Genomic DNA, 975,175 nt, shown 5'->3' with positions numbered 1-975,175 from the left:
CTGTTGACTCAGCTTCTGCTGTAGCTAGACATAATGTCTTTTGCACTTGAGCTTCCTGAAATACAAACATTAGATAATGATTTTGTCTGGTGCTCTTTGTGGCAGTTTCTTTTTAATACTAGAATGGCTACATCATATACAGAACAACACTTGATTTCATAAGAACTATAAAGCGTAAGTGTTGTCCTACTAGGAGAGACAGAAGGTTCATCAAGTCCAGTATCCTGTTTCCAACAGTGGACAATCCAGGATCACAAATACTTGGCAAGATCCCAAAAGAGCAAAAACAGCATTTATGCTACTTTATCCCAGGAATAAGCAGTGGATTTTCACAAGTCCATCTTTAATAATGGCTTATGAACTTTTAGGAAATTATCCAAACCTTTTTTTAAACCCCGTTAAGCTAACCACTTTCACCACATTCTCTGGCGATGAATTCCTGAGTTAAATTACACAAGTATCTACAGTATAAAATCTTTCCTCCTTTTTGATTGTTCCTTTAGAATAGAGATGGGAGGGACAGCTATAAATTATAGGCTGGCATCCACCACATGGCCTGCTTAGGCTATAGTGAATCTGAAGTATTTGAACTTCCTGAAAAACTTTATAATGGAGGGCATCGGATTCAAACTAGGAGAATTTCAGGGCTGACAGAATTTTTTTTTTGCATTTGTCTCAGATTTTCTGGGTGTGTGTTGAAATATTTCCCAACAAAACTAGGGGCAAATCCAATAGATAGGTCAGATTCTATATTGAACTCAACAACTGTGAACCCCACAAATCTGATGGACATTCACTGATTTGAAGAATCTATTTCATGTTTATCTATCTATCATCTTTTTGTGAACAATAATTTAGTTATGTGCCTAGATTGGCAAGACAAGCTCAGTGGCGTAGCCAATGGCGCCCCTCCCAGCTCTCTCCTCTGCCCCATCTCCCCACGCTCCTTCCCCGCCCCCTCCTGCCGCTCCCTTCACCCATACCTCTGTAACATCTGTAACGTTCCTGGCGTGAGCAGCAACTCCCAGCTTCTGTCCTGCCAGCGTCTGCTCTTCCTCTGATGTCACTTCCAAAGGCATGGGTCCAGGAAGTGACATCAGAGGAAGAGCCAACACTGGTGCAATAGCAGGTTGGAGGGGATTGCTGCTTGTGCCAGGAACGTCACAGAGGTACAGGGGAAGAGAAGCAGTCCTGAAAACCCGACTGGATTCTGGACCTCGAGGACCGGAGTTGCCGATGTCTGGCCTAGACGTAATGATAGGCTGGGATTATCAAATACACAATAATCTTGAAACTTGAGATGCCAAAAGTTAGGCACCTAGATCCACGTTCCCCGTGGCAACAAGGGGCGGCGAGGAGGACGTCTAGGCCAGACATGGGCAACTCCGGTCCTCGAGGTCCAGAATCCAGTCGGGTTTTCAGGATTTCCCTAATGAATATGCATTGAAAGCATTATCCCAGGACAAGCAGGCATGATATTCTCACATGTGGGTGACGTCATCTACGGAGCCCCGGCGCGGACAGCTTTTCAAGCAAACTTGATTGAAGTTTCAAGTTTGCACACTGCACCACGCATGTGCATGCCTTCTCGCCCACTAGAGGGCGCATCCCACCTCGTGGTCCTCAGTTCAAATTTTTCCGCGGAGCAAGAAAGCCCTGTGGATCTGAGCTCCAGTGTTTTTGCCTTCTAGCTGCCGCGTTTAGTTTGTTTTCCCTTCGAATTAGTTCGCGGTGCTGTTTTTCTTTTCGGTTCCTTTCAAAAAAAAAAAAAAAAGTCTTTCGTTTTTCCTCGGGCTCCGGGGGCTCCCGGAAGCCGTGGCCGCGGGACGTCGGTACGTTCCCGGCCTTCTTCTTTTTCTTCGTGGATGTCCCGTCCTGTTACGGGATTCAAAAAGTGCAGCCGGTGTGAGAGGTTGCTTTCCATCACTGACCCTCACCGGTGGTGCATTGTCTGTCTTGGGCCCGAACATCCGACAGACTCGTGTGATCGCTGTGCTACCTTCCAAAACAGGGCCCTCCGTCGCCGTAAGGCAAGAATGGCCGAATTGTTCGCCGTCGACGCGCCGCCTAAGGCCTCGACGTCGGCCTCGGCTTCGGCCTCGAAGGCGTCGTCAGTGAAGCAAGCTTCGGGTAAGTCCTCTGTTCCATCCCCTTCAGCAAAGAAGCCATCCTCGAGTCAGGCCAAGGCGGGTGGGTCGACCCCGGCCCCGCATCGGACCTCGACTCCGCACACCCCGAGGGAATACTCGAGACCGAGGTCGCCCTCCAGGGAGTGTGCCCCGGACTCGGAACTCCCCACCTTCGTGGGGATTCCGGCCTTCCAGGATCTCCTCTGAGCTCTGATCTCATCGGAGCTGTCGGGAGCCCTGGAAGTGTTGCAGCGTGCTGCGGTTCCGGCGGCCTCGACCTCGGCCGGGGCGCCTTCGGTCTCGGAGGCCCCGGCCTCGGCTCCCTCGGGAGCCCCGGCCTCGGCGACCTCGGTCTCGGGTACTGTGGCCCCGTTCACCTCGGTCTCGGCCCCGCCCCGGACCTCGACCTCGGGGGAACCCCCTGAGCGGAGTGTAAGGCCCAAAGAAAAGTTGCGCAGAGTGCGCCGTCTTTCCTCCTCTTCCTCCGGGTCTTCCAGGCACGCCTCGCCCTCGACGCGACCTCGGACGGGGCGTCGATCGAGGAAGTCTAAGCGGCCCCGAGGCTCGCCTCGGCGCGACCGTTCCTCGTCGTTCGGGGGCGAGGCGCTGCAGGTGTCGGAGTTGCGCCTCGACAACCCGAGGCTCCTCCGCTCACCTCGTGGGAAGTCTTCCCGGGCCGCCTCGCCGAGGAAACGGGAGAGTGTCCCACGAACCCCTGGGTCCTCACCCAAGGGTTCTGCGAGGAGGATAACTTCCCCTTCCCCCTCGAGGGCCCTCGAGAGGGGATCCTGGGATTCAGGATCGGTTAGGGATCCTCATTATTCCCATGAGGCCTCCCCCCTCTCCTCGGTGGGGCGGTCGAGAACCCCGTCTCCCCAGGCTAGGCCGTCCTCATTTTCATCCTTCGTTCAGGACATGGCCCAAGCCCTGGGGATTGACCTGATGGTAGGTTCTCGGTATTCCAAAGAATTTTTGGAGGAACAGGACCTCCCCACTCTTCCTAGAGAGGTGCCTAGACTCCCTCTCAACAGTGTCCTTCTGCAAACCTGGCTGAAGAACTTGTCAAACCCTCTTACAGTCACGTCTGTGCCTTCAAAAATGGAATCGAAGTATAGGACGATTCCCCCTAAAGGGTTCGATAAGGCGCAGCTCTCACACCAGTCTCTTCTGGTGGAGTCTGCTCTTAAAAAATCACAGCCCTCACGGGTTTCTGCGGCGGTTCCACCAGGCAGGGAGGGGCGGACCCTGGACAAGTTTGGCCGTCGCCTCTATTCAAATTCCCTGATGGCCACCAGGGTTCTAAATTACGCCTTCACCTTTTCCTCCTATTTGCGTGGTATGGTGAAGGACCTTCCTCAATATCGAAACTCGTTACCGGACTCCCAAAGAGCAGGATTCGATAAGTTTATGTCCAACCTGTCTCAATTGCGGTTGTACCTATTCCATGCAGTGTACGACGCCTTTGAGCTGGTTTCGAGGGTGTCGGTTTCGAGGGTGTCGGCCCTCGCGGTGGCCATGCGCCGCTTGGCCTGGCTTCGCACCCTCGACATGGACCCAAACCTGCAGGAACGCCTGGCAGACTTGCCTTGTGTGGGGTCCGAGTTATTCGACGAGTCATTGGATGCGGCGACCAAGCGCTTGTCGGAACAGGAGCGCTCTCTAGCATCCCTGGTCCGCCCCAAACCTAGGCCCCCGCCGCAGAAACCCTTTCGGCCTCCGCCGCGCCGATACCCTCAGAAGTCGACCCCGGCTTTCTCGAGACCGCCTCCGAGACGTCCGTCTCAGCGAGGCAGAGGGGGACAAACCCAAGCCCCGGCGCAGGGCCCTTCTAAGCCCGCGCCTTCCTTTTGACGGGCTGAGCGGACGGGGCGGGTTCCCCTCCGCATTTTCACAGGAACCCCTTCCTATCGGGGGCCGTCTTCGGTCCTTCCGGGAGGCATGGACCGGGATTACCTCAGACGCTTGGGTGCTCCGGATCGTCTCCGAGGGCTACTCGCTCAACTTTGTGTCCTCGCCGCCGGACAGTCCCCCAAGTTTAGTCCCCTGCAACCGTTCGCAGCTACCGACCCTTATAACCGAAGCCAAAGCCCTCTTGAAGCTTCGGGCGGTCGAGCCGGTCCCCAAGGACCAGTGGGGTACGGGGTTTTACTCCCGCTACTTTTTGGTCCCAAAAAAGACCGGGGACCTGCGCCCCATACTGGACCTCAGGAAGCTCAACAAATTCCTGGCCCGGGAGAAGTTTCGAATGCTATCTCTCCCGGTTTTGTATCCCCTCTTGGAGGAAGGGGACTGGATGTGCTCCCTCGACCTGAAGGAAGCATACACCCATGTTCCGGTGCACCCCGCCTGTCGAAGATTCTTACGATTCCAGGTGGGGGACCTCCACCTCCAGTACAGGGTACTGCCCTTCGGCCTGGCCGCGTCCCCACGAGTATTCACCAAGTGCATGGTGGTGGTTGCAGCAGCCCTCAGGTCACGTGGACTCCATGTGTTCCCTTACCTGGACGATTGGCTCATCAAAGCCCCGACCAGGGAGGGGGTTATCTCAGCGACCCGACAGTCTATTGCCTTCCTGCAAACTCTCGGGTTCGAGATAAACTTTCCAAAGTCTCAGTTGAGGCCGTCGCAGTCTCTTCAATTCATAGGTGCGGTGCTGGACACGGTGCGCCTACGCTCCTACCTGCCGACCCAGTGGCTGGAAGCCTTGGTACGGATGAGCCGCCAGGTCTCTCAACTATCGAGGGTGTCGGCCAAGCGCATGATGATGCTGCTGGGCCATATGGCCTCGACGGTACATGTCACGCCGTTTGCGAGGCTACATCTGAGGATCCCTCAGTGGACCCTCGCGTCCCAGTGGCGTCAGGAGTGCGACCCGGTGTCTCGCCTCATTTCGGTGACTCCGCCCTTGCGGAAATCGCTGCGTTGGTGGACAGACTCTTCAAATCTGTCCATGGGGCTATTGTTCCGCACTCCGCCTTTTCGCAAGGTCCTGACCACGGACTCCTCGGAGTACGCGTGGGGAGCCCATCTCGACGGACTTCGCACGCAGGGCCTGTGGTCGGCAGAAGACCGTCAGTGTCATATCAACGTGCTAGAGCTGCGGGCCATCTTCCTAGCACTTCGAGCCTTCGTTCACATATTGCAGGACCAGGTGGTCCTCGTCCGCACGGACAATCAGGTGGCAATGTATTATGTGAACAAGCAGGGAGGAACGGGGTCATGGCCCCTCTGCTCCGAGGCTCTTCGCCTCTGGGAGTGGGCGGCCTCCCGGAACATCTTCCTCCGGGCGGTCTACATCCAAGGAGAACGGAATTGCCTGGCGGACAAACTCAGTCGACTGCTGCAACCGCACGAGTGGACTCTACACTCAGCAGTTCTACGCGAGGTTTTCGCTCGCTGGGGAACGCCACAGGTGGATCTGTTTGCCTCTCCGGAGACACACAAACTACCACTATATTGTTCTCGGATGTACTCGCAGGACCGTCTGGAAGCGGATGCCTTCCTACTCGACTGGGAAGGGAGGTTCCTGTATGCATTCCCTCCGTTCCCTCTGATCATGCGAACGTTGGTACACCTAAAATCGTCCACGGCCACGATGATTCTCATAGCACCTCGGTGGCCGCGTCAGCACTGGTTCTCCCTGCTGCTCCAGCTCAGTGCCAGGGAGCCTCTTCCCCTGCCTGTCTCTCCTTCTCTGCTGTCTCAGAGTCAAGGATCCATGTTACATCCCAATCTGCAGTCATTGCACCTGACAGCCTGGTTTCTTGTTCCCTGACTCCTCCGGACCTGTCTCAATCGGTGAAGGAGGTGTTGGAAGCCTCCCGCAAGATCTCGACGAGGCTTTGCTATGCGCAGAAATGGACCAGGTTTTCCACCTGGTGTTCGTCTTTTCACCTGGATCCGGTATCAGCTCCGGTATCCTCGGTTTTAGAATATTTATTTCATTTGTCGCGCTCCGGCTTGAAAACCACTTCGGTGCGGGTTCATCTCAGTGCGATTTCTGCTTTCCACCAACCTCTGGAGGGACGCCCTCTGTCACTCCATCCCTTGGTGACACGCTTCATGAAAGGGCTACTCAGGGTTTGCCCCCCTCTTAAGCCTCCGTCTGTCGTGTGGAATTTGAATGTAGTTCTGGCTCAACTGATGAAACCCCCTTTTGAGCCACTCAACAAGTCCCTCTTGAAATTTCTGACTTGGAAGGCGGTGTTTCTGATTGCCCTCACCTCCGCCAGGCGGATTGGGGAGTTGCAAGCCTTGGTTGCGGACCCTCCTTTCACTGTCTTTCATCACGACAAGGTGGTTCTCCGCACCCATCCTAAGTTTTTACCTAAAGTTGTTTCTGACTTCCACCTCAATCAGTCCATTGTCCTTCCTGTGTTTTTCCCGAAGCCCCACTCCCATCCTGGCGAGACGGCGCTTCACACGCTTGACTGTAAGAGGGCGTTGGCATATTATCTTCAACGCACCAGGTCTCATCGGAAGGTCCCTCAATTGTTTTTGTCCTTCGATCCCAATCGATTAGGGCATCCAGTTTCCAAGCGCACTCTGTCTAACTGGTTGGCCGCTTGCATTTCCTTTTGCTACGCTCAGGCTGGCCTTCCTCCCCCGGGTCGGGTCACGGGTCACAAGGTCCGAGCAATGGCAGCTTCGATAGCTTTTCTCCGATCCACTCCGATGGAGGACATATGTAAGGCTGCCACTTGGTCTTCGGTTCATACATTCACCTCTCATTACTGTCTGGACACTCTATCCAGGAGTGACGGCCGGTTTGGCCAGTCAGTATTGCAAAATCTGTTTTCCTAAATTGCCATCCTCCCACCTGCCCTGTTTTGGTTAGCTTGGAGGTCACCCACATGTGAGAATATCATGCCTGCTTGTCCTGGGATAAAGCACAGTTACTTACCGTAACAGGTGTTATCCAGGGACAGCAGGCATATATTCTCACAACCCGCCCGCCTCCCCGGGGATGGCTTCCTTGCTAGTTATGGAACTGAGGACCACGAGGTGGGATGCGCCCTCTAGTGGGCGAGAAGGCATGCACATGCGTGGTGCAGTGTGCAAACTTGAAACTTCAATCAAGTTTGCTTGAAAAGCTGTCCGCGCCGGGGCTCCGTAGATGACGTCACCCACATGTGAGAATATATGCCTGCTGTCCCTGGATAACACCTGTTACGGTAAGTAACTGTGCTATCCAAGCAAATAGATATCATGCATATTCATTGGGGAAATCCTGAAAACCCGACTGGATTCTGGACCTCAAGGGCTGGAGTTGCCCATGTCTGGTCTAGCCAGTTTACAATAGGTTATAACAAAGTAAAAAAAATAAAGCAGTGGTCTCAAACTCACAGCCCAGGGGGCCACATGAGGCCTGCCAAGTACTATTTTGAAGCCCTCGGTATGTTTATCATAATCACAAAAGTAAATTAAAACAGTTTCTTAATCATATGTCTCTCTAGCTATAAATGACAATATTATTATTAAGACTTAGCCAAAAGGAAAGATTTATAAACTACTAGTCTTTAAACCCGTTACATTAACGGGTGCTAGAATAGATGTGTGTGTCTGCTTTCTTTCTCTCTCTCTCTTTCTGTCTCTCTCTTTTCTCGGCTGTCCAGCAGCACCCCTTCACTGCTCCCCCTGTCCAGCAGCTGCCCTTCTCCCTTCGTTTTACGTCTCCCCTATCCAGCAGCACTCCTTCACTGCTCCCCCTGTCCAGCAGTAGCCCTTCTCCCTTCCTTTTACCTTCCCCTGTCCAGCAGCACCCCTTAACTGCTCCCCCTGTCCAGCAGCAGCCCTTCTCCCTTCATTTTATGTCTCCCCTGTCCAGCAGCACCCCTTCACTGCTCCCCCTGTCCAGCAGTAGCCCTTCTCCTTTCCTTTTACCTCCCCCTGACCAGCAGCACCCCTTCACTGCTCCCCCTGTTCAGCAGCAGCCCTTCTCTCTTCCTTTCACCTCACCCCCTGTCTAGCAGCACCTCTTCCCTGCTCCCCCTGTCCAGCAGTAGGCCTTCCTTCCTGTTACCTACCTCCCCCCCCCCGTCCTGCAGCACCCCATACCTGCTCTCCCTGTCCAGCATCTAGCTTCGTGGTCCATTTGCATCTGCCCTCCTCTTCAAAGTAGCCTGCTGAGGATCGCAGCCGGCTGTAGTGAACCTCGTAGGCCGCTCTGCACATTGGTAGCACGTTCCTTCTGACGCAATCCCGGGCATCAAAGAGAACGTGCTACCGAGGTGCAGAGTGGCCTGTGAGGTTCGCTACAGCCGGCCGTGAACCTCAGCAGGTTGCTTTGAAGAGGAGCAGCAGTGTTGGCAGCAATTGGTGAGTGAGGGCGGGAGTCGCCAGCGTGTTCCCTGCCTCTGTGTTCAAAAACGGATTTTGGCACGAACCCAGAGACCATGGTGGCAGGGATCATGCCGTCCTAAGTGCGCTTGCGCGCTTAGGGTTTTATTATAGAGGATAAAGAGTTTTACCTCATGCAAAATTGTCATTTCTTTAATGACATTAACTATTTTTTTCTGAGGCCCTCCAAGTACCTACAAATCCAAAATGTGTCCCTGCAAAGGGTTTGAGTTGGAGACCACTGCATTAGACAGTTTAGAAATGGGCTTTTACAATTTCCATTTCAGTTACTCCCTGTCTTGTTAGTGAAATGCTTTTCAAACTTTTCTGAACCTGATATCCTGACACCCTGATTGGCTAGGGATTCCCCCAGGACAGGTCTGAGAAGCACATATTCAGAGAAATTTGGAGATGTCCATTTTTAAGAACTGAGGGAAAAAAAAAAAATCCAGTTACTCCACCATACGTTCTGAGCTGACACTGGGAACATACCATTACTTGTCAAGTATAGCTGTGAAATACTGCAGAGGACACCGAGTACATGGCTTTCTTTTGAAGGACCTGCATTCATCATAACACTTTTGCACCCCCATTTGCACATCAACAGTATGAATGAATGACTGTTTTAGGGGACCCCCCCCAAAAAATAAAAATACTAGTGACAACAGAATATGACTGAGTGGAACATCTTGTAATTATTTGTATTTTGAAGGATGAATAGGTTAAGTGGAAATGCGTCATCTAGATTCTTCAAAAAAAAATGAAAAGTACATTCAGTAATGCAGGCCATGTTGGGCTAATTGATGGGGGCAGCCCGCACTTTGGTGGCACAGGCCCAAATCTGTTGTTAAAATAAGCCCAATACATTTTCCATTTACAAGGGATGTGCACAGCCCAAACATTTGTTTTTGGTTTGTTTGACTTCACCCCTCTCCCCCAATCTCCAGGCACTTTTTCGGTTTGCTTCAAACATTCATTTTAATAAGTCTTTTAGAACACAAATTAGCCCCCATTTTACAAAACCGCAGCGAGGTTTTTAGCGCTGGCCATGGCGGTAAAAGCTCTGATGCTCATAGGAATTCTATGACACTGTTTTTGCAGGTTCTCAGCCCTCCAGCCTAAGCTATGGAACCGATTTACTGAAAAAAAAAATAAAAATATATATATATATTTTTTTTTTGCTAAAATATTTTCTCTGCTATATCTGAGGCATAGTTGATGGAAGAGGAAGACCTGCACAGTGCATCCAGTCTGCCCAATAAGGTTGTCGGAGCCCTATTCAAAAACAGAAAAATATGCAAAAAAAAAAAACCCCAAACTTTTCGCAAAAGCCACAATGAACAAACTGGGGTCAGGGATAAGAGGAGAAGGAAGGGAGGAAGTGGAAGTAGCTATGAGGGAAGAGATGGGAACTGTAAGAAGGTGAAGGGGTCGGGGGAATGATAGAAAGATAAGGTTAATAGAAACATAGAAATATGATGGCAGGCAAAGGCCAAATGGCCCATCCAGTCTGCCCATCCACAGCATCCACTATTACCTCCTCTCCTTAAGAGATCCCATGTGCCTGTCCCATGCTTTCTTGAATTCAGACCACAATCTTTGTCTCCACCACCTCTACTGGGAAACTCTTCCATGCATTTATCATGCTTTCTGAAAAAAAAAAAAATATATATATTTCCTTAGAGCATGGGTGCCCAATATGTCGATTGCGATCGATCAGTCAGGCAACCCAAGTTGATCGCGGAGCCATGTGGTTTCCCTTCTCTTATTTCTCCCTCCTGACCGGCGTCCAATTAATCCGCCTCTTGAAGAATGCCAGCCAATCAGAGTGCTGGCAGGGCGGGGTTAGAAGGTTGGTGGGGGAATGGAGCTTAGTGCTCTACTACAGGAGACAGAAGTGCCTGTTGTGGTAAGAGCCGAGGACTTAGTGCTGCCCGATTTGAATCGATTCACATCGGGTGAATCGATACGATTTAACCCCCCTCCCCCACCAAAAAAAAATCGGCCTTCCAAAGCAGGATTGGCAGCACTGCCACTTGCTGACCGTCCGCTGCCGCTCCTGCTTTAGAGAGTGAGGGGGGGAGGGTCAGTTGGGAAATGCTGTGGTGTCCGGCTTTCTCCCTGACCTCACGTGCATCCCTTTATCTAATTCCAGCAGGGAGCAGCCTGCAGAGAGGATCGCCGGTACTTTAGCGATCCTTGCAGGTTGCCATAGGCCTCAGGAGCTGTCTTCCCTCTGCCGCGATCCAGCCTCTGACTCGGAGAGGGAAGACAGCTCCTGAGGCCTATGGCAACCTGCAAGGATCACTAAAGTACTGGCGATCCTCTCTGCAGGCTGCTCTCTGCTGGAATTAGGTAACTGGATGTGTGGGAGGTCAGGGAGGAACACGGAGGCCTTCTGGGGGGGGGGAGGAGGGGGAACAGGCCTTCAGGAACGGTGGTGCAGGCCTTTTGGGGGGGACGGACAGGCAGGCCTTCAGAGGGGTAATGCAGGCCTTCAGGGGTGGGGTGCAGGCCTTCATGGGAAGAGGGCCCTAGTGTAGAAATACACAGGGGAGGGAAAGTGGGTTCAGAGAGATGTGCATATGCTGGACTTGGGGGGGGAAGAAATAATGGGTCTAAAAACAGAGGAGAGGGAGAGAGATGGTGGACAATGGGATTTAGAGAGGGAAGGAACATAAAGGGTAGAAGTTGGACACAAGGGATGGTGTGGAGGGGGGGGGATAGAGATACTGGATAGGAAGGTAGTTGGAAAAAGAAAGGGAGAGATGGTGGACCCTAGGGTAGTGGGGAAGGAGGGAGAAATGCTAGATGAAAAGGTAGTTGAGAAAAGGTGGATCTGTGGATGGAAATGAAAAAAAGGAAAGATGCCAGACTTCTGGGGGAGGGAAGAGAAACAGAAGGGGAGGACAGAGCTGGAAAATGGATGGTTAGCACGGATAAAGAAGAAAACAAATGGGCAGGAGACCCTGGCAAGTGATTTATCAGAAGACAACCAGAGCCTGGGGCCAAAATGATTTGAATAATGACCAGACAACAAAGGTAGGAAAAATAATTTTATTTTCAATTTAGTGATCAAAATGTGCCTGTTTTGAGAATTTATATCTGCTGTCTATATTTTGCACTATGGCCCCCTTTTACTAAACCACAATAGCGGTTTTTAGCGCAGGGAGCCTATGAGCTTCGAGAGCAGCGCAGGGCATTCAGTGCAGCTCCCTGCACTAAAAACCGCTATCGCAGTTTAGTAAAAAGGGAGGGGGGTATATTTGTCTATTTTTGTATAGTTGTTACTGAGGTGACTTTGCATAAAGTCATCTGCCTTGATCTCTTTGAAAAAAAAACCCCCGGAATATAAATGATAATTAACATTTTCTCTGCATATAGTGTGCTTGGTGTTTTTTAAAAAAATTTTATTGTTGGTAGATCATTTTGACTTGTTTATTTTAAAAGTAGCTTGCAAGCCCAAAAAGTGTTCTTGAGCCGGAGCCTGAGCCTCTTAACATCATTCTATACCCTCTCACTCTAGAATTTTTTTCTTTCAACTAAAAGAGACTCGCCTCGTGAGTATTTAAACCTCTCTTATCATATCACCCCCTCTCCTGCCTTTTGATAGATTTTGTATTTGGAATTTTCCATTTAATATTTTCAGTACTAGTCATTTGATAAATGGCTTTATAGGTAATTCCTGTTTTCAAAATATTGCACGAATTTCACCTTCATTACAGCTTAACGATGGTTGCCCCACCTTAATTTTAAAGTGGAATGTTCTGTGTTTTCATGTTTAGTTTACCAAACTCACCGTCGATGTGGGGTGTTGTTTGGGGGTTGTTTTTTTTCTTTGTTTTGTGACTAATCTGGTTGTCCCCTTAGAATTTTACAATTGACTTGGTTTTTCTTGGAGTCTGTGCTGAGCTGACATCTGTGCCTGAAGGTTATTTTCAAAGGACCTATTCTTTAAAAGGTTGTAAAAGGCTTAGCAGTGGGTCTTAGTGAATGTGATGAATATTTTAATAGTTAAAAGTCTAGCCAGAGAGCATGAAAAGGTTTTAATGTTGCAATTAAATCTCTTTGTGGGATTTAATGCGAAAAACAAAATGGGCCATGATAGCTTCGAAAGCTTCCCACAGCCTCCCGGATCTATAGCATAACACAATCTGTATCAATATCTTATCTAATATTAAAATCATGCGTACTTGTTAGATTTATATTTATCTTGCCAAAAACTGAAAGGTGGTAGGCACATTTTTCTGGGCAATTGTTATTAAGCAATACATCTAAAGTACATTTACCAGCCAGCGCTCGGACTAGATAATGGTTTCAAAGTGTATGTACGCATTGCCAAATAAAAACCTTTCTTTTTAAAATCTATGGAAGCATTTCTGCTGCAAGGAGAATAATTCTGGAAGCAAGCTGAACCCAAGGCAGAGTTCAGGTCCGGTTATCTTCCGCGTACAGTAACTACATTTAATTTATATTTTGCATAGCCCTTCAGGTTGAAATTAATTATTGGAGAGTGCGTACTCTCTGTGAAAAGTGTTAGATTGGAAACATAAGCATTCAATTTATACAGAGAACAAACCTTTTTAATTGCTCTGCATCATGAAAAAGAAAGGAGGCCGGCAATGAAAGAGCAAATTAACAAAATCATCCAACAGGCTAATCAAAAATAAATGACCAGGATGTTTTGTCTTGTGCACTTTGTGGAAAGGCGGATGCTCAAATTAAATGTAATGTTTTAATAGCCTTCTTCAAGTAGCACTCTCTGTGTCATATCTTAATATGATAACTTAATTTTAACACCAGAATTAAAAATAAGGTGCATGAACTCAATGAATTATCCAAAGTGTGCTTTTTATGTTTCCTTTTTGTGACGTAGGAATTCAGGTGTAGCTTTAGTCAAACTGGAACGCTAGAAACAGGTTGGATTAAAAAAAACCAAACCAAACACCCCCTAAAACCCCCCAAAACGACAACAAAAAATTGTGAATAAGTTTGTTCAATGATGCCAATGACATGCTCCTACCCATACGTAGATGATAACATTATTGCATGAAAAGAAGAGCACCCTTGTGGCACCCAAAGTCCGTGTACTGCAACATCTTTTGAGTTATTTTATTTTTCGACACTCGGTTTTGCAACCTTCAAAACCTTCAGTTCTCTCCGGGGCCAGTATGATCAGTGTGCGAGGGAAGTAGGAAGAAACCCAAAAAGAAAGAATAAAGAGGAGACAGAGTTTCTAATTATCATACTCAGTTACTGTAAAGGCCAGATTGGAAATGTTCTGTAATTATCACTTCTAGTTCATTAAGTCTCTCATACCCCTTGCTGTGGTCCTCTGTTTAGACCTGTCTTACATCCTCACCAGTCATTCTTCATTGAGCTCTGCTTGTAAGAAGAAAGGTATCAGTGCTCCAAAGCTTAACAATTACCCTTCATGCTTAAATTTAAAACTTATTTTCTCCCAGCGAAGATGAATATATTCTTATTAAATAAGAATGGAATACATTGATGGAAGACTTTTTAATAAATGTTACGCCGTACCAAAAAAAAAAAAAAAAAGCCTGAGATTTAAATTTTGTAAAGAATTGAAAATAAAGGACTATTATCTTATTTGAATATGTTCAGCTTCTCTGAGGGAATTAAAAAAAATGAAAATCAGAGGCATGGTTTCTTTCATAGTGACCTTCCTTTTTCTCAGAAAGGAAGATTGTAAACCGTGCTGAAAGTGAGCAGTTTGAATCAAAGACCCACCGAACTTTGATTAAAAAATCGGTAGACCCCGTCCTTTTACAAAGCCGTGCTAACGTTTTTAGTGCCGGCCGCCGCGGTAACTAGAATTCCTATGAGCGTCTAAGCTGTTACCGTGGCAGCCGGTACGAAAAACGCTAGTGCGGTTTTTGTAAAGGGGGGGGGTTTAAAGAGAGAGAAGAGAATCCCCATAATCCCTGGTTCAGCTGTAACGAAATTGTCCAAGATGAGAAGGGAACAGATGGATTCTGATTAATTTTCTTACCGAGATCAAGCATCTACAGCAATCACAGCTAACGTCTGGTAGATGTTGCCGAGACCTCGGGAGTAAAGAGACTATTACTGTTTGACTTAAATATGTTTCATTTGCATACTGGATAATTTTACCCCAGGCTCCGCTCATTCCTTCTATGTCTAAAAATTCTGTGCTATGTTTAGTCACGATTTTAAGTACGTCCAGGTAATCACTGATCCAATCCAGTATGCCAAGATGCTGATCAGTTTTTAAGTACGAAGGCAGGCTTGCGTAATAGTGCCGTGCTATGTGGCTAGATTGGCTTTGTGAAAAGAATATCGGGATCGTTCAGACTGTCCGTTTTAGAAGGTATACTAATTTCAGGCACGAAAACTTTTCATCAAGAAAAATACTCTACTGATTTGCTCTCAAAAATATACTGGGTGGTTCTCATTTGATATAAACCAACTATGAACCCCCAACTATTTGCAAAGGCTGATTAGAAGAATATAATGAAGACATTTAAGCCAAAAGAGAAGCCAACTAGTACATTAAAACAAAGTTACAGTTTTACCTCTCACATCTGAATATTTCAAGTCATGGCGCTAGAGTTACTTACAACAGTGAAAGACACAAGAGGGCTGGCAGTGCAAACCGAGCCATAAGTGTAAGAAGTCATATCACCAGCTACAAAGCAATCATTGCCCTCTGTTTTAGGAATTATTATAATTTTGCAACGTCTCGGTTCACAGAAACAACATTGAAGGAGCAATCAACAGCTACCTTACTTTCCCAGACCCCCCCTGAATTCCCAGGGTGCATTGCCCGCACCAGCGTCGACCCTTCTTCTGATGTCACTTCCTAGGTGTGGGTCCTGGAAGTGACATCAGAAGAAGAGCCGATACTGCCATGAGCAACAAGCTTGGGGTTGCTGCTTGTGCTGCAAATTTAAAAAAGGTACATGGGGAAGGGAAGCGGTGTGCATGCGCGGCAGAGGGCGGGGCAGGGAATGAGAGGAGCAGAGAGGAGGACGGGTGCTGGCACCCAGGGGGGGACTTCCCCCCTTACTAGGCCACTGTTTCTATGGCAGGGGTGGGCAACTCCGATCCTCGAGGGCCGGAATCCAGTTGGGTTTTCAGGATTTCCCCAATAAATATGCATTCAAAGCAGTGCATGCAAATACATCTCATGCATATTCATAGGGGAAATCCTGAAAACCCAACTAAATTCCGGCCCTCGAGGACCAGAGTTGCCCACCCCTGTTCCATAGTCACTGTTTCTATGGCCCCACAGTGTCTTTGCTCTCTCAGGATTTCCACATCAAAGTATATGACTGTACAGCCATGGGTTGACTCCCTCCCTGTGCAGTATCTTGTGTCCACATCCCATATGAAGTCCCAATGTCTTTAGGATCAGCAAAAAAAAAAAAAAAAAAAAAAAAAATTGGAAGTCAGACATCTGAGGTTGAAGAAGAGAATGAACATTAAGAGATTTACAAAGATTTTTCTACCCTAATCAATGGCCCTTTAAGTTTGTGCATCAGGGGTCCTGGGACCCAGCCTGGGAAGTGTTAATTTTACCACAGCATTGCCATCAGCAAAAAGAAAACCAAACCAAACACCTGCCAGGATTTCCCAGGTCTTGCCAGAAGAAGCAGAAGATGAGTGTGGCATCTAGCATGAGACCAAGCTCTACGAGCAGAAATGGAGGAGCCACCAATTCACCACTCAAAAGCCACATGTGGGGGAGGCCAAGCCCCATCAGGGAAAGAGCCGCTAACAAATTACTGAAGAAAGCCACTGGCAGAGAAGCCAAGCCCAAGGAGTGAAAAGGCCACTGAGCCATGCAAATTAGGTGGGAGGAAGCAAAAAGAAGGTGGTGAAGGGAAAGGGAGGGGATTTTGAATTTATTTCACCCTTTTTTTTTTTTTTCCAATTTTAGTGCAAGGCAAGATTCAGGTACAAGAGTTGGGAGGGAAGGCAGGATGTTGGAAGACGTGTAGGGGGTGGGACGATGATGGAGTGTACCACACACCCCTACATACCGATATACTTTACTTCTGGTGACAAAAGGTGGAGGGGGGGGGGGAAGCAGAAAGCTCTGGGCAGAGTTCCTGGGGTGGGAGGTTGCCGATTTCTCAGAAATCTATAATTATTACTACAGATGCCTTACTATCTGTTACATCCCTGGGAATTCTGCCCATCCTGACCCTATGCTGGCATGTCACGTCATACTCCAAGGTGGGGGACCATCTCAGCCCCAGCCAGGTCTGTTATAAAATGTATTATATGGCCCCTTCCTTTAAGGACTCCTGCAGTGCATAAAAACAGGTCTGATTAAACTCTATATCATCATAAAGCATGAATAGTGGTTGGCAGGACTTCAAAACTACTCAAGCACTCTGATCTCATCAAAAGCGAGTCCATTACCAGCAAAGCCCTGAGGGAAGTTGGGAGCACGTCCTGAAGTGGAGGAAAGCATCGTTTTGGAAGAGGATGGTGGAAGATCAAGATTCAAGAGAAAATTCCAGGAAAAATCAATTGTAGGTACCACATAGTGTATGCCAAAGAGAAGGAAATCATGCTTGGCACTTCCTACACAATATAATATTCTTAATGGTACAGTGTAAGAATAGTAAAAATGCTTCAGTTGCATTACTCATCTGCAAAACACTTGTAAGCAGGTCACACAACTACCTTATAACCATAATGTGAAGTATAATATATATTGATTGATGTTAATCTGGTGAAGTAACATTGCCCGCCCAGTATAATGTTTAAGGACATAAACTCAGAGCATTAAGGAAGGACTAGAGTCTGATACTCAAAGGTTTTATGAGACTTCCTGGATGGAACTTATACAGTGTGACTTAGACCAGTGTTCTACAACCGCCGGTCTGTGGACTGGTGCCGGTCTGCAGAAATTTCCTGCTGGCACCTGCATCGGGCCCAATCTTCTACCGCCGGTCCGCGGTGTGATCAGTGCGGCACTCAGCTTCAGTCGGCTCCCTCTTCTTCACTGCCGCAGTACACAAAGCCGCGGGCAGCGGCTCCTACAGGCGTCCTACGCCTGAACCGGAAGCCTTCTCTCTGACGTCGCAACGTCAGAGGGAACATAAGAATTGACGCTGCTTGGTCAGACCAGTGGTCTATCATGCCCAGCAGTCTGCTCATACGGCAACCCTCTGGTCAAACACCAGCGCCCTAACTGAGACCAGCCCTACCTGCGTACGTTCCGGTTCAGCAGGAACTTGTCCAACTTTATCTTGAATCCATGGAGGGTGTTTCCCCTATGACAGACTCAGGAAGAGCGTTCCAGGAAGAACTTCCGTACGTTTGTGCGAAATCTATCCCCCCTTTCAATTTTAGAGAGTGCCCTCTCGTTCTCCCTACCTTGGAGAGGGTGAACAACCTGTCCTTATCTACCAAGTCTATCCCCTTCAGTACCTTGAATATTTTGATCATGTCCCCTCTCAATCTCCTCTGTTTGAGGGAGAAGAGGCCCAGTTTCTCTAATCTGTTGCTGTACGGCAACTCCTCCAGCCCCTTAACCATTTTAGTTGCTCTTCTCTGGACCCTTTCGAGTAGTACCATATCCTTCTTCATGTACAGCAACCAGTGCTGGACGCAGTACTCCAGGTGAGGGCGCACCATGGCCCGGTACAGCGGTATGATAACCTTCTTCGATCTTTTTGTGATCCCTTTCTTTATCATTTCTAGCATTCTGTTCGCCCTTTCAATTGCTGCTACATATTGTGCAGACGGCTTCATTGACTTGTCGATCAGAACTCCCAAGTCTCTTTCCTGGGAGCTCTCTCCAAGTACCGCCCTGGACATCCTGAGGCGTGGGACACGCGAGGAGCCGCTGCCCGTGAGAATGCCAGCAGCATCATCCACACACTTGGGGACTATATGAGGGAGCTCCTAAAATGTACTCAGCCACACATGGGAACACTGGCGAGGGTATTACACGAAATTGAGTATGTCAGTAAAGCAGCTGGGAGCATGTGAAGACCGTAGCACTGGAGGTACAAAACTTTGCAGCTGGCTACATCAGGGGCCTGGAGGAGCACAGGGATAGGCTCCTGAAGCACTTGGAAGAGCTTAAATTCCAGAAAGAGACTGCACTGCACTTGCAAATGTTGCAGCTGGAGCAGTGAGGAAGAAAAAAGCTGGCCTGAAGATAACACCAGGGGCGGCATAAAACGGCCAGGGGGGAGCAGGCCAGAAGGAGGGAGGGAAACAACAAAAGTAAGGGGAACGATTTTATTTTTTAATTTAGTGATTGAATTGTGTCTGAGAATTTACATCTGCTGTCTGTATTTTGCACTTTTCAGGAAAAAATGCATTTGCTTCTTTTCCTCTGGGGTTGTACTGCATGCAGAGTCTTGCATCTTAGGGATTGTTTGTATATATTAGTACTTTTAGTTTTTGGTCCCATATTTGCATAGGTGTTATCTGTGTTCTGGTAGGAATGAATGTTGAGAAGCATACAGTCTGCTTTGTGTAGTTTAATTTTGTGGTTAACCATTATGTGATGTTAATAAGATTATCTTGTGTGTATATATGAAAAATGAATGGAAAAATAGTGTTACAATTAGTACTACTATGGGGGCGTGGTCTGGGGCGGACATGGGCGGGGTCTGGCCTATGCCTTACCCCAGTGTTCTTCAACTGCCAGTCCACAAAATAAATTTTTTTTAATTTCCGCCGGTCCATAGGTGTAAAAAGGTTGAAGAACACTGACTTAGATGATGTAAAAACAGGTCTAAGTGCCGAAAAGGTATCCAAAGTGACCAGCTAACCACCGCAGAGACAAAGTATAGTACTTCCCAGTGTTTACTGACCCCCTCACACCCCCACAAAGATCAGAAAAAAATGTACATACCTGTCTCCAGAACATCAGCAGCTAATATAGGAAAGCCTAGTAGAGGTGCATACAGGTATCTGAAGTAGCTTGGGGGGTGGGCTAGTGAACCATAGAGAGGAGGACCCAGGCCCATAAGGCACTTTAACCAGTACATTCATGAAGGAAATTGTGAGCCCACCAAAACCCCCTCAAACCCTACTGTACTGCTATATAGGTGCCACCTGTAGCCATAAGGGCTACTGGGGTTGTAGACAGCTGGTTATAGTGGGGGGGGGGGCTCACAATATCCTATAAGTGGTGAGATATTTATGTGGCACCCTTTTTGTGAAGTTCACAGCAGTGCCCTGTAAGGTGCTCTACTGCCATGTCTGGGTGGCCAGTCCGACATATTGCGGGCCCCTCCCCCGTCCCAAATGGTCTTGTTCTGGGCATTTGGGACTTAGACAAATTTTTGGTCGAAAATGTGGCATAAAAATAGACATACCGGCGGTCTGGACGTCCAGATAGACAATTTTTGTGTCTTTTGATTATGCCCCTCTATGCCTAACTTTAAGTGTGACTTAAAGAACGGCTTTTTTTTTTTTTTTTAAACACTTTTTGGGCACCATATATAGAATGTAGCCCATGATGCCCTAAATTGTGAGCCCAAATTTGGGCCCATGTCCAAGTTGTATATACATTTCAATTGAATAATAAGCCAATAACTAAGAATAATTTAATTGCTGTTCTTTGGCTCCAATTAGGATTTAGGAAATGGGACATAGTAACATAGTAGATGACGGCAGATAAAGACCCGAATGGTCCATCCAGTCTGCCCAACCTGATTCAATTTAAATTTTTTTTTTTTTTTTTTTCTTCTTAGCTATTTCTGGGCAAGAATCCAAAGCTTTACCCGGTACTGTGCTTGGGTTCCAATTGCCAAAATCTCTGTTAAGACTTACTCCAGCCCATCTACACCCTCCCAGCCATTGAAGCCCTCTCCAGCCCATCCTCCACCAAACGGCCATACACAGACACAGACCATGCAAGTCTGCCCAGTAACTGGCCTAGTTCAATATTTAATATTATTTTCTGTTTCTAAATCTTCTGTGTTCATCCCACGCTTCTTTGAACTCAGTCACAGTTTTACTCTCCACCACTTCTCTCAGGAGCGCATTCCAGGCATCCACTACCCTCTCCATAAAGTAGAATTTCCTAACATTGCCCCTGAATCTACCACCCCTCAATCTCAAATTATGTCCTCTGGTTTTACCATTTTCCTTTCTCTGGAAAAGAAAAAGATTTTGTTCTACGTTAATACCCTTCAAGTATTTGAACGTCTGAATCATATCTCCCCTGTCTCTCCTTTCCTCTTGTATATTGTATACAGTATATTGCTTTTTGTGGCTACACATTCAAAGTGGTTTACACTTATTTTTTGTACCTGGGGCCCCCCAAATAATGCGAGGACAACAAAAAGCTAGCTATTGTGTCCTTTTGTCATGGTAAAGTCATTCATAGTGCAGGGAACTCCTACTCCAGAGGTGGGCATATAGAGGCCTAGGCAAGTCTGTTCGGCTTCTGCCTGCACTGGGTTCTCAACTGTTGGACTTTGGCAGGGCGAGATAATCTGGGCTAGGTAGGAGTTAGAAGAGCCCATACAAGGCAACCTCAAGGAAGTGATGGAGCGAGGACACTGGAATAACGCTAGTGAGAGATCAGAGGGTACATATTTCAAATAACAGGAAGGAAAGAAGAGACAACGTGCTGGCAACCTGTGAACTGGAAGAAGTAGATAGACAGGAAACAAAATGGCCACTGGCAGGAAGTGTGGGTCATGAATAAGGTGACCATACGTCCCGGTTTTCTGAACGGGACCGTCCCGTTTTTAGATCCCCGGTCTCGTTGTCCCCACACACAGCTTCGGGATGCCAAAATGTCCCGTTTTCAGGGACAGCGTCCCGAAGCTGAGCGCGGGGACAACAGGACAGGCGATCGCTTCCTGTCACTCCCTGCCGCTCAAAAAAAAAAAAAAAAGCCTCTCTGCATGCCCAATTTAAACCTCCCAGTCTGCCGCCGCTACTACTGTGCTTTCATCTCTGCTGCTAATCACGCCCAGAAGCCTTCTTCCTGACGTCAATTCTGATGTCGGAGAGGACGTTCTGGCCAGCCAGGCAGCTATTGGCTGGCCCAGAATGTCCTCTCTGACATTGGAATTGATGTCGGGAAGAAGGCTTCTGGGCGCTATTAGCAGCAGGGAGGTAAGCAGAGGAGCAGCAGTGGGGGGGGGGGAGGAGAGGCTTAAATCGGGTTGGGAGGGAGGCTTTTTTTTTCCGCAGCAGGGAGGGAAGGAGGTAGGTAAGTTGGCTGGTTTTGGTGCGGCAGAGAGGCAGGTAGGTAGGCAGGCTGGTTCTGGGGGAGGCAGACTGGCTCTGGGGGAGGTAGGTAGGTAGGCAGGCTGGCTTTGGGGGAGGCAAGCAGGCTTTTTGGGAGGGGATGGGACAAAGGCTGGAAGGCAGTGAGGGGACATAGGAAGGAAGGAGAGAAAGGGGGTTGTAAATAGAAGAAAGACTGGAGAGATAAAGGCCTGGACCAAAGGGGAAAGGCAGGAAGCAGAAGCAGGACTCTGGGAGGTGCAGATAGAGGGGGAAAGACCCTGAGGAAGAGCAGAGAGAGGCAACATCATAACAGAGGAGTGAGAGAGAGGGAAACCTGGAACAAAGTTATAAAGGAGAATTGACACTGGCTCTGGGGGCATTAAGGACATAGGGAGGGAATAGAAAGGGACAATTGTTGGGCCTGAGTGCAGACAGAAAGGATGCAGTCAGAAAGAAACACAACCAGAGACTCATGAAATCATTAGACAGCAAAGGTAGGAGAAATGATTTCATTTTCAATTTGGTGATCAAAATGTGTCAGTTTTGAGAATTTATATGTGCTGCCTATATTTTGCACTATATTTGTCTATAGTTACTGAGATGACATCTTTGAAATCCCCCCCAAATATAAATGATAATTAACATTTTCTCGGTGTAGAGGGCTGCTTTGTGGGTTGTTTTTTTATTTTATGATTACTATTCTGAAATAATAAGGTATTGTGTGTACATGAAAAATGAATGGAAGAAATTGGGGCGGGACTGAATATTAATAGATGTCCCCTTTTGATGAAAAAAAAAATAATAAAGGGTCAGGTTAGGCATGAAGCTACATTCTGGTCCTGGTGCCAGTTGTTAGTGTAGTTTCTTGCCCAGCCTGGGGCAAGACAGTAGAGTACCCAGGTAGACAGCACGGATGTCTGCTTGGAAGCAGCTCCATCACTGTGGCAGAGAGGGGTATGGGGAAAGATGCAGACAGGACCCTGTGAAGAGGAGCAGAGCTGGCTTTAGGCCATGTCTGCTCCTCATTTGCCACAGTTGGGAATAATAAAATCATCCCTTCATTAGAAACAGCCTTCTTCAGCCTTTGTGTTTCCTAAGGTTGCATCAGTGACCAGAAGTACCGACTGCATTTATAATAATGGCTTTACGTTATCTGCACCTTTTAAACAGCTCTATAAGATTTGCTTTAAATAGGTCGGAGCAAATGTGGCAGGATGGAGCAGAGCCTGGATGCAAATAAGCCCGTGGGGGGTTTGCGTTTTGTTGAAAAGACAAAAGTGAACCTGACCACCAGCAAATGCATCTGATGTGTGCAGAAGGCTGATTTAAAAAATAATATAAAATGCATTAAAACAAAAAAACAACAACCTGTAATGTTTATTTTTTCCAGTCCTGGAAAAAAAAAAATGTGGCGCAAGGCATGCATTTGCAGAAACAGGAGGCTCTGCTCCGATTGCAATTAGCCCGAGGTTAATTGGTTTAAGGGTGGGACGTGTTAGCTCACAGGTGTAGGAACTGAGCCCCAAATTAAGCTGTGGCTGGCGGGGGGACTAATTGGGTTGCATCCAGCAAAAGTTCAAGACTCTGCTGGTTTCCCGCCACAAGAGTTGATGGCGCCAGTGCAACCCAGGCTTGGCCCCGGCGAGACCGGGCTACCGCTTCTAATGGCGGTGCAGCCGCTGCTAGGCTCAAGCCTTATGCGGTCGTCGGGGGTTGCATGCGAGCGGGCTGTGCGGAGAAACGCAGCGGAGCTCTCGACCTGCTTCCCGGGAGGAGCTGCCGCCGCGTCGGCACCGAGGTAAGCGGGTGCGTCGTTCCCTCCCCGGGATTCTGGGAGCGGCTTAGCGGTTCTGCCGGGGCCTTGGGAGGGACTGGAAGGCGCTGGGGAGCGAGTGAGGCAAAACAGTCCTCGCCCTTACCCTGACCAGGGCTATACCTTCTCTCTTCCTCTCCCCCCCCCCCCCCCAAAAAAAAAAAAACAAAAAAAAACCCGCCAACTTTTCCTGCCGAAAATCCACCACATTCTCCGGACTAACCGTTTCCCTTTCAGTAGAGTTTATAACCCTTAAACCGGAGGGCGGGGGGAAGAACCCGGCGCTATTTATAAGGACAAAAGAGGAGACGAGTTAAGCTCGACTCTAGGCTGAGCTCAGTCCCTTGCTCATCTCTGCCCCGCTTTCCTTCTAGTATTCCCAGCGCTTCCACCAGTGTAATATAACTGCCCATTGGGAAGGGAGAGGGCGATGGTCTTCGGGGGTGGGAGGGGGGAAGGTAAGACCCAAGCTGGCTCTCGCTCAACCTCCTTCTCTCTCACGCCAGCGCTCTTGAGGGGCTGCAGATGTGATGATCCTTATCTATTAATTGCAAGCGTTTGACTTTTTTTTTTCCTCTCCCCTTTCTGGACCTGGAATGTGGTTTTTCCCCCCCCCCCTAATTTATAACACTTTTATTGAAGGAATCTGTAAACGGACCATAAAATAGTCTGGAATGTTAGTCTCGATTAAGCAAATCGCGTCTTCTCTGCTGCGTGATTCGCTTTATCGACCTAATTCGTTCCTGCGTCCTTGCCTGGGTTGTGTGTTTTCAGCACCGGATCTGGTGTGAGGCGTGGAAGTGGCAGAGCCCCCCGCTCCTTAGCCCCGTTTTCTACGCGTGCCTGCGCTTTGCATTGTATCCGTGAACAGCTTTTAAGCGCGCCCGGAGCGTCCGCTCCCACCCTGCGGACGAATCAAATCTCGCCTAGCAGCTGTAACTCGTTCTCCCCTTCTCTCCTCTTAGCCCTGGAAGCTCTGTGGAGTCCAGCTCGACCGGAGACGAAGCCTCCGCCGGAAGCACGGTAAGCTCACTGCACGGGGGGCAGGGACTGGGCAATGTGCTTTTGATCTGGGAGCCAAAGCAAGTTCTAAGTTTTTTAAGAAAGAAAGGGTGGTGGGGGGTAATGGGGACGTTGTGGGTGGAGGGTGTTTTTGGGGCTGTTAAGTTCAAACGGGAAGGAGGCGTGATGGGAGCTGGTGGCGGCGGCTGGGGCTTTCTTGGAATGATGCGATCTGATAACCTCAGGCTGTGGAGGCGACGGTAGCTTTCACTGGAACCTGCCTCTCACGTCGGTTCCGTCTTTAGGCGCGGGATCGATGAGTGGGGCTGGAGCTCAGTTGACCATGCTTTTCCATACCGTCCTCTGCTGCTGCTGCTTCTCTAGACGAAAAAAATAATCCCCGAAGCCTGTTCTAAGCAAGGACGGGGAGATAGGTACTAGTTTTAACAAAGCAGCAGCAAAGCTGTCTGAAATGGAACCTTAATTTAATCTTTGCTGGTAGGATCATGTGCTTCGTGCAAACAGGCTCACTCTCTTTATTTCAGCTCATTGATTTGATGTTTGGGGGTTAAAAAAAAAAAAAAAATTTAAAAAAATTCCAAAATCCTGAAACACCTCTTGTGGAGTCTGTGCCTCCTGAAATGACCCCTCTGACCTCAAAGAAGCAGTAATATTCTTGGGCTAGGTCCCAAACTCATTCATACCATCTCAAATTTTTTTTTTTTTTTAAATTTATTCAATTTTCTATACCGTTCTTCCCCAGGGAGCTCAGAACACTTGACATTAATTTATTCAGGTACTCAAGCATTTTTTCCTCTCTCTAATGTACCCGGGGCAATGGGGGGAAATCCTGAAAATCCGATTGGATTGCGGCCCTCAAGGAAGGACTTTGCGATCCCTGGTATAGAATAACTTTGTAAACTGTACCTGATGAATGACTTAATTTGCTTCCAGTTCAAAACAACTATAACAAAGATTTGCCCATTGAATGGAAACTTAATATTGAGGCTGATATTCATTTGATCTAATGCATTGTGTAAGTGCAAATAATTTTAGAGTAATTAATGATAGGTGGTGTGATATATTAATGACCCTAATTAACAGTCATTATGGACAATTAATAATATATTATCTGCTCAAAAACTGGTGGCCAGGCCATATGTTAACCAACTCTATAGTTCTTTAAAGATATGGCATTTATACCTGTGTTTTAAGGGCTCCTTTTATCAAGCCTCACTAGCAGGGTTAACACGCGTGACGTTAACCCCCGGGCTGGCCTAAAAACTACCGCCCGCTCAAGGGAGGCGGCTAGCGGTTTAGCGCATGGTATTACACTCTGGCGTGGCTTGATAAAAGGAGCCCTAAGTGTAGACTTAAAAATAAAAAAAACAAACAAAACAGGAAACTTTTACTGTTTTAAAAAATTAATGAGATTAGGGTTGCAGTACATTTTCCCATAGCAGCATCTCATGTTCTGTGTTAAAACCCACCACCACTGTTTGCAGGACTGGGATTCATTGCTGGTTCACTTAAAAAGGAGATTTAAGAAAATAAACAGAACAAATAAGGTTTAAACAAATTCTTTAATATTGGAAAAGGCGCTGTAGGTATTTGTTACTGAATGTTAATGACACTGTGGTAAGTATTAGTAAAACTCAATGGTGTGTACATTAAAGATAAAAAGTGTATATGATCCTCTGTTTTTTTTTAAATTCTTTTTTTTTAAATTCTTTATTCATTTGTATAACTTTCAAGTGCATCAAAAAGTAACCACATTTTAACTTAAATACATCACTTGAAAATCTACAATTCTTCATAGTAAATAGAATTTCTCTTTCCCACCCGACCCTTCAATATCTCATATCGCATATAAAATCTTTCTTTCCATTCAAAGCAAATAATTCAAAACTACCCACTTCCCATTATTTCATTTGTACTAATCAGGGAAAAATGATACCTATTCATTGCAATAATATATGACCCTCTTTACAGTAGTAAAGGCTATTCAGTCTCTGTCTGAGCCTGTCTCATTCAGTCTCTGTCTGAGCCTGTCTCATTCAGTCTCTGTCTGAGCCTGTCTCATTCAGTCTCTGTCTGAGCCTGTCTCATTCAGTCTCTGTCTGAGCCTGTCTCATTCAGTCTCTGTCTGAGCCTGTCTCATTCAGTCTCTGTCTGAGCCTGTCTCATTCAGTCTCTGTCTGAGCCTGTCTCATTCAGTCTCTGTCTGAGCCTGTCTCATTCAGTCTCTGTCTGAGCCTGTCTCATTCAGTCTCTGTCTGAGCCTGTCTCATTCAGTCTCTGTCTGAGCCTGTCTCAGAGCAGTTACATCCCCCCCCTAATATAGAGTAATATATCCCCCCCATCTATGCTTTCGAGCAACCAAATCATTTCTAAAGACCAATGAAAGTATGGAGGGAGCTGTGCCCTTAATACCAGATTGGGAGCTGTCAAATTTGAGATCATGAGGGAGGCCGGTTGCGCCAAATCTCCTTTTAGTGTTGCATATGACCTTTATATCGCCAGAACCACTCTAAAAAGGCTGCGTTATTACATACGGTGATTTTTGAGGTGGCTTCTACATCTCTCTAAGCACAGAGGAATGAAGTGACAGGGCTGACACAACGAGGAATTCTGCCTTACTCTGTCCCAAATAAAGGAGCATTAGCTTGGAAGTGACAAGGGACTGGATGCTGAAGGAGAATTACTAACCCACTTCACCCAGGCCACCTTTTTAAGGCCACCGCTGGCCTGAACAACCTTTGAACTGGTGACCTAGAACTCAAAATGCTGTGTGAATTTTCTTACGCACAGCATTTCGGTTCTAGGTCACCAGTTCAAATGTTGTTCAGGCCAGTGGTGGCCTGGGTGAATTGGGTTAGTAATTCCCCCTTCAGCTCCAGGGGCAAGAGCTGAAACATATCTCAACCCCTGTCAGATTCCTGCGGGTCTGTGAATTCTGCTGCATACTCAGTCACTGATTCATGACAAGGACACCGGAGGTTAGCTATCATAAATAGCAGAAGATGACCATAGGAAAGGGGTTTATCCTTCACCTCATAATTGTAAAGAAGAAGAAAAAGTAATACTTTGAGATTAATGAGAGTTCATAACAAGCAAATAGGACTGGGTGGATGGAAATATTTTGTGTTTTTTCTCATTTCCAGTTCTGTTTAAGGGAATGTTTGTTATGTCTGTTTACTTTCTGGACATTTATTCCTTATGGGGGCTATGTCATTGTAAGTGTACACTTTTTTTGCAAAAAAGGAGCACCGTTTTCCTCATGCCATCCCTCCCCCCACCCCATACTTCTATATTATCTTCACTGGGGCGAGCAACTTCTGCCTCTTGCTTGCTCCAGCCTGGCTCCCCTCTGAATCACTTCTGGGTCACGGGACCAGGACGGAATCCAATGCTGGCAAGAGGTGCATGCTTGCAGAAGCCACTCGTGCTGGTGAAGATTAAGAGGTACCGGGGGGTGGAGGGAAGGAGAGTACAAGTATAGAATGGGGGTGGGAAGGAGTGGGGGTATGTAGAGGAGGGTGCAGGGGGCACCTCCTATCCTTACTAGGCCACTCTATTTATCCATGCCTAACTTTGGGTACTGGACTTGTACCTGATAGAATCAAGCACAAGTCTGACACCTGTGTGCTGGACACCCTTTACAGAAGTTGGGCTTATGGCGGCTCCTCTTGGCATCTTAATTTTCAGCGGCCCAAAATGTGGTGGGGTTTTTTTTATTTTTTTTATTTTTACTGCTCAGTTTCATTTGTTAATGACATGCAGTGACATTGACATTGACTTTTGCTGTGTTTTTGCAAGCACTAGATTGTCCCTACAAAGAAATGCTAATTCAGGTCTAACATTCTTTGGGGGGGGGGGGGGCATAGAAGCTGACAAATTGCTGGAAGCAAGGATTTCACAAAAGAATACCATTCGGAAAATCTTCCGAGTCTAAACACTTGTCAGTAAAGGGCACCTAACGGCCAGGTTTGCTCCTCGGGTAAATTAAATATGTCATGGCACTAGCTGGTCACATGACCTGCTAGCTGAGAGCGTCTGCGAACTGCAGATTAAGACCACCCACCGTGGAGCAATGTCACAGTAAGCTTAATGTTAATTTGCCTGTTAATTAAATCCATGAAACATGACTCCTGCTACCAAGTTTATTTGGTAGCATCATCAGCGTGATTGATAGGAGTCGGGGTTTGCATGTCCAAAAGACGCCGATGACCTTTGTACAAAAAGGAGATCGATGAGAAGGAAAATTAATTACATGTAGTAAATGCATTTAATATTGCTGTGTAATGAAGAGATAAATACCGTTAATCTATTTTGTTTAAATTTTAAAGGCACCAGTTGTCAAATTTTCTGACAACAAATATTGTACATTTCTTAGTTTGGAGCACAAGGCGATGAATCAGATTGCGTAAACAGTGGAGCACATCTGACCTCATAGAAACATAGAAACATAGAAAAAAGCAGCAGAAAAGGGCTATAGCCCACCAAGTCTGCCCATTCCAAGTATCCCCCCCCTGAATTTACTCCCTTAAAGATCCCACGTGAGTATCCCATTTTTTCTTAAAATCCGTTACGCTACTGGCCTTTATCACCTGGGGTGGGAGTCTGTTCCAATGATCCACCACTCTTTCGGTGAAGAAGTACTTCCTGGGATCGCCATGAAACTTCCCTCCCCTGATTTTCATTGGATGCCCTCTGGTGGTTGAGGGTCCCATGAGCCAGAAGATATCATCTTCTGACTCGATGCGTCCCGTGATGTACTTATACGTTTCAATCATATCTCCCCGTTCTCTTCTTTCCTCAAGTGAGTACAGCCGCAACTTCTTCTGTTTCAATTTTTGTTGTTTTCAAAATAGATAAGTAATGGATTATCCCATTATGTCCCAACTGATGGTAAGCTTTTTGTTTCATGTTTAAGTCTGGGGGGAAAATGATCAAAGTGCAACAGCAGAAATTATAGTGAGCAAACAGTAAAAAAAATTCAAGCATTCTTGCGACAGATACGGAGAATAATTGAGGGTCATTATGTCATAGGGCTGTGGATTAATTGTATTAACTGATGCTATTGATTTTTCCGTGTGATTAAAAAATTTTATCATACCAGAGTTGATGCAACCTGGTAAGCATCTCGCTTTCTACTTCTGAAGTTCCCTCCGCCCCCCTCTGGTGGTCCAGCATATCTTTCTTTTTCCCTCCTCCCATTCCATACGTTTTCTAAATTTGCTTGGGTTGTAGGCAGCATCTGAAATGCAAGCAGTTTTCCTCTGCTGACCCCCAAAAGCCTTCCTGCAGCAGTGTCCTGCCTCTTCTGATGGAACTTCCTGTTTCCATGAGGGTGGGACATGGCTACAAGAAAGCTCTCTGGGCTGGTGGAGGAAGCCTGTTTGCACTGCAGAACACTGGAACGCTCTTCCAGAGTCCGTCATAGGGGAAAACACCCTCCAGGGATTCAAGACAAAGTTAGACAAGTTCTGCTGAACTGGAACGCACTCGGGTAGGGCTAGTCTCAGGGCGCTGGTCTTTGACCAGAGGGCCGCTGCGTTAGCGGACTGCTGGGCACGATGGACCACTGGTCTGACCCAGCAGTGGCAATTCTTATGCTCTTATGTTCCCATGACCCAAGCTAATAATACAGTTTAAGTCAAGATTAACTTTTTTTAAATTGTGCGATTAATTTTGATTAAAATTTTTAATTCTCCAACAGACTTTCCTCTTGTCAAATAATGAGATGGTCCTATTCTCTGGTCTTGAGATGTATTATGCATAAGGGGACAGTTAAACACATAAATTACCCCTGGGAATACATTGCCTTATACAGGAAATATAAGTAATGGAACACTTTATCTATACAAATCCGAAATCTATATCCTAGAGTTACTCTTAATTAATAGATTTCACTGTATCGACAATATCCTTGCTTAGTACTGTAGATTCCAGTCTAGTAATGCCTTATTTCTGTGGAAATGCTTCAGTGGTCTGTGAAGACGGTTTACAAATTCACTTTAGCCGGACCATGTGTGTTTAGGCTACACAATATTTTATTTTTTTTTTCTTTCACGAGTCGGAGAGATCCTAACCATTTGCTGATGGCTTTCAATCTGCTCCCGTCCGATATCCTTGGAGGGAGTTCACTGGGCTGTGGAGAATGGGACTGAATTCTTTTTGTAATGGGTTGGACGACAGCGGAGTTCAAATGTGGCCAAGCGCTGCATATGCTGAGGGCCGACGCTTTCCTTTGGCATATTACGTAAGTGCTACGTGTTCATCTCCTGGGTTCAATGTGTGTCATCGCTTAAGGAAAAAGTACCTTTCAGATATTCTGATTTATGTAAGGGCAAATTAAATGAGAAGAGGGAGGAAAATCTTGTGCTTTTAGTCCTTATTTAATTATAAGAAATTTTCATGCTTTGACCCAGAGATATCCTAGTGACACATTTTTGGATTTGATTAATGTACTGATTTCCCCGGTGTCAGGTCAAAGGCACGCCCAGACAATTGAGCGCAGCGCGGAGGCGTGCGCCGCTCTAAATTACTGTTTTTAGGGCTCCGATGGGGGTGTGTGTGGGGGGAACCCCCCCACTTTACTTAATAGACATTGCGCCGCGTTGTGGGGGGGTTTGGGGGGTTGTAACCCCCCACATTTTACTGAAAACTTCACTTTTTCCCTGTTTTTAGGGAAAAAGTTAAGTTTACAGTAAAATGTGGAGGTTACAACCCCCCATAACGCCGGCGCGATGTCTATTAAGTAAAGTGGGGGGATTCCCCCCCCACACACCCCCCGTCGGAGCCCTAAAAACAGTAATTTAAAGCGGTGCGCGCCTCCACGCTGCGCTCAATTGTCCGGGCGCACCTTTGTCTTTCGCACGCTGTTGTCTATGAACCGATTTCCCATACTGTGTTTATTAACGAATGGTTTGGGGAGGTGACCTGGTGTTGGCGATAAGCATGGCCTATTATAGGTTCAGGGAAAGGCAGGTTGCAGGATACTAAACCATGAGAGAGAGAGAGAAGATTCATCCAAACAGATCAGAAAAAATGGGTCTCATCTGTTCTGGTTATGATACTAAGGAAAGTCAATATTCTAGTTTTTCTTACTTCATGCTGACATAAAAAAAGCATATACAGTTTTTAAATTCATTGCAGTTCACGGTTGGAGAAATACTGTTTTTTTTTTTTTTTTTTTCTGTTGACAAGCAGGATTGAAACGGCCACACAAGTAGGTAATGTCATTCAAAAGCACCTAGTGTAAATATAACCCCCAGAAGGATCCTTACCAGCCTTGGATTCAGGGGTTCAGGATGCATGGGGGTTACTAGGCTAAGGGGGTGAGATGTGTCAAGCCTGATTGATGCTGAGTTGACATGAGAATGAGCCCTGAAACTGCTTAAGCATCAAAATGTATTAAAATGAAATAATTAATATTATGAGCACTCCAGTCGATGGTCTAACATCACTAAGGCATACACTAAATTTAGTGATGGCTAATAATGACCTGAAAGAAACAGGTCTAGGACCTGTCGGTAACTGTTACCAAAAATAAGTCCATACCCCATGGTAGAAAATCCTCAAAACTGCTCAAGCACATACATTTGTGAAAGGGGAAGAACAAATGGCTAAAAATGTAAAAAAAAAAAAAAAAAAGACAAAATTTTTTTTTTTTTTCCAGATATATTAGTGAAAGGAAGAAGAAAAGTGGATTTGTGAAACTAAAAGATGTTATGAACTGGTATATGGAGAAATCAGCTTAGCAGGGTTTGAAAAAGGTTTGGCTAATTTTCTAAAGTTCATAGGCCATTATTGAGATGCTTAGGGAAATCCACTGCTTATTCCTAGGATAAGCGGCCTAAAATATGCTTTACTCCTTGGGATCTTGCTAGGTACTTGGGATCTAGGTTGGCCACTGTTGGAAACGATATACTGGGCTTGATGGACATAAGAACATAAGCAATGCCTCTGCTGGGTCAGACCTGAGGTCCATCGTGCCCAGCAGTCCGCTCATGCGGCGGCCCAACAGGTCCAGGACCTGTGCAGTAATCCTCTATCTATATCCCTCTATCCCCTTTTCCAGCAGGAAATTGTCCAATCCTTTCTTGAATCCCAGTACCGTACTCTGCCCTATTACGTCCTCTGGAAGCGCATTGGCTAAGGCTCTTAACATTTGCATCTCCTCTTCCTATAGGCTAAGGCTCATTGCACCTGCATTGTGATGTCATAGAGCTTTATGGTTATAGAAACCTAGAAACATGATGGCAGATAAAGGCCAAATGGTCCATCCGCAGCATCCACTATCTCCTCCTCTCCCATAAGAACATAAGCAATGCCTCCACTGGGTCAGACCTGAGGTCCATCGTGCTCAGCAGTCTGCTCACGCGGCAGCCCAACAGGTCCAGGACCTGTGCAGTAATCCTCTATCTCTATCCCCTTTTCCAGCAGGAAATTGTCCAATCCTTTCTTGAACCCCAGTACCGTTCTCTGCCCTATTACGCTCTCTGGAAGCGGATTCCAGGTGTCCACCACACGTTGGGTAAAGAAGAACTTCCTAGCATTCGTTTTGAATCTGTCCCCTTTCAACTTTCGGTATATCCCAGTATGGCAATATTTATGTGTTTTTTATGTGGGCGAAGTATAGGACAATCGAGCTATTGTGACAGCACTGATGAGGTTGGCTCTTGGGCAATGGTGGAATAAGGCATTATGACTTAATCTCGGCTCCGAAATGTTGCTGCTATTTGGGTTTGACCTAAGTTGGCCACTCGTTGGAAACAGGATACTGGGCTTGATGGACCTTCAGTCTGTCCCAGTATGGCAATTCCTATGTTCTTAAAATAACTATTGGGTCTTTTGCTGTAGTGGAGGCTGCCTCTTTTGAGCTTTCTGCAGCCTAGGGCCTCCTCTGTGTAGAACATATACATAAGCATGGATTAATGAGAGCCAGCATAACGGATAGTGTAGCTGAGCTTAAAGGTTTGGATGATTTCCTGGAGGAAAAGTCCATAGTCTGTTATTGGGAAAGACATGGGGGGAAGCCACTGCTTGCCCTGGACCGGTAGCATGGAATGTTGCTACTTCCTGGGTTTTGGCCAGGTACTAGGGACCTGAATGGGCTACTGGGCTTGGTGGACCATTGGTCTGACTCAGTAAGGCTATTTTTATGTTCTTAGGTACATGAAAAGTGGAAAGTTGTACTCGGAGACTTTGAAAAGTGGAAAAATTCCATTAGCTTGTGCTAAATGCTAAGGAGCCCATTTTATACTAGGGGCTATTTAGCGTATAGTGTGCACTAATGGACTTAGAGCATCCTAAGCTTTAGTAAAAGGGCCCCAATGCTCGTTAATACAGTTGAACACTTTAAATCTATATTTTCATTGCTACCAATAAAAATATGCTGGGTAGAAAACTTACATGCAAAATTTAGCTCCCAGGACAACAAAAAAAAGTAATTATACCTTTATAGAGCTGATTTTTCTGAGGATAAAATGCCTTTTACCCATGGAAATTGCTTTGAAATTGCTCTCCGTACCTGTAAATGCGCCATATTAGGAGAGTTTATATGTAACAAAAATGCTGCATGAAAGGCAGAGCATCGCACCTTTTATAAATAACAGGAACACAAAAACCATTATAAAAGACAAGAATTAAAAGAAAAGATGGAATGGGAAATAACATTTTGATAGCTTTGCATGAACTTTCTTGAGCCTGTAAAATGACAAAGAAGAAAAGGGATTTTTGAACAAAGGTATCCATTTAAGAGAGATTCTCACCACTTATGCGTTCTAGAGGACAATATATTAAAAAAAATCTGGCCCTGGAGAAATGCCCAAGTGGGTCTGGTTTTTCAGTACATCCAAAACAGAAAATCATACTTGTTGTTAGCTTAAATAATATGCAAGCATTTCTTAAGAATATTCCTTTTGGAGGTTATGGAAAAATGAATTTAGTTGAGTGTTTTGTGTTTTTGTGGTTTTTTTTTTTTTTTTTTTTTTTTTTTTTTGCAATATTTGGATGACATTGGTGATTCCTTGAGTAACATAACAGTGCTTTAACCCATCCTGTGCTATAGGTCACTGGCAATGTTCCCTCTAAGCTGAGCGCATGAGCGATTGCTCACTATTTTCACTGGCGTCGCTCATAATTTTTCTCGTGTCGCTCACTATTTTAAGTTGAAAGATGTAGCGGCGGCTCCTCAAGATCCCCGACTGCATCGGACTTCCGACGCAGATGGGGATCGTGAGAGGAGCCGCTGCCACGTCTTCAATGGCGTACCAAGGGGGGAGGCCGTCCGCCCCGGGTGCAGCCTTAGGGGGGGTGCACAGCCGGCCTGGTCCAGAAAATGATCAATCGCCAAGGCAAAGTGAGTATCGCGGAGCCCATCCCGGACCTGGCTGGCTGTGCACCCCCCCCTAAGGCTGCCGTCGGAGAGGAAGTTCTGGCCAGCCAATCACTGCCTGGCTGGGCGGAACTTCCTCTCCGACGGCAGAATTGACGTCGGGGGAATGCTGGTCGGCCCGACGGTGGGAAGCAGAGAGAGCTTGGGGCAGCTGCGGCGGTGGCTTTGGGGCCTGTTTCCCCCGATGGTTGCAGCAGTGGCTTCGTGGAGGGTATGGAGAAAGAAAGAAAGGGGGCAGGCAGGGAGACAGAAGGGAAACAGAAAAAAAGAAAGGGGGCATCAAGAGAGAAAAAAGAAAAAGGGCAGGGAGAGAGGAAGAAAAAGTTAGGGGAGGGAATGAGGTCTGGAGGAGAGGAAGCATACAGGCTGAAAGAAGGGAAGAAAGATTGGATGCACAGTCAGAAGATAAAAGTGCAACCAGAGACTCATGAAATCACCAGACAAGGTAGGAAAAATGATTTTATTTTAAATTTAGTGATCAAAATGTGTCTGAATTTATATATGCTGTCTATTTTGTACTATGGCCCCCTTTTACTAAACCACAATAGTGTTTTTTAGCGCAGGGAGCCTATGAGCGTCGAGCAGTGCTGGGCATTTAGCGCAATTCCCTGCGCTAAAAACTGCTATTGTGCTTTAATAAAAAGGAAGGGGGGTATATTTGTCTATTTTTGTATGGTTGTTACTGAGGTGACAATGCATAGAGTCATCTGCCTTGACCTCTTTGAAAAAAACCCAGAATAGGAATGATAATTAACATTTTCTCAGCATATAGTGTGCTTTGTGTATTTTAATTTTATTGTTGGTAGATCATTTTGACTTGGTCATTTTAAAGTAGCTCGCAAGCCCAAAAAGTTTGGGCACCCCTGAGCTAGAGCATTGAAGCTGTGTATTTCTATTTTATCCCCCCTTTTACAAAACTGTGGAGCGTTTTTTAGCGCCAGCTGTGGTGGTAGCAGCTCTGATGCTCAGAATTCTATGAGCGTCAGGGCTGTTACCACTGTGGCTAAAATCCACACTACAGTTTTGTAAAAGGGGAAGGGGTTAGTTTGTGATGACATATTCCATACTAGGCGAAGGTGTTTTCTGTTTGTTCGAAAGACATGGTTTTCTGTTAGGATTGACAGTGTAGGATTGATCTGTGCTGGTCTGGCTTGTTTAGTTTTACAATGGGTGTATTGATGTACTGCTCACTGCAATATGTAAGATGCTGCCTTTTCCTAGGTACTCATGTGTGACGTGTGGCTTGTTACTAAAAATCATGTTTTTCGTACGGGGGGGGGGGGGGTGCCAAAAAATGATGGGCCCCGGGTGTTACATATGCTAGGTACGCCACTGTATGTAAAGATACCAGAAAGCTGGTGAAGCAAAAACTTTAAGTAAATTGTTATTCTTCTAAGTTTTGAGTATTTAACCCTCCCACAATCTCACGGGCACTCGTTCTCCGCGCCTGCTCATAAATTTGTGGAGTATGTAACTTGTCGCTCATGCATATATTTTTTTTTTGCACACACCTCATCAATCCTTAGAGGGAACATTGGTCACTGGGCTTGCTTGCTTATCTCAGAAATCTGTTTCCTGGGGAGGGGGGCAAGAGGGGGAGAAGTACCACAAGTAGAATCCCATACCATGTATATACCATGTGGATTTCAGCTATAAAATGCAGTGGTCGGAGCTACAGCCCCAAGACCCTGGGGTTGTGGGTTCAAATCCTGCACTCCTCCTTGTGACCCTTGGCAAGTCACTTAAATTCCCCAGTAGTGTGAGCCCGCCAGGACAGATAGGGAACAAGGCTTGAGTACTTGAATAATTTGTAATCCACCTAGAATTGTAGGATATGTGGATTATAAAATTAATAACACAAAAGTGCAGGTACTGCTAGGGGTTTTCTCAGGAGTACAGATGTATTCAGGTCTAAAAGTAATTTATTTAGGGCCAGTGGTGCAGTAAGGGGGGTGGGGGGTATGGTCCGCCCAAGGCGCCATCTTGGTGGGGGGGGGTGTGTGCCGGCACCTGTCTTCCTCTCTGTCCTCTGCTCCTTCCCCACCCTCGTACCTCTTTAATTTTCCCGGCGTGAGCATATCGCGAACTTGCTGCCCGCATCCGCATTGGCTCTCTCCGAGATCGCTTCCGGGTCTCGCATCTAAGAAGTCATGTCATAGGGAGAGCCAACACGACATGGGTGGCGAGTTCGTGATGCTGCTCGCGCTGGGGGAAATTGGGGGGGGGGGGAGGGATGGTACCGCCCTGGGCCAAACTCACCCTCGCCACCGTGCTGTTTAGTCGCAGTAACAACTCTCCCATGGCAAATATACCAAAACCCATAAAATCTGGAATGCTAATGTTTATATATTATGTTTTTGATTTTTGATATACCACCTTTTTTCTGGTACAACTAAAGTGATTTACGTATTCCATACAGGTATTTTCTTGGTGTCTAGTGGGTTCATAATTTTAAAGACCTGTTAACTAAAGGGTGCTATGCCCTTAATATGGGGTTAGAACAGGGGTGGACAACTCCGGTCCTCCAGGGCCAGAATCCAGTCAGGTTTTCAGGATTTCCAGCAATGAATATGCGTTTGAAAGCAGTGAATGCAAATAGATCTTATGCATCTTCATTGAGGAAATCCTGAAAATCCGACTGGATTCTGGCCCTTGAGGACCGGAGCGTGATTCTGAAAAAGTATGCACCCGTCTCAGTGTGTGGATTTGAAGCGACGGCATGGCCAGGGGCAGATCGTGGACGTTCCTAAAAGTTTAAAGTGCAATGTTACACAATACATTTCTCCTATTTTGAAGAAGCTTCATTGGCTGCCAATTCACTTCAGTATACAATTTTTTAAAAAAAAATTCTGAAATTTGTCCAGCAGGGAATCTATGACACTTCACCTGATTATCCCTCTCTTCTAAGAAACTGTGCTAGCGTTTTTTAGTGCAGGGAGCAGAAGAGGGAGGTATTTGTTAGTGTTTGACACTGTAAAGGCTTACCAGATCATTAAAGGTCTGAAAAATGTTTACCATTGGATAGGCCAGGGATCTCAAAGTCCCTCCTCGAGGGCTGCAATCCAATCGAGCTTTCAGGATTTCTCCAACGAATATGCATTGAAAGCAGCGCATGCACATCGATCTCGTGCATATTCATTGGGGAGATCTGAAAACCCGACTGGATTGTGGCCCTCAAGGAGGGACTCTTGAGACCCCTGGGATAGGCGGACAAGGGAGGAAGGGAGATGTGCGAGACTTTGATAGGAAGATAGGACTCAATTAGGAAACCAAGGAGGCATGGGGGCACCTTCTGGTGATTTAGACAGGTCGTGACCTGTTTGGGCCGCCGCGGGAGCGGACTGCTGGGCATGATGGACCTATGGTCTGACCCAGCGGAGGCACTGCTTATGTTCTTATGTTCTTAACAATGAAGTCTTGCTTTTCTATTGCGGGCCCTGTTTCATGGAAGGTAGTGTTGAATCTTGAGATTTTGTGGAGATTTGTTGAAGTTTTGAAAATTTACTGAAAACATTTCTTTGCTCGAGCCTTTTTATTGATATAAGAAGGTCATACTTACTTTGAGATGGCTCTTCCTTTTTTAAAAAAATTTGTTTATTTTTATTGTTTTTTGTTTTATATTAATGGGAGATAAGTTATGTCTGTTTATTATGTGTGTTCTGAGCCACTTAGGCATTAAGCGATTAAAAATATTTTCATTATATAAATAAATATGCTCAAATGTGCGCATAGCTTAAGCCCAGGCGTTCTGGCTGGTTTAAAAGCCTGCGCCTAACTGATGAGTCGCACAATAGCGCTAAGCCTGATTCTATAAAAGGTATGAGCACCTTGTAGAATCGAGCTAAGCGTCATTCTGGTTGGCGCCAAATTTTTAGGTGTAATATACAGAATCTGGCCCTCGAGGATTAACTTGGGAGCACTTAGCCCCTCCTAAATAGGAGATGGTACATGCTCCCACATTAGTTCTTTTGCAGATGCCCCCTTGCTAATGGAAACGGAGCATGACGTGCCAAAAAAAAAAAAAAGCCCTACACTAATGCTGCATTAAATCTGAGTTTGGTGTATGGGAAAGTCTTGGGTTAAGCTAAGTCGATAGGAAAAAGTCCCCTACTTTGCACTGGGTCATTGCTGTTTAAATTAGAAAATTTTAAAAAAGGCTGCTTCAAGCTTATGAATTTTGCACAAACATTTTCTACTTTTCCAGATTTCCCAGCTTGTGAAAGAAGCCAAAGAGGGACATTGTGGCCTGGATTCTCTCAGTGCTTTTTTTATTTTTTAGGTGAAAGTAGGCGCCCAAGCTCAGTTAAAAAAAAAAACCCAAAAAAAAAACCACACCATTTTAAATGACAATTTTTTACTGATATTCAAAGCACGTATTGGTGTCTAAAAATCAGTGCCAGAATCTTACCTCCTTGGGCACTTTAGGGTGCCAAACACCACTGTGGACATTAGACGACTTAAAGCATCTACATAGGTGAGAGAGGTGCTGGAAACCCCTGGCCTACATTTCTGGTCCCCATGTGGGATCCCTTAGAGCAGGGGTCTCAAAGTCCCTCCTTGAGGGCCGCAATCCAGTGGGGTTTTCAGGATTTCCCCAATGAATATGCATGAGATCTATGTGCATGCACTGCTTTCAGTGCATATTCATTGGGGAAATCCTGAAAACCCCACTGGATTGCGGCCCTCAAGGAGGGACTTTGAGATCCCTGCCATAGAGGGTTAAGCCAAGGGAATCTGTCACCAGGAGTGGGATCCCTAGGATAGTAGACTTCGGGGTGTGTCAGAGTGGGCAGACTTGATGGGCTATGGCCCTTATCTGCCGTCATCTTCTATGTTTCTATCTTTCCCGGAGGCATGATTTCTCTATATGGCGCTGTCACGTGATTGATACACGATTGGTGGCTGCCAATATTGGTGCGGTATAGGGAATCCAGGCCTTAGTCTTTCTGGTTCATTGGAAAGCTATAAGTGTTGGGTCCGAATTAAAGTTTTATTTTGAATGATGGATCTATGTTATATCTATTAACGGACAGATTATTTAACAATTTATACACCGCATGAAACTATGCGGTTTACACATTAGCCACATACGTATTATCCTGATCGCCCTTTAGTCGCCAAACATACGATACAAACAAGGACAAATGTAAATTTCCCATCCCCCCAGACAAAAATAATACAATATCAAAAACAAACATCAAATCATAATATCAATACTGATAGTCTCAAATCATAATTTTATCAAATAAAATACAGAAAAGCATTGAATATTACATTCAAGGCAGAAATATTCTTAATACTATAGGCCTCTTCTATCAAACTGTGTTGGCGGCTTTTAGAGCAGAGAGCCGCGCTGAATGGCCCGCACTGCTCCCGACGCTCGTAGGAACTCCTATGAGCGTCGGGAGCAGCGTGGCTCTCTGCGCTAAAAACTGCTAGTGCCGTTTGATAGAAGAGGCCCTATATCTTAAAACGGAAGAGACTGCCGACACACTAGCATTGGAAGTCATCGACAAAATGACACTTATTTTTGATGCTGTACCTTATTTTAATGCAATGTGGAAAAACGAGCCAAATTTTTGCAAATTAAAAAAAACAAAACGTTTTAACATGTTCTGCATGAGTTGGTAAAATTGAACATTTAAGGGGTCCTTTTTATCAAGCCGCGCTAACCCCTGCGGCCGGCTAAAAAACTAAACGCCTTCTCAATGCAGGTGTTGGCAGCTAGCGCGGCAGGCGGTTTAACGTGTGGTATTACGCGCGTTAAACCCTTACCGCAGCTTGATAAAAGGACCCCTAAGTGATACTAGCAAAAAAAAATTAATTCAAATTAAAGCATCTGCTAATCCAGTTCCCGGGAGGCATGTCTTAATCTCCTCTGCCTTTATGCATTTGTTGTTTTTTTTTTTTGCAACAAATGTGGGCCATATACCGACCTACTACAACTTTTACATTTTTGTTAGAAAATTTTTTTAAAAAAGGAGACAAAGTTTGAAATTTTTTTTTTATATACCACCTACAGCCCAAATGGTTTACGTTCAAGTACTCGAGCATTTTCCCCTGTCTGTCCCAATGGGTTCACACTCTAATGTACCTGGGGCAATGGGGGATTGAGTGACTTGCCCAGGCTCACAAGGAGCAGTGTGGGATTTGAACCCACAACCTCAGGGTGCTGAGGTTGTGGCTCTAACTACTGTGCCACACGCCCCCCCCCCCCCCCCCCAAGATATAGTTAAATAGTTATGGCAACAAATCCCATTTGACTGGTATGATAAAGCTTTTGGAGTTTCATATCGCCATATGACCGACCCTAACGGCATCTGTTTTTTTGCGGGCCCTGCTCCCTGTAGCAGCAAACTTTTAAGATAGCTGTGTCCTCAAAGGTCAACATTTCGAGATGAAATTGTGCATAAAAAGTGGCCATGCTTTTTTTTTTTTTTTTTTAAATTAATTGGACCGCTACAGGCGACACTGTGTCGGCTGGCTAATGAGAATCCGCGTTCTTTTAAAAATGTCAGCACAATTGTTTCAGTAAAAAAAAAAAAAATTAAAATGGGAAGAAAGAATCATATTCATGATAGCTTATAATCTAACCGGAGAGATAATTACTTTAATAATCGAGACATACAAGATAGCTGGAGGATAAAAGTACACTGGCCTCGCAGGATGGTAAGGCGAATGAAGGTGCACGTGGCACGCACATAAAAAAAAAAAAGTTGATTGAGTTATTAACATTATGAGCACGTCTGTCTCACATCATGGAATTAACAATTGATCATCTTCACTGGGCTTTAGCCTTCATAAGCATGGCATGTTTATTCATTGTCGTAGCTGTATCGCCGAGGCACTGGAGATCATTAACGCAACACAATGCAAAATGATCAAGATGTTTTCAGTATTTAATATTTGCATTTTACACAGATAAAAACAGGCTTTGTGTCTTGGGGTATGATTGGCATTAATGGGAAATGAATAACAGTTGTCTGGTTCGCCTATGTTTAATACATTCTCGGAAATAAACGGGCTTATGTGTGGTAAATATTCTGACGATATAACTTATATTGCTAAGTAAACAATACACAGATCTGATGGCAGAAGGAATTAATTTCATTTCTCCCTTTCTCATTAAGGGAATTTTAGAGAACGACATGGGGGACAAATTTTTCCTGTCCCTGCCCCATTCCTGCAAGTTCCAACCTCATCTGCAGAAGCCTCAAACACTTTTTAAAACCCGAAGTAGCAACATTCTAGAGATCAGATTGTGATGTCGTCATGCCTCATTCCACCAATGCTTAAGCTCCGTCCTCATCTGCACAAGCCTCAAACGCTTTAAAATCGTAAGTGTTCGAGGCTTGTGTGATAAAAGCAGAGCTTACAGGAATGGGACAGCGACAAAAATGGGGACGGGACAGGAAAATTTGAGTTCCTGCGGGGATGGGGAAAAATTTGTCCCTGTGTCATTCTCTAGGGCAGGGCTACCCAATTCCGGTCCTCAAGATCTACAGGCAGGCCAGGTATTCAGGAAATCCACAATGAATATGCGCGTAAGAGATTTGCCTGCACTACCTTCTTGGTATGCAAATCTCTCTCATGCATGTTCATTGTGGCTATCCTGAAAACCTAGCATGTCTGTAGATAGCAAGGACCGGAATTGGGCAGCCTGCTCTAGGGGATGTGCCTACTTTCTTGTAATGGAGGGGTTCTCAACCCCAGTCCTTGGGACACATCTAGCCAGTCAGGTTTTCAGGATGCCCACAATGAATATTCATGAGATAAATCTGCATACTCTTCCTCCATTGTATGCAAATTTATGTCATGCATATTCGCTGTGGATATCCTGAAAACCTGACTGGCTAGATGTGTTCCAAGGACTGGGTTAAGAACCCCTGCTTTAGTATGATAAGTGAGTTTGGTAACAAGGATCTCAAAGTCCCTCCTTGAGGGCCGCAATCCAGTTGGGTTTTCAGGATTTCCCCAATGAATATGCATAGAAAGCAGTGCATGGGCATAGATCTCATGCATATTCATTGGGGAAATCCTGAAAACCCGACTGGATTGCGGCCCTCAAGGAAGGACTTTGAGATCCCTGGAGTAGGACTTTACGCATGTCAGGATTGGAGCATCAATGATGTCAGTGACTGGAGTAAAACTTTTGCATGCTCTGCCTGGAATTTTGCGATTTTTGTGCTGGGTAGATTAACTTTAAGAAAATGCTGAAAACATAACTATTTTGTTAATGCTTTCTTGTGCATCCTAGCGTCAGGAGGGCATTAACATACTTCAAGAATATTCTGATATGTATTCAACTTTCAATGTCTTCTAGCACTTTTATTGTTGAAATTTTATTTCATAATGGTGGTTAGTGTCCTCTTGAATTCTGTGAGATATTGGGGGAAGAATGTTAAAAAGGTGTTTGTCTAGTCCAGAGGTGGGCAACAAGGGTCTCGATCCAGTCGGGTTTTTAGAAGTTCCCCTAATGAATATGCATGAGATCTATTTGCATACAATGGGAGGCAGTGCATGCAAACAGATCTCATGCTTATTCATAGGAGAAATCCTGAGAACCCGACTGGGTTGCGGCCCTCGCTGCCCACCCCTGGTCTAGTCTGTTCTGTGATTTGTAGTGATCGCAGGGAGCACGAGACATATCTAATGTGTAAACTGCATAGTTATTTGCCGTATTTATTTTTAAATAAAATAAATACAACATAGAGTATATGCTTATAATTGTTGCTATTTTCCGGGTCTCGTTGCATCTGGGTAGGTAGAACCAACATTTCGGTCATCGTTCTTCAGGGTATGCTGTGAGGTCTGCAGTTTCTCTTTTTATATCACTGACCTGATTGAGGGAGGTCTGTACCTGCCAAAATTCAAATTTCCTACCACATGTCATTTGTGACCAACAAATTTTCCCGCCAAAATTCAAATTCAAGACTAACAGATCTCCCTGTTCTCAGGTCAGTGAACCCACTATATATAAAGGCAAACTTCAGACCTCACATTATACCTTGAAGAAAGCCACAGTATTATGGCTGAAATGTCGGTTCTACCTACCCAAACGTGGCGAGACCCGGAAAACAGCAACAATCGTAACTCCAACCATGGAAGCCTAAGAGACCATACATGCTTAAAAACTGGGTGCAAACCTTAGAGCTGGTGTAAGTGTGGGCACTTGAGTTCTGGTGATATGCGTGTAACTTAAAGCATTCTCTGTTATGGGCTTGATTTTTGTATTTGCTGGCAAATATTTGAAAAAAATAAGTGCTAAGGGCTCCCTGAACTGAGTGTGATTTATAGAATAGCATTTGACATTGATATCTATACCAAATTTTAGGTACAAGGATTTACTCTAAGGAGGGGATTCATCAGAGGGCAATAAGGCCCTGATTCTCCAAAGTGCATCCCGGTTTTAGGCAGCTGTAGGTGTCCTACAGCCAATTGGGATGCAAGTTTAAAAAAAAACATCCTCCCCAGGCAGCCTGCCTATATTGAAGGCACCTCCGGGAGCCTAGGGAAACCCACAAGACCGCCTAAGGGCCTTAGGCGAACCTACGTGTCTTCCTAGTAGAGGAAGAGACACTTACAATGTAGGCCAGCAAAATGCTGGCCTACATTGTAAGTAGATGCAGCCGCTATACTTATCGCGATAAATGTAGCAGTTGTCTGTCCGATCGCTGGCAGGAGGGTGCCCAATCCCTCCTGCTGAAACGCCGCCCCCCCCCAACTCCCAATTGCCAGCAGGAGGGTTCCCAACCCCTCCTGCCGGAAAGCTGCACCCCCTCCGGACCCCTCTAACCTCTCCCCCCCCCCCCAACTAATCTCTAAATTGTTGGATGGCTGGACAGGTCTTACTGCCATCCAGCTGGCAGACCCGCCTCATCGAAATGAGACGGGCCTGCCCCTTGCCGGCCCATCCCCACTAAGCCCTGATTGGCCCAGGAGCCTAGAGCACCCTCCTGCCGGCAATCAGACAGATGGCCGCTATACTTATCGCGGCAGGGAGATCCCTTGCCGCGATAAGTGTAGTGGCAGCATATACTCTAACCCGATTCTCTAACCGGCGTCTAACATGGACACCAGTTACAGAATCGGGGTTAGTGTAGGCCCGATTCTGTATAGGATGCCCCTCCCGGGCGTCCTATACAGAATCAGGGCCTAAATGCATTAACACGCTAACCACTAAACACACCCATAGAATATAATAGGTATTTTCAGTGGTTAGTGAATACGATCACGATTGCCCCCACAATAGCCAATTTGTTTATGGCTAATATCAAAAACATTTGTTTATGCTAATGAATTATGGAAATATATTTTGTGCTGGGCACACTACATAGATTTTTTTGTCTGTGGCGTGGATCAAGACTAGAGCTCAGCTCATTTTTTTTTTTGAATATTTAAATGGATGTCATCCGCTGATTAAATTTGAGTTGCAATGTAGTGAAAGTGAGACTTCGTTTCTGGAGGTGCTGATGCGGGTTACAGGGGACAAATTTTTTTTTCACTTCTGTCGTTTCTAAGAAAACTGACAGGAATTCGATTTTTGCATGTTTAATCACTTCCTGCCTGAGAGCGGGGTTTATAATCTGCTACTGGGGTATTGGTTTGTGTGGAGTGTGTTTTTCTGACCCATGATAGTATTTTTTTTTTTTTTGCCCCTAGCCTTATTACTTTGGTAATGGGAAGGTGCAGTTATATCTGAGTCCTGTTTTTTTTTTCTCTACACTAACTCGGGGATCTCAAAGTCCCTCCTTGAGGGCTGCAATCCAGTTGGGTTTTCAGGATTTCCCCAATGAATATGCATTGAAAGCAGTGCATGCACAAAGATCTCATGCATATTCATTGGGGAAACCCTGAAAACCTGACTGGATTGCGGCCCTCAAGGAGGGACTTTGAGACCCCTGCTTTAACTGATCCTACGGTTGCAGATTTTCCCAGTCTCTCTCCACCACCTCTTTCAGGAGACTGTTCCATGCAGCCCTAGAGCAGGAATATCGTAAGAACTTAAAGACTAGCCTTACTGGGTCAGACCAATGGTCCATCAAGCCCAGTAGCCCAACTCTCATGGTGGCCAATCCAGGTCACTGGTACCTGGCCAAAACCCAAGGTGTAGCAATATTCCATGCTACCGATACAGGGTAAGCAGTGGCTTCCCGCATGTCTTTGCCAATAAACACCGATGTCTAATTTAAGTATATGCTTAGATTAATAACCCCCACTTTTACGAAGTTGCGTTAGGCTTTTTTTTATCACCAGCCGTAGCTCCGACGCTGATAGCAATTCTTTGAGCGTCTGAGCTAAAACCATCAGGCTGGCGATTTAAAAAAAAAAAAAAAAAAAAGGTTAACGGCTTCATTAAAGGGGGATAAATTTGTAATCTTATGTGCCTCATCCATGTTCTGCCCAAATTATTCCCTTGTACACCTTCTGGGAACGTTCTTGTCATCACGTTGATGTGCACTCTTACCCCAGTTGGTACTTAACAAGAAGCCATTTAAATACATTTGTGGGTTACATACACACAAAAATGACCTCCAGTTAGCCCCGATTTGTGTACAAAATGGTTTCTCCTCTTGAAAGTACAAAGGCTATATTTCTTATTCTTACAGACATTTAAATACCTACGTGATGAAAATGCACATTGAGTTGAGTCTGTCACTTGAAAGGAAGCTCCGGAATGAGAGGGCATAGGATGAAGCTAAGAGGTGATAGGCTCCCGAGTAATCTAAGGAAATACTTTTTTTACAGAAAGGGTGATAAGATGCATGGAAAAGTCTCCCACTAGAGGTGGTGGAGACAGAGACTGTATCTGAATTCAAGATGGCCTGGGATAGGAACGTGGGATCTCTTAGAGAGGACGAGATAATGGTTACTGCGGATGAGCAGAATGGATAGGCCATTTGGCCTTTATCTGCCATCATTTTTCTATATCCATAGAGCTCTATGACATCACAATGCAGGTGTAAAGAGCCTTAGCCTATAGGAAGAGGAAATGCAAATGTTGGTGTCTTGGCCAATAGGGAGAGGAGGAGGTAGTGGATGCTGTGGATGGGCACACTGGATGGGCCATTTGGCCCATCATGTTTCTATGTTTACTAACTTTTTGGCTATATTGAAATGCCTCTGAATATTCACAGGAAACACCTACATTCCTAAAATGTAATTTTGCTCTGAGTTATTAATTCACTTAATAAGGATAAGGATCTGATTGTGGATATCCAAAAGTTTGGAAGGAAAGAGGAGGTTCTGCTGTTGGGAGATTTCAACCTGCCGGATGCGGACTGGAATGTTCCGACTGCGGAATCGGAAAGAAGTAGGGAGATTGTGGATGCCTTTCAAGAGGCTCTGCTCAGACAAATGGTGACGGAACCCACAAGGGAAAAAGCGATATTGGATCTGGTCCTCACAAATGGAGAGAGTATCTCTAATGTTCGAGTGGGTGCTCACCTGGGTAGTAGCGATCATCAAACGGTTTGGTTTGATATAACGGCTAAAGTGGAGAGCGGCCGCACGATACTTAAAGTCCTAGATTTCAAACGTACGGACTTTAATGCAATGGGAAAGTACCTGAAGAAAGAGCTGTTAGGATGGGAGGACATAAGAGAAGTGGAAAGACAGTGGTCTAAGCTGAAAGGAGCGATAAAAATGGCTACGGACCTTTATGTGAAGAAAATCAATAAAAACAAGAGAAAAAGGAAGCCGATATGGTTCTCCAACCTAGTGGCTGAGAAAATAAAGGCGAAAGAGTTGGCGTTCATGAAATATAAAAAAACCCAAGAAGAGGAGAGCAGAAAGGACTACAGGGTGAAACTGAAAGAAGCCAAGAGAGAGATACGTTTAGCGAAGGCACAGGCGGAAGAACAAATGGCTAAAAATGTAAAAAAGGGAGATAAAAATTTTTTCAGATATATTAGTGAAAGGAGGAAGATAAAAAATGGAATTGCTAGGCTAAAAGATGCTGGGAACAAATATGTGGAGAGTGATGAGGAGAAAGCAAATGTGCTAAACAAATACTTCTGTTCTGTGTTCACAGAAGAAAATCCTGGAGAAGGACCGAGATTGTCCGGCAAAGTTACACGAGAAAATGGAGTAGATTCTGCGCCGTTCACGGAGGAGGGTGTTTATGAGCAACTTGAAAAACTGAAGGTGGACAAAGCGATGGGACCAGACGGGATCCATCCCAGGATACTAAGGGAACTCAGAGAGGTTCTGGCGAGTCCTATTAAAGACTTGTTCAACAAATCTCTGGAGACGGGAGTGATTCCTGGGGATTGGAGGAGAGCGGATGTGGTCCCTATTCATAAAAGTGGTCACAGGGATGAAGCAGGAAACTACAGGCCGGTGAGCCTCACTTCAGTTGTTGGAAAAATAATGGAAGTGTTGCTGAAAGAAAGGATAGTGTATTTCCTTGAATCTAATGGGTTACAGGATCCGAGGCAACATGGCTTTACAAAAGGTAAATCGTGCCAAACGAACCTGATTGAATTTTTTGATTGGGTGACCAGAGAGCTGGATCAAGGACATATGCTAGATGTAATTTACTTGGATTTCAGCAAAGCCTTTGATACAGTTCCTCATAGGAGGCTGTTGAACAAACTTGAAGAGCTGAAGTTAGGACCCAAAGTGGTGAACTGGGTCAGAAACTGGCTATCGGACAGACGCCAGAGGGTGGTGGTTAATGGAAGTCGCTCGAAGGAAGGAAAGGTGACTAGTGGAGTCCCTCAGGGTTCGGTGCTGGGGCCAATCCTGTTCAATATGTATGTAAGTGACATTGCTGAAGGGCTAGAAGGAAAAGTGTGCCTTTTTGCAGATGATACCAAGATTTGTAACAGAGTAGACACCGAAGAGGGAGTGGATAATATGAAAAAGGATCTGCAAAAGTTAGAGGAATGGTCTAATGCCTGGCAACTAAAATTCAATGCAAAGAAATGCAGAGTAATGCATTTGGGGATTAATAATAGGAAGGAACCGTATATGCTGGGAGGAGAGAAGCTGATATGCACGGACGGAGAGAGGGACCTTGGGGTGATAGTGTCCGAAGATCTAAAGGCGAAAAAACAGTGTGATAAGGCAGTGGCTGCTGCCAGAAGGATTCTGGGCTGTATAAAGAGAGGCGTAGTCAGTAGAAGGAAGAAGGTGTTGATGCCCCTGTACAGGTCATTGGTGAGGCCCCACTTGGAGTATTGTGTTCAGTTTTGGAGACCGTATCTGGCGAAAGACATAAGAAGACTTGAGGCGGTCCAGAGGAGGGCGACGAAAATGATAGGAGGCTTGCGCCAGAAGACGTATGAGGAGAGACTGGAAGACCTGAATATGTATACCCTAGAGGAAAGGAGAGACAGGGGAGATATGATTCAGACGTTCAAATACTTAAAGGGTATTAACGTAGAACAAAATCTTTTCCAGAGAAAGGAAAATGGTAAAACCAGAGGACATAATTTGAGGTTGAGGGGTGGTAGATTCAGGGGCAATGTTAGGAAATTCTACTTTACGGAGAGGGTGGTGGATGCCTGGAATGCGCTCCCGAGAGAGGTGGTGGAGAGTAAAACTGTGACTGAGTTCAAAGAAGCGTGGGATGAACACAGAAGATTTAGAATCAGAAAATAATATTAAATATTGAACTAGGCCAGTTACTGGGCAGACTTGCACGGTCTGTGTCTGTATATGGCCGTTTGGTGGAGGATGGGCTGGGGAGGGCTTCAATGGCTGGGAGGGTGTAGATGGGCTGGAGTAAGTCTTAACAGAGATTTTGGCAGTTGGAACTCAAGCACAGTACCGGGTAAAGCTTTGGATTCTCGCCCAGAAATAGCTAAGAAGAAAAAAAAAAAAAAAAAAAAATTTAAATTGAATCAGGTTGGGCAGACTGGATGGACCATTCGGGTCTTTATCTGCCGTCATCTACTATGTTACTATGTTAATAGAAATGAGCAGTAATTTCAGGACTTTGGTGACACGAAAGGGAAACTAAAGAACATGCCCTGGTTTTTACCCTTCAGTGTGAGTCACTGATTTATTAAAGCAGATAAACAGCCCTTTTTATAAGTTGATTACACAAGAGTCTTATCCAAAGAGAGAACATTTTGCAAGTCTGAGAGTTGAGGTCACCCTGAGAAAAAAGGGGAAAGCCGAAGATGAGTCGGAAAACTTCATTTTCCCAGAGAAGCGACAATTCAAAGTGGGGTTTTGTTTTGTTTTTTTTTTGCTCTTTCAGAGTGTTCCTTGTACAAAGAATTGGCATCCCCTGTGTAAAAACTGCCATAGTGCTCTGATGTGCAAATACTTCAGAGCAGTGCACTACACAGGAAGTTAACGGCTTTAGAGCAGAGAGAGAGAGACCCTAGATCTGCATTTCAGAGGCTGTAACTATCTACCGGTGGAATCGGGGGGAGGGGAGAGAAGAAGGAGGCACTTTTGGAGCAGAGCTGGGAGGCATCAGTCTAACGAAAAAGATTTGTGGCCCGCTATTTAAACAGCATGGCCATTAAAAAATAAAAAATTGCTGGCTGTGGCCTTTTAAATGAGCCATGTATTTTTGTGCCATTATTTGGATACCGGGTGATATCTACTATATACGCAGTGTGGTAGCGTTGTTGCTTTATGGGTGACGTCGATATTCAAGGTGGGAGGTTATCAATATGGGCTACAATTAAGAATAATTATTTTTCTGTTACCCCCCGTTCCTAGTATCTAGGTCTCATTGAAAAAAAAATTGTAGTCTATATTTAAAACTTCCCACCTTAGCAGTGGTATAGTGAGGGTGGTGGTGCCCTCCTCCTCTGCCCTCGTCTCCATCCACCAGCTCCTTCCCCAATTCCCCCTCCCACTGCACACGTGCCTCCTTCCCTTCTCTTCCCCCCGTACCTCTAGTTCACCGCTGTGAGCAACAAGAACGTCAACGTGCTCCTCGTGACCCTGCTGGTGCCCCCACCAACATGGCGCCCGGGGCGGACCGCTCCCCCCCCCACCTTCCCCTTACTACACCACTGCACCTTAGTGTGAAAGGTTTCAGTCTCTGGGAACCAAAGCTCCTACTGTGATGTCACAATACCTCATTCCACCAATGCCTAAGAGCCAGCCTCATCAGTGAGGTCACAATGGCTCAATTGCCCTATACTTACATATAACCATTTCTTTTTTTTCTTTAATTAAGGGGCAGAGTTATTAACCTGAGCTACGTTAAGATGCTATTATACGCTTATCCCCAGTTATTACAGTAATAACTAGGTCTCATTGCTAAAATGGGAGCTGTACTAAAAAAGCATGAGATAGGGGCAGCGTTCAGGGGTGGATCAATGTAGGCCTCTGTTCAGATGACTATTTTACCACCGTCTGTATACTTTTGCTAGACCACTCATGCTCTGCATTTGCTGTTCCTTGGCAGCAGTCGGAGCGGGGAGGTCCATAATGGCTTTCGGTAGTACTGTCCCGATAATGCTGCTGAAATCATTAGATAGAGCAGGCAAGGGCAATTACAGTATTTGGAAACGCTGCCGTTACACATTCGAATATCGGGACCTTTGTTTATAATTCTAGAGTCAAAAAGGAAGTCCTATTTTGGGGGTGGAAGAGAGAGAAAGGCATCATGGATGGTGCTTTTCCAAACAACTAAACGAGCATGTATGTTAAGACATCAACAGGACATTTCTATGCTAGTGCACCTTATCTATAAGGTAGAATACACGCCTAGAATTTAGGCATGAGCAATAAGAACATAAAGAGTTGCCATATTGGGACAGACCGAAGGTACATTGAGCCCAGTATCCTGTTTCCAACACTAGCCAATCCACGTCAAAAGTTATCGGGCAAGGTCCTAAGGAGTAAACCAGATTTTATGATGCTTATCCTTAGGAATATGCAGTGGATTTTCCCAAGTCCATCTTAATAATGGACTATAGATTTTTGTTAAGAAATTATCCAAACCATTTTTAAACCTATGGGGTCCTAGACAGGCACAGTGGGACCCCAAGTTCTGATCTGTGTCCCACACTTATCCAAGACTTAACACCTGTAGTATTCACTCATAAATACGAGTGCACAGACAAAATTCAAAGTTCTTTTCTCTTTTATTCTTAGGTTAGCTGAAGCTCTCGCACACTCGTAGAAATAGCAGAATATGTGACGCAGAAAATAAAATTACTAGTAGAAAATCTTATAGCCTAAAGGGCTGATTCTATAAAGGGCGCCAAAAGTTGGCACCTAACTTAATTGGCAAAATCCCCTTAACAGCCTCAATAATTGGTTTAAAAAATTTTAATTGGGTGATAGACACATATCTAAATCTATAAAAGATAAGGCACCTATCGTAATGCGCATAGCAGCGCCTAATGCCTAAGTTGGGGCGTTTTTATGGGCGGAGCTTAAGTTGAGCGCCATTAAGCGTGATTCTTCAAAAAACTTAGGCCCCTGAAATGTAGGCTTTTAAAACCTTCGCCTACATTTCAGGTGCCTTAAGGTTTTACATAGGCACCACTATTCTGTAAACTATGCCTAATTGTGATTGACATGTCTGTCAATGTTCTGACCTATATTGTGAATGTACTCTTGTAACCCGTTCTGACCTCCTTTGGGAGGATGGGCTGAATGAATAATTTAAAAAAAGTCCACCCTAAGCTCTAAGGATATCTAGAGGAAGGGAACCCAAGCTTATCTAAACATAAGAACATAAGCAGTGCCTCTGCCGGATCAGACCACAGGTCCATCTTGCCCAGCAGTCCGCTCCCGCGGCGGCCAAAAACAGGTCAAGGCCTGTCTGAATCATCAGAAGGGGCTCCCTTGCCACCTTGGTTTCCCATTTAAGTTCTGCCCTCCTATCGAAGTCCTAGCCCTCCGGTCTTGCACATGTACGACCAGGTTGGTTTACTCAGTACCCCACGATCCCTCTATCCCTCAGGAATCCATCCAATCCCTGCTTGAATCCCTGTACCGTACTCTGCCTGATCACTTCCTCCGGTAGCGCATTCCAAGTGTCCACGACCCTTTGGGTGAAAAAAAACTTCCTTGCATTTGTTTTGAACCTGTCTCTACTTAAATGGTTAAGTAGATAACAGAAATCTTGTTGTCCACCTCCCAGGAGACACCCTGAGGTTGTGGGTTTTGACATGTGCTACTCCTTGTGATATTCGGACCGGTCACCTGGTCCCCCATTGCCCCAGTATATTAGATAGATTGTGAGCCCACGGGGACAGACAAGGAAAAATGCTTGAATACGTGAATTAATTCATGTAAACCGTTCTGAGCTCCCTTGGGAGAACAGTACAGAAAATGGAATAAATAAATAGTGTGAAAAGTTTCAGCCTCTGATAAACAGAGCTGGTATTGTGACGACATAATGCCTCATTCCACCAATGATGTCACAATGGCTTGATTTGACCTATACTTGGCTCACTTTACTACATTTTGATTTCTAGAGTGGTGCAGTGGTTAAAGCTACATCCTCAGCACTCTGAGGTTGTGGGTTCAAACCCCCTCTGCTCCTTGTGACCTTGGGCAAGTCACTTAATCCCCCCATTGCCCCAGGTACATTAGATTGTGAACCCACTGAGACAGATGGGGAAAAAATGCTTGAATACCTGAACTAATTTTATGTAAACCGTTTCGAGCTCCCCTGGGAGAACAGTATAGAAAATTGAATAAATAAAAAATATCCCAAAAACATGACTGGATAAATATGTTCAAAGGCGGAAGATCTCTTTTATAAAGGCACCTTTTAGTTCCCTCTATAAATGCTTCATTATTTTGAACCCCTGTCCCCCCTGGTTTCATTCATTCCACCTGTCCTGAGCAGTTATTTCAGGCCCTGAGTTTCTCTAATCCATGAATAATGATGCATTTAGAATCTGAAAAGGGAAAAGAAATGATAAATCATCTAATCACAGTCAGAATTCTGCTCCCTCAAGATAAGTCTTTTGTATTTCACTCACTTGTGTGTTATTAGTTGAATGGCGTACATTACATTTTTCATTTTCATTTAATTTATGTGGTAACGACAAGTGTTTTTAGATAGTATACAGCACATTTCATAACTATTAGAACAGGTAATGGAAATATTATAGTTCAACTCTAGGTATTTTCCTGTGTTGGGACTGAATGATGTGTATTCCTTTTTGTCCTGTTAGCGATGATCTTTTGTCTCCCCGTTTATTATGGACTTGTAACAATTTCCAGAATACAGTAAAACCTGGGTTTGCAAGCATAATTCGTTCCAGAAGCATGCTTGTAATCCAAAGCACTCGTAGATCAAAGTGAATTTCCCTTAGGAAATAATGGAAACTCGGACTATTCGTTCCACAATGCAAAATACTATACGCACTTGTATTGCAAAGACCTGGCTCATTTAGAACAGTCACTACGCTCCTGCAGCGTCGGAGTGAGAAGAACCACCGGCTAGGTTGTGATGATGTGACGCGTGTATACTGTATGTACTTGTATTGCAAGACTTTGCTTGTACAGCAAGTTAAAATTTAATAAAATGTTTTGCTTGTCTTGCAAAACACTTGCATACCAAGTTACTTGCAAACCAAGGTTTTACTGTATTTATTTAAAAGATTTTATATCCCACATATCCAAAAATCTATGCAGGCTACAAGAAAAACACACATAAGTTAAAACAAACAAAACACCAAAATGTTAAATCCAAATTAAAACATTCTAAAAATGTTATAAATCAACGTAACCTACCTACAAATATCATTAAATAAACTGTATCTAATACTTTTCATAATTAAACAATCTAAAACTAATGATATCAACACCACAAATCGCAAAAAGCTTCCTGAAAATCATAGGCCCTCGCATACCGACGAAAAGCTAAGAATGATGAACGGTGGTCTCTGTGTAAAAATGGAATGAAAGTGTCGAAGGAAATTGGTATAGGTAAGGGCGTCCCACAAGGGTCTGCCCTCTTGGCATTACTGTAAAATATTTACATGGTTACCATAGGAACGATGTTTGAGACATTGGATATTCACTATATGCGGACCTTCTAGCGGTTCTTATTTTGGACCGAATGTTGAGTGGATGAAATTGCATGGATTACAACTTAGTGTTAACAAAACTGAGGTTGGAAGAGATGTGGATGAAAAGTGACAGAATTATTTGAAGGTGAAGGATGTACAGTTGGAAGCTTAAACAAGAAATGACTGTTAGGGGTTAGTTTAGATTCTAGTTTGTGTACGAAGCGTGAAGTGTCGAAGTATTAAAGCAGTTTATACCCATAGGACTATAGCCTTGTACCGTGGTAGTGCCAATTTGTTCTCCTTTCCAACTCTGCATCTATAAGAGGTTCCTAGATAGGACACTAGCCTTTCAAGCTGTCAAAAGGAACAAATGCCTAAGTGAGTTTATCTTAAATGCATTTTCTTACCAAACCTTTAGAAAACCAGTTAAAACTTACATTTTTGATAACTTTGTCTGATTTCATACTTTTTGTCATATTGCTGTCTGTATGCAGTCTCTTATTGTAAACCTCTCAACTGTTTGTGATATTGCGGTGTATAAAAATAAAGATATTATTATTATTATTATTACTAGTCTCGTAGCCCGTTACATTAACGGGTGCTAGAATATATGTGTGTCTGTCTATTTCTTTCTTTCTCTCTCTCTCCCCTTAGCCGCTTTTATTTCTGTCTTTCTTTTTCGTTGGCTGTCCATCACCACCCCTTGCCTGCTCCCCCTGTCCATTCTCCCTTCCTTTTACCTCCCCTTCACTGCTCTCCTTATGCAACAGCAGCTCTTCTCCCTTTGTTTTACCTCCCCCCCCTGTCCAGCAACACCTCTTTCCTTCTCCCCCTGTCCAACATTAGGCCTCAGTTCCTTTTTCTTCACCCCCACTGTCCATCAGCACCTCTTTCCTTCTCCCCCTGTCCAGCAGTAGGCATCCCTTCCTTTTTCTCCCCCCTTCTCCTTCTTATCCCTTTGATACACTTACCTTGCTCTGCCCCTGATCAGAGATTCCCGACAGCCGCCCAGTTGCACCCATTGGAAAAGTTCCCTCTGCCGCATCCCGCATCTTTCTGTGTCCCTTCCTCCCTCTGTCTCTCCAAAGCAGCATTCCCTCCCCCTCCATTCCCCTCCCCCCACACCAGTTCCCTGTGCACCTGCCCCTGTCTTTCTTCTTTTCTTTCTGTGTCCCTTCCTCCCTCTGTCTGTCTGTCCAAAGCAGCATTCTCTCCCCCCATACCAGTTCCCTGTGCAGCAGCATTAGCGTTTCCTCTACCCCCCTTTCCCTTCCCACGGTCCCGACTACAAACCTGGTGATTCCAGCAGGGTGTGCAGCAGTCTCCACATGCTGCTTCAGGTCCTTCTACTGCCCTGATTTACTCTGGCACGTCCCTGATGACATCATCAGAGATGCAGCAGACCAAATCAGGGCAGTAGAAGGGCCCGAAGCAGCGTGTGAAGACTGCTGCACAAGCTGCTGGAATCACCAGGTTCGTAGTTGGGTCCGTGGGAAGGGAAGGGGGGGCGGCGGCAAAGGACTCGGGTCCTGGGCAGCGGGGTCAGTTTAAGAGCCGGGGTGGAAAGTTGCTTGGCTCCTCGGTGGGGGCGCTGAGCGGCCGCGATCCCTCTCCTCCGAGACCCCCCCTCGGAAGAACAGAGATCAGCGGCTGGCTGCGGTCCCGGCTTGTGGAGGCGATCGGCGGCTGGTGACTTATAAGCACGCATGTGCACTCCTGCGGCCACAGACCTACTGATCATGGAACATGCAAATAGGAGTGCGCATGCGCGGCTAGTGTTTTATTATATAGGATTATTATACGATTATATTAAAGTGAACTCTCAGTTTTCTGGCTTCCTCAGCAGAAGAGAAGTTGAGACTTAAGTAGGGGATGGCTAAAGAGACTTGGCACCTAATCCAGATGAAACATACAGTAGCTACTCCCTTTTGTTATTTATAGCCTCTGAAGAGATTGCACTGATGGGTTTGTTATAGGGGAAGGTTCGGTCGGGATAATGTCTCCAAATGGATTCGTTTTCCACGTATCACGTCTCCTAGGGCAGGGGGTACTGGGGGGAGGTTCACAATATGGGTTTAGTGGAAGCCATTGATCACAGTCCCGAGTCAAAATTGCAGGGCCTTAGCGCAGACCATTTTAAAAGCTGCAGATCGCGGTGGGAATTGTCAGGTAATCTCTTGGCCTCTGCCATGTAAAGTGACGCAGTTGTTTATGGATGTCCATGAATTATTCACAGAGATCTATAAATGTGGTGTGTGTGTTGTTGTTGTTTTTTTTTTCCCCCCTGCTACATACTTTTGGTTCTTAAATTGTTCGCCTACCAAATAAGCCTCAGTTGTGCAAGTTTTTGGATTTGTGATGCACCGCTGTAGAAGGAAACGTGCTCTTAATTACTTACTCTGACAAATAATATTCATCGTGGCCGAAGGTACTGCTTTCTGAATATCTTGCTTTATTTCCATTTTGCTATTGACTGCTGCAATTACACCTTATTCATGTTTGGGGTTTTTTTTTTGCCTTTGGCAGTATCAGATTTGCTTCCACCCGTTCAGTCAGTTTGAACATTTTCTGTATTAACCTATTTTGGTTTCTGTTCTTGGCTATTTTCCATAAAATCCATTTAATGAAAAAGCAATGCAGCATAAAGATGCTTATCAAAATCTATTTAGGCTGGCCAGGGACCATGCTAAGTAGCAGAATCTTTTTAGACTTCGGTCCTTGGTGGTTTAAAGGTAGGTTTCTAACCAACATTAAAAAAAACAACTCCATTTTAATTTTGCTTTGTTTCTGGGTTTTAGTTTTCGGCAAACAATTTAACCCATGCTAAAGCAGTATTTCTCAAACTGTTCAAGCCAAGTACCCCCTAAGCCCAACATATACCAACTGAGTACCCCCGCCCAAACTCTGCCCCAGACTCTGCCCCCATAATACTACTACCACTGTATTTTCCCACATATAGGACCGCCCCCATGTATAGACCGCAGAAAAGGGTGATCTATGTTTAAAAAAATCAACCCCCAGGAACATAAGCCACACCATGGTATTAGCCGCAGCTTATCTTCCGGTACATTAACTGGCTTTTTCAACCATCCCCCCCCCCCCCGTATCTCCCTTCAAAACCCCCTCGCTGCATGACGCAAATCTCCAGTGGTGCAGGGCAGCCAAGAGAACTGATGTCAGCCTCTTGGCAAGCAGTGCGGGGGCAGGCCGGATGTTGAGATCACGGCTGCTCTGCACTTCTGGAGATTCAAGCTGTGCGCCAAGGGGGTTTTAAAGGAGGTACGGAGGGGGGGGGTGATAGTTGAAAAAGGTACCGGGGTGGGGGGATGATTTTTTTACATAGGCTGCCCCATATAACTTGGCTGTACCTCATACATAAGTTGGTAAAACCCATGTATAGGCCACGGCCTATATATGGGGAAATACAGTAATTGTAATGCAATTTCTTTCATCCATTTTTCATATACACAATATAATCTTGTTAATGCATAATGGTACCACAAAATTTAAAAAGCACACTTTTTACACAGAGAACATGTTAATTATTTATATTCGGGTTTTTTCAAAGATGTTAAGGCAGATAACTTTAAAATATGCAATGTCACCTCAGTAACAACCATACAAAAATAGAAAAATATAGTGCAAAACAGACAGCAGATATAAATTCTCAGAACTGACACTAAATTGAAAATAAAATCATTTTGGTGATTTCATGAGTGTCTGGTTGCACTTCCTTCAGACTGTGCATCCAATATATTTTTCTTTCTTTCTTTCTGCCTTCTGCATGCTTCCTCTCCTCCAGACCTCATTCCATTCCCCAACCAACATCTTGCTGTCCCTCCATGAGTTCAACTTTTTTTCCTCTCTCATCCCCCAGATCATTATTCACCACTGCCCACCAGCCTCATGCCCACTTCTGCTTCTATCACACCTCTCCAACATCATGCCTCATCGCTCCCTCCAACACTATGCCCAACATTCTTCCCCCTCTCATCCTATTCCCCATTCATCTCTACGTCACTCCTCTCTATGCCCAATTTTCATCTTCCTTTTTCCCCATGTGCACCATCTCTTTCCCTCCCACTCACACACTCGGGCCCAATTGTCCCTTTCTATTCTCTCTCCGTCCCAAGTTAGTGCCCCTTCCTCCTTCCCATGTGAAGCCTCCTCTCAATCGGTCTGCCAGTGCTGCACGCCACAACTGCAGGAACGGAAAGGAAGGGCCAAGCGCAGATCCACAGGCTTCCCCCCCCCCCCCCACACACATCAATTCTGACGTCGGAGAGAAGGTCTGGGCCAGCCAATCGTACACGTGAATTCTGACGTCGGAGAGAAGGTCTGGGCCAGCCAATCGCTGGCCCAGACCTTCTCTCAGACATCAGAATTGACGTCGGGGGGAAAGTCCATTCCAGCAGTTGCGGGGCAGTTGGCGGTCAGCTCGCGCGTTGAGAAACCCTGTGCTGAAGCATAGAAACAGAAAGGAATCAAAGAAAGAAAAAAAATAATAAAAGATCCTGAAAAAGTCATAAGGGAAGTGGCAGGTTTTCCCATGCCTACTCTAAGAGGAAACGGGGATTATCTGTGTGCGTGGAAACCTTGAATTAGTTTACAAAAGGAGATATTCGGACTTGTTAAAGCTTTCTTTTTATTGTTCAGGAGTGATAAGTAGATGGTTAAATCTGGTCTCATGAGCTCACTCAAGCATCTACTGTATTCTGATATTGCTTTAATAAAAATAATCACAACAAATTCCAGAGTTTAATTACAAGGAGAAAATATTTCTTCACACATGTGCAATTAAACTGTGGAATTCATTGTTGCAGAATGTGGTGAAAATCAGTTAGCTTAGCAGGGTTTTAAAAAGGCTTGGATAATTTCCTAAAACAGAAATCCTTAGGTCATTTTTGAGATGACCTAGAGAAATCCACTGCTTAATTCTAGAATAAGCAGCATAAAATCTGTTTTACTAATTGGGATCTAGCTAGGGACTTGGGTTGGCCACTGTTGGAAAACAGGATACTGGGTTTGATGGACCTTCGGTCTGTCCCAGTATGGCAGCTCTTATGTTGTTAACCAATTTATAAGGAGTGTAAGAATATAATGACTTGTCATTGCCAAATAAGATGCTTTAGAAATGAAAACAATGGATCTGTCTATTGTCTGTTTATTAAGCAGTGATTTAACCACAATGAGAGAGGCCCTCAACTTAACCTGTTGGTCCAAAAGGCATTTGATTTATTATGCAGATTGAGATCTATTTGAAAATAACTTGACTCCGCTCATTTCTGTCTGGTAGTCCAGACTTTGCTGCTTTTTTTTTTTTCCTTTTCCAATTCTTTATTCATTTTCATATCTCATAACAAGTATACAATAATCATCAGACTTTGCTTCTAAGTTATTTGGACTACGGTAATGTTATATACCTGAGTTGCTTTTTGTGGGCGTGTGTGGTGCAGTGGTTAGAGCTACAGCCTCAGCACCCTAAGGTTCAGGGTTTGAATCCCGCACTGCTCCTTGTGACCCTGGGCAAGTCACTTAATCCGCTTTGCCCCAGGTACATTAGATAGAATGAGAGCCCGTCGGGATAGTTAGGGAATGTATATGAAATAATTCTGGTCGATACTGGAAGCCCGTGAACTTTACTGTCAAAATCAGTAATGCTATCATTCTGTACTGTTTGTAGGGTTAAAAAAAAAAAGTGTGTATATATTTTTTAACCCTACAAACAGTACATAATGATAGCATTACTGATTATTGGCAGTAAAGTTCGCGGGCTTCCAGTATCGACCAGAATTATTTTTCAAATTTTCTTGTCTTGCTGCATAAAGTATTTTATGGGGTAACACCAGGTTATTTATCTCAGAGTAATATACTCTGGTTTCCCCCTATTTTTATTTATTCATTTGATTCCATATTCACCCTGGAGGGAGTTGCATTCCTCCAATCAATCCTTCCTGTCTATTATTCCATCCTTTAGGCAGCTGTTTCTGGATATTTACAGAGACTCCAGGCGTCTCTGTAATGGTTTCAACACTCTGGAACTCTCTCCCGCTATATCTGCGGACAGAAAAATCTCTTTAAGTCATTCAAGTCTCACTTGAAAGCTTATTGCTTCAAAATGGCGTTCAAACTTAGTTCCTTATAGTCCGACATTTTGTAACCTTTTTCCTGTTCCTTGTGACTACGTAGTCAGTATCTTAAGCCTGTTTTTTGCTTATTTCTGTCTTTTTACGCATCCTAAACCTAGCCCCTAGTTCTTATCCTGTTTGGGTTTCCCTCATGATATTGTATATCTTTCCTGCACCTGTTTGTCGTCTTGTGTCTAGTTTTAGTTATTTGGCCTGCGTACATCTCCCTTGTTCTGTGTTTGGTGTTTTTGGTTGTTTTTACTTTTTTTTTTTTTTTTTTATATATATAGCTCTTGTTTTTATTTATTGTAAACTGCTTTGATTTGACCTTTTTTTTTTTTTTCTAAATGGTGCACTATACTTCCTATTTCTTCTTGGTTATCTTTTTGATATTCTCTTTCATTCCTTTGCTTTGCCTGATGGACTGGACAAATGGCGTTCTAAGTTATTCGATATTGCATAAGAACGTTAAGATTTGCCGCCGCTGGGTCAGACCAGTGGTCCATCGTGCCCAGCAGTCTGCTCATGCGGCGGCCCTTAGGTCAAAGACCAGCGCCCTATACGAGTCTAGTCTTACCTGCTTATGTTCTGTTCCAGCAGGAACTTATCTAACCTTTTCTTGAATCCCTGAAGGGTGCTTTCCCCTATAACAGCCTCCAGAAGAGCGTTCCAGATTTCACCCACTCTCTGGGTTAAGAAGATCTTCCTTACGTTTGTACGGAATCTTTTCCCTTCTGCAAATGATTCTCTTACACTGGAAGTCAGCTCAATTATTAAACTCCTCTTTTTGGTGGGCTATAGGCATGATGATTCATAAATATGAATGCAAAGCGAATTTCCTTACTAACAGGAGCTTTAAAACTAACAAAATATGGTTTCCAATAACAAATGTCTTATTTTTGATGTAATTGTTTCATTTCGGCTGATAACTTTGAGTATAATTTCTTATCCTAATTTGTTACCGATTGCTTGTAATACTTAATTTACTAAAAGCTCATTGGCTTCCAGTGTCTCATCGTATTCTATATAAATCTATGTCTGCTTACATTCAAATATCTCTTATTTAAAACTCCAGCTTTTATTTATAAAGCATTGATACCATATAATTCTTCTGGATTATTGAGATCAAATGACCAACATTTATTGGTCATTCCTTCACTTAAAATTATCAATACTCGACGGAAATTTATCTTTACTATTACAGCGCCTCAGACTTGGAATTCACTCCCACTTTACGTAAGAGGAAAAGAACTTGGAAAAGTTTAAGAGCAAACTTAAAAGAGTGTTTTTCTTTTTTAAAGATGCAGTCAGTATTTAATTGATTTGCCTACTGCTCTTCTGTTTATTTTTAAACCTTAATTCAGTTTTGTCTTTCCCTTCCTGTTGTGCTTAACCTCTAATTGTTTACTCCTACATTACTTAGATTGTATTTCTTTCCTTGCCTTGTGTTCGTAAGTGAGGTTTTTTTTTTTTAAATTATGTTTTGCAAACTTAGTCCCTTGTTAGTTATGTATGTTTATTTTATGTATATTTTAACTATGTATTTTGCCGATTTGTACATCGCTTAGAATTTGGAATAGGCGATTAATCAAATTATAATTAAACTTGAAACTTCTAATTGAATCTTATCTCATTTTTGGTGTTTACCTAATCGTATGTACATTTAAAATGGTCATATAATTCTAACACACCACCAGTTATGCTGTATTTTCTTGCCAGAAATTTCACTCTTGCAATTGATCACAAAAGCCAGATAAGGGAAAAGGCCTCAGAAGCCACGGGGTTTATTAATACCAGGTCTATGGGTGAGAGCTAAAACTTAGGGCTCCTTTTACAAAACCGCACTAAACCGCTAGCCACTACCGCCTCTTGAGCAGGCGGTAGTTTTTCCGGCCAGGGCGGGGATTAGCGCATGATTAAGTCACGCACGCTAAAGCCGCTGACGTGGCTTCGTAAAAGGAGCCCTTAATCTAAGCTCCCCCCCCATGCTTCGATCATCAGCCAGAAAACCCTTTATTATACTGCAGTGATTGTGTTATATGTAAACAAATAAATTTAAATAGACTGTTGCAAAAAAAACAAAAAACCCTGAACTTATCTTTATAGTCAAACCTTGATTTGCGATCATAATTCATTCCGGAAGCATGCTTGTAATACAAAGCACTCGTACAAAGTGAATTTCCCCATAGTAAATAATGAAAATTCAGACGATTTGTTCCACAACCCAAGAACTTTAATAGAAAATACTATACTTGTATTGCAAGGCCTTGCTCATTTAGGGCAGTCACTACACTCCTGCAGCGTCAGAGAGAGAAGAACCATCGGCTCAGTTGTGATGTGTGTACACTGTATGTACTTGTATTGCAAGACATTGTTTGTATATCAAGTTAAAATTTAATAAAATGATTTGCAAACCAAGTTGCTTGCAATCCAAAGTTTTACTGTATATTGATGTGCAGTGTAATTGAGTAGAACGGGGTACACGTATATTGTTTTTTTTGGTATTTTTTTTTCTGCGTCAGGATTTACAGAGACTAGGAGTCACTCGATGAAGTTAGAGTAATACTTTTAAAACCAATAGGAGGATATATTTTTTAATCTGAGAATAATTAAGCTCTGGAATACGTTGCCAGAGGATGTGGTAAGAAGTTTGGACAAGTTCCTGGAGTAAAAGTCCATAAACTGATAAGACAGACATGGGAGAAGCCACTGCTTGCCCTGGATTGGTGGCTTGGAATGCAGCTGCTACTACCGTATTTTCACGCATATAACGCGCGCGTTATACGCGTTTTTACCTACCGCGCATACCCCTCGCGCGTTATATGCGTGAGCGCGGTATACAAAAGTTTTTAAACATAGTTCCCGCCCGACGCCCGATTCACCCCCCCCAGCAGGACCGCTCGCACCCCCACCCCGAACGACCGCTCGCACGCGCTCCCACCCGCACCCGCATCCACGATCGGAGCAAGAGGGAGCCTAAGCCCTCTTGCCCGGCCGACTCCCCGACGTCCGATACATCCCCCCCCCCCCCGGCAGGACCACTCGCACCCCCACCCCGAAGGACCGCCGACTTCCCGACAATATCGGGCCAGAAGGGAGCCCAAACCCTCCTGGCCACGGCGACCCCCTAACCCCACCCCGCACTACATTACGGGCAGGAGAGATCCCAGGCCCTCCTGCCCTTGACGCAAACACCCCTCCCCCCCAACGCCCGCCCCCCCCCAAGAACCTCCGACCGCCCCCCCCAGCCGACCCGCGACCCCCCTGGCGACCCCCACGACCCCCCACCCCCCTTCCCCGTACCTTTGGTAGTTGGCCGGACAGACGGGAGCCAAACCCGCCTGTCCGGCAGGCAGCCAACGAAGGAATGAGGCCGGATTGGCCCATCCGTCCTAAAGCTCCGCCTACTGGTGGGGCCTAAGGCGCGTGGGCCAATCAGAATAGGCCCTGGAGCCTTAGGTCCCACCTGGGGGCGCGGCCTGAGGCACATGGTCAGGGGGGGTCGCGGGTCGGCTGGGGGGGCGGTCGGAGGTTCTTGGGGGGGGCGGTCGTTGGGGGGGGAGGGGGGTTTGCGTCGAGGGCAGGAGGGCCTGGGATCCCTCCTGCCCGTAATGTAGTGCGGGGTGGGGTTAGGGGGTCGCCGTGGCCAGGAGGGTTTGGGCTCCCTCCTGGCCCGATATTGTTGGGGAGTCGGCGGTCCTTCGGGGTGGGGGTGCGAGTGGTCTTGCCGGGGGGGGATGTATCGGACGTCGGGGGGGGGGGGGCATCAGGCTTTCAGGATGGGGACAGACCTTCAAGGGGGGACAGTGCACGGAAAGTCAGGGGGGGTGAACGGAGAGTCGGGACAGCGCACGGAAAGTCAGGGCAGTGCACGGAAGTCAGGGGGGTGAACAGAGAGTCGGGACAGCGCACGGAAAGTCAGGGCGGGCGAAAGGAGTGTCGGGCATCATGCGCGGTATACCCGTGAGTGCGGTATACAAAAGTTTTTGTACATATCATCGTGATTTCTGCGCGCTATACCCGTGTGCGCGTTTTACACGGGTGCGCGTTATTTGCGTGAAAATACGGTATTTGGGTTTTTGCCAGGTACTTGTGACTTGGATTGGCCTCCGTGAAGACAGGATACGGGGGCTAGATGGATCATTGGTCTGATCCAGTAAGGCTGTTCTTATGTTCTGTCACCTGTCAGTCAACCAATTTCTGATCCAGTTAATTACTTTGGATCCAATCCTCAAGCTGCACAATTTATAAATGAGCCTCCTCTGAGGAACAGTATCAAAGGCTTTGCTGCCTTCCCATCGAGGAGAACAAAATCTATAATAGAGCAAACAGTTTCAACTGTTTCAACTATCATTTCCAAAAGTGCAGCACAGAAAGTCAAAATATTTTTGCACAGTATATGGCAAACCTAGTGAGAAATAGGAGGCTCAATAGAACTGAACGGTGAGAAAAGAAAATACAGATGGCAAACGGGTTATCTTTACAGCTGGAGGAGATCAGTTGTATTTGCACATCTGTCAGGAGTTTGCAACACCTTGTCTTGCTCCGCAGAGCACTGGCCATAAAATGGGAAGGCATCTTGACAGGTTTGCAATTAGTTTTAAGAGGTGGCTGGCTGCTGGCTCAGTCTGTGCAATTTCCCTGCCCTGTTCTGGGAATACACCTGTTGCTGCTTTGCCACCTCGGCTGCAGCAAAATCCATAATACGACAGAAGCTTGTCCTAAGAGGACACAATGATCTGAGGGCTGATGTCTTGAGAGGAAGGAGTTAGAATGCTCAGGTCATAACCTTAGCCGCAGTCACAAAGCTATTATCTTTCTGATTAGGTAAAGTATAAGCTTCACAGAAGGATTTCAATGCCTGAAAACATGGTCTGAATGGCTCCACAAGTAACATGAGACCAAGTAATCATTAGAACTAAATTTGTATGACTGCTTTTATATTAAAACCAGAGTTTTAAGGGTTTATTGATCAAGCAAAAATGGTTCCTAATGGAGAACTAGCTTACCTCTTTTTCCAGATATAATTGATTCATTCAAAAATCCCCTCGAGGGCTATAAGGAGCAATTTTCAAACAAATCTGTTGCTAAATATCCTCGGGGAGTGAGCGGTGACCAGAGGGTCTGTGGAGAGACCAGTGTACGGTGAAGTTCTGGCCGACAGTGGCTGGTGGAGAGACCGATGGTGACCAGTGGAGGAATCCAAGGGACAGGCTATAGCTAAGAGACCGGCAACCAGAGTGACTGGTAGGGCACAGAGTGAGTGTTCCGCAGTGACCAGAAGGATTGGCTTCCAGAATGTCTGGAGATGACCGGGAGTGACCAGAAGGGACTGGCAGTGGCTGGAACAATCTTTGACAAGCCCGAGAGACCCGGAAAGGTCATGTGATGAAGGTGTTAAGAGCATTGCCTGGAAGACCAGAGTAGCTCGGGAATGAGGAAGTAATGGTTGATGACCGCTCGGCCCATTCACACCCTGGTCACTTTTCTGGTAAGACTAGATGAGACCTTGCTGGTCTTACCTGACATTATTTACTACGTAGGTTACTACTTTAGAATTGTGTTGAGGGTAAAAGCCTTTTCTTTTTAAGGTCGATTCAGTCCTGTTAACCCTATAACGTTCTGGACATGTAAAACCCTAGGAAAAGCTAGCCTGTCAAATCAAACCGTTCCCATTTAGGAGAGCAAGAAAGACCTTCCTTTTTGCCAAAGATACTGAAATGAAGCGACTCCTTGTAAACTGACCCCTTCGAAAGCAACTAACTTTAATCTCTCGTCCCTTTTATAGTTGGGGAAACTGTCCCCTTGTAGGGTTCTATCGGTATCCTCTCGTTCTTTTGTGCTCTGTAGTCCCTGTCTTTAGCTTAATGTCCTCTCCCTATACTGTGAATGTTCTTTTGTAACCCGTTCTGAGCTGTTGGGAGGACAGGACAGAAATCTAAATAAATAGTGTTAGAGCTAGTCACAAATACAATAACAGTTCTCTTGACCTATTAACCACTCTCTTTCACCTCTTAAGTTCAATCAATTTGTACCTTCTTTTAATCTTGTGTAAACCGCATAGAACTTCATGGTCCTGCGGTATATAAACTTGTTATTATTATTATTTTTATTATTCAGTTTTAACATATATAGGCAGTAGCGCTAAATTTTACAGTATAGGTAAAGGGCCATTCTGGAACGAGGTTCCTGGAACCAGTGGGCCCCCTAATTCTAAAAACTCACATGCCCAAATTTAGGCTTGGTGCACAAATTTGCAGGGCCAGATTCTATGCAGGGTACCCACAAAAACACTCCTTGATTTCATAATGGTTACAAAATCAAAATTTATTGGGATATTCTGTCACCTTTGCAGCAGCGCCGTTATGAACACAGCTTTTGACAAGCGAAACGGGGATTCCCCGTTGGGCTCTTTTTTTCAAAGGAGCCCTTGAAGTCCAGGGACGGAGGAAGCCAGCAGAAATTTTGAGACGACGCTGGATCCCGTGTATCCCCTCTACTGTTTGAAGCAGTGCTGGTGCTAGGATGCTTCTTCGACTAATGACACATCTCGCGAATCGATTTTACTCCTGCATTAGCTTCCATGCACCGGCTGCCCATTCAAAAGCGCTGCACCACCAAGGCCCCGGTCCTCGCTTTCAAAGCCTTCCATGAAACGATGCCGCACTACATGAAAACTAAACTACAAATCTACTTCCCAGAGCGACCACTGAGGTCCCAAGGAGGAAAAACGACTGACCATACTTCCTGGCCACTCCATCAAAACTGATGGGACTTTGGAGCTTCAGGAAGGCTGTGTAAACCTTCCTCTTCACAAACCCAGCGCCTTAAGGACGTGCACCTACGCCACCTAACTCTCACTAGATGCTACTTAAATGTATATGTTTTATCGTCATGTCTATATTGTAAATTATCCTAAAATGTGGCTGTAGTGCTGTTTTGTTCTACCAGTCCCAAATGGTGATATAAGCAATTAAAGTTTTAGTACAGGGCGGTTTTACATATTATTCATGAGTATGCCTCAGCCCCACCACTCCGCCGCTGTACTATCTTGTGACTGCGTGGAGATTTAAGTGGCACTTCATCACTGGCTGCTCATATTTTTTGTTTATATAATATTTTGTGCATTTTTATAAAAGAATATCTCTATTATAGAAATAGTATGAATACTTAGCTTATCAGCCAACGTCTGGGAGTCTAACCCGACATGTTTCGCGCCTGCCGGTGCTGTATCAAGGGTCTCCCTAAACATCATAAAAAGAACAGTTACCATCAAATACTGTGTAGCTGCCCCTCTTAATCCTTCATAATGCTATACAATTAAAGAATATGTGCTTACCGAGAACGCGCTTGTCACCCGACTCATAATACTGTTAAGAGTAAGATGGCCGCGGCGTCTAACTCCGGCATATATATACACTGTCAACTTTCATTCATAATCATGTACCTCCCCCCAGGATCTGGTTGGACAAACCCCTACCCAATCATAGACATCCACTCTATCTCCCCATTCAATCCAAAGGGTGTTACAGTGTCCAATGTAAAAATATATCTCTGCTCGCTTTCATTCAGTTTCTTGTGATCTTTCCCACCATCCCTCCCAATGACTCTTGTTAATAACACGCCATCTCTTCAATCGTGTGATTGTGTGCTTTCCAATGTTCTACCAGGGGAGCCTGCATAATCCCATTCACAATCCGTGATTTATGCTCTGTAAGCCTGACACGTATAGGTCTCGATGTACGCCCCACATATAGCAGATCGCAGGGGCAAACTATCACATATACTACATCCTGAGAGGTGCAGTCAGTCCTGGTCCTAGAGTATAGGATCAGCTCTCTCCCGGGAACCTGCCAAGAATCACCCTCGATAGTGGAGGAACACCATTGACTTCTACCACATCTATTGTGTCGCCCCCCCTTCCTGTCTAGGTGCCACCCCATATTTTTGGAAATTGCACTTCTGGCCCAATGTGACACCTCTTGAATATGCTATCCTGGGAAAAGGTTGAAGAATCTGGTGGGTCTGTACAATACACCAGTGTCGTTTCATCAGTGTCGCCACCTTTCTAGCAGCATTTAAAAAAAATATATAACTTAAAGATGATTTTTATCCTACACAGGAGATATAACAAAACCTTTAAATTTCCTTTCAAAATGTGAGAGGGTTATAAAGAAATTTAAAATTCTGTCATACAGGCGTCAGCCTCCCCCATTGGGACAAGATTAATCTGTTCAGAGATTTTTCAACTCCCCCAGCTATCAACCGAAATAGGGACCCCTTAAAAATGTAAGAAACTGATGCTAACAATTTGTTCTGTCAGGCAGCAGAGATGAGAGGTAAATCTGTTAAATATAGCCCTTGCATTACCTTATCACATCTTGTGCTGCTCCTTTCAAGGTGGATGGACATAGAGGGGCCTCGACATTCCCTCTGCTCCTCAGTGGTAGAATCAGTGTCACTCAGTGTCGTGCTCGACAGAAAAAGAGGAGTCTTCCTTTGCCCAGCACAGCGAGAAGCAAAAGAAAAGGAAATACAGCACAAGGGATTTTATTGAAAATTCCTGTGGGAAGTCCCAACTAGGATCCTGGTTTCGGCAGAACACTGCCTTCAGGAGACATACGAAACTGATAACAGGATATTACAGTGGTATTTCTATTTCAGGTAGTCATAAGAACATAAGAATAGCCTTACTGGGTCAGACCAATGGTCCATCAAGTCCAGTAGCCCGTTTCCGCAGTGGCCAATCCAGGTCACTAGTACCTGGCCAAAACCCAAGGAATAGCAATATTCCATGCTACCGATCCAGAGCAAGCAGTGGCTTGCCCCATGTCTTTCTCAAAAAAAGACTATGGACTTTTCCTCCAGGAACTTGTCCAAGCCCTTCTTAAAACTAGCTATGCTATCCGCTCTTGCCACATCCTCTGCCAGTGCGTTCTCTGAGTGAAAAAAATGTTCTTCCTATTGGTTTTAAATGTATTCCCCTGTAACTTCGAGTGTTCCCTAGTCTTTGAAACTTTTGACCTTTAGGAACGTTCTGAAGAAGTACTGACAGCCAAACTGAGTTCTTCGACAAGTTTCTTTAGAAGTTTGGCTGTCAGTACTACTTTCAGTACGTTCCTAAAGGTTTTGTCAAGACCTCCTGAAATAGAGATGCCACTGTAATAGCCTGTTGTTAGTTTATGTCCCCTGAGGAAGGCAGTGTTCTGCCGAAACCAGGATCCTAGTTGGGACTTCCCATACAAACTTTCAGTAAAATCCCTCGTGTTGTATTGACATCGACTCGGTATTGTGCAACATGGTCTCCTCTCTCTATCGCTAGAGCAACTGTAAAGCACAAGGAACACCGCAACCTACTTCCACTACAGCTTGTTTTTCGATTATGTCAAAATCATGGCTAATGCCATTGTTGGCGTACTTGAGTATGTGCCAACAGGTTCTAAATTAATTGATGGATTGTATTTCCTCTTATGCACCGTCTCGGATGTTACGCTCCAGTGGTCGTTGTGATTTAACAGTACCAACGCAAAAGTAGCGGCGTTTGGGAGACATTAAAAACCAGTGTCTCTTCATGTATGGGGCCTACTGAATGTCATAAACTTCCAGGCCACATTGGACGACAAGGGGCGTATTTTCCAAAAACTGTTAAAGCATCTTTCCTTTTACTAAGCTGCGCTAGCGGTTTTAGTGAGCACTGCAGTGCCACACTTGCTAAACGCTAACGCCTCCATAGAGCTTGCGTTAGTATTTTTCGTTTAGCGTGTGGTTTGCGCGCGCTAATCACGCTAGCACCCCTTAGTAAAAGGAGCCCTAAGGCACATTAATACCATGACAACTAACACCTTTTCTGTCGCTGCCCGCAGGCTTTGAAACTCATCCAGAGAGATTTCATCCTTAGACAATTTCAAATCTAGTCTAAAAACATTCCTGTTGAAAGATGCTTTTGAATGTTGATCGTCCTTTTAAGGATGTTTTTACGTTTATGCAAGATCTGCCTTTTGGCCGGTCTCTCTGTTCTCCCTACTTTTTTAGTTTTCTCAAATTTTGTTCTTTCCTATCCAAATTTCATAGCTCTTCCCCCTTCTCCTCTCGTACCATATCAGTCATTGTTTCTATTAAATGCTTCATGTTTGTTGTAGGTTTTGGTGTATTACTCATTTTTCCGCTTTACTTTTTAACTTTGTGAAATCACCTTAAATATCAATAAAGCGGTATATCAAATTTTAAAAAAACTTGAAGAAACTTGTTCCGCAAAATTAAATGCGGACACTGAAAACTGTGGATGATAGGAAATGTTTTATGATTTTATGTGTTTTGTTTGGCTTGGTTTGAGATATGTGTTAGGTTGTAATTTTTTTTTGTTAAAAGCGGGCTATAAATAATAAAAACTATGGAGCTCATAATCGAAATTTAAAACACATCTAAAAATCTGCAAGGAAAGGTTGCTCCTGCGATGCCACAGAAAGCTGGCAATTGAGATCCATTATTTTCTATGAGGTCAATGTCAAAGGAAGAACAGTTAACACCCTCAAGCTGAATATTTTTGCCTGAGTTTGGCAATTTTGTTCTGTTTAAACCCCGTGCACAGTGGCGGGCTTAGGCCTCTGTTTGAAATTTTCATTGCTTCGTGGAGTTTTTTTTTTTTTTACTGCCCATGATAAGATTTGAGCGGCTTGAAATCATGAATGATTACCGTTTTTGAAATAAGAAATTGAGGCTTTTTCTCTGTTTTTGTGTAATGGTTTTCTCTTGTGGCTAACCCACCGCGGGCTAGCAACAGTATATAAATGCATATTTAAATGTCTTATCGTATCTCGCCTTTCCTTCAAAGTATTCAGATTGAGAGTCTGTCCCCTTAGGCCTTATGACGAAGATCATACACCATTTTAGTAGTCTTCCTCTGGACCGACTCCATGTTTTTTTACATCTCTGCCTTAACCGCACAAGCCTTGGACACATGATTTTGAAAGTGTTTGAGGCTTGTGCAGATGAGGACAGCGCTTGCAGGAATGGGGCAGGGACGGGAAAAGAACTCGCCGGGATGGGAAAATGAGTGTCTGCGGGGACGGGGGAAAAATTTGTTTCCACGCCGTTCTCTAATATATTTGACTCATTTCCATAGGTACATAAGAACATATGAGTTGTGTTACTAGGCTAGACCAGGGGGGGTCCATGTGGTATCCTGCTTCCAACAATCTCCAGTCCAAGTCACATGAACCTGGCAGAACCCCCAAAACTAACAAAATTCCTATCTATTTAACCCTAGAGATAGGTAGTGGCTTTCCCCAGGTCTACCTTGATAATAGATTATGGACGTTCCTCCAGAAATCTGTCCAATTTCTTTTTTTTAAACCAGCTACTTTAACTGCTTTTACCACTTACTCCTGCAATGATATTCCAGAGCTTAACAATACATTGTGTGTTAAAAATATTTTTCTCTATTTGTTTTTAAGTGTGCTGCTTAGTAACTTCATGGAGTGTAACCCTAGTCTTTGTCCTGTTTAAAAGGGTAGAAAAGGGAAAGGTATTTCTTTAATATGTCATCCTACCCGAACCAAAATATAGGGCTCCTTTTACTAAGGTGCGCTAGTGTTTTTAGCGTACATGCTAGACGCTAACGCCGCCATAGAGTTTGCGTTAGTATTTTTCGTTTAGTGCGCGCTAATATTTGGCACTAAAAACACTAGCGTACCTTAGTAAAAGGAGCCCATAGTGTAAAGCAAAAAACGAGGATATCATGGATGTTACAAGGAAAAACCTTTGGGATATATAAGCTGCCTGAAGTAGGCTAATTTAGATGTATCAATTCTGGATGTTATCTATTCCCATAAGGGTAAAAATGCAAAAACTATTTAATTATTATTCGTTTTTTGTAATTGTTTGTTTATTGAAAGTGAAGCACATCACAAAAGAAGCCAAATACGGCAAACAGACCACAAGTCCACACCTCCTAAATAGAAAGAGGGGGGGTTGGGGGTTCCCTGTTCTCATTTGTGGAGCTGTATTTTTTTCTAAACACCTAATTTGTTTTAGGTAAAGGGCAGGCGTGTCATAGCTAGAGGTGATCCGATCATAGGACCATTTAAGACAGGGATCTCAAAGTCCCTCCTCGAAGGCCGCAATCCAGTCGGGGTTTCAGGATTTCCCCAATGAATATGCATGAGATCTATTTGCATGCCCTGCTTTCATTGTATGCTAATAGATCTCATGCATATTCACTGGGGAAATCCTGAAAACCCGACTGGATTGCGGCCCTCGAGGAGGGACTTTGACACCCCTGTCCTACATTAACCACGTCTGCTTCTATGACAGGGGTCTCAAAGTCCCTCCTCGAGGGCCGCAATCCAGTCGGGTTTTCAGGATTTCCCCAATGAATATGCATGAGATCTATTTGCATGCCCTGCTTTCATTGTATGCTAATAGATCTCATGCATATTCACTGGGGAAATCCTGAAAACCCGACTGGATTGCGGCCCTCGAGGAGGGACTTTGACACCCCTGTCCTACATTAACCACGTCTGCTTCTATGACAGGGATCTCAAAGTCCCTCCTCGAGGGCCGCAATCCAGTCAGATTTTCAGGATTTCCCCAATGAATATGCATTGAAAGCAGTGCGTGCCCATAGATCTCATGCATATTCATTGGGGAAATCCTGAAAACTTGACTGGATTGCGGCCTTCGAGGAGGGACTTTGAGACCCCCGATTTAAGATAAGGGTGGTTTTCTCTCTTCATAGCATGGCTTGATGGTTTGTTTTTTATATAATTTTTGATTTTGAGTTAGAGATGCACATTTTTTTGGGAGGGATTCTTTGTTAGGTTATTCATGAAGCACGTATAGGTTATAGGCAATTTTGAAGCCGTTAACACGAAACAGGTAGGTAGGGTGGGACAGGTGTCAGTGATTACAACTTGGAATCAGGATGTGGATCTGAAATAATATATAGATTATAGGAGGTCTTATGATCGGATCACCTCCAGCTATGACACGCCTGCCCTTTACCTAAAACAAATTAGGTGTTTAGAAAAAATAATAATAAATAGTTTTTGTATTTTTACCCTTATGGGAATAGGTAAACATCTAAATTGATTACATCTAAGTTAGCCTAGTTCAGGCAGCTTGTATATCCCAAAGGTTTTTTTCTTGTAACATCCATGATATACCCGTGTTTTGCTTTACACTGTTTAAAAAGAGTAAACAATTGATTTTCATTTACCTGTTCAACTCCATTCTGGATTTTCTAGACCTCTTATCTCCAAAAGTCCTAACTGGGCAAATTGGCTATGTGAAAACCGCCCAAATATCCAAATCCCTGCAGGCAGTGGCAAAGTAAAGGGGTGTGCGAGGTGGGGGTGGTCTGCCCCGGGCGCCATGTTGGTGGGGGCGCCGGCACCCCTCCTTCTCTCTGTCCCCCCACCGTCTCTTCCCATTCCTCCCCCTCGTGCACGTCCCCCCATTCCTCTAATTGAAGTTGTTCACGGCGGTCAACCATGTGCTCTTTGTGGCTCTCCCGCTGATGTCACTTCCGGGTGCCACGCATAGGAAGTGATGTTGGAGGAAGAGCTGACGGGGTCGCGAGGAGCACGTGGTTGACTGTCACGAGCAACAACTTCAATTAGAGGTATGAGGAAAGGGGGGGGGGGGCACGCAGCAGGTGGGATCTGGGGAGGGGGGCACATGCCAGGAGATGAGGGCAGGGAGGGTCACCACCACCCCGAGCACCAGGTTAAAGCTGAGAGTTGTTGCTTTGACTGTAGCTACCCTTTGCAACTCTCGGCAAATATGTAAACTGCCTAGTGGTTGAGTCTGCATGAACAGTTAGCAAATGATCCCATTTGAGACGGTATAGTAAAAATGCAACTTGTAAGAATATTTTGTTTTATGGGCCATGGTGTACAGAAAGGTCCCGAGTCTATAAAGTCCGGCATGGATATCGGGGCCTAATTTAACAGCAGTGGTCTTAATTAGTGCCTATATTGACACTTAACATCTCAAAATCAGCTTTAATTGGACTTAATTGAAAGTTAGGTGCCTAACTCAAAAATCCCGAGTCTATATAAATGTAGGCACATAGATCAAAGCACCATGGGTCATGGGTGTCTTTTTAGCTAGGCACCTCTTTGTGGATCAGGTGCTTTTAGGCTCTATCGGTGCCTATCTCTAGGCATAGAATACTCCGGTATAAATTGAGGATGCCTAAAAGTTAGGATGCTGATTGCCGTCTAAGCATGCTTAGACGATATTAAGCATGATTAGAATTACCAGGAGTTCATCTGCATATGTGTGGATATAACATGATAATGTCACATGAATGTGTGCGTGGATGCGCTCCTGCCCGACAGTGATTTGTTCCAAGCTTTTCAAGTGCCGGGTTTTGAAAAGCCGTACGGGGAAATCCAGTGGCATAGCCAGCCAATTTTGGATGGGCCTGAGCCCAAAGTGTACGAGCCTTTCTCTTTCCCTCCCTTCCCACCCCTTCAGCCCATGGAGCCTCTCTCTTCCTCTCCAGCCACCAGCAGTGAATCCTATATGCTGCTGGTGGCTGACCCAAAAGCTTTCCCTGTGACACAAAATGCAAATGTGTCAAAGGGAAGGCTTCCTGGCTGCTAGGTGGAGGGCTTGAGGTTATATTGGGCAGGCTAGGCATGTCTGTGCCCTCGATGGTCTGGACTCAAATGTTGTAACCAATGGTCGGTCACAGAATGGAACAGAAGAGTTGCTAAATTAAGTTCAATGCTTCTCAAGGCCACAAGGTGGCAGCCTTGTTACATCAAAGAGAAACTCAGTTTGCAACACTTCACTGGAACCCAACACTAGTTAAAACTAATATTTTTGCTATTCCTTACTGGAAAAAAATGGTTGGTATCTCCCAAGACAGCTTGAAACGTAATTCTTTGATTTACCAAACATCCTATAAGTTATTTTTCTAATTAAAAATATCAACTAGATATGTTCCCCCCCCCCCCATATCGTTATAGTAATTCTTAACTCTTAACTTTTTCCTCTTGAATCTTGGTGCAGAATTATTAAACCTAAATTTTAATTTAGTTCAGAGTCATGCCGCCTTGTATATGCTTGATTTCAAAAATAGGAAAAAAATATGTGCCGATCTGTGCAATTACTTTTTCCAATTTAAGCACGGTACAGTTATGAGTGCTACATACGTTAAATAATTTGATAACTACGTTTTCGTCATAAGCTAAAAAAGAAAAATATTGGGACGAATTAAGGTCAACTAGTTATTGAAAATGCATTTGACACCCTGTTTTCATTACTGGAAAACTTAAAATGAAACATGTCTAAAGAAGATCTTCTAATTAAGAAAAAAAACTCAGCAGTAGCAATAATTAGTCCTTTAGAGATTTAAAGGCAATCTCCATTTCCCTTTGCTTTTCTGTATCTGAAGCACTGGGCATGATCCTTTGGACAATGTGCAGACACTCTGATACTCTCTTCATAAGGGTGAGTAAAGTAGCGTTTTGTCATGTCTTACTTCAAGTTTAATGCTGATCTCTTTGACATTAACGCTAATTAATATCTATCATTGCTACTCTGTTAATTTTATTTCTGTGAAAAGAGAGAGAGAGAAAAGTGTATTTTGCAACCTTTTATGAAATCATCCATAATTTGCAATGTTCTAGCCTGGTATTTACAAGTTAGTTCTCACATCCTTCACAAATGTCGAACTCTTCTTTTCTGTTCAAAATATCTCTTTTTTTTTTCTTTAACGCGTTAATAGATGAAGTGCAGAAAATACATCTGTTAAGGCAAACTTAGGGCCTCCCTTACAAAGCGTGCGGCTACAGTTCTGAAACCCTTTAAATCTCTATGCGCTTTGGGGCCGTTACCGCAGCAGCCTGCGCTAAACGGCTTCGTAAGAGAGGCCCTTAGCATCAAGTTTTTCTTTTGCTGAGCCGTATATTTCGAGCAAGGTGACTTGTAATCATCTTTCTACCCTCTTCCTGCTGACATCTAAGGGTGTATCAAAATCAGAGATGCCCTCGGGAAAGGTTTAATCAATTCAGGAACTGAATTGACTATAAAACAGTGAATGACTTGCAAACTAATCACAGATACTGTTCTGATTATCTTTTAAAACTGACGTTAAGTCACTGTTCTTTGTAGCTGAGCCCTAAACCAAGGTGAGGGAGGACAGCTAAGGTGGATTCAAGAAAAAAACAAAGATGACTAAAATGACCTTTTTTAAGTTGTGAAAAAAGAGAGGCTATAATTGCCCTCCAGTCTGGCTCGTTATATATGCTGCTTTTCTTTACTAGAATAGGGTTTGAAGTATAATGTTGTCAGTATGGCATTTTCTAAGAATGCACCAGCTTTTTAAGAAATAATTCATGGCCAAGAAATAGTAGTTGATGTCCATTGATTTCAATAAAAAAATTAGTGCTATCATCTTAACAATATGATATAAATGATTTTTGCAGACTAAGCAACAGTGTCTGTTTGGCTTCGCTGTAGATCACCATCGGTCTGTCTTTTCCTAGGTTTGCCTGAATCCCTTTTCCTGTAACCTATGTTATACATTACTTGCAGTCTAGAGTTTAAGGATAACCTAAAGAAGACAGTATATAGCTCATAAAAATATATTAATACCATCTCCAACTTCTTTCCATCGTGTATCCAACATGGCAGCACACCTCTGCCTGAGACTGAAATGATTTCAGCTGAGAAGGCTGTTAGACTTAACTGAAATGTACTACAGTTAAGAAAAAAATAATCATGGTTTTAGTGCATTTTACACAGGTTTGTTTTTTTTTTTGTTTCGTCTTGCCTGATTTTTCCTTCTGTGTCTCTTTACCTCTTCCCAAAGTCAATGGAGATGAAACCTTTGGACCAATAAATGCATTATTTTAAAGCTATGCAAGCAAAACACTGACTTCCTGGCTGTTTTTGGTCCCAGTGGGCTCAAAATCTATCTAATGTACCGGGGGCAATTGGGGGGGGAGATTAAATGACTTGCCCAAGGTCATAAAAGGCAGTGTGGGTTTGAACCCACAACTTCAAGGAGCTGAGGCTGTAGCTTTAACCACTGCAACATACCCTCCCTGAGATGGGGAGTTTGAGCCCAGTGCTGGTCCTTGTGACCCTGGGTAAAAGTCACTTAATCCTCCTTTGCCCCAGGTACTTTAGGTAGATTGTGAGTCCACTGGGACAGACGGGGGGGAAAAATGCATGAATACCTGAATAAAACTCGTATGAACTGTTCTGAGCTCCCCTGGAAGAACAGTATAGATAAATGAATAAATAAATAGTGTGAAAGTTTCAGCCTCTCATAGCCAGAGCTGGTACTGTGACATCATAATGCCTCCATTCCACCAATAAGCCAACCTCATCAGTGAAGTCGCAATGGCTTGATTGTCCTATACTTGGCTCACATTTGATTTCTGAGGTTGTGGGTTCAAACCCATGCTGGTCCTTGTGACCCTAGGCAAGTCACTTAATCCTCCACTGGACAGACAGGGAAAAATGCTTGAGTACCTAATGTCAAAAACACTTAGGCAAATCTCCATTGATAGGGGCAGTATATAAATAAACTGGAAAACTCAGAAACCTGTTCCAGATGTAACTCAAGGTGAGTTACATTCAGGCACACTGGGCACTTTCCAGTCCATGGAAGGCTTACAATCTGTATTTGTACCTGAGGCAATGGAGAGTGGAGTGATTTGCATAAACATCACAAGGCCTGGAAGTGGGATTGAATGTTGACTTCCCTGGTTCTTAGGCTGATGCTTTAACCATTAGGCTACTTCTCCACTCCCACCTACCCTTCTTATTCAACATCAGTATGGAGTACAATACAATATTCAACATTTAACCACCTAAACATTAAAAAGTAGTCTAAAGGTTTTGCCACAAAAGCTTGATGATCATTAAGTCACTAGGCCTCAGAACATGATATGATGGCATCTTAAGTCTCTTAGAGAGAGGAAGAGATAATGGTTACTGTGGATGGGCAGACTGGATGGGCCATTTGGCCTTTATCTGCCATCATGTTTCTGTGTAAGTCTATAGGTATGGAAGGTTTATCTGTTTCATACAAACATCTTTCTTCCCTTCGTAATGAAATCAGTTTAGATTAGAAGTCCTCTCGTAGTACCAAGAAAAGGATGGATCATGCAAAGAGAGTCTTCGTAGACGTAGAAATATGGGGGGAAAAATTCCTGGTGATTCATAATTTCATCTTGGACTTAAGGAGTTTAATTTTATGTGTAATATGTTTATTAATTTTTCAAAGAGGAAACAATACACACAAGCACATGAAACATGGTGTACAACAAAACAGTTGAATACAGACTCTCTCCCATAATTCATCGAAGTTTAATTTTATAATGGGGAACTTGTGAAGAGGATAAGTAGGCACCTTTGGCACTGTTTTAAGGAGACAGACACATGCCCCTATGTTTATAGTTAACAATTTATTTGAAACTTGCTATATCGCATAAGGCTAACAGATCTCAGCAGTTTGCATATCAAAAATAAAAGGTCAGATTGAAAGCAACTACAATAATGATAGAACAGGACACAATCATTCATAAGAGACACAGTCTGTGTCCCATAGATGGTGATTTAGTGTAGGATGGGCTGGTGAGCACATGAGGATGTTACTGGCCAGACTTTATGGTAGATATCATGCAAACAGGATGGTTGGATAGGCTGGAGTGAGGTTGGACGGCAACTTCAGCATTTGGAACCTAGGACAATACCAGGTGGACTTTATATGACCCAGAAATATTAAAGAAGAGACAAGTTAATGTAATCATGTATTTGTAATGGGTATAACTAATAGGCAGACTGGATGGATCATCCAGGTCTTTATCTGCCGTCATTTACTAGGTTACCTGGCAGAAACCCAAAGAGTAGCAACATTCTAGAACTGAGATTGTGATGTCATAATGCCTCATTCCACCAATGGCTAAGAGTCAACCTCGGCAGTGATGTCAGAAGGGCTTGATTAGATGGTAACTTCAGCATTTGGAACCTAGGACAATACCAAATGGACTTTATATGACCCAGAAATATCAAAGAAGAGACTAGTGAATTTAATCATATTTGTAATGGGTATAATGGGCAGACTGGATGGACTGGACCGTTCAGGTTTCAAGTTTTGTGGGGGGTTTTTTTCTTTCAAGTTTTATTAAAATGTGATTTTGTCGCCTATCTGCCGTCATTAACTGCGTTACTACTTCTAGGTCCCTCCTCTTGCTTCTTGTCCCCTTCCCCTACTACTTTCCCCTTCCTCTTTGATCTGTCGCCATGAGCCTGTGTAGGTATGTGCGATTCACAAATGGAAGATTAGATTAGACTGTTACTAACGATAGGAAAGTGTCAGACATAGGGAAGGGGTAGAAATAGAAGACAGGAAAAAACAGTAGCAGGTTAAGTTGAACAAGCTTAGGCTGAAACTGTTAGTTTTATATGCGATGTTCACAAGACAAATTTTTAAGGCGACTTTCAACGATTTAAAGGATAGCTCACCTCGGAGATAGAGTGGAGGAGAATTCCAGGAGAAGGCTACGATGAAGTAAAAACCATGATGCCTGGTAGAATCAAGTTATGCTAATCTAGAGTAGAGTAGGACTTAGCAGTGGTCATTTATCACGCAAAGAAGTCGGACAGGAGAGTATAGGATGGTAAAGAATTGCTAGATAATCTAGGTCGCCTATTCTGTGTGCTTTGAAACTAAGGGCTCCTTTTACTAAGGTGAGCAAGTGTTTTTAACGCGTGCTGCTAAAAACCATCACTGGCATAAGCATCAAAACTGCACCTTGCATGCAGGCGTGGGAATTTGCAATTGCTTGAGACCAGATGTAAATATTTGCACGGAAGTTCATTTTATGATTTGATTTATGAACTTGGGGAGTCAATATTTAAAGCAATGAATTGGGGCAGGAGAGGCTTCTGCAAGATTCAATTACCTTATGCAGGCCGGTATTCAGCAGCAGTGAACCAGAATGCCAGCCATGAATCCATGGAGCACGTCCCCCAAAATATGGACATAGGATTGAGTCCTGAATGCCTAGATTCGGAATTATCTGCAGTAAAACCGGGGGATGGGATGTCTTGCCTACACTTTCTTGCTGATCCAGCATTTTGCAGAAGGGAACACTATCTATGGTTGATGGTAGTTTTTTTTTTTTAATCGATCCATTACTAGCAATGAATGTCGACATTAACCTCTTATCGAACATCACCATGAAGTGCACTCGATGCAGAAATTCTGGAGGTAGAGAAAAAAAATGTTTTCTCCGACTTCAGCCAAGCTCTTGTAGCTAGTTACGATGCCAATTTGGAATGAGAAAATCTAGGGGATAGGTTTTTCTTCATGTTACTGTGGAACCCCTCACTCCTTTATTTTCTGCATTGAGTATGTCGTACCTGCACTATGAGCTGTTTTCAAGTGTCTTTCTGCTGGGGCTTAATTTTAAAATAAGCCCAGGGTTGTTCCCTATCTGCCTCTTATGAAATTAGCTTAAAAAATAAAAATGACTTATTGGAGAAGAAATACAAATAAGATTATACAAATGTGAACGTCTCAGAAAAATATACAGTACAACGCTGATTATCCAAATTCCAATTATCCGGATGCACAATTGTCTAGATCAGGGGTAGGCAATCCCGGTCCTCGAGAGCCAAAGGCAGGTCAGGTTTTCAGGATATCCACAATAAATATGCATGAGATAGATTTGCATCTCAAGGAGGCGGAGCATGCAAACCCATCTCGTACATATTCATTGTGGATATCCTGAAAACTTGACCTGCCTTTGGCTCTCGAGGACTGGACTTGCCTACCCCTGATCTAAACTGATGCTGGAGTTCATGTGCTTGGTTGGACTTGGGGTGGGCATTTGACCATCACATCCTCATCGGGCAACTCTGGTTTTCTATGTCTGTTTTCATTGTAGTTTTTTCCCTAATGTTTGCTATGGATTAAGGGTGGCTAAGGATTTGACAGCATAATTAAATGAGCTTCTTGCTCTTAGCTTGCACTAGTGTCATCCTGGAAACATATTCCATTCATAATACCACAACTATATCTCTCAATGCCGCTCTCTCTTCTTAATAAATTGCTTTAGTCAAACTATCAGGGTTTCAGACATGCCATTTGGTCACCACACAATTGTTTGTGTGTTTGCTTGGTTGCCAAAATTCTTCTCACTGGCTATGGCGTCTTCACTAGCCCCTACTCAATATGTTTCACAATTTTTTGGTTTTTTTTAAAAGTGCTTCATTATATCTCAAACTTATCAAAGTGCTTAATGTCAATAACTTAACCGTTATAAAAACTGATTAAAACTTATCTTATTATATTCTTTTTCTTGATGATCTTATCTCATCGGGAAAGGGACCTGTCGTATCCGACATGTTTCGCCGACAGGCTGCTTCAAGAAAAGGTCCCCCCTTCACAACTTATTCTGCACCATCTCAATCCATATTCCAAGCACTTCCTCTGCCTATTTCAAATGTTAAGAGTGGCGCACTTTCCATATCTAAGCATAGTAAGACTTATATGCGAGAGAATGGGGACTGCTCAGGTGTTTTTGAGAAACCCAGTACCTCTTTGCAGCCTTTTTATTTAAATGCAGTAAATGAAATATTTGTATTTCTCTAGTGCGGCAAAAAGTATGTTCACCTCAGTTAGGTCTCTGATCCCTAATAATTGCAGATTCCTCAGGCAATAACTGCTCTTTTCCCTGTCACGTGCTTTCACATTTAATTCAGTTGTATTTTTATCTGGGTTTTTTTTTAATCGAGCTCTGTGCATTTGCATATTGCTTCTTGAGATTTCAGCAAATCGGTCGTAGAGACCTCATTCTGCAAAAATCTCATTTTGATCATTTTAGCAGATAAAATCTGCAAGTATAGGAAACCATTTTGGTAATAAAATAAGAATGTCAGTGACTGGAGCAACAAAGATTTATTTTATTAATTTTACACATTCTGAGAGAGAATAAGAATAAAGGTAATAAGATGTGCCTTATACTGTATATTAAATGCTTTAATGTTTCAAGGGCAAGGGAAGGACATTTGTAATGTGTTTTCTTGACCTTGAGCGTTGCTATGGACACCAGCAGGAAGGCCTTTACAGTATTTTGTTCGTTCTTCAGGCAGGATTTCTAATTGTTGTGACAGAAATATAGTGGCGTAAATATCAGAAAAGGTTATGTTGATTATTCAGCAGGCAAAAACGACACAAATTCAGAGCAATTGCAGAGTGTCAAATTTCTGATAATCCGAGGTCACGTCACATGACAAAGGGGTGTCCAACCTGCAGCCCCGTGAAGTATTTTGTGCGGCCTCGGTCGAGGGTGATGCAGTGTTTTCCTCTGCTGCCCCTGGGTGTTTACTGTCTTGCCAGCTCCCTCCTCTGTCTTGCTGCAGCGTTTGCGCGCGTGTGCAGCCCCAGAATCAATTTTTTTTTTCAGCCGATGCGGCCCAGGGAAGCCAAAAGGTTGGACACCCCTGCTATAGACGGTGCCGTTAGCAGCCGGCGTAAAAGTGGCTGCTGATCACGTGTCGATCATGCGACAGCACCTGGTATTCTGCGATGGGAGACTGAACGTTAAGAAAATTGAAAACGCAATTATTTTGCCAATGCCTTTCTGTGCTAACGCTATTCTCTGTTAATGCCTTCCTGTCCTGTAAATGATTTTATGGGATTTTGTGTTTCCATCTTAGGATGAATTTAAAAGAAGATTTTAATAACGATACCGTTAATGTTTTTTTTGTGCTTGTCTTGTTGAAACATGTTTAGCATTTCTCAAATATGTATGCATAGTTTTTATGTGGTATATACATCATATATAATAAAACCCTACCTCACGCATGCGCACTCCTATCTGCGTGCTTCCATGATCAGTAGGTCTGTGGCCGCAGGAGTGCGCATGCGCGAGTCCCCAGCCATACTTCCCAGCACCTACCACTCACCAGCAGTGCTCCCTCTAAGCGGGCGGGTGTTGTGAGCAAACTTTTTTCGCTGTGCGCTAAAAATATTGGGCGCCAGCAAGTTATGAGCCAACTCGCCCGATTCTCCTCTCGCTGCCCTGCCATCTGCCGTACGCCGTGCGCTGTGACGAGAAACTTGTGCGCTGCGATGTAATATTTTGTGCGCCAGCGCACAAGAGCGCAGCTTAGCGGGAACACTGCTCACCAGCAGGACTGGACGCCAGCGCTGGACTCCCTGCTCTCCATGTCGGCTCCTCTCACCAGCCGCACCAGCGTCGGAGAAGGCTTCCGACGCTGGCGGGATCGAGAGGAGCCGCGGCGACACCTCATGGGGTGGGAAGGGAAAGCCCAAAACACTCAAGCCGCGAAGGGATGCCGCGGTCCCGACTCCAAACCAGCTGATTCCAGCAGCGTGTGCAGCACTCTACACACGCTGCTTCGGGGCCTTTTACTGCCCTGATTTGCTCTGCTGCGTGTCTGATGATGTCATCAGGGACGTGACAGGGCAGTAAAAGGCCCCGAAGCAGCATGTGTAGAGTGCTGCACACGCTGCTGGAATCGGCAGGTTTGTCGGACCGTGGGAAGTGAAGGGTGGGGGCGGCAAGGGACTAAGGGAGCAGGCAAGACCAAGGGAAGGGAAAGGGGGGGTAAGGGAAACACTGCTGCTGCACAGGGAAGTTGTGTGGGGTGGGAGGAAATGCTGCTGTGGCTGCTGCACAGGGAAGGGGGGATCTAAATGCTGCTGTACAAGGAAGTAGTGGAGGGGGAGGGAATGCTAGGGACATGGAGGGGGAGGGAATGCTGCTGTGGCTGCTGCACAGGGAAGTGGTGGGTGGGGGGGGGACAGATGGATAGAAAGAAAACCAGACAGCAAGAGGAAGGAAGGTAGACAGAAAAAAGAAGAAAGGCACAGGGGCAGAGAGAGACACAGAAAGACAGGCAGACATATATTCTAACACCCGTTAATGTAATGGGCTAAAATACTAGTTTTTTAAATAAATAAATGTAGGCCAGGGTTTTCAAGGCCTATATTTCCAGTGCCTACCTTTTGACATGAATTGCGCCCTCAGAGGCGTTTTACGTGCCTAATGCCACTTCCAGTGTTAACACACAAAACAGAGGGAGACCACAGTAAAGGAAAAAAAAAAATCCAAAGATAAAAACAGACTTTGTCGATGTCCTGAAAGATGATTTTTATTCGCTCTTCGTAATAAAAATACAAATAAGTCTGAATTTGTAATACACGTATGGGTGTCCTGACGGACCCTACACAGTCCGTGATTCGGCCAGACCGCCTTCCTCGGGGGTCCGGATGATGTAGGGTACAAAAATAAAAAAAAAGAGCAAAACAATGTACATGTCTTTGAGCATAAAACCTGAAAATGGCTTTAAACAAGCAGAGTGGCGCGTAAAATCGCAGTGTTAGCCATAAAACGCCTCCGTAGGCAAGATTCTGGTGCTGGTTTGGGGTTTTTTGTTTTGTTTTTTAATAGGTGCCAGTAGGCGCCTTGAAATTCCTTTTAGAATGTCTTTTGTGGTTTATGGTTTTTATTTATAGTTTGCTTTGTACAAAGTACATGCATATTAAAATATACAACCAAACAAATACAAGACCATACAAATAATCATAAATACAATATAAAAATACCACATTACCATAACTATAAAATAAATAAAATCATTATACTGTTCCCCATCAATTGGCCTCAAGTAAAAAAAAAAACAAAAAACAAAATGCTTCACCATACCATGTTGCATTTAGGTGTCGGTAGGATGCTTAAGTTGAGGCGCCATTTTTTTTTAGAATACGGGCCTTGTTGCTATGCTTATGAATAGCAGAAGGATCCTGCCTTAGAAAATCATTTCTGATCCAGAATTTCATAAATTCAGACGTAAAAGCAACCCGTCAAAAACAGTGTGGAACTCTGCAGAGGGTATCCAGAGCAATTTTTTTTTTCTTGGTCTTTTGAAATGTGTGTTTTTCTCTTTCATAAGAATTTCATAAGCCATCGATGTGGAGCCCTAATGGAAGGGGGTGGGGGGGGGGGAAGGAATGTAATTCTTTTGATTTTGTTGTGAGAGCAATTGTTTTTGTTAGTTAGGTAACTATCTATGCATTAGCAGTTCATAATGAAGTTTGTCCCTTATTAGTTCTTTTCAACTATATTGTCCAACTATATTGTATTTTTCTCTTAGTAAAAACAATTCAAAGAAACAAAAAAAATTGGGTGCATAACTTTTAGTTCCAGTTAGTGTCAACTGTAAGATGTTAATTGGCAAATACCGAGCTTATGTGAAAATAAGTCAGGGGTCTTTTATTAATTTGTGCTCTAAGAAATGCACTAGGACTTATTTTCGGGAAATCATCTCTCCCTTCCTCTCCTCCACCCCAATTCTTCCTCTTTTCTTACTCTCCCCCCCCCTATGTGCAGCATCTTTCCTTGCCTCCCAAAACAGCGGCAGTGCTCGGAACGGGCTGTTCCGCAGCCTTCCCCGCTGGGGCCTTCCGTCTGCCGCATCACTGATGACGTCATCAGCGATACAGCAGAAGGAAGGCCCTGGCGGTGAAAGCAATGAAGCAGCCCATTCAGAGTGCTGCCACCACTGCTGTTTTGGAGGCTTCAGAGTGGAGGTATGTCAGGCTCACGGTGGGAAGTTTGGTGGGGTTCCGCTGCACAGAGGGATTGGCGGGAGGGATAGTAAGACGCTGCAGAGGGAAAGCCTGGCCCCAGCAGGGAAGGCTGCAAAGCAGCCCATTCAGAGTGCTGCTGCTGTTTTTGGAGGTCTTGGGAGCTGCTGCACAAGGGGATGGGTGAGATGCGAGGATAGATACTGTACATGGGGGGGAGAGAAAGAAAAGAGGAAGAATTGGGGTGGAGGAGAGGAAGAGAGATGATTGGCAAATCGGGTAGCACTAGTGTCAGGGATGAATTTGGGTGTGTCGGGGTGGCTTCGGGGGTCTTTCTTAACTAGGGCTTATATTAGGAGTATCTTTAAAAATCATGTAGGTCATTGAATAGCCAGTTGCTTTAGATGTGAATTTGCGATCTGCATCCCAACTTCCACGGCAACGAATTTGGAAGAATGCCACTTACATGTACCATTACAGAATAGAATTTAGGCACCCTGCTGGTACTTAATTATGCATGTAAATGCTAATATCTGAAAACTAATGCATGCGAGGAGCTGGAAAATCAGCAAAAGGAGCTCTTAGCTAGCAAAAATTTAAATTAATTGGGTGGTAGGTGCTTTTGGGTAGCTGCCTGGCCCAAGGCACCTACCAGAAAGTGGTCGTGGTTATGGGTGGACCGTGGACAGATCTCGGGCGTGTTTTGTGGCTAGGCATGTAAATTGGACAAGAAAATCCTGGCATAAATAGGAGGCGTCTAAGATTTTGATGCCTGTTGGTGTGTTTAAGTCACATTTTAAGTGCTGCTAGGCGTGATTCTTTAAAAGGTGCTTAACTGAAGATTGACAGCCGCTATGCGCCACGTTCTTAGAATCAGGGTCACAGTATAAAAGCAAAGAAAGATGACCTGCAATACTGATGGGAAATCTAATTGTCCCCTAGTGAATTTTATGAAATATCAATGTGAAATTTCAGATGCACTTACATACCGCCTCTCAAGGTTATCTAAGCAGTTTCACAATTAAGCATTATTCCCCGTCTGCCCTGTTGGCCTCGCAGTCTATCTAACGTAGCTGGGGCAATGAAGGATTGAGTGATTTGCCCAGGGTCACAAGGAGTAGCTTGGGATTTGAACCCACCATCTCGAGGTGCTGAGGCTGTAGCTCTAACCACGAGTATACACCTTCCCGCGTAGTTTGCCTGTGTTCTTGGGAAGAGGGGCGTGTAGGATAAGAATGACTTATTGGCAGTAGGGCACCTACCTTTTTTTTTTTTTTTTTTGAGGCGTGCTTTGCCTGTGTTTGAGAGGGTGTTCTTTCCCTTTGGAATTTTCTAGATAGCTTGGGCTGAAGCTTCAAGCACGATTGAATTTGTGAGTTGCCTTTCGCTGTGAGTGGCGCACAGCTAGAGAATTGCTTTGGAACTTGGGCTGTGTTTCACATCACCTTTTCAAACACTAATTGCTGTCTTATTCCTGTTTTTTCTTTGTAGGTACCTTACGGGGAAGAAATTCTCTGAAATGCAGAAATGGTTGATTGTAGTTGCAAATGGGAATGTGGAGTAACTCTGAAGCACATACTGAAATAATTGCACTTGACTGGAATAAAATCCATGTGAAGTCCCCAAGGTGAGACGATTCTTTTACCTTGGGTGTGTAAGGAAGGAGGATTCTGGGTTCTGGCTGGATAAGTTGCACTTTTTAGCTTGGCAAAGTAGTCCTTTTATTGCTTGAAAAGCAAACAGATTTTCGCTTTTGTTTTAAATTATATTTTAATTCACGTCAAGTAAAATAGCTATTTTTCCAAGCAGAGGCTGTCTCCTAAGTATAGCCTTGGAATGTGTTGCATTATATCACATCGGTATCTGACGCTATGAACTTGATCAGCTTTGACTGATGGAACAAGTCAGTTGGACGCTATAATTGTATCAGCCGTTAAAATGCACTTACTTTTTCAGTAAATTCTGGCTTGGGTTTGCAAATTAAGTCGTGTAAATTCTTACTTTAATTGTCTAGGAGCTTGAATTATCTACTCGTCAGTGGTCCGTGGTTCGTTCCAGATCCGTTTGTGAACTAATTAGTTACCCCCCCCCTATACTAAACCGCGATAGCGGTTATTAGCGCAGGGAGCCGCGCTGAATGCTTTGCGCTGCTCCCGAAGCTCAGAGTTCGGGAACAGCGCAAAGTATTCAGCGTGGCTCCCTGCGCTAATAACCACTATTGCGGTTTAGTAAAAAAGTGTGTGTGTGGGGGGGGTTAATAGCTTTTAACAGTCGATGCTAATTGGCAGTCATTTAGGTTTCTACGCAGATCTGCCCTGCACCCAATTTTATAAAATATGCAAGTAAATTTTATAGTGTGCAACTCGAAAGGGGACGTGGGCATGGGCAGGTCAGCGGCGTTACCAGAAATTTCTTATAGAATGTTATCCCAGGACAAGCAGGCATGATATTCTCACATGTGGGTGACGTCATCTACGGAGCCCCGGCGCGGACAGCTTTTCAAGCAAACTTGCTAGAAGTTTCAAGTTTGCACACTGCACCACGCATGTGCGTGCCTTCTGCCCACTAGAGGGCGCATCCCACCTCGTGGTCCTCAGTTCAAATTTTTCCGCGGAGCAAGAAAGCCCTGTGGATCTGAGCTCCAGTGTTTTTGCCTTCTAGCTGCCGCGTTTAGTTTGTTTATTGATCGGATTAATCGCGGTGCTGCTTTATTTTTCGTCCGTTTTACAAAAAAAAAAAAAAAAAAAAAAAAATAATAATAATTGTTTTTCGTTGGGCTCCGGGGGCTCCCGGAAGCCTGAGCCGGGGAACGTCGGTCGTTCCCGGCCTTCTTCTTTTTCTCGTCGATGTCCCGTCCTGTTACGGGATTCAAGAAATGCAGCCGGTGTGAGAGACTACTCTCCATCACCGACCCTCACCGGTGGTGCATTGTCTGTCTTGGGCCCGAACATCCAACAGCCTCGTGTGATCGCTGTGCTACCTTCCAGAACAGGGCCCTCCGTCGCCGTAAGGCCAGAATGGCGGAATTGTTCGCCGTCGACGCGCCGCCCAAGGCCTCGACGTCGGCCTCGGCTTCGGCCCCGGCCTTGACCTCGGCCTCGGCGTCCTCGGGGGCCTCGGCGTCGCCTCGGCCCTCATCTTCGAAGCCGTCGTCATCGAAGCCAACTTCGGGTAAGTCCTCTGTTCCATCCCCTTCAGCAAAGAAGCCATCCTCGAGTCAGGCCAAAGCGGGTGGGTCGACCCCGACCCCGCATCGGACCTCGACTCCGCACACCCCGAGGGAATACTCGAGACCGAGGTCGCCCTCCAGGGAGTGTGCCCCGGACTCGGAACTCCCCACCTTCGTGGGGATTCCGGCCTTCCAGGATCTCCTTCGAGCCTTGATCTCATCGGAGCTGTCGGGAGCCCTGGAAGTGCTGCAGCGTGCTGCGGGCCCGGCGGCGTCGACCTCGGCCGGGGCGCCCCCGGCCTCGGAGGCCCCGGTCTCGGCTCCCTCGACCTCGGGAGCCCCGGCCTCGGCGACCTCGGTCTCGGGTATTGCGGCCCCGTCCACCTCGGCCTCGGCCCCGCCCCGGACCTCGACCTCGGGGGAGCCTCCTGAGCGCAGTGTCCGCCCAAAAGAAAAGTTCCGCAGAGTGCGCCGACTTTCCTCCTCGGCTTCGGGATCTTCCCCGGACGCCTCGCCCTCGAGGCGACCTCGGACGAGGCGCCGATCGAGGAAGCCTAAGCGACCCCGAGGCTCGCCTCGGCGCGATCGTTCCTCGTCGTTCGGGGGCGAGGCGCTGCAGGTGTCGGAGTTGCGCCTCGATAATCCGAGGCTCCTCCGCTCACCCCGGGGAAAGTCTTCCCGTGCCGCCTCGCCGAGGAAACGGGAGAGGACCCCACGGACCCCGGGATCCTCCCCCAGGGACTCCCCTAGGAGGATGATTTCACCCTCCCCCTCGAGGGCCGTGGAGAGAGGATCCTGGGATTCAGGATCGGTTAGGAATCCTCAGTATTCCCATGAGGCCTCCCCCCGCTCCTCGGCGGAACGGTCGAGAACCCCGTCCCCCCAGGCTAGGCCGTCCTCCTTCTCATCTTTTGTCCAGGACATGGCCCAAGCCCTGGGGATTGACCTGATGGTAGGTTCCAAATATTCCAAGGAATTTCTAGAGGAACAGGACCTTCCCACTCCCCCTAGAGAGGTACCTAGACTCCCTCTCAACAGTGTCCTCCTGCAGACCTGGCTGAAGAACTTGTCGAGCCCTCTTACAGGCACGTCTGTCCCGTCAAAAATGGAATCAAAGTATAGGACGATTCCCCCGAAAGGGTTTGATAAGGCGCAGCTCTCCCACCAGTCCCTCCTGGTGGAATCTGCCCTTAAAAAATCACAGCCCTCACGGGTTTCTGCGGCGGTTCCACCCGGCAGGGAGGGGCGGACCCTGGACAAGTTTGGCCGTCGCCTCTATTCAAACACTCTGATGGCCACCAGAGTTCTAAATTACTCCTTCACCTTTTCCTCCTACTTGCGTGGGATGGTGAAGGACCTTCCTCAATATCGGAACTCGTTACCGGACTCCCAAAGAGCAGGATTCGATAAGTTTATGTCCAACCTGTCTCAATTGCGGTTGTACCTATTCCATTCAGTGTACGACACCTTTGAGCTGGTTTCGAGGGTGTCGGCCCTCGCAGTGGCCATGCGCCGCTTGGCCTGGCTTCGCACCCTCGACATGGACCCAAACCTGCAGGAACGTCTTGCAGACCTGCCCTGTGTCGGGTCCGAGTTATTTGACGAGTCTTTGGAGGCGGCGACCAAGCGGTTGTCGGAACAGGAACGCTCTTTAGCATCCCTGGTCCGCCCCAAACCTAGGCCCCCGCCGCAGAAACCTTTCCGGCCTCCGCCGCGCCGGTACCCCCAGAAGTCGACCCCGTCTTTCTCAAGACCGCCTCCGAGACGTCCGTCTCAACGAGGCAGAGGGGGACAAACCCAAGCCCCGGCGCAGGGCCCTTCTAAGCCCGCGCCTTCCTTTTGACGGGCTGAGCGGACGGGGCGGGTTCCCCTCCGCACCTTCACCAGAACCCCTTCCCATCGGGGGGCGTCTTCGGTCCTTCCGGAAGGCATGGACCGCGATTACCTCAGACGCTTGGGTGCTCCGGATCGTCTCCGAAGGCTACTCGCTCAATTTTGTGTCCTCGCCACCGGACAGTCCCCCAAATTTAGCCTTGTGCAACCGGTCGCAACTACCGACCCTTCTGACCGAAGCCAAGGCTCTCCTGAAGCTTCGGGCGGTCGAGCCGGTCCCCAAGGACCAGTGGGGGACGGGATTTTACTCCCGTTACTTTTTGGTCCCAAAAAAGACCGGGGACATGCGCCCCATACTCGACCTCAGGAAGCTCAACAAATGCCTGGCCAGGGAGAAATTTCGAATGCTATCTCTCCCGGTCTTGTATCCTCTTTTGGAGGAAGGGGACTGGATGTGCTCCCTCGACTTGAAGGAAGCATATACCCATGTCCCGGTGCACCCCACCTGCCGAAAATTCTTACGATTCCAGGTGGGAGACCTACACCTCCAGTACAGAGTCCTGCCCTTCGGCCTGGCCGCGTCCCCACGAGTATTCACGAAGTGCATGGTAGTAGTGGCGGCAGCCCTGAGGTCTCGCGGGCTCCATGTGTTCCCTTACCTGGACGACTGGCTCATCAAAGCCCCGACCAGGGAGGAGGTTATCTCAGCGACCCGACAGTCTATTGCCTTCCTGCAAACCCTCGGATTCGAGATAAACTTTCCAAAGTCTCAGTTGAGGCCGGCTCAGTCTCTTCAATTCATAGGTGCGGTGCTGGACACGGTGCGCCTGCGCTCCTACCTTCCGACCCAACGGTTGGAAGTCTTGGTACGGATGAGCCGCCAGGTCTCTCAACTACCAAGGGTGTCGGCCAAGCGCATGATGATGCTGCTCGGCCATATGGCCTCGACGGTACACGTCACGCCATTTGCGAGGCTGCATCTGAGGATCCCTCAGTATACACTCGCATCACAATGGCGCCAGGAGTGCGATCCGGAGTCGCGCCTCATTTCGGTGACTCCGCTTTTGCGGAAATCGCTAAGTTGGTGGACAGACTCTTCAAATCTGTCCACGGGACTAATGTTTCGCACTCCCCCATTTCGCAAGATCCTGACCACGGACTCCTCGGACTACGCGTGGGGAGCCCACCTCGACGGTCTTCGCACACAGGGCCTGTGGTCGGCAGAGGACCGTCGCTGTCACATCAACGTGCTAGAGCTTCGGGCCATCTTCCTAGCACTTCGAGCCTTCGTTCACGTAGTACAGGACCAGGTGGTCCTCGTCCGCACGGACAACCAAGTAGCAATGTACTATGTGAACAAACAGGGGGGAACGGGGTCGTGGCCCCTCTGCTCCGAGGCCCTTCGCCTCTGGGAGTGGGCGGCCTCCCGGAACATCTTCCTCCGGGCGGTCTACATCCAAGGGGAACTGAATTGTCTGGCGGACAAACTCAGTCGACTCCTGCAACCCCACGAGTGGACTCTACACTCAGCAGTTCTGCACGAGGTCTTCGCTCGCTGGGGAACGCCACAGGTAGATCTGTTCGCCTCTCCGGAGACACACAAACTACCACTGTATTGCTCTCGGATGTACTCGCGGGATCGTCTGGAGGCGGATGCCTTCCTTCTCGATTGGGACGGGAAGTTCCTCTATGCATTCCCTCCTTTCCCTCTGATCATGCGAACGTTGGTACATCTCAGATCGTCCACGGCCACGATGATTCTCATAGCTCCTCGGTGGCCGCGTCAGAACTGGTTCTCCCTACTGCTCCAACTCAGCGCCAGGGAACCCCTTCTTCTGCCTGTCTGTCCTTCTCTGCTATCTCAGAATCAAGGATCCATGTTACATCCCAATCTGCAGTCATTGCACCTGACAGCTTGGTTTCTTGTTCCCTGACCCCTCCGGACCTGTCTCAATCAGTGAGGGAAGTGCTGGAAGCCTCCCGCAAGATCTCGACGAGGCTTTGCTATTCGCAGAAATGGACCAGGTTTTCCACCTGGTGCTCATCTTTCCTCCTGGACCCGGTATCGGCCCCGGTACCCTCGGTTCTGGACTACTTATTCCATTTGTCGCGCTCTGGCCTGAAAACCACTTCGGTGCGTGTCCATCTTAGTGCGATTTCCGCCTTCCACCAACACCTGGATGGACGCCCTCTGTCTCTCCATCCCTTGGTGACACGCTTCATGAAAGGATTACTCAGGGTTTGTCCCCCGCTCAAACCTCCCCCAGTCGTATGGAATTTGAATGTGGTTTTAGCTCAACTGATGAAACCACCCTTTGAGCCACTCAACAAGTCCCTCTTGAAATTTCTGACTTGGAAGGTGGTGTTTCTGATTGCCCTCACCTCCGCTAGGCGGATTGGGGAACTACAAGCCTTGGTTGCGGACCCACCCTTCACCGTATTCCATCATGACAAGGTGGTCCTCCGCACCCATCCTAAGTTCGTCCCGAAGGTTGTTTCTGATTTCCACCTCAATCAGTCCATTGTCCTTCCTGTGTTCTTCCCTAAGCCCCACTCCCATCCTGGCGAGACGGCGCTTCACACGCTTGACTGTAAGAGGGCGTTGGCATTTTACCTTCAACGCACCAAGTCCCATCGGAAGGTCCCGCAATTATTCTTGTCCTTCGATCCCAATCGATTAGGGCACCCAGTTTCCAAGCGCACTCTGTCTAACTGGTTGGCGGCGTGCATTTCCCTTTGCTATACTCAGGCTGGCCTTCCTCCCCCGGGTCGAGTCACGGGGCACAAGGTCCGAGCAATGGCAGCTTCGATAGCCTCCCTCCGTTCCACCCCGATGGAAGACATATGTAAGGCTGCCACTTGGTCTTCGGTTCATACATTCACCTCTCACTACTGTCTGGACACTCTGTCCAGGAATGACGGCCGGTTTGGCCAGTCAGTTTTACAAAATCTGTTTTCTTAAATTTGCCATCCTCCCACCTGCCCTTTTTGGTTTGGCTTGGAGGTCACCCACATGTGAGAATATCATGCCTGCTTGTCCTGGGATAAAGCACAGTTACTTACCGTAACAGGTGTTATCCAGGGACAGCAGGCATATATTCTCACAACCCGCCCACCTCCCCGGGGATGGCTTCTAAGCTAGTTATGGAACTGAGGACCACGAGGTGGGATGCGCCCTCTAGTGGGCAGAAGGCACGCACATGCGTGGTGCAGTGTGCAAACTTGAAACTTCTAGCAAGTTTGCTTGAAAAGCTGTCCGCGCCGGGGCTCCGTAGATGACGTCACCCACATGTGAGAATATATGCCTGCTGTCCCTGGATAACACCTGTTACGGTAAGTAACTGTGCTTTATAGAATAGGGTCTTTTATGCTCCCCCAATTGCCGTTAGTTGTGGATTAGAGGTCTCTGGAAGGTACAGGAAAAGTTTATTTAACAATATAAACCATGAAAGCACATATGACATAAAACAATACCATACATATAATTCAAAAAGACAACTCTAGGTACGTACATATGTCACTTACGGATACGAAAGCCAGACACTTTGGAAACAAGACAGAAAGACGATTGACTCATTTGAGCTTTGGTGCTGGAGAAGAATTTTTGTGTGCCGTGGACCGCAAGAAAAACAAAACAAATTGATTCTGGAAGAGATCAAACCGGCTGTGCCACTCAAAGCCCAAATGATAGTCACGACTGTCTTATTTTGGTCACATTGTCAGAAGTAGCCTGCTTCAGGAGTCTTCAAAGTGATATAAATTGATATATCCACTAATGTACAAACTTTCAAGTCCCTGATAGTGTTAAAATCTTTTGACAGAAATTACAGGAGCCAAAAGGTATCCTGGGCAGGCCACTGTGGCTGAAACATGTACATGTCGAGTCATTGAGTTTTTGGATGAATAAAAGGACATTTATGAAATAGATTTGAGTCCACCAGTCTATATTAGGACATTTCCATTCCTTGTTTTGTAACATATACTTAAAAAATGCACCTCTGATAAGAGCCTTTCCATCCTTTTTGGTGGTGGACCCCAACACGGTCCGTGTTTCGGCTTTAAAAGCCTTCCTCAGGGGGTATATAGATATGGACCAGTAGATGGCGCCACAATGCAGGAAATTAAACCAAAAAGGAATGCATTTCCTGCATCGTGGCACCATCTACTGGGCCATATCTATATACCCCTGAGGAAGGCTTTTAAAAGGCGAAACAGGGACCGTGTTGGGGTCCACCACAAAAAAGGATTGAAAGAGATACGAGTATGTTATACATGTATTAGTTTATGTATTTTTAATAACCAACTTAGGGGCCAAGTAGTTTGACTTGTGACTCCTTTTTGTTATCTATTTTCACACGTGGGGTTACGTTTCCTTTGTGTTGTGGAATCTATTCATCTATTTACTATCTGTCATGGTTTGGTAAATAGACCTTTGTCGCGTTGGCTGATGGTGTTGTATGAATTTCTGATTCACCTTAAGGTTTTATAAAGAATAGCCACAGTTCTTATTTCATTGGTTGTAACTGAATTGTTCAGCATTTTACTTTAGGCAGGGTTTTGTACAGTTTCTCCCAGATTGCTTAGTAAAAATGACTTTGGAAATGACTTCTGACAAAGTTGCTTCTCTTCTAAGATTGTAAATGGGCACAATTGCTTTAGGGTGTCCCTTCATCTCGCCACTTGGCCGAGCTGTAACCTAAATTTTTCTTTTGAACAGCTGTTCAAACTCGGTTTCCAGAATTTGTTCAGATGGAGGAAAAAGATATGTACCAGAACGGTTTTGTGGCATAGAATGGAAGGTTATGAGGGTGTTATAACCATTCACGCAAGATAAAGGAATTGACAAAGACAGGTGGCACCTTGTAGACTCGCCAATTTATTAAGGCATGAGCTTTTGAGATCCAGAATCGACGTCTTCCAGTGCATCAGAATGCAGTTTTCGTAGGAAGTTAGTGATGTCATGAAGTTAGCTAGGAGTGCTGGTGTAGAGTTACCCGATTCTCCTTTGGGGAAAATCCAGACCCATGGCCATGCCCCCAGGACTGCCAAGTTCTGCCTCTTTCCCACCCTGTTACACCCTCCTGCCCCCAGATAGCATCCGCGCATGCGTGGACACCACGCAATGACACACATGCTCAGATGCCCCTTCCCGATGCGATTATAACATAACATAAATCTTTATTTTTATACAACACAAGCCTTTGAGTTCTAAGCGGTTTGCAGAGTAAAACAAATTCAACAATAATATTTAGTAATTAAGGATTTAAATAATAGCAACAGAGGAAGAATGAGGGTGAAATAGTGAATAAGAGAGATTGTCGGGGAGCTTTTTAAAACCCGGACCCCCAGACGTGTCCTCCAAAAGGAGATGTCCGGAGAAATCCGGATGTCTGGCAACCCTATGCTGGTGACACAGGGTCTGAAGATGGCGTCCATGTAGCCAAAAAATGGCCAAAAACAAAACCCCAAATTACCAAACCCAAATTGTCATGATTTCACAAAAAATTATAAAGTATGTGTGTATATATGTAAGTTTAAGTTTTATTACCATTTGATGAATCGCTTATATAAAATTTCTAAGCGATGAACAACTTAAAAAGCCACTAGTTAGTGGTCAAACAAATAATAGGGTACAAAAGACAACGTACATAATAAATATAACAACTAACAATTTTTCTTGCAGTCAGATTAAAGACAGACATGATCAAAGGAAAGGGGGGAAAAGTTACAATTCATTCTATATTGAAAAGTACATAAATGGGAAAAAACGAGAGGGAGGGAGAGTTGATTTCTGAAACAAAGTATGGAGAGTACGAAATAAAAATATTAAATATTAAAAGCATCTTGAAACAAAAAAGTTTTCAAAAGTTTTTTAAAAGAGGTATGATCTTTTTCATTTCTGATATAATGTGGCAATGAATTCCACAGTTTAGGAGCCATAACAGAAAACATGTCACTTCTTCTTGTGCCCACAATTTACAGATATGTATAGATATGGAGAGAGAGAGAGAGAACCCAATTAAGAGAAAAGAGGAAGACCTCAGTGCTGGGGGGAACTGCACCATATTATACTTTGCAGTAAATCCCGCAGGCAGACAACTCATATTGATTATGCAAAATGAAGCCTAAATGAATTATTTTTATGACTTTTTTCGTGAGCAGTGAAAAAGAAAATTGAATGAAAATAGGACTGAAAGGGGAGAATTTGAAAATAAGTGTGTGTTCACTTTTTCACATTATTTTTACACACTATCATTGAGTATTTCATACACGGAGGAGATATGTTGTACGGCGCGAACTCGTTTAGGCTTCATTTTGCATAATTGATACGAGTTGTCTGCCCGCGGGGTTTACTGCAAGGTTTGATCTGGTGCAGTTTCCCCCAGTACCAAGGTCTTCCTCTTTTCTCTTAATAGTGTACACTATTTAGAGAATTTTTGTGCAATATTCCCCATCTTATTTAATACTGTGTTTGGGGTTACTAGCCTCCTCACTTTTCTCTATATGTACATCCATATAGCCAGACATTCCCTCTGGGCATCCAGGCTTTCCTGGTTTGTGTATCTTGCAAATCTGTTTGCACATTTTAGTAGGGAATCCCTTCAAGAGATTGCCTACTGTAGTTTCTTTAGGTATTCTTCTTTGGGTTTGAAGGCAGAGGCTAGTAAAATATTGTGTTGGAGAGTCGTCTCTTGGCTACTCGTGTACACTTCGATCTGTTCATGAAGACCACAACTCTTTCATTGTTGGATTCTTCAATAATGAAGTCGGGATTTTTATCAGAGTTCTCCCATTCCATGTGACTGAAGTTATGGGGCAAGTTATCTCAATGCCCTGCCATTCTATAGACAAATCAAGTCCAGCATATTACGTTTCATCTGGATAAAGGAAAAGCAATAAGCTTCCTCTCAGAATAGGGGAAAACAGGACTCCGAAGACTTCAGTTCAAGAAATAAATTTGTGCCTAGATGATGGAGTGTCGTCTAACATAAATTTTAATACAGATTTGTTGGGTATTACATTATATTACATTACATTAGTGACTTCTATTCCGCTTGTACCTTGCGGTTCTAAGCGGATTACATTGAAAGATAACTGGACATTTCCAGGAAGTTACATTACATTGAAAGATAACTGGACATTTCCAGGAAGTTACATTATATTGCGAGGTAGTTGGTTTCAAGTATGTGGAACGTTCGGTTGTAGTATTAGTGACAGGAGCAATTTAAGAATGAACTTGAAACCTGGTTTAAGTCTGACGCATCCATTCGTTTGGCGAAGTCTTCTTATGCATTCTTCCAAAATCCGATGAAAAATTAAAAGTTGGTTGAACCGGTACAATGAATCTTTGGACGTTCAGGCTTACCCAATGAACCTTTTTTTAGACCTCTTATTACAATATTATGATGACTGAAAGAAGGACTGCCTGAAAGCTAAATTAATAATGTATTGCTGCAGTTACCCCAAGATCGCTATTCTATAAAGGATGCTTAGAGTTGGCGCCATTTACAGAATAGGGTGCATTGCCAGGATCATTGCTGATTTTGGGCATAAGGATTTATACTAGTTGAAACATGGTGTAACATCAGGCACCTAACCCCCCCCCCCCCCCCACACACACACTTTTACAAAGCTGCAGTTGCAACTGTCATGTGGCAAACTGTCATGTGGCGTGGCAAACTGTCATGTGGCATGGCAAACTGTCATGTGGCAAACTCTCTGGCACCCTTTAAATCCCTATGAGCGTTGGAGCAATTACCACAGCTTTAACCGCTCCAGCGGCTTTGTAAAAAGAGCCCTGTACTGAGTACAGATTCAAATTCTATAACACTGCGTGCATCTTTGAGTGTCTCAGACCCATCCATGCCCCTCCAATAGCCACGCCCCCTTTTGAAGTGTGCCTTTAGAAAATGTACATGCGCATCAGTAGAGAATAGTGCTTGGCAAGATGCTTGCGTCAATCCAAATAGCTGCCAATTTATGCCGACAATTGATTCAGTGCCCAATTTTTGGCACTAAGGCCCCCATTCTCTAATCGGCACCATTTAAATGGCATTTTTAACCGAGTTAAAGTCGGCGCCAGAACCGCGCCTTCGTAGGTGCTTTAGGCCGGCTAATGCCACTGTGGGCTTGGTTATGCCGGAAGTGTCGTCGTGCGGCCTAAAGCACCTGCGTAGATGTGATTCCCATATCAAACAGTTTCTCATACATATTAGCATTTAAACTAATTAAGCCTGTACACTGCCCTGATAATTTTACAAAGTTGTTTTTTTTTTTTTTTTTTCTGCATGCTAAAGGCCTTTAATAAAATTGCCCAGGGTGGCACTGTCATCTCGAAGCAGGGACTTTAGATCATTTATTATTCTATTGTCCATTCATTATGAATTTTTGGAAATCAATTTGGGACCAAATTAACTGTTTATTAGCTAACCCTGTGGCATTATCATATGATACTGTGCTGTTTGGTATGGCAATGAGAGCAAAAAGTCAGATATCTACAAATCACAAATTATTACTTATAATGACTGGGGTTGCCATTCAACAAATTACATATAATTGGAAAAATTGGAATAGATTAAATTATAATTTTTGGTGGAACTCCTTATGTCATATTTATAAAATGGAGAGACTTATTGCAATACAACAGGGTTGTTTCAGGAAATTTCAAGATATTTGGGAGCCATTAACAAAGTATTGTAATGATTAGAAAAATCTTGTTTCCCTTAAATTTACAAGTTCAATTATGGGGTGGGAGGGAGGGTATTTTTATTGTTACATGTTGTATAAGTATTGATTATATGATAGATAAGGGTGGGGAGGGGGGAGATAATAATCAACAATGAAACATATAATATTCTCTTAAGTGATATATTTATGGTTATTTGTATGGATATGTTATCACACTTACTATAAGTTTAAAAATGAATAAAGTTTATAAAAAAAAAAATAAAATTGCTCAGGGTGTATTTTCAAGCCAGTCCTGAGGACACACAGTGGTCAGGTCTTTAATTTACCCACAATAAATATGCATGAGATAAGTTTGGCATGCAAAGGAGGTAGTCATCTCATGCTTACTCCTTGTAGATATTCTGGGACTGGGTTGGAGCCCCTGGTATTTACATATATATATATGTGTGCAGTGACAAGAAAGAATGATCAAGATTCTATAACTAGATGCTGAAAAACGTGGTGCATAGCGCTTGCCAATCTTCATTTAGGCACTATCTATAGAATCGCTACCTACCCTTACTGCCACTGTCATCTTACCCCTCCCCCCCCACAGTAGGAACTGTGAGGTCCGCAGGAGTTAAAATATAAGGATCAGTGCAGACCCCACAATAAGGCCGTTCTTTTAAGGCCATGCGCTTCTAGTTCTGTGGGGTCTGCAAACTCCTCTTTTTAAATTTCTACCTTTGCTGATTGTGGACCTGGTGGATCTTAACCGCACACCCGGGACCACAGAGACCCTCGTTTTTAACTCCCTCGGACCTCAAGGATCCCACTCACCCTTGTGGTGAGCAGATTTTTAATGGCATGCGGTTAAGATCCATGAGGTCCGCGAGGGCCTAATTTTACCCAGTCCCCTTAGGTGCTGGTACGTGTATGAACCTTAGGTACTCCCAATCTATGCCTGGGTTTTCTTGACCTAAATTAAGTGCAGAAGTCCAATTTAGGCACCTACTTGCAATACATGCCCAAGAGCTGCCCATGATACATCCCTAACCACACCCACTTCCTCGTACCACTCGTATGAAGAAAGGCTAAAGAGGTTAGGGCTCATCAGCTGAAGGGAGATAATGATTGAAGTCTACAAAATCCCGAGTGGTGTAGAATGGGTGCAAGGGATCTGTATTTTACTCCATCAACAATTGCATAGACGAGAGGACACTTGATGAAGTTAAAACCACTGAAAGGAAATATTTTTTCACTGTGAGAATAGTTTAAACTCTGGAACATGTTGTCGAGAGTATGTGATAACAGCAGTTAACATAGCTGGTTGTAAAAAGGGCTTGGACAAGTTCCCGCAGGAAAAGTCCATAGTCTGCTATTCAGACAGACAGGGGGGGGGGGGGGTAAAGTCGCTGCTTGCCTGGATCAGTAGCATGGAATGCTGCTACTGTTTGGGGTTTCTGCCAGGTGCTTGTAACCTGGATTGGCCACTGTGGAAAGAGGTTACCGGGCTAGATGGACCATTGGTCTGACACAATATGGTAACTCTTTATGTTCTTATGTGAGTCAAGTGTAAGATAATCAAGCCATTGTGACATCACTAATGAGGTGGGCTCTTAGGCATTGGTGGAATGAGCCATTGTGACATCACTAATGAGGTGGGCTCTTAGGCATTGGTGGAATGAGCCATTGTGATATCACTAATGAGGTGGACTCTTACTCACTGGTGGAATGAGCCATTGTGACATCACAATCTCAGCTACTATTTGAGTTTCTGCCAGGTACTTGGCACCTGGGTTGGCCACTGTGGAGCATTGGTCTGACATAGTATGGCTATTTTTTAGATTTTTATGCTTAATTATTTTTAATTAAATCTAATTATAAAGTGCTAATTTGCTTATCAGCACTGATTAAGGCTTTTTAAATAATTAAGTTGGGCTCCTAGATTGGCTAGGCATGATGAGCTAGGCGCCTACCTTTAGGTGTCTTTTATAGAATCAAGGCCAATGTACTTAAACACATGTGGTGGTGAGGCAGGTGCTGATACTAAATATTTTCTAAATTATGAGCGCACACCCATAGATAATGCACAATTTTTTTTTTTAACCTTTTTCAGAGCAGGTGTTCGTATGTGTCTCGGCATTCCTCCTGATTCTATATAGGGCATCCAAAGTTGGGAGATGCCCAGATTTCAATGCGGAGCCTAGATATGCCCATAAATGAATTAATTGGCAGTAATTTGGACTTCATGCACAACTGCCTAAGCACTATTCTGTAATGCTGCATGCCCAAGGTGTCGCACCAGCCCAAAAGGGTGTGTGGCCATGGAGGGGCATGGGCGGGTCAGAGATGTTCCAGTTATTTAAGCCCATTGTTGTTGAATACTGGGGTTGTGCGTTCAACTTGCATGCCAGCATTTGAGGACAGTGTGGCAAAGAGGTTACAGCTACAGCCTCAGCACCATGAGGTTGTAGGTTCAAATCCTATGTTGCTCCTGGGCAAGTCGCTTAATCCTCCACTGCCCCAGGTACATTAGATAGATTGTGAGCCCACTGGATCAGGCAAGGAAAATGCTTGAAGTACCTGTATGTAAACCACTGAGTGTGGTTGAAAAACTACAGAAAGGCGGTATACAAGTCTCAATCCCTTTCCCTGATGTCATAATGCCTGGCAGAAACCCAAATAGCAGTAACATTCCAGAGCTCCTATTGTGATGTCATAATGCCTCACTCCACCAATGCCTAAGAGCCAGCCTTATCAGTGATGTCACAGTGGCTTCTTTGCTCTATACTTTGCTCACTTCTGATATTTTATTGGAGGAGAGTGTGGTGCAGTGGTTAGAGCTACAGCCTTAGCACCCCGAGGTAGTCGGTTCAAACCCCGCACTACTCCCTGTGACCCTGGGCAAATCACTTAATCCTCCACTGCCCCAGGCACATTAGACAGATTGTGAACCCACCGGGGAAAATGCTCGAGTACCTGCTTTGTACAAAAGGCAGTATAGAAGTACTAATCCCTTTACACCGGGTTTTAGCAGGCAGAAGTCTTCACAGGAAAAGTGAGGAGAAGGCACATAAATGTGAGCATCATTTCTACGGCATTTTATAGAAGACAGGTGTGTTAGCAATAAAATAGTTGCCTCTTTGGTCTTCACCCCTTGGCAACCTGTAATAAAAATGACCCCCTACGTGAACAGCGCGAGTCACCCAGAAGCTAAAAATCTATTTTTCAACACACGTGTATGCTGGTAATTGTTGCAAATAGCCTGGCAAAGGTCAGAACCAAGACGACCAGAGATTAGGTTGTTCAGCTTTTACAGTATGTGTGAATTAAATGTCGTCAATATTCCTTTCTCTTTACGTCCAGCCACTTTCAATTACTGTTTTCACATCTTTTCCTGCATTCTCCCTCTCAGCATTGCTCGCTTCTTTCATGCTTTCCCTGCTACCTCGTTCTAGCCACTCATCTGTTTGCTCTTCTGTCCTCAGGATGAAACTGTATGCCACATCAATGCTCCTGTCTCACTGGCTCTTTCTGGTCTACACCTTAACGCTGTGCTGCAAATTGTCGTCCGCTGCTAGCCCCAGTCCCCGGGGACACACAGGTAGGCGCTTTTAAGGTCATTATATACTTCAGAGGCCAATTAATAACAAGTCGCAGAACCCTGCAGTCCAGTTTGCAGCCCTTGATAATTGCCGAAACTGTTGACTATGTGCTATAGAGTGAACAAAATGTTTTTAAAAAAAAACATGTCAAAATAGAAGCTGTAATCAGGACGGGAGTTGGCCAACTCACTTTGCAGTAGAGACTTGGGAATCGGGAACAATTTGTTCTTGGAGAATGTTCTGCAAGCTTCCTGAGTCTCTCTTTAATCATTCATTTGGCTTTTTCTCTTCCCCCTGCTCGGGCCAAAAATGCAAAGAAAATTCAAATGTGGTTCTGTAATCTAAGCTATAGTTCTTAAGCCTTTGTTTTGCTTTCCCTTTAGGCCATGTTTACAAATCGGGTGCTCAAGCATTTTCCCTGTCTGTCCCGGTGGGCTTACAATCTATCTAATGTGCCTGGGGCATGGGAGTGACTTGCCCAGGGTCACAAGGAGCAGCGTGGGGTTTGAACTCGCAACCTCAGGGCGCTGAGGCTGTAGCTTTAACCACTCTGCCATTCTCTTCTTTTTTAAAAAAAAATACTTTCTTTCTATATAGTTCATTCCTTGATCAGATGTACTAAAGCATTTCTCCGAGAGACACACAAAAGTTGGCGCTAATCAAAGATCACAGGAGCCCACAGGCTAATTTCACACAGGAAGCTCCACTTGGTGTCTCTCTTTAAAAACACTGGGCAGCCACAGGAATGCAGGAGTTTCCCCCCAAAAATTACCCTAGTGAAAAGTAAACAGACACATTTCAATATGAAATCCCTGTTAATACTCTCCTCCTGATCTAATCTCGCAGCCTTTCTTGCCGCAGGTAACGCAGTTCCGGGCAAAGACTAGCATAGGTACCTTTTACCTACAGTAAAAGGAGGGAGGGGGATCGAATTTTCAGATAGGGTTACCAAATTTTCAGTTCGGAAAATCTGGATCCCTTAGACCCATCCCCAGGCCTGCCCAGTTCCACTCATCTCCGCCCAATCATGCCATGGTCCCGCCCCCAATCCCACACTAGCCCCGCCCTCTGCTACCTGCTTTGGTCGGGCAGGAGGGCATCCGTGCATGCGATGCGATGACATCGCACGCATGTGCGTTTTGCCCTCCTGCCTGACGGCGATTTTGAGGGAGGCTTTTCAAAACCCAAAGTGCCAGGTTTTGAAAAGCCATCCGGGGAAATCCGGTATCTGGTAACCCTATTTTTGTGACTTAGTGCCCATTGCTGGATTTACCCCCTTATCGCATTAGCGCGCGCTAAATGCTAAAGCTGCCCATGGGTACATAATAGACATCCTTTAGTATTTAGCACATAATTATTGGCATGCACTAACACATTTAGGGCTGGACGCTATTAACAGTGCCGTTGTTGGTGGCTACCTAAAAAAAAATGGCCGCCAATCGCATGCCGTTCGGGCAGTGGCGCCGTTTCTAGAACCATGGCTTCATGAAAGGCAGGCGCCAGAAATGTAGTCCAGGGTTACAAAGGCCTACGTTTCCGGCACCTACCTTTTCACGAGCGTTGCGGCTGTGGAGGCGCTGTACAATGCCTAACGCCACTTCCAGCGTCGGCCACGCCTACAGTGGTGTCAGGCGTGATAAAGCACCTCTGTAGTCGGGAGAATAGCAGCCATTTAGGTGCCTTCAATTAAAACAATTAAGGTAAGCAGCGGTGGGATGCCCATTTATGAATTCCCCTCTAAATTTTGTTTCGTCTGTGGCGATCACGTTTGAAAATTGCCCTCAAAATTGTAAGAATCATTTAGTGTGCCTGAAACATGTATTTTTAAGGGTTCTTTTACTACGTTGCGCTAAAATGTAGCCTCTGGTAGCACGCAGAGGCCTTAGTCCCTATTTCTCCCATTAATACGGGAATACTTACTGACACCCATGTACTAGGAGGTCTTTTTATTAAGGTGCATTAACCGAGTTAGCGTGCACTAAATGCTAAGTCATCCATTAAATTCAATAGGCACCTTAGCATTTAGCAAGTGCACCTTAATAAAGGACCTCTAGGTGCTTCTATCCTAGGGGTTGTTTTGGCTTCAGGCCTGTCTATTAAGCTGCAAATATTTCAAGACTTTTTTTGTTTTTGTTTTAGCCAACTTCACATGCTTGAAACCGCTGATTTTTGCCCTCTGATTTTCGAATTGTTTTGCAGGGGATGGTTCTGTCTAGGTTAGACTACAGCAACGCTCTCTTATCTCGGAATTTCTAGGACGAGAGGGAGAGCGTTGCAGTTGGTACAGAAAAGCTGCAGCCAGATTAGCGCTGGGAGTGGACAGGATGGTACATATTGCGCCAATTTTGAAGAAATTACACTGGTTACCAGTTTCATTTCGGGCACAACATAAGTTTGTTTCTGTGGTCCATCCAACTGTATATCATCAAACACCATGGTATTTTTGGCAAGTTGTGGCACTCTATAAGCCTGTACGATCTGAAAATCAAAGGCTATTGAATTCAGTAGCGCGAGGAAATTATGCAGATACTAGAGCGATGACTTTATGAATCTCAGCTGCTTTAACAACTATGAATGATTTTGGCGTAGTAAGGGGGGGGTGAGAAGGGCAGACTGCCCTGGGTGCTGTCTTGGTGGGGGCGCCACCACCTCGCCGCCCTCCCTTTCCCAACCCCCATACCTCTTCATCAGTGCAAGCAACTGCTCTTGCCTGCTGTTTGTGCCAGCCTTGCTCCCTCTGAAATCACTTCCGGGTTGCGGGGCCGGGAAGTGATGTCAGAGGGGAAGCCAGAGCGAGCAGCAGGCTGCAGAAGCTGGTCACGCTGGTGAAGATTTTTAAGAGGTACGGGATAGGAAGGGAGGGCTTGAGTGTGGCGCAGTGGAGGGGCGCACCAGCAGCAGCAGCATCCTGGGGTGCCTCATAACCCTTGCTATGCCACTGACCAAGTTTCATATTTATTTTTAGTTTGATATACTACTTATCTAGAAGTCTAAGCGGTGTACGTACAGAATTTAAAATAAATTCAAATTAAAATAGTAATAAACAAAGACAAATATAATCAAACAGATACTTGCTATAAAAGGGAAGGAGGGACCATAGTCATGGCAAGAGATCTCAGACTGGAAACCCAAAGCAGGAGGAGAAAAACGGGTCCTTTCCCTAAAAAAACCCCATAAACCAAGTACCGTAAAACCTTGGATTGCAAGTAACTTGGGTTTGTAAGTGTTTTGCAAGACAAGCAGAACATTTTATTAAATTTTAACTTGATATACAAGCATTGTCTTGCAATACGAGTACGTATAGTATTTTGTATTAAAGTTTTGGGGTTGTGGAACGAATCGTCTGCGTTTCCATTATTTCCTATGGGGAAATTCGTTTTGATATACGAGTGCTTTGGATTACAAGCATGCTTCTGGAACGAATTATGTTCGCTAACCAAGGTTTTACTGTATCGTGAAAACCCTCGGTACAATATAACGCAGTCATGAAAAAGTAAAGTACAGAAGAAGAAATTCACTTCAAAATAGTTTAAAATAGCCAGCCAGTGTCAAGAAGACAGTAAGCGATCTTTCTTTAAAATCCATAGCCTGCTTTTTAATCTTCTTGTGACGGACCCACGTCTTATCATTCTGTCTGTTTCATCCAGGAAGATCAATATGCTTGAAACAGTCAGTTGGGCAACGTGATGATGAAGCTTGGGTCCATCACAAGAAGATTAAAAAAGCAGATTATGGATTTAAAAGAAAGGTAAGCTATTGCTCTTCAGACAGACATTCTGGTCTAAACTGAATTCAGACGGGCTATTTTCAAAGTTTTTATAATGTGAAATTGGCATTTCATGCTTTCGTTCTGCTCTCTGATTGCAATGTGGGTTTTCGTTTGCTTTTTTTAACTGGGGTTTTGAAAATAATTGGTGCTCTTTTTAACCAGTTCTGTCTCTTGGTATGACCATTTGTTGGGATGAGTGCCACAGATGTTTCACTGCGGTTTATGTCTTCGTTGATGTAGATGGTTTTTGTATCTTTGATTTGGATATATAGGGTTTGGATATATAGGGTGTCTCAATAGAATGGGAGAGGCCTAGTGTTGAGGGAGGTGGGTGGGTTGGTCACCGAGAGGGGAATTATATAAATAGTGTCCTCTGGCACAGACCAAGGGTCCATGGCATCCCCCCAAAATTGGCGTTCAACGGTTGATGTCCTCTCACCCGTTTCCTGATGTTGGCTTTTAGATCTTCGAGGCGGCCGCCATGCAGCAGGCCTGCTCCCTGAAGTAGAATGAAGGGTTTTGGGGCATTGACGCTGCATGGCGGCTCATTGACGCTGCATGGCGGCTGCCCCAAAGATATAAAGTACAACATCGGGGAATGGGTGGGAGGACACCAACCATCGACCACCAATTTTTAGTGAGACCATGGACCCTGTGGCCTCCCAATGCCTGTGCTGGAGGACTTACAACTTAAATTTATATTTGTGGCAATGGAAAAGTAACTTACACAAGATCACAAGGAGTATCGGTGGAATTTGAACCTGGCCTCCCTGGTTCTCGACCTGCTACTCTAACCATTAGGCTATTTCTCCAACAAGAGCAAGACCAAACCTTTTGAAAGTGCATGCATGCCAACCATATACATCCTCCCTGCATTTAAGGATACCGTCCTGTTTTCATACAATTTTTTTTTTTTTTTTTGGCGACATTACAACAGAATCACTTGAAAGGTATTAACGTAGAGCAAAATCTATTCCAGAGAAAGGAAAATGGTAAAAGTAGAGGGCATAATTTGAAGTTGAGGGGTGGTAGATTCAAGGGTAGTGCTAGGAAATTCTTCTTTACAGAGAGGGTGGTTGATGCATGGAATGTGCTCCTGAGGGAAATGGTGGAGAAGAAAATGGTGAGTTCAAACAAGCGTGGGATGAACATAGAGAATCTCTAATCAGAAAATAATGGGTATACATTGAAGGAACTAAGGCCAGTACTGGGCAGGCTTACACAGTCTGTGTCCCGTACATGGACATTCAGTTGAGGACGGGCTGGGGAGGGTTTTGATGGCTGGGATGGTTAAGATGGGCTGGAGTGAGCTTTGACAGAGATGCCAGCAGATAGAACCTAAGCACACTACTGGGCGGGGCTCTGGGTTTCTGGCCCAGAAATATCTACAAAAAAGGACCATTTATCTAAATAATTATTTATCCCAGGACAAGCAGGCAGCTATTCTTGACTGATGGGTGACGGCACCGACGGAGCCCCGGTACGGACACTTTTAGAGTGATTGCACTCTAAGAACTTGGAAAGTTCTGGATACCGCACCGCGCATGCGCGAGTGCCTTCCCGCCCGACCCCGGCGCGCGGTCCCTCAGTTTTCTAGTTTCCACGGAGCTAAGAAGACGCGTTCACTTCAACGGCCGTTGAAGAGATTTTTTCACGCCTTCCCGCTCGCGTAAACCCCCCTATTACAATAAAGTTTTCTTTATTTCTTTATTTCTTTTCTTTTTAAAAAAAAAAAAAAAAAAATTAATAATAATTTTTTCTCCTCTTTTTCGATTCGGCCCGGCGGGGCCTGTTGCCACGATCGAAGCCTCGGCTTTCGATTTGGCAGAGGCTGTTTTCCCGTTCATGCCCCCTCAGCCCGGTTTTAAAAAGTGCCAGCGGTGCGCTAGACCAATTTCGCTGACAGACCCCCATAACTGGTGTCTGCAGTGTCTTGGTCCTGACCATCGAGCATCTACTTGCTCCCGCTGTGCAACTTTAAAAAAGAGGACCCTCAAAAACCGCCAAATCCAGCAGCGGATCCTTTTCGGTGCCGAGATGTCCGACTCCGCAGCTCCGGCACCGACATCTGTTCCACAGTCGGCTCCGACTTCGTCGACACCGCGTGATTCGACGCCGGTATCGCATCCCACAGGTAAGCCGGCTAAGAAGCCTTCCCCGTTGGAGCGTCCTCCGGTCTCTACAGCAGTGAGCCCAATCCTTCCGACCTCGAGGCGCCCACGGAAGCGCTCCGCTCCGATCGAAGTTAGTCCCTCGACATCGGGCTCTTCGTCGGAGTGTCGAGCGGCACCCAAGGCACCGCAGAAGAAAAAAGCGGTGCCGGTGCCATCCTTGGACGAGCGCATCGCCGCCGTTCTGCAGGTACAGCTTAAGGATCAACTTCAAAAGCTGTTTCCTGCTCTCTTGACCCCGAACCTTCCAGTTCCAGTTCGGTCAGAGCCTCCGGTACCGATAGAAGAACGCCCTCTCTTATCGGCATCCACTTTATCGGTACCGGCACTTACCACATCGTCATCGATGCCGGTTCTAGCTCCTGAACCTAGGTCTCAGCACCAGGCGGTACAGACCTCGGTACCGATACATCAGGTTGCATCGCCTGATACCGTGTCTATGAGATCGGGCAAATCTACACATAAAACCCGACACGTAGAGCCCTCCACACCTGAGTCTCGACACCATGGCTCTCAGGTTAGAGACCCTGATTTGTGGGGAGATTCAGAAGAGCCCTTCCTATCTGAAGGAGAATGCTCTTCCGATGAGGAGGAACACCTGGTGACAGACCCTCCTTCTAAACAGGATTCCACCTCTTTTACCTCCTTTTTGAAGGAGATGTGTGAATCCCTGTCAATTCCCTTGGAGGCTGAATCCAAGAAGTCCAAAGCATTCCTTGATGCTCTGGATTTTGACCAGCCTCCAAGGGAATTCCTTAAACTTCCTCTCCATGATATTTTGCGAGAGACGTTTTATAAGAACCTTGAAACTCCCCTGACTGTACCAGGAGCTCCTCGTAAGCTGGACTCTCTATACAGGGTAATCCCCATTCCTGGGTTTGACAAGCCCCAGCTCCCACATGAATCTCTTTTGGTAGAGTCTACATTAAAGAAATCAGCGGGGGCTAATGTGTATGCTTCAGTCCCTCCTGGCAGAGAAGGGAAATCTATGGACAAATTTGGCAAACGGCTTTATCAAAATGCCATGTTGGCCAATAGATCAGGAAACTATGCTTTTCATTTTTCTTTTTATTTAAAGCATTTGGTCCAGCAGTTGTCTTCATTTGAACAATTCCTTCCTGATCGTAAAAAACCTTCTTTTCATTCCTGTGCTTCCTCTCTCCTTCAGTTGAGGAAATTTCTTGTCAGATCAATTTATGACACCTTCGAATTGACTTCTAGAGCCACGGCTATGTCAGTGGCTATGCGCAGGTTGGCATGGCTCAGGGTCTCAGAGCTAGAGGTGAACCACCAAGACCGTCTAGCAAATGCTCCTTGTCTGGGGGATGAGCTGTTTGGAGAATCCATGGATTCAACAACACAAAAACTGTCTGCTCATGAAACCAGATGGGATACGCTTTTAAAGAACAAAAAGAAGACTCCCCCTGCTAGACCGTTTCGCCAACAATCGGCATACCAACGCCGATATGCTGCTCGGCCTTTACCTCAGCATTCCCAACAACCTAGGCGTCAGCGACAACAACAACAACGTCAACCACCTAGGCAAAATCAGCAACAACAGGTGAAACCTCCTCCACCTCAAAAGTCTACTCAACCCTTTTGACGTGTTTCTCCAGAACATAGCCATTATGCCTCCATCAGTTCAACTTCCCCTACCCATTGGAGGCCGTCTCACTTATTATCTCAGCCGTTGGGAGAACATAACATCCGATCAATGGGTTCTCAACATCATCCGCCACGGCTACTCTCTCAACTTCCAAACACTTCCATCTCAAAATCTGCCAAGAGAGTCTGCTTTGAACACTCCCCAGGCTTCTCTCCTTATTCAAGAGGTTCAATCTCTTCTTCTTCTAAACGCTATCGAAGAGGTTCCTCTGGACCAGAAGGGGCAGGGGTTTTACTCCCGTTATTTTCTGGTTCCAAAGAAGACAGGAGATCTCAGACCCATCTTAGATCTTCGAGATCTCAACAAATGTTTGGTCAAGGAAAAATTCAAGATGCTCTCTCTGGCCACTCTTTACCCTCTTCTCAATCAAGACGACTGGCTATGTTCCCTCGACCTCAAAGAGGCATACACTCATATTCCAATCCATCTAGCCTCCAGGCAATACCTCCGCTTCATGATCAACAACTGTCATTACCAGTACAAAGTTCTCCCCTTCGGTCTTGCCTCATCTCCACGAGTATTCACCAAGTGTCTAATTGTGGTAGCTGCTTACCTACGCTCCCATCACCTTCAGGTGTTTCCTTACCTGGACGATTGGTTGATAAAGGCCAATTCATCTCAAACAGTTCTCCTGGCCACCAATCAAACCATCTTGTTCTTACAGCTTCTGGGGTTCGAGATCAATTTTCCCAAATCTCATCTCCTCCCCACTCAACGACTTCAATTCATTGGAGCGGTGCTGGACACAGTCCTCATGAGAGCATTCCTACCGTCCAACCGTCTTCAAACTCTCCAATCTCTGTGTCAGCAGGTACTTCCACAACGTTCCATCTCTGCCAAACAAATGATGATACTCTTGGGTCACATGGCATCCACAGTCCATGTCACCCCCCTTGCACGTCTTCACCTGCGCATTCCTCAGTGGACCCTTGCTACCCAGTGGTCACAAGCGACGGATCCTTGCTCACGGCACATATCTGTGACATCATCTCTTCGTCAGTCTCTACAATGGTGGTTGATATCCTCAAATCTCTCCAGAGGTCTTCTATTCCATCTACCTCCTCATCAACTGATCATCACCACAGATGCCTCCCCTTATGCCTGGGGAGCTCATTTGAACGAATTCCAAACTCAAGGTCTTTGGACAGTGCAGGAAATGAGACATCACATCAATTTCCTAGAACTCAGAGCGATGTTTTATGCCCTCAAGGCTTTCCAACATCTTCTCTATCCTCAGGTCCTTCTGTTGTGCACAGACAATCAAGTGGCCATGTACTACATCAACAAACAGGGTGGGACAGGCTCTCGCCTCTTGTGCCAGGAAGCCCAGAAGATTTGGACTTGGGCCACAGATCACCATCTCTTTCTGAAAGCGATTTACATTCAGGGAGAGCAGAATTACTTAGCGGACAAGCTGAGCAGAATTCTCCAACCTCACGAGTGGACACTCGATCCCTTAACTCTACAGTCCATCTTTGCTCAGTGGGGCACTCCTCAGATCGACCTTTTCACAGCTCCTCAAAATTACCAGCTGCCTCTCTTCTGCTCCAGACTATACACTCCTCACCGTCTGGCAGCGGATGCATTTCTCCTCGATTGGTCCAATCTGTTCCTGTATGCCTTTCCTCCTCTGCCTCTCATGTTACGAACATTGTTCAAGCTCAAGAGGGAAGGAGCCACCATGATTCTGATTGCCCCACGGTGGCCCAGACAGCATTGGTTCTCCCTTCTACTTCAACTCAGTTCCAGGGAACCTTTTCTGCTTCCACTGTTTCCTTCTCTGCTTACGCAACAACAGGAGACTCTTCTACATCCCAACCTCCAGTCTCTGCACCTGACAGCTTGGTATCTCTCGGGCTGACTTCACAGGATTCTCTTCTGTCTCAGCCCGTTCGTTCTATTCTGGATGCTTCCAGGAAACCAGCCACTCTGCAATGTTACCATCAGAAGTGGACACGGTTTTCTTCCTGGTGTCTTCTTCATCATCATGATCCCACGTCCCTTGCAGTGGAGACCCTATTGGACTATCTACTTTCTTTGTCTAACTCTGGTCTCAAAACTACCTCCATCAGAGTCCATCTCAGTGCTATTGCTGCATTTCATGAGCCCATCCATGGAAAACTCCTTTCAGCTCATCCCCTGGTTTCTAGATTCATGCGAGGTCTTTTTAATGTAAAACCACCTCTTAAAGCACCTCCTGTGGTCTGGGATCTTAATGTGGTTCTCTCTGCTTTGATGAAGCCTCCTTTTGAACCCTTAGCTACTGCCGCTTTCAAGTTTCTCACTTGGAAGGTACTTTTCCTCATTGCTATCACCTCTGCCAGGAGGGTCAGTGAGCTCCATGCACTGGTTTCTGACCCACCTTTTACAGTCTTTCACCACGATAAGGTGGTTCTGCGTACACATCCAAAGTTTCTCCCAAAGGTTGTTTCTGAATTCCATCTCAACCAATCTATTGTACTGCCTGTTTTCTTTCCAAGACCTCACTCTCACTCTGGTGAACAGGCTCTTCATACTTTGGACTGTAAGAGGGCTTTAGCTTACTATTTAGACCGTACTAAACCCCACAGATCTTCGCCCCAACTTTTCTTATCTTTTGATCCTAATAAGTTGGGACGCCCTGTTTCTAAACGTACGCTATCTAATTGGCTCGCAGCGTGCATTTCATTCTGCTATTCTCACTCCGGACTGGCACTGGAAGGTTCTGTCACGGCCCATAGAATTAGAGCTATGGCAGCATCTGTAGCTTTCCTCCGCTCCACGCCTATTGAGGAAATCTGCAAAGCTGCTACTTGGTCCTCAGTTCACACTTTTACATCACATTATTGTCTGGATACATTCTCCAGACGGGATGGTCACTTCGGCCAATCTGTTTTGCAAAATTTGTTTTCCTAATGGCCAACTTTCCCACCATCCCTCTTGTTTGTTAGCTTAGAGGTCACCCATCAGTCAAGAATAGCTGCCTGCTTGTCCTGGGATAAAGCACAGTTACTTACCGTAACAGGTGTTATCCAGGGACAGCAGGCAGATATTCTTGCGTCCCACCCACCTCCCCGGGTTGGCTTCTTAGCTGGCTTATACTAACTGAGGGACCGCGCGCCGGGGTCGGGCGGGAAGGCACTCGCGCATGCGCGGTGCGGTATCCAGAACTTTCCAAGTTCTTAGAGTGCAATCACTCTAAAAGTGTCCGTACCGGGGCTCCGTCGGTGCCGTCACCCATCAGTCAAGAATATCTGCCTGCTGTCCCTGGATAACACCTGTTACGGTAAGTAACTGTGCTTTATGGAGCCTGTATAGTTGGGCAGACTGGATGGACCACTTGGGTCTTTATCTGCCATCATTTACGATGCTACTATGCTTCAGCGGTCTGGGCATGTGTTAACCCTGTGCTCCTGGTGAATGAATGCTTCTTGGTACTCTAAAGAAGCAAATGTTTTCACTTCAGATCAAACTGACTAAGTAAATAGTTGTCTGTCAAGCTTTGATGTTTGGGAGGATTGTGATTAATCATGCAATTGTTTTCTCAAGGAAGTGCAAATGGGAAAAAGAATAAACTCTACCAGCATGAGAATAGTGGAAGAGGGAGCTTGATGGAAAAAAAACAAAATACATCCATCCTAATAGATTACAATCTCTCCTCAAAAAACAGTTTCCTTTTAGTAATATCTTCAGCTATTAATTTAATTTGATTACTGTACAATCGCCAATTAGTACTGAGATAGAGGAGAAAGGCACTTACTCCACTTCGGACCAGAGCCGCTCTCGATCAATTGGTGGCTTTCCAGATTTCAGAGCAGTTCACATACAAGGGGCCGCTGGAAAGTTCTCAGCCCAACCAACAAATTTGGGGCAGTCTCCATCGAGACCTATACAGTGAATTGGATTCTAGTAATGGGCGTCCCAAAGTTCGGGGGTGGTAGGTGTCCTACTGCTGTCTAACTCATTTTCTCAACTTCTTCAAGCCAAATACCCCCTAAGTCTAACAAATATCAACCAAGTACCCCCGCCCAAGCTCTGCACCTGACCCCATCCCCATAATAATAGTACTAATTGTAATGCAATTTCTTCCATTCATTTTTCATATACACACAATATAATCTTATTAATACATAATGCTAAACACAAAAATAAAAAAACAACAACACATTGTATGTAGCACATTGTATGCAGAGAAAATGTTATCATTTATATTTGAGTTTTTTTTTCTAAGATGTCAAGGCAGATGACTTTAAAATATGCAATTTCATCTCAGGAACAACAATAGACAAATAGACAAATATAGACAGCAGATATAAATTCTCAAAACGTACACATTTTGATCACTAAATTGAAAATAAAATCATTTTTCCTGTCTTTTGTTTTTTGGTGATTTCATTAGTCTCTGGTTGCACTTCCTTCTAACTGTGCATCCAATATTTTTTTTTCTTTCTGCTTCCTCTCCTTCGGACCTCATTCCCTTCCCCAACCAACATCTCTCTGTCCCTCTGAATCCAACTTTTCTTCCTCCGTCTTCCACCCTCATTGGCAACATGCCTCCCTCTCTCTCTCACTGTCCTTTTCTAATTCACTCCCTTGCTGCAAAGGGAATGGGACAAGAGAAAGAGATCCAAGGTACATCTTTCCCATTCCCTCTACTGCCACAGCCAACATTTCTCCCTCTGTCATCCCCCGGATCATGAACAACATTTAAAACCACTGCCCACCAGCCCCATGCCCAACATTTCTCTTTATCACCCCTCTCCAGCACCATGCCACATCTCTCCCTCCATCACTATGTTCAACATTCGTCTCCCTTGCATCCTCTTTGAATCTGTCCCTCTGTTCCCTCTTGACCACCAAATCCAACATTTCTCCTTCTCATCCTGCTTTTTCACATGCATCTCTCTTGCTCCTCCCTCTCTTTCTATGCCCGATTTTCCTCTTTCTTCCTTTCCCCATGTACACCATCTCTTTCCCTCTCACTCGTCCAACAATTCTCCCTTTCTATTCCCTCCTTCCTTCCCTCCCCTATCCCAAGTTAGTGCCCCCCTCCCTGCCATCCAGATTTGTTCCAAATTCATGCCCCTCCCATGTCCAAACACGCTCCTTCCCCCACTCCATTCTCCCTTTGTCCCATGTTGATATACCCTCTTTCTTTTACTTGCTCGCTCCAGGGCTGCACTCGCTCCCTTCAGGACCGTCCAGCTGGGCTGCTCCTTCCTGCCTTCAGCCACACTTCTTTGCAGGGACATGGGCAGTGGCTCTTGCACGCTGCACATGGCTGACCTGAAAGCCTTCCCTCTGATGTCATCTCGGAATATTACAACCAAAAGGTTTCTTTTATTTATGGTAATGTTATAATAAATTGACTAGATTGGACATCCAAGTAGGCACCTATTTTGAGGCTATTTTATTTTTTATAAAATACACTAACAAAACCTGCACAGTCGCAGCTAAAATGTACCCGTGTTCTTGCAAGTTCAATTAAGTTAGCTTTCTTATTGTTAGCATCAAAGTTTCAACATGTCAAATATGTTTTCATTGGGATTGATGAGAGCTGTATTACTTTGGCAGCGCTGTGGTCTGGCGTTTGGCTAGACTTGAGCAGGACTAAATGTGTCCAGATCTGATTGCTCTCAGGAGTAAATGGAAGGCATGTATACATTATAATATGTGGTAAATGAGTATTTGAGGATGAGCTTATTGTTTGAGTGGAAGACATTATTTTTTATTTAGAATACATTTCCATTGATTTCCTACACAGTGAGAAATAAGTTAAGAATGTAATAATTACAAAAATGAGAATCGAATCCAATTAGGAAAACCTACAAGCCGACCTCAAGAGAGTCATTTACCATTATAAGACCTCAATTTAACAAACGGGCAAAAAAAAAAAATAGGAGGGATACATATTATCCCACCAATGTTTGGCTTACTTTATAAAACGCCTTTCTAGAGTTGTGTCTTCTCGTTACATTACAAAAAATTTCTAATTGTACAGAATCCCCAAATAAAATATCTTTACCTTGACAAGTAATAAGTAATTCACATGGATATTTAAGAAAAAAATGTTGAACCCAGGGTTTCAAGCTTAAAAATGCTTTACGCCATAATTGGGTGGTCTTGGAAACATCTGGAAACACATTTATTTACCCCCCACAAAATGTTATTTTCCTTCTTCCCAAAATAAGTTTCATCACCAAAGATGTATCAAATTCATTTACATATATAACCAACAGGGCAGACCGACTAGTTATATCTTGAGTCTTCTAGGAAAACAGTCAAGTCCACTTTTGTACTAGTTGGCCAACATCCTGTTGATTCTCTGGAAGTCTTTTCTTAGTTGGTAAAGAATAATTTATTGAGGAAATTGTTCCAAAATTAGAAAGCATCAGAACCTCCCTTAGATACTTTCTAAATAGTATCTCAAGGGCCAGTAAATATATAGAAGGGAAATTTAAAACTCTAAAGTTGCATGAGCTATGTACACTTTCTATTTCTAGTATGAAATGTAAACCTTGTGAATCTGTTATAGCAGAAACAAAAGTAGCCACCTGAGCTTCCAAACCAGAAAATAGTTATCCAATAAACCTAAATTGCACCCCCCCTCTTTTACAAAACTGAACAAGAGGTTTTTAGTGCCAGCCAGAGCACAGAATGCTCTGTGTTCCAATGCTCATAGAGTTCCTCTTGCACGGTTTTGTAAAAGGAAGGGGGTGGGGGTTTAAAATAGTATTTACGTTATCAAATTTACCCTGCACATGCTTAGAAAAAAATAGCAGGAGTGGGAGGTTTTGTAACCTCTCTAGCCTTGGCTGCAGGGCTCAATTAATTTTTGTCTCTTCCCGCTAAGGGCACCTTCCCTGGACAGTTCCCATGATGCTCAGTTGGTAGCAAAGCCAGGTAAATCTAGCACAAATAGGAAACACAAGCAAAAAAAGAGGGGTGCAGGGACTCTCTGCTATGAGTCAATTCTGCTCAAGATAAACAAAAGGCAAAATATGTCAGACTATCAACCAAGGGAACTCTTTTATTAAGTCGATAAAACGAAAGTCATAAAAATAGACGCAATCTATAGTATAATGTCCATCTTGATATGAGTACAACTGAGTCTAGGTCATGCTTAGATTGTCCCAACTGGGATCCCGGTTTTGGCATCCGTAAATGCCTTCATCAGGAGATGAATGGATACTGCCGTGAGGGACTGCAAAAACCGGGAGGACACTAACAGTCAAAACACGATGAGAGCGTCTGTGAGGACAAAAACGTGCCCACAAAGTTTTCTGCGATATTGTTGAGGCAAAATTCATCTTTCCTCCTCTTGTCAAAATATACAAAGACATAATCAATGAATGCAAAAAAGGCCAAATTTAGCTGAATGGTAATTCTAATTGAAGTTGATTTTATATCTGTGGTACACAGATTTTAAAAACTCTTCGAGTCAGTCAATATAGCCTCAGAAAGGTCCAGAACAGTCAGAAAAGCTGAGGATCTCAGAGCAGTCTTGAGAGCAAATAGTCTGAGCTTAATTGATGAAGACCCTTTAAAACCAATGTAAACACTTTAAACACACATGCCAATAAAACCACTAACTACTGCAATTTTTGAAGAAAAGTAGTTCCATGATCAGGAGACCTGCCAACCAACAAATATCGAACTACTGAATGAGCTGCTATTGTTTCAAATTTGGTTCTGATTAAACTTAATAGAGTTATAATAACTCAGCTTAGTCGTTATTGTTGCATGAACAAGCAACAAGGAATCATCCCTCAGCAGTCTGTGATGATATCACAACGAATATAACACCCCACAATAAAGTTTAATTGTAGCTAAAATTTGGGCCATGAAGAAGTGTAGCATCAAAAAGGCATTGAGTGTACAAACCGTTGGTGTAGGTTCATTTCTATGACACTGTTTTAAAAATCAAAGATAAAAAAAAAATCCGATATCCCATTCAACAGTAATGTATAATGAATTTCATTTTTTTCACATCCCATAATAATTCAGGATAGAGGTCCGTATTATGAGGATTAGTCTTAACTTTTAGGTCATGAGTCAGCTGCACACAATATCCAGACAGGCGTTCAACTTAGTAGTCAAATCCAGTTGACCTAAGCCAACGTCTATACAGAGATCAATACCACCTGCATAGACATGACCAAACGTCTGGGGAAATATCCAATAGAGGCGATGGATAAATACTGAAAACACCAGGGACAGCAATTTATATTTTATTTAAAAAATGTATCGACCTAGGCGGCTTTACAAAAGTAACATTCACAGAATGGAACAGCCAAAATTTATACAAACATCACAAATTACAGATCATTCCATATAAATAATGGGTTCACAGATCCTCACAATTAACTCATCCTAAAACCAGCATTGAGCAAAAAAACATCTTTCACTAGAATACTTCTATAAAAAGTATAGTTTTAAGAATCTTTTTAAACTTCTGAATATTGGAGCTCTTTGTGGTCCAGTTAATTTCCACAGCGGTACTCCTATGATGGAAATAGCAGAGGTTCTCGTAGTCTCATAATGTGTTTTTGAAAAGTCCAGTAATGACAATCGTATCGCGCCCTCAGATTGCAAAGCTCTGAGTGGTCGGTAGATAGCCATAATTTGTGATAGATACCAAGGAATCCCATGGTAAATGACTTTGTAAACCAAAGTTAGCGTCTTGAAAATAATACGTGATTGCACAGGTAACCAGTGCAATTTCTTCAGCCAAGGTGTTGTGTGTGAATTTTCTAACACCACAGATTAACCTTGCAGTGATGTGAGATTTGAAGTGGATTCATCCCACAAGACCTTGAAAGAGTCTTGTCTCGTAGGAAGAACTAAAACCTTTATAACACTAAATCTTTAACACTTGACCCTGAATGAACAGTTTGGAGACCAACTATAAAAAGCTTGTGTTCCAGGGTATCAAAGGCATAGAGACCAAAAAAACTAAATTAAGAACCTCACCCTTGTCAGCAGAAATACTAACAGAGAAACATCAACAGTAACGACTACTAAAGACCGTATGACCTATTCAGTCTGCCTATCCGCATCAATCACTATGCTCTACAATCCTTCACTTTCCTTCAAATATCCTCTATACTTGTGCAACATTTTCTAGAATTCAAATACTGCCCTAATCTCCACTGGGAGACCGTTCCACACTTTTACCACCCTATGAGTCTATCCCCTTTCACCTTCATCCTATGACCCCTCATTCCAGAGCTTCCTTTCCATTGAGAGAGGCCAATCTCCTGGGTGTGCGTGTGCGTATTGCCATCAGAGTGAGGCGTGCTGAGCATGAATTCTATATCGGCAATTGCGCATGCAATTGCTGTAACAGAATACTACTAGTTTTATTTTTATATACCGCCAAAGCCATAGTAGTTCGAGGCGGTTTACAATAAGAAGAGCTGGACAGTCAGTGAAAAAAAATAACATGAAGTCTTTGAATACATGAACATTTGTAGGGAGGGAGAGAGAGACGAGTAAAAATCACAATGTAGGGAAATCGAGTACATGTAAGTAGAATGCAGGGGTAAGGCTTTAAGAGTTCTTGGTTACAAATCGGTTAAACAGATTGGTTTTAACTAGTTTTCTGAAGTTAAGATGAGGAGTGTTGTTACCTAGCCATCCGTTCTGTTGACTTGCTTGGAAAGCAAGAGTTCTGTCAAGGAATCTTTTGTATCGGCAGGTTTTTATTATAGGGTGGCTAAACATATGTATTCTGCGTGTAGGCCCGGTGGAAAAGATCCAATTAAAAATGGGAGACCAGGTATAGGGGGGCCAAACCAAGAATAGATTTGAAACAAAGGCAGGCAAATTTGAACAACGCTCTTGCTTCTAGGGGCAGCCAATGAAGTTTTTGATAGTAGGGGGGTCTAGTGCAAGTAGGCATGTAGGAATATTACATCATTGTCTTTTCAAAGGCTTAAGGCCTGACGCCATTTTACTGAATCCATCTTTGCTGAGTCATAAAGAACTTTGAATCGGCCCTTTTGAAACAAAGAGACTATGGATTTTGCTGTGCTACATAGTTCAGCTTGTAAAAGTTTGAAGAAGCAAATTATAAGCATGATAATGACGTCTGTCCTGTTTCTTTATCATCTTGGCTGGGCATGCTGTATTAACCTTGTGAGGTGGGACATGAAGAAGCATTTTCACCCTGCTTGGGTCCTGTCCTTGATCGGGATTGGTCAGGTGGTCACCTGAGAATGTGAGAAGGAGTTGGGTGCTGAAGCCGAAGTAGAGAAGGAAAGAGAAGATTTCCCAAATGGCTAGCATGTTTCTGACAAAGGACTATTTATCAGTTCTAAAAGGACTGATCTATGTGCTAAGCCAAAGGAACGAAAAACTCTGCAGTTGGAATATCTTTTGGACTGTTACCAGACTGCTACCTTGTGGCCTATTCTGAAGAAAAACAACAGTTGGAGAATTGCTCTGGATTAACGACAGCTGGCTGATCATTTACAGTTGCTAAATGGCACAAATCTGCAAGTAAGATGTGTGTGTAAGTGGCCAGGAATGCCACTGACCTCCACAAGGTCCTTGCCCTCTTTGCAGTTGCGCACTAAGGAGATCGTGCAAACATTTTTATAGAATACCAACCAAGGGCATGTTAATTAGGGCAAATGAGCATCAATTTAAACCAATTATGGCCAATGAAGTTACCCATGTAACTAGCCTAATTCTATAATGTCAGTTGGGTGCTTAAATTTGTAGAATGAAAGGGACACTGTGAAACTTCTACAATATAAAAAATTATCCTCAGAACTTTTCTGTACAACAGCGATTCTGTGTATGCATGTGCGTGCCAGGACTTGGTTAGCAATCGATATTTAGCTTGAATACACAGGCTATCTGTTTTAGCACACATTCAAGGACCGTTCGCGATAGAAAGTTTTAGCATCTAAAAATACAGCACAGGTCAGACAGTCCTGCCAAGGTAGAGAAGTGATGTCATTCCTTGAAACCCTGAAGCATTGTTTCACCTCCGTAGCGCTCTCTGTGTTCTGCAGAAATCGTAACCTGTTTTCGAAGAACAGATTACGGAGAGCGCACCACTCAACATCAGTCCTTTCTGCTTTTCAGCTGACTGAACAGATAATGAATGTGGTTTGCTCTTAACCATATGTTAACGAAGACCCATTAGGTTAACTTGACCCATGACAGAAAAAGTGTAACTTTCTCAGCTTCCAATATGCTCACAAACCAATTTATTTCAATAGTGAATCTGTTTCTCTAGCTATCTAAATAAATAAAACAAGAATATATGGATGCCATTAGCTGCATTGTTTAGGTGGAATCATCTGACCATGCTATCCATCACTGTGAAAACATAGGTGAAAATGTAGGTGTGGCTTTGGAACCGCAATGCACATCTGCTTTATAAAATGTAGACCTATGGGGGAATTCTAAAAAAATGGTGCCTCAGTCTAGACACCCCAATGCCATGCGCTTACGGCCTAATTCTATAAATGGCTTCTAACTCCTAGGTGCAGTTTGCAACGATTGTTAATCAAGCACTAGGCACCATTTATAGAATAGTGCCTAGAGGTTCCCAAGCGGTCTTGGGCACCTGTAGGCGTTAAGGGGCAGATTCTATAAATGGACATCTCGATTGTAGGTGACAGTAGGCATTCTACCGCCATCTCGCAGCCAATCGGGACACATGCTTTTTTAAAAGAAAAACCCTGAGGCAGGACACCTACACTATGGGCATTTGTCATGGGTCTAGGAAAATGCTTAGGAACACTTTAGCTTGCCCAAGGCTGGGCATGGGCGTGGTTTTGGCCGGACGTGGCCTTGGGGAAGCTGAAGCAGCCTTGACGGACGCCTGAATTGTAGGTCAGCAAAATGCTGGCCTACATTTCCAAAGTTAAAAGTAGACACGGCTGGTTGAGCTGGGGGGGGGAGGAGGGGAAGAGAAATACCGCTGCCACAATCAGCTGAGCTGGCTGCGGCAGGAGACCCTCTGACAAGTACTGCAAAATCAGCATGAGGGATGCCTACTTCCTCCTGCCGACACCCCCTGGAACCCCCAATGCTCCCCCAACCTCTAGACCCTATCGCACACCCCTAAGTCCATCCCCTATATCTTTTGAATGAAAGTCTGGCCAGAGGAATGCTTACTCCCTCCAGCTGGCAGGCCCACCTCTTCAAAATGGCAGGCCTTCCCTCCCAGTGCATCCTGGGATGCACAGTAGAGGGGCCTAAGGCCCTGATTGGTTCAGATGCCCAAGACCTCCTTCCCAGTGTATCCTGGGATGGAAGTGGCCTAAGATTCTGATTGGCCAGATTTTAAAGCCTCATACCACGTATATTGCTATTAGACCCCTGGTATCGTAAAACTTGTACTATAATTATGGTAAATCATAACCCATTAACTGTATATTATGTGTATTTAACCATTCTGAGATCTATGGGGAGAATGGGATTTTATTTATTTTAGGTATTTATATACTGCCTATCAAAGTTATTTAAGTGGTTTACAATTAGGTACCCAATCATTTTCCCTATCTGTCTCGGTGGGCTCGCAATCTGTCTAATGTACCTGGGGCAGTGGAGGATTAAGTGACTTGCCCAGGGTCAACAGGACAACCTCAAGGTCCTGGGGCTGTAGCTCTAACCACTGCGCCATACTCTCCTCCAATACAATATCAGAAGAGCCGATTGTGACATCACTGAGGCTGGCTCCTAGGCATTGGTGGAATGAGGCATAATGACATCACAGTAGGAGCTCTGGAATGTTGGTACTCTTTGGGTTTCTGCCAGGCGTTATGACCGAGACTTGTATACTGCCTTCTCATAGTTTTACAAGCACATTCAAAGCATTTTCCCTATATGTCCTGGTAGGCTCACAATCTATCTAATGGAGGATTAAGTGATTTGCCCAGGGTCACAAGGAGCAGCGTGGGAAAACTAATTAAATAAATAAATATGTATCAGTTATAGAATATTGCACAAATGAGAGCTGCAGTGCTTGGTCTTTTCACTTGAGGGCTCTGCAAGGTTGTGAATTATAAGAAGGCTGCGAGACAACTTTTAACCTTGCTCTGATGATATAAGGCATGATTTTGTTTCATTGATTTAGGATTGTGGCTCCCTTCTTTTTATGGTTCAGACACGGATAGGGCACGATATGTTTTACTCTTTGATCTGCTTAGCTCCTCATATGTCTCACTCAGGACTTTTAAGTAATACACTGAATATACTGTTCTACCCTTATCGGAAAGGAAGGGAACGACCATAGGGATGACTCTGAGGCTTTTCTGTAAGTTTTGATGCTACTCAATTGCTTCACTTTTATTTTTTTTTTTTCTGGGTTTAAAAATTTTTTTTTTTTTTAAATTAACTTTTACTTTTTCAGAGCTGCAATGTATTTGACCTTATGCTGTGTGATATTTTCTGTTTGCACTGTGCGGTTTTTTTTTTTTTTTTTTAATTTGCTGAACTTGTTAGCTTCATTGCTCCCTTTTTTTACAGTTTTTAAAAAATTATCCATTTTGAGCATTTTTAGGAAAAGCAGATTCTGAATAAAACCTGATTGAGGCATCGAAACGATGTTTCGCCGCTTTTGCTAAAACCTCACGGGCTCCCAATTATTTCTAGAGTCTATTTCAAATGTGCTTTCTTTCCTTCCTTCCTGCCTCTATTTTGGAGTTCTACAATCTGAGTTTACCAGACCTACTCAAATTATCTTTTCCTACGCTGAAAGGCGTCATCTATGCTGGTAAATTAGGGAAGGCTCTTTTCAAAATTACTGAACTCTGGAATAATTTTCCTGTCCAGTTGCATGATCTGGGCTCTCTCCCATTATTCCCAAAACATCTGGAAACTGGGCTTTTTTTTTTTTTTTTTTTTTTTCAAAATTGTAAACTTTGCTTCCCTCCATATTATCCCTATTCCTATTGTATTTATTATTTTTAATTTCTGTAAACCGTGCCGAGCTCTGTTTTTATAGAGAAGATGCGGCATAAGCCTAAGGTTTAGTTTAGACTAGTGAGGCAGACCAGTATAAAACAGTGCGACAACATTTTAGATTGAATTACCAGGTCGATCTACCTTTTGTAAAATGAGTTAGAGAAGAGTTGCTAGGCAGGTTTTGCATTCTTTCTAACATCGGACCCACCATAGGGAATAATTTAGTGCTAATTTAGGCTGTAGGAATGCAAAAATTGCTTATGAAATTGGCTTCTTTGATGGGATGGGATCATGTTAATTTTTGTATGTTTTTTATATATTACACAGGCCAACAGCAACAACAAAAATTCTTGGTACCTTGGGGTTTTTTTGACCTGTTCCTGGAGTTATTTGAGGCGCTGATTCAGAAAATTGCATTGGATAGACCATATCAGCTCTGGTTTCTTAGATAAGGTTCAATATATTCTTTAGAATTCTGTAGAATTGTGATCTCATAGCAAGCTTTCTTTTTTTGAATGGGAATTTATGTATTTAAATTACCTACTTTTCTTTTCTTTTTTTTTTTTTTTTTTTGTAATGACCTTTGTTTCACAAAGTATCATTGGGCAAAAAAAATTGGCATCCAAGGGAGCATGTGGTGGTTGGAGGACAAAATGTAATCAATGAACCTTGGTAGCATGAGAGAGAATCCTACTGCCACCACTACATATAAAGCTAGGCCTGATGAAACAATTTGTAAAGGCTTTGAATACATAGCGCATATTTAACCTGGACTTACCGTGGAAAAACTGAAGGCAGGAATTTTTGATGGTCCACAGATCAGACAACTTATAAATGACTCGCATTTCATGGCATCAATGAATGAAATCGCTTTCAAGAGAACCTTAATGACTTAAGCAAAGCGCAAGGTGAAAGATTTCTCTCCAAGCCATAAAAACAATGGAAACCAGATCCCAAGGAAGATGGGATGCACACATGATGGCAGGCTATTGGAATCTTATGCGGGCTTGTCCTGGCAGATCCCACTCTCGGGAGTCTTACAAAAGGAGCTTCTTGTGTGTCAAATGACTGGAAAGTTTGTATCAAACTTTGCTTTTTGGTATGAAATAAGTAGATTTTCATGTAGTACACTTTTGTGGTTAATGTATATACAGGTATTTGTTTTGTACCTGGGGTAATGGAGGATTAAGCGAGTTGCCCAGGCCACAAGGAGCCATGTTAATATTTGATCTCGCAACCTTTGGCTACAGAGACAGCAGCTCTGCCACTAGGCCACGCCTCGCCTAACCCTGGTCTGAGAATGCCACAACAAAAGTGGGCGCTGAAGACCATAAGCTATGGAATGAACTGAACAATTAAAAAAAAAAAAAAAAATCCCTTATACTCGGGCAAATGGCTTTTGAAAATCACCTTCTAGAAAACTGGTTAAAAAACCCCCCAAAAAACCCCCAGGGCAAAAAGGTTTCCATCTGAATTTACTAACTTATTGGGTCAAAAGGCCTTGAAAAGACTTAACAGTCTTGAAATGTTGTCAGCATTTTGCCGTGAATGCTAAATATTTTCAGTCAATTAAGCCTGACCTGCTTTATATATTATTACAGATATGGCAGAAAGCTAGCATTCTGGAGTGCCTTCATTAATTAGTAGTAGTAACAAGGTTGTCTTTTCCTTTTTTTTTTTTTTTTATTTGATTTAAGGAAGCAGTGAAAATATGAATTCCAGTAGCTAGGCGAAATGAAAATAAACACTTGTCTGGCTCTTATTGTAGCCTCCCAGTAGACATATCATATAAAGGGGAGTCAAGGATTTGATATCACCTTTCTGTGGGTACATGCAAAGTGATTTACATATATTATATGTGGGTACTTATAACCATTATGACATGAAGGCTGTTGCTTGTCTGACTTTAATCTACTTACAATTATAAGTAGCTTAGCAAGGTTTCAGATTCTTACAATTATATTCAGTAAGATGGCACTTATCAAAAGCTATTTGGAAAATGGCAAATTTGTGTAGAGGTTAAAGTGCATGCATTATAGAATGATGTACATGCTTTTAGCCAGATTCAGTATAGCTGATCTCAAGGCCTGGTTAAGCAGGAAGGGTCATTGCTTCAATGCAGGTTGTTTTGTATTTTCAAAAGTGCACGGCATTGAATTTAGATTTTCACATTTCTCAGTAGTTGAAGGCGAGTCATATTGGGGTGCTGTAGGCATTTTTCTGTCCCTGGAGGGCTTACGATCCAAGGAGCCCTAACCTGTGCTGGTGAGTGGACTTATGGCCACATTATATAAATGGCGCCCGTATTAGACGGCACGAGACGCCCTAATTGTGGCCACCTAGCAATGCCTAAGTTCAGGACCTGCGCCTACGTTTTTTAAAAACTTGGCTTAATCGGGCTTGATAATTAACCACACCAATTTTCAGCTAGTCATAAAACTGGGTATATGTTAACTGGGTTCAAAGACAATGGCGCGAAAGACAAAGGCGCGCGATGACAACTGAGCGTAAGATGGAGGTGCGCGCCGAAGAAAATTACAGTTTTTAGGGGCTCCGACGGAGAGTTTTATTGGGGAACCCCCCACTTTACTTAATAGACATCGCGCTGGCGTTATGGGGGGTTTGGGGGGTTGTAACCCTCCACATTTTACTTTAAACTTAACTTTTCCCTAAAAACAGGGAAAAAGTGAAGTTTTCAGTAAAATGTGGGGGGTTACAACCCCCCAAGCCCCCCACAACGCCCCCACAACGCGGCGCAATGTCTATTAAGTAAAGTGGGGGGTTCCCCCCATGGCCTCCCGTCAGAGCCCTAAAAACTAATTTTGAGCGGTGCGCGCCTCCGTGCTGCGCTCAATTGTCTGGGCGCGCCTTTGTCCCGGCGCGCTTTTGACCTGACACCTGTTAACTGTCTTAACCTCTCCCCCCAAAAAAAAAAAAAAAAAAATGGAAATTGTGGACGCCCACACTGGATCTAGCATTGATTTTTCTGGTTTTATTGCTAGCAGCGGACAAAAAGAAATGCTGTTTTGATAGTGGCTGAATATTGCCTGGACCGCTAACATTTGTCAGGGTTGTTGAATCAAGTCGCCTACTAACCTTTCTAAAGTTACGCAATAATTCCCCTTTAAATGGATTAGCCTATCAATTTTAACTGATTTACCCGAGAGCAAAAATGTTTCCGTTATCGGATCCAAACACAGATGAGCGCCTGAGGATAAACTGCAATCTTTGAAAAAAAAAAAAATAACACGTGAGGAGCAAGAACTGGAGCACGTGAAACGCTATAGAACATTTCGGCGCATTGAGAGACACCTGCTCTAATGGCGTAAACCGGATGATGATGACTTAAAATCGGCTGATCCGGGGAGCAGAGATAATGTTGGGCAGATAGAGGAAACAGGGGGAAGTCGAGTCTCTTTTGGTTTTTTGACAGGCTCTTCTGATGTTGTTAGTGCCTGATAAGAGGATTAGAAGCCTGAAATCAGTTGGAATGAGATGGCAATAGAGAGGTTTGCTCTGGTGATTACATCCCCTCTTATCAGATATTAAAAAATATACCATGCTTCTTTAGTTAATAGCAACTTTTTTTTTTTTTTATTCTTTCCAAACAAGCATTCCAGTTGAGGAAAAATTTTAGGGACTAGTTTGCTGCAAACAGTGCCAAGGACACAGATTTTTTGCTTTGAGGTTTCCTGATCTGCTAAATTGAGACTTGAATTGTTCCTAGGCGACATTTGATAGAGAAGAAATGCTTGCGACAGCTGCTGCTGTTGGAATAAGGACTTCACAGTTGCCACACTGAGACTGAAAGTCCATTGAGTCTGGTATCGTGTTTCCAAACTCGTGACATAGGTACCTGTAAATATCCCAAAAGAGTAATATGTGACAAAACATAGCTCACTTAAAAAAAAAAAAAAAAAAAAAAAGTCAGACGCAAAGGGCCTGATTCTAAACTAAACTAAACCTTAAGTTTATTCTCAAACCATGCGTCCCAATTTTAGGCGGCGGTACGCGTCGTACCGCCATCTGGCAGCTGATCGGGACATACATTTTTCTTTTTTTATTATTTTAATCTTTATTTTCATTTTATGCTTTTGACATAATTAAGTCAAAACAAAGAAATAATAAATACCAGTTCCAACATTGACATAACACAATAGTCTATAATGAAATAAATTTACATAAGAGAAACAAAACAACCCTTCTTTTTCTCTTCATAAAGGTAGAAGAATTAAACCCAAATATAAAATATACTGAATTGTAAAATTAGACCTGAATTTTCTAATCAAAACAGTACAAGGAAAATAAAAGATGGTAGCTTGAGTGAATACAAGAACCTTATTAAACTGAGCTAGCTTGAAACAGAAATTCTCTCAAGAATACTAAGTTTGCTCTTTAGCAAGAAATAAACTTTATCAGCTGCTGAGGTTAAAAAAACCCTAAATCTATTCCCTTGATAGATCATCACACATTTACAGGGGTATCTGACAATGAACGTCGCACCCAACTGCAAGACCCTTGGTCTCAAAATAAGAAATTGTTTTCTTCTCTTTTGGGTTATTTGTGACACATCTGGATACATTCTCACTAATTTAGTCCTAAATGGTATATCCTTAACCTTAATGAACAACTTAAGCATCCATTCTCTGTCAGTCAATAGTAAATTGTACAAGCAGCGTAGCAGTTGCCGGTATCTCATTATCGGACCTCTCAAGAAAATTTGTCAAATCCAAACTATCAGCAGATAACATTCTACCTGTTTGGTTTCTGAGTAGGCGGTTTAGTTGGTAAATAGTATATTTTAATGAGAGGCGGATAACAGGTTTTGGGAACTTTCAAAACTTCTTTCATGTATTTCTTAAACATATCTTGCGCTGGAGTAAGTGGTAGTTTTGGAAAGTTAGTAATCCGAAGATTACATCTTCTGGTCATGTTTTCCAGCATTTCCACCCTGAAGTTCAGGTTTCCACTGTCCCTTACCCACACTGAGGCCTGGGACTCCAGTTTTTATTCTGGTCTCAAGTCTATCCACTTTGATTTCCATGCTAGATAGTCTATTTTTCAATTCCAAAAGTTCAGACACAACAGTAGTATAACGTGTAGTAAGTTGCTGCATTTGAGTTCCCAAAGAGATTTGTAAAGTAGATATTGCTTCCCAAAGTGTCTCCATATTGAAAACCTTGGGCCTCTGCATAGGTGTCAGTTCAAAACCAGACCCTCTGATGTAATTAAAGTACCTGGAACCTCAGCTGGAGATGGATTCAATGTGAGGGAATCCTGAGGTAATTTCTGTTTCAACTCCTCCTGGTGCTCTGGTGGCTGAATTGGCTTCACAACTCCTCCTGCTGAGTCGACTTCCGAACTCAGCTGGTCAAAAGAGGGAACACCCTGGGACGTCCAGGGCAAGACAAATGATGGGCTGCATCCGTAGGGGTTTTGTCAGCAGAAAACCTGAGGTCATAATGCCACTATACAGATCCATGGTGAAACCTCATCTTGAGTACTGTGTTCAATTCTGGAGACCACACTACCGGAAAGATGTGTTGAGAATTGAATCGGTTCAGCGAATGGCTACCAGGATGGTCTTGGGGCTCAGGGATCTCACGTATGAAGAAAGACTAAAATAACTGCGGATGTACTCACTGGAGGAGCGAAGGGAGAGGGGGGACATGATTGAGACCTTTAAGTATATCACGGGGCGTATAGAGATGAAAAATGATATCTTCAGTCTTACAGGGCCTTCGATTACCAGAGGACACTCGCTGAAAATAAGGGGAGGAAAATTTCAAGGTGATGCTAGAAAGTACTTCTTCACCGAAAGGGTGGTCGATCATTGGAACGAGCTGCCTCGGCAGGTGATTGAGGCCAACAGCGTGTCAGATTTTAAGAGAAAATGGGATATTCACATGGGATCAATAGGGGAGTAAAAGTCAGGGAGTGGGTCATTGGTATGGGCAGACTCGATGGGCTGTAGCCCTTTTCTGCCGTCGATTTCTATGTTCTATCCTCCATCTGCTGCTCTAACACCCCAGGGCGACTCGGAGGACTCCGCTCCTCCGGAGATAGCGATGTTGCCTCAAGCGAGAGCACCGACGCTTCAGCAGGCATGTCTCTCCTAGCCGAGGAAAACTCTGGCTCACTCATTCACATCCCATGCTGGAGAAAGGCATCCATTGGGCCCGCAGTTCTTGCCGAAGATTCATCCGGGAAAACTCGAAGTTTAGATTTGTTTTACCATCATAAAGGTAAAAAGCAACCATGGAGCCTCCGTGGCGACTTAGCTCCAGCTACCCGCGGCCATCTTCATTAAGCCACTCCTCGACCAGGGACATACATTTTCTAAAAAAAAAAAAAAAACCACCCAAAAAAACTTGGGTGAGGAATGACACCTACTATGTAGGTGTCTGTCGCAGGTCTACAGAGATGTGTAGGGACACTTTTGCATGTCCAAAGCTGGGCTTGGGTGTGGTTTTGCCTGGAAGTGGTCTTGGCTGTGTTTAAGCGTCCCTACGTGTCTCTTTGTCTAGACCCACAACAGATGCCTGACATATAGGCCTGCAAAATACCTATTCTTATGTTCTTATGATGAGGTTGCACCATGGAGCAATACAGAGGCATTATCATATTCTTCCTAATAATTCTAAACATTCTGTTTGCTATTTTGGCCACCCCTACACACTGAGAATTGTCCACAGTGCCACTAGATTCTTTCCCTGAGGGGTTATAAGAACATAAGAATTGCTACTGCTAGGTCAGACCAGTGGCCCATCGCACCCAGCAGTCCGCTCCCATGGTGACTCCCAGGTTAAAGACCAGAGCCCTAACTGAGATCAACCCTACCTGTGTACGTTCCGGTTCAGCAGGAACTTGTCCAACCTTGTCTTGAATCCCTGGAGGATGTTTTCCCCTATAACAACCTCCGGAAGAGCGTTCCAGTTTTCCACCACTCTCTGGGTGAAGAAGAACTTCCTTACGTTTGTACGGAGTATATCCCCTTTTAACTTTAGAGAGTGCCCTCTCGTTCTTCCTACCTTGGAGAGGGTGAACAACCTGTCATTATCTACTAAGTCTATTCCCTTTAGTATCTTGAATGTTTCTATCATATCCCCTCTGTCTCTCTTTTTGAGGGAGAAGAGACCCAGTTTCTCTAATCTCTCGCTGTACGGCAACTTCTCCAGCCCCTTAACCATTTTAGTTGCTCTTCTCTGGACCCTTTAGAGTAGTACTATGTCCTTCATGTACGGCGACCAGTGCTGGACACAATATTCCAGATGAGGGCGTTCCATGGCCCGGTACAGAGGCATGATAACCTTCTCGATCTGTTCGTGATCTCCTTCTTAATCAAACCCTAGCATACTGTTCGCCCTCGACTTCATTGACTTGCCGACCAGTACTCCCAAGTCTCTTTCCTGGGGGGTCTCTCCAAGTACTGCCCCGGACATCCTGTATTCATGTATAAGGTTTTTGTACCAACATGCATCACCTTACACTTATCCACGTTAAAACTCATTTGCCATGTCATGGCCCATTTCTCGAGTGTGTTTATGTCCTGTTGCAGGTTTTCGCAGTCCTTCTGCGTCTTCACTAATCTGAATAGCTTCGTATCGTCTGCAAATTTAATCACCTTGCCTGTCGTGCCAATTTCCAGGTCATTTATAAATATGTTGAAGAGCACGGGTCCAAGCACCGAACCCTGCGGCACTCCGCTCATTGATGCTTTTCCAGTCTGAGTATTGTCCATTTACCCCCACTCTCTGTTTCCTATCCGCCATCCAGTTTTTTTATCCACAGAGTGTCACCCTCTATTCCATGGCTCGCAATTTTTCATAGTTGTCGTTCATGCGGGACCTTGTCAAACGCCTTCTGAAAATCCAGATATACAATGTCGACTGGCTCGCCCTTGTCTATTTGCCTGTTTACTCCCTCGAAGAAGTGCAAAAAGTTCATCAAGCAAGATCTCCCCTTGCTGAAGCCATGCTAGCTGGTCCTCATCAGATTGTCTGTCAAGGTGATGAATGATGTGGTCCTTTATCAGCGCCTCTACCATCTTTCCCGGTACCGAGGTCAGACTCGCTGGTCTGTAGTTTCCCCAGATCGCCTCTCAAATCTTCCTTGAAGATTGGCATAACATTGGCCGCTTTTCCAGACTTCCTGATTTGATCGACAGATTGGCTATCAGTTGAAGCAGTTCAGCTATAGTCCCTTTCAGTTCCTTGATTACCCTCGGATGGATGCCATCCGGTCCCGGGGATTTATCATTTTTTAAGCCTATCGATCTGCCTGCATATCTCTTCTAGACTGACCGTCAACCCTGTCATTTTCCCCGTCTTCGTTTCCCACGTATAGCCTGTCAGTTTCCGGTATGTTGTGTATATCCTCTTTGGTAAATACAGACGCAAAAAATGTGTTTAGTTTGTTGGCGATGGTTTTGTCATCCAACGGCCCCACCACAGGTCGTTTTCCCTTAATATATCGAAAGAACGGCTTGAAGTTTTCGCTTCTTTGGCTATTTTTTTTCTCAGTCTCATTTGGCCCCTCGTACCGCCTTATGGTACCTTCTTTGATGCTGTGTTTGCTTTTTCCAGTTTTCATCCGTTTTTGACCTTTTCCATTCCATAATTTATTTTTTAATATTTCAAAATTTGAAATATTTTTAAAAAAGGAATTAGACCATTGAAAAGGTTGGTGTTGCTGACCTGTGTGTGGAGATTGCTATACACACAGTAGCACCACTGAGGTCTATGAATAGATTATTTTAAAGTATTTATTCAACTGATTTCTCCATTCGAGCCACTGGGCTTAGCCCAGCTGCTCTGCACCCCCCACCCCTGTGCCTTGTGTCTGCATCTAGCTCTTCTGTAACACTGCTCCAGTTTCGTACTCTGTCCTCCAAGTCTAGGATGCAGCTCAGTTGTTGGCCTGGCTTTGCTCCAGCTACTCCAGCAACCCTATACCTGGCCCTGTGCCAGTATTGCTGCCACTCATCTGTTTCAGAGATCTGACACCCATGCATATAGGCATGAACTTGGCAAATGCCTTTTTTTTTTTTTTCTTGTCATTTCTTTTCTTATCTTGACGTGTAATTTTTCTTGACTTTTTAGCACATTGGGCTCAGTATTAAGTAAAATGAAAACGGCGTCAGCTAAGGTGGGACTTCAGCTTAAATTTGTTTTTTGTTTGTTTTTCTTAACACATTCCGATGCCACCTGTTTCCCACTTCTCCTTTATGCAAGTAAGATGAGTTGACAACCCACGCTGCATCTTCGCTGGAAACAATAATGTTTTACAGTGCTACAGGATATCTGCAGTACTGTTGAATGGCGATAAGTATTACAGCATTCTCTCTCGTAATGAACTTACAATGTAAAGACTTAATTTTTGATAAGTGTAGGCACCAGGATGCTGCGATGCAAGTGAGAATTCTCATATAACAGTAATTAAGGGTCTCTCCTACTAAACCGGGGAGCCGCGGTGAATGGTCCTATGAGCGTCGGGAGTAGCGCGGGCCATCCAGCACGGCCCTCTGCGCTAAAACCGCTAGCGCAGTTTAGTAGAAGAGGGGGGTAGGTGTGCAACTGAAATGCTAGAATTCCTGCATAAACCCGCAGTTATGGTGTGTACCATTAGGTGCATGCGTTAGCCAAATGACTGGAGTAAATGCTTGTAGGCAATGTTTTGTAGACAATCAGGAGCATAACTGTTAATATTTTATATAAAATATTCACACACATCCTAGGCATGCTCTTGACCCATGCCCTACCCTGGTCCATGCTCCCTTTGCAGTTGTATACTATTGATTCTGTGCATGCATTTTATAGAATACAGACCAGGAGCAGTTACATGTGCAACTGTTAAGTTAGTGCCAATTCGAACATAAAGAGTTGCCATACTGAGACAGACGGAAGCTTCATCAAGCCCAGTATCCTGTTTCCAACAGTGGCCCATCCAGGTCACGAGTACCTGGCAAAATCAACAAGGAGTAAAACAGATTTTATGCTGCTTATCCTAGGAATAAGCAGTGGATTTGCCAAAGTCCATCTTATGAACTTTTCATTTAGAAAATTAGGCAAACCTTTTTTTAAACCCTGCTAAGCTAACTGCTTTGACCACATTCTCTGGTATCAAATTCTAGTGTTTAGTTACATGTTGAGTGAAGAACTATTTTTCCAGTTTGTTTTAAATCTGATGAACCAGAGAGGCTCAAACAAATCTGTGTAACACTGGAAGACATAATGGATCAATTTGACAAATTGAATAGTAGCAAATCGCCTGGACCGGATAGTATACATCCCAGAATGCAGATAGAATTGAAAAATGAATTTGTAGATCTGTTAGTAATTTTTCTTTAAAATCCAGCATAGTACCAGAAGACTGGAGGTGGCCAATGTAATGCTGATTTTTAAAAAGAGTTCTAGAGGTGACCCGGAAAATTATAGACTGGTGAGCCTGATGTCAGTGCTGGATAAAATGGTAGGGACTATTATTTAAAAAATAAAATGATAGAACATATATATGTGTAGATTAATGAGAGAAAGCCAAGGATTTAGTCAAGGAAGTTGTCCCACCCTTTTTCATTTTTGTTATCCTTCTCTGTACTTTTTCTAATTCCGCTATATCTTTTTTGAGATATGACTACCAGAATTGCACAGTGCACCATAGAGCGATATAAAAGCATTATAATATTCTCATCTTTGTTTCCATTCATTTCCTGATAATGTCTAACATTCTATTTGCTTTCTTAGACAATTAATACCAATTATATCCAATAATTACTTGATAATGCCAGTTAGAATCTAATTAGTCTATAGTTATGCCCACAATTAGAAGAGCGACAAAGAGCGACCAAGATGATAAAGGGGGATGGAACTCCTCTTGTAGGAGGAAAGACTAAAACGGTTAGGGCTCTTCAGCTTGGAAAAGAGACGTCTGAGGGGAGATAGGATTGAAGTCTACAAAATCCTGAGTGGAAGTAGAACGGGTACAAGTGGATTGGTTTTTCACTCCATCAAAAATGACAAAGATTAGGGGATGCTCATTGAAGTTACAGGGAAATACTTTTAAAACCAATAGGAGGAAATATTTTTTCACTCGGAGAATAGTTAAGCTCTGGAACGCGCGTTGCCAGAGGTTGTGGTAAGAGCGGATAGCGTAGCTGGTTTAAAGAAAGGTTTGGACAATTTCCTGGAGGAAAAGTCCATATTCTCTTATTGAGAAAGACATGGGGGAAGTCGCTGCTTGCCACGGATCGGTGGCATGGAATGTTGCTACTCCTTGGGTTTTTGCCAGGTACTAGTGACCTGGATTGGCTACCATGAGAACGGGCTATTGGGCTTGATGACCACTGGTCTGACCCAGTAAGGCTATTCTTATGTTCTATCATTTGTGCTTGCAATATTGTCCACTAACGACCTAACTCTATATAAGGCACTAAAACCTATGCACACAAAATTTGGGGCAAGCACAGTGCTTCATACATTTGTGCACTCTCGGGAAAGAAGGCACACTATGCAAAGAGTGTGCACACTGCAGGAAAATGCACCCACTTAATTTTTTAAAATTTATTTTGTTATAAAAGTAAACATTCACAAGCATTAAACTCGATTAAGAAACACAGATCATTAGAAGGGAACAACATTTTTGTCAAAGATAAGAAAACTTTTTCCTCCTTCTTAGACCAAAACTAGGCTACCAACTCTCCAATTTACTGATAAACGCCCCCACACTACAAATCGTTCAGAAACGAAATAAAAACCCTGCTATTCAAGAAATCCTTGAAGACAAACTAACACTGCAAGAATCGTCCCAATTCTCTGAAGCAACCCGCTCTACTCTTTAATTCCTCTGGAAATGGCCAGATAACTCCTTTTTTGTAATCCGCCTTGAAACGACAAGGTAATGGCGGAATAGAAATCGCTAATGTAATGTAATAATAGAGAGAGGGGGTGAAATTAATAGGACAGGGGTGTCCAATGTCGGTCCTCGAGGGCTGCAATCCAGTCGGGTTTTCAGGATTTCCCCAATGAATATGCATTGAAAGCAGTGCATGCAAATAGATCTCAAATATTCATTGGGGAAATCCCGAAAACCCGACTGGATTGCGGCCCTCGAGGACCGACATTGGACACCCCTGTAATAGGAGAACTTAGGAAATATTTCATGCACCCACTTTGAGAAAAGTTCCACTATGAGCAACATTCATTCCAGAATGATCCCCCCCTCCTGAAAAAAAAAGACACAATTTTCTGGGCACTCCTCCGTCGTCTTAGATATAAAGCACACAGAAGGTTTGTTGAACTTTTCATGTAATTTCTAAATGGTAGAAGTGAAACACAGATTGTTATGTTAGTTCCAAGATCAGTTTTAAGCACAAGCTTTTTCTAACGCTTTAACACCCTAGTAAATAAATTAGTTTTCAGTATGTAGGGCTGAGAGACTTCTCTGCTTCTGCAGAAAGTCCATCCTAAAACAGGGGTGAGAGACACATAATATAAGACCTTTCAGTTCCCTGGGTTATGTTCTTCCTGTAGGTGTTTGGTGGATTTCAGTTTCCACTGTTGACAATTTTCATATGCTGGAGGCAAATTCTTTGAATGTGTCATTACAGTTAATAGATAAGGAAAATTTTTTTCAATTTCTAGGTGCAATTACTATTTGGCGACTTGGATTGCTTTTCTAGTTCCACTTTCCTGCATTTCTGCGAAAAGAGTAAATAATGAAAAAAATGAGACATAAAATCACAATTTTATAGTTGCACCAGTTTTATCAGAGTTGATGCTTTTTTGAAGAATTGCACTCTAGATCAGGGGTGGGCAACTCCGGTCCTCGAGGGCCGGATTCCAGTCAGGTTTTCAGAATTTCCCCAATGAATATGCATTGAGAGCAGTGCATGCAAATAGATCTCATGCATATTCATTGGGGAAATCCTGAAAACCCGACTGGATTCCAGCCCTTGAGGACCGGAGTTGCCCACCCCTGCTCTAGGTGGACCTTTTACTAAGCTGCAGTAAGATTAATGTGTGGTACTTCAGGTTGAAAAGGGGATAGAAGGGTATAGATCAGGGATCTCAAAGTTCCTCCTTGAGGGCCGCAATCCAGTCGGGTTTTCAGGATTTCCCCAATGAATATATGTTGAAAGCAGTGCATGCACACAGATCTCATGCATATTCATTGGGGAAATCCTGAAAACCCGACTGGATTGCGGCCCTCAAGGAGGGACTTTGAGATCCCTGGTATAGATGGAGGATTACTATACAGGTCCTGGACCTCGGGGCCGCCACGTGAGTGGTTTGCTGGGCATGATGGACCTCTGGTCTGACCCAGCAGGGGCACGGCTTATGTTCTTATGTTAAGCGCTCAGGTGTCCCACACTGATTTTTGGGACTAGCGCATGCATCCCATACACAAAAAATAGATTTCAATTTATAGCTTGGGAGCATGTTTGGAGCAGACCAGTAGGTACGCTGGCCAGCAGCAAGATGCTGTTCCCTTGAGAGTGCCGAGGGCACCGCCTCGGTTGGTGTTTCTCTGACCACAGGATCCCTGTCGTCCCTATTACCGACAATTGTGGGGTAGGCTTGGCCCCCGTGGCTTCCCCCCATTCTGACGCCTATGGAGGTTGGTGCTTCAACACCGTGTTTTCAATTGCTAAGGACAGGCAGGTTCCCTGGAGTCCTGCAGCGTTTGCCTGTTCCTCACTATTGAAAATGTGATGGTGAAACACGCCACTTCCTGGCAGCACTGTTATTGGAGGACTCCTGCTCAGCTAAGTCTGGTCCTCGATCTACTGGCAGGCCAGGTTTTCAAGATAGCCACAATAAATATGCATGAGAGAGATTTGCATACCAAGAAGGCAGTGCAAGCAAATCTCTCTCATGCATATTAATTGTAGATATCCTGAAAACCTGGCCTGCCAGTAGATCTTGAGGACCGGACTTGGGAAGCCTTGACTTAGAGGGAACAGTGATTGCCATTTTGGAAGAAAATAGTATATATGTATAAATCAACATAGTGCAACACAAATCTTGAATATATATTTCCCTTATTTCTCAACAAATGTTCTTTTACTCAGTCAGCTGGTGCACGTCAGGTTGTTTTAGTCCTGTTTCAGATCAAGAATAAAGCAACATAGTGCATCTTGAATATATATACAGTGGTGCCTCACACAACGAACTTAATCCGTTCCAGGAGCAAGTTTGTTATGTGAAACGTTCGTTGTGTGAAACGCGTTTTCCCATAACAATACATGTTAAAAAAAATAATTCGTTCTGTAGCATAAAATATGCTAAGATGACATAAAAAAAGATAAATTTTTGGTTATTATTTTTATTTAGATACATCTAAAAACATAATTGTTTTTTAAAACAACACACTTTTTAAATTTAAAGACAGACTAAGTAGAGTCTAATTTTACAGTGAGAGGGCAGAGTCTCAGCGGCAAAAACTGGGACTTAACTGTTCATTTTTTTTTTTTCTACCGTGTTTCCCCGATGATAAGGCAGGGCCATCAAATAAGACAGCCCCCCCTTTTTAGAAAAAAATGTAAAATAAGGCACCCCCCCGCAAATAAGCCACCCACCGATACCTGCGCTTACCTGAATCGGGTGGTACGGTGGGTGACTCCGTGTGGTCCCTGGCACCCCCGACACGATCGGGGCAAGAGGGAGCTCAAGCCCTCTTGCCCCCCCCGACTCCCCGACACGATCGGGGCAAGAGGGAGCTCAAGCCCTCTTGCCCCCCCCGACTCCCCGACACGATCGGGGCAAGAGGGAGCTCAAGCCCTCTTGCCCCCCCCCGACTCCCCGACACGATCGGGGCAAAAGGGAGCTCAAGCCCTCTTGCCCCCCCGACTCCCCGACACGATCGGGGCAAAAGGGAGCCCAAGCCCTCTTGCCCCGCCGATTCCCCAACTCCCCGACAATATCGGGCCAGGAGGGAGCCCAAGTCCTCCTGGCCATGGCGACCCCCTAACCCCACCCTGCACTACATTACGGGCAGGAGGGATCCCAGGCCCTCCTGCCCTCGACGCAAACCCCCCCTCCCCCCAACGACCGCCCCCCCCCAAGAACCTCCGACCGCCCCCCCAGCCGACCCGCGACCCCCCTGGCCGACCCCCACGACACCCCCAACCCCCTTCCCCGTACCTTTCTGTAGTTGGCCGGACAGACGGGAGCCAAACCCGCCTGTCCGGCAGGCAGCCATCGACGGAATGAGGCCGGATTGGCCCATCCGTCCCAAAGCTCCGCCTACTGGTGGGGCCTAAGGCGCCTGGGCCAATCAGAATAGGCCCGGGAGCCTTAGGTCCCTCCTGGGGGCAGGGCCTGAGGCACATGGTCGGGTTGGGCCCATGTGCCTCAGGCCCCGCCCCCAGGAGGGACCTAAGGCTCCCGGGCCTATTCTGATTGGCCCAGGCGCCTTAGGCCCCACCAGTAGGCAGAGCTTTGGGACGGATGGGCCAATCCGGCCTCATTCCGTCGTTGGCTGCCTGCCGGACAGGCGGGTTTGGCTCCCGTCTGTCCGGCCAACTACAGAAAGGTACGGGGAAGGGGGTTGGGGGTGTCGTGGGGGTCGGCCAGGGGGGTCGCGGGTCGGCTGGGGGGGCGGTCGGAGGTTCTTGGGGGGGGGCGGACGTTGGGGGGAGGGGGGGGTTTGCGTAGAGGGCAGGAGGGCCTGGGATCCCTCCTGCCCGTAATGTAGTGCAGGGTGGGGTTAGGGGGTCGCCGTGGCCAGGAGGACTTGGGCTCCCTCCTGGCCCGATATTGTGTGGGGAGTTGGGGAATCGGCGGGGCAAGAGGGCTTGGGCTCCTTTTTGCCCCGATCGTGTCGGGGAGTCGGGGGGGGCAAGAGGGAACCAGGCGGAGAGAGGGCAGTTAAGCGCAGTGCCTGCGCGGAAGGATGCAGCTCGGGCGACTTCGTTGTGTGAAACGAAGTTCGTTGTACGGATCAAGACATAAAGTTCGTTGTGCGCAGCGTTCGCTGTGCGAGGCGTCCGTTATGCGAGGCACCACTGTATATATATATATTCAAGATTTGTATTGCACTTTGATGCACTATGTTGGCTTTATTCTTTATCTAAAACAGGACTAAAACAACCTGACGTGCACCAGCTGACTGAGTAAAAGAACATTTGTTAAGAAATAAGGGAAAAACTTTGAGAAAGTTTCTGTTCTCTGTTTCCTCCCACATAATTCTGGAGTACTTCACATGTCTTATGTAACATGAGCAGATGATCAGAAAGAGTTTATACCCTGGCTCAGATTCTGCTGGCTTTGAATTTTTTAAAAATGTTATCATAGTCAGGAAAAAATAATGTAGGGAAGATCTCAAAAAATAACTTTGTAAGCAGCATCGAATGCTGACCCTTGAGTATTTAAAAAAAAAAAAAAAAAAAATACTGGCCAGTATCAATATACATTTCAGACAGAGGAAGCATCTAGGGGTGGGACTTTAAACAGATAACACTATTCAGCTGCTGTCCTTATAATTTAATCATACAGATTACAGAAATAGCAAACCTGATTTTCATACATATATAAAGGTATTACATTACATTAGGGATTTCTATCCGCCATTACCTCACGGTTCAAAGCGGATTACAAAAGTTATAGAAGGTGGGTTTACATAAGATATCTGGTCATTTTCAGGGGGAATAAAGAGTAGAGTAGGTTGTTTCGGTGGGTTGGGAATAACTGGAGGGAAAGAAGGAGACTTGTGGTGGTGGTAGGTCTTTTTCAGGGATTTCTTGAACATTATAGTTTTGTTTTGTTTTTTTGTGAATGTTTTGTAGTCTGGGGTTGCTATCAGTAGATTGGAGATTGGTTGTCAAGTTTTGCTGCTTGAGTGGCTAGGAGGCCATCATAATTTTTTTTTTCCTTTTTAACTTCTGTGATTGGAGGGTGTGTGAATGGGGTGTAGTTTTCCTAAGTTTGGTTGAGGTGGTTTGGATGAGGCGGTTGTTCAGGTAGGTTGGGTTGTCTCCCAACAGTGCTAAAAAAAAAAATCTTCCTAAAATTATTCAGATAAAATATTGGCAGATCTTAATGCGAGTGCTTCATCAGTGAATATCTACTTCAATATGTTTTGTCTTGACTTGTTAGGAACTCCTCGGAAATTTACTGAGGAAGGAAGCTTCAATGTGCACATAGAGATGCTTATATAGTAAGGCTCTGTGGAAAGACAGTTTCGATACTTACAAACTTCATTACTTGGTCAGTTGAGAACCATATGACAGAGTCCTTACTTGCCTCAAGAGATGATGCAGTCTTCTCAATCCCACAAGCCCCTTATAATGCCAGATTAGACTGTGAGTCTTTGCCTATTAGGCCAAATTTTTTTTTATATTGAGGATGTCATGCATGGGAGAGTTTCCGCCCGACGTTCAGTGCTATTTAGCTAGACAGGAATGACTCATGACTAGATGAATAATGCAAAATTGGTTGGTAATAGCTAATATTCAGTGGGAGATAGTGTGCCTGTATTTCCTGTTTCTCCCATTAATGGCCATTAGCTGATTTCCCAATTCAGTCAGCATGGGAGCCATTACCAACACCTATTTACTAGGCGGTAAGGACTCCTGCACTAACCACACCCTAATTGCTTTGCAGGCAGCGACGCAGTTGTGCCAGTTAGTGCTGGGCTACTCTCTCCGTTCCCAATGCTAAAAAAATATTTTCTATTTTTTTAATGTGTGGGTGGCACACGCTGAACACGAAACTACAGTGGGGTGCCTGAGTGTGTCCTGTGGCAGTGGATTTTAATTCAGAGTAAGCACCTGTTAGTACTTTCCACTGCTTAGTTAAAGGATTCCTTTGTAGATGTGTTGCATATTTCTTTCATCTTAATTGTGAGCCATGGTGCAAATATGGATATGCGGCATACAGATATATTTAAACACAAAATACTGATAACCAATACAACCAAAACACAGCTTCAAACTTAAATTTAAGCAATCCATAAATAATGAAGCTAAATATGCTAATACTTATATAGATATAGATAGATATGCAATTCATTTTATTATAAATCATTATTACTAAAATATCTTCATTTAAATACATTAACCATATCATTGGTTGCATGGAATCTTGCTTACTCTGAGATAATGGAATGTTGCTACTCCTTAGGTTTTGGCCAGGTACTAGGGACCTGGATTGGCCACCGTGAGAACAGGCTATCGGTCTTGAAGGACCATTGGTCTAACCCTGTAAGACTTTTCTTATGTTCTTATATACATGAACGGGTGCTAGAATAGATGTGTAGACTTACGCATTTCTTTCTTTCTTTCTGCATGTCTGTTTTTCTTTCAGTCTCTCTCGTCTTTCTATCTGTTTCTCCCCCTGTCCAGCAGCACCCCTTCCCTGCTCCGCCTGTACAACAGTAGCCCTTCTCCCTTACTTTTACCTCCCCCCCTGTCTAGTAGTACCCTTTTCCCCTTCCCTGCTAATCACTTCTGTATGTAGTGGCCCTGCTCAAGAGTTCAGCAATTGTGAATGCACAATATGAAGGGAAATCGCTAATTCTGGAAAAGGAGGTGGAACTCACGGTATGCGTTTGCTTCCTTGGCAGGCAGCCTCGGGGCTTTTGCTAGGCCGGCCCGCCTCACATTATCAAAGTGGGCTGGCTTAGCAAATGCCCTGCGACTGGCGTCCCGGCAGCGTAGGAGAAAGTCAGCCGGCTGGTTTAGCAAATGCCCTGCGGCTGGCATCCCAGCAGCGTAGGAGAAAGTCAGCCGGCGTGGGAGATCGGGGCAGGAAATCAGTTGAGGCAGGCACTACGCAGGATCAAGGATCACGGCTGCACGGAGATTGAAGTGCGCATGCGCGCTTAGGGTTTTATTATAGCGTATATATATATATATATATATATATATATATATATATATATATATATATATATATATATATTAAAGTATTTTGCTTCATTATTTATGAATACAGATATATTTAAACATAAAATAAATGAGCACAACTGACTGAAAGGGAGGTCGGCACCCTCACTCAGAAGCCGAAAATTGAATCTGCATGGAAGCAGCATGTACAGGACACGGCGGAAAAATGCAGTGAGGAAACGCACGCTTTGGACTATGGTGTGGTCCTGCAGTTGAGGATCAATAAAAGGTCTTGGTTTTCGGGTCTGGCACCCTGAGGCCCTTTGAAAGTACAAAAGAAAAATTAAAAGTGAAAAGCCAATGAATGCTTAATGTTCCTTGGTATTGACCCAGAGCTAGGCGGTTCCCTGTGGTACTGTTTGTGTGAAAGAGGAATGAAGAACCACTTTCCATTATACCAAAGCAAAGCAGAAAGGAAAATCACAGACACTCTATGAATATGCAAAACAGTTGGGAATAAAAATATCTCAGCATGGCTTTATAGATTTTTTTTTTTTTTTTTTTTAAATGATGGTTTGAAACAGTCTTGCCTTTAGCAACCTAATTATAATATAATCAAACCACAGAGTTTCATGCTTGAAAAATGCAGTCCTGGGTTATGGGGTGCTCTGCAGCTTAATTACGTTTAGCTGGATTCCATGTCTGTCTTCACTATGAACTTACTGGCTATACCACATTTGAGCTGAGGTTTCGAGTTCAAGCCACTTCTCCAGAAGGGTATAGACTCGTTTGCCATTTGCTTTTTTTCATATGGTTAATATAAGCTCTTGTTTTTGCTCTCTTATCCCTATGGAACAGAATAGTTAACTTGTTTCTGCTTTTTTTTTTTCCCAAGCTGCTAAATTATTCTGTAAACAACATTTCTTCCATGGATTCTCTGCAATAACATCTAGGCTATTAAACGATGAATTATACAGTATGTTACACTTTTAATTAACTGAGAAACAAATCTTATACTTATCTTAGGAGGAAGTTGCAGACAGAGGAATTTTTGGTACTGCCTTTAAAGATTACACTCTTGCCCCCGATTCCATAACTGGGTGCCCGCGGTTACGTCCCACTTGTGCACGTAAATGTGTAGAAAATGCCAGTACTTTGGCGGGCAAGTGCACGATTACTCACAAGTGCCAGTAGGTTGCCTGACTGGCACAGCATGCAACTGCAAGGGGGACATCCACATCGGCAGAGCATGAGAGGGTCGCGAGTGGGACTTCCATTTCTACACACAACCTTGTACAATACTACATAACATAACTCTTTCTATACCGCCTTAATCGGAAGAATTCTAGGCAGTTTACGCATAACCTTGTAAGATACTACATAACATAACTCTTTCTATACCGCCTTAATCGGAAGAATTCTAGGCAGTTTATGCATAACCTTGTAAGATACTACATAACATAACTCTTTCTATACCGCCTTAATCGGAAGAATTCTAGGCAGTTTACGCATAACCTTGTAAGATACTACATAACATAACTCTTTCTATACCGCCTTAATCGGAAGAATTCTAGGCAGTTTACGCATAACCTTGTAAGATACTACATAACATAACTCTTTCTATACCGCCTTAATCGGAAGAATTCTAGGCAGTTTACGCATAACCTTGTAAGATACTACATAACATAACAACTCTTTCTATACCGCCTTAATCGGAAGAATTCTAGGCAGTTTACGCATAACCTTGTAAGATACTACATAACATAACTCTTTCTATACCGCCTTAATCGGAAGAATTCTAGGCAGTTTACGCATAACCTTGTAAGATACTACATAACATAACTCTTTCTATACCGCCTTAATCGGAAGAATTCTAGGCGTTTACGCATAACCTTGTGAGATACTACATAACATAACTCTTTCTATACCGCCTTAATCGGAAGAATTCTAGGCGTTTACGCATAACCTTGTGAGATACTACATAACATAACTCTTTCTATACCGCCTTAATCGGAAGAATTCTAGGCAGTTTCCACAAAAGAGAAACTAGACAATCAGTAAAATACAAAATAAAAGGAATTCAGCCTGTTAATATTAAAAAAAGACATTAAAAATTTAAAATTAATGGAGTAAAATTGATTATGTTAAAGATAAAAGCACAGATTAAGAGATCAATTTGTTAAATAATACTGTCTTAATTTCTTTTCTAAAAGCGCAATAGGGACAGCATGGCTCCTCTGATATAATTACCCAGGACTGTTTGCTTGCTTGAAAAGCAAGCATCCTGTCTGAATAAGACCTAAGTTTGCAGCCTAAAATCTTCGGGTAAGCAAATAGGTTACTGTCGGTTGCATGTGCTCTTGCTGCCTGCAGTTATGCCAGATCTATGGCTGCTGTAACTGCAGGGGTTAACGCTATCAATGGCACCCAAAGTGGGGCTGAGGATAACCATACACTAATTATAGCAAACTAACCCCCGTCTTATCAAGTTGCGCTGCCGAGCAGCGCGTGGTAAATGCCAAATCACTCGTTCTAATCCTATGGGCGGCTCGGCATAAGTTTGATAAAATGAAGGTGGGGAGGAGGGTAAAACAATTAAAATTGTTATGAAATGTCCAACAGCAGAGACTGCTGATCAGAAAAAAGATGGAGGAAAAAAAAAAAAGCCTCAAACTCTCGTGACAGCAACATTCACACAGTATTTCAAAGCTGTCAATCATATCATTGGCATAAAATTACTCCACCAACATTATAGTCTCCAATGTGAAAGTAAGCCCTTCATGTGCACATAAACAGTACTTACCTGATAACATGGGATTCATTCCATTGACATGATTGCATGGCATGTTACTACTTTGGGGGGTTTTGATAGGTACTAGTGACCTGGATTGGCCATTGAAGACGGGCTACTGGGCTAGATAGACCATTGATCTGACCCAGTAAGGCGATTATGATGTTATGCCACACTCTCCTCCAATACAATATCAGAAGTGAGCCAAGTATAGAACAATGAAGCCATTGTGACATCACTGATGAGGCTGGCTCTTAGGCATTGGTGGAATGAAGCCATTGTGACATCACTGATGAGGCTGGCTCTTAGGCATTGGTGGAATGAAGCCATTGTGACATCACTGATGAGGCATGAAATGAGGCATTATCACAATCTCAGTTCTGGAATATTGCTACTTTTTGGGTTTTTGCCAGGTACTAGTGACCTCGATTGGCCATTGAGGACGGGTTACTGGTCTGTCCCAGTAAGGCTATTCTGTTATTGTCGGTCTTCAATTCAACATGTATTCCAACATCCCATTAAAATAATCCCGACAAGGGTCATTGTTTCGCCAAAACCTTGGCTGCTTCAGGGGTTTCTAGAGTTGGAGTGGGGGGTAGAGGTTGGAGGAGGGGTGACGCCACCCCGAGCACATCTCACCCTGGCTACACCACTGACTGGGGGAACTGATTTCCAGGACACCCCCGCAGTCAAAAGTTCCCAGTTTGTTACCTTTTTTTTTTTAAATTAAGTTTTGTACACACAAATCTAACCCATTTAGAGAAAGGTCCGTCAAGCCCAGTATCCCGTTTCCAACAGAGGCCAATTCAGGTCACAAGAACCCGTCAAGATCCCAAAAGAGTAATGCAGTAATGTTTTTGTTTCTCATTGTCTTTATAAAATAGCCTTTTGGACTCCACATAATTTCTATAATTTTACCGCTTAATTGTTTTATTTTAAACCTGTGGGAATGTAAATCAGACTTTAATAATCTTATTACCATTTGACTCCAAGCTATTCCCAGCTGCTTGTGGAAAATGACATTTCTTTGTAAACCTCCAAAGAAAAGAGTGATTACTCCTGGATGTAAGGCTATGGGTTTTCTCTCGGCACTTGCAACTATGAATGACAGTCTCATTTTGCTCTGAACTCTGCACGGTGATGCTTTCCCACAACACACACTTACTCTTGGGGGGCCCTGCGATGAAAAGCTTTTGCCGAAGTTTACAAAAAGAAATCTCAGTCATCGGTCTCTTTGGGATAGAGTTGAGCATTCCTGAAGACTTTTTTTTTTTTTTTTTAAAGTATGAGAAAAAAATGCACCATGGGACAAATATCTCCTTGGCTTGGAAACCTTGCATATTTGCTTTCCTTCTCAGCTGGCCCCTCACCTGCTGATGGATTGAATCTTGTGCCACTCTATAGATGTACAATAACTGACTTGATAGTGGTTTGTGCTTCCGATGGGACTATTAAGCGGGCTTATGCAATAAAACTCATGCCAAAAAGATTTTAGTACGGGCAGAAAAAATGCATATATTACCATGCACACAAAATCTCAGTGTACCACAAAAAGAGTGTTTGTATCGGTAGATAAAGGAGCCTTGAACCAAAGTGTTGCAAAAAGTGGCTTTAGAGCAGTGGTCTCAAACTCAAACCCTTTGCAGGGCCACATTTTGGATTTGTAGGTACTTGGAGGGCCTCGGAAAAAATAGTTAATGTCTTATTAAAGAAATGACAATTTTGCATGAGGTAAAACTCTTTATACTTTATAAATCTTTCCTTTTGGCTAAGTCTTAATAATAATATTGTCATTTATAGCTAAAGAGACATAGGATCAAGAAACGGTTTTATTTTACTTTTGTGATTATGATAAACATATTGAGGGCCTCAAAATAGTTCCTGGCGGGCCGCATGTAGCCCCCGGGCCGTGAGTTTGAGACCACTGCCTTAGAGCATACTTACGAAGGTCATTCCCGCACGCTAAGACCCTTTTTCTGCATGGGTAAAACGGCTGAATTTCTGATTTTTGTTCTTCTAATGGGCACTTGCTGATGCTCCCATTAGAGAGTGGTCATTAGCATGCGAGTAGGGTTACCAGACATTGGATTTACCCAGACATGCCCTCTTAAGAGGACTGTCTGGGTATCCGGATGGCTTTTTCAAAACCCGGCATGTGGTCCGAGTTTTGAAAAGCTTCCAGCTAGGGACTTCATTGGAAGGGCATTTGTGCATGTGCGGATATAATACGGTGAAGTCAAACATGCCCACCGCTAATTGGCCTGTTCAGTTCTAGCTATAGAGTAGTGGGAATTTTGCAGGGCTTAATTTGTAAATTAAAGGAAAGCTGTTGAGAGGCTTTGGTGGGCCAAGAGCAACGGGAGAAGAGGGGCTGGATTAGGGAGGTAGTGATTGTTCCCCCCTCCCCCACCAAATTAAGCCCTGGGATTTCAGATGGTATTGTGTACATTATAGTTAACACCAGCCTCTAGTAAGTATCAACTAGCCTGCCTTTTCTGAGCACTTCATAAATAGCATGGAGGTCTGGCATCCTGTATTCTTCGCCAATCCCTTAGGAACCTCATTTGCATTATTGCAGCATTACTTGACTTGCACGTGGTGACTTGGAAAATGTTTGCACGATTTTACTAAGTCATAGAACCGGTTTTAACATGCCCTGTTTTTTGTGTATAAGATGGCCTTGTACTGCATGGTACAATTTATTGCATAGGCGCTGGAAAGGTTCTGGTCCCAATTCAGCCTCGCCCAAACTCTGCCATCTCTAGTACAGATGCATCTGGGTATAATTTATTTTAGAAAGAATAGACGCTTATGTAAACTGTTTGCATATCCAAAGAGAGATCCATTTATTATGAGTGCTGCATACATATTTATAGCATTTTACATGGGTCAGTTTTTTTAGCATAAGACTGTAGGAAAGACCATATTTGGTAACAGGATACATAAAATCAGCTAGAAAGAAGTAGCAAACATAAGGGAGGTGGGGTTAGTGGGAAGTTTCCATAATTATGACATATTGTACTGTTTGTCTAAGGCAGTGGTTCCCAAACCTGACCTGGGGGACACCCAGCCAGTCAGGTTTTCAAGATATTCCTAATGAATATGCATGAGAGAGATTTGCATATAATGGAAGTGACAGGTATGCAACTCTCTCTCATGCATATTCATTAGGAATATCTGGAAAACCTGACTGGCTGGGGGTCTCCCAGGACAGGTTTGGGAGCCACTGGCGCTAAGGTCTAGTAATGTTTCTTATCTAAGTCCTGACTCACAAGAAGCAAAATCGCTCAACTAAAGCACAGGATGTGGGGGTCAGAACATGAGGAAGAATGACCTTGGCAAAACTAGTCAGCTACAGAATAGAATGTAAAACACAGAGCTCGGAACACAAAGAGAAAATGACCTTGTGGTTTCTTGGCAAATACAAACTGTTTCAGCAGTCTTCATATATAACAAAATCAAGAATAGAATAAACTTACAAGAAGTATATGCCTCTTCAGGTGCCTAAATGTATTTTGTAGAGATTTACAGGATTTTAGGATTATTGTTCTGTATGTTAATTGCACAATTATTTACAGTGATCCATGACTTTTTGGATCAGCCGTGGAAATGAAACGGCTGCGCAGGCAAATGATAGAATAGTGTGCTGTAGCTTTAAATAATGCACGGCGCTTATTACATGGCTACATATGGAATTACTCAATTAAATAACTATCCAGTCAAAAAAAAAATGCAATGGTTTCTTTCACAGCTTAATTAACACTTCCTTGTTGTTAAACTATTTATAAAGAAGGGAGATGTTAGTGTGCTCACTAGTTCCCATCTGGCATAATCTAAATCCATGATTAAAGTAACTGCTATGTTATAAGAGACGTTCGCTTCTTTCGAGAAACTAAAATTGTGCAACAATTGTTTTATAATTGCTCTCTCATCATGTGTGGCGCAGTGGTTGAAGCTACAGCCTCAGCACCCTGCTCCTTGTGACCCTAGGCAAGTCACTTAATCCTCCATTGCCCCAGGTATGTTAGATAACATAGAAAACATAGAAGATGACGGCAGAAAAGGGCTACAGCCCATCAAGTCTGCCCACTCTGCTTACCCACCCCCTGTCTATGCCCTAATGACCCAATTTCCTTATCTTGACCCTCGTAGGGATCCCACATGGGTATCCCATTTATTCTTAAAGTCTGGCACGCTGTCTGCCTCGATCACCTGCACTGGAAGCTTGTTCCAATGATCAACCACTCTCTCTGTGAAGAAATACTTTCTGGTGTTGCCATGAAATTTTCCGCCCCTGAGTTTGAGCGGGTGCCCTCTTGTGGCCGAGGGTCCCTTGAGAAAGAAAATATCATCTTCCACTTCGACACGTCCCGTGAGGTACTTAAATGTTTCGATCATGTCTCCCCTCTTCCTACGTTCCTCAAGAGTGTAGAGCTGCAATTTGTTCAGTCTCTCTTCGTACGAGAGACCCTTGAGCCCCGAGATCATCCTGGTGGCCGTCCGTTGAACCGATTCAAATCTGTGCACATCTTTAATGTGGCCTCCAGAATTGCACACAGTACTCCAGATGAGGTCTCACCATGGCCCTGTACAACGGCATTATGACTTCAGGCTTTCGGCTGACGAAACTTCTATTGATACAACCCAATATCTGCCTTGCCTTAGATGAAGCCTTCTCCACTTGATTGGCAGTTTTCATGTCTGCACTGATGATTACTCCTAAATCTCGTTCTGCTGAAGTCCTAGTTAAAGTTTCTCCGTTCAAGAAGTACGTCCTGCATGGATTTCTGCTTCCAAGGTGCATGACCTTACATTTCTTAGCATTGAAGCCTAGCTGCCAGGTTGAGGACCAACTTTCCAATGTAAGCAGGTCCTGCGCCATATAATTCTGTAAACTGCATTCACTTACTATATTACATAGTTTGGCGTCATCGGCGAATAGTGTTATTTTACCTTGAAGCCCTTGAGTCAGATCCCCTATGAATATGTTGAAAAGGAGTGGACCCAGGACCGAGCCCTGCGGCACTCCACTGGTCACCTCCGATGTTTTAGAGAGGGTACCATTAACCACCACCCTCTGAAGTCTGCCACTCAGCCAATCATTGACCCATGCAGTTAGTGTCTCTCCTAACCCCATCGATTCCATCTTGCTTAGCAGCCTGCAGTGTGGGACACTGTCAAAAGCTTTCCTGAAGTCCAGGTACACGACGTCCAAAGACTCTCCCAAGTCCAACTTTCTTGTTACCCAGTCAAAGAAGCTGATGAGATTGGATTGGCAGGACCTACCCTTGGTGAATCCATGCTGACTGGGATCCCGAAGATTCCCTTCATTCAAGATCGTGTCCAATTTGCTTTTAATTAGTGTTTCCATGAGTTTGCACACTATTGATGTGAGACTCACCGGTCTATAATTCGCAGCTTCTGCCCTGCAACCCTTTTTATGCAGAGGAACGACATTAGCTAATTTCCAGTCCAGGGGAACTTTCCCCTTACTTAGGGAGAGATTGAATAGCTCAGCCAACGGTTTCGCCAGGACATCGCTCAATTCTCTGAGCATTCTTGGGTGCAAATTGTCTGGTCCCATGGCTTTGTTCACCTTGAGTCTTGCCAGTTCACTGTAAACTTCACCTGGTGTGAACTCAAAATTCTGAAACGGGTCTTCTGTGCTTTGTGTTGCCTTCAACTGGGGACCGTGTCCCGGTGCCTCACAGGTGAAGACTGAGCAGAAGTATTCATTCAGTAGTTCGGCTTTATCGGAATCTGCTTCCACGTAACTTCCGTCCGGTCTTCTAAGGCGTACTATCCCGCCTGTGTTCCTTTTTCTGTCACTAATATACCTGAAGAAGGATTTGTCCCCCTTTTTAATGTTTTTTGCCAGAATTTCTTCCACTCGAAGTTTTGCCTCCCTAACTGCCATTTTGACCGCTGTAGACCTGGTCCTATATTCTACTTTTGCCTCTCTTTTCTCCGTGCGCTTGTAGGAGAGAAACGCTTTTTTCTTCTCCTTAATGAGGTGCGAGATCTCCGCGGTGAACCATTGGGGTTTATTGTTTCTTTGTCGTTTATTTACTGATTTTATGAAGCGGCTAGTTGCTTCATGTATGGTTGATTTCAGTGTTAACCACTTAGCTTCTACATCATCGGTGTCCGCTTGGTCCTGCAGCGTCTGATGGACGAAATCTCCCATGCGTGCGAAGTCTGTGCCCCGGAAATTGAGTACCTTTGTTTTCGTGTTTGATCTAGGGAAGCCTTTCCTAAGGTTGAACCATACTATATTGTGGTCGCTGGAGGCTAGCGTATCTCCTACTGAGACCTCTGAAACGCTTTCCCCGTTGGTGAGTACCAGGTCGAGGATCGCCTGGGCTCTAGTGGGCTCCGTTACCATTTGTTTGAGACGTGCTCCCTTTATGGAGGTTAAGAGCCTCCTGCTACCGCTGGTTGTCGCTGAAAATGAGTTCCAGTCTGCATCAGGCATATTGAAGTCCCCTAGCAGTACAGCTTCTCCTCGTAGAGTGATATTCTCTGTCTTCAATTAATTCTGCGTCCATGTCTTCCAGTTGTCTTGGGGGTCTGTAAACCACACCTAGATACAAGCATTTTTCTCTGCCTCTTGCCAGGTTTACCCAGAGGGACTCCCCGGTGTACTTGACATCTGTGATCCTGGTGGTTTTGATGTCCTCTTTAATGTATAGAGCTACCCCCCCTCCTAACCTGCCCTCTCTGTCCTGACGAAGTAGATTGTAGCCCGGTATAGCCATATCCCACCCATGTGAGTCCGTGAACCAAGTTTCAGATATTGCCACCACATCTAGGTCGGCATTCCTTATTTCAAATAGATTGTGAGCCTGCCGGGACAGATAGGGAAATGCTTGAGTACCTAATTGTAAAACCGCTTTAGATAACCTTGATAGGCGGGATATAAAATCCTAATAAAACTTGAAACTTGGTTCCTTTTATTTTCTGCAATACTCCAAATTGCATTAGATCTAATGGTGGACAAGCTTCTTGGAAATGATTTTTCTTGGTATATCTAATCTAATCCTTAGGTTTGTATACCGCATCATCTCCACGTTCGTAGAGCTCGACGCGGTTTACAGTAGGAGAAATAGGAAGGAACTACAACAGAGGGTTAGAGGAAGAATTGTGAAGAAAATTTAGAGGACTTGGGATGCCAAGATATAAGAGTTTCCTTGATTCCTAAGTTGGATTTCTTGTGCTCAATACTTACTTTTCTTTGAAGTTTTGTTACGTTTTGGTTTTCACTCTTGGCTGATTTACTGTATAGAGAGCAAAAAACACGAGGTTTAATGATGTCTTCATTTCAACATCTTAAAGGGTTCTGCAATCCATGTTTACACAGGCCTCTATCAGATGATGCCATTATATTATATACTCAATAAAACAGAAGTAATTTGGGGATAGGATCTCGGTGGAAGCAGAGGAGCAGGGAACGGACAAGGAGAACAGCAATAGGTCTCTTTAGATTATTGCAAAGCTGGGCGGAAAGACACGAGAGGGGATCTGATTTAAATATAGGGCTTGTAGAAATCAAAGAGGAAACTGACAATTCCTGGTTCTGAAACCAAAGTAACAAGAGAAAAATCAACTCTGCACAAATCTGAAGAATTCAAAGAACAAGCAGAGTGAGCCAGGGTCTTCAAATGAACCATACATCTTCAGCGCAAAAGCTGAACCATACTTTAGTACAAGAGCCTCTAAGCAAAAGAATTGTATTCATGCAGTTTAATTTCAATGGTCCCCTTATATAGAGCAGTGCTAGTGAGTGTCATGCAGCAAATGCTCCAACACCCATTCAATACCAGTGGGTGTCGAACATTTGCTGCGTTGGCCCGTTTTATTGGGATTCATAAAAGAGGCCCAGTGTTTCATAGTGATTCAGAGTCAAAACTAAGTTCTCTCTTCTGCTGGAAGTTCTGAAATATCTATTTTCCTTTCATCAAAAAAAAAAAAAAGGGACTTGTATACCACCTTTTTGTGGTTACACATATATAGGTACTTATTTTGTGCCTGGGGCAAAGGACTTGCCCAGAGTCACAGGGAACAGCGCTGGGATTCTATCCCGCAACCTTAGGGTGCTGAGGCTGCAGCTGTACCACGAGGGCCGCTCCTCAACCAAGGCACAAGTTCTCTCTCCTGCTGGAAGTGCTGAAATATCTATTTTCCTATTGTCGGATTCAGAGTAAATCTTATTTCAGAGCTGCAGACTGAAGGTGAAAGAGGCAATAGTAAATGATGGCAGATAAAAAAACCTGTGTGATCCGTCCAGTCTGCCCGATAGTCTATGGGCAACAAACCAGCAATTATTCATTTTACTTGTTAAGTTCCAGAATAAGCTGTCTTCCCCCCCCACCCCTGAGATAGGTAGGACCTGTACTCGGACTATTTGATTGTGGTATAAAATACGCTTAATTGCACCTGATCCTTCTTGCTGCATATGGGATGGAGACCGCAGAAATCATGAAATAGTGATTGGAATGTGTAGAGATTTGCTGATCCGATGATGAAGCTACCCAAGGCAATTTTTCTTAATAATCAGCATTTCCATTAAACTTCACAGCTGTGTGGCTCTGCAGGGAAGCACCCAGTCCAGCTTACGAGCACCTCATTAATTTTCCAGTGCCAGGTCAGTATGACACCCATCATAGGTCACGACCTGTCTGAATCACCAGAAGGGGCTCCCTTGCCACCTTGGTTTCCCATTGAGTCCTATCTTCCCATCGAAGTCCTAACCCTCTGGTCTTGCACATGCACTACCTGGTTGGGTTTCTATACTTATTACCTGGTTAGCTTTCTATACCTGTGTTACATCCCAGCACCTCTCTCAGTATCCCACGATCCCTTTATCCCTCAGGAATCCATCCAATCCCTGTTTGAATCCCTGTACCGTACTCTGCCTGATCACTTCCTCCGGTAGCGCATTCCAGGTGTCCACGACCCTTTGGGTGAAAAAAAACTTCCTTGCCTTTGTTTTGAACCTATCTCCCTTCAGTTTCTCCGAATGCCCCCTCGTACCTGTTTTCCCTTTCAGCCTGAAGAATCTGTCCCTATCCACCCTCTCTATGCCCCTCATGATCCTGAAGGTCTCTATCATATCTCCCCTGAGCCTCCTTTTTTCCAGAGAGAAGAGCCCCAGCCTATCCAACCTCTCGGCGTATGGGCAGTGTTCCAGCCCTCTTACCAGTTTTGTTGCTCTCCTTTGGACTCTCTCAAGTACTGCCATGTCCTTCTTGAGGTACGGCGACCAATATTGAATGCAGTATTCCAGATGTGGACGCACCATCGCTCGATACAATGGCATGATGACTTCCCGCGTCCTGGTTGTTATGCCCCTCTTTATGATGCCCAGCATCCTGTTGGCTTTTTTCGAGGCTGCTGCGCACTGCGCAGATGGCTTCAGTGATGCATCCACCAGCACACCATCCGGCCATGAATATGTAAAGAGTACATTTGTAATCTGAGATACAGTAGATCAGGAGACGTATGCTCCATGGGGATTAAATGGAGCATTGGCAGTGAAGACAGCTGAGAAGAGACTGAGGGCAGTCAGTTAAGGCTGAAGACAAACTACAAAGATTAGTTTTAGTGGGCAATTGCTGAGCCTGGATGGGTGCAAAGCAGGAGATTATCAATCGTACAATATACTTTGTACCTCTATCATATACACAGTGTCCAGAGAAACTGGGACCCCTCATGTAGACCCCCTTTCATGAAGCCGTGTTAGGCTTTTTTATCGCTGGCCACAGCGATAAAAACCCCCAACGCTCATAGAATCCGTTAAATTAAGGCATGTTTTCAGCTAACTTATGCAAGTATTTTATCAAGAAAATGTAGATATCTACTTTTTTTTTTTTTTAAGTTTAAATTAAGCACTTTAAAACAGTGGTCTCAAACTTGCAGCCCAGGGGCCACATGCATCCCGCCAGGTACTATTTTGAGGCCCTCGGTATGTTTATCATAATCACAAAAGTAAAACAAAACAGTTTCTTGATCATATATATAAACTGTTACGGTTATCATATCGTAATTTTCGCTGTATTTTTTGAATTGCATGGCCTTCTAACAGGCCCACTTGGAAATTTCTTCCAATCTGTATACCGTATACTCTCGCTCAGCAAATTGTATATCTATAATTTTTATTCCTTAATGTTTCCGCACTCTGTATTTGCTCTTGACTATCTGCACATTGTAACTCGCTGACTGTCCAGCTCTCTTGATTGTAAACCACCTAGAAGTCGCAAGATTATGGCGGTATAGAAGAATAAAGTTATTATTAAATGACAATATTATTATTAAGACTTAGCCAAAAGGAAAGATTTATAAACTATAAAGAGTTTTTTACCGCATGCAAAATTGTCATTTCTTTAATAAGACATGAACTATTTTTTTCTGATGCTCTCCAAGTACCTACAAATCCAAAATGTGGCCCTGCAAAGGGTTGGAGTTTGAGACCACTGTCTTATACAGTAGTTTTAGTAGGTATAGTTATTAAATCATCCTCATACGATCAGTTCTCTGAAAGCAAAGTTATCAAGATTGCAAACTTTTTGCATGGACAGCCTAACTTAAGTTATGTGACACCCCCCCTCCCCCAACTATTGTACTCTTTCACGAGGAAGGAATGATGTGAACACCTTCAGTGTAAGGAAACTCTGCAAGAATCCTACCATCTCTAACTCTGAACTGTAGTTGAGCAGAACTAGATGTTGGAAGCTTTCCAACTTAGTCACCATGGGTTCATGCATATTTATGATAACCTCAGGCTATCTGCTGATCTGTTACCGATATGAAGGCATGAAATAATCTTAAACAAAGGCTCTCTTATCACAGCAAACCATTCACAACACTATTTATTCTCCACTGCGTTTTTGTTGTCTTTTTAAATTTAAATCAGATGATTAGTTTGAAGCCTCCTCAAAACCTTTTAGCATGATAGAAGGCACAAATGGAAACACCACGCGGAGTTGAAGGCAACACATTTCTGCTTTTTTTTCGAAAACCCACTACAGGTTCAAACAGGTTCATATTTGAAAGCTGAACTTTTAAGTTGAAATCAATACTTCTATTATAAGATGTCACATTTCATATTTTCCCAACATGCTGTAGTACAAGCAGGGTCAGGAGTTAATCTGCCTTTTCTTTGTTGTTTGGTTTTTTCCTTTTTTTTTGCTTCAGCCCTATTTATGTCTTTGGGAAAATCCCCTGATAAATTAGGTCTACGGAAGTCCACAGAATACAAATGTGGGACTGTGTAATTTGCAAAGCATGAACGTGCATCTGATGTCTGTAAATGCAGAACAGATGCCACTTTTGTGCGCCCTTGCCCAAAGCACTATTTTGTAAGATCGTTCGTAAGTTGGCATATAGCGCATAGTTGAAAAAGGGGCCTACATGTGGGAGGAGCTTGGGAGGGATGTGGAAATGTCACTCATAGATCATCTTATAAAACAGTATGAGAAGTATGTATCGATTGACAGATCCAGGTGCACCCTTCTCACCTGCCATTGACTTGGCATAACTAGGTACACCCCGCTTGATATTTAAAAACATTTAACTGGCCAGGAACAGTTTCTGTTAAGTTAAATTGACTTTTCCCACTCAATATTGCCAGTTAGCGGATAGTCAGTTATCGCGCGTTAACTTGTCATCTGCTGATATTCAGCACATCGCCAACTAGATTAGGAAACTAAATTAGGCCGCCAAAATAGGTGTAATATTTTTGGCTGTTCAAACCTAATCGGCCAGCGCTGGGTATTGACTTGGCTGGTTAAATTTTAAACCGGCCCAAAACCGCCCAAATATTAAAGGCCCGACACTGAATATCTGGGCTGACAACCAACCATGGGAGCCAACCAGGCCGACTCCCAAGGTCTGAATATCGGTTCTGTATTGACGTTAGGGTGCCCTGATGCTGTTCTGGAACTGGTACTCTCTGGACCCCATTGGGCCTCCAAAAAGGATGCACAGATTTGCAGAATTGCTGCCACAGAGATTTAGGGAGGAATTCATCAAGGGGTGCTAACCAGTTTAGCATGTACTAAATGAGAAACCACCCATTATATTCTTATGGGCATCTTAGCGTTTAAATCAGTGCCCTTGATAAATTCTCCCCTTAGACTTTTGCAGTGGGCTATGTTGACTCATTTAATGCTTTTTTTAACCCCCCAAAATTGATTGCAATATGATTCTCCCCAAAAGATATACACAGTCAAGAACATGATTTCTTATGTATCTGTAGGAGCACAACTTAGTAAATCAGATCAAAAGTCTTCAGTAGTGGGGTGGAGGGGGTGGGGGGGAATGCTTGATAGAATGTACAAGTAAAATTTTGGACATTTCCCACAAGACATTCAAAAGCTGAGGCAGGGAAATATCTATTCTCAAAACTACTATATGTCCACCTTTTTTTTAAAAAAATTAATAGCTTAATTAATATCCCACCATACCTTTTCAGTTCAAGACGGTATACAACAGTGATCTCAAACTCAAACCCTTTGCAGGGCCACATTTTGGATTTGTCGGTACTTGGAGGGCCTCAGAAAAAATAGTTAATGTCTTATTAAAGAAATGACTCTTTATACTTTATAAATCTTTCCTTTTAGCTAAGTCTTAAGAATAATATTGTAATTTATAGCTAAGGAGACATATGATCAAGAAACTGTTTTATTTTACTTTTGTGATGATGATAAACATACCGAGGGCCTTAAAATAGCACCTGGCGGGTTGCATGTGGCCCCCAGGTAGGTAGAAGGAGCAAATGAGAAGAGGTAAGAGATGAGCAGAATAGAAGGATCAGATAAATTTGTCGAATAAGTGGGTTTTTAGTTATTTTCTGAATGAATGGTATGTTGGTGCGTTCAGAATTAGGTCATTTAAGGTGGTGGTCTAGATCCTTGTTTGAAAGGAGAGTGTCCTGTTGAGGAATCTTTTGAATTTGCATCCTTTGGGAGAAGGAAATGTGAACAGTAATGTTCTGCTAGAGAGGCGGAGTTTGTCCTTTAGGGTGAGGTGTTTCAGGAGGTGGGTGCGGTGCCAAGGAGGGTGTTGAAGCAAAGGCGACCAAATTTGAAGATTATTCTGGCCTCGATAGGTAGCCAGTGAAGTTTCTTGTAGTATGGGGTGATGTGGTCGGATTTTTTCAAGCCAAAGATTAGTCGGATGGCTATGTTCTGGATGAGTCTCAGTTTCTTGATAGTTTTTTTGTGAGATCCTAAGTAGATTATGTTGCAATAGTCCAGTGAACTCAGGACTAGACTGGACCAACAGTCTGAATGATGTGAAATCGAAGTATGGTTTTAGTGTGCATAGTTTCCATAATAAATGGAAGTACCCCAGGTGCCTTTCAGCCTCGCTAAGCCATTGTTTCTAGTACAATGAAATCTGGCATCTCGTGAACTTGAATTTGACACCCTTGCCTTAGAGACTTTGAGCTAACTGTTCAGTTTATTCATACCATCCTGTGAGCATCCAAGGCTTTACTGAAACCTAAGACAATCATTTCCAGTGCATGCCCCTTGCTCTAATTCTCTGATCACCCAGTTAAAGAAATCAATGTGTTTCCAAATTAATGCCTCTGGAAATGGAGTCTCCAAACAGTAAAAATTTTCTGTTTTGAGCTCTGATGACATAGCCTGAGGAATGTACTTTTTTTTTTTTCCTGCACGGCTACTTCAGGTCTTATTATTTGAGAATCATCACTTAACCAAAGCTGAAAAGGCTCCTTTTGGGACGGCAGGTGCTTCTTAGGAGCAATGTTCGGATATTCTTCTTCACGGAGAGGATGGGTGGATGCCTGGAATGACCTTCCTGAGGGAAAATGGTGATGGAATTCAAAAAAGCATGGGATAAACGTAGAGGATCTCTAATTAGAAAACAAAGGATGCAAATTAAAGAATGAAGGCCGGTATTGGACAGACCTGCACGATCTGTGTTCCATATATGGTGATTCGGTGTAGGATGGGCTGGGGAGGGCATCAATGGGAGGAACTCCATTAACTTGGAACATGAGGATGTTACTGGTCAGACTTTACGGTAGATATCCTGCAAACAGGATGGTTGGATAGGCTGGAGTGAGCTTGGACGAGCCAGAAATATTAAAGGAGAGGTTAATCTAATCATGTATTTTTTTTAATGGGTATAACATATGGGCACACTGAATGGATCATTCAGGTCTTTATCTGCCATCATTTACTATGCTACAGGTCTTATGCTGACAAAACCCACTGTAGTCGGTCTATTCCTGAGTTATATGTTTCTTTGTATGAGTGGGGGGTGGATTGACTTCATGTTACATCCTGGGGGGAACACTTTTAATTGCAGCTAATCTTCCCGGCATTGAGTCAGCTCTTTTTTTCCAAAGCAGAGAACTGAAGACAGATGGGAGTTTAGTTGTAAGACTCCAAATGGTTTTGTTTTAGGATTAAGGCACTGCAGCTATTGCATTGAATAAATGTCATTATGATTATTGGATTTGATATTGAGCAGTTGTATTATCGAAAGCAACAGATATGTTTTCCATGTAATTGACAACTATTGGCTATGTGTCTTGGGAGGATTATATAAGAAAATCCAGCCCTGGGATGGTGGGTGAAGGTAGAGTCGGAGGGGTTTTGAATGCCCAAAGACTGCAGACTGACCTTTATACATAAGACATTTGAGGCAATGCTCGGTTCAGGCACAAACAGCTCAATTCTGTAAAGCTATTAGCCAAAAATTTACCAACAGGCCGTAACATAAGAAGGCAAGAGATAAAAAGAGGCTAGAAATGAGCAGCTTGTTCTTTTGGAGAAAGCAGGGCAAAGTTAGGAGTTTCTCCCCTCTTTTCCTGCTTTGAGTTTCTTCATGGCGCTCTTGTTTCCAGGCTTGATTTAATTTAGCTCACTAGAATATCAATGGTAGACTGTTGAAAACATTTGTCACAATACGCAGACTTCTCACGCTTGTGTTTTGATATCAGTTATGATGAAAGGCCGCAAAATGATTGATTGAAGTACTTGGTAGGGGGAACACCAATGCAATTTACCATGACTTGGATATATGAACTTCATTGCTGGGAGATTTATTGCCCTATTGCCCTGATCATGAAGTCATTACTTCAGCAATATTAGACCAGTACGGACTCTTCAATTTAACACGCTTTTTTTTTTTGTATGTAGAACAAGCTGTGACTAATTAAATCATTCCCACTTTACAACCAGTTTTGATTTAGACTTCAAGAGCTAAATATCTGCCTCACTTTTTAAGGTGTCTTCACTATACTGTACTGATCATGATCCTATAGACACAAAACAGAAAACATTGAGGGTCTGATTCTATATATGATACCTAAAAAATCAGTGTCGTCTAGGGGGAGAAGAGCGAGGAGAGATATCAGAGGGGAGGGGGCTTCAGAGCGAACGCACTTGTAGGCCAACAACCACCTGAACGGCTTTTGTGAATCGCACACAAGCATCCTATATGAAATCGCGTCTGTCCTGACATATAGATGCCTAACCACCCCGATTCTCTAACTGGTGTCCATGTCACAGGTGCCAATTAGAGAACCGTGTTGCCGCTGAGCTAATTGCGGTAAAGGAATCTCCCTGCCGAGATCAGTTTAGCGGTTGCAGAAGGAAACCCATCTCCCCTGCAAAGTCGGCCGGCAGGAGGGATGCCCACTCCCTCCTGCCAGAATCCTGAAGCCCCCCGCCAAATGTCCATGGCAAGAGGAGTACCCAGTTCCTCCTGCTACCCCCCCACTTACCCTCCTACCAGAACCCCCAAAGGTCCCCTGAATGTCTGTGGCAGGAGGAGTGCCCAATTCCTCCAGCTGTCACCCCTCCCCAAGACATCCCCCGGCAGGTGGGATGCCCACTCCATTCTACCGCTGGCCCCATCATCCTTCAAAGCCCTCAAATACTCCCCGATTCCACCCCAACACTCCCCGAAACCCCGAAGATCCACCTGCCACCCCCTGAATGCTCCCTGTACTGATGACCGGCAAGAGAAAAGTCCATACTCTCCTGCCAGCAGGCCCGCCACTGCAAAATAACAGGCCTTCCTTTTCCCAGTGCATTCTGGGATGCACTGGGACGGGACATAGCTAAGGCCCCTCTCATAGGGCTAACTGGAGATGCCTAGGGCCACTTCTGGGCGAAACCATGCTCAAGCCTAGCCTTGGGCGAACTTAAGCAGTTCTCTAGGCTTGCGAAAATGTCTACAATGTAGGCTCCTGTCTCGGGGTGTTTATAAAAAAAAAAAGAAAAAAGTGTGTCCCGATTAGCTGGCTAGACAGTGGTAGGACGTTTACCACTGCCTACAATCGGGACATCGTCTATAGAATTTGCCCTGTTTTGCACAACCTACTGAATCATGCTTAGCACCAGTATTCATTATAACATTTTGGCATACCCATTTAGACCCCCCCAAAAACCTGGCCTAAATACCTGTGACAAAGTTGTGCACACATTGGTACATATCTCCCCTGAGAGAACGATTTAGAAAATTGAATAAAGAAATACAAAATAAATAATCTGTAAACTTGTGCGTAAGAAAATAATGCCCATGATCTGCCCCCTAACTACGCCCCTTTTCAGATTCGCAAACTGGAACTGACACACAATATTTTGGGCAGTGCGCATACCAAGTTGCATGCATAACTATAAATGCCAATTAGCTTATATTAAGTGTTAATTGCAATTATCAGTGCCTATTAAGACCTATCAATTAAGTTGTGTGCGTACATCAGCTACACTCAGTGATGTACATGCACAAATTTTGGTGCCATACACATAATTTGGGGGTGAGAATATTAGCAGGTATTTTCTCTGCCTCTAGAGAGCTCACATTCTAAATTTTGTACCTGGAACAATGAATAGTTAAGTGTGCAAATGCATATACTATTCACATACGTGTGATGGTTCCCCCATGTGCACATTGATACCAAAAGTCCCCTCTAGCTAAAGCCTGCTCTAAAATACCTGATGAAATGAACATGGTGCAAGTGAATGTGCTGGGAAATTGGGGAATTAAAGTTTAAAAGGCCCGGGGCCCGGAAGTGACATCAGAGACAGGTGACCCCGACGCGGGCAGCAAGTTTGTAATGCTGCGTGTGCAGGGAAAATTAAAGAGTTATAAGGGAAGGGGTGCACATACACGGCAGAGAGGGGGGGGAGAGAATGGGTGCTGGTGCCCCTACTAAGACTGTGCCCAGGGCAGACCACCCCTCCTTACTACGCCACTGCATGCACTGCCTCCTTGCTATGCAAATCTCTCTCTTGTAACCTCGCGCTTAGACTCCGGCAACGTACTTTGCTCGGGCCTCCCACGTACCCGTCTCTTGCCTCGTAAATCTGTTCAAAATGCTACTGCGCGACTCATATTCCGTGAGAGCCGCTATTCTCACATTACCCCCTCTCCTCAAGTCGCTTCATTGGCTCCCCGTCCGTTTCCAAATACAGTTTAAACTCCTCTTGTTGACCTACAAGTGCGTTCGCTCTGAAGCCCCCCCCTTCCGATATCTCTCCTCGCTCTTCTCCCCCTATGCTCCCCCCCAACTCCAGACTCCATCCCTTCTTTCTTGCGGCGCCGTATGCCTGGAACAGGTTGCCTGAATCAATACGTCATGCTCCATCCCTGGCAGTGTTCAAATCCAAGCTAAAGGCCCACTTTTTTCAAACTGCTGTCAGATATTATGCTCATTACAATCTCCCCAACCCTGAAATGTCCTGTCTAAATTAGATTGTAAGCTCTTCTGAGCAGGGACCGTCTATTGTATGTTAAAATGTACAGTGCTGCGTACGCCTTTCAGCGTTATAGAAATAATAAATAGTAGTAGTAGTAAAATATCCTGAAATCTTGGCCTGCCTGTGGACCTGAAGGACTGGAACTGATTAGCCCGGCTCTATATAATTAAATTAGATTGTAAGCTCTTCTGAGCAGGGACCGTCTATTGTATGTTAAATGTACAGTGCTGCGTACGCCTTTCAGCGTTATAGAAATAATAAATAGTAGTAGTAGTAAAATATCCTGAAATCTTGGCCTGCCTGTGGACCTGAAGGACTGGAACTGATTAGCCCGGCTCTATATAATTAAATTAGATTGTAAGCTCTTCTGAGCAGGGACCGTCTATTGTATGTTAAATGTACAGTGCTGCGTACGCCTTTCAGCATTGTAGAAATAATAAATAGTAATAGTAGTAAAATATCCTGAAATCTTGGCCTGCCTGTGGACCTGAAGGACTGGAACTGATTAGCCCGGCTCTATATAATTTTTTTAATTATAAGCTGTTTCAGGGCACCAATACAAATCCGAAATAGTAAATGCAGAGGTGCAATGACTAGAATTTGCACCTTTCTATCTAAGATCTGCTAGTTCAAATGTGTTTTTCTCTCTATTAAGCTTCATAGGTTTTCCACCTGCCTTATTTCCACAGGATATTCACATTAATTTGCAGTGGGGAAAATGCCTTGCTCTGCATTAATTACTTTGCACTCCCTTAGTCTTTTTTTTTTTTTATGTTTGAATTTCATTTCAAAGTCATGGTGCTTCAGGAATCTCTTGATCAATTTTACTCAGGCAGATTCCATTTTTTTTTTGAGTGTGGAGGGAAATGACAGCTTGGGGGCAGAAAGGACATTAAAATTAATATATCAGCTTTGGAAGTCCAATCCGCCAAGTGATTAGACTGCCGATTGGATTTCCAGGCTCCGTTATCCTCTTGAACATCATTTTACCTTCACTCACCTTTAATTCTAAGGATGTTACTTTATTTTCTAAACTGTATAAATGCCCCTTGAGATATTTTATAGAGATTCCACATTTTTTAAAAAAGTCGCTTCCGTGTGCAGTGGGTTACGTTCTCTAAGAGGACCTAAGCATCCACTAAAGACATCAACATTCTAGCAGAGAATTTCTTTGCATATAAATTTTGTTTTTCAGCTGACGCCGTAGTAGCATTTGGGTCTTTTTTTTTTTTTAACCATACAGTGATGTGTGCTTTGCATGTCAAGTTCCCAGCAGGCCAAATAGTTTTGAAGGCTGTAAAGCTAGAATTAATCCATCTAATTAAGTTATTCACAATTGGTAGTGGAATGGAAGGAATCAATTACAGTTCTGCTAATATAGATTTTGTTTTACTGATACATAATTGCCGGACAGCTACTTATAAATACTAAATCAACATCCTAAAAAAAAAAGTGGTCCCAGCTTTTTCTCGCATGCCAGATTAAATCTGTAACTACATTCATCAAAACCCCCTTGGATGTTTTGCAGTTTTCCCAGGGTAAACTTATTTCTCTTTCTTTTCACCAGAGAAGCAGCGTGGAAAACACCTTGGGTTATTTTGGGTGCTTTCCAGTGACCCAGATTGCGTGTTAGAAAAAAACACGGTGGGCTCGATATGCCCGTTGACCCTGCCCGGCATGGCATGTCTTATGCTTTCAAGTAAAAATATTTAGAGAGAGGCTTGATTTTCATTTCTTTGAGTCTAATGCATTCTCGCAATTACATTGGTTGCTTGTTGAGATGAGTCCTTTTCAAATTTGCCTGTATATGCTTTAAAATAGTAACATAGTAGATGATGGCAGATAACGGCCCCGAATGGTCCAACCAGTCTGCCCAACCTGATTCAATTTAATTATTTTTTTTCCTCTTCTTAGCTATTTCTGGGCAAGGATCCAAACCGCTGCCTGGTACTGTGCTTAGGTTCCAACTACTGAAGTCTCCATCAAAGCTCACTCCAGTCCATCTACACCAGTGGTTCTTAACCTGGGTTTGACCGAACCCCAGGAGTTCGGTGAGTCAGTCTCGCGGGTTCGGCGGAGGTGAAAACACACCTCCGACTCGTATAGCGCTTCGGTCACGTTCAATCATCTATCAGTTATTCAGTGATTTTGATCAAGACTGATCGTATACTTGGTTTCTTGATCTATCAATCTGTAACTAACGCCTTATATACATCAATCAATTCCTGATCAAAATTTGTGATTTAACTGATAGATGATTGAACGTGACCAAAGCGCTTATGATTCGTGATGATACGCCCCGCTTGTCCATAATTGGCTGCAGGTGATCACGCAACATCGCTTGGCCTATCTGTGCTGCAGGGGATTTGATGCGCACAGTAGTCGAATTGTAACTGTTGTGATGGTACGTCGTGTGATACCTATCTTAATATTTTAATCCCTTACTAACTATGTCGAGCAAAATACGAAAGTGGTCGGACGAATATGTACAATATAGATTCACATGTATAACGGAACGTGATGGGAGTCAGCGTCCTAATTGCATGATTTGCAATGCCAAGTTGAGTAATTCTAGTCTAGCTCCGGCAAAACTAAGGGAATAAAGAAGGGTTCGGTGAACACGCATATGAAACTGGTGGGGTTCAGTACCTCCAACAAGATTAACGAACCACTGATCTACACCCTCCCAACCATTGAAGCCCTCCCTAGCCCATCCTCCCCCTAAACGGCCATATACAGACCCAGACCATGCAAGTCTGCTCAGTACTGTCCTTAGTTCTTCAATATTTGCAGCTATTTTCTGATTCTAGATCCCACGCTTTTTTGAACTCTTGTCACCGTTTTCCTCTCCACCACCTCTCTCGGGAGCGCATTCCGTTGTTCTTGAGTCTCCCACCCATCCTTCTGATATTCAGACTGTCTCCAATTTACCTCTACTCTCACTTTGAGTTATATAGATCCACTAAGCTTACGATTGTTTGCATATCCTAATCCTCCCCCCCCCAAAAAAAAAAAAAAAAAATTGTCGATATAAAACTTTCTTCGACAGAACACTTTCTTTTCAAGCAGGTAAATTACAATCTTGGTTAGGTGAAATTGTCTCGAGCCTCAACTTACTGTTCATTTAGGAAATTAGATTCATCTCCTAACTTTTGAGCATATTGCTGAATCTCTGAATTTTAATGAAATTTTTGTATTTTTATGTAATTATTATATTTTTGCACTTTTTAATGTAATTGTATCATTCGCTAATTGTCCATTCTACAATGGACTGGATGAGGGTCACGAGGGTCACGAGTGGTACGAGTGGTACGAGTGGTGTTCCGCAGGGCTCAGTGCTCGGGCCGCTGCTATTTAATATATTCATAAATGATCTAGAAACAGGCACGAAGTGTGAGATAATAAAATTTGCGGACGATACAAAACTCACTCTCCTCCACACATAACTTGATCCTCGGAGACTTAAATCTCCACTTAGAAGATCAATCATCCAAACAAACAACAGATATACTCTCATACCTCAACACTTTATCCTATCAAATTCTCAACCCAGAACCCACACACGAAAAAGGTCATCAACTTGATATAGCAGCTTACTCATCTCCAAATCAAAACACACAAAACATCTACATCTCAAACGGGTCCTGGCACCCTACTCTATGGTCAGACCATTTCAAATATTCATTCACCATAAATTGGGCTCAAAATAACAACAAACCCATCCCAAAGAAAACACTCATCAAATTCAGACCGAAAATCGAACCTCACACATTCTGGAACACAGTCGACCCCGAAATCGACCCCAACAACCCCAAAGAATTCATAAACAGCTGGCGGACCCTCAGTGAATCTACACTAAACGAACTTGCTCCAATAAAAAACAAAAACAAAATAGACAGACCATCTAATAAATGGTTCGACGACGAACTTCTACAACTAAAAAGAAAATGCAGACAATTAGAAAGATCATGGAAAAAACAAAAACACAACCACATCAAAGATGAATGGAAAATCCTAATCAAACAATACAATACCAAACTGAAGGAAAAACGAAAAAACTACTACTCCAAACTCATCAGCACCGAAAAACCAGACACAAGAATACTTTTTGACATCTTAAGAAATCTCACCGATACCAAACCATTTCTCGCCACCCAAGGAAACCAAACTCCCACAGCCACCCAATTAGCGGATCACTTCAAACACAAAATCATCACAACCAGATCCACATTCAACAATTCAAGAATCAACATAGAAGAAATACGAATCAATCCCAAAACAGATGAAGCAATCCCAGCAGACAGGATATGGACAAACTTCCCAAAGATACAATGGTCAGACTTGAACAGGCTTTACAAAAAATACAGCAAATCCTCATGTGACTTGAACAACTGTCCCTCATACTTACTAGCAACAGCTTCCACCAAATTTAAAGCTAGCCTCACACTATGGCTTCAAACAACACTAAGTGAAGGTCATTTCCCACCGGAATTAGGAGAAATCATAATTACACCTATCCTAAAAGATCCCAAAGGTCCTATAGATAATCCTGCAAACTATAGACCAATCGCTTCAATCCCTCTATACATTAAAATAACAGAAGGCCTTGTCGCACAACACCTCTCCAACTACCTTGAAGACCATCACATATTACATCCATCACAATCTGGATTCAGATCCAACCATAGCACAGAAACTCTACTGGTATCACTATTAGACATTGCCCGACAACACCTCAGCAAAGGAAACAAGCTGCTTCTCATTCAACTCGATCTTTCTGCGGCATTCGACCTAGTTGACCATCACACACTACTCCAGATATTAGACGCAATAGGAATCTCAGGTAATGTTCACAAATGGTTCCAAAGCTTCCTCAAAACACGAACATACAAAGTCAAATCAAAAGAGCACATATCCGACCCATGGTCAAACCCATGTGGAGTACCACAAGGATCACCATTATCACCCATATTGTTTAACCTCTTCATAGCATCCCTAGGCATAACCCTAGACGCCCTAAACACAGTATCATTCAGCTACGCAGATGATATAACTATCCTCCTCCCCTTTAATATTCAAGACCCCTTATCCACAAACCACCTGAAAATGATAATGGAAACGGTAGAAAAATGGATGTCAAGTCATAAACTAAAACTGAACTCGGAAAAAACTAAATTCCTACTACTGGAAAGGGAAAAAAAAACCATCTCTCACAGAACTAGAAGTAAATACAATCAAGTACCCAATGCAAAGCACACTCAAAATCCTGGGAATCCTACTAGACAGAAATTGCACAATGCAGTCTCAAATCCACAAAATCATCCAAAGAGCATTCTTCACAATACGTAACCTAAGAAAAATAAGAAAATTCTTCAACAAAGATCAATACAAGATATTAGTACAATCCCTAGTACTGAGTATTGTAGATTACTGTAACAGCCTATACCTATCATGCCCAAATTACATGATAAAACAATTACAGACAGTTCAGAACACAGCCCTCAGAATCATCTACTCACTAGGCAAATATGACCACATCACCAAAGCATACTTAGACTCACACTGGCTACCAATAAAAGCAAGATCCCAGTTCAAATTCTACTGTCTACTATACAAAGTAATACATGGAACAGCACCCAGCTACCTAAACAACAGACTACACCGTAACCTCTCACACAGATTAAGGAGAACCCAGAGCCTATTCACTCACCCCCCTCTCAAAGGAACACGACGAAAGAAACTATATGACAGCCTTTTAGCGACACAGGCAGCAAAGATCGATACTACCATCACCAATCTACTGACCAAATCAATAGACATTAAAGCATTCCGAAAAGAAATCAAAACTCATCTCTTCAAAAAACACTTCCCATCATCATAACCTCACAAAAGTATTAGAAAATACTCTCATGACTACCCAAACACCACCACCAGCAACACCCGAATCCGGACAGTATTATCTCTACTCGTCTAAACAACAGAATCCGGACAATATTATCTCTATTCGCCTAAACAACCTATCACTATCTACTATCTACTACCAATTTATCCTGGAAAAGTCCAGAACAACAATTGTAACTTAACGCATTCTTGATTATATGCACTGCAATGCTACTGGAAATGTCCAGTCTTCTAACTTGTAATCCGCTTAGAACCGCAAGGCACAAGCGGAATAGAAATCACTAATGTAATGTAATGTAATGTAATGTATTTAGTGGAGCTGGGACTAAAGAGGAATGTGAAGAATTGCAAAGGGACTTGAACAAATTGGGGGAATGGGCGGCAACAGAAACCCGAGGTACAACTATACGATGGGAGGGATATTATTGAATGAGAGTAACCAAGAAAGGGACTTGGGGGTAATGGTGGACATGACAATGAAGCCGACGGCACAGTGCGCAACAGCCACTAAGAAAGCAAATAGAATGCTAGGCATAATCAAGAAGGGTATTACAACAAGTACAAAAGAAGTTATCCTGCCATTGTATCGGGCGATGGTGCGCCCGCATCTGGAATACTGCGTCCAATATTGGTCTCCGTACCTTAGGAAGGATATGGCGTTACTCGAGAGGGTTCAGAGGAGAGCGACACGCTTGATAAAAGGGATGGAAAACCTCTCATATGCTGAGAGATTGGAGAAACTGGGTCTCTTTTCCCTGGAGAAGAGGAGACTTAGAGGGGATATGATAGAGACTTATAAGATCATGAAGGGCATAGAGAGAGTAGAGAAGGACAGATTCTTCAAACTTTCGAAAAATAAAAGAACAAGAGGACACTTGGAAAAGTTGAAAGGGGACCGATTTAAAACGAATGCTAGGAAGTTCTTCTTTACCCAACGAGTGGTGGACACCTGGAATGCGCTTCCAGAGGGAGTAATAGGGCAGAGTACAGTACAGGGGTTTAAGAAAGGATTGGACAATTTCCTGCTGGAAAAGGGGATAGAGGGGTATAAATAGAGGATTACTGCACAGGTCCTGGACCTGTTGGGCCGCCGCGTGAGCGGACTGCAGGGCATGATGGACCTCAGGTCTGACCCAGCAGAGGCATTGCTTATGTTCTTATGTTCTTATGACCCTCGTCCTCTCCTCTTTCTCGTCTCCCTCACACCGGCCGCAATTCTTTTCAAAAGTAAAGCGCAGGTTAATGTATTTATACTTTATACGGTACAATATTTTTCTATTAAAGCTTTTGGGTTGTGGAACGAATCGTCTTGAGTTTCCATTATTTCTTATGGGGAAATTCACTTTGATATACGAGTGTTTTGGATTACAAGCTGCTTCTGGAACAAATGCTCGCAAGCCAAGGTTTTACTGTACAATATTTAGTAGAAAAGAGACAAGTATAGAGAAGAAAAATAAGTGGCCAAACAGATTAAGAAAATTACTTAGAGTAAATGTCTGCATGATAAAAATCTAACTTCAGTAATTATCAATTTAATAGTATAAGAAAAAGGTTGCATACTTTTCAGAAATTTACTCAATATATAACACATTAGATGGTATTGATTGCCCTCAGCAATGTAGGTGAGGGCAGGTGATATGGAGGTGCCGACTTCTGTGCAATGAGGGGAAAGGATGGAAGAACAGGGTAACATGAGGAAGGAGTGGAGGTAGGTTAGGATTGGATAAGAGCCAGGGGAAGAGCCTTGAAGTGGGTTGAGTAGGCATTGTTGGATGTGTGGCAGGTGAGGTGTGGGTGGATTAGGGTAGAAGAGGAGCTTTGCCCATCCTGCCCTCCACGCTGCGATTGTTTGGTTTGTTCAGGGGTGGGGGGAGGGGTTTGGAAGATAAGGGTGATGGCTGCAGCTGGTGGGAAGTGAAGGGCTGATTTGGATCCCGAATGTGGTTTTTGGAGGGGTGAGCATAAAATGTGACAGGAAAATTAGGCTTACCCAGCCCGTGTGGGTGGACGGACGCTTAGCATCACCACAGGCCTTCATGGGTATGAAGAGGGAATTATATTGATCCTAATGCTTGTGAAAAATGATAGCTCGGTTTGTCACTGACTAGCTGATGCTCGACAGATGAGATATACTGAGATGGGGAAAGACTGCACTGGAAAAGGTGTTAGTTTGGTAATGTAGGAAGGGTTGTGAAGGGTTTTTTTTTTTAATATTTATGGGTGCGAAATAATTATTGATAGTGTTAAAGCTGCGGCCATGTTGTGCCAGTTTTAGAATCCATGCAGCAGTCGGGTTCTGCATTTAGTTGTGAAGATGGTGTGAGGAAATAGTACGGATGCCAATGTTATGAACATTTGGCATACTGGAGCACAGATGTATTGCTTTTTTTTTTTTTTTGTAAATTTGGTTTTCTAATTATTCTTCAGTTTTCAGTAGTCATAGGATGCTATTTGCAAGACAGATCAAGAGAATTCAATTATTCTACTAAATGTTAATTGTGCTCAAGTGCCATGTGTTGCCGTTAGTGAACCAGGGTAAATGGTGTTAATTCTTACATCATAGCACAACACCATCCCTGCCTCCTCAAACCAATAACTCTAAATAGATACTCATTAAAGATTCAATGAAAGTTAGATCAGGGGTGTCCAATCTTTTGGCTTCCCTGGGCCACATTGGCTGAAAAAAATGTTTCTGGGGCCACGCAAACGCTGCAGCAAGACAGAGGAGGGAGCCGGCAAGATGGTAAACACCCGGGAGCAGCAGAGGAAAACACTGCATCGCCCTCGACTGGGGCCACACAAAATACTTCATGGGGCCGCATGGGGCCCTCGGGCCCCAGGTTGGACACCCCTGCCTTAGATGTTCCTCATTGGCTTCATGGAGAGGTTGTGACGTGCCATGGCACAATCCAGGAGCTAGCGGTCAAACTCAAAATGTACCCAATCCCATGTGCAAAAGCCAACCCCCCCCCCCCCCAAAAAAAAAAAAAACAACCCAACAATAAAGTAAAAACAAACAGACAATCTATAAAATCAAAAAGTCAAATATAAATCTTCATCAGCTTTATAATCTCCCATCGTATAAGCTTCCTCGACACAGATCGTGTTTTATTTGCCTTCCTCAAGAGGAAGAAATCAAACACTTATCGGGTCTGAGAACAGGATCCGTACAAAGATAGCAGCAGCAACGCAAAGGCCATCGGGCATGGGGCACGTCAATGAACATACATATAAGTAGGACGATCGATGTGCCGGTAACATAAGTAGTTTTATAGATAGATATATAGATAGAATAGCATGGCAAACATAATAAAGCAAGCATTGTTCTGGCAAACATCATACAAACATATACATAATAGATTCATAAATTAAAAAAAAAAAAACCCTGATAAAATATCATATGATTCGTTATGGCCTGTGTATGTTTAAATGATTTTTTTTTGTTGTTGCCATTAAAGTGTGGTTCGTTTGAAGACCTGGCCTTTGAACTGCTTGGAGTTTGTGCAGAGTGGACTTCGCTCTGTTTTGCCTTTCTTATGTGCGGAATAGCAGTTAGGTGGATTCTCGGCATTTACATGCCTATGTGCAATTATTGTAAATATTTCCTCATGTAATCGGTGTGAAAAGTTAGAACTCATTTTATCGAATTATCTCATGATATTCAGTGATTTAAGCATGTTCTATCCGCTTTATTGGCCACTGCAGAATCACTAATAATAAAATCCTACCTGCATGCGCACTCATACCTGCATATCTGTAGCTCCTTGGCTGGCAGAGAAATGTTAAAGCGTGCGGCGCATGTGTGCATGACGGTTTACTATATCCAACAGCTGTTACTTTGTGCCGGTTGCCCCCCCAAAAAACCAAAACAAAAAAAAGGTAGGTGGGAGAAGGAGCATGATAAACACACAGGCAGTGGGCAGGGATATAGACAGACAGAAATAGAGGAGGGCAGACGCGAATGAAGAGCGCCAGCGGTTCGTGCCGGTGGGCCAGAAGAGACCAGGAAGCCGGGATGGAGGGAGAGTAGGAACGGCGGTTTGGGAGCCGATATTAGGGAGCAGGGAAGAGGTGCTGCTGGACAGGTGGGAGCAGGGAACGGGTGGTGGTGGACAGCCGAGGAAAGAGAGAGACAAAGAAAAAGACACACACACACATCTATTCTAGCACCTGTTAATGTAACGGGCTTAAAGACTAGTAGAGAATATTTTAAGGACAAGAATTCTAGACGAGTCAGCGATCTACCTGTCTAATATACAGACTGAGATCCTTTGGAAGAGCTGTCTGGCTTTGGGGCAGATCCTGACAATTTCTCTGCGCTGACACTCAATGAGTAGGTCCCTCCTATCTATGCCCTTCTGTTCCTCTGCCAACTCCAGATGCTGTCCTTTCTGTCTTGCTGTGCTGTATGTCCTATGTTGACATGTACTTCTCTCCCCTCTCCGTTTTGTACCAGTTTTTATCCCAGGACAAGCAGGCAGGTATTCTCACTAGTGGGTGATGTCATCCTGTCTTTGTCTTCCCGATTTTAATAATAACTTAATTTTTCTATACCGCCATAATCTTGCGACTTCTAGGCGGTTCACAATGAAGAATAGCTGTACAATCAGGGGTCACTGAGGGTCAGTGATTACAAGGTGCAAGGTGGCTGAAAGGAAAACTATACATAGGTTGCAGTATAAGAATTAACTATTTTACATATTACATTGAAAATAATCGGACACCAGCGAGTAACTGGATACAATTGTGAAGAGGAAATTTTAGCAGACAGGGGATATAGGATACCTAAAGTGAAGAAGAAATTCAGGGTAAGGTGTGGTAGTTAATGTTCTCGGGGAGAAAGTCTGGCTAGTCTTGAAATGTCTACCACTTAGGAAACTAATAAGCGGAATATCAAATTTTAATAAAAACTTGAACCTATGTAACAAAACATCGGATTTCTAGACCGCATAGCCGTGAAAGTTCAATGTGGTTTACAGAAAGTTATTAAAGAAAAAAAAAATCCACACAAATTAAATGAACATTGTGTAGGGAGGATCTAGTTGGCTATGAACCTGGAAAAAAGGAATGTTTTTGTTTTCTAAAATGTAGATATGAATGAGACAAAGATAGAAGTTGTTGAAATCCTTATCTTAGAAAACTGCCTGTAAAGCAAGAGTGTGATCATGGTATTTTTTTGCTTTTACAACCCTTAGCAAATGGAAATATAAAAAGGGCATGAGATCTTCTAGTGTGTTTCATGAAAGGCAATGGAAAATGAGGCAACCAAGTAGGAAGCGGTTTGACCATACGGCCTAATTTGAAGATTATATGGGCCTCCACAGGGAGCCAGTACAGTTCCTGACAAAAAGGAGTTAGGTGATCAAATTTCTTAAAGACATAAATAAGCCTAACTGCGGTATTCTGGATAGTTCTTAATCTAGCAATGTTTTTCTTTGTGCTTACAAGGTAGATGATGATACAATAGCCCAGTTGGCTCAATAATAATGATCTTAATGTGGAGATGTCGAAATAAGGTCGGATAGTTCGCAGTTTCCCCAGTGTGTGGAAGCCCTTTCGGACCACAGCGTCAGCTTGATATTTCATAGATAACCATTGATCTAGAACAGTGGTTCCCAAACCTGTCCTAGGGGACCCCCAGCCAGTCAGGTTTTCAAGATATCCCTAATGAATATGCATGAGAGAGATTTGCATACCTGTCACTTCCATTATTTGCAAATCTCTCTCATGCATATTCATTAGGGATATCTTGAAAACCTGACAGGCTGGGGGTCCCCCAGGACAGGTTTGGGAACCACTGATCTAGAATAACACCTAAACTTTTTGGCAGGGTTCAAGTTTAAAGCCCACCTCTTCGAGAATGCTTTCGACTCCCGACTCTTCTCATCTTGGGTTCTGCATCCCCAACCCTCTCTCATGTTTGTCTGTCCAAGTTAGATTGTAAGCTCTTCTGAACAGGGACTGTCTATATTTAATGTCACAATGTACAGTGCTGTTAAATAGTGGTATTAGTAGTCCTTAAGGAGACTCTAGCCAGTCTGTGAGTTTATAATGAAGACGTTTTCTGATTCTTACTTCATTGGCTGTTGAGCATTTTTTTTCATAGGGCTCTAGTTGATTCCTGATTGAAAACTGGCATACTCAGCTAGGGAAAATGTAATATCTGAACCCCGAGTCTAGGTTTGGCATTTGTGTGATGTGTTGAACAATGATAATTACTTTGCGGTTCCAGTGCCAGGGTTCACCAATCAAGTAGCACAGGTGATACTGCTGTTTTAATTCCTGCTATTTTTTATTTTGCACCAAAGCCAGAGTTCATTTTTTTTTTAATTAGATGATGTTGAAGCCAGACTGAGAACCCATTAATGGATTAAAAACAGTCCTCACTTGTCGCGTGTTTATGTACAGCAGGGTGGTTGCGGCTGAAATACCAGACCAGCTCTTGATTCTTTTCTTTCACTCTGCTTTGTCCAATCACTTGTAATTGTCTTTTTTTTTTGTTTCTATTCCCGGCATCTATTCCTGTCGCAAATGTTTTTGATTTATGGGCCATGCCATGCCATGGCAGTGCTGTGCTCTCCTTCTTCCCTGAAGCCTCAGGGCTCCTGTCTGATCTGATGTCACCAGCACTGCTGACTCCAGGGGGTTTTATGCAATCTCCACAGGGAGATGACCTCCGATGCTCTCGCCAAGGAATTCACTATATTGCATGATTCCCTTCAGCTACGCTTATTCCCCTTTGCACAGGAGAAGGTTAGATTTTGGGGAAGTTTTCAAAGGCTTTTATGCGGGTACACTTGTGTTTAGCTGCCGAAAAGTAGACTTTGGAAAACTTTTCGCACATTCAGCACTTGCAAAAAAAACTTCAGAGGCTCCCATGGAATCTCCCAACCAGGCCATTAATTAATTGACTCCAGCTGCACTCTAATGTGATTTGATTTTGAATTATTCCCTGAAAACTAACTTCCCTTGGAGGTGATGGATTCTCTCTCCTCATATTGTGGACTATGATTTTCGTTACTTATGTGGAATTATTTTATAATTTGATTCATTTGTTTCCTATTTCAATTGTTTATTTCTATTTAATTGTTTAACAAGTTGTAAAAATAGAAATAATAATAATTTAAAAAAACCCCCAAAAAACTACATTTGCAGTTTCATAGTGCGCAGGGGAAAAAAGTTTGGGTGAAAGTTAGTTCAGCTTCGAGAAAATACCCCCAGTGAATTCAATTTGAAGACATTTCATATACTTTACTGCTTGAATTTTGTACCTGCTTCAAGGCTGGTGCAAAGTCCTTGGGTACTTTGGTACCTCTGGCACATGAGCTGGTGAGTTTTCAAAGGGAATCTCAGCCAGGAATTTCCCTTTGAAAATGAGTTCGCAGTGCAAAATACCTATAGATCAGGGGTAGGGAACTCCGGTCCTCGACAACCGTATTCCAGTTGGGTTTTCAGGATTTCCCCAATGAATATGCATGAGATCTATTCGCATGCACTGCTTTCAGTGCATATTCATTGGGGGAAATCCTGAAAACCCGACTGGAATACGGCTCTCGAGGACCGGAGTCCCCTGCCCCTGCTACAGATATACGAGTAGCTTGGTGAATTTGAAAATTACCCTGTCCCTGCTTACTTGGGGCTCCTTTTACAAAGCCGCACTAGGGCCTTAAGGTGTGGAATAGCATGCGCTAAATTGCCGCATACACTAGCCGCTACCGCCTCCTTTTGAACAGGCGGTAGATTTCCGGTAATCTGGTGCGTGCGTTAAAACCGCTAGCATGGCTTTGTAAAAGGAGCCCTTAATGTTTGGAGGTCTATAGATAAAGGTGTTTAGGGGGAGAATTCATCAACAGGCACTAATGATTAGCACATACGAAATGCTTTAAGACCTCCATTGTATTCCTATGGGTGTCTGAGCATTTAGGGGGAAATTCTGTACTCGGCGCCTAAACTTGGGTGGCGGTAGGCGCCATGCCGATGCCTAAGTTAATTGAAAAATGCCATCAGAAATGGCAGTGCTGAAGTGCCTACCGATGTCTAGGCGGGGAGGTGTCAGGTCAAAGGCGCGCCCAGACAATTGAGCGCAGCATGGGGGCGCACGCCGCAGAAAATTACTGTTTTTAGGGCTCTGACGGGGGGCGTGGGGGGGAACCTCCCCACTTTACTTGATAGAGATTGCACTGCGTTTTGGGGGGTTTGGGGGTTGTAACCCCCCACATTTTACTGAAAACTTCACTTTTTCCCTGTTTTTAGGGAAAAAGTTCAGTTTACAGTAAAATGTGGAGGGTTACAACCCCCCAAACCCCCCACAACGCTAGCGCGATCTCTATTAAGTAAACTGGGGGGGCTCCCCAATAAAACCTCCGTCGGAGCCCCTAAAAACTGTAATTTTCTTCAGCGCGCGCCTCCATCTTGCGCTCAGTTGTCGGCGTGCGCCTTTGTCTTTCGTGGGGTTGTCTATGAGCCGCATGGGAGGGGATATTGGTGTGCCTTCAATTCATGCATGTAGCTTATAGAATACTGTCACTAAGTACATAGCATGGAACACTCGGATGCCCATTTACATCTGCTATTGACCTGGTGTGAATGGTCATGTCTCATTTTAGGCACACCCGTGCTGATTTATGCTAGTGTTCTATAAAGGCATCCTGGTACACAGATACCATTTTTAGAATGTGCTCAACACAACGCCATCGGTACACCAAACCGGAGGAGCCCAGTTATAGAATTCCCCCCCCCCCCCAATTAATGGGCTTGCGTGCTCTCCAAACTGGATTTATATCTTTGGGAAATCTAACGCTCATACACTTTTGTTACTAGGCCACCACCAAGTGAAGCAGGGCACGTGCGAAGTTGTGGCCGTGCACCGATGCTGCAACAAGAACCGGATTGAGGAGAGGTCACAGACGGTGAAGTGCTCCTGTTTTCCAGGGCAGGTTGCTGGCACAACCAGGGCTCAGCCCTCCTGTGTGGAAGGTAAGGGGATTCTGCTTAATTTTGGTGTCATTTTAAGCAGGTTTGAGGAACGCTCTTCCTTTGGCGTTAAGGCAGGCTCCTACGTTGATTCAGTTCAGGAAAGGTGTGAAAACAGTCTTATTTGCATGTCAATTTGAGGTTATAAATTTGCCTGAGGTGGGTTCAATTGAATACCTTTTATAGTTGCATGATCTGGGTTTTTTTTATTATCCAGTTTTTCTGATGTTTTTAAGTTAGTTTTTGTGAGTGGTTTTGTAGCTTTTGTTATATTGATTTTGTTATATTGATTTTATGATTTGTCTTGTTTTTTGATTATATATGTACTTTTGAAACCCGCTTAACATTGCTGGATTTGTGGGATATAAACATTTTAAATAAATAATAGCGTCTCCTGAGTTAGTATCCCTGAACCCTCTGCTAGCAACAGAATAATCTCTTATTTACTTTGCCCCAGAAACATCAATTAACTTTTTTTTTTTTTTGTATAATGAATGGAGCACTTAAATGTTACTGTAACTATTCATTTTAATGCATGTTTTTGTTCATTTTCTGTGGTACCTGACAGTCAAACACTTTTGAAGTATCAGTTCTCCAAATTTGCAAGAGTTTAGCTGACAAAGAAATATGTCATGGTATGTTTCTTCCTGTTTCTTTGACATTTCTCTGATATACGGTATAATGAGAAATGTGGCTGTCTCACTTGTCAGTGAAAAAAGGAATAGGTCTTGAAATGTGACATTCACTTCATTGTAAGTTATTTATTGGGATTGAAACCATGCAAAAAAAAAACCAGCTGGTAACTGATCATTAATGGTTTTCTGTAGAAATCAATGTTATCTTCTCTTTTCATGTAGTCATGTTGAAAGATGTCATTTTTCTCGCTTTTTTATTGCTTTCCAGTTTAAATCACTGAGGTCAGATTTTTAGTAGCACAGCCACTGCAAAAAATGGGAACCTGAAAAATGTAGTTATAACTTAAACAGTTGAACTTATCCATTTAAAGCTATACCTAGTGTTTACTGTGGATTAATTTGTTAGTGAATAGGTGATCTGATGAATAGCCAGGATTCGAGGCGCAGTGGATAAAGCTACAGCCTCAGCACCCTGAGGTTGTGGGTTCAAACCCAGGCTGCTCCTTGTGACCCTGGGCAAGTCACTTAATCCCCCCTTTGCCCCAGATACATTAGATAAAGAGTGTGAGCCCACCAGGACAGACAGGGAAAAATGCTTGAATGCCTGAATAAATTCATATAAAACCGTTCTGAGCTAACGGAAAAGAGCATTCTGTTATGCTGGACCTAACTTGTGGAATAAACTGGCAACTGAATTGCAATTGATGGAAAATTACTTGGGTTTTTGTAAGCTATAGAAAATGTGGGTTTTTGGGGTTTTTTTTTTACTGAAAACTTATACCGTGGAATGAACATTGTAACATGGATAGAAAGCTAGGGGTGACAGCTACTTATTGAGGTCTTTTTTTTATTATTTAAGTATTTTAAACAATTTTACAAGTTACACCACTTGTTAATGAAATACAGTGCAAAAGAAAAAAAAATAAAGAAACAATTGTTAGAGGTAAAAGAAGAAAAAAAATTAAGCACTTCCTCAGACCGTAATGTAAGTGGGGGAGAACCATAAATGAAACAAATGGACAATAGCAAAGATGGAGATCTCTGACTATTTCTTTTCCTTTTAAATAGTATCTGTTATCTTCTTGAGGTCCAAAAAAGATCTCGGGTGTTCGGTTTGAAAGAAGACGTATCTCAGGCCTAAATATTTGATAACACAAAAATTGTGTTAATTATACCTCATACAGTATGCTTTTCTAACGTTTGATTTTTACGTGCGTTTATATTTTAATGCTATTTTTCTTGAAGGCCCTTGAGTTTGTGTGAGAAGGTTGGGGGAATAAATTGAAAATAAAAACTGAAGTTAAAATTTACGGTGTAAAAAAAAAAGTAGCCCTCGGCTTCACAATCTCGCCTCATTTCTCAGTGTCAAAAATGTATTTCTGTGAGCTTGGGTGGCGGAGATTAACCCCTCCTTTACAAAGCCGCGCCGGCCACTGCGGTAACAGCGTCTGAGCATCTGAGCTGTTACCACTGCGGCCGGCGCTAAAAACGTTAGCGTGGCTTTGTAAAGTAAACCAGGGATGGAAGCATTCTGCTGAAAATATGGTTTCAGAATGTATTGTTTTTCCATGTGCTCACCAGCTAATATGTATACTCCATGAACATATATCTGGCTATTGATGCTCAGTATGAATTAAGGGGTCCTTTTACTAAGCCGTGTGCTGACTGTAACTAAAATTCTTATCACAGGATGTGCGCAAGATCCTGTAGTGATTTTGGGATTGGCACATGTTACCCATGCACTAAAAAAAAAATAAATTATTTTTTAGCCCTGGGGCGAGTTTTTGAGAGGTAGAGAGTGGGCATGCTAGGGAATGACATGGTGGCTGTTACCCACCGAAAAGGTGGGGTGGGGGATGGAAATAGTGCTCGCTGCGGGTACGGGGACAAGGCAATCCATCGCCCCTTGGAGCGGTGCATGGCCTTGTCTCTGCAGTTAAGGGAGGGAATGTGCGCGGTCACCGATCGTGCATGGCCCCCTCCCACCTTGCTACCTACCGGCCGCATCTATCTCCCTCCATCCCTCTTACCTTCGTGGCACGTTAGTGTAATTTGTGCATGCCGCTGGAGCCTGCCTGAAGTCGCATGCGGCTGTGGGCGGAAGCTTCTCCTCTGAAAGGGTGTAAGGCGATTAACTTAGACATGCAAAAAATAAAGTCTAAATTTCCAAGCAATTATCTCCTAAATGGAGGAGGAGCTTGCTTCCAATGTACCGCCAATAACAGTCGACTGGCAGTAAAGACATAACAAGCAAGCTTATAGGACTAATTAGGGAGCCACAGCTAAGGGTAAATGGAAATGAGCACCACCCATAGATTTTGGAATTTTCCTACACAACATCTCGGATAACATTGCAAAAACCATATCCCAGTAAGGAATAATTTTGGGGCACTCCACCCCCCCCCCCAAATATGTAGAAAAGGACCCTTGTTAGCTACAATGTCTCCAACATAAGTCAGAAACCTGAGGGTGCATTGGAGTAAGGTACCACTGGTAGAGCATCTTGTATCTGTTTTCCACCAAGGAGCTCGCTATAGAAGTACGTAGTAAACGAGGAAACAATTTATCCCATTGGATTACCAATGGGGCAGATTGCAAAAGACTCTCCCAGCATGTTATAAATTTAATAGGGGGGGGGGCATTTTGTTGAATAAAAGCCTTATAAAAGCGTGAAACACACCCCCTACCACTACTATCCATGAGCGCCCATTCCAATGGGTTTTAAGGCAATTGAAATTCCCCCAAGTTCCTTAAGACTCAAAGTCCAATATCTCTCTATCAAAACTGATCAACTGCACATAAGCCATCAGAGGCTCCTCTGATAAGTTCTGAGCTGAATAGGCCTTCATCGTTTTATATTCGCTTTACCAGGCCCCCAGCTCCACAGCCTTCAGAGATCCACAGCCTTCAGAGATCCCCCCCCTAGCAGGGTCCGAGACTAGCAAAATATGCAAGGAAGCCGATCAAAAATGGAGATAGACAGAGACCCAGCCTGCAGTTAGTGGAAAAGTCAGGTTGGAGGACTTTTGCTGCTCTGAAGTATTTTACAGAGGGTCAGAAGACCAAATGATAGGGATCACGTGCCAGTTCCTCAATAGCATTGAAGTCCCACTGCACATGCAGAACGTCTGCCATGAATGACATTGACACTGGAGAAAGCTTCCTTTTTGATTTCCACTTCCATCTTTTATTTTACTGGATTCTTTTTGATTTAACGCTTTTAAAGTTCAGTGGGAAAGACCTCTGCGAAGTTCATAGCATCTTCTCATTTTGCTTCTTTATCAGTAGCAGCTAGAAATATATATTAATGGCACTAAGAGGTCGCATTATTAATCTGCATTAAAACTGGCTATTAGCCTTCGTTAACAGTTGATGCTAACGCAGGCATTAACTGCAATTTAAACACTTGGGCGTTCGATATTCAGCCAGCAGTGCTAAGCCTGAAATTCAATGCTGGGCCATGTCTAGACTCCAGTATTGAATTTCTGGGTACGATATTCAGCACTTAACCCCCCAATGGGTCACACAAAGATAAGACCAACGTGTATGTGTTCCTACTTAGGAGGCTGCCGTTGCCCCGGCCAGTTAAAGTCCTGAATATTGTAGCCAGCACTGGAGCCTTAGGCCGGGACTCAGCAGCGCCTTCAGTGGCCACCAACAAAAAAGAACACCAGCGTGCGACCTGGGATGGAGTCGCCCTGCAGGATTTTTAAGGAACCCAAACAAATCACCAACACAGAGGTTTGAATGTCAAATAAAGAAAATTTGCTGTGCAAAATAAAGTCAGAATGGCAAACAAACAAACTGGTTCCGCGTTCAGTGTAGCACAGCAATGCTCAAACCAAAGAAACACACAAAAAAGGCAGAGGTAAAAACCCTGTCAGCATTCAGGATCTCTCTTCCTCTCTATGAACCAGTCCTGCCTGTGATATTCTTTCACAGGGCGGCTTGTATCTCAGACTTCTTTCTCCCCAAGTCTGCTCCACAGCAGAGCTCAGGGAAATGCAGTCCACAGTAATCAAAACACAGGGTCTGTAGAATATGCTTTTTTACTCCATCATTCTTAATGAAAAAACCCAAAACTTAAAGCCTCCAGCCTAAAATATATCTGGGCACTGAGAAGTGCTATAAGTTTGCCTTTCCACAAGCACAAAACAGCTTTCAAAAATCCCTCCCGGATATAAGCAAACTTCTCCCCCCACTCACTCTTAGCTCTTCTCAAAGTGCACAGTTCAGAAGGTCCTTGCAAAATGACTGGGAGCAGTAAAAAGAACCCAGCCACAAAAATAAGAACTAATACTCAGTCCTGTGCTCAATCTGAGCTGATCACCAATCCCACATCCATTGGTTCTGGAAACTCACACAGCTCCTCAGCAGGCAGCTCTCCTTGTAGTTCCATTGGAGTTTCTTCATCATCTACTGATACTTCTGGAGGGGTTCCAGCTTCCTCCACCTCCATGGGTTCACAGCTATTACTCCTGCTTGAGCCAAGGAGGTCCACTTGGGGGAGAGCCCTCAGCTTCCTCCCTATCCTGCCTCCCAGTTTGTTCAGGACTGCTGGCCTTTCTAGGGGAGGGACACGCCCTGATCTACCTGAGTCAGCAGGGATCTGTTCTTCTCTTTGGCTCCCCCGGTGGTGGCCTAGATAATAGGACCTTGGCTGGCTTTCAGGTCTGACTTTTTCATGGCTTCCCTGGGTCCTAGTTCTGCTGTGTTCCTGAGACTTGTGAGGGATTTTCCCAACCCCTGACTCTGGATTGTTAGCAAGCTCAGAGAAATCCACATAGTGATGGGGCCGGGCCCTGGGCATCCCCTTTCTGGGTTTCCTATCCCCTTTCCTCCCGGCATCCACAGGGACCTTGGCAGGCACGGAGCCTGACTAGTCACAATATCGACCCAGCCTCACTTTACTAACACTCCCTTTTAACTCCTCTTTCAGAAATGTAGATTATGTGTTAAGTGTACATTGCTATTGCATATAGCTTACACCTCCAACTCAACTGGAAAGAAATAATGAACATAACATACGAATTGCCGCTGCTGGGTCAGACCGGTGGTCCATTGTGCCCAGCAGTCCACTCATGTGGCGGCCCTCTGGTCGAAGACCAATACCCTAACTGAGGCTAGCCCTACCTGCGTACTTTCTGGTTCAGCAGGAACTTATCTAACTTTGTCTTGAATCCCTAGAGGGTGTTCTCCCCTATGACAGACTCCGGAAGAGCATTCCAGTTTTCTACTACTCTCTGGGTAAAAAAAAACTTTGTTCCTACGGAATCTATCCCTTTTCAATTTTAGAGAGTGCCCTCTCGTTCTCCCTACCTTGGTTAAATCAAACTGATGAAACTCGCTGTCCTAAAACTGGCTGTATTTAACCTTGGCATGCTTCTCACTCAAAATTTATTTACTTATTTGCATTTATTACCTGTCTAATAACTAAGGGCCCTCTTACTATGCTGTGTTTTGTACTAACTGGGGGATGCACTAAAGTCAGCGATTGTCGCTAAACCTGCTTTCATAGCTTTAGCGACGATCGCTGTTCATGACCCGATGCACAAACGGCCCACCGTGTATTTTTTCCCTCGAGTGCCCATTTTCGGATCTGGCCATGCAAATTAGTTAACCCCCCATGCAAAATAGCCAAGCGATTGATGCACTAACAATGCTTGGCTATTTTGCATGGGGTTTTAGCGATCGTACAAACCTATTGCTCTAGATCTGTTGGTAACTGGAGGTTTTTTTTTCCTTTTTTTTCAATGGCACAGATATTTTGTGTATGTGTGTGTGTTGGGGGGGACGTTCATTGGCAGGTGGAAGTGGAGAGCAAGAGAAGGAGTTGGAGAATATGTGTGGGGCTACGCTGTGGTTGAGGTGTATACGGGTAGAGTGGGGATGTCTGAATGAGAGGAAGAAAGTGTAGTAATTGTAGGGATGAGAAAAGGGTGGGGGACAAGAGGGATGGTGAGGTGGTAGGGTGTTAAGTGGTTTGGGATGGGGAAGGTCAGAAGAAGCAAGAGGAATTGGTATACGGGGGTCATCGGGGAGATGGAATCAGAAGTAAGTGAGAATTGTCTTGGATATGATGGAGCAAGGCAGATCAGTGCGGTCTGTTAAATAGTGGTGGCAAGTCTCATAAGTAGAAAAGGAAAGTAAATTGTTAATGTAAACTCACCAGGAAGATTGCATGCACGAAGGGCAGGGCCTTGAGAGTGCTACAGGATGGTAGGGTTAAAAAGGGTAAACATTTTCACTACCTATCTTATTTATTTAGTTTTTATTTATTGTATTTTTAATGCATCATTTTTGTAAACCGCTTAGAAACCTCACAGTTATTAGCGGTTTGTAAGAATTAAATTAAATTAAAACAGAACGAATGAAGGGAGCTAAAATGAACCTTTAAATTACTGCTCATTGTGGCAGGAAGAGGGACTTTAGCAGGGAACGAGTTGTCATGGGCTAGTGAGGAACCTGGTTTGGTGGAGATCTTGTCAGTCAATTTATCGAAGAGAGACAAAATATGTATGTTTAGGTCTAGGCCCCACCAAAACAGAATGGTGATAATTGGTGCTAATTTGCAGATATGTGTGTAACTGACTTTAGACGGTATTCTATAAATTGAGCGTACAAAATCCATAGCGCATAACTGCGAGGGGGTGTGGACCAGAGAAGGGCATAGGTAGGTCAGGAGCATGCTCAGCACTTATGTGCACAAGTTATAAATTACTACCGTGTTACCCCGAAAATAATCCCTAGCATGATTTTCGGGGTAGGTCTTAATATAAGCCCTACCCCCGAAAATAAGCCCTAGTCACCTGCAGCGCTCTCCCCACCACCCCGACCTATCTCTCCCTCCCATCTGAACCGCAAGACTAAATGTACCTTTTAACAAACCGGCAGCGTCGGCCGCAATGTGGACAGGCTCCTTCGCGGCCTGGGCCGTTCCTCTGCCGCATCACTGATGACATCATCAGCAACGTGGCAGAGGAATGGCTCAGGCCGCGAAGGAGCCTGTCCACATTGCTGCTGACGCTGCCGGTTTGTTATAAGGTACATTTAGTCTCGCTGTTCGGCTGGGGGGGGATAAACAGATGCTACACAGGGGATGGGACGAAGGGAGGGATAGAAAGATACTGCACAAGGGGATGGGTGAGGGGAGGAAACATGCTGCACATGTGGGGGAGAGGAAGGGAGAGATGATCATTGTACACGGGAAAAAAATAAGACATCCCCAAAAATAAGATCTAGTGCCTTTTTTGGCCCCAAAATTAATGAGACACTGTCTTATTTTGGGGGAAACACGGTAGCAGTTATGTGCCTAATTGAAGAAATTAGGTGCAACCATCTACACCATCATTGATCAACTTAAACATTGCGCCTAACATTTGGCATATAACTGTGAACATAACACACACATATAATGGCAATTATGCATAATTGTTGATATAGAATTTGCACTTAGCATGCATCATTCTAGCAGCTAACTTCAGGTGACCCATAGAGAATTTCCTCTAATTTGTAAATGCACAATGGTGTAATGAGGGGGGGGAGATTGCCCCAGGTGCTGTCATGGCGGGGGTGACGGCACCTCTCCTCCTCTGCCCATCCCACCTACCTCTTCAGGTGATCATGGGACCAGGAAGTGATCTCAGAGGGAGAGCTGGGGTGCACGGCAGGTGCCAGGTCACCTCCTTCCCTCACTACACTGCTGTACACACGTATGCAGTCCCATTTGGCATTTGTGGGGGATAAGAAACAATATTGGATGGTATGGAATACAGTAATACATTTTCCAAAAACCCTTTACTGCTTATAAAACACGTTTTGTACAGGAAAAAAAGTTATAAAATTACACTTGTATAGTCTTTAAAGCACATGGTCTAGAAATATGCAAGGAACAGGTTGTATGCTTACGATTCTGGAGATAAATTCACTGCTGATGAAATCTCTCTGAAACCTTAGTGCTCCCAACAGCCTATAATTTTTGGACAGGTTGACTGACTGTAGCTTCCCCTTGTAGCCGTGTTCTCCAAAATTAGTCTTTCTACTTTAGCATCTTACCTGCCGGAGAAGCAAGGAACTGGCCTTCCTACCACCAGCTGCAAACATCTGATCTCTTGGTCTCAGCATTAACCAATATTGATGGCAAGCCCGAATCCTGAGCACCATACAATTTCCATCAGTGAACATTTTGTTATGCTCTGTCTTGTTCCGCAGCTGATCTCAGTAACTGAAGCATGCATTTTGACTTTCATCTGACTCATCGTTCATATTGTAAATGACATCGACATCTATCTTGCTGGTACTGCTGCCAATGGAATTATAGATCTTTTTATATAACCCTGCCTTCATGTGCAATATTTTTTCATTCTTATAGAAAGAAAGACAAAATGTCCTTTTCCTTCCTAGGTGTTGCCTTGCCAAAATTTATCCTTGCCATTCTTGAAAGTTTATCTTTGCCCGGCTGCACATCACTCCACCCACAAACCTTAGTACAATATCCACCTTCGGATCTTTTAAAATGGGACTAAAAACCATCTTCAAGCTTCAAGTTTATTGTATATTTGATTAATTGCTTACTCAAATTTCTAAGCGATGAACATATCATTAAAATTACAAACAATTAAGGGGGCAGCGAAACAGGCAGAAACTAAAACGTATGTAACATGTTAAAGACCAACAATACAAACATGTAAAAACGAGAGAAAAGGATGGGTAGAAAAATACAATTATGGAAAAAAACATTGAACCTTAAAGAGGTTATGGAAATGAAATGAAACTCCTAGTTGAGTTTAAGTATCAAAAGCATCTTTGAAAAGAAAGCTTTTGAGTTTGCTCTTAAATTTATCTAAATTTATTTCTTCTCTTAAGTAAATGGGGAGGGAGTTCAATGTTTGAGGAGCTGTAACAGAAAAAATAAAATGCCGACGTGTATTAATAATTTTAAGTGAGGGAATAACTAATAAATGTTGATCAATAGACCTCAGTAATCTGGTTGGGGTATAGGAATCAATGATTTGTAAATAAAAGCCAGAGTTTTATATGAGACTTGAAGGTAAGAAGACTTAATTTATACTGTATACAATGTGTGATTGGGAGCCAGTGTGCTTTCTTAATAAGGGGAGTGACATGATAAAATTTCTTGGCTTTCATTATAAGTTTAATTGAGGCATTTTGAATGATCTGTAAACGTCTAATTTCATTTTGGGCTATTCCCTTGAGTAGGGCATCCCAATAATCGATTTTTTAAATAACCAAGGAGTGAATTAGAATGTTAAGAGATTTTGGACATAGAAATTTAGATACTGAACGGATATGACGAAGTCTGTAAAAGGTGGATTTAACAATATTACCAATGTGATTATGATAGGATAGTTTATCATCGAAGATAATCCCTAAAATCTTGATGATACTTATCAACTGGAAAGTGGTACCCTTAATAGAGATTGGAAAAATAAGTTTAGAACTGTCTTTCCAGGGAAAAAAACATGACGTTTGATTTATTAACATTATTCTTACAAGCCTATGGGGTTTCCCACAAACCCCCACTGAGATCGGACTTTATGAACCAGTAATTCCTTTATACCTCTTTTACAACAATTACCCAAATGATCACCCAAACTTTTCACTAAGTATCACCAGCGATACAATGTCCATGTTCTTTGTCAAACTGGCATGGTAAATATCCTCTTGCTGTCCGCCTCAGAAAAATCTATTACTGAAAGCATTACCGATTGTTCATTGTCAAACTATCACTGTATAAATCCTCTTTGCAACCAGAATGATCAAATTGATCACTGATTGTTCAATGTCGATGATCAAATTGTTACTGGAAATGTCCTTTGTAATCCGCCTAGAACTTCAGATAGATGCATTTGACCGCTAGAAAGCTAGATTAGGAGCCTCAATTGAATCCTATTTCCCAACTTATTTGAAGCTCTCACCCTTCCTATTGTTTTTTTCCCCTACTTGTCTTATGTACTATCAACAACTTGTATTTCTTTCCCTATTTCTTCCTTTTGTTTAATATGTTTTGTCAGGTTAGTCTTATTCGTTTGTTTTGTTTCCCCCAGAAATTTTTTAATTTTACTTTTTTGTACATCGCTTAGAATTTTGAATAAGTGATCAATCAAATTTTTAATAAACTTGAAACTTGATAGAGGGGAATAGTAAATAAAATAAAATTATACCAGTCACTGAACTCATTCATCTTTCTCTTCTTGTGTCATGGTTCTCTGCATTCAGCCGTTGATATCTTGCATTGCTGTCTTTCTTCATCCACATTCTCTTGCATTAGTTGGCTTCTTTTAGGCTCTTTAGAGGCCTGAGTCACCCAAAAATTTTTGGCCTCTTGCGGATGACTATTAGGGAAAAGTCAAATGTTAGACATTAATGAGATATTAATGAGTAAAAATTTCAACCACACAAGAGCAGGAAACTCTATAGAATGTCCATTATTGCCCCCATCACGTCATCCACAGTTGTTCCCCAATAGATAAATTCACTTCTGTACTTTGTATTCACCTCTCGGAAACCTAATGCCTGAATGTTAACACTACTACTACTATTAATTATTTCTATAGCGCTACCAGACACACGCAGCGCTGTACAGAGTCGCAAAGAGTAAGAACAGTCCCTCCTCGAAAGAGCTTACAATCTAAACAGGCAAGACAGACAAACAGGATGTCATGGATACAGTTAAGGGGAATGGTTAATTAGCAGGCTGAGTTGGAGGGCAGAGGACTAGGGTTAATGATCCAAAGCTATATCAAAAAGGTGGGTTTTCAGTCTGCTTTTAAATAAGGGAAGGGGCTTGATGGCAAACTTGGATAATTTATTCCAGGCATAGGGGGCAGCTAGATGAAAGCAACGAAGTCTGGAATTGGCAGTGGAGGAGAAGGGTAATGTTAAGAGTGACTTATTTGAGGAACAGAGTTCTCTGGGAGGTGTATAAGGAGACATATAGTATAACATGAGGTGGATTACAGCCCGAGTCATAGATGTTTCATTACGTCTATTGGAGGAATTTCGATACACGTATCTGGAACCAGTCATTTTATTTACATCCGCCTAGATATGGCATAAATGATCACATCTAAAGACGGAGCTTTTACTGTAGGCTTGTGCCAGCATTCTATAATTGCTTTGCCATTATACTATTATAGAATATGCCAGAAAAAACAACCCTTTATTCTATGTACACAAATGTAGATGCCCATGGTTGTGTACAAATGCAGTTTAGTTGTGCTAAACATGAGAAAAGATATCTCACTTCAGTTGTATGGTATAGGTAATTTCCTTGTTGCAATATGAGCTTGTACTTATCCTATCAATATGTTCAGTCTTTACATGTTCCTCAAAGTATCTACCTCGGTAGGAAAGAAAAAGGTTTTAAAAATATTTTTGTTTATTTTTCAATTTAGTCCCCTGATAGCTCCATACACTTCCTACACTTTTCCTGCAATGACTTTAACCCCTTTGAAAAGAATTCTTCTGTTTGATCTTCAAACCAGTACACCGCAGCTCCCTTGACATCTTCATCACTTGAAAACTGCTGTCCACGGAGAGATTTCTTCAAATCTCGGGACAGGAAATAATCTGATGGAGTCGGGTCAGGACTGCAGGGTGGATGGTTCAGCTGCTGAAACCCACATTCTTGGAAGGCAGCCTGTGGTTGTCATGACATGTGCCCCAACGCATTGTTGTGAAGAAGCAGAACGCCTGTAGTGAGTTTTCCTCATCTTTTCTCCTTGATTGACTCCCAGAAAGTTATCATTGTGTTGGTGTAACTCTCCCCAGTTATGGTTGACTTATGTGGCATGAACTCCAGAAGCAAGTCCTTCATCATCCCAGAAGACAGATGCCATGACTTTGCCTGCAGATTTTTCTGTCTTGAACTTTTTTGGGGTGAGGGATGACTTGTGCTTCTACTGCATTGACTCCCATTTTGGACTCAGGATCTCTGTGATAGACCCAAGTCTAATCTCCAGTCAACAAACAATGAAAAAAAACTCATGAACAAACAATGAAAAAAACACAGATCATCTCTAAGTTCTCATGACAGCCCTGGAGCCTCATGGCTTTCTGACATGGCGTCTGCATTCTTGGAGCCCAACTTGCACCACTAACCTTGTACATGCCCAACTTTTCATGAATTATTTTCCAAACTGTAACTGCTGAGATGCCTATTTTTTTCAGCTATTCAGGAAACCTTAATTCATCCATCTGCCAAAATGAAATCCTCAAACATTTCTGTAGAAGTTGCTTCCACAGGCTGACCAGTGTTAGGGTCATCTTCAATGGACTCTCTACCGCACTTAAATTGCTTGCTCCAAAAATTTACTTTGTAGGATAATGGAGCAGACTCATCATAAACTGCAGTTATGCGTTCATGGATCTCCTTTAGTTTTTTCCCTTCTTTTGTGAGGAAATTGTAACACAGAATGGGGCTCCAAATCTAGCAGTTTCTTACCTGATTCGCATGAGGACTCTCTTGACATCCTGTCTCTTGGAATGTTAGACTCGCACTGAGCCACAACTGTGCATGAGTAACCTAAGACATGTCTCAACATGCACAGACTTGTTTCAACACGCTTGCTACTTTCTTTCATACTCAGGTAGATAAATGATTGAATGTTCCTCATACCTTTGGGTATTTTCTTTGTAGTGTGCAGTACATGCTAACCTAGGAGGGTTGTAGTGTAGCATAATTATACCTTGCTAAAGCCGCATTGAACGTTCAGTGCTAGAAAGAATGAAGTGAATGGAAAGCAAAGTATGCAGTATTCATGAGACTTTTTTCCAGATATTGTAATTACCGGTAGTTTAGTTTATTTGAGGATTTATTATACTGCTTTACAACCTGAAAATGAAAAAGATCAAGGTGGTTTACCAAGGATGCAATAAAACAGGAAATGGGGAAAGGGTGGAACAACGTGCAATAATCACTGTAGAATATTAAGAAAAAGGGGAAGAAAGGAGATGACCAAAAATTTGTTATCTGTTGTGATGCGTTCCTTTTGAGCAATAGTAAAAGTTGGAACGACTTTTTCATGGGCTTTTTGTTTTCCAGCCTCCATCGTCATACAGAAGTGGTGGTGTCATATGAATCCATGTATGGAAGGGGAAGAGTGTAAAGTGCTGCCAGATCTTTCAGGCTGGTCATGCAGCAGTGGCAATAAGGTCAAAACAACGAAGGTAGGTATGGAACAAGAGCCAGGGTTTTAAAAAAACCAAAACAAACAAAACCACATCAAAATTGATTTCTCTAAGGGTCTGAACCAATGTTGATCTGAACTCTGCTGGCGTTAAACCTGGAAATTCTATGCCAAATCATGTTTCCGAGCCAGTTAAGTGCGATATAAGGGTTGTTGCATAAAGATAGAACCGACTTATGTGGTCCTATTTATGTGGTTGACCTGACTGGTTAAGTGCTGAGTATTGGCACTTATTTCCTTTTATTAAGGCGTGGTAACCGATTTAGCATGCGCTAAATTGGTTAGCACGCCTTAGTAAAAAAAAAAACCTTAATCAGCCCCCCCCCCCCCAAAAAAAAAATAGCTGTGTTTTAGTTTAACGCTAACCGGTTATTTTCAGCTGCACTAACCAGTTAAGGCCCCCTTTTACAAAACCACTGTAGAGGATTCTGCCACGGGCAGAATTCTATGAGCATCGGAGCATTTACCTCGCTGGCTCATAAGTACATAAGTACATAAGTAGTCGCCTCCGCCGGGGCAGACCAGAGGTCCATCCAGCCCAGCGGTCCGCTCACGCGGCAGCCCATCAGGCATATTGCCTGATCAGCGGTCCCTGACTAATTTTATGCCTACCTCTACACTTATCTCTAAACCTTCCACTGCTCTTATCTGTACCCCTCAATCCCTTTGTCTTCCAGGAACCTATCCAGGTCATCCTTGAAACCCTGTACTGTGCTATTTCTTATCACGGCCTCCGGAAGGGTGTTCCATGTGTCCACCACCCTCTGTGTGAAAAAGAACTTCCTTGCGTTTGTTTTAAACCTGTCCCCCTTCAATTTCATCGAGTGACCCCTTGTTCTTGTGGTTTCTTTCAAATTGAAAAATCTGTCTTTGTCAACCTTTTCGATGCCCCTCAGTATCTTGAAGGTCTCTATCATATCTCCTCTGAGTCTCCGCTTTTCCAGGGAGAACAGCCCCAGCTTCTTCAGTCTGTCAGTGTATGTAAGGTTTTCCATACCCTTAATCAGTTTAGTTGCTCTTCTCTGGACTCCCTCAAGCATTGCCATGTCCTTTTTGAGGTACGGTGACCAGTACTGTACACAGTATTCCAGATGCGGGCGCACCATAGCCCGGTACAGTGGCAGGATGACTTCCTTCGTTCTGGTCGAGATACCCTTCTTAATGATACCTAACATTTGGTTTGCTTTCCTCGAGGCTGTGGCGCATTGTGCCGACGCCTTCAATGTCGTGTCTACCATCACTCCCAAGTCTCTCTCCAGATTACTGACCCCTAGCATTGATCCCCCCATTTTGTAAGTGAACATCGGGTTCCTTCTCCCTATATGCATGACCTTGCATTTCCCTACATTGAAGCTCATTTGCCACTTTTTCGCCCATTCTTCCAATGTCGTAAGATCCCTTTGGAGATTCTCGCAGTCAACCGTGGTTTCAACCTTGCTGAATAGTTTGGTGTCATCTGCGAATTTGATGACCTCGCATTTTGTTCCCGCCTCCAGGTCGTCAATGAATATGTTAAACAGGAGCGGTCCCAGCACCGATCCTTGAGGAACCCCGCTCGTGACCCCTTGCCAGTCCGAGTAATGGCCCTTTACACCAACCCTCTGCTTCCTGTCTGCCAGCCAGTTTTTGATCCATCGGTGGACCTCCCCGCGCACCCCATGATTCCATAGCTTCCTGAGCAACCGCTCATGTGGTACCTTATCGAAGGCTTTCTGGAAGTCTAGGTAAATTATGTCTATGGGTTCACCTTTGTCCACCTGGTTATTTACCCCCTCAAAGAAGTACAACAAGTTTGTGAGGCACGACCTACCCTTGCAGAACCCATGCTGGCTCGACCTTAGCTGTCCATTTTTTTCGATATGGTCACAGATGCTGTCCTTAATCAGTGCCTCCATCATCTTACCCGGGACCGTAAAAGCCTGCATAAGTGAAGTTAAATTGGCGTGCCTGACTTAATTTTTCACGTAGGCTTAACCGGCGCTGGTATTTGAAATACACCATTAAAATTATAATTAAAAAAAAAACAATTTCAAAAGACTTATTTGGTAGGCGCCCAACTTAAGGTAGGCATCTAATCCAAAGTGCCTAATGGAAAGTAGGTGTGGTTAGGGGTGGATTCTGGGCGGAATTTGGCTTTGGTTTGACTTAGGGGGCACTCATTTAGGCCAAGATAACCCTGGCATAAATGGGAGTGTCTAAGATTTCAATGTCTACCAGTGCTTAAGATTGCTTAGGTGCGATTCTATAAACAGCGTCTAATGGACGATTAACAATTGCGCTCAATGGTGTTTCTGTGTTTGAGCGGTCCTATAGCCGTGCAACTGTGTTATCCCTCCTGAGGAAGCATCTTTTTTGCAAATCTTGAGTAGAGGGAATGCACTGATTCAACCAAGAATACAGATCCCTAATATGTAATGCTCCCTCGAAATGTCCAGCATTCTTAACTGTAATCTTATTTGGAACCTTATTTGTAACATTACCTAGAATTGTCCAGTCATCTTACTTTCTAATCTGCAAGTTCTCCTGGAAATTTCCAGCTATCTCACCTCTTCTGTAACAAGAAAAACCAATAGTAACGTCGCTGGAAATGTCCAGTTAGCTCTTTTGTAATCCGCCTTGAACTGCAAGATATAGGCGGAATAGAAGTCACTAATGTAATGTAAGATGCACAAGTGGTTACACAATTTTGGGTGGAACTGGTGAAGCAGAGAGTTGCACATGAAGGAATTTGGCCTTGGTTTGACTTGGGGGCCCTCATTTAGGCCAAGATAACCCTGGCATAAATGGACTGTGTACAGCTTCATTGCTGTTATTAAGAACAGTAGGAACGGTCAGGGACTATGATGCAGCCATGACGGTCCCTTGTACAACCTCTGCTTAAAATCCATTATTAGAGCACTTAGGTTGTGGGTCTGAGCACTTACCACTATAATGTATGCGTTTTTAATTGTTTACGTGAAGGGAGGTGGCTATGAGATCGAGCGCTGCTGAGTAAGCGTATCCCGTGTTGGTTGTGCACTTAAGCATTATCACAGAAAAGTTTATTAGTTGTGCTTCAAGATTTATTAAGAAGTTGGGTTTTTTTATCAAATCATGAACATTTTTTCACAAAAAAATATTATTACACCCCCCCACACACACACACCCCTTTTTACTAAGCCACGGTAGAGGTTTCTATTGTGGGCCGGAATGCTAAATGCTCCGATGGCTCATAAAATTCCTATGAATGTCGGAGCAGCGTTGGAGCATTTAGCCGCCTGGGCCACAGTAGAAACATAGAAAGATGACGACAGAAAAGGGCTATAGCCCATCAAGTCTGCCCACTCTAATGACCCACCCCATTAAGTCTGAGTGCTAGTGACCTAGTTCCTTAACTCGACCCTCGTAGGGATCCCACATGGATGTCCCATTTATTCTTAGTCAAGCACGCTGGTGGCCTTTATCACCTGCACTGGAAGGGCGGGTTGCGTGTGTGTGTGTGTGTGTGTGAAGTACCCCCAACTGCATAGTTTTCCTGTTGTAAATTGCTAAGTGGACGTACAGGAGACAGTTTCTAAACTCCCCATCTAAAGTCTTATTCATTGTAACCGACTGGCCATCTTTCAGACGTTTATGATCTTTCTTGTAACACAGGCGAAGTTTGCATTAGTAAAAGCACTTGTATGTCCCTTTGTCAATTAAATATTATGCATAGGCCTGTCAAAACACTGCATTTCTTTTTTCTTTTTTTTTTTTTTATTTAATAAGCACTCTGACAGAGCATAACGTCTCGGTTTTGTTTTTTTAGGGGTTGATTTGGAAGTAATGAAATCCCCAGGGGTAGTGACATTTCATTTGTAACATCAAGGAGCTGTAGACACATTAATATGGTTCCCAAAGTTGCCATTATGAGCGCTTTTATAGTTTTGAGTAGCAAAGCACTGGAGGAAAATTATGAAATCGTAAAAATTTTTTTTTTAATTTGCACTGTTTGCAATCTTAATGTACTAGGAGTCGAGGCGCTTGAAAGATTTTGCACCTTTTTAAAGTCTGTGCCTGTGAATTCATTTGCAGAACGACCTAGGTTTTCTCCCCAAACAAGATGAGCGGTAGAGAGATGGGTTATTGGTAACACAAAAAAAAAACAACTATCACTTAAATTGCTATCTGTGTTATAAGAGTTCTGGGGGATCTCAATCGTGCGTACAAAAGACTGAAAACAACGAAAAATAATCAAAGTGGAGGAAAACAGACCTCAATCAACCCATAGAATAATATAATGCACGGTATATTCATTAGAGCTCAAATCATCATGGGTCTGAAAAAACACTCCACTAACATCAAAAAGAAAAATATGTAGATATAGTCCATGTTTCTTAGTGAAAGTCCACAAGCAACTAACTTCTTAAGTGTAATTGCTTTTTTTGATTACTACCATTGAGACGGAAATTCATACATCTGCGTCTATTTGTTTGGTTTCATGGTGTTTATTGGTAATTATTATGAACTATAAAGCTTAAAAGAACCTAGTTAACCTGTAGTAGGACAGGCTACCATGGCAAATCTGTATTCCAGTGATTTCCAAACCTGATTTGATAAGCACAATGAATATTCATGAGATAGATTTGCATATGCTGATATAAGACTTGACGTGGTCCAGAAGAAGGCGATGAAAATGATAAGAGGGTTGGTACCAAAGGACATATGAGAAGAGACTGGAAGACCTGAACATGAATACGCTGGAAGAGAGGAGGGACAGGGGAGATATGATGCAGACATTTAAATACAGAGGTACCTTGGAATCCCAACTTAATCCGTTCCAGAACCCTGTTCGAGTTCAAAGACAATTTTTCCCATTTAAAATAATAGAAACTGGATTAACCCGTTCCTGGGTCCCACAAACTCAAATTTTAACTGTAAATTCTCTGGATTTTAAGGTAAAATATTTAATAATAATACAGGACAGTATTTTCCTCACTACACTACACAAAGATGAAAATCACATGAGATGCTTTCACTGCAGCTTCCGACAATGAACTGAACGACGTATGGGTGGCCTGAGCGCTGGGGAAACATACGCACAAACGCACACGAACAACAGTGCAGTGCGTTCAGATTCTGGGGCAAAATTTGCTCAAAATTTTTTGTTCGGATTCCAAGGCATCACTGTAATTGAAAGAGATTAGCCCTTTCAGGACCAAGGGACATATTTGTCCCATAACTTTAAAATCCTATACATTTTGATAGGGATAGTCTACAGTTCTAAATTTGATATGTACGGATTCCATAGGATACTGCCTTTATGTAAACAAACTGGTTCCGACATTCATTCATTAGCGTCGTTGCCAGATTGACGAGAAGATTCACTTGCCACACTGTCCATAAGCCAGAAGTTTGATTTAAAAAAAAAAAATAATGATATTTCACAAAAAAAATCAATTTTTTGGCATCTGCAAGCCCTTTTTACCATAAAAATGTCGTCAAAACCACAAAAATTGCACCTTCAATGTAGGGGGCCTGTCTAGGGAGCATTTTTTGTAGAAAGCATACCTCCTGATATGGCTGATTAGACAGCTGTAGAATGCCTATAGCTGCGTACAATCGGAACAGACTTTGCAGAATCCAGGCCAAAATGTCCATTGCCGGAGCTTTTACCACTGCGGCCGCCAATAAAAAAAACAAACAAAAAAACCAAAACAACCTTATTGTGGCTTCATAAAAGGGGGGTATACGAGTCATATTTGGTGTTAATTTCAACAAATTGGGAAATCCTTGATAAATCTAACATTTCTGGTCAGAATTTTCCGAGTTATTGGGGGGAAACATTAACAAATTCTTCCAGCAAATCTTGGGAAAACGCAAGTCATTTAATCTGAAGTTCCATCTGGTTTATGTCTGATCTAATGTCGGTGGTCATAGCATGCAAACCAAGACTTCCAAGCCTAATCTTCATTTCAATTCTTTTCTTCTGATTTGAGCAGAAGCTATTTATGCAGCTCTGTTTAAATAAATGAGACTATTACTTCTGCGACAAACATTTTGTGGGTTTCACGTGCATTAGACTGTCTTTAAGGACTCAGAGGCAGAGCTGGCACTCAGGGGAGAGCAGGCAGCTGTAGGAATGAGATAGAGCTTCTGAAATCTAATTAAATACAAAATACTTTCCCAGACGTTCTGCACGTGTCTATTAATAAATGCCTTGGAGCTGGTAATTGTAATGTATCCTGATATCAAGAAAACCAAGGTTTTAGTACCAGTATAAAAGACAGAACACTGCAAATGAAAGATATTCTCAGTTTCAGTGATGTACCATGAAATAAGTACTTACTTTTTTTTCAAGCCAGAAATGTTTAGGAACATAGGGTTTGATATTCAAAGGAATTAGCCAGAAAAACAAACGTGTAAAGCCAGTGCTATTTGCTATAAATCACTCCAGCAGTATCCATGGTGGCCCATCAAAAGCGTGTCGGACAATGGTGCACTGACACCTGCGTGCCGTCAGTGCCAACCCTTTCACGCCTTACCGTTAGCGTTCTGAGGGGGTGGGTGGAAACCCCGCTGCTCTTATAACTACTCGCGCTCCTGCTGGGGGTGTGTGGAGGGAACCCCCCCAGTACACTGAAAACTCCCAAACAGCAATAGAACGGAAGTTTTCAGTGTACTGGAGGCGGTTCCCCTCCCCCCAAAGGAGCCTGAGCACATTCATGTAGTGAGGGGGTTCCTCCCTCAAACTCCACCTCAGAACGCTAACGGTAAGGCATGAAAGGGTCAGAACCGGTGGAGCATGCCAATGTCCTGAGTGCTTTCGTTGGTGTACCAATATCCATATATCCCAGTGGTCTCCAATCTTTTCATGTAAAGAGCCACACTGTGAATTGGAAAAAGCTCCTAAGGACCAGCAAACAGTTTCAAACTTACAAATACAACTAATTTTGTAAACCACCTTGACCTGCTTGTTCAGACTGGATATTAAACATTAAAAATTAATACTACTATTGATTCTACAGTACTTCAAGGATCTATTTTAAAAACTCACTTTATTGAATCGAGTGAAACCCATGTAGTCATCTTTTGACTTTCGTACTGTTGTATAGGCGATGGTCTTGTCGAGGCTCGACTACTGCAATGCCCTGTCTAGCTTGTCTGTTCAGATAAGTGGTCTCAAACTTAAACCCTTTGCAGGGCCACATTTTGGATCTGTAGGTACTTGGAGGGCCGCAGAAAAAATAGCTAATGTCTTATTAAAGAAATGACAATTTTGCATGAGGTAAAACTCTTTATAGTTTATAAATCTTTCCTTTTGGCTAAGTCTTAATAATAATATTGTCATTTATAGCTAAAGAGACATAGGATCAAGAAACTTTTATTTTACTTTTGTGATTATGATAAACATACTGAGGGCCTCAAAATAGTACCTGGCGGGCCGCATGTGGCTCCTGGGCCGCGACTTTGAGACCACTCGTTCTCCCTACCTTGGAGAGGGTGAACAACCTGTCCTTATCTACTAAGTCTATCCCCTTCAGTACCTTGAATGTTTCGATCATGTCCCCTCTCAATCTCCTCTGTTTGAGGGAGAAGAAGCCCAGTTTCTCTAATCTTTCGCTGTACGGCAGCTTTTTTAAAATGCTAGCGGAAATGGAGAAGTCCTGACCTGAACATCTCAATTCCGATATCTATGTTCTGTCTAAAATCCATCATACTGTGCTTTTCATCTGCTGCTATTTGCTAAACAAAGGGTTGGTTTTTTTTTGTGCTATTTGAATTGTAAATGCATAAATTAATAATTTAAAAACCATACTTATTTTCAGACTGGAAAACAGGATTGAATTAACTTTAGTGCTTTGCCCCCAACTACAAAATAAACTGATATAGGTTTTCTGGACATAATTTGGATAATACTCTTAAACTTTTATGCACACAGAGGACTAGATTCTGTAAATGGTGCCCAAATTTGTGCACTAAAAACCAAATGAACGCTAATCTACAAACGATGCTCTGAGCTGGCCACCATTTTAAAGAATGGGTAATGCCAGAATCTGTATCCAACACAGGCACTGTCTTGATGAGTCGCTGGCACCTCTCTGCCCCCATGCCATGCTCGTGCCCTCCCTTCCCCCGCCCCCTACCTCTTTAAAATCTTCACCAGCGTGAGCAACTACTCTTGCCTGTTGCTCGCACCAGCCTGGCTCCCTCTGAAATCGCTTCTAGGTCACGGGGCCAGGAAGTGACATCAGAGGGGAAAGCCAGTGCGAGTAGCAGGTTGGAGAAACTGTGCACCCTGGTGAAGATATAAAAGATAGGGAGGGTGTGAGGGGGTGCAGGGGTGTACCACTGGATGAGGCGCCTCCTACCCTCACTACGCCACTGGGTGCAAGGATTTATACCAACTGAAACTGAGTGTAAGTCGCCATATGTAAATTAGATACGGATTCCCTGAGTTCTATAATATTTCATGCATCTTTTTTTGAATGGCCCTGGCATACCCATGCTGCTCCCAGGGCTAGGCCCCTTTTTAGTTACATGCTACAAGATTTAAGCTTGCATTTTCCTAGAATAGTACTTAGCAATATGCATGCATAAATCCAAATTGTTGCTAATTAATACCACTTACTGATCACTAGCCCTCAATGTACTGGTGTTAATTGGCTTGTTCAATTAAATTACACATGCAACAATTGCACTAATCAAATCTATTGCATTGATCATAAGAACATAAGAATAGCGTTACTGGGTCAGACCAATGGTCCATCAAGCTCAGTAGCCTGTTCTCAAGGAGGCCAATCCAGGTCCCTAGTACCTGGCCAAAACCCAAAGAGAAACAACATTCCAGAACCCCAAAGAGTATCAAGATTCCAGACAATCTCAAAGAATAGCAAGATTCCGAAACCCCCAAAGAGTACATAAGAACATAAGACTTGCCTCTGTCGGGTCAGACCGGAGGTCCATTGTGCCCGGCAGTCCGCTCATGCGGCGGCCCCTCAGGTCCAGGACCTGATAGTGCTCCTACCCTAAAACTCACATACGCTTTTCTCTTTTGTCCTGTAGAGTAACCTTCTATCTATACCCTGCAATCCCCTTCGCTTTCAGGAAGTCATCCAGTCCCTTTTTGAAACCCAGTATTGTACTCTGTCCTATTACCTCCTTTGGAAGCGTGTTCCAGGTGTCCACCACCCTCTGAGTGAAGAAAAACTTCCTTGCATTTGTTTTGAATCTGTCCCCTCTCAGTTTTTCTGAGTGACCTCTTGTTTTTGTTGTCCCTGCTAGTCTGAAGAATCTGTCCCTCTCCACCCTCTCTTTGCCTTTCATGATTTTATATGTCTGTATCATGTCTCCTCTCAGTCTCTGCTTTTCCAGGGTAAAGAACCCCAGTTTATCCCAGGACAAGCAGGCAGCATATTCTCACATGTGGGTGACGTCATCCACGGAGCCCCAGCGCGGACAGCTTTTCAAGCAAACTTGATTGAAGTTTCAAGTTTGCACACTGCACCACGCATGTGTGTGCCTTCCTGATCCACTAGAGGGCGCATACCCTCCTCATGGTCCTCAGTTCTTAGTTTTCCGCGGAGCCAGAAAGCCCTGTCTCTCTTCTCTCCGTTCTTCTAAGTGCCTTTCTAGCACCGCGGCTTCTTTCTTTTGTTAGGGAGTCGCTGTGCGTTTGTTGCTTGATCGTGTATTTCTTTGTTTTCAAAAAAAAAAAAAAAAAAAAAAAAGGACTTTTTATTGTGTTTCTACCAGGCAGGCCCTTCTTGGGCCTCAGCCATGCGGCTAGGCCTCATTTGGCTGCAGCTGTATTTTCTTCTTCCCTGGCCTCTCTCTGGGCTCACCTCGTGTGAGCAGGATGGCCGGGACCCCTTTTCCGTCGTTGGAATCGGACTGAGTAGCTTCGATCCCTGGTAAGTCTTCTTTCTTTCTTTTTGTCTTCTAGCTGCGTTACCTCGGTAATGCCATCGGCTGAGTCTCAGGCATTCCAGGCATCGAGTGCAGTCGTGCCCGCCTCTACGAGACCTTCAAAGCGTGCCTCCTTTCATGGGAATACTCATATCGAGGTTGCCCTTATGGAGTGCACTGCTGCACCTTTATTACCAGTTTCATTGGTACGGTGCCGACTTCTGACCCTCGATGTGCCTCGACGTCGACTGGAGCTTCGTGCCTCGACGTCGATTGGAGCTTCGTGCCTCGACGTCGACTGGAGCTTCGTGCCTCGACGTCGACTGGAGCTTCGTACCTCGACGTCGAATGAGGCTTCGTGCCTCGGCGTCGACTGAGGCGTCCTGCCTCGGCGTCGACTGAGACTTCCTGCCTCGACGTCGACTGAGGCTTCCTGCCTCGACGGAGGCTTCGTGCCTCGACGGAGGCTTCGTGCCTCGACGTCGACAGAGGCTTGGTGCCTCGACGGGGGTTTCGTGCCTCGACGTCGACGGGGGTTTCGTGCCTCGACGTCGACGGGGGTTTCGTGCCTCGGCGTCGACGGGGGTTTCGTGCCTCGGCGTCGACGGAGGCTTGGTGCCTCGACGGAGGCTTGGTGCCTCGACGGAGGCTTGGTGCCTCGACGGAGGCTTGGTGCCTCGACGGAGGCTTGGTGCCTCGACGGAGGCTTGGTGCCTCGACGGAGGCTTGGTGCCTCGACGTCGACGGAGGCTTCGTGCCTCGACGTCGACGGAGGCTTCGTGCCTCGACGGAGGCTTGGTGCCTCGACGGAGGCTTGGTGCCTCGACGGAGGCTTGGTGCCTCGACGGAGGCTTCGTGCCTCGACGGAGGCTTCGTGCCTCGACGGAGGCTTGGTGCCTCGACGGAGGCTTGGTGCCTCGACGGAGGCTTGGTGCCTCGACGGAGGCTTGGTGCCTCGACGGAGGCTTGGTGCCTCGACGGAGGCTTGGTGCCTCGACGGAGGCTTGGTGCCTCGACGGAGGCTTGGTGCCTCGACGGAGGCTTCGTGCCTCGACGGAGGCTTGGTGCCTCGACGGAGGCTTCGTGCCTCGACGGAGGCTTCGTGCCTCGGCGTCGACGGGGGCTTAGTGCCTCGGCGTCGACGGGGGCTTAGTGCCTCGGCGTCGACGGGGGCTTCGTGCCTCGACGTCGACGGAGGTTTCGTACGTCGACGGAGGTTTCGTGCCTCGACGTCGACGGAGGTTTCGTGCCTCGACATCGACTGAGGCTTCGTGCCTCGACGGAGGCTTCGTACCTCGACGTCGACGGAGGTTTCGTGCCCCGACGTCGACTGGGGGCTTGGTGCCTCGACGTCGACTGGGGCTTGGTGCCTCGACTGAGGCTTTGTGCCTCGACGTCGACTGCGGCTTGGTGCCTCACCACCGCCTGAGGCCTTGTGCCTCGACGGAGTATGCGGCTGGGTGCCTCGACGTCGTCTAAGGCTTTGTGCTTTGATTTTCTGCCTCAATGTCGACTGGGGCTGGGGGTCTCGATGTCGACTGAGGCTGTGTGTCTCGGCGGATGCTTTGTACCTTCAACGTCGGCTGCGGCCGTGTGCTCCGCGTCACTTGACGCTGGTGCTTTGACGTCGCCTGAGGCTTGTGCCTCGACGTCGACTGAGGCTGGGGGCCTCATCGTCGGCGGGAGCTCGGTGCCTTGTCGTTGCCGAGGCTTCGTGCCGTTGACGGAAGCTTTGTGACTTGACGTCACTTGGGCCGTTTTACCTCGGCAGCGGCTGAGGTTTTGGGCCTCGGCGTCGACTGCGGGTTTGCGCCTCGGCGTCTCCAGCTCCTGTTCGAGAGGCTTCCCCGCTTTCTCTTCGGTTCATTCCGTGCAGCCGTGACGGAATCTTGTAGTGCGGAGTTTGGTTTCCTGGAGGAGACTCCCTCCCTGCTCCGGCTCTATTGCTCCCGCCATGCGTCATCTCGCTTGGCGCAGAGTGTGGCTGAGGATCCGAACCTCCAGGGTCGTCTCGCCGCTGTTACTTGCGTGAGTTCTGCGCTTCTTGAGGCCTCTCTTGCGGTGGCCACTAACCGCCTCTCAGACCGCGACCGGTCCTTCGCCTATCGGGACGCCTTCAGCTAAATCCCGTCTGCCTGGGTGGTTTGGACGCCTTCTCCGGAGGGGCCCTCTGGATACCTTTCTTGTGTTATCTCGGCCTCATTCGCAGCAACCGAAATAGCTGCAGCAGCGCCGGGTTAGGGTTCAGCCGCCGGCTTCGGCGACTCCTGGCCGTCTTTTTGACTATTCTCGCATAGCCTCTGGGCTGCTTCCCTTCTGGGGATTCCTCCCCTCCCTTCGGGAGGGGTGTCTCCGTGTCTACGCACCGGGAGTATTGCCTCTCTTCTGTCGGTTGGGCATTCCCATCCTCCCATCTGCGTCTGGTCCTGGCCCTTCGTGACCTGCACTAGTTTCTAGTACGGGAGTGGGTCAGACTCTGCCTCCCCAGTCTCGGGAGTCCGTCGGAGCGGACCTGGACCCAGTTTGTCTGCGCTCCTTCTTGTCTCGGCCTCAGGGGGAGGCCCTTGTTTGTTTATGCCGGAAGGTGGCCCCTCTGTCCTCGGTCCGCCTCCGGTCTTTTCTGCCTCTGCCTCGGCAGGCTGCCTGTCGGCGCTTGAGTCAGCTGGTGTCTCAGCGGTCTTCGGCCTCGGCTGAGCTGATGCTGATCCTTTTTGGATCAGGGGTCTCCACGGTGGATGTCCCGCTGTTCGCCTGGTTTCATCTTCGTGTTCCCCGCTGGACCCGAGCATCTCAGTGATGGCAGGATCGGGATCCCGCTTCCCAGCACATTGTGGTGCCTCCCTCCTGGACACGCTTGTTTCGTTGGTGGGCCACCTCTTCGTATCCCCGCATCAGAAGGTTCTGCCGATGGACTCCTCGGCATTGGCTTCGGGGTGCACCTCGACGGCCTTCGGACTCAGGGTCCTTGGTCGGGTGCAGACTGTCGCAGCCGCATCAATCTGCTGGAGCTCCGGGCCATTTACAATGCCGTGGTGGATTTTCGTTATTGGTTGCAAGATTGCGGGGTCCTGGTGCGTCCCGACATCTCGGTGGCGATGTTTCTATGACCAAGCCAGGGTGTACAGGTTCCCTGTTACTTTGCAGGGAAGCCCTTCGTCATGGGCAGGGGACGTTACACCACTGCTTCTTTCTTCGGGCGGTGTTTTTCCGGGGCGTGCAGCATTGTCTGTTGGACACGTTGAGTCGCCCTTTTCGGCTGCATGAATGGTTGCTCCATTCTCAGACTCTGCGGCATGTGGTTGTTCGGTGGGGAACCCAACAGGTAGTTCTGTTCGCTTCGCCCCTCACTCACTGGTTGCCTCGATATTGCTCGAGGATGTTCTCCTGGGTTCGCATCGAGGTGGATGCTTTCCTTCTCGATGGAATGGGCAGGTTCCTCTATGCGTTCCCTCCCTTTACTCTGATTCTCGGGTCTTTGATACACCTCCTGTCGGTCTGCGCCACCAGGATCTTGATGGCTCCTCTGTGGCCCTGGCGGCCATGGTTCTCCCTGCTCCTCTAGCGTGTCAGGGAGACTCAGCTTCTACCTATGTTCCTGTCTCTGCTGTCTCAGTGTTGCGGTTTCTGTTGCATTCCAATTTGCAGTCTCTACACTTATCAGCTTGATTCCTCGCAACGTGCCTCCCTCCTTCTGTTTCTCTCAGTCGGTGGGGGTGTTCTCGAGGCCTCTCGAAAGATCTCCACTCGGCAATGCTTTTCCCAGATATGGTCCTGATTTGCTGAGTGGTGTGCTGAGCACCGCATGGATTCGCTCTCTGCCTCCTTGCCTTCGGTGCTGGATTTTCTGTTGCACTTGTCTCGGTCTGGTCTCAAATCTACATCTATTCGAGTCCACCTCTGTGCTTTTGCTGCCTTTCATCGGCCGCTGAATGGGACGCTGCTCTCCGTCCACCCGACGGTTTCCCGTTTTATGAGGGATCTCTTCATTGTACATCCTCCGCTCAAAGCCCCTCCGGTGGTTTGGGATCTTTGTGTGTTCCTGGCTCAATTGGTGATACCTCCATTTGATTCCATTGATGAAGCTCTTTTGAATTACTTCACCTGGCAGGTGGTATTCCTGGTTGCTCTCACGTCTGCTCGCAGAGTCAGTGAGCTGCTAGCTCGGGTTGCGGACCCGTCTTTTCCTGTATTTCATCATGACACGGTGGTCCTGCGTACTCAACCCCAGTTCTTGTCCAGGGTGGTTTCGGACTTTCCTTTTGATCTTTCCATTGTTCTTCCGGTCTTTTTTCCGAAGCCCCACTCGCCTCCTAGCGAGGTGGCGCTTCACACAATTGACTGTAAGAGGGCGTTGGCTTTTTTTCTTCAACGCACTCAGTCTCCTTGAACGGTTCCTCTATTCTTTTTGTCCTTCGACCCTAATTGGTTGGGACGCCCAGCTTCCAAGCGCACCTTGTCCAACTGGTTGGCTGCTTGTTTTTCCTTTTGCTACGCTCAGGCTGGTCTCGCGCTGCAATGTCGAGTCACGGGACATGAAGTCCGAGCGATGGCTTCTGTAGCTTTCCTCAGGTCGACCCTATCGAGGAGATTTGCAAGGCTGCCACTTGGTCTTCTGTTCATACTTTCACCTCCCACTACTGCCTGGATACTCTGTCCAGGAGCGACGGCCGGTTTGGCCAGTCGGTTTTGCGTAATCTGTTTTCTTGTATTGCCAACTTCCCTCCGTCCCTTTTTGGTTAGCTTGGAGGTCACCCACATGTGAGAATATGCTGCCTGCTTGTCCTGGGATAAAGCACAGTTACTTACCGTAACAGGTGTTATCCAGGGACAGCAGGCAGATATTCTCACAACCCGCCCGCCTCCCCGAGGTTGGCTTCTTTGCTAGCTATCTGAACTGAGGACCATGAGGAGGGTATGCGCCCTCTAGTGGATCAGGAAGGCACACACATGCGTGGTGCAGTGTGCAAACTTGAAACTTCAATCAAGTTTGCTTGAAAAGCTGTCCGCGCTGGGGCTCCGTGGATGACGTCACCCACATGTGAGAATATCTGCCTGCTGTCCCTGGATAACACCTGTTACGGTAAGTAACTGTGCTTTGTCTAACCTTTCGGCATATGAAAGGTTCTCCATTCCTTTTATCATCCTAGTTGCTCTCCTCTGGACCCTCTCAAGTATCGCCATGTCTTTCTTAAGGTACGGTGACCAGTATTGGACACAGTATTCCAGATGTGGTCGCACCATTGCTCGATACAATGGCAGGATGACCTCCTTCGTTCTGGTAGTGATACCTTTTTTGATAATGCCCAGCATTCTGTTAGCTTTCTTTGAGGCCGCTGCACATTGCACCGCTGGCTTCATTGTTGTATTCACCAATACCCCCAGGTCTTTTTCTAGGGTGCCTTTCCCCATCACCCTTCCTCCCATCGTATAGCTGTACATGGGGTTCCCTTTCCCGATGTGCAAGATCTTGCATTTCTCCACATTGAAGCTCATCTGCCATCTTTTTGCCCACTCACACAGTTTGTTCAGGTCGCTCTGCAGCTCTTTGCATTCCTCAACAGTTTTGACCCTGTTGGAGAGTTTTGTATCGTCCACGAACTTGATAACTTCGCACTTCGTGCCCGTTTCCAGATCGTTATATTGAACAGCAGCAGTCCCAGCACTGACCCCTGCGGGACACCACTCGTGACCTCTTTCCAGTCAGAGTAGTGTCCTTTTACTACTACCCTCTGCTTCCTATCCGCCAGCCAATTTTGGATCCATCTGTGGACTTCCCCTTCCACCCCGTGGTTCCACAGTTTCTTCAGCAGGCGCTCGTGGGGTACCTTGTCAAAGGCTTTTTGGAAATCCAGATAAACTATGTCAATGGGGTTACCTTGGTCCAAATGTTTGCTTATCCCCTCAAAGAAATGTAGTAGATTCGTTTGGCACGATCGTCCTTTATAGAAACGGTGCTGGCTTGTTCTCATCAGTTTATTTTTTTCTATATGCTCATTGATACGTTCCCTGATCAGTGATTCGACCATCTTCTCCGGAACTGAGGTCAAGCTTACCGGTCTATAGTTCTCCGTGTCGCCTCTCGATCCTTTTTTGAAGATTGGAGTAACATTTGCTATCCTCCAATCTTCCGTGCTACCGATCCAGGACAAGCAGTGGCTTCCCCCATGTCTTTCTCAATAACAGACTATGGACATTTCCTCCAGGAAATTGTCCAAACCTTTCCTAAAATTGATAAACTGCACACGCGTCTGTTGCATTGATCAAATGCAATTAAATTGCACATGCATCCCACATTTGAAGGTGCAATTTTGAGCACCATATGTAAAATGTGAGGGGAAGATTGAATAGTACATTATATTGGGATCTTAAGTTGGGAGTGTGAATAAGGAGGATTTAGGGGTAAATTTTGGGTGGGATTGGGTGGAAAATGACGAAGCACTAATGTTTTGGGTGGGTTTTGTGCGTTTTAACGCATATTCTGTTTTTTAATGATTATATACAGCGCTTTGGGAACCATTGAGAAGCTCACATTTGAACTTTGTTTCCCCTCCAGTTAGAGGATGCAAACTTAAGATAACATCAACACACCTTCTCTCACATCAGGCAGCGTTATGGGGTAAAGATCTAGAACATTTGCTTACACCTACTACTTATGGGGAATTTAGGAAACGCCTAAAAACATATCTGTTCCTGAAGTATTTGGGCAGCTAACCTGTACAATTCTTACTCCAAAATAACTGTTAATCTATACCTATTAATCACTAGCTCTTAACTCTGTTTTCTACTCAAGTTGTACCATCTTTTAATTATTGTAAACCGCATAGAACTTTACGGTCCTGCGGTATATAAACTGTTATTATTATTATTGGTTCCCAAGCTTGTGATCTATAAATGACTATTAAATGAAATAAACTGTACTTATTCCTCCATTACATATGGAATGTCACAGTATGCCATAATAAATAATGCAAAAATACACAAGATATTTATAAACTATATTTATGAAATTTCCTATGTGCTTATGCTGATATGACATTTTGATGTATAACATGAAGTACAATACCCACTGCTTCGGGAAAGACTAACCTGGATTTATGGATACAAGCAGATTTTCTATTAAAAAGCCAAGAGAGCACTATAGCTGGTTCAGATTAATATGCTAACAAATGTTCTCATTTCAATGAAAAATGACCTGGAAAGGGATTTTTCAGAGAAACCATCCAGACTATTACTTAGAAGGCACTGAAGTCCCCCAACTCGGGGCTCAGAATTTTCACGTGAAGATTTTATTACAAATGTCCCTTTTTTTTTTTTTTTACATCTATAAAATTGTAACTTTACTTCCTTTATTTGTAGGTGACACGGTAGCAGAGGGTGAAGGGGTGCACTGCTGTTGGAAGAAGGTGGTTTTTGGTATATTATCCCTGGTCCGAGGACTAAGATACCTTTCTGTGACATGAATCTATCACAGACGTCAAGACTTTGTTCTTTTACAAAACAGTGTGGAGGATGAACATGGACGTCCACTGTTGATGGTGCATTTCATGATCCGGGATATTTTCTACAGTAGTTAGGTATGAGAGAATTTAACTCGGTGGGGAGGTTTAGGATGGTGAAGGAATTTAAACTTGTGCGCTCAAGATTCGTATACCTATGAACAATTCACAAGAGCAACATACGAGTGGGATTTACAGTTTTCAAGATGATGATTGAGATATGCAGCAAAAAAAAGCCTGGGGGTGACTTTAAAAGACTATTGGGTCTTTCTAAAGACGCATGAATGGTCATGTGAAGGAGGAAAGAAGAAAACAGGCTATGCTACTTATTTCAATGTACTATACTTTCTCTTTACAATATTCTGGAGACTTCTGGAAAGTCAAATATATCTAAAAAGACATTTCTAGTGAACCAAGTTTCAACTGTGATTTACTAACCTTTATTTTAAAACTTTAAAGGTAATTGCGTTAAAAAAAACTTGCTGTATTGATTATTTAGTTTATCACATGTATATTTGCCTTGATCTCTCTTGCCAGTTTGGCTTTCTTCTTTTTAAAACTTGAATTCTAAGAGTAGACGTAGCTGATAATGTATATGTAAGTCTTATCCCATCACTAAACTAGGGTCTGACTCCAGGCATGAACACAACTAATGTCTGTATCCAGGAAAAACCACTATAATTGGAATACAACCCATTAGGAGGATATGTAGTCTGCATTTTCACCACTTTGCTTATAGTTTAATGGCTACAATACATTACTGAGGATAAATAATTGCTAATTTACTAGATATTACCTCAAAACGCTTATCAGTTTCAATTAGTTTTAGTGTCTAGTAATTATAATGAGTGTGGCCTATATTTACGCAAGGTTGCACGTAAGTGTCTAAAATTTGCACTTAGGGATTTGTTGACATTAATCTTGACATCTAATATATTTTCAGGCTCTTCCAGTTGTTCATCTAAATATCTTGGATGTCTTGGATGTTTGGACAACCATCTAAACAGGTAGTCCAGATTACACGTGGGTTAACTCTAGACAGGTTTGTCAAACAATTCAATGAACATATTGCAATTCTATAGACAAGAAAATTCCAAATCAGATTTGGCAGATCAGTTGTTGGATTTGCCTGAAAATCCTAAAGTGATGTTTTCTAAATTTTGGTTTAGATTGTCTTTATGTTTGGAGTGAGTGAGCAAGGAAAGGATACCCTACACATTTTATTCGGATTTACTGCCATGAAAATTCTAGTTGAAATCCCAGATTCCCATGGAACTCAAATCAGGTTGAATTCCACCTGATTAAGGTTAGATTGGAAAGTAGTCCAGTGGTGTGATTTCCCTTTAGATGGCCAGATGTAAAATTCAAAATATTGCAATATATGTGTCTAATCTTAAGCAGTGCATTAAAAATTATAGAAAGAGATATTTTGGCTGTAAGTGTTTCTATAACTTTTTAAGGGGTCTTTTACTAAAAGGTGCTAAGGCCTAATGCACATTAAACTTGTGAATAAAGGCATACTGGAAAATATGTTAAAACTTTTTTTTTACTAGTTTGCATGCTAATGTTTTTGGGAGGTGGCATGTCTAGGATTGCCAGATTCTCCGGAAGTAAAATCCGGACTCATGGCCCCGCCCACAGGCCCGCCCCCTCAATCTGTTCACTTGTCGGGAGAGCATCTGCGCATGCGCTGGTGATGTGATGACGTCACACGTATGCACGCATGCATGCATGCATGTGATGCTACTGCATTGCATCCGTGCATGCGCCGATGCCATCCCGATAGTCACTCCTAGCTGGAAGCTTTACAAAACTTGGACAAAGTGCCGGATTTTGAAAAGCCATCCGGACTTGCCCTCTAAAAAGAGGACATGTCTGTGGAAATCCAGACGCCTGGTATCCCTAGGCATGTCATGGGCAGGAAATGGGCATGGAAGTGTTAATTAGCTAGTATATTTGCATTAGCATGTGCTAACTAGATAGAACAGACTTTTTTTTTTTTATTTTTTTTTTTTTGCAGGTTCCACCACATCCTACTGTGGGAATTAGCACAGGACATTCAAAAAATATATTTATTTAAAAAACCTTAATTACTGATGAGATAAATCTGGGCTTAATGCATGTGAAACTCCTGTGTTAAAACATGTTAAGCCCAGATTTTAACATACTTTAGGAAAAAGACCCCTAAGGGCTTTACTACCACTACAGATCTCAAAAGAATTTGTAATGTTTGGTAGCAATGATTTTATAAATATGTATTTTGATATTGTAAGGGGCTCATTTTTGAAACAAAAATGCCTGTAAAATCAGCACAAAATGGTAGACTGACCACTTCTTTTTTTTCTTGCTGTTTTTGAAACTCGTTTTTCAATATGTTTTTCTCCACAGTTCATCATAGTTTGTCTAAAATCTCAAGGGAGCATGTTAGGGGCATGTTTTAGGCAAAACTAGGATGGGCTTATCATTTGGATGTTTTCCTGCAATAATGAGACATTGCAAAAAAACAAAACAAAAAAAAAAACAGAACACGCTACAGGGGTTCATGGAAGGTTTAGATAGGTTCCTAAAGGATAAGGGGATTGAGGGGTACAGATAGAAGTAGAGGTAGGTTATAGGAATAATCAGGGACCACTTCACAGATCGTAGGCCTGATGGCCACCTCGGGAGCGGACCGCTGGGCGCGGTGGACCTCTGGTCTGACCCAGTGGAGGCAACTTCTTAAGTTCTAAAACAACCAACCATACAGAACAAAAAATAGGACCTTTTATAGGATAGACCTGTTTCAATAATGACTGACCAGATGGCCACTGAAGGGATAAAGGCATTACCCTCCTTAATCCTCCAGTGGTCACTGACCTCCTCCCATCCCCGTAAGAGGTGAAAGTGATAATACCAGGCTCTATGACAACTGCAAATGTAATGGCCATTCCTCTGAGGGAAGCAAGTGGTTGGTGCAGTGGACTGTAGAGAAAGGGGACCCAGGATCTTATTCCAATTTAACTGGTAAGACTTGTGGTGGAAAGTGTGAGTGTGCCAAAAAACAAAAAATATCTACTGAAGCCAAATATAAACATAGTAACGTAGGAGGTCTTTTACTAAGGTGCGCATCGGAGTTGTTACAGTTTTGTAAAAAGGGGGCTTATATAGGTGCAGACGCTCATATGTAATCTTCAACAGGTATGCATTTGTGCCTTCTCTGCGTAGATGCCTTGCTATTGAATTACATTCAATAAATATACAACTGAAAATCTAGTAATGGCCGATTAGATTAAACTTGTGCAGCCTTTTGGATGCTCAGTGGAGAATGACACTTGGACAAATTTGTCCCCATCCCCATGAGTTTTGTCGCTGTCCCTGTCCCTGTCTCCTTCCTGTAAACTCCGCCTTAACTGCCCAAGCCTCGAACACTTATGATTTAAAAATGTTTGAGGCTTATGCAGATAAGACAGAGCATACAGGAAGGGGGGCAGAGACGAGAAAAAAAAAAACCTCATGGGGGACGGGACAGGATAATGAGTTCCTGCGGGGTCGGGGGAAAATTTGTCCCCGTGTCATTCTTTAATGCGCAGCTCCCAAATACAAAGGAATATTTGTAAGCAAGAAAGATAAGGATCAGCCTCCTTTTAATACAGTTTGTTGTAGTATTGATATAAAACGGCAGCCAGATACCGGAAGAAATCCCCGGATGTTTATTAACGGCTAAGATGCCAATGATCTGAAATGTCTGGGTCCAATCAACAGTGGCCGGCACTAAAGTACTGCAAAATCACACTTTTATTTTCAATGTCAAAAATTGATCAATACTTTTGATGGTTCACAGTCAAAAAGAAATTCATGAGTCAGAAGGAGAAGGGCTTTACCAGTCCAAAACGTGGATAAGAGAAAATCCAGGTCAATAATTCAACTAGAGCTGGGATATAGGAAACAAATACCTTTACACTTATCAGTAATTCATGTGATCAACAGCAGAGAAATTGTTTGTTTCTTGACATCTTAATAGATTTCCCTTATTGAAGGATATTTATAGCTCAATATCAAATGCTATAAGTGATTGTCAGCTTCGTACTGCTTCTATCATGCTAGCTTCTCTGGTGCTATGAATATTCAGAATTATCATAGAATCATTTGCCTCTAAACTGCATCCAAGCTGGGAGGGGCATGGACAAAATTAGGTTTCTTAACTACTGCAATCGCATTCCCAATGCTCGGCACCTTGTTCACCATGGCACCTTGTTCCGCATTGTTTAGAACAATCACTACACTCTTGCAGCGTCAGAGAGAGAACCATCGGCTCAGTTGTGATGATGCGACGTGTATACTGTATGTATTCGTATTGCAAGACTGCTCGTTTAGAAGAGTCACTACACTCTTGCAGCATCGGAGAGAACCATTGGCTCAGTTGTGATGATGCGACGCGTGTATACTGTATGTACTCGTATTGCAAGACTCTGCTCATTTAGAAGTCACTACACTCTTGCAGCGTCAGAGAACCATCGGCTTAGTTGAGAGTCTGACGATGCAACGCATGTATACTGTATGTACTCATATTGCAAGACTTTGCTCGTTTAGAAGTCACTACACTCGCAGCGTCAGATAGAGAAGAGCCATCGGCTCAGTTGTGGTGATGAGATGCGTGTATACTGTATATACTCGTATTGCAAGACATTGCTTATATATCAAGCTAAAATTTAATCAAATGTTTTGCTTGTCTTGCAAAACACTTGCAAACCAAGTTACTTGCAATCCAAGGTTTTACTGTACTGATCAACTCATTGATGAGATAATAAAGGAGGATTGGTTCTGCTCACTAGTGGGTTTGTATATTTTGACTTATTTATTTGACCACTAGGTCAGACACTCTTTATCGATTTATTGCTGTTTGCACTAGTATCAATATAATTCATTTCAGATCATCAAAATAGTCCTGGTTTTCATATATTAAAAGTTGACATTCTATGTATTCCTCAAAGTACTAATGGCCCCACCTGATAGCATGAAGTGCACATCTGACCTCTTGACTTCAAAAGCTAAGATGACAGATGTGCTGTCAAAATACACTTCTATCAGCTTCATCATGTAAATAACCCCAGATGTTATTCAGTAGATATCTAAAGGGAAACAAACATTTTAACTTACAGAGTAACCTTGTCAACAGGAACTTTTTACAAAAGACCTGCCTTAATAATTTATGACTTGAAACTGGATCATGCAGAGAAGGTTACTTAACATTGATTTTTTTTTTTTTGGCCGCGAAAGACGATGAAGGCAATCTCATTATTCCCATGACACAGTGCGCTGTTCTAATGCTTGCTGATATCAATATTCACAAGCTATTTACATGTAGGGGGAAAAAAGTCCTTAATTGTAATCTTTTTTGAGGGTTTGGAATCAAAGCTTTTAAACTCTTCACAGAAATCTCTAAAAACCTCCGCTTGATATAGCAGCTTCCATGTTCTAGAAATGTTAAAGTTGTCTCAAGTGTTGTAATCTTTATTGAGTAGAACAGAAATGTCTAAAGACAGCTAAATGTTGTTCTTAACATCTTGTAATTGTTGTAATTCTTCTTGATTATTATAATAGTGTCTGTTTGATATGTACCAAGAAAGAGTTGGCTAGGCTTAGATGGATTCAAAATATGGGGGTCAAATTAATTTATGGTCTAAAGTAATATGGTCATGTGACTCCTTTCTACTGTGAGTTGCATTGGCTTCCAGTGAAGGCGCGTGTTTTGTTTAAAAAAGGAGTTGTCTTTGTTACAAAGTTGCGTATGGTATTGCCCCAAACTATATGACCGATGCATTCCATAAACATAGGAGAGAATCGCATGCATTGTTTAATTTTCCATCTGCTCAAGGTTGTGAGAGCAAGAAATCCTTGGAACATACACTAGCATTTCAGGCTGCTTTTATATGACAGGGAATTCTCAGTTGAAAAGTTTCATAGTTTAAGTTTTGATTAAATGCTTATCCAAAAGTACAAAGCGTCGTACAAAGTATTTAAAAATAACTGGGAGATGAACATTTTTAAATTATTGGACATATACAACTAAATAGCTGGGAGACAAACTCAACTTTTTTCAAAATATTTAGCGAACTAATTTAAATCATCCTTGGGTTATGTTATTTTAAATCTTTTGTTCACCGCATTGAACTTACGGTTATACGGTTTATAAGTACGATGTTATGTTATGTGTGTTTAGTATTAACCCCTGGTAGCTTGGAATATTGCTGATACTTGGGTTTTGGCCAGGTACTAGTGACCTGGATTGGCCACCCTGAGAACAGCCTACTGGGCTTGATGGACCATTGGTCTGACCCAGTAAGGCTGCTATTATGTTCTTACTCTATAAATGGTGCACAAATTTCCATTCGCAAAATCTGGTCGCACAGGCTGAAAAGACGGTATAAAGCTAGAAGGATGCTTGGGTGAATAGAGAGGAATGGCCAGTAGGAAAAAGGAGGTATTGATGCCCCTGTATAAGACTCTGGTGAGACCTCATTCAAAATATTGTATACAGTTCTGGAGGCCGCACCTTCAAAAAGATATAAAAAGGATGGAGTTGGTCCAGAAGAAGGCTACTAAAATGGTTGGTGGAGGTCGTCATAAGACGTATGAGGATAGACTTAAAGATCTCAATCTGTATACTTTGGAGGAAAAGCAGGAGAGGGGAGATGTGATAGAGATTAAATACCTATGTGGTGTCAATACACATGTGGCAAGTCTCTTTCAATTGAAAGGAAACTCTAGAATGAGGTTGCATAGGAAGAAAGTAAAAGCAGATAGATTTGGATATAACCTCAGAAAAAACTTTCTCACAGAAAGGCTTGGAATGGCCTCCCTGTGGAGGTGGTGAGATAAGCACATTGGATCTCTAAGGGAAAAGACGGGATAGTAGATGGCATGGATAGGCAGATTAGATAAGCCAGACATGGACAACTCTGGTCCTCGGGGGCCAGAATCCGATCGGGTTTTCAGGATTTCCCCAATGAATATACATGAGATCAATTTGTATGCACTGATTTCATTGGGAGAAATTGGATTCCGGCCCTCGAGGACCAGAGTTGCCCATGTCTGAGATAATCTATAAGGTCTTTATCTGATTTCATGTTTCTCTGTTCAATAAACCTACCAATCCTGTAACGACTATCGCAAAACCACTTTTACTGGTTTTGTGATCGTTCCCTGACCCACTAAATTGCTGCCTGATCAATCTCCGACCCGATCCGATGCACCCATGCAAATGAGTCAAACCCCATGCAAAATAGCCAAGCCACTGATTCACTAACAATTGCTTGGCTATTTTGCATCGGGTATTACTATTGTCAAACCCGAATGCTGCAGACCCTATCAGTAACTGTTACCGACAGGTCTGCCTGGGGGTTTAAAAAAAAAAATAAAATTTTAATGGCACTAATATTTTGCGTGTATTACACATTTGACTTGTGGCTCCTTCTTTTGAGTATTGTGAATAATCTTTTCTAAAGACCATATCAAGTCTTATGTGTTTACTGAATAACTCCTGAGCATGACATGTATTTCAAGATTCCCTTTTATGAGAGAAAAAAAAACCCAAAACATTGATCTGCAGGTATTCCACTATTTGTCCTCCAGAGAGCAAAAATATTTTGGATGAACCTAGATTACAGCAGTTGGGACAAAGAAAAGCTTCAAGATTAAGCTCCCATTGATCAACTGACTTAACATTTTCAATAAGAATTGACGTAAGAAGCATTGCTTTATTTCATAATTGCAGCTCAGTTCCCTGAATTAAATGAGTCGTAATTATGCAGAATGAGTGGATATAATTTGATTTTTCTGCATTATTTTGCTTCTCTAATTAACTTGTTGGCATGAGAGCTGCTATGTGATGATACCCTAGAATTTGAAAATTAGGAATCTAAGATAAGTAGCGAGACTTTTCCATTAGAATATGAACAATAATAAAAGATTGCAATATTTCCCGAGTGTGAAAGAAGATTAAGGGCTCCTTTTACTAAGTTGTGGTAGAAAGTGGCCTTGGCACACCCTTACACAGTTCTTTCCTGTGTGCTGCAGCCAAAAAAATAGGGGATTTCCTATTTTCTGAATTAGTGCCCATGTGCTAATGTCATTAGTGTAGAGCCATTGCTAAAAATTAGTGTGAGCCCTGACATTTACTAAACCTCTCCCCTTACTGACACTTACTTAACCCCCTATTACTAAGCTGTGGTAGAGGTTTCTACCAGGCCCAGAGTGCTACATGCTCCGATTCTGCTCCGACGTAGAGTTCTTATGAGCGTTGGAGCAGGGTCGGCGCATTCAGTGTTCTGGGCCACGGTAGAAACCTCTACCGTGGCTTAGTAAAGGGGGGGGGGTATTTTGTGGATGGTGCCCAGGGGTGCCTAACTCTTAGGCCCACTCTTACAAAGTCATGCTAAGTGTTTTAGCGCGGATTTAGCATGTGCTCAATCAACGTGTGCACTAATGCATCCATAGGATAAAATGCACATGTTAGCGTTTAGCGCATGCTAAAAAGCTTGGCGCACCTTTTGTAAAAGAGGGGGTTAGGCACAGTTGTTGATCAACTACTAGACATCATTTATAGAATAGCGCCTAAGTCGACTAAGGCACCGGTAGGCGTATAATGTTAGGTGCCAGTCTATTAGGCCAGGGCTTACCTGGCCTAATTTGCTGGCACCTAGCACAGATGTCTACCAATGCCTAAATCATATCACACCTATTCTCAACTCTAACCATGTCTACTTTATGGGTAGGCGAACATAGGTACCTCGACGGAGTCTGTTATAGGGGAAAACACCCTCCAGGGATTCAAGACAAAGTTGAGACAAGTTCCTGCTAAACTGGAACGTACGCAGGTGAGGCTGGACTCATTTAGAGCACTGGTCTTTGACCTGGGGCCGCCTCTTGAACGGACTGCTGGGCACGATGGACCACCGGTCTGACCCAGCAGCGGCAAGTCTTAAGTTCTTATGACTTAGGCGTCGGTAGGCACCATGCTGAATTCCACGTGCAACTTTAATGAATGCTTTTTTAATTAAAATGCCAATTAAGCTAATTGCAAAACTTTTTGATTTGCGCGCAGAATTTGGCTGGACGCCATTTAGAGAACCAGGCCCTAAGAGCTCGCATGCTAATCAGTTAATGCACAGCAATGTAGAATGCCCGCTCTCTGCCCTAGTAAGTAACAAGCACTGTTGTGTTGTAAGGGGAGTTTAGTATATTCAGTCAATATCAGATGATACTCCCAACATTCCTTAATAGATCTGCTAGATATTTTAAGAAATCCTCAGCAAGCTGTTCTTTCACTGTTCATTCATAAATTACATGAGCCACTGTCGTCAATGGATCCAAAATATATTGATACTTTTTTTTTTTGCTTATAGTGAATTATTCTTAGTGATATTCCATTTATAAATATAACATAACTTATCTTGTTGTTCTCCATAAGGGAACCCCTCTTCCAACATGGCCATGTTTCATTTATATTTCTTCAGGATCTTCACTCTCTGCCCTAGACACACCCCACTCTATGCAATAATAAAATTTATATTTTAGCAAGTGGTTTGGGTGCACACATTGGGCTTTTAGCACAGGAGTCCTCGGTGCATCCTATGGAAAGCCCTTTCAATTGTGGTAAGCATGCGCTAGTGCTTCCTGCAGGCCTCAATTTGGCCACTCTCTGTTGGCGAACCTTCTAAAACAGTGGTCTCAAACTTGCAGCCCGGGAGCCACATGCAGCCCGCCAGGTACTATTTTGAGGCCCTCGGTATTTTTATCATAATCACAAAAGTAAAATAACAGTTTCTTGATCCTATGTCTCTTTAGCTATAAATGACAATATTATCATTAAGACTTAGCCAAAAGGAAAGATTTATAAACTATAAAGAGTTTTACCTCATGCAAAATTGTCATTTCTTTAATAAGATATTAACTTTTTTCTGAGGCCCTCCAAGTACAGTACCTACAAATCCAAAATGTGGCCCTGCAGAGGGTTTGAGTTTGAGACCACTGTTCTAAAACGAAGGCTTCACTTGGCTATCCTTTTTTTTAATAAACTTTATTAATTTTCAAACCTTCAATAGTGCAATACAACAAATGTAACTTATAATTACAGAATAAAAGCACATTCAACTTACACATGTTCATAATCAACCATTTTCCCCCACCCAATAATTATTCAATAAAGCACAAAAAACATATTACCGCAAAAAACCTTATCCCATTCAAAGTACTGATATCTTCCCACCCACCCCAAGTGTAAATATTTAACAGAAATAACCCCTCCCCTCTCCCACTCTTCCCTGGCTATGTACCAAAATAACAAAAATTGACTCACATTCAATAATCAATTATAATGAGGTAACATATGATGTCAATGGGCCCCATATCAATTTAGATATTACCATGCCCCAAATTCTCAGCGTTCATCCTTTCACATCTATAACTAGAGCAAAAACTTGCCAACCAGAACGAAAAATTTAAACGATCACATTTCTTCCAGTTTCGGGTGATCATCTGATTGGCTATCCCAGTCATTATAAGCAAAAGATGTCCTCTATATTGATCTATAGAGGGCTTAACATGTAATATTGTACCACAAATGACAGCCTCATTCACTTGTCTATCCTATCCCCATGGATTAAAAAGTGTCTCCTGTAAGAATGACAAACTCTGTGTTCTGAATGAATAAGAAATACAAAACACCTCCAATATATGAATACAAAGCATTAGGATATAAATGATTTTGTTGGATTTCTAATTAGGTCTGGAATATGGAAGGCTGGAATGAATTTTATTTGATTACGGAGATCATTTGAGGAAACTTTTGTGTTGAATCTGCACTTGCCCATGTCGGCATTAATGTGTAAATTTACCTGTGTCAGTGGTTTCCAAACCTGACAGTCAGGCTTTTAGGATATTCACAGTAAATATTCATGAGACAGATTTGAATGTCCTGCCTCCATTGCATGAAATTTCTCTCATGCATAGTCATCTTAGATATGCTCGAAACCTAACTGACTGGGGCCCCCCTGAACTGGTTAGAGAACAACTGTCTTATAGGACTACGTAGTGGTATCCTAAAAGCTACTATTGACGTGTGTTTGAAAATCGGCTACTTAGACATCTTGGCCACTGTTGAAAATGTCTAAATGCAGACCATTTGGACATGGGCAGGGCCAGCATAGCAATGGACTGGCCACATAGATATCCCAACAGAGCGATGGAATATCTTAGAGGGGACTGCTGTGAACTTCACATAAAAGGTGCCAGATGTATATCTCACCATAACCCCCTTATAATTTATGGTGAGCCCCCCTTACTATACCTACCTATGTACCACCCCAATAGCACTTATAGCTGCAGATGCCACCTATATGGCAGTACAGTAGGGTTTAGGTGGGCTCACACTTTCTACCATAAGAGTGGCTTATGAGCTTGGGTCCTCCTCTCTATGGTTCACTAGCCCACCCACTGGGCTACTTAAGCCACCTGTGTAGGCCTCCCCATACCAGATGCTGCTTTAGAGACAGGTATGTACCTTTTTGTTCTCATTTTTGTGTGGTAGAATGGGGTCAGTGAGCACTGGGGGAGTGCGGGGTGTCTTATCTTGATGCATGCGGTGGTTATTTGGTCCAGTTTGGGCACCTTTGTGGCACTTAAGACGCTTCCAAATGTCTAAGCTCCATCCAGGATGTTTTGCAAAACGTTTGATTATCATTGCAAGACGTTCAAGTCTAACCCGCCCTTAGGCACCCCAAAGCCCACCTATAACATGCCTCCACCATGCCCATCTCGTGCTCTGGATGCACAGAGGCCGGGACACCTCTCTAGACATCCTGAAAGATGGTTTTGATTAACGGCACTTGGATGTCCTGGCGATTAGGATGCCCAAGTGCCGATTTAGGATGCTTTTGGGCTATCTATGTTTTATTGATTGAGCCCGTTAATGTGCAGGTTCTAGGCTAAGGACATTTACACATGCAACTTAAATTAATAATTGGCTGTTAATTGGAGCACTCAATTACTGGCTTAAATTGATGCAAATTGGTACTAATTTGCACCAATTAGCATTTATGCATGCAACGCCCACATTCGAGTCAGCCATTTTTGCATATACACATGTAAGCACCTTATGAAATTACCATCTCTCCCCCAAATTGTACACTATTTTTTGTGCATGAAAAGCAACATTAGCAAACTGTTAAGATACTTTCCCAGTCTGAAGTGATATAAATAGGCACCGGGCACTTTTGTTTTCCTCTGTTTAATTAGACTTAGTGATGTAAATGTCCTGTTTATTCAGCGAAGCCTACTAATACTACATGTATGGACTTATTAAGAATCTTGACATTTCTTATAACTGTTAGTGATGACTGTTCACAAACAGCGAGTTTGGTACATCATTACCGGCTAAGAAATGCATTATCCCTGGCCCATATTACAGCATGGTATGAGCTATGAGATGGTTTAAAGTCCCATTGTGTGAATCTGAGCTGTAAATGAAAATGCACACTCGCATTAAGTTGAGAAAACGTGAAGGGGGGTGATTGTGCCTTACGTTGAATGCTCGATGCATTAGCACACGACTTATTTACTGTTGCGTTAACAAAGAGTTTGTGTTTAACAATGGCACAGAATGTGCCTTGCTTATTATATAGGCTCTTTCACAACAAAATGGGTATTCTGAATTGCTAAAAGCTAAACAATTGGCAACATAGAGTCTCCAATTAGCAAATATTTATCTGTGCAAATATTCCTATCTGCTGCTTTGATTCTTGAGCTAGAAAGGTAAGGGAAGCATTTTCTTTTAATGGAAGTGTTTTAGTGATTCTATCCAGTGCTTCATTTTCTAAATCTAAATGACCTCTTTGCAGACCTGAAAGGATCTCAGGTCCCCCATCCTACCTTAAGGATGCCCAATGGTCTAGGGCAGTGATTCCCAACCCTGTCCTGGAGGACCACCAGGCCAGTCGGGTTTTGGGAATAGCCTTAATGAATATGCATGAGAGAGATTTGTATATAATAGAGGTGACAGGCATGCAAATCTGCCCCATGCATATTCATTAGGGGTGGGAGGGGATGTGCACAGATGGATCGAGCACTGGTTGTCGGGAAGACTGCAGAGGGTCGGAGTAAAGGGCCAATATTCTGACTGGAGGGGAGTCACGAGCGGTGTGCCACAGAGATCGGTGCTGGGGCCGTTATTCTTCAACATATTTATCAATGACCTGGAAAAGGAGGCAAAGTGCGAGGTTATAAAATTTGCATACGATACCAAACTGTGCGGCAGAGTTAGCTCCAGGGAGGAGTGTGAGGACCTGCAAAAGGACCTAGACAAGCTGGAAGACTGGGCAAACAAATGGCAAATGCGCTTTAACATGGAAAAATGCAAGGTCATGCATATAGGGAAAAAGAACCCGTTGTTCAACTACAAATTGGGGGGGGGGCATTGTTGGGAGACAGCAGTCTTGAGAGAGACTTGGGTATGCTGGTGGATGCATCACTGAAGCCATCTGCACAGTGCGCAGCAGCCTCAAAGAGCCAACAGGATGCTGGGCATCATAAAGAGGGGCATAACAACCAGGACGCAGGAAGTCATCATGCCATTGTATCGAGCGATGGTGCGTCCACATCTGGAATACTGCGTTCAATATTGGTCGCCGTACCTCAAGAAGGACATGGCAGTACTTGAGAGAGTCCAAAGGAGAGCAACGAAACTGGTAAGAGGGCTGGAACACTGCCCATACGCTGAGAGGTTGGATAGGCTGGGGCTCTTCTCTCTGGAAAAAAGGAGGCTCAGGGGAGATGTGATAGAGACCTTCAAGATCATGAGGGGCATAGAGAGGGTGGACAGGGACAGATTCTTCAGGCTGAAGGGGACAGGTACAAGGGGGCATTCGGAGAAACTGAAGGGAGATAGGTTCAAAACAAATGCAAGGAAGTTTTTTTTCACCCAAAGGGTCATGGACACTTGGAATGCGCTACCGGAGGAAGTGATCAGGCAGAGTACGGTACAAGGATTCAAACAGAGACTGGACGGATTCCTGAGGGATAAAGGGATCGTGGGATACTGAGAAAGCTAACCAGAAAATAAGTATAGAAACCCAACCAGGTCGTGCATGTGCAAGACCGGAGGGTTAGGACTTCGATGGGAAGATAGGACTCAATAGGAAACCAAGGTGGCAAGGGGGCCCCTTCTGGTGATTCAGACAGGTCGTGACCTGATTGGGCCGCTGCGGAAGCAGACTGCAGGGCAGGATGGACCTATGGTCTGACCCGGCGGAGGCACTGCTTATGTTCTTATGGCCCAGAAATATCAAAGAAGAGGCAAATTAATCCAATCATGTATTTTTTAATGGGTATAACTTATGGGCAGCCTGGCTGGACCGTTTGTTCTTTAAGAACATAAGATTTGCCACTGCTGGGTCAGACCAGTGGTCCATCCTACCCGGCAGTCCACTCATGCGGCGTCCCCCAGTGCTCTAAATGAGTCCAGCCTTGCCTGTGTACGTCCCAGTTTAGCAGGAACTTGTCCAGCTTAGTCTTGAAACCCTGGAGAGTGTTTTCCCCTACAGCAGACTCTGGAAGAGGGTTCCAGCTCTCCACCACTCTCTGGATGAAGAAGAACTTCCTTACGTTTGTACGGAATCTATCCCCTTTCAACTTTAGAGAGTGCCCTCTCGTTCTCTCTACCTTGGAGAGGATGAACAACCTGCCTTTATCTACTAAGTCTATTCCCTTCAGTATTTTGAATGTTTTGATCATGTCTCCTCTTTTCAAGGGAGAAGAGGCCCAGTTTCTCCAATCTCTCACTGTACGGCAACTCCTCCAGCCCCTTAACCATTTTAGTCGCTCTTCTCTGGACCCTTTCGAGTAGTACCATGTCCTTCATGTACGGTGACCAGTGCTGGACGCAGTACTCCAGGTGAGGGCGCACCATGGCCTGGTACAGTGGCATGATAACCTTCTCTGATCGGTTCCTGATCCCCTTCTTTATCATTCCTAGCATTCTGTTCGCCCTTTTTGCCACCACAGCACATTGTGCAGACAACTTCATTGATTTGTCGATTAGAACTCCCAAGTCTCTTTCCTGGGAGGTCTCTCCAAGTACCGGCCTGAGCATCCTGTATTCGTGCATGAGATTTTTGTTACCGACATGCATCACTTTGCACTTATCCACGTTGAACCTCATTTGACATGTCGATACCCATTTCTCGAGCTTGATTATGTCACTTTGTAGATCTTCGCAATTTCCCTGTGTCTTCACTACTCTGAATAACTTCGTAATGTCCGCAAATTTAATCGCCTCACTCGTACCAATGTCCAGATCGTTTATAAAGATGTTGAAGAGCACGGGTCCAAGCACCGAGCCCTGCGGCACCCCTGCTGGTGACATTCTTCCAGTCCGAGTATTGTCCATTTACCCCCACTCTGTTTCCTATGCTCCAGCCAGTTTTTAATCCACGTGAGTATTTTATCCTTGATTCCGTAGCTTGCAATTTTACTCCCTTAAAGAAGTGCAGCAAGTTCGTCAGGCAAGATCTGCCTTTGCTGAAACCGTACTCATTATATGATGTAATGACCATGGGAAGAAAGTTTATGACTGCTATATGAAGATAATCCTCTTGTGTGCAACTATAAGAAAAATAATGGCATATGGATTCAGCAAAACCTTTTTAAAGATGCTTTTAATTTTTAAATTATGTTTAAATTTTATATTACCCTCCAGGTTTCTACTTTTCCCTCCCTAATGTTCTTTTCATCTATGGTTCTCTTCTGTATTTTAAAGCATTGAATTGTAGTTCTATCCCTCCATTCCTTGTGTATCAATTAGTCTAAGTCTGTCGGTCTAACCCATCATTTTTAAATTTTAAATGGTTTGTCTAAATATGTTTATATTTTTTATTTGTAATTTGCTTAGTAAATCTGAAGAAGCGATTCATCAGATTAAAATAAAATTTGAAACTTTAGTGACATGCGTTCGAAGTGACCACCATCGAGACTTCCATCCGCTTGAAGAAAAGATGTCCGTCTCCTAAGAGAAACTCCTGCTAAAAGAGCCATATTCTCAAAATGGTGTTGAAAGTCTTTTCCAGTTTTGGAGTTAAAGTATATAATAAAAATTATAACTATAAAATCTGCATATTAAGGCTCAACAAACATTCTTCGGTTTTGTAGACACATACTTTTATTCCCTCCAGAGCTAATGAGCAGTGATTATGGCGAAAGAAATTATGGGTAACTGCACATTGCATAAGAAGAGGATGTTGTAGGCAATTAATTTCTGATCAGATGTGAATTACAACTAAAATGCCGATGGTACAGCTGTTAGCATAGTCATCCTCATCAATGTTGCGAGGGTTTTTTGTGAGCGTAGACTTGGAAAAATCCTTTTAGAATAAGATCATATCGAACCACAAAACAGTGATTCAAGTTACCACCTCATTTACAGGTAGTATAGGCTCTGTTTTTCAGAACGTGCTAATCACATGCTTTTTTTTTTTTTTTTTTTTTTAGCAAAGAGTGTTATCGTGGGTGGGCAGAATAGAGGGAATCAAAAACATAAGCAGAAAAAGTGCAAGGGGAAGTGTAATTGGCCACAGGTGAGACAGAAGTCAATAAAGCATTAACATTTTTATATATTGGTTTATTTAAACTCGATATTTTATGAAGTACCTTTAGAATTATATAAAAAAAAAATTTAGAATTGATTTTTGTCTGTCTTTATCAGTAAAATTTTATAATGCACCATACCTATTGTGGTTTTTTGAAAACAATAATGAAAGGGGAAGTTAGTGAGCTGTGTTAGGTCAATAAGCAACTGTTTACGTCAACTTCTTGCACGAGATCAGAGTTCTTCAACCACCTGTGTGTAGGGCCGGCACGGTGTTCTTCTTCCTCACTACTGCTGCAGCACATGTGGGTAGCGGCCCCCCACGTGCGTCCCTCACCTAACCCGGAACTCTTCCCTCGCAAGGCTTCCGGATGAGGCGTGGGACCTGCGAGGAGCCGCTGGGCGCGCTGCGGCTTTATGCAACTGCGTCGGTAAGGAGCCAGGCCCGAAGGTAACGCCGGGGGCGGCATAGAACGGCCAGGCCCGAAGGTGAGGTGCAGCACGGAGGGGGGGGGGAGACAGCAAAGGTAGGGGGAATTATTTGATTTTTGAATTTAGTGATTGAATTGTGTCAGTGTTGAGAATTTACATCTGCTGTCTGTGTTTTGCACTGTTCAGGATGAAATGCATTTATTTTTCTCTGGGGTTGTTCTGCATGCAGAGCCTTGAATCTTAGGGTTTGTTTGTAAATATTAGTATTTTTCGTTTTTGGTCCCATATTTGCATGGGGTTATCTGTTTTCTGATAGGAATGAATGTTAAAAAGCATACAGTGTGCTTTGTGTATTTTAATTTTGTGGTTAACCATTATGTGTTGTTAATATGATTATATTGTGTATGTGTGTGTGTATATATTACACACACAAAATAACTGCTCAGTTAAAAAATAAAAAAGCCCTCCCTCCCGAAGTGCCTCTTCCCTCCCTAAACCCTTAAAAATGCCCCCGCCACGCCGATGTCCCACAAAAGGCAGGAGGGATGCCAACTCCCTCCTGCCACACAAATGACTGCAACTGCCCCGACCAGCCCACCGCACCCCGACCGGACTGGCCCACCCCTGGTCGGGCCTGGCCTGACCCAGCCAGACACCTCCCCTATACCTAAAAGTTGGGAGCAGGAGGGGTGCTCAGTCCCTCCTGCTCCTTAGGCCTCCCTCCAGTGCTGTCTTCTGGAGCAGGAGATGGGAAGGGGTGCAAGCGTGCGGTAGTGGGGGGGACGGGGAAGGAGCAAGGGGTGGAGAGGAGGACGGGAGTTTCGACCCTCGAAATGGAGCCCTGTTGGAAGAGTTTCATTTCTGCTGGCTATTTCCTCATCGTTATGGAGAGCTAAGTACCTCCAATAGACTGTGCAGCTGTTTTTGGTCGCTCCTGCGCCCTCGGATGAGAGGCGGAGACAGTTCATACCATATTTATATATTTTATTGTTTATTCACTTGTCACTATTAGCACACTAGTTTGTGCAGTAGTTATATTTATTACCACTCACGGGTTAGCCCAGGGATGCTTCAAAGATAACACCCCTTTGGGTGTATATTAGTGACAGCTGGTGCATTAGGGGCTTGTCCCCACTGCGAGCTGTGTGACTGAGGGCTTCCCGTTCACCAATTGTTATTTTAGTTGGTTTCTGGTTTGAGCTTTCTCTTCCCCTCACCCCGTTTTTATTTGAGGGTCATGGGAGATTTAACTCCTTTTGCTTTATCCTTACGAATACTGCATCCGGAGGGGATTGCCCCACCCCTTTCCCTTACTACACCACTGTCACGAGGCGAGTCATTTTCAGTAGAAAGGACACTCTGGAATGAGGGGCATAGGATGAGGGTGAAAGGGGAAAGATTCTGAAGTAACCTCAGAATATACTTTTTCATGGAAAGGGTGGTAAATGTTTGGAACGTCCTCTGGGGGTGGGGGGAAACTGGTGGAGACAAAAATTTTATCTGTATTCAAAAAAGCTTGGGACAAGTACTTTGGATTAGAGAATGACACAGGGACAAATTATGTCCCTGTCCCCGCAGGAACTCAATTTCCCCATCCCCTCCCCCCCCCTGAGATTTGTCCCTGTCCCATTCCGGTAAGCTCTGCCTTAACATCTCAAGCCTCGAACACTTATGATTTTAAAATGTTTGAGGCTTGTACAGATGAGAACGGAGCTTGCAGAAATGGGACAGGAAAAGAACTCACGGAGACGGGAAAATGAGTTCCCACGGGGATGGGGAAAAATTTGTCCTCATGTCATTCTCTACTTTTGGATCTCTAAGGAAGAGGGGATAGTAAATAGCATGGTTAGGCAGACTAGATAAGTCATATGGTCTTTATCTGCCTTCAATTTTCTATGTTTCAATACAAATATCGATCCCATTGACGACTGCAGGCTGCATATTTACCCTCTGGTTTTGTGTAGATCTTCAATGGTGTAGCAAAAATGCTACCAGGCACTCAAAGGCAAAGTAGCATGCAATCAATTTTTCTTTCTTTAAATAAGGGACCAGTACGGCTACAAATCCTTTAGTGTTGAAACTGTGACAGATTTCAGCTGCTGTGAGTCCTAAGAAGGCCACAATCGCCTCTCTCGCGTGCCCTATAACTCGTATACTAAACTGAAATTTATTCTTTCTTGACCTGGAGGGTTTTGTTCGGTAACCCGCAGGTCAGGAGCCAGTAAATCTCAGCCCACAAATGCAATAATTTCCCCATTTATGTGGCAGCTAATGGAGCGTGTGAGAGCCGGGCTGCTAACTTTGTAGCAGAGCCCTCGGCAGCCAGGATTTCTCTCTTTCTTGTGCGACTTGATGATTTTAGGTCTTCCCCCCACCATCTCTCTTCCTGTAGATATCAGACTGCTTCAAGCTTCAAATATAAATTCTTCTCTGGCTCAAAGGACGCCGAAGAAAGGTGTTCAATATTTCGTGCTTACTGGACTTTACTATACTCTCAGTACTCAGGGAAAAAGGAATAAAGTCAGTCATTGCTTTGAAGTCATCCTATCTTCATTATCTTTGGTATATTGATAATGGCGGGATGCCAAAATGTTTCTGTTCCTTTTGTTTCAGTGGCTCGAATAGAAATAAAACTAAAACAGGTATTGAGTATTGACAATCATTCTTCAGACTCAATTACAGGTATGTGTGCGTGCGCACTTTTTAATTTAATGTGTGATTGTAGTTACAGACAGCTCTATTATGCTGTGAAAGTCACATTTGGGGGGGGGGGGGAAGTGTTGCAGAAAAAACAATCCAACCAGTACTTTACTGCATTCAGAATAAGCGATACCAAGGCTATGCATGTTGGCCAAATAGACAATTTGATTTCTCTATTACTGTAGCAACGTAAGGAAGAGAACTATTTAATATTATAGTCACTGAATGGATTTAATCTCAGCCAAGGGTGTATCACTCATGTTGGATAGGACAGAGGGAGGCATAGACTGAAAGCAGCAGGTTGCTGGAGAACAGATTTCCAGGTAAAGAGACTATCCATTTACCTTTCTCTGCCACACATGCCATAAAACCCCAGCTCCTTACTGGACCAAGGCGGCTATCGTGGATAGTTTATATAGACCTTTCGGCTCCATCCTTGATCCATGTCTACCAAGCCTCCTGACATCCACAAAGGATCCCTTCACTAAATCAATCCTTTCTCTAATAAATTCCTCCCTTCAAACAGGAATAGTACCACAAAGCTGTAAATCATCCATCATTGGCCAATCTTAAAAATAAAAAACACACCTTGGACTCAAATGATCCCAGTCATTACAGACCAGTCTCCAACCTTCCACTCATCTCCAAGATCCTAGGAAAGACCATAATATCACAATTCCAGACCTTTATCGACAAACGAGACACCGTCTCTTCCTACCAATTTGGCTTCAGGAAATTCCACAGCACAGAAACAGTCCTGGCAGACATTATCGATGACTGCTGGAACATGCTAGACAAAGGAAACAATGTACTATTGGTTCTTCTAGACCAGTGGTCCCAACCCTGTCATGGAGGACCACCCCCCAATCAGATTTTCAGGATAGCCCTAATGAATATGCATGCGGCAGATTTGCATGCCTGTCACCTTTATTATATGCAGATCTCTCTCTTGCATATTCATTAGGGCTTTCCTGAAAACCTGACTGGCATGTGGTCCTCCAGAAGAGGATTGGGAACCACTGTTCTAGACCTCAGTGCTACATTGGACACCATCAATCATCCCTGCCTTTCCTGACTTACAGATATCAGAATCCATAAAATTACACTCCATTGGTTCTCATCATTCCTAAGCCAAAAGACCCAAAGCATTCTGCTAAGATCAATTCTGTCATAAGTGAAAACAGATAAAATATGGAGGTCCACAGGGTGCTCTCCTATCCCTTTTACACTTCAACCTCTATATCAAGACCGGTAATAGATATTGCCTTAAAATATCAGATAAAGATCCACTCCTTTGTGGATGACATACAACTCTACCTGACACTCGAACCAAGACACCCAAATATCCAAACTACACAACTGCGTTACAGAAATAAAGCGCTGGATGATTCAAAACAAGCTCCAATTAAACACCTCAAAAACTGAGCTCCTCTGGATATGGAAAGATAACCCCACACTCGCTCATCCTTCGATCTCCTGGGAATCCACCACCCTAACTGCCCAAGATAAGGTACACAGCCTAGTAGTGGCCCTCAACTCCAATCTCTCACTTTCTAACCACATCTCTCAAGTGGTATCCACCTCATACTACTACCTGGGACAGCTTCGAAAAATCAGAAGATATTTTTAGAACCAGACTTTTCACAGCTACTTTACGCCTTCGTCCTCTCCCGCATGGACTACTAAACAATACTTCTAAATGGTCTCACTTCAAAAAATCCCCATCGATTACAAGTACAAAATGCCATCATCTGCCTCCTAAAAAAAACCCTTCACATACGCAACTCAATTGCCCTAGTGCTGTGCGCAGCTCACTGGTTACCTATCAACAAACGATGTGTATTCAAGGGCCTGGTTCTTGGACCAACCAACCAACTTCTAAATTCTGAGCGCTATTTTGCCACTGTAGCTGAAAAGAAGGTTATCTTATTTCATTAAGTGCCAATTTGCAGAAACGAAATTCTGTGTTTTTGACATTGTTTCAGATCATTGATTGAACCATATCCACGTCATTCTTTTCTTGGTTGGATTGAGAAATTTTCAGCACCCCCCTGGAGTCGGCTTTTCAATCTGAGCTGGCATCAATGGGCACCATTTTCATCACTCGTTTTAGTCATTGTTCAAGCCCTGTAACTAATTAATAGTTGCACGCAAGTCTGTCCAGCAATCTTTCTAAAACCCCACTGTTTTAAAAGTTAGCAATAATACAAAGGTAATAAACCTTTTAATGCATGTTATAAGCACACCACAGTACACACATCTTAACTAGTCTGGCTACGGTCTTTCGTTTCTGTTTTATACTATACAGCATTCACACTATTTGATGGTAAAATATTTACAAAGGGAGACAGTAGGAGCTTGGCTGACATTGTGAATATAGAAAAGGCATATAGAATAACAGTCCCAGCCACATCACACCTGTGGATAGATCAATACCAGGTTTCATTTCTTAATTTTGCTTACATGTATATATATCTGGTGTGTGTAAAGCCCACCTGATACTTTAATGAACTAGCATAGGGAGGATAATTTTCAAAGCCATTTCTGCAGAAATAATAGCACGTTACCTATGCATTCCTGTGCCTTTTGTAAAGAAATATTTCCTTCAATTAGTCTGAGTCCAGTCTATTTCAGTCTTTTCTAGAATAGGGCAAGCTCCCCACCATCCAGGAGGGGAGCGGCGACAAAAGGGCCAAGGCCGTTACCCGGGGAGGGGGAAAGGGTGGAGCAAAATAGGCAGGAGCCAATTAGAGGCAGGGATGTAGGTCCACGGGAGATTGAGGGTGAGGCGACCAAGATCAGGATGGAGGCTTTAATTTGGCCTCTGCAAGGGGAGCGTTGTGGTGTCCTGAGATAAAGTAAAGGGGGGGTGCAACAAGTGCCCACTCTGCTCTAGAAATGACAACTTCCATTTATCTGAGGAAGGAAAGCTTAGATAGATTACTGTCATGGCATCTATCTAGGTTTGCCTCAAGTACGTACTAAGGTGTTACAAACGATACAAAATTCAGCTGCCCGGTTATTGGTTGGAGTATCTCGATAAGAACACATTACAAGATTGCATTGGTTGCCAATATTTGTTTCTTATCCAATTCAAAGTTTTAAAACTTGCCCAACAAGGTGTGTTTGACATTCTGCCAAGTTAGTTGGCAAAATGCCTAACACTATATACTCCGCCAAGGAGGCTGAGGTCACAGGATTGTTGGTTGTCAAATACAACAAAGGGGGAATATTTTACGACATGTACAGACCAAAAATTCATGCTTATCTATAGCTGGACCATTTATGTGGCATGTGTTGTCTAGTACTTTACGGTTCTGTAAAAATCTGATGTAATTTAGAACGTTGCTTAAGATTTTTTTAAAGCTAATATTCTATCTTCAGAATGTCGTCTTCTTCTGCAGGTTATTAGATCTGTTCTGCTTTGTTGTGAAGTAATGGTAGTAGATGAATGGCTGAAATGTAATCTATAGGTTCAGATGGTATAATCTTATGATTTTTCCTGATGTATGTGATTTTTTTTTTTTAAAGATGTTCAAACCTGAATTGTGTATGTGATACTATGAGCCGCCTTGGACAAAGGCGGATTAGAAATGTTTTAAATAAATCTAGATCAGGAGTTCTCAGCCCAGTCCTTAGGACACATCTAACCAGTCAGGATTTGGTGGGGGAGGGGGGGGGCATACATACAAACCTTCTTGTGCTATTTATATATCTGACAGTCTAGAAATGTGTGCTCAGTATACTGCTATGGTGGAACTAGATGACGGATGACTACAACTGCTAACGCCAAATATATTCAAACAATGTACCTTTTTCTCCAAACCGTAAAATAATGATTTAACAGAAGAAATGTAATAGCCTGTAATGTATACTTATAAACAACCCATAAAATTTAATGTTTAGAGTAATGGGACAGACGGAGTATTTGAATATTTAATCAAGTATGGTTCTAGAAATAAATGGGTCATTCTTTATAAAGTTGATGTAAGGATTGAATAATTGGTCCGCCATGCATTTTTAGTGTCAAGTAGAGAGAGGATATACAATGCCTGCTTCTAGGCTTCTTAACAGACGAGAACGTAAAATGAATTAGCCACCTCAGAGTTATCTAAAAAAAGGATGTCAGATTTATGCTTCCCTGTCTATGGGTCTGTATTCAAAAATCAGTCACTTAAGTTATTCTAGTGCTTTCTCGGAGTGATTTGCATAAAATAGTTGTTCATGGCTCTTGATTTTATGGTTACTTCTATATCACCTAAGTTCAGTCCTTGTAGTTAAGTATAAAATATTTAGAACCGACAAGAATATAAAGAAATTATGGATCAAGCATCAGTTGGAGTTAGGGGTTTATAATTTTCTCATATATAGTCACCCTAATATTATTAGTAGTAATTGTAAGGAAGGCAATCTTCAAAGCAGTTTTGGGATGGAAAATAGATTTATATACCTAGATTGCCTAACAACTGTCTAGCTCAGCTCTACTTAAACTGCATGTGTTAGTCCCTACCTCTCGTACTCTAGAACTGAATTGAAGCAAAATATGGAGAAAAATAACATGTATACAAGACATTCTCTTAAAATTAAGGATGCATTCTAAAAGCACCCGCATCCTTTGTAAATATGAAGCTTATATTTAAGATGCATTAAGGCCCGACTCTATAAATGATGCCAAATGTTAGGCAATGACTAACAAAGGAAAAGACTCCAGAAACAATGTACAAAGTGCAGGATCTTTTATTGGAGTAAATGCAATGAGGTGATCCCAATGTTGGTTCTCATATGTGAAGATGCAGGAACTGACATGGTCCGTGTTTCGGAGAAACACTCCTTCAGGGGTCTTAAGGGGAAGGGGAAATATTATCTAATGAAATATGGGAAATGGTGGGGTGCTGGAGTGCATGAAACAAGAAGTGGAGATGTCCAATGAAGACTGGTGAACTCAATCTTTCTTAAAACAATGAAGCCATCGGCACAGTGCGCAGCGGCCGCTAAGAAGGCGAATAGAATGCTAGGTATAATCAAGAAAGGTATTACAACCAGAACGAAAGAAGTTATCCTGCCGTTGTATCAGACGATGGTGCGTCCACATCTGGAGTACTGCGTCCATTATTGGTCGCCGTACCTTAAGAAGGATATGGTGATACTCGAGAGGGTTCAGAAGAGAGCGACGCGTTTGATAAAAGGTATGTAAAAACCTTTCATACACCGAAAGATAGGGGAAACTGGGGCTCTTTTCCTTGAAGAAAAGGAGACTTAGGGGATATGATTGAGACCTATAAGATCATGAAGGACATAGAGAAAGTGGAGAGGGACAGATTCTTCAAACTTTCGAAAACTACAAAAACAAGAGGGCATTCGGAAAAGTTGAAAGGGGACAGATTCAAAACCAATGCTAGGAAGTTCTCCTTTACCCAACATGTGGTGGACACCTGGAATGCGCTTCCAGAGGGCGTGATAGGACAGAGTACAGTATTGGGGTTCAAGAAGGGATTGGACAATTTTCTGAAGGAAAAGGGAGATAGAGGGGTATAGATAAAGGATTGCCACACAGGTCCTGGACCTGTTGGGCCACCGCTTGAGCGGACTGCTGGGCATGATGGACCTCTGGTCTGACCCAGCAGAGGCACTGCTTATGTTCTTATATCCTTTTCTAACAAACTCTAGCACCATAAATGCATTTTCTTATATTCTATTGGAAGTTCATGAGCAGCGACTGTCAGATTTTCCAGGTTTCTAACCTTCTGAAATTCGGATACATGTAATGCATTATGCAGAGAAAAATGCCTATGGGGCCGAGCTGAATATCCCCTTAATCCATATCAATCACCTTTTTATGGTGCTCTGTTCGAAATAAAAGTCATAGTTTAAGAGTCCCTAGATACCCAGCGCAGGAATTTTGCATAAGAGTGGCCCACATAATTAGCAATGAGTAATAAGGTGTTTTGGTCACAATGGGAGTGAAAAGAAAACAGAATAGAGAATGCTTACTAGACAGACAATTTTTTATTTGCATGCAGTACACACCTGGCAGAGCTTCATGCCCAGGCAATAATACTTTTCAGAATGTCTCAGAGCCTCCAAGAAAAATCAAAAGAAAGTGTCCTGTAAAATCCCCTGCCAGAGACCACATGACTAAGCTAAGTGATATGCTTAAAACTATTTCAAAATGTGAACTTTGAAGTCTTATAAATATAGAATATACAAAAGTTAAGAAAAGTACAAACACTATAATATAAAAGATCGATCCAGTGACGAATTGACACGTAAAGCTTGGAGCAATGAGATTGTTTTGAGCTCCAAGTGGTATCGCTGAGGATCGGGGTAAAACTTATAAGCACTCCAGGGCATGAAAGGGGCGACTAAGTTTTGGTCTACCCTTTGAGTTGGTCTATATTGACTGTATACCCTTGGTGAAAAGTAAATTTAGTGCTACTTTAGAATTCTGTAAAATCACTAGTCATTTTGAACCGTCAAAGGGAAGGCGGAAAGAACAGAGTTTTTCTTTTCTTCATAGGCTGGTTGGCAGATAGCCCCCCTCTCGTATTTTTGATTGTATTATCCATTTGGAAAAGCGATTGTCTTAATATTCAAACGGGCTTTTGTCGAGATTGATTCTCTGGGAAAAATTTGTAATATGTTGTGGTTGATTACTATGATTGCATTAGGTGGATATGATAAGTTTGTTTTAGTTTATTTGATAATTGTAGTTTGTTTTCTCTCCTGATGCTGGGACTTTTGTAATCTGCCCTGAGCTCAGGAGGGCTTTGGTAAAATAGAAATCTGCATCTAAATTAAAATTAACCAAATTAAACTAGACTTAATAATTACAGGAAAGGAATGAGGAAAATATGCAAGGAAGCCAACAAAGCATATTGCATGCTGGAGTTTTTCACCGGCTCATAAAACGTAGGCAGTGGAATGGAGGGGCCACTGGTTCTTTGGCTTGAGGATTATTTTGCCCAACGCAGCAACAGCAACTTGAAAGCTAGGGGGAAGGGGCTAGAGCAGTGGTTCCCAAACCCTGTCCTGGAGGACCCCCAGCCAGTCGGGTTTTCAAGATATCCCTAATGAATATGCATGAGAGAGATTTGCATATAATGGAAGCGACAGGTATGCAAATCTCTCTCATGCATATTCATTAGGGATATCTTGAAAACCCGACTGGCTGGGGGTTCCCCAGTACAGGGTTTGGGAACCACTGGGCTAGAGAATGGTTTGCTTGATCCCTCCAACCAGAAAGGTGTTCTGCTCCTTGACTTGATAACCTTTTGGTAGAACAAGGAAAACAAAAGAGGCGACCTATGGTGCTCAGACCTTTTATTCATTCAAGACCCGACACGTACGTGTTATGGCTGAATGGCCTGCCATAGGGGTCTTATTCTCAGACCGAAGCATTTTGTTTGTAATTCTTCTCTTATAGTGAAACAGTGAAAATTGCTTGCGTATGGTTAACTGATAATGGAAAATGGGCAATGATAACAGTGTTAATGCCTATTGATTTATGGAAAATATTTCTTTAATTTTCTCGCCTTTTTTCAGCCTTTCTCCCCCGTGCATTATTATTAGTGGTCTAAAGAAGGATACCTTTTTTTCTTTTATAAGTTATTTTGATTCCAGTCTATGAATATTATATTTCTACTGTATTTCAATAACAAGAGGTTTGTCATTTTATGTCAAACTGATTAAAAAAATAAATGAACCTTATGAAAATTGATCCCATATATTTTTGAGTGATGAGATGCAACTTTAGGTCACTGAGAAGGCCATGCGAGGATAAAGTATACTGTACTAGAGATTCAATTAAGTATGGGAATTTGAATGAAAGTTATTCCTCAATGTATACACATGTTAAAGTAAATGCTGAAAAATGACTCTTCTTAAAAGCCTACAAGGGACTGGGGATGCAAAACAAATTCTATTACTTTGCGAAGAGCAAATTGTCTTTGATAGAACAGATACCAGTAGCTATGATAAGTAACCTAACCTTGATTCTTCCTATCAAAGTGAAAATGCCCGACAAAGCATAATCATAAACATAACAGAAGGGCTTTTAAGTTCCACAGTTGCTTTTAAATTTGCCTGAAGGGAACAATTTCAGTACCGCATGGCTATGTTTGAGGATATCTGGAGTCAAATACGGAATATCACCGAAAGTGCAGAATTTTAGAGTATACCAGCTCCACCATGGAGGTCAAATGGAAACACTGTTGGTCTAAAAATGGATGTACTGACATTACTTTGTGCCAAATTACCGTGTTTCCCCGAAAATAACAGTGTCTTAGATTAATTTTTGGCCTCCCAAAATGCACTAGGTCTTATTTTCGGGGTATGTACATGATCATCTCTCCCTTCTTCTCCTTCACCCAAATTCTTCCACTTTCCTTTCTCTCCCCCACATGTGCAGCATCTTTCCTCCCTCCCATCCCTCATGCAGCAGAACCCTTACCCAGCTTCTATCCTTCCCTCCCTCGTGCAGCAGGATCCTTGCCCAGCTTCCCTTCCCTCACTCCCATCCCTTGTGCAGCAGAACCCATGAGCAAGCACCCACCCCCACTGCGCAGCCAAATCCCCATCCTTCCATCCGAACACCACTAAATGCAAATGAGCCCTACATACCTCCCTAAGCAGCGTCAGGCCAGCAGCACTCTAAACAGGCTGCTTTGGCCTTGTCCACCCATGAATTCACTCTGTCGCGTTAATGATGATGTCATCAGTAATGCAGCATAGTGAATTCATGGGCGGACAAGGCTGGAACAGCTTGTTTAGAGTGCTGCCGGCCCGACGCTGCTTAGGGAGGTATGTCATCATAGTTCAGGTAATAGTGTGATCACCAGCATAGTTTTGGAACAAATGAAAGAGAAGATACAGGGGAGGGGTGTTACTCTTGGACTGTACATTCATAGCAATGCATAGGCTCATCCACCAATGAAAAATTAAATCTCCCTGGTCAACCCAAGCTGGCACTGACACATGAACCTACTCCTGATACAGATTTCATCCCATCCCCAGTACAACCTGAATCCCAGCCGCAACCCTGAACTCCTCCAATCAACTCTGACACCCCCCCCCCTGAACCCCCTTCCCACAACAGTACCAACACACTGATAGAAACAAGCTTTCTCCCTATAGCCAAACCCCACCACCACCCCAGATCCTGCTCCCTGGGACTTACCGGCGGCTACATCGGTTATACAACAGACCACAGGCAGTAGTGATCCTCTACTGCTGCTTGGGTCAGTGCCTTCATTCAAAATGGCACCAATGAGCCCTAGCAGTTGTCTTGAGGTACTACTGTGGTCCAGTGGTACTTCTGCAAAGCAAGAGTCCCGCAATGCTGCTTTATGTACAGAAATCCCTTTAAGAATTGATTTCCATATGCCACAGGTCAGGATCAAATAGTCAAACCAAAGTCTACAGCAAATACATAGAAAACGAATATATATTACTGCTGATTCTAATCTAGAAAATAAAAATATTAGCACACTGTAATTCCTGAGAGAGTGAAGATATTTTAACTGACAGGAAAAGCACATCTTAATAGAAGAGGTAGCAGGTAGTCTACTCAACTCGTATATTTCAATTTCCCGTCTTCCAGCTCCCAAACATTGTACAAAATTTTTCATCAATGCCAGCTTTATAGACATACTAAAATAACTGAAAGATAGGAACATAAAGGAGCAAGAAGCCTAAGACCAGACTTCATATATCTGTGTAGATCAATAAATATAGAGCCAGTCACCAGCAGATGAAAAACCCCAACAGATTCATCTCTCAGGCTTTCCCCGGACTGAATCTTCCTAATATCCCACTGCCTCTTCCCCGGCTCATTATCTAAATATGACTTTGCAGGATTGTAGTCATAAAAGATGCATGGAAGGTGAGGTGGAAGGAACAGAGCTCTGCAGGATACAAGACAGCAGCTACTATTTTTAACGTGTTGAACATCTTCAATCGAGGTAACAAACGCTCTCTCCCTTTTCTATGCTACTCGTATTTGCACATGGAAAAATGCAAAATTCTAGATCCATTACATTGAAGTGTATCTTTGCTTTTCAGCAATCTCTTTTCCGCAGCATGTTTTTATATCGATACATTCACGCACACGCAAACACACACAGCCTGTTGGCCATCGCACTCTTTGCCATCACTGTCTCATCTCTCTTCTCATCCACTGCATTATCAGCAGTCTCTCTTTGTAATACCATACTTCATAAACTCTTGCTTTTCCCGTCCCTCGCTGAAATTCTAAGCCGTTGCCAAGAAAATGGCAAAAATAAAAACGCTAAGGGCTCCTTTTATCAAGCCGCGCTAAGCGGTTTTAACGTACGTAATACCGTGCGCTAAACCCCCGGCCGCGCTAGCCGCTACTGCCTCCTCTTGAGCAGGCGGTAGTTTTTAGCCAGCGCGGGGGGTTAACGTGTGATGAAAAGTCACGCGCGTTAACCCTGCTAGCGTGGCTTGATAAAAGGAGCCCTAAGACATGACACACATGAAGGATGAGAGGAGAAGAGTGTTAGAAGAGACCACCTTTTGCTCTCTCTTTCATATTGATGTGGCCCTGTCCTATCAAATGCTATTACTCAAATCCTCGGCTCTCCCTTCTCCCCTTTCTTCCTCTGATGCTTTTCTATTTGATGTACTTATTTCCTTAGCTTTGAAACTCCTTCTTAATTCTTGGAAAGACCTTTCCAAAATATCCGTTACACAATGGTGGAACCTTGTCTGCCTAACCTATAGATATGAAGCATACTTAGCTAAAAAGGGAGATAGATTTCCACAATTCCTTTCTAAATGGAAATCCCTCAAATTATACCTCCAAGGCTCTGATTCTTAGTTCTCTTTTTATGTTTCATTAGTATTCTTTTTACTTCCTCTTATACTTTTTCTATTACAGATAAAAGTCTACTCATGTGTCTGTTCTTTGTTCATATGTTTGATTCCCATACAGGAAATCAGCTCTGATTGTTATATTGGTTTAATCAACCTGTTGTTATGCATATCTTTCACATGATTTGTACTTGTTATTATACATTTGCTTTGTTATCTGCAAAACTTTCAATAAATACACATTGACTTAAAAAAAGAAGAGACCACCTTAACAGACTGAGTACGCAGCGGATAAGAAGAGGTGAGAATGATAAGAGTGCAAGGGTTGACAGCCTATATATTCTCTCTCTCTCTCTCTGTGTGTGTGTGTATATATATGTATATACATGTATGTGTATATATATGTATATATATATATATATATGTATGTATATGTGTATATATACACACACACATATATACACACAGAGAATATATAGGTGTGTATGTGTATATATATATATATATATATATATATATATGTGTGTGTGTGTGTGTATGTATATATATACATACACATCAATCGATTTGTTAACTAAGAATTTTATAGCACTGCAAATTCAACCATTAACCTTAAGAAGTATATAGCTTTCTACTTCATCCATTATATAAGATTGTATAGATGTCTTTGAATTGTTGACCTCTTCGCTGATTGTCCAGCGCTTCTTGTTGAAAACTGCCTTGAACTTTTCATGGCTTTGGCGGTATAAAAAAATAAAATTATTTATTATTATTATTATCCTACAAATCATTAATTGGGATCTACTATAATTCACCAAACAGCTCCGAAGAAATCTAATCCATAAAATAAAGAAGCTATTATGTTTTCTTTTTAATAATACTTTCAGTGTTCAACCGTAGTAATTAATAATAATAAATTAACCAAGTATGACAAAAATACATCACATATTACATGACATCAGAAACCCCCCCCCTGCATGCACATTCTCAACTATCAATCACGGATTAAATCCGTCCTAATATAATATAGTTCATAATATAACTATTGTCCGATAAATGTGTCTTTCAGTTCATAATCTGAGCACACAGAGGAAATTGTTTATTCTTCTTCTTCCTGGGAAAGAAGATAATTCAACTTCTCCAAAGTCTACTCTACCAGAACTGTTGCTAGATGATAAACAGTCAGCCCACATCTATTGTGATATGTATATATACTGTTTATCCCAGGACAAGCAGGCAGCATATTCTTAACGTATGGGTGACGTCACCGACGGAGCCCCGGTACGGACCTTTTTAACTAGAAAGTTCTAGTTGGCCGCACCGCGCATGCGCGAGTGCCTTCCCGCCCGACGGAGGAGTGCGTGGTCTCCAGTTTCTTCGTTTCCGCGGAGCGAAGAAGACGCATGTGGTATTCAACGGCTGTTGAACACTCCTTTTTTGCCTTCCCGCTCGCGTTATTTTGATTTTTTCTGCTTTTTTCCTTCGGGTTTTTCCTTTCTGTCTAATTTACAAAAAAAAAAAAAAAAACAACTTTATTTTTTCCTTTATTTTTCAACAGGCCCCGGCGGGGCCTGTTGCCATCATACAAGCCTCCGACTTTGATTTCGCTGAGGCCGTATTCCCCTTCATGCCCCCTCAGCCGGGTTTTAAGAAGTGCCAGCGGTGTGCACGCCCGATTTCCCTTTCGGACCCACACAACTGGTGCCTACAGTGCTTGGGTCCGGAACATCGGGCTGACACCTGCACCCGCTGCGCGACTCTTCAAAAACGCACACTTAAAAATAGACAAATTCAGCAGAATCTCCTCTTCGGCACCGGTTCTGCTATGGATCCGACCCCGACGTCGACGGCACCGCCGAAATCGGCACCGTCAACATCGACACCACCTGATCCTTCTGCGGGGTCGATGGCGCCAGGTAAGCCAGCTAAGAAGCCTTCCACTTCCCTTGAGCGCCCTCCAGCCACGGCGGTGACACCGGTCCTTCCGACGTCCCGCAAGTCCCGTAAGCGCTCCGCTCCGATAACGGTGAGTGCCTCTTCATCGGCCTCCTCATCACCGGAGCGTAGAGCGGCACCTATGGTACCGAAGAAAAGTAAAACGGTACCGGTGCCCCCATTGGAGGACCGTATCTCGGCCATCCTCCAAACTAAATTACAGGAGCAACTCGAGCACCAGCTTCAGGAACTGCTCCCAACCCTGCTGGCACCGCTCCTTCCGGTACCGGTCCGGCCCGAGCCTCGCACCACTACGCCAGTGGCCACCCCCTCGGTACCGATGAATACTTCGATGCCGGTCTTATCGGCACAGCCTACATTACAGACCTGCACGGCGGAGGACCCATCCCGAACCCAAGATCGACATCGATCGTCTCGGGACCGGGATCGACACCACTCCTCCCGGGACAGAGATCGGCACCGGTCTTCATCCCCCGGCACCGTATCCATGAGATCTGGCAAGTCCCTTTCTAAAACACGCCATGCTGAGCCGGCCATCAGGGACCCTGACTTATGGGAGCAATCCCCCCTCGGTACCGAGGAGGATGCCTCTTCCACTGATGAGGAACCCTCCATGGCTGAATCCACCTCCAAGCCCGAGCAGTCCTCATTTACAAAATTCCTTCGGGAGATGTCTGGGGCTCTTTCCATCCCACTCGAGTCCGACTCTAAGAAGTCCCAGGCCTTTTTAGAAGCCTTGGACTTCGACCAACCTCCCAAGGAATTTCTCAAACTCCCCGTCCATGATATTCTGCGGGAGACGTTTTATAAAAACTTGGAGAACCCCCTTACTGTTCCAGGTGCCCCTAAGAAACTGGACAGTTTATACAGGGTCATCCCTATCCCGGGATTTGATAAACCCCAGTTGCCACATGAGAGCCTCCTAGTAGAATCCACTCTCAAGAAATCTCATGGTTCCAGTGTCTATGCCTCCACCCCTCCTGGCAGAGAGGGTAAAACAATGGATAAATTTGGAAAGCGCCTATACCAGAATGCCATGCTGGCTAGCAGAGCCAACAATTATTCATTTCATTTTTCTTTTTATATGAAATATCTGGTACAACAACTTTCTGCTCTGCAAAAGTACATCCCTGAACGCAAGGTCCCTTTGTTTCAACAACAAATTTCCACCCTCCTTCAGCTCAGGAAGTTCATGGTACGCTCAATCTATGACTCCTTCGAGCTCTCCTCCCGTGCCTCTGCTCTGGCAATTGCTATGCGACGCCTTGCCTGGCTGAGAGTATCTGACCTGGATGTCAACCACCAAGACCGCCTTGCCAACGCGCCCTGTCTTGGTGATGAACTTTTTGGGGAGTCTCTAGATACCACCACACAAAAACTTTCGGCTCACGAGACCAGATGGGACACCCTCATTAAGCCTAAAAAGAAGACTCCGCCGACACGACCATACAGACCTCAGTCTTCTTACCAACGTCGCTTTTCTGCTAGGCCGCTGAATCCTCCTCAACAGCAATCTCGTCGGCCTCGCCAACAACAGCAACAACACTCTCAGGCTCGCTCGCAATCTCACCAGACAGCTAAGCCTCTCCCTCAAACTAAGCCTCCTCAGCCCTTTTGACTCTTTTCTCCAGGGCATAGCCAGTCTCCAACCCTCGCTGCCTCTGCCTCAACCTATCGGGGGCCGCCTCACCATCTTTCTACGACGCTGGGAGGCCATCACATCAGACCTGTGGGTTCTAAACATCATCCGTCACGGATACTCACTAAGATTTCAGACTCTTCCTCCAGACCATCCTCCCGTAGAGTCTGCTTCTCACTCCTCCCAAACTCCTCTCCTCCTCAGGGAGGTCCAATCCCTCCTCCTTCTCAATGCCATCGAAGAAGTTCCACCAGACCAAAGAGGTCAGGGATTTTACTCCCGCTACTTCTTGGTACCCAAGAAAACAGGAGATCTTCGTCCTATCCTCGACCTCAGGAACCTCAACAAGTGTTTGGTCAAGGAAAAGTTCAGAATGCTCTCACTTGCCACACTTTATCCTCTTCTGTCTCAACACGACTGGCTATGTTCCCTGGACCTCAAGGAGGCCTACACTCACATCCCAATCCATCAGGCTTCACGTCGCTACCTCCGATTCCAGATACTCAATCACCACTATCAGTACAAGGTGCTTCCCTTTGGTCTCGCATCTTCGCCCAGGGTGTTCACCAAGTGCCTGATTGTGGTAGCGGCCTGTCTCAGGTCCCACAACCTTCAAGTGTTCCCCTACTTGGACGATTGGTTGGTGAAAGCAACGACCGCTCCACTTGTGCTGCAATCCACTCACCACACCATCTCTTTCCTCCATCTCTTGGGGTTCGAGATCAATTATCCCAAGTCGCATCTGCTTCCCACGCAGCGCCTTCAGTTCATCGGAGCACTTCTCGATACCAACTCCATGAGAGCGTTCCTTCCTGCCGACCGGCACCGGACACTGCTTCACCTCTGTCGACAGGTGCTCATCCAACCATCCATCCCTGCTCGCCAAATGATGATTCTTCTGGGTCACATGGCCTCGACAGTCCATGTGGTTCCTCTGGCGCGACTCCATTTGAGGATACCGCAATGGACCCTCGCCAACCAATGGTCGCAGACCAGGGATCCTCTTTCTCATCCCATCTCTGTGACATCATCTCTTCAGCACTCTCTTCAATGGTGGTTGAACTCCTCAAATCTTTCCAGGGGCCTCCTTCTTCATCCGCCCCCTCATTCCATGATCATCACCACAGATGCCTCCCCCTATGCATGGGGAGCTCACATAGGGGATCTACGCACCCAGGGACTCTGGACCCCTCAGGAGCGTCAATATCACATCAATTTCCTGGAACTCAGAGCCATGTTTTATGCTCTCAAGGCCTTCCAGCACCTTCTCTATCCTCAGGTTCTTCTCCTGTGCACGGACAACCAAGTCGCCATGTACTACATCAACAAGCAAGGCGGCACCGGATCTCGTCTCCTTTGTCAGGAGGCCCTCCGAATTTGGACCTGGGCCACAGCCCACAATCTTTTTCTCAAAGCAGTCTATATCCAGGGCGAACAGAACTCCCTGGCCGACCAGCTCAGCCGCATCCTTCAACCTCACGAGTGGACCCTGGATCCTCCCACTCTCCACTCCATCTTTGCTCGATGGGGCACTCCACAGGTGGACCTCTTTGCAGCTCCTCACAACCATCAGCTGCCCCAGTTCTGCTCCAGACTCTACTCTCCTCATCGTCTGGCACCGGATGCATTCCTACTCGACTGGACGGATCGGTTCCTCTATGCCTTCCCTCCACTTCCTCTGATGTTGCGGACCCTGTTCAAGCTCCGCAAGGACAGGGCCACCATGATTCTCATCGCCCCTCGGTGGCCCAGACAACATTGGTTCTCCCTCCTGCTTCAGCTCAGTTCCAGGGATCCCATTCCTCTACCTGTGTTTCCTACTCTTCTTACACAGCAACATCAGTCTCTACTACATCCCAATCTGTCTTCGCTCCACCTGACAGCTTGGTTTCTCTCGGGCTGACCTCTCCAGAAAACCTGTCTCAGCCAGTCCGTCGCATTTTGGATGCCTCCAGGAAACCCTCCACACTCCAATGTTACCATCAGAAGTGGACCCGGTTCTCCGCTTGGTGTCTTCTTCATCATCACAATCCCACCTCTCTGGCGGTGGAAACTGTACTGGACTATTTGCTCTCTCTCTCCGACGCTGGCCTCAAGTCGACCTCAATCAGTCCACCTCAGTGCCATCACTGCGTTTCATGAGCCTATCCTTGGAAAACCCCTCACGGCTCATCCTCTGGTTTCCCGGTTCATGAGAGGCCTCTTCAATATCAAACCACCTCTTCAGCCTCCCCCAGTCGTCTGGGACCTCAATGTGGTTTTGTCAGCCCTCATGAAACCTCCTTTTGAGCCTCTGGCTACTACCTCGCTCAAACTTCTCACATGGAAGGTGCTTTTCCTCATTGCCATCACCTCTGCCAGGAGGGTTAGTGAGCTACATGCACTGGTCGCCGATCCACCGTTCACTGTTTTTCACCATGACAAGGTGGTTCTGCGTACCCATCCTAAATTCCTTCCTAAGGTGGTTTCAGCCTTTCACCTCAACCAGTCCATCGTGCTGCCTGTTTTCTTCCCTAAACCCCATTCTCATCCTGGGGAACAGGCTCTTCACACGCTGGATTGTAAGCGTGCCCTGGCGTACTACCTTGACCGTACCAGGGCTCACCGCTCCTCTCCTCAACTTTTTCTGACCTTCGATCCTAATCGTCTGGGTCACCCTGTATCTAAACGAACGCTGTCCAATTGGCTTGCTGCCTGTATTACGTTCTGTTATGCTCGGGCCGGCCTGTCACTGGAAGGACCTGTCACGGCCCACAGGGTCAGAGCTATGGCTGCTTCTGTGGCTTTCCTCCGTTCCACTCCTATTGAGGAAATCTGCAAGGCGGCCACCTGGTCTTCAGTTCACACATTCACTACTCACTACTGTCTGGATGCCTTCTCCAGACGGGATGGACACTTTGGTCAATCTGTGTTACAAAATTTATTTTCCTAATGGCCAACCATCCCTCCTCCCTCTCTGTTAGCTTAGAGGTCACCCATACGTTAAGAATATGCTGCCTGCTTGTCCTGGGATAAAGCACAGTTACTTACCGTAACAGGTGTTATCCAGGGACAGCAGGCAGATATTCTTACGACCCACCCACCTCCCCGGGTTGGCTTCTTAGCTGGCTTATCCTAACTGGAGACCACGCACTCCTCCGTCGGGCGGGAAGGCACTCACGCATGCGCGGTGCGGCCAACTAGAACTTTCTAGTTAAAAAGGTCCGTACCGGGGCTCCGTCGGTGACGTCACCCATACGTTAAGAATATCTGCCTGCTGTCCCTGGATAACACCTGTTACGGTAAGTAACTGTGCTATATCACTAGGTAAGATATCTACTGGATTTTGCAACACACTTTCTATTTAATATGCACTCTAGCAAGTGTTTTTTATCACACCATAGAGAGCGAATGAAATCATAACATGATGGTAAAGGAGCAGTTGGCAGCAATTCCTGTTGTGACAAATCTTCAGTAGGGCATAAAATGATTCAGTGTAGTGTGCAGAACCTCTCAGCAATTCCAGCCCTAAAGCTTTTCCTCCAACAACCCAAAAGTGCTAAAACCAAGAAAGCCGGTCTAAGCATTTCATCTGTGAAGCAGCTTATTGAATTAATAAGACAAGTCAATTAATGCAATACTCTGTTGCTTCAGGATAAAATAGGAATGCAAAAATCTATGATTAACTGTTTACCACAGTAAAAAGACCAAGGTGCATGTAATGAAACATAGAAATATGATGACAGATAAAGGCCAAATGGCCCATCCACAGCATCTACTGTCTCCTCCTCTTCCCTAAGAGATCCCATGTGCCTGTCACATGCTTTCTTGAGTTCAGATATCATCTTAATCTCCACCACCTCCACTGGGAGACTATTCATGCATCTACCTCCCTATCTGTAAAAATGTATTTCCTTGTTTTGGGAAATGGAGGTGAATTGAAGATTATTAAGCCTATATTTTTCCTGCATTGCAGGAAACATATTCTTTTTAATGCCATTAAGGTTGGGCGGCCTGGCTGGACAGCTAATCTCCAAAGCAATGAGCTTAGCCAGACATATCCATCATTCTCAGAACCCTTTAAACTCAGGGTGAGTTCTCAAGCTCCCTCATTTCTTAAGGCATATGCAAATTAGGCTTCTGTCATTCAGCTTTGTACAGAGTAGCTCTCCAGCCCCTCTAAACTGTTCTGAGGCAGTAAGTAAGTTCCTTTTTATATAGTTTCTTCATAATGTGACCAGCGCCTTACCACTGAGTTCTTTTTAATGGTTATGAGCAGGGCAGGATTAACCAATAGGCCAAGTAGGCACGTGCCTAGGGCCTGAAATGGTCAGGGGGGCTCGATGAAGGAGAGCATCAACATTGTTTTTTTCCAAACGGCGATGGGCCCATCCAGTATCTATCGGCAACATGGGCCCCCCTGATCAGCAATGCACCCCCCCTCCATTGACGGAAAGTAAGATAAGCAAGCAACGCAGGTAAGAAAGGCAACGGGAACTGTAATTTTGCAAGCGGTGCTGCCTGCCCAAAGCTTCCCTCTGATGTAGCTTCCTGTTTCTGCCTGGGCGCATGGTGGGGTGGGGCGGGGCGGGGCAGGGGGCCAAGTATACTTGTGTGCTTTAGGGGCCCTCGACGAATTAATCCTGTCCTGGGTATGAGAACTCTGTGGAATAGCTACCACACCCCTGGACAGGATATAACTCAATGTGATATTTCAGTCCTATAATCCATTCTCAGCTATTTATCAAGAGTTCAAAACAAAACCATGAAAATCTTCATTTCAATAAAAAGTAGCTATTTGTCCATGTGTTAACAACTCCAGGTATGACCCTTCTCCTTTGCTTTAGGGACTGCACACCAGGATTTTGAGCCCAGACCATGCATCTGTGTTCTGAACTTGTCAGCATCAGTCTTCTCCGAGCTTGGCCCTTTATCTACTGTCTGCTATCAGGGGAAGTTCTCCATTGAGGGTTTGAACCCAAAAGCCATAAGAACATAAGAAGTTGCCTCCACTGGGTCAGACCAGAGGTCCATCCTGCCCAGCGGTCTGCTCCCGCGGCAGCCCATCAGGTCCGTGACCTGTGAAGTGGTTACTGACCACTTCTATAACCTACCTCAAGTTCTATCTGTACCCCTCTATCCCCTTATCCTCCAGGAACCTATCCAAACCTTCCTTGAACCCCTGTACAGAGTTCTGGCTTATCACCTCCTCTGGAAGCTTGTTCCATGTGTCCACCACCCTCTGGGTAAAAAAGAACTTCCTAGCATTTGTTCTAAACCTTTCCCCTTTCAATTTCTCCGAGTGACCCCTAGTGCTTGTGGCTCCCCACAGTTTGAAGAATCTGTTCTTATTCACTTTCTCTATGCCCTTTAGGATTTTGAAGGTTTCTATCATGTCCCCTCTAAGTCTCCTCTTCTCCAGAGAGAACAGCCCCAGTGTTTTTAACCTGTCAGCATAAGAGAAATTTTCCATACCTTTTATCAGTTTAGTCGCCCTCCTCTGCACTCCCTCGAGTACCGCCATGTCCTTTTTGAGGTACGGCGACCAGTATTGAACACAGTACTTCAGGTGCGGGCGCACCATTGCGCGATACAGCGGCATGATGACTTCCTTCGACCTGGTTGTGATACCCTTTTTGATGATGCCCAGCATTCTGTTTGCTTTCTTTGAGGCTGTCGCACACTGCGCCGATGGTTTCAGTGATGTGTCGACCATCACCCCCAGGTCCCTTTCAAGGTTACTTACCCCTAGAAGTGTTCCCCCCATTTTGTAGCTGAACATCGGGTTCTTTTTCCCTACATGCATGACTTTGCCCTCCTTTAAACTGTCCCACCTGTTGCTTCTGGAGGACAAGAATTCAGATAACTGCTTTGCAGTGTCATACTTCACCCCTTGCTGAAAATTAAAAAGGAATCTGGGACTAGTTTTTTTTCATGATTTATCAGGCTCCTCTGTTACCTGATTTAGATGATTGAAATTCTCTTGTTGAAGGCATTTCCTTGAAAGTTCTGATTAAAATTGCTGCAGTCTTCTCCAGACTTCCCTTTCTCTCTTCTATGTGCTATTTTGAAAGAGCTTCAGTGGTATTTAGCTAAAAGTTTGATTCCCTGATTTGTCCTGATGTGCCTTGTTTTGGGAATTTTCTAGAAAAATAACGCAGTTTTGCCAGTGTTTTGCAAGACGAGCAAAACACTCCCATCAACTTTAACTCTCAAACCAAGCATGTCCCGATAAACAAGCACCTTTCTCCGCTCAACCATCAGCATCGCACTCTTCCCCCCCTGAATGCCCCCCCCCCCCGTGAGAATTGCATTGCACCCCCGTGCTGGAAGCGGCATCCGCCCGCCCTCCCTCCCAAACAAGCTCCTTACCCCATTTGCTGCTTGCCGGTGTGAGTGACAGAAAGAAAGATCCCACCTCAGCTGGGCCTTGAACATCTGTGCATGCTCAAGGCCTTCTGGCTCTCGTTCTCGCTAAGTCTGTGTATGAATCAAAAGACATGGCAGTTTTGTAACATGGATTATGTGATGCCCAATTGATTTTTGGATGTTCTTTTGATTCACACAGACTCGAGAGACCCCTGAAGCAGGCCATTTGGACCAAAACATGTGCATGTCGAGTCGATGTATGTTAAATTGAAGGATTTCGTGGAATATTTAGAGTTCACCAGTCTTTCTTTGGACTTATCCACTCCATCATGTTTGAGTGTTTATCATTTGAATTTGACTCTCCTGTGTTTTCCCACCCAAATTTGGGCACCAAAAAAAATCAGTGCCATGCGCTATTCTATAAATGGAACCCCAAGTGGGCACCATTTATAGAACACCACTTAGGCCCTGATTCAGTGAATGGCACCTAAGTTGTATTTTTCTGAGTTCAAAACTACTGGGGAATGGACCGAAGTGACGGGACATCCTTGAAACAGCCATATAGGCAAAACATGTTGGAAGAAGAAGAGTCCCCAGCCGACATCTTTTAGTCAATAGATAAGTGCATTTAAAGATATTTAATATGGTTAAGAATACTGGATGTGATGACACTCTGTATAAAGACAGAGGATTATATAAATATATCTAGAGCTGATCGATGAAGTATTCTGAGCATCAATATTTATAATTCATTGATACGGTGTGCACTGCATTGTTCTTAATGGTGCAAGAACTGTGTGAGTGGGCAAAAAGATGGCAGATGAGCTTCAGTGTAAGGTCTTGCACATAGGGAAAGGGCTCCCCATGTACAGCTATACGATGGAAGGGAGGGTGCTGGGGAAAGGCAGCCTAGAAAAAGACCTGGGGGTATTGGTGGATACAACTCAAAGAAAGTGAACAGAATGTTGGGCATTATCAAAAAAGGTATCACTACCAGAATGAAGGAAGTTATCCTGCCATTGTATCGAGCAATGGTGCGCCCATATCTGGAATACTGCGTCCAATACTGGTCACTGTACCTTAAGAAAGACATGGCGATACTTGAGAGGGTCCAGAGGAGAGCAACTAGTATGATAAAAGGAATGGAGAACCTTTCATATGCCGAAAGGTTAGACAAACTGGGGCTCTTTACCCTGGAAAAGCGGAGACTGAGAGGAGACATGATACAGACTTATAAAATCATAAAAGGCATAGAGAAGGTGGAGAGGGGCAGATTCTTCAGACTACCGGGGACAACAAAAACAAGAGGTCATTCAGAAAAACTGAGAGGGGACAGATTCAAAACGAATGCAAGGAAGTTCTTCTTCACTCAGAGTGTGGTGGACACCTGGAACGCGCTTCCAAATGAGGTAATAGGACAGAGTACAATACTGTGGTTCAAAAAAGGACTGGATGACTTCCTGGAAGCGAAGGGGATTGCAGGGTACAGATAGAGGGTTACTCTACAGGACATTAAGCAAAAAGCGTATGAGAGTTTTAGGGTATGAGCACTAATCAGGTCATGGACCTGAGGGGCCGCCGCGTGAGCGGACTACCGGGCACGATGGACCTCTGGTCTGACCCGACAGGGGCAATTCTTATGTTCTAAGAACAACAATTGGAAAGCACATCTGAAGGTATAGCTTTAAGGCTAATGATTTAAGTTTTAAAAAAATCACTAACGGCTACACATATTGATTAAAAGTGTTTATATATCAAGTGTAACCAAAGAATAGAGCTGATTTGATGACAGTTTTTTCTTAAAATATGGCATTTTACCACAGAGTAAAGTACTACTGGAGTCACTAACCTGTGATAACATAGTATCAGAGGCCAGTGACACCCACAGTAAAGGAATAATGTGGTCAACTTCTTTTGGCCATCTTTTTGAAAGACCTTTGGTCTAGGCCTACTCCTTTTAACTATTATATTGTTTGGCACCATGGTTTCTAAAAGATGCAATACAATTTTTTAAAACACTATGGGGCTCATAAAAACAAAAGACGTCCAAAAAACCGCCCAAACCATGGTTTGGACATTTTACTCTACAAATCGTCCAAGTAGTGATAATCAAAAGCTGCCCAACAGTACGTCCTGCGCTGCAATACGACAACGTAAGTCATACAAATGGAGGTGTTCCTTGGGTGGCTTTAGGCCGGAAACGTACAAATACGATAACCAAAGTTAAATCAGGTTGCTCTGTGCGTTCTAAGTGGCATTTTCACTTAGACTTCCTTCAGATCCGTCTAAGCTGCTCCTGATTGTAAAGGTAAGGGAAGAGAGTTTAATCTTTAAAGTTTTGTTTGTCTCCTTCCCTCTGACCATCTCTATCTGAACTTCCCTGCTTGTTTTCTCACAGCTGTTTGTCTCACCACCTTTCACTGACCTCTGCAAAAGCCCCTTTCTCATCCCACTTACCTTCTGTCAGCAGCTCCAGCTCTTTATCTTCCTTCTATTTCATTTTACTCATTCACTGTGGTCTTTATCATGTGGCAAGAGCTGCACCGGAGTGAGTGCTATGTTTCACCACCTGGCTTAATCCTTGGGGGGAGGGGGTGTTGGGTGACTGCCTGGCTGGGACCTGTATAGATGCTAATGAGCTCTGCTTTGTTTGGCAGGTGGTAGTGGTCTGCACCTCTGTGGGCAATGGAAGGCCTCAATGCTTTGGTTGCAGTGGAAATCCTTCTGCAGGAAGAGGAGTGGGAGCATGAGAGGTGCCATCACTGAGGCCACCACAGGAGGGTCTTTAGATCTTACTCCTGTTTCCTGGACCTGACAGACCAGCAGTACTTGTAGCGATACTGCTTTGATAAGGTCACCATCCAGGATCTCTGCCTGCAATTGCACCCCTTGCTTCAGGCCTGCACTCGGTGCAATAACCCAATCCCCGTGCATCTAAAAGTAACAGCAGCCCTCCCTTTCCTAGCCCTTGGGAGCTTCCAGTCGGTCCTGGCAGCCAACACTGGTCTCGGGCAGCCTGCCATCTCAAACTGCCTCACCCAATTTATCCGTGACTTCCTGACCCACACCCAATACTACATTTCCCTCCCCACTACTCCTCAGGTCCTAGAGGGCAGTATGAGGCAGTTCTACAATCTGGCCCAATTCCCCTCTGTCATCGGGGTGGTAGTCTGCACCCATATTGCCCTCAGACCCTCTCAAGCAGATGAGCCAGTTACTGAAATACAAAGGCCTACCACTTCATGAACATGCAGGTGCTGTGCAATGCACAAGGAGAGATCATGGATGTGTGTACCAGATACCTGGGCTTGACACATGATGCATACATCCTACAACATTCTGGCCTCCACAGGAGAGCAACCCAAGGCAAATTCAATGGTGGTTAGCTTCTTGGTAAGCACCTTAGGGACACAGCTACCCTGTTTCCCCCATCCCAACACTCTTCCTGCACCTGCAAATCAGTCCCACACCTCATCTTTCCCTCTCTGTCATGGGTCACAGGGTCCTTAGCGAGTGTGGCTCATGACCCTCACATTCCAGCAGAGGATGAATACAATCGCTGTCACAGAGCCACCAGGAGCATCGGCGAGTGGACGATTGGGCAGGTAAAAAAAACAATTTTGATGCCTGGATCGATCGGGGGGCCAGTTGCTGTACAACCTAGAGAAGGTGGCTCAGATAGTCATGGCATGCTTCATGTTACACAACATTGCAGTACGCAAAAGCCTGCCATTGCCAGATCCCCCCACAGCAACGCTGTCAGTAGCCACCTGATGCCGAGGATGAGGAGCCTCCCCCACCCCCATAGCACAGAGCGGAGCAGAGTGCTTTCCAGGAAGGGGTCAGCACTAGGCACCATTTAATACAGACCCACTTCATGTGAAATAGACACTTGACCCTAGCTAGCTGCCATTATACCAGTTCAGTGCAACTTAACTGGATAAACAGCACGGACAATTGTGAGCTTCAGTGCCGTTGAACTGAGGCTTGACAACCCCACCAACTAACATCAGTTCAGTGCAACTTAACTGAACTGGATAAACAGCACAGACAATTGTGAGCTTCAGTGACATTGAACTGAAGCTTGAAAACCCAACCCACCCTAACATCGATTCAGTGCAACTTAACTGAACTGGATCAACAGCACAGACAATAGTCAGCTTATCCCAGGACAAGCAGGCAGCATATTCTTAACACATGGGTGACGTCACCGACGGAGCCCTCGGTACGGACCTTTTTAACTAGAAGTTTCTAGTTGGCCGCACCGCGCGTGCGCGAGTGCCTTCCCGCCCGACGGAGGAGTGCGTGGTCCCCAGTTTCTTCGTTTCCGCGGAGCGAAGAAGACGCGTGTGTTTTTTCAACGGCCGTTGAAACCACTTTTTTGCCTTCCCGCTCGCGCTTTTTTCCTTAATTTTTCTTATTTTGCCTTCGGGTATCTTTTTCTTTTGCTTTGTAAAAAAAAAAAAAAAAACTTGCTTTTTTTCGACTTTTTTCGATTTGCCCCGGCGGGGCCTGTTGCCATTATACAGGCCTCGGGGTTCGATTTTGCGGAGGCCATTTTCCCCTTCATGCCCCCGCAGGTCGGTTTTAAAAAGTGCCAGCGGTGTGCACGCCCGATCTCCATCACTGACCCACACAATTGGTGTTTACAGTGTCTGGGTCCGGAGCATCGGGCGGACTCCTGCACCCGCTGTGCCACTCTTCAAAAGAGAACTCTTAAAAACCGAAGAATTCAACAAACTCTTCTCTTCGGCTCCGGGTCGGTGATGGACTCCTCGACATCGACAGCGGTACCACAGAAATTGGCACCGTCTACTTCGACACCGCCCGACCCCACATCGGCGTCTCTGGCGCCAGGTAAGCCGGCTAAGAAGCCTTCCTCTTCCCTCGAGCGCCCTCCAACTACGGTGGCGACGCCGACCTTACCGGCATCGCACCGATCCCGCAAGCGCTCCGCCCCGATCTCGGTGAGTGCCTCGTCATCGGCCTCATCGCCGGGGCGTGGAGCGGCATCTAAGGAACCGAAGAAAAAGAAAGCGGTTCCGATGCCACCCCTCGATGACCGTATCTCGACCATCTTAAAAGTTCAGCTCCAGGAACAGTTACAGCAACAACTCGAGCACCTGTTGCCCACTATCCTGGCACCGCTCCTTCCGGTACCAGACCGGCCCGAGCCCCGTACCGAACCACCGGTATCCACTCCTTCGGTACCTATCAACACCTCCATGCCGGTTCTTTCGGCTGAGCAGCTTCACACCCATCCAGTGGTTCACTCCCATACCACATCGGATCCTCCTCGGCACCAGGCAGTGCGTCATTCTTCCCGGGACCGGGATCGACGCCGGTCTTCCTCTCCTGGTACCGTCTCGGTGCGCTCTGGGAAATCTTTATCTAAGTCCCGCCATACCGCACCTTCCACCCCGGTGTCTCGACATGCACCAGAAGTCCGAGACCCTGACTTATGGGAGGAATCCCCTCTCGGTACCGAGGAGGATCCCTCCTCATCTGATGAGGACCCGTCGGCACCCGATGCCACCTCCAAACCGGAGCAGTCCTCATTTTCGAAATTCCTCAGGGAGATGTCTGCAGCCTTGTCCCTTCCTCTGGAATCAGACTCTAAAAAATCTCAAGCCTTCCTGGAGGCTTTAGATTTTGAACAACCTCCTAAGGAGTTCCTCAAGCTCCCCGTACATGACATCCTACGGGAGACTTTTTACAAAAATTGGGAGAACCCCCTTACGGTACCGGGGGCCCCCCGTAAACTGGATAATCTCTATCGAGTAATACCTATTCCAGGATTCGACAAGTCTCAATTGCCCCATGAGTCCCTTCTTGTCGAATCCACCTTGAAAAAGACTCAGGGCTCCAGTGTCTATGCCTCTACCCCTCCTGGCAGAGAGGGTAAGACCATGGACAAGTTTGGCAAGAGGCTCTACCAGAATGCCATGCTGGCCAACAGGGCAAATAATTATTCATTCCATTTTTCATTTTACATGAAACATTTGGTTCAGCAGCTGTCCGCCCTTCAGAAATACCTTCCAGAGCGCAAGGTCCCACAGTTCCAACAGCACATCTCTGGCCTTCTTCAATTGCGCAAATTTATGGTCCGCTCGATATACGACTCATTCGAGCTCACCTCTCGTGCCTCTGCCATGGCTGTAGCCATGCGCCGCCTGGCCTGGCTGAGAGTCTCCGACCTGGACATCAACCACCAGGATCGTCTAGCCAACGCCCCCTGTCTCGGGGATGAACTTTTTGGAGAGTCACTGGATTCCACCACCCAGAAACTCTCCGCCCATGAAACCAGGTGGGACACCCTGATAAAACCTAAGAAGAAGGCTCCGCCTGCCCGTCCTTATCGACCTCAGTCGTCTTACCAACGCAGGTTCTCAGCCAGGCCGCTCAATCCGCCTCCTCAACAACCTCGGCGGCCCCGTCAACAACAGCACCATACCCAGGCTCGTTCTCAGGCCACTCAACCCTCCAAGCCTCTCCAGCCTGCTAAGCAATCCCAGCCCTTTTGACTCTTCTCTCCAGGGCATAGCCAGTCATCCACCTTCGCTACCTCTTCCACAACCAATCGGAGGTCGTCTCACCATATTCTCCAGCCGTTGGGAGGTCATCACATCGGACCAGTGGGTCCTCAACATCATCCGCCACGGCTATTCTCTCAACTTCCAGACTCTTCCATCAGACAACCCTCCCGTAGAGTCTGCTTCACACTCATCTCAAACCCCCCTCCTCCTGAGGGAGGTTCAATCCCTCCTCCTTCTCAATGCCATCGAAGAAGTACCTCCAGATCAAAGGGGTCAGGGATTCTACTCCCGCTACTTCCTGGTACCCAAAAAGACGGGAGACCTCCGTCCCATTCTCGATCTCAGGGACCTCAACAAGTGTCTGGTCAAGGAGAAGTTCAGAATGCTCTCCCTTGCCACGCTCTACCCTCTTCTAGCTCAACACGACTGGCTATGTTCCCTGGACCTCAAAGAGGCCTACACTCACATCTCCATCAATCAGACTTCTCGCCGCTATCTGCGGTTCCAGGTGCTGCACCACCACTATCAGTACAAGGTGCTACCATTCGGCCTCGCTTCCTCACCCAGGGTCTTCACCAAGTGCCTTATAGTAGTGGCGGCCTTTCTCAGGTCTCACAACCTCCAGGTATTCCCCTATTTGGACGATTGGTTGGTGAAAGCACCTACGTCTCAACTTGTACTACAGGCTACTCATCACACCATCTCTCTCCTCCACCTCCTGGGGTTCGAGATCAATTACCCCAAGTCGCATCTGATTCCCACCCAGCGACTTCAGTTCATTGGAGCGATTCTGGACACCACACTAATGAGGGCTTTTCTCCCCTCCGATCGTCAGCAAACCCTGCTCCACCTCTGTCGTCAGGTGCTTCTGCATCCCTCCATTCCTGCCCGTCAGATGATGGTCCTCCTGGGTCACATGGCCTCGACGGTGCATGTCCTTCCTCTGGCACGTCTCCACCTTCGCACACCTCAGTGGACCCTCGCCAACCAATGGTCACAGACTACGGATCTTCTTTCTCATCCCATCTCTGTGACATCATCTCTTCAGCAATCTCTCCAATGGTGGTTGAACTCCTCAAATCTTTCCAGGGGTCTTCTTTTTCATCTACCCCCTCACTCTATGATCATCACCACGGATGCATCCCCCTATGCGTGGGGAGCTCACCTGGGAGATCTACGCACCCAGGGACTTTGGACCCCACAGGAGCGTCGTCATCACATAAATTTCCTGGAACTCAGAGCCATGTTCTACGCCCTCAAGGCTTTCCAACATCTTCTCTGCCCTCAGGTTCTCCTCCTGTGCACAGACAATCAGGTCGCCATGTACTACATCAACAAGCAAGGCGGCACCGGATCTCGCCCCCTTTGTTTGGAGGCTCTACGCATCTGGACCTGGGCCACGGACCGCAATCTCTTCCTCAAAGCGGTCTATATCCAGGGCGAACAGAACTCCCTGGCCGACAATCTCAGCCGCATCCTTCAACCTCACGAGTGGACGTTGGATCCTCCGACTCTACTCTCCATCTTTGCTCGATGGGGCACTCCGCAGGTGGACCTCTTTGCAGCACCTCACAATCATCAGCTGCCCCTCTTCTGCTCCAGACTCTTCTCTCCTCACCGTCTGGCCCCGGATGCATTCCTACTCGATTGGAGGGATCGATTCCTGTATGCCTTCCCTCCACTTCCTCTGATGTTGCGGACCCTCTCCAAGCTCCGAAAGGACAACGCCACCATGATTCTCATCGCACCTCGGTGGCCTCGTCAACACTGGTTCTCCCTCCTGCTCCAACTCAGCTCCAGGGAGCCCATTCCTCTTCCTGTGTTTCCTACTCTACTTACACAGCAGCATCAGTCTCTACTGCATCCCAATCTGTCTTCACTCCACCTGACAGCTTGGTTTCTCTCGGGCTGACCTCTCCGGAGAATCTATCTCACCCGGTCCGCCTCATTTTGGACGCCTCCAGGAAACCGGCCACTCTCCAATGTTACCATCAGAAGTGGACCAGATTCTCCTCGTGGTGTCTCTGGCATCATCAGGAACCCACCTCTCTAGCGGTGGAACTTGTATTGGATTATCTGCTCTCGCTGTCCAATGCTGGCCTCAAGTCTACCTCCATCAGAGTCCACCTCAGTGCCATCACTGCGTTTCATGAGCCTATTCTCGGAAAACCCCTCACGGCTCATCCTCTGGTTTCCAGATTTATGAGAGGTCTCTTCAATATCAAACCGCCTCTCAAGCCTCCTCCTGTCGTCTGGGACCTGAATGTGGTTCTCTCAGCACTCATGAAACCTCCGTTTGAGCCTCTTGCCACTACTTCGCTCAGGCTTCTTACCTGGAAGGTGCTTTTCCTAATTGCCATCACCTCTGCCAGGAGGGTTAGCGAACTGCATGCACTGGTTGCTGACCCACCGTTCACTGTTTTTCACCATGACAAGGTTGTTCTGCGTACCCACCCTAAATTCCTTCCCAAGGTAGTCTCGGCTTTTCACCTCAACCAGTCCATTGTGTTGCCCGTCTTCTTCCCTAAACCTCACTCACATCCTGGGGAACAGGCGTTGCACACGCTGGATTGTAAGCGTGCCCTTGCTTACTACCTTGATCGTACCAGAGCTCACCGAACATCCCCTCAGCTATTTTTGTCTTTCGATCCCAACCGTTTGGGTCGTCCTGTCTCCAAACGGACACTTTCAAATTGGCTTGCTGCCTGTATTGCATTCTGCTATGCTCGGGCCGGTCTCTCACTGGAAGGAGCTGTCACGGCCCACAGAGTCCGAGCTATGGCTGCTTCTGTAGCTTTCCTCCGTTCCACGCCCATCGAGGAAATTTGCAAGGCAGCCACTTGGTCCTCAGTTCACACATTCACTACTCACTACTGTCTGGATGCGTTCTCCAGACGGGATGGACACTTCGGCCAATCTGTGTTACAAAATTTATTTTCATAATGACCAACCATCCCCCCTCCCTCTTTGTTAGCTTGGAGGTCACCCATGTGTTAAGAATATGCTGCCTGCTTGTCCTGGGATAAAGCACAGTTACTTACCGTAACAGGTGTTATCCAGGGACAGCAGGCAGATATTCTTACGTCCCACCCACCTCCCCGGGTTGGCTTCTTAGCTGGCTTATCCTAACTGGGGACCACGCACTCCTCCGTCGGGCGGGAAGGCACTCGCGCATGCGCGGTGCGGCCAACTAGAAACTTCTAGTTAAAAAGGTCCGTACCGAGGGCTCCGTCGGTGACGTCACCCATGTGTTAAGAATATCTGCCTGCTGTCCCTGGATAACACCTGTTACGGTAAGTAACTGTGCTTTCAGTGTAGATAAACTGAAGCTTGTAAACAGCACAAACAATAGCTTCGGTGTAGATAAACTGAAGCTTGTAAATAGCACTGACAGCTTCAGAGAAACAAAGACCGTTATTTTCCAATAGTGGTGCACACTACTACATATACACATCCCCCCCACCCCAACAAAAATACCCCCTACCCATCCCAGCAACACAAGACCCTTACCTACTTCCCCTTCCCCTCTAGATAGAGCTGGAGCAACTGGGTCCACAACAGTGGCTGAGCTGATACTATCACTGCTAGTGTCAGTGTCCTGTACAAAAGCTGGCCATTTTACTGGACTGGAGGAAGGCAGGCGTGGAACAGGGCCCAAGATCTGGAAGTGGTGTCTTTTCTCTGTGAAAACAAAAAAGAATGACCCCAAAGTATCCACAGAGAAGAAATCCAGAAGAAACCAAAAGAAACTCTGTGGAGTGACGATGTTCCTTAAATGGACTTTATTTGAAAATGTCAAATTGTCAAAAGTTCCAAAGGTACACAAAAATCATCCACCTAAAAATAAAGTAATCCACATGAAAACTTAAAGGACCTAGTCCGCTAGGGAAGCAGGACCCAACACGGTCTACATTTCAACAAAAAGTCTTTGGGGGTCCTATAAATAATGAGGGGTATGTTAAAAATATATGTAAATTATGAAAGGTAGTGGCTATAAAATATGAAACTGTGAGTGATATCTGACATGCAGAAAATATAGAAAATGTGAGATGAAGGATTCAGTGATGTGAATGAAACTAATAGTAATCAATTGGTGAAAGACCGTGATAAATATCTCAAACATATAAAGACAAGAAGTATTGAGTCTATGCAAAATGCAGAGTGACGTGAAAAACTTAATATAATATAAAAATAATAAATAATAATACAAACACTGTGCTGAACAGTTGATCTGTGAACACGTGTAAACAAGCTTGAAAAGTGAAGAAACATAGAGTATGACGGCAGAAAAGGACCGTCGGCCCAACACGTCTGCCCACTCAAAAGAACCCTCCCCTTAAAAGAACACTCCCTCTAAGCAATTCCGCTAAGTGAACCCACATATTTATCCCATCGTTTCTTGAAGTCGGGCATATTGCTGTCCTCAACTACCTGATGTGGAAGGCCATTCCAATGATCAACCACTCTTTCGGTGGGCAGCTTGGGGACGGGTGATAGAGTGTAGATTAGGGGAGGGTTGTTGGAGTGGGCAGACTTGATGGGCTATGGCCCTTTTCTGCCGACATTTTCTATGTTTCTATGTTACTTCCTGATGTTACCATGAAATCTCCCACCCTTGAGTTTGAGCGGATGCCCTCTTGTTGCCGTAGGACCCGTAAGAAAAAAGATATCTTCCTCCACCTTAGTATGGCCTGTAAGATATTTGAACGTCTCTATCATGTCTCCCCTCTCTCTGCGTTCTTCGAGAGAATATAACTGTAGCCTGCTTAGACGTTCTTCATATGGGAGATCCTTGAGTCCTAAGACCATCTTAGTGGCCATTCTCAGAACCGACTCCATCCTCTTCACATCCTTCTGATAATGCGGCCTCCAAAACTGAACACAGTCTGAGTCTACATAGTTACCGTCAGGTTTCCTTAGGCGTACAATCCTGTCTGTGTTCTTTTTTCTGTCGCTAACATACCTGAAAAAGGATTTATCCCCTTTTTTAACATGCCTAGCTATATTTTCTTCCATCCGGAGTTTGGCATTCCTGACTGCTGTCTTAACAGTTCTAGATTTCACCAGATAGGCTTCCTTAGCTTCTGGTCGTTGTAATTGTTTGTAGGATACAAATGCTCTTTTCTTCTGTTTTACCAGTTCCGAGATCTCTGCGGAAAACTATTGGGGGTCTGTTATTTCTCTGTCGTTTACTCACGGTTACTCAGTCTTTATGTAGATGTTGGTTGCTTCCTGCAGGGTAGATTTCAGAGCCGACCACATAGAAAGATGACGGCAGAAAAGGGCTATAGCCCATCAAGTCTGCCCACTCCACTGTCCCACCCCATTAACTGTACCTCCATACTGTCTGTTGTATCCTGGTTTTGCAGCACCTCATAGACAAAATCTCCCATGTTCTGGAAGTTAGCTCCCTTAAAGTTAAGGACCTTTGTTGATGTATTTGATCTAGTGACTCCCTTCCTGAGGTGAAACCATACCACGTTGTGGTCACTGGAGGCCAAAGCCTTACCTACTGAAACCTTTGTGACACTGTCTCCATTGGTGAGCAACAGGTCCAGAATCGCCCGATCCCTGGTGGGCTCCAGTACCATCTGTTTGAGGCGTGCTCCTCGTATGAAGGCTAGTAGTCTCCTGCTGCTGCTGGTTGTGGCAGAAATTTTGTTCCAGTCTACATCAGGCATATTGAAGTCCCCCAAGAGCACAGTATCTCCACGCAGAGTGATGGTCTCGATGTCTTCGATTAGTTCTTCGTCAATGTTGTCTTGGAGGTCTGTACACAACACTAAGATACAGGCATTTGTCATAGCCTCTGGCAAGGTTCACCCAGAGGGATTCCCCCGTATACTTGATGTCTATGATCCTGATAACTTTTATGTCCTCTCTGATGTATAGTGCTACCCCTCCTCCGGTTTTGCCTTCTCTGGGTGATATGATAGAGACCTTCAAGATCATGAGGGGCATAGAGAGGGTGGATAGGGACAGATTCTTCAGGCTGAAGGGGACAACAGGTACGAGGGGGCATTCGGAGAAACTGAAGGGAGGGAGATAGGTTCAAAACGAATGCAAGGAAGTTTTTTTTCACCCAAAGGGTCGTGGACACTTGGAATGCGCTACCGGAGGACGTGATTGGGCAGAGTACGGTACAAGGATTCAAACAGAGACTGGACGGATTCCTGAGGGATAAAGGGATCGTGGGATACTGAGAAAGCTAACCAGAAAATAAGTATAGAAACCCGACCAGGTCGTGCATGTGCAAGACCGGAGGGCTAGGACTTTGATGGGAAGATAGGACTCAATAGGAAACCAAGGTGGCATGGGGGCCCCTTCTGGTGATTTGGACAGGTCGTGACCTGTTTGGGCCGCCGCGGGAGCGGACTGCTGGGCAGGATGGACCTATGGTCTGACCCGGCGGAGGCACTGCTTATGTTCTTATGTTCTTATATCCAGGTATAGCCATATACAGGCACTATACAGGACAAAAGTACATACTCTGAGGGTCCTATAATGGTGAATACGTGGAGAAGCTGATTAATTCAAAGAAATTAAAATAACAAAAGAGTAAATAGATCAAAATTTGCAAGAATTGAAAACATATCTAAAGCTCTGCACTACTACCAGGTTTAAAATTAAGCATGTTAGCAACACCATATGACATATTTAGGAATTGTATCGTGAAGACAGAGTAGAATAATATATTGTACAAAAATACTAGTGACATCAGAAGCCAGGTGCAGGTGATGGAAGAAAAAACACATGTAGTTCAAGGGGTAGATAATTGTAAAAAATATACTAAGTGGAAGCTTCCAATGAAGAAGCTAAGCTAAAACACTGAGCTAAAAGCCAAAACTACAAAAACTAACATACCCAGTGAGCCATGATATAAGAAAAACCGGTGGGAAGAGACATATAACACGGAACCACAAGAAAATAAAAGTGGGGGATGGGTTCAGGAAAGAAATCATGCAACACATTACTGGATGCCGCTAAAAAATGGCGATACAAAGAAAAAACTATGGAAGGCATCCGGTGAAAGCAAAAAAAGATATGTGTACAACGTATTGATAAATGCCACTAAAAAAAGCGGTAACATAGAGAAAAACTTATCAAGGGTATACGGTAAAAAACTTATAGAGGGTATCAGGTGGAAACAATATGGAGGGCATCCGGTAAAAAACAGAGGAAAGAGCTAAAAAAAAAAAACAACAATTCTAAGAGAAATGGGATACAAAAATGAAAGCATTCAATCAAAATTAGTAATAATACTCAAACTCCTAATATGATTTGTGGAATTGAGTGTGGGAAGTTCGTCGGGCAGTTGCTTACCCGAGCTAAGTACCACACATCTACAGCATTTAACTAGAGTGATAACTAACTTATGATAAAATTAACATCTATATAAAACATCTACATAAAGATTAGAAATAAAAAGGCATATAGAGAAAATAAGACAGCATCCGATGATAGCTCAGTTTTGGGTCTAACGGCCATGATAAGTTCTGGCCGCTGACCTTGGGCACTTGAGGCATTTAGTCTTTGTCTCTATGTACATGCCTGTTCTATTTTTTACTTTTTAGTTTCATTGTTGGCTCATATTAGGAGTTTGAATACAAAAATGAAAACCATAAACCAGCGGTGTCCATGAAAACAATGCGGTATGAAAGGACTGCGAGTAAAAAGGCAAGAACAAAAGCCAAAGTAAAAGTCAAATCAGAAGCACTTACCTAATATGTGGTGAGCCGTAAGTGAGACGCTGCTTGCATTCAAAGTGAATAGGGATGCACGTAGAAAGAGGAGCATTTAAATGTGCAATCTAATTGGTGGGATGTTCCACATGACAAAAAGAGGGGGGGAGGAGCTAAGAAATGTATGAGGGATAACTAAATTGAATGAATACTAATCTAGTGTAATAGCAAAGAAAAGTAGCCCAAATGCATATTAAGGGCTCCTTTTATCAAACCGCGCTAACGGGGTTAACGCACGTGACTTTTCATTACGTGTTAATACCCGCGCTGGCCTAAAAACTACCGCCGGCTTGATAAAAGGAGCCCTAAGAGTTACAAATATGAGATAGATCGCTAGAGAAAGGAGCTTTTAAATATGCATGGCAACAAATCAAAACGGAACCTAATTAGTGGAATGTTCTATATGACAGAAAAGGGGAGGAGTTAGGAGATGTATGAGAGATTGCTAAAATGGATGAAAACTAATCAATCGCAATGCCAAAGAAAAGGGTCCCAAACACATATTAAAAGATTAAACTGATATGTTTTAAATATATGAATAAGGGAATTTTACGGTTGAGTTATACATGAAAGATTGGTGATTTCTGATGTAAAAGAAAACTATAATGGATAATATAAAGCATTTTCCATACATCAAGTAACAAAATAAATAGCGATGGCATACATATAAAGAAGTAAATATCTGTCTTAATAGAAGATACATAAATACAATAAGACAACCTATATGCTGGCCTACATTGTAAGTAGTCGCGGCCACTATACTTATCGTGGCTGCCTCTGATTGCCGGCAGAGGATGCCCAACCCCTCCTGTCAGAAAGCTGCACCCCCCACGCTAACACCCCTCCCCCAAATGACCCCCCCTAACCTCCCCCAACTAACCTCTACATTGTTGGCCGGCCGGGTCTTGCTGTCCAGCCGGCAGGCCTACCTCGTCGAAATAAGGCAGGCCCGCCCCTTCCAGGCCCATTCCCGCTAAGCCTAAGGCCTGATTGGCCCAGGCTTTAGATATATTTACATTTTATATAATACATATATAAATACATATACATATATAAATACATATACATATATAAATATATATACATATATAATACATAAATATATAAAATGTAAATATATAAAAATGTATTATATATAATGTTAATATGTATTATACAACAATGTATTATATGAAATGTAAATATATAAAAATGTATTATCTATAATTATATAATTATAATGTAATTATGTAATATACATCAAAATTATAATGTAATTATGTAATATACATTATAATTATGTAATTATGTTATATAATTATAATGTAACTAGTCTTTAAGCCCGTTACATTAACGGGTGCTAGAGTATATGTATGTCTGTCTTTCTTTCTTTCTGTCTCACTCCCTGCCCTTGTGTCTTTTTTCTTTTCTTTCTGTCTCCCTCCCTCCTATTATTTGTCTTTCTTTCTATTTGTCTCTTTTTCTGCCCCCTATGCAGCATTTATCTCCCCTTGTCTACTTTCCTGTACAGTAGCCATTTCAGCATTCCCTCCTCCTCCATTTCCTTGTGCATCAGCATTTCCCCCCTCCCTACTTCCCTGTGCAGCATTTTCCTCCCTTGGGTGCTAGAATATATGTGTGTGTCTGTCTTTATTTCTTTCTCTCTCTGTCTCCTTAGCCACTTTTTCCTGTCCATTCTCCCTTTTTTTTACCTCCCCTGTGTCCACCACCACCCCTTCACTGCTCCCCTTATCCAGCAGCAGCCCTTCTCCCTTTGTTTTACCTCCCCCCTGTCCATCATCACCTCTTCCTGCTCCCTCTGTCCAGCAGTAGGTCTCCCTTCATTTCCACCCCCCCCCCCCCGTCCATCAGCATCTCTTCCTGCTCCCCCTGTCCAGCAGTAGGCCTCCCTTCATTTTTCCCCCTGTCCATCAGCATCTCTTCCTGCTCCCCCTATCCAGCAGTAGGCCTCCCTTCATTTTTTCCCCCTGTCCATCAGCACCTCTTCCTGCTCCCCCTGTCCAGCATTAGGCCTCCTTTTATTTCCCCCCCCATGTCCACCACCACCCATTCAAGCTCCCCTTATCCAGCAGCAGTCCTTCTCCCTTTGTTTTACCTCCCCCCCTGTCCATCAGCACCTCTTCCTGCTCCCTCTGTCCAGCAGTAGGCCTCCCTTCATTTCCCCCCCCCCACCGTCCATCAGCACCTCTTCCTGCTTCCCCTGTCCAACAATAGGCCTCCCTTCCTTTTTCCCCCCCTGTCCATCATCACCTCTTCCTGCTCCCATTCAAGCAGCCTGTGCAGCAGTCTTCACACGCTGCTTCGGGTTCTTCTACTGCCCTGATTTACTCTGGCACGTCCCTGATGACATCATCAGAGACGCGGCAGAGCAAATCAGGGCAGTAGAAGTGCCTGAAGCAGCATGTGAAGACTGCTGCTTAAATCGCCGGGTAGGTAGTCAGGTCAGCGGCAAGGGAAGGGTGGTGAGCGGCAAAGGACTCTCTGAGAGGGGGGGGGCAAATGCGCTGTGTTGGGGGGAAGGGTAGGCAGATGCGGGGACCGGGTTGCGCGTTTTCACAGCTTCTGTGGTGCCTGAGCTGCAGGACAGGGAGCGGGTTGTACGTGGCGGGGGAGGCCCCGACTTCCCGAGCTGCAGCTTCTTCGTCGTTGAAAGTCGCCGCCGCCGCAGCTCCTGTCTCGCAGCTGTGTAATTTTTTTTTTTTTTATTTGAAAGCCGCCGCCGGGGCCGCGCATGCGCAGTCGTATTTTCGCGACAGCTCAGGGAACACGTTTTTTTTAGTGTGCATGCGCGGCCTACCATTTTATTATATTAGATAATGTAATATAATTATAATATAATTATATAAAATATGTAAATATGTATTATATATAATGTAAATATGTATTATATAACTATATATTATATAAAATGTAAATATGTAAAAATGTATTATATATAATACATAAATACATATTACATTTTATATAATACATATCTATATACATATATAGATATATATAGATATATAAATACATATATAAATATAAATATATATGCATATATAAATATATGCACAAATATAAATATACATACATATATAATACATATAAATATATAAAATTTAAATATGTAAATATATAAATATGTAAAAATGTAAATATGTAAAATGTAAATAGGTAAATATGCATTATATATAATGTAAATATGTATTATATAAATATATATTATATAAAATATAAATATATAAAAATGTATTGTCTATAATTATAATATAATTATAATGTAATCATGTAATATACATTATAATTATAATGTACTTATGTAATACACATTATAATCATATAATTATCTTATATAATTATAATGTAATCATATAATATAGTTATAATATAATTATATAAAATATAACTATGTAAAAATGTATTACATATAATATAAATATGTATTATATAACTATGTATTACATGAAATGTAAATATGTAAAAATGTATTATCTATAATTATAATATAGTTATAATGTAATCATGTAATATAATTATAAGTATAATGTAATTATGCAATATAATTATAATTATGTAATTATGTTATATAAATGTAATATAATAATGAAATATAATTATAATATAATTATATAAAATATGTAAAAATGTATTATATATAATGTAAATATGTATTATATAAATATGTATTATATAAAATATAAATATGTAAAATGTATTATATATAATACATTTTACATATTTACATTTTATATAATACATATATATATACATATATAAATATTTATACATATATAGATATCTATATACATATATAAATACAGATATTACATTTTATATAATACATATATAAATATATATGTATATATCTATATCTATATAGATATATAAATACATATATAAAATAAATATATATGTATATAAATATATATACATATATAAATATATATACACATATAATACATATAAATATATAAAATGTAAATATGTAAATTTATAAAAATGTAAATATGTAAAATGTAAATATGTAAAAATGTATTATATATAATGTAAATAGGTGTATAAATATATATTATGTAAAATGTAAATAGGTAAAAATGTATTATCTATAATTATAATATAATTATAATGTAATTATATAATATACATTATAATTATAATGTAATTATGCAATATATTATAATTATGTAATTATGTTATATAATTATAATGTAATAATGTAATATAATTATAATATAATTATATAAAATGTAAATAGGTAAAAATCTATTATATATAATGTAAATATGTATTATATAACTATATATTATATAAAATATAAATATGTAAAAATATATTAAATACATGTATTTAATACATTTTTACCTATTTACATCTTATATAATACATAGTTATATAATACATATTTCCATTATATATAATACATTTTTACATATTTTCATTTTATATAATTATATTATAATTATATTACATTATTACACTATAATTATAACAATTACATAATTATAATATATTGCATAATTACATTATAATTATAATGTATAATATATAATTAGATTATAATTATATTATAATTGTAGATAATACATTTTTACATATTTATATTTTACATAATACATATTTATACACCTATTTACATTATATATAATACATTTTTACATATTTACTTTTACATATTTACATTTTTATAAATTTACATATTTACATTTTATATATTTATATGTATTCTATATGTATATATATTTATATACGTATATATATTTATATACATATATTTATTTATAATTATATATGTATTTATATATCTATATAGATATAAATATATAAATATATATTTATATGTGTATTATATAAAATGTAATATCTCTATTTATATATGTATATAAATATCTATATATGTATAAATATTTATATATGTATATATATATATATTATATAAAATGTAAATATGTAGAAATGTATTATAGATAATACATTTTACATATTTATATTTTATATAATACATATTTATATAATCCATATTTACATTATATATAATACATTTTTACATATTTTATATAATTATATTATAATTATATTTCATTATTACATTATATTTATATAACATATATTACATAATTACATTATACTTATAATTATATTACATGATTACATTATATTATATTATAATTATAGATAATACATTTTTACATATTTACATTTCATATAATACATAGTTATATAATACATATTTATATTATATATAATACATTTTTACATATTTATATTTTATATAATTATATTATAACTATATTATATGATTACATTATAATTATATAATATAATTACATGATTATAATGTATATTACATAATTACATTATAATTATAATGTATATTAGATGATTATATTATACTTATATTATAATTATAGATAATACATTTTTACATACTTACAGTTTATATAATACATATTTATATATGTATTATTTACATTATATATAATGCATATTTACATTTTACCTATTTATATTTTTTATATATTTATATATTTACATATTTACATTTTATATGTTTATATGTATTATATATGTATGTATATTTATATATGTGCATATATTTATATATACATATATATTTATATTTATATATGTATTTATATATGTATATATATTTATATATGTATATAGATATGTATTATATAAAATGTAATATGTGTATTTATGTATTATATATATAATACATTTTTACATATTTACATTTTATATAATACATAGTTATATAATACATATTTACATTATATATAATACATTTTTACATATTTACATTTTATATAATACATAGTTATATAATACATATTTACATTATATATAATACATTTTTACATATTTTATATAATTATATTATAATTATATTACATTATTAAATTATAATTATATAACAATTACATAATTATAATGTATATTACATAATTACATTATAATTATGATGTATATTACATAATAAATTCTTTTTCAATGTTAGTGTTCTACGCACCCACTTCTCCAAACAAAATATGTAGGCTACTGCAGAGTCACCAATCTAAATACTCATTGAGTCAACTTGCTTATAACATTCTTAATGGATCTCAAGTGTTCACAGTCATAGCGCCACTAGAACATGTCCCGGCGTATAACTAAATTATGAACTATCATCGGTCCATAAAGTTATTTAAGATTTTATTTACTCGAACTTTATTCTTGTAATCTAAGTTACTTTATATTTTTTTATGTATATATATTTCTTTGTGTAGATGGCTATGTTGTACTGCACATTCACTAATTTAGCTCAAAACTCTTCCCCTATTAGTGTTATAAAGGTACTTAGCTCAGGTATCAGTCAACCCGGCCAGCCCGACGGAAGATCTCCGTTTCGTTCTCTTAAGTTCAGTAGAGATTCCTCAGGAACATTGTAACAAATTTAGCAACGCTAAACTGTGAAAAATGAACAAATATATATCATTAAAATCACATCCCAATATTAGTAAAAGGTACATTTAATACTGACTCTTACAAATAGGAATTACATGGCGTCGCCTGCGATTAAATTCCCAAATCCTTTTAGTTTAATTTGCATATAAGCCCTTACTCTTCATTCTGTTCTCAATCTTCAACATTTCCATATATATCCCTTTAATTATTCTCATAACTATCATAAATCTTTAACCTACCCGTTTATTTATCCTGAAGCATTTACCGAACCGCTCAGCACACCCGGTTTAAATGCACCCAGTGGCGGTCACTAGCCTATGTCATTTCCTGGTATTTTTACCCCAATCCTCAGTCCTAAACTAACCGGAACAAGATCTAAATCCTGATCTGTAATAAATCCTAAGTTTAGTTATAAGTAATATCACTGTTAATTTTATCAACGATTTGTGCTAATGATTGACCATATTTAAGTATTTGAAGTTTCAGACATTCATGCATTCATAATTACGCATTATGATTTCATTCATTAACCAAACTAAAATAAAATGGTTAAGGGGGTTAGAAAAACACTTGACAGTTAACTGACATATTTAACCCGTTAGGTTGCAGGCTTCGTAGTCGATCAATCCACCTCTGCTCTAGTACTAGTTTTTTACCTCTATCCCCACCTCGAATTGATTTTGTCACCATATCTATAACCATACACCAACGGGGCTTCCTTTCTCTTAAGATGTAAGCAACATTTATGTTCTGTCATCCTATCTTTGAATTGCCTAGTAGTCTTACCCATATAAATTTTTTTATAAGGGCATATGATTATATGCACTACATGGTCAGTTCTACAAGATGTTTTATATCGCAAACAATAATTTCTATGAGTTAAAGGGTTCTCAAACATGGCCCCTTGGATTGTTAAGGGGCAAATCTGGCATCTACCGCATCTAGAGTGAAATCCCTGTCCAGGGGTTTCATTTTGTGTCGTATCTGGTTTAACACTCAAATATTCCTTAAGGTTTCGAGATCTGGAGTATGCTAACCGTAATTTGATATTTTCAAAACATGGGTTACTTTGCACTATTCTCCAATGATTGTGCATTATATTAGCTATCTGTTTTGACTCTGCATTAAATCTTAAAACACAGGTTTGATATTCGCCCCTGTCCTGACTATTAACCTGAGAGTAGCCTTGTAAAGATGGTATGAAATTTCCTGGGCTATTTGTGTAACTAGTACATTGGCTTACTCGCATTTGGAGCAACCATTCTTGATGGTTATTTTTTGCCCTCCAGTAGGATTTTCTCAGTATCTTTTCAGGATAACCTCTGTGCCTCAAGTTTTTAGCCAACTTGTTGGCTGATTGTTTAAAGTCCACTGTGTGAGTACAGATACGTCTAAACCTAAGAAATTGTGCCAATGGTAAACTGTCATTTAGAGCAGTTGGATGACAACTATCATAATAAAGTAGATTTGTTGTGTCTGTGGGTTTCACATACAGCCTAGATTCAAGTTGATCTTGTTTATTGATAACCCACGTGTCTAGAAAATTAATGCCTTTAACTGATTGGTTCATGGTGAACTGTATACTGAGCCACTCTATAAAAAGAGCAAGTTGGTCATTAGAACCCTGCCACAGTAAAAATACATCGTCAATGTATCTTTTCCATCCTTTAATCCATTGGCTCCAGGGATGGGACACTAAAAATGTTTCTTCATAGTGCTTCATGTAAAGGCACGCTATTGAGGGGGCTCAAGTTGCACCCATCGCTACTCCCTTAATTTGCAGGTACAGATCTATCCCATCCGTGAATAAATTTTTCATTAATGCCAGTTCTAATAATGCCATGATGAATTCAGTGGGACTTTGATGAGGGCGTGCTTGAGTGTTCAATGTTGCTTGCGCTATACTTAAACACCTATCTTGAGGCAAAGACGTATACAAAGATACTATGTCAAGTGTGGCCAATATAGTAGGGTGTCCGTGGTTTGTAACCACCATAAAAAGTGGCTAGTATCTTTAATAAAAGAGTCACTGGTCTCAACGTTTGGTTTCAGGAAATAGCTGACTCGGACTCCCATTGCTTCAACATGGGTTCCTGAAGAAGGGTTTGATCCTGAAACCATGCTGGTTGAACCTGGTAGCCTGTGAGGTCCTGATTTTTGTGCCCCAGGGATGTTTCTATCCTTCAGCTAAGTCCGCGCTTCTATTTTTACTTTTACTTTGTTGGGGAGTTGGCTGGGTGGTTCAGTGAGTGGTCGTGCATACACACTTTGATTGATTTTCATTTTAATAAGTTGTGTTTAGCACTTTTATTTATTGCACACTGTTGGGTGCCCGATGATGGTGTGTGGGTGTGGGTATATTACCTTCACCTGGTGTCATTAAGCGTTGGAGCCTGGTCTCCCGTCGTTGTTTCCCCACACTGAGGGCACCCTATAGTATATTATACCAAATTATTTGACTCTCAGTGATGTTAGGTGTGTGGGATATTTACCCTGAGTGACCACTCTCTGAACCTTGACTATTTCTGCCTTTCAGTAGTTTCAGGAAATAATCTGCATATATTGAGAGGGGTTCTAAGATTGAATTCTTAGAAGATATAATCGGTCTTCCGGGAGGTTTGTGCAGTCATTTGTGGATTTTAGGTGTTAAATAAATCCATAGTGTAGTGCTGTATTCTTTATTTAAAAATTGGAACTCATGCTTAGTAACGTACCCCTGATCAAAACCTTCCTGTGTAAGAGCCAAAATCTTTGCCCTAATCTGGGGAGTTGGATCCTTATCAAGAGGTACATACGTGTTATGGTCAGATAATAATTGATAATATTTGATGACTCAACTCGTTTCTATAATCACATTCATTCCATATCACCGTAGCACCTCCTTTATCTGCCCTGCTAATAATTATAGTATGATTCTGTTGTAATTTTAGCAATGCTTGATGTTCTTCCATAGACAAATTATGAGTTTCAATTTTCTTATAGCGTAATTTTGCAGCATCTTGGAGCACTAACTGTTTAAATGAAGCCAGTAGAGGGTCTAATGGGGTATCCAAGTTGATTTTTTCCTAACCACTGATCTGTCATGTTGGGATTTAATACCACAAAAAAATTTTTTTAAAGATAAAGATCTTATAAACTTTTCTATATGAATCTGAAATTGGAAATAATCATATGGAACAGTTGGTATAAATGATAAACCCCTCAACAAAACTTTACTTTCTTCCTCGACAAAACTTTACTTTCTTCGTTACTTAGAACATAATCAGAAATGTTAATGATAGTGGCATTAGAAGGGTTAGAATCAGTCTTCTCTAGTAGTTGTTGTTCCGGGTGTTCCTTTGGCCTCTGCTTCTGCCTCTGGGTCGCCCTCTTCCTCTGCCTCTTTGAAAGTTTTTTTGTTTTTGGTCAGATAAATTTCCTTCCGACCCACTGCTCCTGGAAGAATTAGATAATGCAGAAGTACTTATATCAGACAGACCAATATATTACATAATTACATTATAATTATATTATAATTATAGATAATACATTTTTACCTATTTACATTATACATATTTATATTTTTACATATTTACATATTTGTTTACATTTTATATATTTATATGTATTATATATGTATTTATATATGTATGTACATTTATATTCATATATATATTATATGTATATGTATTTATATATGTATTATATAAAATGTAAATATGTAAAAATACATTTTTACATATTTACATTTTATATAATACATATTTATATAATACATACTTACATTATATATAATACATTTTACATATTTTATGTAATTATATAATTATATTACATTATTACATTATAATTATATAACATAATTACATAATTATAATCTATAATACATAATTACATTATAATTATAAGGTATAGTATATAATCACATTATAATTATATATAATACATTTTTACATATTTACATTTTTATTTGTGTATCTCACCTGACATTTATTATGGTTTTTTATTCCATTTTAGTTTTTTTAGATTTCATGTTTATCATATTTTTAACTATATATCATTTATTCTTTTATGCCTACTGTATAACTATTTATCACATACGGCATTTTGTTTTAATATGCTTATGCGGAATTGGATTTTATTAAGTGGTTTTATATATGTCATGTATCGTATGCGTTCTGATGTAGCCCTTTTTAACCTGGGAGTGGCAGCCTATTGAAAATGGACAGATATGTGGTAGAATGGGCACGCATGAAAATTAAAATAGCCATTATATTTTCCTCCCATTGCTCTGGATTTACTAGTCAGGGTTTGATTTATAAAATAAGGTCCTAATCCGAGGGCAGAGGAGAAGGACTTATGAATGGAAATATAAAATTATAATTGGATAAGCCAGAACATAAACCAGATAAGACAAATATGGGATAATATATTGACCTATATATGTGGTTTGTGCTGAGGTCACTGGAAACAGGAGTAGGCCTTCTTTCAGGTCTTTAGAATTAATATATAAGCTCTGTTGAAGACCAGAGAAGATAAACCCAGGCTGTAGTTTAGTTTTATGAAGTTCCATTGTTTCAATGTGTGCAGTATTTGAGATCTTCTAACTTCGTAAAAGCGATGAGGAGTCATGCGATTAAAAATTATTTTAGAATACTGAACTGATTGCTGTCCTGAAGAAGCTCTCCATAATTGAAGCAGAGCGAAACGGAGATCTTCCATCGGGGATGAAAGCCGGGCACAATTCTTAACCCGAGCTAAGTTATTCACAGCAAACAGTAGCAACATTAGTGTGCGATTGAGCTATTTAAATTTTTAATAGTAGTTCACAGCTTTATAGGAAAGATAATTTATATCACAGCTCACAGAGAAAATAAGACAACTATCAATGATAGCCCAGACATAAGTTTAACAACCACGATATGCTCTGGTTGTAAACTTTGGGCACTTGAGATTAATAGTCTTCGTCTCTGAGAGTGAGCAAGCTGTTCTTTTCTTTCTTTCTATTGTTGGCCTTTATTTAGATTATTGAGTTTTTACACTATTTATTGCATTGGACTCCAAAGACCTGTGGCAGATAAGGTTTGGCTTTTGACCTGGTTGCTCTAGAGATGGACTTTTCTTCTTACTACAGAGATTACATTCCAGGGGAAGGGGGGATTCCCTCTCCTTTTTTGCAGGGTAAAGTTAGAAATTCTAGTTGGATATATAAAATGCATATATGATGAATTAAATTTTAGTAAACTATTAATGTAAGAACTTTCATATTCAAGGGTTCAGATTGAAATAGAATTACCTCTAAAAATTGTACTGGAGGATTCATATAGGAAAATGTAGGTTTTGTGGCAGTGGATTGGCCACTCCACTTCTCTTTCACCGAGACACAGGATTTTCAGTTCATGCTCTTAAGTGACTCAGTAACATGGGAGCAGGAGTTTGACTGTTAAGGAGAAATAATTTAAAGCTGTGTGTATGGATAATTTTTCCTCTGTAAGTATATTGTAATACATTTTCTTCTGTATCTTTCTTTATCAGATAAGCTAGTATTAAAATGTAACTTTTAGGAATTCTTGTGTGAGAGGGACAGACACTCCCCCAGTATCCTTGGCCAATTATATGCAGGTAGTAAATGTCATGTATTAGATATATTTAAGTGAACATAGATAGGTCACAAGTCCAATGTTAGATTTGTAGACGGTTTGGACATTTTCGTCGTGAGTGCAGAAAAGGCATAGCCAGTCGAGGAAGGGTTAGAGTAGGAAGTCAAATGAGAGGACAAGGAAGAAGAAATTTTGGGGATGCGAAAGATCGAGGCAGACGGCAGCCCTGGACATCACAGCAGCCACAATTCTGGGAACCTGAGCCTGTGCCAGGAGGGGGATTTGAAAGTCAGGATTGACTATCCCAGTATATTTTTTTTTCACAATTCCAAAGAGTAAAAAGGGGGGGGTCCTTGCCTTCCAAATTATTTCAAGGTATGGAATTCCTTATGAGAGAATGCTGGCAAGTTGTAGAAAAGAATACAGCAAGTAGTTTAAGGAGAGAGAAAGAGGCAATAGATAGAATATTGGGAAATTAAGGTCCTAATATGATAGGTGAAATATAAGAACAAAATTTGTATGACTTTATAGGAAACAGAGATTAATGTTATGTGAGGTTGATTTTTGGTGTTGCTAACATGCTTAATTTTAAACCTGGTAGTAGTGCAGAGCTTTAGATATGGTTTTAATTCTTGCAAATTTTGATCTATTTACTCTTATGTTATTTTAATTTCTTTGAATTAATCAGCTTCTCCACATATTCACCATTATAGGACCCTCAGGGTACTTTTGTCCTGTATAGTGTCTTCTTCACTTTTCAAGCTTGTTTACACATGTGTTCACAGATCAACTGTTCAGCACAGTGTTTGTATTATTATTTATTATTTTTGTATTATATTAAGTTTTTCATGTCACTCTGCATTTTGCATAGACTCAATACTTCTTGTCTTTATATGTTTGAGATATTTATCACGGTCTTTAACTAAGTGATTACTATTAGTTTCATTCACATCACTGAATCCTTCATCTCACATTTTCTATATTTCCTGCATGTCAGATATCACTCACAGTTTCATATTTTATAGCCACTACCTTTCATAATTTGCATATATTTTTAACGTACCCCTCAAGAAGGACCCCTGAAGAAGACTTTTTGTCAAAACGCAGACTGTGTTGGGTCCTGCGTCCCTAGTGGACTAGGTCCTTTAAGGTTTTCATGTGGATTACTTTACTTTTAGGTGTATGATTTTATTTTATGTGGATGATTGTAGTGTACCTTTGGAACTTTGATATTTTCAAATAAAGTCCATTTAAGGAACATCGTCACTCCACAGAGTTTATTTTAGTTTCTTCTGTCTTCTCTGTGGCCTTGCGTCCTCTTGCCAGTGAGGCAGTGCTGGAGGGTGGTGCAGGCTCCTGTTGAGGGTGCTGGCCTATGGTGGGAGGATGGTTCCTAGCTCTCAGCTCACTCTGGAGGCCTTCCAGCTTTGAAGCGATGGCAGTGTTGGTGTGCAAAAGCTGCCTCCGAAGTTCATTGCTGGCCTATTGGGTTCTCCAATGACTGCTGTTTTGCCTCCACACCATGTCTCAGCAGCTGGAGCTTCTGCTGCCGATATTCCTCCAGGCTTAGATTGTGCCCCAGTAGCTTCTGGGCCAGCCTAAGTAGATGGCGATGCTGGCGACTGGGTGCCCTCCAGCGGCCAGGCTGTGCTCCCTCACTGACCTCCTCAGCAAACTGCTCAGGTGGTGGGAGATGAAGCGGGTCCTCATCCCCATTGGCAGGCTCCTGTGTTTGGGTGTCCTGGGGCTCGTGAGGCTCCTGCTGGCTGAGTGTTGCAGCTACCTGCACACCTGTCTCATCCTGCTGCCCCTGCATAATTAGTGCGTCGATGGCACTACATCCTGGCTGATCCTCTTCGGAGCTGTCGTCTGCATAGGGGAAAAGCACATATGGAAGTCACAGCATACTACAGTTTGTCTTACTCCCTCCCTCCTTGGGGCGAGAAGAGCTGCTGGTGGTGTGTGTGCACCTCCTGCACCAGCATTTCTGTCTTAGACTGGTTGAAGCTTGGCTTTCGGGACAAAGGTTTGACTGGTTTGGGAGCCATAGTGTCACATTTGATAATATGAGATTAAACATTTATGTAGGCAATTAAACACGTCCAAGAAGTCGGCCACTGGATGACTTTGCGGTGGACGTCCACGTGGTCGATAATGGACAAATCAGAAGGACCTATAGTTGGTTTTCTGGCATCTATGTCTGTTTTGGTTCGTTTATTGGTACGTTTAAAATGCGGGGGGGGGGGGGGGGATATGTCTAAATCAATACTACCTTCTGTCCCCTATCTGTTCTAACACACCTTCCTATCTACTGATCCATTCCTAACTCATTTGCTGGCTGCTACAGATTACATGGTCTGCCTTTTCAAGCCTGTTGCTGTATTCAGGTAAGCTACTATTCCTGCTTCATCTGTGAAGTTTTGAACTGCTTATAGAAATGTAGGGGGCTCTGGTTGCTGGTTACCCTCTGAAAAGCCCCTTTGAAACAGCTTTTAGAAGAGCAGGGGGGAATCTTTCAGCATAGGGGCCATAACAGGCTAAGGGCAAAGTTCAGACATCTGCAAAGACTGTGAGAAATTCCTGGAGGAAAAGTACAGTATCTGTAGTTCACAGTCATGGGGGAAGCCACTGTGTGTCCTGGATTGGTGGCATGGAATGCTGCTACTGTTGGGTTTATTGCCAGGTACCTCTCACTTCTATTGGCTTCTATGATACAGGCCTACATGGACCATTACTGTGATCCAGTACTGTTATGTGCCTCTTGTGTTATGTATTTCCCTCTCAACCCCCCCCCCCCCTGTAATATTGTGCATGCAGCTGTAAGATGTCCCTTCTACTGAACACCTACTTCCTCTTTTTCTGGACCTGCCTCATGTATTGCAGATACTACAGACACTCCCTACAGAGGAACACCTGCACATCATTCCTGGGAAACATACCTTTTCACTCTCCCCTTCCTCCATTCCTGCCTATTGGGGGGGGAGAACTTCCTTATCTCACAATATCACCTCCTTCCTCCAATGCTTGCCTCACCTTACCCCTCTCCTTTCCTAAGAACATAAGAATTTGCCTCCGCTGGGTCAGACTAGTGGTCCATCCTGCCCAGCGGTCCGCTCCCGTGGCAGCCCCTCAGGCCTATCACCTGTGCAGTGGTCCCTGACTATTCCTATAACCTAGCTCAACTCCTATCTGTACCCCTCAATCCCCTTATCTTCTAGGAACCTATCCAAACCTTCTTTCCTCCTCCCCCTCCCTCTCTCTCCTGGGATTCTTTCTGTACACATCCTTGATCCTGGGCACTGTGTAGGCTTGATGTTGGCTCTACTACTATCACAGGGTGCTTGTGCACACTGAATTGGGGGGGAGGGGGGTGGAACTACCTTCTTAGTAGAGGCTGGTCTGCTTCCTGGTGCCTGACCTTGCACATGTGTAACTCTTGTGGGATCTATCTGTTTGCATATGATAGGCAGCATTGCATTGCAGTCACCATCCTTCTGCCTGGGGTTAGCAGACAGCTCTAGAAATAGGAGGAGCTATCCAGACATTCAGGTGTTACTTCCATTGCAAGTCATGGAAGTCACAAGCCCACATGTCTATCTCTCTCCCCTTTTTCTTGAATTGTGACTAGCACAACCTTCTGTCTCATGTCCTGCATGTGACATGGGCCTGTTCTCTTCCAGATCTTACTTACACGATGGCCACGTTCCCACTTTGAGTCAGCTGCCTGCATACCTGCCCTTTTCTTAGGTGCAGGTCAGTGATATGACATAAAGGGATCAAACATGACTCCCAGTTTAGAGATAGATATTTATTTTGCTCTTATTTTCTAGTCAAGTATCAAATATAAATGCATACACCTTTGCTGAGGTAGAAATGAATGGTCGAACACCTGATCACAAAAGACTGTCATAGAACAATAGCCATACAAATATGGATTCATTATGAAAAAATGCAATATCATACTTATGGTAACAAAATGGTCTGTCAAATTTCCCCAACATGCCTAACTGTTTCAACCTTTGCCAAGTAAGTGAAACAATCTTCCAGCTTATCTTCGTTTTTGTCCATCTCTGTAGTAGTTTAAGAAAATTAACCCCCCCACACACATACACACAGAAATCAATTATCCATGCAATTTTGCTTCAGTTATTGGTGCAAATCCATGGTAGGCTTTGTGGTTGTTGTTGGAAACAGGATACTAGGCTTGATGGACCTTCGTTCTGTCTTATGTTCTTATTCTAACTTGACACTTGCTATTGCAGACCTCATAGATTGAATGATTTACTGAGCCACATAGCCAAAAAAAAATAATGCAACAGAAAAATTTAGCCACCAATTATTATAGACAGATTGACAAATCAATGCCAGTGTGTTCACTTTGGAGGACTTTATTGAGAACGGCTGAAGCACATTTTAATGAGTAGTTTTAGAACAAGAAATCAATTTCAGACAAATATTATATATACTGAAATGAGAATGAAAGAGGTCATTAGAAATATGGGAGCCAGTATTAATTTCTAAGATTCATCTGTAAAATTCAGAATCCTATAAAGTGAGTGAGACCAGGAAGGAGGAGGGAGTGGGGAAAGAAAGTAAGTCAGGAACTCGGTATTCATTTTCAGTGCTGGCTATCTAACTTAGCCTCATTGGGGAATGATTTTAGAAGGGTTTCCTACATGTAAAACTGGTTTTAGGGCCCTATTACTAAAACACACTACACATCTTCCTCCTTATTCACGGTTTCAGCAATCGTGGTTTCGATTATTTGTGGTTTTTAGCTTGCTGGCTCCTTCCCTCCCCAAAAAAAATTGTCAGCTTGCATAGAGAAATCACCAATTCCAAGCGTTTACAGAGAAAATTCCCAGCACTTTCTTCACCGTGTTTTGCTTTTCCTTCAGGAACAGGCCAGGTTTCCCGCCATGATATTTGCCATATTTATGATGGTTTTTAATAGAAAACAGCGAATAACATATGAAAAAGTTATTTGTGGTTTTTCTGTATTCGCGGGTCTGTTAATCCTCTATCACTGCGAATGCGGAGGGAGAAGTGTAGAATCTGTATTAGCACAACTTGACCCCCCCTCCCTTCTTATGAAGCTGCGTTAGGCTTTTTTATTGCCAGCTGTGGCAGTAAAAGCTCCAAAGCTCATAGAATTCCCTTGAGCATTGGAATTAAATACTACCGTGGCCGGTGATTTTTAAAAAAACCCCTAACTACACTCCTCCCTCGATATTCACGGTTTTATTACTCGCAAATTTGGTTATTTGTGGTTTTTACCTTGCTGCCTCCTCCCCCCCAAATGACGTCCCAGAGCGCTGCTAAAAATTTTGGCGCAGGTCAATTTTTGAAGACAGGCCTATGACCCGTGGAAAGGCACGCAGAGCTGTGATGAAGCACGCAGATTAAGGAGCTGCAATCACCTCACTTCTGCTCTCCTTATGGGAATCCCAGCCCCATACCTTGCCGTCCTTGGCAGTGAGGTCTCAAGTTTGGTATGCGACCTGAGTCCGCCCTTTCTCAGTAATCTTGTCCAGCTGTTTAACTCTCTGTCACCACTGCTGTTGCGGAAAGTACGTGAATGTCTATGTATTTATTTACCGCCTTTTTCAAGGAATTCATTCAAGGTTCACACAGGATAGAGCTGCTGCCTCAATGGCAATGCTGCACTCTGTCCGTTGAGATCTGGTTTTGATTTCTAAGCCTAGTTTCTGCTCCCTAGACTTTGTTTAAAACCACATAAAAACCACCCTATCACTCACCCAGCCATCTTACCATGCATTCCCATTCTGCCTCCATCTGTTCTAGCTGCTCTGCCAAAATCGCAAATGTGACCGTTTGTGTTATTCACAATTTCATCATATTGACGAGTGTTTTAACAAAATATGTCCTAAATATAGTAGGGAATGATTTGGGTTCTTTGGAATTCAACCCATTTCTTTGTTTTTCCTTTAAATCTAGTTGATAAATAAGCAACATGTTTTCCCCTTTTAGTGGGCTTGTAAAGAAACACAAAACAACCGCGAATAACATATGAAAAAGTTATTTGCGGTTTTTCTGTATTTGCGGGTCTGTTAATCCCCCTATCACCGCGAATACGGAGGGAGAAGTGTATAGCTATGCAATGTGTTAGGAGTCACTGCCCATGAAAAGGATCTAGGTGTCATTAATGAAGATAAGTTAAAACCCTCAGCTCATTGTGTGGTGGCTGCTAAGAAAGCAAATAGAATGTTAGAAATTAAAAGGAAACAAATGGAAAACAAAGATGAAAATGTTATAATGCCCTTATATCGCTCTGTGGTGCGGCCGCACCTCGAATACTGTGTGTGGTTCTGGTCACCGTATCTCAAAAAAAGATATAGCAGAAAAGGTACAGAGAAGGGCAACAAAAATGATAAAAGAGATGGGACGACTTCCCTGTGAGGAAAGGTTAAAGCAGCTACGGCTCTTCAGCTTGGAGAAGAGACGGCTCAGGGGTGATATGATAGAGGTCTATAACATAATGAGTGCAGTGGAAAAGGTAGATGTGAATCTCTTGTTCACTTTTTCCAAAAATGCTAGGAATAGGAGGCATGCGATGAAGTTACTAAGTGGTAGATTTATAACCAACCAGAAAAAAATATTTCTTCACACAACGTGTAATTAAACTCTGGAATTCATTGTTGGAGAATGTGGTGAAATCAGTTAGCATAGCGGGGGTTAAAAAAAAGGTTTGGACAATTTCCTAAAAAAGAAGTCCATAGGCCATTATTGAGATGGCTTGGGGAAATCCACTGCTTATTCCTAGCATAAGCAACATAAAATCTGTTTTACTACATGGGATCTAGCTACCGTGTTTCCCCGAAAATAAGACAGTGTCTTATATTAATTTTAGGTCCAAAAAATGAACTAGGTCTTATTTTCGGGGTATGAACATGATCATCTCTCCCTTCTCTCCTTCACCCCAATTCTTCCTCTTTCCTTTCTCTCCCCCACATGTGCAGAATCTTTCCTCCCCTCCCTCCCATCCCTCGTGCAGCAGAACCTTTGCCCAGTTTCTATCCTCCCCTCCCTCCCCTTCCTCGTGCAGTAGGACCCTTGCACAGCTTCTATCCTTTCCTCCCTCCCATCCATCATGCACCCATCCATCGTGCAGCAGTACCCTTGAGTAAGCCCCCCCCCAAGCACCCCCCTCCGAGTACCTGCACCCGCCATTCAGCTGAATCCTCATCCTTCCCTCCCTCCCATCGGAACCCCGCCACGAGCCCTACATACCTCTGTAAGCAGCGTCGGGCCGGCAGCACTCTAAACAGGCTGCTTGGCCTTGTCCATCGGGGATTTCACTCTGCTGGGGGGGGGGTGCTCGCTCAAGGGTTCCTCTGCACAAGGGATGTGAGGGAGGGAAGAGAAACTTTCGGCGAATCCCGGGGGTAGGGCTTATATTAAGACCTACCCCAAAAATCCTGTTAGGGCTTATTTTCGGGGTAGGTCTTATTTTCGGGTAAACACGGTACTTGGGACCGGGGTTGTCCACTGTTGGAAACAGGATACTGGGCTTGATGGACCTTCGGTCTGTCACACTATGGCAATTCTTATGTTCTTAAGGAGAGAGATACTAGACATCATAGGGAGAGGGTAATAGGAAAGGAGAGAGATACTGAACATAATGGAGAGGGTGGGAGATAGGGGATGAAGAGATGGTAGATGTGATTGAGGTAGGGGGGTCCTGAACTGTTCTAGAATGTGTAGGGCATACACAAATTTTGCCTTGAGTATCAGATACCCTTTGGGTGAACCTGTATAAAAAAGGCACACAGATGCCTGTGTTACCTGTATAAAATATGCACCTTTTTGAAAATTTAAGAGTCACTTCATCCTATAAAATTACTTGCATTGAGTATACTGTAATTATGATGAATAAAGGGGTAGCACTCTTTGAAGTTCACCTGCAATATCTAATTGGTAACACTTGCTTCTATTTCAAAAAAATGCATAAGAATAAAATAATTTTGAAAGAAAACTCAGAAAAAGAAACAAATTAGAGAAGCAGGGATGCTGACATTTTGAAGCTAAGATTACCTCTGGAATTATTTGCTGACTTAAGGAATATGTTCCCCAGCAGGGTTTAGCATGAAACCATCTAAAAAAAAAATGAGCAAACTCATGTTTCAGGCTAATTTTGGTCTTAACAAATGGACAAATTACCTTTAGAGGTAGGAAGTCATTATGTTATTGTTACTTTAATCAGGTAAAGCCTATAAATCCTACTATCATTAAATTCGAGACAGTTGGCTCAGCTGAGAATTTTAAATTGCACTACAATGGACATTTCCAGATATAAAAATGCATTCAGTGTTGAAGCAGCAGATGCGAGAGAGAACCTGTGGGAAAATTGCCGCAAATTAGCCTTTGCTGAGCAGTAACAACTTGGGAGTAAGGTATAAGATAGGCAGCATTTGCAAGCACGAGAGAGATGAGAACACAGGATTAAATATATCAAAACTATGAGAAGTCATATATGTTTAATTCTCCTGTTCCACCAGAAGTGTTATAAATATTGTAATTTCATTGATACCGGAAGTTGCCTGCCACATTGAACAGGATGCAAAATTTAGATAAATCTCAAGCGCGCAAAATAAATTTCTGATTGGAGAGTGGCCTTTGGTATCTGGGCCAATCAGAGTCTTAGGCCACTCCCAGGGCATCCCAGGATGCACCCAGCAGGAGGCCTATGAGAGAGGCCTTTGGTATCTGGACCAATCAGAGACTTAGGTCCCGCCCCTCTAACCAACTAAAACAAACCCAGTTATAAGAACATAAGCTTAGTCATACTGGGTCAGAGCAATAGTTCTTTTAGCCCAGGATCCTGTCTCCAACAGTGGCAAATCCAGGTCACAAATACCTGGCAGAAACCCAAATAGTCAAATGTGGCAAAATTAGATGTAGGCTCTCAAATTAACATCCTACTAAAGAGGAGGAGGCAATAGGATGATTATAAAGACGATCATAGTCTCATTGTTCCAAAAAGGTTGATGATTGCCCAAAACAATTTCTGGTTTCATAACATCATCTTATCATCCAAAAGATTTTTATTCTATTGTACTTTGATTTTTCTATAAGAATATCATTAAACACCAAATATTACTAAGGGAGATGAACATATCATAAGACTCCCTGGGAGTCTGTATAATAGATTCAGTGCTGATCGTGGCTGGCTCCACTATAAGATAAGTGTTGCCACCTTTATCTTTGTTATGGTGACATTTTATGCAAGAAATTAGTGAGTGATCTGATAAAAATTAATGTTTTACTAACACACTTATTTGTGCACTAGTTACACTTTTGATTATATACGGGTTAGCCCAGGGATGTTTCACAGTTATCACCCTTGTGGGTGTATACATGTGACAGCTGGTGCATTAGGGGTCAGTCCCCACTGCGAGCTGTGTGACTGAGGGCTTCCCGTTCACTACAAAAAATTTTTAGGAGAGCGTTCTGGTTCGAGCTGTCTCTTTCCCTCACCCTTAGTCTAGGGTCAGGGGAGATTTGTTGTTTTTTGGGGGATTACTCGTGTTTTCTCCCTATTTGGGTTCTTTTTGATATTTATACATAGTAATAACACAGATAGCACACACAATTAATTTATAAGGTAGGGTGGGAGGAGTGAGCATATATGATTAGAAAATGGAGTGCAGGATGCAGACCTGGAATGGTATTTGATCATAGGAGGTGCTAAGATCTGAGTTCTTAAATCTTATGATATGCTCATCTCCCTTAGTAATATTTGGTGTTTAATGATATTCTCATAGAAAAATCAAAGTACAGTAGAATAAAAATCTTTTGGATGATAAGATGATGTTATGAAACCAGAAATTGTTTTGGGCATTCATCAACCTCTTGGAACAATGAGAATATGATAGTCTTTATAATCATCCTATTACCCTCTCCTCTCTAGAAACCCAAATAGTAGCAACATTCCAGAGCTGAGATTGTTATGTCACAATGCCTCACTCCACCAATAGGAGCCAACCTCATCAGTGATGTCACAATGGCTTGACTGTCCTATACTTGGCTTACATAAGAATAGCCATACTGGGTCAGAGCAATGGTCCATCTAGCCCAGTATCTTGTCTTTGCAGTAGCCAATCCAGGTCACAAGTACCTGGCAAAAAAACAAAATAGTAGCAACATTCCAGAGCTGAGATTGTGATGTCACAATCACTTGTCTGTCCTATACTTGGCCATAAGAACATAAGAGTACATTACATTACATTAGTGATTTCTTTTCCGCCAATACATTGCGGTTCAAGGCAGATTACATAAAGTTTTAAGAAATTACATAAAAGTTTACAGGAATAGCATAAGAGATGTCATAAGAATTACCAAAGAGTTGTCGAGATCTTAAGGTGGTAAATGTTGGGTAATAAGAATTACCAAAGAGTTGTTGAGATCTTAAGGTGGTAAGAGTTTGGTAAATAAAGGTATTTTAGCATTGGTTGGGTAGATAGAAGCATATTAGAATATGCTATTAAGGGTATAGAGTGGGTAGAAGGGGTTTGGGTAGGAACTGGTCTTGTTAGATGGGTTTTATGTATTTTTTGAAGAGTAGGGTTTTAGTATCTTTCTTGAAGGTTTTGTAGTAGTCATACTAGGTCAGAGCAATAGATCTTCTAGCCCAGGATCCTGTTTCCAACAATGGCCAATGCAGGTCAGAAGTACCTGGTAAAAACCCAAATAATAGCAACTTTCCACTTTACCAATCCAGGGCAACAGTAGCTTCCCCCATGTCTGTCTCTGATTATGTAAGCTGAGGCACTGGTGTAGTAAGATATAATAGAATGAAGAGAATGCCAAATAGAATGAAATCAACTGTAAGATGTTATCCCACAGCTTTGCCGCACTTCATTCAATAGTATATTATTCAGTCTTTGTTTTCACTGGTCCTCAGCGAGCCACCACGCACTCAAACTATCTCATTGTGCTGGGCTTTATGCTCCCACTCGTCATTGGATCCAGTGTAAGCTATTTAAACCTTTTTAAGAAATAACTTAGTATAAATGCTAAAAGTACTTAGCTTTTTGTAAGATGCTGTATGGTGTATTACCCCCCCCCCCCCCGGTGTATGGTGTATTACCCCCCCTGGGTATATGGTGTATTACCCCCCTGAACAGCGTCTTACAAAAAGCTAAGTACTTTTAGCATTTATACTAAGTTATTTCTTAAAAAGGTTTAAATAGCATACACTGGATCCAATGACGAGTGGGAGCATAAAGCCTAGCACAATGAGTTAGTTTGAGTGCGTGGTGGCCCGCTGAGGACCAGTGAAAACAAAGACTGAATAATATACTGTTGAATGAAGTGTCTCCGATTATGGACATTTCCTCCAAGAACTTGCCCATACTTTTTTAAAAAAACAATTATGTTAGCCGCTCTTACCACATCCTTTGGCAATGCGTTCCAGAGCGTAACTGTTCTCTTGAGTGAAAAAACATTTCCTCCTATTGGTTTTAAAAATATTTTCTTGTAACTTCATAGAGTGTTCCCTAGTCTTTGTAATTTTTGATGGCATGCAAAATTGATCCAATCTGTGGGCAGTCTAGAGGTGGAGTCATAGCAGAGCTGACATTTATGTGGTTAGGTGGCAAATATTCAGTGTATTTTAGTCTGCGCATGTTGAGGAAGCTCAGATCACTATTCCATCAAGAGCATTTCTCAGTATTGGTACAACCCACTGTGCTTTCTCAGCTAGATTATTGTAACTCAGTTTATCTGGGCATTAAGCAGAGCAGTCTAAAACGACTTCAGTTAATACAGAATACTGCAGCTAAGCTCATTTTTGGGAAACGAAAGTATGATCATGTTTCCCCTTTGTTGATAAAGCTTCACTGGCTCTCAGTTTGCTTTAGGATCCAGTTTAAATGCGCATGCATGATCTTCAAGCTTCTCTATGGAATATTTGATCCTTTTGTCCCCTTATTAGCGGTATATAAGAATTAAATTAAATTATGTTGGAATACCCTTCGACTTTGCCATTTGAGAGACACACCAAGATATAAGTTAGCCTTCCCTTCCTTTAAGGGAATTAAATCTGCTGGGAAGCTCAGTCGATCTTTTGTTTTCAAGTTTGTAGAGATCTAGAATGAACTTCCCGACTCCATTAGGCTTTTAGGCCGGCTGCAATTATTTCGTAAATTCCTGAGAACTTTGTTGTTCTCGCAATTTTTAAATGGTTTAACTACAGCCTCAACGAAATGACAATATTATAGTTATTTTTCTTATGTACTTTAGTTTTGAATTAGTTCTTCCTTCTATGTTTTCTGCTATGTACTCTAGTCTTAATTAAATGTGAACTGAGTTGAGCTCCACTGGGAGATGACCCGGTCTATAAACCAAAGATTAGATTAGATAAGGTAAGCAGAGAAATCAGACTGCAGGTGGAGGTTATTGTACCTTCACTAGTGTGTAAAGCACTGGAGAGATTCTCCTCTCGCTTATCCTTCACACTGAGGACCCTCTCTTTCACTTGTTATTATTTAGTTAGATAAGGCGATAAGAAAAAGCCTGACATGGCTTCATAAAAGGGGGAATCACTAAACAAAATCCAGGAGCAATAATAAAGGCTTGTGTTAAAAATCTATGTGAAAACAAAAACTCCACAAGTTGTTTTCTTCTATAATGTCATATCATAATATCTTAGCATTAGTATGTGCCAAGAATGTAATATGTAATAATAAATAGTGCTCAGTCACCAACCAAAAGTGTCATAAAAATGCCAGCATTGGTTGCAAGAAAGGGACCATCGTAGCACTAAGAAGTCCCTTTTTCCGTCCTCCAAATAGATCAAATGTTCATATTTATGAAAAAGTATATCAAATAAGTAAACAATACTTATCTGAAAGCAGTGTGAACTTGCTGGAGGCAGGACACGGGAGCACAAGCTAACCTGCTGGCTGTAATATTGCCCCCTTCCTGATGACGCCTTGAGCGAAACTCGAGTCGAAGGGAGGCCAGTTGATTTAAGAACGTGGGGTTACACAAGACACAGCACTTGGTTTAGATAAATTTTTCATGTCCAGCATGACTGTCAGTGTCCTGCCTCCAGCAAGTTCACACTGCTTTCAGATAAGTATTGTTTACTTATTTGATATACTTTTTCATAAGTATGAACATTTGATCTATTTGGAGGACGGAAAAAGGGACTTCTTAGTGCTATGATGGTCCCTTTCTTGCAACCAATGCTGGCATTTTTATGACACTTTTGGTTGGTGACTGAGCACTATTTATTATTACATATTACATTCTTGGCACATACTAATGCTAAAATATTATGATGTGACATTATAAAAGAAAACAACTTGTGGAGTTTTTCTTTTCATAAAAGTGCCTTTAATAAGTGACTAATTTTGACACATCACCAGTACTGAAGAAGATGCGGTGTTGAATATATCTATTTCTATCTATCTAAACAATTGTGAATAATTTGATGGTGAAAAGGCAAAATAAGATATATGAATTGCCCAACGCAATTTTTGATAATCCAACAAAGCAGCAAAAATTAAATAGTGGTAAACTCACCCCCCCCCCCCCATCTTTTACAAAGCTGCGGTAGCGGCTACTACACAGCAAATGCTCCAATGCCCATTAAATCCCTATGGACGTCAAAACGATTACTATAGCGGCTGCTGCTACAGTGGTTTTGTAAAAGGAGCTCTTATTTGTTGGTGTATAAAATTGCTTCAGCATATAATGCAGGGGTGTCAAATGTTGGTCCTTGAGGGCCGCAATTCAGTCGGGTTTTCAGGATTTCCTTAATGAATTTGCATGAAATCTATTTGCATGCACTTACTTTCATTGTAGGCTAATAGATCTCATGCATATTCATTGGGAAAATCCTGAAAACCTGACTGGATTGCGACCCTCGAGGACTGACATTTGACACCCCTGATAGAATGCATGAACATACTGTAGGTGATAGTGCAACATAGCATCTACCTTTATGCAAGCTGAGTATGGCAGTATCTAGTCCGGCTTTTCCCGGATCCTGTGCCCACGCTCATAAACAGCCTGGCCATGATTAAGTACAGACTTCAGCCTGTTATCTCACAGGCTCTGGGTAAGGCAAAACCCTTTCTCAGCTCAAGGATAAACAGCTTTTCTTAAGCAAGGTTCAAATAGATCAAATGTTCATACTTATGAAAAAGTATATCAAATAGGTAAACAATACTTATCCGAAAGCAGTGTGAACTTGCTGGAGGCAGGACACTGACAGTCATGCTGGACATCTATCTAAACCAAGTGCTGTGTCTTGTGTAACCCCACATTCTTAAATCAACTGGCCTCCCTTCGACTCGAGTTTCGCTCAAGGCGTCATCAGGAAGGGGGCAATATTACAGCCAGCAGGTTAGCTTGTGCTCCCGTGTCCTGCCTCCAGCAAGTTCACACTGCTTTCAGATAAGTATTGTTTACTTATTTGATATACTTTTTCATAAGTATGAACATTTGATCTATTTGAACCTTGCTTAAGAAAAGCTGTTTATCCTTGAGCTGAGAAAGGGTTTTGCCTTACCAGAGCCTGTGAGATAAAAATAGTACCTGGCGGACCACGAGTTTGAGACCACTGATTAAGACATTTATCCTGATTTATCCTGACGCCCCCTGTTGCACAGTGGCATAACTGCAGTCTTAGTGAGGGAAAAATCCTTAATCCCTCACACTGAGGGTATTTATTTACCAGGGTGTTTCATTTGAGAGGACAAGTCGGTGTGGATATGTACAGGGGTATTTCTGATATGACGTCAGAAAAATGTCTAACTTCTGGTTTGAGCTAGATGTTTTCAGGTACAACACATCATTCTGTAAGTACCATTAAAAAAAAAAAAAAAAAGTCCTAAGGGAAAACAGAGAAAAACAAGCCATAGGGACCCCGGACATCTGTCTCGTTGCATTCCTAGTAAAGCAGCCACACAGACATCCCAGCAGTGCAGAGGGGCAGCCTATTGGTCAGTGAACCAGGTACAAATCCCACCTAAACGCCTTCATATTGTATGGTGAACCTTCCAGGAAGAGAGAAAACCTTCTGTGCCTAAAGATCCACCACACCAGAAACCCTCAGGCTTGCTGGTCACTTATATATATTTAGGAACAGGAGGGCTCACATATTTATCCTCAAATTAAAGAGTTATGGTGGGAATTGAACTTGAGACCTGCTGTTCACCTTCCACTGCACTGACCATCCATCCACTTGTTTACTGCTATCTCAGAAATAGCCATAATAATGGGATGGTTGTATAGGCTGGAGTGAGCTTGGACGGCAACGCCATCATTTGGAACCTAGGACAATACCAGGTGGACTTTACAGTCTAAGACCCAGAAATATCAGAGACAAGATAATCTAGTCATGTATTTTTTAATGCGTATAACTTATGGGCAGACTGGATTCGACAGTTCAGGTCTTTATCTGCTGTCATTTACTATGTTACTAGGTAATATCTGGAGTTCTCATCGATGCTGGCTTCACAGTAACATCTTTGGGGGGGGGGGTGGAGGCTGGAAGGGAGTCGGTGACCGCTGGGAGATTAAAGGGACGTCATACTTTCATCTCTCCAGTGGTCAGCTGATCAATTAGGGCACCTTTTTTGACTTAGCTGCGACTGAAACAGGTCTAGATAAAAATGTACTTCTTTTCTGCTCTTGATTTTTTTTTTTTTTCTGTTCCTTAATGGCACGAAAAATATCCAGATTTAAAGCCCGCCAAAGTCCCACCCAACGCAGGCCTCCAACAGGTCCCCTTGCAATTTAAACAAACTGCAGGGTGAAACAGCCCAATTCTGAGTTTTGGAAAAATCACAACTTAGACATTTTGGCAAAAAAAACAAACAAACAAAGAACCCCCTCAAAACGTCCATCTGCAGCTTTGTGCCCCTTTTGAGATGTTTCTCTCTTTTGAAAATGAGCACCATAGATACTTGTGCCTACCTTGCAAATGGACAGACTTGCACTTGTTCTCAAGCAGGTGTAATTATCCACACCTAGGCTATGGAAGGAAGCATTTTACATAATCTTGTGAATTCTGTCCCCTACACTCCGACCAGCAGAGAATGCAGCATCTTTCAATGGTGTATATTTTTATACTGGTTGGAATTCATGAATGTGGCCATATATGTGTGAAGATGATGTAACCAAATTTACCCTTTAGATGCCTAGGCATAGGGTTACCAGAAGTCCGGACATGGTTCCCTGGACATGTCCGGAGGTACGGACAGCTTTTCAAAACCGTCGGGATGGCATCTGCAAACACAGAGGCAAGGCGGTGACATCATGCATGGATGCCGTCCAAACAGGTTAATGGGGTGGGGCTGGGGCAAGATGGGGGGCATGACACATGCAGAAATAGGAGGGCCTGGGGGCATGGCCATGGGTCCGGATTTTCCTTCAGGAAAAGCTGATAACCCTACCTAGGCGTTCCCTGAGACAGAATGTGGAATAAAACACATGCAGTGGTGATCACATTACATATGATTACTGCTCTGGTGGTTACAATCAAAATGTAAAACAAGATAGTTTACTTGGCTCCTTGAGGATTTTCCTGGTCATCTTCTGTAAAATCTTGTACTTAAATGTGTAGGTTGTGCAATCAGCATCTTCATGTCTTCGTACTGACACTTATATGTTCAAACCCCTTTGTGATGTTTGTGTTTTTTATGTGTTGCTTATCCAGGTGTTATCCAGGGACAGCAGTCAGCTATTCTCACATGTGGGTGACGTCATCCACAGAGCCCGGACGCGGACAGCTTCGCAAGCAGACGTGTAGAAAACTTAGAAGTTCTGAGTCTGCCGCACCGTGCATGCCCAGGTGCCTTCCTGCCCAGCACAGGGCGTGTCTCCTCAGTTCAGATAGCTGAGAAGCCAACCAGGGGAGGTGGGTGGGTTGTAAGAATAGCTGCCTGCTGTCCCTAGATAACACCTGTTACGGTAAGTAACTGTGCTTTATCCCAGGACAACCAGGCAGCTTATTCTGAAATATGGGTGACCTCCAAGCTAACCAGAATGGGATGGTGGGAGTGTTGGCAACTTAGGAGAATAAATGTTGTAATACTCTCTGGCCAAAATGGCAAGCCTGTCTCACCCACATGTGAGAATAGGCTGCCTGCTTGTCCTGGGATAAAGCACAGTTACTTACCGTAACAGTTGTTGTCCAGGGACAGCAGGCAGATATTCTCACAACCCACCCACCTCCCCTGGTTGGCTTCTCTGTTACAAAGTATGCATGTAAGCTTTAATCCCTCCCCAACCTTGCCCTGTAATTCCTTCATTTGAGTTGAATCAATTTATACAGGCTATAAATCCATTTTAGATAGAATGTAGAAATCTATCTCGGAGATGTCTAGGTCTGGTAGTATTTTAAGGAAAGATATGAATGTGTCAAGCCTTTTAGAAACTACATACAGGAATGGACATGTATGCGCCAGCCATTTATGCCAGGGAGCATGCTTTTTACAATTGTCAGAGTCTATGACATCAACAGACAGCATGAATGTCTAAAAGTTGGAACATAGACATATACTGTATATACTTGAATATAAGTCGAGGAAAAATGGTTGACATGAATATAAGACGGAGGCTTAATATTCAAGTGCCAATCCCTGCCAGGATCTGCACCCAGTGTCCCCTCCCTCATGCACTCCCATTGCTAGGCTCTGCACTTAGCCCCCCTCCCTGCCAGGTTCTGCACACAGCCCCCTTCCCTCCCTGCCCTACCAGTCTATGTAGCCAGCCTCCCTCCCTGCCAGGCTCTGAACCCGGTCTCACCTTCCTGCCCCTGTACCCTCTTCCCCTCTGCAGCAAGTCTGAAAGGGTTGTCACTGGGTGATGACCCGAATATAGGATGAGATCATCTTTGGTCTATTTTTTGGTCCAAAAATCTCATCCTATATTCGAGTATATACGGTATGTTTTTTTCAGAACATACATGTGTAAATTCCAGCAAATAAATATGCATGTTTTGCCATTTTAGACATCTACATATCTTTGTGTTCCCAATTAGAGAAAGTTCCAGCAATTAAACAGCACACTTGAACGAGGGGGGAAAGAGGGTTATTAAGGAGGCAGCCTTCCCTAAATACTCCTGTACAGCACTGCCCAAAACGAGCATGTTAACAAAGCCTAAATGCACTCAGGAGCAGATGTAAATCCTATCTTTGATCGGGGTGTGCAGGTATATATTTTCACTCCACCCTAATCCTGCTCAAATCACACCCCACTGCCACACACACATAGTTACAATTTTCACGTGTAAATCCCACCTTTGTAAAATTGAGTTTTCCATATTTATTGACGTGCATGTGCAAATGCAGGTATTCACACATGTAAATTGTGAACAGGGCTTCCAAGATAACCTTCCTTATGTGCATAAGTTTACAAGCATAATCCTAGGTAACTTTTTGCACATAAAACACTGTTTTTATCTGTAAATATTATCCCTTCTGTGTCTATGGGGAAAAAAGATTAGTAAATCTGGCCTTGAGATTTGAAAGTATGATCTTCAAATAAACAGTGCAAAAATTGGGAATAGAGATTTCTTTAAACTATACCAGATGTACAAAGTCATGAGATGGTCTATTTACATTTTGTACTAGAAAGAGAGGCCACAGTCTATCAAACCTGTACCAGACTCTTAATAACACAGAGAACTTTTCTGGAGAGCTGTCCTTTTTTTTTCCTTGTATTTTTATGTTCAATAACTAAAAATATTTTTTCTCAGAAGAGGCTAGAAACATTTTTAGATGCTTTATCCACCAAGTATAAATAATGATTATGGAAGCAAAGCCAGCATGCTGATATCATACACAGGTAAAATGAAAAGAAAAGAAAATCAATATATTTTCCTTGAATTTTCAAGTAGAAACAAAAGGAAGCTCTTGATTCAACATTTAAAATTTTTTAAAATATTTCTAGCTTTTAAAGTCTTTGATCCGAAGCAGAATGTTTTGATTGGAATTGGCATCTCATTCTCTGGAATGGTCAGATATCTTCCAGATCCCAATATAAAAACTGTGGCATAAGCTGCAGAAAAAAAGTATCTTGAAGGGAAGTATTATTTCAAAATTATGAGTTTTTTTTTGCAAATTGTAGCTCCGAATTGCAGCATGGTGGTTCACGCCAAGATTCTTCACCACAGAACCTTTTTCTCTAAAGGTAAATGTCAACTTCCCTTCTGAAGTCTATGATAACATTGTTTTTTTCATAGGTGAGCCACTGTCCAGTATCTGCTAAGAGGTCAAAGTGCAAGTAAGAAATCCATTTGGCTTGTAAATGCTTGAGATGATTTAAACATTCTATGTGGTTTCTTCAATAACTAAGTGCTGTCCTCAAATCATTTTCCTCTAAGTGGCCTGGTGTTAGGTTCTTGGATGAATCTGTAATTATAGAGATACAAAGGATGTTAATGTCCATGACTGCTATTCAATTAAACATCATAGCGGTTTATAAAGCAATAATCAGATAAGAAATACATAATGTATAGGACAATAAAAATATAAAACACATTAACACACAGATTCTAATATAGAGAATTACATGGTGACAGAATTTGTCCCCGTCCCCATCCCCGATGTTAACTGTGGAAAACCATCACCATGTCATTTTTTTTAAGGAGAGAAGGAAGAATCAGAGTATGAATGGGCAGAGCCACTGGCCTTCAAGCCTTGCATTGAAGAATGCTGGTGTAGAAAGACTGAGGTTGAGATAGACATGGGATGGTTTCCCGCAGGATGGAGACGGTGACAAATTCTGTCCCCCCCCGTGTCATTCTGCCATATTGGATCAGACCAATGCTCCATCAAGCCCAGTATCCTGTTTTCAACAGTGGAAACCCAAACAGTAGCAACATTCCAGAGCTGACATTGTGATGCTATAATGCTTCATTCCACCAATGTCTATAAGCCAAACTCAGCGATATCACAGTGGCTTGATTGTCCTATGCTTGGCTCACATAAGAACATAAGATTTGCCATAGAGAATGACACTGAGACAGTTGTCCCCATCTCATTCAGGAAACCATCCTCGTGCCATTCTTTAAGGAGAGAGGGAAGAATCAGAGAATGAATGGACACAGCAATTGACCCTCAAGCCTTGCTTTGAAGAATGCTGGTGTAGAAGGACTGAGGTTGAGATAGACACTAAAGAATGAAATGGACTAGTTTTCTGCGGGGAATAAAAACTCAGTTCTCCATGCCAAAAGCTCATTGGAAAAGGTGAGTCTTAAGAAGGGCTGAAAATTTAAGGTACAATAACTCAGAACGTAATTCCAAAGGGAGTGTGTTCCATAATAATGTCACTACCCCCCAAAAAAAGCAGAATGGTAAGTAGAACTAGAACTTAAATTTGGTCATAAGTACGAGTAGAATTGATAATTGATGAGCAGATACAGAACGCAGGGAGCAGGACAGAAGATAGGGGATGATAAATGAGGCCAAATAAGAAGGAAGCCCTATGTGCATTGTTTTGTAGGCTAAAGTCAACAATTTATGTTCATTGTGAAATTTCACTGGAAGGTAATGGTGTTCCTGTAGCACGAGAGTAACATGGTGATAACAACATGCGTAAGTTCATAATCTAATGGAGTTGTGTTGAATAGTTTGAAATTTCTTAATAGACACAGACAGCAAACAGCATTGAAGTAGTCAAGTTTGGAAGTGACTAAATCATGTGTTTTACATGAAGCAATATCTAAGTATGATCGAATGGAATGGAAGCAAGATTTTGTTACAAGATCCAAGTTTCATTAAAAATTTGATAAAATGCTTATAAAATATTTCTAAGTGATTTACATTAAAAGATAGGGTAAAGACATAAAGACAGTAAACATAAACTCACTTACTAGAGATATAGGGAAGAAGGGTGGAACTACAATTGTAATAGGAAAGGAGGGTTGGATGGCAGCCTCATAAAGGCTAGTTCGTAGCTATTTGTAATTACATCTAACGTTAATTCCTGAATTTAACTCTGAAAAGCGTCATTAAAAAAGGAAAACTTTAAGTGTGCTTTTGAATTGATCTAATTGAACTTCTTCTCTTATGAATGATGGGAGGCGATTCCATGTTTGCGGCGCTGTTCACGTTATATTCTTCCTGGCATATTTTTACTTTGTTTTTTTTACACACAATAAGGTCAAGTACATTGGCCACGTTCCCATCTTCTGAGTGCAGCACCCGTCAATATTTTTTTTTTTTAAACTTCTCTTATGATTTAACACCCCTCAAGAAAAAGCCTCAATTAGATCTGATTGCAGATTATTCTGGAGCTCTATCAGCAGGATATATAAAAAAAATATATTCCTCTTAATCTGAAGTCAGTTCATCCTTAATCAGTTTCCATCTTTGCCTTCTGGTTGTACCATTTCCATCTACCTGTTATAGCCGCTTCCACATATTTATTGATAGCAGATCCTTATTTGATGTTATTTTACCCCCGATCACCTACTGAAGGTGAAAGTTGCTAGCCTTTTTCAGCAGCCTTATAGAATAATTAATGCATTTTATCGTAAACGTGTCTGCTGTATTGGACTATTAATATAAGAAAGTAATCAGAACACAATAAAATTCCTTTTAGGGATGGGTTATTGGTTGCAACAACTTGGGGAATGTCTGACATATGGGTTTTTTTTTTAACTAAGGCATGCTAACCATGCAGGACACCACGATTAAAGATCGGATAAAGATCTAGAGATGTTGCAGATACATTACAGGAAACAGACCTTAAGGTCTCAGTGGAATCGACAGAAATTGTGGTGTAAAAAAATTCTGAAAATGAAATGTCAAAAAGGCACTTGTGATTTAGTCTCAAAGGCCCTGATGCTTTTAGTATAATTAGCAAAGGAAAATTGTTTATCTTCTTGGTATAGTGGCATCAACAGTGGTGCTTAAGCTAATTTTTTTCTGAATCAGTATCATCCATTTTCATATATGAAAATATGCTATTGGATTGAGCAGCTGTTCTGTTTTCTTTAGATAAAATTTGAAGCCTAGAAGTTAAAGCAGTGGTTAAGTTTCATTAATACACGTATTTTTTTTTTCCATTTTGCATAGCATAGTAATTTGAAGGCTCCTGTTTGTAATTGATTTTATATAGACACATGGACTGGTATTTTAGAAAGGACTTTCAAACTGGAACTTAGATGTCCAAGTCAGGATGTCTGAAGTAGTTTAGTATGCAAAATCGCAAACTTGCACAAAGATATCAAAATAATGTAAACCAAAGTCAGACCTCCGCTATATATATGTTCAAATTACAATAGTTCCTCAGAATGCCACACAATAAAGTAGTATGGTAGCCGTCCTCACTGGAACATTTTTTTGTGAATATTGAACTAATGTGCAATTTCTTGTTATGTCTTGTAATAAGTTATAAAAATTTATAAAGTGTCAGTGCATTATTTATAAAGCATAATGGTCTCTATAGTTCTATTTAGTGCATAGTAAATAACTTAGCTTTAAACCGGGTCTGCCACATTCCCCACCGACGCGTTTCACAATTTCAACATAGAGACTTAGCGTTTGCTAAAAATCCGGATAGTTCTGCTCTCTCTGTCCCCAACCCTGAAGAAAATTTTGAAACGTGTCGGTGGGGAATGAGGCAGACCCGGTTTAAAGCTAAGTTATTTACTATGCACTAAATAGAACTATAGAGACCATTATGCTTTATAAATAATGCACTGACACTTTATAAATTTTTATAACTTATTACAAGACATAACAAGAAGTTGCACATTAGTTCAATATTCACAAAAAAATGTTCCAGTGAGGACGGCTACCATACTACTTTATTGTGTGGCATTCTGAGGAACTATTGTAATTTGAACATATATATAGCGGAGGTCTGACTTTGGTTTACATTATTTTGAAGTAGTTTAGAACAGGATCTGACTATGTTCTCTTTCCCTACGCTAAACGGATGTATTGTAAAAAGGTTTCTGGATAGAACTTTATCTTACCAGGCTAGTGTTTGGAGTAAAACCTTAAGTGGTCCATTTGTGAATTCATTGTTTTACCAAATGCTTAGGAAATCTGCGAAATCTTATTTGTATGACAAATTTGTTTAAGAAACTTCAGCCATGCAAGTTAGGTAAATCGGTATGTATTTCATCTGTGTCTGGCAGATTCTTTTTGTTGTAAAGGTATAGCAAGTTATAAATAAATTTAGTATTATTATTATATAGAGCCTCTTTTGAAATACATGAAGAAATTGACATTTTTGTGCTGTTTATGTGTGACCAGGGTCAGGGGAGGGGGACAAACAGGGCAGTTGTCCTGGGTCCCACAGCTCCAGGCCCCAGGGATGTTCTTCCCTTTATTCCACCCTGTTCTGATGCCCCCGTCATTTTTTAAAATGCAAAGGGGTCACCGGTGGGGTAGTGATTCTCTAGCACTGATCCGCAAATTCCTCGGCACTATTTCCCTGTTGTTCACCCCCCCCCCCCCCATCTAAAGCAACTTCCTGTTTCCACTTGGGCGGACCACGGCGGGGAAACAGCACCGAGGAATCCATGAGAAGTGTTAGAGAATCACTGCCACGCCAGCAATTCATTTACATTTTAAAAGGTGAGGAGGGCTTTGGAATAGGATAGGGAGAAGGGAAGGGCATCCTGGCCCACAAGTGGAACTGCTGATTTTTAAATTAAAGGAGGGATGGTGGATGGGAGAGCATGTGGTAGACCCAGGGATTGGAGGGGAGGGGTGTGGAAGGAGGAGGAAGAGAGAGTTGCTGGATGGGAGGGCATTTGGTGGGTATGGAAATCAGGGAAGAGGCAAGGAGGCTAGGAATTGGGGGCCCCTTCTTAATTTCTGCCCTGGGCTCCAGCATATCTAACACTGGCCCTGTGTGTGTGACATGGACATCCATGTTAGAAAAAAAATAGATGTATAAATATATAAACGGGAGCCATTAAGGAAGCTGCTCAGCAATGAAACCGTCTGCGCAATGTGTGGTGGTGGCAGCGGAAAGGGCAAACAGAATGCTAGGAATGATTAAGAAGGGGATCACAAACAGATCTGAAAAGGTTATCATGCTGTTATACTGGGCCATGGTACGCCCCCACCTGGAATACTGCTTCCAACACTGGTCGCCGTACATGAAAAAGGACATAGTACTACTTGAAAGGGTCCAGAGAAGAGCGACAAAAATGGTTAAGGGACGGGGGGAGTTGCCGTACAACGAGAGGCTAGAGAAACTGGGCTTCTTCTCCCTTGGGGGACATGATCGAAACATTCAAGATATTGAAGGGAATTGACTTAGTAGAGAAAGAGAGATTGTTCACCCTCTCCAAGGTGAAGAGAACAAGAGGACACTCGCTAAAGTTAGAAGGGAAAAGATTCCATACAAATGTAAGTAAGTTCTTCTTCACCCAGAGAGTGGAAGAAATCTGGAACGCTCTTCCGGAGGCTGTTATAGGGGAAAGCACCATTAAGGGATTAAGGTTGGATAAGTTCCTACTGGAACAGAACATACACAAGTAAGGCTAGACTCAAATAGGACACTGGTCTTTGACCTAAGGGCTGCCGTGTGAGCGGACTGCTGGGCATGATGGACCACTGGTCTGACCCAGCAGCGGCAAATCTTATGTTCTTATGTTATTACCCCCTAAGTGAAGGAAATAAAAGTTTTAATTTTTGAGAAACTTCTTGCAAGATGAGATCTATGGGCATTCCAATCTAAAGGAACCAGAGTATTGAAAATGCCAAATAGGATCTTGAAAGCAAAGCAGATACATTTAAAAGGAAGCCAATGTAATTCCTTAAAATATATAGAAAAGGGGCAAACACTTTAAGCAAAATTATACTTAAAGGAGAGTGACTAAAGGAATATTGCACAAATAAAAAAAGTCACTACATCACAATTGCATTAGTGTTACTGTGTTGCTCATATAACATTCAGTAGAACTCTGCTCAGAGACATGAAGGCAATTTGTTCTGCCGCACCACCCAATCATTGCAGTGTTCAAAAAATGTGTATATATAGCCTTGCTTTCACTTGTATATTGCTAGCTATTACAGCTATGCTAAGCTTTCCATCCACGTAACAACTGTTTGAAAAGTAGTTTGAAAAACTTAACTTTAGAATGTGGCTGGTTCCGACGTGCCACGTTTCGACCTTGCGTCAGGGAACCGGCAGCAAGAATAATTACAATGGAGGTGAAAGCTCATGAAAAAACCGCAAATGCGCTGAATTTTACTGTACTTTGAAGTGCTGTATCTCTAAATACAGCACTTCAAAGTACAGTAAAATTCAGCGCATTCGCGGTTTTTTCATGAGCTTTCACCTCCATTGTAATTATTCTTGCTGCCGGTTCCCTGACGCAGGGTCGAAACGTGGCACGTCGGAACCAGCCACATTCTAAAGTTAAGTTTTTCAAACTACTTTTCAAACAGTTGTTACGTGGATGGAAAGCTTAGCATAGCTGTAATAGCTAGCAATATACAAGTGAAAGCAAGGCTATATATACACATTTTTTGAACACTGTAATGATTGGGTGGTGAGGCGGAACAAATTGCCTTCATGTCTCTGAGCAGAGTTCTACTGAATGTTATATGAGCAACACAGTAACACTAATGCAATTGTGATGTAGTGACTTTTTTATTTGTGCAATGTAATTCCTTAAGCAAAGGAGCTACATGGTCAAATTTACTTTTACCAAAGATATGCTGTTTAACGCTTTACACTTACCTATATCTGCAAGATAGAAATAAGGTTTTGGTTGTACTTCTCTGTGGAGCACCACAAGATTGATGTTCTAGCTAGGGGTAATGTGGCCTATTTCACAACAGTGATTGACAGGGGCCTAGTCTTCCCTCACCCAGTAAAATATTGTTTTGTACATCCCATTGTCCTGGACTGGTCTAGAAAGATAATGAAGGTGAAATTCATTCACAATTGTTACTTTCCTTCCCTTGGGCCCTGCTAGGACAGTTTAGGGCCCAAATGGGAAGACTGTTGTGCTTAGCCTGTTTTTTCCCTGAGTTTTGTATATAGTCATTTAGTTATTGTGCCTTCATGATATAAGGTTTATATGGGGTTTCAAATTAGGTGCGTGGTAATGTGGAAAAATGAAGTAGTAAAGAGAAGAGAGAGGCAACAGTCTTGTACCAAAACACCAGAGTGAAAGCTAGAAGTAAAATACACCGATTTATTAGATTCTTGTCAAGGCAATACAACTAAGACCCAACACTGGACTGTATTTTGGCAGAGCCTGCGTCAAGGGTCACAATCTTATGGTGCCATCTAAAGATGCCCTCTAAAAAAAAGCCTGATAATATCAAAAGCATTTAGTTATAGTCTAGCTACCCTCTCCTGCAGCTGCAGAGGTCCCCAAGTCATGCAAAGCTCAGTGCAAGCCACACTGACCTCGACCCCAGGTGCTGTGCAAACAAATGCGAGAAACATATTAAACTGCAAAAACGCTCACTTTACCCTAATATGTTTTCTGTTGTAGTAATAGTCACACCCCAAACTCCACCCCCCCCCCATCCCCACCACCACCAAATAGGCATAACTCACTCTGGTGGTCTTGACTTTATTGCCAGTCGCACACATCCATCCAGAATTATCAGGTAACGTCTTGCATTCTTCTCCTTCTAGACAAGGCTCCATTTCACACCACCATTTTCCAATAACAATAGAAGCTGAGAAAAGAATTAATTTACTCATTTTAAAAAAACCAACAACACACATTCACACATAATCTTATGGAAAATCTAACACTCCTGCCAAGTGCCTTGGTAGAATATTACAATGCGACAACATCATTTCTTTTAGGTTCCCAGGCACTAGTTATAGTGGTAGCAGTGGAGATGAGAAACATACCCTCCTCCTTTTACAAAACCATGCTAGCTTTTTTTAGCGCTGGCCACAGCTCATGGGAATTCTATGTGTGTTGGAGCTGTTACCGCCATGTCTGGCGCTAAAAATCGCACTACGGTTTTGTAAAAGGGGGGGATGATTTGTTATACCTATCTTCTTTAGCAGATCCATTTGGTAGGGATTTGGGTGCTTAGTCAGGAAAGACACCAGGGGCGCTATAAGTTAGGTGCCGGTAAGCACCTGGTGCCTAACTTAATTGCTTTAATTGGCTTTAATCGGTACAGTAATTGACTGCATTGTATAAAACCAGTTAAAAACTCCCCTGTCGGGGTAGGTGCCAGATTTGCGCCTACAGCATGGCGGTTAGTGGCGGCTAAGGTCAAAGTGATTAGGGGCAGAGCTGACCTTATGCATTGCTAGGCGTAATGCTGCCCAAAATGTAGGCGCTGGTAATGTAGGCCTTTAAAATCCTGGCCTAGTTTTTCTTTTTTTAATTCTTTATTCATTTTCAAACTTACAATAAGTGTGATAAAATGTCCAAACAAATTAACAATATTTGTATCACTTAATAATCATCAATGGTAACAGTGATAAATACTTAACTCCCCCCTTCCCCCCTTACCTATCAAATAATCAATACTTATACAATACATAACTATAAAATTCCCCCCCCTTCCTTCACAATTGAACTTGTAAATTTAAGGGAAAAGAAAATTTCATCTAATCAGTACAATACTTTGTTAATGGCTCCCAAACATCTTGAAATTTCTTGAAACTACCCCACTGTATTGCCAGAAATCTCTCCATTTTATATATATGACATAAGGAATTCCACTAAAAATTATAATTTAATATACTCCAGTTTTTCCAATTATATGTAATTTGTTGAATGGCAACACCAGTCATTATGAGTAGTAATTTGTTATTGTTTGTAGAAATCTGACTTTTTGCTCTCATTGCCATACCAAATAGCACAGTATCATATGATAAGGCCACTGGGTTATCTAATAAACAATTAATTTGGTCCCAAATTGATTTCCAGAAATTCATAATAAATGGACAATAGAATAATAAATGATCTAAAGTCCCTGCTTCGAGATGACAGTGCCTATTAGACTTAGAGCTATCCAATTTTTGTAACCGAACAGGGGTCCATAATGCTCTATGTAACAGAAAAAACCAAGTTTGGCCTAGTTTTTCTTAGGCACGGGTAGTCCCGATTCTGTCAATGGCATCCAAGTGTGATTGACATGTGGCCGGTGCCATTTTTCTTGGTGCCACTTACAGAATCCGGGCCCAGGAGTATGCAAGAGCAAAAATGATTTGATTGTATTCAACAAATTTTGGACATTTTTTCATGTTTGTTCTATTTGTTCTTTGTGTGTGCATAGTAGACATGTTAATCTGTAGATATATGCACATATGAGTGATGATCTTTGTGCTTTAAGTGATGATCCTGTTCCCACTCTGATATACGTATGTATATATCATATGCATTGCAATGTTCAGTTAGCATGGATAGAATCCTCATAGCAAAGTCCAGAGCAATTGAAGGCAAGACCACAGATCCACCACTGTGTTTCGGCACAATATCTGTATCAAATCATTGTACTGATAAATCAAAATATTGATAGGGAGATACTATTATTCCTCTGTGATATTCCTTAATTAAATATCAAATTGTCACAGCTCTTAAACCAATCTTAAAATATTGTGCAATACCCTATACCTGGTCCTAAATATAATATTTAGTGAAATGCTCAGACCCTACACCCCGTGTTTTAGTGATAACACCAAACTGAGGTTCATAAGGGAACCATCATAGTTTTCACCATCCCCATAACCAACCATATCAGACAGGCTCGAATAGATACTGTTAGCCTAAAGCTCTACAGGAATACTATTAAGAATAATTCTTCAATAACTTATCTGAAAATGGCGGTATTGTTGATTGTCATGAACCCCAGACAACTTTAAAACTACTCGATTCAACTTCTTCTCTTTTGTTCTTTCTTTCTATGTAACTGTGCTGATGTTCCCATCCCCCCGACTCGAGTTTCGCGTCTTCTTCAGGGAAGGACACTGTCAAATAAAACACAAATGTCTACTTGTGTGCACCGTGACTGATATTAAAACTATGTTAAAACCTTCAATCAAAGGTGGAAGGTTCGCTAGTAAGGCTATTAGCTAAACCTATATAACTACCTGTAAACATGGCCTATCTGAGGCCAACTACTCTATAAACCTTAAATACCAACTTTCATACCTGGATTGGCTTTCCATATCGAATGAGCAACATAAACAGGGCTGACTGAGTACTAGCCCGCAAAGCTGCTGTTTTAAAGGCCCCGAATGTAGGGTTCTCTTCCAGGGCAGTTTTTGAAGTTCCGGATCGGGACCTTTAAAACAGCAGCTTTGCGGGCTAGTACTCAGTCAGCCCTGTTTATGTTGCTCATTCGATATGGAGAGCCAATCCAGGTATGAAAGTTGGTATTTAAGGTTTATAGAGTAGTTGGCCTCAGATAGGCCATGTTTACAGGTAGTTATGTAGGTTTAGCTAATAGCCTTACTATCGAACCTTCCACCTTTGATTGAAGGTTTTAACATTTTTAATATCAGTCACGGTGCACACAGTAGACATTTGTGTTTTATTTGACAGTGTCCTTCCCTGAAGAAGATGCGAAACTCGAGTCGGGGGGACGGGAACATCAGCACAGTTACATAGAAAGAAAGAACAAAAGAGAAGAAGTTGAATCGAGTAGTTTTAAAGTTGTCTGGGGTTCATGACAATCAACAATACCGCCATTTTCAGATAAGTTATTGAAGAATTATTCTTAATAGTATTCCTGTAGAGCTTTAGGCTAACAGTATCTATTCGAGCCTGTCTGATATGGTTGGTTATGGGGATGGTGAAAACTATGATGGTTCCCTTATGAACCTCAGTTTGGTGTTATCACTAAACACGGGGTGTAGGGTCTGAGCATTTCACTAAATATTATATTTAGGACCAGGTATAGGGTATTGCACAATATTTTAAGATTGGTTTAAGAGCTGTGACATTGTACTGATAAACCAGATCCCAATATGGCATTCACAGTGCAGAAGCATCTCAAAGTTTTAGATACTGCGATGCTCTGATGGTGAGAGAGCAGAACTCAATGGAACATCAAAGCGTCTAAAGCTTTAAGATACTTGTGCACCGTAAGTGCCATATTGGATTCTGGTTTTATCAGTACAACCATCCTTGATGCAGGCATTGTGTCACAACATGGCCATGCCAGGTCAATAAATAAAGACTCCTCACTTGGATCTGTGGTCTTGCCTCTGTTTCTTGTTATCTCTAGACTTCTCTTTGTGTATTCTGTGGAGATATTTTCTTCTTTGTTGCATTGCTGTTAGGATTTTCAAGGCCCCACTTTTCAAAGGCTTTCTTCTATTGCGTACCTTCACCAAAATGCTCAAAAAGAAAGCTACAATCTGACACCATGATCAATAGCATTTAATGTTTAAGGAACCATGATGGTCACCACTTTTAGAAAAACATCTCTTGACTGTAGAAAATTTGACAAATTTTACTAACACCATTTTCATTATGAGAGTGAAACCAGAGTAGTTATCCTAACTGATATGGAAAGAAGGCTGGTGTACTAGTTAGATTGTCTAAAATAAATGTTTTTGAAATTTGATGTTTCTAGAGCAGGGGTGGGCAACTCTGGTCCTCGAGGGCCGGAATCCAGTCGGGTTTTCAGGATTTCCCCAATGAATATGCATTGAAAGCAGTGCATGCAAACAGATCTCATGCATATTCATTGGGGAAATCCTGAAAACCCGACTGGATTCGGCCCTCAAGGAGGGACTTTGAGACCCCTGTTCTAGAGAGATCGTATCATTGATATGTTTTGTTTATCTACTTATAGAGACTCCTGAAGAAGACACCTTTTGGCATCAAAACACTGTCAGTGTTGAGTTTTGTGAAAACCGGTGACACTTTGAATAAAGCTCTCCATGTAACCAAAGACAAGACATATTTTTTTATCCTTGTGCTTCCAGAACCCAGTTGAATAAAAAGTTATTTGTCTTTATCTACCTTGTTTAAAAATGGCTTTTCTTTCCCATCTATATCCATAATCTGAGTGCTATCATCGTACAGAGCTGAAACATTAAATCAATAAGTAGAGGGTGATCCTGGAAGACCAAAAATGGGTTGAGTTTCAAGGTAATCAAGCTATGTAAATGAAGGTAAATAATTCTGAATATTCATTAAGATTATGCTGAAAACCAAACCAGTCTGCAGCCTCCAAGACTGGAGGCATAGAGTCCCGAGTTACATGCTCAAATTCATAAAGAAATCCCTAATGCAGTACTTCTCAAGCATGTGGCAGTACCTCCTAGCCAGTCTGGTTTTCAGGATATCCACAATGAAACTGCATGAGAGAGCTTTGCAAGCTTTTCCTCCACTGCATGCGGACCTATTTCATGCATATTCATGGTGAAAATAAGACTGGCTAGGGACTATTCCAGGACTGGCTTGGGAACCAATGTCCTGATGGATGCAGAATTGGACAAATAATCTTTCTGATTCAAAGCTAAGAAAAATATGTACGGCAAGGATTAAGTGCTCATTTGCAGACAAACTTTCTTGAGATGTCAGCAAATTTTTGTTATGCACAGACTTTTTCTCAGCTTTCAAATGAAGCATTTTTTCCCTGGAAAGACTATTATAAATATAGAATCCAACAGTAACATGACTAGAATCCCGAACTGAGCTCTTGGGATTTTACAGGAAAATGTACTGTTCCCTATTTAAGTATTCAGTGCCATTTTTGGTAGCAGAACTTTAAAGGGAGCAGAGATTTGAAAATCTGCTTGTCACACATTGTGTAATCTGGTACATCTGTCCTATAACATTGACCAAAGAGAAATAGCTGGTCTGGTACATCCAGCTGTCTCAGACCTCAAAGATAATATATTAATATTATTATTATTATTATTATTATTAAGCATGCACAGATGCTCAAGGCCCAGCAGAATCAGAGGCAGGCGGCTGGCTTTATGGGCACCGGCATGTCTTGTGGATTGGTACTGCATGCCAGTGGCCTCGGGGGGGAGTTGTCTTTTTGGGATGTGGCATGAATCATGCAAGTTTCCCTTACTTTCTATGGGGAAACTCGCTTTGATATACGACAACTTTGGTTTACGAGCATGCTTCTGGAATGAATTATGCTCGCAAACCAAAGTTCCACTGTATATATAACAGGAGGTAAGAGTTCTAATTCTATGAACTGCAAGCTTCAGAAAGAAATAGGTTTTGGTTTTATTGCACTATTTCAATTTGTTGCTTTTGCAGAAATTTTACTGAGACCCATGAAAAATGATCAAACATTGACTTATTGGGGCATTAATACATTTTATATTTTTCCAAAAGGAATAAAAGAAAACTCTGTTATTAATAGCAAAATCCTCTTACAAAGAAAACAAATAATGGATTTAATGGACCATACTTTATTGATCAGTTCAATCCAAGTCTTTGCAATGATGACTGGACCTGATCAACCCTTCCATCCCTTTTACTCCCTCCTTCTGCTCTCTAAGTGGTCATTTCATTAATAAGAGAGTCATTTTTGATAGGACTTCTAAGTCCAGCTTTGAATATTTTGAGAAAAATGTCCAAGAATCAGGAGGAGAAAATGTCCATTTTTGAACCCGCAAGATGTGTTATCTTTTTTTACAAAAATGGCCCAGCTAGATGTGTAATTTCTTTTGCCTATATTATCTAAAATCACAGCTTTATTAGTTTTACTTTGTTAAAAATAATAAATTTATTATAATAAATTAGTAAAGTGCTCAGTCCGTGTAACCACTAGTGCAATGATAACATGCTACAGTGATTATGCTGGGGCCATCATAGACTTTACTGCCCCATTACCAACCTCCTACCAGATAGTAAAACATATATAAATATATTCTACTTATCTGAAATCTCTCCTTGGGTTGGAACTCTGTCATAACCACTGGATAAATGGTGAAAGTGAACTTGTGCAAAAAGTGCTATAGTGCTGTAACCATGACTCCTTTGAATTCCATCTACCCCCCAACTCGAGTTTCGAAATTGTCTTCGTCAGGAGGGGTACTAGGAGCATAAATATCATTCAATAAATATACTTGCATTCATACCTGTTAATCGGCTCACTGTGCCTGGAGAGAACGTACAATACCGGAAACTCACTTAACTCAGAAGGAGCTTTAAATACTCAATATATTTGCCCTGGCCGGAAGAACTCCCTCTGAACCGGAAACTAAAATCTTATAAAGCTGACCATTCAACTTCCAAATTCAACGCTGTAGCCGTGAATGTTTTCCAATAAAATATAAAACGTTGTTCCTTATTATGTAATAATTTACTTACATCACCCTGATAATCTTTTATTTGCATTAAAACCGTGTAACGTAACGAGTCTACTGAGTGAGATTCCTGTAACCAATGGGCTACCGAAGGGGCAGTAACCCGGGCACAACGAATGTTACTAAGATGTTCTGTAATGCAAGTCTTTATCATCCGACGAGTAGGATGATATGCAAGTATGAATGCAAGTATATTTATTGAATGATATTTATTTTGGAAATGACTGCAATAAGAATTAGTAAATTTAGTATTTTGTAAAATATTTGGTTAGGTAACATTTGCTTTTAAAATGTAACCTAAAGTTTTTGTAATGCTTTTATGCTCCTAGTACCCCTCCTGACAAAGACAATTTCGAAACTCGAGTTGGGGGGTAGATGGAATTCAAAGGAGTCATGGTTACAGCACTATAGCACTTTTTGCACAAGTTCACTTTCACCATTTATCCAGTGGTTATGACAGAGTTCCAACCCAAGGAGAGATTTCAGATAAGTAAGTCTATGATGGCCCCAGCATAATCACTGTAGCATGTTATCATTGCACTAGTGGTTACACGGACTGAGCACTTTACTAATTTATTATAATAAATTTATTATTTTTAACAAAGTAAAACTAATAAAGCTGTGATTTTAGATAATATAAATATATACTATCCAGCATTACAAGTGATAACTCCCAAAGTTAGTGATATATAATTTCTTTTGCCATCCTCGAAAAAAAAAACAAACAAATAAATAAAATACATATTACAACATCCAAAACAAGCCATCTGTATGTAGGAAGGTTCAGCATTTTTACTGTATTAGCCAGACAGACATGCCAACAGAGCAGTGGGGCACCTTAGGGACCACTGCTGTGCACGTTACATCAAGAGTGCCAAGTACACCATCACTCCGTACATTGAGGATGATTGTGTCTGGTGATCTCAGGTGGTATAATAGGTTGAAAAGGCAACAGTCAAAGCCAGAAAGATGCTTGGGTGCATAAGGAGAGGAATGGCCAGCAGGAAACGGGAGGCCATTTAAAAAGCAACTCCCCCCAGACATCATTTAAATGACATTTTTTTTTTTTACTAAGTTTGGGTGGCTTCCAGTGCCTAAGAAATCTGGGAGGGGGCATTGACCCGGTTTATATTCGAGTATATACGGTAGTCTGTTGGTGGCCAGGTTCTAGTGATCTTGATTGGCCACCATAAGAACGAGCTACTGGGGCTTGATTGACCCTTGGTCTGACCCAGTAAGGCTATTCTTATGTTCTTACGAGGCCCCATTTGGAATATTGTGTGCAATTTTAGAGACCTCACCTTCAAAAGAGATATAAATAGGATGGAGTTGGTTAGTGGTCTTTGTCATAAATCATATAGGGACAGACTTAGAGATTTTAATAGTACTCTGGAGGAGAGAGGGGATATGATAGAAATGTTTAAATATAGCCATGGCATTATTTGTGCAGGAGGTGAGTCTTTTTGAAATGAAGGAAAACTTCAGAAGAAGAGGGCATAGGATGAAGTTAAAAGGCGATAGACTTATGTTATGTTATTTATTTCTTATATACCGCTAAATCCGTTAAGTTCTAAGCGGTTTACAGAGAAATATACATTAAATATACAATAAAATAAGATGAATTAAATAAAGAATGGGTACTTTGAAATTCCCTTACTGCCCCGAAGGCTCACAATCTAACTAAAGTACCAAGGACAAACAGAATTAGCAAATACTAGATAAGAAAATAAAGATAGTGGACATGAGATATAAAGCATCCTAACAAGAATACATAGAACTCTCAATATCATACTGTTAAAAAACAAAACATACATACCAAAATAATAAAGTAATAGAAAGAAACTAATTAAGTAGAAAATAATTTTAAGAATTAATCAAATATAGAAATATAGGAAGAAAATAAACATTTGAAGTGAGGAGAAAAGAAAAGGTAGAGGACGGCATATGAATAGAATGGAATGAAAAACAGTTAAACAATAGAATTTAAAAAAATTTTTTAAATGAAAACTGATCAAAATAAATAAAAAGAAATAGATATAATATACATAATAGAACAAAAGTCAGGAGACTTAGGAGTAACATAAGAAAATACTGGAGATGGAAGACTGTATCTGAAGTCAAGATAGTGTGGGCTAGGCATGTGGGAAGTCTTAAGGAGAAGAGGAGATAGCAGATGCAGTGGAGGGGCAGAGTGGATGGGCCATTTGGCCTTTAACTGCTGTCATATGTCTGTGTTTCTATAAGTTAGAGCTATATGAGAAGGATAGAGAACGAGGGTACTTTACTTAAGGAAAATGATCTCAGCTAGAATACGAGTGGAAAAGCAGGTTCTGCTATGTGTGTGTGACTAGCTAATTAGTTGTTTCTTCCATTAAAAGCCTGGGAGACGAGCAGCGGAAGGTGTATTCTCCTCTACTCAAGACAGTGGAATGCAGAGGAGGAAGATGAAGAGTCCTGTTTAGGAAGACATATTGTAGGTGGTCACATTCTGTGGCTGACAGCCGAGAGAAACTTTTACCAGTAGGGATAGAATAACTGGGGAAACGGGATGGGCCGGATGGTGTTCTTGTGTGGTCATTTACCACCTAGGTTGATTTCTGAACTATTATATTTCTCAGTGCTCATCAAGTTCATTATGCAAAGCCAGAAAGTTGGCAACTTAGGAAAATCCAGTAAAGTTTGCCTTCGTTGGCAATTATGCAAATTTATTACAGCAGTACAAATCCCCAGAAGCAACATATAAATTCTTAATGATCTGCATCATTGCTTCTTCAACACAAAAGCGGATCTGAGGATGTCACAGCACATACCTGGTATATTTGCTTAAGATATATATTTAGAAACTCTTAAGTACATGGGGCTTGATTTTGAAACGGCCCTGTCACCATATTAAGCGCCGACACAGGTGCTTTAAATTTGTATACGCGGAGGGAATTTCAACATCAAAGTCAGGATGTGTGAAATTCTCACACTAATTTACAAGACACTCTATTCCAGTGGTCTCAAACTTGCAGCCCAGGGGCCACATGCGGCCCGCCAGGTACTATTTTGAGGCCCTCGGTATGTTTATCATAATCACAAAAGTAAAATAAAACAGTTTCTTGATCCTATGTCTCTCTAGCTATAAATTACATTATTATTATTAAGACTTAGCCAAAAGGAAAGATTTATAAAGTATAAAGAGTTTTACCTCATGCAAAATTGTCATTTCTTTATTAAGACATTAACTATTTTTTCTGAGGCCCTCCAAGTACCTACAAATCCAAAATGTGGCCCTGCAAAGGGTTTGAGTTGGAGACCACTGCTCTATTCAAACGTAATGGGAGCTGGGCTGTACCTCCCGTCACCCCCATGAGCAGAGGGAACATCAGTTTTAAAAAAGCTAGAGAATATAACATAACATGACAATATGCTTGTATACCTTACCTACCTCTCAGTTTAGTGCGGTATACAAAGTAAAGATACTGGACATTCACAGTGAATTACAATCCATTAGTTAAAAAATTGACTAAACAAATATGTTTTTAACAGTGTGTGTGTGTGTGTAGATGGAGGTGTGGGTGTGGGTGTGTGTTTGGATGTGTGGAGGTATGTATGTGTGTGGAGGTGTGTATGTGTGTAGGTTTGTGTGTGTGTGTAGAGGTATATGTGTGTAGGTTTGTGTGTGTGGGTGTGTGTGGATGTAGGTGTAGGTAATAATAATAACTTTATTTTTCTATACCGCCATAGTCAAACTGACTTCTAGGCGGTTCACATAGAAAGAAGGCTGGACAATCAGCGAATTACACAATGCAAGAAGAAGGAAGCTACATAATAATTAGGGAAGCATAAGGAAGGAATACATGAGAGAAAGAAATTACAGGGGGCTGTACTTTCTAAAATAACTTCTCCTTGATTCCATAGCGGCCTGCTTTTCCCACAGCGGCTCACAAATATAAACATGCATAATAAAACTGCATAAAAATACATGTAAAAACACTCACAAGATGAGAGACCAGCGCTTACTCCAAAACAGATGCCTTAATGCCCATTATTTCATATTGCAAAATAAATGTCTCTTCAATAACGTCTTAAACCCATCGAGATTACATTGCTTTCTGATATACAAGGGTAGAAGATTCCATTCCTGGGGTCCCCTACAGGAAAACATAGTCACACGTGAAGAATTCAGTCTCAATTCCCTTACGGATGGCACAGACAAATCGCCATGATGGACAGAGCACAATTTTGATAAAGGGACATAAGCCTGAATAGTACCCTCCAAACTTGCAGGAGCCAAACCATTCGAACACAAAATATACCATCACAAGCAACCTGAAAAATATGCGATCTTCTAACTTCAAAAAAATAAATAAATAAAAAGAAGAAGGAATTGAAAGAGACCAATGATAGTTTGCATTAAAACTTTATTGACAAGACCAGTTCTAAAGTCATAAAAGCTGCAAACACTGGAGGTAAAATTTCCCCATACCAAAGGACCTACCAGAATGGTTGTTTAAAGAAATAGTCGATGTATTAAATATAAGGAGGAGGGACCCATTCGTGTAAAGCCCATCTACTATTGGATAGGGTGAGTAGTCGGTGACATTTTGTTTGGGAAACTTCTAACTTCAACCAGTATAGCTTCACATAGTATTCTGTGACATGCTCAGTCATTTCCAAACGGAAAAGAGTTTTAACCACTGAATTTTGGGCAACCTGTAAATGCACTCAACAGGGTTACTGGTAAACCCAAGAGCACAAGATTACAATAGTCCAGACATGATAGGACCATTGACTGCAAAGAGATAAATACGGTTGAAGTAGTCTAAACCCTTATCTCTGCTATCACCCAAAAGCCATCTCAAGGGTCAGCCCCTCCAGTAGGAACCCCACATGTGGGCATAAGCTCAACATGTGGGGGGCCTCCCCATGAGACCTCCCTCTGGAGCCAAAGGCCCTCTTCTACTGGTAGCAATGCAGTTGGAGGACACCTGCTCAGCTCAGAGGGAACAGTGACTATGACCACCAAGTCTTCTAGAGGTAATATTGCTACTGCCACTAGGGATTAGGCTTCCATATATCCCTTGCTTTTATCATTGGGTGATGGCAGGGAAAGGATATGGAATGGTGTCAGGGATGGTTAGGGAGGCATTCATTGGTGTAGGGCTATGAAAAGAGAAGGAGTAGCTTGTCTTTGCAGGATTAGTGATATTCAATTTAGCACTGACTCTATAGCAGGCACTTAGCTGTACCTCAAAATCCCAACATCCAGGTTTCCTATTGAAGATGTGGATTCCTTATGTGAAATAGAAAATGCACATCTGCATTGTTGTCCTGGCCAGACCACTCCTCTCACAGCACTCTCTGTGCCCCCCTGGCCATTTAGACCTACAGAGCTTCCATATATCTGAATGGCCCCTGTTTTGAAATGGCATTTAACTGTCTGGGCTTCTCCAGATGTATAAGGGCTGCCATTTAGATATATGGTATTACCCATCACACATCATCCCCAGGTGCCTGCTAAAACAAACACAACATGGTTAAAACATTTCTAAATACTGTCTCTACTCCCCCCTCCTGGACTCCATAGATATTCCAGCTCTTCCAGGTCCTCGCCCGACCCCTCATTGGCCCTCCGGGGTTGCCTAGCAACACAGAAGCCACAAGGGTTAGAGCAGGGGTGGGCAACTCCGGTCCTTGAGGGCCGGAATCCAGTCGGGTTTTCCCCAATGAATATGCATTGAAAGCTGTGCATGCAAATAGATCTCATGCATATTCTTTGGGGAAATCCTGAAAACCCGACTATATTCTGGCCCTCGAGGACTAGAGTTGTCTACCCCTGACTTAGGGGTTTCAAGAAGTTGAACTGATATCTGCTGTAAGGAAGAGTAAGCAGAACCCTTTGAGATGCTTGGCATCCCTGTTAGCAAGGTAAAATGAGGTGCTGGAGTTCTAGAGGGGGGCCTGAGACCAAAATGGGGGGAGCCCCCCCCCCCCAGCTATGCCAGTGAATCATACAGGAGCCTATCGTGTCCATTTAAATGCATTGGAATATCAGACCCTTATTGTTCATATAAAGAGCAAAAGTCTTGGATTTGACTTACCGCTTTTCTGTGATGAAACTAAGCCATATTGGACTGAATTCTATATATTGTGTCTAAAAAACTGGCACTGAAAAAACCCCCAACATAAGCACTATTCTATAAACGGTGCCTAAAGTTAATTTTACATCTTGCTGTGTGTGACTTGCTGTCATAAGAGCACAAGAAAAAACCCTGAATGGATAATAGCCAATAATACCCAAAAAATAATAATAAGAAAAATACAGAATTGGCTAGCACACCTAATCCTTGGAGAAAACAGGTCTAAGGGAGTGAAACAGATCTAAAAATTATTAAACAATGGACATCAGTATGAGCCCTTGATAGATAAACGTAAATCTCTGGCTCAGGCATTATCTCAAAAGGTGACCAGCACCAGACCGCAGTCTAAACGAGAGTAGCCTCATACATCATGTAGTCCATATTATGTCAAAAAAATGTGGATCAAATCAAACTCCCAAAACCAAATAGACTTGTTTACACCAAGGAGAAGGGGATATGCGGGCATAACACATACATACTTTCCCAAACACACACCTTGTGAATAAAAGCTTGCCTAAATAAAGAGAACAATAAATATAATAATAAATACTATAAATATGCTAGACTCTAAGGTGAACATGTGTAATAAAACAATGTCTATGTGTGAAGTGCAAAAGGCAGGAAATAAATAAATAGATCAATAAATTTAACACATAATTCTAAGAGAATACAAAGTGCAAATGCAAACCCTAATTGAAGTATTCAAGTAACAGAATCAAAGACAGTATAAAGTGCAAATGCAAACCCTAATTGAAGTATTCAAGTAACAGAATCAAAGACAGTATAAAGTGCAAATGCATGTCCCCACTAACACTCCATTACTGGGGTCATGTCCTATAAAGTGCAGGTGCAAATGCAAATCCTAACTAACAATATCTCATGTATCTGGTGACAATTGAATTTCCTAAACTGTGAACTGCCACTAACACACACGCGCACGCACCAAGCAAAACTTAATAAATAACAAATGTATAATTTCAATCACTAAAACACTCAAACATGCACAAACACACTGCGGCCCAAAAAGAGCCCAATCAAAAGTATCCTGACATGTTAAATCACTCATGAATTTCACCACTTTAAGAGTGGTGATATTTATTTTTCTTGCTGTCATAAGAACATAAGAATTGCCATACTAGAACAGAACGAAGGACCATCAAGCACAAGTAGCAAAACAGATTTTCCGTTGCTTATCCTAGGAATAAGCAATGGATTTCCCCAAGCCATCTCAATAATGGCCTATGGACTTCTCTTTTAGGAAATTATCCAAACATTTTTTTTAAACCCTGCTAAGCTAATTGATTTCACTACATTATCTGGCAACAAATTCTAGAGTTTAATTACACGTTTTGTGAAGAAATATTTTCTCCAGTTTGTTTTAAATCTACTTCAATATAAACAGATTTTTGGGCCAAAAATAGGGTTCTCGGTTTATATAAGAGCCTCCTTTGGATGATTGTGCTTTTTTTCCTCCCCTCCCCACTCAATGACCAACAATGCTATTTTCCACCCCTCCGGATGCTTGGCACTGTTATCCTTCACCTCTTTCCCATGACTGGCACTGCTCTCTCCCCTCCCCTCCTGAGGGGAAGAGTTGGAAAGATAGATTTGAGATGGAAGCAGAAAAATGGAAGAAAACTGAATATGACAATCAGTGCCAAAGATGGATGTAGTGCAAGAGGTGAAGGAGAGGAAAGAAACAGCAAATGCATAAGGAGGCCTTGGAAACCGAGTTAAGAGCACAGATTGAACAAGATGATCAGAAAAATAAAATTGCCAGATAACAAAGGTAGGAAATTGGTTTTTATTTTCAATTTAGTGATTGAAATATGTAGTTTGTGGGTTTGTATTTGAAAAGGGTTGTTGTTGTTTTTTTTCTGTTTTCTGCGTGTGTGACTGAGGTCAGGTGTTCTGTAGGGGATGACAAATGACACTCGCCCAAATTTCTAACCTCAGTTTATCCTTTTTTTTTTTGGTGGGGGGGAAGGTTACCTCGGATTATATTTGGATCGGTTTATATTCGAGTATATATGGTACTTAGTAGCTTCATTGCATGGGAGACTGTAAATATATTTTCAAAAGTAAACTGAAAAGCTGGCTGGCGAGCTCTGAGGGTATTTTGCACCTGCACCTGTTTTGAAGACGGTGCATAAGGTCAAAGCAGAAGTGACGTTCAAGGATTTCAAAATAAAATCCCTGGGTGATTTCCAGTGCTGTCTACTTCCAGTGCATCTAAAAGTATCCAGGTAAAAAGCGCTGATTAGTGCCCCTTGGGTGCACGTGTCACAAAGAATCAATCACTGAAAAATTATGGCACTATATATATGGAATAATTTGAATAAAAATGCATAACATCTGCTCGTTTGTTTTTTTGGAAACAGATGTCATGGAAAATTACACTCCTGTTCTCATAGCGCAGGTTTTGGAAGTTTGTTACCAGTGGGACTTGTATGCTAAATACTAGCTTGCAGTACAGGTTCATCACCCCCCCCCCAAAAAAAAACCACACACACACCTTGCTAAATAGAGAAGACCATCAAGCTGACAGTGTGTTCAGGTAGAGGTGGCTACAATTTTGCCTATGCAGAAATATCAAAACCATAGGTCAGAGCTATTTCTATTCTGGTACAGTGCCATTTATTAAGCCCCAACAACTTCTAGAAGAGGGGGGTGCATCTTCTGATAAAGACAGTCCCTGAATGTTGTACAAGGATCCTGTTAGGGGACCAGGCTTGGCTCTTACCCTCAACAAGGTCCATCTACTTGTGAGAGAGAGAGAGTTTCTGACCATCCAGGCCAGAAGGGAAGACGGGAAAAACAAATTGTTGAAGGAGAAAGTTGGAATGGGGAATCAGTTTTCTATCTAGGCTGCCCACCTCTACTCTAGTTCTACAAGGACAAAGAAAAGATCAAGCTTTAAACCAACTTATCTGCATTACCAGGTCAGAATTTGAACAATTCCACAAGTATTTAGCAGACAGGCTCAATGACTGCTGAACTTTTAGTAAAATATGTATAAGGATACCAGGAAATATGCATGTAGATTGCAGCTTGCCCATCAGGAACAGGCATTTTAATAAGGATTACAGTACAAAAAGAGTGATATTCATTCATTCATTCATTCATTCAATTTTTTGAGCATGCTGGCCAATTTTCTAACCTATGCATGCTAGTGTTGGCACTTACACAATAAATGGCAGATTTTACAAAACTGGACATCATAAGAACATAATAGCCATACTAGGTCATACCGATGGTTCATCTAGCCCAGTATCCTGCAGTGGCCAATCTCTGTCACAAGCATCTGGCAGAATCCCAAATGGTAGCAACATTCCATGCTTCCAATCCCAGGGACTGCAGCACCTTCCCCCACATCTATCTCAATAGCAAACTATGGATTTTTCCTCCAGGAACTTGTCCAAACCTCTTTTTAAGCCCAGATATGCTAACCGCTGTAACCACATCCTCCAGCAACAATCCTCTCCTGGAAACACATCTAGGCAGTCAAGTTCTTAGATTTACCACAATAAATAGTCATAACAAATTTGCATTTGTCAGATGCCCGTTATATGCAACCATCCTTCATGCAAGCTCACTGTGTGATCTTGAAAACCTGACCAGCTAGGTGTGCCTCCAGGACAGGGCAGAGAAGCATTGGCCTAGAGCAGGGCTACTCAGTTTCGGTCCTTGAGACCCACAGACAGGCCAGGTTTTCAGGATATCTGCAATGACTATGCATGAGAAAGATTTTCATACCTAGAAGGCAGTGCATGCAGATTTCTTTCATGTATATTCATTGTCAATGTCCTGAAAACCTGGCTTGCCTGTGGTCCTCAAGGACTAGAATTAAGTAGCCCTGGCCTAGAAGAACCAATTAAAGAAGCAAGTGGAATAACTTTCCACAGAAAATTCTGAGAGGATTTTAAACACCAAAGAGAGTAAGCACAATCGCTCCGTTGATCAGTGGTGCACGCCCCAGGTCCCAACAAGGAGTTAGCTGGCGCACCTATCTCAGAACCAGTGCAAATGCCCAGATTGATACCATAACTAAAGTGCGCCAGACATTGGTGAGCTGACAAACCCGTGTGACGTTTGCACGCAGGACTAATGCATGCCGTTGCTTCTGCCAGTTTCAGGCCTTCAGGTTTGCACTCAGAGGGGGATTGTGGGAGGGGGGAGGGGAACCCCCCCAGTACACTTAGAAGTTCTGGTGCTCCTGTTGGGGGGGGGGGGGGGGGGGAATCCACTCCCAAAAAAACAGTGAAAACTCCTGAAGAAAGAAGAACGGGAGTTTTCAATGTAGTGGCGGGGGGCTCCCCCCCAAAGGGAGCGCCAGGACTTCTAAGTATAGGGGGGTTCCCCCACATCCCCCCCCTCAGAGCGCAAACCTGAAGGCCTGAAACTAGCAGAAGCAGTGGCGGCGCACCTCCTCCACAGGTACAACAGAAACACCCTAGGAAGATTCCTTCACTCAGGGCTACAACATTTGACCACCTCCTATCTTGAGGCCCGCTCCTTTGACTTGGCCTCTGACATGGCAGGTTTAGGTGGCTAAACTGCAACCTCAGTGAGGGAGTGTTCTTAGGGACACCCGTCGCTATACCACTCAACCCTTCACAAGCTATTTAAACATGTTAGTTATTTGCACGTGGAAACACGTCTGCTTACAGATGTAGAAGCCACTCAATCAATCTAGTTTAGAAAGTAAACCACTGCACAGTCCTTGTCACACTTTTACACATCAGCAGCTGCATCTGAGACAAGAGTGAAGGGACTTGTTCAATGTCTCAGGGATCCTCAGTAGCAGAAGCAGGATTTGAACCTTGAGCCTCAGCACCCTGAGGGGGGTTCAAACCCAGGCTGCTCCATGTGACCTTGGGAAAGTCACTTAATTCCCCCATTGCCCAAATATATTAGACAGATTGTGAGCCTGCCAGGACAAACAGGGAAAAATGCTTGAGTACTTGAATAAATTCATGTAAACCGTTCTGAGCTCCCCCTGGGAGAGAGGTTTAGAAAACTGAATAAATAAATAAATACTTCCTGAGCTGCTCTTCATTATAAATGGAGAAATCAGGATACCAGGGCATTAGGTTAGCTTGCAGAACCAGGCCAATGATTTTTGTAAATGTACAGTAAATGTGAGGTATTTAATTCTAATCTAGTTCCACCACAGAAGATTGATATAAATAAAAATTACATGGGGAACACATGTCAGATGCTTGTAGTGAAAAATACTTTGTCGGTCTAATGAAAAGATATCAAGTTTTTTTTCTACTTAATTCAATAAATTGTGAGTCATTTTCTAAATGGATTAGATTAAAAAGAAAACTCAGACTCCCGGCGAGAAGTTGCCGGCGCTGATGGAGATTTCAGACAAGGGAAACGGCGCAGGGGTAGGCAAAACCTTTTAAGGAACTTCAGATCTATAAAACTGATAAAGAATACGATAGACGCGTCTGTAACCTCCAGATCACCTATTGCTTGAAAAGCAACATCTCGGAGAGCTGAATGAGACGCATTGTTCCTTTTGCTTTGTTGGAGTGTCATGGGTTGCTAAGCCAATTACAGGTTTCAGGACTTGAAAATTCTAGGGGAGGTGAAGATTAAAATGAAAGAATACAGTATGTGAATTCTTTATAAATCTAAAGCTAACAGACTGCTGGGATCCATAACATGTGTATTTGATTTTTTGATTTTTTTTTTTTTATAGGATTAGAAAAAGGACTGAACATTGACTAGGAAGAATCTTGGGAGACTGGGCTTCTAAAAGATAGAGGGCAATTCTGTAAAGGGTTTCTATGGGACGTCTATTCTTTTAACATAACATAACATCGAAACTCACTTCTATACTGCAAATACCGCTAAATTCTATGCCAGTGTCTCACAAACTTTTTGAGCCGGGGCACACTAAACCTAGAGGTCCTTTTATCAAGCTGCGGTAGGGGTTTAACGCGCATAATACCGCGCGTTAAACTTTGTCTCCTACCCCCAGCTCATGCTTGCTGAGCCTGCCCTGTGATGTCACTTCCTGGTCCCACAAACAGAGAGGGGGTGAGACTGATAAAAGAAGCAGGGAAAGACCCTGCTTGTTACTGGTAACAAAAGGTATGGGGGTGGGGTGGAAAATACATTTTTAAGAGATTTCCCCTGTGTTGGGGTGCAGAGAGGGAGGAGAGATGATGGTACCCCTGCCAAGTTGGTGCCAGGGGTGCTCTGCCCACTTGCCCCCACATTTACTATGCCAGTACCCTAGACTCTACTCTCAGTACTCAGTACAAGTGGGGGGTGAGGAGTGAGGATGGCCAGAGGGAAAAGGGATTATTGAAAGAGAGTCACTGTTGGGGGGGAAGGTCATTGAGAAAGAGTAAAGAGAGGGGGGGTGACTATTGAGAGAGAGAGAAAGAGAGAGAGAGAGAGGAAGGAAGGCCTAGTAGGAGGAGAGAGAGAAAAGTGAACCAGTAGCATAGAGAGAGAGGGTGAAAGTTATAGGCTTTTGCACATCAGTTTGTAGGTTAACAGGTTAAATCAGTTTGGTGGAATAAAATTTTTAAGGCGTGCTATATGCACAGCCCTACTAGAAAATATGAACTATTATTCTCTATATAAATGACGTTAATAAGAATAATGATTTTATGCACAGTCACCAGATCTCCAGCCCATGCCGGACAAAAAAAGAGCAAAGAAAATAACCTTGCAGTGGCTCTTCATTAATATGGCAACTGAGCATCTGTGTGATATGTCACTATTTTATTCAAAATCCATCAATCTTTCAGGTTTCATTTCCCATCTATTATCTAGAAGTTGCTGAAAGGCCTCTGCCCTGAGGCTGCTATTGCTGAAATTTTACCTAGTGTCATGAGACTAGGGTTTCTGGCTGTCAGTTGTTCACCCCCCCCCCCCCCCCTCCTAAATCTTAATATTTCATTCTGAGAACCTCCAGAATGGAGGTTGGAGAAATGCGAGTTTATCAACCACTGAGGCCAGTTCCATTACAAACCTATCAATTAGTTATCAGGACACCTAGAAAGGCTGCTGAACATGGCAGCTCTGCCAGAAAAGGAAGTGGATGTAGTAACGGCTCAAAAGGAAGATTTTTCAGAAATGAGCCCACTATATATATAAAAAACTTGTCACCCAAGAAAATGAAAAGACAACGTGTGCCTGTCCCTCAGTTTCTAGCTCGTTTTCCAACAAGCTGGACCGAAAGAATCACTAGATGCATCTCGTATGTTTCACAAAATTTCTTACTAATATACCTTCCTAATTATTACTCTCTCAGTCTCTGTAATGGAGCTATTTGAACATACTGCAGTGCTGAATGCTCTTTTTCTGCCTTTGCAAAATCGGTACTTGTATGTTTCAAAGACGTCCATTTCAGCCTTTTGAGACATTCCTCTACTTCTAAAATAAGTGCCTTATTCTAATGACATTTTTTAAAACACATATTAAAACATTTTAATGTGCACTAATTTAATCCATGCTAGTTTGAAGTTAAGGGGCACTACAGAAATTTTGAATGCATGTTAAATACCGTATATACTCAAATAGAAGTTGATCCGAATATAAGACGAGGTACCCTTTTTCCTCAAAAAAGATTGACTCGAATATAAGATGGGGGGGGTGTTAATATCCATGTACCCTGCCAGGATCTGTGCCCTGCCCCCCCTCTCACTCCCTCCCCTGCTAGCCTCTGCACTCAGCGCCCCCTCCCTCCCTGCCAGGCTCTGCACCCTGTCCCCCCCCCTCTCTTCTTACCAGGCTCTGCACCCTGTCCCCCCTCCCTGCCCTGTATCCTGTCCCCCCTCTCTCCCACCTGAAGCCTGCCGATCCTGCTGTATGACCTGGTGGTCCAGTGGTAGGCCGGGACAGGAGGGATCCCTCCCGTTCCCTATACCGGTGGACTCTATCAATCTTTTTACCTTCCTCCCGCCTCCCCTGCGTACCTTTTTGAATCCCTGGTGGTCCAGTGGTGTATCAGGCAGCAGCCATTCAGGGAGCACAAAAAACTCACTCCTGTCTGGAACACCGCTGGGCCGTGAGAACTCAAGGCAGCTATTATGGGAGGTGCTCAGTGTGGGGCAGGAGTGCAGAAAGCTCACTCCTGCCCGATATACCACTGGATCTCCGGGGATTCAAAAAGGTACACGGGGGGATGCAGGAGGAAGGTAAAAAAATTGACAGAGTCCACTGGGACTGAAGAAGGGAGGGTTCCCTCCTGTCCTGGCTCACCAGGTCAAACGGAAGGCTGGCGGAGGCCTGTAACAAGTCAGGGAGGGGGATAGATAGGTGCTGACTTGAATATAAGACAAGATCCCCATTTTTGGCCCAAAAATCTCATCTTATATTCGAGTATATATGCAACACTGCAAGTAGTATACAAACTGCCTTCCAAACATGCCTTTACAATAAGCTTGCATTAGAAAATCAGTTTATCCCAGGACAAGCAGGCAGCCTATTCTCAACATATGGATGACGTCATCCATATGTTAAGAATAGCTGCCTGCTGTCCCCGGATAACACCTGTTACGGTAAGTAACTTTCCTTTGTGGTTATTTCACTTATACAACCATAAGCCAGAGAGGTATTGATGCCCTTGTATAAGACTCTGGTAAGACCTAATTTAGAATATTCTGGAGACCACACTTTCAAAAAGATATAAACAGGATGGAATCAGTCCAGAAGAAGGCAACTAAAATAGTTGATGGTCTACATCAGTGTTTTTCAACCTTTTTTGGGCAAAGGCACACTTGTTTCATGAAAAAAATCACGAGGCACACCACCATTAGAAAATGTTAAAAAATTTAACTCTCTGCCTATATTGACTATATATAAAGTAATTCTCTTGAATAGGAATCAAATAAACACAAAGAAAGTATTTTATAATTACTTTATTACAAAATAAAAATTATAAAAATTATAAAATACTTTATTCAGTGCGAAACCTGGGCCTGTTTGGCTGAACACAAAGCTGATATTCTGGCTGGAATCGAAGAAAGACACACACGTAGCTCTTCGTCAACAGCTCTCAGTCTCTCTCTGTATTTGGTTTTTATAGCATACAAAAATAGACAAATATACCCTCTATCCTTTTTATTAAACCACAATAGCAGTTTTTAGCGCAGGGAGCTGCGCTGAATGTCCAGCGCTGCTCTTGACACTCATAGGCTCCCTGCGCTAAAAACCACTATTGCGGTTTAGTAAAAGGTGACCATATTGTAAAATATAGACAGCAGATATAAATTCAGAACTGTGCATAGTAAGTGAAGGGAAGTTTTCATCTCTGGGAATTTACCCAGTTAACTATTAAGTTATTTGGGCAAATTCCTTTGAAAACTGTGGTAATACTGCCTCCACTTTGCTAATTTAAAATAAAATCATTTTTCCTACCTTGTCTGGTGATTTCTGGTTGCACTTTCTTCTTCTGACTGTGCATCCAATCTTTCTTCCCTTCTATCAGCCTGTATGCTTTCTCTCCTCCACACCTCATTCCCTCCCCCAACTTTTTCTTCCTCTCTCCCTGACCTTTCTTTCTTTTTTTTTTGTTTCTCTTCTTTCCTTCTGTTTCCCTGCCTGCCCCCTTTCTTTCTTTCTCCCTGCCGTTCCCCAAGCCACTGCCACTGCCGCTGCCATCGGGGAACAGGACCCACCAATGGATAACAGGCCCCAAAGCCGACGCCGACGCATACTCTCCCTGACGTCAATTCTGCAATCGGAGAGGAAGTTCCGCCCAGCCAGGCAGCGATTGGCTGGCCCAAACTTCCTCTCCGACTGCAGAATTGACGTCGGGGAGAAGAAGACTTATCGGCTCGATAGATTAGCTCGCCAAGACAAAGTGAGTCCTGGGTGATAGACTCACTTTGCCTTGGCGAGCTACTGGCGCCCCTGCCTCGGGCCCCCTGTCAGCTCCGGGCCCGGCGGCCCTGCGGCACACCAGGCAACATGTGTGCCGCGGAACAGCGGTTGAAAAACACTGGTCTACATCATAAGACCTACGGGGACAGATTTAAAGATCTCAATATGTATACTTTGGAGGAAAGGCGGGAAAGGGGAGATATAATAGAGATGTTTAAAAAGCCTATGTAGTATAAATATGCAAGAGGTGAGTCTTTTTCAATTGAAAGGAAACTCCAGAGTGAAAGGGCATAGAATGAGGTTAAGAGGCTTGGGAATAATTTAAGGAAATTTTTTTTTTTTTTTTTAACATAAAGGGTGGTTGATGCATGGAATAGTCTCCCAGTAGAGGTGGTGGAGACAAAGACTGTGTCTGAATTCAAGAAAGTGTGGGACAGGCACTTGGGATCTCTTAGGGAGAGGAGGAGATAGTGGATGCTGCGGATGGGCAGACTGGATGGGCCATTTGGTCTTTATCTGCAGTCATGTTTCTAGGGAGGAATTAGCTCAGCGGATTTCTGCTTCCCAATGAACCAAAACTCTTCATTGTATAGAGAATAAGATCAATTATGTCATAAAGGAGAAACACTTTGTTCCTGAAAACCAGAAAGAAACTTTCTTACTGAAGAATAAGACAGACTATTTGCAGTAAGACCATGTTTCTTTATATCAAATATGTTCCCTAAACACAGTGTTCCAAATAAATTGTTTTATGGGGTATTTTTTGTACTGCTATCCTACAGTAGGCAAACAAGAAACTCAGTTTCCAACTGATTAAGATTGGGGGGGGGGGGGGGAGTGTTTAACACAACAAATTTAAGTTTGGGCCCCAAGCCAAAGAAGCAAATGAATTCATAAGTCTTTGTCGTGTACAAGACTTGTAGTTTAATATAATTCATCGTCCTGAACATTCTGACTTTATGTGCAAAATACATAAGAACGAGAAATTATGCTTGGAATTAACGCCACTAGTTTGAGATCCAGACAGATTATAGTGTAGCCAGATGGAAAACGAAAATGCCAAAATCGGAGTAATGTATACCACAGCTATATCATTCTCTAAAAAGCGGTGAAGATCTGCTGGGACTCTCCTACGGGCAGCTGGCTGGGGTCCAGCTGGCTTCAAAGCACTCCTGGTCGTTTAACTTCCATTCACAGCCTGCTGTGGATGTCTGCAGTGGTTTTTTTCCGTCCGCGTGTTGAATTTCATATTGGTCTAATGTAGTGGTTTAACAGCACACGCTTACTTGAAATGAATGCGTTTCAATGGGAAAAACACCCAACCATGATGAGTGTATTGGCAGAAATGATAAAAAGGCAATCCCGGCAGAGTATTAAGATGCAAAAATCTGTATTCTGTCCATAGTACTGTATTACAAATTCAGTTCAGCAGCAAAAGTGGACATATTCACAGCAGCACATAAATGGTATCGCGAATGCAATAGGAGTAGAATACAATTATTTGTGCCTTTACGAGACGAGGAGGAAGAATACAAGCAAAATGTTATGAGTGGAAGAGAGACAATCACAGACCAATAAGTTCTAAATAGCCTGCTAAAACAAGATCTGCGGCACAAATGTTTATTACTATTACCGCTATTAATTATTTCTATAGCACTACCAGACATACACAGTAGAGAATGACACGGTGACAAAATTCATCACCGTTCCCGTCCCCGCGGATAACCGCGGGAAATAATCCCATGTCATTTTCTAGTGTCTATTTCAACCTCAGTCCTTCTGCACCAGCATTCTTCAAAGCAAAGCTTGCGGGTCAGTGGTTGTGGCCATTCATACTCTGATTCTTCCCTCTTTCCTTAAAGAATGACATGAAGATGGTTTCCCGCGGTTATCCGCGGGGACGGGAACGGTGATGAATTTTGTCACCGTGTCATTCTCTAATACACCGTGCTGTACAGAGCCACAAAGAAGGAAGTTCCTACTCGAAAGACAAACAAGACAGACAAACTGGATGTCGTGGATACAGTTAAGGGGAAGGGTTAATCTACTGACTGGGTTGGAGGGCAGAGGGGAGTACAGGACAATCAAGCCATTGTGACATCACTGATGAGGTTGGCTCTTATTGGTGGAATGAGCCACTATGACATCACAATCTCAGCTCTGCTTCCCAAAGACTGGAACTCTTCACACTACTACTATGAATTATTTCTATAGCGCTACCAGACGCACGCAGCGCAGTACAGAGTCACAAAGAAGACAGACCCTGCTCAAAAGAGCTTACAATCTAAACAGACAAGACAGAAACAGGATGTCATGAATACAGTTAAGGGGAACGGTTAATCTGCTGGCTGGGTTGGAGTAGGGTTATGAATTGAAGGCTACATAAAAAAAGCTGGGCTTTCAGTCTGCTCTTAAACAAGGGAAGGGGCTTGGTGAACAAACTCAGGTAATTTATTCCAGGCAAAGGGGGCAGCTGGATGAAAGGAACAAAGTCTGGAATTGGCAGTGGAGGAGAAGGGTACAGCTAAGAGCAACTGATATGAGGAACGGAGCTCTCTAAGAGGTGTATAAGGAGAGAGAAGAGATATTTAAGGGCAGCAGAATGAACAAGCTTGTCAGCAATAGGAGCAGTCTAAAAGCTTTAATCATCTAAGCTTTCTTCCAACACAGACAACAGGGCCATTCGAAGAGTATGAAACAACCTTGTGTGCCTCTCCATGAAATGCCAGGCTCCTGGACTCCTTCTTCTTGAATGATGATAATTAAATTCAACTGTCATTATTAATCCCAATGCCACGGCTCCCTGAATGATCCTGTAAAACTGCATAACTGGATATCTTATTTATAATATGTGGCATGGTCCAAATTCTCTAAAAATGTCACGTTAGGTGGCGGTTCAAAAAGATAAAGACGCACGGAGGACATACACATCCAGAAAATGGCCATTTTTGAAACAAAAAAGATAGATTTTTTTTTTTTCTGGTTTGAAAATGGCTGTTTTCTCTACTGGAGTTTTGGTCGTTTTTCCCAAAACATCCAAAATCGGATTTAGACGTCATATTGAAAATACCCCTCCACATCACCCAGGAGCCATTTCTGGCCACTTCAATCACTTTGAATATCGACCCCCAAAGATTTCAAAATAGAAATCCTTTTGTGGCTTTAGTAATCTTGCCCATTTACCCTACACACTTCTGTAGTTCCTGTAACAGGTCTTTCACATCTATGGCAGTAATGGCAAAGGCTACCTGTAGAGCTCCCTCAGGACACTGACATCACTGGACATCAAATTTTTCCAAACGTTTTGCTTCCTTAGAAAAAACTGGTGATTATGATAGACCCCTGGCTAAAAGTTGGACCTGACTTAAAAATTAATGAAGACCACTGCTTTATGCCGTAGCTTTCAAGGATGAAGAAGTGGGGATGGAACTGTAAACATCAACCAGGGATATACAAGTAGATGAATATTTGTCACAAGATAAGTATTTATTTGAGTTCGAAACTGTTTTATTGACTCTTAATAAATAAGAACATAAGCAATGCCTCTGCTGGGTCAGACCTGAGGTCCATCGTGCCCAGCAGTCCGCTCACGCGGCGGCCCAACAGGTCCAGGACCTGTGCAGTAATCCTCTATCTATACCCCTCTATACCCTTTTCCAGCAGGAAATTGTCCAATCCTTTCTTGAATCCCAGTACCGTACTCTGCCCTATTACGCCCTCTGGAAGCGCATTTCAGGTGTCCACCACACGTTGGGTAAAGAAGAACTTCCTAGCATTCGTTTTGAATCTGTCCCCTTTCAACTTCTCCGAATGCCCTCTTGTTCTTTTATTTTTTGAAAGTTTGAAGAATCTGTCCCTCTCTACTTTCTCTATGCCCTTCATGATCTTGTAAGTCTCTATCATATCCCCTCTAAGTCTCCTCTTCTCCAGGGAAAAGAGACCCAGTTTCTCCAATCTCTCAGCGTATGAAAGATTTTCTATCCCCTTTATCAGACGCATCGCTCTCCTCTGAACCCTCTCGAGTAACGCCATGTCCTTCTTAACAAATATTCACCTACTTGTGTATCCCTGATGTGTACAATTCCATCCCCACTTCTTCATTATCTGCAATTTCTTCGTGGGGCATCTTTCCTTTTTTTGCATAGCTTTCAAGCAGCCATCTTGCCTTTATGAAATAGATGCAACACATGTGACTAGGGGCAGTAAATCATCTTGTTAGCAGGATGGGGCAAACATACCAATCTTTGGTCCCATCCCCACACCCAAAAACATTGGTAGGACTATTATCCCAGTGGTCCACCCCATTTTGTTCTGAAAATAGTCGCAGGATAAAATACCCATAGACATTTGTACCTCTTTCCCTTTTTTTTTACTTTAGGTACTATTTCTGATCAAAACAATGCACGTACTTCATACGGTTTTTCCTTTCCCACCTCGACATCATCCTGGAAACACCTGCACTAGATATGACTTTACCCAAACATGCCATGGAAATTTTTCAAAGAACCCATTTTGGCAGGCAACATTCTCCATACATGTGCACATTGAAAAAAACATGGCTAAATGCCAAGCTTTGCCTTCTAAAGCAACACTGGACTACAGGAATCTGTATTCATGTCGTGTCGCACATGGCAATTTAATTCACTGGGCAGCAACTCAAAATACAGTAGAAATTCTGGCCAAATTTTTATAACTTGATCTCTTCTTTGCCCTAGGGTGTCCGTTGGCAGCCAATTAATACACTACTGTGACCTTACGGATTAGACTGTTTGCGACATGTCAACCTGTCACAGTCCTCATAAACAATTTGCCTCCAAAGATATGACCCTGAGCCTAGCACACATGCTTAAATGTACGGTTTGAAAGTACATTTACATTCAGGAATGCCCAGATGCAGAAATTGACCAACTCGTCTACTGATGCTATGCAGATGGGGAGCGAAAACGTAAACAAATACATTATAAATCTTGTTTTTCCTTGGTAGGGAAGACGACTAATCAAGACAGAATGAAAAATAAAGCCTTTAGATAAAATCTTTAAGTGGACACACTTCAGTTGCAAGCTATTTGCATCAATGAGAAGATGAAACAGTGGTTTTCCATTATGCTGCAGGAAATAGATGTTCACTAAATAACTCTTTTAACTTTCTTCTGGCAACTATTGATTATATTCAGTAGAAATTAAGAGTAGAAGGCAATTAAGTTTAAAATTTAATGGTGTTCCGCTGCTGTTAATTTACTGCTTGATCCGATCAATGCATCGCACAAGATAACCATCTATTCAACACTCTAAAGCTTTCTAAAAAAATTGTAATAATCACGGAGAGCAAAATAAGCAAGGAAATGGATAGAAAATCATTTTGATAATGTACACAACATTCAAGATCAAATGTTTTCATAAAGTACAAATTAGATAATAAATTAGATAACCTTGACCATTGTCATATGAAATTAGTTTACCTAGGAGAAAGTAGCCAGCACTAATTCAGATCAAGATTCAAATTGAACTCCCAAACTGTTCCACATGGGCATAACCGTCTCATATCTATGGTTAGTTGATTTTAAGTGCAAACTCCCAGATCCCAACTCTGGGAACGGATTGCAGATGTGCACGTAAACTAGTCAGTTAGGTGCTAACAATCAATTATTGGATTTAACTGGCACGTAATTAGCAGTAATTAGGAGTTACGCAATCATCTGCCCTAAATGTCATTGTGTGTAGCCCACAAGCGGGCGTGGCAATGGGAGGAGCATGAGTGGGTCAGGGGTGTTCCCACTGCAAAGATAAGTTCATCCACATTACCATTTGAGTGAAATAGACAACAGAGATAAAAGAAGCATTGGCATCGGGGCTCTCTCTGACATCACTTCTGGGACCTGCACCTAGGAAGTGACGTCAAAGGGCGAGCTGATACCGATGTGGGCGTGCTGCTTATGCCAGATAAGTTAAAAAGGGGAAGAGGGTGGGGGAGGGGCACCACCACCCTGGGTGCCGCTTACCCTTATTGTCTACTACCAAAAACTTCACTGGCTACCCATAGTTGCTCGAATTTTGTTTAAACTGTCCTCCATTGTCTTCCGTGCCCTTGATACCAGTGCTCCTGATCAAACAATTCACGTGTTCTCCAATTCATCCTTCACATCATCCAGAATCAGCGGCCCGCATCAATTATGCGCACATGCCGATCACTTATCACCGGCGATTCATCTCATGTAAATTTAGTGAACCTTCGCTGCTCTCCGCCAACCTCATTTGCATGTGTGTGTTTTGAGGACGACTCGCCTTCTCAAAATCGCCGCAATGATGGCTGTGACAGCGGCCCATCGTTTTTTGTTTTTTTTTTATCGTGACGTTTTGAGAATCTGGTCCTCAACGACTCAGCCTCCCTTCGACACTTAAGAGCCGTTTGCGGCAGGGGGAGGAGGGGGAGGGGGCGGAGAGCAGCAGGGGTGCCAGCGCCCCGAGGAAGACCGCACCTGGGGCAGTCCAGTCCCCCTCCCCTCGTATTCCCCTTACTGCGTCACTGCTTGCCATATATAGTCAGTGCATAGCCAGGCATTCCTGCATGGATTTAAAAAACGTCTCTATGCTGGTAGATCTGATATCTTATTGTAAGCTGCATAGAATCCCTGTTGAATTTTGCAGGGTATAAGACATTGTATGGTATGGTATCTTTTTCTAAACAGTACCAGAATTCTACATATTTCAACCTGAATGCACCAATTCCAATTTCTATGTTATGTCCAAAATGGGGCTGTATACTGCATATAATTAATTAATCCTGCACCGAATATATGCATTCATTAAAAAGCTAGCATTAATTTCAATTGCTACCCCTCAGAAAATTTACCCCCGTGTTACTCTATATTGTGCATCTGTTGGAGTTGCAGAGAACAAAATGCTTCCCCCACCACCACCATTTGCGGATAAAGTCATCTGAATTCACCGAATCAAAAAAAAAAAATATGAATCGCTTGCTGAGATTTCAGCAGTGCTGAAGGAGGACAGGCCCATAGATTTTCCCAGGAGTGTGAAATAATTCACCAGCCTGGCTCGTTATTCATACAGACAGCACATTAATAATATGGAACCCAAAGATATCTTATCTAGGGCATGGCACAGGTAGAGGGATGAGAAGCTTGCACGTTAGCTTTATAATAACACTTTTTTCTTTCTAAAGGAATAAGAAATGATTGAAAGAACTTTTATATGAAGTAAAAAAGAAGCAAGTCTTTTGATGCCATCTAAGTTATATGTTAGATCAATGGAAAAATATTGACTTTGTGACTATGAGAGAAACTGGCTTGATTTAAGGGTTTTATTTTTAGGAGTCTAGTCACAGAAATGTACAGCGGAGGAATAGTTTACTGGTTTAGAGAAGTGGGCCAAGGACCAGGGAAATCAAGGTTCAAATCATGTTTTTCCTGATGCTTCTTGTGACCTTTTGTCTTCTAATATTTCACATGCAACTTTTAATATATAGAAGGAAATAATTTCAAGTATATTAGGCATTTGCCATTCCGTTCAAACAGTAATATAATTAACGACAGAGACAGAAGATAGAGAACATCTTTAAAAGAAAAGAGAATAGTAGAGGGAAAGGATTACAGGTATTACGATTTCCAGTCGAGTACATAGGAACATAAGAATAGCCACACTGGGTCAGACCAATGGTCCATGTTGCCCGGTAGCCTGCTTCCAACTGTGGTCACAAGTACCTGGCACAGTCCCAAAGAATAGAAAGATTCTGTGTTACTCTGATTTCAAGGATAAGCTTGGTTTTTCCAATGTCTATCGTAACAGCAGGAGAGAGAAAGAGACACTGCAGCCCACAGTGAACCCAAACGTGCCAGAGACCAGCTTATAACGGTACAGGACACCCCCCCCCCCCCGGATCCCGTTAAATATAGTGCAAAATATAGACAACAGATATAAATTCTCAAAACTGACACATCTTGATCACTAAATTGAAAATAAAATCATTTTTCCTACCTTTGTTGTCTGGTGATTTCATGAGTCTCTGGTTGCACTTCCTTCTGACTGTGCATCCTTTCTTTCTTTCATTTCTTTCTCTTTCTTTCTTTCTGTCTTTATTTCTCTCTCCTTGCCACCCCCTTTCTTTTTTTTCTCCCTGACCTCCCAAGCTGCCGCCAATTTCTCCAAGCCACCGCCGCTGACACAGCAACAGGCCAGGTGCGTTCAATGACTGCACAAGCCTTGCTCCTTCCCCCCACCCCCCCACCCCTGACATCAATTCTGACGTCGGAGAGGAAGTTCTGGGCCAGCCAGGCAGCAATTAGCTGGCCTGGAACTTCCTCTCCGACTTCAGAATTGATGTCGGGGGGGGGGGAGGGGCACCTAGTCTGTTGCTGTGTCGGCGTTGGATTGTGATCGACGTTATCGGTACAGCTTCGGGACGCTTTTTCAGAAAACGGGACATTTTGGCGTCCCGAAGCTGTACGTGGGGACAGCGGGACAAGTGATCTAAAAATGGGGTCGGTAAGGAGCAGGGGGGCAGAGAGGACGACGGGTGCCGGCACCCGGGGTGGATCCCCCCTTACTACGCCACTGAGCAGGGGACAGATAGGGAAAATACTTGAGTACCTGATTACTACTGAAAGAATTGTAAACTGCTTTGTGTGAATCTCTTCATGAAAAAATGTCAGATTAAAAAAAAAAAAATGATATATGCAGGTACTTTCTCTGTCCCTAGTGGTGTTTTTGTATCTGGAGCAATAGACAGTTGGGTGACTTGTCCAGAGCCAGAAGGAGCTTTAGGGGCCTCCTCCACTTCAGCCAACCTGTGTCTGCTGGATTTAGGTGTCCACTCTTATGCCAGTCTTTGGCCGGTTTAAGTCTGAGCACCTAAATATTAGGTGCTCCGATACGGGGTTAAACTGGTACTCTGTCAAGATCTACAAAATTTGGACTGCCTGAAGATCTATTGTTTCAGAAAAGTGTTTGTGAAATGATAGTTTCAATGTTAAATATTTAAAGGTGCAGATTTGTCGATCTTAAAAGCACTGTCCTGATAATATCAACAAAGAAAAAAATGTTGGTGTAAACCATTGTAAAATTAAAAATGGAGGATTTTGAGACCTATGATTGAGATAGGTACATAATAACGGGTGGTATGATTGTCCTTTTGTAGGACGGAGTGTTTAACCCATGGATCTCCTGAGCTCTTTTCCTCCTTTAAAGGAATGTACAAAGGGTTGCCTGTTATATTAGGATCGTAGGCACCTAGATCCTGATAAAGAATAAGCTCCTACCACCTGCTCTTTGGGGAGATACCCAGGTGTAGAACTATCTCCAGAGAGCTCAGCTTGGGTGCTTAAATATGACTGGCTCCTGGCTGGCACTGATTTTCAATGGCAGCCTTTTCTTTAAAGCAGTGTCTTGCAAACTTTCCAAAGCCACAGCATACTAAACTGGGGGCCGAAGCTCGAGGATGTCCGTGCATGCACGAAGGCCCTCCAGATGGGGCCTGGGGGGAGAGTGATGAAAGAGAAGAGGGGGAGGGAGGAGAGGCGCTGGCACTGGCTCACTGCCTACAGGTCGTCCTCTAGCCAGTCAGTTGGCATCTCTCCTTCTCCCCGGTGTCTCGCGACACACCCAGAATCTCACCGCGACACATAGTTTGCCATACACTGCTTTAATGACTCCCTTACCCCCTTGTCCCAAGCTAGTAATTTCACCAGTCATCCAAGTTATGCCACTGTCATCCTTCCTAAAAATAAATCTTTCCAAGGGGGAAGCATGTCTGAAACCTCTCCTTGCAAATCTCTCCAGCCAAATAAATAAAATAAATCCATTTTTAGCAGAAAGAAGACAGCCCGCTAGTGATAAAGTGCAAATAACATAAGATGAACTCAGAGTCCCACGCTTTTACAAAGTCACATATAGCAGGCCTTTTAAAGGCACCCAGTTTTACCATCACTCGAATGAAAATATGTGGCATTTTCAAATTATAGTTTTTCAAGTCTTGCTACTTGTTTGTACTAATAGACATCTGTTTACTTAGTACTACCCAGGGCAACAAGAAACTGAAATAAGTGACTGTCAACATGTTCTCAAATAAATACACATACAGAATGCGTTAATTAGGCATATTAGAAAGACATCCAGTTTTGTAGTTTTACCAAGTTCTCAAGAGTGCATGTACAACAGGGAGATCTGTTCCCTTCCAAACCACTTCCTCCTCCCACGTATTCTGGGCCGAGCTGAAATTTAGCCCTGTGACCAGCAGTGGTGCTCTTTGCCCATGGCCTGCTGTGCTGGTTTCTACTTCTGTTGCTTGCTGTGCCGTTGGCGCTACCTCTTTAAGACTGCCGAGGAGCGGTATGCTCCCTTAAAGGAGCAGGGACACATTAGAAAACACCTTCACGATGGAAATAAAAATCCAAGCACAACTTACACAAAAAAGTTTTATGTATATTTACTTGTATTTCTGTGTTTTAAGAAATGTGAATTGCATCACCACCAACGAATATACATTTATTCTTTTGAGAGACTCTCGACAAAGGCAGAATTGCCGAAACGTTGTCAGTGTCGGGTCTATGCAGCTCACCTCATGCTGCTACTTAATAAAGTTTGCTTTGGATCGTCCACTGCTGCGTGTTCGACACCTTTTCCTCACGACTCCTGTATCTGGCATGCGGTAAAGCTAACATGACCACACATATATTTCGTATTCATGACATACCCCAAAAAACCTCTTTTGGATGGCCACATTAGAAACATTTATTTATTTACGCTCGCCACCAAAAGCTCAGCATAGGTTACGAGTTAAACATACATAATATGCAGTTAACAGGTTGCAATTCACCATAGTTTTGCGATTCAAGTTTGTATCCCAACTAGACACATACCAGGGATCTTATACCAATATACATAATACACAGTTTACAGGTTACAATTTCCCATAATAACAGTGCACATAGGGATGAGCTAAGTTCATTCCTTAGCACAGCTTAGTAAAAGAGCCCATTATACTTGCTTTTTGACAGTCGTCGCACACAAAGTTGACGCTGTCCATGCATGACATGCTGACAATGACACCAAGATCCCTTTCCTAGGTCCTGACTTCTAATATGGGACCAAGCAAGGGCTAAGAATTATTTCTCCCTATAGTCATGACTTTGCATTTGAGCATACCAAATTTTGTCTGACGTTAAAGACCCACAGTGGTGCAATATCCTGCAACTCCTGACCGCCCGTTCACATTTTAAGAGCCTGGAATAATTAGAAGTCATTGGCAAATTTGAACACAAAGAGAATGAGATATTATAGTCATAATTTACTTGCCATCGACGCAGGAAGGTCTATTCCGGGTTGTCCCAGCCACTTTCCCAGGTAGACATGAACATTTTACAGTCTGCGACCTTTCCTCGATTCGATTCCTATTACAGCATCTGTGTGCCGCTATAACTTCACAAGTTCCTCCTTCTGATAATACAGAAATATTGATAGTCAAATTAGAAATGAATGCAATACTGCCCTCATAATCTTGCAATTCTATCCCTGTAAAAGTTGGAAAACTATTAGAATGGAAATGATTAACTCTTATTATATGCAACTTTGTGCAGTTATTACAATGATTTAGATAAAATAGGATTGAGAATTTCAACTGGAAATTCAACACCAATTACAAATCTCCTTAATCCTATGAATTTGCATGCACAATTGAACGCTTAATGTGCAAAGCTGCATGCACAAGTTATAGGATAATGTCAGTAGCACATGTAACAATATAGCAATTACTGTAGCAGATAATTGACATTAACAATAAATTATTGGTTATAACTATGAAAATAACTACCCTTAGTTGAGATTGAACAAATTGGGAGTGCAGCATCCATAATGTGCAACTGCAAGGGGTTAATGGACTTAGGAGGAGTGCGAGTGAGTCAGGGACATAAATTAAAAACATGATAAACCCCCTACGAAACAAAGCAGGAAGCAAAAACGAAAAGTAGAGGAGGAACAATACAGTTAAAAAGCAGTTTTATTCGTCAGACTCAACACAGATCTGCGTATCAGTGAGGAGGCACCTGCCTCACGAGTCAACACATCAGACCAGATGGGTAACGGATATCAATGTACACAATCTCATGCAGATGCTTTGGAACAGTGGTCTCAAAGTGGCGGTCCGGGGGCCACATGCGGCCCGCCAGGTCCTATTTTGAGGCCCTCGGCATGTTTTATCATAATCACAAAAGTAAAATAAAACAGCTTCTTGATCTTACGTCTCTTTAGCTATAAATGACAATGTTATTGTTAAGACTTAGCCAAAAGGAAAGATTTATAAACTATAAAGAGTTTTACCTCATGCAAAATTGTCATTTCTTTAATAAGACATTAACTATTTTTTTCTGAGGCCCTCCAAGAACCTACAAATCCAAAATGTGGCCCTGCAAAGGGTTGGAGTTGAGACCACTGGCTAAACTGTAACCATGACATCTTGTTTGCCTTTGGGAAGCAGAGCTGAGATTGTGATGTCATAATGCCTCATTCCACCAATAAGAGCCAGACTCATCAGTGATGTCACAATGGCTTTATTAGCTATAAATGACAATATTATTATTAAGACTTAGCCAAAATGAAAGATTTATAAACTATAAAGAGCTTTACCGCATGCAAAATTGTCATTTCTTTAATAAGACATTAACTAGTTTTTCTGAGGCCCTCTAAGTACCTACGAATCCAAAAGTTGGCCCTGCAAAGGGTTGGAGTTTGAGACCACTGCTTTATAAGATGTCAGTCTCATTGGTAATGCAAATGCCAGCTGAGCACAATAATGTATGCAACTAGACATGGATTCTCTAAACAGTGCCTTAACTTGGGTGCCGAAGTGAAAAAAACACACCATTTAAAATACCGCATAATAATGGCGCCAGAACTGCACCTATGGAGGTACCTATTGGCCAATGTCAGAAGTGGCATTAGGTATGAGGAGGTGCCTCCGGAGGCGTGATTGGCATCAAAGGTAGGCGCCAGAAATGTAGGCCATGAAAACCCTATTTTTGCTGGAGGCACGATTCACTAAACGGTGTTATCGCACGATTGACCCACCTTCGTAAGCCACTTTTAAGGTGGCTGCCGACAACAGCGCCATTTAGGGAACACGGTTCCTAATGGACTTGTCTGAAATTGTGTACACTAGTATCCATACCCGTCTGGCCTGATGTGTTGACCTCCGAGGCAGAAATCTCCGTACCAAGACATCTTCATCGAGTTTCACCAGTGGCGTAGTAAGGGTGAACGGTGCTCAAGGCAGTGGCGCATTCCCTTCCCTTTCCAACTTCTCCGATGTGAGAAGCATGCCCACGTCGGTGTTGGCTCTCCCTTTGACATCACTTCCTAGGTGCGGGTCCCGGAAGTGACGTCAGAGAGAGCGCCGATGCCCACGTGGGCAGCAACCTCACACCGGGGAAGTAAAAAAAAGGTACGGAGGAAGGCAAGGGGTGTGCGCATGTGGCAAGGAGCGGTGCCGCGCCCTTAGCAAGATGCGCCCAGGGTAGACTGAGTTTGACTAATAAAACTGCTTTTTAACTTTGAATTGGAATGGCATTGGCCTTCCCCGTCTTTCTTTTTTTGCTTTGGGTCGGGGCATGTCTTGTACTTAGTTGCATAGTATTCTAGAACCTGCATGCATATCTGACTGCACTTGAGCGCAAGCATTTACACCGGCCTTTCAGGTGCACAAATTTGGACTTATTCTAGTACAGTAAAACCTTGGTTTACGAGCATAATTCATTCCAGAAGCATGCTTGTAATCTAAAACACTTGTGTAAGATGTCTAGTTATCAACCAACAGGATCACTGCGTTCGGAAAGGCCTGCATTGTTGAACACAAATGCCAACCCGAAATATGCGTAAACCCATGCAACGACCTTTTCATGTGCAGGGGTAAAACCATGGAATGCCCTTGTTGGCCAAATTCGGAAACGCAGCGGCAGGAGTTCATTTAGAAAAGTGTTAAAAATACACAATTATGTGTTGATGCATTTTTTTTCTGAGTATTGACTGTTCTATGCTGTCTGTTGTAACATTTAATGTACGTAACCATTTTGTAAACTGCTTTGTTATAAAACGGTATAGAAATTTTTTAAATAAATAAATAAGTAGATTGTAAGCTCTTCTGAGCAGGGACGATGCCTTCAAAGTTCTGTACAGCACTGCGTACGTCTAGCGGAGCTATAGAAATAATAAGTAATGATAGTAGTAGTAGTAGATGTCCTTATTGCTGGACCTAGGAGTAGCTGTCGATCTTATTTGCTCATTGCTTAGTATTTTGCTGCCTTCAAAAAACCTGAAACTACTTCTCACTTCCAAGTGGCCTTGAAATGTAAATCTACCATGGCAGTACTTTCCCTGCAGCCTGAAGCAGCTCTGAATGGAGATTAGTGTATTAACAGAGTGCAGTGAATAAATGAATAATAAAGGAAGAACTAGGATTAGGGACTTTGGAAACGGTGCATTCTTTCACAGGAAGGGAGACCGGGGGAAGGGGGGGGGGTACAAAGATGTGCTAAAATAAGGGTGACTGGAGATCATTCCTGGCTGGACCCCTAGACTACAATGATTGATAGAGGTTGCCCTATGGGAGGGAATCTTTGGGGGGGGAGGAGGTCTTTTAGCAGTTTGCTGGGGGAGCATTGCTCGGGAACATCCATATTATTGTTTCCAGAAGTTGCATTATACTTCCTCCTCCTTATTCGCGGTTTTGTTAACCACGGTTTCGATTATTCACGTTTTTTTTGTTCCCTGGCTCCACCCCCAAATTTACATCACAGGAAATCGCTGCTCCTGGCATTTCACATCAGAGACATACAATTCTTATAAATATTCAATCATAAATGACAGGAAAAAAAATAGAAAAGTCTGCCAAATCTATAGGAATGCTCTAACAAACAAATGTGTTATCAAAGATTTTTAAAAGACCTTTTTGATATAGCTCTCAATCTGTAACCCTACTCTGCCCTCCAACCCAGCCAGCTGATTAACCGTTCCCCTTAACTGTATCCATGAGATCCTGTTTGTCTTTGGGAAGCAGAGCTGAGATTGTGATGTCATAATGCCTCATTCCACCAATAAGAGACAATCTCATCAGTGATGTCACAATGGCTTGATTGTCCTGTTCTCCCCTCTGCCCTCCAACCCAGCCAGCTGATTAACCGTTCCCCTTAACTGTATCCATGAGATCCTGTTTGTCTTTGGGAAGCAGAGCTGAGATTGTGATGTCATAATGCCTCATTCCACCAATAAGAGACAATCTCATCAGTGATGTCACAATGGCTTGATTGTCCTGTTCTCCCCTCTGCCCTCCAACCCAGCCAGCTGATTAACCGTTCCCCTTAACTGTATCCATGACATCCTGTTTGTCTGTCTTGCCTGTTTAGGTTGTAAGCTCTTTTGAGCAGGGACTGTTTTCTTGCTCTTTGTGACTCTGTACAGCGCTGCGTGCGTCTGGTAGCGCTATAGAAATAATTCATAGTAGTAGTAGTAGAATTTGACACAGCCATAATGTACCATTCAGAGCATTCCATAACCGTGGATCTGTCATCCACGTTTTCTTATAATGCACATTCTCAAGTATTAACTTCATTGTTAATTCCGAATGCAGAGAGCGAGATGGTAAGCACTTCCTTAAATAAAGAGGAGAAACGTAGAAGAAACTAAAATAAAGTCTTTGAAGATGAAGTCAACCTTGGCCTAATGGAGAGAAAGTGCCCAAGATTGGAGGTAATCAAATACTGCCATTTGGGACAGCTATGCAAGCCCACTGAGGCAGGTGGACTCCAAATAGTTGATGATAGCGGTCCGAGGAAAGAAGCCAGGCCACCAGAGATCCCTCGATGGAAGATGCAGTGAACTACCCTCGCCAGAGACCAAGAGCACCACAGGAGAACAGCGCCAAGAGGTCTCCCCAATGGCCACAGGGTCCTCCAGTCGAGCGGGCCGGATCCCCAGCAGAATGGCTGCATCCCTTTCGACATGCAGGACTCGTGTAGTCACAGTGCATGTAGTCAGTAGATGCAGCATTCCAGCATCAGGAACCTAGATCTCTTTCTGCCTGCTGATTCTGCCAGCCTCCCCGACTCCCGCGGCATCAGCATGTTGAATTTTGATATACCACTTTAAGTAACTTGTAGAACAAAGTAAAATACTGCAAATTATAGAAGCAAGACATAGAACGTGACTAAAAATAGGAATCATTCATCCAGGAAAATAAGAAATGGTGGAAGAATGGGAACAAGTGTTCCAGTCAGTTGACTGTATATCCCAAAACACTACTTCGATGTGCAAGTCCAAAAAAGTGGGTCTTTAGTGTGGCATTAAGCTTTTTAAAAGATGCCTCAGAGCGAAGGCCCAGAGGCAGAGCCCTTCGCAAAAAGGGTGCCTAAAAGGAAAAGGAAGAGCGACAAGTGGATTCCCATTGGGAGTACCAGACGATGTGCATCAAGAGAGCGTAAAGATCTTGTGGGGTATATGTGGACATTAAAGAGGACAAATATGGAGGAGAATTTGTGTATTAGGCTTTGTGTGTCGGTGGCAGAATTTTAAACTGCCAATGGATACATAAAAGAGATATACGATCAGAGCATTTAGCGTTAGTTATAACGCTTTCTGCTGGATTGTGAAATTGATGTATGCACGATACCGCTAAAATGTATGCATTTGCAGGGAGGTGCCTTGCTCTGGCTCTTGACCACTGATGCAGCCAAAACATAGTTGTTTTTAGGTCTTTTTATATAAGCACTTGACCATCTCTTTCTATACCTGGAACTGAACAAAGCACTTTTAGGCCTGATACATTTGCCTCTTTTTAACACATAATTTAGGCAACCAGAATTATCCATCTGATTGCCTTAAAACAGAACCTAAACTCGTATATAGTGCTTAGAATATCGACCTTGTGTTTTGTGTAGATTTTTTTTAAACATGTTCTGCAGGTTTCTAATCACATTTGCAAACGAGTCTCAATATCATATACCAAGTTATTGTAGTAATAATAATAATCTCACCAAGTATGACTGTGAATACTTCAAGTTCTGCCTTGACTAGCAATAGTAAAAGCTTGTGAGTTTCTTCCTGCCTTTATTGCACAAACATATTTATATGCTATTGAAATAGGGCGTCCTTTATACAATGTGATACCTTTGAAAACGAGCATCAGAACGGGTTTTTGAGTGCATCAGCTTTTGAGACCACATAAGTCTCTTCAGGTACTTTTTGTGGTCTGAAAAGCAGGTGCACTCCACATCTTTTTGTTATTGCTGTTGTTGGTTCTTTAAATGGTTTCACAACCCGCAAAGGCTTTTCCTTTTCTCCAATCTCATACAGCTCTACGGGAACAAAGCACAGCACAGACAGAGGCCAATTCACTGAAGGGCTCGTTCGCTTACTCAGTGTGCTTCTTTGCCAACGAGATTTAATGCAGAGACGCTTCCCAAACTACTCTTTGTCTTAAATAAATGGAAACGTTGCGATTGGGTGCGTGCGTCGTACAGATTCGGCATAAAGCACAAAAATGCCGTTGTCTTCGCTTCTGCGCGGCAGGAACTGAGGGAGCTTAAAAGCAAGGCAACCCGCTGTTCTGAAAAGCAGCACTAGCTATAATGAGCCATTCCATGCTATAGACTGCAGAGAGAGCACTAGAGTTTTGAAAGCATTCGTGCAATAATTTTGAGCTTTACCCACACAGTGTCTCCTGTCATTGAAGAAGTCTTTTCATTAGACAAAAAGAAGATAATTTTATTTTTAAAAAAAGTTTGAATGTGAAATACTTCCTAAATCAAAACAAAACCGCGCGAGAGGTTTTTAGTGCCAGCCGGCACGCTGAATGCTCCGCTCCTCCAATGGCCATAGAACCGGAGCAGCGCAGAGCATTCAGCGCACTGGCCGATGCTAAAAATCTCTTGCACGGTTTTGTAATAGAGTGGGGGAGGGAGAATTAGTTGATGCTTAAAAGTATTCAGAATGTCAGTACACTTCTCCCTCCGAATCTGCGGTTTCAGTATCTGCAGATTTGGTTATTCGCAATTTTTTTTATTTAAAAAAAAGCTAATTCTGGACCTTCCCTGCCTCCCTCCCAGACTTTACCTGGTGGTCTAGCAGGCTTTCGGGGCAGGAGCGATCTTCCTATGCTTCTGCCCCGTACAGATCACTCATAGAAAATGGCTGCGTGAGTTCACGTTGTAGTCTCGAGAGACTATGGGAACTCATGGCAGCCATTTGCTCTTAGTGATCTGCAGCTTGTGCGTGTGTCCGGTGCAGGAGGAGGTGAGAGCTGAAGGCGGTTGCAGATGCAACCGCCGGACACTTAAGGCACAAATTTTCCATAAAGAATCATTCTTTATAATACCGAGGGCTTCAAAATAGTTGGTCCAAAATCTTGTCTCTTGCAGTTGATACTTTGATAGTTTTTCACTTTCTGCATGTCGGCACTGCTTTCATCTGTGTATCGCTGAAATTTTGAGAAGCAATTAAGGAAAGATTTATAAACTATAACGAGTTTTACCTCATGCAAAGTTGTCATTTTTTAAATAAGACATTAACTATTTTTTCTGCAGCCCTCCAATTACCTACAAATCCATAATGTGGCCCTGCAAAGGGGTTTGAGTTTGAGACCGCTGACATAGACAGTAGAAAGCTGTGCATGGCTTCAAGGGGGGAAAAACATGGAGGCAATGCTAGAGATGTTAATTTATGCTGATACCACCTAATGGCCTCTTGTTATATCCTGCAGTTTTCCTACTTCCTGCTGTTGTCACCTTTAACCTTTAGTTGTAATACAGCATGGTTCCTGTGCACCAGCTGCATTTAATGTATCTTTTTTTCCACCTCGGAAACGGTATTGCCACATTGCGACATAAAGATTAGAGGGAGCCATTAGCACCGCGAAGGCATATCTATAAATCTAACAGTAAGGGGGAGGACATCTAGCTTCTGGAAATTGCTTAAGGGTAATTGGAGAATAGTCTTTTCTAGAAGACGTATTCCATTGCATCCTTTTTAAAAACACTACTGTGTATCCTGCATCATGCGGAGCGCAACGGTGAATCTCTTGTGTACCCGCTATGAGGCTTATAATATACGATGGCAAGCCGCAAGGACGTGCCCGGCAGAAGGCAACTTCAGACATCCCTGTCTTCTTTTATGCATCTAGCTGAGAGGTTATAATGAAAGCATATTTTTTTTCAACGTGAAAATTATCACTTGCTTCAATAAAGTAACAGGGCCACAACTTATCAGTAAACAAACATAAAAAAGTCAAACGGCAACACTGATTTGTGTCGTACATTGTAGAAGTCATTAACTATGACTCAGGTAGCAAAACTTATAACGTCTTTTTTTTTGACAGTGATGGCAATTTAATAGTATTTGACTCTGTCGAGCTACAGAGATCATCCTGCGGCAATGAAGGAGGTTGTTTATCAAAATGATAAACAAGTTTTCATTTCCTTTTTGGCTGCACGTATGTGATCAGAAGACTAAGGCCATCAAGAATTCACTTATTCTGGCCACCGGGCAGGCATTAAGCTATTCAGGCCATCTGTGCTTGAAATGAGCTCCATTTAATGGACCTTCCCAAGGCAGGACACTTATAATGAATGAACGTGGTCATGAATGCATGAACAAAATCAGCATTTAACTGTAGAAACATGATAACCTAATGGGCATAAGATGCATGGAGGGGAATTTATTGTTTGCGAAGAACAATGTAATTGATGAGTACAGTCTACGATCGGTAGAGTTTTTTTTTTCCTTCATTCAGCTCTCAATATTCAATGCAACTGTGCTGTTTCTTCACTGAATAAAAACAGTCGGCCACCCGATCCGCAGTGAAGAAGTGCAAGCAGGAAACCAAAAAGAAAAGCACTCCGGAATAGATGTTCAAGATGCCGGATTTATTGAATCACTCAAGTTTGCAGTGCTCTGTATCATACACTTTTATCCACGTAGTACGAAGAGCTAAAAGGGCCCAACACAGGCCGCGTTTCAACTCTGTGGTCTTCCTCAGGGGTTTCTTCGCTGACCTGGTAAAGGAGCACAGCTGTTGGAAGCTAGTCACAGATGTGCCGAGGTTAACCTAATAAAAAGATGGCACCCTACAGCTTTTGTTTGTTCACTCAAAATGCAAAATTTTGGAAAGGATGTCCAACTAAAAAAATGCACAGTCCTACAATGTGCACAACACTCCAATGATAAGTTTCCCAAAGGTACCTTGATCCACAGAATCTTATAACACTAAGTTCCTCAGAATGCCACACTTATTCATTATAAATTTTGTGTGGTGAGCATCCTCATCGGAACTTTATAAACGATGTGAAACAATTTTTTTTCTTTTTTCTTTATATTTCAAAAATAGAATTCCTTCTTCCGTGTCATCCTTAATTCTAAAGTGCCAGGGCTCATTCAAGATTTCATAAAGCTAGAATAAGTGCTACTTAGCTTGGCTTGAAACAGAACTGTATCACTCCTCCAGCCCCTTAACCACTGGAAAAGCTAGAGAGCAATGCAAATCTGTTGGGTTACCAGATTTTCCAAACAGAAAAACTGGACCCATGGCTCTGCCTCGTTCTGGCTGGCCATGCCCCATTCTTCCCCAGGCCTGCCTCCAGCCACGCTCCCTCGACCTACACGAGCAATGACGGACTGCATTCGCACATGCGCTGGTATGACATGATAAGCGTGACCTCACCGCATTGCATCTGTGCATGTGCGAATGCAGTCCCAACGTAGCTCATTGCGAGAAGCTTTTCAAAACCCGGACAAAAAGTGCCAGGTTTTGAAAAGCCGTCTGGATCCCCGGATATGTCCTCAAAAGGGGAAATTCAGACATCTGGTAACCCTATCTGTTGCACACAAACGTTTTGGTCAATCAGCTGTCATGTCGCTGTGTTCACTGCACCCTGGTAAACGGTGGAGAGAGTCGTTATGACAGTACCATGTGGTGCACTTACAGTCTTGAACTCCATGCTTGATCAAGATTTCATCTCTATGCCAGTTCTTTACTCCAAAATGCAAAATTTTAAGAGAAAACTGAAGTTGGTTAGGCATTATGGATGAGTCTGTCCTGAGTGCACCCCCTATTCCTTTTAAATCCTTGGAGGACTATTTCTCCCATGCTGTATCTTGAGTTCTTGCCTCTATCCAGGCCTTCTGGAGAACCGAATACCAACGTGATTCTGTAAAAGTTACGTGCACATTATAGAATCAAGCGTCGTGTCGCATAACTTTTAGGCGCTCCCATTTTAAGCACCAAATGCCTGCTCCTAAGTTGTGCGTGCATTGGCTGCATTCTCCAACAACACACATAATTTTTAGGAATGCCCCCAATCCACCCCTGGCCACACCCCTGTTTCAAATGTGCGTACTGGAACTGGTGCATAATTTCTATAGAATTGTGCAAACCGAGATGTGCACATCATTTTTAATTAATGCCAATTATGAGGTGTTAATTGCAATTACAGGCGCCAATTTGCATGCACAACTTAAGCACCATATACAGAATTTGAAATAATATCTATAGCCACATTTTTTAAAAAAATAAAATATATCCTGAAAAGAAACTGGGATAGAAGAATACTGAGAGGGCAATGATGCTGACCTCTCTAGCGTTTAAAGCCAGCTCTTCTAAATTGGCTTTTTACGTGTGAAAATGGCACCTAACGCAGTCTAGAATTGCCCCCTTTATCTTAAGGTTTGGCTCTGTTTACGGTAGGTATTGGAAGCAGGTTATACAGGGCTCAGGGTTTCCAGTGCATCTATTTTAAAATCTCAGAAATAAGAATCCTATATACAAGCAGTGCCTGCAAGACAGATTCTAAATGCACAGAATCACATGAGCCTACAGAAAATGGGAACTGATCTAGGTCAAGTTTATGTATTTCCACTTCAAATAAATGCAGTCACAAGAGACCTGGTCGTCTTACCAGAAGCAGCCTTGCAAATTGATCTCATGAGAAATTTGCACAGAATCTTATTCCTGTGCATATAAAAATATATCGGTGATGAATCAGACAAATGGCGGGCAGAAAAAGAAAATGGAGAGTGTAAGCATATGAAAAAAAAAAAAAAAAATCCCAGTTCAAGTAGATTGATCCACAACTGCCTTCTGTGGAACGCTGGAAATCAGAGCACACAATATATAACATGTAATACCTGCCTAGTATTTGAATCATTTTGGTATGGTTTTTAGAATTTGCCTTTCATCCTATTCTAACCTCTACAGATATAATATGAAACTGGGACAAGTTGTAATACAGAGAATAAATGATACCACCGAAAGCTTATTCTTGTGTAAGCAGAATCGCAATTCAATGTGAACAGAAGAGAGACTGCTAAACTAACAATGAAATATATTTTGAATGTAATTATTTACCTTTCCAAAATCTGTGCTCAGACATGGATTTAGGCAATGGCAAACACAGGCAACACTTTAAGGTGTTTACATTTGAAGGCACTCAATACATAACCCAAACAGGAACCTGATTGTGCTTGCTACAAGACCATGTCGTCTGATGTCTAGGGCAGAAACCACCTCCCCACCATTGACATCTTAAATCCAGCTCTATGTTCAAGGAAAATTACTACGCAGATACAGCTGCTAAATTCTTCCCCTCTGGTGAGACCTCATTGAGAATATTGTGCGCAATTCTGGAGGCCGCACCTTCAAAAAGATATAAAAAAGATGAAGTTGGTCCAGAGGAAGGCTACTAAAATGGTGTGTGGTCTTCGTCTTAAGGCGTATGGGGACAGACTTAAAGATCTCAATGTGTATACTTTGGAGGAAAGGCGGGAGAGGGGAGATATGATAGAGACATTTAAATACCTACGTGGTGTAAATGCACGCGAGTCGATTCTCTTTCACTTGAAAGGAAGCTCTGGAATGAGAGGGCAAAGGATGAAGTCAAGAGGTGATAGGCTCCGGCGTAATCTATGAAAATACTTTTTCACAGAAAGGGTGGTAGATGTGTGGAACAGTCTCCCGGAAGAGGTGGTGGGAGGCATGTGGGATCTCTTAGAGAGAGGAAGAGATAATGGCTACTGCAGAGGGGCCGACAGGATGGGCCATTTGGCCTTTATCTACCATTATGTTTCTATGCTTCTAAGTACTCTAGTTTTCTGCAAGACAATGACAAATCACATTATGCTATATGTATCTTATCTCTTTACTTTCCTATCTTTAATGGAGTTCCTTTCATAAAATATTTGTATTGTAAACCGCTTAGATCTGTCATATGCTGAAGTGGTATAACAAGTTCTAATAAAACAAACATAAATCAGAAACTGATGATATATGTCTTAGATTTTTAGGACCTTCGAGATCTTCAAAAACAGCTTTTGTTTTGCCTAGCCTCTGAAAGAAAACAAAGCGAGGGGGACAGAGAAATGGACTTCAAGATCAAAAAGCGCAGTCATGCGTGTGCGAAAAAGCCAATCCAAATTTCTCACACCAAATCATGGGTTTTGACTTGGCTGATGCTACTTAGGAACGATCTTGGAGTCACGGTGGACCTTGCAAAAGACCAGCCTGATGCACAGCAGTGATCAGAAAGGTCCAACAGTTTGAGGAAATATTAAAAGATTTAAGACGGGAGAGAAATCATCACTGTGATTTTGGATAGATATGCCAAGGGTGGACCATTCCAGTGAGATTTACTGCCCCAAAGAGCGAGACAGAAGGCCAAAGAATGTGATTTTTTTTTTTTTTCAGGTAGTGCGTTTGAAGCATAGATCTGGAAAAATGTAAGCCTGGTCTGTGCCTTACAGCATCCATGTCTATCATTAATTCCTATGACTATGCATACGCTTATTCTGTATAATGAAAACAAAAAGCCTGATTGTATAAATGGTGCTTACCGGTAGGCACCTATCTTACCACCACCCCCTTTTACGAAGCTGCATTAAGCTTTTTTTTTTTTTTTAAATCGCTGGCTGTGGCGGCATTAGCTCCAATACTCACAGGAATTCTATGAGGAGTTTTTTAATTGGTTCCATCAGGCGTTTTAATTGGACAGTGCCATTAAGAACCAATTAAAAAAATGAATTCTCAGGTAGGCACCTAAATCAGTGGTAGCTGTCTACGTGAAAAGTGGACACGATTAAGAGCAGAGTTTGGGGTGTGGAATGAGTCAGGCACTGGCATTAGAGGCTGGTATTTTAGGCCAAGAAAATCCTGGGCTAATATACTGGTGCCTTTAGAGATGCCTACTGTCTATAATTTTATTTACTGGGATTTACTGACTGCCTTTTCGTGTAGAGATTCACCCAAAGTGGTTTACAATACATTGAACAGTAATCGGGTACTCTTAAGTAATTTCCCTATTTATCCAGGTAAGAGCAGTTAACATAGCTGATTTTTAAAAAGGTTTGGACAAGTTCCTGGAGGAAAAGGTCTTAGTCTGCTCTTGAGATTGGCACGGGGGAAGCCACTGGCGTCATGGACTGCTGCTACTATTGAGTTTTTGCCAGGTACTTGTGACTTGGATTGGCCTCCAGGCTATTCTTATGTTCTTGATTTGCAACCTCATGGCACTGAGGCAGTAACCAGTGGTGTAATAAGGGTGCCATGTTGGCACCCCTCCTCCTCTGTGCCCCCACCTCTTCCCATTTCTCCCCTCCATGCACGTACCCCTTTCCCCTCCCCCGTACCTCTAGTTGAAGTTGCTGTTCGCGGCGGTCATCAATGTGCTTTTTGCAACCCCCATTGACGTCATTTCTGGGTGTCTTGCATAGGAAGTGACATCAGAGGGAGAGCCGTTGGGGTCGCGAGGAGCATGTTGTTGACCGCCGCAACAACTTCAACTAGAGGTAGAAGGGAAGGAGGGCACAAGAGGCAGGGTGGGATCAGGGAAGGAGCAGAGGGGGATGGAGATTAGGATGGGGAGGAGCCCACTGGCAGGAACTCTAACCACTAGGCCACACCTCCCTTCCCCTAATGCCTAACTTTGATCGACATGTAGTAGATGCCATTTTTAATGGTAGCCAGTGATTTGGGCACCATTTATAGAACCAGGCCCAAAATGATCGATTTGCTCAGGTCGTCCTCTTTTACAAAGCTGCGGTAGCGTCTGCCGCACGGTAAGCGCTCTGATGCCCATTAAATCCTTGTGGGAATCGGAGCGATTACCGCAGCAGCATCTGCTTCCACGGCTTTGTAAAAGGAACCCTTAGACACTAACACTTCCTTTAACTGTAGATTGACTTTCATCAGATGTTCCGAACATTAGATTGATTAAGACATAATCAAAAGCGTCTGAGTTCCATCTGCCAAGGTTTTTAGGCAAAAGTCTTTTTTTGACAATTACATTTGGTTTTATTACTGTTTTAATGCACCATGTAGATAAATGAAAAAATAATTCTGAGATCTTAATTAAAGAGAGAAATCTAGTTGGGGGGGGGGAGAGGGAAGGCCACTGAGTCAATTGAATCCTTGTAACTTCCTTTCAGATATTTTTAATGTTCTGTACATTTCGGAATACATTTCATCTTTTTCCCTTTTGTCGGGTTCACATTTTCCATTCCACGATTTCATAAGCTTTGAGGAAGAAGGTTTGCTTTTATTTAAAAATGACCTTCCTGCAGTAGAGCACAGAAAGCTAAAAAAAATTACAGTAAAAAAAAATTGGAATAGAGATGTTATCAACGATACAGTCAAAAGTTTGTACTTGCAGGTAATCTTGACGTTTGTAATATTTGGTATAAATTTATTTTAAGGTATTCTACAGAAAAATAAGAACATAAGAAGTTGCCTCCGCTGAGGCAGACCAGAGGTCCATCCTGCCCAGCGGTCCGCTCCCACGGCGGCCCATCAGGCCTAATTGCCTGAACAGTGTCCCTGACAAATTTTGTAACTGCCTCTAATCCTATCCCTATTGCCTACCTCTACTCCTATCTGTACCCCTCAATCCCTTTGTCCTCCAGGTACCTGTCCAGACCTTCTTTGAAGCCCTGTAGCGTGCTTCTGCTTATCACATCCTCCGGTTGCGCGTTCCATGTATCCACCACCCTCTGGGTGAAAAAGAACTTCCTGGCGTTTGTTCTAAACCTTCCCCCTTTCAATTTCTCTGAATGCCCCCTTGTACTTGTGGTTCCCCATAATTTGAAAAATCTGTCCCCGTCTACTCTTTCTATGCCCTTCATGATCTTGAAGGTTTCTATCATGTCTCCTCTAAGTCTCCGCTTTTCCAGGGAGAAAAGCCCCAGCTTTTTCAGTCTGTCAGTATAAGAGAGGTCTTCCATACCCTTTATTAGCTTAGTTGCTCTTCTCTGGACTCTCTCAATTACCGCCATGTCCTTCTTGAGGTACAGCGACCAGTACTGGACACAGTACTCCAGGTGCGGGTGCACCATTGCACGATACAGTGGCAGGATGACTTCCTTCGTCCTGGTCGTGATACCCTTCTTAATGATACCCAACATTCTGTTTGCCTTCCTTGAGATCCTAATTTACTAAGAAACCTATTTACTATTATGGGCTCTTTTTACAACGTCACAGTAGAGTCACAGAAATTCCATGAGGATTGAGGCATTTACCTCGTTGGCCTGCAGTAGAAGCTAGAGAATGACACGGGTACAAATTTGTTCCCCTTCCCCGCAGGAACTCAATTTTCCTAAACCGTCCCCGTGAGTTCCATCACTATCCCGGTCCCATTCCTGTAAGCTCTGCCTTAACTGCACACGTCTCGAATATTTATGATTTTAAAATGTTTGAGGCTTGTGCAGATGAGGACGGAGCTTAATCCAACAAACCGCCAAATCCTGTTGCTTCCTCCTTTATATTATTACCAAAATCCATCCGGGCCTCCCGTGCACCCATCCCTCACCTCTTCAATCCGTTCAAAATTCTGCTGCATGACTCATAGTCCATGAGAGCCACTATTCTCACATTATCCCTTTCCTCAAGTCACTTCATTGGCTCCCCATCTATTTCCAAATACAGTTTAAACTCCTCTTGCTGACTTAAAAGTGTGTTCACTCTGAAGCCCCCCGATAAAACAGGGATGTCAAAGTCCCTCCTCGAGGGCCACATTCCAGTCAGGTTTTCAAGATTTCCCCCAATTAATATTCAAGAGATCTATTAGCATACAACGAAAGCAGTGTATGAAAATCAGAAGAGACCAAGTGTTATTGAATCTGTCCGAACACTTGGTCTCTTCTGATTTTCGTGTGAAATTTCATTCTTCCGGGGACAGAGGCTTCCATTCCTCTTGTGGCCATTGTACTTTGTGTGATTCTTCCCATTGGGGGGATTCTTGGACCCATCATACTTCGGGACAGATTTACCATCTTAAATCTATTACATCTTGTGATTCCACCTTTGTGGTTTATGCTTTGTGTGATCTATGTCATCACTTTTTTGTGCGTTGCCATGGGCGGGGCTCCTGGTTGTTTAAAAACATCCTGAATGCCATCGTGCCTCTGCCTTTAGCGTGATTGTGCCGCTGTCAGTGGAGCGGGGCCTATTGAATTTTTGCTTCCAGCTCCCGGACCAGAGAATTCATTGTTTCTTCATCTCTCCCTTCTGAAGAAGATATCGAAACGGGGCCTGTTGAGCGAAGATATGGTGCCGATATGAATTTGAATACATGGAACGGAAAACTCAGCTAAGTTCTCTGATTGATTGACTTTGTAACGTCTTTTTCATGATCTTTTTTCTATCGACTTTCTATTTATTGAAGATTGGAGATACCAATGGTGCTTTGATATGGATTTTGACATGAATTCCTATTTGAATTTTTGAACTCTTAAAATTGATGAGTTTAATAACTTTTGAACTTATCTATTTATTTATATATTTATGAATTTGAGAATTGATTGTTCTTACACAGTTTTTGGAATCTCTTGTTTTTGAATTTTGAGGTTTTTTTTTTAAAAACACATATATTTATCCTTTTTTCCACACCGGATGCACGTTTGCACTTTATATCTATTTATTGATCACTCATTAAATGTTTTTACAAATATAAGGGTATTATGATGTACAGGGCAGGGTTTATTTAGACCCTCGGGTCTGATGCTAGTCACCTATGAACACCTGCCTGGGGCTTCTGGTCACTCGTAGGGATAATTGAGCCCGTCCTGAAACCCCTTTATTTAATGATTAAACTTGTAGTGCAACTGCCATCTGAGGTTTGGATTCAAAAAGGAAAACGGTACCAATTTCTTTGGATTTGAGTTTCTATACTATTGGTATTAATAATTTTTGGGTTTTTGAAGCCTATTAAATTAACCTCAGCCAGGAAGCAAGACACCCACCATTAACATCACTAGTTACCTGGGATTTCATTACGCATTAAAAACATGGCTGTTTAGTATTGGTTTAGTCCTTAATTTTTTTTTTGTTCAATACCAAGAATCCCGTTTTAACAACTTATTCATTTTGTTTTGTATAGCCTCTTTTTTGTGTTAGTTTTGTTTATTATTTTTGCACTAAAGATGTTATTTTTTTTTAAATGTTATTATTGTTGGACTTGTATAATACTCTCTTGAATGTACACCGCTTTAATACAGTATGATAAGTGGTATATAAAATAACTAATCCAATCCAATGCCCCTTCTCACCCATTCACCCATTTTTTACCCCATTAGCACCAGTTAACTACTAAAGCACCACTATGAGTGCCGAGTTGACCGCAGTAGCATAGCCGGGACTCAGTGGACCCTGGACAGAAGGATACCCCCTCGTGTGTGTGCATACATGCATCCCTGTGTCTCACACCAGATGTCTGGATTTATCCGGAGATGTCCTCTTTTTAGAGCACCGGTGTCAAACACCCAGAACAAGACCATTTGGACTTGGGAGGGTCCAGTCCTGTAATGGACGGGCCACCCAGATATGGCAACAAAGCACTGGGGCACTTTAGAGAGCACTGCTGTGAACTTCACAAAAAGGGTGCCAGATAAACATCTCACCAGAACTCCCTTAAAGATTATGGAGAGCCCCCTCCAAAACCACTATACCCACCTGTCTACAACCCAAATAGCCCTTATGGCTGTAGATGGCACCTATATGGCAGTACGGTAGGGTTTTTGGGGGTCACCTTTTCCATCATAAATGTAGTGGTCAGAGTGGCTTATGGACCTGGGTCCTCCTCTCTATGGTTCACTAGCCCAGCCAAAAACAAGGCACGTAACACAGCAAAGAGAAAGTGGAGAAGGAACTGTACACATCAACCTGAGATAAAGCAGAGTTTATTGAGTGCTCCAGCGCCTTCTATCAGACTGTCATCTGTACCCCTGAAGCAGGCTTCATTTTCAAAGCCAAAACATTAGCCCACCCACCAGGCTACGCAAAGACACCTGTGCTCAGTTCTACTAGGCTTCCCCAATACCAGATGCTGCTGTTTTAGAGACAGGCATGTACCTTTTTGTTCTCATTTTTGTGTGGTGGAAGGGGGCTCAGTGAGCACTGGAGAAGTGTGGGGCTGTCTTACCTTGACGCATGCAGTGGTCACTTTTGAGGCACTTAGACACTTCTAACACAAGACTAGTTCCAAACGTGTAAGTTCCGTCCAGGATGTCTTGCAAAATGTTTGATTATCGTTGCAAGATGCCCAAGTCTAATGCACCCTCGAGACTACCCAAAGCCCGCCCATAACACGCTTTGACCATGCCCATCTCGTGCTCTGAATGTACAGAGGCTGGAACACCTTACTAGATGTACAGAAAAATGATTTCGATTATCAACACTTGGGACATCCTGGTGATTTAGGATGCTTTTGGGGTGTCTATGTTGTTTTGATTATGGGCCCCATAGTGACTTGAAGATACTGTGAGCAGAGACAGGCAACCAGTGAAGTTCTTTCGGTATGGGACTGATGTGATCTGAAGCCTCTTCTGTTAATCCTAAACCAAGAGTATAAGGACTTAAGGACTTACAGTTTAGATTATAAACTCTTTCAAACAGGGGCTGTCTCCTTCATGACTCTGTACAGCGTTGCTTGTGCCTGGTAGCGCTCTAGAAATAATTAGTAGTTGTAGCAGATAATAATTGATCCATTCTGTTACAAAGGCATGCACAAGCTTAATCAAGTTTGTGTGAGTCAGAAGAAGCTTCACCCGTCTCATTAACTACAATTGAAAGTAACAATTTTTGACCGCTTGATTAATCTGTTTATCAAATTTTAAGGTGTTGAGAACAATTAGTAAAGTAGGATTTAAACCACTGAAAAATAGTAGATTGGATTCCAACTTTTTCTAACAAAGTACTTTTGTGTATCAAAGGCACCACTTAGATCTAGTTGAGTCCACAGTGTGTCGTAACCTTGGTCTCAGGCACCAAGAGAGACTCTGTGCATCGTATATCCTGACTGAGACTTGTGAAGCTGCCTATTTTTCAGCAAAATCAGCTAATTGCTCTAGAACTAGTTTTTCTAAAACCTTAGCAATGATAGGTTGGAAACTGGTCGAAAGCTAGAATATCCCTCTATGGATTTTTTTTTTCCTTTCATTAGTATTAACTATAATACAGCAGGGAACATAGGGCGCAATGCAGAAAGCCAGATGGAAGAGCTGCATGCCGACGGCTGACCGCATGTCTTCTACTGAGAAATTAGCTCACTGTAACAGCTGTAGCCTGGCTACCCAAACAAGAGTCACACAAACGCTAACAAGCCGTCTGGGGAGGTAGGGGAATTACATTATCATGATTATAAATTCAAGGATCTGATGGAACATAAGAACAGCCATATCTGGGCAAACCAATGGTCCATCTAGCTCAGTATCCTATTCCAAATATTGGACAATCCAGCTCCTAGCAGAATTCCAAATAGTAGCAAGATTCCAGAATCCATGCCAGAACGTTCCATGCCACCGATCCCAGGGCAAATGGTGGCTTTTCCGATGTCTACCTTGATAGAAGACTACAGCCCTTTTCTCTAACAACCTGTCCTAAATCTTTTTTTTTTTTAACCCAGCTATGCTAACCGCTGTTACCACATCCTCTGGCACCGAGTTCCAGATCTTAACTATTCCTTGAGTGAAAATAAATATTTGTTTTAAAGGTAATTTCCATGTAACTTCAGTGAGTGGCCTCTGGTCTTTGTACTTCTTGAAAGAGTGAAAAATCGATTAACTAGAACAGCAGTTCATTCTAGTTGATAACGCTGTGAAAAGATTAAGAAGTTGCCTCTGCTGGGTCAGGCCAGGGGTCCATCGCGGCCAGCAGTCTGCTCCCGCGGCGGCCCAATGAGAACATAAGAAGTTGCCTCTGCTACCTTATTTTGCCCCTCCTTTACAAAGCTGTGCTAGGGTTTTTAGCACCAGCCGCGGTGGTAACAGCTCGGCTGCTTATAGGAATTCTACGCGCGTCGGAGCTGTTACCACAGCTTCCAGTGCTAAAAACGCTAGCGTGGCTTTGTAAAGGAGGGGGTTTATTTATTGTGTAAGTTTATCACTAATTGATTGACCTACTTATGGTTTTTTTCTGTTTGTTTTGTTTGCATATTTTTGTACATTTTGGGCTCCTTTTATCAAGCCGCGCTACCGGGTTAATGCGTGTGACTTTTCATCACGCGTTAACCCCTGTGCTGGCGGCTTGACAAAAGGAGCCCTTTATCACATAGATTTTAAAGTAAGAATGACATAATGCACCAAAATTTACCGCCCCCCCTTTTACTAAACTGCGATAGCAGTTATTAGCGCAGGGAGCCGCTCTGAAAGCTCCGCGCTGCTCCCAACGCTCATAGAGTTCCTAAGAGCGTTGGAAGCAGTGCGACGCATTCAGCATGGCTCCCTGCGCTAATAACTGCTATCGCAGTTTAATAAAAAGGGGAAGGGGGTTAATTAGATATTTTTACTTAAAATGTTAAAAAAGTAATAAATTTTTTGAGGAACAGAAATATGTGACATTTCCCCCTTGACTTTAGCTCACATGCACCATCCATCCTGTTACCGAACAGTAATAACATAGGGAACGTGAGAAGGATTATTTTTCCCTCTACCCTACATTATTTTGATTTAGAAGCATTGCGCCGTTCCTTGCCTATCCTGCAAAAATGATTACTGGAGTTAATAAATTACCATTTTCACTAGGGAACAATAAACCTCACTTTTTCCTCTTGCATTCTGATGTCAACCTACTAACACATAGGACCATGATTTCTTGTTTAGGATAAAATGCTAGGATTTCCATATAAATCAGTTCTTCTAGGACTGTTGTGTCTTAGTGCGCTGTCAGGCTTTGAATTTAAACAGTAGCACATGTCATATTTTTTGTGTAGGCTGTACATCAAATGGCTAAGCACAGCAATATTAGTAATATCAATTTGACAAATTCTCAACCTGCGGAGTGAGCTGGTGTGATAAAATCTGTGCTAAATGACATCGCTGCTGAGTAGCTAATGAGGGGAGTTTTGCCCTTTCGTCCAGAGGAAGACGCGACCTAAAGGTTAGAGCTACAGCCTCGGCACCCTGAGCTTGTGGGTTCAAACCCCGCGCCGCTCCTTGTGACCCTGGGCAAATCACTTAATCTTCCACTGCCCCAGGTACATTAGATAGCTTGTGAGCATGGCAGAGACAGACAGGGAAAAAAATGCTTCAGTACCCGATTAAATTCGTGCAAATCATTCAGCTCCCCTGGGAGACAGGTTTAGAAAATAAATAAATAGTGTGAAAAGTTTCTGGTAACCAGAGCTGATACTGTGATGTCATAATGTCTCATTCCACCAATAAGGGCCAACCTCATCAGTGATGTCACAATGGCTTGATTGCCCTATGCTTGGCTCACTTTGACTACGTTTTGATTTCTAGAGTGGCGCAGTGGTTAAAGCTACAACCTCGGCACCCTGAGCTTGTGGGTTCAAACCCCGCGCTGCTCCTTGTGACCCTGGGCAAGTCACTTAGGGCTCCTTTTACAAAGCCGCGCTGGGGCCTTAACGAGCGGAATAGCACGCACTAAACTGCCCCGCGCGCTAGCCGCTACCGCCTTCCTTTGAGCAGGCGGTAGATTTTCGGCTAATCCGGTGCGTGCGCTAAAAAGCTTAGCGCACCTTCGTAAAAGGAGCCCTTAATCTTCCACTGCCCCAGGTACATTAGATAGATTGTGAGCCCGCCAGGAGAGAGAGGGAAAATACTTGAGTACCTGACTGTAAATCACTTAGATCAGTGATTCCCAACCCTGTCCCGGAGGACCACCAGCCAGTTGGGTTTTCAGGATAGCCCTAATGTATATGCATGAAAGAGATTTGCATGTAATGAGGATGATAGGAGTGCAGATCTGCCCCTTGCATAGTCATTAGGGCTTTCCCGAAAACCCAACTGACTAGTGGTCCATCAGGACAAGATTGGGGGACCACTGACTTAGATGACCTTGATAGGCAGTATATAAATCCCTAATAAAAATAAATACGAGATTTGTACATCCCTTTTGTCTATTAGTATTTGTTGGAAGACAATTGGGAGATGGAATTCTGTTCTCAAAGGAAATTATGCCTCAGCATTCACAGTAAAACTTCTGGAAACATAGAAATAGACGGCAGATAAGGGCCACAGCCCATCTAGTCTGCCCATCCCAATGACCCTCCCCAACCTTTCTCTGTGAATAGATCCCACGTGTCTATCCCATTTGGCCTTAAAATCAGGCACGTTGCTGGCCTCAATCACCTGAAGTGGAAGACTATTCCAGCGATCAACCACCCTTTCAGTGAAAAAGAATTTCCTGGTGTCCCCGTGCAGTTTCCCGCCCCTGATTTTCCACGGATGCCCCCTTGTTGCCGCGGGACCCTTGAAAAAGAAGCTATCTTCTCCCACCTCGATGCGGCCCGTGAGATACTTGAATGTAATAATTGATGAGTCATGCCACTGTTACTGAAATTGGGAGCTATTGCGAATATTCTCCAATGTTTTGCATTATTTTTAATTAGAATTGCTAATTCTTCAGCGTACAGGCTTATTCAATTTAAAAAGATTCTGGGTTTCTTGTGCACATCTTAACATAAAAGTAACGCATTGTGAAATGTACTAATTAAGACCATCAGCAGATTGAGTATTGTCATATTTTGAAATATACAATCTCCAAAACAAGTGCCACAGGAACTTCAAAAGGTACAGACCAAAAGGCAGAAACAGTCTAAGACTTCTAAGGATGGTAACCTAATGAGAAATACACCTGTGTGCTCCAGCACAAACTTAAGATTCATCAAATAGTGATGCTAAAATATTAGTGAAGCGGGTTATCCTCAGTGTGAGAGGTCAGCGAAGGGAGAATTTCTCCAGCGCTTTACACAACAAGGCAAAGGTGAGCACCTTTGCCTTCACACCATCATCGGGTACCTCACGTGTGCTTAAACCAAAATATGTGAAATACCACAGTGAAGTAACTAATTATCAAACAGGTGAAAATAATCATTAGAGCCACTCTAAGAACCCCCCCCCCCTAGCCAACTCCCCAAAATAGACCCAGACTTAGCTTAAAGAAGTATCCATAAGTCTTGCTGGAAAGAGGGGGTAACACGATGGTCCAAACACCCCTAGATGCCGGGTTCAACCAAGCCCGGTTTCGGGAACTCAGCGTCCCTTCATCAGGAACCCGTAGCTGTTGACTATCTGTAACACAAGTTCGAGCCAGCTGGGAGGGGGGCGGAGCTAACAGCAGGGCACACGACACGCTTAAAAGCCCAGCAAGGCAAACCTCATGAAAAAATGAGCCAATCACCACTCTTTGGCAAAAGACAGGAAAAAGGCCGCTATACAATCGTATTCCACTCAGTGCTGTCATTGAGTCCATAGGGTTGCACAGAGTGAAGCTGAAATATCCAGAATTGTTCCCTAAGTTGAATATGAACCATCTTGTCATCCCCTAAAGTCTTCCGGAAGTTGTTCCAAAACAAACCAGGTAAGATCGTAGAAGTCATGGCCCTTGTCTAAACAATGGGGGACTAAAGGGGCAGACGTAGAAGCCGTGTTAATCCTACTTTTATGCTCTGACAACCTGGTTTTGATTTTCCTGCTGGTGCGTCCCACATATATTAAATTACATGGGCAAGCGATTACGTAAATCACCCACCGGGATACACAAGATGCTTGATGTCTCAGCTTGTACATCTGATGAGCCTGGGGGTACTGCCAACATGAAATAGATAACATGTTGCTGCACATGTTGCAGTGTCCACATGCCCTATGACTCCCTTGGGCACTCGTTCCGGGAGATTTTAGATGTTAATAAATTCTTCAGGTTCTTAAGGCGAGAGAACGCAATATGAGGAAAATCCTTGAAGATAGTATGAAAGTCAAGGACATGCCAATGCTTTCCGATAATGTTGGCCACTTGATAAGCTTGATCAGAAAAATAAATTACACAGACTTGACGATCAGATGTAGTTCTCTGGGCCACAGTAAGTAAGAGTTCAGGATTCGCATAACGCGCTCTAAGATAAGCACGTTTTATAGTCCAATCCAGGTAACCCCGGGCTCTAAAGTGTTGAGTCATTAATTTTGCTTGAGTTTTGAATTCTGCCGTGGTGGAATATATGCGGCGAATCCTCAAAAACTGCCTAGCTGGCACAGATTGTTTCAGCCGGGGAGGATGACAGCTAGAATAATGTAAGTAGGTGTTGCGATTGGTGGACTTTCTGAAAACAGTGGTTGTCAATTTCCCAGATGTTTTCGTAACCAGTGTCCAGGTAAGTAACAGTCCGCAAGACAGTCATCGCGGAAAATTTCAAATGACTATCCAAAGAATTAAGCCATAATAGAAACTCGTGAAATTTTTCCAAAGAATCAGACCAGATCAAAAACACGTCATCAATATAACGTAACCATACAGATATATGAGACATCCATGTTGAGGGATAGAGAGATTTCTCTTCAAAGTTGGTGACATATAAATTTGCGACGCTAGGCACTATCACCGTCCCCATCGCAATACTGTGGGTTTGGAGATAAAATTCTCCCTGTACTTCAAAATAATTTTTTTGCAAAAGCAGATAAAATCATTAAGAACGATTTAGATATGCAAGTATCACTATGTAAAGAGGCCAAATTACATTCCACAATCCTTAATGAATTTATCTGCTTATGTTTTGCAAAAAATGTTTTTTGAAGTACAAGGAGAATTTTATCTCCAAACCCACAGTATTGCGATGGGGACGGTGATAGTGCCTAGCGTCGCAAATTTATATGTCACCAACTTTGAAGAGAAATCTCTCTATCCCTCAACATGGATGTCTCATATATCTGTATGGTTACGTTATATTGATGACGTGTTTTTGATCTGGTCTGATTCTTTGGAAAAATTTCACGAGTTTCTATTATGGCTTAATTCTTTGGATAGTCATTTGAAATTTTCCGCGATGACTGTCTTGCGGACTGTTACTTACCTGGACACTGGTTACGAAAACATCTGGGAAATTGACAACCACTGTTTTCAGAAAGTCCACCAATCGCAACACCTACTTACATTATTCTAGCTGTCATCCTCCCCGGCTGAAACAATCTGTGCCAGCTAGGCAGTTTTTGAGGATTCGCCGCATATATTCCACCACGGCAGAATTCAAAACTCAAGCAAAATTAATGACTCAACACTTTAGAGCCCGGGGTTACCTGGATTGGACTATAAAACGTGCTTATCTTAGAGCGCGTTATGCGAATCCTGAACTCTTACTTACTGTGGCCCAGAGAACTACATCTGATCGTCAAGTCTGTGTAATTTATTTTTCTGATCAAGCTTATCAAGTGGCCAACATTATCGGAAAGCATTGGCATGTCCTTGACTTTCATACTATCTTCAAGGATTTTCCTCATATTGCGTTCTCTCGCCTTAAGAACCTGAAGAATTTATTAACATCTAAAATCTCCCGGAACGAGTGCCCAAGGGAGTCATAGGGCATGTGGACACTGCAACATGTGCAGCAACATGTTATCTATTTCATGTTGGCAGTACCCCCAGGCTCATCAGATGTACAAGCTGAGACATCAAGCATCTTGTGTATCCCGGTGGGTGATTTACGTAATCGCTTGCCCATGTAATTTAATATATGTGGGACGCACCAGCAGGAAAATCAAAACCAGGTTGTCAGAGCATAAAAGTAGGATTAACACGGCTTCTACGTCTGCCCCTTTAGTCCCCCATTGTTTAGACAAGGGCCATGACTTCTACGATCTTACCTGGTTTGTTTTGGAACAACTTCCGGAAGACTTTAGGGGATGACAAGATGGTTCATATTCAACTTAGGGAACAATTCTGGATATTTCAGCTTCACTCTGTGCAACCCTATGGACTCAATGACAGCACTGAGTGGAATACGATTGTATAGCGGCCTTTTTCCTGTCTTTTGCCAAAGAGTGGTGATTGGCTCATTTTTTCATGAGGTTTGCCTTGCTGGGCTTTTAAGCGTGTCGTGTGCCCTGCTGTTAGCTCCGCCCCCCTCCCAGCTGGCTCGAACTTGTGTTACAGATAGTCAACAGCTACGGGTTCCTGATGAAGGGACGCTGAGTTCCCGAAACCGGGCTTGGTTGAACCCGGCATCTAGGGGTGTTTGGACCATCGTGTTACCCCCTCTTTCCAGCAAGACTTATGGATACTTCTTTAAGCTAAGTCTGGGTCTATTTTGGGGAGTTGGCTAGGGGGGGGGGGGTTCTTAGAGTGGCTCTAATGATTATTTTCACCTGTGTGATAATTAGTTACTTCACTGTGGTATTTCACATATTTTGGTTTAAGCACACGTGAGGTACCCGATGATGGTGTGAAGGCAAAGGTGCTCACCTTTGCCTTGTTGTGTAACGCGCTGGAGAAATTCTCCCTTCGCTGACCTCTCACACTGAGGATAACCCGCTTCACTAATATTTTAGCATCACTATTTGATGAATCTTAAGTTTGTGCTGGAGCACACAGGTGTATTTCTCATTAGGTTACCATCCTTAGAAGTCTTAGACTGTTTCTGCCTTTTGGTCTGTGTCATTTCAAATATGAGTCACTGACACAATACATTGCTCTACTGGTCATGTACTGCTAATTAAGTGGGTCCTCTGTTAATACTAGCGGCCTTAATATTAGAAGTTATCTTAAATTTACATACGCTCCGGTCTTTAGAGAGGGGCTTTTCACTTCAGACTGGGAAGAAGGTTACATTAAATTTCCGAGCTGAAGGGTAGGGAAGCCACAACAGGGTTGCAAGATTAAGTCATGACACGGCCTATTTATCCAAGCTCCATTAACTTGAGTGGGGGTGTACCTCTGTGGCTAGTGTTACATCAGTAAAATCTAGACCTCTAGGCCTGCCCCCATGCTCGTCCAGTTCCACCCATCCCAGTCCCATTTTGCCCCACCCCCACCCCGCTGCCTGTTCATTGGGCAGGAAGGCATCTGCACATGCACTGATGCCCCCTCCCGACGTAAGTTCTTTTCAAAACCCAAAGTGTCAGGTTTTGAAAAGCCGTCTGGACCCTCGAACATGTCCTCAAAAGGATAACATGTCCGGGGAAATCCAGACATCTGGTAACCCTAGATGTGCATTCATTAGAAATGTCACAGAAAATGCCACTGGCACTAGGGCTTACCATAGCTTAGTAAAAGGAGCCCTAAGAGCTCTTAAATTGTTCTTTTACCCTCCAGTATGTAATTGTAGAATAGATGGATATAGATGGACACAATGAGGTGGTGGACATAGATGGACACAATGAGGTGTTGGAGACAGACTGTGTCTGAATTCAAAAGGGCCTGGCATAGACACTTGGGATCTCTAAGAGAAAGAGAGATGATGGTTACTGCGGATGGGCAGACTAGATGGGCCATTTGGCCTCTATCTGCCATTGTGTTTCTATGTTTCTATTTCCAGGTTGATTTCAACAAAACCTCTTAATTTCAGAACATTGGAGAGATCAATCTGCCTGCTTTTAAATATCAGCAGCAGTGGAGATCAACTGCTTTTACACCTAAGCAGCAACGAGACCAGCCACAACCACCGAGAGCACACAGACCCGATCCTACCAAGAGTGTGAACTCTTCCCCCCCTGCAATCCGCTAAGAAGATCGACTGTCGGCTCCGGGCGGCTTTCCCGCAGAGGAGAGAATCCTGCATTCACCGTGGGCCTCATCTGGGGCAGCCTCCTTGGAGCGGCTGGGGCACGGGCAGTGTGTCTGGGAGGGAATGCATGGATGGGAGAACATCGCAGGGGAGGAGACATAGGCATCCTGGGACTGTCGGCCAAGTCTCTTCCCTGAAGAAGCCCTTTCTGGAAACGTCAATCGCTCCTCCTAAACTTACTTGCTCCACTTCATCACTGACGCTGAAACCGTGGATTGAAGACAAAGTTTTATTTTATTTTTCTTTCCAGCTTATGATTTATCTTTAATCTTATCTATTGTTTTGCCTTTTGTCTTTGTTTTGTTCTATTTCTATCATTTAAATTTCTCCAGAATTCTACTGTTCAACGGCTCCCCCTTCTGCTTCTATTCCTTTCTCTCCTCTCTTCTACCTTCCAAAGTATTTAGATCAATGCAGTCTTGTTAAAATGTTTATTTTATTTTTATTTTTCCTCTAACTCTACTTTTCACTTCTCTATTACCCTCCAGGTACTTTAGTTAGATTGTGAGCCTTCGGGACAGTAAGGGAATTTTTCAAGTACCTTTCTTATTTCTAATCTTAATGTATATTTTCTGTAAACCGCTTAGAACCTAACGGATGTAGCGGTATATAAGAAATAAATTACATTACATTACAATATTTTATTTCTCATGCTTCATCTTTCATCTCCAAAATCATACATAAAAATGAATCGTGTACCCAACATATAAAAAATATCCTATGTGAAGGCGTAAAGGGTTCAGAAAATGGCTACAACATAGCTCATAACGTGCTCATTTCTCAACAAACAGTGAAGGAGCCCCCGTTTTCGATCATCACGCTTGTCCAGAACATGCTTCTTCAAATCTCTGTTCCAAAAATGTAACAAGAGAAGATTAAATGCCCTTATCTGGTTCAACTAGTTTTCTTCCACTTCTCTTTGCTTTATTAGAAGAATCGCTCCAATGTTATCCTCGGTGCGTCCATCAAGTGTTCACCTCTGTGTCACCATAGAAAACCCAACTGGGATCCTGGTTTGTTGAGAAATGAGCACGTTATGAGCACTATACAGCTTCACATAGGATATTTTTTTTATATGTTGAGTACATGATTCATTTTTATGAATGATTTTGGAAACCAAAGACGAAGAGTAAGAAATAAAATACTGCTCCGAGATTAAGAGATTTTCCTACATATTTGAAGTCAGGAAGGCGTCTTCTCAATGTTCTGCAGAACTGGCTGCAACATTCATTACACATCTCCACGGATGAGGGAACAGGAAGAGATGCTAGGCCAGTGCTATTCTCTTCCAGTTCTCAAAGGCTGCATATGGCTCAGCTTGCAGGATATCCTTCATGAATATTTGTGATAGATTTGCATACACTGGAGGCAGCATGCATGCAAATCTCTTTCATGCATATTCATTAAGAAAATCCTAAAAAAAAAAAATCTGTTTACATGCCTCGAGGACATCGTTGACCACCACCAATATGTTGAACAATTCTAAGGTGACTCTTAAGTTTCTTCTTTTCAATCCAGCCATAAGTAAGAAGCAGGTATTACTACTATTACTATTGAGTGGCTTAGCGAGGGTGAGAGGTGCCCCCCACCCTCTTCTCTACCCCCCTCCTTCCCCAGCCCCCTGTCACGCGCCATTCTCTTCAACTTTTCTGGCATGAGCAGCATCAATACCTTGCTGCCCATGTTGGCATCGGCTCTCCCTCTGACATCAGTTCCTAGGCGCAGGACCCGGAAGTGACATCATAGAGAGAGCTGACGCTGGTGTGAGCAACCAGTTGGGAGCTGCTGCTCGCGCCAGCGAAGAGCTAGGGGTATGGTGGGGGGAAGTGAAGGCGCACGAGAGGCGGGGGAGGAGTGGAGAGGAGGATAGGTACTGGTGCCCTCACCAAAAATGGCACCCAGGGTGGACCGCCCCCGTCCTCTTACTATGCCACAGCTACTGTTTATTATTTATAAAGAGCTACCAGATGCATGCAGCGCTGTACAACAAACACGCAAGAGACCGTCTCTGCTTAAAAGAGTTTACAATCTAATTAAGACAGAAATAGGACAGGTGAGGGAATGGCAACGGATTTGGGTGATTTACAAGTGGGGCGGGTAGGGAATAAACGCAGATATTCAAATATAAGGTGTGCGGAAACCTTCTGTTTGAAAATGTGATAGGATTTGTGCAAGCTGAAAAGTACACCATGCACTTTTGAACCTAAGCACGGAAAATTGACTGCAGAATCCCTTATCCGAGACAAATGTTCCAACTAAGTATGCCTTTCACTGCATAACAATTTATGTTTTTATGCTATGCCACAAGGCAAGGAAGATAAACATAAGAAGTTGCTGTCAATAAGAGAACTCAATAATGTTAACGGAAAAGAGAACCTGCCATAAGGTCTCTTTTTTTTACCAGCAGAGTAATGGCTAGAACGCTAGCCTCTCATTCTCAGGACGGCCTGGACTGTGTGATCAAAGCTGACTTCTGATACCACGGTGCTTCCACAGCACTCCCAGCTAACTGGGGCACGGCAGAGATGATCTGAGGGTTGCACCAAGGACCCCTCCCCTCTGCATGGAAGCGCTGGCTCTGCACCATCAGGCTGTCTCACAAACTCTTTTCTTTCTTTCATTCAATTCCCTTGGGACTAGGACGGCTTTGTGACTTTGCTACAGAAATCTGTCACCACATCTTTTAACTCTAGCAGCTGCCAGAAGCCCGGGAGTCCTGCGGGCTTCAGACAAATCTGATATTAAAATCTTAAAGGCTCAAAAAGCGTGCGAACCCAAGATTACTGTCATTAAATTCTCAACAGATTACAAGATATCTCTTGCACATATCGCAAAGGACAGATTGGATCTTTGTGGCGCTTAACACAGAAGCGGATTTTACTCCTTGACATCTAGTTGCCTACAGCACCGTGCCAATAATGGAAATAATATCAGATCACAGGCAACGGCAGCTTTTATTCTCCATTGTACCAAGGAATGAAGAGAAGAGTACTCTGGGAATTTTCCCTTTCAGATTAAATATTTGAGTCATGTGCTTCAAAATTACTTTGCTATCTCAAGCATAATGAGAATAAAGGACACTATCTGTATTACAATTAGAACACGGAGAATCTTATTTCCAACAGGATTATTCAGATGTATTAAGATTTGCAAGCTTTAAGTTAACAGAAAAAAAAATTTGTTTTAAAATACAGAAAGCATGGAGATCAGCACCAAGGGGCTTAGGATCAATCTGATCACTTTTGTCATATTGAAAGAAAAGCACTATTGCCTTTGACTCTGAAAATAGCACTATGTTTTTAAGGGAAGCCAAACGAGGCTGCTTTATCCTTACATTCAAACACTGCTGGAATGGGCAGTGTGGGAGGGTTTTTATAACAGGATGCCTACGTGTAAAGTCCAAAAAAGGCACTTATTTCATAGAGGTAGCATAAAATAGCTCCCTTCGCAGACCCAGCCTCAAAAGTGCCCAAAGTCTCACCTGCTCAGAAGATGGAAATCGGTGCATAGACTTAATGCAATTTATGAACTATATGCATACATCACAACTTTGCCCCAGCTCTGCCCAAAAGGACAGTGGCGGAGCGAAGGAGGTTGGTGCCCAGGGGACGTGGTGCCTCGCATCACCGCACCATGCCCCTTACTCTTCCCCACTGTGCCGCGTGCCCCTCCACCTACCCCTTGAAATGATTTCCAGTGCAAGCATCATCTTCCACCTGCTGCTCACGCCAGCTTCAGCTCCCTTCTGACATTACATCTTGGTCCCCAAATTCTGTATATGGCACCTTACATGGTGCTTTGAAAACGATGCACACAGTCAATTTGTGTACACAACTTATTTAATAAGCATGATTGGTGCTGATAATTGGCAATTAATGTGTCATACTTGATGCTAATTGACATTAATTAAAAGTTCCATAAACAACTTGGTAGGTGTATTCTATAAAGTGCAGCATCTGGAAGGTAGTGTGGCCAGCGGAGGAGCATGAGCGGATCGTGGGCCTTCCTAAAATTTATGTACACTATTGTAGAATGCACCCAATGCATGTATAGGTTAGGTGCAGGTCAGTAGCACAGTAAGGGGTGGGGGTGATCCACCCCAGGTGCCATCTTGGTGGGGGACGCCAGCTCCTATCTTCCTCACCATCCCCACTACCACAGACGCATGCCGCTTCCCTTTCCCCATATCTCTTTAATGTTTGTGGTGTGAGCAGGAAACCCCCCCAACCTTCTGCTCATGCCAGCATCGGCTCTTCCTCCGACGCCACTTCTTGGACCTGCACCTAAGTGACATCAGAGGAGAAGCTGACGCTGGTGCGAGCAGCAGGTTGGGGTTGTTACTCGCGTCAGGAACGTTAAAGAAATATGGGGGCAGGGAACGGGCACGCGAGCGTGGCAGGAGGGAGTGGGGAAGGAGCGGAGCTGGGTGGAGGACTGAGAAGAGATTGGGGAAGCCACTGCCCAGGGCACCCCTCACCCTCGCCATGCCACTGGCACAGGTATTTGGGCCTGGATTTTCTTGGCCTAAATGGATGCGCCTACCAGTCGCGAGATGCACTGGCACCGAGTGCGATTCTATAAGATGCATATACTTTTTATAAAATCAAACTAAGCACTATTCTAGTCAGCACCGATTTTGGGGGAGCCATATGGAATATGACTCTAGTTGGATAATTAGAGCGATTAGATAATTAGAGCGATTTTGTTGGGAAGTTTTTCAAAACCCAGACAAATGCTGGGTTTCGAAAAGCCATCTGGACCCCCGGAGATGTCCTCAAAAGTAAATCCAGACATCTGGTAACCCTAGAAAACAATATGTCAACATTATTATAAGCAATGCTTTGAAAATAATTTATGTTCTCCTGTCTGGACGTTTACTGTTGGAGAGAGGAGCATAAAAATAGCCATACTGGGTCAGAGCCAATAGTCCATCTAGCCTAGTATTCTGTTTACACAATGACCAATCCATGTCACAGGTACCTGGGCAGAAACCTAAATAGTGCCAATATTCCATGCTACCGATCTCAGAGCAAGCAGAGCAATAACAGACTATGGACTTTTCCTCCAGGAACTCATCCAAACCATTTTTAAACCCAGCTATGCTTAACTGCTGTTACCACAGCTTAACTATTGACCGAAAAAAATATTTTTGGTTTCTTTTAATTTCATTGAGTGTCCCATAGTCTTTGTCATTTTTGAAAGAGTACACAATCAATTCATTTTTACCTATTTTACTCAGGAGTTTGTAGATGTCAATCATCATATATTCCCTTTTCCAAGCTGAAGAGTCCTAAACTCTTTAACCTTTCCTCATTTGAAAGAAGTTCCAGCCCCTTATCATTTTGGTGTCTCTTCTACATAAAAGCATAAGATTTGCCGCTGCTGGGTCATACCAGTGGTCCATCATGCCCAGCAGTCTGCTCACGCGGCGGCCCTTTGGTCAAAGACCAGTGCCCTATTTGAGTCTAGCCTTACTTGCGTATGTTCTGTTCCAGTAGGGTCCGTGTTGGGTCATTTTTATTGTCTACATTATTTGGTTTCTATCCTGTGGGTCACTTGTGACTGTATACACCCTTTGTGGATTATTTGTAAGATTGTAGTTTTATAAATGTCCAAATAACTTAAAAACAATAAGCTGGTACATCTGATCTGTTCCTCAATCTTTTTGTTGTTTTGCTGCTTTGTAACCTATAAGCCGCCTGAACATGAAGCAAATATGGAGGAAGAAAGTAATCTGCAGAAATATGAAAGTTGATGGCATGTGTAACCAAAGATGACAGCTTGGAACGAATGAAGTCAACCTGGTCACCCTAAAAAGTTAAAAGCTGATTGCAACAGACAGACTCATTACCGTACAAATGAGCACCCACCCAGTTCACCAATTAAGAATATTATCAATATGTTATAAAAAGACTGCATGATCCTTCGTGCTCCAGGGGTGTTAGAAGAAAGCCAAGAGAACCTTGAACAATCCAAGTTCTGCCCTTAGTGGTCAACATTCAACAGACAGCTATGGCTCTACTTCTCTGACACTACAGTTACCAAGTAGGGCTTCATCTTTACATACCTTTGTCTCTAATCTTTTCCTGGTGCCGCCTTCAATTTACTTTTTGTTGCCCTCTACTAAATTATATTCACTTTGGAAAGCACACCTGTTATTCATCAGGACACTGTGGAAACTAGCTTTCTTCAGTGCAATTACTATGCTGCATTTTGAAAAGATACAAAAATTATTTGCTGCAGAATTCTGTCCAAATTTTGACCAATTTCAGTAAATTTGAGCTATATCATCCTGCATAAATTTGCAATAAGCCTATGCATGTGCTGGCTACCTCACCTAAACAACATTGCCAAAACCTATTGATTATCGTCATGTGGGATCTCTCAGAGAGAGAGAGAGAGAGAGAGAGAGAGAGAGAGAGAGAAAGAAAGAGATAATGGTTACTGTGGATGGGCAGACTAGATGGGCCACTTGGCCTTTATCTGCCATCATGTTTCTATAAGGTAATAATGATGCATGCAGATGCCATTTTGATTAAACAGTTACCATGAGTGCTGCAGTTTTCTGGATCTCGACACGTCTGGATAGGTAGGTACTGACATTTCTGCCATCGTGCTGTGACTTTATTCAGGGTGTGCTGGGAGATCTGCAGGTTGCCTTTTTTTATTATCAGCAATTTTTCATTCAATGTGATACACAATGCAAAGAATATGGAATAAAATAATAACTAATAAGTACAGAAATTTAAATTATTTCCATCAAGCCCACATTATTGAGAGAAAGCTATTTCAACTTCCAAGGAAAACAAAAGGCAAATAAAATTTTTAATAGGTCAAAATAGTCCCCCCAAATTTTTACACTCTTAGCACTGTAAACATTTTTATGACCCACAGTCAAACCAGAACGATCACTTCAAATTATTTCTCATTAACTTGAAGGAATGACTAATTGTGTTGATTCTAAAAAAACATATAATCCTAATTTTGTAAGTGTATCAAACACTTACAAGGAAACTTTAGGAAAAACATGGCTCCCAGACCCAGAACGCTATGTTTTAGCGCCAAAAAGGCCTTCCTCCTAAGTTGCTTGGGTCTGGCCACATCAGGAAAAATCATAATCTTATCCCCAGAAAATGTAGCCTCTTTGTTTTTAAAGTAGAGTTTCAATATCAATATTTTATCTAATTCATTTGAATAGGAAACCAATAAAGTGGACCTTTCCTGTATCACATCTTGAGAGTCCTCAAGAAATTCTGTAAGATTGAAATCAGCAGATGCAAGTTGGTCCACTCCATGTTTCACAGTTACTTTTTTTCTTTGAAGTATATAGTAAATATTAGGAAAAAACAATAGTACAGTATCTGCATTTACCATACCTAATATCTCCTTGAGATACTTCCTAAGAAGTATCTCAGGAGATATCAGGTGTGTCTTAGGAAAATTTGTCAAATGCAAGTTCTTAGCCCTTGCTAAATTCTCCATCATTTCTAATTGTCTAGGGATTTAGGTGATTGAGGCAGGAAAGTCCATTGCTCAAAAATTTGAATTTTGGCGGGAAAGTCCATTGGTTGCAAATTTGAATTTTGGTCAGAAAATCTGTTGGTCACAACTTTAAATTCTGACAAAATTCAAATTCATTATCAACGGACTTTCCTGCCTCAATCACCTCAAGCTCTAGCCAATCAGTTTTTCTGACCCATTATGTTTAAACACAAACTACAGACTTCCCATCACACCCTGAAGAGAGCCACAGCATGATGGTTGAAATATTAGTTCCTCCTACCCAGACGAAGTGAGTCCTGGAAAACTGCCAAAATTATGACATCAGCCATTCAAGCTTAAGAGAATCTAAACAGATACACAGTTCCAGTCAGGAGGATCTGATCCTTATTAAAATTTGTATCTGAAAGGTTATGGTTCTCATGAACTGGTGCAAGAGTTTCCAGAAAAGAGGTGGAACAGGGTAAGAGTATAACAGATTTTGAAAAAAATTGAGAGAAATGGGCTCACAACTGACAGTCAGGAAGAGGTAGGGCCCGATCAGTTCACACTGAAAAAAGCATTCTGACAGCTGAAAAACTAGGTACTGAAACGACATAGTTTGGGAGGAAGTCCATGCATGCGCGGCTTCCTCCCTGCCTGACAAGGCAGGCAGCGGGGGTCAGGGCTAGGGCAGGCTTGGGGGCGGGATTAGTGTGAGCTTGGGCGGGGCTAGGGGTCCGGATTTTCCGAAAGGAAAATCTGGCAATCCTAGATGAGCCATATACGTGTAGGCTTTTTTGTAAAAATTTTTCAGGATGATTTATACTAAATTTTATTGAAATTGATCAAGTTTTTACAGGGTTATGCAGTATATATGAAGTCAATGGCATATTAAGGGTGGGGGTAGTCCGCCCCGGCCACCATCTTGGTGAGGGTACAGGCACATGCTCTCCTTTCTGCTGCATGTATGCACTGCTTCCCTTCCCCCCGTACTTCTGTATGAGCAGCAACCCCCACGCTGCTGTTGTGCCAGCATCAGCTTTATCCTGACATCACTTCCTAGATTCATGCCCAGGAAGTGACATCACAGGAAGGGCAGACGTTGGTGCAACAGTAGCTTGGGGGGTTTCTACTTGCGCCAGGAATGTTACAGAGGTACGGGGGAAGGGAAGCAGCATGTGGCAAGAGGGGGCAGGGAAGGAATGTGCGGAGGTAGGGGGGTGCCTCCCACCCTCGCTAAGCCACTGTAAGAAGTGTTGCACAGATCGGCATGGTTCACTAACACACAGTTGTTCAGGCTTTGCAAAACATTTGCTTGAGGTTCACATCTGGCTGCTGAGATCTTCTAGCATTTCATTATTTCTTTTTTTTTTAATTATTTATCTTTTCCATTCTCAAATGCACTAGTGCAAGAAATACGGCAATACAAACTTAGGGCTGCTTTTACAAAGCCACGCTAGCGGTTTTATCACACACACCGGATTAGCACGCGCTATAGCTTGCGCTAGCTGGAAATCTAACGCCTGCTCAAAAGGAGGTGGTAGAAGCTAGCGTGTGTGGCAATTTAGCCCTGGCGTGGCTTTGTAAAAGGAGCCCTTAGTCAAACAATTTTTGACAATACACAAGATAATAAAGGAAATACTTTTCAATAATATAGTCCACCTAATGGGAGAAAAAAAAGCATACACGAAAAACCTTGGGACCAGGAAGGGGGGGGGGGGGGGACACACGGACTTATTTAGAAATAGTAAATAAAACCCAATTGAGCAGGTTCAAAAAATATATACTTATTTCCTTAATAGGAAATGAAACATTTACAAGGAAATCTTAATTGAAAAACTGCTCCTAAGGAAATCACTTTTGAACGGAATGCTAAGAATTCTTTTCTCCTAGATTGAGTCCATTTTGAAACATCTGGAACAGGGGTCCCCAACTTGAGAGCCGAATCCAGTCAGGTTTTCAGGATTTCCCCAATGCCTATGCATGAGATCTATGTGCATGCACTGCTTTCAATGCATAGTCATTGGGGAAATCCTGAAAACCCAACTGGATTCGGCCCTCAAGGAGGGACTTTGGGGACCCCTGATCTGGAAACATATATATCCTCTCCCCTAAATAGGAGACTTGCTTCAAATTAAAGTATAATTTCAACAGCATTTCTTTATCTTGAAGAAATACGAGAGAGAATAATAATGTCGCTTGTCCTGATATTTCAACAACATTTCAATATTTCTGTATCAGCTAGTGCACCAAAAAAACAAAATAACATTTTTCAAAAGTGAGTCAAGAAAGGTCTTAGCCAAGTTACAAATTCAGGTCAATAGAAAGGTTATCACCAATTCTATTTCTGTTTGTACACGAGGATAAGATGGCAACCAGCCCAATTCAGTCTCCAAGCAGTAGCAAACCTATGGCTAGGAAAACCTAAGGGCAAGATTCACTAATCCTGATTCAGTAAAGGCTTGTATGCAAATGGGGATGATCATTAGCACGCCCCCTACCCACGGCCAGCGCGATCCCCGCTCATGCACACACCCTGACAGTAGTGACAGGAGAAGCAGCCTCCTGTCACTGCTGTCAGGGCTCAGCCCAGCCAAGATCTCTTTTGCCTGCTCCCGGACTCTCCTGCTCTCTGCCACCATTCCCTGCAGTGCAAGCCCGTGGTTTTAAAGCGGGCCTGCACTGCGGAGAATGGAGGCAGAGAGCAGGAGAGTCCGGGAGCAGACAAGAGAGATCTGCCCAACACCCCCCCCCCAGGCTCCTGCCTGCCTTGATCTCTCTTGCCTGCTCCCAGACTCTCCTGCTCTCTGCAGTACAAGCCCGTGGTTTTAAAGTGGGCCTGCACTGAGGGGAGCGGCGGCAGAGTAGGAGAGTCCGGCGAGTAGGGAAGAGAGATCGGGCATCGACCCGACACCGGCCCTCGCCCCTCCCTGCGCGGCCCACCCACCCCAAGCACGAAAAAGTTGGGAGCAGGAGGGGTGCTCGGTCCCACGCTGCTGTAGGCCCCCTCCTCTTCTGGGGAGCTAGAACCCTTAGGGGGTCTTGTTACTCCTCCTCTGGCCACCTCCCCAGCTCTCCCCTCCCCTAGCCTCACCCACTTTATGCACCCCCCTACTGACTTGGGATCAGTAACCACCCTTAGGAGTTCTTGTTACTAACCTGGCACTCAACCCTTGAGTCATTAACAGCCCCTAGCTGAGGCTTGAACCCTTAGGGGGTCTTGTTACTAACCCGGCACTCAACCATTGAGCCAGCCAGGTTTTCACAGTAAGAGCTTTTTGGAACTTCTATTTCATTGTGTCTAGGTGCAAATTCCTGGTGCAGGAAGAAAGGTGGTTGAGAAACTATCATCCTCAAGGCCTTTATCTGCCATCATGTTTTGAACTGGATGGGCCATTTGGCATTTATCTGCAATTATGTTTCTATACTTGTTTACTCTTTCCCAAAATACTAGGACTAGAGAGGCTTGCAATGAAGCTACTACATAGTAGGTTTAAAATAAAGAGGAGAAAATATTTCTTCACACAAAGAGTAATTGATCTTTGGAATTCATTGCTTTAGAATGTGATGAAATCAGTTCGCTTAGCAGAGTTTAAAAAAAGGTTTGGATTATTTTCTAAAAGAGAAGTCTATAGGTAATTATTGAGATAGTTTGGGGAAATCCTAGGAAAAGCAGCATAAAATCCGTTTGACTCCTTAGGATCTAGCTCGGTACTTGGGACCTGGGTTGGCCACTGGTGGAAACACGAGTCTGTCACACTATGGCAGCTCTTAAGTTCTTATAATAAACACTACAAACAAACCCAAATAACTAAACCATGCCATAACCTGCAACTCTGCAAATTAAAAATAATCATAAATGTAATCAAAAGCATAATTACACAAAACAAATCTGTTCTACATCAGACTCCTAGTACAAGTTTACAACCAAGCACTGAACTTGTGACGGGAAGGTTGCTGTTATCCTGGTATCATAATAATAATAATAATTTTATTCTTATATACCGTCATACCAAAAAAGTTCTAGGCGGTTCCCTTGTATTAGCTCACAACAAGGTGAGCTAATACAAGGGATACAGATAAAATACAAACTAGAATAATGGACTTAAAAACAGATAAAGACAGAAAACATTTATAATGCAGAAAATACCGGCATGGCAGGGAAAGAAGTAATACATAGAATAGATAAAATACATCAAGTTGAATATAAGGAACTTGATTGAAAAAATGAAGCAGAATGCATTAAGATACCAGCCTATCAAAGAGTTGAGTTTTTAACAGTTTTCTAAAATCAAGATAGGAAGAGACCTCTAACAAAATTTTTCCAAGCCATACATTCAATTTAGCGGCTTGAAATGAGAGGGTTCTCTCAAGGAACTTCTTATAATGAGAGGATTTTAATGAGGGATATGAAAACAAGTGCACTCTACGTGTGGTCTTTTTGGCATGACTCAAAGAAAAATGAGACACAAGATAACCTGGTAACAAACCTGAAACTGATTTATAACAAATTCAGGAAAATTTGAACAGAACTCTCGACTATCGGCAACCAATGGAGTTTCAAATAAAAAGGAGTGATATGTTCCCAATTTTTTTTAAACCAAAAATGAGGCGAACGGCAGTATTCTGAATCACTCTCAATTTTTTGAAAATATTCTTGCAAGCACCTAGATATATGTTGTTACAATAATCGAGAATACTTAAGATAGAAGACTGTACCAGTAAACGAAAGGAAGTTTCGTCAAAATACTTAATGGTACGAAGCTTCCAAAGCACAGAGATACATTTCTTAAACAATAAATCCGTATGTTGTTCCAATGTAAGATGTTTATCCAGAGTCACACTCAATATTTTTATGGATCGTTCTATATTATAGTCCATCGCATTCACGTGTATTGTTGTTTCTTTAATCTTATCGTTGGGAGTTGCTAAAGAAAATTTAGTTTTTTCCACATTTAATTTCAATTTCTAAGCAATCATCCAAAGTTCAATCTCTAAAAAATTTATGAACTCCGGTGACAGATAAGTTAACGGGATGACTATAGTAATGTCATCCGCATAAATGTAGAACTTGAGCTTTAAACTTTGCAACAAATGTCCCAAGGAAGCAAGATAAATATTAAATAAAGTGGGGGAGACAGAGGTGAAACTACCCACAAAATCTTAGGAAGGACATATACAACTCCTAATTTTTTCTATTAAATTATGCCCTATTGGAAACCATAGGAGGGACCTACCTAGACACTGCCAGGTCTACCCACTGCACTCATACAAGGACCCACTCATTCACTCAACACACCAAAAACCAGACAATAAAAAAGTGGAGAAAAAGCCTCAGTTCGTCTTCATATGGCAAAAAAACTCCACTAGTAAATCACCAACAAGCAAGGTCCAAAATGTATCAATCCATTCAGCAGTGAGAAACACTATAGTAGCCCTCGTAGGAGCCACCTCCAAAAAAAAAACAGCATCCCAAATTACAAGACTTCCAAAAATGTGAGTGAAGCAAGCAGCACCTATCTGGGTCTCAAACACAGTCAATGGTAAGCAGGAAAAGACAAACACTTAGCTGCAGACAGTATCCAGGCTGTCTTCCACGCATCCAGAATATGCAAGCCTGCCTGGCCCCGAAGCCACTCTTTCCCGACAGGGAAACCTCCGTTTCGCTGAGCTGCATCAGGGGAATGATTCCAGCCTACTCCACCAGCAACTGTAGAGGCTCTCCGAATGCTCCAACTGCTCACATCCGAACACATAGAAGCTAAGGCGTAGGATACTCCAGCAACCAACGTCTTCAAAAGGAAGTACAGACTCCTCCCCTTTCAGTTAGGCCAATCCCCAGCCGGATTCAGCCAAAAAACGCCACCCACTCTATCCGGGCATTCAGCCCAGCTGGGTGAACAGTTTGTAGATTATAAATCCACCTCTGTTCCCTCTGACGTAGCTGACATCTCCAGTCTCCATATCTTACAGAGCAGAGGAGATGATCAATCACCACACAGCGCAGTGAACTAAAAACATGTTGGGCTTCAAGGCAGTGCACCACCAGGGGTTCCTCCACTCTCTGTAATGCAGGACGTGTTGCATACATATATACATACCAAGAGAGTGGAGGGACCCCTGGTGGTGCACTGCCTTGAAGCCCAACATGTTTTTAGTTCATTGCGCTGTGTGGTGATTGATCATCTCCTCTGCTCTGTAAGATATGGAGACTGGAGACGTCAGCTACGTCAGAGGGAACAGAGGTGAATTTATAATCTACAAACTGTTCACCCAGCTGGGCTGAATGCCCGGATAGAGTGAGTGGCGTTTTTTGGCTGAATCCGGCTGGGGATTGGCCTAACTGAAAGGGGAGGAGTCTGTACTTCCTTTTGAAGACGTTGGTTGCTGGAATATCCTACGCCTTAGCTTCTATGTGTTCGGATGTGAGCAGTTGGAGCACTCGGAGAGCCTCTACAGTTGCTGGTGGAGTAGGCTGGAATCATTCCCCTGATGCAGCTTAGCGAAACGGAGGTTTCCCTGTTGGGAAAGAGTGGCTGCGGGGCCAGGCAGGCTTGCATATTCTGGATGCGTGGAAGACAGCCTAGATACCGTCTGCAGCTAAGTGTTTGTCTTTTCCTGCTTACCATTGACTGTGTTTGAGACCCAGATAGGTGCTGCTTGCTTCACTCACATTTTTGGAAGTCTTGTAATTTGGCGTGCTGGTTTTTTTTTTGGAAGTGGCTCCTACAAGGGCTACTATAGTGTTTCGCACTGCTGATTGGATTGATACATTTTGGACCTTGCTTGTTGGTGATTTACTAGTGGAGTTTTTTTGCCATATGAAGACGAACTGAGGCTTTTTCTCCACTTTTTTATTTCTTTCTTTTTTGGTATGTTGAGTGAATGAGTGGGTCCTTGTATGAGTGCAGTGGGTAGACCTGGCAGTGTCTAGGTAGGTCCCTCCTATGGTTTCCAATAGGGCATAATTTAATAGAAAAAATTAGGATTTGTATATGTCCTTCCTAAGATTTTGTGGGTAGTTTCACCTCTGTCTCCCCCACTTTATTTAATATTTATTTTGCTTCCTTGGGACATTTGTTGCAAAGTTTAAAGCTCAAGTTCTACATTTATGCGGATGACATTACTATAGTCATCCCGTTAACTTGTCTGTCACCGGAGTTCATAAATTTTTTAGTGATTGAACTTTGGATGATTGCTTAGAAATTGAAATTAAATGTGGAAAAAACTAAATTTTCTTTAGCAACTCCCAACGATAAGATTAAAGAAACAACAATACACGTGAATGCGTTGGACTATAATATAGAACCATCCATAAAAATATTGGGTGTGACTTTGGATAAACATCTTACATTGTAACAACATACGGATTTATTGTTTAAGAAATGTATCTGTGCTTTGGAAGCTTCGTACCATTAAGAAGTATTTTGACGAAACTTCCTTTCGTTTACTGTTACAGTCTTTCGTATTCTCGATTATTGTAACATTACGTATTCTCGATTATTGTATCTTACGTATTCTCGATTATTGTAACATTATATATCTGGGTACTTACAAGAATATTTTCAAAAAATTGAGAGTGATTCAGAATACTTGCGTTCGCCTCATTTTTGGTTTAAAAAATTGGGAGCATATCACTCCTTTTTATTTGAAACTCCATTGGTTGCCGATAGAGTCGAGAGTTAAGAACATAAGAACATAAGTAGTGCCTCTGCCGGGTCAGACCAGAGGTCCATCCCGCCCAGCAGTCCGCCCCCGCGGCGGCCCAACAGGTCATGACCTGCCTTAATCACCAGAAGGGGCCCCCTTGCTCCCTAGGTTTCTCATCGAAGTCCTATCTTCCCATCAATGTCCTAACCCTCCGGCCTTGCACCTGCACGACCTGGTGAGCTGTCTATACTTATGCAACACCCCAGCACCTCCCTCAGTACCCCACGATCCCCTTTTCCCTCAGGAATCTGTCCAATCCCTGTTTGAATCCCTGTACTGTACTCTGCCGGATCACTTCCTCCGGGAGCGCATTCCATTTGTCCACGACCCTTTGGGTGAAGAAAAACTTCCTTGCATTTGTCTTGAACCTATCTCCCTTCAGTTTCTCTGAGTGCCCCCTTGTACCTGTCGTCCCTTTTAGTCTGAAGAACCTGTCCCTGTCCACCCTCTCTATGCCCCTAAGTATTTTGAAGGTCTCTATCATATCCCCCCTGAGCCTCCTTTTTTCCAGAGAGAAGAGCCCCAGTTTATCCAGCCTCTCAGCATATGGGAAGTTTTCCAGCCCTCTTACCAGTTTCGTTGCCCTCCTTTGGACTCTCTCAAGAACTGCCATGTCCTTCTTGAGGTGCGGCGACCAAATTTTCCTGTATTTGTTATAAATCAGTTTCAGGTTTGTTACCAGGTTATCTTGTGTCTCATTTTTCTTTGAGTCACGCCAAAAAGACCACACGTAGAGTGCACTTGTTTTCATATCCCTCATTAAAATCCTCTCATTATAAGAAGTTCCTTGAGAGAACCCTCTCATTTCAAGCCGCTAAATTGAATGTATGGCTTGGAAAAATTTTGTTAGAGGTCTCTTCCTATCTTGATTTTAGAAAATTGTTAAAGACTCAACTCTTTGATAGGCTGGTATCTTAATGCATTCTGCTTCATTTTTTCAATCAAGCTCCTTATATTCAACTTGATGTATTTTATCTGTTCTATGTATTACTTCTTTCCCTGCCATGCCGGTATTTTCTGCATTATAAATGTTTTCTGCCTTTATCTGTTTTTAAGTCCATTATTCTAATTTGTATTTTATCTGTATCCCTTGTATTAGGTCACCTTGTTGTGAACCGCCTATAACTTTTTCGGTATAGCGGTATATAAGAATAAAATTATTATTATTATGATACCAGGATAACAGCAACCTTCCCGTCACAAGTTCAGTGCTTGGTTGTAAACTTGTACTAGGAGTCTGATATAGAACAGATTTGTTTTGTGTAATTATGCTTTTGATTACATTTATGATTATTTTTAGTTTGCAGAGTTGCAGGTTATGGCATGGTTTAGTTAGTTGGGTTTGTTTGTAGTGTTGTTTATTATAAGAACGTAAGAGCTGCCATAGTGGGACAGACTCGTGTTTCCACCAGTGGCCAACCCAGGTCCCAAGTACCTAGCTAGATCCTAAGGAGTCAAACGGATTTTATGCTGCTTTTCCTAGGATTTCCCCAAACTATCTCAATAATTACCTAGACTTCTCTTTTAGGAAATAATCCAAACCTTTTTTTAAACTCTGCTAAGCGAATTGATTTTATCACATTCTAAAGCAATGAATTCCAAAGATCAATTACTCTTTGTGTGAAGAAATATTTTCTCCTCTTTATTTTAAACCTACTATGTAGTAGCTTCATTGCATGCCCCTCTAGCCCTAGTATTTTGGGAAAGAGTAAACAAGAGTATAGAAACATGATTGCAGATAAATGCCAAATGGCCCATCCAGTTCAAAACATGATAGCAGATAAAGGCCTTGAGGGTGATAGTTTCTCAACCACCTTTCTTCCTGCATCAGGAATTTGCACCTAGACACAATGAAATAGAAGTTCCAAAAAGCTCTTACTGTGAAAACCTGGCTAGCTCTATGGTTGAGTGCCGGGTTAGTAACAAGACCCCCTCAAGCCTCAGCTAAGGAGTAGGGGCTAAGTGAGGAAAGGAGGGTAGCCTCTTTTCTTGTGTCAACTACTAGGATTTGAGCTCAGAGATGGAGAAATTGAAGTTCCGGAAAAACTCTTGACGTGATAGCCCGGCAAGCTCAAGGGATGAGTGCTGGGTTAGTAACAAGAGGTTGAGGGTTCTAGTCTCAGCTAAGTAATAGGACCTAAGTGAGGCGAGGAGGGTAGCTTCTATTCTGATGCATTTTGTATCAACAACTAGGAATTGAGCTCAGAGATGGAGAAAGAGAAGTTAGAAAAACTCTTGATGTGAAAGCCTGGTTAGCTCAAGGGATGAGCGCTGAGTTAGTAACAGGAGGCTGAGGGTTCAATTCTCAGCTAAGGAGTAGGACCTAATTGATGCGTTTTGTGTCAACGATTAGGATTTGAGATCAGAGATGGAGAAATAGAAGTTCCGAGAAGCTCTTGAAGTGAAAGCCCAGCTGGCTCAACGGTTGAGTGCTGGGTTAGTAATAAGACCCCCTAAGGGTGGTTACTGATCCCAAGTAAAGAGGGGGGCACATGTAGTGGATGGGGCTAGGGGAGGCCAGAGCCGGGGAGATGGCCAGAGCAGGAGTAACAAGACCCCCTAAGGGTCCAAGCCTCAGCTAGGGGCCCGAGTAGAGAGCAGTGTAGGGAGAGGCCAGAGAAGGATTAACAAGACCCCCTAAGGGTTCAAGCTCCCCTGGAGGCAAGGAGTGGACCTGCAGCAGCATGGAGACTGGAGGACAAGTGGTGGGCCCACCGGAAGAGGAGCGTTGAGACCGGAGGATGAGTGATGGTTGTGGTGGTGGTGGAGCAGTAGAGGAGCAGTGAGCAGCGTGGAGACTGAAGTGGTGGTGGTGGAGCAGCAAAGGACTGTGCAGCGTGTAGCCTGGAGGAGTGGTGATGATGGAAAAAACAGGGGTTATGCTTCTAACTCTTATTCTAGTTCTTTATCTCAAGAGATACATCTCTATACAGCTATAGAGCTACAGCACAGAGATAAAGAACTAGAATAAGTGTTAGAAGCATAACCCCTTTTTTTTCCATCATCACCACTCCTCCAGCCTCCACGCTGCTCACTCCTCCTCTCCTACTCCACCACCCCTCCTCCTCCTCCAGTCTCCACACTGCTCCTCTTCCAGTGGGCCCACCATTCGTCCTCCGGTCTCCACGCTGCTCCGTCGCTCCTCTTCCGGTGGGCCAACCACTCCTCTGGTCTCTACTCTGCTGCAGGCCCACTCCTCACCTCTTCTCCTGGGGAGCCAGAACCCTTAGGGGGTCTTCTTAATCCTGCTCTGGCCACCTCCCCAGTTCTCCCCTCCCCTGGCCCCACCCATCATATGCACCCCCTCCTTACTTAGGAACAGTAACCACCCTTAGGGGGTCTTGTTACTACCCAGCAAGCAACTGTTGAGCCAACCAGGGTTTCACATCAAGAGCTTTTTGGAACTTCTATTTCTCCATATCAGCTGAAATCCTAGTCGTTGAGGCAAAATGCATCACTTAGGTCCTAGTCCTTAGCTGAGAATTGAACCCTCAATCCCCTGTTACTAACCCAGCACTCATCCCTCAAGCCAGCCGGGCTTTCACAGCAAGAGCTGTTCGGAACTTATATTGCTCCATCTGTGAACTCAAATCCTAGTCATTGACATAAAATGCATCAGAAAAGAGGCACTCCTGGGTCCTACTCCTTAGCTGAGACTTTAACCCTTAGCCTCTTGTTATTAACCCAGTGCTCAACCATTGAGCCAGCTGGGCTTTCACATCAAGAGCTTTTTGGAATTTCTCCTTGTCCTCTTCTGGGCTTAAGAGCGCTGCAGAATAGAGAATATGTAGAGAAAGACCAGTTCTCAAGAGCTGCTGGTGGCTCAGAGAATAAATGTCCCCATTTAACGTGCAAGTAATCAGGGGTTTAAATCCTACTTATTACTTTAATTTAAAGACTATTTAAATACAAAAGCCCATAAGTTGCTCTCTTATAATGAATAGCCAACGCTAAAATCCCCTGAAAAGCTGCTGAGATACTTAAAAGATAATCCAGAAAGCAGCAAAGGTCAAACTAGGTTATCAAAAGGGTAAACAACCGCTTGATACAGCACCTGGGCACTATAAGTCTCTATACAAAAGTTGATTTAATTGAATTTAGTGAATAACGGGGTGTCCTCAGTGTGTAAAGACAGCGATGGGAGAAAATCTCCAATGCTTCAAAGAAGACACGAGCAATAAAACCCCTGCCAGCACATCATCACTGGACACCTCACATGTGCTTAACTTAAATTAAAGTATAATAACACAAAATAATGTGACTTTTTTAAACTCACACAGGTGCTGTAACAAGCGGGAAAGCCCGCTGAGAGAACGCCCCAGCCCGCTCTTAAAGATGAAAACAAAATTTAGCTTGATAATAAGTTCAAACGTCCATAGTCCAACAGGAGACGAAAATCAAAAAACATCCTGGATAGCCAATGGTAGATACATTCAGTAGGTTCAACCAGGCCAGGTTTCGGAGGCAGAAAGTCCTTTCTTCAGGAACCCAGAGCCACGCTGAGGCAAAGAAAAGATCCACGTAGTAAGGATTAACAATCAATGGACAAACCAAGCCAGCTGAGAGGAGGGAGGAGCTATCCAGAAGGCACGCACGCCGTGCTTTACAACGGAGCAAAATGACTTCATGAGAAAGACAGCCAACCAGAATTAAAATAAGGAGCCAATCGTAGTATAGTGTTCCAACTCCACGCTGAAATTAAGACCATAGGGTTGCACAGTATTAAGATGGAAAATCCAAAATTGTTCACGAAACTGTATGCGAGCAACCTTGTCTTCCTCATAGTCCCATGGAATCTGTTCAATGATAAACCAAGATAAATCATGGCCCTTTGAAATGCAGTGGGGCACCATGGGAGCTGATAGAGTACCAGTATGTATTCTACTCTTATGCTCTGACAATCGAGTTTTAATTTTCCTAATGGTGCGACCCACATACATCAATTGACATGAACAGGAGATAATATTTATGGCCCATTGGGGCTCGCAAGTGGAGTTACATCTTAATATCTACTCACGGCCAGTTTGAGGGTGCCGCCAGCTGGAAAGAGATAAAGAATTGCGGCACATATTACATTGCCCACATGCTTTGTGACTGCCATTCACAGGGTGGGCATTGGTGGAAGTCATGGTCAACAAATTGCCAAAATTTCTGGGACGGGAGTAGGCAATTCGAGGCGGGTCCCTAAAAGTCGAATGGGCCTGAAGAATATGCCAATGTTGATTAATTATGCGAGCCACTTGATGAGCTTTATCAGAAAATAAGATAACACATATTTGTCTATCCGAATTAGTCCTAGTCTTGGCCTTGAGAAGGAGCTCCGGGTTCGCATAACGGGCTCTACAGTAAGCATTTTTAATAACCCATGAAGGGTACCCTCTAGCCCGAAATCGCTGAGTCAACATTTTGGCTTTAACTTTAAACTCAACTGTGGTGGAACAAATCCACCAAATTCTGAGAAACTGTCTTCTAGACAAGGATAGTTTAAGCCTGCTGGGATGACAGCTGGAGAATTATAAATACATGTTACGATCGGTGCTTTTCCTGTGAACTGTGGTGATCAGATTATGAGCAGTTTTAGTGACGCAGTGTCCAAATATGTGACCGTGGTGTTATCAGTCACAGCTGTAAATTTGAGCTGACTATCCAGAGAGTTGAGCCATATCAAGAATTGCTGAAACATTTCAAAAGATTCAGACCAGATCATGAACACATCATCAATATACCTCAGCCACAATGAGATAGAGGCAAACCAAGAGGAAGTGTATAGATGTTTTTCTTCAAAAGCAGTAACATAAAAATTAGCTACACTGGGGGCCATTGCTGTACCCATGGCCACCCCGTGGGTTTAAAGATAAAATTCATCTTGAACCTTGAAAAAATTTTTTTGTAATACCAAAGATGCCAGATTCATCAGAAAGGGCTTAGATATACACTTATCTTGCGGTAAACGGGTCAATGTCTGGTCCACGATCTGCAAAGCCTCGTTGGGGGATGTTGCTATACAATGCTTCCAGGTCAAGGGTAACCAACAGATCTGACCGTTGGATGTTAACAGACCTGATTTGATTCAAAAAATGCATTGTATCCAAAAAAAAAGATCTGGTTTTAGCTACCTCAGGCTTTAAAAAATGATCGACCATCTTAGACAAAGGTTCCAAAATTGTCCCCCGGAGGGACACAATAGGTCTACTCAGGGGATTATGTAAGGTTTTGTGAATTTTGGGAACCGTATAAAACCTGGGAATACGACCAGGCTTTTGGGTCAGGAATTTAGCTTCCCCTTTAGTAATATCTCTAAAATTTCCTGGTACACTAAATTGGAATCTGATCTGGCTCCTGCTCTACACCATCATGAGCTTGGTATCGGTTGCTTTAACAGAGAATTTAATTACTAAAGGGGAAGCTAAATTCCTGACCCAAAAGCCTGGTCGTATTCCCAGGTTTTATACGGTTCCCAAAATTCACAATTTTGGAACCTTTGTCTAAGATGGTCGATCATTTTTTAAAGCCTGAGGTAGCTAAAACCAGATCTTTTTTTTTGGATACAATGCATTTTTTGAATCAAATCAGGTCTGTTAACATCCAACCGTCGGATCTGTTGGTTACCCTTGACCTGGAAGCATTGTATAGCAACATCCCCCAACGAGGCTTTGCAGATCGTGGACCAGACATTGACCCGTTTACCGCAAGATAAGTTTTATATCTAAGCCCTTTCTGATGAATCTGGCATCTTTGGTATTACAAAAAATTTTTTTCAAGGTTCAAGATGAATTTTATCTTTAAACCCACGGGGTGGCCATGGGTACAGCAATGGCCCCCAGTGTAGCTAATTTTTATGTTACTGCTTTTGAAGAAAAACATCTATACACTTCCTCTTGGTTTGCCTCTATCTCATTGTGGCTGAGGTATATTGATGATGTGTTCATGATCTGGTCTGAATCTTTTGAAATGTTTCAGCAATTCTTGATATGGCTCAACTCTCTGGATAGTCAGCTCAAATTTACAGCTGTGACTGATAACACCACGGTCACATATTTGGACACTGCGTCACTAAAACTGCTCATAATCTGATCACCACAGTTCACAGGAAAAGCACCGATCGTAACATGTATTTACAATTCTCCAGCTGTCATCCCAGCAGGCTTAAACTATCCTTGTCTAGAAGACAGTTTCTCAGAATTTGGCGGATTTGTTCCACCACAGTTGAGTTTAAAGTTAAAGCCAAAATGTTGACTCAGCGATTTCGGGCTAGAGGGTACCCTTCATGGGTTATTAAAAATGCTTACTGTAGAGCCCGTTATGCGAACCCGGAGCTCCTTCTCAAGGCCAAGACTAGGACTAATTCGGATAGACAAATATGTGTTATCTTATTTTCTGATAAAGCTCATCAAGTGGCTCGCATAATTAATCAACATTGGCATATTCTTCAGGCCCATTCGACTTTTAGGGACCCGCCTCGAATTGCCTACTCCCGTCCCAGAAATTTTGGCAATTTGTTGACCATGACTTCCACCAATGCCCACCCTGTGAATGGCAGTCACAAAGCATGTGGGCAATGTAATATGTGCCGCAATTCTTTATCTCTTTCCAGCTGGCGGCACCCTCAAACTGGCCGTGAGTAGATATTAAGATGTAACTCCACTTGCGAGCCCCAATGGGCCATAAATATTATCTCCTGTTCATGTCAATTGATGTATGTGGGTCGCACCATTAGGAAAATTAAAACTCGATTGTCAGAGCATAAGAGTAGAATACATACTGGTACTCTATCAGCTCCCATGGTGCCCCACTGCATTTCAAAGGGCCATGATTTATCTTGGTTTATCATTGAACAGATTCCATGGGACTATGAGGAAGACAAGGTTGCTCGCATACAGTTTCGTGAACAATTTTGGATTTTCCATCTTAATACTGTGCAACCCTATGGTCTTAATTTCAGCGTGGAGTTGGAACACTATACTACGATTGGCTCCTTATTTTAATTCTGGTTGGCTGTCTTTCTCATGAAGTCATTTTGCTCCGTTGTAAAGCACGGCGTGCGTGCCTTCTGGATAGCTCCTCCCTCCTCTCAGCTGGCTTGGTTTGTCCATTGATTGTTAATCCTTACTACGTGGATCTTTTCTTTGCCTCAGCGTGGCTCTGGGTTCCTGAAGAAAGGACTTTCTGCCTCCGAAACCTGGCCTGGTTGAACCTACTGAATGTATCTACCATTGGCTATCCAGGATGTTTTTTGATTTTCGTCTCCTGTTGGACTATGGACGTTTGAACTTATTATCAAGCTAAATTTTGTTTTCATCTTTCTGAGCGGGCTGGGGCGTTCTCTCAGCGGGCTTTCCCGCTTGTTACAGCACCTGTGTGAGTTAAAAAAAGTCACATTATTTTATGTTATCGCACTTTAATTTAAGTTAAGCACACGTGAGGTGTCCAGTGATGGTGTGCTGGCAGGGTTTTTATTGCCCGTGTCTTCTTTGAAGCGTTGGAGGTTCTCTCCCATCGCTGTCTTTACACATTGAGGACACTCCGTCATTCACTAAATTTAAATTTCAATTAAATCAACTTTTGTATAGAGACTTATAGTGCCCAGGTGCTGCATTGAGCGATTTTTTTACCCTTTGAGAACCTATTTTGACCTTTGCTACTTTCTGGATTATCTCTTGTAATGAATGACATTTTCTAACAAATAATAAAAGTTTCATGTACTTACAGTTTCAGTAGGCTATAACTTTAATTTAATCCTGGTACGTTTGTAAATACATGTTGCCTCGGATCCTGTAACCCATTAGATTCTAGGAAATTCACTATCCTTTCTTTCAGCAACACTTCCATTATTTTTCCAACAACCGAAGTGAGGCTTATAGGCCTGTAGTTTCCTACTTCATCTCTGTGACCACTTTCATGTTTCAAATTTATTTTATATTTGATAAAATCAATTTTTTCAAAGATTACAAAGTGATGGACAATAATTTTCAAATAATGGGGACATACAATATAGGGATAGACAGAAGTGCACTTCGTAGGGAAATTATATGGAAATGTATATGGAAAAGAACAAATAAGGATAAAACAATAGGAGTTATGTTATATTAGATCAGTACTTGCCTACTTCAATTAGAATTAGTAACTCGGTTTAATAATAATAAAAATAATTAATTTCTTATATACCGCCAAAGCCATGGTAGTTCGAAGCGGTTTAAGAGGCTAACTAATTAAAAGCGTCTCTATACAGGAAACTTTTTAGTTTTGATTTGAATTTATCAAGGTTCTTTTTCTTTTTGCATTATAATGCTCTTTTGCCCAAAATCAGATGGTTATACCAAAAAATTAAGGTCAGTTTTGAATTCATTGATCTCAAATCACTATAGAACACCCACTACAATTCATGCCCCCAACCCTCTGTTGTACTGCGATATCAAAGAATAATTTTCTTGTGTTAAGAGCATAAGGGTTTAAGAGTTGCCATACTGGAACAGACTGGAAGTCAAGCCCGGTATCCCGTTTTCAAACATTGCCAATCCAAGTCATAAGTACCTGGCAAGATCTCAAGGAGTAAAACAGATTTTATGCTGCTTATCCAAGGAATAGTGGCTTTCCTCCCAGCCATAGACTTTTGTTTTAGGATATTATCCAAAAGTTTTTTAAAACCTTGCTGAGCCAACTGCTTTTACCACATTCTCCAGCAATGAATTTAATTACATGCCAAGTGAAGAAATATTTTCTCTAGTGTTGCTGTCTTTGTGTGAAATTTCAGATTGTGCATTTGATTTAATTAACTCTTCCTAAATCCTGAGCTGAATGTTTACTAAAGTTTTAAACGGTTGCTTTTTTCTATCTGTTGGTTCCTAGGTAGCGGAGGTTAGGTACAGTACTAAAATCTCTTCATAGATATCCCCTAATACTATGAATACCTAAATTGTACATGCAATTTAATCACTAAGTAAATTTAAAGGAATGTTAAAATGCTGGTTATACAAGGATGCCTTTGAGACCTAATCGTCAGATTCTCTTTTGACCACGTTCTCTGCAGAAACTCATGTGTCCTCTGTCTTAGGTTCCGGGAAATTAAAAAACAAACAAACCACAAAACCCTCTTAATTCTCTTTTTTAATTTTTATTACAAATTAAATTATTATATTTTTACTAGTCTTATAGCCCGTTAAATTAACGGGTGCTAGAATATGTGTGTGTGTGTCTGTCTATTTCTTTTTCTCTCTCCTTAGCCACTTTCTGTATTTCTATCTTTCTTTCTTTTGTTTCCTTGGCTGTCCACCACCACCCCTTGTCTGCTCCCCCTGTTCATTCTCCCTTCCTTTTACCTCCCCTATGTCCTCCCCCACCCCATCACTGCTCACCTTATCTAACAGCAGCCCTTCTCTCTTTATTTTACCTCCCCCCTCTTCCTGCTCCCTCGTCCATCAGCACCTCTTTCTGCTCCCCCTGTCCAGCAATATGCAGTTCAACACCAGAGAAAGAGAAAAAACACTATACACTTTGGAATATAAAAAGAAAGCAGTGCAAATTTACAGTAAAACTGCATTTTCTGTTCATGAAATTTATGCTGGTTATACAAGGATGCCTTTGAGACCTAATCGTCAGATTCTCTTTTGACCCCGTTCTCTGCAGAAACTCATGTGTCCTCTGTCTTAGGTTCCGGGAAATTAAAAAACAAACAAACCACAAAACCCTCTTAATTCTCTTTTTTAATTTTTATTACAAATTATTAAATTTTTATAATTATTAAATTATTATATTTTTATTATAAATTATTAAAATTTTTACCCTCCTTTTGTATTACCTTTCATGTTTCCTTGACTATGCTTATTGTAGTTCTCCTTACTTCCCTTAAGTATCAGTTCCTAATGTTCGTGTGTTTGTTGCAGTTAATAACTAAGACCTTGTTTTTAATTGTAAATCACTTTGAATTCATGATATTGCGATACATCATAATTTTAATAAAACTTGAATATCAAGCTAAGTAGTGCCCATACTGGTAATTGGCATTTTAACAAGTAATTATCTACATTTTACACGCATTAAAAAGGGGGTTCAGAACTGTGCGAGTCATAGGCAGATCAGGAGTGTTCCTTTAAATTACACAAATAATAGGGCCTCAGCATCTGAATTTACCCCACCTCCCCTTTCACAAAGCCACGTTAGGCTTTTTTTATCGCTGGCCACGGTTTTATTAGCTCCGACGCTTATAGGAATTCTATGAGTGTCGCAGATTCAGAAAGGGGGGGGTTAGTTGTGGTTCTTGGCGTAGGCGCTATTCTATTAACTACACCTAACTTTCCCCCTCCTATACAAAGCCGCACTTGTAACTGACAGTGTTCTATAACTTGCGTGTGCAATTTTGTATGCTAAGAGCAAAATTGTGTGTGCCAGTTTATCGAATTAGGGGCTTAAGGCTAAATTAGGCACTGCTAGGCACCCTAATCAAGAATGCCTAACTTCGGAAACTTTTTTTTAATTGGCTTAATCGGTATGGTCATTGACCAAGCCAGTTGGTTCAGCCAATCAAAAAAAAAAAAGTAAATGAAAAATTAAGAATTCGATGTTGAACTCTTAGGATCCCTAGCAATGCCTATGTCGAGATGCTCTCTGACATCTAACAACGCCCGTCTCAAAAGTAGGCATTGTTAGGGTCAGAGAAAAGGCGTGGTTGACTTAGGTGTTGGTAGGCAACCAAGCTAGGCGCTGGTAAAGTAGACCAAGTAAAGCCTGGCCTAATATACCGGCACTTACCTCCAGGATATCTATCAATGCCTAAGTACGCCAAGTAGCACCTACAATATAGGCACCGTTTATAGAATCTGGCCCTTTGCGCGTACTCTTTAATGTTAACGAACCCTTTTGCACGGAGTACACACTCTTGAGGACATTTGTTCTGAAACCAACAAAAAAAACCTGTAAAAAAAAATGACAGAAGAAAATTTTACTTAGTACATCCCTTCCAAAATCTTGAATTTGATGATGCTCAAGGTACAGCAGTCATCAAGTCATAGTATGCTAATTCTCATCCACCCAGAAATTTCTAAGAAAAGAGCTAGCCAACTTGGTGAAGGGACTGCATTATATGGTTGGCAAAAATCCCATAATTCCATCTAGAGCACTAAAAACGTGCTCTTCTCTTTTCAGTCGCTTGGCCAATTTTCCATGCGGGGCCCCTAGAGATTACATTTCAAACTTGTCAAACTCCTAAAGAGGGTGTGTGTGTGTGTGAAAGTAGCAGTTTATCCATTTGGCACCCAATGTACAGTCATAAAGAAAGTTTTCCGTAATTCATGGTCACCATGGTAACCAGTATGTAGTGAAAATAAGTCAATCAGCTTGGCTGAAAAAAGTTGTATTGATCGGATTTTTCAGATCCTTCACAACTCTAAATCCTTTGTTGGCTTTTCTGTGCTAGGCATGCCGTGAGCATTATTCCACTGACATAAATTCCACTGACAATTGTATTTATTTCGCGCACTTCATGCGCACATAATGTAAATTACAACTTGTTTCATGATCTTGCTTCGTGTAGGCTAAATATAATTATAGTCTTGCTCTCACATCAGTTTGATTGCCTATTCGGTTAATGATATGTGGTAGCTTTGTTCATTATAGTAGCTACATCTATAGATGGTATATAACATGATTATTTCCTGGTACACGAAACCCTAAGAAGCAAAGCTTTTTAATAAATTGCTTGTTGTTTTTTCCTTCTGTGGAGATGAAGCGATGACTCCAGTTCGATTGTATGCTATATCAATGATAAGATACTTGCTTTCTCTGTTTACTAAATACTTTATTTATTCAATTTTCTATATTGTTCTCCCAGGGGAGCTCAGAAAGCACAGTTACTTACCGTAACAGGTGTTATCCAGGGACAGCAGGCAGATATTCTTGACTGATGGGTGACGGCACCGACGGAGCCCCGGTACGGACAATTTTAGAGTGATTGCACTCTAAGAACTTTAGAAAGTTCTAGCTAGGCCGCACCGCGCGTGCGCGAGTGCCTTCCCGCCCGACAGAGGCGCGCGGTCCCCAGTTAGGATAAGCCAGCTAAGAAGCCAACCCGGGGAGGTGGGAGGGACGCAAGAATATCTGCCTGCTGTCCCTGGATAACACCTGTTACGGTAAGTAACTGTGCTTTATCCCAGGACAAGCAGGCAGCATATTCTTGACTGATGGGTGACCTCCAAGCTAACAAAAAGAGGGATGGAGGGAAGGTTGGCCATTAGGAGAATAAATTTTGTAAAACAGATTGGCCGAAGTGTCCATCCCGCCTGGAGAATGCATCCAGACAATAGTGAGATGTGAAAGTATGAACTGAGGACCAAGTAGCAGCCTTGCAGATTTCCTCAATAGGAGTGGAACGGAGGAAAGCTACAGATGCTGCCATAGCTCTAATTTTGTGCCCCGTGACAGAACCCTCCAGTGTCAGGCCCGACTGAGCATAACAAAAAGAAACGCAAGCAGCAAGCCAATTGGACAGAGTGCGTTTAGATACAGGATGACCCAACTTGTTAGGATCAAAGGACAAAAACAGTTGAGGAGATGATCTGTGAGGTTTGGTGCGATCAAGATAGTAAGCCAGAGCACGTTTACAATCCAAGGTATGCAAAGCCTGTTCACCTGGATTAGAATGAGGCTTTGGGAAAAAAACAGGTAGAACGATGGATTGATTAAGGTGAAACTCAGACACAACCTTAGGAAGGAATTTTGGATGTGTACGAAGGACAACCTTATCATGGTGAAAAACAGTGAAAGGTGGATCAGCCACCAGTGCATGGAGCTCACTGACCCTCCTGGCAGAAGTGAGAGCTATCAGAAAGACCACTTTCCAAGTGAGAAATTTAAAATGCGTTGTGGCCAGAGGCTCGAAAGGAGGCTTCATTAACGCAGAAAGAACCACATTAAGATCCCATACAACAGGAGGGGCCTTAAGAGGTGGTTTTACATTGAAAAGGCCTTTCATGAACCTTGAGACTAGGGGATGAGCTGAGAGGGGTTTACCATGGATCGGCTCATGAAAAGCTGCAATGGCACTAAGGTGGACCCTTATCGAAGAGGATTTAAGACCAGAGTCAGATAAGGACAAAAGATAGTCCAATACCAATCCCACTGCTGTAGATATGGGATCATGGTGATGTAACAGGCACCAGGAAGAAAACCGAGACCACTTCTGCTGGTAACATTGAAGAGTAGACGGTTTCCTGGAGGCATCAATAATAGAACGGACAGGCTGAGAAAGGAGAGCATGAGGTGCAGTCAGCCCGAGAGATACCAAGCTGTCAGGTGCAGAGACTGTAAGTTGGGATGAAGAAGCGTTTGCTGATTCTGTGTAAGTAGTGAAGGAAACAGAGGAAGAGGTATGGGTTCCCTGGAACTGAGTTGAAGTAGAAGGGAAAACCAATGCTGTCTGGGCCACCGTGGAGCGATGAGGATCATGGTGGCTTGTTCCCTCTTGAGCTTGAATAAGGTGCGCAGCATGAGCGGAAGAGGAGGGAATGCATAAAGGAAGAGATTGGTCCAATCCAGAAGAAATGCATCGGGTTCCAGACGGTGAGGAGAGTAAAGTCTGGAGCAAAACAGGGGCAGTTGATGGTTGTGGGGAGCTGCAAAAAGATCCACCTGAGGAGTGCCCCATTGAGAGAAAATGAACTGAAGAGTCGAGGGGTCGAGAGTCCATTCGTGAGGTTGAAGAATTCTGCTGAGATTGTCTGCTAAGCAATTCTGCTCCCCTTGGATGTAGACTGCTTTCAGGAATAGGTGACGAGCAGTCGCCCATGTCCAAATCCTTTGAGCTTCCTGACATAAAGGACGGGATCCCGTCCCTCCTTGTTTGTTGATGTAATACATTGCAACTTGGTTGTCTGTGCAAATGAGAAGAACCTGAGGAAAGAGGAGATGTTGAAAAGCTTTGAGGGCGTAAAATATCGCTCTGAGTTCCAGGAAATTGATGTGGTGCTTCTTTTCCTGGGTGGTCCAAAACCCCTGAGTTTGGAACTCGTTCAAGTGAGCTCCCCATGCATAGGGGGAGGAATCTGTGGTGATGACTAGTTGATGAGGAGGTAGATGGAACAGTAGACCTCTGGATAGATTTGATGAGTTCAACCACCAAAGAAGCGACTGTCGAAGAGACGAGGTCACAGATATGTGTTGTGAACAAGGATCCGTCGCTTGTGACCACTGAGTCGCTAGGGTCCATTGAGGAGTACGCAGGTGGAGACGTGCAAAGGGGGTGACATGCACTGTGGATGCCATGTGCCCCAAAAGTACCATCATTTGATTTGCTGAAATGGAAGTTTTCTGGAATACCTGCTGACAGAGATGAAGGATGGTGTGAAGGCGGTTTGGAGGAAGAAACGCCCTCATCTGAACAGTATCCAGAATGGCTCCAATGAATTGAAGTCGCTGAGTTGGAATGAGGTGTGACTTGGGTAGATTGATCTCGAACCCCAACAGTCGAAGGAAGGAAATTGTCTGATTGGTGGCTATGTGAACGGACTGAGGAGAAAGAGCCTTGATGAGCCAGTCGTCCAGATAAGGGAAGACTTGAAAATTGTGGGAGCGGAGATAAGCTGCGACCACAATCAGACATTTGGTGAATACCCTGGGAGAGGAGGCTAAGCCGAAGGGTAGCACCTTGTATTGGTAATGATGTTGGTTGACAAGAAAGCGAAGGTATTGTCTGGACATCAGATGAATTGGAATGTGAGTATACGCCTCCTTTAGATCGAGGGAACATAGCCAGTCTTCCTGAGAGAGAAGAGGGTATAGGGTGGCAAGAGATAACATCTTGAACTTCTCCTTGACCAGACATTTGTTGAGATCTCTGAGATCTAATATTGGTCTGAGATCTCCGGTTTTTTTGGGTACAAGAAAGTACCGGGAATAAAATCCCAGGCCTTGCTGGTCTAGAGGAACTGGTTCGATGGCATTGAGAAGGAGGAGGGATTGAACCTCCTGACCGAGAAGGAGGGACTGAGCCTTGTTGGAAGCAGACTCTTTTGGTAGACTTAACGGTGGAGGAGTCTGAAAGTTCAGGGCATATCCGTGAGCGATGATAGCAAGTACCCACTGGTCGGAGGTAATTGCTTCCCATCGAGACAGAAAAACCTGGAGTCGACCTCCTATGGGCTGAGTTTGAAGGCATGAGGGAGGAAGACTGGCAATGTTCTCGAGAAGAGAGTCAAAAGGGCTGTGTACACTTAGGTTGAACAGCCGGTTTTACAGCAGGCTGTTGTTGTTGACGAGCCTGTTGCTGCTGTTGACGCTGCCTGCGAGGTTGAGGAGGATGAGTCTGAGCTGGGCGAGCAGAAAACCTTCTTTGATAAGAAGGTTGTTGCCTGAATGGACGAGGAGGAGGAGGTTTCTTCTTGTTTTTCAACAAGGTGTCCCACCTAGTCTCATGCGCGGAGAGCTTTTGTGTGGCGGTATCCATGGACTCCCCAAACAGCTCATCCCCAAGACAAGGCGCATTGGCCAGTCGGTCTTGATGGTTTACATCCAGTTCTGAGACCCGTAGCCATGCCAACCTTCTCATTGCTACAGAAATAGCAGTGGCCCGTGACGTCAGTTCAAAAGTATCATAAATGGAACGGACCATAAACTTCCTTAGTTGCAAATGACTAGAAGTACATTGCTGAAAAGCAGGAAGTTTACGGTCCGGAATGTACTTTTGAAAAGAGGTCACCTGTTGAATGAGATGCTTCAGGTAAAACGAGAAGTGGAATGCGTAATTACCTGAACGGTTGGCCAGCATGGCGTTTTGGTAAAGGCGCTTTCCAAATTTATCCATGGCCTTTCCTTCTCTGCCAGGAGGAACAGAGGCGTAAACACTGGCACCTACAGACTTCTTCAGGGTTGATTCCACCAACAAGGATTCATGGGGAAGTTGTTGCTTGTCGAATCCTGGAATTGGAATGACTTTATAAAGAGATTCCAATTTTCTTGGGGCTCCCGGGATGGTTAAGGGAGTTTCCAAGTTCTTATAGAAAGTTTCCCTCAAGATATCATGGAGGGGCAACTTTAAGAACTCCTTAGGAGGATGATCAAAGTCCAAGGCATCTAAGAATGCCTTGGACTTTTTAGAATCAGACTCCAAAGGAATTGAAAGGGTGTCTGACATTTCCCTTAAAAATTTGGTAAAGGAGGAGTGCTCTGGCTTAGTAGCAGGGTCTTGCACAGATAGATCCTCCTCTTCAGATGAATAATCTTCCTCGGTACCAAGGTGATCATCCGAGTCATCCCACAAGTCAGGGTCCCGTACCGATTGGAGACGGCCCTGAGAAAGTGGAGTCGAGGTGCCAACATGTTTAGTCTTGCGTACCGATTTCCCCGAACGGTTGGAGACGGTACCAGGGGAGTGTAGAACGGTACGGGGCTCAGAGAACGGTACCGGTTCAGAAGTTTCCGGAGCAGAACGTCGTTTCGGCTCCGCTGATAGAATAGGCATGGACATGGATTTGTGCGGTGCCGACAAAGTCGATGTCAATAAAAGGGGTTGATCGACGGTCGGCACCGAAGGCTCACTGGGTACCGACACTGGAGGATTCGGTGTCAACAGAGCCGGGAGCAATTGTTGTAGTTGCTGTTTAAGCTGGACCTGGAGGATAGAGGCAATGCGCTCATCCAACGTAGGTCCCGATTGCACCGGTACCGGTCTTTTCTTGCTCGGTACCTTCGGTGCCGCTCGACGCTCGGGTGAAGTCGATGCCGATGACGAGGCAGTGACTTCAATGGGAGCGGAGCGTTTACGGGGCCGGCGCTCAGTCTGCAGGACTTGGCTCACTGCATGCTCGACTGGTGGCCCTAGGACAGTAGGGGAAGGCTTCTTAGCCGGCTTACCTACAGGGATCGACGTCGGCGATGTATCTGTCGGTGCCGAGACAGTCGGTGTCGATTTGGAGGAAGTTGCCGATGTCGATACTGGTGCAACTTCCATGTCGGTGCCGAACAGAATTCGTTGTTGAATTTGTCGGTTTTTTAAAGTTCTTTTTTGTAAAGAACTACAGCGGGTGCAGGTGTCAGCCCTATGGTCCGGACCCAGACACTGAAGGCACCACTTGTGCGGGTCGGAGAGAGATATAGGGCGCGCACACCGCTGACACTTTTTGAAACCCGGTGACGGGGGCATGAAGGGAAAAACCGCTGTAGCAAAATCGAAGCCGGAGGCTTCGATGGTGCCAACAGGCCCCGCCGGGGTAGTCAATAAAAAGTGAAAAAAATAAAACAATTTTTTTTTTTTTTTACAAACGGTAAAAGAACAAGAAAGAAATAAAATGAAGAGAAAAATACGCGCGAGCGGGAAGGCAAGTGAACAGTTTAGGAAAAAACTTCCAACAGCCGTTGGAAACACGCGTCTTCTTAGCTCCGCGGAATTAAGAAAACTGGGGACCGCGCGCCTCTGTCGGGCGGGAAGGCACTCGCGCACACGCGGTGCGGCCTAGCTAGAACTTTCTAAAGTTCTTAGAGTGCAATCACTCTAAAATTGTCCGTACCGGGGCTCCGTCGGTGCCGTCACCCATCAGTCAAGAATATGCTGCCTGCTTGTCCTGGGATAACGGTTTATATGGATTTATTCGGGTAGTTAAGCATTTTTCCCTCTCTGTCCCGGTGGGATCACAATCTCCCTAATTTAACTGGGGCAACGGAGGATCAAGTGACTTACCCAGGGTCACATGGAGCAGTGTGGGTTTGAACCCCCAACCTTAAGAGGCTGCAGCTCTAACTTCTGCACCACACTCTCAGACATGGTATAGTAGAAGATAGCATATCTGATATAGCTAACAAAGCATGATAAAATATAATATGACAAAACATAGTGTGGTGAGCCTAGTATTACAAAGCATGGGTAACATAGTATGACACAATTTGGCAAAAATGATAAGGCAAGTATGCATGATGCAACATAGCATGGAAGACGGAGTGGCAAACATTGTGTGGCCAAACTGCATGACAGATTGTAGCATGGCAGACATAGTATAGCAAAATGATAAATATAGCACATAGTATATAATAAGTAAATATAGCATATAGTATACGGTAAATATAGCGTATAGTATATAATAGGACAAGGATGACGAACAGCATGACAGAGTGTGGGTGAACATTTTATGAGAAAACATGACATGGGTCAGTCATAGGACAAGGCACAAATAACATGGTGATAAAATTCTTCACTATCCCCGTTTCCGCAGATAATCACGGGAAACCATCTCCATGTCTTTCTTTAAGGAAAGAGAGAAGAATCAGACTATGAATAGGCACTCAAGCCTTGCATTGAAGAATGCTGGTGTAGAAAGACCAATGTTGAGATAGACACTAAAGAATGACAGTCTCTGGTATCCAGAGCAGATACTGTGATGTCATAATGCCTCATTCCACCAATGCCTATGAGCCAACCTCATCATTGATGTCACAATGGCTTCATTATCTTATACTTAGCTCAGATAAGAATCAGAGTTTTGAATGGGAATAGCCACTAACTCTCAAGCCTTGCACTGAAGAATGCTGGAGTAGAAGGACCGAGGTTGAGATAGACACTAAAGAATGTCATGGGATGGTTTCCCGCAGTTATCTGCGATGATGGGAATGGTGATGAATTTTGTCACAGTATCATTCTCTATGAGACTCAAGACAGTGGAGGGTCAAGGCACTTTGTCAGAAAGTTCAGGGAATTTGGATTACCGCACTCTCATAGAGGGTAAGAGGAAGAGGTGAGTTTTTATTGCCTTCCTGAAGTTCAGTAGACCTTCTAACATAGAAACATGATGGCAGATAAAGGCCAAATGGCCCATCTAGTCTGCCTACAATAATATAAATCAGAAAATTCCCACTTATAATCGAGTGTAAACTCTATTTTGCATACAGGAGTCGGCCTCAGTAATGGAGCCTACGTGTAGTCGTATTCAATGACTGAGGTATTCAGCGTAGTTATATCAGCTCCTTATTCTCCAATCATTATTCTCCATCTAGTCTGCCCATCCCCAGTAACCCTTATCTCTTTATCTCTCCGAGAGATCCCATATGCCTATCCCAGGATCTTTTGAATTCAGACACCTCTTCTGGGAGACTGTTCCATGCATCTACCACCCTTTCTGTAAAAAAGTATTTCCTTAGATTACTCCGGAGCCTATCACCTCTTAACTTCATCCTATGCCCTCTCACTGCAGTTTCCTTTCAAATGAAAGAGACTCGACTCATGTGCATTTACATTACGTAGGTATTTAAATGTCTCAAGAAAAACAACAAAAAACCCAATTTCAAAAAAATATATCAATGTTATTAGCCTAGTGGTGAAGATACCCACTGAAGCACATTTACTAATAGTGGAGAAAAAGCCTCAACTGCATTAAAAAAATACTTTCACTCTCAGATGGCAACCCAGCGGGTTATAAGCCAGTCAAATTCTGTCTCATAGGCAAAAAACTCCACCAAGTACAAAATACTGTTTTCAAAAATGGGTTGACCCATGCCACTGTGCACAAGAAAACAACAGTGCACAGTGGTGTGGGTCAACCCATTTTTGAAAACAGCATTTTGTACTTGGTGGAGTTTTTTGCCTATGAGATAGAATTTGACTGGCTTATAACCCACTGGGTTGCCATCTGATATTGAAAGCATTTTTTTAATGCAGTTGAGGCTTTTTCTCCACTATTAGTAAATGTGTTTCAGTGGGTATCTTCACCACTAGGCTAATAACATTGATATATTTTTTTGAGATTGGATTTAAATGTCTCTATCATATCTCTTCTCTCCCGCCTTGCCTCCAAAGTATACAGATTGAGATATTTAAGCCTGTCCCCATATGCCTTATGATGGGAGGGCAAGATGTCCAAATATGTCATTAAAAAAAAAAAATTGGATATCTAGTGGTTTTGTAAATGGGTGTTTCTCTGCGCTGATATTTGTATATCTTGTGGGATACGTCCGAAGTTGGACTAAGACACTATTGAAAATGCCCCTCTATATATCTAACAACATAAAATTTTATTTGAATACCACGATACACCAAGAAGTTTGATGTGGTTAACAAAAATGAACCTCAGACCGTACCTAAGCAGTGGTACAAATACAGACTGCCTGGGAGCAAAACAAGATCAGCGACAGATATAGTCACGGTAAATTAATACATAGTAAGTATTAGATGCATCTGTGCATGGAGAATTTACAGTCGTTTGGGGGGGGAAGAGCGCAAGTGACACTCGGAGAGAGCACAGTGTTTAATGCTCTGCTAGATACTTATTGAACAGGTATGTTTTTAAGCTTCGTCTAAAATGCATGTTTGATGAAGAGGACCCTATGATGGGCAGTCGTTCCCGGCTTAAGTGAGCATGGTAGGATAACAGTTTTGTGACGTAAGCTCTTTGAGGCCTTCCAGTGGCATAGTAAGGGGGGGGCAGTTCTCCCTGGGTGCCATGTTGGTGGGAGCAGTCCTCTCTACCCGCCCCACCTCTTCCCATTCCTCCCCTCCACGTGTGCCCCCCCCTTTCTTTTCTTTCCCCATAACTCTAGTTGAAGTTGTTGTTCACGGCGGTCAACAACGTGCTCTTCGCGACCCCATTGGGTCTCCCGCTGATGTCACTTCCGGGTGCGACAGACGGGATCGGTAAAGGAGTGGGGGTGGGCGCGTGGCAGGCGAGATCGAGGAAGGAGCAGGAAGCCAGAGATGAGGGCAGGGAGGGGTGCCTCGGGCGCCTCTACTCCTCGCTACGCCTTCCTTGCTGGGAGGGGTAAGAGCAAATGGAGTTGGAATGCAAAAGGCGGGCCGAAGAGGTGAACTCAAAGACGTCTCATCATGTAGTTTGTAGGAAGCCATACAGTTCCTTCTACATGAAGCAGCCCAGTTTGAACAATAAGCGGGCCTTGATGGGGAAACCAGTGCAGTTACTTGCAGAAAGGGGTGACATGGTTGTTTTTCCTTAGACTGAAGATAAGGCATATTGATGTGTTGTGAATCATTCAGTCTATTGCAGAGTTTCTGGGGACATGAAAGATTGATAAGATTGCAGTAGTCTTGCATGCTGAGGATCAGAGCTCGACATAGGGATTTGGAAGGGAAGGGCGTCAAAATATATATCCATAATTTCTTTAAAGAAACAAGTTGGTTTTTTTCTCCCGTCTCCCTTTGTATCTCTCTCATTTAATTACCACTGGAAAGGTTAAAAACTTTTATCATGCACACACATTCTCTGGGAATTATCTTGCTCTGAAATATAATTAATCATCCTCTGTCATGCTTTTATTGTGCCCGCTGTTCTCCAGAGCATTAGCTTTATTTCTTCTTCATTCATATTCCTCTGACCTTCCCCCTTCCTCGGCACAGACCTCAGGTGGATTTCCACCCACTGCTTAGAAATGACTGGGATATTGTTAAACCCATTTGTCAACCACATTATCAGCTCGCAAACACGAGATCTCTGCATAATCTGAGCATTTCCCATACACGGCTGTCTCCAGTATGAATATGGGCGGCATCAGTCTGCGGGGACAAAAATTAAATTTCAGGCATACTGTAAATAATAAAGCAGTCATGCAAAGATTATTTCTCGGGAGGACGTATAAATTGCACAGTGTGCCTGTAGCTGTTGCAATACGAGCTGTTTGCTTTGGTTTATTACAATGATTTGATTTGTCAGATTTCCGGGACACTTTGCAAGTTTGGGTTTTGCAACGGTTACGCTCAGCAGCGAGTGGGGAAAAAAATGTGCGCTTTCAGAACTTTTACACGTTGCTCACAATAAACTCCAGCAGGCAAACTGAATAATAATCTTTACAAGCACATTGTGGCTTGTCATGTTTGCTAAACATGGCCACCGAGGTTGCACATGAAGCTCCTTTATTTTTGATATACTATCAAACAAGTGTCTAAACGGTGTCCAATAAAAAGAGATGAACGAAGAAAAGAAAGAGGAGGATTAAAAGAAAATATCTTATCAGATGTTAAAAATGCTGGACAAGTTCACACCGACGTACGTGGAACAAAAGGGAAGTGGGGGAGGGGAAGGTTTTAAATACATCCAGGTAAAATATAATTTAAAAAAAAAAAGGGAGGTTAAATGGAGAATAGAGGCACATTAGGGCGTGGATCATTTCAAGAGAAGCGTTTTGGTGTTTCAGGGCAATTCAGCGTATTGTTTTCCAAGAGATTTCACGAGATACAAGGGCATTAGAAAAATAAATAAATAAATAAAAGTTACCCTCCTATTGTACACTCTTGTATATTCCTATTGTACACTATTGAATATTCTGTCAACGTCATTGACCTGTACACTCCAAAAACTGTTAATTCCTGTCAACTTCAATGACACGTACATTCCAAAAATTGTTAATTCCAAAGCTATCTTCGTTTGTAATCTTACTAATTGTTGTGAACCGCCTAGAACTCTCTGGGTATGGCGGTATACAAAATAAAGTTATTATTATTATTATGATTAGAAGCGAGAGCTGGGGCTAAAGAGTATAGGCCTCTAAAGAGAAAAGTCTTTAAGTTTAGCTTTAAATTTTTCAAGAGAGCTCTCTAATCGAAGATCTAATGGGAAGGCATTCCACAGAGAGGGAGCGGTAACTGAAAAGATGGATTTGCGAGTGGTGTCGTAGAACTGTTCACGGATTGATGGCATGAAAACGTATTGTAACCACAAAGGCACGTGGTTCTTTTCAAATAAGTGTGACATGGAAGTCATTCTTTTTTTTTTTTTTATATATCTTTGTTGATTTTTAAACTTTGACAGTGAAATACAATTACTTGAACATAGATATTTCATAAAATGCACTATTAAATACACAATTCATACATAAAACAATCATTTTCTCCCCTCCTCCTCCCAATTATTAATACAAGAAGACAATTATGTGTTTAAAAAATTATAATTAAGTAATTTTAATAATCAAAATACATTTCCCACCCCCCCACTCTCCCCTGGATGTGTAAGGAAAACCAACAAAAAAATATAAAAATGAATAAATAAATGACAATTATTACGATGTTAACAAATGCAGTCAGTGGGCTCCACACTCTATTAAATGTACTACTAAACCCCACTCTCATATTTATATGAGTGGTACAAACATTTGTCCCCCAAAATATGTAATACAGTGTAAAAAAAAAAAAAAGTGGTGGCAAATGGCGTAATAAGAGGGTGTATGTGTGTGGGGAGGGGGTTGAAGTCCGCTTCGGGCGCCATCTTGGTAGGGGCGCCGGCACCCATTCTCCTCGCTGCCCCGCCCCCCCCCACTTCCAGAAGCACACCCCTTCCTTCGTACCTCTTTAATGTTCATGGCGCGAGCAGCAATCACATCCTGTTGCTTGCGCCAGCGTCAGCTCTTCCTCTGAAAGAGCCAATGCTGCTCACTCCACGAACATTAAAGAGGTACGGGGAAGGGAAGGGGCGTGCGTGTGGCAGGAGGGGGTGGGGAAGGAGTGGATGGGTGTGGGGGGACGGAAATGAGAGGGTAGGAGAGCTACCGCCCCCAGGCGCCGCTCACCCTCGCTAAACCACTGGTGGTGGCAACCTTTATAGAAGAAGAGATAGGGTTATCAGACATCTGGATTTACCAGGACATGTTCTCTTTTTAGAGGGCATGTCTGGATGGCTTTTCTCGAACATGGCACTTGTATGGGTTTTGAAAAGCAAATCGTGTCGGGAGAGGCATCAGCACATGTGTGAATGTAACATGGTGACGTCACTGCATCGCATCCGCAAATGCGCGGATGCCCTCTTGACCGAGACGAGCAGGCACCAACCTATTGGAATCAACTGCCCCCACAGATCAGATCCCTTGAAGGGCTCCTGAACTTTAGGAAAGCAATAAAGGCTTACCTCATCACCTAATTCCCCTACCATTGCTGTACGATTACAAAGAAATGTACATTGGAACCAGATCCTCTGTGCAGAAGTATTTCCTTCGATTACTCCTAGGATGACATTCAGTTGTTGAGTGTTGACGATGACGCCTACAACAGAACTAGGTACTCCACTCATGGCTCATTTCTCGATACAACTACTTGGTTTCTAGCTGTGTTCTGACTATTCTACTGCAAATAGTGCTGATATCCTTTCTTATGGATAGGCAAGGATCAGCTTGTTGTATTATACATGTAACACAAATAGACTCCAGGAAAAAAACTGCCAGAGGAACTTACAAAAGACACAAACAAGGAGGCAGTAACAGTCAGTAGGTTTTGAGAGTGGTTTTCTGAAGATTATATTGTAGTGAGAACAACAGACAATGAATAGAATATTATATATATATATATATATATATATATATATTATATATATAATATTCTATTCATTGTATATATATATATATATATATATATATATATATATATATAATATATATAATATTCTATTCATTGTCTGTTGTTCTCACTACAATATAATCTTCAGAAAACCACTCTCAAAACCTACTGACCTATATTCTATTCATATATAAATTTTTTGAAACGGAATATCCTCAGTGTGAGAGGTCAGCGAAGGAAGGAGAACCTCCAGCGATTAGAACAGCAAGGCAAAGCAAACCCCTGCCAGCACACCATCATCGGATATCTCACGTGTGCCCAACAAAAATTGTGATAAATAGTGTAATAAATAATTATAATATTCACACCTGTGAAATCAAACCAGAAAAATCACTCTGAGAATCCCCCAGCCAACTCCCAAAATGAACTCAAACTTCAGCTTGGATTAGATGGAAGCGGCGTCCTTGAATTGAGCAGGAAAGTCCAGGGAATCACTGTATTACAAGATCCCCATAAGGCAGGGTTCAACCAAGCCCGGTTTCGGTAACTCAGCGTCCCTTCATCAGGAACCCATCAAAGCTGAATCGCTGAAGAAATCAATAGCCACATAGGAAAAACAATCCACATAGGAAAACCACTCTCAGAACCTATTGACTGCCTCCTTGTTTGTGTATTATACATGTAAACATGCTCTTTTCCGATTACTTCTTCTAGTGCAACTTGTCTGCATCTTGCCTCGTTACCATTTTTTGTACTTTTCTGTATGTTAAAATAAATTTAAAAAATTTGAATTTAAAAAAAAGCTAGGATAAACACATTGTATTTTAAATATGAGAAATTGTAACCCATTTTTGATTATATATTGTATACATCAACCTGTAACCCTTTCTGAGCTTGTTGGGGAGAACAGAGCAGAAAATGAATTAAATAAATAAATACTGCCAGCTGAACATCGATCGTTTTTTCAATAACTGCTTAAGTTTTTTTTTTTTTTTCTGCCCTCGGTTTCCATCTGCCGAGATTACCACATGCAGCCAGAACACCTCTCGCTGTCTCATTCCAGCTACTTCCTTTCCAGTACTTTAAATCCTTCTTCAGGTGCTTAAAAAGCCTGCTACTAATTAAGGACCTGATTGAAAATTAGCCTCTGTTTCCTACCTTCACAATTTTATTCCTTTTCTCTGTCACCCAAACTTTCTGTCTGGAAAGAGACAAGTGGGTCTGGTTATCTGCCTTAATTACACAGTCTCCCTTATGCTGATGTACATTTTTGCATATTTCCCAGAAAGTCTGCATTAATTTAAACTTAAGCAGCGATGCGAGATAAATGGATTTCTATTTGGTTTTGGGCTCATCTTGGATTCTGGCTTCAGCTTCAGTACAGGAGCTTTCATGTTCTCGGTAGCTGCACATCCAGTTGCTTCATTTAAGAGTTCTGTACTTTCAGAACATCTAAATTCAACTGAATAATCAAATTGATAGAGCATCTAATAAAAGGCTCTTTTAACAAAGCCGGGGTACCAGCTGCTGCTGCGGTAATCGCTCTGATTGGGCCTGATTGGTTTAGACTCCTCCCCCTTGTATCCTGGGATACAGAGGGAGGAGCCTATGGCCTTGATTGCCTCAGATGCCTAAGGCCCCTCCCATTCAGAAGCAGCTAGCCTATGTGCAGGATGGACTGAGCTTCCGACCTGATCCAATGTCTCCGAGAATGTACCGGGGGAAGGGGGGGTAAGGAGGCGGCGGAAATGAAGGGTTCAGGGCACACTTGCTCATTGACACTGTGTGGAGGCTGTCCCAAAAATTTAAAGTACAATGCTGGGAAATGGATGGGAGGGTGGGCACCAATTTTGGGGGAGACCATGGCCCCTGTGTAGGGTTACCAGATTTTCCAGAACTAAAATCCGGACTCATGGCCCCGTCCCCAGGCCCGCCCCTTCAACCTGTTCACTCATTTTGGGGGGGGGGGGCATCTGCGCATGCACCGGTGCGACACGATGACATCACACCCATGCGCGTGACATCACCGCATTACATAGGCGCATGCGCAGATGCCGTCCCAATGTCGCTGCTGGCTGGCAGCTTTTCAAAACCCGGACGAAGTGCTGGGTTTTGTAAAGCCACCCAGACGTGGCCTCTAAATGAAGGACGTGTCCAGGAAAATCCGGGACGTTTGCTAACCCTACCTCCCCCGTTCCGATTCCCATGCCGCAGGTGCTCTTTTTTTTTCCTTCAAAGAGAAAAGTGTTAGGATCAGGGGAGTAGTAAGGGGGGAGGTGGGGGGCACCAGCACCTGTCCTCCTCTCCGCCCTGCTCCTTCTCAACCCCCCCCCCCGCCATGTGCATGTGCCTCTTCCCTTCCCTCGTACGTCTTTCATTTTCCTGGTGTGAGCAGCGTCGCAAACTTGCTGCCCGTTTTGGTGTCAGCTCGCTCTCCGATGTCACTTCTGGGTCCCACCCCTAGGAAGTGATGTCATAGCAAGTTTGCGATGCCTTTCGTGCCAGGAAAAATGAAATAGAGGTAGAGGGGAAGGGAAGCACATGCGGGGAGGAGGGGGGGGGTAGAAAATAGGGTGGGGAGGGGCATCGCTCACACTCGCTACGCCACTGGCTAGGATGCCACAAATCTCTTTCCTTGGAGGCTCACCTTCAAATTACACTTCTTCTGTATTTGTGGTTTCAGCAATCGCGGTTTCGATTATTCACAGTTTTTTAGCTTACTGGCTCCTCACTTCCCCAAATTACGTCAGCTTGCATTGAGAAATCGCTGATTCCCAGCACTTTCTTCACCGTGTTTTGCCTCTCCTTCAGGAACAGGCCAGGTCTCCCTCCCTGTTATTCGCGGTTTCACCATATTCACGATGATTTTTAATAGAAAACCACGAATAACATGAAAAAGTTATTTGCGCTTTTTCTGTATTTGCGGGTCTGTTAATTCCCTATCGCAGTGAATACGGAGGGAGAAGTGTACTGTGTTTGGACTCTACTTCCAAACAAGATCACCTTGTCCATCGTCTCTGCATATAGGAGGAATAAAGCCGGCTCGTGTTTATTATTGTTTTTGCTTTCTTCCATGAGGCTTTAGGCTTACCGTTCCAGTGGTCAAAGAAGCTGACATCAATATGTTTGGAGCTGGACAAATGGACTAACTGGTGGTGGCCGATATCTCTTCCAATAGTAAAAGGAATATAGAAACATACAGGCCAATATTCAAGTTATATTGTATGTTCACTGGCATTTGCTCATTTCTTTGCACACAGGCCTCGTAAGAAGCAAATGTTCCTCAACGGTCCATCAAGTGAAGGTTTAATAATCTGAGGTAAGGAAGCTATTGCAGTGCAGTCTCGTGCAAAGTGGCTCATTAATTCTGAACTCTGCATAAACCGACCCTTGAAGATGCCTTCACAGGCTGCTTTGCGCAAAAGAGATAACTTAAGTCATTGAGCTGTAACTATGTGTTTCGGTTGGCCTGCATACCAAGAAGGTTCCTCTGCAACTCTAGCAGAGGTTCCTTGAAATGGGCCGCTTGCCTTTAGGCCATCCTGAGAGCCTGTAAAGTCCATCTGCCCAAATTCTCCCTGATATAATGTCACGTATAAACCGCAGCCAAACTCCCCCTTTTCCTTCAACCAAGGATTCTCTGTGTTTCTCCCATGCTTTCTCAAATTCTAGTATTGTTTATGCTTACACTAGAGAAACTTATTCCATTTCTCCATGACTCTTTCCACTCTGTATAATGCAGGTAAAGTGCTAGAATTCAGTTAGGTGATCATTTTTCATGCTAAATCCAATGACAAGAAATGACTCACCTATATCCCCCAGTGTCCTGCTGCTGGAAAAGTGATCTGAAGGGTATCCTAAGAAGAAAAAGAAATATAATGACCAGTTATAGAATCCTGACAGCTCAATTTCTTGTGATCATGGTTTTAAACTGAATTCCTTCCATAATTTATAAATGAATAGGGTTACAACCAGGCAGGTATTAAGACGTACTGGAGCCCAGGGCATAAATCCCCCTCCTTCCTACCCTCCCTCAGTTTCTCTGCCCACCAAATGCCCTCCCATCCAGCATCTCTCCCTTCTTCTTCCTCCTCCTTCCTTCCCTCCCTCCTTATCACTCCCGGGTCCACCACAAGCCTTCCCATCCCATCCAGTATCCCTCTCTTCATTTAAAAGTCAGCTGCTCCACAGGGCTCCTGTGAGCTGGGAAGAGAGTGTGGTATAGCGGTTAGAAACATACAAACATGATGGCAGATAAAAGGCCAAATGGCTCACCCAGTCTGCCCAACCGCAATAACCATTATCTCTTCCTCTTTCTAAGAGATCCCACTTGCCTATCCCACGCTTTCTTGAATCCAGACATAGTCTCTGTCTCCATCACCTCTTCCGGGAAACTGTTCCACGCATCTACCACCCTTTCTGTAAAAAAAAGTACAGTAAAACCTTGGATTGCAAGTAGCTTGGTTTGCAAGTGTTTTGCAAGACAAGCAAAACATTTTATTATATTTTATCTTGATATACAAGCATAGTCTTGCAATACGAGTATGTACAGTATACACGCGTCACATCACAACTGAGCCGATGGTTTTTCTGTCTCTTGACACCGCAGGAGTGTAGTGACTGTTCTAAACGAGCGAGGTCTTGCAATGTGTATAGTATTTTGTATTCCAGTTTTTTGGTTGTGGAACAAATCGTCTGAGTTTCCATTGTTTCCTATGGGGAAATTCGCTTTGATATATGAGTGCTTTGGATTACAAGCATGCTTCTGGAACGAATTATGCTTGCAAACCAAGGTTTTACTGTATTTCCTTAGATTACACCTGAGCCTATCACCTCTTAACTTCATCCCATGCCCAGTGGCATAGCAAGGGTGAGAGGTGCCCCTCCCCCACCCTCTTTTCCACCCCACCTCCACATGCTCCTTCCCTGCCCCCTCCTGCCACGCACGCACATGTGCTGCTTCCCTTCCTCTGTACCTCTAACATTCCTGGTGCGAGCAGCAACCCCCAGCCTGCTGTCATGGCAGTGTCAGCTCTTCCTCTGACGTCACATCCATAGCGCGGATCCAGGAAGTGACATCAGAGGAAGAGTCGAAGCTGGTGCAACAGTAGGTGGGAGTTTGCTGCTCGCGCCAGGAATGTTATAGAGATACGAGGAAGGGAATTAGCACATGACTGGCAAAAGGGGGAGGGGAAGGAGCAAGTGGAGGTGGGGGAGGCGGAGAAGAAGGCAGGGGAGGGGCACCTCTCTTCCTAGCTACGCCACTGAGTCTACATCTCCTTTTAAAATGCAAGGGAGTTGCCAGCATGACAGCTCCAGTACACTGATTTTTTTTGTGCAGCTACAAAATTACTCCTAAAAGCACTGAGAAAAACAAGATTGGTCCCAGTGATGCAAAATTCATTTGCATCTATTCTTTCTGATGGTTAACTTAGATCATAAAATAAATAGTTCAATAGATCTAGGTTGCATTTAATGAAAATTTGTTGGTGTAAATAAACTTCTCCCACGCTGCTAAACTCGTAAGAATCATCGATTCGTAACTTAGATCATAACTTTTTAAATATTTGTAGGTCTCATATGGCTATCACACGAAAGCTGTAATTAATGAACAGCTTGAGAAGAATTATTGTGTTATTTTTGCTTCAATTTAAAGCAGTCTATGAGGACATTTAACTGAGCTGCGGTAAATGCTGGCATATGCTTACTGCAGCTTAATAGGTCTTACCACGGGACACACTCGGGCATCCTAAGGTAAATTTGCAATTGGCATGCGTTTCCCACACACACTGTCTATAAAATGAATCTTAAAAACAAAAGCATTGCAATACTGGGGCAGATGAAAGGTCCTTCAAGACCAGTATCCTGTTTCCAGCAGTGGCCAACCCAGGTCCCAAGTACCTGGCAGAAACCCAAACAGTAGCAACATTCCAGAGCTCCTATTGTGATGTCATAATGCCTCATTCCACCCAATGCCTAAGAACCAAACTCATCAGTGATGTCACAATAGAAACATAGAAACATAGAAAATGACAGCAGAAAAGGGCTATAGCCCATCAAGTCTGCCCACTCTATTAACCCTCCCTAACTACCCTCCTAGATCACACTCAGGTGGCGATACCCTTACACTGCCCTCGTAGTGATCCGACGTGGGCATCCCACTTATTCTTGAAATCAGGCACACTGTTGGCCATGATCACCTGCACTGGGAGCTTGTTCCAATGGTCAACCACTCGCTCTGTGAAGAAATACTTCCTGGTGTCACCATGAAATTTCCCGCCCCTGAGTTTCAGCAGATGCCCTCTTGTGGCCGAGGTTCCTTTAAGAAAGAAAATATCATCTTCCACCTCTACACGACCAGTGATATACTTAAATGTCTCGATCATGTCTCCCCTCTCCCTGTCACAATGCCTCATTCCACCAATGCCTAAGTGCCAACCTATTAGTGATGTAACAATGGCTTGATTATCACTATACTTGGCTCACATAGGACCGAAGGTCCATCAAGTCCAGAATCCTGTTTCCAGGAGTGGCCAATCCAGGTAACAAGCATCTGACAAGATCCCAAAAGAGTAAAACAGATTTTATGCTGCTTATCCTAGAATAAGCAGTGGATTTTCCAAGTCCATCTTAATAATGGCTTATGCATTTTTAGGAAATTAACCAAACCCTTTTTTTTTTAAATTTAACCCTTTTAAGCTAACTATCATACTATCAGAAGAGAAAGATCATTGGAGAAGGACATCATAAGAACATAAGAAACGCCTTCACCGGATCAGACCCAGGTCCATCTAGTCCGGCGATCCGCACACGCGGAGACCCAGTTAGGTGCTCTCTGTTGGAGACCCGGATTTCCTGTATCCCCTGATATGATTTGCAAGAAGGTGTGCATCCAACTTGCGCTTGAAACCCTGAACACTAGTCTCTGCCACAAGCTCCTCTGGGAGAGCATTCCAAGCGCTCACCACTCGCTGTGTGAAATAGAACTTCCTGACATTTGTCTTGAACCTGCTGCCGCTCAGTTTCAGGCTATGACCTCTTGTCCGTGCTACATCTGAAAATGTCAGTAATGCTTCTTCCTGGTCTATTTTGTCTAATCCTTTTAATATTTTAAAAGTCTCTATCAAATCACCTCTCAATTTTCTCTTTTCGAGGGTGAACAGTCCCAGTTTTTGGGAAGATTGAAGGGACCAAGTGAAGAGGATGACCTGCAATCAGATGGCTGGACATGTTGAAAACAACCATGGGAATGGTGCTGGGAGGACCTTACCGAACTAGCACAATACCAATTTATTTTTAGATCTGTAATTCATCAGGTCGCTAGGACTCGAACCCGAGCCAATGGCACCTCATAGGAATTCTTTGAGCGTTGGGAGCAGTGCAGAGCATTAAGCGCACCAGCTGGCACTAGGATAACTGCTTTTGCCACATTCTCTGGCAAAGAATTCCAAACTTTAATTGTATGTTGAATGAAGAAATATTTTCTTTTTTTAAATTTACTACTTAGTAGCTTCATTGCACGCATCCTAGTCCTATTATTTTTGGCAAGAGTAAACAAGTGATTCACGTCTACCCATTCCACTCCATTCTTATAGATCTCTTATCATCTCTCCTTAGCTGTTTCTACTTTTTAACCTCCATCACAGGGAAGTTGTCCCTCATGTGGTAATATTTTTTTTATTGGCTTTGTACTTCTAGCTCCAAAAATTATGTTGCCTACTCGAAATTAGGAGGGGTCAGAATACAATATGCTCAAAGAAAAAGACCTGCTCAGCTTTAATGTGGACGCTTGCGGTCTTCAAAAAGATAAGCTCCCATTTAAAGTTGGATTTGATTTTTGGGATTGATTGGTCATTATGCTATTGATCACGGGAATCTTTTTCAAGTGACTTCACATTATTTAATGTTTGTATTCTTATTGATTAGGTTTGCACTCAACACTTTGGGCAATTATCTCTAAAAATATAAGAGTTTATTTATTAAATTACTATCAGGGTGGTATTATATGATAATAATAATAATAACTTTATTTTTGTATACCGCATTACCATGGAAGTTCTATGCGGTTAACAGATGAAGAGACTGTACATTTACAGTGAAGTTACAATTTATTTTTTTTTTGGTATAGCAACATTTACATTTTCAGCGACGCTACATTTACGGTGAAGTTATTTTTCAGCTAGGTTACAAATTGCAGAGAAGTTACATTTGCTGTAAGATACATATATATATAATAATAATAATAATAATAATAATAATAACTTTATTCTTGTATCCCGCAATACCATGGAAGTTCAATGCGGTTAACAATAGAAGAGACTGTACATTTACAGCGATGATACATATTACAGTGTTATTACATTTACAAAGATGTTACATAAATAGCAGTAATAAAAAGGCATATACTAAAGAAGAGACTGTACGTATACAGCGATGTTCCATGTTAAAGCGGTGGTACATTTACAGTGATGTTAAATATGAGGCTATGGAAAGGCAGGGCAATTAGATAAAACAGAGCTTGAGAAAGAGAGGCCATAGTGGCTTGGGAGGGGGGGGTAGTCAGAGGGAATGGAGGCATGTCGAGGTCAGGAGGGTGCAGGGAGGGGGGAAGGCAGCGTTAGCGGAATTTGTCGAAGAGGTAGGTTTTTAGTGACTTCCTGAACAGGTGGTAGGGTGGAGAGTTGGAGATGAGGGCGGTAAGGCAATTGTTCCATTTGCCCGCTTGGAATGCTAGGGTTCTGTCAGTGAATCTCTTGTAGAGGCAGCCTTTTAGGGAGGGAAAGGTGAATAGGTGGGCGTTTCGTGTGCGAGAGGGGCCTGCTATTTCAAGGTGCTCAGACAAGTAGATTGGGGAAGATCCTGTTAGAGTTTTGAAACAGAGGCAGGCGAACTTAAAGATGATCCTTGCCTCTACTGGGAGCCAATGGAGTTTGGTGTAGTAGGGGCTAACATGGTCGTATTTTTTGAGATCATAGATGAGGCGGACGGCCGCATTTTGGACTGTTCTAAGACGTTTGATGGTATTTTTATAGGATCCCAGGTAAATAATGTTGCAGTAGTCTAATATGCTTAATACCAGAGATTGGACGAGTAGACGGAAGGCTTGGTGGTCGAAGTAACGTTTGATGGTGCGCAGTTTCCAGAGGGTACAGAAACATTTTTTCACCTGGGCACTGGTATGGTCATCGAAGGTTAGGGTGCGGTCCAGGATGACTCCAATGATTTTTATGGTGGGTAAGATAGGGTAATCTAGCCCATTCAATCTGAGGGAAGTGTTTGTTAATTTGTGGTTGGGACTCGCTAGGAAGATTTTGGTTTTTTCAGAGTTCAATTTTAATTTGAGTTTTGAGGTTGGTTGGTTAGGAAGCCTGTGAACCAATCTATTACCTGACCGGAGATGCCGATGGAGTCAAGGCAGTTGAGCATAATGTCGTGGTCGACCAGGTCGAAGGCACTACTCAAATCGAATTGAAGTATCAGGGCGCTTTTACCCAGTGAGAACAGGTGGAGGAGGTAATTTGTCAGGGCAGCTAGGACGGTTTCGGTGCTATGATTTGGGCGGAAACCGGACTGGGAGTCATGAAGAATATTGTACTTGTCGAGGTAATTCGTAAGGTTGTTGTTGACAAGACCTTCCATGAGTTTTTGGAAGAGTGGTATGTTGGAGTTCATACAGTAGTGTTACATACGGCGATGATATATATTGCGATATTTGGTAAATCCTGCAATGCACTCTAGGGTACATGTATGAGTGGATACACCCTGGTGAACTCCTTATTGACTAATGGGAGGTTCCCATGAACTGATTGACCACCCTGTATAAAGTATTCAAGCGCTTAAAAAAACAGCCCAGTTTGAACCCAGAATCCTGAGTGGAAGCATTGAGAATCGGGAGCAGGTCTTTAGCAACATTAGTGCATAGCCATTAATTGAAAAATAACCCCCCCCCCCCATATTGAAAATCAGCCATTTTACTGCAGTGGTAAAAATAGCCTTAGCAGTAAGGGTGAGCGGCATCCCTTCCCCACCCCTTCTGCCGCGCACGTGCCCCCTTCCCTTTCCCCATACCTTCTTAACTTCTCCGGTCCCGGTCGCAAGCAGCATGGCCACGTCGGTGTCAGTTCGCCCGTTGACATCACTTCCTGGGAATGGGCCCCTTAAGTGACGTCTGAGAGAGCGCCGATGCGGGCAGCAACCTCGTGCCGGAGAAGTAAAAAAAAGGTATGGGGGAAGGCAAGGGGCACGCCTGGCAAGGAAAGGATGAGAGCGGGGGAGTGGGGCAGAGAGGAGGAGGAGAGCCACGACCTTAGGAAGACTGCATCCCCGTACGCCACCGCGCTTAATGGTGCGCTTCCACTTTCTACTGCAGCTTAGTCAAAGGACCTCTTTCAAGTTTATTAATCTAGCTAGTTTTTTAGCCAAGCAATGAATGTCATCAACTATAAGTACTCCTTATGTAATAATGGGAGCTACCATAATCCATATCTATTTCCGTTATGAGTTCAGAGGCTACAAATTAATGTTAAAATATAAGGACCCTTTTAGCACTACAGAGATATCAAGAAATAACACATTAATTATACCTTTTGACTCCTGTGCAGCAAAGAGAATTACTAGAATAGTCAGTGGCCTATAAGTACGAGGTAGTCTGGTAATTATGGAACTGTCAAAGCTTGTTGTGTTATCTGGTAGAAACCGGTGCTTGGAATATGATTTTCCACTCATGCTCTGAGTGGGATGTAGCTAATACGCCAACTGCAGCTTGAAATGGTTTAAAGGGTAGAATTTAATGATACTCTAAGCACGTTAATTTCAGTTTTTATAATATTTGATTATGGGCAGAGCACACATTTTTAGGTGCAGGAACCGAAGGGCCCCAGAAACAACCAACCCGGCAACTCTCACCTTTTATGAATTTTGACAAATGTTATACTTCTAATTTCAAACCAGTGCATACCCTAGTAAATCTGAATATTTGATTTAAAATCTATATAATAAAACCCTAGCCGCGCATGCGCACTCTTAACTGCGTGCTTCCATGACCTGTAGGTCTGTGGCCGCAGGAGTGCGCATGCGCGAGTCCACAGCCTTCTTCCCAGCACCTACCTACACTGCCGACAGGACTGGCCGCCAGCGCTGGACTCTCCACAATATTCGGCTCCTCTCACCAGCCGCACCAGCGTCGGAGAAGGCTTTCCGACGCTGGCGGGGATCGAGAGGAGCGGGAAGGGAAGCACCGAAAAACCACTCCAGCCGCTACGTTCTTCACGGTCCCGACTCCAGCAGCATGTGCAGCACTCTACACACGCTGCTTCGGGGCCTTCTACTGCCTTGATTTGCTCTGCCGCGTCTCTGATGATGTCATCAGGGACGTGCCAGAGTAAATCAGGGCAGTAGAAGGCCCCAAAGCAGCGTGTGTAGAATGCTGCACATGCTGCTGGAATTGGCAGATTTGTTGGGACCGCGGGAAGGGAATGGGGGGTAAGGGAAATGCTACTGCTGCACAGGGAAGTGGTGGGGGGGGAGGGAATGGTGCTGCTGTGGCTGCTGCACAGGGAAGTGGGGGGGGGGGATCAAAATGCTGCTGTACAGGGAAGTAGGGTGGGGGGAAATGCTGCTACACAGGGACACGGAGGGCGACAGAATGCTGCTGTGGCTGCTGCACAGGGAAGTGGGGGGGGGGGGGGGAAGAAAGACAGACAACTAGCACCTGTTAATATAACGGGCTAAAATACTAGTATACATATATATATTTGCAAGTGGTTAACCCAGCTTGGTCAGGTAGCTGAACCTTTATTTTGTTTTATAAAATCATTAGTGTTTGGAACAGAGGTGTTCTTAGCGGGGCGGGAACCCGGGGCAGAGCACCCCCTCCCGGCAGTGGGAAGGTGTGTGATCGGTTGCAGGATTGCAGGCTGCCTGCGTATGGCTTGTGGCCGATTGGAGCTTTTACCGCAGCAGCCGGTGATAAAAAAAACCCCTAACGCTGCCTGATAAAAGGGGGCCTTTCGTTGTTGTCTCCTGTTAACATCTAAGGCAAGTTAACTGTGCTCACCATATGCAAAGCAATGCAAGCGATAATTTGTTTTTTCCTGATTTGACAGGGTGTATTAAGTGCTGTTCATTTGTTTGTCACACTGTACTGGGAAAGAATTGACTATACCTAGCAAAAGCTATCTTATCATGCTGTTCCAACCTAAACACTTTTATTGGATGTTCAGGCTAACTAACTCTAAAGGTACCTCCCGAGGCTTTGTATATATTTAAAATGTATGAAGCATTTTAGTAGCACGATTTTTGAGTATAGCATCTCATGCTACATAAACCTCTTGCAATGGTCGTTTAAACCCCCCTCTACAAAAAAAAAAAAAAAAAAGCTGTCCCATGGATTCCAATTATAATTGCTTACTCAACCTAAGTTTAAAATATACTTTCTGGTCAGTTAGTCTCTATGAGGTCTTTTTACTAGGTGTGGCAAAAGGTGGCCTTAGTGTGCCCTTGTGACTTAGAGAATGACAGGGATAATCTGTCCCTGCCAGCACTTCAAAATCATGAGTGTTCGAGGCTTGTGGGGGTTTTCCCATGGGCTAAAACCATTTTTGCTACAGCCATTTTTTTGTATTAGTAACTAAGCACTAATGTTTATTTCTTTCTTTACATATTTCATCAAATTCCCAAGATTGTAATTCAAACTCATACAGTTTCCCCAAGACGTCAATAGCATCACTCAAGGCTCAAAAACTTTCATAACCACTAAGATTTACGTGCTCGCCTCGTCATCAATCCATTAAATAGAAGCATTTATTTCATTCCTTTAAATCTATCATATTAACACCTTTTATAAATAATGAATAGTAAGTTTAAACTTATCTTAAATATATGCCCAAATTTGCCAGGGGATTGTTTGTCCAACATGTACCATGTTTTGCCTGATGGTGTTGTCAAGGGACCATCCCTTAAAAAATATATACATTACTACAATGTATATACATTATTAACCATCAAATAAATTCATGCCACACTCTGTTGTGTTAAGTTGAATTCCATATCACTTCATGCTTACAGAGAGTTCATAGATATCTATTTTATCAAATAATGTTCCTCTTCCTCTGAATCACTGTAGAAATATTTCATCAAGCTTTCTATGGCCATTTAAGAAAGTGGTGGATACATGGAACACGCTTCCGGAGGCTGTGATAGGCAGGAGCACGTTACAGGGCTTCAAAGAAGGTTTGGATAGGTTCCTAGAGGACAAAGGAATTGAGGGGTACAGATAGGAGTAGAGGTAGGTTATAGGGATAGGAGCAAGAGGTAGTTATAGAAATAGTCAGGGACTACTGCTCAGGCAATAGGCCTGATGGGCTGCTGCGGGAGCGGACCGCTGGACAAGATGGACCTCTGGTCTGCCTCAGCGGAGGCAACTTCTTATGTTCTTATCTCCGTGTATATCTACAGCGATAATGGTCTACTTTCTTAAATGGGGAATGATCCTTCAAACAGCATATTATGCGAAACGCTGAATTCGCGTCATAGAAACATAGAAAGTGACGGCAGAAAAAGGCCGAGGCCCATAGAGTCTGCCCACACCGCTGACCCCCCCCCCCCTATTTAATCGCTCTCTGATGACCTTTCCCTCGTAGAGATCCGACATGAGCATCCCATCTGTTCTTAAAATCCGGCACACTGCTGGCCTCGATCACCTGCACTGGGAGCTTATTCCAGCTGTCAACCACTCTTTCGGTGAAGAAGTATTTCCTGGTGTCGCCATGAAACTTCCCGCCCTTTATTTTCAGCGGGTGTCCTCTTGTGGCGGAGGGTCCTTTAAGAAGGAAAATATTATCTTCTCCCTCGATACGACCAGTGACATACTTAAACGTGTCTCAATCATGTCTCCTCTTTCCCTGCGTTCTTCGAGAGAGTATAGCTGCAATTCGTTCAGTCTTTCTTCGTATGATAGATCTTTAAGCCCCGAGACCATCCTGGTGGCCATCCGCTGTACCGACTCGACTCTCATTACATCTTTACGGTAATGTGGCCTCCAGAATTGTACGCAGTACTCCAGATGAGGCCTCACCATGGTTCTGTACAAGGGCATTAGGACGTCGGGCTTTTTTTATATAGAGAGGTGGAGCATGGGTAGCATCATCCAAAGTCACAGTCATTGCAGCTAACTTAAGATCTTCTTTTTAGTGTTCCAACATAGTAGAAACATCTAATACATCCAGAAGTGCAGATGCATCCTGAGAGTCGGCAGCAAGTTTCTTCTTAACAATAGGAAAGTAATAAGCCGACTCAACAAATGCTTTTAAGGCCTCACGCATATATTTGGTGAACATCTCCATAGGTGAAACGTGTTCAAGTTTAGGAAAATATGCTTAACGGTGACTCCTCCTCCTCCTCCTCATAAATTTTCCATTTTATGTTTCCATACAATCAAATTTTTAATAAGGGGATTATCAGTGTTCAACAATTGAATCTCATCATTACGATCTTGGAAGGTCTTTCCAAACATATTTAATTTCTGATTTTTATTTATTTTTATGCAATAGTTTAAATTTATTGCATTCATCAATAATGAACAACAGGAAATTCAAGGAAAATAATAACATTAAAGGCAATATAATCATCTAACTTTAGCTCACAACAAAGAAGTCAAGTTAAGAAATTAATCTGAAGAAATAAGGGTTCCTTTTACAAAGCCATGGTAGCGAGTACAGGCACAGCAAATGCGACACAATCCACAGGAATTGAATGGGCTGTGTCGCATTTGCCGTGAAGGAATTGCTACCGCAACCTTGTAAAAGTGACCCTAAGATATTTACAGCGATCATAGAGCAGTTGGTTAAGGGCGAGTGAGATTGGCTATTGAGGGACCTCTGGCTTCTCCCAAACATTCAAAAATTATGTGAGTTGAATTGGACCAAGAAATAAGAAATGTCAGATTTCAAAATAAGGAATTTTTTTCTCCATGCTTGTGAACCTTTATGCAATTCACACAGAGCCTGAATCCCTATCTGGGAACACCATTGTTTAACATGGGCATCCACTGGACTTTGATGAAACAGCTGCACCGTTCAGAGGTTTAAACCTCAGATCAAGACTGCCGCCATCTTGGATCTCCCTCTCAGCTGTTGCCTCAACCTAGAACCTCTTTGAACTTGTTTCCTTTTCCTCATTTCAGCTGGAGTGGAAGATGGCAATGGCAAATGACCTCAAACTGGTACCATTTTATTTTACCACGTTAATAATCCAATCCAATCCTTAGATTTATATACCGAATCATCCCCGAGTACAGGGGCTCGACTCGGTTTACATAATCAGGGTAAAGGAGGGAGAACAACAGAGACAGAAGAGGAGTCCAAATTAATAGGCCCATCACGATACTAAGTGAAAGATTCAATTTTACTTACACTCATATTTCATAGGATCTTTATCAAGAACTATGTTCTATAAATAGTCCAAATGATAAGAAACAGCTACTGATCTGGCAAAGGTGCAGAGATGATTTATTTTCATGAACAAGAGATAAGATTCTTGGGGGCTCAATGTATCCCATTTCACAAATAATCTTTGTCAACCATCAAATTTATAGCACAAAAAAAAAAAGTATAAAGGAGATAAAGTATCTTGATGTACTGTTTAAAAATAAGGATGTTTTTAGTATATGTTTCCAAGCAGGAAACCTACTGGTGCAAAGCATCGATATATTGTATAACCATATTTGTCTACCAAAGGTAATAAAAAAGGATAAAGAGGACTGGAAAAATTGCATTCAATGAAAATGCACGCACACAAAGTCCAATAGCTACCTACCTGCGACAACCCCGAAAAATAAGGAACTACTTCTCTGAGCCTGGCTTCACCAAACTACTCAATGCCCTCGTCCTCTCATGCATGGACTACTGCAATGTGCTTTTCTTTGGACTCACAGTGAAGAGCATACATCTCCAGTGCGTACAAAATGCAGAAATCAGACTTCTAAAAACCACCCTGTCTCCCAGGCTCTATCATCAGTTCACTGGCTACCCATAGCCCAACATTGTGTCTTCAAAGATCTGACGCCAGCGTTCAGATCCTTGCACAAAATAGTGCCAGGCTACAAGACAACCAAGTTCCCTCCATACGTGCCAAACAGGTCCCATCGCTCCAAGGAGGAAATACGCCTCAAAACGCCCCCTGGTAGTGCCCTTCAACTGCAAACCGCCCAAACGCCGTTCCCTCTCCCACTTCATACCAAACCACCGGCATCGACTGCCCCCACAGATCAGATCCCTTGAAGGACTCCTGAACTTTAGGAAAGCAAGAAAAACAGACCTCTTCACCTAACTAGAATCCTCAATATGGTGTCGTGTTAGGAAAAACAAACAAACCTATATTGCAAAAAACTTGTAACTATAGCAAATTGTAACCCGTCAACTGTATATTATATAACCCGTTCTGAGCTCGCTCGAGGAGAATGAGATAGAAAAATGAATGAAATAAAATACAGTTTTTAAAGAGATGTATAAAAAGAAACGAATTAATTGGAGTCACAGCCCCTAGAATAGTGTTGTGGCCAGTGCTCAAGAGAAACCTTTTACTAAATCCCCATAGGTAATTAGTACATGAATTAGTAGAAACATAGAAACATAGAAATTGACGGCAGAAAAGGGCTATAGCCCATCGAGTCTGCCCATACCAATGACCTACTCCCTGACTTTTACTCCCCTATTGATCCCATGTGAATATCCCATTTTCTCTTAAAATCTGACACGCTGTTGGCCTCAATCACCTGCTGAGGCAGCTCGTTCCAATGATCGACCACCCTTTCGGTGAAGAAGTACTTTCTAGCATCACCCTGAAATTTCCCTCCCCTGATTTTCAGCGAGTGTCCTCTGGTTATCGAGGGCCCTGTAAGACTGAAGATATCATCTTTCATCTCTATACGCCCCGTGATATACTTAAAGGTCTCAATCATGTCCCCCCTCTCTCTTCGTTCTTCAGCGAGTACATCCGCAGTTTTTTTAGTCTTTCTTCATATGTGAGATCCCATGTTAACTGTTAGAGCATGGCCATAAGTGTTAACATTCATGCATGACAGCACACACTAATTCACAGGCTAACTGCATGGCGGGTACTGGGAATGGATTGCAAATTGCAGTTAGCTTGCAGTCACTTGCAGGAGGCAATTCTATGACTAGGAGACTGGTAGGAGCCTATTCTAAACAGAAACACAGGCATTTATTTTTCTTTATAGAATACTACCATAACAGCAAAAATACTTGTCTATAATTTGGGCACGAGCACTTTCGGCTTAAGCGCTGGAGATTTGCATGTAACTTTGCACCCGGCCCACTGTCTGCCCAGACTCTTCCTATGTTAAGATATGCGTGGAATTTACATAATAGCATATAAGCCATTTTGGCATCTCCCTCTCGGGTGAAAGCAGTTCGCTTAGCAGGGCTTAAAAACTGTTTGGATAACTTCCTAAAAGAGAAGTCCATAAGCCATTACTAAGGTGGCGCTGGGAAAATCCATTGCTTATTTCTAGGATTAAGCAGCATAAAATTTGTTTTACTCTTTCAGATCTTGCCACGCACTTGTGGCCTGGGGTGGCCACTGTTTGAAGCAGGAAACCTTTGGTTTCTCCCAGTGTGGCAATGCTTATGTTCTTATGACATTTACAGAACTATGCACATATATGTCATTATTCCACTGACTTATATGTGTAATCAGCACGTCACTTAATATTACTACTACTATAGCGCTACCAGACGTACGCAGCGCTGTACATAGTAACAAAGAAGACAGTCCCTGCTCAAAAGAGCTTACAATCTAAACAGGCAAGACAGACAAACAGGATGTCATGAATACAGTTAAGGGGAATGGTTAATCTGTTGGCTGGGCTGGAGGGCAGAGGGGAGTCCAGGACAATCAAGCCAATGTGACATCACTGATGAGGTTGGGTCTTATTGGTGGAATGAGGCATTATGATGTCACCATCTCATTTTTGTTTATCAGAGGTTGAAACTCTTCACATTACTACTACTACTAATTATTTCTATAGCGCTACCAGACGTACACAGCGCTGTACAGACTTACAAAGAAGAAAACAGTCCCTGCTCTAAAGAGCTTACAATCTAAACAGCCAAGACAGACAAACAGGATGTCATGGATACTATTAAGAGGAACGGTTAATCAGCTGGCTGGGATGGTGGGCAGAGGAATAGGGTTAAGGATAGAAGGCTATGTCAAAAAGGTGGGTTTTAATACGGATGGACAGTCTGAAAATTGTCATTTCGTGTCATTTATGTTCGCCCCTATCTGTCATCATGGGACATGACATGAAACAGTTTTCATGGGCCCCCCCTAAAGTAGACAATCCCTTTTATCACAGAGCTGAACAGAACGATATGCAAAACTCCGATGTAGCTTCAATAAAATTATATGAAATGAAAATATACTTTTGGAGTTTGCACCAACTTGAAATATTTATGACTTTCCCAGTGCTAGCTTCATTTAGATGCAGTGAAGACAAAATTACAGACCTGGCATGATTTTCTCCAATAGACTTTGTGCTGAACTATTGATCAAAGGCAATAATACTATTGAACTATTTTTTTTTTTTTTTTTTTTTAAACATTTTTGAATGTATAAAATTAACAATTCATCATATCATGGAGAGTTTTAGACTGAGAGACCAATACTTGAACTCCAAAAGACTCATAGTTAAATAAATCTTTTTATCTTGTACGCTTGGGAAAAATTTTAAATCTGTACATCATACAAGAACATAAGAGCTGCCATACTGGTCCAGCCTGAAGGTCCATCAAGCCCAGTATCCTGTGCAAACCCAGGTCAAAAGTACCTGGAAAGATCTCAAACAGTAAAACAGATTTTATGCTGCTTATCCTAGAAATAACAGTGGATTTTCCCAAGTCATTTTTAAAAAAATGACTTATGGACTTTTCTTTTAGGAAATGATCCAAGCCTATTTTTAAACCCTGCTAAACTAACTGCTTTCACCACATTCTCTGGCAATCTACTACTTAGTAGTTTCATTGCATGCCTCCTAGTCATAGCATTTTTGGAAAGAATAAACAAGCAATTCACATTCCCCTTTCAGATATTTATTAATCCCCTGTGCTTCCCACTAAATATAAAAATATACAATACAGTGGCAGATAAGGGAAATATGAGCCACCCAGTCTGTCTTCATTTATGATGATACACCATTGATCCCAGCTTATTTCTGCCTTTACCCTAATGTAATATTTATTATAGTAGGTAGCGGTATGGTCAGTTCTGATGACTGTTTAATGTAATTTCCATGGAGGCTTTTTAAAGATATCCATCGATGTGGATGGTGACAATTCATTTAGACACATTTTTTATTATTTGATTGTCACAAAGATATTGACCAGAACTGACCCTGGAACTACAAGTTAACCCTGTATAAATGATGCTATTCTTTTTACATGGCAGGAAACCCAACTAGAACAGGGGACAAAAGGTCCAAATAAAGGCACCAGAGCAAGAAGCCAAACAATATCAGAAAAATAGCTCCAGGCAACGTTTCAATATTTAAAATGTTGTTCATAAACATATAACATTATGAACTTCCAAAGTGCTGAGAGAAGTTGATCAAACTTTTGAGACCTTAAGATCAATCTGGGCCAATCAGTCTGCTGGTAAGTGGCTCAATTCTCAATCATTGCACTTTTAATGGAAAAAAATTAGGAATGCACATCTCTAATAATTGCAAATAAAATGTTATCTGGCAATGTTTGTCTTTATGTCAGATGTTCAGATATGTACAAACAATTGTGGCAAGAGGGATGCCCGGTCCCTCCTGCCCAGTACCCCCGAACCCACCCCAATGTTCCCTGGCAGGAGAGAAGCCCAATCTCTCCTGCCATAAACCCCCACCCCCGAACGATCACAGCAAGAGGAATGCCCAGTCCCTCCTGCCTGGCACCTCCGAACCCACACCAATGTTCCCTGGCAGGAACAATGTTCTCCTGCCAACATATCACACACACACACCCTCCCCCCCTTGATCGGAGGCAGGAGGGATGCCTAGTCCCTCATGCCGACACCCCCACACCCCTCCCATAAGGTTGCCCTCACCCCCACCTGGACCCCCCCACACCCGCACTCCCCCACCTGGACCCCCCCTAACCTGTTTTTTGTTCACCAGACAGACGGCTCCTGCCTGCGAATCGCTGGCAGGCCCGTCTTCGAAGGAATGGCGGGCCTGCTTCTTCCTGGTGCATCTTGGGATGCACTAACCAAGGACCTAAGTGCCTGATTGGCCCAGGCGCTTAAGGCCTTAACTGTAGGAGGGGCTTTAATCACCTGGGCCAACTAGAAAGTTAGGCCCATCTCTCAGTGCATTCTGGGATGCACTGAGAGTGGCCTAAGATTTCAATTGGCCAGATCCCCTAGGCTCCTCCTATTGGGATGGCTTAAGGGATCTGGCCAATCGGAATCTTAGTCCACTCCCCGTTCAGGGGGTGGGGGTTCTAGCAGGAGACATTGGGCATCTCTCCTGCCAGGGAACAGTGGGATGGGTTCAGGAGTGCCGGGCAGGAGGGACTGGGCATCCCTCCTGCCATGAATGTTTGGGAGGGTGGGTGAGGGTTCCGGCAGGAGAGAATGGGCACCTCTCCTGCTGTGATCGTTTGGGGAGGGGTGTTCTAGCAGGAGGGATTGGGCATCTCTCCTCCCGGTAGTCTTCGTGGGAGGGTGAGGATGGGTTGCCACTAAACTTATTGTAGCAGGGAGATCTCTTGTCACAATAATCTCAGTGGCAACACGATTCTCTAACTGGCGCCTATAACATGGATGTTGGTTAGAGAATTGGGTTCTTAGGGGGGCTTAGGCGTGATCTTCTATAGGACTCCCATGTGCGATTCTCAAAAGCTGCTTAGGTGGCTTCTGAGACTGGGCATACTATACAGAACCCGGGCATTAGTTTTCAAAAATGGTTCAAAAAAAGATCGACGCACTGTGCACAAGCTTATAAGAACATAAGAATTGCCGCTGCTGGGTCAGACCAGTGGTCCATCGTGCCCAGCCGTCCGCTCACGCAGCAGCCCTTGGGTCAAAGACCAGTGCCCTAACTGAGACTAGCCTTATCTGCATACATTCTGGTTCAGCAGGAACTTGTCTAACTTTATCTTGAATCCTTGGAGGATATTTCCCCTTGTAACAGCCTCTAGAACAGCGTTCCAGGTTTTCACCACTCTCTGGCTGAAGAACAACTTCCTTATGTTTGTACGGAATCCATCCCCTTTTAACTTTAGAGAGTGCTCTCTCATTCTCTCTACCTTGGAGAGGGTGAATAACCTGTCCTTATCTCCTTTGTCTTGAATCCCTGAAGGGTGTTTCCCCCTATAACAGATTCCGGAAGAGCGTTCCAGTTTTCCACCACTCTCTGGGTGAAGAAGAACTTCCTTACGTTTGTACGGAATCTATCCCCTTTCAACTTTAGAGAGTGCTCTCTCGTTCTCTCTACCTTGGAGAGGGTGAACAACCTGTCTCTATCTACTAAGTCTATTCCCTTCATTATCTTGAATGTTTCTATCATGTTCCCTCTCGGTCTCCTCTTTTCAAAGGAGAAGAGGCCCAGTTTCTCTAATCTCTCACTGTCAGCAACTCTTCCAGCCCCTTAACCATTTTAGTCGCTCTTCTTTGGACCCTTTCGAGTAATACTGTGTCCTTCTTCATGTATGGCGACCAGTGCTGGATGCAGTATTCCAGGTGAGGGCGTACTATGGCCTGGTACAGCAGCATGATAACCTTCTCCGATCTGTTCGTGATCCACTTCTTAATCATTCCTAGCATTCTGTTCACCCTTTTCGCTGCCGCCGCGCATTACACAGAAAGCTTCATTGACTTGTCGACCAGTATTCCCAAGTCTCTTTCCTGGGGGGGTCTCTCCAAGTACTGCACCAAACATCCTGTATTAGTGTATAAGATTTTTGTTACTGACATACATCACCTTACACTTAGTCACGTTAAACCTCATTTGCCATGTCACGGCCCATTTCTCGAGCGTGTTTATGTCATGTTGCAGGTCTTTGCAATCCTCCTGCGTCTTTATTACTCTGAATAACTTAGTATCATCTGCAAATTTAATCACCTCACTTGTCGTACCAATTTCCAGGTCGTTTATAAATATGTTGAAGAGCACGGGTCCAAGCACCGAACCCTGCAGCACTCCACTCATGACGCTCTTCTAGTCCGAGTATTTACCCCCACTCTCTGTTTCCTAGCCACCAGCCAGTTTTTAATCCATGTGAAAATTTCACCCTCGATTCCATGATTCACAATTTTTCAAAGTAGTCATTCATGTTGGACCTTGTCGAACGCCTTCTGAAAATCAAGATATACAATGTGGACCCAGTCGTCCTTGTCTATCTGCCTGTTTACTCCCTCGAAGAAGTGCAGCAAGTTCGTCAAGCTAGATCTTCCCTTGCTGAAGCCGTGCTGGCTGGTCCTCATCAGATAGTGTCCGTCAAGGTGATCAATGATGCGGTCCTTGATCAGCACCTCTACCATCTTTCCCAGTACTGAGGTCAGACTCACCGGTCTGTAGTTTCCCGGATTGCCCCTCGAACCTTTCTTGAAGATCAGTGTAACATTTGCCACTTTCCAGTCTTCCGGAATCCTTCCTGATTTGATCAACAGATTGGCTTTTAGTTGAAGCAGTTCAGCTAAAGCCCCCTTCAGTTCCTTGAACCAAAAAGATATATATTTTTCTGCTTAAAAAATGGTCATGTTCACTATTGGAGCAAAATGTCCAAACTTCTACAGCTATACGACTAGGCCCTGGATACAGGGGTGAAATATTGGACCAGAACAACGGCCACGGCATTGAACTTCCAAAAAGGCAATTACGAAAGGATGAGACTCATGGTGGGGAAGAAGATTAAGCAAGCTTGATCCCTTTTTAAAGACACAATTACCGAGGAGCAAAGTCTTCATATACCACGTATCAAAGGATCCAAGAGGAAAAAGAACAAAGAACCGACGTGGCTCACTGTAGAGGTGAAGGAAGCGATCAGAGACAAGAAAACTTCGTTTCAGGAATGGAAAAGGTCAAAAATGGACGAAAACTGGAATAAGCACAAACAACATCAACGCAGGTGCCATAAGGCAGTAAAAGAAGCCAAAAGAGACTACGAGGAAAAAATAGCCAAGGAAGCAAAAAACTTTAAGCCGTTCTTTCAATACATTAAGGGGAAATGACCCACAAAGGAAGCGGTGGGGCCGTTGGGTGACCATGGAATAAAGGGAGTGCTAAAGGAAGATAAAGAAATCGCTGAAAAACTGAACACATATTTTTGCATCTGTATTTACCGAAGAGGATATATGCAACATACCGGAACCCATCAGGCTCTATGCTGGAAATGAAGATGGGAAACTGACAGGGCTGATGGTCAGTCTAGAAGAGGTATACAGACAGATTGATAGGCTAAAGAGCGATAAATCCCCGGGACCGGATGGCATCCATCCGAGGGTCATCAAGGAACTATAGCTCAACTGCTTCAACTAATAGCCAACCTGTCAATCAAATCGGGGAAGATTCCGGAAGACTGGAAGGTGGCAAATGTTACGCCGATCTTCAAAAAGGGTTCGAGGGGAGATCCGGGAAACTACAGATCAGCGAGTCTGACCTTAGTACCGGGAAAGATGGTAGAGGCGCTGATAAAGGACCGCATCATTGATCAATTTGACGGACACGGTCTGATGAGGATCAGTCAGCATGGTTTCAGCAAAGGCAGATCTTGTCTGACGAACTTGCTGCACTTCTTCGCGGGGGTAAACAGGCAGATAGACAAGGGCGACCCAGTCAACATTGTTTATCTGGATTTTCAGAAGGCGTTCGACAAGGTTCCACATGACTATTTCGGAAGATTGCGAGTCATGGAATCGAGGGTGAAATACTCACGTGGATTAAAAACTGGCTGGAGCATAGGAAACAGAGAGTGGGGATAAATGGATGCCGCAGGGCTCAGTGCTTGGACCCGTGCTCTTCAACATCTTTATAAACGATCTGGAAATTGGTACAACTAGTGAGGTGATTAAATTTGTGATCAATACTAAACTATTCAGAGTAGTGAAGACGCAGGAGGATTGCGAAGATCTGCAACGTGACATAAACATGCTTGAGAAATGGGCTGCAACATAGCAAATGAGGTTCAACGTGGATAAGTGTAAGGTGATGCATGTCAGTAACAAAAAATCTCATGAACGAATACAGGATGTCCGGGGCGATACTTGGAGACACCTTCCAGGAAAGAGACTTGGGAGTTCTGATTGACAAGTCAATGAAGCTTTCTGTGCAATGTGCGGCAGCAGCGGAAAGGGCGAACAGAATGTTAGGAATGATTAAAAAGGGATCACAAACAGATCGGAGAGGGTTATCATGCCGCTGTACTGGGCCATGGTGCGCCCAGCACTGGTCGCCGTACATGAAGGACACGGTACTATTCGAAAGGGTTCAGAGAAGAGCGACTAAAATGGTTAAGGGGCTGAAGGAGTTGCCGTACAATGAGAGGTTGGAGAAACTGGGCCTCTTCTCCCTTGAAAAGAGGAGACAGAGGGGACTTGATCGACTGTTCACCCTTTCCAAGGTAGGGAGAATAAGAGGGCCCTCTCTAAAGTTGAAAGGGGATAGATTCCGTACAAACATAAGGAAATTCTTCTTCACCCAGAGAGTGGTAGAAAACTGGAACGCTCTTCTGGAATCTGTTATAGGGGAAAACACACTTTATGGTTTCAAGACAAAGTTGGACAAGATCCTGCTAAACTGGAATGTACGCAGGTGAGGCTGGACTCATTTAGAGTATTGGTCTTTGACCTGAGGACCACCGCGTGAGCAGACTACTGGGCAGGATAGACCACTGCTCTGACCCAGCAGCGGCAATTCTTATGTTCTTATATTTTAAATACATACGAATACTGAATATGAAAACAGGTATTGAGCTTTAACAAAAGAAATAAAAGAAGCAATGTGAAATCAGAGATCAAGTGCTTATTTCAGTAAGATTTAGCACAGTAGAGCCCTGGATTATGTGTATTTAAATTGAAATCATTATTTGGCCAAATACAAATAATGTATTCGGGATAATATACAGGATCGAACCAAATTGAATACGAATATTCAATACAGCTCTAGAATCAACTACTGATAATAAGGAGGTGTAATAACCTGCACAGAGCAGCATATACAATCCTATAACAGAGGAATAGGGCAAGTATCCCAAATGGAATGGCATTTATCACCTTTATTACTTACTGGGAAGACTGCCATGCATTAAGAAAGGTCAAATGATAATTGCCAGCAAGGTTAAAGGATGATACAAAAGAAGCTATTAAAGTCATTAAGGCATCCTTCAAAAAATGGGAAACAGGTTCAAAAGAGGAAAATTGGAAAGAGCATACACAAACAGTGACAAGTTACACATAAAATATTAATAAGGCAAACCAAAAGAGAATAAGAAAATACTTGCAATGAAATCAAAAACTAAGAAGAAAACAAACAACTCCCCCAACCCCTACTTCAAGTACATCTAGATCAAAAAGCCCTGTGAATAAAGGGAGGGTAAGGCCCTAACAGAAAACCTACATTTATTATTTGAAGAGGATGATGGGGAGATACCCACACAGAAATATTTCTTTGAAGGTTAATTGTTCAAAAGAAAAGAACCAAAGCAAATTTTATAAATCTAAAAGACATACATGGGAAAATTGACAAGCTAAATAGTAGCACATCACCCACATAGAAATATTTCTTTGAAGGTTAATTGTTCAAAAGAAAAGAACCAAAGCAAATTTTATAAATCTAAAAGACATACATGGGAAAATTGACAAGCTAAATAGTAGCACATCACCAGGACCTGATGGTATTTTTCCTGGAGGTCTAAGAGAGCTTCATTATGAAATTATCAGTATTGATTTAGTCACTGAAAGTACTTTTTAAGAATTATTGCAAGAAGACTGGACAAAGAAACATTCTCTTTTTGTAGTAAGAATTAAAATAAATAAATAAATAAGAAGATGAACAAGATCAATAATTATAACATAAAAAATATATGGCGCCCTTTCATCAAGCCATGTTAGAGTTTTTTATTGCCAGCTGCTGCGATAAAAAACCCTAATGCGGCTTGATAAAGGGGGCCTATATTTGGCAAGTTTTGATTAATCTCAAGGTCTGTGAAGTTCCTTTAGTTATGACTTTTGAGTAAACCAGGCTTTAATGAAATATCTTGTAAAAAACCAAAAAAAAATATTACTCAAATTTTTTTTTTGTACTTATATATTTATTTCATTCGTTTTATTCTACTCAAAAAGCTCAGGTTACAATTTGCCAAAGTTACAGTACACTTTTTTTTTACAAGTTTTATCCTAATTCGACACACACTAGGGATCTAATACCAATATCCATAATACACAGTTTACAAGATAAATTTGACAGTTACAATGCAAGATTTGTCAATATAAGTTTTTATCCTTTGTGACACATTCTGAGGATCTAGTACCAATATACATTAATATTTATTTGTAATATATCGGCCTTAGGCAGGAGAGTTAAGTGAAGAGGTGTGCTTTTTATTGCTTTTCTAAAGTTGAGGAGTCCCTTTAAGGGATCTGATCTGCAGGGGCAGTTGATTCCAGTGGCTCTGTATGAAGTGGGAGTAGGAATGTTGTCTGGCAAATTGCTGTCGAAGGGCATGACCAGGGGTTGTTTTGAGGCATATTTCCATCCTGAGAGCACTTGTTCGGCACGTAAGGAAGAAGCTTGGTCATCACGTATTCCCACTCCAGGTCATGTATGGTTTTGAACGGTAGCATCAGGCCCTTGAAGACATAACATTTGGCCATGGGCCGTCAGTCAGCCGACGATAGAACCTGGAGACAGGATCACTGGTACAGAGGTTTTTTAGAAGGCCGATTGCTGGATTTTGTACACACCGGAGACTGGTTTATTTATCTTTGACAATCCTCATATATTTTTACAATGATATGAAATTGACTTTCAGACCCCAAGATCTTGACAATTAAACTCAACAGTCATGATCAACCCGATACCACCTTTCCCAGAACAATTGTGCAAAAATGCATATTTTGATATCATTTGGTTGATATTCAAAATAGAGAATGATACGGGGACAAATTGTTCCCCATCCCCTGTGTGTTCTTCTCTGGTCCCTGCCCCATTCCTGCAAGCTCCAACCACATCTACACAAGCCTCAAACAGTTTAAAATCATAAGTGTTTGAGGCTTGTGCGGTTAAAGCAGAGCTTATAGGAATGGGGCGGGGATAGGGACAATGACAAAACACTGGAACAAGGAAATTGAGTTCCTATGGGGACAGGGACAAATTTATCCCCATGTCATTCTCTAATTCAATTTAACTGGCCAGAAATGGCCACTGACCCGTTAAATAGCTTGTGCGGTTAAGGCAGAACTTATAGGAATAAAAGTGACAAAACTCACTGGAACAAGGTCGCTAGGTGGCTAGATTAGCGGTGCCTAGCCAAGTTCCATGCGGAACTCAAAAATTTTTAAGTGGCTTAATTGGTGTGGTAATTGAAAACACCATTAAAAAGTTAATTTAAAAAATGGATTAAAGTTCCACATGGAACTTGGCGAGGTGCCTAGTGATGCCTACCTGAAAAGTGGGTGTGATTAAGACACAGAGAACAGGTATGAACATAAGAATTGCCGCTGCTGGGTCAGGCCAGTGGTCCATCGTGCCCAGCAGTCCGCTCCTGCAGTGGCCCCCAGGTCAAAGACCAGTGCTCTAAATGAATCCAGCCTCACCTGCATACGTTCTAGTTCAGCAGGAACTCGTCTAACTTTCCCCCTATAACAGACTCAGGAAGAGCGTTCCAGTTTTCCACCACTCTCTGGGTGAAGAAGAACTTCCTTATGTTCGTACGGAATCTATCCCCTTTTAACTTTAGAGAGTGCCCTCTCGTTCTCTCCACCTTGGAGAGGTTGAACAACCTGTCTTTATCTACTTTGTCTTGAATCCCTGGAGGGTGTTTTCCCCTATAACAGCCTCCGGAAGAGCATTCCAGTTTTCCACCACTCTCTGGGTGAAGAAGAACTTCCTTACGTTTGCACGGAATCTATCCCCTTTTAACTTTAGCGAGTGCCCTCTCGTTCTCCCTGCCTTGGAGAGGGTGAACAACCTGCCCTTATCTACTAAGTCTATTCTCTTCATTATCTTGAATGTTTCGATCATGTCCCCTCTCAGTCTCCTCTTTTCAAGGGAGAAGAGGCCCAGTTTCTCTAATCTCTTGCTGTACTACAACTCCTCCAGCCCCTGTACGACTTAGGTTTCGTAGGCAGTTGTAAATTAGGCCAAGAAAGCCCTTACCAGTGTGAGTCGAGTTAGACACCTCTAGGCTCAATTCCATAAAATATGCCTTGCGGCTGATTAACAATTGCACTGAACATTGCCAGTCATATAATCAGGTCCAGAATGCATAAAGTATCGCAGCAATACCTGAATGGTAGGTAGCCTGGAAATAAAACTACAGCGGTAGAGAACAAAGAATGCATTACTCAAGTCTCAGCCAAGAAAAAGATCTGCCTGTGTTCTAAACAAAATGCCCCCCCCCTCCTAACTAGAAACGCATTGTGATCATGAAAGTAATCTGGAAAAATGACTCTCTCATCTCTTGAACAATTTCAGCTTCCTGGTGGCAATATGAGAGGGTGGGGGGTTGAATTCCACAAAAACTTGACCATCAACTACTCGAATGCTTTAAAAGTAGAGGAGGGGAGCATTGCAGGAAAACAGTAAGAACGTAATTAAAAGCCATGGCCATTTTTATAGTCTCCAGCCTACCCTACCATTATAAATACAGTGGGTGGTAAGATCTGATACTAAGGGGCTCATTTTCAAAGCACTTAGACACACAAAGTGCCATAGTAACCTATGGTACTTTGTGTCTCTAAGTGCTTTGATGGGAACTTAGAGCCAACCCTAAACCACTCTAGAACTAAAAATATAGAGGGCCACTCAACGCAGTCAAAAGCTTTCTTCGCATCTAATGATAATGACACCAATGGTGTTTTACTCGTAGATATTACTGAAGTAGGGTTAATCTTTATCACCACTAACAGCGACCAGCAAAGAACACCCAGTAACAAGAAAAATAATGACTTCTCTGATCTTGCTTTTCTAATAGTTGCTCATACCGACTCGTGTCGAGGAAGCTGTATTTGTGTCGGAGTATTTGCCCATATTAGGAGCTGGATTTTCTATGTGGATGTTTAATCAGTCACTTTGTGAAGCACCTATGAAATACTTGCACCTGCACTTTATGGACTAGTTGCTCACGAACTGGGATTGAGAACATTTGGACTTTGACATGTTTTGTGTTATTTGTTCACTATTTTGTGTATGAATTGTATGCTATTTATTTGATTTATTGCTGATATTATGAACTTTATTTCTAATGTAGTAACATTTAATACTTATTAAATAAATTTTGTGATTATATTATTTGGATTGGGATTCTCTTATATTTTGATAGATTGTGTATCCCTGTGTTGTTATATATATTTCTCCTTATTTTGTTGTTGTGGATCTGTAGAGCCAACATGTTTCGCCCGATGCTTTATCAAGGCTTCCCCTCTTAATCGTGACCACTTTTCATATATCTTCCTGTTGGCTGTATAGAATGATCCCCCATATATAAATATCGCAAGCTAAGTACAAACTAAATACTGTTTGTAAAATATTAACAATAATATATGAACTGAAGAATTAAAACTCACTAAATATTTAAAAGCACAAAGAGAGGGAACCAGTGACGATTGGACACGTAAAGCTCATAGCAGTGAAGTTTCTGAGCTTTGAGTGGTGCCGCTGAGGTTCCTTTATAAAAAAAAGGGATAGGTGCATGCATTATAAGTTATAAGGTACGCACACTTGAACGAAGACAGGACTGGCATTTACATGGACTTAAAAGAAACAGGAATTATTTCCACGATATGTTGCTAGAGTTGTAAGCTTTGATTGTCAGTGATAGCTCTTACAACAATCAGTGCTGCTGAAGGAGTGAAGTACGGTGTGCCGCAGCATTGATCTTTCGGAAGAGTAATAGATAGATACAACTGCCAGACCAATAAAAGCATTTCAAGGTTATTAAAGCAGGGATTTCAAGTCCTTTCCAAACAGTCTTTTTCATGCTTGATTGTGTATTGACCCTATCGTATTTCTTGTTTTTATACTTTTGGTTGGTGTGGGAAGATTTTATTTTTTTTTTTTTCTTCCTTATCCATCCTCCATGGTGGACCAGAAAGAAACCTCGTATTTCCTTAAGACTTCAGCCGACCCTTCAGGGCTCACCTTCTATTGCCCTTCATACCAAGACCATAACAATCCATCATGGATGTGGGGAGTGCGTGACACAGTGGTTAGAGCTACAGTCTCAGCACCTTGAGGTTGTGGGTTCATATCCCATGTTTCTCCTTGTGGCCCTGGGCAAGTCCTCCATTGCCCCAGGTACATTAGATAGTGTGAGCTTACCAGGACAGATAAGGAAAAATGCTTGAGTACCTGAATGTAAACCACTTAGGCTATAAGTGATATATTAATATTTAAATAAATAAAATACTATGTTTGGCTTGCAGTTGGGAAGATGGGAGAAGAGTCTGGGATGAACAGGAAGGTAGTAAGTTTAGCTCAAGATTGGAAGGAGGGAAGATGGAGGAAAAAAGTCCAAGCATAAGCTTATATTGTCTTGAAAAATAGAGTAGGTCTACGCAGGCACCGGCAGGAGAGAAACATTTATAATAACATACTGACCTACAAATGCACTCACTCAGCTCCCCCTCATCGTCTCTCTTTGCTTATCTCCCCCTGTGTTCCCTCCCCTCCCGTGAGCTCTGCTCTGCTGGTAAGTCCCTCCTTTCTGTGCCCTTCTCTTCAAGTGCCAACTCCAGACTCCGACCCTTCTACCTTACTGTGCTGTATGCTTGGAAAAAGCTGCTCAAATCCCTACGGCGGGCTCAGCCTCTAGCAGTGTTCAAGGCCCAGTTAAAAGCTCACCTCTTCGAGAGTGCTTTCAACTCCTAACTCCTCTCACCTTGGGTTCTGCATCCCCAACCCTATACGTTATGTTAGATTGTAAGCGCTTCAGAGCAGGGGCCGTCTGTAAATATCAAAATGTACAGCGCTGCATATGCCTTTCAGCACTATATATGATAAGCTCATAATATAGCAAGGCAACTTCAGAAAACATTTTTGCTAACAGCTTTGCAACACTTAAATTTTTTTAGTAAAGCCATTAAAATAGTCACTACAGTACACTGCTGTTTTCATTGTCAAATACAGCATTTCCATATGCTGGAAACTCATTCTGCACTCTGAGAGTTTGGTGTTGTATCCTGGAAATAGCTGTTCAATCCGCTATAATAAAACCCTTAGCGCACATGCGCAGTTGAAACTCCGTCCGGCCGTGATCTGTGATTCCATGTCGCTGCATGCGCAGTAGGAGCCTTCGACAGTTTGCAACGCGTGCACCAGCTTCCCCAGCCCCGATCTCCGACGCCAGCTGGCTTCCGACGACGCCTCTCCTTTTCACCCCCCAGACCAGCAGCGGCAGCAGCCGCGGGGCATTTGCTAGGCCGGCCCACTTCGATAACGCGAGGCAGGCTGGCCTAGCAAAAGCCCCGAGGCTGCCCGGCCTAGCGGATGCTGGACAGTGAGCAGGCAAGGGAGAAGGGGTACTACTGGACAGGGGGGGAGGTAAAAGGAAGGGAGAAGGGAAGACAGACTGGGGGAGAGAGACAGAAAGAAAAAAAAAGACAAGACGGTGCAGGGAGAAAGACAGAAAGAAAGAAATGCCTAAATCTACACATCTATTCTACCATCCGTTAATGCAACGGGCTAAAAAACTAGTAGTGAAATAATTCCATAAAAGGCAAATGCGAGTCCAGACATACAAAAAAGGAAAATATATTAGTGCTATGTTTGGCCTTCCAGGTGAACAGAATTACAGAATGACACGGGAACTCATTCTCCCGTCCCCACGAGTTCTTTTCCTGGCCCTGCCCCATTCCTGCAAGCTCCATCCTCGTCTGCAGACACTTTAAAATCGTAAGTGTTCGAGGCTTGTGCGGTTAAGGCAGAGCTTACAGAAACAGGGGCAGGGACAAGGATAGCAACAAAACTCGCGGGGACGGGACGTGGAAACTGAGTTCTTGCAGGGACAGAGACAAATTTGTCCCCGTGTCATTCTCTAAATAGAATATAAGATTGCTTTTTAGAGTCTAGTTCGCGAAGGACCTCATTACTAATGTTTTAACCAGTTAACACATATGCCCCAGTATTATCAGTGTAGGCTATTGTCTAATTATGCCCTTAACTTGAATGAAGGTGCATTAAATTTGCATAAAACTGGGTTAACTGATTGATGAATGCTAAGAAATGAGCAAAACCATCAATTGTTATCATATCACATTAAAATGAAAAATAAATGATACGCTGCATTAAAATCCAACAGAAACATAAAATGTTGTTTTAGAAAAAGCTACATGAGATGAATAAACTTCACTAACAAAATCTTTATTAAAGTATTTCCAAATTTGGCAGCAAACCCTTGAAAAATAAAAGGGAAGAGCTGAGACCCGATACAATGAAATGCAGAGACTTTACACAATGGATTTCACAAAGTGGTAATCTTTGCCCGGTTTATGTCGTTTCCTTCCAGAGTAATCACGATTAACTCCTGGAACAACCAAATTAGACAATATTTTCTCCTTAAAGACATTAGCTGAGCAAAGATTTTTGCAAACCACACTGGGAGCTATCCATCGATCCAAAGGCAGATTTGGCGTGGATTGCAAGCCAGCAATCTACTTTCTCTGGCTATTTTTCTCCAGGACATTACTCATGTCTCAGACAACCAAGCTATTCCACTGATTTAGGATGTTTACACCAATAAAGAAGTTGATCCTCATGGGAAAGGAATTTTTGGATCCCTTTTTTGCAACAAGAATAATGCACAATACTCTGCTGTAAATTGTTCTGCCTTGTAATTACTTGGGAAATGAGTTCAGGTCATATTTGTTACACTGTGCTTGATGTTAAACGATATGAGATAATTTAATTTTTAGATGTCACTTTATATGTATGGAAAACTCATACTATGGAAGCGCTGTTTGTACAGTATATTGTAAAGCATATATAGATAGATAGATAAAACTAAATTGTGAAGTGTGTGTAATATATCAATATAGGGTTACCAGACGACCAGATTTCGCCGAACATGAGGACATGTCTAGGGGTCCGGACGACTTTTCAAAGCCCGGCACTTTCTCCGGGTTTTGAAAAAGCCTCCCTCAAAATCGCTGTCTGGCAAGATGGCAACATACGTAACATTATCGCATATGCCCTCCTGCATGACCAGAGCAGGCAGCAGGGGGCGGAGCTGGGGCGGGGATAGGGTAGAATTGGGCGGGTCTGGAGGCGGGTCTAGATCAAACTGTTATGGAAAGGGGGCGGGTCTAGATCAAACTGTTATGGAAATATAAAAATAGTCCTTGATTAAAAGCATGAGTTCAGCCTTGTCACGAGTGATTTCAGTGTATAATACATCCTGTTACCTCCTCTACCCCAAGCTTTAAATAAAGACCTCTACTACTGAGCTAAGAAAATCATTTTGTTAACTGAGCTAGAAGGGTCTTATCTGCTTTAGGCAGGCTACATTATTTGTCTCTTCATTATTTCAACCTATCACAAGGAGCCATCCCTGGTTCACTGAGTCCCTGCCAGTGACGTAGCACCTAAAAAAATATAACATCCAACTACTCGGTTCTAATACCAGATATCCAAATCCTACGTTTGATCTCAGAAACTTTTACCAACATATATTAAGCTTAATGTGCAAATTAGTGGCATCATGGTAGCCTGAGAGCATGCAATAATATGCTTTTTAAGTACATAGGGTGGATTGCGCTTTGCTGTTATCACGTTAACTGATACTGCATCAGATAACGGTGGTTTAATGCCACTTAATCAATAGTTCTTATGCACTTGACACATGAAAAATGTATTGCTAGAGGTAGGTCTTGTTGGACCACTCTAATTTAATTGATTGACTAGGGTTGGATCAAGGAAAACATTAGATGTGGTATACTGTACTTAAGAGTGTGTGGTGCAGTGGTTAGAGCTACAGTCTCTGCACCCTTAGGTTGTGAGTTCGAATCCCGAACTGCTCCTTGTGACCTGGGCAAGTCACTTAATCCCTTATTCACTCAAAAACAAGCCCCACACGGACAAACGATACACACACCCAGCAACACTACAAGGCCTTACTTACAACCCACAACTTGTTTTCTTGGACTATTTTTCAGCATTTACACATAAACAGCTTTTGTAGGAGTGGAGTTTTTTTTGGCCAGATGAAGCTGAACTGAGGCCTTTTTCTCCACTTCTTTTCTTTTTCCTTTTTCCCTTTCTCTTTGGGGAGTGTGAATGTTGTGGGTTGTAAGTAAGGTCTTATAGTGTTGCTGGGTGTGTCCGTGTGGGGCTTGTTTTTGAGTGAATAAGGGATATAGTCAGGCCCTAATCCTTGAGTATTTATTTCAAGTCACTTAATCCCCATTGCCCCATTAGATAGAGTGGTAGCCCACCGAGACAGTTAGGCATCTTAAGAGTGTGTGGTGCAGTGGTTAGAGCTACAGTCTCGGCACCCTGAGGTTGCGAGTTCGAATCCAGAACTGCTCCCTGTGACCTGGGCAAGTCACTTAATCCCCATTACCCCATTAGATAGAGTGGGAGCCCACCGAGATAGTTAGGGAAAAATGCTTGAGTACTTGAATAATTTGTAATCCACACTAAACTAAACTAAACCTTAAGTTTATATACCGCATCATCTCCATGGATGTTGTGGAGCTCGGCACGGTTTACAAGAACTTAAAATATAGGAAGAGAAAGACAAAAAAGGTTTTACATGAACTTATATATATAAAAGAGAAGAGTAAGGGGGGATAGAATTAATTGTAGGATATGCAGAATATAAATTATTGGAGTACAATGGAAAGAGGCAAATGAGATGTCGGATATTCAACTAACCAGTTACTTTATTGGACAAATAAGTCAAAAACGTTGAACAAAGTCTATATCCTAAGACTAAGAAGAATATAAATTATTAAAATAAAAATAAATAAATAAGATTTCAGCAAAAATTTTAGACACTGTTCCACATATGCCACTTATAAATAACAGAAACAAACTCTGTGTAGGCCTGAAAATGAAGACTTTATGTAACCAATAGGCTCAGCTGGCCTCTTTAGAAGATATTTTTAGATGTACTTGTGCAGAAAGTTAAGTGAGAGCTGTCCTATTTTTATTTTTGTTGCGATATCAAAACCAAAGTTATGTTTTAATAATTGCAGTCTCGGGAGCAGCCCTCTTAACGAGACACCTTTCACCATATGTCATTGGATGTCATAGCAACACAGACAAAGACCTGTATGGTTCATCCAGTCTAGGGTTACCATCTTACGGATTTCCCTGGACAAGCTTTTGAAAAGTTTTTGACGTCGCGATGGCATCCACGAACGCACACATGTGCGACGTCATTGCTTCGCATCCTCATATGCACGTGAGGTCATCGTGTCGCATCTGTGCATGCGTGGATGCCATTCCGATGCACAGACAGGTTAAGGGGGTGGGGATGGGGGGGGCATGATGTGGGCACAACTGGGCGGGCCTAGGGGGCGTGGCCATGGGTATAGATTTTCCTTTGGGAAAATGTGGTAACCCTAATCCAGTCCGTCCAACAAGGTGGCCAGACTGTACCTATTGGTCTGTGCAGGTAATACCCCTCTATGCCAGGGATCTCAAAGTCCCTCCTTGAGGGCCGCAATCCAGTCGGGTTTTCAGGATTTCCCCAATGAATAGGCATTGAAAGCAGTGCGTGTACATAGATCTCATGCATATTCATTGGGGAAATCCTGAAAACCCGACTGGATTGCGGCCCTCGAGGAGGGACTTTGAGACCCTTGCTTTATGCCCACTTGTTTTGCTTTGATTTTTTTTCCTTCTTCTACATAGCGATTCTCTGTATTTATCAAACGTGTTTTTGAATTGTCACCATTTTTAATCCCTGAGGGGAGTTCCGGCTGGAAGGGGACTAGCTTCCTGCCATGGGTTGGGGAAGAGGACAGGGAAGGGCTCGAGGGACCAGCTTAAGAAAAAAAAAAGTTATATTGGTGCCAACCTGATATTCAGTACCAGCACCTGGCCTGTCTGTGTGTCCAAATTAGATTGTAAGCTCTTGTGAGAAGGGACCGTCTTTGCATGTTGAATGTACAGCGCTGTGTACGTTTTTCAGCACTATAGAAATGATAAATAGTAGTACTAGCGCCTTCATAGCTAAGCTAAGCTTAGCTAAGCATAGTTTTTGAGCTGTCCTAAATTAGACCACTTAGCTATGGGAGTGTCGGCATGGAATACTGTCAGTACCCATGTAATCCTAGGATCCTCCCCAGCGCCGCCGCCCCTGACCTGCCCACTTTTCGTTTGGAAGGCTGATGGGGTATTCAGCAGCACTCTCTGGTTAAGTGCCATTAACTATCCCAACTTAGGTGGCAGGAGAGGATCTTGGCCACTTAAATTGCTTTGAAAATTGTCTGATAAGATTCTTGCTCCCAAAAAGAGATGTCAACACTGAATAGAGTTCTTGCTACTGCTCAGTTTTTAGACACACATCTCCTATAATTACAGGAATGCACTTTCCTTGAATTATTGCATTCATCAGATAACGGGATATAAAGCTTGTGATGATGTTTTATTAGACCATGATCATTACAAAGAACCATTTTGACATATTGCACAGTTTACAAAAGATATAATTTGCTTTTCACAAGATACATTGTATTGAATATGGTCATATTATTGAGATTAATAACATGGCACTTTCAGGAACTGATTTATTACTGGATAATCCTTACAAAGCTCTATTTATCTTAATCCTCTTTCAGTGGACTATTAGCCTCTGATAAGAAACCTGCCAGAGGTTCTTCTCTATGAATTAATATAACAAGTTCTTTCCATAGCAAAGCAGATGTCTCTAAGAAAAAGTAGAACATAAGAAGTTGCCTCCGCTGAGTCAGACCAGAGGTCCATCTTGCCCAGCAGTCCGCTCCCAGCAGTGGTCCCTGTCTAGCTCTACAACCTATTTCTACTCTTATTCCTATAACTTACCTCTACTCCTATCCCTATAACCCATCTCTACCTTATCTGTACCCCTCAATCCCTTTTTCCTCTAGGAACACCTTGTTTGAATCCCTGTACAGTGCTCCTGTCCACCACAGCCTCTGGAAGCACGTTCCATGTATCCACCACCCTCTGGGTGAAAAAGAACTTCCTAGTGTCTGTTCTAAACCTGTCCCCTTTCAATTTCCCAGAGTGCCCTCTTGTACTTGTGGTTCCCCTTAGTTTGAAAAATCTGTCCCTGTCCACTTTCTCTATGCCTTTCAGAATAAATAGATGTTCTCACTAATGCAAAAAAAAAAAAAAAAAAAAATGATCAGTAGGGGTGTACAAGGGGGTGCTGAAAAGTTCTCAGCCCAACCAACCAACTTCCTACATTCCGATTGTTATTTTGCCACTATAGATGAAATGAGTGTTATTTCGGTAAGTGACAATTTGCAGAAATTAAATTCTATGTTTTGACATTGTTCGAGATCATTGATTGAACCATATCCATGTCATTCTCTTCTTGGTTGGTCTGAGAACTTTTCAGCACCATCTCATAGCAACATTCCAGAGCTGAGATTGTGATAGGTCATAATGCCTCATTCTACCAGTGCCTAAGAGCCAACCTCATCAGTGATGTCACAATGGTTTGATTGTCCTAAACTTGGCTCACCTAACATAAGAATAGCCATACTGGGTCAGACCAATGGTCCATCTAGCCCAGTCTCCTGTCTCCAACCATGACCAATCCAGGTTACAAATACCAGGCAGAAACCAAAACAGTACGAGGGGGTGCTAAAAAGTTCTCAGCCCAATCAACCAACTTCCTACATTCTGAGCATTATTTTTTTGGGATGAATGAGAGCCAAGGGGCCGCCTACCCAGTTTGCTACAGGAATTATAAAAAATGGTGATAATGGTGACTATTATCTTTATATAAACCCTATGGTTTCAACTGTCTACAATCCAGTGATTACCGTCAACATGTGAAACCAGTGGCCAGCCACAAAAGCTGGTTACTTAGGAGTAAGGTTATTTTAAAACAGTCCATTTTCATCCTTTTTTACCCCAAATGTTTTAGTATTTCAGCGCTGTGGGATAAAGCCTATGAACATTATGTAGGACATTGATTTTAACAGTACCCCCAATGAGCTTGATCGTGAATCAACAATCTGGGTCTGCAAATGTTTCCTGAAGCAGCCATGAATAAGAAGTCACTGAAGTATTGCTTAATGAGGCAAACAACTTCTTTGGCTCATTCTTTCCTCAGTTGACTAGATTGGTACTTCTGATTTTTAATCTAGGATGTTTGAGTTACAGATTCCCTGCAGAGAAATGATTATTCTTTTCCAAAACTACTCTCTCTCTCCTTTGATATGTTATATTCCTGCCAGCACAACTACCAAACCCTGGAGGTTTTATCTACAGTAGTCAAGCAGATTCCATTTTGAGTGACAAACAATTCATTATGGACTTCGATTTTATCTATGTACACCCGACCATCCTCTCTCATTGACATCCAGACATTGTTCTATACAAAGCATCAAACGCACTTTTCAATTTATTGCACCATGGGGTTGGGGTTTTTTTGTGTGTGTGTTCTGGTTTGGCTAGCTTCCAGCTGAATTAATTTGACATTGGTTCATCAAACTATGTCTCATTACTAAAAGTCTGCCTGCCTTGTCATCATGGTCCGGTGTTGACAAAGGCAAAAAAATAAACGTCTGGAAAAGTCACCTTCGGAAAGTCTTGTACTTGTTATAAAACCTGCTGATATTCCTAGGATTTAACCTGCAAATTTCCTACATGCTTTTCTCTTGCTTTCCCCTAGGAAAAGAATACTGTTAGGTAGGCTTTTTCTGATGACAGATGATGAAGCGATTCCAGCAGGGTTATTCAGGGGGAATAAAAAAAGTGTTATATTAGTAAAAAATAGGTAGCTTTCTTTGAAAAGTATCATCAACAGCAGTTCAAGTTCAACGCTCCCACAGAACAGCACTTGGAAGCAGGTAACTTGGGAGCCAGACAAAAAGATTCCTGTAATATTTTAATAAGCTCTGAATACATTTTGTAATAAAAACCTACTTTTGGTTGGTACCATTCTCCATGGGCTACTAGCTCAAGAGACTGATGCGGATAGGAAACAGAGAGTGGGGATAAATGGACAATACTCAGACTGGAAAAGCGTCACGAGCGGAGTGGCACAGGGTTCGGTGCTTGGACCTGTGCTCTTCAACATATTTATAAACGACCTGGAAATTGGTACAATGAGCAAAGTTGATTAAATTTGCAGACAATGCGAAGTTATTCATAGTAGTGAAGACGCAGGAGGATTGCAAAGACCTGCAACGTGACAAACACGCTCGAGAAATGGGCCGTCACATGGCAAATGAGGTTTAACGTGGATAAGTGTTAAGGTGATGTATGTCGGTAACAAAAATCTTAAACCCAAACACAGGATGTACGGTGCAGTAGTTGGAGACCCCCCCAGGAAAGAGACTTGGGAGTACTGGTCAACAAGTCAATGAAGCCATATGCACAATGTGCGGTGGCGGCGAAAAGGGCAAACAGAATGCTAGGAATGACTAAGAAGGGGATCACGAACAGATCGGAGAAGGTTATCAGGACCACGGCGGAACGTGATCATTAGTGATGACATGAAGGCTGCCAATCAAGTGGAGAAGGCTTCCTCCATTGATGGGTCGTATCCGTAGGGGTTTTGTCAGCAGAAGTCCTGAAGTCATGATGCCGTTATACAGATCCATGGTGAGGCCTCATTGGGAGTATTGTGTTCAATTCTGGAGACCACACTACTGGAAGGATGTGCTGAGAATCGAGTTGGTCCAGCGAATGGCCACTAGGATGGACTTGGGGCTCAAGGATCTCACGTATGAAGAAAGACTGAATAAATTGCGGCTGTACTCACTTGAGGAATGAAGAGAGAGAAGAGACATGATTGAAACGTTTAAGTACATCACGGGCCGTATCGAGTCGGAAGATGATATCTTCTGTCTCATGGGACCCTCAACCACCAGAGGGCATCCGCTGAAAATCAGGGGAGGGAAGTTTCATAGTGATTCCAGAAAGTACTTCTTCACCGAAAGAGTGGTGGATCATTGCAACAAACTCCCACTGCAGGAGATTGAGGCCAGCAGCGTGTCAGATTTTAAGAGAAAATGGGATACTCACGTAGGATCTCTAAGGGTGTGAATTCAGGGGGGTGGGTATTTGGAATGGGCAGACTTGGTGGGCTATAGCCCTTTTCTGCCGTCATTTTTCTGCTGTCATTACCGAGCCATGGTACACCCTCACCTGGAATACTGCGTTCAGCACTGGTCGCCGTACATGAAGGAGGACACGGTACTACTCGAAAGGGGCCAGAGAAGAGCGACTAAGATGGTTAAGGGGTTGGAGGAACTGTCGTAGAGTGAGAGAAGGGGGGGGGGGAAATTCATCAAGCAGCGCTAGGGCCTTAAGTCACGTTAATTGGGCCTTAATGCGTCTTAAAAGGCCCTACTGCTGCCTGATCTAAAATACCGCTGTGATAAATAAGTCACCATGAGATGTAAAATATACACATGCATGTTTTGTATTTCATTACTACATAAATGCCTCAATGCGACATGCAGTTAGGGTTACCAGATGTCTGGATTTCCCTAGATAACTTTTTGAAACCCAGCACTTCGTCCGGGTTTTGAAAAGAAATTGTGTCAGGAGGGGGGCATCTGTGCATGTGTACATGCCTTCCTGAGGGGGGAGGGGGGTGCTGGGGGCAGAGCTGGGGTGGACCTGGGGGTCCAGATTTTACTGATGTAAAATCTGGTAACCCTACCACAAGTGGTGTTAGGGAGGGGTAGGGAACTCTGGTCCTCGAGAGCCGTATTCCTGTCGGGTTTTCAGGATTTCCCTAATGAATATGCATGAGATCTATTTGCATGCACTGCTTTCAATGCATATTCATTGGGGAAATCCTGAAAACCCGACTGCAATACGGCTCTCGAGGACCGGAGTTCCCTACCCCTGTGTTAGGGCCTCAAAGCCACAGTAAAATACCTGGAGTTATTTTACCATCCAGGAGTATTGGGCTGCAAAGCTGCAGTCTGAGGCTCCTGGGCCACCTGGAGAGAGTCCCTCACTATTCTCCCTAAATCCACCTCCCTTTAAACTTCAGCCTCCCTCACAAGGCCCTCCCCACCCCTCATAGGGACTAGCTTCCCAAATCATTGGTGATCCAGGAGGTCTGGGGTCCAGGGAAGTCTAGGAGGGCATCTGGGGTTCACCCTGGGGGTCTGGAGGGGTCCAGGGGAGGTGTTTTAGATCTTCAGTTGCTCCTCCTTGCCACAGACATGATAGCCCCAACACCTTAACACCAAAAAATTAGTGCATGTATGCTATCATTTACATACGGTTTATATTAAATAGTAGACAGCAGGTTTTGAATATAATTAGATGTAAAGAAAAAGGTTACATTCAAAAAAGCTAAACAAAAATTGCATTAAGCAAGTTCAATAAAAAAATGGTATCTTATTTCCTTTATGTTATATAGCGATTAGGTACCCTCTTTTGTATGATTACATGGTCATTTCTAAACCTGGAAACTCCAAATGAAACCCGCAGTGCTGCCAGGTAGGGGACTCGGGAGATCATCTCACATCTTAATGGATATCGATGGATTGCCACCACTTACATTAGCCCCTTTAAGGTTCTGCCAGCTCTTGGTCTCCTTTCAGCAAAATCAATTAGCTAACTCGTGGCCAACTGGCAGCCCTAGACTGCTCCCCTTACCTTGCCATGTCTGGTCCTTTGCAGTTTTGCATTAATTAGATGCATCTCCAGTTCTTACTGTACTGTGGATTACAAGGCCTCAAACACAGCACTATTGTATATCAGTGCCTGTATTCCTTTTAACATTAACATCTGAATGTGATCACATTTTGCCTCTTATTAGAATCACATAATCTACATTAATACTATGGGGCTCATAATCGAAACATAACTATGTCTAAAAACCAGCCTAAATCAACACTTAGACGATCAGCGAAGACAAGTCATCCAAGTGCAGATCGAACTGGGTTTTAGACGCATCTAAAAATGACTTAGGCCTTCACAGTGCTGCAGTACGCCCAGAGCTAAAAGGAGCACTTTAGGAGGAGTGGCGAGGGTGGGATTTGGGCATTTCATGGGCTGTCCTAGACTTAGTCGTACTGTACATATAACCAAAAGTTTAACAACACTGCCTAGACGGAACATGGACGTTGTGACTTAGGCCATCTAAAACCAGGTCTAAGTCACGAGAAGGTATCCAAAGTGATCAGATAATCACTCCAGGGATAAAATACAGACCCCTACACACTCCCCCAGTGATCACTGCCCCCCCCCCCCCCCCCCACCATCAAATTCATAATAAAAACGTCACATATCTGTCTCCAGAACATCAGCACCTGGCAGCCTGGCATAGGAAAGCTTAGTAGAGCTGCACAGAGGTGGCTTATGTGGTCTGGGGGGGTGAGTTAGTGAACCATGGAGAGGAGGACCCAGGCCCATAAGCCACTCTAACCACTGCATGCATGATGAAACATGTGCACCCCCAAAAACCTTTATGTACTGCCATATAAGTGGCTCCTACAGCCATAACGGCTATTGGGGTGGTAGACAGGTTCTGGGGGTTGTTTTGGGGGTGCTCACCAAGACCTATAAAGTTGTTGTAGTGAGATGTGTATGTGGCACCCTTTTTGTGATGTACATAGCAATGCCCTGTAAGGTACCTCACTACGTTGGTGCAATGTTTGGGTGTCCAGTCCATCACTTTGCTGAGCCCGCCCACGTCCAAAAGGTCTTTTTCTAGGCGTTTTTTGAGATGAAAATGGGGCATAAAGATAGACGACTTAGCGGTCTGGATGATCTGAGGGCTAGACGTACAGTTAGATGATTTTCAAAAGAAAAAAAAAAAGTATTTTGGACGCATTTTTCGAAAATGGACTTTTTTCCATGTCCGACTTTAGGCGACTAGCGACTATCTTTTGATTAGGCCACTCTCTGCGTTCTAATATCTTCTCAGTAACCGCCCCATTCCTCTGGAACTCCTTTCCAAAATATTTAAGAGAAGAAATGACTCTAAACTAGCCTAAGTCCAAACTAAAAGCTTTCCTCTCTATGTGGACTTGAATTTGATTTATTTTATTGTTGGATGTTCTAGTTAAGTAACTGTATAATTTTCCTGATTTTTTGTTATAAATGTAGCAAATATACTGTATAATAAAACCCTAAGCGCGCATGCGCGCTTAACGCCGTGATCCTTGCCTCCGTGATTTGTGCCTCCGTAGCCGTGTTCCATTTGCGGCATGCGGCACACGTGGCGGTTTCAGCGGTGGTTTGAAGCCGGTCTCAACAAAAAAAAAAAAAAAAACAATGCCAGATTACACAACAACAACAAAAAAAAACCCGCTGTCCACAGAGACGAACAGGAAGTGAAGGACCGCCACACGCAGTTGCACAATCAACTCTAAGTCATTATCCCTCTCTCTTCCTCTTCACTTGGTGTCCCGGACTCCCTCTTCTCCCTCACCTGCCCCCGTCCGTTTCGGGAGGGGTGGGGGAAATTGAGCACCCTGGAGCAGGAGGACAGGGAGAGAGTATGAGCGTTGGAGATAGCTCCACATAAGGCGGCGCTGCAAGCACCCCGGCAACAAGAAGAGAAGGAGAGGGCCCGATGATAAGGATGATAGGGAGAGACCGCTGGAATTTGTAACAAATGGTGCTGCTGGACAAGGGGAAAGTAAAAGGAAGTGATAATGGCTACTGTTGGACAGGGGGAGCAGGGAAGAGGTGCTGCTGGACAGGGGGGAGGTAGAAGTAAGGAAGAAGGGCTGCTAGCACTCGTTAAAGTAACGGGCTAAAAAACTAGTCAATAAATAAATAAATAAAAAGCTTTCCTCTCTGTCGATGCCTTTGGATTCTTAACTGTCCTTCTAAGGACTAAACAATAACTAAACTTGTGCCTTCCTCCTCCCTCCCCCCCATTTTGCTTCTCCCTTCAACTGCTCTTCCCTTTCAAGATTGCAGCTCCTTCCTTTTTGCCTTTCGTTCCAGTTTGTCCTAGTCTGTTAACTAATTACCCATGTGCGGTTTGCTTTTATTAATTTAGTCTATATGTTTTGTATGCAACGCCTGATTTTATTAACACTACTTATGTATTCCCCTATTTATTACGTAATGTGCACCGCCTAGAAGCCCGATTAGGTGGTATATCAAATTTTTTATAAACTTGGATTAAGATTAGTGGATAACTTACATTATTCGCCAATTTTCCTACAGATCAGTGCATCAACATTTATGCTTTTGGTATAATGGCATACTGTTAGAAGAGGCTGAAGCTTCCTGCGCCCATAAATAACGCACGTCAATGATCTTTATTTTCTAGTCAAGCACCACTGCTGCTTGCTGAAGTGTTGGGAGTGAATTGTCAGCTAACAAAAGGGATGTCTTCAGCTTCTTCGCTTCGCACTGGAATAGTCAATAAACACCACAAAGGAAGCAAAACCCATCAATCATCAAGAGATGAGACAAATGATTATAAGCTGCTCTTCGTCTCTCAAAACTGCAACTAAATTACTGCAGAAAAACTTATATTAACAGCTAGTTAAATTTCATAGAAACGTAGTTAATGACGGCAGAAGGAAGACCTGTTGTATAAAGGACTAACCAAGAAAGAAATTAGACACTTACAAATTGTACAGAACACTTCCATCAAAATTATAACCCATATTAGAAAGTTTGACCATGTTACCAACCCCCCCTATTAACGCCCACTGGTTACTAGTACAACATCGAATAATATACAAGATTATGTTATTGGCTTTCAAAACTAGAGCCACTGGTCAACCAGAATTCATCGATATGACTCTTGATTCCATATTCTTCGCAACATTCCCTCCGATCAGTTAATCAAAACTTGTTTTCAGTCCCATCCTTAAGACATATTAACACTATACGAACTAATATGTTTTCAGTAACTGCCCCTATGCTGTGGAGCTCAGCAACAAATCACTTAAGAGGAAAATACTTCACTAAACACCTTCAAATCTAACTTAAAACCATTCCTGTTCAAAGATACCTTTGAGCTATGATCGTCATTTTAAGAATGCTTTAAGTGCAATTTAGACCGGCACCAAAGCTCTCCCTACCTTATGTCCTTCCTTAATTGTTCTTTTCTTTTTAAAGTTCAAGTATTTTTATTAAGTTTATAAAACAAAGGGCTACTTTTACGGAAGGTGTTATAAACGTTTTAGCGCACGCACCGGATTAGCGCGCACTAGCCAAAAATCTACCACCTGCTCAAAAGGAGGCGGTAGCGGCTAGCGCGCGGAGCAATTTAGCGCGCCTTTGTAAAAGGAGCCCAAAGAGTACAATTGTTGAATAAAATAGAAAACAAATCAACATTGCAAATCATGCAGATTATGTGTGGTCTGATTGATTATGTTTTATCTCCTCGGTGTCCCCTCCTGAAGAAGCCAACTGTGAAACCTAGGTTGGGGGGGGGCAGAGAGAGTATGACAGCAGTTTAGAATGTACCCGGAGCAGTTGCAGAGCTGAATTTTTGCCACCATGCAATACTGATAAGTAATAATCTTCTTATCTATGTAGAGTTTGGAGGTGTAATGAGAAGCAGGTGGCAGAGACAGTGAACATGCTATGATGGTCTCATTTGCAACTGGCTCCGTGAAAAATCACTAGAGTTCAGGTTGTGGGTCTGAGCGTTCACTTAATAGCACTTTTTGAAGCCAGTTTGATAGTGTAATGTTATTATATTATATTTATTATTATCTATTTAAGGTGATCAGTGATAGAGCTATAAAATATATATAACAGATGTATAAGACTAGTACACGCATCAATAAACATTATTGTAATTCCATCTAAGTCTAACCAAGAAAAATCTTCAAAGACTTCAGCGGATCCAGAACATTGTGGCTAGGTTGATCTTCGCAAAAAGCAATTTCAATCATGTTTCCCTCCTCTTCTGTCAAAACTTCACTGGCTTCCGGTGATTTCTAGGATTCACTTTAAATGTACCTGCCTAATTTTCAAGATCCTACATGGCATTCTTCCTCCCCTAATCCCACTATCCTGGAATTCTTCGAGACCTGACACTACCAGATCCGCCCACAAACTCAAACTCTCTTTCCCCTCGTTAAAAGGCATCATGTATGCAGGTAAATTAGGGAAATCCCTTTTCTTCAAACTCACTGAGCTTTGGAACAACCTCCCTGCCCCGCTGCGGAACCTAAGCTCATTCCAATTATTCCGAAAGCATCTGAAAACCTGGCTTTTCTCCAAAACGTAAAGCTATCTATGCTCTTCATAACCTCTAATTCCTTATTATGTCCTTCTCTCATTTATTGAATTACCTGTAAACCATGCCGAGCTTTATCTTTATGGAGATGATGCGGTATATAAACTTAAGATTTAGTTTAGTTTAGATTAGATGTACCTGCATACAAGCATATAAGAGAACTTCCAACGAGTATCAGTTAATAATTGTGACAAGAGAGGATGATCAGTATAATCTTTATACCATATGATCTAAAAAAAAAACAAAAAAAAAACAACCAACCTGATCGTCAGTGGTCTAAATTACAATAGGATTGGACCGGGCTCCAGGTTTTAAGGAATGATCTAGTGGAGTGATGCTTTTCTGCTATTACACTTTCAAATTTGCTAGTAATGCAAACTGTGTTCCACCATACTGTTCTTTTTTTCTATCCGAATAATGTAGTTTTTCCCCTTTTTTCTTTTCATCCCAGTTCCAGTCTCTGTTTTATTTTGTAGTTCACGTTTTATCTGTGGTTCGTTCGTTTGATTATTTATATATTTTATGTATCCACCCTCCCCACCCCCCTGTTTTAAATATGTAAACACGCCTATCAAATTTTTAATCAACTTGTAAACTTGAATGATTGAATTAATTTGTCTCTTTACTATTTCTGGGCCATAGACTAATTTCAGGAAAGAAGCATGCAAAGGGTGAGGCTGGTGGCTCAATGCAGGGAGATCCCTTGCCGCGATAAGCTCAACGGCCGCGTCTGCTTGAAATGTAGGCCAGCATTTTGCTGTGAATGTTCTTTTCTACCCCGTTCTGAGCTCCTGGGAGGACGGGATAGAAATCTAAGCAAAGAAAGAAAGCAAGAAATATTCAGCTGGGGCCCACATAAGAGAAACACACCGATATCCCAAAAAAGATGATAAGGGGGATCAAAAATGGAAACACTCCAAAAATTTACAAATAATCCCACCATTCAATGCACAAAAAAGGATCACAGAAACCTGCTTGGTGATCAGGAATAAACCTCAGCCAAGTCTGACCTGGTTCCACGTTTCATTCATTGATCCTGAAAAACCTTGCACCTTTATTAAATCTTTTTTTTTTTTTTTAAATTAAGACTCATTTATTAATCCTCTTTCTAAAATATTTTATATTTCATTTATCTTAATGGAGGCAGGCAGCCAAGGCCTGAAGGGACCCGTTTCATCAGAAATACCGGCTTTTTCAAGGGTTTCAATGCCCACATAAGAGTCCCAACTGAATAATGGGCTGGGACTAGCATAATAGTTTTTAGGACTTTTGAGCCCCTCCTGAAATGCCCCCTCCCCAGCCTGCAGACAGCAAGAAGGCTCCCTTTTCCTCCCCAGAATGCCTCCCACCCAGTGGCAGAGTAAGGGTGGGGCGGAGGGGGTGTGTGGTAGTCTCCCTGGGCACCATCATGGTATAGGCGCCTGCACAATTCCTCCTCTCCGCCCCCTGCCTCTTCCCACTCCTCCACCTGCTGCGCACTCCCCCTTCCTTTCCCCCATACCTCTAGTTGTTCACTACCACGAGCAACAACTTCAACATGCTCTTTGCAAACATGTCAGCTCCCGCTGACGTCACTTCTGGGCACTGTGCATAGGACGTGATGCCAGAGGGAGAGCCGACATGGTCGCAAGGAGCGCAGTGAACAACTAGATTTATGAGGGAAGGGGGGGTGGGGTCAAGTGCGTGGCAGAGGGGGTGAGCGGAGGGAGGCCACTGCCCCGGGTGCCTCTCACTCTTGCTACGCCACTGCTCCCATCCCTAACCTCTGGGAAATTCAGGTAGGCCCGGGTTGGTGGTCCAGCAGTGGTTGCTGGAGTGCAGCTCCTGCGCCTTGTGGTGTACCCTTCTCAAAGGGTTGCTACAACCTTTCACGCGTGTAGCTATTTTGGAAGGGCACTACAAAGGAACTACGTTCCTGCCCCCAACTACACAAGTACACATGTATATACAGAGAGATGCACTTTTCACCAGTTCAGTTCTATAATTCCTCACTTAGCCTTAAAAAAATGTATGCCATATTAAGCTAACTCACTGCTACTTCCTTCACACTGTTCAGTAGATTTAATTGTGATTCCTTTTCTTCTGATCTATTCATTGAAATGTGAACAATTTAATTGTTTCACTCTTAACTGCATGTTGAACTAGTTCAATTGTTTCTAATTCCATTATTGCTTTTACCTACTGTAATTATTTCTTTACATGATGACTTTTTAATGGTTGTAATTTTTTCTACTGTATTTCACATAATAGTGCAATTCGGGAACATGTTCTTAAGGGGCTCATTCATCCTTAGCCGTCTTGGCCTTCACAAAGGAAATGTCCGTCAGCATTGGCCACCAGCGAGTCTTGAACCGGGGCCAGGGCTGTCAGCGTTTTGCTCTCTAGGTCGCTGGAGGTGGAAAGGTCTGGGGAAAGAGCCTGCCAGCAGAGTCAAAAAGCATACCATCGAAGAAGGGGATTGGCCCAGAGCCTAAAAAAAAGGAGAGAGGAGTTTTTCCAGCAACTTCAGGGCTGCAGCGCCTGGCTGGATTCTGCTTTCTGTGATCTTTGAGAACTGACCTGTGTCGAGGACTTGGATGTGGCATAGTGAGGGTGAGAGGTGCCCCCACCCCATCCATTCCTTCCCCTCCTCTGTACCCCTTTAACATTCCCGGCGCGAGCAGCAAGCCCAACCTGCTGCTCATACAAGAACTGGCTCTTCCTCTGACATCACCTCCTATGCACGGGTCCAGGAAGTGACATCAGAGGAAGAGCCAATGCTGGCGCGAGCAGCAGCTTGGGTTTGCTGCTCACGCTGGAAACATTAAAGAGGTACAGGGGGGGGGAAGGGAAGGGGCGTAGGCGTGCAGTAGTAGTGGTAGTGGTGGTGGGAAGCCCCTCCCCCAATGTACTATGTCACTGGGTATAACTTTCTTCCTCAAATTTCCCAGACAGTGTTTGGTGAAATTTCAAGGGGAAAGATGATATTTTCTAGAGTTAGAAAGTTTAATTCAAATTCAGGAATCAGTAAAGTTTGCATCGTCTCGTTAGTTCAAATAATAAATATGCTTTAGTGATTATTTATTTTATCTTATTTCTTCCATTTGTGCGTCGCACATACCAATACAAGATCTAGGCAACATTACAGAGGAAGGGGTTAGAAGAGGGGAGGGAGGACTATGGAGGGCAGGAAGGAATGGAGAGAAGCATGTCGAATATTTCATAGAAATTCCTAACTTTACAGATAGGAGCATCTAAATGAACTAAAGTAATGTGTAAAAAGGAATAGAAGGGAGGAACCGTTAAACAATAGAATTCAATTAATAAAATAAAAAAGAATAGGGGTAAAAACAATGGAATAAAATTTAAAATAATTTATAAACTGGAAGAAAAAATTATGGGCTCCTTTTTACAAAGCAACTGCAGTAATCGTTTCAACGTCCATAGGGATTTAACCCGACCAATTTGTAAAGCACCAGCATTTGTTTGTCATTAACTCTGTAGCCTATCACCATTTTTTGTCCAGCGTGTTTTTCAGAATTAGATTGTAAGCTCTTTCAAGCAGGGACCGTCTCCTATGTGTTTCGGCAGCTGCTACCATGGCTTTGTTAAGGGGTGGGGTATATTTTAGGTGATTTTATTTAGCAGGGTTTCAGCTAGATGAGGCCAAGCAATCAAGTCTTATCTTTTATTTTCTTCAGATTTGCCTTGTATTTTGAGCTTTCTCTTCCCCCCCCCCCCAATTTCTTTAATATTCTCTTTGTACAGGAAATAATTTGTTTTTTGATGTTAACAATGTATTTCCTGTGGAATCTATGACATACATTTTATTTTTCTATCATTTCCAATTTATAATCACTTCAATATATCCATGATAATGAAATTACAATAATATAACACAAAGAAATAAAAAAAGATCAGGAAAAATCATTTTAAGACAGTCCACAATTAGTCAGAAATAGGATCCAAAAATAATCAATAAGGAAAAGAGCGGAAAAAAACCCCCATTCTCTGGAGGCTTCCCCACATCATTGTCTCAGCCCAATCATGGCATTCCCTCCCCATTGGAGAATCATACAAACACCTTAATCTCCTCCTTTGCTAAAAGAAAATCCAAAAGCTGTTTAAGGTAAAAAAAAAAAAAAAAAAAAAAAAGTAAAAGTTAAACCCTCAAGCAAAACAATAAAAATACAAGGAAACTTCAGTACAAAATTGGCCCCCAAAGCATTCGCTCTTGGTCTATAGGCCGAGAATGACTGGCGCCGCTTTGGTGCGCGTCTTGATAAATCAAGAAAAATCTGAATATTTGATCCCATAAACTGCTGATTAATATTACGGAAATACAAATGCAAAACATTATTGTGATCCAGCTCCAAAGCAAATGCTAAAATTAGAGTCAGTCTCCGAGTACCTATTTCAAGAGCTGATTCATAAGAGCATAAGAATAGCCTTACTGGGTCAGGCCAATGGTCCATCAAGCCCAGTAGCCCGTTCTCACAGTGGCCAATCCAGGTCACTAGTACCTGGCCAAAACCCAAAGAATAGCAACATTCCAGCATCTCAAAGAACAGCAAGATTCTGGAACCCCAATGAGAGCAACGTTCCAGAGCTGAGATTGTGATGTCATAATGCCTCACAGCCAACCTCATCAGTGATGTTACAAAGGCTTAATTGTCCTATACTTGGCTCACGTAAGAGCATAAGAACAGCTATACTAGGTCATACCAATGGTCCATCAATCCCAGTAGTCCGTTCTCATGGTGACCAATCCAGGTCCCTAGTACCTGGCCAAAACCCAAGGAGTAGCAACATTCCAGCATCTCAAAGAACAGCAAGATTCTGGAACCCCAATGAGAGCAACGTTCCAGAGCTGAGATTGTGATGTCATAATGCCTCACAGCCAACCTCATCAGTGATGTTACAATGGCTTAATTGTCCTATACTTGGCTCACGTAAGAGCATAAGAACAGCTATACTAGGTCATACCAATGGTCCATCAATCCCAGTAGTCCGTTCTCATGGTGACCAATCCAGGTCCCTAGTACCTGGCCAAAACCCAAGGAGTAGCAACATTCCAGCATCTCAAAGAACAGCAAGATTCTGGAACCCCAATGAGAGCAACGTTCCAGAGCTGAGATTGTGATGTCATAATGCCTCACAGCCAACCTCATCAGTGATGTTACAATGGCTTAATTGTCCTATACTTGGCTCACGTAAGAGCATAAGAACAGCTATAATAGGTCATACCAATGGTCCATCAATCCCAGTAGTCCGTTCTCATGGTGACCAATCCAGGTCCCTAGTACCTGGCCAAAACCCAAGGAGTAGCAACATTCCAGCATCTCAAAGAACAGCAAGATTCTGGAACCCCAATGAGAGCAACGTTCCAGAGCTGAGATTGTGATGTCATAATGCCTCACAGCCAACCTCATCTGTGATGTTACAATGGCTTAATTGTCCTATACTTGGCTCACATAAGAATAGCTTTACTGGGTCAGACCAATGGTCCATCAAGCCCAGTAGCCCGTTCTCATGGTGGCCAATCCAGGTCACTAGTACTTGGCCAAAATCCAAGCAGTAGCAATACACTAAAACCTTGGATTGCAAGTAGCTTAGTATGCAAGTGTTTTGCAAGACAAGCAAAACATTTTGTTCAATTTTAACTTGATATACAAGCAAGGTCTTGCAATGCGAGTACATACAGTATACACGCATCACAACATCAGAACTGAGCCGAAGGTTCTTCTCTCTCCAACGCTGCAGGAGTGTAGTGACTGTTCTAAACGAGCGAGGTCTTGCAATACAAGTATGTATAGTATTTTGTATTCAAGTTTTTGGGTTGTGGAACGAATCGTCTGGGTTTCCATTATTTCCTAAGGCGAAATTCACTTTGATATACGAGTGCTCTGGATTACAAGTATGCTTCTGGAACGAATTATGCTCGCAAACCAAGGTTTTACTGTATTCCATGCTTCCAATCCAGGGCAGGCAGAAGTTTCCCCCATGTCTTAATAAGAGGCTATGGATTTTTCCTCCAGGAATTTGTCCAAACCTAACTTAAAACTAGCTACACTATCCACTTTTATTACATCCTCTGGCAACGCGTCCCAGATCTTAACTATTCTTTTGAGTGAAAAAAATATTTCCTCCTATTGGTTTTAAAAGTTTCATCGAGTGTCCCCTAGTTAAGTTCACCACCGAATTATCCCGTTTCTTTCCCAGAAACGTACTGAGCTTTCACAATCGGTGGAAGTGCTTCATCCGGTATCTTAAGGACCTCCTTCAAATATCGTCTCACGAAGTCCACTGCTGATATCAAAGGGGAGTTGAGAAAATTTAAGAGTCTCAAATGATTCCTTCTTAACAGATTTTCCAAATATTCAGTGGAGAGAGACCGGACGGTTCAGCGGACAGCCACCAGGATGATCTCAGTGCTCAAGGGTCTCTCGTATGAAGAGAGACTGAACAAATTGCAGCTCTACACTCTCGAGGAACTTAGGGAGAGGGGAGACAAAACATTTAAGTACCTCACGGGACATGTCGAAGTGGAAGATGATATTTTCTTTCTCAAGGGACCCTCGGCCACAAGAGGGCATCCGCTCAAACTCAGGGGCGGAAAATTTCATGGCGATACCAGAAAGTATTTCTTCAAAGAGAGAGTGGTTGATCATTGGAACAAGCTTCCAGTGCAGGTGATCGAGGCAGACAGTGTGCCAGACTTTAAGAATAAATGGGATACCCATGTGGAATCCCTACGAGGGTCAAGATAAGAAAATTGGGTCATTAGGGCATAGACAGGGGGTGGGTAAGCAGAGTGGGCAGACTTGATGGGCTATAGCCCTTTCCTGCCGTCATCTTCTATGTTTCTATGACTCAGTTTGTGCCTGATGGATCAGAGAACGCTTTATCATTTTCTTAGTTGTGGCTGTAAACCCATGTATATGAGCGATACCTCACTGTGCAAGAACTCATCCTGTTAACCTTAGGTGAAAGTTCATCATTTTTTAAGGTTTATGACAATTTGGCCAAGCATGAAGGATAACTCTGCTTCTAATGGTGAATCGGTGTAATTATATCAAGTACCAAATCCTTATCCTCAGAACTGATAGTATCTTTTTTATTTCTATTCGGTCCATAAGGCAGAAGACAGATGGTACTTTACTATAAATATCCACACAATGCAGGTATAGCAGGAGACAGCGACAATCAGCAATTAGATGAAATTAAGCACCTGAAAAGTGTCCTTATTCATAAAAAAAGACACTGGCCCTGGGGTGGTTTATTGCTTTGACGAAACATTTGCCAGGGAGCTGTTTATCTTGCACTTGGAGTTTTCTCCTTACAAGGTGAATAAAAAAAATTTCTAAACTGAAAACACTTTTAAGGTAAACCAATAATTTCTTGCCCACATTTCTAACCCTGGGAGGCAGATTCTTCAGCTTCTTGAACAATAGATTATTTGTGAAGACCTTCACTATGATATACCGAGCTCATGTTCCTTAGTCCTTTCCAACGGTGTCATTTGGAAATTCACCTTTCAAGGATATTTAAAGGCAGATTTTAGAACAGACATACAAATTGGAATTGAGACATCCAGGCTGGGATCCATGCCTAAGGTAAGCTACCTGTAAGTTATGTTATTATGTATATTGTGAATTTTTTCTCTCTCTTTTTCCTTTACTATTTTAATGGAGTTCTTTTTAATAATTTTTGAAATGGTTTCTTAACTGATTTGATCCTGCTTGGTAAATTAAGTGGTATATAAAGATTTTTGATAAAACATAAATTGTAGGAACACCTCTGATCTGCCTATGACCCTCCTATAGTTGTACCCCCTTTTTGGAACTGCATGTAAAATTCACACATGGATCCTGGTGCCTGAAATACATGCATACAAGAGATGGTATGGTATGGTGTGCATAATTTTTACTCAATGCTAATTAGCACACAAATATTGGTGCAAATTGGTATGTTATTCAATTAAATTGTGCAAAGAAATTAGGCATACATCCAAATTTCCATGTGCAAATTTTTAATATCATATATGAAAAACGCTTGAGTACCTGAATAAATTAATGTAAACCGTTCTGAGCTCCCCTGGGAGAATGGTATAGAAAATTGAATGAATAAATAAATAAAAATATAAAAATTTGGCTGCGTGCAAGTTTCCCAAAAAAGTCAGAACAGCAATAAGGCAGTCCTTAAATGTATCTGGGTTATCATCCAGTTCCAGTCTGAATATCTGGATAACTTTCGAGCTGGTGCACCAAAATAGGTCCAGTATTGAATATCTAGATCTTTCTTTGTCAGTGGTGATCAGCACTGTGGCAATCACTGACCACTATGGATTCAAGATCAGGCTCTTTATATCAATGTTTTTAAGTTCTTGAGACATGACAGATAAAACGGAGGCATCTGAAACCAGAGCTGCATTTGATGCCCTTAATTGCTCTTTACTTATTTTATGCGTAAGTACTTGCATATAATAAATGTAAACCACTTTGGTTGTACCACAGAAAGGCAGTATATCACATCCAAGACCCAAATTACCTCCAGTCAGACATGCCATAGATCAATTCTTTTTTTTTAATCTCCTAATGTTGTTGTTTTTTTTTTCTAAGCTCTATGCCTAGGCCTCGGGGGTTCATAATATATAGAAACCTGTTAAAAAGGTTCATAGACAAAACCGCCGAAGACAAAGCTGCGCGCCGGCAACTGAGCGCAAGACGGAAGCGCGTGCCGAAGAAAAAGAGTGTTTTTAGGGGCTCCGACGGGGTTTTTGTTGGGGAACCCCCCCACTTTACTTAATACAGATCGCGGCGGCGTTGTGGGGGGTTGTAACCCACCTCATTATACTGGAAACTTAACTGTTTCCCTGTTTTTTAGGGAAAAAGTGAAGTTTTCAGTAAAATGTGGGGGGCCCCCCCCCCAACGCAGCGCGATCTGTATAAAGTAAAGTGGGGGGGGTTACCCCCCGTCGGAGCCCTTTAAAACAGTCATTATCTTTGGCGCGCGCCTCCGCGTTGCGCTCAGTTGTCTGCGCGCGCCTTTGTCCCGGCGCGCTTTTGACCTGACACCGTTGGAAATCGGTGCCAAACCCTGAAAAAGTATAATCTGGACTAGTTTCCAGATGTCTGGGAAAACCCGGACATGTGCTCTTTTTAAAGGACTGTCCGGGGGACCAGAGGGATTTCCAAACCCTGGCGGTTTGGCCAGGTTTTGGAAGGCCCCATGCTCGGGGATATGTCTGGATGTCTTCTGCACATGAGTGGATGTCGACATGATGACATCACACACAAGCGAGTGACATCAATGCACTGCCGTCCGTGCATGCGCAGAGGATATCCAGACACAGTCCCAAGCTCAGAGAAAGAGAGACACGTGGTTCGAACAGGGGCGGGGATGAACAGAGCAGGGTGAGATGTCCTGTTTTAAAGAGAATATCTGGTAATCCTAATCCCGACACCTAAATTTTGGTACTGTCTTGAATCCTGCATTTTGGCATTAAATCTTTGAGGTTAAATTCTTGACTAAGATTCCTTGGTCATTTCTCACGTCTCCCACACCTTAAGGCAGGGGTGTCCAACCTTTTGGCTTCCCTGGGCCGCACTGGCCGAAAAAAATGTTTCTGGGGCCACACAAACGCTGCAGCAAGACAGAGAAGGGAGCTGGCAAGACGGGCGACAGGTCAAAAGCGCGCGACGACAAAGGCGTGCCGACAACCCAGCGCAGACAACTGAGCGCAAGGCGGAAGCGCGCCGAAGAAAAACAGTATTTTAAGGGGCTCCACCCACTTTACTTAACAGAGATCGGGCCGGCGTTGTGGGGGGTTTGTAATTCCCCACATTATACTGAAAACTTCACTTTTTCCATAAAAAAGAGGGAAAAAGTTAAATTTCCAGTAAATGAAGGGGGTTAAAAACCTCCCAAACCACCCACAACGCCGTTGCAATCTCTATTAAGTAAAGTGAGTGGAGCCCCTTAAAATACTGTTTTTATTCGGCACGCTTCGACCTTGTGCTCAGTTGTCTGCGCTGGGTTGTCGGCGCGCCTTTGTCGTCAGGCGCTTTTGTCTATGAACCGGCAAGACGGTAAACACCCGGGGGCAGCAGAAGAAAACACTGCATCACCCTCGACTGGGGCCACACAAAATACTTCATGGGGCCGCATGCGGCCCTCGGGCCACAGGTTGGACACCCCTGCCTTAAGGGATCCCTACCCTGTTGTAGATTTTCATCTGCAAAGAAGTAAACCTTACAAGAGAGCCCTCTGACAATATTGCTTACATAAATGTTAAAACGAATCGGACCAAAAACCAATCCTTATGGTCCTTTTCCTCAAAGTGAGCTCCATTTACCACTCAACCAGTTCCTAACACAGTCATTCACTTTAGGACCCATGCTGAGGGCACTTAGGCCTGGTTCTGTAACCGATGGATAGGGAGAGAGCATGACCAGTAGGAAAAAGAGACGATAGTGCGTCTGTGCAAGTCTCTGATGAGACTTCATTTAGAGTATGTATAATTCTGGAAAATCAAAAAGACATAAACAGGCTGGAATCGGTCCAGAGGGTGACTACAAAAATAGCCAATAGTCTTCACCATAAATTTTATGGAAAACAGAAAAATGTATACTTTAGAAGAAATCCACAATGACGAAAACACCAAAAGCTTCCACAGGATATGGGGAAAAGCCAAAAATAAAGAAAAACTGTGGAAACGATGTCCTTGATAAAAAGTTTTAATAGCAAATGTTCTTTATAGATAAAAGGCAATACAAAATCAATCCAAATGATACACAGCAAAGACTGGTGGTACTTCAGGTGAAAAACCTTCCTCTGGGGTCCGCTGGAAATGCACCACAAAATTTAAGTTTGCACGGAATCATCCAAATGTGTATGGACGAAAACATGGAATGCTGGATACGAGGGCTGTTCAAAAAGTATCAGACCTTTATTCATAAAAAAATACTCGTATTCAGATACAACAATCTTATACTATAGTCCCCAAGGGCTGCCACATACTTCTTCCAATGGTTCTGCCACTGTTGGAAGCAGCGCTGGAACGCCTCTTTTGAGATTGCTCGCAACTGGTCCGTCGCATTCTGCATGATGTCTTCTCTTAACTGAAATCTTGTCCCTTTCAGGGGCATTTTCAGCTTGGGGAAAAGCAAGAAGTCACACGGAGCCATGTCGGGAGAGTAGGAAGCCTGAGGAATCACAGGTGTGTTGGGCCAGGAAACTCTGTATCAAATGTGAAGAATGGGCAGGTTCGTTAGCAGCTTTGGCACGAACTTCGCTGAAATTCTCCTGAAGCCCAAATCCTCAGTCAAAATGGATCCAACGCTGATGCTCGCCTCATCTGCAAGTTGTCTGATTGTGATTTGATGATCCTGCATCATCAGGGTCCTCACCTGATCATGGACGATCTCATTTCTGGATGTTGAGGGCCTACCAGAACGTGCTTCACTCTCCACCGATCTGTGGCCATCTCTGAAGCAGTTTCATCCCCGAAGCCTTGTTAGATCTTGCGGATCCGTTTAAACTTGGGAATCGCCAAGTTTTACATAAAATTTAATGCAGTAGCATTGTTCAACTTTTTCTGTTACTTTGTCAAAAAAGAAAATCCGACGGCGCTCACTTACACTTTGTCACTCATCGGCGGTCTGCCAGTGACTGAGCTTATGTAGGCGTGAAAAAATTCAAGCATGTGCATCAGGGTCGCCTATATACGTGCACCAAACCACGCCTCCCTAGCTTTATTTATTTACTCAAGAAAAATTAAGGTCTGATACTTTTTGTAATTCTTGTACATGGGGTGCATCGCAAGCTTTAGAAGAAAGGCAGATAAGGGGAGATGCGACAGACACATTTAAATACCTCTGTGATATAATTAGGGTTGCCAGATTTTACATTCGTAAAATCCGTACCCCTAGACCCATCCCCAGGGCCGCCCATCGCTGCCCCATTACATCTCAGTCCTGCCTCTAATCCCGCCCTAGACCCGCCCCCGCTGTTTGCTCTGGTCAGGCAAGAGGGCTTCCGCGCTCGACACAATTTCAGGGGAAGCTTTTCAACCTGGACAAAGTGCCGAGGTTTTGAAAAGCCGTCCGTGGAAATCCAGACGTGTGGTAACTCTAGGTATAATTGCACAGAAGGTGAATCTCAATTTACCAGAAGCTCTGGAATGAGGAGGCATCAGATGAAGGTGAAAGGGGGAGAGACTTGGGAGTGACCTAAGGAAATACTTCATCATGGAAGGGGTGATGAATTTGCGGAATGGGCTCCTGACGGGGCTGGTGGAGAAGACTGAATTTAAGGAAGATTAGGACAAGTATATGGGACCTCTAAAGAAAAGAAAGGGATAGCAGATGGCATGGATGGGCAAACTGGTTAGATCATATGGCCTTTTTTCTGCCTTCATTTTGTATATTTCTAATTTTTCTATATAATTAATTCACCTTGAACTACTGGAAAACTCATAAGCTAAATCCAAAAACCCTTATCTTCCCAAGCCGCTGGACAAGTTACACACTGATCTTACCATTTGTACACCTATTTTTGCTGTGAGCCACGGCTTCTAAATTTAAATTTAGAAAAACACATAAAAACTATCCCCCTCCTTTACAAAAAAGTGCTAGCATTTTTTAGCACTGGCCGCGGCGGCAACAGCTTAGATGCTCATAGGAATTCTATGAGCGTCGGAGCTGTTACCACGGCGGCCGGCGCTAAAAACGCTAGCGCCGCTTTGTAAAGGACGGCGGTATGTTATTTGAGAGGAATATGAACAAATCGATTTTTTTCTCTACTTTTTTTTTTTTTTTTAAACAAACAAGTTCCTGTATATATGTACTAAGTACAAGAAAAAGTGTACATTTTAATATGTTTTAATTCTATGTTGAATATTTGTTTGACAATAGTTATTATGAATGTCCTTATGTAACCTGCTCAGAACTGTGGATGTAGCGGGCTATAACATTTGTAGATAAATAAACGGGCAGAGAAGTGCTTAACTTCTTCAGTTCTCTGCTTTTCTTTTCAGGTGTCTTTCGAAAAACACAATCCAAAGCATGCATTGTGTTTTCCTATAGGTTAAAATACACGTAAATTCGGGGGTGAGGGAGGTGAGGGGGAGAAGAGTAATTATTTTGGCTGCATGCGTATTAGGCAGACTTTTAACTCCATAAATTCTTTATAAAGTTTCAAAACTTCCATAAGCATTCCAAAAGGTTAACACATTAAAGTCTTCTTTGCATACGGAACAGCAAATAAATGTGAAATAATCCACTAAAGAGAACCAAACCTCCAAAGGACTGGCTGTGAGCTGCGTTATTTGCTACAAGAATATATTGGTGTTTTTTCCCCCGATTCTTGTCTTTTATCAGTATTCATAAATGTGCCGGCTATGAAATCATTCATTTCAAAGTAGATTATGAAGGAGAAACACATCTTTCAGTGTCAAAAGGTAGACAGCCTTGTTCTCTATCATTTCTGAAAGCTTATGCAAGTACGCCAGTCAGTTATTAGGTGTTTGACAACTTTATCAAAGTAGCCTACTTAAGTATACAAGACAGATAGAAAAATATCCCATTTCTCCAGGAGCTCACTGATTTTCTTCCGAGAAATGTGCTGTGTGCTTCCTGCATTTTCCAAGTACAAGAACGAGCGAGTCCAATCCTCAAGGCCTCAAACCATTTAGGTTTTCAGGATGTCCTTAATGAAAAGGGGGATAGATTCTGTACCAACGTAAGGAAGTTCTTCTTCTTCACCCAGAGAGTAGTAGAGAACTGGAATGCTCTCCCGGAGTCTGTTATAAGGGAAAACACGCTCCAGGGAATCAAGACAAGGTTGGACAAGTTCCTGCTGAACCGGAACGAACGCAGGTAGGGCTGGTCTCGGCTGGGGAACGGGCTTTCGACCTGGGGGCCGCCGTGTGAGCGGACTGCTGGGCGCGATGGACCACTGGTCTGACCCAGCTGCGGCAATTCTTATATTCTTATAATACGACCGAGACAGTTTGCCATGCATGCTGCCCCAGTTGTAAGCAAACCTATTTCAAGCATAATAATTTTAGAAATATCTGGAAAAAACATGGTTGGTTTGGGACCCTCAAGGATCAGAGCTGCTCATTGCTCAGCGAGAGAACAATCAGTGGAAGAACCGCCTAGTGGTGAGAGCAACAGGTAAAAAACTGGAGAAGCCTGCACTGAAATCACAATGGCGCATCTTATTCTGTGCAAGTCACTCTGGGGTCAATATTCAGCTCTTAGCAATAAGGGGCCGATATTCAGACTGCAGAAAGCAGCCCAGCTACCTCCCATGATTTCTCCATGGTGTGACCTCATCTGGAGTATTGCGTTCAATTCTGGTCTCCTTATCTCAAGAAAGATATAGTGGCACTAGACAAGGTTCAAAGAAGAGCGACCAAGATGATAAAGGGGATGGAACTCCTCTCGTATGAGGAAAGACTAAAAAGGTTAAGGCTCTTCAGCTTGGAAAAGAGATGGCTGAAGGGGAGATATGATAGAAGTCTACAAAATCCTGAGTGGAATAGAATGGGTACAAGTGGATCGATTTTTCACTCTGTCAAAAATTACAAAGACTAGGGGACACTCCATGAAGTTACAGGGAAATATTTTTAAAACCAATAGGAGGAAATATTTTTTCACTTGGAGAATAATTAAGCTCTGGAAAGCATTGCCAGGGGTTGTGGTAAGAGCAGATAGCGTAGATGGTTTTAAAAAAGGTTTGGACTATTTCCTGGAGGAAAAGTCCATAGTCTGTTATTGAGAAAGACTTGGGGGAAGCCACTGCTTGCCCTGGATCGATAGCATGGAATGTCGCCACTCTTTGGATTTTGGCCAGGTACTAGGGACCTGGATTGGCCACCGTGAGAACGGGCTACTTGGCTTGATGGACCATTGGTCTGACCCAGTAGGACTATTCTTATGAAATTCAATGCCAGGGTCATATCTAAGTTCAAATGCGGTGGACATAGCCAGCCAAGCCAATATTCATCAGCTGACTAGCTAAGTCATAGCGGCCAAAGATAGGTGGGTCTATCTGGCCAGTAGAGTTTCCAGGTCAGCCAACGAATATTGGCGCTGTCTGGCTATGTCGCATGATCTTGCCAGCTATTTCTCGCTGAATGTTTCCAACCAGCTAAATAGCGCTGAATATTGGGCTGTGACTGTTAAGTTGCTTCCAGCTGCAGGCCGAATTAACCCCACCAATGAATATTCAGGTATGTCTCCCGACCCAGAGGTTAACCAGGCACCAGCCAATATTCAGACCAGTGTCCAATTAATTCGCCACATAACATTAGGAGAGCTGTTTTGCTGTTCTAAATTGATGCACTTTCCAAGCCAGTTAGTAGACTGAAAATCACAACTAGCCACCAAATTCAATAAATGGCACTTAAAATTGAATGAGCAAATGCGAGTGCATACCTAATTTGCATAATTGGGTGTTAATCAATTATGAGAAACTATTTGGATTTATGCGCACATCTTCCGAAGTGCTATTCCAGCGTATCGCAAACTGGGTGCCGTCCAAGATTCCAGGTGTGCCGTGAGACGCTATGGAGGAGGAGAGACACATCCTGTAGGCAGTCAGCTGGTACCAGTGTCTCGCCGGCTCTCCGTGCATCTTCCCTTCCAGCACCCCCTAATGGCAGTTCAGAACCCTTAAGTCTTAGGGCCTTTGCGCATGCACGGACATCAATGTGATGACATCGATCATGTCGACGTCCACGCACTTCCGGATGCCTCCAGCTGCGGCCACCACATTTAGTGTGCCGCAGTTTGGCAAAGTTTGCAAGACACTGCGCTATTCTATAAAGAGGCATGTGTAAATTTCTTAGGGTGCAACTGAAGAGGGGCGTAGCCTTGGGAGAGACATGGGTAGGTCAGGGGCTAAAGATATGCACAAGTATAGAATTCAGGGGATCTGCACCTAACTTCCGCACGGGGATTTACACTAGATAACGTTTATTGGCTGTTAGCGTCGAATGTTTGATTCAAGTGGTTGGCAGTGCGGATTCAACCGCGGATACATGAGATGCATGATCTCATGTATCCATGGTTGAATCAATTGCTACCAAGATCTCCCGTTCGTGCTGCTGCGTTCGTGTATTTGTGGACCGGCTCTTTTAAAAAAACCAGCTTTCTTTGCTTTCACTTTCACCTTCACCTCAGTCAGGCATTTGTTTCCAGAAATGGTCCCTAAGCATGCAGAGAGTAAATTACAGGTACAGGGAGTGTGTGGTACCCGGAGGTTGTGGGTTCAAATCCCATGCTGCTCTTGGGCAAGTCACTTAATCTCCCATTGCTCCAGGTACATTAGATAAGAGTGTGAGCCCACCAGGAGAGATAGGGAAAAATGCTTGAGTACCTGAATGTAAACCATTTAGACTATTAGTATATAAATACTGTAAATAAATACTCAGAGTACTGTCCCATGCAGGAACCTAATTCATTAGTTGCAATTTCAGGGTCTGCAAACATTTTCAGGAACCATACTACCGCAAATAATGAAAGCAGACTGCAAGTGGTCCCCTTTTCTTATATAAAGTGGATTTATTCTAATCTAATCTAATACACAACTTATTAATCGCACTTTACCAAAAAGGTTCAAGGCGATTTACATTCAAAGAGGCCGTAAAACCTACGGGAAAATATAAAACCAATCAATAATTAAAATATCGTCATAACACGAATATTACAACAAGTCATATAAAAAAAAAAGTTTGCAAATTTCTACGAAACCGTAAGGGCTCCTTTTACAAAGGTGCGCATGCACCAGATTAGCGCACGCTATGGCGCGCACTAGCCGAAAAATTACCGCCTGCATAAAAAGAGGTGGTAGTGGCTAACGCGCGGGGCATTTTAGCGTGCGCTAAAACCGCTAGCGCACCTTTGCAAAAGGAGCCCTAAGTAATTGATATCAGTCCTAATGTAAATAAGTAGATTATTCCAAAGTGTAATGGCAGCATAAGTGAAAGAGGAGTTGAGCTGTTATTGAATTATTTTGGATAAATGTATGCTTTAATGACATTAGCACTTATTTTTGGAGGAAGGTGGGTTTAGACATAGCGGCATAGTGAGGGAATCTTACACCAAAGGGGGAGTGCCCAGTATAGCCATGCTGTGCGCCCCCACCTGCTCCCCCTGGCATCACTGCACTGTGCGCCCCCATGCATCTTTTCCCTCGTTCCCCCCCCCAACCCCTCGAAAAATGTTTGCTGCCGTGAATAGCATCTCTTACCTGCTGTTCACTCCAGCCTCCTCCTCCTCTCTGATGTCACTTCCTGGTCCCTGTGAACAGAAAGTGACATCAGAGAAAGGGATGAGGCCGGTGCGAGCAGTGGGTAAGAGAGGTTGCTAGTAAACATCTGAAGAGGTATGGAGGGTGTGGAAGGGTGGAGAGGTGCTGATGTCCCTTCCAAGATAGTGCCTGGTGGAGTCCACCCCCTCGCCTCACCTTACAATGCCAGTGTTTAGACAGGTGATGAACACTTTTCTCTAGGTCTTCTATGACCTGTTTAAATTATTTACAGATGCCTTCTCCCTTCTTGTTCACTGCACCTGTTGATAGGTTTATGTGCTGGTTTATATAGTGATTTGTGTGCTGCAGGAGCATTTTTTCCCTTTCTTTACTTTTTTTTTTTTGTAACAGTAGACAGAGAGAAGGCAGACATGGTTAAAAATAGAAGATTAATAACAGAGGTATAGTTACTAAGAATGAGTGAATGCATAGACCGAGAGGCGCGACTAAGCCTGAAAGGAAGGGTGTCATGGAAGGAAATCACATGATGTAAAACCTGCCAACAGGCCTTCTCTAGAGTAGCTCTGCACTCCGGGGCTTCCTGGACATGTCCTCCTTTTGAGGACATGTCCAGGGGTCAGGACAGCTTTTCAAAACCTGGCACTTTGTATGGGTTTTGAAAAGCTTCCCGAGAAAATCGCGTCAGCAAGGGGCATCCACGCAGGCGTGGACGCAATGTGGTGCTGTCACGTGCACATGACATCATTGCATGATGTCTGCGCATGCACGGATGCCGTCCGGGGGCAGAGCTGGGGGGGAGGGTCAGAACAGGGCATGACAGAGGCGGATCTGGGTGGTTATGGAGGCGTGGCCATGGGTCCAGATTTTCCCGATGGAAAATCTGGTAACCCTACCCAGAGGGACTACACCAAATTTAAGGAAATGGGTGAAAGTCTGGCTGTTCTCCCAGGCCTTTAATACATGCAGTGATTGTATATCCACTCACTCTGCTCCCAGACTAGCTTGATGCACAACCTGTAACAGACCAAGTCCTCATATCATATTCAACTGTACATATAATTTGCCTTCAGTTTAGCCACCCATCTGTTTGTCCCAATGACCTTGGACTACCCATATTTTGTCCCATCTATGTTTCAACTTCACTTACCCTTCATCTACGTTTTGAGATGTTTCATTGTGTTGTATAGTGTTAGCACATATCTATGTTATTTGTTCTAATGTGTGCTTATTAATGTACTTCATTTGTATTGTGTTGGGACACGAGTATCATATCTATGTTATAAGAATTTTCTTCCATGCAGCGTATTCTGCTGACATTTATCATATTTCTGTTACGATTGTTTTACAATGCTTTTAAATGTTAGTATTTCTAATATTGAACTATGTTAGTTCTATTATTAGGCTTCAATTTGCCTTTTCTACTACTACTACTACTACTACTACAACTTATCACTTATATAGTGCTGAAAGGCGTACATGGCACTGTAAGTTAGAGAATGACATGGTGGTTGTTACCCGCGGCTAGCCGCGGGTAACCCGCCAAAACGGTGACCAAAAAAAAAAAAAAGGTCACCGTGAGATCGGGGACAAGGCCATTCACTGCCCCGTGGAGTAGTGAATGGTTAGCACACGCGGTGAACGAGCATTCGATCCAGCAGCGCCCTCTCTCCCGCTGGCCATGCATCTCCCTCCCTCCTTTTCCCTTACCTTTTCTTGTTGAAACTGGCGATTTCTATAAGGGTATGAGCTGTATTACAGCCCGAGCCTTGAAGTTGCATCGCGTTGCCTGCTGGAAAAATCTCCTTTGACGCAAGTTCCTGTTTCCGGTTGCATCGGAGGAGACTTTTCTAGCAGGCAACCCGACACGACTTCAAGGCTTTGGCTGTAATACAGCGCATAGCCTTATACAAATTGCCAGTTTCGCCACAAGAGAAGGTAAGAGGGAAGGAGAGAAATGCACGGCTGGCCGGCAGAAGGGAGCTGCTGGACCACGTGAAGGGTGCTGGGGGTGGGGGGATGGAGAGAAGAAGACGCTGAAGACAGGGACGGGGCGGTGAAAGGGACAGCGGGGGCGGTGAAGGGGACAGCAGAGACGGGGACGGGGCGGTAAAGAGGATGGTGGTCCGGGGACGGGGCAGTGACGGGGACAGAATTTTCCCCCGTGTCATTCTCTACTGTACATTTTGACATTTAATAGATGGTGCCTGCTCGGATGAGCTTACAATCTAACTTGGATAGACAGGCATGACATAGAGGGTTGGGGGATGCAGAACCCAAGGCGAGAGGAGTTAGGAGTTGAAAGCACTCTCAAAGAGGTGGGCTTTTAACTTGGACTTGAATACTCCCAGAGATGGAGCCCAAAGTAGGGATTCGGGCAGCTTGTTCCAGGCATATGGTGCAGCAAGATGGATGGTACGAAATCTAGAGTTGGCAGAGGAGGAGCAGGGCACTGGTAGGAGGGACTTACCAGCTGGGAGGAGCTCGTGGGACGGGGGAGATGTCAGACTAATGATGTAGCACCCATCTGGGCAACAGCAGATGGGCAGTGTTGCAGGTGGAGGGTAGCATTTGATATGGCAACGGCGACAACACTGAATTTATACTGCACCGAAGAAAGGCCTGGCAATCTGCTTCTGTATTTCGCCATGAAAATGTAATATCATCATCGAGTCGCTGGAACTCGATCACGAGTCGATGGCACCTAACAAAACTGAAAAATATTTCTGTGGCATGTGAAGTTTTTGCTTGTTCATATGACTGCATATGAGACTTTCTCCAAAACGGCCATGAGGCTATCAACAGAGGCGCTTGGTGAAACTCATTACAGACAGACGCAAGCAACAGCCATTTCTGTGGCGGGTCCTCTGAAATGGAACACTGTACCAGGATATTTGAGACTATGTAAGGACAAGATGTCTTTTAAGAAGCAACTAAAAACATATTTCTTTGTCAAAGCTTTTTACTAGGTAGTGATGTTTCAGATTTTGACAATCTGTTTTACTGAAGTCTTAGCTATGTGCTAGTTTTAGTAAGTTAAGATAACTTTGGAGGAGTGACTAGATAACGTTGCATTGATTATGTATGCTATACTTGCAAACTGCTTATTAAGGCGCGCTAAATGCTAAGGCATGCATTATATTCTATGGGAACCTTGGCATTCAGCGCGTGCTAATCTTTGGCACGCTCTAAATCTGTTAACGCGCCTTAAAAAAAGGACCCCATAGTCTTAAAAAGCTGGTAATTAGTGAGTATGAATGGGGGCTTTGTGCAAAAACAGTCAATGTTACTAGGAAGTCTGTTTGGCTTTACCCTCAATAGACAGGGAGTACAAAATTGCAAATTTTTTTTTTTTTCTGCAGAGAGAGCAATCATGAACAAGACAGAATGATAGATTAGTCTGTCACGGGGCACAATGCTCCATGACAGGAATTTAGCGGGCTGGAGAGAGGCAACGGGGGGGGGGGGGGGATTCCAAGTCTCTTCTAATGGGCTCTAATGGAACTTGTATCTTCACTTATTTATAAAAATGTAACGTGTGGAGCTATTTCTACCGACGTTTTCTGTCGAAGCCCTGAGACTCTTTGTTAGCTAATCTGTAATTCCTTAACAGAGGTTTATTTCACTTTTGGGAAGTAATTTTTTTTAAAAACTGGCCTCCTTGGTGTACAATTTCAGAGGGAAAGTACCTGCGGGCATTTGCAGCTGCTTTTAATGCTGGTAAATGTTTGAAATTTCAAATCTGCACACTGTTTTTTTTTTCAGTAATCCATATATATTACTTTCAAAACTGGTAGGAATGTGTATTTGCAAGCACATCTTTGATGTGTTAGTGTGTCTCAAAGTATAAATCAATTTAAACGGGGTTTAACCTATGAATTTACAGGTATTATGTCAATCATCGCACATAAAATTTGAATACAAACCCCAAAATTCTGAAAATTGGGTGAACAGCACAAATAAACCAAAAAAAAAATGAATCAAATAGATCGCCCTGTGCACATCACCAAACATCTCCCGACCATTCTTTTTCGTTCTCACTAGAGAATGACAGGGCGACAAAATTTTACCCCGTCCCTGCAGGAACTCATGTTCCTATCCCGTCCCCGCCACGTTCCTGCAAGCTCCATCCTCATCTGCACAAGCCTCAAACACTTTAAAATAGGCTTGTGTGGTTAAGGCAGAGTTTACAGGAATGGGTCAGGGAAACTGAGTTCCTGCGGGGACTGGGACAAATTTGTCCCCCTGTCATTCTCTAATTCTCACCCACTTCAAGCTCTCTTTTCCTCTCCCGCTAAAGCAGGGATGTCAAAGTCCCTCCTCGAGGGCCGCAATCCAGTCGGGTTTTCGGGATTTCCCCAATGAATATGCATGAGATTTATTTGCATACACTGCTTTCATTGTATGCTAATAGATCTCATGCATATTCATTGGGGAAATCCTGAAAACCCGACTGGATTGTGGCCCTCAAGGACCGACTTTGACACCTGTGCGCTAAAGGGATAGAGTCCACCCCTGCGAAGGTGGGCAAAGGGTAAGGGCCCCCTCTAGGATGCAACGGGCCAGAAAAGGACAAGTTCCATCACGTGCACGCTTACTTCCTCTATCTAGCCCTTAATCTGATATATCAGAGAGATGAAAAGAGCAGATTGAGGACTGGAAATGACAATGGAGATAACAGTAGAATGGGACAGTGAAAAAGGAAGCGTAAGACGAAAGATGGGAGCGCTGCAAGAAAATGAAAGATGAAAGCAATGAGTGAGAGACAGCTAGATGGTAATGAAGAATGGGAATGGAGCCATTAGCCGGGATGGACAGGTCAAGAAGCACATAACTGCAGGTGCCAGGTCAAAAGAATGCTGAGAGATTAGAGAAACTGGGCCTCTTCTCCCTTGAAGAGAGGAGACAGAGGGGACATGATCGAAACGTTCAAGATAATGAAGGGAACAGACTTTATCTACTAAGACAGGTTGTTCACCTTCTCAAAGGTGGAGAGAACGAGCAGGCACTCTAAAGTTAAGAGGATAGATTCCGTACAAACGCAAGGAAGTTCTTCTTCACCCAGAGAGTGGTAGAAAACTGGAACACTCTTCTGGAGTCTGTTATAGGGGAAAACACCCTCCAGGGATTCAAGACAAAGTTAGACAAGTTCCTGCTGAACCAGAACGTACGCAGGTAAGGCTAGTCTCAGTTAGGGCACTGGTCATTGACCTAAGGGCTGCCGCGTGAGCGGACTGCTGAGTATGATGGACCACTGGTCTGACACAGCAGTGGCAATTCTTATGTTCTTAGCCTGCCTCAGGGGTCTTTTGAGCAATCATGCGATTTTTCTTTTATTCCAGTCTTTGATTGAACCTTGTAGCATTACTGAAGCTGTCCTCGGATAACACCTGTTACAGGAAAGTGTGTTTTCCCTTCAGTACTCCCCTAATGGTAAAGAGGAAAACGGCAATTGCACCATTAGGGGAGTACTGAAGGAAAGCACAGCGATCCAGCCCAATGCCTCTGCTCTAGTTTGTGCCCTTCTGTAGGGCAATAGCTGGGGGATTCAGGGACATACTAACTGGCTCACCTGGACCTCACCTGGAGTACTGTGTTCAGTTTTGGAGGCCACATTATCAAAAGGATGTGAAGAGAATGGAGTCAATTCAGCGAATTGCCACTAGGATGGTCTCAGGACTCAAAGATCTCCCATATGAAGAACGTCTGAACAGGCTACGCTTATATTCTCTTGAAGAGCGCAGAGAAAGGGGGGACATGATAGAAACATTCAAATACATCACGGGCCGCATTGAGGTGGAGGAAGATATCTTTTATCTTACGGGTCCCACGACAACAAGAAGGCACCCGCTCGAGCTCAGGGGGGAAGATTTCATGGGGACACCAGGAAATACTTCTTCACTGAAAGGGTAATTGATCGATGGAATGGCCTTCCACGTCAGGTAGTTGAGGCCAGTACCACGCTCGACTTCAAGGGACGATGGGATCGTCTGGTGAGGTCGGTCCAGAAGAATGTTTAAAGGATGGATTCTCGAGGAGGGAGGGATCTTGAGTGGGCAGACTCGTTGGGCTGTCGGCCCTTTTCTGCCGTCATACTATATGTTTCTATGTTCTCTGTCCATGCCATGTGTCTTGACAGAAAAAATCCTGTAAATCCAGTAAGAGGAGGTTTAACATGTAGCAAAAGGCAAACTACCGCAAAATCCATTAACTCAGTCACGTGGCAGCCTGTTTCTGGCCATTAACCATGTCAACCCCCAAATTCTGTACATGGCACCTTACACTGTGCACAGTCAATTTCCTTGCACAAATAGTTTAACAAGCTTAATTGACACTAATTGGCCATTAACACCTCATAATTGATGCTAATTAGAACTAATTAAGGGCCCCTTTTGCAAACCCATGCTAGCGATTTCCCCCGCAGCAAATGCACCAATGCCCATTCAATTCCTACAGGCTTCAGTGCATTTGCCACGAGAGAATCGCTACTGTGGTTTTACAAAAGGAGTCCTCAGAGTTACGCTCACAACTCGGTCAAGTGTGTTCTACAAAGGGATGCATGCCAGTTCCAGTGTATGAATCTGGGGTAGGGGAGATTCTTGCAGAGAGCATGATAGGAAAGACATAGATAATTATACGGCGAGTGGGAGATAAGAGTTGATTTATTAACTTATTACGAGTCACCTAAGAAGTCTAGATATCTTTTGTGTAATAATTACTCTCCAGTCTTTTATTTAAGAACATAAAGGCATCCTTATTAAAAGAATCTGATATTATTGGGAGCAAAATGAAACTCATTCATCCAAATATTTTCACTGTAGTTATTAAATTATCTTGGAGTTTAACAATAAGCATAAGTAGTCTCAGAAGTAATTGTCTGATTTGTGAAAGCAAACCACGGTTCTTAGAAAGCCATAGAACCATTATACAGAGCACAAAGTGAAGATTTCATACAAAGGATGTTATCTTTGCAAAAATAAGAATGTTATATTTTGAAAGAATGCCCATGCAATAACCAAATACAGTAGACCCTCAATATTTGCAGGGGGTTAGGGGCAGAGCTGGCCCGCGAATATTGAAAAATTGTGCATAATTTTTAAGGCCGATTCTGACCCACCCCTGCCTCCCTCCTGTGTTTCGGACCTTCCCAAGACCTTACCTGGTGGTCTAGTGGCGACGTGGGGCAGGAACGACCGTCCTATGCTCCTGCTCCGTAAAGAGCCATCATCAAAATGGTTGCCGTGATTTCCCGTTCTAGTCTTGAGACTACAACAGGAACTCACAGCAACCATTTTGATGACAGCTCAACCAAATCTTTATCTAAGCAATTCTAGGCAGCTTACAAAATTATATATACCATCAAAATGTAGACAACAAACAATAAAATTAATACAAGCATAAGAAAAAGCTAAAATAAACTTCAAAATGCGTAAAAGAATAATTAACAAATTTGACTGAATAGATACAAAAAGGAAATCACACTATGTAAGTCCTGTGGTAAAGGACTCCACAAAAGACGACAAGCAGCAGAAAAGATTAAAGATCTATAATCGTTGTGTAAACCTGGTAGACTGGCGGTACAGCTAACCATTTCTCTGAGGACCTTATAAGGTGTTTCTAGCCGTCTGATTGCAGGACAGTGAGTGGCCTTAGTCCAAATGAAGATCAGACTTGTCTACGCACTCATTTTCTCAGTGGTCAGTTACAGATCCGAAAGCTGGACACTAGGGAAACAAGACAGAAAGAAGATTGACTCATTTGAGCTTTGGTGCTGGAAAAGGATTGTGGCGTGCCGTGGACCGCCAGAAAAACTAACAAATCGATTCTGGAAGAGATCAAACCGGCTATGTCACTCGAAGCCAAAATGATGTAGTTACAACTGTCTAATTTTGGTTACACTGTCAGAAGAGAGAGATCATTGGAGAAGGACATCAAGTTTGGGAAGACTGAAGGAACAAGGCCAAGAGGGCGACCTGCAATCAGATGGCTGGACATGTTGAAAACAGCCATGGGGATGACACTGGAGGACCTTTCCGGACTAGCACAAAACCGATTTCTTTTTAGATCCACAATTCATCAAGTCGCTAGGACTTGAGCACGAGTCAATGGCACATAACAACAATCGCTGTTATATAGGCAGGGCCTAGCCTCTACAAAACGCTTTATCACATCCTGTGTTAGGCCATTTTTTTGCTGTTTTAAACATATGACAGCGCCAAGCACAGCTTATTAAAAGGACCCGTTAGATTGTAAGCCCTCTGGGGTAAGGCACTACCTATGAGCCCAATTTACCTTGAATTATTACTGAAAATGGTATTAACTAAATCTAAATAAATGACTTTCTAATAATCATGTAACTATTACAGTAAAACGTAATTAACATATAAAGGTCAAGAGCGAGACAAAATCCATTTTAAACTTTTAGAAATATAAGCTGTTTGTCAAGCTCGGTAATAAAGCAGTTCAAAAAGTCAGATAGTGCTTGTTCAGTCATTATGCCCAAGTTAACATTTTAGTGGCTGTCCTTGTACAAGGATTGTTTAAAAGAAACCAAACCATTGATGACGGCAAATCCAGACATATTGAGAGAACTGCTTCATGCTAAGTTCAGGTGTCATCTTTTTAAGACAGGATGAACATGTTGACGCTAATATAGTCTTCTGTATCTGACAGGAAGAAGCATGAAAGAATGCTAAACATGCCCAACTCTTCTGCCGGCCTACGAGAAAACAACATTAGTAAGTTGACATAAAATCATTGGGATTCGAACTCTTGTCTGACCCTGGGTTTTTAATTGTGTTAGATCTGAAAAGGAAAAAGGGACAGCGAGGAAAGGCAGCAACTCTGGAAGTGGCTGGATCACATTCTCTACCTGCCAATCACGCGCTCTTTGTGCTCATATGAATTAGGAAACCTTTTGAGTTTTCATGCACCTTTGACTTAAGTAGCTTTTGCTTTTTTTTTTTTTTTAGAATAGAGGAATTATAGTGCAGATGAATAAATCATTGCAAATGTAATAAACAGAATGCAGAATAAATAGGGCAGGCTTGGAGGATAAAGTTGTCCTTATCTGCCAACACCTTCTATGTTTCTAAAATAATTCCTAGAACTAGGTCCAGCTACAATATTTGTATAACATTTGAACTGTATCATTATATATTGTAAAGAAAAAAGTATATTAAAACAGAGTTTGGCGTAGTGGTTAAAGCTACAGCCTAAGCACCTTAAGGTTATGGGTTCAAACCCTGTGCTACTTCTTGTGACCCTGGGCAAGTCACTTAATCCGCCCATTTGGCCCAGGTACGGTAAGCCCGTACCTGATTTATAACCCGTTCTGAGCTCCTTTGAGAGGATGGGCTAAAAAAAATCAAATAAATGAATAAATTATCAGAAGTAACATCCCAGAGGGTTATGACAGAAGTGAGAAACCATGATGCTTGAGGGCCACGACTCAATCAGAGTTTCAAGGTTTACACAATGCATATGCATGAGATCATTTGTATAAAATAGAAGTAGTATAGGCAAATCAATGTCATGCATGTTCATTTATAGGCATCTGGAAAATCCAACTGGGATTTTTGGGGGGCTTGGTTGCACACTAGGCAGAAGATTTTAGCTTAGTATCTACAAGGACACCCAGATCTTATTCTAGGGGATCGACTCCTAAAGTGGATCATAGCATAAGGAAACTATTATTTGGATTATTGTTACAACGTGCATCAGTTTGCATTTGTCCACATTAAGGGGTCCTTTTACTAAGGCGTGATAGCCGTTGGTTTTTGGTTGTTTTTTTTTTTTTAGTAAATCATCTTTATTCGCATGCTAAAATGGCTAGTGCACCTTAGTAAAAGAACCTCTAAATTTCTTCTGCCATTTGGATGCCCAGTCTTCCAATTTCCTAAGCTCTTCCTGTCATTTTTTCACTATCCTCATGTGTATTTTTTAAATGGGTATAACTAATGGGCGGACTGGATGGACCGTTCAGGTCTTTATCTGCCGTCATTTACTATATTACTATATTTTGACAGCTTTCAATAGTTCTGTGTCATCTGCAAATTTAATTATCTCACTTGGTGTTCCAGTTTCCAGATCATTTATAAATAAGTTAAATAGCAGCGGTCCCAGTACAGACCCCCTGTGGCACTCCAGTATTTACTATCCTCTGTTAAGAAAAATGGCCATTTAATCCTACTCTCTATTTTCTGTCCAATAACCAAATCCTAATCCACAACAGAACATTGCCTCCTATCTAAGGTTTTCCCAAAAACACAGGTGATTTAAGTCCAAACAAATTACTTGGGATAGGAACAAATATAAAAATCGCTCACCTGTTAGAACAATCTTATATCACAGAACTTGACAAAAGTTACACAACACCTTAACAGTGCGTCTTTGATTTTAGTGTGCTCATAGATGCTTCAATAGGGTGTCACACAGCGATGCGGAGTCGCTAGAACTGCATAGGTTCTTAATCACAGCACATAATCCTATCTAGGGTTAGCAGACATCTGGTTTATCTTGACATGTCCTCTTCTTAGAGGACTGTCCGGGTTTTGAAAAGCTGTTGAGATTGGGGCTAAGTCTGGACTGCATCTCTGCATGCGTGGATGCGACACAGTGACCTCACATGCATGCGCAGATGCACTCCAGACTCGGCCCAAAGAGACAAGGTTTGCGTGGAGTTGGAGTTGGGGTTGGCGCAATGCGGTGAGGCCACACATCCTCTTTTTCCAGATGCAAAATCTGGTAACCCTACTCCTATCCCATGACTCTTTAATTTTCTCAGGAGTCTCTTAAAAGCTACTTTGTCAAAAGCTTTCTGAAAATCTAGAGATGTTAAGGTTAGTTTTGGGGTGAGTTTGGGCCCATAAGCTATAAGGAAGTTAAGTAGAGATTACTTTATCAATTATGAGATTAAGAAAGGAGACTAGGGTGAACAGCTATTCAGGCAGGCCAGGAATAGAAATATTGTCCTTCAAAGGTGAAATGGAGACTTTGGAGAAATTTGTGAATAAAATAACTAAATGTCCCATGTTTTCAGAGTGGTAGTTCAGAAGAACCTGCCTCAAAGAGTGGGGTTACCAGACATCCGGAGAAGAGTTGTAACCGGAAGGAAAAGACAAGAAAAGTGAACTTTTTTATGATTTAGTAATTGGACATTGCTTCACGTACAAAATGAACTTTTAAGTTGGATAAATAGGGTAGATTGGGAGGGCTTCATAGATATTAATATGATATGAATGTATGTATAACAGAATGTTGTTTAATTGAATTTTAAGACATGTGGTGTAATAAATATGAGTAATTGAATAATTGAATAAATGATAATTATTTATACAATATATGGTTAAAGAACATAGCTCCTTTTTGTATGGAATTATTGTATAATGAATATGCATGAGAGAGATTTGTATACAATGGAAGTGACAGGTATGCAAATCTCTCTCATGCATATTCATTAGGGATATCTTCAAAACTCGACTGGCTGGGGATCCCCCAGGACAGGGTTTGGAACCATTGATCTATATCAAGAATATAGGGGGTATCTGCAAGAACCCCATAATTATTAGTGCAGGCTGTACTCAGGTAGGTAAATTGTGTTCCGTTTCGTTATGGGTTATAAAGTGTTCTTCATTGTTAATGTTTTTGTTCTTTGCAGAACTCGCCAGGACGGGAAAATGAGTTAAGAGCAGAACAGACTTGTTTCTCAGGGAAAGTCCCTGTGCCCCTCCCTTTTATCTATTTATTCTCCAGGGATGACCACCTGCTTTGATATGAACTGAGGAGTACAGGGCAGCTCAGGGAAAAGGGAGGTGGAGCAGAAAAATGCAAATGAGGCTCTGTACACAAACCCCGCGGGTGAAAGTGTATAAACCCAGTGGTTCAAGACTGACATTCCTATCTCCTAGAAAGAAGATTTACAAGGTAGGTACATGGGCTGCTGAACAATTCTCAGCCCAACCAAGAAAAGAATGATTTGAAGCCATGAAAGTTACAAGCGCTTCTATACTTTTTGACACTTTTTGTTTCAATGATATGAAATGAAAAATGTCAAGAAAAGAACAATCTCTAGTACTGTCTTTTGAAAGGATTTTACACAAAAGAGCTCAATTCATAATCTTTTAATTGCATAAAATCTCCCTGGTAAACACTATGACAATCCTAATAGACTAAAAATGCAATCAAAGTTCTATATGGTTCTAACCCTTACCACACCATGTCTTACATCTTTTCGTAAACCGAGTGCTTTGGAAATGAAGTGCTCTTTAGAAATCCTTCAGCAACACCAAATACACTCAAAAGGATTTTTATAGGAGCAGAGCTGAAGTTCAGCCAGCATTTTAAATGACCTTTGGTACCAACTAAACCAATAAAACTCAAATTGAAGATCTTGCAAGATAAAATGGCAGTTTTCCTTCTGGAGTCCTACCAGGTAGAATATAGGATTTCAGGTCTCACCAATGTGACCAACCAATATCCTAGAACAACTGGAAGCATAAAAACCTTTAATTGGCATAACCCTTTTTTTATAGACTGTTGCCCTTGATTTAGCCACAAAGTCATGTCCTTTCCTCCCTGTTGAGAGAACAAAGGTGCCAGAAGACCCACAGGAAAGTGAAGGAGGGTGTATTTAATAATATCTGGATAAAGGCCAATTACCAGAACCAGCCACTGATTTTCAGTAAACATTATTAATATATTGCCATAGAAGTTCTATACTAGAGAATGACACGGGGCCAATTTTTCCCCCCATCCCCGCAGGAACTCAATTTCCCTGTCCTGTCCCTGCCCCATTCCTGTAAACTCTGCCTTAACTGCACAAGCCTCGAACACTTGATGATTTTAAAATGTTTGAGGCTTGTGCAGATACGGACAGAGCTTGCAAGAATGGGGCAGAGACAGGAAAAGAACTCGCTGGGATGGGAGAATGTGTCCCCGTGTCATTCTCTATTCTATACTGACCACCCCAGCACAATCCAAATAGAGCCAGAGTAGTTTGGATGTAGAGCCAAGAGGGGAGTGGCCTAAGGGATCTGGCCAATCAGAATCTTAGGCCACTCCCAGTGCATCCCAAAAAGCACTGCGAACGGGACCTAAGATTCTGATTGGCACAGGGGCCTTAGGGAACTGGGCCAATCAGGGCTTAAGGCCCCTCCCCAGTGCATCCTACGATGCACCAGGAAGGGGTAGGCCTGCCATTCTGGGAAGGCGGGCCAGCCGGCTGGAGGGAGGATGGATGCCTTTGGCCGGCAAATGTTTTAGGGTGGGGAGGATGTCCGATATGTTCGGGGGAGGGGGGGTTCTGTCAGGAGACACTGGGCATCTGTCCTGCTGGCAATGAATGGTGGGAATAGGCGGCCACTAAACTTATCGTGGCAGGGAGATCCCTTGCCACGATAAGCTCAGCAGCTGCTTACAATGTAGGCCAGCATTTTGCTATGCTATACTATGTTCGTATATATAATACAATGTCTGCCATATTATGTTTACCATGCTATACTAGTCATGCTTGCCTGTATAAATAAGACTATGGTTGCCATGCTAAGCTGTCATCCCATGTTTTGTCATACAATGCTCGTCATGCTATGTCACCCCACACTATGTTTGCCATGTTATGTTTTACCATCCTTTGTTATGCATGTAAACTTGTAACCCGTTCTGAGCTCTACTGGGAGGACGGGACACAAGACCAAAATTAACAAATAAATCTTTCTCTCGGAAAGATATTAAAAAGAACAGGCCTCAGAACCGATTCGAGGATCTCTATTGATCGCTTCTCTTTCTTCAGAATGGGGAGTGTGTGGCACAGTGGTTACAGCTACCACCTCAGCACCCTGAGGTTGTGGGTTCAAATCCCATGCTGCTCCCTGTGACCCTGGGCATGTCACTTAACCCCCCCCCAATGCCCCAGATATATTAGATAGAGTGCGATCCTGCCAGGACAGATAAGGAAAAAAGATTATAAGTGGTATATAAATGCTAAAAATAAATAAATTATAATTAATTTTACCTCTGCTTTCTATCACTCAACCGATTTCTAATCCTGCTCGCCACCTTTGACACCCCTCCCTGGGTTGACCAGTTTATTGGAGCCTCCTTGATGGGACAGTGTCCGAAGCTTTGCTCATAAATAAAAGTGAGGGTAATTATTAGTGTGGTTGGTCAGGATCGATGGTTTTGCTTTGACTCTGCCGCTCTGGGCGATCACCTCCTCTGCGTAACGGCTGAGCCAACCCCGACTGGAGTGCTATAGCGATTTTTCATCTTGTGCCTACTTTCTCACGCACAAAACTCATAAAAGTTCAGATCTTTTCAACTGTCTGACTTACACGTCAAATGTTTGCGGCTGCAGAGGTGGCAATTTTCCTAGAGCGCACTCAGAAGCTTTGTAGGAGGAGTATAGTTAACACATCCGTTTGAAATATGTCTACTATAGCTGCCTAATCACGAGATCCATTATAATTTAAGAAAAGGTGGGGGGGGGGAGAAAAGATTAATTTCTTCTTCTTTTGTATTTTATCTGGGAACTCTGAAGACTAATTGGTGATGAAATATACTGTACACGCCTCAAGATGTTACACCTGTCAGATTGCTTAACATCAGCCCCTGTTTACTGCTTTGACAAAGCCATTCGATATATATTCTTTTGGCATCTGATGGCACATTTCTGTAGGAGATAATTTTGAGTAGTTCCTGTCAAAGTTAGATTTAATGCAGCCACACTGCTGGTAATAAAAGGAACGCATTGACATTCTCTTCTTTATAATTAGATGCCGCCACCAATATCTGAAGTCACTGTTGCCCTGAAGAGTGTGCTGTCTGGAATGCTCATTGCATCTCCTGAAATCTGTATCGCCCCTTTGGGTATACTGCATCCACCGCCGACTCTTGTTCTGCTGATTGAACTGTCATAAATCTATCAGCTAAAATAGAACTCCATTAGTTGAACCCTTCCTGGACACACAGTGGATATCTTCCCCCGTTGCCACTGGTTATCCGCATCGCATTTGCAGTTTGAGGCATGCAGTAATGCATTGTGGGCTAGAAACCTTTTCTTTGAAAGTCTCATAGAAATTAATGATCTTGAAGAATGTGCAAAATACATTTTTTTTTCCCACTCTTCCCCTCTCTCATCCAGCATTTACCTTATCTCCATCTGAAACTTTTTGCTGTAAACAGATTAAAACGAAGCTGTGGCCATCTTTTATTGCAGGGCTTTAGAAGACGTTGAAATTCCCAGACTGTGGCTAAAATATGGAAATAAACTAGTACAATGCACAGTGAGTTTTTCCTTTTCTCTTTTATGTTTGCATAAATATGTAGAAAAGAGGACATGAGATGCATAGGAACTGATAGCAGGGCAGCAGTAACCTCAATCTACCAAGAAAAGCACTTGGAACATTTTCTATTCCTCCGACACATTTATCCCACATGGCAAAGACCTGCACAGCTAGGAGAGCCAAATTGGCCATTCCAGCTTGTAAATTCAACTAATAGGGGGCTGAAAAGAGAAGAAAGAAACAAGTCTGGAGTGAGAAAACAGGCGGACAGTGCCTATATTTTGTTACCAATGTTAAAATGCATTATGTGGTCAAGAATTTGTAATCACTCAGCCAGCAGCAGAGATTTTCCTAAAAGAAAAGTCCATAAGCCAGGGGTGTCAAATTCAATCACTTCAAGGGGCCGAAATAAAAAACACAGGTTGTAGTGGGCCAATCCCTGCACAATCTCCACCCAATCTCCTCCCCAAACCCCATCCTCAAAATAGTAACACTATTTTTCATATATACACACACAATATAATCTTATTAACAACACATAATGGTTAACCACAAAATTAAACTACACAAAATAAACTGTATCAGGGGTAGGGAACTCCGGTCCTCGAGAGCCGTATTCCAGTCGGGTTTTAAGGATTTCCACAATGAATATGCATGAGATCTATTTGCATGCACTGCTTTCAATGTATATTCATTGGGGAAATCCTGAAAACCCAACTGGAATACGGCTCTTGAGGACCGGAGTTCCCTACCCCTGCACTGTATGCTTCTCAACATTCATTCCAACCAGAACACAGATAACCCCTATGCAAATACGGGACCAAAAACTAAAAGTACTAATATATACAAACAAAACCCTAAGACTCAAGACTCTGCATGCAGTACAACCCCAGAGAAAAAGAAACAAATGCATTTCTTCCTGAACAGTGCAAAATACAGACAGCAGATATAAATTCTCAAAATTAACACAATTCAATCACCAAATTCAAAATAAAATAATTCCCCCTACTTTTGTTGTCTCCCTCCCTCCTGTGCCTCAACTAGGTGCCTCCCTCCGGCGGGTGTCTAACCTTCTGCCTGGCTCCGACCTGGCCGTTTTATATGGCCCACGGTTCGATGCCCCTCCGGTGTCATCTTGTGGCCGGCTCCCTCCTCCTCACAGCCATAGTGTGCATGGAGCCGCGTGCAACGGCTTCCTCATGCATCCTGAACCGGAAGCCTTCTCTCTGACGTCGCAACATCAGAAGGAATGCTTCTGGATGAAGTGTGGGACGCGCGAGGATCCGCTGCACACTATGGCTGTGAGGAGGAGGAAGCTGGCCACAAGGTGACACTGGGGGCATTGGACTGTGGGCCACATAAAACGACCAGGTGGGCCAGATTTGGCCTGCAGGCCTTGAGTTTAATACCTGTGGTTTAGAGGATGACGAACTTATGAGCATGACAGAAGAGCAGTGCTTGGGTGTGTTTGTTTGTGATGATTTTAAGGTAGACAAACAGGTTGAAAAGTTGACAGTGGAGGCTAGAAGGATGCTAGGGTGCTTAGGAAGAGGAAAGGCCAGTAGGAAAAAGAAGGTATTGATGCTCCTGTATAAGACTCTAGTGAGACCTCATTTAGAATATTGGGTACAATTCTGGAGGCCGCACCTTCAAAAAGATATAAAAAGGATGGAGTCGGTCCAGAGGAAGGCTACTAAAATGGTTTGTAGTCATCATAAGGCATATGGGGACAAAGATCTCCATCTGTATACTTTGGAGGAAAGGCAGGAGAAGGGAGATATGAAAGAGACGTTTAAATACCTACATGGCGTAAATGCGCATGATTTGAGTCTTTTTCATTTAAAAGGAAGCTCTAGAATGAGAGGGCATAGGATGAAATTAAAAGGTGATAGGCTTAGGAGTAATCTAAGAAAATATATATGTTTTTACAGAAATGGTGGTAGATACGTGGAACAGTCTACCGGAAGAGATGGTGGCGACAGAGACCTTGTCTGTATTCATGAAAGCGTGGGATAGGCACATGGGATCTCTTAGAGAGAGGAAGAAAAATGGTTATTACAGATGGGCCATTTGGCCTTTATTTGCCATCATGTTTCTAAGTCCTCATTCACTTCCCTTTCCTTTAGGTAAGTAAACAAAGTGATCCAACCAGTAACAAGAAACCGGAGCATATCTTCCAGCCTATTCCTTCCCCTTGCCCAGTCCCTATTACAGCAAGTACATTTGCTCTGAAATTGATGTACATACCTTTAACTACTGGGTAGAAAAGAATCTGCAGATCACAAAGTTTATGCAAACTGCTCTCTACTTTGTATTCTTTCAGAGGCTCCAAAGAAAAGCCAATATCATTTAATGCGGCCTTGATTGATTTACAAAGTAATTAACTCGTTTTTAGATTTGTACCCGTGATGTACCCTCTGAAAAAAATCTCATTCTTGGCCGTTCAGTTTCACTCTTTGGGATGGGTCACCTTTGGCATCTCTGCTACTGCTCCATGAAGACCCGACCAATGGAGAAAGAGGCTGAGGATGTTGGAGAAAGAGGCTGAGGAGGTTGGAGAGAGAACCCGAGAAAGGGCCATTTGTGGTGGAAATTAGACAGATTACATCTTTTGGGATCCTACACAACTGGAAAATTTTTCCTTTTTTTTGGACGCGACTTTTTCTTAGGGTCATTGAAGTAAGTGCCTGTGATATTTAGGAGGTAAAAATCCTATGCAATTTTCCTTAGAATTTGCCTTGCAAAGTAGTAACATCCTTTGCCTACCAAGCAGCCAAGTTCAACCCATGGCTGGCCCAAATGATACTCGAGGCCCCCTCCTACCTCGACTTCAGAAAATCACTCAAAACTTATCTATTCAGCAAACAAGACCCCTAACGGCCCCACCCATGCATATTAACACTTCGCCCCCCCTCCCCCTGCTCTCCTACCCCCTCACAATAGCTTCTCTCTTCCCTATCTTCAACAAGCTCTCTCCATCCTTTGTCAATTTCGGTTATACTTGTTACATTGTTGATAATTTGTTTGTAAATCTGCGTGCAAACATAGATCCTAATCTAACTGATGTAAACCGCCTAGAACTCGCCGGGTATGGCGGTATATAAAAATAAAATTATTATTATTATTATTCTCTCATATTTGTGGGCTAGAAGGAATTTCTCTCATGATATATGAGCATTTGTTTGTTTTTCCTTTTATCTATGGTAATAATTCCTTAGCTTTAATTTTTTTTGTATTCAAAACAGTATGGAAAATTTTTTTCAATAAATTAAAAAAGAAATTAAGATGAGGACTTCAACAAGGCTAAAGGAGGGTTTTTTTTCAGATTTATGCATTCATGTGTCCTGGAAAGCCGGCCCCCTGAGCATCCATGGAACATTTTCTTTAAATGCATACTAGACTTGTTGAACTTAAAAGTTGACTAATTTTTATTACTATGCATTACAGTATATGAATATGTCACAAGAGAGAGCACAGAGAGGATTACAAGTCTTGAAACGCTCGGGTGCACGGTAATGCTTGCTTTCTAACTCATTATTTCTTGATGTTATAACACTGGCCTTCAATACAAGAATAATTAGGGACTCAAGGTGCTATATTATTGCCTAATGAAGTCTAATTAAGAGTCATTAACCTTTGGTCTGCTTCACACATTTGATGGTAGAAACAGTGTGTGAACAATCATGGGAAAATATTTGAAAGGTGAACTTGAATGAGCATGGAAAACTGGTGACATTTTTTGAGATCTGAAAGCCACTCCGGGCCATTATTTTAAAAGTGATGGATTAGAGCATATTGACACTTTGACGGATAAAGGGGAGAGATGCACGAGCTGTCAGACTGGTTGAATCGGTGGTTTAATATGAAACATTTGATCATCCTTCTTAGTATTTATTCTTTGGCATACTGATGTAAATCGATTATTTAGATTTCACTCTCACCTTTTCATCATCAGCTCAAGGTGAGCTACTCGTATATTCAGATTTACTTGTAAGCCCTCTGGAGACTGTAAAAAATACCAAGTTTAAATTTAAGTTTAATAGAATTTGATATACCATTCAAATCAATCAGGACTAGGCGTTTCACAAACAATAAAGTAAAACAACCATGAGGAAAAAAAAAAACCCCTCCAGGAAAAAAAAAGAGCAGAACAATGTAATATTATGCTAATTTTCAATTCAGATTCATAACAGATTACAAGAGAAACACTACATTAAGGGGAACATGTATACTTAAAAAATGATTACACAAGAAGCTAAAATCAAGAGTAGCATTAAAAAAAATAAATAAATAAAATAGGTCTTTTAAAACTTTACAAAAATATAATATTCAAATCTAAGATTCTTATTTCTAATGGAAGACTATTCCACATCTGAACAGCCTGATAAGAAATTGATCGCACCAGTTGACTCTTCCTAGTTACTCTAAAAACAGCTGGAAACTGACATTTAAAACTACGGTTACTTCGTGTAGCAATAAAACGCTGGGTTTTACTAAATGGCGCTAGAGGTTTTTGAGCGCGGGCCAGTGAGTCAACTGCTGCAACGCTCATAAGAATTCAAAGAGCACCGGAGGATTTACCTCACCGGCCCGCGCTAAAAACCTCTAGTGCCGTTTGGTAAAAGGAGCCCCAAATTAGCTGGAGCACACAAAAGAGGTGTTAATTGATCTGGAGCATTACCACATAAAGCCTTATGAACAACACAAAATACCTTAAACTTAATCCTACATCTAATCAGAAGTCTAAGATCAAGAGCAGACAAGCTGAGCATTGAAGGCAGCAGTAAAGAAAATATGCTTTCAGAAGCATCTTTTTCAAAATGGGACTAGAACAAAAGAATAAGGGCATATCATTCCATAACACAACACCTATATAGAAAAAAGCACTCCTACGGGTACACAACTGAGGATCTACCATAGTCCTACAGGCCTCAAGGGAATACAGTGGTCTAGGCGGACATAGGGAACAACAAAGGAGGCCAAGTAGGATGCCTCATCTCCATGAAAGGCCTTAAAGGCCAATAGACAAACCTTAAATCATATCCTGAGGTAAACGAGCAGTCAGTGATATTGGATCAAAGTGGGGTTACCAATGTAGAACTATTAATGTGCATTAATGCAATTTCACGCACATATATTTAACAAAAGCCCCAATTTATTAATTAAGGAGACAATTCTACTGAATAGGGCTGAGGTTGCTAAAGCCTATGGAAACCAGATAAGGCACTCCCCTCCAATTCTAATATCTTAGACCTGAGTAATAAGAATTCTCGGCAATAGCAACATACTCTAGCATATGCATGGTTGAGGAGATGGGAGCCTTTCATTTGAGCTTAGACTAGAGTGCATTAGGAACAGAATCAAGCTTTTTTTTTTTTTAAGGATGTAAAAAGCACACCTCAAGGAGCAGCAGGAGGGTACCTTTTTGAAGCCTATTCTATAAAGGAAATTAACAGGTCAAATTCAAGCCTATATTTTGGACACAAGCACTTCCACCAGCCATAGAGTTGATGTAAATGTTCATATTTAAATCATTGAAAAGTGGACATAAATTATAGCATTCTATAAAGTATGTGCTTGACATCCATTAAAATGAAATTTATTGCCTATAGTACATTTTGAATCTTGGAGCATTGAACACAAACACTTAGACAAATGAATATGAATAGCAATTAAATGACTAGGCTGAACACAGAGAAACAGGGAAAAGAAAAGCATATAAAAACAATATAGCCTATCCGGTTTGTCCATCCATACCATCTACTATTCCTTCCTTTTCAAATTCCATCCTCTCCCCCTCTTCTCCCTGAATATGAAGAATATTTCTGATTTATCTGACATCTATTAATGCTGGAAAAGTAGGCAGTTGACTGCATGCACAGTGAGGAAGGCACAGGGGATGACCGTAACCTGGAGAATTATCTAGAATATTGTTATTCAATGCTTTATTTATCCCCTGCCAGCTTCTGTCCTGCACCGAAAGAGACAACTATTATTATTATTATTATTGACAGCTTCTATACCGCTACTAATGATGGGGAGTCAATTCAGAGTGGTCTACATGAGCCTCTGCAAAGGCGCTACAATACACGGAACTCTGTGGTGGTGTTACAGAGTTTATTAATACCGGCATGATTATGCCATAATCCATCACTCTACTTATATGTACATGTTTATACCAAATCAATTGTCCTATGTATCTGTGCGATTGAATCAATCATTGTGGTTGACAAGAAAGAGCATCCAATCAAAGACCCACACTGTGTGCTTATCCACAGTTTGCAAGGAAGGAGACAAAGAACGAACAACTTCTTTTTTTTTTAGAAATTCTCTGTTGGAATGCAGAAATCGACTAGTCCATAGACCTGTCCTCTTATATGAAGTCTTGCCCACACAGAACTTGCTTCCATGAAAAACGTTAACATGTAAGTCTCCCTTCACTGTAGATGTCTATCGGTGATCAATATCTTGCATTCAGAACTGACTGTATCATTTCAATCAGTCTGTACCAAATCTACAACATATTGTATCACTCAGTACCAAGTAGAGAATGACACAGAGACACATTTTTCACTGTCCCCAAAGGAACTCAATTTCCCCGTCCCCACGAGTTTTGTCGCTGTCCCTGCTCCATTCCTGTAAGCTCTGCCTTAACCACACAAGCCTCGAACACTTATGATTTTAAAGTGTTTGAGGCTTGTGCAGATGAGGACAGAGCTTGCAGGAATGGGGCAGGGACAGGAGAAGAACTTGCGGGGACGGGAAAATGAGTTCCTGTGTCATTCTCTGGTACCAAGCATCACTGGACTGTCGTCCTTCACAAAACTGAATCAAAGAAGGCCTTCTCAGTATCAGCACAATCTTATTAGCCAGAACTTAGCCGAGTGGATCGACAGTGTGAATTAATGTCTTCTTTTAGCTAATAACTGATCCTTGGAGCCAGTAACTAGAGTCAAGGATTCCTTGGACTTGGAGGCTTATGCTTAAATAAAACCTGCATGTCCTTGTTTCAATGACAGCTGTAACTAACAGTTTCAGAAAGCTTACTCAGCAGGAGCTCCGCTCTCCTCAGAGCCTCTGATGTACTCTCGAAGAAAGCGTGTTGATGTTTTCAGACCTGACACTAATGAAATACTGTAACATAATGATACCCTTATTTTCAACTCTACTGTGCCCACTGATGAATGGTTGCTGAATAGCATCTGATTTATTCCAACTACATAGTGGTAACAAGTAGAATCACACTTCCAGAGGTGTAGCTGCGGCACCTTACCAACTAGACCAGGGGTGCCCAAAAGGTTGATAACGATCAACCAGTAGATCGCAAAGGCAACGCGAGTCGATTGTGGAGCTCATCCCGGTCTCCGTGATACTCGCGTTGCCTTCACATTCTCCCTGCTTCCCGATGCCGTAAACAGGACAGCAGAACGCCGGGCCCACCAGCCTTCCCCACGACAACAATTCTGACATCTGAGAGGAAGTTCCGGGTCAACCAATTGCTGCCTGACTGGCCTGGAACTTTCTCTCTGATGTCAGAATTGACATGGGAGGAAGGCTGGTGGGTCGAGCGCTTCTGCTGTCCTGTTTAGGGCATGGGGAAGCAGGGAGAGCTCAGAACTCGGTGGCTTGGGGGCCTGTTCCCCGATGACGGTGGCAGCAGTGGCTTGGGGGGGGGGGCAGGGAGAAAGAAAGACAAAGAAAGGAGCCGGCAGGGAGACAGAAAGAAAGGGGCAGGCAGGGAGACAGAAAGAAAGAAAGGGGGACAGGGAGACAAAAAGAAAGAAAGGGGGTATGGAGAGAGCAATACAGGGAGAGAGAAAGGGGGCAGGGAGACACAGATGGAAAGAAAGAAGGGGGCATGGAGAAAGATAGAAAGGGGGGCAGGAAGAGAGGAAGAAAAAGTTGGGGGAGGGAATGAGGTCTGGAGCAGAGGAAGCTGAAAAAAGGGAAGAAATATTGGATGCACAGTCAAAAGAAGAAAGTGCAACTAGAGACTCATGACATCACCAGATAACAAAGATAGGAAAAATGATTTTATTTTCAATTTAGTGATCAAAATGTGTCCGTTTTGAGAATTTATATCTGCTGTCTACATTTTGCACTATGGCCCCCTTTTACTAAACCGCAATGCATTTTTTAGCACAGGGAGCCTATGAGCATCGAGAGCAGCGCAGGGTATTCAGCGTAGCTCCCTGCGCTAAAAAAACGCTATTGCGGTTTAGTAAAAAGTGAAAAGGGAGGGGGTATATTTGTCTATTTTTGTATAGTTGTTACTGAGGTGATATTGCATAAAGTCATCTGCCTTGACCTCTTTGAAAAACCCTGGGAATATACATGATAATAAATATTTTCTCTGCGTACAGTGTGCTTTGTGTTTTTAAAAAATTTTATTGTTGGTAGATCATTTTGACTTGGTCATTTTAAAAGTAGCTCGCAAGCCCCAAAAGTGTAGGCACCCCTAAACTAGACAATCTATTGTGGCATGAGATTTCAAAGACAAGAGTTCATTAGATCTATCATGCCTTAAGAGTGGTTAGTCTATAAGATGGCATCAGCCTCTTCATCATTTTTAGAATGATTTGGTTCTGCATTGCAGCTGACCTCTAGTGGTCAGAAAAGAATATTGCAATACATCTATGTAATATAATGAACATGTTACTGATTTACATAACTGTATTTTCTTATGGATCATGCAATGATATTCTCCAGTTAAATATTTTGGTTTGCTATTGCACTACAATGATGTGTATTATGGTACCTAAAGACTACATAAATACATACCATATTTTTCTCACTATAAGATGCACCTGACCATAAGACACACCTAGGTTTAGAAGAGGAAAACCAAGGAAAAAAATCATTCTGAACCAAATTGTGCACTAATATATTTAATAAAATATACCAGGCTCTGTACCCAGCCCCCCCCCCACTCTCTGCCAGGCTCTGCACCCAGCCCCCTTACCTCCCTGCCCTGTACCCTGTCCCCCCTCTGGTGGTCTAGTGGTAGGCCAGGACAGAAGGGATCTGTCCCAGCTGACTAAAATTAAATTAAATAAATTTTAAATTATGGTGGTCCAGCGGTGTATCAGAATGTGCACGCTTTCTGCGTCCCTCACTGGACGGTTGCCTGCTCATATCTTGTGGCCAGTGGCGCATAAGGCAGGAGCGAGCTTCTCAAGCTCCAGCCTTGCCCTGTACAACTCCCTGAATGGCTGCCGTCAGTTCTCACAGAAGTGACGTTGGTGGGAGAACTGATGGGGTCGCGAAGAGCACGTTGAACTGCCGTGAACAACTTCAACCATTAGATAAATTGTGAGCCAACCAGGACAGATAAGGAAAATGCTTGAAGTACCTGTATATATACTGTACAGAAAGGCAGTACACAAATCTCTTTTCCTAACTAGAGGTATGGGGAAAGGAAGGGGGGGCATGCACAAGGAGGGGAGGAATGGGAAGAGGCGGGAGGTGAAGAGAAGGAGGTGTATTGATGCTCCCACCAACATGGCGCCTTTGCCAACCCCCCTCCCCAACTCCGCCACTGGAACCCAGGGCAGTAGCGCCCAGCATTGCCGTGCTATGCACAACCCACTCTTTCCCACTGTGCCTTGCACCACCCCGCTCCTCAAGCACCTCCCCACCCCCACGTAACCCTTGAAATGTTCACCAGCGCAAGCATCTTCCACCCACTGCTCGCGGCTCCTTTTTGACATCACTTCCTAGTCATGGGACCAGGATGCGACATCAGAAGGGAGCCAGGGCCGGCATGAGCAGCAGGTGTTAGATATTGCTCGCGTCTATGAACGTTTCCAGAGGTAAGCGGTGGGGGGGAGGAGGGGGGTAAAGAGTTCTAAAGGCACTGGCACAGGTGCCCTGGTGAAGACAGTGCCTGGGGCAGCTCACCTCCCTCGCCCTTATTCCACTGATTACAATATCTCTTATTTTTGGTGACCTGATGCACTGGAATGGAGGGTTCACCTAGTGGTTAGTGCAACAGCCTGAGAACCTGGGTTCAATTAATAATAATAATAATTTATTTCTTATATACCGCCAAAGCCATAGAAGTTCGAGGCGGTTTACAGAGAAGAGCTGGACAATCAGCGAATGGGTACAATCTGAGAAAAGGCACAATCAGCAAGTACAATCAGTAAGTGGAACAATCAGCAGAATAGATACAATTAATAGAGGTAAGAAGGGGGACTGGAGCAATGTAAGGGTCAGGAGAAAGTGAGCGGGAAGGGAGGAGAAAGGAGGTGTAGGGGGGAAGGGTAGGGTAGGAGTCTTGGGTTACAAATCGGTTAAATAGATTAGTTTTTAATAATTTTCTGCAGTTTAGGTAGGATGAAGAGCGCGAGAAAATATTACACAGCCAGTCATTTAAATGACCTGCTTGGAAGGCAAAAGTTTTGTTCAGGTGTCTTTTGTAACGGCAGGCTTTTAGAGTTGGATAGCTGAAGAGATGAGCTTTGTGAGTGGGTCTGGATGGACGATACGTGGTAAAGTGGAGGACCATGTATAAGGGGGCTGAACCATGGATGGATTTGAAACAGAGGCAGGCAAACTTGAACAGCACTCTCGCCTCCAGGGGCAGCCAGTGTAGTTTTAGGTAGTAGGGAGTAATGTGATCCCATTTTTTCAGCCCAAAGATCAGTCAAATTGCCGAGTTTTGGATGATACGTAGTTTGAGTAGTTTTTTTTTTAAGGAACCCAGGTAGATAATGTTGCAGTAGTCGAGTAAGCTCAGGATGGAGGATTGGACCAGTAAGCGGAATGAGGGAGCATCAAAGTATTTTCTGATGGTTCTTAACTTCCATAGGGTGGAGAAGCATTTTCTGACTAGTAGGTCGGTGTGTTTCGAAGGTGAGGTTGCGGCTAGAGTCACTCCTAGAATTTTTATGGAGTCTGTGATGGGAAAGACTTGACCGTTCAAGGAGATTGATGAGTCTTTGATTTTGTCGTTTGGGCTGGCCAGGAAGAATTTGGTTTTATCCGAGTTGAGTTTCAATTTGAAGTCGGACATCCATTGTTCGATTTGTTTGAGGATGAATGCTAGGTGACTTTTTGTCTCGGGAGTTATGCTGGTTAGGGGAAGGATTATGGAAATGTCGTCAGTGTAAATGTAAAATTTGATTTCCAGTTTTTGCAGAAGGTTCCCTAGTGCAGGCAGGTAGATGTTGAACAGGGTGGGGGAGAGCGGAGAGCCCTGCGGGACCACACAAGTGTTTACTCCCCTTTTTTATTTCCTGCCAAGAAGGTATTAGCTCTGACGCTCATAGAATTCCTATAACCATTAGAGCTAATACTGCTGTGGCCAGTGATAAAAAAAAGCCTAAAACAGCTTCATAAAAGGGGGGGGAAGTCACTTAACCCTCCATTATTCCAGGTATATAATAAGTACCTGCATATAATATGTAAATTATTTTGATTGCAACCACAGAAAGGTGGTATATCAAATCCCATCCCTCTTTCTATTTAAAAGGGAGAGTTTGCTTATGAAAACAGTTACACAAATGGCCCAAAGATAATTCAATGCATGAGAATGTAACTAAAAATCCCAATGAGTTCAGTCATTTGATTTGGGGATTGAAATACTGCTGAAGTTCCAACATTAGTCTGTATTGGAACTTAACACTGTATGATAAGTCAAAAATGAATAATTTCATACTTTTTTTCTACAATTTTGGAACAATTAAGCTTCTGAAAACTACCTGAACGAATTTAACTTATTCTGCATATATTTATTGACTTTGCTGTGCATTGCCAACTTTCATAATTAGAACATAAGAATTGTCGCTGCTGGGTCAGACTAGTGGTCCATCGTTCCCAGCAGTCCACTCCCGCAGCGGCCCTTAGGTCAAAGACTAGCACCCTAACTGAGACTAGCCTTACCTGCGTACGTTCTGGTTCAGCAGGAACTTGTCTAACTTTGTCTTGAATCCCTACAGGGTGTTTTCCCCTGTTAACAACCTCTGGAAGAACATTCCAGTTTTTCTCCACTTTCTGGGTGTTTGTTGTTTGACAGGTTATAAACAAATTTATGTGTATGCAAAATCTAAATCTAAAGAGACCGAAATTTAAGTAGTCTCCAACACAGTGTTTCAGCTGAAACTCACAAAAATCAATACCTGTTTAAATAAATGTAAATTCAATGCAAATTAGCTAGTACACTGTTTTATGATCTTTACTGATAACAATCAATACTTGCCTGCAAATATGGATGTATTCTTTGAAAAGCAATCCTGTATTATGGCAGCTATTTTACATTTCTTTAACCAAACATATATTAGCTGGATATGTACTTGATATTTTTACTGACTTCCAGAATCCTATATAAATGCAAATACTACATGCTTATTGAATTTGAGAAATCCACAATTCTTTTTCCTTTTTCAGAGAAGTTAACATAATGTCTGCCACGTTGTTTAATTTTGCCAGCGTATTTCCAAATGAAATTAATCAGCTACAGAAGTGGGACCTGCTGCAGTGTATTATCCCAAATGCAAGTTTCTTATAAGCGCTCTTGGGAGCAGATTGCCTATGTTTGGTGCTTCTATTTCACGGTGGCTTAAAACAATCATCCCTCCCAGCTGCGTGGAATTCCACGCCCTGCCTTCGGAACGCTTAGAAGGCTTGCAGCGATCTCAGTTTGAATTGTGCCAAATAGGCGGGCCAGGTGTGGAAAATGTCTGCCATGCGCAGTTATTTATTTTTTTTAAAAATGCATATACCGCCCATTAACTTTAGAGAGTGTTCTCTCATTCTCTCTACCTTGGAGAGGGTGAACAACCTGTCTTTATCTACTAAGTCTATTCCCTTCAGTATCTTGAATGTTTCGATCATGACCCCTCTGTCTCCTCTTTTCGAGGGAGAAGAGGCGCATCTCTCACTGTACGGCAACTCCTCTAGCCCCTTAACCATTTTAGTCGCTTTTCTCTGGACCCTTTTGAGTAGTATCATGTCCTTCATGTACGGCGCCCAGTGCTGGACACAGTACTCCAAGTGAGGGCGCACCATGGCCCAGTACAGCAGCATGATAACCTTCTCCGATCTGTTCGTGATCCCCTTCTTTATCATTCCTAGCATTCTGTTTGCTCTTTTCGCTGCTGCCGCGCATTGCATGGACGGATTCATCAACTTAATAAGAACATAAGCAATGCCTCTGCCGGGTCAGACCCGAGGTCCATCGTGCCCAGCAGTCCGCTCACGCGGCGGCCCAACAGGTCCAGGACCTGTGCAGTAATCCTCTATCTATACCCCTCTATCCCCTTTTCCAACAGGAAATTGCCCAATCCTTTCTTAAACCCCAGTACCGTACTCTGCCCTATTACGTCCTCTGGAAGCGCATTCCAGGTATCCACCACCCGCTGAGTAAAGAAAAACTTCCTAGCATTTGTTTTGAATCTATCCCCTTCCAATTTTTCCGAATGCCCTCTTGTTCTTTTATGTTTTGAAAATTTGAAGAATCTATCTCTCTCTACTTTCTCTATGCCCTTCATGATCTTGTAGGTTTCTATCATGTCTCCTCTGAGTCTCCGCTTTTCCAGGGAGAAGAGCTCCAGCCTCTCCAATCTTTCAGTGTATGAAAGGTTTTCCATGCCCTTAATCATTCGTGTCGCTCTCCTCTGGACCCTCTCAAGTCTCTTTCCTGGGAGCTCTCTCCAAGTACTGCCCCAGACATCCTGTATTCGTGCATGAGTTTTTAGTTGCCGACATGCATCACATTACACTTATCCACGTTGAACCTCATCTGCCATGTCGATGCCCATTCCTCGAGCTTGATTATGTCCCGTTTCAGATCTTCGCAATCCCCCTGTGTCTTCACTACTCTGAATAACTTCGTATCGTCCGCAAATTTAATCACCTCACTCGTCATATCTCACGTCCATGCACGCACAGATGCCCTCCAGACGCAGCCCCCCCCCCCCCCCAAACTCAATGGTTTTTAAAATTCAGACTGTGCTGGGTTTCGAAAACCCATTTGGACACCTGAACAGCCCTCTAAAAAGAGGACATGTACGGGTAAATCCGGACACCTGGTAACCCTAACTCAGTGCATTACTGAGAAAACTGTCATTTTAAAACAGAAGTACTGTAATTCTGAATGAGATGTGAATACTGTGATTATTTACAAAGCAGTCAGATGTGTTATAGATAAATCTTTATGCCATCTTCTGGGAGAAGGGGAAGATTTTGAAGTCAAACGTGCTGAAATTCTTCTTCTTATCTAATAATACAAAAAGGAGTCTCTGAGGAGACTTATTAAGATAAACAAGTGCTTGTGTGAATATATTTGCATCACGCATTTGGTTTCATGTAAGCCGCATACAAACTTTGCCATCGAATTTATTATCTACTTTCACGTGCTGATTACTCTATTATCTAATTTGTTGTGCATTATTATAGTGCATTCAATGTCATTTTTATAGTATTTGCGGTTGTTCTCCAGGACAAGGAAAGCCACGCAGAACATAACTAATATCAGTACTGTAATTTACTGGTCAACATGGAAAATGTTCAATTACAAATCACTGTAGGATTTGTAGGATTTTACTAAGCTGCACTACAAAGTGGTCTTTGCGCGCCCTTGTGCAGGTCTTTCTTATTTGCTAAGGCCTTCGGTGCCCTCTGGGACTGGTGCCTGACTAGGGATACCAGAAGTCTGGATTTCCATGGCCGGCTTTTCAAAACCTGGCACTTTCTCCGGGTTTTGAAAAGTTATGTCAGGCATGCGCGACTGCCACACAATGACACCTTGTGTGGACTTCCTCTCTGCCCAAGAGCAGGAAGCAGGGGGCAGGGCTAGAGCGAGCTTGGGAGCGGGGATGGGTGGAACTAGGCAGGCCTGTGGGAGGGACTAGAGGTCTGGATTTTCTGAAAGGAAAATCTGGCAACCCTATGCCTGACTCCACAGCATCTAGTGACACTGAAGCCTGGAAGTGGGCGTGTTTAGGGGCAGGGCTGAACTTCAGCATCTCTAAGCGCTATTAGCCATGATTCTACAAGGGCCCTAGGCACTGGAAATATAGGCCTGTAAAACCCTGGCCTATATTTCTGGCATCTACGGTCCTTGCTAGCTGCGATTCTGTAAGCAGCATCTACCCATGATTGACATGTGGCAGGCGTCACTTTTTGATACGTCTGCTGTGTCAGGCGCCCCATATAGAATCAACCCCTTAGGCTTTGATTCTACGAACAGCACCTAACTCATAGGTGCCATCGAACACAATTGTCAATCATCTGATAGGTGCAGTTTACAGAATCACACCTAGCAGCGTCTAACCATTCAAACTGTAGGCGCACTCCCATTTATGCCAGAGTTTTCTTGGCCTAAGTGGCTGCACATAAGTCAAACCATGGACCCCTAACCACGCCTACTTTCAGATGGGCGCCTTAGAGTAGACGCCTACCTTGACGTGGTACGCACCTGAGTTAGGTGCCTACCAGCTAATTAATTTTACTGTTTTTTGGCGTTTAATTTTTATCTGTCCTCCCCATTTTTTAAATCCTGTATAACGCTTCGAATTTGGATAAGCGGCATTATCAAATTTTAATAAAAACTCGAAACTTGTGCACACCAATCTCAAACCTGCTGTAGGACGCCTTAAAGAGTCCCACGTTAAGCCATTCTAAGCTGCAAGAAGTGTGCACTAGTGCTTAGTGGAGCTTAGTGAAAAGAACCCTGAGTGAGAATGATTACTGAAGTTAAGATGGGCTGCAAGCTCCATGCTTAAGGTCCAGAAGAGAGTTTTCTTTATAGAAGTTTTCTACAGGCTACAGAAGATGCTGCAGAGAAATATCAGGAGCTCTGTAGTGACTCCCCCCTCCTCCCCAATGATTCAGGGACACATAAGAATCACCATACTGTGCCAAACCAAAGATTCATCAAGTCTAGTATCTCGTTTCCAATAGTGGCCAATCTAGAATCGCCATACTGTGCCAAACCAAAGATTCATCAAGTCTAGTATCTCGTTTCCAATAGTGGCCAATCTAGAATCGCCATACTGTGCCAAACCAAAGATTCATCAAGTCTAGTATCTCGTTTCCAATAGTGGCCAATCTAGAATCACCATACTGTGCCAAACCAAAGATTCATCAAGTCTAGTATCTCATTTCCAATAGTGGCCAATCTAGAATCACCATACTGTGCCAAACCAAAGATTCATCAAGTCTAGTATCTCATTTCCAATAGTGGCCAATCTAGAATCACCATACTGTGCCAAACCAAAGATTCATCAAGTCTAGTATCTCGTTTCCAATAGTGGCCAATCTAGAATCACCATACTGTGCCAAACCAAAGATTCATCAAGTCTAGTATCTCGTTTCCAATAGTGGCCAATCTAGAATCAACTGACATTTTTTAAACAAAGTTACATTAACTGCTTTTACCACAACCTCAGAACCAAATTATGCATGAGTAAAAAAAAAAAATATTTCCTACAATTTATTTAAAATATGTTACTTAGGGCTCTTTTTACTAAGCCGCGTTAGGGCCTTAACGCACGGAATAGCGCGCGCTAGACCTTAACGCCAGCATTGAGCTGGCGTCATTCTAAAAGTGTAGCGTGCGGTTTAGCACACGGTAATTTTGTGCGTGCGCTAAAAACGCTAGCGCACCTTAGTAAAAGGAGCCCTTAGAGGCTCTTTTTACTAAACCTTAGCGAATGGTAACACGTTAGCACGCGCTAAACGTTCATCTCTCATCTTTTTAGCATTTAGCATGGCCTAATTCTATTAGAAATATGAAAAAACAGAATTGACCCACAGTCTATATTCAAATTCAAGTATAATTTTGAATTTTGGTATGTTATTTAAAGAAAAGGATTGAAAGGAATAGTATCAGTTCAATTTAGTAGTCATAAATCCACAAATGTGGAAAAAAACCTTTAAACTTAAATGTCATTACTCCCATGGACATTCAGTATGAGCCATAAGAAAGGCGCTCGATATATCTCAAAGGCTCAGGTAGTAACCTTGCGATGACTTGCATCATCCAGACTTTTGTCTGGGTTAAAGTCACTGCCTCATACATCATATTTAGTCCATGATAAGGGAGAAAAAGACTTTAGATGTGGAAAGAATAATGTGTGAAAAAAATTGAATAAATAAATCACCAAACTATCCCTAACAATCCTTACTCATAGAGTGAAACCACATAAACCACAAAATCTCCCCAAGACTGGTATAATAAAATGTTAATGGCTAAAATTGCCTGTGCTCCAATATATTGTCCATATCTTGATAAAGTGCCTGTGCTAATTCAACGGACAAAAAAATGATAAAAATTGTGTCAAAAACACCCCAAAAAAAAAACAAACAAAAAAAAAAAACTCGAAAAATTGTGAAAAGCAAAAGAAAAAAGAGTCCAAGTGTGTAAAATCATAAACTCAAAAAGGGCTAGAAAAGCACCTTGTGAAAAAACTATAACAAACAAGTAAATCCTGGGCGTACACTGGTCGAATTTTAAATCAAGTTCTTCAAGGACCAGAAGTTCTTAGGTGGATTATAAAAAACTGCAGATGGTAACATAGTAGAAAGAATGTTGTAATTCCCCCTAATTGTGCACTAGCCCCAGAGTTTTTGAAAAAATGAGTACTTAGTCGAATAAATAGTACTTAGCTTCGAGTATTGAAAGAAAAAAGTGTCCAATGTTAATCTCCACTCAACGAAGCTCCGTTTCGTCGCCTTCATCAGGAGCGGGGATCCGGAGTAGTAGAAAAGCGACAGGCTGAAAATAAGGCTGTCAGCTGCTTGGGCGATGGTTAGACATTAATAACATACCAAAATTCAAAATTATATTGAATTTGAATATAGACTGTGGGTCAATTCTGTTTTTTCATATATCTTGGACTTTATTGGCCACAAAGTCCTTTAGGGTTTTTAGTGGTTTGCTAATTCTATTAGCACATACTAAGCTTTATGTAGTAACTTTATGGACCCTCTCACACATACAAAGGGGTACTGTCAACTGGAGAAAAACGTCCAAAATTCAGGTGGAAAAAATGTCCATTTTCGAACCCGCAGGACATCCATCTTTTTTTTGGGCTGTCAGGACATCCATCCTTAAGATGCCTAACTTTTTTGGCCATTTTTGAGAATAACAGCGTCTAATCCAATCCTTTTGGCTGTAGGAGGGGGGGGGGTCACTACTCCTTTCCTTCATGAAAAAATGTTCAGGCCTCTGGAAAACACAAGATATTGATGGTGTTCCTCAGTTTTATTCATGAAAAGTCATGACTTTTTACTAATGACTCACCCTATTGCGTCCAGAATGGGTGAAAAGTTTATAAGAGTGTAATAATAATAATAATAACAACTTTATTCTTTTATACCGCCATAACCAAAAGTTCTAGGCAGTTTACACTAAAAAGAGCTGGACAATCAGTAAAATACAATAATACAGTAAAAAAATACAAATATTTGTAAAATAGAATTTCAATAATAAAACTCACTAAGCAATAAACTTATCGAACAAAGCAGTCTTAATTAATTTGTGAAAACTGCAATAGGACAATATAGCTTGCTGAATACATTTACCTAACCAAGATGGTTGCCTACCAGCTTGAAATGCTAGGGTCCTATCTAAGAAGGTCTTATATCTACACCCATTAATTTTGGGATAAGCAAATAAGTAGACGTTTCTAGTTTATCTTGATGGTCTATGCAACACAAAATGAGGAAAAAGGTAAGCTGGAGACAATCCCGATAGCTTAAAGCAGATACAGGAAAATTTGAATAATACTCTTTACACAAAGCTGTTCGAGAGCCTACAATATATAAACTGATTTAAGTTGGAAGAATGTGGGGCAAATAAACCTGAACAGGATGTAAGAGGCAAAAAAAGGTCATAATACATAGGAAGGAAATCAACCTGGCAGTTATAATGTTGGAGAAAGCAATCTAGTAGAGAAGGGAAGAAAGGATTTTGTACAAAAAATAATAGAGTGGAGGGCAATTTAAGGAAGAATAGTGATTTCAGGAGAAGCCAGAGAAAATCCAAAGGAACATTTATCTGAATTAGATGTCGGTGGCCTCCATTTATTAAACACAGACACAAAATGAGAGACAATTCTTTAAAAATTAGACCCCCAGGTACAAACAAATGCTCAGGCAAAGTCTCTATGTGCCTTGGTTGTTTAAACAAGGAGTAGGCTGTTTGCAAAGATAGAAGAAATGTTGCATATTGTTAACACGCAGAAGTGATCGGCAAAAAAATGCATTTTGGTCCAGATTCTGTAAACAGCACTGAAAGTTGCAGGTGCCTAGCTCACACCTACCAGCATCTAACTTAACCCTCCCCCTTTTATAAAACCTTAGCGCAAATTTTAGTGCTGGCTATGATGGTAATAGCTCCAATGCTCACAGTGAGCGTCAGAATTGTTACCGCCGTTGCTAAAAACCATGCTACGGTTTGTAAATGGTGCGTGTGTGTGTGTGGGGGGGGGTTAATTGCTTTAATTGGATTTAATTGGTATGGAATTGAACATACCATTTAAAACGGATTAAAAATACATTTTTAAAAAGAAGGCGCTTCTAGACGCCTACAGGGGTAAGCGCCAGAATTGCGCCTACCGCATGGTGCCTAACAGTGCCTAAGGTCAAAGTGGGAGTGTTTAGAGGGGGAGAAGACCTTAGGTTTCATTAGGCGCCAATAGGCATGATTCTCCAAAACACTTTGGTGCTGGAAATGTAGACCTTTAAAATCCTGGCCTACATTACCGGCTACAGTGGAGCAGCGAGGGTGAGAGGCCAGTGCCAGTGTACAGATTTTCTTCTATGCAATCCCCAAACATCTCTGAACAAGTCCCCCCTCTTCCTTCCCTTCCCACCCACTTGCCCAGGACTTAAAAACTCTGAACCTTTTCCTCACGGACCCTGCTCACCCCATGGATCCCGCAGACCTCAGCGGGATCCATGAGGTCTGCAGGAGTTAAAAACGAGGATCCGTGGGGTGAGCGGGATCCATGAGGTCTGCGGGAGATGATTTCAAATATATTTATTGAGTTTTTAGTAACCAAAACAGAGTTACATAATGAACAAAAAGAATGATGAACAAATGAACAAAGAGGTTCAAACGAACCATCCAGATATCAGAAGAATACATAATACAGAATGCATATGATATGATATTTATAATATTTCATTACAAAAAAGAAAAAACATAAGGAAAACCTGGAGGCTCAAAAGAACCCACTGTAGAACCTGGAGAGGAGAAAGGAAGTAGAGAGGGAAATTAAGAGAAGATGAGGAAAAAGAGGTAGGTCAAATAGAACAGTGTTTTTCAACCGCTGTTCCGCGGCACACTAGTGTGCCGCGAGATGTTGCCTGGTGTGCCGTACGGTCAGGGCCGCCATCAGGGCAGTACCACCAGTCCTGCATTCAGGGGCCCGGAGCTGACAGGGGGCCCGGGCTCCCCCAGGGTCCTAGGCCACAGTCTAGGGAGAGGGGCGGTTCGCCCCACGTGGACAGGAGAGAGCTGGACGGGGGACCCGCGGAGTTCAATACATCTCGAGCCGCGAGGCTCGTCTTCTGTTCCTGCCTGCCCTGTAGCTAACATATAGCCGATCGCAAGCGTTCCCCGATGTCAGCGCTGACGTCGGAGGGAGGGCTTAAGCAAAGCCTGCTCTCCGACGTCAGCGCTTACGTCGGAGAATACTTCCGTTCGGCTATTTGTGCGCGGCAGGGCAGGCAGGAAGCAGGAGACAAGCCTCGCGGCTTGAGCTTCGTTTTGCTGAGAAATTTGCAAAGATGGGCTGGGAGGCAAACACGGAACACAAAAGGGGGGAGGGAGTGCGTTTTGGACACAAGGCATGAACTTGGGAGAGAGGAAGGGAGGGAAAGAGATGCTGAGGTGGGGGAGGGAATGGGTTTTTTGGGCACAGAAGGCATGGACTTGGGAGAGAGGAAGGGAGGGAAAGAGATGCTGAGGTGGGGGAGGGAATGGGTTTTTGGGCACAGAAGGCATGGACTTGGGAGAGAGGAAGGGAGGGAAAGAGATGCTGAGGTGGGGGAGGGAATGCATTTTTGGACACAGAAGAAATGGACTTGGGAGAGAGGAAGGGAGGGAAAGAGATGCTGAGGTGGGGGAGGGAATGGGTTTTTGGGCACAGAAGGCATGGACTTGGAAGAGAGGAAGGGAGGGAAAGAGATGCTGAGGTGGGGGAGGGAATGCGTTTTTGGACACAGAAGAAATGGACTTTGGAGAGAGGAAGGGAGGGAAAGAGATGCTGAGGTGGGGGAGGGAATGAGTGTTTGGACACAGAAGGCATGGACTTTGGAGAGAGGAAGGGAGGGAAAGAGATGCTGAGGTGGGGGAGGGAATGAGTGTTTGGACACAGAAGGCATGGACTTTGGAGAGAGGAAGGGAGGGAAAGAGATGGTTGTGTACACGGGGAATAGAAGAAAGGAGAATTTTTGGTCATAGGGAGGGAGTGAGGTACAGATAGTGGCATACCAGGGTGGGGGGGGGGCGGTCTGCCCCACCCCGGGTTTACGTCCCAAGGGGATGCACAGCTGGCCACCCTCCAGCGTTGTCCCTAGGTCGGCAAACTGCGGCTCTTTAGCCACTTGAGTGCCACAGCCGCCATCGGGAACAGGCCGGCGCCAAGTTCTCCCTGCTTTTCCCTGTGGGGCCGGCCAACTCTCGCCACTCGCGTCAATTCTGACGTCGGAGAGGACGTTCTGGGCCAGCCAATTGCTGCCTGGCTGGCCTAAAACGTCCTCTCCGACGTTAGAATTGACGACGGGTGGCGAGAGTTGGTCGGCCCCGCTGGGAAAAGAAGCAGGGAGAACTCGGTGCCGGCCTGTTCCCGATGGCGGCGGTGGCAGCATTATAAAATACTTTCTTTGTGTTTATTTGATTCCTATTCAAGAGAATTACTTTATATATAGTCAATATAGGCACAGAGTTAAATTTTTTAACATTTTCTAATGGTGGTGTGCCTCGTGATTTTTTTCATGAAACAAGTGTGCCTTTGCCCAAAAAAGGTTGAAAAACACTGAAATAGAAGATGGAAGAGGGAAGCTAGTAATGAAAGAGATATGAATAAAGAATGATGAGTAATGAGTAAAGAATACGGGGCGGACATCCCATGCCAACCTGGAGTAATGAATAGAAAAGAAAAAGGGAGAGAAATTTGGGTATGAGCAAGATCAAGAGAAATTAAAGGAAAGACAACGATTAAGGAGAGTAGTGTTGAATAGGTTCCCATATCTTGGAAACGCGCTGCAGTCGGTTTGTAAATTCAGCAGCTTTCAGCTCATAGGAATGAATCATGAGAACAGTATTCCACCAGAAAACAACATTAAGCAAATCCGCAGATTTCCAATTATGGAGAATCATTTGAATTGTTAAAGCAATTAAAATGTTAAGAAGAGCTTGTTGACTGGTGGAAAGGGGGTCAGACACAGCCAAGGTCCTGTAAAGCAAGATATCCAAAGAGAACCCCGATGAAATAGGAAGAATACGTTGAATAAGACGCCATATTTGTGTCCAGAAGTCCTGAAGAATAGGACATGCATATATCATATGATGGAGGTCCCCTAACTCCGAAGCACAATGCCAACACCTATTAGAGTCTCTAATGCCAGCCATATACATCTTGTGAGGAGTCCAAAAAACTTTGTACGCAAGAAAATAAAGCGACTGAGATAAACTGGCGGATGCTGTCGGCCAAATTATTTTACTAAAATAATGGTCCCAGTCCTGATCGGATCCCTGCCAGGTGGAGTAGGATGACCAAATATCCGTAGATCTCTTGGATCTAGGGTGTAAATGTGATCTGAGTTCTTTATAGAAAAGGGACGTGGTATGACCTAATTCTAGAGCTAATTTTGAAAGTGTCATGAAAGGAGAGGTTTGGGTATATGAAAAAATGGATGGGGAGCATTTAAGTAGACAGTGAGAGAGCTGAACCCAATGATAGCATTCCGTTGTAGGCAAGTCAAACCTGTCCATGAGCTGAGCGAAAGAAAGAAGTTTACCATTATCCATGACCTGATTTAAAGTCCATATCCCTTTGTCTATCCAGGATCTCCAGCGAATAGGGCGACTGTCAATACAAAAAGAGGGATTATACCAGAGAGGAGAACCGTTCGTGTTGCGTCTATCGGACCCGGAAATACGATCAAAATGCTGAACCGCTTGGAGGGTGGCATATATGGTGGTAGATTTACAAGGTAATGAAGAAGCAGAAAGGAAAGACAAGTGGGATAATGGGATCGGACAGACAAGGTGCTGTTCAACTCGAAACCAGGCAGCCAGTTCTTCAGAAAGACTAGGATCCAATGTCCAGAATGAACTATACCGCATAAACGAGGCTATATGATAGAGAAAAAAGTCCGGAAAGCCCATGCCCCCATTTTCTTTGGAGGCTTTGAGAATTTTTAGGGAAATACGAGGTGTTTTCTTACACCAAAGGTAAGCTGAGAGCTTCAATTCAATACATTTATAATCCTCCTTGGGGGCTAATCTAGGGAGCATGGAAAGATAGTAGTTGACAGTCGGTGTAATAGTCATCTTAATAGCCTCAAGACGTCCCCACCACAACAAGGAAAGAGGGGACCACCTCTTCACCAATGCATCGATCTTAGATGTTAAAGCATCTAAATTGATAGACATCATGGTATCAGTATCATGATGGAATAGGATACCAAGGTATTTTAAGGAAGAGCTGGCCCAACGAAATGAGATAGGACCACAATCAGCCAGTGAAGTAGAATCATTGAGAGGCATAACCTCGGATTTATCCCAGTTTATTCGATAACCAGAACAGCGCGAAAAGTCAGACACTATTTGGAGAAGAACAGGAATGGAGGAGGCTGGTTTTGAAAGAAACACCAACAGATCGTCAGCATAAGCTAAGGTTTTAATTTGTAAGGAGCCCACAGGAATACCAAGCAAATGCGGATGTTGACGAATCGCCGGTCTGCGGGAGATGAAAAACGAGGATCCTTGTGGACCCCATGCCACAGCCGCTTTCTTTTTAGTTGCATGGAGTCTGTAGGATCCTTGTTTTAGCTTCTACCCTTGATGGCTTCTTTTTTGTTTGAGGTTAGAATTGCTGGTGCTGAATACTGCATAAATTGTCTGCTGTCTCACCCTAGATCTGTGATGCACATATCCCAAAACTAACATATTCCAGGTAATACATTTCAAATAATACTCTTTCCACCTTTGTTGTCTGCACATTTTATTTTTCCATCATGTTGGCCAACGTCGATAGAAAACCATGTCTTTCATACACGCAGAACACAGAAACACCCTCACCCAATATGGAATAAGTAATCACAAACTACAACCCACCACCACCTTATACAAAAGTGTGGAAGAGGATTTTAGCACCAAGCAGCGCACTAAATGCGCTGCTCCATCGCTCATAGGAACTCTATGATCATTGGAGCAGCGCAGAGCATTCAGCACATTGGCCAGTGCTACAAACCTCTTCTGTGCTTTTGTAAAAGGGGGGGGGGGGAGAAGTTAAAAATAAAAATATATATACAAAAACTGAACCATAAAGAAGCCAGGCTCTGCATACAATGCAACACCACAGAAACAGTGGCGCATCTCCCCTAATACTGTACAAAATATAAAGATAGCAGATGTAAATTGAAAAAAAAAAAAAAAGAGAGAAATAGCAAATCACTTTACAGGGAAAAGAAAGGGAAGGGATGTATGCTTGCGGAAGGGAGGGATCGAGAAGGAGCAGGAGGGAGGAAAAGACAACAGGCGTCTGTGTCCTTTACAAAGACAAAACAAAAAAGTGCACAAAATATCGTATCAAGGAACAGAACTTAATTAAAGATAGCCACCATATTCTTCGCTTAAAGTTCCTCAGAGTGCCACACGATTTTAACGCATGGTAGCTGTCCTCACAGGAACTTTTATATTATGCGATTTTTCAATATATTATTTTATAGTTTTCTTTTAAGTTATAAAAGTGCTCGTGCTTAATACTATATTAGTAGCCAATGTAGCTGTTACTTAGCTTTTTTGTAAAACTGGGTCTGGTGGGGATTGAGCCAGACCCAGTTTTACAAAAAAGCTAAGTAACAGCTACATTGGCTACTAATATAGTATTAAGCACGAGCACTTTTATAACTTAAAAGAAAACTATAAAATAATATATTGAAAAATCGCATAATATAAAAGTTCCTGTGAGGACAGCTACCATGCGTTAAAATCGTTTGGCACTCTGAGGAACTTTAAGCGAAGAATATGGTGGCTATCTTTAATTAAGTTCTTTACAAAGACAGCCACTGACCATAATAATCTTTATCTCCCATCATTTATTATGTCACCATCGACACAAGGGATAATTATTAACTTTGACTAACAGTTGAAGACTAGCAAATGACAGTTCAATACGGACTTCAATACTATGATCTTTATAGTATATTATGAAATCAGATCTATGCAAAACGTAAGGTTACACATTGCATTCACATATACCAGACCTCTCAAACAAGCAGCCGGCACCTGTGGTGGGGAAAAGCATCTCTCAACTGACGTTCCATAGCATTTCAGTTTGTGAAAATTAAAGGCTGCAATGTTTGGGGGGAGAAAAAAAAAAAATATCAATATTTCAAACTGTATAGAGGAAGTACAGAAGGATTATTTCTCTGAGGAAAAGTGCTACATTTATTAGTTTTTTAAAAAGGAGTTTTCTTATACAAACAACTAGGAGAAAGTGGAAAAAAAAACCCCAAAAACCCACACACATGCCTATATACACTGGAGGCATTCATGTCTATTCAATCTTTCACAGACTTCTTCAACACGATGCATAAAAGAATCATAACTTTCATAAAAGATGACAACATGAGTAGTATTTTCAACTTTTCCATTGAATTTTAAAGAATTTCTGAAAAACGTAACTGCTTCTCCCTTAGCTCATCAGCTAGCTATCTTGAATGTTTCATATGTAAGGGGGACGTATACTGCTGCTTACAACCACTGTCTGAACTAACCCCGTATAGTTAATGCTGGGACATATGTGACACTCAGAATTGAATATCCAGGTATGTGCACTGACCTGGAAATTAACTGGGCACCAACCAATATTCAGACTGGTACCAGGTTGACTCAGCGCAAAAAGGGTTCCTTTAATAAAGTCACATTAGCGATTCTCACGTGGCAAGTCCGACAAAGTCCATTCAATCGCTAGCACGGCTTTCTAAAAGGAGACCAAAAGTTAGGACAGTCTTTTTTGCTGTCCTGATTTTATGCACTTACTTATCCAGTTAATTAAATAGGGGGGGCCTGTCAAGAAAGCACAGTTACTTACCGTAACAGGTGTTATCCAGGGACAGCAGGCAGATATTCTCACATGTGGGTGACGTCATCCACGGAGCCCCGACGCGGACAGCTTTTCAAGCAAACTTGATTGAAGATTTCAAGTTTGCTAGTGCTGCACCACGCATGTGTGTGCCTTCCTGATCCACTAGAGGGCGCATACCCACCTCATGGTCCTCAGTTCAGATAGCTAGCAAAGAAGCCAACCTCGGGGAGGCGGGCGGGTTGTGAGAATATCTGCCTGCTGTCCCTGGATAACACCTGTTACGGTAAGTAACTGTGCTTTATCCCAGGACAAGCAGGCAGCATATTCTCACATGTGGGTGACCTCCAAGCTAACCAAAAAGGGACGGAGGGAAGTTGGCAATCCAAGAAAACAGATTATGCAAAACCGACTGGCCAACCGGCCGTCGCTCCTGGACAGAGTATCCAGGCAGTAGTGGAAGGTGAAAGGATGAACCGAAGACCAAGTGGCAGCCTTGCCAAACTCCCCGACAGGCGTCGACCTGAGGAAAGCTACCGAAGCCGCCATCACTCGGGCTCTATGTCCTGTGACTCGACCCTACAGTGCGAGACCAGCCTGAGCATATGAAAAGGAAAAACAAGCAGCGAACCAGTTGGACAAGGTGCGCTTGAAAGCCGAGCATCCCGACCAATGAGGGCGAAGGACAAAAAGAAAAGAGGAACCGTCCAAGGAGACTGACGAGCGTTGAAGACAAAAAGCCAACGCTCTCTTACAGTCAAGTGTGCGAAGCGCCACCTCGCCAGGAGGCGAGTGGGGCTTCGGAAAAAAGACGGAAAGAATAATAGAAAGATTGAAAGGAAAGGCCGAAACCACCCTGAACAAGAACTGGGGTGGGGCACGCAGGACCACCGCGTCCCGATGAAATACAGGAAAAGACGGGTCCGCAACCAGAGCTTGCAGCTCACTGACTCTGCGAGCAGACGTGAGAGCAACCAGGAATACCACCTGCCAGGTGAAGTAATTCAAAAGAGCTTCATCAATGGAATCAAATGGAGGTATCCCAATTGAGCCAGGAACACGCAAAGATCCCAAACCACCAGAGGGGCTTTGAGCGGAAGATGTACAATGAAGAGATCCCTCATAAAGCGGGAAACCGTCGGATGGACGGAGAGCAGCGTCCCATTCAGCGGCCGATGAAAGGCAGCAAATGCACAGAGGTGGATTCGAAAAGATGTAGATTTGCGACCAGACCGAGCCAAGTGCAACAGATAATCCAGCACTGAAGGCAAGGAGGCAGAGAACGAATCCATGCGGTGCTCAGCACACCACGCAGCAAATCAGGACCATCTCTGGAAAAAGCATTGCCGAGTGGAGATCTTTCGAGAAGCCTCGAGAACACCCCCAGCGACTGAGAGAAACAGAAGGAGGGAGGCATGTTGCGAGGAACCAAGCTGCAGATTGGAATGCAACAGAAACCGCAATACTGAGACAGCAGAGAACGGGAACATAGGTAGAAGCTGAGTTCCCCGATACGCTGGAGGAACCATGGCCGCCAGGGCCACAGAGGAGCCATCAAGATCCTGATGGCGCAGACAGACAATCCGAGTACAGGGAGGGAACGCATAGAACCCGCCCATTCCATCGAGAAGGAAGCATCCACCACGATGCGAACTCGGTAGAACATCCTCGAGCGATCTCGAGGCAACCAGAGAGTGAGGGTTCAAGTGAACAGAACTACCTGTTGGGTTCCCCACCGAACATTCATATGCCGCAGAGTCTGAGAATGGAGCAACCATTCATGCGGCCGAAAAGGGCGACTCAACGTGTCCGCCAGACAATGCAGCACGCCCCGGAACACACCGCCCAAAGAAAAAGCAGTGATGTAACCCCCACTGCCATTGACAAAAGGCTTCCCCGCAAGGAAACAAGGAACCTGTACACCCTGGCTTGGACACCGAATACATCGCCAGGAGAAGTCGGGACGCACCAGATCACGGTATTGCAAATGGCCTGGAGTTCCAGCAGATTGATGTGGCTGCGACAGGCTGCACCCGACCAAGGTCCCGAAGGCCGTCGAGATGCACCCCTACGTCAATGCCAAGTAGTCCATCGGCAGACGGGAAAACGAAGAGGTGGCCCCCCAACGAAACAAGCGTGTCAAGGTGGGCGACACCTCAATATGCTGGGAAGCGGGATCCCGATCCTTTCATCACTAAGATGCTCGGGTCCAGCGGGGAACATGAAGATGAAACCCGGCGAACCACGGGACATCCACCGTGGAAAACCCCTGCTCCCAAAAGGATCAGCAACAGGTCGGCCGAGGCCGAAAAACCGCTGAGACACCAGCCGACACAAGCGCCGACAGACCACCCGCCGAGGCAGAGGCAGAAAAGACCGAAGGCGGACCGAGGACAGAAGGCCCACCTTCCGGCATAAACCAACAAGAGCCTCCTCTGAGGCCGAGACAAGGCTCCAGGTCCGCCCCTACGGACTCCCGAGACTGGGGCGGGCTGAGATAGACCCACTCCCGTACTAGAACAAGTGCAGGGCACGAAAGGCCAGGACCAAACGCAGATGGGAATGTCCGACCGACAGAAGGGAGGCTATACTCCCGGTGCATAGGCACGGAGATACCGCTCCCGAAGGGAGTGGAGGAATCCCCAGAAGGAGAGCAGCCCGGAGGCAATGCGAGAATAGACAAAAAGACGGCCCGAAGTCGCCGAAGCCGGCGGCCAACCCCAAACCCGGCGCTGCAGCAGCTATTGCGGCTGCTGCGAAGGAGGCCGAGATAACATAAGAAGGGTCTCCAGAGAAGGAGTCCAAACCACCAAGGCAGATGGGATGAAGCCAAAGGCGTCCCGATAGGCGAAGGACCTGTCGCGAGCTGAGAGGCGGTTAGGGGACACCGCAAGAGAGGCCTCAATAAGCGCAGAACTCACGCACGTAAAAGCGGCGAGACGCGCCTGGAGGCTCGGAACCTCAGCCACCCTCGGCGCCAAGCGAGAGGCCACATGGCGGGAGCAATAGAGCCGGAGCAGGGAGAGAGGCGGAACCCTCTCGAACCGGAGCTGGAAACGCCCAGGTGCAACCCCGGAGTCGACACCGTGGCCCAAAACCAGCCGCTGCCGCGGTAACAGCGACGTTGCTGCACTACACCACCGTCGACTTCGAAACACAAGGCCATAGCCCCCCAAAGGGCACAAAGCCCCAAGCGACGTCAAGTCACACGCCCCCGTCGACGGTGCGAAGCCTCGGCAACGACGAGGCACAGAGCTCCAGCCGACGATGAGGCCCCCAGCCTCAGTCGACGTCGAGGCGCAAGCCTCAGGCGACGTCGAGCCCAAGCGTCAAGAGACACGGAGCACACTGCCGCAGCCGACACCGAAGACACCAACCTCCGCCGACATCGAGACCTCCAGCCCCAGTCGACATTGAGGCAGAAATCAATCGAGGCACCCCACCGCATTCTACATCGAGGCGCAAGGCCCCAGGCGGCGGGGAGGCACCAAGCCGAAGCCGACGTCAAGGCAGCTGCAGTCGACGGCGAGGCACAAAGCCCCAGTCGACGTCGGGGCACAAAGCTCCAACGACGTCAAGAAACGAAGCCTCAGGCGGCGGCGAGGCACCAAGCCCCACACGACGGCGAGGCACCAAGCCCCAGTCGACGTCGAGGCACGAAGCCCGGTCGACGTCGAGGCACGAAACCTCATTCGACATCGAGGCATGAAGCCTCCGTCGACTTCGAGGCACGAAGCTCCAGTCGACGTCGCGGCACGAAGCTCCCGCCGACGTCGAGGCACATCGAGGGTCAGAAATCAGCACCGTACCAACGAACTGGTAAGAAAGGTGCAGCAGTGCGCTCCATAAGGGCAACCTGGACATGAGTATTCCCATGGAAGGAGGCATGCATTGAAGGTCTCGTAGAGGCGGGCACGACTGCACTCGATGCCTCCGTCGACGTCGAGGCACGAAGCCTCAGTCGACGTCGAGGCACGAAGGCTCAGTCAAGGTCGAGGCACGAAGCCTCAGTTGACGCCGAGGCACGAAGCCCCAGGCGACGTCGAGGCACGAAGCCTCAGTCGACGTCGAGGCACGAAGCCTCAGTCAACGTCGAGGCACGAAGCCTCAGTCGACGTCGAGGCACGAAGCCCCAGTCGACGTCGAGGCACGAAGCCCCAGTCGAGGGCGAGGCACGAAGCCCCAGTCGAGGGCGAGGCACGAAGCCTCAGTCGAGGGCGAGGCACGAAGCCTCAGTCGACGTCGAGGCACGAAGCCTCAGTCGACGTCAAGGCACGAAGCCCCAGTCGACGTCAAGACACGAAGCCTCAGTCGACGTCGAGGTACGAAGCCGCAGTCGACGTCGAGGTACAAAGCCTCAGTCGAGGTCGAGGCACGAAGCCTCAGTCGAGGTCGAGGCACGAAGCCTCAGTCGAGGGCGAGGCACGAAGCCTCAGTCGAGGGCGAGGCACGAAGCCTCAGTCGACGTCGAGTCACGAAGCCTCATTCGAGGGCGAGGCACGAAGCCCCAGTCGAGGTCGAGGCACGATGCCTCAGTCGACATCGAGGTACAAAGCCCATTCGAGGGCGAGGCATGAAGCCCCAGTCGAGGTCGAGGCACGAAGCCTCAGTCGACATCGAGGTACAAAGCCTCCGTCGAGGTCGAGGCACGAAGCCTCCGTCGAGGTCGAGGCATGAAGCCCTCGTCGACGTCTAGGCACGAAGCCTCCGTCGAGGTCGAGGCACGAAGCCCTCGTCGACGTCTAGGCACGAAGCCTCATCCGACGTCGAGGCAAGAAGCCCTCGTCGATGTCGAGGCACGAAGCTCCAGTCGACGTACGAAGCTCCAGCCGACGTCGAGGCACATGGAGGTTCCGAAGTCAGCACCGTACCAATGAACTGGTAAGAAAGGTGCAGCAGTGCGCTCCATAAGGGCAACCTCGTGAAGAGTATTCCCATGGGAGGAGGCACGCTTTGAAGGTGCCTGGAATGCCTGAGACTCAGCCGATGTCATTACCGAGGTAATGCAGCTAAAAAACAAAAGGAAGAAAGAAGACTTACCAGGGATCGAAGCTACTCAGTCCGATTCCAACGAAGGAACAAGGGTCCCGGCCATCCTGCTCACACGAGGTGAGCCGAGAGAGGCCAGGGAAGCCGAAAATACAGCTACAGCCAAATGAGGCCTAGCCGCATGGCTGAGGCCCAAGAAGGGCCTACCGGTAGAAACACAATAAAAAGTCCGTTTTAAACATTTTTTTTTTTTATTATTTTATTATTTTTTTTTTAAAACAAAGAAATACACGATCAAGTAACAACGCACAGCGACTCCCTAACAAAATAAAGAAGCCGCGGTGCTAGAAAGGCACATAGAAGAACGGAGAGAAGAGAGACAGGGCTTTCTGGCTCCGCGGAAAACTAAGAACTGAGGACCATGAGGTGGGTATGCGCCCTCTAGTGGATCAGGAAGGCACACACATGCGTGGTGCAGCACTAGCAAACTTGAAATCTTCAATCAAGTTTGCTTGAAAAGCTGTCCGCGTCGGGGCTCCGTGGATGACGTCACCCACATGTGAGAATATGCTGCCTGCTTGTCCTGGGATAAAGAGCGATTCTGTAACAAGGCGCCTCTAAAAATGTAGGCGGCCATCATAAAAATAGGTGCTATACACATTAGGAGTGGTGGCTACGTGACAGGCGCCTTGTTACGGGAATTGCTACTCTTAAGCGTTCGCAGGGGCGCCTACGTCTTGAGCACTCCTTATAGAATTTTGACCTAAGCGACTTGCCCAGGGTCACCGGGAGCAGCGTGGGTTGGAAACCCCAACCCTCAGGGCGCCGAGGCTGGAGCTCCAACCACTGCGCCCACTCTCGTGCCAGGTACGGAGAATAAATCCAACACCACAATCTCTCCACATTTTTTACGTAATAGCGATTGCGTTGTAAGTTTGCGGTACGTCAAATTGCACAAATCTGTAATCCGGTAAACAAATAACTGCCATTCCACTCCCATTTTGAACCCTAACTGCCATTTCAGCACCTGTTGCCTAACCTTTGGCTCACAGTATCAAATAAGGGCAATATCTCCCGAGTAGATTAATACAAGCCCTTTTACGTATGAACCTAAAACAGCCTTTACACATGAATTTATTATTTTTTTTTAAATAATTACTCTCTAATTAAGTATATTTTTTCCTAGTTTTTGGTACACTACTGCTGATTTAACAATTGAATGATGTGTATTAGCCCGTTGGAGCATTACATGCTCACTAATTGGCTAAATACAAGGGAACCTCCGCAGTGCTCTCTGCCCCACTTAGCTAAAATGTCAGCCCTCCTTCCTAATTAAAAATACACTTTTGCTCTTTTAATTGCATACCTTTGCATATTTACAATAATGAATGTATTGTGAGAAGCAATCATGTTCAACTGATCTAATATTTGCCTTCCTGCTGGTAATATCTGTTAAATTATCATACACAAATTACAGGCTGTAATTATTATGAGTCTAGCCTGAGTTAAAGGGCTTGTGCACTGACTAGGTAAAAGTAACTCAGGTCTGAAATACAGAAAAGGCAACCAGGCTGTTTTACAATAATTCTCAATGGTGAAATTCAACCCAAAAGGTAGAATTTCCCCCCCCTTTAATAGTAAGCATTGAAGGGAAGCTTACGTCCTGGCCGCCCTAAGTAGCCTGCTCTTTCTATCAGTAGCTAAGCAGGGTCAGGCCTGGCCAGAACCTGGATGGGAGACCACCTGGGGGTACCAGGTGCTGCAGACTGAGGGGCCAAATCACAGAGTGGTGCGGGACCAGGCAGGAAGCGCAAAGGTCACGCTCTTGTGTTGCACGTTGCTCTGCAGAGAATGGCAACCGTCCAGCAGGAGACTGTACTGGACTATCGCTACTTAAAAAAGGTACGAGGAGGAGGGCTGCAGCTTCCTAGCACCAGACCACCAGATGAACCTATGTGTAGAGGAGGAAAAAGGAAGAAAATAAAAATTCTGAACCAAATTTTTTTTTCTTGGGTTTCCTCCTCTACAGGTGGGTGTGTCTTACAGTCTGATGCGTCTTATGGTCTGAAAAGTACGGTATTTCCCATGCTTCTTAGCACCAGACCACCAGATGAACCTATGTGTAGAGGAGGAAAAACCAAGAAAGAAAAATTCTGAACCAAATTTATTTTTCTTGGGTTTCCTCCTCTACAGGTGCGTCTTATGGTCTGAAAAATACGGTATTTCCCATATTTATTGATTGAACTCGATTCAGCGGCATGACTCATGGAGACTGGGATGGATAGAGGACATATGGGGCAATATAGAAACCTGTGTTTCTTTTTAACCTCTTATAGCATTATGTCATATGTATCCTATCTTTAATGGAGTTCATTTCATAAAATATTTGTATTAGATACCGCTTAGATCTGTCATATGCTGAAGCTGTATAACCAGTTCTAATAAAACATGGTGGAGCCACACACTGCACAAGAGAAGGCAATGGCACACCACTCCTGTACTCTGCCATGAAACATCATAGGGAGGTTTCCTCATTGTGTTTTGCCATACGTCAGTGGCTAACTTGGTGCCATAATCCATCGGTACCATAACTAAAGCGCACAAGACTTTGGCACGCTGACAATCCCACGGTGACATCTGCTCTCAGGACAAATGTGCACCGCCGCTTCTGCTGTTCCCGTTTGCACTCTGAGGGGGGACATGGGGGGGGGAACCCCCCGACTACACTTAGAAGTGCTCACACTCCTTTTTCGGTGTTTGGGAGTTTTCAGTGTGGTGGGAGCGTGAGCACTTGTAAGTGTAGTGAGGGAGTCCCCCCACGTCCCCCCTCAGAGCACAAACGGGAACGGCGGAAGCGACGGCACACACGTGTCCTGCGTGCAAATGTCACCGTGGGATTGTCGGCGCCACCAATCTATCCAAAGACAGACAATGATGATGTCTACTGAAAAATGTGGGGCCCTACAATACACTATTTGAACAGAATTTTTGGGAATTTCGGGGGAGGGCAGAGCTGGGAATGGGGCTGGGATGGACTTGGGGCCCCTCTAACAAAAAAGGCTTTCCGCTGCCTCTGTTGAATTACAAACTATAACCACTCTATTTTATTTATTTCATGTTAGGTAAGGAGAATAAATCCAATACCACAATTTCTGTACATTTTTACATAATAATGAATGAGTGTTAAGCATATATAAGTTCTAGAAAAATAACTGTTATATTACACTTACTTTAAGCCATCTTGTTAAGAACATAATACAAGAAAGGTGGAGTCAGACAAAGGCCTACCAAGCCCAGCATTTTGGTCTCTGAAAGTAGTCTGGGTCACAATAAACATTCTCTCTACACAACATTATAGTATGCAGGAGTCCTCCAGCCAGCATTCCTGGTGGTGGTGGTGGTGGTGGTAGGGGGGGGGGGGGTTACTTCTATAATATCACAGCACCCCACCCCCCTACCCACAGGATGACAATGGAATAGTCCTCACATAGCATATGTTGTATCGAAAGTACCCAGAAGATCCCCAAAAGTAGATATATCATGCCTAGCTCATTTCCATGGCCTCTCTTACGGATAAGATAAGCATCGCCTGTTAAATTGCTACTTTTTCTCTCTGCTCCCCCCAACAATCTTGAATGAAAAGAAGAAACTGAAAATGTTGACAAAGCTCTTTAAAGGTCATCGAGAAAAACATCCTTCTTTGAAGAGTGCAATTGACTCAAAACCTTAGTGCTACCTAGTTCTTCTAAATATTAATGTTCTGGACTTCATTTAGGTTTAGGACAGGGGTCTTAAAGTCCCTCCTTGAGGGCCGCAATCCAGTGGGGTTTTCAGGATTTCCCCAATTAACATACATGAGGTCTATGTGCATGTACTGCTTTCAATGCATAGTCATTGGGGAAATCCAGAATACCCGACTGGACTGCGGCCCTCAAGCAAGGACTTTGACACCCCTGAATTACAGAATTTGAGCGAAGGTCCCCATATTCGGTCAGATCTCTTCAAATTGCCACACTTAACTGTTAATATTTAGCAAATCGACACACCAATTGTTGTATTCCAGGGGTCTCAAAGTCCCTCCTTGAGGGCCGCAGTCCAGTCGGGTTTTCAGGATTTCCCCAATGAATATGCATGAGGTCTATGTGCATGTACTGCTTTCAATGCATATTCATTGGGGAAATCTAGAAAACCCGACTGGACTGGGGCCCTCAAGGAGGGACTTTGAGACCCCTGGGTTTAGGGCAAGCTAAAAGCTATTGCTCATTAAAATTAGCACACAGCAAATGAAATAAATACGTGGCATGTGCTATTTTCTTTAGTACACAGCCAAACAAAATGAATGAAACAGGATATACGGACGTGACTAAAACAAAGTTAATGCAGAAACAGAAATGCAAATGGAAAAATGAAAATGTCCTGCTTGCACATCCCTCCAAAGTGGCAAAGTGTGCATTGGCTAGTATGCTACGCGTCAAAAGAGCGCCGGACAATAGCACCCCAACAATTCCGCTCCGTCAAATGCGCGCTCCAAGTGTGCGCATGAAGGGGGCAGAATTGTAACTGTATTGGGGGGGGGGGGGGTTAGCGGAAATTGAACGCGTTAGCATGGGCCAGAAGGAGGGTGCGATTGTAGTGTGTGTGTGTTGGGGAGTCCTCCCCACACCACCTCTTAGAGCGGAAGGGCGGAAGAGAGAAGTTTTCACAAGGAGAGCGGGAGTTTTACTGTTGTGGCGGGGTTCCCCACTACCACACACCCTCAACAGGAGAACGAATGAGTTAAATATTGATAGTTTGTTATCAGGCCCCTTCAGAGAATTTTCTATCACTTAAATTTGTTCTATTTTATTTTTTATCTTCTTTCTATTTTCTGTCTCTGATTTTTTATCTTGGAAATGTATTATATGTTGTTATTACATATTTTTAGTTTAGCTAGATTGTGAGTCTTCGGGACAGATAGGGTAGTTTTTCTCAAGTACACTTCCCCCTCCGTATTCGCGGCAGTTAGGGGCAGAGCCAGCCCACGAATATTAAAAAACCGCGAATAATATTCGGGCCGGTTCTGCCCCTAACCCCCGCTTCCCCCGGCTATTTTAAGCCCTGAAATCCCCCCCTTGAGCCTTACCTGGTGGTCTAGCGGGTTTTCAGGCAGGAGCGATCTTCCCACGCTCTTGTCCCGTGCAGATCGCTAACAGGAAGTGGCTGCCTTGAGCTCCCATAGACTCTCGAGCCATTTCCTGTGAGCGATCTGCACGGGGCAGGAGCGTGGGAAGATCGCTCCTGCCCCAAAAACCCGCTAAACCACCAGGAAAGGCTTAAGGGGGGGAAGGAGTTACAGGGCTTAAAATAGCCAAAAAAAGAAAAAGGAATTTTAGGTTTAAAATTGCAAATAAGTGAATCCGTAGATACGGAAACCGCGAATACAGAGGGGGAAAGGTACCTAATTTCATTTGCGTTTGATACATTGTAAACCACTTAGCTCAGTAAAATGCAGGAGCGGTATATCAAATCTTAAAATAAACATACTATCTGGTTAACTTTTAGCCCTGCCTGGAAGCTTGCTTGGTCCTTACTTTTATATCCAGATAACTTCCAAATGAATGAACATTGAGATGTTTGGTAAACGTTATGTGATTAGCAGCATTGGGATATTAAAAGCCAACGATATAGGGGATTGGGACTTATATACCACCTTTTTGAAGTTTTACAACCACACTCAAAGCAGTTTACATACATGTACTTCAAGCATTTTCCTTATATGTGGGCTCATAATCTACCTAGGGCAATGGGGGGAATTAAGTGACTTGCCCAGGGTCACAAGGAGCAGCTGGGGTTTGAACCCACAACCTCAGGGTGGAGGCTGTAGCTTTAACCACTGCGCCACACTCTCCTCCAATATGTAACTGTACAAATAGTTTACAATTTCCACCCCACATGTATTTATCACAATTGAGCTGCTCAGATATTCCCTTTTCTCTTTGAATTTAAGTTTATTTATTCATTTTTTTTTTCAGGTTGTGCGACTTTGGAATAATCTGCCTATCGTCCTGAAATGCAACTTGTCTTACATCTCTTGTTGGAAATGTATTAAACCCCATTTGTTTCAAAAATATGTTTGTCTTATTATTTGTAATTAATGGAATGCTGAGCCATAATATGTTTCACGCGTGCGATTGCTGTTTTTATATTATTTTTATCTTAGCTCTTTTGGACCTTTATAGGCAGTGCATGGTTGCACTGCAATAATTGAAACAACCCCCTCAAAATAGACACAAACGCACAATAAATTGTTGCATTGAATTCTAAGTAGGCAATTCAAGAATTGATTATTTAAGTCTATCGCAAATTATTTTACATAAAACTAATGCAACATGTTTACATTTCAAGTCATAAAAGAGGCATGATATTTTAAATTGTTGGTTTTTTTTAATGCAATCATGTTTCTAGAAATGAACCACTCTTTAAATAACAAGCCACAGATTGGCAGCAATGTTAAAACACTCAATATTACGTCTTCAACCAAAGTTATTTAACAGAAACGGCAAATGCTATTGATTTCATAAATATGGAAGTTGCCCGTCGAAGTCTAAGACTTATCAACCAGTGAAAATTTGAGACTCAAGGGAGACATTTTGGTCTCTAAAACATCAACTTGTGGTTTAATGCAACACATTATTCTTTAAAAATACTACTATACAGAAATCTCAGAAACACATACGAAAACTTTTGAAGGTGGAAAAACACACATTAAGCAGCAAAGACATTTAGAAGGCAAGAGGAGAACGTCTGGATTGCTGAATCACCACTGCCCAAGGGAAGATTAATACATGGACAAATCAGACACAGACCTGGGGCTCAAAATCAAGAGACGGTCCACACGCCTGCCATGTTTTGAGAATGGCAAACTTCCGAGAGATATGAGCCGAGCCCGTTTAAGACTGCCAAGCAGCAATTTTCATTAAAGGAAGCCAGTGCAGGCAGAACCTTTAAATCAGCAATACGACTGCCGGTAATCTGCCCTTATATAACTCCAAACCCTCTTCAGAGCCCCTGAATTCATATCTTCCCTCACTCTGACGGCCTGCTTGCGTCTATTTCTTCTCCTCTTTCACATACCTCTTCTTCCTCCCTATTTCATCGCTTTAAGTGTCCCAGGGAAGCTACAGGAGCTGTTTTTCAGTATGGCAGCAGGTTAAGAGTGAGTGCAAGAACAAAAATTAATGCGCATTGTCCCTTCTGCTTTTGAAGCGGGGACTGTGAGCATACAATTACTCGTTCTTCACGCTCGCTTACAACCTGCCAAATCTAGCACAGCCAGAAGCAGCCCCTACACTTTCTCCTGTGAATAGAGATCCCATAAAAAGTGATTAGAGCCCTCCGACGTATGTTTGCCTAAGACTCAATATGGTTTTAATCTGGATCCGCTTCTGCCGAGATGGGTTCATAGACAACGGCGCGAAAGACAAAGGCGCGCCCAGACAATTGAGCGCAGTGGTGCGTGCCGCACTAAATTACAGTTTTTAGGGGATCCGACGGGGGGGTTTAGTTGGGGAGCCCCCCCAGTTTACTTAATAGACATCGCGCCGGCATTATGGGGGGTTGTAACCCTCCACATTTTACTGTAAACTTAACTTTTTCCCTAAAAACAGGGAAAAAGTGAAGTTTTCAGTAAAATGTGGGGGGTTACAACCCCCCACCCCCCCCCCCACAATACGGCGCGATGTCTATTAAGTAAAGTGGGGGGGTTCCCCCCACGCCCCCCCCGTCGGAGCCCTAAAAAACACGTCGGATCCCCTAAAAACTGTAATTTAGTGCGGCGCGCGCCTCCGCACTGCGCTCAATTGTCTGGGCACGTCTTTGTCCTGGCGCGCTTTTGACCTGACACCGCTGAGATGATTGGAAAGTAGGGGATAATTCTATAAGAACATCAGCATTGCCATTACTGGGTCAGACCGAAGGTCCATCAAGTATCCTGTATCCAGTATCCTGTTTCCAACAATGGCTAACCCAGGTCCCAAGTACCTGGCAGAAACCCAAAGAGTAGCAACATTCTAGAGCTCCTATTACGATGTCATAATGTCTAATTCCACCAATACCTAAGAGCCAAACTCATCAGTGATGTCACAATGGCTTGACTGTCCAATGCTTGGCTCACGTAAGAACATAAGATTTTGTTGTGATAAACACTAAAGAATGACACGGGATGGTTTCTCATGGGGAAGAGGACAAAATCTGTCTCTGTGTCATTCTCTACTTTCTTAGTTGTACATCTTCCTGTAATGTACCGTAGTATAAAGAGGCCTGCAGAAAATGCAGTGGCTTGTGTCACTGTAACAAATCCCAACAGAGTTTGTGTCCGCTTTTGGACCTGATCCCAAATGCCTTTCAAATACGCACGATGAGCTAAGACACTTATTTGGTGTTGAAAAAATAAAGGTCAATCCATTCATAAAAATGTCTCTATAAACTGTGCTCCTAAGGGTTTCTGAGAACCAATCTATCATCTTTCTAGAGTGGCTTTCTGTCACAGATTGTAAAATATCTTTCTTCTAATGACCAAATCATGTCTTATTTAAAGATGCTTCATTAGCATATCTGTGTAGGCACTAAACCAATGCAAAGGCAGTTTTCGGAATGATGGATCACATCACAAAATCACTATTTCCCTTAAAGTGAAGCAGCTGAAAGCTTAGTGCAAATATTTTGATAGCAGTCTACCAGAACAAGAAAAAAAAAAAAAAGCATACTGTCTTAAAGGACCTTGAACGACTTCTCAGTTTTAGAAAAGCAATACAAACAATACCACTTTACCTAAACTCCTGCCTTTCACCTAAGGACTACAAAGAAATGTATATTGGTACCAGAGCCAGTATGTGTCACATAAGGAAAACTTGCATTGTAAAATCTTGCACTGTAACTATGGCAAATTGTAACCCGTAAACTGTATATTGTTGTTAGGTGCCATCAACTTGTGTTTTGAGTCCCAGCGACTTGATGAACTGTGGATCTAAAAATAAATTGGTTTAGTGTTACTCCAGAATGGGTGATGATGTGGAGGAACTGAAAGAATCTCAGTGAATCTGGAAGATGTACTAAGCCAAATCGACAAGTTAAAAAGTGATAAATCACCAGGACCGGATGGTATACATCCCAAGGTACTAAAAACTCAAACATGATTCTGATTCTAGATCCTCTATGTTCATCCCATGCTTTTTTGAACTCCATCACCGTTTTCGTGTCCAGGCATCCACCACACTCTCCGTAAAGAAGAATTTCCTTACATTGCTCTTGAGTCTCCCACCCCTCAGCCTCAAATTGATACGTGATCGGCAGGGCAGGATTAAATCTTTGAGGGTTCCTAGGCACACAAGTACACTGGTATACTAGGCACATGCCTTTAATCTGGCCTTGGTGATCGGTGCCATTTTTGAGGGCGGCTGCCGATCATGGCGCCATTTACACTGGAGATAACGATGGCCACTTTTTAGCACTGCCTCTTAGATTTTTACCCCACTAGGGACAGAACAAAGTACCTGTATATAATATGTAAACCACTTTGGTTGTACCACAGAGAGGCGATACATCAAATGCATTATTCATTTTTAATTTCTCTTGTATATACTGTTATACGTCTTGCTGCTGGGATTCCAAAAGTGATCTACCCAATCAATTAAACAGATTGAATCAAGTTGGGCAGACTAGATGGACCATTCGGGCCTTTATCTGCCGTCATCTACTATGTTACTATGTTAATCATAACAAATATTTAGATATTTTCCATTAAATTGGTTATTTCTTCCTGACAATGAAATTGCAAGAAAGGCAGAATAAAATGGGTAAATCACATTAGTAGGACTACAAATTATTTTCTTCTTGTAATAAAATGTTCTCTCTGAAGTTAATAAAGCTGTATTTTGTCCTATTCAGCTGTTATGTTTATAGAAATTAAAAAGTCATGTCTATTTGTCTTTTGCCAACATGAATTTAAAAACACCTTTAAAAAATAAAAAATCTCATTAACATTGTTTCTTCCCCTTTAGAACATTCAATACAAAAGAGATTACTTCCTGTCCGCAGCAGGAAAGTGCACATAAATTTTTCACACACCAATCTATCTTCAAATTTTATCTCTCCTCATTCCGATTCTAGACACAGAGCTTGCCAGAAAGCGCTGAAGGCTTCCCAAGTGACAGAATTTTGTAGATAATAATGCTGGTGCTATGGACCATATTCTATATATGGTGCCGTTAACTAGAATGGCGCTTAGCGTGATTTATGCATCTGGTAGACTTAGGCTGCCTAAAACCAGGTCTAAATGCTTGGGCCTAAGTTATAACAGATCAGGCATATTCTGTAACAATGTGCCTAACTTTTAGGAACACCCCCGATCCACCCCCCCATCTGCCCATGGCCATGTTCCTCTTTTCAAATTCACGCACTGCATCTGGCGCATAATTTTTATAGAATCATGCTTTCCGAGTTGTGCGCCTATGTTTTCATTAGTCCCATGTGGTAGGCTAGCCTGGCTTTCTAGGAGTAATTAACACACAAACACTTTTCACAGAAACAAAAACACTTTGCTTTATTACATAAGAAGGCTTCCCAAGCCTTACTGGGTCAGACCAATGGTCCTTCAAGCCCAGTAGCCTGTTCTCAGGTCACTAGTACCTGGCCAAAACCCAAGGAGTAGCAATATTCCATACTACCAATCCAGGGCAAGCAGTGGCTTCCCCCCCTGTCTTTGTCAATAACACACTATGGACTCTTTTCCTCCAGGAACTTGTCCAACTAAAACCAACTACGCTATCCGCTCTTACCACACTAGCCAGAGAATATAGCCATGGCTTACCTCAACCAGCTGCTATAGGCATCAGCCTGTTTTCCCAAGGCCTGCCTCTGCTCATGTCTAGGGAAAACTTGAGAGTTCCTCTTTCTCCCTCAGGGACCTCTCTAGAATGAACCCAGCCTGGGTAGAAATACCTCTCTTCTGTGAGTCCCGCCCCCATGACTCAGCACTGAGCCCCAAAGTTCAGAGAATTCTGGGACCTGTAGTCTGTTCTCTTTCAGATTAGTATCTCCTGCTGCCCGGGGATATAATATTTACTGGGGGAGGGAGGGGGGACCATCCCTTAATCTGCCACATCCCAGTATCAATTCCGAGGTATTAATTGCTAATTATTGGCACCAATTAGGTCAATCAATTAATCAGCTAAATAGCTCTGAATATCAAGCTCAGAGGATCCTTAATAAGAAAATAGATGGTATAAAAAAAACAAACCTTAAATGACTGAATCTGTGCTGATGTGTTGAGTGATGCTTATATGGCAACTCTGGCAGCGGGGTAACCGCTCCGACGCTGCCAACGCTAAAACCCGCGCTACACGTTACTAAAGAAGGGGGTAAGATGCTAAAAGTTGGTGAAAAAGAAGTCTCCAATTTTAAAGGCACAAATCCTGCAGTTTAGTTAACAATTGCCTTGACAATTTAACAAAACGCAATTATAACAATTTAGCAAGGTGAACTCCTAACAGAAATAAGGTTAAATTTTTTGCAAGATGAATCATAACATGCAGCTACAAATGATAAGATCTGAACACCAAATTGTTGTGTTTAAATACAATTCATCCCAAATATAACAAAAGGTCAATCAAATGTTAAATATAATAAAACCTTTATAACATGAGATCATGATGAATAACTATATACAAGGACAAACCACTTTTATAATTTCAATGGGAAGAAAAATTGTATTGAAGGGTTTCAAACAATTATTAACCTCTTTTACGCAATATGACCTACAGTTTTTTTGTAATACATTTTTTTTAGTTTATTAATAGATTTTTAATAAATCTTGTATAACTCATTGCAGATTTATCACATTAGAACATAGAAACATGACAGCAGATAAAAGGCCAAATGGCCCAGTCAGCCCATCTGTAGCATCCACTATCTCCTCCGTAGCCTAAGAGATCCCACGTGACTATCCCAGGCCCTCTTGAATTCAGACACAGTCTCTGTCTCCACCACCTCTTCTGGGAGACTGTTCCACGCATCTACCACCCTTTCTGTAAAAAAAGTATTTCCTTAGATTACTCCGGAGCTTATCTATTAACTTCATCCCATTCCCTCTCATTGCAGAGTTTCCTTTCAAACGAAAGAGACTCAACTCATACGCATTTACATTACGTAGGGATTTAAACGTCTCTGTCATATCTCCCCTCTCCTCCCAGACCCCCCCCCCCCCCATCCGCTGGAGGACCAGAGATCGGCGGCTACAGCCGCTGGCTTCGGCGACTTCTATCCACTGCGGCCAACCCTAGTGGAAACAGGAAGTAGTCAGAGAGGGCGGGCCGCAGTGGACAGAAGACAGCAAAGCCAGCGTTAGCGCGGTGCAGCGCTTTTCTCTCCATTTAAAGGCGGGTGAGCCGGCGAGAAGGAGGAGGTGGTGGTTTTGGCGGTGAGTGAGGGCGGGAGGGGGGGGGGGAATTGCCGGCTGTGCTGTGCTTTCGCGATCTGGCCGCCGCATACGCACGGTGACCACGGACCTACGGATCACAGATCACGCAGGCCTGAGTGCGCATGGGCGGCTAGCGTTTTATTATATAGGATGTACACCATCATATTGTGCTCCATTTGACTGAATAAAAGCCTGCTTCACGTACATCTGTTCCGCAGTCTCTCCCTTTCTTCTTTTGCTGTGTATAAAACAAGCCTCCTACACCAATCTTTGGCTATTATATTTCAGTCATTCTATATTAACACCGTTCACTAATGCAGAAATCTTAGCCAATTAAAACATGCTAATGAATTACTTGACTTAACAAAATAAAATTATACAGCTGCCTTTATTTACAAAAGCATAAAGCCAAACTATGGATATCATCAGAAACACCCATAATTCAGCCACAATTGGCCATTTTCATGGTGCTGGAATAAAGGAGTCAAAGCATGCAGTTACTGCTTTGGCTGCCTACCAGCTCTAGAGACCTGCAGCGGATTCATTCCCTATACGACAATGTCCGAAATGAGAGAATCGCATACATTAACTTAGGAGAAGCCTGAAGCTGAAATGCCTGTGAAATACAGCCAAAACTCAAGCGCTACAGTTCCTATCCAAATGTCAATACTGTAGATACTCATAATGGAAGACAGCTGGAACAGAGCAATGAAAAAAAAAAAACCCCAAAACAAAAACCAACCCACTGGTAAAAAAAATAGCAACTTCTGTGCATGAGTCATCAAATCTCACAGAATATTCTCAGCATTATTCTGTTCCTGTGAACTCAAAAATTTCAACAAGCTTATTGAAAAATGTTTCAGCAAAAAATAATACCCCCTTTTCATGAAGCCACGGCAGTAAAAGCTCCGACACTCATTGAATTCCTACAAGGTTCAGAGCTAATACCGCCGCGGCGATAAAAAAGCCCAACGCGGCTTCATAAAAGGGGGTCTAATTCAAAGAAGTCTTCAGACTTGCATTTTGACGTAAATCTCATATGAACAAAATTATTTATTTTCTTCTACCCAACTGATTTTATTTTTATAGATGTACCATATTTTTCGCTCCATAAGACGCACTCCCCCCCCCAAAGTGGGTGGAAATAAGGGTGTGTCTTATGAAGCAAATACCACAAACCACCACCTCCCCCACCAACCTGTTTTTAATCGCTTTGGAGGCCTCATGCATGCGCGCTGGAGGGAGTAGGGGCTGCGGATGCTTGGGACCATTGCCTGGCCGTGGTCGTGCTAGTAGTTATGGCAGCGAAGGTGGTGGATATCAGCGACTGTCCTCAACCAGTGTTTTTTGCTCCACTATCCGGGGATGTCGGCCTTCTTCGAGGTGGCACTGGAGAAGAAACTCTCGGAGCTCAGCAACTTGCAGCAGAGCATGCAAACGCTGTCCCTGTGGCTCATCCACCACCGCAAGCATTCGTGGGTAATCATGGCCAACTGGGAGTAAGAGCTGTGCAGAGATAAGAGGACTATGGGGAGAGGGGAGAGGGAGACTTTGCTGTGAACTTGCCCTACTGTTTTGTCCTTTTGCTGCACCCTTTTTGGACCCTGTGGCCACTTTTATCTCCTGCTCTTCCTGACCCTCGCTTCACCCTGGCAAACATCCGTTACTGGTGTGTATTACCGGCACACCAGTCAAGGCATCCATCTTTCTTCTGTGCATGTGTGGCTTTGCACACATGTACCTTCAGCTTTCTTTTCCGCTGCCGGCAGGTGAAACTCAACAAAGCAAATGGCGTGGCTGCCGGGAGGCCAGCTTACTACGCTGTTCACATTGGGCCTGCCCTACTTCTCCTTCCTTCTGGCAGCCAGCGTATCAAGCTGTTTCTACCGCTTCTTCCCAGAATGGGCTACCTCTGAACTAGACCACAAGCCCCCTCCCTCCCAAAAAAAAAACCCCAAAAGCTGGGCCCAGGACCTCAAGAGCCCTGCAACTCCCCAGGTGGGTAATTAACTTTTAATACCCAGGTGGAGCCGATGTGGGATAGACTCGAGGTAATTGTCCATGGTAAAGGGTGTAGAGTTCTGCCCTTTCAAAATCTGCCCGTCCAACCTGTGGCCATGGGATAAGATAAGATATTCTGTGTTTAAATATACAGTACTTTTTTTTTTGTTTGAGTAATTTTTCAATGCTTGGCTCCCGGTTAACCAAAGGTGATAGCATTTGGGGAAAAAGATGTTCCAGAACATTTTTCTTGCTTAACCTCAAGTGTTCAGAGTAAATTGGAGGTTGCTGCGTTGGTCCTCTGCCAGGTTCTCAAATGCCTCATATGTTCTGCCTGCTATGTCCCAGCCCATCACTAGACCACCAGAGGGGGGATAGGGTACAGAGCTTGGCAAGGAGTGTGGGGGTTGGGTGCAGAGCCTGGCAGGGAGAATTTGGTTCAGAATGGTTTTTTTCTTGTTTTCCCTCCTCTAAATCTAGGGTGCGTCTTATGGTCAGGTGCATCTTATGGGGGGAGGGGAATATGGTAAGTAAACAACGCAAAGAAAACAGCTTAAACACTGCTGTACATAAGTTCAAACAAAATATATCAAGAAGAATAAGGGAGAATTCAGCAAACTGCTTTAGGGTCTTAACATGACTGTTATTTGGCCCTTAATGCAAATTAAATGCTTGAGATAAAATACCGTGATGATACTTAAAGTTGTCACAAGTTAGGCATGTTTTGCATCTCATTACTATGCAAATACCCTACCGCAAGTCGCATTAGTGCCCATAAAGCACAGTAAATTAACCCAGGTTATTTATTTATTTTTTTGCTTGGGTTGTTTCATCATCCAAGTTATAAAGTTATGACTCAATGTTCCTGAGCCTCCAGAGCAGGGTTCCTCTCTCAGCTCAAGCCCCACCCCCTCTCACATCACCCCCCCCCCCCGAATCTCAAGACCCCTCGGACTATGGTTACCATATGGTTCCAGAGAAAGGAGGATGGATTTAGACATCCGGGTTTTACTTCCACTGCTTTCCATGGAAATAAAACTTTGATATCTCTATCTGGCTTCACTGCTTTCAGTGGAAGTAAAACCCGGATGTCTCAATCCATCTTCCTTTTTCTGGAACCATATGGTAACCCTACCTCAGACCATCTTCAGCATCAAGACCCCCTCCCCTCCCCACATAGGGGCTACCTTTAAAATCTGTGTTAGTCGGGGGGGCTGCCCAGTCTGGCACCTTTAGGAAAATGGCATCCCTAGCGGTAGTCTCCTTGCTATAGAATTACCTTTGATACTGTACTGAATCTCGATAAATAATGGTTACTACATACTATTACTACATTTCATTTTTATAGCGTTGCTAGATATACGCAGCGCTGAACATTAAAACATTCATAAAACCATAGACACATAAGAATGTGCCACATCTCTTAGCCTGCCAAGATCTTAAATTTTGTTCCTTTACCCTTTTTTAAGTTTTGGACTTGATCATTGATAAACTATTGCCTTTGACTTTATTTGATGAGCATTTATATGCTATATTTGAATTGGATATACCTGTGTTTTTGTTATGTAAATATAACAAATAAATCAATAAAAAAAAAATAAAGAAACATAGAAACATGACGACAGATAAGGCCAAATGGCCCATCTAGTCTGCCCATCCGCAGTAACCATTATCTCTTCCTCTCTCTGAGAGATCCTACATGCCTATCCCAGGCCCTCTTGAATTCAGACAGTCTCTGTTTCCACTACCTCTTCCGGGCGACTGTTCTACGCATCTACCACCCTTTCCATAAAAAAGTATTTTCTCAGATTACGCTGGAGCCTATCACCTCTTAACTGCGTCCTATGCCCTCTCATTGCAGAGCTTCCTTTCAAATGAAAGACTCAACTCATGCACATTTATATTATGTAGGTATTTAAATGACTCTCCCGCCTCTCCTCCAAAGTATACAGATTGAGATCTTAAGTCTATCCCCATATGCCTTATGACGAAGACCACCGACCATTTTAGTAGCCTTCCTCTGGACCGACTCCATCCTTTTTATATCTTTTTGAAGGTGCGGCCTCCAGAATTGTACCCAATATTCTAAATGAGGTCTCACCAGTCTTTACACAGAGGCATCAATACCTCCTTTTTCCTACTGGCCATACCTCTCCCTATACAACCTAGCATCCTTCTAGCTTTCGGCGCCACATTTTCAACTTGTTTGGCCACCTTAAGATCATCACATACAATCACACCCAAGTTCCGCTCTTCTGTCGTGCACATAAGTTCTTCTCCCCCTAAACTGTACCGTTTCCTCAGTAGAGCTTACAATCTAATCAAACAGACAAACAAGACAAAATAATGGTTCTACAGTAATGCCAAAACAAACGAAAAAGGAGAATAGAAGACATCCATCCCTTTTGCGTGTTCCTAGTTAAGGAAAATTGAGGTGTGATAATCTTATTAACACCTAATCAAGCTGTGACCCAGGTTGTTTAAGGCCCCTCCCACTAAAATGCGTGCAGGCTAAACCGTAGGAAACCAGTTTCGCAGCCGTGTTAAAGTTTTGAAAATCTGGGCCTCAGTATGGTCATAGCACCATGAATCAATGAAAGGTTTATGAGTGGATAAAAAGATTTAAAGCGAGAAGAACAGGTATTTGTATTGGGTTTATTTATTATTTGCCTTGTACAAAGCAAAGCACAAGTGAACACACATAATAAATACACCAACAGTACATAAAATCATACATAAAATAATCTGAAGCAAGACAACATATCACAAGGCATATAGCTGTGGTCATAACCAGTATTGACCACAGTCAATCTCCCTGCCCCCAATCCATCACTCCTCCATCAGCCATACTTCATTTCACAGAAAAGGTGACTTTTTAAACAGTTTTTAAAAATTTCATCAAATCTCCTTGTTGGTATATATACTGTGGAAACTTGTTCCAGGCCTCGATGTAACCAACGAAGGTTGTTCTGGTCGCCCATTAACATCGCGCGCCATGAGCACATTGACAGGGCAGATGCCTTGATTAGAGAAGACCGACGGATAAAGATGTCTCAATTGGCTGCAAATTTGGATATCAGCTATGAATCTGTAATTACTATAATGCATGACAACTTGGGATACAGGAAAGTCTGCGCACGATGGGTTCCCAAACTGATCTGCACAAGCAGCAGTGTGTGGAGGATGCGACCCAGTTCCTGAGACAGTATGAAGAAGATCCGAGTATTCTGGAGAGAATTGTCACCAACAACAAGCAGGGCTGTGGAGTCGGAGTCGAGGAGTCGGAGGAAATTTTGGGTACCTGGAGTCAGAGTCAGAAGTACAAAAAACTGAGGAGTCTGAGTCAGAACATTTATCTACCGACTCCATTTTTGAACTTGGCATACCAATCACGAGCGATTCTTTCAGCTATAGCACCCACTATATACACAGCACAAATGTTGCGAGCAGCTTCTGCGGCCTTAGAACCTTGATTAAAAGCAAAAAGAAGGTGGTGTCGAAAATGCTCATTTCTCTTAACTTGACATTCCATTTTAACGATCTGAAAATTAACCAGTGCTGTGGAGTCGGAGTTGGAGTCAAGGAGTCGGAGGAAATTTCAGGTACTGGAGTCGGAGTCTGAAGTACAAAAAACTGAGGAATCTGAGTAGAGTCTAAACATTTATCTACCGACTCCACAGCCCTGACGACAAGACATGGGTGCCTCAGTGTAACCCGGAGAACAAAAAGACAAAGCACGATGAAATAAAGGAAGCGGTGCTCACGTGGCTTCGGAAGCGCCGAAAAACTCTTCTCTGCAGGAATGCAGAAGCTAGTTGAACGATACAACAAATGTGTCATCTTGCATGGGGATTATGTGGAAAACTGATATGTTCAATTGCTCAGAGTTAGTTCTATTAAAGCAGTAAAATGTATTTTGACTTTACTTTTTGATTTATCCTTGTATTATCCATGGCCAATATACCTTTGATGAATCCATTTGGAGTTGGGTGAATTAGGGTGCCATTTTGAAGAGGCGAACTGTTAAAACATCTATATACGAAATTTTACAGTCAACGTTTATAGCTAAACAGGTCTATAATTCTTTGCATTCACAGATCTCTACCTGATTTTGCAACATCGCAATAATAGCCTCTGTAAAAGATCCTAATCTTTTATGGGCTTGGATAAATGCACTACAGTTGATAGAATTTGGTAATGAGGCCGTCACTCCCTGGGAGTTTCTGCATTTTCAGTGCCTTAATAGCCGCTTGGATCGCTGAAAGACTAATGGGTTTATTCAGATTAGAAATCTGAACGTTAGGACAATGCAGGGTGTGAATAAATTGCTGGATTTGTTCCTCAGTTGCCTGTAAACCAGAACGATACCAAGTTTTATAATAAGTCAAAAATGAGTAGCAATCTCTTCTGATTTCAGAAGTATCTCGTCTTCATGATAGATAGCATGAATTAACGTAGCTCTATGCTTTGCCTTAAGGTAATTGGCAAATGGACCACTAGATTTATTCTTGCCAGAGTAATATCTGGCATGCTCCAGCTGAGCACCAGCTCTTTCACTCCAAAGTTTATTAAATTGAAACTTTAATTTCTGGAGGCAAAAGAGATCCACCCTTCTCCCACTGGAATGAATAAGTTCCAGGTGCTGATTTCCTTGGCAAGACAAGATAATTCAGCTTTCTGCAGGGTAGATTTACACAAACTCTAGGACAGTTCTTCTCAGCCCTTTCCTGAATGCACTCCTAGCCAGCTGTGTTTTCAGAATTACCACAACGAATATGCATGAGAAAGATTTGCAAGTAGGTCTTTGACACAGGCAAATTGATCTCGCATATATTCATCCAGGTAATCCTGAATCCCAGCTGGCTAGGTATACCTCAAGGAGACAGTTGAGAAGAGCTGCTGTAAGCTAGGAAGGGTTGTGGCTCACTGCGCCCAGAGGTTGTGAGATCAAATCCCGGGTGCTGCTCTTTATGACCCTGGGGAGGTCACCTAATCCTCCAGTACCCACTGCCTTGAATGTCAGCTTTGAAATGCCAAAGCAAAAAAAAAAGATGGTATACAAGTTCCTATTCCCCTGTCATTGCAAAATACATTTCCTCTGTTAATTTGTTATGAAAGTATTTTTTTTTTTTTTCATTGAAGGTATTTTCCCATAGCAAAGAAGAACTGAGTTTTCGTAACCTATTATCCATTACTAGATTCCCACATTTCAATGGACGAAGGATCAGAAAGATGTATTGATTCAATCTTTGCCACTTGAAGAGTAGGGACTAGAGCAGTGTATCGCAAACTGTGTGCGCCTCCTGAGATTTCAGGTGTGCCGCCGGCGCTGGCTGACTACCTACAGGAGTCAAAGCAGAGTTTTGCCCTGGTATGTTAGCTGCTGCCACAGAGAAGAGAATTGGGAGGGCGCAGAGCCATTGTTCACCACAGAGGTCTGTCTATTCTTCCTCGCTCCTTGTGTACTCCCTTCTAGTCAGCAGGAGGAGCCAGCGAGCAGGGACTCTTATCTGCTGTTTCCACCTCTGTAGTCAGAATCATTCAAGGCTCCATTTGTGGGAGCTTTATATTTAAATTACAATGAGGGACCCCAACAAACCTGTTTGCCTAGGGCCCAACAAAAAGAGTTAATCCTGCCCTGAACAGGATAACATGCTGAGCTAAACAAAGATGTAGGGGTGGACCCTTGGCCTTTCCAATTGCAAAATGTAGTCAAGAAGTAGTTAAAAGGATTAAATTAAAAAACTGCTTTATTTGACACTAACAATCGTGCAAATATAAAACCACTGGAGATTGCAATTAAAAATATGCAGTGATGAATGCACTCATGAATCCCCCCCAAAAAAACACAACCCAGAAACTGCACCGAAGACACGACATGGGCCCGCTTTTCGGCAGAAACGCTTGCATCGGGAGTCACAGTACCTGAAAAGGTCTTACTCAAGTGTTAATCTTCCTCAATAAATATCGCAGAAGTGCAGTATCGCATAAAAAGTAGCATCAATCGTCAGATTGCCCAAAAATGCACTATCATTCAGCAATGTTTCTCTCCAGTTGCTTTGCCCAGGGGCCGACTTTTCTTTTCTTTTTTTCTTGGTCGTTAACATGCTGAGATGATATATTTGAAACGTACTGTATGACCTTTAAATGGTTCACATGTAAATTGGTTTCTTGCCTGTTGCTGAAATTTCTCAGGAAAGCATTTATGCTTTTAAAAATCTTTCCAAAATAATATAGTACTGGATTGTCTTGAATCTGCAATAGGGGAGTCCGACTAGACTTGAACAAGCAGCAGAAAAATTTACTAGTGCGTTGCAATCCCTGGTGCAAATCATGGGGTTTCATGTGACATGTCAACAGATAAAACCCAAAATGATTTATCCAAGCTGCCCAGCTGGCTTTACTTATAAGTTCCTATGGGGTCCTTTTACTAAGGTGCACTAACCGATTTAATGCGTGCTAATTGCTAAGTCGCCCATAGACTATAATGGCACTCCTATATTTTTATTTGTTAGGATTTGGCTTACACTTTTTCAGTTGTATTTTAAGGCAAGTTAAATTCAGGTTGTACCTAGGGAATAGAGGGTTAAGTGACTTGTCCGAGGTCATTAAATATGATGGGACCCAAGACCGAGCCCTGCACATCTCCACTGATCACTTCCATTTACCACCACCCTCTGAAGTCATACGTAAGTTGTTTTATTTTGTTCAGCTACACAGCATCAACATGTGAACTGTATTACGCTGTATAGTGATTTTCTGCAACCATTAATTTAAAAATGCCATGTCTTCACCATCTTTCCAAAACATATAATTTCACAAAGATATGGCCCTACATAATGTAGAGCAGTCTTCCTCATACATGACAGCCTAATCCTCTCCAAAGATGAAGAGTCAAAGATCACAAAGGCTCATAACAAGTCAACCAACTTGCCAGATAACCTGGACACACCTTTTGTCATCTTTTTGTTCTTTCCCTTTCATATTGTAAACCTTTCCAGCCCCTGTTCGCCTATTTGTGTCCAGTATGTTAACTGGTCCTGGTCTCCTTACCTTGTCTGTCCTTACTGATTTTTAACTTTTGCCCATTGTTTTTAATTTCTGTAAACTGCTTCGGCTTAACTATTCTTCTTAAAAATTGAAGTATATCAAATAAAATAACTAACTGAAATTCCTATGGTGCGATGTTGATTTGCGCTTTATGGCAGCTTAACTTTGCGTATATCTTATTGTTATTTCAGGTTGGTTTCAGAGACCTTGTGATATTCTATAGTGGCTCTTCAAGCTTTATGGACCCCTGAGGCAGTCGTCTTTACACCGAAACATGGCCCACGTCGGGTCCAAGAATAAAGTTTATCCTAGATTTCAGATGACCCTTTGGGCCTCGACTCCTTAAAAAAAACCAACACAATAATTTGAAAACAAGTATGCCATTCTATGGGCAATGTAAATGAAACAAAATAATTGTCACCAAGTCACACTTCTGTGGCTGCCATATCACCTTATTTCACTAGTCCTCTGGAACCCATTTAAAAAAGAAGGCATCTGGCTTTCCTAGTGAATAAATTTAATACTCATTAATCCAATTTTAAGAACGACTCCAAAGCAAGAACATCTTGCTTTTGCTTGGCACAGTTCGATTCATGAACCTTAATAGTAATAACTATAAATATATTTAATATAAAGACAGAGATGTATTAAACAATGCAAGAGAGTTTGAGGCGCTTGACTAGTAAGTCAGCAAGGCATTGCTTAGATTTATTAAGCATTAGAATTATGCACAACCTTAAATATGTTAGGCTCAAAAAATCCGCACCTACATCCCAAAAAATTTATCAGAGTTGGCAGCAGTTCTCTGAATGATTTAAAACCCTCGAGGCTTAATTTATAAAATTGGTACCTGCTACATGAAAAATGGATGCTGCCTTGAAAAAGTGTGATGCACGCACTGTTTGAAGCGCTAACTTCACTTGACAGCCTGTAGACCCTACAAGGTTGATTTTTCTCCCCCACGGTAGTGCACTGGAAAACTTGCTGCTGCCGAGTTAAAAAGATGGCATGTGACATCAAATCAAGACCAACAAGTGCACCTGATCTACCTATTACGCTTTCTCTGCTGCAATACCACAGAGTCCATTTGATCTTTGTATCTTCAGTTTCTTTCAACTCAAGGTCCTCTTTGCTTATCCCAGACTGGTTTAAAGTTACGGCATTACTCGTCTTTTTCAAATCAAGAGTTCAGGGGATGTTCCATTCAGGGACATGAGCTACGAGTGGCCTAGTGGTAGAGCTGCTGCCAGTGGCCTAGAGAGGGCGAGAGGCGCCCCTCCCCCGTCCTCTACCTCCACACGCTCCTTCCCCCCTCCTGCCGTGCACGCACCACTTCCCTTCCCCGTGCCTCTGTAACGTTCATCTTATTTTCTGGACTGGAATGTAAGGAATATTTATGAAACTGTTTAAGTGCACCTTTTTACTCTGGGGGCCAGAGAAGTAAATTTAGAAAAAACAACAACTCATTGGAAAAATCATGATAGGTTAAATTACACATTTTGGTGCACAAATGTATGTACTGTACTACATATAGATTTGAAAGAGTAAACGCAGAACATTCAGGAAGTAGTGTTCTATTTAACAAAATTTGGAATCCATTGGCATTATTGGCGAATTCAAAGTAATAGATAATAAATATATTGTCTTCTGAGTGTTTTTTGGGGGTTTTTTTTTTCATTACACATCTGGGTTGGGATGGGCGTGAGGGTTGGGTAGGGACAGATACTGATTAACATAGATATTGAATCTTCTTAAGATGTTTAATATTGTTAATATCAATAATTGATGGAAGGGGCGGTTATAGTTATGATTCTATACTTTCTGCTTCTAATAGTGTAATATTTTCATGTTGTCAATTTACTGTATTACACTATTGTAATTTAATAAAATAATACAAATTATTTAAAAAAAACAAAAACCAAAAAACTCATTTAAATCACCGAAACATGTGGTGCTTAAACCCCTGGCTATTCATATACCAGTCATCAAAAACAGCTTAGCGCTGAATATGTAGCATCACCACCAAATGCAGAACTTAGGCAGGCTACCTCCCATGATTATTGGGTCCAATGGCTTTGATTCTACATCGGCGGTACCTAGTAGCCGATTTGCACATGAAATTAGCTTAAATGGCGTGATAATCTAAAATGCTATTAAAAGCCAATTAAAAAAAAACAAACAGTAACAAAACCAGTAAAATTCCACATGGAAATCAGCTTGGCACCTTACTGACACTTAAACTTAAACCAAGGCATTTACTGACGCCTACCCAAAAAGTAGGCGTGGTTGGAGGCAGAGAACAGGCGTGGTATGACTTAGGTGTTGCTAGGCATTTGTTTTAGGCATCAGTAAATTAGGCCAAGAAAACCATGGCGCAATATACCAGCACCTATCATTAGGATGTCTACCGATGCCCAAGTCAAGCTACGCATCATTGGGCGCGATTCTATAAACTATAAATCTTTTTAAGGCGCAGCACACTAATCTCGCGCCCGCAGCTAGAGGGCACTCGGAAATGCGTGAACATCAACGCATGCGTGACATCATCCCGCCCATGTCCACACATGCTCGGGTGTCCTCCAGCCACATCCCTGAGCCTCCTATTACTGCCGGTGGGGCAGATGAAGTTTTAATGTGGAAAAGTGCAAAGTAATGCATTTAGGCAGAAAGAACAAGGAACACGAGTATAGAATGTCAGGTGCAACTCTGGGTAAGAGCGAACAAGAAAAGGACCTGGGCGTACTGATAGATAGGATCCTGAAACCATCGGCACAATGCACGGCAGCGGCAAAGAAAGCAAATAGAATGTTAAGCATGATAAAGACAGGAATCACGAGTAGATCGGAGAAAGTTATAATGCCGCTTTATAGGGCAATGGGCAGACTACACTTGGAATACTGTGTCCAAAATTGGTCTCCTAACCTAAAGAAGGATATAAAACTGCTGGAGAGAGTGCAGAGACGAGCAACGAAGCTAATAAAAGGTATGGAGAACTTGGAATACGAGGAACGACTTAAGAGAATGGGATTGTTCTCCCTTGAGAAAAGGAGACTGCGAGGGGATATGATAGAGACTTTCAAAATACTGAAAGGAATTGTAAATCATTTTTTTTTTCCTGCTCTGTTTTGTCAATGTCCAATGTGACACGGACAAGAGGACATGGACTGAAGCTAAGAGGGACAAGTCCAGGACAAATATCAGGAAGTTCTGCTTCACGCAACGAGTGGTGGACGCCTGGAATGCTCTCCCAGAGGAGGTTATTGTGGAATCCACCGTTCCCGGATTTAAAAGCAAACTAGATGCACATCTCCTTACGAGAGGCATAGAGGGATATGGGTGACTAGAATTACGCCAGGTGTCCGCCTGGCTGGGCCTCTGCGTGTGCAGATCGCTGGACTTGATGGACCGATGGTCTGATCCGGAGATGGCAGTTCTTATTCCAAGCAGTGGCTTCCCCCATTTATGTCTCAACAGCAATTTATGGACTTTTCCTCCAGGAACTTGTCCAAACCTTTTTTGAAACAAGCTACATTAACCGCTTTTACCACATTCTCTGGTAATGCATTGCAGAGCTTAACTATTCTCTGAGTGAAAAAGGGAGACATGAATAGGGGTTCCTTCCTCATTTCTTTATAGGTTAGGAATTAGAAAGGTGGGATTTTTTTTCCAATGGAAATGAGGGGAGGGAGACCTGGGGGGGGGGCGCTGGTTTGTATTAAGAAATAAAGGCGATAGCTAGTTTCTATTTCACCTACAGGCCCAGCCTGTTACAAGAGAGCAGCCCCGACTTGAAGTCCACTATCTTTGCCTTCCTGTGGCCAGCATAATAAATTTACCACGGGATGCTGAGATACTGCAGGAGAGTGAATCCTGCCATAAATCTCCCTGTGGCAAAATAACATGTAAATGCGCTGCAAAAACTCCAGGAAATATCATTTCGGAAACAATTATAAGTGCTTCTATTTTTGTTTTAGAAGTTGAGCCATTTCAGAATGGTTATTTCAAGAGGCAGCTGAAGCAATATAAGCAGGAGATGGCGTGCACACGGAATGTCAATTTAGAAGAGATTACAGATATATTATGTGTTCCTGAAGACATGAGTGGGCATGGTTTCTTTCAGCAAGCTGTCCAACAAAGAGCCTGAAATGTGCTCGTTAGGAAATATCTTGGAAGACGTAGCGTACTACATATGTTTAGGTATAATTCTGGCGAGTTATTTCTACTTCTCTGTACGTGAGATACACTTAAACTGTTTCATAAATATTATACTGCCTATAATCCTGCCCAGAAAATAAAATGAACCATAGCAGACTCTTCCTTTAAGTTTATATTTATTTATTGTTTTCTATACTGTTCTCCCAGGGGAGCTCAGAATGGTTTACATGAATTTTTTCAGGTACTCAAGCATTTTTCCCTGTCTGTCCTGGTGGGCTCACAATCTGGGGCAATGGGGGGATTAAGAGACTTGGCCAGGGTCACAAGGAGCAGAGGGGGTTTGAACCCACAACCTCAGGGTGCTGAGGCTGTAGCTTTAACCCCTGCGTCACACTCTCCCTATTCTGTACACGAATTCAAAAGAGGGTGTGCACTCTTTCTCAGCAGTGGAACCCCCCACTCGTACGCAAACCATTAGGCATAATGCAAACTAGTACCCACATCAACAGCAGACGGTAAACCAATGGCAAAAATATATCCAAAGGCAAATGAGGTGCAAATGAAGAGCCTTTATTGGATCAATGACTCGCCACAAGCCATGTTTCGGCTGTAAGGCCTGCCTCAGGGAAGGGGAAAAGGCCTGGGACTTGTATACCGTCTTTTTGTGGCTACGCATTTAATGTAGTTTACATATATACTCGTACTATTTTTTTGTACCTGGGGCAATGGAGAATTATGGCCCTCTTTTACAAAAGCTGATTACTGCGGTGGCCCGCGGTAATCACAACGAAGCCCACTGGGAATTAATGGCTTCTGGTGCCATTGCCAAATGTTTTTTTTTTTTTAAAAAAGAGGAGTAAGCGACTTGCCCAGGGTCACAAGGAGCAGTGCTGGGATCGATCCCCCAACCTCAAGGAGCTGAGGCAGAGGATTCTTAACACATATAAAACCAAAAATTAATAAAAAGGCATGTAAATAACCGGATCCTATATTAAAACATAAAACAGTAAGAGTGCACAAATAGTTACATAAAATTAGGGTTACCAGAAGTCTGAATTTCCCTGGACATATCTGGGGGTCCGGACGGCTTTCCAAAACTTTGTCCATGTTTTGAAACGCTTCCCCCCGAAATTGTGGCGGGCAAGACAGCATTTGCGCATGCCACACAATGACATCACGTGCGAGTGCGTGTGAAGTCAATCGCATCACATCTGAGCATGGGTGGATACCCTCCGTTTGTTTATTTCTCGCCTGCCCTTATCCATGGCGCGTCACATACAAACATACAAAATAAGATTTACATTTATCGTACAAAACACTTCAGAGAAACACTATAACAAATTACATACTTACATATCAAATTGCATTGACGACGGATATCTTTTAAGGCCAAAAAGCACAGTTACTTACCGTAACAGGTGTTATCCAGGGACAGCAGGCATATATTCTCACAACCCGCCCGCCTCCCCGGGGATGGCTTCTATGCTAGTTATGGAACTGAGGACCACGAGGTGGGATGCGCCCTCTAGTGGGCAGAAGGCATGAACATGCGTGGTGCAGTGTGCAAACTTGAAACTTCTAGCAAGTTTGCTTGAAAAGCTGTCCGCGCTGGGGCTCCGTAGATGACGTCACCCACATGTGAGAATATCATGCCTGCTTGTCCTGGGATAACTGGCCAAACCCACACATACATCAAAATATAAAATTCCATACGTCATACAAGATGCCACAATAAAAGACATCAGAAAACCAAATAAAACAAACCAGACCATCGAACACCTCCGTAACCAGTATTCAGCACTCAAGAGTCATCAACCCGGCCAGAGCAAGCAGTGGGGACGGGGCAGGTCTAGGGGATCTGGATTTTACAAATGTAAAATTTGGGAACCCTACATAAAATTAACAGCAAAAAACCATATCTATATCTCCGTGCATTTGTTATCTGCGGGGTTTTTCTTCCTTCTCTTTCCTCTGCAGTGGCGTAGCAAGGGTGGGAGGTGCTCAAGATGGTGGCGACACCCCCGCCCCCCCCACCACACCCCTTCCTCTCCGTTCCCCTGCTCCTTCTGCCCCCACGCCACATTTATGCCCTCCCTTCCCACCCCGTACCTCTTGAAATCTTTTGCCGGCGTGAGCAGCTTCTCATGCCTGCTGCTTGTGCTGGCTTTCCCTCCGACTCAGAAACGAGTGGGGCAGAGAGGTGCCAGCGCCCCCACCAAGACAGTGCCTGGGGCGGTCTGCCCCTCTTCCCCCCTACTATGCCACTGCTCCTCTGTAAACCAGTGCACATGTGCAAACTCAGGAAAAGAGTGCGCCCTCTTTCCTCGCTGCGTGCACTATTACCAAAGAGCAGCTCTGTGATCAAAATGACACAATAGCCAGAAACTCCCCCCCCCCCCCCATTTTAATTTCCATAAACAAGATGGGAAATGAGAATAAACAAAACTTTTCTGGCTGCTCATCCCTGCCAGAAGGGTTAGTCAAGCTACGTAAGGTAACCTTATTACCATAGTATAATTGAAAATAGACACCACCGCTCAAGACAGACCTTCTACATTCAATTTTGTTTATCGCCTAGCTTAGAAAGAAAGTCTCTTGCCTCCAGGGCAGCTTCTGTAGAAACCAGAAGGGCTAGGCAGTGTCGGGGGGGGGGGGGGGGGGAGTGGAATACAGCAATGGCCTTGGGCACCACCAGTCACCCACCTGGGAACCAGTGCTGTTGTAAGGGGAGGATGGTTTAGCTCGTGCATATGCTACAGCACCAAAAACTTTTCTCTTATATACTTTTAAATGAATAAGTAACATGTCTTCCCATGCAAAAGCTGCTCATTTTGTATTTGCTCTATTCAATTTATAGCACTAAAAAGTAAAATATGTGCACTTCAAAAGAAATTATTAAACTAATAATTTAAGCTCTTCACACACAATTCATTGGCGCGTAGATTGAGGGTACTGAAAAAGTATAATACTTGTTTGGCTTCGTTTAAGCTCCAACGAGAGCCTTGTTTCAAGCTCCAACGAGAGCCTTGTTTCGATTGCTGCCTCATGGACGTTATGGGGCTTAAGCGCGCCATCTCGCACTAAAAGGTCACCAGTTGTGTGGCACTGAACAGTTATTGTAATACATATCAGACCGGATTCTACAAATGGGACCTGTATCGGCGACCATCACCGATCAAGTGTCAGTCACACAACAGCGCCGCCTGTGGAATCGCAGCTACCTCAAACACAGGCACTAGAAGCGTAGGCCAGGGGTTTTGAGGCCTACATTTCCGGTGCCTGTGTTCAATGTGAATTGCATCTTTGATGGCCCCTATGAACGTCTAAGGTTGTTTTTGCTGAAAACCACGCCTACTCCAACCCATAGGCATCGGAACCCAGGGAAGGGGGCACAGAGGCCATGGTCTCCCCAAAGATTGGTGGTCTCTTGTCTGGTGCTCGCCCTCCCACCCGCTTCCTGATGTTGTCATTTTAAATCTTCGGGCAGCTGCCACGCAGCGTCAAAGAGCAAGCCTGCTCCGGAGCACTTCATTCTACTTCCGGGGCAGATCTGCTCACTGATGCTGCCTAAAAGATTTAAAATTACAGCGCCGGGAGGAAGTGGGTGGGGAGCTGGGGAGAAGCTGCGACGTAGGTTTCCGCCGGGTCTAGGGGAAGCTCCTGGCCCCCTCCTCCCCTCCATACCAAGCAGCGCTCCGCTGCTTATGCTTCAATCTTAGGCATCCTCTGGGCGCTTACATTTTTGGTTTTAAACAATTTTAAGGGGGTTTTTACAATCCAAAAATTAAAAAAAAACTATTGATTCCAATAGCACGGGGAAATTATGCAGACACTAGAGCGATGACTTTCTGCACTGCTAGTGTCAAAATGTGGACTGCTCTGGTGGGCCAATTGCGACTGTGTGTAAATAAGAAACGGTTAAAAACTCAGCTGTTTGTCACTGCATTTTTGTGATCTATTTGTAGGTATTTGAAGAAAATAATCTGTTTAATCATGTTTGCTATTGTATTCTTGCGATTTATTAGTTGACATCTGCAGAGAAGAAATTGTTCAATTACGTAGATTTTATTATATGGTTTGTTTTTTATTTTATGCATGTTTTAACCGATGTAAACCATTTAGATGTTTTTTGTAAACGGTATATAAAAGTTTTAAATTAATAAAATAAATAAATCAAGAGGTCCTTTTACTAAGGTGCGCTATCCATTTGACCGTGCGCTAAATGCTAACGTGTCCATTATATTCTACGGACGCGTTAGCGTACGCTCAAACGCGCCTTAGCAAAAGAGGGAGTAAGTTAGTTACACAAAAATAAAAATTAAAGTGCCTAAAATAATACTTTTGTGTAAAACGTAAAAGTAACAACAATCACAATGTCTGTTCATCGAGACTTGCTACCAGCTTCAGCTTCATCTCTGCTTTAAAGCGACCCAGTTCAAACCCTGGCAACGCCACCGTTCTTATAGACTATATTCACTGAATAGCAAAATTTAAGACGCATGACAAGGTCTGCAATCGCAAAGTTCTGTTCTCATTATTGCCGTTTCTTTTGGTTTACTTTTAACCGCAAGCGTCAAATATAACTAGGTAAAAGCAGTAAAAACTGGCAAAGTTATTACTTTAGTAAAAGTAATCAATGTTAATCCTGTACTTCTTTACCAGTAAAAGTATCAAAATCTTTAAGTGCGGTAATTAGTTCCATTAACTTACCTCCTCTTATCAAGCTGCGCTAGAGGTTTTTAGTATGGGCCGGCGAGGTAAGTGCTCTGATGCTCCTATGAATGTCGGAGAATTTACCGCGCTGGCCTGTGCTAAAATCCTCTAGCGCAGCTTGATAAAAGCCAGCCTTAGTTACTATCCAACTCTGGCAACGCAAAACCTTAGTGCAGTTCAGTAAAAGTGGTCCAAAATTAATACAAGAGGACTCCTGAAAGACAGTAGGAAGCCTGAAATTGCAGACTCGTATGTGTGCCGAGAGTCACAGGCTTCTTGTGAGAGTTAATTCAACATACAAGAACAGATCTGTCATATTGATCCTCTCCGAAGAAAGCGGTGGAGAATGGCTTTCAACTACTCACCCTCTGCTCTCTGAACTTTGTTTAGCATTAAAGAATTGTACAGTACAGGTGCCTGGATTGCTTCCAGAAAGGAGACAGATTTGAACAGCGGGGCTTTTTTTTTTTAAGCCAGTATATTTTTGTTTTCTGCCTTCCTAAAGCGTTCTAGCCACATCATTATAATTTTCATTCAAAATCTCCCAGTAGGTACACAATCCATTCTCTAGCCTGTGACCCTCAGGTTCTAATCTGATCTAATCTGTTATTTGTGCATTGCGCTATTCCTATAGAGGCTTAAGGCAACTTACAGTGAGAAATGAAGACTACATTAGATCATAACAGAATCTAAGGAGGGCATTGCAAAGGAACATTGCAGGGCATTACAAGAAGACAATACATTAGACATTACATTTTGAAGTTTCTGAATTTTAAGGAGACATTACAGGGATGCATCAGAAGTCAATTAAGACCTTGGGATTGCTTAGGTCAAAGATCTCTGGTCCGAGAGGAGAGGGATGTGCTGTACAGTAATCTGATGGTGTTAGTTTCAAGTGTATTTAAGATTTCATATATCGCCCAGTCAGCCTTCTAGGTGGTGTACAATGTCATAAAAACATGTATTGACTAAAAAACATATTTAAGATAACAGCACATCATTAAAAACAATAATAATTATTAAAAATATTTAAAAACAAACGGGAACAAAAGAGAAAGGGGACCTACAATGATCAAGTAGAGAGAAAAACATATAAGGAAGAAAACAAAGGAAGGACGGCAAAAAATAAAATAAAACTATGTAGCCCTGAAAAGGACATTTAGGTCTCGAAAGCATCAAGGAAAATAAATGTTTTCAACTTCGTCCTAAAATGCTGAAGAATTGATTCTTCCCATAAATGGGCCGGAATATTATTCCAAAGAGATGGAGCGCTGACAGAAAAAATGGTAGACCTCAGAAACGGGATAGATCGAAGATTTTTACATTTAAAGAGCAATTAGGGGAGCAGTAGAGAGCTGCAATTAAATTCAGGATAGGATGACGACATCAAGAGGAGGGATCCGTAACTGTTATTAACTGGTGTACAGTGGCGTGGTAGAAGGAAGAAGGGATTTTAATAGATGGAAGTTGGATGAGTTGCTGTTAGAGCTCAAGGTATCAAAAAGAAGGGTCTTTGGTTTCTTCCGAAAGGCTGTTGCGTTGTTCTCAAAAGGATCAATTTCAAGTGCCTGGGTTCTAGAGAAGTCAAATTGGAGTTGACCAGAAATAGGGCATTTTCTTACATTGGACCAGCTCTTTGGAATTCTTTGTTGGATAGCTTTTATGATGACTTGTCTTATTATGCTTTTTGAAAGTTACTGAAGTCAACTTTATTCCAATAGTACTACGGGTCTGTAAATTGTTGATTTGAAAATTAGGGTCATGATTAAAAATGATGAAGTATTTCTATTTTATATGTAATTTTTATTTATTTATTTTATTGTGGCGTTACTGTTTGCTGTTTTATGCAATGTTATTGTAATTGCTCTAATTGTACTTTTGTAAACCACTTAATACATTTGTAATAATGGTATTTCAAGGATAATAAATCCAATGCCAAGTGTATATACACCCTACAATCATGGCTCTCCTTTGCTCAGAAAGCTTCATTGGCTTCCAATCCATTTTAGAATTCAGTTCAAATGAGCGTGTGATGTTTTCAAACTTCTCTATGGAATATTTGATCCTTTGATCCCTTTACACTGGAATACTCTCAGGTCTTGCTACCTGAGAAACACACAGAGGTATAAATGATTGTTCCCTTCTTTTAAGGGAATCAAATCCGTTGGGAAGCTTAGTCAGTCCTTTGCTTTCATGTTGGTAGAGACTTGGAATGGACTTCCTGACTATTAGATCGAAAGGTCAGCTGCAATGGTTTCGTAAAACCTTAAAAACGTTGTTGTTCTCACAATATCTAAACGGTTTACCTATAGGATCTACTAACTGACAACATAGTAAGATCTGCTACTGATAGACTTAACTAATCCCTTTTCTCTTACCTATTTTTACTCTTAAATGTGTATTCTGGTCTTCTGACCACTTGTAAACAGCGTCAAGCTCCGTTGGGCGATGACCCAGTATATAAACTTAAACTGAAGACTAGACTAGATTTGTGGCCAGAAAAAAAATCATTACTCCTAATCCAGCCCCTCTTCTGTTGGTCCTGACCCACTCATGGCAATCATGCAGTGAGATCTCAGTCATTAATAAACTTGACTTATAGGCAATAAAGACTATATTATATGCACCACTTACGTGCCTGTTTTAAAAAAATTATCCTGCCAAAATAATATCTTCTTCCTTGGTGCTTATTTCAAGGGAGCAGAGTAACCGGGACTTCCCTACTCCAGGATCACCATTTCCTTTTTCTCTTCCCTGCAGGTTGCTTAGAAAGGAGGTGGTACAGCATAATGCCCTCGCTGCACTGGAGTCTAAAACTAACCCCCTCTTCTACGAAACAGCGCTAGCATTTTTTAGTACGTGGAGCCGCACTCAACGGCCCGCGCTGCTCTCGATGCTCATAGGAACTCACTGAGCGTAGAGAGCAGCGCGGGCTATTCAGTGTGGCTCTCTGTGCTAAAAAACAAACAAAACGCTAGCGTGGTTTCGTAGAAGAGGGTGAAACTGTATCCCAGGCTATTCCCCCCCCCCCCCAAATTAAGCCCTGGCTGGGGATAAAGAACTGTTGCTATTCCTCTAGTGACCTGAATTGGCCACCGTGAGAACGGGCTACTGGGCTTGATGGACCATTGGTCTGACCCAGTAAGTATATTCTTATGTCCTTATTTTAAGGGGATATGGCCCCAATGAAGATGCAAAGCTTCTCTCGGTGGATTTGGGGCTCTGTCCACATTTTATTAGTTTCAACGTGGATGTACTACATAAAGGCTTGTTTTGCATTTCCCTCTTATGTGAAACTCAGGTGTTACAGTCAGCCTCTAAAATTAGGCCGTTAGAAACTGTATCCCATGGCAATTAGCACTAATGGACCTTGTTCAAAGGTTTCATCGGATATCGTGTTTAATTGGCTTCATTATAAAACTCTACACTCAATCACATGAGGGGTTTTTTTTTTTTTTAAAGTGTTCTTTTTTTGTTCAATAAGATAAAAGGAGGATCAGGATATTACCAGACAGTGCAACTGATCTTGATAAAGAAACAGGAGTCTCACGCTGTATTCGTTATTCTCCAATGTTTGCAAATTTACCATGAATTTTACAAATTCAGAAAGGAGTAAATTTCAAAGAGAATCTTCACAGCCACGCGGGCACTTACCCATGGGCAGGGATACCAAGTTGCCCGGTTCTGGGCTGGAGACTTTTTGGCCAGTCCTGGTTTTGAACTTGTATCCCAAAGCAGTATGGTATTTGTAGAGCCTGATCCTGACCATTTAGACCAGAACTACAAGTCCCATAATGCAACAGGATAGGGTGGTCAGAAAATCCAGGACTGCCCCACAAGCTCTAGCCTGACGCTGGTAACTGGACACCTCTGTCATAGTGTAGAGTCCTTTGAAAACTGCCTTAGCTCCTCTGTAGAGGAAGTAAAACAATTCTGGACGCAGTATGTAAGGAGTGCAAGATTAACACATTAGTAAACGCTAGGGATACAAGCACATTAAACAGAGAAACATGATGGCAGATAAAAGGCCGAATGGCCTATCCATTCAGCCCATCCATGGCATCCATTATCTCCTCCTCTCCCTATTGGCTAAGGCTCTTTCCACCTGCATTGTGATGTCACAGAGCTTTATGGTTATAGAAACATAGTAATATGATGGCAGATAAAGGCCAAATGGCCCATCCGGTCTGCCCATCCGCAGTAGCCATTATCTCCTCCTCTTTCTAAGAGATCCCATGTGCCTATCCCAGGCTTTCTTGAATTCAGACACAGTCTCTGTTTCCACCACCTCTTCCGGGAGACCGTTCCATGCATCTACCACCCTTTCTGTAACACCTCTATCATATCTCCCCTCTCCCGCATTTTCTCCAAAGTATACAGATTGAGATCTTTAAGTCTGTCTCCCATACGCCTTATGATAAAGACCACGCACCTTCCATTGTGCTAGAAAAACAATTTTTTAAAATGCCCACAAACAGGTCCCCACATGGTTCAGAATGCAGAGGAAAATTGGCAGAGGTGGTAAGAAGCGTTCTCATCGACCTCTAAATATTTTCACCCCTTACCCCTCCCCCCCCATACACCAGTGGCAGGGCCAGACATGCCAAGTTGGGTGGGTCTGAGCCTAAAGTGGGTGAGCACACATTATTCCCCCATCCCTAATTTCAATAAATATCTGAGCCTGCAGGGATCCCCGAACGGACTCTTCTCTCCCTCCTGCACATTTGCAAAAAACTGAGCATGCACGGCAGGGGGGGTGAGCCAGGGACACAGCAGTCCTTAGACAGTGGCTCCAGCTACGCGTACGGAAATGTTCTGGACCTCCGGAACAGGAACTCTTTTGGCTGGCAGGGTTTAGGGGGATTCCCACCAGCCTTAAAAAGGGTGCCACAGTTTTGGGTGGGCCCGAGTCCAATCCAGGCCCCTTTCAGCAATGCCACTGACGCACGTTTACTTTTCTTTCTGCCAGCTGGGGCTAAATGTACGGATCGAGAGCCACCGAATTATCACTTCCGAGATGGCTCCTCCTAAACATTTGGGCCCTGGACACAAGTCTAATTTGCCTATGCCTTAAATCCTGGCCTGAACGTAAGCAGAGGGATTTCACTTTGACATTTGACCAACTTTAGCATAAAAGTTAGAACAATGGCCTCTTGCTGGACCAAGCCCAGTCTTCCCTTTCCTGAGCTTTCAGCACCGCACAATTTTTCCAAAAGCCATACTCAAGTCTGCGCATTATCAGACCCTGTATCCTATGTGTTTCCAGCACTCACAAAGGATGACAATTATGAGCTCCATAAAGCCGAAGCAGCCCCAAGAGGCGCCCTAGAAGGGAGGAATGAGCAGGCCTTAGAAGATCAGGATCTCCTATCTCATCTGCCCCGATAGATTTAGCTTTCCCTGAAGTGCATCTCAGATGCATTCCATTTCAGTAAATGCTTTTGTAACTCATTTCAAGCTCATTTCCAGGAGAAGGTGAAGCAGCGGTTGTATAGTAAATTATGCACAATTAGAGTTGCTCTGATTTACAGGCCAACATTTTGTTTTCTCCTTACAAGTCTAATACCCAAGTGCGTATTTATAATTTAGTTGAGAAATCTCCATAAACCAAAGAGCACAATATCTGCCGCCCCCCTCCCAAAAAATCCCTCTTAACTAGATAAATCATGAACACAATAAAAGAAGAAAAGTGTAAAGTTAGTTCCTGAAACAACAGAACTGCTCAAAGACCAATGCATCAACGCTGTGTCTTCATTTCTTATCGTGTCCACTATATGGATTTAATCCCTTCTAAGCTATACAGTATGTATACATCAATTACTTCAATATAAAACACTACTGTCACACTGCCCTAATCTTACAATGAAGAGGATGTACCTAGCTTGGCTTAATCTATATCCTATATCTGGAAAGCAGTATATACTAATGGTTGAAATATGGGGAAACAAGATTCTGAATCTAGACGATGAGTTGCATATAATAGCGATCATGGAGACGTTGTTCACGGAGAACCATGACTAGGATGCACTTATACCGGGCTATATAATCTGTTCAAGAAATACAAGGTAGGAAGAAAAGGAGGGGGAGTAGCGTTATATGTTAAAGAACCATATTAAAGCCTCATAATTGCAGGATCTGCAAGGCAAGGAAGACGGAAGAAGTGGACGGAGATTTAATAGTAGACATTCAGAAAAGATCTTAAAAAAGGGAAGTTTTATTACTAGGTAATTTTAACATGCCAGATGTTGATTGGGGTATCCCTATTGCGGGGTCTTCTAGAAGTAGGGAGATCCTGAATTCTCTACAAGGAGAACTGTTCCAGCAGTTGGTAATGGAACCCACCTGGGATGGAATCATAGTAACATAGTAGATGAGGGCAGATAAAGACCCGAATGGTCCATCCAGTCTGCCCAACCTGATTCAATTTAAATTTTTTCTTCTTAGCTATTTCTGGGCAAGAATCCAAAGCTCTACCCGGTACTGTGCTTGGGTTCCAACTGCCGAAATCTCCGTCAAAACCTACTCCAGCCCATCTACACCCTCCCAGCCATTGAAGCCCTCTCTAGCCCATCCTCCCCCAAATGGCCATATACAGACACAGACCGTGCAAGTCTGCCCAGTACTGGCCTTAGTTCAATATTTAATATTATTTTCTGATTCTAGATCCTCTGTGTTCATCCCACGCTTCTTTGAACTCCGTCACCGTTTTCTTCTCCACCACCTCTCTCGGGAGCGCATTCCAGGCATCCACCACCCTCTCCGTAAAGTAGAATTTCCTAACATTGCTCTTGAATTTACTATCCCTCAACCTCAAATTATGTCCTCTGGTTTTTCTATTTTCCTTTCTCTGGAAAAGATTTTTCTACGGGGAAAGCGTTTCTGATGTTACAGTGGGTGATCATCTGGCATCCAGTGATCACTGCATGGTACAGTTTAATATTGGGACATTTATAGAGAGCACTCATTCAAAAGTAAAGGCTCTAGACATTTAAAAAAAATGAACTTTGTTTGGATGGGGATTTATGACAAGGAATTGTTGTCTGGATGGGAACATCTGGAAGGAGTAGAAATGCATTGAGCAAAACGTTAAGGGGTCCAGGTTCCTTTCAATCTTTTCGAAAAACTCTAAAAACATTTCTGTTTGCTAATTATTGGGGTGATCGTTCCTGCTAGCTTTGTTTCTTCTTTTTGCTTTTTTTTTTTTTTTTACTACTCTCTCTTCTTTTCAGTCCATGGACTAAAATATTGCAAACCGAGACGAATTCCTTTTTTTTGGGGGGGAAGACCCGGTCTATAAATCCAAGTTTTAGTTTTAGTACACTTATTTCCAAGTGGATAAACATGGGGCTCCTTTTACGAAGGTCTCCTAAGCGTTTTAACTCACGCATCGGATTAGCGTGTGCTATTGCGCGTGCTAGCTGAAAATCTACCGCCTGCTCAAAAGGAGGCGGTAGCGGCCAGCGCGCGCTATTCTGCGCGTTAAGGCCCTAACGCGCCTTCGCAAAAGGAGCCCATGGTATCACGTTATGGACTGGTTAGGATAGTGGTTGTCCACTCATGTCCTCGGGCGCACTTAGCCAGTCGGGTTTTCAGCATTTCCAAAGCAAATATGCACGAGGTAGATTTGCATACAAAGGAGGCAGGGCACGGAAGTCTACTCCATGCATGTTCATTGTGGTTATCCTGAAAATCTGAGCGGCCAGGCGTGCCAGGAGGACCGAGTTGAGAACTACAGGGTCAGGGGGAACTCCAAGACCGGCTTGAGGACACTGCTGCAACACACATCATTTAGAATGGGCTCCATAAAGGCAGAAAAAAAAATTTGAGAAGTCAAACTGAGAGCAAACATTGGCTAAATAGTGTTGTGAAAGAAGCTACTAAAGCCAAAAGATCATCCTTCAGAAATGGATAGCAGGATCTAATGAGGAAAATAGGAAGGCAGCTAAGCGCCGGTAAATTAGATGTGAAACAGCAATAAAGCAGGCCTAGAGAGAATACGAGGGAAGACTTGCCAAGAAGTAAAAAACATTTGCAAGTACATTAAAGCAAGAAACCTGTGAGAAAGTCAGCTGGGTCACTGAATAATGAGGAGATAAAAACAGGGGCGTGTAACCGTTTGAAAATAAAATGAAAACGCAAGAATTTTGGTTTTTTTCCTTCCCGTTTTCAAATGAATCAATATATATCCTTCCCCCACCCCAGATTGGGAAAATGAAAAGAAAAATCTCCAAGTGCCACCCATGGACTTCTTTCCCCCTCCCTCCAAATCTGCTTTCCTTCCCCATACTGCACTTATCCCATCACAGGCTTTGCAAAGAGCAGCTTGTCAGATATTTTAATGTCTCTTGTCTTATTCCCCCCTTTCTCCATTCACTAAGGGCGCATGCTGAAAGCCCAAAACAGGACGATGTTGTCAAGCTAAAAAAAAAGAATATTCAAATGATTTATTCATCCATGCCAGGAATGTAGTTATCTTTCAGAAAAAGGCAGCGTGATATTCAACGATATGTAGCAAAGATAAACCAGTTATATCAGGCCGTACAAACGGTAGATATAAAAATAACTGAATAAGCTATCTGGTTATGTATTTATTAGGATTTTTAAAACCATATTTATGAAGATGATTTACTCAAGTATAGTCTGACATAAATAACATTGTATTAAAAGCATATTAAGGGAGGAATTCATCAAGGGACGCCATTTTGTGCATGCTAACCGATTTAAAATGAGCTAATCAATTTGGCGTGCACTAACGATGAGTGAACGCTGAGGCCCATATTCTATAAACGGCGCCCTGCTGGCGTCAAAGTTAAGTTCAAAATGGCCGTTTAAAAGCGGTTTTAGAAAAAAAATTCGAGGTGCCTTGCTCCACGGACTGACCTTTTCAATGAGTCTCTAGAGTCGAAAGTGGTACCGGAAGACTGGAGAAAGGAGGACGTGGTCCCCCCTCCACAAAAGTGGAAGTAAGGAAGAAGTAGGGAATTACAGGCCGTTAAGTCTGACCTCTGTGGTTAGCAAGTTAATAGAAATGCTTTTAAAACGGAGAATGGTGAAGTTTCTGGAATCGTGTGGATTACAGCACCTGAGGCAACATGGATTCACTAGAGGTACATCTTGTCAGACAAATCTGATCAATTTCTTTGACGGGGTGGCCAGAGAATTGGGTAGAGGGAGTGCGCTAGATGTGGTGTATTTAGATTTTAGCAAAGCCTTTGACAGTGCACCAGGCAGACATCTAATAAATAAACAGAGTGCCCTCGGGGTGGATCCCAAAGTGACGGGATGGGTCAAGAACTGGTTGAGGAAAGGGATGTTACCAGTGGTGTGCCTCAGGGTTCTGCTCTTTTTAATACTTTTATAAACGATATTGCTGAAGGGCTGTCGGGTAAGATTTGCTTCTTTGCAGATAATACAAAAATCTGAAATAGAGTAGACACCCCGCATGGTGTGAACAACATGAAGAAAGACCTGGCAAAGCTTAAAGAATGGTCTGAAATTTGCAGCTAAAATTTAATGCTAAGTAATGCAAGGTCATGCATTTGGGCTGCAAAAATCTGAAGGAGTGGTACAGTTAGGGGGGTGAAGAACTTATGTGCATGACAGAAGAACGGGACTTGGGTGTGATTGTATGTGATGGTCTTGTCATGTATCTACCCAAAGTAGTAATGGTATGTTACCAATTTTATATTTTTAATGTAAATTACACCGCCTTTGACGATTTTAATAAACTTGGTGCCCAAACAGGTTGAAAGGTGACGGTGAAAGCTAGAAGGATGCTAGGGTGCATAGGAAGAGGTATGGCCAGTAGGAAAAAGGAGGTATTGATGCCCCTGTCGAAGACTCATTTAGAATATTGTGTACAATTCTGAAGACCGCACCAAACAGATATAAAAAGGATGGAGTTGGTCCAGAGGAAGACTACTAAAATGGTGCGTGGTCTTCGTCATATGGTTTATGGGGACAGACTTAAAGATCTCAATCTGTATACTTTGGAGGAAAGGCGGGAGAAGGGAGATATGATAGAGATATTTAAATACCTACGTGATATAAATGCGCATGAGTCGAGTCTGTTTTATTTGAAACAGAGTCTCATAAAAGGTAAAATATAAAGAAAAAAAGCCTCAGAACTGTATATGGCACTAACCAGTGCTCCAAAGAACATAAGAACATAAGCAATGCCTCTGCCGGGTCAGACCTGAGGTCCATCGTGCCCAGCAGTCCGCTCACGCGGAGGCCCAACAGGTCCAGGACCTGTGCAGTAATCCTCTATCTATACCCCTCTATCCCCTTTTCCAACAGGAAATTGTCCAATCCTTTCTTAAACCTCAGTACCGTACTCTGCCCTATTACGTCCTCTGGAAGCGCATTCCAGGTGTTCACCACCCGCTGAGTAAAGAAAAACTTCCTAGCATTTGTTTTGAATCTATCCCCTTCCAATTTTTCCGAATGCCCTCTTGTTCTTTTATGTTTTGAAAATTTGAAGAAACTATCTCTCTCTACTTTCTCTATGCCCTTCATGATCTTGTAGGTTTCTATCATGTCTCCTCTGAGTCTCCGCTTTTCCAGGGAGAAGAGCTCCAGCCTCTTCAATCTTTCAGTGTATGAAAGGTTTTCCATGCCCTTAATCATTCGTGTCGCTCTCCTCTGGACCCTCTCAAGTATTGCCATATCCTTCTTAAGGTACGGTGACCAATACTGAACACAGTACTCCAGGTGCGGGCGCACCATTGCCCGATACAACGGCAGGATGACTTCTTTTGTTCTGGTCGTAATACCATTTTTAATAATACTCAACATTCTGTTTGCCTTCTTCGCGGCTGCTGCGCATTGCGCCGTTGACTTCATTGTTGTATCCACCAGTACACCCAAATCTCTTTCAAGGTTACTTCCCTCTAATACTAATCCCCCCATTTGGTAGCTGAACATCGGGTTCTTTCTCCCTATATGCATGACCTTGCATTTCCCTACATTGAATTTCATCTGCCATTTATTCGCCCACTCCTCCAGTTTGTTTAGGTCCCTTTGTAGGTCCTCACACTCTTCCGTAGTTCTAACCCTTCTACAGAGTTTAGTGTCGTCCGCAAATTTTATAACTTCACATTTCGTCCCCGTTTCCAGGTCATTAATAAATATATTGAACAGCAGCGGTCCAAGTACAGACCCCTGCGGATCTCCGCTCGTGACTTTCCTCCAGCCCGAGTAGTGACCCTTCACTCCAACCCTCTGTCTCCTGCCTTCCAACCAGTGTTTGATCCATCTGTGTACGTCCCCTTCCACCCCGTGGTTCCACAGCTTCCTAAGTAGCCGCTCATGGGGTACCTTGTCAAAGGCCTTTTGGAAGTCAAGGTAAATGATGTCTACAGGTTCCCCTTTGTCCAACTGGCTGTTTACCCCCTCAAAGAAGTGCAGTAAGTTTGTTTGGCACGATCTTCCCTTGCAGAAGCCATGTTGGCTCGCTTTCACCAGCCCATTTTTTTCAATGTGCTCACAGATGCTGTCCTTTATCAGTGCTTCTACCATCTTGCCTGGAACCGATGTCAAACTTACCGGCCTATAGTTTCCCGGGTCTCCTCTTGACCCCTTTTTAAAGATAGGTGTAACATTTGCTATCTTCCAGTCCTCCGGAATCTCTCCAGTTTTCAAGGATAGGTTGCAAACATGTTCAAAACACCCCCAAACCCTTCCAAAGGCAATTTACATTAAAATATTTTTAGCAATAATTATATATATAAATTTTTGTGCATATTTTCAGGATTTTCAATGTCCAATAAATCAGAGACTTATTTTCAAAGTTAATTTCAATGAAGTCTTGAAAGTATACTCACGCCTGTCCACTTTTTCATTTGTAACTTTCACATGTCAATATTTGTATGCAAATGACAGACTTGAAGGTGTGTTCTGGATGTGGTTTGGAGCAAATGATTTTATTTTTAAGAGCATGTGGTAGTCACTTGTGTCAGCTCTGTCCCCTTGCTTGCCAAAACAAATGCTTCCCATTTCTTTCCTCCGATAATTTATTGTGTTGATGCAATGCGCCGATATGTGGTGCCTTATTAAATGTATTTTGACCTAGGGGCCGCCGCGGGAGTGGACTGTGGGAGTGGACTGCAGGGCACAATGGACTAAACTAAACTAAACCTTAAGTTTGTATACCGCATCATCTCCACACTCGTAGAGCTCGGCATGGTTTACAGGGAATGGTACAGAGAAGGAACTCCAAAGAGGGATACAGGACAGTATAGAGAAAGTTTAGAGGGACTTAGTATGATAAAGGGAAGTAACTATTACATTTTTGGGAATAGCCAAGTTTTTAGATGTTTTCGGAAAATTTGGAGGGCGCCCAGATTCCGAAGTGGGGTAGAAAGGTTATTCCAGAGCTCTATAATTCTGAATGAGAGGGATGTCCACTGGTCTGACCCAGCAGCGGCAATTCTTATGTTCTTAATAAAGCAAAAATAAAAGCCCAGAGAGCTATTTAGAAGATCGCATTAAGGATGTCCAAACTGTACCTAAGTTCAGTCCATAGAACTCAGGTCTATCTGAAGCCCAAACTATGCTCAAAAGTAGACCTGGTTTTCGTTCGCCTACAATGTAGGCGTGAGATGGACGCCCTAGGTCGCTCAGCGTTATGCAAATAAATCAAAGGAAACCCAGTATTGAAGCCTCGCCCAAACCACGCCTATTCCGTTAGGCGTGAGTTTTCTCAATGGGCGTCCATGAAATTGTGGACGCATCTACAAAGCGACGCCCATATCCTTTGGACGTGCAATGTGCCAAAGATCGCTCATTAAGACCCTTAAATGGCTCATTAACCACTTAGTTTGGATGCTTAAGTCCCGTTCAACGTTAGGGCCATACTATATAAAATACACTCCAAACATGGTACAATTTAAGAATGTCAGATCCTGCACATGGCAGTTTATAACACTTCCACTCGGTTCATAGACAACGGCGCGAAAGACAAAGGCGCGCGCCGACAACTGAGCGCAAGACGGAGGCGCGCGCCAAAGAAAATTACAGTTTTTATGGGCTCCAACAGGGGGTTTTGTTGGGGAACCCCCCCACTTTACTTAATAGACATCGCGCCAGCGTTATGGGGGGGTTGTAACCCTCCACATTTTACTGTAAACTTAACTTTTTCCCTAAAAACAGGGAAAAAGTGAAGTTTTCATTAAAATGTGGGGGGGTTACAACCCCCCAAACCCCCCACAATGCGGCGTGATGTCTATTAAGTAAAGTGGGGGGGGTTTCCCCCACACACACCCCCGTCGGAGCCCTAAAAACAGTAATTTTGAGCGGCGCGCGCCTCCACGCTGCGCTCAATTGTCTGGGCGCGCCTTTATCCCGGCGCGCTTTTGACCCGACCTGCTTCCACTCAGTCACCGGGCCAGTCCATCATGCTCTTTTCATTTGTATGAGCAGTAGACCGGCATACAAGGTAATAAACCAAAGATTTCTTATTACTGCACTTCATAATCACGGAAGCTGCTGATCAAAGTAAATAGCCCTTGGTATATCTTGGCCTTCCCTGCAGTGTTCATATTGTAATAAGGGCAGTGCATGAAAAATGATCATCTCGCAGACTTGTCTACATTTATGCCATAAAGACCTGTAATGCATTCCTGGAGCAAAGACGACGGAGAAAGAAATTAAGGAAGTGAAAGAATGATATATTGTAATGGAAATCAGAAAATCTGATGCAGTTAAAATGCACTACAGATACTCTTGTTTGTGGATCGATACAACACCCACGTTTTTGATATATGGTACTAATTATGATATTGTGTTCTAGCATACTGTTTGTGAATACGTCGCAAGTCCCAGGGTTCAGCTGGGGCTGACTAACAAGGGCTGAACCAAATGCCCTTCCCTGGCCAGTTTCGGGGGCTCGTGCCAGTGGTGGATTGTTTTTTTTATTTATTTTAATAATTTCTATACCGTCTTATGCCAAAACGATTTACAAAACTGTTATACATAAAAATTTTAACAAATTAAGACAGATAAAAACAGAAGGATTAAATTCTTGCAGCGAATCATCAAACAGGTATATAGTATTCCCCCGAAATTCACGGGGGTTCCATTCCAGGAACCCCCGCGAATTTCAAAAAAACTGCGAATACGGTTTTTTGCCTGTCAAAAGGCAGGAGAGGACAGCTGAGGCGTCAGCAGCCCTGCGAGCTAAACGCTCCGATGCTCATACGAATTCTACGAGCGTTGGAGCAGTGTCGGAGCATTTAGCGCTCTGGACCCAGGTAGAAACCTCTACCACGGCTTAGTAAAAACAGGGGTGGGGGTGGGACTTAGAGGCACTTGGCGTTCACAGAATCTGGACCATACTGTGCAGCAATGTAGCCAGCACAGAAAATGCCTACTCTCCATCCCCAGACACCCCCCTCCTCCCCCCGCAGTAAAATAACATTTCTTTTTAGCGTTCGCAGATTGCTAAATTACCACAGGCCATAGAAACATGGCAGATAAAGGCCAAATGGCCCATCCAGTCTGCCCATCTGCAACATCCACTATTTTCTCCTCTCCCTATTGGCTAAGGCTCTTAACATTTGCATCTACTCTCCCTATTGGCTAAGGCTCTTTATACCTGCATTGTGAGGTCATGGAGCTTTATGGCTATAGAAACATTGTAACATGATGGTGGATAAACGCCAAATGGCTCATCCAGTATGCCCATCTGCAGCATCCACTATCTCCTCCTCTCCCTATTGGCTAAGGCTCTACAGTTGCACTGTGATGTCATAGAACTTTATGGTTATAGAAACATTGTAACATGATGGCAGATAAAGGTCAAAGGGCCCATCTAGCCTGCCCATCTGCAACATCCACTATTTTCTCAAGGCCCGGCACAGGAAGCAGATTTTTGGGCACAGGACATGCTGGTGCCGATGCGGAGGCTACACTGGAAGTAAGAAGAGGGTTCGGGTGGGTTGGGGGATCTCAGGTTGCGGCGGGGGGGGGGGTGCCGTATCGCGGGGGGGAAGGTGCCGGTTTGCGGGGGGGCGCTCGTACAGCGAGGCACGCTCGGTTTACGAGGCACCAAGTTTGCGAATGTTTTGCTCGTCTTGCAAAACACTCGCAAACCGGTGCACTCGTAAACCGAGGTACCACTGTACTTTCATGGGGTATCTCCACCACTAGGCTAATAACAATTTTTTTTGCCGATTGTATTTAAATGTCTCTATCATATCTCCCCTCTCCCGCCTTTCCTCCAAAGTACACAGACTGAGATCTTTAAGTCTGCCTTATGATGAAGACCACAGTAAGCTCTTCTAAGCTGCCGTAAGCTCACGCTAGTGCTCGCTGAAGCTTTATAAAAGGCAGCCCTAAATGTGCCCCGTGGAAAGAGTTCGATGCCGAGGAAAGTCGTTTATTAGAAGCAAATTGCTGAACTAGTTAAACTCATACTGGGACATCTGCATTCTCGTTCTGCTTCTCCTGAACTAAGGTTTTTGCAGATCCTGTGCAAGCCATTAATCATGCCAAAAGTACCACTAAATACATTAAGATCTGAAGCCAAAGTATACAGGAAACTAAACCGTAGTCTTTACAGGCAGCATAGAATGTGCTGAAATTCCGGCTCTAATTTACAGCATCGAACGCGATGCATTCTGGCTCGGATTCTGTATTGTGCATCTCACGTTGCACACGTAACTTAATTGTTCATCAGCACCGATAATTTGCAACACCTAATAATTGACGCTAAATTGGCACTAATTAGAAGCTACAGAACCACACCTTACAGAACACGGAGATCGTGACCACATATTAATGCGGCAGTTAAAGGCACCTCAAAAGCTTTAAGTCACTGCACTGCAGGCACGATAACAATCTCTGCTCTGTGCTAACGGCACCTCAATCCACCCGAAGGTAATTGGAATACCTCCAGCGCTTTAACATGGAGGTTTTTGCAGTTACCGCACATTAATTTTTTTGCCACTCGCTGTGCAGTGAACTGCAAAACCTCACTGCACTTTAAATGAACAGGGCCTTCTAAGACGTGGCCACAGACTTGCCTAAGCACTCAATTAAAGGAGACTCTAAGGGTTAATAACTCCGTCCCTTTGTTCCAAGACGGCTACAAAATGCCAAGTGCCTAATAGAAGAAAAGGCACAACCTATTTGCAAGAAGAAAAGGGCATTCACCGATTAAAAAAAAAAAAAAAAAAGTACTTTCTGCAGTTTAGTTTCAGATACCTTAAGTCGCTTCACTGGCTCCGTTTCTGCCTTCGCATACAGTTCAAGCTCCTATTGCTGACCTACAAGTGTGTTCGTTTTGCTGCCCCTCAACCTCCCAGAGAACTCTGTTCCTCAGATCAGCTGCTCTTAGCTGCACCCTTCTCCTCCACTGCCAATTCCGGACTTTGTTCCTTTCATCTAACTGCCCCCTATGGCTGGAATAAATTACCCGAGTTTGTCCGTCAAGTCCCTTCCCTTGTTTAAAAGCAGACTGAAAACCTACCTTTTTGATATAGCTTTCAATCCTTAACCCTGTCCGCTGATTAACTGTTCCCCTTAACTGTATCCATGACATCCTGTTTGTCTTTGGGAAGCAGAGTTGAGATTGTGACATCATAATGCCTCATCCCACCAATAAGAGCCAACCTCATCAGTGATGTCATAATGTCTAGATTGTCCTGTACTCCCCTCTGCCCTCCAAACCCTTAACTGTATCCATGACATCTTGTTTGTCTGTCTTGCCTGTTTAGATTGTAAGCTCTTTGGAGCAGGGACTGTTTTCTTCTTCTTTGTGACTCTGTACAGCGCTGCGTGCGTCTGGTAGCGCTATAGAAATAATTCATAGTAGTAGTTTATCTTGTTTCCTTGCACTGTTGTGAGACTCTTGATTTCTAGAGACGATGAAAACAACAAAGCGAGCAGCAGAGATTTTTAAACACCGATTGCCACTGGCTAAAACGTAGGCTTAGCATATGGCTCCAGAAAAAGGAGGACAAATTGAGACATCTGGGTTTTTACTTCCTTCGAAAGCAATGGAAGTAAAACCCAGATGTCTCAATCCGTCCTCCTTTATCTGGAGCCATATGGTAACCCTAGTAAAACAGGCCCAGATCCTTACTTTGGCGTAACACGCTAGATGGTTTAGCACGCACTAAATGCTAAAGCGTCCTCTTGATTGAATTTTTGAAAGGAAGGGGTGGGATATTTTTCTTCTGTATTGTTATTGATGGGATTTAAGTGCTTATGTTGGATTACTAATTGTATACTTCAGGGCACTTTGCATTAGTTTTGAAAATTAATAAAGATTAAAAAAAAAAAAATTAATAATAATGAATTGCCACTGCTGGGTCAGACCAGTGGTCCATCGTGCCCAGCAGTCTGCTCCCGCGGCGGCCCTGGATGCATTAGCATTTAGCGCGTGCTAAATCGGCTAGCGCACCTTAGGAAAAGACACCCCCCCCCCCCCCCAGTCAGCAGATAGATCTCCACGGTTCATCCAGTCTGCCCAGCTAGGTGGCCACTGTTGAATCTGACTCTGGATGGGGAAAATTTGTCCCCCATGTCATTCTCTAGTGGATCACATAAGCTAAAATTCTATGAAATCTGAGATGTGAAAAAAAAAAATAAAAAAAAAGACAACGTATATTTCTACAGAATAAAAGTAAATGCGATCTCATCATCAGCCGAATATCTTTAGATATTAACCACCGATAAAAACTTTGGACAGAGTAAAAGTTTACTTCAGATGCGGCTTTGTCTGGCAATCCTGATGCATGATTCTGCATATCATACAGATAAAAGATAGATTTAATATGTTTTAAGTCCAAGCTGATTATAAATTCAGTCCCTCTATCACAGTCTGTTTCCAGTAGTGAATGAGCAATGTCATTTCAACAACACATAAATATTTCATAGCGCTCTAAAAGCCACAAATGGTACACAGCAAGATGTGTGCAAACAACCACGAAGCCAGTTCCAAGAAAGTAATTGTTGCCTTGGGAATTGCAGGGCATCTTGTTGAGTTGTTCTCTTTTTTTTCATTCTGAAGGTTACAGATTAAAAAAAAAAAAAAATTCAGAATCCGGGTGACATCCCAAGAATGTTCTTCTGCCCAAGGTATGTTCATGCATATCGTTTAAATCATGCAAATTATGCGGGAAACTAATGGGGAAATCCGTGTGTGGCCATGGTGTCAGGTCAAAAGCGTGCCGGGACAAAGGCGCGAGCAGACAATTGAGCGCAGCGCAGAGGCGCGCGCCGAAGAAAAAGACTGTTTTTAGGGGCTACGACGGGGGGGGTGTGGGGGAGGAAACCCCCACTTTACTTAATACAGATCGCGCCGTGTTGTGGGGGCGTTGTGGGGGGTTGTAACCCCCCACATTTTACTGAAAACTTAATTTTCCCTGTTTTTAGGGAAAAAGTTACGTTTTCACTAAAATGTGGGGGGTTACACCCCCCACAACACCGCCGCGATATGTATTAAGTAAAGTGGGGGGGCTCCCCAACAAAACCCCCTGTCGCAGCCCCTAAAAACAGTCTTTTTCTTCGGTGCACGCCTCCGTCTTGCGCTCAGTTGTCGGCGCGCGCCTTTGTCTTCCGCGTTACTGTCTATGAACCTGTGGCCGCTAATGGGAATAATGGAAAATGAGGTCATTTTACTGCAGTGCTCAAAGCAGCTTCAGCGGGTGCAAAGACCCGTGGCTGGGGATAGCGCTGGTCACTTTTTAGCACAGCTTAGTAAAAAGGCCCCTCCGGGATTTACATGTCTTTCATTTATATGGCACTGCTTTCTGGTCTCGCTTTAGAACAGGGGTGTCAAACTCAAATCGCATAAGGGGCCGAAATCTGAAAAAAAAAGGCTAAGTCGTGTGCTGAATTTTTAATTAAGATAATTAGGGGTCCTTTAATTAAGTTATGCTAACTGATTTAGCGCGCGCTAAATGCGCACCTTAATAAAAGGACCCCTAAGTGACTGCGTTAGCAGTTTCTAGCACGGGGAGCCGCGCTGAATGGCCCGCACTGCTCCCGATGCTCACAGGGACTCAATGAGCGTTGGGAGCCGCGCGGGCCATTCAACGCGGCTCTCTGTGCTCTCTCTGCGCTACAAAAAAACAAAAAAATGCTAGTGCGGTTTTGTAGAAGAAAAGGGTTAGTCTTAGTAGAAGTATAGGGTTACAACATCTCCAACCCCACACCGGCTCTGGTGTAAACAAAATAAATATTTCAATCACAAAACAGAAAATAAAATTAGTTTTTCTACCTTTTGTTGTCTGATCATTATTCAAATCTTGTTGGTCCCAGGCTCTGGTTGTCTTTTGATAACTTGCTTGCCAGGGTCTCCTTCTTTCTTCGTGCTAACATCTATCTTCTATCTCTGTCCTCCCCTTCCATTTCTCTTCCCTCCCTTGGAGGTCTGGCATCTTTCCTTATTTTCGTCTCCATCTACAGATCCACCTTTTCTCAACTACCCTTTCATCCAGCATCTCTCCCTTTTTCCCCACCACCCCAAGGTCCACCATCTCTCCGTTTCTCTTCCCAACTACCCTCCTATCCAGTATCTCTATCTTCCCTCCACACCATCCCTTGTGTCCAACTTCTCTCTCTTTCTGTTCCTTCACTCCCTCCATCCCATTGCCAACCATCTCTCTCCCTCTCATCTATTTTATTTCTTATCCACCCCTCCCCACCCTCCACTCAGTCCGGCATATGCACATCTGGACCCCCTCCTTCTCTCCCTCCGGGTACTTCTACACCAGGGCCCGCCCCCGTCCTGAAGGCCTGCATGTTTTCCCTCGTCTCACCTTCAGATTTGGCCTGCCGTTCGTACCCTCCCTCCATACCGGCTTCCTGGTCCCCTCTAGCCCGCCGGCACGAACCGCTGTCTCTGCTGCTCTTTACTCGTGTCTGCCTTCGCCTGGTCTCCTCTTCAAAGCAGCCTGCTGAGGATCGCCAACCGGCTGTAGGGAACCTTACAGGCTGCTGTTGACTTCGGTAGCACATTCCCTCTGCTGCGGTCCTGCCCCCTCCTCTGACGTATGGGATTGTGTCAGAGGGGACGTGCTACCGAAGTCAATATCGGCCGGCGATCCTCAGCAGGCTGCTTTGAAGAGGAGACCAGGTGAAGGCAGACGCAAGTGAAGAGCAGCAGCAGCGGTTTGTGCCAGCGGGCCAGATTTAGTATAAAAGTTAAAATGTCTGTCGGGCCAATTTTTAACACACCGCGGGCCAGAGTTTGACATGTCTGCTTTAGAACATAATAACATTAAGAGCTGCCCTATCGGGACAGACTGAAAGTCCATCAAGCTCAGTATCCTGTTTCCAACAGTGGCCAACCCAGCACCCAGTACCTGGCAAGGTCCCAAAAGAGTAAAACAGATTTTATGCTGCTTATCCTTGGAATAAGCAGTGAATTTTCCAAAGTCCATCTCAATAATAATACAATACAGTAATAATAGTAATAGAAGCTGTGGATAATAAGAATACAGTATAAGCAGGAGATTAAAATGTAGAAAGATATATACAATTATGTTTACGTTATAAAATTTGTTTATAGGAGCTCATGCTTTGCCGAAGTATAATAAAGAATGATTTTTAATAGCAATTTTTTTTTCATATTTACATATAGGACAAATATAACTCCACCATTCTGAAAAAAAATTCTCTCTGGTTGTTTTTTTTTTTTTTATCCAATTAAAAAAATAAAATAAAAAAAAATACCACAACTAGCTACTAAGATTCCAGGAAAGCAGTGGTTTAATTTTATACTGCGTCCTGAAAGAAAGAGACGGAGAGCTAATGAAGTTCAGTCTGGGTATGAGGAAACGTCTTGCCGTGCGCACTTGACCACCAGCTGGGTAGACTGCAGCCTTCTTTTAACGAGAATTCAATTATGGGTCTTTACCTTATTTCCTGAGCTACTGGGAGAACGGGATATAAATCTAAATAAATAAATAAATAAATAAATAAATTCCTGCCACCTTGGATCGGCACCAGCTTTTCTATCAGTATGTTCTATCTGTTCTCTTTTCTAAACAGGTATTTGGCATTAGTCACTGAAGACGGCACTGCGCCAGTTTGAATAATGGAAAACGTATGAAAAAAAAAAAGAACTCCTTAGGTGTGTTGAATCTCCTGGACTGCTGCCTATGCAGCAATCACCTGGCAGGTTTTTTGTTTTTTTTTTTCCGGTTTAAAACATGTATATTAAGAGGTGACGGGACTAAATCGCGCGAGACAACGGCGCACCGACAACTGAGCGCAAGGTTGACGGCGCGCCGAAGAAAATCACTATTTTAAAGGGCTCCGACGGGGGGTGTGGGGGGGGAAACCCCCCCACTTTACTTAACAGACATTGCGCTAACGTTGTGGGGGTTTGGGGGGTTGTAACCCCCCACATTATACTTAAAACTGAACTTTTTCCCTAAAAAAACAGGCAAAAAGTTCGGTTTCAAGTATAATGAGGGGGGTTACAACCCCCCAAACCCACCACAACGCCAGCGCAATGTCTGTTAAGTAAAATAGGGGGGTTCCCCACCAACACCCCCGTCGGAACCCTTTAAAAAACAGTGCTTTTCTTCGGCGCGCCATCAACCTTGCGCTCAGTTGTCGGCGCGCCGTTCTCTCGCGCGATTTTGTCTATGAACCATATTAAGAAGGAAACAAACAAATAAATCCAATACGTGTGAACAATATCCATCAACATCACAAGGAGAATACAGTGCACGACCCCTAAAAGCACAGATCTAAGGTAGGAAACATCGAAGAAGAAAAAAAACACAGTATAAAAAACAGCAGCACAGTCTTGTCAGTTTACTCCCACAATTTTTTGAGAAATCCCCTACATACAAACAAACCCTTCCCCACTCCGTCAAAAATTACAAAGACTAGGGGACACCCGATGAAGTTAAGAACTTAACAACTGCCGCTGCTGGGTCAGACCAGTGGTCCATCGTGCTCGGCAGTCAACTCACGCGGTGGCCCTTAGGTCAAAGACCAGTGCCCTGACTGAGTCTAGCCTTACCTGTGTACGTTCTGGTTCAGCAGGAACTTGTCTAACTTTGACTTGACTCCCTGGAGGATGTCTTCCCCTATACCAGCCTCTGGAAGAGTGTTCCAGATTTCCACCACTCTCTGGGTGAAGAACTTCCTTACGTTTGTACAGAATCTATCCCCTTTTAACTTCAGAGAGTGCCCTCTCGTTTTCTCTACCTTGGAGAGGGTGAACAACCTGTCTTTATCTACTAAATCTATTCCCTTCATTATCTTGAATGTTTTGATCATGTCCCCTCTCAGTCTCCTCTTTTCGAGGGAGAAAATCCCAGTTTCTCTAATCTCTTGCTGTACGGCAACTCCTCCAGTCCCTTAACCATTTTAGTCACTCTTCTCTGGACCTTTCGAGTAGTACAATGTCCTTCTTCACGTATGGCAACCAGTGCTGTACGCAGTATTCCAGGTGGGGGCGAACCATGGCCCGGTACAGCGGCATGATAACCTTCTCTGATCTATTTCTGATCCCCTTCTTAATCATTCCTAGCATTCTGTTCACCCTTTTTGCCGCCACCAGGAAATACTTTTAAATCCAATAGGAGGAATTTTTTTTTTCACTCAGAGAATAGTTAAGCTCTGGAACATGCTACCAGAGGATGTGGTAAGAGTGGATAGCGTAGCTGGTTTTTAGAAAGGTTTGGACAAAGTTCCTGGAGGAAAAGTCCATAGTCAGTTATTGAGAAAGACATGGGAGAAACCACTGCTTGCCCTGGATCGGTAGCATGGAATGTTGCTACTATTTGGGGTTCCGGAATCTTGCTGTTCTTTGAGATCCTGCCTAGAATCTTGATACTCTTTGCGGTTCTAGAATCTTTCGTTACTCTTTGGGATTTTGGAATGTTGCTACTCTTTGGATTTTGGCCAGGTACCAGTCACCTGGATTGTCAACCATGAGAATGGGCTACTGGGCTTGATGGTCTGACCCAGTAAGGCTATTCTTATGTTCTTGTCCTCTCAATCTAGGCAGCCTGTTAAAAAAAAAAAAAAATGGCCGCCATTTATGCAATGCAGAATCGTGGTATGCCAACTGAACATGAGAGAAATGTACCTAAGACTAGGACTGTCTACATGTTATCAAGTGCTTTTAGGATAATGACAACGGTTACATTGTTGCTGTCATCTGCTGAAACAGACACCTTGAATTATTGGTACATTGTTCATTTCCTACTTTCAGATAAAGAACGTTCCGGCTGTCAAATGTCACCAACTGTCAAGGAAATACATGTCTAGACTTCTGAAGGCACATTTGATCACGTTATATTTTTTTTTAATTCAGATGGGCTCATTTACTCTCCTTTATATTTTTATGAATATTAACATATTCTAGCTATGAAGAAGCAATTTAGATGCTAAGCTGCATTCTGGAACGGAACTCAATAAAGCAACGCCTCGCGCGCTAACCGGATTGGCGCTGTCGCATTCATTCTCCACCCCCCAAACACGCCCCATTAGAGAAAATGACCAAAAAAATTATGTTAGTGCGGAGTGAACACCCACAGATGTGGAAATGTACTGCAGGGCGGCAACACAACAGCCCGTGGTAAGGCGATTAACGTTCGGTCAGCATGCACAAGTTCTTAGTAACTTATAGAATACTAGTCTTATAGCCCGTTACATTAACAGGTGCTAGAATATATGTGTGTGTGTCTGTCTTTATTTCTTTCTCTCTCTCTTTCTCCTTAGCCGCTTACGGTAAAATTTTCATTCTTGAAAAGTACATCTAAACTATTCTGGGGTTTTTTTAAAAAAAAAAATCTTCTCTCTGTGTGTCCAGGAGTCTATTTTTATAGTAAGTTCTGCATACCCTTTCCACATCTAGGGGTCCTTTTACTAAGCTTGGTTAACCACTAATGCAGCTTAAAATGGTGTACCATGAGGTGCACTGAGGTGTCCCATTGTAATTTTTTAAAATGTACATGCAAACCGCGCACTAATATATTTAAAAAGTATTTTCGCTGGGGGGGGGGGGGGGAGAAGGCAGGGAGTGGATGCGTCTATGCTAATCAGCACAGCTAAATTTCCATGCACTAAGGCCCCCCTTTGATCAAGCCACGCTAGGCTTTTTAATCGTCTGCCGCTGCGGTAAAAGCTCCGATGCTCATAGGAATTCTATGACCACCGAAGCTTTTCTCGCTGCGGCTGGGGATAAAAAAAACCCCTAACACAGCTTGATATAAGGGGACCTAATCGATTAGTGTGTAAGCTATTACCACCTGCGTAATAGGTGATAAAGGCATATGCGCTAATCTTTTTTTTATGGTCACACTAATGGGAAAATTGTTCATTTATGCAAAATAGAGAAAATGCAGCCATTTTACTGCTGGGGCAAAATTGACCTTAGTGCACGAGAAAGACCAGCATAAGGGCACCCTAAGGCCACTTTTTTTTTTTTTTTACTGCACTTTTGTAAAGGCCCCTTAGACATACCACAGTTAAGTCAGGTTAAGTCAGGTCAGTTAAGTTAATTACACAGCATGTAATTAAACTCTGAAATTCGTTGCTGGAGAATGTGATGAAATCAATTAGCTTTGGATAATTTTCTAAAAGAGAAGCCCATAGGCCATTATTGAGATGGTATGGGGAAATCCATTGCTTACTCCTAGGATAAGCAACGGAAAATCTGTTTTGCGACTTGGGATCTAACTAGGTATTTGGGTCCTGGGTTGGCCACCGTTGGAAACAGGATACTGGGATTGATGGAGCTTCGGTCTGTTCACGACAATTCTTATGTTCTTATATTCTTATGTGAGCCGATTATAGGACAACCAAGCCATTGTGACATCACTGATGAGGTTGGCTCTGAGGCACTGTGGAATGAGGCATTATGACATCAAAATCTCCGCTCTGGAATGTTGCTACTCTTTGGGTTTCTGCCAGGTTTTTGGAACCTAGGTTGGCCACTGTTGGAAACAGGATGCTGGGATTGATGTCCCAAGTATGCTAATTCTTATGGTCTTATATTTTAAGATTACTGTACCTATGAGTACCTAGATTTTGGTGCCCTGACACCAGGAATTCTATAACAGAATCCAGGTGCCCAGATGCCATTCTAATATGGGTTCTCACCAGGCAGCTATGATTGACATCTGCATATATGCTTTGCACACCGTTGTAGTCATAAGCTTTTTTCACATTTATCGCTATGGACACCTCATAATAATCAACATATACTGGGGGAAAAAAAAAAAGATTTAAAATATTGGCTTGAATGAGTATTTATGTTATGTGGAGTTTTTTTTTACAGACCCATGATGATCTAGGATCCAAGAGCCTTAGGGCTCCTTTTACTAGCGCTAGACGCTAACACCAGCACTGAGCTGGCATTAAGTTCTAACCGCGTAGCACGGGTTTAGCGCTCGCGGCAATTCTACGCGCGCTAAAAAACACTATCGCAGCTTAGTAAAAGGAGCCCTTAGTATTGAGGTATGTTTTTCTCCACTTTGTTCTTTAGGATTTACGCCAGTGTTCTTCAACCACCGGTGCCGGTCCGCAGAAATTTGCTGCCGGTCCACGTACATCTGCTGTCTGTATTTTGCACTATTCAGGAAGACATGCATTTGTTTCTATTTCTCTGGAGTTGTACTGCATGCAGAGTCTTGCATCTTAGGGTTTCGTTTGTACATATTAGTACTTTTAGTTCTTGGTCCCATATTTGCAAAGTGGTTATCTGTTTTCTGGTAGTAATGAATGTTGAGAAGCATACAGTATGCTTTGTGTAGTTTATGATCAAACAATTTTTTTATTGATGCAGAAAACAAATATAATCACCAATGGCAAATTTAGGAATATAGCTTTGTGTAGTTTAATTTTGTAGTTAACCATTATGCGTTAATAAGATTATGTTGGGTGTGTATATATGAAAAATAAGTGGAAAAAATTGTGTTATAATTAGTACTATTATGGGGACGGGGTCTGGCCCATGACTTGGCCAGGTGTTCTTCAACCGCCGGTCCACAAAATAATTATTTTATTTCCCTGGTCTGTTCTGGTGGGCTCACAATCTATCTAATGTACCTGGGGCAGTAGAGATTTAAGTGACTTGCCCAGGGTCACAAGGAGCAGTATGGGCTTGAACCCACAACCTCAGGGTGCTGAGGCTGTAGCTTTAACCACTCTAGAAATCAAACTATAGTAAAAATGAGCCAAGTATAGGACAATCAAGCCACTGTGACATCACTGATGAGGTTGGCTCTTACTCATTGGTGGAATGAGGCTTTATGATGTCACAATACCAGCTCTGGTTATCAGAGGCTGAAATGTTTCATATTCTTTATTTATTTGATTTTCTATACCGTTTTCCCAGGGGAGCTCAGAATGATTTACATGTATTTATTCAGGTACTCAAAACATTTCCCCCTGTCTATCCCAGTGGGATCACAATCTTTCTAACGTACCTGGGGCAATGGGGGACCAGGTGGCCCGCTCAGGGTCACAGGGGACAATGTGGGCTTGAACTCACAGCTACAGGGTGTCAAGGCTGTATTTCTAACCCCTGCCCCACATTGCAATTTGCCCTGAACAGGTATTAAGAGCCTTTTGCTTTTCAGATGGCAACATCAGATTGGTCTGAAACACTGACCACGGTATTTAAATTCTGACCATGGAGTTTAAAAAAATATTGAACCCCCCCCCCCCCCCCGAATATTTTTTTTGTCATGACACAAATACCACGTAGCTGAATCTTGTCTGGAGAAAGGAATAGTAGGAACAGATCTTGAATATTTTAAGCACCCTGTGGTTTCAACGGTGTAATATTTTAATTTATTAGTGAATGTGACAGCAATAATCATAATGGTAAAGCTCTCACATGCATGTGGTTCTGTTAAGGACAACATTTTTTATGCAGTATAGAAATTAAATAGATACCCTTGTCGAACCATAATAAAGGGCAGTTACTGTCATATCTAAACAGAAAAATAGCTTTTGCTAATGCAAATTTCTAAAGTTCAACTCCTGGTAAATGACATACTGTGCAGCTACACTTAGAAATGATCAACATAAATTATGACCTAATTAGCATTTGCATGGTAATCTAGACTTCCTACAGCTTATTCTGCTAATTAACAAATGAGAAATGGACATGCGTTAATATTTCATCGATTGAAGCATTCAGGAACTAGCGGCAAAGTGGCACATAATTCTGTTTGGAACAGTCCACTTCCCTGATTTATATGCCTGGAAGTGTTTGATAATGGCCGATACTTTCATGCGGTTTTTATTTAAAGAATAATATTCAATGAATGGGATGATTATTGATGGCTAATTCTCTGCACGCACAGACGAAAGGTTGACTGTGAAGGGAAGGAATGTTGAAATCGGTTGGAATGCTGGACAACCGCGGAACCTTAAGATATTATCACATGCTCGATTTCTTAGTTACCGAGTTGACTTATTTCGGTGAAACGGGGGAGTTATGGAAAGTCAGACTTTTTGACCAGGATGCTAAATTAGTCCCCTTGGAAACTGACCAGGGTTAAATTCACAAATTCAGTCTATTTCTTTATTACACTTATAGCCCGCATATCAGACATCTAGGCGGATAACAACACGTACATAAATTAAAACAAAAACAAAACATGACATAACAAACAGAACATGGCAGATCACTATAAAATAACAGCATGCAGTAAACAGCCTTAAACCTATACCTTAAAAATAATTAAAACCAAACAATTACAAAATGGCCTAATTGTCTGATTTCCTTAGGATCTCGAAGATGAGAAGCGCTGGAGCCAGTTTAGAATGGGGGAGGGATACAAAGAAACAAACAAACAAAAAAACTTAGGAGCCTGGGACCAATTTTAAGCATTAAGGGGCTGATTCTGAATAGGATGCCAGCCTCGGTAGCCACCTAAGAAGCGGCTGAGAATCATGTACCGTCATCCTAAACAGAATCGCGTCTGCTCTAACGGACAGACATCTACCGTATATAATCAAATATAAACTGAGGTAACCTTTTTCCCCCCAAAAAAGGAGGAAAAAAGGTTGACTCAAAAATAAACTGGGGGAGAGGTGCGGGGGGGTTAATATTCAAGTGCAGTGCCTTGCCCTGCTAGGCTGAGCACTCTTGTTCCCCCTCCCTCACTGCTCTGCCAGGCTCTGCACCCAGCCAGGTTCATTACCCTTTCCCCCCGCCCTCCCAATTCCTTGCAAGCCTCCACTAGGCCTGTGGTGAGACCCGATGGTCCAGCGGTGAATCACAGCAGGAACAACCTTCCCTCGCTCCTGCCCATGCAGAACTGCTAGCTAATTGGCTACTGTGAGAACAGTAGGGGCGACGGGGGCAGGAGTGAAATTCATTCACTCCTGATCCTAGCAGCTGTCGCAACAAAATGGCCGCCACAACCTCTAGTAGCAGCCTCTTGGTATTCAGACAAATTCAGAATTTGTGGGTTACATGATATATAAATAAGTTGCTGTTGTTATGATGTAGCAAATAGAATATATTAGGGAGCATTATCAAAACAGAAAATCATCTAAAATATCAGTCGGCCAAAAACGAGATATTTGGATGTCTAGAGGGACTCAAGGTGAAACTAATTGACTCAAGCATGAGAACCTATATACTCATCTATCCCAAACAGTAGAGAACCTGAGAGGAGGAATCTAGACTGGGCTAGGGTTATCAGACGTCTGAATTTCATGGGACATGTCCTCCTTTTGAGGACATGTCCGGGGGTCTGTCCGGCTTTTGAAAGGCTTTCCTTCAGGCAGGAGGGCATCCGTGCATGCATGGATACGACGTGATGTCATCACATCATATCTGCGCATGCCCTCCTGCCCAACAAGAGCAAGCAGTAGGGGTGGGGCTGAGGAGGGATTGGAGGCAGGGCTAGGACAGGATTGGGGGCGGGTCCGTGGTTGGACAGGGTGGGTTTTAGGGTCCGGATTTTCCAGACCGAAAATCTGGTAACCCTAGACTGGGCATATGATGTCTATAGTTACCCCAGATGAGCAGAGCCTGGGCAACCAACTTGCTATGCTAAAATTGCCACTTCGTAAAGGGTTGAGAGGAACTAAATCGCCAACTAGTCCACAAGAAACAGTAATTGTTGAAAGCAAGTCAAGGAAAAGTGGACAGGAAAAAGGAATCTGCTATTCTGTTTTATGGAGCGGGTTAATGTTCAGGCCTTTCATTTTTCGCAGGCCTCAGTCCAAAAACTGTCTTCTATCACTTCCGAAATTAAATGAACGGCTCAATGTCATGGTCGGTGGGCATTTATCAACATCATAAAACCTTCACATCATCTGAACCAAATTTGTTGTGAATGCATTTTTCTCTTTCTTTAATTTAAAGTGTGACATGGCGTCTGATTTACACCTCCCCTAGCAATGCGGCAGAAATGAGCCTAAGGAGCAAGGGCCTGACTCACTAAACTTTTTTCCCCTATAGAAAGAAAATGGGAGAAAAACTGTAGTGAATCAGATCCAAAGTCTAGATTTTGACAACAGCCTCTTTCCCCCAATAGAGAAAGCAGGGAAGCAAAAAAAAGCAAGGAGGGTGGGCTGTGGAAAAAGTTAGCCTGGAATACAAACCGACTTAAACATTTACATGTGGCTGGAAAATGTCAAGACTGTGCCCAGTGGCATAGTAATAGGGGTGGGGGGGTCCTCTCCGGGCGTCATGTTGGTGGAAGCTTTGGCACCCCTCTTCCTCTGTTTTCCTACTCCTCCCCTCACCACGCGTGTGCCTGCCCCCCTTCTCTTCCACTCCACCTCTAGTTATTCGCCACCACGCGCATGCCTCCTCCTTCCCCTTCCCCTGTGTCTCTAGTTGTTCACCACCCCGCATGTGCACCCCTTCACTTCCCCTGTGCCTCTAGCTGTTCACCGCCATGTTCGTGCCTCCCTTCCCTTCCCCTGTACCGCTAGTTGTTCACCACCACATGCGTGCCCCCTCCTTCCCTTCCACCTCTAGTTGTTCACTGCCACGAGAACGAGAACTTCAACATGCTCATCGCAATCGCGTCATCTCTCCTACTGTTGCTTCCAGGTGCCTGGCGTAGGAAGTGACATTAGCGGGATCCACGATGGAGTCACAAGGAGCAAGTTGATGTTCTTATCGCTTGTGGCGGTGAACAACTAGAGGTACAGGGAAAGGTAAGAGGGGAACCAGGGAAGGAGCAGGAGTGACAGAGACGAGGGCAGGGGAGCAGTGCCATCGCCCCCGGTTCCTCTCTCCCTCACTACAACACTGGCTGTGCCAATGTTGTGGAAATGGGGGTGCCAACAAACTTGACAACCTCTATAATACATGCTGTTAGACTCTCCCGTTTGTTATACTTGCCTGTCTTATCAACAGTTGCACTGGTTGCCTTTTGAGGCTAGAGTATTGTTTAAGTTCAGTTGTATATGTTTTAAGGTGGTGTTTGGTATGGCGCCTATTTGTCCTCATGCTTTGAACGATACAAACCTAATAGGTTACTCAAGTGCAATATTTATTCGTCCATCCGACTATCAAGTCTTGTTGTTATAAGAGATTTTTCGATAAATTGCTCGGTTTTCAGCAGGTAAAATGAACCTTGTGGTTAAGTATGTGAATCGCCAAGAACTATGTGGTAGGGTGGTATATAAAAATAAAATTATTATTATTATTAAATGGGGTTTTTTTAGGTGCTGGTAGGCCACAAGATCAGTAAACAAAACAATGTTCAACATTTCTAACTTAAGTTAGAAGGCACCTACCCGTACCTAAAAAACTGGCACAGGAATCACTCCTCCATCGGTGCTTTAGGCTGCCTAATGCCACTGTGGGCGTGGCAAACACCGGAAATAGTGTTAATCAGCCTAAAGCAACTATGGAAGCATGATTCACATCAAAGGTAGACACTTGGAATGTAGGCCTAGAAAAGCTTGGCCTATATGTCCAGCGTGGGATCCGGAAGGTTCGCCCCCCACATTTCGCCCCCAGCAATTCGCCCCTCACATTTCGCCCCCAGACACATTTCGCCCCCACACATTTCGCCCCCCGGATGTTTTGCCCCCACACATTTCGCCCCTGAGCGTTGGATTATGACCCCCATCTTCTTTCTTCCTCCCTCCCCCCCCCAACGCGGGACCCTGTGGCACCATCAGCTCTTACTCCCTCTAACGCCGGCCCTGCAGCTCCGGACTTCCCCACACCTGCTCTCTCCCCCCCCCCCCCCGATCACTATTATTTTAAATGTTATGGCAGCCACGGCGCTGTATCCATCGGAGGAGACTTCTAACCTCGGCCTGCCCCGGAACTCTTCCTGCAACAGCAACTTCATGGCCGAGGTTAGAAGTCTCCTCCGATGTGCACAAACATCGCTTGGCTATTTAGCTTCGGGTTTTACCAATCGTAAAACTCGATTGCTCTAGACCTGACCCGTGTCTCCATTCCCTACAGTCCAGTAGGTTTAAATTTGGATATTTTTTTCAAACTATGGTAGTAGACTCAAATATAAATTGAGACCCCCATTTTTTGGCCATTTTTTTTGCATAAAAATCTCAGTTTATATTTGAGTATATGCAGTATGTTTATTTGTTGGTAAATTTGTGTTTTTAAGTGTGTATCAAACTGTTTTCCTTACTGTGGCCAAGGAGCGAGCTGGCAACATTGATATGCCATCAGACAACATCCATTAAGGATTTTAATGAGGAACATTATAAATGTCTGTGTGAAAACCATAACTTCTCTTTGTGCCATATGTATCTGGATATAATGGAGTGATTTGGGCCTTGCTCTAAGCCTTCTTGTCTGAAAAGAGTTAAATTTAGCTGAAAGGACAAGGGGAACCAAGTGTCGAGCTGTTTTTCAGCTGCTTCAATCCTTAGTTCAAAGATAGAATAGGGACAAATTGGTCTTCATACTAATGCATTGTTATCTCTTTGTACTTTGCCAACACATTGTTTTAAGGGTTGCAATATAGCCAGAGTAGATAGAAGGGGTAGAGAGAGGGAGACAGACACTGAATGGAAGTGTGGGGGAGATGAGGGACAGCCGCTGAATGTTTTAAATGTTATGGCAGCCACGGCGCTGTATCCATCGGAGGAGACTTCTAACCTCGGCCTGCCCCGGAACTCTTCCTGCAACAGCAACTTCATGGCCGAGGTTAGAAGTCTCCTCCGATGGATACAGCGCCGTGGCTGCCATAACATTTAAAATAATAGTGATCGGGGGGGGGGGGGGGGGGGAGAGAGAGCAGGTGTGGGGAAGTCCGGAGCTGCAGGGCCGACATTAGAGGCAGTGAGAACAGCCAGCTGTGCACTTTGAATTTGTAGCCTGCCGTTGTGTCGGCAAAGAAATCGCCTGCGAGAGGAATAGTCTGACACTCAGGGGCGAAATGTGCGGGGGCGAAATGTGTGGGGGGCGAAACATCCGGGGGGCGAAATGTGAGGGGCGAATTGCTGGGGGCGAAATGTGGGGGGCGAAACTTCCGTGAACCGTCCAGCGTCTACCTTTGCCGGAGGTGCAATTCTATAACCAGTGCCATCGCGTGATCGACACGTGATTGTCAGCTGGTTTTTGGTTCTTTTTAAGGAACGGTTTAAAAAAAACAAACAAACCCCAAAAACCCTTCACTAAATTTTTCAACTACAATTGTGCATACAAATAATTCACGTATACATAATATTACAAGAAAAGCACAATAAACTTACGTATAGTAATAAGCAATTAATAATTTTTCTCTTCAATAATGAAAAAATATTCAAGGAAAATTTATCTTTAAAAATACTTCTGGGCTCTGACGTGGACAACTTTCGTTTCCTTCTTCAGGGAACCCAATTCAAATCTTATTTACGTTCATTGTTACAGGTTTTTCGGTCAGTACTGTTGAATTTTCATTGAAGAGATTGAATTAAGAAGAACCACAGTACTGGCAGAGACCTGTAACAATGTTAAGATCTGAATTAGGTTCCCTGAAAAAGAACACGTCAGTTCCCAGAAGTTTTCTAAAGATAAGTTTTCCTTTCATTATTGAAGAGAAAAATTCTTTATTCAAGATCATTCATCTTTTTACATATGCGATGATTGGGTGGCAAGTCCTTCATTAGGGATTTTATTCTCAGGTGGTCTCCAGGTCTCTGAGCATATGTTATGCAAGAACAAGTAAAACTCCTTCACACACATGTTGATTTGAGATTTTCAAAGTGTTGGAGCAACGGATTATTCAAAAATAAGCGCCAAGAAAAATCCACACCAAATGCTATTCTATAAAAAGTGCTTTGGGTCAGAAGCTTTTCTAGAACACCAAATAATTTGGATTCCCATGCCCAAAGACTTACACCTACTGAAACCTGGTGTAAATCCTGACATGCAAGTTGGGTATACAACCCCAGTATTCTATAAAACTACACCTAAATATGTCCCTGACCCACCCATGTTCCTCCCAAGGTCACATCCCCTTTTGGGTTGTGCACGAGGCACTTTTGGGAGCACGGTGTTATAGAATAGCACATAATCCAAATTAGTACTGATTAAATGCCAATGAACTCTGCTTAACGTCACTAAGGAGATGTTGGTAGTTTAAGACCACATTTTGAATTAAGGCCTTGATGTTTTTATCTTATTTTAGATTGTGTACAGATGTAGAGTTCGTACACTGTATGTATGTGAATTTATAATCTGCCTAGTTTAGTTGACAGGCAGAATAGAAATTGTTTAAATAAATAATTAGTACCAACTAATTAGTATACACGTGTATCTGGGCTCCATATCCAAATTTGGGCATCCAATTTTATATGACCTATATGGAATCCAGGGTCAAGTGTAAGCCTTCCCCATGTCCCTCTACTCCCTCTGGACCCATCATAGTCTTTTTACAGCAAGGTACATTTTCAGGTTTTCTCCAAATCACTTCTTAAAGTTCAAAAATTTTTTATCACTTATCTGAAGATATGTCCAAAAGCCATTGAAACAGAAGTAATATTGAGATTAATTTCCCCTGATGTAGCTAATAGCAAAACAGGGCCTTGTCGGGAACCCTATGGATTGAAATAAACCCTGGGAGCGAACATATATACTTAAAGCTAGGATTGCCAGATTTTCCAATTGGAAAATCCAGACCCCTAGGCCTGCACAGTTCCAACCATCTCTGCCCTCCAATCCCGCCCCCTGTTCTTGTCAGGCAGGACACCCACGCATGCGGACACCCTCCCGCCCGACACCGATTTCTTCATAGCTTTTCAAAACCTGAACAAAGTGCCGGGATTGAAAAGCCATCAGGACCCCCGGACGTCTATTAACCCTACTTATAGCGAAGCTGTATTGATGGTGCGCCAGCCCTAGGACCTGGATTTCTGCTAAAGCATTTTTGCTGGACATATCTGCAGATAAGTGATGCCATTTTTTTAAACTTTAAGAAGTGATTTGGAGTAACTGGAAAATGTACCTTGCTGTAAAAAGTTCTATTTTTGAAGAATTAGCTGGATATTAGTACATTCTGGTAATGGAGTTTTTTTTGACCTGGGATATAGTTTCTATTTCAGCTTTACGGCTGAAGTAGGCATATCTTGACGATATTAGTCAATTCTAGATTAGAGAATGACACGGTGACAAAATTCATCACCGTCCCCGTCCCCGCGGATAACCGCGGGAAATAATCCCATGTCATTTTCTAGTGTCTATTTCAACCTCGGTCTTTCTACACCAGCATTCTTCAAAGCAAAGCTTGCGGGTCAGTGGTTGTGGCCATTCATACTCTGATTCTTATGTGAGCCAAGGATAATGAAGCCATTGTGACATCACTGATGTGATTGGCTCTTAGGCACTGGTGGAATGAGGCATTATGACATCACAATATCTGCTCTGGATACCAGAGACTGTCATTCTGTAGTGTCTATCTCAACTTCAATCCTTCTACACCAGCATTCTTCAAAGCAAAGCTTGCGGGTCAGTGGTTGTGGCCATTCGTACTCTGATTCTTCCCTCTCTCCTTAAAGGATGACATGAAGATTGTTTACCGTGGTTATCCACAGAGACGGTGATGAATTTTGTCACCGTGACATTCTCTATTCTAGATCTCTAGAGATACCGAGGTCTTTTTGCTCCATTTACCTGAATGAATAAGGAGGCACGCCTTATAGTTTTTTTTGGTTCTTTCTCTGGAATATATGGAATGAATGTTTTGGGGGTAAATTATTGCTATTATTGCTTGTGTGGTTTATTATTATTTTATTCTATAAAAGTAGACCATAAATGCTTTAGCAAGTTACTGCAAAGCATGTGAGGCATGGGCAAAGCATGTGAGGGGCATGGAATGTCTCCAAGTTAACACGCATCACACGGTTAATCTCGGCACGCCCATCGATTCCTGCCATCGACCTGGGTGTAAGTGGCCACACCTGAACCGAAGCATACAAAAATCAAGTCCACTCAAGAGAACAGCCTTAATAGTTTTACGTTGGCTCAAGTAGATCGGGGCGAGAGTTATAAGCGAAGTTATTTCTGACGATGCTTGTTTTATGCTGTCATTGGGGGGGGGGAGAGGGAGGGGGAAGTGTCTGCAAATGGTTCATCACGTCTGCACAAACATGAAATATGAAGGTTATCAGCGACTACATCCCCACTGAAACCCTCCAAAGGAAACATTAACTTGCTGAAAGTAAAACCACTGCTGTGTCATTTTCTGGACCGTGAGCTGTTATTTGTCTAAGATGAAAGATGGTCCGTGTGGCCCTTTAATTTACTGCTTTCATTTAATGTTACCTTGCTGAGAAACACATGGGCACAGCGCGCCTTTACAACTTTGTTTCCAAATGCGACAACTATTACTCAGTGGCACTCGTAAATACATCATCGTCCTGGCCTTGGTATATTCCACCTTTTACAGAAAGGATTTAGAAATGCATAGTTTAAAAAAATGAATCATCCCTCAATAGTTACTGATGGCTGCAGCATACAAATTAATGAAATGCCAGAAGCATGAATGAATGCTTTGGTTTTGAGGGGTTTGGGGAGAATTTTTTAATTGGTTACCGTATTTTCACTCATATACCGCGCACCCGTGTAAAACGCGCACACAGGTATAGCGCATGGGAAACTAATTTATGTAAATAAATTTTTATATACCGCGCATGCCGCCCCGACTCTCCCGTCGCCGCCCGACTCTCCTTTCGCCCGCCCCGACTCTCCTTTCACCCGCCCCGACTCTCTTCTCCCCCTTGAAGTCCTGTCCCCACCCTGAAAGCCTGATGCCCCCCCGATGTCCGATTCACCCCCCCCCCCGCAGGACCGCTCGCACCCCCACAACAAAGGACCGCTCACACGCACTCGCATCCTCAGAGAAAGGGTGGGACCGCCGGAAGAGGAAACAGCAGGACAACGGTAGGAGCTTCTACATGATGGGGGGGGTCAGGAGGCTGTGAGCGGTACTTCGGGGTGCGAGTGCGTGTGAGCGGTCCTTCGGGGTGGGGGTGCAATTGTGTGCGAGCAGTCCTGCAGGGTGAATCGGACGTCGGGGGGGGGGGGGGAACTATGTAAAAAAAAAAAGTTGTAAAACGCGCTCACGCGTATAACGTGCATGGATAAATTATGCACGGTTTGTAAAATCGTGTATAATGCGCACGTTATATGCATGAAAATATGGTAGTTTGGGGGGGGGGAGGGGGTTCTCCTTTTTTTTGCTCAGGCCATTTTCTCCTGCTCCTTTAGGGCTTCCAGCTTCTTCAGAACTAGAGCAAGAATTTTGATATCATGGGTCTCAATTGACAAAATATCCACGATTTCCTCTTTTTATTTTCCCTCCCACCTTAGTTTAGTCCAGATATTGCAGCGACAGCTGGGCTAACCTCAAGGGCTGCTTCTCGAACTCTACAAGTCATAGAGCGTCTGGCCATTTGGTGTCGCCAACAAAACAATGACAGATTCTCCCTTCCTTTACAATCTCTAGGAGCTCTAATACTGCCTCCGTAGGCAATTCAAAACAGGCCCTTAAATATGGCAGTATATAATGCTTACATATATGAATAAAAAAATATTTAAAAAAATCATCATATATATATTTCTCGAGAAATATATATATTTTTATACTTTTACAATTAAAAAATCTAGCATTATTAGTTTCCCAATATATATCTGGAGGGGCAAAATCAAAAGATGTCTAAGCCCGATTTGGACAAAGGGCGCTAGTTGCCCAAAGTCGGCAGCGGCAAAATGTACATTCTCGAAAAGTATGTCCAAAATTTTTTTCTTCTTCTCCGAAAATCTGTACGTCCGGGCATTTGATCTTCCAGACCGCTACTACGTCTATCTTTATACCACATTCTCAACCAAAAATTTGTCCCCAAGTCCCAAACGCCCAGAACAAGATCTTTTGGATATGGGAGAGGCCAGTATTGTGATGGACTGGTCATACAAACATGGCAAGAGAGCAGTGGGGCACTTTACAGGGCACTGCTGTGAACTTCACAAAAAGGGTGCCATAAACATCTCACCAGAACTCCCTTATAGGTTATGGCGAGCCCCCCAAAACCCACTATACCCAACCGTCTACAACCCCAAAAGCTGCAGGTTCCACCTATATACAGTAGGGGCTCACATGAATGCAGAGGTTAGAGTGACTTATGAGCCTGGATCCTCCTCTCTATGGTTCACTGGCCGACCCCCCCCCCCCCCCCAGACAACTTAAGCCACCTCTGTGAAGCTCTACTAGGCTTTCCTATAGCAGGTACTGATGTTCCGGAGGCAGTCATGTACCCTGAACTTTGTGAGGGTGCAACAGGGTCAGTGAACATAGGGGAAGTATGTGAGGGGTCTTCACTTTGTCCCTGCAGTGGTTGTCTAGTAACTGTGGATACCTTTTTGGCACTTGCACCTGCTTTTACATCGTCTAAGTCACAATGTTTAAGTTTCCCCTAGGAACACAGTCTAGGTTGGCCCACGTCACACCCACATCCCGCCATAACCACTCCTCCAGAAATGCCTCTTTCAGCTCTGGATGCACGTGGGATTCAGAGGCCTAAAAAGATGCTGGATATGACCAAAAAAATGTTTCGATTATTGGCACTTGGCCGAAGTGCCAACATGGGTGGGTTTTTAGCCATATTTAAGTTTTGATTATGAGCCTATAATACTGCTGCTAGATTGGCCCAAAACATTTGCTTTTAAAAATATTTTTTAGTATAGTGCTTCCTGTTGAAAAATCAAATGTATATTTCTGTTTTCAGTGCCATGGTTCTGTTCGGATCAGCAGGTAACGCGATGATCTACAAACTCTCAGAAAGTCTGCAGCTACGTAGACAGCCCTTCATCATTAGAGATCTCTACATATTATGATATGGTTTTAATTAAAGGGAAAGACCATCAGAATTTGAATGCTTTACTGTCAGTGTCGTCATTTTGCATTAAAAATTCCACTGCTCTGGTTATCACTGCTTTCTTAGCTTCATTAATTTTTCTTCCAAAGTCAGCAACCAGCCTCTCGCATGGTTGGTCTCCTGCTGTCATCAAGACATTTACATGCATTAATCCATGACAAATGGTTTCATTTGATCCACAACTGATTTCTCTGCCTGCCAGCCAGCTTGAAATGCGTAATAAGAATAAAGGAATCGCTAAGGCTGCACAAAACTATGCCACACGTAAACCGAATGGCTTAAAAGTTGCATTTAATGAGGGAAAGGCAACTTTTAATAGGGTGCAGGTCTCAAAGGTGAAAACTCTGGGCTCCCACCCCTTTCCCTCCCCCCCCCCCGGTTCTGTTTCCTCAGCAGAAAACCCAATGCACCTGCCTGGGTTTCCTTATGCGCTGTTCTCTGAGCATTGGGAGGTTAACAACAATTGACCCCATTTATATCCATTTGACTACATTTAAATAAATTGTGTTAATCATTGGCATGACCACTGTTTTATGCACAGATCAATGCCAGCGCTAATCAGCTCTAGCGCTGGTATTACCGTGTTTTCCCAAAAATAAGACCTATTGTGTTTTTTGGGCCCAAAATTAATATAAGACTCTGTCTTAGTTTGGGGGGTAGGGCTTATTTTTTTCATGTACATGATCATCTCTCCCTTCCTCTCCTTTACCCCAATTCTTCTTCTTACCTTTCTCTCCACCACATGTGCAGCATCTTTCCTCCCCTCTCACCCATCCTCAAGTGCTTTCCCTCTGCAGCATCTTTCTCGCCCTCCCATCCCTCTGTGCAGAACCCTTTCCCAGCTTCTATCCTTCTCTCCCTCCCTCATACAGTAGAACCCTTGCGAGCCCTACATACCTCCCTCCACAGCAGTGTCAGGCCGGCAGCACTCTAAACAGGGTGCTTCACAGCCTTCTCACGTCGGAGAATTCCCTCTGCTGCATTACTGATATCATCAGTAACACGGCACATGGAAGGCCATGAAGCAGCCTGTTTAGAGTGCTCGCGGTCGAAGGGGTTCGGATGGGAGGGAAGGATGGAGGGTCAGCGGGGGTCTGACTACGCGGCGGAGGGGGGAAAGCAGGGGTGGGAGGTGGGGGAGCGCTGCTCCTTGTGATCCTGGGAAGTCATTTAATTCTCCACTGCTCCAGGTATATTAGATAGATTGTGATCCCGTCAGAACAGACAGAGAAGATGCTTGAAGTACCTGAATGTAGACCACTTTGAATGTGGTTGTAAAATTACAAAAAGGCAGTATACAAGTTGCAATCCTTTTCCCCCAACTAGATATTCACCCTGCAGCTTTGGGGAGTCCTGACGGCTCAGCTGATTGGGGATATATTTCCCCCTGCCATGATCAGCTTATGGCAGCTACTGCAGGCTGGCTTTAAGATCCCGCGGCAGAAATATAGGGCCTGGGTTTTCTGGGCCTACATTTCAGCCACCTATCTTGGCATGAACCACGACCAGGTAGCTGCTTTAGCCTGTCTAACACCACTTCCGCTGTTGGCCACGCTTACTTTGGCATTCCTACTTTGGCAAGCCTAGTTGTGTGGCCTAAAGCGGCTACCTAGTTGTGATTCCGGGACCTTCTATTTAGGCATCAGTAAACGCTTAAACCTTACTGCTTTTAATGGTGTTTTTCAATTAACTTAGGCGCCGGTTTTAGAATTTCCCCCTCAGTACTGAAGCCTGGACATGGCCTGGCGTTGAACATATGGAAATAACACCTCTAACGATCATCAAAACACTCAAAACCACCGGTTGAATATTAATCCCTAGATATTTCTGCACACAGATAAACGCATAATACAATCCAGCAGTATCAGCAAAGATAATGACATATATTCCTATTAATTTATTCTTCATATAATTGAAATGGAAGGTTTATTCATCGGCATGGCTGTAATAGAGTTCATTCAATTACCGTGACACTCATAGAAAGGTTCTTTCATGTAATCATATTTGTTCTTAAATAAACAAACATATCAATAGAGTTTTCAGTTTGGAAATAAGTGTCCTTGTTCTGCTTTCAACAATTTAATTAAATACAATTAACTCTAGGTTAGCTCGGGAAGTCAATCTGTCATTATCAAGTTGGAAGAGTCTCCAGCAGAAAAGATAATTAATGACTCCTTCCTAGCCCCATGAAATCAGATATTATAACTTTGTGCAAAATGCTTAATGGCAGGTCTGAAGTACACTAATGAAAACAGTAACGAGATGAGAAAGTCCTAAGAAAGATTTTAGCAAAACACTTGTATGCCACTCATATACACCGATCTATATTCACTTTCCTGATACAACATATACCAAATAGATATTCACTGTTCTTAAAACATAAGGGATGATACTCAAATGAGAGAGAATTGATTAGGAGTCCTATGTGCCATAATGAGACAGATCGAAGGTCCATCAAGTTCTGTATCTTGTTCCCAACAGTGGCCAAATCCAAGTCACAAGTATCTGGAAAGATCGCAAGAAGTAAAACAGATTCTATGCTGCTTATCCCAGGAACAGTGGATTTCCCCAAATCCATCTTAATAATGGTTTATGGATTCTTCTTTTAAGAAATTATGCAAACTTTTTTTTTTAAACCCTACTAAGCTAACTTCACCACTGACCAAGTGGTCTTCAGGGCATATAATCACATAGCGCCATTAAATATTCATGGCATCCACCATAGCACTATCCATACAGGATCAGAGTCAGTAGTATATGAGCACTAAAAAAGAGCATCAATTTAGACTAGTGCTTAGCAGCCAGATTTGCGTCCAATTTTGGACATTAAGAAGGGGTGCCAGATTTTCAATAAACGAAAAGCCGGACCCATGGCCCCACCCCCTAGACCCACCCCATTCCGCTCCCAGCCGCGCCCCTTCAACCTGTTTGCTCCACAGGACGGCATCTGCGCATGTGCAAATGTCGCCCCCGACGTCACTGGACAAAGGGTTGGGTTTAGAAAAGACGTCCGGACCAGTAACACTAGCATTAGGATTTACGCCAGCTCATACCTGGTATAAATCCTCTTGTCTAAATTAGATGCGGATCTCCCATATTCGGCAATGCTGCGCGCATCCTTAGTAAACAGCCTCGAGCTGCCCACGCCCCACCCAGAGCCACTCTAACACATGTGCGTCTTTATCGAACAGCACCTATCAAGATGCACGCGCGAATTCAAAGTATCGCCAATTAGCTCTAGTAATTGATTTGCGCCCAGCTGCTGGCACTAATTGACTCATTAATTAGATTGTGTGCTCAAATTGGGCGCATTAGCATGTGCAATTTTGAGCGCCTGTCAGAAAATTTGAGGGGTAGTTTAAGGATGGTCATCCGCGCAGAGTTACAACTCGGTATTGCTTTCAGTGTTTTAATATTAGGACTTTTAGGGACCCCTGAGGAAGCCAGCGTTGTTGAAACGCAGACCGTGTGGAGTCCTAGATATATTTTATGTGGATTATCCAATTGTATATTTTTAAATAAAGCCTGCATCTTGAACATCACCATCTCCACAGAGTTATTCGTTTTTGCTAAAAGTTAGGATAGCAACAGGGACAGACTGATAGACATCTGGGCCCCTGGGCAATAATGCTCCTGCCCATCCCTAGCAATAAGGCTCCTGGAAATCCTTCCCCCGGGCACTAAGGCTCCCGAGAATCTCTTTCCCTCCCCCAGGGTAATAAGACTTCTGGAGATCCCTCCCTCCCAGGCTATAAGGCTCCCGGGACTCCTTCCTCTCTGGGACCTACCCCCAAATACCATTTTTTTTTCACTAGAATGGCAGAAGCAACGATTCCCGTCTGCCGCTGAGCTTGCGGCCTGCTCTCTGCTGCATCCCACCCTTTCCAAAGCAGGAAGTTATGTCGGAAGGGGACAAGGCCACAAGCTGTGCTACAGACAGCTGGTGGGAAGTACTGTGCCTCCAACTGCTCTGGGCCCTCGAACACTGCCCGATTGCCCATGTGCTCATTCTGGTCCTGGATAGCAAAAAGGCTGCTGCCCTGTCTTTCCCAGGTCCCAGTCTCGACATCAACTGCTATCCGAATAACTTCCATCAGCCACGCAAGCCATGGCTATTCATTTTTGCTGCAGAATTAGGCCCCAGCAATGCATATCGGGATCAAGATCTGTCTGTGGCAATCAGCACTTAGACCAGGGGTGCCCAATACATCGATCGTGATCAACCAGTAGTTCGGAAAGGCAACGCAAATCAATCCACGATAAGACTTGTGTTGCCATCCCAATCTACCAGGCCGATCAGCCTTCCTCTCCCCGACGTCAATTCTGACATCAGAGAGGAAGTTCTGGGCCAGCCAATCGCTGCCTGGCTGGCCCAGAACTTCCTCTGATGTTAGAATTGACATTGAGGAGTGGAATGCTGGTCAGCACGACGCTTCTGCAGGGAGAGCTTGGGGCGGCGGTGGCTTGGGAGCCTGTTCCCCGATGGCGACAGTGGCAAACCTAGTGGGTTGGGGGAGGGCAGGGAGAAAGAAATAAAGGGGCAGGCAGGGAGACAAAGAAAGAAAGGGGGAACAGGGATACAGAAAGAAAGGGGGCATGGAGAGAGAGAGAAAGAAAGGAAGGCAGGGAGCCAGAAAGAAAGAAGGGGGCAGGGAGAAAGAAAGAAAAAGTTGGGGGAGAGAATGAGGTCTGGAGGATAGGAAGCATATTGGAGGCTGAAAGAAGGGAAGAAATATTGGATGCACAGTCAGAAGAATAAAATGCAATCAGAGACTGATGAAATTACCAGACAACAAAGCTAGGAAAAATGATTTTTTTCAATTTAGTGATCAAAATGTGTCCGTTTTGAGAATCTATATCTGCTGTCTATATTTCACACTATGGCACCCTTTTACTAAACAGCAATAGCAGTTTTTTAGCGCAGGGAGCCTATGAGCGTTGAGAGCAGGGCGGGGCATTCAGTGCAGCTCCCTGCGCTAAAAACTGCTATCGCGGTTTAGTAAAAAGGAAGGGGGGTATATTTGTATGGTTGTTACTGAGGTGACATTGCACAGAGTCATCTACCTTGACCTCTTTGGAAAAAAACCCCTGGAATATGAATAATTAACATTTTCTCTGCCTTTCAGTGTGCTTTGTGGGGTTTTTTCAAATTTTATTGTTGGTAGATCATTTTGACTTGGTCATTTTAAAAAGTAGCTCGCAAGCCCAAAAAGTGTGAGCACCCCTGACTTAGACCACCGCTGACCACACTTGACCTAAGTATCAGCTTGAGAAAATGTTGAACACACGTATTATGCTGCAAAAGGAAAATCTCCCAAATCCCCAAGAAAGAGGGTGAGGGGGAGAGACAGCCCAAACAGCACTCTACCATAACAAGAAATATTTGTAGTGGAAGGAAATCCTCAGTCACACAGCTTGCAATGGGGACACACGCCTAATGCACCAGCTGTCACAAGCATACACCCAAAGGGGTATGTTATCTGTGAAACATCTCTGGGCTACCTTCATATAAATTTTTTGTGATAAACCAATGCACAAAACAGTATGCTAAAAGTGAAAAAGTGAATAATAAATAATTTCGAGGGTGAAAACCCCCCTTCTTCAGGAACCGGCTATGCTGTTTTTCAGAAAAGGCTCTCAAACACCAGCCAAAGGTAATGAAGCAGAGTTGAAAATGGCGTATACGTAAGAAGCATCTAGGTTTTACCTTATATAAATTCGTTTTTACAAGACTAGGCATGGAACAAAACGTTTTAATAGCAAATAGTTTGACATTTGTACCTGAAATGTTAGCAAACAAGGCACTTGGTACTTTGTTAAGTAGGCTGAAAGATAGATACAGCCGTGAGTATCATCACATTAAAAAAATGGTATCTTTAAAATTTGTATTTAAAAAAAAAAAAAATATATATATATATATATATATCTTTTTTTTATTATTTTATATAAGCGCGTTAGCATTTAGCATGTGCTAAATTGGTTAGCACACCTTAGTAAAAAGGACCCCTTCTTGTGACCGGGCACCATCTGGCGCACTCGCCTTCACTTCTACCCCCCCCCCCCCCAAAGTACCTCTAGCTCCTTGCCAGTGCACGCAGCAGTGCCAACCTGTTGCTCAAGCCAGAGGTAAGTGCATAACTTATAGTAAGTTTGTTCTCTGCCTGCCTGCAAATAGTTAAGCTCTGGAACGCATTGCCAGAGGTTGTGGCAAGACCGGAGAGCTTAGCTGGTTTTAAGAAAGGTTTAGACAAGTTCCTGGAGGAAAAGTCCAAAGACGTGGGGGAAGCCACCGTTTGCCCTGGATCGGTAGCAAGGAATGTTGCTACTCCTTGGGTTTTGGCCAAGGTCTAGTGACCTGGATTGGCCACCGTGAGAACGGGCTAGTGGGCTTGATGGACCATTGGTCTGACCCAGTACGGCTATTCTTATGTTCTTATGAGAGTAATTACAAAATAGTGCATAACCGGAATGTTGGAATTCGTGTGCATATATGTGCATACTTATGTATGTTTGTTCCTCCATTTTAGCCATTTTAGCGTTATTTGCTGCCTAACTGTTCCAAATGGGAAGACTGGATGAGCCATTTGGCCTTTATCTGTCATCGTGTCTCTATGTTCGCTTTATAGAATCACCACATAAAAACCACAAAAATGGAATTCAAGGGCTCAAAATCTCTGTACTCTAAAAAAGTGAAGATACGGAGAGGAGACGATAGAAAAATATTTCAAAACCTGAAAGATATAAATCAGGCATAAGAAACAAAGCGTTTTTTTTTTTGTTTTTTTTTTTTACAGGCAAGAGTATTCCAGGAAAGACGATGACAAGTCTGACTCCGGGGAAAACAATGAAGAGCAACCTCAGAAAATATATCGCCGCAGAAAGAATCATGGCTGCATAGAATGGTTTCCCAGTGGAGATAAACCAGTAATAGAATTGAAGAAAGCCTGAGATAAGCCCAGAGGAGCTTTAGTTGTAAGGAAGCGAGAGGAAAGGCAGAGAACACATGGGGCCTATAATATTGCACCAGTGATAAAACTGAGCAGATCCAATGGGCCTTGCAGTTCTCATGTGCCATCAAATTCTACGGTTCTGTATTGAAAAGGAAGGATTCTACAATATCAAAGGATAAGACAAGGCCCTATTCACTACAAATTTTGGTTAACACCCCCGGGAAAAAAAAAATGTTCAGAGTGATTTACAACAACTACTACTCCTAATTATGTCTATAGCGCTACCAGACATACGCAGCACTATATGGAGTCACAGAGAAGAAAGTCCCTGCTCCAAAGAGCTTACAATCTAGACAGACAAACAGGATGCCATGGATACAGTTAAGGGAAACGGTTAATCTGCTGGCTGGGTTGGAGGACAGAGGGGCGTACAGGACTACCAAGCTATTGTGATATCACTGATGAGGTTGGCTCTTATTGGTGGAATGAGGCATTATGACATCACAATCTCAGCTCTGCTTCCCAAAGACTGAAACTTTTCACACTATTACTACTATGAATTATTTCTTTAGCGCTACCAGACGCACGCAGCGCTGTACAGAGTCACAAAGATAGACCGACCCTGCTCAAAGAGCTTACAATCTAAACAGGACGTCATGGATACAGTTAAGGGGAACAGTTAATCAGCTGGCTGGGATGGTGGGCAGAGGAGTAGGGTTATGTATTGAAGGCTTGGTAATCTTTTTTTTCAATAAGAATGCAAACAATGTACAGAGAGAACTATATAAATGCATTTATTGGGACTTATTAACCACCTTTATGAAGAGATTCACCCAAGGCGGTGTACAGCAGGTATAATTCAACATAAAACTTACAATTTTGTTAACAGCTTAACAGTAGTGAAAACATCACATACAAACATATATATATATAAATGAATGAGATAAAATTAAAATCAGTAAATTGAAACTTAATAGGACTACCATGAAGCAGTTTCAAAGATAACAGCACTGAAATTCAAATGAGACAGATATAATACATACTAAAAGGGAGACATAATACTTAAGGATCTAATAAGCACAAATAAGATTCAAATAACAGATAACGCTAACACTTTTCTACAATACTTCTTATCCTATAGCTGAGCGGTCAGATGCAGATATTAGATGGGGACAAGAAGGGTGGTATAGAGCAGTGGCCCCCAACCCTGTCCTGGACGACAGCCAATCGGGTTTTCAGGCTAGCCCTAATGAATATGCATGAGAGACATCTGCATATAATGGAAGTGACAGGCATGCAAATCTGCTCCATGCATATACATTAGGGCTAGCCTGAAAACCTGATTGGCCTGGTGGTCCTCCAGGACAGGGTTGGGGACCCCTGGAATAGAGTGTGTTGGGATAGGCAGACAGGATGCTACACTCAAGCCCTGGTAAGAGAAATTTACTATATATAAAATAGTGGAGGCCTGCAAGACGTCAGGAGGGAGGGAGAGGGGGCAGGGAGGGAGGGCGGCTGGGTGCAGAGTCTGGCAGGGCACTTGAATATTAACCCCCTGGCTTATAAGCGAGTTCACCCTTTTACCTCCTTATATTTGGGTCAGCTTATATTCGAGTACATGGCGACTATTTTTGGGTGCTGATCCGCACTCAATTTGGGATATCCCAAATTTGGGCGACAGTGTAACAAAAAAGTGTTAAAAATGAAGAAAATGACATTATCTGTCGTCAAACAAGTTTCTGTATAAGCCAAAGAAAACCCAAAGACTGATTCATTCATTCATGTCATTTAATATACTACCTTTCTGGATTGGGGCCAATTATAGCTGTATATGAAATAAATCATTAATTACATTGGGGTATATATTCAAAATGATTTAATCAGTCTGGAGATGCTCTTGTCAGGTTTAATCACCTTGACTGGCTCTGCTGCCGATATTGAGCAGAACTTAACCAGACAGAGTCAGGGCAAAGCAAGGACTTGCCATGTTAGCAAGAGATTTTTAATCCGCTACCCGGGTAAGTGGCTAGATAAAGTTAGAACAGCAGGCTGATGTTGGAGGATTCATTTTATTCACAATAGAAACGCAATTGATTGGCCTAAACTGCATATTAAAAGAAGAAACCACGCATTTATTCTGAGGAAATCTACAGTGATAAATCAAATGATCTTAGAGGAGACGCCTGCGTATGGCAGAGAAAAAAAAAAGCCAACCTTGATCCTGGTTCATCTACTTAAGAGTCAAAAGAATCCTGATGCATATTTTTCTTTGCCCAAAAAATAACCTTAATATCCTGTATGGTGTCTGAACCATCACACAGCCAACACGCAACCAGTCACACCACAAATGCTAGCTTAAAAAGTCAAAGCAGATGGAAAGTCACTAGATGAGAATGGGGTAGCTTGAAATTAAATATATATGAAGGGAAAGTTCAAATAGATATACAGAGGAACCTTGGTTTGCGAGCATAATTCGTTCCAGAAGCATGCTCGTAAACCAAAGTACTCGTATATCAAAAGCGAATTTCCCCATAGAAAGTAAGGGAAACTCGCATGATTCATTCCTGATCCCAAAAACAGGCCTAATGTCTTCTTGTCTAACACTTCTCCTACTCCCTGTTTCAGCATTTCTCCCTCTTCTCCCCTTTCTTTCCATTATTACGGACCATCTTTCCCTTTTCTTATTTCCCAATCATCTTTCTCTCTTCACTTTCCCCCATCCCTCCCTTTTTCTTTCTTACCTCCCTCACGGCTGCCAAAAGGTAGCTGCTGTTGTCTCCCAGGCAAGTCATGCAAGAAATTGTCCAAACCGGGTGAAGCTGATGAGCGCCGGCATCCAGGTGAGCAGGAGCAGGCAGCCGTCATAGTCAAGCAGCGGCGGGGGCGGGTGGGTGGCGGAGGGGGAAGGCGGGGCTCGGGAGCAGCAGGCAGCACTGAGCCGTTCTCTGGCAGCGCATCCTGGCATCTGTGGTCCGTGCCCATCCCAGGCTGGGTCTGCTGCAGCTTCACTCTCTCCCCTCCCGATATGGCTTCTTAATTGGCGGTGGACCTCATGGAGGAGGAGGTATGGCAGATTCCCCCCCTTCTCACACCTGAATGCCTGACGTGCACTCTCAGAGCAAGACACCGCAGAGGAAAAGCCAGCAGGAGCACAATCAGGTGCGCGTCTTCAGGCGGGAAAAGTCAAGTTTGACGAATTCAGCTGCTTGTAGGAGTTTCGAGAGAGAGGGGAGACGTTTTGGAATTATCCGGCTTTGCCTGGGCTTTTTCTCTCTCTATCCTCTGCATGCACACGCCTCTCGGAAGCGGAAGGAGACCTGCAGAGCCGACCCACAGACATACACTTTCCTCTCTGGCAGGCCAGGTAGCTCGTTGATCGAGTCAATGTTTGGTTTAGAAACATAGAAAAAAGCAGCAGAAAAGGGCTATAGCCCACCAAGTCTGCCCATTCCAAGTATCCCCTCCCCTGAATTTACTCCCTTAACGATCCCACGTGAGTATCCCATTTTCTCTTAAAATCCGTCACGCTGCTGGCCTTTATCACCTGGAGTGGGAGTCTGTTCCAATGATCCACCACTCTTTCGGTGAAGAAGTACTTCCTGGAGTCGCCATGAAACTTCCCTCCCCTGATTTTCAGCGGATGCCCTCTGGTGGTCGAGGGTCCCATGAGCCAGAAGATATCATCTTCTGACTCGATGTGTCCCATGATGTACTTGTATGTTTCAATCATATCTCCCCGTTCTCTTCTTTCCTCAAGTGAGTACAGCCGCAATTTTTTAAATCTTTCTTCATACGTGAGATCCTTGAGCCCCAAGACCATCCTGGTGGCCGTTCGCTGAACCGACTCGATCCTCAGCACGTCCTTTCTGTAGTGTGGTCTCCAAAACTGAACACAGTACTCCAAGTGAGGCCTCACCATGGCTCTGTACAACGGCATCATAACTTCAGGTCTCCTGCTGACGAAACCTCTGGTCTAAGTTAAATAGAATCGGGTTTGCGAGTTAAAGTTTTCGAGTGTTTTGCTCGTCTTGCAAAACACTCGCAAACTGAGGTTTGACTGTACATGAAAACCTTTCTCTAAGCAATGTTAACTCATATTTGACTGGAAACTCAGTCACTAATACACTTAAAATATAGGGGTCCTTTTATTAAGGGTGCCTTAGAATTTAGTGTACGCTATATTGATTAGCACGCATTAACAATTAGATTGCACGCCTTAATAAAAGAACCCCAAGGTGATCTGGTATATGTTCAGAGAGCCGGAGATTCTGGGAGGTGTAAAACCAATGAAAAAAAAAAAGTCCCACTGACCAATCATTGCATATACATTCCATAGACTTTTTAAATAAGCTGCTTAAACTAATACTCTCAAAAAACCTTACAAAAAACAAAAACGAAAAAAACAACTTATCTGTCTTGTAGGGTCCTGACACGGACCATGTTTCTAGTTTTCAGCCTCAGGGAATCCCACACAGAGTTCTAATACAAAAGTACCAGGTCCCTGTGCGCTAGAATGAAAATCCTCCTCGAGTCAAAAATTACATAAGTTACCCAAAGAGATGTGCAAAGGGAGAAGCTGCTTTGAGGTACTCCTTCAGGCGCGATTCCCCTCTTCCATTCCCTCAGTAGCATTCTGTCTACATCATATTCCTTATGTATGGCCATAAACTATCTACAATAATGTTAGCCACAGGGAATGTGCACCAGCCAGAAGGGAGCAACTGAACGAATCTCGTAACATAGTAGATGACGGCAGATAAAGACCCGAACGGTCCATCTAGTCTGCCCAACCTGATTTAATCTAAAATTTGATGGGGTTTTTCTTCTTGGCTATTTCTGGGCAAGAATCCAAAGCTCTGCCCGGTAGTGTTCTTAGGTTCCAACTACTGAAGTCTCCGTCAAAGCTCACTCCAGTCCATCTACACCAGGGATCTCAAAGTCCCTCCTTGAGGGCCGCAATCCAGTCGGGTTTTCTGGATTTCCCCAATGAATACGCATTGAAAGCAGTGCATGCACATAGATCTCATGCATATTCATTAGGGAAATCCTGAAAACCCGACTGGATTGCGGCCCTCAAAGGAAACCCCCTGATCTACACCCTCCCAAGCCCATCCTCCACCAAACGGCCATATAGAGGCACAGACCGTGCAAGGGAGCTCAGCATAGGACATAGTATATGAAAAAACACTACTACTGAAAGTAATTCTTTTCTGAAGCTGTTCTTTAGCTTGTTCTTGTGTGCTTTAAAGTTATTTTTAAATGACATGAAAAGAAGGCCACATATGGAAGCACAAGGAAAAAAAAAATATTATCAGGAAGTCATCTTACAAGCATGGTCAACTCACAGCAAGTCCAATACATTTCACAAGTTTTAAATGTGATCCTTTTGTAATTTAATTCCTTTTAATTTACACAGAAATTTCCCACTGTGTTTCACTCACAGATACTAACACCATTTAGATTCAAGCTGTGAGGAAATCTTACCTGCCTGGAGCACACAGAACAAATCTCCAGCCGAATCCAAATGCTCAACTCAAGTTTAAACCTGAGGAGAACAGTTGTTCGACAGACACACATCAATGCAGCACAATGTTAAATCCCAAAAAGCAAAAAAAAAAAAAAAAAAAAAAGGTTCGTCTCGTTTTCAGCAGATCTCGATTTGGGAACAGATGCGAGAGCGCTATAGTCAAAGCTGAATAAAGATATCAGGCCACAACAGGAAAGAAAGTAAATATAAAGTACCAAATGAAGAAATTATATTACACCCTTACGGGAAATATTTAATATCAAGCAGATCCATGGCTAAAACACGAGATGACCAATATTCAAAGCCATTTACCTAGGTCAAATGGCCTGCCTGAAAGAGGATGGGATTCGACTTTCTGTGGTTGCAGTCAATCAAAGCATTTTATATATTTTTCCCCCCCCCCCCCACTTTTTACAAAACTATAGCATGGTTTTTAGCGCCAATCACAGCAGTGACAGCTCCGATGCTCATAGGAATTCTATGAGCGTCAGAACTGTTACTGCCTTACCCCGGGAGCCTTCTATGGGGGGGGGGGGCGCTGGTAGCTGTCCTCCTCTATGCCCCCCTGAGCCTTCCCCACCCCCACTGCCACGCACCTCTTCCCTCCTTGTACCTCTAATGTTCGCGGCGTATGCAGCGCCAGCATCGGCTCTTAGAACATAAGAAATTACCGCTGCTGGGTCAGACCAGAGGTCCATCGTGCCCAGCAGTCTGCTCCCGTGGCGGCCCCTAGGTCAAAGACCAGTGCCCTAACTGAGTCTATCCTTACCTGCGTACGTTCTAGTTCAGCAGGAGCTTGTCTAACTTTGTCTTGAATCCCTGGAGGGTGTTTCTCCTACAATAGCCTCCAGAAGAGCGTTCCAGATTTCCACCACTCTCTGGTTGAAGAAGAACTTCCTTACATTCATATGGAATCTATCCCCTTTCAATTTTAGAGAGTGCCCTCTCGTTCTCCCTACCTTGGAGAGGGTGAACAACCTGTCATTATCTCCTTTGTCTTGAATCCCTGAAGGGTGTTTTCCCCTATAACAGATTTCAGAAGAGCGTTCCAGTTTTCCACCACTCTCTGGGTGAAGAAGAACTTCCTTACGTTCGTACGGAATCTATCCCCTTTTAACTTCAGAGAGCGCCCTCTCGTTCTCCCTACCTTGGAGAGGGTGAACAACCTGTCTTTATCTAAGTCTATTCCCTTCATTATCTTGAACGTTTCGATCATGTCACCTCTCAGTCTCCTCTTTTCAAGGGAGAAGAGGCCCAGTTTCTCTAATCTCTCACTGTACGGCAGCTCCTCCAGCCCCTTAACCATTTTAGTCACTCTGCTCTGGACCCTTTCGAGTAGTACCGTGCCCTTCTTCATGTATTTGCAAGGGTGGCATACACAGGGTGGAGCATGGGCAGGACAAAGTCTCCACTTTAAGCATGTAATTTACAGCGGACTGTTAAGTTATGCAGATTGCTGCCACATTATAGCCTGGCTCTAAGGCTGACATGCGATCATGCCTAAATGATAACTGGGTTTATTTTCAACTATCATTACTGTTCTATTAAAAGATCCTAAATCTAGGCTCCCTGTTATGCCTCTAAATTCCTCTTAAATATCCTGTATTATCTACGGTGTCAGGTCAAAAGCACGCCGGGACAAAGGCGCGAGCAGAGAATTGAGCGCAGCGCAGAGGCACGCGCTGAAGAAAATTACTGTTTTTAGGGCTCCGACGGGGGGGCATGGGGGGAACCCCCCCTTTACTTAATACAGATCGCGCCGCGTTGTGGGGGCGTGGTGGGGGGCTTGGGGGGGTTATAACCCCCCACATTTTACTGAAAACTTCACTTTTTCCCTGTTTTTAGGGAAAAAGTTAAGTTTACAGTAAAATGTGGGGGGTTACAACCCCCCAAGCCCCCCACAACGCCGGCGTGATTTGTATTAAGTAAACTGGGGGTGCTCCCCAACAAAAACCCCCGTCGGAGCCCCTAAAAACAGTAATTTTCTTCGGCGTGCGCCTCTTTCTTGCGCTCAGTTGTCGGCACGCGCCTTTGTCTTCCGCGTTGTTGTCTATGAACCATTATCTACACTTTTATTCAACCCACCATAAAGGGTTTTTTTTTCTCTCTCTCTTCTTTCCAATGGCCTCTGGAGATCTGTTGCTGTTCTAACATTTACCTGTGACCTTTTCACGGTCCACTTCTTGGTTTCTAAGCTTTTTGCTCGATTACGGCCATTGGCTCGATACTCATACTTACAATTTTGCCCATATTTGATATGCTCTTGTATATTTCTTGCAACCATAATTGTAGTTGTTATTCAGGCTGTGTATTTGAAATATGTATTACAATTGACAATTCAATGTGCATTATGTATTCTTTATGCTACAATAAAATTATTTGAAAAAAAAAAAAAACAAAACCCATTGACTATCTAATATAATAAAACGGTAAGCTGCGCATGCGCACTTCCTGTGTGTGCGCCAGTTTTCCGTGAGCTGTAGCGACCCATAGGAAGTGCGCATGCGCGGCTTACGGTTCTGTTTTTCGGTCTGGCCTGCTCCCTGCCGTATTGCATTTTTTAGTTGAAAGACGCAGCAATGCTCCTCTCATGATCCCCGCCTGCGTCGGACTTCTGACGCAGGTGGGGATCATGAGAGGAGCCACCGCCGCATCTTTCAACTAAAAAAAAAAAAATACGGCAAGGCGAGCAGGCCAGACCAGACCGAAGCTCAAGACCGCGGGAAGGGAAGGGGGGGCCGACAAAGAAGAGGACTCCAGCCACGAGGAGTCGAACGGAGCAGCCAGATCGCAGCAGGCCAGAACGCGGTGGGGAAATGCTGCAACTGCTGCACAGGGACCTGGAGGGGAAGACAAATACCGCTGCTGCTGCACAGGGAAGTCGGGGGGGGGGGGAGGGAAATGCTAATGCAGGGAAGTGGGGTGGAAATACTACTGCACAGGGAAATGGAGGGAAAGAATGACAGACAGACACCAGGAGGGAGGGAGACAGACAGAAAGGAAGAAAGACACAGGGGCAGGGAGAGGGACAGAAAGACAGACAGAAAAAGGGAGCCAAGGAGAGAGAGACAGACAGACATATATTCTAGCACCCGTTAATGTAACGGGCTTAAAGACTAGTATAAAATAAAATGACGTATTTCAAATATTGCAAATAAATACATAGATTGAGATTAAACCTCAGACATTTTAATTCCGTCTGCTATGGATGAACTAACCGCATATACTAGACAAGACTCTAAATTCACACCCTCATAAGAGTTTATGCTTGGTCAACAGAAATGAACAAAAAAACTCCCCGTTTGCCTTGAAGGACCCCCACTGGCGGTGGCACGCAGGTGTGAACCAATCTGAATGATGGGGGACGTCACATCACATTCCACTCATCTGTCAACATCGTGCATTATTTCTTGAGAGACCGAGATTGGCTGCCTAGGACCCGAGCATCATCAATCTTGTTCGTGTAGGGTGCAGAGAAGCCGCCCAGGGAAGGCTTGCAACAGAAAGAGCTTCACTCTCCCCGAGCAGGTGATGAAGCAACTGTAAAACCTTCACTCTATCTGTATCGCAGCTCTGAGCGAAAGATTTGTTATTTTTCACATTTCCTCAGTGCTTGGTATGCACCTAATTTCTTGCTGTTCCTGCCTCATAAAAGAGGTCATTTTTCAAGCTTAGGCAAATGCCGGAAAGCTGTGAATCTGCTTGTCTCTCATTTTTTATCATTACGTTACTTGTTTCCACTGATATATATGTATATATATATACATATATGTGTGTGTTTATATATATATATATATATATATATATATATATATATTTTTTTTTTTTTTTTTTTTACAAATTGTGATCATGTGCCTTTTTATTTCTGGGTAGATTGCGCCAAATTTCTGGCAGTGATTTGTTTTTTTTGTTAATTATTATCTTGTGCTGCAGTTATTTATATGTCTAAAGGGTAAAGATTTGCATTGAAGAGCATTACAGCTGGAACAGAATCAATGTTTTTCTATAAACCCGATTCACTAAAGGCTTTTCTCCTAGTCTGTGTCTAAGGAAAAAAAAAAAAAAAAAAAAGTAGTGAACCAGTCCCTTATTTGATGACCTGAAAATGCAGATTATGACACGTGCTTGCTTTTCAAGAGTGTCCCAGAGGGAGATACAGTCACTAATTCGCAGTCGGTGGAAGATAGAAGCCTTGATCGCATGCCCTAAACTTTTTCTGGCCCTGCTGGTTAATATTCCGAGCAGACGACCGCCTCTTTTTCCTGTGTAGGAGTGGGCTTAGGAAAGACTTACCCCCTCCCTCTTTCCAAAGCCCTGCTAGTGGATGTCGCTGTGGTAACTGCCCCCAAAGCCCATAAGGATTTTAAGGGCTTTGGGGGTTTTGCTCTGCGGCTTTGTAAAAGAGGGGGTTAATTTCTCAAGTGGCATGGCTGTTTTTGTGTCCGTGTTTTACAAAATTCAGCTCAAAGGTAGAATAAGAAAACAGCATTACACCATCACCTAAAAATAATGTTCTGTTTTTGAATATGTATAATGACAGCCGATAGAAATTACGTGTGGATAACATTTTGAAATTAAATATACACAGGAGCCTGACATTCTGGTTTGTATTTGAAATCCCCAAGACAAGGTGAAACATTGGATTTAATAAAGACATTCTAAATGCCTCCTTATCCTTCTGCTTTTGAACTAATGGCTAAATGATAACGTGAAATCTTCTGCAATATTTATTTCCTGTTTCCACAGTGCTCTGTGTACTGTAGACATGCATCTATTCAAAATGAATGACTATTATAAAAGGGACCTACAGTAAACTCACATTCTAAGTTGAAAATTGAACATGCATTTGCCCAGAAAACAAAGAGGGTGAAGATATGAATAGGGGATCATTTACCACCCTCCCCCACCCCCCAGATTCTGATGGGTAATTTGTTTTTACAATCATTTCTATCATCCCTATTTCTTTATTTAATGTCTCCTCTCCTGTCCTGGAAACTTTTTCTGCAAGGGCTCATGGTCATAAAGTCAGAAAGGAAAATATTCAACTCCTCTACCACTATGAGAACTTAAAACTGATATTAATGCTTGGTCCAAAGGAACCCCAAAACCACACAGGAGCTGCAAAGAAAAGTACTTTCCCCCGACACTCCCATGGTATCCTGGGATTCAACAGCACATCACGCTCTCAGCACAGAGGTGTGCGTGCGTGTTGTCATGCCACACCAGGGAAAGTTGCGTCTTAGTGAGACAACTTGCAAAAACCCCGAAACCCAATAAAACCAAAATTCGGCGTCATACTCCGAGAGGTATGTATACTTTTTTTTTTTTTTTTTTTTAAAGAATGCTTTATCAACTAGTAGGAAGTTGATTAAGAAAAAAAAAAAAAAAAAAAGAGACACGCGAGGAGACAGTGCCATCAAAAAGTTAATAGGGATAGGCCCTCCCCTCCAATCAAAAAAAGATAACAGCAGTAGCATTGCTCTGTAGCCCGAATCCAGCTTCGTAATTGTTCCTACCTGGTCTGTGCAGATGCTGCTGTTGAAATGTATGATGGTGAAGGGAACCCTGACAGAGCAGCAGTGTGCAGACACCAATCCACAAATACAGGAGCCACGGTACTGCAGACACCATTGCCATGCTCTACCTGGGACAAAGATGGAAACAGATTACCACGGGGTGGCAACATCAAAGCAGACACCTCTTCCGCCGCTCTGCCCACCTTTATCATAGGAAAGGCTGCGTCGTCGGAAGAATACAGGGCAGGAAACAGACTGTCCCCACCGACGAGTGAAAAACTGAATAATTCAGCAGGAGCCGATAATGCATTGCACCTTCTATCCCACCCACCCTCCAAAAAACTAAACAGACACTTTTATTATTATTTTTTTTATTTAAATGTTGCAAACCATCTTTTCCCCCTGGGCCATTAATAGCAAAATTGATTTCAAGAAGCCATGCAAAAATGACTAGAGCCAAGTCAGGTCACCTCAGCAAATGCCTTGACACTGAAACTTCAATAGGGGTTCCTGATTAATATGCAACCTGCTCCCCACCACAGTTCAGTTAAAATGCACCAAACTGTAAGGTTGAAAAATGGGATCTACCAGCATAGAATCTATTGCAATTGTTAGTTCGATACTGATCCAGAGAGGAACAGACTAGCCATTTTGGGTTTCTGGAAGCATTAATTGTTAGTTACACTACTGGTACTTGTTTGCCATACCCATGCTCAAATCCCCAGATCCCAACGTCGTTTCCTTTTGCTCCAAATCCAACTGGATTTCACAGACAGCAAACCGGAGGGTGATCTTTGCAACGTGCAGAATTCGCACTAGGTGCCTGCTTTTGGAAAGTCACTTCAGTGATTTGCAAGCAGAGCAGGACTTTTTTTTGCAAGGGTATGCATGCATGCTTTACAGAGCTAATTGGTCAAGCTAGCTTTCACACCGCACTTTGGGGGAAACAAAACAAAACAAAAAACCCAAACAACTGCCTTTTTCCTCGATGCCTGCAAATCAAAAACCCCAAACCAACCCCAGAACTGCAAACCCCACAACTATGCAGCTGCATTTCATATGGCCAAATTAATCAAACTTCAGCCGTTCCCCTCACTCGGCCAATCCCGGGACGCAGCTGAGCTTTATAATGAGGTTTAAAAAGGCGAGAGGCGCGCACGCGCCCACTTTTCACTTCGGAAAGGCGCGTTCGTTAGGCTAGGAATGAGATTTTTCGCACACAGAGGCATGAATGGCGGAGCATTCCACCCCCCACTACCCCCCCCGGTTTGCGACCGGGGGAGGGAGACTTTCAGATAACAATGAGAGGAGCCAAAGCAAAACCTATTTGACCCCCCTCCTAAGACCCCTTTCAGATAAAGGGCAAAAAAAGTCAAAGGGCCTCTGGCGCGAGGCCGCGCTCACTTTTTAGCGCTCTAGGTACCACTTGCGCGTCTATTTGCTGCCAACTCGGCTTAGAGGGCACTTTCCATTCTTGTAAACGAGCGTGGTCTTTTGTAAACTCAGTGTAAGGCGGTGGTCTCAAACTCCAAACCTTTGCAGGGCCACGTTTTGGGATTTGTAGGCACTTGGGGGGCCTCGGGAAAAAAAAAAGTTAATAGTTCTTACTAAAGAAATGACTATTTTGCAGGAGGTGAAACGCTTTATAGTTTTAGAAATCTTTCCTTTTGGCTAAGTCTTAATGAGAATACGAGCATTTATAGCTAAAGAGACGTAGGAGCAACAAACTGTTTCATTTTACTTTGGTGGTTAGGGCCTGGAGTTTGAGACCACTGGGCTAAGGGGATTTGGAGGCAGTGCGAAGGCATAAAAGTTGCAATGTACCATGGAACGCCTTAAAGCGCGGCTTTAACTTCGCGTTGGCGCAACCGTTCAGCTCTCTCTGCATCGCATGTTCCCTCCATCCATTTTGTAGGGCTGGTTTTTTTTTTATTTTTTTGTGCAGTTCGGGTTTTTTTTTTTAAATTTTTACAGACACTTAATTCGCTAGCCATAGCTTCCCCCTGCTATATTATTGGGCGACTTTTTTTTCTTCTTTTTCTTCTTTTTTTTTGAGTCTAAATTAAGGCAAAGCAAGGTTCTTCTTACCTGAATAATCCAGCCGAGAGCAGAGCGTCCTGGCTGCGATCATTGAAAAGACGAGCGCTTTCTCAAATCCATCCGTAGCGAGAAGAGAGGCGGCTAAAGGGCTTTCCCGAAGCTTTTGTCTTGGCCAAGATTTCGAAGCGAGAAACCTCTTGGCATCGGGGGGAGGGGGGGCTCAGTGCATTTTGCTGGAAAGCACCCAGGCTTCCGCCTAAGGACTCATCCCTTCTGTTCGGGGGGGGGGGGGGGGTCTCGCAGCTCTCCTTAATGGCAGCCCAGCCCCACCGAGGCGCTTTCAGAGCGAGCAGAGCGGGACTGCGAAGCTCTCCCCAGCGGTTCTCTTTCCTAACAGAGCCTCGCACGGCGAACTACCGCGTCTTAAAGAGACAGTAACCTGCGCTGCAGGCTGAACCGCAATGGGCGCTGCTGCTTCAAAAGCCGGTGAGTTCAGTTGCACACATGGAACGGATTGTAATCATTTGTGACTTGATGCATGAGTAAGACAAGCTGAGTTGGATTAGCACGATTACCACCGATAGCCCCCCTCCCCCCCCAAAAAAAAAGCAACAATAATGCTATTTGTAAAAATACAGAGAAGGAAAATCCTCCCCTTCCTGCTCCTAAGTACAGCTGCCCTCAATTCTGGTCAGTCCCTTGCTCATATTTCCCCCCATGTTCCCTGCTCATATCTCCCCTCCCTCTGTTGCTTGGCACCACCCTGTTGGATTGGGGGGGGGGGGGAAGAAATGGAACAGTCCGACAAGGCAACTGATGAAAGACTAAAGAAACGTTTGCAGCCCATTAGAACCATGCACTGACACTTAACCCCTCTTTTACAAAGCTGCGCTAACACGTTATCCTGTACACACATTAGCGGTTAGCGCACACGTTAATTTAGGTACAGGGAAAGGCAAGGGGTGCGCAGGGCAAAGAAGGGACTGGGGAGTGGAGAGGAGTGGGGGCCAGAGAGGAGGAGAGGGGCCACACCCTTAGGAAGACCGCGCCCAGGGTGGACTCTTCCCCCCCAACTACTATAATTTACGTGATTATTATTTTACGATGAGCCACAGCCAGAAACACAAGGCTGAGATATGCTTTGCGCAGTACCAGCACCACCGGCCATCTTTAAACACGGACTACAGTCTTGGCTAGTGAAATGTGAATGGAGGAGTAAAAAGACTATTTTTCCCCTGAGGTAGCCCGTTCAGTGGCGAAACAGAAGGTCCCCCGTCCAGACCCTCTAAGACAGGGGTAGGGAACTCCGGTCCTCGAAAGCCGTATTCCAGTCGGGTTTTCAGGATTTCCCTAATGAATATGCACGAGATCTATGTGCATGCACTGCTTTCAATGCGTATTCATTGGGGAAATCCTGAAAACCCGACTGGAATATGGCTCTCGAGGACCGGAGTTCCCTACCCCTGCTCCAAGACAAGGGTGTCAAAGTCCCTCCTCGAGGGCCGCAATCCAGTCGGGGTTTTCAGGATTTCCCCAATGAATATGTATTGAAAGCAGTGCATGGAAATAGATCGCATGCATTTTCATTGGGGGAAATCCTGAAAACCCCACTGGATTGTGGCCCTCGAGGAGGGACTTTGACACCCCTGCTTTAGGGGAAACGGGATAAAAAAACGAATTAAAAAAAGAAATGAGCATTCACACCTGTCAAAGGCTGGTTTAAGTGCTAACATCCAACTATTATAGACAAACTCAGGAATAAATATATAGTGGATCCATTGGCGAATGATAATAAATACACAGTATTGCCGATCTCCCTCTCCTAGGTTTTATCAATATTTTAACTGTAAACTATCTTAGAAGTGCTCAGAGCCTTTACATGAATTTATTTACGAACTCAAAGCATTTTTCTCTGTCTATCCTGGCAGTCTGACAAAGATGGCAAAACAAAGTTTACAAAGCATGGTATAAATATAACATGACAAAATATGTTATGGCGATCACAGTTAGAAACATAGAAATAGGCGGCAGATAAGGGCCACGGCCCATCCAGTCTGCCCACCCTAATGACCCTCCTCTACCTTTACCTTGTGAATAGATCCCACGTGTCGATCCCATTTGGCCTTAAAATCAGGCACGCAGCTGGCCTCGATCACCTGAAGTGGAAGACTATTCCAGCGATCAACCACCCTTTCAGTAAAAAAAAGAACTTCCTGGTGTCACCTCGCAGTTTCCCGCCCCTGATTTTCCACGGATGCCCTCTTGTTGCCAAGGGACCCTTGAAAAAGAAGACATCTTCCTCTGCCTCGATGCGGCCCGTAAGTATTATAAAGCATGGCTAGCGTGACTAGCAAAAAAATGATAAGGCAACCATTCATGACGAAACATAGCATGGAAGACATGTAACGACAAACATGGTGTGGCAACACATAGCATGAGAGATCCTAGAGAGTGCGTAATTGCTTTTCTTCTTGTGAGCTAAGTGGTCGGTTCGGGGTGTAGGGTGGAAGTTTAGAGGCCATATAGTAGCATAGTAAATGACGGCAGATAAAGACCCGAACGGTCCATCCAGTCTGCTCATTAGTTAACTACGTGATTAAATTAACTTGTCTCTTTTTTGCTATTTCTGGGTCATAGACTGTAAAGTCCACCTGGTATTGTCCTAGGTTCCAACTGCTGAAGTTGCCATCTAATCAAGCCATTGTGACATCACTGCTGAGGCTGGCTCTTAGGCACTGGTGGAATGAGGCATGATGACATCACAATCTCAGTTCTGGAATGTTGCTACTCTTTGGGTTTCTGCCAGGTAACCTAGTAAATGACGGCAGATAAAAGACCCGAACGGTCCATCCAGTCTGCTCATTAGTTAAATACATGATTAAATTAACTTGTCTCTTCGTGGATATTTCTGGGCCACAGACTAAAGTCCACCTGGTATTGTCCTAGGTTCCAACTGCTGAAGTTGCCATCTAAGCTCACTCCAGCCTATCCAACCATCCCGTTGTTTGCATGATATCTACTGTAAAGTCTGGCCAGTAACGTCCTCGTGTTCCAAGTTAGTGGAGTTCCCAACAACGATGCCCTCCCCAGCCCATCCAACACCAAATCAACACATATGGGACACAAACCGTACAAATCTGTTCAATACCAGCCTTAGTTCTTTAATTTCTAATGTTTGTTTTCTAATTAGAGATCCTCTGTGTTTATCCCGTGCCATTTTGAATTCCATTACTGTTTTCCTCTCCACCACTCCCTCGGGAGGGCATTCCAGGCATCCACCACCCTCTCTGTAAAGAATTTCCTAACTCCTAAGTCTTCCCTCCCTGTAACCTCAAGTTACGCCCTCTAATTTTACCCTTTTCCCTTCTCTGGCAAAGATTTGGTTCTATATTAATAACTTTCAAGTATTTAAATGTCTGTATCATATCTCCCCTGCCCCTCCTCTCTTCTAGAGGATACATGTTTAGATTTTCCAGTCTCTTCTCGTACTTCTTTTGGTTCAAACCCCTTACCATTTTTGTTGCCTTCCTCTGGACCGCTTCAAGTCTTTTTATATCCTTCGCCAGATATGGCCTCCAAAACTGAACACAATAATCCAAGTGTGGCCTCGCCAATGACCTATATAGGGGCATCAACACCTCCCTTCTTTCTATACAGCCTAGCATCCTTCTGGCTATAGCCACCATCTTATCACACTATTTAAATGGCTTTAGATCCTCAGACACAATCACCCCAAGGTCCCTCTGTCTGTGCTTATCAGTCTCTCACCTCCCAGCACATACGGTTCCCTCAGATTTTTCCTCCCCAAATGCATCACTCTGTACTTCTTCACATTGAATTTTAGTTGTCAGACATTAGACCATTCTTCTAACTTTTGCATATCCTGCTTCATGTTTTCCACTCTGTTACAAATCTTACTATCATTCACAAAAAGGCTAACCTTACCTTCTAACCCTTCAGCAATGTTATTCACAAACCTATTGAACAGAATCGGTCCCAGCACCAATCCTTGAGGTACTCCACTACTCACCTTTCCCTCCTCCGAGCAAATTCCATTAACCACCACCCTCTGGCGTCTGTCCATCAACCAGTATCTAATCCAGTTCACCACTTTGGTCCCTAACTTCAGCCCATGGAGTTTATTCAAGAGCCTCCTAAGAGGAACCATGTCAAAGGCTTTGCTGAAATCTAAGTAAATTATATCTAGCACACATCCTTGATTCAATTCTCTGGTCATCCAGTCAAAGAATTCAATCAGATTTTTTGGCATGATTTACCTTTAGTAAACCCATGTTGCCTTGGATCTTGTAGTCCATTAGTTTCTAAGAATCTCACTATCCTTTCCTTCAGCAACATTTCCATTATTTTTCCAATAACCTAAGTGAAGCTTACCGGCCTGTAATTTCCCGCTTCACCACTCATGTGAAAAGGGACCACATCTGCTTTTCTCCAGTCCTACAAAACCTCTCCCATCTCTAAAGATTTATTGAACAACTCTTTAAGAAGACCCATCATAATCTATCAGCGCTCCTTCAATATCCTGGGATGGATCCCGTCCGGTCCCATAATTTTGTCCACCTTCAATTTTTTAAGTTGTTTATAAACACATTTCCGTGAACAGTGTGGCATCCACTCCATTCTCAGGTGTAACTTTGCTAACCAATCACGGTCCTTCTCCATGTTTTTCTTCTGTGAATACTGAACAGAAATATTTGTTTAGCACGTTTGCTATTTCCTCATCACTCTCCACATAGTAATTCATACCTTCTTTCAGTCTTATAATTCCATTTTTTGTCTTCCTCCTTTCACTAATATACCTGAAAAAAAAAATTGTCTCCCTTTTTTATGTTTCTTCCACTTTCGCCAGACATATTTCTCTTGGCTTCTTTCAGTTTCATCCAATATTCCTTTCGGTACTCTTCTTGAGTTTTTAAAAAATATTTCATGAACACCAGCTCTTTTGCCTTTATTTTTTTTCCGTCACTTGTTTAGAAAACCACATCGGTTTCCTTTTTTTCTTATTTTTATTTATTTTCTTCACATAAAGGTCAGTAGCTCTTTTTATTGCACCTTTCAACTTGAACCACTGTATTTCCACTTTCCGTATGTTTTCACATCCAATCAGCTCTTTCTTCAGGTACTCCCCCATGCTACTAAAATCTGCACCATGTCTTGTAAGAGTCTGTAGGCCAATTATTGAGTGCTATCGCCAATTTTGCTAATTACTTTGCGCACAGATCTTTGATCCGTATGCAAAACTGAGCACTTAACTTTGGATGAACTATACAGAATCCCCCTTAGTGCATTGCTTCCTGTTGCAAGCCTAACCAAAATGTTATCTCCTCAGTCAAATAAACAGAACGCAGATTACTGGTGCATTAAAAAAATGTAAACTGTCAAAACCTTTCTGGCCCAGGTCCCTGGATGTCCTGACCCAGCACTTCCCCTGACATGTCAACTTTTCTGCCACATGGGCCCAGTCTTTTGGTGGGTGCTGTGAGGTTATATAATCTTGTAGGTCATATCGCAAGATTGACATTGAAAGAAGAAGAAACTGTGCAATCAAGTGTCCTTATTCTACTGGCTAATGAGGTAGGTCCTCCAGAAAGGCAGGAACAGGGAGGAAAGAGGTTTAAAAGACCAACTTGCTACTTTGTGCCACCCCCTGGAATTTTGGATTCTGGGCCAGTGGTTCCCAAATCTGTCCTGAGCACTCCCTCACCACTTAGGTTTTTAGGGATTTCCACAATGAATGTCCATGAGAGAGATTTGCATGCAGGAGGGGCAGTGCATGCAAATCTCACTCATGAATATTCATTGTGGATATCTTGTAAACCTGACTGGCTGGGGAGGGGGAACCCCCAGAAAATAAGTGGGCAAGTGCCTCGCTAGTCCCAAAAGGATGGTAGTCGTAGAAGCCAACAGTTAACGGGGGATAAAATATATTTTATTGGGGAATCAAATATAAATCAAACCCCACTCATATTTTAATATTTATCAATGTATTATGTCACATTGTATGTTTTTGGAGATGCATCTTTATGTAGCTACTTATCCATTTATTTATATCTGCTGTTTGATGTAATTATTTATTTATTTATTATCTGATACTGATCTTTTTATTTATATCTCTTTGGTGTAGTTATATTTTGATTTTATGTGATTTTTGTGATATTTATTTAAGGTTCTATTTGTTTTAACAGTAATCTCGTGCCCCTGAAGCATCCGTTGCCAGGCAAACCATGGTCACACAGGGCTTGATTCTGTTTTGACTGCCGAAATTTGTGGCAGAATGATGGGACTGGCTAACTAACACCACCCCACCCCCCTTTTACAAAACTGTAGCACGTTTTTTAGTACCGGCGTTGGCGGTAACAGCTTCAATGCTCATAGAAATTCTATGAGCATCAGAGCAATTACTTCTGCGGCTAGCGCTGAAAACTGCGCTAAAGTTTTGTAAAAAGGGGGTTAAGGTTTTACGGGACAGGGAAATTGAGCTAAATAGATTGGAGATGTATGGCATTTTAACAAAAATGTAGCCTGCAGAGAGTGGTGGATGCAGCTCTCGCTGCCTTGTTGGATGGCCGATGCAGATTTTTATCTGCCAACATTTACTGTGTTACCATGAAAATAGGTTTTAGGTATTTTATTTATAGATTCAGTAATAAGTCCTTTACATATATAAGATATATGGGTACCTATAGGAAAGTTTTTGTAGATATTATTTCTTTTCTCATATAGAAGCTCTTTTTGATATGAAGGCAGTCTTCACTGCACAAGGGAATTAATAAGTTAAGGCAACCAGGCAATTAATAGCATGGGCAGTGGTGTGAATTTCCTTCATTTATCTTGCATTAATGGAGTGTAAACTGCCTTTTGTGCCCAATTTAAGCACTAAGGTCTAGTTTCACTAAGGCGACGGATACGATCCGTCAGCGATCTGATCCGTGGCCAGGGGGGGGGGGCTGATTCGCAAAGCGCCCTCATGCAAATGAGGGCCATCGAAAGCATGCCCCCAACCGACCACACAGATCGCTCTCCAGCGATCCCGATGCATGCGCAGACCATCTGTACCTGGCAGAGCTGGAAACTAGAGGTCTGCATGGGAACAGGGATCGCGAGAATCCCGCGGGAGTCCTGCAGGAATCCCCCCCCCCTAATCCATGGGACTCCCACAGGGACCTCCCCCTAGCCAACGGGACTCCCACGGGGATGGAAGGCTTTGGAAGCAGGGTTCATCCATATAATATAATGGACACGTCAGCCTTAGTAAAAGAGGGGGGTTTATAAGTTAATTACCTAAACAGAAAACAAAAAAGGGTTCCACCAAGGAGATTCCACAAGGAAAACAGCAGCGCAAACACAAAAGAAACTGTGGAATCGATGATCCTGTCAGAAGTAATTGCTGCTTTTTATGGGGACGGACGGGGATGGAGGTAATTCCTTGTGGGGATGGGTGGGGACGGAGAGGATCCTGGCGGGGACGGAGAAGATCCTGGCGGGGACGGATGGGGACAGAGAGGATCCTGGCGGGGATGGATGGGGACAGAGAGGATCCTGGCGGGGACGGAGAAGATCTTGGCGGGGACGGGTGGGGACGGAGAGGATTCTGGCGGGGATGGAGAGGATCCTGACGGGGATGGATGGGGACAGAGAGGATCCTGACGGGGACGGAGAGGATCCTGGCGGGGATGGATGGGGACAGAGAGGATCCTGGCGGGGACGGAGAGGATCCTGATGGGGATGGGTGGGGACGGAGAGGATCCTGGCGAAGATGGGTGGGATTTCTGTCCCCGCGCAACTCTCTACTGGAAAAAAAACCATGGGCTTGCACTGCGGGGCAGAGAGCAGGAGAACGGGATCGGGGCAGAGAAGCAGGATTTTTACACAGTCGCTTGCTTTTGGATCGGCCAGCCCAGTCAGTGTGCCTGCGTTAGTTTAGTGAATCGCATCCTTCCCACTTTGCATGCCGTTTCCCCTCATTTGCATGATCGGATCAGAGAGTGATCGGCCACGAGGTTAGTGAATCGGGTCGCAAAGTGGTCGGGACACGATCGGTGTCCTTAGTGAACCTAACCCTATCATTGTTAAGCCTTCTGTCCAAAAGAGAATCATTCAGGTTACCATCAACGCGTAATTACAGTTCCCCCCTGTTCCACATTCTAGCTCTGTTTACAGAACACGAAAAAAATGTGTCGCAACCTTTGAGGTGTTTCCTATGCTATAACTTTCTGATGATGTGATAACATTAATTTAACATGCCAGAACCAGAGTGACACCGTCGGATACGTGGATGCAAATGGTGCTGTGTTTCAGCAACAAAAAAGTGCCCTGCCTTCCCGCATCATGACACAAAATAGTTGGCAATGCTGGATGCAGAAGGTGGAGAAACAGTAAAAGAAAGGGATTTGGTGCCCACGTAAAGCGAAAATGAGTTTATTGGGTTATGCATCATAGACGGAATAGCTGCGTCCCTGAAGTACCAAACAAACACGAAATGCATTTTGCTATTATTGCAGTCAGTAAATGCATTTTCATCTCTCTTATCCTGCAAGGAAATGATTTTGTTCTGCTGTGCTACCACAACAAACATAGTCTCTTTATATAGGTATTGTATTGCATCATGAATGAAAAAGTAGATTCTTACAGTCTATAAACATATATAAACTGTGTATATCTGTCTGTATACTGGTATACAAGCGTACATGCATATACTGTATATACACATGCAATTTCCTGTTTTCTCCAGAGAAGGCACGAGGTATCATAAGAATGATGTGGCACGTCCAATGCTGTCTATGCAACTTGGAAGATATGGGGAAGGGGGAGGCAGGCGGAAAGGAAAAGAGGGAGTGATGTTGGAACTGGGGGATGAGGGTGGTCAGGGGTTTAGAGAAAGAGCAATGCTGGAGTAGAGAATGGCAAGGGGACAAATTTTTCCCCGTCCCCACGGCAGCTCATTTTCCCGTCCCCGTGAGTTCTTTTCCTGCCCCAATTCCCTAAAGCCCTGTCCTCATCTGCACAAGCCTCAAACACTTTAAAATCATAAGTAGCAACGTTCTAGAGCTCAGATTGTGATGTCATAATGCCTCATTCCACCAATGCCTAAGCTCCGTCCTCATCTGCACAAGCCTCAAACACTTTAAAATCATAAGTAGCAACGTTCTAGAGCTCAGATTGTGATGTCATAATGCCTCATTCCACCAATGCCTAAGCTCCGTCCTCATCTGCACAAGCCTCAAACACTTTAAGATCATAAGTAGCAACGTTCTAGAGCTCAGATTGTGATGTCATAATGCCTCATTCCACCAATGCCTAAGCTCCGTCCTCATCTGCACAAGCCTCAAACACTTTAAAATCATAAGTGTTCGAGACATATGTGGTTAAGGCAGAGCTTACAGGAATGGAGCAGGGACAGGGAAATTGAGTTCCTACGGGGACAGGGAAAAATTTGTCCCCGTGTCATTCTCTACCCAGGAGTAAAGGCAGGGGAACAGAAAGAGACAATATTGGACCTGTGGGGCAAGAAAGGAGATGGCAAGATATGAAGAGATGTTGAACCTGGGGTGGAGGAGAAAGGAGGGAGAGATTTGCATCTGGTGTGGGGAAGGACAGGGAGAGATGGTAGACCTGGGGGGGGGGGGCAGAAGGGAGGAAGGATAAAAAGAGAAATGTTGGACTCAGGCAAGTGGAGAAGGAGAGAGGGAGAGGTGTTGGATTAGGAGGCAGAGGGGAAGGAGGGAGAGATGTTGGACTGGGAGCGGAGGGAGGGAGGGATGGATGGACATAGGGTAGAAATAAAATGCTGGTAGACATCTTTTAATCTCATAATCAAAATGCAGCTCTAATTTTAATGTTCTGATAGTACTCTGTACCACTTTGAACATTTGGGGGGGGGGGGGAATAGGAAAGCTCATATGATCCAGGAGCTGCTGTAATTTAGTCCACTCTTACACTACAGGGGTTTCTTGGATGGAATTTATGCTAATATAGGAAAATAATGAGCAACTATCCTGTAATCTATTTCTTTCATATCACCTCTGTGGTTCGGGGGATATTCCAATTGTTCTCAACTTTTTGATGGCTCTAAAACTTTTAGGGGTCCTTTAACTAAGGCGCGCTAACCGATTTAGCGCATGCTAAATGCTAAGGCACCCATTATATTCTATGGGCGCCTTAGCAGTTAGCGTGCGCTAAATCAGTTGGTGAGCCTTAGTAAAAGGACCCCTTGTTTTTGTTTTTAATGTTCCATAAATTTAAAATGGTTTTTATTTTTGATAGAACCTGCTATCTGATTCCCTCCATATTGTGAAAATACTTGAAAAGCCCTGCCCATTCAAGATGTTGTCAATATCCAGACCACTTTGTGAGTACGCAGTGGAAAGCATGTATAGCAGGGGTCTCAAAGTCCCTCTTTGAGGGCCGCAACCCAGTGGGGTTTTCAGGATTTCCCCCATGAATATGCATGAGATCTATGTGCATGCACTGCTTTCAATGCATATTCATTGGGGGAAATCCTGAAAACCCGACCGGGTTGCGGCCCTAAAGGAGGGACTTTGAGATCCCTGATGTATAGGTACGTGCGACTCGCAAACGGAAGATTAGATTAGATCAGGGCTGCCCAAGTCCGGTCCTCGATATCGACTGGCAGGCCAGGTTTTCAGGATATCCACAATGCGTATGCATGAGAGAGATTTGCCTGCGCTGCCTTCTTGGTATGCAAATCTCTCTCTCATGTATACTCATTGTGGATATCCTGAAAACCTGGCCTGCCAGTCGATCTCAAGGACCGGACTTGGGCAGCCCTGGATTAGATTAAAGTAGACTGTCTGAAGGAAAACAGAAAAAGCAAAAACACCCTGCAGAAAGCAGAGAAGGCAAAAAGCAGAGACGGCCAAGGGGATAAGAACATCACTGGAGTCACGCTCAAGTTAATAATGTGTGGATGGCTTTGACACAGCCACATTTGGGCAAGCGACTGCATCAGGGGTCCTTAATTCTCTATAGGAGTAGACTCGAAGCGCTTGCTGAAACACTGCCGTTATCAGCTCATCAATAAATTATTAACCTGACACTGACTGCAGTGACATTATGCCCTGACCGTTTCTGCCTGTTACCTTCTCTAAAATAGACTGTCTCTGGGAGCTTAACTCTAACTTCCAAAAAGAACTTTTTTTTTTTTTTTGGGGGGGGGGGGGTAAACTGGATGAAAACATCTATATGCTAATCATGCATTTAAATGACTAGAATTAGAAACATAAAACATGACGGCAGAAAAGGGCCACAGCCCGTCCAGTCTGCCCACCCTAATGGCCCACCTCCTAACTACCTCCATGAAGAGATCCCACATGCCAAATAAAAACATAGAACATGACGGCAGAAAAGGGCCACGGCCAATCTAGTCTGCCCACATTAATGGCCCACCCCCTAACTACCTCCATGAAGAGATCCCACATGCTAATCCCATCTTTTCTTAAAATCTGGCACGCTGCTGGCCTCAATTACCTGTTGTGGAAGATTATTCCAGCGGTCAACCACCCTTTCGGTGAAGAAATATTTTCTGGTGTCGCCATGAAATTTCCCACCCCTGATTTTCAACGGATGCCATCTTGTGGCCGTGGGTCCTTTAAGGAAAAAGAGATCCTCTTCCACCTCGATACGGCCCATGACATATTTGAACGTCTCGATCATGTCTCCCCTCTCTCTGCGTTCCTCGAGTGAGTACAGCTGCAACTTACCCAGTTGTTCCTCATACGGGAGATCCTTGAGACCTGAGACCATCCGGGTGGCCATTCGCTGAACCGACTCAACTCTCCGGACATCTTTTTGATAATGCGGCCTCCAGAATTGTACACAATATTCCAGATGGGGTCTCACCATGGATCTGTACAAATGCATTATGACCTCGGGCATTATGACTTATACAGGCATATACATGCAGAAATGCCAAAATTCTCTAAGTGCTGTTCTATAAATAGACATGTATTTAACATAGCACATATTTAAATGAAGTGCATGCATTGGTGGACCTGGGTGGGACATTCTCGCGTCTTATAGAATATTAAAAGTTATTATGCATGGAGGGACCATAAGCGAAAGAAATGTCTAAGTCCGTTTTCGCCTAAGTCGCAAGTCGTCCAATGTCAGACACAGCTTAAGACACATTTTCGAAAAATGTCCAAAATATATATTTTTTTAGAATCGTCTAACTATACGTCCAGCCATCTGATCGTCCAAGCTGCTAAATCGTCCATCTTTATGCCACATTTTCGTCTAAATATTTGTCCAAGTCAAAAACGCCTAGCATAAGCCCTGTTGGACGTGGGAGGGGTCAGCAAAGTGATGGACTGGACACCTAGATATGGCACCTGAATAGTGGGGTACCTTACAGGGTACTGCTGTGAACTTCACAAAAAGGGTGCCCCACAAACATTTCACTACAGCTCCCTTATAGGTCATGGTGAGTCCCCCAAACACCCCCAAAATGTACTATACCCACCTGTCTACAACCCCAAAGGCCTTATGGCTGCAGGAGCCACTTATATGGCAGTACAAAAGGGTTTAGGGTTTTTTTGGGGGGAGTGCACATGTTTCACTATGAATGCAATGATTACAATGGCTTATGGGCCTGGGTCCAACTCTCCATGGATCCCTAACCCACCCCCAAGATGACTTAAGTCGCCTCTGTGCAGCACTACTAGGCTTTCCTACGGCAGGCTGCCAGGTGCTGACATTCTGGAGGCAGATATTTAAAGTTGTGATTACAATTTTTATAGGGGGGAGGGTCAGTGATCACTGGGGTAGTGTGTGGGTCTGCACTATGTGTTTGCCGTGCTTATCTGGTCACTTTATATAGGTTTCTGTGACTTAGACCATGTTTTAAATGGCCTAAGTCACACCATCTAAGTTCCATCTAGGCTGTGTGGTAAAACTTTTGGTTATACATTCAGTACGACTATGTCTAGCACGGCCACGTCCCACCCAAACCCCACCCTCGACACTCCTCCTGAAATGCCCGTTTAGCTCTGGTCATTCAGTGGCACTGGAAAGGCCTAGGCCACTTATAAACAACATCCAAAACCCGTTTTTTGATTATCGACACTTGGGACGTCTTTCGTTTATGATCATCCAAATGTTGACTTAGGCCGGTTTTTGGACGTTTTTCACTTTTGATTATAAACTGAGATTTTGGGCAAAAAAAAAAAAAAAAAATAGCCCATAAATGGGGGTCTTGGTTTATAGTTGGGTCAGCAGTGACCTTGCCCCCCCCCCTTCCTGTTTGCAGGCCTCTTCCAGGCTTGCTATGAGAGCTGGTGGTCCAATGGTCCCTCCCTCCTCCTGTCCCTGCCAATTCTAATTATTATCCCCCTCTCGTCACCCCCACGTACCTTACGTATTCCTTTGTTGGATGCAGAACAGGGGGGAGGGGGAATAGGGTGCAGAGAATGACAGGGCAAGGCACCGCACTTGAATATTAAATCCTCCCCCACCCCCCTGATTTATGTTGGGGGGGGAAAGGTTATCTCGGTTTATATTCACGTATATACAGTATATACCCAGTTACATTGGTATTCTATAAAGGAAAGTAGGCACCTACTTACATCAATTCTTGCTCACAAAACTATGCTCTTGTACACTGCAGCTCATCCTGTATGTGAAAAGTCCTTATTTCTAGATCTTTCAGTGTAAAACATTTCCAGGCTTTCATCTATTATGACACAACTGCTTCAAAGGATGCAGCCTCCCCCCCCCCCCCCCCTCCCGCCTTTAGCTTGTTGCATTTCTTGGCTTTCTTTCTTTGACCTTTAATTGCTCCCCGATAATAATTCTTGGGAGAGCCTCTGGCAAACAAGTTCTGCCAACCCTGTAAATCCCTGTTAATTCCAAATCTACAAAGCCGGCAGCATCTCTGTGATTAAAATTGTATCAGTTGTGCTGAATGATCAGTGCAACATTCAGCAGACTTTGCAACAAGAATTGCAACACGCAGGAAATAACACCCATTCATATTTTGATGCTGCGGTACGGGTCTCACTGTGGTTGGTGAGGTAGAGGCATATCTTGCTGCTGAAATTTAAAAGTTTGGAGAGGTTTATATATATATATATATATATATATATATATATATATATATATATATATATATATATATATATATATATATATATATATATATATACCTATATACCCTGTTTCCCCAAAAATAAACCCTAGCATGATTTTTAAAGATGCTGCTTATATAATTCCTATCCCAAAAATAAGCGCTGGTTAAGATTGACCCCAGAAGCCCCCTCCCACTGAATATGTCCGACACTCCCTGACTCCATCCATGACACACTAGTGCTGCCTGATTTGCTGAAAAAAAAAATCGGACTCATCAATTCAGCAACCCCCACCCCTGCTGCTTTAGGATGCCTCGGAGCAGAGGTATGTCAGTCTCATGATGGGAGGGTCGGTGGGATTCTGCTGCACAGGGGGATTGGAGGGAGGGATAGAAAAATGCTGTACAAGGGGAGGGGTGAGAGGGGAGAAAAGATGCTACACATGGGGGGGGGGGAGGAGAAAGAAAGAGGAAAAAATGGGGTGGAGGAGAGATGATTGTTGTACATGAAAAAAAAATAAGATGTCCCCGAAAGTAGGCCCTAGTGCGTTTTTTGGACCCAAAATTAATACGACACTGTCTTATTTTTGGGGAAACCCGGTATATGTTGTGCACTGTCTTGAAATAGCTGAAAATTTGCAACTTTCCCATCTGGAAAGCAAAGTTGTAATTACTTTGCAAGACCTGATACTGCCTACCACATTTTATGGTGCAGGAATCAGATCGTGCAGTGCATTTAGCAAGAGGCATGGCCTCTTCTGCTAACTTGCAGAAGAGCAGGCGGCCAGGGTTCAGGCCCTGCTTCGTGCACCGGTAACCCCTGATGACTTCAAATGCGTCACTTTCCCCTGTATTCTGTAAAGTTGGGCACCCAAATTTATGATTAGCATGCAAATTAGCATGTGCATGCTTTAAAGTAAGGTCAGTTGCAAGTATAAATGAATTTATTAATAAGGAAATTAATGTTAATGAGAAATAATAGACCATAAATGGCCTTAATTGGTGCTAATTATAATCATTTATTTAATCAATTTTCTATACTGTTCTATACTGAGCTCAGAATGGTTTACATGAGTTTATTCAAGTTTCAAGTTTATTAGGATTTTATATACCGCCTATCAAGGTTATCTAAGCGGTTTTTACATTCAGGTACTTCAAGCATTTTCCCTATCTGTCCCAGTGGGCTCACTCTATCTAAGGTACCTGGGGTCACAGGGAGCAGCATGGGGTTTGAACCCTCTACCTCCAGGTGCTGAGGCTTTAGCTCTAACCACTGCACCACTCTCCTCCAATACAATATCAGAAGAGAGTCAATTGTGACATCACTGAGGCTGGCTCTTAGACATTGGTGGAATGAAGCATAATGACATCACAATAGGAGCTCTGGAATGCTGCTACTCTTTGGGTTTCTGCCAGGCATTATGACATCAGGGAAAGAGACTGGGACTTATTCATTGCCCTTGTGTAGTTTCACAACCACGCTCAAAGCAGGTGCTTCGAGCGTTTTCCCTATCTGTCCCAGTGCGCTCACAATCTATCTAATGCACCTGGGGCAACGAGGGGATTAGTGACTTGCCCAGGGTCACAAGAAGCAGCGTGGGTTTGAACCCAGAACCTCAGGGTTCTGAGGCTGTAGCTTCTTAACAACTGGTGGGGCAGGGACAGGTCAGGAGCTTCCCAGGTTATGGAATGCCATCACTTAAACATGGAAACATAGAAGATGACGGCAGAAAAGGGCCACGCCCCAAAAAGTCTGCCCACTCTAATGACCCACCCCCTAAATTCTTCCCTGAAGTGATACCACATGCTTAAGCGCATAACTTAACGTCAGACGTATGCATTTATGTTGGCCATTGACCTGGTGTAAGTGCTCATTTCTAAAGTTATGCGCGTAAATTAACGTTTACCCCTTGGATTTCATAAAGGCAATTATGCACGAGTCAAACTTAGCTTTAGGCATCCTTTTCTCCTCCCCCCTCCCCCTTTGAAGGCAATTCCAAAGGCGTTTACTGGAATGGAAGAGTGGCTAGTGCAGTGGGCTGAGAACCCAGGAAACTGGGTTTGATTCCTACTTTGGCTTCTTCTGTCACTTAACCCTCCGTTGCTTCAGATTCAAAAACTTAAGAGACCCTTTTACCATTGTCAATATTCTGAGTTAATGGCCAGATGCTAATTATCCAATTATCACGTGGCCACTAGGATGTGAGCCTTTACTGCCATCTATAAAATTTAGTTTTTAGCACATGGGTAATATGCGCTGATTCCAAAATTACCACAGGACACATGAGTGTGTCTCGCGGTAGAGCCTTTTTAACCTCTGTTAAGTACACGTTAGTACATACTGCAACTTAGTAAAACGACCTCTTAGATTGTGAGCCCTCTAGGGATGGAGAAAGGACATATAATATGTAATGTTATATCCCACGAAATCTTCACCAGGTAGAGTTTAAGGCGAGTTACAAACAAAGGTAAAATTGTTGCATAAGAATTGGCATACTGGGACAGACCGAAGGTCCATCAAGCCCAGTATCCTGTTCTCAACAGTGGCCAACCCAGGTCCCAAGTACTTGGCAGAAACCCAAACAGTTGCAACATTCTAGAGCTGAGATTGTGATGTCATCATGCCTCATTCCACCAATGCCCAAGAGCCAAACTCATCAGTGATGTCACAATGGCTTTATTGTCCTATACTTGGCTCACATAAGAATTGTCATAGTGGGACAGACTTGAAACAAAGTCCATCAAGCCCAGTATCCTGTTTCCAACAGTGGCCAACTCAGATCCTAAGTAGTAAAACAAATTTTATGCTGCTTATCCTAGAAATAAGCAGTGGATTTCCCCAAACCATCTCAATAATGGCCTATGGCCTGTGGTTTACACAAGGCTCAAATAATTTCCTAAAAGAACTCCATAGGCCAGGGGTAGGCAATTCCGGTCCTCGAGAGCCGGAGCCAGGTCAGGTTTTCAGGATATCCATAATGAATATGTACGAGGTGGATTTGCACGCCCTGCCTCCTTGAGATGCAAATCTATCTCATGCATATTTATTGTGGATATCCTGAAAACCTGACCTGGCTCCGGCTCTCGAGGACCGGAATTGCCTACCCCTGGCCTATGGACTTCTTTTAGGAAATCATTTGAGCCTTCTGTAAACCCTGCTAAGCTAACTGATTTCACCACATTCTCCGGCAACAAATTCCAGAGTTTAATTACACGTTGTGTGAAGAAATGTTTTCTCCAGTTTGTTTTAACTCTACTACTTAGTAGCTTCATCGCATCTCCCCCCAGTCCTAGTATTTTTGGAAAGAGTGAACAAGGGATGCTCATCATATGATTCATCTGTTAAATAGTAGCAATTTGCAGTGTTAGATCAGAAGAAGTTAAATTTGTTACATAGTAGGTAGATACAATGTGGGATCAGAAATGATTCATATGTTACACAGTAGTGATTTATATAAACTGTTTTGGTTAAATAACTTTAATAGCAATAAGCTGGTTCAAACATACTGACGACAAACTGCCCTCCTGTCATTGAAAGCGAGCATGTTTATGTCTAGGGGAGGGGCAGGAGTGCAAATAGCATGCAAAACATGGGGGCTGCAAAAGTTCACCTACCATTTTGACTCGCTCAGCCCGCCACACAAAGACTAGGTGCAAATTGTGTGTCCGCTCATTTTTATAGCATGCAGGCGAGTTCCACTGTGAGAACTGCTGCAGTTGCTCGAGTATAAATGCATGGAATGAAGGCTATTGAAAATTGCCTTCTTTATCTCCCTGCTGGTACCTACGTAGGTTGCAATCTCTTAGGCACAGAAGCTAGCTGTGCACCCTAATGAATACTGGAGATGGGAAATCTGATTTAACTATGAGCCCATGAAAATTAGTATAACTTTGGGTGCCATTTTGTAAGACTGTGGGAAGCTAGAGTTTTCAACGGTCTCGCAGTGAAGAACGTATGACGTCTCCAAAATGGTTCATAGACAACGGCACGAAAGACAAAAGCGCGCGCTGACAATTGAGCGCAGCGCGCGCTGCCGCGCCGCTCTAAATTACAGTTTTTAGGGGCTCCGACAGGGGGTTTTGTTGGGGAACCCCCCCAGTTTACTTAATAGACATCGCGCCGGCGTTATGGGGGGGTTTGGGGGGTTGTAACCCTCCACATTTTACTGTAAACTGAACTTTTTCCCTAAAAACAGGGAAAAAGTGAAGTTTTCAGTAAAATGTGGGGGGTTACAACCCCCCACACCCCCCCACAATGCCCCCACAACGCGGTGCGATGTCTATTAAGTAAAGTGGGGGGGTTCCCCCCACGCCCCCCCCGTCGGAGCGCTGAAAACAGTAATTTAGGGTGGCGCGTGCTGCGCTCAATTGTCTGGGCGCGCCTTTGTCCCGGAGCGCTTTTGACCCGACACCCTCCAAAATATAGCAATCGGACTTCTAAAAAAAAAAAACCTCCATGCCTGCGACCTTGTCTCCCAAGCTTCGTCGTTGGCTCACCGGCTGCCCGTACCCAAACGTGTCTTCAAGAACCTGATGTTGGCGTTCAGATCCTTGCATGACATGATGGCCAAGCTTTCCCAGTACGTGACGAACAGGACCCTCCTCTCCCAGGATGAAACATGCCTCAAAACACCCCCTGGTCGTGCCCTTCAACTGCAAACTGCCTAACGACGTTCCTACTCCCACTTCATACCGAGCCACTAGAATCGACTGCCTCCGCAGATCAGATCCCTTGAAGGACTCTTCAACTTTAGGAAAGCAATAAAAAACAGACCTCTTCATCTAACTCCCCTGCCCATGACCGAAGGATCAAAAAGAAATGTATATTGGTACTAGATCCTCGGTATATGTCGCATTAGGATAAAACCCGTCTTGAAACATCTTGAATCATATTTTTGCAGAGGTAGACAATCCATGTTGCTACAGTTCGTCTTTTCTGCTGCATTTGATGTGGTAGACCGCCACTGTTTCTAAAGTTGAGTGAATTAGGCATACAGGGACTAGTCTTAAAATGCATAGTTCGCAGAATTCTTAGGAAATAGGACTTATGAAGTAAGAGGTCCCAAAAATAGACTGCTTTTTGCAGAGTGCAACAGAGATCCCTGGCAAAAAGATTCTCCTCCCCTGAAATCCACACATTTTCATACACGGACAATATCTTCTTATTTTGTGTAGCCAGAAACTCTTTTGAGGCCACCTTACAATACCTACCGAGGATCATAGAAGACCTGAGAATGTAGACACAAACTTAAACTTAATAAACAGAAGACCAAAGTGCTTTGGTTTAAGACTATAACTTGCTACCATGCACAGATCTGGTACTGGCCACCAGTGAGATCCTCAAAATAAAAAAAAAATTTAAAAAAACACCTTCAAAAATACTAGACTCCCAACTAACCTTTGATCAGATCAACTCCCTCAGACTAAGGCAACTGAGGACAATAAGATCCCTTTTAAGCCAGGCTAATTTTAGACTGTTGCACAAGCTGTCTTGCTCTCGTACCTAGACTATTGTAATTCCTTGTACTGCGGCATCACTGAGAAGGAACACAAGAGATTGCAACTACTCCAGAATACTGCAGCTAGATTAATTTTTGGATAAGGCAAATTTGAGAGGGATAGATCAGTGTTGGGAGAATTACTGGCTACCAATGAAAAAAAGGATTATTTTCAAGATCGCCTGCATGGTCTATAAAGCAATTTATGGTGAAAGCTCGGACAGACTAGTATCGGACATAAAGATTCCTCATTCCTCATAATGACTGGTCGCTATCCATTATGCTCTCTAGATTCTATTTGTTAATGTAATAACTGATCCCAAATCTTTATAAGCTCAATGATTCCTTGTTGAGAATTGCAGAATATTAAGATGTATAGTATGGTATGGGTTGAAAACCACTGATCTAGAGGAAGGTGAAAATATATTCAGTGTCTGCAGCTAAGTACTTAGTACAGCTAATTAGGTGCTAATAATCATATTAGCTCTAATTGGCTTTGATTAAAATTTGCGCATGCATTTTTAGGCATCGGGATCTGTTTGTAAATTTTATGTGTGGTTCTAAAAAGGGGGTGTGGTGATGGGTGGAGCAGGTGTGTTCCTCCAAATTATGCATGCTTTTATAGAATAAAGGGTATCAACGCCTAACCTGTTTGTCTGTCTTGTCAGTTTAGATTGTAAGCTCTTTGTAGCAGGGACTGTTTCTTCTTCATTGCGACTCTGTACAGCGCTGCGTGCGTATGGTAGTGCTATAGAAATAATTCATAGTAGTGGTGTGAAGGAGTTTCAGTCTTTGGGAAGCAGAGCTGAGATTGTGATGTCATAACGCCTCATTCCACCAATAAGAGCCAACCTCATCAGTAATGTCACAATGGTTTGATTGTCCTGTACTCCCCTCTGCCCTCCAACCCAGTCAGCATATTAACCGTTCCCCTTAAATGTATCCATGACATCCTGTTTCTGTCTCGTCTGTTTAGATTGTAAGCTCTTTTGAGCAGGGACAGTCTTCTTTGTGACTCTGTACAGCGCTGCGTACGTCTGGTAGCACTATACAAATAATTAATAGTAGTACTTAAATGTAGCAGCAGTGATCAATGTAGAAATAAGAATAGCAATGAAAATAGCAACTCCCTTTTCTATTTAAATTCAATTTTTATGCTCTGTAACAGTCAGATATGGTAGAAGCTACAATCTTGCGCATGCAAAGTTTCCACAATCAGTTCTACCTGTGGCACTTTGCATTCTTCACCCTCTGCATTTAGATTAATTACTAATTGTTTATCTACTCTCATTAGTATTAATATTCCAATGCCAATTAATTACTCTGCAAGGTCTACGGTGTCAGTCTCACATTTTGGCTATCTTCAGTTCCCAGACAAATTAATTACCGCCTTTCGCTAATCAATAATATTCTGGGACAGAATGATACGGCATTTTGCATCACTTTAGAAGATCTTTCTTGTTTGAGTGGAAGTTAGTGACAACAAAGGTAAGTAATTAAAATTCAGGTTTTGCTGAATTGAGATTTTTTTTTTTCCACCAATACAATATGGGTCACTGATTTAGATAAATTAGAGACATAAATCACAGGAAAACCAGAGTATTTTAGTTTTCAGTTTGCATTTATACAAAAATCTATTTGTAGTTCACCACTTTTAACAGGTTTTTAGTTATTTTTTGCTATTCGATTAAGATGACTACTTCCTTGTAACATCCACTAAAATGCAATTCTCTGTATTGAAATAATCACAACTAAATTAATATATCAAATGACAAGACACAGTCTTGGATATACAACACTGTAGACTGTAGGATTTAAGCTCTCTGATGCATACAATATCCTTTAGGTGGTAAAAGCGGATTGCCTAGCTGGTTTTAAGAAAGGTTTGGACCAATTCCTGAAGGAAAAGTCCATAGTCTGTTAAGATATGGAGGAAGCCTCTGCTTGCCCTGGATCGGTAGCATGGGATGTTGCTACTCTTTGGGGTTTGCCCAGGTATTAGTGACCTGGATTGGCCACCATGAGAATGGGCTACTGGGCTTGATGGACCTTTAGTCTGACCCAGTAAGGCTATTCTTATCCGCTATAATAAAACCCTTAGCGCACATGCGCACTTCAATCTCTATGCATCCGTGATCTGTACCGCGCATGCACAGTGCCTTCCTCAGCTGATTTCCTGCCCCGATCTCCGATGCTGGCTGATTTTCTGCCTTCTGACTACGCTGCCGGGAAGCCTCCTCTTCTCACCCCTGGACCAGCATCGGCAGCAGCCGCGGGGCATTTGCTAGGCCGGCCCACTTCGATAATGCGAGGCAGGCTGGCCTAGAAAAAGTCCTGAGGCTTCCCGGCCTAGCGGATGCTGGACAGGGAGCAGGGAAGGGAGAAGGGGTACTACTGGACAGGGGGAAGTAAAAGGAAGGGAGAAGGGCTACTGCTGGATGGGGGAGTAGGGAAGAGGTGCTGCTGGACAGGGGGAGGTAAAAGTAAGGGAGAAGAGCTATTGCTGGACAGGGGGAGCAGGGAAGAGGTGCTGCTGGACAGGGGGAGGTAAAAGTAAGGGAGAAGAGCTATTGCTGGACAGGGGGAGCAGGGAAGAGGTGCTGCTGGACAGGGGGAGGTAAAAGTAAGGGAGAAGAGCTATTGCTGGACAGGGGGAGCAGGGAAGAGGTGCTGCTGGACAGGAGGGAGAGAAAGAAAGACAGACACACAGCGGGCAGGAAGAGAGAAAGAAAGACAGGCAGAAAATCAGACAGGGGGCCAGGGAGAGAGATAGAAAGAAAAACAGACAAAGAAAGAGGGCAGGGAGAGAGAAAGAAAGAAATGCTTAAAAACTGGTGTATTTATAATAATGGACTTCATGACTTTTCCACTTTACAGGCTTGGTCAGATCCAGTTCATTTCTAGGTTCTCCAGATCTTTGTAAGCACCAGTGAACCAGGTCAGTCTGCTCCTGCTACGGTTTTCATTGCCAGCCCAAAAGTTGCATTGCAGCATTTTGTGTTTGTGTCATGCCAAGGGAGGGAGGGGGGCTAGCCTGAAATGAATGTGTTGATTGATCAGGGTTTTAGGAAACATCTTATGAAAGGAGCCGTGAACTCGCATCACTCATGATTTTTTTGGGGGGGGGGTTATTTGTTTTTATTTCCTGTGCTATGGCAATGCTGAGCATGCAAAAGTGTTCCAAAACTGTTATATCAGCCGGCGTTAGCATGCCATGGTCTTTACCGATGAAAGGATACATACTGAAAGGCCACTGCTTAGCTTTTCACTCTAGTCCTGGCTACGGAAATGACCCAAACAAGAGGTGCAGTGTATTTCCAAATCAGACAATACTTTAATTTGTAAGCAGAGTATATAAAATGTAACGGCAGAAATGTACCAGTAACAAGCTGTACTATCAGACTAGAAATGCAATGGAGAGAGAGAATATACAAGCAGAAGTTGGAAGAGCCTGAATGCACGAATGATCTCTAGCTTACCCAGGAAGAGATGCCCATCATATAGGCTTCATTTTGGTCTACACCCTTACAGTTGGTGCAAAAAAGCTTCTGTGCTGCTCTTTCCTCATTGCCCCCCGTGTTCCTGTGGCCATTTCTGGAGAGTTGCTTACTGTTCTCTGTGGTTTTCCTATAGGCAGGTCCTTTGTCCAGATGTGGAATGGCGGTTGATTTTTAGGTCACAAGAAGTGCTGACAGTTGACGGCTGTCACCTGGTTTCTCTGTAAAGCTTGACCCTCTCCTTGAGAAACAAAATGTATCTGACCACAAGTTCATCTTAGCCACAGTCGAAAGCGCTCAATAGAAATGTCTTAATTTGCACTTGTACATAGTGGCAACATTTCATAGGGCCTACTGGCCAAACACCCCTCTTCATGGGGTTCACTGCCCAGGCACCCCTCGTCAATACAAAGAGAGATAAAACTAAGTCACAAGGAAACACAGATGTGGCAAACATCCTCGCATCTGTAGCTCACTATGAAACACACGGAAGAAAGTGCATCGCCAGAAATCCGAGTATCTGCTCATAAAAACCCGTTTCGTTAAATATAAAATAGCATTGCGACAGCCATAATACAAAAATAACAGTTGTTTGTTTGTATTGAAGCATCATTTAAATAAGCAATAACCATCCATGAATGCAGCAGAACATCTGTGATATCATTTTCTTTCTGGCTGAGGCATCTTATGCCGAGGGAAAAAACTCAATGAAATTAAGTTACTGTATAACTTTTACCTGTTCAAAAAAATGGTTTGCAAAAGACAAATAGTATTACTTCGCTCTCTAATGTAGGTCCTACCCAATAAACAGGTGTTCTTCGTAAGTAGTAAAATTGCAGATTGCTTTCTACGATTGGATGGCTGAAAAAGTTCTCAGCCCAGCCAAGAAGGGAATGATGTGGAGCCATGAAACTTACAAGTTATTCGACATATTCACCCCTAAGTTCAACACGCTTGGTACATCATGGCTGAAAGTTTCTGAAACCCTTCCAAAAATACTCCTATATCTGGTCACTGAAATACTGCTCCGTTGCTCTGAACCACTCGAAAACTGTAGCCCTTTCAAACTCTTTTTTAAGGTTTGGAAACAGAAAAGAGTCAGATGGAGCAAGATCCGGTGAGTGGGGTGGATGGTCTATGCACTGAAACCCCAAATGTATCGAAACATCCACTGTTTTGCCAGCCTTGTGAGCAGATGCATTGTCTTGAAGAAAGAGGAACTCCTTTTCACAGCTTCCCGCTCCCTCTTTCTTTCAATGCCTCCTTTAATTGGCATAGCAGATTACAGTAGTATTCTGCATTAACTGTTTGGCCCCTTGAAATGTGGCCATGACCTTTCCTGTCGACTTCTGGGTCTTGAATTTCCTTGGCCTTGGAGAACCTGAATGCTGCAACCGCATGGACTGTTTTGTCTCGGTGTCATAATGGTGCAACCGTGGTTTATCAACAGCAACTAGTCGTTCCAAAAAGTTTGACACCAGCTCACTGAAAATGCTGCAAAATCAACTTGGAAGTGTCCACTCGATGTCGTCTCTTGTCAGCATTCAAACATTTGGGCACTACTTGGCCGACAGCTTCCGCATACCCAGCCGCTTGTGGATTATATACACCCAGCACATTCCCTAGATATCTGTAGTGCCTCAGCAATTGTTTTAGCTGATATTCACCAATCCTGTCAAAATCAGGTCATGGACATAGTCAATAATTTCAGGAGTTCACACCTTTTGACCTCAAAATCTCCACCCTGAAAGTTTGTACACTACTTCCTCACTGTGGAGTATGATGAGCATTTGTCACTCAATGTCTGCATCATACATTCATGGATTTTCTTTGGAGTTTTCTCCTGAAGGAATAGGAACTTCATAATGGCTCGGAGTTCTACACTTGAAATTCCACACTTTTCATTGACATGGTTCAGTTAATGATCTTAAACAATATCAAATCATAGCATTACGATTCTGCAAAAACTCTCAAAATTTAGGAAGTTGGTTAACAAGCTTAACAATCAGACCCAATGAGGTCCATTCAGCTAGAATATGAATTGCCTGTACGCTTCACCCTACACAAGTCTACTTACCCTGTTTCCTTACTCTTGTTTTCTAATAATCATCTTTATCTTTTCCTGCTCTGCTGTCTGGTTTTAGATTTGGTTTCTTCCAAGCTCCTGTACAAGATTTTGGTGAGACCTCATTTAGAATATTGTGCACAATTCTGGAGACCACACTTTCAAAAAGATATAAACAGGATGGAGTCGGTCCAGAGGAAGGCCACTAAGATTGCTGATGGTCTATGTCATAAGGCGTACGGGGACAGACTTAAAGATCTCAATATGTATACTTTGGACAAAAGGTGGAAGAGGGGTGATATGATAGAGATGTTTAAATACCGATGGAAATTAAATTTGAAAGAATGATTTAAATTTGTATGAAATTTATTGTAATTCTTATTGTATTGAATGTATTTTTGTATTATCCTATTGTACTGATTATTTGATTCTTTCAATAAAAATTGTTATACATAAATACCGATGTGGTATAAATACAGCAAGTCTCTTTCAACTGAAAGGAAACTCCAGCATGTGAGGGCACAGAATGAGGTTAAAAGGTGGTAGGCTCAGGAGTAATCTAAGGAAATACATTTTTTACAGAAAGGGTGGTAGATGCATGGAATAGCCACTTCATCCCCTGTCTTTGGAACCATTTGCCTGCCCAGACAAGATCACAAGACTCAATGTCCTTCCGGAAAATGCTGAAAATGCTGAAAATTAACATCTATCAGCCTCCTCCTTGCTCTCCTCCCTAAACTTTGCTCTTCTCCCTTCCTATACTCCCCACCTTGTCTCCTTGCTCTTCCCATTCAAGTTCATTCCCCCCTCTCCATGCTCTCCTTGCCTCCTCCCTTCCCCTTTAAAGTTTATCTTCTCCTGCGTCTGCTCAAATACCTTGTTCTATAAATTACTGTGAATGTCAACTATAACCCATTCTGAGCTCCAGGGAGGACAGGATAAAAATCTAAATAGATAGTCTCCTAGTAGAGGTGGTGGAGACAGACTGTGTCTGAATTCAAGAAAGTGTGGGATCTCTTATAGAGAGGAGGAGATAGAGGATGCTGTGGATGGGCAGACTGGATGGGCCATTTGACCTTTATCTGCCTTCATGTTTCTATGAATAATCCAATCCAACCCAATCTACTCTCTTATATCCCACTAATTCCCAGTAATTTCAAAGTGGCTTACAAAAGAAATAGAGATAGGACACAGTAATAGCAAACTAAAATTCCATCAGAGAAAAAAAAATTAGAGAGTTATGTCAAATTTTTTCTCAAAGAGATGGATCTTCAAGGAACAGTGAAACAGACTGCACGATGATTGAGATTTTATATGACTTGGTAAAGAACTCCAGAGAGATACTGCCTGATAGAAAAAGGATGTTTCTAACTATTTTTAAATAATGGAAAATTAAGAGTGTAATGATGAATGGTCTTCTTGAGTGAACCACTGTTTCTAATAGAAATTAGTTTATTTAGGTAAACAATCCAAAGCCATATAAAATTTTAAATACATGATAAGCTAACTTAAATTCTATTCTTGCATGTATCATTGACCAGTGAAAGGCTATTAATAAAGGAGTCACATGCATTATGGTCAAGATTAGGACGTTTTCAACCTGGATGTTTATCTAATCGAAAATGGGGTATAAAGTTAGACGTTCTGGTGGCCTAGACATCCCGGTGGCCAAGATGTCTAAGTAGCCAATTTTCAAAAATAAAAAATATTGGGAGACTCAGCAGTTTGCCATTCGAAAATGGCCATTTTTTGTACCTCCAACTTTGGACATTCAGCTGGAAATGTCCAAGTTGGAATTAGACCTTTTTTTTTAACATGCCCCTCCAAGTCAGAATTCCGTTTATAGAATAGCGCTGAGCACGCATTGTTTTTGGTGCTCAAATTTGGGTGTCCTTTTCTGAATCTAGTTCAAAATCCTCATTTCCCAAATGCAACATCCTCCGGACTTCACCAACAATTACTCGGATATAGATGTTGGTGAAGTCCAGAGGTTGATGCATATGGGAAATGAGAATCTTGAACTAGATTCAGAAAATGATGCCCAAATTTGAGTACCAAAAACAATACGTGCTCAGCGCTATTCCATAAACGGAATTCTGACTTGGAAGGGCATTTAAAAAAAAAAAAAAGTCTAAGTCCGACTTGAATGTTTCCAGCTGAACGTCCAAAGTTGGAGGTACACAAATGGCCATTTTCAAATGGCAAACTGCTGGATGTCCAAATATATATAATTTTTTATTTATTTAAATCATCTACTTAGATGTCTTGGCCACTGGGACATCTAGGCTGTCAGAACATCAAACTCTACACCCCATTTTCGATCAGAAAAACATCCAGGTTGAAAATGACCTAATCCAGACCATTTGGACATGGGTGGGGCCAACATAGCAATGGATTGGCCACAGCAATGGATAGTCATCCCGACAGAGCAATGGGACACCTTAGAGGGCAATGCTGTGAACTTCACTGTATATCTCACTATAACACTCTTATAACCCCCAATTCTCCCTCAAACCTACTATACCCTCCTGTGTACCACCCCAATAGCACTTATGGATGCAGGTGTCTCTTCATATGCTCCTATGTTCTTATTATTGGCACTAAAAGGCTCACTACTCAATTAATTTGTGTGCCTAATTTTGAGTGCAGTTTATGGAATCTGGGATCATGATTGATGATTTGTGTTGACTAATCAGTTAACTTTCTGTTGGAAATTTTTCACAGGTCAAGTTGAATGTCTTCCCGTGACCATTTCCTCCCTAGGGTTATGCTTGGTTAAAAACACTAGAAAGGAAACTATACCGCTGTAGCCTTAAAAACAGAAGATAGAATGGGGAATTGAATTGGAAAAAGTTTTGAGCAATTATATGAAACACATTGTCGACTGGATGACAAAGCAAGGTTTGAAAATGTCGATAAGATTGAAGTAATGTTGGTTGGGAAAATAGATCTGGATAGGTGGCCAAAGGAATTACCGTAAACGTAATGGATGCAGTTCTCCAAGTGAGAGAATCAATAACCATCTTAGGAGTTAGACTTGATTCTGGTCTTACAATGAATTGTCAAGTGGCGAAGACTGTGTAGATATGTTTTGCACAAATACATTGATTGTCTCGAATGAAGCCGATGCTGGCATCCTTTGATTTCCGCACTCCGTACTGTAGTGTAGGCAATGGTCTTAACGAGGCTTGACTATTGCAATGCCCTGTATCTTGGAGTGACTAAGACAAGGTATAGGGCATTGCAAATTGTGCAAAATGCTGCCGCCAGACTGATTACAGGAACATCAAATCATGTTCATATTACACCTTGGCTTCAGAAGTTGCACTGGCTGCCAGTAGCATTTAGAGTACAGTACGAGACTGCAATGATTAGTCATCAATTTTTGTATGGTATAAATCCAGAGTATTTTAAGAGCATGATGACTATTTGCCAGCCTAACAGACTGCTGCGCTCTGAAAATTCTGTCAGGAAGTTCTGCTTCACACAGCGAGTGGTGGGAGCTTGGAATGCACTCCCGGAGGAGGTTGTGGCAGAAACTACTGTACTGGGATTCAAGCGCAAGTTGGATGCACACCTTCTTGCATATCATATTGAGGGATACGGTAAAGTCGGGTCTCCAAAAAAGAGTACCTAAATGGGCCGCCGTGTGTGCGGAGCACCGGACTGGATGGACCTCGGTCTGATCCGGTGGAGGCGTTTCTTATGTTCTTATGTTTGTTAAAGGCCAATGTTAATCTGAAGTATGTCAAAACTTATGCAATGACCTTTTGTTGTGCTGAGGTGAAATTATGGAGTTCGCTGGTAGGGCAGTTAAGAAAATGTGCTGATTGAGGTTCTTTCAGAAAACTCCCCAAAAACACAACTAATTGTTGATGCTTTTTTATAGCGTCTGATTTGTCCAAACGTTGATGGTTTGTCTCTTTTATTGTATTGTTTTTAGGCATTATGTCTGTGGATATACTGTAAACCGCCTGGGAACTAGACCAGACATAGGCAACTCCGGTCCTCGAGGGCCGGAATCCAATCGGGTTTTCGAACTAGACCAGACATAGGCAACACCGGTCCTAGAGGGCCAGAATCCAATCGGGTTTTCAGGATTTCCCAATGAATATGCATTGAAAGCAGTGCATGCAAATAGATCTCATGCATATTTATTGGAGAATTCCTGAAAGCCCGACTGGATTCCAGCCCTCGAGGACCAGAGTTGCTCATGTCTGAACTAGACGATATAGAAATTTTAAGAATAAGATCTATAATCTTCCTTTAAAAACAATTACAATGCTATCAATTCATTATACATTCTGCCAGGCAGGCAAGTGATAAAGGAAGCCAACTTGATTAAAAATTTATTTTGGGATGTTATTTATGGTCTGCCTAGCAGATGGTTCTTTCATTGTCTACAAGAATAAACAACCCATTAAAGACATTAGTAATTTAAATAGTTTCATATTTACTGTAAATTGTTCAAAAGCTAAGTGTGATAATTTTAAAAAAGTGAATAATTGTAACATAATGTGCTCAGATCGAGAAGGAGCTTTCTAAAGTAATGCACTCATGCTCAGTGGAAATCAAGACTGCTTTCAGTCTGACCCTTCCTGACTGGATTTTATTTATAAAAGGTATTGCAAACCTTTTTTTTGTTTGTTTAAAATAAATTATTTCAAATGAATTCTAGAAACTATTTAGCATATAGGGCTGTGGTTTGGTTATCTCTAGATGTAAAGATACAAAGAACAGGTTAATCCTTGAAGAAAACCTGTTGTCTTCCACAGACCTGGGACTAGGGAGAAGATTTACCTTTCATAGGATGAGGCAAACCATAAAGCAAACACAACAATGGAGGAAATCAAGAAGAAGAAAGTGAATGTCCATCAAGCAGCCTAGTCAATCTCTTTAATTCCATTGATATGACTAATGATTATAAGAGGTTAATAGCAATACATCTTTATCTTTTCAATTTTGGTGGAACTCAGTTTGCTTAATTGGGAAATCCAAGTTTCTTATGTATTTGATTAATCGCTTATATCAACTTCTAAGCGATGAACAAAAGCTAAAAATATTGGGTTACAGACCACGAATGCCCTTGCTACGGATGTGTCTACCCAGGGATAGGGGGGGCTATGGTTTATTAAATGTATGTTGGTATGCTATGGCTTGTCAGATGAGACATATTAATGATTGGTAGAGAGGAAAAGTCTTATTTATTTTGTTTACATCACAGAGCCGACGGGTTGTTTGAGAGGTTGTAACCCTATACTTCTACTAAGGGGTCCTTTTATTAAGGTGCGCATTTAGCACGCGCTAAATCGGTTAGCGTACCTTAATAAAAGGACCCCTAAGTATCTTAATAAAAAATTCAGCCCTCGATTTAGCCTATGTTTTAGATTTCGGCCCCTTATGTGATTGAGTTTGACACCCCTGCCCTAGAGAATGGAATAATTTTGTCTTAAATGTTAGTAATATAATTTAATTTTATAAGTGATTTGATGAGTGAGCCATGGGTGGGAGGGAATGATAGTGTGGGCTACAATTATTTTAACACTAATGTGCTATTTTAATACAGGTCCCATGTTATTAACTGAAATCAGCAGTAAAATTACATCTTAAGAGCCCATGTCGATAACTTCCCCCCTCTAAAGAAAAAAGAAATGACTCTAGAAATGGAAATCACTACTTTATGTAATAAAAAATGAGCCAAGTGTAGGACAATCAAGCTATTGTGACATCGCTGATGAGGTTGGCTCTTAAGCATTGATGAAATGAGGCATTATGACATCACAGTGCTAGTTCTGGTTACCATAGACCAGGGATAGGCAATTCCGGTCCTCGAGAGCTGGAGCCAGGTCAGGTTTTCAGGATCTCCACAATCAATATGCATGAGATAGATTTGCATCTCAAGGAGGCAGTGCATGCAAATCCATCTCATACATATTCATTGTGGATATCCTGAAAACCTGAGCTGGCTCTGGCTCTCGAGGACCGGAATTGCCTACCCCTGCCATAGACTGAAACTCTTCAAACTAAGGGGGAGAATTAGCATGAGCTACTGTGAAGATGTGTTATTTTACCACTAATTTGTGCTATTGTAGCACTGGTTCCATTTATACAGTGAGACATAGTTAGAAATAACTAGAATTAACAGTAAAAGAGCATATCTCAACAGCAGCCCGGGTTTTTGGGGTGGGGTTTTTTTTTTTAACTTCCCTCTGTCGTACGAGTAAATAACTAAAATACATTGCCTATAACATTGTCACAATTTCCTATTGATCTGCACTAGTCTCATTGCAGCCAAGCACTCTGGCCCTGCCACTTCACTCTGCAACTTGCATCGACTTAGCACTTTGTCCTGGCTCCCACTCTGTTTGTCTGGCTTTTGATTTTAATAGCATTACCTAAATATAATGTACAACTGGGCGCCGTTTGTTATAATTAACAGAAGATAAAGTGGGTATGTGTTTACACACAGTGGATCTCCTGGTGCAGAGAATATTTTCTGAAAATCCAATTGCCTTCCAATAGATTTCAATGGAGGGAAAACTCTGTTAACACTGTATGACTCCCCAGTTACCCAGTATAGTCAATGAACATCATAGGTCATATTAACAGAAGCATCACCTTCACCATCTGTTCTAGCATCTAATTACGGAAGCATAAAGGACCCAGTCCACAACTGTATCATAAAAGTGCATGATAGAAATGATATGACATGTGTTTATTTAATGCTTCTCTCATGTTTTAGCTGCAATTAAGGAAGATATTTTTCCCTGATATGGCACAGTCTTCTTTTGCAATAATTTGGCTGAGCCATTGCCTCTTGTTATTTTATTTATTTATTTAAATAAGCAAATTCAGCTCTGGTAATGCGTTCCCGAGCATAGCTTTCTGGAATCCGCACCTTCAAAAAGATCTAAAAAGGATGGAGTCAGTCCAGAGGAAGGCTACTAAAATGTCATATGGGGACAGACTTAAATATCTCAATCTGTACACTTTGGAGGAAAGGCGGGAAAGGGGCGATAGGATAGTGATGTTTAAATACCTACGTGGCACAAATGAGGTGAGTCTTTCATTTAAAAGGAAGCTCTGGAATGAGAAGGCATAGGGTGAAGTTAAGAGGTGATAGATTCCGTACGAACATAAGGAAGTTCTTCACCCAGAGAATGTTAGAAAACTGGAACACTCTTCCGGAATCTGACCAGAGGGCCACTGCGTGAGCGGACTGATGGACCACTGGTCTGACCCAGCAGAGGCAGTTCTTATGATAGGCTCAGGAGTAATTTAAGGAAATTTGTTTTTTTACAGAAAGGGTGGTAGACGCATGGAATAGTCTCTTGGTGGAGACGAAGGCTGTGTCTTGAGTTCAAGAAAGCATGGGATAGGCACGTGGGATCTCTTAGAGAGAGGAAAAGATAATGGTTACTGCAGATGAGCAATTTGCCTGTCTACCGAGCACATCTCTTGGGGACGAAGATGGTTCTCACATGCTGGACTTCGCCTCAACCTCCTCAGTTTGTCTGCTGGCTTCATAAAATGCAAGATTATGCCAGATTGGAGTTGCACTCTTGCCTTAAAAAGAGCAACATCGGAATGGCCACAATATCGTAACTTATGGGACTCATTTTTTGAACTCATGCTATTAGATATTTTCTATCCGTCCGTACTGCTTCTGGAAAAAAAATTTTATACCCTACCTGTTGTTTTTACCTTAACTGTTTCTTTCCTATCCAAAATTGTAGTTCTCCCCTCTTATCCTATTTTACAAGTAAGTCAGTATGTCTCATTTACTGTCCTTAAACGTATTGGTTTCTGTAAAGCTACTAGCAAAATTTTAACTGTAAACTGCCTAGAAAGTATGGGCCTCTTCTATTAAAGTGCACTAGCAGTTTCTAGCGTGCGGAGCTGCGCTGAATGGCCAGCGCTGCTCCCGATGCTCGAGTTCCCATGAGCGTCAGGAGTAGCGCGGGCCATTCAGCGTGGCTCTCTGCGCTAAAAATTGCTAGCGCAGTTTAACAGAAGAGAGGGTATGTATAGGCGATTTAACAAATTTTAAATAAAACTTGTGTAGATGGTATACCAAACGTCTGTCTTACTTTATTTTTCACCTACAACTCATATTCGGCCTGAAAAAATGGGAACATGTCACCCCTTTTTACCACAAACTTCACTGGCTACCCTTTGAATCCAGAGTCCTATTCAAATTCGCCTGCTTCTGTTATAAAACAGTATTTGGCCTATCCCCAAGCTACTTAAACCCTCACTTCTACCTGAATCGCATAAACAAGCACTCCCGCAGAATTCAGCTGTTCGCCTGCCCCTCCCTAAAACTATGTCACTCCAAAAGATTCCTTGACAAAACTCTCGCCTTCCAGGCTGCCAAACTGAACCCATGGCTAGCCCAAATTGTCCTTGAGGCCCCCACCTACCTCGGGTTTAGAAAATCTCTCAAAACTCACCTATTCCATGGACAAGACACCTAACACCCCTCTCCAATGAACCACAATCTCCTCCTGCCCCCTTCCATCTCTCTTCCCAGCCTACCCACCTCTATCCCCCCCTGACCTACACTCTCCCCTCTCTCTCTAACCTCAACTACTTCCTTGCTTCTAATAGTGTTCAATTGTTTTGAACCACTTGTAATTTTTTTGATAAACAAATGTGAACCGCCTAGAACTCCTTGGGTATGGCAGTATACAAAAATAAAGTTATTATTATTATTAACTATCAGATGCTGATTCTCAGACTAATGTTTTATGTATTCCCAGGATCTGCGACAGTGTGTGTGTGTATGTGGGGGAATTTTTCATATTTTTTTTTTCAAGGGTTTTTGCGTTGTTGGAGTTGGTATAAAAAAAAAAGGTTGTCAACATAAAGGATCAAGCTAAGTGCTTTGGTGCATTTGTTTGCATATGACTTTGCATTTTTTTAGAACTGTGTCTATGATCCGCACTGGTTTTGTATTTATATTTCTGTTATGCAAGCTTTTATATTGCAACCAATAAACATGATTTAAAAAAAAAAAAAAATTTTTTTTAAATGCTCTTAAGAAAATGTTGAAAAAAACCAAGGGCTAGCGTTTTTAGCGCACGCAGGAAATAACCGCGCGCTACGCTTCTAGAACTAACGCCAGCTCAATGCTGGCGTTACAGTCTAGCGTGCGCGGCAAAGCCCTAGCGCACCTTAGTAAAAGGAGCCCCAAGTTCAGAAGCCACCAAACCTCTGAGAACGCTCTTAAACCAGGTGGTCCAGTAAGCTCATAAACGTTACATACCCTACTTAATTGCATTTTGATGGCCATTCTGATAGTATCCGTATTTTGAAAGAACTCCACCCGATTCCTGAAGCCAAAACAATAACACCTCAAGCATAAAAAGAAATAAAAACTCTTTCGCACCAATTTTTTTTTTTGAAGGTTCTTGACACGAAGGCCAACCGAAGGCCTAGGCATTTGCATGTTGTGCTTATAGTTTGCACTGAATTATTTCTGCTAGGTACGTTCCGCTAATAGTCTTCCATCAATGCCCATTTCACTAAAAGAATGAACAAAACATGAGTGATCCACAATTTGCATCCTCTTTTCGGTCCATCAACCGAACATTATTAAAGCCGGCGAGCCAAAACCCATTAGAATAGCGCTCACGTAGGAAACAATGCCTATGCCTGCTTGCTCCCCGTTTTTTTTAAACACTGCTACTGGACTATAAATATTCATCGCAATGTAACTGAAAATTATTGAAGTGAGAGAGAGAGAAAAAAAAAAAAAGAAGAGAGAAACAGGGAAGCCATTTGCTTCGATTCATAAACAGCATCTGTTGGGAAGTTATTCATAGATTGCTTCAGGGCCTGCTGAGCTGTAAGCCCGTGGAAAAGGATGCCACTGCAAAGCAAATTGGCCCAAACTGCAATGGAGATGCTATTAAACATGATTCACTGACAGCCAGGGAGAGAGCGATCAGGCACTAGGTATCTTTATGTCTTCTTTTATCACTGGGATACAGTAGTAGCCTGGAGCCAAAATCTCACACAGTTCAAATTAGAAGAGCAACCTTTCTAAGTTTATTAAGGTCTAACTAGCAGCAAGAGGAACTTCCAGGGAGCCAGTGCACTGGATCACTTAGGTTTATATCCCCCCCCCCCCGCCCCCCAGCACAAGTAAAAATCCTGCGTAAGAAACAAGATATGACCTTTCTCTGAATATGTGTCCTGTCAAAAAGGTTAATACCTTCTTCTAAAAAACACATAAAACCTGTAAAAGATAAAGATTGAAAAGCAATACTGCTGCAAGCCTATTATTATTATTAGACTAAAATCATTAAAAACTCACTTCCCATTAAAAAAAAAAAAAAAAAAAATTTGAGCTTTGCTGAAGCTGCCTGGAAAGAATTTAATATGCAAGAATAAAACTAATTTCATTAGCATGAAATTACAGCTTTTGCTTTTTTTTTTTTTTTTCCAAATGACCAGCTTAATAATGAACAAGAGGCAAGTTGAAATACATGGTAACCTCAAACAGTGAATGTGCATCTTGGTACTCACAAAACTATCAAGTCACACAACAGCAAATTTCTCTCGTTTTTTTAATAATATATGAATATTTAATTCTAAAAAGACTATTGACAATTAAGAACTAACATCGCAAATGATTATTCATATGTGATTATTCTATGCATATAAAACAGCTTTTACGAAATTACTTCAGAGGTTAGACGTCAAAAACTATATCCCAAGGGTAAGTGTGATGATGTGATTTATCTGCTAGCATTTGCACTTCCAAGCAAGCATAAATGTCCATGGCTTTGATCTAGCCATGAGTTCTACTAGTTTACCCCTTGTAATTTGTTTGTGCTTATTGAGAGCGTCTATATCGCTATTGACGACCCTGGAGTCAATTCAGAGCAGTTTACATAATAATAATAATAATAATAACCGTTTATATACTGCAATACCGTTAAGTTCTATGTGGTTTACAATAGATTAAGCGAGGTACAAATTGATTGAATTTAAGAGGGGGGAAGAGGAGAGTTAATAGGACCGGAAATGCGTTGTTGAGGAGAAAGAGATTAATAGGACAGAGGAATCACTATGGAGGAGAAAGAAGATGAGTGGGTCAGTTGTCTCGATACTTTGGGAACAGTTGAGTTTTTAGACGTTTTCTGAATTCCTCCTAAGTAGTGGGCGAAAGCAGTTGATCTAGGTCTTTACCCCACAATGCTGCTTGATGTGAAAGAAGGTGTTCAGGGTGTTTTTTCAGTTTACAACCTCTAACTGGGGGGGAAACGAAGTAGGAATGAGAGCTTCTCTTGTGTCTGTTGGCAGAGAAGGAGAAAAGGTCAATTATGTATTTAGGGTTTTTACTTGAGGTAATATAAAGGTGTTACAATACAAGGAACTCTGTGGTGGTGTTACAATACAGAGTTATTAGTACTGGCATGATTATGTCATAATCAGTCATTCTACTGAGACATCATTGATAAGGTTGGCTCTTAGGCATTGATGAAATGAGGCATTATGATGTTACAATCTCAGCTCTGGAATGTTGCTACTCTTTGTGTTTCTGCCAGGTTCTTGTGACCTGCATTGGCCACTGTTGGAAACAGGATGCTGGACTTGATGGACCTTTGGTCTGTCCCAGTATGGCAGTTCTTATGTGAGCCAAGTATAGGAAGTAGCACTACAGTTGGCACTCTGTATCTGCAAGGGATTGCTTCCAGGACTCCCTCCCCGGCCTCCCCCCGCCAAATACCAAAATCTGTGGATGCTCAAGTCTTAATTCTCTCCCTCTTCTTCCTCCTCCTTTCCCCCCTTCTCCAATATGGTTTGGCAGCTTGCTCTCTCTATCAGGTCCCCCCCCCCCGTGTACCTTTGCATCTTGTCTTCTGCCCTGCTGGGTCCCTGCAGCAACAGCAGAAGCTGTACTGAAAGGCTGTGGCTTGCTCTGGGCCCAAGAAGTTGCTTCAGAAGGAGCAGGCCAGATCAGAGGGAAAGGTGCGGCTGCTGTGAAGGTACACCGGGGGTGGGGGATCCTAATAGAGAGAGACGTGGTTGGCTCTGCAGTTGGTTGAATCCATGGATTCAGAACCTTCAGCTATGGAGGGCCGACTACAAATGTGCATTCTGTAAATATGCACATATTTTACTGGTAGAGAATGCACATAGGTGGGACTCATACTTACATGTGTAACTTATAGCATGCTATATTACACACATGGGATAGATTCAGTAAATGGCACCCAAATTAGATGCCAAGATCAGGGCCTGATTAAAGGGTAGGCCTATGTGTGTGTCTCTCTCCCTCCTTCTCTCACCTGTGCAACAGCCCAGCTATTTTGCTTTCCTCTTTTCCCCGCATTCCTTCCCCCCCCCCCCCCCCCCCGGTAGAATAGCAGTGGCTCTCTTCCCAGCCTTTAGACTAACAGTGGCTTCCTCCCCTCACCGCAGCAGTGCACTGATTCACTTAGGCAGCCTTGGGGCCTTTCCTGGGTCAAGGCTCGCCTCTGATGATGCAACTTCCTCTGTCCTCGGAGGCAACTTCCTCTTTCCTGGTGGGGGTGGGTGGGATAGAGAAGGTGCCACACTACACTGGAAACAGAGGATGATGAAGAGGGAGCTGCTGATATTAGGGGTGAAAGGAGAAGGGGAGATAGAACTGGTTGGGAGGGAAGGGGGCACTGCTTCTGCTGGTCAGGGGAGAGAGAGAGTTGCCACACCAGACTGGAAATGGAGGATTGTGAAAGGGGAGCTGCTGCTGGACCTGGAGGGATGATGAATCAAGGTTGCAGTACACTTTTGTAAACTTATGGAAAGGGTTCAGAATTTAAGTCTTGGGCAAGTAGATGAGAAGGGAAGAAAAGGGAGGGGGATTTGTTCAGAGATGTTTCAGGGTTGCATAGAAGATAAACTGTGCACTGGTATGGTAATCTTTGTTGTCTGTTCTGAATTATACAGTATTGTGCGGCGGCAGCCATAAAAGCAAACAGGATGCTAGGAATTATTAAGAAAGTCATAGTTAACAAGACTAAGAATGTTACAATGCCCCTGTATCGCTCCATGGTGAGACCTCATCTGGAGTATTGCATTAAATTCTGGTCTCCTTATCTCATGAAAGATATAGTGGCGCTAAAAAGGTTCAAAGAAGAGCGACCGAGATGGCAAAGGGGATAGAATTCCTTTCTTATGAGGAAAGACTGAAAAGATATGGGCTCTTCAGTTTGGAAAACAAGACGACTGAGGGGAGATATGATTGAAGTCTACAAAATCCTGAGTGGAGTAGAACGGGTACAAGTGGATTGATTTTTCGCTCTGTCAAAAATTACAAAGACTAGGGAACACGCGATGAAGTTACAGGGAAATACTTTTAAAACCAATAGTAGGAAATTTTTTTTCAGTCAGAGAATAGTTAAGCTCTGGAACGCATTGCCAGAGGATGTGGTAAGAGCGGATTGCGTAGCTGGTTTTAAGAAAGGTTTGGGCAAGTTACTGGAGGAAAAGTCCATAGTCTGTTATTGAGAAAGACTGCTTGCCACTGCTTGCCCTGGATCGGTAGCATGGAATGTTGCTACTCTTTGGGGTTCTAGAATCTTGTTACTCTCTGGGATTCCGGAATCTTGCTATTCTTTGAGATTCTGTATGGAATGTTGCTACTCTTTGGGTTTTGGCCAGGTACTAGTGACCTGGATTGGCCACCGTGAGAACGGGCTACTGGGCTTGATGGACCCAGTAAGGCTATTCTTAAGTAAAATAAAAAAAAGTAAGTAAGAAAACAGGTAAATAAATGGGGGTGGGACAGGGGGCAGGCAGGGGTATTGGTGTGGCTTGGGGCCCTCAGAGAACTAATCGTACCCTGGCCGAGATGGAGGTAGATAATCACAGCAGTAAAAATATTCAAATACAAAGTATGGCATAGTATGCTACATTACAATGCCAACAGAATATGCAAAAATGAATTTTAATAGCATAGGGTGTAAGCAAAGATGGAACAACGTAGATAAGACAGTGTAACGGGAGTTAGAAAATAATTTATGCATCTATCTTATAGAATTTATAGTACTAGCTCTTACTGAAGCAGGTGGTAATTTGCGTGGGAGCTTTCAGGTAGTCTATTATAAAAAGCCACATGTTACCCTTTTATAAAATAGTAACAACATATGCGCTTATGCACCTTTGCTAACTAGGGACCCTGCACATGCATTGATAGTCCAATTAAAAAAAAAATTATCTTATTGCTTTTATTTTTGACATGACCTTTAAAAGGATTAAGAAGAACCACAACCCGGTGCCACATTGCAATAAGTAGTCCACACCTGAAAATGGTAGCTTCCCTCCTCATTCAAGTGCTAAAGCAATTAAGTGTTCTGACATTTAGTTAGTATTCTAGATAAGACAACCTTAAACTGCTTTAAGCAGACAATCCCGGTGTTGGCAGTATGCACTAAATCCCCAATCGGCCACAAAAATAAATTAGGTGTCGTAAAACAGTGGTATATATTCCCTTTTCTTAGATGCAAGCACGCCCTGACTCGCTGATCCAATTAATTTTACTCGGCATCCTCCCATGCACGTCATTTTCAGCTTTGACATTTTCAGTCCAAAAATGCCTATACACTGTACCCCCCCCTTTTACAAAACCGCAATAGCTGAATGCTCTGCGCTGCTCCCAACCCTCATAGGAACGCTATGAGTGTCATAGGAACTCTGACCCCCCTCTTGAACAAAACCATGCTAGCATTTTTTAGCGCAGAGAGCCACGCTGAATGGCCTGCCCTGCTCCCAACGCTCACTGAGTTCCTAGGAGCATCAGGAGCAGCGTGGGCCATTTAGCGCGGCGCTCTGCGCTAAGAAACGCTAGCGCGGTTTCATAGAAGAGGGGGGTGAGTATCGGGAGCAGTGCTGGCCTGTGCTAAAAACCGCCATCGTGGTTTTGTAAAAAAAAAAAGGGGGGGTTAATGCAGTTACTTAGCTGGTTACTGAACTGAAAATCACCACTAACTGGCCACCCCACTTACCATCTGCCCACAATCCACCCCAAACCTAACTGGTTAGGAGAAGGCTGGTTAATAGCGATATTCAAAGGCACCAACTGGTTAATTGCTAGTGAATAAGTACTGGGTCACTCACCGGGGTTTAACCAGATAGGAACCATGTGACCAGTTAAACACTTGAGCCATCGGGCTGCGTGTGTTTACATGCAGGTCAAAGTGGTGTATAATCAATAAAAAAAATGTGAAAAAAAAGGATAGCAAAGCACATATAGACATGGTTGTGTCGCCACATGTGGAAATGATGATGTCACTGGTTCCATGTAATTTATTATGTAATGACTAAAACTATAAATGGCACCATTTTCACACGTAGCTGCTTCAGTTTACATGACTACGCTTGGCAGCTGAGCCATTGAAGTAGGGAACCTGCAGTTTTAACTCTGTTTTGTTGTGAAGGAGGAAATAAACTATGTGGGATTAAGGAGAACGACTCCCATAATCCCTTCTGTAAAGCCCTGGCCGAAATAAGCACTTCTGCAAAATCTCTGCCTGCCTTTTGAGCTGGTAAAAACCCAGCGTGGAAATTTTTCTCCACACGCATGTATTCCCTTTGTAAAAATGTATAAAAACTTAGTCCCCTGGAAATCTCTGCATCGTATGGATCTTCGTGTGTAAATAGCGGCTTTCTGAATTTGGTCGGTGGTTTGCGGTCGGAAAATACCGTGAATGACCGGGACCGCGATCCGCCGACCGCGAATTCGTGGGGGAGCACTGTGTATCTTTGCGACGGAAATCAAAGGTCAAAAAATAAAGGCATTATTCTAACTTGAAGGGTTAGAGGCCAAAAGCACACTTAAAAAGAAAGCATTTTAATTTACTCTTGAACCTCTCAAGAAAACGATCCTCCCCTAACTGAATAGGAAGGGAGTTCCACATTTGTGGCGCCGTAATTGAAAAAACGTATTGCCATCGTTTGCTAATAATTTTGAGGGAGGGAACTGTTCGTAGATGTTGATCATTGGATCTAAGCATTCTAATGGGGGCATAAGGAATAAGAAGTCTATCAATGAAGGCTGGAGCCTTAAAAATAAGTATCTTAAGAGTTAGTAAGCATATTTTGTAAGTAATTTGGTAAGTTATGTTATATTATGTCTCAGTGCTGCTTCAGCAAAGAGGTCAGTGGCCTCTTTTCCAGTTGGCCAACGTTGGTACTCATAGTAAATGACGGCAGATAAAGACCCGAATGGTCCACTCAGTCTGCCCAACCCTACATACTCTGTAAATTAATCATTTAATTTAAATGGTCCTTTTTCTTAGATATTCCTGGGGCATAACCCAAGAGCCCTGCCCAGTAGTGTGCTTAGGTTCCACCTACTGGAGTCTCCAACAAAGCTCACTCCAGCCCTTCTTAACCATCCCAGCCATTGAAGCCCTCAACTGAATGCCCATAATACGGGACACAGACCGTGAAAGCCTGCCTAGACCAGGCCTTGGTTCCTTGCATGTGCTCAATTCATGCATGTGTGAGGCAGCTATTTTCAGCGCTATCCATTCAATTTCTTTGTTGAGCCCATAGGGTTCTACAATGTTTAGTTTAAAAATCCAAAACTGCTCTCTAAAGTTCAATTTACTCAAGATATTACCACCCATCCACTCTCTTTCCACACTATCTATAATACGCCATTTTAATTCATTAATCTTGTATAACTTTTTATGTCAATGATGCACTAAAGGGGCTCCTTCAGCCAGTATTAAATTTTGATTTGTGTAGTACTATGACTGAAGAGGAGAGATGCTATTCTGGCATCAGTGGCGTACTAAGGGAGGGTGGGGGCAGGCCACCACCAGTGCTGCTTGGTGGAGGCACTGGCACCTCTGTGCCCCCCCATGCCACGCTCGTGCCCTCCCTTCCCTGCCCCCTGTAACTCTTTAAAATCTTTGCCAGCACGAGCAGCTACTCTAGCCTGCTGCTCACACCAGCCTGGCTCCCTCTGAAATCACTTCCAGGTCATGGGGCCAAGAAGTGACATCAGAGGGACTACCAGCACGAGCAGCAAGCCGTAGAAGCTGCTTGTGCTGGCAAAAGTTTAACAAGGTAGGGGATGGGGAGGGTGTTAGTGTGGCATGGAAGGAGCAGGGGGTTTGGCATGGAAAGAGCAGGGAGGGGGGCATGGAAGCACCTTCTACCCTTGCTACGCCACTGTCTGGCATCATAAATTCTGCTCGATTCAGTAAAAGGTGAAATGTGTATTGCTTGTTAAGGGGGAGGTTGTTCCTATTCCCTTTTAGCACATTTCCCCGGACACAGCCCGAGGGCAAAACGTGGCCACATTGGACTTTGGTTATTCAGTAAATCACAGTATTCCTGATGCCACTGGTCTGCTCTGTGTTTCTGCTTATAGTACGTCCTTATGCAAGTTTTTCCCATGCAGACATAAAATCTGCCTTTTTTTATTTTTTTTTTTCTTGGCTGTGCGCTGATGAATATAAGTTTCCATACTGGGACAGACCGAAGGTCAATCAAGCCCAGTGGTCGATCCATTAAAAAACCTTTCACCGATGCTTAACAAAATTAACTCAAGAGCACTTTCCGTCTCCTAGTTAGGAGGTGGGAAGGTCTCCCTCATTAGATCTGTGTTATTTAGTTAGTGCATGGTAATATCGGCACACTAGCTGAATAGCACATCCATTCCCATTCTCCACTCCTAACGTGCCCCCTCCCCACAAAAATAAAATATACTTGCCATGTGGCTAATGCATACAGATGACAAAACTTTATGTATTCCATGTTAGGCCATTTTGTGGCATTAGATACGCATTAGTGCCTAACACAGCTTAGTAAAGGTCTCTCCCCCCCCCCCCCAGTGAGCAAATGGCATTTATATTTAGGTTCTAAGATTATATCTTTGGGGGTAAAAAGGGGAGATCTAAATGCAGCAGAGGCACCTGTGGCACAGTGGTACCCCTCCCCCACCCTCTTTTCTGCCCCCTGCTGCTGCATGCGTGCCGCTTCCCTTCCCCTGTACCTCTGTTTGTAGCGCGAGTAGAAACCCCCAAGCTGCTGTCGCACCAGCATCGGCTCTTCCTCTGATGTCACTTCCTATGCGTGGGTCCAGGGAGGGGAAGAACCGACGCTGCTCGCACCACGAACATTACAGAGGTATGGGGGACGGGAAGCGGTGCGGGGGGGGGGGGCAGAGAGGAAGATGGGTGCCTGCCCCCTCACCGAGACGGCGCCCAGGGCAGACAGCCTCCCCCGCTGGCTCAGGATGTAGTGTTATATACCAACAAAAGAACGTCCACCCTTATTTTCAGGTAGGACTGTATTTGAAATAATCCATTATATAAAACTAGTCCATCACTTTATCTAGGGTGCCACATACTCCAGAGAACAGTGTCAGTGAATTTTTTGTTTCTTTGCAACGTCTGGCGTCTGGTTATAATGTCACAGTTTATGCTAATGGTATATTATATGGTGTCATCAGGCAGCAATACAAATTCATGTCAGACAGAATGATCATGGTCCCCCTGTGTAGGTTTCCGTTCCACATTTCTATGCTAAGTTTGGCTTCGGACTGCTGAGAAGTGCAAGAGACGAACTGGTTGGCAGATGTCACGGGGCTAAAGTGCAGGGCTTTCTGGACAGGGCCTCAAATGATAGCCTGTTTCCTTGCAGTCATTACACCGAGACAAGCAATTTCAATTAAAAAAAAAAATGCCAGCACGTCTGGACCTGACTTAAAGAAACAACAACGCTTTCTAATCATAGCCTTCCTATTTTCCTGCAAGTATTAAAGCATTCGAAAAGTGATAAAAACTTGTCCTGAGAAAAGTAATGGGCACAGTATAAATATTCTTGCCTAGTCATCGGTCTTAACCAGGAATAAAAATATTTGAGTGTGAGGGTTATTAGAGGTCAATAGAAGGTGCATATATGATGATTAATGGGTGTTTCTGGGGCTGCCTATGGACTTTGGCCTGCCTCAGGAGCCTTATAAACAACAAAATATATTGATTGTAGAGTATATTGTGTGACAATCAAATCATCTAAGAAATGTCGTGAATCTATGTGCGTGAAAAGACAAGCGAACAGCGCTTAAGCCCGCTCTGCATTTTCAGCAGATACCTTTGCTACCCTGAGCAGTCCCAAGAAGTGAAACCTGTTCCACAACCAGGTTTGGAAAGGAAAAGCACAGGAAAGGAATCTGCTGAAAACGCAGCGCTGACGTCAAGACGCACCCCGATCGAGCCACTTTTGAGAGTGGGCTTAAGCGCTGTTCGCTTGTCTGGGTGGACTTCCACGGTCCATGAACCCAGAAATGTCAAAGAAAGACAATTTCAGGAAATTCACGTATCTGAAATATGTAAATTTTCTTTCTATTGTTTTTCTCTCTCTAGGTCTCTATAAATTGTGGACTAAATAATCAAAAAAATTCTTATGGCTTGGTGATTTACTTAACCGTAAAATTTTGTGGTTTTTCAATATGAACCTCTATTCAAGTATTGTATGCTTGTCTCTAAGGACTCCTTTTATTAAAGCAAGCTAAATCGGTTAGTGCGCCTTAATAAAAGGACCCCTAAGTTTGTTAATCTAATTAATAATTATTTAAAAAAAAAAAAAAAAAAGACAGACAATGTTAAGCCCTCTTTTATACTAAGCCGCGGTAGAGGTTTCTACCATGGCCCAGGGCACTAATACTCTGCCACTGCTTCGATGCTCATAGGAATTCTTTGGGCATCAGAGCTCTTAGCGCTCTAGGTCATGGTAGAAACTAGAGAATGACATGGGGTCCCTGTAGTAACTCAATTTTCCTGCCCCATCCCCGTGAGTTTTGTCGCTGTCCCTCCCTGTAAGCTCTGCCTTAACCGCATAAGCCTTGAACACTTATGATTTTAAAGTGTTTTGAGGGTCGAGCAGATGAGGATGGAGCTTGCAGGAATGGGGCAGGGACAGGAAAAGAACTCGCAGGAATGGAATAGGAAAATGAGTTCCCGCGGGGAAAAATTTGTCCCCATGTCATTCTCTAGTAGAAACCTCTCTCCCGTGGCTTAGTAAAAAAGGGGAGGAGTTTAATCATGAGTGGTAACTGTTGGGTAGACTGGATGGACCGTTCAGGCCTTTAGCTGCCGTCATTTACTATGTTGCTCTATCTGAGGAGTGGAGAGTGGGCATTTCTCCAACCAGTTAGCATGTCGGCATTGCTGTGCACTAACTGAATAGCATAGGATTAGCGTGTCAGCCCTTACTGCCTACAAAACAGGTGCTAATTTTTGTTAATGGCCAGGTTCTAATGGTAGTATCAGTGCAAGGCCTTGAAATCAGCCATTTTCTGTTTGCAATAAAAATGGCTTTAGCGTGTGGGTAAGACTTGCGTAAGGGTGCACCAAGGCCATTTTCTACCACAGCTTTGTAAAAGAAGCACTTTGAATATTTACCCCAACATTTATAAATTTCTAGAAACTTCTAGCCTCCTCCCCCCATTCCCCTTTTCTTCTTTTGCACCAGAGATTCACTGCTTCCGTTTTATTTATCCTGACTCCTAATCCTTCCATTGCTCTCACCCTAGACAACTCTTTCAATTTCTCTGTACCGTTTTTTTTTTTTTTTTTTTTTTTTTTTTAATGTAATGACCAGAACAAAAGAAAAGCGAACATTTGTAAAATTGAAAATTCATAGAACGGAGCCTGCATTTACAAGTCTTGCTGCTACAAAGTGTACAGCGCACACCTCCCAAATAAGCTTGCCTGCACATTAAAAAGACCCAATAAAAATGTTTGTAAAACAAATTGTAGGTTTTTATCACTGCGCTAGCTCCAGGCTGTGCCATTAATATTCTAAGGCTACAATAATCTTCCACATCATCTGAAAAGCTAAGAAACACCCCCACAACCAACTTGGAGGTGTTAATGCTATGAAAGTCTACTAAATTAGCATCTATTCTGAGAGTTTCACAATGTGCAGTAAATAAATAAAGGAGGTATTTTGAAGCATATAGTTCAACTCTGTTTTAAATTACATTGTGTGCCTGGTCTTAGAATCTCTTTCCCTTAAGAATATGACCATTTACATAGCTCCAAATTATGCCTATTCTTTTCATTTTTTGGTGCTGCTGGCGGCATAACATCTCCTGGGTGGAGACGAGTAAAGGAAAGCAGTGACGTGGTAAGGGCAAGCGGTGCCCGGGGTGGTGTCACGCCCCCCTCCCCTATCTTTTTAAGTTCAAATCATTTTTTATTGATGACGAAACACAAACTCCAAAACCACAATGCAAGAACGCGGAACAAAGGTAACAGCCAGTCATCAAAAATTTTCAAGCTGAATGTACCCCACCTCCCCCGAAGCACCTCCCTGACCCCCCCCCCCACAAGTCAAGAAATTCCCACGAACGCAGTGACAAGGAACAGCTAAATAGAAACAGCAGACAACAATTCTCACTGACCCACTGTCCAGAAGGAAGGAAACCCCCACCCCAAATGATCCCCAATCCTCCCAAACCCCCAAGTAGTAAGAAGCACAGCATGTATCCTTGTCAGAGAGCTGTGCTCTGATACTCCCTGACAATCATCGATCGAAGACCACCCCCCCAGACAGGTAAAAGCAGAAACCCCCTCCCCATTATATCCATCCCCTAAATGAAACCAAGCATACCCACAGCCATACATCCCCCCCCCATACATACCACAACCACTCCCCCAGCCACAAACACACCAAGGTGAGTACCCAATATCCAAGAAAGAAGAGGGAAGAAATAGTTCCCCTAAGTTAGAATGAGTTCAAAACAAAGCTCCGAGCCCTAGAAGACAACTGAATATAAGCATCCCAAATCTGCACAAAAACCCACATGTTTACGTTTTAAGGTGAGACAGGCATGTCGTTGTTCCAGTGTCCCCCCCTTACCTTTTTAACTTCTCTGGCATGAGCAGCATGCCCACGTCGGTGTTGGCTCGCCCTTTGATGTCATTTCCTAGGTGCGGGTCCCGGAAGTGACAGAGAGAGCGCCATCCATTCAAAATTGATTGGTTGAGATTGAGATTGAGAATGTCCGTGTCATCAGAACTTTTGTAAGGACGCCGCGGCCATGTGTTCACCATTTCAAAGTGAACAGTGGAGACATTACATCAAAGGTGGGAGAGTATGCTCATGAGTTTTCATTTTTTGAGAACTTTTACTAAAATTATCGTCTATGCTTTTTTAGGGGGAATTGGCCTTGAAACGGCTTCTCAGGCGAAACACGATCGTGTCAGCACTAAAATACCCCACCGTTGTGATTTCAAGGTAAGTGATACTCTTGGGATTTAATTGATGGCACATTTATAATATTGAAGTTGAAGTGGTTCAAATAATTGTTTATAAGTTCAAATTGCCTTGAGTGATCTCATCTATGAAGGTCCAGGTTAAAACGTAAACATATATACAAGGATGCGTCCCAAAGACGGAAACTCTTCACACTACTAAGAATTATTTCTACAGCGCTACCAGACGCACGCAGCATTGCACAGAGTCACAAAGAAGAAAACAGTCCCTGCTCGAAAGAGTTTACAATCTGAACAGGCAAGACAGACAAACAGGATGCCATGGATACAGTTAAGGGAAACGGTTAATCTGCTGGTTGGGTTGGAGGGCAGAGGGGAGAACAGGACAATCAAGCCATTGTAACATCACTGATGAGGTTGGCTCTTATTGGTAGAATGAGGCATTATGACATCACAATCTCAGCTCTGCTTCCCAAAGACAAACAGGATGTCATGGATACAGTTAAGGGGAACGTTTAATCAGCGGACTGGGTTGGAGGGCAGAGGAGTAGGGTTAAGGATTGAAGGTTAAATCAAAAAAGGTGGGTTTTCAGTCTGCTTTTAAACAAAGGAATGGAAGTGGCTTGGCGGAAATGGTATGTTACAGAACATTTCAGTTCATCTCCAGAAGATTTATACAAATAAAAGTGCCACTGTACTCGTATTCACCGCGTTGCATCACTGGCATTAACGTTCTCCCGATGCCCTTTAAATGGGAGTATATTTATGCTCCTTTCTTGTTCACTCTGGCATTTCTTTAATTTCACAACTCAGCAGTCTAAACATTACCTGAATTCTTTAAAAAGAACTGAATAATTGATCCCCAATAACCGATGGATGCACCGATCAAGATAGGAATTTGCACACCATTACAGTGGTGCCTCACACAACGAACTTAATTCGTTCCAGGAGCAAGTTTGTTATGCGAAAAGTTCGTTATGTGAAACGCGTTTTCCCATAACAATACATGTTAAAAAAAATAATTTGTTCTGCAGCATAAAATATGCTAAGATGACATAAAAAAAGATAAATTTGTCAAAATGGTGAAAATGGTGGTCTTGCTGAGGCCAAACTCTTTGACGAGGTCACACTGTTTTACCCCACATTCACTCCTTCTAATTATTTCCCATTTCATTTCAACAGAAATCACCTTCCTGCTTTTTTTAGAAGCCATGATATATAAAAAATATTGAGTTTATCTTAAAAGGACGACTGTATACAGTGAGAGAGGGCAGAGTCTCAGCGGCAAAAACTGGGACTTAACTTTTCTTTTTTTTTTTTTTTTCTAGCATCGGGGAAGTGGCGAGAGTAGCTCCGCCCCCCCCAATGCATCAGCAGTAGGCGCCGGGCCCCTCCATAAAAGGAGGCGAGCTGACGGTCCGCCACTGCACAGGGAGCCAGGCGAAGGGCTGTGAGAGAGGGCAGTTAAGCGCAGTGACTAACGACTGCCTGCAGTGCTTGCGCGGAAGGATGCAATACATCGGCAGCTCGGGCGACTTCGTTGTGTGAAACGAAGTTCGTTGTATGAATCAAGACATGAAGTTCGTTGTGTGCAGCGTTCGCTGTGCGAGGCGTTCGTTATGCGAGGCACCACTGTATTTACAACTAGTTGTTTAGCCCGTTACATCCCCCCATGGTAGCCAGCATCTCCTTTTCCATCCCCCCATTCAGCATCTACCCTTTCTTACCCTCAGGTAGTCAGTGTGCCCTCTTCCTCTCTATACCCTATTTTGAAATGCCGTCCGTGCTCGGCCGCCGCGGCCTGCAACCGCCGACAGCCGCCGCGGCCGACATCCACCTCGGGCCGCCAACAGTTGCCGCGGCCAACATCCACTTCGGGCAGCCGACAGCCACCACGGCCTACATCCGCCTCGGAGGGGGGGGAGAGAGTGTTTTGCGCGCATGCGCACTCCTATCTGCGGTGCCCTACACCGCACGGAAAACAGAACACGCGATGGGAGTGCGCATGCGCGGCTTAGGCTTTTATTATATTAGATGATAATCATCCACCGAGCCGGAGTCTATGCGTCTTGACAGGTGTAAAATTAATTGTTTTTCATTAACTTTTAATTATATCAACTTTATCCCATTTTTAAAGGTGCACATTTGGGAATATGATTTGAAATCGGTCAAACATTTTCCTTTGCACACACCGAGTAAGTGAGTCATTCATTAAGGAGTGGAAAGAGGCTATGTTTAAAGAGATTTCAAATAATCTTTTAGAGCAATAATTTCATTTTCCAACAATTCTGGAAAAATCCCCCTCTTTTTTTAACACGGTCACTTCCCAAAATGGGGAAAAATCCATTTATCCGACAAGCACAACATTATTGGGCCATTTTAGTCCCGGATTCGGTAAGAGGCACTAAATCAGACAACACTTAGAAAAATGGTGCCAGCTGTGTGTCAATCATGCTTAGGTGCAGTGGCGCCCCTCCCCCACCCTTGTCGCTGCCCCCCCCACTCCTTCCCTGATCCCCCCTACCATCACACGCCCCCCTTCCCTGTACCTCTGATGTTCACCGCTGCAAGCAACAAGAACTTCAACGTGCTCCTTGTGACCCCTTTGGCTCTCCCTCTGATGTCACTTCCTATGCGCGGCACCTAGAAGTGTTGTCCCATACAACACGACACGTTCTCTCCGATCCACAACTCAGGGGTTGCTAATGGTTCCTTCTTTGAAAATTATTGGAACCAGACGTCACGATATATATTCAGTAATGGCCCCTTTAACCTGGAACGCCCTGCCTTTATATATAAGAGAAGTTAAAGATCTCAGCAGATTCAAAAATAATTTAAAAACTTTTCTCTTTAAAGATGCATTTAATCTTTAAATAATCCATTATTAATAATCTTAATCCCACTCCTCATGTTCTCTCCTTATTTGGCTTTTTCTTTTCTCTTCAATTGAACAATATTAATTTTGTAACTTTCTCCCTTTCTTTTTTCCTTCCCTTATGTATCTGAGTCTGTCTGTTTTTATCCCCTTTTAAAGCTGTATAAAGAACTCTAGATCTATCTTATATTTTATTGTTACTCGCTTAGTATGTAATAAGCGATTTATCAAATTTAAATAAACTTTAAACTTGTCAGCGGGAGAAACAACGCGGTTGCGAGAAGCACGTTGAAGTCGTCGCTCGTGGTGGTGAACAACTAGAGGTACGGGGGGAAGGGGACGCACGCATGGTGAGGAGAGGAATGGGAAAAGGTGCTTCCTTTGTGCGGACACACAAGCAGCAAGACAAAAATAGCAACAGATGTGATTGACAGCAAAGTGGACAATATTGAAAATAGGCACCTGGCAAGGCACAAAGTCATCTTCAATGACAGCCACTGAAGCAAGAATGACTTTTTCCACTACGGTAAAAATCCACACACACAACTAGGTCATGGAAATAAATAATGACTACAGGCACGCATGCTGTGATATGAAAGGAGTGCACTGCATTCCAAACTTGAACAAATTATCAACCGTTATGGGAGGAAGAAAACCTCTGTCAGCTAGGGTGTTAGGTCAAAAGCGCGCTGGGACAAAGGCGCGCCCAGACAATTGAGCGCAGCGTGGAGGCGTGCGCCGCTCTAAATTACTGTTTTTAGGGCTCCGACGGGGGTGTGTGGGGGGGGAACCCCCCCACTTTACTTAATAGACATTGCGCCGCATTGTGGGGGCGTTGTGGGTGGTGTGGGGGGTTGTAACATCCCACATTTTACTGAAAACTTCACTTTTTCCCTGTTTTTAGGGAAAAAGTTAAGTTTATGGTAAAATGTTGAGGGTTACAACCCCCCAAACCCCCCATAACGCCGGCGCGATGTCTATTAAGTAAAATGGCGGGGTTCCCCCCACGTCCCCCCCCGTCGGAGCCCTAAAAAAAGTAATTTAGAGCGGTGCGCGCCTCCGCGCTGCGCTCAATTGTCCGGGCGCGCCTTTGTCTTTCGCGTCGTTGTCTATGAACCGTCAGCTAGAGTGAACACATATTTCTTCACGCAACATATAATTAAACTCTGGAATTTGTTGCTGGAGAATGTGGTGAAAGCAGTTAGCTTAGCAGGGTTTTGAAAGATTTGGCTAATTTCCTAAAACAAAAGTCCGTAAGCCATTATTAAGATGGACTTGGGAAAACCCATTGCTTATTCCTAGGGTGAGCAGCATAAAACTGTTTTACTTCTTGAGATCTTGCCAGGTACATATGGCCTGGGTTAGCTACTGTTGGATACAGGATAGTGGGCTTGATGGGCCTTTAGTCTGTCCAAGTACGACAATTCTTATGTCCTTATGTTCTTATCTCTTTAATAAGATCACTTGCAATTTACAAATTGGGGGAACTTTTGAACGAAGGACTTTGCCCCAGTTTACGAAGTGAATGTATGCGCATTAGGAAAACAAACTACACGTTTCTACATTCTGATTTGTAGGGGTAATTGCTCTGTGAAAACTCTATGCGTACTTTTAGAAATGGTAAAGTTGACACTCATCCCCAAATGCTGTACAAAGCACTAAAAATTGTGAGTGCAGTTTTGATCACGTACCTACGTTGCGCGCACAATTTAAACGAATCGCACCAATTTTATAACAAGCAATTATTGGTGCTAATTTGACTCAACTAATGGTTTTGTGCATAAATTTAGTAACGGGAGCTGCCCCAAAATTTTACACACGAGTCAAAAATAGGGCATGGAAATGGGTGGGTCAAGGGCGTTACTTTCAGTTGCACGTGTAATTACAGAAGATGGGCATCCACGCCTAATTTTAGGCACAGACATTTGCATCGCGTTTTCCTTGGTGCACATGGCCGGATATAAATTTAGTCAGGCTTCCAGGGCATAAGCTCTATTGTTAAAACAATGCCTAACTTTAAGCTTGGCTTATAGAATAGTGCTCTTTTCGGTGTTAATTTTTTGGGCGCCATATACAGTTCTTCCTCCGTATTCGCTGTGATAGGGGATTAACAGAATCGCAAATATAGAAAAACCGCAAATAACTTTTTCATATGTTGTTCGCTGTTTTCTATTAAAAACCATCGTGAATATGGTGAAACTGCGAATAACATGGTGGGGGACCTGGCCTGTTCCTGAAGGAGAGGCAAAACACGGTGAAGAAAGTGCTGGGAATCAGCAATTTTTCTCTGTAAACGCTTGGAATCAGCGATTTCTCTATGCAAACTGATATAATTTGGGGGGGGGGGGGGGAGAGGAGCCAGCAAGCTAAAAACCATGATTGCTGAAACTGCGAATATGGAGGGAGAAGTGTATAGAGTGGAGTTTAGCCCTTAGTACAGATCCCTCTTCAACCCTGTTCTGGAAATACTTATCACTACAAGTAAAGCTGCAGGTAGAAGCATCGCATCAGTGGCATAGCTAGGGTGAGAGGCGCCTGAGGTTATGGCGACCCTCCCTTGCCCCCCACCCCATCTGCTCCTTTCCCGCCCCCTCCTGCCATGCACACACACACCCTTCCTGTCCCCCGTACCTCTTTAACGTTCGTGACACGGGCAGCAACCCCAACCTGCTGCTCATGCCATCGTCGGCTCTTCCTTTGACGTCACTTCCTAGGCGTAAGTCCAGGAAATGATGTCAGAGGAAGAGCCGACATGAATGTTAAAGAGGTATGAGGGACGGGGAAGGAGCAAGGGTGCAGAGAGTAGGACGGGTACCAGCACCCCCTCCAAGACGGCACCTGGGGCGGACTCCCCCAGATCCCTCCTTACTATGCCACTGTATCACATGTCTAAGTTTACCCTGACAAAAAGAGGGAAATGTTCATTGAAGGTGAAATGCGAATTGACTCGTTAAAATCTGCAGACTTTCTTTGGTTAGGTCCCCTCCAAGTTTCAAGTTTAATAAATTCTTTGATTAGATCGCAAAATCTCATTTCAATGCGATTTACATCAGATAAAAAATCAGATAAAATAATAAAATCCACATATATCACATACACTGCTAATTGACATTAAAACATTAGGGAAAAGGGCAACTTCAATTACAATATTAAAAAAATAAAACAAGAAATAAAATCGGATATAGGTTTAGTACACATGGGATAGGAGACACATACCCACATATTTCAGTAACCTCCTCATCCTACAATATAGTGAGACTGATCTATTAAAAGGCGTCTTTAAAAAGCCAGCTCTTTAGGAGACTTTTAAATTTGTTCAATCTTCATGTTGGGTTTTCAAGCCCTCTCAGAATCCGGTGCCTGAGTTTCTCATCCTCTTTTGACCATGCATGTGTCTAACCATCCAGTTCACCATGGGTCTCAGATTCTTATATTCTGCTTTCTTTGGCAGTGGGTAAGACTCAGATGACTAGAAATTGGGCTTTTTTTTCCCGTTGCGTTTCGCTGCCAAATCAGCTACAGCACATGCCAGTTTTTGGCAGATTTTCATAAAGCCTTGGAAACTCATTTAATTCTGCCGGTCCTTCCCTAATGCTTGTTTTCTGCTTTGGGGCACTTCAGCGTGTGTTTGGATCTGCGAGTCGGTATTGTTTATGATTGTTGCTGCTTCTTGAGATAATTGCATGGTGTGTTTTTTTTTTTTGTTTTTTTTTAAATGCTGTGAATGGCATGGAGGCTTGGCGAGTGATAAATATCCTAGATTAAGTAAAATAACTTATTAAGGGAGGGAGAAGTCAAAATATATTTTCATGCAGCATAAAGAAAACTTTGCCTGCCCTCTTTCTTTACTTTCATTCACAAAATGATAAACTACATCTTTTTAAAATTCTATTCATATGACATTTTCATTTAACGGTCTGTCATCCACTGTTACAGTACATTTGAACAGAACAAAGGAGGGTGTTATTATCACATTTACTGTGTTGCAGCTAGTGATAAAATCTGCATATAATTTGTTTTTGTCACTGCTTTCCATTGTCCGTTAATCAGTTGTGCTCCCACGGTGCTTTTATCTTTGTCTTTCTTTTTATCTTAGTCGAAGACTTGCTGGAATAGATGCAAGACCCCTGTTGGGATCCTTACTAAGCAGCAGGTCCCTGCAGAAGGGTCATCCCATGCCATGCAGACCAGGGGAATAGAGCATCTCTGTTACCGTACCTGCTGGGAGGATGTTACTTTGGCTTATTCCTCTCTGAATAATGTTTCCAAATAGGTTACTTGTGCTCATACCTTGCCACAAATGGACCTCGCTCCATGCCAGGGTATGTTAAAGATGGTCCTGAGAGTGTTTTAGGAGCAAAGATTTTTTTTTTTTTTTGTACTGGAGGTTGGTCTTAACATTTCCAGTCACACTTGTGAAGAGACGTGGGTTACCCATCTAGAAATGGATGAAGAAAAGAAGCAGCTACCCCCTCTGTTTCTCCAGCCACCAACTTTATGCTCACAATCAACATTTTGGATCCCGGAGGTTAACACTCCTCCCTCCATCTACCCCATGGAGAATCCACATAGAAGTTTGGAGAAAATGAGTCAGGGGCTCAGTTCCAGTATTGAGCGCCCTTCACCATTGGGGCAGAACATAGAAAGATGATGGCAGATAAAGGCCAAATAACCCATCCAGTCTGTTCATCTGCAGCATCCACTATCTCCTCCTCTCCCTATTGGCTAAGGCTCTTTACACCTGCATTGTGAGGTCATAGAGCTTTATGGTAAAATCAGCAGTAGCTTTCAGGAATGAGTTCTGAGCAACATTGAACACCATACTAGCACTATCCTAAGCTTTATCATTACCCTTGAAGAAGCCCATCAGTGCGAAACGGGCTGGGCCTCCGTCGGGTTGTTGAGATAAGTGCTTTTTCAGTATTTCACATTTAAAATATGATAAATATCATGTGAATACTTGATATATAAGATGCTAGTTTTATAAATGCTCATTCATAAGAAGAAAGAAAAAATATTTTTATATATCGTCATATTTTGACTTATAGTGAAAATAAATCATAAAAGCATACACAAAAAAATTGTATTTAAAATATTTAAAATAATAAAAAAATCAAGGGTTTTTGACCAGTGATGATACCCACCCCGAAAAAGTTGTGACTCATTGATCACATTCTAGGGGTATTTTGAGGTCTTTTTTCCCTTGTTTATAAATATACACATTATAACACAAGTGTTCCTATTTTTCGTTAGTTTCAACTGTGTTATTTGGTCACTTGAATTTTTCCATTACTTTTTTCAATAAAAACATAGAAACATGACAGCAGATAAAGGCCAAATGGCCTATCCAGTCTGCCTATCCACAGCATCCACTATCTCCTCCTCTCCCTATTGGCTAAGGCTCTTTACACCTGCATTGTGAGGTCATAGAGCTTTATGAGTATAGAAACACAGAAGCATGATGGCCAATAAAGCAGCATCCACTATCTCCTTTCCCTACAAGATCCCACATGCCTGTCTCATGCTTTCTTAAATTCAGACACAGTCTTTGTCTCCACCGCCTCTGCCAGGAGACTATTTCATACATCTACCACCCTTTCTATAAGAAAAGTATCTCCTTAGATTACTCCTGAGCCTATCACCTCTTAACTTCATCCTATGCCCTCTCATTCCGGAGGTCCCATTCAAATGAGAGACTCACCTCAGGCTCAGGACATGCTCACACAGAAATTATTGTATGTGTGGCATCTTCCTTAGCCCTTTGTGTGTTACCGTATCTACCTTGCACAACCCTTTCCCTGTATTATCATTCTATCTACTAGATCTTAAATTAAATAAAGTATAGAGATAAGAAAATAATCAGAGGGAAAACTGTTTTCAATTTTGCCAAAGACTGCAATCTGATTGGATAATTTTGTTTGACAATCTTTTCATGCATTTCTCCTGTTTCTCCTTATCAGGAATTTTTTTTCTCCACTTTCCGACTTTGTCGATGGGTGTTCTCATAGCAGTATTTTCCATAGTTTTTGAATTAGTATTAGCTTAATGATAACTTTTTATACAAATATTGCTTAACAAAACAAGGGAACACCTTCATTTTACATTATCTTATTTAAATTTTACTGGGTAAAAAGATCCCAAGTAATCCCATATCTTCTGGTATCTTTCTATTTGCCATCTAAGTGATACTTCTGGAGCTATTAATGTTCCTTTGTCCATAGAAACATAAAAAAACATGATGGCAGATAAAGGCCAAATGGCCCATCTAGTCTGCCCATCCACAGTAACCATTACGGTATCTCGTTCTCTTTCCGAGAGATCCCACTTGCCTATCCCAGGCCCTTTTGAACTCAGACATTCTGACTGTGTTCGGTGAATGACTCAATCATTATAATTTTATAAGACAGAACAGTCGACAACTGTATTGATCAAAGCATTAAGACTCCTGAGGCAGGCCTTCATAGAATAAAGATATTGAGTACCACCTGGTCGCCTTCTCTGTTTTCTGTGGCCAAAATTTAGGACACAGAAGCAGAAGAACAAAATCCACCACAGACAAGGTCCAACAGAAGGAAATGGTGATGCAGACAAACAAACTGGACTATAACAATTTTGACTATAATGGACGCCTTAGCATTTCACATACGCTAAAACGGCTAGCACGCCTTAGTAAAAGGACCCCATAGTAGCACAGTACATGATGGCAGATTAAAGACCCGAATGGTCCATCCAGTCTGCCCAACCCTACATGCTCCATACATTAATTTAATTTAAATGGTCCTTTTTCTTAGATATTTCTGGGCCAGTATGCTTAGTATGAGTATGTTTACCTGTCCAGACAGTATGCGCGAATCTAGTGACCAGTTAAGAGGTGGACTTGGCCGCAAGACACTGGCAACGGTACAAGATCAGTGGTCTTCCCAGTTACTCAGTTACCCTTCCTCAACTCTGTAAAGGCAGCTTTGAATGAAACTCCTCTCCCTCCCATCTTGGTGGTTTTTTTTCCTTGTTTGTACTCTTTTCTTGACTTTATTGTAGCTCACCCTTCTCCCTTTGGTCTCTCGTTGTTCTTGTTGATTATTTTAAACTTGTATTGCCCCGTATTTTTTAATATTATTGTATATCGCCTAGAATTAAGATAGGCGATCAATCAAATTTTTATTAAACTTGTTTCTGCTTGTTATTAAGATCAGAGCTATATACAAGTGTGTAGGTTAATAACCCCAATGCAACACTAACCTAATTTATTCATAATGGATTACCTACTATAAACTATTTAGAGTTACTACTCTTCCATTGAAAAATAATATTATAATGCCCATCTAGGGACTATCTAATCTATCTCTCTTATAACTCGTACTCTTATATTAGGTGGAAAAATAGCCTCAAACTTACAGCGTCTGCACCAAAAATTTTAAATAGTTCCTTTCTTTCCTATCTTTAAAAATGTCGATTGCAAAACCATATACTGTTCTCCTTTTTTGTTTTCTTCTCAAGAGGGCTAGTGTCAATAATCCACTTCAGCCTTATTCACTCACATCGTTGGATCTTATAATATTATTATATACGGGAATCACTTGCCACACATTGAACACACTTTTATACTTTTAAGTGCTATCGATACTCATTAGCATCGGTACTTATCTGAAGAATTTCAATTTCACACGACGAACATTTCTAGCCGCTTCAGATCAGATAAACAGCAATCCCAGTGCCTAAGCCGCTTCGCTTCGTTAATAACCCCCAGATTCTAGTCACCCAAAGTTAAGCACTCAAAGTTTGGCAAAGAGCCCTGATGCACGCATAAATTAGTCAACTGGGCACTAACAACCAATTATTGATGCAAATTGGATTTAATTGGCACCAATTTGTATTTTCAAATACATCTATTCTACTGTGTAATGCTGTGTACCCAAAGGGTCTGATTCTGGAAACAATGCCTGCCGCGGTAAGTAGGGTTACTAATGGACTTATGGCCCCGCCCCAGACTCGCCCAATTCCACCCAGCCCCGTCTTCTTCCGCCTAAGTCGCGCCCTGTTCTGCCTCACTCTTGCCCTCCAAACCTGTTCTTGTGCTTGGAGCTGCAGTGGGAGGGCAGGTGCCTGTGTGCCGCAATGACCTCACACTCGGGCACGAATGCACGCGATGTCCACCGCGCGCAGATACCCTCCCGATGTGGTCCCGAGCTGGAAGCTTTTCAAAACCCCGGTACATCCGGACAACCCTGGTAACCCTAGTGGTAAGTGCCTGAAAAACGGGCACCTATCACTTTTATGTTTTTGTTTTTCCTAGATGCCTGATGTCGGCCTTAGGGGCCGAAACACGATTCGCGTCGAGTCTTTTTAATGTCATCCGCTGGTTTCCACATTAAAGGCAATTGAACTTGACTCTTGCCATTATAGTCTATGGACGCGTTACTGTTTAGCGTGCGCTAAAACGGCAAGAAAACTTCTGCAATCCAATGTCCTGGAGTTCTAGATTGGAAGTAAGGCGAGGAGATCTTTGGTGCTCGTGGGCTATTTCATATCAAACAACGTGATGAATGTTCCAATATCGTTCTTTGCTACAATACAGTTAACAAAAGATTATCCTCTGTAGACGCTGCAGCATAAAACAAAAACGCTTTTATTACCGGTAGCAAGGATGTGACATGCCTGATAAATGGCACCTTTGGGTTCTTCTTCCCCTTCTCTCTTATTTTCAAGTTACCGATAGATTCGGTAGATTTGACTGGCCATCATTTAAAAGTGTCATTTGCTCTGAAATGACACAGAGATAAAATGTTCTTAAATTTCAGTTTCACTCTTTTTTTTTTTCCCTGACTGAGTGACTAATGACAAACAATAATATATTTTATTCATGTCGCCCTGATGAAATGACTATCACCGAATGATGAATATGGAGAACAGATGTTTTTATTTCTGAGTTGCAAAACTGAACATTAAGTACTATGGGGGGAAAAAAAAGAACATTACCCTCAAAGATACTCTGTTCCTCAAGAAGAGCCATGGGTTCACCTCTCAGTGAGTGATAAACGCTCACTTTTTTCTTCTTGAATATACCTTTCTATACTCTGAGGCTCATTTTCAAATGCACTTATGCATCCGGCTTTAACTGCTGCTGTGTAAGTGCTTTTATTTGACTCTCCTTGGCCTACTACTATTGTAATGGTTTCTATAGCACTACCAGACATACGCAGCGCTGTACAGAGTCACAAAAAAGACAGTCCCTGCTCGAAAAAGCTTACAATCTAGACAGACATAGAGCATGTCATGGATATAGTTAAGGGGAATGCTTAATCTGCTGGCTGGGTTGGTGGGCAGTAGGGAGTATATCAAAAAGGTGGGTTTTCAGTCTGCTTTTAAATAACGGAAGGGGTTTGGCTGACAAACTCAGGTACCGGTAATTTAATCCAGGCATAGGGGGCAGATAGATGAAAGGAATGAAGTCTGGAATTGGTAGTGGAGGAGAAGGGTACAGCTAAGAGCAGCTGAGCTGAGGAACAGAGTTGTCTTGGAGGTGTATAAGGAGAAGAGAGGAGAGATATTGAGGGGCAGCAGAATGAACACAGCTGAGGTGCATAGTTTTAGAGGTCAAATGAAACCAGTGGTTTTGGTTCTGCCAAAATCACCGAATCTGCAGCCAAAATTCACTGCTCAGTTTTGGCCAGGACCGAAGGAAAAACCTTGAGTCAGCTTTCCCCCAACTCAAAACCCATCTTCTCTGGGCCATTCACCCCCCCCCCCATCCATAGGCTCTTCCCAAACCTACCTTCCAAAAACTCTGGTGGTCCAGTGACCTCTTTGGGGCAGGAGCATCTTGAGTTGCTTCTGCCCCCCGCTAGCTGCGTGGTAAAAATGGCAGCTTTGCGAGACTGCTGCGGGAGGTTGCAGTTGCCATTTTGGGATTGGATCTGAAGAAACCATTTGCTTCTTCCCATGCCGGCTTCAGGTTCAAAAAGACAGCTGCTCCTTCCCGCTTAACTCCTGCTTAATATTAACCCATTGTTGCCATTACTGAGTATGAGTAGAACTAGTGAGCATGATCTTTGACCTTTCTTGTGTGGGTTACTATGGAGATTTATCGTAAAAAGAAGACAAGTAAAGATTATTGGTAATGAATAACCAATATTTAAATGAGAAGAGAAGGTTTTAGAGATTAAAGTTCTAATTAATGTCTATAAAACAGAATCAAATTAAAATAACTAAACCTTTTCAGGGTATGATGTTCATTTTAGATATTAGAATGTAATTTTTTTTTTAAAGAGAAACCTGTCTTAACGGCTCTGTCATATTACCCACCACTGTTTTCATTTTATAGAATATGTTCTACGATATTGCAATTAAAGTTATAATTACAGAACTAAATATGATTAGCTTCTTTCCTCAAAAAAAAACAAACTGGGAAGTGAACTTGCTATATTAAATTTTCAATTTGTTTCCAGCAGTGTTACACAGTTTATTCTAATTAATTGAAGAGCATCTCATAAATATTTTATCAACATGTAGAAGTGATTAAAGGGTAATGAACTTTGCGTTCCTTGATTTTTAGCTGTCTTCTCTTTCAAGTCTATTCCTTTTACTCTCACTCATATGCTGGTGCCTTTGGTTCAATAGAGCTACAGCGCGTTGGGGACGGCAAGAGAATTCTGATAAAAATTTGTGTTCAAAATGCTTTGTGTAAAAAAATATACCGTACACAGTTATAATAAGTGTCAAAAAATGACTCAAGACTATTCCAAAATTGGCTGTTAAATTCCACTTAGATCCACATCATAGTTAAGAGAGGAATAGACTTCAAGTGCTCATGGGAGCAGGGCTTTAGAACATTCTGACCCTGTTCTCCCTTTTTTTTTTTTTTTTTAGCTATCACCAGTCATAAAAACCTCTTGTCTTTTTTTTTTTAATATATCATCTTTATTCAGTTCCAAACAAAACAGCAATAAACAGATATAGGCCAAAAACAGTGCAAAGACCAAAAAGGAACCCAACAAGGTGCCAAGAACAAGGCCTGTAGTCCAACACTTGCAAAGGAACTGTTATACCATAGTTAAGCAAACAGAGAAGAAAGTCCCAGTTCCCTTACCTCTCTTGTCTTTTTAACATTCAATATACTGGAACATAATAATGTCTCCAGATAATTTTGTAATCGCTATTTCCAGTATATATTTTTTTTTACTTAGCTTGGAACAAGGTTGTTGAAGACGTCCTCAATTTGAACCTTGACCAGCCTAAATACTGAGGCCCTCCAAAGTACCAGCAAATCCCACAACAACTACTCTCTACCACTCACACAATGGATATAAGCACACCCAAACTCATCCTTGCTCTACTACTGCTATCCCTCTTCATAGACAAATGGAAAACAGCAGGATACCACATACAGCCAATCCCAATCATTACAGCACCACACAAATCCCTTCTACAAACTAGGAAACTCCAAACCCCTAGAACCTTGATCCTCTGTTCATCATCCAACCAAGTAAGCATACCCACAATCTGGGGAAAAAGACATACAACAAAAGCCAAGATAAGCTCACAAAGACCTCAGACATCACAAACAATACTATCAAATATAGCTCCTACCCCTATCCCCCTCACAAAAATCACATCAATAGCATGTTCATACTTAAATATACGATCGGTAAGTCCAAAAACACAACTAATCAAAGACTGGCTGATCAAAGATGATCTAGGATGCCTCTTCCTTACTGAAACCTGGCTCACATCTGACACAGACCCTCACATTATTGAAATCTGTCCTAAAGGATACAAAATTGAATTAGTATGCCGAGCTAATAAAAGAGGAGGAGGGCTAGCAATCATAGTAAAAAACAACTTCAACATCAAAGTCCTAGCCAAGCACTCCACCCCTCATTTAGACCTTCTAGCCTGCAAACTTTCTGACACCACCCTTACAGGAAATCTAAACTGCCTTCTATGCTACATCACCCCAGGAAAATGGAACACCACTAAACAAGATCTAGAAGAGTTCATCCTCCAGAACTCTCTTTCCTCTACAAATAATCTGATCCTTGGTGATTTAAACCTCCACCTAGAAGACCACACCTCCAAACAAGTAGTAGATATTCTATCATACCTCAATACCCTATCGTACCAGATCCTCAATCCTGAACCAACACACGAAAAAGGTCATCAACTCGATATTGCAGCATACTCATCCCCAAACCACAACACACAAAACATCCAAATCACCAACGGCGCCTGGCAACCTACCCTATGGTCGGACCACTACAAATACAACTTCACCATCAACTGGGAGCATAACAAAAATAAACCCACTCCTCCCAAAACAAGCCTTATGATCAGACAGAAAATCGACCCCAACACATTCTGGAGCGCAGTGGACCCAGCAATAGATTCCAGCAACCCTAGTGAATTCATAAACACCTGGCGGTCTCTCAGCGAATCGACCTTGAACAAACTAGCACCACTAAAAGCAAAAAATAAAATATGTAGACAATCAGACAAATGGTTTGACACCGAACTCCTACAACTAAAAAGGAAATGTAGACAACTAGAAAGGGCATGGATAAAACAGAAACAAGATAACAATAAAATAGAATGGAAAATCCAAATCAAGCAATACAAAATCAAACTGAAGGAAAAACGCAAAGACTACTACTCCAACCTCATAGGCACCGACAAACCAGACACAAAAAAACTTTTCAACCTAGTAAGAAACCTCACCGACACCAAACCATGTCTAGCCACCCAGGGAAACCTAACACCTACAGCCTCTCAATTAGCAGATCACTTCAAAAATAAAATCATCTCAATCAGAACAACATTCAATAACTCACAAAACAACATAGACGAGATTCTAACAAAACCCACAACAGATGAAGCCATATCAGCAGACAGGTCCTGGTCCGACTTCCCTACAACCCAGTGGTCTGAATTGGACAGGCTCTACAAAAAATATTGCAAATCCTCATGTGATCTGAACAACTGCCCACCATACCTACTAGCAACAGCTTCCACCAACTTCAAAGCTAGCTACACTCTATGGCTGCAAACAACACTCAGGGAAGGCCAGTTCCCACCAGACCTCGGTGAAATCATAATTACGCCTATACTGAAAGACCCCAAAGGTCTAATAAATAACCCATCAAATTACAGACCAATCGCTTCTATCCCAACATACGTCAAAATAATAGAAGGGCTAGTAGCACAACAACTGTCCATGTACTTAGAAGCCCACAACATCCTACATCCATCCCAATCCGGATTCAGAACCAACCACAGTACAGAAACTCTCCTGGTATCTTTACTAGACATAGCTCGTAGACACCTCAGCCAAGGAAACAGACTGCTAATCATCCAATTCGATCTCTCAGCTGCATTCGATCTAGTGGACCACTCCATACTTCTCCAGATACTAGACGCAATAGGAATTTCAGGTAAAGTTCACAACTGGTTCCAAGGTTTCCTTAAAACAAGAACATACAGAGTCAAATCAAAAGACACTCTATCTGAACCATGGACCAACCCATGCGGAGTACCACAAGGCTCCCCCCTCTCTCCCACACTTTTCAACCTATTCATAGCTTCCCTAGGCACCACCCTGGACGCCCTAAATATTACTTCTTTCAGCTATGCAGACGACATAACCATCCTCCTTCCATTCGACATCCACAACCCAATCTCCACAGGACACCTGAAAATCACATTGGAAACAGTAGAAAAATGGATGACAAATCATAAGTTGAAGCTGAACTCAGACAAAACTAAATTCCTACTACTAGAGAAGGACAAAAAACCATCCCTAACTGAACTGGAAGTAAACTCAATCAAGTACCCAATACAGAGCTCCCTCAAAATCCTAGGTATACATTTAGACAGATGCTGCACAATGCAAACACAAATCCATAAAATCACCCAAAAAGCATTCTTCACAATGCGAAATCTAAGAAAAATCAGAAAATTCTTTAATAAAGACCAATTCAGGATCATTGTCCAATCCCTTGTGCTAAGTATTGTAGACTACTGCAATAGCCTTTACTTACCTTGCCCTACCAACACAATAAAAAAAACTACAGACCATCCAGAACACAGCCCTCAGACTCATATACTCACTCAGCAAACACGACCACATTACCAATGCATACTTAGAATCTCACTGGCTACCAATAAAAGCAAGAACACAATTCAAACTCTACTGTCTCATCTTCAAAGTAACCCACGGCACGGCACCCAGTTACCTAAACAACCGTTTTCACTACTACCTCTCACCCAGAAGAAGGAGAACACAGAACCTTTTCACCTACCCACCTCTCAACGGTACTCGTCTTAAGAAACTTTACGACAACCTTCTGGGGACACAGGCAGCTAAAATCGACTCTGACATCTCAAAACTACTGACCAAAACAACAGACATAAAAGAGTTCCGTAAAGAAATAAAAACACTACTGTTCAAAAAATATCTCCCATCACTCTAACCACCACCCAATGAGTTCCCAATCAACGCCTTTGGAAACACCCACCTATAGCATCTCTTTGTCTGTGATCCAGAATGTACTGTAACTCTTTTACACTACACCCGATTTAACTTGATTCAGTTGACATGTATTATCTTCTGTGATATGTATTATCTTCTGTTATATGTATTATCTTCTGTGATATGTATTATCCTCTGTGAAATTGAAGTATCATAATCCTTTACTGTTCCTGTAACTTACTCTTATCCTGAAATGTAATTCTACTAGTACTCCCAGATATTTTCTAAATTGTAATCCGCCTAGAACCGCAAGGCACAGGCGGAATAGAAATCCCTAATGTAATGTAATGTAATGTAATGTAATGTAATGTTCGGTCTTTAAATTGAGCTGCGCAGATAATGTTCAGTAGTATATTTGCCATTTAGCAGCAAATCGAGCTTTGAATATTACGCACAATGGAGCTTTATCACTCGGAAAAACCTCCTAAGGAGCAAGTCGCATGAATCCACAGAACCAACCAGTTCTTAAGCATTGCAAAGTGGAAATCCTTTTCCGTTATTACAAAACATTAATCTGACCTGTTATTTGAAAGAGTTGCTCTGTTTCAATTGAAGCCATCTCCGGTAGTAGAATTTTTCAAACATGGCACTTTGGTCACTTTGGCCACTTTGGCGTCCTTTTTGTTGGCAAGATTGTGATGTCAAACATCATTATATTGCCCAATGTCTCAATCAACTTTAATAACTCATTCACAGACAATCACTTTATCGATCTTCCCACAGGTTTAACCAACCATTCCTTAAATGTATTTAATTTTAAAAAAAAATCTTGCCTTAAAAATTACCTGCCAATTAATTGTTAAATTTAGAACTTGTGATTGTAAACTTGTCAATCGATGGATCCAACGCTGTTCTAACTGTATTAATTTTTCCCCCATCACCTCATGTCCTTTGTCTATACAATGTTGGACTACAGGTGCTTCCTTTCGTTCATGTTTTAAACAAAATTTATGTTCAGACATATATATTTTAAATTTACGTGTTGCCTTGCCCACATACAATTTCATACATGGGCATTGGATAATGTATACAACACTATTAATATGATATTTCAGATATGTCTTGTTATCGACTGGATTCACAAATGAATTGAGTGTAACTGTAAGATGACACATTTGACAAGATCCACATCTCAAATAATATTAAAAGCTCGAATGAATTGAGGACATCATATGACAAGATCCACATCTCAAATAATATTCGAAGCACGAACGAATTGAGGACATCTACAACAGCCTTGTTCCAAGCTAAATATATATATAATAAAATAGTGATTACAAAATTTTCTAGAGCATTATTATGTTCCAGTATATTGAATGTTAAGAAAACAAGGGAGGTTTTTATGACAGGTGATAGCTCAAAAAAAGGGAGAACAGGGTCAGAATGTTCTAAAGCCCTGCTCCCATGAGCACATGAAGTCTTTTCCTCCCTTAATTATGATGTGGATTGAAGTGGAATTTAACAGTTATCCAATTTTGTAGTAGTATTATGTAAAAATAAGTTGTCACAATTAAATTTAAATTTAAATACCTATCAGAGGACATCAACATATTTAGATTTAGTTCTGATTATGAGGCCCTTTTTTCTATACTGTGTTAAGTGCAATCTTAACCAAAGAAGTTGACCCAAAGCAAAAGAAACTGTGGAGACAGATGTTCCTGAGCTGTAGCTAAGATAATCCACATATATGATTAATGAGGAGGAACATCTGTCTCCACAGTTTCTTTTGCTTAAGTGCAAGCTTTCCAGATTCTTTAAACAGCGCCTAAATCAGCAGCCGCCTACAAAAACTGTGCTGGTGGCATGTTAATCGCACTTAAGAATCGTAGCTAATGAAGCCTACCAGAAAACTTAGATGTCTACAATGTAGGCCTACGTTCTTTTGATAATCGTGTCTAATGGCACATAAGGTCATCTCTGCCCCTAACCATGCCTACTTGACCTTAGGCGCCATTAGATGCTTTCTAAGACAAGATTACAACACCTATCTTCATAGACATTTTCTGGCGCCTACTATTTTAACGAGTTTTTAATTGGGTTTTCAAGGTGCAATTACTGCACTTATTAAAACCAATGAAAGCAATTAAGTTAGGTGTCTACTGCCTAACTTACAGTACTGTTTATAGAATCTGGCCCTTTAAGGCCTAATTCTATATATGTCGCCTAAAAATTTGGCACCAATCAACTGATCATAACAGTGCTTAGTGAAATTCTATAAAAGGCATGCACCATATATAGAATCACGCTTAGCATCTGTACATGTCAATAACATTTAATTGCGCCCATTTAGGTTACGAAGAACCAGGCCTAAATACCTGTGCCTAAGTTGTGCGTGGATCAGGCGTATTCTATAATGGCGTGCTTAACTTTTAGAAATGCCCACGATCTGCCCTCGCTCCTTCCCCGGCCATGCACCCTTTTCAGATTTGTGCACCGCAACTGACATGCACCAATTCATTGAATGCGCTGGCCAAGTTGTGCGCGTTAACTTCTAATTAGTGCCAATTTGCGTCAATTATGAGGCATTGCCAATTATTGGTGCCGATTGGTCTTGCTAAATAATTAAGTTTGCATGCAAATTGGCTGTGCCTACCAATTTGCGCACACAGTTTAAGACACTATGGGCTCCTTTTACTAAGCTGCGTTAGGGCATTAAGGCGCGGAATAGCACGCTGTGAACTGCCGCGCGTTAGTTCTAGCCGTGTAGCGCACGGTGTAGCATGCGGTAATATCCTGCATGCGCTAAAAATGCTAGCGCACCTTAGTAAAATGTGTAGAATTTGGGCCTTAACATGAGGGAAAAGGCATACCACACAACGCATTAAAGAGTTGTGGTAATTTTCCTGTCAATGTACACTAATCATGCGCTTTTATTTTTGTTCTGGAACTGTCTAGGTATGTGCGACGCACAAATGGAAGAAATAAACAAAATAAATTACATACCCCTCATTTTATCAAGGTGCGCTAGATTTTTGTAGCGCAGGCTGGTGAGGTAAGTGCTCCTAAGCTCATAGGAATTCTATAAGCGTCGGAGCATTTACTGCAGGGGTGTCCAATGTCGGTCCTCGAGGGCCGCAGTCCAGTCGGATTTTCAGGATTTCCCCAATGAATATACATGAGGTCTATTTGCATGCACTGCTTTCATTGTATGCTAATAGATCTCATGCATATTCATTGGGGAAATCCTGAAAACCCGACTGGATTGCGGCCCTCGAGGACCGACATTGGACACCCCTGATTTACTGCAACAAACAAAAAAAGGATACTGCAACAATAATGTACAAGATGCCAAATTCTTAATAAAAAGCAAAACTTTCATCACAATCCTTAAACATTGGACAGTTTGTATCCAGATATGGTCCAATTATGTGGAAAACGGGGACCCGACAGGGTTCTTGTTTCGAAAACGCACTCCGTCTTCAGGGGTCCTAAAATGGAGTTAAACCCGCACTTGAAGAGAACCCTAAGGATAACAACTGGAAACACCACAGTCGAGTGGACAAAACAACGAAACTGGTGAACTCCTCCGCAGTGCAGAATCGAAAGCGAAAGTGCATTTATTGCACCAGCTCATGCTAAAAACCTCTCACACAGCTTGACAAAAGAAGCTCTTAGACCTTCAAGGTGGAATGCAACAGTTTAGTAAAATTTTTCAAAACACATTTATTTATGTGGGCTTTTTTGACAGAATGATGATATACAGTGGTATTAATATATTGTTTTTGATTAAAGTATTTGCATAATTGTGTTTATGCAATAGTTTCTATAATTTTATGTACGTATATTTATCGGAACTCGCCTAGTTTTTAGACAGGCTATAAGTTTTTAAAATAAAAATAAATAATTATCACATCACTGATATGGACCATGTTTCAAAAAGCTGCCTTAGGGAAACCATTTACACCAACACTTGTCTTTTCCAAAGTTCACAAATCCAGTTTTATAACTTTTGCTTTCAATAGGGTTATAACACTCATATTGAAAATTTGGTACACTTTGGGGCTCATTTTCACAGCACTTAAGACACACAGGGCCTGATTCTCGAAACCCATGTCTCGAATGTTTTTTTAAAAGAATTGTTTGAGGGAAGGACTCTTAAGCATGTCTAAGGGAGGGCTTGGGTGTGGTTTCGCCCAGAAGTGGCCTTGGGTGGGCTTAAGCATCCCTACACATCTCTGTAGGTGCGAGACAGACACCTTAAATGTAGGCCTACAAAATTATTGGGTACGTAAATTTGACATCATTACATTTCTCTAAAGCCATGGCCATGTTTCCTGTTTAAACATAGATACGCGGGAAGCACGGAACCGACAAAACTAAGGTGATTTTTTTTTTTTCTACCATTTTGGAAATAGTTCTATTAAGCAATGTTTTTTAGAGTATAACTTTTTCGAGTATAATATAGTTTAACATCTTTTTTGTACTTTATAGGAGAATTACCTTGAAACAGCCTCTGACGGGCGAAACATAGTTCTATGTCGGACAAGACCCCCTAATTATGCCACAAATATGAGTATTTAAATCAGGCTAACAAAATATAATAGATTTCTGTGGTACTTTCTGGGTCTAAGTGCTTTGAAAATTAGCACCTTTGTATACCTTCACTACAGCCCTGTCCTTTTCCTTGTTTAAATTTTTGCAATTTAAAAGCTAATCTAAAAACGTTTTTGTATGATTTGTAATGTTTCAGTGCAATGATTAAAACCCATGAGAAGTTTTTATGATACCACTGGTGCTATTTTTCCTCTCACTAATTATCAGCACTTAGAAAACTATTTTTCATACTATATTTGATTGCTGTAATATCAGTATGGGGGATTTTCTTGGATGACAGTTTTGTGATTTTTCCCTCTAATTATGGTATATTATTATCCCCTGTTTTTTGTGACTTCTTAAATGTTATACTAATATTAATGTAAGATTATAAGGTTTGTTCTCAAGCCCCTGGAGTATCGCGTTCGATTCTGGTCTCCTTATCTCAAGAAAGATATAGCGATACTAGAAAAGATTCAAAGGTGAAAAAGGTTAGGGCTTTATCCCTCTTTCTTGGAATTCCTCAAACCCTAATACCACCAGATCCTCCCACAAATTAAAACTATCCTTCCCCTCGCTAAAAGGCATTTCCCACACAGGAAAGCTAGGGACCTCCCTCCACTTCAAAATCACTGAGCTCTGGAACAATCTTACCTCCCCTCTTCGGAACTTGAGCTCTCTCCAAGTTTTCCGCAAACATCTGAAAACCTGGCTTTTCTCAAAAAATGTAAGTCTCCCTCCAACTTAGGAATCAAGGAAACTCTTATATCTTGGCATCCTAAGTCCTCTAAATTTTCTTCACACTTCTACCTCTAACCCTCTGTTGTAGTTCTTTTCTATTTTTCCTACTGTAAACTGCGTTGAGCTCTACAAATGTGGAGATGATGCGGTATACAAACCTAAGGATTAGATTAGATTAGATATGATTGAAGTCTACAAAATCCTGAGTGGAGTAGAACTGGTACAAGTGGATCAATTTTTCACTCTGTCAAAAACTACAAAGACTAGAGGACACTCGATGAAACTGCAGGTAAATACTTTTAAAACCAATAAGAGGAAATATTTTTTCACTCAGAGAATAGTTAAGCTCTGGAACGCGTTGCTAGAGGTTGTGGTAAATGCGGATAGCGCAGCTGGTTTTAAGAAAGGTTTGGACAAATTCCTGGAGGAAAAGTCCATAGTCTGTTATTGACAAAGACATGGGGGAAACCACTGCTTGTCCTGGATCGGTAGCATGGAATGTTACTACTCTTTGTTTTTGGCCAGGCACTAGTGACCTGGATTGGCCACCGTGAGAATGAGCTACCGGACTTGATGGACCATTGGTCTGACCCAGTAAGGCTATTCTTATGTTCTTAGGAGGGAAGAGTGTGGCAATGAGTTTTGGGGAGGTGTTAAATTGGGTGGAGGAGGTGGAGCCTTCTCAGATCCCAGATCTCAGAGCCTTTTTGAAAATGCCAGATTTTCTACTCTGCCCATTAATATAATATTGTACCTTTTTGTTTCCTGTGTGAATCATTTCCATAATCCTCCACATATTTGTGCTCCATTATGGCAATTAAAATTCATCTTGTGAAGGATACTTCGAGTCACTGTATGAAAAATGCCATCTTACCCTTGTAAGCTGTTATGGATAGCGGACCTCTCTTGCAAATTCTTTTTACAATGCCTAACAAATTTCTTTACAATATTATGAGTATGTTTCAAAATGTTATCTAGGTCAAAAACAGACTAGGCAAATAAGTGGTACATGCAAGTTTTTTTATCGGAAAGAGAGCAGGGCTGAAAAATGGTGACCTTCTAATAGTCAATACAGACATCAGGATAATTGTTATTAATATTCTGCTGAAAGAACTTCTTTAGGCAATCCTAGACTACATAAATCAAAATAAATTTCACATTTAGGATGCCATAAGCCTGTTTCTATAAATGACTTTTGCCACAATGAATTTACTTTTTTTGTGTGTGTGTTAAAACAAACTGCCATTGTTAAAGCAAGATCTTACGGGCATGAAAGAAATATTTTTACAGCAAAGAACATCTATCCAAAAAGTCAATCCCAACTTGAATCATGAACGCTGGCTTTTACAAAGCCATGGTAGAGGTTTCTACCTTAGGCCAGCAAGGTAAATGCTCTAATGCTCATAGAGGGGTCCTTTTATTAAGGCGTACTAACTGATTTAGCGCACACTAAAGATTAGCGTTCGTTAAATGCTAAGGCATCAATTACATTCTAATTTAAGGATTAGATTAGATTAGATTCTATGGGTGCCTTCTAAATTGGTTAGCACGCCTTAATAAAAGTATCCCAGAATTCCTATGAGCGTCTGAACATTTACCTCACTGGTTCGTGATAGAAACCTCTACCATGGCTTTGTAAAAGAAGCCCAAAGTACGTCAATATAAACCTCAGTTCTTCAGCTTTTCCCTAAGTTGCTTTTTCAGATCCTGCGAGATACTTGTGACTTGTTCTGCCAGATGTTGAAAACAAGATTCTGGGCTGAATAGAGTTTGGGTCAGTATGACGTTTTTACGAATGTAGCTACATAAGGGTTTGACCCCCCATACAGAGCACCCTTTGTCTGCCCCAAGATTTTCCTTGATCAGTTGATGAGTGGAGGTGTGCACTTATCTATTTTGTTTGTTTGTTGCAGGAAAGTCCACCGGTCACAAGTTTGAATTTTGGTGGGAAATTTCATTGGTCACAAATTTGATTTGAGCGGGAAATCTTCTACCTTCCAGAAGAAACCACTTACGGTACCTCAAATCCCAACCAATCAGGCTTGAGAACCAATGCTTGAGCATTCTTTCACTTACAGGCTACCACTTACACCAGCCCTTGTAGTGCAGTATATGCTAGGTTCTTTTGCTTTATTCCAGAAAGTTCTGAAAACTTTTTTGATAAACATTTGGGAAATTAATTTCAGTCTACTTTCCTCTTGGTTGATGACTTGGCCTATAAAACTAAGTTTTAGTTTAGTTTAGTTTGTTCTTTTGATCTTTGTTGCTATTGTATTTGATTTGATTTGATTATGCAACTTCAACAATTGTATCTAGAAGTGGAGTTCTTGAAAAGAAAATGGTACGGTTTACATGTCAAAGAATATAAAGGCTAAGAATAGTCTGCGTAGTATACTCGCTCCTGCTCCAATCATAGGCCAACACCAATGCAAAAAAAATTTTTAAAGAATTTTCACAAGCATATAAATCTACCACCCCATATGTTTATATGAAATAAGTGCAAGCCATAATGTAAAGAAACAAAGACCAAAAAAGCAACTTAGCTTTATAGCTGATTTGTCTTTACAGGAAGTAACAGTCACTAGTGTTCATATGCCGACGCGGCCAGCGTTTCGCAGAGTTTTATTGTTTTAAGTCATCCGCTGCGTCAGGGCCACTAGGACATTCAAAAAGTCAAGGCTTCAATTACTGCACTTGGTCGCAAAGTTTCAAAGCCTTTGAAACTTTGCGACCAACTGCAGTAATTGAAGCCTTGACTTTTTGAATGTCCTAGTGGCCCTGACGCAGCGGATGACTTAAAACAATAAAACTCCGCGAAACGCTGGCCGCGTCGGCATATGAACACTAGTGACTGTTACTTCCTGTAAAGACAAATCAGCTATAAAGCTAAGTTGCTTTTTTGGTCTTTGTTTCTTTACATTATGGCTTGCACTTATTTCATATAAACATATGGGGTGGTAGATTTATATGCTTGTGAAAATTCTTTAAAAAAATTTTTTTCATTGGTGTTGGCCTATGATTGGAGCAGGAGCGAGTATACTACGCAGACTATTCTTAGCCTGTGATTGCTATTGCGATGCGTAGGCTCCGATTCTGAGGCCATAGCCCTTCCAATCTTCAGGGCTATTAACACTAAAGTGCACAGCTAGTTGCAGTATTTAGGATTGTTTTTCATTATATATTTATATACTGCTGGGTAATTAGTTTTAGGTTATATAAAGAATATAAAGGCAACATAAAAGAGTAAACAAATTAAAAAAAGGAAAGACCCAACTTTAAAATTGGTACAAAATGCCGCAGCTAGGTTAGTAATGGGAGTTGACAGGGTGGCACATATCGCGCCAATTCTGAAAAAATTACATTGGCTACCAGTTGTATTTCGGGTGCAACATAAAGTTGTTTCTGTGGTCCATCAGCCTATTTATCATCAAACACCATGGTACTTTCGACAAGTTGTGGCACTTTATAAGCCTAATAGATCTTTAAGATCCGAAAATCAAAAGTTATTTATTCCAATAGTGCAGGGAGATTATACAGATACTAGAGTGATGACTTTCTGTATTGCTGGTGTCAAAATGTGAAATGCTCTGGTGGGCCAACTGTGATTGTGTATAAACCAGTTTCAATTTAAGAAACAGTTAAGGATACAGTTAAGGGGGGATACAGTTAAGGGGAACAATTAATCAGCTGGCTGAGTTGGTGGGCAGTGAGGAGTAGGGTGGGTTTTCTGTCTGCTTTTAAACAAGGGAAGGGGTTTAGTGGACAAACTCGGGTAGTTAATCCAGGCACAGAGGGCAGCTAGATGAAAGGAATGAAGTCTGGAATTGGCAGTGGAGGAGAAGGGTACAGTTAAGAGCAACTGATCTAAGGAACGGAGTTCTCTGGGAGGTGTATAAGGCGGTGAGGGATGCAAAACAGGAATATGAGGAAAAAATAGCCCAGGAGGCCAAAAACTTCAAGCCCTTCTTTAGATACGTGAAAGGGAAAAAACCTGCAAAAGAGGCAGTGGGACCCCTGGACGACCAGGGAAGAAAAGGGTACATCAAGGAAGATAAACAAATCGCAGACAAACTAAATTCCTTCTTTGCGTCCGTCTTTACGAAGGAGGACACCTCAACAATACCTGAAGCGGAGAAAGTGTTTGCAGGAGAAATAGAAGACAGCCTCACCACAGTTGAAGTGGACTTAGACCAGATATACTATCAGATCGACAAACTTAAAAGTGACAAATCCCCTGGACCGGATGGAATTCACCCGAGAGTCTTAAAGGAATTGAAGGTTGAAATCGGAGAGTTATTGCAAAAACTTGCAAACCTGACAATCAGAACTGGACAGATACCGGACGACTGGAGGATAGCGAACGTCACCCCAATTTTCAAAAAAGGATCGAGAGGGGAACCGGGCAACTATAGACCTGTGAGTCTTACGTCTGTCCCCGGCAAGATGGTTGAAGCACTGATCAAGGATAGCATAGTCCGGCACTTGGACGCACACGACTTGATGAAACCCAGTCAACATGGATTCAGGAAAGGGAAATCATGTTTGACGAATTTACTCCAATTTTTTGAGACCGTGAACGAGCAAATTGATAGTGGGAAGCCGGTGGACATAATATACGTGGACTTCCAGAAAGCGTTCGACAAAGTTCCACACGAAAGACTTCTCAGGAAACTACAAAGCCATGGCATAGAGGGGGATATACAAAGATGGATAGGCAAATGGCTGGAAAACCGAAAGCAGAGAGTGGGCATAAATGGGAAGTTCTCCGACTGGGAGAAAGTGACTAGTGGTATACCCCAGGGCTCGGTACTTGGGCCGATCCTTTTTAATATTTATATCAATGACCTGGAGGAAGGAACATCCAGTGAGATCATCAAGTTTGCAGACGATACAAAACTATGCCGGGCGATCAGATCGCAGGAGGATAGAGAGAAACTCCAGAGTGACTTGTGTCGGTTAGAAACATGGGCGGAGAAATGGCAGATGAAGTTCAATGTGGAGAAATGCAAGGTAATGCATTTAGGCAATAAGAATAAGGAATACGAGTATACAATGTCAGGTGCAACTCTGGGGAAGAGTGAACAAGAAAAGGACCTGGGTGTACTGATAGATAGGACCCTGAAGCCGTCGGCACAATGCGCGGCAGCGGCAAAGAAGGCAAATAGAATGTTGGGCATGATAAAGAAAGGAATCTCGAGTAGATCGGAGAAAGTTATAATGCCGCTTTATAGGGCAATGGTCAGACCACACTTGGAATACTGCGTCCAACATTGGTCTCCTTACCTAAAGAAGGATATAAAACTGCTGGAGAGGGTGCAGAGACGAGCAACAAAACTGGTGAAGGGTATGGAGAAACTGGAATACGAGGACAGACTTATAACACTAGGATTGTTCTCCCTTGAGAAAAGGAGACTGCGTGGGGATATGATCGAGACCTTCAAAATACTGAAAGGAATCGACAAAATAGAGCAGAGAAGATTATTTACATTGTCCAATTTGACACGGACTAGAGGACATGTAATGAAGCTATGGGGGGACAGGTTCAGGACTAATGTCAGGAAGTTCTGCTTCACTCAGAGAGTGGTTGACACCTGGAATGCCCTCCCAGAGGAGATTATTGCGGAATCAACCGTCCTAGGCTTCAAAAGCAAACTAGATGCATATCTCCTTAAGAGAGGCATATAAGGATATGGTGGACTATAAATTACGCCAGGTGTACACCTGGCAGGGCCTCCGCGTGTGCGGATCGCCGGACTTGATGGACCGAAGGTCTGATCCGGAGATGGCAGTTCTTATGTTCTTATGTTCTTATAAGGAGAGAGAAGAGAGGAGAGATATTGAGGGGCAGCAGAATGAACACACTTGAAGGTCAGCAATAGGAACTTAAACTGTATGAGAAGGCGGATAGGGAGCCAATGAGGTGATTTAAGGAGAGGGGTGACATGAGTGTAGCGAGATTGGTAGAAGATAAGTCTTGCAACACAGTTTTTTTACAGCACTGATTTTTTTTTGTGTCATTTATTGAATCTAGTCCTATATGGGGAAATAGGGCTTCATTAAGGAGAAATCCAGGAAAATTAACTTCTAACTAGGCAAAAGAACGCAACAATTACAGCAACAAACTTTGCGGTAGGTGTCTACACCAAGGCGTTTGGCAGCAAGTAGACATGGTTAGGAATGGATTTGGGGTGAATTTTAGGTGTGGTTTGACTTAGGCACACTCATTTAGGCCAAGAAAACCCTGGCTTAAGTGGCAGTGTGCCTAAGGATTCAACACCTACCGGCGCGCCTAAGAATGCATAGGTGCCATTAGGCCTGATTCTATAAATGGCAGCTAACGGATGATTGAAAAACACGCCAAAGGGTGCCTATGAGCCAGACGCTATTTATAGAATCAGGCCCTTAGGCCCAGATTCTTGAAAGGGCACCTTAGCTTAAGCGATGGTAGGCACCTAAGTTAGGTGAACAAACAGCGTTTAAAATGCTACTTTAAAAAAAAAAAAATTTCAAGACGCTGATGCCTAAAAAAATGGTGCCAGAATCATGCCTTCAGAGGTGCCTACCAGCACCTCATGCCAAGGTAGGCAGGGCTAATGCCAGAAGTGGCATTAGCTCAAGCAGATGCCTCCAGAGCCATGATTCACGTCAAAGGTGGGCACTGGAAATGTAAGCCTTGAAAACCTTGGCCTACATTTCTGGCGCCTATATTTGCTGGAGGTGTGATTCATTAAAAGGTGCCATCAACACGTAAAAAGACCCTACTGGAGAACAAAGACTAATGGTTACCCTTGAATCTGTGATTCTCTCCCACACTAACAACTACTTTGCCAGCACACCACATGATGTAACGTAGGAGAAGGGGAAGAGAGATTGTGATGGTTTACATAGCCGTTTAGAGAATCCAGTCTTTAGTGCCTCCTAAATATGAAGCAGTAAATACGCCTGCATTTTTCCTAGTATTGCACCCTAATGAGAACATCAGGGCGCAAACAAAAATTCAAAAAACTAGCATATGCCCTAAAAAGAGCCACGTTAAATCTGAGCTTAACAGATGCTAAAATCCTGTGTTAATATACAATAAGTGCACTTTAGGGAAAGGGCCCCTTATCTAAAAACACATGTCTAAAAATACAGTATAAACTGTATATACTATGGAAAATGCATATTGGTGCATCTAGAACCAAATTTAATTTAATTCAAAATCTTATATAGAGATAACTGTGGGTAACCATCTCCATGTCATTCTTTAAGGAGAGAGGGAAGAATCAGAGTATGAATAGGAACAGCCACTGACCCTCAGGCCTTGCATTGAAGAATGCTCACCGGATCGAGGTTGAAATAGCTATTAAAGAATGATACTGGATGGTTAGAATATAAGACCATAAGCATTGCCATGCTGGGACAGACCGAAGGTCCATCAAGCCCAGTTTCCAACAGACGCCAATTCAGGTCACAAGTCCCTGCCAGAAACCCAAAGAGTAGCAACATTCCAGAGCTGAGATTGTGATGTCATAAAGCCTCATTCCACCAATGCCTAAGAGCCAACCTCATCAGTGATGTCACAATGGCTTCATTATCCTATACTTGGCTCACATAAGAATCACAGTATGAATGGGCATAACTACTGACCCTCAAGCCTTGCATTGAAGAATGCTGGCGTAGAAGGACTGAGGTTGAGGTAGACATTAAAGAATGATACTGGATGGTTAGAACATAAAACCATAAGTGTTGCCATACTGGGACAGACCAAAGGTCCATCAAGCCCAGTTTCCAACAGAGGCCAATTCAGGTCACAAGTCCCTGCCAGAAACCCAAAGAGTAGCACCATTCCAGAGCTGAGACTGTGATGTCATAAAGCCTCATTCCAGCAAGGCCTAAGAGCCAACCTCATCAGTGATGTCACAATGGCTTTCATTATCCTATACCTGGCTCACATAAGAATCAGAGTATAAATGGGCATAACTACTGACCCTCAAGCCTTGCATTGAAGAATGCTGGCGTAGAAGCACTGAGGTTGAGATAGGCACTAAAGAATGACACGGGATGGTTTCCTGTGGTTATCCGCAGGGACAGAAACGGTGATGAATTTTGTTACCATTTCATTCTCTAGTCATATAGCCCACTACTTTCAGTCTTGAGCGTAGATTGCAACAGCATCAGCAATAATCAGTTTACTCCACATTTTCCTCTCCCTCCACCCCCACCAACCTTATCACTCAAAAGAGGAAAAACAACAAGCAAAGAGCCAAGGGTTCAAATGGCTGCAAAATAACACATAATCACCAAGCACTTTAAACTCCTCAGGTAGCCGATACCAAAACTTCAGCACTGCTCCCAAAAAATATAAGCTTTGTGTTTTTATCAAGCAAAACTCCTTTGCAGAAGGCAATGCCAGATTATGAGAAGTACCTGACTGCAAAACAGGATGTGGTTAATAAGGCGACACAAGGGCTTTCAAATACAAAGGTTCCATCTCCCAAAGCACCCAAAAAGTCAGACATCACTTTAGCGAAAAAGCATCTGACTCGGATGCACCAGTTCACCAGTTAAACCATCACAATCTCTCTTCCCCTTCTCCTAAGTTGCATCATGTGGTGTGCTGGCAAAGTAGTTGTTAGTGTGGGAGAGAATCACAGGTTCAAGGGTAACCTTTAGTCTTTGTTCTCCAGTAGGGTCTTTTTTACATTTTGTCCTCAAGCATGGTTTATATGTACTTGTAAGGTACAATGTGTCATTACTATGATTGTAAAGTAGGAGAGTATATATTAAACAATCTCTCTTGGTTGCTTAACAAAAGAATTGTAATAGCTTAATGCAATGCTTTCCAACCCTCTCCTGGAGGCACACCTAGCCATTGGCATTACAAAGGGCTGCTGAAATGTTTTTGGAGTAGCTGTGAGTTTGGATTCTCTCGTCATTTCCCCCTGATAATGCTTTTTTTTTGCAAAACAGGGTATATTCCTGTCGAGTTTTGGGACTTGTATGCTGAATTGTGTTTTGAGAGACTCGTGCTATGAAGATGACAGATGAAGATTTCTCTGTGTTATGTCCCTGTTTTGTTGGCGTGCGAGAGAGAATTTTTTTTTCTACAATTTCCTCCTAGAAGTTGGCTGGGGCACTGTCAGCATTAATACTAAGCTGTGTTCTTGTGGAGTTTTTATTTTATGACCTATGATTAAGCTGTGCCTGGCTAATTTGGAGCTTTTGCTGGTATTAACAGGGCACAGTCTATACTGAGGTCCTTTTTCTCCTCTTTAACATGGTTGCTTCAACTTTTTTGGAAGACGGTGGTGTTACTACAATGGTTGAAAAGAGGAGACATGATTGAAACATTCAAAATACTGAAGGGAATAGACTTAGTAGATAAAGACACTGTTCACACTCTCCAATGTAAGGTAGAATGAGAGGGCACTCTCTAAAGTTGAAAGGGGATAGATTCCATACAAACGGAAGTTCTTCTTCACCCAGAGAGTGGTGGAGAGCTGGAATGCTCTTCCGGAGTTTGTAGGGGAAAACACCCTCCAGGGTTTCAAGACTAAGCTGGAAAAGTTCCTGCTAAACTGGGACGTACACAGGTGAGGCTAGACTCATTTTAGAGCACTGGTCTTTGACCTTGGGGTAGCCGCGAGAGCAGACTGCTGGGCGAAATGGACCACTGATCTGATCCAGCAGCGGCAATTCTTATGTTCTTATAATTTTCCCACTCTGACCCCATGCTTATATTAGAGCCTCCATCGTATGCAAGTTTATCTCATGCATATTCATTATAGTAATCCTGGAAACTTGACTGGCTAGGTGTGCCTCCAGCAGAGGGCTGAGAAGCACTGGTTTAATGTCTACAAATCCTAGCTGGGCATGCATAGAGCTTTCAACCCTACAGATCTTTGGTCTTCACTTCCAGTTCTCAAGGGCTGCAAAAGGATCACATTTTCAAGATACCCTTGATGAAAATGTTACGTTAATCACATTTTCTATTCCGCCTTTACCTATTCAGTTCAAGGTCTGATTACACTATAATAGATTGGGTCAGTTACCCAGGAAGTTGGAATTGACAGTTTGACACGGACATTCAATATGGTTGCTAGTAATAGCTCTAAAAATATTCAGGAATACAATCGTAAATAATCAATAAATATTTGTCAAAAACGTATTGTAGATGATATTTAGTAGCAGGGAGTCATTCAAGCCACATATACATGAATTGCTAACACAACACAAACTGTATGAAAATCATAATACAACGGAGAAAAATAAACCTCAATTGTGGAAGGCTGGGACTACACAAGTGCCCAAATCTATTCACATCATCACGGGTTTATAAAAAAACTCCGTATACATATAAATAAATAAATAATTTCCATTCATACAGAATCAACTCTTTTTCAAAAATTTTTTCAGTATAAGCAGTGTGCGCAAAGTTCAATGCATTAATCGTGTCCAAAAAAAGTGACCAGAATCCCAAACTAACTAAATTATTAGCGAGGGCTACAGCTCAACTTCACTTGTGTAAGCGGTTGTGGAGGCGTAGAGCATAGAATCACGGTAACAGAGAAAAATGCACTCATCTGAAGGCGTAGAACTTCAAAAAAGGCTTCTAACTCCTTGTCCCATTGACAGCGAAAAGCAGACAAGATTCTAGAACCCCAAAGAGTAGCAACATTCCATGCTACCGATCCAGGGCAAGCAGTGGCTTCCCCCATGTCTTTCTCAATAACAGACTATGGACTTTTCCTCCAGGAACTTGTCCAAACCTTTCTTAAAACCAGCTACGCTATCCACTCTTACCACATCCTCTGACAACGCTCCAGAGCTTAACTAAAAATTTCCTCCTATTGGTTTTAAAAGTATTTCCATGTAACTTCATCAGGTGTCCCTTATTCTTTGTAATTTCTGACGGAGCGAAAAATTGATCCACTTGTACCTGTTCTACTCCACTCAGGATTTTGTAGACTTCAATCATATCTCCCCTCTCAGCCATCTCTTTTCCAAGCTGAAGAGCCCTAACCTTTTTAGTCTTTCCTTATACAAGAGGAGTTCATCCCCTTTACCATCTTAGTCGCTCTTCTTTGAACCTTTTCTAGTGCCACTATATCTTTCTTGTTTACCACAGATAATCCATTTAAAAATAGCTCCAAGAAATCACATTAGGATGCAGGATGCAATGTGACAAAAATCAAGAGATTTCTTTTTCACATGGAGTTATGCAATGAAGGTGAACCCAATTACTAATGCTAATTTAAAAAAAAAAAAAAGTGTTTTTTTTTGGGGGGGAGGTGAACAGTTCTACATATTGATAAGAATGCTTGTATATTACAAAGGGAAATGTGGAGGTGCAGCCACTCGCCTACCAGATTTTGCCAATTTGAAGCAAAAGTAGATATTCTCAGCTCACAAAGTTCTGAAGGAAAATAAAAAAGCACACACATACAGTAGCTGAGTGAACAGGTGTCTGTGGGCATGCCTGTGGGCGGCATGGAAATTATAAATGTACCATCTTTGATGTCACCGCCTTCTTCAGCCTCCAAATTTTTTTTTTTTTTTCAGACTATGCTGAATGTATTTTGTTTTGGGGTTTTTTTTTAGTTTCTTGTCCAAGACTTCACAAATATCCATGACTTCAAAGCTTGCCATTCAGGGCTTTTCCTGCTATTTGTTCCCCAGAATCCAAAAGAAATTGGGGTGAATTGTGTTCTATTGTCATTAGACAGTAGAAAGGATTATTTTGCCGCTTCAACTATGACCTCTACAATGCTTGTGACGACTAGCCTTACCCCAGATCTCTCTGTAGCATGTCCAGATTGTGGTAACTCTTGGGTCTCTTATATCACTGCTAAGGCGGTTCAGAGGAAGGTGACAAAAATTACTTTGGGCTTATAACATAAGACTTAAAGATCTCAATATATACGGATATGCCCAAGAGGAAAAGAGGGATGGGAATGGAGATGGCCCAGCCTATTTGAACAACCGCCTTATCCAAACTACCACAACCAAAGGAGAACCCAGACACCATTCAATCGCCCCCCAATCAGAGGCATCAAACGCAAACAAAACAAAAAAAGTATGACAGCCTATTGGCTATGCAGGCGGCAAAATTAGACCATAAGCTCTCCAATCTACTGATCACACCAGACTACAAAACTTTCAGAAGAGAAATAAAAACCCTGTTATTCAAGAAATCCATCAAGACAAACTAACACCGCAGGAAGCATTTCAGTGTCCCCCCAGATCCCACAACCTTCTAACTAAATTATCTATCAAGTAATGACCCTGATACAATGTCCAGATTTCCCCCGAAGTAACCCGCTCTACTTTGTAACTCTCCTGGAAATGTCCAGATAACCTCTTGTGTAATCCGCCTTGAACCACAAGGTAATGGCAGAATAAAAATCACTAATCTAATGTAATACAATACAGTGTCTTGTATACCACAATTCTCTGCAAGGAATCTATGCAGTTTACAATAAGAATTAAGTTCTTGATGTTACATTTTTAACCTGATCTGGTAAGGTCGCTCCATGAAGTGATACAGAGGCATTATAATATGAGTATTCTCGGTCTTATTCACCATCCCTTTCCTAATAATCCCTAGAATCCTGTTTGCTTTTTTTTTTTTCCACAGATGCATGCTGGCCAGAAGATTTCAGCATGGTGTAAGCCTTAGCCGACGGGCCAGACGGTGTAATCTCCAGTATTGTACACAGTACTCTAAAGCAGTGGTTCCCAACCCTGTCCTGGAGGAACACCAGGCCAATTGGGTTTTCAGGCTAGCCCTAATGAATATGCATGAAGCAAATTTGCATGCCTATCACTTCCATCATATGCAAATCTCTCTCATGCATATTCATTAGGGCTAGCCTGAAAACCCGATTGGCCTGGTGTTCCTCCAGGACAGGGTTGGGAATCACTGCTCTAAAGGGCCATATCACTAAAGGATTTAGTACTCACTAACAAATTAGTGTGCACTGTCAAGCGTAGATATACGAGGGGGTGCTGAAAAGTTCTCCGTTCAACCAACCAGCTTCCCATATTCTGAGCGTTATTTTGCCACTGTAGCTGAAAAGAGTGCTTATCTCATTTTGTTCAGTGGCAATCTGCGGAAACGAAATTATATGTTTTGATATGGCTTCAGATCATTGATTGAACCCTATCCACGTCACTCTCTTTTTGATTGGGCTGGGAACTTTTTCAGTACTCCCTCATACAGTGGGCTGCATGGCATTTAGAGCACTTACATAAGAACATAAGCAATGCCTCCACGGGGTCAGACCCGAGGTCCATCGTGCCCAGCAGTCCGCTCACGCGGCGGCCCAACAGGTCCAGGACCTGTGCAGTAGCCCTCTATCTATACCCTTCTATCCCTTTTTCCAGTAGGAAATTGTCCAATCCTTTCTTGAACTCCAGTACTGTACTCTGTCCTATTACGTCCTCTGGAAGCGCATTCCAGGTGTCCACCACACGTAGGGTAAAGAAAAACTTCCTAGCATTCGTTCTGAATCTGTCTCCTTCCAACTTTTCCAAATGCCCTCTCGTTCTTTTATGTTTTGAAAGTTTGAAGAATCTGTCCCTCTCTACCCTCTCTATGCCCTTCATGATCTTGTAGGTCTCTATCATGTCTCCTCTGAGTCTCCGCTTTTCCAGGGAGAAGAGCCCCAGTCTCTCCAATCTTTCAGTGTATGAAAAGTTTTCCATGCCCTTAATCATTCGTGTCGCTCTCCTCTGGACCCTCTCAAGTATTGCCATATCCTTCTTAAGGTACGGTGACCAATACTGAGCACAGTACTCCAGGTGCGGGCGCACCATTGCCCGATACAACGGCAGAATGACTTCTCTCGTTCTGGTCATAATACCCTTCTTAATAATATCCAACATTCTGTTTGCCTTCTTCGCGGCTGCTGCGCATTGCGCTGTTGACTTCGTTGTTGTGTCCACCAGTACACCCAAATCTCTTTCAAGGCTACTTCTTTCTAACACTAATCCCCCCATTTGGTAGCTGAACATCGGGTTCTTTCTCCCTAAATGCATGACCTTGCATTTCCCTACATTGAAGTCCATCTGCCATTTATAGATCTTTTTTCTTGGGTGCTGACTCCTTAAGGTCGACCCGACAATAAGGTAATTGTGATTTGGATTATTCTTCCTGATATTCAAGTGGACACTTGCACATCTAGATGTGACATCATATCTCCCCTCCCCCTTTTTTAACATAACCGTAGCACGGTTTTTAGCGTCGGCCGCTCATAGAATAAGCACCGACGCGCATAGAATTCCTATGATTGTGGGAGCTGTTACCGCCATGGCCAGCACTACGATTATTATAAAATTGTCCTCTTTCTTGAAGTACAGAAAAGACGAGAAAAGGCCCTCTGATTTTAAACCCTGTATTAAAACATTTACAGTCTCAGTATTCTCTTTCATCGGTTCAAAAAAAACTCCTCTATTACATGAACAGAATTTTACAGCTATTTCATTGCTATATTTTCCTGTCTCTAATACTCAAAGCAATTATTGTCAAGCAGCATCAAAATCACTTAACTTAATACACCCAAAGGAGGCCTTCGTTTCACAACAGCTGCTGCATCAGGCTTTTCGCATGTTTTTCCGTGGCAGGTTTTTTTTTTATTTTTATATAACTCATTTCAAATAGATCGTCTTGAAAAAGTATCATGTTCCCATTTTCTCTGCCCTGACATATTAATTTCTCGTAGCATCTAGAATTTAAACAGTTGGAAAAGGTGACTGAATTTTCCCAAAGATATTTCCAAGGGTGGCCATTTTCTTGTGTTGCGTATAATGCACTACTTATGCTTTGCTACTGTCGGGTTTATAATCCTCTTGGGCTTTTCTCATGCATGAAATTGGGCAAATAACTGCGGTTTAAATAACCTTTTCACTATAATAATTCAAGAAATGATTCAAAGTAATTACACCACTGGGAGAGGAGCGGGTAAAGCAAAAGTAAATATTAAACCTGTTTATTTGTCTCACCCACTCAACAGCAGACAGGAAGCTTATGACAAACATACAATACTGACCTCAAAACAAATTATTTCCAGCATGGAGGCTACTATTTTAAAAAGGACACTTCCATTCAAAGCAAAAAAAAAAAAAAAAAAAGGCTGTGGCAGGGATAAGCAAAGAGTTTTAGCGAGACTTTTCCCCTCTTGAAATCCGTCAAATATTTCTTTCTCCAGTGATGGTACCCATATAACAAGTGTTCCCCCAACCCTATCCTGAAGGATCACCAGGCCAATCAGATTAGCCCTAATGAATATGCATGGAGCAGATTTGCATGCCTGTCACTTCCATTCTATGCAAAACTCTCTCATGTATATTCATTAGGGCTGGCCTGAAAACACGATTGGCCTGGTGGTCCTTCAGGACAGTGTTGGGGGACAACTGCCATATAGGATCTGATTTAATGATGGTTATAGAATAAAACCTTTAAGAAGTCAAGTCCACCATATTATTCCTTTATAAGCTAGTAGTGATCACCACAATACTGAGCACATCATACTACCAAGAAGTGATGCTTCAGGCCTTATGAGGTAGAAGGTGTAATGGAACAAGAATTGCATAATCCTTGGGTTCCTCAGCCAGTCTTTGGGCAGGGTTTACAAGATAAAAACCATGTGACTTATCCACTCTTTCCATCCATACGATCTACTGCCCCTTCCTCTCCCTTAGAGATCCTATAGCTTGCCCAATGCTCTTTTGAATTCAGATACTTTTTTTGTCTCCACTACCTCCTCTGGGAGGACGTTCCATGCATTATTTTGTTAGATTTCTCCTGAGTTCATCCCCTTTCATCTTCATCCTATGCCCCCTCATCCCAGAGATTTGGGGGGGGGGGGGAGAGGGTTTCTTCAAATGGAAAAGACTTGCCACCTTTGATTTATGCCATGGAAAAATTTAAACATATCTTTCATATCTCTGTTCTTGTACCTTTTTTGTCCAAAGTATATATTTTTGAGACCTTTAACTCTGTCCCCATACACTATAGTGAAGATCATAGACCATCTTAGAAGCTGTCTTCTTGATTGACTTCAACCTTATCTTTTTCAAAATGTGGTCTCCAGTATAGTACTCTACTGTACAGTACCCTAAAGGGCCCTTTTACTAATGAATTTAGTACGCACTAACAAATCAGTGTGCATTGTCAAGCACAGATAGATGAGGGGGCGCTGAAAGGTTCTCCGTTCAACCAACCAGCTTCCTAAATTCTGAGCATTATTTTGCCACTGTAGCCAAAAAGATTGTTATCGTATTTCGTTAAGTACCAATTTGCAGAAACGTCATTCTCTTCTTGGTTGGGATGAGATCTTTTCAATACTCCCTCATACAATGGGCTGCATGGCATTTGGCGCACGCTAAATCCATTAGGAGAACCTTAGTAAAGGACCCCTAAACGAGATCTCACCAGACACTCGTACAGAGGCACCATTACTTCCTTCTTCCTGCTGATCAAGCGCAGTGGTTAAAACTACAGCCTCAGCACCCTGGGTTTGTGGGTTCAAACCCACGCTGCTCCTTGTGACCCTGGGCAAGTCACTTAATCCCCCCATTGCCCCAGGTACATTAGATAGATTGGGAGCCCGCCAGGACAGACAGGGAAAAATGCTTGAGTACCTGAATAAATTCATGTAAATCATTCTGAGCTCCCCTGGGAGAACAGTAGAGAAAATTGAATAAATAGTGTGAAAAGTTTCCGCCTCTGATAACCAGAGCTGGTATTGTGACATCATAATACCTCATTCCACCAATGCCTGAGAGCCATCCTCATCAGTGATGTCACAATGGCTTGATTGTCCTACACTTGGCTCACTTTAACTACATTTTGATTTCTAGAGTGGTTAAAGCTACAGCCTCAGCACCCTGAGGTTGTAGGTTCAAATCCACACTGCTCCTTGTGACCCTGGGCAAGTCACTTAATCCCCCCATTGCCCCAGGTACATTAGATAGATTGTGAGCCCACCGGGACAGACAGGGAAAAATGCTTGAGTACCTGAATAAACCCATGTATACCGTTCTGAGCTCTCCTGGGAAAACGGTATAGAAAATTGAATAAATAAATAAATATTCCTAAGTATGTTTTTGGGCTTTTGCCATCACCTTTTCTACCTGTTTGGCCACCTTAGGATCATCATCCTTAAGTCCCACTCCTTTTTCATGTCCATAAGCACTTTATCCCCCTTCCCGTACTGTATCACTCCCTCATTCCCTTTTTAGCATTGCTCTGCATTTTTTTTTTTTTTTAGTTCTTCCCAAGGAAATTCGACAAATGGTAATGAAATGAGACTGAAAAATGGGTGGGTCTCTGGATCAGCCTCCCAGTGGATGTCGTAGAGACAAAAAAATAGCATAAAATTAGGAAAGCTTAGGATAAATGCAGAATATACTCGCATGAAAGAAAATAAAAGGTAAAATCAATAGGATCTCTGGCAGTACAGCAGGAAGGGATTACAGTGGTGTGTAGTAAGGATGAGTGATGCCCGGGGCGTTGTCGCCCCTTCCCCGCTCCCCCCTACCACATGCACGCCCTCTTCCCTGTCCACGTATCTTTTTTTATTACTTCATCGGTGTCAGCTCGCCCCTTGAAATAAGAACATAAGAACCTAAGCAATGCCTCTGCTGGGTCAGACCTGAGGTCCATCGTGCCCGGCCGTCTGCTCACGCGGTGGCCCAACAGATCTAGGACCTGTGCAGTAATCTTCTATCTATACCCCTCTATCCCCTTTTCCAGCAGGAAATTGTCCAATCCTTTCTTAAACCCCACTACCATACTCTGCCCTATTACATCCTCTGGAAGCGCATTCCAGGTGTCCACCACACGTTGGGTAAAAAAGAACTTCCTAGCATTCGTTTTTAATCTGTCCCCTTTCAACTTTTCCGAATGCCCTCTTGTTCTTTTATTTTTTTGAAAGTTTGAAGAATCTGTCCCTCTCTACTCTCTCTATGCTCTTCATGATCTTGTAAGTCTCTATCATATCCCCTCTAAGTCTTCTCTTCTCCAGGGAAAAGAGACCCAGTTTCTCCAATCTCTCAGCGTATGAAAGGTTTTCCGTCCCTTTTCTCAGACGTGTCGCTCTCCTCTGAACCCTCTCGAGTAATGCCATATCCTTCCTAAGGTACGGCGACCAATATTGGACTCAGTACTTCAAATTCCGAGTGATGTCAGAGAGAGAGCTAATGCGGGGAGCAACTTCATGCCAGGAATGTACAAAAGGTATGGGGAAGGCAAGGAGTGTGCGCGGCAAGGAGAGACCGTGCCCAGGGTGGACCCCCCCCCCCCCACTGCACCTCCCTTACTACATCATTGGGGATGACAGCCTGAGTGAGCCTGGTCTTCACTTGCCATCATATGCTATGTTTCTATATATTTATTTATTTTGATTTCTATCCGTCCTCCCAGTAGCTCAGAATGGGTTACAAACCGACATTCACAATGGAAAACCACTTCTGGTTTTTCAATATCCATTTTATTCCAAGTGTATAACTTTTTGGGTTGGTTGTCAATTAGAGTGAATCTAGCTATCATTGATTACATGTTGTTTTGATTAATAACAAGTAATAGTAATCATGATTTCATAAAGCTAAAAGCCACAGAGGCTCATATTTGATGATTTAATGTCAGGAATACAGAGATGCTTGTAAATGCTTACAAACAAATTTTTTTAAAAAAGGAATAGGGTTGCTAATGCACTATCCCAAAGGATTTCCTTTTGGATGGTGGTATCTTTTCTGCACAGGATTTTATTTTGATACCTTTTTAAATTGTCTCCATCACAGTCTTGCCCGAGAACTAGATCTTACTGAAGTACCGTGTTGTTTTTTTTGTTGTTGTTTTTTTTGCTTTGTTAAAACTGACCTGAATATTTTCACACACCAGTTTTTACTGGTATTTCATTAGAGTTCATTCACATAGACACGTAGTAAACTTTTCAGAACCCACACGCAGGGAAAGTTTAGCATTTGCAATGGGAAATTGGAGCAGTCATTTGGCAAAACAAAGTCTATACATTAAAAATATGCAAAATGCCAACATTTATGCGTGTTTAAGCATTTGGGGGGTTTGTTGCAAAAGTCCCAGAGGCAAATTTACTTTTGAAGTTTAGTATATCTGCCCCGAAAAAGGTGAATATGGTTTGCAGTAGAATGGATAGTGTTTTTGTTTTGTTTTTTTTTCTTGTATTTGATCTGTCTTATTTTAGGCTCTTTTTTTGAGCTGCTGTAGCAATTACTGTGTAGCATTTTGCATTGGGAATCGCTATCCCAGCTTTGTAAAAGGAACCTTGTGTTACAACAGAACAGAATGGTAGGACCAAGTCCACCCCTGATAATGGATCCTCTTAAATAAGAGAAGCTTTACCCCATCCCCCAACCCACCTGCCTCTTCCAACTCTCTCCCTCCTGGACTAGCTATTTGAACCACAGATCCTCTTGAGGTTCAGGCAGCTGATCTGAGGTATGAACCATTTGGAAAGGAGTGAAACGGCGGCAAGAGGTTTGGAAGAGCCCGGCAGCCGATCAATTTTCCAGATAACAGGAGTTTCCAGATAATAAATCTCCGCACAAAAGGTGCTTTCTTCTGTTATGCTTCTCATGCGGCAGTGATGAAACCACCAAAATATCTGAAATGGAAGCAATTTAGGTTTTATCCACCAACCTTTCACAGACTTCAAGCCTTTCAAATCAATCACACTTTTTAAACGGTTGTTTAAAAGCCGTGACTTCATTTTTCAGGTTAAACAAATGCCAGCAACCTCTGAGGGGAAAAAAAAATCATATTACCCTCAGCTCCCCAAAGTGCTGAAAAGAACGTGTAATACAAGCATTATTGCTCCACTCTAACCCTTTTCATCTCGATACATACTGTAGCCTTCCAACAGCTGAAGGTCCTTTGTCAGAAAACCATATCTATTTTAGCAAGGGTATCAGACATCATTTATAATTCATGCATGTATATTGAAGTTTTCTATTGCCATTCAAGAAAGATGGTTTCAGAGCTGTGGACTGCGACAATCCAATATCCCTTCTAGTGACTTTCATATATCTCATATAGATTTTGCTCAGGAGATCATTTTCTTGCCGAGGCCCTCAATACCCTATTTGAGGCTTTCAGTAAAACATGGATTTACAGCACGGTGTCCCCTTCATTACTTCCACACTGACTATCAGAACAGAGAGCAGAAAATCAAGTACATTATAGAATGCATCTCTTCTGAAAGAGATGCATGCGTGGGCTTCGGGGAAAATTTTTTGGGTATTTTCACCGATGTAACACAGTTTTATATCACAAAAAAAAAAAAAAAACGTAAATAAAATTGCCTAGTGCAGGGGTGGGCAACCAGTCCTGGAGGGCGGTAACCCAGTTAGGTTTTCAGGATTTCCCCAATTAATATGCATGAAATTTATTTGCATGCACTGCCTCTATTGTGTACAAATAGATCTCATGCATATTCATTGGGGAAAACCTGGCCCTGGAGGACTGAGGTTGCCTACCCCTGGTCCTGGAGGCAGTGCATGCAAATCTCTCTCACGAATATTCATTATGAATATCCTAAAACCCTGATTGACTAGGGTGCTTCCAGGACTAAGTTTGGGAGACACATTTTTGTAGAGTATTTGATTTTCTGCTTTCTATTCTTTTAGTCATTGTGGATGAAATGTAGAGAATGCTGTTGTGAATCCATGTTATACTGAGAGCACGTATCCTAGAGAGCTAGAGCCAAAGCAATTGGTTCTTGAATGCAGTGGGGTTAAAACCAGGATTGGATTAATAAGAACCTAAGAATAGCCTTACTGGTTCAGACCAATGGTCCATCAAGCTCGGTAGCCTATTCTCACGGTGGCCAATAGTACCTGGCCAAAACCCAAGGAGTAACAATATTCCATTCAGAATCCAAATAGCAAGATTCTAGAACTCCAAATAGTAGCAACATTCCATGCTACCGATCCACGGCAAGCAGAGGCTTATCCTATGTCTTTCTCAATAACAGACTGTGGACTTTTCCTCCAGGAACTTGTCCAAACCTTCTTAAAACCAGCTATGCTATCCGCTGTCACCACAACCTCTGGCAATGCATTCCAGAGCTTAACTATTCTCTGAATGAAAAAAAATTTACTCCTATTGTTTTTAAAAAATATTTCCCTGTAACTTCAAGTGTCCCCTAGTCTTTGTCATTTTTGACGGAGTGAAAAATCGATCCACTTACTCCACTCGGGATTTTGTAGACTTCAATCATATTTCCCCTCAGACGTCTCTTTTCCAAGCTGAAGAGCCCTAACCTTTTTAGAAAAAAATGATAATTGGTGGTCAGTAGGTGGGAATATCATTTTTCAGTCCACTATATTTGTGTAAATGAGTATGCCTTTGTGAAACTGACTTTCTTGTGACTCTCTCCCTTCCTGCTATTTGGGCTCCAGAGGGCAAAATGAATTTGGATGAAGTGAGCAGACAATTATGTCAATCCGCATATAACATGAAACTTATGAACACAAGATATATTTCTAGGAAAAAAAAAGCACAAGAGCTGGTCTCGATAGCCGACTATAACAATGGGCTGGATGGCCCGGGTTGGTTACCCATGGAGAAGCAGCTCACAGATGATAGGGAAGGGGGCGAGGGGGGGTATGGTGGAGGAGGAGCAGGGCATGATGGGAAGGGGATTGACAGTACATGCCTATGAGGTAAAAACTTAAAACGCCCTCCCCCTCCAAAACAATATGTACAACTGAATAAAGAGCTTGAGTTAGAAATTATAAGCCATACATTAGTACATGCAGATATATTTTTCAAAATCCCGGTTAATAAAAATGTCCTTTTATTAAGGTGTGCTAACCAATTTAGCACGCGTTAAAAGATTAGTGCACAGTAAATGCTAAGACATCCATTATATTCCTATAGCATTTAGCGCGCACTAAGGAGCCCTCACTGCTGTTGGCATGTAGTGTGGCTTGTCCATTACAATGCTGACCTCTCCCATGTCCAAATGCTCTGGACGTTTCTGTGATTGAAAATGACCAACCAAGTTAAGTGTCCTAAGGTTGGATGTCCTGATGGCCAAGACATTGAAGTAGATGATTTTTTTCAAAAGAATTTGAACATCTAGAGATTTTGAAAATGGCTGTCCTCCACTTCCGAGTGTGGACGTCTTGTGGGGAATGTCCAAGTCTGGACTTCGACGTCCTATCGAAAATGCGCTTCAATGCGTGGCCAGAGAAGAGGAAAACTCGATGTTCTACAAAACTGTGTCCATTGCTGTGAACACCAGAAACAATTTGGCAATAACTTCTAATCCCTCTGTGAACAAACACTGGCGTCTTAAATATGATAATAATAATAATAATAATAATAATAATAATAATAAGACTTTCAGTATGGGCCAATCACTAATTTCTTGGATTATAGGCTCCGGGCAGCAAACTTATAGGTGAGAATTACCAGACTGAAATGCCTAAAGTCCTGCCCCATTCCAGGTTCATTGTGTTTGGGTCTGGAGGCATTTTTCATGGGAATTTATTGTTCTCCAGAATCTATGAAAAATATCATCTGCATCCATGCTCTCTCATGGGGATTAATTTGTCTCAGCTCTTGACGAAGATGCCGAAACGGAGCTCTGTCGAGCCATGACAGGAACCCGATGGGACTCGGATAAGTTGGACTGTATTTATGGCCATTTTTCCCAAAAATCTTTTGAATTCTCAATGATTTTTTAACCTATTTATTAGGTGTTTGGGGACTTAAGGCGCTCTTTTCCTTCTTCTCCCTCTCTATATGCACTCCGAACATCTGTTCATTGTTTCACTTTGATGATAATATATTTATTTAATCCAAGACTCAATGATGTACAGGGCAGGACTTATTTAAGCATTTCAGTCTGGTGCTTGTCACCTATAAGTTTTCTGCCAGGGGCCTATAATCCCTGAAATTAAGTGATTGGCCCGTGCTGTAAGTCGACTTCGTCTTACTGGCTTCATATTTAAGATGCCGGCGTTTGTTCACAGAGGGATTAGAAGTTATTGCCAAATTGTTTTTGGTGTGACTTCAGTATTTTTGGCACGCGTTTTGGTTTTCTTGCAGTCCATGGCTGTGAGGCATTTACGTTTGATTCATTCTGACAATTTTTACAATGCTCTAATTGAACTGCCTGGGCACAGGAGAATTGCTTCTTGACACAGGAAGATAGCTGGTAGAATGACTAAAATGGGCCTATCAGGAAAAAAAAAATGCCGTGTAGTTTCAGGCTTTTGAAATGTCAGACTCTTGGGTGCCAATTTATCTGACTTATATTACAATTGTGCAAATGGTCAGCAAGTGCTGCTAGATCGTTTTTCACAATAAAAAATATATGTCCAAGCCCCGGTTTAACACAGCCGTGGTTGTGTAGGCCTATTATTTATGCGGCTGTGCGTTTCTCTGAATAATTTTACTCTAGCTTCGTTGCTGAAATGGATATGAAATCTATCGGGGTGGACTCCTCAGGTGGTTTAATAGCCTCTAATATGACATTCTCAAACACAAATTCAAATTCATAAAGAAAAGGATAAATTATTTCCATTTAAGTGCCATTTCCCCCCCCCCCACCCCATGGAACTGAGTGGACTGGAGATGGTTTGTGGTTATAGCAATCATTCCTGGAGGTTAGCAATGACTGGACTATACAGATGTTGTTCAAAGTCTATAGGGAATGCTCGGTTAAAGGATTGCTAAGGATGCGTTAAACGATCTGACTAACCCTCATCAAGGCACATGTCAATTTGCACTGATCCAAATTGAATAGTAAGACAGGCTGGAGGCAGGACAGGGTCTGGTAAATCTCCAGATAAAATCTGTATAATGTCTAGTTCCTTGCATACTACATAGCAGGGGCATGCCTTCAGTTCTTTGGCTCTATCGCTGGGTTTTACTAAAGTGTAGTAGAGGTTTCTACCATGCGCCAATGAGGCAAATGCCCCCAAGCTCTTAGGAATTCTAAGAGCATTGACATCGCTGGCCCGCGGTCGGTGGCATAGCGAGGGCGAGAGCTGCCTGGGGCATTGGCGCCCTTCTCCTCCCCCACCCCCATCCACTCCTTACCCACCCCCCTCCTGCCATGCATGCGCACCCCTTCCCCCCCATTCCTCTTTAATATTCCGGGCATGAGCAGCAATCTCTAACCTGCTGCTCATGCCAGCGTCATTTCTTTCTCCGATGTCATTTCCTGGGTGCGGGTCTAGTAGGAGGCGCTGGCGGGAGCAGCAGGTTGGGGGTTGCTGCTCGCACCAGGAACATGAAAGAGGTATGGGGGAAGGGTGTGTGGTATTAGGGGGCGGGGAAGGAGCAGGGGTGGTGGAAAGGAGGACGGTTGCCGGTGCCCCCACCAAGATGGTGTCCAGGGCGGACCGCCAACCCCTTACTACGCCACTGCCCACGGTAGAAACCTCTATTGCAGTTTAGTTAAAGGAGCCCTATGTTTTTGTGTATTATGCATTTATAAATAGTATGTTTAATTTGTTATCTCTCTAGAGTTGTCGATAGCAAGGTCTATAAGTCTTTCTAAATAAACAGACTTGTAAAGAGAGAATGGAATATCTATTTATACTGAAATTACACACAGATCTATTTCACAAATAGAAGAAATGAATAGAGATTTAATTGGTGACAGTCATAAGAGCATAACATAACGATAGCCTTACTGGGTCAGACCAATGGTCCATCTAGCCCAGTATCTGTCATCACGGAGGCCAATCCAAGTTACAAGTACCTGGAAAACCCCCCAGATAGTAGCAAAATTCCATGCTACCGATCCAGGGCAAACAGTGGCTTCCCCCATGTCTTTCTCAATAACAGACTATGATCTTTTCCTTCAGGAAATTGTCCAAACCCTTCTTAAAACCAGCTACGCCAGCGGTCTCAAAGTCCCTCCTTGAGGGCCGCAATCCAGTTGGGTTTTCAGGATTTCCCCAATGAATATGCATGAGATCTATGTGCATGCACTGCTTTCAATGCATATTCATTGGGGAAATCCTGAAAATCTGACTGAATTGCGGCCCTCAAGGAGGGACTTTGAGATCCCCGAGCTACGCTATCCGCTCTTACCACATTCTCTGGCAACACGTTCCAGAGCTTAAAATAATTCCTCCTATTGGTTTTAAAAGTATTTCCCTGTAACTTAGAGTGTCCCCTAGTATTTGTAAATCTTGATGCAGTAAAAAAATCAATTCACTTGTACCCATGATTTTAACATGTAACACTCATGATTTTATAGATTTCAATCGTATCTCCCCTCAGCTGTCTCTTTTCCAAGCTGAAGAGCCCTAACCTCTTTAATCTTTCCTCATACGAGGAGTTTCATCCCCTTTATCATCTTGGTCGCTCTCCTTTGAACCTTTTCTACTGCCGCTATATCTAATCTAATCTAAACCTTAGGTTTGTATACCTCATCATCTCTACATTCGTAAAGCTCGACATGGTTAACAAGAGTTAGGGTAGAAAGGAGCTCCAGTGGAGGGAAGAGGCAAAATGAAGAGAAAATTTAGAGGATTAGAATAACCAGAGAGGGAGGAGGAGTTACATTTTTGAGAATAACCAGGTTTTCAGATGTTTACGGAAGAGTTGGAGGGAGCTCAGATTCCTAAGAGGGGAGGTAAGGTTGTTCCAGAGCTGAGTGATTCTGAAAGGGAGGGAAGAACCTAGTTTTCCTACAAGTGAAACGCCTTTTGAGAGGGAAAGGAAAGTTTCAGTTTTTGGGTGGATCTGGCAGAATTGGGGTTAGAGGAGTTCCAAGAAAGAGGAATGAAGGGAGGGAGGATACCGTTTAGGATCTTGAAAGTGAGGCAGGCTCATTTGAATTGGACTCTGGAAATAATCAGAAGCCAGTGGAGCTATATCTTTTTTGAGATAAGGAGACCAAAACTGAACACATTACTCAAGGTCATGAAAGGAAAGGTGCTATTGTGAAGTTATTTCAGTCAACTGAATGTTGATTTGGACATGGAAGCTGTCATGCTATCTAGAAATAGAGTCATCCTAGATTCTCTGCAGGAAAAACTGTTCTAACAATTGGTAACAAACCCCAAAGAGGAAGGTTGATACTAGACCTGATGCTTGCAAATATGGAGAGTGTTTTTGATGTCCCAGTGGGTAATCACCTGGGATTCAGTGATCATTGAATAGGAACATCAGTATTTAAGCACAGATACTGGTGGTTCATTCAAAGGGGAAGGTTTTAGAAGACCAGAGAATTAACTTTTAAAGGATATGGAAAATCTTAGTGTCCTTGATTTAAAAAATAAAGGCTATGAGAAGCAGAAGCGAAGTGGGAAAAACTAAAAGGATATATCCAATATACCAGAAGCCAACAGGCTATATGCAGGAAATGAAGATGGGAAACTGATAGGGACGACAGTCAGTCTAGAGGAGGTATGCAGACAGATTGATAGGCTTAAAAATGATAAATCCCCGGGACCGGAGGACCTGAGGGTAATGAAAGAACTGAAAGGGGCTATAGCTGAACTGCTCCAACTAATAGAAAATCTGTCGATCAAATCAGCAAAGATTCCGGAAGACTGAAAAGTGGTGAATGTTACACCGATCTTCAAGAAAGGTTTGAGGGGAGATCCGAGAAACTACAGACTGGCAAGTCTGACTTCGGTACCGGAAAAGATGGTAGAGGAGCTGATACAGGACCGCATCATCGATCACCTTGACGGACACAAACTGATGAGGACCAGCCAGCACAGCTGTTATAGGGGAAAGCACCCTTCAGTGATTCAAGACAAGGTTGGATAAATTCCTACTGGAACAGAACATATGCAAGTAAGGCTAGATTCAAATAAGGCACTGGTCTTTGACCTAAGGGCCGTCGTGTGAGTGGACTTCTGGGCACGATGGACCACTGTTCTGACCCAGCAGCGGCAAATCTTATGTTCTTAAAAATTATTTTTTAATTTAGAAAATAAATAAAGAAAAGAAAAAAATAGACTACTATTTTCTACCATACAATGTTTAAGAATGTGGTGCAGGGGTTATAATTACAGCCTCGACACCCTGTAGTTGTAGGTTCAAGTCCACATTATCCCCTGTGGCCTTGAGTGGGCCACCTGGTCCCCCATTGCCCCAGGTACATTATCTAGATTGTGAACCCACAGGGACAGATAGGGAAAAATCTTGAGTACCTGAATAAATTAATGTAAACTGTTCTGAGCTCCCCTGAGAGGATGGTATAGAAAATTGAATAAATAAATAGCATGAAAAGTTTCAGCCTTTGATAACCAGAGCTGGTATTGTGACATCATAATTCCTCATTCCACTATTATAGTCTATGGACGCATTAGCGTTCGCTAAATCAGCTAGCACGTCTTAGTAAAAGGACGCCATAGTATCTTATTTTTTTTAGATGCGTTAATGACAGGAGGAACTACAAAAGATTCAAAAGTGAAGGGGAGGGATATGCAGAAGGTGATAAGAAAGAGGACATTAAATAAGGGAAAGCCATTTAATCTGTCTTGATGGTCAGAACAACAAAGAAACACTGCTAGAATAAAGAACAGTGCAGGATTCAAAGCAATATCATTTTAATAATAATAATAACAATTTATATACCGCAGGACCATGAAGTTCTATGCGGTTTACAATGGTTAGAAAGATGCTACAAATTGAGTGGAACAAATATAGTTAGAGATTAGTGGATAACAGATTAAGGGATCAGATTTATGGGAGAGATTGTGATGGGAGCGATTCTCCAGATTTGTTACCTAGGTACTTCAAGAACAGGTGTTTCCTAAATTCACCATAGTTATTTGCGTGTATAATTAGTTTTTCCAGGTCTTTGCCCCATAAGGCTGCTTGATACGATAGAAGATGTTAATGGTGTCTCTTAAATTTACATCCTCTAGCCGATGGGGAGACAAACTTCAGGTGTGTACTCCTCTTATGCCTGTTGGTTGAGAAGGAGAAGAGGTCAGTTATATATTTAGGGGCTAGACAGGATAGTACCTTGAAGCAGAAACATCCCAGCTTGAACTTCACACGTGCCTCCATTGGCAGCCAGTGCAGGAGTTGGTAGGAAGGGAGGGAGAGGTCTTATTGATTTCTATGACTTGGTTGCTAAAGATTTAGACCAGGGGAAAAGAGAGACCTAGTTGTCGTTTACTTGGATTTTAACAAAGTCTTTGATGCAATTCATCATAGATGACTTATAAACAAACTGAACTCTCATAAGTGACTGACTGGATTAAAAATTACTCTAATGGGACACAAGAAGGCAAAGGTCAACAGTAAATAGAATTCACTCCCTAGAAAACGAGGTTACCAGCTCTGTTCAGCAGGGATCAATCCCTGACCCTTTTCAACATTTTTGCAAAAGGGCTATCAGAAAAGGTGTGCCGGCATGCTGATGATACCAGACTCTGAAACAGGATAGACACCCTAAAACGAAAACATACATAAGCATGGAAAACATACATAAGCAGGAATATAGTGAAGCTTGACGAATGTTCTGGAGTTTGGCCCCTAAGAATTAATGCTAAAAAAATGCAAGGTCATGAATTTGGGCTGCAAAAACCCAAGTAGTAATGAGGGGATTGACAAGGCGATAGTGGTTATTAGAGCAGAGAGCCGCACTGAAAACTCCACGCTGCTCCCAACGCTCATAGGAACTCTATGAGCATTGGGAGCAGCATGGAGCGTTCAGGTAAATAAGATTACAACAAAAGCCAGGATGCACAGAGAGAAATGACCAACAAGAAATAAACAGGCAACACTGCTTCTGCCTAAGTCCCTGATGAGACCTCATTTAGAGAACTAGGTACAGGATGCACATCCAAAAGGCTATAAACCAGTTGGAGCTGGTTCTGATGACTGCAACTAAAATGGTCAATAACTCTTCATCATAAAGATTATGAGAATAGATTTAAAGAGCAAAACATTTATACCCTGGAAAAAAAAGCAAGAATGGGGAACTGTGATAAAGACATTTAAATGCCTCCAACATTTGTAGCTGTAACAATCTTGTGTTTTCCTTTTCGATGATTGAGTCTTATTTTCCATACACTTTTCCTTCTTTATTGATTCAATTTAAGTTGCTTTAAAAGATTAAGTGCCCCCTTTGCCGTACAAAGCCGAAGTACAACTCCTCCCTTGGCAAATGCCCCTTCAGTTCCTATGCGCTTCGGTGCATTTGCCACGGGAGAATCGCTAAGAACAGTTAAGCTCTGGAACACACTTCCAGAGATCATGGTAAGAGCGGTTAACATAGCTGGTTTTTAAAAATAAAAAAGGTTTGGACAAATTTCTGGAGGAAAAGCCAACAGTCCACTATTGAGGCAGACATAGGTGAAGCCGCTGCTTGCCCTGGATCAGTAGCATGGCATGTTGCTACTCCTTGGGTTTTGGCCAGGTATTAGGGACCTGGATTGGCCACTGTGAGAACTGGCTACTAGGCTTTATGGACCATTGGTCTGACCCAGTAAGGCCATTCTTATGTTCTTAAGTCTGGGGGACTAACGTCTGCTCAGCATCCAACACTACCCATGAAGAATCTTGGGACAGTAACAAGATATACAGAAACACACACACACACAGTGCCACAGTGAAAACAGCAAATATGTTCTTGCCACCCTGCACAAGACAGTGTACCAGTGCCAGCCCCATGCAATATCTGTTGTTCTTGTTCTACCTGTAGATAATGGGGAGCTGGTCTTCCCACCTGTAAAGAGGGTATTTATTCAGTTTTCCCAAGATAAAGGAAAGTAATTAATTCAACTAGAGCTTTAAATGGCAGAATGTGCCTTACACCAGAGGGGATTATTGTTATTATAAGCTGAAATGTGTTTATTATCTTCATTTTACAAGCTTTACAGTTGGTTTTATGGCGCTTCATTAATAAAACAGCTTTTCAAATGAATTAATGTCCTGCATTCCAGCCAGTTTATAGGGAAAAAAAAAAGTCAATGTAGCATTCTATTTAGCATATAATCAAAACTAGATTTAGAGGGCAAAATCTTGTTTAAAACCGTTTTTTTGCACTATATTATTATTTATTCAAAAATGCATTTCTGTGCAAAGCAAGCAGAGCAAGTTTTTCACTCTCCCGATCGCTTTTCTGGCATCTAACAACCGAGTAAGAAAGGTTAAGAAGGTGGACGGGGCCCAGCAAGCAAAGGGCAAAGGTCACTATGCCACTGTATAGATCCATGGTGAGACCGCACCAGGAGTACTGTGTGCAATTCTGGAGGCCGCATTACCGCAAGGATGTGCTGAGACTGGAATCGGTCCAGAGAATGGCCACCAGGATGGTCTCGGGACTCAAGGAGCTCCCGTACGAGGAGCGGTTAGGGAAGTTGCAGCTATACTCACTCGAGGAACGTAGAGAGAGGGGAGATATGATCGAGACATTCAAGTACCTCACGGGCCGCATCAAGGTGGAAGAGGATATCTTCTTTTTCAAGGGTCCCGCGGCAACAAGGGGGCATCAGTGGAAAATCAGGGGCGGGAAACTGCACGGTGACATTAGGAAATTCTTCTTAACCGAAAGGGTGGTTGAATCGCTGGAATAGTCTTCCACTTCAGGTTATTGAGGCCAGCAGCGTGCCAGATTTTAAGGCCAGATGGGACAGACATGTGGGATCTATCCGCAAAGATAGATAGGGAGGGTCATTGGAGTGGGCAGACTTGATGGGCCGTGGCCCTTATCTGCCGTCTATTTCTATGTTTCTATGTTTACTGTCTTTCTGTGATACAACCAAAGCAATTCACATATTATATAGAGGGACTTTCTCTGTCTCTAGTAGGCTCAAGTGGCGGTATCCCAAATTGTCCTTCATGCTGGGCTGAAGTTGTTAACCCTGAGCTTTTCCTCCATCTTGCTAATTTCAGAGCCTCTTTACAAAGCCAAGCTCAAATCTGAGCTTAGAACACTTAAATGCCCACACACTAAGCCCAGCTTCAATGTGGCTTTTTTTTATTATTATTTGTCGACTCGGCCAAACCCAGGGGAATGTCAGCATTTATCTCCAGAGCCCTTTTGATGGGAAAAAAAGCCATCCTCACCAACTGGTTCTCCCGTGATCCCCCGTCATATGCACAATGGAGATCCCTAATGATAGTGCACGCAACACTGGAGCGACGCATGGTGGGAGACTTGACTCTTGGCTCGGGTCGCAAATTTTGTCAGGTGTGGGAGCACTTCTGGCAGGACCTCACACCGCATGCTCGCAGTAGACTTTTGAATCTTTAAGATTTGATTCCCACTCTCAGCTGTTGGACCGGCCATGGATTCTTGGGGAGGGGAGGGGGGGGATGGGAGGGGAATTGATTATATTGTTGAAAATGTTATTTCCTGAATGGTACTACTGTTTGTATTTGCATCTTACTGCTGGAATAATAAAAATCATTTAAACATAAATTATTTGTCGATCATGCGCTATTTCCATTACCATGTATTACTGGCAAAAAATTAATGAGGGAGCACTTACCACCAGTGTTCCCTCTAAGCGGGCGGGTGTTGTGAGCAAACTTTTTTCACTGTGAGCTAAAAATATCGGGCGCCAGCAAGTTATGAGCCAAATAAATATGTTGCTTTCTACCACAGAACTTCCTTACGTTTGTATGGAATCTATCCCCTTTCAACTTTAGAGAGTGCCCTCTCGTTCTCCCTGCCTTAGCTACTAAGTCTATTCCCTTCAGTACCTTGAATGTTTCTATCATGTCCCCTCTCAATCTCCTCTGCTCAAGGGAGAAGAGGCCCAGTTTCTCTAATCTTTCGCTGTACGGCAACTCCTCCAGCCCCTTAACCATTTTAGTTGCTCTTCTCTGGATCCTTTCGAGTAGTACCGTGTCCTTCTTAAAGTACCAGTGCTGGACGCAGTACTCCAGGTGAGGGCGTACCAAGGCCCGGTACAGCAGCATGATAACCTTCTCTGTCTCTTCAGTCCAGCATTTGCCCCTTCCATTCACTGTCTGTCTTTCCCTGCCATCTCTCCTCCTGCCCCCCCCCCACCCCCCAATTTGGTCTAGCATCCATCATCTTCCTTCTGTTCCCCTCATGGTCTGGCATCTCTATCCTTCCCTCCCCCCTGTGGTTTTTAGCATATCTCTCTTCTCATTTCCTCCACTCAGATCTGATCATTCTCTGCTCTCTCTTCCCTTTTCTTCTCTGGTCTTCCTTCTCTATTTTCTGCCTCCATCTAAATTAAATTCTTTCTTACTATTTAGTCCCGTTTCCCTCTTTTCACTGTGTCTACACACAGCTTGTCACCCCTTTCCCTCACCCCTCCATTATCTTACTATTTTCTTCCCCCTTTATTTATCTCCTCCTTCCATCCAGTATGTGTTCTTTCCCCACTTCCATTCAGCATCTGCTCTCCCTTCTCAACTGACATCCATCTGCCTTCTGCTCTCTCTCCCTTCTTCTCACTTCCATCATCTGTCCCCTTCTCTCTCTCTCTCATCTCCTCCATTCCATCATCTGCCCCTTCTCTCTCTCTCTCTCCCCCCCCCCCAACTTCCATCATCTGCCCCCCTTCCCCTCACCTTTGTGGGTCACTTTCTTTCCCCTGAGGGTGGCTCATGTCACAGGGGAAGCTTTGGCCGAGCAGAACCGCTTGATTGACAGTGGAACTTACTTGATTGATGTCGATGCTGGGGCCCGTTGCCGTTTGAAGGAAAAAAAAAAAGGTGGAAAAAAGGAACCTGTAAAGGCGAGAGGAAGGGAAACCTCCAGGACAGCTGCTTTTTGCCCTCCTTCAGCGGCCCAAGAGTTCAGACCAGCAGCGGCAGCTCTGTATGCTTTTAACTTCGGCACAGAGCTGCCCCTAATCAATAGTTTAGCGCGGTTTCATGAGGCAGCCTCGGGGCCTTTGATAGCCGGCCCGCTTCGATGATGCGATGTGGGCCGGCCTAGCAAAGGCCCCGAGGCTGCCTTATGAAACCGCGCTAAACTATTGATTAGGGGCAGCTCTGTGCCGAAGTTAAAAGCATACACAGCTGCCGCTGCTGGTCTGGAGGTGCGGAGACAAGGCAGGAGGCAAACGCGGTGGAAGGCAGGAGTCCCGGCGAAGGCAGGAGTCCCGGCACAGCGACTGCAACAGGAAGTTGCAAGTCAGCTGACGCCGGCCTTTCGTTGCGGCGGGGACCGAATCCTTCGCGGACCGGCAAGATTTTGTTTGCGGACCGGCGGTTGAAGAACTGTGCTCTACACTGTGTGCGCTGTGACGAGAAACTTGTGCGCTGCGAGGTAATATTTTGAGCGCCAGCGCACCCCAGCGCAGCTTAGCGGGAACACCACCCTCCGTTTACGGATGCTAAGGGCCGCATTCTATACAGGATGCCTTCATTAGGTGCTGCTATATTCTCTAATCAAGGATGCCTAGTGACACCTAACTTCAGAATCCGCATGCACCTTTTTTTTTTTTTTTAAATGGGCTTAATTGGCGCGGTAATTGACCACAGCACTTTTCGGCCAATCAAAAACATTTTAAATTAACTAAACTAAACCTTAGGTTTGTATACCGCACCATCTCCACAAGCGTAGAGCTCGGCACGGTTTACAGGGTTAGGTTGAAAAGGAGCTACAATGAAGGGTTATAGGAAAGGAGCTAGGAAGATAAAGAGGGACAGGGTACTAAAGAGCGGGAGGTGTTAGATTTTTGAAAAGAGCCAAGTTTTCAGGTGTTTGCGGAAGGAATGGAGGGAGCTTGAAATTCTGAGCGGGGATGTAAGGTTGTTCCAATTAACAATTAAAGAGTTTGGCATCGAACCCTTGGAATGCCTAGCAATGACACCTACCTGAAAAGTAGACATGGATAGGGGAGGAGAATAGGTGTGGTTGACTTATGTGTTGCTAGGCATCTGAGTTACTGGTAAATTAGGCCAAGTAAAGCCTAACCTAATATACTGGCGCCTACCTCCAGGATGCCTAGCTTTGCCTAAGCATGCCTAGGCAGCGCTAGGCGGGATTCTATAAGTTGCACCTAGTGGTTGATCAGGCACCGCTCAACCCAGTTGCCAAACTGTAGGTGCATTTAGTTGCCATTTATAGACTCTGGCCCTAAGTGCTCCCATTTAAGTCTGCATTATTCAGTTTGCTTGCACTAACTTGAATGGATTAACTGAATATCGCTTCCACGCTCATTCCCTGCCCCCGCCATTCCCTCTCCATAAATATTTCTAAAAACATAAATAATGGGAATTTGGGCCCCCAATTATACAACATAGGTGCCAAGGAAAATGGCACTTAGCACATATCAAACTTAAGGTAGGTGCCATTTATAGAATCACGCCTAGCACTGTCATAAGCATTTATTTATTCAATTTTCTAGACTGTTCTCCCAAGGGAGCTCAGAACAGTTTACATGAATTTATTCAGGCACTGTTCCAGTGGGCTCACAATCTAGGTGAATTAAGTGACTTGCCCAGGGTCACAAGGACCAGCGTGGGTTTGAACAACCCCAGGGTGCTGAGGCTGTAGCATTAACCACTATGCCACTCTAGACATCAAAATGTAGTAAAAGTAGTGAACCAAGTATAGGACAATCAAGCCACTGTTACATCACTGATGAGGTTGGCTCTTAGGCATTGGTGGAATGAGGCATTATGATGTCATAATACCACCTATTTATTTAGGTGCCTCTTTGGTACCTATCTTTTGGTACCTAGACTTTTATAGAATTTCCCTCTAAGTGTATTCTATAAACTGTGCCTAACTACAGATGTGGTTTATAGAATAGTGCTAAGCAGATTTCTGCAGCACAAATTTCTTAAAGTTACATAAATAGAATTTCCTCCTCAATTCTGAAAATAAGTGCAATGGCGTACCTGCATTGGTTGCCAGCCAGGGCAGAGCACCCTCTCCTCCAGATGGAGCACCTCTCATCGAGGAAGACAGGAGTGCATAGAGTGATCACGGGGCTGCAGTCTGGTGGGTGTGGCTGTCGGCTCTGCCAGTCCCCTGCCCCTGAACAGGAACTTCAGAAAGGGTGGAGCTGGTGGAGTCAAAAGCCATGCCCACCAGCCCATGGCCTGGCAGCTTCTTCCTACACCCAAGACAAACTGCCCCCACACAGCCCCGCTCTTAGTACACCAGTGAATCAGTGCTAGGCTCCTAACTTTTTCCCCCCACCCTGCCATCATGTTTCTATATATCACAGTAACTACAGAAAAGTTTGTATGGCAAAATTCATAAAGATTTTTTTCTTCTATATATTTTGATTTTTATGTGGTTGTTTTCACCTCAGAAGGTAGAGTTGTATACTCCATTCGGGGTTTTATCGTGTAAACTTACACGCTCCTATTAACGTCATGGGTGACCAACCACCTCCCCTATTTTACTTGGAAACTTTTTTTTTTTAATTTTCTATTTAATTTATTTTCTTTATTTAAACTTCTCCAAAATGATATCTTTAAAAAGGCAAAAAAAAAAGCCAGTATGCCACACAAATTATTTCACAAAGCAAAACAAAGAAAAATCCAACAAATCTGCAGTAAAAAATGAACAACAAAAACAAGAAAGAAACTGCAGATGGAAATGGACAAGGACAGGAATCTTTATTTTTTTAAAAAACCATATAAATTTGTAGTCCTTTGAAAATGACTCTCATATACATGGAGTGCGGGCCCTACACGGTCTGTGTTTCAGAGAAACACTCCTTCCTCAGGGGTCTGAGATATCCAATCTATCACATGTAGAGAGTGATGCGGAAAACAACGTAGTAACATGGTCATCAAAATTTTCAAAACTGATGCGAAAAAAAATCTCCTTCTGATGAAAGTAAAAGAAAAGACCACTAAATTTCCTTCTGCTGAAAGTGAAAGAAAAGACCATTGCACAGTGACATTTCTGGTAGTGAATTTATATGCAACCATTTAAATGGCAACTGCAAATAGACATGGCTAAGTGCACCTTGTAAATCCTCAATTCCAGTCCTCAAGGTCCACAACCCAGCCTGGTTCTCAGGATTTCCACAATGAATATGTACGAGATCTCTTTGCGTTCACTGCTTCTGTTGCATGCAAATAGATCTCATACATTTTGATACTGGAAAGTCTGAAAATCAGTCTGGGTTCTGGACCTAGAGGAATAGATTTGAGAACCCCTGGTTTATAGTATTCTGTAAGATGCATCTATAAGTTGGAGTTATGCCATGCTCTACCCATAGGTAATACCGCTTGAAGTTACGTGCTATGGGGTGCAGCATACAAATGTATGTAAATGACGCTTTCCTGTGCACTTATGCATGCAAATTGCGTGTAGCTGTATGTACCCAATTATAGGATTGCCAAGGTACAAAACTTTAGTTTATGAGCCCAGAGACAGAGAAAGTACCTATATTTAATATAAAAAATCACTTTGGTTGTACTACAGTACGACAATTTATCAAATCCATGGTCCTTACCCTTAATTGCCTTTATAAAATCTCCTAAAATAAGACCATCTGGATTTTCTTTGAAAAATTTGTATTCTTTTGTCATTGTACACTCTCCACTGATAGAATAAGGTTATCTGAAAAGGAGAAAGCAAAAATAAAACCATGCCCCTTGATGAGCCTGGTGGCCTCGCTTTGATTCGTTAAACAGCAGGTAATTAAAAGTCAATACCTGGAATCACTGTAGAGCCGATTATAGCCAGCGAAACTCTCGACTGAACACTGGGGTGGAACTCCATTAATAACGAACGATGTGTAATTTAGAAGAACTTAGAAACAGAGTGTCTGCCTTCGGTCTTATCTGCAAAACTGTTCCGTTTATTACTAAAATAAATCCATATTATTTCAGGCTGAGGATAAATATCCATAGGCAAAAGTTCACTGGGAGGTTGTCTGGTTTGCATGCACAGACTTGGTCGACGTTAGTCAGAGGAGATGAATGCCGGTTATTTCGGCAGATTCCCTGCATATTGTTTGAAAATGAGTTTAGACCCTTTCAGAAAACCTGTCATGTCCAGATTGGAAAGAATATCTCAGCAAGCTGTACTATAAAAGGAAGAGAAACTTCATGAATCCAGAGGGAGGAAGAACCTTACTATATTTTTTTTAAAAAAACCTAAGGAGTCGAAATTGTTTATTGAAAGCTTCTTACTGATGACTGGGGAGTCAATGCAGAACGGTTTACACGAGCATCTGTGTTCGGGTTTTCCTGGCCTAAAATACCAGTGCTTAAAATAAGCACCTAATGCTTTCCACACATAAACTCTGCCCCCTAACCATGCCTACTTCTTATGTAGGCGCCACACGATTTCTGCATGGAACTTAAATTCATCATTTTTTTTATTGGCTTTGGGGATGCTTTATTGTCGGTAGGTGGGGGGGTGCAGCTTTGCAACACTTTGACTGCAGCCTTGCGGTTATGTGTTTCCAGATCAGGCTTTAAGAAACTACTGAAGGTGTACTTGTTCGTGAACGCCTTTTATGTGATGGGATATGGCCGAGGTTGTGATGTGAAGCTTTGCGATACGTTAAGGATTTGGATTCGTGCATTCCAATGTTACGTAGGATTCTATTTTATAGCAATTGTTTGTATTGTTAAGTTTTTATGTGTGTTTTTATGTAAACCGCGTAGGCTGTATGCGGTAAATAAATTTTTAAAATAAATAATCACGCCAAAAAAACATTAAGTTCCGCATGGATATCGGCTTTTTACACTGCCAATGTAGGCACCATTTATAGAATCAGGCCCACAATGTTCAGTCTCTTCGAATTGTGGACCGCACAGAACTGAAGGGTATTTCGGTATATAAATATATTGTTATGTATTGTGCCATACACAGATTCAGGTGTAGGATAAGGTCAGCTTTGAATTGGATGTGTAATATGTTTGTCAGGCACCCAGTGTATAAGTCTGACAGCTCTAACAGAGTTGCCACAGGCGGTTTTAGCCAGTTGGGCATATCTATCTTTCTTTTTTTTTTTTTTTTCCTCTTACTACTATATTTGTGTAAAATGCAGCCTTTTTCTGTAAAGAGAGAGCTTGCAGAGAAGTCAGTCCATCCTTGTTCATATAACAATTTCAGCAGTCGTGCCTGACCAAGAAGGCTCTTCTTGGCAGGCAATATCCTAAGAGAACCCATGCCTGAGCTCTGGCATCATCACACTGTGAATACTCCAAAGGGTAATTTACTGCTACAGTGAACTGAATAAGAAAAGAAAATGGGAAGAGCTTTAAAAAAACCCTGGGGGGTCAGAGAACCTTGTTCTTGCATCACAATCCGCAGACCAGCCTACCATCCAGGTACATTTCCATTGGATGAAGCCTTGGGCATTGCAGAGTTCTTTCCAGTTCTTAATTTTAGATTAAAAAAAAAAAAAAAATTGAAACCGAGGGGAATGGAGAGCCAGAGGCAGAAGCAACAGGAAAAGAGGGACTGGATTAAGGCTGCCTGGAAGGGAGAACTGGATAAGGACATCTTTGATATTCTGGAGTCTGGAAAGAAGGGACAGAACAGTGTTCCAGCCCCCTCCCCAATTAAGTCCTGGTTCGTGTATCTGTGATATTCTCTTATGCAAAGTAAGGGATTTGATATTAGTGAATCACATGTGACATCTTTATAAATGAATTTTATTGAAAAATGAAAACCACCAATAGACTGACATTCAGTTCAGGAACAGCCTATGTTCCTTCTTCTGTACGCATTTCTCCCACACACACCCCTTCTTTGTCCACATTAGCCTGAAACACAGTGCAGAAAATCTCTATAGAGAACATCCTCCTTGCCTTCATGGTGCGTCTCTAATTTTGATTAATGCTGTTATCTGTTTCGGCGGCTTTTAAAGAATCCGGCCCTCGGTGCATAGAATAGCACAGTCTGCTACTTATCATGTGAACACAATATTACAAGAAAATATCTTAATAGCATGGGATGTTGAGCAGAGGTGGGACATAGAGACAGATAAGCGAGAATAACAGAAGTTAGATAGAGAAAGTTGCGTCTTCAAGGGTCTGATGCTAGGGTTCAAAGCCTTGCACAACATGGTGCCAGGTGACATGACAACCAAGCTTCCAACATGCGTGCCAAACAAGTCCCTCCGCTCCCAGGATGAAATACACCTCAAAACACCCCCTGGTCGTGGCCCTTCAACTGCAAACCGCCAAACGCCGTTCCCTCTCCCACTTCATACCAAGCCGCTGGAATCAACTGCCCCCGCAGATCAGATCCTTTGAAGGACTCCTGAACTTTAGGAAAGCAAGAAAAACATACCTCTTTAACTAACTGTCCTGCCTAAGGCTGGTGGATTGCAAAAGAAATGTATATTGATTTGGTTCAAAACACGGCACTGAGACTGATGTATGGACTGAAGAAATACGATCACGTGACACCTTATTACCATGAACTGCATTAGCTTCCTGTTGAGGCTCGGGTGATCTTTAAGTTGGGATGCTTATGTTATAAAGCTGTCTTTGGTTTAGCTCCATTGTATTTAGCCGATAGGTTCCTTATAGCGTCGTACAAGAACAGTAGAAAAAACACATGCACTTTTTACTTTTCCGTCAATTAAGGGATGCAAAAGTAAGAAATACCACGAGCATATTCTCTCATATCAAGCAGCCCACTACGATAAAAGGCTTTCAATCATTGCTACTTGTATCTTGCTCTTATGAACACTTTAGAAAACTGCTGAAAACCTTCCTCTTTTCAAAATTCTTGTCAAATTAGATCTTTGTATTCATCACAGAGCAATCTTTTGTTAACCGCATTGAACTTGTGGTTATGTGGTGTAGAAATCTGATGTTATGTGTTAAGAAAAACTTGTATTGAAAAATTGATACTGTAACTACACTTCCCCCTCTGTATTCGCGAATTACGCATCTACGGATTCCCTTATTCGTGGTTTTAAATAAAAAAATACATTTTCATTTTTCAGACTATTTTAAGCCCTGTAAGCCCCCCCTTAAGCCTTACCTGGTGGTCTAGCGGGTTTTCGGGGGCAGGAGCGATCTTCCCACGCTCCTGCCCTGTGCAGAACGCTCACAGGAAATGGCTCGAGAGACTACGGGGGCTCAAGGCAGCCATTTCCTGTGAGCGATTTGCATGGGGCAGGAGCGTAGGAAGATCGCTCCTACCCCGAAAACCCGCTAGACCACCAGGTAAGGCTTAAGGGGGGGCTTTCGGGGCTTAAAATAGCTGGGGGAAGCGGGGGTTAGGGGCAGAACCGGCCCGAATATTATTCGCATTTTTTTTATATTCGCGGGCCGGCTCTGCCGCAAATCCCCGCGAATACGGAGGGGGAAGTGTATGGCAAACTGTAACCCATTAACCTATAACCTGTTCTGAACTCGTTGGGGAGAATGGGCTAGAAAACCAAATAATAAACAAGTCCTACCACAGTATGTGTGCCTTGTGTAATTATGCCCTATACTTCAGAAAACATACCACATGTGATATTGTACCTATGCAAAATGCTAAAGCATATATGCTGTTGTACTTAGATGACATTAAGAAGGGGAATTCATCAAGCAAATGCACATTAAAGGAATTAGCATGCGTTAAACACTAAACCACCCTCTTTTACAAAGCTGCGTTAACGGCTGCCACGCGGCAACAGCCCCGAAGCCCTTTAAATCTTTATGGACCCATTTTAGGTTACAAAAGTTGGAGAGTTCTAAATCTAATAGATGTCATCTAGACATCGGGACATTGGATCATCTGTTGTTTTATTGTCCTTTGATACTCAACTTTTGGAAGTCAACATGGGGACAGATTAACCTCATATTGGAATCGACAATCCCATTGACTTATGAGGTAATTATATGTGGAACTCTACTGTATGTTAAGCCCCCCATGGATCGTTATAAATGCCGGCTTTTTCCGATTATGATTGGGATAGCCATACAGATAACTCAAAATTGGAAAAACTGTGATCGTCTTAATTATTCCTTTTGGTGGGCGAGCTTATGTTTAAGCTACAGGTATGAAAAGATGAATGCCGATATTTTAGGGCATTCTAAGATATTTAACTTAGTTTGGGGTCCATTAACGTCTTTTGTACAATTGTTATAGTTTGTTTAGCCTTCTTTTACTGATGTAATTCAGACACATCCGGGGGGGCAGGGGATGTATCTTTAGGGTGATCTTTAAGGTAATTGTAGGGGGGAGGGCATATATTTTTGTACTCATAATGATTGTATTTAAGTGCTTATTTATTATTACTGATGTGAATATTGTGTTTCACTTTTTGTTAGTAATAAAAATGAATAAATAATTTAAAAAAAAAAAAATCTCTATGGGCTTCGGGGCCGTTACCGCAGCGGCCCGTGCTAAACGGCTTTGTAAAACAGGCCCTAAGACTCCGATTCCATGTATGTATGTAGGCAGTCTGCCCGGGATGTTTTTTTTTTTTTTTAAAACATGCATCTCAATTGGTGGCTAGACAGCTGTAGGTCTCTAATCTAATCAGTTGATATACCGGGTTATCTCTCGTCGGAGCTCGACTCGGTTTACAAATAGTCAAAATATCAGAGTATACATAAAAGATGGAGAATAGAATAGAGTTTAAAATTAGAAACTTATCATAAAAAAGATCTTACATTGTTATCGGTTAGTAAATTGTGCCGTTTATAGAATTTGCCTCTAAGTGCCTATTATTTTTTTTTACAAAATCTCATTTTTTTGTTAGGTGCCTTTCAATTAACGTCAATTACAAGTTGTGCCAATCATTGGCACTGATTAAGTTTATTAATCAATTAAGTTAGGTGTCTCCATTGGCTAGGTGCGCCGATGCCCATAGGCATAAAATGGGTTTTAGAATTTAGCGTACACTAGTTCTCTTAACACTTCTTAAAAGTGTGTTAAGCCCTAATGCCACTTGATGGAATTTTCCCCCCACCCCAAGTGAAAACAGTTAGTTAGTTTCATATGCCGTCCTCCCAGGAGACCTCAGAATGGGTTACAAGTTACATACATAACAAAGCATGGTAAAAACATAACATGGCAAACATGGTATGGGGTAACATAGCATGACGAGCATTGTATGACAAAGCAAGGGATGGCAAACATAGTATTATAAGCATGGTTAGCATAGTATGGCAGACATCTTATATACATAGTAACACAGTAAATGTCGGCAGTTAAAGACCTGAATGGTCCATCCAGTCTGCCCAACTGTATACGCTCAATAAATTAATCAATTAATTTAAATGGCCCTTTTTCTTAGATATTTCTGGGCCAGAAACCCAGAGCCCTGTCTGGTAGTGTGCTTAGGTTCTATCTACTGGAGTTTCCATCAAAGCTCACTCCAGCCCATCTAAACCATCCCAGCCATCGAAGCCCTCCTCAGCCCATCCTCAACTGAATGGGCATATACGGGATCGGTTGGGATCAGTGATCAAAAATGTATTGATCTGATTTCAAGATGATAAGCTAAGTCCTCACTTTATTCTTTTGCATATTTATACCTTTTTGTATATTTAAGCTGTTGGTGGAGGTGGTGATCTGATGATTGAACAGACAACCCCCCCCCCCCTCAAAAAGAGCAGCATTTGCTGTCCTATTATGACTAGGGAAAGGGTGTCTGAGGTCTTTCCACCTTTGTCTAAGATTTTCACATTTGATTTAAGTCATTTGTGAGATTAAAAAAATTTTTTTAGATACATTTGAAAATAACTTACAACATTTTGTTAAGAATTATATAGCCCACTCCACTTTTGATGTTTATCGTGATAGTCTAGTGGGATCAGTTTGTCTTTGTTTGTTGTTTCATATAAGGGAATGGCCATATACAAACGTAGCATGGCAAGTATAGCATGTTAAACATAGTATACAAGCATGGCTAACAGTATGACACAACAGTAGGGCACTAAACATAGCGCGGTGGACATGGGATGGCAGATATGTTGTGGACATAGCACGTGAATTGTAGCATGGTAGACATGGTACGGCAAATATAGTATGAAGGATACAATGTACAGTAGAATGGGAGAAAAGGTGGCAGTATGACAATTCAATGAAATAAGTACTTCTGAAGTTTATGGGGACGTGCGAGGATGGAATGGATTAAACATAAGATAAGAATTACTGCTGCTGGGTCAGATCGATGGTCCATCGTGCCCAGTAGTCCGCTCACGCGGTGGCCCTCTAGTCAAGACCAGCGCCCTAACTGAGACTAGACCTACCTGCATATGTTCTGATTCAGCACGAACTTGTCTAACTTCATCTTGAATCCTTGGAGGGTGTTCTCCCCTATAACAGACTCTGGAAGAGCGTTCCAGTTTTCTACCACTCTCTGGGTGAAAAAGAACTTCCTTATGTTCATACAGAATCTATCCCCTTTCAATTTTAGAGAGTGCCCTCTCGTTCTAGAAGTTACCTCGTTCTAGAAGTGGTCAGAAACCGCTTCACAGGTCATAGACCTGATGGGCCGCTGCGGGAGCGGACCGCTGGGCGAGATGGACCTCTGGTCTGACCCAGTGGAGGCAACTTCTTATGTTCTTATGTTCTCCCTACCTTGGAGAGGGTGAACAACTTGTCCTTATCTACCAAGTCTATTCCCTTCAGTATCTTGAATATTTTGATCATGTCCCCTCTCAATCTCCTCTGTTCGAGGGATAAGAGGCCCAGTTTCTCTAATATTTTGCTGTACGGCAACTCCTCCAGTCCTTTAACCATTTTAGTCGCTCTTCTCTGGACCCTTTCGAGTAGCACTGTGTCCTTCTTCATGTATGGTGACCAGTGATGGACGCAGTACTCCAGGTGGGGGCGCACCTTGGCCCGGTACAGCGGCATGATAACCTACTCCGATCTGTTCGTGATCCCCATTTTTATCATTCCTAGCATTCTGTTTGCCCTTTTTGCCGCTGCCGCACATTGCGCGGACGGCTTCATCGACTTGTCGATCAGAACTCCCAAGTCTCTTTCCTGGGAGGTCTCTCCAAGTTCCGCCCCAGACATCCTGTATTCGTGCAAGAGATTTTTGTTACCTACATGCATCACTTTACACTTATCCACATTGATCCTCATCTGCCATGTCGATGCCCATTCCTCGAGCCTGATTAAGTCACGTTGCAGATCTTCGCAATCCCCCTGAGTTTTCACTACTTTGAATAACTTTGTATCGTCTGCAATTTTAATCACCTCACTCGTTGTACCAATGTCTAGATCATTTATAAAGAAGTTGAAGAGCACGGGTCTAAGCACTGAGCCCTGGGGCACCCCACTGGTGAGGCTCCTCCAGTCCGAGTATTGTCCATTTACCTCCACTCTCTGTTTCCTATGATCCAGCCAGTTTTTAATCCACGTGAGTATTTCACCCTCCATTCCATGGCTCGCAATTTTCCAAAGTAGTCGTTTATACGGAACCTTGTCAAACGCCTTCTGAAAATCCAGATATACAATGTCGACCGGGTCGCCTTTGTCCATCTGCCTGTTTACTTCTTCAAAGAAGTGCAGCAAGTTCGTCAAACATGATCTGCCTTTGCTAAAACCGTGCTGACTGGTCCTCATCAGCTCATGTCCATCAAGATGATCAATGATGCGGCCCTTTATCAGTGCCTTTACCATCTTACCCGGTACCGAGGTCAGACTCCCCGGTCTGTAGTTTCCCGGATCTGTAAAAACGCTAAAGGAAGCTTGGTCCCTTTTTAAAGACAGTCACCAAGGTACAAAATCTACATATACTGCGTATCAACAAAGGATCCAAGAGGAAAAAGAACAAAGAACTAGTGTGGCTCACTGTAGAGGTGAAGGAAGCGATCAGAGACAAGAAAACTTCATTTAAGGAATGGAAAAGGTCAAAAAGAGATGAAAACTGGAATAAGCACAAACAACATCAATGCAGGTGCCACAAGGCGGTGAAAGGGGCCAAAAGAGACTATAAGGAGAAAATAGGCAAGGAGGCGAAAAACATCAAGCTGTTCTTTCAATATATTAAGGGGAAATGACCCACAAAGGAAGCAGTGGGACCGTTGGATGACCGTGGAATAAAAGGAGTGCTAAAGGAAGATAAAGAAATCACCGACAAACTGAACACATTTTTGCGTCCGTATTTACCGAAGAGGACATACACAGCATACCGGAACCCACCAGGCTATATGCTGGAAACGAAGAAGAGAAACTAACAGGATTGATGGTCAGTCTAGATGAGGTATGCAGGCAGATTGATAAAAAGCGATAAATCCCCGGGACCAGATGGCATCCATCCAAGGGTCATCAAGGAACTGAAAGGGACCATAGATGAACTGCTTCAACTAATAGCCAATCTGTCAATCTAAACAGGAAAGATTCCGGAGGTCTGGAAGGTGGCAAATGTTATGCCGATCTTCAAGAAAGGTTCGAGGGGAGACCCGGGAAACTACAGACCGGTGAGTCTGACCTCGGTACCGGGAAAGATGGTAGAGGTGCTGAAAAAGGACCGCATCATTGATCAGGACCTGATGAGGACCAGCCAGCACGGTTTCAGCAAAGGCAGATCTTGTTTGACAAACTTGCTGCACTTCGAGGGAGTAAACAGGCAGATAGACAATGGCGACCTGGTCGACACTGTATATTTGGATTTTCAGAAGGTGTTTGACAAGGTTCCGCATGAACGACTACTTTGGAAAATTGCGAGCCATGGAATCGAGGGTGAAACACTCACGTGGATTAAAAACTAGCTGGAGCATAGGAAACAGAGTGGATGTAAATGGACAGTACTCGGACTGGAAGAGCGTCACCAGTGGGGTGCCACATGGCTCGGTGCTTGGACCCATGCTCTGCAACATATTTACAAATGATCTGGACATAGGTACAACGAGTGAGGTGATTAAATGTGCGGACGATACAAAGTTATTCAGAGTAGTGAAGATACAGGAGGATTGCGAAGATCTGCAACGTGACATAATCAGGCTTGAGAAATGGGCATCGACATGGCAGATGAGGTTCAACGTGGATAAATATAAAGTGATGCATGTCGGTAACAAAAATCTCAAGCACGAACACAGGATGTCCGGGGCGGTACTTGGAGAGACCTCCCAAGAAAGAGACTTGGTAGTTTTGATCGACAAGTCAATGAAGTCTTCCGCGCAATAGGGCGAACAGAATGCTAGGAATGATAAAGAAGTGGATCATGAACAGATCGGAGAAGGTTATCATGCTGCTGTACTGGGCCATGGTGTGCCCTCACCTGGAGTACTGCATTCAGCACTGGTCACCGTACATGAAGGAGGACACGGTACTACTCAAAAGGATCCAGAGAAGAGCAACTAAAATGGTTAAAGGGCTGGAGGAGTTGACGTACAATGAGAGATTGGAGAAACTGGGCCTCTTCTCCCTCGAACAGAGGAGATTGAGAGGGGACATGATCGAAACATTCAAGATACTGAAGGGAATAGACTTAGTAGATAAGGACAGGTTGTTCACCCTCTCCAAGGTAAGGAGAACGAGAGGGCACTCTAAAGTTAAAAGGGGATACATTCCGTACAAACATAAGGAAGTTCTTTTTCACCCAGAGAGTGGTAGAAAACTGGAACGTTCTTCTGGAGTCTGTTATAAGGGAAAATACCCTCCAGGGATTCAAGACAAAGTTAGACAAGTTTCTGCTGAACCGGAACCTACTCAGGTAGGGCGCTGGTCTTTGATCAGAGGCCGCCACATGAGTGGACTGCTGGGCATGATGGACCACTGGTCTGACCCAGCAGTAGCAATTCTTATGTTTTTTATGTCCTTATGTTTTAACAAAATTTTAATAAACTTAGAAACTATAAACATGCCTACTTACAAACTTTGGCCCAGATCACTTTCTGTGTATTTTCATTCAAGTTAACATGATTTTGTGTGCGTAATATGATGCAAAATACAGGTTTACAGATATTGTTTATTGGAAGCTTCTTTACTGCTAGTAATGACTAGGGAGTCAATTCTGAGCGGTTTGCACGAGCTTCAGTAATAGTGTTACAATATATGAGCTTCAATAATGGTGTTACTGTTCTTGTGACCTGGGACACAATACAGTTGTAATCACTTCAATACATATTTATCAGTGGTCTGTCTTATGAACATAAAGTCAGCAAATTAAATACTCTTCAGTTGTCAAATAATGTTGTTCTAAGATGCAGCTAACATGTCTTTTAAGTGCCTTGTTGCTTCTGGTCAGGCATTGTAATGAACCAGTAAATCTGTGAATAAAACAGCTCTTGTACTGAAAAAGGAAATGTGTTTATTTTTTCACATACCTGCTATTATTTTTATTCTGATCAATGTAAATTCGATGAAACCAGTCTTGCATCGGCCTTGCTAAAATCAATTTTACAATACAGAAACCAAAGCAGAAAACAAATTTAAATGTTGGAATTACAACCAATGCAATCCGGTCCATATTCCACCCCAGTATTCTTGGAGCAAAGTATCTCTCTTTGCATTAATACGCGCCAATTGAGACTTGAATGATAATCAGGAATATTTTCCTAAAAAAGACTTTTGCATAGTTCTTTCATATTACATTCAAATTCCAATCAATGACGAGCCCATAATTTTCTTCAGACCAAGAAAACAGATTGGCTCTTGTTGACCGTCTGCCTGTCTGGAAGAGATAGAGAGCACACTAGACAATAGTAAAAAAACAAGGTCTAAGAGTATTCAAAATGCAGACACTTTGGCTCATATTCTATATAAATGGCACGTTACCAGCACCTAACGTAAGTGCAAAATGCCATTTATTAATAGCGTTTAAAAGAGAAAAGTGTAGGTGTGTACCAGTGCCTAAAAAAGAGTGCCTGCATCTTGGCTACAGAGGCACTTTACAATGCCTTACGCCACAACTCACTACAAAATTTTAGGCGTGATTTTCAGTCCGAACCTAACTATACAAAATCAAGTGGAACATAGTGTATTTAGTGGGCACACAAAAAAATTTGTCAAGATTGCGAATAGTACAAAATGCCGTGGTCCATTTAATCTTCGGATTGGAGACGTCTGATCATGTATCCCCCCCTTATCATCAAGAACTCCGTTGGTTACCCGTCGAGGCCTGTGTCAAATTTAAGTTCAGCTGTCTCTGTTACAAAGCCTTATTTGGTTTGTCCCCAGCTACTAGGTGGATTCATTCTCCATTGTTCACTCTACATGTATGCAAAGATCTCGCGGTCTTTTCAATTTTCCTTCAGTAAAAGGTTGTCATTATAAAGAGTTTCACCAATGTCTTCTCTCCTTTCAAGCAGCACTCTGGGACAAGGACTTGAAGTTTCTATTACTGAGTTCAGAGTCATATTATCACTTTAGAAAACAATTGAAGACATATTTGTTCCCTAAGTAATGATCATTCTTAATGATTTTATGGTTTTAAAATTTTTGTTACCCGTATAGAACTTATTAGATTATAAGAACATAAGAACTGCCATCTCCGGATCAGACCTTCGGTCCATCAAGTCCAGCGATCCGCACACGCGGAGGCCCAGCCAGGTGTACACCTGGCGTAATTTTAGTCACCCATATCCCTCTATGCTTCTCGTAAGGAGATGTGCATCTAGTTTGCTTTTAAATCCTAGAACGGTGGATTCCGCAATAACCTCTTCTGGGAGAGCATTCCAGGCGTCCACCACTCGTTGCGTGAAGCAGAACTTCCTGATATTTGTCCTGGACTTGTCCCCCCTTAGCTTCAGTCCATGTCCTCTTGTCCGTGTCACATTGGACATTGTAAATCATTTTTTTTCCTGCTCTATTTTGTCGATTCCTTTCAGTATTTTGAACGTCTCGATCATGTCCCCTCACAGCCTCCTCTTCTCAAGGGAGAACAATCCCAGTCTCTTAAGTTGTTCCTCGTATTCCAAGTTCTCCATACCTTTTATTAGCTTCGTTGCTCGCCTCTGCACCCTCTCCAGCAGTTTTATATCCTTCTTTAGGTTGGGAGACCAATGTTGGACACAGTATTCCAAGTGTGGTCTGACCATTGCTCTATAAAGCGGCATTATAACTTTCTCCGATCTACTCGTGGTTCCTTTCTTTATCATGCCTAACATTCTATTTGCTTTTTTTATGCGTTATAGAAGTTATTTGTTATATTATGTTATGTTACAAGAAATCAAGAACTGGTCACATCCTACTATTCAACTCCATGGCCAAACAAATCCACACCCAATGATACAACATTAGCTTCCCTGTCTAATATTAGTCTTTCTAATTGATCTGGTTCAAATAAAACATATTTACCATGCAGCAACTTCAAGAAAAAACTAGCACCGAGGGCCAAGGCTCTAGGTTTTAACTGAAGAAATTGCTTCTGCCTCAACTGTGTTATTCTAGATATATCATGAAATATTTGTATTTTCCCTCCACAGAAAAGGAAACCGGGAAAAAAATTAACCCTCCCCCCCTTACAAAACTGTAGTGTGGTTTATTGTGCCGGCTGCGGCTGTAACAGCTAAGGTTTTGTAATAAAAAAAAGGAGGGGGGGGAGGTTTTTTTTATGTTAAACTGTACCTATATACTGCCTTGGGTGAATCTCTTCGTGAAGGCAGTTAATAAATCCCAACAAATAAAATGAAAATTTTGCCACGTATACGGTATCTGTACACCCTATACTGTGCCCAACTCTGTCCCAGGGAACGGCCATTTAAAAACCATCTGAAAGGTTTCCTAAAATGACTTTCTGTAGCGCCCTGCATTGTCTCTTTTGGGATCTCTGCAACCGTGCGCTTGTTATTTTTATCACAAGCTCTGCGTGAAGCGGTATCAAATACTGCATTAAAGGAGGGAATAACTTTCTTCTTGTGTACCTTTGTCACTGATGGGAGAGCAGTCTGTTTCTGCGAACGTCTTTCTTTGTGCTTCTTAAAATGACAGTAGTAGATTTAACCAACTTGTGAATTCAGAAAAAGCCTAATGATCAGGAGCTAAAATTAGCGTTGTCCTACTATTCCAAAGCCAGCAAAAAAAATATTTATTGATGCGCCTACAGCCTGTCAGAGCTAGCCTATCCAGCTCCCTCCTTTGAATTAAAGTCAAAACTGTCTTTGAATCTATTGGAACTAAGAAATCCTCCTTTTCCTGCTGTCATTAAAATGCTTCTTGTGCAAGGGAGATGTGCTTGGTTAAAAGTGCTTATCCATTGCCTCTGCCGGGTCAGACCATGGGTCCATCATGCCCAGCAGTCTGCTCCTGTGGCAGCCCCCCCCCCCCCCCCCAGGTCTATGACTAGTAAGTGATCTTTTACTTAAAACCATATTATTCCCTATCTGTTAAATATCCTGTATAAGAACCCTCTAACTATACCCTTCAATCCCCTTTTCCTTCAGGAAATCATCTAATCCCATTTTGAAACCCATAATCGTACTCTGCCCCACCACCTCCTCCGGAAGCGCATTCCAGGTGTCCACCACCCTCTGAGTGAAGAAGAACTTCCTAGCATTTGTTCTGAATCTGTCTCCTTTCAATTTTTGTGAACGCCCTCTTGTTTTTGTTGCCCCCGCTAGTCTGAAGAATCTGTCCCTCTCTACTTTCTCTACACCCTTCATGATCTTATAAGTTTCTATCATGTCTCAATGTTGGTCAGGTGTGCTGAAAACTCCCAGAAAATACTTCTTTCTGTAGGACATGCGTGTATAAACAATTTAGCATTAAAAAATATTTAGAGGCCTGTTCTCTTTTGATCTGCATGCTACATATCACTTAGGGACCTTTCTCTAACGTACCGGGCTGCCTCCCATGGTCTCAATATCGGCCCCAATGTGCCTACGTCATATATCCCCAAATTTGAGCACCCTGCTGAGATGTGTGTGCTTATTTCCGGTAATTGTTTAACGAGCTCTTAATCATCAATTGAAAAGATCTCAATATGTATACTTTGGAGGAAAGGGGACATGTGATAGAGATGTTTAAATACCTATGTTTTATATCAGCAAACCCAAATTAGAAAGATAAGTAGATCAAATATAAAAGAAAATCCTTCAATTTGAGAGGCTATGGAAAACCACAATTGTTACAGAAAAAAAGAAGAAATAGAATACGTATTAATCCACTAAATAAATGTGGAGAGGGACCTCAGTCTTAAAAGGAACCCCCATAAATGCAAGTTGTTGGTTCTCATTTACCCAAACGGGTAACAAGGGCCCTTCAATTTGTGAGTGTGTGCGTATTAAGTGCAAAGTCAAACACAAAATGGAGGGGAGTAGTTAATACCTCATTTAGAATATTGTGTACAATGCTGGAGGCCGCGCCTTCAAAAAGATATTAAAAGGCTGGAGTCGGTCCAGAGGAAGATTACTAAAATGGTGTGGGCTCTTCGAGATAAGGCGTATGGGGACAGACTTAAAGATCCCAATATTACTCGCCAGAGATGGGCTGTGGTCCCACGATAAACATTTAATGCAAAAAAGGCGGAGAAAAAGCCTCAAATTTTCATAGATTTTCAGCAGTCCCCCATCAATAATGATTTAAAGCTGCTTATTTCATATCATTGGCAAAAAACTCCACCACCACAAGAATGTAATTATCAATAAGGTACTACACCCATCACTGTGCACAGGGAAAACAAAAAGTTTACTTAGCCGGGAACCATGGTCTGAAATCGCTGGAAACGTCTGGCCCAGACTGATGAAAAAACCGCGGCGGCTACCAGATGAAAAGTCCAGAACCCTTGCCCAAATCCATCCGAGTGCCTTGTTTCACCTCTCAAAGGCTTCCTCAGGGAATACAATTCTGCTGGAAACTCTGCCACTCTCCCGTGCACGCCGGCACAAGAACAGCCCGCTGCTTAAAAAGAACCAGAGGATCCATTTCCGGGAGCACTTCCGGGTCGTGACGTCGCAACAGCTGTCGATCATGTGGTTCTTTTTAAGCAGTGGGTTGATCTTGTGCCGGCGTATTTAGGTGTAACATAGCATAACATAATTATTTATATACAGCACATATGCCTTTCAGTTCAAGGCGGTGTACAAAAGAATATAACAAGGAAAAATTATTAACAATGAAATTGGTTAAACCGTGTGGAAGTATGGCACTCGGAATCGGTCCCAGATAGGGATCACAATCTATGCTAAGGTCCACCGCAGCAGGACATAACCTCTGCAAGCAGGGCGGCAAATCTCTGCAGGGGTTAGGCGGCGTTGCCCGGTTCTAGGAGAAACCGAAAACGGCAGCTCAGAAGGGAGAAGGCACATGTACCTAAGAGTGCCCCCTTGTGGCACCCCAACATTAGGCATCACTTTACAGAACTGCCACTTTTGGCCCTTCAGTCCACTCACGTAGGCACTGAATTTACACTGCACCATAATTCTGCACGGCCTGCGTTCCGTTCATGACGGGCTGGGGAGGGTTTTGATGGCTGGGATGGTTAAGGTGGGCTGGAGTGAGCTCTGATGGAGACTCCAGTAAATGGAGCCTAAGCACACGACTGGGCAGGGCTCTGGTTTTCTGGCCCAGAAATATCTAAGAAAAAGAACCATTTAAACCAAATTAACTTATGGAGCGTGTATGGTTGGGTAGACTGGATAGACCACTTTTTTATTTAATGATGCTTTTATTACTTAAACTATTAAGCCAATGCTGACTCTCTTTTTTATTATTTTTTTTTTGTTTGTTTGTTTTATCCCCCTTCCCCGTGTCCTTACCTCTTTTATGTTTTTCTGCCTAAGAAAATTGTAACTTTTCCCTCCTTTTCCTTCTATATCATGTTTGTCACTAAGCCACATGTATAAAGAAATTTATAATGCGTTATAAGTATTTTAACTTTTTACTTGTGTCTTAATAGTGTTTGTTCTCTAAAATGTTGTTTTAAAATTGCTTGTTTTCTAAAAAGTCATTTTTTAAAAATTGTTCATCGCTTAGAATGTTTTATATAGGCGATTCATCAAATAATAATAAACTTGAAACTTGGGTCTTTATCTGCCGTCATTTACTATGGTACTATTAGCATTTGAGCTAGCAACCCAATTCAGAATACAGTAGAAAGCATCCTTATTGATTAGAAAAAGTTTAGCACAAAGTATCCACTGAATGTGGTAATATCAGTTCAGGGAATATTTGTGACACAACGGTATAAAAAGGCAGAAGTAATCCCTATGTACACAAAGAGAGAAGATGTGAAATGTAAGAAGCAGTGTCAGGAGTCACAAAAGAGGCTCTTATGGTCCCCTGGATAAACAGAATTACAGACGAAACAGAGAGAGAGGATGAAGCAGGATTAGAGACTGGAGCCTGCAGAGCCTTTCAGAGCCTCAAAGCTTGTGGACCAAAAAAAACAAAACCCAACAAAAAAACCTTGTATTCACACCAAATGATGAATTAGAAAGGGAAAAGGACTTCATCTGAAAAGTCTGGAGAAGAGGCTGTGTTTAAAGGGATTTTATTAGGACCAGACCAGAAGCTTTAATTGCCCGATCAGTTTGCACTGAAGAAAACATCAGGACAGCTGAAACACCAGGCAGAGAAGCAACATCATTTAGGCGAGGTGGCCGGGTTATTGCAAATTTATTCCAGGATAATATATCCCACGTTTTATTGAAATTGGTCACGTTTTGACAGAATTATGCAGAAAACAGGCTTTGTACATTTTTTTTTTTTTTTTTAAATTCAGTCCAACCAATATGTAGTGCTATGTAATCAGCCAGAAATGGTGCCAACCAATGAAATAACTGGCTAACGCTGGGTTTTAACTAAACGGCGCTAGAGGTTTTTTAGGATGGGCTGGTGAGGCAAATACTCCTGTGCTCATAGGAATTCTATGAGCATTAGAGCGTTTGCCTTGCCAGCCCACGCTAAAAACCTCTGGCGCCGTTCAGTATAAGAAGCCGTAAAGGTGACAGTTCAGCATGAGACAACGTATATTAGCGGCTAAAAGTTGACCGGACAGATCGTGCGATAGCCAGCAATTTTCAGCGCTGTCTGCGCACATAGTAGCCCTATCTTTGGCCTCTGTAAAACTTAACCACCCAGTGCTAAATATTGACTTAGCCCGTTAGGTTTACACTGGCCAAACCCCTCCCACCTACCCCCGGATAAAGGATGTTCTGCTCCAGTCACCGGAAACAGTCTGGCATTGAATATCCACAGTGAGCAACAACCACGAGAGTTGGCCAGCCTGCCTCCCATGCAGGGTTACCGGACGTCAGGATTTCCCTGGACATGTGCAGACACATTTTATACCCATGAAAATCACTTTGAAAATTGTCTTCCCCACGGTCCAGCCTTTTGCTATAAAAGCAGGCAGAAAATACAATAGGAAGAATCAAGACCACAAACAGTTAAGTCTTATGCAAATATTCTGAAATTCATGCTTACAACAAAAGGCCTTCAGCTATATTAAATTAAAAAGCTGCAATTCTTTTTCTGTTAAACCAGCTGATTCAGACTGTCTTCCAAGGGGAAATGTTCAGGCTGACATCTGTCTTCCCATAAAATTGAAATCTCAGAATCACAACCTGTGACTGTAAAGGCAACATAAAAACATAAACATTACCATACTGGGACAGACCAAAGGTCTAGTATCCTGTTTCCAACAGTCGTCAATCCGGGAAAGGAAGTACCTGGCAAAATCCCAAAACTATACAACAGATTTTATGCTGCTTATCCTAGAAATAAGCAATGGATTTCCCAAAGGCTATCTTAATAATGGCTTATGGACTTTATTCCTTTAGGAAATTATCCAAATCTTTTTTAAACCCTGCTAAGCTAACCACTTTTACTACATTCTCTGGCAACAAATTACAGAGTTTAATTACACTTCAAGTGAAGATATATTTCCTCTTATTTGTTTTAAATTTACTACTTAGTAACTTCCTTGCATGCCCCCTAGTCCTTGTATTTTTGGAAAGAGCAAACAAGTGATTCACAACTACCCATTCCACTCCACTCAGTGTTTTATTGACAACAGATAATGACACGGGGACAAATTCCCTGCAGGAACTCAATTTCTCCGTCCCTGTCCCATTCCTGTAAGCTCAACCTTAACCACACAAACCTCGAACACTTATGTTTTTAAAGTGTTTGAGGCTTTTGAAGATGAGGACAGAGCTTGCAGGAATGGAGCAGAGACAGGAAAAGAACTCGCTGGGACAGGAAAATTAGTTTCCACTGGGACGGGAAAAAATCTGTCCCTGTGTCATTCTCTAATTGACAAACAAAGAGATGTGGGAACATTTCCCGACACATAGAGCCCCTTTTACAAAACTGCATCAGTGATGTCACTGCAGTAAATGCACCAAAAGCCTATTCAATTCCTGTGGGCTTCGGTGCATTTATTGTGGCAGCATCGCTACTGCAGCTTTGTAAAAGGGTCCCCTGGCTTTGTACTGCTACAGATTTTTCCATGATTATATAGTTTATGGTTATGGTTTATATTTATATCCCGCTTTATACAAACAATCCACCCCACCCTCATATACAATACTCACCCACATGCCACAAATACCTACCCCTCTCTCTTTGTATTGTTTATACATTCAAGTTGTACAACTATATTGTCTAGGGTTACCAGATTTTTCATCTGGAAAATCCAGACCCTCTTAGACACGCCCCCCCCAGATCTGCCCAGTTCCACCCATCCTCCCCGTCACGCCCTGCCCCCCACTGCCTAAGTCACAACATGTAAGTTCTGTCTAGGCAGTCTCGTTAAACTTTTGATTATCCCTGCAGGACAACTAAGCCTAGGCTGGCCCACCTCCCACCTTAACCACTCCTCGAAAAACACCTGTTTTCGGTTTGGACGCACAGCGGCAGTCAGAGGCTCAAAATGCCTCTAGATAAGTCTAAAAACCCGTTTCGATTATCGGCACTTGGACCACCTGTATTTTAGGTCATCCAAGTGTTGATTTGGGCGGGTTTATAGACGTATTTCTGTTTCGATTACGTACCTCGTAGGAGCTGATTAAATAGTGACGACACTAGCTATCAAATGCAGATCAAGATGCACTGTGATCATGCAAGATATATTTAGGATACATCCACAGGCTCCATGTGTTAGAATGAATAACATATTACATTGATCTAGAAATCTTCATTTACAATGCCTATAAACAATACATCTAAGAATAACTAAACTATTCAACTTCTGTGCTGAACACAGGTAAATAATTGCTATTAAAATATGTTCAGATTCCAAATACTCTAATATTTTCTGTTAGGCTTTCAGCATAGAAGCGTTCCTTTAAATAAAGCGTTCCTTTATTTAATAACTGCAAGGCATTGCTGCTCGCTTGAATTCATATATTTCAAATATTAAAATGCTGAAGACATCTTGACAGTTATTGCCTTTCATATCTTAACTTTTAGTTGTTAAAAGACAGAACAACTTTCTTTTGTAACTGCCCCGGGGAAATGCAGCATGTACCATGTCCAGACTATGCCCTGATGGCACTATGAATGCCAGGGAACATTGCTGATTGGAGAATCACTCCATTGGCATTTTCAGGGTACTGAAAGTTTTAAGAGACCATAACAAGTGGTTCTCATTTCATGAGTTTCAGAAGAATGAGCCACCAGTGAGATGCACTGATGCATCAACAAAAGTCATATTCTTGTACTATTAGAATGATTTTGAACAAGAGGTTCCCTTTTCTATGTTATTTTTTTTTTTTACAAGCCATGTCCTATAAATTCCTTCATGTTCTCTTTCTCCTCCAGGTCCTATGGTTTGCTCCTCATAGGCAGTTTTTAGTTCCTTGTCAGTCTGTCTTGCTTACATACAGCCTAAAAATCACATGTGCACACTGGGTTTGAATAACACTTGCATATGTATGCACCCAGATGCAATTTCTTTATATGTTTGGCTCAGATGCCTAAGGCCCTGCCCCTTGGGAGCAGCCTTAGGCATCTTGAGCCAATCAGGGCCCTGGGCTCCTCCCTCTGTATCCCGTGATACAAGGGGGAGGAGTCTAAGGCTCTGATTGGCTCAGACGCTTTGACATGCAGCTCCTGATTGGATAAGGCCCGACAGTGCAGGAAGAGGCGATCGGAGCGTACTGCGAGTGATTTCCTGCACTCGCGGTGCTCCGGCTGCTCTCCTGCTGCCCTCTTCAGGCTCCCCCATGAAAAACCTTATTCGCAGTTTTTCGAGATTCGCGGGGGTTCCTGGAATAGAACCCCCGCGAATATCGGGGGAGTACTGTACTGTGTAAGGACATGGTCAGAGATGTAGTGATGATATGAACTGTGCTGTGATCTCTAACTAAACTAAACTAAACCTTAAGTTTATATACCGCATCCTCTCCATTAATATAGAGCTCGGTACGGTTTACAAGAGCTTAATAAAGGAAAGTATAACACGTTGAGTTTGGAGGTAGTGTAAAGGGGGGAGGAGAGCATTACGTTTTTTTGTGAAAAGACTAGTTTTCAGGTGCTTGCGGAATAGTTGGAAGGAGACCCGATTCCGCAGTGGGGTAGTAAGGTTATTCCAAAGCCCTGAGATTCTGAAGAAGAGAGATTGTCCCAATTTTCCTGCAAGGAGGATGCCTTTTAGTGAGGGGAAGGATAGTTTAAGTTTTTGGGTGAGTCTGGTGTTGTTGGGATTCGGGGAGTTCCAAGATAGAGGGATTAGGGGAGGAGGATGCCGTGTAGGATTTTAAAAGCTAGACAGGAACATTTAAAGTGAACCCTGGCGATTATTGGGAGCCAGTGAAGTTTGGACAAAAGTGGGGGAACTTGGTCAAATTTACGTTTTGCGAAGATTAACTTGGCCGCAGTGCTCTGAATTAGTTGAAGTCTTTGAAGACTCTTTTTAGTTAGACTTAGGTAGATGGAATTACAGTAATCTAGTTTGGAAAGGATGATGGATTGAACAAGGACGGCAAAATGTTGTTGGCAGAAACAAAATCTCACTTTCCTCAGCAAGTGGAGGCTGAAATAGCATGATTTTACCAGGGAGTTGAGGTGGTCATTGAAGGACAGAGAAGAGTCAATGATGATGCCTAGAACTTTGCTTGAGAACTCAAGTTGCAGCGTGGCACCAGAGGGTAGTGCGAAGAGGGTAGACAGCTGTTCTAATTTTGGACCGAGCCAGAGAAGTTTCGTTTTGGACTCGTTTAGTTTCATTTGAACAGAGAGGGACCAGGATTGGAGTTTCGTTATGCAGGCTATTATGTTCTCAGAGAGGTTGGTAAGGTTTGAGTCTGTCTCGAGAAGGACAAGGATGTCGTCAGCATAAGTATAGATTGTTTCAAAGGAAGATAGATAGAAGATTTTCAGGGAAGACATGTAGATGTTGAAGAGAATAGGAGATAGGGGTGATCCCTGCGGGACTCCACAAGTCGGTTTCCAAGGAGCGGACGTGGTGCCATTTGTGTCGACGGTGTAGGAGCGGAAGCGTAAGAAGTTCGAGAACCACTCTAAGACTGAGGAGTCTTTATTACTGTGGGGTCCATTTATTAAGGTGCGCTAACTGATTTACTCATGCTACAGATTAGCGCGCGCTAAATGCTAAGGCGCCCATAGAATATAACGGATGCCTTAGCATTTAGCATGTGTGAATCTTTAGCGTGCACTAAATCCGTTAGAACGTCTTAATTAAAGGACCCCTGTATTTTTACTGTGAACATTTTAATTGTTCACTGCCTAGAATGCAAGATAGTGTATAAATAAATAAGCTCCAGTTTTCACACATAAAACACTCTTCTAAGTGTAGAAACGGCTTTTAAACTTGCCTTCCCTATATCACTGTCAATAAATGATGTCAAAAAGGAGAATGATTATTTTGTGCAAACACTGCCTTGTGTAATGAGCCAGGGAATAGCAGTCGCATGGGCTCTATGATGGACAGGAATCAACGACCTGAGACACTGTCTGTATTTCTCTGCAATTGCACAACTCGCTACAGTATTCGCCATTCCCCATTTCTTGAGGCAGGCTCTGCGGTGATTATGCCTGTGCAGAAGCGGTTGAGGTGATAGGCTCAGGACTCCTCTAAGCTGAGCAGGTGTCCTCCAGCTGCATTGCTACCACTAGGGGGTGGAATATTTTCAGTCGCTAAGGACAGGTATGTTCCCTGGAGTCCTGCAGAACTTGCCTGTCCCTCACAATTGAAAAATGTGACAGTAAAACAGCACCCTCTATTGGTGAGACTGTGGGTGGAGGACTCCTGCTCAGCTTAGAGGGAACACTGTAAATCTAAGGAAATACTTTTTTTTTTTTTAGAGAAAGGGTGGTAGATGCGTGGAACAGTCTCCCGGTATAGGTGGTAGAGACAGAGACTGTGTCTGAATTCAAGAAAGCCTGGGATAGGCACATGGGATCCCTTAGCGAGAGTTGTTACTGGCGATTGGCTGGCCAGGAACTTCCTCTCCGATGTCAGAATTGACGTCGGAAAGAAGGTTTGTGGGCCGGCACCTGGACCTTCCTTCTCTTTAGTTGCGGCGGACCAGGAGGGAGGTGTTTGAAGCGGCGGTAGGCAGCAGCAGCGGGGGCCAGCCCGGGGGACAGGCTTCGGCGCTGGAGGGAGGGGAAGCGATCGCCTGTCCCATGGTCCCCATGCACAGCATCGGGACGCTGTCCCTGAAAACGGGACATTTCGGCGTCCTCTTAGCTGTGCGTGGGGTCAATGGGACAGGGCATCTAAAAAGGGGACAGTCCCGTTCAAAACGGGATGCATGGTCACCTTATCTTTACGGGGAAGGGAAGCAGGTTGGGCACCCCTGCTCTAGCTAGCTGAGCCGCACTCAAGTGGCTAAAGAGCCGCATGTGGCTCACAAGCCGCGGTTTGCCAACCACTGGTCTAGTCCAATTTGTTTAATATTAGTTACACCATTTACTTAAATTGTTTTATGCTCCTTTTTAATTGTATTGTTGTTGGCGTTTTTATTTTCCCCATTATATTTTATCTGTATCTCGCTTAGAAGTTGGATAAGCGATAGTATCAAATTTTAATAAAAACTTGAAACTTAATAGTCACATATTTATGAACTCTAAATCTATGACTTGAGATATCGTCGCATGCAAACGGAAATTGTACTTCTATACTGTATTGATATCTTTACTGTTGTACTATGAAGCTCGTTGATATTCTGTTATTTTTCTCTGTTATTGTGTATTTAACTGAAAACTCAATAAAATTTCATGGAAAAAAACCCCAGAAATATAAATTTATGACCTCTTGGGAAAATGATATGGGTGTTGAACTTTCTAGGGCTGAATGGAAGAGAGGGTTTCTTGGAGTTTCTAAATCTTCTAGGTGTGTGCTGATTAAGGAAAATGCTTACAAGATCCTTACCCCTTGGTATTATTACACTCCTGATCGTATTCAGGCTGTGTTTCCACAATCTTCTACTGATATCTGCCGGTGATGTTTACTTCACACAATAACTCCCAAAAAATACTGTAAAAAGACATAAAGCAGTGAAAAGTCTAATAGACTCTCAGAGTGACCCACTCTGTCTCAAGCACCAAATGTTCAATCCAAAATATATGTGAAGGAGGGATCCTCAGTGTGAAGGATAAGCGAAGGGAGGGAGTTCCCGACGTAGTCTCGAGAGACTACGGGAACTCCCAGCAGCCATTTCCTCATGGCGATCTGCACGGGGCAGGAGCGTAGGAAGATCACTCCTGCCCCGAAAGCCCTCTAGACCACCAGGTAAGGCCGGGAAGGCGGCAGGGAGGAAAAAAAAGATGGATTTTTTTTACATTAAGACTGTTTTTTTATTTTCCCCCTCCCCAGAAAAAAATTGTGATTATATGAAACCGCGAGTGCATGCAAATAGATCTCATGCCTATTCATTGGGGAAATCATGAAAACCCGATTGGATTCCGGCCCTCGAGGACCGGAGTTGCCCACCCCTCAGTTAACGTGTGGTAAACCCAGTATGAAGTGGTTAACATAGTTTAGTAAAAGGACACCAATGCAGTGGCGCCTCCTCTCCGCCTCCCCACGTACCTCGTTCAATGTTAGCCTTGAGCAGCATCTTCCACGTGCTGCTCACATCAGCCTCGGTTCCCTTCTAACGTCGCTTCCTGGTTGCAGAGGCTGGCGCGAACTGCGGCTAGAAGAAGCTGCTCGTGCCAGCAAACATTTGAAGAGGTAGGCAAGGGCGGTGGCGCTCGAGCGGCGGGAAGAGTTGGAGAGGGCACACGGCATGGCGAGGCAGGGCACCACCGCTCCAAGCTCTAACTTCTCTCTCGCTACGCCACAGCCCCGATATAAAATACTGCAAGGCGATTCAAACAAAGGTCTATGATTAGCTGAGACAATAATTAAAAAAAAAAAAAAAAAAAATAGCCGATCGCTTTATTCTAAGAGTGGATTCTAATTAGAACATGGAGCCACGTCACCTACCTTTCAGAAAGCAACATATTTCCGTTATACTTATGTCTTAAGATAGGAGGCATTGAGCATGTGACATCTGTTGCAGCCACATTTCCTTTATCTGCAAAAACAGCTCTAAGCTTTGAAGCCCAGGACTTCTGACTTAAATTGTGTTAAGCAGAGGTTGCTCAGACTTTTCTTCGCAAATCAACTTATGTATAATTCATTTCATTTGAGAACAAACCTGAAATTCACAGCTGGTGAAAGGAACAGTATGTGCTTCAAAACCAAAAGAAACTTAAAAAGTACAGCAGCCGTACTTCGTGACTTACCAATTTCTAGACTCCACTGTTTTTCTTTGAGATTTATTTAACCTTGGATCAACCTCTTCTGTTTGTGCCTAACTACAAACACAGTATACCTGCATATTATTTCAAGGGGAAAACTTTAGGAAACAGGAGACAACTAAAAGAACCCAAATTTCTGCATTTCTTCATACAGTAGGTGTCCAAACTTTTGACTTCCCTGGCCTGCATTGAAAGAAAAAAAAAGGCTGGGGCCGCACAAACACCAGCGCTAGCTGATGAGCAAAAAAAAAAAGGTCGAGCAGGTCCCAAATTTGCAATCACTAACATAGACGATGTATGTATCTAATAATAAACCTTCATTAAAAGGACACTTTGGAAAGGAACCCTGACTGAGCGATCCTCCACGTATGCCGCTGACAGAGGATGTCTGGTTCTTCCATTCACTTCTATTACAGCTACGGTGAGCCTCATCAGAGCAGGGGGTCTTCTGCTGATTTGATGTTTTCTTCTTTCTCCATGCTCACCATTCATCTTTCATCTCTGTGCCTTCCCTTCCACTGCCATATCCAACATTTATTTTTCTTTCCCACTGTTTACCATCTCTCTCTTTCTCTCTCCCTGCCTTGTGCCCTGTGCCAAATCTTTCTATCCCCCTCTATGCCCCCGGGATGCATCTCTCCCTTCCTTCTCTCCATTATTTGCAATTTCATTCTCCCTCATCATGCAATTCTCTCTCTTCTCCCACTGTGCCACCAACTTTCCTTCCTTTTACCTCCCCTGTACTCCAAGGTTTGTTTCTTCGGGTCGTGGTATTAGCCGTGACTCTCACATGCTGCCTGCCACTAGCCCAGAAGTCCCCCTTTTGCTGTGGAGAGACTTCCGGGTCAGTAGCAGGCAGCGTGAGGAAATTGCTGCTGATACCGCGACCCGAAGAAGCAAACCTTGAAGTACAGGGGAAGAGAGGAAGAAAAGTTGGTGGCATAGGGGCTGGGAAGTGGTGAAAGGACGACGATACCGCGACAAGATTAAATTTAGACACGGCCGGCATAGCGAATGAAAAGAGAATTCTATTCCTTCTTCCCTCCTATCCCCCATACAGAAGTTTTTCATCCCTTCCTCCCATCCCCCTGTGAAGCACTTCCTGATTGACACCCCCCTGCTCCTCCCCCCATGAGACCACAACTTTTGAGCCTTCTAAAACAGCAGCGCTAAACAGGCTGTTCTCAGGCTGCCCACCAGGGCTTCCCTCTGATGTCATTAGTGACACAGTAGAGGGAAGGCCCCCGAAGAGCAGGTCAGGAGCAGCCTGTTCACCACCACTGCTGCTGCTTTAGGAGAGGAGACTCAGGACTCACTGAATCGGTGAGTCCAATTTTTTAAGGAAACAAATCGATTCGAATCGATTGACCAAAGTGAACTGGTGAATTGGGCAGCACTAATTTCAAGCTGGGCCACATGAAACACCTTACCAGGCTACATGCAGGGACATCCCTGCAATAGAGTCTTGATTATCCAAGTTAATTGGGACCAACAGGTTGTTGGAAAACTGAAAAGTCAAATACTATGGAGACTCATACTACATCCTTCCTCTTCCTCCTGCCCACCAGCCATACTCAGCGCACCCTCTCCACTCTCCCAAACAGCAGCTGTTTCCCTGCTGTTGGATCTCACCCTATCTACCTTTGAAGCCCTGGTGGTCCAGTGGTGCAGGAGTGATTCCCGCTCGCTTCTGCCCAAGCTGGCTCCACTTTCAAAATGGCTGCAGTGAACTCTTGCACAGTGTGAGATCAGAACAACCTTGATATAGCTTGTATATTTTACATTTAACATTGACGTATAATATCCTTTTATTGTGAATTTCTGTTAATACTTTAATTCAACTCTAAACAACTTAGATAATACTACTGACTAGAGGTATATTAAATAGACCTAAAATCTTAAACTCTTTGGGTTTGACGGAGACTCCAGAACTTTCTCAACATTGCTGGGATTTTAGACACACATGGGAAATCTCTGGGTGCTACTCTGTGTTGGGCTGAACCGGCTACAGGATCAGACAAGGGATGACAACATTGGCCTGTTTGATCAGAAAATGGTAGAAATGATCACTTTATGATTTTTTTGTATGGATCTTCAGAATGTAGCCGGGCACCAAATGCTACCGGTTGCTAACGCATTCATCGGTCTAGTTCATCTTTGAATTTTTCAGTTTCCCATTGGTGCCATCCATGACGTCAGATGCTCCGTTTTTTTTTGTGTCTGATCAGCTGGATTTAAAGACACTACTTACAAACCGCGGCCATGTTGTAAGACTGACACTGGCTCCCTCAAATGGTAAGCGGCTTATTATGAACTATAATAAGAGGCAAACATCTGTTGTTGTAGATATTTAGTTGAATAATAGACTGGAGAGAAGCTTTAGGAGTAGATAGATATATAAGTAGTATTTTTATATCGTTACAGTTTTCCCTTGACCCTGAAGAAAAGTTTCGTTTGAAACTTGCATGTTGGGAGAGGTGAAGCAATGACAAATGATAGCCCACTATAAAGCTAAGTGGCTCTCTTTTGTTTTTACATTAAAAGTGAAAAGAATACTTTAAGAGATAAAAGTTGATTAAAAATGAAAGAAATTCAATAAAAAAGGACCAACGAAGACATTAGCAACCAGTAGCATTTGGTGCCAGGCTACGTTCTGAAGGTCCATACAAAAAAATCATAAAGTGATCATTTCTATCTTCAGCTTTGTTTGGGCTCCAGTTTTATCAATGAATAGGAATTGATGCGAGATACAATTATATTGAGTTTACAACAGTGGCATATATTTTCAGAAAATGGTAGAGACATAACGTGATTTGAATATGTTTGTGTTGAGCAAAAAGTTAGTTTGGTAAAAAAGTTAGTTTGATATGTACCAAAGAGAGATAAGTATTTCAAACTTACTGTATAAGGTTAAGATAAATAGATTTTTCAGAGGTCCCAGGGTTATGGAATGATTGTCTAAAGACTTTATTCTAGAGCTATACTAGAAGGCTTTTTTTGTAAGCAGCTGAAATCTTAGTTATTTTCAGAATTGAGAGGGAGGTGGACAGAGCTAAGAATCAACTGGTCTTGGGTTGTTTGTATCTGTAGGAGAAGTTACCTCATGGAGGAAGGGTAGGATACTGATCTGAAATGTTTTTATGAATTGCTGTGAACCGCTTTGCTTGGTTTTAAACAGGTAAGTTGTATATAAAAGTTTTAAATAAATAAATGGTATTTTATTTTTAGGTATTTATATACTGTTTATCAAGGTTATTTTCCTTATCTGTCCTGGTAGCCTCACAATCTTTCTAATGTACCTGGGGCAATGGAGGACTAAGTCACTTGCCCAGGGTCACAAGGAGAAGTGCAGGATTCGAACCTACAACCTCAGGGTGCTGAGGCTGTAGCTCTAATCACTGCGCCACTCCTTCCTCCATAATATTTTATTATTAACTGCAGGGGACACATTATTTGAACCAGTGGGCAATACATTGGTTCACATGTCCTTAAGGAAAGAATATATGGTGGAGATAGCTGAATGGCCCTGTGAGGACTTTACAAAGTAGAAAGGGGGCCTGAACTGGCCTAGGGCAGCCACATCTTCAAAGATGAGACTGGGGTCTAGCCTGGATGGGGCTCTGAAAGGGGGAGGAATAGATTTTGGTAGGGCTTGGGATAGAGAGAGTGTATTCATATGAGAAACAAGAACGAACACGTATTAAAGATTCTGTCCTGGGAAAGAGGGGGGGGGGGGAGGAAAAAGAATATTTATACTCCTCCCTACCCCACTTTAGGAATACCTACAAATCTTAGGGTTATCAGAACTTAAAATATTACTAAAAATGGTTACAAATGAAGGCTCAAGGGGGCCATGACATCGATAGAGTGTGGTTCAAATTAAGCCACTGAACTTCCAATTATCTCACATTAAGCAGAAGTCTCATGCTCTTTCTCTCACAAGTGGAAATTCTCATGCAATACGGAAGACCCGGGAAGCAGATGGCAGCATCTTTAGCACTGCAATGCCAGCAAATGAGCTGGCTTGTGGAATGGAGCGTGCCTGTTTTGTGCAAGTCCACCACTCGGGGCTCCTTTTACTAAAGGTGCGCTTGCGTTTTTAGCGCACGCGCTAACCCCACGCTACACGGCTAGAACTAACGCCAGCTCAATGCTGGCATTAGCGTCTAGCGCACGGGGCATGGTAGGGCGCGCTATTCCGCGCGTTAAAGCCCTTAACGCAGCTTAGCAAAAGGAGTCCTTGGTGTCTTCCTTGTGGCAATGCGATCAAAAGCAACTTCAAAACTGCTGCGGCTCTTACAAGATTAGCAGGCAGTAAGTCACAGCCATAAGTATTGGTTCAATCAGTCAATCAATCAGTATTTGTTCAATCAATCATTTTGTCAAGGTTGGACTATTGTAACTCAATGTATTTGGGCCTTTCAAAGGTTAGTCTGCAGAGACTTCATCTAATACAGAATACTGCAGCTAAGCTTATTTTCGGTAAGAGTAAATTTGATCACGTAACCCCCACCCCCCTCTGTTCAAGGAATTACATTGACTCCCAGTGTATCTCAGAATTCAATTCAAGTGCATTTAAGATCTTATTTGGCATTTTCATCACTCTGATTCCTTTGGACTGGAATGTGCATAAGTCCCGTCTCGCCTGAAGTTCTCAAAAATTAAAACTTACATTTCCCTCTCTCAGTGGTAAAAACAGAACCTTCAGGAAATTTAGTCATTCTTTTGCTTTTAAATTAACCAAATTCTGGAATGCTTTACTGCTTACATTAAGAAGTTTAGGTCCTTTTGCTTTATTCCGGAAAGCTCTGAAAACCACCTTTGTTGGCTAAACATTTTGGAAACTAACTACTCTAGTCTACTTTTTCCTCGTCAAGTTTCATGTATTATGCATTACATTACTGTTAACCGAGTCGAGCTCCTTCTGGTTGATGACCCGGACTACAAAATGAACTTTTAGTTTAGTTTATAAGTGAATTTGACTGCAGTCACAACGCCACAGACAAGAAACTGCTTGGCAGTCCTCTTAGATGGGCTCTGCCGCTGCAGCGAATGGATGCAGAATGTGTTGTTCCAGGAGTGGGTTGGGGATGTAGAACCAAGATGCAGTAGTACAGGTGGAGTTAAAAATAAGGTATGGGCAAGATATTAGGGGACGAGGATGGATAATCCTACCAAAAAAGTGTTACCGGCGCAGAGCCGCATCAAGGTGCGTTGCAGTATTTTTGCAAGTTAGTGGCCAACAAACTAAGCGTCGAGAGCTGTAGTGTCGCAGGCGTGGCATGGGTGGAGAATGTACATGGACAGAAGTTAATGCCAAATGCAAAAGCTAATGGAGGACCTTTCCCCGCCTTCTACATAGGAGGCGCTGTTTCCCTGTTAACCAGAAGCAGGTGCCATGCATTAAACTTGAATGTTAACCCAAGACCTTTAATAACAAATAGTGGGAAGGCAACATTAAAAGACTCTTACAAAAGATTAGCGCAGGTTATCAGAAGCATGGCCCATAGGGATAAAGTGAGTCCTGTGGCAGATAACATGAGCTAATCTTTAGTAAAAGAACCTCATAAATTTTTGCAGGTACTGTGCAGTAACTGGAAAATGTTGCCAGTTTAGTAATATTAGATTTTGAGCCCACCGGGACAGGTAGGGAAAATGCTTGAAGTACCTGTATGTAAATCGCTTGTTGTTTTTTTTTAATATTATAATTTTTCAGCAATTCAATACAAAGAACGAAAACTTTTAAATATAGGAAACAAAAATAAGGAAAACAAATCATTACATCATCGTTCATCTAGCCCACATCAGGAGAGGATAAAACCAAATAATAAAAATAAATTCAATGAAGAAAGGAGGAAAATGGCCTAAATACAACCCTCTTTAAGAAATAAACATAACTAATATTATTCAATTACATGTCCTCCTCCCAATTCACTGTTTTAGGACTCGTGATTTTGATTATTCGCGATTTTCTAAAACCGGAATCACCCCCACCTCCTTCCCGCACCTTACCTGGCGGTCTAGCGGTCTTTTGGGGCAGGAGAGATCTTCCTACGCTCCTGCCCCGTGCTGATCGCTCATCCAAAATGGCTTCTGTGAGTTCCCATCGTAGTCTCGAGACTACGGGAACTCAACGGCAGCCATTTTGGATGAGTGATCTGCATGGGCCAGGAGCATAGGAAGATCGCTCCTGCCCCGAAAGACCGCTAGACTACCAGGTATGGTCCGGGATGCCGGGGGAAGGCGGGAGGGAGGTGGGTCAGAGTTGGCCCAAAAGTTATTCACTAATTTTCACTATTCGCCTGCCAGCTCTGCCCCTAACCCCCGCGAATACTGAGGGAGGAGTATAGTTCAAAAATCCTCCAAATTTTGGTGATTTTTAAAAATTAACACCTCAAATAAACATACATTTTTAACCCTTCCTAAGTGGAGTACAACAGGTACAAGTGGATCGATTTTTCGCTCCGTCAAAAATTACAAAGACTAGGGGACACTCGATGAAGTTACACGGAAATACTTTTAAAACCAATAGGAGGAAATTTTTTTCACTCAGAGAATAGTTAAGCTCTGGAACGCGTGGCCAGAGGATGTGGTAAAAGCAGATGGTGTAGCTGGTTTTAAGAAAGGTTTGGAGGAAAGTTCCTGGAGGAAAAGTCCATAGTCTGTTATTGAGAAAGACAAGGGGGAAGCCACTGCTTGCCCTGTATTGGTAGCATGGAATATTGCTACACCTTGGGTTTTGGCCAGGTACTAGTGACCTGGATTGGCCACCATGAGAACGGGCTACTGCGCTTAAAGTCTAACCCAGTAAGGCTATTCTCATTTTCTTATGTTCCTCGGAGAATTAGCCAAACGATGCAGCCAGACAACTGGTCTGCCAGCTTGTTGCAATCAACACCTTAATACAGAAAAGGAGTTACATGCTTCACGTCAAAATCGCTCCATTCACTCCTGCTGTCATCGCCGCTGTGCCTGTAGACGCCATTATATGGGCGTAGCGGCAATAACAGCAGGAGTGAATGGAGCGGCTTTGATATGAAGCATTTGACTCCTTTTCTGTATTAAGGTGTTGATTGCAACAAGTCTGCAGACCGGTTGTCCGGCTGCATTGTTGCTGATTCTCTGAGGAAGAAGTGGCGAAACGGGCCCGTCAGAATCAGTTGCTTGAATGATCAGTTCAGCACCATTAAGGTAAGTAGTTTTGGTGATTTTTACAGCTGGGATATCTGGCGCATATATTTATATTGCAGAATTTGCACACTCATTGAAAATTATAGATAATAAATGGTGATGGAGGAAGACCAACGATTACAATATTGTACGTACTGGCTGAACAGCCAATCGGCTGGCGTGTAACATGAACAAATAGTCTGAGGTCTCTTCCCCTTGCCGGTTATTGCAAGAAATCGAGGACTGAAATGACCTAATACAGCAGCTCTGAGACATGTCAGATGACTAAAAGTATAGTGTTATAGTGATTTTGAATTCCATTTTTGTTTTAAATTTAGCATAGATACATATGACATTCTAAAGGCGTCTTGAAAGCTTATAGCCCCCTGAGTTAAAGCTGGGGCCAAATTGGCTCCACTGTCACTGGATCCTTTTGGAGGGGGAGGAGGAGCTTTGTCTAAGGGACTAAGCGATGCCTCTGAAGTTGTATCTTGCTCCCCCCCAAGAACAGACTCCACACTAGGCGGTATTATATGACGGTCCATTGGCCCAGTCACTACTGGCGTAGAACTTTTAGGTTTAACTTCCCTTTTCTCCATAATGGGGAAAAAGAAAAATCAATAAATAGTAAATTATAAAAAAAAGTCTCACCAGTCCTGTATATCGGACCACGGCTCTCTGTGGCATGCCCCTTTGGCCATGCCCTGCAGCATATTTTTAAGGCAATTTCTTAAGCCCCGGATGATGCCACTTCCGCCCTTAGCAATGTCTGATGGATAGCCGGCACTGCTCGGGGATGCTATTGAGGCTGGAGGCAAAAAATATCAGCAGCCGGTACTCCTTGAGGGGGCAACGGTCCCTCACCAACACCCAGTGAGGTAAGTAGTCCTGTAGAGAAGCTTCAGCTGCAGCATCTTTTTAAGGCAATTTCTGAAGCCCCGGATGACATCACTTCCGCCCTTAGCAATGCCTGATGGAAAGCTGGCACTGCTCAGGGACGCTATTGAAGCTGGAGGCAAAAAAATATCAGCAGCCGGTACTCCTTGAGGGGGTCCCTCACCTACACCCAGTGAAGTAGGTAGTCCTCTCGAGTGTGGTTGTATAACTACAAAAAGGCAGAATAAAAGTCCCAATCCCTTTCCCGAAAAGGGTCCATAAATCTTAATACTCCAGATCCACAATGAAAGTAGTTTACATATTTTAGACAGGTACTTTATTGTGTACCTGGGACAATGACGTGTTAAGTGACTTGCCCAGCCACAAAAAGGAGCTGCAGTGGGATTCAAACTCACAACCTCAGGGTGCTGAGGCAGCTGCTGTGACCCCTAGGCCACTCCTCAGAACTACTACATTTAGAAAATGTCAAACTCTATTGCTTCACTGCCAGCCAGACCTCAAGTAGGTAAAGCAATTGAAGGCATAAATATGCTACCCAAATAACAAACATTCTTCCCAAATAACATAAACACCCAACCTAAACAGGTAAGCAGAAAGAGAGCGCGCATGCGCCGAACAGCCAGAAACCTGTAAGGCGTGGCGGTGCTGGCGGGAGCCTCCCTTCTCGCGCCGCCCCCTTACGCTCGGCCGCGTGGAGCGTGGGCGGCGCGTGCGGTTCCAAGATGGCGGCCTCCAGGAGCGTGCGGGTTGGCGGAGCGCTGCGCGGCTTGGCGGCCAAGTCTCCCCTCTTTGCTCGCGCTCAGGTAAGAGGCGGGTGGCCCGCGGGATCCTCTGCCTTTCTCGGGTACGGTTCCTGCGCGCTTTGCGGAAGGAAGCCTCGGTATTCCGCGCCCACCCACCCTTTCTCTGCATGCAGTTGCTCCAGCACTCACTCTTGCAAACTCTTTTTTAGCTCTTGGCACACTATGGTTTTTTGTTTGTTTTTGCAGCACCTTAAAATGGCAAAAAAACCAGCACAAAATTAAATTTGATTATTTAAACATTGACAGCCTCTTGATTATGTGACCTGCATGTCATCTATTCTAGTGTGTGCTTAGGATGGGAATTTTTAAAAAATAAAGTCAAATTCTGGAATCTCTCATGGCACACAGGTTGAGAGACCCTGCTCAACAGTTTTCCTCCTCTGCCCCCCCCCCCCCCCCCAAACTGCTCATTGATACTTCAGCTCCACCAGGCTACTTTGGTTGTAGGGGGTCCACAGATGGGGAACATTTTGCTCCTCTCTGAGTCTTGATCCACTTTGACTCTGACTTTCCACTAGGGGGGTTTAAACACAGAAGCTGGTCTCCTGGAAGTCAGTCACCTTCTGCTCAGGGAGGAGATCTCAGCTTGACCTCTACCTTATGCACTTTCACTTTTGTAATGTACCGGGGCGGTGACTTTAGTGTCACACTGATTCCCGCCCCCCTTCCCCGGCGAATGAAAGAACAAGTCAGTGCCATTGTTCTGACAATGATGAATGAATGCAGTTAGTTTAAAGTGCACTTTTATCTGGTTAGACATTGTGAACTGTTTTGAAAAATTGTGAAATTATGAGATGTTTTAAAGTCCCCTGTTTTATTTGTCATTCATGTATTGGAAACGTAGATATACAGACAACAGGGTTACGGTTTTCCATTCAAACTTGTGTTCCCTACTTATCGCTTCTATAGCGCTGAAAGGCGTACGCAGCGCTGTACATCTTGGCATTTAATAGACGGTCTCTGCTCTGTCGAGCTTACAGTCTAACTTGGATGGACAGACATGACATAGGGTTGGAGATGCAGAACCCAAGGTGAGATAGGAGTTGAAAGAGGTGCGCTTTTAACTTGGACTTGAACACTGCCAGAGACAGAGCCCATCTTAGGGATTTGGGCAGTTTGTTCCAGGCATACAGCGCAGCAAGACAGAAAGGAGGGAGTCTGGAGTTTGCAGTGGAGGAGAAGGGCACAAATAGAGGGACCTACTAGCTGAGGAAAGCTCATTGGAGGAGGGGGGAGATAAATGAAGAGAGATAAAGAGTAGCTGCCGAGTGAATGCATTTGTAGGTCAGTAAGAGGAGTTTGAATTGGTTGCGGAAATGGATGGGGAGCCCATATGAATCTTGAGTACTGTATTAACTTTGTGATGTCAGAGAGTTACAGATGTGCATTATGTCAAATTACATGGATGTAAATTTAAAACACGTAACTATAGTTTATTGTGCATGTTTTCTGTATGACTGGTAAAGAATGCAGCACAATAGTTCTATTATAAATATTTCCACTTTAATAGAGGAAATGGTGGTGGAATTGCATCATTTTATCACATTATTGCTGCAACTATAATAAATACATCTATAATAGAAAGCCTTCAAATTAAATTGATGTGTACAGAATATTCTACCGTGTTTCCCCGAAAATAAGACAATATCTTATGTTAATTTGGGGTAAAAAAAAATGCACTAGGGCTTATTTTGGGGGATGTCTTATTTTTTATGTACAAAGATCATCTCTCCCTTCCTCTCCTCCACCCTAATTCTTCCTCTTTCCTTTCTCCCCTCCCCCCGTGCAGCATCTTTCCTCCTCTCTCACCCATCTTGTGCAGCATCTTTCTATCCTTTCCTCCTGTGCAGCAGAACCCTGCCAACCCTCCCACCGCGAGACTGACATACCTCCTCCGCTCCAAACAGCAGCGGCGGCAGCACTCGGAGCAGGCTGCTTCACGGTTTCCCTGCCGGGGCCTTTTAAATAAACTTGAAACTCTGCTGCATCACTGGTGATATCATGCTTTCTTGAAGTTAGCTTTATCTATTCATACTTTAATCCTTCACTTTTCCAGATGAATCCAGAAAGTGTTTTTAAACAATGTGGTGTTAGTGAAAATCAATAAGCCTTGAGCAGGGGTGTGTATCACTTTTGTATTTTCTCCCATGGTAATTTAAAACAAGACGTAGCAAAAGTGCTTTCTTCTACTTAACACAAATCACAGGTGCGGTTACCATCTGAAAAGGATGTGATGTATAGACCTGACAGTTGTTCAAAAATAACGTGTCCCAAAGAAATACAGATGTAAGGAACAAACTTTTCAGATTAACATAAATCTTCAGTAACACAACTCTTTGTGGTGGACACTAGTTCTCTTATAGGTTCAAGAAAAAGTACCAAAATTTGGGTGCTAAGTAGAGAATGACATGGGGACAAATTTGTCCCCGTCTCCACAGGAACTCAATTTCCCAGCCCCGGCCCTGCGGGTTTTGGCGCTATCCCTGTACCATTCCTCATGTGGCGGCCCTCTGGTCAAAGACCAGCGCCCTGAGACTAGCCCCACCAGCACACGTTCTTGTTCAGCAGGAACTTGTCTAACTTTGTCTTGAATCTCTGGAGGGTGTTTTCCCCTATGACAGACCCCGGAAGAGCGTTCCAGTTTTCTACCACTCTCTGGGTGAAGAAGAACTTCCTTACGTTCGTACGGAATCTATCCCCTTTCAACTTAAGAGAGTGCCCTCTCATTCTCCCTACCTTGGAGAGAGTGAACAACCTGTCTTTATCTACTAAGTCTATTCCCTTCAGTACCTTGAATGTTTCGATCATGTCCACTCTCAATCTCCTGTGCTCGAGGGAGAAGAGACCCAGTTGGCCCAGTTTCTCTAATCTCTTGCTGTACGGCAACTCCTCCATTCCCTTAACCCTCTTAGTTGCTCTTCTCTGGACCCTTTCGATTAGTACCGTGTCTTTCTTCATGTACGGCGACCAGTGCTGGACGCAGTACTCTAGGTGCGGGCGCACCATGGCCCATTACAGCGGCATGATAACCTTTTCCGATCAGTTCTTCTTTATCATTCCTAGCATTCGGTTCGCCCTTTTCGCTGCCGCCACACATTGCGTGGACGGCTTCCTCGACTTGTCGATCAGAACTCCCAAGTCCCTTTCCTGGGAGGTGTCTCCAAGTACCGCCCCGGATGTCCTGTACACTGAGCATCACCCATTAAACAACAACAAAAAAAATCGCTCCTAACACCGTATTTAATACCATGTCATTGGAGCTTTGAGCATTGAGGCCTCAAGGACAGCGGCCCGTGCAACTGCTAATTGGTGCCAATTAATGCTGAGTAACAGCCAGTTATTACGGTAAATTATGCGCGCAACTGACCTTACTCTATGAATTGCACACACAAATTTGCTTGCTATCTTTGGGCACGCAGGTTTACAGTGGAGAATTTTCATACCGAGTGCCAAGTCTCATGCCCACATTAATCAGCTGTTGGAAAATCACTAGCCCTGTGATTGCATAAATTCTTGAACGTAGCAGAAAGAATGTGCTTTAATATAGGGAGTATCAGGAGCTACGGTTTCAGAAGCCTCTATGACCGATGTAGTAATCAAACTGTTCAAACCCTTAACCCATTACAAAGAATGAACTACATTGAAGCTTACTGGGCATTCTTGTTGTCAATGTTCCCTTCTTTCTCAGGTGCTAAATTAGTTCTTGAATTACATTTTCTAATGGCCACATGAAATATGCAGAACACCCTCCCCTTCTGTATTTAGCATTAATTTATAATTTTAATATTGTAGGAAAATTAGGAAGCTAAAATTTTCATGAGACAAGATATTAAAATCATTTTCCCCCTCAAGATATTTCAAATAAAATACATTTTAAAATGGTATCTGCATGAGATTTCATTTCATGTTTTCTGTCAGGAAAGAATAGAAATGAGGGAGACTCATTTACTGTTGGATACTACGAGATCTGCATTGACCATGAAAGACAACTCCTGTAAAACCTGGAAGTTAAAAGAATTATATTCAATAGAAACTCATGAAAGTCAGTTTGGAATGTTGAATTCTGTACCTCGTGGACAGAAGTGCAGATGGTGTTCGTGTACAGAAAGCTACCAGATGAGCTGTGCTTATAATAGTAGCAGTAATTTTTCGGCTGCCTTTCCGAACACTTCAGAAGGTGGCTAGCTGCAGAATTTAGTGATTCAGTAAGTCTCGTTAAAGAATCTGTCATCTCAACAGAGAACCGCTTTTAAGAAGTGACCCACCCCCTTTTCCTCCTGTTTTATCCTTTCCCCTTCCTTTTATTTTTTAATGTAATTAAAATCTCCCTCCCCCCCCCCACTCCCTCTTGTATCCAACTTGTCTAAATTTTGCCCATGTCTTGGCTCCAACCTGCCCTATTTTATTTCTATTTTTTTAAGTTTTATAAATTTTTAATATTGTAAACCGGCCAGATACCCGCGATGGTCGGTATACCAAACTATAAATGAACTTGAAACTCAATGGGTACCTGGCGCAGTGGGAGAAAGTATCCACAGCCACAAGGAGTGGTGGGAGGTGTGGGATTTGATCTTGGATTTCCAAGAGACCCAGGGCTAGAGGCACAGATTGAACTCCGGCATCACCTTGGAAAAACACCAGCTTTTCCGGTGATTTGAAAGTTACTAATCGATGCTCAAATTATATGCACGCTGTAAGTGTTGAGCATTGGCGGTAAAAGGGTGAGGAGTGCGCCTAGCACATGCTCATAAGAGCTGAGCAGTAGGCATGGCTTTTAGTGTACGGCTGTGATCTCCGGAGCTCTGAACTAGGCAACAAAAAGGGCAAACAAAACTCATAAACCTGCACAGTTACAGCTGAAGCCTCTCACTATGGTTGTAGTTTGGAAGAGGTAATTTTATTTTGTTCCTAAACTAAACCAAACCTTAAGTTTGTATACCGCATCATCTCCACAGAAGTAGAGCTCGAAGTTCCATGACAACTTTGTGTGGGTCACACATAAATAACGGCCATATTTTCCACAAGTGCAGATTTTTAAAAATGCAAGCAGATTGCTCCACCGAGAAGTTGATCTCATGTTACCACAGGCTCCAGACCTGCTGGAAAATGTTGACTACTAAAAGGAAGGCATTCCTCTCTGTGTGTTACATGAAATGCTCATTTTAATACTAATGAGCTCATTGTAATGCATTTGCATAGGATTATCAGTAGCTGCTACAATGAATGGTCAAAGGTACGGAGAACCCATTTGCGCATTGGAAGCTGAAATAAGTTGTGCACTAGACTGGCTATAGCCAGTCTAAATTAAACCTTACTGGCGTGGTAAGCACTGAGCATCGGAGCTCCAGTCTGGCCACTGTCACAAGCAGAATGCTAGGCTCTATGGATCATTGGTCTGACCCAGTATGGTGCTTAGTTATTTTGGGGCCCTTTTGCTGAGGTGGGTTAAGAATTGGGCTTAGTGCATGCTAGTGTTGAACTTTCCCTAGAAGGCCCCTAAAATAGGACTTTTTGGGGGGCAGGATCCATACAAATTTTTCTGTTTAGTGTGTGAGACCTGCCACAAAAATTAATGCAGGAGCACTTACGAGCGTGCAGACTGGCAGCCCCCTCTCTCCTGCCAGCCATGCATCTCCCTCCCTCCCTTTCCCTTCTCTTTGTGGCGATTTCTATAAGGCTATGCATAGTATTGCAGCCAGAGCCTTGAAATCGCATGTGGCTGCTGGGAAAGTCTCCTCTGATGCAACTTCCTGTTTCCTTTTGCATCGGGAGGAGACACTTCCAGCAGCCAACGCAACGCGACTTCAAGGCTCCGGCTGCAATACAACGGATAGCCTTATAGAAATCGCCACAAGAAGGTAAAGGGAAGAGAGGGAGGGAGATGCACGGCTGGGAGGGAGCTGCTGGACCGCGTGATGGGGGGTGGGGGGATGGAGAGAACAAGACGCTGAAGCAGCCTAAAGGGAACTGGGGAAGAAAACGCTGGGAAATGGGGAAGAGAGAGTGAGAAGACGCTGGGAAATAGGGATGAGAGAGTGGGAGAAGACGCTGGGAAATAGGGAAGAGAGAGTGGGAGAAGACGCTGGGAAATGGGGAAGAGAGAGTGAGAAGACGCTGGGAAATAGGGAAGAGAGAGTGGGAGAAGATGCTGGGAAATGGGGAAGAGAGAGTGGGAGAAGACGCTGGGAAATAGGGAAGAGAGAGTGGGAGAAGACGCTGGGAAATGGGGAAGAGAGAGTGGGAGAAGACGCTGGGAAATGGGGAAGAGAGAGTGGGAGAAGACCCTGGGAAATAGGGACGAGAGAGTGGGGAGAAGACACTGGAAGGGAAGAAGACAGATGCCAGACTATAGGGGAGCGGAGGGAAGAAGATGGGTGCCAGACCAATGGGGGGGTGAAGGGAGAGGCACTGTAACAGAGCAAATGGAAGACGCAGAGAGAAGACAGACAGTGAATGGAAGGAATTGAATGAGAAGATGAGGGAAGCAGAAACCAGACAACAAAGGTAGAAAAAAAAATTTCTATTTATTTATTTTGCTTTAGGATAAAGTACTAATTGTGTTGATAAAAATTTATAAACAAAGCCCTTCCAGATGAACATCTTTCTCTAGTTCAGCAGCCATAACTTTGATTTATAAGGAAGGCATAAGCTAAATATTGCAGTACTGAGGCTTGTATGGATGATGCGAGGACGGGGTGGTGAAGGGGATGGTGGTCCGGGGACGGGGCAGTGACGGGGATCGAAGTTTTCCCTGTGCCATTCTCTACTGAGAACTTTTCAGCACCCTTATTCTCTTGCACAGGATGCTATCTTAAGCCTGCAGCATTTTGGAGCGCTTAATATAGAGAAATGTGGCCAGAAAGAAATTGTGAACTGATGTTTAATGTCTGCTGTTCTTTTCAGGCCCACATTACATATGTAGTAGATTTATAGCTGCCGGAACTTTTAATAGATAATTTTATTAACATTTCTCTAGAAGTGATATCTTAACTACGGTAAGTATACTGCGCAGCTAACTGAAGAGAATACATGTATACATGCATCACAATAAAACTCTTTATTAAAAATAACATTAAGTAAGGCGTGGATCTTCCAAATCGAGCAGCTTTGCTCATACTCAAGTACCTAATTTGCAAACCTTATTAAATAGTAAAATATTAAATATTTAAAAATGCAATAAACTATTCCTTCTGTGAGTCACGAAGGCAACAAAATGGCCATCAGCGATGAGACATTGGTCCTGATATATCAACAGATTTTTCCTGCTCTCTTCCTGTGGGGAAAAATTATTTTGACATATCAGACGACTTGTACTTTGGGGGGGGGGGAGGAGGAGGAACATACAGCACATTTGTTCAAAGTTGTGAAGGACTCTTCTTGACACAGCCCAACAACACCTAAGCAAATGAAAGAAAATGCTGGTCATACAACTTTCAGCCGCATTCGACCTAGTAGATCACACCATCCTATTAAAAATACGGGAAGCAATAGGAATCGAGGGCAGGGTTCACGCACGGTTCCCAAGAATTCCTGCAAGCTAGGAACTCTAAAGTCAAACCAAACAAAGAAATATCTCGATCCTGTTCCAACCCCTGGGGTGTCACCCAAGGATCACCATTATCTCCTATGCTTTTTAACCTCTACGTCGCCTCCCTTAGTACCTGCTTGGACAAATTAGGGATAACTTCTTACAGCTACGCAGATGACTACCATCCTCCTTCCTTTTGACCAATCAACTACCACCGCAACAGGAAAACTGCATAAGACAACAGAAGCAGTTGAAAAAAATGGATGACAGACCACGGACACGGACAAAGCAAAGTTCCTATTGCTTGAAAAGGACAAAGCTCCATCCATAACAGACAGAGAAATAAAATCCACCATATACCCCCATACAACCCACCCTAAAACTTCTCGGGGTAATGATAGACAGATACTACACCATACAACTGCAAATCGACGAAACAATCCAGAATTGTACACAATATTCTAAATGAGGTCTCATCCTTTTTCCTATTGGTCATTCCTCTCCCTATGCACGCTAGTATCCTTCTGGCTTTCACATACAATCACATCCAAGTCCTACTCCTCTTTCATGTACAAACCCCCCTCTCTTACAAAGGTGCACTAAGCAGATTTAGCATTCACTAAAGCTACATGCGTGTTAAACGCTGACGCGTCCATAGGCTAACCTGCAAGTGTTAACATTTATATTTAACGCGCGCTAAAACGCTTAGCACATCTTAGTGAAAGGAGCCCAAAATTTCTTCACACCCTAAACTGTACCATTTTCCTGGGTTTTTGTACAGTATAAAAATCAATTTTAAGGTCATAAACCTTATGCATATTGACCTGATTGCTAGAGTGTGGAAGTCTGTAATGCAGTGTATTCTGGTTTCGTAATTTTCATAAGTACTGTATAATTTTGCTTTTCCTGTTTTGATATGATTAAAAATATTGCACATCAAAACAGTTAGATCTTAGCTAGAAAGCAGTTTTCTGGAGCTAAAATGTGCTATCTTATTTCTCTGAATCCAGTCCTTCTTTTTTTTGCAAAACATTGATCAGGTTTTTCTTAATTTTTGAAAGCTTTGTACACAGAGAAAAATAAAATTTCCAAGATTTCAAAAGGTGAACAAATGCAGCTACAATCAAATAAAGAAACTAAACCTTAATTCGTCTTTTTTTCCCCCCCCCCTTTATTGTGAGCAAAAGCTCTTTCCGGGAACATTCATTTCGAACAGCTACCTGGAGATCTTCCCTGCTCCGAGCATGCTTCCAGAGTGAATGACTCGCTGTATATCATGCCATGCGCTAATAAAAATTATTGGTCTATGATAGTTCTGCACCGTGGGGCTTTATTGTAGGACTAGTTAACTTGCAGGGCTTGTCTGAGATTAGAAGACCCAGCTTGTTCATTAATGGTAAACTTTGACTTATGAAATGCTTACCTTTATTCTGGGAGATAATGGGAAAACAATCAACTTTTGTTATGCTTTGTTTTAAATAAAACCTGACTTTGGTTCAGTTAAATAGAGTATTGCAAAGTCATATGCCGAGTAAATATAATCTCTACTGTTAGGTTAAGGATAAGTAGCTGCTACATTTGACTTATTCTGTAGGAGTGAATTCAGGTATTGAAAGCCTTTGGTTTATTCTTGTAAGGGTTTGTTGTTTTTTTTAAGTACTAAGAGGTCCTTTTACAAAGCTGTGGTATAACATGGCATTATGCTGGATTTTCCCCACGCACTAAGGTGAAAGCAGTTAGCAGGGTTTAAAAATTTTTGGATAATTTCCTAAAAGAAAAATCCTTAATTCGTTATTAAGATGGAGTTGGGGAAAATTCACTGCTTATTTTTAGGATAAGCAGCATTAACTCTGATTTACTCTTTTGGAATCTTACCAGGTACTTGTGACCTGGATTGGCCATTGTTGGAAACTGGATACTGGGCTTGATGGACCTTTGATCTGTCCCAGTATGGCAACTCATAGGGCTAGATTTACTAAGCAAACCGATTGTGTACCGATCGGTTTGCGAGCCCTTTACCACTCGATTTCCCTCCGACCCGATTCACTAACCTCACTCCGCATCCGATCCTTGCATGCAAATGAGGGTAAACGGCATGCAAAGTAGGAAGGGCCTTGATTCACTAAACAATTTAAGGCACACTGACTGGGCTGGCCGATCTAAAACCAAGCGACTGCTGAGGACCAGTTGCTCACTGAAATCCCAGCCCTGAAAAAACTGCTCTCTGCCACCCTGCCTGCCTGTGTGTTCAAGCATCAAGCGCACTGTCTCTCCGTCCGCCTCGTTCTCTACGGAACACCCAGTGCTGCGGCTTCTCAATTCTTCCTCCTGCTTTGTGTGCAAACGCAGTTACGAGGAAAAAAAAAAGCAGTGTTGAGGCAGTACAAGCTCCCAGCCCGGCCATCGTTGGCCGTTTCACCTCTCCGGGACTGAGCTTCCCATTAGCAGCTTGAAAAATGGAAGTTTGAGTCTAAAGAAAGAAGCAGGCAGCATCGAGGTCAGCACAGGGAAGGAGGAGGAGAAAATTACACTTTTAACCAAAACGCCATCCTCTTCCAAGTCATTGGGCTCTCTCCTGCTCTCTCACACTGAGAGGAGAGAAACCAACTCTGCTCAACTTGGAAAATGGCCAGGCTTTCAAATCCTCGGTAAAGAGAGTTGTTTCAGTATTTGAAATTCACACAGTTAATAATACAGCAATGCTGTATCTGTTGCTTACAACAGCTGAACCAAAGAGAGATAAAAGTGCCGCCTGGACACGTCGCAGTGCAGCCCTGCTTTCCCAAGGGTTAAAACACCAGAGGCAAGAAGGGGAAGGAAGGAAGAGGTGAAGGCGCATAACGCCGGGCCGCTTAGGCAGGTTCCCTGAACTTCTTATGCTTCGGGAGTGATAGGCTGACACACAGGGTGAGAGGAGTGAAAGCTAGAAGAGGAAGGCGCTTGTGTTGCGATCGCTCAACAATGATCCGTGGGCGTGCTTCCGACCAGATCATTTGAATGCAGGAACTGTTGCGAATCAGTCGCCCAGCAAGACTCAGCCACGGATTGCATGCGGATCGCCCCCAAAAATGAGGCTAGTGAATCTAGGCCTTAGTCTTAAAGACCATTTTTACAGCAGCAGTAAAGTGGCTGATTTTCCCAATTTTTGTATTAATGGCTACGTGCTAATATTGCCATTAGCACATGCCCATTGCAAAGAATTACCATGCGAGCACTTACTCTCGCCCATTTTGTTGGCAGTAAGACTCATGCGATAATCCAGCGCTAACCAGGTAGTGTGCAGTAATGCGGATGCTCTGATTAGCACAGGAATGCTTACTCTCTGCCCCCCCAGACAGGCGTCCAACAAAAAAATAAATATATATACCATGTTTTCCCGAAAATAAGACCTACCCTGAAAATAAGCCCTAGCATGATTTTTAAAGATGCTCCTAATATAAACCCTACCCCAAGCCCTAGTTAAGATCAACCCCCAAAGTCACCTCGACACTAGTGCTGCCTGATTTTCCAATCCCTTCCTCTCTTCCACCCCAATTCTTCCTCTTTCCCCTCCCCATGTGCAGCATTTTTCCTTGCCTCTCACCCATCCCCTTGTGCAGCAGCTCCAAGGCCTCCAAAAACAGTGGCAGCACTCTGAACGGGCTGCTTCGGATCCTTCCCTGCTGGGGCCGGGCCTTCCCTCTCTAGCGTCTTTCTATCCCTCCCTCCCATCCCTCTGTGCAGCGGAACCCCACCGACCCTCCCACTGTGAGCTTGACATGCCTCCACTCCGAAGCCTCCAATACAGCGGCGACAGCAGCGCTCTGAACGGGCTGCTTCGGGGGCCTTCCCTCTGCCGCATCACTGACAAGACAGACAAACCTGAACAGCCGCATTATGTTTCCATCCTCTTTCTATTTAGACATCCCTTGTGTCTATCCCATGCATTTTTGAATTTGCTCACTGGTTTTGACTCTACCACCTTTCCTGGAATGGCGTTCCAGGCATCCACTACTCTTTCTGTGAAAATGTATTTCCCCACATTACTCCTAAGTCTACCTCCATGCAACCTCTATTCATGTCTTCTAGGTCTGAAAACCTATTTATCCTCCCCTCTCTCCCTTTCCCCTTCCTCCCTTCCTCTACTTTCCCTGTTTCTCTCCACTCTTGCCTCTCTTTACAGTCACCTTGAGCCTGTGTAGGTATGAGGGACGCACAAATAGAAGATTAGATTAGATTCTACCACCCGTATGTCTCTGGAAAAGGTTTATCTGAATGTTAATATCTTTCAAGTATTAAACTGTCTATCATATCACCTCTCTTTCCTTTTCTCTAGCTTATACATGTTCAAGTTCTCCAGTCTTTTCTCATACATCTTATGACAAAAACCCTGTACTATTTTATTTTACTTCCTCTGAACCGCCTCGGGTCTTTTTACATCCTTGAAGAGACTTCTACAGGGGCATTAACACTTCCTTTCTTCTGATTGCTTTGCCTCTCTAAGCATTCTTTGGGCATCATCCACTATCTGGTCACGTTATTTTGCTGGCCTGAGATCTCAGCCACTATTACTCCAAGAACCGAAAGAACAATTGTCTGCAGGACTATTTTAAACAAATGGGCTGGCAAATAAGGCCCAAGTCCATTTACCAGACGAAATTGAGCTAGTGATCCTTGATTGGAAAATAAGCTAAGTCAGTGTGGTGTCTTGACCCCTTGCATGGAAATAAATTAGTTTAGATCTAATTCTCAGAACGTTAAGGGGTTAGTAACACTTTAATCATAGAGATATAAGCTTTGAACTCCCCCTTTCCTCTCATCCCACTGAGTGCTGAATTGGTAAAGAACAGCCCGAAAAGTACTTGTTTGCTGCTTCCCTAATGACAGATACTGTTAACTCATGGATAAAACGATACGATAATATGTAAATATGATGTTGCTGATTGATTCTAAGACTTTATCAGCATCTTTCTCCTCTTTTTGGTTTTAAATCGTCATCTACCATAGGCACGATTAGCTGTGAGATTGGGCCCAAAAGCTAATCTTATTTGCCCTAGGTAAGTGGATATCTAATTTGTTTCACCTAGTGTTGACTGAATATCAGGCAACAGGCATCGAAGTGCGTGGGGAATAAAAAACTCATTTGAAGTTCTAGGATTAAAGTGACCACGTCAAAATGTCAGAGAGCTGTGAATTAAATAGGCTTCACACAAAGCAGTTCTGCAGCCCTGTAGGTTGTCAAAATGAAACACGATTTATTCACTTTATATTTTAAAAAAAACTTCTGAAATTTTAGTATGTATTTAGGTCATTAGAATGAATCAAGCAAGTTACTTGTAAATTGAGGGCAACCGGCACTTGAAGGTTCCTGATGATTGTGATTTTCTTTTCATTTGGAAATTATTTAGTAAACCATTAGATTAAGCGGATCTTTTCATTTTGTTTATGTACAGCGATCTGGTTCATAGACAGTGGAGCGCCGACAATTCGGCGCAAGACAGAAGCACGCGGGGGAAAAAGTAATTTTTAAAGAGCTCCGACGAGGGGTTAGTGTTCGCGCTGCTGTTGGAGGAGGGTTCGGGGGGGGGGGGGGTTGGAAACCTCCATTTTAGCGAAAACGGAACTTTTTCTGATTTTTTTCGGGAAAAGTTCCATTTTCTCTATAACGTGGGGGGTTTCACCCCCCACACCCCCCGCAACGGCAGCACGAACACTAACCAATAAAGTGGGGGGGGTTGCCACCCCAACCCCCCCCGTCGGAGCTCTTTAAAAATTACATTTTTCCCCCGCGCGCTTCTGTCTTCCGCCGAATTGTCGGCGCGCGATTATACCGTCACACAATGATCTAGGTCTGATGAAACTGTGGGCTCCTTTTACGAAGCCACGGTAGCTGTGTAACGCGCGTAATAGCGCAGGCGGTAGTTTTTCAGCTAGCGCGCGATTAAAAGTCGCTCACGCGGCTTCGTCGAAGGAGCCCTGTGTGTTCAATATGCACATTTCACCAACGATATTGATCGCATGAAAAGCTTGTTCTGCTCACTTGTGGGTCCTCAGTAGTGAGAACTGGTTCTAGTTTAAAACACTGACAAAAAGAAAAAATACCCACTGTATAAGCTCTTATTACCAGCACTGCTTTATCTCTTATTTTTCAGTTTCTTAAATATAATCATTCAGCAGTAGGAAAAGCCTCAGCGTCATTCAAAAGAATTTCAGAGTGATGTATTGACTGCATTCAAAACGTTCCACTCTTTCAATCATCGGCATAAAAAACGCCCCCCTTTTTTTCCTCTTTAGAAAGTTCAGTGTTCAACAGTGCGGAAATAAAAAAAAAAAATCAGTCAGAATAAAACACATCCATTTCTTCCCAATGCTTTTCTAATCGATAGAAGATCTTATCTGAGCAGTCAAAACGTCAATCCAATGCACAGCGTGTCGCGGAACTTAAAAATCGCTGCATCGGGGAACGCTCTTCAAGCTGCTGCTTTCTGTATTGAACCATCAGAAAATAACACACAGCAATATCAAAAAAAAAAAATGTAAAGCTATAAACAATGAAGCAGAAAAATAAACTTTTACTGGTATTTCCTCACATGCCGATGACTGAAAGGGTGGAACATTTTGAATGCAGTCAATGTATCGCATTAAAGTTCCTTTGAATGACTCTGAATGATTAAGAATTGAAAAATAGAGAGACAGCTGTGGTGTTGATAACATTTTATACAGTGGGCATTTTTTTCTTGTTGTGATTGTATTATTTTCACTGTTCCCATTAATTGTATAGTCTCTAGATTCAAACATGCCGTCAAATAGCGAATCAGATGGCACTTGTTTGATTTATGCAGTGAGAAAACATAAGAGCCGTCAGGGTCGACCGAGCCCCAGTCTACGTCACAGGTTTGTGGCAGAATCCCCAAAAGGTTCAACATTTCATGCTGTTTAACCTCTGGAGATAAGCAGTGGGTTTTTTCAAGATCTACCTTAATGGTTTATGGACTTTTCCTCCAGGGATTTGCCTAAACCTTTTTTAAACCCAGTTATAAACTGCTTTAACTACTTGCTCTGACAATGGGTTTTAGTGTCTAACTGTAAGTGGGATGAAAAAATATTTGCTACTGTTTTTGTTTTACGTGTAATATTTTGCAATTTCATGGAGTATCCCCTGGTCTGTGTACTTTTTCAAAAAGTAAATAATTGATTAGTATTAACTTGTTCCACTCCATTCAGGATTTTATAGATCTCGTATCGTATCTCTCCTCAGTTTTCTTATCCAAGCTAGAACTCTAAGGCCCAGATTCTGCAAAATTTTAATGCCACTGCTAAACTGTTTTCCGATAGTTTAGCCTGCACGCATTTTAGCAGCGGATTATCAAAACACCTTACCTCTGTTTTTAACGAGGTTTCTAGCAGTCCCAGACACTGACATGCAAATGGGCACTTCAACAGTAAAATGAACACTCCGGTGGATTCTTTAAAAGCCATTCTCTAAGAGCAGCGTCGGCTTTTGGCGACAAAAATCAGCAACTGGTCCAGGGGTGCCGGTACGGTGACAGTGCTGTTTAAAACCCCGGTGTGGCATGTCGTTTTGAGAAGCCTCCCCCCAACAGTGGGAGATATACCCACTGTCTCCCACTGCCAAACAAACCCCTCCCCCCCACTGCAGCGGGAGAGATTCTCACTCTCTCCCACTGCCAAGCGAACCCCCCACCCAGCAGCAGGAGAGATGACCATTCTCTCCTGCTGCATCACAACACCCTCCTCTCCCCCATATCTTTAATTAGATGGCTGACTGGAGTAATGCCGACTCCTCTGGCCTGCCTCTTCCAAAATGCCTTCCCTTCCCCTGTGCCTATGGCCTAGGACTGTTTAAGGCCCCTCCCATAGGTGGGATGCACCGGGAAAGGGCCTAAGACTCTGATTGGGCTGGACGCCTAAGGCCCCACCCTATGGGACATCCAGGCCAATCAGAGCCTTAAGCCCCTTCCCAGTGCATCCCTTTCTTATGGATGATACAAGTTTGTGTGCAGTTTTGGAGACCCTACCTTCAAAAAGATATAAATAGGATAGAGTTGGTCCAGAGGTCTGCTACAGAATTGGTTCATGGTCTGTCATAAATTGTATGGGGACAGACTTAGGGACCTTAATATTTATACTCTGGAAGAAAGACGGGAGAGAGGGGATATGATAGACGTTTAAGTATCTCCGTGGCATTAATGTACTGGAGGTCTTTCTTTTTCGAATGAAGGAAGACTCCGGAAGGAGAGGGCATAGGATGAAGTTAAGAGGTGATAGGAGTAGCGCAAGAAAATACTTCTTTACAGAAAGGGTGGTAGATGCTTGGAATAGTCTCCCGATGGAGGTGGTGGAAATGAAGACTGTATCTGAATTCAAGATAGCATGGAACAGGCATGTGGGAACTCTTAGGGGAGAAAAAGAGAGAGCGCAGATGTTGTGAATGGGCAGACTGGATGGGCCATTTGGCCTTTATCTCCCCCCCGTCTCTATAACCATAAAGCGTGTATGACCTCACAATGCAAGAGCCTTAGCTTATAACAATAATGCTCTTATGACCTAACAATGCAAGTATAAATAGCCTTAGCCTATAGGGAGAGAAGATAGCGGATGTTATAGATGGACAGACTCGATGGGCCATTTGGCCTTTATCTGCCATCATGTTTCTATAAACGTTTTGACAAGTAGTTCATGGTTTTCTCTTGTTCATATAGGGTGTTCAAGTGACACACAAACGATGGCTGAACCTGCAGGAATACCAGAGCAAAAAACTGATGGCAGACAATGGGGTGACGGTTCAGAGGTTCTTTGTGGCTGAGACTGCGAAAGATGCTCTGGAGGCTGCTAAAAAATTAAGTAAGTGGACTGATGGTCAGTAAAATCCGCTTGATTTGCCTGGCAGCACAGCCATTTTTCCTCTCCTATAGAATAATGCCTTTGTTGACATCAATATTTAATGCTAGTATGTGGAATCGGACCCGTTAGGCACATAGCACATTTCCTTCATAAAATAGTTAACAAGCTGCCATTTGTTAGTTATGCACTTTTTATATTTTTTATTTTGTTTTTTTGCAGTTGATTTTTTTCATGCCTTCATATTTCCAATTCTTTAAACATTGCCAGTTTATTTATTTATTGAAATTTTAACATAATTCACAAGAATACTCCTCTCGTTCAAGTAAAACAGAAAAGAAATAAACAAAAATCAACCAGCATAAACTTCTACTTAGGAAAATAGTCAATCTTTCTTAGACCACTAACCCAAAGGGAGGGGGTGGAGAACTGAATAAATTGAAGAGATACAAATTAGAGAATGACACGGTGACAAAATTCATCACCGTTCCCATCCCACGGATAACCGCGGGAAACCATCTTCATGTCATTCATTAAGGAGAGAGGGAAGAATCAGAGTACGAATGGCTACAACCACTGACCCACAAGCTTTGCTTTGAAGAATGCTGGTGCAGAAGGACTGAGGTCGAGATAGACACTAAAGAAGGTATCCAGAGCAGATATTGTGATGTCATAATGCCTCAATCCACCAGTGCCTAAGAGCCAATCACATCAGTGATGTCACAATGGCTTCATTATCCTTGGCTCACATAAGAATCAGAGTATGAATGGCCACAACCACTGACCCTCAAGCTTTGCTTTGAAGAATGCTAGTGTAGAAGGACAGAGGATGAAATAGACATAAGAAAATGACATGGGGGACGGGAACGGTGATGAATTTTGTCACCGTGTCATTCTCTAAAGCATAAGAAACTAGCAAAAAAGGCTTAACAGCTTTAACCACTCTTATTCTTCCTGCTCTTAAACATTCCCAGTAGCCAGACCCTTCAAATCTAGAAAAGCACGTAACTGATCTGCTGTATAGAAGACATATTTAACACCTTGGTATTATAATCAAACATTTGCACGGATATGCTAATAAGAATGTCGCTCCAAGGGTTGAAGTCTCTATTCTCGCGGCAAGGAATAATTTTCTTCGTTCCTGCGTTGCTCTCGTGACGTCGGGGAAATATCCATACTTTTCTTTCCTTGAAACAATAATTGAGGATTTTCTAAAATACAATCGCATTTCTTGGGCGCCTCCAAAACAGGTTCCGCTCAGCTCGATTCATTAAACAGCACCCAATTTGACTTGCATCGTGCTGAATAGTGCCTAATTTTTGGGCGCTTCTTATAGAATCTGCCCTATAATCTTTATTATGATATGTAACTAAGCATTTGCACGGAAACTTTAAAAAAGAAAGTAGCACCGAGATCTTACACCTTAAGACTTCAAAGCCAGAAAGGCTTTCTGTCTACGCTGGGTGGCTGTTGCCACATCGTGTATACTTAATTATTTAAGTTATATAGGGGTCTTTTTATTAAAGTGTGCTAATCAATTTAGCATGTGCTAAGGCAGGGGTGCCCACACTGTTTTGGGCTTGCGAGCTACTTTTAAAATGATCAAGTCAAAACGATCTACCAACAATAAAATTTTTAAAACCACAAAGCACACTGTATGCAGAGAAAATGTGAATCATCATTTGTATTTGGGGTATCTTTTCAGAGGTAAAGGCAGATGACTTTAAAATATGCAATGTCACCTCAGTAGCAACTATACAAAAATAGACAAATATACCCCACTCCCCTTTTACTAAACCAGGATAGCGGTTTTTAGTGCAGGGAGCTGCGCTTCTCCTGACGCTCATAGGCTTCCTGCGCTAAAAACTGCTATTGCGGTTTAGTAAAAAGGGGCCATAGTGCAAAATATAGACAGCAGATATAAATACTCAAAACGGACACATTTTGATCGCTAAATTGAAAATAAAAATCATTTTTCCTACCTTTGTTGTCTGGTGATTTCATCAGTCTCCGTTTGTACTTCCTTATTCTGACTGTAAATCCAATATTTCTTTCTTTCTGTCTTTCTGCTCCCCCCATTTTCTTTCTCTCTCCCCCTGCCCCCCCAAGCCAGCGCGCCGATTTCTCCCTGCTTCCCCGAGCCAGGCCTGGCGCTTACAAGCGCCGGCCCCACAAGCCTTCACCTCCAACGTTGGAGAGGAAGCTCCAGGCCAGCCAGGCAGCGGTTGGCTGGCCCAGAACTTCCTCTCCGACGTTAGAATTGACATCGGAGGTGAAGGCTTGTGGGTCCGGCGCTTGAACTTGTCTGGCCTGGCTCGGGGAGGCAGGAAGAGCAAGATCGCAAAGGCAACGCGATCGACTCGTGTCGCCTTTGCGATCTACTGGTCGATCGCGATCGACCATTTGGGCACCTCTGTGCTAAGGCATCCATTACATTCTATGCGTGCCTTAGTATTTATAAATCATTTAGCGCATTACCCCATAATGATTTCCTGAACTTTAGATAGAACTTCATTTCTTTTCTGTACAAGTTTTTGCTTGGGAAAAAATTGAAAACTTAATAAAGATAAAATAATAATAATAAAAAAAAAAAATCAAATCATGGACAGCCCTGGCACGAGGCATCATCGGTGAGTGCTTTCAGCCACCTTGGGCACAACTCATTACCGTTTGTGAGACTTGCACTAATAAAACGTAGGAGGAAAAATATGTTTTAACTAGTTGCAAACCGTAATTTGCACTGATGCATTATATTGGCTTGTCAGTGGGGATTTCTTAGAACTTGTTTTTAAAAATGACTCATATTTTTCTTTGTTATGAAGCAATTATATGTTATGCCCTGTGGAACACGTGTAAAGACTTTTTTTAAAGTGATGTATCTAATAAAACACCACTTTGCTGCTCAGGGTCTCCTCATAATAATATTTTTATTGATTTATCAGTAAGGTTTGTATATATTTTAATTTGTAAAGAGTGCACTGCTGTACGGTGTCCCTGTCCCCTCTCTTTATGTAGTGCATTGCACTTTTAGTCCACGCTAAAGGTAATAGAAATAAAATAAAACAAAGGAAAGGAAAATAAGGTGATAATATTTAAGAGAGGAGAAGAATCTGGATAAATTCAAGAGCCAACTTAAGAGCTTTCTTTTTAAAGATGCTTTCAATATTTAATTGAAACGCTAATTGCTCTTTCTGTCTGCTCTCTATTTTACCTTTTTAAGTATTTTATTTCCAATACTTTTATGTTTTTCCCATTCCTTTTGCATTTTACCTTAATTGTTCTCTCTTTCCTATCATAAATTGTATTTCTTTCCCTTCTACCCCATTGTCTCCTTGTAATAGTTTTAATTACCTTGTTTTAATTTGTCAGTTTTTAATGATGTTTATATTGTTGTTTTTGTTTACCTTATATTTTTTGTATATTTTAAAAATTTATGTTATTATTTGTACATCGCTTAGTAATTGTGATAGGCGATTAATCAAATAATTAATAAACTTGAAACTTATTAGATTAATTTAATATATTTGTTACACGCTTTCAAAGCCAGAACATCCTTCCCTGACCTGAGGAAGCAAATTTTGCCTTTGAAAAGTTTGTCAAAAGATAGGTTAAAGTATCAGCGAAGAGCCTCTTCTATCAAACTGCGCTACCAGTTTGTAGCATGGTGAGCCGCGCTAAGTGACCTACGCTGCTCCCGACGCAGTTTGATCAGAAGAGGCCCTAAATGATTTCATTTTTTTTTTTTTTCCCTTAAAATCATCAGTACATCCACACTGGGTCAGAGCAAAGCTCCATCAAACTGGACGTCCTGTCTCTGGCAGTGGCCAATCTAGGTCACAAATAATAATAGTAATAGCTTTATTTATATCCCGTCGTACCTTTTCAGTTCAAGACGGTGTACAAGCGTTTAATCAAAAACTGAAATAAACTTGAAACTTGGAAGACTGGATACATTTTTGGGGATCCTGATGGGAACACTACTGTTCACATTCCCTTCTCCCAAAGGATGCAAATTCAAAAGATTCCTTAACAGGACACTCTCCTTTCAAGCAGGGATATAGAACAGCACCTTAAGCCAATGGTTCCCAACCCTGTCCTGGAGGAACACCAGGCCAATTGGGTTTTCAGGCTAGCCCTAATGAATATGCATGAAGCAAATTTGCATGCCTATCACTGCCATCATATGCAAATCTCTCTCATGCATATTCATTAGGGCTAGCCTGAAAACCCGATTGGCCTGGTGTTCCTCCAGGACAGGGTTGGGAATCACTGCCTTAAGCGAGCTAATCCTGACCGCACTAACATACCTCTATCATTCCATGTTTCTATGTATCTCACGGGCCGCATCGAGGCGGAAGAAGATATCTTCCTTCTCAAGGGTCCCGCGGCAACTAGGGGGCATCCGTGGAAAATCAGGGGAGGGAAACTGCACGGTGACACCAGGAAATTCTTTTTCCCTGAAAGGGTGGTTGATCGCTGGACATAGTCTTCCACTTCAGGTCACTGAGGCCAGCAGCGTGCCTGATTTTAAGGCCAAATGGGATAGACATCTAGGTTCTATTCACAGAGTTAGGTAGGGGAGGGTCATTGCGGTGGGCAGACTAGATGGGCCGTGGCCCTTATCTGCCGTCTATTTCTATGTTTATATTCAGAAAAATACTAAAAACCCACTTATTCGACAAATATCTCTGATCCTTCAATTCTGCTCATCACCTACCTCGTCTTACACGCTCCTACCTCCTTCCCCTTCCCGCCCCGTCACTCAACTATCTTCCACTTCTTCCCAAATCTAACTGATGTAATGTGTGTGTGTTTAATTTTGTAATCATTCCAAAATAGCCAGCTTTGGCTAGTTGGCTGTGTCTCCAGAGGCTTCTGCCCAGGAGGGAAGGGCTAGGACAACTGTTGTGGCTGGTGATTCGATCATTAAGCATGTTGTTTGCTGGGTGACTGGTTGACATAAGGATTTTAGATAGTGCTGGGGAGGAGTCAATTGTCTTGGTACCCATAGATACCAATGACATAGGAAAATGTGGGAGGGAGATTCTGGAAGCCAAATTTAGGCTATTAGGTAGAGAGCTGAAATATGAATCCTCCAGGTTAGCATTTTTGGAAATGTTCCCCATTCCATGCACAGGACCCAAGAGGCAGGCAGAGCTTCAAAGTCTCAATGCATGGTTGAGATGATGGTACAGGTATGAAGGATTTGTTAGAAAGTTCTGGGAAAGGGACAGCCTATTCCGAAAGGATGGACTCCACCTTAATGTTGGTGCTAACATTTTAAAAAGGAGATACATCAGCTTTTAAACTAAACTGGCGAGGTGGGGGGGGAGCCGACAGCTGCCTACAAGCAGAAGGTTCAATGTGGAGTACCTTTGAAGGATACTCCTGAAAGAGGACATTTAAAAAAACTCATGAGGTTTCAATAATGGTAAAAGAATACCAGGAGTGTTTAAGAGGATAGCAAAGAGTGCAAATTATCCCTATCAACTTCTAAGTGTTCTATAGATGCAAGGAAAAAACACAGTTTGAAATGTTTGCATACAAATGGTAGAAGTCTAAAAAATAATATGGAATTAGAGTATATAGCACTAAATGAAGAGGTAGATATAAAAGGCATCTCAGAGACCTGCTGGAAGGAGGACAATCAATGGTTTACTTTTCTTAATGGGGTGCAAATTATATTGCGATGGTAGAGTAGGTCAAATTGTGCTATGTTAAAGAGGGAATTGAACCAAACAAAATATTTTGTATGACATAAATAGCAGTGTGGAATTCACAAGGATATAAATTCCAGATGTGAAGGGAAGGAGTGTACAGGTAGGCCACTACCTCACCTCTCATAATAGCAACTTTTTCAGGTACATCATATTTAGAAAACCTGTGTAGAAATCCTGGGGGGGGGGGGGCGGCGGCGTTGGATCATCGAGGAACAAGGGACACTGAGATTCTGGAATCTTGCAACTCTTTGAGATTCTGCACGGAATCTTGATACTCGGTTTCTCCCAGGTACTTGTGATCTGGATGGGGCATTGTAGAGACAGGCTACTGAGCTATATGGACCATTGGTCTGACCCAGTATGGCTATTCTTATGTTTTTAGATTTATAGTTGACTGATAATAGAAAAGGCATTTCAGAATTTACTTAAGCACTTTTAATGGAAAAATAAGGCTATGCACTTTTTTTTATTTTTTGCTCACTTATCAGAACGTGAAATAACACTTTATTCACATTGTAATACAATAAGCATTCAGAAATGAATTTGCCTTTTATTCATATTAATCAATTCTCCTCTGTATTACCCCAGGGCGCTATTTAGTGGATGCCAAAATGCCAGATGATTTCATTTTAAATAGTATTGTTTTATGTTAAGAATTCTTCAGGAAAATGGAAACAAAAGCTCATTGTGATGTTGTTTACAATATAATAGTAGTGTATTTAATGAGACAAAGGGAATGTGCGAGTAAATAATTAACTTTACAGTGAAACACTAGTATAGGTTTGGCTCAGAGTCCCTCTCTTCTGAGTTAAGTCAGTAGTATAAGTGAAAAAGATTTTATGGTATTTATGGGGGCGGGTTTCATATAAAGACTTGCATGGATCATCCAGTCTGCCCAACATTGCATCCATTATCAAGGCAATGTTGAACCAGCAATCCAGTATAGTACATTTTACTTGCTACGATTCAGATGACCCTTTGGAATATTCAAAGGAAAATTTCCAGTGGTTCTACTTATAAAATCTTTGACCTACTGTGAATACATCTCTACCAGCAGGTACTCAACAGGACCTTAAACATAAACTCAAGAGCAATGTAAGGAAATTCTTCTTTAAGGAAAGGGTGGTGGATGCCTGGAATGCGCTCCCAAGAGAGGTGGTGGAGAGGAAAACGGTCTGCCCAGTGCTGGCCCTTGTTCTCCAATTTATACCATCTCTAATTAGAGATCCAATGTGTTCATCTACTCTTTTTGGATTTCTGTCACCGTTTTCCCTCCGCTACCTCCCTCGGGAGTTGATGAGAAAAAGGAGCCAACTGGTTAATATGAGCGTCCAGGAATCACATACTGACTGATTAGCTTGGATCTTTTTCTGTGCTGTTAAAGCTCTTTACAATATCAGATTTAATCTCTTATATTCTTATAATAATCTTTGCTGAATTTTTCCTCACAGTAATATATGCTGGATTATTGCTCCTTCCATGACTCCTGGATGCTTTTAATTCATCTTTCTGTTCAAGTTTCTTCGTGTCACATTAATCAGAGATGGTTTCAATTTTGCTCGCTCTTCATGTTAAGAAGGGTTCTTTAGCATATTTGTGTAGCCAAGAAATCATCCTGCTGTCATCTGAAAAGCTTTTTACTACTAAAATTTGTTCTGCTATGTTGAGCAGTTGAATTGTTGAGCTTAAAATCATTTACACACAGTAGGCATGATGCTACATGTGGACCATTAGTATTTTTAGGTCTAAGGTTAAATCCAGGCCCAAAGATTAAGAACATAAGAAACACCTTCATTGGATCAGACCAAGGTCCATCTAGTCCGGCGTTCCGCACATGCGGAGGCCCATTTAGGTGCTCCTTGTTGGAGACCCGGATTTCCCGTATCCCTCAATATGATTTGCAAGAAGGTGTGCATCCAACTTGCGTCTGAAACCCAGAACAGTAGTCTCTGCCACCACCTCCTCCGGGAGAGCATTCCAAGCGCCAACCACCCGTTGTGTGAAACAGAACTTCCTGACATTTGTCCTAAATGAAGGTTCTTGGTGGATTAAGAGTGGTGACGGGATCACCTTGAAATATTCCTCACTGGACCTTGCTCTGAACTCCATGAATACTAGCTCCACTTCTTGGAGAACCATATTGGATCCGTTTCCCTCCTGCTCGTATGTACTTTCCTTGCATTAAGACCTGTTGCCTTTTTTCATAACTCCTTTTAGATGAGGTCACCGTTTATCCACTTCCCTTATCTCTTTCCACCCTACCAGCTCTTTCTTCTGTTTAAGTGGATGAGTAGATTGAATAACTAGCGATAGGTGCTGTTATCATGCACATGGCAGCCACCTGGTTTATAGACAACCCCATGAAAGACAAAGGCGCGTGCCGACAACTGAGCGCAAGATGGAGGCGCGCCAAAGAAAATTACAGTTTTTAGGAGCTCCGACGGGGGGTTTTGTTGGGGAGCCCCCCCCAGTTTACTTAAGAGACCGCGCCGGCGTTGTGGGGGGTTTGGGGGGTTGTAACCCTCCACATTTTACTGTAAACTTAACTTTTTTCCTAAAAACAGGGAAAAAGTGAAGTTTTCAGTAAAATGTGGGGGGTTACAGCCCCCCCACAACGCGGCGCGATCTCTATTAAGTAAAGTGGGGGGGTTCCTCCCCCACGCCCCTCCCGTCGGAGCCGTAAACACTGTAATTTTCTGCGGCGCGTGCCTCCGCACTGCGCTCAATTGTCTGCGCGCGCCTTTGTCCCGGCGCGCTTTTGACCTAACACCCAGCCACCTGCATCGGTTTAAAAAAAGCTGGCTTGAAGCATCCTTTAATAATCCCTTCTAGACTAATTTGATGAAAACTTGACTTATTATTTTTTGCACTTCAGCAAATGGTGTCCAGATTTGATTGCTGAGAAAAATGAGCACCAAGCGCTTTTATTATTTATTTATTTTTTAACATTTTTATTATTTTATTTAGATTGAAAATAACAAAATATAACAAAGAATACACTATCTCAAACAATAATATTATAGAATCATAGCTATTCTAAAACCACTTAGCACTTGGACGACCTGTCTTTTAGGTCGTCCAAGGGCTGACTTGGAGCGGGTTTTTAGGCATATTTTTGTTTTGATTATGAGCCCCATAGTCTTCATGTTATGTGAGCTCATGCATAGGCATTTAGAAAACTTCACTATTTAGCCTTTTTTCATGCATGCCCGTGTTTTCCTGTAGTTTGTAGAAACAAGCAAAGCTTCAAGTTAGAGAATGACACGGGGACAAATTTGTCCTCGTCATTGCAGGAACTCAATTTCCCCATCCTGTCCCCGCAGGTTTTGTCTCTGCCCCATTCCTGTAAGCTCTGCCTTAACTGCACAAGCCTCGAACACTTTTGATTTTAAAGTGTGTGAGGCTTGCGCAGATGAGGACGGAGCTTAGGCATTGGTGGAAGGAGGCATTATGACATCACAATCTGAGCTCTAGAATGTTGCTACTTAGGATTTGAAAGTTAGATGAGGACGGAGCTTAGGCATTGGTGGAAGGAGGCGTTATGACATCACAGTCTGAGCTCTAGAATGTTGCTACTTAGGATTTCAATGTGTTTGAGGCTTGCGCAGATGAGGACGGAGCTTAGGCATTGGTGGAAGGAGGCGTTATGACATCACAGTCTGAGCTCTAGAATGTTGCTACTTAGGATTTCAATGTGTTTGAGGCTTGCGCAGATGAGGACGGAGCTTAGGCATTGGTGGAATGAGGCGTTATGACATCACAATCTGAGCTCTAGAATGTTGCTACTTAGGATTTGAAAGTTAGATGAGGACGGAGCTTAGGCATTGGTGGAAGGAGGCGTTATGACATCACAGTCTGAGCTCTAGAATGTTGCTACTTAGGATTTCAATGTGTTTGAGGCTTGCGCAGATGAGGACGGAGCTTAGGCATTGGTGGAAGGAGGCGTTATGACATCACAGTCTGAGCTCTAGAATGTTGCTACTTAGGATTTCAATGTGTTTGAGGCTTGCGCAGATGAGGACGGAGCTTAGGCATTGGTGGAATGAGGCGTTATGACATCACAATCTGAGCTCTAGAATGTTGCTACTTAGGATTTGAAAGTTAGATGAGGACGGAGCTTAGGCATTGGTGGAAGGAGGCGTTATGACATCACAGTCTGAGCTCTAGAATGTTGCTACTTAGGATTTCAATGTGTTTGAGGCTTGCGCAAATGAGGACGGAGCTTAGGCATTGGTGGAAGGAGGCGTTATGACATCACAGTCTGAGCTCTAGAATGTTGCTACTTAGGATTTCAATGTGTTTGAGGCTTGCGCAGATGAGGACGGAGCTTAGGCATTGGTGGAATGAGGCGTTATGACATCACAATCTGAGCTCTAGAATGTTGCTACTTAGGATTTGAAAGTTAGATGAGGACGGAGCTTAGGCATTGGTGGAAGGAGGCGTTATGACATCACAGTCTGAGCTCTAGAATGTTGCTACTTAGGATTTCAATGTGTTTGAGGCTTGCGCAGATGAGGACGGAGCTTGCAGGAATAGGGCAGGGACAGGAAAAGAACACTTTTTTGTATCACAAAACTTCGTGTTGACTAACTTTGCACCCCTTTTCGAGCCGCACTTTGTTGTTAACATTTTAGGACTGCAGCTTATTTTACATCAAGCTCAGCGTGAGCCACTCTTGTTTTCACCCATTCGCCAATTGAATTGCTGGTTCTTATGCTTCAATGTTCTATATTGGTTTTTTAATTATTTTTTTAAATCTTTTTTTCACTCTCCTGCATTTATATTGACATGCATATTTCTCCTGGGTTATCTCTTGTACATCGTATATATCTTTTGGTTCTGGTTCTATTTCTTGGTTCTGGTTCAATAAGCTTCTCATTTTCAGCAGTTTTTCTTCATTGATGTCCCGTGGCATCGATTTCTTCCTACAATTAAAGAATATCACCTATTCGGCAGGCTTTACTTTTAATCGTTTTATACACCCTTTCTTATACATGCATTTTTTTTTTTTTTTTTACATTAAGTAGTCTAATTTATCTAACTTTGATGTGTTTTTTTAGACCCTTTTCCATTATACATTTTTACATTTTTTTCTGTATGGTTTAATATATTTTGCATTCACTAGTTTTATCATGTGGAGGCTTGGATTTTGTTTAAGCTGGGCTGTTTTTGTTATAAGGTTCTTTATGGCTCAGCCCCAATCTATCTGACTGATAGCTTCATTATAGCCACGACAGTGAGGATTTGCTAAATTATTAAGCTGAAGCAACTTTCAGTGCTTATAAGCGATGGGGTCAAAATGACCCCAGGTGTGTAAACTTGTCGATAATTTAACGTATGCATGGAAGGGTTAAATAGTGACATGCTTCTGCACCTCCTTTACCTACGTTATCAAGTTTATTAAAAGTTTGTTGTACACGCAATGTCAAGTATTTCAATGCATAACACAATTTAAAAATAGGGGACAAAAATAAAACAATTTTATTACAAATAAACATAAGTATATACGTACAAATTTAATTACCGATACAAAAGGAGAGAGGGATGAATTACCATCTTTAAATAAAATAAAGAAACATTTAAGGAGAACACATCTGGAGAGTGACAAAGAATAAATATAAGAAAATGGATAAGCGTAGAAGAGAAGGTGGAAAAGTTTGCGACCTATACATTGGGTCTGATTAAGTATTAGAGCATAAGATTTAATGGTAGACGAGTTATCCTATCTATGTCTCAAATGCATCTTTATACAAGAAACTTTTTATAGAACTTTTGAATTTTTCTAATGAGGGTTCACCACGTAAGTAATTTGGTAGGTTGTTCCAGAGCTGGGGTGCTATAACCGAAAAAATAGTTGGGTATCATTAAGAAGGGTATCATGACCAGGACGAAGGAAGTCATCCTGCCACTGTATCGTGCTATGGTGCGCCCGCACCTGGAGTACTGTGTTCAATTCTGGTCACCGTACCTCAAGAAGGACATGGAGGTACTTGAGAGGGTCCAGAGAAGAGCAACTAAGCTAATAAAGGGCATGGAGAACCTCTCATATACTGACAGACTGAAAAAGCTGGGGCTTTTCTCCCTGGAAAAGCGGAGACTTAGAGGAGACATGATAGAAACCTTCAAGATCATGAAGGGCATAGAAAAAATAGACAGGGACAGATTTTTCAAATTATGGGGATCAACAAGTACAAGGGGGCACTCGGAGAAATTGAAAGGGGAGAGGTTTAGAACAAACGCCAGGAAGTTCTTTTTCACACAGAGGGTGGTGGATACATGGAACGCGCTACTGGAGGATGTGATAAACAGGAGCACGCTACAGGGGTTCAAAGAAGCTTTGGATAGGTACTTGGAGGACAAAGGGATTGAGGGGTACAGATAAGAGTAGAGGTAGATTATAGGGATGGGATTAGAGGTAAATTATAAAATTAATCAGGGACCACTGTTCAGGCACTAAGCCTAATGGGCCGCCGCGGGAGCAGACCGTTGAGCAAGATGGACCTCTGGTCTGACTCAGCGGGGGCAACTTCTTATGTTCTTATCTCCTAGTACCTATTACTTTTAAAGAATGGATAGTCAGTAAATGCTGTTCTGTCGATCTAAGTGTCCTAAATGGGGAATATGGTATCAAAAGACGATCCAGAAATATTGGTGTGTTACGATGTTTTTGCTTTTCAGCATCCCAGTTTCCTTTAAACATCTGTGACATCTCTGAAAAGTTGGACGGGGAGATGTTCTGCTTGGCTGACTGCGTCACTTTGCTCTTTTTCTTTGTTTTTTTGACACAGAATGATCATTGTTTTGCTTTTGTTAAAACCCACAAAACACTCTGCTACATTCATGCCGACCACTTCTTTTTTTTCCATCCATCAGATTCAGTGCAGTGGAGCGCAAAAGCAGTTCATTGACCTTTTTTACGCTAACGATGCTCCGATTTGGCTTTCTTATACCGAATCCTAAAAATAATTTTACAGAAAAAAAAAAAAAACCCAATAAAAAGGTAAGAAGTCTGGGTTATGTTCGCTTGACACATCCTGAAGCAAAACAAGTGGTTCTTGTTGGGATTACAAAAACACTTTGGGATTACAGGAGCCACTTCACATAGAGAATTTGGACCAGCTGTTTATACTCTGAGAGCATGTTAGCTGCCAGTGTACACAGTGGATTTATCGTTACTTCTTTATTCTGCAATGAGAAACCTTCAGCCAAACTAGTACTACTTTCATTTACCGTATATACTCAAATATAAACTGGTTTATGTTCGGGTCCTCGGGTCTGCGAGCTCCCCCTTCCCCGCCCGTACCCTTTGCAAACCTTCCACAGGCCTGCCTTAAGCCCTGGTGGTCCAGTGGTGAGCCGACACAGGAGTGATCCTTCCTACGTCCTGTCATGGCCAACTGTTGACCACCCCGCCTCCCGGACCCCTCTATCACATTCCTTTGAACCCTGGTAGTCTAGAGATGAAGCGGGACAGGAACTATCTTAGTTGGTTCCTGCCCCATGCAGAGCCCCGATCAGAAATGACTGCCACACGTTCCCAGGGTAGTCTCGTGAGACCGTTAAGAATTAGTGAGACTGCTGCAGGAACTCCCCAACAACCATTTCTGATTGCGGCTCTGCATGGGGCAGGAGCAAACAAAGATCACTCCTGCTCTGCTATGTTATAGAGGTGTCCAGGAGGCGGGAGGGAGGTGGTGTGGTTAACAATTGACCAGGATAGGAATGCGGTAAGATTGCTCCACTCCCAGCTCACCACTGGATCATCAAGGCTTAATCAGGCTAGTGGAAGGCCTGTAACGGATCCAGCGAGGCAGGAGGAAAATGGGGTGGTAAATGGTTGGGACAGGACATAGAAAGGATCTCTCCTGTCCCAGCTCACTGTTGGACCACCAGGGCTTAAGGGAGGCCTGCAGTGGGCATCGGAGGCTGGATGCAGAGCTGGGCAGTGAGGGAAGCAGTGCTGGGAGCAAAGCAGGGCAATTGAATATAAACCCCTGGTTTATAATCAAGTGAACCTTTTTCCCCCTTTTTTGGGGGGAGGGGGAAAAGGTTACCTTGGTTTATATTCAAATATGTATGGTAATTATAGTTTTTTGTTTTCCTTTTTATATCTTTTGCAGACTCAAATTTGAAAGCAGTGTTTGAGAAGCTTCTTATCATTAAGTAATTTTCTCCCTTTTCATGAATGATATTTAAATTTTTGTATTATGGAGTTGGGGAGTTTTTTTGGGTTCCGGCTGTGTATTATTTTTTTCCAGACCTGTGATAATACTCAAATGTCTCAGTATAAGCCTTGCAAAAGTATAAGCTCAGGAAGACTGTGAGGTCTCTGGGCTAGATTCACTAAACTTACCTTAGCGATCCGATCCGTGGCTGAGTCTTCCCGGGTGACTGATCCACAACGCATCCTCATGCAAATTACGCCGATCTGAGACACGCCCACACCAACCATACGGATCGCTGCGGAGCCATCCTGACGCATGCGCAGACCATCTTCTTTGCCTGTAGATGGTCTGCGCATGTGCTTGCTCTCCGTGGCATAATTTTTTTTTTTTTTTTTTTGCAGTGTTATGACTTTTTAACTCACGAGCCTGTGGTTTTAACCCGCGGGTTTAAAGTGGGGCTACACTGCGGCGTGTTCTTTTCAAGGGAGAAGTGGCCCAGTTTCTCCAATTTCTCACTGTACAGCAACTCCTCCAGCCCCTTAACCATTTTAGTCGCTCTTCTCTGGACCCTTTCGAGTACTACCATGTCCTTCTTCATGTATGGCGACCAGTGCTGGATGCAGTACTCCAGGTGAGGGCACACCATGGCCCGGTACAGCGGCATGTTAACCTTCTCCGATCTGTTTGTGATCCCCTTTATCATTCCTAGCATTCTTTTCGCCACCGCCGCACATTTTGTGGACGGCTTCATCGACTTGTCGATCAGAACTCCCAAGTCCCTTTCCTGGGAGGTCTCTCTAAGAACCGCCCCGGACATCCTGTATTTGTGCATGAGATTTTTGTTCCCGACATGCATAACTTTACACTTATCCATGTTGAGCCTTATCTGCCATGTCAATGCCCATTCCTCGAGCCTGATTATGTCACATTGCAGATCTTCGTAATCCTCCTGCGTCTTTACTACTCTGAATAACTTCGTATCGTCTGCAAATTTAATCACCTCGCTCGTCGTTCCAATGTCCAGATTGTTTATAAAGATGTGGAAGAGCACGGGTCCAAGCACTGAGCTCTGCGGCACCCCACTGGTAACGCTCTTCCAGTCCAAGTATTGTCCATTTACCCCTCCCCCCCACTCTCTGTTTCCTATGCTCCAGCTAGTTTTTAATCCACGTGAGTATTTCACCCTCGATTCCATGGCTCACAATTTTCCGAAGTAGTCGTTCATGCGGAACCTTGTCTAACACCTTCTGAAAGTCCAGATATACAATGTCGACCGGGTTGCCCTGTTTACTCCCTCGAAAAAGTGCAGCAAGTTTGTAAAAAAAAAAAAAAATCTGCCTTTGCTGAAACCGTGTTGGCTAGTCCTCATCAGACCGTGTCCATCAAGATGATCAATGATGCGGTCTTTTATCAGCGCCTCTACCATCTTTCCCGGTACCGAGGTCAGACTCACCGGTCTGTAGTTTCCCAGGAAAGTCGGGGAGGCAGAGGGCAGGGCGGTTTTACTTTGGGGGAAGTCTTCAGAGCTGGGATTTCAGGGCCGCAAAGAGCAGGATAGTTCAGCAGGGAAGTGAGCGAATGGTCCTCAGCAGTCTCTTCTCTTTTGATCGGCCAGCCCAATCGGTGTTCCTTTTTCTTTGCATGTCATTTCCCCTCATTTGCATGCGCGGATCGGGAGGAGCGTTAATGAATCAGGTCGTGGACGCAAACTGGTCGGGACACGATCGGTGGGCTTAGCGAGTCTATCCCTTTATCCCTCATATTGAGAATTGTTATAAGTTTCTCATTGTTACCTTTTGGGTTTGGTTTGTTTGTTTTTAAAGGAAAATTGTCTCTAGGAATTGGTGTTTCGTTTTGCTACCTTCCGTGTTAATAGTTATCATATCAAATCACATTTAATTGGACAAGAAATTATTCTCCAGTGTATGTGTTGTGAGGAAGCACAACCAACGCGGCAAGACTCGTAAATGCAAGGGATGTGTGTGGGGCTGGAGTTACTTTATAAGCAATCTTAGTTGCCAAATGCTCTCATATTCAACAGATTTATAGTAATGTGAGTAATGGGCAAGGGCCTAACAAATCAAAATCTCATTTCAGATGTTTGACACTAATGTTGCGCTGACTTATTGTTTTATGTGTTATATTTCGTATGAAATTACCAAAATAGCTATAGGAAGAAATAACAACAGCAAAGAAAGATGGCTGGAAATAAGGGCTTGAATTATGCCTCCGTACGTACACGGTACAGTACAGCGAGATGATGTTCTCGTAAAATTTAATGCGACAGAGGTTTTCTACAGAATTCCTGTTAAACAAAAGAGGATGTAGTATTTTAAATCATTAGGGTGAAAGGATATATTATTTTAAATCACGAGAGGGGATTGTTCTTGATGGTAGAATTTGAAAATCCCGTGTTAGAAAGCTGGGCTTGTATTTAAATGTTCAAGTCCCAAAATTGCACTTTGCTTATTAAGGTATCCTCTAACCAAGCTGCATATTTTTTTTTGTTGCTGTTCATATTTAAGGCTTCAAACATTGGAGGCTTCAAACAATTCATAAAATGTTCATTTTTAATGGTAATAATACCCGTCAAGTTGTCAGGGGTTCTTGTACTAGGGTGCAGTGGCGTAACGAGGGTGAGAGGCGCCCCTCTCCCACACTCATCTCCGTCCCCCCCTCCCTTCCCTGATCCCACCGGCCACACGCAATCCCCCCCTTCCCTTACCCCCACACCTCTAGTTGAAGTTGATCGCGGCGGTCAGCCATGACCCCATCGGCTCTTCCTCTGTGCAGAACCTGGAAGTGACGTCGGCGGGAGAGCTGATGGATTGCGAAGAGAATGTTGTTAACTGCCATGAGCAACAACTTCAACTAGAGATTTGGGGGAAGGAGTGGAGAGGAGGAGGGGTGCCGGCATACCCATCAACATGGCACCCGGGGCGGACTGCCCCCATTGCCCCCTTTACGACACCATTGCTAGTGTGTGATAACTTTGCACTTAGCATTCTTTAACTGTGGTAAGCAGGACTGTGGACTTCCACTACTCTATTTTTCTGTTGTCCGACTCTGGCTTTGTCCGATATGAGGCTTTAAATTTTTGTTCTGGATCTAAAATACAGTGGTACCTTAGAATCTAAACTTCATCCGTTCCAGAACCCCGTTCGAGTTCCAAGACAATTTTTCCCATTGAAAATAACAGAAACTGGATTAATCCATTCCTTGGTCCCACAAACTCAGCAAGATCGGGTCCCCCCCCCACTGGCAAAGGGAGCAAGATCAGCAACGGGAACTGCAAGCGGTGCTCAGCCCAAAGCTTCCCTCCCAGGCGGAGACAGGAAGCTGTGTCAGAGAGGAAGCTTTGGACTGAGCAACGCTTGCGGTTCGTTCGGATTCCAAAGCAGCGTTCAGATTCCGGGGCAAAATTTAAGGGGAAAAAAAAAAAGTTAAGATTCCAAGTTGTTCGAGTTCTGGGGCATTCGGATTCCGAGGTACCACTGAACTGGTAAGTATAACTTGCATTTACCAGTACTGTAGATCCAGGACAACGATATGTCTAAGTATAAGATGATAAATTTTTTAAAAAATCAGATTGATTGATTTTTTTTAAAATCATTGATTTTTATCCACCCTGTTCTCTACCATAACCTGTTTAGTTTTTACTCCCTAACGCGCAATATTTTCATGCCATAGAAACATAGAAACTGACGGCAGAAAAGGGCCACGGCCCATCTAGTCTGCCCACACCAATGACCCACCCTTACCTACCTCTATGAAGAGATCCCACGTACCAATCCAATTTTTTCTTAAAATCTGGCAGTTACCACGCTTGTAGCATGTGCTAATTTGCACGTTAACTGCTTAATGCACTTTAATAAATCATTTGTGCTGTAGCTTTTGATTTCTCAAGTATCTTACATAAGAACTCTGCATGCTGCATTAGATAGTGGATAACGTCTTAGAAACATAGAAAAAGACGGCAGATAAGGGCTGCGGCCCATCTAGTCTGCCCACCCTAATGACCCTCCCCTATACTTATACTTGATTTGGTTTACTTTACTGAATTCAGCCACTGTTTTTACCTTATTTTTTTTGGATTGATAGTAATATGACATTGAGGGAAAATTGCATTAAATTACATCTCTGCGCATTTATTTCACTAACCTGAACGGCAAGGAAAGACTGAAAGGCTATGATTGACAGTGCAGACAGTGAAAGGGAAAAGCGGTACATCACGTGGCCTTTAGTCCAACAACATATTGGCATTTTGTCTGTCTAGTCTTTCAGTAGAACAGCTGACTTTAACAGTGTGATACTAACCACTGCTATGCTGAAGAAATAGTTATCAACAGTAAGAATAAGCAGTGTCTATAAAGGGCATAAGAGATGGTAGAGCCTGAAGGAAGCGTTTCGGGCCACAGTTCTACGAAATATTGCTTTATCCCAGGACAAGCAGGCAGGTATTCTCACTAATGGGGTAATGGGTGACGTGATCCAACGGAGCCCCGATGCGGATGCTTCTTTGAAGAAAACTCGAAATTTTGAGTCGCCACACCGCGAATGCGCGAGTGCCTTCCCGCCCGATGCACCGGGCGTGTCTCCTCGGTTCTTACTTTTCCGCGGAGCTGAGAAGTCAGTCTTCGACTCTCTGCGCAAAGTTCCTTCACTTGTGCCTTCTAAGTCCGCGGTTTTGATTTTAATTGATCGTAATCGCTGATTTTCATCAAGCTTTATTGTTTAAAAAAAAAATTCTTTGTACCGTTCCACCGGGCTTGATCATTGCTCTGTTATTCAGAACCCTGCCTTTTATTCCTATTTATTGATTGATTGATTAATTTAATTTGGTTTCTATCCCGTTGTCCCACGATGTTATGACAGCTTTTATATTTTGTGGTGCCTGTGCACCACCTCAAGTCCATCAGAATACAATAACTAGCCTAACATAATACAAATCTTTGTATGTGCACATAAGAGATTTCTCTCTACATACATTCATACACTTATCCTACATAAGAATAGCCTTACTGGGTCAGACCAATGGTCTATCTAGCCCAGTATCCCATCTTCACGGTGGCCAATCCAGGTCACAAGTATCTGGCAAAACCCCAAATAGTAGCAACATTCCATGCTATCGATCTAGGGCAAGCAGTGGCTTCCCCCATGTCCTTCTCAATAGCAGACTATGGACTTTTCTTCCAGGAATTTGTCCAAACCTTTTTTTAAAACCAGTGACGTTAACTGCTCTTACATTCCAGAACTTAACTATTCTCCGAGTAAAAAAAATATTTCCTTCTATTGCTTTTAAAAATGTTTCCCTAAAACTTCATTGAGTTTTCCCTTGTCTTTGTAATTTTTGATGGAGTAAAAATCTCAGGATTCTGTAGACGTCAATCATCTCTTGCCTCAGCCGTCTCTCTTCCAAGCTGAAGAGCCCTAACCTCGTTAGCCTTTTCTCATACGAGAGGACTTTCTTCCCCTTTATCGTCTTGGTCGCTCTTCTTTGAGCATTTTCTAGTTCCACTATATCTTTTTTGAGATAAGGTGACCAGAATTGAACACAGTACTGAAGGTGAGGTCACACCATGGAGCGATACAGAGATATTATAACATTATTTTTCTTGTTTACCATCGCTTTTTAATAATTCCTAGCATTTTGTTTGCTTCTTTGGCCACTGCCACACATTGGGAAGAAGGTTTTCAGTGTATTAACTACAGTGATACTCAGATCTCTTTCTTGGGCACTGACCCCCCAAGGTGGACCCTAGCATCTGGTAACTATGATTTGGGTTATTCTTCTCAATGTTGCATTTGTCCACATTTAAATTTCATCTGCCATTTGGACGCTCAGTCTTCCAGTTTCCTAAGGTCTGCCTGCAATTTTTCACAATCTGCGTGCGTTTTAACAATTTTTAACAGTTTGGTGTCATCTGCAAATTTAATCACCTCACTTGTCATTCCAATTTCCAGATCTTTTTTAAATAAGTTAAATAGCACCAATCCCAGTACAGATCCCTGTAACACACCACTATTTACCTTCCTCCATTGAGAAAAATGGCCATTTAAATCTACCTTCTGTTTTCTGTCCAATAACCAATTCCTAATCCATAACTGAGCATTGTCTCCTATCCCAGTGTTTCCATGTTCATGCCAGTGCTAATTAGAATAGAAAATTTAGGGCTAGATTCACTAAACCTTCCGAGCCTGTCCCGACGATCGCAAAACCATTAAAAATGCTGCCCAATCAATCTCCTACCCGATCCGATCCACCCATGCAAATGAGGGGAAATGGCATACAAAAGTAGGAAGTCATCGATTCACTAAACAGAAGATGAAACACCGATTGGGCTTGCCAATCCGAAAAGAAGCGACTGCTGAGGGCATAAGAACTGCCGCTGCTGGGTCCATGGTGCCCAGAAGTCCGCTCACGCAGCAGCCCCCAGGTCAAAGACCAGTGCTCTAAATGAGTCCAGCCTCACCTGCGTACATTCCAATTTAGCAGGAACTTGTCCAACTTTGTCTTGAATCCCTGGAGGGTGTTTTCCCCTATAACAGACTCCAGAAGAGCGTTCCAGTTTTCTACCACTCTCTGGGTGAAGAAGAACTTCCTTACATTTGTACGGAATCTAGCCGACTCTCCTGCCTTGAAATATCAGTATCGAGGTTACAACGCCATATAAAACTACCATCAAAATTAAAAATATAACTGTATATCTTTACATATGCATAAGAATTCCTTTTTTATATATTCTGTAAAAAGCACATTGCGAGCCCGCAGTTTTAACCCGCGGGTTTAAAGCATGTTCTGTTCAATACAGCATCGGTCACAAATCATTCCTTTTTAAAAAGGTCCAACTCCGTAGGGCCTGAAAAAGTAAACTGCAGCCACCCCTCCCCCCTTTCTTTTGAGCTCGCTTGTGCTTTGCCGCCAACGACGTGCAGGAATAAACCCCGCCCACTAACTACTCTGAGCATGTGTTTCGATCGCTCTCACAGCGATCGGTGGGATCGCTGTAGGCCGTGCGTCCAATCAGATCATTTGCATGCTGAATCTGTAGCGAATCGGTCGCTCGGCAGAACTCGGCCACGAATCGCCCAACGACGATCCAGATCAGCGAGTTTAGTGAATCTGGGCCTTAGTTCCATACTTAAAATATGTTAACAGTGGAACAAGTTTATTTCTTTGCCGGATTCTTGGGTGCTTATTTTTATACCCCCCAGGATACTCGTTAAAGTAATAGCAAGGTCGATAAGCGAAAATTTCCCCCATCCTTTTGTTTCAGTACCCTGCCCTTTTTGATTTGATTTACAAATTGTATTTAATCCTTTTTTTTTTTTTTTTTTCATTTTTCCCTTTTGTGTTTGTCTGGTACACAGGTATGTGAATTGTCTTTTTTGAGTAATGTGTTTTTTTTCTTTTTTTACCCCAATTTTACTAGTACTTGTAAATCGCTTTGAATTAAGATTTTGCGATCAAAATCAAAAATTTTATCAAACTTGGAAAATTGCTTAGCAGGGGATGATTGGTTGGACATTTCATTGTTCTCTTTTGAGGTGTCGGAGAATGCCGAGTTGCTCTCGGCATCAAAATTCTACTAAAATCTTCTCTGCCGTCCTGTGTTCTCTGCTTCTTCTACATACAGAGATCTGCACAGTATGGAGTCAGACTTTTTCCCTGGCCTTCAAATATGTTTACAGTTGTCTGGCAATACAGCTGAGAATTAACATAAGCTGTTTTTCCCCCTTCACTTGTTTATAACATCATAAGACTTCCTATTGAGTAATTGAATTCGGGACTGCAGTCTGCATTGACTTGTATTAATATATTTTTACATTTTTAATTTTAGTTGTACTATGATGTGTTTTAGAATGGTAACATAGGTTTTAGAAATGTCGATTTCTTCCCTTTTTATTGTTTAATGGAGTTCTTTTCACAAATTTTAATTAAGTTATGATATAAACTGCTTTGATCCTTTTTGGCTGTATAGGCGGTCTATAAAGATTTTAATAAACAAACATATTAATCTTACAGTATAAGTAATTTAGCAACCAATGTCATTCCTTTAAGTTGAGTTATACTAGAGTTTGAAGAATTTTTTCCTAAAACAGTTTCTCTCTCTCTCTTTTTTTTTTTTTTTTTTTAACTTCAGTTGACTTGGAAAAATCAATTTCTGGTTCCAGGAGCAGAAAGAAAGATCAAAAGTTAAAACTAGCAATCTAAAGAAAGGGCAACGTACAGGGCTCTGTCTGCACTCCTGTCCCTTTGTGTGCATTCTCCAGGCACTTTTCCAAACCGAACACATTTAAAGATAACTGTACGACTCGAATGTTAAATCAGGAGAAACACATCAGTTCCATGATTCTCCGACGCTTGGGATAAACCAACAGGCCTTTGATTTGTTAAGCTTCCCACTACAGTGGACTGAAGTAGAATAATAAAAAATTTTTTTTAAAAAAAGCCAATGTGCTAGGCTTTGGTAAAGCTGTGTTTGGGACACTTAGAAAAAAAAATATTATACAGGATGTATTTTTTATGTTTTATTAAAACTTATACAGTCAAACCTCGGTTTGCGAGTAACGCGGTCTGCAAAACACTCCAGAAAACTTTGACTCGCAAACCTAGTGTTGCTTCGGTAAACGAGCACTCACGTGTCTATATTTCCTCTCTGTGTATGCAGCGGCGGCACTGATAGAAACTGCAGGGCACAAAAGGCAAAGGCTGCTGCGGACAGGGGCCTGGCACCCGAGCGGCACATGGAGGGGGGAGGCAAGGCCTGAACCGCTGCTGTCACCAGAAAATGAAGGGCCGGGTCAGAGCATGCTACGGGTGCCCACACGGCCAGCCCCTCCCCCCCCCTCAGTGAGGGCTGTCAAGCTACCAGCTGTCCACGCGAGGCCACTGGAAGCTGCTGCCAAGCTGTAACAATATGCGGAGACACCGGCACCACCTCAAACATTGCCAGAGTCCGAGAACACCAGGGCGGTCGCGTAGCTCGACAGCCCTCACTTCTACCTGGCAGCCGGATCGTTGGTGACGCTTCACGGAGGACTGCTAATTCCTGGACTGCAGGCGACAGTGGTGCTGGCTCTCCACCACGCCACACACAGTGGAGCTCCCGATGCTAGAGAAGCTAGAAGTGAAGGAAGTGAGTCGGGCGATGAGGGAGGTACAGTAGTCGGTCTCATTTGTTCTGGCTCCTTTTGGCTAACGAATTGGGTTTAATTTCCTCCGCAGCTCCTTGTGAGTCTGGGCAAAGTCACTTAACCCTCCCTCTTCTGCGTCTACTTACTATCCATACCAGTTTCTGAGATGTGGAACGAATTGTCCGAATTTCAGTTATTTTCTATGAGGACATGTGCTTTGATATACGAGTGCTTTGGATTACGAGCATGCTTCTGGAACGAATTATGCTCGCAAACCAAGGTACAACTGTACCTCCAGGTCCACAGTACAGAGATGAATATTTTCTAAGTCGGCCTAAATACCTTTTTCTAAGATGCAATTTTTTTTAAACTAAGCTGTGGTAAGTGCTAGCGTAGACTTAACTGCTGGCCTAAAACAGAGTCATATCGCCTCTTAGAGAGGGGGAGAGTGTGGCGCAGTGGTTAATGCTACAGCCTCAGCACCCTGAGGTTGTGGGTTCAAACCCACGCTGCTCCCTGTGACCCTGGGCAAGTCACTTAATCCCCCCCCATTGCCCCAGGTACATTAGGTAGATTGTGAGCCTACCGGGATAGACAGGGAAAAATGCTTGAATACCTTAAACCAGGGATGTCCAACCTGCGGCCTGAGGGCCGCATGCGGCCCCGTGAAGTATTTTGTGCGGCTCCGGTCAAGGGCGATGCTGTATTTTCCTCTGCTGCCCCCAGGTATTTACTGTCTTGCTGGCTCCCTCCTCTGTCATGCTGCGTTTGCATGTTTGTGCGGCCCCAGAAAATTTTTTTTCGGCCAATGCAGCCCAGGGAAGCCAAAAGGTTGGACACCCCTGCCTTAAACAACTTGGGCCAATCAGAGCCTCAGGCCCCTCCCTGAATGCCCCGGGAAGGGTCCTTTGGCTCTGATTGGCCCAAATTGTTTAAGGCTCCTCCCTTAAGAGAGGTCTTATACAATCTGGGCCAATCAGAGCCTCAAGCCCCTCCCCGGTGCATCCCAAGATGCATCAGAAAGGGGAAGGTCCATTTTAGATAATGCAGGCAGCTGGGAGGAGGGAGTCCATGTCCGTCCGGGTTATCTATTTGGGTAAGGGGGAGGGGGGGGGTCGCTGAGAGTTGCAGCAGGGATTTTAAAGCAGCGGGAGAGTGGGGAGGAGGGGGGTCGCATTGTGTGGGGATTTTAGGGCAGCGGGAGAGAGTGTGGGCATCTCCTGCTGTGGGGGGGGTCGCGGCCGGGATTTTAGAGCAGCGGGAGAGTGTGGGCATCTTTCCAGCTGCAGGGGGGGTGTCGCCGCCGTGTTGGGAGGGGGGTTCACCATCGCTGCTCCTGCAGGGAAGGGGTGTTGTGATGCAGCAGAGAGAATGGCATCTCTCCCACTGCATCACAACACAGGGGCTTTCTAGCAGTCTCTGACACTGACCTGCACCCCTGGACCAATCGCTTATTTTTGTTGCCAAAGCCGCCACCGCTTTTTGATAATGGCTCAACATTTTTTAAGAATCCACCAGAGGGCTCATTTCAATGTTCATTAGCATGTCATTGTCGGAGACTGCTAAAAACCTTGCTAAAGACAGAGAGAATCCATTTTGATAATCTGCCAATAAAATGCGTACAGGCTAAACCGCCGGAAAATAGTTTAGCGATGGCGTTAAAGTGTTGAGAATCTGGGCCTCAGATATTTTCTCTAAAAATAAAGTTTAGGTTCTAAAGATGTGGCAGTATGCCTAGTATTAATGTGTTTTAAGATTAGAAAAAGGACTTGTAGCAAATTGTAATTTAGTTTTTTTAAGTGGTCTTTTGTCTTAAGACCAAAATCTATTTGCAGACTTGCTTGGGTAGAGAGGCAAAGACTAGCAAAAAAGAGCCTGAAGGATGTTGAGGGCTTCCCAGAGGTCTACAGAGGCCACTATTAGACCCCAGGCTTTGCACTGAAGAAAACTGCCCTAGAGGAAAAGAGAAGGGTGATATGCTGTAGACATTTATATATTTAAAAGGTAGTAATATACTGACAAATCTTTTCCATAGAAAGGGAAGCAGTAAAATTTGAGACATTGAGACTACAGTGTCAGGAAGTTCTTTTTTGGAGAGGGTGGTAGACGCCTGTAATGCCCTCCCATGGGAGGTGGTGGAGACAAGAGCAGTAATTGAATTCAAGAATGTATCAAAAGATTCCTTTATGGAAAGAGAATGGAATCAAAACAAAATTTAGCTCTGCTCAAGACGGAAGATCTGGCAGTTGGGAAGTAAAGCTAGTGCTGGGCGGATTTCTGTGGTCTGTATCTGTATTATGGCTAGAGAGATATGGTTGGGCTGAAGTGGTTTCAATGGCGATTCCAGTAGATGAAGATAGACAGTGTTGGGCAGACCTCTAGGGCCTGATTCTGTATAGGATACCGGTCTCGGCAGCCGTCTAAGAAGCGGCCGAGAATCATGAACCGGGGTCTCACACAGAATCGCATCTGCCTTAAGGCAAAGGCGTCTTAACCCCACCCACCCTCCTCCCCGATTCTCTAACCGGCGCCCATGTCAACTAGCGCCATCTGCTTGATCGCAAAGATAGGTGGCTCAGCCACCTATCTTTGCCGAGTAATCCCTTGCCATCAGCTGAGCCGGAAAGTCTCCCCGAATCCACGTGTTGGGGTGGGGATCGAGGGGCCCAGTGGCAGGAGGGAGCGGGCATTTCTCCTGCTGATCTTGGATGTGTGTGTAGGGGTGTCAGGGGGTTTCAGGCAGGAGGGACTGGCGTTTCTCTTATCCTTTTTACTCTATTCCTCATTGCTTTCCTGGATTTTCACTTCCTTCTAAACACCAAAATTCAGGATCCTCTCACATCAAAATCACCACCACCAGCCAGTCGCCACCAAACAGCATGTAATTAGTCCCCTACACCTCTTACAATTGGTGCGTTTGATATCATGTCAACTCCCCTGTCCCCAGAACTCTTCATAATTCTGGGTCACCTCGACTCAACTTTGGGGGGGATGAACGGACACATGACTCGGCTAATCTTGTTTGTTTCTTGCTTCAGCCCACCGGATATTCTGCTTGACACCATATTCCAGTCCAAACCAAACGCATGATCAATTGCCAATTTATCAGACAGCTAGCTCGGCAAAAGCCTGCTGGTCTGACCTACCTAATTATGAAAGCAGGGTCCAGCCATTTTACAGAGAAAGAGCAAAGAAAAATCTTCCTACCCTCCATTTTAATTCCCCATGAAATCCATCATCCTGCTAACCCCAGTTATGTTAATAAAATAATATGCTTAGTTCCTTACAAGGGAGGGGAATCAGCTGGCTACTCCTGGTTTTGGAGGCTCACCTTTTTAGAGCATTGCCTGATATAGCAGATTTAGGATACGGATCAGCCGAGCTCTGTGTTATCCATTGCTTTTGCTGGACTTGGGAAGGATAAGCCAGCTCAAACAGCTGTGAAAGCTCCCAGCCAGGACTTCCTGGATTTGCCACCCCTTGAAATTGCACAGTTTGCACAGTGGGTGATGGTTGGCCCTGATCTTAGATGGGTTAATAGATTTTTATGTCAGTCTCTACCTTTCATTTGCTGTTTTTTATTTCTTTGCTCGTGATTCAGTGGTTTTGTTAAGAATGCTGTATCTCCCTTGTCTCCCCCCCCCTACACTGAGGTTTCCCAAAGATCTGTACAGGCTACCCTGCCTCCACTGATAGAGGGGACACGTCTTCAGGGTGGCCAGTCTAAAACCACCTGATTGAAACAGATGTTATATAAGGCATCTACCATAGAAGGTCAGTATCTGTTAACAGGACTGGGCAGTCCATTAGCAGTACAGGGCTTCACAAGTACTGTAGGTGACCAAAAAAAAATGGAGGGGAAGGCTTGTTATTGCTTGATATAACACAGACACAGCTGAAGTTTAATTTCCCTCATGGCATTTATACCGTGTAATTTTTTTTTTATTCACAAAGAATAGAAAATTAGTTTTAATTGTTAGTTATGAGATACCATATGGCTGGTCTATAATTTTAGCTTCCCATGGTGCGTCGTGTGAATATGGAAAATGAAATTAATTGAAAATCACACCCTGAAATCTATTATTAAGTTAATAAGGCTAACAGCTTGTGGGGTGTCCTCATACACTGCATGATGTAATTGTGCATAATAGCAATTAGCTATTTATAAGTCCGTATAAAAACTCAGGCCGAGCCGAAAGTAAAAATACGTGGCTTTGGACAAAAGGAGGCTTGTGCGTCGATAGAACTGTGCTCTTTTTTTTTTTTTTTCTATTTGTTTTCAAATTTTATTTTATTGAAATGCTGAAAATTACACAACTCCAGCCATCATACAACAAGAAGTATAACATATAGCTAACAATGAAAAACTAAGCTGCATACACCCCCCCTCACTGCCCCCCAAACTCGCATCCATCCAGAGATTCCCAAATCAAAACTCCCCCACCCACCCCCGAAACAAAACTCAGAACATCCCTTCCCGGTTTTCACCCCTGTCTCCAATCAGTATAAACATCCCACACTTTATGATAATGCCATAAAGTGTTACGCCTAAGGGCCGTCGACTTAGACGTAGTTTGCACATAATCCCGTTTACGATATAACTGTTACGGATCAGGCATGGACCAGTGCCGTTGCCGCGACGCCAGGATAATGCGAGCAGCCGTGAAAATACAGGCCACTTCTGCTCGAAACCAGTATATCCTGGGAGCGGGTCATTCCGCAAACGACATTCCACCAAAAGTGGACAGTGCTTACGAAATATATACACTACCACTTGGCCCACCATATGTCAAAAAGGCACAGTCAACGGACATCTCCACCACATATGAAGAAGTCCCCTTTGTGACCACACTGTCTCCAACATTCTACCCATTCTCTATGATTGTATAAGAAACTGAAAGCTGAAACAGTCTTCTGTAAATCTGCAGCCACTCCAATGTCAAGCCCGAGAAACCCAACTTCCTTGTGCCAGCAGGCCTTATAGGGATTGCTAGGGGCCTCCCTCAATAACAAGGCTTTATATAATCTCAAACTGTGCTCTTTCTAAAATTCATTTTACCTAAAAATAGATTTCAAAAAGAGTTTGTGTTCACCATCATGTTTTGTTTTAGACTTAAAGGTTCTTTGTTGCAAAGTTGGTTCAAAACCATTCCAGTACATTGACAAATTTGGTGTATAATACAGATCTTTACATACATAGTAACATAGTAGATGACGGCAGATAATGGCATGAATGGTCCATCCAGTCTGCCCAACCTGGTTCAATTTACGTTTTGTTTTTTTCTTCTTAGCTATTTTTGGGCAAGAATCCCAAGCTCTACCCCGTACTATGCTCTGGTTCCAACTACTGAAGTCTCCGTCAAAGCTGGCCTACGTTTCAAATAGACGTGGCCACTGAACTTATCGCGGCAACGGAAACTCCCTACTGCAATTAGTTTAGTGGCTGCAACTCTGTAATTGGTAAAGATGAAATGGTGGGAAATTTATTTTATTTTATTTTTTGGCGGGGGGGAGGCAGATGCTTAAGGAGCACCCTCCAGGATTTCCTGCCAACTCTATACCGTTCTTACGCCATTACAGGGCACTGAACTGCTTCAACTAATAGCCAATCTGTCGATCAAAATGCGAAAGATTCCGAAGGACTGGAAAGTGGCGAATGTTAGGCCGATCTTCAAAAAAGGTTCGAGGGGAGGCCCGGGAAACTACAGACCGGTGAGTCTGACCTCAGTACAGGGAGGCGCTGATAAAGGACCGCATCATTGATCACCTTGACGGACACGGTCTGATGAGGACCAGCCAGCACGGTTTCAGCAAAGGCAGATCTTGTTTGACAAACTTGCTGCACTTCTTCGAGGGAGTGAACAGGCAGATAAACAAGGGCAACCCGGTCGACATTGTATATCTGGACTTTCAGAAGGCGTTCAATAAGGTTCCGCATTAACGACTACTTTGGAAAATTGCAAACCATGGAATTGAGGGTGAAATACTCACGTAGTTTAAAAACTGGCTGGAGCATAGGAAACAGAGAGTGGGGGTAAATGGACAATACTCGGACTGGAAGAGCGTCACCAGTGGGGTGCCGCAGGGCTTGGCGCTTGGACCTGTGCTCTTCAACAACTTTATAAATGATTTGGACATAGGTACAACGAGCGAGGTGATAAATTTGGGGATGATACAAAGTTTTTCAGAGTAGTTAAGATGCAGGAGGATTGCGAAGATCTGCAACTTGACATAATCAGGCTTGAGGAATGAGCATCAACGTGGACAAGTGTAATGTGATGCATGTCAGTAACAAAAATCTCATGCACAAATACAGGATGTCTGGGGCGGTACTTGGAGAGACATCCCAGGAAAGGGACTTGGGAGTTCTGATTGACAAGTCGATGAAACCATCTGCACAGTGTGCAGCAGCGGTATAAAAGGCGAACCACATGCTAGGAATGATGAAGAAGGGGATCACGAACAGATTGGAGAAGGTTATCATGCCGCTGTACCGGGCCATGGTGTGCCCTCACCTGGAGTACTGCGTCCAGCATTGGTCGCCGTACATGAAGAAGGGCAAGGTACTACTCGAGAGGGTCCAGAGAAAAGCGACTAAGATGGTTAAGGGATTGGAGGAGCTGCCGTACAGCAAAGATTAGAGAAACTGGGTCTCTTCTCCCTCGAACAGAGGAGATTGAGAGGGAACATGATCGAAACATTCAATGTACTGAAGGGGACAGACTCAGTAGATAAGGAGAATGAGATAGAGAGAATGAGAGGGCATAAGAACATAAGAAGTTGCCTCCACTGGGTCAGACCAGAGGTCCATCGCGCCCAGCAGTCCGCTCCTGCGGCGGCCCATCAGGTCCATGACCTGTAAGGTGATCCTTGTCTAAAACCCTTTAGTCCCCTTTATCCTTCTATCTATACCCTTTTATAACCTATCTCTACCTCTATCTGTATCCCTCAATCCCCGTATCCTTCAGGAATTTATCCAATCCTTCTTTGAAACCCCATAGTGTACTCTATCCTATCACAGCCTCCGGAAGCGCATTCCAGGTGCCCACCACCCTCTGAGTGAAAAAGAATTTCCTAGCATTTGTTCTAAACCTGATCCCTTTCAATTTCTCTGAGTGCCCCCTTGTTCTTGTGGTTCCCAAAAGGCTGAAGAATCTGTCCCTCTCTACCTTCTCTATGCCTTTCATGATCTTGAAAGTCTCTATCATGTCTCCTCTGAGTCTCCGCTTTTCCAGGGAGAAGAACCCCAGCCTTTCTAACCTGTGATGGAAAACTGGAACGCTCTTCTGGAGTCTGTCTTAGGGGAAAACACCTTCCAGAGAGCCGCTGCTTGAGCGGACTGCTGGGCATGATGGACCACTGGTCTGACCCAGCAGCGGCAATTCTTATGTTCTTAAGTGCGACATTGAGCACTTAACCATCTAATTGACACCAGTAAAGGTAGCAATGTGTTAATAAGAGGTGTGTTATGGCCGCTCTACTTAGGCAGTTAAGTGATGCATATCAGTACTTAACCACATGAGTGTCAACTCTGTACCTAGACTGCCCACAAGACAGCTGGCTTTCACTTTAGTGGTCTCTGGTGATCAGCAGCACTAAACTGGTTAAGTGCCACTTAATATTAGCCAAGAGCCCCCCCACGATTTAACCTGCCAGGAGCTATTTCTAGCCAGTTAAATCGCTTTGAAGATCTACTCCAATTGGTTTTGATGTATACCAGGCGTAATTTTAGTCACCCATATCCCTCTATGCCTCTCGTAAGAAGATGTGCATCCAGTTTGCTTTTGAATCCTAGGACGGTTGATTCCGCAATAACCTCCTCTGGGAGGGTATTCTAGGTGTCAACCACCCTCTGCATGAAGCAGAATTTCCCGATATTTGTCCTGAACCTGCCCCCCCCCCCCCCCTTAGCTTCATTCCGTGTCCTCTTGTCCGTGTCAAGTTGGAAGATAATTTTCTTTCACTACTTTGGTGTGTTGTGTGCACCGTTTTTCTATGACGACGTTTGGCCTTGATCACAAAAAGCAGCTGGGATTTTCAGCTGGCAAAGGTCCTTTGTCTTGGGTTGCTGCCACTGTAGTCTCCAAAGGCTACACGAAACTTCACTATGATGAGATGTGACGAATGATGTTTATTTCTGGCTTACAATACCCTGCCTGCAAACCTAGTGGTTGGTGAATAATATTATAGGCAACAGCTCTGATGCCTAAATGAACATCAGAGTGACTCTATGTGGTTGTAGCAGATGTGAAATACTAGTTGACGATGTCCTTGTATTGACTTAAAGCTGCCTTTGAGATGTCCCGTAATAATTTCTGGACTGTCTTGTTGATTTGCAGTTGTATGGTGCATCTGTCTTTCGTTACCCCAAGATGTTTTAGGGCTGATTGCATGGGGTAAATGGTGAATTTTATTTCTATATCTGTAATGGTTGTAGTTTTGTACTTTTCGAGCAGTAGGAATTTTGTTTTATCCGTATTCGACTTTAGTTTGATCGTTCCATAGTTTGGTGTATGTTCTTCAACTTGGATCTTACTATTTGAAATATTAATGTCCGGTATTTTTCTAGCCTCGCAACTTGAAGGGATAGGGCTTTTTTGCTTTTTTTTTTTAATACTCTTTATTTATATTCCTACTCCACCTCTCCAATCCCAAATAGGTTATAGATTAGCCCTTCCAGATGCTTGTGATTTTTTTCCTTGGCCCTTTGTAAAATGACCTTCTCCTCGTAGAACCTCGAATTTGACCTGCTGAAAAAAAAAAAATCTTCTCTTCCGACGGCTGATAAATATAAATATATGGCAAACTGAGAGAAGCTAATTGTTGAATTTTAGAAGCTATCTACATAACATAACATAACTTTCTTCAATATCGCCTCAATCAGACGATTTCTAGACGGTTTACACAGAAGAGAAAACTGGACAATCAGCGAAATACAGAATGCTAATGATAAAAGTACATGTTACCTAAAGAAAGACAATATAATATTTTTATTATAAAAAGACTTCGGTTAAGAGATGAATTTATCAAATAGTAGTCTTAATTTCTTTTCGAAATGCGCCGTAAGACAGCATGGCTCCACTAATATAATAACCAGGACTGTTGTTTGCTTGCTTGAAATGCAAGTATCCTATCCAAATAACACTTGTATTTACAACCTGGATTGTTTCACTGTGTTAGATTCTTTTATTACTTTTGCATTTATTTTAAGGATAATTATAAGGAAATGTAATACTTAGGGATTCCTTCTATGATTCTATAACTGTTGTTATATAATGTACGCTGTTTTGAATCTCTTCGTCAAGATTATGTTGTTTTTGTTAAATAAATAGAATTGGACCATAGTGCTCGTGAAGAAGATGGAAACGCAGACTTGCAAAGTTGTTTGAGAAGGCTAGCAGCATCTGCTACTATTCTGAATAAGCTACCTATGGAGTTCCTTCCACATTTTAGATGTCTGTGGAAATCCTTTATAGCGAAATAGCTTTAGAATTGTGTAGCACTTGTCGGCTGTGTCACAGTGGTGCAGAAGCCCATGGCAATTTGATGCTGATTGCTGTTTTGTATGTCATCTTGACAGTTTTTATGCAAAAGAGTAAGATCTAGACAGTTTTATTCTTAGTTTCACAATCACTTGCAAATTTCATAAAATTGCAGGAAATTTGAGGACATATATTAAGACACGTCTTTTGGATTTTTATTGTTTTTAAATTTTGGGCTACTGTCTTTATTTTTTTCCTCTGTTTTTATCAAAGGAAGGGGATTGAGATGACATCAGGTTCAGGGAGGACAGATGGCCTTTGTAAAAACCATCATCTTGCATAAAGCTGCATTTTGTGCATATAAATGAGTTGTTATAATATGATTCCTAAGAGTACATATGGTACAAGTTGGTGCATTTGTGTACAGAAGGCGTGCACAGGAACAGAGGTTGGAAACCCCCCTCCCTTCCTGGTCTACCAATGATGTCAAGGTAGCCCTTTGAAGGGTGGGGTGGGGCTTGAGCTTGTGAGGGGTGGTTGGGAGCCCAGAAGCTGATGGGATGCTGTTTTGTTGCCCCGGGAACATCAGAACACAGCTTCATGGTAAAAAGCTGGGGTTATTTTAACGTGATTTTTGAGCCCTAACATCACTTGTGATATGTCACTGCAAATTACGTTAGAGATTTGCGTAGTAATAATAATAATAACAGCTTATATACCGCAATACCGTGAAGTTCTATGCGGTTTACAAAGATTAAGCAAAGGTATAAATTGATTGACTTTAAGAGGGGAGGAAGAAAGAGGGTTAAATAGGACAGGAAATCCATTTTTGAGGAGTGAGTGATCAATAGAACAAGTTAATCGCTATAGAGGGGAGAGAGAAGAGAGGATCAGTTGTTTAGATACTTTAGGAACAGGTGTGTAATGAAATGCAGGAATGCATTTGTGTGTGTTGCATCTCATTACCACTTAACCTACAGTGGCTTAAATGACACTTCGGCATATAGACTTTTCCCAGCCTGGTAATCAAATAATTCTTCAACCATTCAACATTCTCTTAATTTAATTAGTTCCCTTATCCATGAACACACTTTTCAGTTGGCTTCAGCGGTGACACTTAGGGCTAGATTCACTAACCTGCCCGATCGTGACCGATCTGTGTTTGAATTGGGCAGGTTTGATGGATTCACAAACCAGAAATATTCAAATGGGGGGGGCGATCGGAGAAACGCCCCATCCGCCAACACGAATCGCAAGGGTGCGATCCAGATGCATGCGCAGACCATCTGCTTTCCCTGTAGATGTTCTGCACATGTGTTCTTGTTTGTCTCTGCTCCGTTTTTGTTTTGTTTTTTTTTGGGCCCCAACTCTCTTGAACGGCGATTCCCCAGTGGCGGCAGCCTTAAACTCACTGGCCCTGACTCTCCTGCTCTTTGCCGTGCGAGCACGCAGGTTTAAAGCGGGGCTGCACTGCATAGTGCAGCCCCGCTTTAAACACACGGGCTCGCACTGCGGGGAAGGAGGCAGAGAGCAGGAGAGTCAGGGCGGCAGAGAGCAGGGGGGAGTTCTGTCTTCAGGGCAGAAAGCAGGGTGGCAAGAGAGTCGGGGCAGCGGGACTGACAGGCAGGAGAAGGGCAGAGAGTGTTTCAAAATCTTTCATTGCACTAAGATTTAAACACCCACCTCCTCATTAGCCTTCAATAAATATTTTATGAACAGGATTCTTAATCAGCTCAATGAAAATATCTTATCAAACACAGCTTTAACCGGTAAAACTTTAATAATCTCAAAGATTTTGTCAGTCAGCCGGGGAGGTATGTTCAACATATTTTACCGATAACACAGTTTTCTCAAGGACATCCCCATCTGCCGTTCACAATTTTTGGTATGTGGCACTAGGGCTGTTTAAGTTGCATTAAAGCAGTGGTCTAAAACTCCAACCCTTTGCAGGGCCACATTTTCAATTCGTAGGTACTTGGAGGGCCTCAGAAAATAGTTAATGTCTTATTAAAAAATGGCAATTTTTCATGAGGTAAAACTCTTTTTCTAGTTTATAAATCTTTCCTTTTGGCTAAGTCTTACTAATAATGTCATTTATAGCTAAAGAGACATAGGATCAAGGAACTGTTTTATTTTACTTTTCTGATTATGATAAACATACCGAGGGCCTCAAAATAGTACCTGGTGGGCCGCATGTGGCCCCCCAGGCCGCCAGTTTGAGACCACTGGCTTAGATGGATATCAACACGTTGGCTAAGAGATGTTTTCAATGGCTTGATTTTTCTACAAGTTTCAACAATTTATAGGTGGTCTTTGTAAGAAACCATCTTGGTAAGCATGGAATATTTCTTCCTGAATATTTCTCTTTTATGTTTTGACAGACATTGCTGTTATATGATGGATGTTATGGTTACAGTTTTCTATATTCTGTGCCACCAGTATACATTTATTTTTTAAAAAATAAAAGCCTTTTATTTAGACATCTAAAAAATGTCAACAGCAACAAATACACATAATAGCATAGGAAAAGTACCAGAGGTACAACCAGCAAAATGAACAATAGCAATACCCCAAACTATACAAGCAAAAGCTATATAACCACCCACAACACAGAAACCGGTATACATTTCTCAATAAAATAAAATGGGCAGATGTACCCACAAATCTATAATCAAAAATATCAGTTGGAATCATCCAGCTTCCATCTAGTATTTTTGGACAAAGTAGTATAGTTAGTCCACTTGAATATCTAGACTGGACTAAGTATGTCTTGACTAAGTTTTGAGACCTAGGCTCCCTTCTTCATGTCCAAATAGAGTATGTCAAGTCAAAGGACTGTCACATTACAGTGGTGAAGGGGGAGTGGAGGTAATATATTAGCAGAGTGGTTTGAAGACTGACAGGGGGATAGGATTAGTTCTCATAATGAACGAAGAAACCCATTTCCTTACTAAGTCCTTCGATGTTTGTTTTGAAATGTCTGATCATTTTAATTTCAAATGTCTTTGCCTATTCCTTAACCTTCTGCAACAGCAGAGTCACGAAAAACTTTCTACAAAGCACCGATATTAAATCCGACAGAGCCCTTAGCACTCACAGAAATCTTTTATTAAACTCCCAGAAAGAAAAATGGTTGGTAAAAAAATGCTCACCAAATATTTAGCTTTTCAGAAACACAGCCAAAGACGACTCCTTTTACGTTCTCTTCTCTGCTGTCCTGTGTGCTTAACTTCTATGTACATCTTTTAAAAAAATGCCTTTTATAAACGAGTGCTTCAAGTTTTGGATTTTTTTTGTCTAAAAGTGAATCTTCACAAATTCCAGAAAGAGAGCATTTTCCTTGAACAAGCTTAAACTTTTATTGCAGCTATACAATTTTTTTTTTAAATTGTTTTTTGCTAGTTCTACAAGTGCAGTTGAAAAAGAAAAAAAAAAGATTAATACAGTAAGTTTTAGACCTGTTTATGGTTGTTTTCTCAGGGTTTCCACAGCTGGCACTGTGCTTGTTGCAGGTTTCCGGGTCTCGCTGTGTCTTGTCAGGTAGAAACTGACGTTTCAGCCACCATGCTGTGGCTTTCTTCAGGGTATACTCTGAAGGCTGCAGTGCGACTTTGGAAATACGCTTCCCCCTCCCTATTCGTGGTTTCGACACTCGCAGTTTCACATATTCGTGATTTTTTTTGGGGGGGTGGGATTTTGCACTCTAATTAAGAATATGATACCAAGTATGAAAAAAGCCCCAGCAAAGATTAATTTTTGTAACGGTCAAAAGAAGAATCACAGTCAACAAATAAAAAAGCTATACAAACAGCTATCAAATTTCAATTGGAGAGCATAAAAATAATTCATGTAAGGGACAGACATGCAGCGTTGATCAACATGCAACAGCTCATAGTACCAACAGGTTGTTGCTTTGCAGGTATGTGTGTGTGTGTTGGGGGGACACAACATTGTATAATTTAATTGAGTAGCGATTTGGTCGAACGTTGTACGATAAAGTAAACCTGCTGAATCTAATTTAAAGTAACCATCCTTGATCTTTCGGTATTTACCAAGTTGATTTACCACTTTATTGCATGGCTTCTAATTTATTTAAGCTTCTCGTTTTTAGAAAGGCTCATACAAATCTTTCCGTTTACCTTCTACCTTGCCTGAATTCCCAAACTGCATTATGAAAGAATAGCCCACAAAGAAATAAATGCAGTTTTAGTCAGAACATACTGTATAAAGCAATTTATCTGCACTTTCCGAGCAACTTGTAAAATGCAGAACATGGTTTAATAGCCTTTTTATGGAAATACACCAAAACCACACGCAGCTAATAAGGTTACAGAGGATCTATTCAGTTAGACAACTGAGTTGTTTTAACAGAAATTGCAAGCAACTGCGACAAACTTGAAACATTAGCTTTGAACTGATAAAGAATGACAAAACATAAAGACGACCGCACTTAAGAGAATAATTTATTTCATTGAAAGTGTCCTGGAGGTCTAAAGAGATTGTGTAACTGATGTAAGTTAAGTAATCATGTATATACTTAGGGCTAGATTCACAAAGGGCGTGAGGGATCCAATCCGTATTCCTGGGGGGCAGATTCATGAATTGCCCTCATGCAAATGAGGGTGATCGGAATCATGCTCCCAACCGACTGCTGGGATCGCTCTCCAGCAATCCTGACACATGCTTAAGAGCAGCGACCTTTTTTAAAACTTTTTTTTTGGGGGTAGAGGAGGGAGGTGAAGGGGCAAATCGTGCGTGGGGAGAAGGGATCAGTTTGCAGAGCTGAGCTAACGGTATCAGTCCATGGCGTAAGGCAGTTGTGTCTGTCTCTCTCTTGGCGACAAACACAGGAAACTTCGATCCAGCTAAACCCGGAAAACATTCATACAGCAAGGAAACAGAAACAAATCCTCTCTTCTCTCTCTTGTAAGAAAACAACTGGCAAGAATATTTGGCAGGGGGAAAGTTTGGGAAGGAAGTGACGTCCCCAGTGGTTTTGGAAGCGCCTGGGACTCTCGTTGTCTCTGTTGACTGTGACCGATCGGATGCTTGCTTTCTTCGCAAGCCTGTGGTTTTAACCCGTTTTAAACCCCCAGGTTAAAACCACGGGCTCGTACTACGGGGGCAGGCAGGAGAGAGCAGGGCAGCAGAAGGCAGGGCAGTCGGAAAGGACCTCAGCGACTGGTCCTCAGCAGTAGCTTATTTTTGGATCGGCCAGCCCAGTCAATGTTGCTTTTTTATTTTAGTGAATCACTTCCTGCCTGCATTTGAATGCCGTTCCCTCTCATTTGCATGTGTGGATCGGAGGATGATTGGGACAGAGGTTAGTGAATCAGGTCGGAGGGAAATCGGGTCATAAAGGGGTTGCTAAGTGGTCGAAAGTTGATCGGTGGGCTTAGTGAATCTAGCCCTTAAAGAGCTAAACGTGTAACATGGTGGTTAAAAAAAAAAAGTCTTATGGTCTTATGTAGTCTGCACAGGCAACTATTCGACTTTACAATACTTTCCCCTCTCTCTCAGAGATCTTCAGTGTTTGTTCAATGCTTTCTTGCATTCTGATAAAGTATGTCTTCATCAGCTCTACAATGGGTCTGTTCCACTCATCCAATGCGTTTTCCATAAAGAAATATTTCCTTAGACTATGCAAATGCACTCTTTTATCCTATGTCTCTCGTTCTAGACTCTAGAACGAGAGACATAGGATAAAAGAGTATAAAAGTCCAAGAGATGAGCCACCTTTGGTTAAAAGAAAGCTCTAGAATTTAGAGCTTTCTTTTAACCAAAGGTGGCTTATTTCTTGGACATTTATACCATCAAGCTATTTAAATATCTCCATCTTATTTTCCGGGATCCGGAAGGTTCGCCCCCAACATTTCGCCCCCCAGCAATTCGCCCCTCACATTTCGCCCCCAGGTATGTTTTGCCCCCGGAACTTTCGCCCCCACACATTTCGCCCCCCGGATGTTTTGCCCCCACACATTTCGCCCCTGAGCGTTGGATTATGTGTACTACATCAAAATGATGAATGATTAAGATTAAAATGATGAAAAAATAAAATAAAAAAAGGTAAAATGATTAAGTAGGTATTTTTTACCGTATTTTTGTCAGAGAAGTCACTGGTCCACCAGGACCAAACCGGATTTTTCAGAATTTGAGAGGACCAAAATACATAATTTACTTTTTTTGCTTTATTTTATCATGTTAAAATGGTGATTTGTTTCAAAAATTGAAAATTTGGGGGAGATGTCTCCTTTATCCCCAGAGCGAAGTCATTGATATCTGTGATGTTTATCATTTTATTTTTTATTTTTTACTGTGCAAAACAAAAACTAACCTGTCAAATGAAATAACAGTCCAAACACAACACCGTCAAATAACAAGTAAAATGAAATACAGTGATAAAGTGAACCTAAAAGTCTGAAGCACAAACGTCAATCAAAATTGTATGCTATTCCTCTGAGATAGTCGATCAAATTTCGATAGGACCAAAATACATAATTTACTTTTTTTCGATCAAATTTCGATAGGACCAAAATACATAATTTACTTTTTTTGCTTTATTTTATCATGTTAAAATGGTGATTTGTTTCAAAAATCGAAAATTTGGGGGAGATGTCTCCTTTATCCCCAGAGCGAAGTCATTGATTTCTGTGATGTTTATCATTTTATTTTTTATTTTTTACTGTGCAAAACAAAAACTAACCTAATTAATCAAGCGCCAATTCGGAAATCGTAAGGACTAAATGACCAAGAGGCAAGAACCCGTTATATTTATAGAAGTGTAGAGCTTCTGGGATCAACCTCTGTAGAATTTTGCAAAGTCATTGGCCAATTTTGGCGCCAGATTGGCCAATGCTCAGGGGCGAAATGTGCGGGGGCGAAATGGCCGAATTTAGCACTGGCGACTATAATCAGAATACATCACAAACATTAAAATCTAGGTCAGGTATTGATGTAGCAGTCACACATACATACATACTAGGGGAAAAACGCTCAGGGGCGAAATGTGTGGGGGCAAAACATCCGGGGGGCGAAATGTGGGGGGGGCGAAAGTTCCGGGGGCAAAACATACCTGGGGGCGAAATGTGGGGGGCGAAATGTGAGGGGCGAATTGCTGGGGGCGAAATGTTGGGGGCGAAACTTCCGTGAACCTTATTTTCCCCTACCTTTTTTCTAAACTATACATATTTAAATCTTTAAAAACTATTTTCATAGGACATTTTGGTAGGCATCCTCTGGAACAAATGCATCCTATGTATATCCTGTTTGGAGGTATGATCTCCAGAACTGCACACAGTACTTTGAATAAGGTCATATCAGAGACAGAGAGGCAATGGGAGAGCTGCAAGAAAATGATATGTCTTTAAGGCACGTCGAAATTGTTGATACAAATTTGAGAATATGAATATGTGAGTGAAATCCCTAATCCATAAAGCTGCCTGAAAAGATAGCAATCGTTCCTGAAATTTCTTATATTTGCATCCCTTTACAGAAGGGATTGAAAATAATGAATGAGATTTTCTAGAATGATTCGAATTTGTAATAATAAAAGATTCCATAAGATACTCAGGGATTGAACCTGTTAGTGCCTTAAAACAATTATAGCCGAGCTTAAATTTAACCCGTGCCTCAACTGGAAACCAGTGCAATCGGCGATAGAAATCGGTGACATGGTCCTACTTCTTTAGATTAAAAAATCAATCTGCTGCATTCTGAATTATGCGTAGTCTATAAAGATTTTTCTGGGTACCAGCAAGATGAACAATGTTACAATAGTCCAACTGACTAAGGACAAGTGATTGAACCAACAATCGAAAGGAGTTAATATCAAAATATGCTCTGACAGTTCTTAGTTTCCATAAAATATAGAAACCAACGAGTCAACCAGACAACAAAGGTAGAAAAAATGATTTTATTTTCAATTTAGTGATCAAAATGTGTCCGTTTTGAGAATTTATATCTGCTGTCTATATTTTGCACTGTATTTGTCTATTTTTCTATAGTTGTTATTGAGGTGACATTGCATATTTTAAAGTCTTTGAAACCCCCCCAGTATAAATGATAATTAACCTTTTCTCTGCGTACAGTGTGCTTTGTATTTTTTAAATTTTGTGTTTAGCATTATGTATTAATATTGCGTGTATATGAAAAATGAATGGAAGAAATTGCTTTTACAATTAGTACTATTATTATGGGGTGGGGTGAGGGGCAGAGCTTGGGCAGGTCTCAGGTGGAGCTTGGGTGCGGTACTCGGTTGATATTTGTTAGACTTAGGGGTTACATGGCTTGAAGAAGTTGATAAAGAGAATGACACGGTGACAAAATTCATCACCGTTCCCATCCCCGCGGATAACCGCGGGAAATAATCCCATGTCATTTTCTAGTATCTATTTCAACCTCAGTCCTTCCACACCAGCATTCTTCAATGCAAAGCTTGCGGGTCAGTGGTTGTGCCCAATTATACTCTGATTCTTCCCTCTCTCCTTAAAGAATGACATGAAGATGGTTTCCCGCGGTTATCCGCGGGGACGGGAGCGGTGATGAATTTTGTCACCATGTCATTCTCTATTGAGAAACTCTGACGTAGGATACGCCATTGCTTTAAATCTTAGTTCTCAGTGACATTTCCCACTGAAGGAACATGCTGAAGGAGCAGGTCGTGCTTCTTGGGTGAGCTCCTTGGGCTGATTCCCGTTTCTTTTTGCTATGGATCAAAAGACGTTTTCTTTTCTTAAGGAATGCACATTTAACAAACCCACTTGCTAGAATCGGCATGGAATGTGAAGGACAGTCGAGAGAAGAGGAAGTCCCACAGGCAATAATGATCAAGTATTTGGGACTTGCTATTCTAAAGGCCTTGCTGGTGGCAGGTAGCAGGGCTTCTCCTGGCTCCAGTGCAAAAGAGTTGCAGAAGATTTGCACATTTTGGTTGTGCAAAATAGCTGAGCCAGCAGGGGTGCAGAAAGTGTGCTGCTGCAAAGTAGTTTAAATAGAAAGAGCTTTTGACATCACCTTTGGGGAAGCTTAAAGGAGCATGGCTAAATCTGAAGGGAGAAGAGAAATAGGAGTATTTTAAGAAAATTTTAATATACTGTTAATGTAGGTGAACCCTTTTCTGACTAGTTTAGGATCATATATACATATATAAACACCCAAAATCTATCTCCTTAAAATTAAGGGGGAGCAGGTAGTCCTGAAAAATGCTTCTTCCTAGTCTTTCCCAGTTGTCCCCCAAATTTCCTTAATTAAAAGTGGCTAAGCATTAGAAACTCTGGTAGGGGATGTTAAGGTAAAACGCTTGGTTCAGAATAGAGACTGACACGGTGACAAAATTCATCACCGTTCCCGTCCCCGCGGATAACCGTGGGAAATAATCCCATGTCATTTTCTAGTGTCTGTTTCAACCTCAGTCCTTCTACACCAGCATTCTTCAGAGCAAAGCTTGTGGGTCAGTGGTTGTGGCCATTCATACTCTGATTCTTATGGGAGCCAAGGATAATGAAGCCATTGTGACATCACTGATGTGATTGGCTCTTAGGCACTGGTGTAATGAGGCTTTATGACATCACAATATCTGCTCTGGAGACCAGAGACTGTCATTCTGTAGTGTCTGTTTCAACCTCAGTCCTTCTACACCAGCATTCTTCAAAGCAAAGCTTGTGGGTCAGTGGTTGTGGCCATTCATACTCTGATTCTTATGGGAGCCAAGGATAATGAAGCCATTGTGACATCACTGATGGGATTGGCTCTTAGGCACTGGTGGAATGAGGCATTATGACATCACAATATCTGCTCTGGAATGTTGCTGCTCAATCTCAGCATTCTTCAGAGCAAAGCTTGCGGGTCAGTGGTTGTGGCCATTCATACTCTGATTCTTCCCTCTCTCCTTAAAGAATGACATGAAGATGGTATCCCGCGGTTATCCGCGGGGACGGGGACGGTGATGAATTTTGTCACCGTGTCATTCTCTAGTTCAGAAGAATGGATTAGGTGATCTTTTTGCATCCATTGCAGGCATATCTGCTTTAATTCCCTGAATATGTGTGTTTTGTATTTACAGAAGCACGGGAAATTGTTCTGAAGGCTCAGATCCTGGCTGGAGGAAGAGGAAAGGGTGTCTTCAGTAGTGGATTGAAGGGAGGGGTGCATTTAACCAAAGAGTAAGTCTTTGAAGTTGTATAATTATTTTGAGGTTCTTTGTGTGTGAGACGGATGGAGTGGCTGCAGCTTCTTCAGAGACTAATATGGTCTATTTCCCCATAACAACAAGCATATTCAGTCTATCTATTAATGCACTGCTGCATGGCATTGGCAGAAGCCAGCAGTTCCCTTTCCCAAGCATGCTGTCAGTAGCATGTCAATGCCTCCCCTTATAGCTTTGGTTAATTTGTCAGCTGTGGTCTAGGTCCCTACCAGTCTTATTTTTCCCCAACCTCTATCGGTTTATTTTGTCTTTTATCTCTTTACCTCAGTCTTATCATTCCCTGCCCTTCTGCGTCCTCCCTTCTCATCCCCGAATTGTCCTCGGCATCCTCCTCCTCAAACCTTCCCTCACCCACCCTTTTCCAAGTTTCTATATCTCAACCCCACGCCTACTCATGAGTTTTTGTTCCTTCCTCCCCCCACCCTTACTGATAAATATACCCTTCATCACCTTGCTGTCCAGTACAGTCAAACCTTGGTTTGCAAGTAACGTGGTTTGCGAGTGTTTTGCAAGACGAGCAAAATACTCCAGCAAATTTTAACTCGCAAAATGAGCGTCGTCTCGTTATGAGCGCGTACGTGCATGTCACTCCCCAAACCGAGCTGCCACCACCCCATCCCAGGAACCGGCTTCTCTCCACCCCCCCCCCCCAGGGTGGCAGAGCTTGGGTTAGTTGTATGACTGCGGCTGTTCAGCCGAAGGCAGGCTTGAAGGTGAACCACGGAGGAGAGAAAGAAAAAGGGAGGGATGGGGAAAGCAAAGAGAGGAAAGTACAAATGCTGGATCTAGTTGGAGAGGGGAGGGGAGAAGAGGGGAAAACACCGAAACAGGGAGTAGGAAACGTGTTGGACTACAGGAAGACATGGGGAAATTTGCTTTGCTATACGAGCACTTTGGAGTACAAGCATGCTTCTGGAACGAACTATGCTCGCACACCAAAGTACCTCTATATTAAGTCTGCTGCTGTGGCTGATGTTCGGTCTGTTTGGTGTGAACTGTGCAGTGGATGAACTCTTCAGCTGGGCTTGTCTCAAATCTGCTAAAATAGCACGAGAGTTCTGCATTGCGTGGCTCAAACCTGAGCTAACTTGTACAGTTTCAAACAAAAGAGCACCAACTGTTTTTTGGCAATGTGATAAATATTTAAAAAAAAAAACCCAAACACACTTACAAGGAAAGCAAAAACCCATATAGGGAATGACATCTTGGATACCAGGGTGCAATTTCTAAATGCCATGGTGATTTGACACCCAGGAGAGATGATCTATATAGAGAGAGAGGTTTAATATAAATATATAAAACAGTAACATTGCTTGCTTTCTTTCTTTTTAATAGTCCTGATGTTGTGGGGAAGCTTGCAAAACAAATGCTTGGGTATAATCTTGCAACAAAGCAGACTGCAAAGGAAGGAGTTAAAGTTAATAAGGTAATTTCTTTTGTTCTTGTACGATCCCACTTCTCTTCCTGGACGAGTGGTTAAAGCTACAGCCTCAGCACCTTGAGGTTGTGGGTTCAAAACGACACTGGTCCTTGTGACCCTGGGCAAGTCACGTAGTCTCCCCATTGCCCCAGGTATATTAGATAGGTTGTGAGCCCACCGGGACAGACAGGGAAAAATACTTGAGTACCTGAATAAATTCATGTACAGTAGACCCCCCCGTAAATTTGCGGTTCACGAATCGCAGACTCAGTCATTCGCGGTATTTTCTGACTGCCTCTTCCGGTCAGAAAATACAGGGAATGACTTGAGTCCACGAATCAGCTTTCTGCACAGCCGATTCCTCCTCCACTCCCTCCCGGTCAGCCAGTCAGCCTACTGCACAGGCGATTCCTCCTCCTCTCCCTCTCGGTCATTTCCCAGACACTAGTGCCTTAAGAACATAAGCATTGTCATACTGGGTCAGACTCTAGGCCAATCAAGCCCAGTATCCTGTTTCCAAAAGTACCTGGTCAGATCCCCAAAGCATAAAAACAGATTTTATGCTATTATTCCAATGAATTTTCTCAAATCCATTTTAGTAATGGCTCATGGACACTTCATGTGGGAATATTTTTAAACCCTGCTAAGCTAACTACTTTTACCTGGCTCTGTATAGCATAGCCTACTGTTTAGGGGAGCAGTTTGAGGACCAGTGAAATGCTCCTTCTATCTTGTAAGCTGTCTAACACCCCATTGCCTGATGTACAAAATCAGATTGCAGTTCTCTGGGGACAAGTAAATGCCAATGCTTCCTGGGCACAAATCACTGCGAACTACCACTGAAAAGTGTGAACTCTAATCTGAGTCTGTCTATTGTGATAATGTTTATTACTCACGTAATTGTATCTGAAATTTCATGCTCTGCCAACATACCTTATGCAACCAGAATGGGAGTGTGATCATATGTTAGGCAGGATGTGAAACAGAAAATGCTATTACCTAACCAAAGCAGAAACAAGTGCCCTACTAAATCCCTATTGCAACCAATTCCCATTTCACCCAAGGAGCATAATTGCATATACCTTGATGAAACAAGACAACTGGGGAATCTTTACCATCCACACCTGGAATAGATTACTGACTCTCCAGGAGACAGTGCTCATGGAGTAGTAGAGACAACACCGGTTATTTCTTTCCCAGGCCCCCAGTAACAAGAAATACACTGGTATTTCATATTAAGGAGAAAAAGCCTTTGTGGTGTGGTTGTCCTCCAGTTCCAGCTCCAGCACTTGATAGGTCACAGATGTCTGAGAAGTTGTTGATTCTCGATCTTTGTGAAAGTCCTTGAACAATCCAATATCATGGCTTATGCTCAAGGGAATAGTGCCCGTTTCTTAATAAAAATAGCTGTGGGCTTTGACAGCTGTCCTGTTGCAGAGAATACTTTGATGAAATATAGTCCCAGTCCTAGAAATGTCTTAGACTGTCAGAGTTCATGCTATGAATAGCTTTATCTGCAGGTAAACTACGAAATTGCTCAAAGCATTAATATTACAGCTGTAAAGTTCTTTAAAGATCCCAATGAATTAACCAGGGTGAAGCTGGGTAGGGTTTTTTTTGGGGGGGGGCAATTTACAGAAATTGAGGTTTTGTGAGATACCTGGGCCAAGAAGTTTTAAAGCTTCAAGTTTATTAAAAAGCAAATCGGGCTTCAAGGCGGTGTACATCTAATAATTAAAATATTTTAAAAAAGTATAACAAAAGGCATAAAACCAAGCATACATTTATGCATAACGAATACAAAGACAAACAACAAGGAAGGAAAACATACAGAAAACAATAGGAACCGGGGGATCGGGGAAGGAGCGGGAGGATGGAGACAAAGGCCGGGGAGCAGCACCACCTCCCCGGGCACATCTCACCCTCGCTATGCCACTGATATGAACCTCAGTGGCTGATTATCATTTCTTTTTCTAATCATTAATTTAGGGTTGTTGTTTTGTTTTTTGTTTTTTTACTAAACTGCAACATAAAGAGCTATAGAGATTTTTCCTGTACACTTTGGCCATTTTTACTGCAGTGGTAAAATGGTGTGGTAGCCGTATTAGTCCACTTTTAAAGGTAATATATAGAAATAAAACAAAATATAAAGGAAATAAAATGATACCTTTTCTATTGGACTAAATGCATTTTTTTTATTAGCTTTGAAGGTAACCCTTCTTCAGATCAGAAATAAGCAAATGTTAGCACATATCAGAATATATAAGTGAAACAGAATTATTCCGATAGAAGAGGGAAGGGGTGGGTAAGGTGAGAAACAGGGAAGGCTGGGTAGGTGAGAGATAAAGAATATGGATGGGTAATAAGAAGGTCTCAAAACTGTATAATTTTATGGGTTGTAATGCGGGGTCCCTCAGGGTTCTCTGTTCTCCCCAATCCTGTTCAATCTCTATATGTCAGCTTGGGAAACACTGCTCACCTATGCGGACGATATCTTTATATTGATTGAGATTGATTCAGATCTCACTAGTCTAGCCTTTAAAATAAATCTTTGCATCTCCAAACTCGGGCTATGTCTGTCCAGATGAAGCTAAATGCTGCAAAATCAAAACTTTTATGGCTAGGCTCAAAATTGGACTGTCTTCCTCCAACTGTAACTTTGGATTCCAAGGTCTCTCTGCAGATCGAGTTTTCTTCCAAGATATTGGGTCTTCTCATAGACTCTTCTCTTACTTTTAAGGATCAAATAAACTCTCTTGTCAAGAAGTGCTTTTTTAGCCTTCGAATGCTGAGGAAAGTCAGAAATCTTTTCCATCAACACTTCTCTGTCCTGGTCCAATCTATCATATTATCCCGGTTAGATTACTGTAATGCTATCTATCTCGGCATAACAAAGACCTACATTCAAAGACTCCAACTGATACAAAATACCGCTGCGAAATTAATTTTTGGAAAAAGTAAATTTGACCATGTGTCTCCTCTGCTTCTAAACCTTCACTGGCTTCCGATGCATGTATTACTTTTAAAATTATAAGAACATAAGATTTGCCTCCGCTGGGTCAGACCAGAGGTCCATCGCGCCCAGCAGTCTGCTCCCACGGCGGCCCAACAGGTCCATGACCTGTAAGTGATCCTTTATATCCTTCAATCCCCTTTATCCTTCCTTATCTATATCCTTCTGACTGTACCCTTCTTTATCCTATATCTTCCCTATCTATATCCGTCAATAACTTTTTCTTTCAAGAATTTATCCAATTTCTCTTTGAAACCCTGTAAAGTACTATGTCCTATCACACCCTCCGGAAGCGCATTCCAGGTATCCACCACCCTCTGAGTGAAGAAGTACTTCCTCAATTCTGTATGGTATCTTCATTCCTCTTGTCCCTTTATTGTGGAATGCTTATAGATTCTCCTATGCAAGAGGCAACCAACAATTCAAACTCTCCCTTCAGTGAAAGGAATCAAGAATTTCAGTTAATCCTTGGTTTTCAAATTTTCTCAACTATGGAACGAACTTCCTCTTATCTTAAGGGGTCCTGGTCCTTTTCAACTTTTTCGCAAATCTTTAAAAACTATTTTATTTGCCAAACACTTCGGAAATCAGTTACTTTTTTTAGTATTTTTTTTTAGTTACTGTTAACCGAGTCGAGCTCCATTTGGTTGAAGACCCGGTATACAAAGTTAAGTTTAATTTAGTTTAGGTAGAAAACCAAGATCTTTGTTAAGTCCTATCTGGTGGGAGCCAAACTATTTTATCATTTTGATCTCAAAGGTCTTACGTTCCTGGATTTTCTTAAAATTTCCTTCTTTATTTTGATTTATTAACCGCCTTTCATGAAGAGATTCACCCAAAGCGGTTTACAATGCATTGAATATCAGGTACCCTTAAGTATTTTTCCTATCTGTCCCGGCAGACTTGCAATCTGTAGTACGTGGGGCCGGCGACGGAGTGCTAAGTGACTTGCCCATAGTCACAATGAGCAAGCTGGGATCAAACTTGCAACCTAAGAGTGCTGAAGCAGGAGCTTTAACCACTAAGCCACTCCTCCACTATTAGTATTTTCACCATAAAATCATTGATTCAGTGTTCCGGGTGAGACAGAGATATGGATGGGTGATAAGAAGGTCTCAAAGCAGTATAATTTTATGGTTTGTAATATGATGGAAAACCAAAATCTTTGGTGGATGTCAAAATATTTTATCATTTTGATTTCAAAGGTCTTATGGTCCTGGATTTTCTTAAAATTTATTTTCTCCACAAAATCATAGAATAGACTCCAAAAGGGTGCCTTCCCGTACTATGAAATATTGCAATGATACATGCGGTATATAGTTCATTTTGATTCGTAACTGCAGGTCCGGAGATGTTCCGATTTTAAAATGAGCTAGTGAGAGCCCTGTGAGATAAGGTTAATTTTCAATGCTTCTTCTTTCAGGTGATGGTTGCAGAAGCACTAGATATTTCCAGGGAAACCTACCTTGCTATCTTGATGGACAGAGCCTGCAATGGTCCCGTTATAGTTGGCAGTCCACAGGGAGGTGTCGACATTGAAGAAGTGGCTGCGACCAACCCAGAACTTATCTTCAAGGTAGATATTTCAGACTGCTAACATTTTAATTTTTACTGGCTGTTTTTCAACAGAGCTAGATTTCTTACTACCATTAAAATGTCACTTCGCTATTCATCAAATATTTATAAGCTTCTCGTTAATGTACTATTATGACATGCTTTGTATTGCTAAGCTTGAGGCTTGGGAAGAATCTCTGATATTAATTGTGTTAAAGAATGAGCTGCATATGTATATAGATAGATATAGATATATAAAACGTTTAGGACGTGTAATCAAATTGAAATAAAAGTGCATGCTAGTATTTTTGCTCTATATAATTTATTTATCACAAGTAAAAACATTGCAGAGAATTTCGTAGCCACCAACATTCATGACCGTATGAGAGGACTTCCTGTAATAAGAAATCTTGCAGCCGGGTTTATGGACCACAAAAGTACCATTTAAGTTCGTAGACTGGGCACTATCTCTTTGGAAACTTTCCAGGGGATGTCAAAAGAATTAATGGAATAAATAATCGTCGGTGCCATCTGCATAGTAATTAAAAGTGAAAAATGGTGTCAGATTGTCTTGTCAGTCTGCCACCCAGAAGAATTGTCTAGGTTTTTGAAGGCCTTCTTCATGGGATAGTGTGGTAATTATAACATACCCTGTAGGCAATCGCTGCTGTTTGGATCTAGCACTATTTTGGCAAACTGCCACTCTTTAATTACTAATTTGCAAATTTATATTGCTTGTTTTCCTTTGGCGGTTGTAATTCTCTACTCAGATAGAATATTCTAATTTTTGTTCATGTAACCTTTTTTTTTATTATTATTATTTTAGGAGGAGATAGATATTTTTGAGGGTATAAAGGACAACCAAGCTCTTCGTATGGCAGAAAATTTAGGATTCGATGGACCTCTGCAGCAACAGGTGATGCAATAGCAAAATTGAAGATAGATCTGGTGCACTGGAAATGTGACTTAATGTGCAGTGTGAGAGTTGGGAAACTGAATACCATTGTACTAAAAAATATAGTGCATTGGTTGAAATAAAGAGCTTGGAGATGACCGTTCCCGCCAATGGCAAGAATGAGGTTGGAGAACAGCTTAGAGGGAACACTGGCTAGAATATTCAATGACAGATATATCCTAGCCTTACCTAAGAACCAAAGGGAAACAAGTATGGCTAGGGTCTGGCCCAGTACAGTTCCTATCTGTGGCAGCTGGGATAAGTGGTAAAAGTGGCAATGCCCATCACTGCAAGGGTGGGGATAGGGGGAAAGGGATTCCATCAGCACAGGGGAGAGCCAACTCGTCTAAGCCGAGACCCCAATTTTTGGACCTTTTTGGGAGCCCCAACAATATTGGCTTTCAGTCAGGTATTTATGATAAATATTTCTTTTTCAATTACTAGTTCTACATCTCATTTTAATATTTTCAACGTTGGCCTTTCCCACTTGGGTAAATAGTGGAACTGTTAGAAAGATGGTTTATCTTGTGATAGATTATTGCGCAAGGATTCAAAATCTTCATCGTTAGCATTCGTGAACTAAAAAAAAAAATTCTTACTCCTAATAAGCGCGGTAAGTGGCTGGAGCTCTGTCGCGGTGATTGTCTTACACAGTCCTGGCTTATGGTTATAGATCAGTGAACCACCACTGGTTGGGATTGTTTGTCTCCAAGCATTATATTGTATAATAAATAATTCCATATGCTTAAATCTCCAAGGTATGACTTTCTGAAGGACAGAACCATATGGTTAAGCCATTAAAAATTAATCATGTGGACCCAGATAAACATCTGTTAGTGTTTTTTTTTGAGCAAAAGTAATCATTGGTTTATGCAATCGTTATACATTTTGTTAGGAGGTATGAATCTCTTCTTTGTATCGGATAGATTTCATTTCAAAACACATGCTTATATTTATAATATTGGTTTGGAAAGGAATTTTTATTATTAGGGCTACAGAGATAAGATAAACTAGAAATAAGACCAACAGGGTGCTCCTGAAAACCAAAAGTTTTAGGATTGTTATAATAGTCTTATGAATACATTTCAAAATAAGCTATGGTTCTGCAAGGGACTTATCAGGTAATAGATTTTCATGGAGAGGGTGGTGGATGTCTGGAATACCCTTCTGGCCATGTTCCCTCTAAGCCGAGTGGGAGTCCTCCACCTCAAATCATGCAAGTGAAGGGCGCTGTTTCACTTGCGCATGTTCAGTGATGAGGGACAGGCAAGCTCTGACCCTGCCTGTCCCTAGCGATTGAAAATACAATATTGAAGGAGCACCCCCTACTGGCTGTAGTGCAGTTAGAGGACTCCTACTCAGCTTAAAGGGAACCGTATGCTTCCCGGGAAGTGGTGGGGGCAAAAACGGCGACAGAACTCAAGAAACCCGAAGGAGGAAGGAATCGCAGCAAAACGTAAATGACTTTCATATTTTAAATAGGGCACGGAGGGGTGTAACTTGCACAGAGCAGCCGCTTTGCTGGGCAGACAGGATGGACCATACATTATTCGCCTGCTATGTTAAGTGGCAGTGCGCTTTCTTTATATGAGGCCACGCAGTACTTCTATGGCAGTTTGAGAATTAGTGTTTGCAGTCTCTGGAGATGGTCAGGGGTGTAAGAACGCCCTCGGGAATTTCTGAAGCCAGTGTATTTTTTATTTTTTTTCCCCCATTAGCCCAGAGCTTCTTAGTCATGTCCTGCTTTAATTCTGGCCTCTTGCATTAATGACGTTGACGACATTCATTTCTGTATCATCATTTTTAGTATAAGCCTAAAAAGTCTAGTTAGTTAAAAATATTTCCTTTGATTCAACAGTAGGCGCTTGGTAACTAATATTGTAAATGATTGTGTCTTGAGTTTTATGGGAAGTGAAGGGCATAGAGAACAGCGTTGGCATTTCCCAATCCTGTTGGTATCTTAGAGCACTGATTATTATTATGTGCCATCATCACGTTCTGGATTTGTCATTAACAGCCCTGGCCACAGTCTTTGGCTTTACCGCTGAGACTAGCAACATTTGTGCTGTACATGAATCTGCTGCAGAGTACTTAGACTGCAATTTGGCAGAGCCTTTGTGGTTTCTTTGCTGCGTCTCCCCATCTGCTTTGAAGCGATTACTATTAAGACAGATTCTGTACTCTGAACACATAGTAACAACCCAGTATATTTGAGTTTTGATTTCCATTTAATGTTGACACTTAAAATGTAATATTTATTTTCCATTTTAGACAAGACAGCGGATGTAATTAATCATGATGCTTATAACCACCATTGTAACTATTAACTTAAGCATATACTCATGTGGAAGTCACATTAGCATTAGCCCACTGCAGTGGTGTACCTACGTTACGTTAGACCCGGACCAATCATTTTTTTAACACCCTCCCTCCATATAAAAAGGGATCAGAGGAGCAACTCCTAGGAGCTGTACCCAGGGCAAACCGTGCCCCCCCCCCCATGGTACGCCACTGCCTGATGAAAGGGATTTGGGTCTCCAAAAATTAGTTTTAAAAAATGTATTAAAATTAGTCTGTTTATCAATACAGTTATAATGCTACTTTATTCTAAAGCTTTCCTTTACTTCTCTTCACTTTCCATGCCATCCAGCATCCGCCCTCTTTCTGTGTTCCTTAAATTTTTCTCTTTCTGTTTCCATTCCTTCCCCCATGCTCTTTCTTCTCCTTTTCTTCCCTCCTTTCCTGCTTCCCTTCCCAAATGCCCTGGGATCTCTCTTTTCTCTTATCCTTCCATCTCTCCCTCTCCTTCTATACTCTGGCATCTCCTTTCTTTCATTTCCCTCCCTCCCTTCTTTCCCAATGGTCTGGCATCTCTGTCTCTTTTCCTTTTCCTCCCCCATGCTCTGGCATCTCTCGCCTATCCTTACCTTCCATCTCTTCTTCCTCCTCCATACTCTTTTATCTTCTCCTCTCCTTTCCCTCCACTCCTTTCTTTCTCCCTGGTCTGGCATCTCCTTTCCAACCTCCCTTCCTTCCCCATGTTCTGGAATCTCTCTTTCCTTTCCCTAGTCTTCCTTCTCTCTCCCTCTCTCTCTCTTTTTTTGCCCCCCAGTCGGCAGTATTCAGAACTTGCTGTTCTCACTGGCATCGGGCCTTCCTCTCTGCCCGATCATGCTTACTTCCTGTTTCCATTAAGACAGGACCAGGCAGAGAGGCAGGCAAGACACCGGCAGAGCAGTGAATTATGAATGCTGCTGCTTTCAGAAGAATTTCCTGGAGTTCAGAGCAACCTCTTATGGGCTGCTCCTGGGGTGAACGCTCCCCCCTCCCCCCCCCCCCCTTTTTAGTATGCCACTGGTCTACTGTGGTGTGGACTGGTGGGCATAAGCTTGTTCATATGTTATGTGCTGAGGAGAAACATGTTCCTTTTCCTAATGTAATCTTCACATCAATTAAAGTTATAAAGTATTCATATAAATGGTGCCCACATTTGGGCATCGGAAAATATTGGCAGGGAGTGCTCTTCTGTAAAGAGCGTTCCGAGCTGAGCACTCTTTATAGACTAGTTTTTAGATCCCATTCCCATGCCCAGTATTTACGCCAGCCAAAACCTTGTGTAAATGTTGGCATCCTATTCATAGCACTTAAGTATGGGAATGGAAGTATTCTATAACTCCATACACTAATATGTGGAATGCCCCTACCATGCCCACTTTTGAGTCGCAAACTAGGGGATTTAGATGCATGTGGTTATAGAATACTATGCAAAAAAAAAAGTGTGCACAAAATCTAATTAATGCCAAGTAAGTGCAATAATTGTTAATTAATGGCTTGTTAGCTAATTTGCATGTGCATCTTTGATCTGTGCAAAAAATCCAGGGAAAGAGCGTGGCGCATTGGTTAAAGCTGCAGCCTCAGTATCCTGAAGTTGAAGGTTCAAACCCATGTTGCTCCTTGTGATCTTGGACAGGTCATTTGATCCCCCCCCCCCAGTGCCCCAGGTATATGATAGATTGTGAGCCCACGAGGAAAACAGGGAAAAGTACTTGAATAAATTCATATAAACTGTTCCGAGCTCCCTTGGAAGAACGGTGAAATACAGGTAGCTAACATTGTCACGCTTACCATCACTAGCTATGGATATTCAGTGCCGGACTACGTTTGCACACTGGCACTGAAAATTGGGGGTTAAATCTGGTGGGTGCTTGCCCTGGCTGAATATATCCACATTAAAAAAAAATATTTTTTAAAGGTAGCTTTTTGCACCATTCTCCTCCTCCCGACACTGTACACACTCCCTCCATCAAGTCAACACTCCCACGTCCCCAACTCCCAATCAGGATACCCCCCCCCCCTTAGGACTACCTCAACCCTCCCTCCCAATGGTCCAGTGCAGTGATGGGGGCAGGGGCAAACCCCCCCTCCCTCATTCCTGCTCCAAGTGGCAGCCATATACAGAGGCCAGGGCTTTGCTTTTGTCCCCAATATCCCTACTAGGACCACACAAATTATTTCCCTGTCTATTCTGGGGGGGAAAGCCTCTCTGGAGAACTGTACTAAGATAAATCATTGAAAATGTTTTGGTATTGTCTTAAGCACATCTTCTAATTTACTGACAGACTTAAAAGGATGATCTTAACTACAGGGATTCATTAGTATTAGCTACTTATTGGCTTTCTGGTAATGTAACTATCTTTAATTTGATGACATTTAGGCAGCTGATCAGATTAAGAAGCTCTACCACCTCTTTCTGAAAGTGGATGCTACTCAGGTTGAAGTGAACCCTTTCGGTGAAACTCCCGAAGGACAAGGTAAGAAGTGAAAATCCAAAAATCAGTCATCGGGTAGCCACATATTAAAGCCCATTTAACTCTGTAGCAACTGCATTCTGTTATCTTGGCTTTCTGTTATTTTAGGAAGGAAATATTCAAATTTTTTCCAATGGCAGCCTTCACAATATAGCATCCCAAATATTAAAGAATCCAAGACAAAAATGGAGGCACTTTTCTAATAGCTAAAACATCCCGAGTGTACCTGAGAGGTACTGTGTGTTTGCTTATAACCACGTTAAATGTATGTGCAGGAATGCAATAAAGAAAATTTTTTGAATAATAAAATTGCTTTATCCCAAGGCAAGCAGGCAGGTATTCTCACTAATGGGTGACATGATCCAACGGAGCCCCGATGCGGATGCCTCACAAGCAGTCTTGCTTGATGAAACTCGAAGTTTCGAGAAGCCCGCACTGCGCATGTGAGTGATCCGCAGCGGACTCTTCACTCATGCATCTGGAACAAAATCATAGCCAAAACCCTCCACCCACGCATAATAAAATCATACAAAATTCGCCCTGGTTTACGGAGTCCTTAAGATTAGACAAACAACTATGCAGACGTCTAGAGAGGAAATAGAGGAAAAACAAGACACCAGAACACAGAACACAATGGAGAGCAGCCATAAATAAATATAAGGACAATACATCCAAAACAAAGAAAAACTACTACACCAGTAAAATAGGAGGCAACACAACCGACAGCAAAAAACTATTCCGCCTAGTACGACAACTGACATCCCCCCCAAACCAAGAATCTGTAACCTTATGCAGATTTCTTCCTCAACAAAGTCAAATTGGTCCAATCAGAAGTTGCTAAGACAGCCACAACAAACATTTCACAACACAACTATACGGAATACACTGAACCCATAAAAGCAGACCAGATCTGGTCTTCATTCACTAACCTTTCCATCCTTGATACTAATAAACTATTATCAAAACTAGCCTTAAAAAGCAGCCCCCTAGCCAACTGTTCTCCATACCTTCTTTCTGCAGCTCCACATCATATTATTAACTGGCTCACCAACCTGCTAAATATTTCCCTGAACCAAGGGCATCTACCCAAAGAAATGGGTAAAATAGCCTTAACCCCTATACCGAAAACAGCCCAAGCAGACCTCTCCATAGCAACTAACTACAGACCGATTGCTGGCATTCCGATCCTCACTAAAATCCTCCATGTCAGCAAGCAGCTAGCCTCATACATAGAGCAACACTCCTGCCTCCATACATCCCAATACGGCTTCCGAAAAAAGCAAAGCACCGAGCTCATCACTCTAATCACTAAAATCAAACAGTTGCTAAGCTTGGGTCATCAGGCAATACTGCTCCAATTTGATATCTCCACAGCCTTTGACTCAGTGGACCACCAACTACTTCTAACCAAACTCTCGGAAATCAGAATTACAGGAACTGTACTGAAATTGTTTGCCGACTTCCTACAAAATCGCGAATACTTGGTCAAAAGACAAGACTCATACTCCAACACTTGGAAAGCATGCTGTGATGTCCTACAAGGCTCCCCATTATCCCCAATCCTACTCAATTTATTCATGAGCTCGCTGGGACACATCAAAATGGAAGACGAAGCTATACTATCTTATGCCGACGACATCCTCCTCCTCCTCCCCATAACCAATAACCATCCTAATATTGCAAAAAAAAAAAAAAAAAAAACTCAAACAATACAGATAAAATTCAAACCTGGGCAATGAACAACAAGCTGAAACTGAACGCCATTAAGACCAAAGCCATTGTTTCCGCACCGCACAACAGAATGTAATTTCTAACCTCACTCTTCCATCAGGCATCACTCTCATAATGGAAAAATCCACCAAGGTACTAGGCTGCATCTTAGACGACACTCTCACAAAGGAACCACAAATATCTAACCTTCGGAAAAATACCATCTACAGTTACACTATGCTTCAACTGCGACTCACAAGATCATACTTCCACCCACACCACTTTCCTCTGATGATGGTCTTTCCTCAACTGGACTATTGCAACTCCGCCTACCTTGGCATCAATACTACTCTTATTTGAAAATGTAACTCATCCAGAACACATCCATTAGACTAATCTACAAATTAAAGAAATTTGATGCAATCACAATCTTCATCAGACAACTACACTGGCTCTCAATATCATCCCGAATAATTTTCAAATCGTCATGTATCCTACACCAGATTCTCTACGGAAACTCAGCAGCCCCTCTCTTCCAACTATTATCTACTGCTTGGTCGACATCAAAAAGAATCCTTAACAGAATCCAACTAAACCTGCCATTCACTAAATACCTCCACTACAAGCGAGCTTTCCACTCTAAACTAACTTATCTGGGTGTAAAAACCTGGAATGATCTACCAGAAGCCATCAAGAAGGAGACAAACTATACCACATTCAGAAAAAAACCTGAAGACTCACCTCTTTGACAATTAACTGTCTTAATTTCCGTATAGCACCCCATACTACTCTTACTTCTCCATGCCCCCTTCCCCTACTACTTTCCCCTTTGATCTATCGCCTTGACCCTGTATAGGTATGTGCGACTCACAAATGGAAGATTAGATTAGATTAGATTTATACTTTATTTTTTTATCTTCCCTTAACTGTATCCAAGACATCCTGTTTGTCTGTCTTGCCGGTTTAGATTATAACTCTTTCAAGCAGGGGTTGTTTTCTTACTTTTTGTGACTCTGTACAGCGCTGTGTGCGTCTGGCAGCACTATAGAAATAATTCATAATAGTAGTAGTAATAATAACAACTTTATTTTTATATATCGCCAAACCACAAACAGTTCTAAGCGGCTTACAAGGGAAGAGACTGTATACAGACAGCAGTAGTGTGAAGAGTTTCAGTCTTTGGGAAGCAGAGCAGAGATTGTAATGTCATAACGCCTCATTCCACCAATAAGAGCCAACCTCATCAGTGATGTCACAATGGCTTGATTGTCCTGTACTCCCCTCTGCCCTCCAACCCAGTTCCCTTAAATGTATCTATGACATCTTGTTTGTCCGTCTTGCCTGTTTAGATTGTAAGCTCTTTTGAGCAGGGACTGTTTTCTTACTCTTTGTGACCCTGTAAAGCGCTGCATGCGTCTGGTAACCGCTATGGAAATAATTAATAGCAGTAGTAGTAGATATAAATATGTATAAATATCTTTATCACTTATCTTAAGATTTAGTAAATGCCTCTCCCGACACGATCATGTTTTGCTTTTTTTGTTTCCCCACCATTGTACAAAATTCATATAGCTGCCATCAGTGTGTTTGTGAAATTGTGTTTCATTTTCATTTATATTTAATTTTGAGTGTGTTTGCACTTATTCACTAATTATTATGCACGTGGGAAGACCCCGTTATGGTGCCTGCATTGAGCTCTTTGCTCATGCATGGGTTGAAGCATTGAACGCTCGGCGTTTACCTGACTTATGCAATCCACATTGAGGACTTCTAAAAATTCTATTTAAATTATTTGTTTGAAAAATGTATTTATATTGTTTGAGTAGATTTGATGTGGAACCTTTTCTCTCAATCACCATGTACCCTAAGAACTAATATCAAGTTAATTATTTTATTACTAAGCATAGGTGCTAAGTCATAAAATTACCCACTTAAAGCATGCAGTGTGCAAATATTGATCCCCTTTTATCAAGCTGCGTTAGGGATTTTTAATTGCCCGTGGCTGTGGTAAAAGCTCCAACGCTCATAGAAAGGGAGCCATTGAGGGGTCACTCGGAGAAGTTGAAAAGGGACAGGTTTGGAACAAATGCTAGGAAGTTCTTTTTTACCCAGAGGGTGGTGGACGTATGGAACGCGCTTCCGGAGGTTGTGATAGGCCAGAGCACATTACAGGGGTTCAAGGAAGGTTTAGATGGGTTCCTAAAGGATAAGGGGATTGAGGGGTACAGATAGAAGTAAAGGTAGGTTATAGAAATGCTCAGAAACCACTTCACAGGTCATAGACCTGATGGGCCGCCGCAGGAGCGGACCGCTGGGCGCGATGGACCTCTGGTCTGACCCAGTGGAGGCAACTTCTTATGTTCTTATGAGGGAAAAATATAGGGCCTCATTTACAAATCCGCAGTAGCGACTCCTGCAAAGCAGCCCACTCAGTTCCTAAGGGCTGCATCGCATTTGCTGCGCCAGGACTCACTACTGCGGCTTTGTAAAAGGGGCCTATGGTTATTTATTTCTCATTTCATAACTCACTGTCTGTTTGCACTGCTAATAACTGTATATCAACTGCAATTATATTGCGTTACGCCTCTGATACAAAGCAATTACAGTAGAACAAATCACTTCTATTGACGGAATTGTTTGCCCATCTGCCTGGAACAATGGGTTAATTGTGTTTTGCAGAGAACATCTGAAATATAGAAATTGTTTCCTTAAAACTGAATTTAGCTACATTTCAGCCTGTTTTTTTTTATTTTAACATTTAAATATACTGTGCGGTGAGAAATCCACTGTTATTACTGCTCAAGGGTAGCTTCCGTTTCTGAAATTTGAGGTGCTTGTTTTTAATAAGGTAGAATTCCTATTTTGCTAATAGATTTTAATTCTAGTTTGTGTACACGAAACCATTTAATTTTCTTTTTTGATCGAAGTTTCTCATTCAAATCCTCCGAGACCCACCTAGCCACTCTGATTTTCTGAGTGTTTATAATTAATATGCATGAGATATATCTTTGCATGCAACTTCATCTTGCAAGTTGCATGCAAAGATACTGGCTACAATATGGATATCCTGAAAGCCAGTGTTGTTATCGAGGAAGGAGGAGCAGGAGGTGTTTTCAGTACCTCCTGCTCCCAATTTTTAAGGTACGGGGCAGGGGGGCCTGGAGGGGGAGAGGGCGCCTTCATGGCAGGAGGGAGTGGGCATCCCTCCTGCCTTTTTTTTCAGGTGGAGGGTGAGGGAGTTCCTTCAATGGCAGGAGGGAGCAGGCATCCCTCCTGCCATTTTTCCATGGGTCAGGGGTTGGGGTGGTGGTGGACGGTAGCTCAGGGTGCCGGTGCATGGCGCGAGGGGGGGGGCGTGTTTAACTCACGCATAATATCTGTTTTAATTAAAAAACTACAGAAGCCCTAACAGCAATGACAGGAGGCTGCTTCGCCTGTCAGTACTGTTAGGGCTCTGTGCATGTGTCAGTCGCTCACTGAGCGATTGAATCGGTGGATTTGCATCTGGATTAAAATCAAATTGGAGGAGCTACAGTAAGTGAAGAGTGACTCTGGGACATATTTACAATGCAGGGGCATTTTATATATTTTAAGCTACTAAGTTATTTTTACCTTAGTTAAAATGCTCTGTAACAGAATGCAGTAATTTATCTTTAGTTACATATATTTTATTGCTAGATCCTTTGTATTTTGATTGTCCTTATTTTTCTTTCTTTTATTGTTTTTGATACTATTTTTAATTATCTACATTTAGTTTTTCTCCATTTTCTTCTTAGGCACCTTAGCTTAGATTGTGCTCTTAATCTGGGACAGATAGGTTATTTTGATGTGCCTAATATTATAATTTAAATGTTTAAAAGAATTTTTATATTACACTTTCTTCTTTGTTGCATCTACTGTATTTTTCGCTCCATGAGACGCACCCCAGATTCAGAGGAGGAAAACAAGAAAAAAAACATTCTGAACCAAATTGTAGACTAATATATACCTGGCACCTTTAAATTCTGTCACAGTCCCCCCCCCCATCAATCATCACTTTTACATACCCCCCAGCACAGGGGTCTGCAACCTTTAAGACATAAAGAGCCACTTGGACCCGTTTTCGAAAAGAAAAAAAAACTTGGAGCCGCAAAACCATTATAAAACAAATCTAACACTGCATATATTGTTTCTTATCTTAATGCTATATACAGGATCACTAAATTGAAAATAAAATCATTTTTCCTACCTTTGCTATTTGGTGATTTCATGAGTCTCTGGTTGCACTTTCTCCTTCTGACTGTGCATCCAATCTTTCTTCCTTTCTTTCAGCCTCCTGTATGTTTCCTCTCCTCCAGACCTCATTCTCTCCCCCAACTTTTTCTTTCTGTCTCCCTGTTCCCCCTTCTTTCTGTCTCCGTGCCGTCCCCCAAGCCACTCGGTTTGCTGCCACCGCAATCGGGGAACAGCCCCCAAGCTACCGCCGTCCCAAGCTTTCCCTGCAGAAGTGTTGCGCTGACCAGCATTCCGCTCCCTGACGTCAATTCTGACGTAGGAGAGGAAGTTCCGGGCCAACAAGGCATTTCTTCTCATTCCATCCAGCCTGAGCCCCATCTCTCCTTGATCCAGCATTTCCCTTCTGTGTCTGTCAGAATTACCATTCCACCTATTTTCCAGCATCACCCTTCTTTGTGTCCATCTCACCTAAATCCCTATCTCACCACTTTTTCAGAATCTTCATTTGTCTCTGTCCTTGTCTTTACCCCATGTTCACCATTTGCCCTTTCAATGTCTTTATCTCCCCCCACACACTTTTTCAGCATTACTTCTATGTCTCTATTTCACCTCCTCTTCATGTCCCCTCTGTATCTCTATCCTTATTCAGTAGGTCCTGCTTACCCTTTCTCTTCTTTGTGTCACTATCTCCATTTTCAGCTTTCCCCCCTTTTCCTTTGTAAATGCACCCTGTAGCCAGAATCTTTCCACCCTCCCTCCACTCCGGCCCAGCCCAGTATGAAATATTTCCTTTTGTTTCCCTCCCCTCTCTCTTTCTCTCTCTCTTCTCCTCCCTCACCCACGAGTCCTGCATCTGGCCCTCTCCCTTCTACCTGCACCTGGCAACACCCCCCTGCTCCGCGGCTCTCTTCAGCAACTCGTCAGCAGCAGTGATCAAGACAAGCTGCCGACATCGAGGCCTTCCCTCTACGAGTCCCGCCTTTGTGGAAAAAGGAAGTTGAAACAAGCGGGACTCGCAGAGGGTAGGCCCCGAGGTCAGAAGCTGCTGCTGAGTTGCCGAAGAGAGCCGCGGAGCAGGGGATGTGGCCGGAAGCAGGTAGAAGGGAGAGGGAGATAGGAAGGCTGTAGATCTCCGGAGCATGACACCGACCCCGGCCAGGATGATTTCTTTTTCAGGCACCTTAAAGTCCAGCGTCGCGGCGGGAAATAGCCATGCTGAGCAGTGAGCTCAGCACTACACAAATGAAAGCCTTGCTTGCTGATTGGTCCGGCGGGGCGGGGCCGCCGGACCAATCAGCAAGCAAGGCTTTCATCTGTGTATGTGCTGAGCTCACTGCTCAGCATGGCTATTTCCCGCCGCGACGCCGGACTTAAGCTGCATGCCTGCGTGACACACTACCGGAGCCGCAGCAAAGGAGGAAAAGAGCCGCATGCGGCTCTGGAGCCGCAGGTTGCCGACCCCCGCCCCAGCACCTTTAAATTATGGTGGTTGGTGGACGGCTGCCTGCTGATAATGTCGGGGTCTGCGGTGCACAAGCTCGCTAATGCCTGGACCTGCGACACTTCCTAATTGCGCTGGTGCTTTGCTGGATGGCCTCCTGCTGTTTGTCGGGGTATGTCGGGGCCAGCAGCGCACAAGCACTACTGCTGCTTGGGCACGAGCCATTTCTGAATGGCTGCCTCTGTTCTCGCTGGCCCCAACATACCGGTAATCAGTAGGCAGCTGTCCAGCAAAGCATCAGCGACCTGCACAATTAGGAAGTGTCACGGGCCCAGGCATTAGCCCTCTTGTGCGTCGCGGGTCCCAACATAATCAGTAGGCAGCTGACCACCACAATTTAAAGGAATGGGGGTGGGGGGTGGTATATTTGCTTCATAAGATGTACCCTTATTTCCACTTACTATTTTTTGGGGAAAAAAGTACGGTAATTTATGTAACCACCTAGAACCGAAAGGCATTTGCACGGTATACAAATAAAAACTAATGTTATGTTATTTAAAGACCTGGCTCTTTGAGTGAGCGTTTTCTCTCTGATCCTGCCAATACCCTGCCTCCCTACAGGTATGTTTGGTTATTTTCTATGGCTGTGTTTCCTTTCCTATCGACCAATGGAGTTCTTGTCCTTTTTATTTTTAGTCCCTGAGCTGCTTAATTCTGCTTGCCAATCACAGTGGTACAGCAAATTACAAAATGAATGAATGAATACATAAATAAAATGGGGAGCCTTTCTAGCGCGGTCCATCGCGAGAGAAGCCCTTCATGAACTGAGTGACAGTGGCCCGGTTTGATCCTTGCTCAAGAAGAAAAAATTCATTTCTACAATCTTTCAAGCATGTAACAATGTGCTTTTGACGATGAAAATTGTTCTATAAATATTAATGGGTGTTTCAGCTGCTGTTTGGTGCACTGCGCGGCCTTTGTTAAAGATGATTGCTTCATAAGAAATGAAAGATATTCCATTAATGTGACATGATGCATTTTCAAACCTGCGGTAATTTTAGGGGTACAATAACTCAGAACGTAGTATGCGCTGGTACTTATGTATTTATTCACTTGATAGATTTATAGCATTGCCAGTCTTTAAACATTTCCCTTGGCAGATTACAAAGCGATATAAAATACACGAGTCACATTTGCAATTAACAAACATCAAAACAAAGGTGAAAAATGAGAATAAACAGGTGTGACTGTATTAAATACAAAAATAAATCAGATGCACAAGCTTAATAGGGTATCTCGGAGGTCTTCGGTAAGACATTAACCTTTTTCTGAAGGCTTAGATCAGGGGTGTCCAATGTCGGTCCTCGAGGGCCGCAATCCAGTTGGGTTTTCAGGATTTCCCCAATGAATATGCATGAGATCTATTAGCATACAATGAAAGCAGTGCATGCAAATAGACCTCATGTATATTCATTGGGGAAATCCTGAAAATCCGACTGGACTGCGGCCCTCGAGGACCGACATTGGACACCCCTGGCTTAGATAGTTGGGTTCAAAAAGGAATATTGGAAAAGGAGATCAATCTAATGATAGAGGCAGCTGCAGAAAAATCTGTTGTCTTCATTGCAACAAAGTTTTTTTTGATTAAGGGGGGGGACACAAGTTGGACTTTTTCTGTTGGCGTTGATTTTAAATACCTCCGATTTATTTTCCTTTCCTGTGGATGATGTTTAATTGTAATATGGTTGATATAGAATATTTAGCAATGCAACAAAATCTATAAATAATGGTTTTAATTATTTATTTATAAACTTTAAAATCTACAACCAAGGATAATTACACTTGGACAGAAATGTAATTCCATATTTATTTATTCATTCAATTTTCTATACCATTCTCCCTGGAGAGCTCAGAACGGTTTACGTGAATTAGTTCAGGTATTCAAACATTTTTCCCTGTCTGTCCCGGTGGGCTCACAATCTATCTCATATACCTCTAGGACCAAGTGACCTGTCCAAGGAGCAACACGTGTCAGAGCCCACAACCTCAGGGTGCCAACCTCTGCGCCAAGCTCTCAAACACAGTATGGTAGCATGGCAAACATTGTCTGACAGGGAAAACAGCAAAGCATGGTAAAAACATAATATGACAAAGCATGTGTAACACAGAATGACATGACTTGGCAAAATTCGTAAGGCAAGTGTTAGGAACATAAGAATTGCTGCTGCTGGGTCAGACCAGTGGTCCATTGTGGCCAGCAGTCTGCTCACGCGGCGGCCCCCAGGTCAAAGACCAGTGCTCTAAATGAGTCCAGCCTCACCTGCGTACGTTCCAGTCTCGCAGGAACTTGTCTAACTTTGCCTTGAATCCCTGGAGGTGTTTTCCCCTATAACAGCCTCCATAAGAGCGTTCCAGTTTTCTACCACTCTGGGTGAAGAAGAACTTCCTTACGTTCGTACGGAATCTCTATCCTCTTTCAACTTTAGAGAGTGCCCTCTCATTCTCTCTATCTTGGAGAGGGTGAACAACCTGTCTTTATCTACTAAGTCTATTCCCTTCATTATCTTGAATGTTTCGATCATGACCCCTCTCAGTCTCGTCTTTTCAAGGGAGAAGAGGCCCAGTTTCTTTAATCTCTCGCTGTACGGCAACTCCTCCAGCCCCTTAACCATCTTAGTCGCTCTTCTCTGGACCCTTTCGAGTAGTACCGTGTCCTTCTTCATGTACGGCGACCAGTGCTGGACGCAATACTCCAGGTGAGGGCGCACCATGGCCCGATACAGCGGCATGATAACCTTTTCCAATCTGTTTGTGATCCCCTTCTTAATCATGCCTAGCATTCTGTTCACCCTTTTCGCCACCGCCACACATTGCGTGAACAGCTTCATTGACTTGTCGATCAGAACTCCGAAGTCTCTTTTGTTACCGACATGCATCACTTTACACTTATCCATGTTGAACCTCATTTGCCATGTTGATGCCCATTTCTCGAGCTTGATTATGTCATGTTGCAGATCTTTGCAATCCCCCTGTGGCTTCACTACTCTAAATAACTTCGTATCGTCCGCAGATTTAATCACCTCACTTGTCGTACCAATGTCTGGATCGTTTATAAAGATGTTGAAGAGTATGGGTCCAAGCACCAAGCCCTGCGGCACCCCACTAGTGAAGCCCTTCTAGTCCGAGTATTGTCCATTTACCCCCACTCTCTGTTTCCTATGCTGCAGCCAGTTTTTAATCCACTTGAGTATTTCACCCTCGATTCCATGGCTTGCAATTTTCCGAAGTAGTCCTTCATGTGGAACCTTGTTGAACTTCTTCTGAAAATCCAGATATACAATGTCGACTGGGTCGCCCTTGTCTATCTGCCTGTTTACTACCTCGAAGAAGTGCAGCAAATTCGTGGAACAGCAAACACTGTGCAGCAGACATGACATGAGAGATTGACGCATGGTAGACAGTGTGGCAAACATAATATGGTTAATTAAATACTAATAATGTTGCCAGCCAGTGGTAAGGACGCATCTGAGAGAGAGAATCACTAATCACAAAAATTGTGTAGAAAAAAAAGCCTCATTGACAACAATCAATATTGATTTATAAGCTGGTCATTTTTACTTCTCATCGGCATAAAAAAAAAAAACTCCACAGAATATTAGTTACTCTCTAATCGGGCCACAGCCCACCTCTGTGCACAGGGCAAAAAAGGGAGAAGTACTTAGCTGTGTGACATGAAAACTTGATGGTACAGCTTCATATGCCTTCCACGATAACTCAGCAGAGCACTGTTGTACCGTCCACGTCCATTCACTGCTATCCAACAAGAGCCTTGTATCGCCATAACTGTCTGCCTCAGGGATGTTTATAACTGAAGCTCTCCGTACAGCCATGCTCTAACAGCGTAAGATGAAACTCCTAAATATAGCAGGATATGGGAACCGATTTCCAGGTTTCAAGTTTATTAATTGATTTGTTCAATCGCTTAATCTGATTTCTAAGCGATGTACAATAAAATATGCATACATAAGGAGACAAAAACATTACATACAGTTAATTAATTATAATATAAACAAAAGGAAAGAGGGGATGAAATCCATTTTTATAGTAAAGAAAAGACATACATGGTAAATACAAAAGGAAACTGGGAAGAGAAAAAAAAGAAATAAAAAATAAAATAACACTTTATAATAAAATTTAATTAAGTAGCAAATGCATCTTTAAATAAAAAGGTTTTTAATTCGCTTTTAAATTTCCCAAATACCTTCTCCTCCCGTAAAAACATGGGAAGCGCATTCCAAATCTGGGGAGCTGTACATGAAAAGATAAATTGTCTTCTTGTACTAATAATTTTTAGTGAAGGAATTGATAAAAGGTTCCGTTCACTAGATCGTAAGGTTCTTTTAACTGAATATGGGATAAGCAACCTAAATAAAAATGCTGGAGTCTTATTTTCTAATGTTTTAAAAATAATTGTACATAATTTATGCGTAATTCTATGAATGACTGGGAGCCAATGAGCCTTTTTAAGGAGTGGTGTCACATGATCAAATTTTTTAGATTTTGTTATTAATTTAATAGAAGCATTTTGAATAATTTGTAATCGTTTAATTTCTTGTAAAGCAATTCCTGTAAATAATGAATTGCAATAATCGATTTTAGACATCACCAGAGAGTGGATAAGAATATTAAGTGCTTTGGGACAGAGAAATTTAGAAATAGATCGAATTTTCCGCAACCTATAGAAGGTAGTTTTAACAATACTACTAATCAGCCGGGTCACATGATGCTTCAATCTGACAAGGACCAATCAGACTTATCCAAAAAAAACCGCACACCATTCAATGTGCTAATTAAGGCTGTAAAGTATTAGAAAAGAAAATCCACGGTCCGTTTGACGTCACTTCTTCGGTCCGTAGTGGTGATATGTTCTAATGCACTGTATTTAAAGCCATCAAAATTATGTTTCATAGTAGCACCGTGATGTGTCAAAATGTCTATCTCTTTCTTATTGACTATGTTAGATCGATGCTCAAAAAGTCTTATTTTAAGTCTCCTGGTTGTATAACCAATATACACCAGTTTAGAGGGGCATATCGTCACATACACTACCCCTTCGCAAGTAGTGAAATTTCACAGAGCGATCTTTTTTTTCTGCCTGGGATATATACCTCCGTTCCCTCAGGCATATTTAGACATCTGCCACACGCATCGTGGCCCACTCTTCCAGTCGCTGTAGAAAGCCACAAATCTGCTTTACATCAAAAAAAATTCCGATTCCTAGAAAAATAAATTTTACCCTCCGCTTCTTGGAAACATGGTTTAGCTTGTAGCTTAGGCCAAAGATCTTTTCTTCTTCCTAGCCGCTGTGCCACTGAAGAAAATTTTAGAATGCATGGAATCGCATCATCACGTTTCTTAACCCGATAATCTAGAAGTTGATCACGTGGGCTATACCGTGCACGTCTATATGCTTTAGACACAGCTGACTTAGGATAACCTCTTTCATAATAGCGGCGTTTCAGACTTTCAGCTTGTAGTTTAAATTCTTCTGTAGTTTGACAGATACGTCTGAAGCGGAAAAACTGGGAAGTAGGTAAATTGTTCTTAAAAGGGTTTGGGTGCATGCTAGAATATTCAAGCAGTGTATTTCGATCTGATGTAGTAAAGAACTTATTCTATTGTCTAGAAATCTTAACGTCCAGGAATACCACCCCATCAGGGCCATTGGGGTTGTAGATAGCTGGGTATAGTAGGTTTTTGGGGGGGCTCACCCTGGCTTTCGAGGGAATTGTGGTGAGATGTCTATGTGGCACCCTTTTTGTGAAGTTCACAGCAGTGCCCTGTAAGGTGCTCCACTATTCTGTTGTCATGTCTGGGTGGCCAGTTCATCACTACTTTGCTGGCTCCTCCCACGTCTAAAAAGTCTTGTTCTAGGCATTTGAGACTTGAATGATTTTTGGGACGAGAATGTAGTATAATACTAGCGGTCAAACGGCTGGACATAGAGGCAGACGATTTAAAAAAAAAAAAAAAAATGGGGATGTATTTTTTGAGAATGGACTTTGGGCGACTAACACCCTAGGCCCAAAACGGACTTAAACATTTGTTTTGATTATGCCCCTCCCCATTTTAACTGTACATCTTCATCTGCACAAAAATCTTTTTTTTTTAATATCATCTGATGGTCCTTAACACTCCTCTAAGAAAATTATAAAAGTGTTAATAATTTGGAAATATGAATGTGTGTATATACAGTGGAACCTTGGTTTACGAGCATAATTTGTTCCAGAAGCATGCTCGTAAACCAAAATACTCGTATATCAAAGCAAGTTTCCCCATAGGAAATAATGGAAACTCGCTTTGATACGTTCCCCACCCCCGAGGCCAGCGGCGCTGCTCCCCCTCCGCACGAACTGGCACCCCCCGCCCGACCAACTTGAACTCACCCCCCCTCCCCCCCTGTCTGGCACCAGCACGCAGTCCACAGGACGTCCCGGTACCGCTTGAAGATCTTCTTCCTGCCTCTGCCGGCTTTGAACATGCATCTGCGCATGCTCCAGCCTTTCTAATTCTCGGCGAGATACATGCTCAAAGTCGGCAGATGCAGGAAGAAGATCTTCAAGCGGCACCGGCACGTCCTGTGGGCTGCATGCCGGTGCCAGACGGGGGGAGGGGGGGTGAGTTAAATTTGGTCGGGCTTAGGGTTCCTGTTCTCACAGGGGGGTGCCGATTCGAGCTGGGGGGAGGGCCTTTGCGAGTGGGGGGAGCGATGCCAGTTCTCATGCCGGTGTCGCTGGTTCTCGGGGTGGGTGCTCACAAATCGAGTCAACACTCTGTTTGCGAGACAAGTTTTGCAAGAATGTTTTGCTCGTCTTGCAAAACACTCGCAAACCGAGGTTTGACCGTATATTTATAAATATGTATGTGTATATATGTGTGCATATATATATATATATATATATACACACACACATATATACACACACACACACAGTACTCCTCTGAAATTCACGGGGGTTCCGCTGCAGGAACCCCTGCGAATTTTGAAAAAACGCTTTTGGGGAGGCAGGAGAGGGCAGCTGGAGTGCCGGCGGGTGAAGACAATCACTCGCAGTCTGCTCCGACCGCCTCTTCCTGTAGTAAAGTTGGGCTACACCCATCAGGAGCTGCTTTGACACGCAGCTCCTGATTGGTGTAGCCCGGCTTTACTTACAGGAAGAGGCGGTCGAAGCAGACCGCGAGTGAGCGAGTCCGTGAACCGCAAAGGAACACTGTATGTGTATGTATATATAATATTTGCCATTTGGCTACAGCAATTTAGGATCATATTATTGGTTCTGCCCAACAGCTGCACCCATCACTCTTTGAAGGTCCCAATTACCCATTCTTAAACTCAGGTTTGTCAGATCTCCATTATGCCAACCATATAGATCTCCAAGCATGATGTAGCCATGGTTTATAACCACATTTCATCCCAGGTATTACTGACCATATTCAACTTACCAGTCAAGATGTTTTCCCTTTCCCCCGAGCTATATAGCACCCTTACAGATATTTGCGAGAATGTAACTCCAAGCTGAAGTATCCCTGGCCTCAACATAACAAATTGCCTCCCGTGTCTCTGGGTGACTTGAGAGACATCAGGAAAATCTCTTAATTTTCATTCCATGAAAAAAAATTCTTCTCTGTGTCTAAAAAATAAGTTCAACCATCTCTGCATATCCGGAGATAATGCTTCTGTGGCAATTAGAATGGAGCTCAAAGATTCATTATCGGGTGTGTCTAAGATAGCAGACATATCCCGAGGAATGTCAAAATTGTGGAGCAGAGAACCTTTCTGCAGCTTGCCAAGGGTCGTTGGTAGAGCATTACAAATGAGAAGTATGCGCAGCTTGTGTGTTAAGAGAGGACTTTTTGGCTTCTCATTCTCCATATGCATGCATTCAGTTATACAGGATGTCATGGATACAGTTAAGGGGAAGGGTTATCTGATGGCTGGGTTGAAAAGCAGAGGAGAGTCCAGGACAATCAAGCCATTGTGACATCACTGATGAGGTTGGCTCTTATTGGTGGAACGAGGCATTATGACATCACAATCTCAGCTCTATTTCCCAAAGACTGAAACTCTTTACACTACTAGTACTAGGAATTATTTCTATAGCATTATCAGACGTACACAACACTGTGCAGAGTCACAGAGAAGACAGTCCATGCCCAAAAGAGCTTACAATCTAAACGGCCAAGAAAGACAAACAGGATGTCGTGCATCCAGTTAAGGGGAACAGTTAATCAGCTGGCTGGGTTGGAGGGCAGAGTAGGGTTAAGAATTGAAGATTATATCAAAAAGGTGGGTTTTCAGTCTGCTTTTAAACAAGGGAAGGGAAGGGGCTTAGTGTGTAAAGTTATTGTGTAAATTTGTAATAACTATATAAGTGAACAGAATTGCAATCCTATAATCTGATGTTAAAGGAGCTGACTCTGAAATATCCTGTGTATGGCACTGTGAAATCCACAGAGCGCTCGTGCAACTACATGAGCTAGACTTTTGATTTCCTTCCACCTTCGTCATCCCTCCTGGGCACTGGTCTCTGAAGAAATGAATCCTCTTTTCTCTAATTACGTAAAGTGTTGCTCTTTAGACTGTTCCAGTGAAGGCATTGTTACAGTAAAGTACTTGCATATTTCAGAAGCTGTAAATTATTTTCTTCCCATTGAGCTCTTTGATTGTGCTCTTGACCTTTCCCTTAATATCGTGTCCTGTCGGTTCTTTAGAACAACAAGAAAATGTTTTGCTACGGTTAATAAATGTTACATTTTTCTTCACAGTTGTCTGCTTTGATGCAAAAATAAACTTTGACGACAATGCTGAATTTAGACAAGAAGAAATATTTGCCATGGATGATACATCGGAGAATGATCCTATAGAAACTGAGGCTGCCAACTATGACTTGAAGTACATCGGCATGGACGGCAATATTGCCTGCTTTGGTAAAGAAATGCATTTTGATAATATTTATGTAAAGTAAAATAGATACACGGTAAATATATTTGCATTCCAGTTCCTGTAGTTCACAAAGCTCTGCAACTTTTTTGGTCTAGTTTCACACTGGAAAAATTGAGAACAAAGAATAGCCTTACTGGGTCAGACCAATGGTCCATCTAGTCCAGTAGTCCGTTCTCACAGTGGCTAATCCAGGTCTCTAGTACCTGGCCAAAACCCAAGGAGTACCGACATTCCATTATCTCAGAGTAAGCAAGATTCCGGAACTCCAAAGAGTACAACATTCCATGTGGAATCACCAAAGAGTAGGAACATTCCATGCTACCGATCCAGGGCAAGCAGTGGCTTCCCCCATGTCTTTCTCAATAACAGACTATGGACTTTTCCTCCAGGAATTTGTCCAAAACCTTTCTTAAAACCAGCTACGCTATCCGCCCTTACCACAACCTCTGGTTCAACGCGTTCCAGAGCTTAACTATTCTCTGAGTGAAAAAAATAAAAGTATTTCCCTGTAACTTCGAGTGCCTTTGTCATTTTTGATGGAGTGACAAAGTGCAAGCTGAACACATGACTAAGCTTGGCATGTTACTCCTTCTCGAACAACCTAGTTCTCTCAGAAGCCATCTTGCCCAGTCACCTAGGCATTTGGGTTGACATGGCTGATCCAGACCTGGAGGAACTGCCACATGGAAAACCTCTGATGCACGATGGTGGGAAAAGCAAGGTCATGCAACAGCATGGCACGGGGGAAAATGGAGATTTGGGGCGCCTCAGTGGGTTATCATATTATAGTGACCAATGGACTTCTTCCTTGGCCAACCTGTTCTATGTCTATCTGTTTGTTCTTCTTTGCGTCTATTTGTCCGTGCTCATGTGTGCCTAATATGTGCTATTTCTGCATAGAGAGGCATATGGAATAAAGCGCCCACGTGTGCTTGATAAAGTCATGCATAAAAGGATTTCACAATTAAAAGACAAACAAGGGCGAGTCAAAAATTAAAGGCCATTATCAATAACCGGAACAGAGCTAGCAAGATGCCACGTATGTACTCGTATATTGCCTGTTGGATAGCTCGTCCATGCACAGTGCAGCGCTCTGCCTTTAGTCATGTGGCAGCCACGAGGTCAGAAACAGACCTTATGGGCACCCCTGCTCTAGATCTTAAAGAATTTCCCTGTAACTTCAAGTGTATGATGATCAAATACAATATCCTTAATATCCGAGACTCTTGTTAGGTTATAGAGAAAGAAATGAGGACCACTTTGAAAACCCGCTTCTCCCCAGAGGAAACATTTTCAGCCAGTTCCTTGAATTTTTTTTTTCTTTTTTACCGTTTCCAGTGAAAAAACTTACACAGTTGAGAAATAAGATATTTTACTTATTTAATTTCAGGAGTGCGATTCTCATAATAAATTAATTTAGTGGTACAGAGATTTCAGTTTTGTCGCATTTGCCATTAGAAAATAAGATTTGTAGCTCTTTTTAAAACCATTATATTCAGGATCGTAACATTTTTCACTCTGCCAATTTCCAATTCAGCACGACAGACAGCTGCAATAAATCAGCATATTTTCCCAAAAAAAGAAGTAATTGTAAGATTTGAGAACTCTTCGTCCCACCTCCCTCAACTTTTAGCACCTTTACACTAAATTTAAGCACGAAAGGTAATGCTTTGAAAACTTTAAGCGCAAGGCAATAGCCCCTTCTCAGTGATAATTGTTCTGCATCTGCTTTCTCTCTGCTGTCATCACTTATCTGTCATCCTGCGTGTTCTCCTTAATTGTTTGATATGCCGAAGTGTGGCTTGCTGTGAATTAGAGAGCGAGAGGGAGAGAGGCATCCAGGCACAGTAGAGAAAGCAAAGGCTCCTTTAGCCAGGACCAGGGGTGGTCCGGCTTACCAGCTGCTTCACTAACTATGCCGTATGTATCTGGCAAAAGAAACAAGTGTTATGTTATATTGTGTTAATTGGGTTTTCTATTCCGCCTTTACCTATTCAGATCAAGTTGGATTATATTACAGGAGGTTGGGTCCGTTATCCAGGAAATTGCAATGGACAGATTGACGTGGATATTCAATAGCGTTGCTAGTACAGGTAGATCAGTATTATTAATACAGTTAAGTCATAGTTTCAGCTGTATAGTTATAAGTACAAGTAGGTCATTGTTGGTTCTCCGATTTGTCCTGGGAGTTGCATTAGACAGTTTGGGAATGTGCTTTTACCGTTTCAGTTACTTCAGGGTTGGCCCCTCTATTTTGGTACAGAAATGCTTTTAGAAGTTTTCTAAACGTGAGGTAGTGTAAATAGTGGCCGATTCCAACATATTGCTAATTGATATTGGATGGCTAGGGTAATTTGCCTTGTAGACTTTATATTGTTGGGAATTTTAAGTGGAAAAGATTTCTGGTGGAGAAGCATGGGTGAGGTAGAATACTGTAAATTGAACATTTATTTATCAAATCTAGGTACTAACGAGGAGCTGTCATAAATGTTAGTGCCCAAGAAAACAAAAAGAAAGAGGTAGCACAAATGGCCTGATGAACGGGGACCAAAGATGATTATTTCAATAAGGATCTTCTTTGTCTCCGTTCTTGAGGCCATTTGTGCTTTTTTGTTGCATAAATGTTAGTGTCTAGATTTAGGCCTGCCAGTGCAGGGTTACACCAGTAGTCTTATAAGGACCTTTGCTTGCATTCCTGTCTTTATAGAATACAGTGTTCCCCCCCACTCATTCGCGGTCTGCTCCGACCGCCTCTTCCTGTAGTAAAGTCGGGCTACACCAATCAGGAGTTGCGTGTCAAAGCAGCTCCTGATTGGTGTAGCCCGACTTTACTACAGGAAGAGGCGGTCGGAGCAGACCGTGCGTGATTTCCTTCACCCGCCGGCGCTCCAGCTGCCCTCTCCTGCCTCCCCTGCCTAAAAAACGCATTCGCGGTTTTTCAAAATTCTCATGAATTTCGGGGGGAGTACTGTAGGCTTACTTTCCATGTTATTTTGGCATCTGTTACAGAATTCACCTTTGGATGCAGAGGTACACTGAATAAGGATAGTGACTCCCGTGTCTTTTTCCTTGCTTGCTGAGGCTCTGTTGTAACTACTTTAAAAGTACACCGTTAATGGCCTGAGCTACAAATCAATGAAGTGTAGATGTGGAAAAGTAGCATAAGAGTTGATAAGAGCCCTTTCCTGTTTGTATGGTACCCTGGTTACTTTTCAGGTGTCCGGGTTACTCGTTTTATAGAGCACTAAAGAGGTCTTTGTTTTAACAGTGAATGGCGCTGGCCTTGCTATGGCAACGTGTGACATCATTGACCTCCACGGCGGAAAACCTGCCAATTTCCTAGACCTCGGGGGCGGAGTTCAGGAATCACAAGTGTATCAGGCGTTCAAGCTGCTCTCTGCTGATCCTCGGGTAATATATTCTCTTTCTTGGGGGCGCAGAGAGGATTTTTTTTTTTTTTTTTTGCTATGATTGGGAAATGCTGAGCCATGTTTGATTATAGGTTTCTCGTTTTCATGTTTGTCAACACAGTTTTTTAGAAACATCATTGGTGCAATTCTATACATTGGCATTAACATTTATTTATGTGTGTAATGCATGTGTAAATGTTTAGAATATTAATAGTTATGCATGTTTAGGCCAGCAGGTCACCTAAGCATGCTATTCTGCAAATAGCCACTTATATAGTACGCTGGGGCAAAAAGGGCAACTGCCAGGGGTCCCTGTGGGCTGGGATGTTCTTGTCTTCTCCCCACCATGTTCTGAAGCCCCCCCTTCACCGTATAAAATGCAAAGGGGTCACCGTCACAGCAGCAATTCTCTAGCGCGGATCGCGGCTTCCTTGGTGCTGTTCCTCTGCCACAACTTCCTGTTTCTACTTGGGCAGACTGAAGCATAAGAAAGCACCGAAGAAGCTACGCCAGCAACTCCTTTGCATTTTAAAAGGGAAGAGGGGCTTCGGAATGGGGTGAGGGGGGGAAGGAAAGGACATCCCGGCCCATGGGCCCTGTGGAGCAGCTGACTTTTAAATGAAAGGAAGGATGCTGGCTGGGAGAGCATGTGTTGGACCTGGGATGGGGAAGGGAGTGATACTGTATGGGAGGGCTTTTGGTGGGTGAGGAAATTGAGGGAGGGGGCAGGAATTGGAGGCTCTCCTCCTTAATTTCTGCGCCTTGGGCTCCCAGCATGTCTTAACACCAGCCCTGCTCCCCTATACACGTGTGACTTAAAGAATGCTTTAAGTTACATTGGTTTCTGCCGCTCTTAGACCAGCTCTGCGGCTCACCTAAATGCTCATATCGCTGTTAGGTGTTAATTCAATTTTGCTTGTACCTGTGTTCCTGTTTAAAATAGCTCCTTCCATGTGGCCTCTGAATTTCAAATTGTAGACGCCCTATAGTAGAACTGAAGGGGTAGTTTTATAAAGTGATTCATGAAAGTGAGGAGTTGAAAGGAGGCGACTCTAGGGCACTTGGAGGGGAATGACAGAGAAGGGAGGACCGGGAGACCTAGGGAGAATGAGCGAGACTAGTTAAGGACTTGATGAAGGAAGAGAGAGAAGGAAAAGTAGCAGAGACCAAAGCTGCTTAGTAGGCAAAGGAGACATGCAGTGTCCTTGGGCGCACGTGTGAAATGCCACTGGCTGCCTGATCTCGGAGTTAGAAGGGGTCACTCTACCCTGCTCAGAGGAGAGGCAGAATCTGAGAGTTTTTCCGCCACAGGCCGACTTATACACTATGTCTGCCCCAAACCCCCTCCATATTCGCGGGGGTTTGGGGCAGAGACAGCCCGTGAATATTAAAAAAACGCGAATAATAGGTTCTGCCCCTAACCCCCACTTCCCCTGGCTATTTTAAGCCCTGAAAGCCCCCCCTTAAGCCTTACCTGGTGGTCTAGCGGGTTTTCGGGGCAGCAGCGATCTGCCTACGTTCCTGCCCCGTGCAGATTGCTCACAGGAAATGGCTGCCTTGAGCTCCCGTAGTCTCTCGAGCCATTTCCTGTGAGCGATCTGCACGGGGCAGGAGCGTGGGAAGATCGCTCCTGCCCCGAAAACCCGCTAGACCACCAGGTAAGGCTTAAGGGGGGGCTTAAAATAGCCTGAAAAATGAAAATGTATTTTTTTATTTAAAACCACGAATAAGCGAATCCGTAGATATGGAATTCGCAAATACGGAGGGGGAAGTGTACATATTAGCTATTATATATGCACTGTTCTTTTTAACTGAAACCGTACAAAGCTATGATCAATATTCTCATTTTTCCCCTCTCAACTCCAGCATCATGTTTGATGCTGTTTTTTGTGTATACGCCATTAACAACGTGTCAATTCTTATTTCCTGAAGAGTTATCTGTCGTTGAAATGAGGCATGACCTAGCTGCTTCAGCTGTCTTGATGTAAGATTTTTCTACTTGACATTTATTAGCACCATCAGCATCATTTTAGGTGAAGATAACTTAAGATGTAAAAGAATTTGGTTGTTGATAGACCAAAGAATGTTATATTGCCAATGTTTCATATCTTTATGTTTAGGAGTGGAGGAGTGGCCTCGGCATACCGACGTTGCGGGTTTGATCCCCATGTCATTCCCTGTGACCCTGGGCAAGTCACTTAACTCTCTGTTCAATTACTCAATGAGCGAAGAAATATTTTCTCCAGTTTGTTTTAAATCTACTACTTAGTAGCTTCATCGCTTGTCCCTTAATCCTAGCATTTTTGGAAAGAATAAACAAGCAGTTCACGTCTACCCATTCCATTCCACTCAGTATTTCATGGATCTCTTATCATATCTCCCCTGAGTTATTAAGATACTTAGGGGTTCTTTGAATAAGATACACTAACCGATTTGGCATGCGCTAAATGCGCACCTTAATAAAAGGACCCCTAAGTCTTAGTAGAAGTATAGGGTTACAACCTCTCCAACCCCACACTAGCTCTGATGTAAACAAAATAAATAAAAAAAACTTTTCCTCTCTCTCTTAGGCCCTAGTTCACGCCTGCTGTCTAACACCAGCTCTGGCGGGCCAGCTTAAATGCAAATATGAAATTGGTGGGTCAAATGTTATTACACCGTGGGCCAGAGTTTATTAGTATAAAATGATAAAGAAAACAAGAACCAGCATTAGCGCTGGCAAGTTAGATACAAAGCTTTGATAAGGAATGCTGAAAGAGAATTTGAAAAAAGACTCCATAATAAAGACTTGTAGACACATTAGAAGCAGAAGGCCTGTGAAGGATATGATCAGAGGAAAGTTTTAAGACTTCAATTAAGTACTGCTTCAAGGGGAGAAATGGCCATATTTTTAGGGAAATTCAGTTCAATCTTTGGTTGTAATTTTCTATCTACTCCACTCTTCTATTTAATGAGATTTTATCCTTCACAATATTAGTTGTTAAATCTTGTAATTTCTTAATATCTTGCTTAATTACCGACACTGTAATTAAGCAAAGATATTAAGAAATTACAAAATTTAACAGCTAATAAATCTCATTAAATAGAGTGGAATAGATAGAAAATTACAACCAAAGATTGAACTTGCGTTTCCTGAATTTCCCTAAAAATATGATCATTTCTCCCCTTGAAGCAGTACTTAATTGAAGTCTTAAAACTTTCCTCTGATCCATTCCCACCAGTTAATTATGCTTATTTTATTCCTTTGAAGGCTTTGGGAGAAAATACTGAAACTGTTGTATTAAACGCTATTAGACAAGAAACTCTTGATGTCTCCGATGTACTTGAGACTTCCTTGTCTGAAAGGAGCTACTTTACTAGTCTCTTTGGTTTTTCTACAAGATGTGAACTCAATTATGAGATTATATTTTCAGAACTCTTCAAGTTTTATTTTATGGAAAGAAGATATTGTTATGTCCGGATGTTACCCGACAGACTCAGGAGCGGCACAAACTTTTCCTAATGATAAGATTGGAAACCTTAGCACTCGGAGCTTCATTTTTTTCTGGTATACCCTTGTAAATGTATAAGTAAGTTTTACGGGGGTGTAATATGTATTCTTTATGCCTGAGCAATTGAGAGCTTTTTTAGATTTGAAGAAGTTATTAACTGAAGCCAGCTAATTTTGTGTTGGAATATTGTAATAGGGAAAGAGTTCCTGCTAATGCCTTTTCTTTTGTCACTGGGACAAATTTGTCCCCGCAGGAACTCAATTTCCCCTGTCCCGTTCCCATGAGTTTTGTCCCTGTCCCTGCTCCATTCCTGTAAGCTATGCCTTAACTGCACAGACCTCGAACACTTATGATATTAAAGTGTTTGAGGGTTGTGCAGATGAGGATGGAGCTTGCAAGAATGGGGCAGGGACAGGAAAAATTTGGCCCCCGTGTCATTCTCTACTCTTCACTAATTTTTACCATCTCCCCCAATATAGTGGTCTAAGGAAGGTACAATTCAAAGTTTTTTGCTATTACTTCTTTTGAAATTTCAGTCTATTTCCAAAGCAAGAGTTATCTTGTATATTTTTGCAAAATTAAAAAAAAAAAAAAAGTTACAGGTAGCAGAGCTTGTGTTTTGCATGGATGGTCTCTTCCTCCCAGAGGGCATGTGCTGCTTTGTTTTTAGCATGTACTATTTTGCTGTCGGGAACGCAGATAAACCCATGAGCACAATATAAGCATATTTCTTCTGTGGGCTTTAGAGCGGGAATCGCATAAATTGCCTTCAGCGTGAAGTAGGTTCTGTATGGACACGCTTAATTTGTTCTCCATGGTTTAAGATCCTTTATTCCCCCCCCCCCTCCAACTAGCTGACAGAAATGAAAGTTGAAGATGACTGCCTGTACCATGCAATAGTTTTTCTTATTCAGAATGACTGTTTACTTGTCATTGGCAGAGAGTGATGTTGACTGCAAACTTTCCATCAGCGCAGCAAAGTACTGTACACAGACGTCTTTTTAACACATTTAAATGGAATAAATAATGTCAAATACTGAAGAAGCCTAATTTGTTTTCACGCCGGGCTACCTCTTAGCCCAAACACAGATTATTGCCATAGGAGTACGAGAAAACCATTTCCACTGCTGTCACTAAAGCTTAAAACTGCTCACGCAAGTCAAAAGCTTCTCTACCCACTAAGAATATGGAAAAGCAAAGGAATGTCAGTGGGTACACTTCCATTAAGAATGCACTGAGCATGGTATCTGCAGTATCGGTTCTTCTATTTTTTTTTTAATGCATTTAAGCCACTGCCCTGGGTTCAGACGAGGGTGTGATTCAAGGGGTCATTTACTAATGGCATTCATTAATGCCATTAGGATACCTTTTTTTTTTTTTTGTCATATGGATTGAGACTTGTTGCAAATAACACATTAGCGCATTAAGGGATTTGATTACTAAAGTCGTTAGGCCCCACCCAGTGCATCCCAGACAAAAATGACCCAGTGAAGATGGCGGCACCCAAAAGCAAGAGGCATTCCCTCTGCCTCCTACCAGAAGTAGGGAGGGGGTGAGGTGTGGGGCATCACTGTTTATTAATTTTTATTTCAGTTTTATATCCCGTCCTACCCAGGAGCTCAGAACGGGTCACAGTAGTACATTCACAGTGCTTGGGAGGGTGTGGATGGGCTGGAGTAGGTTTTGACGGAGATTTTGGCAGTTGGAACCCAAGCACAGTACCGGGTAGAGCTTTGGGTTCTTGCCCAGAAATAGCTAAGAAGGAAAAATTTAAATTGAATCAGGTTGGGCAGGCTGGATGGACCATTCAGGTCTTTATCTGCCGTCATCTACTATGTTATTATGTTGGGGTGCAAGGCTAGTGGTACATTCTATATTGTAGGGAAGAAACAATACAATCATAACATTATAGAGTTACAAGGTTAATCATGCAAATATTATTATTATTATTATTATTCTTTATTCTTATATACCGCCATACCCAGTGAGTTCTAGGCGGTTTACATCAATTAGCAAATGATCTGCATTGAATAGCAGATTTACAACAAAATTAGAGGTAGATTTACAAAATTAGAAGCAGATTTACAGCGTTGAATAGCAGGTTTACAACAAAATTAGAAGTAAGTTTACAAAATTAGAAGCAGATTTACAGCATAATTAGAAGAATTTTTGACAGAAAATTGCAGGTTGAATTACGATAAATTACAGTGATTTGTCGCAGTCAGCCGTGAAGTTACAGCGATTCTTAACTGTCTGCAAATACAGTATACTGCTTGGAGGGGAAAGGATAGAGGGCATTTACAGCAAAAAGGAAAGCGGGAATGAGCACACACTTGTGGCAGGGGGCATTAAGCTTGAAACAAGGATAATCGGTCGGTAATGATGGTAGCCATGGTATTTATTCTATCAAGGGCCACCAGGGCTTTCTCTAAGCTTGGGGGGGGGGGAATATGCTGAAGGGGGGGGGTCCACTGGACCGCAAGGACTTTTTTTGTTAGCTTGGTGAGGGGAAGGAAGCGGCATTGTTGGTGAAGCTCATTTGGAACAGGATGATAGGGCTTCTAGGAAAGAAGGGGTGTCATTGGACATCTCTGCTCTCAATCAACTCTTCTAGCGTTGCCCCGACCTGGCATTAGGTTTCTGGTGCCAAACACACCTAAGAGCCTTTTTTGGGGGGGGGTCATTTAAATGCTGAAAACATTAGAATATTCAACGGTAGCGCTAGACTGGCACTGATTGCCTTCAACGCTAGCATTAGGTTTTGTGCATTGGCCCCCCACAAGTGACTTAAGTGATAGGTGTTGTGCTGTGTTGCTCGCAAAGTGCAGTTCACGCCACTTCCCCACCTATTTCGCGCAATGCACTTTACGCAGGAATTAACACGTTATATTGCAAACTGCCTTAACAACTGTTAGCGTGCCTTAATTTCTGCTAACTGTTAAATGCTTATGCTCCTTTTCACTCTTAATCAATGTACGATGTTAGTTCATCATTATAGTTCTGTTTAGATGAATAATAATTTCTGTGGAGGATTAATCGCCACCATCTGCTTAACAGACGAAAATAATTGATTTATAACCTTTCTTATACTTTTCCTAAGAACAATTAATTGCCATTGTTGTCTTGCTCCTCAATGAGAGAGGTAGGGTTTTCTTGGCTTTTCTTTTTTTTTAATTGGAACATCGCGTGTGCAAAGAAAGACAGAGAAATGTAGAACATGACAGCAGATAAAGATGATAATAATAAAAACAGCTTATATACCGCAATACCGTGAAGTTCTATGCGGTTTACAAAGATTAAGCAAAGGTACAAATTGATTGACTTTAAGAGGGGAGGAAGAAAGAGGGTTAATAGGACAGGAAATCCATTTTTGAGGAGAGAGTGATCAATAGAACAAGTTAATCGCTATAGAGGGGAGAGAGAAGAGAGGATCAGTTGTCTAGATACTTTAGGGACAGGTGTGTTTTCAGACGTTTCCTAAATTCCTCATAAGTAGTGGGCGAAAGCAATTGTTCTAGATCTTTACCCCATGATGCTGCTTGGTACGAAAGAAGATCATATGAGCCCATCATGTTCAGCTTTGTAATCCTCTCTTTTCTTTTACTGACTCTCTGTGCTTGTCCCATTACTTTCATGGAGTCTAAAATTGTCCTTGGTAGCGCGCATCATCTACAGTTCAGAGAGGTTCATACATTGACTCATTGGTACATACTTGTGTGTATCAATTGTTACTCTGCTGGTATGATGTAATGGAACTCAAACTCATCCAACCAGCCTCCTTTTCAGGATATCCAGAATAATGATGCCCCTCATATGTTTACATACATTGAAGCATATTTTCAAAGCACTTAGACTTACCAAGTTGTGGAACTTTGCAAGTCTAAGTGCTTTGAAAATGAGCCCCATTGGGCCTCACAATCGGGTAAATTAGTATATTTTCATTAAAAACTAGACCAGTCCAATGGTTAAAGAGATGGTGTAGAGCATGGGTATCAAACTCAATCGCATAAGGGGCTGAAATCTGTAAGAAAGGCTAAAACGCGGGCCAAATTTTTATTTTTATTTTTTAAAGATACTTGACTGTGTAAGAACAAGTTGAGTGCAGTGGTCCTTAAGGGCTTTGCAATGCTTTGGAAACTTCGCTCTCTCCAACCAATATATTCTCTTTATATTTGAGACAAATTTCTTCTTAATACTACTATTAATAATCACTTATATAGTACTGAAAGGCGTACGTAGCACTGTACACATTTTGACATTTATAGACGGTCCCTGCTCGGAAGAGCTTACAATCCTTGGATAGACAGACAAGACATTATAGGGTTGGGGAGGCAGAACCCAAGGTGAGAGAGGAGTTAGGAGTCAAAAGTACTCTTAAAGAGGTGGACTTTTAACTGGGCCTTGGAAAACTGCCAGAAACTGAGCCTGCCGTAGGGATTCGGGCAGCTTGTTCCCAAGCATAAGGCGCAGCAAGGTAGAAAGGACGGAGTCTGGCGTTGGCAGTTGAAGAGAAGGGCACAGATAGGAGCAACTTACCAGCTGAGTGGGGAGATAAGTGAAGAGAGATAGTGAGGGGCAGCTCAGTGAGTGCATTTGTAGGTCAGTGAAAGGAGTCTGAATTGTATACGAAAATGGATGGGAAGCCAGTGAAGTGACCGCAGGGGGAGGAATAACGCGAGTGTAGTGGTTCTCCCGGAATACGAGTCGTGCAGCAGAATTCTGGATGGATTGGAGGGGAACGAGATGGCTAAGCGGAAGGCCTGAGAGTAGCGGAGTTGCAGTAGTCTAAGTGTGAGGTGATGAGGGCGCAGATAAGTGTTTTGGTAGTGTGCTCGGAGAGGAAGGTTCGGATTTTGGTAATATTATAGAGGAAGAAGCGGCAGGTTTCAGCAATACGTTATATCTGGGCGGTGAAGGAGAGAGAGGAGTCAAAGATGACCCCGAGATAAATGAGCAGACAAAACTGGAAGAATGAGAGCTTCTGTTGAGCTATGAACAAATTCTATTATGCAAAATATTATGTTAATTATAATTAAGCCCCCTCCTTTTTCTAACGCGTAGCGCGGGTTTCAGCGCCAGCAACTGCTCGGACGCTCATAGAATTCCTATGAGCGTCGGAGCAGTTTACCGCCACTGCTGGTGCTAAGACCCGTACAACTTGGTAAGTTTTATTTTGGCATCTGATGTTGATTTAGTCTTGTGGCTTCCAGTGTATGAGCCAGTCTTACATTTTGTACGTCAATTAGAACCTAAATATTGGAGATTTGTCTCTTCTTTGTGTGAATCCCATATTCAAGGGATACGACTTCGTAAAGATCTAATTGAGAATTGCCATTTTCATATCCAAGAACTTGCTTTTAAACTCTTCCGTTCCATCGTTCTCTTATATCATCCACAGTCCCACATCAGACACTCTGCTCTAATCTTTCATCCCTTGCAGCTCTTTTCTGGGAGATGAAACTCCCTCTGACCAGTTTGACATCTTTTGATTGTATTTTTTTTTTTTTTTTTGGGGGGGGGGGAAGAGGGTAATAGCACACAGCCAAATCTTGTACAGCTGAATTATGTAGCTCTTCTAGTTGTACTTGATGTGAATTTTGTTGTAGGTGTGAAACCAAGATTTGAAGTCAACCTAATAAAGGATTTCATTTGATTTAATATTGCCATTCAGCATAAAGGAATTGAAAATTATTCTCTCTTTTTGAATTTCTCTATATTCTGTGAGCATTCTGTGCACTCCTAATGAAGCCCCGTGAATCAGGTAGTTTGTCTAATCCATTTTTTTCTCTTATAAAATGACTAGCAACCCAGTGTTTTCACAGGAGGTTTCCTTCGTATTGTTCCCTGTACATTTAATCTCTTTTTAAGAGTGCTTTTCCTTTCTATGTGCGAGTGTTAGACTCTGACTTGGTTCGCTCTCCTTCCCTGTCACAAAGTACAAACCTTTTGTTGGCTGCGTGGGCAATTTTGCAGATTTACAACACTTTTACAAAAGCTGTCTTTTAATCCTGCTTTTATTTTTGAAAGGGGGAAAAAAAAAATGTATCCAAATGATGTGGAATCAAAAGTGGTATTTTGGGTCAAGGACGTTGGCACTTGCTATTGTATTAATCTTACAGCTTCCACTGGTTCCCTCAGAAATGATGTGGCGGCACTAGAGTGGCACTTCAACTGACCCTTTTATGCAACTAATGTCTGGATATTTTCTTGAACAGGTCTTTGTTTAAGAAATTATTATTCTTTCTGTTCCCACAGCCTTCTCATTATTGTTTTTTTCAAGTTTCTGACTAATTTCCTTTTATATAATTTAAGAAGTGTGTTTAAGACTTTCTGCTTTCAGCAGTAAGTGGTAGAGAATGACACAGGGATAAATTTTCCCCCGTCCCTGCAGGAACTCATTTTCTCGTCCTGTCCCCGCCCCATTCCTGCATGCTCCGTCCTCATCTGCACAAGCCTCAAACACTTTCAAATCCTAAGTAGCAACATTCTAGAGCTCCGATTGTGATGTCATAATGCCTCATTCCACCAATGCCTAAGCTCCGTCCTCATCTGCGCAAGCCTCAACACTTTCAAATCTAATCTAATTCTTGGTCTTATATACCGGGTCATTCCCTAGAGCAGGGGTGCCCAACGCGTCGATCGCGATCGACCAGTAGCTCAGGAAGGCAACGCGAGTCGATCGCGGAGCCTATCCCGGGCTCTGTGATAGACTCGTGTTGCCGTCCTGATCTACGGCCGATCAGCCTTCCTCTCCAGTTTTCTTTCTCCCTAGGGCCTTTTAGCTGGGCGATCCGCCCAGCTGTCATCTGCCGCTGCTGAACAAAAAACCGGGTCCTGCCTTCGCGGAAACAGAAAGTAGGCAGGACCCGGCAGGAAGAAGAACAAATGCTTGTCTCCCGCATTAGCCCGTAGCGAACGCTTGCTTCAGGGCTCTCAACATGTGCGCGCCGGCTTCCCTTCTCCCCTCCCCCCCCGGACATAACTTCCGGTTTCGGAGGGAAGAGAAGAGAAGCCGGCGCGCACATGTTGAGAGCCCTGAAGCAAGCGTTCGCTACGGGCTAATGCGGGAGACAAGCATTTGTTCTTCTTCCTGCCGGGTCCTGCCTACTTTCTGTTTCCGCGAAGGCAGGACCCGGCAGCATTTCCCCCAATAGGTTGATCGCGATCTTGGGCTGATCAGCCTTCCTCTTCCCGATGGCAGAATTGACGTCAGGGAGAGGAATGCTGGTTGGCCGAAGCAGGGAGAGCTTGGGGCCTGTTATTGGTGGCGTTTGGGTCCTGGTCCCCGATGGCAATGGCAGTGGCAGTGGCTTGGGGGAGGGCAGGGAGAAAGAAAGAAAAAGGGCAGGCAGGGAGACAGAAGGAAAGAAGAGAAACAGAAAAAAATGAAAGGGAGGCAGAGAGAAAGAAAGGGCAGGGAAGAGGAAGGAAAAGTTGGGGGAAGGAATGAGGTCTGGAGGAGAGGAAGCATACAGGCTAAAAGAAGGGAAGAAAGATTGGATGCACAGTCAGAAGAAGAAAGTGCAACCAGAGACTCATGAAATCACCAGACAAGGTAGGGAAAATGGTTTTATTTTAAATTTTGTGATCAAAATGTGTCTGAATTTATATCTGCTGTCTATATTTTACACTATGGTCCCCTTTTACTAAACCACAATAAAGGTTTTTAGCGCAGGGAGCCTAGGAGTGTCGAGAGCAGCGCTGGGCATTCAGCGCAGCTCCCTGCACTAAAAACTGCTAACCGTGGTTTAGTAAAAAGGGAGGGGGTGGGTATTTGTCTACTTTTGTATGGTTGTTACTGAGGTGACAGTGCATAGAGTCATCTGCTTTGACCTCTTTGAAAACCCTGGAATAGGAATGATGATTAACATTTTCTATGCGTACAGTGTGCGTTGTGTTTTTTTAAAATTTTATTGTTGGTAGATCATTGTGACTTGGTCATTTAAAAAGTAGCTCGCGAGCCCAAAAAGTGTGGGCACCCCTGCCCTAGAGGGACTCGAACCGGTTAACAAAACACAATCTTGAAGAGATTGATAAACAGTAATAGAAGAGAAAGTTCAATAGATATCGATATACAGAGGTACCTTGGATTACGAGCATAATCCGTTCCAGGAGCATGCTCGTAATCCAAAATGCTCGTATATCAAAGCAAGTTTCCCCATAGGAAGTAAGGGAAACTTGCTTTGATATGTTTCCACCCCCCACCTCTCCCCCCCCCCCCCCGAGGCCAGCAGCACTGCTCCCCCCCCCCCACGAGAACCGGCATTGCTCCCCCCGAAGGCCCACCCCGCGAACCGGCACCCTCCCCCCACGATCCGACACCCCCGCCGCCATCGTGCACCCCCCTGCCGCCTTCGGGCACCCCCCCGCCACGACCTGAGGTCCCCCCAACCCACCCGAACCCTCTTCTTACTTTTCTGTAGCCTCCGCAGCAGCACCGGCACCAGCATGTCCTGTGCGTGGTGCCGGTGCCTGAAGATTTGCTTCCTGTGCAAGGCCTGAGAGTTCACGTCGAACGTGAACTCTCACGTCGAACGTGAACTCTCAAAGCCCAGCACAGGAAGCAGATCTTCAGGCACAGGACATGCTGGTGCCGGTGCTGCTGCGGAGGCTACAGAAAAGTAAGAAGAGGGTTCGGGTGGGTTGGGGGGACCTCAGGTCGCGGCGGGGGGGTGCCCGATGGCAGCGGGGAGGGGTGCCGGTTCGCGGGGGGGGGGGAGGGTGCCGGTTCGCAGGGGGGGCGCTCGCAAATCGAAAGCGCGCTCGGTTTCCGAGGTGCCGATTTTGCGAATGTTTTGCTCGTCTTGCAAAACACTCGCAAAACGGTGCACTTGTAAACCGAGGTACCACTGTACTCTTATCAACTAAAGAATTTTATCAGTTATCTGTAAGATATTTCGCAAACAGGTAAGTTTTTAAGGTTTTTCTAAGACGAGTCAATGAAGAGAGGAATCTGATGTCTGAAGGAAGGTCATTCCAGATTTTCACCATAGAAAATACCAGTTAAGGCAGAGCCGCCCTGGGATTTGACTCCATAGACCTTTTTTTGCAACTGCCCAGACAATTATTCTCCATGTCCTTGTTTAATTTCTGTTCAAATATACTAGTCTAGTTGTTGAAGGGATAACAAGAGGAAAAACAACAAAGGTGACTGATTGGTGCGCAATCTCGTTTATTAATTAAAAAGACGCGGCACGATTGCTTTTCGGTCCCAAACAGGCCTGCCTCAGGAGTCTGAATATATAACAAGTCAATATGTATGAGGATCCTCAATCTTCAGTTCTTCATTCTGCACTCCAATATACGTTCACCGAATGGTTAAAACAATGATTATAATGAAGTTGGGAGGAGCAGCAGTCAAAAAAGGAAGGGCCGCAATGGCTGTTTGCAGTGTGCGCCGTTCATATTGTCTCGTTAGATATTCAGACTCCCTAGGCAGGCCCGTGTGGGGCCGAAACACGATCGTGTCGCGTCTTTTAATTAATACACGAGACCAGTCAGTCGCCTTTGTTGTTTTTCCTCCGCTTTCATGTTCTGTGAAGGTAGTATCGCTTGTGTTTTCTTTGTGTTGCAGGGATAATCCATATCCCGAGATCATATAAGTTAGAGAATGACACGGTGACAAAATTCATCACCGTTCCCATCCCCGCGGATAACCGCGGGAAACCATCTTCGTGTCATTCTTTAAGGAGAGAGGGAAGAATCAGTATGAATGGCCACAACCACTGACCCGCAAGCTTTGCTTTGAAGAATGCTGGTGTAGAAGGACTGAGGTTGAAACAGACACTACAGAATGACAGTCTCTGGTATCCAGAGCAGATATTGTGATGTCATAATGCCTCATTCCACCAGTGCCTAAGAGCCAATCACATCAGTGATGTCACAATGGCTTCATTATCCTTGGCTCACATAAGAATCAGAGTATGAATGGCCACAACCACTGACCCACAAGCTTTGCTTTGAAGAATGCTGGTGTAGAAGGACTGAGGTTGAAAGACACTAGAAAATGACATGGGATTATTTCCCGCAGTTATCCGCGGGGACGGGAACGGTGATGAATTTTGTCACCGTGTGATTCTCTAATATATGTCATGGGCCCTGGATTTGCCCAGGAGACATTCTTAAATCGCCACAACTCACTCCCAACACAGCATCCTCTGCCCCACTCAAGCATCCCCTGGGAGTAGAAGACTCAGTTCACAGGCTGAACTGGGGACCATCCCCATGGCATTGTTCCTGAGCCTCCTACTGGCCCAGTTTACATATTAATTAGTTTACATATTTACATATTGGAGCGGCTGGGGCACGGGCAGTGTGTCTGGGAGGGATTGCATGGATGGGAGAACATCGCAGGGGAGGAGACATAGGCATCCTGGGACTGTCGGCCAGAAGAAGCCCTTTCTGGATACGTCAATCGCTCCTCCTAAACTTACTTGCTCCACTTCATCACTGACGCTGACCCATTCTGCTTCTATTCCTTTCTCTCCTCTCTTCTACCTTCCAAAGTATTTAGATCAATGCTGTCTTTTTAAAATGTTTATTTTATTTTTATTTTTCCTCTAACTCTACTTTTCACTTCACTATTACCCTCCAGGTACTTTAGTTAGATTGTGAGCCTTCGGGACAGTAAGGGAATTTTCCAAGTACCTTTCTTATTTTTAATCTTAATGTATATTTTCTGTAAACCGCTTAGAACCTAACGGATGTAGCGGTATATAAGAAATAAATTACATTACATTACATTACATTAAATAATTTAAAAAAATTGTGTAGAATGCATGCCTGCAGTGACGCAAATTGTCTGACATATGTGGACGTGCCCACTTATAACGGGCTTAAGCGGTTGTGCGCTCGTATTCAGTACTGGAGTCAGTCAGGGTGCCCTGTTGCCGTTATAGAAATTGGCATTCTCTGCGCTGCTTTAGAATGGCAGAAAGGAGGTGCCAATTTATATAACTACCCCCTTTGTGTTTAACAAACTTTCACTTATAAATTAATACCAGTTGGTAAATCATGCTAGTATGAAAATAAAACCTTTATTGAAAAAAAAATAAATTCTGTTTTACTTAAACATACAATCTTTTAAAGAGAGATTTTTTTTGTATCCTAATCCTAATTGAATTATCCATGCAGAATGCCCCAATAAGTCACTCACACCGGCCTTTTGGTGGGAAAAAAAATCAGTTATTAAGCTGAAAATGAATGAATCTGCAAAGTCAATATTTTATATAATGGGATGAAACCTGAATGTCTGATACCCAGCCAATCATTTGATTTAGAGGTTTGAGACCACAATGCATGACTTTCCATTGAAGAAATATAAAAGAACAAATTACTGTTTGCTGGAAAGTCACAGAAACCTTATCAAGATTGTTTAGTTCTGCTGCTCCCTGGAGCTTTTCCTCTTCATATACCGACTGAGTATGTGCTCTCTGGGTTGTGAAGGATTTGCCTTTAATCAAAACTTTATTGGAGGCATGTACAGTTTTCATGGAACTTCTCACCAAAGCACTAGGAATTCTCTCCACCCCCTCCCCCACCTACTCTCACTTTTTTGAGAAAGTGCACATAAGAACATAAGAATTGCCGCTGCTGGGTCAGACCAGTAGTCCAGCAGTCTGCTCATACGGCGGCCCCCAGGTCAAAGACCAGTGCTCTAAATGAGTCCAGCCTCATCTGCATACGTTCCAGTTTAGCAGGAACTTGTCCAACTTTGGCTTTAATCCCTGGAGGGTGTTTTCCCCTATAACAGACTCCAGAAGAGCGTTCCAGTTTTCTACCACTCTCTGGGTGAAGAAGTACTTCCTTACGTTTGTACGGAATCTATTCCCTTTCAACTTTTAGAGAATGCCCTCTCGTTCTCTCTACCTTGGAGAGGATGAACAACCTGTCTTTATCTACTAAGTCTATTCCCTTCATTATCTTGAATTTTTCAATCATGTCCCCTCTCAGTCTCCTTTTTTCAAGGGAGAAGAGGCCCAGTTTCTCTAATCTCTCACTGTAAGGCAACTCCTCCAGCCCCTTAACCATTTTAGTCGCTCTTCTCTGGACCCTTTCAAGTATTTCTGTGTACTTCTTCATGTATGGTGACCAGTGCTGGACGCAGTACTCCGGGTGGGGGCGCACCATGGCCTGGTACAGCGGCATGATAACCTTCTCCAATCTGTTCGTAATCCCCTTTTTTATCATTCCTAGCATTCTGTTTTCCCTTTTCGCCGCTGCCGCACATTGCACAGACGGCTTCATCGACTTGTCGATCAGAACTCCCAAGTATCTTTCCTGGGAGGTCTCTCCAAGTACCGCCCCGGATATCCTGTATTCATGCAGGAGATTTTTGTTACCGACATGCATCATTTTACAATTATCCACATTGAACCTCATTTGCCATGTCGATGCCAATTTCTTGAGCTTGATTATGTCACGTTGCAGATCTTCGCAATCCCCCTGTGTCTTCACTACTCTGAATAACTTTGTATCATCCGCAAATTTAATCATCTCACTCGTCACACCAATGTCTAGATCGTTTATAAAGATGTTGAAGAGCACGGGTCCAAGCACCGGGCCCTGCGGCACCTCACTGATGACGCTCTTCCAGTCCGAGTATTGTCCATTTACCCCCACTCTCTGTTTCCCATGCTCCAGCCAGTTTTTAATCCACGTGAGTATTTCACCCTCGATTCCATGGCTCACAATTTTCCAAAGTAGTCGTTCATGTTGAACCTTGTCGAACGCCTTCTGAAAATCCAGATATACAATGTCGACCGGGTCGCCCTTGTCTATCTGCCTGTTTACTCCCACAAAAATGAAATGAACTGGGATTTTAAAAAAAACAACCTATGAGAAAAAAATCATACTTCTCATTTTCTCATCTCATTGCGATTAGGCAATGTGTTCTCTAGTCCAGCTTAATCGTTTCTTTCTATCTCTTATGTGGGCTACGATGCTTCTCCTGGAATAAGATACGACTCATTGGGCTACCTTGGTTTGCCAGTAAATAAATTTCAGGAAATCCCATTTCTGTTCCCTTTGTGAACTGTTTGATATATGGTATTTTTATATTTATGCAAAAGTGGAAAAGTAACTTAATGCTTAGAGCAGTGGGCTGAAAACAGTGGCGTGGTGAGAGGTGCCCGGGACAATGGCACCCCTCCCCCGTACCTCTAGTTCACCGCCGTGAGCAACAAGAACTTCAATGTGCTCCTCATGACCCTGTCGTCTCTCCCGCTGATGTCACTTCCTATGCGTGGCACCCGGAAGTGACATCAGCGGGAGAGATGACATGGTCACGAGGAGCACGTTAAAGTTGTTGCTCATGGTGGTGAACAACAAGGGAAGGGGGTTCACGTGTGCGGCGAGGAGAAGGGGTGCCGGTGACCCTTCAACATGGCACACGGAGTGATCCACTCCCCACCCCCCTTTAGAACACATCTGGCTGAAAACCAGGAATGTCAGGGTTCAAAATCCCAATGATACTCCTTGTGATCTTGGAATGGACTAACCGAATACAAGAGATGGATTGAAAAAAAAACCAATAAATAGCTATAGCTCAAACTAAACAATGGCTGTCTAACAACAGGTAACAGGTGTTAAAAAAGAGAAGAAAAACAATCTCAGAAACCTGCTCAGAAACTGATGAAATAACAAAGATTTAAGTCCGAGACTTATCAGTTCCAGATTTGGTTGAGAGATGATTATTAATCACTAGCTGATCACCCGACGTTGCCCGGATATTAATTCCCTTGAGGAACATTGACTTGAGGATTAACATCACACAAATTTTCAGTTTCTGTTTAGGCCACACCACACCTGCACTTCCTGTGACATCATTCCCCAAGTTTCACACCATTGATCAAAGCAATATCTGTCTTTTTCAATGATTCTTTACGTCACCCCCTTCCTACCACACAGTATTTTTTTTCCCAGATAGCAATTGATATGTATACCAAGCTTGGTTGAAATCTGTCGATGTGTTTCTGAGTTATGCTGGAACATCCATCCATCTATCCAATTTTATATATAGAGATTTAAAGGTCTTGATTAATTTGACATGATCTTTATAATAATAATAACAACAGTTTATATACCGCAATACCGTGAAGTTCTATGTGGTTTACAAAAGATTAAACAAAGGTACAAATTGATTGAACTTAAGAGAGGTGGAAGAAAGGGATTATATAGAAAAAATTTAATAATATGGAATGCATATTCATGTAATACGGTATTTGCAAGGGTGATACAGAAGTGTGCATACAGGTAGTTCCATATTTTAAAAGAAAACATATTATAAAAACCATAAAAAATTTGAATTAAGATTAAATATACACTAAGGTGACCCAGAGTTGAGCACGGGAACTTATGCCAAATGCTATTTTAGGAAAGACGCATATCTTTTATAGACTAGCACTTAGTACCAATCTTTTCCAGTGCCCAATTTAGAGCGCAATTTATAGAATTCCCCCCCCCCCCCATAATATATTGTTTCTAACCCCAAAAAGAAACATGAAATTATTTTCGGATTAATTGTAGGAATTTTCTTAGCTGAGACTAAAGGAAGCTGGCCAGTGGGTCTCAGAAGAATGAAGGATTTTTCTGTCTGTTCCTTTGAACAGTGAGAATTTTAATGTTTTCTGACTCTGCAGGATATAGTGTTGTTATGAGCCGTTAATTATGTTTTATAGCACAAATCATATTGCTAACAAGCCATTTTGCTACAGCATCAGCTGCCCTTAACTTCACATTACGCTGATTAACTGACAACCCAGTCTGACTACTAAAAAAAAAAAAAAAGTACTTTCCCTATAGTCATGGTCTAATTAAAGGAGTAACAAAAAAAAAAAAAAATTGTTCAGATGTAAGGAATATTTCCTGAGGATAACAGTATAATGTATAAAATAATATAGGAACAGCCACATAGGTTGTAATTACTGCTAACAAAGACGCACATGGCCTAATGTAACGTAGGCGGTTAAAAAAGTGACTTAAATCCCTTCTCAATTGTCTGTTAAATAAAATACTGAAACATGAGAAGTGCCTTGACATTCTGCTCCTCTGGGCTCCCAAGTCAGTCGGAACAGGGTCACAAGGAGCAGTGTGAGTTTGAACCCACAACCTCAGGTTGCTGAGGCTGTAGCTTTTAACCACTGCGCCACACTCTTCCCCCTCATATACTACTCCTTCTGTACTGTTCCCTTATCATAGGCTGATCATTATCTGGTTAGTTTTGGACTCAGTCTTTTACTATAACAAAGTTGATTACCTTTTATTTTAGGTTGGAACTAGGCTAGGATCTGTTCCCACAAACCTTCATTCACACTACATAGGAATTTTTACCATAATCATCCCTGCTTCATCCATACTTTAATTTGGCCATTGTTAACAATCATCCTGGACCGGATGACATTTATAACTCATCCCAACCATCGAGATTCTAAATGCTGCCTTCATAGGATCCCCAGCTCTCGGCTGATCTAGGAAGCAGAAGTCCAGATTCAGGAATCAAACTTAGGAACCCTTCCATGTGAAAGTGCATAATAAAATCTAAGCCACCCCTTTCTTGCGGTTTTTCATTCCCCATCACCATCCCATAATTACAGTTCTTAATACCCTATAAATACACTAGCATTTGATATCTAATAAGTTATATTTCATTTAGAACAGAAGTGTTTCTCAAATCATCTCAAAATTGTATTTTATTTTGGCGGCCAGCCTAGACATGGCCGATACTGAGAAGTTGATCCTTAGGCTTTTAAGTGAAGCACTGATTGCCTTGTCTGTCAGGGCACTGAGAATCTTGGAATTGTACAGATTGATGGTTGGCAGAATAATTAGAAAACTGTCACTTGAAGTAACCATTCTAGTGTTCCCCAAAGAAATGTTCCTCAACCAAATGCACGCTGTCCGAGTCCAGAGGTTAAATGTCCAATAAGTGAAAATATAACTTGTAAGCAGAGAAAATGACGTCAAACATGTGCAGTGTAACTGATGGCAGCTCAGGTTCCTAAATGACTCGTGGCTGTTTATTGAACCTACCTGCTTTGGTCTCGCATGTGTATTCTGGTTTGCCTTTTTTGCTCTGAATGATGCTTAAATGTTTCTTACTAGGGTTACTCTTTCAAGAGAATGAAAATCATGTGCAAGATTGATTTACCTTGCTCTTTTTGACGGATGTTTAAAGGAATATAAGAACATAAGGGTTTCCCTTCTAGGTCAGATCAAAGGTCCATCTAGTACAATATCCTGTTTCTAACAGTGGCCAATCCAAGTCACAAATACCTAGTGGGTCTCAAAACATAGCTTCCATGTTGTCCTGCAGATCAGACTTGGAGGTTATGCTCATCTACCAGCAGGTGGAGACAGAGAACACCAGAGCTCTCCATAGAGCCCACTGTGCAGTAGTCTTTCGTATTCTCTCTCTTTCTCTCAGCAGGTGGCTAGGCACAATCTTTGCAGTTCTCTGGTGCTGGCACAGGCAGATGCTGCTTAATCCAGGGATAAGGTCTGCCTTAATAACAGTTTATAGATTTTTCCTCCGGGAAGTTGTCCAAATCTTTTTTAAACAGAACTATATTAACTGCTTTATCGCATCCTTTGACAATGGGATCCAGAGCTTATTTGTGTACTCGGTGATAAAATATTTTTGCCTATTTGTTTTCAATTTAATTTAATGCAGAGTTCATATACTGCTAAATCATCACACTGACTTCGAAGTAGTTTACAAGAAAACAAATAAACATAAGAACATAAAAATTGCCGCTGCTGGGTCAGACCAGTGGTCCATCGCGCCCAACAGAAGTCCGTTTACGCAGTGGCCCCCAGGTCAAAGACCAGTACCCTAACCAAGAACAGCCTCACCTGCGTACATTCCGGTTCAGCAGAAACTTGTCTAGCCTTGAATCCGTGGAGGGTGTTTTCCCCTATAACAGACTCCGGAAGAGCATTCCAGTTCTCCACCACTCTCTGGGTGAAGAAAAACTTCCTTACGTTTGTACGGAATGTATCCCCTTTTAACTTTAGAGAATGCCCTCTCGTTCTCCTCACCTTGGAGAGGGTGAACAACTTGTCCTTATCTACTAAGTCTATTGCCTTCATTATCTTGAATGTCTCGATCATGTCCCTTCTCAGTCTCCTCTTTTCAAGGGAGAAGAGGCCCAGTTTCTCTAATCTCTCTCATTGTACAGCAACTCCTCCAGCCCCTTAACCATTTTAGTAGCTCTTCTCTGGGCCCTTTCTAGTAGTACTGTCTCTTTCTTCATGTACGGCGACCAGTGCTGGACACAGTATTCCAGGTGAGCTCAAGGCAGCCATTTCCTATTGGCAATCTGCATGGGGCAGGAGGGTGGGAAGATCGCTCCTGCCCTGAAAACCCACTAGACCACCAGGTAAGGCTTAAGGGGGGGGGGGCTTACAGGGCTTAAAATAGCCCGAAAAATTTAATTTTTTTTGTTTTAAAATCGCAAACAACCGAATCCGCGGATGCTGAAACTACGGATTCAGAGGGGGAAGTGTAATCAAGTGATTCACATCTACCCGTTCCACTTTACTCAGTATTTTATATATCTCTATCGTATCTCCCCTGAGCCATCTCTTCTCCAAGCTGAAGAGCCCTAGCCACTTTAGCCTTTCCTCACACGGAAGTCTTCGCATCCCTTTTATCATTTTCATTGCCCTCCCTGGTACCTTTTTTAAAATTCTGCAATATCTTTTTTTTTTTCAGATACAGCAACCAGAATGGCACCATAGCATTTGAGGCGCAGTTGCACTATGGAGCAATGCAAGGGCAATATAGCATTCCCATCTTTGCTTTTCATTCCTTTCCCGATTAATTCCTAACATTTTATTTACTTTCTTAGCCGCCGCTGCACACTGGGTTTGAAGGTTTCTATGTATCCTCAACGATGACACCTAGAACCTTTTTCGTGGCCGGTGATCCTAACGTGGAACCCTGCATTAACTGCACTAATCTCTTCATGCTTTTTCTCTGCTCATGCCCCACCGAATTATGTCCCTTAAGACAAAATGCCAATAACGCATGATTTAAGACTCAGTATAGGTTCAGTTATCTGCGAGTGTTCCATCCTCCCAAACAGATGCACTTCCCCTGTTCCCTGAACTGCTTTTAGTTCCTCCTCCTCACCTGCTCAGTTGCAGCCATTGAAAACTACTGCACTGACTCTCACCGTCTGCTCTCTGGGAACTGCTGCCGGCATCACCAGGGACTGGCTTTTCAGATCTCGGGGCCGATTGGACAGCAAGACTTCTGCTGACATCACTGTGGGGGGGGTCTGGCTCTGTGAATATGGGGAGGGGGATGAAGGTTATTCGCAGAAGGACGGTATTCACGGGAGGGCAGCACATCTAACCCCCTGCGAATATGGAGGGAGATCTGTATTCACAAAATTACTGTAAAATCAGTTACCACATTTTTGCATTAGCTGTTTGATAAACCGCTAATGTAAGTCAATAAAAGTTATCCCTAAGTGGTGCTAATGGAACAGCCACACCACTTTAACAAAGGGCTAGATTCACTAACCTGCCCGATCCGTGGCAGATCCGGAGGAACGCCCCCTCACCAACCACTCGGATCGCTAGTGAGCGATTCTGAAGCATGCGCAGACCCTCTTCGTTGTCTGTAGATGGTCTGCACATGCCTTCCAGAGCTTTTACTTTTTTATATCCTTCTAATCTAATCTTCCATTTGTGCGTTGCACATACCTATACAGGCTCAAGGCGACAGATCAAGGAGGAAGCGGGAAAGTAGTAGGGGAGGGGGGTATGGAGAAAATAAGAGAGGGGACCCAGAAGTAGGGGGGAGTTATACAGAAACTAAGGGTTCATAGACAACCCCGCGAAAGACAAAGGCGCGCGCCGACAACTGAGCGCAAGACGGAGGCGCGCTCCGAAGAAAATTACAGTTTTTAGGGGCTCCGATGGGGGATTTTGTTGGGGAGGCCCCCAGTTTACTTAATAGAGTTCACGCCGGCGTTGTGGGGGGGTTTGGGGGGTTTTAACCCTCCACATTTTGCGGTAAACCTATCTTTTTCCCTAAAAGCAGGGAAAAAGTGAAGTTTTCAGAAAAATGTGGGGGGTTACAACCCCCCTCACGCCCCCCCCCCCCCCGTCGGAGCCGTAAAAACAGTAATTTTCTGCGGTGCGCGCCTCCGCGCTGCGCTCAATTGTCTGCACGCGCCTTTGTCCCGGCGCTCTTTTGACCCGACACCGAAACTAAGAGTGTTAATTGTCAAAAGAGGTGAGTCTTCAGGTTTTTTTCTGAATGTAGTGTAAAACCACGGGCTTGCACTGTGGGGAAGGGCAGGCCAGTCGGGGCTGAGCAGATCGGCAAGAGGAGAGTCAGGGCAGAAATGGCACGGCAGCAGAGAGCAGGGCAGTCGGAAAGGACCTGCGCGACTGGTCCTCGGCAAGTCGCTTATTTTTTGATCGGGCAGCCCAGCCGGTGTTTCTTACATTTTTTTGTGTGAATGGCGTCCTTCCTATTTTTGGATGCCCTTCCCCTCATTTGCATGCGCGGATCGGCACAGAGGTCAGTGAATCGGGTCGGAGGAAAATCAGGTCGCAAAGGGGGGGGGGGGGGGTCGCAAACCGACCTGGTACACGATCGGTTTGCTTGGTGAATCTAGCTCAAAGTCAGGAAAGATAAGTTTGAGCATTTCCAAAACAGTCCTTTTAGACTTGGCTGACTTTCTCACGTACGCAGGTTGATTGCTTGACTTTTAATTATCTACAGCCTCACCAGGATTCCTGCTGAGGAGATAGCCTTACAAAATATACACTATTCTTGCATCCAGTTTTCTCCTTTTTATCTCTCATAGAAACATAGAAATAGACGGCAGATAAGGGCCCACGGCCCATCTAGTCTGCCCACCTTAATGTCCCTCCCCTACCTTTGCCCTGTGAATAGATCCCATGTGCCGATCCCATTTGGCCTTAAAATCAGGCACGCTGCTGGCCTCAATCACCTGTAGTGGAAGACTATTCCAGCGATCAACCACTCTTTCAGTGAAAAAGAATTTCCTGGTGTCACCTCGTAGTTTCCCGCCCCTGATTTTCAACGGATGCCCTCTTGTTGTCGTGGGACCCTTGAAAAAGAAGATATCTTCCTCCGCCTCGATGCGGCCCGTAAGATACTTGAACGTCTCGATCATGTCCCCCCTCTCTCTGCGCTCCTCGAGCGAGTATAGCTGTAATTTGTCAAGCCGTTTTTCGTATGGTCGATCCTTGAGTCCCGAGACCATCCGGGTGGCCATTCTTTGCACCGACTCCAGTCTCAGCACATCCTTGCGATAATGCGGCCTCCAGAATTGCACACAGTATTCCAGGTGGGGCCTCACCATGGATCTATACAATGGCATAATGACTTCCGCCTTACGACTGACGAAACCCCTTCGTATGCAGCCCATGATTTGTCTTGCCTTGGACGAAGCCTGCTCCACTTGATTGGCAGACTTCATGTCCTCACTGACGATTACCCCCAAGTCTCGTTCTGCTACCGTTTTTGCTAGGATCTCGCCATTAAGGGTATAAGACTTGCATGGATTCTGGCTGCCCAGGTGCATAACTTTGCATTTTTTGGCATTGAAGTTGAGTTGCCATGTCCTAGACCATCGCTTCAGTAGGAGTAGGTCGTGCATCATGTTGTCAGGCACTGAATCTTCGTCTGTTGTGCATTTGCCCACTACATTACTCTCAACCCCCTACCCCCCACATCCACATCCTGCGACTCCCCACCTGTCTGTAGATTTCTATTTCTTAATTAGAAGATTATGTATGTTTTGTTTGGGGTTTTTTTTACATAGGACTTCTGTACCATATTGTATTATTTTGTGCAGGTGTTTCTCTTGAATGTTCCAAGTATAGCGAAATGACTTTGAATTCTTCTTCATTTCAGTCCATCTTTCATCTTACAATTGATATGTAGCATGTAAAAACATCTTAAAAGCAATGGTCTTAGTGATAATGCAGATTTTATAATTGAGCGCTTCCATTTGTCACCGTAATAGCTTGTCAGAGTGCGCATTTAGTCCTCTGACGAGTTGTCCCTTGTTCTCTCCAACCCGTGTTAGTCAGGTGTCAGTATAAGTGGATATAATGATAGGGGGATACTGTGTACTGCCTTTTGCTAAATGTATTGTCAGGGTTTTTTTTTTTTTTTTTTCTGAACCCAAGCTGCTGTTTTCTTCAAAGTAAATGACTGTGAAATAATGAAACTGCTTTGTTCATAATTTACATACACTGCTGTGATCCCTGCAGAGAATATTCTTTTCATTTGGACTGAAGAGAGGCATATTTCTTCTCCATTTGCTAAACCTTCCAAGATTTGAATGCCAGAAATGGGAGGAATGTAAAATTCCTCTAAATCAGTGGTTCCCAACCCTGTCCTGGAGGACCACCAGGCCAGTCGGGTTTTCAGGATAACCGTAATAAATATGCATGGTGCAGATTTGCATGTCTATATTTCGGGTCTGTAAAGGGTTTGGGGGGATATTGATAATCTTTTAAAATTTGTTGTTCAAAGGTGTGTTTTTATGGTCGATATCTTTCAAATGTATACATTTGTATTGCACTGTTCATATTGGAAAATAATTTAAAAAATTTCAAAAAAAAAAAAAAAAAAGAAACCTATACTTCTGTTTAGTAAAAGAGTTTCAAGTTTTATTAGGATTTTATATACCGCCTATCAAGGTTATCTAAGCGGTTTTTACAATCAGGTACTCAAGCATTTTCCCTTTATTTTTTAAACGAAGATATTATTCTCCTAATCGCTGTCATGATGCATCAGTTTACTGCTCAGTATTGTAAAGAGATTCAGTCGTGGCCAGAAGGCTGAGAAAAAAAACCTTGTTAACTCATGGCTATATTCTTTAATTGATGTAAGCAGGTATCATTCATTTGCATTTTGTCATTATTTGAGATGGTTTTTGTGTGCGCTATTTTTTGATTGTATATGTACTAACTTAGTTCAGGTGAAACACAAAAACCATAAAGCTTACAACTGATCTTAGCTAAAAGGCCACAAACGCAACCAGTATTTGCTTGCCCAGGTTGACATTGCAGAGAGGGGAGTAAAGGATGATGGAGATCAATCAGGAAGCAGTATGGTACATGCAGCGAGTTCCCCATTATAACTAGTGAGAGTACTAGTGTAGCATGGACAATGCTTTCTAAAAGTATAAACGCTAACATTTTTTAAAGATATGAAACAAACAGAGAAGACAGAAAAGGGGGATCTTTGTATAGTTTAAATTACAGGTTTGTATGCCTCGGTACTTATGACGTATGGATGAAGGGATGCAAAACCATAAACAATTTAAAAAGCTAAGTCAGTGGTTCCCAAACCTGTCCTGGGGGACCCCCCAGCCAGTCAGGTTTTCAAGTTATCCCTAATGAATATGCATGAGAGAGATTTGCATATCTGTTACTTCCATTATATGCAAATCTCTCTCATGCATATGCATTAGGGATATCTTGAAAACCTGACTGGCTGGGGGTCCCCCAGGACAGGTTTGGGAACCACTGAGCTAAGTCCACAGGTTTATATACTGACAGGTACCCAATGGCTTCCCGGTACTCTTCACTAAGGATGCAAATATGTAGAAACATGATGGCAAATAAAGGCTAAATGTCCCATCTAGTCTGCCACTGTCTCCTCCTCTCCCTATTGGCTAAGGCTCTTAACACTTGTATTGTGATGTCATAGAGCTTTATGGTTATAGAAACATTGTAACATGATGGCAGATAAAGGCCAAATGGCCCATCTAGTCTGCCCATCCGCAGTAACCATTATCTCTTCCTTTTTCTAAGAGATCCCAAGTGCCTATCCAAAAAGTATTTCCTTAGATTACTCCTGAGCCTATCACCTCTTAACTTCATCCTATGCCCTCTCATTCCAGAGATTCCTTTTAAATTTAAGAGACTCGACTCATGCGCATTTACATCACGAAGGTATTCAAACGTCTTGTTTAATGTATTGACTTCATTTGATATCTTGCACACTGAAGTCTATGTATTGGTGTCTGAGCATTTTTGCCAATATAACCATTTATTTCCATGAAACAAGATCATAGAATATCCCTAGAGGCGTTGCAGCTCATGCAGAAAGAAGAAGATGACATCTTTAAGTTATTCTATATCATTCAGAAAGATGCTGCCAAGAGTTGCCCCTTGTAAGTCACTTCCTGAGATATAGGTAGCATTAGACAGAAGCAGAGATTATTCACAACTGCATCATTACATTATATTCCAAGCACAGTGAGGAGGGATGGCGGAGATCCAAGCCAGATGGGTCCGTTTTCCTCTAGTAGACTCAGTTTGACTGATTTGTTGGAAACTTATATTGAAGAATCAAATAATAGAGCAACTCTTTGTCACCTCTTTTATTCCAACATCAGATAGGAATATGACATTTAAAATGTATTTCAATTTCCATGGGCATAGGGTTAGCATTTTTCATGATACTTTTATCAGGAAAAAGGCATTAACTAAATGCTTATTGCTTTGATCCAAATCTTTTCTTCCGGAGTTGATTTTCTTTAAATTTGCTTTAATTATATTATTAAGGGGCAAAGGATAGATCTTATCTTTTTTTGAATAGGCTCAGTAGAAAGCAAGAATTGATAGCAAGACGGAATCCTTTTAATATCGTGCAAGACTTGCTTCCTTGGACATATTGGTTAATGGTTCTTCTTTTTTTTTTTTTTTTAAATCAAGATTTGCACATTTGCCCTGTAAATTTTTATTTATTTCCTCTCTTCCGATTTATAGGTCTCAGATGTGTACTTAATGGGTCAGTAATCTGCCAGTCATACTATATCAGTGGTCTCAAACTTGCGGCCCAGGGGCCACATGTGGCCCACCAGGTACTATTTTGAGGCCCTTGGTATGTTTATCATAATCACAAAAGTGAAATAAAACAGTTTATTGATCCTATGTCTCTTTAGCTATAAATTACAATATTATTATTTAGATTTAGCCAAAAGGAAAGATTTATAAACTATAAAGAGTTTTACCTCATGCAAAATTGTCATTTCTTTAATAAGACATTAACTATTTTTTTCTGAGGCCCTCCAAGTACCTTCAAATCCAAAATGTGGCCCTGCAAAGGGTTGGGGTTTCAGACCACTGCACTACATGTACAGTGGTCGAGCAAAGCACCTGCAGCCAAGCACGTCAGCATTGTCGATTGTCTTTTGCCACTACCATAAGCACTGCTTTAAGGCTATGATTTATAACGGCACTCTTTGCCAAATTGATCAAGTAAAGGCCTTTCTCATTTTGGAAGAGCTGTTGACAATATGCTTGAAAAATACTGCTGTGCCTACAGACCTGGTAGCATTAGAAAAATCTTTTATCTTGCCGATTACCTGGAAGCATTTGCAAAGTAAAGAGCAAAGGCTTGAAACGACACCACCTAATTAAAATGTTTATGCAGCATTTAATTACAAATATGCCAGAGCCCCAAAATATAAAAGAACTTTCCAGCACAAGCGAGAGACTCCGTAATGAATTAAATTTATTTTTTAATCAAACCCTTGGCAAGCACTATAGGTTTCTTGTTTGTAAACAACCATACTAATGCAAAACAAGTTTATTCACAACTTGACAAGAAAAATAGCTCTGCAATTAATCATTTCCCTATTTAATTCAGGCGAAATAAAAAAATACAAAACCAGAACTTGTAGCCCCCTTTCATTATAAAACAGCTTGTTATACATGCTTGAATAATTATCTAAATTATCAAGTATCTACACATGTGCAACTCTTTTCAGCACAAACAATGCCATACCCTTGATGCATGTTGGTGATCTCTTATGCATTCACAAATTCTTTTGTTTTAACTAACAAAATCTCCTTACATATTACATACACTGAATTGCTCGCTGTCAGAACTATTGTCCCTTGTTTATCTATTTAATTTCAGACGCCCCTATTTGCATTCAGTGTAAAAGATGTCAGATCATTATATATGGCAAACAACCTGTTTTAAAAAAACTGTTAAATGTCATGGGTCAACACCGGTTCTTTGAATAGGGGACACAAAGTTTATTAGCTTAACTTCATTTTAACCTTTTTGGGGGGGAAACGGACAACCAAAAACCTAAGCACGCGGGCTTGACACTTACCCACTTGCTAATTAACACAGGAGTAAAGGGGATGGGGCTTGATATATCGCCTCTTTGTGGTTACAATAAAAAGCCCTTTGCCCTGATCCAGCCAAACAAGTAAGCTCTTCCCCCAGCATTCCGTTGGAAAAATCAATATGCTTGCTTTTAAATACTATCAGAAGTAGGAGATCAACTGCTTTTACACCTAAGCAGCACCAAGACCAGCCGCCACTATCGAGAGCTTTTATCCCAATCCAGCCAGACGTGTATGCTCTTCACCATACAATTTGTTGGAGAGATCAATCTGCCTGCTTTTAAATATCAGCAGCATTGGGAAAACAACTGCTTTTACACCTAAGCAGCAGCGGGTCCATCCGCAACCACCAAGAACCCACAGACCCGAACCTGCCAGGAATGTGAGATCCGCCCCCCCTACAATTCGATAAGAAGATCAACTGTTTTTACACCTAAGCAGCAATAGGACCAGCCACCACTACCGGGAACCCTTTGCCACGATCCAGCCAGACATATAAGATCTTCCCCCAGCATTCCATTGGATAGATCAATCTACCTGCTTTTAAATATCAGCAGCAGTGGGAGAACAACTGCTTTTACACCTAAGCAGCATTGGGACCAACCGCAACTACCAAGAGCCCATAGACCAGATCATGACATGAGTGTGAGCTCCACACCTCCTGCAGTCCGCTAGGAAGATCAACTGCTTTAACACCTAAGTAGCAGCAAGACCAGCTGCCTATAATAGGAGCCCTTGCCCCGATCCAACCAGGCATGTGAGCTCCTCCCCCTATATCCCGTTTAAGAGATCAATCTACCTGCTTTAAATATCAGCAGCAGTAGAAAAACAACTGCTTTTACATACAAGCAGCAGCGAGACCTACCGCAACCACCAAGAGCCCACAGACCCGATCCTGCCAGGAGTGTGAACTCCTCCCCCTGAAGTCCATTGGAGAGATCAATCTGCCTGCTTTTAAATATCAGCAGCAGTGGAGATCAACTGCTTTTACACCTAAGCAGCAACGAGACCAGCCACAACCACCGAGAGCACACAGACCCGATCCTACCAAGAGTGTGAACTCTTCCCCCCATGCAATCCGCTAAGAAGATCGACTGTCGGCTCCGGGCGGCTTTCCCGCAGAGGAGAGAATCCTGCATTCACCGTGGGCCTCATCTGGGGCAGCCTCCTTGGAGCGGCTGGGGCACGGGCAGTGTGTCTGGGAGGGAATGCATGGATGGGAGAACATCGCAGGGGAGGAGACATAGGCATCCTGGGACTGTCTGCCAAGTCTCTTCCCTGAAGAAGCCCTTTCTGGAAATGTCAATCGCTCCTCCTAAACTTACTTGCTCCACTTCATCACTGACGCTGAAACCGTGGATTGAAGACAAAGTTTTATTTTATTTTTCTTTCCAGCTTATGATTTATCTTTAATCTTATCTATTGTTTTGCCTTTTGTCTTTGTTTTGTTCTATTTCTATCATTTAAATTTCTCCAGAATTTTTTATTTTATTTTTATTTTTCCTCTAACTCTACTTTTCACTTCTCTATTACCCTCCAGGTACTTTAGTTAGATTGTGAGCCTTCGGGACAGTAAGGGAATTTTTCAAGTACCTTTCTTATTTCTAATCTTAATGTATATTTTCTGTAAACCGCTTAGAACCTAACGGATGTAGCGGTATATAAGAAATAAATTACATTACATTACATTACATTACATATTATATACAAGTACTTATTTTGTACTCAAAGCAATGGAGGGTTACGTGAATTGCCCACGGTCATAAGAAGCTGCAGTGGGAATTGAACTCAGTTCCCCAGGTTCTGAGGCTGCTGCAGTAACCACTAGGCATCTACTCCAAAGTGCACCAAAATTAAAGCACCAAAAAAGCTGTGCACTGAGCGTGAATTCTATAGAGGTATCTGGGTATTCTATAGAGGTATTCCAGATTCTATCATGGAATCCTAGCCTAGCATTTGCTTACTAATGTTTAGGCCATGTCAATATTGGGTGTAAATGCGTTTAGCCCTCTACAGTTCCACAAATCTATCTTTTAAACAGTTTACAAAGTCAAAGATTATGATGGAAAGTCAACCAACTAATGAGGAAATTATTAAGAGTTGCCCTTATCTTGAATATCTTGTTAACTTCCCCCCCCCAGACCATTCAGGTTGGTCCTCAATCATGGCATAATCAAGCATCCCTTCTGTCTAAATCACTTTCCTCAAGCAAACAACATGAGAGGAAACGTATATGAGGTGTTTTGCCATATTCAACTCTCCACTTTCTTCTTGGATCAAAAGCTGTAAGCTATTCGACCTATGTCTTAAACCAGCTCACAGTGGGATTTTATGCGAGCTTTTGAGGCCACATAGCCTCAAGTCTTCTATTTTGCTCGCAACTATATTGGAAAAAAAGTGGCCTATCTTCTTGGATCTGTTTTCTTTGACCCTGTTCACCAACAGTATATGGACAAGCTGGATTCATAATAGGACAGTCCAAGCCCAATCAATCACGTTTCAGTAACGGAAATTAGATCTATGTCACACTTCCATAAATCATAAACAATGGAAATCTTATTTCTAATACAGCGAGCATTAAAAAGTCCAACAGCAACCCATTATAAATGACCTATGAGTATCTGTTAGCCAACAATCTCTAGTAAATCCAGTTTCAAACTAGGATATTTTCAGCCAGGTATGCTGTCACTAGAAATCTGAGGTTTTTCTCCGATTTGCTGAGGAAAAATCTTGAGAATATGTTGTATGAGCGATGTTGATAGCAACCAGAATGACCTTCATCTGTTCTTCCTGCTTTAAAACATTTTACCCGCTCATAAACCTTTCATTGATTCATGGTGCTATGTCCATACTGAGTCAATATCTGATGGTGAATTTCCACAGGTTTCACTCCCTCTGTCCAAAGAAAGCACACTACTGCATGTTCTTCGATGTTACAATCTTGCAATGGAGCGACCATGTTTTTGACCTTGTGGCTGCCACACGATTAAAGGCCGAGCACTGCACTGTGCATGGACGAACTATCCAATAGGCAATGTACAAGTACATATGTGCGTTTTGCTAGCTCTGTTCTGGTTATCGCGTAGTTTAACAATTGCCTTTAATTTTTGATTGCCTTCATAATTCAATATATTAGCACAATGCATCCAAGAAAAATGTGCCAAAATGCTTGTCATGAGTGTACAATTATGCTAATTATACAGGAAATATCAAAGCTCTATAATAATCTTCCAAAACATCCAAATTTTACAAACAGTCTAATCCTGGATAATCAAGTATGAACAAAGTAGTTTTCAAGCATTTATTACATTCCCTTAAATTAGTTATCGAACAAATTCAAAGGTAAAGAATTCCATAGCTTTGGAGCTGCCATTGAAAAAATATCTATCCTCATAGACAAACTGGTTGGTATTCACCTACATCTAGTAAATAATGATGTTCTGATGTAAGGGCCATGGGTGACCAATAAACACACAAACACAAAAGTCGTAAAGAAGAGATGCCATCAAACAGAGTGTATTCTGGTATTCAGACAGTTAACTCTGCGACACTTAATCCTGTGACAGTTAATCATAGACACTTCAACCTTCAGACAGTTAATCCCGCAACAGTCCTGAAACAGATAATCATGGACACTTCAACCCTTGTCACTTAATCAGGAAAGTCTTTGTTAATTTATGGAGAGTGTTAGAGTGTTGCATGATGGTGTATCAGAAGTCTCTGGGACTAGGCCTTTGGTGCCAGTCAGTCAACATGGCCTGGATGTTGGCGGGGAACAAGTATAAAAAGGGACGCTAGGAGGATTAGTTTAGTCTTGTTGACCACCACAGTACGTCGATTGGGTGTCATGTTTTACATAGAACATTCATTTGTTGTTTCTGTTACAAATATCAGTTCTGTTATGTCTACAGTATTTGGGGAAAGCATGAAAGGCCATAGTGTTACTGCTCGATGGCCATGAGTATTGGCAGCACCGAGAAAATGTTAACGTATCTTGGTGCTTCACTAAATGGGTAAGCTATCATTGCAAAGCACGGGTGAGTATGATGGAAGACAGAATTTTGAAAGTGTTGAATCCGCAACACATACATGAGGGAAACTATAGCGACGTCTCAAGCAAAGACTGCTGTGGCAGAAATGAAAGATAAGATGGTGGAAATTGGTGCAACAGCAAGTTCAGCACAAGCTGCAGTAGTACAAACACTTAGTGATACAGTTTTAATGGCACTTCCGAAAAGATCAACCATTAATAGAAGTCATCTTAGACATCGAAAGAAGTTGGTGGTTGCCGCGCACGGTGGAATTGATTTGCTAGAAATTCCTAAAGACCATAATTTTGATATGCCAGTGATGTTTGCTGACATCGTATTATTCAACTCAGGATATGGCGATAATTGAATCATCATTCTTGGTTGCGATGTGATGTTAGACACTTTGGCTCGTGTTGATGTGTGGCTTGCAGACGGCACTTTTTCAGTAGTACCTACAATATTCTTTCAGCTGTATTTGATACATTTATTCATGTGGACTCGACTTGGCCAGTGTTTAAGCACAAGAGTGCCTTTTTCAAGAGTCTACAAATATAATATTTAGATAATGCATCGTATACAATTAAAATTGAAAAACAAACCATATAAAGAAGTACATAATATAAGGCAAGTACGTGATCAATAAAAATTAAATAAATTACATTGCTAAACAATACAATAAAAGGAGTAAAAATAAACACGCAATAATGTAGCTACCACAATAGGTGTGTTGTAATATTTTTCCAGAAATTTTATTGAATCTGATTTAAAGAGAGCAATTTACAAACTTAAAAACAAGGAACAATCCAGTTTAAATGCACTACATATAAAACTAGGATTTAAAATAAGGATAACCATATAGTGAATGTCCTTCAGTTTTTATACTTATGAGACAAGTCTTGAATGTATGCCTCTTAAAAGGACTTTGTGCATTAATAGCAAAATTTTATACTGAATCCAATAACTAATTGGTAACCAGTATAACTTATAATACATAGGGGTAATGGAGTCAGAGCGACATCCTCTCATCAATATTCTAGCAGCTGAATTCTCAGCAATTTGCAGAGGTCTCAATGCTGACTTTGAAAGCTCAATCAATAACCCATTACAAAAATCAAAATGAGGTCCCAAGAATGCATGATACACAGCACACACATTGTAAAAACCTCAAATACAGTTCGGTCTTAAGTTTGAAAAATACTGTCTGAACTAGTTTAAAAAATATAAGCTTAAGTTACTTCAGTACAATTGCCCGTCCTTGGTTCACTCTCTCCTGCAGTGGTATGGTCCTTCACGTGGGCTAAGGTCGTCAGATAGTTTGAAACTTGAAATTCCATCATTAGTTGCCGGGAGGCTTACAGGGAACCATAAATCCATGTTCTCTGTGCAGGGCCCAGCATTGTGGAATGCTTTACCGTTGATATTACGCCAAGTGAATATTATTTGGCAGTTTAGAAAGGGGGTGAAAACTGTTGTTTGAGCACTTTTTAAGTACCAGTCATGCGACAGTATGAGTTAGAGAAGTTTTTTGCTGTTTTATCTTGTTTAGTATCTGTTTGTTGTACTTTTTATTGTGACTTTGTATGTGATTTTGTTCTCTGCTTAGATCTGAGGATAGGCGGGTTATAAATAATTTTAAATAAATGTCCTCTCGTAGGCGAGGATCTCAAGTTAGCACCAAAATTCTGGATAGAACTTGAAAGGGTGGTTATTTAAAATGACCTTCTCAGGTACTTGTATTGCAGATCCACACAAAAATATAATCTGCTTTAACCATGTTCAAACAAAATTTATTTGCAAGCATCAATCACTGTATGGTCTGAAGATATAATGCGACTGATTCAATTGTATCATTTACAGATGAATCAGGAGGGACTAGAAAGCTATATGTCATCAGTACCTATTTTACATGAAACTCCCAGTCCTGCTAATAATCGAAAAATCAGCTGGATGTAAATATTAAACAAGAATGCCGATAATAATGATCCTTGAGGAACACCAGTAAAAAGAGGAACCCAAGGAGATGTATCATCGTTCTGTTGAAACCGTTGGTAATGCCCAGACAGAAATGATGAAAATCAATCCAATACTTTTCCATCTAACCCAAAAGAGGATAAGCTTTGCAAAAGCATAATATGATCAATGGTATTAAAAGCAGCTAAAATATATCAAGAACAATAGTATATGAGAAGTTCCTTTATCAGGTCTCCATTGTATTTCATCAAAACTAGGTAACAATAAAGTCTCAATATCATGATGTGGACAAAAAACAAATTCATATTTGTTTAACAAGTTTTCTATGTGCATTGAATCCCGAAGCTGATTATAACCACTTTCTCCAAGATTTTTACTAGAAAAGGCAAAAGTTAATTGGGTTCTCAGGATCTAATGTCATCTTTTTCATAACAGAGTCTAGAGTGATTGGTGATCAAACGGATTGTGGGGAAAAATGAGAAGCTACAGGCTGATGAGCCTCATTTCAGTGGTTGGAAAAGTAATGTGGAGGAACTGCTTAAAAAAAAAAAAAAAGGATAGTGAACTTTCTAGAATCCAGTCGCTTGCAAGATCCTAGGCAATGTGGTTTTACTAAAGAAAAGTTATGCAAAGGATTCCAGGGGAGATCTGGGAAATTACAGACCGGTAAGCCTGACTTTAGTGCCGGGCAAAATTGTAGAACACGATTTAATGAGACAGTCAGCATGGGTTCAGCCGAGGGAGATCTTGTCTCACCAGTTTGCTTCACTTCTTTGAAGGTATGAATAAACATGTGGATAAAAAATGAGCCAGTTGATGTAGTGTATCTTGATTTTCAGAAAGCTTTTGAGATTTCCTCATGAGAGGCTCCTGAGAAAATTAAAGAGTCATGGGATAGATGGCAAAGTTCAATTGTGGATTAGGAATTGGTTATTGGATAGAAAACAGAGTACGGTTAAATGGTCTTTTTTTTTTTTTTTTCAATGGAGGAGAGTAAACAGTGGAGTGCCACAGGGATCTGTATTGGGACCAGTGCTATTTAACATTTATAAATGATCTGGAAATTGGAACGAGTGAAGTGATTAAATTTGCAAATGACACTAAACTGTTCAAAGTTGTTAAAATGAATGGAGATTGTGAAAAATTGCAGGCAGACCTTAAGAAATTAGAAGACTGGTCATCAAAGTGGCAGATGAAATTTAATGTGGACAAATGTAAAGTGATGTACATTGGGAAGAATAACCCAGATCATACTTTCCAGATGCTTGGGGGTCCACCTTGGGGGTTAGCGCCCAATAAAAAGATCTGGGTGTCATTGTAGACAATACGATTAAATCTTCCATTCAATGTGCGGCAGCGACCAAAAAAGCAAACAAGATGCTAGGAATTATTTTAAAAGGGATGCTTAACAAGACTAAGAATGTTATAACGCCTCGTACCGCTCCATGGTAAGACCTCATCTGGAGTATTGCGTTCAATTCTGGTCTCCTTATCTCAAGAAAGATATAGTGGCGCTAGAAAAGGTTCAAAGAAGAGCGACCAAGATGATAAAGGGGGATGGAACTCCTCTCGTATGAGGAAAGACTAAAAAGGTTAAAGCTCTTCAGCTTGGAAAAGAGACGGCTGAGGGGAGATATAATTGAAGTCTACAAAATCCTGAGTGGAATAGAACGGGTTCAAGTGGATCGATATTTTTACTCCGTCAAATATTACAAGGACTAGGGGACACTCGATGAAGTTACAGGGAAATACTTTTAAAACCAATAGGAGGAAATATTTTTTCACTCGGAGAATAGTTAAGCTCTGAAGAGTGGATAAATGTGGCTGGTTTTAAGAAAGGTTTGGACAATTTCCTGGAGAAAAAGTCCATAGTCTGTTATTGAGAAAGACACGGGGGAAGCCACTGATTGCCCTGGATTGGTAGCATGGAATGCTGCTACTCTTTGGGTTTTTGCCAGGTACTGGTGACCTAGATTGGCCACCGTGAGGATGGGCTACTAGGTTTGATGGCCCATTGGTCTGACCCAGTAAGTCTAGTCTTATGACTTAGGCGCACTCATTTAGGTCAAGAATAGCCTTTCCTAAATGGCAGTGCACTTATCAGTGCCAAAGATTGCTTAGATGCCTCTAGGTGCAAATCTATAAACGATGACTTGCGGATGACTGACAATCGCACCCAACGGCACCTATGAGTTAGGCAGTTTATAGCATCAGAGCTTCATGATCCACGCCAAACACAGCTTAAAATGGCATACCGTGGAACAAGCTTAAGTGTCTTATGGTAAGTATTTATTTATTTTAGGTATTTATATACCGTCTACCAAAGTTATCTAAGCGGTTTACAATCAGGTACTGAAAAATTTTTCCCTACCCGTCCTAGTGGGCTCACATCTATCTAACGTCCCTGGGGCAATGGAGGACTGAGTGACTTGCCCAGGGTCACAAGGAGCAGTGCAGGATTTGAACCCACAACCTCAGGGTGCCGAGGCTGTTGCTCTAACCACTGCACCACTCCTTCCTCCGAGCTAAAATATTTTCCATTTGTTTGGAGGGGGATATCGGTGTAACATTACCACAGCTTGAACCCTTACCACCTTCAAAATGGTAATTATTATTTTTTAATGGCCGCTTGCTAATGATATTAGTGCACTACCATTAATACAAAAAAAAAAAGAAAAAAAAAGGAAAAATCATATGATTTACAACTGCAACAAAAATGGCCTTAGTGCACAGGAAAATCCTGCTCAACAGCGCACTGAGGCCAGTATTTGCCGCAACTTCGTTTTGTGCTTTTAATTTTATTTTACATAGTAACATAGTAGATGACAGCAGATAAAGACCCGAATGATCCATCCAGTCTGCCCAACCTGATTCAATCTTAAAAAAAACATTTATTTCTTCTTAGCTATTTCTGGGCAAGAATCCAAAGCTCTGCCCGGTACTGTGTTTAAGTTCCAACTACTGAAGTCTCTGTTAATGCTCATGCCAGCCCATCTATACCCTCCCAGCAATTGATGCCCTCCCCAGCCCATCCTCAACTAAACAGCCATATACATACATCAGGAGTCTCAAAGTCCCTCCTTGAGGGCCGCAATCCAGTTGGGTTCTCAGGATTTCCCCAATGAATATGCATGAGATCCATGTGCATGCACTGCTTCCAATGCATATTCATTGGGGAAATCCTGAAAACCCGACTGGATTGGTGCCCTCAAGGAGGGACTTTGAGATCCCTGACATACATAGATCGTGCAAGTCTGCCCAGTACTGGCCTTAGTTCTTCACTATTTACTATTCTTTTCTGATTCTAGATCCTCTGTGTTCATCCCATGCTTTTTTGAACTCTGTCAATGACTTCCTCTCCACCACCTCTCTCGGGAGCGCATTCCAGGCATCTACCACCCTCTCCGTAAAGAAGAATTTCCTTACATTGCTTTTGAGTCTACCACCCCTCAACCTCAAATTATGTCCTCTGGTTTTACCATTGTCCTTTCTCTAGAAAAGATTTTGTTCTACGTTAATACCTATCAATTATTTTTCTATATTAATACCTTTCAATACTCTTCTTTTCCCTTACTTTATTAGATCAAGGAACATACAGTATATCTCCCAATTTGTCCACATTCTGTGGTTGCAGCCTGTCAAACGCGCCTGGAAGCTCTTATAGTTCTGTATACTTTGGCTGTCAGCTTTATTTATTAAATTAATGCAGTTAGTGCAAAAATCAGCAGTAAGGATGATTGCAGGTTGTAAAAGATATGATCATACATCAGTGAGCCAAATCGCATTACACTGGCTCCCGGTAGATACTTGGATTAAATTTTAATGGTTGACATTCTTATTTAAAGCATTACATGGTCTAGAGCACCTACTGATCTGACGTTGCATTTGAAAGTATATAAGGCGGTGTTGTCCACCGAGGTTGGCACAGCAAGAACGGTCTTCAGAAGGAATCGGAGGAATTGGTTTGCTCAAGCTACTACAGAAGTCTGCTGCTTTGGTTTTTGGGTTTTGCAACTTTAGGAATAGTATAACTGTATGGTAATGTAGAAGAGTGTTTGCATGCTTCTCTATGGACTGTACTATATTTTCAGAATGAAAATATGCATATATGGCTCTAGAACAGTAACCCCAGCAAAACTCTGTGCTTACATGATATCTACTCTTTGCAGCGGTGAATCGCCTTTGCAGCATAAGTTGTTGGGTTTTAAAAAAAATTAATTTACGTGTGTAGGCTTGAAAATGTAGCAGTTTTTAGCGCAGAGAGCCGCGCTGAATGGCCTGCGCTGCTCCCGATGGTCATAGGAACTCTATGAGCGTCGGGAGCAGCTCCCCGCGCTAGAAACTGCTAGCACAATTTAATAGAAGAGGCCTTTAGTTTGTAAGCTGCTTACCTTGTCTTTAATAAGCGGGATATTAAGTCCCCAATAAACGTGGAAACTTTAGATACTGTGATCATCGCCAGAAACAACGATGATTCTCCGTGCTATCATTTTAAGGTAAAGCTGTCTTCTTTCAGAGGTCTCTGAGATGCCTCACTCTGATGAAGCCTAATGGGGTTGAACCATGGTAGATTTGTTGATGTTCATTACTGATAGGCAGCTGGACTGGACATTTCTCACCTGGCTGCTTGCAACATTTCAATGGGTAGCACTGTACCGTTTTAAAAAATCAATAGCAAATCCTTGGCATGCATGTATTTTAACATACATGCAGAGAAAGAAAGATCTATTTTCTTGTAATCTTCAGCAACCATTTGCCTCAGGTACAGACTTGAACTGTAAGCTCTCTGGGGACAGGAATATAGCTAATATACCTGAATGTAACATACTTTGAGCTACAATTGAAAGAGGTATGAACTCAGTCCAAATTCCCTTTATTTTAACTGATTACGTCTAGGAAGCTATTTCCGTAACACGCCTGGTAAAGCAGTAGTGCGGGCATTTGTAATACGTTAAAGCCTGTGTTAATTTTCATGCTCTTCAGTACTATGGTCTCAAAGTATTATAATGAATGTGGACCCTCTCTACAAAAGTTGAAGTAAACAGGAAGAGGTAGGGAACTACAGGCTGGTAAGTCTGATTCTGTGGTAAGTAAATTAATTGAAATCGTTTTAAAATAGAGAAGAGGAAAGTTTATAGAATCCAATGGATTACAGGACCAGAGGCAACATGGATTCGCTAGAGCAGGCATGGGCAACTCCGGTCCTCAAGGGTCAGAATCCAGTCGGGTTTTCAGGATTTCCCCAATGAATATGAATTGAAAGCAGTGCATGCAAATAGATCTCATGCATATTCATTGGGGAAATCCTGAAAACACGATTGGATTCCGGCCCTTGAGGACCGGATTTGCCCGTGTCTTGTCAGACAAATCTGACCAATGTCTTTGACTGGGGGACCAGAGAATTGGATGGAGAGCACTAGAAGTGGTGTATTTAGATTTCAGCAAAGCCTTTCACACTGTTTCACATAAGAGTCCAATAAATAAACCGAGTGCCCTTGGTACGGACCCCAAAGTGACAGGCTGGGTCAGGAACTAGTTCAGTGGAAGGCAACAGAGGGTAACGGTTAATGGAGATTGTTCTGAGGAACAGGATGTTACCGGTGGTATGCCGCAAGGTTCGGATCTTGGACCTGTTCTTTCTAGGGTTTTTGTAAGTGATAAGATTTGCCTCTTTGCAGATAACAAAATCTGCAATAGAGTAGACAGCCTTGAAGGTGTGGTTAACATGAGAAACGGTCCAGAATTTGTCAACTAAGATTTACTGCTACTGCTCATCATTTATATAGTGTTGAAAGATGCACATTTAATAGTGGGTTCCTGCTCAGAAGAGCTTCCAATCTAACTTGGACAGACAGACATGGGTTGGGGATGCAGAACCCAAGGTGAGAGGAGTTAGGAGTCAAAAGCACACTCGAGATGGGCTTGTAACAGGGCCTTGAACACTGCCAGAGACTGAGCCCACCGTAGGGATTCGGGCAGCTTATTCCAAGTATACGGAGCAGCAAGGCAGAAAGGACAGCGTCTGGAGTTGGCAGTTAAAGAGAAGGGCACAGATAAGAGGGACTTACCAGCTGAGCGGAGCTCTCAGGGGGGAATCATAGGGAGAGATAAGTGAAGGGGCAGCTGAGTGAGTGCATTTGTAGGGCAGTAAGAGGTGCTTGAATTGTATTTGGAAACGGATGGGAAGCCAATGAAGTGAGTTTAGGAGAGGGGTAACGTGAGTAAAGCGGCTCTCCCGGAATGAGTTGTGCAGCCAAATTCTGGACGGATTGGAGGGGGACGAGATGGCTAAGCTGAAGGCCTGAAAGTAGCTGGAGGAATTCCGTGCATGCGTGCGATAGGATTGCGTCGACATTTGTGCATTTCCGGGTGCCCTCCAGCCGCTGCCCCGAGATTAGTGTGCCATAGTTTAAAACGTTTGCGACACACTGCATGAGTTGATGCATAAATAAATCACTGTAGAAATAGCTGGGGGTTCCTTTAAACTAGTGTCTCTCAAACTGTGTGCCACGGCACAGTGGTGTGACCCGAAGAGATTCCAGAATTTTACTTAAATTTTAAAAAATTCCCTTCATAAATATACACTAGAATAGATGACACGTACGTCACGTACACAAGTCTGTCAATGTTTTGAACGTCTGTGTGCATAAGGATGCAACCGCCCAGACAAGCTATATGATTGGTCCTTGAAAACTAAAGGCAAGTCATTTTAGCCTTATTTTTTATGCAGCAGTTATCCTAACTTGGATTTTCAGCTCTGACAGAAATTTAAAAATAAATAAATACATAAATGACTACAGATGATGGATGATGAAATGCGTGTTTGCCCGTCGAGTATCGAGCCACATTTTGAGTTAATTTGCACTCAAAAACAAGCACATCCATCGCATTGATTAGTAATTCTATCTACTTATAGTTACACCGCTGTTACAATTACCCATACATAGCTTAAAGAACTTTTAAATAACTCTCAAATTTAATTTTTGGTTGGTTTTTGCAATTATAATGTGCCACAAAAAACATGTGCTCCATTTAGTGTGCAGGAGCTAAAAAGGTTTGAGAGAAACTGCCACTGCACATCTGCCTATAGTTATCTATTTCTTGTTCCTAGAGGATCTTGCCTCCAAGTTATAGGCAATCATCTTTTAGAATATTCAAGGTGACAGGGTTATCGTAATTGCTTATGCGTACACATCCCACAGGGGACTCGGCGACAGTATTTATTCTGCCAGCAAGGTTGTTAACGGGACATGTAAACAGTAATATAGCTTTGAATGCTGGGATGACTCCGTTAGCGTTTGGTTTGTGTTTTTTCTAGGTTGCCCCTTTGTGTGTGCACGTGGGGATGTTTAGATATTTTTGTTACCGAGAACCGTAATAGTTTTCACTGATCCTCGGAAAGAAAAGTTATTGTGCATTTCAAAGGCAGATAATTCTACGTTCCATTTTCACTTCTTATAGTTAACAAGTGGCCTCCTGAGAAACCAAGTCACATTCTCATTTTCAAGTAAAACGAAAGAAGCCTGCCTTGAGCAACACAGAATCCCCCGCATTTTCCCATCCCAAATTGGTTGTCATTCCACGTTGAATTATACTGCCCCCCAGTGAACAATTTATGAAATTGTTCTCATGTTCACAGATTACCATCTAAACATTATTAATAAATAGAAATTTAAAAATCTTATACCTTTTTTTGCTGGACGATCTTCATATATTTTGACTTGCTTTTGAGGATTAAGCTAGTCTGAAAAAGGTATCTTATTTTTCTTTATCTCTCTTTTTGGTTTTGCATATTTCTTTGCATTAAGCTTTTAAGTGACGTAATGAGGCACGCACGCTACTTTATCCATCTGAATATGTAGTTCTGTATATGATGGGAGCATATTACAAGATTATATAGCAGGGGTAGGGAAAGCAGTGCATGCAAATAGATCTCATGCATATTCATTGGGGAAATCCCGAAAACCCGACTGGAATACGGCTCTCGAGGACCGGAGTTCCCTACCCCTGTTATAGAGGATTTCATAGTTCAGGTTTATGCGTATTTGGTTTAATACTTGTTAAATGGATGTAAAAATTCCAACATGTTGCTGTTTCTGTTTCCTAATTACTCCCCCTCCCCCCTTTTTACAAAAGCGTAGCACGGTTTTTAGCGCCAGCCACGGTGGTAACAACTACAGCGCTCATAGGAATTGTATGAGCATCGAAGCTGTTACTGCCACGACCGGCGCTAAAAACCAGGCTATGGTTTTGTAAAAAAAGGGGGGGGGGATTTATGTCTTCTGTACACTTCAATTTTGCCTAAAATGGGTGCTTTTTTTTTTTTTTTTTTTTTTGCACTAAATATTTCCTCCTGTACTGGCTCAAGATTTCATGTTGATTAAAAAAAAACCAAAGAGGCATGAAGTGGCATATCACACCCAGATAGCTATTCTCCTCCCTCCGATCTATTTATATCTACTTACCTTAAATCACAGACTAATTTTAGATGTTTGCTGTGGTTTAAAATCATTGGGCAGTAAATCCGATTTCTCCTAGATCACTGCAGCACTTTTTCACGAACTCGATACCAGCATTAGCATTGAAAAGTTCCTCTAGCTGGCATACCATAAGGTTTATATTAGACCTGCAATAATTACTAGATGCATTGTGCAGAACATTGATTGAAGCAGCTGCCTCAGTGAGGGGCATGGTAGGATAATTTGGAGTAACAATGAGGTTAATATCAGAGCAACAGGCGAGTGCCAGGTCTTTTTAAAAAGAGAAAGTTTCTTAAATTGTTGTTGAGTTAATACAACTAATTGTTTATTCCTGTGGAGGGTAATTTTATGAAATACTCTATCAATAATAAATTATGCTTAAATCTTGATGCCACCAAAACCTTTTTAGCAATTTATCATATCTTCTTGTTTACTCATATTCTGTATAATTAATGAGGAGAAAAAGGACCACAAAAGAAGGAGAAAAAAAGGACCACAGAACTCAAAACCTTCTTAAATGCAGTGTGTTAACAGACTAACACTGCATTTTCTTTTACTGGTCCATAAAAATTATTCTTTTTCATATTAATCTATATTTCTCAAATTTGTAAACAGCAAAGAAAATTTCTACTTAGCTGTTGATAGACTTACAAATGAGAAAGACCACAAACTGGTCTTGAATAAGGAGTGATCATGCTGTATCATGCAATTGAAATTTACTGTATACACTCGAATATAAGTCGAGACCCCCATTTTCCCCCCCCAAAAAGAGGAAAAATGGTTGACTCGAATATAAGTCAAGCAGCTTAATATTCAAGTGCCCTGCCCTGTCAGGCACTCCACCCAGTCCCCTTCCTTCTCTCCTTCCCCTGTCAGCCTGTGCACCTAGACCCCCTCCCTCCCTGTTGACTCTGCACCGGGTTAGCAGCAGGGAGAGTAGTGTGGAATGCTCGTTCCTGCCCGCTGCACCTCTGGATCAGCAGAGGAGGTCTGAAGGACAGGGCAGGGTGCAGAGCCTGGCGGCGGCCTGTAATAAGTCTGAGAAGGGAGCGCTGGCCCGAATATAAACCAGTACCCCCATTTTTGAGCCAATTTGTTTTGCCCAAAAATCCCAGTTTATATTCGAGTATATATGGTATTTCCAGTCTGGCAAGGAATGCATTCATGTGCACCAAAGCAGGACCTCAGGTAAGGTCCAAGAAGCATCAATGGATTTAAACCCCGACTTCCCTGGTTCTCAGCCTGTTGCTGTTTCCACTAGATGACCACTCCTTGCCAAGAACTCAATAACCAAGACAGAGGTTCCCTTTAAGATTTGATCAGCACTAAACCATATAACCTTCCTGTATGCCTCTTGATGGTCAATAGCAGCTGCCATTCCGTAGTCATGCATTTCTGCTTAATGCCCGATTTCTATGGCTGTACTTGGGACTATACGTTAATTACTGTACAGGGGAACGATAAGACTTCAAGGATCAAAATTAAGCTGTCACACTCCAGGATCAGAACAGCTGTAACAGCTCTTAATCGCTCCCGGAGTCTAAGTAGATTACGCACCTGCTAAAAGATTAACTCTTAAGAATTTGTATTTATTTCCACAGTTTCTACCACGTGGCCAGTTTTCAATCAATTCATTGAGCACCTAAAGGTGTAAAGACGTTTTGTCAGATTTCTGTCACTCAACTACGGGGGAACTTGTTTTGTCGATGTGTTTTTTAATTGGCTGTGGATGCGGGTTAATGGCATTCGCTGAGCAGCTGATTTCAGCCAAATAAATGGATTCAGCTTCAGAGCTGCAAGGTCACACGGCAGCATCCGTCGTTTTAGACTCCTCTGCATAGCCAAAGGGAGTTTTGTGTGTGCGTGTGATGAGGACATCCAGTGTGTCTGGTAGATGGGGAATTAATCCAGCAGATTAGTCTCTGCTGCTACTGTTACAAGATTAGATCATGTTAATTTGTCTCTAGCGGAAGTATTTTGCTTAAAGATCATAGGAGCAGCAGTAGCTTTGATTGTTATGGTCTAAGTACAACGGTAATTAACAGTTTAAATTATTCATCCTACACACAAAGGGGCCAAATTTAAGGTATGGTGAGCTTAATGCTTGTAGGGAAAGGTAGGGAGTATGCCCAGCACCTGTCCTCCCTTTACTTCACAGAGCCTGCATTATATTTTTGTATGCATGTATTTACCGTATTTTCACGCCTATAACGCGCATACGTGTATAACACGCATACGCGTATAGCGCATGGGAACAAAGCATTTCTGTAAAAAAAATTCTATATAGCACGCACACACGTATACCGCACATGCTGCTAAAACCTCCTCCTGCCACCCCCGCTTACTCCCTCTTCTGGCCTGCGAACCGGCATCCTCCCCCCCGCTCGCGTCACCCCCCCTCCCCCGTGATCCTACATCTCCCCCCAGCACCGCAAAGACATCGCTTACCCGATTGGGCACCAGCACCAATGCACAGGACGTGCCAGTGCCCGAAGATCCTCCCTCGCCTGGGCTGGGCTGGGCGAGGGAGATCCTCCCTCTTCCCTGTGCTGGGCTGGTCTGGGCTTTGAGCATTTGCGCATGCTCAAAGCCTTCTGGTCTCGCTCTCTCTGAGATTCTCAGAATGTCTTTGCAGTGCTGGGGGGGATGTAGGATCGCGGGGGAGGGGGGGTGACGCGAGCGAGGGGAGGATGCCGGTTCGCAGGGGGATGCCGGATTGCAATGAAAAAAAAAATTGTATAACGCGCTCACACACATAACGCGCATGGTTATGCTCGGTTTGTAAAATTGTGTATAACGCGCGCGTTATATGCGTGAAAATACGGTATTTATCTAAAACATTTATATTCTACACTATCAGTTTTTAGGTGGATGCATTGGCAATCACTCCTAATATGGCAGATTGGCCCTTAACAGTAGTATTACAAAACTAGCACTAGGGGTCATTAGCGCCATTTTGAAGCTGGAGTAGCATCAGGGAGGCAGAGAACCTGAAACGGATTGTTCCTGCCCTGGCCCGCTAGATTAAAAGAGAATATCGACAACAACAAATTACAACTAGAAACATGAAGGCAGATAAAGGCCAAACGGCCCATCCAGTCTGCCTATCTGCAGTAACCACTCTCTCCGAGATCCCACGTGCCTGTCCCAGGCTTTCTTGAAATCAGACACAGTCTCTGTCTCCACCACCTCTAGTGGGAGACTGTTCCATGCATCTACCACCCTTTCTGTAAATAAGTATTTCCTTAGATTATTCCTGAGCCTATCACCTCTTAACTTCGTCCTATGCCCTCCCTTGCCAAATGAAAGAGACTCGACTCGTACATTTACGTCACATAGGTATTTAAACGTCTCGATCATAACTAAATGTCTTCAAAGTGGAACTCCTTTGGATCCACAAAGAACACTGCAACTGCACCCACCTCTCACTATGTTGGGACTTAACTACCATAACTGTGAAGGACTAAGTACGCAGCCTAGGAATACTCCTTGACTCCAATCTATCGCTTTCCAACATATCTCTCAGGTGGTATCTTCCTCATTTTACTACCTACAAGAACTCCAAAAAATAAACTACTACTTTTTTGAGTCTGACTTCACCTAACAACACTATGCCTTAGATCTCTCCCACAAGGACTACTGCAATACCTTATTCAATGGTCTCATGGTGAAGAAAATACAAAACGCGGCAGTTTCTAAATAACTTCAATGCCCATGACCCTGTCTCCCAGACTCTTATCGTCGGCTCACTGGCTGCCAGTAGCCAAATGTGGCTTCAAGGGCTGATTCTAGCGTTCAGAACTTTGCACAACATGGTGCCGGACTACATGGTGATTAAGCTTTGTCCATATGTGCCGAATAAGTCCCTCCACTCCCAGGATGAAATATGATTCAAAACGTCCCCTGGTCATGCCCTTCAACTACAATCCACCAAATAACGTTCTACTCCCACTTCTCTCACAGGATTTCCATAGTTTTCATGCCCATGCAGCTCTCTAGTAAACACTTATATAATAATAATAATAATAACTTTATTCTTATATACCGCCAACAATCTTGCGACTTCTAGGCGGTTTACAATAAAAGAAACTGTAGATACAATCAAGAGAAACTGTAAATACAATCAAAGAAACTGTAAATACAATCAAGAGAAACTTTACGTACAGCGAGTTAGATACAATCAAGAGAAACTATAAATACAATCAAAGAAACTGTAAATACAATCAAGAGAAACTTTACGTACAGCGAGTTAGATACAATCAAGAGAAACTATAAATACAATCGAAGAAACTGTAAATACAATCAAGAGAAACTTTACGTACAGCGAATTAAAGAGTATATCAGTGTGTATCTCGTACAATGAATTAGAGAATATAGCAGTGTACATCTGATAACATTAATAGTGTTAACGTCAGTTTGTGTGTTGCAAGGCCAGGAAGTGCCAGGTTGTTTACACAGAAGTAGAAATATTCCTTAGGTTCATAGTGTTCATATTTAGTGAATAGGGGTTGGGGTTAACAGTTTGCACGTTCAGGTCTGTGGTGATGTTAAGAGGGGGGTTGATGTTCCGGTTCGTTACCTAGGTATTTCAAGAATAGGTAAGTTTTTAGGTGTTTCCTGAATTCTTCATAGTTGTTTGTGTGTGCAATTAGTTTTTCTAGGTCAACCATAGAGCTGGAGAAAGTGTGAATACTTAAATGCATCAGAGACATGTGTAACTTACAGCATTGTCTAAGTTATACAGTACAGTGGCACCTTGGTTTACAAGCATAATTTGTTCCAGAAGCATGCTCGTAAACCAAATTGCTTGTATATCAAAGCGAGTTTCCCCATAGGAAGTAAGTGAAACTTGCTCTTGATTCATTCCCCCCCCAAGGCCACCGGCACTGCTCCACCCCCCCCCCCCCGACCAAATAGAAGCCTTACTCCATCTGGCATCAGCACGCAGCCCACAGGACATGCGGGTGAACGAAGATCCTGCCTCTTGCCTGGGCCTTGAGCATCTGCACATGCTCAAGGCCTTCTGGCCCTAAAGATTCTCAGAGATCTCCGAGAATCTCAGAGAGAGCGAGAGCCAAAAGGCCTTGAGCATGCGCAGATGCTCAAGGCCCAGGCAAGAGGCAGGATCTTCGTTCACCGGCACGTCCTGTGGGCTGCGTGCCGATGCCAGATGGGGGAAGACTTCTGTTGGGGGGGGGGCATTCGCGGCCGGGGCAGCAATGCTCGCAAATCAAGTCAATGCTCCATTTGCAAGTCATGATTGGTGAGAATGTTTTGCTCGTCTTGCAAAACACTCGCAAACCGCAGTTTGACTGTATATGTGAGTGAGAGCCCCGATTAGTTTTGCTTATGCTCTGCTTCTGTGCCCCACTTGCACATTATGTAAGTTAAGTGACTGTTGGCAGAATAATAACTTTATTCTTGATGCGGTTTACAGCAAGAGAAACTGAACAGACAGCAACATATACAAATCATAAAAAATACATAATAATAAAGCTAAAACAGTAAAAAACTTAGATTGCAAAACTATCAAATAACTGCATCTTTACTAATTTTCTGAAGGAGTGGTAAGATGAAACACATGGAATAATTTTACCAAGCCAATCATTCATTTTGCCTGCCTGAAAAGCAAGAGTTCTGTCAAGAAATCTCTTAAAAATCGACGCGCCTCTATGATAGTATTCTAAACATTTACATATGCAACAGGCTCATCATATATGTTAGCACCCAGTTTATAGAATTGCCCTTTATATGCATAAAAGATATGGCCAAGTTAGATGAGGAAGCTGCAGATGCGGTCCGATTGGCTATAGCTCCCTTTTTCCAGGGTGAGATGATGTTTCAAGTGCTAGCAGTTCGGTGCATTTTGAATTGTATTTTTAGACCGCAGAATGTGAAAAATATATAAGGGTACGGAGACTTTTTTTTTTTCTTCTTCTTCTTCTTACAAGGCATGTGAGATGTTGGACAGTGGGGGGGGGGAAATGCATGAGTGTACTAAGTGAGGCTCAGTTTAACTTAGACAACAAAATTGTCAAGGTAAAGTCTTAAAATGTCATCCCCTCTGCTTATAAAAACATCTCAACCATGATATTTAACCTTTGCGTCATGGTGTAGGATTCAAAGGATACTCAATAGGTTAGTGTTTTACAGCTTCAGACTGTTAGACGCCCCATTTATAGATTTATAAATGGACTCTCAGGATAGCCGTGAACTTTAAGGATGCTCTTCATTATCAGCTTCGTAATTCTTCTTAAACTAACAAGGACAAGGCTTCAAATTTATTTAGTACTCGATAGACTAGTCATTGACGATCACATCTACACATTGTCAAGTCATAATTATGGGAGTCAATATTCAAAAGGATTTAAACGGTCAGCAGAGGCTACCGCCCAGCTACACCCCCTCCTGCATTTGAACCGGAAAGTGTCTTTCTGATCTGCTCTGTATATGTCTATTATTTTCAGTATTTTTTTTTTTTTTTTGCGGTTTTGCTGCTCTTGGTGCACCAGGTAGAGAATGACACGGTGACAAAATTCATCACTTTTCCCGTCCCCGCGGATAACCGCGGGAAATAATCCCATGTCATTTTCTAGTGTCTATTTCAATCTCAGTCCTTCTACACCAGCATTCTTCAAAGCAAAGCTTGAGGGTCAGTGGCTGTGCTTATGTGAGCCAAGGATAATGAAGCCATTGTGACATCACTGATGTGATTGGCTCTTAGGCACTGGTGGAATGAGGCATTATGACATCATAATATCTGCTCTGGATACCAGAGACTGTCATTCTGTAGTGTCTGTTTCAACCTCGGTCCTTCTACACCAGCATTCTTCAAAGCAAAGCTTGAGGGTCAGTGGTTGTGGCCATTCATACTCTGATTCTTCCCTCTCTCCTTAAAGAATGACATGAAGATGGTTTCCTGCGGTTATCCGCGGGGACGGGAACGGTGATGAATTTTGTCACCATGTCATTCTGAGCTGCCCATTGCGGGTTGAAAGCTCTGCCTGCCGCGAGGGTTGAGGATCAGGAGAGCATCGCTGTTCATCAGGGGATGGTGGGAGTGCAGAAAAGCAGCACCTGTCATCTTATTTATTTGGCTTTATATCCTGTCCTCCCAGAAGAGCTCAGAAGAGGTTATAAGTTGACATGCGGAATAAAGCGGAACAGGGTATACTTAATAAAGTAGAACATGAGAGTACATTTTAGGTCACATAGGGAAACATGATAGTAAAAAAAACAGGGCAAGACCTCATATAGAATGGGATGCTGATGTTATGAGTTGGGTATGACATTGTGGTAACTAATAGAGCTTGACAGTACTTTATAGTGCAGGTGCCACGTACAGAATCGGGCCCCGAGCGTGTGATTGCATCCTCCGACATTGACCAGCGTTTTTCGTGGAGAATCCCACTTCTTCATGGCAACAGGGACAGTTGTATGGCAATCTGAGACACTTTCCTCCCATATTCTGTTGCCTGGTGCCAGGACATCTTAACTATTTTCAGTGGGAGTGTATTGTAATTTTTTTCTATAATTTTGTTTCCTCCACTTTTTATGTTTGCTTTTGTCTATCTAAGATAGGCAAATATGTACAGAATAGCACTTAGAGTAAGAGTTAGAGAATGACAGGGTGACAAAATTCATCACCGTTCCCGTCCCCGCGGATAACCGCGGGAAACCAACTTCATGTCATTCTTTAAGGAGAGAGGGAAGAATCAGAGTATGAATGGCCACAACCACTGACCCTCAAGCTTTGCTTTGAAGAATGCTTTTGTAGAAGGACTGAGGTTGAAATAGACACTAAAGAATGACAGTCTCTGGTATCCAGAGCAGATATTGTGATGTCATAATGCCTCATTCCACCAGTGCCTAAGAGCCAATCACATCAGTGATGTCATAATGGCTTCATTATCCTTGGCTCACATAAGAATCAGAGTATGAATGGCCACAACCACTGACCCTCAAGCTTTGCTTTGAAGAATGCTGGTGTAGAAGGACTGAGGCTGAAATAGACACTAGAAAATGGCATGGGATTATTTCCCGCAGTTATCCGCGGGGACGGGAACGTTGATGAATTTTGTCACCGTATCATTCTCTAGTAAGAGTCATAGATTGGATATGCTGCCTCTTTGAGGGTACAAGCAAAGCAGTTTAACCTGCACGCATTATCAAAATGGATAAATCTCTGTATTTAGCCAAGTTTGTAGCAGTCTCCGATAATGGCATGCAAATGTGTTCTTCAACATTGAAATGAGCCCTTCGTTGGATTCTTTAAAAAATCGCCGAGACGTTTTCGAAGAGCAGCGTCAGTTTTCAGTGACAAAAAGCAGCGACTGGTGCGGGGGTGCCGTTAGCAGTGCCAGCACTTGTGTTTTGACTGTGGCTAATGGAAGGAAAAAAAAAATAAAAAAGTGTATCTATATATTTTATAAGTGGAGGGTAGTCAAATCACGCTTCTTTTGAGTTTATGGAGAGACAGGCATGTTTCATGCGCGCTTCTTAAAAGCCAACGTTTCTTCTTGAGCGCGTGCATGACACCCTTGTATTGTGCGTTTCTAGCTATGGGTCTTGATTAAATTTTGCATTAAAAACAAATTACAAGATTTACCTGAATTATAGTAGTTTTTTTGGGGAAATAAAGGCATGTTTTAGGCGAGATTGATAAAAGTTTATGTTGCTTCTCCCCCTCCTCTCCCTTCCATTCGTCCAATAGTGCAGCAGGAGAGTGTGGGGTTGTTGGGGGGGTTTTTTTGGCCATCAGCGACTGGAAAACCCCACTGGATTGTGGCCCTCGAGGAGGGACTTTGACACCCCTGATATAGACCATGTTGAAGTCCTGAAATTTTCTCTCTGTGCGCTGCCGTTTGCCCGACCACGCTGAAGCAAGTGCTGAAAAAAGCGCCAAACTTTTTCTCGGCATTCCAGGATGACATCATTCGGGGGTGGAGCCAACAAGGTAAAATCTGCAAATAACTGAAGTCGCGAGTGCTGATCCTGCGAATACGGAGGGAGATGTGTATGTTGAAGCTTGTCCTGATAGAGAGATCATCAGCGATGGGCGCATGCAAATGTAGGAAATCTTCGCTGCTGTCTGCCGATCTTATTTACATCTGTGATTTTTTTTTTTTTTTTAAGAATGTCTTGGGTTTTTAGATTCGGTCTCAAAACGGCTGCGTTAGCAGACCGTCGCGTTTTAACGCGGGTTTTTGAAAATCCTGGTCCGAGCTCCGTACCTGGGGGGGCAACGGCGGTGTAAGTGACTTGCCCAGGGTCACAAAGAGCCGCAGCGGGGAGAAAGCCCCATTCCCCCAGGTTCTCAACCCTCTGCACTAACCATCAAGCTACACCTAATGGTTGCAAAAACGATGGCCCCGGCTTTATTGAATTGTCCTGCTTAATGCGTTTTAGTAAAAGGAGTCCACGGTAATGGAATTGTTTTCTGCTTTTTCTCCTCTCCTAGATTTTAATGGCATTACTGTTTCCATCATAATAATGGTAATTGAAATAAATGTTAAACCACAGAAGCTCCGAGACTCCCTTTCTTTTAATCCCATGATTAGTTATTTTCTTTTTTTGGAGATTGTTGTAAACGGCATGACCAGCCTTCGAGCCTTCCTGAAGGCAGTAAATCTCGCCAAAGCAGACTCGTACTCAAGAGATTAAAACACAGAAAAGCAACAGACAGAAATTGTTCCAGGCTGGACAGCAAAGAAGAGCTTTGAGGTTATAAACAACATGTATGTGAAAGACTGTTAAGAGAGCTGATGTGCTCGTTAAGGTCTGACGGCTCTGTTTTTATTGATACAGTGGGAGGCGAGGCAATGTGCAAAACAATAAAAGCCAGTTTTGTACTGATGACGTGCATCTTTCTGTCAGAGGAAAGGAGATCCGAGGTGAAAAATTCAGAGCATAAGTTAACAGATGTTTAAACTAGAGGATGGCAGAGATGGGGTAGGGGTGTCGTTTAATTTGCTATGCTGTTTATAGATTTGCTAAACCCTCTATCAACACAGGCAACAAAACAGTGTAGAATAATAAAAGCAGTAATGATAAAACCATATATGTAAATAAAGAGTTAATTTAAAAAAAAAAAAAATATATATATATATATATCATACAGTTAAAAAAAATAAAAGAGCAGCTGATTAATACTGCCATCCCCCCAAAACAGGCAAATATTGTTGAGGAAAACACAAAAACACGGACCTCACCTATAAGCAGCTGTGTGTGGATGGTGAGAAGATATCAAGAGATATGATATAGACCAGGGGTGTCAAAGTCCCTCCTCAAGGGCCGCAATCCAGTCGGGTTTTCAGGATTTCCCCAATGAATATGCACGAGATCTATTTGCATGCACTGCTTTCATTCTATGCTAATAGATCTCATACATATTCGTTGGGGAAATCCTGAAAACCCAACTGGATTGCGGCCCTCGAGGAGGGACTTTGACACCCCTGATATAGACCATGTTGACGTCCTGAAATTCTCTCTCTGTGCGCTGCCGTTTGCCCGACCACGCTGAAGCAAGTGCTGAAAAAAGCGCCAAACTTTTTCTCGGCATTCCAGGATGACATCATTCGGGGGGTGGAGCCAGCAAGATAAAAATCCTGCAAATAACTGAAGTCGCGAGTGCTGAACCTGCGAATACGGAGGGAGATGTGTATGTTGAAGCTTGCCCTGATAGAGAGATCATTAAGCACTTCAAATTTATTGTTAAAGTTAGTGATTTGAAGTGTTCTTTGGGTAGTATTTCAAGCTGAAATGCAACTTTATGTTGCACAGCATTAAAACTGACAACTTTTAAATGAATAGGTTATATTAATTTTTTAATAGTTTGGGCCCTGATTCTGTAAGAAGACAAATTCTGGTGTGTGCCAAGTATTTCAACCATGACAATTGCTTGAGTAGATGATGTTCAAAGAGGTTTTTTTAATGATCATTGAAGGGAGAGTAAAACTAGCCATGCTGGGCATGATATAATACATCACAAGGGTTTTCATAATAGAAAAGTTAACAAAAAGAAAGTACAAGTTGTAATTGGATAATAAGAATTCTGCATTAGAAACATAGAAAGATGATGGCAGAAAAGGGCTATAGCCCATCAAGTCTGCCCACTCTACTGACCAACCCTCAATAAGTCTAAATGCTAATGACCCAGTTCCTTAACTCGACCTTCGTAGGGATCCCACGTAGATGTCCCATTTATTCTAGAAGTCTAGCACGCTGGTGGCCCCGACCGCCTGCACCGGAAGCTTGTTCCAGTTATCTACTACTCTTTCCGTGAAGAAATACTTCCTGGTGTCACTACTACATTTTCCCCCTCTAAGTTTATGAGGCTATTCTATAAATTGTCAGCTCAAACTAGGTGTCTCAACGTCAATGTTGAGCGCCAACTCTTAACAGCTGCTTGGTGCCAGGATTCCTTTGTTTAATTAGAATTTACTATGCTACATTTTTCTATCAAGTAGGTTGAAGTGGTTTACCAAATACTATAAAATAGAAAATGGAAGGGGAATTAGAACATATGAATAACCTTACTGGATCAGCCCAGTATCTCGTCTTCACGAGGCCAATCCAAGTCACAAGTACCTGGCAAAAACCCAAAAGTAGAATCATTCCAAGCCACCCCGATCCAGGGCAAGAAGTGGCTTCTCTTATGTCTGTCTCAACAGCAGTTTATGGACTTTTCCTCCAGGAAATTGTCCAAACCTTTTTTTTTTTTTTTTAAACTAGATACATTAACTGCTCTTACCACTGCAATTCATTCTAAAGCTTAACTATTCTCTGAGTGAAAAAATATTTTCTCCTATTGGTTTTAAAAGTATTACTCTGTAACTTCATCATGTGTCCCCTAAGTCTTTGAAAATCTTGATGCAGTAAAAAAAAGTCAATCCACTACAGTACTCCCCCCGATATTCGGGGGGGTTCTGTTCCAGGAACCCCCACGAATACGGTTTCTCGCTTGGGGAGGCAGGAGAGGGCAGCTGGAGTGCCGGCGAGTGAAGGTGCTCCGACCGCCTCTTTCTGTACTAAAGTCGGGCTACACCAATAGTATAAGAAGAGGCGGTCTGAGAATACCGCAAATGATTGAAACCACGAACCGTGAATTCGAGGTGGAACACTGTATACCCATTTTACACCACTCAGGATTTTGTAGACTTCGATCATATCTCCCCTCAGCCGTCTCTTTTCCAAGCTGAAGAGGCCTAACCTTTTTAGTCTTTCCTCATATGAGAGGAGTTCCATCTCCTTTATCATCTTGGTCGCTCTTTTTTGAACCTTTTCTAGTGCCGTTATATCTTTTGTGAGATAAGGAGACCAGAACTGAACACAGCCCTCAAATGCTAGCATGTCAGCATCAAGGAACCCGCATTTAGTCACACCCTCTTATGCCAGGTCTATGGCTGTCGTAGGTTAACATATGTGCCACGTAGTACGCAAAACTTAGAGGATCCTATGAGAGGTGTGTATAAATAGAAGATACGCCCATGTCCCACATATGCTCCACAGAAATCACTGTGACCAGCCAGTGATTTTCGCACATTCAAAAACATTTGCATTTTAAAATTACCATTATTTGGGAAAAAAAAAAAAAGAGGAAGGGGTGGTACTACTAGCTTATTGCTAATGATATCACAGTACCACATTTTGTAAACAATAATTTGAATTTGTATATAATATAATTTAGAGATAATTTCTTTAAAAGTATTTCGGATTGGAATGACAGTCATAGGCAAGATGTCAGCAGTGGCCAAATGAGAAACAAGACACTGTGTGAAAAAGGTTTTACAAAACTTCCCAAAGTGACTTGACCTGTGTTAAAACTGGGGGGTGGACCCTTTAGGGCAGATTCTGTATAGGACGCAGGTAACTGTGGCTGCCTAAGATGTGGCTGAGAATTGCATCTGTCTTAAAGACCAGACGCCTTATCCACCCCCACCCGCCTTTGGTATCTGGATAAAGCGAGTCTCTTCCTTCACCTATTCTAAAGCTAAACTGGTGCCTTGATGGCAATTTGTGACACCGTCATATGCGCTTCAAAATAGTAAGGGACTTCCCTTCCTCAGTTTGCCCGTCAATCTTGAAGGGAAACCCATCAGGCCTCTGAAGGGGGCGTCCTGCCGCTCAGCCCTGGAGTATTGAAGTTTATGGGGGTTGGACACATTTCAGCTTTCAACATCCGTAGAAAGCGTCTTGCCATCTCTTCATGCTAAAAAGCAGACCTCTTAAGTGTAGCGCTTCAGTTTTGAAGACTTTAAACAGTGTAATCCAAAAATGATTGATAGAAATTGATTTGGGCCGAGAAGGAAAATAAAAACAACGTTAACATAAATTTCAGCCGAGCGTGTAAGTGACTCAGAGCACTGCTTGAACTGATCTGTTGGCTTATTTATAAGATTACAATAAAACCTGAGATTGAATTCTTCACCTGATTCAGTTCCTTATTGATTGAATCCTTTTAGACTCCTCTGTAATTTGAGTTGTTTTTGTTGGGTTTTTTTTTAAGCCAAGCATACAAACATCAATTATCCAAACTGCATCTAATTTCCTTACATTTTTTTTCTTCATTTGTCTGCCACGGGATTAGAGACATGATTAGAATACAGCTGGATCCTTGGGGGAGGGAGAAGAACCTCCGTTAATGAGTACCGCCACATTAGGAATTAACATCGCATAACATCTCTTTCTTTGTGGTTAATAATACGAGCAGATGACTTAACCAAAACTTGGTGCACTATGTCTAAAATAAATAAGAAAGATGGAAGCTAGCATCTGCTGGAACGTATAAGAATTACCATACTGGGACAGGCCGAAAGTCCATCAAACCCAGTATCCTTTTTCCAACAGTGACCAACCAAGGTCCCAAGTACCTAGCTAGATCCCAAGTAGCAAAACAGATTCTAAGCAGCTTATCCTAGGAATAAGCAGTGGATTTTCCCAAGCTATCTCAATAATGGCCTATGGTCCTCTCTTTTAGGAAATTTGCCAAACCTTTTTTTTTAAATCCTGCTAAGCTAACTGATTTCACCATATTCTCCAGCAATGAAATCCAGAGTTTAATTACACATTATGTGAAGAAATATTTTCTCCGGTTTGCTTTAAATCTACTACTTAGTAGCTTCATTGCATGTACCCTAGCCGTAGTATTTTTGGGAGGAGTGACTAAGCGATTCACATCTACCCTTTCCACGCCACCATTATTTCACAGACCTCTATCATATCACCCCTGAGCCGTCTCTTCTCCAAGCCGAAGAGCCCTAGCTGCTTTAGCCTTTCCTCACAGGAAAGTCATCCCATCCCTTTTATCAACTGTTTGATGCAAAGTTAGGGTGTCTCTTACTGGCTGAGAGGCCGTCCTCGAAACCGCACCACAGAAAACGGAAGTATGGTGCACCTGCTGCCAAGGGAGGTCAAAATAAAGTATATTCTGCCTCTATATTAATGATGATTTATTAACAGATGCAAAAGAGGAGAATCCAGGTGGAGGTCTTCAGGCTTTAAGTGCTTTCTTTAGCCATCTTGGCTGGCTATAAGAAGAGAACCAATCTACTGTTTAAAAAACAAACAAAAAAAAAAAGGTAGGATGTGGGGGATTTTAATATAAGGTGAAAATGGGGGCCTTTTTATCTGGTATAGCGCACTACAGGGTATTAAGCGCAATGTGCAAATATAAAATAGAGAGACCAAAAATATCACAAAAATCGTTTCGCCCACATTTGATTTCTAGATAAGAGAAAGTTCCTCCTTGTAAATCATAACTTATTGTAACAGGGAGCTTATCTCGTGAAGTCCACTGATGCTGAATAATTTCCTTGAAGGGGGTGCCTCAGCTGAATGCCCAACAAAATACCCCGTTTCATTTTCTTCTTGTTCAGGGGCAAACTCATGGGCACAATCTGCTATGTTTTTAGTATTGGGGATATCCCTGGTGAACTTTCTAACTTAAGGTAAGAGGTTCCCACAGACTGATACACCTCCCACGAAAAACAATTGACATCGATTTTCCAAATAGTGAATTTTACAAATAAAGTTCCAAAGCGCAAAATAAGGGATACACGAGCAGGTCTTTCGTATTAGACCAATTAGAGCCGACCCCCTCGGATACAGCGTTAGGCTATCAATAATTGTTGGATTAGAAGCCTTTTTATCTGGCACATTTCAGTCCTGCGTTTTCTACATAGTAAATGACAGTAGATAAAGACCTGAACGGTCCATCCAGTCTGCCCTATAATTAAATGCATTACAATTTCATGATCAAATTGTCTTTTTCTCTTTGTTCTTTCTGGGCCATAGACCTTAGAGGTCTACCCGGTACTGTCCTTAGGTTCCAACAAATGGAGTTGCTGTTGAAACTCACTCCAGCCTATCCAAACCATCTCCTTTGCTGTTGAAACTCACTCCAGCCTATCCAAACCATCTCCTTTGCTGTTGAAACTCACTCCAGCCTATCCAAACCATCTCCTTTGCTGGATTCAGACTCTGAAAGTTTGCTCGTGTATATTCTAATGAGAGATCCTCTGTGTTCATCCCACGCTTTTTTCAATTCCATCACAGTTCTCTTCTCTACCACCTCCCTCGTGAGGGCATTCCAGGCATCCACCACCCTCTCCATGAAAAATAATTTCCTAACATTACTCTTAAGTCCATCACCCCTCAACCTCAAATTATGTCCTCTAGTTTTACCAATTTCCTTTCTCTGGAAAAGTGGATAACAACATCAGCTTTAGAATTCTTAGTTTCTTCCCTAATTATACACAGTATATGACACTTCACTATTTTAGGCTCCTTGACTTGTATTCCAAGGTTAATGCTTCTGATGATGGAATCTTCTAACAGCAATAATTTTCTGGGTTGAGCCTTCTTATTTTTTTCTACTAGTGTAAGTTAAAAAAAAAAAAGCAATAAGAGAAAAAGCTCTTTAAAGCATTAGAACAGTGCTTGGAAGAGTGGCAAATGCAGAGTTCAGATAGCCTTACATTCAGTTCAGCATAAGTGGAAATAACAGCATGTGCCTGTTTTTCGATTCTTAATTCACACATTCTGAGCTTCTGTGTACTCAGCGGTGAATATTTAAGGAGAACTATCATTAACCTATTGTTAGAATATAGGCCTCAGTTTGCTTACACTCATTTGTCAAGCAGATGGAAACAGAGAAAGCCAATAATACTACAGTAGTTATCATTCTTCCTACAAAGGAAGTCATCAGATGTTTCAGTCATTAACCTTTGAATTGAGAGTAAAATATCATACGCTAATAGACCATCCTGACTCGACACAGGCTGTTTCGGCAATGGAACCTTCATCAGGAATCCTTAGAGGATGCGATTTTGTTGGATCTGCTGAAGTAAGAAAACTTAGAGAGAGTGTAGGTTTAAACATGGATTTGAACAGCAGCAAAAAAGCAGGTTGTTGCCTCCATAAACCGCAGCTAAGATAAGGTTAGCTTAGCTTTTTTTTTGCTGCTTTTCAAATCCATATTTAAACCTACGCTCTCTAAGTTTTCATACTTAGCAGATCCAACAAAATCACACCCTCGCTTAAGGACTCCTGATGAAGGCTACAATGCTGAAACACAGCCCTTGTAGAGTGCAGTGGTTATATTAGTGTGTAGTATTTTACTTACAAACCTGTGTGCTACTTCTAATAAAGATTTTATATATTGGATCACTCTGCTTCATCCGTTTGGTCATATTCGTTTCTATCCTGTCAGAGGACCCCTGAGGAAGGCAAAGTACTGTCGAAACACAGCCCGTGTAGGGTCTGGTCTCATTCCTTGAGCATTAAGTGTATGGTGCAATTATTGTAACAACTTTGACACAGATGTTCTGTACCTTATATGTTTCTGTTATATGGAATTTTGTGTACAATAAACACTATGTCAAACGTGCCCCTGCCATGATTGGATGCTTACAGTTAAGCCAGGTCTACGTCTGGTATAAATGCAGATGCCTAAACGTAAATCATCGATACAGGGTTATGCTAGTATTCTATAACAAAATCCGTAAGCCATTATTAACATAGCTTAGGGAAATCCACTGCTTATTCCTAGGTTAAGCAGCATAAAATCTGTTTTACAATTTGGGATCTTGCCAGGTGCTTGGGACCTGGGTTGGCCACGGTTGGAAACAGGATACTGGGCTTGATAGACCTGCTTGGCTGTCCCAGTACGGCAATTCTGATGTTCTCATGCGAGCCAAGCATAGGAAAATCAAGACATTGTGACATCACAGATGAGTTTGGCTCTTAGACATTATGACATCATAATCTGGGCTCTGGAATGTTGTCACTGTTTGAGTTTCTGCCAGGTACTTGGGACCAGGGTTGGAAACAGGACACTGGGCTTGATGGACCTTCGGCAGCGGCAAAGAAGGCAAATAGAATGTTGGGCATGATAAAGAAAGGAATCTCGAGTAGATCGGAGAAAGTTATAATGCCGCTTTATAGGGCAATGGTCAGACCACACTTGGAATACTGCGTCCAACATTGGTCTCCCTACCTAAAGAAGGATATAAAACTGCTGGAGAGGGTGCAGAGACGAGCAACAAAACTGGTGAAGGGTATGGAGAGACTGGAATATGAGGATAGACTTATAACACCAGGATTGTTCTCCCTTGAGAAAAGGAGACTGCGTGGGGATATGATCGAGACCTTCAAAATACTGAAAGGAATCGACAAAATAGAGCAGAGAAGATTATTTACACTGTCCAATTTGACACGGACTAGAGGACATGTAATGAAGCTAAGGGGGGACAGGTTCAGGACTAATGTCAGGAAGTTCTGCTTCACTCAGAGAGTGGTTGACACCTGGAATGCCCTCCCAGAGGAGATTATTGCGGAATCGACCGTCCTAGGCTTCAAGAGCAAACTAGATGCATATCTCCTTAAGAGAGGCATATAAAGATATGGTGGACTATAAATTACATCAATGTGTAAAATTGGTATTAGTCAAAACACTAACCAAAATAGTAAATTAGGTGAAGGAAAAGATCATAATAATATTATCCAAAGTGGAATAGTGGCGTGGGTATCTTTCATAGATCATAAAAACCTTCACCAATATTAAATAATGGATTGACTAATATTGTGAACATGTGAAATGTAAATAAGACTCTCTACATGTTGAAACTCTCTACATACTAATATAGTGAAGATAATGAAAAAATGACTAGTGCAAATCATTGAATCAAAGCGACTCAGGCATTGAAAAATTAGCTAAAGCTGAAACTAGCTGAGATGAAGTGTCAAGTGCTGTGAACAACCTGAAAAAAGTGGCTAAAGCTGTATACTACAACTAGTGCAAAAAAAAATATATATATATATATTGTATAGCTAAAAATTCACCTATTATTAGACTCTACAGTTTAAAGAATGGCTCATGCTAAAAGGGCTAAATATTTGTATATAGATATTTGGTTAACTGCCCAACCTAATATCAGCAGAGCTAAATGCAGTATATGCAGCCAACAAAAGGATGTAAATTCTATGATCGCTAAAATAGCTGACCGAAACTGCAGAGAAAGGTGAATAACAATCAAACAGCTGATATAATAGTCAGCCTGACAAAATAGGCCAAAAACAGGCACTTAGCTTTTTCAAAAGTAGAAGAACGGCAACATATTACTGTGCCGGTGGTTACACTGTATATCTTATTTTATCCGACGGGACCCGTTTCGCCGCTAGCGTGCGGCTTCATCAGGGTTTTAGTGGTTACACTATAAAAGGAATAAGATACAAAAAATATATTATACTAGCTGCCATAAATGCAATAATTTATCTAAACAATAAACACAGCAACTTACTTCAGTGTAGGTAATTCAGAACGTTCTTACACATTCTTACAGACTAGAAAATGGCGCTTTATACTCATAAGACGCCAGCGCATGCGTAATGGAAAAACCTGATACGGTCGTCTGATTGGACAAAAACAATTCTCCATATCATTCATTCAAAATGAATACTGATGTCAAGCAACAGAATCATATAAACACGGACCAATCCACAGTTGTGTTTAAACCAAAAGGATGTATGCTGTTAAGGTTGTATATCCACCTTAATTCCCTCTGTTTGAGTCTCTTTACCCTATCGCCACCTCGTTGTATTGGGGGTTCGTGGTCGATAGCTAGGCAGCGGAGATCATCAAATTTATGGTTTAAAGCAGTACAGTGTTCTACAATGACCTCAGAACACCTATTACGTTTAAGATTTGACTTATGTTCGGAAATCCTTGTCTTCAAATCTCTTGTAGTCATACCTACATACAGCAGATCACACGGACAGATGATAACATATACGATAAACGTAGATCTACAATTGGTGAAATGTTTAAGTACGTATGATTTTTTATCCTGAGGATTTGTAAAAATTTTTGATTGTAATGTGATATCACAGGTGTTGCATGAAAGGCACTTAAAGTGACCTTTAATATTATGAGTAGTCATGTTGGTTTTCATAGTCGATGGACACAAAATTTCTTTTAAATTCATGTTTCTAGAAAAAGCAATCCTGAGATTTTTATTTTCAAAGATTGGGTGTAACTTCATAATGTCCCAGTTATTCTTAATGATCTGCGCTACCTTATTGCTGTTTGAAAAAAATCTTAATACACAAGTCTCAGCGTCGTCTTCCAAGATATTTTTCTTCCCAGTCTGTAATAAAAGATCTCTATTTATATATTTGGCACGTCGTCTAGCCTGCTTTAACACTTGAGATGGATATCCGCGTAAAGAAAATCTTTCTTGTAGAGTCCTTGATTGTTTATTGAATGCATCAAGTTGTGTGCAGTTCTTTCGGATTCTTAGCATTTGTTAGAACAGATTTGAATAGTTCATTTCTGGTTGAATATTGTAAAGTACAGAGGATTCCAAGAGGGCTCAGAGTCAATATTTATCCACAAATTTTTAAGGAGGATAAACAATTTATAGAACAATGGAATATGATTCTAAATAAGTGCTCATTGGACATTATGTTACTTATTATAGAAAAAAGCAGAAACGTTGTAGCAAATTTGATTAAACAAAAAGATGAAGAATTAGAAAACCTGAAAAGTAATACCACCACAAACGATTTTGAAATACAGATGAAAATGCTAAATGATAATATTGACAAATTTAAGGAACTGGGACATTATGAAGTTACACCCAATCTTTGAAAATAAAAATCTCAGGATTGCTTTTTCTAGAAACATGAATTTAAAAGAAATTTTGTGTCCATCGACTATGAAAACCAACATGACTACTCATAATATTAAAGGTCACTTTAAGTGCCTTTCATGCAACACCTGTGATATCACATTACAATCAAAAATTTTTACAAATCCTCAGGATAAAAAATCATACGTACTTAAACATTTCACCAATTGTAGATCTACGTTTATCGTATATGTTATCATCTGTCCGTGTGATCTGCTGTATGTAGGTATGACTACAAGAGATTTGAAGACAAGGATTTCCGAACATAAGTCAAATCTTAAACGTAATAGGTGTTCTGAGGTCATTGTAGAACACTGTACTGCTTTAAACCATAAATTTGATGATCTCCGCTGCCTAGCTATCGACCACGAACCCCCAATACAACGAGGTGGCGATAGGGTAAAGAGACTCAAACAGAGGGAATTAAGGTGGATATACAACCTTAACAGCATACATCCTTTTGGTTTAAACACAACTGTGGATTGGTCCGTGTTTATATGATTCTGTTGCTTGACATCAGTATTCATTTTGAATGAATGATATGGAGAATTGTTTTTGTCCAATCAGACGACCGTATCAGGTTTTTCCATTACGCATGCGCTGGCGTCTTATGAGTATAAAGCGCCATTTTCTAGTCTGTAAGAATGTGTAAGAACGTTCTGAATTACCTACACTGAAGTAAGTTGCTGTGTTTATTGTTTAGATAAATTATTGCATTTATGGCAGCTAGTATAATATATTTTTTGTATCTTATTCCTTTTATAGTGTAACCACTAAAACCCTGATGAAGCCGCACGCTAGCGGCGAAACGGGTCCCGTCGGATAAAATAAGATATACAGTGTAACCACCGGCACAGTAATATGTTGCCGTTCTTCTACTTTTGAAAAAGCTAAGTGCCTGTTTTTGGCCTATTTTGTCAGGCTGACTATCATATCAGCTGTTTGATTGTTATTCACCTTTCTCTGCAGTTTCGGTCAGCTATTTTAGCGATCATAGAATTTACATCCTTTTGTTGGCTGCATATACTGCATTTAGCTCTGCTGATATTAGGTTGGGCAGTTAACCAAATATCTATATACAAATATTTAGCCCTTTTAGCATGAGCCATTCTTTAAACTGTAGAGTCTAATAATAGGTGAATTTTTAGCTATACAATATATATATATATTTTTTTTTTTTGCACTAGTTGTAGTATACAGCTTTAGCCACTTTTTTCAGGTTGTTCACAGCACTTGACACTTCATCTCAGCTAGTTTCAGCTTTAGCTAATTTTTCAATGCCTGAGTCGCTTTGATTCAATGATTTGCACTAGTCATTTTTTCATTATCTTCACTATATTAGTATGTAGAGAGTTTCAACATGTAGAGAGTCTTATTTACATTTCACATGTTCACAATATTAGTCAATCCATTATTTAATATTGGTGAAGGTTTTTATGATCTATGAAAGATACCCACGCCACTATTCCACTTTGGATAATATTATTATGATCCTAGGAGTGGCAACTCTGAGATCTTTTCCTTCACCTAATTTACTATTTTGGTTAGTGTTTTGACTAATACCAATTTTACACATTGCTCTCCTGATTAACTCCTTTGTGGATCTTTTTGTAATTATTAGTTAATCTTTTCTCTTTTTGATTACTTTTGGACTATAAATTACGCCAGGTGTACACCTGGCAGGGCCTCCGCGTGTGCGGATCGCCGGACTTGATGGACCGAAGATCTGATCCGGAGATGGCAGTTCTTATGTTCTTATGGTCTGTCCCAGTATGGCAGTGCTTATGTTCTTATATTAATGTAAATTGTACTGAAAAGTATAGGATTCAGGATATTAACACAAATCATGTTAACTGAGAATAATTAAATAGCTAAATTTCAGCATAGTGTATGGGTTGAAGCTTAGGGGATTAAATATTTGTCTATCAAGGCAGGGATGTGGTGTTTGGTTTTATAGGCGAGAAGTAAAGCCAACCAACCCTTCCACCCCCATAATTGTGCAACTTCCTTCCTTAAAGAGTGCTTTCAGCAGAATATACAGCATGTCTAGTAAAGGATCAATGACAGGAATGAAATAAAGAGCGCAGGCGGGACACGAGGTTTAGCCACTGTAATTATTTTTCATAGTTTACACAGCTCAAATAGAAGGCGACTATTGTTACTGAATGTGGCTCACAGCTCAGCTAAGGCTAACGTGCAAATACCGACAAGCATTTTCATCTGTAACAAAGGTGCCCGTCTTTTAGGGATACGAGTGCCAGCAATATGAAATGCTGTTGGGGCTATTAATTGGAATTTGGGTGCATTGAAGAGACACCTTTGCTCTTACTGGAAACAACTTTGCCTGAATTATGGCTCACAATTGTTCAACCACTGTTAGTAGACCATGTGGGATATCTAATCTAATCTTCGATTTGTATACTGGGTCATCTCCCAACCGAGCTCGACTCGGTTCACATATAATTAAGATGAATACATAGAAAGAGGAGGATGTGAGAGGTAAGAGCTATAGTATTATCATTTCGTTGATACTATATAAGGTCTTGTCCTGTCATATCCTATTAAGTAATGCCATGCTTATGAGTACTATCATGCTTCCCTATGTATTGTCCTAACACGTCATGATCTACATTACTAGACCCTGTTATATTTTATTATGTATGTCAACTTGTAACCCGTTCTGAGCTCTTCTGGGATGATGGGATATAAATCCAATCCAAATAAATAAATAAAAGCACAACAGGAAAAGGTAAACACAAAAAAACCCCTAAGAACATAAGAACTGCTAGGTCAGACCAGTGGTCCATCGTGCCCAGCAGTCCGCACACACAGCGGCCTTTAGGTCAAAGGCCAGTGCTCTAAATGAGTCCAACCTCATCTGCGTACGTTCCAGTTTAGCAGGAACTTGTCCAACTTTGTCTTCAATCCCTGGAGGGTGTTTTCCCCTATAACAGCCTTCAGAAGAATGTTCCAGTTTTCCACCATTCTCTTGGGTGAAGAAGAACTTCCTTACATTTCAACTATCCCCTTTCAACTTTAGAGAGTGCCCTCTCGTTCTCCCTACCTTGTAGTGGGTGAATAACCCGTCTCCACTAAATCTATTCCCTTCAGTATCTTGAATGTTTCGATCATGTCCCCTCTCAGTTTCCAATTTTCAATGGAGAAGAGGCCCAATTTCTCTAATCTCTCGCTGTACGGCAACTCCTCCAGCCCCTTAACCATTTTAGTCGCTCTCTCTGGACCCTTTCGAGTAGTACCATGTCCTTCTTCATGTATGGCGACCAGTGCTGGACTCAGTACTCCAGGTGAGGGCGCACCATGGCCCAGTACAGCGGCATGATAACCTTCTCCAATCTGTTTGTGATTCCATTTTTTTATCATTCCTAGCATTCTGTTCACCCTTTTCGCCGCCGCAGCACATTGCATGAATGGCTTCATTGACTTGTCAATTAGAACTCTTAAGTCTCTTTCCTGGGCGGTCTCTCCAAGTACCACCCCAGATATCCTGTATTCGTGCATGAGATTTTTGTTACCGACACGCAACACTTTATACTTATCCACGTAGAACCTCATTTGCTATGTTGATTTCCATTTCTCGAGCTTGATTAAGTCACATTGCAGATCTTCACAATCCCCCTATGTCTTCACTATTCTGAACATTTCCTAAATTGTGCCCTGCTCTCATTTCTGCCAGAGCTCCTTTTGTCCTTCAGATTATTTCTGGCACTTTACTGTCACTCGTATTTCAAGGCAGATAGGAGCTGCCATTCTATACTATAGTATTTCTCAATTTTGAGTTGTAGGTAAGAGAAACAGTGGGGCAGTTAGGAGCACTTGATATTAGACTGGTTATAGGATTTATCTACTCAATTGCATATGTAGCAGTGCAGACCAAAAGAGAATGCAAACTTGATCAAAATGATGGTATAACTATTTCAGCCTTCCAAGTTGAGATGGCAATGTCAAGTCACCCAAAATAATGACAAACTTTTTGTACATTCTTACCCTAGAATTGGGATGGGGAGGGGAAGTGGTAGTAACAAGCTGGTTATATTGCTTAGCTAAGGACATAATGGAGGATTGATCAAGCTTATAGGGCTAACATCTGGGAGATACTATCGCAGTGCGTGAGGGTAAAGGGTGATGGCCACAGTTAAAACAATGCAAGAAGATATTCTTATACAAGGCTGGAAGACAGTAGGCAGGGGTAACCAAGCCAGACTGGGTGAGCCATGTGTTCTAGTATTCTGATGCCTATAGTACATACGAACAGCCGTTACCATGTCAGACCAATGGTCCTCCTAGCCCACTATCCTGTTTCCGCAGTGGCCAATCCAGGTCACAAATAGCTGGCAGAAACCCAAAGAGTAGCAACAGTCCATGCCACCCATCACGGGGCAAGCAGTGGCATCCCCTATATTAACTTTTCCTCTAGAGACTTGTCCAAGCCTAATTTTAAACAAAGCAACACTAACCACTTTTACCACATCCTCTGGCAATGAGTTTCAGAGCTTAAGCACAGTACCAGGTAAAGCTTTGGATTCTTGCCCAGAAATAGCTAAGAAGAAAAATTAAAAAAAAAAAAAAAAAATTAAAATTGAATCAGGTTGGGCAGATTGGATGGATCATTCGGGTCTTTATCTGCCATCATCTACTATGTTACTATGTTAAGTATTCTTTGAGTGAAAAACTATTTCCTCCTTTTGGTTTTAAAGATATTTCCATGTAACTTCATTGAGTGTCTCCTAGTCTTGTAATTTTAATAGAGTAAAAAATCAATTTGCTTTTACTTGTTCTACACCACTCAAGATTTTGCAACAGGGTTACCCCATAAGCTATTATTTTTCCTGTGCAGATAGATGCATTTCAGCTAACCTTTTTTGTATTATGTCAAAACTTACATTAACTTCAGTGCTTTCTTTTTCAAAGTTAGCATGCATGATTAGTAACAAGATCTTATTGCATAAAATGGGATCTACATGTTAGCCTAATGTGACCATTTATTTTTTTCTTCAAAACGGGACAGGACCACACCGGTCCTCCCCCTCACGGTTCCATTTTTTAAAATCCCGATGGCTGCCTCCTGTCCTGTCTACTGGCAGTGGCAGAGCGGCACACAAGACCTGCCTGGTTCCGCGCCGTTCACTGAATGGCTGCCGTCAGCTCTCACGAGAACTGATGGCAGCTATTCAGTGAGCGGCCCAGGACCAGGCAGTCACCGGGATTAAAAAAAGGTACTGGGGGGGGGGGGGGAGGGAGACTGTATATGCTATGGTACTTGTTTCTTTGGCCCCTGAAAACGGGACATTTCGGCGTCCTGAAGCTGTGCTTGAGGACAACGGGATAGGCTACCTAAAAACGGGATGGTTCCGTTTAAAACGAGACGTATGGTCACGTTGTGATAGCAGCATTAGCACACTTCTACAGAAAACTTCACTGGTTGCCGATGGAGGCAAGGATCATCTTCAAGTTTGCCTGCCTTTGCTTCAAAACCATAACAGGTTCATCCCCAATCTACCTGTTGCACCACTTGCACACATAATACCTATCTGTTTACCTTCCCCCTCCCTGAAAGGCTGTACCTACAAGAGATTCCTTGATAGAACTCTGTCTTTCCAAGCAGGCAAATGGAATAAATGCCTAACCACCCTCATTACAAATACTCCCTCCTACCAATCCTTCAGGAAATCAATTAAAACCCATCTCTTTGATAAATTTCTCAAACTCCTTCCGCCTTGTATCCCCAAAATACTTGTTGAACCTCTGACCTGCTTCCGGTTATACCTAACCACTCTTGGCTCTCTAATGTAATTGAAAGCATTTTCTGTAACATCGCTGTCTGTACACAGTCTCTTCCTCTGTAAACCGCTCTGAACTGCTTGTGGTATTGCGGTATACAAAAATAAAGTTATTATTGATAACTCCAGCTGTAAATTCTTTAAAATTTGCCTAAATGCAACAATGTGGGTAAAGTAAGAGAAATGTAAAGAGGAGAAAAAAACCCCCAGATCAATTTAAAAGCAATCTAAAAAGCTTCACATTATCAATAAGATATTTTTCAACTGATCTCTACATGGGTAGGGGTAGGCTAGATGCACTTCTCTTTACGAGAAGCTTGGAGCGATATGGGGACCAAAACTATGCCAGGGTACGCCTGGCAGGGCCTCCGCATGTGCGGATCGCCGGACTTGATGGACCTAGGGTCTGTTCCGGAGATGGCGCTTCTTATTTTCTTACTTCCTTCTTTGTTTACATAAGAATTGCCGCTGCTTGTTCAGACTAGTGGTCCATCTTGCCCAGCACTCTGCTCACGCGGCGGCCCTCTGGTCAAAGACCAGCACCCTGAGACTAGCCCTACCTGCGTACGATAAGAACATATAAGAAATGTATTTCTGCCCCTCCTTTTGTACCAATTAGTCTGTACAATGTCAACTGTAATGTTTTTATTTCAAGTTGTATTTTATGTACCCACCTTTTAAATTTATTTGTATTTCGCTTAGAAATCTTGATAAGCGTTTAGCTCAAATTTTTTCACAAACTTGATAATGTGAAAATTGCCTTCAGGAAGCTTGTCACTAGACGTATCATGAAGTGGTGTCGGCAGGCAAATACGAGGAGAACAGCATCCAAAAAGCAGCTTCCATGATGCACTCTATTATCCACAGTGGAAATCGGCTCGTGACAATAGGTCTTGGCTGCTTGATGTGTCATAGAATCGCCAGGAATAGCAAATGCTGCCACCGTGCGAGAAAATATCTCCCGGTATGGAATTTCCAGTAGAGAGGGCACATAAATCTTGTACAGTTTCCTTATGCCAGTATCTCAAGGGGCAAGATTTCTCTTAGCTAAACAGTATTGTACAGAAATAATATGATTTAATGGAGAGATTCCAGTGACCACATAAGCCACTGTATGTCAAGTGGATTTGGGTTTCATTTATTTCCAAGACTGCTTTAGAGTAGAGGATGATTTACTGTTGATAATGTTTTCTTGTATAGAAACATAATGGCAGATAAAGGCCAAACAGTCTATCCAGTCTGCCCATCCACTATTCTCTGTTCCTCTAAGAAATCCCACTTGCCTATCCCTGGCCCTCTTGAATTCAGACACAGTCTCTTTTTCCACCACCTCTTCCGGGAGTATTTCCTTAGATTACTCCAGAGCCTGTCACCTCTTAACTTCATCCTATGCCCTCTCATTGCTGAGTTTCCTTTCAAATGAAAGAGACTCAACTCATGCGCATTTATATTACGTAGGGATTTAAACATCTCTATCATATCTCCCCTCTCCCGCCTTTCCTCCAGAGTATACAGATTGAGATCTTTAAGTCTGTCCCCATACACCTTATGATGACGACCACATACCATTTTAGTAGCCTTCCTCTTGACCGACTCCATCCTTTTATGTCTTTTTGAAGGTGCGGCTTCCAGAATTGTACACAATATTGTGAATGAGATCTCAAAGTCTTATACAGGAGCATTAATACCTCCTTTTTCCTACTGGCCATACCTATCCCTATGCAACCTAGCATCCTTCTAGCTTTCACCGTCACCTTTTCAACCTGTTTGGCCACCTTAAGATCATCACATACAATCACACCCAAGTCCCACTCTTCTGTTGTGCACATAAGCTCTTCACTCCCTTATCTATACCCTTCCCTCGGGTTTTTGCAGCCCAAATGACCTTGCATTTCTTAGCACTAAAGTTTAGCTGCCAAATTTCAGACCATTCTTCAAGCTTTGCCAGGTCTTTCTACATGTTGTTCACACCATCCGGTGTATCTACTATATTGCAGATTTTGGTATCATCCGCAAAGAGGCAAATCTTACACCCGACAACCTTTAAGCAATATCGTTTATAAAAATGTTAAAAAGAACAGGCCCAAGAACAGAACCCTTGAGACACACCACTGATAACATCCCTTTCCTCAGAGGGATCTCCATTGACCAGTACCCTCCATCGCCTTCCACTCAACCAGTTCTTGACCCAGCCCGTCACTTTGGGACCCATCCTGAGGGCACTCAGTTTATGCCTGTGTGGAAGGAACACTGTCAAAGGCTTTGCTAAAAATCTAAATACACCACATCTAGCGCACATCCTCTATGTTCTGTTTAATTATGCCCGCTTTTTAAATTTTGTTGAAAAGGTTATAGCTTACTATGTAGAGACTGGCTTCAGCATTCTGAGAAAGAAAAAGATAATCCCTTGGATTTATTTCTGTTTATTTATCCCATCTCTTTTATATTTAATGAGTGCTGTGGGAAACCACACAATTGGGTGGTTTGCCGCTGAATTTTACACTAAAATTAAGATGAATGTGGTACTCTTAATGGAGAGCTGCACCATCACAGCTTCATAATTTAAAACTTTTAGCTTGGTGTCATTATTAATACATATTTCTAGTGCAGTTTTGATTTTTTTTATGCCACTTTAAACTTCTGTTGTCAAAACTCATTGCTCTATTTACTTCTCCCTCACACTCACACCCCCGCCAGCTCCCTGAAAAATTAAATTTAAACCTTTCGACTCACACCGTGACAAAAGCTGAAAAATGAAGTTGAAGAATCGAGTGGGAAGTTGTCTGCGGAAATGCAGGGGGGAGAAAAAAAAAACAAACCCTTAAATTAATACAGAACATCCCTGGAGTAGCAAAAGGCTGAGCTGAATATAAATGTGTGCTTTTGTTTACGCATCAAGTCTGGAGTTTGCTGTGCGATGCTTCGTGCGTTTCTTTTGCCTTCAGTGAGCTCTGGCGTGCCTTCAAAAACAGACAGATCCATTTATATAGCCGAGAGAGTGCATTTACATTCACGTGGGTTGTGCTTTCAGTGAACTAATAAAACCAGATTGTAATAGACAAATTTTGAATGGCAAAATACGAGATATTTATTTAAAAACTTATACCCCGCTTCAAATTAAGTGATTCACAAGATACTTACACAGTTTTTAAAAACAATACAAAGGGAGGGTGGGGAACGGACTTAATTTATATATTGAAGATGATATTAGAAAAGAAATTCAAGTGATATATATATGATTAATTTGATGTAATATTGTACACTTGTTGTAAGATTGAAAAATGAATAAAGAATTGGGGAAAAAAACCCCGATACAACAAATATTTTTTTTAAAAAACACAAAAAAGTGAGCAGCTTTCAAGAAAAGGCCTGTATAAATAAAGTTGTTTTTAACACCTTTTTAAATCTCCGAATGTCAGAAAGCATCCTAAGCGACCCTGTCAGATTATTCCATAGTAGCACCCCTGCCACTGAGATTGCTGAAACCCTCATTTTTGCACAATGTACGCTTGTCAGCCCTTCACTAACTGCCCGTAAAATCCCCTCTGTCCTCAGGGCTCGACCTGGTTGATATACTTCCAGCACTGATTCAGATACTAGGGGATATGAAAGTGTATCACTTTAAAAATCAACAAAAAGAACTTTATAAACAATTCGGTATTTCGCTGGTAACCAATGAAGTCGTTTCAGTAAAGGTGAGATATGATTGCGTTTGCTCCCTCAACAGATTAACCGAGCTGCTGAATTTGAACAACTTGCAATGCTTTACATCTGGCAGCTATAATCCCTAGATACAACGCATTACAGTAATCTAATTGTTGAATCATAATGTGGCAATATCACTTTTAATCTACTAAGCACTCGCATATGGAAGAAAGCAGACCTGATCACAGCCAACACCTGTGCCTGCATACTCCAGGTAGCATCTAACCAAACCCCCAGTATCTCAAGTTGTTAATGTACTGTAATTCTTATATTATTGATTGCAATATATTGTGGCCACCTCCTAGAGCGGTGTATCGCAAACTGTGTACCACAGCACACCAGTGTGCTTCCTGAGATTTCTGGTGTGCCGCGATGGACTGGCGAGGAGGAGTCGTCGTCCACGCCGGCTGCCTGCCTACAGGATGAGGCACGTCCTGCAGGAAGTCAGCAGGCGTGCACGACTGTCCTCCTGGCTGGCGTCTCTCCTTTTCTCCCTGCACCTCCCGGATCCCTGTAACGGCAGGGTTGCGGCAAGATGGGCCTCCGCACATGCACGGACACTGACGCAATGATGTCACTCATGTGTGTGACATCATCGCGTCAACCTCCGGGTGCCTTCCAGCCGGGGCACTGCATTTAGTGTGCCGCCGGCCGGAAAAGTTTGTGGGACACCGTTCTAGAGTCTTCTTCCTTCCCAATGAATATCACATAAGTCTTTGTAAGACTGAGTGCCAGCTTGCGATCCATCATCCATGTATTGATAGCTTGTAAATACATGAACAATTTTGGTTGCAGCTCCATGTCCAATCATCCATTGCAAAAATAACCATGATTATCATCATTATTGCTGTTGGTTTACTCAAAGTGTGCAAGGGTGTGCCCCACAATACTTGATGGATTGCATATCACCTTATGCTAGGATGCAAATGCTTCGTTCAGCAACACAGCGGAACTTGACTATACCGTCTAGAAAGGAGTTAAGCCTGAAGACAGTGAGAGAAAAGTTTTTTTTCATGTAGTGGTACAGATGAGTGGAATAAGCTCCCTTCTTCCATTAAGCAGCAAGAAAGTTTGCAGGCTTTCAAGAAGTTGTTAAAGTGTCAATTGTTCGGTTGTATGAAATACACAGTATGACTTAATCAGCTTTGGGGTTTTTTTTTTTCTTTCTTTTAAAAACATCCTAAAAGGATGTAGTGGCCTCCTCATCTCCCCTTATAGCCACACCCAAACCTCCGGTGCCTTTTAAAATCAAAAGTTTTGTGGGGAATTCTGGAGAGAAGAGAAAGGTTTGTCCTAAAGGCTAAAAGATTGTTATGACTACTACCGTGCTTCCCTGAAAATAAGACAAGTGTCTTGTATTCATTTGGGGCCCAAAAAACGCACTAGGTCTTATTTTTTTCATGTACATGTTCATCTCTCCCTTCTTCTTCTTCACCTCAATTCTTCCCCTTTCCTTTCTCCCACATGTGCAACATCTTTCCTCCCCTCTCACCATCCCCTTCATTGTGCCTTTCCTCTGCAGCATCTTTCTATCCCTCCTTCCTTCCCATCTCCCTGTGCAGCAGAACCCTTGCCCAGCTTCCATCCTTCCCAGCCCTCGTGCAGCAGAACCTTTGAGTCCCCCGCTGACCCTCCATCCTTCCCTCCCAACCGATCCCCACCAACCGCGACCATAAATACCTTCCGGTGGAGGCGCGTCGCGGCCTTATCTCTGGGACCTTCTATGTAATGATGACATCATCAGTAACGCAGCAAGGCCGCGAAGCAGCCTGTGAGTGCTGCTGGCCTGACGCGCCTCCGCCAGAAGGTATTTATGGTTGCGGTCAGTGGGGATCGGTTGGGAGGGAAGAATGGAGGGTCAGCGGGGGTTCAGCTGTGCAGCAGGTCAGGGGGAAGCGCGGCTGCCTACGACTAGGGTTTATTTTTGGGAGTAGGGCTTATATTAAGACCTACCCCGAAAATCATGCTAGGGCTTATTTTCAGGGTAGGTCTTATTTTCGGGGGAACATGAATTGATCCTTTTGGGATGACAGGGCTGTTTGCTAAAAAAATAAAAATAAAAATACAACATTAAACACATTTTCCTAGACTGTTCAAAATTATGCCAACTTTTATAGAAATAAGGCATCTTGGTTAAATCTTTTATTTCTTCTTGTAGGTTGAAGCTATCCTTGTCAACATTTTTGGTGGAATTGTGAACTGTGCTATCATAGCAAATGGCATTACCAAAGCATGTCGAGAACTTGAACTGAAGGTACCACTGGTGGTCAGACTTGAAGGTAAGCGCGCACGCACACAGGCGCATCAGTGGCTGAAACGATATCTCATGTGTACCAACCCTGCTTCTGCCCAATTGGCAGAGTGAACTCCGTCTGCTATCCCATCTCTGCACGAGCTGGCACTCTTGGGCTGCCAATCTCACCGTACCTCAATCATGTCATACCTTCCATTTTCTCCAGCTTGTAGAACGTCGGCAAATTCATGAAAAACAGATACCTTGTAGTTGAGAATGACCCATCCCCACAGAATCTGTCTTCATCCCTGCAAGCTCTACCCTCATTACATTAGGGATTTCTATTCCGCCATTACCTTGCGGTTCAAGGTGGATTACAAATGATTTGTCCTGAGATTAGAAGTATTTAGGGAGTAGTTTGTACATTTCTTTGAGTTGTTAAGGATTACATCTGAATTGTCATGATATTAGAAGTTCATATGTAGTAGTTGCAGGTGTTAGTTCGGTTTTATGTGTTTTATGAATAGAAGGGTTTTTATTTCTTTTTTGAAGGTTTTGTAGTCTGTGGTCGTGGTCAATAGGTATAGAGTTGTGGGTCAAGTTTTGCAGCTTGAGTGGCTAGGAGGTTGTCGTACAGTTTTGTTTTGTTTTTCTTTTGACGTTTTTGGTTGGAGGGTGTGTGGGTTCTATGTCTGGTTGAGGTAGATTGAACTAGTCGATTGTTCCAATAGGCTGGGCTGTCTCCGTTTATTGCTTTAAATAGTAGGCAGTAAAATTTGAAGTGTATTCTCGCTTGTATTGCACAACCTTGAACACCATGGGATGGGGCAGAGACAAGGATAAAAGAACCAAATTTTCCTATTGTCCCCCCCCAGGAAACTGGCATGATGTACTGCAACATTTTTGATTGATTTTTTCCCCCCAGTATGTTTAATTGTATTGATTGTTTGATCAGACTTTGGTGATCATCCCTCAATGTAAATCAGTGTTTATAATTATAAAATTCAAGTCTGTTTTTTATACTCCTAGAGCACATGGAAAGGGACATCAGATCTTGTTTCTGTCAGAGTTGCAAATCCAAGTTCACAAAGATAAGAAGATCCAAACAGTAACAAAGCCTTGATTGCTTTGTTGCTCAAGTTAAGATAACTATTGCATAAAAAATAAAACTAAAATTGCTTGCTATTAGTTTTCAAGGACGCTGATAACATTGACAGACTCTTGCATACATGATGTACATGTAGTGTTTACTTATGAAGGGAATTTTTAAAAATAAAGTTATTGAAATAATCTCTGAGTTTCTGGCATTGGAGGAATCAGTTTCATCGATTACTATTGTTTGAGATTTGTGAAGTTAGGCGATCGTCTAGGAAAACTCGTCTTTTTATGGAAGTTTGGGATCCATATATTCAAAACCTTTCACCTAAAGCAAGAAGTTTAATTCTCAATGATTTACATTGAAGCTAAGGTTGTTTAGTTCTAATGTCGGGGGGGGGGGGTTTCTTTATTTTTGTCAACTTTCATTTGGAGTGGGGAAATTGGTTAGGGAATTTTAATTATTGTGAATGTTTATTTTTGTACATAATATCTTTTTGAATATTTATATGTATTTCTATTCTATTTCTTTAATAAAATGTTTGAACATAAATAAGGGGGGAGAAGGGGAAGGAGGGATGGAGAGAAGTAGATTGGGGATGGGGTTAAGGTATAGAGGTATGAGGTGGTTAGTTTGGAAATATATTTTGGAGGAATATGTATAAAAATTAGTATTGTGAAGATAATTGTATGAATATTTTATTGTATTATATTAATATAATACAATAAAATATTCATTACAATTATATTCACAATTATTATTATTCACAATAATTATTATATATTTATTTGATATTTAATGGCAAATTAATATTTAAATTGAAAATTATTTCACGTTTCAGTTCAGTTAAAGAGAACACCTAAGCTTTTCTGGGTCTGTTTAAATATTTACTATATTAGTATTCAGACAGAGCAAAAAAATATTTTTGAAAGAATCTGTTTACCTTTGCATTGTTTTTGAAAAGCTTCACACATGCATTAAAAAAAAACATTAAAGAAAAGATAGTTTCCTTAAGCATTGTAATAAATTTCCCCAGGCATATGTCTTCTTCAAGATAGATCAAAAGAGCCTGCACAGTGTGCCTGGAAGAATTTTAATGAGTTCAGTAATTCACAAATTTACAAGTTAAATCATTACCTATTGATGTAAATATAGCAGACTTAAAGGGTTAGAACAGACATGGGCATCTCCGGTCCTTGAGGTCCGGAAATCCAATCGGGTTTTCAGGATTTCCCCCAATGAATATGCATGAGATCTATTTGCATGCACTGCTTTCAATGCATATTCATTGGGGAAATCCTGAAAACCCGATTGGATTTCCGGACCTCGAGGACCGGAGTTGCCCATGTCTGGGTTACAAGGGCACTTTCTCACCAAAGAATGTTTTCTGTGGCATGAATTATCTTTTACAAGACATGCTGAAGCCCTTAAACTATAATCATTAGCTTGACCAAATAAACACCTCAGGGGCAATTTGAAGACCATGACTGCATGTAACCCACTAGCTTTCGTTTGGATTTCCAAAGCAAAAATGTACCTAGTTTCACTGTGAATCTTGCTGTGAGTACATGTAAGATTTTATTGGGAAAGTATGAACATAGAAATGAAAATTCAATCCACATAGATATTTTTCCTCCTGAACTTAACCATTCCTCTAGGAACAACACTTCTTGTGGTAGTTAAAAAAATATGTCTTGTAACCTAGTGAATGATATTCAACAGCACACCTGTTTCTCTATCTTAAAATGTTCAGATATACCCAAAAATGGGGGGGGTTTCATCTTATATTTGGGTCAGTGCCCACCCACCCACCTCCCAGACTTGTTGCAGGCCTCCGCCGGGCCTGCCATATGATCTGATGGGCCAGGACAGGAGGGATCCCTCCCATCTTCTGTCTCGACCGACTGACAATTTTTTTTTTACCTGCCTAACGCCCCTTTCCCTCCCCCCCAGTACCTTTTTGAATCTCTGGTGGTCTAGTGGTGTACCGGGCAGGAGTGAGCTTTTTGCGCTCCTGCATGGCGCCAAGCCGCTCCCTGAATGGCTGCAGCCAGTTGTCGCAGGATTTGTGAGATCTGGCGGCAGCCATTCAGGGAGTGGCTCAGGGCAGGAGCATAAAAAGCTCGCTCATGCCCAGGACACCCCTGGCACATTTCTATTTAAATTCAGTCCCACAGTCTTTCACATATGTGTAGTTTCTGCTTATTGTCCAGATGTTGTAGGGTGACCAGTCCTGGTTTCACCCCATTGTACTTATATGCTAATTTCCTTACTGAACTTTACATTTCTATGCATATAACAGATAGAAAAACAGGACTGACAGTCTGTATTCTCCTAGGACAAGCAGGATGAGTCAGCCACATATGGGTGTTGTCCCAACAGCTCCCAATTTGCGGATAAGTTCTCCAATAGCTCTCTGAGCACGTGCAGTGCCCGGTTCTTGACATGGAGATGTGGTCACCCTAACCAATTGGATCCATTAGGTTCTCCTATCTGTGCCTTTCTCTTCTTCTGCCAACTGCAGACTCCGTCCCCTTCTGTCCCACTGCGCCATAAGCCTGGAACAAACTGCCCAAATCTCTACAGCGAGCCCTTGTCTCTGGCAGTGTTCAAGTCCAAGTTAAAAGCCCACCTCTTCGAGACTGCTTTCAGCCCCTAACTCTTCTCACCTTGGGTTCTGCTTCCCCAACCTCTATATGTCACGTCTGTTGGACTGTAAGCTCTTCCGAGAAGGGACCATCTATTTAATGTCAAAACGTACAGCGCTGCGTAAGCCCTTCAGCGCAATGGAAGCGATAAAAAAGTAGTAGGCGTAGTTAAGAGAATAAATGACTCTCTTGCCGCACACGTACGCTCGAACTTAATTATTGCGTAGTGTACAGAGCGCATGGCTCTCATTTAACACTGTTGTCCCTAATTGATTTTAGAAAAGTTGTCTTTTATTTAAAACTTACGGCTCCTTTTACTAAGCTGTGTTAGGGCAGTAACGCGCAGAATAGCGCGTGCTAGACGCTAACGCCAGCATTGAGCTGGCATTAGTTCTAGCCGCGTAGCGTGCGCTAATCTGCTGCATGCGCTTAAAAACGCTAGCGCATCTTAGTAAAAAGGAGCCCTTAATTATAATGACTTTATTTTGCATATTTCATTTTAGGGAGATTAAATATGTGAACTTTATTTTCACTGTGTTCTTTGGGGAGTCCATTTAATGTAGCAGATTTGTGTAGTAGAGCTTAAGCCAGCTTGGCCCACAGCCTCGCATCTTACGCACAGTTGGATGAAATCAGATTTCATCCGTCAAATCTGTCTTGATTTTGTGGGATTATGTGGACAAATCTCTATTCCCCCAACCACATGGTAATTACAAGGTGCTTCATTAATAAATAGGGAATGGTTTAGTATTCTTTAGCCATAATAAATTTATACAAATTTCTGGTATTTTACTCGCTTTATCCAAAATAAAGCAGCACAACTAAGACGCAAATCATGCGGGTTGGTGGCTAAGAAAATTATTTTGGTGGGCATGGGTTTCAGATAGCGCTCCTTATTGGGCTTGGCGTAATCGTTTATACATGCTTTGATGATGCTTGAGAGGGGTCGGGTGCGCAATTCCTTGCGGCAATCCAAATTCTTTTTGCAGGTCTAGAGTCCTTATACAAATTCCTCGTCTCTGAGATCCTGTAGTCTGATTCTTAACACCTTGCCAGTTTAGTTTGCCTTGAGCGGTGCAGGGTTTGCGGCCTTGGGATTGCCCTCCAATTTTTACACACTACTTCAAATGTGCCTGCCTTACTTTCAAGATCCTACACGGCATCCTCCCCCCCTTTATTCCTCTTTCTTGGAATTCCTCTAACCCCAATTCTACCAGATCCACCCAAAAACTGAAACTCTCCTTTCCCTCTCTAAAAGGGTCTCCCTTGTAGGAAAACTAGGTTCCTCCCTCCCTTTTAGAATCACTGAGTTCTGGAACAACCGTACCTCCCCTCTTAGGAATCTGAGCTCCCTCCAACTCTTCCGTAAACATCTGAAAACCTCAAAAATGTAACTCTTCCTCCCTCTCTGATTATTCTAGTCCTCTAAATTTCCTCTTCATCCTTCCCTCCTCTGGAGTTCCTTTCTACCCTGTTAACCGTGTCGAGCTTTGCGAATGTAGAGATGATGCGGTATACAAACCTAAGGTTTAGTTTAGTTTTTGTTTGCTTTGATTTCTTGCTACGATTGCTGTGCTTTAGTTCTTAGGGGGTGGGGGAGCTTTTCTATTTCATCTCTTGGGGCTCATCAGAGCCCAGGGTCCCGATTGTCATGTTTTAGCTTTTGTCTTGTTCAGACCTCCTCCTTTTGGGGGGATGGGACACTTGCTCTTTCCTCGTATACACTGGTTTGGAGGGGGAAAAGGGGGTGGGAGATTGGGCTTGGGGGATAGTTTGTATATGCTCCTGGAACTAATGTTGTACTTACTATTGTATTCTTTGTCTTTTTGGCTTGTTCAATATACCTTGTTTAGCAGTGATATGCTGGGGAGAGGGCTAGGCAGGACAGAGTTTTGTTTTCTTCTTTACTGCATGTTCTTTTTCTGTCCTTCTTGGGAAGGGGGATATTGTGGTGGGTATTGTTGCTGCATACGGAAACTAACATTTTGAACATCTGTTATATCATCTGTTGCACTTCTTATTGGTTTTTCTGTTTGTTCAATAAAAATTGTTTTCACTAAGATGCAAATTATTAGTTTTATTTGTAATCTACAGGGAGAAAAATAAGCATGTTCAAGTCTTTAGAATTTAAAGACATTTTGGTCATGGCACAGGTGGTCCTTTAGAGCATTGTCTAAATTTTGTTTCTGCTACTGCCTTGTTAATAGACTGGAGAGCAATGGAAAGAGGAGAGAAGTCTGTTTTTGTGGGAATTAGGACTTGACTGCACTCTCCTGCTTTCCTGCAGCGGAAATCCAAGCTTGAATTAGAAGTCAAGCAATCTCCTACACTGGAAGTTGAGCTGTTGTAAGAGCATGGAAATGTTGAACCATATTTAGAGTAATATTGGCAATGGGAAACTGGATGGGATCTCGATTAAAAAACGGGACCAAAATTCAACTCTTAGTGGTCAATGATGATCAAGGCTCTGATTGCTGTGGGCAGACCATGAACCGTATATTCAGTGCCAGGCCTAATCAGGGCACTGGCATTGAGAATATGGGGTTTGTATGGCTTCCAGAGTTATCTGGATGCCAACCGATATTCAGCTAAGTGCCCAGGTCAAGCAGATAAAGTTAAAACAAGCTTCTTGTTGTCCTAGGTATCTGCTTAGTGGTCTGAATACGAGTGCTAGCTGGATAAACTCTAGCACTGTCCTGACTCCACCCTTGGACCACCCTAGCACTTAACACTGCAGCCATCTCTCCAGATTTCAGGGACACTATACAGCAGGGGTATCAAACTTAATCACATAATCTGCCACACAGGCTGTTGCGGGCCAAATTTTTTATTAAGATACTTAGGGCTCCTTTTACAAAGGCACGCTAGCGGTTTTAGCGTGCGCTTAAAATGCTGCATGCGCTAGTCGCTACTGCCCTCTTTTAAGCAGGCGGTAAAGCGCTAAAAACGCTATCACACCTTAGTAAAAGGAGCCCTTAGTCTTAGTAGAAGTATAGATCCTTCCTCACCCTAAGACACCATATCACACGCCATCCTCTTCCATTAATCATGTTCTGAAAATAGCAAGCACAAAAGAAATTGTAAGCAAAGCACGGGGCTGCACGGTCAGGCGCTAACATGAGAGGTCCCTAGTAAACAGCAAGACCCTAGTCATTACATTACATTGATGTTGTCTATCCTGCCAATACCTTTTAGTTCTAGGCGGTTTACAACAAGAAATTAGCCTGGGTATTCCCAGGGAGATTACAAGGTTGATAGCTATAGAATGCATCGGGATCTGGGAAGGGTCGATACGGTTTGGTTAGATCATTTGACAAATTTCTTGAATAGTATGTTTTTTCAGTTTTTTACTGAATGTTTTGTAGTTGGGCATCGTGGTCAGCAGATTTGAGAGGTGGTGGTCTTGCTGCTCTGGTGGCTAGTAGGCCATCTTATATTTGTTTGCTTTGCATGCCTTTGATTGGAGGGGTGGGTAAAGTGTGCTTGAGTTCTCCTTGGTTTGGATGTGTTTTTTCCTGATTAGACGGTTGTTCAGATAGCTTGGTCCATTTCCATTTAGGGCTTTGAATAGGGTGCAGTAGAATTTGTGTTGTATGCGTGCTTGTACTGGGAGCCAGTGTGAGTTTTGGAAAGCTGAGGTAAAGTGGTCGTATTTTTTCAGCAAGTATATTAGTCTTAGGGCTGTATTTTGGACTGTTTGTAATTGTTTTAGCATGTTGGCAGGGCATGACAGGTAAAGTATGTTACAGGAGTCCTAAGATTAGCACTTGTACTATGAGTTTGAATTGTTTGTTGAAGTATTTTCAGATTTGTCTTAAATTGCGCATGGTTGCGAATGCCTTCTGAACCGTTTTGCTGATTTGAAGTTGTATGGTGCAGCCTTTATCTATCATTATTCCCAGCAGTTTTAGGTTGGGTTGTAAGGGATATGTGATGGAGTTTATTTCTAGGTTTGTTATAGTTGGGGTTTTATTTCTTTCTAGAAGTTAAGAATTTGGTTTTGTCTTGGTTTAGTTTTAATTTGTGGTCTCTCATCCATTTTGACAGTTTCTAGTGCAATGTGTAGTTTGTTCGTTGTGTTGGGGGTGGTTTGGTTGAAAGGCAGGAGGATGGCGATATCATCTGCATAGCTGTATGATGTTATGCCTAGTTTGTCTAAGCTTGTGCCAAGTGTGGCTATGTAAAGGTTGAAGAGTGTTGGAGATAGTGCGGAGACTTGGGGGACTCCGCAAGGGTTATTCCAGGATTCTGATTGTTCATTTTTTGCTTTTACTCTGTATCTTCTTGAGCAGAGGAATCCTTCAAACCAATTGTAGACTTTGTCCATGATTCCTATTGCCTCCAGTGTTTGTAGTAGGCTGTCATGATCTACTAGGACGAATGCCGCTATGAGATCGGGTTGTATAAGTAGCATCTTTTTGCCTTTGCTTAGGTGTTTGGCTGTGTCTAGGAGAGAGACTAGTAGTGTTTCTGTACTGTATTTGCCTCTGAAGCCTGTTGTAGGTTTCTAAGTATTCGGTGAGAAGTTTTGCTATGAGGCCTTCCATTAGTTTGACGTATAGCGGTATTGAGGCTATAGGTTTGTAATTGTATGGCTGATCTATGCTCCCTTTGGGGTCTTTCAGAATAGGGGTTATGATGATTTCGGCGAGTTCTTGTGGAAATTGACCCTCCGGGGGGAAATGAGATAAGTGAGGTCCTTTTTGTTGAAGCACAGTATGGGCAACTGTTATGGGGAGCAGAGCTAGATTACTTCTGTGCCAGCAGATGAATGAATAGAAAGGACCGGAAGTGGACATTGGAGAATTGCAAGGTTTCTCTACAGTAGAAAGAAGATAAAGTTATATACCTTTGGCTTTGCCCTTAATATATAGTTTTCTTATGCAGAGTTAATGTAATTGTGTATGTGTATGGTTTATACGCAGTCATAATTCCCAGCAAAAGTGTCTCTCTTTCTAAAGACCATCTTGAGTATTGTATTGTGATCCGTGGAGGTGGATTGGGGAAATTGAGGGAATTTAAGAGGGTGGAGTGCTGAAAGTATTCAGCTAGTCTTATGTGCTTAATTTCTTATCATCGACCTGAAAAAAAAATGTTATGCTGCTAGTTAAGCCGGGCCAGGAACTCTGTTTACAGTTCTTTGACTCCACCTAGTGGCAGGAGGTTAATATTAGAATACTGCAGACATTATTTATTCATTCTACCAAAGCAAAGATATTTTTTTTTTTTACTTAAGTCTAATATGTACTCTTTTGCAGTATGTGAATATGTTAAAATGGTTTGACATTTCAAGTTTATTACGTATTTGATATCCCACCTATTGTTACGTCTAGGCGGTTTACAATAGGTTATAACAAAAATAAAAATAGAAGAATTAAAAATACAGACTAGGGCATAAGCATAAGCATATTGACTAGAGACACAAAAATGGGGGGAGGGGTAAGGGTAAAGTACTGCATTACCTAAGGAAGGAGAATTCTTAGGGAGCAAAGGCATCCTTAAATAGAAAGGTCACGTTCAATTTATTTAATATACCGCAAGTATAAAACCAAGAGTAAATCTAAGCGGTTTACAATAAAAGTTTAAAATAAGTAAAAATTAAATAGGGTAGGGAACACAAAATACAGTTAATCAAACCAACTAAGAAATATGAGGAAAGGATGGAGTCGGTAAGTTACAACAAACAAAAAAAGGTTGGGGAAAGGGAAGGAATGAACAATATGGTAAGGAAAAAAAAAAAACTAGTTAGTTCTGCCCACATTAGTTGAGATAAAGCCAAAGATGGAACTTTAGAGAAAAGTTACCAAGAAGATTAAGAACAGAAAGCCAAGGAGAAGTAGTATGCCTTGAGTTGCGTCTTGAAATTCGCAAATGATTTTTCTGAACGGAGATAAAAAGGCAGAGAATTCCAGAGAGTGGGAGCCCTGACAGAAAATGAAGAATTCCTATGAAAATCGAGGAAGAGTTGGTGGAATAAGGGAACGACTAATAGCTATATATGGGTATTTCATTCCCAATATGGCTTGGAAGGCTATCCAAAGACACATTTAAGATGTTTTCAATGTATCTTGAAAATAAATAATAAACAAGTAAAGATTGGGTTGAGGGAACATGATTTACAGCTTCATTACCATTTTACCTGGTTGAGGAAAATACGAGTGCATTTGCAAAGGTTTTTTTTGCTTGTTTGTGAGGATCATATTTTAAGAAAAATGCCAACTTAAGAATAGCCTTACTGGGTCAGACCAATGGTCCATCAAACCCAGTAGCCCGTTCTCATATTGGCCAACCCAGGTTCCTAGTACCTGGCCAAAATCCAAGGAGTAGCAACATTCCATGCCACCAATCCAGGGCAAGCAGTGGCTTCCCCCTTGTCTCTCTCAATAACAGACTATGGACTTTTCCTCCAGCAAATTGTCCAAACCTTTCTTAAAACCAGCTACACTATCCATCCTTACCACAACCTCTGGCAATGCGTTCCAGAGCTTAACTATTCTCCAAGTGAAAAAAAATTTCCTCCTATTGGTTTTAAAAGTATTTCCCTGTAATGTCATCGAGTATCCCCTAGTCTTTGTATTTTGTGACGGAGTAAAAAAAAAAAAATCGATCCACATGTACACAGAGCAGAAGATATGGCCCTGGCTCCCTGCTAATTTTGGGGCATAGACCGTAGAGGTCTGCCTGGCATCGGTCCTACTTCTCATCTATTAGAGTTACCATTGAAGCTACTCCAGCCTTGAGCCTGATCTGTTTTTTGCCATTTACATGACCCAGACTGTTGTAGTCTACCTGGCATTGGGCATTCTTCCCAACCTCTGAAGCGGCCATCAAAGCTCGCTCCAGCTATGATGTCATTCAAGTATTGCTTTAATTGCATTCCATCCTTTTTCTAAATAGTGATTCTCTTTGTTTAATCACGAAGAAGTGCAGTGACAGATACAACTCTGCCCATTTTGTTGGGCAGACTAGATAAGACCCTACAGGGATCGAGCAATGATTGTTTTTTTGCATGTTTAATGTACAGCGCTGCGTACATCTGGCAGCGCTATAGAAATAAATAGTCATCTTGATCTACCAACATTTATGATGCTACTGTTTCTCTTACTGTGTGCATGTCCACAGTAAAACTCTGTGTCATATAAACAATATGCTACTACTACTATTTATCACTTCCATAGCGCCGTGCATACATTTATTTTATAAAAGGTCATTTAAGTGCGTTACGTGGCCACTTGCATATGAATGACTAAAGTATCGTAATTTATATACCATCTTGGCCCCTTTAGAAGACTATTTTCCAAGCCATTTAAGTGGATAAATAAAATGGGGTATTTTACCCTGCATTTAGGGGAGGTGTTCCTAGGGAAGTGTTGAGGCAAGACCCAAAAAGCACACAAATACACACAAGCTGGACCTAGTTAATTTTCTTAAACATTGTACCCTTTGAGGCGGCAGGTGCAGAAGTCCATGGAGGCTATGCACATGGAACAGTTTTTGAAGGAAAAGCACATGCATACTTATTCTTTGAAGTCTTTTTCAGATTAAAAAGTGCCCACAGAGTTTGTACCAAACTAGACCATTGAAAGTTGTCTGTCTTAAGAATAAGCACTGCCTATGCTCCTACCTGATTAAACTCCACTGAGCTAGTAGCCACCCACCTGATATCCAGCAGCATTTAACCAGTAACTCTGAATATAATCACTAACCAGCCATCCCTAACTGGGTTAGAGAGCAGAGTTAGGGTAGAACCGCAACTAAGCACATAATGTTAGGATTACAAAGGCTGACATAACTTTATGCATTAAAGTTAACTGGGCATTAGTCTGAATCAGCCTATCCCTGGTTATGTTTTGGGTCAATTCAGTACCAGAAGTCATGCATGACCAGGGCATTGAATATTTGGGGGTTAGGTCAACCCGTGGAGCCCAAATATCTTACTCCATAGATCTAAAACCGAGATTGAATAAACCCATCGATGGGAAATCATCTCCAGGTTATTAATTTTTGCTTGTTGGGTTTCACTCGTGAGTGAAATAATTTACCTTCCTCTTCCAAGTTATTTAAAATTTGATAAAATCGCTTTTTCAGAATTTCAAAGCGATGTACAATGAAATAAGGGAGACCATTTATTAGGGAAACACAGACTTACTCTGGACAAGAGGAAAGTATTGGAAGGAACTACAATCAATAAAGGAAAGAGTACAGAGAAGGGATAAGATAGAGGGGAATTATGTTGATGGTACCTTGCCTGTGTTAAGTGTTGATGTCAAACTGAGCCTGGGATAATAATTATTCGAAGGCGTCCCTGAATAGGTAACTTTTTAGTTTTCTTTTAAACTTGTCAAGGGTTTTTCCCCTCCCTATCGTTTATCAAAGATCAGAGCAAAGGTTGTGTTTGTTTTAAGGCATTGGCAGGTTTAATTCCAGAGTATCTTATGGAATCTTTCATTATTACAAATTCTAAACCTTCTAGAAAATCTCATTCATTATTTTCATTCCCTTCTGTAAAGGGATGTAAATATAAGAAATTTCAGGAACGATTTGCTATCTTTTCAGGCAGCCTTATGGACTAGGGATTTCACTCACATATTCATATTCATATCAACAATTTTGAAGTGCCTTAAAGACGCATCTTTTTAGAGAATCTTTCGGAAGTTACATATTGGTTGTTTATTCATTTGTATTACTAATGTTTGTGAACCGCATAGAACTTGATGGTATTTGTGGTATACAAGTGAGTTTTATGTTATGTTATCACTGGACGCTCTTTTTTTCTCTCCTGTTCACCACTTTTCCTCCAGTCTGACACAGTCTTCTCTTATGACTGTGGGAGGAACGTGGAACAGTTTTTGAGGCCTCCATCAGTATGATTCCGGCAGGAAGGCTCACAGGACGTGCTCCTTGTGCTCTAATTGTGTTTCAGATAATAATTTGAGTAGAAATGGACACATAATTAAGCTGCATTTTGGAAGGTCTAGAAATTATGAAGCAATTAAATAGCTTGACTTGACAGCTAAGCAGTGACTGAAGGTAGAATCTACTTTTCTGAGAGAGATTAGCTCTGTGTGTCGTGCTGGTGCTTCCTTAGATGTCTGACTGTGGTGTAACACAGTGTGACTGAAGTTGCACAGGGATGATTGGTCACCAGACTGTCAAATTACCTCTCTTCCAAAAACGGAGACTTCAGGATCTGGGAGATGATGGTACCAAAGTTATTAATCAGAGACAGGAGAAACCATGTTAAAGCAGCCGTGGCAAGCCGTGTAGGGCAAGGTTGCAAAGGGGTTCCATGCAGAGAAAATGGCAGCAAACTGCTATTTCACATCCATTACTAGGAAACGCATAATTAGGGAAATGTGGAAAAGTCACAGTTGATGTCAAGCTCTGCCTTCTATTGGAGTGGAGCAGTAGCCTAGTAATTAGAACCAAAATTTAAGAAATCCCATTTAACTTTTGACCTTGGGCATGTCACTTAACCCTCTTGTCTTAATTACAAACTTAGGGCTTTGCTTACTAATATGTATTAACACAAGACCCAGTACAGTATTCTTAACTATCATACATGTTTCAAATTCTATATGCAAAAACCGCTGAACCATTCATAAACCTATTTGTCAACTCCTGGACTACGTCAACCAGAAAACTGAAATTGCTTCAACTGCTACTCCCGTCTCCCAAAGGGGTTAAATACAAGCACGTATTTGACTCGCTCTTCACATATCTTGGCGCCAAGACCTGGAACAACCTCCTGACTGACATCAGGATGGAAACATTCTATAACAGATTCCCCAAAAAACTTAAAAACATTCTTCTTTGAAAGCATACATACCGTAGACAACTAACTCAAAATAATTAAGATCACTAAATCTCACCCTCTACTCAAATGCTGTACCAGTACAATCAAAGAATCTCCTGGAAGAGGTGTTGGAGACAAAGTCTGTTATCTGAATTCAAGAAAGCGTGGGACAGGCATGTGGAATCTTTTAGGGGTAAAGTGGCCTCTATCTTCCATCATGTTTCTATAACCATAAAGCTCTATGACACACAATGAAGGTGTAAAGAGCCTTAGCCAATAGGGAAAGGAGATGGTGGATGCTGCAGATGGGCAGACTGGATGGGTCATGTGGCCTCCATCTTCCATCATGTTTCTATAACCATAAAGCTCTGACACACAATGCAGGTGTAAAGAGCCTTAGCCAATAGGGAAAGAGGAAGATGGTGGATGCTGCAGATGGGCAGACTGGATGGGTCATGTGGCCTGTATCTTCCATCATGTTTCTATAACCATAAAGCTCTATGACACACAATGAAGGTATAAAGAGCCTTAGCCAATAGGGAAAGGAGGAGATGGTGGATGCTGCAGATGGGCAGACTGGATGGGTCATGTGGCCTCTATCTTCCATCATGTTTCTATAACCATAAAGCTCTATGACACACAATGCAGGTGTAAAGAGCCTTAGCCAATAGGGAAAGGAGGAGATGGTGGATGCTGCGGATGGGCAGACTGAATGGACTATTTGGCCTTTATCTGACATCGTGTTTCTCTGTTTCTAAGTGCCCATATTCAGCACTTAACAAGATAAGTTAACCAGACAAATAAGACTACATAGAGCACAGTCCTATCTTTGACTGATTTAACTTGTCCAGATAAGTACAGACTGGCCTGCCACGCACATCTGGATATTCAATGCCGATGCCCAGACATTGATCAGAATTGAACATCTAGGCATAAAACTGGCAGCAGCTAGAAAATTCACTGATTACTGCTGGCTAAATATTTATCCCTTGGTCTTTAATGTGTGCATGTGTACCGTATATACTCACACATACTAATTATGCCTGAAAATCTAGTTGTTTGTAGGGTCACCCGAACAGGCTAGGAAACCTTACTCTAAAATAAAGTACTAAATACAGGCTGACTATTCCCAAGCTATAATTTCTGCAGCACTAGTTTAGAGAGGGACATTTGTACCCACTCCCTGCTTTACGAAGAGAATTCTCAACCATTTTGCACCCATTCTACTGCAAATTATGAAAACTGGAATGTCCACATCTATAATAGATGACTAAATTTAAACAACATAAGTGTAATTCAGAAAAGATCAAGCAGTTCATGTTTGGTGCTCTTTGCCTGTTGACTGTGCCCTCTTATCTATCCTTTCGTAAACACTCGAAAACCACTTGTTCTGGAAATCCTATTCTTAATTACGTAATTCAGTGATTCTTTGTGGTCTTTTGTTATCTGCTTTGAACCTAGTTTGGGGGCTGGCGGACCACAAAGTATCATATCCTCTATACCAGATGAGCTGTGTTGCGTGCAGATGCATGCAAATTTAACTCATTATGCAGAAAGAATAACATCTCTTGTGCCGGTTCAAGCCACATTATAACTGAAACAGCTGTAGTTGATTTAACCTGGGGCCGTCAACATGCTAACAAACAAACTGATGCTTCTGGGAAGCAAGAAATCTCCCTTCTGTCCACCTGATAACGCCTCAGCCATCTCATGGCGTAAATCGTACAAGTCTCTGTAGTCTGCGAAGCCGCCAACTTCTTCTGTTCCACACCGCAGGAGCTCGAGCAGTGGTAGAAGGGAATCATGTTCCCCACACCGCTTAGCTAGGAACTAGAGAATGGCACAGGGACAAATTTGTCCCTGTCGGAACTCAATTTCTCCATTTTGTCGCTGTCCCTGCCCCATTCCTGTAAGCTCAGCCTTAACTGCACAAGCCTCGAACACCTATGATCTTAAAGCGTTCGAGGCTTGTGCAGATGAGGACGGAGCTTGCAGGAACGGGGCAGGGATAGGAAAAGAACTTGCGGGGGACGGGGAAAATTTTGTCCCCTTGTCATTCTCTACTAGGAACATTGGCAGCAGTGGAGTAGTAAGGGAGGTGCAATCCGTCCCAGGTGCGGTCTTCCTAAGGGCATGGTGGCACCCCTCTTCCTCTCCCCTCCCCCCCCCCCACAACGGCTCCTCTCTATGCCTTGCACGCTCTTTGCTGTCCCCCTTACCTTTGCGGGGGAGGTGGTAGGGAGATAAAAATAATTATAATCGGGCTGGGACAGGAGGCAGGAGGGATCCCTTGTCTCCCCCTCCCCATCATCTCATGGCAGGCCCTGTGGAGGCCTGTAAGGCACCGGGAGGGAGGGGGAAAGGGTACAGAACTGGGGGGGAGGGAGGGAGGGGGCTGGATGCAGACCCTGGCAGAGCTACAAGGGAGGGGGAACAGGGTGCATAGCCTGGCAGGGCAAGGCGCTGCACTTGACTATTAACCCCCCCCCCCACCAATTTATATTCAAGCGTCAGTGGAAAAAAATCTCAATCTTCTGTTGATAGACAAGACAGTCATGGAGGGATAGTATCAGGTTCTATAATGCAGTACTAAAAAAAAAAAGCTCGGAAAAATTTTTACGGTGTCAAAATTATTACATCCAACAACCAAAGCAGTACTCTATTTGTGCTCTCTAACTTCTAACGATGATTTGTCAATTCACCCTTCTTCCCTAGCAGTGGATGACAGCGAAATTTTTAAATGAAAAGGTTGCAGCTATAAAAGACTCTTTTCCTTCAGCAGTCTCTTATAATTCCCTGGTGTCTAGTGACACTAATTCTATTGCAACGCCAGCAGATAGAATCTGGACAGTTTTCGAGTATGTATCCGAGGCCCAGGTTTCAAAATTGTGTCACAAATTAAGATCTTGCAAATGTGGCTTGGATCCATTCCTTTCATACCTATACGAAAAAATTCCTACTCAGACTATTTAATCTCTTACCAAACTTATAAATTCGGCTTTACACTCAGGTCTATTCTCTGTGGAGATGGGTCATATTGTCTTGACCCCATTACTGAAAAAAGCAGGTCTAGACCCATCTTCACTGTCTAGTTACCGACCTATAGCGAATATTCCTCTACTGACTAAAATGTTAGTCTATAATATCAGCTTTGATCCTTTTTGGCAAATTGGGCGGTATATAAAGATTTTAATAAACCATAGACCACCTTTCTGTGGTACAGCCAAAGCATTTATTATATGCAGTCACTTTCTCCGTCCCTAGTGGGCTCACGGTCTTAACTTTTTGTACTTGGGGCAAATGGAAGGTTAAGAGAATGAACTTGCTGGCTTGCAAATTGAGCCCTTCAGACTTAATATTCAGCTAGTAGTGGCTAGCAGTTTTTAAAGCACTGACTGCTGTGAGCTGAATTTGGCCTGGATATTCAGCTCTTGGCCTAATCCAGGCAATGGCACTGAATATCCACATTTGCCCAGCTACTAGAAGTTGTCCTTGTGCTGGCCATTAAAACAGTTGCCTGGGCACCAGCTCTGAATATTGGCTTTGCCCAGTTAACGTCTGGGCCCACCCCAATTCCATGCCTTGCCCACCCAGGCACTAATCAGAGAGTGTCACAGAGATCCGAACAGATACTCGTCGGCCCTCTCCAGTTAAGAGCCATCGAATGTCTGCTCTAGGGCTGGTCAGTAGAGATTTAATCGTGCAGGAAGTATCTCCTGCCTGATTAAATCATTTCTAATAGTGACCCCCCCTTCATTCTTAGAAAACCTAGTGTGGACAATTTTCCCAGTATGAAAAGATTCCATATCGCCTTGTCATGCTTGTTTCTCATAAAACGGAGAATGCTATTCTTACCAAGGGCATGTTACAATCCCTTCAAATGGACTGAGTGTATTGGATCAAGCCAAGCACTAAAAGACTTCTGGGGATAGAGAAAATTCAAGTGATCACTCTGCCAGAACATTTCTGAAGACCTGTCATACAGCAGCCTTAATGAACAAAGAGCTAGCGGATATGACTGACAGTCAGACATCTCATTTAATTAATCTACTTTGATTTGGCCTGCATTGGCTTTTTATATGAGTATGGCAGTAAGCAAGGCACACTTCCTGATACGTCTTTCCTCATTTATAATCCCTTTTGTGTCTGAGATCTTTCTGCTCACTAAATTTGAAGTGTTTATTACAAATGGAGCATGTTCACTAAATAGATTTATAGTCTAAGCAAGTAATGTCATAACATTTGACCCTATACTGGGAAGGGTAGGCTTTCTCTCTAAACAATGTTTTAATAAAATCGCTTTTATTTAGTGAAAGGAGTCCAAGGCATTTGTTCACCTCTGAAAAGAAAGATTCCCAAGTGTATCTGTCTTCCAAAAGGCAGTGGCAGGGATATCAATTAAATCAGAAAGTGAAGGCCATGGGATCTGGGGTAGAAGGGGCCTTTAGACCCCACCCCAGCTCAGAATATCATTTTCTGGACACTGCTCCTTCTAAGCCAAGAGGGAGTCCTCTGAATGTTTTCCTACCAGTGAAAGGTAATGCTTTAATATTGGGTTTTCAGTTCCTAGGGACAGGCAGGTTCCCTGACCTATATGGCTATTCTTATGGCATGGGAAGGGAGGTCAACATGGGAAAGGAGCACAAGTAATTTAAGAAGCAGGGCTTGTTGCTGAGAGGGAACAGTTCAGAAAAAACCAAAGGAGAGCAGGGACAAGAGAAGTTTTTGAGTACAGGAGGAATGGGATGTAAAAGGGAGGTGATTAGGAAAGGGCCAGATCGTTAACTCCCCAAAACGCAGAGGTAATAGGAAAAAAATCTGAAACCCACAAACGCTATCAAATGTCTGTAAGTAATGATTTTCTTTTTCAAATGGAGAAACTCTTTCATCTGAAAACATCTTTGTAACTGAATCTGTTCTGCAGCGTTGTTCAAATACTGTTTCCTCTACATTTCACTGTATATTCTGCTTTTTCTTCCTGTCTTAGGAACGAATGTTCATGAGGCGAAACGCATTTTGAATGAGAGTGGGCTTCCAATTATGGCTGCCATTGACCTTGATGATGCTGCAAAGAAAGCCGTGGCCAGTGTGGCAAATAAATGAGCAACAATTTGGAAACACTGAAGAATAGACTCTTGGAAATACGAATCACTACAGTCAAGATGATCCTTTCAGAGGCTCCCAGACAAAGCCAAAACTTTTATATAAGTGCGTTGTAGGACCAGAATTAATTTTTTTTTTTTTTTGACACACAGGGATATATAGAAATAATTAGTGAATAATGGATGTCACGTAATTACTGCTTCTTTATGAAAGTTGCCATTTTTCTGCAATCTGATGAACTGAAATCCAGCGTGATAAGAAGTTGCTGGATTGTACTCGTGTATCTAGATGCGAGAAAATGTTGTTGATTTTTTTTTAATTCACTTGTAGTACCTAGACGGTTTGCTTGCAGTGCATTGAGTCTCACTCACCTGATGCACTTTTGAAGCACTAATGTATACTGAAATCATATGAGCCAAATGAGGTAAATCAATGCACATTTCAAAACAGTTGTCAAAGAGGCAAATTGATGTAATTTAAGTTCAGCACTTTTACTTGATCCCGATTTGAAAGCCGTAATGTGGGTGATAAGTCACAGATAAGAATATAAAATTCTCAGTGACCTCATAGGTCCCCTTCCCTAACATTTTTTTTCTTTAATATAGTGTTATACGTTTAAGAACTGCTTTTTTTCTTCCATCGAGCTTGTATCTTCGTCTTGAATTAGATGACGACTTGACTTTTCTGTAGTTGTCTCTGTCATGGGGTGTCTGTACCAATCACTTCTTGTAGTAAGAACCACCAGCTAGTCACAAATCTCTAAATTCCAAGTCCCGGTAAACACCATGAATGCAAAGGGGTAATTTCCATAAGGAAAATCGATTCCTACATGGAGCTGTCTTCACCGATAGTTGGCAAACCAACGTCGTGCCTCTAATTGGAAAGCATAATTTTTTGGGATGCCTTACTCTGATTTTGTAGACTGTGTGCTCTGTACGATTCCCCTCTACTCTTACCAATTGGAGATGGTCAGATGCTATATCTTCCTTTGTAAGGGTCTCATACTGTATTTGCAAATCACAGACTGCTGCTAATCTTTAATTTTGGAAGGAATGTTTATGAGAGTGTATGAACCATCTAATAATGACTGTATTGTACACAGTGCATACATACCTCCCATCATGATGCAAATTTTCTAAATAAAGTTGATATTTAGCTAAACTTGGTGCCTTTTTATTTCTTATAGTATCTAACTAGTAAATGTTTTCTTTTCTTTCCTGGATTTCTAAAGATGACAGAAGAGTCATTTTCATGTTTTGACTCATTTGTTAATTTTCACCGATGTATACTCTTCTGAAAGATGATAGCCATCCTATTTGAATATAATGGACTGTTTGCAGGAACCACAAATACGTATAGCTAAGGACATGTGGGCTTAAACAGAGAGTATTTTCATTTAATGACTTCTGACTCTTGGATTTAATACAGTCGACTCTCTGTTAACTGGAACTCAATTAACCAGAACGCTTAAGCAACCAGAAAACAAAACCTAAGAAATATTGTAATACTTTAAATAAAAATGAAAATAAAATCAATTTGTGGTAGAAATTTAAGCCACAGCTAAGTATGCCCATGCTTTGCCTACCCACATATCCAGTAGTTTGGAACAGTTTATGGTATGGGGTACAGTACCGTGTTTTCCCGAAAATAAGACACTGTCTTATATTATTTTTGGGCCCCAAAAATGCACTAGGTCTTATTTTCAGGGAAACTGCCCAATCACAAACCCACAGCATCTTTCTATCCCCCCTGCCATGCAGCCGAACCCCCACCGACCTTTCCCATCTCTCCCTTCCCTTCCATCTCTCCCTCCCCAAGCCAACCTCGAGACTGATATATCATTCCCTACTTCCAAAAGGAAGCATCGCAGTAGCAATCTAAACAGGCTGCTTCGGGCCTTCTTACGTCGGGGCGTTCCTCTGTCTCATCGCCGATGATGTCATCAGCAACGCGGCAGTGGAACGTCCAGACGTGAGAAGGCCCGAAGCAGCCCGTTTAGATTGCTGCCGCGACGCTGCCTTTTGGAAGTAGGGAATGATATGTCAGTCTCGCAGTCGGCGTGGGGAGGGAGAGATAGAAGGGTCTGCTGCGGCATTTTTAGGAAGATCCCGGTACCAGCAGTGGACTTTTATTTTGCTTTCCCTTACCTCAAAAATAAGCGCTTCAACTAGGGCTTATTTTTGGGGTAGGGCTTATATTAAGACCTACCCCAAAAATCATGCTAGGGCTTATTTTCAGGGAAACACGGTATAAGTTAGGCCTATTTTTAATAGTACTCTCAAACAACCAGAAACTACATTTATCCAGCATCTACCAAGCCACATGAGTACTGGGTTAACTGAGAGTTCACTGTATTTCTAAATTAATATGAACTATTAAACAATATTGTCATTTAATGACTTCTGACTCTTGGATATAAATATACCTAAATTAGTATGAACTATTAAGTGTTCCAAAATATTTCTTTCCTAGAACATTCTTTTTAAAGATGAAAAGGAAATCACTCATTCTTTCTATTTTTAGGGGAGTTCTTGATGAGAAGGAATGAAAAGACAGACAGGAGAGGGGAGATATGATAAACAGACATTTAAATACCTATGTAATGTAAATATGCATAAGTTGAGTCTTTTTTATTTGAAAGGAAGCTCTGAAGTGAGAGGGCATAGGATGAAGTTAAGAAGTGATAGGCTCAGGAGTAATCTAAGGAAATACTTTTTTACAGAAAGGGTGGTAGATGCGTGAGAACAGTCTCCCGGTAGAGGTGGTGGAGACAGAGACTGTGTCTGATTTCAAGAAAGCCTGGGATAGGCACGTGAGATCTCTTAGAGAGAGAAAGAAATGATGGTTACTGCGGGTGGGCCGATTGGATGGGCCGTTTGGCCTTTACGCCATCATGTTTCTATAAATTCGATGTCGCATCAAATGCAATCCTCTGCCTCCAACACTGCCCATCTGGGTGGTACATCGTTACATCTCCACTGAAACCTGTCCACCTTGGGGAGGCCCTGCTGTTAACTGAAACTACCAATGGCATATCTTTCAGCTTCTCAGATGCACTCAAGCCCCGGTGGCACAACAAGTCCATGTACCATGACTGGAAAGAGGTAGACTACAAATAAATAAATAAATGCAGACTATATACATACATTTACACCTTTGGAACACATGTAAATTTGTGTAAGTGCCTTTATGTGCTGTTGGGGGGTCATTTTAGGTATCAAGTTTATATAAGGCACCTACATTGTCTTTACAAAATAGGCTTCTTTTTGGACTTTTTGAATACGCACCCTGTTATAAAATTATTCTTTCTATGTTCTTCATTCAATGGCATCTCAAAGGAACATCTGTTTCAGTGAGCTCAGAACAAGAATAGCTGTTGCATACCTTGAAGTCTTATTGTGATGCCTTTAATCAAGCTAGTTGGCTTATTTTTGTCTTATACAATAGTTAATCATGGCTTCTGAAAACTAAGAAGTAAGCTTTGTGCCTCCTAATCTGTTTACTGTTTTGAGAAGATTAAATTTGAAGCAGACCATTATTCTTAAAGGTAATTTTTCTCCTTTTTTCCCCATCTCGTAACAGAGAGAGGAAGATGGAAGAACATATATCCATGAAGCTATACAATGCAGCACCTTGAGAAAACCAGACATTCTCATCAATCACTATTAAAGGTTTTTCATTCTTTGTTGGCTTTATTTTGAGTTTTATTGTGGTTTTATCTAGGGTCTATTTCACAGTTTATGGTTTGAGTGAATAGATAGACGGCACATCTTTTTCTGGCATCTCTCTAAGTAAAACTCAAACAGCATGAAAACCCGGCATGACTCTTGAAAGACAAAACAGAGCCATTGTAATTTTGCTAACTTGCACGTTACCATGAAGTAGTTGCAACTTGGAGAAATCAACTGATTGTGCATTAGAGTGAAAATTCAAGGCTTGATTATACAACAAGATACTACAGTTTTTGTATTAAAAAATCATGGCTCGCTACTGGTGATACAGTGACTCTAAAAGACACCCACACACACACACAATAAATGAGTGACCAACTGGGATAGTCTACAACTAGGAGATCGGTAACAAAGTGTGGAGAAAAAAAAGTCTCAGATATAACTGCACCCTCCCATTACCAAAGTAATATAAGGGTAGGGGCAATAAATACCATCGTGCGTCAGAAAAAAACTCCACACTACTCAATAAACCAGAAGCAGATCAAACCCCGCTCTCAGGCAGGAATAAATTAAGCAATGGGGAGCAAAAATAGCAAACTTGTCTTGACTCAGACGCTCTTCATAAAGGTTTCCAACGTCCACTGCTTGTCAAAAATACCCCGAAGAGTATTGAACGAGTATACACGATTTGAAACTGAATGTTAAGACGACGGAGGAATTAATAGTGGGAACAGACAAAGAAGAACAGGATCTGGGGTGTGTGACAGTGTTGGGGGACACAATTACCAATAAAAAAAAGGAGATGTTGGTATTGGGGGTGTGGTTAGGCTCTGCGCTGACAATGGGGTATCAAATTCTGAAAAAACGATCCAGATGGGATATGCTCAATTGCATATGCTGTATAGGTTGAAGGCGATCTACCCTATGACTTTCGTACCATGGTGCAAGTGTTGATAACGGGTAGATTAAACTACTTCAATGCACTGTATTTGGGGGGGGGGGGGTGAAATCTAAGAGTAAAGCATTACAAGTGTTGATGACTTCTGTTGCTAGAATGATTATGGGTGTTTCACGAATGACACATAATCATGCACATTTTACACCATGAATGCAGTGGTTAGAGTGGCTTATGGGCCTGGGTCCTCCTCTCTATGGTTCACTAGCCCACCCCCCAGACTACTTAAGACACCTCTGCAGCTCTACTAAGCTTTCCTATGTTCTGGAGGGCAGGTATGTACTTTTTTATTCCAATTTTTATGGTGGTGGGGGAGAGGTCAGTGATCATGAGAGGGGGAGTGTGTGTGTGGGGGGGTCTATACTTTGTTCCTGCAGTGGTTATCTGGTCACTTTGGAAACCTTCTGGGCATTTATACCTGTTTTTAGTTCACCTAAGTCAGAACATATAAGTTCCGTCTAGGCAGTTTCGTTAAACTTTCGAATATCGCTGCAGGATGACTAAGTCTAGGTTGGCCCACATCCCACCTACCTCCCGCCCTAACCACTCCTCCAAAAATGCCCCTTTGTACTCTGGGCGCACAGCAGCAGTGAAAAGGCCTAGGTTGATTTTAGATACATCTAAAACCCGTTTCAATTATCGGCACTTGGACGACCTGTGTTTTAGGTCGTCCAAGTACTGATTTAGGCCGATTTTTAGTTGTATTTTCATTTCAATTTATGAACCTTATTTTTCACTGTTCAAGTGTTTGGCTCGCCTGACACTGGGGGGAGGGGTCTGAGTGTGGAGTATCTGTAGCATGTTTTTCTGTATTTTATGATAGAGCTGTATGCATGTTATAGGTTTATCCTATTTTTACTATGGCAATTCCTTTCCGTTTTCTCTTGCTGTATTTTCTAAACCACCAGGATCACATAAATCCATGCGGCATAAAAATTTTTTACTAAACGATATTAAGTTAGATTTAGTTGTATTCAACGTGGACCACCCTGATTGCCATCTTGGCAGGGGTGCCACTTCCTCTTCTGCTCTCCACCCACCCACCTCTTTATAATCTTTGGTGGAAGTGAGCAGGAAGTGACATCTGAGGGAGAGCTGAGGCCGGATTGTGAGCCTGCTGGGACAGGCATACTATTTAATGAATTATAAACCACTAAAAATTTAATAATGGAATGATCACAATCATTGCTGCTTGAGCTTCAGAGAGGAGTCTTGATAATCCAAAGATTAAAGAGCATTTCTTAAATGTATATTTTCTTGTATATTATTGTGACTCATTCTATATCTGTTTGCCTATATTTAGGAGCCTGGGGTGAATGTTGATAGGTGCCTACATCGAAACTGAAAATCTCTATAGCTTTACTACCGCATAAGAGGCTGATTTCTTATTTTGCACATTATTGATGAAGCAATTCAGTAGTTGGGGGGGAGGGAAAAAATCGATCAGTGTAACTTTCATGCATGTTTACTTTTGGTCTCGCAGGTCTCATGCAACCATAATTAATAGCATTAATGATCCAATATGGTACCAATTTAATTCCAGTAAATGAAATTCTAGAAGGAAAGCAGTAAGAGAATGGATTCAGCGCTCTGTTGCACGTATCTGTTGGGAAAATATATTAGTCACTTCATTCTGCAGTACCTATTTGACTGAAATTATTATAACAAAAGTCCATGTTTAGGGCATTTAACAAGAAATTACTGTTGTTCCTAGTTGTCCGCTCAAGCTTCATTTAGAGAAAAATACCCCCCCCCCCCAGCTCATGTTGAAATGATTAGCTACGTCAGTAACCATTCCTGTTAGTATAATTTAATGTGCAGCTACTGAATGGTTATGCCAAGCATTACAGAAAATAATTAGATAGGAAATCAAAGGACACACCATTCACAAACAAGCTTGCTCTATAGCCTACCTGCAAAGCAAATGCCATTCTGACTGTATTTCAGAAACACTTTGCATAGGCATGTGAGAAGGGAACGGCCTGTGATTTGCAATCTAACCAATAGCTACTGGTGTGAGAATGAAGGTGACCTTGCACAACTGGGAACAATTATCTGGGAGAATTTCTCTTTGTCCGTTTTCTTTATATTATTTTAATAAGCTGCATTTTGGCATCACTTAGAAGCCGAGGACATATCAAACCTGTATGTGTCAAATGCTGTTTGACATCAAATACCTTTCATCGAGCCCCAAGCCTCCCGGTATCTTTTTGAGCTCCTCATCTGGGAAAGTGGCTTGTCACAGATGATTTTTCTACCTGAGCAAGCTTGTGGCATTAATGAGAGAATGGAGCCTTAGCATGCAACTTCAACCTTGTTCCCTTACTGTTCACCCTCCAAACATATAACTGAATGGCAATAAGGAATAGCAAGAGACAGAAAACCCCCCACTTTGCATAACTATGCTGAGACAACCATTTTGTAGACTTACAAATTGAAAAATAAATCATACCAGCAAAAGTAATTAACAGCAGGAGAAAAAGAGGCTATGGCCAATTCCTGGTTTTTTTTTCCCCCAAAATATTTGAAGAAAAAAAAAAGAAAAATGGGTAAACGTTTACTGTGCTACCACCTTGAGTAATAAACCACATTGCTACTGTAGGTCAAATATATCTATCACCACTATATCAGATACACAAAAGACATTTATGTAATTCCTCACCATTTAATGGGAAAAACATTTTAACCCTTCATTTGGCATGGATGCTCAGAAGCAACAAGTGTTTCTATGGCTCTTATGGGAAATCTGCATTAGAGAATGACACGGTGATAAAATTCATCACCGTTCCCATGGATAACCGCGGGAAATAATCCCATGTCATTTTCTAGTGTCTATTTTAACCTCGGTCCTTCTACACCAGCATTCTTCAGAGCAAAGCTTGCGGGTCAGTGGTTGTGGCCATTCATACTCTGATTCTTATGGGAGCCAAGGATAATGAAGCCATTGTGATATCACTGATGTGATTGGTTCTTAGGCACTGGTGGAATGAGGCATTATGACATCACAATATCTGCTCTGGATACCAGAGGCTGTCCTTCTTTAGTGTCTATCTCGACCTCAGTCCTTCTACACCAGCATTCTTCAAAGCAAAGCTTGCGGGTCAGTGGTTGTGCCCAATTATACTCTGATTCTTCCCTCTCTCCTTAAAGAATGACATGAAGATGGTTTCCCGCGGTTATCCGCGGGGACGGGAACAGTGATGAATTTTGTCACCGTGTCATTCTCTAATCTGCATCTCCAAATGCCTGTTACCTTGGCACTGGTGCTCTCGTTTAACATCAAGTTAAGTAAAGCAGCCGTTTTCACTATCTGCCAAGTAAAGAGTTAAAATGTGCAGCAAGGCAGTGGAGTTGGAAGTCATTTTGGGCGACTTACAAAATTATAATATATGGTAAGTTTATCAATCTGTACTTATAGATATTATTTGTTCAGGTTCTTTGTAGTCTACAGGGTGAGGTAAAAAAAATGAAACCCCTAAAGGTTTTGTTTTGGGTTGGTTTTTTTTTGGGGGGGTTGTGCTATTTTCTGAGCAATCGCTTGGAATTTCAATATGAAACTTTACAGCTTTGAGATTATCTTTAAACAGTGATATTACAGATTTATTATTATTATGACTACCCAGCAATTTTCAGGTGTTCAAAAATGTGTGCATTGTAACATAACATAACTTTATTCTTCTATACCGCCACAATCAAGCGATTTCTAGGCGGTTTACACTGAAGAGAGCTGGACAATCAGCGAAATACAAATAGCAAAAGTACAACATATTTCTTAAGAATAGTCGGAGTAAAATTAATTGTAATTAGTATAGCTTCTATTTAAGAAATACAATGCTGAGACAACCATTTTGTAGACTTACAAATTGAAAATGAATCATACCACTAAAACACTCCTTGATTTTAAATGGTTACAAAATCAAAACATATTGGAATATGTTTATAAATAAGATGGCAGCAAATACAAGTCCCCAAAAATCACGGTTAGCAGGATCTTACACAATCGCTTGCACTTTCACCCTTATAAGCTGCAGAAATTATAAGGTGCAGAAATTACAACCTTCAGACAATGCAACGCAACAAAAATGACCAGGTCCTCAAGTGGCCCCCGAAATCACCAGACATGACTGTTTGTGACTTTTTCCTTTGGGGGTACATGAAAGACAGTGTATGTACCTCCGCTACCCACAACTATGAATGTTCTGTAGGAACGCATCACTGAACCTATAAACGCGATCACGCTGGATATGCTTCGTAGAGTCTGGTCCAAACTCAATTATTGCATAGATGTTTGCTGAGTATCAGGTGGGGGCACACATCGAGTGTATATAAGAATTGCCGCTGCTGGGTCAAACCAGTGGTCCATCACGCCAACAGTCCACTCATGAGGCAGCCCCCAGGTCAAAGACCAGTGCTCTAATTGAGACCAGCCCCACCTGCGTTCGTTCTGGTTCAGCAAGAACCTGTCCAGCCTTGTTTTGAATCCCTGGAGGGTGTTTTCCCTTATAACAGACTCCAGAAGAGCGTTCCAGTTCTCTACCACTCTCTGGGTGAAGAAGAACTTCCTTACGTTTGTACGGAATCAATCCCCTTTTAACTTTAGAGAGTGCCCTCTCGTTCTCTCTACCTTGGAGAGGGTGAACAACCTGTCTTTCTCTACTAAGCCTTCATTATCTTGAATGTTTCGATCATGTCCCCTCTCAGTCTCCTCTTTTCAAGGGAGAAGAGGCCCAAGTTTCTCTAATCTCTCACTGTACGGCAACTCCTCCAACCCCCTTAACCATTTTAGTCACTTTTCTCTGGACCGTTTCAAGTAGTACCATATCCTTCTTCATGTACGGCGACCAGTGCTGGACGCAGTATTCCAGATGAGGGCGTACCATGGCCCGGTACAGTGGCATGATAACTTTCTCCAATTTGTTCGTGATCCCCTTCTTAATCATTCCTAGCATTCTGTTCGCCCTTTTTGCCGCAGCCGCACATTGTGCAGATGGCTTCATTGACTTGTCGACCAGTACTCCCATATGAAGCTTTATGAGTTGATGAAACTGTAGCCTCAAAGGTGAAAGAATATTCCAATAAATTTTGGTTTTGTAACCATTTAAAAATCAAGGAGTGTTTTTGCGGGCACCCTTATTTGGAAAGAAAAAAAGGGGGTGGGGTACCAGCCTACTGTTAATGACATCACAAACTTTTTTTTTTTTTTTTGCTGTTTTCTTATCAATCCCCTGGAATTTCAATGTAAAACTTTACAGCTTTGAGATTGTCTTTTAAACACAGTGATATTACAGACTTTTTAGCATGACTACCCAGCAATTTTTTAGGTGTTCAAAAATGTGTGCAGTGTATAACTACCATTATTTGGAGAAAAGAAAAGCTGGCTGTTAATGACATCAGACTCCAGCTAAAGTCACAATCTCAAGGAACTCAAGGAAGCACTGCAGATGATCCGAGGACAGCCTGTCGCAGACACGATCGACAAGGCTGTTAAGAACGTCCCAAAGGGACTGAAGGCTTATGTTAAAGCTGGGGGGAGGGGGGGTGGAGAATTTGAACGTTGACAGCAACTGCTAAATTCTGACACATCGTTAATTGTATCATTTGAATGACATTATGGTATTGTGTTTTTAGCTCAAATTTTTCTTAGCATGCAAAAATCGCCAACTAGCAATGTCACATCAACATAGCTTAAGATAATTAAATGTTCAGTGATAATGCGTAGTTGCTGTCTCTGCAATTGAAATTTTCTCATAAACTGACTATTCATAGGGTCAGAGCTGGAGCCAGAGAATAGAAAAATAAGAGGAGCCGGAGTCGAAGGTTTGGTGTGCCGTCTCCACAGCCCTGGTGTGCAGTGATGAAAGTGAAGCTGGTGCTCAAAAGACAATTTTCTAAAGCACTGGACTGTTTAGTTGCACCTCTATTGCTTAGAAACATGATGGCAGATAAAGGCCAAATGGTCCATCCACAGCATCTACTGTCTCCTCCTTTCCCTATTGGCTAAGGCTCTTAACACTTGCATTGTGATGTCATAGAGGTTTATAGTTATAGAAATATGATGGCAGATAAAGGCCAAATGACCCATCCACAGCATCTACTGTCTCCTCTCCCTGTTGGCTAAGGCTCTTAATACTTGCATTGTGATGTCATAGAGGTTTATAGTTATAGAAACATTGTAACATGATGGCAGAAAAAGGCCAAATGGCCCATCTAGTCTGCCCATCCGCAGTAAACGTTATCTCTTTCTCCAAGAGATCTCACATGCCTAGCCCAGTCCCTTTTGAATTCAGACACAGTCTCTGTCTCCACCACCTCTTCTGGTAGACTGTTCCACGCATCTACCACCCTTTCTGTAAAAAAGTATTTCCTTAGTGGTGTTATGATATGTGCTACATTGTTTGTGGTATATCATTGAAATTAAACAGCCCTTTGTAGATGAATTAGCATGTGTTAACTGTAGCGCACAATTGACATTCAAAAGAGAGGCCAATTGAAACCAGTGGCTTCGGTTCCAGCCAAAACTGAATCTGCGGCAAAATTTGCTTCTCAATTTCAGGTAGAGCCAAAATGGAAACCATTGCCCCTGCCACCACTGCACAGAAACAGAAAAATGGAGGCCTCTAAAGATCATATGGTCCATCCAATCTGCCTATCCGTGCCATCTATTCCCTCCTCTCCCTTAGAAACCCAATCTACTTGGTTCCAAGCTTTCTTAAATTCAAATACAATTTTTGTCTCCATCACCTCTACCGGGAGGCTGTTCCACACATTTACCACCTTCAGAATTCTTATTGTGAGTCACAATGAATCCTTGTTGAAACCTGTGATAGAAGAAAACTGTATGGTGTGGTTTCTGTGAAAAATATGCTCAAGGCCCAGCATAGGAGGCAGATCTTCGAGCACCATCAGGACATGCTGGTGCCGGTGCGGAGGCTAGGGTTCGGATGGGTTGGGGGACCTCGGATCGCGGTGGGGGGGGTGCCGGATCGCCGGGGGGAGGGTGCTGGTTCGCGGGGGGGCCTTCAGGGGGATCAATGCCAGTTCTCGTGGGGGGGGGGGAACAGCGCTGCTGGCTTCGGGGGGGGGGTGGAGGGTGGGAACCTATCAAGGCGAGTTTCCATTATTTCCTATGGGGAAACTCGCTTTGATAAACGAGCATTTTGGATTACGAGCATGCTCCTGGAACGGATTATGCTCGTAATCCAAGGTACCACTGTACTCATGGATTTGTGCACGTCCCAGCCTGACCATCCCGTTTCCTACCCAGATGCGCTGTACAAATCGGGTTCCATATGTGACAATGGATAATACTTTGACAAAAATATAAATGCTTCCTGTGAACCACATTTTTGGAATGATATAATTCTTTCCTGTAAAATAATATTTGGGCTCAAGTATGCTATCACAGATGTCCTTTATCATCAGCAAACAGGCTATACTGTAAGACTTCCTCTTTAAAGAACAGTAAGATTTAAATCAGGGGTGTCCAAGCTTTTGGCTTCCCTGGGCCGCACTGGCCGAAAAAAAATGTTTCTGGGGGCCGCACAAGACGGTAAACACCCGAGGTCAGCAGAGGAAAACACTGCATCGCCCTCGACAGGGGCCGCACAAAATACTTCACGGGGCCGCAGGTTGGACACCCCTGATTTAAATTAAAGTAGATTATGTTATTTCAAGGTGTGCCACAGTCTTGTTTGTAACCTAAATGTAATACCTACCTATGGAAGGCACTGTACATGAATACCAATACTGTACATGAATACCAATACTGTTTCAAACCAATTTATGAAGGAAACTATACTGGCCATAAAGAGGAGCTTTGCCAATATTCTTTAAGGACCTGTTGGCTTGTGTTTTATTAAAACTGAAGAGCAATTGTTCTCTGTAATAAACCTGTGTTTTGACAGCAAGCTCCCTATTTATAATATATTCATAAAATGCTACAGCAATACAATCCTTTTTTCTACAGGTCAGAAGAGGGTAATCGCTGCCGAATCGATACAACTACTTTCTTCAATGTCTAAATTTAAAAGGAATGCACTCCTGCTAAGGTTTTTGTTTGTTGGTTTTTATTTTTTTTGCATTATTATTCTTTCCATAAAAACAAAATTCACATAAAAGGTGAGATTTCAAAAGGAATGGTTTTGTGCTGCTCTTGACGACATAAGACATTCAAAAATTAATGAAAAATGCGAGGTCTGTCTGGCATAAAGGCAGCAAAGTCTCGTTTCGGCATAAATTCTCATAGGTCAACGTGAAAACAGTTCAGGGTCAAAATCTTATCTGGTCACCTAGATTAAAAACTAATTTCTCTAAAGTATATCCTATATTGAAGCTTTTTCATGCACAAAAATAACCAGGAGCCTCATCCGCTCCCTTTTTTTTTTTTTTTATTATTAGTTGTGCATGTCATGAATTCGAAAAGAACATTTTGTCCTGTACTCTAATTACATGCATTATAAGGAAAAAGCTATTCTTGGCGTGCATATCATTAGGCGCAGTTCAGAAGCTCCATTTCTATCTGAGAGCCCGTCATGGTGGCTCAGTCTCCTATGGACAGTTAAATTTTTTTTTTTTTTTTTGTTTCATACAAGATTAAAAGTCGTACGATAGCCATTTCCCTATAGACCACATGGTGAATCCAATTGGAGTCAATCCGTGTCTAAGTGCCCTGTCTGCTCTGAAAATAGACTGCGGCTTACAAACTATATTAGATAATTATTAGTCGTTATGATAGGGCGAAGCAAAAATAAAAAAATAAATACAGCAATGGAGAGGTAAACAAAGTTTCTCTTAAATAAATTGGGAATCCCTGTAGGATAGTATGAGACACCTTTTTCATTGATTGCTAAGGCTCTTTCAATTTAACTTCATTTTCCGTAGAAAGGCCATGCATATAATGACTTAAAAGCCTAGTGCAAGAGAATTATAAACAGCCTGGAGTTCCTGAAAGATAGCAGAGCTACGCATAATGGAGCATTTGTAAACAATTATATTTAAATATTAATATTAACCTATAGAGTGGCATTTTACATGGTTCATATGTTATTAGATACTTAGAATACCTACCATTGTAATTACTGTAATCAATTCATATTCGCCAGACCTGGTCGATCCACGGGTCAATCATTTTTCAGCTTCCCCTCAATCAAAGGCTGCACTCAAAAATGATTCACCGGCAGACTACCATCCCACATACCAAGCTGCCACCAAAGACCCGGAACTGAGTCAACTGGTCAAAAGCATCTGCCTCATCCGTGCATTAAAAACATACCTCTTCCCTGAATTCAGCAGTCCCTTCTTTACGTCCTAAGCGGCAAGACATCTTTTCAGTTGTGCCCCAACCCGAGCTTTGGAACACTCTTCCAGCCCCAGTAAGAGAAGAAAATAACTTAAACCATTATAAAAGCTTTCTTAAGACCCATTTATTCAAAGATGCCTTTAATATTTAAATTTCCCCTATCTTACTCTTGCTCTTCCTCCAAAAGAATCAGATTACAGTATTCCCCTTCCTTCTGTTCATCCCGTAATTGTTTACTTTCCTATACTGATTGTATTTCTACCCCATCTTCCTTCTGTATCTTGTTAGTTTTGTCCTTTTTGTGAAACGCCATTTACTTAAGTAGTTTTAATCTTTTTAATTGTATTGTAACCTGGCATTTTTTAAATTTTATTTTGTATTCCCAATAATTTTATCTGTAAATCGCTTAGAAGTTATATAAGCGGTAGTATAAAATTTTAATTAAAAAAAACTTGATACTCTTGGAAGCTAGCTCAAATGCTAACCTCGCTTGTCACGTATGACATAGCTCACTGATCCTGGTCTGCTATGCCTCCTTTGTAAAGCTCAACTGTCTACCTCTAAAACCAGTGGTTCCCCAACCCTGTCTTGGAGGACCCCCCAGACCAGTCGGGTTTTCAGGATAGCCCCTAATGAATATGAATGAGAGAGGTTTGTATATAATGGAGGTGCCAGGCATGCAAATCTGCTCCATGCATATTCATTAGGGCAATTCTGAAAACCCGACGGATCTGGGGGTCCTCCAGGACAGGGTCGCAAACCACTACTCTAAACCTTAGAATTTACCGCTGTTGCCAAGTTATATGGCAGCCACTTGTCATTACTCTTTATACCACCTTTGTAACTCCGCTACTAATCTCTTTCCCGAATCTTATTGTAGCTCGCCGACACTGGTCAGTTTTTCCTCTTTTGGGTAAATGGCAAAGCTTATGCGATACACAAATAAAAATTTATGTTCTGTTATGTTATTACTTAATGAATGAATTCTAATTATACCTACATTTAAGTGATGGCAGGCTGTTATTTAACATTTGGGCCAATCAGGCCCCAGTGCATCCCACAATGCACCGGGAAGGGGCAGGCCCACCATATGGAGGATGGTGAGCCTGCCGGACGGACAGAGGGAGGACCCGGCCAACTTTTCAGGTTAGAGGGAGGTTCCGGGGGGTGTGGATGGGGGCCCGGAGGATGCACGATCAGGGAGTTCAGTCGGGGGATGCTCGGTCAAGGGGCCTTCCAGCAGGAGGGCTTGGACTCCCTCTTGCCAGTAAGCAGTTCGGGGGTTTGGGGAGCTTTTCCAGCAGGAGGGCTTGGGCTCTTTCCTGCTGGTAATCACAAAGTTTGGGGAGGGGGGGATCGCGGCACGAGAGATTATGCATCTCTCCTGCCAAAATCGAGGGGGGAGAGGACGGTTACAGGATTCCGTAACCGGCGTTGTTTAGGACAGACGCTGGTTACAGAATCTTGCTATTAGGTGAAGGACTGGCTCCTCCTTTGCTACAGAATTCATGAGCACCTGCAGAACTTTCAATTTTGGTTTTGGCAAACCCAAGGAATTGCAGCAATCCAATCTTGTTAAAAGCAAAGACTGGGCCACAGTTTGAAAATCATATTTATTCAGAAATGGTTTTAGCCTATACAACGTACGAAGTTGGCCATAACCTTTCTGAATAATACGCTCAATCTGCTTCCCCGAGTCTAAGCAAAAAAGCACTGTAACATGCTTTTTTTTTTTTTTTTTTGCACCTTTTTCTCTTCTCCCATAATATGAACACACTCTCTCTCCCAATCTATAACTTGCCCCCTGAAAAACCAATTTCTAATAGTATCTTTATAAAATGAGCAATCCGTCACGAGCCTCCATCGGAGCGCCATTAAGACGCTTTAAAAAAAAAAAAAAAAGTGATGAACCAAAAATTACAGGAGTTGTCAAACTACAGGGAAGATTTCTATTTTAAGACTAGATGCTTGAACAGGTGTTGGCAAAGGAAATAATAGTATTTTGCAAGAGTATCAGTGCAATTAGGATAATCAATGTAACTCCATCTTACAAATCCACTCCTCCTCCTCCTCACGTGGCTGGTACTTCAGTTGTCTCAGTGATGCTAGCAAGTGTTGCCTATATTAATACGGACGTTAATGCCAGTGTGAAGTTCACACCGTCAGGATATGGCTCCGAGTTCTTAATGATTTCTTTGTTCTTTATCATTTAATTGGTTTTTGAGTACTTTCTAACATATCAAAGATTATTGACTCTGAGTTGACTGAAACACCTCAAGGGAAACATGTATTTCTGAAGTTAAAATGTATATTACTTGTCATAAGATTGATGCTCTGTCGAAGCTTATTGATCGTTGGGTGGGTCCTATTTAAAACTGACTTTTTTTTTTTTAGGGCTATTGTAAGCAACTTTCATTGTTTCACATCTCAGGTTGGTGCTTACAAAATTTCCATTGCCCTATCTATCTAATATAATAAAACGCTAGGCCGCGCATGCGCAATCCCATCGCGTGGGTCCGTTTTCCGTGAGCTGTAGCGACCCATAGGAAGTGCGCATGCGCGGCTTACGGTTCTTTGAAAGACGCAGCGATGGCTACTCTCACGATCCCCGCCTGCGTCGGACTTTCGACGCAGGTGGGGATCATGAGAGGTGCCACTGCAGCGTCTTTCATTTAAAAAAAAAAATACGGCAAGGCGGATGTCGGCCGCTGCGGCTGTAGGCCGCGGCAGCTGTAGCCCGCCGCGGCCGAGCACGGAGACGGGCCAAAGTTTTTTTCAACTTCTCAAAGACGCTGCAGCGGCTCCTCTCACGAGCCGCTCCTGCGTCGGAGAAGGCGGCGATCGTGAGAGGAGCCGCTGGGAAGTTACACTGCTGGGGGCTCGGGCTGTTAGTTCCGTGTAGGCTCCTCTCGCGGTAAACAGAGGGAGAGGGAATGCTGCGGGTGCTGGACAGGGAAGCAGGGAAGGAGATAGGAAGAAAGACACAGGGGCAGGGAGAAAGACAGAAAGACAGACAGACAAAGGGGGCCAGGGAGGGAGAGAGACAGAAAGAAAAAGAGAGGGGTATGGAGAGAAACAGAAAGAAAGACAGACATATATTCTACCACCAGGGGGAGGAAGGGAGACAGAAAGAAAAGAAGAAAGACACAGGGACAGGGAGAGACACAGAAAGACAGACAGACAAAGGGGGCCAAGGACAGAGACAGACAGAAAGAAAGACAGCAGGACAGAGAGAGAGAGAGAGAGAGACGGAAATAAAGACAGACAGACAGACATATATTCTAACACCCGTTAATGTAACGGGCTAAAATACTAGTAAACACATAAAAGTATGCCCCAGGAATTTGACAAGTGGGGGTGCAACACTGCTGGTTTTCTTTTTCTAAACCCTTCTGCTGATTTTCACTGTACGTTTGATATGTTTTATATTCACCTTGGGAGGGGGGAGGGGGAAAGTGCAAGAAAATAAGGCACAATTTTTTTTTTCTGGTTTGTATTCTTATTCTTGTTAGACTGTAGTGCAAATTTGCTTCTTTGTGGGGCTTCTATGTGGTGGCCAATCCAGGTCACTAATACCTAGCCGAAACACAACATTCCATGCTACCAATCCAGGGCAAGCAGTGGCTTTATTATATTTTAGATTGTAAGCCACCCTGAAGGTTCTCCCTAGAGCGGGATAAAAATTTTTTTAAATAAACTTGGATATATCAGACTCACTGCTGCTGGAATTCACACTAAGAAAAGTGGAGAGTGAGTTTCATGCTCATCTTAGAGTGACCTGGGGGGGTGTTATTTATAATTAGTTTCTAAAGGGGAGCAAATAATTAAACCCCACCCCTTTTACGAAGCCGCATTAGGATTTTTTTTATCACAAGCTTTATCGGTATTAGCTCTGACGCTCGTAGAATTCCTATGAGCGTCAACGCTAAGTACCACCGCGGTTATCAATAAAAAAAAAGCCTAGCATAGCTTCGTGAAAGGGGGAGGGGGTAAAAGCGTATGAACAAAATTTTAGAGTCCACACTAGTATAAAGCCAAAAAACAAAATGTAAACTAACTCGCCTTCTATGACAGAGTACTTTCCCCAGAGAGCAAAGAGCAGGGCACGAAACCAGGGATTAGGAGAATTTGTATATGAAAACAGATCAAGGGCATCTCAGAATGACAATATCCCCGAGACATGCGCAAGAGAGAGAGAGAGAGAGAGGTCATAAGCTTTGGTGGTTTCCCCTTGGTGATCATATTAAACTTATTTTAGTCTTCAGACATACACCATAAGATATTTCTTGGCTCAGCTTGACAGGAGTCTCAATTGTCTAGAATCAAATAAATGTTGTAGCTTTCTTTGTACGCTTGAAATGAAGGGATTTATTTATTGCCTGGCAATTTCCTTCTGCTTTGCCTGAATCCAGCTCAATCACAACTTGTTTCCACTGGGTTACTGAGCTGTGGGTCTTTATTTGTAACTAGCATGGGTGTGCAATCATTTTTCATTTTGCTTTGATATTTTAGGTTAGGGAGAAGGTTTTTTTTCAGTTCTCTTTTTTTGTATGTGCACTGTTTACCGGTAGCATTCACTAAAAGCTAAGCCCCAGCCCATTCTCCCTCCTCCACCAATGAAGCACAGTTGCAAAGTTTTGAAAAAGCTCTGTGCTTGCCACCTCCCTCTCCTCCAATCTTACCTGATCCTCAGGTTATCTGAAATGAGGAGTAATCCTTAGTCGCTGTTTTCCCACTGATGCCATGCACAAAATTGAAGATGGCTAGAACTACTGTTCCCCCGAAGCTGAGCGGGGGAGTCCTCCACTACAGTCCCACCAGCGGGTGGTGCTGTTTTGCCTTCTCATTTTCAATAGTGAGGGACAGACAAACTCTGCAGTATTCCAGAGAACCTGCTTATCCCTAGTGATTGAAAACACAATATTGAAACACTATCACTCGCAGGCAGTAATGTAGTTGGAGGAATCCCACTCAGCGGCAGGAGTGATTAAATTATATCAGTACCAAACACACCAATTAAGTAACGTGCAATCTATATAAAGGAAAAAAAAATTGTTCTTACCGACTTATCAAGACTAAATGCTCAAAAACGGTACAAAATCAAGTACTAATCTCAGGTGCTGCCCGGCTCTCAGTTCTCAAATTTCTGTTAATGGACACCTCTGTGTATTCCGTATTTCAACGTTTCATAATACATCTGAACATCTTGTTGACCAAGCTTCCAGACTCAACCAAGCTCAGTTTCAGGAGCCTCGCATGTGATGATAGTGCCATAATCAAGTAAAATTCCAAGGAGAACGCGCGGCTGAGAAAGAGGTTCCGCCAATGAATCAGAAGGTGAGAGACGCGCCGAAGCTTTTAAACTGCTGAAATGATGTCAGAAGAACAAAACTTTAATGTTCATACACACAAAGAGGAAAAAATGGAAGGAAACAAACTGCTCAAATGAGGAAAACCAGTTTGGTTTGGTTTATTTATTTATATCCCACCCTTACCCAGGGTGGGTTACAAACTTACATATAAAAATACATACAAGATCGACACGATCTATATATATCTACCTATCTGGACTTCACAAACATTTCCAGAAATTAAGCATAATTCAAAACACCGCAGAAAGGCTGATATTTAACTTGAAAAATTTTTATCACTTAACCCCTTTCTACAACAAACTCCACTGGCTAAAAATTAAGAATCGGGTATTTTTTTAAAATTGGCTGTCTCTTCTATAAGGCCGTATATGGTTTACTGCCTTATTACCTCACCAATCATTTATTATTTTCCAGACCCGGGCAGACCTCTCGACCCCAGTCACTCTTTTCCTTCCCATGCGTTAAAGGTTTCTCGCATAAGAGATTCATCAATAAATTTTTATCCTACCAAGCAGCTTCTAAAGATCCAGAATGGAGTCATCTGGTCCATTCTTCTACATCATGCATGCATTTTAGGAAGCCGCTGAAAACTCACCTCTTTCCCAAACCTGACGACCCAGTTTTAAATTAACCCTTGTTGACCCAAGATTAGACAAATTTCACTCATCATCTCACCCCCATCACTAACCTCAATTTTTCATTTATTGTTTTTTATGCATTTGTAAAACTGTATTATTCTAATTTGTTAAAAATTACTGTTCCTTGATGGTTTTTAATATCCTGTAAACTGCCTTGAACCGAAAGGCTAATGCGGTATATAAATAAACATTTATGTTATGTTTATGTAATAAATACACCCACAAAACAGAGCAAAAACGCAAACAATAGACTACGTGGATGACCAGCACCTTACTGTCATCATCTCTTCCTCGTTAACCACACAGTTCATAATAAAGAATTCTATTTTATATTTTCATTTAACCCATGGGGCATGACAGTATCAAATTCAAGAATCCAATATTGCTCCCGTATATGTATGTGGGCCCTCTTATGTCCCACAAATAAGTCTGAAATCTGTTCAATTACAAACCATTCAAGATCTTGAAAAGTACAGGCTTTTTCCATACAATGAGGTACAATAAGGAGGTGTGACCTCTGTTGTATGTATTCTGCTTTTGTGTTCCAATAGTCTTATCCTGACCTGCTTTGTCCAACCTACATACAAGAGCTGACAAGGACAAACAATGACACCCACAGATTTACATGTGGTAGAACCGCGGAGTCTATATTTCTTACCGCCATGTCTGTCTGTCCAAGTTAGATTGTTAGCTCTTCTGAGCAGGGACCGTCTATTAAATGTCAAAACAGGATGCTAGGAATTATTTTAAAAGGGATGGTTAACAAGACTAAGAATATTATAATGCCCCTGTATCGCTCCATAGTGCGATCTCATCTGGAGTATTGCATTCAATTCTAGTCTCCTTATCTCAAGAAAGATATAGTGGCGCTAGAAAAGGTTCAAAGAAGAGCAACCAAGATGATAAAGGGTATGAAACTCCTCTCGTATGAGGAAAGGCTAAAAAGGTTAGGGCTCTTCAGCTTGAAAAAGAGATGACTGAGGGGAGATATGATTGAAGTCTACAAAATTCCGAGTGGAGTAGAACGGGTACAAGTGGATCGATTTTTCGCTCCGTCAAAAATTACAAAGACTAGGGGGACAATCAAAGTTACAGGGAAATACTTTTAAAACCAATAAGAGAAAAAAAAAATTCACTCAGAGAATAGTTAAGCTCTGGAATGCATTGCCAGAGATTGTGGTAAGAGCAGCTAGCGTAGCTGGTTTTAAGGAAGGTTTGGATAAGTTCCTGGAGGAAAAGTCCATAGTCTGTTACTGAGAAAGACATGGGGGAAGCTACTGCTTGCCCTGGATCGGTAGCATGGAATATGGCTACACCTTGAGTTTCGGCCAGGTACTAGGGACCTGGATTGGCCACCGTGAGAACGGGCTACTGGGCTTGATGGACCATTGGTCTGACCCAGTAAGGATATTCTTATGTCCTTATGTTACAGCACTGGCTTGATGGACCATTGGTCTGACCCAGTAAGGATATTCTTATGTCCTTATGTTACAGCACTGCATATGCCTTTCAGCGCTATATAAGTTATATAAATAGTAGTAGCAGCAGCAGTTAATTTCTAGCAAGGACTAGGAACAGGGTGTTATAAAGCCACCACCTACTACCCATAAATTTCCTCTGTTCTCCAGCAAGGCAGGTGCTGAAAGTTGACAAGGCAGGATTTGGCTGCCATCTACCTCCCCCCTGCCTTTTTTATTGGAAATATTATGCTGGCCTTTTTTTTTTTTTTTTTAAAGTTTTATTTTAGTAGAAAAGTATGAAAAGGGATCAACCGAGTGAAATAATTAGGGCTGCAGACTATGAAAACGTTTGAGAGCTAACCAGCTGCAATTGCTGACGGCGGTAGATTTGTGCGCAACCCAGATTCATAGCCCTTCGAAACATACTGTCAGTTCCTAATGCCTTCAGCCCTCCATTTGTGCCACGTGAGCATAATTACTACAGTTTGCATCACTCCTGCAAACTGCTAAGTACGGCAGAGCATTAGGGCCCTTCTTAGAAGTACATGGCATGTCATGAAATAGTTTTAAACATTTCAGGGTGTTTTAATCTTTTTTTTTTTTTTTAATTATGAGTTGAATACAATGAGATTTTTTTAAAAAATTTTATTTAGTGGTCCTTTTACTTAGCTGTGCTGGCAAACAAGTTTAGAGTGCCGTGTTGCAGGTGTTTCCAGTGTGCTAAGTCCATTTTTAGCGTGGCCATAAAATAACTTTTTTTTTCCCCCTAATTGTTGAATTTCTGGCCGCGTGCCTCCAACTTCTATTCAATGCCAATTAACTGCAATGATTGGTTAGCACCCAATGATTGCTAGGGTCCATAGACAACCCCGCGAAAGACAAAGGTGCGCGCCGACAACTGAGCGCAAGACGGAGGTGCGCGCCAAAGAAAATTACAGTTTTTAGGGACTCCGATGGGGGTTTTGTTGGGGAGCCCCCCCAGTTTACTTAATAGAGATCGCGCCAGTGTTGTGGGGGGTTTGTAACCCTCCACATTTTACTGTAAACTTAACTTTTTCCCTAAAAACAGGAAAAAAGTGAAGTTTTCAGTAAAATGGGGGGGGGTTACAACCCCCCAAACCCCCCCACAATGCGGCATGATCTCTATTAAGTAAAGTAGGGGGGTTCCCCCCACGCCCCCCCTGTCGGAGCCTTAAAAACAGTAATTTTCTGTGGCACGCACCTCCGCGCTGCGCTCAATTGTCTGCGCGCGCCTTTGTCCCGGCACACTTTTGATCTGACACTGATTGCTAGTTGAGGGCTCATTGGTCAATTAAGTTGCAGATTGCATGAATGTGGGAGTATCCAGACCTGACCACTCCCCCCTTTCAGTATAAAGCATTGCCATGCTCACGCAGGTTAAAATTTCCCAGAAATACACATTAGTGACAAACTTTACTGCAGTTAGGTCCTAGGGTACCCTAAGAACTGTATTTTTCTGTTCTCTTTTGCAATGCTGCAGCTGTACACCTAGGGTTACCAGATTTTCTGGAACGAAAATCTGGACCCACAGCCTCAACCCAGTTCCACCCCAGCCCTACCCCCTCAACCTGGTCGCTTGTCAGGAGGGTAGCTGCGCACTGGCTGGTGTGACGAGATGACGTCACAGGCATGCGCGTGACATCACCGCCATCGCACACACAGATGCTGTCCGGACGTCGCTGCGAGCTGGAAGCTTTTGAAAACCTAGAAAAAAATGTCGGATTTTGAAAAGCTGCCCAGACCCCCCCCCCCCCCCCCCCCGGACATGTCTGGGAAAATCCGGACGTCTGTTAACCCTATGTTCACCGTGATAGATGAATGTTAGACCGAGACTGGCAACAAACTTAAGTGAACAGGTAAAGCAGCACACTGCTGACTGGTTTCTAACTGAAATGTTTATGCACTGTTAGTGCATGTTTAGTTAGTGTAAGTTTATGCAGTGTTTTTATGCTCCTAGTACCCCTCCTGACGAAGATAATTACGAAACTCGAGTCGGGGGGTAGTAGATACCCAAGGAGTCATGTTTACAGCACCTTAGCACTTTTTGCACAAGTTCACTTTCATAATTTATCCAGTGGTCATGACTGAAATCCAACCTGAGAGGAGACTCCAGATAAGTTGTTTTTAATGCACTTTTTTTACCATCTGGAAGGAGGTTGGTAAAGGGGCGGTAAAGTTCATGATGGCCCCAGATTAACCACTGTGTACGTCATCTATGCACTATTGGTTTAATGGACTGAGCACTTTACTAATTTCTAAACAAACAAAAAATTTTGTAAAAAATTTAAAAAAAAAAAAGATTAATGAAGTTGTGATTTTAATAAGTATTTGAATTTATATCCAGCAATATAAGCAATAACTCCCTACTTTTGAGACATAACTGAAATGAGCCACATAAGGTAAAATGGCAGTTACTCTGCATTTTTTTTTTTTTTTTTCCAGAATCATCCATGTCATTGTAAGACGTAACAAAGGTGCCAAGGAATGCAAGTGTCGGTCATAAATTAGGCCGAAGTGAGTGTGCCGAAGTCAAACCACACCCGAAATCCACCCCTAACTAGGGTTACCACATATCCGGATTTACCCGGACGGCATCCTTTTAGGGGACAGGTCCAGGCGTCCAGACGGCTTTTCAAAACCCGGCACTTTGTCCATGTTTTGAAAAGCTTCCACCTCGGGACCGCGTCAGGAGGGCCTCGGCGATCGCGTTGCATCTGTGCGTGCGCGCCGAGGCCCTCCTGACGCGGTCCCCAGGATGAAAACAGGTTGGGGGGGGAGGGGCTGGAGTGGAACGGGGCATGGCCTGGACATAACGGGGCGGGGCTATGGGTCCAGATTTTACAGGAGTAAAATCTGGTAACCCTACCCCTAACCATGCCTACTTTTTGGTAGGTGCCTTGGGGTGGACGTCTGCCTCGAAGTGGTAGGTGCCTACTATTTAATTCATTGTTATTTAATTGCTTGTTAATTGTAATCTTCAATTAATGGTGCCAATTAAGGCTTTTTAAAATCATTAAGGGCTTCTATTACAAAGCCACGGTAGAGGTTTGCACTGCAGGCCAGTGAGCTAAATGCTCCAACTCTCATAGGAATTCTACAAGCATCGGAGCTTTTATCTTGGCAGCCCAAGGAAGAAACCTCCACCGCAGCTTTGTAAAAGCCAGCATAAATTAAACACGTAGATCAACTAAGCACGCCAATCTAGGCAACGTACTTTAGGTGTCTTATATAGAATCAGGGCCTTAGTGCTTGCTAAATCTGTTAGCGCATCTTGGTAATAGAACCCCTAAACATATTCATGATACCTAGCAGCCTATGAGAATATTAAGTAGGGTTACCAGATTTTACTATTGTAAAATTCAGATCCATGGCTCCGCCCCCCCAGGCCCACCCAGCTCTGCCCCAATTCTGCCCCCATCTCGCGCCCCTCCCCCCCCCCCCACAACCTGGTCTCATGCTCGGAGCCGCATCGGAATGGCATCTGTGCATGACATCAGCACATTTCAGCCAGGCATGCGCAGATGTCCCCTCCCCCCCCCCCTCCGACGAGGTCCCGAGCTGGAAGCTTTTCAAAACCCGGACATAGAGGGCATGTCCGTGTAAATCTGGACATCGGGTAACCCTATATTAAGGAATATTAAACATTGAAGCAGATTGCTGGACTGCTCACCGTGGTATCAGTTCAGCCTGGGGAAATAATGCAGCAGTCTCAGTGACCTCTAATCTGACCCTAGCGTACTGATTGACTAAAAGGAATATAGACTTTTTAATAGACTGTTTCAGGATCTAAGAATCACTGTACCTTCTAGCACAATGGTATCAAGCTCGCAACCCGGGGGCCACATGCGTCCCGCAGGGTACTATTTTGAGGCCCTCGGTATGTTTATCATAATCACAAAAGTAAAATAAAAAAGTTTTTTGATCCTATGTCTCTTTAGCTATAAATGACAACATTATTATTAAGACTTAGCCAAAAGGAAAGATTTATAAACTATAAAGAGATTTACCTCGTGCAAAATTGTCATTTCTTTAATAAGACATTAACTCTTTTTTTTCTGAGGCCCTCCAAGTACCTACAAATCCAAAATGTGGCCCTGCAAAGGGTTTGAGTTGGAGACTACTGGCTTAACTGTAACCATGACATCCTGTTTGCCTTTAGGAAGCAGAGCTGAGATTGTGATGTCATAATGCCTCATTCCACCAATAAGAGCCAGCCTCATCGGTGATGTCACAATGGCTTGATTGTCCTGTTCTCCCCTCTGCCCTCCAACCCAGCCAGCAGATTAACCGTTCCCCTTAACTCAGTGGTCTCTAACTCTTTAATAAGACATTAACTATTTTTTCTGAGGCCCTCCAAGTACCTACAGATCCCAAATGTGGCCCTGCAAAGGGTTTGAGTTTGAGGTCACTGCTCTAGCAGGTATCTTTTCAGTCAAAAATATATTTTATATTTTAGCCGAGGGGGTTTGTTTGAGGGGGTGGGTTTGAGAGTGGGTGCTTGTGGGCAAATCTACTGTACATCGCCATGCACTGATTAGTGCAGAATTAACATGTGATCCTTACCACTTACAAAATAGGTAGCGGTAAGAGCTCATGAACTAAGGTTTGTCCCTCCGGGGTAGGGTTACCAGAAATCTGGATTTACCCGGACAGGTCCTATTTTTAGGGGACATATCGGGGCGTCTGGATGGCTTTCCTAAACGAGGAACTTGGTCCGGGGTTTTGAAAAGCTTCCATCTCAGGGCCGCGTCAGGAGGGCACCTCTGCACATGTGCGGATGCAATGCGGTGATGTCACGTGCTGTCTGAGCCTATCACGAATCAGCAATAACGTGATTGGCTCTTAACAGTTTATTTAAAGAGACACCAGGGTGCCATTTTTTAGCCGTCTCTACATCTGCCAGCAATTGCGCTATTTTAGGTATCTTTGTACTTTATAACGTGGGGTTTGTTTTTTGTTTTCCTTTCTGTCCCTTGTGCTGTTCACTTCTAATTTGTTTTATTTTTTTTTTTTGCAGAGCCCTGAATAAACGATCTGAGTGATCGTGAAACATTGGCCACCGTCGGCTAAACACAGCAGGGACTTTTCCTGCTGCGAGTTATTTCTGCTCAGTGACGGAGTGAGCAGCTATATAGAGATCAGCGGTTTGCAGCACATTTAATACATCTAAAAGATAAAGTCTTATTCTTTTTCCAAAATTTTTTTTTTTTTTAATGTATTGATTGTACCATGCCCAGATACCGCTATAACAATTGACCAGTATTCTTGAACTATAAGATTTTTTTTCTGTGCTCCTGCAGTGGTTTTTTGGCCAATGATAGAAGCATGGGGGAAGAGCAGTTGAAGTGCTGTGCGCTCTCTCTCTCGTAGCTCCGGTGCAAGTGTCTGCCCCGTGGCTTCTGAGGCCTCTTAACATAACATAATCGCAAATTTCTAGACCGCATAGCCGTAAGTTCAATGCGGTTAGCAAAAGAGAAAATACAAGAATGATATGATATACAGAAATCTAATGGATCAAGATCTTGGAAAAAAGAAAAAGTCTTCGAGAGTTTTCTGAAATGTTCATAAGATGTGTGGATCTAATCAATAATGGACGAAAATCTTTGTCATAGTAAGCTGCTTGGTAGGAAAGACAATGCCCAGGACGTTTCTTACTTTTATAACCCTTAACTCAAGGGGTGTCCAATGTCAGTCCTCGAGGGCCGCAATCCAGTCGGGTTTTCAGGATTTCCCCAATGAATATGCATGAGATCTATTTGCATGCACTGCTTTCATTGTATGCTAATAGATCTCATGCATATTCATTGGGGAAATCCTGAAAACCCGACTGGATTGCGGCCCTCGAGGACCGACATTGGACACCCCTGCCTTAACTGAAGGGAATGTAAATAGGGCATGAGATTTTCTACTATTCTCATGCGCCATGACAACGGATCTGTCGACACGATAATGAGGCAACACCAAAAGTGACTTTATAGTATAAGCATCCCAACTTAAAAATCACCCGGGCCTCTACCGGAAGCCAATGAAGCTCCCAATAATAGGGGGGTAATATGGTCATACTTGTTTTCCCTCTTTAAAGAAGTTCTAGTTACAATTCTGGAAACTGAACTGGTTGAATGGATTTGAGATACATTTCTGGTATTTAGCACCCAGCAATTTATAACTGGAGATTTTTTTGAATAGTTCGTGATATCACGTTCATGCACAGATGCCCTCCCGATGCGGCTCTGAGCACGAGAACAGGTTGTGAAAACCTAACTGACTGGGGGTGTCCCAAAGGCTGGCCTGAGAACCCCTGGTCTAATCACAGTGCACTGATGTTGGAGGTGATGGCGCCTCTCCCTTCCGTCGCTTCATACAGATTTTCTCTGGTATGGAGAGCTGCACAGTGAAAGTCAACATGCCAAAATCTATCCATTATAGTCTTCCTAATGCATCCGTTCTCTGAAAGGATGGGCTGCCGGTGCTGTTTCACACACTTTGCTTTGACAGCTAATGGCAAGCAATCTATCTCTGTTTCAGATCCAGGTCGTGCAAGGTAGACTTTTACTCGAAGTGTAAGGTTGATAGTTCATAATGGCCGTTAGTAATCCATTTCAGTTCCATTTCCAAATAAATCAAGCTAAAATATACTCAGAGCTTACTGGAAAGATGAGTGATCTACGAGTATATAAAGGGATTTCTACAATACAGATTAGAATATCCCCAAATAACTCAGACGCTTCTCTTATTGGGTGTGGGGGTTTGGTGGTGGTGGTGCGGGGGGGGGGGGGGGAGGCTTTCCCATACTCTCTTCCAAAGTTCATACACACTGGTTCTTTCAGAAATGAAGTTTTGTGCTCTAGAAGACACATGTTCAATAGGAATCTACACTCAAAAATATTTTGTTTTGCATGAGTGGTGTAGTAAGGGTGGGTGGGAGGGCAGAGCGCCCCTGACACCATCTTGGTGGGGGTGCTGGCTAGGGTTACTAGTTTTCCGTTTGGAAAATCCAGACCCCTTAGACCTACCCCCAGGCCTGCCCAGGTTCTACCCATCCCCGTCCCATCATGCTCCAGTCCCAACTGCTCTGGTTGCGATTTTGAGGGAGGCTTTTCAAAACTTGGACAACGTGCATATTCATTGGGGAAATCCTGAAAAACCCAACTGGATTGCGGCCCTTGAGGAAGGACTTTTGACACCTAGAAGATTCACTGGGAAAAAAAAAAAATGCCTACAATCTCTGAACCCATTTCTTTCAAATAAAATTCATGGAGCTCTTTGACGGACTTTGGAAAAAATAAAAAATAAAACGCCTCTTTTGAAGCGAGCCCTACCATAATGTGCCTTCCCCTCCCCCTTCTCCCTTTTATTTTGATTTTCAATCTCAATGTATTTTTGTTTTCCTCCCATCTCGTTTTTTAATGTGTCAGTTTTGTTTATGACCCCTTTTTTTTATTATTACCAATCTTAGATATATTTTCTTTTTCATTTTAAATTGAGTTTTTAACTCTTTCTATTGTAAACCCTGTTTGATAAACGGCAAATCAAAGAATAAAGAAACTTGGAAACCTGTTATCTGATTTTTTATTTACTTACATTTCACTAATTTTATTGCTCATTTTTTAAGCTTCTCATGCCTGTGCCAAGCACTGCCCTTGTGTCGGAAGCATTCAGACTGGTAACAGACTGTAGACAACAGCTCGGCTTGCTCAGATCCATACCTGCACTTTTTTCAAGCCCACTAAAACATCAAAGCCAGCTTTTAAAGGACTGTTTACACTTGGTTTTCATTTGTTTTCAATAATTTATTATTTATTCATGTCTTTTATTTTCAATCTGGCTTACTCTCTGTGGAGGCGGTCATGTTGCATCTTGGTGAACATTTTAAGTAAAGATTTGGAGGAGAGAAATGCTAATGGATTGTCCATTACGACCTTCAATTTCACAGACTTGGGTTTTTCCACGACTTTTTTTCTTTTTCCATTTGGTTGTGTACATGTCTATGATGATTTGAATAGTCAAAGGTTAAAATGCAATTTTTTTCTGAATATTGGAAGACATATATGCTAATCTCTATTCTGTCCTTGTTTATGAATTATACATCATTAATTTTTCACCCAGCTTAGAAATGTTAAGAGTTGATACCACGCTAACAGGATCTGTCAGTCTTTATTTGATGTGATTCAAGTAAGGGTCTTAGCAAGTTTTTCTTTTTTCTCATCTTCCTCATGCATTACAAAACAAAAATCAAAAATAGACAAATATATCCCCCTCCTTTTTTATTAAACCGCAATAGCGGTTTTAAGCGCAGGGAGCCTATGAGCGTCGAGAGCAGCGCTGGGCATTCAGCGCAGCTCCCTGCACTCAAAACTGCTATTGTGGTTTAGTAAAAAGGGAGGGGATTATATTTGTCTATTTTTGTATGGTTGTTACTGAGGTGATAGTGCATCTGCCTTGACCTCTTTGAAAAAACCCCGGAATAGGAATGATAATTCACATTTTCTCAGCGTACAGTGTGCTTTGGGTTTTTTTTAAATTTTATTGTTGATAGATCATTTTGACTTGGTCATTTTAAAAGTAGCTCACAAGCCCAAAAAAGTGTGGGTATAAAGGAAGACATGCCTGTAACCTGGATCTTATTCCCTTTAAAATTAAAATCCTTCCTATAAATCCAGCTCAACGTTGTTAGCAAATGTTTTAAGAGAAATCCCAAAGAAACAGATTATGGGGCGATTTCAACCACCTCCTGCTGTCCTACAGTAGGTGAATTGCACTTGAAAGGTGACAAGCAAATTCTTTCAACCACAATGTTACAATTCAGCTGTATTTCTAATGGTTCTCCACGATTGAGATTTACGATATCTTGGACCCCTGAGGAAGACGTTTCATCGAAACACGGACAGTGCCGGGTCCCGGTTTTTAACATTGAGGACCACATGGTGGACAACAATAGTCTTTTGTCTTCAACAAGGTTCTTGAATCCTGTACATCGTCTCTGCGGTTTTTCTTTTCGGTTTATTTCGAAAGTGCAGCCTACTGCACAGGACCAGAAGTCTGTACTCAGCGCGTACACTTATGCCTGCATTGAGCCTACCTACAGAGATCTCAGATTGAAACCTCAGTCTCTTTTGAAAAAGGGCCCACTGGTTGCCCATCTCCCATAGAATCACATTTAAAATTTTTTTCTTGCGTTCAATGTTCAGCCCAATCACTCTCCTTCGTTTATCGACAGACTTCTGATCCCCGTACGAAATCTCGTGTACACTACGATCGTCTCCACAACATCTCCTTACAGTTCCATCCGTTTGTCGGTTATCTTGACACAAAAAGCAAAACCATTTCTTCTGTAGTCAGTCCCACGCTATGGAATGCCCTCCCCACAGCACTAAGACTAGAAACTAATTCCAATCATTTCAAATCTAACCTTAAAACCTCTCTTTTTAAGGATGCTTTTGTGATTTAGACAAATGGTTCACTCAAGTCTTCCCTGTCTCCATATCGCTCCTTCCATTATCTCCCTGATCCTTGGTAGAGATCCAACAGTAAACTGCTCGATTGTCTGCTGGATCACTGGCAGCAAAACAGTCGTGGAGGGAACGGCTTTCACCAGTCCTATTCTTTTATGTGGCATATTGTCAAAAGGTAAGAGAAAAAACCCAACAAAACTGAGAGCGATCTTACAATGGCCATCTTGGCTACTCTCTCTGCCTGCTAAAAATTATTTTATGGCGCATATCTTGCAGAATAAAATTCAGTTTACCACTGATACTAAACCTAGCCGTCTTTTGTATTCCCTGAAAGGGGGTACTTTGCTTCAAGATTTCAACAGTATGAAAACAGATCGTTAGGGCCTTTCAGAGGTCAGCTTGAGAAATAATTTATATAATTCTTAGCTTTCGTTTTTAATTAATCATATCATGCTACAGCTATGGCGTTATATCAATAAGCATATCCTCTTAGAATCTATGTGTCTTAGAGCATTTGCATGTGTAAACAGTAGCATCATAAAAATCAACAATTACGCAAGTAGATGTTACATGACTATTCTAAGATGGGCTCCCTAGGCACTTGCGGCCTTTTAGCATATTAGCTGCCAGAAAAAAATCAGTGCAAATGAGTCTTGTTAAAATCCAGCTCTTCAACCTACTTCGGTTTTACAAGGGCAAAGAGCAGATAAACCATGAAGTCCAGAAAATATTAACAAGAACTTTTGTACACATAATATATGACCAATCCAAACTATATCGAATGTCCTTCATTTATCTAGATAGAGGCTCCCACTGTGCATTCATTCACTCGCCTCTATTTATTTCCCCCCAAACAATGGTGTTAAAACCTTTCCTATCCTTCCAAATATCCTTATTGACTAGTGCAAAACGGAAATCCAGTGGAAACCGATTACGGGATTAGAAAAAGGAGCTGAAGCTTTGCACAGGAACGTTTTCAGAGGCTGTTGTATAAATATGGATCATCTTTTCAGGGTGAAAAGTCGCCTTTATAATTACATGTCTTTTCAATGGTGTGTCACTGGAGAGAATAAACTGTTCCAGTGCTACTTCAGTGAGTAAGGCTGTCTGTGTATACTTGTGTGTCTTGCTGCTTTCAAAATATCTTCATCTATATCTAAGATATGCCAAAGGTTTACAGTCTTAAGAGTTTATTGACGAGTATGAAGCAGAGAATTTCTGATTACTTGTAAACATTCATCAATAAGCAATCTGCAAAGCATTGAGCTCAGCAATAAATCTAAATAATTGTGTTTTCTGACTTGAATACTGTGGCCAAAGTATAGAATCAGCGAAAGATTCCCTGCGATGAAACCGTACATGGTATCTCAATACTTTGCATCCGGCACTATGGAAATACTTTTTGAGACCTGCAATGGTAAAAGCCAGTAGGTACAATGATGATGCATGAAAACAATCAACTGTGAATATTAAGTTACGATTAATGCTTGGTTTTGGCACTTTCTGTTTGTATTATTTATGAGCTTAGGTTAGGGTTACCAAGACGTTTGGATTTCCCAGGACATGTCTTCCTTCCGGATGGCTTTTCCAAAACCCAGCACTTTGTCCGGGTTTTGAAAAGCTTTCCTTTGGGCAAGAGGGCATTCGCGCATGGGCAGATACGACGTAATGACACCATCTGCGCGTGATGTCACTGCGTTGCCTCCGCGCATGAACGGATGTCCTACCCAATGAGAGCAGGCAGCGGGGAGGGTGGGACTGGGCAAGCCTGGAGGCGGGTCTAAGGGTCCAGATTTTCCAGACGGAAAATCTGGTAACCCTAGTCTAGGTACCAATTGGACATTAAAGAAGGTAGTTATTAAGCTGCAGAAAAAGTCAAGCTCAATGAAACAGGTTAGTCACTCTCATGGCCTGGACCACTTCTTAGAGGGGCCGGCCTAACTGCCTGTGACCCTCCCAATCACAACTCCTTCAGATACCCCCTAATCACAACTCCTTCCGGATCATTCCCCAATCAAAACCTCTCCTCTCAATGTCTCCCCATTCAATTATCCCTTTCCCCCAAAGTCCCCTCCTCACCTTCACCTAAGACCCCTTTGGGCTTACCTTAAAAAAAAATCACAGGTGCCAATTGGACTTGGGACAAGGTCAATCACTAGTCATCCCTCCCTCTACTGGTGCTGGGTTCAAACACTGACACTGACCCCTAGCGGTAGTCTCATGGTACTACCCCTAGGAGTCAAGAAGCCATATTAGAATGAAAGGTACAGGGCTAACTGATAGAATTGCCACTTATTTGTCCTAGTCTGCATTAATTCATCTTGCATTCAAACACAAATAAGATTTTACACTTTATGGCAGCACACAGGAAAAAAAATGACAGGATCCCATCCAACATATTCTTCAAAAAGTCCAGAAGTAAATCCAAGATGGGCTTCCTGGGAAAATGTGTGGATGAACATTACTGTACATTACTTACATTAATCATCTTCAGTTGGATGGTTTCCCGTCTTCTCTCAGCCCTGCTCTGACTTTGAACTATCTGTTGAATGTGAAGGCTGAGTGCATTTCTATAAACCTCTTCTCTATAAATGTCAGTATTGCACAAAACCATTCCACAGAGACGAGAAGTCTACCCTATGAGTCTTCAGCAGAAGATTCATTTTGACTTAGAGTGCAGATAGATGTTAGAAACCTGTCACACTACGTATAATTACTTTTCTGATCAAGATAACATAACCCATTAATACAACAGAGATACCCTTTATAGAACTGGCCACATTATCCCCCGGATTCTACAGAAGGCACTTTGATTTGCATGTATGCCCAATTTATGCACTCAACTTAAATGAATAAGTAGCTAATTAGGGCCGGATTCTGCAAATGGCGCCGTTAGTGGTAGCCACCTAAAAAATTGCCACCAAACCATCTGTCAATCACACAAAGGTGTTATTTGTAGAATCGCATCTATGTGAAAGACAGGTGCAAGAAAGGTAGGCCAGGATTTTAAAGGCAAGTTCAAGTTTATTTATACTTAATGAATCGCCTATTATAAATTTCTAGGCGATGTACAATACAGTTAAACATACAATTAAAACATAGGTGGTAATATATAAACTAACTTTTGTTATACGTTAAAAATTAACATACAAGAATACATACATACATACATACATAATAGTAAAATATTAGTTTTGGGTGAAAAACATACATGAGTAGTGAGGACAGATAGGGGAGAAATTACAATGTTTAGACAGGAAAGAAAGAATTACAAAAATGGGAAAAACAAATGGGAGGGAAGTATAAGCTTGCCGGTAATAAAAAAGGATTAAAATATTAAGAATCATAGGCATCTTTAAACAAAAATGTTTTTAGTGTTTTTTTAAATAAGGTTAAATCTTTTAATTCTCTAATTTGCTGGGGTAAGAGATTCCAAGATTGAGGGGCCATAATGGAGAACATGTCGTTTCGTCTGGTACCGATAACCTTCAATGAGGGGACCGAGAGGAGGTTAGCAGAGGTGGAGCGAAGTGATCGTTAAGTATTATAGGGGATTAACCATCTATTAACAAATTGTGGCTCATTAAAATTTATTGTTTTAAAAACTAAGAGTAATAGTTTAAACGTAATGCGGTGACTTATCGGGAGCCAATGAGATTTGATTAGCAGGGGAGTGACATGGTCGTATTTTTTAGCGTTATAAATTAGTTTCACAGCCGTATTCTGAATCAATTGGAGCCTTCTTTTTTCTTTTTGCGTGATGTTAATAAGAAGGGAATTACAGTAGTCTAGTTTGGAGATTATTAAAGAATGGATAAGAATATTAATAGATTCGGGCTATAAGAACTTGGAAAGTGAACGGATTAGACGTAATTTATAAAAACATGTTTTAACGGTATTGCTAATATGATCATGATAAATAAGTTTATCATCTATCAGAATGCCTAAAATTTTTATAGGCCTATATTTCCAGCACCAACCTTCCGGTTGATATAGTATATCTAGATTTTCAGAAAGCTTTTGATAAAGTTCCTCACGAGAGGCTCCTGAGAAAATTAAAGTGTCATGGGATAGGTGGCAAAGTTCAGTTGTGGATTAGGAATTGATTATCGGATAGAAAACAGAGGGTAGGGTTAAATGGTCATTTTTCTCAATGGAGGAGAGTAAACAGTGGAGTGCCATAGGAGTCTGTACTGGAACCGGTGCTATTTAACTTAAGAACATAAGAATTGCCACTGCTGGGTCAGACCAGTGGTCCACTCTGCCCAGTGGTCCACTCACGCGGTGGCCCTCAGGTCAAAGACCAGTGCTCTAAATGAGTCCAGTCTCACCTGCGTACATTCCAGTTTAGCAGGAACTTGTCCAACTTTGTTTTGAAACCCTGAAGTGTGTTTTCCCCTATAACAGATTCCAGAAGAGCGTTCCAGTTTTCCACCACTCTCTGGGTGAAAAAGAATTTCCTTATGTTTGTACGGAATCTATCCCCTTTCAACTTTAGAGAGTGCCCTCTCATTCTCCCTACCTTGGAAAGGGTAAACAGTCTGTCTTTATCTACTAAGTCTATTCCCTTCAGTATTTTGAACGTTTCGATCAAGTCCCCTCTCAGTCTCCTCTTTTCAAGGGAGAAAAGGCCCAGTTTCTTCAATCTCTCACTGTAAGGCAACTCCTCCAGCCCCTTAACCATTTTAGTTGCTTTTCTCTGGACCCTTTCGAGAAGTACCGTGTCCTTCTTCATGTACGGCAACCAGTGCTGGACGCAGTATTCCAGGTGATCTGGAAATCTGAACGACGAGTGAGGTGATTAAATTTGCAGATGACACTAAGCTGTTCAAAGTTGTTAAAACGCATGTGGATAGTGAATAATTGCAGGCGGACCTTAGGAAATTGGAAGACTGGGCATCCAAGTGGCAGATGAAATTTAATGTGGACATATGCAAAGTGATGCACATTGGGAAGAATAACCTGAATCACAGTTACCAGATGCTAGCACCCAAGAAAAGGATCTGGGTGTCATTATAGACAATATGATGAAATCTTGCGCCCAATGTGCAGCGGCGGCCAAAAAAGCAAATAGGAAGCTAGGAATTATAGTGGCGCTAGAAAAGGTTCAAAGAAGAGTGAACAAGATGGTAAACGGGATGGAACTCCTCTCATATGAGGAAAGACTAAAATGGTTAGGGCTCATCAGCTTAGAAACGAGACAGCGGAGGGGAGATATGATTGAAGTCTACAAAATCCTAAGTTGAGTAGAATGGGATCAAGTGGATCGATTTTTCACTCTGTCAAAAATTACAAAGACATGGGGACACTCGATGAAGTTACAGGGACATACTTTTAAAACCAATAGGAGGAAATATTTTTTCACTTGGAGAACAGTTAAGCTCTGAAACACATTGCCAGAGGTTATGTAAGAGTGGATAGTGTAGCTGGTTTTAAGAAAGGTTTGGACAATTTGCTGGAGGAAAAGTCCATAGTCTGTTATTGAGAAAGACACAGGGGAAGCCACTGCTTGCCCTGCATCGGTAGCATGGAATATTGCTAAACCTTGGGTTTTGGCCAGGTACTAGTGACCTGGATTGGCCACCGTGAGAACGGGCTACTTAGCTTGATGGATCATTGGTCTGACCCAGTAAGGCTATTCTTATGTTCTTCCGTAAGAATCGGGTCTAAAGAGTCGCCTATGGATGAGCAAAGCCACTTCCAGCATTAGCCACGCCTAGTAGCCGCAGGAGCCCTTTGGCGCTTCCTTAGTCGGGACAAAGGCGTTTCTTTTTTTTAATGAGCTTTTAATTGTTTTTTGGATTAGCACAATCAATTACTGTGTCAATTGAACCAATTAAAACAATAAAGTTAGGTGGAAGTAGGGCGCCTACCGCTGCCTGATGCCATTTATAAAATTTGCTCCTTAGTGCTGACAAATTGGCATTTTAACAACCAATTATTGGTGCTAATCGAAATTCTATAAAGGATGCTAAACATTAATTCTAGAATAGTATCTAGGAGCCCATATGCCGATATAGAATACTAGCGTAAGTTGGCATTCTCTTGCCAACGTTTAGACACACCCACTTACACCATGTCAATAGCAGTTTTTGTTTTTGTTTTATTCTCATTATTAAGGGGAGGAGGGTGGGGGTGAAAATGTTTGTTGTTGAAATATTTGTATATTTAAAGTGCTTTTGTTTGATTCGTTTATGTTTAAATTCACTGTATTGCACTGTTAACTAAAAACTAATAAAGATTTATTTTAAAAAAAACCCAACAAAAAACAAACAAACCACAAAACAAAACGTTTTCTGCACATAGAACAAGCCTTGAACGCAGCAACGGCAAGAAGCATGGATAGATCCAACCTCAGTCTGACGGGCAGCCGGAAGACCAGGTTCATCCAGCGAATCCGTGAGGCGGATTTCTTCTCCCTTAATTCCAGCTGAAATCCTATGCTGAAGCAGGCAGGTCGCTTGCTCCTCGTGCCCGCGTTGGCTCCCGCCGACGTCACTTCCGGGTGCCACGCACAGGAAGTAGCGTCGGCGGGAGAGGACGTGGTCGCGAGGAGCACGTTGAAGTTGTTTGTCGCGGTGGTGAACAACTAGAGGGGAAGGGGATGTGTGCGCAGAAGAGGGGCACCACTCACCCTCGCTACGCCCGAGATCACAAAGAACTGCAGTGGGATGTGAACTGGTCTTCCTTGGTTGTCAGTCTAGTGTTCTAACTACATGGCTGATCCTCCATTAAATGATCCATTTGTCTATAAAAACATATACACTGTTTTTCTAGCAGGACGTTTATCTGGGGAATAGTTTAACCACATTTACAACACTTATAATAACTTATAAATTATACTATAGTTAATAGTGTTACCACTGTTGTCAGCTTAATATGGAAATCCTCAACCACTTACATTGTGCTTTTTTCTTTTTTTTTCATAATATCTAAATCTTTCTAAGCAGGAACTGCAATTTTCTAGAGCACTGGTTTTACAGCTTTGAGCATCCTTGGAAGGAAAGATTGGTTTTTTTCCAGCATTAGGTCTACATTTGCTGACAGGTCTAGTTGAAAACCCCTCCTGATGTTTTACGACTGTCTGCCAGGTTACATGTTTGACAGCTGTTCAGGGGTCTCTCTCCACCAGCGCTGACCCTGGCTACTACTATAAAGTCAGAGGCAATTAACGTGAATCTCCTCAAGTGCACCGAGAAATGATTGACTAATGTAGTCAATCAGCAGGAAACCTGTGACCTCTGGAATGTATCCATGAAACAGGAGCAGAGCTGGGGGATGCAATGCACACGTTGGCTCCATTTGCGCTTTTAACGTAAAAGGTAATGAAAAGGCAGACCTTTCTCAAACATGCAACGATCAACTCTGTGCCAAGGCATCTATGTTTATGCATCACTTGAGTGAATAAGTGACAGCAAAGCAACTACATGCTACTATGAGAGGGTACATGCAAATGACATGGCAAGCACATGCAAGGGGAGTTCACTTCGGTGGAGTACAGGAATAAAAATTAATTCGATTAATACAAACTGAAAACCGACGTAAAATCTGGCAACCCTAACGGGGCTTCCATGTAAGCCCACCAATTACAGAACACTGCAAATTACACATGCCACATTTACGTGACTGCAGTTACAACAGGTCGGTGGCTGGTGTAACTGAAGGCAAATAAATGCTTCAGCACGCCAATGTTAGATTACACTGGTATTTTTCAATGGAATCTGAGCACACAGATGCTATTATAGAGTAAACTCTCATAGGAACCACAGCAGAGAAGACAAAGATCCAACTCAAATGGCGGTCAAACAAAACAAAACTTATTCTGCGACTCAACACGAATCGTGTTTCAGCCACACAGCTTTCTTTTTTAATGATGCATTTGAAAGGTAAAGGCTACAAGGCCACCAAACTCTTTTGTGTAATATCCTATTGTTATTCCCTTTTATGCTCTCCGGTCTTCTATGCATTGCAGTCTTCCCTCTTTCCTTTTGTTCCCGTTGCCTATTTGTCTATGTCAGTGGTTCCCAAACCCTGTCCTGGGGGACCTCCAGCCAGTCGGGTTTTCAAGATATCCCTAATGAATATGCATGAGAGAGATTTGCATATAATGGAAGCGACAGGTATGCAAAATCTCTCTCATGCATATTCATTAGGGATATCTTGAAAACCCGACTGGCTGGGGGGGTCCCCCAGGACAGGGTTTGGGAACCTCTGGTCTATGTTATAGTATCCTCCGTTTGTCACTCCCTCTTAAAATTTCATACATCCCATTGAATTTGTGATATTGCATTTTAAACCAGGTGCAGTTGCGACCGTAGGCAAGTCGCTAAACCTCCATTGCTAGGGTTGCCAGACGTCTGTCCGGGGGTCCAGATGGCTTTTCAAAACCCTGCACTTTCTCCGGGTTTTGAAAGGCTGTGTCGGGCAGGGGGCGGGGCTGGGGGGGGTCCGAATTTTCCGAAAGGAAAATCTGACAACCCTATCCATTGCTACCTGTATAAAATATGTAAACCGCTTTGACTGTAGCCACAGCAAGGCAGCATACCAAGTCCCATCCGCTGTCCCTGGCACCTAAGGAAAATAAACAGCACCTGATTGGCCAGCAGACTGGGTGGGCCTGAGCCTGGGTCACACCAATAGCTTCATCCTGCACCTGAAAGTGGGTTTAACAACATGGACACTTTGGGTCAGATGAAAAGGAGGCATTCCAGAGCTACATGAGCTGAAAAGTATGGAAGTATATTGCTAATTAGGTGCTCTACTGAAAATGTACCCATTTGCACTTATCTAAACCTAATTTCAAATGCATTAAAGAGAAAATTAAGTGAAGGCTTCAAGTCAGACTAGTGCTCTAATCAGTGGCGGCTTGGCATCCTTGAGGAACAGATATTTCAGCCCAGTGTTGATGTCAGATATGTCCAGTCATCGAGGCAGATGGTGAGCAGAAAAATATTTCTGTACTTCTGGAAAATATACTCCCCGAGAGCCCCACAGGAGGGAGAGCAGAAATTGGAGAATAATGTCATAGAATATTTTATTTGCCACAAAAGAGACTTTAATGGTGGGAAAAATGCCATGTGGAAAAGAACAGATTGTTGTTCGTTCCAGTTAACATCCTCTGCCCCTGCCCTTTTCGTATTCACCACCGACTGGCCCGAGACTGAGAGCTGGAGCCCAGGTGACGAGAACTCCCCGTCTCTGTGCAGCACAGCAGCCAAATCTGTCAGTTTCATTTCATTCAGGTCTCTGTTATTTGCACTTTAAAGCTTTTTATCCTTGGGTTTAGTAAAGCTTGATCTGATGGTGAGAGTAATTTTCAAAGTCATTCAGCAATGTTACAATAGATTAATGTGCTCAGATTTGTTGTGGTTAGATGCCATCGACTTGTGGTCGAGTCCTGGCGACTTGATGAATTGTGAATCTAAAAAGAAAATCGGTTTTGTGCTGGTCTGGAAAGATCCTCCAGCCTCATCCCCATGGTTGTTTTCAATGTGTCCAGCCATCTGATTTGCAGGTCGCCCTCTTCGCCTAGATCCTCCGATCTTCCCAAAATAATGTCTCTTTCTCCAGTGATCTCTCTCTTCCAACGTGACCAAAATAAGAATGTTGCAGCATCATCATTTGGGCTTCGAATGACACAACTGGTTTGATCTCTTCCAGAATCCATTTTGTTAGTTCTTCTGGTGGTCCGAGGCATGCCTAAAACCCTTCTCCAGCACCAAAGCTCAAATGAGTCAATCTTCTTTCCGTCGTGTCCAGCTTTTGCATCCATAACTAACCACTGAGAAAATGAGTGCGTGGACAAGTCTTCGTTTGGCGTGTTACTTCCTTGCCTTTGGATACTTTGCCAAGAGCCTTCATATCACGCTTTTAATTCCGCCTAGAGTTTTGCTGTTGTTGCTTCCTTCTCTCTTGTTTTATCCATAACCGTCTCATTTACTATCATATATTGTAGTTCTTCCCCCCACTTCCCTTTCGGGTCTGTTTATGTTTCGTAAGTGATCTATGTTACTGACACTGTCTCCCCGTATTTGGCGATGTATTACTTTTTTTTTTTTGACTTGTTCATCGCTTTGTATTAAGATTAAGCGATTCATCAAATTTTAATGAAACTTGAACTGAACATAAACAAATGCTCAGTTTAGTCTGTTTTTAATATGCATTCCTTGGTACTATAATAGCTGCAGTGATTCCTTGCTGATAATTGCGGGGTATAAGAAACAGTACGGTATGGTTTAGCAGAAGTGGGCACCCCCTTTCATGCATCCTCAGAACCTATTCTGTAGTGATACCTAGGCATCCAGATTCTATATATTATAAAATATTAATATAACCCGGTATCAGCAGTTAGATTTGCAAGGGCAAAAGTAACTTAGGGCATTCTGTACCTTAGGCTACGTCTGGAGGGCATCTGTGCAGGCATAGATGCAACACGGCAATGTCACATGCATGCATGTGACATCATTGTGTTATACCTGCGCATGCTTGGAGGGTCTCCAAATGTAGCTCCGAGCTCAAGAAGAGGTTTGGGGAGGCAGGGCTGGGGCAGAATGGGGCATGACAGTCGTAAAATCTGGACATCCTGTCTATAGTAGTTCCTCTCAAGTGGTGGACCTGGGTTACCCATCACAGCACCCATGTTAACACATCCATGTTAATTGCCAAGGAGCACCACCAATCATGCGTGTAAGTAATCTTACTCTATAAACTGCACATGCTATTGGCATCTAAATTTGCATGTACCTTATAAAATTGCACTTTTAGAGTGTGGGCCTTCTAGGGAGAGTGAAATGCTAAATTCAAAGAAAGAAAGAAAGCCCATCTCAGAAAAGTGAAAGCAGAAGGACTATTAAGTAGTTTTTAAAAATTGATTATCGAGGCTAGTTGCAGCGGTTAAGCAATTTCTATGGTACAAATAGATGAAAACGTAACTTAATTTTTTCCCTTTTCGGTTTTGATTTCGCGTCGCCTTTCGTCTTAAGAAATGGGCCCACATTGTATTACCGACAAAAGCCGAGGGATTCTAGTCATATTCTAGAGTATTTGTGGCTCTGGCTGTGAACTGTCAAAAGTAGCATTACAGTGGACAGTGCTATTAATCCTCATTGTCACCAACTCGCAAACGCATCAGTCATGTGTCTCTGGCATGGTTTCTTGTGTATTACTAGTTATTGTTGAGGTCCCAAAGCATCTGTACTTGTCCTCATGGCTCTGGAGAAATGTAGAATTAAAAACAAAAATTACAAAATGCCAGTAAAATGGATGTAGGATCTGTATAAAGAAGCATATCTATACGAGTCCACTCATATAGAGTTAATTAACATAGTAACATAGTACAGCAAAATCTTGGATTGCAAGTAACTTGGTTTGCAAGTGTTTTGCAAGACAAGCAAAACATTTTATTAAATTTTAACTTGATATACAAGCAATGTCTTGCAATACAAGTACATATAGTACACACACATCACAACTGAGCCGATGGTTCTTCTCTCTTTGACGCTGCAAGTGTAGTGACTGTTCTAAATGAGCAAAGTCTTGCAATACAAGTATGTACAGTATACACGCATCACATCATCACAACTGAGCCAATGGTTCTTCTCTCTCTGACGCTGCGGGACTGTAGTGACTGTTCTAAACGAGCGAGGTCTTGCAATACGAATACATACAGTATACACGCGTCACATCATCACAGCTGAGCCGATGGTTCTTCTCTCTCTGACGCTGCAGGAGTGTAGTGTCTGTTCTAAATGAGCGAGGTCTTGCAATACAAATAAGTATAGCATTTTGTATTAAAGTTTTTGGGTTGTGGAATGAATCGTCTGAGTTTCCATTATTTCCTATGGGGGAAATTTGCTTTGATATACGAGTGTTTTGGATTACAAGTATGCTTTCGGAACAAATTATGCTCGTAAACCAAAGTTTGACTGTAGATGACGGCAGATAAAGACCCGAATGGTCCATCTAGTCTGCCCAACCATACATGCTCCATAAATTAATCATTTAATTTAAATGGTCCTTTTTCTTAGATATTTCTGGGCCAGAAACCCAGAGCCCTGCCCGGTAGTGTGTTTAAGTTCTATCTACTGGAGTCTCCGTCAAAGCTCACTCCAACCCATCTTAACCATCCCAGCCATCGAAGCCCTCCCCAGCCCATCCTCAACTGAATGTCCATATAGGGGGCACAGACCATGCAAGCCTGCCCAGTACTGGCCTTAGTTCTTTCAATATATACCCATTATTTTCTGATTAGAGATCCTCTGTATTCATCCCACGCTTGTTTGAACTCTGTCACCGTTTTCTCCTCCACCGCCTCCCTCGGGAGCGCATTCCACGCCTCAGCCACCCTCTCCGTAAAGAAGAATTTCCTAACACTACTCTTGAGTCTATCACCCCTCAGCCTCAAATTATGCCCTCTGGTTTTGCCATTTTCCTTTCTCTGGAAAAGATTTTGTTCTGCGTTAATACCTTTTCAAGTATTTGTAATTGTGAATGATGTCATTTCTTAAAATGTTCTGAAACAAACAAAACAACAGACCCACTCAGTGATTTAAAACAGTGTTTCTCAACTCGGTCCTGGTCCAGGTTTTCAGGATATCCACATTGAATGTACATAAACTTGATTTGCATACACTGCCTCCATTATATGCAAATTTCTTTCATGCATATTCATTGTGGATATCTTGAAAATCTGACTGGCCAGGGGGTACTCCAGGACCGAGTTGAGAAACACCGATTTAAAACATATATGGATCACAATAAACTATGGAGAACTCTAGCACAAATGAGAATGCCCAAACATATAATTCAGCTGAAGAGCCTCTATGACAATCAAGAAGCTGCAGTGAGAACAGAATATGGCAACACTGATTGGTTTCCAATAAAACATGGTGTCAGGCAAGGATGCAGCTCCTAAATTAATTGACCTAAGCAACTGCTACTGAATCCTTCACAAATTGCACTGTACATTTACATAATTTCACAGAGAGCAGCCTTGAGGGGTATGACAAATGTCATAAACCAGAGCGGGCTGCCTTCAAAAAAAGGCCAACTCTTAATTACACTTGCTCCTCAGCACGCCACAGCAAGACTCCCTTTATACTCAGGACAGAGATCCATATTGAGCTCATAAAAGTTTGAATTCCGCATTCCTTTCATGCACACTTCTACTTTTTTTTAAGAAGCTCCTCTGTGACATGTGATTCACCCAAAAAACTGAGCATCACTTTTATCAGCTGCAGAAGCATCTAGCAAGAGAAAGCGATGCAGGCTTTAATTAACGAGCTGTCCTTGAAGGGGATTCTACCAGCAATTAGAGATGTATAATTTACTTTTCAGTTTCAGTCTACAGCTAGCTCTTAAAGGTCCAGCACATACAGAGCCTAAGGAAATAAGCGTTGGTCCATCAAACTCAGTACCCTGTTTCCAACAGTGGCCAACCCAGGTCCCAAGTACTTAGTTAGATTCCAAGTATTAAAACAGATTTTTTGCACTGTGGCTTTTATACAGAACGATGAAGCCTTTTGCTAATCTTTTTCCAGCCATACTTGATCAAATCTTTTATTATTTCTTGTCCATATGATCTTGGATGTGTCTCTAGTTTTTACAGCTTACATTTTTCTCAGACTGATTCTTTTATTTCCCATTCTTTCCTTCTCTTGCTCTTCCACCATCATTTTCAATTCCAATCAATTATTCAGTTCTTTCATTCCCCCTGGCATTCACAGCCTAAGTGTATTCTCTGTTCTTGAGCTCACATTTATTCTCCACTTAAATCTAGTTGATAAAACATGTCATTATCACTTCTTAAGCATTCCTAGATTCCATTATCTTCTTTTTCTCCATCTCTTTTTTGTTATCGTGAGGCTTCTCAATCATGCCTCAGTTGTTTTATCATTTCTGCTTCTTTAAAACTTCCTTCTAACTGGTGCCTTCAGACCTGCTCTTATGCAGTTTGCAAAGGAAATCAACAAAAGAAAATAGTATAAAGAGGTTAGATTGAAAACCATCAGAGAAAATGTTAGAAAAATATGAAGCATGTTTATATGTCATTTAATTAGTCAAATATCTCTCAGCCAATCAAGATAGCAAAATAATGCTCAGAATTTAGGAAGTTGGTTTCTTGGGCTGAGAACTTTTCAGCAGCCCCTCGTACATATGTACCCATGTTATTAATTGGAGATTATATATATATATATATATATATATATATATATATCCCTAGAATAAGCAGCATAAAATGTGATTTACTCTTGGGATCTTGCCAGGTACTTGTGACTCGGG

At 42.7% G+C, this 975,175-nt stretch overlaps 3 protein-coding genes across 6 annotated transcripts; 2 read left to right on the top strand and 1 right to left on the bottom strand.

Annotated features, from left to right (window-relative positions):
* Positions 1 to 23,254: 23,254 nt before the first annotated feature.
* TAFA4 (TAFA chemokine like family member 4) lies at positions 23,255 to 296,741 on the top strand. 3 transcript variants are annotated; one of them, XR_004537412.1, is made up of 9 exons: positions 23,255 to 23,475; positions 24,456 to 24,513; positions 88,060 to 88,195; positions 103,729 to 103,844; positions 179,436 to 179,591; positions 193,290 to 193,414; positions 210,658 to 210,875; positions 211,741 to 211,804; positions 296,708 to 296,741. XR_004537412.1 is itself a non-coding variant. In XM_033926732.1 (7 exons), exons 3-7 carry the CDS (start codon positions 88,116 to 88,118, stop codon positions 210,667 to 210,669), a joined length of 489 nt encoding a protein of 162 aa, XP_033782623.1. In that variant the 5' UTR covers positions 23,255 to 23,475; positions 24,456 to 24,513; positions 88,060 to 88,115; the 3' UTR covers positions 210,670 to 212,328. The 3 variants fall into 3 exon arrangements, 1 of the variants encoding a protein (XP_033782623.1); XR_004537411.1 differs by lacking the exon at positions 296,708 to 296,741 and having other exon boundaries at positions 211,741 to 212,333; XM_033926732.1 differs by lacking the exon at positions 296,708 to 296,741 and having other exon boundaries at positions 210,658 to 212,328.
* On the bottom strand, positions 296,030 to 605,950 carry TAFA1 (TAFA chemokine like family member 1). 2 transcript variants are annotated; one of them, XM_033926734.1, is made up of 6 exons: positions 605,404 to 605,950; positions 603,316 to 603,443; positions 410,091 to 410,138; positions 338,119 to 338,259; positions 304,127 to 304,251; positions 296,030 to 296,991 (listed from the first exon to the last, which is right to left on the bottom strand). In XM_033926734.1, the coding sequence occupies exons 2-6, from the start codon at positions 603,434 to 603,436 to the stop codon at positions 296,974 to 296,976; spliced, it is 453 nt and encodes a 150-aa protein (XP_033782625.1). In that variant the 5' UTR covers positions 603,437 to 603,443; positions 605,404 to 605,950; the 3' UTR covers positions 296,030 to 296,973. The 2 variants fall into 2 exon arrangements, with proteins under 2 accessions (XP_033782625.1, XP_033782626.1); XM_033926735.1 differs by lacking the exon at positions 605,404 to 605,950 and adding an exon at positions 604,023 to 604,288.
* Positions 605,951 to 745,589: 139,639 nt separating this feature from the next.
* SUCLG2 (succinate-CoA ligase GDP-forming subunit beta) lies at positions 745,590 to 931,189 on the top strand. The gene is made up of 11 exons (XM_033926731.1): positions 745,590 to 745,730; positions 761,961 to 762,102; positions 804,665 to 804,764; positions 806,144 to 806,234; positions 810,665 to 810,817; positions 811,622 to 811,711; positions 816,465 to 816,561; positions 832,751 to 832,912; positions 836,197 to 836,339; positions 911,311 to 911,431; positions 929,913 to 931,189. The coding sequence occupies exons 1-11, from the start codon at positions 745,650 to 745,652 to the stop codon at positions 930,026 to 930,028; spliced, it is 1,296 nt and encodes a 431-aa protein (XP_033782622.1). The 5' UTR covers positions 745,590 to 745,649; the 3' UTR covers positions 930,029 to 931,189.
* The last annotated feature ends 43,986 nt before the right edge of the window (positions 931,190 to 975,175 follow it).

Source organism: Geotrypetes seraphini, chromosome 17, assembly GCF_902459505.1.
Source record: "Geotrypetes seraphini chromosome 17, aGeoSer1.1, whole genome shotgun sequence".
Taxonomy (NCBI): Eukaryota; Metazoa; Chordata; class Amphibia; order Gymnophiona; family Dermophiidae; genus Geotrypetes; species Geotrypetes seraphini.
This window is presented reverse-complemented; position numbering and strand designations above follow the sequence as displayed.

Excerpts from the sequence above, each read along its gene's own strand:
- TAFA4 (XM_033926732.1), top strand. The coding sequence starts at position 88,116 with ATGGGAATGTGGAGTAACTCTGAAGCACATACTGAAATAATTGCACTT. Across the intron at positions 103,845-179,435 it reads CAGTCCCCGGGGACACACAG|GCCACCACCAAGTGAAGCAG; the intron begins GTAGGCGCTTTT and ends TTTTGTTACTAG. Across the intron at positions 179,592-193,289 it reads TCAGCCCTCCTGTGTGGAAG|CCTCCATCGTCATACAGAAG; the intron begins GTAAGGGGATTC and ends TTTGTTTTCCAG.
- TAFA1 (XM_033926734.1), bottom strand. The coding sequence starts at position 603,436 with ATGGCAATGGTGTCTGCAGTACCGTGGCTCCTGTATTTGTGGATTGGT. Across the intron at positions 410,139-603,315 it reads GCAGCATCTGCACAGACCAG|GATACCCTTCAGATCACTTT; the intron begins GTAGGAACAATT and ends TTTTCTTCTTAG. Across the intron at positions 338,260-410,090 it reads CAGGACACTGGGGGATATAG|AAGGAGGAACTTGTGAAGTT; the intron begins GTGAGTCATTTC and ends CTGTATTATCAG.
- SUCLG2 (XM_033926731.1), top strand. The coding sequence starts at position 745,650 with ATGGCGGCCTCCAGGAGCGTGCGGGTTGGCGGAGCGCTGCGCGGCTTG. Across the intron at positions 806,235-810,664 it reads AAGGAGTTAAAGTTAATAAG|GTGATGGTTGCAGAAGCACT; the intron begins GTAATTTCTTTT and ends TTCTTCTTTCAG. Across the intron at positions 832,913-836,196 it reads CGGCAATATTGCCTGCTTTG|TGAATGGCGCTGGCCTTGCT; the intron begins GTAAAGAAATGC and ends TTGTTTTAACAG.